The 1,153,433-nt window shown below is 37.4% G+C and overlaps 1 protein-coding gene, 1 long non-coding RNA gene and 1 other non-coding gene across 3 annotated transcripts; all 3 read left to right on the top strand.

Moving 5' to 3' along the window:
• The first annotated feature begins 242,519 nt into the window (after window positions 1–242,519).
• Window positions 242,520–891,735, top strand: CNTN5 (contactin 5). Its single transcript, XM_055548167.1, has 23 exons — window positions 242,520–242,547; window positions 243,392–243,613; window positions 273,275–273,398; window positions 273,522–273,697; window positions 368,279–368,374; window positions 422,507–422,710; window positions 474,879–474,981; window positions 551,056–551,237; window positions 555,134–555,270; window positions 561,994–562,123; window positions 567,157–567,307; window positions 706,680–706,807; window positions 709,028–709,203; window positions 743,125–743,245; window positions 788,389–788,547; window positions 812,596–812,745; window positions 829,679–829,749; window positions 832,146–832,380; window positions 843,563–843,672; window positions 869,632–869,818; window positions 870,262–870,374; window positions 884,851–885,019; window positions 891,404–891,735. The coding sequence occupies exons 1-23, from the start codon at window positions 242,520–242,522 to the stop codon at window positions 891,502–891,504; spliced, it is 3,273 nt and encodes a 1,090-aa protein (XP_055404142.1). The 3' UTR covers window positions 891,505–891,735.
• A 122,454-nt stretch (window positions 891,736–1,014,189) lies between these two features.
• LOC129629366 (U2 spliceosomal RNA) lies at window positions 1,014,190–1,014,380 on the top strand. The gene has a single exon (XR_008703200.1). It is a non-coding gene; the product is annotated as a U2 spliceosomal RNA (small nuclear RNA).
• A 20,213-nt stretch (window positions 1,014,381–1,034,593) lies between these two features.
• LOC129627990 (uncharacterized) lies at window positions 1,034,594–1,057,437 on the top strand. The gene is made up of 4 exons (XR_008702683.1): window positions 1,034,594–1,034,926; window positions 1,044,399–1,044,604; window positions 1,046,726–1,046,901; window positions 1,056,497–1,057,437. It is a non-coding gene; the product is annotated as an uncharacterized LOC129627990 (long non-coding RNA).
• Window positions 1,057,438–1,153,433: the final 95,996 nt, after the last annotated feature.

The raw sequence follows: 1,153,433 nt of genomic DNA, 5'->3' as shown, positions 1-1,153,433 counted from the left end.
AAAGGAAGAGAAAGAAAAGTAATGGTGAGGATCGGGAACAAAAAAGATTGAAAATGTCCTTTGATTCTAACATCAAATATTAAAGAAAAATACACCTTGAACAATTAACGTGATATTGAAGGGGAAAAAAAAAAAAGTTGGAGGGCTGAAACTAAGTACATTTTTGCTTTATGTTTGCTTAATTGTAGAGCAGCAGGTTTCATTTAACTCTCCAGATTTTGCTTAAAATGTTGAAATAGGAGTCAAAAATGTTGCCTGAATTTTGTTTTCTACACTTTATAACTATAAAATGATTATAAAAATCTATTATAGTTACATAGCATGTAATTTATAGCTTCAGAAGACCAACAATAAAATTACATATGCTTGAAACACTATTTTTTGTTGGTTGAAGCAAACTTCTTACAAGAATTTAAGTGAGACAATATTCCTATAATTTTATATAATTTTACTTTTATCCAAATATATTAACAAGATGTAACTCCAAGTTTTCATATAAGCATTAGATCTTTATGTCCTTGATTTTTATATAAATACTAAGTACCTATGTCAAGTATTTTCATCCATTATTTATTTTTCCATTTAAATATGATCATCTCTCAGTGTTTGGAATCAGGCCATAAAAATGGAACAGACAATATAAAGTGTAATTCTAAACACGATAATTATATATTTTCAATTAATATTTGGAATAGCTGTTCTTTATATGGTTTAGACTTACAAAACATACATACTTTATGCATTGTCTCCATGAGGACTCAGTAAATTTCCATAAAGCTGAGTTCCATGAATAGATGGCAAATTGGAAGATAAATTTCAGTAAAGGTTATTGTTAAATTATCCTTGAAAATGTATTTTAACTCTCTTATTTTCTTCACTGAAAACCTACGAAATAGACCTAGGATCCTTATAGCTCTAGGAAACTTTTTCCTGATATGCTGAGCTGTACTGATATTAATGTATCATTCTTTAAATTTATGCATTAACTATTAACTTATGAAGACAAGCCAAAGAAAATAAGAATAAATAAATTTGTAAAATGAAGGCACTTGAACTAGTCAGTTTCGTAAAATGAATGTCGAGGCAAAAAGAAAAGGCAAATTTAACAGTTCCTCTGTAGTTCCCTATACGTAGTTTAACTGCATAAATTTATCACTTGCTTTTGTTTTTTTTAATTTTATTTTATTTTTTAACTTTACAATATTGTATTGGTTTTGCCATATATCAAAATGAATCTGCCACAGGTATACATGTGTTCCCCATCCTGAACCCTCCTCCCTCCTCCCTCCCCATACCATCCCTCTGGGTCGTCCCATTGGCTAATGTTTCTGTGTTCTATGCTAGAAAACAATTTATTCAATGACAGAGTCCACATCATATTTATCTGTAATTATAACATTTAATATAGTATAACACAATAACCTAAACTCAACAGAGTCCAATTTAGAATAACAAGAGTTGATAATTCAATAATCTCCATGAAATGGTTATATTGTAAACTAATGGAATGTAGGGGCATAATGGGTGGAATTGGTTTCATTTCTTTGAACTTCTGAGCAATGATTTCATGCTCCAATCATTTGACAAATATATTGACCTTTTTGATTCTTCATTCCCTTTTTCATGAGTCTAATCTTCCTCTGATCTGTAATCTCGATGAAAGTAGATATTATAATATATTTAACAGTTCTTTGTCATCAGAAGAGGAAATGGATTTTTTTTTTAATTTTTTGGCCATACTGCGCGGCATGTCAGAACTTAGTTCCTTGACCAGGAATCCAACCCAAGTCCCCTGGAGTGGAAGCATGGAGTCCCAACCACTGGATTTCCAGGGAATTTCCTGGGATAATATTTTTTTAATCTCTATCTTCAGCTCATATATGTGTGTTCATGCTCAGTCTAAGTTGTGTCCAACTCTTTGTGACCCACCAGGCTCCTCTGACCATGGAATTCTCTAGGGAAGAACACTGGAGTGGGTTGCCATTTCATCCTCCAGGGGATTTTCCTGACCCAGGGATTGAACCCATGTATCCTGCATTGGCAGGCTGATTCTTTACCACTAAGCCACCTGGGAAGCTATATCTTCATCACACAATTTCAATCAAAACATGTTGTTACTTTTTAATCAAAGATTTACTAAGGAAAACTAAAGTTACTAAAACTAAAGTTTAGTGACTGAAACTAAAGTGAGTGTTATCAGTTCTATTAAAATATGTCTAGTAAATAAGGTGACCATATATTCTTGTTTATATGTGTTATACAGGGAAATTGTTAATAGCTTTTCTTTTCACTCTTGACTCTCTGGTTTTGGATAACTAGTTGGTTAACTGTACCTTAGTGCATAATGTCAGAGTCTGAAATAATGACTCTAACTTACTGTGCATTCTAAATGGAAACTAGATTATCCAGTTTTTTAAATGCATATTTTAGTTATGACTCATGAACTCATAGAATAGTCTATATTAATGACAAAAAATGGAAAAGCAAAAAAGTACAGAATGTGGGTAGAATGTTTGCCATGATAACAGTTCTTTGTCATCAGAAGAGGAAATGGATTTTTTTTTAATTTTTTGGCCATACTATGTGGCATGTCGGAACTTGAAGGTTTTTTAACAATAAAATATTTTCTTTATTATTATACTTCTTTGCATCAAAATGAAATTTAAGTAAATAACTCAAGAAATAAAATATTTTAGTTTCTAAATTCTGTGAAGTTGACCTAAAATGGTCAAGAAATGAGTTTGTCTTTCATTAGATTGAGTTTTATAGATTAAAATATATACATATATTCTTTCAGTTTTAGAAAACCTGTACAATAGTAAAAAATAAATACAGTTAGATTAGCTCAGGGAACTGAGAAAATTTAATCTATAATTATTGTTTATTTGCACATAAATATTCACAACCTTTTAGCAAATGCTGAAAGTGAATCTGCAAGATAATATTGGTTAATGGCTGAGAAGATTTATTTAGCTTTAGACCCATACCACTATTAAACATTAGATCTGTCCTTGAAGCTAAGTATTATCATTCCAACTCTTCATGCTATTTGTTTATCTTATCTATAATTAGTGCTACAATCTCTTTTATAGTATTTTTAATTATGTCTTTATTTCAAAATATGCATTTTAAAATTCCTTAATAGTTTCTAATTAAATGAAATTAAACATATACATAATTTGCATGTATACAATATTTTAACACTACAAAAATCTTACACTCTTGAAATTTGAGAAATACCTTACTCTCTGTGTGATGAGTTAATGACTTAGCAGGATTTTAAATCTCTCTTATTTTCTTTGAGTTTTTACCACCAAAAAACATAAAATGAATAGATAAAGCCATGCTTAATATAGTTAACTACATGCCTAGTTTTAAAGATTGATGGCCCAGCAGTTAGTACCAGCAGAAATCCCAGGAAAGATATATGTAACACATCAAATTGTGGGCATGGAGAAGCCAAGCAGTGGAAAGCTAGCCTCTCTCACATTGCTTTTTCATTGTGTAGACAAACAGGGAACACTTAAGGATCAGAAAACACTTTCCTGAGCCTCTGAGTTTATCAATTTAAAAAATAGTGACTCCACTGAAGAAAATACTAAGTACAGTGATCAGAAAAAGAAATAATAAAAACTTAAGATTAGAGAAATGTAAGCATCTAACTATATTTAAAAATGTTTTTCCTTAACTTTTTTTAATTCTTAAAAGTTATTTATTTTTCTCTGTGCTGAGATCTTCCCAGATCAGGGATCGAACCTGTCTCCTGCATTGGCAGGTGGATTCTTTGCCACTGAGCCACCAAGGGGAGCCTTCCCTAAATTTTTCTAAAATTTTCCTCTAGTAAATCCAATAAACATTTGAATGCCTATTTGTGCAAGGCACTGTGCTAACCCAAAGGAGTACAAATGCCAGACAAGATACCTTATCTCTACCTATATGGAGCAGAATCTATAGGGAGAGATCAGATAATCTAAAACCATTAATTGAAATATATAAATGTACCAAACCAATATATTGTATAAATTAAACTTACACAGTATTATATGTCAATTACAACTCAAGACATTTATCGCAGTGCAAGGGCTGTGATAAGCATAGGTACAGGTTTCTGTGACGGATACACAGAACCAGTGCTCAATCATAACCAGTATTGAAGGACTACCCCCAAAAAACTGCATTTAAGTTAAGGTCTTTAAGTTGAATAGAAAGAACAAAAAGAACAGACCAGTCAGACACAGCATGATGTGTAATAAGCCTGGAATCAAAAGATGGCTTAAATATTAAAGCCAAACAATTGAAGAAGCAAAACCAGTGTCCTTGATATTAAGAGAATTTGATTAAAAATTGTAAGCTATCTACAAAAAAAAAAAAAAAAGCTATAACAAAGGGGTAACTATTTGTGAGTTTAGAATAAAAATGCCAAAATCATCAAAAAAGGCTCAAGTAATAACATTTTTTCATTTCAAAAATAATGAATAATATATATTAATAATATGAATGCAGAAATTGTATTGTCAATAAATATTGCTTAAATTTTGTTTATAATTTGGGGAATAATGCTTTTTATATTGCTCTATGTTCTATTTAGAGGATTTCATTTAGGCAGTTTAAATACTAATTAATCCTTTTTTTATTTTTTGCATGGGTTATATAAAAGGACATCATACTATTTCTGACTAAAATGTATTATTTCTTCATTAGTTATCCTTACAATAAGTGAATTATCCTGAAAATTATAAAAGCTTAGACATATAAAATCAGCTTCCCAGTATGCTTATCATTGCCCACAATATGTCTAGAGGAAAATATCATAGAACATTTATCAGTAAACATGGAATTGAATGTCATGGTTCTATGGCATGATTTTCTTTAAGGAACTAGAAATATTGGCAACATTTTTTCTCTGGGCACTGCTGTTCACTCAGCTTTTGAACGTTATTATCTTCTGCTATTTCCTAAAGAGCTAACTGATTTTTCTAACATGATGGATAAAATCTGACTCATTTTATCTGAAACACTTCAGAAGTACACACAGTTGGGTAGTTTACACCTAATTCAGTACAGGCACTTATACAATGAATCTTTTTAAAAGTGTTCTGTTGTACTTTTCTCCCCTACCAAGGCACTAATTAAACAAATCTTATTTCTGTTGCTTAGTTCCTGGAAATGTGGAAATCCTGGTTCATTTACATAACTTTTCATTATCATGTGGGATTCTGTAAGTTAATAACTGTATATTTGCAACAGCAGGAGATTTTTCCCCTTAATTTTTTTGGATCATGTATTCCAGCCAGTTAAAATAAAATTTACAACACCCTGCTGCCTTAAATGTAAATGAGCTTACAATCAATTTGTTTTAATGAAATTAAAGCCATGCACTATGACTAGAGAGAAGAAGGCCTTTGGTTCTCTTTTGAATACATAGTGGAACAAATGGTTGTGGTCTAAATAGATCACGAGAAATGGTTATTTCAAACACTAAAAAAAAAAAAAAAAAAAAGCACAATTTATTCTGTATTAACCAACAAAGTAGAAAATTCTACTTTTCTTTTCTGGGGAAGATTTAGAGATTGAATTTTCAACTGGTTCATTTTGAGACACTTTTTAATGCCTTCTCTACATTTAATTGAGCTGTGGAAAAATATCAGTCACTCTTTCAGTAAAAAGATGCTTCAAGAATAGATGCTGATCAAACTTCTGTAAGCTTTGTTTTTAGTAGAATACTAATTACCAGAGATGGCAATCTGAATTTGACTGTGTTCTTAGATTTGGGAACAGGTGTTATAATATTGATTATTCAGTGAAAAGGCCTCTTCCCTGGAAAGGTTATACACATGACTTCTGCTAACTTGTTAAATCAATTTTCCCCTCTTGGTGTTTTGCTTCACCTTTTTATTGAAAGACTAAGAAAACCAAATGCCAAATGAACATACATATATACACCCTATGCTCTTTTAAAAAGTTTTTAGCAGTCCTCCAAATATACACCTCCACTATGACCCAAGTCCAATCCAGTCGTTCAGTTTTAACTCCCATTATTTTTTAAGTTGGAGAAGGCAATAGCACCCCACTCCAGTACTCTTGCCTGGAAAAATCCCATGGGTGGAGGAGCCTGGTGGGCTGCAATCTGTGGGGTTCAAAGAGTCAGACACGACTGAATGAATTCACTTTCACTTTTCACTTTCATGCATTGGAGAAGGAAATGACAACCCACTCCAGCGTTCTTGCCTGGAGAATCCCCGGGACAGGGGAGCCTGGTGGGCTGCCCTCTATGGGGTCCCACAGAGTCAGACACGACTGAAGTGACTTAGCAGCATTCTTTAAGTTATCTCTGCCTTGTCCAGTCAGAACTACTTACCATTCTGTTAAACACTCCCCATACTTCTTGACTGCTTCCTTCCTGTTGGAATTACCTCCCTTACTATATAGAAATTATATATATATATATATATATATATATATATATATCAGATCAGAGATCAGATCAGTGGCTCAGTCGTGTCCGACTCTTTGCGACCCCATGAATCGCAGCACGCCAGGCCTCCCTGTCCATCAACAACTCCCAGAGTTCACTCAGACTCATGTCCATTGAGTCAGTGATGCCATACAGCCATCTCATCCTCTGTTGTCCCCTTCTCTTGCCCCTAATCCCTCCCAGCATCAGAGTCTTTTCCAATGAGTCAACTCTTCGCATGAGGTGGCCAAAGTACTGGAGTTTCAGCTTTAGCATCATTCCTTCCAAAGAAATCCCAGGGCTGATCTCCTTCAGAATGGACTGGTTGGATCTCCTTGCAGTCCAAGGGACTCTCAAGAGTCTTCTCCAACACCACAGTTCAAAAGCATCAATTCTTCAGCACTCAGCCTTCTTCACAGTCCAACTCTCACATCCATACATGACCACAGGAAAAACCATAGCCTTGACTAGACAAATCTTTGTTGGCAAAGTAATGTCTCTGCTTTTCAATATGCTATCTAGGTTGGTCATAACTTTCCTTCCAAGGAGTAAGCGTCTTTTAATTTCTTGGCTGCAGTCACCATCTGCAGTGATTTTGGAGCCCAGAAAAATAAAGTCTGACACTGTTTCCACTGTTTCCCCATCTATTTCCCATGAAGTGATGGGACTGGATGCCATGATCTTCGTTTTCTGAATGTTGAGCTTTAAGCCCACTTTTTCACTCTCCACTTTCACCTGCATCAAGAGGCTTTTTAGTTCCTCTTCACTTTCTGCCATAAGGGTGGTATCATCTGCATATCTGAGATTATTGATATTTCTCCCGGCAATCTTGATTCCAGCTTGTGTTTCTTCCACTCCAGCGTTTCTCAAGATGTACTCTGCATATAAGTTAAATAAACAGGGTGACAATATACAGCCTTGACGAACTCCTTTTCCTATTTGGAACCAGTCTGTTGTTCCATGTCCAGTTCTAACTGTTGCTTCCTGACCTGCATACAAATTTCTCAAGAGGCAGATCAGGTGGTCTGGTATTCCCATCTCTTTCAGAAATATATATATATATATATATATATAAAATATTTATTTTACTGATTTTATATTTTATTTTTATATTATATTATATGTGCATGTTCAGTCATGTCCAACTCTTTGCAACCCTGTGGATGCCCACCAAGCTCCTCTGTCCATGGAATTTTCTAGCAAGAACACTGGAATGTGTTCCCATTTACTCCTCCAGGGGTCTTCTCCACCCTGGGATCAAACCCATGTCTCCTGCATCCTTGAATTGCAGGCAGATTCTTTACTGCTGAGCCACTGGGGAAGCCCCAGTAATATATATATATAAAAGAAGGCAATGGCAACCCACTCCAGTACTCTTGCCTGGAAAATCCCATGGATGGAAGAGCCTGGTAGGCTGCAGTCCATGGGGTCACTAAGAGTCAGACACGACTGAGCGACTTCAGTTTCACTTTCCACTTTCATGCATTGGAGAAGGAAATGGCAACCCACTCCAGTGTTCTTGCCTGGAGAATCCCATGGACAGAGAAGCCTGGTAGGCTGCAGTCCATGGGGTTGCACAGAGTCGGACACGACTCAAGTGACACAGCAAATATATATATATATATATATATATATATATATATATATATATATATATATTTAATGATACACATATAGATTTTAATGATTTTTTTTTTCATTTTTAAAGATCCTGTTCAAATGTTATTTCTATTAATACTCCACTTGGTCAAGCCTTACTTAATAATCTTTCTCTAGTGAAGTGATCACTTTTTGAGTTAAAGTATTCTTAGTACCTATTGCTGATTAGAATTATGGTAGAATTCTTTCAGCTACAGGCAACAAAAATTTCATTTTGATATTTGGCAAAACTAATACAATTTTGTAAAGTTAAAAAAAAAAAAATCTCGCTTAGAATAATTTATACAACAAAGAAAGGGCAGACTGTTGCTCCCAGCAAGAGAGAAGTTCAAAGAGCAGCAGTGATTTTAGGCTCAACTGAATCCAAGGCCTCAAAGAGTATGTAGTTGTCTGTCTGTCTTTGATTTAGTTTTCTGTTTCTTTGAATGGGAGAAAGGAATGACAACCCACTCCAGTATTCTTCCCTGGAGAATCCATGGACAGAGGAGCCTGACAGATGGGCTACAGTCCATGGGGTTGCAAAGAGTCAGGCTTGACTAACGTGACTTGATTCTCAGTCATTTCATATCCAATGGGATGACATAGATACCTACCTGTCTCTCTAAGCTTAAATTATTTAGAAGATACCATTCGTTTCAATTATTTCAACAAAAGTTCCAACAAAATTTATTTTCACATTGGCCTGTTTAGAGTCAGATAAATCACTGTGAATAAGAGAATGGAGAACCCTGTCCTTACAGATCAGCCCCACAAACATTATATGGATTGTAAAAGTTGGGTAGATAGTTGTACAAAATAAATCTGGGTTATTTTGACCTACAAAGGAGTGGTGGAGAGATGGGATGTTTAGCTGAGAAAGAAAAAATATAAAAGCTGTGTGCTGTAGATATATTTGTTGTTACTTATATACATGTAGTATCTGATTTATAAAATGAAGTTGTGAGGCATGTTTTATTACTCTGTATAATCAACCAAAGCTTAGTTTCTAATAAACATTCATTTATATAACTGGAGTTCTCATTTTAAAAATAGGGTTAAATAAAGGTTAATAAAGAATGAATAACACAATATTCACCCAAACTTACAAATTAAGAGTGAGAGGTTGATATTCTGCCTTCAGTTTTTAAATATGATGATCAAAAGACAAAATGTATATCAATATATTAAATTAAGAACTAAATAAAAGTCAGGGCCTTTCCTGGTGGCTGAGACAGTAAAGAGTCTGCCTGCAATGCGGGAGACCTGTGTTTGATGCCTGGGTCATCTCCCGGAGAAGGAAATGGCAACCCACTCCAGTATTCTTGCCTGGGAAATTCCATGGATGGAGGAGTCTCGTGGCCCACAGTTCGTGGAGTCTCAAAGAGTCAGACACGATTGAGCAGCTAACACTTTCACTTTCAAAGAAAAGTCAAAGGGGAAATGTCATGGCAAGCTTCTGCACTGACATTTCATCATAAATGAGACACTTGTTAGCAATGTTTTTCAATTGGCTTTCTCTCCTTACTGTAGTGTAGCAAGCACATTGTGTCCTGTATACTTGACGAAACTGGAAGCTTGTTGAGGCAAAACCTTTTTACTTGGGACTCTACCTCAGTGCCTCACATCCAGCAGTTGATTTAAAATGATTCTTTTATTGTATGGGTAAAACTTGAAAAATTAGCAGTCCAATCCCTTTTAAAATAATATTCTATTTACTTCAAATAGTCTTACTGCTAGCACTTGAGCTAGCTAGCTAGCACTTTACAAGCTTTCCTTTTGATTGACTAAATAGTTATTTCATGTCTACTTACAATTTGCTGGTTGCATTTGCTTTTTGAGCTCACTTCAAGTAATCTATATGGATTTTTAGGTGAACTTTCATTCTCCTTGTCAGAGGATAAATTATTGTTCTTACCTGATAGTGTTCAATAAGAATTGATGTTTTATATCTATTTACATATTTTGGCCTTCATATATCTTTATGCAAAATCATTTTTTTAAAATATAGCGTAAATCATTTTCAAAAATCTCTCAAGAAAAGCTGGTAGATGATATAGTGAGTTGTGACAGAGAGAATGAAGGGATTTAAAGAATAAAACCAAATAGCCTTGACCACATATTGCCAGAAGAGAGTTTTAGTCAGTTAAATCTAAAACACATTAAATGGCTACATGAGTTATAAATTGATAATAATTAGTTATCATTTCTAATTTTCAACAAATTCCTCTAACATTCTTCATATCTGAGAAAGCATAGGATGGTGAGATCCATTTCTGATAAGCACCTCTCTATAGTAGTGAAGTCGCTCAGTCATGTCCAACTCTTTGCAGCCCCATGGACTGCAGCCCACCAGGCTCCTCCATCCATGGGATTCTCCAGGCAAGAGTACTGGAGTGGGTTGCCATTTCCTTCTCCATAGGCAGTATTTATTAGACCACTGGGCTAATTTAATACTGATAGTGATATTTTGTTTCATGTACATAAACTTTATTTTTATGCAAATATAGACCATTATTTCTGAAAATACCATCCATCAGTTACAGGGAGAGAACATGAAGATGATTGAGAAATTCATCCTCACTAAAGGAGAAATACTGAAAAATAGTTTAAACCTGTGCCTGCTGGTGCTACAACTGTACTGCTGTTTTCATTTGACAAGATCACCATGCTTTTTCGGTTACCTGAGAATTCTGTTTTCTCTTTTAATAATTGTCATTTTATTCTCTCTTACATCTAGTCCAGTGTCTCATACATGGTAGGATAACTAAATAATTGTTCCAGAATTAATGAATGGATATCTAAGTTTTAAAGCCAATATGAAGGAACGGAAATGGACTCTAAGTGTCTTTTTCTTTTACATTCATCTACTAAACTTTCCAGTGATCTAATGTTTATTCAAAATTTGTATCTTGTTTGATTACCAAATGGTGGGAATTAAGTTAATGGAAGAGAGATGGTAGATGCCATGAATGAATCGAAACACTACTTTTATTCCTCTTATAGTAATTAAGGTGCAAGGAAATTGTGTTTCATTGGGGGAAAATTTTTTTTGGAGAGTCATGAGACTAAATAGAACACAAACATCACCAGTAGCATAATTCATCTTTCCTTAGTAGATGCTCTAGAAATATTGCATCTTTCCTACAAAGGTGGAATTACCCTTTAATTTATACTTGTGAGTTTTAAAAGAGAGAAAGGAAATACCAGTTTGTACTAATGTAAAAATTGCACTGAACTATTTCTTAATTCATGGTCCAAATATGTTAAAAGTATGTTCATATTTTGCCTATGTTTTTAAAATCATTTTTGTATTCCCTAGATACTTAGAAGCTATTGCAGTAGTAAATTACTGTAGAGATACATCATTAAATCTCATAAATACCTCCCACTCTTACTACATCCTGTTGCTTTCCTTCAGGAAGGTTATGAAACTATTGACTCCTTTTATGATAACATATTTCAGGTCTAAAGATACTTTCTGAGATGCTGTTTCATACAAGACCCTTTCTTAGATGTTGTATGCTGAAGTAGGGAGTGCAAAGATGACTGACATGATCTTTTCATCACGTATCATATAAGCTCATGGCTGGGGTAAGATATAGTTACACATGAACCTAATCAAATTCAGAATGAATAAGCATTCTCAAAACACAAAACAGAAGTTAAAAACAGAGAAAAATACAGAGTGGGGACAGGAAGAGGCAAACTTTATGGACATTTGCAGTAGACTGAGAAGCACAGGTTGTGTTATGTGTAATGTACAGTAGGGGCCGAGGTGCAGAAGTTGTGGACAGAGAATCCAGTAAGAAAAGCAAGGGTGTGGAGTGAGACTGAGGCTTACTCTACACGTAAGGGTTGATTTGGCCTGTCAAAACTGGAGTGTTTATGTAGGATATTAATGAGGACTGACAATGGAAAGGTCGGTTGGGTCTGCATTGTCTCATATTTGGGGAAGAGTTTTTAAGGAATTTGTTGGGACATGAGAAACTATTTAATATCTTTAATGTCACAGAATGACATGATTAGAATGACACTTCTGGGAGATTATTTTAGCAGCAGTATTCAGAACATTTATAGGATTTTGCCTTGTTCATTCAGTTTGATACAGCTTAAATTCCTCTTCTTTCTGTCTCTGTCTGCAAATCCTTTCTCTCTTTGAAGTCTAGTGTAAATATTACCTCCTGCAAGAAATCTTCCCTCACCCTTCCAGACTAAACTAATCACTACTAGCAGTTGCATTGCTTGTTTTCTCAGTTTAGTATTTAAACTTGCAGTATGTCATGGTCTGTTCTAATACCAAAAAAAAAAAAAAAAATATATATATATATATATATATATATATATATATATATATATATATATATATTGTATTAGGGTGAAACAAATATACAATCTAAAACCTAAAACATTTACATCTTAAGGGACACCTAGAAAGTACCATGCTGTACTAAAGTTTCAAGTTGAGAAAATTTACATGTATTTAGAAAACTTCAGTAATTGCACAAGCTCAAGAGGATGAATAAAATGGTGATCAATAAAGCACTGTCTTACCTTATCTGTGGTCAATTCAACATTATTATGCACTGTTTCACAGCTGCCTGAGCATTGTAGAGTAACGCCTGAAGGACATTTATTAGGATTCTTTTCCCCTATATGGTTCCAGTTAGAATCCACCAAAGAAAAACATGTGCAGAATTTGAAAGATAAAAGAGGTCGGTTGTAGGCAGATTTACTGATAGACCATCTCCACAGAGCCTCTTACTTCTATGTTGCAAGCAGTAAAATTTGGTGGCACTCCCTGTCCTTGAGATTGTTGATTTGGCACAGGTCTCTTGAATCACCAGAATCTAACAGTTATGTCCCTGGGCTTACTTTCTCAGCCCTTTCAAAAGAATCCTTACATTTCCCTATTTTGAACATTCCATTTAGACTATAAAGAATAGCTTTCTTTCTCCTGGTGAAAACTTGACAGATGCAGCTTCTATTGCAAGAATAATTCCTATTCTAGACAGAGTAGAATACAACCATGATGGTACCAAACTTGATTAAGATTGTAAAATATGTTTTGTAAAATGAAAAAAAAAAAAAGCACACAATACTACATTTAAAAAATAAACCACAAGAACAAAAAAATCACAGTTCCTACTAAAAATGAAAATATTTAAAAAGAGCATCTCAAAGTTACCAACAAAGAGATGGGATTGATTGAAAATAAGTTGATTTAAAAAAATGTACACTTAGAAAGAGGGCTTAGAGCAAATGGTGATTTTATTGCACAAAAATACACTCTGAACTGAAAGATGACACCATTGATAAAATTTATTTTCTTGACTGGTGTTTCAGTTCAGTTTAGTTGCTCAGTTGTGTCCGACTCTTCGCGACCCCATGAATCGCAGCACGCCAGGCCTCCCTGTCCATCACCAACTCCCAGAGTTCACCCAAACTCATGTGCATCAAGTCGGTGATGCCATCCAGCCATCTCATCCTCTGTCGTCCCCTTCTTCTCCTGCCCCCAACCCCTCTCAGCATCAGGGTCTTTTCCAATGAGTCAACTCTTTGCATGAGTTAGCCAAAGTATTGGAGTTTCAACCTTTAGGAGGACTGGCCTCCTTTAGGAATGACTGGTTGGATCTCCTTGCAGTCCAAGGGACTCACAAGAGTCTTCTCCAGCAACTGGTTTTTAAAATATATTTAAAAATTAACTATTATTACTTGATTGTTTTATTCTTTAAATCTTTTAAACAATTTGTTTAAATGAATAAATTTCTTTTTCACAGATTAGTTTATTTTCAAAGAATTCTTCATTAATTTTACTAACATTAGAATTTTGTGTTTAACATTTTATATGTTAATAAATGTGTTTTACACTTATGTTTTCATAAATGTATATTTTCTTAGTATTTTATAATTCCCTTATGCATTTTTGTGTTTGAAATACATTAAATGATTAGTTTTACTGGTTTTAAAAATGTTTTAGGGCATATATCCCTGTTCTTATATGTTAACTCTTTAGTAACAATATCTTAGTTTGGTTTCTTCCAAAAGAAGACTTGGAGAAAAATTCAGTTCAAGTGGTTTACGTAGCTTATTTGGGAGGTGCTTACATGTTTACAATAGAAGAAAGCAGTTGTAGCACAGTAAGGGAATGTAGTCAGAGAATATGGGAGAAGAAATTGTTGTTAAGCAAGTTACCACTGTATGTACCTGAGCATAATCTTACTGGGGAATTTTGGAAAGAGCACATTTCTCAGAATTAACTGGAGGGACAAGATGGAGGTAGGTACATACCAACTCCTGCCAACTATTAAAGTCATATTTAATTAAAACATAACTATTTCTGGTACTTGGAAAATTATGCCACTATTTTAAAGTAAATCAGCTGTTATTCTTAAGATCTTGGTGCATGATTAAGTCAGCATCAATGCTTTCTGACCTGATAAACTGGTTTCTTACTTGGTCACAGTGTACCAAACAGAAATGTTACTAATGTAAACAAAACAGAAATCTGCTTAAAAATTTGAATTATATCTATCTAGACGTCCCTGGTGGCTCAGATGGTAAAGCGTCTGTCTACAAAATGGGAGACCTGGGTTCGATCCCTGGGTTGGGAAGATTCCCTAGAGAAGGAAATGGCAACCCACTCCAGTACTCTTGCCTAGAAAATCCCATGGACAGAGGAGCCTGGTGCAGGGTACTGTCCATGGGGTCGCAAAGAGTCGGACATGACTGAGCAACTTCACATACACACTGCCATGGAACCAGAAATGAAAGAGTGTATTGCTCTTCACCCTGTTCCTGATGCCAATTGTCTCACTGTATCTCACTGTGCCCACTGTTGGCTGGATCCAGGGTAGGCAAGGTGCGAGCAAAGAGGCTGGAAGGAGACTTGAGGAACCCTAGAAACTGCAGATTCACTTATCCTCTCCTGGCTGGCACAGCAGCCGTGACACAGTCTCTCTCCTGGCTGAGGCAGCAGTTGTAGGGGTATTCTACCCGGGCTGACACAGCAGCCTGAGTAGCCAGAGCATAACCTAACACCACATGACCTCTCTCCTGGCTGGCACAGCAGCCATAGCAGCAGACACACTGTATTCTCTCCTCTCGTGGCTGACCCAACAGACACAGCCATGACACAGCAGTAATGCTGCTGCTTCCTAGGGGAACTCACATACACGTACTGCACACAACCAGTGACCGAGCGAGCACCTCCTGATGCACATGCACAGTGCTATATGTAAGCTCAGCTGTTAACATAGTCTTTATTTACAGACCGTGGGGTGAAAGCCTGAACACGCCATTTGCTCTCTCCCCACATTACATGCCTTCAGGGTCTCTTGCCTCACATTCTATATGCAGTCCATCTTATGTGATATTTCGTTGGCAAGTAACACTGACCCTTCGATTTACATCTTGTAACAGCCGTGCTACAACAACAAACAGTTACACCCCCAACACAGCAAAACCCAACACCAGGTATCACCGGGAACTCACGTTGCCGTCCTTGCCCTCGTGGGGCTAGAAGAGCCACACACCGCATGTGGAGTGCCTTTATCTTCCATGGCCAAGTCCAGTCCACAGTCCTTGTGAGATTGCAGAAATGCCTCCACAAGGGCAACTCCACTCCTGTGGAATTTTTATTAAGGATCCACAAAACCCCCCACAAGTGCCAGGTCCACCGCTTCACTAAAGGGATCTTTTGCAGCATTCACTGTCCACCCACATGATTACACTTTTCTAAATCTGAGGACACAGTCTTTACAGTACAATGTTCTATTATATCTGCATCACTTTTAGAGTACACCTCCACACAAATCAGCCCAAATTTGCGTCTGTGTAACCCAGATAGGAAAGTTAAGACCAACCTAGATAGCATATTAAAAAGTATTACTTTGCCAACAAAGGTCTGTCTAGTCAAGGCTATGGTTTTTCCAGTAGTCATGTATGGAAGTGAGAGTTGGACTATAAAGAAAGCTGAGCGTCGAAGAATTGATGCTTTTGAACTGTGGTGTTGGAGAAGACTCTTCAGCATCCCTTGGACTACAAGGAGATCCAACCAGTCAATCCTAAAGGAAATCAGTCCTGAATATTCATTGGAAGGACTGATGCTGAAGCTGAAACTCCAATACTTTGGCCACCTGATGCAAAGAGCTGACTCATTTGAAAAGACCCTGATACTGGGAAAGATTGAAGGTGGGAGAAGAAGGGGACAACAGAGGATAAAATGGTTGGATGGCATCACTGATTCAATCGGCATGAGTTTGAGTAAACTCCGGGTGTTGGTGATGGACAGGGAGGCCTGGTGTGCTGCAGTCCATAGGGTCGCAAAGAGTCTTACACGACTGAGTGACTGGACTGAACTGAACCAGGATAGGACCTCTGCTGGCTCAGGCCCTTTTCGGGGTCTTTACACTTTCAAAATGGTGTCTCACCTGCCATCCCTTACGCCTCTCAGTAAGGACCCGAAAGCCCCCCACAGGCACAGGCCCCACCCCTGTGTCCCAAAGTCATAAAGCCCATGCTGCCTAGGGTTCCTCTTGCTTTTGCGGAAATTGTGTACCGAAATCAACCTACTCTGCTGGAATATAGGGTCCATAAGACATGAACTCAGTCCCATTGAGGGCCCCTTGAGGATGATCCCCATAGGCCATAGGCTGATCATGTTTCACTTTCTGCTGTACAACAGGCCTCACTGCCAAGCAGGGACCTGCAGTCTTATAACTTTCATCATCACCGTCACTTTCCGCCTCAGAGATGCTGGGTTTTTCAAGGCCACAGGGTCCTTGCTCTAACACCAATACATTTATCTAGTTCTTCCAAGTGTCTCTCCATATTGCACAGCAGCACAGCATTACAGAGGGCACAGTCCACATTCACCTTCAGGGCAGTCAGTAAAATCCATCTCATAGTGCCAGTGGCAGTCCGTGCTGCCTTGTTCGGCAAAGAGGAACTCACCGCCTGTAACGCCTTTTCAATGCTATTGGGTGAACCATCCACTGCTTCCCAATCTTCCACTGGAGCCCACACTGAGAGTATCGCAGCTACACAGAATCTCGTGCTCTCTGGTGGCCACTGGCTTCCTCCATCCAGTGGAGCCTCAGGCTCCCCAACCGTCTGGGTATCCTGCCGACTACACTGGTTATATTGCTCTTCATTCTGTTTGTGAAGTCAATTGTCTTGCTGTATCTCACTGTTTGCTAAGCCCAGGGTAGGCAAGGCATGAGCTAAGTGGCTACAAGGAGACTGGAGGAGCCATAGGAACTACAGACACATTTATTCTCTCCCGGCTGGTGCAGCAGCTGTAGCATTAGACACACTTGTATTCTCTCCTCTCTGACTGACCCGACAGACACAGCCATGAGACAGCAGTAATGCTACCGCTTTCCAGGTGGACCTCACATACACATATTGCATACAACCTGTGACCAAGCCAGTAACTTGTGACATCCATGCACAGCGCTATACATGATCTCAGCTATGACATAAACCTTGTGACATGCATGTGCAGTGCTACAAGTGATCTCAGCTGTTACATAGTCATCATTTGCAAAATGTGGGGTGACAGAGCCTGAACATGCCATCTTGGCTAATTTGCTCTCCCCCCACAAAGAGCTAAACATTATATATATATATATATATATATATATATATATATATATATATATTTATATACACACACACACACACACACACACACGTATGTATATGTGCTCAGGTGTGTCTGACTCTTTGCAAGCCCAGGAACTATAGCACTCCAGGCTCCTCTGTCCATGGAATTTTCCAGGCCAAAATACAGGAGTGAATTGCCAGTCCCTACTCAGAGGGATTTTCCTGACCAAACCCATGTCTTTTGCGTCTCCTGCATGGGTAAGCAGATTCTTTACCACTATGCCACTGGAAAGCCCCATAAATGTGTACACACACACACACACACACATATTGTGGAGAGAGGAAGAACATACCCACAAAACCTATATGTAACTGTTCAGAAGTAATTCTTATAGGTAAGGAAATACTTAAAGAGCTAATAAAGAGCATAAAGAAAAGCTAAAATACATAGGCATCGATTACATTTGTTTCTTTTTTCTGCTTTGTCAATTAAATGGAATTAAATCTGAATAATTACTGACCCTTAAACTTTAGAATCGGAGCTGTTTAAAAAATCTCAAACAAGTAAAGTTGAGACCAATTAATTTGTAGACAATTTACTGTTAAGATAATTGAGCTAGTGACAGAATCATATAAAACAGCATTTAAAGAACATAACACAAGAAATGAATTTATGAAGGCATTTGGATTGTTGCTTAGCTTGGGGAACATAAACAACAAATAATTTAAAACAATGATATTTCATTAGCATGTTGAATGAAGTTTTTCCTATTGTCTCTATTTGGGTTAGAGTTCCATGGTTGAAAAGTTAATAATAGCATTTCCCTGAATTCTTAAAAAGCATACATTGTTCAAGGAATTTGTTCTTTGAGGCAAATATTTCCCTTGGAGCTATTAAGAAGTGACTTAAATGACCCCATTACCCCTCTATCATCTTAACATCTTTCTCCCCAGTTTATGTAGTAAAACATTAATATATCCATAGAATTAGCTGGGAGAGGAATCATCAAGGGTGCAGGCTTTATGGGAAAAGAATATTCAAATCAAGTTAGGATAATCTCAGTTAAAGAGTCATTTGTAATAAAAAATTACATGGTCTGCAAGAAGGGAAGAAAACATCTAATTTTCCCTGTTGAATCAATAATTTTTAATGAATTTACTTATTGTCTCTGTTAAATTGATTTAACTATAATTTCTAGAGAAATAGAAAGAAGTGATGGAACAGAGAGGACTCTGTAATGAGGCAGCCTATGCTTCGACCATTGGACAAGCTGGTGGACACTTAGAAGGGAGCTGCACTTGCACCGCTGTGCCAACCATTATCCAGTCAGACTACACTTGGATGAGTGGTCCAGCAGCAAGATTCTCTGTAGTGCACTTTCAAGGGTTGGAGGTGAAAGAGAAAAGTCAGAAATACTTAAACCAAAGCTGACTTACCACATCAGCAAACCAGTCATTAAAGAAACCCCCATAATCCCATCTGAAAAAAGCTCATATGGATCCCGTAACATGCCTAAGAATTCTGTGCTTGCCTCTTGGAAGGCATCAACAGATCCAGAAGGTATATTAGCACCCGTCAGTTGAAAGGCAGTTATCCGGTTTCTTTCTCTTTCTGGCATTCTGCCAGAGAATCTGAACCTTAAAAGTGATGGCAGAGAATGGCAAAAGAGAAGACTCTCTCCTGTGGTCTCAGGCCAAAGCTTAGCTGGCCCTAGAGATGAGAAGAAAATTATCATAACATAGGAAATTAAATCAAAATTTACAACTTGAGCAGATTTTTTATATTTAAAAATATTCAGGAATCCCAAGATGTCAACGAACATGTCAGGGAGAGAGCTTAGGTGAAGACAGAAATTAGAATAACTATCAATGAATAAATGAAAATTTCTATTTTGTGCCCTAGTTAAGTTCAGAATATCCAAAAGAACTGATTGCAGTCAATAATCAAACATCAATATATGATACAATTAATTTAAAATATCTTGACGGTAGCAGTTTTCACGACAATAAAATAAAGATATATCTAATAAAGTACTGCATCACTGGCTCAAAAAAAACAATCCAAGCCTCTCCAGATCCCAAGAGATCCCCACTAAGGTATTGCTCAAGCTCTGCCCAGTGGTCTTGGATATCCTGTTCTTCTAAACTGCAGATTTCCCATGTGGCGCTAGTGGTAAAGAACCTCCCTGCCAATGTAGGAGACCTAAGAGACTCAGGTTCCATCCCTGGGTCAGGAAGATCCCCTGGAGGAGGGTGGGGCAACCCACTCTGGTGTTCTTGCCTGGAAAATCCCAATGACAGAGGAGCCTGGCAGGCTACAGTCCATGCGGTTGAAGAGTCTGACTCAACTGAAGCAACTCAGCATGCATGCACGTGTGCCTCCTTTACCAGTTCTGAAATGATCAGGCAGCCTTTGTTGACTGTAATAATGATCTCTTTCGATCCTGACCCTATGAGTCACTCTCCTGAAGTGGTAGAAAACAGTTTCCTCTTCCTGTGTTTCACTTTGTCATGGGTCCCAAGGCATGGTTCTGTCAATTTTGAGATCTTCACAAGGCCTTTAATAATAAAGCATTTTTATTTTACTTATTTTTGCAATTACTTTCTACAAGTTGGTAATAGGCTTTTACCAATTGAATGTCTTGTTCTAAGTGTATTATCTATACTAGCTTCACTTGTGAAATTTGTTTATTTCATCCTCACAACAACCCTTAGTGATAGGTGTTTGTTACTCCAATTCCTTGAGAAAAAGAGAGACACAGAGAGGATAAACAACTTCCTGTAGGTTACACAGCTACTGTGTATTCAAGAATTCAAGTGCATTCAAGAATTCACAATCCTTGCTTTCTTTCTCTATGAACATATGTCTCCTACTGAATAGCAGAAGTGGAACTGAAACCTGGATGAACTTTCAGTAAAGATCCTGCTATTGTCTCCTTGTGCTGTGCTTAGTTGCTCAGTCATGTCCAACTCTTTGTGACCCCTGGACTGGAGCCCACTAGGCTCCTCTGTCCATGTGGATTCTCCAGGCAAGAACACTGGAGTGGGTTGCCATGTCCTCCTCCAGGATATCTTCCCAACCCAGGGATCAAACCCAGGTCTCCCACATTGCAGGCTGATTCTTTACCAACTGAGCTACCCGGAAAGCCCTATTGGCTCCTTCAGTTCAGTTGCTCAGTCATGTCTGACTCTTTGCGACCCCATGGACTCTAGCCCACTAGGCTCCTCAGTCTGTTGCATTCTCCAGGCAAGAAAACTAGAGTGGGTTGCCATGCCCTCTTCCAGGGAATCTTCTCAACCCAGAGATCTCGGCCTGGTCTCCTGCATTGGCTGCTGGATCCTTTACCACTGACCCACATCATAAAATGCATACTCAATTGGAAATTAGAAACTAAAGCCAGATAAGCCTCCCAAAATAACAAAACAAACAAACAAAATTTATCAGAAGAAAAATAGAAAAGCGTAAGTTGATAGTAGATTATATTGAGAAGTGTATTCAAGAATTCACAATCCTTGCTTTCTTTCTCTAAGAATATATGTCTTTAACCAAGCATTTTTCATGTCTGAAACTCAGGTTTTTGCCCACAAAAGGAGGTCAAGAAGTAAAGAATTAAAAAACATTTTTAATGTATCTTTCTTTAAAACTTAATGTGTACTTTATTTAATCTTTACGTAAAGAATAAGATTTTTTAAATTAAGTATGACATCTGTCACATAACATTTTTAAAGTATGTAATTTTATAAAGTGAATTGTTACAGAGAGATTAACAAGAGTAAAATAAGCCTTTCATCTGGTTGGAGGACATGTATTTTCAAAGACAATATTTTATTCATCAATATGACTTTTGCTAGAAAAACTCAGTGGACTGAATTGCCACCTGAGAGTCAAGAATTCTTATGCCTAACAACAAGTTTTTGATTATCATGTTGTGTTTAAAATGAGGAGTTTTGAGACTCTCATAATATTATCCATGTCTTATACTGTGGATTCTCTGTCATTAAAAACTAAAAGTATTTAATCATTAAAAGTTATTCTATCAAAGTATAAAAAAATCCATCAACAATCTTTTATTTGCATATAATTTGTAAGAAATTATCACAGTAACATTAAGTTTATGTAAATGCTTTGTTGTCACATTTATTCAGTCACATACTGTGAAAATTAGAATGAATTTCCTGATCCACTTCTTGACAATTTGCATATATTGTTTCAGACACATAAAGGTTAAAGGGATGATTGATTTTTATTAAATTTGAATATAAATCTCAATATGTAATTGAGATTTAATTGATATATAACCTAATATAAAGTTTATATTAAGTTTTAATATAAAATATCAAACTTGAATATTCAGATTATTATTATTATTAGATAATAATGTTTCAATAGGCATCTTCAAACGGGCTTTAATTAAGTTGAAATGGGTTGATGATATACACACCTCTACACTGTGGGAGAGTGAAAAGATATAATTATAATTCATACTTTCCATTTAAAACTGAAAAACACAAGCAATTTAAAGTCCATCAAAGATAAATTACTAAATTATATTAAGCTCAATAATTAAAATATAAAGTAGATAGTTTTATACTGATAAAAATAGTAATCACCAAAATATTTTGCTGTATTGAAGACAAGTTTCAAAGCATTGTTTTGCTTTGGGGATGTATCTATATATGTCTAGAATATTGCTGGGGACATCCTTAAGAAAACTGTTAGTAGTGATTACTCCTGGGGAAGGAGTAACAGGATATCAGGTGGCAGAGGTGTGGGGAAGACTTCACGCTATGTACTTTCCCTTTCTCTATTGGTTGATTCTTTTAACCATGTGAACATGATTTTCATTAATTTTCTTGCTATGGTTTCACCAGTGATTTAAATAATCATACTGGTGCACTGAGACGACCCAGAGGGATGGTACGGGGAGGGAGGTGGGAGAGGGGTTCAGGATGGGGGACACTTGTATACCTGTGACGGATTCATGTTGATGTATGGCAAAATCAATACAATATTGTAAAGTAATTAACCTCCAATTAAAATACATAAATTTATATTTAAAAAATAATAATAATTACACTTTCTGTCTTTACACAGACAGATGCACACATGCACGCACGCACACACACACACACACACACACACCACATCATCATCACTACCACGCCTCACTCCTCGTTTCACACAATTAACACTCACGGTCACACATGGTAAAGAACATGATTTTTCTCAAGATGAAATCTTATTTCTTAGTCACAATTTAGATCTGCTGTTAACACTTAGCCATTAATTCTATGTGATAGAGTTGGCACTTTGCTTCAGCAATATAGCATAAAGTAGCAATTCCCTTATCCAGAGATATACTCCTGGGTCTTAGTAATTTGTAGATTAGACAGTAGAAACTTTATATCAAGTCCTTGGCCAATCTCTTAATTATTTACCATGTCAAAGATTCTTTAATGTTGTTGCTTTTATTGCACCCTTGTGGACCATTTGCTCAAAAGCGATTTGCTATTTTGAAGATAAATTAGGTTTATTCCTGTTCATGTACATTGAAAAGCACTGTGGATTGTAAATTTCTCTACTCCATCTCCTACCCTCAGTGTCAATGCACCTGTAAAAATTAAAAGACTTTATTTTTCATATCATAGAAAGGTAGAGTCTGGGTTATTTCTCTTGATTATATACATAAACTATTTTTCTAATTTATCCTGCAGAATTGTTGATTTTTGCTTCAGTAAATTAATTGTACAGGAACTGTGAGGGAGTTGGGGAAACAGTGCTTTTCAGAAAAGTGAAATAAACTGGACACCTCTATTTAAAAAATGAAGTTTAACTTCTTTCTCACAGTATACACAAAAAATAATTTGAGATGAAGCACATGTCTAAATACGAAAGACAACCAAAGTTAAAAAAGGATCTGTCCATCAAAAGACACCATTTAAAAATGACTGACAAACATGAGAAAATATTTTTTTTCTTTCTTTTTCCTCTCCTCTGTCACATGTGCACATACACTATCTTGCTAGCTCTAAATTGATCGATGAAATCACATCCAATTTTATGTGACTGTTAATCAAAATATTACAAATCAACAGAAAACAACCATTTAAAAATGAGCAGAAGACTGAACAGACTCTTCACAAAAGAAGATATTCCAGCAGCTAATAACCATATGAAAAGGTCCTCACACTTTTCGGTCATCAGTGAAATGCAGACATAAAACACAGAAGGTATCACTACACTCTAAGCAGAATGGCTAAATCAAAAAGAATGACAGTGCCAAATGTTGGCAACAATACATGGCAAATGGTATTCTCATACACTGCTGGTGGCAGTATAAAGTCACTTTGGAGAACTCTTTGGTAGTTTCTCATAAGGTTAAATGTATATCTAATCTATAACTCAGCAATTCTATTCCTAGGTATCAACACATAGAAAAAAAAATTAGCTTTTATATGTATACAGAAGAATAAGAATTTGAGATGTCCACACAGAAAGAGGCACATGGAATTGATTTCACCTGGGAAAGAAGACAGGGATGGATGAAAGACCATTCTTTATACCTTAAGTAAATTTGATATGTTTTAGAACCACATAGGTGAGCAGCTTACTTAAGTGTAGGGTAATATGAGCATGTATAATGATTACATTAGAGAAGTACAGAATGGATTCTCTAATTTTTCAAGATATTTAAATTGCTTACATTAGCAGAGAAAAACTAAATCAGTGTAATAAATATTTTTCAATAATAAGTATATAATTATAATGCTGTAAAAGGAATAACATCTGTTTTTTTATTAGAAAAAACTATAGTGTTCTGTTCATATTCATTTTCCTTTAACTTATGTATATATTTTGATAATTTGTAATGTGACATTGCTAGACAGTATTAACTGATTCATCTGAAATACAAACTAACATCTGTCTGACTGCATAAATCACCCTATTATGATCTTCTTGTGAGTATCTAACTTTATAATTTAGCACTTAGTGGAATGAGATATAAAATAAAAATATGTACATATAATCTAATGTAGCTAAATATATATTTATTTTAAATAATCATAGTTATTGAAAGCATTAATTTTCCATAACACAAGTAACTTTTTAGCTTTACTCCAAGTGAATTGCAACCAGAGCTTTTACAGGAAAAGTGTGATTACTTTTACAGGAAAATGTGTCATCTTTCCTATGTCACTGCTGAAGTCCAGGGATTGAAAAACTCTGCCAAGGTGGAGAGGATTTAGAATGACTCAAACCCCCAGAATTACACACACATCTTTGGAATGTACCTGCTTGGTGTTCTAATACACTTGCATCCTTCTCATTCTTGATTTCAAAACTAATGACTGCTTAATACCCTAGGCATCTAGGCTTGTCACTTTCAGCTTCACAGAACTGGAAATAGAGATTTTTTTGAAACTAGTTTTATACAGATATTTAAAAATATTATTATTAGGAGATAAACTATGAGGCTTTGTGGGTTTAAATGATGCAGATTTGAATAATTCTTAATATTCCCGATAAACTCAGCAAGAGTCTCAGGAATTCTGCCTTGTATTGGTTAGCACTAGATTTTAAAATTCAATAAGTTATTGGGTTTTTAAGTTACAACCTTTTTCTGTATTATATGGGTTTTATTTAAACCATCTTAGTGTGCATACTCCTAAAGGTTATTTTCCAGAGACCAAAAAAATGACCACCTTCTTTTAGTTCTAAGACAAAGATTATATTGCAAAAGTAATTATTATATTATTTACCTGAATGTGAATGGAAATGAAACTGATTGCACGCTAAGAAAATGTACCCCTCCCTAGGCAGCTTAGCGTTTGTGTGTACTTAGTGGAGAAGGCAATGGCAACCCACTCCAGTACTCTTGCCTGGAAAATCCCATGGACGAAGGAGCCTGGTGGGCTGCAGTCCATGGGGTCGCTAAGAGTCGGGAACGACTGAGTGACTTTACTTTCACTTTTCACTTTCATGCATTGGAGAAGGAAATGGTAACCCACTCCAGTGTTCTTGCCTGGAGAATCCCAGGGACAGAGGAGCCTAGTTGGCTGCCATCTATGGGGTCGCACAGAGTCGGACACGACTGAAGTGACTTAGCAGCAGGACTATAAAGGAAGTATAGGTCAAATCTTGGTGGGCTGTGGAGCTAGCTCCAATTTGAAACCTAGAGAAGTTACTCACAAATCAATGGCTGTAGATTCCTAAAGAAAAAAAAAAAGAGGGGGAAAAAGCCCTCCAATTTCTCAGTTACCATTTTTCAGTGTAAAACAAATCTGACAAGAATAGATTCGTATTCCTAGGATTATCAGTTTGACACATTTCATGAACACAAGCTGATCTGTTTAAAACCAGCCTATGTAGACTTTGTCCCTGCTTATGCCTGTTTACTACAGTAATAGCATACTTAGAAATATTTTTTAAAGTAGAACTATTTTACTAATTTTCAGGCTTAAAAAGGCTTTCTTAATAGAAAATGAATAGCAGAATTGTACTGCATAGTCAAAAATTGAAATTTACCCAGCATAGTTTGGCCTTGCAATATATGTTTATCAAGCAACTTCTATAAGCAAGAACATCTTCTAGGTACTTGCTTCTAAAAAGTGAAGACAGACTCTCTCCTGTCAAAACTTTGAGTCTGGAGTAGAAGATAAGACAATCATAATAGCAAAGCCAATCCCATTCAGAAAAGCAAGCCCTTTAATAGAGAAATGCCCTCAGTGATTTAGACCACAGCGGGAAATCCCACTGCATTCTCTTGAATGGGAAGAGAGCAGTGATAGGAGGATAGTATAAAAAATATATATTTTATTTAAAATAGGAAGTTTAGATCTTTTGAAATATTGTGAGGAAGAATGAGCAAAGCAAGCATCAAAATGCATATAGGCATTGGAAAGCATTGCTCTTGTGACATATATTTCAGTATGAGAGAAGCAGAGACCATGCATGATGGCTGGAGAGGCTACAGGTCAGGCAAAAGAGGGAGGTGAAAACTAGATCATGGAAAAATATTACACTGGTCAAGATATTGACATAAACGCCATCTCAGTCCAAATGACAGAGCTTCAAGCAAAGATTTTTAATTTAGAAACTTATTCAGTTAATGATACCCAAGTTACATTGGAAGTTGGACTATAGGGAGTTTACTGGAAAGAAATGCTCTTAGAAGATAATATGCAGTGTTTAAAGAGTTTTAAGGGCTAAGTTCAAGTCTGATTAATATCTATACTTAAAGAATAAGTGGAAGATGAATGCACCCAGATACAAGTGAGAAGAAAGGTCTCGGAGACAAGAAAGGAAAATGATGAAAGTCGAGGGATAAAATAATGTAAGAAATAGTATATTCATCAGTGCAAATACCACTAAGAAGTGTATTTTGCACACATCAAGAAGATACACTAAAATATTGTGTTTGCATTCTAATCTTGTTCTTATATTTAGTACTTGCTTCTTTCTAACTGAATGTGTTAATAGATTAGGGTTTCTTAACATTCTTGTTTAGCACAAAGAGGTATTATTAATATGCAATATTGTGACAACTGGAGAATTCACCCAAAGAGAAGGAAATAACTAGTAGCTAGTGTCTATGTAAATATTACATAGACATGTATATAAATATTACACAAGTACTCTAGTATGCTTGAGAGTGTGGGTCAGTAGCCAGAATGCCTGGATTTATATTCAGTTTCTGACACCATGATACTACTTTGGGCAAGCAATGTAATCTCTCCTTGAGATTTCAGAAGTGATAAAGATATTATTTAACTAAGGGATTGGTGTGAAATTTAAAAAAAATAAACTGGGGGTAGTAGTGATATAGAATTCTAAATTAAAGTATTTGTATTAACAAATGTTATAGTGTTTCCACTGAGAAATTCTCAGCATCAGTTTTTATCACCACTCACAGTTTTCCCAGATTAAATTCCTATTCTGAATCCTTCCAAATATTAATTCCCAATTCTAACTATCTATGGGAAGTTTTGGCTGGATATGTTAGTTTTTCAAGGTTACCATAACAAAGTATCACAGACTAGGGCTAAGTGGCTGGAACAACAGAAATTTAATTTCTCAAAGTTCTGGAGCTCAAAGTATGAGATCAAGATCAAGATGTCACCAGGGTTGGTTTCTTCTGAAGCCTCTCTCTCTGATTTATAGATGGCTGTCATCTCTTATGTCTTCAAATAGACTTCCGTCCATTGGTGTCCTTATCTCCTCTGCTTGTAAGGACACCAATCTTCTTTTGGATTAGAGCCCATCATAAGGACTGCATTTCAACTGAATTATCTCTTGAAGACCCCGCTTCCATATGCACTCATGTTTTGAGGTACTAGGAACTTCAACATATGAATTTGGAGGATATATTTGAGTCCATAATACTGTGTATTCATTTAGAAGATCAGATTTAATAGACTCTTCCCAGATCTTCTCCCTCATCTGATAACAATATTTATCAAAGCCCATTTCCTAAATTTTAGAATATTTTGATGGTGTTTGTGCCCCTCTCTGTTGCACACCTACATCTGATTAATTTCAATGCCTTGATTCTGTTGCCATACAATTTTGCATTGTCCACGGTCATCTTCAGAATGGTGCTGGTTGTGGTGCTTAGTCTATCAGTCATGCCAACTCTTTGCAATCTTTTGGACTGTAGCCCACCAGGCTCCTCTGTTCATTAAATATTTCAGGCAAGAATACTGGAGTGGGTTGCCATTTCCTTCTCCAGGGCATCTTCCTAACCCAAGGATCAAACCTGTGTTTCCTAGGTCTCCTGCATTGCAGAAGGATTCTTTACTCACTGAGCCATTGGGAAAGCCCCATCTTTCTCGACTCATGAAAGCTGTTGATAATTCTCACATGGACTAGTACATGTGATGATCTGACTCTCTGTCTCTAGTTTCTCTTACTCAGGCTAATCTATAACTGATTCTTGGAGAAGTTTCTTAAAACACCCTCCCTCTTCCGAACACCTTCCATTTTTTAAATAGGAAGGATGAGGAACTCTGGCAAGTTACTTCCCTATCAAATCATTTTACATTTCCGCACAGTCAGTAGTGGCCAAGAATAGTGATGGGTTGGGAAAAGTAGGAAAGATAAGAGCTTTCCTGGGGGTAAGTGGCCCCTGTCACTACCACTGCCCTCAAACACTCACTTGCTCCACCCTATTGCCTAGCAGGTGGGAGCTATGCAACTTGGAATCTTTCTCCCTTATCACTGTAATGATGCAAGGATTTTGTGATCACAATGCAATTAGGAAAGATTGAGTTTCCCGATGATGTTACAGAAAAACCCAAAGGAACTTTTTGGTCAACTCTGTAGATGGATAAGGGCTTCCCCAATGTCTTAGCAGTAAAGAATCCACCTGTAGTGCAGAAGAGACAGGAGACAAGGGTTTGATCCCTGGGTTGGGAAGATCCCCTGGAGGAGGAAATGGCAACCCACTCCAGTATTCTTGACTGGAAAATCCCATGGACAGAGGAGCTTAGTGGGCTACAGTCTGTGGGTTCACAAAGAGTCAGACACTACTGAGTGATTGAGAACCCGCATATAGATGGGTAGAAAACAGAATATATATTTGGGGGAAAAAAAATAAGACAATATTTTTAACCATACTATTAACAATAATTCTCAGGTCAGAATGGAGAGGGTGAATGAATTGGCTATGAAGAGGATACTTTTACTTTTCACTTGTTATAATATTGCTCTGGAATTTCAAGAAACTTTAAAATTTTTCAGTCTATTACTAATGAGACAATATTTAAAGTATAGCTTATGTATGTCACTGTATAATGTGAAAGTCATAGAGTTTTATGAAATTCCAAAGCAATAAACTGAACAATCACAGAGATCAGCACATCCTCATTGAATATTAGATTTAGCTGTTCTGCCTTTTATAGGTCAGATTGTTTGAGGCCCAGTTTCTTCTTTAAGATGAGGACTGTACTACCAAAACTTCATCATTATTTTATTAATAAGGCTAGAGATTAGGTAAAGACACTGAAAAGCACTGAGTTGGATCCCAGAGCTAGTAGATGATAAAACTAGAAATTGTCTTAATAAAAGCCATGAAAAAATTTAGCCAAGGACTTGTTATTATTATTCTTCCTACCTTTTCATCTGCCAAATTCTGAGTCTAGGAACATTTTTGTTTTATGAGATGGAACCTCGGTAGGGAATCTGAATCCCAGAGATGTGGTAGTATTTTTACTTCTACAAATTTGTTTATTGGTTGTTTGTATAACTGTGAAAACAAAGAATAGACAGGAAAATGTCCTTTAAATGACAGCATCCCTGGGGAAAATGACAGGCTCAAGGTTGGTAAATAAATTATGTTTATATATTTATATGCTCATGTCAGTTTTGTTACTATTTTCAAGCTGGCACTTGAGGGTTCACAGCTTTCATTTTATTATAGTCACTTTATATATAAAAGTATGAAACCCAGGAAAAAAGAATGTCCCAAGCGGTATGCTAAAACAGTGTTTTGAAACAAGAAAACGCTTTTGTCTGCTTTCTTTGACTGCTTTTCAATGGAAAATAAACTTAACAAAATCTAAAATGGATAAAATTCAATTAAAATTTATTTTTACTCTCTTAAATACATTTCATCTTTAGAAAACTAAACTAGAAAACTATATAAATAGAAAGTATTTTTTATGTTCCATAAATTCCTGAGTTTTGAAATCGGATGCACATGAGCTTATATCAATGAAACACTTTGTAGTTCAGTTAAGAACAAAAAAGATGGGAATTCTATTTTTATCGTTAGCTATTTTTATATTTTTAGTACTGCAGCTGTTTGAGGGGGATGGATGGCCTAACTAAACCATTGGTAACTGCCCTGAAAGTGTTAGTTGCTCAGTCATGTCCTACTCTTTGCAACCCCATGGACTGTAGCACACCAGGCTCCAGGGTCCATGGAATTCTCCAGGCCAGAATACTGGAGTGGGATGTCATTTCCTTCTCCAGGGGATCTTCCCGACCCAGGAATCAAACCCAGGGTCTTCCACATTGCAGGCAGATTCTTTACCATCTGAGACACCAGAGAAGCCACCAGTAATCTGATATGGTAAATGGTAAATGGCTTCCCACTGTTGCTTTCTGAAGAATATTACACTACTGCTTTCATGGCTTCTGAAACTCTAGTAACTCTTCAGTAAATTGCCCAATTATTTAACACTTGTACTCCCGTGGCGGATTCATGTTGATGTATGACAAAACCAATACAATATTGTAAAGTAATTAGCCTCCAATTAAAATAAATAAATGTATATTAAAAAATAAATTGTCCAATTATTTTAAAATAATAGCAATCCATTAAAATTTAACTAAGATTCTTTTCCAATTCTATCCAAACTTCAATTGATACACTTTATAATAGCAAAATTTTGGAAATTACTTAAACCACTGTCAACTGAATAAGAATAGATAAATTATGGTACACTCACATGAATAATATATATCTATATGAGATATTATAAAGCACTGAAATGAATAAAGATAATCTATGTAGATCATTGTGGGTGAATCACAATGTATAAGGAAAAAATTAAATTACAGTGTTGTTCAGTTCAGTTCAGTCACACAGTGATATATGACTCTTTGCAACCCCAATGGGCTGCAGCATGCCAAGCTTCCCTATCCATTACCAATTTCTGGAGCTTGCACAGACTCATGTCTATTGAGTCAGTGATACCATCCAACAATCTCATCCTCTGTTGTTCCCTTCTTCTCTTGCCTTAAATCTTTCCCAGCATCAGGTCTTTTCCAATGAGTCAGTTCTTCCCATCAGGTGGTCAAAGTATTTGAGTTTCAGCTTCAGCATCAGTCTTTCCAATGGATATTCAGGACTGATTTCCTTTAGGATTGACTGGTTTGATCTCCTTTCTGTCCAATAGACTCTCAAGAATCTTCTCCAATACCTCAGCTCAATAGCATCAATTCTTTGGCACTCAGCTTTCTTTATAGTCCAACATACTTTATAGTCCAACATGTATGGATATAGTCTCATCCATACATGACTCCTGGAAAAACCATAGCTTTGACTAGATGGACTTTTGTCAGCCAAGTAATGTCTTTGCTTTTCAGTATACTGTCTAGGTTGATGTCTGCCTTTCAGTACATTGTCTATGTTGGTCATAGCTTTTCTTTCAAGGAGCAAGCCTCTTTTAATTTCATGACTGCAGTCACCGTCCACAGTGATTTTGGAGCCCAAGAAAACAAAGTCTGTCACTGTTTCCATCATTTCCCCGTCTATTTCCCATGAACTGATGGGATACCATGATCTTAGGTTTTTGAATATTGAGTTTCAAGCCAACTTTTTCACTCTCCTCTTTCATTTTCACCAAGAGGCTCTTTAATTTCTCTTCACTTTATGCCATAAGGATGATATCATTTGTGTATCTCAGGTTATTGATATTTCTCCCTGCAGTCTTCTGCTTAATCCAACCCAGCATTTCACATGATGTACTCTGCATAGAAGTTAAATAAGCAAGGTGATAATATACAGCCTTGAGGTACTCCTTTCCCAATTTTGTACCAGTCCAATGTTTCATGACCGATTCTTACTGTTGTTTCTTAACCTGCATACAGATTTCTCAGAAAGCAGGTAAGGCAGTCTGGTATTCTCATCTCTTTTAATAATTTTCCAGTTTGTTGTGATCCACACAGTCAAAGGCTTTGGTGTAGTCAATGAAGCAGAAGTAGATGCTTTTCTGGAATTCTCTTCCTTTTTCTATGAGACAATGGATGTTGCCAATTTGATCTCTGGTTTCTCTGCCTTTTCTAATTCCAGGTTGAACATCTGGAAGTTCTCGGTTCATGTACTTGTTGAAGCCTCACTTGCAGAATTTTGAGCATTACTTTGCTAATGTATGAGATGAATGCAATTGTGCTGTAGTTTGAACATTCTTTTGCATTGCTCTTCTTTGGGATTGGAATGAAACCTGACCTTTTCCAGTATGTGGCTTCTGCCGAGTTTTCCTAATTTGCTGGCATATAGTGTGCAGCACTTTAGTAGCATCATCTTTTAGGATCTGAAATAGCTCAACTGGAATTCCATCAATCTCCACTAGCTTTGTTCCTAGTGATTCTTCCTAAGGCCCACTTGACCACACACTTCAGGATGTCTGGCTCTAGGTGAGTGATCACACCATCGAGATTATCTGGGTCATGAAGATCTTTTTTGTATAGTTCTTCTGTGTATTCTTACCACCTCTTCTTAATATCTTCTGTTTCTGTTAGGTCCATACCATTTCTGTCCTTTTCTTGTGCCTATCTTTGCATGAAATATTCCTTTTGAATCTCTAATTTTCTTGAAGAAATCTCTAGTCTTTCCCATTCTATTATTCTATGTTTTTTCCCTCTGTTTCTTTGCATTGATCATGTAGGAAGGCTTTTTTATCTCTCCTTGCTCTTCTTTGGAACTCTGCATTCAGATGGGTTTGTCTTTCCTTTTCTCCTTTGCCTTTTGCTTCTCTTCTTTTTTCAGCTATTCATAAGGCCTCCTCAGAGAACTATTTTGTCTTTTTGCATTTCTTCTTCTTGGAGATGATTTTGATCACCACCTCCTGTACAATGTTATGAACCTCTGTCCATAGTTCTTCAGGCACTCTATTTATAGAATCTAATCCCTTGAATCTAGTTGTCACTTCCACTGTATAATCATAAGATATTTTATTTTGGTCATACCTGAATGATATAGTGGTTTTCCCTACTTTATTCAATTTAAGTCTGAATTTTGCAGTAAGGAGTTCTTTCTCTGAGCCACAGTCAACTCCTCCTCTTGCTTTTGCTGACTACAGTCTCCACCTTTGGCTGCAAAAAATATAACAACAGAAAATTGGATTAAAGATTTGTTGGGCATGGCCCCACCCATCAGAGCAAGACCCAGATTCCCCCACAGCCAGTCCCTCCCATCAGGAAACTTCCACAAGCCTCTTATCCTTATCCATCAGAGGGAAGGCAGAATGGAAACCACAATTACAGAGAAGTAACCAAACTGATCACATGGATCACAGCCTTGTCTGACTCAATGAAACTATAAGCCATGCTGTGTAGGGCCAGTTTGTACAGTGTTGTACAAAGCATGAACTGACTCATTGAAAAAGACCCTGATGCTGGGAAGGGTTTAAAGAAGGAGGAGAAGGGGACAACAGAGGATGAAATGGTTGGATGGCATCACCAACTCAATGGTTATGAATTTGAGCAAGCTCCGGGAGTTGGTGATGGACAGGGAAGTCTGGCATGCTGAAGTCCTTGGGGTTGCAAAGAGTCGGACATGACTGAGTGACTGAACTGAACTGAATTGTGACACAAGCACCCAAGAAGAGTGTTTATTAGAGAAGTATTTTATCACTGTTGTGTGTTCTCTATTTGCTCTTCTAGATTGCCTCACTGGTGGCTCAGATAACAAAGAATCCACCTGCAACGCAGGAGACCCAGGTTTGATCCTTAGGTTGGGAAAAGCCTGGCAGCTACAGTCCATGGGGTCAAAAAGTATCAGATACAACTGAATGAATTAGATTTCATTTTTGACAGTAAAGGAGAATATGTGTCAATTTTATTTTTAGAGTTATTTTTAAAAGTTAAAATATTATGTATAGGGAAAACTGAAACAGAATAAAACCAGTAGTAATGTTTTTTCTGTTGTTGAGACAAGGACTGGTTCTTATATTATTGTTTGAACTTTTTAAAACAATTTCTCAGAACTAATCTGTTTTGGATATACTCACATCTTAGTAGCTAGGCTATAAAACGTGGTCAATAATTTTGTAATTATCATTTATATTGTCACTTTAAAATTAACTATTATAACAGTCTTCCGTATGCTTACTAACTTCTTGGCTTTCCTTATTATTACTTATATACTTGTATTATATACTTATGTTACTCCTTATATACTTATTAATAATATACAAAGGATATCATTCATCATTTATCCTTGTCCCTGGACCATGTCCCCGGACCAACCTTTGTGCATTTCCTCTCCTTGGTTTTATGTAAGAGTTGAATGTTCTTTTATTTTTTTTTAATTTTATTTTATTTCTTAACTTAACAATATTGTATTGGTTTTGCCATATATCGAAATGAATGTTCTTTTAGATTTTATTTTTAATTTATTTTTATTGGAGTATAATTACTTGACAAGGTTGTCTTAGCAGCTACTGTACAACAAAGTGAGTCAGCTGTATGTGTACCTGTGTCCCTCCCTCTTGAACCTTCCTCCCACCGCACTCCCTCATCCCGCCCCTCTAGTTCATCACAGAGCGCTGAGCGGAGCTCCTGTGCTACACAGCCCCAGCTGTTGCACGTGTGGCAACGTATGTGTGTCAGACCTACCCTCCCAACTCTCCCTACCCTTCCGGTTCCCCACTGCATCTCCATGTCCATTCTGCACACCCACATCTCTATTTCACACAGCAAATAGCTTTGTCTGTACCATTTTTGTTTAGGTTCCATACATATGTGTTAAAATATGATATTTGTTTTTCTCTTTCTGACGTACTTCACTCTGTTTGACAGACTCTAGGTCCATCCATGTCACTACAAATGACCCAGTTTGATTCCTTTTTTTGATTGAGTAATGTTCCATTGTTTGTATGCACCGCATCTTCTTTATCCATTCATCTGTCAATAGACATTTGCACTGCTTCCATGTCCTAGCTATTGGAAATAGTACTGCAATGAACATTGGGGTAACATGTGTCTTTTTTTTTTTTAATTTTTATTTTATTTTTAAACTTTACATAATTGTATTAATTTTGCCAAATATCAAAGTGAATCCGCCACAGGTATACATGTGTTCCCCATCCTGAACCCTCCTCCCTCCTCCCTCCCCATACCATCCCTCTGGGTCGTCCCATGTGTCTTTTTTAATTATGATTTTCTCAGGGTATATGCCGAAGAGTGAGATTGGATATGTCTGTGAGAAAAATTCTTGTTCTCAAAGAGTCTGGCTCTTGTATTTGCCCACTTTGACACTCCTGTATCTGTGTTTGCCTAAAAGATCAGAATCACACTGATTCTCACAAGTGATAAAGTGAGAGGCCCTCACATATAAATTCAACATTTGTTCCAGTTCTTTCTTTCTCTTTCTTATGTCTCCCATCTCATGATATCTGAGAGAAAGTTAATCCACAGTGCCTTTGTTTTTAAGAAAGAGATCTAGAATGAGTCATGTTCTCCTCTTATATTTCATAATCTTATCTGAATATGATACTGAAAATGAGGCTTTTACAGACAGAGCACTGCAGTGTGTCCTGAGATTCTAGTGTTGTGTCTAACATATGATGAGTAAATAAATATTGAAAATGTATTCATTTTTATGTTTAAATAAATGAATAGCACACAATATTTTAGTGAATTTTCAATGTTTCTGTACGTATATGTCATCTTAGTCAGCACACACATTGGGCAGACTCAGTAAGATAGGGGTTTGCAAGTTAAAGTCTGAAAAGTACCCTTGAAAACAGTACCTGTAAAGGGTGAGGGAGGCAAAATTAGAGAGGGGATTTTTAAATGTTGTCACAGTTGCAACAGAGACCTCAGCTGATCATACAGAAAGCCTTGAAATTGGGATGGCTACTTAGATTCATCTTAAATTCAGTGAAGGGGCTGAATCTTGGAATTCCTACATACAGGAGTCATTGAAAGTGGGCTGGCTTACATCCATCTTTTCACCAAGAATAATTCCCAGACAAGCACACACAGAGCCAGGAAAGGAGTGCTTGTCTTGAAAGCTGGAAGGAAATAAGGAGAACCAGAAAGTAAGTTCTTCACTGGGAATAGCGAAGAACTTGATTTCAGAAATCTTTTTTTGGTCCCATAAATGGAGCATGCTATCAGGTTGTAAAATTTTAATAATTTAAATATTTAATACTTTTGAATTCAATTTTTTAAATTTTATTTTAAATTTTTAATAATTTTAATGAATTTGATAATTAAATTGTTAATAATTCAGCTATTAAGATTTATTAAGAGATGAAGAGAAAAAACTATATACTCAGAATGTGGGCCAAAGTACTGCATAGAACATAACAGTCAAAGACTGCTTGAATAGACAAGAGTATAGTCCATTAATAGAAATATAGCACAAAAAAAGCAACCTGTGTCAGTCCATAAAAACTAAATTCTAGTAACTAAATTGTGAATTTGTTCCAGTCCTTCTGAGCTAGATTCTCAAAGAGAATGAGCCTAAATTCTTACCTCTGAATGGAGAGTAGGGAGGGGTGCTTTAAAGGAGAGGATATACGATGTCATGCCCTGGAGTTCATGGATGAAGAAATGACAAGCAACCTATCTTGGGAAATAAAAATACAGACAGTGAATCTGTAACTCCTAAATCCATTACCTGGCTGCTAGCCTATGAAAGAGCTACCAACTAACAGGGAGATTTATGGAGTCAGTGTCACTAACTCCAAAATCTCAGCCAATCATGGGCCTATTATATTTCCATTAATATTTAAGCTGGGGAGGTCACTGCTGCTATGGGGCACCAAACCTCAACTGAAAAAAGGGCAAATTTGATTTGGAGCTCAGCTAGTTGGACAAGTTTTCCTCACTCCCCTTATCCCTCAGTTACCCCTTCCACAACTCAAGTTTTATTAAATGTCCTAATCACACACATGTATGTGTGACCTCATTTTGGGGACATAGTTGGAGCAATGATGTGCAAAATCCTAAGTTAGATTATCAAGAATCCTACTCTAGGACTTTTTTTTTTTTTTTTTTAAGTGAAACTGATGGAAAAGATTTCATTCTACACAAAAGAACAACAGTCTTGAGTAGCCTCTGGTCATGTTCCTTGCTGTGCTGGAAAAAAATTTCATTTGATGTGCTTTATGTAATTGTAAAGGCTGGTGCTGACAAAGACAGACTTGATTTAGAGAGTTAATGAGAGTCCACAGAGTGCCCAAGTTTCTTGCTTCCATGGTCCCCAGGTGACTGATTGTACACTAGTATTCTGTAATTTTGTTACATGAGCCAATAAATTCCCTTGCTTTTTGATTTTTTAGTCTTCAGCTGGTCCAAGTTGGATTGCTATCATTTGCAATAGAAATTTTCTTATTATAAGGGCTTCATATGCTCTAAATGATGGATTAAGCTTTTGAAATGTATTATATCTCATGTAAAACTCAAATAATCTTATTGAAGCAAAAATAATTTATTATTATTATCCTCAGGTATTCATTTCAGGAAATTCAACCATGGATGTGAGAAATACTTGTACTTGTTCAGTTGCTCACTCATGTCTGACTCTTTGTGACCTAATGGATTGCAACACCTTAGCCTTCCCTGTCCTTCACTATCTCCCTGAATTTGCTCAAACTCATGTCCATTGAGTCGGTGATACCATCCAACCATTTCATCCTCTGTTGCCCCCTTATCCTTTTGCCTAGCAATCTTTCCCAGCATCAAAGTCTTTTCCAGTGAGTCGGCTCTTAGCATCAGGTGGCCAAAGTATTGGAGCTTCAGCTTCAGCATCAGTCCTCCAATGAATATGCAGGGTTGATTTCCATTAGGATCAACTGCTGTACAAGGGTCTCTCAACTGTCTTCTCCAGCACCACAGTCTGAAAGATCAATTCTTAGGTGTTCAACCTACTTTTTGTTCCAGCTCTCACATCCTCCATACATGACTACTGGGAAAACCATAGCTTTGACTAAATGGACCTTTGTCAACAAAGTGATGTCTCTTCTTTTTAACATGCTGTCTAGGTTTGTCATAGCTTTCCTTCCAAGGAACAAGCATATTTTAATTTCATGGCTGCAGTCACCATCTGCATTGATTTCAGAGCCCAAGAAAATAAAGTCTGTCAGTGTTTCCATTGTTTCCCCCTCTATTCACCATGAAGTGACGGGACCAGATGCCATGATCTTAGTTTTCTGAATGTTGAGTTTTAAACCATGCTTTTCACTCTTCTCTTCTACTTTTATCAAGAGGCTCTTTAGTTCCTCTTCCCTTTCTGCCACTAGGGTGGTTTCATCTGTATATCTGAGGTTATTGTTATTTTTCTCCTAGCAATCTTGATTCCAGCTTGAGCTTCATCTAGCCCAGCATTTCACATGATGTACTGTGCATATAAGCTAAATAAGCATGGTGACAATATACAGCCTTGACATACTTTTTTCCCAAATATGAACCAGTTTGTTTGTTGTACCATGTCCGGTTCTAACTGTTGCTTCTTGACCTACATACAGGTTTATCAGGAGGCAGGTAAGGGCGTCTGGTATTACCATCTCTAAGAATTTTCCACAGTGTGTTGTGATCCACACAGTCAAAAACTTTAGTATAGTCAGTGAAGCAGAAGTAGTTTTGTTTTGTTTTGTTTCTGGAATGCTCATGGTTTTTGTATGATCCAATGGATGTTGGCAATTTGATCTCTGATTCATCTGCCTTTTCTAATTCCAGCTTGAACATCTGGAAGTTCACATACTGTTGAAGACTAGCTTGAAGAATTTTGAGCATTACCTTGCTGGCATGTGAAATGAGTGCAGTTGTGCAATAGTTTGATCATTCTTTGGCATTGCCCTCCTTTGGGAGTGGAATGAAAACTGACATTTTCCATTCCTGTGGCCACTGCTGAGTTTTCCAAATTTGATGGAATGTTGAGTGTTGCACTTTTACAGCATCATATTTTAGGATTTGAAATAGTTCAGCTGGAATTCAATCACCTCCACTAGCTTTGTTAGTAATAATTCTTCCTAAAGCCTACTTGACTTCTCACTCCAGGATGTCTGGCTCTAGGTGACTGATCACACTAATGTGGTTGTCCAGGTCATTAAGACCCTTTTTGTATAGTTCTTCTGTGTATACTTGCCACCTCTTCTTAATATCTTGTTTCTATTAGGTCCATAACATTTCTGTCCTTTTTGTGCCTATCTTTGTATGAAATATTCCCTTGGTGTCTAATTTCTTGAAGTGATCTCTAGCCTTTCCCATTCTATTATTTTTTTTCTTTTTTTTTACTTTATTTTTAAACTTTACATAATTGTATTAGTTTTGCCAAATATCAAAATGAATCTGCCACAGGTATACATGTGTTCCCCATCCTGAACCCTCCTCCCTCCTCCCTCCCCATTCCATCCCTCTGGGTCATCCCAGTGCACCATTCTATTATTTTTGTCTATTTCTTTGCATTGTTCACTTAACAAATCTTTAGGGAACCAGAATAATTGCACATATATGTGTGTATATATAAATATATATGTTTTTGTATGTGTGTGTCATATGTCTGTGTACAATGTATATATATACAGATATTTGCTATACAGATAATAGATAAACATATTTGTAAACAAGCAATACCTTATGATGATTAAAAGCATGGATCTATAGTCATGTTACATGAGATAGAATTCTGTTTCCAGTACGTGTTATTCCAATGATATATTCTCTGGACTGCTTTGGATTTTGGTGTTCATATTCACACATCTAAATAAGAATAAGGATTCTGTACTCATTTCATAGATTTACTGAGTATTAAATGAATTAATACACATATCTTTTTAGAACAATCAGGGATTCATAAGCATTCAGTATAAATGTTTTTTTGTACGATGCCTAAGAATATATATATATATATACACACATAAATATGTTTATATGTAATTTAAATGCATCAAAACAAGTAATAGATATAGATTGTACAGACCTGTTAATATTAATAATAACTATAATCACAATGATAGCTACTACTGCCTGTTTACCAGGTGTATGTTAAGCACAACCAGCACAATTTGTGATTGTGATCCACACAACCATACATAGATCCCAGTTCTATGGTGCTTTGAAAGGAACTGAGTTTCTCAGGTGACGGACATTATTTTCAAATAACATCTTATGTATTTAAATTCAAATATTTTTTAGGTGGTTACACTGTTGTAAATCCTTTTTATTTTTTTAACCATTAATCATTTGTTTATTATTATTATTATTTTCCTTTACAATATTGTATTGGTTTTGCCATACATCAAGATGAATCCGCCACATAGTTTAAAACAGTTCTCATTAAAATAACATCAAAGAGAACAGTATTCACCTTTTGAAACTTAATACACATGTTCCTAATACAATTTTACTAACTTTAGTGAATTTTAAAATTCACTAATTTAAAAAACAAATGGTTTTCTCAATATTTCACATACAGCCTATATTCTATATACAACAGATTTGTATTATAGAGACTATATTCTATATGTCATACAAAGCCTATATTCTATATACAACAGATTTGCTCTTAAAAAATGTTTTTGAGAAAAAAGGTATAAATATTTCTCTGCATAAAACAGAATTTCATGTATAAAACTGTATATAAACCAATGTGTTTTGCCCCCAAACCGTGCCCATGTCCCCAGTGAATATCTGAATAGCAAATCCAGATACTTTCTCCAGCACTTAAAGAAAGAATAAAAGTTAATATACAACAAAGACCTACTGTATAGCACAGGGAACTCTACTCAATATTCTGTAGAACCTATATGGGAAAAGAATCTGAAAAAGAATGGGTTTATGTATATTTATAACTGGATCACTTTGCTGTATACCTGAAACTATTGCAACATGGTAAGTCAACTATACTCCAATATAAAATAAATTAAAAAAGAGTAGAAACTGATATTGTATATTGTCCTTCCCCATCATGCCCAGATGAAATGTGTTACTACTCATCTTGCTATGAGATCTAGTTGAGAACTTCTGAGCTCATTTGAGAGGAAGAAAACTGAACTCATTTTTTTCCCCCTCTTTTTCTCTTTCTCTCTAATGATAGTCAAGCTATTTGTTTCTTTCTTGTATTGCACTTAGACTGCATTGTCATTGAGATCTGTGGTGAGCTGAAGAAGATAGGATAAAAAAGAGTAGGGACGGAGTCTGCCTTGTATCACTGTATAGCTCAAAATTTAGAAAACCATCTCAAATCTAATAATTAATGAGCTATAAATAATTTATTCTATCTGTCAGGCGGGGGTGTTAGTTGCTCAGTTGTGTCCAGCTCTTTGTGACCCCATGGACTATAGCCCACCAGGTTCCTCTGTCCATGGAGTTCTCCAGTCAAGCATACTGGAGTGAGTGACCATTCCCTTCTCCAGGAAATCTTCCCAACTCAGGGTCAAACTTGGGTCTCCCGCAATACAGGCAATATTTCAAATAGACAGACTTGGCATTGTTAACATTAGAATTTAGACTTTTAAATTTTTCAGTCACTGATTCTTATCAATATTGTAAAAAATTTTCAAAAATAAATTAAAGTATTAGGACAAGGAAGCAGCTAAACTTAGCCACTTACATCAAGTTTTTACTTGTTGATCAATTCATCTGTTTATTTCAGCAAATCTTTATTAAACATTCACTAATTTAACAGCTGACCAAAGTTATAGTACGATTAGCTTAGTAAGATTATGACTTGAAATTTTTAATTTTTGTAGTATTAGAGGTTAGAAACTAAAGGAAATTTCAGAAGAAGACTAATTTTGAAATACTTATTTTCTATCATCTAGTAGTCACACATTCTCAGATTCTTAAATAAAATATCCTGCTTTGCAGTTTACATACATTACAGATTGTCCTAGAAACTAACTTTGACATTAGAAAGAAATAAAATGACAGCAACACCAAAAATATTTGGAGATGAAAGTGTATGGATTTTTTAGTGTATGGATTTTTGAGACTTATACTACAATGAAGGTTGCTAATGAAAGAATCAGTTAAATCTATAATCTATTCCTTGATTGGATTGCTCTCACAATAAGGATTAAATAAGAGTTAATAAGGGTTAAACAACATCAGAACAAAAGCTTGCAGAACAAGTCCAAGTCACTAGTGCAGTTAATTTGTTTTTTCAGAGTCTATTTCTCAGTATTGATTTTTGATCTGGACAATACATTGCCAGGAGCTAGAGTTATTTGCAGTTGAAAGCATTTGCTCCGTTTTGTTTATTTTGTTGGGCAGCTCATGTCTACGTGCAATCACTGCCTGAAAGAAAAATTGGAAAATCATGTCAAAAGTGGAGGAGCTTGATAGCAAGGTAGATTAATACCTATTTTCTATCTGGAGGGATTACATCTACTTTATTATGTACATGTAATGAACTTGCTATCCCATTTTTCCTACCATTTGGTTGTGGAGAACTCAGTCTATTTGTATTGACACTTTTCATGTGTCCTCAGCAAGACAGACAGATGTCTTTATAGTAATGATCTTGCTACACTCTATCAGAAGCAAGGATCAACCAAAAAGTAGCATGCAAAAACTCGAGGTGATATCTTGCACATCCGTGCCAGAAAATGCAAGGGAGCTGCTCACACTGATGCCTAGTTGACTGTTCAATATAATTGCCATTTAGGAAATAATGTTGTCATGTACTTGTTTTGCTTATGTATCTGTCTTCTACAATATGCTGAGAACTCATTGAAGAAAAATTTTATATCTTATTTATCTCTGTAATTCTCCATCAGGTATATTTTCTATCACATAAAAGATATTCAAAATACATTTGTTGAATAAATGAGTATTCGATGAAAAACATTAACATTTTCATTGAACTAATAAGTAATTGGAAATAGTTAACAAAGAGCGAATAAAAACATATACTTTTTTAAAAGAAAGTTTGAAACCTTTATGTCAATGTCAGTTACCTTACCAAGAAACTTACTTATACTTACTTACTTATACAAATAGTTCCCCACCTTTTCATAAAATCATAGTTATTTTCCAAATTACTTCTATTAATTGAAACCTATTAAAATATTCTGTGTATGTATTCATTCAGTCATTAAGCTTGTTTCTCATCAAAATCAATAAGCATCCCACTTGAATTCTAACACAGGAGAAATATGAATAAGAAAGACTTTCTATTAGAAAATTCAGAATAAGAAAGTTCAGAATATATTAATATATTGATTATTATAAAAATAAAAATATCAATATTGCAACTTTAGTTTCCCTGGAACAAACTTCACATGTTTTACAAATAGAAATTGAATAGAATTATATGAATAATGAACAAATACTAAAAGACAAATATTTGTTTCTGGACTGTTTAGAACTAGCAAAATTACAGTATGTGTTGGTGATTACTTTAGTCTCAAATAGCTAGATGTTTATTACTTAAAATATAGAAAACAAAATCAACAAAGCAATAGGTCAAATATTTTACCTCCATTACTACTGATTCCAGAGTGTATTTTCAATCATTTTACAAATGAATATTCCTCATAGAAAAACTATACTATTTTTCATTCCCATAGATATGACTTCTGGAACACATATGTGAGATCAGTATCCTTTTCTGTGTCAGGAAGAATTACAGTCTACCTGAAATACATCTTTTCCTTTCATTTGGAACATGTCAAGGATATGAAACATATTTTTTATTAACTAGTACATAAATCTGAAAATGAAAGATATCTCTGTATTGAAGTTTTTGGTGAACATTTTTACTTAAGTTGAAATATTATTACAGAGCAACAGGACAAGCATAAATGCCATAATTTTAATGAATTAATTTACAGTGAGAAGTTTGACTATCAAATAAGCTACTCATGTTCAGGGTCAGTGTTTTCTTTCCCTTTCAGCAAATCTGTGGGAAGTCAAATATTATTCAGAAGGATGTTTAGCAAGCTTGAACTCTGTGCAGGTAGATCTAGTTCATTGTCTGAACAGCTGATTACAACAAAATAAGGTGACACAATGCATCCACCTCTATTATAAAAATATCCATGCTGCAAGAATAAGACCCAGGCTTCAGTGGGCCAGATCACGCTCCCCAAACAGCACTGTAGGAAGACCACCCATGTTTTTGTCCTGATTACAGATTTCACTTTCCTTAGATAAAAAGTAAGGCACTTTTATAGCATAACTTTTTTCTTAGTTTTAAGTATTTAGCTACTCTTCTCTGAGATTATACCATCTCACCTTACCTGAATTTTCGATGGCCATCTCTCAAGTGATCCTTCCACTACAAATGGGACAACAGCTGTTAGTTTGATCCTAGCTCTGAAATCAAATTATCTAAGTTTAAAGCTGTGGGATCTTAGACAACATAAAAAAAAAATTAAACAGTCTATTTAAGGAGAACATGTATAGGACCGAAAAAGTGCTAAAAAGTGTTATGTACTTTTTTTCACAGCTGTGAATAGTGAGAGAACATGAATTTTGGAATCAAATGGATATTATATTCATTTAGCCATTATTCAACACATTTGAAATGCGTGTTATTTAAGAAATAGAGTGGTAGACAAAAACAATGAGATTTGAAAAATATCTCAGAGAGATTCTTACATTTTCTCATTGGCAGGTCATTTATCCTAAGACTATAAATACAGAAAAGAAGCAGATTTATTTTCATGTTTATCCTCCTCTATCTCTACAAGTCAGAACAAGGAAAATAATAGTGGTGGAGGGAGACAGCTTTGTGTCTTTAACAGCTCTATGGACATCAAAGATAATCTTCATAATACATCTTCCTGGAGCAAAAGTCGCTGTTCTCCACCTTACAGTGACTGCTTGAAACATGAACACATTCAATGGGGAGTTCCTGTGGCCTGAGAAATTGATATCCATGGGTTCCCAAGTAACGGCATTTCAGCCAAAAGTGGTAGTCCAGGCTTTCCCAGGTAGCTTCTCTCTTCTCTGAAAACCCGGCTTTATACATTTTGTTTTGTTTTCCAATTCAGCTCAATATGTCTTCAATTATTTAGAAACAGTTGTAATAATTATTTTTGTATCTGTCTCTTAAAATAAAGAAAATGAAAGCAAAAATAAATGGAACCTATTTAAACTTAAAATCTTTTGCGCAACAAAGGAAACCATTGACAAAATTAAAAGACAACCTACTGAATAGTAGAACATATTTACAAATGATATGACAAATAAGTGGTTAATATTCTAAATATATAAACAACTCATACAACTCAACAACAACAGAAAACAAACAACCTAATTAAAAAATAGGCCAAAAACTTCTCCAAAGAAGACATGCAGATGGCAAACAGGGACATGAAAAGATGCCAAACAGCACTATTATCAGGGAAATGCCTATCAAAACCACAGTGAGATATCACCTCACACTGGTCTGATGGCTGTCATCAAAAAGAACACAAGTAGCAAATGTCGGTGAGGGTGTAAAGGGAAGAGAACCCTTGTACACTGTTGATTGGCACATTCAGTGTAGAATATAGTAGGGAGGTGTCTCAAAAAATTAAAAATAGAACTTCCATATGGCCTAGCAGTTCCTGGGTATATATCTTAAAGAAACAAAACAATTTGAAAAGATATAGGAATCCAATGTTCATAGCACATTATTTACAATTGCCAAGTTAATGGAGTCTGGCTAGTTCAGTCAGAAAAGCATGAGACTCTTAATCTCAGGGTCGTGGGTTTCGGGCACCACATTGGGTGCAGCTTTTGGGGTTTCCCTGGTAGCTCAGCTGGTAAAAAATCCACCTGCAGTGCAGGAGACTCCAGTTCAGTTCCTGGGTCAGAAGATTCACTGGAGAAGGAATAGGGTACTCACTATAGTATTCTGGCCTGCAGAATTCCATGGAAGCAACCTAAGTGTCCATCAATAGAAAAATGTATAAAGAGTGATATACATATATAAAATATATATATATATATTATATATATATATATATAAAATGAAGTACAGCTTAGTCATAAAAAATGAGATTTTACCATATGCAACAACATAGATGAACTTGAAATAATTCACACAAAGAAAGACAAATACTGTATATCACTTATATATGGAATCTAAAAAATAAAACAAGCTAGTGAATATAGCAAAAAAGAAACAGATTCATGGATACAGATTATAAACCACTGGTACTAATGGAGAGGGGAAAGAGGGAAGAGGTAATACAGGGGTAGGGATTAAGCAGTACAAGCTATTATGTATAAAATGAGCTACAAGAAAATATTGTACAACACAGAGAATATAACTAACATTTTAACTATACTGCATTTAACTATAAATGCAGTATAATCTTTAAAATTTGTGATTCACTATGTACCTGTCATATTGCATGTCAAATTTACTTTAATAAAAATAATTTATCTTTATAAATAGTATTTTCAAATAGTTTCACTCTAAAAGTTCATTCTCAAAAAATGTTGTTAATGGATAGAAGAATGAATCCTTTTTCTAAAAATACATTTGGGGCAAGGAGATAAAATAGTCATCAATTTTCTTGCCTCACAGGCTCCTTGAAACATGACCTTATCTCATCCATTTCTTGGTACTCTTTAGAGAGCTATTGCTATAGTTTGTTTAGAGAGCGGGTTCTGACGTTGCCTCAATAGAAATTAGCGAGTCACATCCTGGTGGATGCTGGGTCCTTAGAGCCCAACAAATGGAAAGATACAGTGTTTGGAAGAGTTGTCAATCCTGCTTAGCATGTTGGGGAAATTTGCCTATAAAAGACCCAAGGCATATCTCAGTTAATATTCTTCTCTATCCTTCCCTACTTAAAGCTTTGAAGGAACCAAATTGCGATCAACATTCCTTAAAAAGGAAAAAGTTGCTTTGTGTAAAATACTAAGATTATATATGTGAATAAATTGAGCACATATATCTTAGTTGATGAGGTCTGAAATTTGAACATGAAACAGAGATGCCATAAACAATGATCACAAATTCAATGATTTCTATAAGATACCTTCTTCAACCATTCTATGAAATACTGATTTCTGATAGTAATTAGATACTTTAAAAGACAAAAGAAGTTGAGGAGTTAAAAATATGAAGAGTGAAAAAGTTGAAGTTATTTTAAAAAGAACAATATCTATGCTAAAACCAGTTCCCCCCTGGAAATGCTGATAGAAATTCTATGCTGTAGGCAATGGGATCCAAAGCACATTTAAATTTAATATTGTGGAACAAGCTCTTTTCATGCCCCTAGTAAGAAATGAAGTGACAGATATAAAGTGTTTTAGCTATTAGACTTTCATGAATGATATTCCAAATTATAAAATATTGTGTGTTTTATTTTGATCAGATTACTGTTTCATCTTTGACAGCAAACTTATTCCCAAAACCCTTCTAGTTAAAATGACATGTTACATAAATTAAAACTGAGTCACTTTTCTATTATGCTCCCATCAGAACATTTTTTTTTTTAACATCCACTATGTGTTATTATGGATAAGGTAATGGCACCCCACTCCAGTACTCTTGCCTGGAAAACCCCATGGATGGAGGAGCCTGGTAGGCTGCAGTCCATGGGGTTGCTAAGAGTCTGACAGGACTGAGCGACTTCACTTTCACTTTTCGCTTTCATGCATTAGAGAAGGAAATGGCAACCCATTCCAGTGTTCTTGCCTGGAGAATCCCAGGGACGGAGGAGCCTGGTGGGCTGCCATCTATGGGGTCACACAGAGTCGGACACAACTGAAGTGACTTAGCAGTAGCAGCATGTGTTATATATAAACTTTCTTTAAGATAACAGTTGACTATAAAATTAACTTTAAAATCCTTACCTCAAAGTATATTTTTTTCCTACTTCTTCATAGAACTAAGACAATGACTTAATAAGAACTGTAGAAAATGGGAATTATAGAAAATGTTAGATTGTGGTTAAGAATCTGAAAAAAATACTTTGAATTAGCAATGAATAAAAAAAATAAATACAATTCATCAACAATCTCAGATAAACTGATGATATTACTCTAAGGCAGAAGTGAAGAGGAACCTAAGAGCCTATTGATGAGGGTGAAGGAGAAAAGTAGAAAAAGCCACTTAAAACTCAATATTACAAACACTAAGTTCGTGGCATTTGGTCCCATCACTTCACGGCAAATGGAAGGGAAAAATATGGAAGGAGTGACAGATTTCTTCTTCCTGGCATCTAAAATCACTGCAGATGGTCACTGCAGCCATGAAATTAGAAGATGGTTGCTTCTTAGCAGGAAAGTTATGACAAATCTAGACAATTTGTTAAAAAGCAAAGATATCACTTTGAGACAAAATTCCATATAGTCAAGGCTATGGTCTCTCCAGTAGTCATGTATTGATGTTGAAATCTGGACCATAAAGAAGGCAGAACACTGAAGAACTGATACTTTCTAATTGTGGTGCTGGAGAAGACTCTTGAGAGTCCCTTGGAGAGCAAGGATATCCAACCAGTCAATCTTAAAGGAAATAAACCCTGAATACTCATTGGAAGGACTGATGCTGAAGCTCCAGTATTTTGGCCACCTGATGAGAATAGCCAGCTCATTGGAAAGGACCCTGATGCTGGGAAAGATTGATGTCAAAAGAAGAGGCTGACAGAGGATAAGATGGTTTGATGGCATCAGTGATGCAATGGACATGAACTTGAGAAAACTCCAGGAGATAGTGAGGGATAAAGTGGCCTGAAGTTCTGCAGTCTGTGGAGTCGAGAAGAGTTGGACACAACTTGGCAACTAAACAACAATTCATTGATGGTATTGCTTTTCTGATGGGGCATAACAAATTACTACAAATTGTGCTACTTAAAACAACACAAATGCATTTTCTCAGTTTCTGTTGATAATAATATAAAGTCTACCACAGGTTAGTTGCTTACTCTGCTCAGAGTCTTGTCAGATATCATGTTGGCAGGGGCTGCAATCTCATGTCTCATCTGAAACGTGGGGTCCTCTCCTAAGGCCATTTAGATTGCTGGCAGGATTTAGGTCCCTGTGATTGCAGGACTGAGGCCTCCATTATCTTGTTGGTGGTCCAACATGGGAGGGGTCCTATTTTCTAGAGGTTGCCCTCAGGTCCTAACTACATGACCCTCTTACAACGTGACAACTTACTTCTTCAAAGAGGTTGGGCATCCTAGAGGCTATGGCAGAGTCTTCCACAGTGTAATCACAGGAGTGGCACACTATCTCATTCCTTTTTTCATTGAGCATAAAGTAATCAAGAATGTGTCATCTCATCATACAACAGGTCCTCACCATATTCAAAAGGAGGGCATATATACCAGAAAGTGGGATTCTCCGAGTCCATCTGAGAATTTTGCCTACCATAGTGACATATCAGAAGTCTATAGCTGCTTATTCTCAATTATGCACTTTAAAAGCTCTAAAAAGTGCCATCCTAACTCATTTGATGACAAAATCTGAGCAGAACTGAGAAACAATTCAGAATTTATTTAACCCATTTAGTACACATATACATGTGCAATGCCAAAATATGAATATGTCTTATGTAAAGTGTAAATGTGTACATTGTTTTATAAATATCTATTATATGTTTTATGTTTTATGGAACTCTCTACTGGGGATGTTTATTAAAATACCAACTGTGTTCAGTATTACTTTTCTAAAATCCAAAAAAATCCAAATTCTGAAACACATCTGCCCCCAAGGATTTCAGATAAAAAACCATTGCATTTGGACCAAATGTACTAAATCTCTCTGACAAGAAGATCATTGGAAAAGGGGTTATTTCAAAGATATAAACCTTCAGGTAAGCTCACCATTTGCTGAATTAAATTGACCTTCATCATGATAAGGATGAGAAAAGATAGAAAAGAAATCACTGCTGTTTGTTTATATTTCAACTCTAAATTCACTGACTCCAATTGCATTAATGACATCTTTGCAACATAGGGCAGTATCAACAGGGGTGTGTATTACATAAAAGGTGAGGGGAAAGATTTGTTTTACTAGTTTGTTCAGATTTTCAACAAATGACCTTGTAAGGGGGAAGATTAGATCTGTACAGAAAAGTGTGGAACAGAGGAGATTTGTCTTTTTATTTTCCTCAAAATCTATAGCACATTAAAAGTAAAACTTAAAACAATATATTATGTTTATCTCATTCTTCACCCTTAGGCAAAATATCTGGCTCTCAGGACAAAATTTGTTTCACTTAAGAGTCTAATTATCCAGATTTTGAGTCAACTAATAAAAATTTGATATGCTTGTAGATCCCCCTTCCCCTCCTTTAAAATATGGGCCCCCAGATTTCAAGCTTGAATCCCTAATCAGTTATATTTGCTATTGTCAAGGCTATGGTTTTTCCAGTGGTCATGTATGGATGTGAGAGTTGGACTGTGAAGAAAGCTGAGCGCCAAAGAATTGATGCTTTTAAACTGTGGTGTTGGAGAAGACTCTTGAGAGTCCCTTGGACTGCAAGGAGATCCAACCAGTTCATTCTGAAGGAGATCAGCCCTGGGATTTCTTTGGAAGAAATGATGCTAAAGCTGAAACTCCAGTACTTTGGCCACCTCATGCAAAGTGTTGACTCATTGGAAAAGACTCTGATGCTGGGAGGGATTGGGGGCAGGAGGAGAAGGGGGCGACAGAGGATGAGATGGCTGGATGGCATCACTGACTCGATGGACGTGAGTCTGAGTGAACTCCGGGAGTTGGTGATGGACAGGGAGGCCTGGCATGCTGCGATTCATGGGGTCGCAAAGAGTCCGACATGACTGAGAGACTGAACTGAACTGAACTGAACTGAAAGGAGTTAATGTATATCTTGGTGACAATAGCAAGCGAAACAAAAAACCTCAATTTGTATCAATGTTAAATGTATAATGTGAGGAGAAAATGCTTATAGCCAAGAAAGAAATGTAAATTAGACTGCCACCAAACTCTCTCTCTTCTGAAATGTCTTATAATTTACATTTAATATATGTGAATTTACAAGCAACACCGTAATGCGTACTTGAAAGCAATGCTTGAGTTAATTAAATGAGCTCCTCGGAGAGCACAGATCTCATTAGTTCTTTGCTGTAGTCAGGTTGGACTTTGAGAATTTAATCCAGGATATTTGATTCCTCTTAATAAGCCAACTGATCTTACAGAGGCTTTTTTTTAATGTCATATCTGCAATGGATTGTTATGCAGCTTTCTAAACTTCTAGTTAAAATGATGTATCCCTCTTTGTCTAAATAGTGCCAAAGCAGTCAGTCAATCAAGTCAGTTAAATCACACTACTGTTATTTCCAGTAAAAGACTAATAAATCCATCAAATTAAGTACAAAACAAAACAAAAGGCTGTTAATGGATTTTTTTTCACTCTTTAATAGTCATATAAATGCCTCACTGTCATGTAAACAATCACATGAAAACGCAAAAGGAAGTTATCAGAGCAGGGCCTTTCCTTTTCACATAAACATCTCAACTCATCAGAAAAGTGAATTCTGGGTCTTCGAGAAAGCACTCAGTCTGATGGAAAATATATCATCTTAGTTTTTTTTTTTTTTTTTCCACTTGAAATTAGCACATTTCCACAGATAGTAATGCATTAGCATTATTTACTTATGGAGCTAAAATATATAGTAGACAAAATCTGAATAGTGATAGAACTTTGGGATCACCAGCTTCCCTTTCCTAAAAGGGTAGTTTGATAAGGAATCCATCAGATTTTTACAAAGGCAATTGACATTCCACAGAGGCCTAGCATAGCTGGAATTGAATAAAGGTGGAGTTACATTTAGGAGTTCTGATAATGTAAGAGATAGTGGAAGAGGCAATTAGGACAACCAATGATATATGGCATGGTGCTACAGGCATAGTACCACATTGTTCAGATTTCAGTTCGTTCAGCTTTTCTCATAGAGTGTTACTCTGCTGCTGCTGCTGCTGCGGCTGCTGCTGCTGCTGCTACTGCTGCTAAGTTACTTCAGTCATGTCCAACTCTGTGCGACCCCATAGATGGCAGCCCACCAGGCTCCCCCATCCCTGGGATTCTCCAGGCAAGAACACTGGAGTGGGTTGCCATTTCCTTCTCCAATGCAGGAAAGTGAAACGTGAAAGTGAAGTCACTCAGTCGTGTCCAACTCTTAGCAACCCCATGGACTGCAGCCCACCAGGCTCCTCTGTCCATGGGGTTTTCCAATCAAGAGTACTGGAGTAGGGTGCCATTGCCTTCTCCGGTTACTCTGCTGGATGGGTACAAATGAGGAACTGAGTTTTATAATTAAAATGCTTGTTCTATAAGAAAATCACTTACCTAAAATTACCCTCACAAAGGATTGAAACAGTTCCCATTAACAACATTTTTTGCAATGCCCTTTTTTTTTTTTTTTTTAAGAAGGAACTTATTTGTATCAAATACATCTTGGAAGCTGGATTGCATTAAAAAAATCCCAAGCATTTATATATAGGCTTTAAACAGAGATTTTTGTAGCTTAACAATTAAATATGTTGGCTTATGGGCAGGTCGTTTCTTCCTGGGGTAAAAAAAAAAGTCTCTTTCATGCTTCCTTCAAGGCAAGTTACCCACCTCCTCAAAGCCCCAGGTTCATAGGCTTGTTATAAAGATCTGAATCCTTTGGGAAGCAAGCAACTGCAATGTTAATCAATCATTCCTCAATGTGATATTGGACAATGTAAGTTTGATTTGACCTAGGAGTCTACTCAACTATCAGTCTTGTCATAGAACCTGGGCCAAAGACAAGTAGAATATGGTGGCATTTGATTTAAAAATTAGTGACATTATAGCTTTGCTAAAGTGACAAGACAAAAGTGGTTTCTTGCTGAAGGTGGTTTCTTGCAAAGAGCTGCTTATATCTGCATAGCAAAATGGAATAAAAAACATAAGTTTGTTTGGAATCATGAATAAACCCATCCCTGTCTTCCACCCTACCCTTCTATTCTGCTATAACCACTTCATAAATGTGAATTATGGGGAAAAGTTAAGTTAGAAACAAATTTGTCTTAACAGCTTTTGGGATGTTAATTTGCATTTCTCCTACTGTCTCCCCTCTTTAAATTCCAAACAGTTAGCTGGACCTTTTATATTTCCTTCCCTCAGGAAATTTTACACAACATGGAGTAGAAAATGCTGAAAAACAAAATTTCCACCTGTCTACAAATTTAAGATTATTGAAAAGATGATGTAAAGTGTCAGATGTAGGAGGAAAAATGGATGGTTTCCTTTAAAGCAATACTTGAGAAGAGGGGGATTCCTGGATGTTGGGAAGAGTGGAAGTTTAAGAAGTTGCTAAGACCATGCCTTGGACAAGATGAGCTGATGATGGCAAGATGAGCTGGAAAAATCTCAGCAGGTACAAGTTGTACAGGATGCCCAGGTGAGCTAGATTCTCTACTCAGAGATTCTCAGCCTCAGCAGAGATGCCTAAGTTCCATTAAGAGACAGGAAAGCTTGGAAGCCAAAAGAAATATGGCTTAAAGGGACCACAAAAACAGGAGTTCAGCAACAACCACAGTGCACTGGAAAGCAACAGCTCTTCCGTAGGTTTTGGGGCCTCTCTGGTACTGTAGTGTCTCTAAAATACCCAATAGAATAGTTTACTGCTATCCCAGGAAGCTAGATGTTCAGAATCTTTTATTTTTAAGGAATTTTTCAAAGACAGTGTTTCTTGCACATTTATGTTTGTGGACTGAAAAATATATTCCTTCAAAAGGTCAAAGATTAAATAAAGAAACATGCTCAAATAAGGGTATATTAAATATTAGAAAGCTTGATGAAAAAACATAAACCCCCAACAAGCAAAGTCTACTCAAATAATGTATTGTAATATATATATATATATATACACACACACACATGCATGTATGTATGTGTGTGTGTGTATATCTATATCTATATATATCTATCTATCTATATATATATATATCTTATATGTGTCCATATATGCCCTTCTTACATGGCAGTAGTGGTAGAGAATGCATCTGCCAATGCAACAGATGCAGGTTTGATCCCTGCATTGGCATCAGTGGATCCATGGAGGAAGACATGGCAGCCCACTCCACTCCACTATTCTTTCCTGGAGAATCCACAGAGGAACCTGTTGGTCTACAATCCATAGGGTTGCAAAGAGTTGGACATGACTGAAGTGACTTAGCATGCATGCATGAATATAGATGATAGATAGATAGATATAGAGATATAGATATCCCTTAAACTGTTTATGAGAGTTACTAGAGCTAGGAGACAATGTAAACTAATATTTCCAGAGGTATTAAACAAATCATTAATATCACCACAATCACATAACTGATGTAAGAAGTAGTAGAATATACCTGTAAAACTATGCCTTCATCTATTTGGGGCATTTGGAGGTATGGGGTATTTTTAGATATCCAACTCATAGATAACCTAGGAACTGGAGGTAAGTAAGCATTAGGCAAGGGCTGCATGAGATCCATTGAACCAGTCTTGGTGGTATTCATGATTGCTCTATACAGTGACAAAAATTTCTTCTCATTTCACCTGAAAATGAACTGCTTAATACTACCTAGTAATGGAAGTTGCTCTTAGAAAACTATCTTCAACTTTCCTGTGTATTCCATAGGAATATTTTTTAAACTATGAGTTCCCTTAAAAAGACACCTAGAAGAATTTCTAGGTACTTGACAAGTTGCATGGGTGTGCTGTCAATTATGACATATTATAATGAATGGTAATACAAATGAAACATCTGTTTAATCACTCAGTGACTACATCTGTTCTGTCACACTTGACACATTGAGCAGGAGTACATGAAAAATTCAAGGAAAATTTGTAAATGTGAGTGCTAGGTCACTGATTTTGAAAGGTGAGATGAGTTAAAATGACTAGACCCTTTCAGAATGTACATACAAGTGCCAGATCCTCAACTGACTTCGTTTCAGCACTCAGACACTTTCTTTAATGGATAAGGTCTTTCTAAATGCATTATATTCTTTAAAAATAATGACAAAATATAAATGGTCAAAATTTATATTTTATTTTTGAATTAAAAATTTGCAAAAAGCACTCTCTTTGGTGGGGTATAGCCCCAGCTGTTGTGAACTTTACATCCTTAAATATGAAAGTGCAAACACAGAAAAAAGAAAACACAGTGGGAGGTCTGAAGAAGATGGTAGAGGAATAAGATGGGGAGATCACCAGCCTCCCCACAAATACATCACAAATTCATCAGATTATGTAACAACTCCTCCAGAACAACTTCTGATTGACAGCAGAAGACCCCAGATTTCCGAAAAGGCAAGCCAGTCTCCTTGCAATGAAGTAGGGCAAAAGATAAAGAAATAAAAAGAGATAAAGGATTTCAGGACAGGGACCTGTGCTTTGAGGGAGGGAGCCATGAAGGAGGAAAAGTTTCCATACAGTAATAAACCCCCTAACAAGTGGGACCAGTGGGTAACTTCTGGAATTCAACAATAGCGGCTCAGAAGACAAAACAAAATTCACTACAGAAATCAGCTAGCTTCACTGATAAGTAGCTAGCAAGCCTCGCCTTACTCAGGGGAGGGAGCCAAGGAGACTCCCTGGCCTTGGGCTGTAGCAGAGTGCAGGGGTGGACTGCTGAGTCTCCAGCAGGGATCCCAGGGAGAGGTCAAGGGTTGGTTACCGGGGAGAAATACTAAGAGGGGCATCTCCCAACACAGCAGAGGGATTAGATGTGACCGCCACTGCCAAAGCCAGAAATGGTACCTGAGGTAGCAGACAAAACACTGCTGATCCAGTCCTGACCCAGAGGTGGCAGCCACCCCCAGACTGTGTACAGGTATAGACTACTGCCTGCCCCTTGCTGGGAGCTTAAATAGCCTGGCTCTTACTAGGGACCCACAAACTGGGGCCGTTTCCTCTGGGAGAGCTCCTGACCCACATTAGACTGTAACATCCCACAGGTCTCTATTGCCTCAGACACTCCCTGATACATCTCTAATGTGCCTGCTTTATAATTCCCCTTCCCCAGACCAAGCAAGAGAGCCCTAATGAGCCTCAGCCTTCACCCACTTGTTTCAGGGTTGGGATCAGACTGTGAAATTTAGGGGCAACTGTGAACTTCAAAATCACTGCAGGTGGCAGATGGTGACTGCAGCCATGAAATTAAAGACGCTTACTCCTTGGAAGTAAAGTTATGACCAACTTAGGTAGCATATTAAAAAGCAGAGACATTACTTTGGCAACAAAAGTCTGTATAGTCAAGTCTATGGTTTTTCCAGTAGTCACATATGGGTGTGAGAGTTGGACTGTAAAGAATGCTGAGCCCCGAAAAACTGATGCTTTTGAACTGTGGTGTTGACTCTTGAGAGTCCCTTGGACTGCAAGGAGATCCAACCAGTCCATCCTAAAGGAAATCATTCCTGAATATTCATTGGAAAGACTGATGCTGAAGCTGAAACTCTAATACTCTGGCCACCTGATGCAAAGAGCTGACTCATTGGAAAAGACCCTGATGCTGGGAAAGATTGAAGGCAGGAGCAGAAGAGGGTAACAGAGAATGAAATAGTTGGATGGTATCACCAACTCAATGAACATGAGTTTGAGTAAACTCTGGGATTTGGTGATGGACAGCAAGGCCTGGGGTGCTGCAGTCCATGGGGTCACAAAGAGTCGGACATGACTGAGTGACTGAACTGAACTGTGAACTTTAGGAGGAAGTACAAACTGGAAAAAGGCCATATCTGAGACTGAGCTGACTTCACACTGCCCATAACAGGTCCAGAGAACTTCCTAGAAATGTTAGAGGACTTTGGTGTAAGTCTCATTGGGTGTTCTGGGATATTGAGTGTTGCCTTCACCAAGAGTCTTGGGATTTGTCTTCTATGCTATGAGGCATGTGAGGTCTTGGTGCTTCAATAGGAGTCAGGCCTGAACCCCTGAGGTAGGAGAACAGAGCTCAAGACTTTGATTCACCAGAAAATGGCAGACCCTAGGGAACATTAATAGGCAAGAGCCCTCCTAAAGACCTCCATCTCAACACTAAAATCAAACCCACCCCAAGACCAAGAAGCCACAAAACCCAAACACACCACATCCTTCAGGAAAACAGGTACACAACACTGCACATTAGCAAACAGGCTGCCCAAAGCCATCTCAAACCCACCGACACCCCCAAACTCACTGATGGAAAAGACACTGCCTTTCAGAGAGACGAGATCCAGCTCTATACCCCATAATACAGGTGCAAGTTCCCTGGATCAGGAAAACTTCAGAAGACACTGGTTTGACCCCACCCACAGGGGGCAGATGCCACAATTAAGTGGAACTATGACCTTCCAGCCTGCAGAAATGAGGCCCCAAAGACAGTAAACTAAACAAGATGCAAAGAGAGAAATATGCAGCAGGTGAAGGAAAATGATAAAACCCACCATACCAAACAAATGAGAAAAAAATAAGGAGGCTGCCTGAAAGAGAATTCAAAATAATGGTAGTAAAGATAATCCAAAATCTTGGAAACAAGATGAGGCTTGCATAAATAGACTGGATGAACAGTAGAGTAACTGAGGCAGAAGAACAAATAAGTGGGCTGAAAGTTAGAATGGTGGAAATAACTGAAGCAGAGCATAATTAAAAAATAATAATAAAAAGAATAAAAAGAAATGAGGACAGCCTCAGAGACCCCAGGACAACATTAAACACCCCAACATTCAAATCATAGGCATCCCAGAAGAAGAAGACAGAAGAAAAGGGCATGAGAAAATATTTGCAGAGAGTATAGTTGAAAACTTCCCTAAAATGGGGAACGAAATAGCCACCTAAGTCAAGGAAGTCCAGAGAGTCCCACACAGGATAAACCCAAGGAGAAATACTCCAGGACACATATTAATCAAACTAAAAAAAAAAAAAAAAAAACAACAACACAAAGAACAAACACTAAAAGCAGCAAGGGTAAAGTAACAAACAACATACAAGGGGATCCCCAGAAAGCTAATAGCTGATCTTTCAGCAGAAACTCTACAGACAAGAACAGAATGGCAGGATATACTTAAAGTGATGAAAGGGAAAAACCCACAAGCAAGATTACTCTACCCAGCAACAATCTCATTCAGATTTGAAGGAGAAATCAAAAGCTTCACAGACAAGGAAAAGCTAAGAGAATTCAGCACCATCAAACCCAATCTTCAACAGATGCTAAAGGAACTTCTCTAGACAAGAAACACAGAAAAGGCCTATAAAAAACAAACCCCAAACAATAAGGTAAATGGTAACAGGATCATATTTGCCAATAATTACCTTAAATGTAAATGGGTTCAAAGCTCCAACCAAAAGACAATTGAATGAATACAAAAACAAACAAACAAACAAACAAATCCCTATATTTGCTATCTACGAAAGACCCACCTCAAATGAAGGGACACATACAGACTGAAGGTGAGGGGCTGGAAAAAGATATTCTATGCAAAGAGAAACCAAAAGAATCCAGGGAAAGCAATATTCATATCAGATCAAATAAACTTTAAAATAAAGACTGTTAGAAGAAACAAAGAAGCATACTACATAATGATGAACCCCAAAAGAATACATAATAATTATATGTATATATGCACCCAGCATAGGAGCACCTGAATACATAGGCAAAGCCTAACAAGTATTAAAGGGGAAATAAGTAGTAACACAATAATAGTGGGGACTTGAATACCTCATACATGCCAATGGACAAATCATCCAGAGAGAAAATTAATTAGGAAACACAAACTTCAAATGATACATTGAACCAGTTGGACCTAATTGGTATCTACAGAGTATTTCTTCCTAAAAGAATAGATTTCACTTTTCTTCTCAATGCACATGGAATGTTCTCTAGGATAGATCACATCCTGAGTCACAAATCAAGCCTTGGTAAATTTTGAAAAACTGAAATTATTTCAAACGTCTTTTCTCATCAAAATGCTGTAAGATTAGGTATCAACTATAGGAAAAAAGCAAACTATAAACAACCTAAAAAATATGCTTCTGAATAGCCTACAAATCACTGAAGAAATAAAAAAGGAATTCAAATTATGACTAGAAACAAATGACAATGAAAACAAGACAACTAAAAATCTATGGGATGCAGTAAAGGAAATGCTAAGTGGAAAGTTTTTATCAATACACACTTACCTCAAGAAACAAGAGAGACATCAAATAAACAACCTATCCTTACACAGAAAGTAACTAGAAAAGGAAGAAAAGTTAGTAAAAGGAAAGAAATCATAAAGATGAGAGCATAAATAAGTATAAAAGAAATGAAGGAGACTATAGTAAAGATCAATAACACTAAAAGCTAGTTCTTTGAGATAATAAACAAAATTTACAAACCATTAGCCAGGCTTATCAACAAAAAAAATAAAAGACTCAAGTTAATAAAATTAGAAAAGAAAAAGGAGAAGTTACAACAGATCACACAAATACGAGGATCATAAGAGAATACTGTGAACACCTTTATGCCAATAGAATGGACAACTTAGAAGAAATGGACAAATTCCTAGAAAAGCATAACCTTTCAAAACTGAACCAGCAAGAAATATAAAATATGAACAGATCAATCACAAGCATAGAAATCAAAATTGTATTAAAAAATCTTCCAACCAAAAAAAAGCCTATGGCCAGATGTCTTCACAGGCAAATTCTACCAAAAGTTTAGAGAAGAACAAACACCTATCCTGCTCAAATTCTTCCAGAAAAATATAGAGGAAGGAAAACTCCCAAACTCATTCTACAAAGCCACCATCACCCTGATACCATAACCAGACAAAGATGAAACAAAAAAAAGAAAAATACAGTCAAATATCACTGGGAAACATAGATGCAAAAGTCATCAACTAAATTCTAACGAACAGAACTCAACAATACATTAAAACGGTCATAACATCATGATTAAGTGGGCTTTATCTCAAGGATACAAGGATTCTACAATATATACAAATCAATCAATGTGATGCACCATATTAACAAATTGAAAGATAAAAACCATATAATTATCTCAATAGATGCAGAGAAAGCCTTTCACAAAATTCAACATCCATTTATGATAAAAACTCTCAGAAAGTAGGGATAGAAGAACTATACCTCAACATATTTTATTATTATTGGCCATATATGAGAATTCAGTTCAGTTTAGTCACTCAGTCATGTCCGACTCTTTGTGGCCCCATGAATCGCAGCATGCCAGGCCTCCCTACAATCACCAGCTTCCGGAGATCACCCAACAAATGTCCATCGAGTTGGTGATGCCATCCAGCCATCTCATCCTCTGTCGTCCCTTTCTCCTCCTGCCCCCAATCCCTCCCAGCATCAGAGACTTTTCCAATGAGTCAACTCTTCCCATGAGGTGGCTAAAGTATTGGAGTTTCAGCCTCAGCATCAGTCCTTCCAATGAACATACAGGACTGATCTCCTTTAGGGTGGACTGGTTGGATCTCCTTGCAGTCTAAGGGACTTTCAAGAGTCTTCTCCAACAACACAGTTCAAAAGCATCAATTCTTTGGTGCTCAGCTTTCTTTATACTCCAACTCACATCCATACATGACCACTAGAAAAACCATAGCCTTGACTAGATGGATCTTTGATGGCAAAGTAATATCTCTGCTTTTGAATAACTTTCCTTCCAAGGAGTAAGCGTCTTTTAATTTCATGGCTGCAATCACCATCTGCAGTGATTTTGGAGCCCCCCAAAATAAAGTCTGACACTGTTTCCACTGTTTCCCCATCTATTTCCCATGAAGTGATGGGACCAGATGCCATGATCTTCGTTTTCTGAATGTTGAGCTTTAAGCCAACTTTTTCACTCTCTTTCACTTTCATCAAGAGACTTTTTAGTTCCTCTTCACTTTCTGCCATAAGGGTGCTGTCATATGCATATCTGAGGTTATTGATATTTCTCCCAGGATTCTTGATTCCAGCTTGTGCTTCTTCCAGACCTGTGTTTCTCATGATGTACTCTACATATAAGTTAAATAAGCAGGGTGACAATATAGAGCCTTGATATACTCCTTTTCCTATTTGGAACCAGTCGGTTGTTCCATGCCCAGTTCTAACTGTTGCTTCCTGACCTGCATATAGGTTTCTCAAAAGGCATGTAAGGGGGTCTTGTATTCCCATCTCTTGAAGAATATTCAAAAGTTTATTGTGATCCCCAAAGTCAAAGGCTTTGGCATAGTCAATAAAGCAGAAATAGATGTTTTTCTGGAACTGTCTTGCTTTTTCGATGATCCAGCGGATGTTGGCAATTTGATCTCTGCTTCCTCTGTCTTTTCTAAAACCAGCTTGAACATCTGGAAATTCATAATTCATGTATTGCTGAGGCCTAGCTTGGAGAATTTTGAGCATTACTTTACTAGTGTGTGAGATGAGTGCAATTGTGCGGTAGTTTGAGCATTCTTTGGCATTGCCTTTCTTTGGGATTGGAATGAAAACTGACCATTTCCAGTCCTGTGGCCACTGTTGTTTTCCAAATTTTCTGGCTTACTGAGTGCAGCACTCTCACAGCATCATCTTTCAGGATTTGAAAGAGCTCAACTGGAATTCCATCACCTCCACTTGCTTTGTTCATAGTGATGCTTTCTAAGGCCCACTTGACTTCACATTCCAGATGTCTAGCTCTAAGTGAGCAATCACACCATTGTGATTATATGCATCGTGCAGCTCTTTTTTGTACAGATCTTCTCTGTATTCTTGCTACCTCTTCTTAATATCTTCTGCTTCTGTTAGGTCCATTTGATTTCTGTCCTTTATCGAGCCCATCTTTGCTTGAAATGTTCCCTTGGTATCTCTAATTTTCTTGAAGATATCTCTAGTTTTTCCCATTCTGTTGTTTTCCTCTATTTCTTTGCAATGATCACTGAAGAAGGCTTTCTTATCTCTCCTTACTCTTCTTTGGAACTCTGCATTCAGATACTTATATCTTTCCTTTTCTCCTTTGCTTTTCACTTCCCTTCGTTTCACAGCTATTTGTAAGGCCTCCCCAGACAGCCATTTTGCTTTTTTGCATTTCTTTTCCATCAGAATGGTCTTTATCCCTGTCTCCTGTACAATGTCATGAACCTCAGTCCATAGTTCATCAGGCACTCTATCAGATCCAGTCCCTTAAATCTATTTCTCACTTCCACTGTATAATCATAAGGAATTTTATTTACATCATACCTGAATGGTCTAGGGGTTTTCCCTACTTTCTTCAATTTAAGTCTGAATTTGGCAATAAGGAGTTCATGACCAGAGCCACAGTCAGCTCCCAGTCTTATTTTTGCTGACTGTATAGAGCTTCTCCATCTTTGGCTGCAAAGAACATAATGAATCTGATTTCAGTGTTGACCGTCTGGTGATGTCCATGTGTAGAGTCTTCTCTTGTGTTGTTGGAAGAGGGTGTTTGCTATGACCAGTGTGTTCTCTTGGCAAAACTCTATTACCCTTTGTCCTGCTTCATTCCATATTTCAAGGCCAAATTTCCCTGTTACCCCAGGTTTTTCTTGACTTCCTACTTTTGCATTCCAGTCCCCTATAATGAAAAGGACATCTTTTTTGGGTGTTAGTTCTAAAAGGTCTTGTAGGTCTTCATAGAACCGTTCAAATTCAGCTTATTCAGCTTTACTGGTTGGGACATAGACTTGGATGACTGTGATATTGAATGATGTGCCTTGGAATCGAACAGAGCTCATTCTGTCATTTTTGAGATTGCATCCAAGTACTGTATTTTGGACTCTTTTGTTGACCATGATGGCTACTCCATTTCTTCTAAGGGGTTCCTGCCCACAGTAGTAGATATAATGGTCATCTGAGTTAAATTCACCCATTCCAGTCCATTTCAGTTCACTGATTCCTAGAATGTCAATGTTCACTCTTGTCATCTCCTGTTTGACTACTTCCATTTTGCCTTGATTCATGGACCTAACATTCCAGGTTCCTATGCAATATTGCTCTTTACAGCATTAGACTTTGCTTCTATCACCAGTCACATCTACAACTGGGTATTGTTTTTGCTTTGGCTCCATCCCTTCATTCCTCCTGGAGTTATTTCTCCACTGTCTCGAGTAGCATATTGGGCACTTACTGACCTGGGGAGTTCCTCTCTTAGTATCCTATCATTTTGCCTTTTCATACTGTTCATGGGGTTCTCAAGGTAAGAATACTGAAGTGGTTTGCCATTCCCTTCTCCAGTGGACCACATTCTGTCAGACCTCTCCACCTTGACCTGCCTGTCTTGGGTGGCCCCACAAGGCATGGCTTAGTTCCATTGAGTTAGACAAGGCTGTGGTCCGTGTGATTAGATTGACTAGTGGTTTACCATTCCCTCTCCAGTGGACCACATTCTGTGAGATATGTTACTGGCACAAAAACAGAACTAAAGATCAAGGAACAAGAGAGAAAGCCCAGAGATAAATACACATACCTGAGGGCATCTTGTCTTTGAAAAACTGGCCAAGTACACAATGGAGAAAAGACAGTCTCTTCCACAAGTGGTGCTGAGAAAACTGGTGAACTACATGTAATAGTATGAAATTACGACACTTCCTAACATCATACATAAAAATAAACTCAAAGTGGATTAAAGACCTAAACATAAGACCAGAAACTATTAAACTCTTAGAGAAAAATATAGGCAGAACACTCTCTGATATAAATCACAGCAAGGTTCTCTATGACCCACCTCCTAGGGTAGTGGAAGTGAAAACAAAAATAAGCAAGTTGAAATGACAGTCCTCAGAATAGGAGAAAATAATAGCAAACAAAAAAACTGACAAATAATCTCCAAATATACAAGCAGCTCATGCAGCTCAATACCAGATTAAAAAAAAAAAAAAAATGACCCAATCAAAAAGTGGGCAAAAGAATTAAACACATTTCTCCAAAGAAGACATACAGAGGGCTAACACATGAAAAGATGCTCAACATCACTCATTATTAGAGAAATACAAATCAAAACTTCATGTGAGGTTATCATCTCACACCAATCAGAATGTCCATCATCAAAAAGTCTACAAACAACAAATCCTGGTGAAAGTGTGTGGGAGAAAAGGGAACTTTCTTACACTGTTGGTGGATATGTAAATTTATAAGGCCACTAAAGGGAACAGTATCGAGTCCTTAAAATCTAGGAATAAAACTATCATTCAACCCAGTAATCCCACTTCTGTGCATATACCCTGAGGAAACCATAATTTAAAAAGACACATGTACCCCCAGTGTTAATTGCAGCACCATTTCCAACAAGTGGGACATGGAATCAAGCTAGATGTCCTTTGATTGATGAATAGATAAAGAAGTTGTGATACATATACACAATGGAATATTACTCAGCTATAAAATGAGATGCATGTGAATCAGTTCTAATGAAGTGGATGAACATAAAAGCTATTATTCAGCATGAAATAAGTCAGAAAGAGGAAGGCAAATATACTATTTAACACACACACACACACATATATATGGAATCTAGAAAAATAATACTGATGATCCTATTTACAGTGCTGCAAGGAGACACAGATTTAAGAATAGAATTTGGACATAGTTGGGGAAGGAGAGAGTGGGATGATATGAGAGAACAGCATTGAAACATGTACATTACCATATGTAAAATAGATAGTCAGTGGGAGTTTGTTGTATGGTGCAGGTAACTTAAAGCCTGTGTTCTGTGAAAACCTAGTGGGGTGGGTTCAAGAAGGTGGGGACATATGTATACCTATGGCTTTTTTTTTTTTTTTAACCCCATATTGCCCTTTACTCATCATACTATAAACAGGGCATATTCTTACTTACGTACCTACCCCAACAAATTGTAAATTTGTGAACACAAAGACTATGTTTATCTTGCTCATAGTGGTAATTCTAATACCCAGCACAGTGCTTGGTATGTGTGATATATAATAAATGCCTGTGGCTAAACAAATAAGGATAATCATAAAGGATTTGACTTAGGTCATACCTGAATAGTCTAGTAGTTTTTCCCTACTTTCTTCAATTTAAGTCTGAATTTGGCAATAAGGACTTCATAATCTGAGCCATTTTCAAACCTTAAAAGATGATGCTGTGAAAGTGCTGCACTCAATATGGCGGCAAATTTGGAAACCTCAACAGAGGCCACAGGACTGGAAAAGGTCAGTTTTCATTCCAATCCCAAAGAAAAGCAATGCCAAAGAATGTTCAAACTACCACACAATTACACTCATCTCACACACTAGCAAAGTAATGTTCAAAATTCTCCAAGCCAGGCTTCAACACTATATGAATCATGAACTTCCAGAGGTTCAAGCTTGATTTAGAAAAGGCAGAGGAAACAGAGATCATATTACCAACATTCGTTGGATCATCAAAAAAGCAAGAAAGTACCACAAAAACATATACTTCTGCTTTATTCACTACACCAAAGCCTTTGTGTGGATCACAACAAACTGTGGAAAATATTTAAAGAGATGGGAATGCCAGACCAGAGATGCTGCCTGAGAAATCTGTATCTAGGTCAAGAAGCAAGAGTTAGAACTGGACATGGAACAACAGACTGGTTCCAAGTTAAGAAAGGACTACGTCAAGGCTGTATATTGTCACCCAACTTATTTAAATTATATGCAGAGTACATCATGAGAAACGCTGGGTTAGATGAAGCACAAGTTGGAATCAAGATTGCCAGGATAAATATAAAAAACCTGAGATATGCAGATGACACCACCCTTATGGCCGGAAGAACTAAAGGGCCTCTTGACAAAAGTGAAAAAGTTGGCTTAAAACTCAACAGTCAGAAAACTAAGACCATGGCATCTGGTCCCATCACTTTATGGCAAATAGATGGGGAAACAATGGAAATAGTGACAGACTTTATTTTGGGGGCCTCCAAAATGACTGCAGATGGTGACCCCAGCAATGAAATTAAAAGATGCTTGCTCTGTGAAAGAACAGTCATGACCAACATGGACAGCATATTAAAAAGCAGAGACATTACTTTGCCAACAAAGGTCCATCTAGTCAAGGATATGTTTTTTTTTTTTTCAGTAGTTATGTATGAATGTGAGAGCTGGACTATAAAGAAAGCTGAATGCCAAAGAATTGATGCTTTTCAACTGTGGCATTGGAGAAGACTCTTGAGAGTCCCTTGGACTTCAGGGAGATCCAACCAGTCCATCCTAAAGGAAATCAGTCCTGAATATAGATTGGAAGGACTGATGCTGAAGCTGAAACTCCAATATTTTGGCCACCTGATGTGAAGAACTGACTCATTGGAAAAGACCCTGATGCTGGGAAAGATTGAAGGTGAAAGGAGAAGGGGAAATCAGAGGATGAGATGGTTGGATGGCATCACAGATTCAATGGGCATGAGTTTGAGTAAACTCCAGGAGTTGGTGATGGACACGGAAGCCTGGCGTACTGCAGTCCATGGGGTCGCAAAGAGTTAGACACGACTGAGCGACTAAGATGAACTGAACTGAATGTGAGCCACAGTCAGTTCCTGTTCTTGTTTTTGCTGACTCTATAAAGCTTCTCCATTTTCGGCTGCAAATAATATAATGAATCTGATTTCAGTATTGACCATCTGGTGATGCCCACGTGTAGGGTCATCTCTTTTGTTGTTGGAAGAGGATGTTTGCTATGATCTGTGCATTCTCTTGACAAAACTCTGTTAGCTTTTGTCCTGCTTCCATTTTGTACTCAAAGGCCAAACTTGCCTGTAACTCCAGATATCTCTTGACTTCTTACTTTTGCATTCCAGTCCCCTGTGATGAAAAGGATATCTTTTTTTAGTATTAGTTCTAGAAGGTCTTGTAGGTCATCATAGAACATAAAACTGTTCAATTTCAGCTTCTTTGCCATTAGTTGTTGGGGCATAGACTTGGATTACAGTGATCTTGAATGTTTTACCTTGGAAAGTAAGAGAGAATATTCTGATATTTTTGAGATTGCAACCAAGTACTGCATTTAGGACTCTTTTTTTGATTATGAGGGCTACTGCATTTCTTCTAAGGGATTCTTGCCCACAGTAGTGGGTATAATGGTCATCTGTATTAAATTCACCATTCCAGTCCATTTTAGTTCACTGATTCCTAGAATGTCAATGTTCATTCTTGCCATCTCCTGTTTGACTACTTCCAACTGACTTTGATTAATGGACCTAACATTCCAGGTTCCTATGTGATAGTGTTCTTTACAGCATCAAACTTTATTTCCATCACCAATCACATCCACAATTGGGTGTTGTTTTTGCTTTGGCTCTGTCTCTTCACTCTTTCTGGAATTATTTCTCCACTCTTCTCTAGTAGAATATTGGGCACCTACTGACTTGGGGAGTTCATCATTCAGCGTCATATATTTTTGCCTTTTCATACTTTTCATGGGGTTCTCAAGGTAACAGTACTGAAGTGGGTACAATAAAGGACAGAAGTGGTATGGACCTAACAGAAGCAAAAGATTTTAAGGAGAGGTGGCAAGAATACACTGAAGAACTATACAAAAAAGATCTTCATGACCCAGACAACCGTGATGGTGTGATCACTCACCTAGAGCCAGACATCCTGGAGTGAGAAGTCAAGTGGGCCTTAGGAAGTATCACTACAAAAAAAGCTAGTGGACGTGATGGAATCCAGCAAAGCTATTTCAAATCCTAAAAGATGATGCTGTGAAAGTGCTGCACTCAATATGCCAGCAAATTTGGAAAACTCAGCAGTGGCCACTGGACTGGAAAAGGTCAGTTTTCATTCCAATCCCAAAGAAAGGCAATGCCAAAGAATGTTCAAACTACTGTACAGTTGCACTCATCTCAGTTCAGTTCAGTTGCTCATTCATGTCCAACTCTTTATAACCCCGTGGACTGCAACATGCAAGGCTTCCCTGTTCTTCATCAACTCCCAGAGTTTGCTCAAATGTATGCCCATTGAGTTGGTAATGACTTCCAACCATCTCATCCTCTGTCATCACCTTCTCCTCCTGCCTTCATTGTTTCCCAGCATCAGGGTCTTTTCCAGTGAGTCAGTTCTTCACATCAGGTGGCCAAAGTATTGGAGTTTCAGCATCAGCATCAACACTCATCTCACACAGTAGTAAAGTAATGCTCAAAATTCTCTAAGTGAGACTTCAACAGTATATGAACCGAAAAATTCCAGATGTTCAAGCTGGATTTACAAAAGGCAGAGGAACCAGAGATCAAATTGCCAACATCCATTGGTTCGTAAAGAGCAAGATAATTCCAGAAAAACATCTACATCTGCTTTATTGACTATGCCAAAGACATTGACTGTGTGGATCACAACAAACTGTGGAGAATTCTTCAAGAGATGGGAATATCAGACCACCTGACCTGCCTCCTGCGAAATCTGTTTGCACGTTAAGTAGCAACAGTTAGAACCATACATGGATCAATGGGCTGTTTCCCAATTGGGAAAGGAGTACATCAGTGCTGTATATTGTCACCTTGCTTATTTAACTTATGTTCTAGTTTCATTCTTTTACAAGTGGTTGACCAGTTTTCCCAACACCATTTGTTAAAGAGATTTTCTTTTCTCCATTGTATATTCTTGCCTGCTTTGTCAAAGATAAGGTGTCCATAAGTGTGTGGATTTATCTCTGGGCTTTCTGTTTTGTTCCATTGATCTATATTTCTGTCTTTGTGCTAGTACCATACTGTCTTGATGACTGTGGCTTTGTAGTAGAGGCTAAAGTCAGGCAGGTTGATTCCTCCAGTTCCATTCTTCTTTTTCAAGATTGCTTTGGCTATTCGAAGTTTTTTTGTATTTCCATACAAATTGTGAAATTATTTGTTCTAGCTCTGTGTAAAAATATCATTGGTAGCTGATAGGGATTGCATTGAATCTATAGATTGCTTTGGATAGTATACTCATTTTGACTATATTAATTCTTCCAATCTATGAACATGGTATATTTCTCCATCTATTATGTCCTGTTTGATTTCTTTCACCAGTGTTTTATAGTTTTCTATATATAGGTCTTTTGTTTCTTTAGGTAGATATATTCCTAAGTATTTTATTCTTTTCATTGCAAAGGTGAATGAAATTGTTTCCTTAATTTCTCTTTCTATTTTCTCATTATAAATGTATAGGAATGCAAAGGATTTCTGTGTGTTGATTTTATATCTTGCCACTTTACTATATTCATTGATTAGCTCTAGTAATTTTCTGGTGGAGTCTTTAGGGTTTTCTATGTAGAGGATTATGCCATCTGCAAACAGTGAGAGTTTTACTTCTTCTTTTCCAATTTGGATTCCTTTTATTTCTTTTTCTGCTCTGATTACTGTAACCAAAACTTCCAAAACTATGTTGAATAGTAGTGGTGAAAGTGGGCACCCTTGTCTTGTTCCTGACTTTAGGGGAAATGCTTTCAGTTTTTCACCATTGAGGATAATGTTTGTTGTGGGTTTGTCATATATAGCTTTTATTATGTTGAGGCATGTTCCTTCTAGTCCCGCTTTCTGGAGAGTTTTTATCATAAATGGATATTGAATTTTGTCAAAGGCTTTCTCTACATCTATTGAGATAGTCATATGGCTTTTGTTTTTCAATTTGTTAATGTGGTGTGTTACATTGATTTGCAGATATTGAAGAATCCTTGCATCCCTGGGATAAAGCCCACTTGGTCATGGTGTATGATCTTTTTAATGTGTTATGGATTCAGCCACTTGTAAAAGAATGAAACTAGAACACTTTCTAACACCATACACAAAAATAAACTCAAAATGGATTAAAGATCTAAACGTAAGACCAGAAACTATAAAACTCCTAGAGGAGAACATAGGCAAAACACTCTCCGACATACATCACAGCAGGATCCTCTATGACCCACCTCCCAGAATATTGGAAATAAAAGCAAAAATAAACAAATGGGATCTAATTAAGATTAAAAGCATCTGCACAACAAAGGAAACTATAAGCAAGGTGAAAAGACAGCCTTTAGAATGGGAGAAAATAATAGCAAATGAAGCAACTGACAAACAACTAATCTCAAAAATATACAAGCAACTCCTACAGCTCAACTCCAGAAAAATAAATGACCCAATCAAAAAATGGGCCAAAGAACTAAATAGACATTTCTCCAAAGAAGACATACAGATGGCTAACAAACACATGAAAAGATGCTCAACATCACTCATTATCAGAGAAATGCAAATCAAAACCACAATGAGGTACCATTTCACGCCAGTCAGAATGGCTGGTATCCAAAAGTCTACAAGCAATAAATGCTGGAGAGGGTGTGGAGAAAAGGGAACCCTCTTACACTGTTGGTGGGAATGCAAACTAGTACAGCCACTATGGAGAACCGTGTGGAGATTCCTTAAAACCTGGAAATAGAACTGCCTTATGATCCAGCAATCCCACTGCTGGGCATACACACCAAGGAAACCAGAATTGAAAGAGACATGTGTACCCCAATGTTCATCGCAGCACTGTTTATAATAGCCAGGACATGGAAGCAACCTAGATGTCCATCAGCAGATGAATGGATAAGAAAGCTGTGGTACATATACACAATGGAGTATTACTCAGCCATTAAAAAGAATACATTTGAATCAGTTCTAATGAGGTGGATGAAACTGGAGCCTATTATACAGAGTGAAGTAAGCCAGAAAGAAAAACACCAATACAGTATACTAACGTATATATATGGAATTTAGAAAGATGGTAATGATAACCCTGTATGTGAGACAGCCAAAGAGACACAGATGTATAGAACAGTCTTTTGGACTCTGTGGGATAGGGAGAGGGTGGCATGATTTGGGGGAATGGCATGGAAACATGTATAATATCATATAAGAAACGAATCACCAGTCCAGGTTCAATGCAGGATACAGGATGCTTGGGGCTGGTGCACTGGGATGACCCGGAGGGATGATACGGGGAGGGAGGTGGGAGGGGATTCAGGATGGGGAACACGTGTACGCCCATGGTGGATAAATGTTGATGTATGACAGAACCAATACAATATTGTAAAGTAATTAGCCTCCAATTAAAATAAATAAATTAAAAAATAAACAAAACAAACAAACAACAAAACTCAACATTCAAAAAACTAAGATTATGGCATCCAGTCCCATCACTTCATGGCAAATTGATAGGGAGACAATGGAAAAAGTGATAGACTTTATTTTGGGGGCTCCAGTATCACTGCAAATGATGATTGCAGCCATGAAATTAAAAGACATTTGCTCCTTGGAAGAAAAGTTATGAGAAACCTTGACAGCATATTAAGATGCAGAGACATTATTTTTCCAACCCCTTCACACCAACCTCTGGTTGCTGACGAAGCCTTTACAGTGTTCTTGGTTCTGTGTTGTAGCTCCATTGTTCATTCTCTTAATTAATTGTTGAAATCAAATTTGCTTCATGCCCAAAAATACTCTGAGAGGTTAGTAACAAGTACTTATCTAACAGATGCGATCTTGTAGGATACTTATTTTAATAAAGAGCAAACTCTTATAACCAAGTTATAATTTGCACCCACAGTGATTAGTAGGAAAGATTTTTCGCAGATTTCTGATGGCACTGAAATCCTAAACTAGAGGGGAACAATACTAGCCCATGTCATTCTAAAATCACAAATACGTTTTGACAGAAGAGTAAAAAAAACAAGCAATTGTCAATAAAAAATAGGAACATACTAATCTTAAAGTTATTTAAAACAATGGAGGAAAAACTGGAAAGGGAACATAGTCCCTGAGTACTCAACTGTAACTGCCAAATACTAGTTCTGGAACTTTAAGGATCTCATCTCAGCTTCTTGCAAAATGAACATAACTGTATTTGATTTATTACCACACACGGCTGTGTATGATCAAATGACATGAAAGAAAATATTCTGAAAGTATAAAGCTCTCTGTAGATATAATGATTAATAATAATTTTCACCACATCATCTCAGAGCTATGAGAAAGTTTGAGCATGTTACACTTATCTCACTTCTGCCTCTCAGGGATGTTGTGGTTTTTGGATGAAGAAAAAAAGACCTGAAATAAATATCTTACTTAAACATATCTGAATAAATATCTTAAGTGTCCAGCATGTAACAAATAATAACTAATGACAACATTAGTATTCTGGTGGTTGCTAATTGCTACTTAATTGCCTAATTTCCATGCTAGACCATGAATTCTTACACAAGAGCTACTCTTATTTTGGTCAACATTGTGCCACTAGTGTCCAGAATATTGTAAAGACTTGATGGATAGTTGTTGAATTAATTATTATTCATAATTATATTAATACAAAAAGAACAAAAACATAAATTATAACAACGGAATAATAGAGAAGGTACAAATTTGGAAGCTGCCTGGTGCTTAACAGTTAAAACTGATGCAGAAATAAATATACTATTTTTTTTTTGTCATGTTACAGGATTTTTCCAAGAAATATATTTCTCCCTCATAGGCCCTTCCCCAGACCACTGCAGTTGGTGTGTGCTGTGCTGACACGTGTGAGGAGCCTGCTGCAATAAAATTAGAAGGGCTTCTGCCTATAAAATTTTATATACTGCAGACTTTGAATCTGCATTACTTTGCAGAAGCAGTAGATATTTTTTCATAACTTGGTGGTTGTTAAGAAAAAAATTAGTAGGTTCTTGAACTTGCCACTGTGAAAAATGAATCCGTAGACCAAAGTCTTACACACAAATCATTACAAAAGAAAAATTTATTACTTAAATAAAAGTGCTATAAATTAAGGAATTCTGTAGTATATAAAATCTTACAGCCATGGGATCTCATTGTATGCTAATCACACTACTTAAAGTTCTTCACTCCCATGCAGGAGTGGTGCGAGGTCTTTAAAATATGTATATGACATGTTTGACTACATGTTTAGAAACTCAAACTCATTATCCTGCTGAAAATTTGTTTAAATGTCTTCTGGCCAGCATTTTTCATTTTTTAGCTAAATTAAAATATAAAAACTTCAGTAGAGCAGGTTTTGTGAAATAAAAGCATGTTTTATAATGTTGCACAACGATACATTGATATGATACTAAGCTACCTAGATTATTAGGCAAAGATGTGCTTATTGCGTTCCAAATTTTTTTTTATGTTTTATTGACCATTTCTCAGAGAAAGAGAGAGAGAGAATAAAAGGAATCTTCATCTCTTTAATTATCTCCTCTGTTAGGCACAGATCAGAGAACTAAAGCCCCAGTGGTGAGTGTAGTGAAGTGAGTTTTTTTATGTTTGTGGGAGCAATTTTTACAGCAGGTATCTGAGATCATGTATGCTACTGCAAACATCAGTCCAGTGAATGTGCTTCTGATCCAAAGGACAAGTATATGACTAACAGTGGGACACTCTCTACCATATGTGAAGTTTTGAGGACACTGGCTTCGAAAACAACCAGTCAAGTGTACAGCATTTTTTTAAAAATTACATAACTATACATATATTTTGAGAGAAAGGGGTTAACATGTAATGCCATATTGTTCTAGTTATTTATGCAGCATGAGTTATCTTAATTCTGTTTCTTTCTTTTTCTGAATTTATTACTCAAAAGTTCTCCTAAACAAAAAGAGATCTCAAAGATACTTGGAAATCTAGATTTTGTTTCTTAAACAAAAGTTCCCTCACTTATTCAAAATTATGTTGATTTATTCCTCAGAAATGAGATGAGTCTTCTGTCTTTATATTTTTTTAGTACTTATACTTTCTTTTTGTATTTTTGTTTTTTGGATATATTTCCCTACCTCTCACAGAAGAGGTAAACAATACATAAATAATTGTTGGATAAATTACATCATTGGACATACGTGTTACAAAATATTCAAGTCTGGTTATCATTGACTTTTGAATATATATTTTCTGAAATAAATAACTTTATTATCCAATTGACTTTTGAATATATATTTTCTGAAATAAAGAACTTGCCCATGATTGTCCAGCAAATGAGCTTTTAATAAATGAAAAAGTCAAAACATAGGCTAAAAAGCATTAGGTAAAAATTGTGACAAAGAGAGATTATGGAATCTAGAGTGAATGACTCTTATGCTTAACTAAACCAAAAGAATCATTGCAACATATATTTCAAAAATACCTGTTCCTTAATGGTGGCCACCTAAATCCACTCTTCAACCCATCTTTTTCCCAAAATCATAATTCAGCAATAAATGTAAAGAAAACCACATAAGACCAAACATAATAATATTTCTTAGAGGTAATACCATTAATTTCAAATTATCCAGAAACACAGAAATCCCATCAGTGCTTTGACCAGAAGGTAGTGGCCACTTCAAGCCTGTGGGTGTGGAGAATGGGAAGGAGAGTTTAAGAAATCCATAAAAGGAGAATACAGAAATAAAGGGCTTTGAGTACACAGAAAATTATCCCTAGAACGATAAAGTCCAGCAATAAAACTCAATCACTGAACAGAGTTTTGGGGCATATTATTTGATTTCATCAGCTTCAAGAAAAATACTAAAAAAATAAATTGCTAGGTGCCCAAAAGAGAATAAAAATGAAAATTTAAGCATGGGGAATGGAATAAAACCATGTAAACAACCAAGAGGATAAAACTGAGATATACAGCCATTTTTGTCTATATTCCTCATAAGATGCTATCTCTCTGACCATTTTATTTTTGTCTCATATTCTCCCCACCCTTATCTCTCTCTCTCATTGTCATCTTTTGGAGGGAATTATATATATATTCCTTCTAAAGGATAACAATGAAACAAAGCTAGTTATATTTACATTAAATTTAGTATGGCTTTGCAGAAATAAGATAAAAATACCTTAAATCTATATATCATATGCTTGAGCTGAAACAATGAACTCCAAGATATATCTTGCTAAAACCATTGATCTTTAAAGACAGCAAAAATATTTTAGGATCTATAGGAAAAAGGTCAAATTACTTTTAATTACTTATAATAATGAATTAATTATTTATTATAATTATTATTAATTATATATTATTATATAATTATTGATTATAGACTGCTATAGACTCTGAAGAACAATAAGCAAAGCAATTTCAAGAAACCTAAGGAAACAAAATTTGAGTCAGAGATTTTATGTCCAAGATCCTTCATTAAGTATCAAGAATACATAAAAATAAACATGCCAGAATCCAGGGAACGCTATACACACTGGTTGTTTCTGGAAAAACTTTTATATGACTAGCTTCATCTGATAAAATACCACTGGAAAAATTTCGACAAGAGAAATGTTGAAGAGCATCAATGTATTTAATTCTAGAAGTAAGTTTAAATAAAGGTAAGGATATGAGTGGTTGAACAGTATGCAAAATGTATATGCTTTGGCAAAGGAAAGAGTATTCAACTATAAAATGAATGGAGATGGGAGAGAGAAAAGTTAAAATAGAATGAGATAATTAAAGTTTGTGTAGCTAATAGATGTGAGTTAAAGGACACCACCTAAAAATGGAAGTCGGATAGTAAAGGGCTAAGTAAGGGGGAGAAATGCAGGGGCAGAGATATAGGGATTATGAGGTATAAATAAAAAGATAATAAATGGAGCAAACATCTGAAACTTCCTAAACACCAAAAGAAATGTTAAACAACAAAAGAAGACACAATAAATTGAGAAACATAGTAAATAAAATACAAAATACATAGTAATTATACTAAAAGTGACAGTTAAACCCAAACATATCAGTCATACCAATAAATATGAATAAGTTTAACTCATCTTCTGAAATTAAAAAAACAATGTATTTGACTTATAAAGAGAAATCCAAAACTATACTGTATACAGGAAACATTTTATTTTATTTTTATATAAATTTATTTATTTTAATTGGAGGCTAATTACTTTACAATATTGTATTGGTTTTGCCATACATTGACATGAAACACATTTTAAAGCAGAGTAACTCTAAAAATTAATGAATGGCAAAAGTTTATCTGACAGATATAAACAGTAGGAAAGAAATCCTAATTATAGACAAAGTGCAATGAGTATCTATGCATTGATACAATAACCACACACATAATAGAATTTTCGGTGACACACGGAGATATAAATATATATATATATAAAGCTTGTCTACTTTCCTGCTGAATTATCTGTAATTTCGTATTGATTTGGAAGTCTTTGTTTATCTAAGTATGATGTAATTCTTTTGTCAATGGCATGCATTACAAACATCATTCATATGACTAGTCATATATATGACTATATGAATCATATTTTCACTGTGATAATAGTGTCTTTTGATGACCAAAATTCCTAAGTTTTTTGTAACCCAATATATTTTTTCTGTATTAAGTGATAATACTAATGTAGATTTAAAAATAAGTACAGAATGAAATATATGAATAAAATGGTGTGTATGTACACAAATTCACCTGCAATACAGGGGACCTGGGTTCAATCCCTGGGTCTGGAAGATCCTTGAAGAAGGGAATGGCAACCTACTCCAATATTCTTGCCTGGAGAATCCCATGGACCAAAGGAGCCTGGTTGGCTACAGTCCTTGGGGTTTCAGAGTTGAAAATGACTGACTGACTAACACATGTGCACATACATATACATGTATATATATATTGAGTTACAAAGATGAGACTGAAGTGACTGAGCATGCACATATATATGTGTGTGTGTGTGTATATATATGTATATATATAATTGTTTCCTGGGAGATGATTTATCTGAGTTTCTTATCATTTCCTTTATTTTCTATCTTGGTGCTTTGATATACTTCTTGACCTTGCTCTTCTAAACCAATAATAAACTAACATAATCTCCTTTTAAAACAAATGCAGGATTTGTCATTTAGAAAATTATGTTTTTCTAACCCAAAATTCCTTTGGAAATTCTACTTTTAAAATATTCTTAAAGCTCTTTTTCCAGCTTTCATGTGAACTCACTGTAATATATAATTTAACTAATTATGTATTACTAATTTATTAATTATATATTTAATATATAATATACAATTAAGATATTTATGTTATATATTTATATTTATTAATATATAATTTATAAATATTTAATATATTTATATACTTAATATATAATTAACATATTTCTATTTTACTTTATATATTTATTAATATGTAATTCATATATTTATATTTATTAATATAATTTAATGTATAATTTATATATTTAATACATTTATATATAATATATATTATAATTAGTAATTATATAATACTAATTAGTTATATATATATATATATATATAACTAATTTCCTTTTTCTCAACTCAGAAGTGTTGTTACGTTATTGTTGGTTCTTTGGGGCTCTGATGTGTCTTCTTGGGAACTCTAGGTATGAGCAAGACTCACAGATGAAGGGAACATGTGGGTTCTATTCCTGTGGCCAGTAATGGAGATTGTGAGGGCTGCTGATTTTCTACTTAAAAATCATATGCCCTCCCAGCTCAGAAAACTGGAGGGCTCAGCTCATTTGTTCAAACCCTTCTTGGTGGCCTGGAGCAAAATTTAACCCTCAACTCAGTCAGCCAAACTCTTCCCAGGATCTTGACGCCTCACTCAGCCCACAGATGAGTAATCCTCATACCAATTATTTCTGACCGGACTCCCATAGAATTCAAGACCTCAGAAAACATTTTACTCAGGAAAAGTAAAGAGACTGGCATTTTTAGTCTATGTGAAGAGTTGTGTTCAGGTCACCAACTTCCTAGACATCTCCACAGTATTTACATAAAAAGAGCTTGAAGGTTAATATACTTAAATCTACAATTCAAATTCTGCACTTTTTTGCATATCAATATAACTGACCTTCCCAGATGGGGAATTGCACCCAAGAACTCCTCAACTCATAGATACTAAATATTATATTAACAAGGTCAATAAGATACTATTCAGTGTATCATACCTATAATTTACTAGATGACTGATAATACACTTTTCTTTGCAAAAACAATTAAAATAAAGTTTTGAAATAATTTTCTAGATAGCTAAGTTGCTACATAACCAACTTCTTGTTGTCAAGCGAGTGTAATCTCCTCGGTTCTGTCTCATCTCAACAAAAATTTGAAGCGACAGATATTAAAGCCCTTGGCACGTCACAGCTCTTGGACAGTCCATGTTATAGTTCTTGGATAGATCAGTTTTATTTAGAAAATAAAAGGAAAATACATCCTCGAGTCGTGAGGGTATGCCGACCCAAAAGACAGGAAGAGAAGAGAAATAGAGACGGAGAAAATGAGAGAGCATACACGCTTGAGCACGCACACAGGAGAGAGAGAGACCTGGCCCTTTGACTCCTCTTTTTATATGTTTTTTCCTCTTCTTGGGCCTGCCCTATGTAAATTGAGCTAGCATGGAGTGCTGTTTGTTCTATCTGAGGTCCTCAATCTGGTCCTTGGACCTTCCTTTGACCTTCCTTTGTTCTATTTTCATGGGCTTTTCCCTTCCGTGTCTTTTGCTGCTGCTGCTGCTAACTTGCTTCAGTCGTGTCCGACTCTGTGCGACCCCATAGATGGCAGCCCACTAGACTCCCCCATCCCTGGGATTCTCCAGGCAAGAACATTGGAGTGGGTTGCCATTTCTTTCTCCAATGCATGAAAGTGAAGTCACTCAGTCGTGTCCGGCTCTTAGTGACCCCATGGACCGCAGCCTACCAGGCTCCTCTGTCCATGGGATTTTCTAGGCAAAAGTACTGGAGTGGGGTGCCATTGCCTTCTCCTAGCCACAGCCATTTTGGACTCCTGTTTCCTATTCTAACTACCTAACATTCCCCCCTCAATAGATAGGAGGCCCCATTCTTTGGCTACTTCCTGCTGAACTGGGACGGCGAGGGGTATTAGGCCTTCCCCTCTTGCTAGTCTCAGGCCTCAGAGTCCTTATAGCAGTGTCCATCTAAGGGTGAGTGATATTTTCCATGGTTGGCTGTAGTTTTATATATCCTTGTTGAACTGGTGCTGCATGTTGTAGTTTGTTGACCTGATGGCAAAGACTTAGCCTCTATGGTCTCAAAATTGGAGACTTCTGTGTACCCAGCTCTTCTTTTTCCATCCAAGACAAAGTTGCTTCCATCAATGTACCAGATTTCCTCAGGATTTGTCAGAGGATCTTCCAACAATCCCTCTCAGGGTTTTGTCCAGTGGTCCAAGGTCTCTAGGCAAGAGTGAAAGGAGGGAGAGAGCCCTCAGGGGTAGGCAGGAGTGTGGCTGGGTTAAGAATGTCACAAGGGGATGTAGTGAGGCCTAGATTTTCCATCAGCACTACTTGATATCTGAGGATTCTTTGATCAGACATCCATAAATGTCCTCTCCCATTTAGGAGTTGTTTCACTTGGTGGCTGGTAAAAATAGTTAGTTTGCCCCCAAAAGAGAGTTTTAAAGCATTTTCTATCAGGATTGCAATAGCTGCAAGATTTTGAAGGCAGGGAGGCCGGCCTCGGGCTGTTGGGTCAAGCCTCTTGGATAAGTAAGCTACAGGCTGGGGCTCAGAATGTCATAGTTCTCAACTTATGGCACATCTTAAAGGTCAAGAAGAGAAAGCACACAGTGAGGTTTCAAAATGCTCACTTAGCCATACTTTATGGGCTGTAGCTCATTCCAATCACTCAAGTTACATGGTACTTACTTCATGGTATTCTTCCTTGGGCTTTATGAAAGTGAATACTACATTTAGGTAGCTCAGTGATAACTGACACCACTAGAGACATAGATTATAGTGAACATAAGACTCTGCTGCTTTTATGTACATGTACATTGCTCATAAAATAGATTTAGTTACTGGCAAAAGTCTTCATAATATGTCTTGATGTGGCATATTGTCTTTCAACAAAAGTAAAAGAATCAAGTGCTGGTTCTGTCCGAGGCACAAGTTATAGTCCTAGCATTATTTGGATCAATCCTTATGCCTGAGTTTAAAATTCAGATGTATATCTTTGGTCAGCAACCTTCTGAAACATAGCTTCAAATAATCCTCTGGCTACTTAGGTTACTTTCAGGATATCTAGGAGCTATAAGATGAATTTCAGGTGGTATTTTAATTGGTTATAAAATGGCTTATTTTTTTTTTTAATAAATCAGTGAATTCAGGCTGTAATATATTCATCATGTTTATTCTTTTCATACTTGAAGATACTATAATTTATGTGGATATGTAAAATGAAACAGAAAATTGTAGCATAATAAAATAAAATCTAGTAGAAATTTGTTTTAGAAAAAAAATCCTAGTATATTTCAAATGAGCAGAGAAGTGACTCATTGAAAAATACCCTGATGCTGGGAAAGATTGAAGGCAGGAGGAGAAGGGGATGACAGAGGATGAGATGGTTGGATAGCATCACCGACTCACTGGACATGAGTTTGAGCAAGCTCCGGGAGTTGGTGATGGACAGAAAAGCCTGGTGTGCTGCAGTCCCTGGGGTCACAAAGAGTAGGACACAACTGAGTGACTGAACTGAACTGAACATTTCAAATCAACTAAATAATAAAAGTTTATTTGAACATGAATTATTTACAAAGTCTTGTAACAGGTGAAGAAAGAAAGTGTTAGTCACTCAGTCATGTCTGGCTCTTTGCCATCCCATGGACTGTGGCCCACTAGGCACCTCTGTCCATGGGATTTCCATTCCCTTCTCCAGGAGATCTTCCCTACCCAGGGATCAAACTCGGGTTTCCAGCATTGTAGGCAGATTCTTTACCACTGAGCCACCTGGGAAGCCCTGGAACAGGTGAGATGGGGATAAATAGCATAGTGTAATCCTACTTTAAGTAGTTTAATATATAGTAAGGGGTCATTCATGAAAACTACTATATGGGATAAGGTACAAAGATAAAGTTCTACATAGATATGTAGTTAATAAACTATCCACAAATAAGTTTGGGAAACATTATTTTTGGGTGGGAGAAGGCAACTCAGAAAACACATTAGTACACTAAAGGCTTTTATAGTAAGGAAAAAATCTGTTACTTATTCAATACTGAACTTCATTATCCATTGGACCCTCATCATACCCAGCCCCCCCACAAAAAAAAAAAAAAAAAAAAAAAACCTACTAATGACCCTTGGAAAGCTTTACTATTTTAGAACATTTAGTTGGGTATTTATTATATCTAGCAGAAATAGTTAAATCTAATGAATCCTCATTGGGAGACCAAAACAGTATCACAGAACACTGGTTTTTAGGGTATTTCAAAGGTGAATCTATAACTAGGAACTGCATATAAAAATATGGGGAAAATAAATGTTTCAAACTTTAATAATCACATAAACAAGCACTTGGAGCAACATTTCTGATATAGGGGATAAATTTGTACTTCCAGTTACTTTTGAAAAATAATATAGTTATCAGATGAAAAAATCATTAACATGTGTGTATATGTGTTTGTGTGTACATAGCACTGAAAGCTTAAATATGTATGACTTGCTTTTGATGTGAAAGAGGAAAGAGCACACTCTAAAATTATAATGTTGCTACATGGAAAATAGGTGAATTATTTCAATTTTAATAAAGTTATGATAAAGAAAAATTATAAAGCTAACTCAGATCATTCAGTTATTCAACATATTTATTTAGTTTATATACATCAGACAAGATTTGAGGGTTAGTGATACCTAAGTGAGCAAAAAAAAAAATTTTTCTCCCCTGCATGGTGCTGACAGTTCCGTTCATCTTTTAATCAAGTAATAATAGAAATAAATGTAAAATTATAGTACGTTTAGACAGGTATCTTTAAACAGGCCCAGCCTCTGATAATTGTATTTAAAAGGAAGAGATGTTCAAGCTGATGTTGATAGATGAGCAGGACTTGACAAGGGGAAGGTTAGGAAATGAGGCATCTCAGGCAGAGGACACAAAGGCCCAGTTGAGGGTGAAACCTGATGCCTTCAAGGACAGAGCAGAGCCCAGTAATGCTGGGACAAGAGACAGGGGTGGCAAACATGGTTTCTTGGTGCACATAATGCCCAAATTAATTCTTGATGAGGAAAAGGATTTCATTTCTTACGTATAATGACAAATATGTCAACAGGATTTAGATAGACTAGACTGTTCCTTTGATTTAAACCATTATGACACCAAGGTTTTTGAGAATGAATAATATTTGAATACATGAAAGTTCAGTTTGGCTGAACAAATATTTATTGAGTCATGTTCTAAAGGTAGGAAAATGAGTATTATACAATCCCTGTTGCTGAAGGAGACAGACATGTAAGTATCTGTTGGTACCTAAGATCCCTCAAAAGGCTTTCTGAGTGAGATGAAGCCTCAGCTAACACATGATGAATAAACAGTCAGGACTTAAATCTAGAATAAGAAGGGTAATCAAGATAGAAGGATTTGCATAAGCAGATATGTGAGGTCTGAAAAAAATAGTTTTGCTAAGTAGAGACAAACCCATTTGATTAGTGGTATCCATGGCTATTTCCACTCTTCAATAGTAAAGTTATGTTGTTTTCTAGAGATTGTCTGGTTTATAAGCAAAAAATTATTATATAAACTTTTACAGAAAAAAAAAAAAAACTTTTACAGAAACAGTTGGCTGACTTTTGACAGAAATGAGTTCCATACAACATTTAAGCAAAAAAAAAAAATCACCTTAGATTTTATTTTAGTTGAAAAACACAGATACACATATACCACTTTTTGAATCTCTACTATATGTTAGGCACCAGACTAGATGATTTACACATATTCAACATATCTTAAAAGTACATTCCTAAGTCAGTCTATCAGTCAGTTCTGTCGCTCAGTCGTGTCCGACTCTTTGCAACCCAATGAATTGCAGCACGCCAGGCCTCCCTGTCCATCACCAACTCCCGGAGTTCACTCAAACTCACGTCCATCGAGTCAGTGGTGCCATTCAGCCATATTATCCTCCATTGTCCCCTTCCCTTCCTGCCCCCAAACCCTCCCAGCATTAGAGCCTTTTCCGATGAGTCAACTCTTTGCATGAGGTGGCCAAAGTACTGGAGTTTCAGCTTTAGCATCATTCCTTCCAAAGAACACCCAGGACTGATCTCCTTTAGAATGGATTGGTTGGATCTCCTTGCTGTCCAAGGGACTTTCAAGAATCTTCTCCAACACCACAACTCAAGAACAGCAATTCTTCGGCGCTCAGCTTTCTTCACAGTCCAACTCTCACATCCATACATGACTACTGGAAAAACCATAGCTTTGACTAGATGGACCTTTGTTGGCAAAGTAATGTCTTTGCTTTTGAATATGTTATCTAGGTTGGTCATAACTTTCCTTCCAAGGAGTAAGCATCTTTTAATTTCATGGCTGCAATCACCATCTGCAATGATTTTGGAGCCCAGAAAAATAAACTCTGACACAGTTTCCACTTTTTCCCCATCTATTTCCCATGAAGTGATGGGACCGGATGCCATGATCTTAGTTTTCTGAATGTTGGGCTTTAAGCCAACTTTTTCACTCTCCACTTTCACTTTTCTGGAGAGGCTTTTTAGTTCCTCTTCACTTTCTGCCATAAGGGTGGTGTCATCTGCATATCTGAGGTTGTTGATATTTCTCCCAGCAATCTTGATTCCAGCTTGTGCTTCTTCCAGCCCCACGTTTCTCATGATGTACTATGCATATAAGTTAAATAAGCAGGTGACAATATACAGCCTGGACGTACTCCTTTTCCTATTTGGAATGAAGTAGATATTGACATATCCCACTTTATAAATATTGAGATTTAAGAAGGCTAGGTAACTCGCTAAGGCCCCCAAATTTTGACATTTAGGAGTTGGATTTACATTCATTCTACCTTACTCCAAAATATATTTCTTCACAGTCTGGCTGTTTTGTGCTTAGTAGCTCAGTTTTGTCCAACTCTTTGCAAGCCCATGGACTGTATGTAGCCCGCCAGGCTCCTCCGTCCTTGGGGATTCTCCAGGCAAGAATACTGGAATAGGTTGCCATGCCCTCCTTCAGGGCATCTTCCCAAACCAGAGATCAATCCCAGGTCTCCCGCGTTGCAGGCAGATTCTTTACCATCTGAGCCTCCAGGCAGCAGATTGGAAAATGAAGACGAGAATTAAGTGAATTCTGGTTATGTAGACTCTGTTGTAAAGATCTCACCAAGGCATTTTCTGGATATAATTTAGGTGGAAGGAGACAGAGATACATTTAAGAGTATAGTATAAAAAATAAGAAAAATAAATAAAACTTCTAGACTGAATTATTGATGGATTAAGTGGAATGAGTAAGAGAAAAGGAGGAGTAGGAAGTACTTCTGGTTTCCAGCTTGACTACTTAGAAGATGATGGATTCATTTGTAGAGATGGGTAATTCAGGAAGCAGATCCATGGATAAGGCATGAATGATAAGTGATGTTTTGCAGATTTGTATATTTTCAAGTGACTAAAATAGATCTAAGGGAAAAACAGCACTCTGTTGACTAAAAAGCCAAAACTAGGAAGAGACACAGGGTACGTATCAGACATACATTTGATTTTAGCAATGAGTACATAACAGAAGTTTCCTTTTATTTAATTGTGTGAATTATATGAAAAATATATTTTATATATTTTCTAATAGTCCATTAGATTTAGAAAATAGCACTGTATTATGGTGTTTAAGAACACAGTAGAAGCAGACTGCTGCTGCTGCTAAGTCGCGTCAGTCATGTCCGACTCTGTGCGACACCATAGACAGCAGCCCAACAGGCTCCTCTGTCCCTGAGATTCTCCAGGCAAGAACACTGGAGTGGGTTGCCATTTCCTTCTCCAATGCATGAGAGTGAAAAGTGAAAGTGAAGTCACTCAGTCATGTCTGACTCTTAGCGACCCCATGGACTATAGCCTACCAGGCTCCTCTGTCCATGGGATTCTCGAGGCAAGAGTACTGGAGTGGGTTGCCATTGCCTTCTCCGAAGAAGCAGACTGCTGCTGCTGCTAAGTCACTTCAGTCGTGTCCGACTCTATGCTACCCTATAGACGGAAGCCCACCAGGCTCCCCTGTCCCTGGGATTCTCAAGGCAAGAACACTGGAGTGGCTTGCCATTTCCTTCTCCAGAAGAAGCAGACTACCAGTGTTCAAATCTTGCCTCTACCAATTCCTATTACAGTTGAAAAATAAGTGGAAGAATCTTACTTGAATTCTAAATGTTAGGATAAAAAAAGCAACAACAACAACAATATAATAGATGTCACAATATATATGGTTCTTTCAATCTACAAGCATTATTTTAAAATCTTTTCATGTATCAATTCATTCAGTTTTCCCAGCATTCTTATCAGTGGTGTTACTAATTGCCCTTTGAGGGAAGATGAGACAGAAGCATACAGACAGTGTATACATTATATAAGGTAATAGGAATTGGTAGAGGCAAGAAGCAGACTCAGTTCAGTTCAGTTCAGTCGCTCAGTCGTGTCCGACTCTTTGCGACCCCATGAATCACAGCACGCAAGGCCTCCCTGTCCATCACCAACTCCCGGAGTTCACCCAGACTCATGGCCATCGAGTCAGTGATGCCATCCAGCCATCTCATCCTCTGTCGTCCCCTTCTCCTCCTGCCCCCAATCCCTCCCAGCATCAGAGTCTTTTCCAATGAGTCAACTCTTCGCATGAGGTGGCCAGAGTACTGGAGTTTCAGCTTTAGCATCATTCCTTCCAAAGAAATTCCAGGGCTGATCTTCAGAATGGACTGGTTGGATCTCCTTGCAGTCCAAGGGACTCTCAAGAGTCTTCTCCAACACCACAGTTCAAAAGCATCAATTCTTCAGTGCTCAGCCTTCTTCACAGTCCAACTCTCGCATCCATACATGACCACAGGAAAAACAATAGCCATGACTAGATGAACCTTTGTTGGCAAAGTAATGTCTCTGCTTTTGAATATGCTGTCTAGGTTGGTCATAACTTTCCATCCAAGGAGTAAACATCTTTTAATTTCATGGTTGCAGTCACCATCTGCAGGGATTTTGGAGCCCAAAAAAGGAAAGTCTGACACTGTTTCCACTGTTTCCCCATCTATTTCCCATGAAGTGTTGGGACCGGATGCCATGATCTTCATTTTCTGAATGTTGAGCTTTAAGCCAACTTTTTCACTCTCCACTTTCTTTTTCATTAAGAGGATTTTAGTTCCTCTTCACTTTTTGCAAAAAGGGAGGTTATTGATATTTCTGCATATTGGAGGTTATTGATATTTCTCCTGGCAATCTTGATTCCAGCTTGTGTTTCTTCCAGCCCAGCGTTTCTCATGATGTACTCTGCATATAAGTTAAATAAGCAGGGTGACAATATACAGCCTTGACATACTCCTTTTCCTATTTGGAACCAGTCTGCTGTTCCATGTCCAGTTCTAACTGTTGCTTCATGACCTGCATACAAATTTCTCAAGAGGCAGATCAGGTGGTCTGGTATTCCCTTCTCTTTCGGAATTTTCCACAGTTTATTGTGATCCACACAGTCAAAGGCTTTGGCATAGTCAATAAAGCAGAAATAGATGTTTTTCTGGAACTCTCTTGCTTTTTCAATGATCCAGAGGATGTTGGCAATTTGATCTCTGGTTCCTCTGCCTTTTCTAAACCAGCTTGAACATCTGGAAGTTCATGGTTCACGTATTGCTGAAGCCTGGCTTGGAGAATTTTGAGCATTACTTTACTAGCGTGTGAGGTGAGTGCAATTGTGCAGTAGTTTGAGCATTCTCTGGCATTGCCTTTCTTTGGGATTGGAATGAAAACTGACCTTTGCCAGTCCTGTGGCCACTGCTGAGTTTTACAAATTTCCTGGCATATTGAGTGCAACACTTTCTCACCATCATCTTTCAGGATTTGAAATAGCTCAACTGGAATTCCATCACCTCCACTAGCTTTGTTCATAGTGATGCTTTCTAAGGCCCACTTGACTTCACATTCCAGGATGTCTGGCTCTAGGTCAGTGATCACACCATCGTGATTATCTGGGTCGTGAAGCTCTTTTTTGTATAGATATTCTGTGTATTCTTGCCACCTCTTCTTAATATCTTCTGCTTCTGTTAGGTCCATTCCATTTCTGTCCTTTATCGAGCCCATCTTTGCATGAAATGTTCCCTTGGTATCTCTAATTTACTTGAAGAGATCTCTAGTCTTTCCCATTCTGTTGTTTTCCTCTATTTCTTTGCATTGATCACTGAAGAAGGCTTTCTTATCTCTTCTTGCTATTTTTTGGAACTCTGCATTCAGATGCTTATATCTTTCCTTTTCTCCTTTGCTTTTCACTTCTCTTCTTTTCACAGCTATTTGTAAGACCTCCGCAGACAGCCATTTTGCTTTTTTGCATTTCTTTTCCATGGAGATGGTCTTGATCCCTGTCTCCTGTACAATGTCATGAACCTCATTCCATAGTTCATCAGGCACTCTATCTATCAGATCTAGGCCCTTAAATCTATTTCTCACTTCCACTGTATAATCATAAGGGATTTGATTTAGGTCATACCTGAATGGTCTCGTGGTTTTCCCTACTTTCTTCAATTTAAGTCTGAATTTGGCAATAAGGAGTTCATGATCTGAGCCACAGTCAGCTCGTGGTCTTGTTTTTGCTAACTGTATACAGCTTTTCCATCTTTGGCTGCCAAGAATATAATCAATCTGATGTCGGTGTTTACCTTCTTGTGATGTCCATGTATAGAGTCTTCTCTTGTGTTGTTGGAAGAGGGTGTTTGTTATGACCAGTGCATTTTCTTGGCAAAACTCTATTAGTCTTTGCCCTGCTTCATTCCGTATTCCAAGGCGAAATTTGCCTGTTACTCCAGGTGTTTCTTGACTTCCTACTCTTGCATTCCAGTCCCCTATAATGAAAAGGACATCTTTTTTGGGTGTTAGTTCTAAAAGGTCTTGTAGGTCTTCATAGAGCTGTTCAACTTCAGCTTCTTCAGTGTTACTGGTTCCAGTGTTCAAATTATACTGTTTATTTATAAATTAAACTGTTCTATTATACTGTTTATTTTTTAATCCTAACATTTAGAATTCAAATAAGATTCTTCCACATATTTTTCAACTGCTTCATAAATAAACTGATGTTTATTCTAAAATACAGTGAATATGAGACTAGAGAAAGAATTTGACCTGAATTCAGCATTTTCTACATACTTCTGTATACATATGTATATTTCATCTGTTTTCTCCTCTCCTTATAAAAACAAAATTCATTAAAAATTGTCAGCCATGACCCTGGCCCTTGAAGAAAAATTGCTCTAAAAGGAAACAAAACCAAACCCATAATGACTGGAATTTTCAAAAGGATACAGAAGCCAACTGAAAGGAAGCCATATGGCCAAAACTGGAAAAATATGATCAATAAAGTAAGATTGGATTAATACCCAAGGTATAGAATAAATAAAACAAATATCCTTGAGTCCATATTAATATAAGTAAATTATTGAATAAGTCAGTAAATGAGGAAGAAGAGACAAATCTGCAGAGAAGAATTCCAAATAATTTGTGTAGTTGTCTGTCCTTAAGGAAGCAGAGCAAAACTCCACAGATTGAGTGTGAACTGTTCTAGTTACTTTCATCCAAAAGGTATGGAAAGAGAGAGAGAGGGATAAAAAAGAGTAATTTTTATTGGTGAACCCGAAAATACTACCTCAGTCCCTTGATTAAGGTCAACAACACAGTAAGCCATGTTGATACTATAGACCCTTGATTTGGTATGATCAGAATGGTGCCTTATCTCCATAGTCTTTCTCCTCAAAAACATAAACCCAAGATAATCATAAGAAAAATATCAGACCAGTCCAAGTCATTCTACAAAGTACTTGGATCAGTACTCTTGAAAACTATCAAAGTCATAAAAAATGAGGACCTAAGAAACTATCACAGATGAGAAGACCCTAAGGAGATGTGATGAGTAATGTATTTAATGTGGTATCCCATATGGGATCCTCAAACAAAAGAAGGACGTTAGTAAAAACTAAGTAAGTCTGAATAAAATGTGAACATTAATTAATATGAATAATCAATATGGAATCATTAATTGTGACAAATGTACCTTACAAAATGTGATATATCAATAATAGAAACTAACTGAATATGGAGTATATGGAAGTCCATCTTTAAAATTCTTCTGAAAATCTAAAACTATTCTAGAGTAAACAGTTTATATTGAATAAAAAAATTTAGTTACATTATATAAAATAGCAATCTTGAGGATGTTCACTATTGCCTAATGTTCTCCTTCTTTATACTGGTCAAGTACTCTTATGGTAATCTCTTAAAATATACCTCATTTATTTTTCTTACAAATAAAAAGTGACAATTCAACATTAACTATTATCACCATTGGTTCACTTCATGTTTTTTCCACATTATACACAGGGCATTTATGTTTTCATACTTCTTTAAACTTCTGGGATGAAATTATTGCATTAGGTCCTTACTACATAATTCCTACATAGATTACTGTTACAGTAGCCACTGAAATCTAGCAGCTTTCTAAACTGTGTTACTTTTTCAGTAATTTAACAGATAAAATAAAGGAGAGGCAACTTTAAGGATAATATTTATAATTCAATTCTTTAAAACAATCAGGTAAGGGAAAATATATAAAAGTCAAATTCTCACTAAACACACTTTTCTAAAAATATTTTCAGAGGTTTAAAACCCTAGAATCACGTTTTAATAAAGTGGTTATTTTGAATGTATAAATATATGTCATGAATATTCAAAATGTAGCCAGTTTATAAATCTCTTTCTTAGGTCAAATGCCTTTACCAACTGTAATTTTACATACATGAGATGAAATAGGACATTTTCTACTTTAACACCACATGCATATTCATGTACTATATGTCAGCACCTCTAAAATGCCTTTCATACACCAGTTATTTGAACACATTGTTTTAGAAATTGCATCATAGTGTTTCATGGCAAACAGTTTTATTTTGTTTTATTTATACAAATATGTCTTTACAGTTAACTAGTTTATTACATTCTTCCACATGTTATAAAATTAGTGGAAAAATAGAAAAATGAAATTGCTGATTTTTATGATACTATAATTGGGCTTTCCAGGTGGCACTAGTGGTAAAGAACCCGCCTGCCAAAGCAAGAGAGGTAACAGATGCAGGTTCGATCCCTGTGTTGGTAAGAGCCCCTGGAGAAGGGTATGGCAACCCACTCAAGTTTCTTGCCTGGAGAATCCCATGGACAGAGTCGGATTCCCTGTTGAGCACTACTGAAGCAACTTACTACACACACGCCACACAATACTATAATTAAAATAGATAAAATTATTCTGCATGACAAAGCAGTGAATCTTTTCATCTCAGTTGGATGTTCATTAAAATTAAGTTGTGAAACAGTGTCTCAAAGGATGAGAAAGCAAATACCTGAAACAGTATTGTAGAGAATTTCTAAAAGAGGAACTATTGTTGTGAGCACAAAACTAAAGCAACAGTTTTTCTTCTGAGTTAAATGCAAAGAGAAGTTAATAAGGACATAAAGCTGTTGGAAAAGATTGCTCTTTAATTAAGAGAAGAAAGTTGCTGTTCAATTTTCTTATCAACTATTGGATATGCATAATAAAATATATCTTGTGGGCTTCCTGATGATTACCCTGTTAAATCTCTTTAAAAATCACTCTAAGCAAGACTTTTAAAATTTATTATGTTCTTCAAAAAAAAGCTCAATTTCAAATTTACTGAAATAATTAAAATTTGATGTAAAATTTATTATCTAAAAGTATCATTTATTAATTATATTTAATGTTTTATTTGTGCTTCAAATGTTTTAAAAATTGAAATTCAGGGAACTTTTTAAAATTTAAAAGCACATATTATAATTGAAAATATTTTATTATTGTATTTTAATAGGGGAACACATGTATACCTGTGGCAGATTCATTTTGATATTTGGCAAAACTAATACAGTTATGTAAAGTTTAAAAATAAAATAAAATTAAAAAAATAAAATAAAATTTTAAAGACATTATTTTATAACACATATGTTTCAAATATGACCTGAAATTTATACATTGAGGTTTTTTTTTTTTTTGGAAGGTTGCTGGATGTCTCTATAATACACCCATAGCTGATTCATGTCAACACATGGCAAAAACCACCTCAATATTGTAAAGTAATTAGCTTCCAATTAAAATAAATAAATTAATTTTTAAAAATGAGATGTGTGTAGTTGCAGAAGTCAGTAAATTATAATATTCTTTTTTTTTCTAATCTATAGAATGAATTATAATAACAACTGAAATAATGCAAATAATGTATTCAGCACAATATCAGATATAGATAAATGGTCTACTATTGAAATTTTTCAAGAGTTTATCTACTTCGTTTAAGTAGAAAGTTCAAGTAAATTTACTGTGGTTACATTTGTGGGATTCAGTTGAAGAACTTTAAATATGTTATTAACCAGTCCCTGTAGAGTTACCCACCCCCATCCTGTAAAGAGGCAGCCATTGTCTTCTCTTCTTATCATGGCAACATTTAGAACTCATTTCCACAAATCCAATGCCTCCATTTATAGTTGCTCTGCATAATAACTCCCTTTGGTTCAAGTATCATAGCATTCCACGGTTACATACTGTCTCTTAGTAACTACTGCTGCTGCTGCTAAGTCGCTTCAGTCATGTCTGACTCTGTGCGACCCCGTAGACAGCAGCCCACCAGGCTCCCCAGTCCCTGGGATTCTCCAGGAAGGAACACTGGAGTGGGTTGCCATTTCCTTCTCCAATGCATGAAAGTGAAAAGTGAAAGTGAAGTCACTCAGTCGTGTCTGACTCTTAGCGGCCCCATGGACTGCAGCCTACCAGGCTCCTCCATCCATGGGATTTGCCAGGCAAGAGTACTGGAGTGGGTCGCCATTGCCTTCTATGCTTAGTAACTGTACTGCCTTCCAAAGTGAATACATTCTCAGTCCCTAACACCGTGGGCTGCCATATATTGGACAAATGAATGAAATATATAACTACTGAATAAATGATTATTCTACTTATTACCACCTTGATTATCTTGTTGATCTCCATGCTTGTGGAGGTTTAGCCATGAAAAATATGCAGTACTACTAAATCTTACCAAAGTAAATAAAAACTATCTAAAAGATCTGATGATTGATCCAGAGAAAAGCATATTTTTTCCTTTGTTTATTTCTTTAGATACTTTAAAGATAATTCTTTAAAAATGATTCTTTAAAAATAGATTTTAATTCTAATTCTTTAAAAAATTAGATTCTTTAAAAAATGATTTTTTAAAAATGATATTAGAGCTAGTATTCTTTGAGACTGAAAGTTAAAGATTATGGTGTGGGAAGCAAAATGAGTAATGTGTCAAACTAAAAGATGGGGTGACTTCCATTCAAATATGTATCTATGGCTCAGTTCAGTTCAGTTCAGCCGCTCAGTCGTGTCCATGAACTGCAGCATGCAAGGCTTCCCTGTCCATCACCAACTCCAGGAGTCCACCCAAACCCATGTCCATCGAGTCAATGATGCCATCCAGCCATCTCATCCCCTGGTGTCCCCTTCTCCTCCTGCCTTCAATCTTTCCCAGAATCAGGGTCTTTTCCAATAGGTCAGCTCTTCACATTAGGTGGCCAAAGTATTGGAGTTTCAGCTTCAACATCAGTCCTTACAATGAACATCCAGGACTGATCTTAAGAATGGACTGGTTGGATCTCCTTGCAGTCCAAGGGACTCTCAAGAATCTTCTCCAACACCACAGTTCAAAAGCATCAGTTCTTCAGCACTCAGCTTTCTTCACAGTCCAGCTCTCATATCCATACATGACCACTGGAAAAACCATAGCCTTGACTAGACGGACCTTTGTTGGCAAAGTAATGTCTCTGCTTTTGAATATGCTATCTAGGTTGGTCATAACTTTCCTTCCAATGAGTAAGCGTCTTTTAATTTCATGGCTGCAGTCACCATCTGTAGTGATTTTGGAGCCCAAAAAATAAAGTTTGACACTGTTTCCACTGTTTCCCCATCTATTTGCCATGATGTAATGGGACCGGATGCCATGATCTTAGTTTTCTGAATGCTGAGCTTTAAGCCAATTTTTTCACTCTCCACTTTCACTTTCATCAAGAGGCTTTTTAGTTCCTCTTCACTTTCTGCCATAAGGGTGGTGTCATCTGCATATCTGAGGTTATTGATATTTCTCCCAGCAATCTTGATTCCAGCTTGTGCATTCTTCAGCCCAGCGTTTCTCATGATGTACTCTGCACATACATTTTATATGTGAAAATAAGTTCCCTGATCTGGATTATGAAATGTAAAGGTGATGAAATATAGACATGCTTAGTAAAATCAAAGAGATCAGCATTAACTGAAAATTCTAATTAATGCAGAATATTTACAAAATTAGTTTTTAAACAATGTGAGGCTATGTGAAGTTATATATGATTTTGTTTAATGCCTCTTATTTTTATTTCACTTAGCTATAAAAGTTCAAAATAAAAATATTAGAATGGCTGATTAAAATATCAAAAAGCTTTCTGGATTTATTTCCCTTTTCTTCTTATGTTTTTCTTTTCTAATGCTGTCAAACTCCCAATTTTGGTTTAGAATGCAACAACTGCTAGATGAGCAAAACTGAAAGAATTATAATGAGGTAGAAGTAATAGGTAGGTGAATTTTATTATGTTAGATGGTTACTGTTCTGGTTCTATCTGCGCAACAAGTAGAATAACAATATCTGTCATTTTCCAGGTTATATTGAGACAGACTTTGCCAAAGACAGAGGGTGAGGTAGTTTGAGGGTAAGCATTTTAAAATGTTTTATTTATTTATTTATTTACTCATTGTAGTAGAGTTGATTTACAAAATATAGCTGATTTACAAAATTTTAGTTTCAGGTGCCCAATATAGTGATTCAGTATTTTTATAGATTATATTTTCTTTAAATTTATTATAAAATATAAGCTATATTCCCTGTACTGTACAATATGTACTTGTAGCTTATTTATTTTATACATCGTGGTTTGTATAAAATAAAAAAGCATTGTTTGAAAGCATTCCAGAGTTTCTTTAAATCATGACATGGACTTTAAAGCCCCATGTCATGGTTTAAATTCTCCTGTAGGACACTAAAGGACTTGCTGGAAGTGGTTATGGCCATCCTCTGTGTTACTCTGATTCTGATCCTGATCCTGCTGACCCTGAGGAAGGTGTTCAAGGCCTTCCAGCTGAGCTGCTCTCTAGGCGGATGGAAAACACATTGAGGTGGGCCCTGGGCAGTCCAGACGCCAAGGAGATACAGCCAGTGGCCAGAGCAATGGAAGGACTGTCTTCTGATGGGAGATTGACAGGAGTGTCCCGGTCCACCACATACCCCTACCTTGCCCCTTCCTCCTTCCCACTCCTCGCTGGTAACCACTGGTTTGTTCTCTATGTGAGATGGTTTCTGTTTTTCTACACTGAAGTGATAACATACACTGCTTGACTTTCTCTGTCTGACTTACTTCACTAAGCATAATACCTTTCATCTCCAACCATATTATTGCAAGGGGCAAAGTTTCATTCCTTTTTATGGCCAAGGAATATTCCGTGTGTGTGTGTGTGTGTGTGTGTGTGTGTTTATCATAGTTGGAATTCATTAACATAACAAGCTATTTTTCAGAGGATGTTAGAAGACAAACAGGTTTCTAACAAAACTGTTTCACCTAATTTCGTAGAAACAGAGTAAGTTAAACAAAATGAGAAGACAGAGGAATTTGTTTCAAATGAAATAACTAGTAAAAGTAATTAATCTTGGACATTGACTCATTGTTAATATTCAATTATTTTCAATGTGATACACATATTAGAAATGTTTACTGAAACAAAGCAAAAATTATTCTATATATGAAGAATAAAGCATTCCAAATATGAATTCATATTATAAATCTGTATGCAAGATGTGATATATTCTGCTTTAAATATCCATGCATAGATATTGGACTTCTTTAAAATACAATATGGTTACCTACAAAGGAAAGAAATAGAATGTGTTTAATTTTCATGTCTTTGTACCTTTTTTATAATAAATATACATTACTTTGAATTAAGAAAAATCATTTTTAAATAAAATTTGCTTCATTTTCTATAATTGTTATCTGAATATTTAAACAGTTTGTTAAACATACAGTAAGTATAAAGATGATTAACAGATTCTACTTTGTTGACATTGTACTGTTTTGATCTTAATTTTTTCATACTGCTACGTCTGATTCTACTGTTTAAAAGCATTTCATAGTTGCTTGGCACAAAATAATTTACAACATGAAGAAATTCTCATTCCTCACTTACACACTATATTTTTTGTGGGTTTATTTTTTAAGTAATAGATAAACAGCTATTAATAACAGAGAAAACAGGATGCTCCTATTAGCTTCTCATTTCATGAAAGTTCACAAAATTATGATATTGTCAAAGACAAGTATTATGAGAATGCAGGTTGAAGAAATCTAATTATCCATTGTTATCATGCAAAAGTTATTTGCAGCCACAATTCATTATAAAATCTGCTACAACTATCCAACCATATGTGTTAAGATATATATATTTCAAATGGGCAGCAAAAACTAATAATAATGTAAAATTCAGGAATATGGAGAAATTTTCTGCCACTAGCCTTGCCATCAACAAAACACACAACCTGTACTGCAGTTTCCCATTTTCAACTTATTTGTGATACAATGCATGCATGCATGCTAAGTCACTCAGGCGTGTCCGACACTTTGTGACCCCGTGGACTGTAGTCCACCAGGCTCCCCCGTCCATGGGATTCTCCAGGCAAGAATACTGGAATGGGTTGCCATTTCCTTCTCCAGGGGGTCTTCTGGACCCAGGGATTGAACCCAGGTCTCCTGCATTGCAGACAGACGCTTTAACCTCTGAGCCACCAAAATGCTAAATGAATAAGATGTTACAAATTATTTCAATGGAAAAGATCCTATACAGTTAAAAACAGCACACTTATTGATATCACCTTAAATTGTGAAATTCTTATATAATAACATTATGGTTTTTATTGTAATATATTAGATTGACTTTTTCTAATTGAAAACTACAGACGTACAGACTAATTCTCCTGATACTTGCTATCCTCAGCAATGTGTTACAAAATTGCTTAGATTATATTTAAACAAGCAGCACATAAGTACTATTTATCAATATTTATCAGGATATTAAGTATTCAGAATCCATCCTTGTGTATTTATATCCAAGCTGTTTGATCTGTTAACATTTCAGGTTGATTCATGAATTCTCCAGAAGATCCAGATGTTTTTACTATTCGAGTGTTGAAACATTGGTTTGAAAAGCTGTTTGCTAAGGTCAAAAGTAGGCACCATCTGTATAGGAAAGAAAAAATTTCCTTGTTCACTTTGTTTCTGTGATGACCTCTGGAAATGAGATTGAATCTGTGAAGTATATAAGTATGAAGTGTACTGTAACTTTCTTTTCCTTTTAAAATAAAGAAACTTCAATAAAATGTCAAGATTTGTAAATTTAATTTAAAGAAATGAAAGATCCTTTAAAAGGACACTGAAAAAGTTTTGCTTCTATAAACTAAATGAAAATGTGTACCTCTCAACAGCAGGCCTATAACTCATATTTCAAAACCCTTTAAAAATGTTCTTTTTTTTTTTTCATTTAGTCTTTACAGTAATCATATGACAGGCGTTATTTTTTTCTATTTTGAAGATGAGGAAATCTGAGCCTTAAAGACTTTAAGAAACATACCAGGAATGACACAGCTACAAAATTCAGGTTTATTTCATCCAAAAGCCACATCCACTTTAAAGACACATTTCATCATTCTATGTAATATTTACATTGATAGGACTTCAATATAGAGAGGTATTGTTCAGCAATTGTTTACCAATTTTTTACCATAGGTATCAGTTGAGTAACTCTACTGGATCTCTATCACTGTAATTAGATTAAAACAACTTTGAGATTTTTGTTACTAGAAATGATAATGTATGGTATTATCATATGTAGGGTTGTAAATAGAGTGAAAATGGAAATAATTAATCCTGAACAACTTGGCATGGAAACATAGGGGGCTATAGTTAGCTGCTGCTGCTGCTGCTGCTAAGTCGCGTCAGTCGTGTCCAACTCTGTGAGATACCTTAGATGGCAGCCCACCACGCTCCTCCATCCCTGGGATTCTCCAGGCAAGAACACTGGAGTGGGTTGCCATTTCCTTCTCCAATGCATGAAAGTGAAAAGTGAAAGTGAAGTCGCTCAGTCGTGTCAGACTCTTCATGACCCCATGGACTGCAGCCTATCAGGCTCCTCTGTCCATGGAATTTTCCAGGCAAGAGTACTGGAGTGGGTTGCCATTGCCTTCTCCAGAGTTAGCTGCTGAAACACACTTAAAAGTGAAACAAGGAATGACACAGCTACAAAATTCATGTTTATTTCATTCCAAAAGCCACATCTACTTTTAACTACATTCCTGGTTTAAAAAAAAAATTAGAATTTTGGAGGGGAAAATTAGAAGCATATTTAATATTCTTAGCATGTTAAATAGTTATTTTGTTTTTTTTTTTTTTTTTTGTTTGTTTGTTTTTTTTTTATTTTATTTTATTTTAAATTTTATTTTATTTTTAAACTTAACATAACTGTATTAGATTTGCCAAATATCAAAATGAATCCACCACAGGTATACATGTGTTCCCCATCCTGAACCCTCCTCCCTCCTCCCTCCCCATTCCATCCCTCTGGGTCGTCCCAGTGCACCAGCCCCAAGTGACCTAAGTCACATCCTGTGCGACTAAGAATAGCATCATTTCTGGATAAAGGTGGCAAATAGAACAACTTGTTATCAAGATTAAAATATATAATAAGAACAAGAAAATGTTTTGTCTTTTTTTTTTTTACTATTAACTGTTTATCAATAAAGATTCTCAATATACCTAGTATGGTATAAAACAAAAAGAACCAGATTTTATCTCAAATTGCAATTACTAAGTTGATGTTTGGGCTTCCCTGGTGGCTCAGTGATAAAAATTCTGCCTTCAATGCAGGAGACTTGGGTTCAATTCCTGAATCGGGAAGATTCCCTGGAGGAGGGTACGGCAACCTACTCTAGTACTCTTGCCTAGAGAACCCCATGAACAGAGGAGTCTGGCAGGCTGCAGTCCATAGGGTCACTGAAGTGACTAAGCAGCAGCAGTAGCATCAAGGTGATGTCTACCATGAACCTATTATATTTAAGATATTAAATACTAAAACTGGACATGAAACAACAGACTGGTTTCAAATAGGAAAAGGAGTATGTCAAATCTGTACATTGTCACCCTGCTTATTTAACTTATATGCAGAGTACATAATGAGAAACGCTGGTCTGGAAGAAGCACAAGCTGGAATCAAGATTATCGGAAGAAATATCAATAACCTCAGATATGCAGATGACACCACCCTTGTGGCAGAAAGTGAAGAGGAACTAAAAAGCCTCTTGATGAAAGTGAAAGAGGAGAGTGAAAAAGTTTGCTTAAAGCCCAACATTCAGAAAACTAAGATTATGGCATCTGGTCCCATCACTTCATGGGAATTAGATGGGTAAACAGTGTTAGACTTTACTTTTTTGGGCTCCAAAATCAGTGCAGATGGTGACCCAGCCATGAAATTAAAAGATGCTTACTCCTTGGAAGCAAAGTTATGACCAACCTAGATAGCATATTAAAAAGCAGAGACATTACTTTGCCAACAAAGGTCCGTCTAGTCAAGGCTATGGTTTTTCCAGTGGTCATGTATGGATATGAGAGCTGGACTGTGAAGAAAGCTGAGTGCTGAAGAACTGATGCTTTTGAACTGTGGTGTCAGAGAAGACTCTTGGGAGTCCCTTGGACTTCAAGGAGATCCAACCAGTCCACCCTAAAGGAGATCAGTCCTGGGGTTCTTTGGAAGGACTGATGCTCACGCTGAAACTCCAGTACTTTGGACACCTCATGCAAAGAGTTGACTCATTGGAAAAGACCCTGATGTTGTGAGGGATTGGGGGTAGGAAGAGAAGGGGACGACAGAGGATAAGAGGGCTGGATGGCATCACCGACTTGATGCATATGAGTTTGGGTGAACTCTGGGAGTTGGTGATGGACAGGGAGGCCTGACTTGCTGCGATTCATGGGGTCGCAAAGAGTCGGACATGACTGAGCGACTTAACTAACTAACTAACTAACTAGACACTATCTATGTAAACTATCTATGTATTGCTGAAAGAGTATGTTTCTCTCTGGAATTCATGCTATTTCTGAAGATCAAATACATGTGGTTTCAAAGATACAAAAAGAAGGAGTAAAAAATTAAAAATACAAAAGTTATCCACATGAGAAGACTTCTCATCTTTCGTACTGTCTTTCTCAGAAGACAATCTGATTCTTTCTTTTAAAATGTATACATATTGCTCAGAAATTCTTGAAGTTAGAGAATTTCTAGTAATGTTTTCCTAATAACAGTTCATTTTAATAAGATTTAATTCAATTTACATGATGATTCTGTTTTTAACAGTATCTGTGGTTTATTTAGTGAAAAGGAATCAATCCCAAAAGTGAGTGGTAACCTCAAAAATCCTGGGTGCCTTTAGCTATCCAGTTTAAAGCCATCATTTACAGTGTGTGTACAGATCTGTCTTGAACATATTTATATTATTTTTCTTTCCTTCTTAAAATTTTATGCTTCATTACCAATTATATAAAGTAGCAGTCCCTTCATGTCTTTTTCAGAATTCTAGGGATACGCTCCAGTTCTGGTCCTAGACTAGGGTGTGTGATCCAGATGTGCTCTGAGAAGATTTGTTGAAATATTTTTTGCATGTAAGTCTTAGCTTTCACTATTACCAACTGAAGATTTCTAAAATTTTTGTTCTTTCTTTAGAAGCAACTTGATGCTTCTGATCAAGTCAATTATATGTCAGAGGTAGTTGCTTAATGTGTGTATTTAAATTCCTATCATCTTGAATATATTCATTCTATACACATTAGGTTGCAAGAATCTTAATTGACTTAAGCATGTGACTCCATTTATTGATTTTAGGAGAGTTTTCTTGTTCTAGAGCACCTCATTTCCCTTGATTAATAGACACAGATAAAAAGGGATGCAATTATTCATAGAGTTATGAGTTAGTATGCTTAGAGGTTGGAAAAAGGAGGACCTATATAGGGCCTGGGAAAGAATGTAGTTTGGCTGTAAAACAGAATACAGAAAAATAAATAGATTAATTTGAAAAGCTAGCTTTTTATTTAGAATAATAGAATGGCAAACTAGAGTTAAGTGCTTTGAAAGCTCAGCCAAATTCATTGTACTGAACATGGAGAGTGATGTCAACAAACCTTTTCCAAAGAGAAGAGTTTTGAGGGAAACAATAATCATTCATGAAATAATTAGTAATTGAGCCCTGTTGGAAGTAAGCATTAAAATAAAATTCAAGAAAAAATGAAAGTTTATTTTATTACTGGATAGTTAGAACGGGTTCAAAATTAGGAAAGGAGTATGTCAAGGTTGTATATTGTCATCCTGCTTAGTTAACTTATATGCAGAGAACACCATGTGAAATACCGGGGTGCATGAAGTTCAAGCTGGAATCAAGACTGCCGGGAGTAATATCAATAACTTCAGATATGCAGATGACACCACCCTTGTGGCAGAAAGCAAAGAGGAACTAAAAAGCCTCTTGATGAAGGTGAAAGAGGAGAGTGAAAAAACTGGCTTAAAACTCAACATTTAAAAAACTAAGATTGTGGCATCCAGTTCCATCACTTCATGGCAAATAGATGGGGAAACAATGGAAACAGTGACAGACTTTCTTTTCTTGGGCTCCAAAATCACTGCAGATGGTGACTACAGCCATGATATTAAAAGACGCTTGCTCCTTGAAAGAAAAGCTATGACAAACCTAGACAGCATGTTAAAAAGCAAAGACATTACTCTGCCTGTTTAATCAAAGCTATGGTTTTTCCAGTAGTCATGTATGGATGTGAGAGTTGGACCATAAAAAAAGCTGAATGCAGAAGAATTCATGCTTTTGAACTGCGGTGTTGGAAAAGACTCTTGAGAGTCCCTTGGGCAGCAAGGAGATCAAACCAGTCAATCCTAAAGGAAATCAGCCCTGAGTATTCACTGGAAGGACTGATGCTGAAGGTGAACCTCTGATACTTTGGCCACCTGATGTGAACAGCTGACTCATTTGAAAAGACCCTGATGCTGGGAAAGATTGAAGGCAGGAGGAGAAGGGAGCAGCAGAGGATGAAATTGTTGGATGGCATCACCAACTCAATGAACATGAATTTGAGCATATCACCAGGGATGGTGAAGGACAGGGAAGCCTGGCGTGCTGCAATCCATGGGGTTGCAGAAAATTGGAAACGACCTAATGCCTGAACAATAACAACAAAATTTCTATGTGCTGATGTCAGAAACTTTTTCTTTACCGAGTAAAATTCTGTTCTAGGTAATATGCATAATGATGGAGTAAATTTCAAGAAATTTTATGTGATCTAGCTATCTATCTATCATCTATCCATCTATCTACATTTTTCTTTAAAATGTCTTCTCCCTGAAAGACTTTTACATTCTATTTAAGTGACCTGTTTAATGACCTAAGGAAAAAAGAATTTTCTTTCTTGTCATAATAGGATATTGGTTTATTTGTATGTATTTAACTATGCAAACTCTCACATAATCAAAGTCGCTTGTAATCCGCTAGATGTAATCATGTGTTATATATCTCAATTAATCTTGCAGGCTGTGGCTAATCACATTCCCACCAGGCAGGATCACACAACTCACAGAGTCAGGATTATTAAAATCCATATTTCATGTTAACAGCCATGTGGATGAGATTAGTTCCTAAGTAGTAATGAATCTGCCATAAATTCCTCCTTACTGTTATCTCCTGAAATACTGTGCTGTCAGAAGATGAACACTACATGATGTGCATTCAGAGTCTTTTTTTTTTTTTTTTTTTAGTATTGGTCAAGTGAAATTTATCTTAATCCATCACTGATTTTAAATGCACTATAGAACATAAAGATACTTAAGCCCTCTTTGTGAAATGTGGTAAAAGCCAAAGTGATCAGTTTTTGTTGTTGTTTTTGTTTTTTCCATAGAGCACAAGTGTTTTCACTTTAACTTTTTTGTACTAAATGAACTGAACCCAAAATAATAAGTATTACAACTTAAAAACTATTGCTCATTTGAGTACCTCATTAATTTTCCTTTCAAGTTTAAAAATTAAAAACTCCTAAATATCCTACATATTTGTTTGTGCATGAATTTCAAATGCAAATGAAATATAGTCAAGTGAAGGTATAATGAACAAAAAATCACAATGCCTAGGTCTTAGCCCTGATTCAGTTATTAATTGAATAATTTAGACCTAATCACAGTCTCCCTCTTTTTCATAAGACTGATGTAAAATTTACATTCAGATTTGTTGTCTTCTTCAATCTGAAAGCTAATCATTTGGAAGAAAATGAAAAATCAAGCTTAGGCCTCTTAATCTGAGTTTGAAATATGACTATATGAGAGATGTCAGGAAACATTCTCCTTGGTAAAACTTACACCATCCCTCATGATTTCTAAGAAATCTTATCTAAAATATTCTGTATGATAGTATTTATTTGGTGAACATTAAAGAAAATTTTAGAAATATCCTCACGTGGGCCAAAATGGAAAACTTATTACTTTCATCATTGCTAATAAAATAATGATGTATATAAGTACTTTAAAAGATATAAAGCACTTTTGTGAGCCATTTTTAAGAGAATCTTTGAAATGTGTGTCCTGCATAGGTCTAGAGCTATTATTAATATACTTGGTTTGGCACCAAATCTTTCTGTACCCTTGTTTAAAAGAATTTTAAATATGGAAGCGAGCAACCTTCAGAGGGCAAACTTTAAAAGCTAGAGAATAAATTATGACCTAGACCACTGTACTTGATGAATAACTATAGAGAGATATTCCCTATATTATTATAAAATACACATTTTTCCTACTATGTGAACTAAGGAGAAAATATTAAATCTACAAAAAATGGATACCGCTGTATAACATAAACTTTTAGACCCTTTAAAAAACTAGATGTTAATCTTTGCTAGAGTTTTCACATACACATATATAGAGACTTCTTAAACAATTTTACCCCTTTAATAAGTTAGATGATCTAAATGCATGCATGTGACATTTGTATGACACATGCAAACATATTCATACCACTTAGCGATGCCACAATCAATCAACATTAAACTAGAAGATTAAAAGACCAAAGTCAATGGAAATATAAAAGTTGACAAATGCATTAACTTTTCAATCTGTACACATTGTTTATAATCAGATGCTTTCAAAACTCTAATTAGATACCAAAAAAAAAAAAAAAATCTCTGATTTGTTATGACTTAAGCATTGCCAAGCAATCAAACATAACTAAACATTACATTATCCTTCATTTATCTTCTAAACTTGTTTTTCTTTCTCACACTTTGGTGAATGCATCTATAATTGAAGGTGAAGAAACTGGTATCACAACTTCCCTGCTCCAATTGTTAACCACCATTCTTGTAATCAGTGGGGTGGAAAAACTAGGGTCATATTGACTAATCTGTCTCTTTTATTCAAAGAGTCACAAGTGCTGTCAAACCTGGGTTATCGCCTAAATTTTCTACAATACTTTGCCTTTTTCTTTATACTATCCCTGTCCATTCTGCACAGTTGAAATTTTACTCTCAATTGGAATAGGTAAAGACTCCTACAAATATTTCTGTCTCTATTCCTCCCTTACTCAAATTCACACTTCTCATGCTTCTAATGCTTCTATCAGTGATGTTTTTCAAACACAAAACTATTTTTGTCATTCTCTCACACTTTAAAACATTCAGTAGTTTCTAAATAACATGCAAATTACTTTTTAGCTATTTTTAATAGCTACACCAACCTAGACAGCATATTAAAACGCAGAGACATTACTTTGCCAACAAAGATCCATCTAGTCAAAGCTATGGTTTTTCCAGTAGTCATGTATGGATGTGAGAGTTGGACCTTAAAGAACATTGAGTGCCGAAGAACTGATGCTTTTGAACAGTGGTGTTGGAGAAGACCATTGAGAGTCCCTTGGACAGCAAGGAGATCAAACAAATCAATCCTAAAGGAAATCAGTCTTGAACATTCACTGGAAGGACTGCAGCTGAAGCTGAAACTCCAATATTTTGGCCACCTGATGCAAAGTACTGACTCATTGGAAAAGACCCTGATGCTGGGAAAGATTGAAAGCAGGAGGAGAAGGGGATGACAGGATGAGACGGTGGGATGACATCACCAACTCAATGGACATGGGTTTGAGCAGGCTCCAGGAGTTGATGATGGACAGGAAAGTCCATGGGGTCACAAAGAGTCGGGTACGACTGAGTGACTGAACTGAACGGAATAGCTACATCATCCTCTTAGTTTAGTATCATAACTGTAACATACAAGTAATTATTTTACATATTAGTACATTTTTCTTTCTAAAATGTTCAATTTCCTCAGGCTTTTTAATCTAAATTGTCTAAAGAAATTCTGACATAGCTGCTATGGAATTTAGTAATCACAGGTCTGGGTCATCTTTTGCATTGTTAAAAGCCATATCTATTCTTCCTAATAGAACAAACACTTCTTGCTTTGGGGGGTCCTTTCAGATTCCACAGTATTTCAAAGTGGATCAGCAAATTGCTTCAGTTATTAAAGATTGAAAGATCTAAGGCTGAAACTCTTGTCAACTTCACAACCTCTAGTCTTTTCATAACTTTGCATTATCAACCTGTGCCCAGAAATTGTGTTTCAACCCAAAATTAGCATTTGGGCTAAATGGTAATGAAAGATCAGCCCCCGAGATGTTCTAGAATTCCGATCTTCTCTCTGACCTACCAACTTTTGAAACTTACTCTAAAAAAAGTTTGCTTTTGCTCTTTAGAAATATCTCATTGCTTCTTTTTTTTTTAATTTAATTTAATTTTTAAACTTTACATAATGGTATTAGTTTTGCCAAATATCAAAATGAATCCACCACAGGTATACATGTGTTCCCCATCCTGAACCCTCCTCCCTCCTCCCTCCCCATTCCATCCCTCTGGGTCGTCCCAGTGCACCAGCCCCAAGCTTCTTATTACTCCTCCTCTTAATGTTTTATTTTATTTTTCTTTGACACCTCTCTAATTTTAAAATCTAATTAAAAAAATATGATTACTGCTTTCTAAATTAGTCTTGTCAGTAGTTCATTTTTATAATCTCATACTTTTAAATTTTGGAAAAAAATACAGAAAGGCAATACAGATATTGATGCTTTTTTCAACTTTTATGGAAGGAAATGTAGGAATGATTTGTAATATTGTAGAGAACATGTCAACTGAGATTTTTGATTAATAAATCAGGCTCGTTTACCTAGAGGTATTTGAATAAAAGGCGATTAGATTTCATAGAATGAGCTCCATGCCCCTGGGTTTGATTCTCATCTTGCCAAACAATATGTTATCAAGATATATTTGGAAGAATTACTTAATCCTAGCCAAATATATTCTTCTGTGAATGTAAATGATATCTACTTTCAGTTGTGTTATTTGACAATATATGTGAAACATCTTGTGCAATAGTAGGTTCTTTAAAATCATAGTTATTATAATTTAGATGAAAAAAGAAATAAAGCTTAAGTTGCAATCTTCATCGTTGCAGTGATTTAAATGTGATAACTTTCCATGAGCCTCTGGCAGAGCAAATCTAAGCCTTACCTGTAATGCAACAGTGCCCATGCATTACAGAAAGAGTACTGAATTAAAGTCAGTAGGTCTGTGTTTGAACTCAGGTCTACTTTTTTTCTTTTTTAGCTGTTGTTACCACTCCAAAATTCTCTTTATTTCTCTAAGCTTAAGGTATTAATTTTTCCATTTGGAAATTAATGATAATATATCCTCACAGAATTGTTGCCTAATTGGGCAATATTTTAATTAAAATAGGGCCATTAAAAATTAACAGGTTTTTAATAAGCAAATTCTTTGGCATTGCCTTTCTTTGGGACTGGAATGAAAACTGACCTTTTCCAGTCCTGTGGCCACTGCTGAGTTTTACAAATTTCCTGGCATATTGAGTACAGCACTTTCACAGCATCATCTTTCAGGATTTGAAATAGCTCAACTGGAATTCCATCACCTGCACTAGCTTTGTTCGTAGTGATGCTTTCTAAGGCCCACTTGACTACACATTCCAGGATGTCTGGCTCTAGGTGAGTGATCACACCATCTTGATTATCTGGGTCATGAAGATCTTTTTTGTACATTTCTTCTGTGTATTCTTGCCACTTCTTCTTAATATCTTCTGCTTCTGTTAAGTCCATACCATTTCTGTCCTTTATCGAGCCCATCTTTGCATGAAATGTTCCCTTGGTATCTCTAATTTTCTTGAAAAGATCTCTAGTCTTTCCCATTCTGTTGTTTTCCTCTACTTCTTTGCATTGATCGCTGAGGAAGGCTTTCTTATCTCTCCTTGCTATTCTTTGGAACTCTGCATTCAAATTGGAATATCTTTCCTTTTCTCCTTTGCTTTTCCTTTCTCTTATTTTCACATCTATTTGTAAGGCCTCCTCAGACAGCCATTTTGCTTTTTTGCATTTCTTTTCCATGGGGATGGTCCTGATCCCCGTCTCCTGTACAGTGTCACGAACCCCATCCATAGTTCATCAGGCACTCTATCTATCAGATGTAGTCCCAAAGGTCCGTCTAGTCAAGGCTATGGTTTTTCCAATGGTCATGAATGGCTGTGATAGCTGGATGTGAAAAAAGCTGAGTGCCGAAGAATTGATGCTTTTGAACTGTGGTGTTGGAGAAGACTCTCGAGAGTTCCTTGGACTGCAAGGAGATCCAACCAGTCCATTCTAAAGGAGATCAGTCCTGGGTGTTCATTGGAAGGACTGACGCTAAAGCTGAAACTCCAGTACTCTGGCCACTTCATGCAAAAAGTTGACTCATTGGAAAAGACCATGATGCTGGCAGGGATTGGGGGCAGGAGGAGAAGGGGATGACAGGGGATGAGATGGCTGGATGGCATCACGGACTCAAAGGACATGAGTTTGAGTAAACTCCAGGAGTTGATGATGGACAGGGAGGCCTGGCATGCTGCAATTCACGGGGTCACAAAGAGTCTGACACGACTGAGCGACTGAACTGAATAAGCAAATAATGTTATGTTTGGCACAGATCTTACTGGAGATTTGAAAACAACTTATTTTAGTGGAAGTACATTATTGAATTTGAATTAGTTGGATTTTTATAAAGGAAAGGATATTGAAGTGAATTCATGACCTTTGGGAATTTTTTGGTTTGTTTTCTTTTTCTTTTTTTGGTGAGGAAAGGGATTAGAGTCCTCAGGTGTCCAATTATGTACTAGAAAACTTTATTACTGAGAAGTTTCATTGGTTTTTATTTTGCATTTCCATCAATGACAAACTAAATTTGGGATTCCTGCATTTGCCGTATCTTTGCACAAGGAACTCATGTTTTCCTTTCTCTTCCAGAAATGTTCCCTTTCATGTTTTAATTTTAATGCACTGATAGTATTTTGTCGTTGCTCTTGTAAAAACCAAGAGAATGTACATTCTAGGAGCTTGCTGATGTTTCTGTCTGGCTTACTAATAGAAGTCAATGTGTTTTCCTTGTTGACACTTTTCCAAGTATAGTCACGGCACCTTTTGCAACCCCATTCTAGGGCCACCAAAGTGGCTGTTTGCCATTATCACTGCCCACTATCCCTACTCTGTGGGTAAGAATCCTACGTGTATACCATGTGTACTCCTTCATAAACTTATGCCCCAGACATTCACTAACAGTTTCTACTCTAATAGTCAAGGATACAAGCAAAACAATCTTTCTGCACACTTATCTTTATTCACTCTCATAAAACTACCACAACCTCACTTCTTTAACACAGAGAGAAAGAGAAAATGTTGTTGGGTTACTGAACTTGTGCAAAGCCTGATACAGAGTGAGCCAGAACAAACAAGAAGTTGAGAGTTTGGAGCAGAGAAAGGGTTATTGCAGAACCATGCAAAAAGAATGGGTGGCTCAGTCCCCTAAAAGTAAAAATACCCCAAAGTATTTCAGCAAAGCTTTTTAAAAGTCAGGTGAAGAAGAGGGATTAGATCAAGGTATTAGAATATATTCAAGGGATTAAATCTGATAGACAGAGTACCTGAAGAACTATGGATGGAGGTTAGTAACATTGTACAGTAGGCGGTGATCAAAACCATTCCCAGGAAAAAGAAATACAAAAAGGCAAAATGGTAGTCTGAGGAGGCCTTACAAACAGATGGAAAAGAAGACAATCAAAAGGCAAAGGAGAAAAGGAAAGATATACCCATCTGAATCAAAAGTTGCAAAAAATAGCAAGGAGAGATAAGAAAGCCTTTCTAAATGATCAATGCAAAGAAATAGAGGAAAACAATAGAATGGGAAAGACTAGAGATCTTTTCAAGAAAATTAGAGATACCAAGGGAACATTTCATGCAAAGATCAGCACAATAAAGGACAGAAATGGTACATACCTAACAGAAGCAGAAGATATTAAGAAGAGCTGGCAAGAATACACAGAAGAACTATTCAAAAACGATCTTCATGACCCAGATAACCACGATGATGTGATAACCCACCTCGAACCAGACCCTGGAGTGAGAAGTCAAGTGGGCCTTAGGAAACATGGCTATGGACAAAGCTAGTGGATGTGATGGAATTCCAGTTGAGCTATTTCAAATCTTAAAAGATGATGCTGTGAAAGTGCTGCACTAATATGCTGGCAAATTTGGAAAACTCAGCAGTGGCCACAGGACTGGAAAAGGTCAGTTTTCATTCCAATCCCAAAGAAAGGCCATGCCAAAGAATGTTCCAACTACCATACAATTGCACTCATCTCACACTCTAGCAAAGTAATGCTTAAAATTCTCCAAGCGAGGCTTCAACAGTACCTGAACTGAGAACTTCCAGATATTCAAGCTGGATTTAGAAAAGGCAGAGAAAATGGACATCAAATTGGCAACATCTGTTGGATCATAGGAAAAGCAAGAGAATTCTAGAAAAACATCTACTTCTGCTTTATCGACTATGCCAAAGCCTTTGACTGTGAGGATCACAACAAATTTTGGAAACTTCTTCAAGAGAAGTTTCTGGGAATACCAGACCACCTTACCTGCCTCCTGAGAAACTGGTATGTAGTCAAGAAGCAACAGTTAGAACTGGCCATAGGACAATGGACTGGTTCCAAATTGGGAAAGGATTACATCAAGGCTGTATATTGTCATCCTGCTCATTTAACTTATATGCAGAATACATCATGCAAAATGCAGGGCTGGATGAAGCACAAGCTGATATCAAGATTGCCAGGACAAATATAAATAACCTCAAATATGCAGATGACACCACTCTAATGGCAGAAAGGAAAGAGGAACTAAAGACCTTCTTGTTGAAATTGAAAAAGGAAAGTGAAAAATTTGGCTTAAAACTCCACATTCAAAAAATGAAATCATGGCATGCTATAACTTTCTTAATAGTGTGAGAATTTCTTTGGTATAATTGTTCTGCAGTTCGTGGGTCATCTGCTTGGTGGCTTTATGGTGGGGCTAATGGCAACATCCTCCAAGAGGTCTTATGCCACCCACTACATGTCCCAGGTCTGCTGCAGCCAGAACCCTTGTCCCCACAGTAGGCCATTGATGACCCATCTCTCCACAGGAGACACTTAAACACTCAAAGGCATGTCTGGCTCAATCTCTGTGGAGTCCCTGGGTCTGGCATGCACAAGATTTTGAGTCCTCCAAGCGTCTCTGACGAGTAGGAGGTTTGATTCTAACGCAATTTTGTCCCTCCTACCATCTTGCTGGGGCTTTTTCTTTGCCCTTGGACGTGGGGTATCTTTTTTTGGCGGTATCCAACATTCCCCTGTCAATGGTGGTTCAGCAGCAAGTTGTAATTTTGAAGTTGTCTTAGGAGAAGATGAACGTAGGAGAAGATTCCTGCCCTAGAAGGCCATTTTAAACCAATGAATATTCCTTCTACAGATTCTGTCCTCTCTGAACACCCCCTTTGGCTTCCATGATATTTCAGCTTATCTTTGTTTCCTATTCCTCTGCTGATCCTGTTCAGTATCCAGAGTTACCTCATCCACTCTGTGCATAGCCAGACTTTGGTCTGGATGCTGGCATTTATCATCTGCCTTCCCAACTGCTCCTATGCAAGTCCCGTAGGCTGCTTACCCTCAACACATCTAGTTGAACTCATCAGCTTCAACCACTTTCTTTTCCTCATTATATATTCTCTGTCTCAAATTACATGCAGCCCCTAAAGCTTGTAATAATCCTCACTTCTTCAGTTTTCACAGAATTAACATTGTAAACCAACTCTTATGCTGAGTATGGTTAAAACTCAGAACTATTTTAAACAGTTTATATTTCCTAACTCTAAAGAAAGACTATATCCCAAGAACATGTTAATAGAATGACTACAATTGTGTTTTGGATATTCCTATGTTCAAAATTTTTTACAATAAAGATATTTTATTTTATAGCATTGTTCTAAATGCAGTGTACATTGGAAAAAATAGAAGAATGTTTAAGATATAGTGTCACCCTCAAGAAGTGTACCAGGGGAGCAGCTAAGTGAATTGATTATGTTTTCATTTTTGCTTTTTTTTTTCTCAGTAGCACTGGAAAAATTAAAGTGGAGCATTTCTTCTTCCAGTTGATTTTCCCTTTGCTAATTACGCTGTAGAATTGTAACCCAGACATTATATATCTGCATTTCGTGGATTTAGATAGCTTGCCAATTATTCTTCTGTCCTTTTGTAATTACACTTGCAAGTCTGTACTGTTTGTAGTTTTATTTTTTAAGCTTTCTATGTGTGTTGAACTTTCTAGAGTGAGAGTATATTCAAGATTGCCATTATTCTCCTGAATATAGAAGACCAAAAGAAATACTGGGACATAGTATAGATTATAAGAATTGCACACACATTGTTTATTTCTAATCATTTAAAATGTCACAGTAAATTTGCAGAAGAGCTATATCCACTTATAAATAAAATGTAGAAGAATTATTCCAGGGGAATATGAGTGTGCATGCGATCAATACAATCCATCAATACAATCCTCTTAGAAGCATAAAAATGATATAGAAAAAAGAATAGTGTTTCGTTTTATCGTTAGGATAAGGAAGACAGGTATGTGTGTGTGTGTGTGTTTTAAATGTTTTCCTGTTTTCTTTTTAAATTAGACAAGTATTCTGAATTAAGCTTTTTAAAAATCAGCACTTTTAAGCGACACTTCTTCAGGTAAATGCAGATAAATAAAAGGTAACATATAGATGTATCAAGAATACATTCTGAAAATGAATGATATATAGTAGTGTAGTATAGTGTTAATTGCTCAGTTGTGTACAACTCTTTGTGACCTCAGGGACTATAATCTGCCAGGCTCCTCTGTTCATGGGGCTTTCCAGGCAAGAATACTTGAGTGGGTTGCCATTTGCTCCTCCAGAGAATCTTCCTGACCCAGGAATCAAACCAAGGTCTCCTGCATTATATGTGGATTCTCTACCATCTGAGCTACCAGGGAAGCCCAGAAAATGAGTGATAGCAAGATAATTAAAATATGTCAAAATACAGGTGATCTTGAAACGCATATACAGAAAAAAGTCACAATTTAAATGAGTCATCAGTTCAGTTCATCTCTGTAGCTCAGTCCTTTCCGAGTCTTTGAGACCCCATGAATTGCAGCACACCAGTCCTCCATGTCCATCACCAACTCCCAGAGTTCTCACAAACTCATGTGCATAAAGTCGGTGATGCCATCCAGCCATCTCATACTCTGTCATCCCCATCTCCTCCTGCCCCCAATCCCTCCCAGCATCAGAGTCCTTTCCAATGAGTCAACTCTTCACATGAGGTGGCCTAAGGAGTGGAGTTTCAGACTCAGCATCAGTCCTTCCAATAAACACCCAGGACTAGTCTCTTTTAGGATGGACAGGTTGGATCTCCTTGCAGTCCAAGGAACTCTCAAGAGTCTTCTCCAACACCACAGTTCAAAAGCATCAATTCTTCAGCACTCAGCTTTCTTCACAGTCCAACTCTCACATCCATACATGACCACTGGAAAAACCATAGTCTTGAGTAGACAGACCTTTGTTGGCAAAGTAATATCTCTGCTTTTTAATATGCTATCTAGGTTGGTCATAACTTTCCTTCCAAGGAGTAAGCATCTTTTAATTTCATGGCTAAAATCACTATCTTCAGTGCTTTTGGAGCCCCAGAAATAAAGTCTGACACGGTTTCCACTGTTTCCCCATCTATTTCCCATGAAGTGATGGGACCAGATTCCATGATCTTAGTTTTCTGAATGTTGAGTTGTAAGCCAACTTTTTCACTCTCCTCTTTCACTTTCCTCAAGAGGCTTTTTAGTTCCTCTTCACTTTCTGCCATAAGGGTGGTGTCATCTGCATATCTGAGGTTATTGATATTTCTCCCAGCAATCTTGATTCCAGCTTGTGCTTCTTCCAGCCTAGTGTTTCTCATGATGTACTCTACATATAAGTTAAATAAGCAGGGTGACAATATACAGCCTTGACGTACTCCTTTTCCTATTTGGAACCAGTCTGTTGTTCCATATCCAGTTCTAACTGTTGTTTCCTGACCTGCATATAGGTTTCTCAAGAGGCAGTTCAGGTGTTCTGGTATTCCCATCTCTTTCAGAATTTTCCACAGTTTATTGTGATCCACACAGTCAAAGGCTTTGGCATAGTCAATAAAGCAGAAATAGATGTTTTCCTGGAACTCTCTTGCTTTTTTGATGATCCAGCAGATGTTGACAATTTGATCTCTGGTTCTTCTGCCTTTCCTAAAACAAGTTTGAACATCTGGAAATTCATAGTTCACGTATTGCTGAAGCGTGGCTTGGAGAATTTTGAGCGTTACTTTACTAGCTTGTGAGATGAGTGCAATTGTGTGGTAGTTTGAGCATTCTTTGGTATTGCCTTTCTTTGGGATTGGAATGAAAACTGACCTTTTCCAGTCCTGTGGCCACTGCTGAGTTTTCCAAATTTCCTGGCATATTGAGTGGTAAGTATGTTAAATATTATACTGAATGAAATGCTTCTGGAAAATATTCAAAATGATTTTGAAATAATTTGAATGCTGTATTATTCAAAGAAAATTACATTTGGAGAAAATTATTTGAGTTTCATGGATCCAAGTCCATGACAAGTCAACATTCAAGATCAATAGCTAGCAAGGTGAATAAAAGTAATTTTAATTGCCAATCACTGAGATCTTTGTATATTCCAAACACAGTGCTGTAACAAATAGTACTCTGTTTAATTCTGCAATTAAAATTAAAAAGACCCTGATGCTGGGAAAGACTGAGGGCAGGATAAGAAGTGGACTACAGAGGAAGAAATGGCTGGATGGCATCACCGACTCAATGGACATGGGTTTGGGTGGACTCCAGGAGTTGGTGATTGAGTCCACCATCACCAACTGTGATGATGATGTGGTGTGGAGCCCTGGTGTGCTGCAGTTCATGGAGTCACAAGGAGTCAGACACGACTGAGCGACTGAACTGAACTGAACTGAATTCTGCAATAGCTACATAAGAAAGTCCTGTATAACAGCTACATAAGAAATAGCTACATAAGAAAGTCCTGTATAACAGCTACATAAGAAATAGCTACATAAGAAAGTCCTGTACATCTGCATTAAGTAACTTTCTCCTACGGTACTCATATATTGATTTCTTGACCATCGTCATCCTCAAGGATTTTCACCTATGATAGAAAGAAATAGCTATTAAACACAAAAGAAAGACGTTATGATTGATAGAATGAAGTCCCAAAGATGAGAGTACAAAGTGCCGTTAAGATCACGATAACGTTTCCTGTTTTAGCAAGTCACTTACATGTGTCATTTAATTAAGTCACCCAAATAGGTTACTTAAACTTGGGAGTTTTGTGAAGATATATTTAAAATATTTGTTAAAAAAAAATGTGTATTTGTAGGGCTGCTGCTGCTGCTGCTAAGTCGCTTCAGTCGTGTCCGACTCTGTGCGGCCCCATAGACGGCAGCCCACCAGGCTTCCCATCCCTGGGATTCTCCAGGCAAGAACACTGGAGTGGGTTGCCATTTCCTTCTCCAATGTGTGAAAGTGAAAAGTGAAAGTGAAATCGCTCAGTCGTGTCTGACCCTCAGCGACCCCATGGACTACATCCTACCAGGCTCCTCCATCCATGGTATTTTCCAGGCAAGAGTACTGGAGTGGAGTGCCATTGCCTTCTCCATTTGTAGGGCACTTTCCTATAAATGTGATCCAGTGGTTGAGAATTCACCTCCAGATGCAGAGAACATGGTTGTGATTCCTGATTGGGGAACTAAGACCCCACAAGGAACACGGCGACTAAACCTACTTGCTGCAACTAGAGAAAGCTCTCACACCACAACCAAGAGCCTGAACAGACAAAATAGAAGAAAGAAAATGTCTGTGTAGAGGTACAGGATGGGCTCAATAAAGGACAGAAATGGTAGGGACCTAACAGAAGCAGAAAATATTAAGAAAAGGTGGCAAGAATACACAGAAGAACTATACAAAAAAGAGCTTCATGACCCAGATAATCACAATGGTGTGATTACTCACCTAGAGCCAGACATTCTGGAATGTGAAGCCAAGTGGGCCTTACAAAGCATCACTACGAACAAAACTAGGGTAAGTGATGGAATACCAGTTGATCTATTTCAAATCCTGAAAGATGATGCTGTGAAAGTGCTCCACTCAATACACAAGCAAATTTCAAAAACTCAGCAGTGGCCACAGAACTGGAAAAGGTCATTTTTCATTCCAATCTCAAAGAAAGGCAATACCAAAGAATGCTCAAACTACCACACAATTGCTCCCATCCCACATGCTAGTAAAGTAATGCTCAAAATTCTCCAAGCCAGGCTTCAGCAATATGTGAACAGTGAACTTCCAGATATTCAAGCTGGTTTTAGAAAAGGCAGAGGAACCAGAGATCAAATTGCCACTGGATCATGGAAAAAGCAAGAGATTTCCAGAAAAACTTCTATTTCTGTTTTATTGACTATGCCAAAGCCTTTGACTGTGTAGAGCACAATCAACTGTGGAAAATTCTGAAAGAGATGGGAATACCAGACCACCTGACTGGCCTCTTGAGAAACCTATATGCAGGTCAGGAAACAACAGTTAGAACTGGATATGGAACAACAGACTGGTTCCAAATAGGAAAAGGAGTACATCAAGGCTATATATTGTCACCCTGCTTATTTAACTTATATGCAGAGTACATCATGAGAAACACTAGGCTGGAAGAAGCACAAGCTGGAATCAAGATTGCTGGGAGAAATATCAATAACCTCAGATATGCAGATGACATCACCCTTATGGCAGAAAGTGAAGAGGAACTAAAAAGCCTCTTGAGGAAAGTGAAAGAGGAGAGTGAAAAAGTTGGCTTACAACTCAACATTCAGAAAACTAAGATCATGGAATCTGGTCCCATCACTTCATGGGAAATAGATGGGGAAACAGTGGAAACCATTGCAGACTTTATTTTGGAGGGCTCCAACATCACTATAGATGGTGAGTCCAGCCATGAAATTAAAAGACGCTTACTCCATGGAAGTAAAGTTATGACCAACATAGATAGAATATTAAAAAGCAGAGATATTACTTTGCCAACAAAAGTCCATCTACTCAAGACTATGGTTTTTCCAGTGGTCATGTATGGATGTGAGAGTTGGACTGTGAAGAAAGCTGAGTGCCAAAGAATTGATGCTTTGAACTCTGGTGTTGGAGAAGACTCTTGAGAGTCCCTTGGACTGCAAGGAGATCCAACCAGTCCATTCTAAAAGAGACCAGTCCTGGGTGTTCATTGGAATGACTGATGCTGAGGCTGAAACTCCACTCCTTTGGCCACCTCATGCGAAGAGTTGACTCATTGGAAAAGACTCTGATGCTGGGAGGGATTGGGGGCAGGAGGATATGGGGACGACAGAGTATGAGATGGCTGGATGGCATTACCGACTCGATGGACATGAGTTTGAGTGAACTCCGGGAGATGGTGATGGACAGGGAGGCCTTGGCGTGCTGCGATTCATGGGGTCACAAAGAGTTGGATACGACTGAGCGACTGAACTGAACTGAACTGAAAATTATACAAATCTAAAATATGCTTCTTATAATGTTACAAAAATGAGAAAAAGTATGAAGATGAGGCAAGATTTTGAGGCAGGAGTTAGAAATTTAAGAAAATTCAAGTCAGCCCTTATCCTTTTATTTATTTATTTATTCATTTTTTTGTTTTTGTTTTTTTTGAAAGGAAAATTTGCTGTATTTCAGATGCCAGCAACTGGGGTCGGGGGAGAGTGGTGGACACCTGTCCAAAAGCCAACTCCTGCTTCCCCGACAAGCAGTGGGGCAAGAAATTTTTTAAACAGAAGTGGGAGTGGCCCCATGCCAAAATAGCACAGTCATTTCTAATATCTTCAAACTGATCATCAGTGGTCTGACTAGCATCATCTTGGCAGTTTTAGGTACAGTTAATCTTCAGTTCCAGGGTTCATTTGTTCCCATTTCTTTGCGGCCTCTTCTCGGAATTGTAGCAGCTCATGTCCTGGGTACAGTCTAGTCATCATGTAGTTAGCTTTTCCACCTGATGTGTTAGTATCTATAAGACAGCTCACACGATATCACTCAGAATATCATCTATAGCCCTTGAGAAAGAACTAAAGGTCCTTGACTATGCTTAATGCCTACATTATTGTTATTTAATCTCCTTTGACTGTTATCCTTTGTTTCCACATTTCTCTCTTCTCTGATTAAACTTATTTGACTAAAGTTTCCACAGACAAAAGACAGGCAGAGGACATGGCCTAATCCTTTTGAAGAATGAGGAAGAGTAAAAGTTCTGAGCAGTAAGAAAGAGCTTTTAGCCAGGGAATTCCAGACTTTCTTGGTAAGACCCTATCTTTCATTGTACCCACAACTCTCAGACTTTCATTCCTACCCTCACACGTGTACTATGTATTTGGTGTCTAGCAAATTATCAACCTTTCCCAATTGTTTTGATTCTCACAAGGACTTCTATACCATTTTACTTGATCCCATTTCCCACCTGTCCACACTCTTGGGACCCTTTTACCTATGGAACTCAGCATCAGCAGCAAACCCCTCAAGTTCTGGCCTTCTCTCAATATTATTTACTCAAGCTTTGTGCTCTAATGGAAGCTTACAACTCTCCTAAGAGATTCTGTCATAAAGTGTTTTCCTTACTTCTTTTGCTGCTTTCAGATTATTCTCTATACCTCTCTCCAGGAAAACAAACAAAGCAAAAAAAAAAAAAAAAAAAAAAAAAGGTTGAATGTCATGACATCAGAAAATGTACTATCCATTGCTCACTGCAATCAACTCTTCATTTACCTCTCTTCATACTTTAAAGATTTATAGTCCTGGTTGTTATTTTTTTCAACAATACTCTTGCCATAATTCTTAATGATTTCAATATTTGCATACTGATATATAGCCCTATTAGTTTCTTGTTCTCTCTTCTTATTATCTTGTCTTCCAATTTCCTCAGATACTCATTCCCATTGTCATATTCTATAATAGATGTTGTCTTTACCAATAGCCTTAATAATTTTTTAAACACACTCTCCTATTATTTCCCAAACCATAAAATCTATCTTTAGCATTCCTTGCCTTTTAACTCCAATGCAATCTGCAATCTACTGTTTCTATCACCTTTTTGCTGTCTATCACTATTTTATATGCCTCACTTACTTTATCTATAAATACCTTGACCATCATTGCTCTTTGAATATATCTCTTCTCCCACCATCTTCTTTTTTTTATAGATCCCACCCTGGAAAAAATTTCACATTGGCCAAAACCTTGTGTCTATCTGCTCCAAGCTCCTTCCTAGATAAATGAATATTACTGGAAGAAAAAATAAAAGCATATTGTCTGGTCTTACTTTAAATGTAAATGGTTGTGGCTCTTTAATCACACTGTATTTCCTTAGCCATTTCATCCTCTCATTCTAATCATTATGTATTTTGTTATCTTTAATCCAACCTCCAACTTCTCCATTCCCATCCTCACTCAGCTTCCTATTTTCCAGGTAAAAGAAAAACAACAAAGAACATGTTTCCAAGCTTCCACCATTATACCTGAATCCTGCATATGGAATATTCATATCCCTGTCACTCACCACCATCTAATATGCTACATATCACCTTTATGTATTTTGTTTATTGTGTATACTTTTCCCCTTTGCTGTCATTATAAATTTCAAGTGGGAAATATTTTTTGTCTTTGTTACTTATCACTGTGCCTATAGTATCTACAACAACATTTGTTAGGGAAAGTGCAATAAATATTGTGTACATGTATATGTGTATGTGTATGTATATATGGAAAAATAATTTTCCCTCTACCATACAGCTGAACCTTCCATACCAAAAAAAAATATATAGATTAATAGAAGAAAAGCGAATAGATATGTGTACATATCCAACTGAGTAACTCTCCAAAATAGTTCAAGTCACCATCTTAAATACTATTTTCAGCTAAGGAACAAAGAAAGATGTTGGGGTTGAGAGGTGGAAAAAGACCAGTTATGGGAATTACCAGGAAAATCAAGGTAAAGAAGGGTAAAATTGTTTTAGAGATATAAATCTGTGCCTCTTCATTGATAAGAATTTCTAGAGATTCTAGTAATTCTCTCCTCTCTGGTATGAAGAAGGTAAGGTACCCTTACAAGTGGAGATTGCTGTTTACAATGCAAATTTCTCTTACAGAAGGGTACCTTCTACTCAGCTTTCAGAGCTTATGTGTCTGCTATTTTTTTAAAAATAATCACCCTAAAATGAAAGAGGTATATTTTCAGGTGACAAATTCTTCCTCCTTTTCACATTATGTATACACATTCTATTTAAATGATTTCATGAGATAGATCTTAAAATCTTCCTTTTAAAAATGATGAAACTGAGGTATAGACAGTTGTAGTTACTTTCTAAGGACCACTGATCAATCCACTGGTGGAACCAGACTTCCAGCCCATGTCATTCTAAACCCAAAGCTAAATGTGTGTCAATTTAAATCCAAAATATTAGTTCTAAATGTTTGTACCCCAGAATATTTGTCCATATTTATCTCATTCTACCTTCTTATGCAGGCTTCTTAGGCAGTGCTAGTAGTAAAGAACACTGCCAGTGCAAGAGACCTAAGAGACATAACCCTGGGCTTCCCTGGTGGCTCAAACAGTAAAGAATCTGCCTGCAATGCAGGGGACCTGGGTTCAGCCCCTGGGTCAGGAAGAGCCCCTGCAGAAGGAAATGGCAACCTTCTCCAGTATTCTTGCCTGGAGAATTCCATGAACAGAGGAGCCTGGCAGGTTACAGTCCATGGGATCCCAAAGAGTTGGACATGACTGAGCAGCTAACTTCTTTTTCTTTCTTTCTTCCTAAGAGACACAAGTGTGATCCCTGGGTTGGTAAGATCCCCTGGAGGAGAGCAGGGCAGGACAGAGGTGCCTGGTGGGCTACATTCCATAGGGTCTCAAAGAATCGGACACAACTGAAGCAAATTAGCCCTCACCCAGACACATACCTTCTCTCACACACCTTAGACTCATCCATCAACCTAGAAAACTTCCTGTTCTTCCACATTCCTTAGGCTAGGCCAGCCCAGTCAGTCGTGTGAATAGGTGTACTGTTCCAGCATCTGGGAAGTGTTCTGCTTTCTGGCTGTTGAAATTGTATTTATTCTTCAGGATATATGTAGAATACATCCTGTCTCTTTCTTTGTGTGTGTGTGTGTCTTTCAAATTTCTCTCAACTGGATTTTCTCTTCCCTTAACTCTCAACAATATCACTATCTACCTTAGAGCACATATGTAAAGTACAAAGCAGAGAAAGATATCCATCTTATCTGTTTCAACTTCCTCCAGACACTCTAGCAGATCACCAGCTCCTTGCAGTGCTTATTCATTTTTATATCTCAGTACAGCAACACCACTGGATGCTTTTCATCTGATAATTATAACACTTCTTGAATAGTTGCTTCCAAACGTTGTTCCAAGACATTACATATGTTAATTAATTCAATCTTCATACATCTGTGACAATAGTTACTATCATTATCCAAAATTTTGACATTGCAAAGTGAAGTACAGAGAACTGACAAGAAGTTTCTCATCTGGGAGTGTGAGGTCAAAAATCTCATAGTTAATGATTATTTGAGCTGGGATTTGTACTGAGACAACCTGGTTCAATAGGACTTGTACTTTTTAAACCATGAAAAGATACTATCTTTTGTCTTGTGATTGGTAAATTTACCATAAATGTTCGTTGAATCCAATAGGCTCAATAATAGCATCTTAAAAATATTACAAAAACACAGGGATACTAAAGGAATGGGTGTCATCTTGTGATATCTTTATCTGGCCTTCCATGGCAAAATTAGGTCATTGTAATTACAAGTTTTATACATATTAATATTAGGAGTGATCATAATAGGCTCATTAAGGCTAATTGCACTGAATTAAGGTAGAATTTGCATTGTATGTCAAGTAATAAAACATTGCATGCACCAGACAAGCTAAGTTTTTTTTTTTTTTTTTAAGTATGCTTCCAAGATCAAGTAGAAGACTTGATCATACAGAAATAAACTGAAAGTGTATTGTAGAGTCTCAAATTGGTCCAGCAAAAGGAAGAAAACATATGAAATTTCAGTTGCATAATCATTTGTGTAAATTGCTATGAAACTTGCCTTTCACAGTCTTTCCTCATTCTGGCTGACCTAAGGAAGGAAATAATATTACCATTTTGAGGGGGAAGGAAATTTCCTCTACTTTTCTAGGTTCAACTGATTGATCTAAGGATTAAATTGATATGAGACAGATTAATAGAACAATACCAAATAAAAGTTTAATCATATGTGTACATTGGAGAGACCCAGGAAAACTGAGTAATTTACCAAAATGACAGAAGACTTCATCTTAAATACCATCTTTAACTAAAAGCAAAACAAAATAAAAAAGATGCTGGGAGTAGTGGCTTGGAACTCCAAGGCAATTCACATGGAGGTAGAAAAGCAAATGTTTGATGAGCAGAGGTTTGATGTGTCCTGCTGAAACAAGGGGACAAAGAGCAGACTCTGATCTTTAGATCCTGTCTGGAGTTTCCACGGGGTTCTCTGGTGGCTCACTGGGAAAGAATCTGCCAAAGCAGGAGACATAGATCAGGAAAATCCCCTGAAGAAAGAAATGACAACCCACTCCAGTATTCTTGCCTGGAAAAATCCCATGGACAGAGGAGCCTGGCGGGCTACAATCAAGGAGGTAGCAAAAGAGTTGGACACAACTTAGAAACTAAATAATAACAAGAGTTAACCCAAGCCCCTAAGTCATATTCTTTGAGGATATCTCTGGTGCGGGCTCTATTCTGGGAATAGGCCCTCTGTAGAAATTCTTTTAGGCAGTTATGGAGAAGATCAGAGTTTCTTTCTGAGTCTTTTGGACCTTGATCATTTTCTTTTTTTTAATAATTCACATGCCAAAGGGAATTTTTGGGGTGGCAAGTTTTGCTCTCCAACAACATACTCCCTCCACACTTCACACAGAAGTGCTGAGATTTATATTTTTGAACTACAGAGAAGGAAAAACAAAAATAAGATAACTGAAATGTGGGTAGAAACTGAATTTTTAAAAAAGAAAAAAGTAGATATCATTTAAAAACTATCTACATAGCTATTTTAAAAGAAAGTACGCTAAAGAGCCATTTCCAAAATATCCACATAAAGATATATTTTTAGTGTGTCACTGAGAAGAATTTTCCTTTTTTTAATTAGGTTAAACTTTGATTTTTAAAAAATAATTTAGATGATTTTTATGTTCTGTGAGTATTCCTTTGATCCAAAATAAAATAGTTCTGTTTAATATCACAATGAAATAGGTATTTATCATTTTAATCTAATCCTTGATAACTTTTTGTTTTCTTTATTTAAAAAACAAAGAGGAAAGAAATATATTTATCAAAAACTGACTATGGTCAATAAGTCTAATAAGAGTCAATTCATTAGGTTTTTTAAATGATATAAATTTCATATATTCCAGAAACATGCTTTATGTAAAATGAGTTCCCCTTCAGTCTCTACTGTTTAGCTATTACCTCTCAGGTCATTAGTTGTGCCTGTTTTCTTAGCCACTTTGAATAGTCTAAGAGTAAATTTTTACAATCTTTGTTAAACACAAACAACACACACTGAAGATTTTGATGACTAGACCTTCTGTAATGATGTGGCCCTTCACATCTGATGATTGGGAAGCAATCTCCAAATCTTACACATTAATCTTCTTTAAAGATACGAGCCATCCCAGAATAGCCAAATATATAAATCCAGGGTGTACTCTGAGTTTCAAGGAAAAATGACTCTCTTTAAAGACATTGTTTCATTTTTAATGTGATGTCAGTGGCCCTTCAAAATTCTCCCTTCATCTCCGTGAACACTACTTTCACTATTTATATGATCATTTATGAATATTTTTTTTGTCTTTGTTCAGTCACTAAGTCCTGTCTGACTCGGTGATCCCAAGAACTGCAGCACACAGGTTCTCCTGTCCTTCACTATCTCTAGGAGTTTGCTTAACTTCATAGTCAGTGATGCTATCCAACCATCTCATCCTCTGCTGCCCCCTTCTCCTTGTGCCTTCAATATTTCCCTGTATCGGGATCTTTTTCAGTGAGTTGGTTCTTCTCATCAAGTGGCCAAAGTGTTGGCGATTCGGCTTCAGCATCAGTCCTTCCAATGAATATTCAGGATTGATTTCCTTATGAATATACTCTGGAGTAAATTGAAAATAATCCCTATTTCCTCCCCCTGGAGTCCTGGCACAGTAAAATTAAATAGAAGTAACACATAAAATTATTTGTCTTGGTCCTTGCATGTATGGTCTATATTAATACTTTTCATGACTTACAGAGTTAACAACTAATAGCAGAATGTTTTATATAAACATATCCTTCAGTACCTGCACGAGGATGAGTTCTGAGACCCACCATAGATACCAAAATCCCTGGGTACTCACATCCCACAGTTGGTCGTATCTGTGAGTTTTACACACTCAGATTCAACTAACAAACACGATTGGTTATACCCACGGATACAGAGCTGGAGGAGTTGGAGTGCTGACTGTATTAAAACTTTTCTTTATACAGTTAATTATTGAACAACATGTATTTGAACTGCGTGGGTCCATTTACATGCACTTTTTTTTTTTCAATAGTAAATATCATAGTGCTATATATTCACGGCTGGATCCATGGTTACAGAGAACCACAGATGCCAAAGAACAGCATGTAAGAAGGGGTCAACTTATAAGTGAATTTTCACTGTATGGATGGTCTGGTCAGTGCCCCTATCCCAACGGTATTCAAGGATCAACTGTAATCTATGGACAGTGTTATGTTTACCTTGATATTGTTTTATTGTTTATTTGTAGAGTCTACATTTAATGCCTGAAGCAAGAGTTTGATAACACAGAAAGTACCACAAATTTTCTTCAGTAAGAAATGATTCCTTTGAGAACCATCCTGAAATATTTACTTGAAGTTAAACTTTTATGAAATATTTTTCACTGACACTGCTTACTTCAAGCAATATTCTAAGTATTTTAATAGTTCATCTTATTTAATTCTCATCCTTGATAGCTCAGTTGGTAAGGAATCCACCTGTAATGCAAGAGACCCTGGGTTGATCCCTGGGTCGGGAAGATTCCTGGAGAAGGGATAGACTGCCCACTTCAGTATTCTTGGGCTTCCCTTGTGGCTCAGCTGGTAAAGAATCCACCCGCAATGGAGGAGACCTGGGTTCAATCCCTGGGTTGGGAAGATCCCCTGGAGGAGGGAAAGGCTATGACTCTAATATTCTAGCATGGAGAATTCCATGGACTGTATAGTCCATGGGGTCACAAAGAGTCAGACATGACTGAACAACTTTCAAAAAGAAAAAAATAAATTCTCATAATTTCTAAAACATAGGAAAATTATTGTCTCCATTTTAGAAATGGCAACATTAAGACAGACTCAAATCTACTTAATTGTTCAAGATCATACTGGTGAGTGGAAAAGCCAAGATTTTCACACAAGGTATTATTTTAGACATTTTAGAAGGGTCTTGAACTTTGTGGACAATACATATAATTGTGAGGCAGTACCACTCCTCCTCCCCACTCTAAAAGTATAGTTTTTCTGTAAGCAGGTATGGTAGGCGGTCCCCAGTGAAAAGAACCAGGTATGGCTTTCTTAACAGAAGAAATGCTACTTTTGGCCTAAGCCATTTTGTGACCTAAGCCTGGTGTCATAGTGCAGGCCCTTGAACGGGTCTTAGTAATAAGGAACTTGAGAACAAACTGTTCTCAAGAGAATTCTCTAGAGAATTAACAACAGCAGAGATAACAAATCAGTTATAAAAACTCTCTTGTCTGTTTCAATAGTAAAGACTAGCTTGAAGCACTTTCTTGAGCAGTTCTGTAAAAGTCAAACACACCTGGCAATCAACCACCAAACCAACTAAAATCTAAGCAATGATGACATTAATGTCTTCTGATCCTCATGACTTCAATCAACTAAAACTTGGACTTTGCCAGCCTCTCAAGTCCCTTTATGAATATGCGTGTACCCTTAACTTACAACTTCCCCAATTTTGCCACTTCAGGAGACACTACTTGAGGAAAGAGTCCCACTGTTCTCCTTACTTATTCCAATTAATAAAATTCTTTATTCTCCAGGTCTCATCTTTGGTTTCGTTCTGTCTTTTGACTCACCAAGAGGTGAACCCAGTTTTTCTGGTAACATTTCCACTTAATCAAAAAATGTATTTGTGACAAAAATCTGTAAATTATTATAATTAAAGGTGGCAAGAACAATGTAATTTTATATTGGAGGCAGCTTTGAGAAGATTTTACATTAAAAAATAGGCACTATTGATGCTGAAATCTCAGCTTCTGTCCACCAATACCAAATCAAATCTGAGAAACAGAATTTTGGGTGAAGTAGAAAAAAATAGGTTTATTGCTTTGCCAGGCAAAGGTAACACAGCAGACTCCTGCCCCCAAAATCTGTGTGTCCCAACTCAGGAGGATTTGATGAGGAGTTTTCTACTGGGCTTCCCTGGTGGCTCAGATGGTAAAGATTCTGCCTGCCAATACAGGAGACCCAAGTTTGGTCCCTGGGTTGGGAAGATACCCTGACAAGGAAATAGCAATCCATCTTAATATTCTTGCCTAGAGAATCCCATGGACAGAGAAGCCTGGTGGGCTACAGTCCATGGGGTCACAAACAGTTGGACATGATTGAGTGATTAAGCATAGCATAGCAAAGCATAATCCTTGTAAAATATCTGAAAGTTACTGATTATTTGTCATCGCTATTGTAGGAGATCTACAATAGGGTGGTGAAGAGATACCCCATGTCTAAGGTAAGAGAAACCTAAGTAAGATGGAAGGTGTTGCGAGAGGACATCGAGGGCAGACACACTGAAACCATAATCACAGAAAACTAGCCAATCTGATCACACAGACCACAGCCTTGTCTTACTCAATGAAACTAAGCCATGCCATGTGGGGCCACCCAAGACTGGAGGGTCATGGTGGAGAGGTCTGACTGAATGTGTTCCACTGGAGAAGGGAATGGTGAACCACTTCAGTATTCCTGCCTTGAGAACCCCATGAACAGTATGACAAGGCAAAATGAGAGGACACTGAAAGGGGAACTCCCCAGGTTGGTAGGTGCCCAATATGCTACTGGAGATCAGTGGAGAAATAACTCCAGAAAGAATGAAGGGATGGAGCCAAAGCAAAAACAATACCCAGTTGTGGACGTGACTGGTGATAGAAGCAAGGTCTGATGCTGTAAAGAGCAATATTGCATAGGAACCTGGAATGCTAGGTCCATGAATCAAGGCAAATTGAAAGTAGTCAACAGGAGATGGCAAGAGTGAATGCCAACGTTATAGGAATCAGTGAACTAAAATGGACTGGAATGGGTGACTTTAACTCAGATGACCATTATATCTACTACTGTGGGCAGGAATCCCTTAGAAGAAATGGAGTAGCCATCATGGTCAACAAAAGAGTCTGAAATACGGTACTTGGATGCAATCTCAAAAACGGCAGAATGATCTCTGTTCGTTTCCAAGGCAAACCATTCAATATCACAGTAATCCAAGCCTATGCCCCAACCAGTAACGCTGAAGAAGCTGAGGTTCAACAGTTCTATGAAGACCTACAAGACCTTTTAGAACTAACACCCAAAAAAGATGTCCTTTTCATTATAGGGGACTGGAATGCAAAAGTAGGAAGTCAAGAAACACCTGGAGTAACAGGCAAATTTGGCCTTGGAATACAGAATGAAGTAAGGCAAAGGCTAACAGAGTTTTGCCAAGAGAATGCACTGGTCATAATAAACAATCTCTTCTAACAACACAAAAGAAGACTCTATACATGGATATCTCCAGATGGTCAACACTGAAATCAGATTAATTATATTCTTCGCAGCCAAAGATGGAGAAGATCTATACAGTAGGTGAAAACAAGACGGGGGCTCACTGTGGCTCAGATCATGAATGTCTTTGTCAAATTCAGACTAAAATTGAAGAAACTGGGGAAAACCAATAGACCATTCAGGTATGACCTAAATCAAATCCCTTATGATTTTACAGTGGAAGTGAGAATAGATTTAAGGGCCTAGATCTGATAGACAGAGTGCCGGATGAACTATGGATGGAGGGTTTGTGACATTGTACAGGAGACAGGGATCAAGACCATCCCCAGGGAAAAGAAATGCAAAAAAGCAAGATGGCTGTCTGGGGTGGCCTTACAAATAACTGTGAAAAGAAGAGAAGTGAAAAGCAAAGGACAAAAGGAAAGATATAAGCATCTAAATGCAGAGTTCCAAAGAATAGCAAGAAGAGATAAGAAAGCCTTCCTCAGTGATCAAAGCAAAGAAATAGAGGAAAACAACAGAAGAAAATGAAGATGGCATCTGGTTCCATCACTTCATGGGAAATAGATGGGGAAACAGTGGAAACAGTGTCAGACTCTACTTTTTTGGGCTCCAAAATCACTGCAGATGGTGATTCCAGCCATGAAATTAAAAGATGCTTACTCCTTGGAAGGAAAGTTATGACCAACCTAGATAGTATATCAAAAAGCAGAGACATTACTTTGCCAACAAAGGTCCGTCTAGTCAAGGCTATGGTTTTTCCAGTGGTCATGTATGGATGTGAATGTTGGACTGTGAAGAAAGCTTAGTGCTGAAGAATTGATGCTTTTGAACTGTGGTGATGGAGAAGACTCTTGAGAGTTCCTTGGACTGCAAGGAGATCCAAGCAGTCCATCCTAAAGGAGATCAACTCCTGGGTGTTCATTGGAAGGACTGATGCTGAAGCTGAAACTCCAATACTTTGGCCACCTCATGCGTAGAGTTGAAGCATTGGAAAAGACCCTGATGCTGGGAGGTATAGGGGCAGGAGGAGAATGGGATGACAGAAGATGAGATGGCTGGATAGCATCACTGACTCGATGGACATGAATTTGAGTGAACTCCGGGAGTTGGTGATGGACAGAGAGGCCTGGCGGGCTGTGTTTCATGGGGTCGCAAAGAGTAGGACAAGATTGAACAACTGAAATGAACTGGTTTTAGGGATGAGGATACTTCACTGTATAACAATAGTTGAAGAGTGGCGATGTTGAATACATTAGGGTGTGTGCAGGGACTTCACTCTTTAATCTGGTCTCAGGTAATCCTTTTGATGAGCTTCTCTGGTTCCTTTCATCTTGCAGTTGGTTTCTTGACTGCTCCTCCCTTGATTAGCTACTGTTCAGATCTGCCCTTAGGAACTCAGGAAAGGTCATGAAGGCTGGAGTCTTTCCTATAAATAAGAAATGGGGGACAGAAAAATTTCTGTGCTTGATTTCAAGGCCATGCCTTGAAATCTTTGTTTTACAAACTCAACACTTGTTGCTACACTTTTTATTAGAATATTGTCATGTTAATAAACTATAGTAATTCTAAATCAAACTTCTAAAAGCTTTTTTGCTTTTATATGAAGATAGAGCACAGCAAAATCCCAGAATATTGTTAAATATAAGTGACATAATAGATTTCTTTCAAAAATTGTTTCAGTGCCGTATGCCTCCAATGTTCTTCCAAACTAATTTTTCTCATTTTTCACATTGAATATAAATGCATTCCATCATTTAAAGAAAGAAAGTAATAAAGGCATGTTACTCATTTTCCAATCTCCCACCAAATAAAAAAGGAAAAAATTTAAAATATATCTGAGTTCATTGATATTGACTGAGAGCACTAACATATGTGAGTCACATAAATGAGTAAATAATAAAATACAACCGTGTAGGGGACCAAAATTTCCCACCCCAAATGCATCTTTGGTGGCACCACTGGGGCCAGCTGCAGTAGCTGATGGCTTTATGGTGGGCTTCCTATTTGTTTCTGTCCTGAGTTTTCCAGGGCACACCTACTGGGCAGCTGTAGTGACTGACAGCTTGATTGCCACAGTATCCTTCAGTTACTAGTATGGCAAATGGCAATCTTAGTCCACGAATACAGAGAACAAAGCAGTGGATACCAGTGGGGAAAGGGTAGGGGGAAGGAACATACTAGGGATAAGGAATTAAGAGATACAATCTATTATGTATAAATAGGTTAAATAACATATGTTATATAGCACAGAGAATTAAAACAATTATCTTAATTACTTTTATTTTTTTAATTTAATTTTATTTTTAAACCTGAATCACTGTATTAGTTACTTTTAATGAAGTAAAATCTGTAAAGATAGTGAATCACTATGTTATACACTTGAAACTAGTATTGTAAACAAACTATTGTTGTTTGGTTGATAAGTCATGCCCAAGTCTTTGTGACCCCATGAACTGCGCTTCCCTGGCGTGGACAAACTCATGTCCATTGTGTCAGTGATGCCATTCAATGGTCTCATCCTCTGTCACCCACTTCTCTACCTGGCCTCAGTTTTTTCCAGCATCAACGTCTTTGCCAATGAGTCAACAACGAGTCAACAATGGCACCAGGTGATCAAAGTATTGGCGCTTCAGCATCAGTTCTTCCAGTGAATATTCAGGGTTGATTTCCTTCAGAACTGACTGGTTTGATCTCCTTGCAGTCCAAGGACTCACAAGAGTCTTCTCCAGCAACACAATTTGAATGCGTCTATGCTTCTGTACTCTGCCTTCTTTACAGTCCAGCTCTCACATCCATACATGACTACTGGCAACACACTTCAGTATTCTTGCCTGGAAAATGCTATGGACAAAGGAGTCTGGCGGGCTGCAGGCCATGTGAAAAACCATAGCTTTGACTATATGGATCTTTGTTGGCAATGTGACCTCTCTGCTTTTGAATACATAGTCTACGTGTGCATCATAGCTTTTCTTCCAAGGAACAAGCATCTTTTAAAACAAGCTATATTTCAAAAAAGGAAAAAGAGGAACGATTTGCGATGTCATTGAAAAAAATTAAGATATTGCATAACTGAACCAAATAATAAGCATTACTATTACTAGCAATATTACTAGCAAAGTAATACTCAAAATTCTCCAAGATAGGTTTCAACAGTATGTCAATCAAGAACTTCCAGATGTTCAAGCTGGACTTAGAAAAGGCAGAGAAGCCAGAGATCAAATAGCTAACATCTGGTGGATCATAGAAAAAGCAAGAGAGTTCCAGAAAAACATTTGCTTCCTTGACTATGCCTAAATCATCGACTGTGTGGATCACAACAAAATAGAAAATTCTTATAGAGATGGGCATACCAGACCACCTTACCTGCCTCCTAAGAAATCTATATGCAGACGAAGAAACAACAGAACCAAACATGGAACAATGGACTGGTTCCAAATTGAGAAAGGAATATGTCAAGGCTGTATATGATCACCTTACTTTTTTTTTCTTTTTTTTTTAATTTAAATTTATTTATTTTAATTGGAGGCTAATTACTTCACCTTGCTTTTTGAACTTATTTGCAGAGTACATTATGAGAAACCCAGGGTGGATGAAGCACAAACTAGAACCAAAATTTCTGGGAGAAATATCAATAACCTCAGATATGCAAATGAAACTACCCTTATGGCAGAAAGCAAAGACGAACTAAAGAACCTCTTGATGAAAGTGAAAGGGAGAGTAGCAAAGCTGGCTTAAAACTCTACATTCAAAAAATGAAGATCATGGCATCTGGTCTCATCACTTCATGGCAAATAGATGGGATAACAATGGAAACTGTGACAGACTTTATTTTCTTGGGCTCCAAAATCACTACAGATGGTGACTGCAGACATGAATTAAAAAGACGCTTGCTCCTTGGAAGAAAAGCTATGACCAACTTAGCATATTAAAAAGCAGAGACATTACTTGCTGACAAAGATCCATCTAGTTAAAGCTATGGTTTTTCCAGTAGTCACGTATGGATGTGAGAGTTAGACCATAAAGAAAGCTGAGCACCGAAGAACTGATGCTTTTAAACTATGGTGTTGGAGAAGACTCTTGAGAGTCTCTTGGACAGCAAGGAGATCAAAACTGTCATTCCTAAAAGAAAGTGTGAAGTGAAAGTGAAATTCGCTCAGTTGTGTCTGACTCTTTGGGATCCCATAGTCTATACAGTCCATGGAATTCTCCCGGCCAGAATACTGACATGGGTAGCTTTTTCCTTCTTCAGGGGATCTTCCCAACCCAGGGATTGAACCCAGGTCTCCCACATTGCAGATGGATTCTTCACCAGTTTAGCCACAAAGAAAGCCCATCCTAAAAGAAATCAGTAGTGAATATCCTTTGGAAGGACTGATGCTGAAGCTGAAGCGCCAATAATTTGGCCACCTGATGCAAAGAACTAACTCATTGGAAAAGACCCTGATGCTGGGAAAAAGTGAAGGCAAGAGGAGAAAGGGATGACAGAGGATGAGATGGTTGGATAGCATCATCGACTCCATGGACATGAGTTTGAGCAAGCTCCAAGAGTTAGTGATGGATATGAAAGCCTGGAGTGCTACAGTCCATGGGGTCACTAAGAATCAGACACTACTGAGCAACTGAACTGACTGAATAAGCAGTACTAATTTTCAGAAACAAAAATTTAAAATAAAGCTGAATGCATGTTTAAATGGTAAAAAATAAATAAAGTATTGCTGCTGCTGCTAAGTCACTTTAGTCGTGTCCGACTCTGTGTGACCCCATAGACGGCAGCCCACCAGGCTCCCCCGTCCCTGGGATTCTCCAAGCAAGAACACTGGAGTGGGTTGCCATTTCCTTCTCCAATGCATGAAAGTGAAAAGTGAAAGTGAAGTCACTTAGTCGTGTCCGACTCTTAGCAACCCCATGGACTGCAGCCTACCAGGCTCCTCCGTCCATGGGATTTTCTAGGCAAGAGTACTGGAGTGGGGCGCCATTGCCTTCTCTGAAATAAAGTATTAGCTGATGCCTATTTAGTATTCACTACTTGTCAAACACAGTTCTAAATATGTATTATATTTATTAGTTTAACTTCCACAATCACCCATTTTTACCTATATTTCACTTATGAAGAAACCGAGTCCCAAAGAGATCTTTGTCCAAAGTTTAGAACTCAGTACGATTGTTTAACTGCTATGGTAATCTACTCTGATTAATAACTAAATAAATCATTTTTAAAACTCAAGATCAATAGAATTAAAAATGAAGACATTTAAGAACTCTGCCTCCTGTAGTTAGAACCAGCGGTGTAACGAGAGGTTTTTTATTATTTATTTTTATTTTTTTCCATTTTTTAAAGTTTATTTTTTAATGGAAGAAAAATTATATTACAGATCTTTGCAATTTTCTGCCAAATATCAACATGATACAGCCATAGGTATACATAAGTCCCTTCCCCCTTGATCTTTCTTCCCATCTTCTTCCCCATCCACTCCTCTAGGTTGTTACAAAACTGTGGTCTGGGTTCCCTGAGTCACACAGCAAATTCCTATTGACTATCTATTTTACATATAGTAATGTAAGTTTCCACTTTATTTTCTCCATACATCTCACCCTCTCCTTCCTCCCCGACCCCAACTGTGTCCATATGTGTTCTCTATGTTTTTCCATTACTGCCCTGCAAATAAATTCATTGGTAACATATTTCTGGATTCCATATATATGTATATATATGTTAGTATATGATATTTATCTTTCTCTTTCTGACTTACTTCACTCTGTATAATAGGCTCTAGGTTTATCCACCTCATTAGAACTGACTCAGATGCATTCCTTTTTATGGCTAAGTGATATTTCATTATATATGTGTACCACAACTTCTTTATCCATTCATCTGTTGATGGATGTATAGTTTGCTTCCATGGTCTAGCTATTGTAAATAGTGCTGCAATGAACATTAGGGTACAATGTATGTGTCTTTTTAAATTTTGGTTTCCTCACGGTATATGCCTAGTGGTGGAACTGCTGGGTCTTATGGTGGTTTTATTCCTAGTTTTTAAAGGAGTCACCATACCATCTCCCATAGCGGCTGTTATCAATTTACATTCCCACCAACAGTGTAAGAGGGTTCCCTTTTCTCCACACCCTCTCCTGCATTTTTTTTGTAGACTTTTTATGGTGGCCATTCTGATTGGTGTGAGGTGATATCTCATTGTAGTTTTGATTTGTATTTCCCTAATAATGAGTGATATTGAGCACCTTTTCATGTGTTTGTTAGCCACCTGTATGTCTTCTTTGGAAAAATGTCTGTTTAGGTCTTTTGCCCTCTTTTTGATCGGGTTGTTTGTTTTTTTGGTATTGAATTGTACGAGCTGCTTGTACATTTTGGAAGTTAATTCTTTGTCATTTTTTTTTTTTTTTGCTATTATTTTCTCCCATTCTGAGGGTTGTCTTTGCACTTTGTTTATAGTTTCCTTCACTGTGAAAAAGATTTTCAGCTTAATTATGTCTCAATTGTTTATTTTTTGTTTTATTTCCATCACTCTAGGTTGTGCATCATAGAGGATCTTGTTTTGGTTTATGTCATTGAGTGTTCTGCCTATGTTTTCCTATAAGAATTTTACTGTTTCTAGTCTTCTGTTTAGGTCTTAAATCCATTTTGATTTTATTTTTTATGTATGATATTAGGAGGTGTTCTAATTTCAGTCTTTTACATGTAACTGACCTGTTTTTACAGCATCAATTGTATGTTTTTATTTTCTTTGTCAAAGAAAAGATGGCCATAGATGGATGGATTTATCTCTGTTCTTTCCCTGGTTTTGGTATCAGGGTGATGGTGGTCTCATAGAATGAGTTTGGAAGCGTTCCTTCCTCTGAAATTTTTTGGAAGAATTTTAGGATAGGCATTAGCTCTTCTCTAAATGTTTGGCAGAATTCACCTGTGAAGCCATCTGGCTCTGGGCTTTTGTTTTTTGGGAGATTTTCAATCATGGTTACTATTTCAGTGCTTGTAATTGGGTTGTTCATAATTTCTTTCTTCCTAGTTCAATCTGGGAAGATTGAACTTTTCTAAGAATCTGTCTATTTCTTCTAGGTTGTCCATTTTATTGCCATATAGTTGTTCATAATAGTCTCTTATATTCCTTTGTATTTCTGCATTGTCTGTTGTAACCTCTCCTTTTTTTTTCTAAATTTGTTGATTTAATTCTTCTCTTTTTCTTGATTAGTCTGGAAAAAGGTTTGTCAATTTTGTTTATTTTCTCAAAGAGCAAGCTTTTAGTTTGATTAATCTTTACAATTGTTTCTTTAATTTCTTTCTGCTCTGATCTTTATGATTTATTTCCTTTTGCTAGCTTTGGAGTTTTTTGTTCTTCTTTTTCCAGTTGTTTTAGATGTAAAGTTAGGTTGTCTATGTGATGTTTTTCTCATTTCTAGAGGTAGGGTTGTATTGCTATAAACTTCCCTCTTAGAACTGCTCTTGCTGCATCTCATAGGTAGGTTTTGAGTTGTTGTGTCTTCATTGTCATTTGTTTCTGAGATTCTTTTCATTTTCCTTTTGATTTCTTCCGTAAACTGTTCATTATTTAGAAACATATTGTTTAATCTCCATGGGTTTGTGTTTTTTACAGTTATTTTCCTGGAATTGACATATAATCTCATAATGTTGTGGTCAGAAAAGATGCTTGATACAATTTCAATTTTCTCAAATTTACTGAGGTTTGATTTGTGACCCAAGATGTGGTCTATGTGTGAGAATGTTCTATAAGCCCTTGAGAAGAAGGTGTATTCCTCTGCATTTGGATGGAATGTCCTGAAAATATCAATAAGATCCATCTAGTCTAATGTATAATTTAAAGCTTGTATTTTCCTATTAATTTTCTGTTTTGATGATCTGTCCATTGGTGTAAGTGGGGTGTTAAAGTCTCCTACTGTTATTGTGTTACTGTCAATTTCTCCTTTTATGTCTCTTAGTGTTTGTCTTATGTATCAAGGTGTGCCTGTGTTGCATGCATAGATATTTACAGTTGTTATGTCTTCCTCTTGTATTGGTCCCTTGATCATTACAGAGTGTCCTTCCTTATCTCTTGTAATCTTCTTTAGTTTAAGATCTATTTTGTCTGAAGTGAAGATTGGTACTCCAGTTTTCTTTTGCTTCCCATTTGCATGGAATATATATTTTCCATCCTCTCACTTTCAGTCTATATGTGTCTTTAGGTCTGAAGTGGGTTTCTTGTAGACAGCATATATATGGGTGGTTTTTGTATCTATTCAGCCAGTCTGTGTTTTTTGGTTGGAGTATTTAATCCATTTACTTTTAAAACAATTATTGATATATGTATTTGTACTGCCATTTTCTTAATTTTTTTTTTTTTTTTGGGGGGTAGATCTTTTTTTTTTTTTTTTTTTTCTCTTACATTTCCTGACTACATAAATCCCTTTAACATTCATTGTCAGTCTGGCTTGGTGGTACTAAATTCTTTTAATTTTTGCTTGTTTATAAAGCTTTTGATTTATCCATCATTTTTGAATGAGATCCTTGCCAGGTAATCTTGGTTGTAGACTTTTCCCTTTCAATACTTTAAATATACCCTGCCATTCCCTTCTGGCCTGCAGAGTTTCTGCTAAAAGATCAGCTGTTAAACATATGGTGCTTCCCTTGTATGTTACTTGTTGCTTTTCCCTTACTGCTTTTAATACTCTTTCTTTGTGTTTAATCTTTGTTAATTTGATTAGTATGTGTCTTGGTGTATTTCTCCTAGGATTTGTCCTGTATGGGACTCTGTGCTTCTTGCACTTGATTGACTATTTCCTTTCCTATGTTGCGAAAATGTCCAACTATAATCTCTTCAAAAATTTTCTCATACCGAAAACAGAAAGAGAAATTAAGGAAACAATTCCATTCACCATTGCAATGGAAAGAATAAAATACTTAGGAATATATCTACCTAAAGAAACTAAAGACCTATATATAGAAAACTATAAAACACTGGTGAAAGAAATCAAAGAGGACACTAACAGAAGAATCAATATAGTAAAAATGAGTATACTACCCAAAGCAATCTATAGATTCAATGCAATCCCTATCAAGCTACCAACAGCATTCTTCACAGAGCTAGAACAAATAATTTCACAATTTGTATGGAAATACAAAAAACCTCGAATAGCCAAAGCGATCTTGAGAAAGAAGAATGGAACTGGAGGAATCAACCTACCTGACTTCAGGCTCTACTACAAAGCCACAGTTATCAAGACAGTATGGTACTGGCACAAAGATAGAAATATAGATCAATGGAACAAAATAGAAAGCCCAGAGATAAATCCACGCACATATGGACACCTTATCTTTGACAAAGGAGGCAAGAATATCCAATGGATTAAAGACAATCTCTTTAACAAGTGGTGCTGGGAACTCTGGTCAACCACTTGTAAAAGAATGAAACTAGAACACTTTCTAACACCATACACAAAAATAAACTCAAAATGGATTAAAGATCTAAACGTAAGACCAGAAACTATAAAACTCCTAGAGGAGAACATAGGCAAAACACTCTCTGACATACATCACAGCAGGATCCTCTATGACCCACCTCCCAGAATATTGGAAATAAAAGCAAAAATAAACAAATGGGACCTAATTAACCTTAAAAGCTTCTGCACATCAAAGGAAACTATTAGCAAGGTGAAAAGACAGCCTTCAGAATGGGAGAAGACAATAGCAAATGAAGCAACTGACAAACAACTAATCTCGAGAATATACAAGCAACTGCTACAGCTCAACTCCAGAAAAATAAATGACCCAATCAAAAAATGGGCCAAAGAACTAAATAGACATTTCTCCAAAGAAGACATCCAGATGGCTAACAAACACATGAAAAGATGCTCAACATCACTCATTATCAGAGAAATGCAAATCAAAACCACTATGAGGTACCATTTCACACCAGTCAGAATGGCTGCGATCCAAAAGTCTACAAGTAATAAATGCTGGAGAGGGTGTGGAGAAAAGGGAACCCTCTTACACTGTTGGTGGGAATGCAAACTAGTACAGCCACTATGGAGAACAGTGTGGAGATGCCTTAAAAAACTGGAAATAGAACTGCCTTATGATCCAGCAATCCCACTGCTGGGCATACACACTGAGGAAACCAGAATTGAAAGAGACACGTGTACCCCAATGTTCATTGCAGCACTGTTTATAATAGCCAGGACATGGAAGCAACCTAGATGTCCATCAGCAGATGAATGGATAAGAAAGCAGTGGTACATATACACAATGGAGTATTACTCAGCCATTAAAAAGAATACATTTGAATCAGTTCTAATGAGGTGGATGAAACTGGAGCCTATTATACAGAGTGAAGTAAGCCAGAAAGAAAAACACCAATACAGTATACTAACGCATATATATGGAATTTAGAAAGATGGTAACAATAACCCTGTGTACGAGACAGCAAAAGAGACACTGATGTATAGAACAGTCTTATGGACTCTGTGGGAAAGGGAGAGGGTGGGAAGATTTGGGAGAATGGCATTGAAACATGTAAAATATCATGTATGAAACGAGTTGCATCCAGGTTCGATGCACGATGCTGGATGCTTGGGGCTGGTGCACTGGGACGACCCAGAGGGATGGAATGGGGAGGGAGAAGGGAGGAGGGTTCGGGATGGGAAACACATGTATACCTGTGGCGGATTCATTTTGATATTTGGCAAAACTAATACAATTATGTAAAGTTTAAAAATAAAATAAAATTAAAAAAAAATAAAGCAAAAAAAAATTTTTTTTCTCATACCCTTTATTTTTCTCTTCTTTTGGGACCTCTATAATTCAAATGTTGGTGCATTTACTATTGTCCCAGAGGTCTCTGAGACTATCCTATTTTGTTTTGTTTTGTTTTCTTTTTCATTCTTTTTACTTTATTCTGTTATTCAACAATTATTTCCACCATTCTATTTTACAGCTCACTTATCCATTCTTCTGCCTTAGATATTCTGCTACTGATTCCTTCTAGAGTATTTTGAATTTCAGTAATTGTGTTGCTTGTTTCTGTATGCTTATTTTTTTTTTTTTAATTTCTTCTAGATCTTTGTTAGTTAATTCTGGCATTTTCTCCATTCTATTTTTGAGATTTTGGATCACTTTTACTATTATTATTCTGAATTCTTTTTCAGGTAGTTTGCCTATTTCCTCTTCATTTATTTGGATTTGTGTTTTTCTAGGTTGTTCCTTCATTTCTGCAGTATTTCTCTGACTTTTCTTTTCTTTTTTAAACTTAGTGTGTTTGAGGGCTCCTTTTCCTAGACTTTGAGGTTGAATTCTTTGTTCCTTTTGGTTTCTGCCCTCATAAGTGTGTTCCAGTGGTTCGTGTAAGCTTTGTGTAGGGTGTGTCTTGTGCTTGAGTTCTGGTCAGACAAGGTGAGGGTTTTTTTTTTTTTTTTTTCCTTCCCTCTGATGGACAGGGCTGAATGAGGTGGTAATCCTGTCTGCTGATGATTTGGTTTGTAGTTTTATTTTATTAGTTGTTTGGGTGAGGTGCCCTCCTTAGGGTGCTACTGGGTGATACCAGATCTTGTATACTAGTGGTTGCTTTTGTGGGAGTTCTCACTATCTGATACTCCCTAGGGTTAGGAGTTTTCTGGTAGTCTAGGGTCTTGGAGTCAGTGCTCCCACTCCAAAGGGTCAGAGCTTGATCTCTGGCCAGGAATGGAATTTCCACAGGTGGTTTGTTATGGCATTAAATGCAATTAAAGCAAATATAAAAACATGAGAAACAAAAGATGTACCCAAACAAATGGCAATTACAAAATCAGGCAAATAATAACTAAAATAATGGAATATACACATATACATATACAACCATAAGCAAAACCAAAACAGTACAAAAGTAACAAAGTACAATAGCTTGACCTGGCAAATAAAGGAACCCAAAAATTATATCCACCAGTTAAGAACAAAACAAACTTAAACACAAACTGTAAAGCAAAAATAGAACCAAGTGCCACCTGGAAAATAAAGCAATGAAATAAAAATAAATGTAGAAATGTGGTGAGAAAAAGAAAAAAAAGAACATAAATGCAAAGTTAACTAGAAGTAGATAAAGAAGATTTATATATATTAAAGATTAACTACAATGGGAAAGGAACAATAGGAGCAATAGGAAAAGCAAACAAAGGAATAAATGTAGAAAAAATAATAATAAATTTACAAAATTTAAAAATTACATTAAAAAGAGAGAGAAAAGAAAAAGAAAAAAAAAAAAGGAAAACCCTATGGATCCTCAAGTGTGATTTAAAAAATTCACACAAGCTTCAATAGATTTAATAGTACTAATAAAATCAACAACTACAACAACAGAGGCGGAGGGGGGCGGGGGAGTAAAAGAATAAAAAGGAAAAAAAAAAAAAATCCAGAAACAACTACAGGCCAAGTCAACATATAAGAATAATAAATGTTTTTCTTGAGTCTCTGCTGTCAGTGTCCTTTCCCTCGCTGGGAGTCACAGTCCACTTTGCCTCGCTAGGATGCCCTGCAACACTGGACTGGTCTCTGTACCTGCTGTGGAGGCAGCTCAGACTCTAATCTTGTCCTACTGCTGTGTGTTCTTGCCCCCAGTGTCCACAGCGGTCAGAACTAGTGTGTTTTCTTTTATGAGAGTTCTCATTGCCCTTTAATATTTTCCATAGACACAGAGTCTGTCTACTTGATCATATGGATTTGATCTGCTGCTTCTAGGGCTGGTGGGAAGTTGTTGGGTCATCTTCCTTAGCCACACTGCCCCTGGATTTCAACTGTGATTTTATCTTCACCTCTGCATGTGGGTCTTCCCTTGTGGTTTCCATTGAGCTTTCCTTGTGACTCAGCTGGTAAAGAATCTACTTGCAATGCGGGGGACCTGGGTTCGATCCCTGGGTTGGGAAGATCCCCTGGAAGAAGGGAAAGGCTACCCACTCCAGTATTCTGGCCTGGAGAATTCCATGGACTGTATAGTCCATGGGGTTGTGAAGAGTCAGACATGACTGAGCGACTTTCACTTCTTTGCCTTAGCCACACTGCCCCTGGGTTTCAATTGTGTTTTTATCTCTACCTTTGCATATGGGTCATCCACAGGAATTTGTTCCTGAGGCTACCCTGGAGGACTTGGGTCTATCCCACTGAGGGTCAGGTGTGGAGGTGGCACAGTTGCTTGGGTCGCAGGGACCCTGACAGCACCAGGTATTCAGGGGAGCCGGCAGCTGTAGCAGCGTGGAATATGGTGCTCTGGAAGGGTATGGCCACCCACTCCAGTATTCTTGACAGAGAAGCCTGACAGGCCACAGTCTACAGGGTCACAGTCAGACACGATGGAAACAACCTCGCATGCACAGAGGTAGGATTTCTTCTATCCTCTAGTAGCTCTATCCCAGTGGGGATCCTGCATGGAGGAGCCTCAGTTGCTTGGATCACAGGGACCCCGGTAATGCCGGCTACTCAGGAGTGCCGGCCGCTTATTGTCCCTGGAGACATGGTGCTATTAGTGCTTTTGCTATCCTGTGGCAGCTCTGCCCCAGTGAGGACGGATCATGAAAGGGGCACAGCTGCTTGGGTCATGGGGATCCTGGCAGCACCAAATGTGTAGAGACACAGACGGCCTCAGCCCCAGGAGCTATGTCCCTATCAGAGTCTTTTTCTAGCATTTGACAGCTAGTGATCAGAAGGACTCTTTGGCTAGTCCTTCTCTGTTGCTCCACGCATTCAGGTCTTAGAGGGCTCACCTGGGGGGTTCTGCTCTGGGGTTTGGGGCGTTAGGCACTTGAAGGGCTCACCTGACTGGAGTCCTTCTCTGTTTTTCAGTGTGGCAGGCACTTATAGGGGTCCTCTGGCTGAGATCCTACTCTAGTATTCAGCATGTTAGGCCCTTGTCAGCCTCTCTATTGTTCAGCTGCCAGTGCTGGTGTGTGGGGAGAGGCTACAGTGATGGCTCCACCCCCTACACATGACTCAGCAGTGTCGCCTTGCCTCCATGGCTGCCTCATTTTCCTCCACAGGCATTTCCCAACACAATCTCCTCTCTCACGTCCCCTCAGGCTGTCTCCCCTCAGTCAACAGCAGAACTTGCCCTGGGATTGTTCCACAATCCCTGTGCTCCAGACCCCAGCTGCTGTGCCTTCTAGGGGATCCCTGTCTGGGGTATGTATGGCCGTGGAAAGGATTGTCTGTGTGAGTCTCATTCAATTTAGACTGCCACAGATAGTCTGCTTCACTTTCAGCCTCAAATGCTTCTCTTCTGACCCAAACAATTGTCCCATTGTGGGGACTGGACCCCTACTTCAGTTACCCCACCCACCGAGAGCAGGTGCAGTCCTACTAACTCTCCCCTTTTGCCCCCTACTTCCTTCATCCTACCGAGTTTTGCATTGTTCTATATATTCTTTTCTGGGGGTCAGGTACTCCTGTCCACTCTCAGCTGGTGTTTTGCAAGCACTTCTGTTTGAAGATGCATTCCTGATGTATCTGTGGAGAGAGATGTACTCCACGTCCAGCTACTCCACCATCTTGTTCTCCCTCCAGAGATATTCTTTAAAAGGAGAATATTTTCAAATACATGGATTAATATGTAGTTTTCAAAGCAATTTAAGAAGCACACAGCAGAATCTGACCTTATATGAAACATAAACAGAGATGAGACAGAGAGAAATTTGTTGTTAAAATTTTTGGTGTCTCTAGCAACATAATTAAAGCCTTTGGCCAGATGGTGTTCATAGATACCCAAAATTGAATAATAAATTAAAGGCTGTACAGAAACATCAATTAAGGTAATTTTAGGAGAATTCTTAAAATTATCTATAAACAAAGATAATAAGTCTAAATAAGATGAGCTAGCAAGTTGGTATTTTGAAACATTTTTTCAATGGTTCCTAAGGTAAAATCCTCAATGGATTTAATTCCTGAACACATGTATAATATTATAATATAGTTATGACTACACTTTACTACCAAAAGCATTGCAAATCATTAACAGATAAACTAATGCACATTATAATTTTTAAGAGTTCATTTAAGCAAAAACTCAATTTTAATTGGGCAACATCCAATCTAGCAGATAGAAAGGAGCTCTAAGAAACTATAGAAAATGAAAGACTTTTATAAGCAGAAGGGAGTAGGAAAAGGAAATTTATACCAGGTCAAAAAATGGGTTGTTTATAGCAAGATGGATTTGCTTTAGGGGAAGAGTAGTAGTGCTCATCAGGTGATTCCTGGTTGACTGGGAAAGAGAAACTGTAATTAGATTAAAACAAAAGTTGATGACACAAAGCTTAGTATATGCAACTCCATTTGGGGCCTCTTGTACAAATCATGTATGTAATATTTGTGAATGACTTAAGGGCTTTTGAAAGATAAATTCTGATTAAGATTTTTAGTCATTATTATTTAGTCACTAGGGATGTTGGACTTTTTTTCAACCCCATGGATTGTAGCCCACCAGGCTCCTCTGTCCGTGGGGTTTCCTAGGCAAGAATACTGGAGTGGGTTGCCATTTCCTTCACCAGGGGATCTTCCTGACCCAGGGATCGAATCCTCATCTCATGCTTGGCAGGCAGGTTCTTTACCGTTGAGCCACAGCAAATGTTGCAACTCTAGTAAAACTCAGATTTGGTTGCTTGCCACTCAAAACCCAATACTTGAGAGACAAATGCTGGTAGAACAGGAAGGTACCTTTATTCAGGAGGTTGGCATCCAGGGGAGAGGATAGATTCATGTTCCCAAAACAACTCTGAAGATTCTGCTTGGCCATGAAGATTTATAAAGGGGCAAGGGGAAGTAATCTCAGTTAAACATTGAGGCATGGGGTCAAATTATTCGTTATTTCCCACTGGATCCTGGTTTGTCCAGTGTTTGTGATCTTTCTTTACATGCATCAAACATAGTTTGCTGGAAAGACTACTGAAGGGGAAGCTAGAGAAAGGATCTAGTCACCTGATAATTTATTTTTGATTTCTATTTGTTTAAACAGAGAAGAGAACTGACAGGCTAGGTGAGGGACTGTGTGATCAAAAGCTTTGAAAGCTGTGCTTGGACTGGAGGTTAGTTAAGCATGGTGACACCTGGTATAAAGGTTAAGGTAAAATACAGCTTTGCTAGAGCGACAAGACAAAAGGGCCTCCTGCAGAGAGCTGCCTCCTACTACAAGCTGTTTTCTGCAAAGAGTTGCTTACAAATTCCGTCAGACATCATTCTATTTCTGTGGGATTATGAATGAAGGTCCATCTTCTATAACTTTTTCCTGCTGACATAGGACACACTATGTAGGATATCAACATGGATCTGTTGTATGTCTTTGCTCACAGTGTCTCTTTAGTCGCTGACTCTCATATATGAATCGAACAAGCCACAATTACTTTGATGCCTACAAGATACAAATTATTATGCACAATAGTGTTAATTCCATTCTCTTGACGCCAGTTCTTGGAGTTGTACTAGCCATAAAGATGTAGCATTTTATGTCATGGCTACAGCTTGGTTATCATGCAATTAGCTTTTTTACTTCTGGTGGTAGTTACAGTATCTGCAAAACAACTCAAGAATAATGCATCAGACACTGAAAGACTCTGTAACTCTATTATCCTAAATATTAACTGTTTGATGCTGCTCTTTTGTGGAGAAGGCAATGGCATCCCACTCCAGTACTTTGCCTGGAAAATCCCATGGATGGAGGAGCCTGGTAAGCTGCAGTCCATGGGGTTGCAAAGAGTCGGATACGACTGAACGACTTCACTTTCACTTTTCACTTTCATGCATTGGAGAAGGAAATGGCAACCCACTCCAGTGTTCTTGCCTGGAGAATCCCAGGGACGGGGGAGCCTGATGGCTGCCGTCTATGGGGTCGCACAGAGTCGGACAGGACTGAAGTGACTTAGCAGCAGAAGCAGCAGCAGCTGCTCTTTTGTGACTGAAGGAAGGCCTCAGAGACTTCAGCTTTTATACAACAAAAGGCAGGGGACATGGAGGGGACTTTGGTACTTGGGAGAGTTCTGCATGATTCAAGAAGGTCACTAAACCAGTGGTGTAGACAATTGCACAGTTTTTTGTTTTGTTTTCATAGTTATCAATTATAGTACCGAAATCTAATTGATGTCCCTTAATTTATCAAGGTCTATCTTATAGAAATCAGGTGGGTTTTGTTTTTTAAAGAAATAGATGTTAACTGGTTCTTGCAGGGCTTTTCCCCCTTCAATAGCAGCCTCATAATGATGCACAGCAAAAGCGTCAGGAAAAGAAGCTCTATAGGTGGCTTGAGCTCTTCAAATCATGACCCCAGAGGGATGGAGAAGACAGTTGACACTGAAAAAGGGTGATTGATGACAATTGGGCACTGAGAAAAGAGTGGATACACTTTGTCTTGGATATAAAACAATGCAGGGACCAAAAAAACTTGATGTCTGAGGAGTTGGAAAGGAGTCAGTAATCAAGGCCTACATCAGGCTGGAGAGAAGAGAAGGAAACAAGGTCAGAATACATGGGAGTTGAAAGTAAACTGGTAACTGGAGGATACAGCTAAGTGGCATCCAGGTGTCATGCCTTAAGGAGCAACATTACTTTTCATCTAAAGAGCATGGGTTCTTGAGCCAAACCACCTGGATCTTTAGTAGGATGATTTCAACATTGTTTGGAGCACCTCATCCAGTGAGCTAAACAAGGGAGATTCAGTTGTGAATAAGACATGTTCCTGCTCCTCTAACAGCCTCCACTGCAGTAGATAGATAATTTCACAGCTTTATATAATATATGTGTGTGTATGTGTGTATATATATATATATATGTATTTGTTTATATATATTTATCCTTTCGTATATAACAAATAATACATAAATGTTCATGTGGGTGTTAATGAGGGTTAGACTAATTCTAGCTACTGTAAATTGATAGGAGAGGGCATTGTGATTGGGCAGGAAAGGAAATTTGATGTAAACCACTAAGCTAACATTTACCACATTGTGTGGAAGTAATAGATCTGTCTGCATACCTCTTTGCTTAAGTTTTTAGAAACTAGAGAACTAAGATCCTGCCTTGTTTCCATGTTCCCCTTACACCTAACACACATCTACCATCCAAGGGCTGGCTTGGAGCCACAGTAACTGTTAATTAAAGAGAAGGATGAAAAATATTAGGTAACTGTTGTGTTCTCTTCCTCAGAGCAGACAGACTTCTGGTTGAATTGACTTCTGATTTCAGGAGAGAAAGCATATGTTCTCCAGAAGATAGGATGTGCAAAGTAACAATATTTAACCTTAAATGCAAGCATTGTTTTACTTGACTGGTTTTGTTGTACAAGGGAAAGACACAAATGATTCTATATTCATTCCCTAAATAACAGTCTGTTAAGGCCTACATTGGATGAGGGCCACCCATGATCTGATCATGGCCTATAACTTCAGCTTGCCACTCTCTGTTTTCCCCTTTTTCTTCAGTAATACAAAACCCCAAAGCAGAAAACTTTTTCATGCCTCTTAGGATATGTCTCCTATTCAACTAGAGAGACATTTCCAAAAATATTCACATGATTATTTGTAAAATGTAGAACCAAATTTATGTTTATGTCTAGGGTATTGAGATCTCCAGTACCTCTCTGATATTTATTGTTGTTTAGTGGGTTAGTCATGTCCAACTCTTTGCAACTCGTGGACTGTAGCACGCAGGCTTCCCTGTCCTTCACCATATCCCCAAGTTTGCCCAAACTCATGTCCATTGAGTCAGTGATGCCATCCAGCCATCTCATTCTCTGTCATCCCCTTCTCCTCCTGCCTTAAATCTTTACCAGCATCAGGGTCTTTTCTAATTAATCGGCTCTTCACATTAAATGACCAAAATATTGGAGCTTCAGCATCAGTCCTCCCAATGAATACCAAGGGTTGATTTCCTTTAGGGTCGACTGACTTCATCTGCTTGCAGTCCAAGGAACTCTCAAGAGTATTTTCCAACACCACAGTTTGAAAACATCAATTCTTTGACTCTAACTCTCTCATCAATACATGACGACAGGAAAAACCATAGTTTTGACTATACGAACTTTTGTTGGCAAAGTAATGTCTCTGCTTTTTAATGCACTGTCTGGGCTTGTCATAACTTTTCTTCTAAGGAGCAAGCATCTTTTAATTTCCTGGCTGCAGTCACCATCCACAGTGACTTTGGAGCTGAAGAAAATAAAGTCTTTCACTATTTCCATTGTTTCTCCATCTATTTGCCATGAAATGATGGGACTGCATGCCATGATCTACATTTTTTGAATGTTCAGTTTTAGGCCAGCTTTTTCAACTCTTCTCTTTCATCTTCATTGAGAGGGTCTTTAGTTCCTCTTCACTTTCTGCCATAGGGTGGTGTCAACTGCATATCTGAGATTATTGATATTTTTCCCAACAATCTTGATTTGAGCTTGTGCTTTACCCATCCTGGCATTTTGCTTGATGTACTCTGCATATAAATTAACTGAACAGGGTGACAACATACAGTCTTGATGTACTCCTTTCCCAATGTTTAACCAGTCCATTGTTCCATGTCCAGTTCTAACTGTTGTCTCTTGACCTGCATGTAGGTTTCTCAGGAGGCAGATAAGGTGGTCTGGCATTCCTATCTCTTTAAGAGTTTTCAGCAGTTTATTGTGACCTACACAATCAAAGGCTTTAGTGTAGTTAATGAAGCAGAAAGTAAAGAGGAACTAAAAAGCCTCTTGATGAAGGTGAAAGAGGAGAGTGAAAAAGTTGGCTTAAAACTCAACATTCAGAAAACAAAGATCATGGCATCTGGTCCCATCACTTCATGGGAAATAGATGGGGAAACAGTGTCAGACTTTATTTTTTTGGGCTCCAAAATCACTGCACATGGTGACTGCAGCCATGAAATTAAAAGACGCTTACTCCTTGGAAGAAAATTTATGACCAACCTAGATAGCATATTCAAAAGCAGAGACATTACTTTGCCAACAAACGTCCATCTAGTCAAGGCTATGGTTTTTCCAGTGGTCATGTATGGATGTGAGAGTTGGACTGTGAAGAAAGCTGAGTGCCGAAGAATTGATGCTTTTGAACTGTGGTATTGGAGAAGACTCTTGAGAGTCCCTTGGACTGCAAGGAGATCCGACCAGTCCATTCTGAAGGAGATCAGTCCTGGGTGTTGTTTGGAAGGAATGATGCTAAAGTTGAAACTCCAGTACTCTGGCCACCTCACGTGAAGAGTTGACTCATTGGAAAAGACTCTGATGCTGGGAGGGATTGGGGGCAAGAGGAAAAGGGGATGACAGAGGATGAGATGGCTGGATGGCATCACTGACTCAGTGGATGTGAGTCTGAGTGAACTCCAAGAGTTGGTGATGGACAGGGAGGCCTGGCGTGCTGCGATTCATGGGGTAGCAGAGTCGGACACGACTGAGCAACTGAACTGAACTGAACTGAATGAAACAGAAATAGATGTTTTTCTAGAATTCTCTTGCTTTTCTTATGATCCAATGAGTGATGGCAATTTAATCGATCTCTGGTTCCTCTGCCTTTTCTAAATCAAGCTTCTACATTTGGAAGTTCTTTGTCTGCATACTGTTCAATCCTAGCTTGAAGAATTTTGGACATTACCTTGCTGGCATGTGAAATGAGTGCAATTGTGCAGTAGTTTGAGCATTCTTTGGCATTGTCCCTAGGGACTGAAATGAAAGCTGACCTTTTCCAGTCCTGTGGCCACTGTAGAGTTTTCCAAACTTGCTGGCATATTGAGTGCAGCACTTTAGCAGAGCATCGTTTAGGATTTGAAATAGGTCAACTTGAATTCCATCATCTCCACTAGCTTGGTTCCTAGGGATGCTTCCTTAGGCTCACTTGACTTTGCACTCCAGAATATCTGGCGCCAGGTGAGTGATCACACCATCATGGTTATCCGGGTCTGTATAGTCTTCTGTGTATTCTTGCAACCTCTTCTTAATATCTTCTACTTCTGTTAGGTCCATACCATTTCTGCTCTTTATTGTGTCCATCTTTGCATGAAATGCTCCTTTTGTATCTCTAATTTTCTTGAAGAGATCTCTAGTTTTTCCCATTCTATTCTTTTCCTCTATTTCTTTGCTTTGTTCACATAGGAAGGCTTTCTTATTTCTCCTTGCTATTCTTTCAAACTATGCATTCAGATGGGTATATCTTTCCATGTCTCCTTTGCCTTTAGCTTCTCTTCTTTTCTCAGCTATCTGTAAGGCCTCCTCAAACAACCACTTTAACTTTCTGCCTTTTTTTTTCTTGGGGATTCTTTTCAATATAACACCTGTCTAGTTTTTAATGATAAATATCCATATTAATTATTATTGCCTAATCATGATTTGTTCTTCATTGTCAAATGAGTATTAAGTCTTGTTTTCATTACTTATGAACATCTAAGCAAACTAGAGATGGAAAAACAACTATACAGAGCTAAATATGGGCATCCTAAATTAGAAGTGGAGTTTTATTTTTGATTACAGCTCTTACTTTACACAAGGGAAAATTTTATTAGTTAATGCTCTTTCTCAGGTATTTAGAAGTCAGGTTCCTATTTTTTATTTTTAATTTTTTAGGATGGCTCAAACCTATGTTATAGTTATCAAAATGAAGATACTTTAACCTGGTCTGTAAGTCCTCATCTAGGAACTCATCTAGGAAGGTAGTAGTACTATATTTGATAGTTTTTTTTAAAATCTATAATGTTGATTGATATTATTCTGTTAGAAATGGACATATTAGTTTCTACGAGTATTACCATCCTCACTACCTAAATCTAATTTAACTCACAAGTTAATTTTGACCTTAGATGAAATCCTCCTTTTCAAGGAACTTTCCCTAATCCTACAGGCTACAGTGGATACTTGTACCCTACTGTGCTTCTTTAGCATCCTTAGAGACTTTTATAAGGTGGACCATAAATTGTCATAGAGTCACTTCTACCACATTACTATTTAAGTCTAGCATAAGACCATATGTCCAACATAAGACCAGATTTAACAGGAGGAGAAAGACATAGCTCTTGAAAAAAAGACTAGAATATATGGTTGAGATATAGGAGAAATGGTTGGTGCCCAAGGTTGTGGTTAGTCGCTCAGTCGTGTTTGACTCTGCAATTCAATTGACTGTAGCCCACCAGGCTCCTCTGTCCATGGGGATTCTCCAGGCAAGAATACTGGAGTGGCTTGCCATACTCTGCTCCAGGGGCTCTTCCAGGGATCGAAACCCAGGTCTCCCTCATTGCAGGCAGATTCTTTACTGTCTGAGCCACCAGGGAAGTCTGGTGCCCATGGTTAGGTATAGTCTATGTGAATTACATTTGAGATTTGAGATCACCTTTTAAAATCAGCATAGTTTTTGTAATTTTATTTTCTAAATTTTTTGTTTATTTGAATATTGGCATGGAGCAGAATACAGATACAGAGCAGACAAATTGTTTTCTTAACTATTACTTGGGTTGTATCAGTCAAGGAAAAAAAATGTGACAGGAAAAGATTTAAAGGCCTACACAAGGAAGTTGTTATAGCAAACAAAGAGTCAATAAAAGAAATGTGGGAGAGAGTAGATAATGGATGACTGCATTTGAGGACCTTTTTAGGCTAATGAATTATTGGAATGAAAGTAATGGCATAAATGAGGCCGAATGGTTATCATGCTATCAAACTTAGGTCTGGCTACTCACCTCTCAAAAATCAATACCAAGTAAAAGACAAATGTTGGTAGGAAAAAAAGTTGCCTTAAATCAGAATGGTGGCAATATGGGAGCTGGTGGACACAGTGTCATCCAAAACTATCTCCAAAGATTCTGATTGGCCATGAAAGCTTTTAAAGGGAAAAGGGAAGTAATCTCAGTTAATCATTGAAGTGAAGGGTCAGAGTCATGAAACATCCCCCATTGTGTGCAGGCTTGTCGACGTGCTGTGATCTTTCTTTGATGTAGTCTTGTTCACAGTTTGTTCACACAGTTTGTCTGTGAGACTACTGAAGGGTAAGATGGGGAAGAGGTCTTGTCATCTGTTAATTACTCATTCCTCATTTTTTCCTTCTTTGTCCATGGGAAAGAGCCTACAGGTTAGACAAGATGTTGTGTCACCAAAAGATTTGAAAAGTGTGCTTGGGCCAGAAGTGAGCAGAGCAGCATGAGGGTACCTGGTTCAAGGTTAGTTATGATACAGTTTTGACAAGAAAAGAGGTTTCCTGCAAAGAGCTGCTTACAAGTCCACCCCCCCGCCCCCGCCCCCGCCACACACACTCCATCAGATATCATTCCATTCCTATGTGATTAGGGACAAAGATCCATCTTCTGTAACTTCTTCATGCTGAGAAAGGGCATCAAGGTTTTAGAGTGAAAGATATGGACATAGGCTTAATGCATCTCTTTGCTGACAATTTTAGTTTTCCACTTACATTTCCAGACAGAGAAAACTACTATTATTTTGATACTAATAAAGACTGATTATTATGAGCAATAGCATTAACTCCATTCTCTTCAGGCCAGTTCTTGGAACTGTGCTAGCCATAGGTTTCAGTACCGTTCAAGTTGGAGTAGCTTAAGTCATGGCTGAATCTGGTCATCATGCAGTTAGCTTTTCCCCTATAGAAGCAGTTATAAAATCTCCAAAACAGCTCAGGAATATGTATCAGATAGTGAGTCTGTGACTCTATTGTCGTAATAATTAGCTGCTTGAACCTAGTTCTTTTGTGATTCAGGGAGGACAGGGAGATTTCAGCTTTTCTACAAATAAGAGGCAGGGAATATGGAGGGGCTTTTATACTTGGTGGGGAGGTTGTATGTTGTTCCACTTGATTCTGTAGGCTTAAAAAATACACAGAGTGAGAGTTGTGAGTTAAGTTTTATTTGGGGCAAAATGAAGGTTGTAGCCCATGAGACATCTCAGATAGCTCTGATAAACTGCTCCAAAGAGATGTGGGGGTGGGGGGTGAGATCAGTATATATGTAATTTTGGTGAAGGAGGAATACATTCAATCAAGCACATATTTTTTTCCAGTTTTCTGCTAGTCTCATGAAGTTTCTTCAGTCGTGAGGAACAGCCATCACCATGAAGGATTTTAGTCCTTTTCTAGATATGAACAGATACAAAAATTGGACTCATAAAAGAGGCTCCTGAAAATATCTAACTACATGAAGACCTATTCTGCTAGCTTTTCCCAGAGCACAGAGTGTCTCATTTCTGCTCTCTATCTTGAACTCTGTTCAGGGGGTGTTGAAATTCAGCAACTGCTGAAGCACAGGATTTAATCCTTCTAGGTTGTAAAAGGATTAGTAGATGGCAAGTACCAATTTGCAGTTGACAGTTTCAATCAGAGGGCATAAATAAAGAAGTATAGAGGGAATGGCTATGATAAGGGGACAAAACATAGAGCCAGAAATAAATTAAACCAGAAATAAAGACAGTACAATGATCAAATACATAGTACAATATTGAAATAAGCCTTAATTTCATAATAAAGAGAGTGGTCATGGGAAGCTGAATTGGAATGGGAAGATTCCATGTAAGAAGAGAGAATTGAACTGAGTCTAGGAGCCAGGCAAGAATCAGGTAGAGGGGTGCAAGACAGGACATTGCTAAGACTTGGTAGCATTATCCACAAGTGGTTAAAGAATTAAGGGTATATCAGGCTTTCCCACTGTCAAGAAAGGAGTTTAGAATTTGATCTTTTGAAAATGGGAGTCACAGAAACACAATTTAGTAAGAAAAGGATATGACGAAGATAATAATTTAGGAAAATTAATCTGACAAGAGAAACACTGTGCAAGATTGACTGCAGTAGGACTGAGAGAAGAGACCACTTAGGCTAGTGCAACAACCCATTGCAATGAAGCATTTCATTAGCATGTGCTTATCAATTTTGTAGAAATAAAAGATTTGCCATATTATTGATGTATTTGGTTGGGCATAGAAAAGGGAGGTAAAAGCTTTCAGTTCAGTTCAGTCACTCAGTCAGGCCCAAATCTTTGTGACCCCATGAATTGCACCACGCCAGGCCTCCCTGTCCATCACCAACTCCCGGAGTTCACTCAGACTCACGTCCATTGAGTCAGTGATGCCATCCAGCTATCTCATCCTCAGTCGTCCCCTTCTCCTCCTGCCCCCAATCCCTCCCAGCATCAGAGTCTTTTCCAATGAGTCAACTCTTCTCATGAGGTGGCCAAAGTATTGGAGCTTTAGCTTTAGCATCGGTCCTTCCAAAGAACACCCAGGACTGATCTCCTTTATAATGGACTGGTTGGATCTCCTTGCAGCCCAAAGAAAGGCAAAGCCAAAGAATGTTCAAACTACAGAAATATTGCACTCATCTCACACGCTAGTAAAGTAATGCTCAAAATTCCCCAAGCCAGGCTTCAGCAATTTGTGAACCGTGAACTTCCAGATGTTCAAGCTGGTTTTAGGAAAGGCAGAGGAACCAAAGATCAAATTGCCAACATCCGCTGGATCATCGAAAAAGCAAGAGAGTTCCAGAAAAACATCTATTTCTGCTTTATTGACTATGCCAAAGCCTTTGACTGTGTGGATCACAATCAATTGTGGAAAATTCTGAAAGAGATGGGAATACCAGACCACCTGACTGGCCTCTTGAGAAACCTATATGCAGGTCAGGAAGCAACAGTTAGAACTGGACATGGAACAACAGACTGGTTCCAAATAGAAAAAGGAGTATGTCAAGGCTGTATATTGTCACCCTACTTATTTAACTTATATGCAGAGTACATCATGAGAAATGCTGGGCTGGAAGAAGCACAAGCTGGAATCAAGATTGCCAGGAGAAATATCAATAACCTCAGATATGCAGATGACACCACCCTTATGGCAGAAAGTGAAGAGGAACTAAAAAGCCTCTTGATGAAAGTGAAAGAGGAGAGTGAAAATGTTGGCTTAAAGGTCAACATTCAGAAAACTAAGATCATGGAATCTGGTCCCATCATTTCATGGTAAAAAATGGGGAAACAGTGGGGAAAAGTGTCAGACTTTATTCTTTGGGGTCCAAAATCACTGCAGATGATTGCAGCCATGAAAAACTTTCAAGAATATATTAAATGTCTGATGAAAAGAACATGGTCTGTAGATGGTTCTGTAACAGTGAAAGACCTCAATAGGGCTATTTCCTGTGAACACTCCTTGTCGTTTGACCATGTTCTTTTGATCTTGACACTTTCCCCACAAAAACCCAGAATGCTATCTTCTACATTGTGTGAAAGCCAATTGAGGAAAAAATCAAAATATAAATTAAAGAGTCTATAGAAACAGAATGAAGAAAGTTTCTGTAGCAATAAATGAGCCTATTTCAACCTGTTGTCCCAGGAATCTCTTTACTAATTGGAGAAACAATGGAGTTGTCTCCAAAATGCTTATTTACATAAATGCAAGGTATTGCAGTGATGCTTATTTCACAGTTCACATCACCAGATTCCTAATTTGCTTTAGAAGAGACTTCTGAAAGGCATTAATTTTGTTTTTTGTACCTAGTGGTTTCCATGGTTCCCAGCGAGGGAAGATGGGTCCCTATTAAGTTTGTTTATTAATTATGCTGATTCATTGCCTGTTTCCTACTGGGAATCAATAATCTTTAATTCTACATCCAGTTTTAAAAAATAACTATCTATACTATATTCTCAAAGTTTTCTAATTCATCAGGTTATCATACAAAGTGAATGAAGCTAACATCTGTGATTCATTCATTCATTCAACATATATTCACTGTCACTCACGATGCATCAGGATTGTTCAAAGATCTTGACTTTATAGACCTTACTTTATGAAAGAGCTTAAAGTCTGAGATATATAAGGTTAACACAATGTCCCCTGAAATAGCTATTGCAATAAAGGTTTATATCAGAATTTTCCTTCTTGTAAAAAATAAAGGAAGCAATAAACAGTGGCATGATTCCTTAGGCTGTCTTTGGTTATGTCTCCTTTATTTGAATACCACCTTGACTGAGTGACTGACCTGATCTGATCTGATCTTGGATATGTTCTCAATAGTGAAAAATTTAAATACCAAATAAATCCTTTTCCCAAGCAGAAACTATATGTTTATTTTGTACAGCTAATCATAGACTACACCATTATTTAAATATATGTGGGTCATAAGAAGACTGAGTAATGAAGATTGAATTAATTAACTCAGAAAAATTTTTGATGCCTGGTTTCTGTTAGGATTTTTGAACCAAAGTCATCACTGATACTTATGAAACATAACTAAATATCTGTAGAGGTAAAATGTACCAAGGTTTTATATAAATGAAAAGCCTGTTTTAATAACTTTAATCTTTTCTTCTCCTTTCTTTCAATGTTATTTTTCTTTCCTTGTCTCTTTCTTTTATTTTCTTCTTTATTATGAATTTCTTTATTGATTTATTTTTATCAATTGAAAATACTAGATAAGTTGATAAGATTTAGGATTTTTTTTTTATGCTGGGATACAACACCTTGACACTGGGCAAATGAAAGGCAGACTCTGCTACTTACAGATTTGAAAGAGAGAAGGCTGCTAAGCAGAATCACGCAGGGGTTACAACAGCAAGCTGGAACTTAGCAAGCTGGAATGGGGCAACTTAGGTTTTTCAAATGGGGTGGTGTAGGCTAAGTTTATCAGACTTCCTGAAGGTTGGCTAATTTGAATTTTGTCAGCAGGAGCAGGAACGTTATAGTTGTGTGATACCCTGACCCTGGGGCAATTAGAGCTGGAACATCATAACCCAGGGTATAAAAGTCTGTTAATGGAAGAGATTGGGAAGTGTACTTAATCAGCTATTCAAGAAGGGAACTGACAGGTATGTAGCCAGGGCCTGGAAACAGGATCAAAATAACATTATATATATATATATATATATATATATATATATATATATGGTTGTTGTTTACATATATTGTTGTCATTGTTGTTTAGTTGTTAAGTCATGTCTGACTCCAACTCATAGACTGTTGCCTGCCAGACTCCTCTGTCCATGGGATTTCCCAGGGAAGAATACTGGAGTGGGTTGCCATTTCCATCTTCAGGGGATCTTTCTGACCCAAGAATCAAACCCATGTTTCCTGCATTGGCAGATGGGTTCTCTACTGCTGAGGTATCAGTTCAGTTCAGTTCAGTCCAGTCCAGTCACTCAATCGTGTACGACTCTTTGTGACCCCATGGACTGCAGCATGCCAGTCCTCCCTGTCCATCACCAACCCCCAGAGTTTACTCAAACTCATGTCCATCGACTTGGTGATGCTATCCAACCATCTCATCCTCTGTTGTCCTTTTCTCCTCCCACCTTCAATCTTTCCCAGCATCAGGGTCTTTTCAAACGAGTCAGCTCTTCACATCAGGTGGCCAAAGTATTGGAGCTTCAGCTTCAACATCAGTCCTTCCAATGAACACTCAGGACTATCTCCTTTAAGATGGACTGGTTGGATCTCATTGCCGTCCAAGGGATTCTCAAGAGTCTTCAACACCACAGTTCAAAAGCATCAATTCTTCAGTGCTCAGCTGTCTTCTTTATAGTCCAACTCTCACAGCCATACATGACTACTGGAAAAACCATAGCCTTGACTAGATGGAACTTTGTTGGCAAAGTTATGTCTCTGCTTTTTAATATGCTGTCTAGTTTGGTCCTAACTTTCCTTTCAAGGAGCAAGCGTCTTTTAATTTCATGGCTGCAATCACCATCTGCAGTGATTTTGGAGCCCCCAAAAATAAAGTCTGCCACTGTTTCCACTGTTTCCCCATCTATTTCCCATGAAGTGATGGGACTGGATGCCATGATCATAGTTTTCTGAATGTTGAGCTTTAAGCCAACTTTCTCACTCTCCTCTTTCACTTTCATCAAGAGGCTCTTTAAGTCTTCTTCATTTTCTGCCATAAGGGTGGTGTCATTTGCATATTATTGCTATTTCTCCCAGCAATCTTGATTCCAGCTTGTGCTTCTTCCAGTCCAGCATTTCTCATGATGTACTCTGCATATAAGTTAAATAAGCAGGGTGACATACTCCTTTTCATGGAACCAGTCTGTTGTTTCATGTCCAGGTCTAACTGTTGCTTCCTGACCTGCATACAGATTTCTCAAAGAGGCCAGTCAGGTGGTCTGGTATTCCCATCTCTTGAAGAATTTTCCAGAGTTTATTGTGATCCACACAGTCAAAGGCTCTGGCATAGTCAATAAAGCAGAAATAAAGCTGAATAAAACAGAAATAAAGCTGACCTATACACATACATATATCACATGACTGTATTTAATGTGTGTAATTTATGTAAGGTTTATGTAAGATACTTTTGTCACTTGTGATCTAACAGGGTTACTTCATTTCATATTTCAACCTCAGGGAACCACACCAGTTAACCATGCACATAGAATCATGATCATAGTTCTTGGAATGTGAAAACAATATTACATGGAGGTATTGTCATTGATACTAGTAAATATCTTGATTTTCTTACTATATACACTGCACTGGTGTATATGTATATATCTTTATATATGTAGTCTTATTTAATCCTTAGAATAATAACTTAGTGAGATATTATTTCTACCTGGAGTATAGAACCTCTGCTTAGTGAAGGAAGAAAAAATAATTTAGAAATGAAGCTGAGAGGTAAATAAGTGCCAAATGGCAAATGACCTAGAGCTTTGAACTTTACTTCATGGGCAATAGAGTTTTAGGTGTGTGGAAGAAATATGAGTAACAAGATATGTGTAGCTTTGTTCAAAACATATGTCAAAAATGGCCTTCTGTTTCCATGAGGCAAATTATTTAGAATCTTCTGTAGCCTGCAACATCTGGCACATGTGTGAACATAAATAATAAATTGGGTGTGTGCCTGTGCTTGCGTGTGTGTGTGTGCACATGCACGCATCTGTGTAAGGAACTGGCTGCTTTACAGGGTTCAGATGTAATAAAAATAGATGATAGATTAAGAGCTGAATTATTTTTAGCTTCCTGGTCTCTATTAAACTTTTTTTTTTAAATTTTACCACCTTTTTCTGTGTTACTCACTCTCTTTTCAATTTTAAGGTCATTACAGTTAATCCCCTTATGCTTTTCTTATCACTCTTCTCACAGTACAGAATAGCTATTCTTCCATTGACTTTAAAAATTCTTATAAGAATATAAATTTGGAAGTTCACATAACTAACTTAAACCTTAAAAGCTACCCATCTTGGAAATCACTTGTAGGACCTTTTTCAACATTTCATATCACTAAGTAATAAAAATGATGATGACATAATCAGTTATCAAATAACTTACACATATATGTACATATGCATATATATATTAGATAAAAATTAGAATGGCACCCCACTCCAGTATTCCTGCCTGGAAAATCCCATGGGTGGAGCAGCCTGGTAGGCTGCAATCCATGGGGTCGCTGAGGGTTGGACACGACTGAGCGACTTCACTTTCACTTTTCACTTTCATGCATCGGAGAAGGAAATGGCAACCCACTCCAGTGCTCTTGCCTGGAGAATCCCAGGGACGGGGAGCCTGGTGGGCTACCGTCTATGGGGTCGCACAGAGTCGGACACGACTGAAGTGACTTAGCAGCAGCAGCAGTTTTTACTTTGAAGAAATATATCATAGGGAAAATGTGGTTAGTAACAAAGTTTTACCTCAAAACAGATTGCATTTGGGGGGAATCCTTTACACCTCAGATTTACATTTATGTCATTTCAAAAACCAGGTAAATATACCGTGGAAGGTATGTGGTCATGCATTTTAAGTGAATAAACAAAACACATCTCTCTGAAAGATTCTGGGATTCCATTTTGACCTATGTGTGCATCCTATTACTAAGAAGAATGGAAAGGTGCATGCTGCTCAGAAGTGCCTATGATGGAGAGTATGGCATCCAAAGTACAGCCTACACCAAGTCAGGATTGCATGACTTTGTATTCATTGCTGCTTCTGTTCAAAGCATTTTTTTATAGGAGTGCCTCAGTTTTACTATGGAGTATGGTACACAGTAATCACCCAAAATATATTGGTAAATTGAATTGAAGTATTAAGTTTAGGCAGCAAGCTTTTTAAAACTTCAGCTAAAATAAGTGACTGTGTGTATTAAATGTAACAATAATTTTGATGTGTTTTCAGCAACTTAAAATATACTGATCTTCATATTTTAGGCACTTGGCAAATGCCATTCCCCTTACTAATTTAACCTCACTTGGTGAGAAATACACTCTTGATTTCCAAGTATTATGAAATACTGTAAGATTATTTCAAAAGTTTGAGGGTAATGTGATTTGGTTGTAGCTAATGACCTTGAGTGAGAATAATTTCAATTATAAAGAAAAAGAGTTTTTAAAAGAACAAGAAAGAGTTTTGTTTAGTTTTTGGTTCTTCCTTAAGCTTATATGAAGTACAGGAACTGAGTCTTTCCTTCTTTAAAGGGGTATAGGAATAAGAGATAAAGAGTACTAAAAAAGTAGAAAAGTTAGTTAATCTAAACCACACAGTAGTAACATGGAACAAATTTACCTATTGCTACGTTTTGAATGTTGTATCTCACTGAAATTCATACGTTAAAATCCTGATGGCCTAATGTGATGGTACAGGAGGTGGGGCTTTGGGGAAGCACCTTTATTTTTATTTTACTTTTAGACCCCAGAGAACCAGCTCACTTCTTCTGCCATGTGAAGACACAAGGAGAAATTTGTAACTGGGAAGAGGGCCCTAATCTGTACTGCAAGCCTCTAGAACTGTTAGAGTTAAAATTTATAAGCCTTTTCAATTCAGTTCAGTTCAATTGCTCAGTCATGTCTGACTGTTTGTGACCTTATGAATTGCAGCACACCAGGCCTCCCTGTCCATCATCAACTCCCAGAGTTCACTCAGACGCATGTCCATCCAGCCATGTCATTCTCTGTTGTCCACTTCTCCTCCTGCCACCAATCCGTCCCAGCATCAGAGTCTTTTCCAATGAGTCAACTCTTTGCATGAGGTGGCCAAAGTACTGGAGTTTCAGCTTTAGCACCAGTCCTTCCAATGAACAACCAGGACTGATCCCCTTTAGAATGGACTGGTTGGATCTCCTTGCAGTTCAAGGGATTCTCAAGAGTCTTCTCCAACACCACAGTTCAAAAGCATCAATTCTTCGGCGCTCAGATTTCTTCACAGTCCAACTCTCACATGCATACATGACCACTGGAAAAACCATAGCCTTGACTAGATGGACCTTTATTGGCAAAGTAATGTCTCTGCTTTTGAATATGCTATCTAGGTTGGTCATAACTTACTTTCTAAGGAGTACGCATCTTTTAATTTCATGGCTGCAATCACCATCTGCAGTGATTTTGGAGCCCCTCAAAAAAATAAAGTCTGACACTGTTTCCACTGTTTCATATCTATTTCCCATGAAGTGATGGGACTGGATGCCATGATCTTCATTTTCTGAATGTTGAACTTTAAGCCAACTTTTTCACTCTCCTCTTTCACTTTCATCAAGAGGCTTTTTAGTACCTCTTCAACTTTCTGCCATAAGGGTGGTGTCATCTGCATATCTGAGGTTATTGATATTTTTCCCGGCAATCTTGATTCCAGCTTGTGCTTCTTCCAGCCCAGCATTTCTCATGATGTACTCTGCATATAAGTTAAATAAGCACGGTGACAATATACGGCCTTGACATACTCCTTTTCCTATTTGGAACCAGTCTGTTGTTCAATGTCCAGTTCTAACTGTTGCTTCATGACCTGCATATAGGTTTCTCTAGAGGCCAGTCAAGTGGTCTGGTATTCCCATCTCTTTCAGAATTTTCCACAGTTGATTGTAATCCACACAGTCAAAGGCTTTGGCATAGTCAATAAAGCAGAAATAGATGTTTTTCTGGAACTTTATTGCTTTCTCGATGACCCAGAGGATGTTGGCAATTTGATCTCTGATTCCTCTGCCTTTTCTAAAACCAGCTTGAACATCAGGAAGTTCATGGTTCATATATTGCTGAAGGCTGGCTTGGAGAATTTTGAGCATTACTTTACTAGCCTGTGAGATGACTGCAATTGTGCAGGAGTTGGAGCATTCTTTGGCATTGACTTTCTTTGGGATTGGAATGAAAACTGACATTTTCCAGTCCTGTGGCCACTGCTGAGTTTTCCAAATGTGCTGGCATATTGAATGCAGCACTTTCACAGCATCATCTTTCAGGATTTGAAATAGCTCAACTGGCATTCCATCACCTCCACTAGCTTTGTTCGTAGTGATGCTTTCGAAGGCCCACTTGACTTCACATTCCAAGATGTCTGGCTCTAGGTCAATGATCACACCATCATGATTACCTGAGTCATGAAGATCTTTTTTGTACAGTTCTTCTGTGTATTCTTGCCACCTCTTCTTAATATCTTCTGCTTCTGTTAGGTCCATACAATTTTTGTCCTTTATCAGACCCATCTTTGCATGAAATGTTCCCTTGGTATCTCTAATTTTCTTGAAGAGATTGCTAGTCTTTCCCATTCTGTTGTTTTCCTCTATTTCTTTGCATTGGTCGCTGAGGAAGGCTTTCTTATGTCTCCTTGCTACTCTTTGGATCTCTCCATTCAGATGCTTATATCTTTCCTTTTCTCCTTTGCTTTTCACTTCTCTTCTTTTCACAGCTATTTGTAAGGCCTTCCCAGACAGCCATTTTGCTTTTTTGCACTTCTTTTCCATGGAGATGGTCTTAATCCCTGTCTCCTGTACAATGTCACAAACCTCATTCCATAATTCATCAGACACTCTATCAGATCTAGTCCCTTAAATCTATTTCTCACTTCCACTGTATAATCATAAGGGATTTGATTTAGGTCATACCTGAATGATCTAGTGGTTTTACCTACTTTATTCAATTTAAGTCTGAATTTGGCAATAAGGAGTTCATGATCTGAGCCATAGTCAGCTCCCAGTCTTATTTTTGCTGACTGTATAGAGCTTCTCCATCTTTGCCTGCCAAGAATATAATCAATCTGATTTTGGTGTTGACCATCTGGTGATGTCCACGTGTAGAGTCTTCTCTTGTGTTGTTGGAAGAGGGTGTTTGCAATGACCAGTGCATTCTCTTGGCAAAACTCTATTCACCTTTGCCCTGCTTCATTCCATATTCCAAGGCCAAATTTGCCTGTTACCCCAGGTGTTTCTTGACTTCCTACTTTTGCATTCCAGTCTCGTATAATAAAAAGGACATCTTTTTTGGGTGTTAGTTTTAAAAGGTCTTGTAGGTCTTCATAGAACTGTTGAACCTCAGCTCCTTCAGCATTACTGGTTGGGGCATAGACTTGGATTACTGTGATATTGAATGGTTTGCCTTAGAAACGAACAGAGATCATTCTGTCATTTTTGAGTTTGCATCCAAGTACTGCATTTCGGACTCTGTTGTTGACCATGATGGCTACTCCATTTCTTCTAAGTGATTCCTGCCCACAGTAGTAGATATAATGGTCATCTGAGTTAAAGTCACCCTTTCCAGTCCATTTTAGTTCGTTGATTCCTATAATGTTGATGTTCACTCTTGCCATCTCCTGTTTGACCACTCTAATTTGCCTTGATTCATGGACCTGACATTCCAGGTTCCTATGCAATATTGCTCTTTACAACATCAGACCTTGCTTCTATCACCAGTGACATCCACAACTGGGTATTGATTTTGCTTTGGCTCCATGCTTTCATTCTTTCTGGAGTTATTTCTCCATTGATCTCTAGTAGCATATTGGGCACCTACCAACTTGGGGAGTTCCTCTTTCAGTATCCTATCATGTTTCCTTTTCATACTGTTCATGGGGTTCTCAAGGCAAGAATACTGAAGTGGTTTGCCATTCCCATCTCCAGTGGACCACATTCTGTCAGACCTCTCCACCATGACCCATCCATCTTGGGTGGCCCCATGGGCGTGGCTTAGTTTCATTGAGTTAGACAAGGCTGTGGTCCTAGTGTGATCATATTGACTAGTTTCTGTGAGTATGGTTTCAGTGTGTCTGCCCTCTGTTGCCTCTCACAACACCTACCGTCTTACTTGGGTTTCTCTTACCTTGGACGTGGGGTATCTCTTTATGGCTGCTCCAGCAAAGTGCAGCTGCTGCTCCTTACCTTGTAGGAGGGGTATAGCCTCACAGCCGCCTCTCCTGACCCTGAATGTGGGTGGAGTAGCTCCTCTCGGCCCTCCTGCACCTTTTAGCCCATGGTATTTTGTCATAGCAGCCCAAACAGACTGAGACACTCATCTTACTAATCGCTATATGGGCATGTTTAGTAGAAGATGACCTTACTTGTTAAAGCTTAAGCATTGTAACAGCATTGCCAATGTAGCTCATAAATAAGATTTATTTCATACTTCGAGAAAGTCAGATGAAGAGACTAGGAACTGAGATATTCATTTTTGAAGTAAAAGAGAAGAAATAATCTGGAGGGCATATTTGTGTCCGGGTCACCTCTGGCACCTCAGAAACTTGGGGGGAATTAGAAGGGGTTCCGTTCCATCCTAGGGCTTGCAGCCCAGCTTGGGCAGCTTACACAGGCTGGATTTCAGCCCTATACCCTCAGCAGAAATCACATGTAGCACAATGAAATCAACCTGTGCCATTGAAGTGGCAGCAAATGCTTGCTGGGTATGCACCAAACACTGGGTGAATTTGAAATATTTTTGACTGAAGAAATATGATTATGTAGTACTAACAATATTTAATCTCCTTTAACTCCCCCTCCAAAGAAATCATGAATTCCTATGGAGTAGCTCACTTTCGCCTTGCTGAATGTTTGCTAAGTATGCTAGCAAACCTGATTCTATGTTGTTTTCTGTTTACTTGCAACACTGTTTGTCTTATTTTATTTTTTACCTATTCGGACCCTATCCATTTTATTGTTTCAGGCTTGAATTCCACATTTGCTAGACACATTTTGCCCTGGGTATTATTTTTGTTTTTGGAATTCTGTGACAGGCATATTTTGGTGTGCCTAAAATATTCATGTGTGTTACATTATTATATTTTTACTTATTAATATGTCATTCACCTTCTTTCATAAGGATTTAGAGTGCTTTATAGTTTAAAAAGTTAAAAATTCATAGTTTGGGGAAATATGGGTAGAAGAGTGTATTAGTTAGGTCACTTCAGAGAGACAAAATAGGTTTTGTATAAGTGTGTTATAGTATAGCATACACTATACAGTATGTAGTGTGTGTATGTGTGTGTATATATATATATATATATATATATATATATATAGAGAGAGAGAGAGAGAGAGAGAGAGGAGATGAGATAGCAGGTGAGAAAGAGAGAAAGGTTCATTTTAAGGAATTATCTCATGTCTGTAATGGTGTGGACTGACAAATTCAAAATTTGTAGATCAGGTTGGCAAGATGAAGTTTGAATTCCACCAGGACAGAATGTTGTAAACTTAGGCAGTTTCTATGTTGTAATCCTGAGAATTCCTTCTTCTTTAGGAAACTTCAACCATTTCTCTAAAGGTCTTCAACTGATTGAATGAGCCTCATCCTCATTATGTAGATTAACACTCACTGAGAGAAAATAATCAAGCAATAATATCATACAAAATAGTTTAATTTTGAAATTCTGATTAGAGCAACAATAATTATAATACTATTGTATCTATCAGAGAAACTGTATACATCATTAATTTCAGTATGTTGGAAGTTAGCATTAAGTGGTCACAATATCCAGTATCTTTTTCTAGGTTATAATAAAATATAATGTTTTGTCCATATTAATTGCTGTTTTTTTCTTCTTCTTTTTGTATTGCTAAATACTAGGATTCTGTATATTATGAAAACCTCACCTGTTTCTTGATTGACCTAGTATGTCTTAAGGTAATACAGGCTACATAAGTATCCCATGGACAGAGGAACCTGGTGGGCTATAGTCCATGGGGCCGCAAAGAGTCAGACACGACTGAGCAAATTCACTATATCACTAAGTATGCCTGAAACTTGACAAAAGTTATTTCTGTTTACCAGAGTTTATTTTAGAAAAACAGAGTTCACATGTAGTTTTCTTGGTATATAACTGACGTGTATAAACAAATATTCTTACACACTTTTACCAAGTATCTGAACAGCCATTTACCTTATGCAATTAACTTGGCCACTAAGAGACAAATTTTCCTTAAACCTGGGTTTCCCTGGTAGCTGAGTTGGTAAAGAATCTGCCTGCAATGCAGGAGACCCTGGTTCGATTCCTGGGTTGGGACGATCCCCTGGAGAAGGGAAAGACTACCCCCTCCAGTATTTTGGCCCAGAGAATGCCATGGACTGCATAGTCCATGGGGTAGCAAAGAGTTGGACACAACTGAGCAACTTTCACTCACTCACTTCAACCTACCAGATTTCACCTTCTAGACCTAATTTGTAACTTAAAATTCAAAAGCCTTCTACTTTTTGTCTAACTCAGTTTAGAAAGTTTTACTGAGATATCCACAAGTTTTATCTACCTTAAGGTGGGTTAAGTATTTTCTTTCTATTTTACTTGCAGTATTATATCCTTCTAATATACGACTGTCTGGGCTTCCCAGGTGGTGCTTGTGGTAAAGAACCCACCTACCAATGCAGGAGACATGAGAGATGAGGGTTCAATCCCTGGGTTGGGAAGATCCCCTGAAGGAGGGCATCACAACCCATTCCAGTGTTCTTGGCTGGAGAATCCCATGGACAGAAGAGCCTGGTGGCCTATAGTCCATGGGGTCATGAAGAGTCGGACACAGCTGAAATGACTTAGCATGCATGCACATACATAACTGTCTAGAATTATAAAATGTTGTATATTACACTGAATGAATTTGGCAAAAATATGTAAGGTAAAGTTGAGCCACTTTATCTGTTTATGAATCCTCTGTGCTCTCTTTCACTAAGGGTACAGCATTTTTCTAAGTAGGATAAAAATAGATTAATTTCCTGGTTTACAAGTAATGAAAATACTTTCAATAGTGAAAATTAGGATCCATAAAAGAAAAAATAAGAAAATATAACCATTAAATGTTATTGGAAGCAATATAAAGATTAGCTCATTTAATTAGAACATAACACAACCATGGTATTCAGCAAGTACTTCAACAGCTGTTCAAAGTAGAACAAAGTGTAAAGACAGGATGCTGAGCCCAGGTACTGGCTTGGCCTCTTGCAAGTGGTGTGACTTTGGCTAAGTCATTCTATCAGTAAATTTCCTGAGTCTATGTTCTTTCCTATAAAATGTCAGAATGAGGATGTTTATCCTGGAGGGTTATTGGAAATTATCCAATTGTTTTGTCAATTCTAGACTATATTCCAAATATGAGGTATATCAGATTGTACTCATTAACATGTAATTTTTTCCTGATGGGATAATATGGTAAACATAGGGCTGGGATGAGAAGCAGGAAACCTTAGTTCAATAGCTAATAAGTTTGTCTATTTTGTCAACTCAATATTTTTGGATGGCAGCATTAAATGGGGTTGTATTAGAAAGGAAGAAATATTATGAGTCATTTCTAACTCTAAAACACTTTAATATTATTATTTATAACTTTATTTGAAATGGGTAGGCAGATAGTTTTATATTTATTTGATAGGTCAACAAGGTATAAATTCAAGAAAGTGTCAGTGAGTTGTGCAAGATCTCACAGCAAGTCAGCAGCTGTGTTGAGATACAAATTTAGACTAGAGCTTAGAATATGTCCCCTCCTGCCTAGTGTTCCTTCTTCTGAAATTCTCTGCCTTAATAATACTTATAGTTGCTATAATTTGATTGATTCTATTCATGTGAATCATCATGGGAGATACTGACATATTGGACACACACCTGTTCAATGTTTCAGAACCTGTATTAATGGACTATAACAGCCAGAAGGATAAGGCTTAGCTTCTGCTTCAGGAATCTTACAGTCTCACATAGGACCTTACATACTGCCATAATTATACTAGACTATGTGGCTAAACTTAGTACAAAATGTTTTGAGTAGTAAGAATTAGACAGCTGCCTTCAGTGTTCCTTATGAGTCACCTCAAAGGGAAGGATAGGAGAAATTCATTGCTTTGCTCATTAATAGTATGGTGAGTAAAGAGATATATCATTTTGAAAGAAGAATCCAATTATATCAGGAATTTGTACATTAGACAAGGCATTTAAATCCTCTGCCTGATTATATATACATACATAACAAATATAAATCATCCTTTTCATACACATTTTTATTTAATCTTTATGACAAACTTGTGGGATAAATTTATCATAATATTACAAATGATGAATATAATGTTCAGATATTAGGAAGTATAATTTTCTTATTTGTCTTCCTCATTAAATTATAAGCTCTTGGGAGAGAATAGTGGAAACACCTTATCTTGAATTTCGTGCCCCATGAAATCTATGGCATCTGAGCAAGTTCCTTAATCTCTCTAATCTTGATGTCCTTACCTATAAAGCGGAATTATGTAAAGAGCCTATTGTATGATCTGGTACATATTAGTTACAAGACGGGTGCTTCATACATGTAGGACACCATTCCATATGGTAGACAGCCCATCAATAGGCTCTTCATAAGAGTAGGAGAGCAATAGATGATAGGGACAAGTTATTTCAATAATTCAGTGAAAGCTTAGGATTAACAGATACACACTACTATATATAAAATAGATAAACAACAAGGACCTACTATATAGCACAGGAAACTGTATTTCATATCTTATAATAACCTATAAGGGAAAAGAATTGAAAAACAACATATATTGAAACACACAGACACATACACACACACACATACCCATATTAAAACAGCTTAAGAGATTCTTGCTTGAATGCAGCCTTCCACTTCAGATATTTTCTTATAACGCTTCTCATTCTATTATTTAAGCACAGAGCATAGTGATAATGAAATAGTGAATGATGAACTTAAATTGAAAGACACAAATGAGGGCCTTTTTTTAAATCCTGATGTTTATAATTGTTCAAACCTAGTGTGTAATATGAAAGCCTCCAACTCTAAAAACAAAAAAGTCCGTATGCTACAACATGGCAGGGGGTAAAAAGCACAATACTTCAAAGACCTCTGAGTTGATAAAAGTTAAATCTGATTATCAGGATACTGCCTAACTGAGCAGAACATTTGGGTTCATTTAACTTGGATCATTTGAAACCAAAGTAACCAACGATCATTTCTGCTGCTTATTTCCAACTGACTTCTTTTTCACAGAGGAGGCACAAATAGTCACTCTTCAAAACAAAGTTGCTCTGATTAACAAAGATTGTGTGTATTAATCGCTCAGTCATGTCTGACTCTATGACCTCATGAACTGTAGCCCACCAGGGTCCTCCATCCATGGGATTTTCCAGGCAAGACTACTGGAGTGGTTTGTCATTTCCTTCTCCAGGGGATCTTCCCAAGCCAGAGATTGAATCCAGGTCTCCTGCATTCTGGGCAGACTCCTTACTGTCTGAGCCACCAGGGAAGCCTTGGCAAAGATTATAAACCTGTAACAAACAAACCCAATGGATTAAGAGACCAATACATTTTTTTATTGGAGGTATGATGTATAGGTGTTTATTTCCTTTAAAGAGCATTGGAGAGGCTCATAACAGCTATAATTTTGACATGGAGATGTTAACCCTGCACTCAGAAAGGCTGAGATATTTTAAGCACAAAGTAAGTAAGGCTAACACTGTCCCTCAATGTGAAGAAAGTGAAGAAAAGTTGGCGAATCTGTCAACACAAAAGCTGTGTTTTAAGACCTAAATTCTGAAAGTTTAAGGGAAGCCTTATTTTTAGCCTTCCATGCCTTCATTTTGCTTACTATTCAATTTCACAATTACAAAGATCAATCCTTCCAAGTAGTTGATTGATTGCCATCATTGATCTTGTACACCGAAAGTAGGAAAAAACACACATAAGTCTTGCCTGGCATTTCAGCAGATTTCCTTCATTAAGTGTTTATATTGGCAGACCTGAAATGTATGTTCTGGTTTGGAAATGGTTCCCTGATGGGCACAGATTGCTGGCCATCCCCTTACTCTCTCTTATAAATTTCTAAATCAGGACAGTAGTAAAGCAGAATTGAAGAAAAGAAGATATAACTTTCTAAATGCTAGGGGTAGAAAAAAATAAAACTTTATTAATACTGATGTAAACTTACTCTAAACTTCTAAAACCCTCACAGGAGTAACAACAAATATTTTTATCCCAAATTTCTATTTTTTCTTTTCTCTTAAGCTTCAATATTCTATTTTCTATGAACCTACTTACATGGGTATATTGCTGGTCTTAACATGAATTGAGACCCTTATGCTATGGGATCTCACAGAGTCAGACACGACTGAAGTAACTTAGCAGCAGCAGCAGGCTAAGGATGCACTATCATGCAGCCATGCTCGGCCAAGCTGTTTCTGCAGTGCTGACCTATTGTGGCTGCCCTGTGAAATTGCTTTCATTTTCTAGCCAGGTTCTCATGACAGATAGTATCTGCCTGTGTTAAAGAGGATTCTCTAAACCTTGTTCAAAGAAAAAAAAATTATATATATATATATGTGTGTGTGTGTGTGTTTGTGTAAGTTTATTGCTATGGACACCAAAACGGAGCAGCATCACATGCTTTAAATATTTGCTAAATTCCTTTGTACCAACCTAAGTCAAGCCTCCTTCCTATATGCAATGAAATAAACATTTATTGTGAATGTTCCATATTTTGGTAGGCACTGGGAGTACACATTAAAAAGACTTTTAAGGCACAGCTTTTAAGGAACTTAAAAACTATCAAGGAAGATGGTGACATTAACACATATAATCAAGTGTGATAAGTCAAAGTAGGATACTACACTGAAGAGAAGCAATAATGAAGTCTTCCATTGGTGGAGGTGAGAGAGATTATTAAGGGCATTGTTGGAAAGGGAGCCTGAGATGGATTTGGAAAGGTTAAGAGATCTGTTTTTGCTTTTTTTTTTTTAATTAAAAATGACCACTGCTTGGTCAATTTTTCTTAGAAATATTTAATTTTAATTTAAAAGAACAAATGTGGCTTTACTTTGGAAACTTTTCTCTCTTTGAGAAGAGATTTGGGAGAATGGCATTGAAACATGTAAAATATCATGTATGAAATGAAAAAAAAAAAAAAAAAAGAAGAAATTCTGACCCAGTCCTACTCTGCCTTGTTACCTCTTTTCATGGTTTATGAATCATGTTTTTTTCTGCTCAGCTTGACAGCCAACTCTGTTATTTCTACATTCTGTCGATGTTGTCAAGGAGGTGCCTATACTGAACTGAAATCTTTTGTCTTTTGCCTCATTCTCACTTTTTTTCTTTCTTGAGTGCTGTATCATATATAGCATTTATTCCTACACACTTCATCAACTTTATTTATTAAGCATTTCATGCGAAACTATTTCACCCCACTGAGTATCACTCTCATCATCCCTGATATGGCAGTAACCATTCAGAGGTTCTTTGTGTGGATGAAGTTAGTTACTATGTGGTAAGTACTTAAAACAGGGCAAGACACACTGTAAATACTCAATAAATGTTAATTGTTGTTAAAATATCCAAGAACACCTAAGACCCCAGTAGTCCAATCTTATCTTTTCAGATAAATTTTCTGTGTCTCCTCCTATGATACACCAAGCTTAAAACTAGATCTTTTAAAAATTAGTAAACATTTTTAAAAATTATTTATTTTAATTGGAGGCTAATTACTTTACAATATTGTAGTGGCTTTTGCCGTACATTGACATGAATCAGCCATGAGTGTTCATGTGTTCATCTTGAAAGACTGTAAATGGCTGTGTGGACCAGATAGCACTCTTTTAAATCCAAAAGAACTCAAGAGTGGGTCAAAAGGATGATCGGTTTATATATTTCCAATTGTCTTTTTATCTAACATTTTTTTTAAATTTAAAACAAGTATATTTTAGTTATATATTATTTAAAGATGCTTCCCAGTTGGATTTATCAGGCACTGGCTTAAAGACTACTACCGCACCCAGTCTCTTTCATAGCTAAGTGTAGCCACATAACTGTGCTCTAGTCAATGGGATATGAATGTCACTACTGGTTCTTGACTTTAAAACTACAGGATGTTGACTTTCTGCTACCTTTGTCCTTCCTATTAGCTGGGAGATGGTAGAAACTGACCACCTATCATGATGCACAAGTGAAAGTCAAAAGTCAAGTATAGTATACACAATTAACCTTAAAATACCTGCCCATATTTGGATGGCTACATGGGTATGGGGTCGGGGCATAATTAATTGTGGCATCTCAATAACAGTGGTTTAGTCTCTACCCAGAGAAATGCAAATCTCTTTAAATTTTCATAGGAGTTATTTACTTTCCCTAGTAAGTGTAAATCTCTGCTGAAATGAGTTACTCTGAGATGGTTTCCTCTCTACACTAATATTCTGAGTCTCTTCAGTACAAAATATTTGGAGCTTTTAACAAAATGTTGAGTATTGATCCTGCATCTAAATAAGAAATGTTTCTTTGAAAGTGGGAGAGAGAATTTCAGTGCTTACAGTTTTTATGCCTTAACCATGATTTCAGTTTAGCTGCAGAGCACAAACCTATAAGCAGCCATTGTAGAAATATCAACTCCATCAGAATGATATAAGGGTTTCAGAAATTGTGTGACTGAAGCTTGACAGACTTGAAGGTGTCCTATTAATACCTGGTACCTAAGTCACTCTTATCTCTTCTATCAATGAAAAAAAAGATAGTATATTAAATTATGTTTTTCCAAAAACAAAGACTGCTTATTGCCAAAATCTAGCTAGATTTGCCATATAAGCTCTTCCTTAGGAGACAGAAGAAATAGAAATATCACTTGCAATAAGTGAAATTGAGTATGAGCATTTATGCTCATCACAGCACAATATCTTTCTAAACATAATTTCTGAGAAAATTCACTCTAAAGCATTAGAGATAAGGTGCAATTTATATTCATACTTTTTCATCTCATTAAAATCTTTTGTGAGCAGTCCTTAGCCTGGAGCATCTGTTTCTGCTTCTAGAAATGTGGTTAGCAAGCTGAGTTGAACTATTTGGGCTATCAAAATTTGCCTTAAGCTGGCTTAGACAAAATTCACTTTGGCCTTTCAATTAATTAACCAAATTAACTATTAAATTCATCTCTTACAGTGTTAAAGAAGTAAGATGTTTGTCTCTCACAACTATAACTTAAAGGTTGCATAGAACAAGACCATAGTTTTCCACATCAATTTAATGTCTTTATTTCCTCCCAAAGAAATGTGCATTTAAATTAGAAATATAGAATGTACATATCAAATGCAATATGGTAACTTCTCTTGGACTTTTCAATGTTTTTTTTTTTTTTTCACCCTAACAGGAATTTACCTATCTCTCACTTTGTAAATTAGGTGATAAAACCTTTCTAGTACATCATTATTTAGAGTTTCTGCACCGCCACATCCTTACAGCAGTATATTAAGAACACATTCTGACTGATATAATAATATAGGCTGCATTTCAATTACTGGCATAAATATTTTTATGTGTTTTTTTTTTAATTTTTCATTATACTTAGCAATAAAAAGTTAAAATACTTATCTTGACAGAAATATGTTTACATTTTCCCCACAAGCAAAGTGCAGCTGCCATATACATATATACATATACTCCCTGCCATAAGAATAAATTAGATTTTCTATTTCACATATTTGAAGGTAAACTTGATGACAAACTTTATTGAGGAATTGCTCTAAGATGTTTGTCAGGGAGTTGTATGAGGCTGATCCATTTCAGCTTACATAAGTAAGCTTACCTCTGTTCAGGTATTTAAAACCCATCCAGGGCAACACTGAATTGAGCTTTTCTCTTCTTTTTCTCTAGGGAGATTTAAAGTACAATTTTATCATCATTAACATCTTGTCTGAATATCTGGATGAATAACTGAATGAATTAACATTGATAGATTGAAAGTTAACCAAGTATAGTTTAAATTATATGCATAATATCAGATTCTTGGAATGTTAAGTTCTTGGATTATGACACTTCAAATTTAAAATTAAAGATCTAACGAATCATAAATCAAATCATAAACATCACAATTCGAATTTTAAATTTTCTATTCTTGACTCCACAAATTAAATGTATTTAATATCCTTTATTTTTTATTTTTTTAATTTTATTTTATTTTTAAACTTTACATAATTGTATTAGTTTTGCCAAATATCAAAATCCAAGGTTAAATATTGCATTTGCATTTATATTCTTGTATAAAAATAAACAATTTCATTGAACTTCTGATCTTGTAATTAACTATTCCTACAAACACAGTTCTCATGGTATTGTAAAACAATTATCACTTCAGAATTTTTAAAAAGCATTATTCTGTTAAAAAAGAACTATAATATTTTAATTAAATTAAGCATGTTGGAATCAAATATTATCCATGCCGCAGTCACACAGTTCCAGCCTTCAAGAGAAGAAAATGTAAATAATAAAGTGTGGGGCAACATGAAGGACAGAAGAATACATGGAAAATGGTCATGTAGGAAATTAAGGCAGAGAGTTTCCTGGCCTACAGAAAGTCATCTCTAAATTTGCTTATTTTGAGTCTAATCTGGTGGAAACCAAGAAGTATGCAAAATGTTCTGTGCATTCCCTTACTATTTCAGAAACCCAACACGCATCACCAACCAATGTATGTGCAGATCCAAGATCTTCTGGTAGATTAATAACATTCTCAGCAGTGTTTATAACACTGAGGAAGAAAGTGCTGAAGTATTTTGCATGTGGCCATAGAGGATGATTCAGATGTTAACTACTTCTCCTTGTCTCTCAAGATATCAAAAAGATGGACAGAAACCTCCAATTTCCAAGTTCCATAGACTCCTGTGCTCTTTCTAAGATTCAGCAAATTCACAAAAACTCACATTCTCCGAGTCTCCTTTATTTTCTGCTTGTAGTACTTCAGTTAATTTATCAGCCTGTGGTTCCACATGTGCCATTTCAGCATCACCCTGTTTCAAGCAGATATAAATCTTTGCCCTAACATGCATGTGTGTGTGTGTGTGTGTGTGTGTGTATTTATAATTATTTTGAAATCATTCTCTGAAGTCACAAAATAAGTAATCTGCTTCTAGTCCACAGCTTTCAATTACTCTCATATACACCTACAAACAAGAACTTCAAAATTAACATAACTGACATTTCTGCAACATAGGACACAGGAATAAATCTATTTCAAAGACAAGAAATTTTTTTTTTATTTTAACCACTACTTAAGAAAGATAAGTCATACTTCTTCTGATTCTTCAAACCAGCCATTAATTTAGAACTGATCCCGTGTGTTAGGATTTTCAATTCTAGGAAAAATGATTAGAGAAAAAAGAGGCATGATTATAAGTATGCTTTTTTCCCCCTCAGTATTGCAGATTCATATTAATGCTGTATTCCAATTCATATGCAAAGTCTAGAGATGACTGGATGAATATTCACTATTATCTCAAACTCAATGTATATAAAACTGAACATATCTCACTGCGCTCTCTGTAAACCTTGCTTTCTCAGACTTCGTTAGTAAAGTTCATATATCTGTCACTTATGTCCCTATTCTTAGCCTTTCATTGCATGAAATATTATAATCTTTCTTTTCTTCATGTTCTAATATCCAACCAATTGTAAGTTAATATTTTTTCATTTTAAAAGTTTCTTTCTTTTAAAAAATTTCTGTTTTAGTCCCAGTGCCAAAAAGCTTTCTTCCAGGACCACTCCTAATCTGACCCCTGATCTTACATCATCATTTTGGACCATAATTGATATTACAACTGTTGTTCAGTCTCTAAGTCATGTCTGACTCTTTGCGACTCCATACAGTGCACTTGGCTTCCCTGTCCTTCACTGTCTCCCTGAGTTTGCTCAAACATTCGCCCATTGAGTCAGTGATGTCACCCAACAATTTCATTCTCTGTTGCCCACTTCTTCTCCTGCCCTCAATCTTTCCCAGCATCAAGGTCTTTTCCAATGAGTTAGTCCTTCACATCAGGTAGCCAAGGTATCAGAGCTTCAGCTTCGGTATCAGTCCTTCCAGTGAATATACAGACTTGATTTCCTTAAGGACTGAATAATTTCATCTTCTTGCTGTCCAAGGAATTCTTAAGAGTATTCTCCAGTGCCAAATTCAAAAGCATCAGTTCTTTGGTGCTCAACCTTCTTTATGGTCCAACTCTCACATCCATACATGACTATTAGAAAAATCATAGCTTTCACTATACAGATCTTTGTTAACAAAATGACGTCTGCTTTTTAATACACTGTCTAGGTTTAATGTAGCTTTCTTTCCAAGGAGCTTTTAAAAAATTTTGGGGGGTATAATTGTTTATAATACTGTGATGGTTATTACCATACATCAACATGAATCAGCCAAAGGCACACAGCTGTCCCATTTCTCATGAACCTCCCTCCCATATCCCACCTGTCTAGCTTGTCATAGAGTACTGGGTTGAGCTCTCTATGTCAGAATGGAAGAAAATAATTGCAAATTAAACAACTTACAAAGGATGAATCTCCAAATATACAAACAGCTCATGCAGCTTAATATCAGGAAAACAAACAACCCAATTAAAAAAAATGGGCAAAAGGCGTAAACAGACATTTCTCCAAAGAAGACATACAGATGGCTAACAAACACATGAAAATATGCTCAACATCACTCATTATTAAAGAAATGCAAATCAAAACTACAATGAGGTATCACATCACACCAGTCAGAATGTCCATCATTAAAAAATCCACAAATGATAAATATTGTACAGGATGTGGAGAAAAGAGAACCCTCTTGCACTGTTGGTAAATGTCTTTTAATTTCTTGGCTGCAGTCACCATCTGCGGTGATTTTGGAGCCCAAGAAAATAAAATCTGTCACTGTTTCACTTTTTATCCATCTATTTGCCATGAAGTGATGGGACTGGATGCCATGATCTTAGTTTTTTGAATGTTGAATTTCAAGCCAATTTTTTCACTGTCCTCTTTCACTCTCCTCAAGAGACTCTTTAGTTCTTCACTTTCTGCCATTAGAGTGGTATCATCTGCATATCTGAGGTTGTTGATATTTCTCCTGGCAATCTTGATTCCGCCTTGTGCTTCACCCAGCCCAGAATTTCTCATGATGTACCCTGTATCAGTTCAGTTCAATTGCTCAGTCATTTGCAGCCTCATGGACTGCAGCATGCCACGCTTCCCTGTCTATCACCAACTCCCAGAGCTTGCTCAAACTCATGTCCACTGAGTTGGTGATGCCATCCAACCATTTTGTCCTCTGTTTTCCCCTTCTCCTCCTGCCTTCAATCTTTCCTGGCCTCCGCGTCTTTTCCAGTGAGTATGTTCCTCACATCAGGTGGCCAAAATATTGGAGCTTCAGTCCCAGAATCAGTCCTTCCAATGAATATTCAGGACTGACTTCCTTTAGGATTGATAGATTGGATCTCCTTGCAGTCCAAGAGACTCTCAAGAGTCTTCTCCAACACCACAAAAGCATCAATTCTTTGGCACTCAGCTTTCTTTTTAGTCCAACTCTCACATCTATACATGACTACTGAAAAAATCATAGCTTTGACTAGATGGACCTTTGTTGGCAAAGCAATGTCTCTGCTTTTTAATATGCTGTCTAGGTTGGTCCTAAGTTTTCTACCAAGAAGCAAGCATCATTTAATTTCATGGGTGCAGTCACCATCTGCAGTGATTTTGGAGCCCAAAATAATAAAGTCTGTCACTGTTTCCATTGTTTCCCCATCTGTTTGCCATGAAGTGATGGTCCCAGTGATGGGACCAAAAAACTAAGATGCCATGATCTTAGATTTTTGAATGTTGAGTTTTAAGAACTCTGCATATAACTTAAATAAGCAGAGTGAAAATATACAGCCTTGTCATATTCCTTTCCCAATTTTTAACTAGTCTGTTTTTCCATGTCAGGTTCTAACTATTCCTTCTTGACCTGCAAATTGGTTTCTCAGGAGGCAAGTAACGTGGTCTGGTATTCCTATCTCTTTAAGTATTTTCCACAGTTTGTTGTGATCTACACAGGCAAATGATTTCATGTAGTCAGTGAAGCAGAAGTGTTTTTTATTGTTGTTTATTTTCTGGAATTCCCTTGCTTTTTCTATGATTCAATTGATGTTGGCAATTTGATCTGTGGTTCCTCTGCCTTTTCTAAACCAGTCTGTACAGCTGGACATTCTTGGGATACTGTAATTGTTTCCTTGCTAAATTCTCCTCTTCACTAGTCTCAAGCAAATGGAACTGACCTCATATTTATCTGAATGATTTCACTACCTTCTTTGGAAATCTTCACTATTCTCAATTATCATTCTCTTCAAATCTGTGCTTGAGTTTATCCTTATATGCTTAAATAATCTGACTGAAGTCTATATATCTAGATTTATATTGGTAGCTGGGTCAGTTATTTCACTGTCCTGTAACTATGTCATATGAATTTCATTCTACAAGTTCCTTCCAAGCCTTTTCTCATAGGACGTATGTTCAGCCTTGGCATACACCTACCCATCCTGATATTATCATTTGAATAAATTGGTCATTGTGATTTACGTGTGGGAAAATATCTTAATATTTTTGACCCAGTTTTCTTCTCTATGGAGTGGAATTAATTCCAATATTGCAGATTTGCTATGTAGATTACATGAAATAATTTGTATAAAATCACCTCTACATAAAAGGCCCTGGAGAAGGGAATGACAACCCACTTCAGTATTCTGTGGTTCATAGGGTCACATAGAGTTGGACACAACTGAAGTGACTTAACACACACTACATAAATGGAGTCAATAAATGTTAACTTCTTCAATTTTCCAACCCTCAAGAACTTCTTTTGGAACTCTATTGCAATTATGTTTGTCCACACAAATACAATGAACTCAGATATGAATATACTGAAAACACTTTAAGATCCGGTCCTATTTTTTTTTTTTTTCTTTTTTCAAGACTCATTTCATGACCTCTCTTGACAGTGCCTTTAATCCTACAGATCTGAGCTATGAATAACTTCAAAATATTCACAAATCTTTTGCCTCAAAAACACTACTTCCTCTTGCTCAAAATTCTTATCCTGTCTTCTGTTCTTTCTCTAATGGACTATTTATTGCTAGTCATTCAAAGATCTATTCAGTGTCACCTTCTCCCAGAAGCTTTGGCATCCTCCTGTTTTAACAGTATTCATCTCTGTGGCTCAGTGGTAAAGAATCTGCCTGCAATGCGGGAGACACAGATTTGATCCTTGGGTCAGGAAGATCATGACCCACTGAGAAGGAAATGGCAACCCACCGCAGTATTCTTGCCTGGGAAATCCCATGGACAGAGGAAACTAGCAGGCTACAGTTCAAGAGGTGGCAAAGAGTTGGATATGACTTCGTGATTAAAAACAACAGAACAACTAATCCAATACAGCTGGCGTCCTTATAAGAAGGAAAAAAAAAACAAAAAAACTGAAAAAGTGAAACACAGCAAGAAGTCTGTATAAAGAATTTGAAGGAGATTTGAGAGATGTTATCTACAAACCACAGAATAGCAAGGGTTGTTTCCAACACCAGAAGCTAAGAGAAAGGCATGGAACAGATTCTGTCCTAGGTCCTTAAGAGAAAACATGGCCCTGATGATATATCCTAATATGGGACATTTGAAACTGTACAGTTCACAGTAATTTGTTACATAGCCCTACAAAACTGATATACAGTGTGATAAGTACTATAAAGAGAGTTGCTGCTGGAAACTTTGGTGTTAGCAGATATTATTTCAGTCATGTACATCACAGAAAAAAATTCCGTTTCTTTCTGTTTTAATTTTGGCTACATTAAATTTTATCATTGCTATAATGATAATTTCTTCTTTTTACATAATATATAACTTAAATAATTTCAAACATCTCTTTCATCAGGAAAAATTATAATTCTGTAATAGGTAATTTGATCATCATTTCTTTCTTATGTAAAAATAATATGCTTGAAAGAGTTAATGAAAGTACTTCTATAAGATCTACAAAACTGTAATGTTTAAATACCTTGAGAATAGGTGACAATGCTGAAATTTACCTAAGCTGCTGTGTAAATGTTCAAAAGTCTTAACCACAGCAAGTCTGGTGAACAAATCATTCTTTGTATGTTTGCTTAATGGGACAACTCTGATCTCAGTAGAGAGAAATATCTTCAGTCCATTCATTGTGCTTCGATTTGTGACAAGATGCAATCTGCCTTTCCTTAAGCTTTTTACCTTTAACAGTCTTTGGTATTTATATTGGAAGAAAAATAATAGAAAATCTTTTGTTAAGGGCTATGCTAATCCATGCAAATAAACCAAAACTGATGTGCCTATCTGTGTAACCTTCAATCTTATTCTTAGAAGGGACCTATAAAAATTGTAGGTAGAGGTCTAACCTAGGAAAAACCCAACAATCAAATATAATTATTCTACTAATCTTTATTTCACAAAATGTCTTTGTAAGTCTCATTCTGTGTTTCTTAAATAGTGTTAGTAGAACCAATACTTCATCACTGGCAAAAACATTTAGAAAACTAAATCGGACATTCCTATTTTATTCATGGTATTTTTATTTTTCACAGATTAATAATGACAACATGAAAAATTGACAATCTGGCAGACTGTAGACATTCTTTAGCCCAGACTATTCTTATTAAATAACTTTTGTACTGTACAGTAAATTGCATGCCAGGATCTATTAATGTACTAATAGATGGGGGAGGGATGTTTGTTTCCATTCTGCTTTCCTAACATAAAACAAAATCTTAAACATTTCAATAGGCTTTTTAATGCTTCTATATGTCCATGAATTGCTAGTTTTTATTTGTATTATTATACTTTGTGATAAAAGGTTGATATCAAAATGCATTTGGAAAGTACTTCTTAAGGTGTTATAAGTTGGAAGATAGTTTATATATAATCTAGGAACATTCTCTCAGGATCTCTAATACCTGTACCAGCTACTACAATGCAACTACAATAGTGTGGAAAAAGACATAAAATATTCTGGAAACAGAATGAGAAGAGAGATCACAAATTGGGGGAATATTTGCAAAAATATACCTGACAAATGATTGTTATACAAAATGCACACCCACAAAAAAACTCTTAAAACTCAAAAATAAGTAAACAAACAATCCAACTGAAAATTGGGCAAATAAATATGTCACCAATAAGATAAAAATATGGTAAATAAGCATATGAAAATCTGGTCAATATTAGATGTTATCTGTGAGTTACAAACTAAAACAATGAGATACCACTAAACATCTGTTAGAATAGTAAATATCAAAAACACTGACAACATCAAATGCTGACTAGGATGTGGAACAACAGGAATTTTTATTCACTGCCAGTGGAAATTCAACATGGTACAGCCACTTCGAAATACAGTTTTTCATTTTTGTATAAAACTAAATGTACTCATATGATATAGGAATTGTAATCCTTGGTATTTACTGAAGAAAATGAAAACTTTTATAAAGACAAAGCACAAAAAGCTGTTTAAGGATGTTTACGGAAACTTTACTCATAAGATGCTCTTCAGTAGATGAATGGATGGATAAACCATGTACATTCAGATAATAGAAAAATGAAAGTGAAATTGTTAGTTGCTCAGTCATGTCCAACTCTTTGTGACCCCAGAGAACTGTAGGCCACAAGGCTCCTCTGTCCATAGAATTCTCCAGGCAAGGATACTGGGGTGGGTAGCCATACCCTTTGCCAGGGAATCTTCCTGACCCAGGGATCAAACCCAGGTCTCCTGCACTACAGACAGATTCTTTACCACTGAGCCACCAGGGAAGACCTAATAGAAAATAATGCACCAATAAAAAGAATTGAGCTATCAAGCCATGAAAAGGCATAGAGGATATATAAGTACACATAACCAAGTGGAAGAAGTAATCTTAAAAGTCTACATACAATAAGATTCCAACTATATAACCTTTTGGAAAAGCCAAAACTATGAGTTGGTAAAATTTCAGTGGTTTCCAGGAGTCAGGGAGGAAATGAAAGATGAATAAGCAGAACACAGGATTTTCAGGGGAGCAAAACTTTTCAGTATCATACTATTATAGTGCTTATGTATCATTATGCATTTGTCAAAACTCTTGGAATGTACAACACCAATACTCAATCCTTTGGGTAGACTTTGGGTAGACTTTGTGTCAGTGTAGTTTCCTCAGTTTTAACAAGTGCGCCACTCTGGCATAGGATATTAAGGGTAAGTTATATTATTTTCAGTGTATCATGTTAACCACAACTAGATGCTAAAAGACATCTAGTGTGTGTGTGTGTCTGTGTGTGTGTGTGTGTGTGTGTGTGTGTGTGTTAGTTGTGTTTGACTCTTTGTGACTCCATGGATTATAGCCTGCCAGACCCCTCTGTTCATGGGATTCTCCAGGCAAGAATACTATATATATCATTGCATATATCAATACGAATCTTCCCGTATTTTAAATTAAGTTTCAAAGAAAAAAAAATTGAAAGTTCCTGAATGATCCTTCTTTAAAAAAAAAATAGCAAAATGTTTACCCACTGTATTAATTTATGAATTCATGAATAAAGTTGATTTTCAATATAGATAGATGAATTACACATGGTTCATAACCACAGCTAACTTTCCTGTACTACAGTGATAATACATGTGTAAAAATAATTATAATCTGGGTAAAAAGTGATAAATGCAGTAAGAATTAATTAAGCAAATATTAAAGCATTTCAGAAATGAACATACTTTCAAGTGTTTGAATCAAGTAAAGGATAGATACGTTTTTTTTATATATAAATTATTTAATGACAAAAATGAATTTCTTTCCTTATTTATTCACTCATTTATTTTTCCAGTGATTTGGGAAAGAATGCATTTTAAAGATGGGGTTCCCAAATTGAAACGTCTATACGCAAACACTTTTCAAAGGGGCAGGCAGGCATATGAAAGTTATAAATTTAATCAGTTTTCCAGATCTTTGTATACCTTATGAACTTTCTTCCTAAAATTGCTCTACTTGAAAGAAAAAGTGAATTTATTCAGGTACCTGACTCTGTGTCCCTGTGGACTGTAGCCCACCAAGTTCCTCTGTCCATGGGATTTTCAAGGCAAGAATGCTGGATGTGCTGCCATTTTCTCCTCCAGGGGATCTTCCTGACCCAGGGATCAAGCTCAGGTCTCCCACATTGCAGGCAGTCTCTTCACCGTCTGAGCCACCAGGGATCACTTCTAATGTGGAAGCCTCATTCATTGTGTCCCTGTCATAATCTCCTATATGGCCCTTTATCAGAGATAAAGACCATCCTTAGAAAATCTTTAACCTCATAAAAAAGGTACAAAGGTCAAGGGTTAAAATATACCTGAAACACTAAACAAAAGGACAAAACTTTAACACACTTACATTTGTAACTAAGGCTGAGAATTTGGCCTCTAGGCACTATGCCAAACTGAATCTCAGAGACAAAGCTTTGGGTGAAGGAGGAGAGAATAACTTTATTGATTTGCTAATCAAAGGGGGACATAGCAGACTCCTGCCAGGGGTATTTGGAGAAGAATTTTATAACAATGGTTCAAGGGCAGAGTTGCTTATATGGATCTGGATGTGTGCAGGGTCTGCACTCCTTTAATCTGGCCTCAGGTAGCCTGATGAATTTCTGTGGCTCCTTTAATCTGGCTTCAGATGGTATCTTGAAGAGCTCCTCAGTTCAGTTCAGTTCATTTGCTCAGTCATGTCCGACTCTTTGCAACCCAGTGAACTACAGCATGCCAGGTTTCCCTGTCGATCACCAGCTCCCAGATCTAGCTCAAACTCATGTTCATCGAGTCAATGATGCCATCCAACCATCTCATCCTCCATCGTTTGCTTTTCCTCCTGTCTTCAATCTTTCCCAGCATCAGGGTCTTTTCCAGTGAGTCAGTTCTTCACATCAGGTGGCCAAAGTATTGGAGTTTCAGCTTCAGCATCAGTCCTTCCAATGAATATTCAGCACTGATTTCCTTTAGGATTGACTGGTTTGATCTCTTTGCAGTCCAAGGGACTCTCAAGACTCTTCTCCAACATCACAGTTCAAAAACATAAATTCTTCAGTGCTCAGCTTTCTATATAGTCCAAGTCTCACATCTATATATGACTACTAGAAAAACCATAGGTTTGATTAGATGGACTTTGTTGGCAAAGCAATGTCTCTGCTTTTCAATATGCTGTCTAGGTTAGTCATAGCGTTTCTTCCAAGGAGCAGGCGTCTTTTAATTTCATGGGTACAGTCACCATCTGCAGTGATTTTGGAGCCCCCCAAAATAAAGTCTCTCACTCTTTCCATTGTTTCCCTATCTATTTGCTATTAGTGATGGGACCAGATGCCATGATCTTAGTTTTCTGAATGTTGAGTTTTAAGCCAACTTTCACTTTCATCCTCTTTTACTTTTTTTTTCACTTTTCATCAAGAGGGTCTTTAGTTCTTCTTCACATTCTGCTATTAAGGGTGGTGTCATCCACATATCTGAGGTTATTGATCTTTCTCCTGGCAATCTTGATTCCAGCTTGTGCTTAATCCAGCCTGATATTTAGCATAATATACTGTACACAGAAGTTAAATAAACAGGGTGACAATATACAGCCTTGAAGTACTCCTTTCCCGATTTGGAACCTGTCTGTTGTTCCATGTCCAGTTCTAACTGTTGCTTCTTGATCTGCATACAGATTTCTCAGGAGGCAGGTAAGGTGGTCTGGTATTCCCATCTCTTTAAGAATTTTCCATAATTTGTGGTGATCCACACAGTCAAAGGCTTTGCCAAAGTCAATAAAGCAGAAATAGATGTTTTTCTGGAACTCTGTTGATTTTTCGATGATCCAGTGTATGTTGGCAAATTTATCTCTGAAAAGTCCCTCTGGTTCCTTTATTCTGGAATGAGGAATGCTAACATCTTCCATTTTGGGGGGGGGGTTCAATCTGTAAAGAAATCAAAGGTATTGTTATGTATATTCCTTGAATCTGGAAATAGGGCCCTGATCCAAGGCTGCACTATTGTTTCTTGACTGCTCCTCCCTTGACTATTCCTTCTCTTCCCTGGTTAGCAACTCTTTGTACCTGCCCTTGGGAATCAGGGAAGGTCATGGAGGCCAAAACCAATGTCCCACAGACAAGAAACAAGGGACAGAGAAACGTTTGTGTGCCCAGGAGCCTCACAGGGTTCTGCTTGGTTTCAGGTAAAGGGTCTGGTTGGTGTCTCTACCCTCACGGTGTTCAAGGATCAACGTAACCTGTGGACTATATTACGTTTACTTCAGTGTTTTTTATCTTTTATTTATAGAGTCTGCGTTTAGTGCCTGAAATGGGATGCTGCTCAGTTTCATAACTCACTGCTTTTCAATTCTTGTTTTTAAATAAAAATAAAGGACTAATTGATATTTTTGCTAATAAATTAATAAAAATTATTTTGATTATACCTAACTGTATTTCTCTAATGTAATTTAGAAAGGGTCCAAAGTATTAACTAACTTTGTTAAAACTATTCTATTCCTATGTATTTTATATGTGGACAAGTTTTTATGTATATATTTAAAAAGTGGAAACAAGCCACACCCATCTCATTAAAAGACATATTTCAAATAACATTTTAGAGTTTATTTTAAACACAGATCTGTGTATTTATTTTATTTTCTATGTATAAAAAATAAGTATACAGTTATGTAAAGTTTAAAAATAAAAAAAAATTAAAAAAATAAAATAAAATAAAAAAAAATAAGTATAATGATAACTAAATCCAGCCAAAAAAGATTTTTACATTCCAAGTCTTATGTTCTGGAAAATTTTAAAATTTTATTTTATAACAAACTTTTTTGCAGAATAATATTACAGGATAGTCATAAAATATTTTCAGGCATGAATAAAAGATTATGGAATTCCTAGAATGCTGAGGAGCCATTGTCTAGGCTGAAAGTGAAAGTGAAAGTCACTCAGTCAAGTTGGACTCTTTGTGACCCCGCGGACCATACAGTTCATGGAACTCTCCAGGCCAGAATACTGGAGTGGGTAGTCTTTCCCTTCTCCAGGGCATCTTCCCAACCCAAGGATAGAAACCAAGTCTCCCTCATTGCAGACAGATTCCTTACCAGCTGAGCCACAAGGGAAGCCCAAGAATGCTGGAGTGAATAACCTATCCCTTCTCTAGCAGATCTCCCCGACCCAGGAATCCAACTGGGGTCTCCTGCATTGCAGGTGGATTCTTTACCAACTGATCATGTCTAGGCTAGTGCTACATCCAATAGATATATGAGTCACTTGTGTAATTTCACATTTTCTTGTAACCAACCATATTAAAAGAAAAAAAAATAAAACTAAGAAAGAAATAGATGAAATCAACTTTAATAAAATATGGACTTTTATAACAGAGAAGGCAATGGCACCCCACTCCAGTACTCTTGCCTGGAAAATCTCATGGGCGGCAGAGCCTGGTAGGCTGCAGTCCATGGGGTCGCTAAGAGTCAGACACAACTGGGCGACTTCACTTTCTCTTTTCACCTTCATGCATTGGAGAAGGAAATGGCAACTCACTCCAGGGTTCTTGCCTGGAGAATCCCAGGGACGGGGGAGCCTGGTGGGCTGCCGTCTATGGGGTCGCACAGAGTCGGACACCACTGAAGCAGCTTAGCAGTAGCAGCAGCAGACTTTTATAAACTATTCAAAATATCTTATTATTGTATAACATGCAATCAATATTAAAATATGTCTTTGAAATCAGTGTGTATTTTATATTTGTAGACTGTCTCAATTTTGGACCAGCCATATTTCAGATCCCCAATAGGGCACTACATGTTGGTAGTAGCTACCTTATTGGACAGCTTAAGTCTAGGCCAGTATTTCCTAAATTTTATTCACACACATGCCACTGCTATAATTTTTCATATCTCTATGTTATAATACATTTTCTGATTTTTACCATTTTCACCTAATTACATTTACAGTATTGACAGTATTTTTCTCTGAATTGATTATTATTTTACTAAAATTTATATATAATATATTGATTTTAAAAAGTATATCTTTTGTTATTTGTTTGATATAGATGTTAACAATAAAACAAATACAATTTAATATATCATTACATTTTTTTAACTTATATGTTGAATCTAAAGAATAAACAAATGAATATACCAAAACAGAAACATAGAGAACAGATTAGTGCTACCAGTGGGGTGAAAGGTGGGGAAATGGCTTGATAAAAGAAGGGGATCAAGAAGTACAAACTGAGGCATAAAATAAATAATATATAGGGATGTAAGGTACAGCACAGGGACTATAACCAATATGTACAATAAATTTAAATGGAGTACAATTTATAAAAATATTGATTAATTGTGTTGTAGACTAACATACATTATTTTGAAACTAATATAACATTGTAAATCAAATACACTTTAATTTTTAAAAATATTACATTTCAAATAGATATTTTTGCCTAATAAACTGAGACTGAGGCTAGCTTCTCTGATGGAAAGACTGAAGAAAAATTTTTTCAAAAATGTAAAATGCATGACAACTTTATAAAATAATCAGGATTAAAGAGAAAAAGAACAAATTTCTCACTGCAGTCTAGTTCAATGTCTCTGTACCACCTGAAGTCATCCTGATACCATCAGCATGAGGTCTCACCCCAAGATTTAAACACTGAGAACATTTGCCAGTTTTCCAGTAGAGAACATAGGACCAAACTATATTTCATAACTTATTTAGTATTCTGTAGTTTAAGTAGGGCTTCCCTGGTGGCTCAGACAGTAAAGAACCTGCTTGCCAATGCAGGAGACAGAGATTCAATCCTTGAATTGGGAAGATCCCCCAGAGAAGGAAACAGCAACCCACTTCAGTATTCTTGCCTGGGAAATCCCACAGATAGAGAAACCTGGCAGGTTATAGTCCATGGGGTCACAAAGAGTCAGACACAACTTAGTGACTGAGCATGAAGGATTAGTTTAACTAATTTGATTTTACATAAAGGATTAAAATCTCAGAACATGTTTCATTATGTGATTGTTTTCAGTATTTTTTTGTGTTAGTGAACTTTATCATATTATGTGACTCTTCAACCTCTCTAATGATATGAGATATTGTGACAATGAGAGGAGCTAAGGATTTTGAAATTTTTAATATCAATAACACCTACAGAAGAGAATACATCTTTTTCTTTTCTTTTTTTAAGTTGCACATAAGTCATAGAGAAGGCTCACGAAGGATACAGAATAAGAGGTTTGGAAAATGACTCATCTCTACTTATCTGTAGGTGATCAGATGTCGAAGGCATAGACTTATGTTCTTTCTGGTTACATTAAATGACAGTAGCCCAGAGTCAAATGTGTGTGTGTGTGTGTGTGTTAGTTGCTCAGTCATGTCTGACTCTTTGTGACCCCATGGACCCACCAGGCTTCTCTGTCGATGAGCATTCTCCAGGCAAGTATACTGAAGTGGGTTACCATGCCCTCTTCCAAGGGATCTTCCCAACCGAGGGATTGAATCCAGGTCTCCCACATCACAGGCAGATTATTTATCATCTGAGCTACCAGGAAAGTCAAAGAATACTGGACTGGGTATCCCTTCTCCAGTGGATCTTCCTGACCCAGGAATTGGACCCAGAGTATTCTGCACTGCAGGTGGATTCTTAGCTGCCTGGATAGGCGACTACCCAGGAAGCCCCCCAGAGCCAAATACCACATAACATTAAAATAAAATAGTTCAACCACATTTATATTTGTCAAAAAACAACCTCTAGGCTCCTAGGTATTTATTACTTTGAATAATTTTCCTAGCATCTCAAATATCATCTGTGATTAAGGAACATGAATATTTTCCCTGGTAATCAAATGCAGTTGCAAATAATATAGTATTTCCCACTGACAACATATTATTTTATTATGATTTACCTGTTAGATAAATATATTTGTAGAAATTTACAACTCTGTAGCTTTATGTCAGATGATAAATAATTATGTTATTAACATTAGAGGCAGTTCTATAAGATCCTTCAGGAAATTGTCTCCAATAGAATGCAAATATACTTATCTCTAGGATATGAGTCCTCCAGTGTACCTAGTACCAAAATCTTTCCAAAATGCATTTCAGATGAATGACCAATTCCCTTCCCATTGGTAGGCCTTTAAAATAAAACACTTACAGTACAATAAAAAAAAAATCCCCAAGATGTAAAATTTTATGTGTTTTATAATTTCTGAACTAAAATAAATGCAGAGATGAATTGTGTGAAGTGATAACAATAGTGCCGTGCATCTGGGAGGGTTTTGCATAACTTTATTTTCCACTCTCTTGCAATTAAATTGTATTATTTTTTTAATTTTGAAATAATATACAGTTTTAAAAGTCTGTCCTGTTGCCAAAGAGAATGCAATTTGAATTACTTCAAGAACCTGAGAGCTAACAACCTGGCAAACCTTACTCCATATTGGTAATATCCCCATCGCTGTCATGTCATCTAACTTCTTTCTTCATTGTTTCCCTGCCAGATGTATCTGTTGAATTGGATTTTAAATGTTTATAAACAAATTTTCTTGATGTCCAAGTTATACCTGTAATAACCAAAGTGTTTCTGAAAACTACATTAGTTAATTCTTTATTTAGAGGACAATTCATCAGTATTTGGGACTTCCCAAATGGCTCAGTGGTAAAGAATCTGCCTGCCAATGCAGGAAATGTGGGTTCAATCCCTGGGTCAGGAAAATCCCCTGTAGGAGGAACTAACAACCCATTCCAGTGTTCTCACCTGAAAAATTCCACAGACAGAGTAGCCTGGCAGTTTACAGTCCATGGGGTCGCAAAGAGTTGGACACAACTGAGCACTCACACCACAGTACTCAAGAGCATTTCATTTTCCTAAAATAACCCACTTTGGGCTCTTCTACTCTAATGCAGATCCCAAACATTTCTGTTTTAAAAGAGAATTGTGCTTTGAGCATCCTTCTTTTCCTTTGTGTACTTGCTTTAAGTCTTCATGTAGTCCTAGAAATTTTCAGTGTTTGGTATCCTCTTAATTCTTTCCCATCTTCCCCTATTGTTTAGTTAAATGTAGCTATTCTCTGGGAAATTTCACAAGAATTTTGTGTTAGATGACAAGCTATACCTCTACTTTTATTTCTAACTCTGTCTCTCACCTGTCTATATTCTATCTTTATCTATCTAAACACATATACATGAGTGTATAATACACATTAAATGTATAAAAGTATATTTTTAAAAAAACTGGTAAGCAAAGATAATGAAGTAAAAATTACCTTGAAAACTAAAACCAAGTGATAATCATTAAATTATAAAGAGAGAAAGAGAACATAAAGGTGATGGAAAAGCATTCACACACATATGAATCACATCTACTGAAGGAGCTTAATTTTCAAAAAGTCTACAAGGAAGAGGTTAATGTTTGTAGAGTATTTATTGTATGTTAAGTATTACAAGGTTTGTGGGTTCACATGCAGTCTAATAAAATTTATCTTCCTGTAGCTAACTTTTTTAAAAGATTTAGTGGTTAAATTGTGTAAGTTTGAGATTTCAATAAATTTATTTCTCTGGAAAGCCTTTTGTCTATTACAGTTCATTACTAGAAATTTTAAGCTTATAAGTGAAAAACTAGAATCAGGGAATGAGCAGTTTAATATTTAGAAATCTTGGTTCTCTCTGGCTAATGATCCTTTTTTGTTTGTCTTTAATGATCTGGATCTAAATCGTCTCTAACCTTCTTCTCTTTATCTTGCTGAGAAGGGCAATGGCATCACAGCGATTAAAGTCTAAATGACTTATTAAAAACTGTTTCCACTTTAATAACATATACCATCACATAAATAGCTTTTATTCTAACAGAATCCTATCCCTCATTTTTTTTGTGGAAGTTTGATTATTTTCAAACCTACAAGAAAGTAAAATGAACATCCATATAAATATTCATTTAGATCAGAAGTCTGCAAATTACAGTTTCACAGAAAATTTCAGCTTGTAAGCTGTTTTTCAGCTTGTAAGTAGTTTTCAGAACAAAGCTATGTCCATTCATAAGCATTTTTTTGTTGGCTGTTTTTGCACTACAATGGCAGTATAATAGTTATAACAGAGATCATATGGACCACAGATCCTAAAATATTTACTGACTGCCTTTTCAGAGACAAAGTTTGTCAAGCCTTGATTTAGAGTCACCAATTATTAACATTTTGTTATATTTACTTTGTCTCAACCTACATATAGCTTGATAGATATTAATAGACACATACATACATACATTGTTGTTATTCAGTCATTCAGTCATGTCCAACTCTTTGCAACCCCATGGACTGCAGCATGCCTGGCTTCCCTGTCCTTCACCATCTCCTGGAGCTTGCTCAGACTCATGTCCATAGAGTCGCTGATGCCATCTAACCATCTCGTCCTCTGTTGTCCTATTCCCCTCCTGCCCTCAATCTTTCCCAGTGTCAGGGTCTTTTCCCATGAGTCACACCAGGTGGTATAGGGAGAAAGCAAATTAGCCAAGATGGCATTGTCAGGCTCTCTCAGCCCACGGACTCTCACTCTTGCTGCACGTTGTGTGAAGAATGATTGTGTAACAGCTGAAATCACTTACAGCACTGTGCTTGCGGGTCACGAGACACTTGTTGGTCATGGGGCTTTGTGCAGTATGCCTCTATGAGCTTCACTATGAAAGCCCTGGCTGCTGCTGCATTAGAGCTACATTGGTGCAACATCATGGTTTGGTTAGATGAAGTTATGTTATGGTTTTATTGTGGCTGCTGCTGTAACTGCTGTGTCAGCCAGGAGAGAATATACGTGTCTGTAATTCCTATAGCTCCTTGAGTTTGTGTTTTGCCTACCCTGGGTTCAATGAACAGTGCAGACAGTATGAACAGTGCAGACAGTGTGAACAGGATCAGCAACACAACTGGTGTAGTCAACAGGATGAAAAGCAATACAGGTGGCCCAAGTATTGGCCATACATGCATACACACATACATTCACACATATACACATACTTTTTTTTTTTTCTGAGCCATTTGAAGATAAGTGGCTTAAGTTATGACACTAAGATGTGTCATAAGAACAAGGGCAATCTCCTATATAGTCATATTATAATACTCAATATATTTTAACAGTGGTACAATAATGTATGTAATATTCGATCATATTCAAATATCTCCAATTGTCCCAATTCAGCATTTAAAGAAGGATCATGTAGTATATTTGGTATCATAGTTCTTGAGACTCCGTTGTTTTATAATGCCTTTTATCTTTTATGGCATTCATAGTTTTAGAAAGGCCAAAACAATTGTCCTAGGTCTAATGATTTTGATTATGTGATGGTTTCCTCTTGAATATATTAAACATATTGGTTAAAACATTACACAGGAAATGATGCATACTTCCCATTTCATCATTGAAAGGGCTGATGATGCCAGTTTGCCCTATTAATATTACCGGTGAGTTTTACTTACTCTGATAAGATGGGATTTGTCAAACATCCATTCTAAAGACATACTTTTTCTTTGTCATTGATGAGTAGTGCGTATCTTGAAACTATGTGAATCCCTTCATCACAATTTTTTGTCATGCTTTTTATCCATGGATGATCTTTACCTGAAAAAATTATTATATTGGGAAACACAAAATGAAAAATTTTTTATACCATAGTTCCTTCTACAATTGGGGCTTTCCTGATAGCTCAGTTGGTAAAGGATCCACCTGCAATGCAGGAAACCCTGGGTTGATTCCTGAGTTAGGAAGATCCCCTAGAGAAGGGTTAGGCTACCCATTCCAATATTCTTGGGCTTCCCTTGTGGCTCAGCTGGTAAAGAATTGGCCTGCTATGCAGGAGACCTGGGTTCAGTCCCTGGGTTGGGAAGATCCCCTGGAGAAGGGAAAGGCTACTCACTCTAGCATTCTGGCTTAGAGAATTCCATGGACTGGCTTAGAGAATTCCATGGACTGGCTTAGACAATCCCATGGGGTTGCAAAGAGTCGAACACAATTGAGCGACTTTCACTTCTACAGTTATTGCTTTGCCTTTCCTACAAAGGAAATAAAAGAAGAGGATAAAAGCTTTTACATTTAAAAATATCATTATAGATTCATGGATTTTTATTTATGCAATTTGAAAGTATACATTACATGTTATTTCCTTAATAGTTACAAAACATTTTCTTGTGATGAGGACTTATAAGGTATATGCTCCTAACAACTTTCAAATACATCTCCTGTATGTTATGCCATACAATATTATTCATCTTTAGTCACCATGCTGGTTTTCTGGGCGGCCCAGACAGTAAAGGGCTTCCCTGGCGGCTCAACTGGTAAAGACTCTGCCTGCAATGTGGGAGACCTGGGTTCTATCCCTGGGTTGGGAAGATCCCTTGGAGAAGGGAAAGGCTTCCCACTGCAGTATTCTGGCTTAGAGAATTCCATGGACTATATACTCCAAGGGACAGCAAAGAGTGAGACATGGCTGAGTGACTTTCACTTTCAGACAGTAAAGAATCTGCCTTCAAAGGGGGGAGACTCAGGTTCGATCCCTGGGTCAGTAAGATACCCTGGAGAAGGAAATAGTTACCCACTCCATTATTCTTGCCTGGAGAGTTCCATAGACAGAGGAGCATGGCAGGCTATAGTCCATGGGGTCACAAAGAGTCTTAAAGCTTTCAATTTGCTTTCATTCACCATTCTGTACATTACACCCCAGATTATTTTATTTTATATTGGAAGGTTTGTACTTTTTGATGCACTTCACACAATTCATCCACCCCACATCTGGCAGCAACCAATTTGCTCTCTGTACCTATGAACATGGATGTCATTGTTGTTAAACAAATACTCTATGATGCCACTAAAGTGTGGTATCACACACTATTTGTCTTTCTTCATCTGATTTATTTCACTTAGCATAATGCTCTTAAGGTCCACCCCATGTTGTTGCAAATGGCATGATTTCATTATATTTTGAGGCTGAATAATACTCTGTTGTAGTGTGTGTATGTGTGTATAACATTTTCTTTATCCATTCACCCATTAATGGTGTTGCTTCTATGTACTTGCTATTGTGTACATGTATCTTTGCAAATTAGCATTTTTGTTTTCTTCAAATAAATACCCAGAAGTGGAAGTGCTGGACCATATGTAGCTTTATTTTTAACTTTTTTAGGAAGCTACATACTGTTTTAGATCAGATCAGTCGCTCAGTCGTGTCTGACTCTTTGCGACCCCATGAATTGCAGCACGCCAGGCCTCCCTGTCCATCACCAGCTCCCGGAGTTCACTGAGACTCACGTCCATCGAGTCAGTGATGCCATCCAGCCATCTCATCCTCTGTCGTCCCCTTCTCCTCCTGCCCCCAATCCCTCCCAGCATCAGAGTCTTTTCCAATAAGTCAACTCTTCGCATGAGGTGGCCAAAGTACTGGAGTTTCAGCTTTAGCATCAGTCCTTCGAAAGAAATCCCAGGGCTGATCTCTTTCAGAATGGACTGGCTGGATCTCCTTGCAGTCCATGGGACTCTCAAGAGTCCTCTCCAACACCACAGTTCAAAAGCATCAATTCTTCGGCGCTCAGCCTTCTTCACAGTCCAACTCTCACATCCATACATGACCACTGGAAAAACCATAGCCTTGACTAGATGGACGTTTGTTGGCAAAGTAATGTCTCTGCTTTTCAATATGCTATCTAGGTTGGTCATAACTTTCCTTCCAAGGAGTAAGCATCTTTTAATTTCATGGCTACAGTCACCATCTGTAGTGATTTTACATAGAGCTGTACAAATTTACATTCACATCAGTTGTGCACAAAGGCTCCCTCTTCTCCATGTTCTCACCAACACTTGCTATTTCCTATCTTTTTCATAATAGCCATTTTGAAAGATGTGAGGTGATATCTCACTGTGACTTTGAATTGCATCTGCTTAAGGACTAGTGATGTTGAGCATCTTTCATAAACCCGATGGTCATCTGTATGTCTTCTTTGGCCAAATTATTATTATTTTTTTTCTATTTAGTTGTATGAGTTCTTTATATAATTTTGGATGTTAATACCTTATGAGACACAAGATTTGTAAATATTTTACCCATTTAGTAGGCTGCCTTTTCATTTTGGTTAATGGTTTCCTTTACTGTGCAGAACCTTTTTAATTTAATGTAGTTCTACTTGTTTATTTGTGCTTTTCTTGTCTTTGTTTTGGGGGTCAAATCCAAGGAATCATTACCAAGACTGATGTCAAGAATCTTACATGTTTTCTTGTAGGAGTTCAATAGTTTCAGGTCTTATGTTCAAGTCTTTGACCTATCTTGGCTTAATTTTTGTATACTGTATAAATATCCACCCAGTTTCATTATTTTGCAGATTGCTGTCCAGCTTTCCCCATCACCATTTATTGAAGAGACTGTTCTTTCCTTATTGAATATTTTTGACTCCTTTGTAATAAATTAATTGTCCATGTATGTTTGGGTTTATTTCTGGACTCTATTCTGTTCCATTGATTTTTTTTTCTGATTTTTTTCACTACCATACATTTTTTTAGTAGTTAAATATTGTCAGAGGTTATTGGAAACCTTTTCAAATCAGCTAACTTATTCATTTGTCTTCTCTATCCATCCATTATGTCTTTGAATTCTAAGACAACAAAATATTCTAGGCTAAGTTTTAATTCCCTTCTCCCAAACTTGTCTTCCATTTCTCCAAAGATTCTTAGTTTTAGTGAGAAAGTTATGTAGACACCAACATCTAGTGTGAGGTGTATTCATTGCTACTGGGGATTTAAGCAAAAACTAGAAAATTTCTAATCCTAATCATTTTTTTCTTAATGATAGGTTCTCACCTCTAATTCAAATCAGTTGATACATGGTTGTTCCTGATCTTTCTTCATTCTGTATTTTGATCTCCCCATTCTTATATTGAGAATATTGATTCTCAAAAATTCAGTATATTTGCTTATTTGGTTTACCTAACCAGGTAGACAAAATAGATTCACAATCATGATATCAATAACATTGCAAAAAGTGACTTTATTCAGTGAAGTTCAAGGCTGATTCTGCAGCTACTTTTGTTCTTAGAACATATTTCACTGAGTCTTTACAGTCAGAGGGGCTTCCCTGGTGGCTCAAATAGTATAGAATCTACCTGCAATACAGGAGACCCTGGTTCAATCCCTGGGTCAGGAAGATCCCCTGGAAGAGGAAATGGCAACTCACTCCAGTATCCTTGCCTGATGAACTCCATGGACAGAGAAGCCTGGTGAGCTACAATCCATGGATCATAAAGAGTCAGACATGACTGAGCAACTAACCCTTTCCCTTTCACCTTACAGTCAGAGGACTCTTTTCAAAAGTTATTTGAATTAATTTTTTACTTTCTGTGTGATTATGTTATTAATTTGATATTGAGTTTAACTTGCTTCTGTTAGTGTACAGTATTAGAGTTTGCTTTATCCTTATTTTAAATTTAAATTTACTTTTCTAAAAATGTAAAGCATGTATATAGTTCAAAAGGTTTCAACACTTTAAAATATACAGGAAAGAAGTCTCTTTCTCGTATATATTCCTTCCGTGTCAGCCACACGTTTCTGTATGTGTACAGATTTACTAGTCTGTTTCTTTAAAAAGAAATAAGAAAAAAATGTGTTTTCCCTTTATTTCTAACATAAAATCAGCTTATTATAAATAAACTTTTCATCTGTTTATCACTTAATAATATATCATGCAAATAATGCCACATTAGTTTGCTTTTTTAAAAATATATTTTTCTTCTGTTACATAAAACTCTAACTTTGGATGGGACCATAGTCTATTCAACAAGTTTACTATGAATGGAAATTGAAATCATCTTCCATAATTGCTGCTACAAATAGTGGTGTAACAGTAAATTAGTGTGTATTCTTTGTCAGATTTATACATTTGAAGACACTGATGTATAGAACAGTCTTTTGGACTCTGTGGGAGAGAGAGAGGGTGGGATGATTTGGGAGAGTGGCATTGAAACATGTATAATATCATATATGAAACGAGTCACCAGTCCAGGTTTGATGCATGATACTGGATGCTTGGGGTTGGTGCACTGGGAGGACCCAGAGGGATGGTATGGGGAGGGAGGAGGGAAGAGGGTTCAGGATGAGGAACAAGTGTATACCTGTGGCAGATTCATGTTGATATATGGCAAAACCAATACAATATTGTAAAGTTAAAAAATAAAATAAAATTAAAAAAAAAAGAAAAACAGTTCTAGAAGGGTGTTGAAAAGGTAAATGTTTTATTAGATTTTGCCATATTTCCCTCTATATTGTCTAACAAGATGTAAAATGTCTTTCTCCAAAACTTCACTATTGTATTGATTTGTTTTTAAATTTTTATCAGTCTTATAGGTGAGAAATGATACCTCAGTAATATTATAAGTAAATTTTTGAACATCTTTTCCTATGACAAAATAACTTTTAAAGTTCGTATTGAAGAATTATATATGTATATAATGTAGGATATATGGTATATATATATATATAAATCTCAGTTGTCCATTTTTGTATCAGTCATGTTTTTACAGCCTTGCCAAATCAACTTACTAATTTTAGTAGTTTATTTAGATCCCTTAGTATTTTCAATACAAGTAATCATAGCATCTATCTATAATGAGAATTTTATGTCTTCCTTGAAAAACTATTATACATTTTGTTATTTCTCATTGCCCTTTGTTGAATAGATGTAGTGAGAATGAAAATACAAGACAAGGAGAAAACATTCAACACCTCAATGCTAAGTATAATATTAGTATGTAGTATTAGGGTCTGATTCTTTTTGTTTGTTTTTATTTTTTAATTCAGACTTGCAGTCTTAGTTCAAGTGATTAATCTATCCACATGTAATATAGCAATTAATGGATTCTACCATCTGTCTGGCTATTTATTTTCCTTTATTCCTACTTGCCTGCATTTTTTTTTTATTAACTAAACTTTTATATGGTCATTTTAATTTATATAGTCTAGCATATAGATCATATACTCTTGCATTTTTCTTTTAGAGGTTAATTTACAGATTGCAAAATATATATTTGTTTCATTACACAAGCTTAAATGAGTCTTTTTTTATTACTTTCTAAATAATGAAAGAAATGCAGAAGAGGTTGACTCCATTTATCCTTTCTTTTCTGTGCTATGATACTAATACTTACACATCACATATACTTAAATGTGTTTATAAACTTCACAAAACACGATTTTTGTTAAAAGTATTATTTGTACACATGTGTACCTTTCTAGTATTTTATTCTTTTTTACAGTTTCAGGCTTTCATCTAGGATAATTTTTCTTCAGTTTGAGGAACTTCCTTTATTTCTTATAGTGAAACTCTGCTTGATATATATCTCTGAGCTTTAGTTTGTCTAAACATAGGTTTATTTTGCCTTCATTATTGAAATATATTGGTGAGGGGGATATAGAATTTTGTTTTGGTTGTTTATCTTTTAGCAATTTATTTATTTATTTCTGTCTTTTTTTTATACCTTCTAAAAATCAGCCATAAATTTTATTATTGAATCTTTGAAGTAATGTTTCTTTTGTACCTGGCTTCAGTTCCAGCATTTTATTTGTCTTTAGTTTATAATTGGCTGTGATGAGCTTATGTATGATTTTATTCGTATGTGTGGTGCTTTGGGTTTATTAAACTTCTAAAATATGAGATGTCTTTAGCTTTGGAAATTTCTCAGGCATTAGTTTGCAATATTTTTCTCTCCCATTCACTCTTTGTAGGACTCCATGCATAACTATCTAGGTTGCTTGACTATGACCCATGTGTTTACTATGTTTTGCCTATTTCTTTCCATGCTTCTTTGTTGTTCTGTCTTCAAGTTTAGTAACTTGAAACTTCTGTTGTCTAATCTGCTTCCAGGCTCTCCAATTTCTAATTTCAGATATTTTAGGGGTTTTAAAAATAGAACATTCATTTGATTCTTTATTAAAATTTATTAAAATTCAAAGTTTCCATAGAACCTCTTCAATGTTTCACCCACTTTTTTTTTTTAACCCTTCTTTACTTCTGTTTTACCTAAGTATTTATTATAATTATTTTAAAATCCTTGTGTGTTAACTCAATAACTAGATCTATGTTGGGTTTGCTTTTACTGTCTATTTTATATCTTGGTCAAGGATCACATTTTCCTTTTTATTAACATGCCTCATATTTTTTATTGGATCCAACAGAACTTGTTGGGATTTATTTTATTTTTCCCAGGAATATTTTTCCCTCTGTTAGACAGATTAAAGGGCTAATTGTTTCCATCAAATTCAGGATTTAGCAATGTTTATATAGAAATGTAGTTTTAGTAAAACTCAGTTTACCTTTACTTCATCTCTGTTCCTCAGAGATAAACCTGCAAAGCTTTTGCTTGAGAATATGGGTCTCTGTCAGACTGAAAAAAAATTTGAGATATTTAGGTATGCCCTCTATCAGTTTTGAGCTTGCTTCTTTATTCTGTCACTCTTATGAAGTTTTAGCTAATAATAACAATTATAAGAAGTAAACTTTGCTCAAGATGAGTTAAAAATTGATTTATTACAAAGATATGAGGTAATTCATAGAAGTAAAGGAAAAATTATACAGCCAAACCCTGGAAAAATATAAAGTCTTATTCCTTAAATTGCTATTAGCAAGGTAAGACTATTCCAATGTTTAATCTCTGTATTTCCTTAATTTTCAAATTATTAAGGAAAAGAATCTGATTGGTCTAGCTTGGTATAGGTCACACCCTTGGATCAATCTGTTTTATCCAGGCCATTGCAGTTATTGTACACATACATGGTAACCAGGGAATATATCCTATATGTTAAAAAAAAAAAAATTCCCAAAGAAAGGGAAATACTTGAGCTTCAACAGGTATATCCTCAAATTTTACACATTTATATTTTACCTGATAATGTCCGGGGAAAATACCTTGAAGAGAGTCTCTAACAAAAATTATAGGCACCCAGGGAACCTGTTAAATAAAGGAAAATTTGTGATAAATGAGCATTAGAAAATTCTCAAACATGCTATCAACCTTTTAGGGTATTTCTGAAGGATAACCCATGGATACTTTGAGAAACTTGGTTCTGTTGCATTAATTGCTTCATTTTTTTCTTTCAACATAACCACTGGTTTAGTCATTGGGGATAGAAAGATAGGTGTTTCTATGATTATTGATCTTAATTAACTCAAGGTTAATACAATGTAGTCAAACAACCACACCAACTATTGTAATGCAATCCACTCTAGTATTCTTGCCTGGAGAATTCAATAGACAGAGGAGCCTGGAGGGCTACAGTGCATGTGGTCACAAAGAGTTGGACACGACTGAGCAACTAACGCTGTTACACAAATGCAAGACTCGGAGAGGCACGAAGCTGGATGGCAGTGCCAATTCTATAGTTTGAAAATAATCCAGACTTTTTTTCATTGGTCACTGTGTTGTGTTTGTCAGGATTTTAGAAGTTGTTCTACAAATATAAATAGTTACAAAGAGCTAAAGCATACATTAAAATGTGTATGTATTCAGAATTGCCTGGTTATCCAATGGTTAGGACCGGGCACTTTCACTGCTGTGGCCTAGATTCAGTCTCTGGTCAGGAACTAAGATCTTGCAAAGCACAGGACATGACCCCCCCGCCAAAAAAAAAACAAAAAAAACAAGTGTATATATCATTTATACAGTTTGGTTACTTGTCACAAGTGATCATAACTGTGGAACCTATCAATAATGAATAGACAGGAAATTGATCATCGCTGTCCTTCATGCCTGACTCTTTGCAACCCCATGAACTGCAGCATGCCAGGCTTCCCTGTCCTTCATTATCTCCCAGAGTTTACTCATATTCATGTCCATTGAGTCAGTGATGCTATCTAACCATCTCATCTCATCCTGTGCTGCCCTCTTCTCCTTTTGCCTTCAATCTTTCCCAGCATCAGGTCCTTTTCCAATGAGCTGGATCTTTGTATCAGGTGGCCAAAGTATTGGAGCTTGAGCTTCAGCGTCAATCTTTCCAATGTATATTTAGGATTGATCTCCTTTATGATTGACTGGTTTGTTCTCCTTGCTGTCCAAGGGGCTCTCAAGAGTCTTCTCCAGCACTGCAGTTCAAAAGCATCAATTCTTAAAACATCCAGAAAGACCCTGTTGTGCCCCTTCTAGACACTGATCTTGCAAACTAAGGGAAACCACTCTAGTCAATATACAGTATCTGAACTGTAATTTAAATTCAAGGAGGGCCTAGTTATTTATAAAAGGTGACATGAGTTGTAAAGGTTAAAAGACCCCAGTTGTAAAGGAAAATCCTTGGCATCCATAACTGAACACAAGTTCAACTTCCCAAAGGAATTATCTCTCTTTTTACAGAGGTTTTAAAATTATTGATTAGAACATTTCCATTTAGAGTTTAGTTGCAGAACTCGAATATTATAAAATTTAAGATTTTGCAAATAAACTAATCTCTGTACAGTTTTTCATTTATGGACTTATAAAAGTTGTTAGAAATCCCTTCCTGGGCATTATGAAAGTCTTCGGTTTTTAAGTTCATTTGTGCTGTATACTTCTAGGTATTTTAATACTACTCTAGGGTGTTTTAGAATAGAAATTAATTTTGAAGGCTTATTATTAAAATGATATCCAAGATCATTTAATCTTACACGTTAAAATGAATAGCTATGTTCATGTATGATTTTATTGACTTTATATGATGAAAATACAGGCAATTTTTTAAAACTGATATTTACTGTTTTAGAAATTTTTCTTACCACTATGAATTCCAAGTATATGCAAACATTTAAAATTGATTTTTGATTATGATTTTCCTTTTCACCTATAAGTAAGGTGAAAAGGCAGCCTTCAGAATGGGAGGAAATAATAGCAAATGAAACAACTGACAAAGAATTAACCTCCATAATATACAAGCAGCTCAATTCCAGAAAAATAAACGACCCAATCAAAAAATGGGCCAATCAAGAAATGTCTGTTCTCCATCGAATACTGACTCCATCATGCTCCTTAACACGAGGTAAAACGTCCTTTATGACCTAGACTCATCTTCTTCTATATCTTAAATCAACAGTCTCCATTATATTACAAAAAAATTGCAAACCGCTGGTAGTTTTCTGGTAAATACTGTAGTTTCCCATGACAATATAAGTGCTTATTCTGCTGAATAGAGTAAGATTTCTACTTTTTGTATGATGTAAAGTTCCACTCATCTTTCAAGCCCCAGCTCCACTTTTTCTTCACTAAGGACTTCCCTGGTGGCTCAGTGGTAAGGAGTTTACCTGAAATGCAGGAAACATAAGAGACACAGGTTCAATTCCTGGGTTGGGAAGATCCCTTGGAGAAGAGAATGGCAATCTACTCCAGTTTTCCTGCCTGGGAAATACCATGGGCAGAGAAGCCTGCCGGCTACAGCCCATGGGGTCACCAGAGTCAGACATGACCACCACCACAAAATGTGATGGTCTATGAGGACCAACTTTAATCTCATTTTCAAGTTTGTTACCTCTTTCTTTTATAGAATTTCTTCCCACTAAGTTTTAGTGACCTGAATTTCTGAGTCACTTTTATAATATTATGAGTTTCTAAGGAAAGAGGACTATTTTTTAACTACCTTTACCTTATATACTGCAAGCACTTATCAAATAATTGTTTAGGTATGAAGAAATCTTCAGGCAGTCATTACAATGATGGGAAAAATAGCATATAGAGATTTTAAAGTAGTTTTGAAGTACTCTAGGCTTTTTCTCTTGTGTTGAAACTAAATTTACTTAATCCTCAGACTGTAATGAATCTGATTTCTTTTCCTTTGTTTCTAAAGGTTATCATGTTTCATGAAATCTTAGAGCTTTAAAAAAAAAACAAAAAACAACAAAACTTAGTGATTGAGGCCAAAATCTTCAGCAAAGTGATAAGAGAAGTAAGAAAATTTGTTTTATGTTATAAAATCTGTTTAGAAACAGAATGCCGCATATGCCTCCACGAGAGCTATGAAGCCTTGTCTCCCCAACTGTCTCAAAAGCAGCCTGGGGTAGGCAATCTGTGACCATCCTTTCTGTCCTGTTGTTTCCTGAATTTACTTCTTTGCTTCATTTTTCCCTGTAACTTCTTACGCTGTGTAAGAAGTTTCTCTCTATCAATAAGCAGGATTCCAATTCCATAAGAAATAGGAGTCTGTTCTGACTGCCCATAATAAATCTGCTTTCTAGATACTACAATAAGTCATTATAATCAAATATAAAATAGGAAAATAATTTTATTTTAAAAATATTGATAGCCCAAGTATCTACTTTTTGGTGATTTGGGTACATTTTCAAGACATTTTATTAGAGGATTTATTTTAAAACCACTGAAACTATCACTTTAGCTTAGATCATGTCTACAGGCCTGAAATAAATTGACCATGCTTTGGCAGAGCCATCAGAAAGGAATTGTGGCCAATCCGCTAAGTCTCTGCAGATGCTCTGTAGCTAAGTCAATCCAAACTGATCATTATTGTGGCCACACTGAGTGGTTTTACTGCACCACTGGCATGATGCTTGGCTATAAAAAGACTTGCCCTTGAGTGAAAACATTTTTTGTATTTTCTGCTAGTATAGTCTCCCATTTCCAATGACATTAGGAAATAAAACATCTTGCTGTTTTAATATGGCCATTTTTGTTTATGATTTTTTATCATCCTTTAAAAATAAAAAGCCATGCAAAGTGATATAAAACCTCTGAAATGCAGATTTCCTGGGAATAAATATAACCATGTGATTGATTACATATCTGTTGGTCAGACTATTCAAAATGACTCTTCATGTCATTTTGGAAATGAAAGTAGGTTAATATTTAATATAGCTAAATGGATATAAACACATATAGTGATTAATGTTTCATCTATCAAAGCATTTTATCAAACATAAACACAGCAATTTTAAAAAATAGCTAAATCATGTAGGAGAAATGGAAAGATTTAAAAAAAAACTTTAAAGCTTATTTAAAAAATTATCATACTGAATGCATGGTACCAGCACAAAGACAGAAATATAGATCAATAAAGCAAAATATAAAGCCCAGAGATAAATCGACATACTTATGGACACCCTATCTTTGACAAAGGAGACAAAAATATACAGAAAAGACAATCTCTTTAACATGTGGTGCTGGGAATACTGGTCAACCACCTGTAAAAGAATGAAACTAGAACACTTTCTAACACCATACACAAAAATAAACTCAAAATGGATTAAAGATCTAAACAGAAGACCAGAAACTATAAAACTCTTAGGAGGAAAACATAGGCAGAATACTCTCTGACATAAATCACAGCAAAATCCTCTAATAGAAATAGAATTAGTAATAGAAATAAAAACAAAAATAAACAATGGGACCTAATTAAACTTAAAAGCTTTTGCACAATGAAGGAAACTATAAGTAAGGTGAAAAAGCTGCCTTCAGAATGGGAAGAAATAATAGCAAATGAAACAACTGACAAAGAATTAATCTCCAAAATATACAAGCAGCTCAATTCCAGAAAAATATATGACCCAATCAAAAAATGGGCCAATCAAGAAATGTCTGTTCTCCAAAGAAGACATACAGATGGCTAACAAACACAGGAAAAGATGCTCAGCATTACTCATTATCAGAGAAATGCAAACCAAAACCACAATGAGATACCACCTCAGGCCAGTCAGAATGGTTGCCATCAAAATGTCTAGAAACAATAAAAGCTGGAGAGGGTGTGGAGAAAAGGAAACTCTCTTACACTGTTGGTGGGAATGCAAACTAATACAGCCACTATGGAGAGCAGTGTGGAGATTCCTTTAAAAACTAGAAACAGAACTGCCATATGACCTAGCAATCCTACTGCTGAGCATACACACTGAGGAAACCAGAATTGACAGAGACACATGTGCCCCCAAAGTTCATTGCAGCACTGTTTACAATAGCTAAGATATCGAAGCAACCTAGATGTCCATCAGCAGACAAATGGATAAGAAAGCTGTGGTACATATACACAATGGAATATTACTCAGCTATCAAAAGGAATGAACACATTTGAGTCAGTTCTAATGAGGTGGATGAAACTCAAGCTTATTATACAGAGTGAAGTAAGTCAGAAAGAGAAATATCAATACAGTATATTAACACATATATATGGAATTTAGAAAGACGGTAATGACAACCCTGCATGCAAGACAGCAAAAGAAACACAAATGTAAAGAACAGACTTCTGGACTATGTAGGAGAAGGCGAGGGTGGGATGATATGAGAGAATAGCATTGAAACATGTATATTACCATATGTAAAATAGATGACCAGTGCAAGTTCGATGCATGAAGCAGGGCACTCAAAGCTGGTACTCTGGGACAATCCAGAAGGATGGGGTGGGGAGGGAGTTAGAAGGGGAGGTTCGGGATGGGGGAACACATGTACACCTGTGGCTGATTCATGTGTATGTATGACAAAACCACCACAATGTTGTAAAGTAATTGGCCTCCAATTAAAATAAATTAAAAAATTATCATACTGAATGCAATCAAAGTTTTTAAAATAGTTTCCTTTGAACATATGCATAATAGATACATAGAGTTTGAGCTATATATGTATATATTGTGTTTGTGTATGCTGCTGCTGCTGCTGCTGCTAAGTCGCTTCAGTTGTGTCCGACTCTGTGTGACCCCCATAGACGGCAGCCCACCAGGCTCCCCCGTCCCTGGGATTCTCCAGGCAAGAACACTGGAGTGGGTTGCCATTTCCTTCTCCAATGCATGAAAGTGAAAACTGAAAGTGAAGTCGCTCAGTCATGTCCGACTCTTAGCAACCTCATGGACTGCAGCCCACCAGGCTCCTCCATCCATGGGATTTTTCAGGCAAGAGTACTGGAGTGGGGTGCCATTGCCTTCTCCACACATGTTTGTGTGTTTGTGTATAGTCTATAAGTAAAATTGAGCTGCTGCTTTGCATTATGGTAATTTATAGTGTTGGGTATTAATCTATTTTAAATGAAGTTTTCACAAGAGGGGTTATTTCCTTACAATTTCTTTTTCCCCTCCTCGTGCTGTGTGCTAAGTCATTTCAGTCGTCCCCAACTATGTGCCACCCTATGACTGTAGCCCGCCAGGCTTCTCTGTCCATGGGGTTCTCTAGGCAAGAATCCTGGAGTGGGTTGCCATGCCCTCCTCCAGGGGTTCTTCCTGACCCAGGGATCGAACCTATGTCTCTAATGTCTCCTGCATTGGCAAGCAGTTTCTTTACCACTAGATCCACCTGGAAAGGAGTGGAATCCCTCTTTGGCATTCCATTAAAAAAAAAAAAAACAAAAAAAAACCCCTTAAAATCCTAAATAAAAATGTAAAATAGGATATCAAAATATGAATTGATAGTGAATCATCTATATCTGTTTACTCAGAGTTATTTGAGAAAATTCAATATTTACCTTAGTTATATATTTTCACAGAATTTCTGTTTTTATTGCTCCTTTGGCATTCTAGGTTAAAACCTTGTCTGTTCTTGAAATGGTTTTCATTTTTGTTAACTAACCATGTTGTCAAAGTGAAGTCACTCAGTTGTGTCTGACTCTTTGCGACCCCATGGACTGTAGCCTACCAGGCTCCTCGCTCCATGGGATTCTCCAGGCAAGAGTATTGGAGTGGATTGCCATTTTCCTTCTCCAGGGGATAGAACCCAGGTCTCCAGCATTCCAGGCAGATGTTTTAACCTCTGAGCCACCAGGGACTCCGTAGCCCTAGAGCATGTTCATAATTAGTAAGTTAATAGAGCCACATGTACAACTTGTCAGCCACAGAGGAGGAAGGACCTAATGTTCTCATGAGAGGTAAAAATGTCAGGGAAAACTTTTCAGTAGCCTCTGAGCCACCAGGGAAGTCACAACAACAACTTAACTATTAACGAAATTCAATTTCAAAATTAATGCCCAATTTTAACAAATCATTTATACAAAAAATTCTATCTAAAATTGTTGTTTTCTCTATTGTTATCAAATGTGTTTTAATTCTCCCATGTCCTTTTTGGGGAAAAGAAAATGACTAGTAATACATTTTAAACAATTCATACTGATATTAAAATATATATTAATATTGTTATTTAAAGATAAAATGTTATTCTCAATGCCCTTTCCCTTTCTCTCATCTTTCTTTCCTCTATGATCCCACTTTCTTCATTATGATAATCCACAAAAAAGTATTTGCCCGGTAAAATTTTGATTTTAAGTTTTAATGGTCAAGTGGACCTTGGATAAATATACAGTAGTGCCTTCTACTGGACAGAAGCCCACGGACACATTCACGTGGACAAATGTCTTTTTCTTCATAGGGGAAGAGGAAGGATGAATATCTTGTTATAAGAAACTCAATAACCAGTTTGAACACAAAAATCAGAAGAGTCTGCTAAAAATAATATTTTATAACTTTAAACAATGTATTTACAACTATTTTGACCTGCTTTTAATGCCTGCTTAAACTCAGGTACTTTGCACAGCTTAGTCTCCAATATGATATAAGATATAAGCGAACTTCCTGCTTTCTCTAGGAAATTATTTTCTTTTGGAAAAGTGTCCATTTATAACCAACATATTATGTTCAGTTTTTTTTTTTTTTTTAATTTGTATTTGCTTTTAAAATGTTCTCCTTCAGTGGAAGAACTACCATTCTACTTTGTAGGTAGCCAAATTTTGGTGATTTTAATTACAAATTTAAAGGTGTTCAATTGAGCAGATATTTATCATAGTGAATATTACATACACTGAAATATTTATACTTCTGAAAATTTTATATTCAAGAAAGGTAAGTTTCGTAATAAGAGTATATTTTGAAGTTCAGCAAGTTCTTTAGCATGTTTACATATTACCCATGGATATTTGCAATTTTGTACATAATTAGAAGTGTTTTGCATCTTTCTTACAGAAATGACAGTCCTGTTCTCACACTTTTTTTACCTTTAACAAGAAAACAGTACTAAATGAATTGGTCTGACGGATAAATTATGAATTACAAACACAAAAGTGAGGAAAGAAATTATTCCACCTAGAAGGCCTCAATTTCAAAACAGACATGTTTGAAATTTATAGTCTGCCATTGCACTTTACTAATAAATCACTTCTTAGAGATTGGATGGATTTTTTTTGCAAGTTCTATCAAAAAGCTTTTAATTCTCAAGAGAAAATACCAAAAAAAAAATTGTTCTTGATAATTTTGTCTATTAGAGCAATAAAAGTGGTTACTGAAGTTAAACTGGGAACTTCAAATGTCTCTACTTTGAATGCTAAGGAACCCTCGGGTGCAGCACAGTTGATTTGTACTGCCAAAACATTTTAAACCGAGTGGCAATAATAGCACTAGTTATACTGCCTCATTTATATGACATTTTATAGTTCACGGATCATTTTTGCATACATTTGTACATGTATACATAATCACTTCATACACAGTTATTATACAGATTGCATATAATAGTATATGTGAAAGCAATTTGTTAACTGGCAGCACCATCAAACATAGAGAAGAAAGCAGTAACTGTTACATCTTGAGCAGCCCTAATAAATTACCCTTATACCTGCTCTATTCCTAGTATCTTAAATTGTATAACCTTAGATGGCTTTATGGGCTAATTCATCTTGAGTTGAAATTGTTTCTTCCTTGCAAACCAAAGCATCTTGCCAAACTGCTAAGTCACTTCAGTCATGTCCGACTCTGTGAGACCCCATAGACGGCAGCCCACCAGGCTCCCCTGCCCCTGGGATTCTCCAGGCAAGAATACTGGAGTGGGTTGCCATTTCCTTCTCCAATGCATGAAGGTGAAAAGTGAAAGTGAAGTAGCTCAGTCCTGTCCGACTCTGAGCGACCCCATGGACTGCAGCCTACTGGTCTCCTCCGTCTACGGGATTTTCCAGGCAAGAGTACTGGAGTGGGGTGCCATCGCCTTCTCCAAAACAGTATTCAAATCCTGGGCAACTGTTGGATTAAACTAGCCTTCTGTTAGAGCAATGTCCTTCGGAAAACTATTGAAATCAAATGTGAGAATCTTCATCAGTTATGGATTCCTGGGAACAGTTTTTGGATAGGTCCTGAATAAATATACCATACAGGTCTTTGGATTTGTTTAGATGAGTATATCAAATATTGAGAAATATTTTTATCTTGATTAATGAACAATGATTAGGTGTATGTCTATGACGTATTCTAACACCAGAGTTAATTAAACTATTTTTTTTACTCTTCTGTATGCTTAAATAAATTCATACATTTGAGTGTTTAACAGAATCTTCCTTGTACTCTTAAAAAAATACTAATATACATTGGACTAGATGAATAAAAGCTTGAATGCCGCTGCTCTAGAAGTGGTTTGATCTTATTTTCCCTCATTAGATTTTGGAGATAAGTAACTTCTCTGTCGAATGCTATAAAAATAAATTAAACTCCTGTTCTTATCCATAAATACTGTGATTACGTTTCAGAAAGGGGCAGTCAAACTAAAGTTCATTGTATGTTAAGGTCCTACTTGAGAAAATCTGCTAACTGAGAACTTCTCCAGGGCAGGTAATAAATGAAAAAACAAATATATTATTGCAATTAGAATTACTATTTTGATATGGAGTTGAAGAATGGCAAGTTCAAAAGCAACTATATTGACGTTTCACAATTTTTTGAACTTTTTTGAAGTTAACCTCAGTGTTTTTTAATTCCTTACTTGATAAATGCATAAAGAGGTTTGGAAATTAATTTTATACTTTGTTTGGCTCAGTCTCAAATAATTCTGGATAGGTAGATATATCATTTTTCTCAATATCCAGGTGAACAGAAGAGACTATGAAACAAAACAAAATAAAACTACCATTTTAGGTCTCATGAGAAAATAAAAAAACATTACCTTCTAATCACGAAATTCAACTTTTTAAAGCATTTCTTTAATCTACAGTCATTTTAATATTTAATTGTGAATGGTTAAAGTCTATAAGTATATACACATGCACAAAAAGTTTGTTTTTGTAAATTATGTCTGTATTATTCAATCTGCAGACTTTAGGGCAACAGAAAAATAAAATAATTGACTGTTATCACTCTGAGCAAGGTATTTGTTCATTTTTCTATAATTCAGGATGAATTTACAAGTGAAAAAAGAGTTTACATGAGAAAAAGAATTTTGGATCGATTTCAGTTACAGTAGTTGTAAACTCAACTTTCTCATGAATAGTTGTAAACTCAACTGTCTCATGAATGCAACTCTAGAGCTTCCAAATTCTCCTTCTTATGGAGCCGAAAAAACTGGCAATCACTCTTCGGTCACATTTACTTAGAATGTGTGATTCAAAATCTGATTCAGGTTAACTTTGCAGTGGACGGGTAAATTCCCAGCTTGCTTTAGAATAGTAATAATGAAAGCTGAGATTCATTGTGTGCTTTCTGTATGCCAAGCACTATTTCTGGTTCAAGCGATTTACATGTATTTTTTATTTAAGTTTTCAAAGCAATTTTATAATGAATAGGGTTATAATCCCTACCACACAGATGATGAAACCAAGGCATTAAAGGACAAGTTACTTATCGAAAAACCTGACAACTAGTTGTAAACAGTTAATGATCAAAGGAAATTCTTATTGCATCAATATGTGGCCAAGAGCAAAATCTCTGTAAGTGCTTAGCAAAAACAAAAACAAAAATATTATGCAGAACTGTAACATTGCTGAGGCCATGCAATGCATCACATTATTTGATGCCTTGTTGACTGATACAGCAGGTAGTTCAGCTGCCACCATTTAAAGCAGGATCATCACTACATCCTAGAACATGTTTTGTCGGCACATTGATCTTTCCCTCCCCACATTCAAACTCCCCAGTTTCTTGAAATATATCTGTGGAGAGGGAGAGGGTGGTTGCTCAAAATAGAAAGAGTCTCGATATAGATATTTAGGAACTGCCGTGAGCCTTTAAAGTGTTTTGCTAATATTGCTTTTTCTCTTACATTGTGGATATATTACTGATATTTTTTGTATCTGTTCTCTTCAAGTTCTCCTTCTTAATTTTGGTTTCTTTGAGGTATTAATTATTCTTAAAGCATGTGATCTTCTTTTCTCTTGACAGAATATATATTAGCACTTTACATTTTATAAAATATGTGAACAAAGTTGTGATAATATGTATTATTTATCAATGCTGAGGCTGTTCATGGTAAGAAAAGAATATGGCTAATAATAATAATAACAGGTTTATTCAAGTGGGGATAATTAGAGTTGAGCTTAGATGAGATGTTGACTTTAGCTGGGTGGAAAGGAAAGTGTTTTAAATATATTTTAAGTTAGAAATGTCTGAATAAAGATTGGGTTGAACATGAGTTGGTGCACTGGATCTTATGACTGAAACCCTCAACTTATTTAATAAAATATTCAAAAAGGCAGTAAAGATTGAATCCACATAAATGGGATATCATGAAGTGTAGCCTAAAAGAGCTCACTATGAGGATTAGCCATGAAATCTGAGTAATCATATAATTTCAGGAAAATTTTGTATTTCTCTTTTATCGTACATCTGATTTTGTTATAATAGAAAAATAATATTTAATTAGTAAGCATTTCTGCTCAAATGTTTGAATATAATTGATCCCCACTGAATGTGGGTTTTATTCATTGTTTTTATAAAGTAGAGTCACACATTGTGCTTTGTTATTTATAACTGGTTTTAAAATTTTTAATTGTGGGGTTGAAGAACACTTTTGAGAGTCCCTTAGACAGCAAGGAGATCAAACCTGATTCTTTTTGACCATATGGACTGCAATACACTAGGCTTCCTCCCTATGCTTTACTTAATCTCCCTAAAAGTGAAAGTGAAGTCCCTCAGTTGCGTCAGACTCTTTGCGACGCCATGGACTGTAGCCTATCAGGCTCCTCAGTCCATGGAATTTTCCAGGCAAGAGGACTGGAGTGGGTTGCCATTTCCATCTCTACAGGATCTTCCCGACCCAGGGATCGAACCCAGATCTCCCACATTGCAGGCAGACACTTTACCGTCTGAACCACCAATCTCCCTGCTCCTGCTGCTGTTAAGTCACTTCAGTCATGTCTGACTCTGTGCGACGCCATAGACGGCAGCCCACCGGGCCCCTCCGTCCCTAGGATTCTCCAGGCAAGAACACTGGAGTGGGTTGCCATTTCCTTCTCCACCAATCTCCTTAAGTTTGCTCAAATTTATGTCCATTGAGTTGATGATACAATCCAACATTCTCATTGTCTGCCACCCTCTTTCTCCTCCTGCCCTCAATCTTTCCCAGCCATCTGGATCTTTTCCAATGAGTCCACTCTTTGCATCAGGTGGCCAAAGTATTGGAGTTTCAGCTTCAGCATTATTCCTTCCAATGAATATTCAGGGCTGATTTCCTTTAGGATGGACTGGTTGGATCTTCTTGCAGTCCAAGGGACTCTCAAGAGTTTTCTTCAATACCACAATTTGAAAGCATCAATTCATTGGTGTTCAGCTTTCTTTATGGTCCAACTCTCACATCCATACATGACTACTGGAAAAATCATAGTTCTGACTAGGCCTATGTCGACAAAGTGGTGTCTGTTTTTTTAATACACTGTCTAGGTGTGTCATAACTTTCCTTCCAAGGAGCAAGTGTTTTTTAATTTCATGGCTGCAGTCACCATCCAAAGTGATTTTAGAGCCCAAGAAAAGAAAATCTGTCACTGCTTCCACTTTTCCCCTTCTATTTGAAATGAAGTAATGGGACCAAATGGCATGATCTTCATTTTTTGATTGTTGAGTTTTAAGTCAGGTTTTTCACTCTCTTCTTTCACCCTCATGAAGAGGCTCTTTTAGTTTTCTTTGCTTTCTGCATTAGAGTGATGCATATCTGAGGTTTTTGATATTTCTCCTGGCAATCTAATTCCAGTTTGTAGGTCATCCAACCCAGCATTCCTTATGATGTACTCTGAATATATGCTTCCCAAATGACACAGCAATAAAGAATCTGCCTGCAATGCAGCAAACACAGGAGATGCGGGTCTGATCCCTGGGTAGGAAGATCCCCTGGAAGAAGAAATAGCAACCCACTCCAGTTTTCTTGTCTGAAAAATCCCATGTACAGAGGAGCCTGTCAGGCTAAGACCATGGGGTTGCAAAGAATCAAATGCAGCTGAGGAACCTAAGCACTGACTCTGTATATAAGTTAAACAAACAAGGTGACAATATAGAGCCTTGTGGTACCCTTTTCCAGTTTTGAACCAGGCAGTTTTCCATGTAAGTTTCTAGCTGTTGCATCTTGACCAGCATGCAGGCTTCTCAAGAGCAAAATAGATATTCCCATCTCTTTAAGAATTTTCCACAGTTTGTTGTGATCCACATAGTCAAAGGCTTTTGAGTCATCAATTAAGCAGAAGTAGATGTTTTTTTTCTGGAATTCCCTTGCTTCCTCTTTGATCCAATGAATGTTGGCAATTTGATATCTGGTTCCTCTGCCTTTTCTAAACACAGACTGTACATCTGGAAGTTCTTGGTTCACATAGTATTGAAGCCTAGCTCTAAGGATTTTGAGCATAACCTTATTAGCATGGGAAATAAGCACACTTGTATGGTAGTTTGAACACTCCTTGGCATTGCCCTTCTTTGCAATTGAAATGAAAACTGACCTTTTCCATTCCTGTGGCCACAGCTGAGTTTTCCAAATTTTCTGACACATTGAGTGCCACACTTTTAGGCCACAGCATCATCTTTTAGGATTTGAAATAGCTCAGCTGGAATTCCATTACTTCCACTAGCTTTGTTTGTAGCAATGCTTCCTAAGGCCCACTTGACTTCACACTCCAGGATGTTTGGCTCTAGTGAGTAAGGCACACCACTGTGGTTATCCTGATCATTCATTCAGTTCAGTCTCTCAGTCATGCCCAACACTTTGTGACACCATGGACTGCAGTATGCCAGGCTTCCCTGTCTATCACCAACTCATTCATTAAGACCTTTTAATGCATTTTTCTTCTGTGTATTCTTGCCACCTCTTCTTAATCTCTTCTGCTTCTGTTATGTACTTACCCTTTCTGTACTTTATTGTGCCCATCCTTGCAATGAAATGTTCCCTTGATATCTCTGATTTTTTAGAAGACTTCTCTAGTCTTTTCCATTACATTGTTTTCCAGTACTTTGCATTGTTCAATGAAGACCTTCTTATCTCTCCTTGCTATTCTCCAGAATTCTGCCTTCTGTTAGGTATATCTTTTTCTTTCTCCCTTGCTTTTTGCTTCTCTTCTTTCCTCAGTTACTTGTAAAGCCTCCTCAGACAACCACTTTGCTTCTTGCATTTATTTTTCTTTAGGATGGTTTTGGTCACTGAGTCCTGTACAGTGTTTTGATCCTCTGTCCATAGTTCTCAGGCACACTGTCTACCAGATCTAATCTCTTGACTCAATTTGTCACTTCCACTGTGTAATCATAAGGGATTTGATTTAGGTCATACCTGAATGGCCTAGTGGTTTCCTTACTTTCTTCAAGTTAAGCCTGAAATTTGCAATAAGGAGCTGATGATCTGAGCTACAGTCAGCTTCAGGTCTTGTTTTTGCTGACTGTATAGAGAAGCTGTATACAGTCCTCCCATAGTTATATCTTTTTCATAAACACTTGCTTTGAGAATTACTCAGACAATTACTCAGACAATATTGCATGGCATTTAGTTTCTGTAAAGTAGCTAATAAATCACACAGATTTGACTCAATGACACCATTTAAGATGCAGTTGTAATATCTATACCTTAATAAAATCTTTTTAAGATTGATAAATGACATAACAACCCTCCCATACCAAGGGACATATAGGTTACTCTCACTTGTTATGATTTTCTTTAACCCCTTATCATTTGCCAGTCCTTTATTTTTTTTTAGAATTTTATGTATTATTTATTGTATAGTATAATTATATAATATTCTGCATCATAATTTTTAACACATTTTTATAATTTGGTGATTATTAATATTAACCTTAGGCAGTTTGGTGTGTGTTAGGCATCTAGTTACAGATTTCAAGGAGATACATAGATATTTGAGTTTTCATTAGCTGAGTAAGGGTATTTTTATAAGTTGAAAGATAATTTGTTTTCAAAGTTGAAAGTAAATCTTTTATTTTTTATCTTTATTTATTTTATTTTATTTTTTAACTTTACAATATTGTATTGGTTTTGCCATATATCAAAATGAATCCACCACAGGTATACATGTGTTCCCCATCCTGAACCCTCCCCACTCCTCTTTCCCCATACCATCCCTCTGGGTCATCCCAGTGCACCAGCCCCAAGCATCCAGTATTGTGCATCGAACCTGGACTGGCGACTCATTTCATATATGATATTATACATGTTCAATGCCATTCTCTCAAATCATCCCACCCTCTCCCTTTATGATGTTAACTTTGTGCTATCCCTTATTATAGTAAATATATGCATGTGTTTATCTTCTCCATCCCCATCTGCATCCTCTTTAACCACGTTGTGCTGGAGCACTTAACAGAGTTCCTGGCACCCAGGAAATACTCAATAATGTTCTATATGCTTTCATTTGAATCGACATACTTTCAACATCCAAGAACATTGCATATCTATAAAAAAAAAGTGTCTGAAAATACTAACTACTTCACGGTATTTTTGTGTGTCCCTGGCTCCTATAAAAATCTGATAAAAGGTATACACCCTCATAGCCTCATCTTTCCTCAAGTGCTTGTATGCATAATATTTTACACATGATTTTAGGGGATTCAAAATCCTTGGAAGTCATCAACTGATCCAATTAACTAAGAAATTTCATACAGTTTATTTCAGAATCCTAGAAAATTTAGAAATGATTTGTATACTAATTGATAGAGGAATACTTATTTAAATATCTTACTTCTCAGAGACATAGATAAAACTATATGAAACTGCTGATGTTGTGATTGTCCAACATGTTCATATATATACTTTATTTTTTATTTCCATTTTGGTGATCTTATCAACCTGCTTATCAATTGTGCATTTTCAATGCTATAGAATGATAGTAGCTTTTCATTTGTTTCTAAGAAATCAATATAAATATTGATTTTAAGGATATGATCATTGTAATCAGAGGAGAACTGAAGAAGGTAAGAAGAGTAAAGCACACAGTAAAAAAAAAAAGTGCATAAATACATTTTGAAAAAGCCAAGAATGTGTTTCACTGAAAACCAATCCATTTATTTATTCCTTTAGAGAAACAATGACCATAATATTAGGATCAGTTCAAGATACCAGAAATAATCTTATTGCATTTATTTTCCATGTTAAAAACCTTTTCATTTTGTCATGTGGGATGGATCTTTCTAAAAGTGTCACTTATACAGGATAGTGTTAAGCCTGTGTTTTTAACAATGAGATTATATTTGAGGTTATGACCTCAGGTTTTAACCAAACAGAAAAGGAAAATGAGCAAGGAATGGTTTAATATTTCACTGTGCCACTTAGTTGACCTCTCTAGTTAAGGAATTATAATTCTAGTAAGCTGAAGAACAAAAAAAGCAGAAATATTTTTAAACATTTTGCAATTCTATTTTCTTTTTGAGAAGAAAAACACATTACTGAATGTAAGAATTAAGATAATCCAGATACACATGACTCTTGAACACTAATTTTGACCAGAACCAGTAGAAAAATAAATCAAATATGCATTATACCTGTAATTAAGACTTTAATGCATAGCTCAAATTTTCACTCAGGATCTTACTCTAAATATATGACTTATCCCTAAAGAACTTATCCCCAACCTTTACCAAAATATGGAGCTAACTGACCATACATAGATCTGATTCTATCTGAATGTAGATTCTCCCATTATAATGCTGGGACAACTAGGAATGATATCTAAATTACACAGCCTTTACTGAAATCTTAGCAAAACTGGGTTAAACACCCTCTGTATTCTTGGCTCATTTTACTTCCAGAAGGTCAAGAGAATGCAAAAAGTTCCAGAACTTAGCCTTGACTTATCTCTCAGGTCTTTCTTCCAATTCTTACTCTCTGGGTCTATGTCTCTCTGATTTGGAAAGTTTGTACAGTTTCTCCTGATGAAACTTATTTTCAGATCTCCTAATCTCAATATTTTTCACTCCAAATTTCTTTTTTAATGAATTCCATCTGACCATTAAGTTTCATTGCTTTTTATTATTATAAATAAAGCTGTTTTTTTTTTTCCTTAATAATGTATAACCCTAAATTCCTAAGTCTATGGAGGCCATTTCAAAATAAGAGTTCAAAATTTGTTTTTGGCATTAAAAGTCAGTATCACTAAAAGAAGTAAGAATTTTAAAAGACAAACTTTTGGATATATAAATTCTTATACAGCTGTAGGACTATCTCTTTAATTAATTGTAGAGCTCATGAGCAAATTATCTTTTGTATGTTATTTTTCTCTGAGAAATTATTGAAAAGCAATTATACTTTTGCTTTTAGGATTCTCTTCTATTCAGCAACACTTATTCTGAACTGACCACATACAAAGCACTGTGGTAGGCCCTGTAGGGGGTTAATTCAACATTTTATGTTATTGCACCAGAAAGGAGCTCTACTTTTTATGCAGATTCTGCTAAAGATTCCTGTGAGAAAACACATAATAACTATCACTGAGAAATGCAGTTATTAAAATTTTTCTTTAACTACCTGTTGGCCAGATTTGTTGTTGTTGTTTAGTCACTCAGTCACGCCTAACTCTTTGTGACCCCATGGACTGCAGCACTCCAGGCTCCCCTGTTCTTCACCATCTCACTTAATTTGCTCAAACTCATGTCCATTGAGTTGGTGATGCATCTCATCCTCTGTTATCCCCTTCTCCTCCTGCCTTCAAACTTTCCCAGCATTAGGGTCTTTTCTAAGGAGTAGGCTCTTCGCATCAGGTGGCCAAAGTATTGGAGTTTCAGCTTAAGCATCAGTTCTTCCGCTGAATATTCAGGACTGATTTCCTTTATTGACTGGTTGGATCTCCTTGCTCTCCAAGGGACTCTCAAGAGTCGTCTCCAGCAACACAGTTCAAAAGCATCAATTCTTCGGTGCTCAGCTATCTTATAGTCCAAGTCTCACATCCATACTTGACTCCTGGAAAAAACATAGCTTTGACTAGATGGACCTTTATTGGCAAAGTAATGTCTCTGCTTTTTAATATGCTGTCTAGGTTTACCATAGCTTTTCTTCAAAGGAGCAAGCATCTTTTAATTTCATGGCTTCAGCCATCATCTGCAGTGATTTGGGAGACCCCAAAATAAAGTCTGTCACTGTTTCCATTGTTTCCCCATCTATTTGCCACAAAGTGATAGGACTAGATGCCATGATATTAGTTTTTTGATGTTGAGTTTTAAGCCAGCATTTTCACTCTCCTCTTTCACTTTCATCAAGAGGCTCTTCAGTTCCTCCTCACTTTCTGCCATAAGGGTGGTCTCATCTGCATATCTGAGGTTATTGATATTTCTCCTGGCAATCTTGACTCCAGATTGTGCCTCATCCAGCCCAGCACTTCTCATGATGTACTCTGCATGTAAGTTAAATAGGCAGGGTGACAATATACAGCCTTGACATATTCCTTTCCCAATTTTGAACCAGTCTGTTGTTCCATGTCTGGCGCTGGCTGTTGCTTCTTGACCTGCATGCAGATTTCTCAGGAGGCAAGTAAGGTGGTCTGATATTCCCATCTCTTTAAGAAGTTTCCACAGTTTCTTCTGATCCACGCAGCCAAAGGCTTTGGTGTAATCAATAAAACAGAAGTAGATGCTTTTCTGGAATTCTCTTGCTTTTTCTATGATACAATGGATGTTGGTAATTTGATCTCCGGTTCCTTTGCCTTTTATATATCCAGATTGAACACCTGAAAGTTCACGATTCACATGCTATTGAAGTCTGACTTGGAGAATTTTGAGCATTACCTTGCTAGCATGTGAGATGAGTGCAGTTGTGCACTAGTTTGAACATTCTTTGGCATTTCCTTTCTTTGGGATTGTAATGAAAACTAACCTTTTTAAGTCCTGTGGCCATTGCTGAGTTTTCAAAATATGCTGGCATATTAAGTGCAGCACTTTCACAGTATCAACTTTCAGGATTTGAAATAGCCCAACTGGAATTCCACCACCTCCACTAGCTTTGTTTGTAGTGATGCTTCCTAAAGCCCACTTGACTTCACATTCCAGGATGTGTGGCTCTAGGTGAGTGATCACACCATCGTGGTTATCTGGGTCATGATGATCATTTTTTATAGTTCTTCTGTGTATTCTTGTCACCTCACCTTAATATCTTCTGCTTCTGTTAGGTCCATACCATTTCTATTCTTTATTGTGCCCATCTTTGCATGAAATCTTCCCTTGGTATCTCTGATTTTCTTGAAGAGATCTTTAGTCTTTGTCATTCTGTTGTTTCCTCTATTTCTTTGCATTGATCACTGATGAAGGCTTTCTTATGTCTCCTTACTATTCTTTGGAACTCTGCATTCAAATGGGTAATCTTTCCTTTTCTCTTTTGCCTCCAGCTTCTCTTCTTTTCTCAGCTATTTGCAAGGCCTACTCAGAATACCAGTTTGCCTTTGTGCATTTCTTTTTCTTGGAGATGGTTTTGAACACTGCCTCCTGTACAATGTTATGAACCTCCATCCATTGTTCCTCAGGCACTCTGTCTCTCAGATCTAATCCCTTGACTCTATTTGTCACTTCCAATGTATAATCATAAGGGAGTTGATTTAGGTCATACTTGAATAGTGAGGTGTTTTACATTACTTTCTTCAATTTAAATCTGGATTTTACAATAAGGAGTTCATGATCCGAGCCACCATCAACTCCTGGTCTGTTTTTGCTGACTGTAGACAGCTTCTCCATCTTTGGCCTTCAAAAAATATAAGCAATCTGATTTTGGTGTTGACCATCTGGTAATGTGTAATGTCCATGTGTAGTGACTTCTCTTCTGTTGTTGGAAGAGGGTGTTTGCTATGACCACTGTGTTACACACTTACTGTAGAATTAATGGGAAATTAAATAATCATCATTTACTTTATTTCTAAAAACTATATGATTTCTTCTAGACTTGATGAAATTTTTATAATTTTACCATATGCTGTACTTTGAAAGATTTTCTTCAGTGTTGAACTGTTACATATTTTAGTCATTTTTTCTCTTAAATATATTGTCTTCCACCAATCAGGTCTCATCATGTTAGTACCTCAATCACAAGGTAACATGTTTCCTCACTTGAGATCAGAAACAGCTGGGGCTTTGAAATTTTTTTCCTTTATCTCTATCATGAAAATGTAATGGCAGCATCCTTTAGAAAACATTTGAGTGAAAAAATGTCCTCAGAGTTCTACTTTTACCAAATGATTGTTAGTCTCTTTTCTATATACTTCACTTTATTAAATCAGAAGAGTAATTAACAGACTTAAATGTGGCTAAGAATTTAATATTGTTTATAATATGGCAAATACATCCTAGGGAAATCATATTCAATAAATTGGGCAAAGAAAAATGAATTGACCAAATGTCTAGTCTCCTTAACAAAGTATCACTGCTTCCATTGAAAATCTAAACTTGGCTCAGCAGTTTTACAAAGAAATAGTGTGATATTTGTGAGTAGTTCAGCTCAGTCTCTCAGCTATGTCCGAGTATTCGTGACCGCATGGACTACAGCACACCAGGCGTCCTTGCCATCACCAACTTCCAGAGGATTGCTCAAAGTCAAGTCCATTGAGTCAGTGATGCCATCTAACTATCTCATCCCTTGTCATCCACTTCTCCTCCTGCCTTCAATCTTTCTCAGCATCAGGGTCTTTACCAATGAGTCAGTTCTTTGCATCAGGTGGCCAAAGTTTCAGCTTCAGCATTAGTCCTTCCAATGAATATTCAGGACCGATTTCCTTTAGTATTGACTGGTTGGATCTCCTTGCAGTCCAATAGACTCTCAAAAGTCTTCTCCAACACCATAGTTCAAATGCATCTATTCTTGGACACTCAGCTTTCTTTATAGTCCAACTTTCACCTCTGTACTTTGGGACTAGTGTAATTTACCAAAAAAAAGTTAAGTTGTTGCTGCTTTTCAAAAACACATTTTAAACTCTAAAATTATACCTAACAAATCAATTATCCCAATTCTATAGGTTCACTCAAACATTAGCATTATATTGACATGCATTTTTTTTTTTTTAGGTAAAAAAAGTCTTAGTAAAGTATTTGCTTTGATATTGTGATAGATTTAATTTTATATTTGTTACCTCATAACTACTTGCGAGGGCTTCCCTCATAGCTCAGTTGGTCAAGAATCCGCCTGCAATGCAGGAGACCCCTGTTTGATTTCTGGGTCAGGAAGATCTGCTAGAGAAGGGATAGGCTACCCACTCCACTATTTTGGGGCTTACCTTGTGGCTCAGCTGGTGAAGAATCCACCTGCAATGCAGGAGACCTGGTTTCAACCCCTGGGTTGGGAAGATCCCCTGGAGAAGGGAAAGGATACCCACTCCAGTATTCTGGCCTGGAGAATTCCATGGACTATACAGTACATGGGGTCACAACAAGTCAGACACAACTGAGCAACTTTCACTTTCACTTTCAACTACTTGCAAAGAATAGTTTCAAGTGAACAGATTTCTTTTCATCAACTCTATAATGTTTACTTCAGTTCAGTTCAGTTGCTCAGTCATGTCCAACTTAGTACAGATAAAATCTCTTAATATGGGAGTCCTAAAATATTTTTTAATTTAATAAAAATTAAATTTATATATTAACATGTGTTTGATTCTATCCTTGAATAGGAATGATATTTTATAAGCCAAGATAAAATGGTTCATAAACTTTTAGTTCTATAAATAACAGTGATTGGTTATATATAGATGGAACCTTCCTAAAATTACATTTTATAAAATTTTCACTGCTTCATAATTAACGCATAAAAGCATTAGAGAAATAGCAAGTACAAAGACTGTAAAGGAAATATGGCCAGATTTATCTGAGAAACTGTCAGTAATTCATTAATGATTGATTAAAATTTCAGAGAAGGAAGACAGGAACAAAAAGATATGAATTCAGGCAAGTATGAAAGAAGTACTTTGTCTCTCAGAAGAAAAGTTTGCTTTGCCTTGAAGGTTTAAAGATTTGCTTTGCCTTGTACAGACATGTAACATGATCAGATTTGTGCGTTAGAAACATGACTTTCATGAAACTGGAGCATGGAATGAAAGGATCCAGGGAGACATTTGGAGAAAAGAGCTAACTAGAGCATGGCTTATCGGTATGGAGAAGGTAGAACTTGGAAAGTATGGAGATTGAGTAAAGTTGCAAATATCTGTGGAACATTCAGTAGGATAATTCACCTGTGCAATTAGTAAGATACACAGATCTGAAAGGTGAAAGGAGATATCTGGACTGTTCTGACAGAAAAACAAAACAATTGAGACCATGTCTGTGAATTGCTTATTTGTATAGAGAAAAGTGAATCAGAGCTACTGTTTGGAATCATGAAGGCAAACTAACTTGTTAATTTAATGAATTTTTGCTTTTCAGGTAGTTGTATTGGCAGCTTGTAGACACAGCCTTGCAATCACTGCTCATTAGTATAACTCCCCACTCCCCAGGGAAGCTGTGATTTTATAAACCATGGTAACTGAAGAATGAACATTTTCAATATGATATAATTAAACATTATGGGAAGGAATGGATTAGGGTTCTTTGTGACATTTGGCTAAACATGCTAGCTAGCAAAAACACACAAATGAAGGTCTCATTTGCAATTATTATAAAAGGGTCTACATTTTAATTAGGTAGCTGATAAATGTCACTGAGCCTTAGCCACTGACCAACTGTCATTAAGAAAAAGAGAAAGAAAAATGTCACCCAAAAAGTTAGAATTTTTTGCATTGTCATGAAATTAAAACTTGTAGTCACAACTAAGTGTGTTCAGTGCTAAATGGGCTTAGTGACAATCTCGAAACTTTAAGAAGGTATGTTTTGATATCATGTAAGATACCAATAATAATGCAGATTTTTAAGCACTGCTTGTAAAGAAGATTTGCCTTTACTGTAAAGCCACATGAGGCCACAATGATCTGGAAAATCCCATAGAGAGAAAACCTTGTCTGGCTACAGACCATGGGATCTCAAAGAGTAGGACATGACTGAGCGCATGCACATGCGCGCGCGTGCACGCACACACACACACACACACACACAGTGGCCTTAAAGTGTTCTTCTTAGTGCAGTTTAAATAGAATTTTTTGCCCTGTGGGTTTGATTTAAGAGTTTGTGATGGACAGGGAGGACTGGAGTGCTGTGGTTCATGGGGTCATAAAGAGTCAGACAAGACTGAGCAACTGAACTGACTGATTTATTAATTTGGATTAAACATTCACTGGCCTTCTCATCCCATGATGAATCACTCCTCATCTCAGGCAATTTTGTACCTGAAATAAGAATAAATGAAACTGATACCATCTCTTAGATATTCTAAAAATTTTTGAACTTTACAATAATGTTAAAAATTTTTGTCCTATTCTTCTGAAAAAATAATAAAATTTGCATCATCTTAGGCTAATATGAAATTAAATTAGATTTGAAAATAGCACACAGAAAATTCAATATATGTGTTGCTTTTACAGTCAATCATACTAATATTTTTACAGCTAAATTCTTAAAATGGTCATAAGTTAAAAAAAGAAATTAAAAAGGCAAAAGAAATAAAGGAAATAATGAAAGAAGGAAGGAAGGAAAAGGATGGAGAACCATTAAGAAAATGATCAATAAACTCGCCTACATAAAACTGTCAATTTTAGTTCTATAGCACACTTTCGCCAAGTTAAAATGAACACTCTAGCAAATGGAATCATTAATGACCATAGTATACAAAATGCTTTTAAGAATCATGAAAAAGAAATAATAACTCATTAGGAAAAAAGAATAACTATTGTATATAACAGAAATACATATGGAAAAATGAATCATATAATTTATAACTTTTGTTTTACCAAAATGTAAGTTTGAGCAATGATGAAATAGGATTTTCCAACTATTGTATTTAAAACAATCAATATTACAATGACTTAATAAAATGGAATACAAATTCCATAAAAAATGTCTAAAATCACTGCTATCTTATGATGGTAGCAGGAATATAACTAAATCAAAGCTCCAAGAAAAAAATCCTAACCAGAACTATTTTCATATTCAGAAATTCCACTTCTACAATGTTCTTCTAAGGAAATTATTAGTCACATAGAGATTTATATACACAGGTCTTCCTGCATTGTTATACAGATATCCCTTGCTTTGAGAAAGTTCACTTTACATCACTCACTTTGCTTTTACAAAAGACTTGCATTAGTACTTCTTTTCACTAATACAAGAGAAATTGGAAGAGTTTTGCTTTTGTGGAAAAACTAAAAAAAAAAGAAAGAAAATAGAATTGAGCATTTATTGTGTAACAAGACTAGCATTTACTAGAGGCAGTGCACACCAAGAACATTGAATATGACACCCCATGCTCCTTGCCGGGAACTACACTCAACATCTTAGCATCAGGCCACCAAAGCTTTTACTGTGTTTGTGAGCATCTGTGCTTTAATCTTAATTTGCTTTGTGTATCCAGTATTTTAATATGTGTCCTAAGGTAATTATGTCTTCACTTTATGCCATTTGGGCTTATGAAAATTCTCAGAAGAATGTTCTACTTTCCAATAGCAAAGAAAACCTGTATATGACAGATAAATTCATCACAGGAACATGGTTAAATAAAATTAAACACATCATTGGAATGTTTTGTATTCAATAAAATTCTTTAGAAGAACATTTGTGGTGGGGTTAAAAAGTCATAATATTAAATAAAAATTAGAAGACCACATCTATAAACTGATCCCATGTTCTTTCAGCAAAACAAAATATATGCATATGTTTCTGTTAGTATATCTGTCTGTAACTCAAATGAGAAAACATCAGAGGCTGTTTGTTTTTGCAAAAGTTATACTTATGGATATGAGACTCCCAGGTGGTGCCAGTGAAAAAGAATCCACTTGCCAATGCAGGAGACATGAGAGAAACAGGTTCTACCCCAGGGTTGGGAAGATCCCCTGGAGGAGGGCTTGGCTACCCACTCCAGTATTCTTGCCTGGATAGTCCTATGGACAGAAGAGCTTGGCGGCTACAGTCCACAGGGTCACAAAGAGTCGGACACAACTGAAGCAACTTAGCATGCACTCATGTTTACTTATGGGTAGCAAGATCAGAGATTATTTTGATTCTATAGTAAGGATGTATTTCTTTTATAATAAAGTTTAAAATTAGATTTCATGGGAAGCTTAAAATACCACTATTCCTTTGATTCTGATCCTCATAAATTATTCTGTAAGAAAAATGATTAAGAGAAGGACCCTTCTGACCCAGAAGGCAATGCCAAAAAAATAAATGATACTGCAATACCAAAAGGAATACTCACAGGTTTAGAAAGGAACCAGATGCCTGTTTCTTTGAAACTTCATTCATATGTAAGTAAAACTTTCAAGTTGGAAAGTAGTAGTGTTTGTGATCTGTTAGCACCTGTGAAATAACTGTGCCACAGTTGAGAGTTGCTTCCTGGAAATACACTTTGTTAGATACTGAGTACAGAGAAGGCAATGGCACCCCACTCCAGTACTCTTGCCTGGAAAATCCCATGGATGGAGGAGCCTGGAAGGCTGCAATCCATGGGGTCGCTGAAGGTCGGACACGACTAAGCGACTTCACTTTCACTTTTCACTTTCATGCATTGGAGAAGGAAATGGCAACCCACTCCAGTGTTCTTGCCTGGAGAATCCCAGGGACGGGGCATCCTGGTGGGCTGCCATCTATGGGGTCGCACAGTGTCGGACACGACTGAAGCGACTTAGCAGCAGCAGATATTGAGTAAGTGAGACAGATGAAACAGATGTGGAGGTACTGAAGGTGAGAGTGACATTCGGAATCAAGCTGCAACATTTTGGCCTGCTCAATGTCTTTATCATTATTTAAGTCAGTAAATGGACCAAATGAGCTCTCAGTAAAGGCTAGAATACCACAACCACTGCAGCAGAGTGAATTTAAGTGATTTACTGGTGTTTCTTTTGTTAAACGAGAATTCACATAACCTTCTAAAATGTCATTGAGAAATTTTCGAGTTCTTCTTTGAAGAAATCGCTGTTAGTTGTACAGTTTTCAAATATTCCAGTATGTACCTCACTAATATACAGTTATTAGGGTCAAAGCTGCGAGACTGCCTTTGAAGAAAAGTTGCCTTATAATAAGATCATTTGGGGACTTTAATAGCTAATTCCCCTTGAAGGGTTTCCCAGCAAGTTTTTCATGTTGTAAGTTGCAAAATAAAAGTCATGAACAAATTTCCAAATTTTTCTTTTTATATGATGAGAGTTTAACTCAAGTACCACTTTTAAAACCAAGCCCTTTTTGATTGATATCAACTGCATCTTTCTAACATGCTCTTCCAACAACACAAGAGAAGACTCTACACATGGACATCATCAGATGGTCAATATCAAAATCAGATTGATTATATTCTTTGCAGCCAGAGATAGAGAAGTTCTACATAGTTGGCAAAAACAAGACTGGGAGCTGACTGGGGCTCTGATCATGAGCTCCTTATTGTCAAATTCAGACTTAATTGAAGAAAGTAGGGAAAACCACTGGGTCATTCAGGTATAACCTGAATCAAATCCCTTATGATTTTACAGTGAAACTGACAAATAGATTCAAGGGATTAGATCTGATAGAAAGAGTGCCTGAAGAACTATGGACAGAAGTTTGTGACATTGTACAGGAGGCAGGGATCAAGACCATCCCCAAGGAAAAGAAATGCAAAAAAGCAAAATGGCTGTCTGAGGATGCCTTACAAACAGCTGTGAAGAGAAGCGAAAAGCAAAGGAGAAAAGGAAATATATAAGCATCTGAATAAAGAGTTCCAAAGAATAGCAAGGAGAGATAAGAAAGCCTTCCTCAGTGATAAATGCAAAGAAATGGAGGAAAACAACAGAATGGGAAAGACTAGAGATCTCTTAAAGAAAATTAGAGATACCAAGGGAACATTTCATGCAAAGATGGGCTCAATAAAGGACAGAAATGGTAGGGACCTAATAGAAGCAGAAGATATTAAGAAGAGATGGCAAGAATACACAGAAGAACTGTACAAAAAAGATCTTCACAACCCAGATAATCACGATGGTGTAATCACTCACCTAGAGCCAGACATCCTGGAATGTAAAGTCAAGTGGGCCTTAGAAAGCATCACCACGAACAAAGCTAGTGGATGTGATGGAATTCCAGTAGAGCTCTTTCAAACCCTGAAAGATGATGCTGTGAGAGTTCTGCACTCAATATGCCAGAAAATTTGGAAAACAGCAGTGGCCACAGGACTGGAAAAGGTCAGTTTTCATTCCAATCCCAAAGAAAGGCAATGTCAAAGAATGCTCAAACTACCGCACAATGGCACACATCTCACACGCTAGTAATGTAATGCTCAAAATTCTCCAAGCCAGGCTTCAGCAATATGTGAATCATGAACTTCCAGATATTCAAGGTGATTTTAGAAAAAGCAAAGGAACCAGAGATTAAATTGCCAATATCTGCTGATTCATGGAAAAAGCAAGAGAGTTCGAGAAAAACATCTCTTTCTGCTTTATTGACATGCCAAAGCCTTTGACTGTGTGGATCACAATAAACTGTGGAAAATTCTGAAAGAGATGGGAGTACCAGACCACCTGACCTTCCTCTTGAGAAACCTATATGCAGGTCAGAAAGCAACAGTTAGAGCTGGACATGGAACAACAGACCGGTTCCAAATAGGAAAAGGAGTATGTCAAGGCTGTATATTTTCACCCTGCTTATTTAACTTATATGCAGAGTACATCATGAGAAATGCTGGGCTGGAAGAAGCACAGACTGGAATCAAGATTGCTGGGAGAAATATCAATAACCTCAGATGACACCACCCTTATGGCAGAAAGTAAAGAGGAGCTAAAAAGCCTCTTGATGAAAGTGAAAGAGGAGAGTGAAAAAGTTGGCTTAAAGCTCAACATTCATAAAACGAAGATCATGGCATCCGGTCCCATCACTTCATGGGAAATAGATGGGGAAACAGTGGAAACAGTGTCAGACTTTATTTTTTTGGGCTCCAAAATCACTGCAGATGGTGATTGCAGCCATGAAATTAAAAGATGCTTACTCCTTGTAAGGAAAGTTACAACCAACCTAGATAGCATATTCAAAAGCAGAGACATTACTTTGCCAACAAAGGTTTGTCTAGTCAAGGCTATGGTTTTTCAAGTGGTCATGCATGAATGTGAGAGTTGGACAATGAAGAAAGCTGAGTGCCAAAGAATTGATGCTTTTGAACTGTGGTGTTGGACAAGACTCTTGAGAGTCCCTTGCACTGCAGGACTTCAACCAGGCAGTTCTAAAGGAGATCAGCCCTGGGTGTTCATTGGAAGGACTGATGCTAAATCTGAAACTCCAGTACTTTGGGCACCTCATGGGAAGAATTGACTCATTGGAAAAGACCCTGATGCTGGGAGGGATTGGGGGCAAGAGGAGAAAGGGATGACAGAGGATGAATGAGTTTGAGTAGACCCCAGGAGTTGGTGATGGACAGGGAGGCCTGGCGTGCTGCGATTCATGGCGTCACAAAGAGTTGGACACAACTGAGCAACTGAACTGAACTGACTGAACTGAACCAGACCATCTAACTTGCCTCCTGACAAATCTGTATGTAGGTCAAGAAGCAACAGTTAGAACTGGACATGGAAAAACAGACTCGTTCCAAACTGGGAAAGGATTGGTCAAGTCTATATATTGTCACCCTACTTGTTTAACTTCTATGCAGAGTATGTCATGCAAAATGCCAGGCTGGATGAAGCACAAGCTAAAGTCAAGATTACCAAGAGAAATATCAATAACCTCAGATAATCCGATGACACCACCCTTATGGCAGAAAGTGAAGAAGAACTAAAGAGCCTCTTGATGAAAGTGAAAGAGGAGAGTGAAAAAGCTGGCTTAAAAATCAACATTCACTAGACTGAGATCATGGCATCCGTCCCATCACTTCATGGCACATATATGGAGAAACAGTGGAAACAGTGACAGACTTCATTTTCTTGGGCTCCAGAATCACTGCAGATGGTGACTGCAGCCTTGAAATAAAAGACAGTTTCTCCTTGAAAGTAAAGCTCTGAAAAACCTAAAAAGCATATTAAAAGGCAGAGTCATTACTTTGCTGACAAAGTTCCGTTTTGTCAAAGCTACGTTTTTTCCAGTAGTCACGTATGGATGTGAGAGTTGGACTGTGAAGATAGCTAAGTGCCGAAGAATTGATGCTTTTGAACTGTGGTGTTGGGGAAGACTCCTGAGGGTCCCTTGTACTGCAAAGAGATCACCAGTCAATCCTAAAGGAAATCAATTCTGAATATTCTTTGGAGAACTGATGGTGAAGCTGCAGCTCCAATACTTTGGCCACCTAATGCAAAGAGCTGACTCATTAGAAAAGTCTCTGCTGCTGGGAAAGATTGAAGGTGGGAGGAAAAGGGGACAACAGAGAATGAGGTGGTTGGATGATATCACCACCTCAATGGACATGAGTTTAAGAAAGCTCACAGAGATGGTGAAGGACAGAGAAGCCTGTTGCGCTGCAATACATGGGGTTCCAAAGAGTCGGACATGACTGAGGGACTGAATAACAACAACATATAAAGATAACATAAATATCCCATAGAATACTTTCTAAAAGTGTGAAGAAAGGCATTTAGTTTATTAATTTTTTAATTGTTGTATTTATTGCTAACAACTTCAGCTTTGTTAGATTTATTATTAAATACTATCTGACCTATCTAAAACACTTAGAGAATAGGAAGCTAATATAATTATTACAGAGTTAAAATTTTGTAGATACCTTTATCCAAAACAAGAGGGAATTCTTTAATCACTAAATTAATTTGGTTATATTTCATAACTACCTCCTGCCCTTACTAATTTCCTCAGTAATTAGAAAAATAGTATTCTTATTATGAAAAAAAATATCAGTGCAATCGCACATTTGCTTTTGGTAATTTAAAGAGATATCATCTAAATACCATAGATTTTTAAAAACTTTTGAGAATAGTGAAAAAAAATACAAAACAGGAGAACTGTAAGACCTTCTCTCTTTCTCTGCAATAAAAACATATATAATAGAATACAGTGTAATTACTTGCATGAGCTGTGTATATAGCTGAGCATTAATATTTAGAAAAGAAGATAAAGGTCTTCAAATCTTAAATCATTATGATTTCAAATACAAACAAACACAGGATGCCTAAAAACAATGTAGTGGATATAATTAAGTACCCTGTAAGTATCTGTTTTTCTATCTCATGCAGAGTACACTAGAAATGCCGTGTTAAATTTTGTTCTTATATCTTTGAAGTATTTCAGTTTCAACGCCTGACTTTGGTGCTTTAAAAATGGTGAATTTCATCCTCTGCACATTCTTTCTTGCTCCTGCAGCTAAAACACTGTAAAGTTTACACATAATACATTTCTTGAGGATAATGCTGAGCCTTGTGGCTCAGGTTCTTTCAAATTCTCCTCTGCCATAGATGCAGACAACCAAATGGAAACGAAGCTCATTATTTATAAATTGTTAACCACTTCTAAATATGCTTCACACGACCAGCTTCACTGAGATCCTACATCCATCCTTGTAAGCCTCATAAAACAGTAGCAGGCTAAAGTTGCACACTTAACATTAATTCTCTTCGGAGAGAGTACAGCCTTAACAATTACCCTGAAAAAGGTCAGATATCAATCCCTTTATGCTGACTCTGATGCCAAATTGAGTCACCCTGTGGGTTTGGATGCTGTATGACTTTTGCATTTTCATGCACTGTGTACTCAGTACTCAGTGCTCTGCTCTGCTCCTCTGACTTATGAACCACTGATTAAGCATTAATATTTTTCAGAGCACCTCACATCATTTACCGCTATAGTTTATATGTATTTTTATAGAAGAGCTCAGATAAATATTTAAAATCAAGCTATAGCGATAGGTAACAAATGAATTTATGTAAAGACCTGTCGTTTTAAATATTTTTGTTGTTGCTTACCTTTGCATACTTAGTTGCTTAGTTGTGTCTACCTCTTTGTGATCCTTTAGACTGTAACCCACCAGTCTTTTCTGTCCGTGGGATTTTTCAGGCAACAATCCCGGAGTAGGTTGCCATTTTTCTCCTCTAGAGGATCTTTGTGACTCAGGGATCAAACCCATATCTCCTGCCTCTCCTGCATTACAAGCAGATTCTTTACCCACTGAGTTATCAGGAAAGTCCTGCTTACCTTTAATTGCCTGTAAAAAATTAATAGCACTGTATGAATACTGGACAGAAAAGATTTAAATACATAATCCAATGATTATGCTCTAGTTTTATCACTAATGTTTTAATTTCCTAGTTCATATGTTTTTCACACTTAGTAATTGAGATAGAATTCTGAAGTCTACTATGAAACGAATCACCAGTCCAGGTTCGATGCACGATACTTGATGCTTGGGGCTGGTGCACTGGGATGACCCAGAGGGATGGTACGGGGAGGGAGGAGGGAGGAGGGTTCAGGATGGGGAACACGTGTATACCTGTGGCGGAATCATTTTGATGTATGGCAGAACCAATACAATATTGTAAAGTTAAAAAATAAAATAAAAAAAAAAGTATCACAATATTCAGGAAACTTAAAATATGGGACTAGATTAGATATTTTAAAATGTATCCTTTATCATATTGACATTTTAATCTTTATTCATAAATATTGCCAAAATTCTAGTTCTACTAATTCTAACCCATTTCTTGAATATTATATGCATTCAGTATTTTTATTATGTCTCTAACTTGACCTACTAAGTAACGAAAAAACAATGCTAGTAGTTGCAAGGCTGAATTGGTGGCAATGTCATTCTGGTTTAATAGACTACAGTTTTATTAAATAATGTAAGTTCAGTTGTCCCAGGGTCATTTGATTAGGAAATATTTAATGAAAGCATTAATATTTACTCCTACCCAACCTCCAGCTGGAATTTCATGGTGTGAGATCACCAGGTTAATTGAGTTTTATCACAAAATCTCTAGATCACTTTAGAAATAACTGTAATGCACATTCCCTAAGGTCTTATCTATGAGAAGTAGGAAAACAGAGGGAAAATTATTAACATATACCTAGATTCTGCTCACCCCTTCAGCCTAGGTATTATTAAAAATTTGAGCAACTGATGAAAATTTCTCTGGAAAGAAATTAAAGTCACTTTTCTTTCCAAACCCTGGACAGGAATATGGAGTAAAGACAGCCAAGTCTTGCTTTGCTGCTGCTAAGTTGCTTCAGTTGTATCCGCTTCTGTGCGACCCCATAGACGGCCTCCCACCAGGCTCCCCCGTCCCTGGGATTCTCCAGGCAAAAACACTGGAGTGGGTTGCCATTTCCTTCTCCAATGCATGAAAGTGAAAAGTGAAAGTGAAGTCGCTCAATCGTGTCCGACTCTTAGCTACCTCATGGACTGCAGCCTACCAGGCTCCTGCGTCCATGGGGTTTTCCAGGCAAGAGTACTGGAGTGGGGTGCCATTGCCTTCTCCAAAGTCTTGCTTTAGCCAATAGAAACACAAGAATATATAGGCATTGAATTTTCTGTAGATCTATGGTTTCCATCAGTAGCAAAAATCTGTTTTTTTAGAAACTTACTCATGGGAATACACCTGTGAGGATAATAGAAGCCTAATTCTTCCCCTTGAATTTTCACTCTTTTAGTTCTCCAGAGTAAAATAAGTATTAAAATGTAGGATTTATAGTTTAACTTTGTAACCCAATCAAATTTGGAAGGAGTAAACCCAATATTCAATTATGTTCACCAGATGGGAATATAGATTGGAGCAGCCACTATGAAACACTAACTTGAAAAGATACATACAACCCTTCTGTTTACTAAAGCATTATTTACAGTAGCCAAGATATGGAAACTACTTAAGTACCCATCAAGAGATGAATGGATGAAGAAGATGTGATATATACTTCAAAACAAGATAACCAACCAAATAGACTCATAGAAAAGGACATTTGTGGTTACCAAAAATGGCGGGTTGGGGGAGGAGAAATCGAATAAAGATGATCACAATGTACAAACTTCTGGTTATAAAATTAAGCACTAAGGATAAAATATACTTCCAAGGTGGGCTACTGGTAAAGAAAATGCCTGCCAGTGTAGGAGACAGAAGAGATGTGGGTTTGATCCCTGTGTTGGGAAGATCCCCTTGAGGAGGTCATGGCAACCCACTCTAGTATTCTTGCCTGGAGAATTCCATGGACAGTGGAGCCTGGCAAGCCACAGTCCATAGGGTCAGAAAGAGTAGGACAGGACTGAAGTGACTTAACATGTGCAAATATTAAAAATGAAAGTTGTTAGGAGAGTAAATCCTAAGAGTTCTCATCACAAGGAGAAGTTTGTTTTTTTTTTTTTTTTCTATTTATTTGATATTGTATGTATATGGGATGATGGGTATCCTCTAAACCTATTATGGTGATCATTCATGATATAAGTCAAAGCATTGTTTTGTACACCTGAAATTTATACAGTGCACTGTCAATTATATCTCAATAAAACTGGAAAACAATATGCTCACTGGAGAATAGTACAGGGTGTTAACTAAAGTGCAGTTATATATAGTTATAATTTATCAAGTTCTTACTATGAGCCAGATGAAGTAGTTCTAAAGTTCTAAGTGCTTTATATGAATCGATTTATTTAGTCTCTACCACAACATATGAGGGAAGTCTTATTTTTATTCCCATTCTAATGACAATGAAATTAGGGCACAGACCTATTCATGTCTTGTCCAAAGCCTTAGAGCTGCTATGAGGTACACTCCAGATTAAATGAGTCCATCTTACTTTGGAGCATATATTACAGATCAGTTTACTGACAGATTCAAAATTCTCAATCAATAAAATGAATGGCGAAGATAGAGGAGGCAGATGTACACATCACAGCCAGGAAAAGACATTTTGTTCCAGGAACTCAATCATGATGTCAGTAATATATGATTATAAGATGCTGACAAGTTTTCTATCTTGGTTTTTATGTATTTTAAGGATAACTTGGTTTGTTTAACATTCCTCTACTAATGCTTTACCCAAGTATGTGTGCCTGATTAGTCACTCAGTTGTGTCCGACACTTTGGGGCCCTTTGGACTGTAGCCCTCCAGGCTCCTCATTCTATGGGATTCTCCAGGCAAGAATACTGGAGAGGGTTGCCATGACCTCCCCCAGGGGATCTTCCTGACCCAGGGATCAAACCCACATCCCCAGCATCTCCTGTATTGCAGGCAGATTCTTTACTCACTGAACCATAGAGGAAACCTTTACCCAAGTGTAACACTTTCCCAATATTCTGAGATTGTAAATTCCATGAAATCAGGAACCACTTGTGATTTACTTGTAGCTGTATCCCTAGTTCCTAACACATAGTCAATGAAGAAATGTCAAACAAGTCAATGAATGCTGAATGAGGAAATAGTGAATTTGGAAGAAATGATGATTGAGTCTACTAAAAGCAAGCAAGGAGTTATGTGTGGAAGGAATCCAGTCCAGACACCATCAAATTGTCACTTAGCATGTATATTTATTTCACTAAGCCTCTTTGAAATCCCAGGCTCAGAATTTAGACCCAACCTGGACTTCCCTGATGGCTCAGACAATAAAGCGTCTGCCTACAATGTGGGAGACCCGGGTTCAATCCCTGGGTTGGGAAGATCTCCTGGAGAAGAAAAGGACAACCCACTCCAGTGTTCTTGCCTGGAAAATCCCATGGACAGAGGAGCCCGGTAGGCTATAGTCCATGGGGTCACAAAGAGTCATACATGACTGAGCGACTTCACTCACTATTTTCTAGTTCTTAAATAATAGCTATTGAAGTGATAAGTAAAGATAGATTCTGAACCCTGAGTAGTGGTTACCATATGAACTCTCTTGGGAGATGCCTTTTAGAATAGACATCAGTCAATTTTTAGAAGCTGATGCAGAACCAAAAAGGGAGAGTGAGTAAAGACATAGAAGTAGGTGTTAGAATGGGAGTAGGAAAATAGTGGAATATCAAAGACTTGAATCTGGATCCAAGTAATTGAGACTAGAGTAAAGGTGGAATTCATCTGGGAGGGAGTCCATGTTCATGAAAAATAGCTTTTAAGGGCTAGTTTAAATGGAGATATATATATATCAGTCACTCAGTCGTGTCCAACTCTTTGTGACCCCATGAATTGCAGCACGCCAGGCCTCCCTGTTCATCATCAACTCCCGGAGTTTACTGAGACTCATGTCCATTGAGTCAGCGATGCCATCCAGACATCTCATCTTCTGTCGTCCCCTTCTCCTCCTGCCCCCAATCCCTCCTAGCATCAGAGTCTTAAGCAGCATATACCTATGTTTAGGTTGAAGAGACAAATAAGAACTAGGAAAGGAAATAAGCAGTAGTCAATGAAATAGCAATAAAAACAGAGATTGTAATATCCTAGAATCACATGAACAAAATGTTTAAAGGAAAAAGGAATGGTAACCTGCTGAAAACTGATGATAGGTCTAGTAGAGTGACCTGCTCTTTGTTAACTTGAAAGAGAGCTATTTTTGTGGAGTGGTATAAGCAAGGCTACTTGAAATAGGCTCAAGGGTAGAGGGGAGAAGAGGAATTGAACATGATGACTATCCATAACTTTTTTCAAGAAGTCTTGCTATAAAGGAAAATTAGTGGAAGAAATGGTAGGTCAAGGTGGCCTCATTAAGGTTAGAAGAATCTCTGTACAGTTATGGGAATAATTTAACGGGGAGACAACAATTGGTGCTGATGGAGAGATAGAGGGGATTTTATACAGTGATTTCCTTCAGCAGTCAAGATAGGATGTAATAGAATTCAGTGCACACAACTGTTCTTTAATAGATACACATACTGTTTATATATAACATATCAGTGGATGCAAAATAGAGTGTATGCGTGCACATACAGTCAGTAGGAGCATGTGAGGGACACTTTCTTCTGATTGCTTCTACTTTCTCAGTGAAATTTATTATTGTTTCTCCATCAATCAGTAGTGTGCAACTCTTTGTGACCTCATGCACTGCAGCACACGAGGCTTCCCTGTTCTTCACTGTCTCCCAGAATTTGCTCAATTCATGTCCATTAAGTCAATGATGCCATCCAATCATCTCATCCTCTGTCATCCTCTTCTCCTTCTGTGCTCAACCTTTCCCAGCATCAGGGTCTTTTCCAGTAAGTCGGCTCTTCGCATTAAGTGGCCAAAGTATTGGAGCTTCAGCTTCAGCATCTGTCCTTCCAATGAATATTCAGGGTTGATTTCCTATAGGATTAACTGGTTTGTTCTTGTAGCCTAATGGACTCTCAAGAGTCTTCTCCAATGCCACAATTTGAAATCATCACTTCTTTGGTGCTCAACTTTCTTTATGGTCCAACTCTCACATCCATACATGACTACTGGAAAAACCATATCTTTGACTAGATGGACTATTGTTGGCAAATTGATGTCTCTGCTTCTTAATATGCTGTCTAGGTTTGTCATAGATTTTTCTTTCAAGGAGCAAACATCTTTTAATTTCATGGCTGCAGTCACTGTCCATAGTGATTTTGGAGCCCAAGAAAGTAAAGTCTGACACTGTTTCCATTGTTTCTCCATCTATTTGCCATGAAGTGATGGGACTGGATCCATAATATTCCTTTTTTGAATGTTGAATTTTAAGCCAGCTCTTTCACCTTCATCAAGAAGCTCTTTAGTTCCTCTTCAGTTTCTGCCATAAGGGTGGTGTCATCTGCGTATCTGAGGTTGTTGAAATTTCTCCTGGCAATCTTGATTCCAGCTTGTGCTTCATGCAGCCTGGAATTTTGCATGATGTATTCTTCATATAAGTTAGCTAGCTAACTGCATATCTAGCTCTCTACCTGCCTTAAAACCTGAATTATTGAGCTTTCACCTCAAGCACATGCATGCGTTTTCCTGCATTCTTACCATCTTCTTATACCACAGACCAACCTCAATTTCTTACTTTCCCTTCCTTACCTCTGATTCAGTCAGTAATTTTATTGACTTTACTCCCATACAGATGATCACCTAAGTTCTCACTAATATTTGTCTCTTTTACAGTTTTAGGCTTTTGAGTAGCCTTTTTTCCCTTTTAGCTTGATCCAAATGGCCCTTCTTTTTAAAATGTGTATTGTTCTCCAGACATTTCATCATTGGCCCTTTGTTTACTTATCCAGACTTATCTCTTTTCTCATCTGTGTTACTCTCATCCTAAGCTCCAGACTATTATAATCTACTAAATTTGTGCCATCTGCCTTTCTTTTCCAGGTCTTCATGTACTCTCTCCCTTTTGTACAGAGTATCTTTTTTTCCCTACACAGAGTTTTGCTGAAATAATCACTAATGCATTTCCAGGACTCACTTGGATAGAATTCCATCTGAAAATCATATTCTGATGTCCCTAAGTAGTGTTGCTGAGTCGTGTCCAACTCTTTGCGACCCCATGAATCGCAGCACGCCAGGCCTCCCTGTCCATCACCAACTCCTGGAGTTCATTGAGACTCATGTCCATGGAGTCAGCGATGCCATCCAGCCATCTCATCCTCTGTCGTCCCCTTCTCCTCCTGCCCCCAATCCCTCCCAGCATCAGAGTCTTTTCCAATGAGTTAACTCTTCACATGAGGTGGCCAAAGTACTGGAGTTTCAGCTTTAGCATCATTCCTTCCAAAGAAATCCCAGGGCTGATCGCTTTCAGAATGGACTGGTTGGATCTCCTTGCAGTCCAAGGGACTCTCAAGAGTCTTCTCCAACACCACAGTTCAAAAGCATCAATTCTTCAGCACTCAGCCTTCTTTAGAGTCCAACTTCACATCCATACATGACCACAGGAAAAACCATAGCCTTCACTAGATGAACCTTTGTTGGCAAAGTAATGTCTTTGCTTTTCAATATGCTATCTAGGTTGGTCATAACTTTCCTTCCAAGGAGTAAGCATCTTTTAATTTCATGGCTGCAGTCATCATCTGCAGTGATTTTGGAGCCCCCAAAAATAAAGTCTGCCACTGTTTCCACTGTTTCCCCATCTATTTCCCATGAAGTGATGGGGCCAGATGCCATGATCTTTGTTTTCTGAATGTTGAGCTTTAAGCCAACTTTCACTCTCCACTTTCACCTTCATCAAGAGGCTTTTTAGTTCCTCTTCACTTTCTGCCATAAGGGTGGTGTCATCTGCATGTCTGAGGTTATTGATATTTCTTGTGTCAATCTTGATTCCAGCTTGTGCTTCTTCCAGCCCAGCGTTTCTCATGATGTACTCTGCATAAAAGTTAAATAAACAGGGTGACAATATACAGCCTTGACATACTCCTTTTCCTATTTGGAGCCAGTCTGTTGTTCCATGTCCAGTTCTAACTGTTGCTTCCTGACCTGCATACAAATTTCTCAAGAGGCAGGTCAGGTGGTCTGGTATTCCCATCTCTTTCAGAATTTTCCACAGTTGATTGTGATCCACACAGTCAAAAGCTTTGGCATAGTCAATAAAGCAGAAATAGATGTTTTTCTGGAATTCTCTTGCTTTTTCCATGATCCAGCGGATGTTGGCAATTTGATCTCTGGTTCCTCTGCCTTTTCTAAAACCAGCTTGAACATCAGGAAATTCACAATTCACATATTGCTGAATCCTGGCTTAGAGAATTTTAAGCATTACTTCACTAGCATATGAGATGAGTGCAATTGTGTGGTAGTTTGAGCATTCTTTGGCATTGCCTTTCTTTGGGATTGGGATGAAAACTGACCTTTTCCAGTCCTGTGGCCACTGCTGAGTTTTCCAAATTTGCTGGCATATTGAGTGCAGCACTTTCACAGCATCATCTTTCAGGATTTGAAATAGCTCAACTGGAATTCTATCACCTCCACTAGCTTTGTTCGTAGTGATGCTTTCTAAGGCCCACTTGACTTCACATTCCAGGATGTCTGGCTCTAGGTCAGTGATCACACCATCGTGATTATCTGGGTCATGAAGATCTTTTTTGTACAGTTCTTCTGTGAATTCTTAGGTTGAGTGAAAGGATTCTGCAGCTATGGATTAAAGTCCATAGATTCTTGAATTTACTTTTTCCTCACAGTGAATTAAAGTTGCACACACAGTTATCTTTATTTTCCACTATATAATTTGCTTCTTGAAGTCCGATGCAATACAATTTTCCCTCAGAATCCATGGGAGATTGTTCGGACCCTTGAGGATACCAAGATCTGAGAATGCTTAAGTCTCTTGTATAAAATGGATTAGTATTTGTGTATAACCCACACACATCCTCTTGAACCCTTTAAAACAACTCTGCTGCTGCTATTAAGTTGCTTCAGTCGTGTTCGACTCTGTTTGACCCCATAGATGGTAGCCCACTAGGCTCCCCCGTCCCTGGGATTCTCCAGGCAAGAACACTGAAGTGGGTTGCCATTTCCTTCTCCAATGCATGAAAGTGAAAAGTGAAAGTGAAGTTGCTCAGTCATGTCTGACCCTTAGCGACTCCGTGGACTGCAGCCTATTGTATAATAACTACTACAATGTAAATAGTTGTTGTTGTGCAGAAAATTCAAGTTTTGTTTTTTGGAACCCCTGGAAGTTTTTTTCCTTGAATATTTTCAATTTGTTGCTGATTGAATCTGGGGATATAAAAGGCCAACAGTATTTGTTCACTCTTGTAACTCATAGCATTTATCCCCTACCAAGTTCTCATTACATGTTTTTTGAATACATGATTGAATGAATAAATTGTTAGATTTCTAGTAGCAGCTTTGGATTTACTTTAATTGATGAAAAAGTAATTTTCACTGCAACAGATGCAACTGATTACATAACAAATGAAGTCCTGCTGTGAAGCACAACAGCCAAATCCTAATTTGGCTCATCTCTATTTACATGGAGTGTCATAAGCCAATTACTGTACCACTTGGACAGTATGCATTTTATATGTGTGTGTGTATATATATATATATATATATATATATACACACATACACATATATATGTATATATTTTTTATAGTCATGATAATGATCCTGGCTTGTTTGAACTTCATTATGACCTTTCTACTTTTCCATTAATTATCTTTATCTACTTTTAAGAACTATAAACCACTTTCTCATACTCCATTTTAATTTTTAACACTTGCATGGTATATTTCTTTTTTTCTTTTTATATATGAACAAGGTAGACAGCTAAAGCACAAAGCAACAAGACTGCACAGAGAAATGAATAGGTTCAGAGACTTCAATTACAAACTACCTTAAAGGAAAACTCATTCTCTTTTCATTACCTTACACCTCTAGGTGCCAAAACTTGCATTTAATTTCAGGTTTTAAAGGAGATTTTATGTCTACCCATAATCTGTCCTCATACAGTTTGCTCAGGAGAGCTTAGCTATTTTCAGTTAAAATTGATCCACCTTTACCAGACTTATGGTTGAACACAAAGACTAAAAGACATCATTCTCTTGTAGACAACATATGCAGGGACACATACAGACTGAAAGTGAAGGGCTGGAAAAAGATTTTCCATGCGAATAGGGACCAAAAGAAAGCAGGAGTAGCAATACTCATATCAGATAAAATAGACTTTAAAACAAAGACTGTGAAAAGAGACAAAGATGGTCACTACATAATGATCAAAGGATCAATCCAAGAAGAAGATATAACAATTATAAATATATATGCACCCAACACGGGAGCACCGCAGTATGTAAGACAAATGCTAACAAGTATGAAAGAAGAAATTAACAATAACACAATAATAGTGGGAGACTTTAATACCCCACTCACACCTATGGATAGATCAACTAAACAGAAAATTAACAAGGAAACACAAACTTTAAATGATACAATAGACCAGTTAGACCTAATTGATATCTATAGGACATTTCATCCCAAAACAATGAATTTCACCTTCTTCTCAAGCGCACATGGAACCTTCTCCAGGATAGATCACATCCTGGGCCATAAAGCTAGCCTTGGTAAATTCAAAAAAATAGAAATCATTCCAAGCATCTTTTCTGACCACAATGCAGTAAGATTAGATCTCAATTACAGGAGAAAAACTATTAAAAAATCCAACATATGGAGGCTGAACAACACGCTGCTGAATAACCAACAAATCACAGAAGAAATCAAAAAAGAAATCAAAATTTGCATAGAAACGAATGAAAATGAAAACACAACAACCCAAAACCTGTGGGACACGGTAAAAGCAGTCCTAAGGGGAAAGTTCATAGCAATACAGGCACACCTCAAGAAACAAGAAAAAAGTCAAATAAATAACCTAACTCTACACCTAAAGCAACTAGAAAAGGAAGAAATGAAGAACCCCAGGGTTAGTAGAAGGAAAGAAATCTTAAAAATTAGAGCAGAAATAAATGCAAAAGAAACAAAAGAGACCATAGCAAAAATCAACAAAACCAAAAGCTGGTTCTTTGAAAGGATAAATAAAATTGACAAACCATTAGCCAGACTCATCAAGAAACAAAGGGAGAAAAATCAAATCAATAAAATTAGAAATGAAAATGGAGAGATCACAACAGACAACACAGAAATACAAAGGATCATAAGAGACTACTATCAACAATTATATGCCAATAAAATGGACAACGAGGAAGAAATGGACAAATTCTTAGAAAAGTACAACTTTCCAAAACTCGATCAGGAAGAAATAGAAAATCTTAACAGACCCATCACAAGCACGGAAATTGAAACTGTAATAAAAAATCTTCCAGCAAACAAAAGCCCAGGTCCAGACGGCTTCACAGCTGAATTCTACCAAAAATTTAGAGAAGAGCTAACACCTATCCTGCTCAAACTCTTCCAGAAAATTGCAGAGGATGGTAAACTTCCAAACTCATTCTATGAGGCCACCATCACCCTAATACCAAAACCTGACAAAGATCCCACAAAAAAAGAAAACTACAGGCCAATATCACTGATGAACATAGATGCAAAAATCCTTAACAAAATTCTAGCAATCAGAATCCAACAACATATTAAAAAGATCATACACCATGACCAAGTGGGCTTTATCCCAGGGATGCAAGGATTCTTCAATATCCGCAAATCAATCAATGTAATACACCACATTAACAAATTGAAAAATAAAAACCATATGATTATCTCAATAGATGCAGAGAAAGCCTTTGACAAAATTCAACATCCATTTATGATCAAAATTCTCCAGAAAGCAGGAATAGAAGGAACATACCTCAACATAATCAAAGCTATATATGACAAACCCACAGCAAACATTATCCTCAATGGTGAAAAATTGAAAGCATTTCCTCTAAAGTCAGGAACAAGACAAGGGTGCCCACTTTCACCATTACTATTCAACATAGTTTTGGAAGTTTTGGCCACAGCAATCAGAGCAGAAAAAGAAATAAAAGGAATCCAAATTGGAAAAGAAGAAGTAAAGCTCTCACTGTTTGCAGATGACATGATCCTCTACATAGAAAACCCTAAAGACTCCACCAGAAAATTACTAGAACTAATCAATGACTATAGTAAAGTTGCAGGATATAAAATCAACACACAGAAATCCCTTGCATTCCTATACACTAATAATGAGAAAACAGAAAGAGAAATTAAGGAAACAATTCCATTCACCATTGCAACGGAAAGAATAAAATACTTAGGAATATATCTACCTAAAGAGTCTAAAGACCTATATATAGAAAACTATAAAACACTGGTGAAAGAAATCAAAGAGGACACTAACGGATGGAGAAATATACCATGTTCATGGATTGGAAGAATCAATGTAGTGAAAATGAGTATACTACCCAAAGCAATCTATAGATTCAATGCAATCCCTATCAAGCTACCAACAGCATTCTTCACAGAGCTAGAACAAATAATTTCACAATTTGTATGGAAAAACAAAAAACCTCGAATAGCCAAAGCGATCTTGAGAAAGAAGAATGGAACTGGAGGAATCAACCTACCTGACTTCAGGCTCTACTACAAAGCCACAGTTATCAAGACAGTATGGTACTGGCACAAAGACAGAAATATAGATCAATGGAACAAAATAGAAAGCCCAGAGATAAATCCACGCACATATGGACACCTTATCTTTGACAAAGGAGGCAAGAATATACAATGGATTAAAGACAATCTCTTTAACAAGTGGTGCTGGGAACTCTGGTCAACCACTTGTAAAAGAATGAAACTAGAACACTTTCTAAAACCATACACAAAAATAAACTCAAAATGGATTAAAGATCTAAACGTAAGACCAGAAACTATAAAACTCCTAGAGGAGAACATAGGCAAAACACTCTCTGACATACATCACAGCAGGATCCTCTAAGACCCACCTCCCAGAATATTGGAAATAAAAGCAAAAATAAACAAATGGGACCTAATTAACCTTAAAAGCTTCTGCACATCAAAGGAAACTATTAGCAAGGTGAAAAGACAGCCTTCAGAATGGGAGAAGATAATAGCAAATGAAGCAACTGACAAACAACTAATCTCGAGAATATACAAGCAACTCCTACAGCTCAACTCCAGAAAAATAAATGACCCAATCAAAAAATGGGCCAAAGAACTAAATGGACATTTCTCCAAAGAAGACATACAGATGGCTAACAAACACATGAAAAGATGCTCAACATCACTCATTATCAGAGAAATGCAAATCAAAACCACTATGAGGTACCATTTCACACCAGTCAGAATGGCTGCAATCCAAAAGTCTACAAGTAATAAATGCTGGAGAGGGTGTGGAGAAAAGGGAACCCTCTTACACTGTTGGTGGGAATGCAAACTAGTACAGCCACTATGGAGAACAGTGTGGAGATTCCTTAAAAAACTGGAAATAGACATGCCTTATGATCCAGCAATCCCACTGCTGGGCATACACACTGAGAAAACCAGAAGGGAAAGAGACACGAGTACCCCAATGTTCATCGCGGCACTGTTTATAATAGCCAGGACATGGAAGCAACCTAGATGTCCATCAGCAGATGAATGGATAAGAAAGCTGTGGTACATATACACAATGGAGTATTATTCAGCCATTAAAAAGAATACATTTGAATCAGTTCTAATGAGGTGGATGAAACTGGAGCCTATTATACAGAGTGAAGTAAGCCAGAAAGAAAAACACCAATACAGTGTACTAACGCATATATATGGAATTTAGAAAGATGGTAACAATAACCCTGTGTACGAGATAGCAAAAGAGACACTGATGTATAGAACAGTCTTATGGACTCTGTGGGAGAGGGAGAGGGTGGGAAGATTTGGGAGAATGGCATTGAAACATGTAAAATATCATGTATGAAATGAGTTGCCGCCAGGTTCGATGCACGATACTGGATGCTTGGGGCTGGTACACTGGGACGACCCAGAGGGATGGAATGGGGAGGGAGGAGGGAGGAGGGTTCAGGATGGGGAACACATGTAAACCTGTGGTGGATTCATTTTGATATTTGGCAAATCTAATACAGTTATGTAAAGTTTAAAAATAAAATAAAATTAATTAAAAAAAAAAAAAATAAAAGACATCATTCTGTTAACAGCTCTTGATGAGATTGGACTACAGCTATTGTGTTCATTTTAAAGGGTGGAGTACATCTAAAAATACACCTTTTTGAGTTTCAGAGAAATCATATTTACTATTTCACAGAAGAGAAAATGTTAAATTTAATTTGATGCTTAACACTTAAAGTGTTACTTTCCAATCACAGTAATGCTTCATGCATTCCAAATTATCTCTATAAGACAGGATAATGATTCTAAATAATCTGAATTGTAAGAGTTTGCTCACAAATATAAAATTTTATCCAAAATAAATTATCATCCATTAAGTTGAAATGTCAAATACCCTGAACAAAAATGTCTGACTCATATAAGTATTTCCACGGTCAACAGATTATTGAATACAATCAATATTAGACATAGAAAAAATCCAATTCCTGATTTTTTTTTATAATTCAACATAATTAGTTTGTGTTTTTAAACATTTGATCTACATATGAAACTGACTTCCCTGTGGTCACGAGTTAGTACAGTCTACTTCAGACACTATGCATATATTTTCTAAGGAAAAGTCTCAGAAATTAAATATGAGAAATGTTGATAATATCATGATATACATTATACATAACAGATCCTTAAAAAAAATCTATTTTTCTTTTTTTACATTCCATAGTGAATTTGACTACTTTTCAAGAACATGAAGCATAGCTTACAGGCTAGTCAAAATATATATACTTCAGTAGACATATTTTCTACCATATGGTAAATTTTAGGTGATGAAGATCCAATCTATATTTATGGAATGTAGTTGATAATGCTTTTTTCCTCAATTTTAAATAATAAAGAAGGAACTTATTTCATATGTGAGGATGGATATTTTAGATTAAAGCCAAATATTCCTGCCAAAGTAAATAAACAAATTTAAATTCGAATGGATTCCTTCCTTCCTTTTTTCTTTTTCTTTCCTCCTTTTCTTTCCTTTTATTTCATTCTTTTCATTCAACCCTAATGTCTCTTCTTTCTTTCTTTCTTGCAAGACACTAATGTTATAAATAGTAGAATTTTCAGAACGTACTCTAAAATCTGTCTGTAAAATTTTACTTTTTACAGCTCCCACTGTAGTTTCCATTTGATTTCATCTCTAGGGGAGATTTTCAGCAATGTCTTCAGAAGAAAAGTTTTATTAAAGTCTTCTAAGAATTCATTTTATTATTATCATTCTTTTACAGAATATTCTGGAGCTCTTCCTGGCCTCCCTACTTCATATGCTGCTTTGCAAAGAATTAAGAAGAGTTCCTCTTCATCCCTGTATGGTTCAAGGACTAGACCACGATACAGTAGCCCTTCATTAGGAACGCTGAGTGTTTCTTCACCGAGCTGGCGAGGGGCACCTCAACATTATTATTCCCCCATCAATCTTTATCATCCCTCAGATGCCTTCAAACAAGATGGTAAGTGTCCAGAGGAAAATTACACCTGTTGGAGTTAAGCAGCGAAAAAAGAATTTATTCAAGACTATTAAGATACAAGTTAAGCCTATTGTGATAGAGGAGAGAGGTTAAACTCAACTCTGAAACAGCAGTGAGTTTTTAAGATCTGGAAATGTGGAGGACATTAAGGAAGACTTTGGCCACTGTGACTAGGCTATCTGTGATAATCGTTGCTTCTTAAAGTTAACCTCTTACCATCCATAGAGACTGGGAAATAGGGAGTCTCTGTTTCTTGATGACTACATTAAACAAACAAACAAACCAAAAAATGGGTCCCAATTCCTTGAAAAAGACATTTTTAGGTTTTAAAACTGGTAAGAGACTGGGCAATGGTCTACATTTCACAGAAGCAAAGAAAGAATTTATAATTGTGGAATTTATGAAGTAAATTCTCTAAGAAAATGGAGGTTAGGGGACCATAGTCAGAAGGAAACCAGTCAAAGGTTTAGTGAAGCTGAGGAAAATGTTAGTATCTTGTTAGTGAAAGTGTTAGTTGCTCAGTCATGTCCAAGTCTTTGGGATCCCCTGGACTGTAGCCCACCAGGCTTATCTACCCATGGAATTCTCCAGACAGGAATATTAAAGTAGCCATTCCCTTCTCCAGGTCTCCTGCATTACAGGTAGTTTCTTTACCATCTGAGCCACCAGGGAAGCCCAAAGTCAGCTTGGTCATAAGTTAGAGCTATGTTCCATGCATCTTTCAGTTTTTTCCCCCATGTATTTAATTATACTTGTTTCCATTTCTGATTTAGAATTAGTTTCAGTACAGTCACTCAGTTGTGTCCAACTCTTTGTGACCCCATGGACTACAGCACGCCAGGCTTCCCTGTCCATCACCAACTCCTGGAGTTTACTCAAACTCATGTCCATGGAGTCGGTGATGCCATACAACCATCTCATCCTCTGTCATACCCTTCTCCTCCGGCCTTCAATTTTCCCAGCATCATGGTCTTTTCAAATGAGTCAGTCCTCCACATCAGGTGGCCAAAGTATTGGAGCTTAAGCTTCAGCATCAGTCCTTCCAATGAATATTCAGGACTGATTTCCTTTAGGAGTGGTCTGACTTCCTTGCAGTGCAAGGACTCTGGAGAGTCTTTTGCAAGACTACAGTTCAAAAGCATCAATTCTTCAGTGCTCAGCTTTCTTTATAGTCCAACTCTCATATCCATACATGACTACTGGAATATATTTATATTATATTGTAATATATATATAAATATTATATATACACATTTATATACTGAAAGCAAAAATATAACATTTGAAAGGACAATCTGACAATGAATATCAAAAGCATCAATACAGTCATATCCTTCTGTCTCATATTTTATTTCTAGAAATGTGCTTCACATGAGGAAGTAATAAGCAATGTACACAGAGATATAAGTATACACAGCATTATTTGTGAGTAGAAAATAATAAATAATTTAAATTTCCAACACAAGAGCGTTAAATAAAGGATGACTATGCAGCTATTAATATTATGGTTTGAACAACATTTTCTAAATGTTCTCTTTATTATTTTGGGGTATACCAACAACACATTACAAGGTTAGTTAACAGAGGGAAGCACTAGTATTTGATTATTACTAGCTTCTCTACCAGATTCTTTTGCATAGCTTATATCAGTAATACTCTCAACAAATATATGAAGTAGATGCTATTACCGTCTTCCTTGTAAGTGGAAACTCAGAAGACATATAAGCATCTTTGACAAGGTCACATTTCTAATAAGTAACCAATATAATTTTAAGTCTAATACACTTTGGGCTATATTTCAATTATGACTGATAAAGGGCTAAACATTCTGAGAAACACCTTGCAAGAACTGAACTACTTGGATGAATCCTAGGAATGTCAAACTAGGTTGTGATATTAAGCCCAGGTAAACAGACTCATGCCTTATGATTATGCCAGTTGTTGCCATGTACACTGTCATTTTATAGTGCTGTCATTTAAATTGAACTTAAGTGTGGTGTTAGTTCCTTAAAATGTTTTATTTTTCAGTGTACTTATAAGCTTTAAGCTTTCATAATATGTTCTGTGGGAGAAAATCAATAGGATTAGGAGATAAGTCACAGCTTCGATGAAAATATTTGCAAAAGGCACACCTGATAAATGACTGTTATTCAAAATGCACAAAGTACTTTTAAAAATCAACATAAGAACTCAACAAAATGAGTTAAAATGGCCAAAAAGACCTTAACAGACTTGTCATCAATGAAGATATGCAGATGGAAAATAATTATATGAAAAACTACACCACATCCTCTATCATCAAGGAAATGAAAATCAAAACAATGAGATACCATTACACACTTATTAGAATGGCTGGAATCCAGAACATGGAAAATACCAAATACTGTTGAGGATTTGGAGCAACAGGAATACATGCATCTTGCTAATGGGACTAGAAAAATGTACAGTCTCTGGAAGAGAGTTTGGCAGTTTCTTATAAAACTAAACATACTCATCACATGGGAGAGATGGATAAGCAGAATATAGAAGATTTTTAGGGCAATGAAAATACTCTGAATGTTATCATAGTGATGAATATATGTTCTTATACGTTTGTCCAAATCTACAGAATGTACAACACCAAGAGTGAACCCTAACATAAACTACAACTTCCACTGATTATTATGTGTAAATGTAGGTTCATCTTTGGTAAAAATGTAGCATTCTGGTGAGTGATATTGATAATGGGAGAGAGTATGCATGTTTGAAGATGATATAGGAGAAAACCTTCCTCTTAATTTTGCTGTAAACCTAAAACTGCTCTAAAATGAATTATTTTAAAAAATCCATTACTTTAATGTCATACTCCTCAGATAGAGATGTGTTGGAATTTGTGTTATTTAGGCAACATTGTTTATTTTATGGGATGATACCAAGATAGAATGTATTGACTGATCACTGTGGGATACTCTTGTGTCTGTTCCTTTACTCTTTTATTCCAAATATACTTCATGTGGCTTGCAGCGATATATAAAATACAGCTAGAAAATATGAATTAAAACACATGAAAGTAAGGAAAACATGAAACTTCAGGACATAAAATGGAGCTGGGTTTGAAACTAATTCAGAGTATCTACTGTAAATGTCTATAAATCTGTCATAGGTTAGTCCCATTTGGGGTAATTAGTTAAAGAAAAAGAAACTTTGGTCAGCTACATATTTCCCACTGGTTTAAGGACTAAAATGAAATAGATAGTAGAAATGCAGCTATTTCCGACACCAAGATTAGACAAATTTTCTTAAGGGCCCTCATTAACAGCTTACTGTTTGATGTAATGGTTAGTGACCCAGACAATATTCTTGATGTGTACATAACAATGAGTTTCATCTGCTCCAATAAAGATAGATGAAATTCAATTATCAATAGCAAAATGGGAAGTAATTATCTAACATTATGCTCTTTTAATCTTTAATGTGCATACAATCACTTGAGAACCTTGTTAAAATACACCCCCTTTCAATAGATCGGGAGTGAGGGCCATATAAGCTGCATTTATCAAAACCTTCCAGGTGATGCTTATGCAGCTGGTCTGCGGATCATGCTCAGAGTAGCAAGGCTCTAGGCTGCAAACTAGTTTGATATAATTTAAGTCTTCTGTTGCTCTTGTTTGATCTATATTTAGAGGATCAGAAAGAATGGATAGACTGAATATTTTCCAAGTAATCTTCCATAACTGTTTTCTCATCTGAGCGTTTGAAAGATCTTGGCTAGATGTGACTTTGAGTTTGTTCTCTCTGATAACAGCCTGACATATGGCTTTTGTCAGGTAATTCCCTTTAACCTTAATAGAGAGTAAAACTGGTGTTGACATGCTTTTGTGAAAAACAAGAAAACTAACAGAGCCTGAATAGAATGTCATTTCATTCCTGCTCAAGTGAAGCCCAAAAGTATCCCAGATAGGGTTAAGATTTTTCTGAGCAACATAAAAGTGTAGTTTGCAGAGCAATTTGGGGAAGCAATTCCACTTTGGTATATACCACCTGGAGTAACCCTCCCACACATGCACAAGAAAATATAAAAGTATACTCACTGCAATATAAGTTTAAAAACAAAAAATTGGAAACAACCCACATGTCCATCAGAAGGGAAATGGATAATACATAAATGGTGTTTTTCATTCATTGAAAAATTAAAACTGTTAGAGGCAAACATCTTTATACAACAAAATAGATATATTTCAAAATATAACATCTAGTGAACATAGAAATTTGCAGAATATCACATACAATGTCACTTATGTAAAAAAGTAAGAATCAAAGAAATATATTGAGTTGGCCAAAAAGTTTGTTCATGTTTTTCCAACTATCATATGGAAATTTTTAATATATGATGACCTGTAGTAAGTAGACTATAAAACTGATCACAGTGATTCCTACTTGCTGGTATTTATAATGTGATCCCTTTTCTTTCACTGCTGGATGAAGCTAGTAACCTTCTGGAGAATAGATTATGACTATATTTCTTCCAACACTGAGTTATAAAAGACTCTGACTTGCATCTGACTTCCGTTCCAAAGAAGAACGCTTAGTCAGGACCTGAGTAAACAAATCTTGACTGATTTTGGGATTGGCTGCCTAAAAAGAGTACTAACCTGTTGAGATAATCACAAGGTAACACAGGAAAATAAAATACATGAAACTTATAAAAAAAAAAAAAAAACACCTTAAAATCACAATATTGTAAGAAGAATGCCCTGTAGAAAATATAGAAGGATGATGAAGACATCAACAAAATAAAGTTTTATGTTTATTATCTCAAAGTCTCTGTTTGTAATGAAACCAGATGTGGTTTGACTTGTCCTCTGGATCTGTGCCTTTCACAAGGTAGGACGTCAGCCTCATCTCAAGGCTCAGATAGGTACAGATCCACTTGTTAGCTCACTTACCTCACATACTGTTCGCAAGATTCAATTGCTCAGGGTTTTTGGAGCAAGTGCCTAAAACTGCTCATCAGCTATTGGCCAAAGGCCATTCTCAGGGGGGGTTTCCATAAGGTAGCTCACAGCGTGGTAGCTGATTTCCCACAGCAGGAGCAGGTCAGAGCAAGAGAAGGCAAACAAGATGGCTACAGTAAAAGTATCACAGTGAGTCTCTGACTCTTGGTTGAGGTGAGGAAGTAGAGACAGGGAAATAAATAAAATTTGAGCTAGACTCAAGAAGGGGAGAAGAGAAACTGAGCGTGCCTAAAAAAGAGAATGTTGTTCATTTGAGCTGAGCAATCAGAGGAGTCCTCTAATTGTTCTTTCTGTTTCAACCTGATACTGTTATTTTGGATAATTATAGTGATCACTTCAAATTATTCCAGTGAAACGTTCCATAGACCAAAGGGCATTATCAAGTTTTTAAAAACTGAGTTGTAAATTTATTCTAAAGTAGTTGTTTGAATGCAAGGAATATCATTTAATTGATTTTAAAAATTGACTGTTTAAATTAGAAATGCTCATGGTAGTATAGGTTAATCAAAAGCCTTTATGAATCAGCACCTCAATATCTGCAAAACATGTTCTTGTTTTGGATTTTCCAATGTAGACAAGGACTATTAATCACTGTTGATATTATACCTGTTACTGCCATTATAAAAGAACAACCAGTAAATTGGTCTTTGATTTCATCTCTTTTTTGTTATTGTTGTGGTTTTAATGGGAGTAAACATAACTAAGTGTAGGGTGCATTTTATTCTTCTATATGTGATCTGATAGATAAGATATTTTCTTGCTGGCAGAAGGATAGTCTGGATTAGGAGTGATTCTGACTACAATGTTTAGGTTTTTACTGGTGAAGCCCATTTATGGGATTCAGAGAATACAAATGCAACCTCATGGGAAAAAAATTGTGGATCTTAGAAGTTGTCACTGTTTAGTCACTAAGTTGTGTTCCACTTTTTGTGACTCCATGGACTACAGCACACCTAGTTTCCCTGTCCTTTACTATTTCCCAAAGTTTGCTCAAACTCGTGTCTGTTGAGTCAGTGATGTTATCCAATAATCTCATACTCTGTCACCCGCTTCTCCTTTTGCCTTCAATCTTTCCCAGCATCAGGGTCTTTATCAATGAATCAGCTCTTTGCATCAGGTGGCCAAAATATTGAAGCTTCAGCTTCAGCATCAATCCTTCCAATGAATATTCCAGGTTAATTGCCTTTAGGATTAATACTTGTGGTCTAAGGGACTCTCAAGAATCTTCTCTAGCACCACAATTCAAAAGCATCAATCCTTTGGTGCTCAGCCTTCTTTATGGCCCAGCTCTCACATTCATACATGATTACTTTCAAAAGCATAACTTTGACTATATAGGACTGTGTTGGCTCTGCTTTTTAATACACTGTCTAGGTTTGTCATAGCTTTCTTTCCAAAGAACAAGTGCCCTTGCATTCCATGGCTGCATCACCGTGCACAGTGATTTTGAAGTCCAAGAAAATAAAATCTGTCACTGCTTCCATTTTTTTCCCCTTCTATTTGCCATGAAGTGATGGGACTGAATGCCATGATGTTAGTTTTTTGAATGTTGAGTTTTAAGTCAGCTTTTTCTCTGTCCTCTTTAGCTGAAGCAAATTATTATTATTATTATTTTGTTACATTTAAGTATATAATTTTGGATCTTTTTAATTCCCTCAATGATAAGGGCAACCTACAATTATGTACCACTCTGAGTCTATCCAGTTTTTGGAGTTGCTACCATTGGCTTCTGACATCTTGGAGATTCCTGAAACCTACCAAATTTGTTGCCTCATATCCTCAGTACCTTTGGCTGAATTTCATTGTTGATGTGACTTGTTTCCAGATTAGGTTTGGAATATGGGCAATGGCATCATGACTCAAAGTGATCTCTGTGTTGACAATTTCCTGTTGTTTCCTGAAAATACACTTTGCTGGTATATTGTCTTGGAGATCAAATAAAACATTTAAATGATCTTTTATGAGAATAATAACTCCCTCTGGGCAAGGAAAAGGGTATTTCACTCGGATGATATACTCCTCAGTAAAACAGATCACTCCATTTTCTCTCAGTTTAAGACTATCTTTTTTTTTTTTTTTTTGGTTGAAGGATAATTTACATTAAAATGTGTTGCTTTTCAAATCAGCCATAAGTATACATACATCCCCTCCCTTTTGATTCTCCCTCCCACTTCACTCCATCCAGCCCTAGCGCAGAGTTGAGCTCTGCTTTATACAGCAGCTTCCCACTAGCTATTTTATATAAGATAGTCTTATGATTTCATGACTATTCTTTGAGACTTTGATTTTATTGTTTTATTGTATTCTTAATTTTTGAGTTATTTTTATTATTTTCTGTTACTATGCTTTTCTCTCCAACTTAATTACATGTCACTTGAGAAAGACCATCTTGTATACTCCTGTTTTTTCTCTTTCAGAACTTAGAGCAGGGCAAGCTTAGTAAGAGACTAACAAGTATTGTTTAATTAAGGATGCATATACTTGAGGAATTTGAAATCTGACTTCAGATTAAATTTCTAAACCATGACAGAATATTTACCTGAAAATTGTAAAACTAAACGATGTTTTTTTTTTAGAATTGCAAATGAAAAGGAGGGGAAAAAAATGTCTTCCATCTGTTGACAAGTAGCTAGTGATTTGACATCTTCTGAATGTTATATGGGATCAGTTCACTTTGATTATTCTCATGTGATAGCATCTCTGAATCATCTGACCTCTCTTTTATAGGTACATTAAAAGCGATGAAAAAATCTATTAGACTCAATTTATAGTATGTGCATAACATAATACTACTACCCATGAAACATTCATCACAATGCTTTTTAATAAATCATGTTCTTCAATTCTTAGAAATCCTTGAAAGTTTTATAATGACAGTTCACACTTGTTTAACTTTTATAAAGGAACAATTTAAATGTTAAAAGGCACCTTAAAGAAAGGTTTGGATATTATCTTTAAGAATTTATCTTATATTCTCATATAGTGTGAAAAGTTTTTTTTTTTTCCACATTCTAACTGTGAGTGTCATCATAAAATGCAATTTTCACCAAACATTTCAAAATTTTTGGAAATTATCACATGAAATAGGTTAATGATTATTAAAATTGAAATTGTTTAATTGTATTGGACATGATATTTTGATATTTCTTCTTAGATTGTAACACTGATATTCTTAGTTCACATTACATAAATAAGCTAGACAAAGTCATTAAATAGAGGTAACCAGTAGGTGGGGGCTTCCCTGGTGGCTCAGATTGTAAAAAAATTTGCCTGTAATGCAAGAGAATTGAGTTGATCCCTGGGTTTGGAAGATCTGCTGGAGAAGAGAATAGCTACCCACTCCAACATTTTTGCCTGGGGAATTCCATCAACAGAGGAGCCTGGTGGGCTACAGTCCATGGGGTAGAAAAGAATTAGACACCACTGAGTGACCAATCTAAAAAAAAAAAAAAGGAAAGAAAGAAACAGTAGGTGGAGAACATTGGATCTGGCATTAGGCTTAACCTTTGAGAAAAATTGGAGAAGGAAATGGCAACCCACTCCAGTACTCTTGCCTGGAGAATACCAAGGACAGAAGAGCCTGGTGGGCTGCAGTCCATGGGATCACAAAGAGTCAGACACGACTGTGCAACTAACTTGAGAAAAGTGGATTCATAAGTAGTTGTTTAAAAGAGGATATAAGTCTGAAAGACAAGTTTATAATCTAGAAGTGAAGTCACTCAGTTGTGTCTGACTCTTTGTGATCCCATGGACTGTAGTCCACCAGGCTCCTTGGTCCATAGGATTTCCAGGCATGAATACTGGAGTGAGTTGCCATTCCCTTCTCCAGGGGATCTTCCCAACCCAGGGATCAAACCCAGGTCTCCCACATTGTAAGCAGACACTTTACCATCTGAGCTACCAGGGAAACCCCATTGGTAATGCTTGGAAGACTCAGGAAACAATTGAAAACACATGACCCAACCAAAAAGCAAGGCTTCCCTAGGGAACCTGGTTGTGAAAGTCTCACATAAGGTGATACTTAAAAGCTTTCTGGAAGGAAAAAAGTTAGTATCTGGATAGTCTATCAATAAGTGGTAGAAATTTCAAAGAGGATTAGAGTGGATGAGACGTCAGCTTGATCCTAACATGACTCTACAAGGGAAACCAACGTCTCCATAAACAAAATGACATACCAGTGCTTCAAGAAGCTTCACTAAGAGAAGGACATGTGGACATCAGGGTCGCATTTCATAGTAGAGCTTCATCCTCCTATTTAGGCATCTCTGTCTAAAGACTACTGTCAATACCATGCTAACTTTAGGATCTGGTTTATTGTTCTAATCTGATTCTAAGAAGTGGTGATACTTCTACTTTAGAGGTGTTTTTAAAATTTATGGAGTAGTTTTGATTGTCTTAGTTTTGATTCAAATATGCTACTTCAGAGAGTTGAGACTGGGAGTGCTAAATGACCTATAATTATAAAGTATAGGACTTTTAAGTGGAGTGAAAATTCTCTAAAATTTTCTGTAGCAAGAATCTCTCTGTATTATATTATACACAAGGTATTTTGATATATAATGGATGTGTCAGCGAAAAATATGTAAATTACAGCAAGATTATATTTAGTTTTGTCAATAATAACAGAATTTGTTGACCATTTAGAAAATCACATCACCTAACACCAATAACTCTGGCAATATGTGATTAAATTACACTTAGATCAGTTTATATTTGTAGCTGCTACATTCAAGGGGTTTTATCAATGAAAGCAAGCTTTACTTCTTTATGTCTTCTATTATAATTGTTCTGGAGAACTTACATATTGAATTAAATATTATTTTATAATGTTGCTTATTTATATTTTCCCTTTCATTAGACTAAAAAAATATATAGGTATGTTAGAATACCCTTTATCAATAATAAGAGGAAAATTATAAAACATTTATTAAAAGAATTTGAGAACCACTAGCCTAAAGATGGATGTGCAGCATTTTTTCATAAATTCTATACTGCTTTTTGGACATGATGAGACCTGAAAGGATGGAGTTTTACTACAACCTGGGAATAACAAAAGGGAAAAGGAGAAAGAGGAATGATTTATAAGTGTAATGCAAACATTTGGAATTTATGCTAGTCTACATAATTTCTTCCAAACCTAGCCCCTGGCTTCCAGTCAAAAGTAAGGCCATCTTGCCCCCAAAATTTGGATGATATAAACCTAAGAAAAAGCTATCTAGAGAAACTCAGGAGTTACTTTTCTCACATGTAAACTTTAACATTGTAGTTACTGTCATGAAGACCTATTACTTCCATGGATGCAAACCTCTTGGGAGGAATATATACTTCCCTCAAAAACTGTCACCTTCCTAGGTGGACTGATCCTTAACCTGCCATGTGATTGCCCTACAGAGGACAAGATCAAAAATTCATAGCACAAAATCAGTTCAAATGCTGAGACTAATAATGCTACACATACACCAAAAGGTATGAAAGGATTTATTATTCACATTATGAAGCTTTCTGACAAGAGCAGGATAGGTTGGTCTGAAAATGGCTTGAGAATGGAATGGGAGGGAATGAGTGGCACTAATTTTGTCATGGCTGGGGTGTGGGACTGGGGTGAGAGTTCTTATGTAGTTTGAGTTTGCATGTTATGAACTCTCTTACTTGAGTCAAGGGAGGGATGAGTGTCATCTTTCCCTGATGTGAGGTAAAAGGAAGAAAGTGATGTGGCTTGAAAGTCATCATCAGTCAAATATCAAAAATGGAGTCAGACTTGACTACGTGACTGTACAGTGAAAGTCAACCATGTGAAAATACAAAATAAAAACCATAACATACATATAATACAAATGTCTAAATAATGACCCTGGACCATCTAGAAAGGTTATCAAAATAGGATTTATAACTAGAGACATGGGGTTAAAACCCATTTTCAGAATTTGGTCATGTTAAGAAGGACTAGGGTTCAAGGATTAAGTAGAAAGCCAGTTATAAACACTGGAGCACTAAAACTGGTACAGCTAGATACAAGGCTGAATGATTGAATATCTCCTTTCATAGGCCGTTGGGCTGGGAATATACTTAACTAAGTAGTAGTTCATACAAACTGTGAAATTATTTGTTCTAGCTCTGTGAAAAATACTGTTGGTAGCTTGATAGGGATTGCATTAATCTATAGATTTCTTTGGGTAGTACACTCATTTTCACTATATTGATTCTTCCGATCCATGAACATGGTATATTTCTCCATCTATTAGTGTCCTCTTTGATTTCTTTCATCAGTGTCTTATAGTTTTCTATATATAGGTCTTTAGTTTCTTTATAGGTAGTTTCTTAGGTAAATATATTCCTAAGTATTTTATTCTTTTCGTTGCAATGGCGAATGGAATTGTTTCCTTAATTTCTCTTTCTATTTTCTCATTATTAGTGTATAGGAATGCAGGGGATTTCTGTGTGTTGATTTTATATCCTGCAACTTTACTATATTCATTGATTAGCTCTAGTAATTTTCTGGTAGAGTCTTTAGGGTTTTCTAGGTAGAGGATTATGCCATCTGCAAACAGTGAGAGTTTTACTTCTTCTTTTCCAATTTGGATTCCTTTTAAGTAGTAGTTCAAAGGCCTGAACTAAGAAAGGAGAATATAAGTAAGGTTCTATAATCTAGTGATATATGCTTCAGTGACCACTGCTTCTTAATCAAACTGTGAAGCTTTAAAGTTATTTTGCTTTTAAATGTAATATCAATCAAGACAAGATAATTCTGGATGCTATAACAAATAACTTGACACAATATGTTTCTTTTCTAGTCACATCCTGTTCCACTTGGTTGTTCAATACGTTATTCTCTACGTGGAGAGTTTGGGAACCATGTAACATCTGTGATATCTATTGGGACCTCACTGGTGCCTATTTCTTCTTTTGTTCTTGTTATTCAGTTGCTCAGTCATGTCTGACTCTTTGTGACTCCATCGACTGCAGCACTCCAGCTTCCCTGTCCTTCACCATCTCCTGGAGCTTGCTCAAACTCATGTCTATCAATTCAGTGATGTCATCCAACCATCTCATCCTCTGCCATCCCCTTATCCTCCTTCCCTCAATCTTTTGCAGCATTAGGGTCTTTTCCAATGAGTTGGCTCCTTTACCATTAGCTAATTGACAGGTGAAAAAGCGATGGGTTTCATATATATTATTTCAGTCCAGAAACAAGTCACATTGGAGTCCCAGTACAATCATAAGAAAGGTTAAATAAAGTATTCCAATATTCTTAGGAAGAATAAATGGGATTAATGAGCATCTAGCCAATTCCTGTCACACATGAATAGGCAAAATCTATCAAACATAATTATGTGTTAATGGTGACATAAAAGTTCACTGCAGATGATCATTTTGACATTGAGTATAAGTAGACACTTAAAATATTCTTCTTCATTTATTAATTTATTATGATTAAAATGGTTCAGTTTATTGATTATGTTAAAACAAATTTGTTTTTTAATGAATTAGAATTTAAAGTTAAAAATATTTTGTTTAAATTTTTATTTTACATAATATTCTATCAGGGGAGCAGAAGATATTCTTAGTAGAGTCTTCATATTTTAATCTTAATCATAATTTCTGTAAATTGTGTTATTGATGTGCTAATCAATTCAATTATAGTAAAATCTTAAGTAAACTGTATTTTAGAACAGAATTGAATCAAAAGATGTCATCATCTAGGACACAAACATGTTTCTTATTTCAAGACACACTTCACTTTTGAGAATCCTAACAATTGGCCCAGATGGTAAAAGAATATGCCTGCAATGCAGGAGACCCAGGTTTGATCCCTGGGTCACAAAGATCCCCTGCAAAGGGAGTGGCTACCCACACCAGTATTCTTGCCCAGAGTATTCTATGAACAGAGGGGCCTGGCAGGCTACAGTCCATGGGGTCTCATAGAGTTAGACATGACTGAGTGTCTGACACAACAACAAAACAGTAATTGGTTAAGTCTTCATACATTACTAAAAGTGATGAAGTTATGATTGGATAAATTCCAAGGGATTATTAGAATTGAAAGATTATCCCTCTAATTCTAAAACTTTCAGTTTAGTTCAGTTCAGTTCAGTCACTCAGTCATGTCCGACTCTTTGCGACCCCATGAATAGCAGCACGCCAGGCCTCCCTGTCCGTCACCAACTCCCAGAGTTCACTCAAACTCATGTCCATCGAGGCTCAATAATACTTTAATCAAGAATTTTCATTCTCCCAAGTATGATTACTTGCAAATGGTATTTTTATTCTTTATTTTTCTGGGAAGTTTATAGCTTTCATAGCTATGGCTTGTCTTAAACACATTTTTCTATCAGTAATATGGAGAGATGAAAATCTTGTTAATTATCTATTATTATGTAAAAATTACCTCAAATTTTAGCAAATTGAAACAATAATCATTCATTTTCTCACAGAGACTATGGGTCTGGAATCTAGCTGTAGTTTAGGTGGGTAGTTCTGGCTTAAGCTCTCTCATGAGATGAGATGTCCGTCAAGCTGTTGATTGCAGCTGCATTCACCTTTGAAGGATTGACCGATGAAGTTCCACTTCAAACCACACTCATGCAGTTGTTAGTAGAACTCAGTTTGTTTTTGGTTGTTGGCCAGGTCAGAGATTTGTTTGTCATATGTAGACTCCTCCATAACTTGAACAAAATCTATGTTTTCAACTTTTTCAACAACTGTCTTCCTCTGAGGCAGCAAATGACATTGTATGAACAGTTTAAAGAGCACATAGAGTCAAAGTACATATGACAAGATAACAGAAACAGATAAGAAGCAATTCTTAGAGTGCAGGAAACAAATGAAAAGGAAAAATAAAACCATTAAAGGATTGAAAGCATCGTTAGTAATATAGTAATGAAAGCATCATTGGTAATATAGAAGCAACTGAAAAGATAGGAGCATAGCAAACAAATTTGGAAAGTCAAAGAAATAGGAAAATGATAAAAACACAAACTTCTTACAGGAGGTTTCTGCGGTGGTCCAGTGGTTAAGAATTTGCCTTCCAGTGCAGGGGGCATGAGATTGATTCCTGATCAGGGAGCTGAGATCCCACATGCCTCATGGCTAAAATACCAGAACATAAAAAAACAGTGCCAGCAATATTGCAACAAATTCAATAAAGTCTTTAAAAATGACCTATATCAAAAATATAAAAAATACTTTATAAAAAAACTTCTTACAGAGATGATGAAGCAGACATTTAAAAAAAAGCCAATGTATGCCTAAATGGTATGAAGAGGATGAAACAAATGAAGAAATCTTCCAGAAAAATGAAGTCTTAGGAGGGAAGAAAAGATGGTGGAGTAAGAATACATGGAGCTCAACTTCTCCAACAAATACACATAAAGGAATAGATCTATATGTGGAACAATCTTCACTGAAAATAAACTGTAAACTGGCAAGAGTCCTGTACGAGTAAGAATTTAAGAAGATACACATGCAATTGAGCAGGAAGGGAAGAAAAGCAATTGAGTCAAAACCTGTGCCCCTGGAAAAGGGACTCAGTGGACAAAGAAGATTATAGGAGTAGATACCCGCCCTGGGGAGTGAGTGACTTAAGCCACAGACAGGGTGTCCCATTGCTGGAGTCCCACACAGAGTAGACAAACCTCCTTGGCTGGATGGAATATGTTTGGATCAGATAGAAGGTCTGGAAAAGCTTGCAGTACACTTATGAGGGGTCTATACATGCTAAATAGCTCCAAGGCAGGGGGCAGAGAGAGATCTGCTGTTGTGGCTGCGGGTTTCCCACAGCCAACCACTGTATGGTGCATGCCACAGTCCAAGTCAAGTAAATGCTCTGACCTCACTCTCTCCATGGCACAGCACAGCTCTGGATCTGGAGCAGATCAGCCTGGAGGAATGACACCACAAAGGGATACAGAAGCTACCTAGTCCTGGGGCATAACCCAGGGAGGGTGGTCCAAACCTAGAAGGCATTCCTCAAGCCATGTCCCCAAAGCTTCCTAGGCCCTGACAGTGACTGCTCCACTAAAGCTAATCCCCCATCTTGTGCTTAGAGTCCATGTGGGTCCTGCCACCCCTGTGAAATGACTCCACAACAGTGAGAGGGTAATGAAGGCAGCAGAGAAGGGGACAGTGATCAGCTGTGAGAAACAAATGGAGCTCACACCCAAGGCTGCCCCTGATCAGAGCCACAGCCGCCTACACAGGCAGCACTTGAAGCTCTGCTTGCCCTTGAGTCTCACTTGCTTCATCTTCCCTCTTCTTCTGTGGCAAAGCACCTGGTTTGGGGAGAGAAAATAAATATACACTTAAAGAGAATAGAGCCACTTTGAACCCAATCCTCAGGGCTTCTGTTCCAGCAACTTGGGGTCATATCCTATGCTTGACACGGAGGTATGAGGAAATCCTACCTCATACTCAGTGCCAGCTTTAGCTCCTCCATCTCCAGTCCCATTCCTACCAAGGTGATACCTACCAGCACACCCTGAGGAAAGATGTGACTGGCATCTACTTCACATCAGCACTCCTACCAAAGGCATTAGATACACCCAGTTTGCATAGGGAGGTTCTGACATAAAAAATATCACTTTAAGACTGGGATAGGCAATTGTTTCAGTTAAATTCATAGAGCCAGAGAATATTAAGTAAAATAAAAAGTCAGAGGAACTATTTGTAATGGAAAGAATAAAAGAAAACTCCTGAAAAACAAATGAACAGAAATGTTATCAGATAAAGAATTCAAAATATTGTTACCAAAAATGTTAACTGAATTAGAAAATGGCAACCTACTCCAGTACTCTTGCCTAGAAAATTCCATGGATGGAGGAGCCTGGTGGGCTACAGTCCATGGGGTCACAAAGAGTTGGACACAACTGAGCAAATTCATGACCACAATTGAACATTTTAATATGAAACTAGAAAATATAAAAAAGACCCAATCAAAAATAAATAATTCAATTGACAAATCACAAAAAATACTAGAAAGGATGAGTAGCAGACTAAGTGACAGAGAAGAATAAGTTATCTGGAAGATAACATAATAAAACCATCCAAATAGAACATAAAAAATAAAAATAAATTTTATAAAGTAAAAGCAACTGAAGAGATTTCTGATCCAAGTAAACAACATAAGAAATGAAATAGGGGTGATAATAACAACTGATATCACAGAGCTACAAAAGAAAAAAAAAATCACAAGAATGTTGTGAAAAGTTATATGTCATCCAACTGGACAACTTAGAGGAAATGAACAAATTTTTAGAAAGATACAAACCACCAAGATAGAATCAAGAAAAAACAGACTTCTTGAATAGATTGATCACTAGTACTGAAAATAAATTTGTGAATGTAATTAAACCAAAAAAAAAAAAAGACAGCAAACAAAGCTACAGGATTAGATGGTTTTACATGAGAACTCTACTAAACATATACAGAACTAAACCTATCCTTCTCAATCTTTTTCCAAGATGGAAGAAAATGGAACACTCCAAAATTCATCCTATGAGGCTGCAACTATCATGATACCAAAACCAGACAATAATTACAGAAAGGGAAAAGTATAAGCCAATATCTTTGATGAATATACATATAAAAATGTCCAACAAAATATCAGCAAATTGAATCCAAAAATATACAAAAAGGATCATAAGCTATGGATCAAGTCATATTTATTCCAGGGACACAGGATGATTCAACATTTGCAAATCAAACATGATACACCACACTAACAAAATGAAGGATTAAAATTAATAATTAGCTCAATAGATACAGAAAAAAATTAAAAACCTACAACCTCCATTCATGATTAAATCTGACATAAAACTGGATATACCAGGAACATATATCAACATAATAAAGGTCATTTATGACAAACTTACAGCTAACATTATATTTAATGGTGAAACGTTGAAAGTTTTTGTCTAAATTCAGAAACAAATCAAGGATGCTCACTGTTGCCACTTCTATGTAACATAGTATTGGAAACCCTAGCCACAGCAATGAGACAAGAAAAAGAAATAAAATGCATCCAAATTGGGGTGGTGGGGAAAGAGGTAAAAGAGTCATTGTTTACAGATGATATAGTATTTCATACAGAAAACCCTACAGTCTCCACCAAAAAAACCTACTACAACTAATAAATGAATTTAGTAAAGTTGCAGGATACAAGATTAAAATACAGAAATCTTGCTTTTCTGTATGTTAATAATGAACTATCAGAAATAAAAAGTAAAAATTAATCCTGTTTAGAATCACATCAATAAATGAATACATAAAACACCTGGGAATAAATGTAACCAAGGAGGTGAAAAATCTATTTTATGACAATTATAAAACATCAATAAAAAAGTTGAATATTATACAAATGAATGGAAAGATATCTCTACCTCTTTGATTAGAATAATTAATACTGTTAAAATAGCCATGCAATTGAAAACATCTCCATATACAATGATAGCCCTAATAAGATACCAATGACATTTTTCATAGAGCTAGAAAAAAATCTTAAAATTTACATGAAACTACAAAAGATTCTTATTTGACAAAACAATCTTGAGAAAAAAGCAAAAAGCTGGAAGTTTCATGACCCTATACTTCAGACAATATTATAGTGCAAGAGTAGTCAAAAGAGCATGGTGCTGGCACATAAAACAGACACATAGATCAATGGAACAAAACAGAGAGCCCAGAAATAAACCCATGCACCTATAACCTATTAATCTATGATGAAAGAGGCAAGAATATGCAATGCAGGAAAGATATTCTCTTAAATAAAAGGTGTTTGGAAAGTGACAGCTACATGTGAAATAATGAGACTAGAGCATTTCCTCACACCATATACAAAAATCAACTCAAAATAGATTGAAGACCTAAATGCAGGACCTGAAACCTTAAAACTTCCAGAAGATAACAGGCAGAACACTTGTTGACATAAATCTCAGTAATGTATTTTGGATCTGTCTCCTAAGGCAAAACAAACAAAAGCAAAAAGAAACAAGTAAGACCTAATTTAAGAAACAAATGGGGCCTAATTTAACCTAAAAGATTTTGCACAATAAAGGAAATCTTTTAACAAAACAAAAAGACAACCTACTGAATAGGAGAAAATATATGCAAATAGCATAACCAGTAAGGGATTCATATCCAAAATATGTAAGCAGTTCATAAAAATCAGTATTTAAAAAAAAAAAAAAAAAAGCCAATGTAATTAAAAAGTGGGAAGAAGACCTGTATAGGCCTCTCCTTCAGTGTTGGCCCGCCCTCATGCCTTGAGGGTGTACTATCCTTTGTTTACCAAATAAAATTCTGAGTTGCAACCAAGGTGCAATACTGGTTTGCCTTTTCAACTCTTCATTGTGGTGAGACTGGACTGAGGATACTACACCCTCTCCCAACATATCTGGTGCCATGACCCAGATGTAGCCTGGCTGTAGCCACCTCAGCTGGGCCCAGTGAGCCGGGAGCCCATCAGAGCTGAAGCCCAATATGGTGAAAGTTCATTCAGTGAAAGCTGAGCACAACAGAAACCCAGTATAGCAGAAGTGACGGGATTGATTGTGGTGGGACCTGACACAGCAAAAACTAAGGTGGCAGAAAGCTCATGCAGCACAGTTTCCAATTCCAGAAGACCTCTGGTTAAGGTAGGAGGTCCTCGCCTCTGGCTGGAAGGCACATATGGCTAACAAAATCTTAATTCCTTTACAATCTCTCCTTTGTGTCTGCTCATAGCCCCTGTGAACAGGCAAGCGGCTGTGGATGTAATTGAGGGATTCTGTCAGGAGCTACTCCCTGGCATGTCCTGAAGGTTCCACCATCCATTGTACCCAGAAGCCATTGCCCAGTGGATGAGTGTTCTTTTGTCCTTAGTTTCCCTTGTGCCAAAGATCAGGGGAATGAAAGCTGTGTGGGCACAAGTCAAGTGTTTAGCCACTTTCCTGGAAGGTTATTCCTCAGGAATAATAAGGGGTAATAATAGTAAGGGAATTCCTCAGCACATTCTTCTCACTGCCTTCTCCTCTTGTCCTCCAGCTCTTCCCTTCATCTATGCCACTCTCTGCAAAGTATTGGGAGGGTTATTAGCTTTTCTATTTCCAGAAGTTGTGGTCTTTGCATGAGCCTTGTTTGGGCCCACAATGTTACCTCTGCAACTTTCTGGTGGGACAATCAGAAAATGGCTGGCCTTTGGGAGGGAAAAACTGTTTAGTACCCTCAAGAGATTCAGGTCTTCATCTCCCATGTTTCCTAAGACATGTGCAACAACAGCACTTCTTAGTACACCTGCTAGGGTGGGCAGCAGACACACAATGCCTGCTAAAAGTCTTCCTGTTGGTGGAATCGCTTTGAGGGCAATTGGACTTCCAGGGACAATGTTTGCCACTTTGGGAGTTAGCCTGCGGGCCATTTGGGCCCACTCTTACTACTCTTTTCCTAAAGCTGTGAATATACCCCAGGATCAAATCTCCATTCCACTGTATCGAACATCTACCCACTCCTTTATCATTAATTCTGTTATTACCTAGAGTGGTTCAACCTGCCTCAAGCCACCCAGGGACCCAATTCGCAAGAGGCTGCCCAGTCTCGACTTGCCTGAAGATTCAGTCTCCAGGAGGTTGACCTGTCTCCACATCCCTGGGTATCTACGCCCTGACCCAGGGATGCCCAGTTCTCAGATTGCAACAGTACTGGCTAGGATAAGCTTCAGAAGACTCACCCTAAGGAAGTCCACCCATGGAAACAGAAGGAAGCCTATTAGTTATGGTGCTGTGGTGCTGTGCCTGGGTCTCAGCAATAACTCAGGAACCCAATGAGAATCCCACTGCCTTTATGGAAAGGCTAAAACAGGCCCTACTAAAGTTTCCCAATCTAGATTTAGACTCTTACAATGCACAGGTGATTTTAAAGGACAAATTCCTGTCCCAATTTGCATCATACATAAGGATAAAGTTACAACAGCTATAGCATCAGGACTCTGATTCCTCTTTAGATGAAATGGTCCAGACAGCCACCAATACCTTTGATACCAGAGAACAGGAGAGGGAGGCCAAGCCCCAGGAAAGGGAGAGAAGGAAAGAGTCAAGGCATGCCCAGATGCTGGCCACCTTCTAGGGGAGCCCTGTGGAAAACTTCAAGGACAAGGCATGAGACAAATGGCTAATCTGTAGATAGGTGGGACATTGGGCCAGAAAGTGTCAATACCATGGCAAGCCTCCTAAAACAGCTTGCTACATATGCCATCAACTGGGATATTGGGTGGCACTCTGCCCTCGGGACCCAAGAGTCTCAAGGCCAAGTGCCAAGCCTTCCTTCACAATGGTTTAACAGGACTGAAGTGGCCCACTCCAGCCACTCCACCTGTAACAATTAACCATCATGGGGCTGGAGCCAAAGGTGCAACTGGATGTGGCAGGTAGGTCCAAAAATTTCTTGGTTGACAGTGGGGCTACCTACTCTCTCCTGATCTCCTATTCTGGAGTCATCTCCCCCCAACATGTACAATTTTGGGTGCTACAGGAAAACAATTACAAAAAGATTCACCCAATCACTTCTTTGTTGCTGGGATGTACAGATATTTTCCCATCAGTTTCTGATAGTCCCTGAGTGTCCAAATCCTTTATTGAGAAGAGATATACTCACCAATCCCATTAACGTGGGGACCTCAAAAGGAGGCAGCTGCTGCTGCTAAGTCACTTCAGTCATGTCTGACTCTGTGCCACCCCATAGACGGCAGCCCACCAGGATCTGCCGTCCCTGGGATTCTCCAGGCAAGAACACTGGAGTGGGTTGCCATTTCCTTCTCCAATGCATGAAAGTGAAAAGTGAAAGGGAAGTCACTCAGTCATGTCCAACTCCTAGCGACCCCATGGACTGCAGCCTACCAGGCTTCTCTGTCCATAGGATTTTCCAGGCAAGAGTACTGGAGTGGGGTGTCATTACCTTCTCCGCAAAAGGAGGCAGAGGAAACACTAAAACAAGCCTTAACCTAAGCACCCACCTTGAAGTTGCAGACCCAGAAAAAGCATTCGAGTATACATCCATGAAAAAGAAGGAATAGCCTTGAGAGCATTAACACAAAGGTTGGGACCTGAGCCCCAGTCAGTTAACTCACTTATTGAAGAGGCTCAACCCAACCTCCTGAGGCTGGCCTCCCTGCTTTTGAAAGCTTGCAGCCCTAATAGAAGATGCTTTAAAACTCTCTTGCTATTTTTATATATTTATTTATTTTTTACCAGCTACCAAGTGAAAAAACTCCTACGTGGGAGTGGCCATTTATGGATGTCCAATCAAATAATCCTCATGCATTACCAGATAATGCTGATGGAAAATCCAGGACTATTTCCTTTTTTGAGATTCTTAACCCAGCTACCCTCATGCCTACCCCTGAGAACTCTCTCCCCTTTCACTCTTGCCTAGAAACTTTGGACCATTGGACAAAACCCTGAGAGGGATTGTCAGAAGACCCTCTGACCAATCCTCAGGAAATCGGGTACACCAATGGAAACAACTTTGTCTTAGATAGAAAAAAGAGGCAGGATTTGAAGTAGTCTCCAATTTTGAGACCACAGAGACTAAACCTTTAGCTCCAGGTACTTCAGTCCAATTGGCTGAGCTCATAGCTCTGACTCAAGCTTTAGAGCTGGGAAAAGGAAAAAGAGTAGCCATTTACACTGACTCCAAGTGTGCCTTTCAGGTGCTACATGCATATGCTGGTATTTGGAAATAAAGAGGCCACTCGACCACCTGAGGGTCCCCAATAAAGTATGGTGATCAAATCTTTAGGCTTTTGGAGGCAGTCCACCTGCCTGCTGAGGTTGCAGTCTCCCACTGTAGAGAAGACTGGAAAATGGAGTATAGAAGTGGCTCAAGGGAACCAGGTAGCGGCAGCTAAGAGAGCAGCATTACAAAACAGTAACCTAATAGGGGTTTCCACCTTATTGCTGCAGACTAATTTGCCAGGAACACCTTCATATACTGAAGGGCAGAGTCTTAGAGCTAAGAGTGAGGGCTTTCAACAAGATCATGTGAGGTGTTTCCAAAAAGAGGGGCTCCTCTTTCTGCTGAGGAACCTCCAATGAGAGTTGGTTAACTCCTCATAGGCCACCACTCATCTAGGGGACAAGGCCCTCCAAACATTACTAGAAAGATCCTTCAGAGGAGCAGGCCTCTGAACGACTATAAGTCAAGTGGTCTCCCTGTGTCTCACTTACCAATTAAATAACCCCCAAAGAACTCAAAGACCACAGCTAGTCCAGCTGATCCAATGACATGGGACCTACCCAGGAAAGGACTGGAAGATGGACTTTACCCAGTTGCTAGTTTCTCAAGGATATCAATACATGATAGTCATGATAGATACCTTTACAGGATGGATTGAAGGCTTTTCCACTGAGACTAAGAAGCCTGAGGAGGTGGTGAAAAAGCAGCTCCATGAAATTATTCCAAGATTTGGCCTGCCTAGGTCACTACATAAAGACAATAGAACATCATTTACTTTTAAAACCACCCAAAGGCTCTCTAAGGCATTGTGAAGTGAAGTTGCTCAGTCGTGTGTGATTCTGCAATTCTATGGACGGTAGCTTAGCAGGCTCCTCTGTCCATGGAATTTTCCACTGGAGTGGCTTGCTGTTTCCTTCTCCAGGGCATCTTCCCAACCTGGGATTCAAACACAGGGATCCCACATGACAGGCAGACTCTGTACCCTCAAACCCCCAGGAAAGCCCCTCTAAGGCATTGGGCATTACCTATTACCTCCATTGTTCCTGGAGGTCTCAGTCTTCAGGAAAAGTCGAGAGAGCCAACCAATTCTTAAAATCAGTGATAAAAAAGATAATTCAGGAGACCTTTCTCAGATTAAAGGAGGCTTTACCAATAGCTCCCCTCTGCACCCATGTTGCCCCTAAGGAACAGATTGATCTTAGCCCTTCTGAGACACTATATGGGAGACCCTTTTTTTTTATGTCAATGACCTCTTCCTGGATCCAGAGACTCAGACCCTCTGGTCTTATGCCACGGTCTTACACCATGGTTATTGGGCAATTCCAAGAAGAAATATGTTTATGAGATGTCAACCAGGACCCAAAAGATTCTGAAGGGCCACCACTATATGCCCCAGGGATTCAAGTCTTAATTATGGTCTGGAAAGATGGGTCCACAAAGGCTGAACTCCAGTTCACATGGAAGAAAACAGAAGAGGACACTCAATACACCTGTGACCTTCTGGGAGTTCTCCAATACCTATTCAGAACTATCAATAAGCACCATTCTAATGAATACCCCCAAAATTAAGTTTTTGGGGATAAGCTTTCTTGGGATAACTCTTGAGTTAACTCTGGGCTATGTTCGTTCTCTCTTGGTTTGTCTTAGCCAAGGAAACTCACTCACCCTTAGACAGACAGGTCTATAAGGACTCTGAGGCTTGAGACTAACAAGAGACCAAGGCCCCATGCCCTTCAATGTCTCAGCTCAGCAGGAAGTAGCCAGAGAGACCTCAATGCCCCTATTCCTATTGAACTGGGCCTCCCATCTCTTAAGGGGGGAATGTTAAGTAATTATAATAGAAAAAGGAGTCCAAACTGGTGGCAGCTAAAAGACAAAGAAAGGGGAAAAGCCCATGAAAAGGGAACAAAGGGAAAATCCTCTGACCTGGAGTGGGAACCTCAGGTGAACACCCACTGAGGAGGTGGTGAAAAAGCAGCTCCATGAAATTATTCCAAGATTTGGCCTGCCTAGGTCACTACAAAAGGACAATAGAACACCCCCTTCCTGACTGATGATGTGTGCTAGCCCTAATCTGCATAGGGCAGGCTCAGGGGGAGGAGACAAAAAGTGTAAAAGGAGGGAGTCAAGACAGGTTGAAGCCTCTCCTTCAGGGTCAGCCGGCCAAAATGCCTTGTGGGTGTACTATCCTTCGTTTACCAAGTGAAATTCTGGGCTATAAAAAGGAGACCTGAATAGATATTTTTTCCAAAGAAGACATTCAAATGGCTAACAGGCACATGAAAAAAAAATCTCTAAATTGTTAATTATATTAGAGAAGTTCAAATCAAAGCCAAGGAACTACCATCTCACACCTGTCAGAACTGACTATCATCGAAAAATCTACAAGCAACAAATGCTGGAGAGGATGTGGAGAAAAGCCCACCAGATTCCGCTATCCACTCCTACATTGCAGGAGGATTCTTTACCACTGAGTCACCAGGGAAGCCCTCAAATTAGTTTGTCTGAGTTTACTTGTAATTATACCTTATTGGTATCGAACTTTAAAAACTAATCCCTTCAGAAATAGAAGCATCTTTGATCACCCTTTTGCTAGGGACTGGGAAACTCACCATAGATACAGGCTTTTCTGCCCTTTATGATGAACTTTATTTCTAAGAGAAAAACAAGAGAAAGAGGAACAGAAAGAGAGAGGGAGAGAGAGGGCTCACTAAGTCACTAAAATGCTTTCAGAAGTGACAATGAACAGATGTTTCTAACAGAGTATGGGCTCTCATAATAGAATATGTGTTTTTCAGACTAGTCCTTTAACTTTGCAGTGTGTAATTTAGCAAATCTTAGCGTTCTGCTTTTCCCCAGTCTGGAAAGCCTTTATTTCCTTTGTCTTGTTTTGACAATTTTCAGAGTCTAAGATTTGGAACCATAGAACATTAATTAAATCAACCATTCACAATGTGCTAATTTTGAAGACATCTTCTCTCAGAAGCTCAGTGTTTTCAACTTTGAATTACAAATAATTATGAAACTCAGCTCAGATAACTAAATAGTAATATACAAGAGTGCTTTGTGAATGCTATTTAAATATAATAATAATAGTTATTATAAATAATAGTAATAGTGGTAGTAACAACAGTGATAGTGATAATCAGGTTCTGTATTCCAACAACCTTGAATTTATGTCCCAAATTTATAATGTATTTGCTATACAAATTTGCTTAATTGATTTTAGCCTCAGTTTTGTCTTCTATAAAATGGGGAAATTAAATAGATAACTAATAAAAACATACTGTATAGCACATGAACTCTACTCAATACTCTTTAATGTCCTATATGGGAAAGAATCTAAAAAAGTGTGAATATATATAAAACTGATTAACTTTGCTCTAAACCTGAATTTAATGCATTGTTAATCATCTATACTTCAATAAAAGTTAATTAAAAATAAAGGATACTACTCTTACAAATAAAAATGAAAAATTACTGCTCTGTGAAAAAATAAAATGTGGAAATTAGTTCTAGTCACATTGTTATGAGTGTTACATGATATATTGCATATAAATTATTCAGTATAATGTCTGGCATATAGTAATTATGACACAAGTAAGTTTTAGTTATTACTCTTATTAATTATAATTTGTTGAGTACTTGTAGCTATGAAATTAAAAGATGCTTACTCCTTGGAAGGAAAGTTATGACCAACCTAGATAGCATATTGAAAAGCAGAGACATAACTTTGCCAACAAAGGTCCGTCTAGTCAAGGCTATGGTTTTTCCAGTGGTCATGTATGGATGTGAGAGTTGGACTGTGAAGAGAGCTGAGAGCCGAAGAATTGATGCTTTTGAACTGTGGTGTTGGAGAAGACACTTGAGAGTCCTTTGGACTGCAAGGAGATCCAACCAGTCCATCCTAAAGGAGATCAGTCCTGGGTGTTCATTGGAAGAACTGATGCTGAAGCTGAAACTCCAATACTTTGGCCACCGCATATGAAGAGTTGACTCATTGGAAAAGACCCTGATGCTGGGAGGGATTGGGGGCAGGAAGAGAAGGGGATGACAGAGGATGAGATGGCTGGATGGCATCACTGACTCGATGGACGTGAGTCTGAGTGAACTGTGGGAGTTGGTGATGGACAGGGAGGCCTGGCGTGCTGTGATTCATGGGGTCACAAAGAGTCAAACACGCCTGAGTGACTGAACTGAACTGAACTGTGACATACTAAGTATTTACAAATATTGATATATCTCCATAATAATATTGAAAGGAGACATTATTATCTACAATTAGTAAATGAAGCAGCAAAGTATAAAAGTAGTTGACTCAAGATGGTTTTAAAATTTGAATTCAAGTGTCTGACTCTAAAGCTCAAGAATTTTAAAAAATGTATAAAAGTATAAAATATATTTATTAACATTTATTCTTATAAATCATAGATATTTATAATGTCAATTTACAAGATTATATTTTAATGTGTAAAGTCCAGAAGAAATTATTCCTTTTCATGATTTGATTATGTAGTTTAATACTAATTGAGATTTTGAGGTTACATGTGCTTTTCCAAATTTTAAGAATATCATTATGATACAAAACATGAAGCATGATATTTTGACAATAATTTCCTCTAGTTATTTATTTATCAAATATCTTATTTGTTTTCCTTTTTTAAAGTAAAATAGCAGTAGAATTTCATATAGAATAACACATTTTAGTTACTCTCATGTAATTTTTTTTTTAATACATTAGGGAAAAGAACCTCAGTTAGGTTTTCCAGGAGAACTCAAAGAAAATATTTGTTGGTATTGGCCATTGTGAGTATTCAATTTGTATCAGGATGATTGGAATACCATGTTTCTTTTTGTCCAAAAGTGAATGGCTGTAGAGTACTTTTCAAGAAAGCAAATCAATTTACTCTAAACTCATTATTCTAAATATGGAGGTGTACATCTTTTCAGTAATAATTTGCTAAGTCTTTATTTTTTGAGACTATTCATTCTTGAATTGTTTCCTGATATTTTCCTGTGGTTATCCACAGAGGATGTAAATATCCCACCTGTTTAACACAGACATTGGAAAAATGTTCTTCCTAAAATCTTTGCTCTTCATATTTTCCAAGACAGTGGCTTTAAACAAGGGTTGTTTTGACCCCATGAGACATCTAATGAGGTCTGCAGACATTTTTCATTCTTGCATTTTGGGGAGGTGTGCTGCTGGAATCTTGAGGGTAGAGGCCAGGGATGATGGTAATCATCTTACAGTGCACAGAAAACCCTCACAACAAAGAATATCCCCAAATGTCTTTTGTGCCAGTGTTGAAAATATTAATCTAAGGTTATCATGTAATCAAATTTATGATTAGTAAAAGAAGAAAAAGTTTTACTTTTTCCTAATTTCACATTTCAGAATGCTACTGAGACTAGGTATGCATATAACTATGCATATAAAATAAAAATGAAAATCTTCCAAAGGACTATGTGAAATTTCTAAACACAGAAGAATTTATGATTGAAGAGGAACAGGAAATGGAGACAATTCTAATGGCAGAGAGTGCATTGTCACCTGGAGTTACTGGAGAAGATAAAGCTGAGACACTGAATCCGACTCCAGTGACAACCAAATCTCTGATCATAGACTGTCTTGAATTGGCATTGCCCCCTGAACTGGCTTTTCAGCTCAATGAATTATTTGGCCCTGTAGGTATTGATTCAGGGTCCCTAACAGTTGAGGACTGCGTGATTCATATAGATCTGAATCTGGCTAAAGTGATTCATGAGAAATGGAAAGAATCTGTAATGAAGCAACAAAGACAAGAAGAGGTATCTTGTGGCAAGTTAATGCAAGATCCTTCCCTGGTTGAGCATGTTGGTCTTGATAATTCAGAACAAAAATCATCTCAGAGAACAGGCAAAAAATTACTGAAGACCTTAGCAGCACCTGAAATGCTACCCTTACTGGATCATTGGACCATTCAAAGTTAAAAAAAAAAGTATCACTCAGAGAAATAATGTCAGAAGAAATTGCCTTACAGGAAAAGCATGATTTGAAAAGGGATCCACTTATGTTTGAGAAAGATTGTGCCACTAAGCTAAAGGAGAAGCAACTCTTTAAGATATTTCCAGCCATTAACCAAAATTTCCTGGTGGACATTTTCAAGGACCACAACTATTCATTAGAACACACAGTGCAATTTCTAAATTGTGTTCTTAAAGGAGACCCTGTGGTAGCACAAGAATTTGTTCACCAAAATGAGAATATCACTTCTCATACTGCACAGAAGTCTAAGGAGAAAAAGGCAAAGAAATTGAAAGAGACTGAAGATATACCAAATGAACCATCTTTCCAGGACTTTGAGTACCCAGAATATGATGACTACAGGGGAAGAAGCTTTCCTGCACCAACAGAAGAGGATGGAATGCTACAGCAAGGCAAAAGAAGCTTATCGGATGGGGAAGAAAAAACGTTGCCACATTTTATGCCCAGCAGGGTAGTCTCCATGAGCAGAAGATGAAAGAAGCTAATCACCTTGCTACCATGGAGATACTTGAGAAAGTCAGTGCCTCCCTACTGCCTCAGAATGTTCTAGACCTCCATGGGCTGCATGTGGATGAGGCTATAGAACATTTGACAACAGTTTTACAGCAGAAAACTGAAGAATTTAAACAGAATGGTGGTAAGCCCTATCTCTCTGTGATAACGGGGAGAGGAAACCACAGCCAGGGAGGAGTTGCTCGCATCAAACCAGCTGTCATTAAATACTTCACAAGCCATAACTTTAGATTCTCTGAAATTAAACCAGGGTGCTTGAAAGTCATGCTAAAGTAAGATAAACATCCTTGACTAAAAAGTGTGAAGGTTTGTAACTTAAAATTAGTTTTATTTGCAGTGATTTAGCCAATTTATGTAAATGTATGTTTTATTAATAGTGATGTCCAGTTATAAACAGAAAAACATGATGTTTTTCAAAATTCAAGAGAAGTTTAATTTTTACTGAACCAAATGCCAAATATGTTATCTATTAAAGATATTAAAGATAATTTTTATTGATTACCAGATGTCTAAGAAAATTATCAGCTGTGGTTTTAAAGATTGAAATGCTCTGATACTTTCTCAGACAGAAAATGTTACCTTTATATTAATTGTTGTTTGATGTTTTGTAAAGTCTTAAAGGCTTCTATGAGAGGTATTTAAAGTGCTTTGAGATCTAGTAGAAGGCAATGGCAACCCACTCCAGTACTCTTGCCTGGAAAATCCCATGGACGGAGGAGCCTGGTAGGCTGCAGTCCATGGGGTCGCTAAGAGTCAGACACGACTGAGTGACTTCACTTTCACGCATTGGAGAAGGAAATGGCAACCCACTCCAATGTTCTTGCCTGGAGAATCCTGGGGACGGGGGAGCCTGGTTGGCTGCCATCTATGGGGTCGAAACAGAGTCGGACACGACTGAAGTGACTTAGCAGCAGCAGCAGTGCTTGATTGAATAAGTGAAGAAAGGAATATGTGAAAAATGCATGAGGACCCACATTTTCATATCTATAGTACCCAAGTAGTAGCAAAGTATTAGTTCATGATTTTATTATATATTATTTTCAACATTCTAAGACTTCTACAATTTCAGTTTTTTAAAAATTAATATTTTTATTTACTACCTCATTAGCTCTGCTTTTGGTGAATTTAAAGATATATTTTAAAATGTACAACACCTATGCTTGAGATGTGTGTCTTTACATTTCATGTATCATATTTTTTAAAAGCCATCTTGGTCAAGTAGAGAAAAACATCTATTTAGGTCTCTGCAATTTACTAAAACAATATCATTTGCCAGCTATACCTTTCTTTGGTAATAAGCCTGTTCAGCACGAGGAAAGAGCAAGAATTTTGAGTAGGGACATAATGGAGAAAAAAATGTTTTGCTATTTCAAGAAATTTTAAAGTGTGTCTTTTTGGTCCTTACAGAAAGTGTGGATTACGGACCAGTGTTTGTGCAAGAACCAGATGATATAATTTTCCCGACTGATTCTGATGAAAAGAAAGTAGCACTGAATTGTGAAGCTCGTGGCAACCCAATTCCCAATTACAGGTAGAAATTCACTATTAATCATTTTTCTTTTCTTAAAAATTCCTTTCAGTGAGATTCTGATACACCCAGGGAGTATTATGTCTTAAGTAATTTTTACATTTTGTCTTCTGATTTTTCCCTAAGATGGCTTCGAAATGGAACAGAAATAGATTTGGAAAGTGATTATCGCTACAGTTTGATAGACGGGGCCTTTATTATAAGCAATCCAAGTGAAGCAAAGGATTCTGGTCATTATCAGTGTTTGGCAGCCAACACATTTGGAAGTATTCTTAGTCGAGAAGTCATTCTTCAGTTTGCCTGTGAGTAAAATATTGCTCTTTACATATATACATGTATAGTGTGTGTGTGTGTGTGTGTGTATAGCTTTGAAGTTTATTTAGGCAAGAGCTTATGATTTCGAATTTTAAAATAATAGTATAAACTAGTCATGCTTAGAACTGTGCAAACAACGTGCTTCTTCCTGACATATTTTTAAATCCCCTGAAATATGTGCCCTCTTCACATAAATAGTAGTTTGGGAGGCTAAAAATTCAGTTCATAAAAGCAGATTAAGTTTTAGAATTCAAATATCTTTTGAAATCTAGTAAGAAGTAGGTTTTTAATTACTTCTATCTGCTTTTAAAATATTTACTTACTTGATATTCTTCTACTGCCTATGATAGTCACTATTGGCTATAGATTCTTCTGGACATAAGACAGCATATTCTAAAAATTCTCCTTCTAGTCAAAAAACCAAAGAAATACCTCTGAAGTGCTATTTCAGATTCTGACTATAACCTCCCTTCCAAGTGTCCCAGTTTCTTTTTTAATCGGAAAAAAGGTACCTCATGTATTCATTCATATATCTATACTATATATATTTTCTAAAATATATCATATATATAATTAACTAAATGTATAGATTTCTTGAAACTCTTGAAATTATTTTACATATTATGAGTCTTACACAAACTTGAGGATAGATACTGGGTGAAAAAAACATTTGTACCATTTTTTAGTGAGTAATCCTAATTGAATTTAAATTCTTGAGGATTATAATCACTGAGAAATAGATAGGAGGGCCAGGGATCTTGGTGTTAATAATTCAAATGTAACTATAATGGCTATGTAATTCATCACAAAATGATTTTTAAGTTAAAACTGCACCCTGAAGAATGAAATAATTGATTTTTCTCTTTGTAATCTTCTTCACATATTATGTCTAATTAACCCAGAACCCAGACACCCTGTTAAAGGAGTGTGAAGGAGAAAAGGGAAGGAAAAAAATGATAATGGATCCAGTTTGGAGAAAATCGAGCTAGGTACTAGAAAAATCAAAACATTATCTTTTAAAGTAGAATTGGCTAAAGAGTTCAGACTGTATACACCAAATATACCAATATAGTAGACTAACTATACTTTTGTTTTTTTTTTAAATATTATGCAGCACATCACAGAAATCTAATATTTCTCAATATGTAGATTTAAAAGTATCCTTTTTGTTGTTCAGTTGCTTAGTCAGGTCCTACTCTTTGTGACTCCATGGACTGCAGCTCACCAGGCCTCCCTGTCCATCACCAACACCTGGCGCTTGCTCAAGCTCATGTCCATTGAGTCGGTGATGCATCCAATCATCACATCCTCTGTCGTCCCCTTCTCCTCCTGCCTTCAATCTTTCCCAGCATCAAGGTCTTTACAAATGAGTCAGCTCTTTGCATCAGGTTGCCAAAGTATTGGAATTTCAGCTTCAGGATCAGTCTTTCCAAGAATATTCAGGACTGATTTTTTAGGATGGACTGGTTGGATCTCCTTGCAGTCCAAGGGACTCTCAAGAGTCTCCAACACCACAGTTCAAAAGCATCAATTCTTCTGCACTCAGCTTTATTTATGGTCCAACTCTCACATCCATATATGACTACTGGAAAAATCATAGTTTTGACTAGACAGACTTTTGTCAGCAAAGTAATGTCTCTGCTTTTTAATATGCTGTCTAGGCTTTCCAGAGCTTTACTTGCAAGGAGCAAGTGTCCTTTATTTCAAGGTTGCAGTCACATCTGCCGTGATTCTGGAGCCCAAGAAAATAAAGTCTGTCACTGTTTCCATTGTTTCCCCAACTATTTGCCATGAAGCAAATAGGAAAAGGAGTACGTCAAGGCTGTATATTGTCACCCTGCTTATTTAACTTATATGCAGAGTACATCATGAGAAATGCTGGGCTGGATGAAACACAAGCTGGAATCAAGATTTCTGGAAGAAATATCAATAACCCCAAATATGCAGATGACACTACCCTTATGGTAGAAAGTGAAGAGACTCTTGTTGAAAGTGAAAGAGGAGACTGAAAAAGTTGGCTTTAAGCTCAACATTCAGAAAACTAAGATCATGGCATCCAGTCCCATCACTTCATGGCAAATAGATCGGGAAACACTGTTCAATAGTGCAGTCTTTTCAAGACAGGTGCAGCAAATCCAGGAAACATGTACTAATACCAGTGGCTTATAACTTTTTCTTTGGTTTATATTATCTGACACAAGTATACCAATTCTCAGTTGCCTCTTTTTCTCCTAAATCAGCAGTGATACAAAATATGCAATGTTTTCTACATTATTCAGAGCAGAAATCTACTTGCTGGAAGACTCTAGGTGTCTATTTGACTGTACCTTCCTAAGATATTAAAAAAAAAAAACAAAACAAAACAGCCACTGCTATCAAATACTTCACCCCATGTAGAGTGCATAAGGTGGCACCAGCATTTACAGTTTAAGACTAGGCAAGGAAAGCTTTCTCTCAATCAGCCTACCTGCCTCCTACCTACCTTCTACCTGCCCACTTACCTATCTTACCTACTCAGCATCAAGCTATCCTGAACTTAATTTACAACAATACTTGCTTTATTTTTATTAATAACTTAAACATATGGGTAAAATATGCAATCATTAGTAGTGTCTTGTTACTCTGCTCTCACTATCCCTGTCGCACCTGACTTGCTGTTGTGTTTTGGAGGCTATACATATGCATGCTGCTGCAGCTGCTGCTGCTGCTAAGTCGCTTCAGTCGTGTCTGACCCTGTGCAACCACATAGATGACAGCCCACCAGCTCCTGGGTCCCTGAGATTCTCCAGGCAAGAACTCTGGAGTGGGTTGCAATTTCATTCTTCAAAAGAACCCATAAAATGCCTGGTGGAAGCAGTCAGTCACTTACCTATTGCCTCAAAATTGCTCCCCATCTCTATTCTGTTATGTCTCTGTTGATAGTATGAAATACAAGTCTTTTAGGCTTTGTTCTATCTTTTGGCCAGGATATCTTTGGGGGGAAATGCAAATACAGTTAATAGAGAAGACAGAACAAAGATTCAATTTGCTGTCTAGTATACATTGGTGTCCATAGAAGGCAATGGCAACCCACTCTGGTACTCTTGCCTGGAAAATCCCATGGACAGAGGAGCCTGGTAGGCTGCAGTCCATGGGGTTGCTAAGAGTCGAATAAGACTGAGCAACTTCACTTTCACTTTTCACTTTTCATGCACTGGAAAAGGAAATGGCAACCCACTCCTGTGTTCTTTCCTGGAGAATCCCAGGGACGGGGGAGCCTGGTGGGCTGCCATCTATGGGGTCGCACAGAGTCAGACACAACTGAAGCAACTTAGCAGCAGCAGCATACATTAGTGTCTAGTATACATGGGTGTCTAGTATACCTGGGTGTATATACAGAGTACTAGTATACTAGCTTAAAACTCAACAGTCAAAAACCTAAGATCATGGCATCCAGTCTCATCCTTCATGACAAATACATGGGGAAACAATGGAAACAGTGAGAGACTTTATTTTGGGGGGCTCCAAAATCACTGCACATGGTGAAGGAGCCATGAAATAAAAGATGCTTCCTCCTTGGAAGAAAAGTTATGACCAAGCTAGACAGAGTATTAAAAAGCAGAGACATTATTTTGCTGACAAACGTTTGTCTAGTAAAAGCTATGGTTTTTCCAGTAGTCATGTATGGATGTGAGAAATGGACTATAAAAAAAGCTGATCCCCGAAGAATTGCTGTTTTTGAACAGAGGTGTTGGAGAAGACTCTTGAGAGTCCCTCGGACTGCAAGGAGATCCAAGAACTCCATCCTAAAAGAAATCAGTCCTGAATATTCACTGGAAGGACTGATGCTGAAGCAGAAACTCCAATACTTTGGCCACCTGAAGCAAAAAGCTGATTCATTTGAAAAGACCCTGATGCTGGGAAAGATTGAAGGCAGGAGGAGAAGGGAACAACAGAGGATGAGATGGTTGGATGGCATCACCAACTCAATGGACATGAGTTTGAATAAGTTCCAGATGTTGGTGATGGACAGAGAAGCCGGGCATGCTGCTGTCCATGGGATTGCAAAGAGTTAGACACAACTGAGCGACTGAACTGAATTGATACCTGGGTGTGAACATGGGTGGGATGGGATTCTAATAGTCAGAATAGTTTTATGATTAGGGAGAGGAAATAAGGTAGGGTGTCACAGAGAATGAAAAATGGGACTTCTTAAAGAAGAGAGAGGATATAAATGTAAAGCAAGATTAAAAATTTGGTGTCAAATTCCCTTTGCATCATGATTTTCTATGACCAGCCTCATAGATAGAGATGAGTTCACCTTCTGTTGTTGATACAATGCTTAATGTCCCTTAGGGCTTAAGAACTTTAGTGACTAGAGGAACTCTGATTACTTTGTACACATTTTGGAGCTGATATTAATTCTTCATATCACCATCTACTATTTATTAAAAAATTGAAATATGTATTATTAAACAACTAATATTTCAAAACTAATATATTATGAAGTTTCAGTTCAGTTCAGTTCATTTCAGTCACTCACTTGTGTCTGACTCTGCAACCCCATGAATCGCAGCATGCCAGGTCTTCCTGTCCATCACCAACTCCTGGAGTTCACCCAGACTCACGTCCATCAAGTCAGTGATGCCATCCAGCCATCTCATCCTCTGTCGTCCCCTTCTCCTCCTGCCCCCAATCCCTCCCAGCATCAGAGTCTTTTCCAAGGAGTCAACTCTTCGCATGAGGTGGCCAAAGTACTGGAGTTTCAGCTTTAGTGCCATTCCTTCCAAAGAAATCCCAGGGCTGATCTCCTTCAGAATGGACTGGTTGGATCTCCTTGCAGTCCAAGGGACTCTCAAGAGTCTTCTCCAACACCACAGTTCAAAAACATCAATTCTTCGGTGCTCAGCCTTCTTCACAGTCCACCTCTCACATCCATACATGACCACAGGAAAAACCATAGCCTTGACTAGACGGACCTTTGTTGGCAAGGTAATGTCTCTGCTTTTGAATATGCTGTCTAGGTTGGCCATAACTTTCCTTCCAAGGAGTAAGCGTCTTTCAGTTTCATGGCTGCAGTCACCATCTGCAGTGATTTTGGAGCCCACAAAAATAAAGTCTGACACTGTTTCCACTGTATCCCCATCTATTTCCCATGAAGTGATGGGACTGGATGTCATGATCTTCATTTTCTGAATGTTGAACTTTAAGCCAACTTTTTCACTCTCCACTTTCACTTTCAGCAAGAGGCTTTTTAGTTCCTCTTCACTTTCTGCCATAAGGGTGGTGTCATCTGCATATCTGAGATTATTGATATTTCTCCCAGCAATCTTGATTCCAGCTTGTGCTAGTTTTAGATGATTATTAAAACTGTTTAGTTACATTAAATATTTAAATCGAACACAAATCTGTTAGATGTTTTAAATGTCATTTAATAAGACAAAATTACAAATTATCAAAATGATTACAAACATACAAACTCGGTTTACAAAGATTTAATTGTAATTGGTATAAATTTAAGGTATAAAAGCCTTAATCTTTATACCTTTAATTTAATTATGTACTACACAATTATTTTATCAACTATGGTTTTCTACATTGTGTAGTACAATTGTGATGTTCTAAAATCAAATAGAAAGGAGGATCATATTACCCAATCCAGGGTAGTTTCTGAGTTATCAACCAGTTGATATCAACCAGTTGTTCCTCTCAAAGTGAGACTGTGACTCTTGGACTCTTTTATAATTTAAACATTATTTTTTGTTATATAAATAATAGTTTAAATACAGCTTTTGCATACGTTTTCACCTTTTGAAATATGATATATATGACTAAAATAACAAACACCAAAAAAAAAAGGTGTCATTTTCATCATAGAAGACTGGAAGGCAAAAGTAGGAAGTCAAGATACCTGGAGTATCAGGAAACTTGGCCTTGGTGTACAAAATGAAGCAGGGAAAAGGCTAATGGAGTTTTGCCAATAAAATGCACTGGTCATAGCAAACATCCTCTAGCAACAACACAAGACTCTACACATGGACATCACCAGGTTGTCATTACTGAAATCATATTGATTATATTCTTTGCAGTCAAAGATGGATAAGCTCTATACATTCAGCAAAAGCAAGACCAGTAGCTGACTGTGGCTCAGATCATGAACTCCATATTGCAAAATTCAAACTTAAATTGAAGAAAATAGGAAAAACCACTAGGCCATTCAGGTATGACCTAAATCAAATCCCTTACAATTATACAGTGGAAGTGACAGATAGAGTCAATGGATTAAATCTTATAGACAGAGTGCCTGAAGAACTATGGATGGAGGTTCATGACATTGTACAGGAGGTGGTGATCAAGACCATCCCCAAGATAAAGAAATGAAAAGGCAAAATAGTTGTCTGAGGAGGCCTTACAAATAGCTGAGAATAGAAGAGATGTGAAAGGCAAAGGAGAAAAGGAAAGATATACTCATTTGAATGCAGAGTTCTAAAGACTAGAAAGGAGAGAGAAGAAAGCCTTCCTAAGTGAACAGTGCAAAGAAATAGAGGGAAAACAATAGAATGGGAAAGACTAGAGATCTCTTCAAGAAAATTAGATATACCAAGGGAACATTTCCTGCAAAGATGTACACAATAAAGGACAGAAATGGTATGGACCTAACAGAAGCAGAAAATATTGAGAAGAGGTGGCAGAGATACACAGAAGAACTATACAGAAAACATCTTCATGACCCATATAACCATGATGGTGTGGTCACTCACCTAGAGCTACACATCCTGGAGTATGAAGTCAAGTGGGCCTTAGGAAGCATTACTATGAACAGCTAGTGGAGGTGATAGAATTCCAGCTTAACTATTTCAAATCCTAAATGATGATGCTGTGAAAGTGCTGCATGCAATATGCTAGCAATTTTGGAAAAATCAGGTGTGGCCACAGGACTGGAAAAGGTCAGTTTTCATTCCAATCCCAAAGAAAGGCAATGCCAAAGAATGTTCAAAGTACCGCGCAGTTGTACGCATCTCACAAGCTAGCAAAGTAATGCTCAAAATCCTGCAAACTTGATTTCAACAGTATGTGAACCAAGAACTTCCAGATGTTCAAGCTGGGTTTAGAAAAGGTAGAGGAACCAGAGATCAGATTGCCAACATCCTTTGGATCATCGGAAAAGCAAGAGAATTCCAGAAAAAAAAAATCTATTTCTGCTTTATTGACTATGCCAAAGTCTTTGACTGTGTGGGCCATAATAAATTGTGAAAGATTCTTAAAGACATGGGAATATCAGACCACCTTACTTGTCTTTTGAGAAATCTATATGCAGGTCAAGAAACAGCAGTTATAACTGGACATGGAACAGCAGAGAGGTAAAAATTGGGAAGGGAGTATGTCAAGGCTGTGTATTGTCACCCTGATTTTTTAACTTCTATGCAGAGTGTATCATATGAAATGCCAGGCTAGATGAAACAAAAGCTGGAGTAAAGATAACCAGGAGAAATATCAATAGCCTCAGATATGCAGAAGACACCACCCTTATGGAAGAAAGTGAAGAAGAAATAAAAAGCCTCTTGATGAAAGTAAAAGAAGAGAATGAAAAGCTGGCTTAAAATTTAACATTCAAAAAATAATGATCATGGCATCTGGTCCCATCACTTCATTCAAGTTGATGGGGAAACAATGGAAATAGTGACAGCCTTTATTTTGGGGGGCCCCAAAATCACTACAGACAGTGACTGCAGCCATGAAATTAAAAGATGCTTGCTCCATGAAAGAAAAGCTATGACCAGAGAAGCATGGCTTGCTGCAGTCCATGGGGTCACCAAGAATTGGACACGACTGAATGACTGAACTGACTAAAATAATGTGATTATAAGATTTATTTGGACAATGTTAAATAAACATTAAATGTGTCTCCCCTAATTATATTCATAGAAAAATGACCAAATCTATATTTTATAAATTGATATGTGTTTAAATATTCTAACTATTCATATGTTAAAATCCCATTAATCATATCTGACTAGAATTATCTTCCTTTTGCATGAAAATTATATACATTATATACATATATGAAAGTGAAGTGAAAGTGAAGTTGCTCAATCGTGTCCGACTCGTTACAACCCCATGGACTGTAGCCTGTCAGGCTCCTCTGTCCATGGGTTTCTCCAGGCAAGAATACTGGAGCAGGTAGCCATTTCCTTCTCCAGGGGATCTTCCCAACACAGGGATCGAACCCAGGTCTCTTGCACTGCAGGCAGACCCTTTACTGTCTGAGCCACCCAGGGGCTCCCTACTCACATACATCATATTAAATAATATGTACACATATACATCATATTAAATAAGATTTTGCAGAGTTAGCTTATTCATATACATATATCTGGCCACCCACTCCAGTACTCTTGCCTGGAAAATCCCATGGACAGAGGAGCCTGGTAGGCTGCAGTCCATGGAGTCGCTAAGAGTCAAATAAGACTGAGCGACTTCACTTTCACTTTTCACTTTCATGCATTGGAGAAGGAAATGGCAACCCACTCCAGTCTTCTTGCCTAGAGAATCCCAGGGATGATGGAGCCTGGTGCGCTGCTGTCTATGGGGTTGCACAGAGTCGGACACGACTGAGTGACTTCACTTTCACTTTTCACTTTCATGCGTTGGAGAAGGAAATGGCAACCCACTCCAGTCTTCTTGCCTAGAGAATCCCAGGGATGGGGAGCCTGGTGGGCTGCTGTCTATGGGGTCGCACAGAGTCAGACACGACTGAAGTGACTTAGCAGCATACATATATCAGTTGTCACATTTTGACTAATGGAAGTCCTTTAATATTAGCTTCTTTTCCTCTTATTAACCAGAAATATATTTTAAAATATTTTAGCTTTCCTCCAATAACATCTTGATCTTGTGACTATTCCCCAAGTATATATTCAACTACTTTACATTGACCGTAATGCATGTTATTTATATAGACTAAAATCTAGATGTTAGAGGTGAGTGTCAAATTGATCCAAATAAGTTCTGATGCTGAGGAGGATGATATTATCGCCAAATCTGTTTAGTAAAGAAGACTTATAAAACCAAAATCTTTTTTAAGTTCTCAAGTTTGTATAAATAATTATATTTAATGGATGCTTATTTCTGTGGCAGACAATGTTCTAAATGTTTTAAAATATGTCAGTTCATTTCATTCTAATAACCAACATATGTTTCATTACAGTGTTAAATATAAATGCATTTTACAGCTGCAACCTCTTATTTAACTCTGATAATTCTCAGTCTTTTCCTAATATAAATATATATTGTATTTGCTTTATGACATACTAATTTTGATTTTAAATTCACCTCTCAAAGTCTAATTATATTATAATCTCTCAAAAATCTTTATATGTTTCCTTCATCAAAATCATTTCATAATCAATATACCAATACCAATGTGTTTAACAAAAATAAATATCAAGATAGAAATAAGAATATAATCATCCTGCATTTATTCTCATTGTTTAAATTAGATAATGTCTCTTGTTTGATTTTCCTTGTGGAAATTCGAGAATTTAGGGAAAATTTGGTCTCCTTCTAGATCTAGAATTTGAGGATTTATAGTAATTATGTTAACATGTAATTTTTTCTTATATTTTCTCTTTTAATATAACTTTTTCTCTTAATTTTAAAAATTTCTTAGACAGTCTATAGTTAGAACCTTGAAAGCTACATTTTCTAAATAATCTTGAGATAGGACAAAGATGAGTGTGGGTGTTATCAAAAGCTGAAAATATCTTCATAGATCTTGGCTTTTGGAGGGCTGATGATAATGAAATGAGTACTGACACCTTTACTATAGATGTAGCAATGATTAAAAAGTGTATCTAATGTGTGGAAAAATTAATTGTAAGTGTAAAACAAATTTAGTTTCTTTTTGGTTTTGTTCCTATTCATGTCACTCATGAATCAACAAGTACATATTAATACAGCAATTATTTTATTTTGCTAATATAGTAATCTCAACATCATCCCAAATGTGATTTATTTGACTTGCTATACGAAATCATGCACCATACAAGATAAATATGTAAATTAGTAAATACAGGAAAAATACATTTCATCACAAGAGGTCAAGATAGTATAAGCCATAGGTCTCATAATTATTGTGGTCATGACATAAATATTTCCTTGGGACTTCCAGTAGTCAGAGAAAAAGGAAAAATAGAAACATTTAAAGGATTCTAATTACCCCCAAGTTCCTTAAGAGAAGAAATTATTTTTTTTGTTGTTGACATTTACTTCTCATAGAAATTTCTCATTTGACGCTTTATGTAGAGATTTTAACATCTCTGCATCAACTCAATAGGAAGTTTAATTAGCTTGACATAAAACCAAACCAATTTTTAAAATGTAACTAGAATTTAATCATGAAGCTATTCACTTCATTCATTTATAAATCTTTTTTTTTTAAGTTTTGATTTGAGCTGCTAATGAATTTGAGCAGCTGTTGTTCCTTTTAACCCACCCCTCACATGTCTAACTGTCTATCTGTGAGTAGAAATTAAGTACTCCCTAAATGAATATTTATTTATAAACATGGCTCAGCTTAGTTAATGTTAATAATGTACTTTAGCATTAATAAATATATATCTCATAAGGGTATAGTAAAAATTAATGAGGTGGAGAAGTCATGTCTATGAACTGATTTCAGAAAGTTCAGAAAGAAAGACATAAATAAACACAAACTTGGATATTATTGCTAGTGATGATTGTTTCTGGTTATCAATAAAATTATTTTTGACAAAGTATATTTTGTTCCTGTAGCTTATGTTCATCATGAGTATAATTTCCTCACCTAGTGCAGTGATTTTTCTTCACTGACAAGCAAGAATACACCATATAAAACTTTGTCACTCTATTAGCTTATTACCATGCTGATGAGAATTTTGAATTGATAATGTGACACTGCACACTTCTCAAACATCCTTCAGAAATCTTAGGCTCATAACAGTCTCTCCAAAGTTTGGATTTTTAGAAATAACTCATAACAGCAAGTCAAACATAAAATGAATCAAGAATAAAATCTCATGCTGTCTCTTGCCATCCGGTAAATTGATAGTTCATATCTAAATTCCAACATATTGCTTTTCAGGGCATTTAAGATGATTTACATCCAGAATATTCCATTAGCTTTCCTGGAAGCAGTTGATTAAAATAACCTCCTTAACTCTTTGAGGGATTATATGATTTTTATAAACTTCGTATTTAAGTCATTTAAACTTTCATTTTCATGTAAAACTGAAAAATTACTTCTCTAGCTTTTTCTTAATTTTTTCTGCTAAAGTAAAATTGACCTTAGACTTTAAAATCACATTACTAGCATTTAATATCTAATGAAATTATTTGAATAATTGCTAACTCTACAGTATATATTAAGCTTTATCCCATTAGTCTATGAGGTTTGTTTCTAACAAATGTATTAAATTATTTGAATATTAATCTAGATGAGTCACACTGGCATGGATGATTTTACTAGTTACAAAATTATCTAGTTTTAATACATTAATATTAGTTTGTAATTGTGTCTTCTATAAGCAAAGCAAAACTTTTTATAAAATCATTACTCAAAGAATATGTTTTAAGTTTTCCTTTAAAATAATGATACTAGATTTGGTACCTATGACTATATGACCCCTTGAAAAACTATAGCATGACTTCTTTGACTTATGTCATAGAAAAATTTTAATGAAAAATACTTCCTCTTATCTTAAAGGAAAGTCATAAGTGAATCAAAGTTGAAATCTGGTCGACTGTCCTCAATTATTAACTCTTCAGTTAGAAGGCAGAAAGAAAAAGAGAGTTACTCTGGGCATTTGAATACAAGAGAACTCTATCAGGTCAGTTCAGTTCAGTCACTATCTTCTGCTACTTTTTGCAACCCCAAGGACCACTGCACACCAGGCTTTCCTGTCCATCACCAACTCCTGAAGCTTACTCAAACTCATGTCCATCGAGTTGGTGATGCCATCCAACCATCTCATCCTCTGTTGTCCCCTTCTCCTCCTGCCTTCAATCTTTCCCAGCATCAGGGTCTTTTCAAATGAATCAGTTCTTCGCATCAGGTGGCCAAAGTGTAGGAGCTTCAGCTTCAGAATAAGTCCTTCCAATGAATATTCAGGACTGATTTCCTTTAGGATGGACTGGTTGGATCTCCTTGCTGTCCAAGGGACTCTCAAGAGGCTTCTCCAACACCACAGTTCAAAACCATCAATTCTTCATTGCTTAGCTTTATTTACAGTCCAACTCTCACATCCATACATGACTACTGGAAAAACCATAGATTTGACTTGATGGACCTTTGTTGGCAAAATAATGTCTCTGCTTTTTAATATGCTGTCTAGTTTGGTCATAACTTTTCTTCCAAGGAGCAAGTGTCTTTTAATTTCATGGCTACAGTCGCCATCTGCAGTGATTCTGGAGCCCAAGAAAATAAACTCTCTCACTGTTTCCCCATCTATTTGCCATGAAGTGATGGGACCAGATTTAATTATCTTAGTTTTCTGAATGTTGAGTTTTAAGCCAGCTTTTTCACTCCTTCTTTCACTTTCATGAAGAGGCTTTTTGGTTCTTCTTCGCTTTCTGCCGTATGGGTAATGTCATCTGCATATCTGAGGTTATTGATATTTCTCCTGGCAATCTTGAATCCACCTTGTGCTTCCTCTAGCCCAGCATTTCACATGACATACTCTGCATATAAGTTAAATAAGCAGGGTGACAATATATAGCTTTGACCTACTGCTTTCCTGATTTGAAACCAGTCTGTTGTTCCATGTCCAGTTTTAACTGTTGCTTCTTGACCTGCATACAGATTTCTCAGGAGGCAGATAAGATGGTCTGGTAGTCCCATCTCTTTGAGAACTTTCCACAGTTTGTTGTGATCCACACAGTCAAAGGTTTAGAGTAGTCAATAAGGTAGCAGTAGATGATTTTCGGGAACTCTCTTGCTTTTTTGATTATCCAGCAGATGTTGGCAATTTGATCTTTGGTTCCTCTGCCTTTACTAAATCCAGCTTGAACACCTGGAAATTCATGGTTCATGTACTGTTGAAGCCTGGCTTGGAGAATTTTGAACATTACTTTGCTGGTGTGTGAGATGAGTGCAGTTATGTGTTAGTTTGAGGATTCTTTGGCACTGCCTTTATTTGGGATTGGAATGAAAACTGACCTTTTCCAGTCCTTAGGCCACTGCTGAGTTTTCCAAATTTGCTGACATATTGAGTGCAATGCTTTAACAGCATCGTATTTTAGGATGTGAAATACCTTAACTGAAACTCCATCACCTCCACTAGCTCTGTTAGTAGTGATGCTTCCTAAGGTCCACATGACTTCACATTCCATGATGTCTGGCTGTAGGTGAATGATCACACCATCGTGGTTATCTGGGTCATGAAGATCTTTTCTGTGTAGTTTTTCTGTATATTCTTGACACCTGTTCTTAATATCTTCTGTTTCTGTTAGGTCCATACCATTTCTGACCTTTATTGTACCCCTCTTTCCATGAAATGTCCCCTTGGTATCTCTAATTTTCTTGAAGAGATCTCTATTCTTTCCCATTCTATTGTTTCCTCTATTTCTTGCATTGATCAATGAGGCTTTATCTCTCCTTGCTATTCTTTGGAACTCTGCATTCAAATGAACGTATATGTCCTTTTCTCCTTTGCCTTTTGCATTTTTTCTTTTCTCAGGTATTTGTAAGGCCTCTTCAGACAACCATTTTGCCCTTTTGCATTTCTTTTTCTTAGGGATGGTCTTGATCACTGCCTCCTCTACAATGTTATGAACTTCTATCCATAGTTTTTCAGGCCCTCTGTCTACCAGATCTTTATAGAAAAATTCAAATTAAGAGGTAATTTTGATAATCTAGATAAAAAGAACTTGAAGGCCTGGATGTATTGGATATAATAGGCATCTGTAGGAGGCTTCAAAATAAATAAGAATTTGCAAATTATTGAACAGAAGGGGGTGGACCTTTAAAAAATATGAAAGAGTTAGAATGATATATATAAAGATTCTGAGTTTTGAATATTCAATTAAACTGTTCATCGTGCTGTTACATAATAAAATCTCACAGATAAGAGAAGCAAGTTTCTGGGAGAATAAATGTTTTCAGATGAGTTGGTTTAGTCTGAATTTTAGAAGAAAATACCCACTATTTAAAATTACTGTTTGACTTACCAAGGGGTACTGGGGCAGTGGTAAATTGGAAGATTGGGACTGACATATACACACTGCTGCTGCTGCTGCTGTTGCTAAGTTGCTTCAGTTGGGTCCAACTCCATAGATGGCAGCCCACCAGGCTCCCTGGTCCCTGGGATTCTTCAGGCAAGAACACTGGAGTGGGTTGCCATTTCCTTCTCCAATGCATGAAAGTGAGAAGTGAAAATGAAGTTGCTCAGTCGTACTAATATGGACCTACTGTATAGCACAGAGAACTCAACTCATTACTCTATTAGTGGTCTGTATGGGAAAAATATTCTTAAAAAGGAGTGGATACATATATATATATATATTATATATAATATATATATATACATGGATATATAAGTGGATATATAAATATATATATTTATATATGTATGTATAACTGATTCATTTTGCTGTGCAGCTGAAGCTAATGGAACATTGTAAATCAATATACCTCATAAAAATTAAAAAATAAACTAAAATAAAATACTGGTTGATGCTCAGAAAAGGCAGGCAGAGACTATCTACAGAACGCAAGGAGAAGTCATAGGGATGGTTCATCAAAAGAAATTATATTAGGAAGAAAAGAGGACTAAGAATTAACCTTTTGGAATATACAGATTTCTCTCATAGAAAGATGAGTAAAGATAGAAAGGAGTTAGTGAAGAAGACAAGAAAAGGATCATCTGAGAAGAGTAGCAGAAAGCAATAAAATAGAGTAAAATATAACTAACATTCAGAATTTTAAGGTGGGAACTGTCACATCAAATGCTGTAATTCTCATAAAAGAACTTTGAATTTTGAAACTTTTAAAAATCAATTTTAGTAATAATTGAGACAAATCAGGATTGAAGGGAGTTAAGTATAAAATATTATGAGGGCTTCCCAGGTGGTGCTAGTGGTGAAGAACCCATCTGCCAATGCAGGAGAAATAAGAGATGTGGGTTTGGTCCCTGTGTCAGAAAGATCCCCTGGAGGAGGGCATGGCAACCCACTCCAGTATTCTTGCCTGGAGAATCCCACAGACAGAGGACCCTGGTGGGCTATAGTCCATGGGGTCCCACAAAACCGTGGATTATGATTTTGACTGTAACAGTAATGGGGATGTTTAACAAAGTTTTGTTGATATGACATGACATGACATGACAGTGAAACATAGCAGTATTTGGGAGTAGAAAGAAGGGACTCAGTGTTGAGGAAGATGCTGAAAATACAAAATAGAGTCTCATTTGTGAAATGAATTTCTCCTTTCTAAGTAAAATATAGGTTTCCTCTTAATTTTCATCTTCTTCCAGGGAAATCTGTCATGCAGAAGATACTGAATGTTGTAAAGAATATGTGGAGCTAGAAAAATATTAGAGTTTATGCTCTCACATTTTGACCTGCAAACTTTAAGGACTCTAAAACCAGTCAGGGAGCAATAATATCCTGTGAATATTTCTTTTTTTTTTTTTATTCTTTCAACACAAATTCTCATTCAATATCCACTAAAATTTGTTCTTTTTCAATAAAACACAACTACTATCTCAAGAGAAGTAGAATTTTTTTTTTCCCTGTCATAACTTTGTAACACTCAGTGGAAAAATCACATAGTAGTTAGGTTTAACTGATATTTTTCCATTCCCAAAATTCCCAAAAGAAGAGAAACTGAAAGCATAACCCCTGCTGCTGCTGCTGCTAAGTCACTTCAGTCATGTCGGACTCTGTGTGACCCCATAGACGGCAGCCCACCAGGCTCCCCCGTCCCTGAGATTCTTCAGCCAAGAACACTGGAGTGGGTTGCCATTTCCTTCTCCAATGCATGAAAGTGAAAAGGGAAAGTGAAGCCGCTCAGTCATGTCTGACTCTTAGCGACCCCATGGACTGCAGCCCACCAGGCTCCTCTGCCCATGGGATTTTCCAGGCAAGAGTACTGGAGTGGGGTGCCATAACCCCTAATCAAGACCAAATAGTCAGCTGTGTGCTGCTCAGAAGGGTCTCTGGACCTGTGAGTTCGTGTTCCTAGTCTGTGTGGCCTTTCTGCAATGTTTCTGAGTCTTAATGCTTTGTGTATGTTTTTAGTCAAAATTTAGTATTAGTATTTTGAGAAAATTATGGGAGTTAATTTGGATTTCTCATAAATCCTATAGGCTTATCTGTGCATCTGAAACAAGAGATTTAAAAAAAAATAAAAAACTTCAACTTATTGCAATAGACACTTTTTCAACTGTAAATTATGCTGTATAAGTCTGTGTTGGATGCTCAAATTGCAATATGATAAGCATACTCTAACACTTTGTTTAGGATATCCTCCCACATTGACCATTTAACCTAGTCTGTAAATTTGACAAGACTGTAACTCTAGGTCATGTTTACTGGACTTACAGTCTGCTGCTGCTAAGTCGCTTCAGTCGTGTCCAACTCTGTGCGACTCCATAGACAGAAGCCCACCAGGCTCCTCCATCCCTGGGATTCTCCAGGCAAGAACACTGGAGTGGGTTGCCATTTCCTTCTCCAATGTAGGAAAGTTTTATGGACTCTGTGGGAGAGGGAGAGGGTGGGAAGATTTGGGAGAATGGCATTGAAACATGTAAAATATCATGTATGAAACGAGTTGCCAGTCCATGTTCGATGCACGATACTGGATGCTTGGAGCTGGTGCACTGGGACGACCCAGAGGGATGGTATGGGGAGGGAGGAGGGAGGAGGGTTCAGGATGGGGAACACATGTATACCTGTGGCAGATTCATTGTGATATTTGGCAAAACTAATACAATTATGTAAAGTTTAAAAATAAAATTACATTAAAAAAAAAAGAAAAGTGAAAGTGAAGTCGCTCAGTCGTGCCCGACTCTTCACAACCCCATGGACTGCAGCCTACCAGGCTCCTCCACCCATAGGATTTTCCAGGCAAGAGTACTGGAGTGGGCTGCCATTGCTTTCTCCAGGACTTACAGTCTAGGTTTAAACTAAAGTGGGATGAGGATGACTTCTCTATTGTGAGGTTACTTTCTATACATTCTGTGGAACTTAAGGGCCAAGCATGAAGTTTGTTGGGTCATGGTAATCACCTCATAAGCCATTAAGTCTGTCTCTGTGGACATGTATGTGTTTACTTTGGATTTGCCAAAAAGTTCATTCAAGACTTTCCATAATATCTTACTGAAAAATCCAAATGAATGTTTTGGCCACCCAACATTGTCTTTCTTTTAAATGATTTTTAAAATTTATTTTATTTTTTACTTCAGGGTTCAATTGACATATAATATTATGTTGATTTCATATGTACAACATGGTTCAAAATTCATGTATGTTGTATAGTTGTTGGTTACCACAATAAATCTAGTTAACATCACCTTATGTAGTTGAAAAAAGTCTTTTTTGGTGTGATGAGAACATTTGCTTTTAGCAACATTAAAGTAGTCAATACTGTATTACTAAATGTAGCCACCATGCTGTAAATTACATGCCCATGACTTACTTATTTTATGACTGGAAGTTTGTACCTTTTGAACTCTTTTGCCCACCCCTCACCTTTTGCCTCTGGCAACCACCAATACATTCTCTGTTATCTATGAGCTCAGTTTTTGTTATTGCTTTATTTAAAATTCCATATGTAAGTGGCATAAAGTATTCGTCTTATCTCATTTAGTACAGTGCCCTCAAGATCTATTCATGATGTCACAAAAGACAAGACTTCATTAATTTTTATGGTTGAACAATAGTCCATTATATATATCACATTTTCTTTATTCATTCTTCCATTAATGGGCACTTAAGTGGTTTCCAAATCTTGAATACTGTAAATAATGCTGCAGTTAACATAGCAGATATCTTTTTGAGTTAGTGTTTCCATTTTCTCAAATACTAAAAGTAGAATTGCTGGATCATATGATAGTTCTATTGCTATTTATTTAGGGAACTTCACAGTATTTTCCATAGTGACTACACCAATTTACATTCCCACCATCATGCCACTTGAGTTTCCTTTTCACCACATCCTGGGCACTACTTGTTAGTTCTTATCTTTTTGATAATAATCAGTCTAGCAGGTTTCCCCAATTATTAGTGATATTGAGCATCTTTTCATGTCTCTGTGATCCATATGTATGTCTTTAAGAAAATGTATATTCAAATCTGTCCATTTCCAGTTGGATTGTTTGTGTTTATTTTGCTACTTAGTTGCATGAGTTTGTGTATATTTTGAATATTAACTCATTATCAAATATATGATTTGCAAATTTTTCACTATTCAGTAGGTTACTTTTCACTTTATTAATTATTTCCTTTGCTGAATAGAAGCTTTTTTTTTTTTTTTAGTTTATTGTGCTATTACTCTTTATGTTTGCTTTTATTATTTTTGCTTTTGATGTCAGATTAAAAGGGTCTTCCCAGGTGGTGCTAGTGTTAAAGAACCTGCCTGCCAATGCAGGTAGACATGAGACACAGGTTCAATCCCTGGGTCGGGAAGATCTCCTGGAGGATGGCATAGCAACCCACTCCAGCATTCTTGCCTGGATAATCCCATGGACAGAGGAGCCTGGCAAGCTGCAGTCCATAAGGTCGCATAGAGTTGGACATGACTGAAGCAATTTAGCATGCACACATGCATGTCAAATTTAAAAAAAAATTCATGGCCAAGACAGATGTCAGGGAGCTTAGTGCCTACATTTTATTTTAGTATTTTTCATGGGATCAAGTCATATTCAAGTCTTTTGTCCATCTTGAGTTATTTTTTGTGTAGTCTAGTTTCATTTTTTTGCAAGTAGCTTTCCCAACATTGTTTATTCAAGATACTATCCTTTACCCATTGTATATTCTGACTCCTTTGTCATAAATAAATTGACCATATATGTGTGGGTTTATTTCTAGGCTCCCTGTTGTGTTCCATTGATCTATGTGTCTGTTTTAATGTTGACATTGTTGTCTTTAGACAAAAGTTGCTATTACTCTTCACTTTTCCTCCTACTCAGGGAACACTAATCTAAAAAACCTATGCTTATTAAACTATTGTAAGTCTAATCATCCATTCTAGAATAAAGGGCAAATTCCCACAAATACCTACAAAGCCATTTGTTGTTTAGACTCTGCCTGCTTTTCCAGTTTTCTTTCTAAATCTGCTGCTGCTGCTGCATCGCTTCAGTCGTGTCCGACTCTGTGCGACCCTATAGACGGCAGCCCACCAGGCTCCACCGTCCCTGAGATTCTCCAGGCAAGAACACTGGAGTGGGTTGCCATTTCCTTCTCCAATGCATGAAAGTGAAAAGTGAAAGGGAAGTCGCTCAGTCGCGACCCCATGGACTGCAGCCCATCAGGCTCCTATACAGTGCTCAAAGCATCTTATTCTTGTTCATGATATCATATCTTTACTTGTTATATTCTCCCTGACTGATGGGCTATTGTTCAATCATCTCTCTCTCTCTCACCCTCTCTCTCATATGTTCCTTATTATATTAATATTTGTTTCTTATTATATGCATGGTCACTACTTTTGACAATCATCTTTACTTCCCAAGTTGTTGTGGTTGAATCGCTAAGTCGTGTCCAACTCTTTTGTGACCCCATGGACTGTAACCCACCCGACACCACTGTCCATGGGATTTCCCAGGCAAGAATACTGGAATGGGTTACCATTTCCTCCTTCAGGGAATCTTCCCAGCCCAGGTATCGAACCCACATCTCCTGTGGCTCCTACATTGGCAGATGAATTCTCCACTGTGGAGTCACCTGGGAAGCACTTGAAGTGTATATTAATACCTATAAGGATATTAAGAGATAGTTCAGTTCAGTCTCTCATTCATGTATGACTCTTTGTGACCCCATGGACTGCAGCATGCCAGGCTTCCCTGTTCATTACCAACTCTGGGAGCTTACACAAACTCATGTCCATCCAGTCAGTGATGCCATCCAACCATCTCATCCTCTGTCATCCCCTTCTCCTCCCACCTTCAATCTTTCCCAGCATCAGGGTCTTTTCAAATGAGTCAGTTCTTTGCATCAGGTGGCCAAAATGTAGGAGCTTCAGCATCAGTCCTTCCAATGAATATTCAGGACTGATTTCCTTTAGGATGGACTGGTTGGATCTCCTTGCAGTCCAAGGAACTCTCAAGAGTCTTCTCCAACACCACAGCAAAAGCATCAATTATTTGGTGCTCAGCTTTCTTTACAATCCAGCTCTCACATCACTACTGGAAAAACCACAGCTTTGACTAGATAGACCTTTGCTGGCAAAGTAAATGTCTCTGCTTTTTAATAGTTTTTCTAGGTTGGTCTTAGTTTTTCTTCCAAGGAGAAAGAGTCTTAATTTCATGGCTGCAGTCATCATGTGCAGTGATTTTGGAGCCCAAGAAAGTAAAGTAAAGTCTGTCACTGTTTCCATTGTTTCCCCATCTATTTGGCATGAAGTGATGGGACTGAATGTCATGATTTTAGTTTTCTGAATGTTGAGTTTTAAGCCAACTTTTCCACTCTCCTCTTTCACTTTCAACAAGAGGCTCTTTAGTTCTTCTTTGCTTTCTGCCATAAGGGATAAAATTAATATTAATATCAACACAGGTACTGATTTCATTTTAAAGTTACTAATACGTTTATATATTATTTTGTATGATGTTGTTAATATATTTTGTATTTGAGACAAACTAATGGTAGCACAGAGTACTATAGAAAAGTTGCCCTTTTTAGTGTAAATTTAGATAAGTCCCTGAGTGCAGACAGAAGAAAATTCTGACTTTTCTTTCTAAACATGGTTCTAGAATTCTGCCAACATCTCTCTACTGATCTTGGTAACACAAAAGATTCCTACTTATTTCAATGAGGCTATCATTGAGTTTCAAACATAGTCAGGAATATAGTGATAGAATTTGTGAACCTAAGCAACAAATCTTGCTCTTAAGTTTTTATTTCATTTATTTATTTTTAATTGGAGGATAATTGCTTTACAACATTGTATTGGTTTCAGCCATACATCAACATGAATTAGCCATGGGTGTACATATGCTTTTGAGTTTTTTGTGAATATGTGTGCAAATGTCACTCTAGTTCCATCATCAACACGTAAGATGTCTACCCAGTGCCATTGCTGTTATTCATGTCAAAAGATATAGAAATAGTAGTTTACTTTTTTCACTCAGTTTTTGAAAAATCTTGTTTTGCAGCCCACCATAAGAAAATAAAAAGTACTTACCTACCAACTCCTACTTTGTAGATAAGTTTAAAGAATCACCTTCCCTAAGTAGTTTACAGGAAAGTAAATAGCATTTTAAAAGAATCTTATCTGTCACAACAAAATAACCAACAATATGCCCATAAAGTGTCAGTAAAGAACAGCAAATGAGGTCATTAATATCAATTCTGTTTTCATAAACACAGTAAATCATCCACCTAAGGAATAACAGCTGTAACAGACATTTTAATTAGAATTCATGGAATTTCAGAAACATTCATTAAGTTCACAAAATAAATAATATAATTGCTGGAATGGAACTAGCATGTTTATTAAACAAAATTTCTGAGTCTCAGTGCACCAATGTGTAAGCAGATCTAGAAAGCTTGACTTACAATTATTATTTTATAATTCCATTATAAGAACACAATAACTGAATAAGTTATCAATGTTTCATGGGCTTTGACTTTTTAAAAACACTCTTAAGAAGATGAATAGGATTACATGTTCTCCTGTATAGAATATTCTGTGGTAGTGATTTTATTCATTTAATTTTGTGAATTTTGTATTTTAGAATTTTTCCCAAAGTTATTTTTTAAATTTTCTCTAAATATTTTTGATCTTAGTTGATTCAAACACTTTCAGATATTATAAAAAAAATTAATGCTATATTTGCTCAAAAAAAATGAAATTAAGTATACTTACCAATTTATAAATTTACTTTAAATGTTAGACACTTTATAGTATTTATATTTATTCATATGAACATTAATATTATTTAATGCCAAGGCTAATAATAATAGCTAAGACATTGATTAATATGTGCCAGATACTGGGGTAAGCTTTTTGCATATACTCATATTCAATCACAAACAAAAATCCCATGTTAGGTTATCCACATTTAAACATATTGAGTATTAAGAAATTGAAGGAGGTTATTTACTTGACATAGTTAACAAGAAATGAAACTGAAATTCAAGTCTTGTTTTACCTGACTTTAGAGCCAGATTTCTTAACAAAATAAAAGAAATATTTCCCTAATGTTTATAGAGTTTGCATGTGATATCTCATTGAACCACCTGAACAACACTAAGGTCAGGCTGTGTAGTTTCATAAACTCTAATTTTGAGATCAAACAATTGAAATGATAAATGTTACATAGCCTACATCTGGCCACACAGCTCAGATTAAAGATAAACTTTATACATGTGATACAACCATGTACTTAGACACATTCATGTCACCTTTGCTTTTAATTTTTATTTCAGTGTTTTCATACAAGACCACTCCTTGGTTTATTCTGTCCCAGGGGCTCATTTACTCACAATGATTATTCCAAAACAACACCTCACAGAAAGCGTGAATACCAACTGCTCTTACTCTAATGTTATCGTTTGTAATACACCAAGTGATACATAATCTCATATAATATTGAGAACTTCATGTTGGTTTTTATTAATGTGCAGGTGAAACTCAAAATAGCCCCAATTATAAGAAAGATGAAAAAACTTGTTTTCACTCAGTTCTTCTTTCAGTGTTATTCGGTCATATTTGATCAGATGATACACGGTGACCGTGGTGATTTCAGTCATGTGGCCTTCCAAAATAAGCTCAATTCAGCTTCCTGAAACTGTGTGCACCTTTGGAAGCCTACCCCTAGAATTTATGGATAGACAGATATTCTACTTTAGTTCAAACCCTTTTCTAGCACCTAAAGTTTATACTACTACTACTGTTGTGGGCCTAAAGTAAAGTCAGTTGAACAACTAGTAACACCAAGACATATTTTCATAATTTAAAAATTAATGTCTTAGAAGCAAGCTTTACCTGCAGTCCAAATTATATGATTTGAGTTTCTAAACTTTAGAAGTACTAGTAATATAAAATTAATAGCATACTATACTTACATACAGTGCATTTTTCCTAACATATTCTACATGGCATTGTAAATATGGATAAGTCTAAATAAGTATTTAAATATAAAGCACAAAAATTAATTGCTGACCTAATCTTGTTTACCTTTACAGTCTTGACACCGCGGCATCATTTTGAATAATGAGATTTTCTTTGATGCTGCCAAAAATATTTTAATATAACTAGCTCAGGACAAATAAAATATTTCAATTCATACAATTTATCATGGTCCTATTGAACTAGAAATACTTGTCCTTGACCAGAGTCTATTGGAACTCCTCTGCCACAAAATGATATTCTTCATCTTTCCTTATAACAGATATTATTTTTCCCCTGGCTTTTGCCATGGAGACAAATTATCATCTCTCTATAAAACTACAAAAAAGTTCTGTTCCTTATTAATTGACTATTTTAACTTTGTAGGCATATCTCATTCTCAAAATTTTCAACCTTGTGCAAGGATTAAAACAAGATCATGTCCATTTTAACACAACCCTGTACTAAGATTTAGCTTTCCTAATTACTTGTCTTTTAAAATGAAATTTAAAATATATTTCATGATTTAGCTTAGAAAATAATTATTGATTAATTATTAATTATATATAACTAGTAAATGAGTTATTAGTAAAGGACAGTGACAGAAAACAGAGGGGCAGACAGATGATTCAGATCCTTTAATAAGATTTTAAAGATAAACAGTTCAATGGACATCCTACACTTACACAAATATAATAGCTCATTAGGAAATATTAACCCCCTAAGACCTCATTTAACAAGTGAGCTGGTTTTTCTCAATGGCATAATAAAGGCTTGTAACCTGGTGATTCAACTTACCTTAATGATGATAAATGCTAAGTGATATGCAGATACATGTATGTGGTTAAAAAGTTATTTTACTTACACTAAAAAGACTGAATATTCATCAAGGCTGTAAACTTGTACTACTTTATTATAAAGTATTAATCATAATGAAATTTGGTAATCAGAATCAGCATAAGAAAGACAGTTGAAGATTAGGTTAACTGGAACACTGTTGTCTTTGAGATATGTCTTTCCTTTCATAACTGCTCTGCTAGTAAAACATGGGTAGAAAATACATTTGTTGCTCTTTCTTTAGTCAAAGTGAAGCCTTATACAATAAGAGTGATGGGATAAAGCAGGTTCTTTGCTCTTCTTAGAAAAACTAATTTAATGAGAGCAGTAAAGAGTTGAAAGTAGAGAAACTGAGTAGTAGAGTTATGGAAAACCAATGCAGGAGAGATGTTCAAGTGTTTGCTGTTGTTCAGTCGCTCAGTCATGTTCAACTCTTTGCAACCCATGGATTGCAGGACTCCAGGCTTCCCTGTCCTTCACCATCTCCCAGAGCGTGTTCAAACTCATGTCCATTGAGTCAGTGATGCCATCCAACCATCCTGTCCTCTGTCATCCCCTTGTCCTCCTGCCTTCAATCTTTCCCAGCATCAGACCTTTAATGAGTCAGCTGTTCGCATCAGGTGACCAAAGTATTGGAGTTTAAGCTTCAGCTTCAGCATCAGTCCTTCTAATGAATATTCAGGACTGATCTCCTTTAGGATGGACTGGTTTGATCTCCTGCAGTCCAAGGGACTCTCAAGAGTCTTCTCCAACACCACAGTTCAAAAGCATCAATTCTTCGGTGCTCAGCTTTCTTTCTGGTCCAAATCTCACATCCATGTATGACTGCTGGAAAACCCATAGCTTTGACTATATGAACCTTTGTTGGCAAAGTGATGTTTCTGCTTTTTAATACACTGTATAGGTTTGTCATCACTTTTCTTCCAAGGAACAAGTGCCTTCTAATTTCATGGCTGCAGTTACCATCTGCAGTGATTTTAGAGTCCCCCCAAATAAAGTCTGTCACTGTTTCCATTGTTTCCCCATCTATTTGCCATGAAGTGATGGGACCAATGCCATGATTTTAGTTTTTTGAATGTTGCGTTTTAAGCCAACTTTTTCACTCTTCTCTTCACCTTCATCAAGAGGCTCTTTAGTTCTTCTTCGCTTTCTGCCATAAGGGTGGTGTCATCTGCATATCTGAGGTTATTGATATTTCTCCAGGCAATCTTGATTCCAGCTTGTGCTTCATCCAGCCCAGCATTTTGCGCGATGTACTCTGCATATAAGTTAAATAAGGAGGGTGATCTACAGCCTCGATGTACTCCTTTTCCAATTTGAAACCAGTCTGTTATTCCATGGCTGGTTCTATGTGTTTCTTCTTGATGATCTAGCAATCCCATTACTGTGCATATACCCTCAAGAAACCAGACCTGAAAAAGACACATGTACCCCAATCTTTGTTGCAGTACTATTTACAATAGTTAGGACATAGAAGCAATCTAAATCTCCATCAATAGATGAAAGGATAAGGAGGTTGTGGTACATATATACAATGGAATATTGCTCAGCTATATAAAGGGATTCATTTGAGTCAGTTCTAATGAAGTAGATGAACCTAGAGCCTAGGTTCATCTAGGCTCTAGAGTGAAGTAAATCAGAATGAAGTGAGTCAGAAAAAGAAAGACAAATGTTATAAATTAACATATATATATATATATATGTTATATATGTTATATATATATATATATGTTATATATATATATATGGAATCTAGAAAGATAGTACTCGTGATTCTATTTGCAGGGCAGCAAAGGAGACAGATATTTTGGACCAACTGGGGGAAGGAGAAGGTGAGATGATATGGGAATAGCTTTGAAATATACACATTATCACATGTAAAATAGATAGCTGGTGAATGTTTGATGTAGGATGCAGAGAACCCAAAGACTGTGCTTTTTGACAACCTAGAGGCATAGGATGGTGAGAGAGGTGGAGAGGAGGTTCAAGAGGGAGTGAAAGTGAAAGTGAAGTCGCTCAGTCCTGTCCGACTGTTTACGACCCCGTGGACTGTAGCCCACCAGGCTCCTCCATCCATGGGATTCTCCAGGCAAGAATACTGGAGTGGGTTGCCATTTCCTTCTCCAGGGGATCTTCCCAACCCAGGGATTGAACCCAGGTCTCCCGCATTGCAGGCAGACACTTTAACCTCTGAGCCACCAGGGAAGCCCCAAGAGGGAGTGAACATATATATATATATATATATATATATATAATGCTGATTCATTTTGATGTATGGCAAAACCATCACAATAATATAAAGTAATTATCCTCTAATTAAAAATATAATAAAAAGAATAAAAAGAGAACACTTGAATATTAGGACAGTACTTCCATTAAGGAGTGAGATAAAAAATTATATATTAGATGTCAAGAAGTGAGCATATTGTAAGAAATTGGAAACAAACATTTGCTTCTTTGTAAGTTAGGCAGTGGATGGATCATGGAATTTATGACGAAAAGTTAAGGGGTAGGAAGGCACATATAGTAAATCCTATATTCTATTGAAAAAACAATAATCCTATATTCTATTAAAAAAACAATAATAATTCTATCACTCTTTTTGTATTGAGAAAGTATTTTTCTAGCTTTGTCTTTCTCTTCCTTTTACATCCAATTACTTTTAGCAACATCAGAGTCTCCTGACCATATCTAAACTGAGCATTTATTCCTGAACTAGGCTTTCAGTGTCAGTACTGTACAGAGGATAGGTCTTTCCTTGAATTATACTCATGTACCAATGCCAATGGGCTTCTCCTGTGGCTCAGCTGGTAAAGAATTTGCCTGCAATGCAGGAGACCTGGATTCAGTCACTGGTTTTGGAAGATCCCCTGCAGAAGGTAAAGACTACCCACTCCAGTATTCTTGCCTGGAGAATTCCATGGACTGTATAGTCCATGGGGTCGCAAAGAGTCAGACACGACTGAGCGACTTTCACTTCACCAGTGCCAAAATTTACAAATAATTCACCTTCACCCCCTTTGAGGCTTACTAATATATCTCTAATTGCTAAAATTATATCTTTGCAGAGAAAGCCACAGTAGAAATGTTGGCTAAGATTTGATCTACCGACTGCCTGACAATGTCATTTACAGTCCCACCCTCACATTTCTTTTGATATAATGCTCAGATATCTTAACAGCACTTCGTCTCCAGATCAGCTTTCCACCTTATGTGCCTCATTGTTTTGAAATAATTTGCTTTCACGTGTTGCATTCTTTAAAGTCATTCCTGTCTGCTACTTCATATCTTGTTCAGTGTCTGTTTTCTTTATTTCATCCATATTCTGTCCCTGTCTCTCTCCTGTGTTACACTACGTACAGGTATTGCGAGGTTTGAGGCAACTTTCCCTCTCTCTCTTTCTTTCCCCCCTCTCCAGAAACTATCTCAGACATTGTCTCATTTTTAACTGTTTTTCTCGTGCAGGGCAAATCCATATCTCCTAATTCTGTGTCATTTCTGACTTTATTTCTGATATTTAGTACTATATCACTTATAGACTATCTTGTTCAGCATCATCATTCTAATTCACCATCTTTTCTATACAAGTCTTCTAGGCTTTGAATTTCTCTTTTGTAAATTGTACCAATGATGCCAACCTAGAAAAACTGGAGATCATCTCTGATTATTCTTTATTATAATATTTTCCATTATCCTTTTTATTCCCCCATATCTAATAAATTTCCAAGTAATTGTTACACTTTTGTCATTTTATTACCAAAGTTCAACCACCCTAGTAGAAGTCTTTAGTGGACCTTTTATCTGGGCTATTGTGATAGCTTCCTGATTGGTTTTGTCATCTCTATGCTCTCAAATCACTCCTGGTGTTCCTACTTCACTTATTATTAAGACTCCCCTCTGCTACTCCCAACAGTATTCTGCTGAGTACTAAATTAATGATTAAAGACCAGCACATCTGACCTCAAGCAGTCTTTCCAGACAGCTACTCTCTCACTTTTGATACACATTTGTTATATTACTGCAAGGAATTTATAATATCCCTTCTCTCTGCTTCATACAGACATGCTGACCTGGGGTGCATTCATATTTCTCAGTTATTAACATCTCAACTCTCGTCCAAGGTATAAACCACATGCTATGTTTTCCATAAAGTTTTTCCTGATTCTTCCCAGAGTGCTGTGACTTCTCTATAATGAAGGATTCTTTGCCCTTTGTTTATGTGACTTGAAGTCCAAAAATCTGGGTTCAAATACAAATTCCTAGCAGAAAAACAGGGCAAGTTACAGATTGTTTACTTCTGTGTAAAATAGGAATAGAACCAGAGTCTGTGGGTTTGACGTCACGAAGCCACTTGCTTCACTGGGGTCTTCTTATCTTTCTTACTTGGAATGCTCTTTCTCTGGATCTTCCCAAGTCTGCCTCTTTCTCAGCTCTAATGTTATTTTCCTTAGTAAGGCTTACTCTGAGCTCTGTAATTAATTAACTTTTAAAATTTACTTATTTTCTATTATAACATGAGTGTGTCATAATGAAACTCTTTGCTTCAAAGTTTTGGGGAATTGTATATCACATCAATACATTATCAAACTAATGAATAAAGGCAATAGAATCTCTTCTATGTTTGTTATATAATGATTTACATGAGAAAGTATACAATCTTCTCTTGAAGAAGGTTCATACAGTACAAGTATTGTTTGTCTCCAGTAAATACATAAATGCTTCAAATATTGTGAGAATATATGTGAATCCTTAATAGTAAGCACAATCATTCGCATAAAATAAACATGCATTAAGTTAATAAGGGAATTACTAGTCATAAGAAGTGAAATCAGCTTCCTTTACCTTGATTTATACAGCAAATATTAATAAAATCAATCTTGTGCCAGGTGTTGTAGCAGGGATCTTTCATCTCCTTATTGGTCTTGAGAGCTCTTATTTATCCAAGGTTTACTTCAAATGTCTCTTTTACTTTCATGCAAAGTAAAAGTAAAAGGGACTCTGAATCCTCCTCACCTCTGTACTTCAGAAGTATACTATGTTGCTGCAATTTTCATATGGACTATTATATGTTTTCACCATAGGAATATGATTATGCAAAAGGATGAGATATAATCTTTGAATCCTTAAAAATAAAAACTGTCATTGGGATGTAATAAACATATGCTGAATTAGCAAAAAAAGAAAGTGCAAGGTACTAGAAGAAGAATTCAAATAACCTCTCTATATATTGATGAAAATAAGCATATTATTTTACTTTATCAGGAGAATATTTTTCTGATTTAAAAGCTTATAACAGTATTCATATAGCAAAATAAAAGTTTGATATTAAATATTTGAGAAGTGATGGATAAATATAACTTCATATAAGGAATTGAGACATTACATATTTTAAGTAATCTGGATAATCATTTACAATGGGGAATAAATACCAGAATCTTTAAATAGAAGTAGCTAAGATCAATTACATTTACAAGATAATTACCAAAATCTTTCCTTTTAAAATACAAAATAATAATTATTTGCCTAAGCCACCTGGAATCCTTTTACAGCCCTTTAATTAGTAGCAATGTGTGATTTGTTTAGTTGATTGGATTTTCCACAACTCATTAAATCTGGGCTTATATGTAGTTGTAGCCTGCTTTGGTTTCACTTGTTTTAATTAATTTTTGATGTTTAAGACAATAGCCATATGGATTCAAATTTTGATTTTTTTTTTCCTGCACCACACCATAGTGGAAATATTATTGTTCTTATTTATATATTTATTAAAATGCAAGTTTTCTTGAGAATTTGCTACTGGTTTTTAAATTACACTGTCATAGTTCAGTAGTTTCACATATTAGCAGCATCTAGGAAAATGTAGGGGTGGATATTCTAGCTTTAGGAATGTTCTGACAATATAATTTGTATTAAAAAGCAATGTAATCTCACAGATTATCTAGGCAGTTTCCAAGTAGCTTGTCAGGAGTGGTTTTGTTCTGAAGGTCACTTCTGAGTATAAAAAAACAATAAACTGTTCTTTTTTCAGGCATTCAAAGAATTTAGGAACATTGACAACTCAACAATTTCCTTTGCACATTTTATAAAGGTACAAAGTGTGATTCCTTCTCCTGGGTTATTGCTCCATTTAAAGTAAAATATTATCTTTAATCAGGTACCAACATTGTGCCTGCCACATTATTAGGTATTTAACATATATAATTTTAATTTTCAGTATGACCCTGCAAGAAACCCATTTTTATTATACTTTGCTACTGAGAAAATTGAGGCCCAAAGAAGTCTAGGTTGTTTTCTAAGGTGTTTAAAGCCGTATCTAAAATCAGGGTACCTGCCATCCTGGTGGATTTAAGTTTCCTGAACACTTGGCAATGATATATGCATCTTATGCCTCCCAACCACTCAACACCACCATCAGAGCTGAAGATAAGGAACTAGTATTAAAATGAGTCAGCTGTCTATTTTTCTGGGAATCAGAATCAAGACTATTGGTTTGCTGCCATGGCCATTTTCAGTGTGTCTTACATAGAGCTGGGACCTGCTGGGTTCAGCCCGTGGATTCTAAGGTCAGGTTGTATACTAACTACTTGGGCGCCCCTCCCCTGTGGACATGTCTCTTCCCCCAGTGGCACATGGTAGTATTTATCAACCCACTCCACAGCTTCCTGTAGCATCTGTGTAAAGGAATGTGGTTGCTTGGGGGGACAGAAATTCATAGATTACTGGAAACTGTGCAGAGATTTGGGGACTTTTACTGTTTTAGGTGGGTAGAAACCACATAAGGCAATGCAGTTGCCATACAGAGTATATTGAAGAGATTTCCAACCCCAAAAGTCATATATCTGTTTAGAAGTAAACCTTGGATTCCCCTGATCTGAGTGACTCCAAAGCTTGTGGTCCTTTCAGCTAATTCTCTCTTCTAAATATATTCAATATGCATCGTACATCTTTCAGTCAGGATCATTCTTTTCTAGATCCAAGAGCTGTAAAAACAGACTGTTCTCTTGTTTTTCTCACCCTTAATACACTTTTGCTTTCAACATGGTGAGGAAGCAATATAAGAGTGAAGTTTTAAATAAACATGCATTTATTTTTTTAACTTTTTGTTTTGTATTGGGGTATAGATGGTTAACAATGTTGTGATAGTTTTAAGTGAATAACAAAGGATAACTCTGCCATACATATACATGTACTTATTCTACCCCAAACCCCTTCCCATCCAGGAACACAGAGCAGAGTTCCCTGTGCTGTACAGTAGGTCCTTGTTGGTTATCCATTTTATTTTATTTTTTTTTATTATTTTTTTAAATTTTATTTTATTTTTAAACTTTACATAATTGTATTAGTTTTGCCAAATATCAAAATGAATCCACCACAGGTATACATGTGTTCCCCATCCTGAACCCTCCTCCCTCCTCCCTCCCCATTCCATCCCTCTGGGTCGTCCCAGTGCACCAGCCCCAAGCATCCAGTATCGTGCATCGAACCTGGACTGGCAACTCATTTCATACATGATATTTTACATGTTTCAATGCCATTCTCCCAAATCATCCCACCTAATTAACCTTAAAAGCTTCTGCACATCAAAGGAAACTATTAGCAAGGTGAAAAGACAGCCTTCAGGATGGGAGAAGATAATAGCAAATGAAGCAACTGACAAACAACTAATCTCAAGAATATACAAGCAACTCCTACAGCTCAACTCCAGAAAAATAAATGACCCAATCAAAAAATGGGCCAAAGAACTAAATAGACATTTCTCCAAAGAAGACATACAGATGGCTAACAAACACATGAAAAGATGCTCAACATCACTCATTATCAGAGAAATGCAAATCAAAACCACTATGAGGTACCATTTCACATTTTATTTTTTTTTAATTTTTATTTATTTTATTTTTTAACTTTATAATATTGTATTGGTTTTGCCATACATCAACATGAATCCGCCACAGGTATACACGTGCTCCCCATCCTGAACCCTCCTCCTCCCTCCTTGTACCATCCCTCTGGGTCATCCCAGTGCACAAGCCCCAAGCATCCAGCATGGTGCATCGAACCTGGACTGGCGACTCGCCTCATATATGATATTATACATGTTTCAATGCCATTCTCCCAAATCATCCCACCCTCTCCCTCTCCCACAGAGTCCAAAAGACTGTTCTATACATCAGTGTCTCTTTTGTTGTCTTGTATACAGGGTTATTGTTACCATCTTTCTAAACTCCATATATATACGTTACTATACTGTATTGGTGTTTTTCTTTCTGGCTTACTTCACTCTACTTTCTGGTGGATGAAACAGGCTCCAGTTTCATCCACCTCATTAGAACTGATTCAAATGTATTCTTTTTAATGGCTGAGTAATACTGCATTGTGTATATGTACCACTGCTTTCTTATCCATTCATCTGCTGATGGACATCTAGGTTGCTTCCATGTCCTGGCTATTATAAACAGGGCTGCGATGAACATTGGGGTACATGTGTCTCTTTCAATTCTGGTTTCCTTGGTGTGTATGCCCAGCAGTGGGATTGCTGGGTCATACAGCAGTTCTATTTCCAGTTTTTTAAGGCATCTCCACACTGTTCTCCATAGTGGCTGTACTAGTTTGCATTCCCACCAACAGTGTAAGAGGGTTCCCTTTTCTCCACACCCTCTCCAGCATTTATTGCTTATAGACTTTTGGATCGCAGCCATTCTGACTGGCGTAAAATGGTACCTCATAGTGGTTTTGGTTATCCATTTTAAAAATAGCAGTGTGTAACTGTGCATCCCAAACTCCTTTCTATGTACCAGTGCCATGCACATTGCAGTTATGGAGAACTGGTCTGTTGGATTTATTTTGCTGCTGTGATAAATGACCACAGATTAAGTGGCTAAAAGAGCACACATTCATTATCTTGCAGTTCTGTAGGATGGTCCAACACAGCTCTCAGTGAGCTAAAATCTAGGGTTGGCAGGGCTGTTTTTCTTTCTAGAAGACCTAAGGAACAATCAATTACCTTGTTTGTTCCAGTTTCTAGAGGCTACCTAAATTTCTTATCCTGTGATCCCTTTTCTCCACCTTCCAAGCCAGCTGCACAGCATCTCTCTGACTGCTTCCATCATCACTTCTGAATCCTGTTTCTGCCTCTCTCCTCTATTGATAAGAACTTTTTGATTACATTGAGCCCATATGGACAACCTAGGAGAATCTCCCTATTTTAAAGTTAGCTGCTTAGCAACCTAAATACATATACAATTTTAATTCCCTTTTCCATGTAACCTAACATATTCACAAATTCCAAAGTTCATATAAGGATAAATTTGGGGGAGTATTATTCTGCCTACAACATTGAAAAAGAGGAAATCACCAAGATACACTAGACATGCTACACAAGTGATAAAACAGAAAATATGCACATGAAACAGAGAACAAAGCATTGTGTAAGAAATCAGAGCTAAAGTCAACACAATGAAAATTATTATATACGAGGCACTAGGCCCAGTATTTTTTTTTTTTAATACAGTGGCTGTTTGAATTTACAAAACAACTTTTAAAGGTAAGAAATACTCATCCTATTTTTGTAAACAGATGCAAGCTTGCCCAGTTTCTCCCAGATAATAAGTTTTGAAATGGGATTTAAATTTAGATTTCTAATTTCAAAGTCTGTGCTCCAATTTATAGAATATGCATATCATGCTTTAGAGCAGGATGATCCCAAGTCAGCGCACAGTGCTGAAAAACAGTTAACATTTTGCAGAAAAACGACAAAGTCTGCAGAAAAACAATGAAGGCCACCTATAAAGGATGAATAGAAAGAGGTCATTAGAGGAAGTGTGAGCACAGTATGAGATGAAGAAAGAGGTCGAATGTCCTGGGGCACACGTATGTTTGTGTTGGAAGTTAGGGAGGTAGATGTTCATAGGACAAACAAAGGGGATTTTGGCTATTCTGAAATCTCTTTAGCACACACTTGAACAGATAAACAAGAGGGGACATATGTAGTTCTTAAATAGGAGATATGAGGAAATCATGTTTTAGAGACATGAATTTGAGCACTATGAAGAATGATCAGGATAGAAAATTTTTAAAAAATTACAGGTGATTGTAGTAATTTCAACACTATATGACATGGGACTTTCAGAGCAAGGGCCCCGTGACCAATAATCACTCTACATCAACCTCTTTATTGAGCACGATGTATTTATCTATACAACATTTCAAATAGTTTGGAAACAATATTTTGAAAACTCTTATTTTGCCTAGTAAAACTTCAAGTTTCAGGGAAATTTAATAAGTTCATTTTCCCCATAATTTTCTCTAAGTTTAGGCCTTTAAATTTTTACAAAGTATCTTCATATACATTTTCACATCTGGACCTGTGAATCCAGTGAGACACATAATGTCCTACAGGTTATAGAGAGAAAGCTGAAACTCTGAGAAATTGATATGCTAAAATCCAGTGATAATTTAAATTCTGATTTTCTGCAAATACCTTGCTCTTTCTTCTATAGATGTTGAATAGCAGATAAATATAAATTTAAAATAGTTAAAAATTAGAATATCTTACATGAAAAAGACCCTGAAGTTTGTTTCTCCTTCTGAAATGGCATAAACTTTGATTCTTTACATAACAATTTTCTTGAGCATAGATATTACTTCTTCAGCCATTTACTCCCTAAGTCTCTTTTCGATTTGCCAAGATTGCTATCTTATTCTCTTCCTCAGAACAGCAGCATTCATTATAAATGCACAGCTGAAATCTACTCATTTTTTTCAAACTTCACACCAGAAAACAAGATCAGCAGCTGCAACTTCCTGACAGGGTAAAACGTGAGGAACTGATAATACACAATCAATTGATCTGGATAGAGCAAAACAGAGCTTAGACTATGTCGTCTTGGTTTTCACTCTATCTCTATTCACTTTGCTTCTGCATTTAAGTTATTAAATTCAGATCTATGTGGCAAAGATGATTAGTAAAGGGTAGCTACTCCCTTAGGGATCTATTTTAAAATGTCACAATTAAAGTTTTCCAGAAAATTTCAAGTAATTTTAGCCTCCTGGCTGATGCAATATATTGAGCTGCACTGTTAGCTTCAGGATGCTATCTGGAAATGGAAATGCTGATTTACCCTGGCCCCCTGCCATGCTACCTAATTGGAAGGCAGCATTCTCAGTGGTAGACTGACTTTTTGCCTGTGATTTTGCCAGGGGAACTGGGAATAGCATAATAAATGGCTTTGTGATCGGGGATATATTTTGTGCCTATATTTTGAAGAAGGAAAATGTTTAATTGCTCTCTAAATAAATTTGATAGCACAAATGTAGCAAGAAGGGAACAGGTGAGATTTTCTCTTTCAATGGAGAGTGAAAAGTATTCAACCGCCAAGTCCCTAATTCAGCTGTGAGAGGTAACCTTGCTCTTACAATCTTTACTTTTTACCCTCAGCCAAAGACTTTCAATATGTATCTGACAATAATGATGAAATCTAAATAATAGATAGGACATTCTTCTTTTAGGGAGGCACCTTGGGATATTATTAATGTGATCTTAATGTTTTAAATGTTAACAAAAATATGGCTAACCTGATAAAATAATAGAATTTAGCCATAATGGCAAAACCAAAAATATATTTATTGTTAATTCGAAAGCAATCAAACTAATATTTTTAATCACCAGGTTTAGATAGATGTGAATATGCTACCATCAAATGTTTAGACATAAATCTCCGGGTCAGAAAATTGAATTTTAAGTTTCAAGTGAGAACTTTTGTCCTAGCCATTTTTTTGATAATTAAACAAATGGAAAGCTCCTTTCAGGAAAAAAAGAAAAAAAGATGATTATACCAGATCTTTCATCATTTTCCTTCTCTGTATGGAAACAGGACTGACTTATATGTTAACCTCATATACTTTTAGAAGAAATTCAGTGACTTCATATATTTGACAAGGCTTATCTGGGTTCTCAAACTTGTCAGTGTCATAGCAATAAAATATAAATTTGAAGTGAATATATTAGAGATCATTATTGAAGTTCTTAATGGTTAACTGCATTCTTTTTTTTAAAGGCTGACCTAATTTTAGTTAGAACTAGACTAGATTGCCTTTAAAACATGGGGCACAGTTTATAATGTCGAATTTCTTTGTTAAGTAACAACTTACCAACAATATGAACAAGGCAATATTAAAATTACTGAGTATAAGAAACTACCAAAGAATAAAATTTATATTCCATTAATATTGACCCTTTGAGAACAGAACTTAAGAGAATATACTCTCTAAATGTTAAATAACAGGTTCAAGTTCTTAAAGGAAAGCATCAGTACTAAGGAGAATAGTTTTCAGTTTATAAAATACTGTTAACTTACTGAAACTTAGCTAGTACAGATTTTAAAATTTGGAGATCTTAGGAACTTACAGTTGCTAGGGGAAAAAATGGGGGTAAGGATAGTTAGGTAATTTGACATCAACATATACACACTGCTATATGTAAAATGGATAACCAACAAGGTCCTACTGTGTAACACAGGGAACTCTGCTCAGTTATGTTGCAGCCTAGATGGGAGGGGAGTTTGGATCTAGAATGGATATATATACGTATGGCTGAATCCCTTTGCTGTCCACCTGAAACTATCACAAAATTGTTAATAGGCTATACTCCAATATGAAATCAAAAGTTAAAAAGGTCAGAGATCTTCAATTCCTTAGCAAGCAATGCAGATTGATTAAAGTACAGACCCTGGTTAATAATAAAATCATTATTCAGATGATCATAATATTAGCCAGCCTGGATCTGGATTGCTTAAATTACAAGTAATTGTTGGCCTTAATTGCTATTAACTTAGAAAAATGATTTTCTTCTTTCAAAATTGATCATCAGCCTGGTGTTAAGAGCTGGAATTTGGGTCTTGATGTAACAAATACAGAGTTATTTCTCTTATAGCTAAAACTATCCATCCTGAGCTTAATGTCAAGCACTGGGAAACATGTTTCATACATGTTTATGGCATAGAAAACAACAAAAAGACATATATACAAAGTGACAGGAAATATAAAATTTGTGAATTTATTACATTTTAATTCTGGGGCAGTTTTTGATATTTCCACCAATGGGGGAAAATAAAAAGCTGGGGAAATTCCCGTTGTAATTTAGAGTCAATTTTCTCATCAAGTGATTTATGTCTACACACTTGATGTTTACTTCCCACCCAATAATGCTAATGATTAAAATAATTAGTTTTGTTGGCTTACACAGCAACATAATAGTTAAATTTCTGATCTTGCCTTGATATATAAGTACCATTCTTTATATATTTAATATAAATATAACATTACTGTGAGAGATGACATAATAATATCATTGTGTGTTAGTCGCTTAGTCCTGTGTCTGACTCTTTGTGACCCCCATGGACTATAGCCCACAAGAATCCTCTGTCCATGGAATTCTCCAGCCAAGAGTACTGGAGTGGGTTGCCATTTCCTTCTCCAAGGGATCTTCCTGACCCAGGGAGCGAACTCAGGTCTCCTTCATTGCAGGCAGATTCTTTACCATCTGAGCTACCAGGGAAACCCTAATATCATTGACTAAAATAATTAATGTGTGATTTAATTAATGAAAGGTACATAGTACATAGAGATAAACTTGAAACAATGGCTACACATAGCAAGATAAGAGATTTTAAATGACATACTTGTTAGTACTGTTTTCTTTTATGTCTTGTTACCCTGTCATCTGCAGTCTCAAAAGTAGTATTTTTTTACTACTTTTTAAAAAATACATCAAACAAACTATTTTGTTATATCCAAAGTTTCCACCCATTTATACAAAAAGTTATTTGATTATTTACCAAAAAACAACCACTACAGAATGAAAAAATAACTTGAAACTTAGGTTTTCTTTCTCATCTTTAATGTAAATATGTTTGATGATTGAGTTCATTCATCTGAGATATTTTTCATTTGCAATGAAACTATTATAGTATGTGCTTGATTTATAAATTTATATTCTGATTTCAAAGGCATAGCATGAAATGGAAATACATAAAACAAATAGAGTCATGACCTGTAATATTAAACATCTATTTAAAGGAAGTTTCTTGCCTGATGCTCTAAGGACAGCTGTGTTTGGTAAACAAGCACAAGTGAAACATATCACAACTGAAGGTATCATATAGAATTAAAAATAAGCCCTACCCTTCAGCTCTCTGAAGATAAGATCTCTAAACTATTATCGGTAAGTTTCATTTTGCGAAAGAGTGGAGGGATTCATGGTATCAGTAGGCTTTCTGGTGGAATCACGATTTTTGGTTGCAGACTGTCTTCCTCTAATAAACGTATATCCAATAAGGTACTCAATACACAAATAACATATGCTAGTTTCTCAAAACATTAAGCTTAAAGTTTCATTTCTGATATTATATCTATCATATGACTCTTAAAAAAAGAAATCTTAACACTCTGCCATTTTTAAATTATTGCATATTTGAGTTTATTTTTTTTCATAAAACACCTAAAAAAGGAGAGTAATTAAAATAATAAGCCATATACCAAGGAACAATATAACCTAGCTTAATAGCATATTTTGGTAGTAGACTATGAAAAACTGATGTTTTATTTTATTTTTAAACCTATAAAATAAAATGCAGGCACAAAAGATAACAAAAAACACTACAATTTAATAAGTTGTTATAAAGTGAATGCCCTTGTAATTACCACCCAGGACAAGAACTAGGACTTTGTCACAGATGTCAGAAGCTGTTGTTGTTGTTCAGTCCCTAAGTCGTGTCCAACTCTTTGTGACCCCATGGACTGTAGCATGACAGGCTCCTCTGTCCTCCACTATCTCCCATGGTTTGCTCAAATTCATGTCCGTTGAGCCTGTGATGCCATCCAACCATCTCATCCTCTGCGGCCCCCTTCTTCCTTTGCCTTCAATTTTCCCAGCATCAGAGTTTTTTCCAATAAATTGGCTTTTCACATCAGGTGGCTTCAGCATCAGTCCTTTTAGTGAATATTCATGTTAATTTTCTTTGGGATTGACTGCTTTGATCTCCTTGCTGTCCAAAGGACTCTCAAGAGTCTTCTCCAGCACCACAATTTGAAAGCATCAATTGTCTTATGCTCAGCCTTCTTTATGGTCCAACTCTCACATCAGTATGTGACTACTGGAAAAAACATACTTTGACTATATGAACCTATGTTGGCAAAGTGATATCTCTGCTTTTTATTATGCTGTCAAGGTTTATCATAGCATTCCTTCCAAGGAGCAAGTGTCTTTTAGGCTGCAGTCACCATCAGCAGTGATTTGCGAGCCCAAGAAAATAAAATCTATCTGAAGCTGTGCCTCATCCCAATTCCAAACCTTTCTCTCTACACATAAATAAGATAAATAAATCTGCTCAGTTGTGCCCATCTCTTTGAGATCCCATGGACCCTCTTTGAGCCCACCAAGCTCCTTTGCCCATGGGATTTCCCAGGCAAGGATACTGGAGTGGGGTGCCATTTTCTTCTCCAGGGGACCTCCCTGACCCAGGGACTGAAGCTGCATCTCCTTCATCTCCTGCATTGGTGGGTGAGTTCCTTACCACTAGCGTCACCTAGGGAGCCCTCTCTCTACACAAATATAAACATTATTAATTGGTCAATTCCCTGAGTTAATTTAGCTTTATCACCCGTGTATTTATCCCTATAGTTTGGTTTTGAACATTTTTTTAAAATATATGTATTTTTAGTTCTTTCATTCTCTTCCTTTACGATTCACCTGATGAAAAATGTAGATCATTTGATCTATGGTTTCCTAGAGTCTAGATTTCTGATTGTATGCTTACAGTGCCATTCAACAAGTTGCTGGAACTTTTGTGTTTCCACAAATTGGCACCTGGACCCAGAGGCTTGATCAGATTCAGGACTGATCCCTTTGATGGTGGAGGGGAAGGGTTTTCTCAGAAAGGAGACTGTGTTTGGTAGCCTTTTGTGCTGTTAGTAGTTCTTGATGAATGGTGCCTATTCCACTAATGCACAGAATTTTCAAAATGATAATATTCCAAATCTATCATTTGTTTTTTATTTGTTAGTTGAAATGCTTAAAAAAAAGAGATATGTCCTTCTTCTCTGATATTAGTTTACCTAATGGTAGAATTCATACTAACAAAGCAGGATAAATATTTGATTCTGTGATTTTGCCAAATTCCAAGTTAGCAAATTGGTTCTCTATCATCATTGAGAACAATTATTTTTTGATAACAAAGGTATTAATGAATTCAAACAATTTATATGGTTCAACCAATTGAAATTATCTTTTTCGTTCTTCAAAATTTCCTTGTTTTGGCTAGTGTGAGTTCCTTAAAGCAAGCTGGTTCTTAGATTCTTTCAATATTATCCTAATTGTGACCATCTGGGATAACAAGACTCAGTCTTAGAGTTGATACAATTAATAGATGCTCTGATTTCGTTTACTGGAAATAATTAATCAAGAACAAAAGTCGGAGGGAGGGATAAATTAGGAGTTTGGGATTAATATATTCATACTACTATATATAAAATAAACAACCATCAAGGACCTACTGTAGCACAGAGACCTATACTCAGTATTTTGCAGTAACTTGGGAAAGAATCTGGAAAAGAAATATATATATATGAATAAATATATTCATGTATTTTATATATAAAACACATATTTATATATATATTTATGAATCTCTATGCTCTATACCAAAACTAATGTAACATAAATCAATTATACTTCAAGTTAAAACATTTTTTTATTATACCACTGAAATGAGAAAACCTATTGAGTTCATACAAATCACCAAGAATTAATTAATTACATGGGATAGAATGAATTAATGAATATGATTTATAACGTTAAAAAATAGGTTGCTAGAAATGCTCATTTGCTACAGTATTAGTAAGCATAAAATATCTCAGGAGTAGATCATACTGATACTTGCATTCTAAATCCAAGGTTGTAGTGCTTTTTACTTACCTTTCTGAACAATATCTTATCTCTTCTTTCATATTGTGAATCCCAGGTCTAACTGCTACTGGTCATGAGGTATTAGAATACTCTTAATTATTAATTTACTTCTTGAATTACTTTATACCATACACATGAGCTTCAGAACAACAATGCTATCAACACTCAAAAATAATTACTGAGAATAACTTTTCTTCTCATATGTTGGTTCGATTTCTATTTAGTTCATAGTTTAGTTTTAATCTAGATATATTTATGTGTTAAAATTTGATTATTAAAAAACGTTCTGCATTTGAAGTGGAACAAAGTAGTACTCAAGCTATTAATTTTCTTCTATTGGGTTATTTTTGTGTTCTTCTTTTATTACTACTGAACAATAAAAAGGTCATAAATTTTTCTATAGCAAGAGGGATTAATCTATAAAATGTGGCTGTGTATTCCTAGTTCATCTTTTTGTTGTTGTTATTTTGTTTTTGGTAGCACCTCACAGCTGGTGAGATTTTAGTTTCTCAACCAGGCATTAAAACCAGGCCCTCGCAGTATAAATGCCTAGTGTTAACCCCTGAACTATCAGGGAATTCCACATGCATATTACTAGTTTTAACTGCACTGCTGCTGCTGCTGCTGCTAAGTTGCTTCAGTCGTGTCTGACTCTGTGCGACCCCATAGACGGCAGCCCACCAGGCTGCCCCGTCCCTGGGATTCTCCAAGCAAGAACACTGGAATGCGTTGTCATTTCCTTCCCCAATGCACAAAAGTGAAAATGAAGTTACTCAGTCGTGTTCGACTCTTAGCAACCCCATGGACTGCAGCCTATCAGGCTCCTCCATCCATGGAATTTTCCAGGCAAGAGTACTGGAGTGGGTTGCCATTGCCTTCTCCATTTAATTGCACTATATTCCTATAATAGAGATCCTGTCAAGCTTCAGCTTCCTCAGGTGTATTTACTTCTTTGATCCCTTGCATTATTTAATGGGTGGTGATGGTTTAGTCGCAGAGTTGTATCTGACTCTTGCAACCCCATAAACCATAATCTGCCAGGCTCCTCTGTCCATGGGATTTCCCAGACAAGAATACTGGAATGGGTTGCCATTTCCTTCTCCAGGGGATCTCCTGGACCCAGGGATTGAACATGAGTCTGCTGCATTGCAAGTGGATTCTTTACCACTGAGCCACCAGAGAAGCCCCTCCAGTATTTTATATATGCCAAAAATGTGCTGTATCTACTACTCAACACATTTATAATCATTCATTCTAAGTAGTCTCTTTAAAAGGCTGTGAACTCAGACTATCTTTCTTGAATATATACCTGGCACAGAATAAATGCTCACGATACCTCTATTGAATGAATGATTGAATGAATAAATAAAGCAGGTTCCTCATGTATGTTTTAAATACACATTAAAATATTAGCTTAGTTCTAGATTTAACAAGCACTATTATACAAAAACCTTTGTATATTTCTATATGCAAGTATATATTATTTGCAAAGTAATTTTTTAACGTAGAAAAATTAAACGTATTTTTACTTGATTTCCATTAACACTACTTGCTTTCACCCCTCCAGGCTGGATGTTAATAGTGTAATACCCTGACAGAATTATAAATAGTGGAAGACTCCATATGGTCCCTAGTTGAAAGAGAGTTTTGACACCGTTCTTTGGTTTTAAGACACCTAACTTCTTTTGACTAGCCTATCTCATCCCTTTAACTGAGCTGAGGGTGCCTGTGCCATACGGTCAACCCCCATGAAAATTCTCCTGGCCTCTAAGTTATTCAAGACCTGCATCTGGAACCCTACTGCTTCAGAATAATTCGCATATTTCCTTGTTATTAGTTAGTACCCTCAGATCCTGACCTCTTGCTCTGTGTCCTGACTATGCCTGTATTCTCTCCTCTGATATCTTATGACTGATTTTATTCTGATCCTGGCGTTCGGTTCTCCTCAGTGACTGTGCTCAGACCACAGATCATGTGGCTCTCTTGTCTGCTCTGGGCAACACATGAGCCCCATTCAGCTTAATCCTCCACACTACTTTTAAGACTGGGGTCCCAGCGGAATTAAGGAGTAAATGGGGAAATATCTGAATACATATACATTAAAACTATACTGTACAGTAGACATAAGGGATTCAAACGTTTTGGTCAAAGTATCAGATAAATAATTAATCCTCCTTGGGAGACTGTGTATAAGAGTTAAGAATACATCGTTTTCTAAATGTAGCCTTCGATAATTTAACAAACCTTCCAATATAAATTATTTCAGTGCCCCTGAAACTTATAGTAACCTTGAATAAGGAAGATTTTTCAGTTTTATGCTGAATTAATGAGACTCAGAGACATTAATTTTTCAGGATCAAACGTAATTTAAGTGGAAGAATATGATTGAACCTCATCATCTTATCTCAACATCAAACAATAAATTTCATTTCTCCATCACCAATTGTATAATAGTGACCAAATGTCTTAACTATTATGTGCCTCACTATCTTTTATCCTGTTAAATTGTTTTCTTTGCTAAAGTGAGTTAACTATGTAAATTGCTTTGAACTCTCAGGGAAGAAAAAAAAGCCGTAGGAGTGATAATTAGATGCCATGATATTATAGATGTTTTTAAATGGAGTTGAAAGGTTCATGGAATAAAATTCTTTCCATATTTTCATTAATATGGATTTTTAATACCCTTTGGAAGTTAACCTGAAAAGTGCTTTCCTTCTTTTATAACTAAAAAGGAACTTTATTCTCATTGACTCTGAAATTCTTTATAATAGAAAATGCTCAAGTTTTATGAAACCTAAAAGGATAGGTAATTTAAATAGATTATTTGGCCAGTGGACAATTGAACTACCCAGACAGATATCATTGGAAATAAAAATCTAGTCTTTCAAAGTCATTGTAAAGTTTATTTCTGAATTCAGGCTCACTGGATCAATTATCATGTGCCCAAGTGGAAACTGATTTTTCTCATTTACTCTGTCTTTTAAACTTACTGAAACCAAATTCTCTACTTCTAAAGGACAGAAAAATTCTTTTCTGTGGATTCAGTGGTGCTTTTTTAAAAAATCTAAATACAAAGTAATTTTACATCTGCATTTCTAGTTCAAAATGAGTTAATTTTTATATTTTCTTTTGATCAGTTCAGTTCAGTCACTCAGTCGTGTCTGACTCTGTGACCCCATGGACTGTAGCACACTAGGCTTCCCTGTCCATCACCAACATCTGGAGCTTGCTCAAACTCATGTCCATTGAGTTGCTTTTGATAGTCCTTAATTATTTAAAACTTGTGGACAGTGCTGCTTTACTATAGAGAGAAGGCATTTTTTTTTCACATAACTGAGTCTTGATTAATTGCTTTAAATTGCATGCAGTAGTAGCCTGCTGCTGCTGCTGCTGCTGTTAAGTCGCTTCAGTCATGTCCAACTCTGTGATACCCGATGGACTGCAGCCTACCAGGCTCCTCTGTCCATGGGATATTCCAGGCAAGAGTGCTGGAGTGGGTTGCCATTGCCTATTCCAATAGTAGGGTGCAACACCATTATACATGTAGCATTATACACTACAGTATCTGCATTGGTATTTCAGACTAAATCTACCTACTTATTACATTCATTTCAGAACTATTAAATCTGCTCAGATTATCTCTTGACTTTATAAATAATGTGCACCTTTCCATGTCAGTAGAATATGAATTTATTTCACCATTTGCAATCAAGAGTCTTGAGAATATGCACAAAATTCTCATCTTCCATTTTACTGCTTTGAAGGGTAGCATCCTGTGACACTGCATGGTAATGAACTTCATATTGAGCAGTCTACTTCAATGCAGTCTACCTTAATAATTACTTATTAAGGATTTTCACAAGTTCCACACCAGTTATTTTCTGTTAAGTAAGTAGCATACATTATGCATGACACCAAAATATGATATGGCATTTAGAATCATAAAACAGAAAGGAACTTTGAGATTACTTATTCCATTCCCCTGTTTTAGAGGTAAACAAACTTATGTCCAATAAATTAAGCCTTTTTTAAGAAGACAAAACTGAATGCTGAGAGCTGAGATTAGAGTCAAATCTCCTGGTTCCTATTCTTGTCTGCTTTTTTCTTTTACACTGCCTCTCCTCTGTGTTTTATTGTAAAAGATAAATGAGCCAATTTTATTTTGATTAAGAGAAAGCTATTAATGACTTGGGGGAAAAGAACCAAAAGCAAGGATGAGTTATTATTACACAATTTAGAATTTTTTCAAATCCTAAACAACAATGCAAGCTGGTGATGACTTACATTTAGTAAGTGACTATGCATTGTGAAAAAGCAAGGGTCAGGAAAACACACACACACACGCAACAACACACTCAAAGAAACATTCTTATGCCCCAATCCAATAGCTTGTTTGTGATTGTTTGAAATAATAGCAGAAATGCTGCTGCTGCTGATTGCTGATTAAGCAGTGGGCAAAGCAGAGATCTCAGGGCTTCCCAGGTAGCATAGTGGTAAAGAATCCACCAGTCAATGCAGGAAGCAAAAAAACTCAGGTTTCATCCGAAGATTGGGAAGATCCCCTGGAGGAGGCAGTGGCAGCCCCCTTGAGTATTCTTGCCTGGAAATCCCATTTCCAGAGGGAGCCTGGCAGGCTACAGTCCACGGGGTCACAAAGAGTCTGACACGACTGAGTAGGCATGCATCATGCAGCTAAATGGAAAAGTAACAAGTCTTCCTAGAGGAAAATTTTTTAAAATGTGAAAATTATAGAATTCAGCTTTTCCTGGTACTAATGAAATATGTCATCAAACCAGATAGTACATACTGGTAACTTTTAGGGGATGTTGGCAACTTTGAAATTGGGCAGGACAGAGAAACAGATCTGACACCATGCAGAGACATATAGATGCTGCAGATTTAATAAACTTCTATAAGTGTTATTTCCACATATAGACGTGGCAAGAATTGGTTTTCCCTGTTTTTAACTCATGGCTCCATGGCCCAAATTTTAAAAATACAACTAGCTAGCATTTATTGAGTTTCTGTGCTAGCTATATGTTAGTACTATGAGACACTTCATCCCATGTGAAGCTCATGACAACTTTTCATGAGCTGATAAAAATAATATATTAAAGTGAATTACATAGATCAAAGAGTTTATGAAATTGGGTTAAGACGTAGCAAGTCTGGGAACTGAGTTGTGATGTTCAGTGCATTCAGCAGAAGTTTATGTTCTTATTCACTATAGATGCAGATAGTGAATAAGCTATAGCACTACATCTATAGCACAAATTATAGCACCGCATCTATAGCACTACCGTTGATGGTAGCAAGCACTGGTAATTGTGCACTTGCTTTCAACAGATGCAATATTTATTTGCTTAACTACCTGACCTTCTGAAGGATAAAAAGTAAGCAAAACCAAAACCAATTGCATGTGTGAGAACTTCTCCTAACATGATGTAGGTTCCCCACTGGCCAGCCAGTTTTCCTTCTTTTTTCCTTTTTCCCATTTTTTTTAAAATTGGAGTATCATTGCTTTACAATGTTATCATAGTTTCTGCTGTACAGTGAAGTGAATCAACCATGTTATACATATGTCCCCTCCCTCTTGGATCTCCCTCTACCGCTCTTCTTTTCACTGTTCTTAAATTCAAGCTCATGATCAGTTGAACAAATGAATTATACTTGGTTGTATTGGATCTCCACGGTGGCTCAGATGGTAAAGAATCTGCCTTCAGTGCAAGACACCTGAGTTTGATCCCTGGGTTAAGAAGATTCCCTGGAGGAGGGCATGGCTACCCATTCCAGTATTTTTGCCTTGAGAATTATATAAACAGAGGAGCCTGGTGGGCTACAGTCCATGGGGTCACAAACAGTTGGTCATGACTGAGCTAATATATTTTTCTAATGTTACAGTTTCTCACATATGCATGAGTTTATTAATATCCCAAATATGATCAGTGAAGTTGTTGAAATATTTTCAATCATGAAAAGTGATTAACTTGATATATAAATAGCATAGATAAGACATTAATAATGTCAATGTTCTGTTGGCTCTCTTTTCCTCTAAGCTAAAAAAAAAAAAAAAAATGTATGTAGGTTACAGATTTTTCTGCAGTAATACTCATGGAATGAGAAAATTCAATGTAAATACTAAGAATAACTGCCGGGAGCTGGCATATTGCATATTGAGTGCATATTGCATATTGAGTGCAGCACTTTCCACAGCATCATCTTTCAGGATCTGGAATAGCTCAACTAGAATTCTATCACTGCCGGGAGCCAGCGTGAGGAACTCCGCCCATGACAAAGGTCATGAGGAAGGAGGCTCGGCATACGCAAAGGCGGGATCGAGCCTCAGGAGTCCCCCTGGAAATTCTCGAGCATCTACCCCCAAAACCAGAGTCTGCCTACTTTCTGCTTTGTGCTTTCACCTACACCTCTGACTTTACGGGGGCTGTCCCCCACTACCTCTCTCTGAAAAAAGAGTTAGCTTACAGCTCCAGTTAATAATTCCTGGGTGTGACAGTGTTTAACCTACAAACTCCTTTGGAAATCCTCTAGCCTGCCTGAATAGGTTTTTCCGGCCACATGTGATTGTTCAGAGCCTCCCAACTGTGAGAGGCAGGAGATGTTCTAAACTGTCTAAACACAGATTCCTTTGAGTAGCTAAAAGATTGATTAGAAATTGTATTGGTGAAGGGTTTTTCACTTGTTGGGCCAATGTTTGCTTCTAAGTCTCCATACTCCTTACCTACTGTGTCCTTGGCAGTGTATTGATTGATATAATGGGTGTATAGAAATGTAAAATGCAGCTTTGTCCAATGCTTTTTTGGAGGCTGGTGCCTGACTTTGGAATAATCACCTTTAGAGAAAGATAGGTTTCTTAAAATGTTAACAGGCCTCCTGGCCAGAAGATGATGTAATTCACCTGAACTTTTGCATATGATAAGTTTGAAAGCCTGGCTTCGATTAGAACCAGGAACTGCTGTCCTTGCATGACTCCACCCCTTCCCCCATTATCCTCTATGCACAACTTAAGGTATAAAAACTACTTTGGAAGATAAAGTGCAGGCCTTGTTCACCAAAACTTGGTCTCCCCATGTCGCTCTCTCTTTCAACTTCTGGCTGAGTCTCCATCTGGAGTGCGGAACCCGCCATGCTTGCTAATTATGCCTGGGCTTCTAAGATCCGACCGGGGAGGCCTCAGTGTCTCCTCTCCTTCGGGAGAATGGAAGGATGCCTGCGGCCTACGTAAGTGGTGCAAACTTCTTGTCTTGAAGTTTTATTGGTCTCCCGCGTAAACCAAGCTACTCAGCCTCTTTTCTCCACTGAATTTTCCTACTGAGCTATCCTCATTCTATTACTCTTTGTATCCTTAATTAACGTGTAATTAAGCAGTTGTTTCCTGACCCTCGCCTATGCTGTCTCTCCTTCGAATACCCTGAATCAGCTGGGGCTGGACCCCAGCAAATAACCATTTTCTTTTACTGCATTTATATTCTTTTTACTCATGATGAATAAAACAAAAACAACAAAAACAAGGCCCCAAAAGACTGGCACCATGAGTGATATAACATCAATTAAAGTAAGATTCAAAACTTTTTCCGAATTGATGGCATCCTTACTTCATGCCAGAAACATGTCTGAAGAGAATAATATTTGAACTGTTTTCTCAACTTTACAAAAATATTTGAAATTTAGGCTTATAAAGATTTAGACAGCAACATCTTGTATAATATTATGAATTGATTTTGACTTTTTCCAAATGTTCTCTGATGTGACATAATCATTTGCTTAAATCACCTTCTCTGTCAAGAATTCTAAGAACATTATTAAACAACTTTAGGAATAACAGAATTGTCATCTCTGTTTAAGTATGGAAAATGTTATTTCAGAGATGAAAATAAGTTATTTCAACCATCTATTTGTGAGGGAGTGAGTGGAGGAAAACTTTATGACTTTTTTTTTTAATATTGAAAGAGAAAAGTGTCACTCTTTGAAATAAAACTTATCAAGTACACCTAAAAAATGTCATGCTTCATTAGAAGTTACTCAGTGAGAAAATTAAGGCCAACTCTGAAGATATTAATTGAGTTTAAGAGTTGCAAGCTAGTTTTAATTAAAACCAGCAGTAATTATTTAGCACACATCTGTGATTTATCAGACATTCTGACAGATTATGCAGCAGCAGGAATATGGCCAAGTTCTTGAAGTTGTAGGTGTGACTAGCGAGAGCCCTTTGTGCTAAAGGCTGTCTAGAAACAACAGCTGCTGGAATACATGGATTTGATCTGGACATAACACTGTAAAATAGACACCACAATATTTCAACAGTTGAAATACAATGATTTTTTTTTAATTTTAACTGTTGAAATACAATGATTACTCAAAATAAAATTCCTGCTCCAAACTTTTAAAAATTATAGCCAGAAAGGAGAATGTGTTTAGATCCTTATGAAATGATTCATATAACTGTTATTTACAGTTTTTCATGGAAGAGCTCACGGTGCATTTCCTGGGGAAAGTCACTTTGGTTCTCCATTAGTTATGCATTTTTAAAATTCATTGATATCCATTATTATGAATTACAGCACCATTGTTCTCATATCAATAGTCTACATTATGTTGAAAAGGATTTAAGTGCTGTTAAAAGAAAAAAGCTCATGCACACACACACTTGACTCTTCAGGTAGAGTATACTGATTACAATGTCATTATTTTTAAAAGAAAATAAAGGGGAAAACATGCTTGGTAAGTGCTGGGCATAAACGAAATCTGTCCTGTGGCAATGATTTTTTACTGGTACAGAAGTTGCTGGTGCTAGGTTTTCGGTCATTATTGTGATTTGTAGCATAGGCAGATCCCCCTCCGGCCATGTGTTGCAGAGTTTGCAGTTTATTCCACAGACTACTGTCTGGGAGATGCACAGCTTCGTCTAATAATGTTCCACAGTTTCCTAGTTAAGTTCCTCCTATTTCATCTTGTTCATCACAGTAGATCACAGTCTTAGTTATTACTGGTGATCAAACACAGCACTGAGTTTGTTACCACTCTGCTTCACCTGAATGGGTAAAGAAGAACCCTGACATAACAGGCCCAGACAGCACAGTTTAGCACCAAAATTGTAGATGGCCATACAACCGGACACAAAGCCATCAGAAATGATGTAGCTTATTTTAGCAAAGATGATTTAGGGACTGGGAAGCTCCTAAACAATTGGTAACAATGTCCAGTGCTGAATATAATTTTAACTACAAAGTGACTTCATATATTGATCACACCCTTAATGGTCATAGTTTATAGTTTAAATAAGAGTTTTCGTCAGTAAGTGTTCCAGACACTCCCAAAAAACTTTCACAATGAAAAACAGTACTCTTCCTAAAACATAATTAATGCTGCTGCTGCTGTTGCTGCTGCTGCTAAGTTGCTTCAGTCGTGTCCGACTCTGTGCTATCCCATAGACAGCAGCCCACTAGGCTCCTCTGTCCCTGGGATTCTCCAGGCAAAACACTGGAGTGGGCTGCCATTTCCTTCTCCAATGCGTGAAAGTGAAAAGTGAAAGTGAAATCGCTTAGTCCTGCCCGACTCTTAGCGATCCCATGGTCGGCAGCCTACCAGGCTCCTCTGTCCATGGGATTTTCCATGCAAGAGTAATTAATGCTGGATTTGTATAAAGTGGGATAAATCTTGAAGAGCACATTCTTTCTAAGCCTTTCACCTCTTCATAACAAAAGAACAGGAAGGAAGAGTTCACTGAATACAAGAGCTGAGCTGTATTAAGTAACCAATGATAGAAATGTGGCTTGAAGGTAAATGCTACAATCAGTAATTCAATTAAACCTGTGACATGTTCATAGCTACAGCCCAGCAACAAGGCATTCAGAAGAAATCTGGAAAGAAAAAAAAAAAAAAACTGAAAAAGAACAACCTGTAGCTTACTCATTATTGTGGAAGGATATCCTGAATGGAATGACCTACCTGAACACAGCTTCCTTGTAAACATACATATGCTGTTCACTAACAGAAAAATAATGGAGAATGCCTGGCAATAACAAACAAAATAAAAACCAACAAAAAGGCTAATCAGTTAGGATATACATGGTTTTTATAAGTTATTTTTATAAATGAACCTAGAATTTGTGCGTTTATGAAACATGGCAAGCTGGAAAATGAGAAAAGTCAGTATTTTCCAACTGTATCCCTGAACATAAAACTGGGGAATCCCCCCAAAATGAATCAATTCCTTTAAGAACAATGTTTCCACATGCTTTTCAGATCAAAGTCTATTAATCAGAAACCAAACTATCTTATTGAAGAAAAAGTAGTACTATTAATAGGAACGTGTGTCTGACACACTCATATTTTTCAGGAAGGAAATGAAGATTCTTGGCAACGTATTGCTTATATTGTTGAATTGTTGACAAAGCTTGGTATTGGGTAATATCTACAATTCAAATAGTGTTGCTATATTTCAGTTGCTTTAAAACAAGTTATGTAAAAAAGACAAAAAACAAACAAAAAAAAAACTTGGCAGGGTGGCTGAATGACCCCAAAACTGAATCACCTCTTGGCTCAGAACAGAAGCAAATGGAGATCTTTCTGGAGGAAAGGATGCTGAATACAGGCCTCCAGATTCCCAAAAGTTCACATGAACTATATTAGGTTAGTGCAAAAGTAATTATGGTTTTGCATTGTTGAACTTTGCCATTTGATATTGGAATACATTCTTAAATAAATATGGTTATGTGCATCATTTTGATGCACATTTTTTGCTTTTTTTCCTTTTTGCTAGTTACATTATTTCCTGTTTATTTTATGTTTGTTTTAAACTATAGAAATGATGTTAGATAAAAAAATTAATTTGAGTGATTTTTTTATTCGAGTTCAGACTGGGTCATAAAGCTGCAGAGACAACTCGCAGCATCCACACAGTTGGCCCAGAAACTGCTAATGAATGTGCAGTGCAGTGGGGGTTCAAGAAGTTTGCAAAGGACTCAAGAGCCTTGAAGATGAGGAGCACAGTGGCCAACCATTGGAAGTTGACAATGGCCAACTGAGAGCCATCATCAAAGCTGATCCTCTTACAACTACCCGAGAAGTTGACAAAGAACTCAGTGTTGACCATTCTATGGTCATAAGCATTTGAAGCAAATTGGAAAGGTGAAAAGGCTCGATAAGTGAGTGCCTCATGAGCTGACCAAAAATTAAAAAAACAAAAAATATCGTCACTTGAAGTGTCATCTTATCTAACAAGAACACAACAATGAACCATTTCTCAATTGGTTTGTGACATGCCATGAAAAGTAGATTTTATATGACAACCAGTTCAGTTATTGGACTGGGAAGAAGTTCCAAAACACTTCTTAAAGTCAAACTTGCACTAAAAAATGTCATGGTCACTGTTTGGTGGTCTGCTGCCGGTCTGATCCACTATAGCTTTCTGAATCCAAGCAAAACCATCGCATCTGAGAAGTATGCTCAGCAAATCAATGAGATGTACCCAAAACTGCAGTGCCTGCAGCCAGCATTGGTCAACAGAAAGGGCCCAGTTTTCTCCACAACAACCCCCAAGCATGCATCCCACAACCAATGTGTCAAAAGTTGAATGAATTGGGCTACAAAGTTTTGCCTCACCTGCCTTATTCACCTGACCTCTCAACAACTGACTACCATTTCTTCAAGAATCTCAACCACTTTTTGTAGGGAAGATGCTTCCACAATCAACAGGAGATAGAAAATGCTTTCTAAGAGTTCATTAAATCCTGAAGCATGAATTTTTATGCCATAGGAATAAACAAGCTCATTCCTTATTGGCAAAATATGTTGATTGTAATGGTTCCTATTTTAATTAACAAAGATATGTTTGAGCCTAGTTATGATTTAAAACTTGTGGTCCAAAAACACAGCTGCTTTTGTATCAGCCTAATATATGAACCAAAAATCAAATATCGCCAATCCTAGAGGAAAATGTTACAAGTCAAAGGTCAAATTGGAAGAAATCAGATTTTTACCCTTAAAACTTAAAATAATACTTGTTACTTCAGATAAAAAATATAAAATAACTACAATTTAAATATTAAAAAATAATAAAAAGTAAATGAGATCTATACAATATCCCGATTGACCAAAGATATTTGAAAAAATAAATATAGCTTTTTTAATATAAATTTATTTATTTTAATTGGAGGTTAATTACTTTAAAATATTGTATTTTGCATTTAAATGAAATACATTCAATAAATTGACTAAAGCATAGTGTTCCCATTACTGAAGTAGAATAGAATTAATAATTAAAGAACAAATATTTGAAAATATAATAACTGAGAATTTTCCAAAATTCATGAAAATTATGGTTTAACAAGTAGCAGAGGTGGGATATATACTGAACACTGTAAATTAAGATAGAACTAGACACTCAGACATACTGCATTGAAATTACAGAATGTGTATTACAAAGATCTTAAGAACAGAAAGGAAAAGCAAAGCACTTACACAATGACAACCAAATTCTTCAACAGTAACAAAAGAAGCTAGAAGATAAAATCTTCAAAGTGCTAAACAAAAAATAGCTCTCAACCTAGAATTGTCTTCTCAGAAAAATTATGTGTCAAGAAGAGGAGATTAGAAAAAAATGACTTTGTAACTAAACAAAAATGGAAGGAATTTATCACCAATAATTTTATATCACTAAAAGAAGGATTAAGAGTATATTCAGGAAAATATGCACTCAAAAGAAAGATCTAAAATGGAAAAAGAAAGGGGAGCAAGATATTTGTAAACTGATAATCAGTTAAATATACATTACTGTCCAAAATAATTTTGTTGTTGTTGTTCGGTCCCTAAGTCATGTCCCACTATTTGCAACCCCATATGCTGTTCTTAGTTACTCAGTCGTGTCTGACACTTTGTGACCCCAAGGACTGTAGCCCTTCCAGGCTCCTCTGTCCATGGGGATTCTCCAGGCAGGAATACTGGAGTGAGTTGCCATGACCTCCTCCAGGGGATCTTCCCAACCCAGGGATCGAACCCAAGTCTCCCACATCATTGCTGGTGGATTCTTTACTATCTGAGCCACCAGGGAAGCCCCCAGCTCCCATGTCCTCCACTATCTCCCAGAGTTTGCTCAAATTCATGTCCATTGAGTCAGTGATACTATCTAACCATTTCATTCTCTGCTGTCTCCTTCTCCTTTTGCCATAAGTCTTTCCCAGCATCAGGTGTTTTTTGTTTGTTTGTTTGTTTGTTTTTTCCCAGTGATGGCTTGTACACAGGTAGCCAATGTATTGGAGCTTCAACATCAATCCTTCCAATAAATATTCATGGTTGATTTCCTTTAGGATTGACTGGTTTGATCTCCTTGCAATCCAAGGGACTCTAAAGAGTCTTCTCCAGCACCACAATTGGAAGACATCAATTCTTCAGTGCTCAGCCTTCTTTATGGTCCAACTCTCACATCAGTAGGTGACTACTGGAAAAACCATACATTGACTATATGAACCTTCGTTGGCAAAGTGATGTGTCTGCTTTTTATTATGCTGTCTAGATTTGTCATAGCTTTCCTTCCAAGGAGCAAGTGTCTATTAATTTCATGGTTGCAGTCACCATCCACAGTGATTTTGAATTAAAAAAAAAAATGGCACTGCTTCCAATTTTTCCCATTCTATTTGACATGAAGTGATGGGACTAGATGCCATGATCTTAGTCTTTTGAATATTGAGTTTCAGGCCAGCTTTTTCAATTTCCTCTTTCACCCTTATCAAGATGCTCTTTAGTTCCCCTTAACCTTCTGCCATTAGAGTTGTATAATCTGCATGTATTAGGTTATTGATACTTCTCTTAGCAGTCTTGATTCCAGCTTGTACTTCATCCATCCCAGCATTTCACATGATGTACTCTGCATATAAGTTAAATAAGCAGGGTGACAGTCTACAGCCTTGACATACCCTTTTCCCAGTTTGTATTTTGAATCAGTCTATTGCTTCATGTCTGGGAGAAGGCAATGGCACCCCACTCCAGTACTCTTGCCTGGAAAATCCCATGGATGGAGGAACCTAGTAGGCTGCAGTCCATGGGGTCGCTAAGAGTCGGACATGACTGAGCAACTTCATTTTCACTTTTCACTTTCATGCATTGGAGGAGGAAATGGCAACCCACTCCAGTGTTCTCGCCTAGAGAATCCCAGGGACGGCGGGGCCTGGTGGGCTGCCATATATGGGGTCACACAGAGTCAGACATGACTGAAGTGACTTAGCAACAGCAGCATTGTTTCATGTCCATTTCTAATTGTTACTTCTTGACCTACATACAGGTATTTCAGGAGGTGGGTAAGGTGGTCTGGTATTCTCATGTCTAAGAATTTTCCACAGTTTGTTGTGATTCACACAGTCAAAGGCTAATGTAGTCAATGAAGCAGAAGTAGATATCTGTCTGGAACTCTCTTGTTTTTTCTATGATCCAATGAATGTTGGCAATTTTGATCGATTCTTCTGCCTTTTCTAAATCCAGCTCGTAACCTGGAAGTTCTCAATTGATTCACATGTAGCTAAAGCCTAGCCTGAAGAATTTGAGCATAACCTTGCTAGAATGTGAAATGAGCACAATTTTCTGGTAGTTTAAACATTCTTTGGAATTGCCTTTATTTGTGATTGGAATGAAAATTGATCTTTTCCAGTCCTGTGACCACTGCTGTGTCTTCTAAATTTGCCAACACATTGAGTGCAGCACTTTAACAGCATCATCTTTTAGGATTTGAAATAGCTCAGCTGGAATTCCATTACCTCCACTGGATTTGTTCATAGTCATGATTCCTAAGGCCCACTTGATTTCACATTACATGATCTCTGGCTCGAGGTTAGTGACCACACCATCGTGGTTATTCAGGTCATTGAGACCTTTCTTTTATAGTTCTGTATTCTTGGCACCTCTTATTAATCTTTTGTGGTGCAGTTTAATCCTTACCATTTCTGTCCTTTATCATGCCCATCCTTGCATGAAATATTCCCTTGATATCTCCAATTTTCTTGAAGCAATCTCTATTATTTCCCATTCTGTTGTTTTCCTCTACTTCTTTGCATTGTTCATTGAAGAAGGCCTTCTCATCTCTTCTTACTGTTCTATGGAACTCTGTACTCAGTTGGATATACCTTTCCCTTTCTCCCTCCCTGGTCTTTTACTTCTCTTCTTGTCTCAGCTATTTGTAAAGCCTACTTAGACGACCATTTTTCCTCTTTGCATTTATTTTTCTTTGAGATGATTTTGGCCACTGCTTTCTGTGTAATGTTAGGAATGTGCATCCATAGTTCTTCAGGCACTCTGCCTACCAGATCTAATCCCTTGAATCTATTCATCACCTCTAATGTATAATCACAAAGGATTCAATTTAGTTCATACCTGAATGGCTTAGTGGTTTTCCCTACTTTCTTCTATTAAAGCCTGAATTTTGCAATAACAATAATAATGCTAACATGTAATTTTTGGAATTATAAAAAATATAAGACCCTTGCAAAATTAATGAACAGATAAAGAAATGAGACAAAATATATGATCTTATTAATGAAAAACAAGACACATAAAGCAGTAAGATACCAGTACAAACTTTTTTGAAAAGACAAAATCTGAAATATTGACAATACCAATTCCTGGCAAGGGTGTGTATCAACAAGAACTCTCATTCTTGCTAGTAAGAATGCAAAATGTTAGAGCTTCTTTGGAGAACAGTTTGACAGTTTCTTATAAAATTAAATGGACTTTTACCAAGTGATTCAGCAATTGTTCTTAGTATTTACATAATAGAGTTGAAAACTTAGGTCTACACAAAAATATCCACATGAATGTTTATAACAGCTTTGTTTATAATTGTCAAATCTTGGAAGCAACCAAGATGTACTTCAGTACATAAATGGATGAATAAACTGTAGTGCAATCAGCAAATGGAATATCATTCATTACTAAAATGTAATGAACTATCAAACCATAAAGCAACATGGAGGAAACTTAAATGCATATTACTAAGTGAAAGAAACCAATCTGAAAAGAGTACACACTGCAAGATTCCAAAAACATGATGTTCTGGGAAAAGGCAAAACCATGGAGTAGTTAAATAGTAAATAAATATTATATATACACACACATATATATAATGAAATATTAATTAACCATAAAATCAAAATTATACAATTTTTCACAGCATGAATAGACCTAGAGCTTGTCATTCTAAGTGAAGTAAGTCCAACACAAAGAGACAAACATATGATACAGTTTATATCCAGAATTTTAAAAATGATACATATGAACTTAGCTTTAAAACAGAAACCAACTCACAGACATAAAAAACAAACATGTTTACCAAGGTGAAAAGGTAGGAGGAGAGATAAATTAGAAGGTTGAGATTAATATATACACACTACTATATATGAAATAGATAAACATCAAGAATCTACTATATAGCACAGGAAATTCTACTCAATATTCTGTAATAATCTATATGGGTAAAGAATCTGTACAAAAATAGATATATGAATATGTATAACTAAATCACTTTGCTGTACACCTGAAACTAATACAACATTGTTAATCAGCTATACACCAATATAAAATAAAAAAATGTAAAAAAATAACTTTTAAACCCAAGCCAGAATTTGAGAAAATATATAAACATATATGAGTGATAAATGATTCTGATATAAGTGACATGAATATATAAAAATGTTTATATAAATTAATGCATAATTATATACATACATATTATGAAATAGAATAGTAAATAAATATTAATAGATATTTCCCAAGAAGAAATTCATATAGTTAAAAATATGTAAAGATGCTCAAACTTGTTAGTAATATGAGATTCTAATTAAGTACATTTTGTATATTCTTTTATGCACAATAGCATGTCAGAAATTTATATATCATATATTATGAAATATTAAATTTGTGTGAGCTATTGAAAACTTTTATAAAACCATTGGTAACATCATTTGTGAAATTTAGTACATACTATAAATTTGTACGGTTGAAAACTCTGACCCCAGAATTTTATTCCTCAAGATATACTCCAAAGAATATCTAAATCTGATATATCAGAATCAGTTAAAGAAAGTTCACAACATCACGTTATTAACAAGAACAAAAAAAAAACCTAGTAATGACAAAAATGCATATCAGCATTGGAATATTTGGCACCATGAAAACTAATGAACTCAAATACATATGATGTTATGAATAGCATTACATAGGATTGAGTTAAAGAAAATTGCAGCTGACTTTATATCATTTCTGTAAAATTCAAAATTAAATAATACATCTTTTGATGAGCATATATGAGGAATATTATTGAAGGTATGATAAGTACATAATTTTAAATATGTATTATAATGGGCAGTACTGATACAAAGGGGTAGGAGGGAATGAAATAAAAGAGCCTAATTGTAATATAAAGTTCTGTTTCGTAAATTATTTGTTAGTATATGGGTGTTCATTTGCTATTTTTATGATGCATAGTTCTGTTTTTATATATATTTGTATAAATATATATATTTATACAAATGTGATTATACAAAATATAACAAATTAATATGTGATTGAAACATCAATTTTAAAACTTCTTTTGATATTCATATGAATTAAACATCTCTCATCCATCCTGTTTCACCAATCATCAATTGATAAGATAGCTTCTGAAGTTCCCAGCAGGATTTTGACCAATGCTGTAAGTCTCTGCTAATGGGACTAGAGAGAGAGAATCACTTATGAAGATTGGAGGAGACGGAAATTCTCAAAATGTGAACTGAGATTTATACATCCTTTAAAATTATTATTCTGGCAGTGAGAACAGCATGTAGTGATTAAGTGCTACATAATTATTAAGTGGGTGTTATATAACGATTAATAGCATGAACAAGAATCAAATACATTTTATTGGAATCCCAGTTCTGTAACTTAACAGCTGAGCATCCTAGGAGATATTATTTATAAGTCTGTTTTCTTCTCTTTAAAATGAGAGTCACAATAGCTCCTACCTCATAAGGCTACTCTTAGGACTAAAAGAAATAATGCATATAAAGCAGCAAGCACAGTGCCTGGAATATAATCATGCTCACTAGATGTGAAGTATCATTACCATCATTCCTGCATTAATCTATCCTATTATAAGAGAGAGATGCTTACTCTTCTCTCTTCCTTCCTTTTTTGCTAAGGGGAAGGAATGCACAGCTGCAATGTTTTCATTTTTCTTTTCAATTAACACTGCTTGACAAGGTTGAAATTCTTATGTTTCTGTAACAATATGTTAATTAAATGGCTCAAAAGAGCCCAGAGACTCAGGTATTAAAAAAGATTGACAATGAACTGACAATAGCAGGCTGCCTAATCAGCCCATGGCACTGGTGGCAACATGGCAGGGCCCAGTGAAGAAAACATCTGGGGCATCATGAAAGAGAGCTGGAAGAGGCTTAGTTTTGCTTCTAAGATCAAAGAGCCTGAAGCTGAATCACATTTGTTAGGCTTTGTTTCATTCTTAGTTGTGAGCTGTTAGCAACAGTCACCATCCTAGGAAAGAAAACCTGCAGAGAGAACAGAGATGAAGGAAAGAACTACCTTAAAGGACATTATCTCCAGCACTCTCAAAAACCAAAATGCACAGAGAGGAGGAATTATGGTGTAGTTGGGTACGCTATGCTAAGTCACTTCAGTCGTGTCCAACTCTGTGCGACCCCAAAGACAGCAGCCCACCAGGCTCCCCATCCCTGGGATTCTCCAGGCAAGACCCCTGGAGTGGGCTGCCATTTCCTTCTCCAGTGCATGAAAGTGAAAAGTGAAAGTGAGGTTGTTCAGTCGTGTCTGACTCTTAGCGATCCCATGGACTGCAGCCTACCAGGCTCCTCCATCCATGGGATTTTCTAGGCAAGAGTACTGGAGTGGGGTGCCATTGCCTGAGTGCTCTAAAATCAGAGGGACCTGGGTCTGAATCCTACTTTCATCATATGTTATCTGTGTGACCCAGGACAAGCTTTTTAATGTCTCTAAGTTTCATTGTATCATGTATTTAATTGAGGAAAGTGTTAACATTTTGAGGTTGTTGAGAGGATAACTCATGAAGAAAGCTCAATATTGTCACTGGCAAGAACAAGCATTGAATATATCCAGGTATAATTACCATAGTCCTTATTATTATCATCATCTTCAGTCAACATCATTAACTGATTTATGTAGAATTTTACAGGAGTAGAAAACAGAAATATAGAGCTTGTTGAACAGCAAATTCTTTCCTTATGTAATAACTTGAGAAAATAGGTGGATGTATTTGAAATTTCATTTGGATATACACACAAGGGCATTAATATCACCTATATACATGATATTCCTTAAAAGAAGAAAGGTTGGGTTATACCAGGATAAGCTCTGGTCCATAACCTGATTCTTTCTGCAAAGATAGATAGATAAGATATTTGATAACTAGAAGAAAAAAATGTACATTAAGCTGTAATATATTGAGAAAATATATTTCCCAAATATATTTTGAAATTAGAAACACAAATTTGAAACTCTCAACTTGAAAACATGTTTTGTTTTCCTTTCTACTATAAACGAAGTCCATCAAGCTCATAACTTTGTTTGATATGTTGGTAACTTTCATTAGACATTTTATACTTCTAACAGTACTGATGTTAGTCTTTTGCAACAACAAAATACTTCATTTAAAAATATTCTAAAAATCAGATTTTACATATTGATTCACTAATCTTCACTTTTATAAATTACTTTATTACCAAATACAATGATTACAATTAAAGACCACAATTAAATAGTCACATTTAAGTTTTCTCATAAATAATATTTCACTTAGCATGAATCATCACAATTGAACAAGTAATGCTCATCTATTATGTTCAGTGGAGAAGGCAATGGCACCCCACTCCAGTACTCTTGCCTGGAAAATCCCATGGACGGAGGAGCCTGGTAGGCTGCAGACCATGGGGTCGCGAAGAGTCGGACACAACTGAACGACTTCACTTTCACTTTTCCCTTTCATGCATTGGAGAAGGAAATGGCAACCCACTCTAGTGTTCTTGCCTGGAGAATCCCAGGGACGGGAGAGCCTGGTGGGCCGCCGTCTATGGGGTCGCACAGAGTCAGACACGACTGAAGCAACTTAGCAGCAGCAGCAGCATTATGTTCAGAGAATCAGAAAAATAGAGCCTCTCATCTCAGTATACAATATATTGGGTGTGAAAAATTGAATATTGACATAAAATAGCAATACAAATGCAAGAAAGTGATCAAAAACAAATAAAAAAATCCACAATCATGGAGTATCTCAACAAGGTACAGAATTCAACTGAAAGAGTTATAATTGCAAAAACTCAAATACTTTGAGCAAGAAAATAATACTGGATATTAAATTATAAAATAGATATCTATACATATATTTTATACATAATATATATTCATAACTTAGGAATATGTGTTAATTGAATAAATAAATGGTGGAGAAGATGCAACTGTCATGCAGAATTCCAAGTATTTCATGATGACAACCACCCTCATAGAGGTGGAACATAACCACTCACTGCCTAATCGTGGACTCTCCTTAGTGACTTACATTAAAAGAGTACAATATAAAAAGGGGAGCTAAAAGGAGTTACTTTACAGAGGAGAAACCTAGCAAACACCACCTCAGTAAGGAGATTCAAGTCCACATCAGCAGTGATTAATCATGATGAAATATGTAATTAATATGCTGTGATCAAAATGTCACTTAAGCTCTGTGGTTTTCCTCTTCAAAACCCATAAACTCCAGTCTAATCATGAGAAAAATGTCAGACAGATCTCAAATTGAGGGACTTTTTAAAAATACCTTACCGTGACCCTCAAAACTGTCTACATTATCAAAAACAAGGAAAAATCTGAAAAACTGTCACAGCTGATAAGAAGCATAGGGATACATGACAATGCAATGCAGTACCCTGGATGGAATCTTGGAATAGAAAAAGTATGTTAGGTAAAATTGAAGGAAGTCTGAAAAATTATGGACTTTAGTTAATAATGATATGTAAATATTGGTTCACTAATAGTGAGAAGCACAGCATACCTGTGTTAGATATTACTAATAGAGGAAACTGGGAGTGGAATATATGGAATTTTTGTAATAGCTTCTCAACTTTTTTTATATATGTCAAACTGTTTTAAAGTAAACAGTATATTTACAAAAGCAGTACAAGTACTAAATACATGGTAAGAATGTTAAGTGCTATATTCTATTAAGCACTCTTTGTAAGTCTTTTCAGCTCATAGTCTCAGCAAAAAGTTATTGAAGTTGTTGATGATTGGGTGAAAATTAACCACTTCACTTGGATTTGAACATAAGAAGTCCTTTAAGTCCCATTTTTTTCCATGGTAGCATCTCCAGTATAAGCAACATGCCACTTTCTGCCCTCACTACATATCAAGATATCATTATTAAAAGCAGTAACCACACTTATTTGTCATTAGTACAAGATTACTATTAATATTTCAACCTAAACTGTAAATGAATGTGCAAATAAAAAACTATATCCAGAAGGATACTGCAATTTGATACCTCTCCTCTCAGTGAATCTTAAGGAAAATTAGCAATATTTTCTTTGCTTTTTGATAATATCACACTAGTATGTTCCTTTGTTCAACAAACATTTATTGAGCACCTATTACACTGAAGAAGGGTTTGTCGGCACAGAGAATATAATGAGAACTATAATAGAGGTCATAGTACATTAGGGCTTTCCCAATGGTTCAGCTGGTAAAGAACTTCCTTGCCAATGCAGGAGATGAAAGAGACATGAGTTTGATCCCTGGGTCAGGAAGTTCCCCCAGAGAAGGAAATGGCAACCTGCTTCAGAGTTCTTGCCTGGAAAATCCCATGGACAGAGGAGCCTGGTGGGCTGCAGTCATGGGGTTGCAGAGTTGAACATGATTGACTGCACACACACATACACACATAGTAAATTAACTTAGAGCTTCTCAGGCTTTAATTAGCATGTGAATCACTTGGAGATAATATTAAAATGAAGATGTTGCTTCACTGTGTCTGGAGAGTGGCCTGAGGGTCTACATTTCTGATAAGCTCCTGATGATGCCAGGCTGTCAGTCCCTGTACTTTGAGTAGAAAGGGACCAAAGAAGCCAAGAGTGGCCAAATGGAGAGGGAACAGGAGACTGGAGTTCGATCCCTGAGTTGGGAAGATCTCCTGGAGGAGGGCATGGCAACCCACTCCAGAATTCTTGCCTGGAGAGTCCCATGGACAGAGGAGCCTGGCGGGCTACAGTCCATGGGGTTGCAAAGAGTTGGATACCACTGAGTGACTAAGGATAGCAGGACAAGGAGCAGGAGTTTCCCACAAGCTAATGCAGCAGTGTCCTAGGCACTGTGTTGCAGTAAGAACACAGGAAGACATGGATAAACACATAAGATTCTTTATGGTTTGTAACTGATAATAAAATTAGCAACATTCCTTCCCATCAAGCTAGCTAACATTATACTATTTTTCATATATGTTGCTGTATATAAACATATGTGTATATAAAGATTTTTCAATTTACCTTCTAAAACAGATAATTCATTAAAAATATGTCTGGCTTTGCACACTTTAAACTTTTTGGGCTAGGGATCAAGACAGAGAACATTTCTCTGTTTTCTGGCATTTGTGCAGCTGTTGCCATTGCCTTGCCAGGGACTTTTTCTAGGAGGGTACTGCTGGTATCTTTATTGCCAGCTGGTGACATTCTGTTATTCAGCCAGATGAAAACAAAATTACCTTTTCCTACTACTGTTCCTATAGTGACTGCTGTTGCTACCATTTCCACCTACCACCTATTAGGTAGTATGAAGGTTTTCCTGGAGTCCAAATACAGTCTTCATGGTGGCACATTTCACATTTCAAATAGATGATTCATTCATCAGCACATTTTTCAATATTTACACATGATCTTTTTAATCCTCACTTTCAAAGGAACAGGTTTAGGCTCAACTGAAGTACCCAAGTTTATTTATTTTTTTTTTATTTTTATTTTTTTTTTGGCTGTGCCACAGGGCATATGGTATCCTGGTTCCCCAGTGAGAAGTGAAAGTTAGTCGTGTCGGATTATTTGAGGCTCCATGAACTATACAGTCCGTGGAATTCTCCAGGCCAGAATACTGAAGTGGGTAGCTGTTTCCTTCTCCAGGGGATCTTCTCAATAGTGATCGAACCCAGGGCTCCTGCATTGCAGGAGGATTCTTTACCAGCTGAGCCACCAGGGAATTCCAAGAATATTGGAGTGGGTAGTCTATCCCTTCTCCAGCGGATGTTCCCGACCCAGGAATTGAACCAGGGTCTCCTGCATTGCAGGCAGATTCTTTACCAGCTGAGCCACCAGGGGAGCTCTATAGGAACTAACATAAGAAGGAGACTTGATCTTCACATGAGCAGTGACCAAAGAAATTAAATCAGAAAATTGATGTTCATGTCTTGATGTGCCAAAAAGATATCTCAGGTGTGAAAAATTCTGAAAAGATTTATTACATACATAGACTCAAAGATCAAGAGAACAATCACAATTTAAAATTCAAAACTGTTGAAGTTTTGCAGTGAAGAATTAAATATTTCTCTTGAGAGGTAATCATAAAATTACTTAAGGGAAGAAGAATCTCAAAAATGTTAAAATAGAGATATCTAATACTATTAATATCAGCCATAATAACTTAATAAAAACAGCTTGGTCTCTAAATCAGATTATACTAATAATAGCAGATAAAGGAACTGAGTAGTATTAATTAAAATGCCTACTAAGTTCCTCATATTGAACATAGAGGGGATTAAAAAATTTTCTCATGACACTTAATAAATATACAATTATGTTTTCTCTTAAAAATTATATTTTCTCTTGAGTAGGTTTTTAAAATAATATAAATGATAGATAAGAAAGGTGCCCATATAAATAATTATATAGTATATGTATGTGTTATAACAAAGTTAAGACAAAGAAAAAAATTTTATATTAAAGGAAGAAAAGAGAATCAACATGAAAGCTTAAATGCAGAAATCACACATAAAATGATAAGATCAGAAATATCACCTATGACAATAAATGTAAATGCATTAAATTAGTATATTAAAATTCAAAAAATATCAAATCATATAAATTTTTCTATGTATATGAAATTTATATCTATAGTTACATTTCTTGTTCAGTGGCTAAGTAGTGTCTGACTCTTTGTGACCCCACAGTCTGTGTATTCTTGCCACCTCTTCATAATCTGTTCTGCTTCAATTAAGTCCTTACCTTTTCTGTCCTTTATTGAGCCCATCCTTGCGTGAAATGTTCCCTTTATATCTCCAGTTTCTTGATGAGACTCTAGTCTTACACATTTTATTGTTTTCCTCCATACTTTGCATTGTTCATTTAAGAAAGCTCCCTTAACTGTTCTTTGGAAATCTGCATTCATTTGGGTATATCTTTCCCTTTCTCTCTTGCCTTTCACTTTTCTTCTTTCCTCAGCCCTTTCTAAAGCCTCCTCAGACAACTACTTTAGTTCAGTTCAGTTCAGTTGCTACTTTACCTTCTTTCATTTTTTCCCCACTTTGGGTTTGTTTTGATCACTACCTCCTATACAATGTTATGAAGTCCATTAGTACTTTAGATACTGTCTACCAGATCTAATCTCTTGAATCTGTTTTTCACCTTCACTGTATAGTCATAAGGGATTTGATTTAGTTCATACCTGAATAACCTAGTGGTTTTCCCTAATTTCTTCACTTTAAGCCTGAATTTTGTAATAAGGAGTCCATGATCTGAGCCACAGTCAACTTTATGTTTTGTTTTTACTGACTGTGCAGAGCTTCTCCTTCTTCAGCTGTAAAGAACATAATCAATCTGATTTCAATATTGACCATTTGGTGATGTCTATGTGTAAATCTGTCTCATGTTTTTGGAAAAAGATATTTGCTGTGACCAGTGTGCTCTCCTGGCAAAACCCTGTTACCATTTGCCCTGCTTCATTTCATACTTCAAGGCCAAACTTGCCTTTTATTCTGGGTTTCTCTTGACTTCTTGCTTTTGCATGCCAACCCCCTATGCTGAAAAGGACATTTTTTTGGTGTTGGTTCTAAAAGGCGTTAGAGGTCTTCATACAACAAGTCAACTTTTGCTTCTTTGGCATCAGTAGCTGGGGCATAGACTTGGATTACTGTGATGTTGAATGGTTTGCCTATAAACAAACAGAGATCATTCTGTCGTCTTTGAGACTGCATCCAAGTTCTGCATTTCAAACTCTTTCATTGACTATGAGGGCTACTCCATTTCTTCTAAGGGATTCCTGCCCACAGTAGTAGATATAATGGTCATCTGAATTAAATTCACCCATTCTCAATCATTTCAGTCCACTGATTCCTAAAACATCAATGTTCACTCTTGTTATCTCCTGGTTGACCATGTACAATTTACTTTGATTCATAGACCTAACATTCCAAGTTCTGATGCAATGTTGTTCTTTACAGCATCAGACTTACTTTTACCACTATATCAATTACATTCCCACCAACAGCTCAAGAGGAATCCCTGTTCTCCACACCTCTCCAGCACGGATTGTAGTTTTTTGATGATGGCCATTCTGACTGGTGTGAGATGAAACCTCATTAGAGTTTGATTTGCATTTTTCTAATAAAAAGCAACGTAGAGCATCTTGTCATGTGTTTATTGTCCATCTGTATATCTTCTTTGGAGAAATCTCACTAGTTATCTATTTTATATATAGTAGTGTGTACATGTCAATCCGTCTCCCAATCTATCCCCCTCCCTAATTGCATGGTGACCACAGTTTGTTTTCTACATCCAAGACTTTACTTCTATTTTGTAAATAAATTAATCTGTATCTTTTTTATAGATTCTACATATAAATGGTATTATATGATATTTGTCTCTCTGTGTCTGACTAACTTGTTTGTATGACAGCCTCTAAGTCTATTTATGTTGCTGTCAATAGCATTATTTTGTTCTTTTTATAGCTAAGTAATATTCCATTATGTATATTTATATATATACTGCATCATTTTATCAATTCCTCTGTTGAGCATTTATGTTGCTTCCACATCCTACCTATCATAAATAGTGTTACAATGAACACTGGAGTGCGTGTACATTTTTGACTTATGGCTTTCTCCAGGTGTATGCCTAGGAGTGGGATTGCTGTGTCATATAGTAGTTCTATTTGTATATTTTAAAGAAACTTCCATACTGTTCTGGCTACATTAATTTACATTCCCACCAACACTGTAGGAGGATTCTCTTTTCTCTCCACATCCTCATCAGCATTTATTGTTTGTAGATTTTTTGATTATGGACGTTCTGACAGTTATGAAGAAATATCTCATTGTAGAAATGATTTGTATTTCTCTAATAATTACTTATTTGAACATTTTTTATGTGTTTTTTTAGCCATCTGTATGTCTTCTTTGGAGAAATGTCTGTTTAGATCTTCTCCCCATATTTTGCTTGGGTTTCTTGCTTTGCTTTATATTGAGCTGCATGATCTATTTTTATATTTTGGAGATTAATCCCTTGCCAGCTGCTTCATTTGCAAATATTTTCTCCCATTTTGGTGACATGAAAATTATATGACAGTACCTATATAATATGTTCAGTTTTGCTTTTTTGGCCTGAAAAGACTCAAATATTTATTATCTGACCCTTTACAGAAAATGTCTGTGAGCCTTGGATTAGATATGTGGGATGCCTTTCAGCAATATGAGCAATGCATATGCCATAGCAAGTTTAAGGAAAAATGTACCATAAGCAAATAGACATATCACTTCTACAGAATTTCAGGAAACTGCTTTTTTTGTACTTCAATGCAAAAGAGCTAGAGCAACTATCCAACAGAAAGAAAATCATAAGAATACTAGTATATTGAACCTAATGGTTAATATGAAGTGATTTCAAGAATTTCTTCATATAATTGATGGAAATTTTCAAACAAAAGTAGTGTTTTCAGTAAATTATTTAAATGTATCTTCTGCCTTAGAAAAGCTCTTCTCCAGTTTCATGGACATAAATCATATAGGAAGAGAATACTGCTTGACATTTACAGAGGTCTATTTGTAACAACTGCCCTTTTAAATGTGCATCATTCATTCATTCAATAACTTTTGAATGCCAGGCACTGAACTAATTAAGCATAGGTGATATCTTACAAATGACCTGGGCTTTGACCTGAAATAACTTATTTTTTTCACCATCAATGTGCTGTAAAATATGTGTGCTGCTGCACTTAGTAAAATCAGCCCTGTCTAAAATTTGAGCATTACCAAAAACCATTTTACATATTAGTTCAGCCTAAATGAAGATCACAAATTATAACTCCTGAGATAACTGAATACTAGGAAAGGAAATAAAAAATGCTACAAGATCAGAGGAGATTTAGTCTAAGGCAAAGCATGAGATTTTTAGTAAAGATCCAAGGTAAGTTGAAAATTGATCTCTAGTCAGCTGAGTTATGAAGTAAGGTAGCTCCGTCGGATTTTTTTTTTTTTTAATTAAACAGGATGTAAGTTATGTAAATAGAACTGGTGAGGTTATAGCTTGTAAAAAAATGCAAATCTGTGATACTTGATTTAACTCTACAACAGCAAATGAGCTAAGGGAATCAAGAAAGCAAGCAATTTACATCTTAAAGTATTTGCTCCGGGGTCCAGGACTGTTCTGTGTGCTCTGCAATACTCACGGCAGTTGAAAACAAATTTGGCAGAACAAAGCACTCAAACACACATATTAGTCAACTCTGGAAAGTCTTGATATAACCAAAGCAAAACTCAAAAGAAACCAATACACACATTTTCATGTACTTTGGGACTGGGTTGGATTTGGAAGGGGAAAATCTATTGCTCTGCAAAAAGGTTTAGTGCTCAAATTCAAAAATAAAATTTTATACTTAGATGAAAATTTTATTTTTAAAAATCTACTTACCAGGTAATTATATTTTTTTTCAGTAGATATATGGATAAGAAACATTATAGTTGGGTTGTCCAGAGGAGATAATTTTAAGTAGAAATTAGCAAAGCTAAAAACTGCATTCAGGATTGGAAAGAGATACTACAGAGGGTTTTGGTTTTTTTTTTAATAAAAATATGGTGAGGTCCCAGAAATTTCTAATATCAATAGAAATAAATAAAATGTTTTAAATGAGGATCATCCTAAATTCACACAAAGTAGAAGAGCAGACGTTTCTGTAAAAAATTCTGCTGAAGTTATTCCAACTGCATAAAGCCATCTGGTGGTTTGGAGGTGTTATTACAATCTAGTCTTCATATTCTACAAATGAGGAAGGAAATCATGATGTCTAATGGCCCATCATTTACCAAAAAGTATAACTTCGAAGTAATACATCTAATTATTATCTCCAATACTACCAAGATTGGAGCTGTTTCTGTATACTTTAAAATATATTTTACTTAATTTTGAAACACACATAGTCTGTTATGTGTCAGACATCATGTAAAAGTCTTTAAAATATAAATCATTGTGACTTGAATATAATGTTTTATAATGCATAATTTAGAAGATAAACATGACACATTTTATAAATTATAATGACATAATATTCATTTCAGCAATTTTTCTATGTTTATTTTCCTTAGATCAATCATCATAAAACTACCTAATACTGTAGCCTTATCAATAAATGATATACATTTTTACAATTTTAATGTTTTCTTATTTCAGTTAAGTAAGTCATCAAAATATAAATACAAAATATAAAAAGTGTTTCATTTATATTCAATGCAGTAATAGAGACTAGTTAAGAGTACTCATTCATATATATTTTATGATTTGTATATGTATTTATTATATAGATATGTTTACCAATTGAAATAAGTTCTGAATGATAGATAATATATAATTGCACATAAAAATAGGCTCTGAATGATAGTGAAAATCATAGGTGGTATGTTAAATTCAAGGAATATTTAGCATCTTAAGAGATCATATCGTCGAGGCTTGAAAAGGTGTTCTTCAGGATAAATCTTACTACACAAAAAAGTGTAAAACACTAAAGTGTTTCCTTTAGTTTACACAGTGTTTATTAAACACGTGCAAATGTCTTTATGTGAGGCATACTCTCTCCATTTTATCTAGTTTCCACCATGAGTATTGTTTTTCCCTTGTTTAACTGAGATATAATTGACACGTGATACCACATAAGTTTAAGGTATACGGCCTAATGATATGATTTATATACATCATGAAATTATTACCCCAAGTTTAGTGAATAACCATCATCTCATATAGATACAGAAAAAAACAAATAGAAAAGAACATTTTTCTTGTGATGAGAACTCAGGATTTACTGTCTTAACAACTTTCATATATAACATAGAGATAGCAGTGTTAATTATATATATCGTATCGTACATTACATCCCTAGTACTTATTTATCTTGAAACTAGGTATTTGTACCTTTTGACTGTCTTCATGCAATTTCCCCTGCCCCTCACTCCTGCCTCTGATAAACACAAGCTTGATATCTTTTTTTATGAGTTTGTTCAGTTGTTTTTGAAATACAATTGGGATACAACATTATGTTAGTTCCTGGTACACAATATAGTAATTCATTATCTCTATACATGTAAATATGATCACAATTATTAGTCTACTTGTTATCTGTTACCATATGAAGTTATTTCATAGTTATTGACTTCTTCCCACACTGTATATTTCCTATCTGTGGCTCACTTATTTTGTAACTGAAAGTTTGTATTTACAAATTTCCTTCCCTTTCCTGAGCCCCTCCTCCCTGGCAACCACTTGTTTGTTCACCGCTTCCCTGACTCTTTCTGTTCAGTTATACTTGTCAATTTTTTTTTTTTTTCGCAGATTCCACATATAAGTGGAAATCATACAGTATTTGTCTTCTGTCTGACTTATTTCACTTAGCATAACACTTTCTAGGTCTATCCATGTTGTCACAGTTGGCAAGATTCTATTTTTTTTTATAGCTGTGTAATAATTCCATTGTGTGTATATATATATATATATATATATATATGACATTTTCATTATTAGTTTATCTATTTTAAAGGTTTTTTTTGATGTGAAACATTTTTAAAGTCTTTTTGAATATGTTACTATATTGGTTCTGTTTGTGTATGTGTGTTTTCATTTTTTGTTTTTGCTTATTTTTAAAGTAATTATTGACAATTATGAACTCACTGCCATTTTGTTAATTGTTTTCTAATTGTTTTGTAGTACTTTATTGTTGTTCTTTTCTTCTTTTACTCTCTTTCCTTGTAATTTGGTGACTGTATTTAGTGATATATTTGGATTATCTTTTCTTTTGTGTGTGTATCTGTATTTGATAGATTTTTAGTTTGCAGCTACCATGAGGAATGGCTTCCCTGCTAGCTCAGGTAGTAAAGATTCTTCCTGCAATGCAAAAGACCCAGGTTTGATCCCTGGGTTGGAAAGATGCCCTGGAGAAGGAAATGGAAGCCCACTCCAGTATTCTTACCTGGAGAATCATATGAACAGAAGAGCCTGGCAGGCTACAGTCTATGGGGTTACAAAGGGTTGGACACCATCGAGTGATTATCATTTTCACCATGAGGCATATATATATATGTACATATCTTAAGTTCAAGCAAAATTTTAAAACCCTACATTTTTATTCCACCACTCTCTTTATTGTTTCTGACATCATATTTTACATCTTTTTATTTGTGTATCTCAATTACATATTGTAGATATGTAGAAAAATTTACTGTTTTTCTCTTTTAAACTCCTAGTAAATTTATACATGGTTGATTTAGCACCCTTACTGTATATTTGCTGTTACCAATTTTATTTTTCCTTTTGTAGTTGTTATATTTCTAGTTTTGCTTTTTTTTTTTTTTTTTTGCTTTTTGCTTAGAGAAATCTCTATAACATTTCTTATAAAGCTGGTTTGGTCATGCTGGACTGTTAGCTTTTGCTTGTCTATAAACTATGATCTTTCCATCAAATCTGAATGAAAACCTTGCCACATATAGTATCCCTGGTTGTTCCATTTTATCACTTTAAAGATATTCCTGTACTCCCTTCTTGATTGCAAAGTTTCTGCTGAAAATCAGCTGATAGCAACATAGGAATTTGTTTATTCATAATTTGCTGCTTTTCCTTTGCTTTTTAAAATACTTTTTAAAATATTTTAATTTTATTTAAATTTTTTTTCCATTTTAGTTACAGTGGGTCTTGGGCTGGTCCTCTTTGGTTTAGTCTTGTTTGGAACTCTCTATGCTTCCTGGACTTGAATGTTTATTTCCTTTCCCAGGTTAAGGAAGTTTTTAGCCACTATGTCTTCAAATATGTTCTTTCACCATCTCTTTCTCTCTTCTTCTCCTGGGATCTCTATAATTTGTTTATTAATATGTTTGAGGTTGTTGCACTGTCTCTTAAACTGTCTTTATTTATTTTCTTTTTTCTTTCTCTGTTCACCTCAGTGATTTCCACTACTCTCTCTTCTGGCCCACTGTTGTGTTTCTCTTTATTATCTAATCTACTGTTAATTCCTTATAGTGTATCTTTACTTTTAAGTATTAGACTATTTACCTATGTTTGGTTCTTCTTTATATTTTCTCACTTTATTATAATTTTCAAACTTCTCACTCTGTTTATCCAAACTTATCCTGAATTCTTTGAACATCTTTATGATCATTACCTTGAATTCTCTAACACAGAGATTGCATATCTCTGTTTCACATATTTATTCTTCTCGAGTTTATCTTGTTCTTTATTAGGAACATGTTCTTTTGTCACCTCATTTTGCCTAATCTGCTGTTTTTACTTCTGTGTATTTAGTAGGCTGTCTATATCACTTGACCTTGGAAAAGTAGCCTTTTATAGGAGATGTCATATGCTTCCCAGCAGTGCACTCTGTTCTGGCCACCCAGAGCACTAGGGTTGCCCTGAATGCTGGCCATTGTGGCAGGAGTACTGTGGATAGTCTGATAGATATGGCTGTCCCTTAGTCCAGTTGGTTGTCAGGCCCTCCCTGGTGCATCATCTGCCAGCTGCTGAGGGGGAGAGCTAGGATAGATTGCAGTATAAGTCATGAATATACCATGTCTTCACCCCTCCTACCAGTCTTTTTGTTTTCTTCTTTAATTTTTTATCTGTAGAACATCTTTTCTGCAAGTCTTCTGGTTTTTCTCATCAATGGTTGTTCTTTAATAGTTGTAATTTTGGAGTTCCCATGAATAAGAGGTGAATGCAGGGTCTTCCTATTCTGCCATCTTGGCCACTCCCCCTTCACAACTGTTATACTGTCAACTGCACAAGCATTCTTGAGCAACCAAAATTCCTAATTTATAAATGAAGAAGAAAGCACAAGAAGGTTAAATTACAAATTGCATAGCTAAATAGTAGAAAAATTAAATTTAGCATTAATCTCATGATTCTCACAAAAGTGTTTTTTATAACATGAATAATAAGCACAGTTATAATTGCTTTCATTTACTGTGGTTTGCCATGTGTTATACTAATTGCTGTACATACATTATTATATATAAGACTTACAAAAATTTTATGAGATAGTTTTCTTGTCTTCATTTCACAGATAAAGAAGCTGAGATAAGAACAGTGAAGTAGCTTGTCTAAATTTGGCTCCACTCAACTGTCTCTTTTACTTAATAAGCGTTATCTCTGCTTTTAATTTGTAAAATTCTGTAGATTGTCCTCAAATGTTATAATTTGTGAATCTTTTATACTATAGCTTAGAGTACTTAGAACAAAAATTTAGTTTTATATTTAGAAGTTGATAAGATATATCTCTCTGAAATTTTTAGAGGAAAATATTCTTGATTAAGTGCTTTTTACTGGTAAGTTATATAAGTAACCTATTTTTATATGTCAGGGATTTTTTTCACAATAATCTTATAACACATATAAAATTAATTATCTCATTTTGCCTGAGAAGTACACAGTGAAGTAAAATAATTTGCCCAAGGTAACCATTAATAAATAGTAATACTAGAATTTGAACATAGGTTTTTTGTTTTCAAAACCCTTATTTTTTTATATCAATATTTTAAAAAATATTTTTAAGGTTATACCCTAGAAGGAGAGTATTTCAGGCAGAGAGAACAGCTAGGGCAAGGACCTGAGACTATTACAATGAACATAGAAAACAAAGATCCCTGCCCTCAGAAACCTTGAACTCTATATGTTAAGGACAAAACAGACAACACAAATAAATAGTGTGTTTGCAGTTAGGTGCAAAATAAAACAAGCCTAATTAAGGAAAGGGAATAAAGGATGTGTGGAGGGTGATGGGGGTTCATACTTTTTGATAAATTATTCAGGAAATATCTCTCTGTGAAGGTGTTATTGACATAAAAATCTAAAAAGGAAATGATGATAGTCACTATTTTATCTGAGTGGGGGAAGTTAACTGTTCTAGTTGGAGGAAGCAACAAGGACAAATGTACTAAGGCAGGATAATACTGATAAATTTTGGTATACTTAATAAAAAGCAAGGAAGCTAGTGAGCTAGAATGGAGAAGGGGAGTATGCATGTAGTCATAAGAGATTACATCAAAAATGTCCAGGGCCTGTAGGCCACTGAAAGTAGTTTTTAGCCTCTTAGTAAGATGGAAACCCATTTAGGACATTTGATGATAACTTTATTTTAAAAGAACCAATTCTGACTATTGTGCTAATAAATTTAAGAAGCAAAGGAAAAATAAGGGACACCAGTAGGATGATATCACAACAATCAAGGTGAGAATTGCCTAGATGAAAGTTGTAGAGGAAGCTTGATGTTATTGTATTCTGGCTATATTATGAAATAATATCAGAAGGACTTTCTCATGAATTGTATGTAAAGTGTGAGTGACATACTGAATTACAAATTATTTTTGTACCTTTTTAATAATTGGAAGGATGGAATGATTACTCTGATGGCAAGTATTACGGCAATCATAGATTCACAGGTGAAAATGGGAGTCCCAATAAGGATACATTATGTTTGTAGTGCTTATTAAACATTTACATGGAAATGTAAAATAAACTGTGTGTGTGACTGTGGATATGCGTATCTGAGTGTGGGGGTGTGCCTGTGTGTGTGTGTATGTGTGTTGCCTTTTAAAGGAGGTGTCCAGCAGGAATAAGCTTGGTAATTCTTTCATTTATACATGATTTTTTAAATATAAAGGCTAGGTACAGTAACTTTAGGAATGGTGTGGCCTGAGAAATGAGAAGGCCCAAGGAGGGATCTTGATATGTTTAGATACTGCAGAGATGAGGAAGAAAAAGCTAATGAAAGTGAGTGGGAGGGCACAAAGAAGGAGGACAAATCCAAGTGAAGAAGCTGTTTTCAGAAGAGAGTATGATCAACTCCATATTACTGATCATAAGTCAAATAAGTGAAAACTGGGTAATTGATCATTAAATGAAACAATGTTGAGGTAATTGGTTAGCTTCACAGTAATGTTTGAACAGAGGTAGAGAGACAACCTGATTTGAGAAACTTAAAAGAAAGTGGGATTTTTTTTTTTTTTTTTTTTTGCAGAAGTGCAAAACAAAAAAGGTTTGTACCTAGAGGGAAAGCTGGGGTCAAAGAGATACAATTTTTCCTTTTTTTAAACTGTGGAGCAGTACCAGTATGAATGTTACTGATGATGTTGGAAGGGGAGATGAGTCTTTGAATAGATTACAGAGAGTTCACTTATAATAAGAAGTTGGGAGACAATATCAGATCAGTTCAGTTCAGTTCAGTTCAGTTGCTCAGTCGTGTCTGACTCTTTGCGACCCCATGAATTGCAGCACGCCAGGCCTCCCTGTCCATCACCAACTCCTGGAGTTCACACAAACTCATGTCCATCGAGTCGGTGATGCCATCCAGCCATCTCATCCTCTGTTATCCCCTTCTCCTCATGCCCCCAAACTCTCCCAGCATCAGAGTCTTTTCCAATGAGTCAACTCTTCGCATGAGATGGCCAAAGTATTGGAGTTTCAGCTTTAGGACCAGTCCTACCAAAGAACACACAGGGCTGATCTCCTTTAGAAGGAACTGCTTGGATCTCCTTGCAGTCCAAGGGATTCTCAAGAGTCTTCTCCAAAACCACAGTTCAAAAGCATCAATTCTTCGGTGCTCAGCTTTCTTCACAGTCCAACTCTCACATCCATACATGACCACTAGAAAAACCATAGCCTTGACTAGACGGACCTTTGTTAACAAAGTAATGTCTTTAGCCTTGACTAGACAGACCTTTGCTGGCAAAGTAATATCTCTGCTTTTGAATATGCTATCTAGGTTGGTCATAACTTTACTTCCAAGGAGTAAGAGTCTTTTAATTTCATGGCTGCAATTACCATCTGCAGTGATTTTGGAGCCCCCCCAAAAATAAAGTCTGACACTTTTTCCACTGTTTCCCCATCTATTTCCTAGGAAGTGATGGGACCAGATGCCATGATCTTCGTTTTCTGAATGTTGAGCTTTAAGCCAACTTTTTCACTCTCCTCTTTCACTTTCATCAAAAGGCTTTTTAGTTCCTCTTCACTTTCTGCCATAAGGGTGGTGACATCTGCATATCTAAGGTTATTGAGATTTCTCCCAGCAATCTTGATTCCAGCTTATGCTTCTTCCAGCCCAGCATTGCTCATGATGTACTCTGCATATAAGTTAAGTAAGCAGGGTGACAATATACAGCCTTGACGTACTCCTTTTTCCTATTTGGAACCAGTGTGTTGTTCCATGTCCAGTTCTAACTGTTGCTTCCTGACCTGCATATGGATTTCTCAAGAGGCAGGTCAGGTGGTCTGGTATTCTCATCTCTTTCAGAATTTCCAACAGTTTATTGTGATCCACACAGTCAAAGGTTTTGGCATAGTCAATAACGCAGAAATAGATGTTTTTCTGGAACTCTCTTGCTTTTTCCATGATCCAGCAGATGTTGGCAATTTGATCTCTGGTTCTTCTGCCTTTTCTAAAACCAGCTTGAACATCTGGAAGTTCATATTTCATGTATTGCTGAAGCCTGGCTTGGAGAATTTTGAGCATTACTTTACTAGCGTGTGAGATGAGTGCAATTGTGCAGTAATTTGGGCATTCTTTGGCATTTCCTTTCTTTGGGATAGGAATGAAAACTGACCTTTTCCAGCCCTGTGGCCACTGCTGAGTTTTCCAAATTTGTTGGCATATTGAGTGCAGCACTTTCACAGCATCATCTTCCAGGATTTGAAATAGCTCAGTTGGAATTCCATCACCTCCACTAGCTTTGTTTGTAGTGATGCTTTCTAAGGCCCATTTGACTTCACATTCCAGGATATCTGGCTCTAGGTGAGTGATCACACCATTGCGATTATCTTGGTCATAAAGATCTTTTTTGTACAGTTCTTTTGTATATTCTTGCCACCTCTTCTTAATATCTTCAGCTTCTGTTTTGTCCATACCATTGTATTAGGTCCATACCACAGCCTTGTCTAACTCAATGAAACTAAGCCATGCCGTGTGGGGCCACCCAAGATGGGTGGTTCATGGTGGAGAGGTCTGACAGAATGTGGTCCACTGGAGAAGGGAATGGCAAACCACTTCAGTATTCTTGCCTTGAGAACCCCATGAACAGTATGAAAAGGCAAAATGATAGGATACTGAAAGAGGAACTCCCCAGATTGGTAGGCGCCCAATATGCTACTGTAGATCAGTGGAGAAATAACTCCAGAAAGAATGAAGGGATGGAGCCAAAGCAAAAACAATACCCAGTTGTGGATGTGACTGGTGATAGAAGCAATGTCCGATGCTGTAAAGAGCAATATTGCATAGGAACCTGGAATGTCAGGTCCATGAATCAAGGCAAATTGAAGTCGTCAAACAGGAGATGACAAGAGTGAACATCACCATTCTAGGAATCAGCGAACTAAGATGGACTGGAATGGGTGAATTTAACTCAGATGACCATTATATCTACTACTGTGGGCAGGAATTCCTTAAAAGAAATGGAGTAGCCATCATGGTCAACAATAGAGTCCGAAATGCGGTACTTGGATGCAATCTCAAAAATGACAGAATGATCTCTGTTCGTTTCCAAGGCAAACCATTCAATATCACAGTAATCCAAGTCGATGCCCCAACCAGTAAGGCTGAAGAAGCTGAAGTTGAACGGGTCTATGAAGACCTTAAAGACCTTTTAGAACTAACACCCAAAAAAGATGTCCTTTTCATTATAGGGGACTGGAATGCAAAAGTAGGAAGTCAAGAAACATCTGGGGTAACAGGCAAATTTGACCTTGGGATACAGAATGAAGCAGGGCAAAGGCTAATAGAGTTCTGCCAAGAGAACACACTGGTCATAGCAAACACCCTCTTCCAACAACACAATAGAAGACTCTACACATGTACATCACCAGATGGTCAACAGCGAAATCAGATTGATTATATTCTTTGCAGCCAAAGATGGATAAGCTCTATACAGTCAGCAAAAACAAGACTGGGAGCTGACTGTGGCTCAGATCATGAACTCCTTTTTGCCAAATAAAGACTTAAATTGAAGAAAGTAGGGGAAACCACTAGACCATTCAGGTATGATCTAAATCAAATTCCTCATGATTATATTGTGGAAGTGAGAAATAGATTTAAGGGACTAGATCTGATAGAGTGCCTGATGACCTATGGACAGAGGTTCGTGACACTGTACAGGAGACAGGGATCAAGACCCTCCCCATGGAAAAGAAATGCAAAAAAGCAAAATGGCTCCCTGGGGAGGTCTTACTAATAGCTGTGACAAGAAGAGAAGTGAAAAGCAAAAGAGAAAAGGAAAGATATAAGCATCTGAATGCAGAGTTCCAAGGAATAGCAAGAAGAGATAAGAAAGCCTTCCTCAGTGATCAATGCAAAGAAATAGAGGAAAACAACAGAATGGGAAAGACTAGAGAGCTCTTCAAGAAAATTAGAGCTACCAAGGGAACATTTCATGCAAAGATGGGAGACAATATAAATACAGATAAATCAGTAGCTATTGTGGTAGTATTACATGTTGGATTCCCTGGAAATCAACTTGGTGAGATGGAGTTTAACATAGATGACAATTTTAAGAAGTGCTGGTGACATCACCCACTGGAAGGAAGTAGGAAGTAGCAGTTGTAGGAATCAATCTGTGTATTAAATGGCTTGCTGGTTTTAGTAAGTGACACATTTGCCCCATCTCCATGGGTTTATAATACTCAAACTCTGTTACATGCTCTATTACTTCTGTTGTATATATGTTTCCAATGCTCAGCCTTATAGTTCTTGAGACTTTTAATGAATTAAAATTAATCTGAGTTTGGGTAAAAAACGTAAACTTAGAAGCAAGCAAATAAGGATTATCTATGTAATTGTTTACCCAGAGTGGAGAAAGTTAAGTCAAATATATAAAACCCGCTGCCAGGATTCATAGACTATTATCACATTAGTTAAACAAATTTATACATACACACACACACACACACACACGCACATATATATAACAAATTGTATATTGATATAAAATATATTAATATATAATTTGTTGTAAATTAATATACACTTTGTTATATTTGTTATATATATATTTGGAGAAGGCAATGGCAACCCATTCCAGTACTCTTGCCTGGAAAATCCCATGGGTGGAGGAGCCTGGTGGGCTGCAGTCCATGGGGTCGCTGGGAGTCAGGCATGACTGAGCGACTTCACTTTCACTTTTCACTTTCATGCATTGGAGAAGGAAATGGCAACCCACTCCAGTGTTCTTGCCTGGAGAATCCCAGGGATGGGGGAGCCTGGCGGGCTGCCATCTATGCGGTCGCAGAGAGTCGGACACGACTGAAGTGACTTAGCAACATATATATATATATAGTTATGTATAACAATATATAAATTATTATATATTTATATACAATTTGTTTTATATGTAGAACAAATTTTATCATTTAAGATGATTTCACCATATATCACATTCACAGTTGAAGTGAATTTTTATAATACACATCAAGATACTAAAGAAAAGACCTAAAATCAAAAATACTTTTATCACATTCTTTGGATAACTTATCCTTTTACAAAAGAATTTGCAATATAATGTTTCACTTATAATGTAGTTAAAATCATCTCTTTCAAAGCATACATACACTGGTGTGCTTTGATTTCCTTTTAATAAGTGAATCCTTTGGCTGGATAATATGTGTGTGATAAAATAAAAAGTGAAAATGGTAATCCACAATAAAAGATTACTCATCTGACCTGTTAAATATATCCACATAAAGAAAGGGAATGGGAAAAGTTTTATTATAATAAAATCTACAAGTTCTTTGTAGATTTACCCACCATAACTCCACCAGTAACTTAATTCTTATCTCCATGGGACTGTATTTCTGAGATACCACTAATTAACCCCATTGATACTCTTCAAAGACTAATTTTATTCTATAACAAACATTTTCAAAAGGTGATATGGTGTCTCATTCACAGATGATTTATAACAATTATATTAAAGAATTACATCATGTGATATAATAGAAAAATATGAAAGGTTGTTGTTGAATCACGCAAATACACCGGGATTCTTGGCCCCCGGAGGAGAAGAATTCAATCTGGGGCCAGAGACGAGGCTTGATCGCTCAGAGCTTTTGTGTAATAAAGTTTTATTAAAGTATAAAGGAGGTAGAGAAAGCTTCTGACATAGGCATCAGAAGGGGGCAGAAAGAGTACCCCCCTGTTAGTCTTCAGCTGGATGTTATATAGTCACTAGCAGTCTGTTAATGAAAGAAAGGAATGTCTTAAAATTCAGAATGGCACCAAGCCCCTCACCCATAAGATACATTTTGGGATAATCTTGGCACCAAATGGTTTATCCTGGGCTATAAAATGATTAACTTGAATCATGAAGAAGGGCAGACCACTATACAAATAGTTTCATTTACATAGATTAGGGGAACAATATCTGAGTATAACATACTGGTTTGTCAAGTAGGTTCTGGGCCAAGAGGCAGAACTGACTTGGAGACAGAGTTTGGGGTAAAGGCATAGTACATTAGCATAGCTTAAGACAAACATTTCCATAAGAAAAAGGCATTGGTTATCTCTAGGCTCAAGAATAGCTAACTTCAGGCGAAACCAGGTGTCATAATGGCAACACAGTATTTTAAGAGAAACCTCCCTTTAAATTTGTATAGAGAAGGAAAAAAATATTGCTAGTTTGTTTCCTCCTGCCGCTTAAGAGAGATAAAAATGTCTGACACTTGCAGGCTATTTCCTCCCTTTGGAGACCCCTGGCCTTCCTGCCTGCTACCCCCTCACTTTCATCCACTCCAGTCCCCAGTCCTGGTCTACAAAGACTGTGAAAAGTTTGTCCTTTCTTCCTCCTTGAGAATTCCAGACCCCTCTCTCCTTGGGGACCCCTAGATTTCCTATCAACCTGCCTAGGAAATGACTCTCTCAAATGCTTTTAAAAATCACATTGATCAAAACACTACATTAAGAGTACCAAAAATACTCTAGATTAAAAATGTGCTAGTTCCCCAAATCCCTTTGTAATCTTGGAGGTCCAAATCTTTACTGGCTGTGAGTTTTTATTCATATTGTTTAAGCTTAGTGAATGACATTGTCCTCATCAATAAGTGAGGATAATAAGCCTTTCCCAATGTGTTTACTAATTGATTAAAAGCTCATGAGCTCATACGTGACAAGAAAAACCCCAAAATTTTCATGTTTCTATGGATTTCAAAGGTATCATTCAATAATCAAATATTTATTTAAAAACTATTATTATTAAGAATCTTGCTTGTTATGAGAGTATCTTAGGAAGACTTTACATGCAAATAGTTATGTATTAAAAATGCTAATTTGATTCTCTTTCAAAATAAATATATGGATTATTTTTTCATTCTTCACAAGTTTTTTCACTTCTAATCATCTGTCAGAGAATATTTTTTAGTAAGACTTGCTTATGAAAGTTATTTTAAAATACCTAAATGAATCTTGGTCTAACTCCCATATACTGAATTGTCTTTTCCTAAGACATTGTATCACTGATACTGCTCACAGCACCAACTGTCTTGCTGCTCACACAGTTCACACTGTTCGCTGAACCCAGGGTAAGCAAGGCATGAGCTAAGAGCCGGGAAGGAGACTCAAGGAGCTGTAGGAACTGCAGACCTGTTTACTTTCTCCTGGCTGGTATGGCAGCTGCAACACAACCTCTCTCCTGGCTGATGCAGCAGCCATAGTAGCAGCCATAACATAATCATAGCACAGTCATGATGTAGCCAGGACATAATGTCATATAACATAACTATGATGGCAATCCAATCCAGCTTCAAGGCAGCAGCAGCCAGGGCTTTCATGGTGAGGCTCCTACAGGCATGCCACAAAAAGGAGCACGTGACCAAGTGAGTACCTTATGATGCACATGTGTAGTGCTACAAGTGATCTCAGCTCCTTCTTGTTCTTCAGTCACTGACTTGTGTCCAACTGTTTGTGACCCCATGGACTGTAGCACGTCAGCCTTTCCTGTCTTTCACTATCTCCTTGAGTTTGCTCAAACTCATGTCCATTGACTTGGAGATGTCATTCAACCATCTTGTCCTCTGTTGTCCCCTCTCCTCCTGCCTCTAATCATTATTTACAAAATATGGGGCAAGAGCCAGAAGCCATGGGATGAGAGAGGCTGACCATGCAATCTTGGCTAATTTGATGTTTCCCTGTGTACATATTTTGAAACAACCACATTGAAATTGATTTGCCTACTCACTACTTATTAATGATGCTGTGAAAGAGCTGCACTCAATGAGCCAGCAAATTTGGAAAATTCAGCAGTGGTCACAGGAAAACGTCGGTTTTCATTCCAATCCCAAAGAAAGGCAATGCCAAAGAATACTCAAATTACTGAACAATAGGAATCATCTCATCTCACATGCTAGCAAAGTAATGCTCAAAATTCTCCAAGCCAGGCTTCAACAGTATGTGAACCATGAACTTCCAGATGTTCAAGCCGGATTTAGAAAAGGCAGAGATCAAATTGCCAACATCTGTTGGAGCATCGAAAAAGCAAGAGATTCAGAAAATCATCTACTTCTGCTTTATTGACTATTCCAAAGCCTTTGAGTTTGTGGATCACCACAAACTGTGGAAAATTCTTAAAGAGATAAGAATACCAAACCACCTGACCTGCCTCTTGAGAAACCTGTATGCAGGTCAGGAATCAACAGTTATAACTGGACATGGAATAACAGACTGGTTTCAAACAGGGAAAGGAGTATATCAAAGCTGTATATTGTCACCCTGAGTATTTAATTTATATGCAGAGTACATCATGAGAAATGCTGGACTGGATGAAGCACAAGCTGGAATCAAGTTTGCCAGGAAAAATATCAATAACCTCAGATATACAGATGACACCACCCTATGGCAGAAAGTGAAGAAGAACTATAGAGCCTCTTGATGAAAGTGAAAGAGGAGAGTGAAAAGTTGACTTGAAACTCAACATTCAGGAAATGAATATCATGGCATCTGGTCCATAACTTTATAGCAAATAGATGAGGAAACAATGGAAATAGTGACAGACTTAATTTTGAGGGGGCTCCAAAATCACTGCAGACGGAGACTGCAGACATGAAATTAAAAGACACTTGCTCCTTGGAAGTAAACTCATGGCCAACCTAGACAGCATATTAAAAAGCAGAGACATTACTTTGCCAACAAAGGTCCATCTAGTGAAAGCTATAGTTTTTCCAGTAGTCATGTATGGATATGAGAATTGGACTATAAAGAAAGTTGAGTGCCAAAGAATTGATGCTTTTGAACTGTAGTGTTGGAGAATACTCTTGAGAGTCCCTTGGACTGCAAGGAGATACAACCAGCCCATTCTAAGGAAATAAGTCTTTTTTTTTTTTAATTTAAATTTATTTATTTTAATTAGAGGCTAATTACTTTACAATATTGTATTGGTTTTGCCATACATCAACATGAATCTGCCACGGGTATACACGTGTTCCTAATCCTGAACCCCCCTCCACCTCCCTCCCCATACCTTCGCTCTGGGTCAACCCAGTGCACCAGCCCCAAGCATCCTGTATCCTGCATTGAACCTGGACTGGCGATTCGTTTCTTTTCTTTTTTTTTTTTTTTTAACTTTTTGAAAATACGTATTTTTTTTTTTAATCATTCACATTTTTTTTTTTAAGCTGTGTCTTCAGTGGTTTTGTTTTTTTTTTAATTTTATTTTATTTTTAAACTTTACATAATTGTATTAGTTTTGCCAAATATCAAAATGAATCCACCACAGGTATACATGTGTTCCCAATCCTGAACCCTCCTCCCTCCCCATACCATCCCTCTGGGTCGTCCCAGTGCACTAGCCCCAAGCATCCAGTATTGTGCATCGAACCTGGACTGGCATCTCGTTTCATACATGATATTTTACATGTTTCAATGCCATTCTCCCAAATCTTCCCACCCTCTCCCTCTCCCACAGAGTCCATAAGACTTTTCTGTACATCTGTCTCTTTTGCTGTCTCGTACACAGGGTTATTGTTACCATCTTTCTAAATTCCATATACATGCGTTAGTATACTGTATTGGTGTTTTTCCTTCTGGCTTACTTCACTCTGTATAATAGGCTCCAGTTCCATCCACCTCATTAGAACTGTTTCAAATGTATTCTTTTTAATGGCTGAGTAATACTCCATTGTGTATATGTACCACTGCTTTCTTATCCATTCATCTGCTGATGGACATCTAGGTTGCTTCCATGTCCTGGCTACTATAAACAGTGCTGCGATGAACATTGGGGTACACGTGTCTCTTTCCCTTCTGGTTTCTTCAGTGTGTATGCCCAGCAGTGGGATTGCTGGATCATAAGGCAGTTCTATTTCCAGTTTTTTAAGGAATCTCCACACTGTTCTCCATAGTGGCTGTACTAGTTTGCATTCCCACCAACAGTGTAAGAGGGTTTCCTTTTCTCCACACCCTCTCCAGCATTTGTTATTTGTAGACTTTTGGACACAGCCATTCTGACTGGTGTGAAATGGTACCTCATAGTGGTTTTGATTTGCATTTCTCTGATAATGAGTGATATTGAGCATCTTTTCATGTGTTTGTTAGCCATCTGTATGTCTTCTTTGGAGAAATGTCTATTTAGTTCTTTGGCCCATTTTTTGATTAGGTCATTTATTTTTCTGGAGTTGAGCTGTAGGAGTTGCTTGTATATTTTTGAGATTAGTTGTTTGTCAGTTGCTTCATTTGCTATTATTTTCTCCCATTCTGAAGGCTGTCTTTTCACCTTGCTAATAGTTTCCTTTGATGTGCAGAAGCTTTTAAGGTTAATTAGGTCCCATTTGTTTATTTTTGCTTTTATTTCCAATATTCTGGGAGGTGGGTCATAGAGGATCCTGCTGTGATGTATGTCGGAGAGTGTTTTGCCTATGTTCTCCTCTATGAGTTTTATAGTTTCTGGTCTTACGTTTAGATCTTTAATCCATTTTGAGTTTATTTTTGTGTATGGTGTTAGAAGGTGTCCTAGTTTCATTCTTTTACAAGTGGTTGACCAGATTTCCCAGCACCACTTGTTAAAGAGATTGTCTTTAATCCATTGTATATTCTTGCCTCCTTTGTCAAAGATAAGGTGTCCATATGTGCGTGGATTTATCTCTGGGCTTTCTATTTTGTTCCATTGATCTATATTTCTGTCTTTGTGCCAGTACCATACTGTCTTGATAACTGTGGCTTTGTAGTAGAGCCTGAAGTCAGGTAGGTTGATTCCTCCAGTTCCATTCTTCTTTCTCAAGATCGCTTTTGCTATTCGAGGTTTTTTGTTTTTCCATACAAATTGTGAAATTATTTGTTCTAGCTCTGTGAAGAATGCTGTTGGTAGCTTGATAGGGATTGCATTGAATCCATAAATTGCTTTGGGTAGTATACTCATTTTCACTGTATTGATTCTTCCAATCCATGACCATGGTATATTTCTCCATCTATTAGTGTCCTCTTTGATTTCTTTCACCAGTGTTTTATAGTTTTCTATATATAGGTCTTTAGTTTCTTTAGGTAGATATATTCCTAAGTATTTTATTCTTTCCATTGCAATGGTGAACGGAATTGTTTCCTTAATTTCTCTTTCTGTTTTCTCATTATTAGTGTATAGGAATGCAAGTGATTTCTGTGTGTTGAGTTTATATCCTGCAAATTTACTATAATCATTGATTAGTTCTAGTAATTTTCTGGTGGAGTCTTTAGGGTTTTCTATGTAGAGGATCATGTCATCTGCAAATAGTGAGAGTTTTACTTCTTCTTTTCCAATTTGGATTCCTTTTATTTCTTTTTCTGCTCTGATTGCTGTGGCCAAAACTTCTAAAACTATGTTGAATAGTAATGGTGAAAGTGGGCACCCTTGTCTTGTTCCTGACTTTAGAGGAAATGCTTTCAATTTTTCACCATTGAGGATAATGTTTGCTGTGGGTTTGTCATATATAGATTTGATTATGTTGAGGTATGTTCCTTCTATTCCTGCTTTCTGGAGAATTTTGATCATAAATGGATGTAGAATTTTGTCAAAGGCTTTCTCTGCATCTATTGAGATAATCATATGGTTTTTATTTTTCAATTTGTTAATGTGGTGTATTACATTGATTGATTTGCGGATATTGAAGAATCCTTGCATCCCTGGGATAAAGCCCACTTGGTCATGGTGTATGATCTTTTTAATGTGTTGTTGGATTCTGATTGCTAGAATTTTGTTAAGGATTTTTGCATCTATGTTCATCAGTGATATTGGCCTGTAGTTTTCTTTTTTTGTGGGATCTTTGTCAGGTTTTGGTATTAGGATGATGGTGGCCTCATAGATGAGTTTGGAAGTTTACCTTCCTCTGTAATTTTCTGGAAGAGTTTGAGCAGGATAAGTGTTAGCTCTTCTCTAAATTTTTGGTAGAATTCAGCTGTGAAGCCATCTGGACCTGGGCTTTTGTTTGCTGGAAGATTTTTGATTACAGTTTCAATTTCCGTGCTTGTGATGGGTCTGTTAAGATTTTCTATTTCTTCCTGGTCGAGTTTTGGAAAGTTGTATTTTTCTAAGAATTTGTCCATTTCTTCCACGTTGTCCATTTTATTGGTATATAATTGTTGATAGTAGTCTCTTATGATCCTTTGTATTTCTGTGTTGTCTTTTGTGATCTCTCCATTTTTGTTTCTAATTTTATTGATTTGATTTTTCTCCCTTTGTTTCTTGATGAGTCTGGCTAATGGTTTGTCAATTTTATTTATCCTTTCAAAGAACCAGCTTTTGGTTTTAGAGTAGGTATGCTAATAGCTATTGAAATTATTATCCATCTATTCTTTTTTTTTTTAATTAGAGGATATTTGCTTTGCAATATCATGTTGATTTTTGCCGTACAAGACTCAAATCAGTAATAACTATATATATATATATATATATATATATATATATCTCCACTCTCTTGAGCCTCTACCTTTCCATCCCACTCTTCTAGGTCAGTGATGACTGAGTACCAGGTTGAGATCCTTATATTATATAAAAGCTTCCAACTAGTTGTCTCTTACACATGATTCTTTATATAAGTCAATGTTACTTTCTCAGTTCATCCATCTCACCTTCTCCTTCTCCCACTGTATCCACAAGTCTGCCTACATCTCCATTCCTTCCCTGCACATAGGTGTATCAGCCGGGCAGCTGCCACCAGCGCATTAAGCATGGCCAAGAGGAGTTACCCCATGTCCGAGGTCAGGAAGCAACAGTTAGAACTGGACATGGAACAACAGACTGGATCCAAATAGGAAAAGGAATACATCAAGGCTGTATATTGTTACCCTGCTTATTTAACTTATATGCAGAGTACATCATGAGAAAGGCTGGACTGGAAGAAACACAAGCTGGAATCAAGATTGCTGGGAGAAATATCAATAACCTCAGATATGCAGATGACATCACCCTTATGGCAGAAAATGAAGAGGAACTAAAAAGCCTCTTGATGAAAGTGAAAGAGGAGAGTGAAAAAGTTGGCTTAAAGCTCAACATTCAGAAAACGAAGATCATGGCCTCTGGTCCCATTACCTCATGGGAAATATACGGGAAAACAGTGTCAGACTTTATTTTTGGGGGCTCCAAAATTACTGAAGATGGTGACTGCAGCCATGAAATTAAAAGATGGTCACTCCTTGGAAGGAAAGTTATGATCAACCTAGATAGCATATTCAAAAGCAGAGACATTACTTTGCCAACAAAAGTCCGTCTAGTCAAGGCTATGGTTTTTCCTGTGGTCATGTATGGATGTGAGAGTTGGACTGTGAAGAAGGCTGAGCACTGAAGAATTGATGCTTTTGAACTGTGGTGTTGGAGAAGACTCTTGAGAGTCCCTTGGACTGCAAGGAGATCCAACCAGTCCATTCTGAAGGAGATCAGCCCTGGGATTTCTTTGGAAGGAATGATGCTAAAGCTGAAACTCCAGTACTTTGGCCACCTCATGGGAAGAGTTGACTCATTGGAAAAGACTCTGATGCTGGGAGGGATTGGGGGCAGGAGGAGAAGGGGACGACAGAGGATGAGATGGCTGGATGGCATCACTGACTCGGTGGACGTGAGTCTGAGTGAACTCCGGGATTTGGTGATGGACAGGGAGGCCTGGCGTGCTGCGATTCATGGGGTTGCAAAGAATCGGACACGACTGAGCTACTGTACTGAACTGAACTGATAGATTGGTTATAGCTTTTCTTCCAAGGAGCAAGTGTCTTTTAATTTTATGGCTGCAATGACCATTGGCAGTGATTTTGGAGCCCAAAGAAATAAAGCCTGTCACTGTTTCCATTGTTTCTCCATCTATTTGGCATGAAGTTTTGGGACTGGTTGCCATGATCTTAGTCTTTTGAATGTTGAGTCCTAGGCCAGCTTTTTCACTCTCCTTTTTCAGTTTCATCAAGAGGCTCTCTATTTACTCTTTGCTTTCTTCCATATGGGTGATATTATCTGCATAACTGAGGTTATTGATATTTCTTCTGGCAACCTTGATTCCTGCTTGTGCTTCATCCAGCCTAGCATTTCACATGATGTACTCTGCATATAAGTTAAATAAGCAGGTTGGCAATATACAGCCTCGATGTACTCCTTTCCCTATTTGGAACCAGTCTGTTGTTCCATGTCACATTCTAGCTGTTGCTTCTTGACCTGCATACCGATTTCTCAGGAGGCAGGTCAGGTGGTCTGGTATTCCTATGTCTTTAAGAATTTTCCACAGTTTGTGGTGATCCACAATGTCAAAGTCTTTGGCATAGTTCGTAAAATAGAAGTAGATGATTTTCTGGAACTCTCTTGCTTTTTCGATGCTCCAACAGATGTTGGCAATTTGATCTCTGGTTCCTCTGCCTTTTCTTAATCCAGCTTGAACATCTGAAAGTTCATGGTTCATGTACTGTTGAAGCCTGGCTTGGAGAATTTTGAGCATTACTTTGCTAGCATGTGAGATGAGATGATTCCAATTGTGCAGTAGTTTGAGCACTTTTTGGCATTGCCTTTCCTTGGGATTGGAATGAAAACTGACCTTTTCCAGTCCTGTGACCACAAGTTTTCCAAATTTGCTGGCATATTCAGTGCAGCATTTTCACAGCATCATCTTTTAGGATTTCGAATATCTCAGCTGGAATTCCATCACCTCCACTATCTTTGTCTGTAGTGATGCTTCCTAAGGCCCACTTGACTTCACACTCCAGGATGTCTGGCTCTGGATGAGTGATCACAACATCCTGGTTATCTAGGTCATTAAGATCTTTTTGTATAGTTCTTCTGTATATTCTTGCTACCCCTTCTTAATAGTGTCTGCTTTTTGTAGGTCCGTATAATTTCTGCCCTTTATTGTGTCCATCTTAGCATGAAATATTCCCTTTGTATCTCTAATTTTCTTGAAGAGATCTCTAGTCTTTCCCACTCTATTATTTTCCTCTATTTCTTTGCATTGATCACTTAAGAAGGCTATCTTATCTCTCATTACTATTCTTTGGAACTCTTCATTCAATGTGGATATATCTTACCTTTTCTCCTTTTCTTTTCACCTCTCTTCTTTTCTCAGCTATTTGTAAGGCCTTCTCAGACAACCATTTTACCTTCTTACAGTCCTTTTTCTTGGGGATGGTTTTGATCACGGCCTCCTTTACAATGTTACAAACCTCCATCCTTAGTTCTTCAAGCACTGTATCCCAGCTAATCCCTTGAATCTATCTGTCACTTCCACTATATAATTGTAAGGGATTTGATTTAGGTCATTCCTGGATGGTCTAGTGGCTTTCCCACCTTTCTTCAATTTAAGTCTGAATTTGGCAATAAGGAGCTCATGATCTGAGCCACAATCAACTCTTGGTCTTGCTTTTGCTGACTGTACACAGTTTCTCTATCTTTAGAAAAAAAGAATATAATCAGTCTGATTTCTGTGTTGACCATCTGGTGATGTCCATATGTAGTCTTCTCTTGTCTTGTTTGTAGAGGGTGTTTGCTTTGAGCAGTGCATTTTCTTGGCAAAACTCCATTAGCCTTTGCCCTGCTTCATTTTGTCCTCCAATACCAAAATTGCCTGGAACTCCAGATATCTTGTGACTTCCTACTTTTGCATTCCAGTCCACTATAATGAAAAGGACATCTTTTTTGCATGTTAATTCTAGAAGGTCTTGTAGGTCTTCATAGAACTGCTCAACTTCAGCTTCTTCAGCATTACTGGTTGGGGCATAGACTTGGATTACTGTGATATTGAATAGCTTGCCTTGGAAACAAACAGAGATCATTCTGTCATTTTTGAGGTTGCACCCAAGTACTGCATTTTGGACTCTTCTGGTGACTATGAGGGCTACTCCACTTCTTTTTAGGGATTCTTGATCACAGTAGTAGATATAATCATCTGAATTAAATTCATCCATTCCAGTCCATTATACCACTGATTCCTAAAATGTAGATGTTCATTCTTGTCATCTTCTGTTTGACCACTTCCAATTTGCCTTGATTAGTTCAATTGTACAATTAGTTTATATATCCACGGTCTTCCTTTACAGATTTTCTGTATTATCAGTACCTAATATAGATTTTGGTATACAGCTTACACTGAAAAAACACCTGTTAAATGAATTAAGGAAATGATTTGTCTTATTTGTGGTCAATATGCTTCCAATCACACATTTCAACCTTATAGCCTGTCACATGTGACTCTCAGCCCTATCATTAATTGTATGAATTGATTGGACAGGTATAATCCTGTAAGCTGCAGTTCTAGTTAAAACTCCATTATCAAACTCTGCATGAGTTTCTGGACTTGGAAAAAAGGTCTCAGAAAAAAATAAAACCTGAGGTCTTGTGATTCTTTATTACAAACTTTCTCCTCCAGATTACTTGTCTTTTAGTCCATGTGTTTTATAATAAGTCCAGATATAAACATATTTCAGTTTATAATTTGAACCTGAATTTTAGAGTTCTTGTAGTAAAATTTTTACTTTTACTCATTTTTCACCTTAAAGATCAAAATAGAACATGGAAACAGACTTTTTTTTTTTACTTCCCATGAGTGCATGCTAAGTCACTTCAGTCATGTCCAACTCTTTGTGACCCTATGGACCATAGCCCACCAGGCTCCTCTGTTCATGGGATTCTCCAGGCAAGAGTACAAGAGTCAGTTGCCATTCCCTTCTCCAGGGGATCTGCCTGATGCAGGGATCAAACCTGCTGTAAGTGACAATAAAATAATCAAAGCTTCATCCATACAAATTCTTCTTCTTTTTTTTTTTTTGCATTTCTCTTTTTGATATATAGAATGCTTATTCTAACTAAGTTCTCTGATGGGCACCTGCAAAGTAACTGCTTTCTCTTAACAACCAGCAGTATTTTTAGTCAGACTATTCTCTCTAGTTGCCATTCCTGCTCCAATTAAGAATTTTTTTCACATCAATTTGGTCTCAGATCAACCAGAATCTTGCCTGAAACAAGGACTACTTTTATATTAAAAATAATCGAGTTTTACAGTTTTTTATTCTAGGAGGAAGGATTTAAATGAAAAAAGCACACTCTCCATCAAAGTGCAGGCTTTTCTTTAGTATTTTTGCATATGTCTTTATGAGACAAAAATAATCTATTCACAATTGAAAAAAATCCATTTATTTTTTAACCATTTATCATTTATTTATTATTATTATTATTTACTTTACAATATTGTATTGGTTTTGCCATACATCAACATGAATCCACCATGGGTGTACACGTGTTCCCCATCCTGAACTCTCCTCCCACCTCCCTCCCCGTACCATCCCTGTGGGTCATCCCAGTGCACCAGACCCAAGCATCCTGTATCCTGCATCAAACCTGGACTGGCAATTCGTTTCTTATATGATATGTACTGCTGATGCTATAGCTCCTAGGAAGCAATAACACAAAGACAATTCCAGGAGAAACAGTTGAATTGTACCTGTATTAACAGGTGATACAAAATAAAGCAGTTAGGGCTGATATTATCCTTTGGGTCATTGAGATCTCAAAACACAAATCAGGTCATAGTTATTTCTTTTCTGTGTCTAATTTCTAGGCCATACCCATATTTCAATTTATGAGAAATAGGCATTCATTTGGGATTGTTTGCCATTAAAATATTTTAACTATAATATGTTGATTTGAAAAGTCATAATGAACACAATAAAAACTTGTAGTAAATGTATTAGAAGCTAAATATATATACTTTTAAGAAAACATTTAAGATATTTAGTTAGAATAAATTGATATCCAAATAGCTTTCCAGAATTTATAAATTCAATGAGGATGAAAAGAGGAAAATGAAACCATATAATCTCTAAAGAGATATTACAACCCCATTGCTCACTGTGTTGTGTTTGTAAGAGCAGTCAAAGGAAGTTAGTTGAGAAACCTTGTCATGCTTTGTTTTCAGATTGAGGGGAGTTGTTGGGGAAAACAAGAAAGACAGCTTCTATCTTTAAGTGCCAGTGAAAATGAGTTTAAAGCCATACATTATGTACATTTGAAAGTTAAGGAAGCTGATTTTTATTAGAAGTTAGTGTGTAGCTTTTCAAACCAAAAAAAAGTAGTAGAATACATTTTCCTTTTTGTTTTACCACTTTACTTATTTATAGTAACTATTATATATTTGACTATTTACAATGAAATGCAGCATGTATGTAAAATCCAAAACACTTTCCTCAGTAATGAATTCCTTCCTATTTATTCATTATGCTTTGACTGTTTACTAGTCCTTCATGGTTTTGAATGTATTTTAAAAGGTTGGATTGTAAATTCAGCAAATTTTAAATTGTAAGCCATCTCTCAAAAATGTAATTTATAGAATTTCTCTTAGAATATTAAAGTTGATGATTTATCTCTTTCATATCCATTCAGTATATTTTCTTGACTGCTTACCTTCATCATTCATCAGATTAACAAACATTAAATTTGAAGGTCTACATTGTATTGTTAGGAAATAATACTACTTTAGCATGAAATGATTACAAGTTGTTTTTTTTTTAATCTCCTTTATAATTGATAGTGATAGGAAAGGCAGAACATTTTCAAGAAGCATTTCTCACCAGGGAAACAAGATTTTACAAGATGGGAATTCTAAGACAATGTTTATTTACAAAAATATTGGGCTCCTATCATTTCCAAGAAACTATTCTAAAACTCATTTATTTAATCAACCAAGCCTAAGAAAAAAGGAAGGTACAAATGTACTGAGCTATGAATAGATTAATAAAAAATAAAAGAAATATAAATAATGCATACCATTCTTTTTTAAGATCACTTTATTTTTAGGACAATGTTTTTAAATTGTGCAAATGCAAGAAAATTTAAGGGAAGACAATTGAAACTCAATCAATGCATTAGTCCTTCATACATTCAAGTTAGTATTTCAATAACTATAATATTGCTAGAATAATCAAAATGGATGAGTATAATTAATTTGTACACACCATCCCAGGCTTACATAAAATGAAAGTAATATGACATTTTCACTCACATTTATAGAAAAGGGGTCCTTATATCTTCATTATATTTTGCTTGAGTGCACAAGTCCCTCTAATTTGGCAAATTCATCCTTGGTTTTACATACCATTTTTAGCATGACAGATGATTAGGAAGCAGTTTGGGCACCAGACAACCCCAACGATTTCTGTTCTTAATATGCATGAGTGGCTTTGATTGGTAGTAGAAAAAGTAATATGTAAAAGCTATTATAAAGAAATACAGTAATTATTCAATGTGTTATAAAGCTATTGTTTAATTTATCCCTACATTGGCAATTTGTATGCACTATACATAGAAATTAGGAATGCACACATAGTCTGAAAAGCATGATATTTAAAATTGGATGGTGGAGATTTATTGTTAAAACTCTCCTTTCACTGCTCGACAAAGAAAAAGAAACCTTGCTTAGATAATGATAGAAAAGTAAGGACAAGTTACAAGAGCAGTAATTCTTTAAGCTCCTTCTTGCCTCGCATCTGAACGCTGTATTATGTTGGCAGATCTGGGGAACTTTAGTGGCCGGACGAGAAGCGCGGTGTCCGTGCGGGAAGGCCAAGGGGTCGTCCTCCTATGCTCGCCGCCACCTCACTCGCCAGGTAAGTTGTCTCCCTTTCCTATCGCTGCTCCTCTCCTCCTGTATGCTCGTTCCTTTAGATAGGGTGTTGACTGGGGAACATTCAGGTGACATGTGGGTGGTTTTCTCGATGTGTATCAGGGCACCAGGTGGGTAATTAAAGACCATATTCTCTAAATGCCACAGGACAGGAGACTGAGCTCCTCTGATAAGACTGTTTTATGGCCTGAGTGTGGATCATCCTGGTTATGGATGTCTCTCTCTGCCTGCCACCAGGGAGGAATATACTACCTGGAGCACAGGGAAAGTGATAAGCTGAGAGAGTTAGAAACTTTTCAAAATTGTTGGCAATGTCAGAGCTGAGTTAACTGAACATCAATGTGCCTCTTGTTTCAGAAGATAAGCTGGAAACTGGGTTGTTTATGGGGTAATTTTTCACACTGGAACAAAAAATGTTAAGAAATATTTCTTGAGTTTCATACAGCTATGATTTCCTTGTTATTTTCTGACTACCTGAGTTCTTGTTTGTAAAAGTTATAATAGTAGGTAAGTATTTCTCAGGGTTTGAAGTAACAGAATAGTCAACTGTGCTCAGATTATTTCCCCTCTCTCCAACTCACAGATAATTATATCCATTTTGTTTAAGTTCTATAGTTTGAAGTGAGTACTTCTTTGCAACTCAGTAAAGTTTTCCTATAATGCAATTTAAGAAAGGCCAGCATCAATTAAAGAGAAAGAGAATCAAATGTCTATTTCTACTTGAGAAATAATGAAGATTTTAGTTAACAAGTGGAAACAGAATTCAAGATCCTGGTACCTCAATCAATTTTTCTTTTTTTGTTTAGAGTGAAAACCAAACTTGTCTCTAGGTTGCATTACTAGTATAGTATTGGGGCCCAATTTTGTTCTATCATAGATAATCTTTATCATGCTTTACAATAAGACCTCAAATCAGTTTTTTTAAAGTTCCTCATCTCTATCAGACCCTAATTTTCTTTTTAATTGAAAGAAAAGTAAACTAAGTTTCAACAGGAAAATATTTTTGAAAATATTTTACTTTGAAACTAAGATAATAATTACTGTGAGGAATAATTTCTAAGTTATACCAACTTCATTCCAATATGTCAATTCAGTTGTTCCAATCCTTTTGTGAGTAGTTTGTGAACTTTACAGAAAAGATATCCAGTCTTACCTACATGTGTTTTACCTTTTTAAAAATGGATTTTAGTAGGCTTAAGAGAATCCTATGAAATTAATATGTTATGTTTAATGTTGGGTTATTATATTTAGTCTGAAGAGAAGTATTAGATAAATAAGTGTTAGAGATAATAAAGGAGGTGAAGATGGAGCGGGGCTAGGGAAAGGAGGGGAGGGGAAGAGGCAACAGACTGCAGAGGATGAATGTGTTCATCAGCAACTTTACAGGGATTAGCAATATGCAGTGACTCCCATGGGGAAAAAGCAAGATTTTCTCTGAGATACAATCTATGTTGTAGGGCTGTTGAAACATATGTTAAAAAATGAAATGAGAGAGAATGATTCAAGAAGCAAAACAGTAAGATTACACATAAACAAATTTTCCAATTGGCAGATAAAACTATATACAGAAGGTTTATAATGGGAAAAAACAGTATAATGAATTGTATACATGACAATCATAAGATAAGAATACATATGAATAATTGATTAAATAAATAAAACTGTAATCTTTGAGATCAACAAGAATAAAGCTGGCTTATTTGTTATTGTATATGACAATATATGTGTCATAAGAAATATTAGACTTATTAGATAATTTAAATTTGTAGAGGAGGTTATATTCTACTAGGTACACATGTTGAAGTGTTATATGAAATGACTTATTCAAACATCAGTGTTAACATGACAGAATTTGGGGGGACACATGCATGACCCGAAATAACTACAGTAGCTCAGCTTCCAGGCCAATGTCTAACACTTACAAGTTGGTCATTTATCCCTTGATTAGCCAAATCCTATAATATATCTCTAGTTTTTTTTAAGCATGTCAATTATATTCTGGTTCCAACTGAAACTTGCACATCCCGCAAATACATGGCTTCCACTGCCGCCCTTTAAAGTTATGTCTGTTTATTCTGTCAGATTGTTTATGCGCCATTCAAAGTGAGACTGGAACACATATTCTCCTTTCTCCTTATTGCACATTCCCTATTCTCCTTATAAAAAAAAAAGACCCCTCTGTTTTTAAATTTTCAGTTTAGACTCTGTAAATCTTCGTTGCTGTCATTTACACACTCCCAGCTTACTCCTTTTCATTTTGTATTCTTTTTGCCATTCCAGTGGTCTTGGTTTACAATCATTCTCAGGCACTTCATCTGCTATTATCAGCAGCTATGGTTTCTTAACTGGGCTTCCAGTTAAGGTAGCACTAGCGGTAAAGAATCTGCCTGCCAACGCAGAAGACACAGGGGACTCAAGTTTGGTCCCTGGATCAGGAAGATCTCCTGGAGTAGGAAACAGTACCCTACTCCAGTAGAGGAAATGGCATGCCTCTCCAGTATTCTTGCCTGGAAAATTCCATGTGCAAGAGGAGCCTAGAAGGCTACAAGCCGAGGAGCCTGGAAGGCTACAAGCCATGGAGCCATGAAGAGTTGGACTTGGCTGAGCAACTGAGAATTTGTACATTTTCTGTTCACTGCTTCCTTGATTTCGGGAACCCTTCAACCTCATTGAAATCTGCAAATTGTTGATATTACCTCCTTTTCACCTTTGTTCCCATTCTTTGAGTCTCATTTTTCTCCTTCAATCATTATCATTTTTCTTGCTTACAACCTTAATTACTTCAACCTTCTTTTGCCTCACAACACTCAACAAAATCCTAATCCCAATGTAAACCCATTCTTCAACCTGAAACTACTCAACTTTATATGACTATAAAGGGAATTCCCTCACAGTCCTGTGGTTAGGATTCCACCCTTTCATTGCCAAGGGAACAGGTTCGATCCCTGGTCAGTTGAGTACTCAGATCCCACAAGCCGCACAGTATAGCCAATACATATGTATATACATATGTATGTATATATGACACTATAAAAATAGTTAGGCACATTAGTCTAAATTTTGGGGCTTCCCAGGTGGTGCTAGTGGTAAAGAACCTGCCTGCCAATGCAGGAGACATAGAGATGTGGTTTGGATCTTTGGCTTGAGAAGATCCCCTGGAAGAGGGCATGGCAACTCACTCCAATGTTCTTGCCTAGAAAATCCCATGGACAGATTCCCTGGTGGGCTACAGTCCATAGGGTTTCAGAGTCAGACACAATTGAAGTGACTTAGCACTCATGCACACAGTCTAAATTTAAAATCCAAACTATGAATCTCAAGTACACTTATGCTGACCAGAAATCGAGGGGAAAAAAACAAACCTAGCCCTCTCACTGTAATTTTGTCAAAACTTCAGTGTGTCTCCAATCATTCAATTTTTCTCCCATCCTCACTTTCAGCTGATAACCATTTCATTGTGAAAAGAAAAGCAATTAGAAGATAACTTATACAAGCCTTCATCACCAAATTACACACTCATTAACATTTGTTTCATATTCTAACCTCTCTTCTTTAGTATAGATGTACTGCTGAGCTTCTAAGGTCCATCCCTCAACCTTTGTACTGTAATCCATCCTTATTTATCTACTTAAATAAATTGCTTAAGTAATTCTCTGTTCTGCTCTTCTAAATTTTCACCAGAGATTGTTTACTTTCTTCTGGGTCAAAACAATACAAAGCAAACCTCTCCTTTTTCAGCTACCACCTCATTTTTTTCCACTCCTCTCCATAGCAAACTCTTCAGAGGCTTTGTATGTGCATTATCCAGTTCAACTCTGATGCTGTCTCTTTGTCTCTTTCTTTCTTTCTGCCCTCTTTCTCTGTCTTTCTCTAACTTTTTAATAGATTTATTGAGAGCCAATTTCTACCCCAGTATACTCACCTGCTTTAAGTGTACAGTTCAGTGAGCTTCTGTATGTTTAACACAATTGTGCCACTCTCACCACAGCCCGAGTTTAGAACGTCCATTATTTCACACGGGCATTTCCACCCATGTCCTCATGCCATCACTGATCTACTTTCTGTCTCTACATTTTTACCTTTCCTAAAAATTTTATTTTAGTGAAATTATACAATGTGCAGTCTCTGTGTGTGTGCACTTAATGTTTCTAAGGTGTGTCCATATTTGTCGGTATGTTATTCCATATTGCGGAATAGTATTCCATTGTATGGATTTACCTCAGTTTATGACATTTTTTAACATTACAATGTTATTTTCAGTCCTCATATTGGGAACTCCTTCTTTTATAAAACACTTTCTTGCAGAGTTCTGCACACACTAGTTTTCTTCTTACCTTACTTTGTAATCCCCTGTGTTGATTTTGCCCCATCTCCTCAAACTCATAATCTTACAGCCACTCACGAGTCAGGTTTTGAACTTCTTTCTTTAATATACCCTCAGTCCCTGATATTTCACCCCACAATACTCTTTAAATACTGACATCTCCCAAATGTATGTCTCCAATCAGGAATCTGGTTGTACATCTAACTGACTACTCAGCATTCCCATTTGCATGGCTAATAGGCACTGCAAACTTACCCATGAGTAACATTGAACTCCTGGTTATATCTTCCCCAAATATGAGATATTTTCTCCCTAAATTAATGACAATTCCATTCCTTGCAATTCATCAGTGTTTGAGACATTTTTTTTTTTTTTACTTTCCTTCACATCTCACATAAAAATTGTCAGCAATTTTATTGGCCCTACTATAAATTTTATCTGAAACCTAACAATTTCTCATACCTTCCATGCCAGTTCTCTAGTATAAGGCATAATTATCACCTACCTGAGTTATTACAGTAGCCTTTTAATGGTTCTCTATTATTTTTGCCTTTATCTTTTTAAAATCTGTTCTTAACATGGTAGCTAAGAGTGACCTTCAGTTCAGTTCAGTTGCTCAGTCGTGTCTGACTCTTTGCGACCGCATGAACTGTAGCACACCAGGCCTCCCTGTCCATCACCAACTCCCGCAGTTCACCCAAACCCATGTCCATTGAGTCGGTGGTGCCATCCAACCATCTCATCCTCTGTCATCCCCTGCTCCTCCTTCCCTCAATCTTTCCCAGCATCAGGGTCTTTTCTAATGAGTCAGCTCTTTGCATCAGGTGGCCAAAGTACTGGAGTTTCAGCTTCAACATCAGTCTTTCCAATGAATATTCAGGACTGATTTCCTTTAGAATGGACTGGCTGGATCTCCTTGCAGTCCAAGGGACTCTCAAGAGTCTTCTCCAACACCACAGTTCCAAAGCATCAATTCTTTGGCACTCAGATTTCTTTATGGTCCAACTCTCATATCCATACATGACCACTGGAAAATCCATAGCCTTATAGTTTTTATCATGTCACCTCTCTGTCCGAAACACTCCAAAGACTTCCTGTCTGCTAAAGATTGAATTGAGTTACCCTTAAGTTCATATGAAGCCCCAGTGTTTGGAGATGGTTCCTTTGGGAAGTAATTAGGTGTATAGAGGGACCTTGAGGGTAGGACCCCCTTGATGGAATTAGTGCCCCTATAAGAAGAGACATCAGAGAGCTTGCTCTTTCTTTCCATAATGTGACAATTTAGTGAGAATGTGGCCATCTGCCAGTCAGAGACCTTTCAGCAGAAACCAACTAAGCTGAAACCCTGATCTCAGACTTTCAGCCTCAGTATCATTTACTATTGTTTAAGCCAGCCAGTCTATGACATTTTGTAATGGCACCCTAGGCAGACTAATATACCATCTCATTCACAGTCAGTGCTCAAGTCCTTACTGACAATAGCTTGAATTAGACAAGGCTATGGTCCACGCGATCAGATTGGTTAGTTTTCTGTGACTGTGGTTTTCATTTTCTCTGCCTTCTGATGGAGAAGGATAAGAGGCTTATGGAAGCTTCCTGATGGGAGAGACTTACTGAGGGGGAAACTAGGCCTTGTTCTGATGGGCAGGGCCATGCTCAGTAAATCTTTAATCCAATTTTCTCTTGATGGGCAGGGCTATGTTTTCTCCTTGTTATTTGACCTGGGGCCAAAACTATGGTGGAGGTAATGAAGATAATGGTGACCTCCTTCATAAGGTCCCATGCAGGAACTGCTACACTCAGTGCCTCCAACCCTGAAGCAGGCCACCACCACACCACGCTTCCGTAGGAGACTCCTGGACACTCATGGGCATGTATGGGTCAGTCTCTTGTGGGGTCACTGCTCCTTTCTCCTGGGTCCTGGTGCACACAAATTTCTGTTTGTGCCCTCCAAGAGTCTGTTTCCCAGTCCTGTGTAAGTTCTGGTGGCTCTGTGGTGGGGTTAATGACGACTTCCTCCAAGAGGAGTATGGCTTATGCCATAACCAAGTCTGCTGCACCCAGAGCCCCTGCCTCTGCAGCAGTCCACTGCTGACCCATACCTCCACAAGACACACTCAAACACAGTTCTGTCTCAGTCTCTGTGGGGTCTCTGCGCCCTGGTACACACAAGGTTTGTTTGAGCCTTCTGAGCATCTCTGGCTGGTATGGGGGTTTGATTCTAAATGCAATTTCATCCCTCCTACCATCTTTCTGGGGCTTCTCCTTTGCCCTTGGGCATGAGGTATCTCTGCAAAGTTGCTCCAGTGCAGCACAGCTGCTGCTTCAGTGCCTACTGTATTTCTGGGGCTTCTCTGCCTTTGGACATGGGGTATTTCCTCACAGTCGCTCTGGCACCATGTAGCCACTACTCCAGCTCATTGTTTTGGACTCCAAAATCACTGCAGATGGTGACTGCAGCCATGAAATTAAGACGCTTGCTCCTTGGAAGAAAAGCTGTGACCAACCTAGAAAGACTATTAGAAAGCAGAAATATTATTTTACAACAAAGGTCCATCTAGTCAAAGGTATGTTTTTTTCAGTAGTCATATATGGATGCAAGAGATGGACTATAAAGAAAGCTGAGCACTGAACAACTGATGCTTTTAAACTGTGGTGGAGAAGACTCTTGAGAACACCTTGGACTGCAAGGAGATCAAACCAGTCCATCCTAAAGGAAATCAGTCCTGAATATTCATTGGAAGGACTGATGCTGAAGCCGAAACTCCAATACTTTGGCCACCTTATGTGAAGAACTTACTCATTTGTAAAGACCCTGATGCTGGGAAAGATTGAAGGTGGGAGGAGAAGGCGATGACAGAGGATGATATGGTTGGATGTCATCATCAACTCAAAGGACATGAGTTTGAGTAAATTCCGGGAGTTGGTGATGGACAAGGAGGCCTGGCTTGCTACAATCCACGAGGTCACAAAGAGTCGAACATGACTGAGTGTCTGAAATGACTGACTGAAAATAACTTGGACAATCCTCAGCATTTGATGCCATATAATCTCTCTGACCTTATCTACTATTCTCTTTTTTGCTTTTTCATATATAGTTATATTAGTTTCTCTGATATTCCACAGGAACTAGGTATAGTCTTGCCTCAAAGTCTTTCCAGTTGCTATTTTCAATGCCTGATTCCTCTTATGCTTGCCATTTGAATGGCTCACTACTTCGCATTCAAATCTTCCTTCAAAACTTACATGCTTGTTGAAAGTTTTTCTAATTTTCCTATTTTGATATGAACCCCCACAATTCCTTTCCTCTTTCTCTGTTTTCTTTTTCTCTACAATGATCATCGCTTTCCATACATGGTAGAAATTTACTTACTTGCTTATTCCCTGTCCTCTTGAAATAGAATATAAATCCCATGAGGGCAGAATTTTTGTAGTTTTTGTTCAGTGCTGAGCCTCATGTCTAGAACAATGACTGGCATGGAGTATAGGCTCAAAACATTTGTTGAGTGAGTACATGCATAATATTCATAAATAAATAAAACTGGCCAAGGTTTTTAGCCCATATATAACTATCAGAAACTGAGAAAGAAATCCTAAGAACAAAGAAAAATAGAACAGATGTGTAGTAAGAAAAATTTCTTACCATTCACCTTTCTCTTATAATGATGTGAATTGAAGAAGAGATAAGTGAACATGATTCATATCATCAATATGGAAGAATAAAATAAATATAAAATAAAAATAAAAACTGTAACCTGATTGGATTTTTAAATTTAGGTCACAATCATACTGTGAAATAGTGGATTAATCTTAATGCATTGTTTTATCAATTAGAAAGACAACTTTGAAATTGTCTTGGGGAGGTCAAGTCAAAAAATTCTTGCTGTAGAGGAAGGGCGAGCGTAGAAAGAATAAGCCAGGGCTACTCAATGAGAAAGACCTTGTGATTGCTTTCCTGGTCTGGCACCTGTTAGCAAAGGCCTCAACAACGGCCTTTGTTTTGGTGGGATGAGATTATGCACTCTGAAATGAATAAATAACCTGATCCATACTAGAATCTCAACCCCACATTTCTGTCAAGTTGAAATAGTTACATATTGGGTTGGCCAAATGTTCGTTTAGGTTTTTCCATAAAATGTTATGGAATGGTTGGCCAATCTAATAGGTCATCACAGCATACCTAGTTAACTGATGCTTGAATATCTTTTGTTCCCCACTCTTATTTTACTGCTGCTGCTGCTGCCATTTCCTTACTACTGCTGCTGCTAAGTCACTTCAGTCGTGTCCGACTCTGTGCGACCCCATAGACGGCAGTCCACCAGGCTCCCGTCCCTGGGATTCTGCAGGAAAGAACCCTGGAGTGGCTTGCCATTTCCTTCTCCAATGCATGAAAGTGAAAAGTGAAAGTGAAGTCGCTTAATTGGTTTATTATTTTATCAAAAATTTAAATGAAGTAAAGTGTTGTAAGTAAATATTTCCTAATATTTTAATTTCCCCTAGTAGATTATATGTTCCTTAATGGTGCAAAACCTTCTACCTCATATTTGTATCTCTAATACTTAGTGCAATACCTGACACTTGTAAGTATATGAAAAAGTAGAAAAGTAAGTATTCATTAAATGCATGTTTAATAACTGAATAAATGTCCCGATTCTAATGAGAGTTTCATAGGGCTTTAAAAAGTTTTTATCAGGCTCCTGCTATCAGTTTATAATAATCAACTCTTACTTATGATAGATATTTGGGTCACCTAATGTCACATTCAAATATTATTTCAAATAATAGTATTCAAATATGATTATTATTTCAAAGTTTAGCAAGTACTAAAATTTAGTGATAACTATATGAAATTATAAACATTTTATGCATCAAAGATTAAATAATATTCAGAAATAGCCATCAAATCCATTTTCTTATTGGAGAAGGCAATGGCAACCCACTCCAGTACTCTCGTGTGGAAAATCCCACGCAATTTCTGTCATTTAGAAATTTTGAAATTCAGGATTTTACTATTTTAAAAAAGCTCTCTGAAAATGTAAAAATAAGCCTCATAAAATCTATGACCAAGCATAGAATTACTTAAAGGTTTATATGTTATTACCACAGACTTTTAAATAGCAAATCAGTAATTATTATTTAACTTTAAATATGTTTTAGTACTATTTTGTGCAGAAGTATTATCTCAGAAGCTTCCACACTTATATCAAAGTGGAAATTAAGATTCTTGTACATCTCCTAGATTGCAGTTAAAAATATATCAAGAATGCAACATTTTACAATATACAATCATAGTTTCATATTTGTTGAACCATAAAATCCTTGCAAGGGCTTCCCTGGTAGCTCAGCTGGTAAAGAATCTGCCTGCAATGCAGGAGAGCCTGGTTTGATTCCTGGATTGGGAAGATGCCCTGGAGAAGGGATAAGGTACCCACTCCACTATTCTTGCCTGGAGAATCCCATGAACAGAGAAGCCTGGCAGACTACAGTCCATGGGGTGGCAAAGAGTTGGACATGACTGAGTGACTAAACACAGCACAGCCAGCATAATCCTTGCAAATTATCTGCGAGTTAGCGATTATTTGTCATCCCTATTGTAGAGATGAGGCACCTAACGAAACTTTAGAAGGATTAAGCAAAACACTTAAGCTCTCATCCTTAGTAAATGATGGAACCAGGATTTCAGTCTCTGGTATATTTTATGCCATATAATATATATTCTGGGTAAAGCAAACTAAATAGATTTATATATATATATATATATATATATATATATATATATATATATATAATATATATATACTTTATACCATAAACAGAAATAAGACTTCTTTTAAAAAAAAATGGACTCATTAACCTCTCAAAATTCTTATTTTATAATATCACATATTGTACTTACTGTTTCATTCATCAAATGCTTATTGAGTATATATTATCTTTTAATTAATGAACAGCCTTTTTTATTTATACCACCTCATTTTTTCCTAAGTACTATCCTTTTTATATGATTTATTTACCCTCATTTTACTTTTTCAGACTTTTTTTTAATTAACAGAAGTTTTTAAATGAATATTTCCTTCTCAATTTAAAATTATGTATTTTATTTCTATTATTTTAGAAATAATATGTAAAATCTTAATATGCCTATTTAAAATAATTTTTATTTTATATGATTGCTTCTGGAGATTAATTGATTCAATCATTCATTCACTAATCAAACAGAATTTGAGGTAGAAAAAGAACTTAGTGTTATGGCTAAGATATAAAATTGGTTTAGAACAGAATAAGTTTAGTTGAGTCATGGATATGTGAAGAATTATGTACCTGTAGATAGTACGGAGCCTTCTTCAGTGATCAATGCAAAGAAATAGAGGAAAACAACAGAATGGGAAAGACTAGAGAGCTCTTCAAGAAAATTAGAGATATCAAGGGAACATTTCATGCAAAATGGGCTCGATAAAGGACAGAAATGATATGGACCTAACAGAAGCAGAAGATATTAAGAGGTGGCAAGAATACACAGAAGAACTGTACAAAAAAGATCTTTATGACCAAGATAATCACAATGGTGTGATCACTCACCTAGAGCCAGACATCCTGGAATGTGAAGTCAAGTGGGCCTTAGAAAGCATCGTTACAAACAAAACTAGTGGAGGTGATAGAATTCCAGTTGAGCTATTTCAAATCCTGAAAGATGATGCTGTGAAAGTGCTGCACTCAATATGCCAGCAAACTTGAAAAACTCAGCAGTGGCCACAGGACTGCAAAAGGTCAGTTTTAATTCCAATCCCAAAGAAAGGGAATGCCAAAGAATGCTCAAAGTACCACACAATTGCACTCACACGCTAGTTAAGTAATGCTCAAAATTCTCCAAGCCAGGCTTCAGCAATACATGAACCGTGAACTTCCTGATGTTCAAGCTGGTTTTAGAAAATGCAGAGGAACCAGAGACAAAATTGCCAACATCTACTGGATCATGGAAAAAGCAAGAGAGTTCCAGAAAAACATCTATTTCTGCTTTATTGACTATGCCATATCTTTGACTGTGTGGATCACAATCAACTGTGGAAAATTCTGAAAGAGATGGGAATACCAGACCACCTGACCTGCCTCTTGAGAAACCTATATGCAAGTCAGGAAACAACAGTTAGAACTGGACATGGAACAACAGACTGATTCCAAATAGGAAAAGGACACCCTGCTTATTTAACTTATATACAGAGTACATCATGAGAAACGCTGGGCCAAGAAGCACAAGCTGGAATCAAGATTGCCAGGAGAAATATCAATAACCTCAGATAGGCAGATGACACCACCATTATGGCAGAAAGTGAAGAGGAACTAAAAAGCCTCTTGGTGAAAGTGAAAGTGGAGAGTGAAAAAGTTGGCTTAAAGCTCAACATTCAGAAAACGAAGATCGTGGCATCCGGTCCCATCAGTTCATGGGAAATAGATGGGGAAACAGTAGAAACAGTGTCAGACTTTGTTTTTTTTTTTTGGGGGGGGGGCTCCAAAATCACTGCAGATGGTGACTGCAGCCATGAAATTAAAAGACGCTTACTCCTTGGAAGGAAAGTTAGACCTACCTAGATAGCATATTCAAAAGCAGAGACATTGCCAACAAAGGTCCGTCTAGCCAAGGCTATGGTTTTTCTAGTAGTCATGTATGGATGTGAGAGTTGTACTGTGAAGAAAGCTGAGTGCCGAAGAATTGATGCTTTTGAACTATGGTGTTGGAGAAGACTCTTGAGAGTCCCTTGGACTGCAAGGAGATCCAACCAGACCATTCTAAAGGAGATCAGCCCTGGGTGTTCTTTGGAAGGAATGATGCTGAAGCTGAAACTCCAGTACTTTGGCCACCTCATGCGAAGAGCTGACTCATTGGAAAAGACTCTGATGCTGGGAGGGATTGGGGGCAGGAGGAGAAGGGGACGACAGAGGATGAGATGGCTGGATGGCATCACTGACTCGATGGATGTGAGTCTGAGTGAACTCGGGGAGTTGGTGATGGACAGGGAGGCCTGGTGTGCTGCGATTCATGAGGTCGCAAAGAGCCAAACATGACTGAGCAACTGAACTGAACTGAACTGAACTGAGATAGTACAGAAAACTGCATGTATAAGTCTGAAGTCTAGGAAAGGGGTCTGGGCAGGAGACTATAATTTTAGGCATAATCAGCATAGTTGTCTCAGGATTGATTATGAGATTGATTGGAAGCTCTCAGCAAGAGTGTTTACAGTGTGAGCAGCATGATTTCTCTTTGTATAGTAAACGTCATGGGGGAAAAACCCAATATAACAAGCAAAAAATAGCTGTTCTGTTTCTGTGATACCAACTGGTTTAAATAACTTTGAATTACTGACAGAATTTGTGTATTTATGTGGCACAAGTTGCAACAGATCACATTGAAATTAAAAATACCTATAGTTCACATTTTTTAACTCCAAATGTTTGTAAGAATTAACTGCTTGGATGAAAAAGATTTATTGACTATTTAAAGATTGCATTGTTGTAGTTTTAAACTTGCAAAAGCTAGAATAATCAAAGTTTAATGCACCTTCTATATGCCCTGAAACACCAGAGGCTTAATGCCTTTAAAAGAGAGGAGCTTATATCCTCAAGAGATGTAGTACGTGCATACTAAGTCACTTCAGTCGTGTCAGACTCTTTGTGACCCTATGAACTGCAGCCTACCAGTCTCCCCTATCCCTGGGATTCTCCAGGCAAGAATACTGGATTGGGTTGCTTTGCCCTCCTCCAGGGATCTTCCCAACCCGGAGATCAAACCCACATCTCTTATGTCTCCTGCATTGGCAGGCAGGTTCTTCACCACTAGCACCTCCTGGGAAACCCAGTAGATCCTGAGACAGGTGTGAAAAGACCTTAGAAGATGCAAGCCAAGTCCCAATAAAGTTGATTTAAAGTAGAAGAAATATCCACCTGCATCCAGATAAAAAAACATAATAATTAATATTTATTTCCAAAAAATGTTATCATTTTCTTTTTATTCTACTGCCTGGACCCTTAGCTTATCCTAACTTTCAGTTCAGTTCAGTTCAGTCGCTCAGTCGTGTCCGACTCTTTGCGACCCCATGAATCGCAGCACGCCAGGACTCCCTGTCCATCACCAACTCCCAGAGTTCACTCAGACTCACGTCCATCGAGTCAGTGATGCCATCCAGCCATTTCATCCTCTGTCATCCCCTTCTCCTCCTGCCCCCAATCCCTCCCAGCATCAGAGTCTTTTCCAATGAGTCAACTCTTCGCATGAGGTGACCTAGTATTGTTTGCCTTGGTGATCTTGTAAAATTATGTGTGACTGAGTCCCAGGCAAAATAAATGTCCAGTCTGATATATCTGTCTCCCTAAAAATTCAAAAATATAGAAACAGGTCCAGTTCCCCCAAACATGCTCTCCAAACCAATACATCCCCCTATTGTCCCTCCTCCAATCACAGAATTATGGGGACTCCATGGCACCCATTGGTAACACAGTGCTGAGTGTAACCTGAATCTTAAAGTGAAGGAGAATAAAATATAATGCTCGGTTATATTATAGCCAAGAAAACTGGATTAATGGCATTACATAATGGTTTACAGACTAACATTTTATTTCTGCATATATGTTTTGAACCATCATAGACTATAGCCGAATGTATAAATTAGAAGTTATAGCAATGCTTAAGACCTGGCATACAAGCAACACAGGAGCAAAATGCAGTTCATTGTCCCTTTAACACTCTCATTGTAAACTCTCTAATACATACTTTATCCATTTCAGAAAAGTACTCAAACCTCAAAGGATGCTGCATGACTAAAGGACATGGTTTTCTTCCAGATGCTACTCCCTGAATTTCCTCTAGCCCTGCAATTTCTCTTTTGTGAAGTTTTAATTAGGACCGAGCAAAGGAGGCCTTTAGAACTTGTGTCCGAGCTATTAAGCTTCAGCAAAGACATATAGTACTAAGGAAATAAAAGAATTATGACAAGATGAGATGGTTGGATGGCATTGCCAATTCAATGGATATGAATTTGGGCAAACTCTGGAAGACTGTGGTGGACAGGGAGGCCTGGCATGCTGCTGTCCATGGGATCACAAAGAGTCAGACACGACCTGGTGACTGAACAACAACAACAAAGATAGTTTGACCTGAACTAATTGAAGATGAATATATACCAGCCTTAAAGTCACTATGGAACCAGATGTTGTAAAAGTAAACAAATCAAGAGAATACAAGTAGGTGACCATCTAAACAGGGTGATAAAGGAATACTAGGTAGTCTCCTCTTTCCAAGAGCTATACTGTATCAGAGTCATTCACCTATGATTTGGACTCAGACACCCAGGATTCCCAACCTGACTCTGACACTTGCTATTGTCTTGTTAAATTAAACCTTGTTGTTGTTCAGGCCCTCAGTCATATCTCTTTGCTACCCCATGGACTTCAGTGAAACAGGCTTCCCTGTCTTTCACCATCTCCCAGAGTTTGAACAAACCCAGTCCATTGAGTCAGTGATGCCATCCAACCATCTCTTCCTCTGTAATTCCCTTCTCCTCCTGCCTTCAATCTTTCCCAGCATCAGGGTCTTTTCTAATGAGCCAGCTCTTTGCATCAGGTGGTTGAAGTATTGGAGGTTCATCATCAGTCCTTCCAATGAATATTCAGGATTTATTTCCTTTGGGATTGACTTATTTGATCTTCTTGCAGTCCAAGGAACTCTCAAGAGTCTTCTCCAACACCACAGTTCAAAAGCATCAATTCTTTGGCTCTCAACTTTCTTTATGGTCCAACTGGCACATCCATATATGACAACTGGAAAAACCATAGCTTTGACTATACAGACCTCTGTCGGCAAAGTAATGTGTCTGCTTTTTAATATGCTGTCTAGGTTTGTCATAGCTTTCCTTCCAAGGAGCAAGTGTCTTTTAATTTCATGGCTTCAGTCACCATCTGCAGTGATTTTGGGCCCAAGAAAGCAAAGTCTGTCACTGTTTCCCATCTATTTGCCATGAAGTGATTGACCCGGATACCATGATCTTAGTTTTTTCGATGTTGAGTTGTAAGCTAACTTTTTCACTCTCCTCCTTCACCCTCATCAAGAGGCTCTTTAGTTCTTCTTCACTTTCTGCCATAAGGATGATGTCATCTGCATATCTGAGGTTATTTATATTTCTCCCAGCAATCTTGATTCCAGCTTGTGCTTCATCCAGCCCAGCATTTCTCATGATGTACTCTGCATATAAGTTAAATAAGCAGGGTGACAATATACAGCCTTGATGTACTCCTTTCCCAATTTGGAGTCAGTCTGTTCCATGTTTTGTCCTAACTTTTGCTTCTTGACTTGCATACAGATTTCTCAGGAGGCAGGTAAGGTGGTCTGGTATCCCCATCTCTTTAAGAATTTTCCACAGTTTGTTGTGAATCACACAGTCAAAAGCTTTAGCATAGTCAATTAATCAGAAGTAGATGTTTTCCTGGAATTCTCTTGCTTTTTCTGTGATCCAACAGATGTTGGCAATTTGATCTCTCATTTCTCTCCTTTTTAAAATGCAGCTTGAATAATATGGAAATTCTCCGTTCATGTACTGTTGAAGCCTGGCTTGGAGAATATTGAGCATTACTTTGCAAACATGTGAAATGAGTTCAGTTATCTTACCTGTAAAGAAGGATAATACAAACTACCTCACAAGATCATTGTGAGAATTAAGAGATAGTTTGTGTAAAGCAATTAGCCAAATATTTGGAGGATGCTGCTGCTGCTGTTGCTAAGTTGCTTCAGTCGTGTCCGACTCTGTGCGAACCCATAGACAGCAGCCCACCAGGCTCCCCTGTCCCTGGGATTCTCCAGGCAAGAACACTGGAGTGGGTTGCCATTTCCTTCTCCAATGTATGAAAGTGAAAATGAAAGTGAGGTCGCTCAGTCATGTCTGACTCTTAGTGACCCCATGGACTGCAGCCTACCAGGCTCCTCTGTCCATGGGATTTTCCAGGCAAGAGTACTGGAGTGGGGTGCCATTGCCTTCTCTGATTTGGAGGATAGTAAGCATTAAATTCGATATTGTCTTGTGAATCTGTCTTCAAGAATCCTCTTATAATGAAAATACTTGTGAGAGCAATGACACTTTAAATCATTATCTGCTAACATTAATTACCAGTTTGCAGGTATTTGCTGATATCAAGCTGACAACAAGGCAACTAGAAGATGAGTAACACTTGAAAATGTGAATCTGAGGGTTAGACATGGAAAAGTAATCCTTGAAAGAAAAAATGAAGCAAAGTCATTGGTCAGTGAAGTGAAAGTTCACTAGATAGCTTTGCTAATTGCTCTCTGTCTCTATATATTGAGGTATAATTGACATACATTATATTAGCTTGTAGTGTACAATATAATGATTTGATATTTGAATAAATTGCAAAATGATCATCAGTTCAGTTCAGTTCAGTCACTCAGTTGTGTCCGACTCTTTGTGACCCCATGAATAGCAGCACGCCAGGCCTCCCTGTCCATCACCAACTCCCGGAGTTCACCCAGACTCACATCCATCGAGTCAGTGATGCCATCCAGCCATCTCATCCTCTGTCATCCCCTTCTCCTCCTGCCCCCAATCCCTCCCAGCATCAGAGTCTTTTCCAATGAGTCAGCTCTTCGAAAGAGGTGGCCAAAGTACTGGAGTTTCAGCTTTAGCATCATTCCTTCCAAAGACACCCAGGACTGATCCCCTTGAGAATGCACTGGTTGGATCTCCTTGCAGTCCAAGGGACTCTCAAGAGTCTTTTCCAACACTGCAGTTCAAAAGCATCAATTCTTTGGCGCTCAGCTTTCTTCACAGTCCAACTCTCACATCCATATACATGACTACTGGAAAAACCATAGCCTTGATTAGACAGACCTTTGTTGGCAAAGTAATGTCTCTGCTTTTGAATATGCTATCAAGGTTGGTCATAACTTTCCTTCCAAGGAGTAAGTGTCTTTTAATTTCATGGCTGCAGTCACCATCTGCAGTAATTTTGGAGCCCCCAAAAATAAAGTCTGACACTGTTTTCACTGTTTCCCCATCTATTTCCCATGAAGTTATGGGGCCGGATGGCATGATCTTCGTTTTATGAATGTTGAGCTTTAAGCCAACTTTTTCACTCTCCACTTTCACTTTCATCAAGAGGCTTTTTAGTTCCTCTTCACTTTCTGCCATAAGGGTGGTGTCATCTGCATATCTGAGGTTACTGATATTTCTCCCGGCAATCTTGATTCCAGCTTGTGCTTCTTCCAGTCCAGGGTTTCTCATGATGTAGTCTGCATAGAAGTTAAATAAGCAGGGTGACAGTATACAGCCTTGACATACTCCTTTTCCTATTTGGAACCAGTCTGTTGTTCCATGTCCAGTTCTAACTGTTGCTTCCTGACCTGCATATAGGTTTCTCAAGAAGCAGGTCAGGTGGTCCGGTATTCCCATCTCTTTCAGAATTTTCCACAGTTTATTGTGATCCACACAGTCAAAGGCTTTGGTATAGTCAATAAAGCAGAAATAGATGTTTTTCTGGAACTCTCTTGCTTTTTCGATGATCCAGCGGATGTTGGCAATTTGATCTCTGTTCCTCTTCCTTTTTTAAAACCAGCTTGAACATCAGGAAGTTCACGGTTCATGTATTGCTAAAGCCTGGCTTGGAGAATTTTGAACATTACTTTACCAGCATGTGAGATGAGTGCAATTGTGCGGTAGTTTGAGTGGTAGTTTGCTGAGGTGAATACTCAGCACTATTAAAATCACTATTCTTGCCTGGAAAATCCCATGGATGGAGGAGCCTGGTAGGCTACAGTCCATGGGGTTGCAAAGAGTCAGACACAACTGGGCAACTTCACTTAGAAACAATATATGAAAACAAATAGCACAAATGTAGAAAATTTCATATTTTTACCAAACAGAATAATTGAATGGTCAAGTTTGTATCTCAACAATTATTTAGAATCCAGAAAAGATGTGTGATAATGGAAGCATATTAAATGAAATAGAGAAATATAGGACTCATGTATTTTTTTTTTATTATGTATGCTTTCCTATGTAAAATAAATAATAAAATATAATTTATATACCCTTAAATTATACAGAAAAAGACTATTTATACCCAAACTCTGCTAGTCAGAGAAACATTTTTTAATTAAACTTTTTATTTTGTACTGGAGTAGAGTTCATGAACTATGTTGTGCTAGTTTCAGGTGAACAGTGAAGAGATTCAGCCATACATATGCTTGTATCCATTTTTCCCCAACCTTCATTCCATCCAGACTGCCACTTAGCAGAGAAACATTTGTAATAACAGATTTAACTGGCTGCTTGATAGTTTCTGAACTTGGCACTTATAAAAAAATTCATTTTGACATTCCTTTAAAATCTTTACAAATCAGTTTTTAAAAATACATGTTTTTATCGTTCACTCTGTTGTAGTGTGTTCTCTAGATGTCACTGGAAAGGAAAATTCAATGTGTTTTGGAGTATTTTTTTAACTCTATCTGACAAAATATATACATAGAAAGTTAAATATCACAAAGCAAGCACCTCAACATGAAGCTTGTTTGAAAATATTTAGACAGAGTAGGAAAAGATTTAGGACATTGCAGTGACCTGCTTTTTCTCTTATTTGTTTGAAATTTTTATATATTGACTCAAGTTTAATTCATTATTTTTGATTGTTTAATTATATTTTACCAAATACCAGCTCCTTTAAAACTGTCCATTTTCCCCCCTCTTTATGAGATACTCCACACAGAAAAAGGCAGGAAACAGTGAGTCAGATGCTCATTTCTTTGATTATTATGTTCCTTGAAATAACTAGTGTTTTCATGTTGTGCTGATATAAATCACCACTTTCATCTGATTTGGGCAAGGCAGTTGAACATGTCAAATTAATGTGGTAAAATGCAGCCAAGTTAGATTGAATTGCTGAGCTTCTAAATTAAAAGCCATCATATTTTCCAAAATTCTTAATACTTCTTTCCTCTCATATGCTTTGATATACCAAAGAAACAATATTTCCCCATTGACTGTCATTCAGTAATGAAAATGATAAAAAGGAACACACACAACCTGGAGTCATGTAGTTGAGTGGGGATCTTGACTATACCATTACTAAAATGTTGTTTTAGAGAAATAAAATTTGTCTAGGTTCGATGCATGAGACAGGGCACTCAGGGCCGGTCAATGGGACAACCCTGAGGGATGGGATAGGGAGGGAGGTGGGAGCGGGGTTCAGGATGGGAGACACATGTACACCATGGCTGATTTATGTCAATGCATGGCAAAAACCACTACAATATTGTAAAGTAATTAGCCTCCAATTAAAATAAAGAGATTAATTTACAAAAATAAAACTTATCCTAGCCTCAGTTTCAACCCTTGAAAAATGGGAATAAAAAGAGCTCTGATCTAATATAAAATTTTATAAGATATTGGTATTAGTTTTCCTAAACTTCTTCTTAAGTAATTAAATAGTATGATAGATCTTTGAGAGAAGCAGATAACAACCACATTAATTCAAGAAAGAAAAGCCAAGGAAAGTGAATATCAGTTGCTCACTTTAAAATGAAAATTGATTATCACAGAAAATAATAGACTCAACAATGCCATAGTCCAGTTTTTTTACTTCCTACTCTGAGAAATTTTCCTACTTATATTGCATTTAGCTTACTTAAATAAGCATTATATTATCAAACTTTAATTTTTCCTGATCAAAGGTTAGCAGACTTTTTCAATTAGTGATCACATAGTAAATATTTTTGAAGAATAGCGAAGCTTGGCATGCTGCAATCCATGGGGTCACAGAGTCAGATATGACTTACTGACTGAAAAACAACAACAAGTAAATGTTTTTACCTTTGTGGGTCATATACACCCTTCACTTTATCTTCTTCTGGCCAACTAAGTAAGAAAGGATGCACCCTTCTCTGTTCCCACTCTCTTGTCAGATTTCCTTCTGCTGCTGCTGCTAAGTCACTTCAGTCGTGTCCTACTCTGTGTGACCCCATGATGGCAGCCCACCAGGCTCCCCTGTCCCTGGGATTCTGCAGGCAAGAACACTGGAGTGGGTTGCCATTTCCTTCTCCAATGCATGAAAGTAAAAAGTGAAAGTGAAGTCATTCAATTCGTGTCTGACCCTCAGCGACCCCATGGACTGCAGCCTACCAGGCTCCTCCATCCATGGGATTTTCCAGGCAGGAGTACTGGAGAGGGGTGCCATTGCCTTCTCCGTCAGATTTCCTAAGTCCCTATAAACAAGTTTCCTTCTCTTGTCTAATTCTTATTACATATTCCACTGCATAAGAGTCATTTCTGATATTTTAACTTTGCTACTTAATGTAGATGGTCCTTGAATCTTTGTATCTTTTATATATCTGCTAACACAGTCCTGAATGTCAGCTGCTTAATGGATACTGCTAATTAATCTTATTAAAACAGTTTATAAGGCTAGTCCAACAAATTCATCTTAAATAGTTCATTTCTGTATTTTTCAAAAGATAAATGATAATTTTTAAATTATTTTATTTCCAAGAAACTAAATGTAGTGATATAGTTGTTTAATCACACAATATAAATCTTACTGTAGAGGAGTAGAAAAGAAAATGTTATATTCATTTAGGAATTTAAATAATGCTCTAAATTGTAAAACTAATGTTTTAGTCATTAGTATGTTTCTCTTTATTTTATATCAATTATATATATGGATTATTTTAAATTAGTTTATTGAGTTATAATTAACATATAAAGAACATCAGCATGTTTTTAACATTAGCATGTTTAAGTGTATAATTCCATGAGTTTTTTGAAAAAGAGTCATGGAAGCACAATCATAATCATGACATAGGACATTTCCATTAACCACAGAAAGTTCTCTGAGAAAGGTCCCCACCAGGAGCTTCCCTGGTGGCTCAGACTGTAACAATCTACCTTCAATTCAGGAGACCTGGGTTCAATCCCTGGGTTGGGAAGATCACCTAGAGAAGGAAATGGCCACCCACTCCTATATTCTTACCTGTAGAATTCCATGGACAGAGGAGCCTAGCAGGCTACATTCCATGGGGTGTCAAAGAGTTGGACATGACTAAGCAACTAATACACACACAGAAAATATCTCTAGTGCCTCTTCTCAATCACTTTTTTCCCACAACTCCCATCGTTGGCATCCAGTAAGACGCTTACTCCTTGGAAGGAAAGTTATGACCAACCTAGATAGCATATTCAAAAGCAGAGACATTACTTTGCCAACAAAGGTTCGTCTAGTCAAGGCTATGGTTTTTCCTGTGGTCATGTATGGATGTGAGAGTTGGACTGTGAAGAAGGCTGAGCACTGAAGAATTGATGCTTTTGAACTGTGGTGTTGGAGAAGACTCTTGAGAGTCCCTTGGACTGCAAGGAGATCCAACCAGTCCATTCTAAAGGAGATCAGTCCTGGGTGTTCTTTGGAATGAATGATGCTAAAGCTGAAACTCCAGTACTTTGGCCACCTCATGCAAAGAGTTGACTCATTGGAAAAGACTCTGATGCTGGGAAGGATTGGGGGCAAGAGGAGAAGGGGACGACAGAGGATGAGATGGCTGGATGGCATCACTGACTAGATGGACATGAGTCTGGGTGAACTCAGGGAGTTGGTGATGGACAGGGAGGCCTGGCGTGCTGCAATTCATGGGGTCGCAAAGAGTCAGACACGACTGAGTGACTGATCTGATCTGATCTGATCTGAATCTACTTTTTGTCCTTAAATGTTGTCTTCTCCAGAAATTCTTTTAAAAGAAATCATGCAATATGTAGGCTATAAGCATGGTTGCTTTCACTTAGTATAATGATTTTTGTATCTATACATGTTACTGAGCTAGCAGCTAGTTCTTGTTGATTGCTGAACAGTATTCCATTACCTCAATGTATCACAATGTGTTTATCCATCCATCAGTTGATGATTGTGGGCTATTAAGAATGAATGGTGGTGCAGGCTTCAAGTCTCACTCCTATGAGAACCAATGCTCAGAAGCTCCCAGGGCAGCAATACCAACCTGTGAGGTGCTACTGTGGAGCCCCAATCTGAGTCCACTGGCTTCTAAGGCCCAGAATCCTGATGCCATTCTGACTTGCCAATCCTCCAGGAGAGTTTATTGAAGGCAAAGAGAGAACAGAGAGAACATCTCAAGAGAGAGAGAACTGTATTAAAAATATGCAATAGTTAACAAGATGGTGGAGGAGTAGGTGGACGTGGAGTACATCTCTCCACAGATACATGAGGAATACACCTTCAGACACAGAAGTGCATGCAGAACACCAGCTGTGAGTGGACAGGAGTACCTGACCAGCAGAAAAGAATATATAGAACCACACAAAATTCAACATCAAGCCCTGAGCCATTGGGGTGGAAGCAGTGACTCCAAGAACCTAGACTACCAGAGAACTAACCCTAGGGAGTATCAAATATTTAGAACTCACACAAAGAAAACCTCCTGAAAGAAGACACGGCATCACTGAACCACCACTAGCACCCTGCAGGACACCTCATCTAAACAACAAACAAAACAAAAATACAAACCCAATCGTCAGCAGACAGGATTACCACCTCACTCAGCCTTGCCCATCAGAGGAAAAACACACAAACAACAACAGCAGCAGCAATAATAATAACAACAGCAACAACAAAACTCAGTGCAAATCTCACCATGTATGAAGCTTACACAAACCACTGGACTGACCTTAGGAAGGCAGAAACCAAAAGGAAGAAAGAATTCAACTTTGAAGCCCAGGAAAAGGAGATTTCAAACAGAGATAGTTAAAAATAATATAATGAAAAGGCAGAGAAATACTACACAAATGAAGGAACAAACTAGAAACACAGAAGTCCAAATAAATGAAGAGGAAATAGGCAAACTACCTGAAAAAGAATTCAGAATAATGATAGTAAAGATGATCAAAAACCTTGAAAACAGAATGGAAAAAATGCAACAATCAATTAGCAAAGACCTAGAAGAATTAAAGAATAAACAGAGAGAAACAACACAATTACTGAAATTAAAAATACTCTAGAAGGAATCAATAGCAGAATAGCTGAAGCAGAAGAACAAATCCATGAACTGGAAGATAAAATGGTGGAAATAACTTATGAAGAGCAGAATAAATTAAAAAGAATGAAAAGAACTGAGGATAGTCTCAGAGACCTCTGGGACAATGTCAAAGGCACCGATATTTGAACTAGAGTGGTCCCAGAAGAAGAGCAGGGCAGCAAATGGAGAAAAATACATAGACAATAGACTTATGGATATGGAGAGAGGGGAGGAGAGGGTGAGACGTATGGAAAGAGTATCATGGAAACTTACATTACCATATGTAAAGTAGATAGCCAATGGGAATTTGCTCTATAGCTCAAGAAATTTAAACAAGGGCTATGTATCAACCTAGAGGGTTCAGATGGGGAGGTAAATGGGAGGAAGGTTCAAAAGGGAGGCGATGTATGTATACCAATGGTTGATTCATAAAGGACAAATTATATGGACCTAACAGAAGCAGAAGGTATTAAGAAGAGGTGGCAAGAATACACAGACGAACTGTACAAAAAAGATCTTCACGACCCAGATAATCATGATAGTGTGATCACTCACACTCACCTAAAGCCAGACATCTTGGAATGTGAACTCAAGTGGGCCTTATGAAGTATTACTACAATCAAAGCTAGTGGAGGTGATGGAATTCCAGTTGAGCTATTTCAAATCCTAAAAGATGATGCTGTGACAGTGCTGGACTCAATATGTCAGCAAATTTGGAAGACTCGGTAGTGGCCAAAGGATTGGAAAAGGTCAGTTTTCATTCCAATCACAATTGCACTCATCTCACATTCTCCAAGCCAGACTTTAGCAATACGTGAACCATGAACTTCCAGATGTTCAAGCTGGTTTTAAAAAAGGCAGAGGAACCAGAGATCAAATTGCCAACATCTACTGGATCATCGAAAAAGCAAGAGAGTTCCAGAAAAACATCTATTTCTGCTTGATTGACTATGCCAAAGCCTTTGACTGTGTGATCACAATAAACTGTGGAAAATTCTGAAGGAGATGGGAATACCAGACTACCTGATCTGCCTCTTGAGAAACCTATATGCAGGTCAGGAAGTAACAGATAGAACTGGACATGGAACAACAGACTTTTTCCAAATAGGAAAAGGAGTACATCAAGGGTGCATATTGTCACCCTGTTTATTTACTTATATGCAAAGTACATCATGAGAAGTGCTGGGCTGGAAGAAACACAAGCTGGAAACAAGATTTCCAGGAGAAATGTCAATAACCTTAGATAAGGAGATGATACCACCCTTACAGCAGAAAGTGAAGAAGAACTAAAGAGTCTCTTGAGGAAAGTGAAAGAGGAGAGTGAAAAAGTTGGCCTATAGCTCGACATTTAGAAAACGAAAATCATGGCATCCAGTCCCATCACTTCATGGCAAATAGATAGGGAAACAGTGGAAACAGTGGCTGACTTTATTTTGGGTGGCTCCAAAATCACTGCAGATGGTGATTTCAGCCATGAAATTAAAAGACACTTACTCCTTGGAAGGAAAATTATGACCAACCTAGACAGCATATTCAAAATCAGAGACATTACTTTGCCAACAAAGGTCTGTCTAGTCAAGGCTATGGTTTTTCCAGTGGTCATGTATGGTTGTGAGAGTAAAACTATAAAGAAAGCTGAGCACTGAAGAATTGATGCTTTTGAACTGTGGTGTTGGAAAAGACCCTTGAGAGTCCCTTGGTCTGCAAGTAGATCCAACCAGTCCATCCTAAAGGAGATCAGTCCTGGGTGTTCATTGGAAGGACTGATGTTGAAGCTGAAACTCCAATATTTTGGCCACCTGATGCGAAGAACTGACTCACTGGAAAAGACTCTGATGCTGGGAAAGATTGAAGGCAGGAGGAGAACGGGATGACAGAGGATGAGATGGTTGGATGGCATAACCAACTCAATGGACATGGGTTTGGGTAGACTCCGGCAGTTGGTGATGGACATAGAGGCCTGGCATGCTGTGGTTCGTGGGGTCACAAAGAGTTGGACACAACTGAGCAACTGAACTGAACTGAACTGATGGCTGATTCACGTTGCAGTTTGATAGAAAACAACAAAATTCTGTAGAGCAATTATCCTTCAATTATAAAATAAGTATAAAAAAGAATGAATGGCTATGAGTATGGGAGTATAAATCTTTAAGTGCTGAATATATGTTCTTTTGTGTTTTTTAAAACTTTTATATTACAGGTATAATATATAACCTTCATTTATTCTATGACTGTATCCTGATTTTAGCATTTATATCTATGCAACTATATGAAAATCTCCTTCCTTTTCTTGTTATTTTTCTATCATTCTGTGCTTGAAAATTTATATATAATTTTAATTCCAGTATCAATTATTATTTTCCTCTTGGAGTGATATATATAGTTTTCTTTTCTGTAAATTTGTTGTTCAGATGCTCAATCATGTCCAACTGTTTGCAGCCCTATGGACTGCAGCACACCAGGCTTCCCTGTCCTTTACCAGCTCCCAGAGCTTGCTCAAACCCATGCCCCATTGAATCTGTGATGCTATCCAGCCATCCCATCCTCTGTCCTCTGCCGTCCCCTTCTCTTCCTGCCTTCAGTCTTTCCCAGCGTCAGGGTCTTTTCTAATGAGTAGCTCTTTGCATCAGGTGGTCAAAGTATTGGAGCTTCACCTTCAGCATCAGTCCTTCCAATGAACACCCAGGACTGATTTCCTTTAGGATTGACTGGTTTGACTCCTTGCAGTCCAAGAGACTCTCAAGAGTCTTCTCCATCACTAAAGTTCAAAAGCATCAATCCTGTGGTGTTCAGCCTTCTTTATGGTGTAACTCTTACATGCATACATGACCACTGGAAAAATCATAGCTTTGACTAGACGGACATTTGTTTGGAAAGTAATGTCTCTGCTTTTTAATATTCTGTCTAGGTTTGTCATAGCTTTTCTTCCAAGAAGCAAGTGTCTTTTAATTTCATGGCTACAGTCACCATCTGCAGTGATTTTGGAGCCTAAGAAAACAGTCTGTCACTGTTCCCATTGTTTCCCTATCTACTTGCCATGAAGTGATGGGACCGGATGTCATGATCTTAGTGTTTTGAATGTTGAGTTTTAAGCCAGCTTTTTCACTCTCCTCTTCACTGTCATCAAGAGGCTCTTTAGTTCTTCTTCACTTTCTTCCATAAAAGTGATGTCATCTATATGTCTGAGGTTATTTATATAGTTGATTTCAGCTTCAGCTTCATCCAGCCCGGCATTTCTCATGATGTACTCTGCATGGAAGTTAAACAAGCAGAGTGACAATATGCAGCCTTGATGTACTCCTTTCCCAATTTGGAACCAGTCCATTTTTCCATGTCCAATTCTAACTGTATGACCTGCATACAGGTTTCTCAGGAGTCGGGTAAGGTGGTCTGTTATTCCCATCTCTTTAAGAAGTTTCCAGTTTGTTGTGATACACATTATCAAAGGTTTTAGTGTAGTCAGTGAGGCAGAAGTAGATGTTTTTCTGGAATCTCTTGCTTTTTCTATTATACAACAGATGTTGGCAGTTTGATCTCTGGTTCCTCTGCCTTTTCTAAATCCAGCTTAAACATCTGGAAGTTCACGGTTCATGTACTGTTGAAGTCTCGCTTGGAAAATTTTGAGCATTACTTTGCTAGCATGTGCTGCTGCTGCTGCTGCTAAGTCGCTTCCGTTGTGTCTGATTCTGTGCGACCCCATAGATGGCAGCCCACCAGGCTCCCCCATCCCTGGGATTCTCCAGGCAAGAATACTGGAGTGGGTTGCCATTTCCCTCTCCAATGCATGAATGTGAAAAGTGAAAGTGAAGTTGCTCAGTCGTGTCTGACTCTTAGCGACTCCATGGGCTGCAGCCTACCAAGCTCCTCCATCCATGGGATTTTCCAGGCAAGAGCACTGGAGTGGGGTGCCATTGCCTTCTCCAGCTAGCATGTGAGATGAGTGCAATTATGCAGTAGTTTGCGTATTCTTTGGCATTCCCCTTCTTTGGGATTGAAATGAAAAGAGACCTTTTCCAGTCCTGTGGCAACTGCTGAGTTTTCCAAATTTGTTGGCATATTGACTGCAGCACTTTCACAGCATCATCTTTTATGATTTGAAGTAGCTCAACTGGAATTCCATCACCTGCATTAGCTTTGTTTGTAGTGATGCTTCTAAGGCCCACTTGACTTCACACTCCTGGATGTCTGGTTCTATGACAGTGATCACACCATCATGCTTATCTCTAAATATGGTGGTGTTATAGCATACATATTTCTGTAAATATGGAGTCTTTATAACATACATATTTACTTTCAGTGTTAAGATCTCTTTTCATTTCTATTAAAAAATAGAAGATTATAATACTGATGCCATTGAAATGATTAAACAACTAACAGTTGTATTTTTTTTGTTGTTTGTTTGTTTCTTTCATTTGAAGAATCTTTTTCTTAACACAGAAGTTTTAGCTATATCTATGAGTGGCCAGACAGAATCGTTTGAAATTTTAACTACCTGCATATATTAATTGACATATTTCTCAGTTTAAATACCAACAGATAACTGGTAGAGATCCCAATGTATATGCAGGGACCATGTATACATGACAAAACCCACTAGAATTTATATTTGTCCCATATAAATATTATCTAAATTATTATTATCACTTTCTTCCCTATCTCCATTTCGTTCAAAGAAGCAGACAAAACAATGGTTCAAAACTGATAATAATCTATGATGGAATTGAAAAATAAACTAAAGATAAATATTATAAAGTTTGTCAATCATGAAACATATAGATGTTTATGTTGCAAAAGTCATAATATCAAGAAGGGAAAACTACATCTCCAACCCATCTTAATCTTTATAAATATGTGTATTTGAGAATCCACCTGCAATGTGGAAGACTTTGATTTGATCCCTTGGTTGTGAAGATTCCTTGGAGAAGGGAATGACTATTCACTCCAGTATTCTTGCCTGAAGTATTACATGGACAGAAACACCTGGTAGGCTACAGTCCATGGAGTTGCAAAGAGTTGGACATGACTGAGCAACTTTCACATGTTTACATCTACATCAGTTTCTTTATGGGAGAAGGCAATGGCACCCCACTCCAGTACTGTTGCCCGAAAAATCCCATGGATGGAAGAGCCTGGTGGGCTGCAGTCCAAGGGGTCGCTAAGAGTCAGGCACGACTGAGTGACTTCACTTTCACTTTCCACTTTCATGCATTGGAGAAGGAAATGGAAACCCACTCCAGTGTTCTTGCCTGGAGAATCCCATGGACAGAGAAGCCTGGTAGGCTGCAGTCCATGGGGTCGCACAGAGTCGGACACGACTGAAGCGACTTGGCAGCAGCAGCAGTTTCTGTATATTTGTTTAATAAATAAGGAAATTAACAAATAACTAACTTTTTGATATCCTTCAGATTCTTATAAAAAATGTGACTTGGAAGTAGTATATTAAAGCTAGCTTTTTTCAATAAGGATTCCACAAGGAATTCAAACTCTGCAGAAGATTATTTGGATGACTATAGTCTCAGTTCTTTCAAAGACAGTACATAGCTAGTAACATTCTAAATGAACAGAAGTTAGTTCATATATATAATACATACCTTAGGACATTCGAGATTACATTTTAATAAGCAATATATGGGAAATAAAATTGCATATCTAATCTCCAATTTTATTTTAATGGCTGCAGAGTATTCTAGAAAAATAATTTAATTTATATAACCTCTACCCTTATAGTTGACATCTGAACATTTTAAAAACTTTTATTATTGCTATAAATAGCCTTGCCATGAACACTTATAGATATCTTCTCATATTTTAAATTATTTCTTTGTACTAACTTGCAAAAGATGGAATTACCTTGAGAAAGAATTAGCAGTAAAGTGGTTAATAAGTATTGTCAAAATGCTCTCCAAAAATAGTGCCACAAAGTAAATTACCTTCATCTAGTGATCCCTGCACTAGTTGTGAAGCTCTCTCCTTAGTCCACTTGAGTTCTGTTTAGTATTACTCTTTGCCAAACCTCTGAACTTCAAACTGCTGGACTTTGCTAGTCCGCGGTTGTGGAGGTCGTGTGTAGAGCGGAAAGAACGGCTATGTTCCCTGGCCCCTCTTTCATCCCGCCTGGTTGGAATCCAGTTCTCTCCTAGTTTTGTAAAGGGCATTCATTGCCTTTCCCTCACATGTGTTCTGTCTGCCTTTCTCTAGTTTCATTTTGTCGTTCTAACAGGAATAAAGATTCCTATTCCTCCACCAAACCCATTTCAAGAAAGATACTTTACAAAGTAGAAGGGCTCCAACTTCACAGCTCCAGTCTCTCTTCACTGTTCAGAGGGACCGTCATTATTTTTACCTCCTGCTGAAGACATTTGAAAGGTTAAAAAAAAAAAAAATCTTTGTCAAGCATGAGAAATAGCAGGGGGTGAGGAAATAAACATCCTCCTGCCCATTGGCTGATTCACTTAAAATACAATTAGTATGTTGCCTAAGCAAATATCTTGTTAGTTTCAGTTTAGTAAAGTTCTAAGACTATATATAGTTTCCTTTTTTTTTTTTTTTTTTTTTTTTTGCTCCAGAGAGTAATAGGAACTAGGCAAGTGTTATCTAATTAGTCTTTTGAATACCTTCACCTTTTCTTTTCCCTTTCTTCAAAGGACACTGCCTGCTGTTAGGTGCTTAACTGCAAGTAACATTTTTGGACTAGATGAAAAGAAATCCAGACTCTCCTATAACAGTGAAAGGGTTATATGTGAACCTTATTAAAACCAAGCAATATCCTGTTGTACAGCCTTATCTCTCTCTAGCCCACTGGTTAGCTGGCATCCCAGTGAGGGTCAGGTCATATGGAGAATAATAGTCTCTATGGATCAAGCAGCCAGATGTGACTAAGGAAATGAAGAAGGTAAAATCTCAAACGCCACTGTCATTGTTGTCCCATCATGTAAATAAAATGAGACATGTTAGGGTAGAAGGCTGGGGTAGAAGTCCATTGTCTTAAGTGTGGAGAGCTTAAGTGTGAGGTTCCACTTAAACATTAAGCACATGTTAAACAAATGTAGAAAACTATTCCTTCGTTAAAAACAAGCAAAAGAAAACAATATTTATTGAATTCTCACTGCATACAAGGCCAAAAGGTAAGTTTATGCATGGATTAATCAAATTAATACAATACCTATAAAGTCTTTATATTATTATTTTATTGATGATAAAAAGGAAAGAGAATTCTACCTAAAAATTATATGATTTCTCTAAATTTATCTGTGTATTTAGGATAGCCTTTTTAAAACTGTTTTAGCATCTTGTTAAGGAGAATTCCCTTAGACCCATAAAAATAAAGTAAGCAGTGTGACTAATTAGAATATGCCCGAGTATGACTGGGGAGAGGGCAAGTCAGCTGCTAAGAACTGAACTCCCAAGATTGTTCTGCAAAGCTGGTCTGGAGGTTAGTGATATAAATGGTTTCTCTTATGCCGTTCTTACATATCGCAAAGAAGCATTAAGCTAACAAGTCTCGAAAATGAGTGCCCTTAGACATGGCGGATCATTCATTAGAACGGTTCTTCTCCTCGGGGATAATGAAAGTCTGGAGAGAGAGAGAGAGCTGGCTGACCTCACCCAATTAACACAATACCGACGCAGGCGGAGCAGCAGGCAGTGGCAAGGCTGAGCTTAAGGGATGTGTGTTCCCGAGCTGTGGTCTAGGTTATATAAACAAGGATCAATCTGGGTGCCGTTTCAGTGGCTCTCTATTGGACACAAGCGAAAGACGTAAGGGGGAGGTATAAGGAAAAACTATAGCCTATTTTTTTTAAACGTACTTGGGAACTGTGTTTTCCCCTTAGGAAATAAGCACTTTCTGAGCCTGTGTGCAGCTTCAGTCTGAAGCTTGACAAACAGTTCAGGAAGATGGGAAAATACTATAATATCAGCACTGCTTTTCCAATGGAAATTGACACTCCTAAATATTACACTGCTTCAGCGTGAAGTTTAACTAATAGATTGTCTTTAATCAAGACATTGAAACAGGCAGCAGTAAACTGTAGAAGATTCAACCTTTACTGAAAATTCACACCATCCATTTTGTATTTTTCCTTGTGTTTAATAAAAGAAAATGAAAATTTCCAAAAAGTCTATTATTAAAAATACAGAATTTTACTTTTGTTTTGGAGTAAGCTTGTATCATGCAATCTATCTCTAAATCTTTTAAAATAAATATTGTCTCCTTTTTATAAGAATGGTATTGAAAAGAAATCAATGATGAACTCATATTTTGAATGATTTTATGGAAGAGGGGTTATGATTTGTACTAATATAGTTTCTATGTTTCTAGAGCTTCCAAACCCGGTATAGCATAGGCAAAGGGGCTCCGTATGTTAGGGAAGTTTTCATAGTTTCAATTACATCCTAAAATTCTGGCTGCAACTATACTTTTTTCTTTCTGTTTTATACAAAAACAAACAAACAAAAACCCCTAATCTTATTTATCCTCAATTTCAAGTCTATAAAACAGGTAATCATATTATTACAAATGATAGAGCATGGTTAGCAAAATGTCTGGCACATAGTAACTTCTTAATATAAGTACAAACACACTATGTGACATTTAAGAAATAAATTTCATTCTTTAGAACAACAGGATCTTGTATCTCCTTGGGGAATCAAGGTATATGACTGGAAATGAAGGATGCTTTTACATCCCTGAATGATAGGCCAAGCCAGATGGGAAAAAATAGGCTAGTAATTCAATGTCCACTGAGTTAGGATAACCTTGGAATTTTTGTCCTTGTATATAGACTTGCCCTATCTCAAAAAATCTTCTTTAGCTAAAAGACATTCTGAAGTAATAACATAAATTCATATAGTAAATGTTTTCTAGGCACCGAGCATGAAACTATGTACTTGCTTGTTACTTCTGTTTAATCTTTACAAAATAATAGGAAGCAATGCATACCTCAAAAGAGGATAATAAAGACTGAGGAACACTGAGTAACTTCCCCAAGGTTACAGAAAGAATAAGTGATGAAAGGAAGGCTTAAGCAATCACACACTAGAAATCTAGCTGAAAGAAAAAAAAAAGTGTCTTGTCTTAGAGTTAGTGTGTACTGTATTTGACTCAGTCTAGATCCTGAGTTCTTAGGATTTATTACCCATGGTCAACACAGACATTTGTGTAGCTTTGCCATGAGTAGATTGCTTTCAATTGAACTACTTTACCAGATTTTCTACAGTAATTTCTATATTCAAAAATGAAACAAATATGGAATCTTATGTCATGCCAATAAAATGCCTTAAAACAGTAATTTAATAATCTGTAAATTTCTCTAACAATATAAGAAATCGATGCCTTTCTTTTCTGTTTAGCATAGATTCCATGTGCTTTAAATATTCATGCAAGCTGGTTTCCTCATTTTGTATTATTTCTACCATAAATTTGCATTTTGTTTCCATTATCTTGGATTAATTTATATTGACTTCATTTTAATACAATTGAGTACGTTCTGTAAATACATATCTCATTATTTTTTAAGTATGGGGAAAAATAACCTCAAATGACTGAGTAAAAAGTAGTAAATTAGATACATTGTTTCAGATTTCACACATAATTTGCAAGGTGTATTCACTTGTATAATTCGCAATAATTCACTTGTAAGGTGAATTATTTATGCAGAATAAAACAACTAGACTCCTCATGAAGCTGAACTTCCTTCTACATCCTTATACCTTTTATATAAGGGAAAGAAAAATGACAAGCTGACAATGTCCATATTTTGTCATTGTGTCAATCCAGCCTTTTTTCCCAAAATTTTAACAATTAATGGGGAAAAATAGCCTGAAATGGTATCATCTTTAATGTATTTTAATTCATTCAATTAAAAGTAAACAATGTTTCTTAGGTTCTATGCTATGGATATTATTGGTACTTAATTCTAATTCAGTTCAGCACACTCCACTGTTTACCTATTTTATATATGTAAGTCATACTTAAAATCATGAAGGAGGTATAGTACTTTATCCTTAAAAATAAGAAGAAAAATGAAATTGAAAGAGCCAGCTTTCATCTATTATTTATAAAATGAATAAAAAGAATTGTAGTTATTGCCTAATAACTCAAATAATTGGTTAATCAGAATAACTCACTTGCAGATTAACTGAGAACAATGGTTCACAAACAGGAATGATTTCCCACAATGGGGCATTAGACAATGCCTAGAGACATTTTTGACTGTCATAGCTGGAATGGGTATGGGCAGGGGGAGGGATAAGATGCTGTTGGCATCTAGTGGGTAGAGGCCAGGAAAAGGCTTATTAGCCTCCTACTTACTAGCTTATTAGTATGCATATTAGCATCCTACAATGCACCAGAGGGTCTCTCATAGAAATCAGGCCTCAAATGCCAATAGTACTGAGATGCAGAGCCTCCATCAAGATAAAAGGAAACTAATCCCATCAAGAAAATATTTTACATAAGTAATACATTTATACAATTTGTACTCTTTAGAATTAGTGTTAGTCTCTCAGTCATGTCTGACTCTTTGCGACACCATGACCTGTAGCTCCCCAGGCTTCTCTATCCATGGGATTCTCCAGGCAAGAATACTGGAGTGGTTTGCCATGCCCTCCTCCAGGGGATCTTCCTGACCCAGGGATTGATCCCCAGTCTCCTGTATTGCAGGAAGATGATTTTATTGTCTGAGTAACCAGGGAAGTCCACTCATGAGTTTATAGATCCTCAAAGTATCAGTATTAGTGGATTAGTGCCCAGAAAAAAAAAAAAGTACTGAATAATGAACTGCTATTTGACAAAAATAAAATTTGAAAAGAAAAACAAAGGAGATGAGCAAAAAATGAATATGGTATTTCAAAGTTATTAAAATTTAAATGGGCCCATAGAGACCAGCACCCTAGTGTTCTCACAAAGATACTATGACACTATCTAATCATAACTATTCATTTAGGCATGCTCTTACAACATTCAACATTCAACATACTATTCAACATTATGAGGATCTCCTTGGTCACCTTCCACATATGCATTTTCATTTTTTCCCTGATGTGTTGTTTATAGAAATATTGGTGTAGGATAGTGCTTGTCCACTTGTAAAGAATAACTATCATGCTGTGCTTTAAAATTGTGGCAATTCTATCTAAGGACTTCATTAGAGAGTTAATAAAATCAATGTCATGTTGCTGTCATTCTACAGCAAAGATCCAGCACTGGAAAGCATGTGATTTTTCCCCAGATAGATTAAAACATTCATTTTGATGGTATTTCTTTGTAATTAAAGTAAAAGTTCAGGCTGAGTTTCAAGTAATAATATAAAAACAGTACAAAGAGGCAAAATCCCCAAATGTTGGTCTGGTAGTGAAAGAACTAATTAAAAAACAAGGATGACTTAGTTGTTCTTAACAAAACTTCACCACAAACTTACAGTCAATAGTCTGAAATGAAATAAAATAAATGTAACAGAGTTGCATTGAAAGGGTTCTCTTAATTCTCATTTAAAATTCTTGTTTCATTCATTTCCTCTTCCAACATTTGTGAAAACTAATAATCAAATGGTCAGAATATTGGTATTTATTCAAGTCTCATCTTTATCACACATCTACATATATAACAAAATGCATACATTCCTAAGGGTTCTGAAAAATTTCCTAATAAATCATTTTAATATTTTAGGTATTACCTTATAAAGGGGAAAACAGTACCCAGTAATTTAATTTCCAAGAAATTTATGTTATGACATTTAGTAGAAAACATTTTCACTATTGTATTAATTCTCTGTTCATTCAATCATTACTTATTCTGTATCTGCCACTTTTCACAATCCTGAGGGTTATGGTGGTGAACCAATAGGTAAGGTTCGTACCCTAATAAAACTTACATTGTGGTGCAGAAGACAACCAATAAGAAATATATATATATGTATGTATGTACATATGTGTATGTGTGAGAGAGAGAGAGGAAATGCAAGAGGAGTGATAAAGCTGGTTTAGGTGAGTTGGCTAGAGAGCACTGCCCAGAGGGAGCCATTTGAACAGTGATCTGAAGAGAAGTCAAGTAGTGACCCACAAAAGCATCTGGAAGAATAATGTTTCAGACTAAGGTAACAAATTAATATACATGTCTTAGGTTGAAAACAAGTAAGAAGGCCAGGGAGGCTTGGGTGAATTGAAGAAAGGAAAGACAGTGTTACAGTTAAAGCAATATCTAGGGTCAAAATCACATAGAATCTTAAAAGATTTATAAAATTCTATTACAAAGGGTTGAAGAAAGAATATAAGAAAACATCTTATTTTACTTATGATGAAATGACAAAAAAGTGCATTCATCATCAGAAAAGGATTTATAGACTGTTCCCTGGACACTGTGGTGAGTTGGACACTATTTTAGACAGCTGGAGAAATGACATGCAAGAATACTCTGGTGCCACTCGAATATCCCCAACTATCTTGAATGAAAACATGATGTCCTTTTTAAAGTCTCTAAATATAAATTAATTTAAGTAACTTTATCTTTAATTTTTTAATTAATTTAATTTAATCGATTGCATATTTGTTCAGAAAGCATATGACACAGCCCCTGCTCTGTGATGTATATATAATCCAAGAGGGGAAACTGATATAGCCACATAGAATAGAGGGCAATGAGAGAACGTAGTCAGTACCAATACAAGAGGAGCTTTTGTTTATGACGAATAGGGATTTGGAAGACCATAAAATATATTTAATACAGAAACATTTTTGAAAGTGAAACGAGAGAGTATTAATAATCCTACTGGGGAAAATGCTATAAATGGTGTATATACTACTATTTCAAGCAAATCAGGATACAAGTTAGTGATATGGCCATAATATTTCAGAAAGGAAGAGTTAAAAGTGACTCCTGATGGTTTCTTCAAGAAAACAGCACCTGTGCTTGATTTGTGTATAGGCATGTGATTGGGCAGAAGGAAGGTGGGAATACATTCTAGTCCAGGGAAATGACATTGTAAGAAACATATCAATATGAGAATCACTCTAAGATGAAGCATCGGTGATTGTGAAGAGTAGCAGATAATATTGAGTGTTATAAGAAAGAGGTTGTTGAGGCATAAGAGCAGGACAAATGATAGTAAGTTTTAAATTCCATGAAAGAGTCTTATACAAGAGACTTACGATCTATTGGTAAGCGTGTGCCATGACTATAGAAAAAATACTCCTAAACTCCAATTTGATGTCAGTTGGGAATATTATGAAGCAAAAAATAGTATAAAAGATACAGATATTTTAATACTGCACAATCTATATGTTGTATGATAAATTGGAACAAGAATAGCATGTATATATGTTACCAACATACACAGTCAAAGCACTCTTTTTATGCATATGTGTAAGAAGCAATGTTTTATGGGGCTTTTAGTGACTGCTAGATTGATTAGGCAAATATGGTACACATAGCAAAAATTATATACATGTACATAAATATATAGATATATATATTTACATATATACTCATGTTAGCAGTTTAGATGATAATGAAAATGTATGAACACTTAATATACTCATGAAATTATGCTAACATTTTTGTAAACATTTCCCTCAAATTCTAAGAACTAGGTGTTATTTCGATTATTTTACAGATGGATAAACAGAACTGAAAAAGTCAGGTAATTAGCTGAAGACCACATAGCTGCTAGATGCAAAAGTTCAAAAGCATTTTTGCATTGATATGAAGTCCTTGTTTTTGTCCACAGTGTCACATTACCTTACGCCAATGCATGTACTCCCTGAGTTGAGCCTCATGAGGCTCAGTTCTTGCAGAGAGGTCTCCACTGGATTAGGAAGCTAGGTTCCTAGTACACATCTCATTTCACTCTGCTATGACAGGACTTCCCTGGTGGCTCAGATGGTAAAGAATCTGCCTGCAATTCAGGAGACTGGGGTTTGATTCCTGAGTCAGAAGATCACCTGGAGAAGGGAATGGCTACTCACTCCAGTATTCCTGCCTAGAGAATTCCATGGGCAGAGGACCCTGGTGGGCTACAATCCACGGGGTTGCAAAAAGAGTTGGATACACTAAGCAACTAACACACATGTGACAGGATTCGTACTAGTATCACTGGTGTCTTAAGCATTTCCTTTCACTAAGAATAAGGACTAAGTATTTATTTTTAAAAAGTCTATCTTCCCGCTTTACCCAGTCTCTGATGTGATGTATCCTGATATATTGTGATTTTCATTTAAGAAATTTGCATGCAGTCAGTTTCTTTAGATGATCTCTATAAATCAGAACTCCTCATTTTTTCATCTTTAACAGTCAACTCCTAAATCAGTGGTTTCTGAGTAAATTTATCCATCCAACTGCTTTGCATTCTTGAAATTTATAGTAAACCTTATAGACATACAGTTTTCCTATTTCTAAGACTGCAATATTGATTAATTCTGGGTCCCCAAAAAATTATAGTATTTTTATTTTAGCTATATTTTTATTTTAATTAATAGTAGTCTTGTGATTTTAGAAAATATCATTAGACAATCATGAGAATCATTAATTAACCAACAAACTAGGAACAGAGGCTTATGGAGAAAGATACATCACAGAGCCCAGGCTTGTGGAGAATACTCAGAACACATCCAAGTAATTAATTTGCAACAAAGAAGTCTGAATAAGTTTGGTTTTTAAAAAGTAAACACCTTTCTTATCCAGAAATTATAAAACATGTTAAAGATTGAGGCAATATAGGAATCAACCAAAGAATAGCCAGTTTAGGAAATAGAAGTCTGCAAAACTTCTAGGCAAATTTAAAAGAGAATAAGAGAAACATAAAAAAATAATTGACTCAGGGAAAGCCAACATATTTTTGCCATTTGAACCATTTATTTTCATAGTATATACCAGCCACATGTCTCTGAATGTCTAACATTCATATTTAATATGAGTACTAGGCTCAGAATAGTGGCCACTCAATTGCCTTGTGGTATGCTGTGCTTAGTTGCTCAGTCATGTCTGACTCTTTACCACTTCATGGACTATAGCCTGCCAGGCTCCTCTGTCCATGGGGATTCTCCAGGCAAGAATACTGGAGTGGGTTGCCATGCTTTTCTTAAGGGAATCTTCCCACCCAGGGATTGAACCCAGGTCTTCTGTTTCACAGGTGGATTCTTTACCACCTGAGCCATGAAGGAAAGATATATATATATATATATATATATATATATATATATATATATATACACACACACATATATACATATACACCAATTTTAAAGCCATATTTCTTCCTTCTTAATGTGTAATTTCATTGCCCCAAGCCTCTATTGATCATTACTGGAATTTATCATAAGGTCTATTTCATAGGCTTATTCGATAATAATTACCAGAGAGGAAAGATGCAAATAAGATTATAAAGATCAAAATACATCTGATTTTTACAGAAAAAAATCTCCTGTAGAATTAGAAAACTAATAAATTCTAAATACTTTTTATATTGCTTGTATTAATAGTATTACTCATACCACCTTTTCTATTTTTGTTAAAGAAATCAACTAAAAAAGTTCTAGCCAAGGTTTTATGCTATGTGAATTCAAATAAATAGAAATTTGAAGATTTATTACAGTGATTACATATTAACAGATATAAATATGTAATTTATGGTTAGTATTATTTTTTCTCAAGCAGGTGAACCATAGGGACAAACCCCTAGAGCAGAAAATAAACCATTTCAGTGTCTCTTGATAAATAGACAGTATCAACTATTTCTATATGATGCATGGTAATGTGACAGATAAATCACTTTCATTAAAGATTTGCATGAAGGATTAATGAATATTACTTAAGTGGTAAAAACATAAAAATGTTTATGAAAAATTACCTTGAATGTAAGAAGAAGTTGGGCAGCAGGAATCTCATTATAATAACTTATATTATCTAAAGATTCTCTAGACTTGATATCTAGACTTATAGATCTAAAGACTCTGGAATACTAAAGATCTCTTCAAGAAAATTAGAGATACCACAGGAACATTTCATGCAAAAAGGACAGAAAGGGTATGGACCTAACAGAAGCAGAAGATATTAAAAAGAGGTGACAAGAATACACAGAAGAACTATGCAAAAAGATCTTCATGACCCAGATAAACATGATGCTGTGACCACTCACCTAGAGCCAGACATCCTAAAGTGTGAAGTCAAGTGGGCCTTAGGAAGCATCACTATGAAAAAAGCTAGTGGAGGTAATGGAATTCCAGGTGACCTATTTCAAATCCTAAAAGATAATGCTGTGAAAGTGCTGCACTTAATATGTCAGCAAATTTGGAAAACTCAGCAGTGGCCACAGGACTGGAAAAGGTCAGTTTTCATTTCAATCCCAAAGAAAGGCAATGCCAAAGAATGCTCAAACTGCTGCACAATTGCACTCATCTGACCGACTTCACTTTCACTTTTCACTTTCATGCATTGGAGAAGGAAATGGCAACCCCCTCCAGTGTTCTTGCCTGGAGAATCCCAAGGACAGGGGAGCCTGGTAGGCTGCTGTCTATGGGGTCACACAGAGTCAGACACGACTGAAGTGACTTAGCAGCAACAGCAGCACACGCTAGTAAAGTAATGTTCAAAATTCTCCAAGCAAGGCTTCAACAGTACGTGAATCATGAACTTCAAGATGTGCAAGCTGGATTTAGAAAAGGCAGAGGAACCAGAGATCAAACTACCAACATCCATTGGGCCATTGAAAAAGCAAAAGCAAGAGAGTTCCATAAAAACATCTACTTCTGCATTATTGATTACACAAAAGCCTTTGACTGTGTGAATCACAGCAAACTATGGGCAATTCTTAAAGAGACTGAAATACCAGACTGCCTGACCTGCCTCCTGAGAAATCTGTATTCAGGACAAGAAGCAACAGCTAGAATGTAACATCGAACAATGGACTGTTTCCAAATTGGGAAAGGGGTACATCAAGGCTGTATATTGTCACCCTGCTTATTTAACTTCTATGCAGAGTACATCATGAGGAATGCCGGCCTGAATGAAGCACAAGATGGAATCAAGATTGCCGGTAGAAATATCAATAATCTCAGATATGCAGATGACACCACACTTATGGAAGAAAACAAAGAAGAAATAAAGAGCCTCTTGATGAAAGTGAAAGAGGAGAGTGAAAAAGTTGGCTTAAAGCTCAACGTTGATTCAGAAAACTAAGATCATGGCATCCAGTCCCATCACTTCATAGCAAATAGATGGGGAAACAATGGAAACAGCAAGAAGCTTTATTTTGGGGGCTCCAAAAATCACTGAAGATGGGGACTGCAGCCATGAAATTAAAAGACTCTTGCTCCTTGGAAGAAAATCTATGACGAACCTAGACAGCATGTCAAAAGGCAGAGACATTGCTTTGCCAATAAAGGTCCGTCTAGTCAAAGCTATGGTTTTACCAGTAGTCACATATGGATGTCCTCTGTAGTGTCAAACATTCCTCAGGGAAAATAAAAATAGCTATTGTCTTTGTATTAAGATGATTAAATTTTTTTAAGATGATTCAATTTTTAAAACATATGACAAATGTCCTCTCTTTGATTTTTCACAACATCTTTAAAAATATCTTGATTCTCTGGGCTCTAACCAAGTGTCAGTTAGACAACTTTCTTCTGCTGTTGCTCTCAGCATTCTTGCTTCTGGCTAAGTTTTAGAGGTGAAATATTTGACACTTGTAGAAATTAAACCCAGACATACAAGGTTCACAAGGAATCTGCACTGTACCAAATTCTACTGGAATATTTCAGGTCATTAATCCTAAGCCAACAGCTACCCTTACTGAACAGTTTCTGCAGGTTGAACACTCTCATTAAGTGGCTTATGTAATTCTCAGCACAATCATATCATTTAGATATTACTATCCTATTTTATGAATATTGAAACTGAGATTCAATAATATTAGAATAGGCTTCCCAGGTGGCACTAGTGGTAAAGCACCTACTACCAATTCAGGAGATGTAAGAGATGCAGGTCTAGTCCCTGGGTCAGGAAGATCCTCTGGAGGTGGGAATGGCAACCCACACCAGTGTTCTTGCCTGGAGAATTCCATGGACAGAGGAGCCTGGCAGGCTATGGACCATAGGGTCGCTAAGAGTTGGGCATGACTAAAACAACTTAGCACACACACACACACTCACAATATTAGAATATAATAATTAAAGCAGTGTGATGCAAAGATAAAATATGATAACAAGATATAGGCTTAGGGTGAATCAGATTGCATTTTTTTCTCTAAAAATTATTAGGTATAATTTTCCACTGGCTCACCCATTTGAGCCTCACAACTTTAATGTTGTAGATGATTATAGTGATGGTAATAACTGTGTCTAGTTCTAAAAGTACTAATCTTACATATAATATCTCATTTAACCTACAATTTTACCATTAATTGCATTTTACAGATGAGAGACTAAAGTGAGTGAGTGAAGTCGCTCAGTTGTGTCTGACTCTTTGTAACCATGGACTGTACCCTACAAGGCTCCTCTGTCCATGGAATTTTCCAGGCAAGAGTACTGGTGTGGGTTACCATTTCCTTCTCCAGGGGATCTTCCCTACACAGGGATCGAACCCAGGTCTCCTGCATTGCAGGCAGAGGCTTTACCATTTGAGCCACCAGGGAACTCTCTAGTTTGCCCAAATGTACATAGGTCATTAGATCATGCAGCCATCACTGAAACTATGATCTTTGTGATTCCAAAGTCCATAGTCTTATTCATTCATGGCATTGCCTTCTAATCTCTGTGTATATGTGTGACTGGGAGTTGGGGAAAAATGTGCAAAGTGTGTAACTCATAGTTAATTCTCAAGTTAGTTCCTTTCCCAGCTCCACCTTATATCTGCTGCTAAGTTGCTTCAGTTGTGTCCGTCCGATTCTGTGCGACCCCATAGATGGCAGCCCACCAGGCTCCCCCGTCCCTGGGATTCTCCGGGCAAGAACACTGGAGTGGGTTGCCATGTCCTTCTCCAATGCATGAAAGTGAAAAGTGAAAGTGAAGTCACTCAGTCATGTCTGACTCTTCACGACCCCATGGACTGCAGCCCACCAGGCTCCTCCGCCCATGGGAGTTTCCAGGCAAGAGTACTGGAGTGGGGTGCCATTGCCTTCTCCCACCTTATATCTACATACCTTAAATGGTGCTTTGCATATAAAAACGTATCCGTACCTACTTGTGAATACTCAAAGTTCTCTTAATCTCAGTCTCTACTCTAAAACTAGCAGCCAAAATAATCTTTAGATATGATCCATTTAAAAACTCGAGCTGCCAAATCAGCTTCCTCAGCAGTGACAGTGATATATTCAAGCAGAGGCAAAATGACTGACCATCGTTAAGACTCTTAACCTGAGAGTGAGGTGGTGGTTGTTGTTCAGTAGCTAAGTCATGTCCAGCTCTTTGCAACACTGTTGACTCCAGCACACCAGGCCTCCCTGGCCCTCATCCTCTCCCAGAGTGCACCCAAGTTCACATCCATTGAATTGGTGATGTTATCCAACCATCTCGTCCTCTGCCACCCTCTTCTTTTGCCTTCAGTCTTTCCCAGCAGCAGGATCTTTTCAAGTGAGTTGACTGTTCGCATTAGGTGGACAAAGTATTGGAGCTTCAGCTTCAGCATCAGTCCTTTAAATGAATATCCAGGGCTTATTTCCCATAGGACTGATGGATTTGATCTCCTTGCTGTCAGTTCAAAATCATCAATTCTTTGGCATTCAACCTTCTTTATGGTCCAACTCTCACATCTGTAATCACTACTTGAAAGACCATAGTTTGACTATACGGACCATTGCTGGCAAAGTGATGTCTTTGCTTTTTAATGCGCTGTCTAGGTTTGTCATAGTCTTCCTTCCAAGAAGCTAGAGTCTAATTTCATGGTTGCAATCACCATCCATGAAAGAGGGAGGTTGGATCACCTCAAATCTAGCATCCCTCTAAACCTCTGTTTAATTTACTTAATAGAATAAACACAAAAATACTTAATAGCAACTTTGTAAACATGACTCTTTCTCTTTTGTTCATTGACTGTACAATCCAGATTTTTAAAATTGCCTACATTACTTCTCAGGATCTGTTTTTAGCTCAGTTATCAAACATAATCTTTCATTTGTATTCTAAAGGCCAAGATAAGTTCAAGTACATCTTTAAAAATTTGCAATAAGAAATTTAAAATATGAAAAAATCTACTCTTAAAATTTAGAACTATTTATTAAATATATATATTGGTATTTATCTTCTAATTATTCATTTTCTCATCAACTATGTATTGAGCAACTACACACCAGCCATTCTGTTGGGACCTAAGGTATATGGTGGTTAATGCAGTAGATTTAGTTTCTACTCTGGCAAGAGTACTTAATGTTGCTAATAATGACATTTTCTATCACAATGCAGGTATAAATCTGCAATGCAAATAACATTGCCTTAGTTTCAGATTCAGTTCAGTTCAGTCACTCAGTCGTGTCCAACTCTTTGCGACCCCATGAACCACAGCACACCAGGCCTCCTTGTCCATCACAAACTCCCAAAGTTTACCCAAACTCATGTCCATCGAGTCGGTGATATCATCCAGCCATCTCATTCTCTGTCATCCCATTCTCCTCCTGCCTTCAATCTTTCCAGCCTCGGTCTTTTCCAATGAGTCAGTTCTTCAGATCGGGTGGCCAGATTATTAGAGTTTCAGCTTCAGCATCAGTCCTTCCAATGAATATTCAGGAATGATTTCCTTCAGGATTGACTGGTTTGATCTCCTTGCAGTTCAAGGGACTCTTGAGAGTCTTCTCCAACACCACAGTTCAAAAGCATCAATTCTTTGGTGCTCAGCTTTCTTTATAGTCCAACTCTCACATCCATACATGACCACTGGAAAAACCATAGCTTTGACTAGATGGACCTTTGTTGACAAAGTAATGTCTCTGCTTTTTAATATGCTGTCTAGGTTGGTCATAACTTTCCTTCCAAGGAGTATATCCCCTTATGCTAAGTAGTAATGGATAATTAATGGTACAATTCCCTATAATTTCCTTTATGATGTCATTAATTCTAAAATTCAAAATGGTAGCTAGCCACACACTACAAACTTTATATCAGCAAATATCTTCATTGTGCCAATTTTTAAAGCAGTGCCATTTTATCCAATAACTTACTAAGTTTCATTATTCAAATATATTCACATCAATTATTTCTTCAGAACCGGAGGCAAAGAAGTCATAACAGATAATGGAACTGTAAAACCAAAAATGTTTACAAAGCAATTAATAAATACTAAATTTCTTATGACATACACTCTATTAAGCAGTATCCAGTAAAAATTAATGAAAAAACTTATCAAACTACAAGTAAAAAGCTTAATTTAATATTAAAACAAACTAAAAACTTCCACTGGTATAATAAAGAACAAATTATAGTTATTTTATATATCTCGCATTACAAGGATAACCAAAAACAGATAAGAGCAGAGATTGTGATAAATATAGCCCATTAGCTGAAAATTTTATTATAAACCATAAAACATATTAAAAAATGCAGAAGATTCTGATTTTTAGGTTTTCCTTTTTATAGCTGACAAGGATAAAAACAAAAAAACAAAAAATAACTAGACTCCCTAAAAGAGTCACAGTATTAATTGGGTGGTGAGCAAATCAATTGCTATATCCATTGTGTTCTCTCCAAATCTTTGACCCACAGCTTCTACTATGTACACACATTATTAGGAAGAAGAATGGTTATCTTCTAACTTGCAGTTATATTAGAGAATGTTGAAAGGAATTGCATGATTACTCATTGAAATTGTTTTCAAAGACTTCAGAGAGTGCAGTATGCAGTTTTATTCCCCTTTCTCATACTTTTTAAAAAATTAATGGCACTGCAGTTATAAGAAATGAACATCTTTTCCCATAAGGATGATCATGTTTTTATACCCTGTGGACATAGAAATACATCATTTAAGTAATCATCATATTTGTTAGGGGAGCAAAAGAAAGCTAGTCTGTTTGGCGACACTGAATCAATTACAGCAAGTGTGATGAAAGTCTGCAATGAACAAAGCCACAAAACCTAGACATTCAGCTAGGAAAATAGAGCCAACCTAGAACCTTTCCCCTAATTTAGAAATGATAAATAAAATAAAGCTTAATATGTAGCCAAGCTCAAAGGAATGGGAAAAAATCAGAAACAAATATAAAAAATTCTAGGAATAAATCCTAACTGACATTTAGGAATACTATTAATCCATTAATCCTGAGGAAATGTCGGCAACAAAGATTCATGGAGGTAGACTATAGAGTCTAGGAGCTTGAGGATGATTGTTCATGCTGGTATAAAGGGCAAGTCTTTGGGTCTTCCTGAGAGGGAAAGTTAGAATAAATGTCTGCACCAAACCAGGTCCTTAATGTGCTATTCTTTCAGTGAAATTGAATGGCTCTCACTGACTCAGGAAAAAATTTTAAAAAAATCTCCCATAAGAAACCAAAACCTTAAGTCAACACAGTACAAGTTTGTAAACAAACTGTATGTTATCACACAGTATAAAAAAAATGCACTAGAGAAATTTAACATAAAAACTTTAGGGTGTACACGTTGAAGAATAATATCAAGACTTCTAAAACATTTTAAATTGTCTAAGTCAAACATACTATTAAAAAACAAACAAACAAACAAAAAAAACTGAGAAGAATGGGAAAAATCACAACCAACTAATCTTACTGTGCTTCTGATAATGTGTAACAATATCAAGATTTCAATATTTAATATATCAGCTTATATTAAAATATTTTAAGGCCAAGCATAATTGTTATGAAGCTAAGTGTTATATGGGAGTAAAAACTATGCCCCCAGAGCCAACTATGTTTTATTACTTTCCTGAATCCTTTTGTTATCTTCAGGTTCTGACATACTAAAAGTAAAGTGAATGCTTGTATTTTCATGAAAGTAAAGACAAGTTTGAAAAGAATTTTAAATAAATGCTGATAGAGAATGAAAAAAAAATGTATAAGAGAAAGTAAAGAGTAACTTTAAGAGAGGTTTAGACTGGTTCAATATATTCATTTTTGGCACAGGCAGAAAATCTAATCCAAATTCAGACTGTCAGCTTTTCTACTAGGTACTATTTCCACTTTTTATCCTTCTTAAAATTATGAAATGCTTTGCTGCTGCTGCTACTGCTAAGTCACTTCAGTCATGTCCAACTCTGTGTGACCCCATAGAGAGCAGCCCACCAGGCTCCCCCGTCCCTGGGATTCTCCAGGTAAGAACACTGGAGTGAGTTGCCACTTCCTTCTCCAATGCATGAAAGTGAAAAAGTGAAAGTGAAGTCGCTTAGTCTTGTCTGACTCTTAGTGACCCCATGGACTGCAGCCTACCAGGCTCCTCCATCCATGGGATTTTCCAGGCAAGAGTACTGGAGTGGGGTGCCATTGCCTTCTCCAATGCTTTGCTATATGAAACTAAAAACTTATTTTAAAAACTAAATTAACATTGTTGAATACCCAAATACCCAATAACCTATAAAATTTGAGAAAAATGCCAATTTTGTGTAAATACTTTCTGCTTATTCTAAAAATATTTTACAAAACATTGACTCAAGAAACACTATTGGTACAACAAAATTAGATTTCAGTTAATGATAGTCTCTAATGTGATTGTTCTTTGCTTTATTTCTTCCAAAATTTCTAGTAATACAAATCAAAAATCGAGATAACTCCAGTAAAGTCTAACCCAAAAGTAAATCGCAAAAAGTGTCAAAATGTCTGAGTGCTGTTTCAGCAACAAATGAAACTCTCATTATAACAATTAGAATAAGCCATATATTGGAAGGGAGAAAGGAGGGAGGGAGGAGAAGGGAGAGAAGGAAGGAGAGAGAAAAAGGAAGAGAAGAAAGGCATAAAGTAGGGCTTCCCAATCCTCATTGTAGATTAGAATCACATTTGCACTTTCTTAAAAGTTCAAGTGGTGTTATTAAGCAAATAACTGGAGAAAGGGGACCTCGGAATCTGCTCTTTCAGCTATAACACATGTAATTGTAATGTCTATTGAGATTTTAATGCTATTGGCAAACAATTTTTTTTCTTTTATTAACTCAGTTGCAATATGATTTTGATTTCCACTCATCTACTGAAGTTTCCATTCAGTGATACCCCAAAGGTCAATCTTAAGTAACATTTACCTTTATTATCTATATAAATATTTCTACTAAGTCCTTTTTTCTTAGCTGGCATTATTTAACCCTCCTGAAATGGTTGAGCCACTGGCCTCTGTGGCACTGCATTTTCTTTATTCTCCTTGAATTTTTCCAATGGTTCCTTCCCTCTTCCTTTCTGAACTTTTTTTTTTTCTTTTATTTAGATGTTGTGCTTTCCAGAGAACTATCTTCTCACCATATTTATTCTCATCTACTTACCTTATTCAATTATACCAATATATCAACAACTTCCAACCACAGATTTACTCTTGTGAACTTCAAACACATGTTTACTAACTGCTGGAACTGCTTATGTGGATTTGCCTCAAACTCAAAATGTCCTGAAAGTGAACCAATGATCTTTCTCCTTAAATTAGTTTGACCTCATTTTTATTTAATCCTGAACTTCACATGCCATTCTCCTCCCAGCCATTCAAGGGAGATATGAAAGTGTTCCTGAACTATCTGTCTCTTCATTTCTCTTGAAAGTGTAGTCTTTGTGACTTCATGAGATATAGACCACCAGTCTCCTTTGTCCATGGAATTCTCCAAGCAAGAATACTGGAGTGGGTAGGCATTCCCTTCTCCAGGGGATCTTCCTGACCCAGGGATCAAACCCAAGTCTCCTGCATCTCAGGAGGATTCGTTACTGTCTGAGTCACCAGGGAAGCCCCTCCTATGTATTTATTGGGCTAATATCCCAGTATCTTTCTTCTTGTTGTGATGATTAGGTTCTGATTCAGATTTCTTCAGCTCTTACCTTCAGTATGCAATATTGTTCTCTCACTCCATTTGGCAACCTTGGGCTTACTTAAATTCAGCCTTTGCAGAATCACCAGAATACCCTACTTTATCACTGTTCCTGTTCATGATGGCAATTGTCTTGCTGTTCACAGTGTCTCTCTGTTCGCTGAACCTAGGGTGGCAAGGCACGAGCTACGATGCTGGAAGAAGATATGAGGAGCTGTGGAAACTGCAGACACGTTTATTCTCTCCTGGCTGGCATGGCAGCCATAACACAGACTCTCTCCTGGCTGGTGAAGCAGCTGTAGCAGCAGCCAGAATATAACCATAATATAGCCATAATGAAGCCATAATATAACATAACCATGATGTCACTCCAATGTAGCCCCAGTGCAGCAGCATCCAGGGCTTTCATGGTGAAACTCCTACGGGTGTACCACACTAAAGAACCTGTGACCAAGCAAAGACTTCATGGCACGCATGTACAGCTCTGTAAATGAGCTCAGCTGTTCAGTTCAGTTGCTCAGTCATGTCCAACTCTTTGCAACCCCATGGGCTGCAGCATTCCAGGCCTCCGTGTCCATCACCAGCTCCCAGAGCTGGCTCAAACTCATGTCCATTGAGTCAGTGATGCCATCCAACCATCTCATCCTCTGTCGTCCCTTCTCCTCCTGCCTTCAGTCTTTCCCAGCATCAGGGTCTTTTCCAATGAGTCAGTTCTTCACATCAGGTGGTCAAAGTATTGGAGATTCCACTTCAGCTTCAGTCCTTCCAATGAATCTTCAGGACTGATTCTCTTTAGGATGGACTGGTTGGATCTCCTTGCAGTCCAAGGGACTTTCAAGAGTCTTCTCCAACACCACAGTTCAAAAGCATCAATTCTTTGGAGCTCAGCTTACACCCATACATGACTACTGGAAAAGCCATAGCTTTAACTATATGCACCTTTTTTTGTAAAGTAATGTCTCTGCTTTTTAATATGCTGTCTAGGTTTGTCATATCTTTTCTTCCAAGGAGCAAGCATCTTTTAATTTCATGGCTGCAGTCACCATCTGCAGTGTTTTTGGAGTGCAAGAAAATAAAGTCTCTCACTGTTTCCATTGTTTCCACATCTATTTGCCCTGAAGTGATGGGACTGGATGCCATGATCTCAGATACTGCATAATCACTTTTCACCAAACGTGGGGCAAGAGCGAGAGGCCATGTGGCAAGAGAGCCTGACCATGCCATCTTGGCTAATTTGCTCTTTCCCTAAACTCCACCCCTTCGGGGTCTCTCACCTCACAATCCACATGGAATCCATCTCTTGTGATGGTCCCTTGGTGAGTAACACTGACCCTTGAATATACATCTTGCAACAGCAGTAGATGCTACAACAACAAACAGTTACATCCCCAACACACAGCAAAACCCAGTGGCAGGTATCACCTGGAACTCATGTTGCAGTCCTTGCCCTCATGGGGCTAGAAGAGCCACCCACTACATGTGGAGTGCCTTTATCTTCCTTGGCCAAGTCTAGTCCTTGTAAAATTGCAGGAAAGCCTCCACAAGGTCAACTCCACCCCTTCTGGCTTTTTTATTAAGGGCCTGCAAAAACTCCCTACAGGCACCAGGCCCACCCCTTCAAGGAGGGGAATTTTGGCATTCACAGGGCACCACATCATTCCAAATGCTTTCACATTGTTCTAAACCCGCAGGAGAATGAGAAGTTAGTAGCACATCACAGGGCATGGCCTTTACAGTTCACTGCTCTAAATCTACATTATAGAACACAGCATAAACCTACATCATACATTATAGGAGAAAGCCTTTCACATAGGGAGCCTTCCAATTTCCAAAGGTAAGGACACAGCCTCTGGCTAGATGTAAACAAGGTTGCCTTTAACACTAGTGTCAACCAGGGCCATTACTCTCTGTACATTAGCTAGTGACCAATGAATTACAAGTTCTACATACGGTCTCCAGTCCCTGACTCTTCAGGAGGGCACCTTGGTCTGAGCCCTATTCAAAGTGGAAAAGGGCATCATCCAAAAGAACATTCTTGGGCGCCATGTAATCTGTTAACTGAACCACCTGTACCTCTTGCTGTGACTGCATCCCAAACTTGAACTTCTGCTCTGGTCTCAGTTGCCTCCACAGCTCTGGGAGCAGAGCACTGGGCTGTGTATCAATTTTATTTGTCAATTCCCACTGCCAACAAATCAGCCCACATTTGCATTCTCATCACCAGGAGGGGGCCTTTACCAGCTCAGGCCCCCTTCAGGGTCTTCACACTTCTAACCCCTTTGCTTCCTGCTGTCCCTCTGTTTCTCCCAAGCTAGCCACTATCAAGGTCACCTCATAGATGGGGCACCACACATAGGTCACAAGAATAGCAGTCCTGGATTCAAAAACAGTAGATGGGGCATTGTTCAAAATGGCATATTGAATGCTGCCAGTAAAACGCTTGTGATCTGGGCCTCAGGTGTTTAGGTTAAATATCAATGTTTCATGCCCAGTTCTCTCAGTACTTGGGTCAGCTTGGTATAGATCTGCCATTTATTCACAGTATCCAGGAGCTTTCCCATGTTTGATCACATAATGTGGGTGGCAGCATTAAACCATTTCACGAAGGCATGCATTTGGTTAGGCCTCCCTTGCATGAGTAGTCTAGCATTCTGCAACCTTTGTCTCAATGAAGGGTAAATGGTTACAGATGCCAACCCTCCAAAATCACTACAGATGATGACTGCAGCCATGAAATTAAAAGATGCTTGCTCCTTGGAAGAAAAGTTATGATCAACCTAGACAGCATAGTAAAAAGTAGAGACATTACTTTGACAACAAAAGTCCGTCTAGTCAAAGCTATGGCTTTTCCAGTAGTCATGTCTGGATGTGAGAGTTGGACTATAAAGAAAGCTGAGCACCAAAGAATTGATGCTTTTCAACTGTGGCGTTGGAGAAGACTCTTTAGATTCCCTTGGACAGCAAAGACATCCAACCAGTCCATCCTAAAGGAAATCAGTCCTGAATACTCATTGGAAGGACTGATGCTGAAGCTGAAATTCCAATACTTTGGCCACCTGATGTGAAGAACTGACTCATTGGAAAAGACCCTGATGCTGGGAAAGATTGAAGGCAGGAGAAGGGGGTGACAGAAGATGAGGTGGTTAGATGGCATCACCAACTCAATGGGCATGAGTTTGAGTAAGCTCTGGGAGTTGGTGATGGAAAGGGAGGCCTGGAGCACTGCAGTCCATAGGGTCGCAAAGAGTCAGACATGACTAAGCAACTGAGCTGAACTGGACTGATTCTATTTCATCCGTAATACATATGATACTGTCCACCCCTGTGTCCACTGAACTGGACTGATTCTATTTCATCCCTAACACATATGATACTGTCCAGGGTCCCAAAGTCAGAAAAACCATGCTGCTAATGTCTCCCCCCGCCCCGTGCCCCACCCCCCCCCATGCTTTTGCCAAAACTGCTTACCCAAGTCAACCAACTCCACATGAGTACATGATTGATATGTTGTGAACTCGGTCACATTGGGGGCCCCTTGAGGATGTCCACCCAGGCCATAGGCTGCTCATGCTTTACTTTCTGCTGTACAACAGGCCTTGCTGCCAAGCAGGTATTCTCAGTCTCACAACGTCCATCATCGTTATCCTTAATCTCATAATGTTCATCATCACTGTCACTTCCTGCCTTACTGTCAGAGATGCTGGGTTCTTCAAGGCCATGGGTTTAGGGCCACAAGGCCCTAACATCAATATACATTGCTCTAGTTCTTCCAAACATCTCTGCACATTGTGCACTGGTGCAGCATTGTATAGGGTATGATCCATATCCACCTTCAGGGCAGTCAGGAAAATCCACCTGATGGTGCCGGCAGCAGTCCATGCTGCCTTGTTCAGCAAACAGGAATTCACTGCCTGTGATGCCTTTTCAGGGCTATCCAGTGAACTGTCCACTGCCTCCCCGTCTTCCACCAGAATCCACGCTGAGAGGATCGTGGCCACATGATACCATATGCTATAAGGTGGCCACTGGCTTCCTCCATCCGTTGCAGCCTCGGGCTCCTCTACCTGCTCATATCCTGCAAACTATACCAATTGTATCACTGTTCCTATTTATGATGTCAATTGTCTTGCTGTTCACATTGATCGCTGAACCTAAGGGGCAAGCTAAGAGGCTGGAAGAAGACGTGAGAAGCCATAGGAACTGCAGACACATTTATTCTCTCCTGGCTGGCACGGCAGCCATAGCACAGCCTCTTTCCTGGCTAATACAGCAGCTGCAGCAGCAGTCAGAAATGACCATAATATGGCCATAATGGAACCCTAACATAACCTTACATAAGATAACCATGATGTCACTACAGTATAGCCCCAGTGCAGCAGCAGCCAGGGCTTTCATGCTGAAATTCCTACAGGTGTATGGCACAAAGTAGCCTGTGGCCAAGCAAGTACCTCATGACGTGCATGTGCAGTGCTCTAAGCGATCTCAGCTGTTACATAATTATTATTTACAAAATGTGGGGCAAGAGCGAGAGGCCGTGGTGTGAGAGAGCCCAACTGCATCATCATGGCTAATTTGTTCTTTCCCCACACTTACAGATGTACATATTTATGTCATCTCTTTGCTAGAAAACATCCAGGATAGAGTGCAAGTTCCTTAGCACAACATACATATCATGTGAATCTGTGTGTAGTCATTTGGATTTATTTCCAGTATCTCTAACCTCTAATTCCTTTCCTTGGATTTTTCACTCCAGTAATTCAGAACTGTGGTGGTGGCTCAAAATCTTACTCCTTGACTAATCTTTTTTGCCTTCTCACATTTCATAATCAATTCATCAACAATTCCAATCAGCTCTGACATCACATTTTTACTAGAACCAATCACTTCTCACCACTTTACCACTACTGTCCCCACGACTAAGCACCATTCTAGTGCAAATCATTTACACATTTCATGTCTGTTTTGAAAATAGCCACTGAGGCTAGTGGATATTATTTCTCCTGCTTCTCCTTCCCCTGGTCCCTGCTTTTTCCTCACACAGTCTCATCTCTATCCAGCAGTCAGAGTTTTAAAATATAAATTCACATGTCTTTTTCACCCCTGTCATTCTCCAGCTCTATATTCATGCTTTAGCTTTCTTCCCAGCACTTATTACCACTTGACAAATACTTATTTTGGATCTATATTCTTGTTCTTTCCACTATAATGAAAGCTCCATGAGAACACACACATTTTTTCCCCCTACTTGGAGCATTCTTGGCCTACCATGACCCTCAACTAGTATTTGGTGAAAAAATTAGTAAATGAATGTAGCTCAGGCATCTCAGCTGAAGAAGTTTTTGCTGATTGACTTGTGGCTTAACTGCCTTTTCCCTCAGCTTCCTTTCGATACAATGCACACCTCCATTTCTTTATTCCACATGGTTTTTCATAGGTTTGGGTAGATCTCTCTCCTTAGACTGATCTTTGAGAATGGGAAACTCTCTCGTCTTTTTAGTTTCAGTGCTATTATATCATAGTGCCTGTCATCTAAAACACATTCAACACACATTAGAATTGAGTGAATGAGTGCATGGATGAATGGATAAAGGCTTTAAGAAATGTTTATGAAATAAAATATTTCAGATCTTCCTTTGATCATAAAGAGCTATAGTTCTTTGAACATAAAATACAAAATGATATAGATATCTGAATCACATATGTATGATCTTGCAACATATCTAACACTTAATAAAGGCTTTGTTGTTTGAGTATAACTGTTAATAAAATAATCTTTCAACCATTAAATTTTGTATATTTTCAGAAATCATCTATAGCTGGGTATTTAATGAGTTCCCTTCCTTTGTGGCCGAAGACAGCCGGCGGTTCATTTCCCAGGAGACAGGCAACCTTTATATTTCTAAAGTCCAAACATCAGATGTTGGCAGCTATATTTGTCTGGTGAAAAACACAGTGACGAATGCTCGAGTACTTAGTCCTCCAACACCACTGACTCTGCGTAATGATGGTAAGTTGCCTGCCCTGGATTTAATGGTTAGCTACTTCAAATGTGAAAAATTGAGTATCATCTGTAAAAATAGTGAATCACTATGCTGTATATCTGAAATTAACATAATATTGTAAGTCAACTGTATTTCTATATAAAAACACTTTAAAAAATATATTAGTGGCCTTCTAAACTATTAAACCTAGCACAAATAAAATAAAAAGACATTTGCAGTATTTAGAAACCCTACACTTTTAGTTAAGATTTGCATATCTTAGAACAAATTTTCTTACATAGGAAGGGGATGATCTATAGATGAGAACTATTAACCATAGCACTACCCTTGTGTCATAAAGGGAAAGAGATTCTGAAAAGATGAACTGTAATAAAAACTCCACAGTTCTTTCCTTTGCTCTTTAGGGCCTCTATATAGCATATGTGTATAAATTGCAAGCATTTTACAAGGTTCATTTTTCATCACTTTTTCACTTTAGCCACCTTCAAATAGAATGTTCAGCTTTTAATATGTCATGGTATAGTTATAATTGTTATTATTACTTTCCAATAATAGAAGCAGTTGGAACTTTTTTAAGTGCAATTCAGGCAGAAATGATGATTTTATATTTATAGGTATTGCCATATAGCCAAAGTATCTTCAAATTTAAATACTTCATTTGTTGTTACAGACATTTACAGCTAAGCATTGCATTAAAGAAGTAAAGTGCTATATTACAGTTGATATATAATATGTGGCCTGCTCTGTCATGCAATAAAAAACCTATGACAGTATTATTAAGAAGTGAGCTTGAGAATCCTGATAGATTGTGAAGCTTAAAAAATAATCTGTTTCAATGGTAGTCTTTATATGCTTAGTTTAGAGTATATGCTGCAGTGAAGTATGACAAGTATAACCAGAGTTTATATATAATGTATGTATTTATTACCAATAATCCTATGATTCTATGAGGTAGAATGTATAAATGCAGTATCTATTTCAGAGATGAGGAAGCAAATTTTAAAGAGATGCAGTGAACTACCAAAGGACACACTGCTAGGTAAGAGCATGGAGGAGAGATGAGAAATAAGAAGGAAAATTGGGAGACCAATTTAGAGGCTACCAAAACTAAGCAGCCAAGAAGTGAGGAGGGACAGAATGAAATCTCCGGTAATAACACTGAAGGGTAGAAAATATGCCTGGGACACCAACAAGGTAGAATTGTCAGAACGTGATGATTAATTAAACATGGTGCTCTGGAGTAGGAGGACGCTTTCACCTCGTTCATCGGATGGGTCATGATTCTTTTCATGAAAAGAGATAAGACAGATAAAGGAATAATGAGATGTTTATGGGGCATCTATGTGGAAATATGTGGTACATATACTGAAATACAATCCTAATATGCACAAGAAAGAGCTGGGCTGGATAAAGAGATTGAAGAGTCATCACTGTGTATCCCACCACTGTAGTTAAAGCTATGACTGTGTGTATAGTATGCCAACCTCAAAATTATATAAGAATGTCTATAGGGTGAGAAAAATGAAGGAGAATAGATGTCCATTCTTAAAATTTATCTAGTTGGTAGCTTACAAATGAAGTGATTCTCTATAACCATTTTCATAAAGTTTTGACTATTTTCTCATTAATTCCTCAAGAATTTGGACTATCTTTGTTTGAAAATTGTAACATTTTGCTGACTAGACAATAACTAATTCCATTTACACCAATTTATGCAAACTCCGAAAAGATGATGATGTGAAAGTGCTGCACTCAATATGTCAGCAAATTTTGAAAACTCAGCAGTGGCCAAAGGACTGGGATAGGTCAGTTTTCATTCCAATCCCAAAGAAAGGCAATGCCAAGTACTCAAACTACCATACAATTGCACTCATCTCACATGCTAGTAATGGAGAAGGCGATGGCACCCCACTCCAGTACTCTTGCCTGGAATATCCCATGGACAGAGGAGCATGGTGGGCTGCAGCCCATGGGGTCACTAAGAGTTGGACAAGACTGAACGACTTCACTTTCACTTTTCAGTTTCATGCATTGGAGAAGGAAATAGCAACCCACTCCAGCATTCTTGCCTGGAGAATCCCAGGGACAGGGGAGCCTGGTGGGCTGCCGTCCATGGGGTAGCACACAGTCGGACATGACTGAAGTGACTTAGCAGAAGCACATGCTAGTAAAGTAATGCTCAAAACTCTCCAAGCCAGGCTTCAGCAATACATGAACTGTGAACTTCCAGATGTTCAAGCTGGTTTTTGAAAAGGCAGAGGAACCAGTTATCAAATTGCCAGCATCCACTGGATCATCGTAAAAGCAACAGAGTTCCAGAAAAATATCTGTTTCTGCTCTATTGACTATGCCAAAGCCTTTGACTGTGTGGATCACAATAAACTGTGGAAAATTCTGAAATGTTGGGAATACCAGACCACCTGACCTGCCTCTTGAGAAATCTGTATGCAGGTCAGGAAGCAACAGTTAGAACTGGACATGGAACAACTGACTGGTTCCAAATAGGAAAAGGAGTACGTCAAGGCTGTATATTGTCACCCTGCTTATTTAACTTATATGCAGAGTACATCATGAGAAACTCTGGGCTGGAGGAAGCACAAGCTGGAATCAAGATTGCCAGGAGAAATATTAATAACCTCAGATATGCAGATGACACCAACCTTATGGCAGAAAGTGAAGAACTAAAGAGTCTCTTGATGAAAGTGAAAGAGGAGAGTGGAAAAGTTGGCTTAAAGCTCAACATTCAGAAAACTAAGATCATGGCATCCAGCCCCATCACTTCATGGCAAATAGATGGGGAAATGGTGGAAACAGTGGCAGACTTTATTTTTCTGGGCTCCAAAATCACTACAGATGGTGACTGCAGCCATGAAATTAAAAGACGCTTACTCCTTGGAAGGAAAGTTATGACCAACCTAGATAGCATATTCAAAAGCAGAGACATTACTTTGCCAACAAAGGTCCATCTAGTCAAGGCTATGGTTTTTCCAGTAGTCATGTATGGATATGAGAGTTGGACTATAAAGAAAGCTGAGTGCTGAAGAATTGATACTTTTGAACTGTGGTGTTGGAGAAGACTCTTGAGAGTCCTTTGGACTGCAAGGAGATCCAACCGGTCCATTCTAAAGGAGATCAGTCCTGGGTGTGCATTCAAAGGACTGATGTTGAAGTTGAAACTCCAATACTTTGGCTACCTGATGCAGAGAGCTGACCCATTTGAAAAGACCCTGATGCTGGGAAAGATTGAGGGCAGGAGGAGAAGGGGATGACAGAGGATGAGATAGTTGGATGGCATCATCAACTTGATGGACATGGCTTTGGGTGAACCCCGGGAGTTGGTAATGGACAGGGAGGCCTGGCATCATGCAGTTTGTGGGGTCACAAAGAGTCAGACCCGACTGAGCGACTGAACTGAACTGATGTAATAATACCATGCATTTGGATAAGGCTTGAGATTGTTTAGGCTGTTCTGCCTTCTTTTCACACAACAACCCTAAACATTACATTAACTTTCACAAAGAAGACAAGCACATGTGAAGTCAGAATCCAAAAATTGATTCCACCTTCACTAGTGATTTAAAAGCTCAGTACTTATGATCAGCACTCTTGCATTTCTTTTATTTCATGGCCTAGGTGTAGCACTTAACTTTACCTTCTACTTTCTATTTTTAAATTGTCAAGCATTTATAGAATGATTAGTGTAATTTGTTTGCTGGTATTTAAGCCCATTTGCCCTTCTGATTCTGTTGCTCATGTTTGTCAAAACGCCACTCCCATTGAACTCGAATACACTTAAGTTGTGACTGCTTTGGAACCTCAAAGCTATTAGAAAGTTACACTCATCAAGCATGCATGATCACCAGCTTCAACATTGTCCTTCAATCCTAGTAAGTTGATGTGGATGGTTAATTTGTAATTCTCCCAAAAGTTTTTGGAATCTTGCCTTCTTTTCTCAAACTGGAAAGCCTCCTTCTCTACCCACTGCTTTACAAAACTATTTAAGTGTCAAGTTTATTTTCCTATGAACTGAAATTCAAATCTAACTACATCTCCATTTATACTGTTCTTCCCTTATTCTAATTCAGCAGAGATACTCCACTTTCCCTCCTCCTGCTAAAACCAGTTCCTCCCTCTTAGGCTGTTGATTTTCATTCTCACTGGCCTTTTCAGAGCATACAACTTTGGCCTTTTCAGTCATTGCTTCTTATATAACTAAAATTATATCTTTAAGTTAAAAAATATTTTTAGTTGTATTGTTGAATTTACTAAAGCAGTTGAAATTGTTGACTTATTTTTTTTACAAACATCTATATTAAAAAAATTTGTTTGTGAAGTACTATATGAAAGGCTCAATAAAATTTTAAAATAAAAGTGTTATTTTAAAGTTAACATCTAAGTTAAAAAAAAAAAAAACAGGTGGAAAATACCTGCTAAATTTCAACTACATCATTCAATAACAGTCTTTTTAAGATTTTTGTTAGAAAAGCTAGAAAATTCACATTTGTTCTTTCTATAATTTATCTAAGGTGGTTGTTTTCTTGGTGATTGTCTACTAATTTTTACTTTTTAACATAGAGATATACCCTTATCAAAGGAATGTAGAGGTTTATAAGTGCTGATAAGAGGAGGGGAAAGCCAAACCTCTCTTCCATTCAATCTCATTCCTTAAAGCCAGTTATCTAACTTCTCATATTTTTCTTCCCAAGGTTTTCATATAAACTGTGCTTCTTGTTTAATCAAGTTTAGAGAATAGCTGTTCACTCCCCCATATGATATGCACGTTTCTTCTATCCACCCCCATATTATATTTATATAATACTTTTCTGTTCTTTCCTTTTTAATTTGACCATGTGCTTAAATCCCTACTATTCTTTTAACTCTTGGAAATAATTCTTGACTTTCTATTATACAAAGTGATAGTTTTACTCCTATTTTTCCTTTACCTTTTCTACGTTACTTTTATGTCCTTTCATCTGCCACTTTTACTCTGATATTCTCTTCTGTAAATGTAACCAAGAGTTCTAAACTTTCCCATAGACTGACTGTAAAAGCGGAAAATAAGTAGATGTTAACTTCATGGGAAATAGATGGGGAAACAGTGGAAACAGTGTCAGACTTTGTTTTTTGGGGCTTCAAAATCACTGCCGATGGTGATTGTAGCCATGAAATTAAAAGACGCTTACTCCTTGGAAGGAAATTTATGACCCACCTAGATATCATATTCAAAAGCAGAGACATTACTTTGCCAACAAAGGTCTGTCTAGTCAAGGCTATGGTTTTTCCAGTGGTCATGTATGGATGTGAGAGTTGGACTGTGAAGAAAGCTGAGCGCCAAAGAATTGATGCTTTTGAACTGTGGTGTTGGAGAAGACTCTTGAGAATCCCTTGGACTGCAAGGAGATCCAACCAGTCCATTCTAAAGGAGATCAGTCCTGGGTGTTCTTTGGAAGGACTGGTTAGTTAGTTACTTAGTTCAGTCGCTCAGTCGTGTCCGACTCTGCGGCCCCATGAAAGCTGAAACTCCAATACTTTGGCCACCTCATGTGAAGATTTGACTCATTGGAAAAGACTCTGATGCTGGGAGGGATTGGGGGCAGGAGGAGAAGGGGGCGACAGAGGATGAGATGGCTGGATGGCATCACTGACACGATGGACATGAGTTTGGGTGAACTCCAGGAGATGGGGATGGACAGGGAGGCCTGGCGTGCTGCGATTCATGGGGTCGATACGACTGAGCAACTGAACTGAACTGAACTGAACAAATGAGTAGTAGACAATTAGCATTCAGTACCATGTTGTTATAGATTTTAAAGCTATTTGTGGACACGTGTTCTCTCCTGGACGTGTTTTTCATGAGTGAACCTTTAAATTGATTATAACAAGGCAATAATATTGTGATACACTTTAAATGTTATTTCTCTTAAAATTTTGCTATACAAACACAATTCAGTTTCAATAATAATGATGAAATATGAACATGATTCTCCATGATGCGAATGATAAATAAACCATTACTGTGGTTATGAAAGCCCGTGAAGGAGGCAGTGATGTGAGCCACGCTGCCACCTGTGTGCATGCCAGCCCTCCGCTCCTGCACTTGCCAGCAGCCCCCCAGCTGTCTCCTCTGGGACCACCAAGGAGGGGCATCCCTGGAGGCTGTGCTGCCTGTGGAGTGATGCTGGCACTGCCCAGCTGAGGGGAACCCTGACGTCCTGGCGAGTTTGTGGCGAGGGGCTGGGTTCAAATGAAACATTCTTAACTCCCTGGGGATAAAAGAGAAAAGAAAGAAAGCCCGTGAAATGAGTATGAAATGAAGTGAGCTTAGGACGAAGCCTTGAATTATTCAAATTGCAATGGAAATATAAAGGATGAAAATCCTATAAAGAATAGCGAGTAGAGATGAGCACAATAAGAGGAAAAACAGTAATGTAGTGTCAAGGAAATCAAGGAAAATGATTATTTCAATGATAAGTGGGCATACAGCTCAAGTTGGTGGACTGGGTTCCTGTATTTGTCTCCTGTCTCTATTCTGAAACCTGGTAGAAATAGTCATATCATCAATGAGGAGAGGTAGCATTTCATTAACAAATGAGACATATTGACATATTTCTGGAAGGATAAGGAAGGATGTGAGTTAAGGATTAGTCAGGCTCGGTTTCTCAGTTGTGTCCGACTCTTTGCGACCCTATGGACTGTAGTCCACCAGGCTCTTTGGTCCATGGGATTTCCCCCAACAAGAATACTGGAGTGGGTTGCCACTTCCTCCCTGGGGGGATCTTTCAGATCCAGGGATCAAACCTGCTTCTCCTGCATTGCAGGCAGATTCTTTACCACCGAGCCAACCTAGAGTAAAGTTTATTGGATCCAAAAAAAGGGCTAAAAGCCATGTACCCAGTGGAAACTTGAAAAAACTCTGAAATCACAGTTAGCTAAGGGTGGACATAAGGAATGGTGCCAAACAAAGGAGGACTTGCAGTATGTATGTTAAACATCTATATCATCTATCAATATTGGAATCCACTCTCTTCCCTGTCCCTACATTTGATAAGACCAAAAGGCTTGTCTCGATGACATGAGTGAACTTCCCAAGGAAAGCTAAAGTTGTTAATGTGAATTGTGGTACAGAATGCAAAAACTTCTCATTTTTGCACATGAATGTCTGCAGCCCAACCCTCAGTTCCAGGCCTTCACATCAAAGCAGAAATGACTGTCGACCCACCTCTCACAGTCACCCCATCTGAGAAAGAAGCCAAGCTTACCACACTGGGAAACACACAACAGTGTCCAAGCTTCTTAGACGTAGTATTTATATACATTGCTAAATGAACTGTTTCTATTAAAACTTACCGAGCTCACTGAAGGGATATAGAGTTTATATCAATATAATAGGCAAAAAAAAAAAAAAACACAAGAAATATTTAATATCATTTCTGGTGTCTCAGATGGCAAAGAATCTGCCTGGAGTGTAGAAGTCCTTTAAGGTTCAGTCCCTAGGTAAAAAGGATATGCTGGAGAAGGGAATAGCTTCCCACTCCATTATTCTTGCCTGGAGAATGCCATGGACAGAGGAACCTGGCTGGCTACAGTTCATGGGGTCACAAAGAGTTTGATACGACTGAGCAACTAACAATTTCGCTTTCACAGAAAGGCATTCAATAGTTTGGAATTGTTCATAATTCAAAAGACTTTTACATTACTATTTGATCTCTCTTCAAAATAGTAATTGAAGAGTGTGTTGGTAAGAAGGACATATTCTTGAATGACTTCCCAAGTAGGTGGCTTATATTAAACACTTAGTCTGAAAATAAAAATAGAATATGATCATGGATGATTCCATTTTTCATCACAGTCAGCTGCAATTCCTGCTGGGTTTTACAAACCTCTCACTGCAGAGACAGGCATTATAATGGATATTTCTGAAAACTTGGCAAACATCTCTGCAGGGGTTTGAATATAAAAATTACCTTTAATCTGCTGTGACCATAGAGTTAGCTATAAAAATCATTCCAAAACATTGTGTTTTTGCATGTCTCAGAAAAAAAAAGGAAGATCTTTCTAAAAATAACAGACACTATATACATAGGCAAATTATTTCCCTTTAGGTAAAAATAAAGCTTTATAAACTGTTATAAAATATATTATCTTGGCTTGGAACAAAATGTGTTTATAGATAGTTTATATGAAATGCATTCCAGACAGCAGTAGTGTGGGTTGGGGTGGGGTTGAGGAATGAAATAGTGAAAAGGGGGGTTGCATTATGAAGACGACCACTTTGACAGGCAGCTGAAGCTTGGTCCCACAGTACCAGAACCTTATGAGATGCATTCAGGATAATCTTGTTGGCAGACATATCAATGGGCTTCCATCCCTAAAGGTGACTCCACAGGCAGTCAATTCCCATGTGCATTTACAGAATGCGCTCAAGTTGCAACTAAGTGAAACTGGTTGTGTCTCCACAGACCTGGCTGCAGTGGCACTTGCAGGGAGTAAAAATTCTGGCCAAGGTCATTTAGACATGCGAAAATGATCCAGAATATAGAGGGGGAAACTTTAGAAGATAGGAAGCACATGAGTGACATGATCAGATTTTCCTCTGCTGGCACTGTGAAAAATTATCTTCATACATTCACAAATCTGTTGCACACCTAGTGTGTGTCAGATAATTTGTTACACAGTGGGGATATAATGGAGGGCAAAACAAATGCAGTGATTGTCCTTAGGTAGCTTATAATATAACACAAGGGGCGATAGTACCCTAAGTACTGAGTGTAACTGTGCATTAGAGTATCTGCCTGCCCTGGTGCAGTGCTCCATGGAGCACTCTCACAGATCATTGCATTGTAAACAAGACAGACAAATGTCGCGTCAAAGGCATTTATAAGTAATACAGAATTTTGCTAATGATTTGGAGGATAATTAACAAAGAGACAACATTCTGCAAAGCATACAAAACTTTATTAATCACCCCCCTTTAACCACTTTTCTCTTTTGACAGCCTTTTATTCATACAACTGCTGTATCTCTCCCTTGATACGACACACTTCTGCCTCCCCTACACTATTATCTCTGGTCTTCTTTCAAGGTCTCACTATCTCTGCCTCATGTATGAAAAGCTCAAACTTTCATTTCTATGGTCATTCAAGTTCTCAGCCTAGTTCTAAAGATGTTTTTTCAGTTTGTCTTATGTTTATTCAATCAACATTTTTTAATTTTTATTCAATCAACATTTACAATTAATTGGTACATGTGAGGCATTGTTCTAAAAACTTTATAAGTATTAACATGAAAGGATGGAAAATATATACAAGCAAGCATGAATTAAAAACAAAAGTTTAGATCAATCTACTGATATCATACATGATACTAAATGCATTTCTAGGTAGAGAGAGGAACATTACGTTGTGATAACAGGTTCACTAGAGCAAAGCATCTTCCCACAATCCACTGTGTACAACACTGGGCTCCTCATGCCTCGTCTGGTCCAGATAGAATCTTCACCTATAAGGTTGAATTCCTTCCTAAGGTAGGTCTGAAGGAATTTCTTCAGACCCTTCTCCAGGGCTATAGTGGCTCCAAAGTGGTACAGAGAGGATGAAAAAAAGAAAACAAAGAAAAATATCAATAAAAAATAGTCCTTGGGTTCCTTTGCCACCCCTCAAGTCAGATATTACTGAAGAGAGAATAATTAAGGAAGTAGCTTGGATAATGAGTTAAGATATAGTCAGAATGGATGCAGAAAGAGTGTGGCCTTTATTAGAGAATTCATCAGTTGTCACAGTGGGGAGAAAAGTAAAAAGACTGTAGATGCAGATAACCTAAGATTTGGTGGTGGTGGAAAGTCTGATGGCATTTAAAAAAAAAATAAACTACAGGCAAAGTCATGAGCCAGGGATGTATGTGTAGGCATCAGGTTTAGTTGTAGAGCAAGAATTGTGTCAATGAGGAAATTATGCACAAAATTACATGCTTACATAATTTATGAATCAACCACATTAATTTACTGCTGAATAAGGCAGGTCCTAAAAGTAGTGGAAAAATATTGAAAAATGGCATACACTTGAAGATTGTGGTAGGTTGCATAATGGCCCCAAGCCAGCCATTTCATAATTCCTGGAATCTTTGAATGTTACCTTATATAGTAAAGGGATTTTTGCAGATGTGGCTAAGGGTCTTAATTCAGGAACACAGAAAACTATACAAAGACCAAAGAGAAGACTGAAGCAATTTACTTTTATCACTTATTGTGTGAAATATACATGGCTATTCTAGCAGTATATTGAAGCTGCCTTTCCCTGCTTGCAAGAGTTGGTTGTGTGCCCCTCTTCATCTCTTGGTAGACTGAGATCAACCATAATGGAAGTAACTACAACATAAAAAATCCAACGGCTATATATCAGAGTTCTTACATAAGTGTGTGCTAAGTGGCTTCAGTCATGTCTGACTGTATGACCCAATGAACTGTAGCCTCCCAGACTACTCCGTCCATGGAATTCTCCAGGCAAGAATACTGGAGTGGATTACCATATCCTTTTCCAGGGAATCTTCCCAACTCAGGGATTGAACCCATGTCTCCTTTGTCTACTGCACTTGCAAGAAGGCTCTTTACCATTAGCACCAACTGAAAAGCCTATCAGAGTTCTTGCCATTCTACAACCAGAGAGAACTGGTTGTTAACACTCTGCTGGTAATTCGGCACTTAAGGTCACAGTCATTGAATCAGAAATAACAACCTTTGTTGGACTAAACATCAGTTAAAATGTACCCCTGTTCCACTCCAACCTTCTGTGTTGTTTTTGCTCCAGATAAAGTACAGACAGAGGGATCCTGTGCTACTCTCCCTTTCAAACACCTGAATTGGTTTTGCCACTCAAACAAGAGATTCAGCAAAGTCATTCTTATTTCCTGATCAGCCCATTTATCCCAATAAACTATGGTAATCAGAATGGACTTGAGTATTCTTAGTTTATCTCTTTTTCTCTTCTAGATTATGTTCAGTTCAGTCCCTCAGTCATGTCCAACTTTTTGTGACCCCATGGACTGCAGCATGTCAGGCTTCCCTGTCCATCACCACATCCCAAAGCTTGCTCAAACTCACGTCCATAGAGTCGGTGATGCCATCGAACAATCTCATTCTCTGTCATCGTTTTTCCTTTCCACCTTCAATCTTTCCCAGCACCAGGGTCTTTTCCAATGAGTCAGTTCTTCATATCAAGTGGCCAAAGTATTGGAGTTTCAGCTTCAGCATCAGTCCTTTCAATAAATATTCAGGACTGATTTCCTTCAGGATGGACTGGTTTGATCTCCTTGCAGTCCAAGGAACTCTCAAGAGTCTTCTCCAACATCACAGTTCAAAAGCATCAATTCTTCAGTGCTCAGCTTTCTTTATAGTCCAACTCTCACATCCATACATGACTACTGGAAAAACCACAGCTTTGACCAGATGGACCTTTGGTGGAAAGGAATGTCTCTGCTTTTACATATGCTATCTAGGTTGGTCATAACTTTTCTTCCAAGGAGAAAGTGTCTTTTAATTTCATAGCTGCAATCACCATCTGCAGTCATTTTGGAGCCCCCCAAAATAAACTATGTCACTGTTCCCATTGTTTCCCCATCTATTTGCATGAAGTGATAGGACCAGATGCCATGATCTTAGTTCTCTGAATTTGGCTTTTAAGCCAACATTGTCACTCTCCTCTTTCACTTTCATCAAGAGGCTTTTTAATTCTTCTTCGCTTTCTGCCATAAGGGAGGTGGTATCTGCATATCTGAGGTTATTTATATTTCTCCTGGCAATCTTATTTACATCTTGTGCTTCATCCAGCCCAGCATTTCTACTGGAGTACTCTGCCTATATGTTACATAAGCAGGGTGACAACAGTCAGTCTTGACGTATTCCTTTTACTAATTTGGAACCAGTCTGTTGTTCCATGTTACATTCTAACTGGGGCTTCTTGACCTGCATACAGATTTATCAGGAGGCAGGTCAGGTGGTCTGGTATTCCCATCTCTTTCAGAATTTTCAATAGTTTGTTGTGATCCACACAGTCAAAGGCTTTGGCATAGTCAGTAAAGCAGGAGTAAATGTTTTTCTGGAACTCTCTTGATTTTTCGAAGATCCAATGGATGTTGGCAATTTGATCTCTGGTTCCTCTGCCTTTTGTAAATCCAGCTTGAACATCTGTAAATTCATGGTTTGCATACTGTTGCAACCTGGCTTAGAGAATTTGGGCATTACTTTGCTAACGTGTGAGATGAGCGCAATGTGCAGTAGTTTGAGCATTCTTCACATTAGCTTTCTTTGGGATAGGAATGAAAACTGACCTTTTCCAGCCCTGTGATCACTACTGAGTTTTCCAAATTTGCTGGCATATTGAGTACAGCACTTTCACAGCATCATCTTTCAAGATTTGAAATAGCTCAACTGGAATTCCATCACCACCAAGAGCTTTGTTCGTAATGATGCTTTCTAAGGCCCACTTGACTTCACATTCCAGGATGCCTGGCTCTAGGTGAGTGATCACACCATCAAGGTTTTCTGGGTCATGAAGATATTTTTTATATAGTTATTCTGTGTATTCTTGTCACCTCTTCTTAATATCATCTGATTCTGTTAGGTCCATATCATTTCTGTCCTTTATTGTGCCCATATTTGCATGAAATGTAAAGATGATATCTCTAATTTTCTTGAAGAGATCTCTATTCTTTCCCATTCTGTTGTTTTCTTCTATTTCTTTGCATTGATCACTGAGGAAGGCTTTCTTATCTCTCCTTGCTATTCTTTGGAACTCTGCGTTCAAATGGGTATATCTTTCCTTTTCTCCTTTGCGTTTTGCATCTTTTCTTTTCTCAACTAGTTGTAAGGCCTCCTCAGACAACCATTTTGCCATTTTGCATTCCTTTTTTTTTTTTTGGAATGGTCTTTGACCACTGCTTCCTGTACCATGTCATAAACCTTCATCCATAGTTCTTCAGGCACTCTGTCTGTCAGATCTAATCCCCTGAATGTATTTGTCACTTCCACTGTATAATCATAAGGGATTGGATTTAGGTCATACCTGAATGGTCTGGTGGTTTTCCCTACTTTCTTCAATTTAAGTCTGAATTTGGCTATAAGGATTTCATTTTCTGAGCCACATTCAGCTCCCAGTCTTGTTTTTGCTGACTCTATAGAGCATCTCCATCTTTGGCCACAAAGAATATAATCAATCTGATTTCAGTGTTGACCATCTGGTGATGACCATGTGTAGCGTTTTCTCTTGTGTTGTTGGAAGAGAGTGTGTGCTATGATCAATGCGTTCTCTCAACAAAACTCTGTTAGCCTTTGACCTGCTTCTTTTTGTATTCCAAGGCCAAATTTTCTTGTTTCTCCAGGTATCTCTTAACTTTCTACTTTTGCATTCCAGTCCTCTATAATGAAAAGGACATCCTTTTTGCTTGTTAGTTCTAGAAGGTCTTGTAGGTCTTCATAGAATTGTTCAACTTCAGCTTCTTCACCATTACTGGTTGGGACATAGACTTGGATTACTGTGATATTGAATGGTTTGCCTTGGAAACAAACAGAGATCATTCTGTCATTTTTGAGATTGCACCCAAGTACTGCATTTCAGATTCTTTTGTTGACTATGATGGCTACTCCATTTCTTCTAAGTGATTCTTGCCCACAGTACTAGATATAATGGTCATCTGAGTTAAATTCACCCATTCTAGTCCATTTTAGTTCGCTGCTTCCTAAAATGTCAATGTTCAGTCTTGCCATCTCCTGTTTGACCACTTCCAATTTGCCTTGATCATGGGCCTAACATTTCATGTTCCTATGCAATATTGCTTTTTACAGCATTGGACTTTACTTCCATCACCAGTCACATCCACAACTGGGTTTTGTTTTTTGTTTGGCTCCATCTCTTCATTCTTTCTGGAGTTATTTCTCCACTGATTTCCAGTAGCATATTGGGCACCTACCAACCAGGGGAATTCATGATTCTTTGTCCTATCTTTCTGCCTTGTCATACTTTTCATGGAATTCTCAAGGCAAGAATACTGCAGTGGTTTGCCATTCCTTTCTACAGTGGACCCCCTTTTGTCAGAACTCTTCACCATGACCTGTCCATCTTGGGTGGTCTTACAAGACATGGCTCATAGTTTCACTGAGTTAGACAAGGCTGTGTTCCCTGTGATCAGATTGGTTAGGTTTCTGTGATTGTGGTTTTCATTCTGTTTGCCCTCTGATGGAGAAGGAGAAGAAACTTATGGAAGCTTCCTGATGGGAGAGACTGACTGAGGGGGAAACAGGGTCTTGTTCTGATGGGCGGGGGCCATGCTCAGTAAATCTTTAATCCACTTTTCTGTCGATGGGTGTGCCTGTGTTCCCTCCCTTTTGTTTGACCTGAGGCCAAATCATGGTGGAGGTAATGAAGATAATGGTGACCTCCTTCCAAAGGTCCTATTCAAGCACTGCTGCACTCAGTGCCCCCGACTCTGCAGCAGGCCACCGCTGACCCATGTCTCTGCCAGAGACTCTTGGACATTCATGAGCAAGTCTGGGTCAGTCTCTTGTGGGGTCACTATTCCTTTCTCCTGGATCCTGGTGTGCACAAGGTTTTGTTTTTGCCCTCCTAGCGTCTGTTTCCCAGTCCTGTGTAAGTTCTAGAGGCTCTGTGGTGGGGTTAATGGTGACGTCCCCCAACAGGGCTTATGCCATACCCAAGTCTGCTGCACCCAGAGCCCCTTCTCCTGCAGCAGTCCACTGCTGTCCTGTACCTCTGCAGGAGACACTGAAACATTTTTTGCTCAGTCTCTGTGGGGTATCTGGGTCCTGGTGCACACAAGATTTGTTTGAGCCCTCCTAGCATCTCTGGATGGTATGGGGTTTGATTCTAAATGCGATTTCGCCCCTCCTACCATCTTTCTGGGGCTTCTCCTTTGCCCTTGGACGTAGGGTATCTTTACTTCCCTGATAGCTCTGTTGGTAAAGAATCCTCCTGCAAAGCAGGAGACCCCTGTTCAATTCCTAGGTTAGGAAGATCCGCTGGAGGAGGCATAGGCTACCCACTCCAGTATTCTTGGCCTTCCCTTGTGACTCAGTTTGTAAAGAATCTGCCTGCAATGCGGGAGACTTGGGTTTGATCCCTGGGTTGGGAAGATCCCCTGGAGAAGGGAAAGGCTACCCACTGCAGTATACCAGGCTGTATATACTAGTACTAGATTCTGTACTGGGTATTAAATGTTTTACCCTAAACCCAGGAGACTTTTTCTTCTTCTAATCTTTTTTTCAGAGTTTTCAACTTATGGATAGTTTCAAGGAACTTGGAAACTTGTGACTCTTACCAGAGGATGTTTATTTATTTTAAAGAAGCTGAATAGTATTAAGTTTTTATGTCAAGTTCTGCAGGAATATAAGATACTAATTTGGCTTTCATTAATCCTTTATTTATTTTTCTATATCTCTGTCTGGAAAGCTTATTATCTTGATATGCTACAAGTTAACTAAAAACATCAAGAATCATTGGATGATTTCTGAATAATTTGCTCAGATGTCCTTGCCAGTCAGTCATTGCATACAATTCAATTTATCCTCAAGCAGATTTATGAAAACAATTTGAACTTCTATCAATGGAAACAAAAAATTGTATCAAAGAAAATAATGTGCATTTTTTATTAAATCCTTTAATATGTCTTAGAAACTTTGAAGAATTATTTAATAAGTGCTTACAAATAATAAGATAAATTGCTTAAATATGAATCTAATTTAGACTTTTTCTGGTTGCCTATATGTAAACTTGATACTGTCATTTAGGAATTAAAAGTCCAAAGGATGTAAACTTCTGATAACTGGCATCGTAATGGTGACTATAGCATTCTTAACATAAGTAAAGAACTAAGAACTTTGAGTTAGTCTTTGAATGGAAAATGTAATTCACTACCTTTAATCTGACTTCCTTTTCTATTATCAGACTAGTCTACTCACTGTCTCCATGCTATATTTCCTCATGCTGCTGCTGCTAAGTCACTTCACACATGTCTGACTCTGTGCAACTCCATAGACGGCAGCCCACCAGGCTCCCCTGTCCCTGGGATTCTCCAGGCAAGAACACTGGAGTGGGTTGCCATTTCCTTCTCCAATGAATGAAAGTGAAAAGTAAAAGTGAAGTCGCTCAGTCGTGTCCGACCCTTAGCGACCCCACAGACTGCAGCCTACCATGCTCCTCCATCCATGGGATTTTCCAGGCAAGAGTACTGGAGTGGGGTGCCATTGCCTTCTCCGATATTTCCTCATAGCCTCCTTATAAATGTATCTCATAGTCTGCAATCTGGCACTGAACCTCAACAAACCACTCAAGGTGTTTTCTCAACATTTGTCAAGTTTCTGTTTGTCAGACACACCAGATTTTTCTCAGTCTTCATCATTCTTGACCTATAAAAATCAGTTTAAGTCTGAAAATATTTTCTTTCTTTTCTTTTCTTTCTTTTTTTTTTTTTTTCAATTTACCTGGCTGCAGATGTTCCTGTGGGCTTCCTTGGTGTCTCACCATAAAGAATCAGCCTGCAATGCAGGAGACACGGGAGATGTGGGTTCAATCCCTGGGTTGGGAAGATCATCTGGAGAAGGAAATGGCAACCTACTCTAGTGTTCTTGCCTGGCAAATCCCATGGACAGAGGAGCCTAGTTGGCCACAGTCCGTGGGGTTACAAAGAATCAGACATGACTGAAGTGACTAAGCACAGCATACACAGATGCTCTTGAACAGGTTCATCTGTACTTTTCACTGTGTCTCTTCAATCCACTCCCTAAATCAATCATTCCATTCACCTACTGGTCTGGATATGTATTTACCCATTTGTCTGGTTTGTTTACACTTGGGATGTTTTTCCTGAAGGACTTAAAAAGGCTTATCATTCCAAGTGGGGTGTTTCCTCAGGATTCTACTCCTATGCCCCATCTATATTTCTAAATATTCATCTTTATTGGGCACTTCTATTTCTTTTTTCAGTTTAAAATTTCCTACAAACCAACTTCTTCAACTGATATCTGTTGTTAGAGATCACTTTTCTTCTAAAACATATAATGCACATATTTCTGGATCAATCAGAATGCTTCTAATCTCATGTCATTGTTGTTTAGTCTCTAAGCCATGTCCTACTCTTTTGCCACCCATGGACTAAAGCCGATCAGGGTCCTCTGTCCATCAGATTTCCCAGGAAAGAATACTGGAATGAGTTGTCATTTCCTTCTCCAGTGGAACCTTCTGACCCATTGCAGGTGGATTCTTTATCAAGGAAGCCTGCCCATTTTCATGACTTCATACATATTCCATAGGTTTGGTAAGCCCTGTGAAATCTATTGCAATTTGAAATTCTGCAATGTCATTCTTCTTTGCACTTCTAATTACAACAATCTTTGCCTCTTGCCTAGATCAGTGGATTTCAAATACCGTTTTCTGAAGTTCAGAGTAGGTGAATAATTTTCTTATTCAAAATTCACTTTCCAGAGTATGTCTATGTTCTAGGCTATAGAAGATAAAAATGATCTCAGGTACAATACCAGTGAACTAGCTATAACACCACCTGTTTTACTTTCACTCAAGGAAGCTAACAGAAAGCAAGTTCATAAGAGTGGCATCATTAAAGAGAATTAAACTAGAATGTATTTTTTTTTTAATTTTGTTTAAAGTAAATCAGTCACAAAGCCAGTTTTGATTTACCACCTACTTTATGATGGAACAAGAAACTTAACCTGCATGTGCTTCTATTTATTCATCTGAACAAAGGGATAGTATGGATATTTGTCTCCTGGGGTTACTGTGAGGATTAAATGCATTAATAAACACAAATCAATTAGAACAATGCCTGATATATAGTGAGCTTTAGTAAAAATTAGCTATTCACACAGTATTTATGACACAAGTGCCACTGCATTTAACTAGTGTGTGGGTAATTACAGTAAGAAATTACTTTCCTAGACTATTACTATATTGTTTGTTGTTGCTGCTGTTATGTGCTATGTAAATTCAAACTCCTCTGTTCAGAACTGAGGTTTTAATAGAGGTTGGGATGAGGGGTAGTAGCACTGGAAGAAGTTGTATATTCCATCACTTGTCTTCACTGATATTATCCAATCAAAAAATACTCCAGAATTTTCTGACTCAATTCCTTCTCTTTTGGTTCTCTCTTCTGAGATACTAACTCTACTTTAATTCCTAATTCTGCTGCAAATGTTTGAATGACTTGCTTAAAATCACACAGCTTGTTCATTACAATAAAGAGAATAAAATCTACCATATAATAAGTATGGTTTGGATTTTACTGTAAAAGCACTTTTGGTTTGTCCATATTGAAATCCATCTGCCACATTCATAATACCCACCCACAACTTATGACATTGTCATGCAAATTGGATTTGTCAGCTCAATATTTCACTATCCAGTAGAGCTCAGTGTCATCTAAAAATTTGGAGATTTTATTATTTCCACAGTAGAATACTTCTTATACTAAGATAATTTACAAAATTATCAACAAATTGCAGGTCCAAGTCACCCCCATAGGACTATTCCACTTTGCCTTCCTTTACTTCCTTTACTTAAGGTATTTCACAACAAAATATTTTTCCTTTATGTTATTTCTATTCACTATCTGTTTAATTTCAAATAACATTTAGCATTAAAATTATCAAAAGCTTTTAGAAATCTATAAAATTACATTTAATAGACAAGATTTTAATACTGTGATCCTTAAACACCTGAATGAGAATAGTCTGCTTCTGCTGCTAAGTCGCTTCAGTCGTGTCCGACTCTGTGCGACCCCATAGACGGCAGCCCACCAGGCTCCCCCGTCCCTGGGTGCATGTAAAAAACAGAATTATTGGGCTACACTGAAGAGCTACTCAGAGTGGTCCTGAAAACCAGAGTTTTTAACTCCAAAAAATGTAGGGAAAACACATGATCAATCCACAATTCTTTGTCAAGATGCAGGGAGTACTTCTGCTCCTCTCCCTCCCCTAAGAACCCCAGTAACCCTCTCCCAAGTGAAGCTGCTAGGAATAATTAAAGACAAATAGTCTCTATCCCTAAGATGCAAAAAACTTCCTTTCTCAGGTCCAGTGAGTCATAAGGCCCTCCCAGAACCATAGTCAGCTATTAGACTATGCAGTATCTTTAAGAATCAAGACTGGAGCCACCATCATGAATAACACAGTAAATATCCATACCAGGAAGTTAATGGTCAACAGACTACTTCAGTGGAAAAAATGGTCATTGATGTCCTTCACCCTGGAAAGGCAACAATACCTAAGCCAAAAATTTTGGAAAAACCAGCCAAAATGTACAAGATCACACCAGATGTCATTTTTGTTTTTGGATTCAGAACTCATTTTGGTGGGAGCAGGACAGCTGGCTTTGAAATGATTTGCAGTTCCTTGAATTAACATGAGGAAGATTGAGCCCAAACACAGGCTTGTAAGACATGGCCTGTTTGAGGAGAAGAAGACCTCAAGACAACATCAAAAGGAACATAAAAACAGATTGAAGAAAGTCGGAGGGGCTACAAAGGTCAACGACAATGCTGACAAAAAGGAGTAAAGATTATACGGTGCCTATGTCTGTGGTGATGAAAGAAGTAGTTTAAGATCTTACATGCAAGTTTAGATTGTGAAATTTAGATCAATATGCTGCTTTTAGTGGAGTATCCTCATAACTGAGTTGCCATGGGTGCCATAAGTCTATTCACTTTATATAGACAATCTTCCTAGCAGTTTCTAGGTGACTCAGTGGTAGAGAATCCACTTGTCAGTGCAGGAGATGCTGGAGACATGGGTTCATTTCCTGGGTTGGGAGGATCATGTGGAGAAGGAAATAGCAATCCAATACAGTATTCTTGCATGAAGAATCCTGTGGACAGAGGAGCCTGGTGGATTATAGTCCATGGGGACCCAAAGAATAGGACGCAACTGAGTGACTGAGCAGACACGCATGCGTAGTATTAACAAGATTCCTATTTTCCTACGCTTGTCATTTTTCCTTCTTTTACCTTGCACTGCTGTTCTTAATATGATCTATCTGATTTTTCTCTGAGCATCAAATAGAGTATTTAAGAATAACCCTAAGTCTCCCTATGAATCATTTTAAATGATTTCCTTTCATTTTTTTCCCTCCTGAACTAATTCTCACATTTTGTCTCAGTTAATTTGTCTAAAATTGAGTAACTCTATGGTGGGTATTTTAAGGTTTCCCTTATCCTTCAAGGTGATTGAATTTACATCCTTATTTGTATCTTTATTGAATTTTATTAGTATTTTCTTATCATTTTTATTCTCCAGTGCTAAAAATCACATCCAGGTTATTGAGTGCTCTAAAACTACTTCTTCTGCAAAGTCATTTGTAATATTTATAAGTGTTTTTTCCATAGTTCACCCCAATGAGATATTGGGAAATTTATCATAAAATAAGACTGATTTTTTAAAAAAGAAAACCACATACTGAAACTCATATATTCAAATGAGTACTGTGTTCTTCAAAGTAGAAATACTGGGAAGAAATCTACTTACACCAATATAATCTTGCCTTTATACAGAATATTTCAAAACTGAATGATTCTTTTTGCTATTTTATAACCCTTGTCTCTTGGTGCTGTGGAAGGGAGATAGCAGCTGCATAAGTGGAAGGCTTGAAAATGATTAGCGACCTCGTATGCATCAGGCACCTTGCTGAAAGCATCTCATATGTTCTCTCATTTAGTCCTCACAACAAAACAGCATTTGAGTTTATCTTTCTTTCACTGTTAAAAAATCTGCCATACAGAAAGAGGCAGCAAGTCCTCTTAACCTTATAAGTGTGTGACTCTAAAATGTATCCTGCTAAATGTTATACTTTATTGCTCAGTGATCACCTGGTTAAGGGACTCTCCCAAGGTCATAGTGTTTTCCCCCGGTGTCTTTATGCTTCCCTTATGATCTCAATGCCAAACTGGGGTCTTAGATTACTTCATATATACTACCTGAAATAAAATTTAAAGAGTATGGTTAGAGATGATCATCCATATGAGTAGCCTACCTATCATTGCAGCAGTCTGCTTCTTTCCAATTTCATCCCTGTAGATGATGTGAAGATTTTTTTCTCAGTTCATCAAGAAAGAGAGAATCCATCAAGTTTATGAAATTAGATAGCAAGAATGGAGTAACCCATTTAAGTAAAATTGGGGTTATGCACATCCTTGGGAGTGACAGAATTCATCTGTAGAGAATCTAAGGTTGCCCGCTATATTGTGTGTTAATTATCTGTCAAAATATCTGTCAAGAGAATACATAGCCTAATTTTCTTAATAATTAGTAGGTTTTTCCTATTATTATAGCACACTTTTTTCTTTAATGGTAAATTCTTTTTCAAATTTCACAGTGTTAAAAAAATAACTACAAAGGAAAAGAAAATGAAAATTGCACCAAATCCAGGATTTTAAAAATATCTGTGTCACTGGTTTAATAAATAAATTAAAGCCAACATAAAGACTTATTTTACTGTCATCCTGACAACTCGATGATCAATATATATAGTACACATTTTATAGACAGCCGACGTGAGAATTAGTCCTATGCATCACAAGTAGTATCTATGTGTCACCACCGTCACAGGTTCTTCTGATTTTGCTTTTGTTTAAATAAAAGACATATCCTCAAGTAGTTTTCAGAGCATTTGAAATTCATAAGTGAGTGCAAGCAGAAAACAAGTTACAAAAAATTAAAAAAAGAAAACATTGGGAACAATTTTGAGGATCTAACCCTCAGAAATGGATTCTCAGACAGATCTGGTCAAACACAGACCCACTATCTACAGCTTTATCCTTGTGCCATAATACTTAAACCACTTCAGCTAAATTTTACTGAACAATCATTTAAGTGAATAAGAAATGTGTTTAAAAAAAATCAGATGCCACAGAGAAAATCAGAGATCAGTACTTTTTGCTTTTTTATATACTGGCTAAGTCATATAATTTTACTTTTAATATCTTCCTGAGATAACTTCCCAGGAAGAAATGAGTAGGGATTATTTGGGAAGAGAGCTGGATAGGATGTGAAGGATAATAGAAGGGAATTTGGCATCACTTTAAAAAATGGGGTCAGACAGACAGCTATTGAGGCAGACTTAATTATTTTGTATTCCCAAGTCTGCCTCATTTTAATTGTGACTTATCCTTGCTAAACCTTGGTTTCTTGATTCATACAACAGCTTCAAGATTGTTGTTAAGAATAAAATAATTATATACCTAAAAAATCTGACACACTATTTTTTTGTTTTTTGTTTGTTTCTCTCTCTCTCTCTTTTTTTTTGTTTTTTCCGGTGTTGAGGATTCAAGAAGAATAACATATCCTCTGATCCTCAAAGGACTCATGACCTAAAAGGAAATATAGACAAGGCTATGGTTCTATTAAAAGAAGTCACATCACCATGTGCAAAAAGTAAAATTAAGAGACATATGATGTTATGTCAGAGGCACCAAGGGGACAGGCACTACCTCCACAGAGCCACCAGGAGCATTGGCAGACTGGAGCTGACATTGCTGAAAAAGAATAGGAATTTGTCAAAGACCCCAGTGCTGGGCTGGCATCGTAGATAGAGAATAAAGCATACCCAAAAGAACTAGATAAGAAAGGCAAATAAAAAGGGTAAATAAAAAAGCTTTTTTTTTTTAAAGCAAAATTCTTACTCACTTTCAATTTTTTCCTGTCTGAGGCTGGCTGTGCATCTATGAAAAAGCATTTGCAGGGAGGAGAGATATTTTATTTTCTAGTGTTATCTATGTTGTAGTCTAAATTTCTTTAGATCACATCTTATGAACTAGGTAGTGTTTTGTGAGTTATATAGCAACCACATTGTTACAGTTTCCTATGGAAAAATATCTTTGTTTCCAAAGTGCTGATTTATGGCAGAACATATGGAATACAATTCATTCATTACTTAGCATTATGAAGAAGAACATAGACTCTGGAGCTGGATGTCATGAATTCATATCCTGACTGTGGCATTTAATAGCCATGGTTTTGGAAAAATTTTCAAGCTTTCTAATTCAGTTTCCTCAGAAGTAAAAAGAGCATAATTATTAGACCAATTCAAAGTGTTGTAAGGATCAGAATTGATACATCTAAAAGATTTAGAAAAGGTACCTCATGTATTTACTACCCCATATATGGAGTGGATGTTATTTTCACAGCTATATTATCATTATACATTTGTATATTAGCATTATGCTTTTAACAGTGATTAGTGCATGACCTGAAAGTCATACTAAGCCTCTAATTGCAGTTTTAAGTTTTAACTTATATCTACAACTTAGGAAATCTTCTATAAAGTGACAAAAATCTTTCACAAATTAAATTATTGAAAATATAAAAAGTAATAATGCAACTGAAGTGAGTGAAAGTTGCTCAGTTGTGTCCAACTCTTTGTGAGGCCATGGGCTTCACAGTCCATGGAATTCTCCAGGCCAGAATACTGGAGTGGGTAGCCTTTCCCTTCCCCAGTGGATCTTCCTGACCCAGAAATCGAACAGGGTTCTCCTGCATTGGAGGCGGATTCTTTACCAATTGAGCTTTCAGGGAAGCCAATAATAATACAACTAGAAATTGTACTATGTATATATATGTATATACAGTTCTGATAGTACATAGTACTATGTACTATGTTATATATATGTATTATTAGAAATATATATATACTTCTAATAATACAACTAGAAGTCGGAAAAAGCAGAACCTTACAGATCATAGCTGCAGCTATCATTAATTGCTTACTTCCCCAAATCTTGATTTTCTAAACCTTTTCAGCCTGTGAAAAAGGAGGTTCGTCAAACTGGGATAAGATGATATATAAATTTAAAAAATAAAAATAAAATCTCCAAAGACTTTTCAGTGTTAGAGATGCAACATTTGTATAGTCACTGTGTTTGCAGAGAACAGTTAGATATGGGTATAGTCCTACTTCTGGTTCTCTTCTGAAGTGTTTGCTGCTGCTGCTGCTGCTAAATCACTTCAGTCATGTCCGACTCTGTGCGACCCCATAGACAGCAGCCCACCAGGCTGCCCTGTCCCTGGGATTCTCCAGGCAAGAACACTGGAGTGGGTTACCATTTCTTTCTCCAATGCATGAAAGTGAAAAGTGAAAGTGAAGTCGCTTTGTCGTGCCCGACTCTTAGCAACCCCATGGACTGCAGCCTTCCAGGCTCCTCTGTCCATGGGATTTTCCAGGCAAGAGTACCGGAGTGGAGTGCCATTGCCTTCTCCCTTCTGAAGTCATAATAGAAATGGAATATTGTTTTGCAAATTGTCCTATCTCTTAGTGTTTACTCACACCTAAAAAGAGATAGGACAATTTGCAAAACAATATCCCATTTCTATTATGATTTCTCTTCTGACTCACATACTTCTTTTGCAAAAGAAGGAAAAGTGTATCTTTTACAGTCCATTGAATACTAATTTCTGTTGCTTTTTAATGTGAATAACATTCAATAACTATATTTGATGGCCAAAAAAAATTTTTTTGTACTCTACTTTGGTTTAATTCTAGATAATATGTTCAACAAAAAACAGTCATAAGGAAACTTATTAATGTTGCTCTAGGCAAATAGGTTATTTTGTCGAAAGAAAGGCATGAAAACGTAAACAATTGTGATTTATTAATCATTTTAATAGTGTATCATTAAGATAGAATCACTTTTCATCAGTGTTAAAAACCTAATATAAAACTCTTTAGTGAACTATGACTAACAGTCCTACAACAATTTAATGCATTTATCATTTTACAATATTATATCTTTTCTGTCATATACACACTTGCAATTCAGTCGCTTAGTGTGTCTGACTCTTTGCAACACCATGGAGTGCAGCATTCTAGGTGTCCATGTCCTTCACCATCTCCTGGAGCTTGCTCAAACTCATGTCAATCAAGTCGGTGATTCCATCCAACCATCTTTTCCTCTGTCATTCCCTTCTCCTCCTGCCTTCAATCTTACTCAGCATCAGTGTCTTTTCCAAAAAGTCAGTTTTTCGTATCAGGTGGCTAGAGTATTGGAGCTTCATTATCAGTCCTTCCAATGAATATTCAGGACTGATTTCCCTTACAATGGATTGGTTTGATCTCCTTGCAGTCCAAAAGACTCTCAAGAGTCTTCTCCAACACCACAGTTCAAAAGTATCAATTCTTTGACGCTCAGCTTTCTTTATGGTAAAACTCTCACAACCATGCATGACTACTGGAAAAACCATAGCTTTGCCTATATGGACCTTTGAGGTAAAGTAATGTCTCTGCTTTCTAATACACAGATGAGGTTGGTCATAGCTTTTCTCCAAGGAGCAAGCGTCTTTTAATTTCATGGCTGCAGTTATAATCTGCAGTGATTTTGGAGCCCAAGAAAATAAAGTCTGACACTCTTTCTATTGTTTCCCCATCTATTTGCCATGAAGTGATGGGACCAAATACCATGATCTTCATTTTTAGAATGTAGAGTTTTAAGCCAGCTTTTTCACTTTCCTCTTTCACTTTCATCAAGAGGCTCTTTAGTTCCTCTTCGCTTTCTGTTATAAGGGTGGTGTCATTGTCATGTCTGATGTTACTGATGTTTCTCCTGGCCATTAATTCCAGCTTGTGGTTCCTTCAGCCTGGCATTTCGAATGATGTACTCTGCATATAATTTAAATAAGCAGGGTGACAACCTACAGCCTCGGTCTATTCCTTTCCCAATTTGAAACCAGTCTGCTGTTCGTGTCCAGTTCTAACTGTTGCTTCTTGACCTGCATACAAATTTCTCTGGAGGCAAGTAAGGTGGTCTGGTATTCCCATCTCCTTAAGAATTTCCAAAGTTTCTTGTGATCCACACATGAAAGGTTTAGATAGTCGATGAAGCAGAAGCAGATTTTTTTTCTGGAATGCTTTTGTTTTTTCTATGATCCAGCAGATGTTGGTACCACATGGATCACATTTTTTCAGAACTCTCCACCATGACCTGTCCATCTTGGGTGGCCCATCTTGGGATGGCTTATAGTTTCATTGAGTTAGACAAGGCTGTGATCTATGTAATCGGTTTGTTCAGTTTTATGTGATTGCGGATTTCTTTCTGTCTGGCCTATGATGGATAAGAATAAGAGGCTTGTGGAGTCTTCCTAATGGGAGTTACAGGATGTGGGACAAACTGAGACTTTCTCTGATGGGTGGGGCCATGCTCAGTTCAGTTCACTTCACTTCAATCACTCAGTCCTGTCCAACTCTTTGCAACCCCATGGACTGCAGCATGTCAGGCTTCACTCTCCATCACCAACTCCAGGAGCTTGCTCAAACTCATGTCCATTTAGTCGGTGATGCCATCCAACCATCTCATCCTCTGTCATCTCCTTCTCCTCCAGCCTTAAATCTTTCCTAGCATCAAGGTCTTTTCAAATGAGTCAGTTCTTTGCATCAGGTGGCCAAAATATTGGAGTTTCAGCTTCAGCATCAGTCCTTCCAATGAATATTCAGAACTGATTTCCTTTAGGATGGACTGGTTGGATCTTCTTGCAGTCCAAGGGACTCTCAAGAGTCTTCTCCAACACCACAGTTCAAAAGCATAATTCTTCCATGCTCAGCTTTCTTTACAGTCCAAATTTCACATCCATATGTGACTACTGGAAAAACCATAGCTTTGACTAGATGGACCTTTGTTGGCAAAAATGTCTCTGTTTTTTTTAATATGCTGTCTAGATTGGTCATAGCTTTTCTTCCAAGGAGCAAGCATCTTTTAATTTCATGGCTGCAGTTATAATCTGCAGTGATTTTGGATCCCAAGAAAATAAAGTCTGTCACTGTTTCCATTGTTTCCCCATCTATTTGCCATGAAGTAATGGGACCAGATGCCATGATGTTAGTTTTCTGAGTGTTGAGTTTTAAGCCAACTATTTAACTCCCCTCTTTCCAATTCAAGAAGCTCTTTAGTTTTTCTTTGCTTTCTGCCATAAGGGTGGTGCCATCTGCATATCTGAGATTATTGGTATTTCTCCCACCATCTTGATCCCTGTGCTTCATCCAGCCTGGCATTTCACATATTTTACTTGCAAAAAAGTTAAATAAGCAGTGTGACAATATATAGCCTTGACGTACTCCTTTCCTGATTTGGAACCATTCTGTTGTTCTGTGTCCAGTTCTAACTGTTGCTTCTTGACCTGTATTCAGATTTCTCAGGAGGCAGGTCTGGTGGTCTGCTATTCCCATCTCTAAAGAATTTTCTGTAGTTTGTTGTGATCCACACAGTCAAAGGTTTTGGCATAGTCAATAAAGCAGAAATAGATGTTTTCCTAGAACTCTCCTGCTTTTTTAATGATCCAGTGGATGTTTGCAATTTGATCTCTGAAACTTATGAACTATGGAAGAAACTTATGGACTTGAAATCCAGGCTGACACAAAGCATGACATGTAGCCAGATAGAAGTTAATCAATTTATGTTCGAGCACTACAGGTACAAAAAAAGGTAAATTTCATTTTCTCATTGCTAGTAACCACAATGACATGAAGGATATAAAGAAGTAAATATCATTAAAAGGCAATCAGATAGGCACTAAAAAGTTGTTTGAAGTATGATTTTGAAAGCTGAATGAAAGTTTATTAAATAGAGGAAAAGATTAAAAGAATTACAGAGGAGCAGAAGCAGGTGGCTGTAAAGTGGCATGGTTAGTTTGGAAAGTGGAGAAAAGTTCTGTGTGATTACAGAGATTTGTGAGCAGTTACTAAATATAACATTAAACAGAATGATAAGGTCCCAGACTGTGAAGGGTTTTGAATGCAGTGCCACGGGGTTCAGTTTTATTTTATTTTATTTTTCAGTTTTATTTTAAATATATCATTCTGAAATGAGTGTTGTTAAGCAGGGAATTGACATTTTCAAAGTTGTTTTTTTGTTGCTCTTTTTTATTTATTTGCTTGTTTACCTTCAAGACAACAATGCTAATAGTAGTAGAAAAGACAAACTAACAGATTCAAATGTTGATCTGGGGTCTTGGATAGCTTTTTGGAGAAAGGAATGGATATATAGTGTACTCCAACTCTTTTCTTCCATTGAATGAAAGTCAAATGAATATGGTAGGGTAAAAATTCAGTTTTCTTTTTGACAGAGTGAGGAGTTAAAACAGCTATAACAAAATATGTTTGCTTATATTCACTTGGGAGTTTTAAGAACAAATTACAAAGATAGAAAGACATACTAAAGGAGAATTAGGAGTAGAATTGGGCTAGTAAGAGCGTTTACTGAATTTCAGTGATGATGGTTTTGATCAATAAGATAATTGGAATAGCTGTACACAAATAACTGAGGTACAAAAGAGAGAACATAATTAGTAACATAAGAAATAAAACCATGCTGCTGCTACTGCTGCTAAGTCACTTCAGTCGTGTCCGACTCTGTGCGACCCCAGAGACAGCAGCCCACCAGGCTCCCCCGTCCCTGGGATTCTCCAGGCAAGAACACTGGAGTGGGTTGCCATTTCCCTCTCCAAAGCATGAAAGTGAAAAGTGAAAGGGAAGTCGCTCAGTCATGTCCGACCCTCAGCGACCCCATGGACTGCAGCCTACCAGTCTCCTCCATCCATGGGATTTTCCAAGCAAGAGTACTGGAGTGGGATGCCATTGCCTTCTCCAAATAAAACCATGGTAACCCAGAATTACAAGACAAGATTTCTTGCTGGAGGATTTACACAAGTTTTCTGGGTTTTGTTTTCGCTGGGAAGGGGAGTGTTTTTAAGTGTCCTTTTTCTTCCTCCTCCTCATCCCCCTCTTTCTCTTCCATCTTTTTTTTTTCCTCTTCTCCTTTTTCTTCCTCTTCTTCTTCTTCTTTTGATAAGACAAAATTTGAAATGAAGTTTATTGATAAACTAAATTTTAGATAAGGACAAACAGCATGTAAAAAGGATCACCATCAGTTGAGGAATTAATTATATTCTGAAAATAAAAAGCATTTCTGTTATATAAAATATTGGATTCATGAAGGGGAAGAGTGAGAGTAAATTTGGAAACATAACTTAGGACTAGAACATTGAAGTCTTTGAGTGGAAAACTACAAAACGTAGACAATAAATAAAAAGGAAGGATCCACAGCAAGCTTTTCAGCAGTTGCAGTAAACTCTAAAGCAGTAATCATACTTCTTCCTAGTCAGTTTTCCTCATTTACAGAAGATGTTCTATTCCATCTTGGTGTCATCAATATTTACATCAATGATCCTTTCAGAGTCCTGATCTCTCAGTGTCTTGACTTGCTTGCTTCCCATGAACTTGTACTCCATCCCATCTTAGCTATTACAAAGGTAATAACCTGAATTTTGTGATTACCATTCTGCCTTCATCAAAATCTTAATTTTAAGTAAATAACTATTTGCCCGTGGCTTCCTTTCTGTCCAAATAATTCTGTTTATCTCTTTTCACTCAAACAAGTTTTCAATCCCTCAGGCTCTCCAAGCTTTGATCAACCAACTGTTTTACTGTCTGTTGCACCTTCATGGCCTTCCTTTTCTAGCTTAGATTACAGTCACCATTTAACACATTTTCCTTATACACTCTTTTTTTTTAATTAATTAATTTATTTTAATTGGAGGCTAACTACTTTACAATATCGTGGTTGTATATGCCATACATTGACAGGAATCAGCCGTAGGTGTACATGTGTCCCCCATCCTGAATCCCCCTCCCACATCCCTCCCCATCCTATTTCTCAGGGTCATCCCAGTGCACTGTCTTTGAGTATCCTGTTTCATGCATCGAACTTGGACTGGTCATCTATTTCACATATGGTAATATACATGTTTCAATGCTATTCTCTCAAAACATCGCACCCTCACCTTCTCCCACAGAGTCCAAAATCTATTCTTTATATCTGTCTCTCTTTTGCTGTCTTGCATATAGAGTCATCACTACCATCTTTCTAAATTCCATATATATGTGTTAATATACTGTACTGGGATTTTTCTTTCTGACTTACTTCACTCTGTATAGTAGGCTCTAGTTTCATCCACCTCATTAGAACGGATTCAAACACATGCTTTTTAATAGCTGAGTAATATCCCATTGTGTCTATTACCACAGCTTTCTTATCCATTCATCTGCTGATGGACATCTAGGTTGACTCCCTTTCCTAGCTATTGCAAACAGTGCTGTGATGAACATTGGGGTACATGTATCTCTTTCAATTCTGGTTTCCTTGGTGTGTATGCCCAGTCATGGGATTGCTGGGTTCTATGGCAGTTTTATTTCCAGTTTTTTAAGGACTCTCCACACTTTTCTCCACAGTGGCTGTGGAGATAAGTAAATAAACATTTATTGTTTGTAGACTTTTTGATAGCAACCATTCTGACTGGTATGAGATGGTATCTCATTGTGTGTGTGTGTGTGTGTGTGTGTGTGTTTAGATTTATTATTATTTTTAAATATAAATTTATTTATTTTAATTGGAGGTTAATTACTTTACAATATTGTATTGGTTTTGCCATACATCAACATGAATCCGCATACTGTATTGGTGTTTTTCTTTCTGGCTTACTTCACTCTGTATAATAGGCTCCAGTTTCATCCACCTCATTAGAACTGATTCAAATGCATTCTTTTTAATGGCTACATAATACTCCACTGTGTATATGTACCACAGCTTTCTCGTTGTGGTTTTGATTTGCATTTCTCTGATAATGAGTGATGATGAGCACCTTTTTGTGTGCTTGGTAGCCATCTGTATGTCTTCTTTGGAGAAATGTCTGTTTAGTTCTTTGGCCCATTTTTCGATTCAGTCATTTATTTTTCTGGTATTGAGCTGCATGAGCTGCTTGTATATTTTTGAGATTAATTCTTTGTTAGTTGCCTCATTTGCTATTATTTTCTCCCATTCTGAAGGCTGTGTTTTCACTTTGCTTATAGTTTCCTTCATTGTGCAAAAGCTTTTAAGTTTAATTAGTTCCCATTTCATTTATTTTTGCTTTTATTTCCATTACTCTGGGAGGTGGGTCATAGAGGATCTTGCTGTGATTTATGTCAGAGAGTGTTTTGCTTAAGTTTTCCTTTAAGGAGTTTTATAGTTTCAGGTCTTATGTTTATATCTTTAATCCATTATGAGTTTATTTGTGTGTATGGTGTTAGAAAGTGTTTTAGTTTCATTCTTTTACAGGTGGTTGTCCAATTTTCCTAGCACCACTTGTTGAAGAGATTTTTTTCTCCATTGTATAATCTTGCCTCCTTTGTCAAAGATAAGGTGTCCATAGGTGTGTGGGATTTATTTCTGGGCTTTCTATTTTCTTCCATTGGTTTATATTTCTGCCTTTGTGCCAATACCATATTCTCTTGATGACTGTAGCTTTATAGCATAGTCTGAAGTGAGGTGGGTTGATTCCTCCAGTTCCATTCTTCTTTCTCAGGATTGCTTTGGCTATTTGAGGTTTTTTTTTTTTTTTTTTTTTTTTGGTATTTCAATACAAATTGTGAAATTATTTGTTCTAGGTCTGTAAAAAATACAGATGGTATCTTGATAGGGATTGCATTGAATCCATAGATTGCTTTGGGTAGTATACTCATTTCACTATATTGATTCTTCCAATCCATGAAACATGGTATATTTCTCCATCTATTTGTGTCTATTTGATTTCTTTCATCAGCATTTACAGTTTTCTATATGTAGGTTTTTTGTTTCTTTAGGTAGCTTTATTCCTAAGTATTTTATTCTTTTCGTTGCAATGGTGAATGGAATTGTTTCCTTAATTTCTCTTTCTGTTTTCTCATTGTTAGTGTATATGAATGCAAGGGATTTCTGTGTGTTAATTTTATATCCTTCAACTTTACTATATTCATTGATTTGCTCTAGTAATTTTCTGGTGGTGTCCTTAGGGTTTTCTATGTAGAAGATCATGTCATCTGCAGTGAGAATTTTACTTCTTCATTTCTAATCTGGATTCCTTTCATTTCTTTTTCTGTTCTGATTGCTGTGGCTAAAACTTCCAAAACTATGTTGAATGGTAGTAGTGAAAATGGGCACTGTCGTCTTGTTTCTGACTTTTGGGGAAATGCTTTCAATTTTTCGCTATTAAGGATAATATTTGCTGTGGGTTTATCATATATGGCTTTATTATGTTGAGGTATGTTCCCTCTATGCTTGCTTTCTGGAGACTTTTTATTATAAATGGATGTTGAATTTTATCAAAAGCTTTCTCTGCATCTATTGAAATAATCATACAATTTTTATCTTTCAATTTGTTAACGTGGTGTATCACATTGATTGATTTGAAAATATTGAAGAATCCTTACATCCCTGGGATGAAGCCCACTTGGTCATTATGTATGATCTTTTAAATATGTTGTTGGATTCTATTTGCTAGAATTTTGTTGAGGATTTTTGCATCTATGTTCATCAGTGATGTTGGCCTGTATTTTTCTTTTTTGTGGCATCTTTGTCTGGTTTTGGTACAGGGCCATGGAGGCCTCATAGAATGAGTTTGGCAGTTTACCTTCCTCTGCAATTATCTGGAAGAGTTTGAGTAGGATAGGTGTTAGCCCTTCTCTATATTTTTGGTAGAATTCACTTGTGAAGCCATCTGGTCCTGGGCTTTTGTTTGTTGAAAGATTTTTTAATACAACTTCGATTTCCATGCTTGTGATGGGTCTATTAAGATTTTCTATTTCTTCCTGGTTCATTTTTGGAAGGTTATGCTTTTCAATAATTCATCCATTTCTTCCAAGTTGTGCATTTTATTAGCATATAGTTGCTGATAGTAGTCTCTTATTATCCTTTGTATTTCTGCATTGTCTGTTGTGATTTCTCCATTTTCATTTCTAATTTTGTTGATTTGATTCTTTCCCTTTTTTTTTCTTGATGAGTCTGGCTATAGTTTGTCTATTGCATTTATCTCTCAAAGCTTTTAGTTTTGTTGATTTTTGATATAGTGTCCTTTGTTTCTTTTCCACTTATCTCTGCTCTAAATTTTATGATGTCTTTCCTTCTACTAACCCTGGGATTCTTTATTTCTATTTTTTTCAGTTGCTTTATGTGTAGAGTTAGATTATTTATTTGATTTTTCTTTTGTTTCTTGAGGTAAGCTTGTATTGCTATGAACCTTTCCCTTAGCACTGCTTTTACTGAATCCCATAGGTTTTGGATTGTCGTGTATCATTTTCATTTGTTTCTATGCATATTCTGATTTCCTTTTTGATTTCTTCATTTGTTGGTTATTCAGAAGCATGTTGTTTAGCCTCCATGTGTTTGTATTTTTTCATATTTTTTTTTCCTGTAGTTGACATCTAATTTTACCTCATCATGATCAGAAAAGATGCTTGAAATGATTTCAATTATTTTAAATTTACAAAGGCTAGATTTATCACCCAAGATGTGATCTATCCTGGAGAATGTTTCATGTACACTTGAGGAAAAGGGGAAATTCATTGTTTTGGGGTTAAATGTCCTATAGCTATCAATTAGGTCTCACTGGTCCATTGTATCATTGGAAGTTTGTGTTTCCTTGCTAATTTTCTGTTTGGTTGATCTATCAATAGGTGTGAGTGGGGTATTAAAGTCTCCCACTATTATTGTGCTACTGTTAATTTCCCCTTTCATACTTGTTAGCATTTGGCTTGCATATTGAGGGGCTCCTATGTTGGGTACATATATATTTATTATTGTAATATCTTCTTAGTTTGATCCTTTGATTATTGTGTAGTGTCCTTCTTTGTCTCTTTTCATGGCCTTTATTTCAAAGTCTATTTTATCTGATATAAGTATTGATACTACTGCTTTCTTTTGGTCTCCATTTGCATGAAATATTTTTTTTCCAGTCCTTCACTTTCACTCTGTAAGTGTGCCTTGTTTTGAGGTGAGTCTCTTATAGACAGCATTTAGGGGTCTTCTTTTTGTATCCATTTAGCCAGTCTTTGTCTTTTGGTTGGGGCATTCAACCTATTTACATTTAAGGTAATTATCAATAAGTATTATCCCATTGCCATTTACTTTGTTGTTTTGGGATTGAGTTTATAAACCTTTTCCATGTTCCCTGTCTAGAGAAGATCCTTTAGCACTTGTTAGAGAGCTGATGTGATGGTGCTGAATTCTCTCAGCTTTTCTTGTCTGTAAAGCCTTTGGTTTCTCCTTCATATTTTAAAGAGATCCTTGCTGGGTATAGTAATAAGGGTTGTAGATTTTTCTGTCTCATCACTTTAAGTATGTCCTGCCATTCCCTTCTGGCCTGAAGAGTTTCTATTGAAAGGTCAGCTGTTATGCTTATGGGGATCCCCTTGTGTGTTATTTGTTGCTTTTCCCTTGCTGCTTTTAATATTTGCTCTTTGTGTTTGATCTTAGTTTGCTAATCATTAGTTTGATTAATCTTAGTTTGTTAATCTTAGTCAATTAATCGTTAGTTTGATTAATATGTGTCTTGGGGTGTTTTGCCTTGGGTTTATCCTGTTTGAGACTCCCTGTGTTTCTTGGACTTGAGTGGTTATTTCCTTTCTCATTTTAGGGAAGTTTTCAACTATTATCTCCTCAAGTATTTTCACACCCTTTCTTTTTGTCTTCTTCTTCAGGGACTCCTATGATTGGAATGTTAAGGCGTTTAACATTGTCCCAGAGGTCTCTGAGGTTGTCCTCATTTCTTTTAATTCCTTTTTCTTTTTTTCCTATTTCATTTATTTCCACCATTCTATCTTTTGCCTCACTTATCCTCTCTTTTAGTTGCTTTAGGTGTAAAATTAGGTGTTTTTTTTTTTTTTTAATTTTTCAATAACTTCTGCCTCAGTTATTCTACTGTTGGTTCCCTCCAGAGTGCTTTTGATGTCAGGTATTGCATTATTCAATATTGATTGACTCTTCTGTATTTCTTCTAGCTCCTTGTTAAACCTTTCTTGCATCTTCTAAATCCTTGTGTCTAGTCTATTATCTGTAACTCTATTTTTTTTTTTTTCATGATTTTGGATCATCTTTACTATCATTATTCTGATTTCTTTTTCAGGTAGACTCCCTATCTCTTCCTCTTTTATTTGGTTTGGTGGGCATTTATCATGTTCCTTTATCTGCTGAATATTTCTCTGCCTTTTCATTTTGTTTACATTGTTGTGTTTGGGGTGCACTTTCCTAAGCTGGAAGTTTGTGGTTCCTCTTTACTGTGGAGCCTGCTCTCTGTGTGTGGAGTTGGGCTAGTGGCTTGTCAAGGTTTCCTTATTAGGGGACTCGGATGTGTGTTCTGGTGGGTGGAGCTGGATCTCTTCCCTCTGAAGTTCACTGAGGTGTCCAGTAGTGAGTTTTGGTGTGTCTATAGGTTTGGCATGGCTTTGAGCAGCCTGTCTTTTAATCCTCAGGGCTGTGTTCCTGCTTTGCTGAAGAATTAGCGTGGTATGTCTTGCTCTGGAACTTGTTGGCTCTTGCGTAGAGCTTGGTTTCAGTGTAGATATGGAGGCTTTCAGGTGAGCTCTTTTCTATTAATGTTCCCTGGAATCAGGAGTTCTCTGATGTTTTCAAGTTTTGGAGTTAAACCTCCTGCCTTTGGCTTTCAGTCTTATTCTTACATTAACCTCAAGATTTCTCCATCCATACAGCACAGATGATAAAACATCTAAGTGTATGGTGAAACAGTTCTCCACAGCAAAGGATACGCAGAGAGGTTCACAGAGTTACATGGAGAAGAGAAGAGGGAGGAGGGAGATACAGGTGACCAAGAGGAGAAGACAAGGAGTCACAATGGGAGAGAGCAATCGAGCCAGTAATCAACTCCTTAAGTGCTCTCCACAGTCTGGAAATCCCAGAGAGATTCACAGAGTTAAGTAGAGAAGAGAAGGGGTAAGGAGAAGATAGAGGTGACCTGGGGGAGAAAAGGGAAAGTCAAAAGGAGAGAGAGCAGTCAAGCCCGTAATTACACCCCTAAGTGAAAATGGATACTGAAGTTTAGGTTATTAAAGGTACAAAATTGATAACAAATAGCAAAAAGCAAAGATTAAAAATCTAGAGTAGAGTTTAGAGTCTCAAAAATACAATATTGAAAATACAAAACAAAATCAATCATAAAAATTATAAAAAATATATATGAAATTTGCTTTAAAAACAGGGTTTTTTTTGCAAGGTAATAGTAGGTTATAAAAATGAAAATTAAAGGAGTCATTAAGGACTTAAATTTAAAACAATTAAAAAGTGATAATAGTAAAAATATATCTAGAAATTTCTCTGGCACTGTTGTCCACAGTGTGGGGTCAGTTCAGTTTTCAGATAGTTCCTTGTTCCAGCTTTTACTTGTTCTCAAGGTCTAAGGACCCCTCCAATGCTTGCTGCTGCTGCTGCTGCTGCTGCTGCTGCTGCTAAGTCGCTTCAGTCATGTCTGACTCTGTGTGACCCCATAGACGGCAGCCCACCAGTCTCCCCCGTCCCTGGGATTCTCCAGGCAAGAACACTGGAGTGGGTTGCCATTTCCTTCTCCAGTACATGAAAGTGAAAAGTGAAAGTGAAGTCGCTCAGTCATGTCTGACTCTTCACGACCTCATAGACTGCAGCCTACCAGGCTCCTCCGTCCATGGGGTTTTCCAGGCAAGTGTACTGGAGTGGGCTGCCATCACCTTCTCCGCCTCCAATGTTTCAGTTCAGTTCAGTTCAGTCACTCAGTCATGTCCAACTCTTTGCAACCCCATGAATCGCAGCATGCCAGCCCTCCCTGTCCATCACCAACCCCTGGAGTTCACCCAGACTCACGTCCATCGAGTCAGGGATGCCATCCAGCCATCTCATCCTCTGTCATCCCCTTTTCCTCCTGCCCCCAATCCCTCCCAGCATCAGAGTCTTTTCCAATGAGTCAACTCTTCGCATGAGGTGGCCAAAGTACTGGAGTTTCAGCTTTAGCATCATTCCTTTCAAAGAAATCCCAGGGCTGATCTCCTTCAGAATGGACTGGTCGGATCTCCTTGCAGTCCAAGGGACTCTCAAGAGTCTTCTCCAACACCACAGTTCTAAAGAATCAATTCTTTGGTGCTCAGCCTTCTTCAGAGTCCAACTCTCACATCCATACATGACCACAGGAAAAACCATAGCCTTGACTAGACGGACCTTTGTTGGCAAAGTAATGTCTCTGCTTTTGAATGTGCTATCTAGGTTGGTCATAACTTTCCTTCCAAGGAGTAAGCATCTTTAATTTCATGGCTGCAGTCATCATCAGTGATTTTGGAGCCAAAAAAAATAAAGTCTGATGCTGTTTCCACAGTTTCCCCATCTATTTCCCATGAAGTGATGGGACCGGATGCCATGGTCTTTGTTTTCTGAATGTTGAGCTTTAAGCCAACTTTTTCACTCTCCACTTTCACTTTCATCAAGAGGCTTTTGAGTTCCTCTTCACTTTCTGCCATAAGGGTGGTGTTATTAGCATATCTAAGATTATTGATATTTCTCCCGGCAATATTGATTCCAGCTTGTGTTTCTTCCAGCCCAGCATTTCTCATGATGTACTCTGCATAGAAGTTAAATAAGCAGGGTGACAATATACAGCCTTGATGTACTCCTTTTCCTATTTGGAACCAGTCTGTTGTTCCATGTCCAGTTCTAACTGTTGCTTCCTGACCTGCATATAGGTTTCTCAAGAGGCAGGTCAGGTGGTCTGGTATTCCCATCTCTTGAAGAATTTTCCACAGTTTATTGTGATCCACACAGTCAAAGGCTTTGGCATAGTCAATAAAGCAGAAATAGATGTTTTTCTGGAACTCTCTTGCTTTTTCCATCTTCCAGCAGATATTGGAAATTTGATCTCTGGTTCAGAGTTTTAATCTGTTGCACCTATCACTTCCAGAGCTGTTCCCTCTTCTTTGTTTATTTCAGCTTCCTGTGTTTGCAAGTCTCTTCCGTGTCTAATTTCTTCCCTGACACAAGGGAGTGAAGGTGGTCACTTATTTAGGCTCACTTGTTCAATTGTGTTGTGGAGAGGGAGGAACACAACAAACAAGTATCGCTGGCATGTATGGGGAGTGCTCACAGCATATGAACCACACTGGGTTTGCCACAGCCCAAGGTGGCGTGTGTTTTCTGGGTCTACACTGCTCAGGCCCAGGGTGCTCTGCAGGGCACTGTCCCAAGTGGGCCCTGCATTTCATGCACTTCGCAGGTCTAAGCTGTTCCTGTTCTAGGGTGCTCCACAAGGGCACAGACTCGGTTGGGCGTTAGTTTTGTGCCCTTCCCAGGTCCAAGCAGCTCAAGTGACAAGGTGCTTGGTGAGTGCACTGTCCTGGGTGGGCCATGTGTCTTAATAACCTCCCGGTCCAGGCACTCAGTGTCCTGGGTGCACTGCAAAAGTATTTGCTCAGGTGGGCTGTGTGTCTCCTCTGGGGAGCTGGTATCAGGCTGCAACCCTCCTGGCAGATGTCAATCGTCCAGGATTCTAGGAAGACGTGGTTAGCAACTGGGAGCCTGCTCACAGTTTGGTGGAGGATGCAGTCTCTGGGGCCAAGATTGGAGCAGCCCCTAGCCTTCTGGCTCAGTCGCAGGCCTGCCTCTTTGCCTCCGGTGAGGGGGAGGGGCCTGTATGCAGTCAGCTAGCTCTCCTTTGGTGTTTGTTCCATCCTTTGTTCTGTGATCGGGCCATGCTGTGTGTTAGAGCTTTTTTTTCCTCTCTGGTGATCCCACAGTTTGGGTTGCTATCTCACCTTAACTCCCTCAGATTGTCCTCAGGGCATTCAGGCCTGGTACTTACCCTAAGCACCAATTATGCAGCCCATGCCTCCCTGTCCAGCCCCTGCTTGCTGGTGGTGGATGCGAGCCTCTGGGCTACTTCTCCACTGACAGCTGTGGTCAGGTGCATGTTTTGTTTTGTTTTTTTGTTTTTTGTTTTTTTCTTCCAGTTATGTTGCCATCTGAGATTTCAAAACTCCTCACAGACCCGCCTGTCAGAGGTTTCCTACACTTCGGAAACTTCTCCTCCTTCACGACTCCCTCCCCAGGATGGGTCTCTGTCCCTAACTCTTTTGTGTCTCCTTTTGTCTTTTATATTTTGTCCTACTTCCTTTCAAAGAGAATGGGCTGTCTTTCTGGATGCCTGGAGTCCTCTGCCAGCATTCAGAAGTTTGTTTTTTTTTTTTTTTTTTTTTTTTTTTTGTGGAAGTTGCTCAGCATTCAGATGAACTTTTGATGAATTTGTAGGGGAGAAAGTGGTCTCCCTGTCCTATTCCTCTGCCATCTTGGGCTTCCCTATACACTCTTAACTCTCTTTCTCCCCAGTCTCTCTATGATAGTCTACTCTCTTGGCAGACTTTTAACTCAGCCTCAGACTTTATCGCATTCACTTCATCATTGTATCTGTGCTGCTGACTGTGCATAGGAAAAAAAGAAAGAAACAAAAAACCTAACTTAGAGCTCAGGTTTTGCTTTAAATTTATGATCTCTTTTTTTTTTCAGCAACAAATAAAACATCTTATCTGTATCCATATCCATTTATGCTATCTTACCTCTTAATTGTGACTAATGAACTGTTTTTGACAGTTCTGTGTACTGGATCCCATGTCCTTTTACCTAATTCAGGGAGCTTCCTTCTGCAATTATTTCCTCTCTCCTGTAAGCATCACTTGTTTCCTTCATACTTAATTATTCTCATCTATAAACATATTAGAATATTTATTATCTTAAATAGTAACCTTTCCTTGATTCAACACTCCTTCAGCTCTCATACTATTTTCTCTGCTCTCCTTTGCAGTAAGGCTTCTTCTATCTCACATGTCTCTTCTATTTTCTCTTATATCTAATCTTATGAGGCATTAATGACCACCACTCATGTCACCAAAGATCTTTGCAATTGTCAAAGCTAACGAGCTAAATGAAAGGGAATCCAAATTAATGACAATCAGAATGGAATAAAAGGGATGGATAGGAAAGATGTTATAAAACCAAGTTAACAGAGAAGTAGAGATACTTTTATTCATTCACGAAATATTTGTAATCTCACATACTATCATAATAATTTAAAACGAAATATAGATAATCCCTAATTTATAATTTCAAATTAGAAAATTGCTTTCAATCCTTACATTGTAGGAAGAACATAAGCATTGAAATACATAAAAATAAAATATTCTTAGCTCCTATGTCACCTATCCCACATCTTTCACATAGTTGATGACAAGTGGATTCATTAATTCAGTTCTCAAATATTCTTGAGCCCTGACTTTGTACTAGGCACTGTTTAAGGACACAAAAGAAACAAAACAAGATGGTCCCACTCCTGGTTGAGCTTATAAATTAGAAGAGAAAACAGATGTTGAGCAGAAGAATATAAATTCAGTCAAATAGACTGATTATAATTGTGATAAGTTTCAACAAAAATGTGAGTACAATAATGTATACACATATTCCCTCTATATATGTTTATGTATATACATAGAGATAGTAAAGAGTATTATACAAACATATATACACATATATATGTAATGTGTATATGTGTGTATCTGCACATATATGAAAGATAAAGTGACAGAGATTAGCCTGGTTGGATGGAGAGTGGCAGGGGATAAAGGGTTAGGAAAGACTTTCATGAGAAAGTAATATTTCAAGTAGAACTAAGTTATCTACAGAATTGGCATTGACTAAATGAATTCTGCTTTGCCAACAGCAGGAACTATTCCTGGAGAGGAACATAGAATAATGAGGGAAAGTTGGTTTCAGAATTAATAGAATACTGGAATTGAACCCCTTACCTGTCATTTAATAGCTCAGAGATATTGAGCAAGATATTGAACCTCTTCAATACTCACTTTTTTCTCATTTAAAATGGAATAATCATATCTACCTTGTTGTGCTTGAAAGATTTAAATGACAATTTAGTTTCATTCACTTGGCATAGCACCAGGCTTATAGCAGATGTTCGGCCAATGTTTATTCTCTCTCTTTATATCTCAAGTCTTTAATGTATAGAAAACCTTGTGATGAGGCTGTGATAATCGACATTCCCCCTCTCAAAATGTGTATCTTTTGAACCATTTCATCCATAGAGCCTCTGAAATCATTAAGAGTATATGAGGTAAAATATGTAATGAATTGTTTACAGAGCAAATCAAGGCCTGCTATGTTTAGTATCTCAAATGAGCGTGCTAACAGCAGGAGTGTTGGCACTCTCAATAACAAGACTGAAGTGAGGAAACAATCTGTGCAGATTAAAGTGTAAAAATACAGTTTTAACAATAGTTTAAAACAACCCGTTTGTCACGTTTTCTCCCAGAGTTATGCAGCTGATCAACCAAGCTGGCGGAACTAATTCCTCCAGGATATTTTAAGTCCCTTAGCTTCGTGGTGATTACTTTATGAATAGATAGACAGCTATGGGTAAGAAACTTTGCTGAAAGGAATAATCTTTCTGAAGAATGTTAAAAATTTAGAAATAAAAGGGAATGTGGTTGAGTGCTCTAGTAGGTTGTAATGAAGAGGAATACACTCAAGTGAATGTATGTAAGAGATTTTGTTTTCCAGAAATACATGCAATGATAAGAGGAAAGAAATATTAGAGAAATCCAAGATCAGGGTCTATAGCATGCCTTGACTTTGGGGACTGGAACCTAGCTGAACCCAAATAGTTCTAGTCATCTTAATTAAAGGAGTGTATGGTTGTTCCCTTTATTTCTCCTCCTTAAATGTGGCTCATCTATTATACACCACATTTCTACCCCACAATTGGCTTGGTCTTATCCTGAAATTTGAATATATATTCCCTATCTTCTAGATGATGTGTGTGTAGAAACTGCTTCCTCATAACTGAAGTTTGACTTTGTCTTATTTTTATCACACTGCATGCTTTTATTTTCTTGTAGAAAGGATTGTATATACACCAGTTTGTGACTACTGTGCTTAATGAAATGAGGAAAGTCCACCATACTTCTGAGGCATTTTACTTACCATTTCTAATAGCAAGAAGATTCTGATAGAAAAAAGCATTCAAACTAATTGTATAGAAATATAATTTCTAATTTCAATCACACTTGGAAAGAATCAACTCTGATTAATGTGGAATATTCCCATATATTTATTTAGAGACCTTCAAAGCACTTAATTATTAGATTATTCATATGTCATTTTGAACCATTATTTTTATTTTTAATTTCCTTTTGAGTCATTAGTGCTCTTTATCCATTATTACTGAATCCATTCAAAGAAGGACTGACTTTCAAAGAAAGACCCTTGGCTGTAGAAATAAGAACCATAGTTTACTGAATTGTTGATCTGTCGTTATGCTCAACATAGGTCTTGGTGGAATCTCATAAAAGTCAAAGTACCAAAATTTCTAGCAAGTTCAAAATTTTTTTTTCTTATTCATAAGAGACATACATGAATAAATATACACACACAGATTCACAAAGTCAAAGAAAACATGACAAAGAATCAACCATAAGGGTTCTAAGTAATGAACTTATTACAAACCTATATATATATATACTGGTTATGTAGATATATTTATGAAAAAGTTTCTGTAATTTTATTTATCATTAGAAATTTATAAAAATAACCAAAATACTTTTTTAAAAGGAAAACTTTTAAATATACTTCTGTTTCAAACTTTTAAATAATATACTTCTATTTCCAAATTTATTTTTTTAATGTCATTTTATTTTTTAAACTTTACATAATTGTATTAGTTTTGCCAAATTTAATTATCAAATTTTTCAAGATTGCTCTTTTTAGCCTGTTATTATAATGCTAGTGAGCTTAAATATTTGTTTTGAAAAATATACATATGAAAATATATGTATACACACACACACACACACACACATATGACCGAAGCAGTTGAGCATGCATATAGTTATTTCTTTAGACTTTATGAGTTCTTTTTCCAAGTTATGGATTCACAGGGAATGATGCCATAGATGATGATGGTGAGAAAGGGGTAAATGACTGTGGCATGAACAATGGAAGAAAATGTATCTTAAAATTCGTTAATCAGAGGGAAACAATTACATGGTGAGGCAATCCACTGATCGATTTATTCCTGGGGATGGAGAAGGGAAAAAATATATTCCTTATTATTTCCTCTGATTCTGTTCTCTGATTTTCAAATTATATTTATTTATGATGAAAAATATCTTCCATAATAAAACACTGATTCTTCTCAATCTCCCCAGGTACACAATATTATAATGGTGCAGGTATTTTAAGGTAATGCAAGTGACTTATTTCTTTTTGTCAAGAGATCCTTCTATCTCTTGATTTACATAACAGTGATTCAGCTGGAGAAACTATGATTCAGGATAGCATACACTTTTTCTAAAGTGAGAAAACAATATTTTGTCTACTTAGAGGTTCATCAGAGAATTGAAAAGAAGGCTCTGGGCACTTTTTTAAGTCATTAAAGTTTCCACAGATTTTAACTTTTAGTTTATTATAAAATACAGCAAGTAAAAAATGATCTGTTAATATGTAACATATATTTCCTAACATACAACTACTAGATAACTATACCCACAAGACCAGGTAGGATTATAATTATAAGTGAGAAAAATGGATCCACAGAAGTTCTATCCATTGCTACAATGTTTCACCAGAGCCAGGGATGGAGTTGGAATTTGCATCACTTATCTACAAATCACAGGTTGATATTTAATATGTCCTGAAAAGATGAGTACAGTATTGTACGATATCTATGCAGACCACTTGACCTGCCTCTTGAGAAACCTGTATGTAGGTGAGGAAGTAACAGTTAGAACTGGACATGGAACAACAGACTGGTTCCAAATAGGAAAAAGAGACCATCAAGGCTGTATATTGTCACCCTGCTTATTTAACTTATATGTAGAGTACATCATGAGAAACACTGAGCTGGAGGAAGCACAAGCTGGAATCAAGATTGCTGGGAGAAATATCAATAACCTCAGATATGCAGATGACACCACCCTGATGGTGGAAAGTGATGAAGAACTAAAGAGCCTCTTGATGAAAGTGAAAGAGGAGAGTGAAAAGGTTGGCTTAAAGCTCAACATTCATAAAACGAAGACCATGGCATCTGGTCCCATAATTTCATGGCAAATAGATGGGGAAAGAGTGTCAGACTTTATTTTTCTGGGCTCCAAAATCACTGCAGATGGTGATTGTAGCCATGGAATTAAAAGATGCTTGCTCCTTAGAAGGAAAGTTATGACCAACCTAGACAGCATATTAAAAAGCAGAGACATTACTTTGTCAACAAAAGTCCATCTAGTCAAGGCTATGGCTTTTCCAGTGGTCATGTATGGATGTGAGAGTTGGACTATAAAGAAAGCTGAGCACCAAAGAATTATGCTTTTGAACTGTGGTGTTGGAGAAGACTCTTGAGAGTCCCTTGGACTGCAAGGAGGTCCAACCAGTTCATCCTAAAGGAGGTCAGTCCTGGGTGTTCATCGGAAGGACTGATTTTGAAGCTGAAACTCCAGTACTTTGGCCACCTCATGTGAAGAGCTGAATCATTTGAAAAGACCCTGATGCTGGGAAAGATTGAGGGCAGGAGGAGAAGGGGACAGCAGAGGATGAAATGGTTGGATGGTATCACCGACTCAATGGACATGGGTTTGGGTGGACTCCGGGAGTTGGTGATGGACAGGGAGGCCTGGCGTGCTGTGGTTCATGGGGTAACAAAGAGTCGGACACGACTGAGCAACTGAAGTGACTAATGCAAATCATAAACAAAATTCTGCCATATTTATATGCATAATGTGAGGATTTCCAGGTGGCTCAGTGGTAAAGAATATGCCTGCCAGTGCAGGAGACATGAGTCCGATCCCTGGGTCAGGAAGAGCCCCTAGAAGAGGAAATGGCGACCCACTCCACTATTTTTGCCTGGAGAAGCCCATGGACAGCAGAGTCTAGTGGGCTACAGTCGATAGGGTTGCAAAGAGTGACACAACTGAATGACTGAGCATGTACACATATGCATAATGTGATCAATTTAGTCATTTTCTTTCGCTCTTCTCTCATCAGGTATATTTCTCATGAAATAAAGTAGAATCCTTAAGACACTTCATGAAGTCATTTTAATGCATTTAAATGTGCAGACTATAAAATGTGGAAACTATAGTTTAGTTCAGAAAGTCTTCATTTTGGTACTTATCCTGTGTACATCTTCATTGCACTTATTGTGTTTAATTAGCCAATATGTAAGCACTGGTAACAAAGAGTATGAATAATAATAATAACTCCTGGTGCTATCTCTAAATAAATTAGATGCCTATCAATTGTTGTCACTATTTTTCTAAACAAATGTTCAAGCAAATTTATCAAGCCACTGCTGAGTCATCCTAATAGACAAATGATAAAATACAACATTCCCAGATATTGTTTATCATCTAGCTCATACTTATGTTTGAGATTTCTCTTTCACTGGTACTTCATACTCAATGCAGTAAAGTTATATTTCTGATAAAATTCCAAACTGCAGAAGGAAATGGAAACCCACTCCAATATCCTTGCCTGAAAAACACCATGGACAGAGAAGCCTGGTGGTGTACAGTCAATGGGGTCACAAAGAGTCAGATGCAACTTAGTGACTAAATAACAACAACAAAATTCCAAACAGAATCTCACTTCCATGTTTTTCTTAAAAGGGTACTCCACTTGAGAGTCACTAACTCTCCATTGTTGCGTCTTCAGTGATCCCACTGTCACAATCCATTTAAAGCAGTTCTCCCATTTTTCTCAACTGTCTTAGTCAATAGTCTTTCCTTCCTCTAAACTTCCATAGTACTTTATCTTATACATTTCCAATTTAATTTATCCTCGTTTACTAGGAAATATGTAGATATATAGGGGCTTCCAAGGTGGCTCAGTGGTAGAGCTCACCTGCCAATTCAGGAGACATGGATTTGATCCCTGAGTTGGGACGATCCCTGGAGAAGGAAATGGCAACCTATTCCAGTATTCTTGCCTGAGAAATCCTGTGGAAAGAGGACCCTGGAGGGCTACAGTCCATGGGGTCACAAAAGAGTCCAACACTACTTTGCAACTGAACAGTAACAACAATGTGGATATATAGATATAGAATACAGATACAGGGTATTTATATTTATTAGGATTTCATTCGTTATTAAAATGTACAATGTTTTAAAATAGGAATCATTGTGGGTTGTGTATATTGATATACACCACCACCATTTCATTTTCTACTTTGCCTAATCTAGAGCATGATGAAAGTGAAAGTGTTAGTTGCTCAGTCGTGTCTGACTCTTTGACCCCATGGACTGTAGCCTATTCAAGCTCTGCTGTCCATGGAGTTCTCCAGGCAAGAATACCAGAGTGGGTACCAATTTTCTTCTCCAAGGGAACTTCCTGACCGTGGGATCAAACCCAGATGTCCTGCATTGCAGACAAATTATTTTTCACTGAGCCACCGGATAAGTTATGAAATAGAATCTGACATAAAGTCACCACTGGTTATGCTGAGCTCAATGAGTTATCAGTCAGAGCTATTTTTGGTTACAACTGAGAAATACTATTTGAAATAACTTAAACAAAACAGGAAATTCATTTCATATAACTGGGAGATCAAGTAGCTAAATCCCAAGTAGAACTGACATGCTACCAGTACTCTTTATTCGTCTTTCCTCTATCTGCATTGGCTTAATTCTGTCTAAATTGTCATTGGCTTAATTCTCTTCAATGGAGGATTACCTCCTTCCAATTATGGATGCTTCAGTGGCTCTCAGACATGCAGGCTCTTTTTTTGCCATGAAGGAGATAGTAAGATGGGCTCCTAGTCTGGAGTTCAAAAACATCAGCTGCCCATCAATGAATCAAAGATTGTGCCCAAGGCAGTGAGGTAATCCAATTGGTCAAGCTTGGGTCATACGCCCGTGACAAGTTCATAACTACAGCAGATCCTATAGGAAGATAGTGGCTCCATTTAACTCTCATGGCTAGAGAAGATAGAAGCACTTCCCAAAAATAAGCACTGAAAAATAGTAGCTATTCTTGGAAGACAAGGAACAGTTGTTGAGTATGATTGGCAAAGATGTTCAAGACAAAAATGTGAATACTCATTACTTGAACATGAGGTTATCAGACAAACATTTTTAAGTCATTGCTGCGACTAAGTCGCTTCAGTCATGTCCGACTCTGTGTGACCCCATAGACGGCAGCCCACCAGGCTCCCCCGTCCCTGGGATTCTCCAGGCAAGAACACTGGAGTGGGTTGCCATTTCCTTCTCCATCTGTAGCCTAAAATTTTAGTAAATTTTCCAAATTATTGTGAAGTCATTGTATCTTTGCTCTGCCATTGCGCTTGGGGAAACACTGCTCTAAATTGTATTCCACTTAGGAAAAGCACCCTAACTGTTTATAAGTAATTGGAATACATAAGAAAATCAACAACCATGAAGACATAGAAGGAGAGTACTGTGCTATCAGATGGAAGCCTTCTGTTTATTAGGAATTAGAGTAATTTGAGGTCATCTTCTAGTGGCATATAATTCCAAAGTGGGTCAGCCAACTAAGCCAGAAGAGACAGGTGTGGGGAACAAGATGAAGACAGAACATAGTGTCTCTTGAGCATATTTAGCTTAATACCAGGAGTTATCAAAAAATAAAAGAGCTACCTTGACTGAAGACACAAGCCTAATATTTTGATCTTTATGTGTCTTATAAGGCTGTTTCTCTTTCCTTTTGTCATCAAAGCATACTGAAAAAAATGAATAAATTACAAGCTAAGCTGCATATGATGACATATTAAAAATTGCAGTTGAAATAATCCAAATATCCATGGAAGACCGTTAATGATTGATTAGTACTTGTGATATGTCTGGACTCTTATATTCTGTGATTAAAATTCCTCAACAGAGTGATGTCAAGAAAACAGCTATAAACTTAAGGAGAGAAAACTCCTATTTTGTCCCTTTTCCACAAACAGCTTTCAATAGGACTTTGAGCCAATTACTTGACCCTTTGGACTCAACCCTCTCATCTTTAAAAGAAAGAAGGTAAATTATATAACTTAATGTGACTTTTAGCTCTAACATAATTATCCCATGAAACACAAAGCAAAGCTTAATCTCTGAATGTAATCAAGTCTTTAAAGAATAAAACATACCTAAGTAGTTTTCTCCTCTATCCTCATATCACCACTATTAGAGTGAAGTTTCAAAGAACTAGTTATTTCTTACAGTGCAGTTCAAGCTAGGTAATATAATTTGAAGCCTTGCATTTAAACTTTCTATTTTTAATATCCAGTTCAGATGTTAACAAACCCCCTGGGCCCTAGAGTGAGGCTTAATAATGTGTTTGGCTGTACAGGAATCATTTAAGGAACACCAGAAGCCTCTACATGGACAAAAATTATTTCTTAAATACGATGAGGAGTGCCTTTCCTTAGAGTCACTCTTAAGAATTGAAGCTATAAAATAATATCTTCTTTGCAACTCACAAACATTATCTGGAAGAGAATTGAGAGAAGACATGGATCTGGCTCCTATTAGCCCATAGTGTCAGTAATACCCTTGGTATTATTTAGAGGCAGATCCAAGTCTTGAAGCGTCTGCAATGTTGTACAATTATTAGACATTCTTTAATGAAAAAATGCCAAAATATTATAAAAATGGATTATAAAGGGAAATTTTAGTTAGGGTAGGAAAAAATAATCAAAAAATTACTGAAGTTTGGAGATTCAGGTTCTTCTGAGATGTCTTTAAACAATGTGCTACAAATAATTGTACATAAATATTTTCTAAATTCAGTCTGACTTTCACTGCCTTTCTACAACATTCTATGGAACTCAGCAACTTCCGACACTCACAGTGAACTATGCAAGTAGGGCATTAAGTTTAATAGGCATCATGGTAAATCATGTATTGTTAAATCATCAGACTGACAGACAGGAACAAGAATACTACAGAATCAGGGTTAAGAGGGGATGGGAAGATCACAAGCTGACTTCAGGGACTGCTTCAGGCAGGTAGTCAAAGGTAACCACTGAATAGGATGCCTGGGAGTCTTTATATAGGGACTTCCAAGTATTAGGACATTGAAGATAAACTCCTCATCATTGGATACACTCAGCCAGTTATCACCAGCAGGCCAAATACTGCCATCAGGAAATATTTAAGAAAAAAGAAAAATATAAAAATGTAAAAGAAAGGAAGTTGAAAAATATGTGGGCAGGGCAGAATGATCTAAGAAAAAAGTTTGAAGAGAAAAATATTATTGAGAAAGATGGAGAAGACGTTCTTAAACATCTGTTCCGAGTGATGTTGTAGAACTGACCACTTAGTTCCCTAGCTATTTGCCAGGCTTCTGGTGCTCAGGGAACATTAGACTTGGAAGGAATTGGGGGAATTAGCCTGACACAGCACATTACATTAACGGTAGTTCTCTTCCCTCAGTTTAAAGATTAGAAAGAGTGTCACAGAGGCCACTGACATGTCAGAGATGCCAAAGTCTAGTTTTAAACAAAGCCAGTGTCCACAAGCTTGATGAAAAAATCAGTGATATTTTCTCAATGATGGCTTTGCAAACATCTACTTTAAAAAAATATCTGAGATAATCTTCTTCACAGTGAACTTAAACACTTTCTATCTAAAGTTGTCCACATTCTTCCTTCAAAGACCATCTCAAATTTAAAAATTCAAATAATAATAATAAAAATGAATATAAAGTTTATATAAAATATAAAGTTGCTTTTTTGGTGTTTTTTTGTTTTTTGTTTTTTGTTTTGCTAATGGTGGCCATTTCCCCCTTTGCATGTCCAGTGCATCTTGCCTTCATATCTTATGGTATTATTTCTTCCTCTGTCTGAGTTTCTTTCTTTTCTCTCTTTTCTCATCCCCCACACACCAAGGAATTACACATAGAGCTATACACATACACAGATCTCTATGTACATATATGCCTTTGAAGAAAGACATGCCAAAATATGCACACAAACACTCCTTAGAGAAGCATCTGTGCTCAATCATAATTGTGTCCTCTGTGGGGTTGCTAAAGATTATTTTTGGGAGGAAATTAGCTCCAAGACTAACAGAAAGCACAATCACTGGAGTCATCACTATTGCATTTTTTTTTAATTGAAGTATAGTTGCTTTGCAATATTGTGCTGATTTCTGTTGTACAGCAAAGTGACTCTTATAGCATACTGTTCTCTGATCTGTGAAAACACTCTCCAAGCTCATGGCTTTAACTGCCACCTGTGAGTGATGACATTAAATGCATATCACCTGCCCAAATTACCACCAGCTTCGTCCTCTCACATTATGATGAATATTATATGGGCATCAAAGATGATACTCCTGAAATGAAAGTCAGCTGTCCCACCATAGCTGTGTCCTTTTTTCTTTTACTTGCATCACTCAACCTCTTTCCCAAGCTGGAAATCTTAGTGTTATTATTAATGAGGTCCACAACCTTTTCACCAGGACCCCTATTGTGTGCCAAGTTCAAGTCTTTTTTATTTTTTTAAATTTTCTCATTCTAATGCTTCTTCTCCTTTTTTGCTATATAACTTAAGTCCAGGTTTTCATTACTTCTAACTTGTATTATTGAAGCAATATAATTGATCTACTGTTTTCTGCTCCAATTCCAGTATATATATATATACACATACAAATTGCCAGTCTCCTATTTGAAACCCCAATGACTCTAAATTACTTATAGATTAAAGTTTGAATTCCTTACTCTGATAATCAAGGTCCTCTAGTTTTTTGACTCCATTTATATTTCTAAATTTGCCTAGTATGACTTCCCTTCACAAATCAAGAAGCCAGAGAAACTGATATTCCTATTCCTGGTGGTTTCTGATTTCTTTGTCATTGTTCCTCCAGTTCCATTTACTTTTTCCTATCTTTCTCTCATTTATACAAATGCTTACTATTGATATAATTCCCTCAAATGCACATAATACTTTCAGGATACCTCATTCAGGGCACTTATCACCTTCTGGGCTTCCCTGGTGCCTCAGATGTAAAGAATCTTCCTGCAATGCAGGAGACCCAGGTTCGATCCCTGAGTTGGAAAGATCCCCTGGAGAAGGGAATTGCTCCCCGCTCCAGTATTTTTGCTTGGAGAATTCTATGGCCAGAGGAGCCTGGCAGGCTACAGTCTACTGGGTCACAAAGAAACAGACACCAACTGAGTGACTAACACTTTAACATCACTTTCTATCTTACATTACAATGATTCTGATGTATAACTCTTCTCTCTGGTGCTTGTGATCCTTAGTATGTCCCAGTCTTTGCGACCTCATGGACCTCACTGTAGCTCGCCAGGCTCCTCTGTCCATGGAATTTTCTAGGTGAGAATACTGGAATGGGTACAATTTCCCTCTCCAGGAGATCCCGACACATTGATTGAACCTGCATCTTCTGCATTGGCAGGCAGATTCTTTACGCTGCACCACCAGAGTAGCCCCATTCTTCTCCTACCCTTGAGTAAATACTGTTTCTTTTTTTAAGAATACACTTGCTTTTTAAAAATACACTTGAATGCTTGAGAGCACAACCCATGGATAATTCATCTTTGTATCTCCCACAATGCCTAACAGAATGTATGCACATTATGCTGCTGCTAAGTGGCTTCAGTCGTGTCCGACTCTGTGCGACCCCATAGACGGCAGCCCACCAGTCTCCGCCTTCCTTGGGATTCTCCAGGCAAGAACACTGGAGTGGGTTGCCATTTCCTTCTCCAATGCATGAAAGTGAAAAGTGAAAGTAAAGTCACTCAGTCATGTCCGACTCTTAGCGACCCCATGGATTGCAGCCTACCAGGCTTCTCCATCCATGGGATTTTCCAGGCAAGAGTACTGGAGTGGGTTGCCATTGCCTTCTCTGTATGCACATTATAGATATTTAATAAATATTCAATAAATATATGTTGACTTAACAAGCATTCATTTACCTGACAATGACAAAGTTCTGAGGCCTTTACTTATTAAAAACAACAACAACAACAACACTATTATTTACCATGGGATTTGTTCTTAGTTACTTATTTCCTCTGAAATATAATCAGTAGCTAAACTACCAGTTGATTGGCACTTTCAATAATTATTATTTTAAAGGGTATTGAACATACATGCAATCCAGTCCTTAAAGATAGATTAGAATTTCATCATAATTTAAGTCTGTGTGCATGTCTTATTTCAGTGCATCAAAAATTTAGCTGTCTTCAGACAGATATGGACAACACAGTGTTTTTCAATGTAACATCTCCAGAACTGGAAATAAATTGTGACCTTCATTTAATGTTTAAAGACTATTCTTTGTTTCCCAGGTGTGATGGGAGAATATGAGCCGAAAATTGAGGTCCATTTCCCTTTCACGGTTACAGCTGCTAAGGGAACAACTGTTAAGATGGAATGCTTTGCACTTGGCAAGTAAGTACACATACTTCTATAATTAGACACAATTGTTTATTAAAATGTGACATGTCTTATTTTTATATCACTTACTTTGCTAGGTTTTATTTTCCTTGAATTAAACCTTGAAGCTCCTTGGTGGCTATTCATTTTTTTAAAGAAAGGCAAGTGGGAATTGATGAAGTAACCAATTATAATTATCTCTTTGGTCATTTCTCTGGGCAATAATGTGTATAATTTTGCTATTTTAACATAAAGGAAATGTAATAAAAGAAGAGCTTCACATGTCTTTGCTTACTTGTCTTAAAATTTCAGTATCATTCTTAAATTTTATGCAGCAATGATGTAAATAAAAAAGGGATGAGGTCCTATCCTTTCCCTATGTAAAAGATATAGATTCTGACAAGATATAATAAGACAAGAGTATAAAAATCACAAAGATAATAGTCACACTGTCCAACAGATTACTTTAATGTCTTCTGGAATAATGATAACAATAGCACCAGCTGTCAATATGTACAACATGCCACTATTCCCCAAATCAGGAAGATGATTTATACCACACTCTAATGCCTGCTATGCTTAATGATTCTATTTTGGAGATTTTAAATCTCACAATGTATAATCACTTGTCAATGATGTTTACATTAAAAATATAGGGCATAAAAACAGGAGTGAGATTTTGATTATATTTGATTAGAGTATTATGATTTATTTTAAATAGAGTGTTGCTGTTTTATTTTTTTATGGTGATAAGACCTCAGAGTCCTTTCTAGACTCTATAATTATAATTTGCATAATTGCATCTCTATCAGAGTTACTAATCATTCAACTTCAGTCATGGTGAGCAAACTCCCACAGCATAAATATAACATACATGGAAATAAAACATGCTCTATAAATATATTTGTAGTAGGCTTAGTCTGTGGGTGTGAAAATCTTAGTAAATATGAAAAATTCTGCAATAAAATGTGTTTTAGAGCATAACAATAGTAATCACCGTGTTTTCTAATATTAAAACTATTTGAGATAACATGCAATTATGTTTAAATCTAAATAGGAGTCAGATCATAGTCAATTAAAAACAAAATAGATTGTTGTTTGGTCCATCAAAAGTGTTGAGCAGTCCAACAAAAAATGCCTGTAAGAGGAAGTATATTTCAATAACTTAAAATTCATCCAGGAGTTACTTGGCAGATATCCGAGGAAGATTTCCAAGCACACATATATTAATAATTAAATACTACCATAAAAGTCATGTTTTTCATCATTTTCCAAAGTTGTGGTGTCAGGTATTCTTGAAAATGCCCCAAGTGAACTGCTCAATTCTGATAAATACAAAAATAATTATATTGGCTTGATGTCAAAGGTTTTAGTATATCCTACAGTTAAATAATTTTTAAATGTCAGAATTTGCACTAAAGCCACAAACGAAAGGAGGTCATACTGTAAAACAAATTAGAGAACTAGATTTATAGAGAAAAAGCAATATGGGATATTTCCCCAGGCAGGCTTATTTAATACATTTGATATGTTTGCTTTCGGAAGTCTTGAAATATGCTTAGTAAATTGATCCGTAAAGTCCATTTCATTCTAGGCTGGATCTAACTGCCAAATTAAGTTCTTTTAATGCTATATTTTCTTCAGCTTCTCCACTCCTTCTTTGTTACTCCCTCTTTCCCCATGAAAATAAATAAATATGTAGGAAGGTGAACAAAGCACACAGACCGTTTAGAAGGTCTCTGCTGCCTATTCTTTATGTGAAGTGTCACAATTATGGAATAAAGAAAAAGAACATGTTATGAAGAGATTTATCCCTACCTAAAGACTAATTTACCACTCTGTTGAAAGTAAATAAGATCAAAGAAATAGCATCTTTACATATGTTAATTTCTGTAGAGCACATTATCATGTGGAATAGATCATCACTGCATCTCAACAGGATCACAGCAATTCAAATTAATACCTGAGCATCTGCTTTATTCCTACAGCTCACCTGAGCTGCATCCCACTTTAATAAGTACAAGATTCCCTGGTATACCTTTGTCTGTCCAAAATCTTCAATACCTGCCACTAGATATCGATCAGCACCTTGCCACTCAAGCTGATTTGCCCCCTCAGTCTGTCCACATAAAGTAGTTTAACCAAATGTTCCCCATAGACTATGACAACCAAATTCTTGCATGGAGCATACTAAGCTCTATTCTATCTCATGGGCTTTGCCCTTGTTTTCTCCAGGCCCCCACTCATTCTCTGACCTCAACTTAAACATCGTCTTCTAAGAGTTCATCTACAATACTTGAAGTATATAACTCACACCCATTACTCTGTATCTAAATCTTGTATTTTTCTTCATCAACCTTAACACAGTTTTAAAGTATCCACATATGTATTTCATTACTTAAAAAAAAAAAAAAATCACCTTATCAGTCAGGAATCCCACTGGAAAGACTCAGATAACTCAAAAGAATTTAGGCATAAATTGAAGATCCAAGAGAACTAAGAAAAAAACTGAAGTATCTGCAGACTAGTGACAGCAAGAAGTTATTCTCATCCTGAAGCCAAAATGAGCAAGGGTGGAAGATAGTGTCACCAGAAGCACAGAGACCTGAAGATACGGTGTTGTCTGGGGGCGACTCTACAATAGCTATAGCTGTGCAGAGATGTATTAGATGAACACAGCTGAGGAAAGGAGCTGGAAATTCATATCCTGACTTCTTCTTTGTGCATTCTGATCTTCTCCTTCTGAGTTCATGACTGAAAGGGAACTAGAAGCCAGCCTGCAAGCCCAGAGAATGCAGTTGGCAATACAAAAGGAAGTCAGAGATTCTGAGGGAAGATGAGGGTGACCAGCAAGGGAGACAAACAGAATAACCAGCAAGTACCCATCATTAAGTTTTAAGCCTAGTGAGGGCAGGGATCCTGATTGCGGTCTTCACTTGTGTGTTTCCAACGCCTACCACAGTGCCTGGCACACAGCACTCAGGAAATAATTTTTGAAGGAAAAATGAACTCTGAAAGCTATATGCCCACTTAATCCAGTATACTTTTTATTAATAGATAATAAATAATAAACTTTATTTTCTAAACATGTCAAAATACACTTCCACCACTGCTCACAAAGAAAAATGCTATGTTCTTACTCTTTTTGAAAAGTACATTTACCTCTTTACATAATTTGTCCCTAAACACATTCAGGTATTGCAACTTAGAGTATGTAAATTAATACAGCTATAGTTGCACATGGAAACTTACATTACCATATGTAAAATAGATAGCCAACAGAAATTTGCTGCATGTCTCAGGAAACTCAAACAGGGGCTCTGTTTCAACCTAGAGGGGTGGAGTGAGGAGGGAGATGGGAGGGAAGATCAAAAAGGAGGGGATATATATATATGTATACCTATGGCTGACTCATGTTGAGGTTTGACAGAAAACAGCAAAATTCTGTAAAGCAATTATCCTTCAATTAAAAAACAAATAAATAAAAAAAGATAATTTAAAGATATATAAACTAATAACATTTTCTGTGTTCTTGAAGGAAAATAACAGAAAGGCAAATTATTTTAGATTACCAAAGTTTACTGTATCTTAGTATCACACAAATTCACCAACCTGTCTAATTTGAAGTTAAATAAAAAGTCAATTGGGATTGCAATATACTCACTACTATATATAAAATGGATAACTAATAAAGACCTACTACATAGCAACGGGAACTCTACTCAATACTCTGTGGTGACCTATATGGGAAATGAATCTAAAAAAGAGTGGATATATGTATATGTATAACTGATTCACTTTGTTGTACACCTGAAACTAACACAACACTGTAAAGCTGTGTTATACTATACTCCAATAGTGTGTATGTATGTATATACATATACATATATATACTCCATAGGGACGACAGAGGATGAGATGGCTGGATGGCATCACTGACTCGATGGACGTGAGTCTCAGTGAACTCTGGGAGTTGGTGATGGACAGGGAGGCCTGGCGCGCTGCAATTCATGGGGTCGCAAAGAGTCGGACACAACTGAGCGACTGATCTGATCTGATCTGATATATATTATATATATATATATATATACACACACACACTATACTCCTATAGTATGTTAAACTATACTCCAATAAAAATCTGAAAAATAAAAAGAAATGCCATACGATCTCACTTATAATGTGAAATCTAAAGCATGACACAAATGAGCTTATTTATGAAAAACAAACAGACTCACAGACAGTGAGGACAGACTGGTGGTGGCCAAGGGGGAGGGGGAGGAGAGAGGACGGGGTGGGAGTTTGGAGGCATCAGAAGCAAGCTGTTTGGTATAGAATGGATAAGTGACAAGATACTACTATATAGCACAGGGAACTATATCCAATGTCCTATGATTAAATGAAAAAGGATATTTTTAATGTGTACCTATATATGTGTGTGTATCACTGAATCACTTTGCTGTACAGCAGAAATTGACACAAGTTTGTAAATCAATCACACTTCAATTAAAAATGCCCACTTTATGGAAAAGAAATGTATTTTATAAAAACAAAAGCACCCCTTAATAAACTTTTAAAAGCCAATAGTAAAGTTGTAAGCTGTAAGTTTTCTTCTAAAGAAATCTCTACTTAAATCTGAATTTTTAAAAAATCATATGGTTTTTCTATAAGCTACTGCAAAAGAATACAACAGGAGAATGCTATTTATACCCCCTTGGAAATCTCTGCAAATAGAATTATACAACACTGAGTACAGAGAGAATGCATGAAGTGACTGTCAGATGATATGTTTAGTATTGCTCAGTTTAGCAAAGGTATGATTTCCCCAGGGGGGTGGGAAATGGGAAATGCTTAAAGAGGATCCACTGGGAAACAAAGGTGTGCAAGGCTTGGGAAATACAGCAAAGTGTAAAAATGAGGAGGTGGATTAATCACTTTGGAGAGAAAAGGCTGTTTTAGACATATGGAAGATTATTATCAAGAGATCACCACAAGCTGTTCTCCAGTTTCACCAAAGTGGGGAGAGGGAGAAATTCCAACAGTATGGGACAAAACCAGTGAAATTAGAATAAGTATAATGTAGAAGTGTTTTAAAAAGTTATTAAAAGGAAAACGGGCTATCAGTGAAGCAGTAGAAGCTTAGAAGCTTTTTCCCCACACTGCTGCAATAACTAAGATCTGTCTGTCTTCCAACAATTTAGGTGCAATGTTTTCTGAAAGGAGAGAAATGGTACCGATCAGGGTTGGAAATGAACATTTTAAACCTTCTCTTTTGCCTGCCACTCATCTGCCCACTCAGACTGAATTATTAAGAGTAGAAGGTTAGGGTCAGGCAGACTTAATTGGCTGCCTTTTGGCAACTACATTATTATACAACGTTTTAAAGTGGTTGGTGGCATATGGGGGAAATAGAAATGAAGGGTGTTGCCTTTTCTTACTCAGCATTAAGCTTCATGACTTTAGTTTGGAAAGAAGCACTGCTTTTGATATTTCCCAGGTTGGCTTTTAAACACTGGACACAGTACTCTTGAAAGGAAATGAGAGATAAAAGATTAAAGGACAATGTAAGTAAGGACTCTCTTAGGACCCTAATAAATATTTCATTTCAACATTATCTCTAAATATGGTGTGCCTAGAGATTATCATACTAAGTCAGACAGAGAAAGAAAAATACCATATGATGACACTTACATGTGGAATCTAAAAAAGTGATACAAATTAATTTATTTACCAAACAGAAACAGACTCACAGACTTAGAAAACAAATTTATGGTTACCAGAGGGGAAAGGCTGGAGGAGGAGAGGGATAAATTAAGAGTTTCAGATTATCATATACACAATGCATGCATGCGTGCTAAGTTGCTTCAGTCATGTCTGACCCTTTGTGACGCTATGGACTGTAGCCTACCAGGCTCCTCTGTCCATGGGATTCTCCAAGCGAGAATACTGGAGTGGGTTTCCATGCCCTCCTCTAGGGGATCTTCCTGACCAAGGGATCAAACCCAAATCTCTTATGTCTACCTGCATTGACAGGTGGGTTCTTTACCGCTAGTAAAGCCCATACTGCTGGGAAGCCCCAACATATACGCAATACTATATGTAAAATAAATAGCAAGTATCCACCATATAGCAGAGGGAGCTCTACTCAATATTCTGTAATAACATATATGGGAAAAGAATCTGAAAAAGAATAGATATATGTATATGTATTAGGGGTTCCCAGGTGGTGCTGTTGCAGGAAGGGGGACCCCTTCTAGGGCCTGAAACTGGGCTTTTGTCTAACACTCAGAAATGAATTATCCGAGGAGACACATCTGCTGACAAAGCAAGAGCTTTTATTGGGAAAGGGCACCAGGGTGGAGAGCAGCAGGGTAAGAGATCCCAGGAGAACAGCTCTGCTGCATGGCTCGCAGTCTTGGGTTTTATGGTGATGGGATTAGTTTCCAGGTAGTTTTTGGCCAAACATTCTAGTTCAGAGTCTTTCCTGGTGATGCACGCATCACTCAGCCAAGATGGATGCTAGCAAGAGGGATTCTGGGAAGTGGACAGGCACATGGTGTCTCCTTTCCACCTTTCCTGAACTCTTCCGGTTAGTGGTGGCTTATTAGTTCCTTATTCCTTACAGGATATCCTGTCATAAAACAACTCATGCAAATAGTTACTATGGTGCCTGGCCAGGGTGGGTGATTTCAATCAGTGTGTTTCCCCTAACAGTGCTAGTAGTAAAGAACCTGCCTGCCAATGCAGCAGACATCAGAAACGCTGGTTCAATCCTTGGGTAGGGAAGACCCCCTGAAGGAGGGCATGGCAACCCACTCTAGTATTCTTGCCTGGAGAATCCCATGGACAGAGGAGCCTGGTTGACTACAGTCTGTAACAGGGTCACAAAGAGTTGGACATGACTGAAGTGACTGGACACGCATGCATGTCCCTGTTCGGGCGCCACTTGCTGAGGTCCAGCCCCGGTGGATCCAGGGAATTCGAAGCGGGGACGGCGTCGGTGAACTGGATACAATAGCTTTAATTAAATATTAATTAGAGATATAAAGAGTAAGAGAATAAGGATAGCTCAGTAGGAAAATTCAGCGGAGAAAAGAAGCTGAGTAACTTGGTTTAAGTGGAAAGCCAATACAATTCCAGACAAGGAATTTGCATCACCTACGTAGGCCGCAGGCGTCCTCCTTTTCTCCCGAAGGAAAGGAGACACTAAGGCCTCCGCACTCAGATCTTAGAAGCCCAGGCAAAATTAGTAGGTTTGATGAGCCTCCACGGTCCAGATGGGAATTCAGCCAGAAGGTGAGAGAAAGAATGACATGGGGAGACCAAGTTTTGGTGAACAAGGCCCACACTTTATTTTCCAAAGTAGTTTTTATACCTTAAGTTTTGCATAGAGGATAATGGGGGAAGGGGTAGAGTCATGCAAGGACAGCAGTCCTTGATCCTAATCAAAGCCAGGCTTTCTTCCTGCAAACTTGTCATATGCAAAAGTTTAGGTGATTTACATCATTTTCTGGCCAGGAGGCCTGTTAACATTTTATGACCCTTTCTTCAGAAAACTTATTTTTCTCTAAAGGTGATTATTCTAAAGCCAGGTGCCACCCTCCGAAAGCATTAGATAAAGTTGCATTCCTATAGGGCAAAGGTATGGTGGACTATAACAAGAAAAGAATTAACTCAAGTTTCCAAGGTTACAAACATTAAAGCTACTACTTACATTCCTATACACCAATTATATTAATCAATACACTTCCAGGGACACAGTAGGTAAGGGATGTGGAAACTTAATAGCAAACATTGGCCCAACAAGTGAAAAACCCTTCACCAATACAATTTCTAATCAATCTTTTAACTGCTCAAAGGAATCTGTATTTTGACAGTTTAGAACATCTCATGCCTCTCACAGATGGGAGGCTGTGAACAATCACATGTGGCCAGAAGAACCTTTTCAGGCAGGCTAGAGGACTTCCAAAGGAGTTTGTAGGTTGAAACACTCTTGTCACCCCCAGGAACTTTATTAACTGGAGCTGTAAGTTAACTTTTTTTCAGAGATAGGCGGTGGGGGACAGCCCCCCGTAAAGTCAGAGGTGTAGGTGAGAGCACAAAGCAGTAAAATAGGCAGACTCTGGTTTTGGGGGTAGATGCTCGAGAATTTTCAGGGGGACTCCTGAGGCTCAATCCCGCCTTTGTGTATGCCAAGCCTCCTTCCTCATGATCTTTGCCACAGGCGGAGTTCCTCACGCTGGCTCCCAGTATCTCCCCCTTTTTTATTTCTTAAAACAGCCAGATGCAGCTCAGTTGCGAGCTTCTGAATGTTCTACTGAAGAATCCTGACAATACAGGAAGAATGATTATGAGAAGCAAAATTAGAGCACCAACAGCAGCATAACCAAAGATATTAGACAGAATGTTTTTTCCAGAAATAAAGTTAGAGAAGGTGTGAAAAAAGTCATTAGCTGATCCAGCAGTGGTAAAATCCAGTTGAGAGTGTTCCAAGGTCTGTATTTGATTATGAAGTTTCCCTAAGTCCAGGCCAATGTCAGAGCTGTTCCAAACACCTGAAATATGATTTTTATTTTTTTCCCATTCATAATCTGTCTCGTTTACCTTCAAAGATGTCACACATATCCACCAGTAATCAGCGTGGCATGACAGAGCCATTTTCACTTTTAAAGCCTGTAACTCAGTCCCAATATGCATTATTGTCTCCTCCAAGGCATCTACCCTCATCTCCAACTTTCTATCTATAGCTTCCTGTGTTGCTAGAGTTAGAGAAACATTTTTAGACATGGTATCAACAAATTGGGCAGTATGCACTTGTTGAGTCAATGATATTGCTGCCACAGTAACAGAAGTAATTGCTGCTATTAAAGCTGATATTCCTAAAATAAGTAAGCCGACAAATCATCGTAGACCATAATTATCATATCCATAAGTGGTTACATCATAAGATAAGGTGGACGTTGTAACACTACAAAGGAGCAAACATTATATTGAGGGTTTAAACAAGATGAAAACATACATTGTTCACAAGTTACTATATTAGGTCTACCTCTTTTTTACTGACCGCTCTGGCCCTGATCACTATGTCTTCATTGCAAAACACCTGTTGTGGGTGCCCTGGGGAGCAGCTGCAGACATCAGCCCAGGGTAGCAGTGTCCCCAGCAGCAGGAGGCAGAACACGAATGGCAGGCTGCAGGCCTCAGCGCCTACGGAGGGCGGAAGGGTGGGGTTCACAGACTTGAGCTAGCCGCCGCCGCTTGGGCTCAGGATGTTTCCCTCTTGCTGGCGGGGCTGTGCTGGTCTGGATGGCACTTCATGGGTGCGCTTTCCTCTCTGGCGCTCACTCACAAACTTCTTTGCTCTAGGTCGTGTGGTGCAGCAAGGAGGGTGCGGGGTGCGGAGGCGAGAGCTGGCTGGTGGGCAGGGCGAACGAGTGCACATGCCGCGAACCTGGTCTTTGGGGAATGTTACATGACAAATTAGTCTGTCCAGGATCCAAATCGGAGAATCTGTGTCCTGAGGAAAAATATAAGCATACTCTCCCACAAGTTAGCAACACATCTGGCCGGGATATGAAATTTATACCTTGAACCAGGTGAATTTTGATGGTGAATTTTGTGAGAACTTTTGGCCTTATCAAATGTTTATATAAGTGTAAAGCGATTACATTAGTCAATGCATCTGCCAAAGCATTTCCTTCATGTAAAGGGCCGGGCAAGCTGGAATGGGCTCTAATATGTCCCACAAAATATTTTTGTCTCTGTGTTTAATCTCTTTCTGTAAATCAGATAACAAGGAGAAAATAGTAGTTTTATTTTCTGGAATATTAGCAGTCTCTATATGAGGAAACAACCCTACAATGTATCGGGAGTCAGTCAAAAGATTAAAGGTGTGGTGTCTTAAATGTTGAAAAGCCTAAATAACTACTCGTAACTCAGCCTTGACATTTTATTCCCTTGAATTAAAATATCTTTTAAAGGCCTTGGAGCTGTAATTTCCTGCACCCAAAAGGCTAGATCACTAGATCCAAATGCTTTGTGGCTCCTAGCTTGAGAAGTCAAGTTTTTTCCTGTCTGATAATAAGGTAAAAAGCAAAAGCTGTGTTACTCTTTGACCTTTATTAATTTGCACAGTTTTGGTAAACGGTGAGATCAAAACTTTAATTTCTCAATATAATTAGAATCTACTACACCAGGCATCACCGAAAATTTCTTGAAAAGAAAGTGAGCTATGCCTCAGCACAAATCTTACAATGCTCTCAGGTAGGGGGCCAGCCACTCCCGTTGGAATTGGAGCAACCGGCATGTCAGGGGTTAATATTGTTGCTGTGGTGGAACCTAGGTCCAGTCCTGAGCCACCTGGGGTTGATTGGCACGGCTTGCTGTCTCTGTTTAGCAGGACACCACCGACAAAAATGCCCCATTTGGTCATAAGAGAAACATTTTTTATTTGTAGAATCCTTTTTTTATTACGATTATTTTTCTTTTTTTTTTCTTTTTTCTTTTTCTTTTTCACTTTTTTCTTTTTCTTTTTCTCTCTCTCCTTTTTTTTTTTTTTTGCTTGCGTGAGGCCCCCTGAGGGAGTTTTCTGCAAGGAGCAGTCTCTGTATATTGTGTATTCTTTAAAAGCTCCTTTGTTTAAAAGAAAAAAAAAATTATGTTTTTCAGCCTTAGGCAATGCTCTGGGAGGCTTTGGATGTAAACTGGGGAATTCCTAGGCCCTGGGAGGTGCAAGCGGAGGTGGGGTAGTCGCCTTAAATCAGAAGTTGTTGGACAAATTTTTAAAGGTTTGTGTAGGCGGGGAGGGGGCTCGCCAGGGCGCCCGGCCACAGCATCCTGTAAGCCCTCTCATTCCTCGGGAGGTAGAGCACAGTCTCCCTCCTTTTTTATTTCTTAATGCATTACTGAATCACTTTGCTGTACACCTGAAACTAACACATCATGAATCAATTGAACTCTAATATAAAATAAGATTTTTTTAAAAAGAACTGCACTAGAAAAGGGAAAAAAAGAAAGCTGGTGCTATTTTCAAGTGATTGTGCCCAGTGTGTAAGTCTGATCTGTATAAGTTGTTAACAAGGTCATGTAGAGCAAAATGAGAACTTGGAAGTATGGAGAGTTATTAAGTACAAGAAGTAGCTACCATCTCTCTGGCTGCGGAAGTGTTCCATTACTAAAATTTAAGATGTTTGGAGGCACCGTTCTGGGACCCAGACTTCTGAGGAGCCTCCACCAGCCAGGGGATGGAGCTAAGTTTTCTGAGGTGGGAATGTGATGTACCTGGAACTACAAGTGTTGGAAAAACTCAAACTAGATTCCTTTGTTGCTTAGGGAAGAATGCCTCACTGAGGTGCCATTCACAGGAATCTCAAGCAGAGAGGGAGCAATACAGAGCACATCCTTTCTCCCTCCTCTAGTCTTGCAGCCTCTTTCTAGAGCCTTCTCTTTGCAGTGCAGAAATGTGGTTTCTAGAGTCCTGGCCCTTGTATCACAAAGCAGAGTGAGGAAGAAGCTACAGATGGTAATTTAACAACCAGCACAAATTCCACTTTACATTTTCAAGCTCATCTTTTAATCAGCCATGAACAACCCCTTCCTGGACCTCATCCCCACACACATCCCTCTTCTGTGATCCTGCAACTTGGACCCTTCAGTCTAAAATATCCTGCTCTCACAATCCCTGTTCAGTTTTCAAGGTTTAAGCCAAACGCCACTTCTCCATTAATTTCTTCCTGTTTTACTTGAGATTTGATATATATCCTTTGGAGCCATATGAACAACCATCTATCACTGTTTAGCCTGCCCCATTGAGTCAGCTGTGTGTATCTGCCTATGGTGCTAAAGTTTTGCATCCCTAGAATAGTCTTCTATGCAGCAAGTGTTGAATATGTTTACTGAATGGAATCCAAATGTGAGAATATGGTCAGTCATCTGTAACAGGAGGTATATTATTGCCTTGGTTTGGTCAGACAGAAATCTCCAGATGCCTTTCACGTGTTTTGGCCCTGAAAATTCAGGCCACATTATATTAGCTACGGTTTTTTGTCAGGTTTCACTTCACCATATGACCTTTTGCAGACCCCATAAAGATCACAAGATAATGTCACACAGCCACCAACAATGAAAAACTAAAATTTGGTCACTGATGCTTAAGTGACCCCTTATACAAGGGCAAACTTGGGGTTATTCTGTAATAAAGAAGCCATATGCTTTAAAGAAACATTGGCTTATCTACTATGACAATCCTGCAAGCTAATAGCACTACAGGCAGATTTTTTTTTCTTTATTTTACATGTTCCTTATCTTGCTTTCACAGCCATTTACACACAAGCGGATCAGCTGTGCTCAAAAGGCCTTGAACCAGTTACTGTAATAATTATGTGAATGACCTTTCCAGACTCATCTGAACTCTGGTGGTGAGGTGGGAGGGAAGAATACATTCAATTTCCTGCCCCTTTTACTTCCTGCTCATCTCTCTTTCACATAGCATTTACAAATCATTTTTTGTTACACTCCATCAAATGCCTATTAGGAAACAAGGACATTAAGTAATTTTTTCCCTTTTTATACTTTTATTGCAAACAAGAAAGCACCAGTTATCAATTCACAAAGTCATTTTTGTGGTAGTTTGTGTTCCCTTTTCCTCAGTCTTTAACCATCTCAAATGGCTCCTCTTCCATCACATTGTAACTGTGAGAATGACACATATTCCTCTGAGACTCCCCACAGTCTGCAACCGGCAAACGTTCATCAAAGAACCTGTTCTTTAGTTACAGATTGATGATTTATTAATACTGTTTATTTGAAACTGCCAATCACTAACGACTGCAGAAATTAAAAAATAAATTGGAGTTGTGTGGTATTTGTCTATCAAATCAAACTCAAATTACTTAATCATTAGATTGACGAAGGATCTGGGGATAGGAGTTAGTTACTGAGTCTAGGAATCAATAAATGTTTAGATATCATAGAGAAATGGTACATATAGATTCAAGAAAATTGCACTTATGGGCTATGGGTTGCTTCAGTATTGTTGAAGCTAAGGACAAATCCTCATTTCAGATGGTACCTAAAGGAAATGGGTGCCGAAAGAACCTTAAAGATTGCATAGCCTATTATCAGTTTGTATATGGAAAAATGAGATCCTGCAGGGAAAGATTAGACCAAGACACTTGGGCAAGCTGGCCAGACTAATCATATGATGCTTCATCATTTGATATTCTTTACATTTTCAATATTCTTCCTTCCACAGTGCCAACTATGAGAGTGCTTTATTCACTCATTTATTTTTGCTCTCAGAGGTGTCATCTATTTCTAGAGACACAGAACCAATTTATTACTCACATTTGGAATCACAGTTAACTGGCATCATATTTCTAATTCTTCCAGAGCTGGCTTAGGAATATTTAAACTGCCTCACCAGAAAAACTGCATACCTGCAAAAGGTCTCACAGCTAACGTGCTGTAGAAGCAGACCAAGTCTTCTGATTCTAAAACTAATGCTCTTTCCAACTTATTGTAACATTTTTCAGTTGCTAAGAGTAATTTCCATTTTTATCAAAGCAACTATTTTTCTGGATGTATTAAGTTTCCCAGTGATTAGGAATATTAGTATAGAGGACAAGTCACCAAAAGCATAAAGCAAGAGATAATATCAAAATTACTGAGCTTTATACTTGGATTCTTTTAGACACATCCAAGAACCTTACTTTGGGTGAATTTCCCTGTAGTTTCATAGAATAACCTCTTCCACCGGAAGTTAATTGAGGGATATTAAGTTTTTATAATATAAAGGTTTTTAGCATTATATAATCTCATGACTACAATTTCCAAAAACAGAGTCTTTCTTTTAATGATTACATATTTAAGTTTGTGGTTTCCTTTGGGTTTTTTAGGGAAACCTTTCAGCCTTAATAATCATTAATTTAGAAGTCATAGTCGAGGGTCTAGTAACAGAAAATCTTTATGATTATCTAACCACATCAATTCTAGTGTAAGTCTTCTTTTCAATTTAGGATTTAGCCTGAGATTCAGAGGATGCAACATATCTGAATGTCTTTGGTCTTTTTGCCAGATACTTAATGGAGGAGAAAATTTTCCTTTATATTAATATCTCTGGTGTCAATGACATACACATAGCACACTGAAGACCACATACAAAGTTTATTTGTTCACTAATTTTTTTTAAAAAAAGTCTTTATCTATTTATGGCTGTGCTGGGTCTTATTTGCTGTGCAGGCCTTTCTCTAGTTGCAACAAGCCAGAGCTAGTCTCTAGTTGAGGTTCACGGGCTTTTCACTGTGGTGGCTTCTCTTGATGTGGAGCTCTAGGATGTGAGGGCTTCAGTAGTTGTAGCCCATGGGCTCAGTAGTTGCAACCCCCAGGCTCTAGAGCACCAGCTCAATAGTCGTGGTGCACAGGATTAGTTGCTCCACAGCATCTGGGATCTTTCTGAACCAGGAATAGAACCCGAGTCTCCTGCACTGACAGGAAGATTCTTTACAGTTCAGCCACCAGGGAAGCCCCTATGTGTTCACTCTTAAATTTGAGCTCTTACCAACTGAGCAACCAGAGACATAATTCCATCTCTGTCTTTGGAATTTTAGTGATTTTTAAAACTTGGAAACAGATGCTGTTCAGATGAGGTAGGGAGGGTGACTCACATGGAAAAGGCTGTTACTTACATTGTAGTTTTTAAAACCATCTCCTATGCCTTTATCATACAGGTAACATTAACTAAGTTTTTATTTATCTTTGCAATAATATTTATTGGAAAAGATTACCTTGAAGTTAAAGCATTACAACTTTGTATTCTTCACTTCTGTGTTGCAAATATAGTAGTGCTATAAAATATGCAATTAAATGAAATGTATCTGCATGTACAACGTATAATTAAACTGCTTCAGAATTATAGCTCATGCCTTTTTGCCTTAGGTAATTTTTGTTTCTCCGTTATATGTAAGCATTTTCCATTTCAGATGACAATAGAAAGTGTGTCTCTTTTGATTTGGTACTATTTGCATTCATCATCCCTGGCTGTGTGCCTGATCTTCAGTGATAGAGTCACATACACATGGTAGGATATGATGCAATTAAGCAGTTTGAGTTGCCTGTACAAATGAAACATTTAAATGTGGGTATGGATGTACGTGTATGTGAATACATATTTAAATCAGCAGAAAGAGTATCTCAAGATAGAAAATGTTAAGACAGCTAAACCTCTGTCATCATTTTTTTTTCTTTATTATTATTTTCTTTTTTTAATGCAATATAGCAACACCTACCTTCTGTTCCTGTCACTGTTATTGTTAGTAGCTATGTGGTACAGAATAGTTTTCATGTCAAATCTTTGTAATAATATGTTTTAGTTTGGAGGATAAATTTAACTGATAACCAGTAGACGCAAAAAGTGATTCTCAGTGGGGACATATGTCAGCTGCTGTTTCATAGTAGAAAAGCAAGTGATAAGTACTTTTGGTCACCTTTAGCCCCTGCTTTTCTTTCGGGGATCGAATCAATCTGGTTACAACTTTTAGAATGTCTTATTTATGGCCATTTTCTCAAAGGAAGATCCATTATGAAATCAGGTCACTAGTTTTATACATCCCTACAGAGAAATGTAGCTTCCTCAACATGTCTGATAGAAGAACATGCATCAGGGTTTCCTACACAGAAATAAAGGGGAAGAAATCTTCCTCCTCCACCTTCATATAATACTATTACATTTAGCCACACTCTATTAAAAGAAAGCATAGGTATAATACAGTCAAAAGCATATATTGAAAAAAATGCTCACAAATATGAAGGCTAGATATATTTTACAATTGATGGTATGTTATAGTTTAATTGGCAGTATTTTGTTTCTTAATTATTCTTAAGGGTGTGTCATGTTCACAAGTGCCTTGGATGTGATGAATTAGAGTAATTAAGGCTAAAGTGGTATATGTCTAATCTTAGTGATAAACTCAGAACCTGAGTGACAACATAGTCTTCTTCCATTTATATTCAATTTAATTAAAAAGAATCTGAGTTAATAAGCAAAATATCTGCCCTGTAGAACTGGAAACCACTAGGAAAATGGTTGTTAAGTGAATATTTTTTATTATATTAAGTCAACAATATTTATTCTAGCATTAACCATCTCAGTTACTTCCAATCATGTCATCTGTGAGGGTCCAAACACAAGCACCTTTAAAGAGGGGGTTGAAAACAAAGGAAGCTAGTCCAGGAGAATCCTTCCTCCACCTGCTTCATCATTTTTTAGCTCTCTGGTTGTTACTGAGTCTGTGTCACAAATAACATAAAGTAGAAGAAACATAAAGAGTGATAGCTAAAGATATATATATATATATATATATATATATATATATATATAATGGTTACCCCCATTAGGTTCTTGTTTTGTTTTCATTTTTGGATTAAAGGAGTAAACTAGAAAGGAAAAATATTCTGATACATTTTCCGTGACTTAAATGTGTAGAAAAAATCTATTAATTCAAGTGTTCATTTAGATAAACTAACTTTATTGCTGAAAGATTTCTTCAAACTGCTTCTTAAAAGTTTTACTGAGGGAGCATTGACATGCAATAAATGTCTAAGATATGCAATGTGATACATTTTAACACATGTATATCCCTGTGAATGTCACATGACTCTTCAGTACCCATAAACATCTGCATGTAAATGTGTAATCTTTCCTTTCTTTCCATCCATTCATTCCCACCCTCAGAAAGCCACTCATCTGATTTCTCTTCTGTCACTATATACTAGTACGCATTTTTCTAGAGTCCAATATAACCAGAATTATGCACTATGCAGTTTTCTTTGTCTGACTTTTTCACTCAGTATACAGGCACACCTTGCTTTACAGTACTTCACTTTACTATGTTTCACAGATACCATGGATTTTACAAGTTGAATAAGTCTGTTGATGCCATTTTTCCAACAGTTACTCACTTTGTGTCTCTGTATCACATTTTGGTTATTCTCACAATATTTCAAAGTTTTATTGTTTATTAATATCATTCTTATTATGTTTGTCATGGAAATCTGTAATCTTTGATGTTACTATTACAAAAAGATTACAACTCACTAAAGGTTTAGATGACAGCAATAAGGTGTTTTTTAATTAAGTTAACTAAATTGTTTTGTTAGATATAATGCTATTAAATAATGCACACTATTAAGCTGCAGTTTATTGTAAATATAGCTTCTATATGCACTGGGGAGCTGAAAAATCTGTGTTGAGTGGCTTTATTGTGATATTCACTTTATTGTTGTGATCTGGAATTGAACCCATATCTCTGAGGTATAGCTGTATTATATTGAGATTCATATAAGTTGTTCAGTGTACCAATACTTTATTCCTTTAAATGCTAAGTAGTATTCTGTTTATTGTCTATATTACAATGTGTTCATGTATTCACCTGTTGGACATCCAAGTTTCAGCTATTACAAATTAAACTTCTATGAATATTTGTTTATGTCTTTGTATACATATAGGCCTTTATTTTTTCCTAAATAACACATCTAATGTTTTCTCTAGGTTTTTGAACATATGTGACATGGTTACAATAACTCTTTTAATGTCCTTATCTAATTTTATCATATGTCTTTCTTTGTGTCAGTTTCAGTTTATTAATGTTTTCCTCTTCATTATCAATTATGTTTTCCTAATTCCTTGCACACATACAGTTTTTAATTTGACATGAAATGTTTGAATTTTATGTTGTTTGATACTGGGTCTTTTTGTATTCTTGACCTTTGTTCTGAGATATGATTAAGTTAGCTGGAAACAATCTGATCTTTTCAAGTCTTTATTTCATGCTTTTTTAGTCAACACCTGAGAGCCATTCGATTGAGGGTGAATTATTCCCCACTCCTGTGGCAAGACTCTTCTTAGTACTCCAATCAATGACTCCTGAATTATGAGATTCTCCACTCAGACTATTAGGGTAGGAACTATTTCTGACCTGGGTGAATTCTGAGTATTGTTTCTTCCAATCCATTCAGAAGGTCCTTTTCGATCTTTAAATATTTTTCTCAAATGGATATGCTGACTCATTCTAAAGTGAATAATCAAAGAGAATCTTCCATAGATCTCAACATTCTCTCTCTATGCTGCTTTCCCGTTTTGAGTATTGTGAACCCCAGCCACCTTAGCTCCCCTAGACTCCCAGATTTGTCTCCTCGAATCAGGAAAGCAGATGGGCTTTGCCTGAGTCTCTGCTACCTTGTAAACTTTGCCCAGGGATTAAGCTGAGGCACTTGTTTGGCTCCATGGATTATGTAACTTATTTCAGGGATCAGTGTCCTTCAGAGCCTGATGTCCAAAATTTTGAGATCTATTTTTATATATATTTTGTCTAATTTTCACATATTTTCTATTTAATCTTGTGTGTGTGTGTGTGTGTGTGTGTGTGTGTGTGTGTTTGTAGGAAGTAAATGAAAGGTCAAAAGTAAAGGTACCCTAACCATCTATACCTAACCAAGGAGGCAGAAATGAAACATGTGGGAAATAGCATATTTTACCTACCTTTATTAGAAAAAAATATATATATATTGTGTAAACTTTGGAAACAAAAAGATACCAGAATGGTTCTTTGACTGAATTCTTCCTCAGAAACAATTTGGAATAGGAGACGTAAAAAGGAAAAGTAATTTTCTAATTTAACCCTATAATCTTCAAAAAGAAATCTGCCATATTGCATTCATGGGAATCTAGAACCTCTACAGTTTAATAACTTGTATTTTTATTGTCATATTACCTGACAAGAACAAAGTCTTGATAGTTTGAGATATTTATCAACTGAACCAATCATTTACCAGCTATATGTCATAAGATGAGTTATTGCCTAGATCAAGTCTCATATAAAATCTGTAGAGTAAGAATGACAATTTGTGTGTTATTCACTCAGCCATGTCCAACTCTTTGAGACCCCATTGACTGTAGCCTGCAAGCTCCTCTGTCCATGGAATTCTCCAGGCAACAATACTCAAGTACATAGCCATTTCCTCTTTCAGGGGATTTCCCAACCCAGACCCAGGGATGAAAGCCGGGTCTCCTGACAATGCCTACCTCATAAAATTGCTATTAGATTTCACTGAGAGTCTCAAAAGTAAAGGCTTATAAAATACGTATTAATTCCCTCTTCCACTCTAGTTCTCTGGTATACTTGCAAAACATTATTTATTTTATAAAACATTTGTTGATACTCTAATGTTCTGCTTTCTGAAATACTATAAAAGACATAGTCCATTACTCAAGTGTTTCTTCAACCAGGAATGCCAACATTCTATAAACCTCACACTCTCTGCTAACATTCAGCTTTTCATGGTTTCAAATGAGAATATACCAGAAAAAAACCCAGTCTCTAGATTTCTGTTTATAATACACATTGACATGTACCTTAGTAATCTAAAAAAAATTCTGAACCTATAAAATAAATTTATATACATAAGAAACACTGGGAAATTTTTTGTCAGTTTTATCTTTCCCAAACATTCTTTTAGGTCAAAACCCTTCATTTATTCCATTAGTTTAAAGACTACTTTTTAGGCTGATTTTACATACTAAGTCAAGGGTAACATTTTACTCAGGCTGCTGTTAATATTTAAAATATTTTTGATTATTTTAGCATCAAATTTGATATATTGATCTTAGATAATGCCAAGAGGCCACAAAATTTTCAAAAGGTAAATATCAGTGGTCAAGTACTTAGGAAAAATACACACACACACACACATAAACACGCATATGTATATGTTGCATTCCATGGGGTTGCAGAGTTAGGCATGACTAAGTGACTGAACAACAATATATATATGAAAAATTTTGTTTCACCATTGATTTTAATGGTTTAATAACTATTGCTATAAAATCCATATGCTCTGGATATAGAAAAAAATGATTAAGCAAAATAACTTGTCATTATAGTTTTAATTCCAATATGGGATAGAACTTTCTCTGTTTATGAAGATCATCAGTGACTTTAAAATCTATGGGTAATTCAATTATAAGCAAAAATTTAAGTGCAATATAGACAAAAATATAACTGAAGAAAAATGGCATTGAAAAACAACTTTGAACCTCTGTTCTTCCATAGCTGATACAGACTATGTCGTTGTTGTTCAATCATAAAGTCATGTCTGACTCTTTGAACCCCATAGACTGCAGCAGGCCAAGATCTTCATCCTTCACTATCTCCCAGAGTTTGCTCAAATTCACGCCCATTGAGTCGGTGATGCTGTCTAATCATCTCATCCTCTGCCACCCCTTTCTCTTTTGCCTTCAATCTTTCCCAGCATCAAGGCCTTTTCCAATGAGTTGATCCATCACATCAGGTGGCCAAAGTATTGGAGCTTCAACATCAGTCCTACCAATGAATATTCAAGATTGATTTTCATTAAGATTGACTGGTTTGATCTATTTGCAGTCCAAAGAGCTCTCAAGAGTCATCTCGAGCACCACAATTTGAAAGCATCTATTCTTCGGCACTCAGCCTTCTTTATGGTCCAACTGTCACATCTGTATATGATTACTGGAAAAACTACAGCTTTGATTATACAGAACTTTGCTGACTAAGTTTGTCATAGCTTATCTTCAAAGGAGCATCTTTTAATTTCATGACAGCAATCGCTATCTGCAGCATTTTGAAGCCCAAGAAAATAAAAGCTGTCACTTCCACATTTTCCCCATCTATTTTCCATGAAGAGATGGGCCAGATGCCATGATCTTAGTTTTTTGAATGTTGAGTTTCAAGCTAGATTTTTCACTCTCTTCCTTCCCCTACATCAAGAAGCTCTTAGTTCCTCTTTTCTTTCTGCCACTAGAGTGATATCATCTGCGTATCTGAGGTTGTTAGTATTTCTCCTGCCAATCTTTAGACTCTAGTTTGCGGTTCATCCAGCCCAGCATTTTGCATGATGTACTCTGCATATAAGTTAAATAAACAGGGTGACAATATACAGCCTTGTTGTTCTCCTTTCCCAATTTTGAACAAGTCAGCAGTTCCATGTCTGATTTTAATGGTTGCCTCTTGACCCACACACAAGTTTCTCAGGAGACATCTAAGGTGGTCTGGTATTCTGATCTCTAAGAATTTCCCACAGTTTGTTGTGATCCTCGGCATCAAAGTCTTTAGAGTAGTCAATGAAACAGAAGTAGATTTTTTCCTGGAATTCCCTTGCTTTCTCTATGATCCAGCGAATGTTAGTAATTGGACCTCTGGTTCCTCTGCCTTATCTAAATCCAGCTTGTACATCTGGAAGTTCTCAGTTCATGTACTGCTGAAGCCTAGCTTGAAAAATTTTGAGCATAACCTTGCTAGCATGTGAGATGAGCGCAACTGAAATATAGACAAAATGTTCTTTAACATTGTCCTGCTCTTAGATTGGAATGAAAATTGACCTCTTCCAGTCCTGTGGCCACTGTTGTGTTTTCCGAATTTGCTAACATATTCAGTGCAGCACTTTAACAGCATCATCTTTTAGGAATTGAAATAGCTCAGCAATAATCCCATCACCTCCACTAGCTTTGTATGTAGTAAACTTTCCTAAGGCCCACTTGACTTCACACTCTAGGATGTCTGTTCTAGATGATTGACCACACCATCATGATTATCTGTGTCATTAAGACCTTCTTTGTATAGTCCTTCTCTGTATTTTTGCTTCTTCTTAATCCCTTCTGCTTCTGTTAGGTCCTTACCACTTTTGTCTTTTGCTGTGCCCATCCTTGCATGGAATGTTCCCTCGCTATCTCCAATTTTCTTGAAGAGAGCTCTAATCTTTCCCATTATAATGTTTCACTCTGTTTCTTTGCTGCTGCTGCTGCTGCTGTTGCTAAGTAGCTTCAGCCATGTCCGACTCTGTGCAACACCATAGAGGGCAGCCCACCAGGCTCCCCCATCCCTGGGATTCTCCAGGCAAGAATACTGCAGTGGGTTGCCATTTCCTTCTCCAATGAGTGAAAGTGAAGTCATTGAGTCGTGTCCAACTGTTAGCGACCCCATGGACTGCAGCTTACCAGGCTCCTCCGTCCATGGTATTTTCCAGGCAAGAGTACTGGAGTGGGCTGTCATTTCCTTCTCCAGTGTTTTTTTGCGTTATTTATTTAATGAGACCTTCTTATCCCTTCTTTCTATTCTCTGGAATTCTTCATTCGGTTGGGTACGTCTTTCCCTTTCTCCTTTGCCTTTCATTTCTGTCATCCCTCAGCTATTTGTAAAGCCTCCTCAGAAAACCGCTTTGCTTCTTGCATTTCTTTTTCTTGCAGATGTTTCTGTCATTGCCTTCTAGGTGTTACAAACTTCCACCAATAGTTCCCCAGGCATTCTGTCTATCTTATCTAATCCCTTGACTCTATTTGGCACCTCCACTGTATAATCATAAGGTATTTGATATATATCATACCTGAATGGCCTAGTGATTTTCCATACTTTATTCAATTTAAGTCTGAATTTTGCAATAAGGAACTCATGATCTGAGCCAAAGTTGGCTCCAGGTTTTTTTGTTTTTGTTTTTGTTTTTTTTGTTTGTTTGTTTGTTTTTTGCTGACTATATACATCTTCTCCATCTTCGACTACAAAGATTATAATCAATTTGATTTCAGTGTTGACCATCTGGTGATATTCTTGTGTACAGTCATCACTTGTGTTGTTGGAAAAGGGTGCTTGCAATGACCCATGTGTTCTCTTGACAAAATTCTGTTAACCTTTGCCCTGCTTCATTGTGTACCCCAAGGCAAACTTGCCTGTTACTCCAGGTATCTCTTGACTACCCATTTTTGCAATCAAATCCACTATGATGAAAGGAGTATCTTTTGTGTGTGTGTGTGTGTTAGTTCTAGAAGGTGTTGTAGGTCTGTTTTCATTCTTGGATGACTGTGTTATTGAATAATTTGCCTTGGAAAGGAACCAGGATCATTCTGTCATTTTTGTGATTGAACCCAAGTACAGGCTCTTATCATTTGCTGCTGGACCATGTCCAATTTACCTTGATTCATGGTCCTAACATTCCAGGTTCCTATGCAATATTGTTCTTTACTGCATCAGACTTTACTTTCACCACCAGACACGTCCAAAATTGAGTATTGCTTCTGCTTTGACCCAGTTGCTTCATCCTTTCTGGAGTTATTAGTAATTGCCTTCTGGTCTTTCCCAGTAGCATATTGGACACCTTCTGACTATAATAAATTATTTAACAGTAGATTATAACGGATTTTACTATTTTAAATATAGGTGAAAGTCATAGTCTTATGATCATCCTGATATATCACTAGTATGGCACCTTAATCACCTGAGAGATTAAGCTATACTATAGATTTATATAATCTACTGTGTAAAAATACTACCAGTTTGGTTTCCCAAGTGGCTCAGTGGTAAGAATTCACCTGTCAATGCAGGAGCCACAGGAGATGCAATTTCAATCCCTGGGTCAGGAAGATCCCCTGGAGGAGGAAATGGTAACCCAGTCCAGTATTCTTGCCCAGAAAATCCAATGGACAGAGGAGCCTGGTAAACTACAGTCCATGGGGTCACAAGAGTCAGACATGAATGAAGCAACTCGGCATGCACACATGCCACATATTCTGTCCATTTATCCATCTCATTTCACTTTATATACTAAAGATCCCAAAGGAGTCATGTTCATGAATATGTTTACCTAACATATATAATAATGATTTTAGAATTTTTAATCCATTTTGAGTTTATTTTTGTGAATGGTGTTAGAAATTGTTCTAGTTTCATTCTTTTACAAGTCGTTGACCAGTTTTCCCAGCACCACTTGTTAAAGAGATTGTCTTTAATCCATTGTATATTCTTGCCTCCTTTGTCAAAGATAAGGTGTCCATATGTGCGTGGATTTATCTCTGGGCTTTCTATTTTGTTCCATTGATCTATATTTCTGTCTTTGTGCCAGTACCATACTGTCTTGATGACTGTGGCTTTGTAGTAGAGCCTGAAGTCAGGTAGGTTGATTCGTCCAGTTCCATTCTTATTTCTCAAGATAGCTTTGGCTATTCGAGGTTTTTTGTATTTCCATACAAATTGTGAAATTATTTGTTCTAGCTCTGTGAAGAATACCGTTGGTAGCTTGATAGGGATTGCATTGAATTTATAAATTGCTTTGGGTAGTATACTCATTTTCACTATATTGATTCTTCCAATCCATGAACATGGTATATTTCTCCCTCTATTAGTGTCCTCTTTGATTTCTTTCACCAGTGTTTTATAGTTTTCTATATATAGGTCTTTAGTTTCTTTAGGTAGATATATTCCTAAGTATTTTATTCTTTCCGTTGCAATGGTGAATGGAATTGTTTCCTTAATTTCTCTTTCTGTTTTCTCATTATTAGTGTATAGGAATTATCTTTTTTCCCCCTAGTTAGAGGAATATTTATTTTTGTTGTCAGTTTTCTTACCTGTGAAACAGAGAAAATAAAGTATACATCTTAGGCTTCTGTGGAAATTAAATTATATACCAAATAAAAATCTGAGAGCAAAGTAAAAAAGCAATTAGTAATAGCTATATAGTTTTATAGTCCAAAAATGAAGAGTCAGGAAAACCATGCTTCCCAAACATAATATTTTCAGAAATTAAGGCTTAGATAGAAGTTGAGTAACTGTAAGAATCTCCCATGAAATCATAAAGCTGGGTCTAGAATCCCCATCTCAGTACAATTTACCTACTATACTTTCCAGGTACCTCTTGACTTTCTACCTTTTCATTCCAATCACCAATAATGAATAGAACATTTTTTGTTGATGTTAGTTCTAGGAGGCTGTTTAGGTTTTCATAATGCTGATCAAGTTCTGATTCTTTGACATCAGTGGTAGGGACATAGACTTGGATTACTGTGATGTTGAATGACTTGCCTTGGAAAATGATACCTGGAGTAACAGGCAAGTTTTGTCTTGGGGAACAAAATGAAGCAGGGAAAAGGCTACATTAATTCTGCCAAGAGAATGCACCAGTCACAACAAATACCCTTTTTCAACAACACAAGAGACGACTTTACACATGGACGTTACAGAGTGGTCAATATCAAAATCAAATTGATTACATTCTTAGTAGCCGAAGGTGGAGAAGCTGTATACAGTCAGCAAAAACAAGACCTAGAGCTGACTGCGGCTCAGATCATCAGCTTCTCATAGCAAAATTAAGACTTAAGCTAAACAAAGCAGGGAAATTCTCTAGACCAGCCAAGTACGACCTGACTCTGCAGTGGAGGTAACAAATAGATTCAAGGGATTAGAACTTGTAAACAGTGTGCCTGAAGAACTATGGACGGAGGTCCATAATATTGTACAGTAGGCAGCAAACAAAACCATTCCAAAGCAAAAGAAAAGCAAAAAGGCAAAGTGGTTATCTGAGGAGGCCTTACAAATAGCTAAAGAAAGAAGAGAAGTGAAAAGCAAGGGAGAACAGGAAAGGTATATCCAACTAAGTGCAGATCTCCAAAGAACAGCACAAAGAGACAAGAAGGCCTTTTTCAATGATAGTGTATAAATCTAGAAGAAAATAACAGAAGGGGAAAGACCAGACATCTCTTCAGGAAAATTGGAGATATCAAGGGAACATTTTGCCCAAAGATGGGTACAATTAAGAATATAAATGGTGGAGAGTTAGTGACGCTGAAGAGATCAAGAAGACATGGAAAGAATACACAGAAGAACTGTACAGAAAAGATTTAAATGAACCAGATTACTATGATGGTGTTGTTAGCCACCCAGAGCCAGACATTCTGGAGAGCAAAGTCAAGTGGGCCTTAGGTAAAACTGCTGTTAATAAAGCTAGTGGATGTGATGGAATTCCAGTAGAACTATTCAAAACCCTAAAGAATGATGCCATCAAAGTGTTGTATCCAATATGTCAGCAAATCTGGAAGACCCAGTACTGGCCACAGGACTGGAAAACATCAATCTTTATCCCAATTCACAAGAAAGGTAGTACTAAGGAATATCAGACAGTTGCACTCATCTCCCATGCCTCAGCATTATGCAAACCAAGAACTTCCAGATGTCCAAGCTGGGTTTAGAAAAGAAAGAAGAACCAAAGACCAAATTGCCAACATTCACTGGATCATAGAGAAAGCTAGGAATTCCAGAAAAGCATCTAATTTTGTTTTCATTGACTACACCAAAGCCTTTGACTGTGTGGATTATAATAAACTGTGGACAGCTCTTAAAGAGATGGGAATAACAGACCATCTTACCTATCTCCTGAGAAACCTCTATGCGGGTCAAGAGGCAACAGTTAAAACCCTGTATGGAATAGCTGATTGGTTCAAGATTGAGATAGAAGTATGACAGGGCTGTCTTCTCTCATTCTGTTTGTTTAATCTATATGCTGAGCACATCATGAGGAATGCCGGGCTGGATGAGTTAGTTACAAGCTGCAATCAAGATAGGCAGGAGAAACATTATCAACCTCAGATATGTGGATGATACCACTCTTAGGGTAGAAAGTGAAGAAAAACTAAAGAGCCTCTTGATGATGGTGAAGGAGGAGAGTGAAAGAGCCAGCTAAAAATTAAATATTAAAAAAAAAAAAAACTAAGGTCATGGCATCTGGCCCCACTATTTCATGGCAAATAGAGGGGGAGAAGGTGGTGGTAGCAGGTTTCCTCTTCTTGAGCTATAAAATCACTGAGGATGGTGACTGCAGTGATGAAATCAGAAGACGTTTGCTTCTTGACAGGAAAGCTATGACAGAGACATTACTCTGTTGATGTCTGTAGAGTCAAGGCTCCAGTCTTCTCAGTGGTGACACACAGTTTGAGAGCTGGACTGTAAGGAAGATGGAGCCCCGAGGAGTCAATACTTTTGAACTGTGGTGTTGGAGAAGACTCCTGAGAGTCCCTTGGACTGCAAGGAGATCAAACCAGTCAATCCTAAAGGAAATCGATCCTGAATACTCATTGAAAGGACTGATGCTGAAGCTGAAACTCCAATACTTTGGTCATCTGATGCAAACAGTTGACTCATTGGAAAAGCCCCTGATGCTGGAAAAGATTGAGGGCAGAAGGAGAAGACGGCATCAGAGGATAAGATGGCTGGATGGTGTCACCGATGCAATGCGTATGAACTTGGGGAAACTTCGGGAGATGGTGAGGGACAGAGTGGCCTGGTGTGCTGCAGTACATGGGGTTGCAAAGAGTTGGATACAACTGGGCAACTGAACAACAACTATACTTTTCACTGCCTAGTGTATAGACACTATCTTTACATAAATCTCTTGTGGCTTTTAGCAGCAACTTTAATGTGTCTCTAACTTATTGATGTAAAGGTACCTAAGAGAACAGAGATTTTGCTTTCCTCCTCCTTTACTGACAGAATTCAAATAGTCAACTATGAACATATGAACTATATATTTCAATGTCATATAATTTCTGATGTACCTAACCATATTTAATTCAACTTGAAACATATTTTGAGAACCTTGGAGATGGAGAAAAGTGAGAGATAAACCTTTATTTTAATATACTTTTCCCATGAACATTCTGAAAATGTTACTATGGAAATGTCATCAGATATAGCAAATCAGATTATCTATTTGAATGTTCTAAATGCTGTTGTTTTTTTTTTTTTTTCAGCTACGGCATTTAATTGTTTTAATATGGATTTAGTTTTATCTAAAAAGTTTAAGGAATTATATTTTACTTTACTGTGGACTATTTTAAGTATCATTATCAACTTCAGTTTTATTCCTTAACACTAGACAAAACAGAAAATGACTCAAAATGCAGGATGATAAGTGAAAAAGAATGTTCTGGAGAGAAAAGGTATTGTTTCTTACAGCATTGCAAATTTAATTAGCAAGGAAAATATATTAAGTAGCTTCAAGCTTCCTCTTAGTAAACAATGTAGTACTTGGAATAACTATTAATGGGAATCTTTCACAAAGGTAGGTCTAATCCTATGGATTTTTTATGACTATATGTTTATCAAAAATGAAACTTTAAAGAGTACTAAGAATGCAGTGTCTGCCAATGTGTTATACTGATAATATTGCATAAAAACAGAGTAATAGTGTAGTGAAGTCATTCAATCATGTCTGACTCTTTGTGACCCGGTGGACTGTAGTCTACCAGGCTCCTCCATCCATGGGATTCTCCAGGCAAGAATACTGGAGTGGGTTGCCATTTCAAAACAGAATTTCTGCATAAATTTGTCATAAAAATGTATGATGACATTAATTTGCCTCTGAATGCTGTTTTAAATACTGAACCTCTTTTCTTATTCCTGGCAACATTTAGGGGGAAGATGTTTACACATAGCTTTACTAAAGGAGTAAGATTTTATATGTTCCCTACATAGTCCTTGAGTACATGGATAGGTAGGATCAATATAAGAGAATGAAATTTCTTTCTCTGTTTAATTTACAAATATAAATTTTTAATGAAAGGATTTTTGGTCAGTTGCCAACTGCTGATTCATTATTTTGATAACAGAATGCAGTTCTTAAATTTCATCCAACCTTTTGTTTTAATAAAAATGTATATTGTTTTGCAATATTTTAAAAAGCTATATACACTCATAAAACTCTGTGTAAGTGAAAATAGGATAAAAGATCAAAAATTAATATGTAGAGCTGATGATCACAACTTTGCGGTCTTTCTATATAGCAGACCCTCTTTCCATGTAATTTTAACCCAACATATCCAGTTTCTACAAAGCATATACAAAGTTTTCATGGCAGTGCATGAGTGCATGCATCCCAAATCACTTCAGTAGTGTCTAATTCTGTGCAACCCTATGGACTGTAGGCCACCAGGGTTCCCTGTACATTGGATTCTCCGGGCAGAAATCCTGGAGTGGGTTGTTCTGCCCTCCTCTAGGTGATCTTCCCAATCTAGGGATGGAACGCATCTTTCATGTCTCATGCATTGACAGGCGGATTCTTTAACACTAGCACCACCTGGGAAGCCCTTAAGGCATTGCATTGTAATACAAATCCAGAGAAGCAGACTTCGAAATGTTCCGTGTGTAGAATTACCTTGCATCTGAAATAATAAAATCAATTATAACACCTTCTGGCTATGACTTCTCATCTTTACAAATATGTTACTATACTATTTGGAAGCTCAATTCACAAGTCTTCAGTCACATCAAAATTATCTTACCACGATCCCTAATTTCTTCCTTTTATGGGGACCTCTGTCTAATCTCTTACCTTTTATAAAAAAGAATATACAGTTCACTGCTTTAGTCACTCTATCTCATATCTTTAGGTTCCTTGTCACAATGTTCTTTCATTATACCAGCTCCTCAAAGTCTCACTGAATCCTCACTGAATCTAATCATCCGATGTCTGTGTGCCTCTTCTCAAACTGCTTAGCACTGCTGAAAAGAGCAGACAGCTCTATAAAACGGCCCCACTATAAAGGTAATATCCTTAATCTTACCGAGGCCCTCCATGCTGCCACTAGTCTGCTTACGACTTCATAGTGGCTAATTCTAACAGTCACTTTTCAAACCTCCATCTCCTGTTTCCACAGGTTGTATCAGAGGCTATAGAAATAATTGAAACTTTTGTACAAAAAAAGGTTTCATTTCCTGACTACCGACCTATAAATCTCCCAACAAACCTACATACCCCTTTTCCTTACATATTTTTACAACAAAAAACATATCTTTATCAGGAATGCAAACCTACCTTCATTCTACATATTATCATTTTGTTTCCTTAGCATATTCTCTCTTCTTTTTTAGTTGAAATACAGTTGCTTTTATAATATTGCATTAGTTTCAAGTATACAACAGAGTGATTTAATATTTTACAGATTATAATTTTGTTATTATAAAATAGTAGTTGCATTTTCTTGTCCTGTACAATATACCACTGTTGCTTATTTATTTTTTAAATGTAGTATTTGTATCTCTTAATCTCCTATCCCTATCTTGCTCCTCCCCACTTCCCTCTCACCACTGGTAACCATTGGTTTTTTCTTTATGTCTGTGAGTTTGTCTCTGTTTTGTTGTATTCATTTATTTATTTTTTAGACCCCACATATAAGTGATGATATAGACTCTTTCTTTCTCTCTGTTTATATACACCATATCTTCTTTATCTCTTGATGGGCAGGAGATTGGGTGTTGTAAATAATGCTTCTATAAACATTGGGTTACATGCATATTTTTGAATTAGAATTTTCTTTTTCTTCAGATACATACTCACGCGTGGAAGTGCTAGATCATATGCTAGTTCTATTTTTCGTTTGTTGAGGAACCCTCAAAATATTTTCTATAGTGGCTGTATCAATTTACATTTCTATCAACAGTGTACTAGGGTTCCCTTTTCTCCAGATTCTTGCCAATGGTGGTTTTTTGTAGAGATTTTGATGATGATCATTCTGACAGATGTGAAATAATATCGCATTGTGGTTCTGATTCACATTTCTCTGATGATTAATGATTTGGGGCATCTTTCCATGTGCCTGTTGGAAAAATCTGTATTTGGGGCTTCTAATCACTTTTAACTGAGTTGTTTTATCTTTAAATATTGAGCTGTTTGAGCCATTTGTACATTTTGGGTATTAACCATTCATCAATCATATAATTTGCTAAAGTTTTCTCCCATTTAGTGGATTGTCTTTTAATTTTGTCAATGATTTCCTTTAATGTGTAACAGCTCTTACATTTAATTAAGTACCATTTGTTTATTTTGTCTTTTATTTCCTTTACCTTAGGAAACAGATACAAAAAATATTGCTATAATTCATGTCAAAGAGTATCCCATACATCTTCTCTTCTTTGAGTTTTGTGATTCTAGGTCTTACATTTAGATCTGTAATCCATTATTAATTTATTTTTATATGGTGTAATAAAATGTTCTTATACCATTCTTTTATATGTAGCTGTCCAGTTTTCTCAGCACCACTGATTGAAGAGACTATCTTTTTTCTATTGTATATTCTTGCCTCCTTTATATCATGGATTAGTTGATCACAATTGTGTGCCTTTTTTTTTTTTTCTTCTATTGCTGTCTTTAGAATTCTCTCATTAACTTTTGCCACTTTTATAAAGATATCCTTGGTATGTGTCCATTTGGATTCATCTTGCTTGGGACTTTTGTGTTTATTTTACCAAGATATCTGTATCCTTAAGTTTGGGAAGTTTTCAGCCATAGCTTTTTCTTTTTTTTTTCTTTTTGTTGTTTTGATTGGGTGATTTCTAGTATTCTATCTTCCAGATAACTTATGCATTATTCTGTAATCACCTAATTTTCTAACTCCTTCTAGCATGTTTTAAATTTCAGTTATTTTATTCTCCAGTTCTTTTTTTTTTTTTTAACACTTTCTAGTTCTTTGTTCAAATTCTCCCTCTTTTTAAAGGATAAAATATATTCTTTTTTCTAATGCATTTAACATTCTCATTACAGTTCCTTTTAAATACTTTCCATGGTAGCCTATTTATTTCTGTTTCATTAGTTGTTTTTTTCAGGGGCTTTCTCTTGTTCTTTCAGTTGAAACAAATTCCTCTGTCTTTTTATTTTGCTTAACTTTCTCTGTCTCTAGAATATTAGATGTTACAAATATCAGTTAATCTCTTGAAGTGGTGCCCTTGTGTGGAAGCATCCATGTACTATCTGTGTGTGCCCAGTGGCTTTGATGTGAGAGCAGGATCTGATGTGAGCAGGAGTCAGTTCTTTCCAGGGTGTGCTGGCAACTATTACTTTGGTAGAAAGTGGGACTGGAGACGGAGGGACTGGAGTCAGAGCCATGTGTGAATCAGGGCTTCTTCTCTGCTCAGTGGCCAACACCACTCTACTGAGGACAGAGTGGGACCCAAGCTACTGGAGCAGAACTCTGGAGAGTTAGGTCCCTGCACACTGCATTCCCTTTAAGGGTATGTTCTTCCCTTTCCCAGAACTGGCATCCTCATTGGAGAGGGAAGTGGTGCTAAAGCTAGAGGAGCTAGAGCAGGTGCTCAGCATTGGTCTACATGTGAGCCATGGTGGTCCTGCCTTCAGTTAGAGTCCTAAACCACTTCTGATTCAGTGCCTCTCTAAGCACCAGAAATGGCTGTACCTGTGCTTTCAGATGCCATTCTGGATCTAGTATCTCTCAGTTCTTTACAACAGAGAAGTTCCCTCCATCAGTGGCTGCGGCCCTCAGCCTAGTGTGGAGCTGCTTTACAAAACAAATGTGTCAGAGCCGGCCCTCCACTAGTCTGGAGTGAGGGTCAAGACAGTCACAGAAAACAGGCCAGAGTTCCTTGCAGTCTTAATCTATCTGTTTTCTCCAACTTTTGTGTGGAGAAAGCAAGGAGGTATATGACCATCATTATCAGAGTCTAAGTTTCCTATAGCCCTTCTGTTAATCCCCGTCATTTTCTAATCAGCTAAGGGTCCATATTCCCAACATTGGACCTGAGGGCTGGGGGACCCAATATGTGACTTGAACCACTCACTCCCTAGGGAGGTTCTCTACCCATGTAGCTCCCCTCATCTTCTGTGTCCCTTCCCAAGGTCACAGGTCCTGACCTGATCACTTCTGCCCATTCTACCCAATTCCATGGGGATCATTCTTACAGCTTTGGTTGTACAAGAGCCTTTCTTTCAGTCTTTAGCTAGTTCTCCGTGAGAATTGTGCCACATGTAGATCTATTTTTGATGTGTTTGTCAGAGGAGGTGAGCTCTAAGTCCTCATATTAGACCATATTGATCTATTTCCTCTCTTAGTGTATCTCTTGATTGTTAACCTTTCCAGTATTTTCAGTCTTCTTTAAAATGGCTTTTTAATGTGTATTTACACACAATCTTATTTCTCCCCTCATAGTAGAATTTATGTTATTCTCAAGTTCCTTAATTCTCCGGTACTTCATATGTAAACCAGACAAAATAATAATTTTTGCTTCACATAGTTATAAAAAATAAATTAAGGATAGTGAGGGCAGACAAATGGTAGAATAGAAAGCCCTGGGCTCTCTGTTTCCCCCACAGACAGTGATTCAACAACATTATATAGAATGATTCAATTTGTGAAAAATCCAAAAAATAATTGAGGCCTCTGAATCCTATGTAGGAGGAAAACAAGCCACATGGAGCCAATAGGAATATATGAGACATTCTCCTTCCATATGCTGAGCTCCTGACATAGCCCACTTCAACTGGGAATAAAACCCTGTATTATAACTTCTCCCTTGGGAAGGAAGGGAAAGACTATAATATACACACAACATCCTAATTTTTCTGAGAGTTTCCAAAATACTGACAGCTGTCTCATTTGTCTCAGTGCATTGTAAAGATCCAGAAAGCTCTAGATAACATGACATTTACTGAAAACAAAGACAGTAGTTTGAACTGTCACTAAGGTTTGAGAGGTCACTAAAATCTCTGCCTGAGTTGATTCACAAGATTCACCACCTATACAAGGTCAGTCTTTGATGAGTTGACCAATTTTTCTGTGCATACATTAATAGAAAGAGTCAAGGGAAAAAAGGAACCAAAAAATATATATGTTTCAAACAAAGAAATAAGATAAATCTCTAGAAAATGGCTCTGATGTAAAGCAGATATATACTGATCAAGAATTCAAAATAACGAACATAATGACGCTAGTGAAGTCAGGAAAAAATGCTTGAATGGAGAATTTCAACCAAGATAGCAACAAAAGTCATGGAACTGAAGAATATAATAATTAACTGAAAAATGTGCTAAAGAATTTCAAGAGCAGAATAGACAAAGTAGAAAAAGCATCAGTGAACACTAAGACAAGTCATTGAAAACTGTCCAAAGGAACAAATAGGAAAGGATTAAAAAGGAATGAAGAAAGTTTAAGTGATGTATAGGAAATGTGAACCTGACTGATATACACATTATGGGAGTCCCAGAAGGAGGAGAGGGAAAAGGGGTCAGAAAGTTTACTCAAATAAATAATGTCTAAAATATTGCTATATCTGAAATGGAAATGGGCATATAGATATGGAGGCCTAATGAACTGTAGATTATTTGCACCCCCCAGAATCCAAACCAAGAGACATCATAATCAATTTGTTAGAAGTCAATGACAAAGAGAGAAAACAGTGAGAGATAAATGACTGTCACATAAAGATAACAGTAATTGAAAAGTGATTGTCACATACACAGGAACCTCCATAGATTATGAGCAGATTTCTCAGCAGAAATGTCACAGGCCCAAAAGCAGCGAGAAGAAATTAATGTGCTGAAAGAAAAAAAAAAAAAGAAAGAAAGAAAAAAACACCTACAAAAACACTATACCCAGGAAAACAGGTAAATGCTAAAGAAAGTTCTACAAATTCAAATTAATGGATTCTAAACAACAATAAAAAAGAATATAAACATACAAAGCATATTAATAAAGGTAAATATATTGACAAATACAAACAACTGTAATACTGTAAAGATGGTATATAAATCACATTTCAGTTCAGTTCAGTTCAATCGCTCAGTCATGTCCGACTCTTTGCAACCCCATGAATTGCAGCACGCCAGGCCTCCCTGTCCATCACCAACTCCAGGAGTTCACTCAGACTCACATCCAACAGGTCGGTGATGCCATCAATCCATCTCATCCTCTGAGGTCCCCTTTTCCTCCTGTCCACAATCCCTCCCAGCATCAGGGTCTTTTTCAATGAGTCAACTCTTCGCATGAGGTGGCCAAAGTACTGGAGTTTCAGCTTCAGCATCATTCCTTCCAAAGAACACCCAGGACTGATCTCCTTTAGGATGGACTGGTTGGATCTCCTTGCAGTCCAAGGGACTCTCAAGAGTCTTCTCCAACACCACAGTTCAAAAGCATCAATTCTTCAGCTCTCAGCTTTATTCACAGTCCAACTCTCACATCCATACATGACCACAGGAAAAACCATAGCCTTGACTGACGAACCTTTGTTGGCAAAGTAATGTCTCTGCTTTTGAATATGCTATCTAGGTTGGTTATAACTTTCCTTCCAAGGAGTAAGCGTCTTTTAATTTCATGGCTGCAATCACCATCTACAATGATTTTGGAGCCCTCCAAATATAAAATCTGGCACTGTTTCCACTGTTTCTCCATCTATTTCCCATGAAGTGGTGGGACCAGATGACATGATCTTAGTTTTCTGAATCACATTTAGCTCAGTATAGAACTTAAAAGACAAAATATTTAAAAAATATTTTAATAGTATAAAACTTAAAAATATTTAAACAGTATTAAACTTAAAAGACAAAATATTTAAACACTATGTCTATAAAATGTGTTAATACACACAGTGTCAGCTCAGTTCAGCCCCTCAGTCATGTCTAACACTTTGCGACCCCATGGACTTCAGCATGCCAGGCTTCCCTGCTGCTAAGTCGCTTCAGTCCATCACCAATTCCTGGAGGTTGCTCAAATTCATCGAGTTGGTGAAGTCACCCAACCATCTCATCCTCTGCCATTCCTGTCTCCTCCTGTCTTCAATCTTTCCCAGCATCAGGGTCTTTTCCAGTGAGTCAGTTATTTGCATCAGGTGGCCAAATATTGAAGTTTCACCTTTAGCATAAGTCCTTCCAATGAATATTCAGGGCTGATTTCCTTTAGGATTCACTGGTTGGATCTCCTTGCAGTCCAAAAGACTCTCAAGAGTCTTCCCCAATACTACAGTTCAGAAGCATCAATTTTTCGGCACTCAGTTTTCTTTATTGTCCAACACTCACATCCATACATGACTACTAGAAAAACCATGGCCTTGACTAGACAGACCTTTGTTGGCAAAGTAATGTCTCTGCTTTTCAATATGCTATCTACATTGGTCATAGATTATATTTCAAGAAGCAAGAATCTTTTAATTTCAAGGCTGAAGTGATTTTATTGGCTGAAGTGATTTTATTGGCTGAAGTGATTTTGGAGCCCAAGAAAATAAAGTCTGTCACTGTTTCCATTGTTTCCCCATCTACTTACCATGAAGTGATGGGACCGGAGGCCATGATCTTAGTTTTCTGAATGTTAAGTTTCAAGCCAACTTTTTCAGAGGCTCTTTAGTTCTTCTTTGCTTTCTGCCATAAGGGTGGTGTCATCTGCATATCTGAGGTTATTGATATTTCTCCCAGCAATCTTGATTCCAGCTTGTGCTTCATCTAACCTGGAATTTCACGTGATATACTCTGCATGTAAGTTAAATTAACAGGGTGACAGTATACAGCCTTGACATACTCCTTTCCTGATTTGGAACAAGTCTGTTATTCCACATCCAGTTCCAACTGTTGCATTTTGACCTGCATGCAGATTTCTCAGGAGGCAGGTCAAGCAGTCTAGTATCTTTCAGAATTTTCCATAGTTTGTTCTGATCCACACAGTCAAACAGTTTGGCGTAGTAAATAAAGAAGAAGTAGATGTTTCTCTGGAACACTTGATTTTTAAGAGATCCAACAGATGTTGGCAATTTGATCTTCAGTTTCTCTGCCTTTTTAAAATCCAGCTGGAAAGTTCAGAAGTTCACGGTTTATGTATTGTTAAACCCTGGCTTGAATAATTTTAAGCATGACTTTGCTAGTGTGTGAGATGAGTGCTATTGTGCAGTAGTTTGAGCATTCATTCACATTTCCTTTCTTTGGGACTGGAATGAAAATTGACCTTTTCCAGTGCTGTGGACACTGCTGAGTTTTACAAATTTGCTGACATATTGAGTGAAACACTTTCACAGCATCATCTTTCAGGATTTCAAATAGCTCAACTGGAATTCCATCACCTCCACTAGCATTGTTCGTAGTGATGCTTCCTAAGGCCCACTTGACTGCACATTCCAGGATGTCTGGCTTTAGGTGAGTGCTCACACCATCGTGATTATCTAGGTCATGAAGATCTTTTTTGTACAGTTCTTCTGTGCCAGCAAATTTGGAAAACTCAGCAGGGGCCACAGGCCTGGAAAAAGTCAGTTTTCATTCCAATCCCAAAGAAAGGCAATCCTAAAGAATGCTCAAACTACTGCACAGTTGCACTCATCTCACATGCTAGTAAAGTAATGCTCAAAATTCTCCAAGCCAGGCTTCAGCAATATGTGAACCGTGAACTTCCTGATGTTCAAGCTGGTTTTAGAAAAGGCAGAGGAACCGGAGATCAAATTGCCAACATCCACTGGATCATAGAAAAAGCAAGAGTTCCAGAAAAACATCTATTTCTGCTTTATTGACTATGCCAAAGCTTTTGACTGTGTGGATCACAATAAACTGTGGAGAATTCTGAAAGAGATGGGAATACCAGACCACCTGATCTGCCTCTTGAGAAACCTATATGCAGATCAGGAAGCAACAGTTAGAACTGGACATGGAACAACAGACTGGTTCCAAATAGGAAAAGGAGTTCGTCAAGGCTGTATATTGTCACCCTGTTTATTTAACTTATATGCAGAGTACATCATGAGAAATGCTGGACTGGAAGAATCACAAGCTGGAATCAAGATTGCTGGGAGAAATATCAATAACCTCAGATACGCAGTTGACACCACCTTTATGGCAGAAAGTGAAGAGGAACTCAAAAGCCTCTTAATGAAAGTGAAAGTGGAGAGTGAAAAAGTTGGCTTAAAGGTCAACATTCAGAAAACGAAGATCATGGCATCCGGTCCCACCACTTCATGGGAAATAGATGGGGAAACAGTGGAAACAGTGTCAGACTTTCTTTTTCTGGGCTCCAAAATCACTACAGATGGTGACTGCAGTCATGAAATTAAAAGATGCTTACTCCTTGGAAGGAAAGTTATGACCAACCCAGATAGCATATTCAAAAGCAGAGCCATTACTTTGCCAACAAAGGTTCGTCAGTCAAGGCTATGGTTTTTCCTGTGGTCATGTATGGATGTGAGAGTTGGACTGTGAAGAAGGCTGAGCGCCAAAGAATTGATGCTTTTGAACTGTGGTGTTGGAGAACACTCTTGAGAGTCCCTTGGACTGCAAGGAGATCCAACCAGTCCATTCTGAAGGAGATCAACCCTGGGATTTCTTTGGAAGGAATGATGCTAAAGCTGAAACTCCAGTACTTTGGCCACCTCATGTGAAGAGTTGACTCATTGGAAAAGACTCTGATGCTGGGAGGGATTGGGGGCAGGAGGAGAAGGGGACGACAGAGGATGAGATGGCTGTTTGGTATCACTGACTCGATGGACGGGAGTCTGAGTGAACTCTGGGAGTTGGTGATGGACAGGGAGGCCTGGTGTGCTGCGATTCATGGGCTCGCAAACAGTCGGACACAACTGAGTAACTGATCTGATCTGATCTGTGTATTCTTGCCATTTCTTCTTAATATCTTCTGCTTCTGTTAAGTCCATATGATTTCTGTCCTTTATCGAGCCCATCTTTGCATGAAATATTCCCTTGGTATCTCTAATTTTCTTGAAGCGATCTCTCGGCTTTCCCACGCTATTGTTTTCCTCTATTTCTTTGCATTGATTGCTGAGGAAGGCTTTCTTATCTGTCCTTGCTATTCTTTGGAACTCTGCCTTCAAATGGGTATATCTTTCCTTTTCTCCTTTGCTTTTCACTGCCCTTCTTTTCATAGCTATTTGTAAGGCCTCCTCAGCCAACCATTTTGCTTTTTTGCATTTCTTTTTCTTGGGGATGGTCTTGATTCCTGTCTCCTGTTCAATGTCATGAACCTCCGTTCATAGTTCATCAGGCACTCTGCCTATCAGATCTAGTCCCTTAAATCTATTTCTCACTTCCACCGTATAGTCATAAGGGATTTGATTTAGGTCATACTTGAATGGTCTAGTTGTTTTCCACACTTTCTTCAATTTCAGTCTGAATTTGGCAAGGAGTTCATGATCTGAGCCACAGTCAGCCCTTGGTCTTATTTTTGATGAATGTATAGAGCTTCTCCATCTTTGGCTGAAAAGAATATAATCAGTCTGATTTCAGTGTTGATCATCTGGTGATGTCCATGTGTAGAGTCTTCTCTTATGTTGCTGGAAGAGGATGTTTGCTATGACCAGTGTGTTCTTTTGGCAGAACTCTATTAGCCTTTCCCCTGCTTCATTCTGTATTCCAAGGCCAAATTTTCCTGTTACTCCAGGTGTTTCTTGACTTCCTACTTTTGCATTCCAGTCTCCTATAATGAAAAGGAAATATTTTTTGCGTGTTAGTTCTGGAAGATCTTGTAGGTCTTCATAGAACTGTTCAACTTCAGCTTCTTCAGCATTACTGCTTGGGGCATAGACTTGGATTACCGTGATGTTAAATGGTTTCCCTTGGAAACTAACAGAGATCATTCTATCATTTTGAGATTGCATCCAAGTACTGAATTTTGGACTCTTTTGTTGACCATTTGGCTATTCCATTTTTTCTAAGGGATTTCTGCCCACAGTAGTAGATATAATGGTCATCTGAGTTTAGTTTACCCATTCCAGCCCATCTTAGTTCGCTGATTCCTAGAATGTTGACGTTCACTCTTGTCATCTCCTGTTTGACCACTTCCAATTTGCCTTGATTCATGGCCCTAACATTCCAGGTTCCTATGCAATATTGCTCTTCACAGCATCAAACCTTGCTTCTATCACCAGTCCCATCCACAAGTGGATGTGGTTTTTGCTTTGGCTCCATCCCTTCATTCTTTCTGGAATTATTTCTCCACTGATCTCCAATAGCATATTGGGCACCTACCGACCTGGTGAGTTCATCTTTCAGTGTCCTATCTTTTTCCCTTTTCATACTGTTCATGAGGTTCTCAAGGCAAGAATACTGAAGTGGTTTGCCATTCCTTTCTCCAATGGACCACATTCTGTCAGACCTCTCCACCATTACCTGGCCATCTTGGGTGGCCCCACTCAGCATGGCTTAGTTTCATTGAGTTAGACAAGGCTGTGGTCCATGTGATTAGATTGGCTAGTTGTCCGTGATTATGGTTTCAGTCTGTCTGCCCTCTGAAGCCCTCTCTCAGTGCCTACCGTCTTATTTGGTTTTCTCTTACCTCAGATGTGGGGTATCTCTTCACGGCTGCTCCAGCAAAATGCAGCTGCTGCTCCTTACCTTCGACATGGGGTATCTCCTCTCAGCCTCCACCCCTGACCTCGGGCGTGGGGTAGCTCCTCCCAGCTACTGCCCCTGTCCTTGGAAGTGGGGTAGCTCCTCTCAGCTGTGCTTGTGCGCTGTTGCAGCCACCCGCATTTGTGATCTCTGATTCAGATAGATAGTTTTTATTTTTTTCACCATGGAGTATAATGTTAGTTGTATTTAGATACCTTGCTTCCATATCCAGTTTATTCTGAAGTTTTACTATAATGGGTATCAAATCATCTCAATGATTCTTCCACGTCTATTTAAATAATCATATTGCTTTTATCCTTCATGATATTAGTTTGGTACATCTTATTGATTGACTTTCAAATGTTGAACCATTCTTGAATCCCTGCATACATCACTTCATCATGGTGCATATATTTTTAATGTATTACATTTGGTTTGCTAATATTTTGTTGAGGATTTTACATCTATATTCATCAGAGATACTGGCACAATATGTGTGTATGTGTGTTGTCCTTGTCTGATTTTTGTGTTAGGGTGATGTTATTTTCACAGAAAGAATTAAGAATCATTCCTTAACCTTCATTTTCTTGCAAGAATTTGAGAAGGGTAATTATTACAGATGTGAATGTTTGATAAAATTCACTAAGCAGTCTAGAACTACACTTTTGTTTTGTGGGAATTTTTTATTGTTATTACAATATCTCTATGTGATCAGTCTATTCAGATTTTCTATTTCTTTATAATTTAGTTTTAGAAGGTTTTATGATTCTAAGAATTTGTCTATATCATCCAAGTTGACAAATTTTGGTGTAAATCTGTTCACAGTAGCCTCTTATACTTCTTTGTATTTCTGTGTTACCTATTGTTGTTTCTTTTCTTTGCTTTATAATTTAATTTATCGGAGGCTTCACTTTTCTTCTTAGTCAGTCTAGCTAAAGTTTTGTAAATTTTGTTTATCTTAGGAAAAGAATAAGTTCTTCGTTTTATTGATCTTTTCTATTTGTCTTTTTTTTTTTTTTTTTTTTTACAAATTATGAAATGTTTAATTGAATGTTAAGTGTTAGCTGTCATCATTAGTTACTTCAGTTTTCTGGGTACTAATAAATCATTTCTCTGATTTTTCACTATAATTTCATTTATTTGATTTTTTCACTCATTAATTCATTCAATAAACATCTATTTAATGAACATTTATTTATTTATTAAATTTTATTTTATTTTTAAAATTTACAATATTGTATTCGTTTTGCCAAATATCGAAATGAATCCGCCACAGGTATACATGTGTTCCCTATCCTGAACCCTCCTCCCTCCTCCCTCCCGATACCATCCCTCTGGGTCGTCCCAGTGCATCAGCCCCAAGCATCCAGTGTTCTGCGTCGAACCTGGACTGGTGACTCATTCCATATATGATATTATACGTATTTCAAAGCCATTCTCCCAAATCATCCCACCCTCTCCCTCTCCCACAGAGTCCAAAAGACTGTTCTATACATCAGTGTCTCTTTTGTTGTCTCGTATACAGGGGTATTGTTACCATCTTTCTAAATTCCATATATATGCATTAGTATACTGTATTGGTGTTTTTCTTTATGGCTTACTTCACTCTGTATAATAGGCTCCAGTTTCATCCACCTCATTAGAACTGATTCAAATGTATTCTTTTTAATGGCTGAGTAATACTCCATTGTGTATATGTAGCAGAGCTTTCTTATCCATTCATCTGTTGATGGACATCTAGGTTGCTTCCATGTCCTGGCTATTATAAGCAGTGCTGCGATGAACACTGGGGTACACGTGTCTCTATCCCTTCTGGTTTCCTCAGTGTGTATGCCCAGCAGTGGGATTGCTGGATCATAAGGCAGTTCTATTTCCAGTTTTTTAAGGAATCTTCACACTGTTCTCCGTAGTGGCTGTACTAGTTTGCATTCCCACCAACAGTGTAAGAGGGTTCCCTTTTCTCCACACCCTCTCCAGCATTTATTACTTGTAGACTTTTGGATCGCAGCCATTCTGACTGGTGTGAAATGGTACCTCATAGTGGCTTTGAATTGCATTTCTCTGATAATGAGTGATGTTGAGCATCTTTTCATGTGTTTGTTAGCCATCTGTATGTCTTCTTTGGAGAGATGTCTATTTAGTTCTTTGGCCCATTTTTTGATTGGGTCATTTATTTTTCTGGAGTTGAGCTGTAGGAGTTGCTTGTATATTTTTGAGATTAGTTGTTTGTCAGTTGCTTCATTTGCTATTATTTTCTCCCATTCTGAAGGCTGTCTTTTCACATTGCTTATAGTTTCCTTTGTTGTTCAGAAGCTTTCAAGTTTAATTAGGTCCGATTTGTTTATTTTTGCTTTTATTTCCAATATTCTGGGAGGTGGGTCATAGAGGATCCTGCTGTGATATATGTCAGAGAGTGTTTTGCCTATGTTCTCCTCTACGAGTTTTATAGTTTCTAGTCTTACGTTTAGATCTTTACCATTTTGAGTTTATTTTTGTATATGGTGTTAGAAAGTGCTCTAGTTTCATTCTTTTTCAAGTGGTTGACCAGTTTTCCCAGCACCACTTGTTAAAGAGATTGTCTTTAATCCATTGTATATTCTTGCCTCCTTTGTCAAAGAAAAGGTGTACATATGTGCGTGGATTTATCTCTGGGATTTCTATTTTGTTCCATTGATCTATATTTCTGTCTTTGTGCCAGTACCATACTGTCTTGATGACTGTGGCTTTGTAGTAGAGCTTGAAGTCAGACAGATTGATTCCTCTAGTTCCATTCTTCTTTCTCAAATTAGCTTTGGCTATTCGAGGTTTTTTGTATTTCCATACAAATTGTGAAATTATTTGTTCTAGCTCTGTGAAGAATACCGTTGGTAACTTGATAGGGATTGCATTGAATCTATAAATTGCTTTGGGTAGTATACTCATTTACACTATATTGATTCTTCCAATCCATGAACATGGTATATTTCTCCATCTATTAGTGTCCTCTTTGATTTCTTTCACCAGTGTTTTATAGTTTTCTATATATAGGTCTTTAGTTTCTTTAGGTAGATATATTCTTAAGTATTTTATTCTATCCATTGCAATGGTGAATGGAATTGTTTCCTTAATTTCTCTTTCTGTTTTCTCATTATTAGTGTATAGGAATGCAAGGGATTTCTGTGTGTTGATTTTATATCCTGCAACTTTACTATAGTCATTGATTAGTTCTAGTAATTTTCTGGTGGAGTCTTTAGGGTTTTCTATGTAAAGGATCATGTCATCTGCAAACAGTGAGAGTTTTACTTCTTCTTTTCCAATTTGGATTCCTTTTATTAATTTTTCTGCTCTGATTGCTGTGGCCAAAACTATGTTGAATAGTAATGGTGAAAGTGGGCACCCTTGTCTTGTTCCTGACTTTAGAGGAAATGCTTTCAATTTTTCACCATTGAGGATAATGTTTGCTGTGGGTTTGTCATATATAGCTTTGATTATGTTGAGGTATGTTCCTTCTATTCCTGCTTTCTGGAGGGTTTTGATCATAAATGGATGTTGAATTTTGTCAAAGGCTTTCTCTGCATCTATTGAGATAATCATATGGTTCTTATTTTTCAATTTGTTAATGTGGTGTATTACATTGATTGATTTGTGGATATTGAAGAATCCTTGCATCCCTGGGATAAAGCCCACTTGGTCATGGTGTATGATCTTTTTAATGTGTTATTGGATTCTGATTGCTAGAATTTTGTTAAGGATTTTTGCATCTATGTTCATCAGTGATATTGGCCTGTAGTTTTCTTTTTTTGTGGGATCTTTGTCAGGTTTTGGTATTAGGGTGATGGTGGCCTCATAGAATGAGTTTGGAAGTTTACCTTCCTCTGCAATTTTCTGGAAGAGTTTGAGCAGGATAGGTGTTAGCTCTTCTCTAAATTTTTGGTAGAATTCAGCTGTGAAGCCGTCTGGACCTGGGCTTTTGTTTGCTGGAAGATTTTTGATTACAGTTTCAATCTCCATGCTTGTGATGTGTCTGTTAAGATTTTATATTTCTTCCTGGTCGAGTTTTGGAAAGTTGTACTTTTCTAAAAATTTGTCCATTTCTTCCACGTTGTCCATTTTATTGGCATATAATTGTTGATAGTAGTCTCTTATGATCCTTTGTATTTCTGTGTTGTCTGTTGTGATCTCTCCATTTTCATTTCTAATTTTATTGATTTGATATTTCTCCCTTTGTTTCTTGGTGAGTCTGGCTAATGGTTTGCCAATTTTATTTATCCTTTCAAAGAACCAGCTTTTGGCTTTGTTGATTTTTGCTATGGTCTCTTTTGTTTCTTTTGCATGTATTTCTGCTCTAAGTTTTAAGATTTCTTTCCTTCTACTAACCCTGGGGTTCTTCATTTCTTCCTTTTCTAGTTGCTTTACATGTAGAGTTAGGTTATTTATTTGACTTTTTTCTTGTTTCTTGAGGTATGCCTGTATTGCTATGAACTTTCCCCTTAGGACTGCTTTTACAGTGTCCCACAGGTTTTGGGTTGTTGTGTTTTCATTTTCATTCGTTTCTATGCAAATTTTGATTTCTTTTTTATTTCTTCTGTGATTTGTTGGTTATTCAGCAGCATGTTGTTCAGCCTCCATATGGTGGAATTTTTAGTAGTTTTTCTCCTGTAATTGAGATCTAATCTTACTGCATTGTGGTCAGAAAAGATGCTTGGAATGATTTCAATTTTTTTGAATTTACCAAGGCTAGATTTATGGCCCAGGATGTGATCTATCCTGGAGAAGGTTCCATGTGCACTTGAGAAAAAGGTGAAATTCATTGTTTTGGCATGAAATGTCCTATAGATATCAATTAGGTCTAACTGGCCTATTGTATTGCTTAAAGTTTGTGTTTCCTTGTTAATTTTCTGTTTAGTTGATCTATCCATAGGTGTGAGTGGGGTATTAAAGTCTCCCACTATTATTGTGTTATTGTTAATTTCTCCTTTCATACTTGTTAGCATTTGTCTTACATATTGCGGTGCTCCCGTTTTGGGTGCATGTATATTTATAATTGTTATATCTTCTTCTTGGATTGATCCTTTGATCATTATGTAGTGACCGTCTTGTTCTAAAGTCTATTTTATCTGATATGAGTATTGCTACTCCTGCTTTATTTTGGTCCCTATTTGCATGGAAAATCTTTTTCCAGCCCTTCACTTTCAGTCTGTATGTGTTCCCTGTTTTGAGGTGGGTCTCTTGTAGACAGCATATGTAGGGGTCTTGTTTTTGTATCCATTCAGCCAGTCTTTGTCTTTTGGTTGGGGCATTCAACCCATTTATGTTTAAGGTAATTATTGATAAGTATGATCCCATTGCCATTTACTTTATTGTTTTGGGTTCAAATTTATACACCGTTTTTGTGTTTCCTGTCTAGAGAATATCCTTTAGTATTTGTTGGAGAGCTGGTTTGGTCGTGCACAATTCTCTCAGCTTTTGCTTGTCTGAAAAGCTTTTGATTTCTCCTTCATACTTGAATGAGATCCTTGCTGGGTACAATAATCTGGGCTGTAGCTTATTTTCTTTCATCACTTTAAGTATGTCTTGCCATTCCCTCCTGGCTTGAAGAGTTTCTAATGAAAGATCAGCTATTATCCTTATGGGAATTCCCTTGTGTGTTATTTGTTGTTTTTCCCTTGCTGCTTTTAATATTTGTTCTTTGTGCTTGATCTTTGTTAATTTGATTAATATGTGTCTTGGGGTGTTTTGCCTTGGGTTTATCCTGTTTGGGACTCTCTGGGTTTCTTGGACTTGAGTGATTATTTCCTTCCCCCATTTTAGGGAAGTTTTCAACTATTATCTCCTCAAGTATTTTCTCATGGTCTTTCTTTTTGTCTCCTTCTTCTGGGACCCCTATGATTCGAATGTTGTAGCATTTAATATTGTCCTGGAGGTCTCTGAGATTGTCCTTATTTCTTTTAATTCGTTTTTCTTTTTTCCTCTCTGATTCATTTATTTCTACCATTCTATCTTCTAATTCACTAATCCTATCTTCTGCCTCTGTTATTCTACTATTTGTTACCTCCAGTGTGTTTTTTATTTCATTTATTGCATTATTCATTATATATTGACTCTTTTTTATTTCTTCTAGGTCCTTGTTAAACCTTTCTTGCATCTTCTCAATCCTTGTCTGCAGGCTACTTATCTGTGATTCCAGTTTGATTTCAAGATTTTGGATCAATTTCACTATCATTATTCAGAATTCTTTATCAGGTAGATTCTCTATCTCTTCCTCTTTTGTTTGGTTTGGTGGGCATTTATCCTGTTCCTTTATCTGCTGGGCATTCCTCTGTCTCTTCATCTTGTTTAAATTGCTGAGTTTGGGGTGTCCTTTCTGTATTCTGGCAGTTTGTGGAGTTCTCTTTATTGTGGCATTTCCTCGCTCTGTATGGGTTTGTACAGGTGGCTTGTCAAGGTTTCTTGGTTAGGGAAGCTTGTGTTGGTGTTCTGGTGAGTGGAGCTGGATTTCTTCTCTCTGGAGTGCAATGAAGTGTCCAGTAATGAGTTATGAGATGTCTATGGTTTTGGGGTGACTTTGGGCAGCCTGTATCTTGGAGCTCAGGGCTGTGTTCCTTTGTTGCTGGAGAATTTGCTTGGTATGTCTTGCCCTGGAACTTGTTGGCTCTTGTGTGGTGCTTGGTTTCAGTGTATGTATGGAGGCGTTTGATGAGCTCCTGTCAATTAATGATCCCTGGATTCAGGAGTTTCCTGGAGTCAGGATTTGGACTTAAGCCTCCTGCTTCCAGTTATTGGTCTTATTTTTACAGTAGTTTCAAAACTTCTCCTTCTATACAGCACCATTGATAAAACATCTACGTTAAAGATGAAAAGTTTCTCCACCATGAGGGTCACCCAGAGAGGCTCTCAGCATTACATGGAGAAGAGGAGAGGGAGGAGGGAGTTAGAGGTGACTTGAATGAGATGAGGTGGAATCAATAGAGGAGAGAGTGAGCTAGCCAGTGATCACTTCCTTATGTGCACTCCACAACTGGACCTCTCAGAGATGTTCATGGAGTTATACAGAGAAGAGAAGAAGGAGGAAGGAGACAGAGGTGACCAGGAGGATAAAAGGGGAATATTAAAAGGAGGGAGACAGATCCAGCCAGTAATCAGTTCCCTAAGTATTCTCCACCATCTGGAACACACAGAAATTCAGAGTTGGGTAGAGTAGAGAGGGGTTAGGGAGGAGACACAGGCGACCTGGTGGAGAAAAAGGAGAGTCCAAAGGGAGAGAGAGCAGTCGAGCCAGTAATCTCACTCCCTAGTGAAAAATGGGTCATGAAGATTGGGTTCTTAAAGGTACAAAATTGGTAACAAATACATAAAAGCAAAAATTAAAAATCTAGAGTAGAGTTTGGAATTTCAAAAATAAAATGTTAAAGAAAAGAAGAAGGAAAAGAAAGAGAGAGAGAAAAAAAAGTCACAAAAATTATAAAGAAAATATAGGTACAAAATTGATAACAAATACCAAAAAGCAAAAGTTAAACATCTAGAGTAGAGTTTGGAATTTCAAAAATACAATGTTAAAAAAACGAATAAGAAAAAGAAAGAGAGAAAAAACAAAAACAAAGTCGCAAAAATTATAAAGAAAATATAGGTACAAAATTGATAACAAATACCAAAAAGCATAAATTAAAAATCTAGAGTAGAGTTTGGAATTTCAGATACACAATGTTATATAAAAGAAGAAGAGAAAGAAAGAGAGAGAAAAAAGAAAAAGTCACAAAAATTATATGAAAAATATAGGTACAAAATTGATAACAAATACCAAAAAGCTAAAATTAAAAATCTAGAGTAGAGATTGGAATTTCAAAAATACAATGTTAAAGAAAAGAAGAAAAAAAAATGACCAAGGTCACAAAAATTATAATATATATATATATATATATATATATATATATATATATGAAGTTTGCTTTAAAAAAATAGGGTATTTTTTTGGCAAAGTAATAGGTTATAAAAGTGAAAATTAAAGGAATAATAGAGGACTTAAAAATTTTTTAAAATTAAAAAAAAAGAAAGAATTATTGTAAAAATAGTAAAAATATATCTAGGTCTTTCTCTGGTTTTGTTGTGAGTATTGTAGGGTCAGTTCATTTTCGGCTAGTTCCTTGGTCCAACATATATTTCTCAAGATCTATAGGCCCCTTCGTATGTAGCTGGTACTAAGCACAGGGTTTAATCTATTGCCTGTAGCTTCTAAGGCAGTTCCCTCTGTTATAGCTTCTTCTGTTTGCTGGTCTCTTCAGTGTCTGGTTTCCGCCCTGACACAAAGGGGATGGTGGTGGACACTTTTTTTTTTTGGCTCACTTGTTCAGTCGTGCTGTGGGGAGGGAGGGACGCTGCAAGCAAATAACACTGGCATGTGCTCGCAGTGCCTCAGCCACACTGGGTCTGCCCCACTCACGGAGCTTGTAGCCTCCCTGCCCACACTGCTCAGGCTCTAGGTTGCCCCGCCAGGAACCATCCGTGGCCGGCCCTGGGCTGTTTGCACCTCCCGGGTCCAAGCCACTCAGGTTCAGGCACTCGGGTAGTCCTCAGAGGAGCAGACTCGGTTGGGCCTGCGTTTTGTGCCCTTCCCAGGTCTGAGCAGCTCAGGTGATGAGGTGTTTGGCGAGCGCAATTGCTGAGACTTATCACCTCCCCACCGCTCGGTTATCTGGCGCACCTTCTCAGGCAGATGTTGACCGTCCAGACCCCCAAGAAGTTTTAGTTAGCAAAAAAGCCTGCTTACAGTTTTATAGATAATGTCTCTCTGGGGCTGCGATTGCCCCCTTCCAGCTCTGGCTGTCTGTCAGCGGAGGGGGATGGTCTGCGGCCGGCTATCTCTGTTCAGTCCTTTGTTCTATGCACGGGCCTGGCGGTGTCTTAAGTTAGGGCTGGCTTTTCACATGGTAGATATCCCACAGTCTGGTTTGCTACCCCAAATTATTTCGCTCAGATAGCACTCAGGGTATTCAGGCCAGATGCTTACTCTAAGCGATGCAGCCCGTGCCGCACCTCCCTGCCCAGCCCCCGCTTGCTAGTGGCCTGTGCAGGCATCTGTGCTGCTTCTCTGCTGGGGGAGTTACCGTAGGGCTCTCAGTCTGCAGGTTTTAATTGTTTATTTTTCCTCCCTGTTATGTTGCCCTCTGTGCTTCCAAGGCTCGGCACAGATTCAGCAGTGAGAACGTTTCCTGGTGTTTGGAAACTTCTCTCTTTTTAAGACTCCCTTCCTGGGACGGAACTCCATCCCTCCCTCTTTTATCTCTTTTTTTGTCTTTTATATTTTTTCCTACCTCCTTTCAAAGACTTGGGTTGTTTTTCTGGATGCCTGATGTCCTCTGCCGGCATTCAGAAGTTGTTTTGTGGAATTTACTCGGCGTTTAAATGTTCTTTTGATGAATTTGTGGGGGAGAAAGTGTTCTCCCCGTCCTACTCCTCCACCATCTTAGCTCCTCTCCCCTCTATTTGTGTTTTTAGTCTTTATTTCATTTATTTTCACTCATCTTCATTATTTCCTTTCTCCTACTGGTTTTGGAACTTCGTTCTTTTTATAGTTCCTTTAAGTATAAGAAACTGGCTTTTTTTCTAGCCCTTTTAGATTATATTGCTTGAGATTTTTATTGTTTATTGATGTAAGCCTACATTGCTATAAACTTCCCTCTTAGTATTGCTTTTGCTGCGTCTTTGAGATTTTGGTACATCCTGTTTACATTTTAATTTTTCTTCAGGTAATTTCTGAGTTTTCATTTGATTTCTTCATTTAACCAATAGTTGTTCAGTACCATGTTGTTCAATCTCCAGATATTTGTGGTTTTCTCCAACTTTCCTCTTTTAGTTGATTCCTCATTTTGTATCACTGGGATCAAGAACTATGCTTGATATGATTTCAAGCTTTATTGAGACATGTTTTGTGTCCCAACATATGGTTTATTCTTGAGAAACTTCCATATGCTCTTGAGAAGAATGTGTATTTGGCTGCATTTAAAAGGAATGTCTTGTACTAAGCTATCAAATCTATCTGGTCTAATATCTCCTTTAAGGCCACTGTTTTCTTTTTGATTTTCCATTTGGATGATATACTCATTGATATAACTGGGGTGTTGAATTACCCTACTATTATTGAATTGCTGTCAACTTCTTGTTTTAAGTCTCTTACTGATCACTTTATTTACTTTGGGGCACTTATGTTAGGGTCATATATATTAATAACTGTTATATCTTCTTGGTGAATTGCCCCTTCTATCACAATGCACCATCTATCTTTGTCTCTTTTTAGCTTTTTAGACTTGAAGTCTATTTTGTCTGTTATGAATATGACAGTACATGTTTTCTTTTGTCTGTCATTTGCTTGAAATGTCATCTTCCATCCCCTCACTTTGATGTGAGCTGAAGTGAGTCTCCTGGAGGCAGCATATTGTTGGTTCTTATTTTTCAATCCAGCTACTTACTTTTTGTTTTTTTATTGATGAATTCAATCATTTACATTTCAGGTGATTGTTTATAAATGAATATTTAGTACTACAATTTATCTTTTGTTTCCAGATTGCTGTATACCTTCAGTGTTTCTTTTTTCTCATATTTCTGTCTGCCATTTTAGTTTGGTGTTTTTCAATGACACTTTTATTTTTTTTTTCTTTTTTTTGTTTTGTGTTTCTGCTCTAGATTTATGTTTTGTGGTTACTATTAGTTTTTTTGTTTAATAAAAAACTCATAGATAATATAGCATTTTTTCCTGCTTATAGCTTTTTAAAAATGTTCGTTTATTTATTGATATTTGGTTGTGCTGAGTCTTCACTGCTGCATGGGCTTTTGCCTAACTATGGTGAGTGAGGGCAATTCTCTAGTTGTGGTGCACTGCCTTCTCATTGTGGTGGCTTCTCTTCTTGTGGAGCATGGACCCTGTGGCTTGTTTCAGTAGTTGTGCAATGTAGGCTCAGTTAGTTGTGGCTCCCAGGCTCTAGAGCACAGGCTTAATAGTTGCTGCATTATTTACAAAAGCCAAGACTTGTAAATAATCTGTGTATTGATAGATGAATGCATAAAGAGAATGTTATACATACATAAATGGAATATTATTCAGGCTTAAAAAATAAGGAAATTATACTGTTATTAGCATAAATAAAAAGCCAACTGCAAAATGACATATGGCATGATACTACTTACATGAGGTATATAAAATAATCAAACACAGAAATATAAAGTAGAATTGTGGTTGTCATGAGATATCAGGAGAAAAAAATAGGGAGTTGTTATTCAATATGATAGTTTCATCTATGAAGGATAATTCAGATCTGCTATAGAACATTGTACTGATAATCTAGTATGATTCCTTATTTGACTCATAAAATGTTAAAAGAATGGATCTCATGTGAAATGTTCTCACCACAAGGTAAGGGAAGGGAGGAAGGAATTCAATGAGTTGATATATACAAACTGCTTAGAACAGGGCCTGACCCATATTGGACACCCAATTGGTATTCTTTCTTGCTATTCAGTTGTATAAGCCACAAACCCAGTAACTAACTTTTAACCTTCTTTTTTCCTCATTCTATTCCACTTACCATCAAGTTCTGTTATTTCTACCTCTTAAATACCTTAAAAATCCATTTCTGGAGAAGATAATAGCAAATGAAGCAACTGACAAACAACTAATCTCGAGAATATACAAGCAACTCCTACAGCTCAACTCCAGAAAAATAAATGACCCAATCAAAAAATGGGCCAAAGAACTAAATAGACATTTCTCCAAAGAAGACATACAGATGGCTAACAAACACATGAAAAGATGCTCAACATCACTCATTATCAGAGAAATGCAAATCAAAACCACTATGAGGTACCATTTCACACCAGTCAGAATGGCTGCAATCCAAAAGTCTACAAGTAATAAATGCTGGAGAGGGTGTGGAGAAAAGGGAACCCTCTTACACTGTTGGTGGGAATGCAAACTAGTACAGCCACTATGGAGAACAGTGTGGAGATTCCTTAAAAAACTGGAAATAGACATGCCTTATGATCCAGCAATCCCACTGCTGGGCATACACACTGAGAAAACCAGAAGGGAAAGAGACACGAGTACCCCAATGTTCATCGCAGCACTGTTTATAATAGCCAGGACATGGAAGCAACCTAGATGTCCATCAGCAGATGAATGGATAAGAAAGCAGTGGTACATATACACAATGGAGTATTATTCAGCCATTAAAAAGAATACATTTGAATCAGTTCTAATGAGGTGGATGAAACTGGAGCCTATTATACAGAGTGAAGTAAGCCAGAAAGAAAAACACCAATACAGTATACTAACGCATATATATGGAATTTAGAAAGATGGTAACAATAACCCTGTGTACGAGACAGCAAAAGAGACACTGATGTATAGAACAGTCTTATGGACTCTGTGGGAGAGGGAGAGGGTGGGAAGATTTGGGAGAATGGCATTGAAACATGTAAAATATCATGTATGAAATGAGTTGCCAGTCCAGGTTCGATGCACGATACTGGATGCTTGGGGCTGGTGCACTGGGACGACCCAGAGGGATGGAATGGGGAGGGAGGAGGGAGGAGGGTTCAGGATGGGGAACACATGTAAACCTGTGGCGGATTCATTTTGATATTTGGCAAATCTAATACAGTTATGTAAAGTTTAAAAATAAAATAAAATTTAAAAAAAAATATCCATTTCTTATTTCTACTTCATAACCTTATCTAGACCATAGTTATCTTTCATATACATCCCTTCATCAGCACCCTAATTTTTCCTCCCTAACTCTATTTTTACTTACTCTCAATGCATTCCATTAGCTGCATTACAGAATATCCTAAACTGAGGATTGGAGAGCTATGAACCATGACTGACCATCTTTCTTCATGAACAAAATTTTATTGGAACATAGCCATCCCATTCATTTATATATTTCCTATTTCTGCTTTCTCACTACATAGCAGACTTGAGTACTTAAAACAGAGACCATTTAGTCTGCAAGCTTATAATATTTACTATCTCTCACTTGAAAAAAAATGTTTGTAGAGCCCCTATTAAACTCAGATATGACCACATATCTGATTAAAATGCTTCAGTACTTTTCAGTAACTATTAGGAAAAGTCCAAGCTCTTTAAAATTACTTTTAGGCACTTCATATTTGCTCCTGCCTACCTCTGCTCCTGCCTACCTCTTCAGTCTTGTCACTAGCCTTTGACAAACAAACACCAACTATGCTGAATTTATCTCAGTTCCTTAAATACATCATTTTCTTTTATGAGGCAGCACATGCTATTAACCCTTCCCTGAATATTTTTGCCTCTACTTGGATGACTTCTACTCATTATTTAAGGATGAACTTAATGTTTCTTGCTTATGGAATCATTCCCTACCTCCAACCACACTAAATTGCCTATTATTCTTTAAAGTTATCACCTAGCTAATTGTATGAAAGTTACATATTTATCATGTCTATCATAATCCCCATATCTATTATAAAATCTATTACAAAGTATCAGGTACTAGATATAAAATATATAACTTTTAATGAATGAATGAGCAACTACAGCATTATTTCAGAAACTTCCTTCAGCTACCTGCAAACCTATAGTTGTTCCTTGGCAAACCCAGTTTGGCATATGATTCTTCCAAGTCCTCTTCATCTGGTTGAATTCAAGAGTCTCCTCTGATTTATGGGCTAAGAAGCACATGGGAAGAATTACATGTGGAAAAGAAAGGCATCCAATTGCCATTATTTGAAACATGGGCTCACCTCAGAATTGACTGATTTCATGGTTACATTATTTTCTTTCAATGGGAGAAAATTAGCAAGTTTTATAGAACAATGATAAAAGTACAAAAGCCATACCAGGTCATAATCTCATAGAAACTACCAAGATTCTTTACTCAAACTTGGTTATTTACCTAAAATAATTAAAAGTGATTAGATATATTCTTAATTGTGATTTTTTGTTCCTGAGCAGGCATAATACCATGGGAAGGCTATGAGTCAATGCATTAGTCAAGAATAAAAGCAGGCAGATTTAAGGTTATATATGAGTTAGATGCCGTTAATTTCTTCTCCCTAAATGCTAATCAGTCCAATTGTTGGAGGCTGTGACAGTGGTTTCCTGCCTCAAAGATGAAATCCTTTCAAGAAAGATCTAAGCATCATGCTTACTGTCCCTGAAAGTTTCTGAACTTTTACATGGAAAGCTTCTGCCTTCAAAAATTTTGCATATTTTGTACCTAGTAGTGATCACCTGCATTAGTGATTGAGTTTTATTATTTTTTTGAGATATAGGATCATAAAAGAAAAAAAAATACCTTTGGCTCAATAGCTTTTTTTATGATGACTTTTTATGTTCTTTCTTAGAGAAAAGTTATAAAACTTGGTTCCTTCAGCTTCTATCAAAGATATACAATGTTTCCTTCTTTTCTGTGCAAGTCACAAAGGAGTCATAACTGTGTATATTTTCACATCAGATGTAAAATTCATATCTCACTTGTGACTTATGCAATGAAAAAAGGAAGCTCCATTAGATAGACCTACAATTTGTCTATGAATGGTGATTTGCAGTTAGGGAGTACTTTCCTTTGAAATCATTAAATCCTTACAGCAACATATTCCTTCTGCCTTGACAGATTTCACACATTATCATATCATACGTATAAAAATGATCTTTAAAAAATACCTTTAATGACTTCAACAATGGGTAAAGTTCATCCAACTTTTTTTTTTTTTTACTTTCTAGAGCTTCATTTTGGAGGCATTTTTATCTTGTCAGTTTGACAGTGCATAACAAAAATCCTGTGTCAAAATTTCAATGGGGCTTCATAGTCTTTTACTGTTATTAGCAGAGATATTTTTGAACCAAAGGAATAGTGCCATCCTTGGTGTAACACTAGCAAGAAAAAGCTCCTTTGTCTTCAAGTTGAAATGCTTATTTTACATGAAAATCAAATGTATATTTGAGCAGATATTAGTTCAACAGACTAAAATAAGGAAAAATATAACTGCGTCTACCTTATCTGTCAAAGTTGACATTTCTACTCATTTTCTTAGTGTAGTTAAAATCAGTCCTCTTATTAAACAAAAGCACCATTTCAGTTTATTATTGAAAAGAAACTTTCTTTGAGTAATAGTATAAGATTAAGTAGATTTCAAATTTTTCCATATTCTCAGATATTTTAAAAATTCTATGTACTTCCAAAAAATGAATGACTCATCCTTGATTATAAGTCAATTTAAAACAGCAAAAATTATTTGATTTCCCCTAAAGTGTCATGGACAACATAAACAAACATGGGCTGTCCAAAGTACCTGTAAAAAGTTACTATTACTACTAGGTTCATGTTCACATTTCATTTAATAATAGCTTGCATATATCACTGCATACAGAAATCTTTCCAAATAAGTGTTCAGCTATGCATTTCAAAATTTTTACTTTCCAACGCTTCTAAAAATTTGGAGGCAAAAATTTTAGAGTACTAATCTTGAGAATACAGGAAAGTAAAAATGGAAGTAAGCAGCATTGAAACTTTTATGAATAAATCTTTGTTTTTGAAGGGAAAGCCTGCACTTTTCATAAGCTTATTGGTGTTTTTCTACACACATTATGCAGTGTAACATACACTGCATTATGTGATGTTCCATCAATCAGACATTCTATCTCTTGCTTTTCTGTGTTTATGCCTATAGATTTCACTGCCAAGAATATATATTTTGCTCCCTGGATAAATTTTTCTAATCCTTAAGGCTCACTTTATGTTTCATCTTTTCTTCAATCCCTTACCTTCCAGTCTAGTAAAAATACTCTTTCTTGACTATGTTCTTTTAAAACTCTTGCCTTTTATATTTGAATCATTTAGTTAGGAGAAGACAATGGCAACCCACTCCAATACTCTTGCCTGGAAAATCCCACGGACGGAGGAGCCTGGTAGGCTGCAGTCCATGGGGTCGCTGAGGGTCGGACACGACTGAGGGACTTCACTTTGACTTTTCACTTTCATGCATTGGAGAAGGAAATGGCAACCCTTTTCAGTGTTCTTGCCTGGAGAATCCCAGGACAGAGGAGCCTGGTGAGCTGCCTTCTACGGGGTCACACAGAATCGGACACGACTGAAGTGACTTAGCAGCAGCAGCAGCAGCAGTTCATTCTTGCTATGCACTTCAGTATTCTTGGGCTTCCCTTGTGACTCAGCTGGTAAAGAATCCATCTGCAATGTGGGAGACTTGGGTTTGATCCCTGGGTTGGGAAGATCCCCTGGAGAAAGGAAAGGTTACCCACTCCCATACTCTGGCCTACCTTAGTTTGTGTCTGGGGCCTTAATAAATGGAATTATAGCTGACCCTTAATTATTCACCTAAAAACATACTACCTCAAATAGTCCATGGGGTCACAGAGTCAGACACGACTGAGAGACTTTCATGTTCACTTTCAGTTCATTCTTTGGCCTTTTTAATTAAGTCATAAATCCCCTAATGCATTGTTTCAGTTATTTAATTGATCTTCACTTCTAATACAGGCCTATCATATAGTGAGGATTCAGAAAAAAAAATTATTGAAGGAGTTAATGAATATACTGCAAACTCTTGAAACTGCTCACCCAGCCATTTGAGCATAATTGCTCTTAACAGTGATGTTCTCTTTATTTTTTCCTTCCAAGATCTTCTTTCTTCTTATGCCATTGAAGTGGAATTTTGTCTTCTGACTACCAGAAGTGTTTTCACATGCCCCCTGTTATCTCATATCCTGAGTCTACTCATCTCTATCCTATAGCCTTGCCATCTCACAATTTTTTTTTTCTTTTCTTATTCATGCTGGGTTCTTTCCCTGGGAGAGTGAATGATGTGCTGCATAAGAATTAACACGTTGTTACAAAATAAAGCAGCTAAAATGAATCAAACAGGAGTCAGAAAATCAAAGAATATACTACTGAAAATTAAGGCATTAAAAATGTAGGTAAATAGATAATGAAAAATTTAACTTTGATTAATACTATTTGAGGTAGTATGTTTTTAGGTGATTAAGGGTCAGCTATAATTCCATTTATTAAGGCCCCAGACACAAACTAAGGTAGAAATGATGTAAAGATTAGAGAAAGAAAAAAAAAGTCATGAAAAATGTGTTTAGTTCAGTAATTTTGTATTTTGCTGAGGGGAAAATATAGAAATCTAGATGAAAGAAGATAATATAGAGAAGGGATTATCCTCATATTAAAGAACCAAGTTTTCTTTTCAGTGGTACTTCCTTATTGCATTAAATTCTTTAAGTGTAGACTAACTAACTGGGTAGTTATTTAATGTAGAGATGAAGAAACTTAATGTAATGTGTCAGAAATCAATTTACTTCCAGGATCAAATTGAAAACCTATATTACCTTATAGGTTGGTAGGAAAATATGAATGACTTCATATAAATTATTTTAAATATACATTATTAAAAATGAACTATCCTAGAAATTTTATCACATAAGCAAATAATGGTTATAGAACCTGATGATGACAAAATGAATATAAATAGGAAATTAGATGTTCCAGTAAGGTTTATTTATCTATCAAATTTAACATTTGGAAAAGAATAGAAATTATGTTTAAAAACACATGAATTATGAATTGTGTTTAAGAATACATATAAAATACTTTTGGTCTATACATTATTAATATACTATATGATTAATATAAAAGAATTCTTGAGAATAAAGCAACAAACTTAAGACCCAAACAGTAAAAGGAGTAACAATAATCTTGAAGTCATGTGTTGTCAATCCTACCTGTCTTTCATGAGGAACCAACAGCCTGAAGTATTAGTTTATCAGCCTTGTGATTTGCTTTAACAAAATTATCTTATGATATGTATGTATGCATGTATGTATTTATATATATATATGTATATCCTTTGTTTTTTCTTAATTTTAAAATATTGCTAAATTCATATTATATGTAGTTATTCTTGACTTCCTTTTGTTTCCACAACCTTGGTTGAGAGTTGTTGTAGTTTATTTTGTTTAATAAATAGAAAACTAATGTGCATCATTCCAGCTTTCTTCCAGAAAGCACTTACTACAAACTGACCTAGGGAGGAGGAATATAAGAGCACAACCATCTCAGTGCACTGAAAAGACAGAATGAATAGCAGAGGCTGAAGTGATAAAAATGTATAGGGCAGAAAAACAGAAAGGGAGAGCAACACAGAAGATGGCTTGTTCAAATCTACAGTGAGATGTCATTGAGTATTTGATGAATAGTAAGCAGTGTGTACATAAACTGATACTTTATACCCTAAGAAAAACTACCAGTAAGATGAAAAATACTACCTATTAAAGACTCGAAAGAAATTAAAACCCTAGCCAATCAGAATGATAAAGCCTTATTGAGCAAATGGGTAAATTCACTGAAGATCCTAAAAAAGAGTAAGTTTTAGGTCAAGAATTGACCTTTTCCTAAAATAAAAGCTTCCCAGATGGCTCAGTGGTAAAGAATCTGCCTGTCAATGCAGGAGTCACTGAAAATATGGGTTTGATCCCAGGGTCAGGAAGATCCCCTTGAGGAAAAAGTGGCAATCCACTCAAGTGTTTTTGCCAGGAAAATCCCATGGACAGAGAAGCCTGGTGGGCCACGGTTCATGGGGTCACAAAGAGGCAGAAATGATTGAGCACCTATAAGCACAAAATAAAGACTATGCTAAACACACCCTAACAAAGACTGCAAACCATTCTCAGAAGGATTAATTTGAACTGCAAGTAAATTTGATGTCAGAACAAAGTCTACCAATTGTTAAGGACAAATGCTAAAGTCAGTTACTTGACATTGTATAGCAACTTTTATAATAAATATGGTTAGAAGTATGAAGGCACAAAAAAATGCTATAAATGGGAAGAAATTCAGTCAATAAAAGCACTCACAGAAATATCAGGTATGATATAATTACAAAAAAGCATTTTAAAACAGGTCTTACAAATATATTAATATTATGATCAAATTTTATACTACACTTGTTTGGCTTAATATTGTTAGACACTGTAGAAAAATAGATGAATGAATTTGAAGATAGACTCTATGAAATAGATAGAGAGACAAAATATTAAATTACGCCTAAGAAACCTAGAGAGTAGTCATTAAATTATCTTATATATATGGAACTTTATTCCTAGATAATCAGATCAGATCAGTCACTCACTCGAGTCAGACTCATTGTGACCACATGAATCGCAGCACGCCAGGCCTCCCTGTGCATTACCAACTCCCAGAGTTCACTGAGACTCAGGTCCATCGAGTCAGTGATGCCATCCAGCCATCTCATCCTGTCGTCCCCTTCTCCTGTTGCCCCCAATCCCTCCCAGCAGCAGAGTCTTTTCCCATGAGTCAACTCTTCACATCAGGTGGCCAAAGTAGTGGAGTTTCAGCTTTAGCATCATTCCTTCCAAAGAAATCCCAGGGATGATCTCCTTCAGAATGGACTGGTTGGATCTCCTTGCAGTCCAAGGGGCTCTCAAGAGTCTTCTCCAAAACCACAGTTCAAAAGCATCAATTCTTCTGCTCTCAGCCTTCTTCACAGTCCAACTCTCACATCCATACATGACCACAGGAAAAATCATAGCCTTGACTAGACGAACTTTTGTAGGTAAAGTAATGTCTCTGCTTTTGAATATGCTATCTAGATTGGTCATAACTTTCCTTCCAAGGAGTAAGCATCTTTTAATTTCATGGCTGCAGTCACCATCTGCAGTGATTTTGGAGCCCCAAAAAATAAAGTCTGACACTGTTTCCACTGTTTCCCCATCTATTTCCCATGAAGTGATGGGACCAGATGCCATGATCTTCATTTTCTGAATGTTGAGCTTTAAGCCAACTTTTCACTCTCCACTTTCACTTTCATCAGGAGGCTTTTGAGTTCCTCTTCACTTTCTGCCATAAGGGTGGTGTCATCTGCATATCTGAGGTTATTGATATTTCTCCCAGCAATCTTGAGTCCAGCTTGTGTTTCTTTCAGTCCAGCGTTTCTCATGATGTACTCTGCAAAGAAGTTAAATAAACAGGGTGACAATATACAGCCTTGATGTACTCCTTTTCCTATTTGGAACCAGTCTGTTGTGCCATGTCCAGTTCTAACTGTTGCTTCCTGACCTGAATACAAATTTCTCAAGAGGCAGATCAGGTGGTCCGGTATTCCCATCTCTTGAAGAATTTTCCACAGTTTATTGTGATCCACACAGTCAAAGGCTTTGGCATAGTCAGTAAAGCAGAAATAGATGTTTTTCTGGAACTCTCTTGTTTTTTCCATGATCCTGCGGATGTTGGCAATTTGATCTCTGGTTCCTCTTCCTTTTCTAAAACCAGCTTGACCATCAGGAAGTTCACGGTTCACATACTGCTGAAGCCTGGCTTGGAGAATTTTGAGCATTACTTTACTAGCATGTGAGATGAGTGCAATTGTGCAGTAGTTTGAGCATTCTTTGCCATTGCCTTTCTTTGGGATTGGAATGAAAACTGACCTTTTCCAGTCCTGTGGCCACTGCTGAGTTTTCCAAATTTGCTGGCATATTGAGTGCAGCACTTTCACAGCGTCATCTTTCAGGATTTGGAATAGCTCAACTGGAATTCTATCACCGCCACTAGCTTTGTTCGTAGTGATGCTTTCTAAGGCCCACTTGACTTCACATTCCAGGATGTCTGTCTCTAGGTCAGTGATCACACCATCGTGATTATCTGGGTCATGAAGATCTTTTTTGTACAGTTCTTCTGTGTATTCTTGCCATCTCTTCTTAATATCTTCTGCTTCTGTTAGGTCCATAGCATTTCTGTCCTTTGTAGAGCCCATCTTTGCATGAAATGTTCCTTTGGTATCTCTGATTTTCTTGAAGAGATCCCTAGTCTTTCCCATTCTCTTGTTTTCCTCTATTTCTTTGCATTGATCTCTGAAGAAGGCTTTCTTATGTCTTCTTGCTATTCTTTGGAACTCTGCATTCAGATGTTTATATCTTTCCTTTTCTCCTTTGCTTTTCGCTTCTCTTCTTTTCAGTAATCCAAGTCTATGTCCCAACCAGTAACGCTGAAGAAGATGAAGTTGAACGGTTCTATGAAGACCTACAAGACCTTTTAGAACTAACACCCCCAAAAGATGTCCTTTTCATTATAGGAGACTGGAATGCAAAAGTAGGAAGTCAAGAAACACCTGGAGTAACAGGCAAATTTGGCCTTGGGATACGGAATGAAGCAGGGCAAAGGCTAATAGAGTTTTGCCAAGAAAATGCACTGGTTATAACAAACACCCTCTTCCAACAACACAAGAGAAGACTCTATACATGGACATCACCAGATGGTCAACACTGAAATCAGATTGATTATATTCTTTGCAGCCAAAGATGGAGAAGCTCTATACAGTCAGCAAAAATAAGACCAGGAGCTGACTGTGGCTCAGACCATGAACTCCTTATTGCCAAATTCAGACTTAAATTGAAGAAAGTAGGGAAAATCACTAGACCATTCAGGTATGACCTAAATCAAATCCCTTATGATTATACAGTGGAAGTGAGAAATAGATTTAAGGGCCTAGATCTAATAGAGTGCCTGATGAACTATGGAATGAGGTTCGTGACATTGTACAGGAGACAGGGATCAAGACCATCCCCATGGAAAAGAAATGCAAAAAAGCAAAATGGCTGTTAGGGAGGCCTTACAAATAGCTGTGAAAAGAAGAGAAGTGAAAAGCAAAGGAGAAATGGAAAGATATAAACATCAGAATGCAGAGTTCCAAAAAATAGCAAGAAGAGATAAGAAAGCCTAGAAGATAGGGGTAGGTATAAAAAAATTTGAAGATTTTGAACAACAGTTACCAAATTATTGAAAAGTATAACTCTACTGATCCCCTATGTTCAATGAAATATAAGAAGTATATGAAACGAGTCGCCAGTTCAGGTTCGATGAACGATACTGGATGCTTGGGGCTGGTGCACTGGGACGACTCAGAGGGATGGTATGGGGAGGGAGGAGGGAGGAGGGTTCGGGATGGGGAACATGTGTATATCTGTGGTGGATTCATATTGATATATGGCAAAACCAATACAATATTGTAAAGTTAAAAAATAAAATTAAAAAAAAAAAGAAATACAAGAAGTGTAAGACACACAATAATCTAATTAATTACTAAAAAAATGATAAAAAGAAAAGAAATTTAAAAGTCTGCATAGAACTATTTGCCTATGTCTGCATAGGCAAAAAGTCTGCATAGACTATTTGTTGAAAATATTCTTCAAGCATGAAAGCAAAATAAAAACATTATCAAGTAAAAAAGCAAAACAAACAAAAACCTTCAGTAATTTGTTGTAATAGATCGCATTATAAGAAATGGTAAAGAACATATTTTAGGCTGAAGGAGCAATAATAATAATATTTCAAAACTCAAATCTCCACAAAGGAATGAAAGGCTAGATATCATTTTTTTCCTTTTTAAGCAAGTATAAATATAAAATATATTTGGTCTATTTCATTTCTAAAATTATTAATATCTACTTTTGTCTTTAAGGTAGAAATAATAGTAATGTGGTAGAGAGTTTATAAAGTATGTATAAATAAAACATATTTTCAAAATAACACAAAGGGTGGGAAGGTAGACAAGTGAGCATAGTATTGTCAGATACATATTCCAAGCTTTAGTAGAAACTTATGTACACAAAAGAAACATAGGGCTATAGCTAATAAATTAATAGAATGCTTTAATGAAATACTAAAAAAACTAAGTAATTAATGGAAAATAAGTTAAGGGAAGAGGGCCAAAAAAAAAACACACAAAACTGATGAAATAGAAAAAAAAAAAAAAAACTAGTCTTCAAATCCAACCATAGATAATTGTATTAAATGTAAATTAACTGAATCACACCATTGGTGGACATAGACTGGATGGAAAAGCAAGACCCTAAAGAATCCCACTTTAAATGTGTATGATATATATCTGTATACTTATCTTTCAATAATATATATGTTGAAGTCCAGAGGACAAAAGAGATATGTTTATTAATCATAAGAAAATTAAGGCTACTATCTTAACATCAGGTGAAGTATACTTCAGCACAATGAATGTTACCTAATATGAAGATGGGCATGTCATAGTATTAAAAAGATTAATTTCTCAAGGCATTAGAAATCTAAAATGTATATGTACCTAGTAACAAATCTTTAAAATATATAAAGCTAAATTTGATAGTAATTGAAGAGATTGACAAATCAGAATTATAGTTGGAAATTAACACTCTTCTCCATTAGCCTATCAATCACAAAGACAGGACAGAAAATCAGTAAAGTAACAGGCATCTCTAGTAATTTATCAATTACAAGAATAAAAAGACAGAAAATCAGTAAAGAACAAGAGACTTGAACACAATTATTAACCAACTTGACATAATTTATATTTAAAGAACACTACAGCTGTCAACTATAGAATATACTTTTAAAAAGCCTACTCATGGAACATTCACAAAGATTAGCCATATGATAGACCATAAAACAAGTATCTCTGCTTATTACAGAACCAAAAATTTAGACAGTATATTCTTTAATTGAAACAACATTTTCAATGATACTTGAAAGGTCACCAAATATTTGGAAATTCAAAAAACATAACTAAATAACCAAATTATCAAAGAAAAATCACAGAGAAATTAGAATTTTTTTGAATAATAATGAAAACATATGTGCTATAGTTAGTGTAGTGCTTAAATGTAAAATCCATATATCTTTTTAAAAAGGGAAAATTTTAAAATCAATGATCTAAACTTTCACCTTAAACAAATTAGAAAAGTAAAATAATTTAAAGTCTAAGTTAATAGAAGGAAAGAAAGATTTAATAGCAGAATTCAATGATATTGAATATGAATAGACTGGGGAGAAATGAAATACAAAGCTGACTTTTAAAAAATGTCAATATAATTGGTAAACATTAAAAAGAAGAGATAAAATTCAAATATCAATATCAAGCAGGAAAAAGGAAATATCACTACATCTCTGTTCCAAAACATTAAATGACAGTATGGGAATGTTTAGCATTTAATTTTACAACTAAACTAAATAAACTTCTTAAAAGACATAATTTGAGTATTTGGCACAGGGGAAATATGAATTATTGCCTATTAATGAAATTGAATTTGTATTTAAAAATCTCCCCACTACAAAAAGTTTGAATAGTATAGCTTCAGCTTCACTGATGAATTTTGTCAGGCACGTAAGGAAGAAATGATACACATGATCAAGGGGGATTTACCTCAGGTATACAGAGTTGGTTTAACTCTTAAAAAGTAATTAATATAATTTGTCCATGAATGAAATAATAAAGACTCTTACATTCCTCTTGCTTAATGCATAAAAAGCATATGACATAATTCAACATACTTAACAAAACTTTCAGCAATTTAGGACTAGAGGAAAATTTTCTCAGCCAGCCAAAGAGTATCTACAAAAAAAAAAAAAAAAAAAAAAAAAAAGAAGAAGAAGGAGAAGAAGAAAAAGGAAAAAAAAACACAAAAAACAATATTCAACGTCATACTAAATGGTGAAAACTAAAGTGTGTCTCCTTTCTTTTTTCTCTAATCACTTAAGTTCAACCTTTAATGGGGATCCTACACAGTAAAATAAGGCATAAAAAGAAATAAAATACCTTAGAGACAGGAAAGGAAGAATTAAAACTGTCTCTGCAGATGCAGTAAGGGCTTCCCTGGTGGCTCAGACAGTAAAGAATCTGCAATGTAGGAGACCTAGGTTCAATCTCTGGGTAGGGAAGATCCTCTGGAGAAGGGAATGAAAACCAACTCCAATATTCTTGCCTGGAAAATTCCATGGACAGAGGAGACTGGTGGGTTCCAATCCATGGGGTCACAAAGAGTCAGACATGTCTGAGGAACTAACACATCCATAGCCTGCAGATGCAATAGGTATATATGTGTACTATGTTGAAAATCTACCAAAAAATACTAAAATTAATATTTACGGATGAATCATACAAAATATTCAAAAGGTATGTACATTGAAAAATGAATAGAATTGCTGAAGAAAAATGAAAGAATGTCTAAATAACTGAGGAGATACACTGAGCTTATTGATTACAAGGGGCTTCCCAGGTGGCTCAGTGGAAAAGAATTTGTCTGCCCATGCAGGAGACAGGAGATGCAGGTGCCATCCCTGCATTGGGAAGATCCTCTGGAGAAGGAAATGGCAACCCACTCTAGTATTATTCTTGCCTGGAGAATTCCACAGACAGAGGAGGCTGGCAGGCTACAGTCTATATGGTTGCAAAGAGTCAGACATGGCTGAGCACACACAGACACATATTGATTACAAGACTCAGCAGTATTCAGATGTCAATTCTCACCAAATTCACACATTAATTTGACAAAATCCAGTTAAAATTCCAGGAAACTTCAATTAGCAAATTATTCTTAAAATGTGCATTAAAATTAGAACACATAATAGCCAATACAATTGGTAGAAAAAGACTGAACATAAAATACTTAACGCACTTGATTTCAAATTTTTCTCTAAATGTGGTAATAACCAGAAAAGTGAGGAACTGGCTTAAGCCAGGCTTACAAATTAATGGAAGAGAAGAGTGTCCATAAACAGATCCACACAAACAAGATTATTTTGTCATAAAAAATGCCAAGTAATTTAATGGAGAAAGAGTACTATCTTAAACAAATAGTGCTACAACATGTGGATATTCATGTTGAATAAAATTTAAAAGCTTGACAATGCTAAGCATTTTGCAAGGATGTAAAATAGCTGGACATTTTATACATTGCTGGTAGAAGTATAAATTATATCATTATTAAGGCAAATAGTCTGCCCATTTTCATACAGTTTTCTTATTATATACTATAGAAATTCTACCCCTAGTTACTAACCAAAGAGACATAAAATTGTGTCCACAAAAAACATACAAATGAATGTACAAACAGTTTATATTCATAATCACTTAAAACTGCAAGTAACCCAAATGTCCAATAGTCAACAGATAACTGGATAAACAAATTGTAGCTTATCCATATATTAACAGTTAAAAGAAAGTGGACAATTGATACACATCACATCAGTCACTCAGTCCTGTCCGACTCTTTGAGACCCCATGAATCGCAGCACGCCAGGCCTCCCTGTCCATCACCAACTCCCAGAGTTCACCCAGACTTACGTCCATCGAGTCAGTGATGCCATCCAGCCATCTCATCCTCTGTCGTCCCCTTCTCCTCTTGCCCCCAATACCTCCCAGCATAAGAGTCTTTTCCAATGAGTCACTCTTCGCATGAGGCGGCCAAAGTACTGGAGTTTCAGCTTTAGCATCATTCCTTCCAAAGAAATCCCAGGGCTGATCTTCAGAATGGACTGGTTGGATCTCATTGCAGTCCAAGGGACTCTCAAGAGTCTTCTCCAACACCACAGTTCAAAAGCATCAATTCTTCGGGGCTCAGCCTTCTTCACAGTCCAAATCTCACATCCATACAACCACTGGAAAAACCATAGCCTTGACTAGACAAACCTTAGTTGGCAAAGTAATGTCTCTGCTTTTGAATATGCTATCTAGGTTGGTCATAACTTTCCCTCCAAGGAGTAAGCGTCTTTTAATTTCATGGCTGCAGTCACCATCTGCAGTGATTTTGGAGCCCAGAAAAAGAAAGTCTGACACTGTTTCCGCTGTTTCCCCATCTATTTCCCATGCAGTGATGGGACCGGATGCCATTATCTTTGTTTTCTGAATGTTGAGCTTCAAGCCAACTTTTTCACTCTCCACTTTCACTTTCATCAGGAGGCTTTTGAGTTCCTCTTCACTTTCTGCCATAAGGGTGGTGTCATCTGCATATCTGAGGTTATTGATATTTCTCCCGGCAATCTTGAGTCCAGCTTGTGCTTCTTGGCCCAGCGTTTCTCATGATGTACTCTGCATATAAGTTAAATAAATAGGGTGACAATATACAGCCTTGACGAATTCTTTTCCCTATTTGGAACCAGTCTGTTGTGCCATGTCCAGTTCTAACTGTTGATTCCTGACCTGCATACAAGTTTCTCAAGAGGCAGATCAGGTGGTCTGGTATTCCCATCTCTTTCAGAATTTTCCGTAGTTTATTGTGATCCACACATTCAAAGGTTTTGGCATAGTCAGTAAAGCAGTAATAGATATCTTTCTGGAACTCTCTTGCTTTTTCCATGATCCAGTGGATGTTGGCAATTTGATCTCTGGTTCCTCTTCCTTTTCTAAAACCAGCTTGAACATCAGGAAGTTCACGGTTCACATATTGCTGAAGCCTGGCTTGGAGAATTTTGAGCATTACTTTACTAGCATGTGAGATGAGTGCAATTGTGCGGTAGTTTGAGCCTTTCTTTGGGATTGGAATGAAAACTGACCTTTTCCAGTCCTGTGGCCACTGCTGAGTTTTCCAAATTTGCTGGCATATTGAGTGCAGCACTTTCACAGCATCATCTTTCAGGATTTGGAATAGCTCAACTGGAATTCCATCACCTCCACTAGCTTTGTTCGTAGTGATGCTTTCTAAGACCCACTTGACTTCACATTCTAGGATGTCTGTCTCTAGGTCAGTGATCACACCATCATGATTATCTGGGTCATGAAGATCTTTTTTGTACAGTTCTTCTGTGTATTCATGCCATCTCTTCTTAATATCTTCTGCTTCTGTTAGGTCCAGACCATGTCTGTCCTTTATCGAGCCCATCTTTGCATGAAATGTTCCTTTGGTATTTCTGATTTTCTTGAAGAGATCCCTAGTCTTTCCCATTCTGTTGTTTTCCTCTATTTCTTTCCATTGATCGCTGAAGAAGGCTTTCTTATCTCTTCTTGCTATTCTTTGGAACTCTGCATTCTGATGTTTATATCTTTTCTTTTCTCCTTTACTTTTCACTTCTCTTCTTTTCACACCTATTTGTAAGGCCTCCCTAACAGCCATTTTGCTTTTTTGCATTTCTTTTCCATGGGGATGGTCTTGATCCCTGTTTCCTGTACAATGTCACGAACCTCATTCCATAGCTCATCAGACACTCTATCTATCAGACCTAGGCCCTTAAATCTATTTCTCACTTCCACTGTATAATCATAAGGGATTTGATTTAGGTCATACCTGAATGGTCTAGTGGTTTTCCCCACTTTCTTCAATTTAAGTCTGAATTTGGCAATAAGGAGTTCATGGTCTTCTTTTTGCTGACTGTATAGAGCTTCTCCATCTTTGGCCGCAAAGAATATAATCAATCTGATTTTGGTGTTGACCATCTGGTGATGCCCATGTATAGAGTCTTCTCTTGTGTTGTTGGAAGAGGGTGTTTGTTATGACCAGTGCATTTTCTTGGCAAAACTCTATTAGTCTTTGCCCTGCTTCATTCCGTATTCCAAGGCCAAAGTTGCCTGTTACTCCAGGTGTTTCTTGACTTTCTACTTTTGCATTCCAGTCCCCTATAATGAAAAGGACATCTTTTTTGGGTGTTAGCTCTAAAAGGTCTTGTAGGTCTTCATAGAACCGTTCAACTTCAGTCTTCAGTGTTACTGGTTGGGGCATAGACTTGGATTACTCTGATATTGAATGGTTTGCCTTGGAAACGAACAGAGATCATTCTGTAGTTTTTGAGATTGCATCCAAGTACTGCATTTTAGACTCTTCTGTTGACCATGATGACCACTCCATTTCTTCTGAGGGATTCCTGCCCACAGTAGTAGATATAATGGTCATCGGAGTTTAATTCACCCATTCCAGTCCATTTAAGTTCTCTGATTCCTACACATAGAAACATAGATTGATCTCTCAAATCTTATTTTGAAAGAAAAAAGCCGGCTAGAAAGGGTACAGTTGGTAAAGATGCCACCTGCCAATGAAGGAGACCTGGGTTTGATCCCTGGGTTGGAAAGATACCCTGGAGGAGAAAATGACAATCCACTCCAGTATTCTTGCCTGGAAAATCCCATAAACAGAGGAGCCTGGTGGGCTACAGTCCATGGGGTCACAGAGAGTCAAACATGACTGAGAGACAGCATGCAGAGCACAGAAAGTGTATGGAAATGGTATAGAGTATATGATTCGATTTACATTAGTTTAAAAAAGACTGAAGTTATCTTAAAATATGAAAGTGAGATTATTGATCGCTTGGGACAGGGGTGAGGGTAATTGGGAAGGAGGTGCCTAAGGAAACTTGTAAGAGTGAAAGTAATGTCCGTATCATTATTAATCTAATCTAAGCAATAGTTGAATAGACATATACATTTGGCAAGGCTCTTCAAACTGTACACTCAATGGATTCACTTCATCTTTGGTAAATTACATTTTTAAAAATGTTTATTTGTAAATGCCACTATAAGAATAGTGTACGTTACTCTTTGTGGATATATGCAAGAATTTCTCTGAGGATTGTAAGTAATTCTACTCCATTCCATTTCTTGAGTGATCTTCCAGACCATACAATGTATAATAACCATTTTCACGTGTAAGTTGATTCCAATAGCTTTCCAAAGTGGCTGCACTAATATAAAACCCCACCATGTGTGTTAGACTTCTTACTGATTGGCATCCATGTGTACAATTATCAGGTTATTCAAAGTACTACATTTACAAATATGTTAGGCATGAAATGGAATTTATTATAATCTAAATTTGAATTTCCCTGATTATTAATGAGATTGAATATGCTGTCATATGTTTTGTGATAATTTCTATTTTTTCTCTTGTCTCTTTCTCATTTTTATGAGTTGTTTTCTTATACACTTGAGTTCTTTATTCAATCTCTTTAGGCTGTTTCAGTTATTTGTGTGGCAAATAACTCTTCCCTGGTTGTGTTCTTTAATTTTTTAACTTTTTTGGCAGCATGTGAGATCTTAGTTGCCTGATCAGGGGTCGAAACCCTGCTCTTTGCATTGGAAACACAGAGTCTTAACCGCTGGACCACCAGGAAAGTCCTCATGTTCTTTTGATGAAAAGAAATTGTTCTTATTCATGCAGTCAAATGTATCAGTATTTTATGGGTAGCAATGCTTTATATATTGTTTAAAAAGTTAATTCTTCCTTACAACAAAGATTGAAAACATTTTATATATACATAAAATATACATTTTTCTGCAAGAATTACCATTGACAGTAACATCTATCAAGCAGAGCCAGGAAAAGTGAAAATGGAAGATCATGTAGAAAACTGGTTCCTAGATCATATTTGGTGCATCTTTCTTTCCTTATTCCATTGACCAGAGCTCAATTCATGCCCCTACCTAAGGGAAGATGGAAAAATGAGGTAATTACATGTCCAGGAAGAAGGAAAATGTGTTTTTTGAACACCTAGCCAATCTATTCTTCTGAGGAATATTTCAGTTCTTTCTTCACATTGAATGTACTCAATCTCATCTATCCTCTGCATACTGTCTGTCAAGTCCAAAATTTCCAGATCTCCATCAGGTCTAGATATGGATCATCTTGATTCTGTAACCTATGTACTTAAAATATAAGTTAATTACTCACAGGAGAAATATTCTACTCAGAAAAAAGAAGGAGTCTCAAACTAATCACTGATCCATCACAAGTATGAAACTCTCCTGTAAGGTCATTCATTGCACAGCCTCTTTTTCGTGTGATTGTATGGAGGAGGGTTTGGTTGTGGAAGAATGGGAGAGTTCATGATTAGACACTGATATGACTCTTTGTAAGAAATTATCTTGTCTATCTTCCAGGGTACCTTGGCTTCACTCTCTGACATTTTTTTTGTTTGTTTTATTTCATGGATGCAATTGAAATGTGTCTTGAGGTGTGTTCCCTATTTGGGGCCTGTACAGATTTCATAGCCCAAACTCATGTATCTATCTTTGGAAGCTTAAAATGTGTTTTAAGGCTCAAATGCTCAAAGTTTTGCTATTGTTTTAAATTCAGACTCTTGATTTATTTGACAATGTACTCATTGGAAAGTCTAATTTACTTATGACTTGTTTGCTTCCACTTAATTCAATGTACTAATCATTCAAATTTTTTCAATAAATAATACTTGAATTACGTAATTAATAAAAACTCTCTAAAAGCTAATTTTAAAGTCTTATCCAAAATAAAGCATATCTTTTTTCTCAATGGACATATAATTTTCACAATAATTCATTCTATATTTTAACTGTAAATATTGATTAAACAAGTTACAAAAAAACAAAACTGTACAGGTCACTGTCTCTGTGTGTCAGAACATAAGGCATGTGGTTACCTTTGATACCAGAGGAAAAAGCAACCATACTTTTATTATCAACCATAAAAAATTTACACATAAAAAATTCTAGCTAACAAAGTTAGAGTGGAATACTATGCTAATCAATAAAAAGGGATAAGGGAAATAAAAAATAGAAAGTCACAAATTAAAGCACAAAAATAATTAAAAATTCAAAATACATATTTAAAGACTAATAAAATAATAAACCTCTGACAAAGCTTATCATTATAGGTAACATTTATTGGTTATACATATACATATGTTTGGAATATATGTATCTAAGTAATTTATAAGAACTTAGCTCACTTAATGCTCAAAATCATACTATGAGAATCATTCATTCATTTACTTCATAAACATTTAAGTACTAAATATGTGCCCAGCACTCTATGAGACAGTGTGGATATACTCCTGAACAATAGAAATAATGCCAGTGCCCTTAAAATATTTGCATTCTGAAAAAACAAATAATATTTTCATTTTAAAATGGGGAAACCAGATACCAGATTCACAGAACTTAGATTACTTTCTTTTTTTTCTTTTTATTTTATTTTATTTTTTAACTTTACAGTATTGTATTGGTTTTGCCATATATCAACATGAATCCACCACAGGTATACACGTGTTCCCCATCCTGAACCCTCCTCCCTCCTTCCTCCCTGTACCATCCCTCTGGGTCGTCCCAGTGCACCAGCCCCAAGCATCCAGTATCGTGCATCGAACCTGGACTGGCAACTCGTTTCATATATGATATTATTCATGTTTCAATGCCATTCTCCCAAATCATCCCACCCTCTCCCTCTCCCACAGAGTCCAAAAGACTGTTCTATACATCGGTGTCTCTTTTGCTGTCTCGTATACAGGGGTATTGTTACCATCTTTCTAAATTCCATATATATGCATTAGTATATACTGTATTGGTGTTTTTCTTTCTGGCTTACTTCACTCTGTATAATAGGCTCCACTTTCATCCACCTCATTAGAACTGATTCAAATGTATTCTTTTTAACGGCTGACTAATACTCCATTGTGTATATGTACCACTGCTTTCTTATCCATTCATCTGCTGATGGACATCTAGGTTGCTTCCATGTCCTGGCTATTATAAACAGTGCTGCGATGAACATTGGGGTACTCGTGTCTCTTTCAATTCTGGTTTCCTCGGTGTGTATGCCCAGCAGTGGGATTGCTGGGTCATAAGGCAGTTCTATTTCCAGTTTTTTAAGGAATCTCCACACTGTTCTCCATAGTGGCTGTACTAGTTTGCATTCCCACCAACAGTGTAAGAGGGTTCCCTTTTCTCCACACCTTCTCCAGCATTTATTGCTTGTAGACTTTTGGATTGTAGCCATTCTGACTGGCATGAAATGGTACCTCATTGTTGTTTTGATTTGCATTTTTCTGATAATGAGTTGATATTGAGCAGCTTTTCATGTGTTTGTTAGCCATCTGTATGTCTTCTTTGGAGAGATGTCTATTTAGTTCTTTGGCCCATTTTTTGATTGGGTCGTTTATTTTTCTGGGATTGAGCTGTAGGAGTTGCTTGTATATTATTATTATTATTATTATTTTACTTTACAATATTGTATTGGTTTTGCTATATATCAACATGCATCTGCCACGGGTGTACACGTGTTCTCCAATCTGAACCCCCCTCCCGCCTCCCTCCCCATACCATCCCTCTGGGTCATCCCAGTGCACCAGCCCCAAGCTTCCTGTATACTGAATTGAACCTGGATTGGCGATTCATTTCTTATATTAGATTACTTTCTGAAGGTCACATAACCTCTGTGTGTTTGAATTTTATTTGAATGTAAATTGTATTCCCAGGTAGACCATGTTCCTAACCAACGTGCAGTGTTAAAAGGAGAGGAAGTTGAGAAAGCATATACTCATACCATTTAAGTTGTAAAGAAGGTACAAATATAATCATCACAGTTTTGCAAACATTTTTTTTTTTTTGCCTCCTTGTTCTGTGCCAAGTACTTTAACTTATCAAATGTTTATAACTACCCTCTGAAATAGGGACTATTATTTCTGAAATAAGAACTATTATTTCCACCATATTTTACATTTGGGGCAACTGGAAAAACAAAACAAGATGTTAAAAAATGATGAGATGGGGAACACATGTATACCTGTGGCAGATTCATTTTGATATTTGGCAAAACTAATACAGTTATGTAAAGTTTAAAAATAAAATAAAATAAAAAAAAATGATGAGATGATTTTTTTAAAAACCATGATTTTTTAAAAATTATTTTTAAGCATTTGGATCTTTATCCACCTGAACTATATTCATGGTTTTGAGATGGGAAACGCAACTCAGAAAAGATGTAGTTGCACAGTTACTTTTGCTCTGGGAAGTCTGACTGTGGAAAACATGTTTAACTTCTACTACAATGTGTGACCACTTATAATAGAAGAGGTTTTAAACTTTTAAACAATTAGTATTTATATAAATCACTGCTAAAATATTTAAATCATGGGTGAAATACTTTGATTTTCTAGGCAAACATGAATTGCCAAAGTAAACACAAACAAATTTAAATACAAATAATTAAAGAAAACAGAAGAAGTTGAAAATGCTTTCAAAAACTAACTCCACTTATGATGGGGATGACTTTATTTTTATCAGTCTGATCAGTTTCTTAAGGAACATACAATTTCTCTACTATTGAAGCTATCATAATAGGAGATGCAAATACTCTGGCATGTTTACCAAGCTACTATCCATCACTATGACTCCAATTTTGTCAATGCTAGCTTATAAATAAAGCAACTACCAACTCACTAATGAGTATGTGAACATGTAAACCAGCAAACCTAATGAGTACAGACAATCTCACCTTTGAATATAGATGCAGAGATATTAAAAAATATAACAAATCAATTCTTGTATGTATTAAAAGAACGATGTGTTAGGTCAAAATAAGGGTTATTTGAAAATGCAATATTCAGTTTTCCTAGATATTGATATATGTACCTAAACAAAGAAGCACAACTTGTCAACTCTAATACAGCAATTTCAATTCTCTTATACTTAAGAAACAAGTAAGAAAGATGTTAAGAAATAAACACTGTTTAATGTGGCATTGTTTCTAAAATTTAACACCACTATTACTCCTGTCCAGAAAATTAGTGAAAAAATATCCTACATTTTTCAATTATAAAATGTTACAAGAGTCCAAGTAATGTATACAAATCACTTTGATGTCTAAAAGAAAAATATCCCAGAAGACTACACAAATAAGGAGACTTTACTGTAGAGGAGGCATTTAGAATGGCTCTCAAAAGATTAGTAGGACTTTAACAGATATGATTGGAAACACACAAAGATGTGTTTCTGGGTCAGGAGATGTGAAAGGAAATAGTGAGAAATAGAACTGAAAAAGCAGACTGAATCCAGAGCATAAAGTACATTAAATATAGATAGTAATAAATAACTCAGTGGAACAGAACTGTGAAGACTGAAACAGATTTAAGCATGTGAGAACCAATTATATAGCAAAGGTAAAATTCCAAAAATTGTTGGAAAAGGAGTTTTAGTGATTCTAAAATAATTAGTTGCATTTCCCATCTTATACCAAAACCATGAATATAGTCCAGATGGATTAAAGTTCAAAATGCTTAAAAATAATTTTTAAAAAAGCTACCAGAAAGACTGGAGGAAATATAGATACATACTTGGGTTTACAGATAATTTTTAAACAAACAAAAATTCTAAAGTCATGAAAAAACCTACAGATGCTTGTTTCTCCCAAAAGTATTTGTAAAATTTATCACAGATGCCATCATAAACTATCAGTATACCGAGAAATAACTTTTCTGGTAAGCAAACTCATAATGGCCCTAATACACAAAGAATCCTAAGAAATCAAATGCTGCAAACAGGCAAACAGAAAAGTGAAAGAAATAGTTGAAAAATAACATAATTCACAGTGAAGTAGATTCAAATAGCAGATTCATAGTGTAATTATGAAAAGATGTTCAGCTTTCTTACAGTTCAGAGAAATTGTAACAAAATGTCAGTTTTTACCTATCAATACTGATAAAAATTAAACAGATTGATCACATAATGTGGTGGCAAGGATATGGGAAAACAGTCTCATGTATTACTGATAGATGTGGAAAATGCTACTATATTACTGAAAACAATCTGGCAGCACTTATTAAAATGAAAAATGGGCATGCCCTGTGTCTGTCAATTCCACTTTTGTGAATGTCTGCAGTAGAAAATAAAAAGCAATGGCATATGATATATATGTACAAAGTTACATTTAGCAATGTTATTCCTTAGTAGCAAAAAAAAAAAGGGAAAAAGGAAAAATTTGGGGGCTACACTGAATGTCTAACTATAGAGAATGTTTGATTAAAATTCTGATACATCTACACAAGGGAATAATATATAGCTGTTAACCAGAATAAGTCAGCAGTTGATCTTGGATTTGATTTTTATTAATAAAAAATTTGTTATATGTGCTTATATATGCATCATAGAGACAAGGCGGGAAATTGCTTGCTAACTTTATTTCTTTCTGCAGAAGATATTTGAAGGGGTTGGAACAATAATGAGTTCTTAATTCATTTAGCTCATGACTCTTGTTCAACTTCCTATGATAAGCGTATGTTACTTTTGTAAATTTCTCCAAATTACTTTCACCATTTAAACAATTTTACACAGTTTTTAAAAAGTAAAGTATAGCATATATATGTGTAAAATATAACCTTTGAATTGCTTTTCTGAAATACAAAAGAGAAGGAAACTCTCTTTCCTTGTAATCTAACTTATAAGCAGAAAATCCACATAGAAACTGAAGTATATCAACCATCACATGGTTCTTAATTGTGATTACACTTTATTGCACTCAGCCTATTAAGTGCTTAAATTACCAGATAACAGGATCTATGTTCCTAATAGTGGAAAGTGTATTAATGGCAATTTTGCTCCTTATTGTAGCCCAGTTCCAACAATCACATGGATGAAGATTAATGGTTATATTCCTAGTAAGTCACGTCTGCGTAAATCTCAGGCAGTACTGGAAATACCCAACGTGCAGCTGGACGATGCAGGCATATATGAGTGCAGAGCTGAAAACTCACGTGGAAAGAATTCCTTTCGTGGACAGTTGCAAGTATACAGTAAGTGTTCTCAGCAAAGTTTGATGCCCTGGTCACAAGAGTCAAACTGAAAACGCAATTTGAACTAAACATTGTTAGATACATATACCATGCTTCTTTTTTGTATGGTAAATCATTGAGTAAAATTACCCTACACATAGAAATGCTTTAAATTAAAAATAAATGAGGAATTGTCAGGTTCTTTTTATAGCCTAGGTAATTGCTAACCTTAAAAATATTTTCCCAGCACTAAAGCTGTCATCTGATGTTGCAAATCTTGTAATATTTATTAACTTATTCTTGCCCTTGGCCTGAATCAAGAGTCACAATTTATTGCCCATGAACCAAATCCTACAAGCTGTCTTTTTTTTTTTTTTTTTTTTTTTTTTGGTAAATAAAAACTTTTTGAAACACAGTGATACCCATTTGCTTGCATAATGCCTGCATCAGCTTTAAGCACTGCTAAGGCAGAATTAAGCCATTGACAGACAGATCAACTGACTTGCAAAGTGTCAAATATATTCTATCTCATCTTTTACACAAAAACTTTGCTGGCCTACACTAAATTATTTCATCTGTATGATAAATAACCTTCATGGCTTACAAATGTTTATATTTTCCAAAAATTTCAGAGACAACCAGGTTGTGTGTAAGAATTGGGAAAATCTACTTCCAAAATATATACAATCTCATCTTCTATAAATAGCAAATTATACTTTTAATATTTTCTTTTATAATGCATATTGTATATAAAAGGTAAGTGATACTATTTTTATTTTCCAGATAAGGACATTAAAACTGAGGGAAACTGTAACACAGAGCACTGATACAAGAAAATACAGATCCTTACAATGTGAACTTAAACAAATTGCATATGAAGCTGAATCTGCTTCAAACTATAACTGTCACTGTATTCAAGATCAGTTCATCTAAAATCCTTCACAGGGATGCTGCAAAATATTTTGAAATATTAAAATATTATTTCAACCTGTTTTATGTTTATTATTTGTAAAAAAAAAAAAAATTCCTTTAAAATTCAGCACTCCAACCAAATTTACTATGCCATGCACATTTTGCTTATTCACTCATTGATTCAGCTAATGTTTATTAAATGCTATTACTGCACTACAAGCTAACAATAGAGATTTGAGGAAACTCTTGATTGACTAAATTAGATGAAAAGCAAACTGCACAGAGGGCAGAGCATGCTATCTGCTATGATAAAAGCCTATGGGAGCAGAGTCCACTACTTTCTATCAGAGTGATTCAAGGAAAGCATTCCATAGAATTTGTACCTTAAAGGGTTTCCCATCCACCAGTGGCCTGGCAGCCAGCTGGATTAGGACCCAGCCCCTACCACCAGTGGGCTGGCACCAGCCCCAGAACTCCCAGGACATACACAGCTAGCTCAGGACACAGTCCCACCAACCAGTGGATCAGTGCCAGTCCTTTGCTACCGGGCCATGCAGCCAGTCATTCTGGGACTCAGTCCCACACACCTCAAGCCACTGCATGAGGCAGGGCCTGGCAGCAAATGAGGCAGACATAAGTGAAATAGAGACTAAGAACAATAAACAAGATCAATGAAATGAAGAGCTGGTACTTTGAAAGAAGTAAAACTGATAAACCTTTAGCTAGACTCATCAAGAAAAAGAGAGAAGGCCCATGTAAATAAAATCAAAGCTGAAAGAAGTCAGCCAATACCACAGAAAGACAAAGGATCATAGGAGATTACTACAATTATATGCCAATAAAATGGACAATGTATAGAAAAGGAATAAATGTCTGGAAACGTACAATTTCCCAAGAAACAACCAGGAAGAAATAGAAAATATGAAAAGATCAATTACCAGTAATGAAATTAAATCAGTAATTAAATAAAATAAAACAAAAACTCCCAGCAAACAAAAGTCTACTACCAGATGGCCTCACAGGTGGTGAAGTCTACCAAAAAAATTGAAGAAAAATTAACAACCCTCCTTTTCAAACTATTCCAAAAATTTGCAGAGGAATACTTCTGAACTCATTCTACAACATCACGTCGTACTAAAACCAGACAAAAATATAGCACAAAAAATTTGCAGGTCAATACCACTGATGAACACAGATGGACACATCCCCAACAACAAAAAATAAAATTAGCAAATCGAATTCAACAATACATTAAAATGATCACACAATGATCTAGTGGGGCTTATCCCAAGGATGCAAGATGTTTAATATCCACAAATTATTGTGTTATACCACTTTAACAAATCAATAAAGAAATCATATAATCATCTCAGTAGGTATGAGAAAGCTTTGGACATCTTAGAATACACACACACACACACACACACATATAAAATGGAATGATACTCAGGCTTAAAAAAAAATTAAATATTACCATCTGTGACAACATGGGTGGACCCAGAGGGAATTATGTTAAGGAAAATAAGTCAGAGAAAGACAAGCATCATATGATTTCATTTATGTGTAGAATCTGAAAAACAAAACAAATGAAAACACATAACAAAACTGGAACAGAGTAATAGATGCAGAGAACAAATAGGTGATTGCCAGAAGAGAAAGGGGTAAAGGGATGAAAGAAATAGATGAGAGAGATTAAGAGATTCAAACTTGAAAAAAAATGTCAATGGAGGAAAGACACTTTAACCATGGTTTCCCTGACAGCTCAGTTGGTAAGGAATCCGCAGGAAATGCAGGAGACCCCAGTTCAATCCCTGGGTCGGGAAGATCCACTGGAGATGGGATAGGCTACCCACTCCAGTATTCTTGGGCTTCCCTTGTGGTTCAGCTGGTGAAGAATCCCCCTGCAATGTGGGATACCTGGGTTTGATCCCTGGGTTGGGAAGATCCCCTGGAGAAGGGAAAGGCTACCCACTCCAGTATTCTGGCCTAGAGGACTCCATGGACTGTATAGTCCATGGGGTGGCAAAGAGTCGGACACAGCTGAATGACTTTCACTTTTCACACTTTATAAATTTCATGAATTTAGAATATTATCTTTTTTGAGAAAGAAAGTTTTGAAAACTTGTATATATAAATATATGTGTAAAATGTCGGTAAATATAGAACAATTTTATGTCAAATGATACTTGAATTTACAAATTATTTTTTGAAACAACTCAGGCTATATTAGGAAACAAAAAGCAGAATAATTATTCAGTAAATGGGCATGTTGTATTTCTTCAAATTGTGCTAATGCTGCTCAATATTTGGAAGAAGAGATGCCTCTTGTTTAGAAAGATTTTTAGTTTAGAAACTTCTTTCTAAACAGATTCCCATGCTCTCCATGGGAAGAATCTACCACTTACTCTAAAGAGGGTAAAACAAGAAGACATGTATGTTCTCTCCCTTATGACTGATTCATGTTGATATATGGCATAAAACAACACAATATTTTAAAGCAATTATCCTTCAATTAAAATAAATAAATTTTTTAAAAAATAAGAAAAAAGTGCCTTTTGAAGAGGAAATATTTTATTTATTTATTCATTTTAATTTTATTTTATTTTTAAACTTTACAATATTGTGTTAGTTTTGCCAAATATCGAAATGAATCCACCACAGGTATACATGTGTTCCCCATCCTGAACCCTCCTCCCTCCCCATACCATCCCTCTGGGTCAAAAGAGGAAATATTTTAAAATTCAACAACAACAAGAATAGCGAGATATGCTTCACTTAGATTAAAAAGTGTTTCAAATTATTAAAATATCATCATGGTTATATTTTCACACAGGAAATAAGAGTTCTCTGTGTAATGCAGTGCCAAGTTTCTTCCAAAATCCAAGTTACATGAATTGATAAAATATTTAATGCTTATAAATTTGTTAACATTCCCTAAAATCTTTTGAGTTTTGTGAAACATTGAGAAATGAAATCACCCTTCCTTAATCCTTAAACTTTTACAGCATATCCACACTGGGTAGAAAAACTGAATGATACTCAGTTAGACAGTGGGAGCCCTCTGCGATGGGAATGTAAGGCTACTGGAAAACCCAGACCCACCTACCGCTGGCTGAAGAATGGACTACCCCTCTTGCTTCAGGTACTGTTGGTAACCATTTACATGTTCCAGTGATATTTTAGTGAAATTTCACAAAGGACAAACTAACTTCCTTTAGTCTTATTGAAAGCCATTTCTTATTTATCCCTTATATTTGGAATGAGAAAGATAACATATAAACAAATTAATTTTTACTCTTTAAAAAATTATTGAAGTATAGTTGATTTACAATGTTGTGTTAATTATTTCTGTACAGGACAGTGATTCAATTATATATATATATATATATATATATATATATATATATATATTCTTTTTAAAATGTCACTTTCCATTGTGGTTTATCATTGGATATTGAATATAATTGTATGTATTGTACAGTAGAACTTTGTTGCTTATCCATTCTACGTATAAAAGTTTACATCTGCTAGCCCCAACCTCCCACTATATCTGTCCCCCAACATCTGCCCCCCTGGCAAGCACTAATCTGTTCCCTATCTCTGTGATTCTGGTTCTGCTTCATAGATAGATTCATTGTGTAATATTTTAGATTTCATGTATAAGTGATATCATATGGTATTTGTCTTTTTCTCACTTACTTTGCTTAGTATGATAATCTCTAGTTGCATCCGTGTTGGTGCAAATGACATTATTTTGCTGGCTGAATATTCCATTGTATATATGTGCCATATCTTCTTTACCCATTTATCTGTTGAAGGACATTTAGGTTATTTCTATGTCTTGGCTATTGCAAATAGTGCTGTTATGAACATAGGTGTGCAAACATCTTCTTGAATTACAGTTTTGTCCAAATATATGCCCAGGAGTGGGATTGCTTGATCATATGGTAATTGTATTTTTAGTTTTCCACTGTGGTTGCACCAACTTACATACCCACCAATTGGAGAAGAGTTCCCTTTTCTCTACATCCTCTCCAGCATTTGTTAGTTGTAGACTTTTAAATGATGGCTATTCTGACTGGTGTGAGGCTGTACCTTATTGTAGTTTTGATTTGCATTTCTCTACTAACTGGCAATTTTGAAAATCTTTTCATGTGCCTGTTGGCCATCTGTGTGTCTTCTTTGAAGAAATGTAAATTTAGGTCTTCCACCCATGTTTTATATAGGGTTCTTTTTGTTGTTGTTGAAAAAAATAAAGTTTTCTTTAATTTCAATTGCCTCATTACTTTCTGGTAATACATTACTTCTTCAAATTTTGTTCAATCCTATAAGTCCATAGGAAAATATCAGTGATTAACTCATTGCCATTTTTAGCAGACTTTTAGACATCATCTAACCTACTGCTGTCACTTTGAAGACGGTGGGATAATGAAAAAATAAACTTGCTTGCCTGAGATTGAAACCATTTACCACAGATTGGGACTTGAACCTATGGGCTGGGATTCTAACCCAGCCAAAACCCACAATACCTGGTTTCAGGACTGAATGAAGCTCAAGTTCTTGATGTCTCATCACAGAAAGATTTCAGTGAGAGACAAAGTGATGGGTAAGAAATGGATTTATTCAGATTCAGAGAGAAGTACACTCCACAGACAGAGTGTGGGCCATCACAGAGGGCATGTGCAGTGCAAAATGTGGTGTGGCTAGCTTTTATAGGCTGGGTATTTTGTATGCTAATGAGTGTTAGGATTACTCCAACTATTTTGGGGAAAAGAAGGAGATTTACAGGAATTGGGTCATCATGCACTCCTCGGTCTTTTGACAGTAATTCAAACTGTCATGGTGCCTCTGGGTGTGTCATTAACCTTGTTGAATGAGGATGAGGATCCAATCAAAATCAACTTGTCTACTATCTTGGATCCATTTGATTCTAATCAGTTTATCTTGTGTCCTTCAATTCAGTTCAGTAGCTCAGTCTTGTTCAACTCTTTGTGACCCCATGGACTGCAACACACCAGGCCTCCCTGTCCATAACCAACTCCCAGAGTTTACTCAAATTCATATCCATTGAGAAGGTGATGTCATCCAACCATCTCATCCTCTGTCATCCCCTTCTCCTCCCACCTTCAATCTTTCCAAGCATCAGGGTCTTTTCAAATGAGTCAGTTCTTCACATCAGATGACCAAAGTATTGGAGTTTCAGCTTCAGCATCAATCCTTGTGATGACTATTCAGGACTAATTTCCTTTAGTATGGACTGGCTGGATCTCCTTGCAGTCCAAGGGACTCTGAAGCATCTTCTCCAATACCACAGTTCAAAAGCATCAATTCTTTGGTGTTCAGATTTCTTTATAGTCCATTTCTCACATCCATACATGACTACTGGAAAAACCATAATTTTGACTAGATAGACCTTTGTCAGGAAAGTAATGTCTCTGCTTTTTAATATGCTGTCTAGGATGGTCATACCTTTTCTTCCAATGAGCAAATGTCTTTTAATTTCATGGCTGCAGTCACCATCTGCAGTGATTTTGGAGCCCCCAAAAGTAAAGTCTGTTGCTGTTTCTATTGTTTCCCCATCTATTTGCCATGAGTGATGGGACCAGATGTCATGATCTTAGTTTTTTGAGTGTTGAGTTTTAATCTAACATTTTCACTCTCCTCTTTCACTTTCAACAAGAGGCTCTTTAGTACTTCTTCGCTTTCTAAAGTAAGTGGAGCTTCATCTGCATGTCTGAGGTTAATCTTGATTCCAGCTTGTCCTTCATCCAGTCTAATAATCTTAACAATATACTCAGCATATAATTTAAATAAGCAAAGTGACAATGTACAACCTAGACATACTCCTTTCAGATTTGAAACCAGTCTATTGTTCCATGTCCAGTTCTGTTTCTTTTTGACCTGCCTACAGATTTCTCAGGAGGCAGAACAGGTGGTCTGGTATTCCCATCTCTTTCAGAATTTTTCACAGTTTGTTTTGATCCACACAGTCGAAGGCTTTGGCATAGTCAATGAAAGAGAAGTAGATGTTTTTCTGGAACTCTCATTCTTTTCAATGATCGAAAAGATGTTGGCAATTTTATCTCTGGTTCCTCTGCCTTTTCTAAAACCAGCTTGAACATCTTGAAGTTCACACTTCACATACCACTGAAGCCTGGCTTGGAGAATTTTGATCATTATTTTGATAGTGTGTGAGATGAAGGCAATTGTGCAGTAGTTTGCTGCACTCAGTATGCCAGCAAATTTGGAAAACTCAGCAGTGGCCACAGGACTGGAAAAGGTCAGTTTTCATTCCAATCCCAAAGAAAGGCAATGCCAAAGAATGCTCAAACTACCACAAAATTGCACTCATCTCACACGCTAGTAAAGTAATGCTCAAAATTCTCCGAGACAGGCTTCAGCAATACATGAACCATGAGCTTCCAGATGTTCAAGCTGGTTTTAGAAAAGGCAGAGGAACCAGAGATCAAATTGCCAACATCTGCTGGATCATCGAACAAGCAAGAGATTCCAGAAAAACATCTCTTTCTGCTTTATTGACTATGACAAAGCCTTTTACTGTGTGGATCACAATAAACTGTGGAAAATTCTGAAAGAGATGGGAATACCAGACCACCTGATCTGCCTCTTGAGAAACCTCTATGCAGGTGAGGAAGCAACAGTTAGAACTAGACATGGCACAACAGACTGGTTCCAAATAGGAAAAGGAGTACGTCAAGGCTGTATATTGTCACCCTGCTTATTTAACTTCTATGCAGAGTACATCATAAGAAACGCTGGACTGGAAGAAGCACAAGCTGGAATCAAGATTGCCAGGAGAAATATCAATAACCTCAGATTTGTTACTTTTCTTTTATTGTGGTCTTCAGTCTTTCTGCCCTCTAATGGAGAAGCATCAGTTCAGTTCAGTTCAGTCGCTCAGCAGTGTCCGACTCTTTGCGACCCCATGAATTGCAGCATGCCAGGCCTCCCTGTCCATCACCAACTCCCAGAGTTCACTCAAACTCACGTCCATCGAGTTGGTGATGCCATCCAGCCATCTCATCCTCTGTCATCCCCTTCTCCTCCTGCCCCCAATCCCTCCCAGCATCAGAGTCTTTTCCGATGAATCAGTTCTTCACATTAGGTGGCCAAAATACTGGAGTTTCAGCTTTAGCATCATTCCTTCCAAAGAACACCCAGGACTGATCTCCTTTAGAATGGACTGGTTGGATATCCTTGCAGTCCAAGGGACGCTCAAAAGTCTTCTCCAATACCACAGTGCAAAAGTATCAGTTCTTCAGTGCTCAGCTTTCTTTACAGTCCAATTCTCACATCCATACTGGAAAAACCATAGCCTTGACTAGACGGACCTTTGTTGGCAAAGTAATGTCTCTGCTTTTGAATATGCTATCTAGATTGGTCATAACTTTCCTTCCAAGGATTAAGCATCTTTTAATTTCATGGCTGCAATCACCATATGCAGTGATTTTGGAGCCCCCCAAAATAAAGTCTGCCACTGTTTCCACTGTTTCCCCATCTATTTCCATGAAGTGATGGAACCAGATGCCATGATCTTAGTTTTCTGAATGTTGAGCTGAAGCTTACTGATGGGAGAGACTGACTGAGGGGGAAACTGGATCTTGTTCTGATGGGTGGGGTCATGCTCAGTAAATCTTTAATCCAATTTTCTTTGAAGGGTGATGCTGTGTTCCCTCCCTGTTATTTGACCTGAGGCCAAATTATTGTGGAGATAATAAAGATAATGGGGACTTTCTTCAAAAGGTCCCATTCAAGCACTCCTTGGTCTATGCCGAAAGCATCAAATTGATGCTTTTGAACTGTTGTCTTGGAAAAGACTCTTGAGAATGCCTTGGACAGCAAGGAGCTTCAACCAGTCAATCCTAAAGGAAATCAGTTCTGACTATTCATTGTTAGGACTGATGCTGAAGCTGAAGCTCTAATACTTTGGCCATCTGATGTGAAGTACTGACTCCTTTGAAAAAACCTTGATGCTGGGAAAGATTGAAGGCAGGAGAAGAAGTGGACAACAAAAGATGAGATGGTTGGATGGCATCACCAACTCGATGGACTTGAGTTTGAAGAAGCTCCAGGAGTTTTTGATGGACAGGGAAGTTTGGAATGCTGCAGTCAATGGGGTTGCAAAGAGTAGGCCATGACTGAGTGACTGAACTGAACTGGGCTATGTTTCTCTTTCAGAAGTTGTGCCCTGCCACTTTCACTCCTGTTATAAGATCACATATATTGTAAGAGACATGATTGGGAGAGAATCTTCATCTTCTGTGTCCTAGGCAGTTTCTTTCCATGACCTCCTTCTAACATAGACTTAAATTGCTTTTTAGTAAATCTAGTAATGTTTTTAAAGCAACTTAATAATACCAGATTTGAAAATAAATCACCATTTATATCAGAATAATTGTTATAATTTCACCTTTCCCTTGTATTCCTTTTAAGCCCAGGAGAAACAATTACCTATGGACAAAAGGGAGGGAAAGTGTGTAAATTGAAATTCCAAACACAGCTTCTGCCCAAGTTCTGCCATTATCAAAGGATCTCGTTTCTGTAGTTTGCCTTTTTGGACCTTGATTTGCCCTTTTGTAAAATCAAAAAATTGGATCATATCACCCTCACAGTCACATCCAACTCCATTATTCCCTTATTCTAAAATCACTAAGGCCCAAAGCACAGTTACAGAAAAAGACCGACACAAATAAAAAGAGTAAGAGAACTGTTAAAGAAAACTGAGAGGGAGGGAGCAGGAATCCTGGGACATTGGCTTATTGCCTGTCTCTCTAATCTTCTTGGGATATCACACAAACCTTGGGAAGGGGCCTGTGGTGGTTATATTGTCTACTCTCATCAACTCAGTAAATCCGCTGGCAGATGAATGAATGGGTTCATTTTAAAAATGATGTCAAATTACTTGGCATCTGTTGATAGATAAGCAAAGCACTGCTCACTAAAATTAAAAGAATGCTTTGCTTGATGTTAAATAGATAAGATATCTGATTGTTAAACAACATTTTAAATTTAAAATTTGTTTTTGAAGTGTGCTCTTGGCCTCAGTTTACCTCAGTTTGCATATGTTTAATTTTTTGCCTTATGTATTATTTCATCTGATAATGAAATTTACATTTTCTGACCAAAAGTTTTATACAGATTCCAGTTATAGGACAGTTTTTTTTTTTTTTTTTTTTTTTTTTTAATCTATGTCATTGTGCTGGGAAGTGAGAGAAAAGACAAACATCTGACCATATCTATATAATAAAGGCATTCTTGGAATTTAGTGGACTGTATTTAACCTTGATCCTACATATCTGCAGTCTCAATCCTTTCTACATTTGAACTCCAGCTTCTTATTTGTAAAATTAATTCAATAAAAGCATTATCTGATGACTGTATTTCATAAGCTTAACCAGTATACCAAACAAAAGCAGCTTATTTTAAAATATAATCAAAAGTAAAATTCATAAAAATAACTATAAGAAGATATAATTTCTTTTCTGATCAAAACATAGCTATATTTTGCATTAGAATAATGCATAGTAAATTTGTTTTCCTAAGTTGAAATAATGTTCAACTGTATTAATTGTGGGGGCTTCCTGTTGACTCAGATAGTAAAGAATCTGTCTGCAATGCAGGAGACCCAGGTCCAGTGCCTGGGTCAGGAAGATCCCCTGAAGGGAACAGCTACATACACCAGTATTCTTGCCTGGAGAATTCCATGGCTAGGAGTCAGACGGCTATAGTCCATGGGGTTTCAAAGTTGGAGGCTTTTTTTTTTTTTTTTAATCTAGGACAGAGTAACTGTAAAATATGTGTGAAACATTCAATTTCTATATCTATTTTTCTTATTCCATTACAGAGTAGGATTGAGATGGTTAATGGAGTATTGATGATCCACAACGTGAATCAATCAGATGCTGGAATGTATCAGTGTTTGGCTGAAAATAAATACGGAACCATTTATGCAAGTGCTGAGCTGAAGATTTTAGGTATGCATTTTCTAACTAAATAAATAGGAAAGAAGTGTGGCTTCTTTTCATGCTCTAATTCTTACTATACTGAACGTTTATGATGTGATTGTAAAAATCTATTTTATCTTTTAAAAAGAAATAATATGCCTTGCTGATATGTACTTTTTAAATTTTGGGAGATAAGGTTATATGGCATACAGTTTGTCCCATAACTTTTATTTTCTTTAATTTTAGTTTTAATCATAACAGATTTACACAATATATCTTTTCTATGGCTTTAAAAAATCACATAAGAAAAGTATGCTAACTTTCAAGGAAAGTTGTCATAAGGGTAGAGGATCAGAATGTAGGTTATCAACATAGCAATGCTTAATATTTTCCCAAGCTGCTCCTACCTACCAGTAGGTATGGGGCTCCTGCAAGGCAGGACTCCCAAGAAAGCATTCTCTGTTAAAGGGATGTTATCACCTTAAAAGGTTAATGAGAGCCCTCCTAAAGCCAGGCACAGTAAGCTCATAGGGTTACATCTGGAATATAACCAGAACACTAGCACTACTTCACACTTTACTACAAGAAAAATTCAGTTCAGGGAAATAGACTACCAGATTGAGTCTCTTTAGGTCACTGGACTTGATTTTCTTTTTTCTCACTCTCAAGATTTTATAAATTTTGGTTCTGGGATAATTATAATACAAAGAGAGAGACTTAGATGATCTTAACACACCATTTCTCAAAAGTGGGCAAAAGCCTGAGTGTGCTTTATACTTCCCACTGACCCAAAGCACAACATTAACAGAAACACCCAAGCTCTTGGAATCTGAAAATGTGCCTTTCATATATCAGTTAAATATAATATGCCATAAATCAACTTGAATTATGAATGTTTACATTTGAAATGTCTTCATACTACAACAAATCCATCCAATGTTGATACAGGAGTCCATGTTTCAGTGTATTACATCCTAACCAATCCAAAAATATTTGCTTTCTTGTTAACTCATACACCTGTATTTCTGAATTAAAAAACTTCTTCAGAACTCACCTAATCAATGGTTTATCCAGAAACACTCTCAAATGGGTCCCTTTCTTATTCAAAAATATGTTTTCAAATTTACCTTTAATAAGGTATATCCCCAGTAGGCAACAAAATATGTTATCTTTCTATAAATTCCTAAACTTTTCTTTCAATTTCTTAACTCATTTCAGTTGGTACCTTTTTCTGTTTGTGATGCATAGATATCTTTTAATGTTACGTGCTATGCTAAAACATTAGATATCTTTTAATGTTATGTGTTATGTGCTAGTATAACTATGTTATACTTCTATGTAATTAACATAAAACACAAATGAAATATTCATAAGTTGTCAGATTGGCATAAATAAATGTCTAAGATACAGTAAACTTGTACAGATATTTTCCAGTTTCTCTTTTAGATATAAAAGTGTCTCTTTTTCATTTGTTTGTTTGTTTTTTCACATAATCTTTAGTTCAGCATTTTAGGAATCAGTGAACTAAAATGGACTGGAATGAGTGAATTTAACTCAGATGACCATTATATCTAATACTTTGGGTAAGAATCCCTTAGAAGACACAGAGTAGCCATCATAGTCAACAAAAGAGTCTGAAGTACATGCAGTATTTGGATGTAATCTGAAAAACGACAGGATCATCTCTTTTCGTTTCCAAGGCAAACCATTCAACATCACAGTAATCCAAGTCTATGCCCCAACCACTAATGCTGAAGAAGCTGAACGGTTCAATGAAGAAATACAAGACCTTCTAGATCAAACATCCCCAAAAGATGTCCGTTTCATTATAGGGGACTGGAATGCAAAAGTAGAAAGTCAACAAATACCTGGAGTAACCGGCCAATTTGACCTTGAAGTACAGATGAAGCAGGGCAAAGGCTAACAGCGTTTTGCCAAGAGAATGCACTGGCCATAGCAAATACTCTCTTCTAATAACACAAGAGAAGACTCCACACATGGTCATCACCAGAAGGTCAATACCAAAATCAGGTTGATTATATTCTTTGCAGCCAAGGATGTATAAGCTCTATACAGTCAGCAAAAAACGAGGCTGAAAGCTGACTGTGGGTGAGATTATGAACTCCCTATTGCCAAATTCAGACTTAAAGAAAGTAGGGAAAACCACTAGACCATTCAGGTATGACCTAAATCAAATCCCTTATGATTATACAGTGGAAGTGACAAATAGATTCAAGGGATTGGATCTGATAGAGTGCTTAAAGAACCATGGAGGGAATTCATCACATTGTACAGGAGACAGGGATCAAGACCATCCCCAAGAAAAATAAATGCAAAATGTAAAAATGGTTGACTGAGGAAGCCTTACAAATAGCTGAGAAAAGAAGAGAAGCTAAAGGTAAAGGAGAAAAGGAAAGATACACCCATTTGAATGTAAAGTTCCGAAATAGCAAGGAAAGATAAGAAAGCCTTCCTCAGTGATAAATGCAAAGAAAAAAGAGGGAAACAGTAGAATGGGAAAAGACTAGAGATCTCAAGAAAAGTAGAGATACCAAGGGAATATTTCATGCAAAGATGGGCACAATTAAGGACAGAAAAACTGTACAAAAAGATCTTCAGAAACCATATAATCACGATGGTGTGATCACTCACCTAGAGCCAGACATCCTGAAATGGAAAGTCAAGTGGGCCTTAGGAGGCATCACTATGAACAAAGCTAGTGGACATGATGGAATTACAGGTGAGCTATTTCAAATCCTAAAAGATGATGCTGTGAAAGTGCTGCACTCAATATGTCACCAAATTTGGAAAACTCAGCAGTGGCCACAGGACTGGAAAAGGTCAGTTTTCATCCCAATCCCAAAGAAAGGCAATGCCAAAGAATGCTCAAGCTACCACACAATCGGACTCATCTCACACACTAGTAAAGTAATACTCAAAATTCTCCAAGCCAGGCTTCAGCAATACGTGAACTTCCAGATGTTCAAGCTGGGCTTAGAAAGGCAGGGTAACCAGAGATCAAACTGCCAACGTCTGCTGGATCATGGAAAAACACCAGAGTTCCAGAAAAACACCTACTTCTTCTTTATTGACTATGGCAAAGCCTTTGACTTTTGGATCACAACAAACTATGGAAAATTCTTAAAGAGATGGGAATAACTGCACCCCCTGACCTGACTCCTGGGAAATCTGTATTCAGATCAAGAAGCAACAGTTACAACTGGACATGGAAGAGCAGACTGGTTCCGAATCGGGAAAGGAGTACGTCAAGGCTGTATATTGTTGCCCTGCTTAATTAACTTATAGGCAGAGTACATCATGCAAAGTGCTGGGCTGGATGAAGCACAAGCTGGAATCAAGTTTGCTGGGAGAAATATCAATAACTTCAGATATGCAGATGACACCGCCCTTATGGCAGAAAATGAAGAAGAACTAAAGAGCCTCTTGATGAAAGTGAAAGAGGAGAGTGAAAAAGTTGGCTTAGAAGTCAACACTCAGAAAACTAAAATCGTGACATCTGGTCCCATCACTTCATGGGAAATAGATGGGGAAACAGTGGAAACAGTAAGACTTTTTGAGTGCAGCCATGAAATTAAAAGACATTTGCCCCTTGGAAGAAAAGCTAGACCAAAAGCTGTCTAGACCAACCTAGACAGCATATTAAAAAGCAGGGAGATTCTTTTGCCAACAAAGTTCCGTCTAGTCAAAGCTATGGTTTTTTCCAGTAGTCATGTATGGGTGTGAGAGTTGGAACACAAAGACAGCTGAGCATCAAAGAATTGATGCTTTTGAACTGTGATGTTGGAGAAGACTCTTGACAGTCTCTTGGACTACAAGGAGATCCAACCAGTCCATCCTAAAGGAAATCAGTCCTGAATATTCATTGGAAGGACTGATGCTGAAGATGAAACTCCAATACTTTGGCCATCTGATGGGAAGAACTGACTCATTGAAAAGACCTTGATTCTGGGAAAGATTGAAGGCAGGAGGAGAAGGGGATGACAGAGGATGAGATGGTTGAATGGCATCTCTGACAGGCTTGACATGAGTTTGAGCAGGCTCCAGGATTTGGTGGTGCAGCAAGCCTTGCGTGTTGCAGTCCATGGGCTAACAAATAGTTGGATACAACTGAGCGACTGATCTGAACTGAACTTTAGTTCATCATTCTTAACCACAGTTACCTACTGGAATGTCTTGGGAAGTTTAAATGAAAACTATTAATAAAAATCTAGTAATACAAAATAAATATTAATGAATGTTCAGGCCTAGGAGAATAATTGCAACCAATGAGTTGAAATTTAAATTATTCAATTTCTTAAAAATGTATTTCTTAAAACTCTACATTTAGTTTTGTACACTATTTAAATGCACTTCTCAGGTGGCCCCATGCTAAAGAAGCTGCCTGCCAATGCAGGAGGTGCAGGAGATCCCAGTTCCATGCCTGGGTCCAGAAGACCCCTGAAGTAGAAAATGGTAACCTGTTCCAGTATTCTTGCCTGGAAAATTATGTGTGGCAATGATTGGACATGACTGAGAATCTGAACACACACACACACACATACACATTATTAAATAAAATATGCGTCAAGACTCAGAGATTAGAAACAGCTGACACAGGATTGCCTTCTCCACAGATAGCCTCCATTTTTCCAAAGGAAGGCCCAAACAGACCCATGTTCAACCCCTTCACCTTTTGCCCAAGGGGATCATTAAGCTTTCACAATTAAAGTTTAATTATAATTAAAGCATCTCATTCTTTGAAACAACTTTTGTCTGTGAACTTCCCTGGTGGCTCAGATGGTAAAGCGTCTGCCTACAATGCGGTAGACACGGGTTCAGTAAGCCCCACAATTGTAAGAACCTGCTAAAGGAAAGGACAGCCAATAAGATATCTATTAAGTAATAATTAAATTAAATTTCAAATTAGTGCCTTTTATATGTGTAGGTATCCTATGATTTTATTAAAAATGCATTCCAAAGATAAAATTGCCCAAACTCAGTGAATCATCCATTAGAAATTACTGTCATTGCTTCTGGTAGAATTAACCTTTTCTTTTTTATAGCTTCAGCTCCCACTTTTGCACTGAATCAACTGAAGAAAACAATAATTATCCCCAAAGACCAAGAAGTCATCATAGAGTGCAAACCTCAAGGATCTCCAAAACCAACTATCTCTTGGAAGAAGGGAGACAAAGCAGTTAGAGAAAATAAAAGGTTAGAAGTCTATTTCATAATTTAAACTTTTAATATCAGACTTTTCTGAAGTTGCAGATGATACAGACAAAATATATGAGTCTTAACATAATGGTGAGACATATTTCATGAAATGACTGAGCTATGGTTTTGTCTTCATAATAATTAAAAAAAGATCAAGTGATCTATAAAGTAAAAAGTTCTATCTCAAAATGGCCATACTTCTTTGTTTTTGTGGTATTTCAGCACCAACTGGGAATTTCACCAGATTATGAAGAAAGCAAACACTTTCATTCAGTTAGTTAATTTTTCATTTTGGGTCTCCAGGTTTGAGGACCCAGAAGTTATCTATGATAATTTTTAGATGATGGGTTCTCATTTCAATGTTAGTATTAAAAATAATATAAACATATTCTTGATATCCTGAGTAATCCCTTTTGGACAGAATACTGCCAAGCAAAATTTGCATCTAAATTTTCATTTTTGCTTTAATTATGTTTATGAAACATACTGTAGAATTATTTCTTTTGCTACATGCAAATGAGGAATGTACAGAGAACTTTCTACCATATAAAGGTCTGTCATTGATACATAAAGCCAAAGCAGAGCATAGGACTACAAATGGGGAAAAATGATGAGAGCACCACATAGTTGCACAACAGTCCATGTACAACAAATTCAAAAGTCCCATGTGTTACCAATCATTATCATCTGGTGTTGCAAATGGTGGTTTGATAAAATATTATCCTCTATTATGTTAAAATAATGTTGCATATTGTTTAAGGTTATGTTTTTTATTGGATTTATAAAAATAAGGAGTTTATGTTTTGATTTATGTTTCAGTCTTAGTAAACATATAGCTAAAATAATTTAAGTCAGCATTAGAGCCCATTAAACAATGCCTTAAGAAATTTTGGAATATTTTGACATATTTGAAAAATATCTTTGGAATATACGCTTTTCCCATTGAAGTCTGAGAAATATTATTTTAAGTTGCATGTCTCTAATGAAATAATTTATGAATGATTGGATTATGATTAGGCCCAAGGATCTATGCTGCCTAGAATTGATATGGATTATCGTGGACATTGGGTTTCCCAGGTAGCACCAGTGGTAAGGAATCCATCTGCAATGCAAGAGATGTGGGTTTGATCCCTGGGTCAGGAAGATCCCCTGGAATAGAGCATGGAAGCCCTCTCAAATATTCTTGCCTGGAGAATCCCATGGACAGAGGAGCCTGGTGGGCTATGGTCCATAGGGTCACAAAGAGTTGGATATGATTGAAGTGACTTATCTCGCACATAATGGATATTTTGTTAAAAACAAAAACAAAAACACTCTTTCTTAGTGCAAGTGAGATTGGGGAGCGAATTACAAGCTGTAAGTTTAGTGTTGCATTTGGTTGAACTGTATATGGTTGAAATGAATTTTTAATGATTATTGCTCAGAAATATGAAAAAAAAAACAAACAAAAACCTCACACAAACCTTTCATTATAATAGAAGAAAATGAATTTATAGTATTCTAGTAAGAACATATATTATACATTGCTTAGTTATCATTTTTTAATGTATTAAATTTTCTCATAATATCATCAATATATATATGCCATATTAGTATAAGCCATTCCATTTGAAATGCATTACTTTGTTTTATGTTTGAAAATGACATGTGAGCCTTGTCTTATTTCAGTTCACCATAGAATGTCCCTCATCAACTATTTGTAGACATCACATTGAGTTTAATAAGCCTAGTGCTATTTCTTTTGTCAAAGCAAAAGTACTGAAAGAGGAATGGGATTATAAATTTCTATTACAAAAAATATGAGTGTATGAGTGTAATAAACTTTTTATTTTACAGAAGTCAAAATTCATAGTTATGAATTTTCCATTTTTCTTGCTCCCTTTTCTATTTACTGCTAACTCCTTGGTTAACAATGAAATACAATGGCATCAAACTAAGATCACTCACATTTTCATATTTCAATACCTCTGGTCAAAATGCTATTTAGCAATAATATTGAAAGGTGTTTTTATTTAAGTAAAAGTAAGATTTGGACACAATTACTTAGCATTTTATTACCCTGAACTATATGTTTAAATCTGTAAATTGGTTTAATTTAATAACAAATATCAAATATAATAGTGCACCTTTATTCTTAAAAATTGGCAGGCACACTTGCAAAATATAATTTTTAGTGATATATAACTTACTAACATTTTCGGCAGTGTCAAGTTTCACTAAGAATACAATCTAGTTGAATATAAAAAATAAATGTTCAAATATTAAAATAAGAGGCTAAGATTTAAATAACAGTAGAAAGAATTCCACAAAGCATTATAAGAATACACATAGATAGTGGACAATTGTACATTCTAAAAAATGAGCTCAAAACAAAAGTTTAAATGTATATATTTTATATGCTTTAGAAGAGTATCTTAATTACATATGACAACTTGTTTTCTTACATATATTTTAGATCATTTGTATCTGTTAAAAGCACTTCAGCCATTTGTAAGTAGAAAGGGAGTGTTTTGCCAAAAGTTTTCAGTTTTGCCTCAGATTCAATGGATTTGCTAACAAAATAAGTCACACGTTATATACAAATGAATAATACCACTATTTATTAGAGAACTACCTAGCTTACTTTCTTTACTAACATTAAAAGAAAAGAGAAACAGCAGAGGAGAGCAATAATACATACCTCACCAAATTGGATTTGCTCCCATCCAAACTTAAATAGCATTGGGAAGTCTCATGTCACAACACATACTGAGTCCCAACTGGGCAAAGGTCCCAGGCCGTGCATCCACTCTTTGGGTGAGTCTCTTAAAATTGTAGTTCAGGGCTTATAATCCGTCATTCATCAACCTGTGAACAAATTGAAGCTCTGCTTTCATGTTAATGGTGTTTGTTTTGCCATGTAAAACTTGGAATGTTGTTAAGACCCAGGGCTTGTTTGGCCAGGCCCCCTCCAGGGGCTCAACAATTCCAAGATTTTTACCTGTCTTATCTGTGGTGCTGCAAGTCTTGCACTCACACCAAGCAGTCTGGGCACTCACAGTCAGGCCAGGTTCAGGCAAGGTCAGAGGCCTGCTCTGCATTGTCTCTTAAGCCTAAAAAGACTATCTATTTAATTTCCCTAACAGGGAGATGTTAGAAAACTGTTAATGCTTTGAAAATTTAGGGTCATATGTATTTCACATTGGGGCACAGGTTCAAATCATTGTTTATTTTGTTATAAATATGTTCAGCATTCATGTAATCTGCATCAAGTATGTCCTTCACTCTTCCAAACTCTAACTAGAAAAAAAATGTTAAATGAAGAGCCTGACCTTCATTCACAATCTTCAGAGTTATTTGGGGTCTTTCCAAAATAGGATTAAAACAGCAAATGGCAATTTCCTATATGGAGACATAAACACTAGTATTACATTGGGAAAATGGTATTAAAATAATAATATATCATAAAAGGAGCATTAGGTATGAGAAACATATCACTTTCAAAGCATAAAATTGTGTCCAGAGCAATAATCTAAAAATATAATAAAAGATTTCAATTGCAGAAAAAAATTGTCACCAAATCAGCTGAAAATATGTCAGAAACTCAAAACGGTGAATTTGAATCAGCATTAATTTCAATGTAATTCTAAACTGTAAATCTATAACAAATTGAGATTAATAAGTCATTTATTTTATCAATAGAGTATCAATTTATTACCTTACCCTCTTCTGCCACATTTTGATGGGTATGTCGGGGCGCATTGTAATTTCCTCAGTTCTGTCTTGCTGCAGCAAAGATTTGAAATGGTGGGCTCGTGTTACAGCTTGGTTACAGCTCAGTTTTATTCTGAAAATAAAGGGTAGTACACCCTGGAGGCATGAGGGCAGGCCAACCCCAAAGGAGAGACCTCAGTCCCTCTTGACTTCCTCCTTTTATATGTTTCCTCCTCCCCTTGAGCCTACCCTATGCAAATTGGGCTAGCCAAGAAGGTGGCATGTTTATTTCACCTGAATTTCTCACTCCAGTCCATGGATTTTCTTTTGTTCCACTTTCATGGACTTTTTCCTTTGTCTTTTAGCCACTGCCATTTTGGACTCCTTTTTCCTATTCTAACTACCTAACAGAATGTTCCTAAATTCAGTTTCATTTTGTTTTGGGAAGGAGTCTTCAGAACACAAACTTTCTTAAATTTATCTGTTTTGCTAAAGAAATACATAAATCATTATCCTAAAGTTTAAAGGGCTTCCTGGGTGGCTCAGCAGTAAATAATCTGCCTGTAATGCAGGGGTCATAGGAGACAGGGGTTCGATACCTGGGTTGGGAAGATCTCCTGGAGGAGGACATTTCAACCCACTCCATTATTCTTACCTGGAGAACCTCCAAGGACAGAGGAGCCTAGTAGGCTACAGTCCATAGAGTCACAGAGAGACTGACAGGACTGAAGATACTTTAGCATGCACACATGCATGCAAATTTTAAAATGTAATAAAGAATAACTAGGACATAATATGAATTTTAGAAGAAATATGATTAACAAATAAGTTGCCTGATTATACATACAAAATATTTCATTCATTTGGCCCTAAGTGATACAACTAAAATATGTAAGAAAATGGATTATGTCAGAGTTTGTGAGTTGTTTATAGTCATTTGTTTTTTTATAAGAATGAATTGTCTATACCAGGATATGATTGGTATGAACTGCTGCTCAAACAATAAATCATATTATTGCTAATAATGATGATGATTGCTTTTAAGTCCATAGCATTTATAATTTACAGAGAAGTTTATCATTGTGGGTAACAGTAGAACCCAGTGTGTAAAGTGTGAAGATGATGATTTTTCAACAGGTTACTTAATTTTCTTACTGATAAAATTAGGATCTAAAAGAATAAGAGTAACTGTTAGGTACTGGGAAATAAATGAAATTTTGTGTGTAAAATACATTGGCTGGTATATGGCACTCAGTAAGTGCTCAATAAATGTTACTGTGTTGATAAAGCTGTTGCTGCTGATGTGGACAGTACTGGCGGTGGTGGTGATGGTGTCATTTGAACTTTTGAATCTTTGGATACTGGTCTTAATTTTTCTTATCAGTAGTTCTGAAAAACTTTAACACTTTCCTATCCTTTCTCCAATGATTAGGGGAAACATACCTAAATTAAGTTATTATCTGGCATTTAAAAAGCCTTTAGTGATAAATTTGCTAATCTATGGTAGCATTCTTTATCCATCAGACTCCAAACCTACACTTCTTGGCATTTTTTCATGGTGTGGCCATTCTCACCAACCTTACCTATTCTTGGTTCAATATTATTAGGATAGTTTTTGGACTAGTGGGCTCAATAGTTACCTGTTCTGTGATCAGTATCATAGGCCATGTTAATATACATGTAATGAATATACATAGAGAGTAATGGAAATAGAGAGGAAGATTTTTAAACTATATTTGGGTATTTTTTTTCTTTTATGGAATCTCCAGGTTTTGTCCCATTGCTTTAAAAAATCACCAGCACATGTCCACTTAAGTTCCTTTATCGATCATGTCCATTTTCATACTGAAACTAATTTGTTCCAGGAATACTAAGACATGAAACAGTCCATAGGGATTTTCTCCTCTAGTGTACTTTCATTCAGAATGTTCTGCTCATCAAACGCATATTAGATTTTCACTTCAGCTCATTATTTCCATTACTTGGCCATTAACTTCTGTTAAAATATAATCACCCAGAGGCACTCCAGCAGTGCACAAATATTAAGCCTTCATTATTCCATGTTCATTTTCTGTATTTTTTGTGGGCAAAGATATTCTTGGCTGAAATGAAGAATACATTGCTTTTGCAAAGGCACAGGTTTTTTGTTTATTCTCCATCTGCATATATTAAAACTGTTATTGAAACCCATAAAATATGTCATATATGTTTTTAAAATTGTTCACAATTATTGTAATAAGTACCAATTTTCATTTCTAGACCAAGGAGGGTGGGTACCAGTTATGGAGAAAATGGACTATAATTCAGATGGGTGCTAAGGAAACCCTGTATCCCAAAATATAAAAAGTATCCTATGGAGGGGTAGTATTATAGTGTATTTTTTTTTTCTTTTATGGGACTATAATCTAAGCAAAGACTTGCTGAAAATCCTTTGTAATAATCCCCTCCTCACCAAAGGAGCTTCAGAACAGCGAAGTTTCCAACTCACTCATTTAACACGCACAGAAAATTGCACTTGAAGTGCCCATTAGTTGACTTCTGGTGGGAATTCATGTTGTGTTTATTAGGCAACAATGATCAGGCTTACATACTGACTCACAGACATATGGAAAAATATGTTCTTAGCACAAGCCCTAAAGGACATTGTTACTGAGGGGAAAACAAAGTCTTCTTTTGTTTTCTCAGGAAGAAAAGGAATTCATGGGTATAATTAGGGCCTTGTTTCTGTCCCTCTGTTTCCATCTACATGCTGTGTCTGCTAATGAACAAGCTGTTTTGTTGTTTCCTCTGTGACAATGTCTTTTACATATTAAGAACATAAAACAATATAGACCCTGGGTATATTGTTTTCTTTTTTTTTTTTTTTCTTCCAGAGTCTAAGAAATTGTAAATGAGAGAAAATGAGCATTCATATATCAAGAATATATTAGTTGACTTCCTTTGTAAATTAAAATCTATGCTTTCAAAGGAAATAAAATAATCTTAGGGAAGTGAGGGTGGATAGCTACTTTCATAAGATGTAATACTTGTGAATTGTTTACAATATACAATGTGTTATCTGCCACTCATGGATGGGGATGCTATTCCAGAGGTCCACTGAACTGAAGGGGGTTAGGAGGAAATGTCCTTATACTCCTTATGGTGGGGTTAGGATGCTGACTTCCTGGTCTTAAAAACTAACTGCACGAGAGTCTGCCTGATTAACCTTCTCTTTAAAATCTTAGCAAAACACAAAAGAGGAGAAAAAAAAAAAAGCAATGTTATAGGACCATTGGAAATTAAGCAATGTAGAGGAACACATTTTTGGCCTCTAGGAAGAATCAGGTAAAAATAGGCTCAATTAAGAAATGATCAAAAGACTGTTCAATCCTAGACCTTTGAAACTACAACTAAATCAAGATATGAAGGGAACAAGGAATCTTCTGCTACCTTCTTATTTATGCCCATACATATGAAATTCAGAAATTCGGCCTCATTACAAACTGACTTGAATCCTTCTACTATACAGAAGCTACTCTTTAAGGTAGCAAGAAGTTTCTCTCCCTACTCCCTCCCATCAACACCAATCCAGGATAAGTTTGGGTATCATGAATCCATCAAGGGGCTGGGAAAGGATATAAATTTAAAGATTTGAAGTTTTTCATAAATGAACAATTTTAGTAAATAATGTTATAAAGGAAAAATAATGAAATCCATGGATTCTTGAAATTAGAAACAATAAAGCAGTCAGCTTTTTCCAGGAATCAGTTTACCTGAAAATTGAAATATCATAAGGAAGAGAGAGCAGGAATCAACAAACATCTTGCCTCTATCCAAATCACTTGTATTAGAGGTCTCAGTTCAGTTCAGTTCAGTCACACAGTCGTGTCCGACTCTGCGACCCCATGAATCGCAGCATGCCAGGCATCCCTGTCCATCACCAACTCCCAGAGTTCACTCAGACTCACGTCCATTGAGCCAGTAATGTCATCCAGCCATCACATCCTCTGTCATTCCTTTCTCCTCCTGCCCCCAATCCCTCCCAGCATCAGAGTCTTTTCCAATGAGTCAACACTTCGCATGAGGTGGCCAAAGTATCGGAGTTTCACCTTCAGCATCATTCCTTCCAAAGAAATCCCAGGGCTGATCTCCTCCAGAATGGACTGGTTGTATCTCCTTGTAGTCCAAGGGACTCTCAAGAGTCTTCTCCAACACCACAGTTCAAAAGCATCAATTCTTCAGTGCTCACCTTTCTTCACAGTCCAACTCTCACATCCATACATGACCACTGGAAAAACCATAGCCTTGACTAGACATACCTTTGTTGGCAAAGTAATATCTCTGCTTTTGAATATGCTATCTAGGTTGGTCATAACTTTCCTTCCAAGGAGTAAGAATCTTTTAATTTCATGGCTGCAGTCACCATCTGCAGTGATTTTGGAGCCCAGAAAAATAAAGTCTGCCACTGTTTCCACTGTTTCCCCATCTATTTCCCATGCACTGATGGGACAAGATGCCATGATCTTAGTTTTCTGAATGTTGAGCTTTAAGCCAACTGTTTCACTCTCCACTTTCACTTTCATCAAGAAGCTTTTGAGTTCCTCTTCACTTTCTGCCATAAGGGTTGTGTCATCTGCATATCTGAGGTTATTGATATTTCTCCCTGCAATCTTGATTCCAGCTTGTGCTTCTTCCAGCTCAGTGTTTCTCATGATGTACTCTGCATATTAGGGGTTTAGTGAAGCCTAAATATATTTTACTTGGTCTTGGGCAGCTGACTAGTGTCAAGATTAATATTTGAGGAAGGGACTCAGACATTGATAGAAATAGTGAAGGGAGGCAAATGAAACTAAGAATGTTACTAGTAGACAAAGCCAGGCCCCTGAACATGGAAGCCCAAAAGAGAGAGATCTGTAAAGTGTAAAAGCTAATTTATAGTCACAAATATATGAACAAGATGTGAAAACAAACAAATGTAATAAGCATAGCTGACAGGAATAGATTCAATATAAGTAGATACCAATTTTGTGTCTATGCCTACATATAGAAGATGCCCCAAATTGTTCACAGAATACCCCTAAGAGGTGGATTATAGGTAATTTTAATTTTGTGCTTTCCCGTACTTTACAAATTTTATATAATTATTATATACTATTTTCTAATTTATGTACTAGTAAGGAAAGTTAAGGTATAGACTAAAAAATTTGTAGGAGTAAATTTCTTAAAATCACATATATCTCTAATAAGTTAATTCAAATAGATTTGAGTTGGACATATAAAAAGGTAAGAACATTCTTATCCATCCTGCTATAATTTTTTACATCTTTAAGAAGAGTATCTACTTGGTTTTGGAAACAATTTGAATTGTTTGCCCTAGTCTTTTAGAGATTTATTCTAAAAAAATTGGTATGATTGGCACTTGAGATGTATTTTAGTCCAATTTGAACAGATCTCTGTTTGATTCTACCGTCCTTTCAATCAACTGATCAATTGAGCAAAACTTCAATCAATAGAAAATGAAATTTTCAATCCAATTTAAGCATGCATTTAACCATTTTTCTTGGGTTTCCTTCTTTTTTTTTTTCCATTTCCCCCTACTCTCCCATAAAAGCCATGGTTTTCCCCATTACCAGAGGAATATTCTTAAAGCACAGCTTTGAAGATGTCATACACATGCTTAAATTACTGATAATCTTCTACTGAATACAATAATAACCCATGAGTATATTTGAAGTTCTCCACATTTTCCACATTTTTTTCATTAGTCCATCTAATAGATATGAAGTTGAAATCTATGAAATTTCTACTTTGTCACTTAAAAATGAATGAAGAGCAAGTATTTCATATATTGAATCTACACCTGCCTTATTAACTGTTCAACTCTCTTTCACTTTCCGTGCATCTCTACCCATTTATTTCTTCTTTCTACCAAAAAAAAAAAAAAAAAAAAAAAAAAAAAAAAAAAACCTCCAAAGTATTTTATCTTTAATTAAAATGGACTCTCACAATCCCCCAAATCAGACTGTTTATTTTCTCACCTTGTAACCTTTACTCAAACGTTTCCCTTCTCTCTCCTCTATTCCTTGTAGCATACTAGTAGACCTCAATACCTAAATCAAATTCCTTATGATTATACAGTGGAAGTGAGAAATAGATTTAAGGGACTAGATGTGATAGACAGTGTCCCTGATGAACTATGGATGGAGGTTCGTGACATTTTACAGGAGACAGGGATCAAGACCATCCCCATGGAAAAGAAATGCAAAAAGCAAAATGGCTGTCTGAGGAGGCCTTACAAATAGTTGTGAAAAGAAGAGAAGTGAAAAGCAAAGGAGAAAAGGAAAGATATAAGCATCTGAATGCAGAGTTGCAAAGAATAGCAACGAGAGATAAGAAAGCCTTCCTCAGCAATCAATGCAAAGAAATAGAGGAAAACAACAGAATGGGAAAGACTAGGGATCTCTTCAAGAAAATTAGAGATACCAAGGGAATATTTCATACAAAGATGGGCTCGATAAAGGACAGAAATGCTATGGACCTAACAGAAGCAGAAGATATTAAGAAAAGGTTGCAAGAATACGCAGAAGAACTGTACAAAAAAGATCTTCATGACCCAGATAAACACGATGGTGTGATCACTCACCTAGAGCCAGGCATCCTGGAATGTGAAGTCAAGTGGGCCTTAGAAAGCATCACTACATCACACTACATCACAAACAAAGCTAGTGGAGGTGATAAAACTCCAGTTGAGTTATTTCAAATCCTGAAAGATGATGCTGTGAAAGTGCTGCACTCAATATGCCAGCAAATTTGGAAAACTCAGCAGTGGCCACAGGACAGGAAAAGGTCAGTTTTCATTCCAATCCCAAAGAAAGGCAATGCCAAAGAATGCTCAAACTACCACACAATTGCACTCATCTCACACGCTAGTAAAGTAATGCTCAAAATTCTCCAAGCCAGGCTTCAACAATACGTGAACTGTGAAATTCCAGATGTTCAAACTGGTTTTAGAAAAGGAAGAGGAACCAGAGATCAAATTGCCAACATCCATTGGATCATCGAACAAGCAAGAGAGTTCCAGAAAAACATCTCTTTCTGCTTTACTGACTATGCCAAAGCCTTTGACTTTGTGGATCACAATAAACTGTGGAAAATTCTGAAAGAGATGGGAATACCAGACCACCTGACCTGCCTCTTGAGAAACCTGTATGCAGGTCAGGAAGCAACAGTTAGAACTGGACATGGAACAACTGACTGGTTGCAAATAGGAAAAGGAGTATATCAAGGGTGTATATTTTTACCCTGCTTATTTAACTTATATGCAGAGTACATCATGAGAAACGCTGGGTTTGGAAGAAGCACAAGCTGGAATCAAGATTGCAGGGAGAAATATCAATAACCTCAGATATGCAGATGACACCACCCTTATAGCAGAAAGTGAAGAGGAACTCAAAAGCTTCTTGATGAAAGTGAAAGAGGAGAGTGAAAAAGTTGGCTTAAGGATCAACATTCAGAAAACTAAGATCATGGCATCTGGTCTCATCACTTCATGGGAAATAGATGGGGAAACAGTGGAAACAGTGGCAGACTTTATTTTTGGGGCTCCAAAATCACTGCAGATGGTGATTGCAGCCATGAAATTAAAAGACACTTACTCCTTGGAAGGTAAGTTATGACCAACCTAGATAGCATATTGAAAAGCAGAGATATTACTTTGCCAACAAAGGTCTGTCTAGTCAAGGCTATGGTTTTTCCAGTGGTCATGTATGGATGTGAGAGTTGGACTGTGAAGAAAGCTGAGTGCCGAAGGATTGATGCTTTTGAACTGTGGTGTTGAGGAAGACTCTTGAGAGTCCCTTGGACTGCAATGAGATCCAACCAGTCCAACCTAAAGGAGATCAGTCCTGAGTGTTCACTGGAAGGACTGATGCTGAAGGTGAAACTCCAATACTTTGGCCACATCATGCGAAGAGTTGACTCACTGGAAAAGGCCCTGATGCTGGGAGGGATTGTGGGCAGGAGGAAAAGGAAACAACAGAGGATGAGATGGCTGGATGGCATCACCGACTTGAGGGACATGAGTTTGGGTGAAGTCCAGGAGTTGGTGATGGACAGGGATGCCTGGCATGCTGCAATTCATGGAGTTGCAAAGATTTGGACACGACTGAGTGACCGAACTGAGCTGACTGAACTGAAACTTCAATAACATTTGAAATCCTAACTCAAGAGGAAGAACAGTCTTCTTATGCTTTCCCAGCATTGGAAATGTATCAAGAAGCTGTAGTTAGTAGAAATTTCAGTAAAGGATTTAGCTCAAATTTTTTTAATTTAATTTATAATATGAAGCAATTCACAATCCTCTGATTTAGATATTGTCATCGCTGATATAACAATTTTGAAACTTAATGAGATTAAGTGACTTGTTCAAGGTCATCCAATCTAATGCTGAGCTTTAAAGCAAGTCTTATACTTGTCAATGATTCTGTGATAATCTTAGCAATCAGATTGTCTGGCAGTGATGTTGCGTTTCAATCTACATGGAGAATAGTGATAGAATTCCTTCAGTGTCCATGATGTTTCTGATAATTCTAATTCATCTTCCCTGTCTATACTCAAAATCTGCATGACCAACTTCATGGGCAGTTTTTTCTCTCTCTCTCTCTCTCACACACACACACTCACACACAAATGTTAAGAAAATCCTCCAAATAAAGACCTAAATTTAAATCTAATTTTCCTTTAAAAAAAAAAAATCTTGGAACCAAACTGAAAACTGAGACACAGTGGCCAAAATTTCATCTTGATTTTAATTTTCTCTTTCTTCATCTTACTTTGTGATAAACTAGACTTGTCATTGTGGCTCAGCAGGTAAAGAATCTGCCTGCAATGAGGGACACCTGGGTTCCATTCCTGGATTGGAAGATCTCCTGGTGAAGGGAAAAGCTACCCACTCCAGTATTCTGGCCTGGAGAAGTGCATGGACTGTAGAGTCCATGGGATCACAAAGAGTGGGACACAACTGAGCAACTTTTACTTTTTGGCTTCCTTTGTAGCTCAGTTGGTAAAGAATCTGCCTGCAGTGAAGGAGATGAGACCCCAGTTTGATTCCTGGGTCAGCAAGATTCCCTGGAGAAGGAAATGGCAACCAACTGCAGTATTCTGCCCAGAGACACAGGAGCCTGGCAGGCTACAGTCCATGGGGTCACAAGAGTTAGACACAACTTGGTGACTAGTCCACCACTAGATTACGTAGGTATTGATTGACAGTCCAGTTATAAGAAATATTATTTGTTCTTTGGTTTCAGTGACACATTGATCAATTGATCAAATGGTATACAAAAAATAATTCTAAAGATGCCAGAATGTGATGCTTCTGGGCTGTTTTAATATTTTCCCCATTGTAGATCTCCCTTGTTTTAAGGGATTTCCAGTGTATCTAAACTTCTTCCTCTGGCAATGATTCACTCCTGAGTAATTCAAATTTATTGAGTAACAGTATTCTCATATCATGACAAATAGTTGAATGGGAATGGAAAACCAAAAGAATTTTCACATTTTCAAATGATTCAATTTTCAATAGTATGTTTAGATAATATAACAATTATCATAAATATTCAAATTAATGACATCCATTTAAAGACAGAAAATATGCATGTATGAAACGTTCAAATTATTTGTCCCTAATATTTCCCAATGAAGATCACGGGAAATCTAAAGGTTTCTCTTCAAAGGTCGTCAACTTTTTTTTTTTCTTTTAGCAATTTTCACCATTAATTTGTTTCATTTCCACTTTTTAAAAAATTGCTAAATACAAGTGAAGTGTGAAAGGGTTATTCTCTCAGTCATTTCTGACTCTTTGCCACTCCATAGGCTGTAACCTCCAGGCTCCTCGGTCCGTGGAATTTTTCAGGCAAGATTACTGGAGTGGGTAGCCAATCCCTTCTCTAGGGAATCTTCCTGACCCCGGAATCAAATCAGGGTCTCTTGAATTATAGGCGGATTCTTTACCACCTGAAACACCAGGAAAGCCCCAACATGCCTCAGTTCCCAAGGGAGGTAACACTGAGGAAGTCAGTTAATTTAATCTGCAAGTGACAACAAAATAATTCTGGTTCAGTTGTGCAAGGAATTTCTCCAGTTTGTGGCTTTACATCCCTAGCTAATTCCTAGTTTAACAAATCGTTCATAAAGTCTACTTTTAATTATGGTTAATTTACCCCGGTTACTATAAATTGCTGCACAAGTTGCCTGGTTATGATCTCCACATAGGCACAACTTGAACAAATCACTAGTTGCTTAAAGGCTTTTGTTTTCCAAACGCCCCCCTCAGACTAAAACTTTCAGCTTAATTTGTCCTTAAGACAAACAACATCTAAAATACTTGGGAATTCAAGCATCTACGTACATGTTACTGACTGATCCTGCTCCCTCCCCAAGTGACTCTTCAGTGACTATAAAATAATGAAGAGAGAAAATTCCTAGGATGTTCAGAAAAAAAAGTATTTTATGATGGACATTTTTACCTTCCTCTGAGAGTTACAGTCATTTCTTTTCAGTTTTGCATAAATCATGATCTAATTCAACTATGGTTGATTCATAATGAGAATTAGTGGGTTGTTTACAAATTAGTGCATAGACACAGTAGTCTTGACAACAATGAAAAACAACCTGCAGATCATTTCCATAAAAGATAATCTACACATGATATCATTAGCATGTTTGCATTTCTTTGTTCAAATGACAGAATTATTTATGAGACAGTTGATAGATGGCTACAAAAATATAAGGGGATCATTGTGTTCTTAGTTGTATCTCGAGGTTTCAGGGTACCAATTTATTTTTGTTTTTCCCTCTTTTCAGTTGGAGTTAGGAGCTCCACTTCTTTTCCTAAAGCCAAATTGCCTATACACTGTTCTATTTAATTCCATTTATTTTAGTGAAAATAAAACTTTGTTCAACATATACTGAATGTAAGACATTATGCCAGGTCATAACAAGTAAGAGAGAATCCCATCCCTCAAGGTGGTACCTATCTAAAGGGCAATAAAATTAACTCATAGATAATTATAATACAGCTATTTAGGGAAATAATAACAGAAATATTAACACAGGGTTCTTAATAGATTTTACATAGGTATTATTAACAGGATTATTAAGATAACAAAATAACCACCTTTTATTGAGAATTGGCTCTTTTATATATGCAGTACTTAATATCAATCCTCAGAATAAGGCCCCTTTGTAAGGGACATATAATCAACCTCAACCTTTTAAATGGGATAATAGGTCACACACATAGCAAGCTACAGAGTCAGAAAGCCCAGTTCTTGTTCAATTCAAGCCACTTCTTTGTGTATTCCACTCTATAAAAAATAACTCTTGAGAGTTAAAAAAATAAAAGCAGAATATTAAATCTGGATGAAAAATGAGGGATATTTTGGATGAACTGGCACTTGAAATAGTCCTTAAATAGGATTTGAGGTAGAATGTATTTCAGAAAGAGTTCAGAATTTGAAAAAACATAGTCATGAATCCACTTTTCACACTTTTGTGAAAGAGAAATATTATTATTTGGCCAAGGAATAGATTATATGTAAAAATTTAACTAAAATTTAAATTTTAGTTAAAAATTTAACTAAACCATAAAAAATAAATGAATTTGAGTCATTTCTAGTGAGGTGGATAAACCTGGAGTCCGTATATAGAGTGAAATCAGAAAGAGAAAAACAAATATCATAAATTAAGGCATATATATGGAATCTGGAAAAATGATAGTGATTCACCCTGGTATTGCAGGGAAGGTATGGAGACACAAATGTAGAGGATGGACTTGCAGACACAGTGTGGCAAGGAGAGAGTGAAAAGGAATGGAGAAAGTAGCATCAACATATACACACTACCGTGTGTAAAATAGCTGGTGAGAAGTGGCTATATAACACAGGGAACCCAGCTTGGCTAAGGACAAGTTGAGAACTTGGGAAGACAAATTGAATATATGGTTAATTTTGTAGTCAAAGAGTAGACTTTGAAAGACTCAATTCACATATATTTTGGAAAATTTACTTGCATTATACAGTTTTTAAAACTGAAGTTTTCTGTAACAGGAAAGATATATCCCAAATATTATACCAATGTTCCCCAAAGGGAAAAAAATAAAACAATGACTTAAATATAAAACATGTAAATAAATATTATTTAAATGCTTTGAGTTAAATAATCAACTGACAAGAAAGTCAGGAGGAAATGTCAAGGTCAGAATCTGAGCCTAATCTGGAAGTAAAGTCATGTACCGGGGCTTACTTTTACCTCAAGGGCATTTACTGTCCTTGGTTTTTACATGTTGTTGGGCCAAGGGCAAAGACAAAGTCCAGAGCATGTCCCTGTATGACTAGCTCACAAATGGCTAGAACTGCAGCATAAAAGTGACCTTGATATTAATCAACCAACTCAGAAAATCACAAGGAAAATCATCTGTCTCTTGTCTTGGTTCTGAATGAAGGGAGGAAATCCTTCACTGAGATTTGTAATTACCAGTCAGAAACCCTAAGCTATACTATCTGGGGAGCCTAAAGAGGTCAATATAAGAATTTAGTTAAGGTTGATCCAAACATGAAGTGAACCCAAATGCTTAAAGTACAACAAAAAATTAAAAATAGTGGAAGTATCTATATGTTTGCAATTTTTTTGTATTACCATTTAAATAATAATAATTTTTAATGTTACAAAGCAAGAAAAAAATTAAAAGCTCAAAATTTCTGTTCCAAAATGCTTGACTTATTTGAAAATAAGTGAATATATTGATTAATTTTAGAATTTGCTAAGTTTTGCCTACTCAGCTGCTAAGTCATGTCTGACTCTTTGGGGTCTCCGTGGATTGTAGCCTGCCAGAGTCCTCTGTCCATGGGATTTTCCAAGCTAGAATATTGGAGCAAGTGGCCATGCCCTCCTCCAGGGGATCTTCCCACGCCAGGGATCAAACCCATGTCTTCTGCTTCTTCTGCCTTGGCAGGCATATTCTTTACAACTGAGCCAACTGAGAAGCCCCTTGCTAAGTTAAGCATGTCTAAATTTCTAGTACAATGAATAAGAGGGTTGAAATAAAGTTTGCTGTTTCCAAACTAGTTGAGGAAATAAATGTAATGAAAAAAAATTAAGCAATCAAGCAGCAGAAAAGAATGTATATATATATATATATATATATATATATACACACACACACACACACACACACACACACACACACACACACAAATAGAAATAATGAAATAAATTAGCAAAAGAAACCCAAACATCAGGAATTCTAAAATATTGAGCTAAAATAAAATCTTATAATCATATGCTTATAAGAGATATGCTTAAAGCATAAGGAAATAGGAAAGCTGAAAGTTACAGAGTAGAAAAATATCTATCAGTTAAACACTACACCTTCCATATACTTATTTATCTACATCAGTATCATAAACTATAAAAAAGAAAAATGTGCTTAGTCATTATATGAAAAGCCTAAATTGATCAGGCTAACAACAATTTAAAATCTGTACATCTCTTATAACTTCTTCAAAATATGTAAATTAAAAAATTAACCATTCTATATGAAAAACAGGTGAATCATAGTAGGTAGATTTAGCATATATATCTTGTATTTCAGAACTTAAATAACATACAAAAATTTAAGAGACAAATGAAAACATAAACACAAATTCTTCAGGTGAATTGAAAAGATAGTAAGAATATGAGGAATAACTAAATGTCAACAAAGTTGTATACTTATATGAAATAGAGAAATAAGGCATAATTTTCCAAACTGACTCAAGAAAGATTGAAAAGCCCAAATATCCAACAAATGATAATATTGATATTTTAGAACCTTCACCACTCCCCACCCTGTAAACACACACACAAACTCCAGGCCAAGATACTTTCACCTAAAAGTTCTACCAAACCAAAAATCAATGATTCCAGTCTTACACAGCCATTTCATAGTATAGAAAAGAAGGAATGCAACCTAAATGAAACTGACAAGGAGACTATCAGAAGTAAAAATACAAACCAAACCCTCTCATATACATAGATGCAACAATTTTAAACAAAATATTTGCAAATATAAATTCACAGAATTTGAAACAAACATGGGGAACATTCATGGAAACAACCTAGATGTCCATCTACAGATGCATGGATAATGAAGATTTGGTGTATACAATGCAATTTTGAAAATGAAGTCGCTCAGTCATGTCTGACTCTTCACAACCCCATGGACTGTATCCTGCCAAGCTCCTCTGTCCTGGTATTTTCCAGGCAAGAATAATGGAGTGGGTTGCCATTTCCTTCTCCAGGGGATCTTCCCCATCCAGGGATCAAACCTGGGTCTTCCGCATTGCAGACAGACACTTTACCATCTGAGCCACCACAGAGGCCTGACTCAGCCATTAAAAACAATGAATTTGAGTCATTCCTAGTGAAGTGGGTACACCCGGAGCCTGTTATACAGAGTGACGTAAGTCAGAAAGAGAAAACCAAATATCATATATTAACGCATATATATGGAATCTAGCGGAGAAGGCAATGGCACCCCACTCCAGTACTCTTGCCTGGAAAATCCCACAGACGGAGGAGCCTGGTAGGCGGCAGTCCATGGGGTCGCACAGAGTTGGACATGACTGAGCGACTTCACTTTTCATTTTTCACTTTCATGCATTGGAGAAGGAAATGGCAACCCACTCTAGTGTTCTTGCCTGGAGAATCCCAGGGACGGGGGAACCTGGTGGGCTGCTGTCTATGGGGTCTCACAGAGTCGGACACGACTGAAGTGACTTAGCAGCAGCAGCATGGAATCTAGAAAAATGGTATTGATGAACTTTATGTAGGGAAGGAATGGAGACACAGATGTAAAGACTTGTAGACACAGTGTGGGAAGGAGAGAGTGAGAGGAATGGAGAAAGTAGCATCAACATATGTGTACTATCATGTGTAAAATAGCCGGTAATAAGTGGCTATATAACATGGGAAGACCAACTTGGCTCTCTGTGAGGATCCAAAGTAGTTGGATAGAAGAGGGGACTGAGGCTCAAGAGGGAGGGAATATATGTATAATGATGGCTGATTCATGTTGTACAGCAGATACTAACATAACATTTTAAAGCAATTATCCTCCAGTTAAAAAAGAACAGAATATAAAAAATACTACATGAGCACTTTGGATGTCACATAGGAAATCAAGTTGATTTTACCACATTGAAAATTATACAAGAAAAATCATAAGGTCATTTCAATATATCAGAGAAAGCATTTGATGAAATAAGTCTATTTAAGATTTAAAAAAATATATTCTAGCACCTCAGGAGAGGTATGGGATGATTCTAAACCTCTAAAGATATCAATCAATAAATAAACTAAGAATAGTAGAAGCATCCCCTTTGAGACTGGGAAATAGGCAAGAATTTCTGCTTTAGGCATTTCAACTCAGCATTTACTAGGAGTCCCAGTCAGCACGGGAAGGCAAGAAAAAGTAAGAGAAATGGGAAGTGAAAACAAAGATTTCATTACTGGAAAAATTTTTAATTGTATGCATAGAAAGTTCAAAATAATATATAGAAGATTATTTGAATTGTTTAGAGAGCTCAAGTAGATGGGGAGCCCTTTAGATGGGGAAACAATGGCTAACTTTATTGTTTTGGGCTCTAAAATCACTGCAGATGGTGATTGCAGCCCTGAAATTAAAAGATGCTTACTCCTTGAAAGGAAAGTTATGACCAACCTAGAGAGCATATTAAAAAGCAGAGACATTACTTTGTCCACAAAGGTCCACCTAGTCAAGGCTATGGCTTTTCCAGTGGTCATGTATGGATGTTAGAATTGGACTATGAAGAAAGCTGAGTGCCGAAGAATTGATGCTTTTGAACTGTGGTGTTGGAGAAGACTCTTGAGAGTCTCTTGGACTGCAAGGAGATCCAACCAGTCCATCCTAAAGCAGATCAGTCCTGGGTGTTCATTGGAAGGACTGATGTTGAAGCTGAAACTCCAGTACTTTGGCCACCTGATGCAGAGAGCTGACTGATTTGATAAGACTCTGGTGCTGGGAAAGATTGAGGGCAGGAGGAGAAGGGGATGATAGACGATGAGATGGTTGGATGGCATTACCGACTCAACAGACATGGGTTTGGGTGAACTCCGGGAGTTGGTGATGGACAGGGAGGCCTGGTGTGCTGAGGTTCATGGGGTCACAAAGAATCGAACATAAATGAGTGAATGAACTGAACTGAACTGAGAGCTCAAGTAGGTTTCTCATTACAAAATGCAACATAAATGTATTTGAATTTCTATATACCAAAACAAAAAATGAGAAACTTACAAGGGCATCAAAGAAATCACTTCTGAATTGGTGGCCTTGAAATTGTTCAGGACAAACAGCATGCTTCTGGGATTAGTACTATTCTAATTTCAAAATCTATGTTTAGTTAAAATATATAATTTAGTTAATCTATGAATGATAACTTTTCTGAAAATACGGTACACCCAAGGCCCTGTATTCTGAAAGCTACTTGCTTTTCTGATGCCCGAGGAACATTTTAAGTGTCATATTCTCAAGGACCTTTTGAAAGAAACTCCTTTTTAAGATTCTGTGCAAAGCAGCTACAGAGACAAGTGACTTGTGTTTGGGATTTTCCCATAGGGATTTGTACTCTTCATCACTGTGTGCACCAGCAGTGTCACTGAACTGAGATAACTAGTAACAATTATTTACTAAACACCCATTGGTTGCTTAATACTTTATAAATGCTATTTCTTTCACAAGTATGTTCTCTGTATCATGAGATGTGTGTGTGAACAAGTAATTAGAAGTGGAATAAGAGCAAACAATGTGAGAATGTCTGAATATAAATCTGACTATGATATTGTCTATGCTTTTGGGGAAAAATATGTAAAATGACTATGGTTTGCCTATAATTTTGCCTTTTTGGTATAACTGTTTTCTCTGCTGGAATGAATCATTTTGAACACAGTCTCCCTAAGGTATTGGAAGGGCATGGTTCCAGAGGCCTCTGCATGGATGCTCAAGACCCTTATATAAAATGCACAGTGTGCCCTGAATATCAGTGGGTTTTACATCTATGGATTGAACCTTCTTTGGATCAATTTTCCAGGATTATGTCAGAAGATAGAGAGGCTGTCCATATATGCATATTCTGAAGCTTTTCTTTTAACATCTATTATAAGATACTGTTTGACTTAAAATTCCACTTAAACCCTTTTTTTTAAGTATTGAAATAGTATAGTTGGGTCAGTTCTTTCCTCTTGGTTCTTGTCTTGTCATAGCAAATAATTAAAATGACAGACCAAGACCATTCAAGCAGGAAGACTTTATTAAGCAAACAGCACACACTTGAGGCACTAGAGCGTATCGACTCTGGTGGAAGTTGGTCGATTTCACTCTTTATATCTTATGTTGCTTCCTCTTTGGTGGTTCCTGGGGTTTGATTGGTTGTTCCCCATGCAATTGAAGTATGAGCCTAAGACCAATTAGAGTTGGGTGAGAGGGAAACATCATACAAATGAAGCATGAACTTGGATCCAGTCAAAGAAAGAAATGTGAGTATGTTCTCCTTGTCACTATTTTTGACCACCATTTTGGACTGCCTCTTTGGGCCCTGTTTCTCTATTTGAACTACCTAGCAGTATTTAAGAAATCCTTGGCCTCACATTTCATGATAGTTCTTGGTGAGTAAATTAAGCATAAAAAAATACTTATTTCCTATTTAGATGTTTTGCATTATTTCATTCTTTTTTATGGCCAAGTAATGATCCATTGTGTGTGTGTGTGTGTGTGTGTGTTTGTGTGTGTGTATGTTATGTATTTATATATATACATATATGTGTGTGTATGTATCATATCTCTTCTTTATCCATTCATCTGTCAATGAGCATTTAAGTTACTTTCATGTGTTGGCTATTGTAAATAGTGCTATTATGAACATTAGACTGCATGTGTATTTTCAACTTAGACTATTTTGTGTTTTCCATATAATATGCACAAGAGTGGGATTGCTCATATGTTAGCTCTAACATATGAGCAATTTTTTAATTTTTTTAAGGAAGTTCCATACTATTTCCATAGTGGCTGCACCAATTTACATTCCCACCAACTATGTAGGAGGGTTCCCTTTTCTCCACACCCTCCCCAGCATTTATTATTTGTAGACTTCTTAATGATGGCCATTCTGACTGATGTGAGGTGATACCTTATTGTAGTTTTAATTTGCATTTCTCTAGTAATTAGCAATGATAGTATATTTCCATGTGCCTGTTGGCCATCTATATGTCTTCTTTGTAGAATTGGTTATTTAGGTCTTCTGCCCAGTATTTGAGTCAGTCATTTGGGGTTTTGATATTGAGCTCTATGAACTATTTGAATATTTTTGAAATTGATCCCTGTCAGTCACACTGCTTGAAATATTTTCTCCCATTCTAAGGGCTATCTTTTTGTTTAGTTTACGGTTTCCTTTTCTGTGCAAAAGCTTTTAAGTTTACTTAGGTTCCATTTTTGTTTTCATTACTCTAGGAGACAGATCCAGAAAATATTGCTGCAGTTTATGTCAAAGAGTGTTCTGCCTGTGTTTTCCTCTCAGAGTTTCATAGTTTTGATTTTACATTTATGTCTTTAATCCACTTTGAGTTTATTTTTGTATATGGTATTAGAGAATGTTCTAATTTCTTCTTTTATATGAAGCTGTCCAATTTTCCCAACAACACTTACTGAAGAGACCGTCCTTTCTCCATTGTATATTTTTATCTCCTCTGTTGTAGGTTAATTGACCATAGCTGCACGGGTTTATTTCTAGGCTTTCTATCCTGTTCCATTAATCTCTATGTCTATTTTATGCCAGTGCCACACTGTTTTGAATACTGTAGCTTTTTAGAATAGTTTGAACTCAGAAAGCATGATTTTTTCAACTCCATTCTTTCCCACAGCTCTTCAGGGTCTTTGTGTATCCATAGTAATTTAATTTTTTTATTATTGTTTTAGTTTTGTGAAGAATGCCATTGGTAATATGATAGGGATTGCATTGACTCTGTAGATTTCTTTAGGTAGTATGGTCATTTAACAATATTGATTCTTTCAATCAAAGAACATGGTGTATCTTTCCATCTGTTTGCTTTATCTTTAATTTTTTCCATCAGCATCTTGTACAGTTCATCCCTTACATACAAATGAATTCTGTTCGGAGAGTGCATTGGTAATTCCAATTTGTTTGTAAGTTCAGCAAAGTTAGCCTAGGTGCCCAACTAACACAATTGGCTATATAACACTGTACTGCAATAGGTTTGTAATAGGTTTATAATAGTTTTGGCAAAAATAATACATAAAAACAAACACAGACAATAAAGAAAACATTTTTAAATTGTATAGTACAGTGGTATTTGAAAATTGCAGTACTACTAGCTACATCACTGCTGCTTTTATACTTTCTTCTAGACAACTGGGCTTGAAATAAAGATACTATACTACTTTCCACAGTACTATACTGCAAAGTATTAATACACAAAAGCACAACCACTTGTAGAGGATGCATGGACATGCCAGTATACGCCAGACATTTGAAATAACTTATGTGATTGGATATGTTAACCCATATTTGCATCTTTGAAAGTTTGCAGCTAAAAGTAGGAGAGTTACCATAATTTTCTGAGTACAGGTCTTTGCCTTCTTAGGTAGATTCATTCCTAGGTATTTTATTCTTTTTGATACAATGGTACATGGGATTGCTTCCTTAATTTCTTTTTCTGAGGGTTCATTGTTAGTGTATGAACTGCATAAAATTTCTGTATATTAATTTTGTACCCTGAAACATTACTGAATTCATTGATAAGCTCTAGTAGTTTTCTGGCAGCATTTTTAGGATTTTCTGTGAGTAGTGTCATGTCTTCTGCAAATAGTGGCAGTTTTAATTCTTCCTTTTAAATTTGGAATCCTTTTATCTGTTTTTCTTATTAAGCAGTGTTTAGCACTGGAAGATGCTCAGTAAATAGCAACCATCAGCCTTATTGGTCATGTTAGGGAGGGCAGGCCTTATCCTTAGGTGTTGGGAGCAAATGGATCCTCACATTTTATCTTTGAATTTCATCTTTAAAAATAAAAATGAAAATGAATTAATTAATTTTGTTTGTCTTTAATTTATCCACTATTTTTTTTAATTTCTGTGATGAATCATTAACCATTTCATGCAACAGAAATAAAATCTTTCAAACTGCTCAAAGTAGTTTTATCTCCCCAGCTATGCTCATAATCCTCTCTACATTATCTAGCCTATACAATCAATTGATACTACCTGAACTGGCTGGTCTTTATCCACCTTTGTTCTAGCATTCTCCTCCCAGCAATCAGAGTTTTCATTTAAAGCACAACTTGAATCATGTCAGCTTACTATTTGAAACTTTTCAATGTTCCCTCCATGAAATTAAAAGACACTTACTCCTTGGAAGGAAAGTTATGACCAACCTAGATAGCATATTCAAAAGCAGAGACATTACTTTGCCAACAAAGGTCTGTCTAGTCCAGGCTATGGTTTTTCCTGTGGTCATGTATGGATGTGAGAGTTGGACTGTGAAGAAGGCTGAGCACAGAAGAATTGATGCTTTTGAACTGTGGTGTTGGAGAAGACTCTTGAGAGTCCCTTGGACTGCAAGGAGATCCAACCAGTCCATTCGGAAGGAGATCAGCCCTGGGATTTCTTTGGAAGGAATGATGCTAAAGCTGAAACTCCAGTACTTTGGCCACCTCATGTGAAGAGTTGACTCATTGGAAAAGACTCTGATGCTGGGAGGGATTGGGGGCAGGAGGAGAAGGGGACGACAGAGGATGAGATGGCTGGATGGCATCACCAACTCGATGGACGTGAGTCTGGGTGAACTCTGGGAGTTGGTGATGGACAGGGAGGCCTGGCGTGCTGCAATTCATGGGGTCGCAAAGAGTCGGACACGACTGAGCGACTGAACTAAACTGAACTGAATGTTCCCTCCTCTTTGGCTTTGAATAAGCATAAAACCTCATACATGTCAGGTGAGACCTAGATGAGTTCACTGCTGTCTTCCTTCTCTTCATATCACTACTCCCATTCACTTGCTCAAAAAGGCCTAGCCTCACTGTCCTTTCTGGTCTACACACATACTACTCATTCCTGTCTCAGAGGAAGGCATCTCCTGTTTCCTCAGTTTGACACTATTTGCCCCAGGGTGTTAACACTCTTGTCTTCCTCTGGATATCTAGGTCTTGGGTTGAATGTTACCTTTTCAGAGGCATACTTCACCTCTGTCTGTAATGGAACCTCCGTCTCAATTATCCCTCTCATTTCACCTCATCTTGCACTCTTCAAATCACTTATTACATTCTGAAATAATTTTGTTTATTTTTTATGTACTGAATAGTTAGCTGTCTCTTTCCCTGGAATAGAATCTCTGGGACACAGGAGCTGTGTTGGTCTTTTATTCTGTAACCTCAGAGTCCAGCATGGTGCTCTGCACAGTGTAGAAACCAATCAATGCCTTTAAATAAATCTGGTGAAACAATACAGGTGCACAGATCCTCTGAAGTCTTACCTTATATGACTCCATGGCCTAGCCTCTTAAATGTAGTGAACATGGTAATATTTCAAGCTAAATTATTAAGGATATTATGAAGATTAGAGGATACAGCATCATATAACACTGAATTTCTTTGAAGAAATGTATTATAATAAAGGAAGTGATAGTATTATAAGTATTTATATATTCACAAAGATCTGAGACTCCTCTCATATTATAAAATTAAAATAGCATGTAATTAAATTAGCAAGGTATAAGAAGAAGGGTCAGTTCCCTTTGTTTATTTAATTTAAGAAAATTAAATCGATGGAGTTGGATTTCCAAGATAGCTTCTTTTCTGCTAGCTTAAAATCTGATTTTGTAGTCAACCCAGTTTTCCTGACTATCACTAAATTAAAAGTAGAAGCCATGAGGTGTGAGCTTTCTCATCTCTACCTCATTTACCCAGTGAAGCATCTACAAAGCCTCTGTGGGTGGTTTAAAAGCTAATAGTCAGAAAAACAGTCTTGGAAGCAAACACCCAGTGTATTTAAGGCCCACATTTTCCTGGTGAATGTGTCTCTAGGGGTGTACCTTTCCAGTGCCCAGACTTTTAAGCACCATCCATATTAAGCACAAATCAGAATGCTTTTCACAAACCACTTAATGCTGTTTAAAACCCACAGGTAAATCATTTTAACTAAACACTTTGATATAGCTATGCTCTCCAAACTGTCCCTATCTGGTTTTAAACACTTTTATAAAATTGTTTTAAAAATTTAGTGGGTGGCATACCACATTAGAGCTGTTATATCTATATAAATCATGTGTGTGGAATTGGGCTGTGATTTTCCCCCATACTGAGACCAGCACTTAAAATTTTATGTCATTGTCCTCTGTGTGTGTATGTGTGTCATGGGAGGAGGGGCCAGGGGGCCAGCATGCATGCCTGCACCTGTGTATCAGATTTTAATGCAGCCAAATTTCTTTCTCTGGAAGTAGACTAGGGGTCCTGATGCTTAAAAGAAACTGAACCAAGATGTGTTCCTTAAGGTATAGGCTGTAAATGTCATTATGATACTTACACATTAAGCTTCTTCCATCAAGAAGGGTTCTTGGGGTACACAGTTAGGTTTGAAGGAAGAGGCTCAGTCCAATCCTTCTGCCTCATTTATGAGTCATTTACATGTGTATGAGCCTCTTCAGCAATGACATACAGTATCTGCCTCCTTCTCAACCAGGGACCATCTTTGAGTTGAGTCCTACATATTTGCTGGCACTGCAGGTTTTATCCAAAGTCATGGTGATTCATAGGAAAATAGGAATGTCCCTGGTTGAGGTCTTACAGAATTGTTCTAGTCACTGGCAGCCCTGTGTTCCCTCAGGTTTTTTCCAAACTATAGCTTGTGTTTGTTAATGACTTCTGAAAGCTGTGGGCTTTTAAGTGTGCACAATTCTTTAAATTATGTCTTTTATGAAAGTAGATATATGTATATATATATATAAAAAAAGTCTGGGTTTTCTAATTCTTTCTGCAGTCTGATAACAGTAACTTGAGTTTGGGGGCACAATGAGGATCTCATGATCATTGCTCAAGATTTTTTTTTTTTTCATTATGTCATAAGGGTTATCGTTGTTGTTGTTCAGTCACTAACTCACGTCTGACTCTGTGAACCCATGGACTGTAGCATATCAGGCTCCTCTGACTTCCACTGTCTCTTAGAGCTTGCTCACATTCATGTCCATTGAGTCAGTGATGCTATCTAACCATCTCATCCTCGGCCACCCCTTCTCCTCTTGCCTTCAATATTTCTCAGCATCAGGTCTTTTCCAGTGAGTAAGCTCTTTGCATCAGGTGACCAAAGTATTGAAGTTTCAGATTCAGCAACAGTCCTTCCAATGAATATTCGAGGTTGATTTCCTTTAGGCTTGGTGTGTTTGTTCTCCTTGCAATCCAAGGGACTCTAAATGGTCTTCTGCGCCACAATTTGAAAGCATCAGTTGTTCAGTACTCAGCTTTTTTCATAGTCTTGCTCTCATATCCATACATAACTACTGGAAAAAAAAAAAAAACATAGCTTTGATTATAGGAGTTTTTTTTTTGTTTGTTTGTTTGTTTTTAACAAATCGATGTTTCTCTTCTTAAAAATGTTGTCTAGGTAGCCTTCCCTCCAAGGAGCAAGCATCTTTTAATTTCATGACTGCAGTCATTTTCCACCATGATTTTGGAGCCCAAGAAAAGTAAATCTTCATTGCTTCCACGTTTCCCCCTTGTATTTGCCATGAAGTGATAGGACTAGATTCCATGATCTTAGTTTTTAGAATGTTCAGTTTTAAGCAAGATTTTTCACTCTCCTCTTTCACCCTCTTCAAGAGGACCTTTAGTTCCTCTCCACTTTCTGCTATTAGAGTGGTATCTTCTGCACATCTGCTGTTGTTGATATTCCTCCTGGCAGTCTTGACACCAGCTTGTGATTCATCCAGCCTGGCATTTACCATGATATATTTTGCATAGAAGTTAAATAAGCAGGGTGACAATATATAGCCTTGACATACTCCTTTCCCAGTTTTGAACCAGTTCGTTGTTTCATGTCCAGTTCTAACTGTTGCTTCTTTACTTACATACAGGTTTCTCAGGAGACAGGTAAGGTGGTCTAGTAGTCCAGTACTCCCATATCCTTAAGAATTTTCTATGGTCTATTGTGATCCACACATCCACAGCTGTGTCACTCCTGCCTTGTTCCAGATGCTTCATTCTTTTTGGAGCTACTCGTAATTGCCCTTCGCTCTTCCCCAGTAGCATATTGGGCACCTTTCAATCTAGGGCACTCATCTTCTGGCGTTGCATCTTTTTTCTTTTCATAGTGTCCATGGGGTTCTCCAGACAAGAGTACTGGAGTGGATTGCCATTTGCTTCTCCACTGGACCACGTTTTGTCAGAACTTCACTACCACCCTTCTGTCTTCAGCAACCCTGCATAGCATGGCTCATAGCTTCATTGAGTTACACAAGCCCCTTCACCACAACAAGGCTGTGATCCACGAAGGGGCATAAGGATTATAAATGAATCTTATCAGGAATACAGATAAATAGATCACCTCCCCTGGAAATTCTTACATAGTTGAAATGGGGTGATTCTCCATGATTTAGAATTTTTATTAGGGCACAGGTGATTTTCATAAGAGGAAGGTTTGAAAACCACAGCATTAGCATTTCCCCTTAACATGGTGAACTGAACAAAGTTTTACTTTCCAGTTTGTATTAATTAGTTCAAATTATGCAGTTTACTCATACCTTGTGTCAGATCCCTTTGTTTACATGAAATCAGATGTACTTAGTCTTTCATCATATAATGAGGATTAATTATTTGGTTATATCGGGCAATGAGAGAGGCAGGTACCCCTCAAGTAAAAAGGAGTAAAAATGATAGGGGAGCCAGTCCTCCAAGAGACAGAACTGAGCTGTCTTCCTGGATTGGGCAGATTCAGAACCATTAATAACTCTGGTTTTGAACCTAACTCTAGTGTGCTCCTATTTAGACTAGAACCTTTCTCCACTTCTGCATCTCATTATGTGTCTTCTTGTGCATGATCCTTGATTTATATAGAGTCAATCTATCTTTAAGGATGTTGACATTTACATTTAGTTATAGGAAATGTTTGAGGCATAGTTATTCTCTTAATCATTGGAGTAAACGTTTCATGATGTTTTGGGAAGAAGGCAAGGTGATAACTGTGTTCCTGGTTCTGGTGCATGTCTCTAATAAGGAGTGTCCCTCACCTCCAGCTTCCCCACAATCTGCACCAAAGAGAGCTACAAAGAGAGAGAGGGAGAGTGAGAGAGAGAGAGAGGAAGAGAAGGGGGATGAAACAGAGAGAGAGAGAGACAAGAGAAAACCCTTGTTTTCATCATTTGGCTTCATTTTTGACAACCTATTTTTATGAAAATTTATACACATCTTGCATAAATAGAAGTATTATTGTGTGTCAAGATTTATATTTGGAAACCAATTTTTATTTAAATCTCTCTTGGTAAATGTATTTAAAATTAGTGAAGTTAAGCAAATATAAAATACTTTCATTTCAGTGACCCAAATATTTTAGCAAAGCATCCATATTGTAGTGTGATTTCTCCAATTTGCCTGTTAGATGAGACTATTCCAGGAAGAACTAATAAACTTAGAGGATATGAAATAAAAAGCAAGATTCCAACTTAGAGAGTATATCTATATACTATCAATGAATTACAAATTGTCTTAATTTACACTGAGCTTCCAACAGAAACCCAGAATAAGTTTTGGAGTAGATGCATCTAGGAATCTTACTAAAGTTCTTCTTTATTTATTAAATATTCATAATGTGTTTGGATCCATCTAGTGTACTCTCTGTTTACTTTGCTAGTTATCTAGAAGTGCTTGAATAAGGACAATGTCATACATACCATAGTTGATGTTCATGCTGCTAAGCTGCTACTGCTGCTAAGTCACTTCAGTCATGTCCGACTCTGTGCGACCCCATAGACGGCAGCTCACCAGGCTCCCCTGTACCTGGGATTCTCCAGGCAAGAACGTTGGGGTGGGTTGCCATTTCCTTCTCCAATGCATGAAAGTGAAAAGTGAAAGTGAAGTTGCTCAGTCGTGTCTGACCCTTAGCGACCCCGTGGACTGCAGCCTACCATGCTCCTCCATCCATGGGACTTTCCAGGCAAGAGTACTGGAGTGGGCTGCCATTGCCTTCTCCAGTTCATACTGCATATGTAAACACATATTCATAGGTAATTTCAAATTTGTTTCTCTTTTTTTAAAAAACTCATCTTAGGTAAAAGGCTTTATCTGAACTTTTCATGTAAGATTATGTTTGAAGTGTTTTGACAAATGTAGTATTACTTTTTCAGCACACATTCCCCCTCAATCAATTAGTTTAGTTCAGCCACTCAGTCGTGTCTGATTCTTTGTGACCCCATGGACTGCAGCACGCCAGGCTTCCCTGTCCATCACCAACTCCTGGGGCCTACTCAAACTCATGTCCATCACATTGGTGACACCACCCAACCATCTCATCCTCTGTTGTCCCCTTCTCCTCCCCCCTTCAATCTTTCCCAGAATCAGGGGCTTTTCCAATGAGTCACTTCACATCAGGTGGCCAAAGTATTGGAGTTTCAGCTTCAGCATCAGTCCTTCCAATAAACATCCAGGACTGGTCTCCTTTAGGTTGGACTGGTTGGATCTCCTTGCAGTCCAAGGGACTCTCAAGAGTCTTCTCCAACACCACAGTTCAAAAGCATCAATTCTTCGGCATTCAGCTTTCTTTATAGTCCAACTCTCACATCCATACATGACTACTGGAAAAATCATAGCTTTGACTAGATGGACCTTTGTTGTTAAAGTAATGTCTCTGCTTTAATATGCTGTCCAGGCTGGTCATAACTTTCCTTCCAAGGAGTAAGCGTCTTTTAATTCCGTGGCTGCGGTCAAAGTATCACTGTTTCCATTGTTTCCCCATCTATTTGCCATCAAGTGATGGGACCAAATGCCATGATCTTAGTTTTCTGAATGTTGAGTTTTAAGCCAACTTTTTCACTCTCCTCTTTCACTTTCACTTCAATCAATAATTTAGCCTTTAGAATCAGACCAAGTTTATATGTAAGTCTTTGTGTTTTAAATTACCAGGCTATATTTCTGATGGCTGTGCAAGCCTGTGAGAGAAAAAGACAGAAAATACTTCAGGAAGTTTTTGTCTACATATATACCTTTGATTATATATTTAAACACTTCATCAGATAATTTGTCTCAATAATTTTTTAGCAAAGAGCTATAGCCAATATATTTATTTCCAGTCATAATAACTCTCAAACTTCTGTGAAAATGATTCTGCTCCCTATTCAGAAGGAACCACAATATGAGGTAGAGGTCACGAATGCCATTCATGCTAGGTTTGGGATTAATTACTGGTGGATTGGTCTGGCTTCATGGGCATTCTCCTTGTGTGGTGCACAGAGCACCATACGTAGAAGGGTTATATGCTTGGTTTAGAGTTTTTCTATCACCAGATTAAAATTCTTAATGATTTTCTGAACATTGGGTCCGGTGTTTGTGTTTTGCACTGGGCAGTCAGTCTAGTCACTAGACTATTTACTTGCTGTGTGGTCCCAAAAAAGTTCTTAGTAAGTCTCATTTTCTGCATTTATAAGAAGGAAAGGTTAATGGTATCTATTTCACAGTCTTGGCAAGAATGACAAGATATGATACTCAGTATGCTCACTGCAGCACATGGTTCATGTTCAACACCCATTATTCACACATTGACTGATGTACACTTCCACTCTGGAATGGTCCTTTCACATGGAGCTCTTGACATTGCCTAATGTGTAGACATCACCCACTCATCATTCCTTGAAACCTGATCTCTCTTCTACCTGGAGCTCCGTCATTATTCCCATCATTTTTCTACCACCCATAGGCTTTAAATAATAGTCCTCTTTGACCAATTGCTCTCCTAAGCTTCATTAATCACCAAAACCTCTAAATCCCAACTACCATATCATTCTTGGGCTATCTCAGTCTACTGACTTAAATCCAGTTTCTGAGTTCACCTATACTGAAATGTAGGCTACATATCCTACTATGAAAAATTAATCTAACTAGAAAGTAATTTTCTGTCAGTATATGAGTCTGCTCTAAAACATTTACTGGTCACTCAGAGCAATAATTCCCTATCATTTTCCATGTAAATCTTTGCTGCCATGCAACTACATGGAGAGAGAAGGGAGAATGTAAATATAATTGCAATTCTTATTTGAAAGCAGACTAAAAACTGCACAGTTAATGGGAACAGCGTCTTCAAGCTACTGAAGTAAATGAAGTAGCCAGGGAAAAGCAAAGTGTTCAGGATGCTCTTTTCCCAGCACAGAAACCCAGCTTCCCCCAAGGCTCAGCTTTTCACCTTATACGTTTTCAACACAAAGCTGTTTCTTTCAGGAAATAGGAGTTGATAAATTTTAACTTTAAAAAAAGTGGTGAATTATTTTCCTTTTACTGTGGAAGTATTATAGAAATTCACTTTTCCCTAAGCTACTCAGTGGTGGGAAACACCTGTATAACTGACCGTATCATCATAACCTTTGTATGTTCCATGATTCTGAGGAAACTGGTATTCTAAAAGATGGCAGCAATCTTAGATATTATTCAGTCCAACTTCCTCATTTTATGTAACTGAGGATAAGAGGAGTAAAATAATTTGCCCAAACTCACTAACCTGCCTCTCCTAAATTTCAGCCAAGTATCTTTCCCAAAATGCCATACTACACTTATATTATGAGAATCAGATTTCTTTTCCACAAGAATAAAGGAGGTTAGTGTTTAAAAGAAGAGGTTGTCTGGATGCAGAGTGTCATTATTCCCATAGGGAGGAATATTAGTGAAAATCGGGGGAAAAAAAAAAAAAAAACAGAATAAAAGACATTATTCCTGGCAATTGACTGAAAGGAGAAGAAATCATAAAAAGCTTGAATGACAGCCAGATGAATAATGTGATGAGATAAATACAATTTTGGTACTATTGAGATCAAAAGGAGGAATAAAGTATAGGGAATGAAAGATGATGTCTCGATTTAACATTCCTTCATTTGGAACCATTTAGAAATCTTGAGGTGAAAAGTTATCTAGAAATAATAATTTTAGTGCTACTTAAATTTTTTGGGACTGAGAGATTTATGCATTGGCTCAAAATGTTATTAGAAACAGCTATTTATTTTTCATGTAATGAGACAGAATACACAGTCTATATTGGGGCAAAATTGCTCTTTCAATCATTCCTATGTATTTTAGTCAGTAGCAGGTCAATTGAAACTGGGAGTTAAAATCAAAGGACAGAGTTGAACAATGTAAAAGAAATTTAATTGGGAAGCATTTTAAAAAAAAACTCTCATTTTTCCCATATTCAGAATTACCAACAGTCTATAAGATGAACTACCTGAGCTAAAAGTCATCTTCTACAAATAGATGGTGTATGGTCTTTCTGGCCCATTTGCATTAGTGTTTATTTAAGTATAGAGAGACTAGTGCAGCATTTTAAAGCTTGAGTACAGTTACCCAGGGACATTACAGAATGAATATGAATTATAGCTATTATAAGCAAAGAAGTTATGTGTCATCAGGTGATAAAGTGAGCACAATAGTATTCATCTTTTATTATATTCAAAAACGACATCAGAAGTAGTGAATACTTACATAGTTACAAATATCTATCATTAACCCCTTGACTTGCAATATACTTGCAAAATGTGAACTTTAGGATCCCAAGGAAATGATCTTTTCATATAAGGGAGTCCTCCTCTGACTAGGATTCCCAAATTCCCAACAGATTTTGTTGTTGTTGCTGTTGTGTTGTATTGTATTGGTCTGTTTCTTTATGTTTTAGAGTTACTCTGTTAAGTGGAAATTTGCTGTATGATGCAGGGAGCTCAAATCTGGTGCTCTGTGATAGCCTAGAGGGGTGGGATGGTGTGGAAGGAAAGAGGGAGGTTCAAAAGGGAAGGGACATATGTATATCCATGGCTGATTCAGGTTGATATATGGCAGAAACCAACACAATATTGTAAAGCAATTATTATTCAATTAGAAAGAAAGAAAGAAACATTAGTCCCAACCCTGGTCTTTAAAATTCTTTGTCCTGAAATATATTCCATTTCATATCAGATTAGTGTACTTTGGTACCTTCCTTGGCTTGAATTTAGAAGTTCTCTTTTAGATCTATAACAAGCACGTGTGTGCGTGCTAAGTCACTTCAGTTACACCAGACTCTGCGACCCTATGGACCATAGCCCACCAGGCTCCTCTGTCCATGGGATTCTCCAGGCAAGAATACTGGAATGCATTGCCATTTCCTCCTCCAGGGGATCTTCCTGATCTAGGTATTGAACCCATGTCTCCTGTGTCTCTTGCACTAGCAGGTGAGTTCTTTACCACTAGAGCCACCTGGGAAGCGTCCATAGAATAAGCACACCTAACACAATGACTTCAAATGATAACCATTTATTATCATTCAGCAGTTTTAAGGGGTCAAGTTCGTTGGTTATTTTTCTGGGCTCCCTCATTGGTCTGTACTTACCTGCAGAAGTTTTGATGATGTTGGTTGGTTTATTACACATTTCTTATCCCATCTGTCTCATCTGTTTAGCACAACTGTGCTGACTTAACTCTGTCCTACATATTCTGCTGTTTTCCATCAGATTAATTAGGCTTGTATGCCCAGCAGTGGGCAGGGTTCCAAGAGAATGAATGGAAAGCTTGCAAAGTTTCTTAAAGCCAGCCTCAGTGTTGTCAGCATCACTTCACTGCATTCTGTTGGTCAAAGCAAGTCATAGAACCAGCTCAGATTCAGAATAAGGAATAGATAAGTGGAAATGACTACAAAGTCCCATCACAAAAGGGAATGGATAAAGAGAGAGAGGAGTATTTACTCTTAGTTTTGTAAACAATGAATCACAGACCTAGAAGAATTTCCACAGAAAATTTATTTTAATTAGTTTGATTAGAGTTGAAACAAAGCAAACAAGAAACCAATAAACCCTTTCCAAGGTCAAGTGACTGTGACAAGTTGATGTCAGTGTTACAGTGACTATCTTAGTTTTCCCAGAACTATGCCAATTATAGAACTGAAAATCCCACATCCCAGGAAAACTGGGATGTCTGGACATCTAGATAAGGACTAGCATTTTGTGATTCCTAGTCCAGTCTTCTCCTCAGCACACTGAAATTGGCCTTGACACTTGACCTACATGACCAAGTAGCTAATAGCATAAAAAAACCTGCCCTACCGCCAGCATCCTCTACTCACATACTGCTTATGTTTAGTTGATTCATTGATTGCACCCTGCTTTGTTCCAGAAGTGTTTAAGACATCTTACAAAGCCAAGTATATCACAAGGTGATAACTACACAAGTCTACACTGCCATTCTCCAAATAGTCCGTGTATTTTAATGTTTCTGAGTGTTTATTCTATCTGGTTTGTGCTTACTCTGTTCCGCTTTCTGCCAAGGATGGTCTTCACTTTTGTTCTTTACTAAAACCATTCAATTTGCAGTTCCCAATTACCTTCTCTGTGATGTCTCCCTCCACCTGAAGAATTAATCACCACCTCTTCTGTGCTCCCAGGATATGTGGCCCATATTTTGTTCATAGCACTTATCACATTATTTCTACCAAGTTATCGGATTACCTCGCTTTATTGGGTTTTTCACCTTTTATCTCTTTTATTTAAAATAATCCACCACATCCAGTAGGCACTCAGTAATTTCTTTAGTTGCTGCTTTGTTGAGAAAATTAATGAATGCACTGTTTTCTTGGGGCTTCCTGCAACATCAGGATTTTCTCTTCTGTTACTAAAATGTCCTTGATTGTTTTTGGCTTGCTTTTTAGCTCCAGTTAAGTATTTTATACATCTTTGTCTTTTATCTCAATGTTAATACTGCCCTAAGCAACATGCCTTTTCCTTCTAATTTGTTAGCTTTCAATTGGCTCAGTTTCCAAAGCTAGAAAACTAGCTCCAGTAACATGGTTTGTAACCCATTACAATATAAATTCTGCATTGGAATCTGAAGTACTTTTCCTTAAGGCCTTGTGTTTCTACTTTACAAATACTGTTCTGGCTTAAAGTCTCCACGGTATCCCAAAAAGTGTTGAGTGCACAGTAAAACTCTTCTCAGACCTCACCGCTCTGGAAAGCTTTTCCTAGCCAAGTCCCTCCTGCACACTTCTGCTATAACAGCTTTTTTTTTTTTTAATGTTACATTAAATGTTTATTTATCTTTTCCTCCACTGTTCTCGGAGAAGGCAATGACACCCTACTCTTGCCTGGAAAATCCCATGGACAGAGGAGCCTGGTGGGCTGCAGTCCATGGGGTTGCGAAGAGTCGGACATGACTGAGCGACTTCACTTTCACTTTCACTTTAATGTATTGGAGAAGGAAATGGAAACCCACTCCAGTGTTCTTGCCTGGAGAATCCCAGGGACGGGGGAGCCTGGTGGGCTGCCATCTATGGGGTCGCACACAGTCGGATATGGCTGAAGTGACTTAGCACCAGCAGCCACTGTTCTATAAACTCGTTGAGACTAACATTTGTAGACTATTTGCCTTTGTTGTATTTGCCTTTGCTCATAGTAGATACCCAACCAAATTTTCTTTTTTGAATTAGTTAATCAAATTAATAAGTCAAGCTCAGAATACAGTTTCAAAGGAAAACAGTATATAAAGGAGAATAATAATTCAAACTTTCTCTTGGCTTGTGTTAACTTGTGTAATAGCTTTTTCATACTAGAACAGGCTATGGCCTCCTGGGAACTTGGCAGATTATGTAATTATAAAACTTGTCAGGTGATATTAGAAGTCCAGTTACCAGCTTAATAATTTATTTAATTTGCTTTACCTCAACTTGCAATTTAGATATCTTCCGAGAGGAGATGAGTCTAATTTGTGTGTGGGATGAATTCTCCACTGTGCTTATAACAACACTGACAAGACATCTACAAGTTGTCAAAAAGATGTCAAGGACATCGTGTGGGACTCTAGTTCTCGAATGAGAGATAGAACTTGGTTTGGCAGGGGAAAAGAAGACATTTCAGACACAGGAAATAAAATAATCCAGTGTATGAAATGGAAATAACCCATCGTGTTCCTGCAACAGTGAGGATGGATAGACTTTTACATAAATAGTATATAAGATAAGAACACATAGGTTTGAATAACCTGGTGATGATTAAGACTAAGGTGGGATATGCATGCTGGCACATCGGTGTGGATGAGCAGAGGGGAGCATGCAATGTAGCATTTATAAAAGATCAGTGGAAAACATGTGACAGAGAAATATCCTGAGGCCTTTCATTATTAAACAAACAGTATTCTGGCCATGAGAACTGCTACGGGGTTGGGGTTGGGGGCAGGGAACTCAAGAAGAATGCAATTAATGTGAATTTGTATTATTGAAGTAAGAAATAATCCACTTTTCTGGCTTTGTCTCTCATCTCTAAGCCATGTATCCTTTACACTTTGATGATACAGAATTTCTCATGTTCCCTGAATTTATTGTATACCATTGGATTCCATTTTCTTTGTTTATATGGCTTCCTCTGTTTGATCCTTACTCTTTTATTCCAAGAAATTCCTACTTAATCTTCATGATCCATTCTTCTGGCTTCCTTTAAGCTGCTAAAAATACCATCACTGTAAATGTCATTCATTTTCTTAAAATAATTGGGGCCAAATACAATGACTATTATTCACCTACTGTCACTAATAAATAAATAAAGGGATGACAAAAAAAAATGAGTTAAGTGGTTGCATTCCATTTTTTTTACATAGACAACAAAATTGGAAGGAGTTGCTATTGTGAATGGGAATATGATCAGTTGTTTGTGATTTGCTGAAAACAGTGGGAACAAGAACTCAATCATGAAATATCTGATCACCAATTAAGGACTCAAAATTCTCTGGTTAACGGCTGAGAGATTTGAACATAATTGACCCAGATACCCTGAAATGCACGTAGATTACAAAGCGTAGAGCAGAGTTGAAAGAAATAGCTGCATTTTTTGAAAAAATGGAAACTGAAGAAACAGAGACTGTTGAAAAAGAAAGGAGGGTAAAAGTCCTGAAAATATATGCATTTTCCAGAAGTCAAAATAAAAGAATTTAAAGAAGAAAAGAGCTTAAATGGTGCCAAATGTAGTTGAAAACCTGAAGAAAATAATAATTTAGGATTCATCAAGAATCTGATCATTGATAAGAAATATTTAAAGAAAGAGTTTTAGAGAAAGCTATTGGTAAAATATATGCTTTTAGTGTGCATTTTATTTACCTGAGGTGCTTTTAAACTGTTTACTCAGGAAAGGAGAAATTTTTATTGTTGGTGATCTTTGGTCATATATCAACATTAGTAGCAGACATGATTAATTAAGAGACATGAATTCTATCTCTAACTAGTTTTGTGATTTTGGACAAAAACAGAACAATCAGTTTTTTAAGTTCCAAAGCCATTTTATTGTCATCCACTATAAGAATTCCCCTGTGGCCTCCTTTGACAGTTAATTTGTCATCTTTCTAGATGACAGCTATCCCATCTTTAAAATAATGCATTTGGACTTCTGGTTCTTAATTCTGATCAAACAAACTACAAGACAAATTCATTGAGTCAGATGCCTTTAACTCATATTCAGCATAAATTCTGTACAATATTCTAATCCAGATTTTATGTTTAAAGTGCAATATTTTTTAAATGTTATTAGTGTTTAAAATCAATAAATAAAGAGTAATTAGCCTGGGTACCTTCTCTAGACTTTACTTAAATGAAAGTTCTTTTAAAAACTGTTAATATTTGTATTTACATTTCAGTAGTTGCAAATGAGTCCTTGCCAGGTTTCCTCCTGATTCTAGCATTTTGCCTAATTCTGATTTCACGCATTGGTAAATTCTGAACAATCTGTGTCTTGGAGCGCGTCATGTATTAATTTTCCTCTGACAACCTTGTAATGGAAATTTGAACACTTATTACATTTTTCTTGTTAAACTAGAGGGAGAAAAAGGTATTCCAAGTGCTTACTGCCCTCTAACCTTGCCTCACTGAGGTGAAATGTGATGTAGCTCTTTCCTTTTTCTTTGAAATCTCATTTTTAGTAACACTGTTCCACACTTGATGCTGCATGTTTCATCTGTGAACTCACTCACCTTTGGAAGCACTAGCTGTAATCCTATAAAAATCCTATTTTGCTCTAGTCAGTGAGGAGTCAAAAAGCAGAGTCTATTTTAATTATTACATTCTACCTAGTAGCACCTGCAGATGCTACAAGGGAGTTGGAAGCAATTATTATACTAGTCTCTTAAGTTTGGGGAAAAAAAGAAAGTTGCTCAGTAATGTCTAACTCTTTGTGACCCCATGGACTATACAATCCATGGAATTCTCCAGGCCAGAATACTGCAGTGGATAGCTGTTCCCTTCTTCAGGGGATCTTCCCAACCCAGGGATCAAACCCAGGTCTCCCACATTGCAGTCAGATTCTTTACCAGGTGGGCCATCTAGTAAGCCGAAGTCTGGGGAAAATTTCTAGTAAAAAGTGAAAATATGCTTGTGCCATGAGGAGCCCTAAATCATACTTAGCAACTTCCATAGGCTAGTGATGATTTTCTCCAGTATACTGCCAAGAGGTTACAAAGATCTTTGACTGATACCAAATGAATATAAAGACTGAAATTATGAAGGAAATAGAACTTGTGAAATTCTTTTATAAGTCCTAGAATTTGTTTCATGTTTTATTCTATTTTGTCAAACAACAGGGAATCATCATATTATCTGCTTCTCACAAATAACTTAAAACACACATAAAACTCTCAGAGACAAAGTAGAAAATGTCATGTTTGAAAGGAGTCGTTTTCAAGTATTATAGTATAGTCAGATATTCAAGCAGGAAGATCCAGGACAAATAGTCATATATAATAGCTCTTGTTAAGTACTTGCTAGAAACCAAGTGTTGTGCTAAATACTTTCATATATCATCTATTTTAATCCTGACCTCACTGAGGAATGGTTACGTCAGTTTTACAAATCTAAAAATGGAAATGAAGTTGCTTAGTGGAAACTAAGTGGTAGAACTAGTTATTGGCAAAACTCAAATTCAGTGCTAGTTTGCCAGAAAAATCTGTACATGTTTGAGAATATTATGTAGCTTTATCTGAGGGGAATTCACCAGACAGAGGACGGAGAAAACACACAAATCAAAAACTGAAACATAAATTGCCACGGCACAGAAGCTTCAGGGAGGCTGGAGAATAGAATGTGAAGGACGAGGAGAGTTGAGGGTTGAGAGGTGGCAATGTATATGTTAGCTGCTCAGTCGTATCTGACTCTTTTGTGAGCCATGGACTGGAGACTGCCAAACTCCTCTGTCTATGAAACTTCCCAGGCAAGAATACTAGAGTGGGTAGCCATCCCCTCCTCCAGGGGATCTTCCTGACCCAGGAACTGAACCTGGGTCTCCTGCATTGCAGGAAGATCCCTTACTGTTTGAGCCACCAGAGAAGCCCTGAGAGATGATAGAGAATCTTCTAATAATGTAGGGTATTTAGGTATCATGCTAAGGAGTTTGGACTTCATTTTGATGGCTAAGGCAAAACTCTAAAAAATATTTACTATATATATATATATATGTATATATAAAGTCTATACAAATTGAAAAGGAAAACACGAATGCTTCAGAAGAAAAGCAAAAAAAAGTACATGAATAGGCAATTTAAAAGGGAAAAAAAAATTAAAATCATGAATGCACCTAAAAGAAGTCTCATCCTTATTATTTTTCAGGAAAAAAGGTTACTTTCTTACATTTATCAAATTAGCAAAAACATTTTGTTTTTTTAAATCTTAGTGCTAGTTGCTGGTGAGAATGGCATTGAAATAATCTCTTTTATCTTGTTAGTGGGAAACTTCATCGTTAAAACATTGCTGGAATTGTCAGTATATATCCTATATGTTTCAGAGAAGGCAATGGCACCCCACTCCAGTACTCTTGCCTGGAAAATCCCATGAACGGAGGAGCTTGGTAGGCTGCAGTCCATGCGGTCGCACAGATTTGGACATGACTGAGTGACTTCACTTTCACTTTTCACTTTCCTCCATTGGAAAAGGAAATGGCAACACACTCCATCGTTCTTGCCTGGAGAATCCCAGGGACAGGGGAGCCTGGTGGGCTGCTGTCTCTGGGGTCGCACAGAGTCAGACACGACTGAAGTGACTTAGCAGCAGCAGCATCTATATGTTTCCCCACAATTTTTACTTTTAAGACTTTATCCCTGAGAGCAAAGTATATTCTGATGTTTAATGAAGTACTATTTATCATACGAAAAATATGGAACAACTAGATGTCCAAGAATTGGGTGATGATTAAATAAAGTTATGTGATTCAGTTCAGTTCAGTCACTCATTCGTGTCTGACTCTTTGCTACCCCATGAACCACAGTACGCCAGGCCTCCCTGTCCATCATCAACTCCTGGAGTTGCCCCAAACCCATGTCCATTGAGTCGATGTGGCCATCTCATTCTCTGTCATCCCCTTATCCTCCTGCACTCCATCTTTCCCAGCATCAGGGTCTTTTCAAATGAGTCAGCTCTTTGCATCAGGTGGCCAAAGTATTGGAGTTTCAGCTTCAACATAGTCCTTCCAATGAACACCCAGGATTGATCTCCCTTAGGATGGACTGGTTGGATCTCCTTGCACTCCAAGGGACTCTCAAGAGTCTTCTCCAACACCACAGTTAAAAAACATCAGTTCTTCTGTGCTGGAATCAAAATTGCCAGGAGAAATATCAATAACCTCAGATATGCAGATGACACCACCCTTATGGCAGAAAGTGAAGAGGAACTCAAAAGCCTCTTGATGAAAGTGAAAGTGGAGAGTGAAAAAGTTGGCTTAAAGCTCAACATTCAGAAAATGAAGATCATGGCATCTGGTCCCATCACTTCATGGGAAATAGATGGGGAAACAGTGGAAACAGTGGCAGACTTTGTTTTTTTGGGCTCCAAAATCACTGCAGATGGTGACTGCAGCCATGAAATTAAAAGACGCTTACTTCTTGGAAGGAAAGTTATGACCAACCTAGATAGCATATTCAAAAGCAGAGACATTACTTTGCCAACAAAGGTCCATCTAGTCAAGGCTATGGTTTTTCCAGTGGTCATGTATGGATGTGAGAGTTGGACTGTGAAGAAGGCTGAGCGCCGAAGACTTGATGCTTTTGAACTGTGGTGTTGGAGAAGGCTCTTGAGAGTCCCTTGGACTGCAAAGAGATCCAACCAGTCCATTCTGAAGATCAGTCCTGGGATTTCTAGGAAGGAATGATGCTAAAGCTAAAACTCCAATACTTTGGCCAGCTCATGTGAAGAGTTGACTCATTGGAAAAGACTCTGATGCTGGGAGGGATTGGGGGCAGGAGGAGAAGGGGACGACAGAGGATGAGATGGCTGGATGGCATCACTGACTCGATGGACGTGAGTGAGTGAACTCCTGTAGTTGATGATGGACAGGGAGGCCTGGCGAGCTGTGATTCATGGAGTCGCAAAGAGTCAGACACGACTGGGCAACTGAACTGAACTGAAGCATGCAGAGTACATCATGAGAAAGTTATGTGATAATTCACCATTAAACTCATGTTTTTTGAAGTACATTTAAAGGAGACTATTAACTGGAAGTATGAAGGATCTATGTGGTTCTCAGACACAGTTTGTTGAGTCCTCATATTGTTTTCAGAAAAAAAATTAAATAGCATTTAAAAATCAGGAAATTTTCCATAAAATTTAAGATTTCCTGTTTGTTTTTTTTTTTTTTTTTTAACACCTACAAGATCTAACATGGTGACATTTTCCAAATCATGGCTTTTTTCTTTCTTTAATTATTGGACTCCCAGTTCACCAAAAACTTTGTGACTCCCTGTTGTTATACCTGATAGTTTTATTTTTTTTCTTTTTTACTTTATTCACCTGGCCTTATAAGAATTTATTTGTAATAGATGTTTATATGAAATAAACATAATTTATAAGCTGTATCTGAAATCTGTATAATTTCAGATATCAGTTCAGTTCAATTCAGTCGCTCACTTGTGTCCAACTCTGCAACCCCATGAATCGTAGGAGGCCAGACCTCCTTGTCCATCACCAACTTCTGGGGTTCACTCAAACTCATGTCCATCGAGTCAGTGATGCCATCCAGCCATCTCATCCTCTGTTGTCCCCTTCTCCTCTTGCCCCGAATCCCTCCCAGCATCAAGGTCTTTTCCAATGAGTCAACTCTTTGCATCAGGTGGCCAAAGTATTGGAGTTTCAGCTTTAGCATCAGTCTTTCCAATGAACACCAAGAACTGATCTCCTTTAGAATGGACTGGTTAGATCTCCTTGTAGTCCAAGGGATTCTCAAGAGTCTTCTCCAACACCACATTTCAAAAGCATCGATACTTCGGTGCTCAGCTTTCTTCACAGTCCAACTCTCACATCCATACATGACTACTGGAAAAACCAAAGCCTTGACTAGACGATATAGATGAAGGAATAATAGCAAAATATTAACAAGAATAATCCTTGGATGAAGACACAGTTGACTTTAGACACGTTAGATAGATGACAGATAGATACATAGTTAGATAGATAACAAATCTTAGGTATTTTCCTTTGAGAAGAATGGGTAGGTGACAGTATCTATCAGGATGGTTTGGTCCCTCCATTATTACACCTTGTCTTCACTACTTGCACATCTGAATCTCAAAGGATTATTCTCTTTATAATTAAGAGATCTATGGTATCCTTCTATAAACATATCATATGTTCTTCTAGCCTTTTTGTTGTATACAGGTATTCTTCACTACACTTGCATCCTATAATTTTCATGATATATTTTATAGGATCTAGAAGTAGTGAGGAAAGTGAAAGTGAAAAAGTAGGGGTGATACATAGCATAGGCAATAAGAAGCAGAAAAGGTTGCCTACTGCTGTACCCAACTAATAAAAGCAGAGCAGTGAAGAGTTACTCTTAATGTAACACATTCTTTGTATCTTGCACTAATGTAGGGAAATATCAATACTACAACTGGAAAGGCATGTTTTATAATACCTATTTTGCAGGTATTAAGGAAACTAACACTCGGGATTGACTTAGGGTTTCATAAGTTTTCCCAGGGTTTTCATAAGCTTGCTGCTAAAAGGAAAAGCTAGGATTGGAACTCAGGGGTTATTCTTGCCACCTCCATCACATTCTTGTCACGAAGGAGACGCTAGGCAGCAGAATATCTAGGCTTCTCTGGGTGCTCCTAGAAGAGATGCGTGAGCTGAGACTGAGCGGAGAATATGTTGCATGTGTGTGTCTCTGTTTCTTCTTTGAAAATAATTTCATCTGTACCATTTTTCTAGATTCCACATATAAGTGATATTTGTATGACATTTGTTTTTCTCTTTCTGACTTACTCTGACAGTCTTGAGTTCTATCCATGTCTTCACAAATGGCACTCTTTCATTCCTTTTTATGGTTCAATAATATTCCATTGAATACATGTGTAACATGTTTTTTTCATTCCTCTGTTGATGGACATAGTCATTTAAATGTGTATTTCCATGATGATTAGTGATATTGAACATACTGTCATGTTCCCATAGGCCATCTCTATGTCTTCTCTGGAAAAATGTCTGTTTTGTCCTTTGTTCATTTTTTTTTCAATTGGATTGCTTGTTTTTGTTTTTTTTTTAATATGAGTTGTTTGAGTCCTTAAATGCACTTTATATATTAACCCTTTATCAGATACATGATTTGATTGCTTTTCAAGTAAAGAAAATGTCACCCTGCTTATTTAACTTATATGCAGAGTACATCATGAGAAACGCTGGACTGTAAGAAACAGTTGATGATTTTCTTTACTGTGCAGAATCTTTTTATTTCATGTCAGTCAGTTCAGTCACTCAGTCATGTCTAACTCTTTGCGACCCCATGAATCGCAGCATGCCAGGCCTCCCTGTCCATCACCAACTACAGGAGTTCACTCAGACTCATGTCCATGGAGTCAGTGATGCCATCCAGCCATCTCATCCTCTGTCGTCCCCTTCTTCTCCCGCCCCCAATCCCTTCCAGGCTCAGAGTCTTTTCCAATGAGCCAACTCTTCGCATGAGGTGGCCAAAGTACTGGAGTTTCAGCTTTAGCATCATTCCTTCCAAAGAAATCCCAGGGCTGATCTCCTTCACAATGGACTGGTTGGATCTCCTTGCAGTCCAAGGGACTCTCAAGAGTCTTCTCCAACACCACAGTTCAAAAGCATCGAGTCTTTGGTGCTCGGCCTTCTTCACAGTCAAACTCTCACATCCATACATGACCACTGGAAAAACCATAGCCTTTACTAGATGGACCTTTGTTGGCAAAGTAATGTCTCTGCTTTTGAATATGCTATCTAGGTTGGTCATAACTTTCCTTCCAAGGAGTAAGCGTCTTTTAATTTCATGGCTGCAGTCACCATCTGCAGTGATTTTGGAGCCCCCAAAAATAAAGTCTGGCACTGATTCCACTGTTTTCGCATCTATTTCCCATGAAGTGATGGGACCAGATGCCATGATCTTCATTTTCTGAATGTTGAGCTTTAAGCCAACTTTTTCACTCTCCACTTTCACTTTCATCAAGAGGTTTTTTAGTTCCTCTTCACTTTCTGCCATAAGGGTGGTGTCATCTGCATATCTGAGGTTATTGATATTTCTCCTGGCAATCTTGAGTCCAGCTTGTGTTTCTTTCAGTCCAGCGTTTCTCATGATGTACTGTGCATATAAGTTAAATAAGCAGGGTAACAATATACAGCCTTGATGTACTCCTTTTACCATTTGCCCACTTATTTTTGCTTTATTGCCTTTGCTTTTCAAACTTTCTTATTTTTCCTCCTCCCCATTGTATTCATCCACCAGTTCCCATCCTTTCAGACCTCTCAGTCCCTAAGCTGGTTTCAGTTCAAGAGAAAATCCCCTACCTTTGGATCTTTATATTTCCAAGAGATGCCTAAGAATCCACACAATAAGTATTTAAAGGCGAATATTTAAGATATTTAAAATATTCAAAGGGAAACATCTCTATGTCAAATAATCATTTCTCTCACAAGAGTGTCCATCTTTTAGATTTTGATGCTAGATTTTGTGTAACAAAGTATATTGTTTAATGAAATACTAGATACATAAATATCAACCCTCAAGTCACAAGACTTACATAAATGAATGATTTCAGCTCATACAAAGTTTGAAGGAGTGTTGCTGATCAGAAGACGGAGACTCAGACAGTAATTCCGAGACTCAGGCCCTTTGTGGTTGTGTTACAGACATCCTTACATCAAGCTACAAAAAGAAAGTGGCATGGAAAGTTTGAGAAAGCCACACCTGGAATGGCAGCTGTCATATCTATTCACAAGCCACTGGCCACACTTGACTGCAGGGAAGTCAGAAAATAAGGGCCATGAAGTAGCACAACATTGTGTAAAATCTATTCTTAGCCAGACTATGCCATCTAATTAGGTTTCCAGGAGATAAAGGAGAGGTGTTTGCTAAAGAGACAGACTTTGCATTACAAAATTTTCTCTTTCAAAAGCCTTTCCAAGACTCTCTTCTGATTTGGGATATATTGCAAGGGTGGGGAATAGGGAGAAGAGGGAAAATAGAGAGATGAAGGACACTCATAACTTCTGAAACAATGGCATATATGCCCAGAATCCCTTTATAAATTTGCAGTTTAAATTGTACTGGTAAACGATCATATAACATGATAAAGATGAAGCCCATTGCTGCCTTGCAAATGTAAGAATAAAGTGTCTGTGTGTGGATGATAAGTCTATCCAGAATTGACAATAGGTATTTATGTATTTATGTATTCTCCAACACTCTGGTGTTGGAAAAGACTCTTGAGAGTCCCTTGGACTGCAAGGAGATCCAACCAGTCCATTCTGAAGGAGATCAGCCCTGGGATTCCTTTGGAAGGAATGATGCTAAAGCTGAAACTCCAGTACTTTGGCCACCTCATGCGAAGAGTTGACTCATTGGAAAAGACTCTGATGCTGGGAGGGATTGGGGCCAGGAGGAGAAGGGGACGGCAGAGGATGAGATGGCTGGATGGCATCATCGACTCGATGGACGTGAGTTTGAGTGAACTCCGGGAGTTGGTGATGGACAGGGAGGCCTGGCGTGCTGCGATTCATGGGGTCGCAAAGAGTCGGACAGGACTGAGTGACTGATCTGATCTGATCTGATTTATGTATTTTCCTATGAAATCAGATTAAATTGTGCTCTTGGGACAAGAAGAGGAACTAATAATGGCCTCCATCTCTCTAATAGAGAACATCATAAGTTGATATGGTGTTTATATAAAATGATGTCTCCACTTGGACAACAGAAAATCAACTGTAGTCAGAGGCATCTAAATATTCTGAATCACATTTTACTTTCATAGGAGTTCTGAGTTCCACTGGAAGTCAGTCAACTCTGAGGCAATTTAGTATTTGACAGCTGAATGACATATCAACTACCATCGTATCTAAGTCTAAAAATTCAAAAACTAAATAAATTCACCCAGATTTAGTAGATTTGGAAAGTGGATTCAGATTTACCATTTTCAGAACATAGTATAGACATTAATAAAGTAGACTAATAATAAACTTAGACTAATAAAAGTATTCCCAAGACCAGTTTTCCCTCACTCCTGCCTTTCTTACACACTTGTCAGTAAATTAGAGTTTTATTTCCTTTATGCCAGATATCCTGCAGATTTTGAGGAAAATAAGGCCCCCTAGTGTAAAATACAAGAGTTTTTGATGGATAGTAGATACATTTTTATTTATTTAAAATAATTTCTTTCTTAGCATGAGGTCAATAGACTTAATGAAAAAATTTCACGCTACTAACAATATTAAAATATACTAATTATGACAATTCCAGCAAACTCCACAGTACACCGGATTATAGAATGAAAGTCTTATTTCTAAACGCTGTAATTATAGTTTATTCTTTTTTACCTAAGCCATTTGGTGGGTACTAAAATCAAGCTTCCCTCCTAGTGAAAATCACTGAGTGACATTTACTACTTCACTACTTCACTAAAATCAAGCCAAAGTACCTCACTGACAACCAATTTTGGGAACTGAATTGGAAGAAAACTAAAACAAACAAACAAGAAAATCCCTTTATTATACAGGTAGTTTGAAATGTGACTCTAAAATCAAATAGTTGTTAATTGCACTTCCTTTCCTCTCTATTATCACATATGCATCAATTAGCAAATTCTTAAGAAAAACATGCATAAAACAATAGAGTTTACAAAAGTAAAGTGTTCACTTTCAAAGCCCTAATTATCGATTATCTATGTATTATCTATCTACATATATATTAACATATAAGCATAAGGACATATGTGTGTGTGTGTGTGTATGTCTGTATATGTGCTTTCACTATCAAACTATTTCAAAAGATAATATTATATAGTTTATAGGAAGCAAAGCTTATTTTGGGTGAAAGCTGCAAGACTAAGATTTACCTAAACAGAGAATAGTGGGGAAATCTTTACTTGTTAAAAAAAGATCTAAGCTAGTAAAGGGCATTCTGAATAGATTGGCTTGATAATAGGGGATGACTTTTGTAGGAATAAAGGAGTGAAAAGATAAGAAAAGTAGATTGAGGTCACATTAGGAGGACACCTGTAGGCCAGACTGAGGACTGCATTTCATATTATAGAGAACAGGAGAAGGCAATGGCACCCCACTCCAGTACTCTTGCCTGGAAAATGCCATGGACAGAGGAGCCTGGTAGGCTGCAGTCCATGGGGTCGCTAAGAGTCAGACATGACTGAGTGACTTCACTTTCACTCTTCACTTTCATGCATTGGAGAAGGAAATGGCAACCCACTTCAGTGTTCTTGCCTTGAGAATCCCAGGGACGGGGGAGCCTGATGGGCTGCCGTCTATGGGGTCGCACAGAGTCGGACATGACTGAAGCGACTTAGCAGCAGCAGCAGCAGGAAGATAATGTAGGATTTTCAGCAATGTCTAATAAATATTATTGAGCTTGAATAGAACTCAATTGGATTAGTGTTAGAAAGCTAAAAAATACATAAAAATGCAATATACAACTGGTTTTATGAAGACATCACCAAACAGCTATGTGTGGGGTAGACAGAAGCAGTGAGAGATTGGAGGTGGGAAGCTGATGCAATAATTCAGATATGTGGTGGGCAAGGTAGTTGGCAGGAAGAATCAAAAGAAAAGGTCAAATGGGAGCATCACATATTTATATCACAAAACTCTGAAGAACTAAATCCATATATTATTTCAACTCTTTACATATGCAATGTTTCTTAGTTATGTCAAGATCCTGTAAAGAAAACACAAGCAGCTTGAGTACAAAAGTTAAACTGTGTGACAGTTTTCCCTGAGTCCCTACCATATGGTCTCATATGTGCTGCCCTTGATAGCACTACATATTCTTATAATAGCTTATATTTTCTTTTGTAGCATTTATTCCATTTTGATTAATTTTTATATTACCTTGAATTAAAACTGATTGACCCCACAACTAGTCTACAAACTCCATAAAAAAGTGCAGACATAAAAGTACAGACAGCATATATATTCTCACAACTGTATCTAATACACTAAATTTCTGTAATTTTTGTTTGGTGATCTATTATAATTTGAAGGAAGAGTCATTTTGATAGGATATCATCTCTCCATTTCTTGCACAAACTTATCATAGGCAGAACTGACTCTAGTGGGAAAGAAAAGTGAAATCACAAGGTCTTGTGGAAAAAGACTTATTCCGCTTTTGTAATGATTTTCCAATATCCTTGACCAAATGCTCATCTCCAGCATCCAGCACTTTCATATCACTAAGGCCTTCTCTTATCACTAAGAAAAGCCTAAACAATTAAATCACACATAATACTAAGATTATTTGCCTTTTAAAGATCCTCAAATAAAAAAATAAGTGACTGAATTATGATAGCAGGGGCATGCCTCGGGCATTCACTCCTAGGACCCACCCAAGCAGCTACTCTTCTACTTAGGCAACAGAACCATATTCCTGGACATTTTCTCTCCTGCCATTTCTTCTTTCTGATAACAAAATAAAAATTACTAACTAATCTTACCTCAGTAATTCTTTGTAAAAAAGAAAGAGTAAAAGATGGTCTCATTTCAACATATATTTTAGATAAATTTTACTCCTTGAATAAGCATTCAAAATGAAAGGCAAAAAGTAGCAAGAGCACACTTTACTGATGCAAGATATAATTAAAAATAATGTAAAGATCTGCTTTATTCATCTTTATGATAGGATCTAAGGAATTCATCTTATATTTGTTTCCAGCTTTGGAGTCAAAAATGACTCCAAAAATGACTCTTTCATTTCCATATTCTAACTGTCTATATAGAAAGATAAAACATAAGCTGAACCAAATTTTATCTGTAAATCTTAGACATCTAAGAAATAATGCTAACATTTTAGCATTTAAGTAAGTTACATTAAGGTGATCAGTTTATGGAGAATCAGTACTTGAATGTAAACACCCCTGAAGATAAATATAACATTTTATGGGAAGTTTTATGGAGTTCTGTCCAATTTGATATTTTTCAATAGTATAGGATACCAATTTTTCCTGATATATACTTAAACTAGTTTCTGAATATTTAAAGAACAAAATATTTTCCAGTTCATCATGAGAACTTACACTTAGATAAATATTTTCCCACTGGATATTATAAAGTGAATTAGAGAAAGAAAAGCACAGAACAATCTATTTATGAACCATATAATGTGCGACAAAGTACTCTTAATCTAATTTGTGATCCATACCAGAGACTATAATTTTCTATGGTAGGTTAAAAATGACTTATATTTGTTCATGAATAGCATGTTGAAGGGCTCTGTAATTAATTAAATGTCCAATGATAAATCTGATTGCTCTGATTCCATCTTCAGAATCAAAGATTGATAGAAGGCACAGGGTCAGGGGAACCATTTATCACAGTAATAGTGAAATGTAGGATTGATGTTGCATCAGTCTGGAATGCTTTATTTGAAGATGCTTTGCCTCTGGGAGCATCAACAATGCCATCTTATTATATTTCAGCATTTGTGCAAATGTTCCTGAAAGTGCAGGAGCCAGTTAAGTATCGAATTAAAGAGGGGATTTCAAGAGTTATATTCCTTGAGTAGAATATAACTCTTCCCAAAGTGTCAGTGTGAAAAATGTAAAGCCAAAGTGAGTTTGTAACCTTAAATTTCTCCATAATAAAACACGGTTATAAAGATATACCAAGGGAGAGAGAAATAAAAATATGTTAGATTTAAATGTAAGACCTGTCAATAGAAACACTAGTTATAAATGACACCCAGGGTCAGATATTTGGAGGGTGGAAATGGAAAAGTTTAGACCAGTCTTTTCCACTTAAGTAATTTCGTTAGACCAAATGGTTATTGTTTAAAAACTGATGCCACTCTTGGTTAAATTACTCAGTTAACTGTTCACTTTATTTTATTTTTTTTTTCAAGGGTTCTCAGTTTTTTTTTTTTTTTTTTATCTTTTTTTTTTTCTTTAACCTGTTCTCTTTTATTGAACCTTTCAGTTCAGTTCAATTCAGTCGCTCAGTCGTGTCCGACTCTTTGCGCCCCCATGAATCGCAGCACGCCAGGCCTCCCTGTCCATCACCAACTCCCAGAGTTCACTCAGACTCACGTCCATCGAGTCAGTGACGCCATCCAGCCGTCTCATCCTCTGTCGTCACCTTCTCCTCCTGCCCCCAATCCCTCCCAGCATCACAGTCTTTAGTTTTATTTTTTATTTATTTATTTATTTTAATTTTATTTTATTTTTTAAACTTTACATAATTGTATTAGTTTTGCCAAATATCAAAATGAATCTGCCACAGGTATACATGTGTTCCCCATCCTGAACCCTCCTCCCTCCTCCCTCCCCATTCCATCCCTCTGGGTCGTCCCAGTGCACCAGCCCCAAGCATCCAGTATCGTGCATCGAACCTGGACTGGCAACTCGTTTCATACATGATATTTTACATGTTTCAATGCCATTCTCCCAAATCTTCCCACCCTCTCCCTCTCCCACAGAGTCCATAAGACTGTTCTATACATCAGTGTCTCTTTTGCTGTCTCGTACACAGGGTTATTGTTACCATCTTTCTAAATTCCATATATATGCGTTAGTATACTGTATTGGTGTTTTTCTTTCTGGCTTACTTCACTCTGTATAATAGGCTCCAGTTTCATCCACCTCATTAGAACTGATTCAAATGTATTCTTTTTAATGGCTGAGCAATACTCCATTGTGTATTTGTACCACTGCTTTCTTATCCATTCATCTGCTGATGGACATCTAGGTTGCTTCCATGTCCTGGCTATTATAAACAGTGCTGCGATGAACATTGGGGTACACGTGTCTCTTTCCCTTCTGGTTTCCTCAGTGTGTATGCCCAGCAGTGGGATTGCTGGATCATAAGGCAGTTCTATTTCCAGTTTTTTAAGGAATCTCCACACTGTTCTCCATAGTGGCTGTACTAGTTTGCATTCCCACCAACAGTGTGAGAGGGTTCCCTTTTCTCCACACCTTCTCCAGCATTTATTATTTGTAGACTTTTGGATCGCAGCCATTCTGACTGGTGTGAAATGGTACCTCATAGTGGTTTTGATTTGCATTTCTCTGATAATGAGTGATGTTGAGCATCTTTTCATGTGTTTGTTAGCCATCTGTATGTCTTCTTTGGAGAAATGTCTATTTAGTTCTTTGGCCCATTTTTTGATTGGGTCATTTATTTTTCTGGAGTTGAGCTGAAGGAGTTGCTTGTATATTCTCGAGATTAGTTGTTTGTCAGTTGCTTCATTCGCTATTATCTTCTCCCATTCTGAAGGCTGTCTTTTCACCTTGCTAATAGTTTCCTTTGATGTGCAGAAGCTTTTAAGGTTAATTAGGTCCCATTTGTTTATTTTTGCTTTTATTTCCAATATTCTGGGAGGTGGGTCATAGAGGATCCTGCTGTGATGTATGTCAGAGAGTGTTTTGCCTATGTTCTCCTCTAGGAATTTTATAGTTTCTGGTCTTACGTTTAGATCTTTAATCCATTTTGAGTTTATTTTTGTGTATGGTGTTAGAAAGTGTTCTAGTTTCATTCTTTTACAAGTGGTTGACCAGATTTCCCAGCACCACTTGTTAAAGAGATTGTCTTTAATCCATTATATATTCTTGCCTCCTTTGTCAAAGATAAGGTGTCCATACATGCGTGGATTAATCTCTGGGCTTTCTATTTTGTTCCATTGATCTATATTTCTGTCTTTGTGCCAGTACCATACTGTCTTGATGACTGTGGCTTTGTAGTAGAGCCTGAAGTCAGGTAGGTTGATTCCTACAGTTCCATTCTTCTTTCTCAAGATCACTTTGGCTATTCGAGGTTTTTTGTTTTTCCATACAAATTGTGAAATTATTTGTTCTAGCTCTGTGAAGAATGCTGTTGGTAGCTTGATAGGGATTGCATTGAATCTATAGATTGCTTTGGGTAGTATAGTCATTTTCACTACATTGATTCTTCCAATCCATGAACATGGTATATTTCTCCATCTGTTAGTGTCCTCTTTGATTTCTTTCACCAGTGTTTTATAGTTTTCTATATATAGGTCTTTAGATTCTTTAGGTAGATATATTCCTAAGTATTTTATTCTTTCCATTGCAATGGTGAATGGAATTGTTTCCTTAATTTCTTTTTCTGTTTGCTCATTATTAGTGTATAGGAATGCAAGGGATTTCTGTGTGTTGATTTTATATCCTGCAACTTTACTATAGTCATTGATTAGTTCTAGTAATTTTCTGGTGGAGTCTTTAGGGTTTTCTATGTAGAGGATCATGTCATCTGCAAACAGTGAGAGCTTTACTTCTTCTTTTCCAATTTGGATTCCTTTTATTTCTTTTTCTGCTCTGATTGCTGTAGCCAAAACTTCCAAAACTATGTTGAATAGTAATGGTGAAAGTGGGCACCCTTGTCTTGTTCCTGACTTTAGAGGAAATGCTTTCAATTTTTCACCATTGAGGATAATGTTTGCTGTGGGTTTATCATATATAGCTTTTATTATGTTGAGGTATGTTCCTTCTATTCCCGCTTTCTGGAGAGTTTTTATCATAAATGGATGTTGAATTTTGTCAAAGGCTTTCTCTGCATCTATTGAGATAATCATATGGTTTTTATTTTTCAATTTGTTAATGTGGTGTATTACATTGATTGATTTGCGGATATTGAAGAATCCTTGCATCCCTGGGATAAAGCCCACTTGGTCCTGGTGTATGATCTTTTTAATGTGTTGTTGGATTCTGATTGCTAGAATTTTGTTAAGAATTTTTGCATCTATGTTCATCAGTGATATTGGCCTGTAGTTTTCTTTTTTTGTGTGTGGGATCTTTGTCAGGTTTTGGTATTAGGGTGATGGTGGCCTCATAGAATGAGTTTGGAAGTTTACCATCCTCTGCAATTTTCTGGAAGAGTTTGAGCAGGATAGGTGTTAGCTCTTCTCTAAATTTTTGGTAGAATTCAGCTGTGAAACCATCTGGACCTGGGCTTTTGTTTGCTGGAAGATTTTTGTCACTTTAGAAAGCAACAAAATTATAAGGACAGAGAGGCTGAATGAAACAGACCAATGAGGCGGCATCTCAGAAAGACGAGACAGAAATGATGAAAGGCATACGTCAGCCTATGGAATTGTCTCTGTGATCCAGAGGCAAGAAAGAGAGATAGACTTGTTCCTAAAGCAGTCATCATAATGAAAAGATACCTTCATAATTCGAGAGCTTCACACCCCAACCTCCTATTATTCATTATCTCCCTAAAAGAGAGACATTAATAGTTTCTCTGTTCACTTTCTACAATTTTATCTTTTTCTTTTTTGGATTGTCTTCTGTAAGCTAAGTAGTTTGCTATCTTCTCTCTCTCTTATTTTTTATACAAAGTTGTATAAAGAAATATTGCCTAAAATGCTGCATCTCCCCTCTGTGATAGACATTCTGGATGTTCATAAATATTCTAACTCTCTGTCCTCAGCACATAATGGGACTGCACTTCCCTGCTAACTTGAAATTAGGTTTAGCCATGTGACTTGCTTTGGCCAATGAAATGTAGGTGAAAGGTGCTATGTGACTTCTGGAGAGGAGCTTTAATAGCCCAAGACTGCTTTGCAAGGTTCTCTTTCTCTCTGCTACCAAAATAGACAGGAGCCAATCCAACAGCAAAGATCATGAGGTTAAAGAAAATGAAGAACAGAGTCTTTAGCTGACCTTCAATGCACATGTTCAAGAGTGATGGGGGAGGGGGGGGAAAGTCCCTGTGTGCTTTTTAGATACTGAGATTTCAAATTTGTTATTACAGCCTGGTGTATGTCATTGGTGGTAAACACTCTGATGTAATGAAGAGTAAAGATGTACATGCATGAACCATAAAGAGATTTTGTTTTAAATCATGAATTGATAATACGTATTATTAGACTCACAAATGCAACAAAAACCCCTTCATTTGCTTGCTAAGCTAAGTCACTTCAGTCGTGTCCAACTCTGTGCGACCCCACAGACGGCAGCCCACCAGGCTCCCCCATCCCTGGGATTCTCCAGGCAAGAACACTGGAGTGGGTTGCCATTTCCTTCTGCAATGCCAAAAAGTGGAAAGTGAAAGTGAAGTCGCTCAGTCGTGTCTGACTCTTAGCGACCCCATGGACTGCAGCCTACTAGGCTCCTCCATCCATGGGATTTTCCAGGCAAGAGTACTGGAGTGGGGTGCCATTGTCTTCTCCTTCATTTGCTTAGTTCTTCCTAAATTAGTCCTGTGTTAGAACTGAAATTTTTTGATACCTACTTAGAGATGTGCTAGGCTTCTTGTTATAATTAACTTCTTTGTATGGCATTATGGAACTTTGGTGATTACATTTTCATTCCTCATAGCCAGGGTAGTAAAACCATTAGAAGATAGAAAACAGTGTATATCTTTCTTTTCTTGAAACCATTTGACTCATTTTGAGATTGAGCAAATGGCACAACTAAGTCCAAAGACAAAGAACGAGTGACAGTTTCAAACCATGGTGTGACATAGTTTCAATCTGAATGCAAAATAATATAATTAAGGGAGAAAAATAGTGTCTTTATGACATAATTCACTAACCCCTTCCCTTAATGATATTATGACTGAAAAAGTAAGAGTACTACAGTGCTCAGGTGATAGAGTCTTTACCATCTGAGCCACCAGGCCTCCCATATCTGTCTTAAAGAGACAGCAAAATCAAAAAAACAGCCTTGTAACAGAACTTTTTGATTACCTATGTGTTAGTCATAAGAGAAAAACATGGAAGACTATATTCTTCATTTAACATGCTTTGAATCATTTATTATTAAAGTCAAATCTCATTCTCTCTCCAGTGATATCCAATAAATCTTTCTGTGATCAGAGCAAATGTTCTATATTTATGCTGCCCAAACCAGTAGCATGTGGAATGTGGCTAAGTGCCACCAAGGAACTGAATTTGTAGATTTATATAAATTTAAATAGCCTCTGTAGCTAATGGCTACCATACCAACAGTGTACCTTACATCTCCATGTAATCTGAGACTAGGGTTGAGTGTTCAAGGTAACAGATTTTGGAAGGTACCAACACCAAGCTCTTAACATTCAGAGCCTCAACACTTCCATAAAGATTACTGAAGAGAATGAGACAGCAGAATAAAAGATGGCTTTGCTTCTAGACAAGTGTTATATTGCAAATAAGAATACTAATTGTCTCTGGCCTCCTGAAATTATTTTAGGTCCAGAACTTAAACTGTGAACATAAATTTTCCCCACTTCTTTTTAATCCAAACCATCTATGTTCCTGTCAGAAAACAAATTCCTATAGTCTTTATTGCAACTTTTGCAAACTTAGCATCACAGTAAATGTTTCAAATTGCTTTTAATTGAAGTAAAAATTTTATCATTTCCACAGGTTTTGAATCAATGGTCTCCATCTATGGAAAGTTGAAAGCTTTAAATTTTCTTTAATTTTTACCATATGTATAGCATGGTGTCATCATCAAATGAATATCATGTATTTCTGAAACCCAACACTTCCATAACTCCTAAATTTTGAAGGAGAGCCTGTTAAGACACATCTATTCACCTACCCTCCAGTTGATCTTGCATCTATATATAGGTATAGATACAGTTGATTTACAATATTGCATTAGTTTCAGGTGTGCTGCAAATTAATTTGGTTATATATATCTTTTTCTGATTATTTTCCATTATAGATATTATAAGATATTGAATACAATTCTCTGGGTTATATAGTAAATCCTTGTTTCTTATCTATTTTATGTGTAGTAGTTAATTCCATACTCTTAATTTATCCCTCCCCACCCTTTTGTTTTCCCTTTGTTAGTCAAAAATTTGCTCTCTATTCTTGATCTGTTTGGGACTGCCATCCAGGTGAGTATCTATGCTATTCTTCCACTAAATGGTTGAAGGATAGGTAAAAGTGTTTGCTCCTTGAGTGAATATCCAATTTTTAATGTTTCGGAAATTTAAAACAAATGTCTAAGTTGTGATGCATAGTATCACATCAAAGATAGACATTGTTAAATTTGTGAGACTACCAAATTTGAAAACATAATATGCAGATAAAGCTTTTTTCCTTGATTAACATCATTGCTGTGGGTAAACACAAGGAAAATTTTTGGCAGTTCATAATCATTAATTCTAGACCTGCAGGGTGTAATTGATCTGGCACTGATGCATATTTGTTGATATTAGGCCAATTTTATTTATCTGTATTTGGATCCTATTCCAAAGTGTCAGTTTTATGAGATAGTCAAAACAGTTTGTGGCAGGGAGAGCTTTTAAATATTTTTCTTAATCTTCACCTTAAATAACTTGATATTTTAAAAATCCTATCATGTGTTAAATTTTTATTTTATCTCCTTTTAATTTACTTTTGATTTGATAGATTATCACATTAACTAGAAACTGTCAGTGGCTCCCTCACTGCCCTTTGTTTAAACTACTTAGTATGATGTATAGAAAGTTCTGTAAACCTGGGTCCAATCTTATTTTTCAACCTCTTCTTATAGCAGCTCCTTCCTTCTGCCCATAATTTACTTGTAAGTCCTTAAAATTTTTTCTGCTCCCACTATTATATTAGGACGACAACTGTATTAAGAGAATCGTACCTATTTCCCCCAAATAACTAATTCCTCAAATCTTTCAAGACTAAATTTGTAAGTCATTTCACTCATTTATTCAACAGTTAGATAATAAATATTTTATGTGTGCCAGGCACTACGCTTAGTGCTGTATAAATTAATTCATTGAATCCTCACAACTGCTCTATAAAGCAGATGTTAATGATTTTGTCATTTCACAATGACAGATGAGGACTCCTTACCCTTTGGTTCCACCTTCCAAAGACCCAACCCATCCCACCCACCATCCTGACAAGCCCTCAAGCTTCCTGCGTGTTGCATCTCCATTACTGGACAGCGCTTGCAGTATCAGCTTCTACTACCAGTCAGTTCTTCTAGAACCTTATCTTCTCCTGAGATCAAAGCTCAAAGTAGAGACAAGTGAACATCATAGACTGAAACAGATTTAGAATAAGAAAGAAAGCTCTGATTAATGTGGCAGAAATCTGTTTTCATCCTGAAAATCCCAGTTGAACTTTAGGTTAGTTTGTTAGCAAAATGGCTTTGGCTACTGTGTGCCTTTTCTATGCAGTAATTACACACTGTCTTGTCTTTGAATTTCAATCAATTATGGGTACTAACTAAAGAGTAAAATATCATGCATAGTCTGCTCACATCACAATTAGTGGCAGAAAATATTTATTGAGTGATTACTGTATGTACAGTTCTGGCTCAATCTCTGTGGGGTATCTGGGTCCTGGTGCACACAAGATTTGTTTGAGCCCTCTGAGCATCTCTGGCAGGCAAGAGGTTTGATTCTAAATGCAATTTTGCCCCACCTACCATCTTGCTGGGGCTTCTTCTTTGCCTGTGGATGTGGGGTATCTTTTTTTGGTGGGATCCAACATTCTCCAGTCAATGGTTGTTCAGCTGCAAGCTGTAGTTTTGGAGTTCTTGCGAGAGAAGATAAGCACACATCCTTCTACTCCACCATCTTAGGACACAAATTTATTTAACTTATATGCAGAGTACATCATGAAAAATGTCGGGCTGGGTGAAGCACAAACTGGAATCAAGATTTCTGGGAGAAATATCAATAACCTCAGATGTGCAGATGACACCACCCTTATGGCAGAAAGAGAAGAAGTATTAAAGAGTCTCTTTATGAAAGTGAAAGAGGCGAGTGAAAAAGTTGGATTAAAACTCAACATTCAAAAAACTAAGATCATGTCATCTGGTCCCATCACTTCATGGCAAATAGATGGGGAAACAATGGAAACAGTGACAGACTTTATTGGGGGGGGGGGGTTCCAAAATCACTGCAGATGGTAACTATAGCCATGAAATTAAAAGACACCAGCTTCTTGGAAGAAAAGCTATGGCCAACCTAGACAGCATATTAAAAAGGAGATATATTACTTTGTCAACAAAGGTCCATCTAGTCAAAGCTATGGTTTTTCCAGTAGTCATGTATGAATGATACTGGATGCTTGGGGCTGGTGCACTGGGACAACTCAGAGGGATTGTATGGGGAGGGAGGAGGGAGGAGGGTTCAGGATGGGAAACACGTGTATACCTGTGCCAGATTCATGTTGATATATGGCAAAACCAATACAATATTGTAAAGTTAAAATAAAATAAAAAAAAAAGAAAGCTGAGTGCTGAGGAATTGATGCTTTTGAACTGTGGTGTTGGAGAAGACACTTGAGGAGTTCCTTGGACTGCAAGGAGACCCAACCAGTCTATCCTAAAGGGAATCAGTTCTGAATATTCATTGGAAGGAGTGATGCTAAAGCTGAAACTCCAGTATTTTGGCCACCTGATGTGAAGAACTGACTCATTGAGAAAAACCCTGATGCTGGGAAATATTGAGGGCAGGAGAAGGGGACGACAGCAAATGGGATGGTTGGATGGCATCACCGACTCAGTGGACATAAGTTCGAGTAAGCTTTGGGAGTTGGTGATGGACAGAGAAGCCTGGCGTGCTGCAGTCCGTGGGGCCGCAAAGAGTCAGACACGACTGAGTGACTGAGCTGAACTGAACTGTATTTAGTTTCCCTAGTGGCTCAGATGGTAAAGAATTTGCCTGCAATGCAAGAGACCTGAGTTCAATCCCTGGGTTAGGATAATCCTCTGGAGAAGGGAATAGCTACCCACTCCACTGTTCTTGCCTGGAAAATCCCATGAACAGAGGAGCAGGAGGGCTACAGTCCATGGGGTTGCAAAAAGTCGGGCACGACTGAACAACTAAGCATGCTTTCATATCAGCAGTTACATATATGTCAATGGACATGAGTTTGAGCAAGCTCTAGGAGATGGTGAAGGACAGGGAAGCCTGGCATGCTGCAGTCCATGGGGTTGCAAACAGTCAGACATAGCTTAGCAACTGAACAATATAGCAACATACGTGTGTGCATGTGTGTGTGTGTGTGCGCACGTGCGCGTGCTCGTCATCTTCAACTCTTTGTGACCCCATGGACTATAGCTTGCCAAGTTCCTCTGTCTGTGGGATTTCTCAGACAACACTGCAGTAGGTTGCCACTTTCTTCCCTAGGGAATTTTCCCTACCCAGGGTTTGAAACCACATCTCCTGTGGCTCCTGTATTGGCAGACGTTTTCTTTACCACTGAGACACCTGCAAAGCCCGTGTGTGTGTGTGTGTGTGTGTGTGTGTGTGTGTGAGAGAGAGAGAGAGAGAGAGAGAGAGAGAGAGAGATTTTATTTGATTATATAAAAAAGAAGTCTTATAGGACTTTGAAAGGAGAAATTGAGAAGGATTTTGCGATATGTTACTTCTGAACTGATATGGCAGATCTAACAAATGGTGATGTCCAATAGATATAAATGTAACAGAAGGATAGGAGCCGGAGAAATAGCATGCTCAATCTTGCTTTTGTTTTTCCAAAACATGCTAAGAAACTATAAAAATTCACTATTATAAGCAATGTTTTGGTAAAATATTAATGCTTTTAAAGGATAATATAATTTTAAGTCATACAGATTTAGAAGAACTTGAGAGTTTTTTTTTTTCTTTATTTGTTGTTTAGAAGCTATGATGTTAATGGAAAACTGGACATAATTTTAAGACAATATTATAAAGTATTTTCCATGTTTGAAACTCAGAAGCCAAGAAATCTATCTGCAGGTGCATCAACGAGGTTTTCATGGAGAAAAATCTGTTTCTACACAGAAAAATCTGTTTCTACCTCAAGCCATGTGCATGAAAAATCAGGTCAATGGCCAACAGAGAGATGGAGATAACATGTTGTAAGGATCTGTCTGAAGCCATTAGCTGTTTTGAAAGAGACTGACCTTTGCTTGTTTTCCATTCTTCTGGTGCTCTAAGATAGTCCCTCAGCCAATACGACAAGAAACCCTCTTTCCATCTGACCCAAGCTTGGACTCCAGGCCTGAATAGTTCTTGTCTTTATTTTTTAACTTTACAATATTGTGTTGGTTTTGCCATATATCAACATGAATAGTTCTTATATCAAAAAGTCACATATGAGATCCATCAGAAGCAGTAACCAGAGGAAATATAAGAGCATCAGGCACCTGACTGCTGAGTCAGCAGAATTCATCCACAATTCATTTAACCAACAGAAGTTTTATGTAAAACAGAAAGCACATTTTACCTTGCTGGGAAAGAAACTAAAGCTATTAATGAACCATTTAAGTAAAAATAAGTCGTTCCTGTATTTATGATATAATTGCAACTTGGAAAATACCCTGTGAAGCATGAGAGCTTTTTTTATCAAGTAAAAAAAAAAAAAAAAGTTTGACAGTTATAAATTCGACTTGGAAGAGTGCAAACATACATAATACATTCAGATATCACTAGCTACTAGCTTGAATGCAAGAGTGAAATAGAAGAATTTGTTATGAAATTGGTTATCTGAGAGGAGGAAAAAGAGAGTAAATCCATTTTTCATCCCTTGGGAATGAATAGAAACAGTTTACGAGAGCCAAGTAGAAAGTATAATTGCCTATTACAAGCCTACTTTTCCCTATAAGTAGCAAAATTATACCTATATTTTATTATTCTTATTTTATTCTTGACATATCTCATCTTTGGAAGGCAAATACTATATTACTTTGTATATGGATTCCACACATTTCTTCTAGCAAGCTTGAATGGTTGATGGAAAATAAAATATTAAAATAAGATTTAAGGTAACTTTAAAGAGAAAGCTTTGGCATCAAGCAGAGTGAATGAAATACTGGATAACAGCTTTCAAGAAGCTCTTTGGGGATAATAAAGCAAATTGAGTTGGCTGCCTTGGAAGCACATCACAGGTGGCAGGTGAGGAAATTCTCAGCTTCCTTGACTTTTTTCCAGTAAATGTGTCCATCAAAGTCACACAGTCAGCACCACTTGCTTTAGCTACTCTTGTATTCAGGTAAAAATTAAAATAAAATATAAAAAAAATGAGGATTCTGTGATAAACACATGCTTGTTTTCTCCTGGCAGAGGAACTTGTTTACTTCTGAACAGATTTTAGGCACAAACATAGCATGCCTAGTAGAATCATATACTGTTGCCTTTAGTATTTGTGGGGCAGGGGGAGCTTCTGGGACCTGGGTTCTAGTAGGTCTTGATTCAACATGAGCACTGACTTGCTTTGTGACCTTGAGTAAGCCCTTACCCTGAACTTCCATTACTTGTTCTGAAAAACGAACAAGATACATACTGTTCATTCCAACTGCCACGTGCTATGATTCTATTGTCTTATTTGTATTATAGAATTCTTCTATGAGAAGTAAAACACCAACCCACAAAATCTAGGAAGTGTCCTGACCTAATACTATTATAAAACAGTGTTCCTGAGAGGATAACATGAAATAGTGTGTCTAAACTGTCTAGCCCATAGCATATGTTCCACAGACATTAATCTCTTGTCCCAAGATCACTTTCAATATCTCAATCTAGTAAAATCTTCTCTACCATCTGAAAATCTCTTTGTTCCAAGTGTAACAGTTGCCACTATGATTACTAGGGTTGAGATAACAAGATTTATGAGTTCCAGTATCTAAAATGATTATTGGATAATCAGTTCATTAACTTTTAAAAGACTTTTTTTTTTTTTTTTAAGAAAGACATTCTATTTCAGCACACTAAGTGTTATACTGAATGCTTCCCCAAGTGGCTAAGTGGCTCAGTGGCAAAGAATCCATCTGCCTATGCAGGAGACATGGGTTCAATCCCTGGGTTGGGAAGATCCCCTGGAGGAGGAAATGGCAACCTACTCCAGTATTCTTGTCTGAGAAATCCGATGAACAGAGGAGTCTGGTGGGCTAAAGTCCATGGGGTTCAGAAGAGTCAAATATGACTGAGTCACAGAACACACAAGTGTTTTATTGCATTTCTACTTAACACAACATCTATCAGTCATTCAGTAAGTGCATATTATTAACTTGGATAAGTGAGCAAATGAGTCATTTGTGTAGAGCGCCTCTCTTTAGCATTAATATATCTCAGACTGCATGCTTTATTAGACTACATATGAGAACCAGACACTGTGATATTGATTTGGGTTGTATAACAGAATCCTGTTGTAGACTCATAAAATGGTGAAATATATTTAACTTGTGGAATCTCAAAGGATCTTTCCCTCCTTCCACATAATGGGCGTAATAATACATAATACAAGAGATGGCAATTTTGAACATTCATATTTTAGGAATCAGTGAAGTAAAATGGATCAAAATGGGAAAATTTAATTCAGATGATCATTAAATTTACTACCGTGGGCAAGAATCTCTTAAAAGAAATGGAGTATCCCTCACAGTCAACAAGAGATTCTGAAATGCAGTACTTGGATACAATCTCAAAAATGACAGAATGATCTCTGTTCATTTCCAAGGCAAACCATGCAATATTACAGTAATCCAAGTCTATGCCCCAACCACTAACACTGAAGAAGTTGATTTGAATGACTCTGTGAAGACCTACAAGACCTTCTAGAGCTAACTCCAAATAAAAATGTCCTTTTCATCATAGGGGACTGCAACAGTAGGAAGTCAAGAAACACCTGGAGTAACAGGCAAGTTTGGCCTTGGAGTATGAAATGAAGCATGGTAATGGCTAACAGAGTTTTTTCAAGAGAATGCACTGGTCATAGAAAACACTCTCTTCCAACAACACAAGAGATCACATGGACATCACCAGATGGTCAATACTGAAATCAGATTGATTATATTCTTTGCAGCTGAAGATGGAGAAGCTCTATACAGTTAGCAAAAACAAGGCCAGGGGTTGACTGTGCCTCATATCTTGAAGTCATTATTGCAAAATTCAGCTGAAACTGAAAAAAGTAGGGAAAACCATTAGGCCATTCCAGTATGACCTAAATTAAATCACTTATGATTATACAGTGGAAGTGACAAATAGATTCAAGAGATTAGATCTAATAGAGTGTCTGAAGAACTATGGACAGAGGTTCATAACATTGTACAGGAGGCAGTGATCAAAGTCATCCCCAAGAAAGAAATGCAAAAGCCAAAATGGTTGTCTGAGGAGGCCTTACAAATAGCTGAGAAAGGAAGAGAAGTGAAAGGAAAAAGAGAAGAGGAAAGATATACCCATCTGAATGCAGAGTTCCAAACCGTAACAAGGAGAGATAAGAAAGCCCTCCCAAGTGACCAATGCAAAGAAATAGAGAAAAACAATAGAAGAGATATCTCTTCAAGAAAATAAGTAATACCAAGGGAACATTTCATGCAAAGAACGGGACAATAAAGGACAGAAATGGTATGGACCTAACAGAGACAGACGATATTAAGATGAGGTGGCAAGGATACACAGAAAAACTATACAAAAAAGATCTTAATGACCCAGATAACCACAATGGTGTGATCACTCTTGTAGAGCCACACATCCTAGAGTGTGAAGTCAAGTGGACCTTAGCAAGCATCACTATGGACAAAGAGAGAGGAAGTGATGGAATTCCAACTGAACTATTTCAAATGCTAAAAGATGGTGCTGTAAAAGTGCTGCACTCAATATGCAAGCAAATTTGGTAAACTCAGCAGTGGCCACAGGACCAGAAAAGGTCTGATTTCATTCCAATCCCAAAGAAAGGCAATGCCAAAGAATGCTCAAATACTGCACAGTTGCACACATCTCACATGCTATCAAAGTAATGCTCAAAATTCTAAAAGTAAGGCTTCAACAGTATGTGAACTGTGAACTTCCAGATGTTCAAGCTGGATTTAGAAAAGGCAGAGGAACCAGAGATCAAATTGCCAACATTCTCTGCATCATAGAAGAAGGAAGATAATTCTAGAAATACATCTTCTTCTGCTTCATTGACTATGCTACAGCCTTTGACTGTGTGGATCACAACAAACTGTGGAAGATTTTTTAAGAGATGGAAATACCAGACCACCTGACCTGCCTCCTGAAAAATCTGTATGCAGATCAACAAGCAACAGTTAGATCTGGGCATGGAACAACAGAGTATGCCAAGGCCATTTATTGCTACCTTGCTTATTTAATTTATATGCACAGTATATCATGTGAAATGCTGGACTGGATGAAGCACAAGTTGGAATCAAGATTGCCAGGAGAAAATCAATAATATCTTATATGCAGATGACACCACCCTTATGGCAGAAAGCAAAGAGGAACTGCTGCTGCTGCTGCTAAGTCACTTCAGTCGTGTCCGACTCTGTGCGACCCCATAGACGGCAGCGCACCAGGCTCCCCCATCCCTGGGATTCTCCAGGCAAGGACACTGGAGTGGGTTGCCATTTCCTTCTCCAATGCATGAAAGTGAAAAGTGAAAGTGAAGTCGTTCAGTTGTGTCCGACTCTTCGCAACCCCATGGACTGCAGCCTACCAGGCTCCTCCGTCCATAGGATTTTCCAGGCAAGAGTACTGGAGTGGGGTGCCATCACCTTCTCTGGTGACAAACCTAGACAGTGTATTAAAAAAATAGAGACATTGCTCTGCTGACAAGGGTTTGTCAAAGCTATTGTTTTTCTTTTTTTCTTTCTTTTTTTTTTTTTTTTGATATTTGGCAAAACTAATACAATTATGTAAAGTTTAAAAATAAAATAAAATAAAAAAAAAAAGCTATTGTTTTTCTAGTAGTCATGCATGGATGTGAGAGCTGAAGAACTGATGATTTTGAACTGTGGTCTTGGAGAAGACTCTTAAGAGTCCTTTGGACTGCAAGGAGATCAAACCAATCAATCCTAAAGGAAATCAGTTCTGAATATTCATTGGAAGGACTGATGCTGAAGGTCCAATACTTTGCCCACCTGATGTGAAGAAGTGACTCATTTGAAAAGACCCTGATGCTGGGAAAGATTGAAGGCGTGAAGAGAAAGGGATGACAGAGGATGAGATGGTTGGATGGCATCACCAACTCTATGGACGTCCATTTGAGCAAACTCTGGGAGTTGTTGGTGGACAGGGAAGCCTGGCATACTGCAGTCCATGGGGTCACAGAATCGGACACAACTAAGCAACTGAACTGAACTGAATACCTAATTTATAAAGGTTTGTCAAAATTGAAGATAAAATCTCACATGGCAAACTATGGTATGAAATAATATAGAAACTACCTTTAACATTTGTATTACTTTTTTTTTTTTTTTTTTTTTTTTTTAATTTTATTTTATTTTTAAACTTTACATAACTGTATTAGATTTGCCAAATATCAAAATGAATCCGCCACAGGTATACATGTGTTCCCTTTGAGGATATCATGTGCCTTCCTAAGAAAAGGACTTTAACTTATTTATTTAACTCTGTCTCTGAATGTAGCCTTTTAAGGGATTGCAAGAATTTCCTTCACAACTGTGAGACTGAACTGCCACTCACTATAGCAGAATGAATGCTGCTGAACTCTACTCTGACTCTCAATTTTTGTGATCAATAAAAAGCAAAGATGGGAAGGGCCATAAAATCTGGTGTAAAGGCAATACTGCTTATTTGTAGTATCTTTTAACCATGACTGTTTGATATTATTTTGTGATAGACAAAAGAAATGCCATTGATATAAAATGCAGATGACTCTGAGTCAATAATAAATTTCTGAGTTCAAACTATTCAATAACAGGGAATTGATTTGAAACCAAGCAGCATTTTCAACTTATCTATTGTCTTCAGCTTTGCTGAGTTAATGAGGATTTGTAATTGCTTTGAATTTTAACTAATAGATCTTTTTCATTTGGAAGCTGATTTTATTTTAGTGTCATACTTTATGGTTTGCAAAATCACCTAACCATATAAAGGTTGACAGAATTGACCATAATCAAAGGCTTTGGAATACAAAAAGCCATTTTAATAGGTAGAATGGTTTTCTCTTTCCAAGACTATCTATCTTGTCTTTAAATGTTTCTTAATTGTTAACTCCTATTTTAAAACTGTAAAGTGGATATGAAAATAGCTTACAGTAACTAAAAAGCATTATTCACATATTCTATTTATATTTTTCAGAATACATTGTTTACCTAGAAAAAATAAAAAACCTGTGGCTAGCATTTTAAATCTTTATTTTATAAGCCACAGAAATTTTCTACATTAATCATATCAGAGTTGTGAACGTTTAGTCTACTTTTTAAAAAACTGGTTCAAAACATTTTTTCCAGGTGTTCTCTGAATTTCACTCACCAAGTGACATGTATGCCCACAGAATGATCTATTGTGTAAAAAAAAGAGGCACAAGAACACTCTCTAAAATGATTATTCTAAACTGTTAATTGGCTTGGTTTAGAACTGGCCAGTAGCATGGACCCAGTATTGCTGTATCCTCAGCTGCAAACAGATTAAGTTAGAAACACATATTTCTACAAAAAAAGAAAATAGGTTGATTTGTCCACAGTTATCATTTACTTTTCTCCATGGGGGTCCTTAAGAAGCAAATGATATACAAACAGCTGCAGGATTATTGTTATGCTCTTGTTGCTATTTGGTGATTGCTATTTACATGTAAATTACTACTTGGAAAAGTACAGCTTTTCACCAGTAACTAGACAACAAAACATTTCTTACTAAGCTGTCCAAGATTGATTACTGAAGTATACTTCCTACAGGAATGATTCTTTAGAGTATTTTTCACTTCTGTATTTTCTAAGAAAAGTAATTTTGGAATGAATAAAATAAAAGAACAACTTCACCCTGATTCCAAAGCAATGTCTATATAATAAACAATTTTAGAAGATTGTGTGAGAGAATACGTCAGAGTAAATTTCTTGCTGTGAGGACTGATTTTTCAGAAAAGAAAACCATGAAGTTAAAGAAAATACTGAAAGACAAATAAGAATGTATCAAAGTTAAAGTTGATTTATCTCCATATTTTTCTCTGGGTTGAGCTAAATGAATTTCCTCAACACCTTTAATGTGTTTATACCTAAAGATTGTCCTGAGAATAAACTGCCGTGAATTAGACAAAAAACATTTTTAAAACTTTGCATGTTGGTGTCAATTAACACTTTGATGCTTTGTTTAAAAATGAAAGTTATTTTATTGGAAGATATGAATATTGATATATTTACAACTGTAGCATACTCTGTATACAGTTCTGTAAGTTTTTCACATAATATTATATTGTACCGCTGATCCCTCTCACAGTGCCAACTGTCTTGCTGTTCACACTGTTCGCACTGTTTGTTGAATCCAGGTAGGTAAGGTGCGAGTGGGGAGCCTGGAGGAAAATGCAAGAGCCATAGGAACTGCAGACACGTTTATTCTCTCCTGGCTGGCATGGCAGCCATAACACAGCCTCTCTCCTTTCTGATGCAGCAGCCATAGCAGCAGCCACAAAAGAACCATAACATAACCATGACAGAGCCATAACATAGCCTTATATAACACAACCATAAGGCTGCTCCAGGGTAGCCCCAATGCCGCAGCAGCCAGGGCTTTCATGGTGAAGCGCATACAGGCGTACCGCACACGGCAGCCTGTGACCCTCCGAGGACCTCGTGACCCGCATGCACCGTGCTCTAAGTGATCTCAGATGTTGCATAATTATTATTTACAAAACGTGGGGCAAGAGCAAGAGGCTGTGGGGTGAGAGAGCCTGACCACACCATCTTGGCTAATTTGCTCTTTCTCTACATATATTAAGGCTTATTTTTCATTAATTTATATAACCATAGCAAATTGTTAATGACTATGTCCCTTTCATACCTGTACTGTTACTTATTTAACTAGTCCTCTCTTTTAAAATATACATTAATTTTCATTTTTCACTATTTAGGCCATTTTAAGGTGTAAGTACGTCAACATTCATATTTGCCTTACTTGTCCAGTTACTCTTTTAGAACTGGAACTTCTGCTTTAAACAATATGAGGGTTTTTATATATATTGACAAGTTGCTCAACAGGGAAGTTGATCAAATTTATACCATCCTTATGAGTATAAGAGAGTATCAGTTCATCTGATTCCATTGAAACTGATCAAAATGTCAACAGTCTACTTAAATGGTGACTATTTCTTCCTCTAACTACATGTTTTAGAAGATTTTAGGTCAACCCAAAGGAGTTCAAGGCAGTTTAGTACAGTCAAGAAAAAGAAAGAGATGGAAGATTCCACAGAAAAATCACCCATTTAATTCAGCAATCAGTCTGGCTTTTCAATATTAGAATATCTATCATTATGAACTGTAGATCTAGCGGAAGAAAAAATAAAAAATTATGAACATTCTAAATAATGTGAAAGCAAGGCTTATCCTCAAATACATGTTATAGATATTGTAGACTTGGCTGATTTGTTATTGGTTTGGAAGTAGAGTGGCAGAGAAATAAAGTGCATTATTCAAAAATATAAATTTGATTTCAAGGTAATAATTTAAGGACCAAAATATTATATAAATAGCTTTCTAGGAGTATAGTCCTACATTTTTTAATTCTTACACTTACTTTTTTTTTTTTTTTGCATTTTAACATTTCTGAAATGGGATATATCCTTCTACCCATCCATCCCTCCATTCCCTATAAGAAAATGTATTTGCTTCAAACTGACTGCTATTGGCTCAATAACCTCCTTTCCCTACACACCCAGGCCCAGTGTTAGACAAAGAATGATTTAATAAGAAATACAGTCACAACATGGGGATGTTTCTGCTTTTTGCTTTATCTTCCCTTAACCAATTTGTCCACTTTCCTAGATCTGTGATGAAGGATTGTTGCATATTCACTGAGTGAATCTGATACTCAAAGGGAGATACCCCACTGTGCAGTGTATACAATGTGGAATCCAAGGATTTTTATGTAGATACCAGCAATAGATACTTCTTAAAAAGTGCATATTTTTCTCATTTGGTCATTTTTAAAGCTCATATGTTCTTATTTGTTATTCGACTTAATCCATAACCTGGAGAAGGAAATGGCAACCCACTCCAGTACTCTTGCCTGGAAAATTCCATGGACTGAGGAGCCTGATAGGCTACAGTCCATGGGGTCACAAAGAGTCGGACACAACTGAGTGACTTCACTTCACTTCACTTCACTTAATCCATAACCCAGTGAATGCACTCCAGAATAGCCAAGGTTTAGGTTCACTGTGGCCTACCTGTATAACTTTTATATGAGGCCTATTCTTTAATTTAGCTTCTAGCATAAAGACTAAAAGTAGAAACTCCAATTCTTGCCCTGGGTTGTTTTTATTGAGAATGCATTCATCTCTATCTCATATTTTAGAAGTTTGACAGAACTAACTATCTGACTTTAAAGTTTGTGAAATAGTGTAAGTAAATCAGTCCATCACAATTTCTACCCTTTAAACATGACATGTTTTTGCCACTAGGCTTTTCTGTTACTATTAGATGGAAATCAGTACTTTCTTTTACATCTATATATATATTGAACCTTAATATTTCTTGCAGAGAGATGAATCAAATTCATAAAAAATATATCTCAAACTCCTAGGTGAAATAAATATGAATATAGTGAATGGTCATGCTAATCAAAAACAGTGTGATGTAAAGCACTTTCCTGTCAAACACACTTTGATGCTATTTAAGTCATTAAAGTGCTAAGAGTCCTTTTAAATATTGAAATTAATCATCATTGCTAATTTAAAAGTTCTTACCTAAATTTTTAATTTTACTATTAGTCAGCCAAATTCCTAAAACAAATGGAAATACTCTAATTTCCAGATTGTACTCTAATCTGGAATGGGTAATTGAAACAGATTATATGACTTGAGATGCTTTGAGGGACAGAAAAGATATAAGGCAGAGAAAGATGTACATTTGTAAGAGTATTACTGTTCAAAGTTAACACTGAATAATAGAAATGCAATTAAAAAGGTTCATTGGGTTGTAAACTGATTAGAAAAATGTCTTTACAGATAAAGAACAGACTTATGGACATGGGGGTAGGGGAGGAAGGAGAGGGTGGGAGGTAAGGAGAGAATAACATGGAAACATAACCTAGTCAGCATATTAAAAAGCAGAGACATTACATTGCCAATAAAGGTCCATCTAGTCAAGGCTATGGTTTTTCCAGTAGTCATGTGTAGCTGTGGGAGTTGGACTATAAAGAAAGCTGAGCACTGAAGAATTGATGCTTTTGAACTGTGGTGTTGGAGAAGACTCTTGGGAGTCCCTTAGACTGCAAGGAGATCCAACCAGTCCATCCTAAAGGAAATCAGTCCTGGGTGTTCATAGGAAGGACTGATGTTGAAGCTGAAGTTCCAATACTTTGGCCACCTGATGTGAAGAGCTAACTCAATGGAAAAGACCCTGATGCTGGAAAAGATTGAGGGCAGGAGGAGAAGGGAACTACAGAGGATAAGATGGTCAGATGGCATCACAGACATGAAGGACATGAGTCTGAGTAAACTCCGGGAGTTGGTGATGGACAGGGAAGCCTGGTGTGCTGCAGTCCATGAGGTCGCAGAGTCGGACATGACTGAGCGATTGAACTGAACTAATATGCATTACCATATGTAAAATAGATAGTCAATGGGAATTTGGTGAATGATTCTGGGAAATCAAACCAGAGCTCTGTAGCAACCTAGAGGGTGAGATGGGGAAGGAGGAGGGAGGTAGGTTCAAGAGGGAGAGTAGATAGAAGGGGACATAGGCTGATTCATGTTGCTCTTTGGCAGAAACCAACGCAATACTGTAAAGCAATTATCCTTCAATTAAAAATACATAAATTAAAAAAGAAAAATGTCTCTAAATAAAAGTGAGTTAATCAATATTTATTAGCGCCCCTAGAGTAAAAGCAGTTTTTGAATTATTTGCTATGGTGCCACGGTGGTTGTTGTTCAGTTGCTCAGTCATGTCTGACTCTTTGTGACCACATGGACTGCAGTACACCAGCCTTCCCTGTTCTTCACCATCTCCCAGAACATGCTCAAACTCATTTCCACTAAGTTGGTAATGCCATCCAGCCATCTCATCCTCTGTCATCCCCTTCTCCTCCTGCCCTCAATCTTTCCCAGCATCAAAGTACTCCAAAGTATTGGAGCTTCAGCTTCAACATCAGTCCTTCCAATGAAGATTCAGGATTTATTTCCTTCAAGATTTTATGACAGAGGGAAAAAAAAAAAAAGTCTGGAGATTACTATGTTATTGCCAGCTTAATTTGAATTAGCAGGTAAGAGCTATTAATTCATAATGGAGGATTTCCCTAGGACATATCAAAGTAGGCTTATAAACTGCTATGGTCTGAATATTTCTGCTCCCCACACCCAAATGTGTATGTTGCAAAGCTGATGTCCAAGATGATGTTATTAAGAGGTGGGGTCAGTGGGAGGTGATTAGGTCATGAGGGCAGGGTGAGATGGGATTAGTGCTGTTTTAAAAGAGGCCTCAGAGAGCTCTTGAGCCCTCTTTATGTTATGTGAGAATATGGTGAGAATTCTGCAACCCAAGACCTTCACCTGGCCATGCTTGGCACCCTCATCTGGGACTTTCAACCTCCGGAACTGTGCAAAGTATATTTCTGTTGTTTATAATCCACCCAAGTGTTCTCTTGTAGCAGCCTAAAATGGACTGCTTTCAAAAAATCCATTGACTTTTTTTTTTATAATAATAGCCAATATTTGTTGAATGTTTATCATTCACTAGGTACTATGCTAAGTACTTCATGTGCAATATCTTATTTAATAAGGAAATTTCTGAGATCAGTGTTATTATTGTTCCCATACTGAAGACAGAAAAGCTGATGCTCAGAACTGCAAAATAGCTCAAGGTCACACATGAAGCAAGTGATAAAATAGGATTTCAGTGAAAATTTTCTTGAAAACTGGACATTAAAACGTTGGTAAATGTAGAACTAACATCCCCTTTCCTGTCATATTCATATCTACATTTTTCTACAGATAAGAGCCATTTTAGGTAAACCAAATACAAGGACAAAGACTTGTAAATATGTGTCAAGAAAATTATTATAGACCCTGGCAGAGAACAGAAAAAGGGAAACAACATGAAATGAAAAGGTAAAAAAAGAAATAAGGATGTGAGGGAAGTGGGAGCCACTGAAAAAATCTTTAAAGAGATATCTGACAAGAGTTGAGTCAGGAAGACTCTTGGACCCAAGCCCTGGGGGAAAAACCAGCTACTGCTAAGTCACTTCAGTCATGTCCGACTCTGTGTGACCCCATAGATAGCAGCCTACTAGGCTCCCCCATCCCTGGGATTTTCCAGGCAAGAACACTGGAGTGGGTTTCCATTGCCTTCTCCAATGCATGAAAGTGAAAAGTGAAAGTGAAGTCGCTCAGTCGTTCAAATACAGATTTCTGTGTCCCACTCTCAGGATTTCTGATTCTGTACGTCTCAGATGGGACCGAGGAACTTACATTTTTCACAGGTTCCTCAATGATTGTAAATGCTACTGTCCTGAGAAACCACTGAACTGAATAGCTGATTAAATGTTGCTACTGCTGAGAATGGAAGATAAGACATGATAGAGGATATACAGTGAGTAAAGCTGTGCCACCCTCCCCATTTATACAGACTTCCCTTCTAGATGTTAGAAGTGATAATAACAGTCCTTCCTTAAAAGCAGGCATAACTTCCTCCTTGACAATCCTCTGATTTTCATCATAGTTTGCCATGCTATTTGGCTTGGAAGATAAAGCTGCCCACACTAAATGAAGGGCTAGTCATATAATCGAATAGCCAGACAGATTTGTGTTAGTTGTGGCAGAAGTTTCACTCTCTGGAAGTTATTAAGGTTAAGATAAATAATCATTTTTCCAAAATATATTAACCTGGAATTCTATGTGAGTCATGGAAGGAGAAAGCTACATGAATCTTAATGGTTCATAAATAGACTTTATTAGGGCAGAGTAATGGTCACTCTCAGATCTAGGCTCTCTTCTCTTATATTTTATCTGCAAATCTCTATGCTGTTAATTATAATCTATGCATCAGTCACTCAAAATGGGTATCTCCAACCTAAATATCTGCTCTGAGTTCCAGACCCATATTTCCAGTCACCTGTTTAGCATCTCTATTTGGTTGGCTGTCTCACTTGAACAAACCCAAACCTGAACTCATAATCTCACTTCATTCTTTCACTGACTCTTCTTTCATTCTTGCTATATTCATAAACAAAAGCATAATATTTTCATATACTTATATCAGAAACTTAGCAGTCAACCTTTAGTGGTACACCAGAAACTAACAACATTCTAAAGCAATTTTCATCCAAATAAAAAAATAAATTAAAAAAAAAAAGTCAACCTTTATATGTCTAGCCTTATTGGAAATAACGTTCCAATTTATTCTCCTTCTTATAGCCCTTTAATGATTGTGGTAAGTAGGAAAATATTCCTTCCAAAGATAAACAGTCTCTAACCCCTCAAATCTGTGTGTATGCTACCTTATATAGCAAAGGGTTGCAAATGATAATGGGATTATTAATCAGTGCACTTTAGGGAAGATATTCTTGGATTATTTTGGCCATCTGATGCAGAGTTGACTCATTTCTTAAAGATCCTGTTGCTGGGAAAGATTGAAGGAAGGAGGAGAAGGGGACAATAGAGGATGAGATGGTTGGATGGCATCACTGACTCAATGGACATGAGTTTGAGCAAACTCCAGTAGATGGTTATGGACAGGGAAGCCTGGCGTGCTGCAGTCCTTTGGGTTTCAAAGAGTCAGACAAAACAGTGACTGAACAACAAAAGGCCTATATGTGACTCATTGGAAAAGACCCTGATGCTGGGAAAGATTGAAGGTGGGAGGAGAAGGGGATAACAGAGGACAAGATGGTTGGATGACATCATTGACTCAATGGACATGAATTTGAGTAAACTCTGGGAGTTGGTGATGGACAGGGAAGCCAGGTGTGCTGCAGTCCATGGTTTCACAAAGAGTTGGACACGACTGAGCGACTGAATTGAACTGAGCTGAATTATCCATTATATGCCTTGATACAATTTGAATTAATATTTATGTAACCATTTGTTGAAGACATATGTTTTCCCAAGTAGACTATAAGCACTAGGAAATAGAAGGCCAGAGAATATTTCTAACTTGTTTGTTATTGTATCTTAGAAACTTGCAGAGTACCTGGGATAGAGTAGCTTCTCAGAAAATATCTGTGAATGAGCAAAAACTAAATAAATACATGTATGCAGGATACTTGGATGGATCGGTGGAATTCCAAAACATGTTGATAGGGAGTCATGCCTTTAAAATGTGACTGTGCCCCAGCTGGGTGTCCTCTTTTCTGTTCAAAGCTGAAAATTCTATAGAAATTTGCAAGATTTCTATCGAAATCTTGTTTTCAAAGTGTTTTCAATGTGGATTTGTCTTAATCCTGACCAATGGGACAGTAAGAGTCCTAGTTTATGAGAATCATGTGCCATTCTACCACCATTTTTCTATGATTCCATTTTTATATTTATGCACAGACACTCATCAGATCAAAATTCCTCTGAAGCTGAGAAAAGCTATTGCAATCACAAAGAAAACTGCAGTTGCCTAGAAGTGTTACTAAAACCCATCTTTTTCAGGCCTTCCAAAGAAAGACATAAATATATAATTCTCTGAACGTGAGTATTTTCTGAATTTCCTGGGAGCTACAGAAGTTCTTTTTGGCCCCTCCATAGGCATTTAAATTTACCAGTGGAAAAAACCATCCCCTCCACCCCACTCCTCACCCCACACACATAAAAACAAATAGTTAAAGACTGTGAAGTTGCATATCACAGAAAGTGCGAATTGTTAGTACTCAGCCATTCCTACTCTTTGCAACCCCATGAACTGTAACCTGTCAGGCTCCTCTGTCCATGGAATTTTCCAGGCAAGAATACTGGAATGGGTTGCCTTTCCTTCTCCAGGGGATCTTCCTGAGAGGGATCAAATCTGAATCTCCTTCCATCACAGGCAGTCTTTACTGTCTGAGCCACCAGAGAAGCCCAAACCATAGAATAGTATCATATTACTGAAAAAAATACCGTACTTCAGATCCTCACCCTATTCTCATAATCACATATCACACCTACAGTGTGATATGCTACAGTCCATGGGATCGCAAAAAGTCGGACACAACTGAACGACTGAACAACAACGCTGCTCAAGTATTAGGACCTCTTGGGGGTGATTAAGTCATGTACTGGAACCCTCATGAATGGGATCTGTACCCTTGTAAAAGGCTGGCTCAGCCCCTCTGCCATATGAGGATTCAAGATATCAGCAGTCTGCAGTCTTCTGGAAGATGGCTCTCACTAGAGTCTGACCATGCTGGCATCCTAATTTTGGAATTCTAACCCTCAAAACTGTGAGCAATAAATCTCTGCTGTTTATAAGCCCCTCAGTCTATGGTATTTTGTTATAGCAGCCCAAATGGACCAAGGTACCCACTTAATAAAATTATTGTGAGGATTTAGTAAAAAGTGATAATGGAAAAAGCACATCTCTATGGAGCTTGCCTGGCACATATCAAAAGCACATGTGACAGGCACTGGTAGTGATAGGGGAGTGTTAATAGCGGGAACAGTACAGTGGTAATTGTACTACAAGTTGAAGAAACAGAATCAGCTGCTCTTGTCTTTTTGATGTTTTCTCTGAATTTTTAGTTTTTAAAATATATATTTTGACATTCGTAGTTTATTTTTACATAGAAATTTCATGATTGGCCCATTATGCATATTCTTAAAATAAACTTGGTAGTGAAGACATTCTAGCAATTTGCATGAATCATATATATCTTTTGAGAAACCATATAACATTATGCTTAAATTTGGCATAACTAAGCAATAAAATCCCCAAATGTTTCTATGCAGTTTTTACAACTGAAACCAAATGATGCACCGAAGATTCTGACACTGAAGAAAGAGAACCATTTTTGGCAAAGACAGTATTTTGCTTGAAATAGTCTACTTGCCTTAATAAACCTAATATTTATGAATAATTCAATTTTTACCTTAAATATGGAGCAAAACATGAATTTTGATTTATCCTTTTCAAATACAGAAGCAACTTATATATTCTTATTTTTAGAATTAATTCTCTATAGGCTATTATAGAATTTATGTACTATAAATTTTAATCACCTTTATAAAATAATAGATGTGTATTTTTATTCATTTTAATTATATTATAAAATCACAACATAAATGAAAGATATCTGGAGACTTCTCTAATTTTCTTAAAAATGGTCACATAGATTAAAAGAAATTATACACACTGAGACATACTGGCAGTCATTAGAAATAAACTTAATGATTAATAGCAACTTACATATGAAGTTAATGGCCAGTTCAAGCCCTGTCATACTTCACACAGGCTGTCAGCATTCAGATATTTTCTGCATAAAATGTACTGTCACCAACAGATAGGAAAATAATTGCCAACATTAGAGAATTAACTGTTTCATTTAGGAGGTCCAGCTGGCTAATGGGATTCACTTTGGTTTGTTGTCAGATTCAGCCTACCATATTTAATTTTTCTTCCTTTGAAAATATTTGTTTTCATAGAGATTCTGTGCAGATAATGCCAATGAGAATGGTACAGTGAAAAGTTGAAAACTTTGCACTCCTTGTTTAACAACACAGCTACAAAGAAAATATCATCATACTTTTACATAGAGAATGTGTTTTTAAGGGCTTATTGGTCCCAGGATGGATAATTTGGCCATGATACAATTCACAAGACACGTTTAAAGTTGTAAATGTGGTCACAGCGCCTCTCCTCCCTTCACTCCCTCAGTACATGTTTATTGAGCTCCTCTTTGTTCTCAGCAACAAGGAATGTGTTCCCTTTACCTTGTAATCCAGGAGGAGAGAGACGATCTGGCCCTGGTAGTGAGGGAGTTCCATTGGGAGGGCATGGAATCAACTATTTGCTGGTAACTGGAGTTAAAAATTGAACACTGCAAGTTTGTGTCTAGCTTCAAAGATGGTTCTCCCTCAAATTCAATTTATAATGTCATTTGATTTTGATTATTATTTAATGATACAAAGATGGATTCATAGATGAGTACCACTAATGCAAAAGTTAATCCAGAGGGTGACATGTCAGAAAATAACAAAGGATTGCCAGGATAGAAATCAGAAAAGCTAAATAGAAATGTGAGATTAAAACTGCTGAAGATACAAATAACAGATATTTTTAAACTCCCCCCCAAAAAAGGATAAAGGAAATGTACCTTTTCACAGTTGATAGGAAGAGCTCATAGCTGCTTCCAACAATTCAATTACATACAAATCTGAACTTATCAAGCATTACTTTTCCTTTTAAACTCAGCTTCTACCAAAATAAATGAAATATGAACTTGGAAGGTCAGGCTATCAACCCTCCATTATCTGTTTAGAGAATCTCTTTTTTCCTCTATACTCCCCTTAAAGGGTGGTATTCTCTCATAAAATTCAGCCTCTGCATCTCATTGGCTATTTGTCCTTGAGCAAATTAACTTTTCCAAGCCTCAGTTTCACAAAATAGAAGTGGGTGGTGAGGACTTGAATGAGGTAATGAATATAAAGTGCCTATGCCACTGCTTGGCATATGGCTAATGTCTAATAAGATATAAATTGTAGTTTTATGATTTTATTAAAGAATATCTGTTTATCAGTTGAATATACTGGAATAGAAATTCCTATAAGTCAAGGGCCATCTGTTATTCATCTTTGTAGCCTTAATATGTACTAATACTTTGAAGCTACTTATAAAATATTTGTGCAATAAAACTGCACATTCTGATTATCCATCAGCCTGAAATGTCCTTACTAATGGACTAAAGGACTAAATGTCCTTACTAAATACCTGATGGTTTGCCTGAATTAATCTTCAAGATCCAGCTAAACGATTTTTCCCCAGAAAAGCTTTCCACGGCCTCTTGACACTTGTCCAATACAAGCAGTGAGTTGCCTCTCCCACAGTTATTTCAAAAGTATTTTATTTTCTACACTATTCCAAGTATGAGGATATTGCAATTATTTGTTTATGTTGCCCCTCCAACCTACTCATCTCTTTATAGTTAGTACTTATATAGTATGTGACACAGAGAGAATTCTCAATATGAACTGGCTTATTTCTTCGTTGATTTATTGTTAATGTTTATTGTAAAAATTAATTACTGTGTTTTTGTAGGGATACTAAAGCCATAAAGAAACAAAATAGTTCACGTTGTAATGACCAGTATTTATGTTCCCATGTTGAATATAAGTTCTCATGTTATGTTAGATAGAAGAGAGAATAAAGAATAATATTTAAATCTTCTGTATAAAACACATGGGCTTCTTACCAAAAAGTTGTGAGAACTAAGCTTGACCATCTTTCTAATTCTCCTCGATTGCTAATCTTTTCTATTTAACACACAGTGTATTTATTAAACTAGTAGCTGAGCTGGTAAGGAATCTGCCCACAATGCAGAAGATCTGGGTTTGAATCCTGGGTTGGGAAGATGCCCTGGAGAAGGAAATGACAACCCACTCCAGTATTCTTGCCTGGAGAATCCCATGGACAGAGGACCTGGCGGGCTACAGTCCATGGGATTGCAGAGAGTCAGACACAACTGAGTGACTAAGCACAGTCCTGCACCATCCCTGCATGACAAGACAGATTCTTATTCACTGGACCACCAGAGAAGTCACACTACTGCTTTTTGACATTGTTAGTTTCACTGGACCCTTTTCTGACTAATAAATATGGCTGTCATCACACTTGCACTTGCTAATGTTATTTCATGATTTTTTAAGTTCATGAACTCAAATAATATCATCAATCTCTTATTTCCATTTGGTTTCAATCATAACTTACAGGCTAGTTTTAAATAATGGTCCCTCAACTTCTTTGTTGGATATATCTCTGCTGTTTCCTGGGTAACATCTAGTCACCTCTCTGCTTGTAAATTATTGAATACTGGTATGAGACATTATTTGTCACCTTTATCTGGAATTTCAGTGTATATTCAGGTCTATAAAAATGATATTCTTCATCTATAGATCATTCGGTATTATCTTAACTTTAGGATAATCTTTGGTTGAATTAGGAAAATAGATGTGTCAATAAAGATGAGATTAAAACCAAGATTGTCAAAGTAAAGGTACAGAAGAACAACCATTGTGATAATCTTGGCCTTAGGAATTTGAGATACCTTGCCTTTGAATATGGTATTCAACACCTGCCATTTCAATTCTTCTATTCAATATTAATGGAAATACATTTTTTTCATATATTATTCCTTATGACAGTGATATTCCCCAACTTTTATAAATATCACACATTCATCTGTATTTGCACTGAGAGCCTAACAGACATCTGGCTTATGCTGGTTCTTTTGCTTTTCTCTTCATTTACTTTGAAAAAGTAAAATGAACTTTGTTCTACTTCTATTGAGGTTTATATATTCAATTATGGAAAAAACTAATTTACAGGTGCAGTCTTCTTTTATTCTCTTATTTTTATGATTATTATTAGTCTATCTAATAATAAGTTATGTATCAGATCAGATCAGATCAGTCGCTCAGTCGTGTCCGACTCTCTGCGACCCCATGAATTGCAGCACGCCAGGCCTCCCTGTCCATCACCAACTCCCGGAGTTCACTGAGATTCACGTCCATCGAGTCAGTGATGCCATCCAGCCATCTCATCCTCTGTCGTCCCCTTCTCCTCTTGCCCCCAATCCCTCCCAGCAGCAGAGTCTTTTCCAATGAGTCAACTCTTCACATGAGCTGGCCAAAGTACTGGAGTTTCAGCTTTAGCGTCATTCCTTCCAAAGAAATCCCAGGGCTGATCTCCTTCAGAATGGACTGGTTGGATCTCCTTGCAGTCCAAGGGACTCTCAAGAGTCTTCTCCAACACCACAGTTCAAAAGCATCGAGTCTTCGGCGCTCAGCCTTCTTCACAGTCCAACTCTCACATCCATACATGACCACAGGAAAAAGCACAGCCTTGACTATACAGACCTTTGTTGGCAAAGTGATGTCTCTGCTTTTGAATATGCTATCTAGGTTGGTCATAACTTTCCTTCCAAGGAGTAAGCGTCTTTTAATTTCATGGCTGCAGTCACCACGCGCAGTGATTTTGGAGCCCAGAAAAATAAAGTCTGACACTGTTTCCACTGTTTCCCCATCTATTTCCCATGAAGTGATGGGACCGGATGCCATGATCTTTGTTTTCTGAATGTTGAGCTTTAAGCCAACTTTTTCACTCTCCACTTTCACTGTCATCAAGAGGCTTTTTAGTTCCTCTTCACTTTCTGCCATAAGGGTGGTGTCATCTGCATATCTGAGGTTATTGATATTTCTCCCTGCAATCTTGATTCCAGTTTGTGCTTCTTCCAGCCCAGCGTTTCTCATGATGTACTCTGCACATAAGTTAAATAAACAGGGTGACAATATACAGCCTTGACGTACTCCTTTTCCTATTTGGAACCAGTCTGTTGTTTCATGTCCAGTTCTAACTGTTGCTTCCTGACCTGCATACAAATTTCTCAAGAGGCAGATCAGGTGGTGTGGTATTCCCATCTCTTTCAGAATTTTCCACGGTTTCTTTTGATCCACACAGTCAAAGGCTTTGGCATAGTCAATAAAGCAGAAATAGATGTTTTTCTGGAACTCTCTTGCTTTTTCCATGATCCAGCGGATGTTGGCAATTTGATCTCTGGTTCCTCTGCCTTTTCTAAAACCAACTTATTTATAATATAATATAATATATATTAAGTTATGTATAATAATAACAAACTACTGCTTTTTACTGCCTGGACAGCTGCAGATATGTTTTCATCGCTTTTAAAACTTCTTCTAATCAAAGATAAGAGGATGATCACCTTTCAAACAAACCAAATATATCTCTTTTAAACCAGGAAGTATTTATGTTGACTGACACCTTTCAGTTATAAAGGGTATGTGCTTGGTTTGCTAAACCTAAAAAAAAAAAAAAAAAAAAAAGAGCAATACACAAGATACCAAACAACTGGCAAAAGAAAATTTTTTTCATCTTTCCATTCTTATTCACGTTTTATATCAAGAAGGGTCATTAGTGATATGATTCCATGTCTATACCTGCCAGAAAAAGTGAGGAAATTAAAAATGAATATATATATATATGTGTATATATATATATGTAATATATATGTGCATGTGTGTTTGTGCTCAGTCATGTCTAACTGTGACTTCATGAACTGTAGCCCACCAACTCCTCTGTCCTTGGAGAGGGTTGCCATTTCCTACTCCAGGGAAGCATCCTGAACCAGGGATGTGTTTGAACACACATCTCTTAAACCTTATGCACTGACCGGTGGATTTTTTTTTACCACTGTGCCACCTGGGAAGCCCATATAATATATATACACATATATAATATAATTAAAATGTATATCCCAGGAAAAATGGCATAAAAATATATGCCACATGAAAGATTTTGAGTGCAGAAGCTTCATATTTTACTAAAGATTTTCCCTATTGTCCATTTTGCTTTTATATACAGGCACACCTTGTTTTATTGTTCTTTAACTTAGTTATGCTTTACAGAGATTGTACTTTTTACAAATTGAAGTTTGGTGGCAACCTTGCATTGAATAAATCTGTTAGTGTCATTTTTTCCAATAGCACTTGCTCACTTCATGTCTCTGAGTTACGTTATAGGTATTCTCTTAGTATATCAAATATCTTCATTATCAGCATATCCGTTATAGTACTCTTAGGTCAGTGATCTTTGCTCTTACTATTGTAATTGTTTTAGGGCACCACTTTGCGCAAATGAGATGGCAAACTTCAGTGATAAATGTTATGTATGTTCTGACTGTACCGCTGACGTTTTGTCCCCTGTTTCTCTTTCCTTGAACTTCTCTATGCCCTGAGACACAAAGATAATGAAATGGCTTCTGAGTGTTCATGTAAAAGGAAGAATTGCCGGTTTCTCACTTTAAATCAAAAACTAGACATGATTAAGCTTAGTGAGGAAGGCACATCAAAAGCCAAGACAGGCTGAAAGCTTGGCATATTGTGCCAAACAGTGAAGTTGTAAATGCAGAGGGAAAGTTCTTCAAGGAAAGTGAACACGTGAATAATAAGAAAACGGGACAGCCTTATTGCTGATATGGAGACTAGATGATCAAATCAACCACAATATTTGCTGAAGTAAAAATCTAACCCAGAACATGACCCTAAGTGTCTTTCATTCTATGAAGACAGAGCAGTGAGGATGCTGCATAAAAAAATATTTGAAGTGTTTTGTTTGTTTGTTTGTCTGTTTTATGAGGTTTGGGCAAGGAACTTATTTCCATAATGTAAACATACAAGGGGAAGTAGAAAATGGTGATATGGAAGCTGCAATAAGATTTCTGGGAGATCTAGCTAAGATAAATAATAAAAATAGCTCAGACAACTGTGTAGATTGTCTACACTGTGTAGATTTCAGTGTAGGATGAAACAGCTTTCAGCTGGAAGAAGTTGCTGTCTAGGACCTTCATAACTAGAGAGAGGTCAATGCCTGGTTTCAAAGCTTCAAAGGACAGGCTGACTCCCTTGTTAGGGGCTAATGAAACTAGTGACTTGGTTGAAGCCAATGTTCATTTACAATTCTGAAAATCTTGGGCTAAAGAATTAGGCTAAATCTACCCTGCCTATGCTCTATAAAGGGAACAACAAAGCCTGGATGACAGCACACATGTTTACAGCATATTTAACTGAAAAGTGTAAGCCCATTCTTGAAATCTCCTACTCAGAAAAATGATTCCTTTCATATTAATAATATGACTGTGCATTGACAATGCACTTGATCACCCAAAAGCTCCAATGGAGATGTACAATGAGATTTCTGTTATCTTCCTGCCTCCTAGCACAAAATCCACTCTGCAGCCCATGGGTCATGGGGAAATGTTAGCTTTCAACTCTAAAAAATACACTTCATAAAGCTGTAACTAACATAGATGGATCTGAGCAAGTAATGAAAATTGAAAACCTTCTGGAAAGATTTACCATTCTAGATTCCATTAAGAGCATTTGTGATTTGTGTGATGAGGTCAAAATGTCAGCAGTAACAGGAATTTGAAAGCAGTGGATTTCAACCCTCATGGATAACTTTAAGGAGTTTAAGACTTCAGTGGAGGAAGTAACTACAGGTGTTGAAATAGCAAGAGAGTTAGTTTAGATCTCCCTCCTCCCTTCTTCATCCAGGGATCGAACCTGTGTCTCCTGTGGTTCCTGCATTGTAGGTGGATTCTTACTGCTGAGCTACTGGGGAAGCCCTAACATTTTTTTTTGAAACAAAGTATTGTTAAATTAAAACAATTAACTGGCAAAACCAATACAATATTGTAAAGTTAAAAAATAAAAGAAAAAATTTTGGAGAAAAAAAATAAAACAATTACATTGCTTTATTAGACACAATGTTGTTGCAAACTTAATAGACTATAGTACAGTGTAAACATGACTTTTATATGCACTGGAAAATTTTTAAAAATTCATGTGAGTCACATTATTGAACTATTCTCCTTGTGGTAGTCTGTAATATCTTCTAGGTTTGCTGGTATAAACACTGTGTCAAAACATATGAATAACAGGGAAGTTATATAAAATGAAATTAAATTTCCATTTAAATATTCAGGCTGCTATACCTGTATGGGAAACCTATATTGTGAAATTCCTAGTGTTAGCTAGTAAATTCACATATCTCAAGTGTAAATTTTGTTTCAAATCAGAAACATTAGAAATTATTCAATAACTTATTGATTCATTTAAAAAGCTTTTTTTGAACATCAGCTGTGTTTTCAGGTGCTATTCTAAATACTGGTACTCTCCTGGGGAAGAAAGCAAAAAATTATATAATAAACACTGTTTTCAGAAATATCCAGATGATTAACTTAAAAGATAATTTTTTTTCTGGTTCAGAAGCTATCTCAATTTATCTATATAATATTTCTTAAATAAGATCTTTCTGATTGCAAAAGTATATTTATATGAATGAAGTGTCCTGGAGTAGAAATCACAAAACTGAAATCTAGTTACTTAGAACTTGGTCAAATCAGTTTATCTCTATGAGCTTCAGTTCCACTGCTAATTTATAACGTATTGTTAAGTTTATGTGAAAATACAATGAGGAAACAATTAATTGACATACACTGTAAAAAGTATTTTTTACATAATACTTTTTGCAAAAGTATAAAAGGGATGATATAAATGTAAAGAGAGCAAAGCAGTGTCTGTATTTATAGTAATTCTGCTAATAGTACAAAGGATGGATTTGAGAGTGTTGAAAAGAGAGTCAAATATTAGTTAAAAGGATATTATAAATATCTAGGTGAGAATAATGTGTCTCTAAACATTGACACTAGCAGTGAACTTAAAGAATAAAAAAACAAACGAGGAATGTTGAAGAGGTACAGATTGGATTGAGGTGCCATTACCTAAGATAGGAAATAAATATAATATAAGGAAATATAGGAATATTTCCTTATATTATAGAAATATAATATAGGAAAATAAATATAATATAAGAGGTAAGAAAAAGAGCAGGCTAGGAAAGGATTTGATTTATGGGTGACTTTGGAATATCCATCTGTAAAAATCCTGTAGGCAATTGGTTATACATAGATCTGGCACTAAGGAAAACGAATGATGCTCATGATAAACATTTCTGAGTTGTTATTCATTCATTCAATAAATATTTATGGAATGCTCACTATCAGATAGGTATTTTTCTTGGTGCTGGAAACTCAGCAGTGAACAAAGAAAAGTCTCTGTATCAAATAATTTATATTTTACTGGATGAATCCATACATTTTTAAAAGTGTGAAATTGATCAGATTGTGTTAAACATAATGAGGAGAAAATAAATTTGGGTAAATGAAATAAAGAGTGCCAAAAAGTAGGGATAAATATTTCTAATTCATATAGCATGATCAAAAAATTCCTGCTCATTTGATAAACAGCAAAGAAATTAGTGTGACTGGTGTTCAGTGAGTGAAGAGAAGTGTGATGGAAGATGTGGTTACACGATAGTAAGGGACCAAATACATAGGGTCTTACTGATCATTAAAGTACTTTGTTTATCTCTATTAGTGAGACTAAGAAGCCTTTGGAGAGGTTTAAGAGAGAAGCATGTTCTGGTTTATTTTCTAAATGATTGTTATGACTGTGTAAAGAATGAGCAGCTGTAGTGTGTAATGGTAGAAGCAAGGAGACAGATTAGGATGCTACTGTTTACGTTTAAGCAAGCAAAAGTCTGTCTTGGACCAGAGTGTTTGGTAGTCAGAGTAGTGAGAAGTGGCATGACTCTCAAATGTTATGAAGATATAAAAGATGGGATTTTCTAACAGATTGAACTTGTAGAATGAGAAAACAAAAGTGGTTCCAGGATGCTAACCTGAACAACTGGGGGAACTAGGAGAATGGAATTTGTCCTTACTGAATGGAAAACAGCAAGAAATCTAAGTTTGGAAGCCCAGTGAATTTAAATGAGAACACTATACAAATAATATCTAAATGCCAAAAATATATATCTAAATGCAGTTGGATATGAGATGGTAATAGAGATGAACTAGGGCTAGAAATTTGGAGTCACCAACATATAAAGTGTAGTTAAAACCACAAGACTGGATTAGCTCATTATGGAGTAAGTATTGGTGGAACAGAGTTTTTAGAAGTAGAGCACTTCAAAATTCAAAGATCTTCAAAGATCCATGAAGGGGAAACCAAAATCCCACATGCCTCCTGCCCAAAACACCAAACATAAAACAGAAACAATATTTTAACAAATTCAATAAGGACATCAAAGAAAATCTTACAAAAAAAAAAAAAAAAAAAGAAAGAAAGGAAAGAGACACCTTGTGTCAATGATTCTGTAAAGTAAAATGAGGACAGAGATTTGACTATAAACTTTTAATAAGGTGTAATTCAGTTGGCAGGAAAAGTCACAGTGTCAGAGACAAAAGTGTGTTTGGAGCAGTTGCAAGAAAAAATGGGAGGAGGATTGTTAGGTGAAGCAAGTACAGATCTTTAATTTACAGTGGAGTTATATCCTGATAATCCCATGGTAAGCTGAAAATATCCTAAGTGAAAAAATGCATATAATACATGTGATTCATAACCTACTGAACTTTTTAGCTTAGCCTGGCCTGGCTTAAATGTGCTCAGAACACTTGCATTTACCTACATCTGTTTGAAATCAACCAACATGAATCCTATTTTATACTAAAGTGTTGGAAATCTCATGTAATTTATTGTATACTGTACTGAAAGTGAAAAGCAGAATGATTATATGAGTATAGAATGCTTCTAAGTATAAGGTGGTTTACCCTTGGAATCATATGGTTCAGTAGGAGCTGCCACTGCCTACCATCAGAGAGTATTGTACTGTATATCACTAGTCCAGAAAAGAGAGCAAAATTCAAAATCTGATTTTTTCATACTTTGAAATTTTGGAGTTTTGAAATCAAATTCAAAATTTGATTAAAATCTACTGAAGGCATATCACTTTTGCACCATTGTAAAGCTGAAAAATTTTAAGTTGAAAAATCATGGAAACAATAGCCAGTATTTTGTAATAATCTATAAGGAAAAAGAATCTTAAAAAATACATATGTATAACTGAATCCTTCTGTTGTACTCCTAAAACTAACATAACATTGTAAATAAGCTATATTTCATTAAAGTAATAGTAATAGCAAAAACAAAAATCATAAAGTTGAAGCATCATAAGTTGAGGACCATCATTAACAGAGATTTTTGGAGTTTGGAACAGAAAGAGGGGGAAGAAACTGATGGTTACACAGAATAAAGAGAGAATTACTGAAGCAATACTCTTGGGAATGGATGATCCCACTAATCTATCATGTTGGCATATGTGAAATGGGGGTAAAAGTGCCTACTTCATAGAGTTCTTGTGAAAATTAAATATGATTATGTGTGAAAGCACTTAGCAATGAAACTGGCACTCAGTGCCAAATAAATATTAGCTCTTGTCATTGTTACCATTGAGAAAAATAAGGCTATCTGTGTCCCAATAACCGAACAGAGGCATGTTCTGGAATGCACTGGGATGGCATTTTTAGACCTCTGGCCCATTTGCTGATGGGTTTAAGCTTCTGAAGAGTAACCCTTGTCCTGGGAGTTGTTTGTCTGACACATGGGCAGCATGTGTTTTATTTAGATAAGAACTGTGACTTGACAGGAGCCTTCTGGGAGTCATCATTGCCTAACAGGTTTCCTTAATGACCAGTCAATTAAGAACTTGTATTCGCAAAGTGCCTTGCAATCACTGTTTATCTTTCAATTCTCTCAGCCGTTGCTATCATCTTACTGATGAAAGAGAGATTACAGGAAGGCTTATTGATGCACTTTAGCCTACATGGTCTGTAATATCAGGCACCCTTGGGATTTGTGTCCAAGAATCCTGCCATTCTGAGCAGACAGGGTTAGGCTCTCTCAATAAACATGCTCAAGCGACAGGGATGGAAGATAGCATGATCACAAACCACAAGAGCCCTTAAGAGCTTTTGGTCTGTGAAACAGTTCTGTGATTGTCCCCTGACAACTCTATTCATAGCTTTTCTCTAATAATGATGATTTGCTCATTAAATTATTGGCCAGACATCATGGAGTAAAAGAGTTTAATAGAGTTCAGCACAAGCATGATGAGATTTAATCTTTAAGTAAAGAGGAAGAAATGTCTTTTACCTTCTCTATAAACATAGTAAATACAGTGGTACAGATAGAAACATACACATTTTCAAGCCCATAAAAGAAACTTTTGGTTCCTTATAAGAGAAATAATGAATAATAATATTGAAAGATTTAGAATTTGGAACTTGGTTAGGAGAGATTCTATTACAATTTTTCTCATATAAATAACTTTCATTACATACTGGAAGAAAATAGATCAAAATGTAGACAGTGATTATATCTGCATGGGGAATTATATAAGATCTTTATTTTTCTTCTATGTATGTTTGATTTCCATATATACTATACTGAATATACATCACTGCTAAATTTTCTAAGAAGTAATACACACACAACCTTTAAATATGATTCATATTTTATCTATTATTTTTATTATAAGGAGGGAAGAAACTATCATTATGGAAATACTGCTTCTCTTGGGAAACATCCCCTCATTGTTTGAAGTTTTGATCTCTGCTGTTGTATCTTAGCTTTGTAATGACAAAATAAGGTTTATGTCACTCTATTACATAAATAAGGGCTCAGTGGTAAAGAATCTGCCTTCAATGCAGGAGACGCAGGAGACATGGGTTTGATCCCTGGGTCGGGAAGATCCCCTGGAGGAGGGCATGGCAACCCACTCCTGTATTCTTGCCTGGAGAATCCCATGGACAAAGGAGCCTGGTGGGCTACAGTCCATGGGGTTGCAAAGAGTCGGACAGGACTGAAGCAGTTGAGCAACAGCTTCATTACATAAATAAGTGTGTCACAGAATATGGAATTACTACATCAGTAGATCATATTCAATGTTGAAAATATCATGATATACTTAGAAAGACTCTCTGGCCATTTTATGTACAAGATAAATTCATTTTTCCATAATATATTTTAAAATTAAGGCTAATATGAAGGTATATAAATGATTAGGCAGTTTGATTTTTAAATGTTATAAGCAGTATATGAAAATACATTAATAGAAATTTATTAAATGTTAGCACTATGCAACATTCTGTACTATACAATGTGAAAAATAAAATATAAGCTACAGCCTCCATCCTCACCATTTCCTATACTTTAGATGGTCCTCAACTTTTCCTGGGCTATTTCAATGAAATGATCACCCTAATAGAACATTACTATATTTGAAATGTAAACATCATCATATCTTTAAAACTCTCCTCAACTCTCCCTCCCTACAGAATAAAGTCCAAACTCTTTAGCATGAAAAACAACAGCCTCTCTTTTCATCTCCCTCTTTTGCCAGGCCCTCTCAAAATTAGTTCTGGAGTAAGGCAGGGCTGCTGAAGATCCTAGTCCATATTTCCTAATTGTCGAAAATCTGAAGGGAAGAAGTTAAGGTATGTGTTCAGATCAGATCAGATCAGTGGCTCAGTCATATCCAACTCTTTGAGACACCATGAATCGCAGCACGCCAGGCCTCCCTGTCAATCACCAACTCCTGGAGTTCACTCAGACTCATGTCCATCGAGTCAGTGATGCCATCAAGCCATCTCATCCTCTGTCGTCCCCTTCTCCTCTTGCCCCCAATCCCTCCCAGCAGCAGAGTCTTTTCCAATGAGTCAACTCTTCGCATGAGGTGGCCAAAGTACTGGAGTTTCAGCTTTAGCATCATTCCTTCCAAAGAAATCCCAGGGCTGATCTCCTTTAGAATGGACTGGTCGGTTCTCCTTGAAGTCCAAGGGACTCTCAAGAGTCTTCTCCAACACCACAGTTCAAAAGCATCAATTCTTCAGCGCTCAGCCTTCTTCACAGTCCAACTCTCACATCCATACATGACCACTGTAAAAACCATAGCCTTGACTAGACGAACCTTTGTTGGCAAAGTAATGTCTCTGCTTTTGAATATGCTATCTAGGTTGGTCATAACTTTCCTTCCAAGGAGTAAGCGTCTTTTAATTTCAAGGCTGCAGTCACCATCTGCAGTGATTTTGGAGCCCAGAAAAATAGAGTCTGACACTGTTTCCACTGTTTCCCCATCTATTTCCCATGAAGTGATGGGACCAGATGCCATGATCTTTGTTTTCTGAATGTTGAGCTTTAACTAACTTTTTCACTCTCCATTTTCACCTTCATCAAGAGGCTTCTTAGTTCCTCTTCACTTTCTGCCATAAGGGTGGTGTCATCTGCATATCTGAGGTTATTGATATTTCTATCGGCAATCTTGATTCCAGCTTGTGTTTCTTCCAGTCCAGCAATTCTCATGATGTACTCTGCATATAAGTTAAATAAACATGGTGACAATATACAGCCTTGATGTACTCCCTTGACTATTTAAACCAATCTGTTATTCCATGTCCAGTTCTAACTGTTGCTTCCTGACCTGCATACAAATTTCTCAAGAGGCAGATCAGGTGGTCTGGTATTCCCGTCTCTTTCAGAATTTTCCACAGTTTATTGTGATCCACACAGTCAAAGGCTTTGGCATAGTCAATAAAGCAGAAATAGATGTTTTTCTGGAACTCTCTTGCTTTTTCCATGATCCAGCGGATGTTGGCAATTTGATCCCTGGGTCCTCTGCCTTTTCTAAAACCAGCTTGAACATCAGGAAGTTCACAGTTCACATATTGCTGAAGCCTGGCTTGGAGAATTTTAAGCATTACCTTACTAGCATGTGAGATGAGTGCAATTGTGTGGTAGTTTGAGCATTCTTTGGCATTGCCTTTCTTTGGGATTAGAATGAAAACTGACCTTTTCCAGTCCTGTGGCCACTGCTGAGTTTTCCAAATTTGCTGGCATATTGAGTGCAGCACTTTCACAGCATCATCTTTCAGGACCTGGAACAGCTCCACTGGAATTCCATCAGCTCTACTAGCTTTGTTCGTAGTGATGCTTTCTAAGGCCCAGTTGACTTCACATTTTAGGATGTCTGGCTCTAGGTCAGTGATCACACCATCGTGATTATCTGGGTCGTGAAGATCTTTTTTGTACAGTTCTTCTGTGTATTCTTGCCATCTCTTCTTAATATCTTCTGCTTCTGTTAGGTCCATACCATTTCTGTCTTTTATCGAGCCCATCTTTGCATGAAATGTTCCTTTGGTATCTCTGATTTTCTTGAAGAGATCCCTAGTCTTTCCCATTCTGTTGTTTTCCTCTATTTCTTTGCATTGATCGCTGCAGAAGGCTTTCTTATCTCTTCTTGCTCTTCTTTGGAACTCTGCATTCAGATGTTTATATATTTCCTTTTCTCCTTTGCTTTTCACTTCTCTTCTTTTCACAGCTATTTGTAAGGCCTTCCCAGACAGCCATTTTGCTTTTTTGCATTTCTTTTCCATGGGAATGGTCTTGATCCCTGTCTCCTGTACAATGTCACGAACCTCATTCCATAGTTCATCAGGCACTCTATTAGATCTAGGCCCTTAAATCTATTTCTCACTTCCACTGTATAATCATAAGGGATTTGATTTAGGTCATACCTGAATGGCCCAGTGGTTTTCCCTACTTTCTTCAATTTAAATCTGAATTTGGCAATAAGGAGTTCATGGTCTGAGCCACAGTCAGCTCCTGGTCTTGTTTTGCTCACTATATAGAGCTTCTCCATCTTCGGCTGCAAAGAATATAATCAGTCTGATTTCGGCGTTGACCATCTGGTGATGTCCATGTATATATAGAGTCTTCTCTTGTGTTGTTGGAAGAGGGTGTTTGTTATGACCAATGCATTTTCTTGGCAAAATTCTATTAGTCTTTGCCCTGCTTCATTCCGTATTCCAAGGCCAAATTAGCCTGTTACTCCAGGTGTTTCTTGACTTCCTACTTTTGCATTTCAGTCCCCTATAATGAAAAGGACATCTTTTTTGAGTGTTAGTTCTAAAAGGTCTTGTAGGTCTTCATAGAACCGTTCAACTTCAGCTTCTTCAGCGGTACTGGTTTGGGCATAGACTTGGATTACTGTGATATTGAATGGTTTGCCTTGGAAAGGAACAGAGATCATTCTGTCGTTTTTGAGATTGCATCCAAGTACTGCATTTCGGACTCTTTTGTTGACCATGATGGCTACTCCATTTCTTCTGAGGGATTCCTGCCCACAGTAGTAGATATAATGGTTATCTGAGTTAAATTCACCCATTCCAGTCCATTTGAGTTTGCTGATTCCTAGAATGTTGACATTCACTCTTGCCATCTCTTGTTTGACCACTTCCAATTTGCCTTGATTCATGGACCTGACATTCCAGGTTCCTATGCAATATTGCTCTTTACAGCATCGGACCTTGCTTCTATCACCAAAACATCCTATGGCATTTTAAAATCAATTTCTTATAAATAAGGCCTTTTCAAATTATAGTTTTCCTTTTTTTTAAGATTCATCTTTTTTCTCTCCCTCTCTTTTGTGGAAAGATCCAACTCTTATAGCTTGTAAACTCATTCATAGGCTCTGGCATTTCTGTTTTAAACAATATCTTATCCATATACTTGGGCTTCCTAGGTGGCTCAGTGGTATAAAAAAATCTGCCTGCAATGCAGGAAATGCAGGTTTGATCCCTGGGTCAGAAAGATCCCCTGAAGAAGGTAACAGCATGAACAGTCCAGTATTCTTGACTGGAAAACCCCATGGACAAAGGAGACTGACAGGCTACAGTCCATGGGGTCACAAAAGAATCAGACCTGACTTGGCAACTAAACAGCAACAACAATCCATATACTGATGATTTTTAAAAATTTTAACTCTTGTCCCTTTTTTTCTGATAAAACACTGCACGCTGAACCACTGCAGCTTTCAGAGACCTGACTAAGTTCTCATACAAATTCTGTCAATGAGTTGTTTGGTCTTTAGCCTCCAAATCACCTTTGATAAATGGGGAAGGTAATACAATTTTAAGAGATGCTGTAATGGCTACATGCCATGGAGACCTAGCTGGACGCACATACCATAAACAGTTTGTACTTTAACTCATGGTTAAATCTGAAAGACAAATACTAATCACCTCTTTCTCTTTTTCCTGCCTTTGCAGACTTTAACTAATATAACCCTTTCAAAGACAGTAAGCAGGGTATTCACTGAAAAGTAGCAAAGTTTACAACTGCCAGATAGGAGTGATGGATCAGCTAACTCCCTTTGCTCGTGTGTGTGTTATTTTCTGACCCTGCTGCCCTTGCCCGCCTCTTGGTGGACTGACCTGACCTTAAACTGAAGTTTTTCTGTACACTGTTATATATTCAATTGAGAACATACATTCTCTGTGGGTGCTCAGTTACCTGATAAGCTCAAAGTACACTCTGCTAAATGGGAGAGGCCAGTACACCAACAGGCAAAGGCAAGGATTGATGGCTGATTGAATTTAGCCCCTAATGGTATTTGTGTATGGGGTGTAATAAAATGAGAGGCAGACAAGGGTATGCTTACAGAAAAGTGATTTCAATGAGTGACCATAAACTCAAAGCTGAGATAAGACAATGTGAGGAAATCAGGCTGGGAGGGACTGTGAGAAGGTGGTGAGATCAGGGTATCACATTAATAGATATCTGCACATTTCAAAACAGTGTAGGAATTTTAGTGAGACTGAGCTTGAAGTTTAAGAAATGATGTGCAGAGAGTGGTTTGTTTGAAATTGGAATTATGGGGATCAACAGCACCTAGAGGAATATGGAAATGAAGATTTTTGAGCCCACAGGGCAAGCCACCTAATGGGTACCCCTTTTAAGAACTCTGCTTGAACTGGATTTATTTCTCACTGGGCAAGTTACCTGGTACAAATAATTGCACAATTCTAAATGAGTTACCTACTTTAATTTAAGCAAATGTTACCAACTTAGTTACCTCACTTTTATTCTCACACCAGGTCCTTAAATCTCTTTTCTAGCTTTTACTAAATAGTCTTAGCCAATTTAAATAGAAATATTTTCCCTAAACTCAAAGCAAATGAGTATACGTTTCCAGAAGAGATTGACTGCTACTTATTTTTTTATGCCTAAAGTATTTTGAAATATCTCATTCTAATAGGTTTGGGAATCTCTTATCTTCCTGGATATAATATGTCTTTATTCCTATATGGAAAGTGCTTGGCAGGTGGTTAGAGCCAGTGATAAAAATAAAATTAAAAAAAAAAAGAAAACTAAAGCCAGTGCTCTGGCCTGCCTCTGTTTAATACTATCTTTCAGTCAGAATTCTCTCCTGAGCTTGTCTGCTAGTTTTTCTGAAATGCTTAACCCTTCAAAATATTACTTTAACCATATACCCTTTAGCCACAATTTTATTCCTGGAGGAAATGAGTGATAGTTAGCCTTGACCCTCTAAGTGGAATCACCACTCGAGCTTCTTCCCCCCTCACCCTGGCTGTGATGGGGCCACCAGCCTGAATGGCTGTGACTTCCATAAGCACTCATTTGTCTTCTTCTCTGCCTTAACCTCAAAGGTTTCTTTTCACTAGGTGCTGATTTTTTAGGTGTTTTTAGGTGAAGATAATGCAACAAGTTGCGGTGCATTGTTTAAAGTTCCAAGACAGCATTGTTAGAAACAGACTCAGATGTTTTAAAGTGAACTACTTAAAGCCTGATTAGTTAGTGGCAGAGCCTGGAATTTGGGTCTCCCACTCCCTGTTCTAAGCAGTTTTGAATGTATTTACTGCCAGAAAAACAAACAGCAAATAATATCTCACTACACACACACACACACACATACACACACTAAATAAAAAGCAAGCATCCATGGGCACAGAGAAGTAACCTTAATGTCCATGTGCTCCTGAAGAAGGCCGGATGGAGCTATAATGAAAGTGCCCAGTGTATGATCAATAAGTATCTATAGATTGAAGAGAATTGGTTTATCACTCCCTATGATATTCCCACAATGAAAACTGCACTTTTAGTCCCTTCTCCTAAAGGCATCTGAATATCTTCAATACTTATAAATACCTGTCAGAAGTTTTACACTACTTTTAATCAATGTTCACCCATTAATATTATTATTGTTGTTATTTTTTATTAATGACTGGTTTTAAATGACTACTCTGTGTGCATGATGTCATCTATAATACAAACCCACCAAAGTAGATTACAGTAATCCTGTTTTACTGATGAGGAAACTGAGGTTCAGAAATTTAAGTAATCTGCCAAAGATCAGACAGAAACTATGGATTAATTGCATCCTCCTGCATGTGTATGCTCTTCCCAAAGGAGGAGACAGCTATCAGGAAGGGGATACGGTGGACTGTTTTTATACCTAGAGCATTAATTTTTAATAGGTTACCACAGAAAATATTATCATAAATATGAGCAAAAAGGAAATAATAAAATGTAATTTTCTATTCTGTCCGATTTATGGGAAACAATAAGGGGCCAGGGCAATTAAGCAAATATTCTAAACTTAAAATCCACCTAGGATTTCAAGTAATCAAACTCAAACCAGTCAAATGGCTTAAGTAATATTTGTGTTGCTTTTATGATAGGACTTCAACTTTAACACTATTAGATAGCAAATTTGCACAATCAGTTAAATTTCAATAATTTTCTCAGAATTGCAGACTAGGTTAACTATTACTTTTTACTTCCTAGATAATAATAATAATAATAATGTTATTTTCTTGGATTACAAGCACTCTATAAAAATATTCAATTTTAAACAAAAAGTTATGTAAAATTTTTGGTGATAATGCACTCATTTTAAATTTTCAAAATTCCATTTATTTACTCAAATATAAGGAAATGCTGATATTTATTATCTTACCCCCAAATTGGTCAAAATGTGTGACAAAAAAATCATATAATTACTTTGATTCATCTTATATTCATTGTTTAAAAGAAGTGATAAAGATTTTCCAATTCTACAGACAGTTATAAAAGCCAAGTGACTTTACTATCAATCAAATGGTGTGAATACTAATCTTTCTTCCTTGACCAATAAATGCATCTGTTTTCCACCTAAAAAAAGGTGCACAGAATTTTGTTGAGTGTAAAAATTTTTCCTGAGGAAAAACTATGCCTAATTATTTTATCTGGTATCAATGGTCACTGTATTTTCTAGCATAAAAACACTTAAATATTTAAAAGACCCTAAAATTAATTTGATAATGATATTAATAAGTTTTGTTCAAATATGGAAAAAAAAAGTACCAAACAATAAGTATTGCTTCTAGTACATGTAGGTTTAAAATCCATCAGGCACATGTCTACTTAAAATTGAAATGTTTACCTACTTCTGAACTAAGCACAATTTGTTCTTGTTTTTCATTTTTCTGTCATTAAATCATGTCTGACTCTTTGCAGCTCTATGGAATGCAATGTGCCAGGCTTCTCTGGCCTTCACTATTTCCCAGAATCTGCTCAAACTCACATCAATTGAGTAGGTGACGCTATCTAACCATCTTGTCCTCTGCCACCCTCGTTTGCCTTCATTCTTTCCCAGCATCAGGGTCTTTTCCAAATGAGTCATCTCTTCGCATCAGGAAGCCAAAGTATTGGAGCATCAGCTTCAGGATCAGTCCTTCCAATGAATATTCAGGGTTGATTTCCTTCAGGCTTTATTAATAGCAATTTGATTGTATTTTAAAATACCATTTTTTTTTTTTACTATATTTGTTAAATGAACCCTACCATGAGCTTCTTAATATGCATATTGTGTGTGTTAGTCACTCAGTCATGCCCGACTTTTTGAGACCCCATGAACTGCAGCCCACCAGATTTCTCTGTCCATGGGATTTTCCAGGCAAGAATACTGCAGTGGGTTGCCATTTCCTTCTACAGGGGATTATCTGACTCAGGGTTCAAACCTGGACTTCCTGCACTACAGGCAGATTCTTTACTGACTGAGCTGTGAGGGAAGCCCAATATGAATATTGTTGATAATTAAATTAAAAGATTAAAATAATAATTAAGTTCTCATAGTGAAGTATTGCTAATATAGAATATAGTACAAAGATTATATGAGCAAAAGAACAAAACTCTCATTATTTTTGTATCATATATCTGCCAAAACTGAAAAACTAAAGAATATATAGATACATTTCTAGAAAAAAGAGAATTTATCATATAGAGTTTAACTATATAATAGTTAAAGCAAATAGTTGCAAAATAAAAATATGTTAATGGGATACTATTTAATACAGGATAAAAGACTCCTGAACCCAGGATTAAGACTTTATTGAAGGAAAATAATAATTTTTTTTCAAAGCCAATAAAGATGTTTCAAATAAATGTGGTATACTGTGTTTAGGCTTCCCTGGTAGCTCAGCTGGTAAAGAATCTGCCTACAATGCAGGAGACCCAGGTTCGATTGCTGGGTTGGGAAGACCCCTGGAGAAGGGAGAGACTACCCACTCCAGTATCCTTGGGCTTCCCTAGTGGCTCACATGGTAAAGAATCTGCCTGCAATGCAGGAAACATGGGTTCGATCCCTGGGTTGGGAAGATCCCCTGGAGGAGGGCATGGTATCCCACTCAAGTATTCTTGCCTGGAGAATCCCCATGAACAGAGGAGCCTTGTGGGCTACAGTCCATGGGTCTCAAAGAGTCAGTCCGATACTACTGAGCGACTAAACACAGAACAACATACTGTGTTCATGAATTGAAAAACTCAATTTTGTAAAGATAACAATACCAAAAAATATTTAAATCATATTTTAACTCTGGTTGTGAGATTTTGCTTAAGTGAAATTTGACAAGCAAATTCCAAAAATTATATGAAGTACAAAAAGTCAAGAACTATAAATATTTTCATGAACAAAAAGAACATGGTGAAGAACATACCTTGTAAAATATAATGACAACTATAATACAGTTTTATTTTTACAAGAGAATAGAATTAAAATAATGAAATCCTGACACAAATCAGCTTACAGATAAGAGAAACAGATTAGAGGAATGAAAACAGATCCATATATTTATGAGTGCTTAATTTAAGGAGAAAGTGCAATTGCAAATCAGTGCAAAATTGAATACCATGTGGAAAAAAACAGAAATTTTACTCTTATTTCAAATCATATTAACAAATATATTCAGGTGGATGAAAGCTCTAAATATATAACATTTTGGAAGATAATATCACAGAATATTTTCATGAACCTAGAATAGATAAGAATTCCTTTAAAAAATGTAGAAGTGGAAGGAAGCAACTACTGAGGAAGATTGATCTTTTTAAAATTTATATTAAAATTATGGAATTTTATTCTTCAAAATATTCCATAAATATAGTGTCAAGATAAACCTTGGAATGGAACAAGACATTTAGATATTTCAAACACACAACTAAAAAATATCTTGTATCCAAATTTAAGAACAAAAATATAAACAAAAAACCAATAAATAAAAAAATATATACATAAACTAGAAAAATTAGAAAAGGCCTGACAAGCTTTTCATAAAAGAGGAACTCCAAGGGGAAAAATTGCTCAATATGATTAGTATTGGGAAAATGCAGATCTAAAAATAAATATATTCTGACATTCCTATATATTGTCCATATTAGGAAAAAAATTTCAATAATCTGACAATACCAAGTTATAATGGAGTGAGAGGAAAATTTATACCTGCTGAAGAGATTGTATATTTTCACAACCACTCTTGAAATAACTTCATTACATATCAAGGATGCATAGCCCAAGAATTTTGTCATTCTACTTCTATGTAATCAACTAGTTAATCTCTTAAACATGTCCATCAGGAGATAAATACATTATTCGTAGAATCGCTGTTTGTAATAGAGAAAAAAACTGAAAATGATTCAAATATTGATCAACAATGAAATAATAAATAAATTACAATATATCCAGATAGTGAAATGCCCCTCAGTTCAGTTCAGTTCAGTCGCTAAGTTGTATCTGACTCTTTATGACCCCATGGACTGCAGCAAGCCAGGCCTTCCTGTCCATCACCAACTCTCAGAGTTTACTCAAGCTCATGTCCATTAAATCGGTGATGCCATCCAACTATCTTGTCCTCTGTAATCCCCTTCTCCTGCCTTCAGTCTTTCCCAGCATCAGGGGCTTTTCAAATGAGTCAGTTCTTCACATCAGGTGGCCAATGAACATCCAGTACTGATTTCCTTTAGGATGGACTGGTTGGATCTCTCCTGCTGTCTGAGGGACTCTCAAGAGTCTTCTCCAACTCCACAGTTCAAAAGCATTAATTCTTCAGCACTCAGCTTTCTTTATAGTCCAACTCTCATACCCATACATGACTACTGGAAAAACCATAGCTTTGACTAGATGGACCTTTAGTAATGTCTTTAGAAAGTAATGTCTCTGCTTTTAAACGTGCTATCTAGGTTGGTCATAGCTTTTCTTCCAAGGAGCAAGCTTCTTTTAATTTCATGGCTGCAGTCACCATCTGAGGTGATTTTGGAGCCCAAGAAAATAAAGTCTGTCACTGTTTCCATGGTTTCCCCATCTATTTGCCATGAAGTGATGGAACTAGATGCCATGATCTTCGTTTTCTGAATATTGAGTTTTAAGCCAACCTTTTCACTCTCCTCTTTCACTTTCATCAAGAGACGCCTTAGTTCTTCTTCACTTAGTTCTTCTACCATAAGGGCGGTTTCATCCGCATATCTGAGGTTATTGATATTTCTCCCAGCAATTTTGATTCCAGCTTGTGCTTCATCCAGCCCTGCATTTCTTATGATGTACTCTGCATAGAAGTTATATAAGCAGGGTGACAATATACAGCCTTGATATACTCTCTTCCTGATTTGGAACCAGTCTGTTGTTCCATGTCCAGTTCTAACTGTTGCTTCTTGACCTGCATACAGATTTCCCAAGAGGCAAATAATGTGGTCTGGTATTCCCATCTCTTTAAGAATTTTCCACAGTTTATTGTGATCCACATAGTTGACGGCTTTAGTGTAGTCAATAAAGCAGAAGTAGATGTTTCTCTAGATCCCTTTTGCTTTTTCAGTGGTCCAGTGGTCTTTGGCAATTTGATCTCAGGTTCCTCTGTCTTTTCTAAATCCAACTTGAACATCTGAAAGTTCACGGTTCAGGTACTGTTGAAGTCTGGCTTGGAGAATTTTGAATATCACTTTGCTAGTGTGTGAGATGAGTGCAATTGCATGATAGTTTGAACATTCTTTGGCATTTCCGTACTTTGGGATTGGAAGGAAAACTGACCTTTTCCAGTCCTGTGGCCACTGCTGAGTTTTCCAAATTTGTTGGTATATTGAGTGCAGCACTTTCACAGCATCATCTTTCAAGATTTGAAATAGCTCAACTGAAATTCCATCATTGCCACTAAATTTGTTCGTAGTTATGCTTCCTAAGGTTCACTTGACTTCACATTCCAGGATGCTAGCTCTAAGTGAGTGATCACAGCATCATGGTTATCTGGGTCATCAAGATCTTTTTTGTATAGTTCTTCTGTGTATTCTTGCCAACTCTTCTTAATATCTTCTGCTTCTCTTAGGTCCATACCATTTCTGTCCTTTATTGTGCCCATCTTTGCATGAAATGTTCCCTTCTTATCTCTAATTTTCTTGAGATCGCTAGTCTTTCCCATTCTATTGTTTTCCTCTATTTCTTTGCACTGATCACTGAGGAAGGCTTTCTTATCTCTCCTTGCTATTCTTGAATTCTCTGAATTCAAATGGGTATATCTTTCCTTTTCTCCTTTGCCTTTGGCTTCTCTACTTTTCTCAGCTATTTGTAAGGCCTTCTCCTAGTTACACTTACTCCTCCTCCTCCTTATACTTCTATTGTCATTTAAAGTTTTTCTCTATTTCTTTGTCTTATTGCCTGTGTTAGTAGCTTAGTTATATCTTACTCTTTGTGACCTTATGCACTGTAGCCTGCCAGGCTCCTCTGTCTATGGAATTTTCCAGGCAAGAATACTAGAATGGAATGCCATGCCCTCATCCAGTGTATCTTTCCAACCCAGGAATTGAACCTGGGTCTCCCATATTGTAGGAAGATTCTTTTTCATCTGAACCACCAGGGAAGCCCCTCTCTTATTGCAGAAGAAGCTTTGTGACAAAGGTCATTAAGTTTCCTTTCTAAAGATATGGGATAGCAGTATAGCACAAACTATATATTTCTTATTCCAATGAACTTGCTGAATATTCCTGGTATTTCTAGGGTTCAAAAGGCCTTTTAGACAAACATAATTTGGAGTGACAGGAAGATCCAAAGGGCATTATCACTTCAGGCAGGGCTTTTTAAATACTCTGAATGCACTCTATCACAGCATGCATATTTCTAAGAGATAAAGAAAGATGATTATTTAGGGCCTCCAGGAGAAATAAAGCTTCATTGAGCATTTTGAGAAGGGAACAGAGGCTGGAGAGAGAGAGAGAAATTTAGGTTTATCACCTTAAGAAGGACAATCACAATTACACATATGAACATCAGAAATGTGACAGAAAGAAATGAGAGAAACAAAGAGGTCAAACATGCTAGTCCATTTACTGATTGCTAAGGGGACAAAGAGAATGTCTTATTATCCTTAATATCAATAGTAATAAGATCTTTGAATATAATGCATCCTTCTTGGTAACTGCTGTTTTTTCTCCAGGGGCTAAGGAAGAATTCACCTTTCATCAGAAAAGAAAGATAGATGGTACTTAAACTGCTTTGCAAATCAGAGTACCAGATAACTCAATTCCTTCCTAGAATGCTAAATGAGTTTTTATTCTCACTCAAAGCAGCCAAGGGAGTATAAATAAGACACAAGTTCATTATTGTCTTTCATGCCTCCTACAACTTTAGAAATGTGGTGGTGCATTAAATTTAAAAACAGCTTTATTTGTAGAGTATTTGACAAAAGTTATCTTCTAAAAGTTCTCTACTATTTTTTTTAATCTTTTATTTTGACAAGTTGAAAACAAAACACGTATCTAACAGAGTTTGATGGACACATTCTTTGTTAAAATTAATTTGAAGAATTTTCTATTAAGATTGAGACTCGATTGCTAATAAAAATAAGGAACTGGGATACAAGCCAAGTCTCATAAAGATTGCCTATTTGTTATATTTATAGTTATTTATAGATTTAAAATTGTATATATTTTTTATATTTCATCAGTATAGAGTACCTCATTGAAATGTTAGTGGTTAAATGAATGTTTTATACAGTTAAGCAATATGTTTAAAGGTATGTTCTGGATATATTAAGATATTGACAGGTATGAAAATATTTCTTGGAGAAAGAATTCCCCTGGGCATCATTGCTACTAATATTTATCATCCTTACATAAATATAATATGCAACTTTCTACATTATTGCTTTAAAATTTATTTTCAGTATTGAAAGTGAAAGTGTTAGTTGCTCAGTTGTGTCTGATTCTTTGCACCCTCATGGACTGTAGCCTGCCAGGCTCCTCTGTCCCTGGAATTCTCCAAACAAGGATACTGGAGTAGATTGCCATGCCTTCCTCCAGGGGATATTCCCGACCTAAAAAGGATTTAATCCTGGTCTCCTACATTGCAGACAGACTTTTTTTTTTTTTCCTATCAGGTTATTTATTTTAAAAAAGGTGATGATACATGCACTGGTATCAATACATCAAAATTGAGAAATATAATTTCAAAGAAAAATGGAAGAAAAATAGAATTATTTCTTAATTTCTTTCTTCATTTTGTTGCTTCATTTGTTCCTTTAACTTTCTTCCCTTAATTTATCTCTGGATGTTAAACTCCCCCTTTTTTTTTTTAACTTTTTTTAAATTAATTTTATTTATTTATTTATTTTACTTTACAATATTGTATTGGTTTTGCCATACATTGACTTGAATCCCCCATGAGTGTACATGTGTTCCCCATCCTGAAGCCCCCTCCCACCTCCCTCCCCATCCCATCCCTCTGGGTCATTCCAGTGCACCAGCCCCGAGCACACTGTATCATGCATCAAATCTGGACTGATGATTCGTTTCACATATGATATTTTACATGTTTCAATGGCATTCTCCCATATCATCCCACCCTCATCCTCTCCCACAAAGTCCAAAAGACTGTTCAATACGTATGTGCCTCTTTTAGTGTGCAGACAGATTCTTTACTGTCTGTGCCATCCTGAAATCAATCTCCTAGCCTATTGCCTAGCCCACATTTCTTGTTTTTTCAAGGCATTGTGTCCTTATCCAAGTCAATTTACTTATCCTCCAATCAAAAATCCTCTTTTCCAGCTCACCGATTATTTCACTTTCTCCCATTTAGTTTTCTGTGCTTGAAATAGTTTGCCTCCCTAGGACCTTCCATTATTCTGAAGATATTTTCAAGTTAAAATAATCAAAATATTAATAATTGCAATTTATTATTATGCATAAGACTATAAAAATATTTCATATGATTTATGTCATTTTTTCCTCATAAGTGAGAGTTGTTATAATCTTTTTACTGATGAAACAACTGAAGCTTAGAAAAGTTGCATCAGTTACCCACGGTCAAAATGCGATCTAATTCAAATCTACACTCCTAATCAAAATTCTCTAGGGCTAGGTTAGCTTACTTTTGTTTATCATCCTCTTAGAGACTGCTGTGACTTTTTGTAGATTCTTATGTCAATTTACATACATTGTTTTCAGTTATTTTCTATTATAGGCTATTATAAGATATTGACTATATTTCCCTGTCCTATGCAGTAAATCCTTGTTGCTTATCTATTTTATGTGTAGTGATTTGTATCTGTTAATCTCATACCTCTAATTTATTCTCTCCCCTCTCCGTTTCACCTTTGGTAGTCATAAGTTTGTTTTCTGTGTCTGTGAGTATGTTTCTCTTTTATAAATAGGTTCCCTTGTGCTATTTTTTAGATTCCCCATATAAGTGATAGCATGTAATATTTGTCTTTCTCTGTTTGACTTACCTCACCAAGTGTAGTACTCTCCAGCCCATCTATGCTGCTAAAATGGCAATATTTCATTCCATTTTTTATGGCTGAGTAAAATTTCTTATTCAATTTTGTTATAAATCATGAGCTTGAGAGATTAATTTTGCATGATTCTCTGTGTCCAACACTTGATAACAAACACAATCAAAGCTAAAACTCTGTTTCTGAACATAATATAATGAATATAAGAACAAAGAATGAATTAATAATTTTAATTTGGTTCTGTATTTCTCAGTTCTTTGATTCTTTGTCTTTAGATTTTTTAATATAAATTTATTTATTTTAATTGGAGGCTAATTACTTTACAATATTGTATTTGTTTTGCCATACATCAACATGAATCTGCCACAGGTGTACATGTGTTCCCTATCCTGAACCCCCCTCCCACCTCCCTCCCTATACCATCACTCTGGGTCATCCCAGTGCACCAGCCCTGAGCATCCTGTATCCTGCATTGAACCTGGTCTGGCAATTCATTTCAAATATGATATTATACATGTTTCAATGCCATTCTCCCATATTATCCTGCCCTCGCCCTCTCCCACAGAGTCCAAAAGACTGTTCTATACGTCTGTGTCTCTTTTGCTGTCTTGCATATAGGGTTATCATTACCTTCTTTCTAAATTCCATATATATGCATTAGTATACTGTATTGGTGTTTTTCTTTCTGGCTTACTTCATTCTGTATAATAGGTTCCAGTTTCATCCACCTCATTAGAACTGATTCAAAGGTATTCTTTTTAATGGCTGCATAATACTCCATTGTATATATGTACCACAGCTTTCTTATCCATTCCTCTGATGATGGACATCTAGGTTGCTTCCAGGTCCTGGCTATTATAAACAGTGCTGTGATGAACATTGAAGAGATTGTCTTTTCTCCATTGTATATTCTTGCCTCCTTTGTCAAAGATAAGGTGTCCATAGTTGCGTGGATTTATCTCTGGGCTTTCTATTTTGTTCCATTGATCTATATTTCTGTCTTTGTGCCAGTACCATACTGTCTTGATGACTGTGGCTTTGTAGTAGAGCCTGAAGTCAGGCAGGTTGATTCCTCCAGTTCCAGTCTTCTTTCTCAAGATTGCTTTGGCTATCGAGGTTTTTTGTACTTCCATACAAATTGTGAAATTATTTGTTCTAGCTCTGCGAAAAATACTGTTGGTAGCTTCATAGGGATTGCATTGAAACTATAGATTGATTAGGGTAGTATACTCATTTTCACTATATTGATTCTTCTGACAATTAACACGGTATATTTCTCCATCTATTAGTGTCCTCTTTGATTTCTTTCACCAGTGTTTTATAATTTTCTATATATAGATCTTTTGTTTCTTTAGGTAGATATATTCCTAAGTATTTTATTCTTTTCGTTGCAATGGTGAATGGAATTGTTTCCTTAATTTTGTTTTCTATTTTTTCATTATTAGTTTATAGGAATGTAAGGGATTTCTGTGTGTTGATTTTATATCCTGAAACTTTGCTATATTCATTGATTAGCTCTAGTAATTTTCTGGTGGAGTCTTTATGGTTTTCTATGTAGAGGATCATGTCATCTGCAAACAGTGAGAGTTTTACTTCTTTTCCAATTTGTATTCCTTTTATTTCTTTTTCTGCTCGGATTGCTGTGGCCAAAACTTCCAAAACTATGTTGAATAGTAGTGGTGAAAGTGGGCACCCCTGTCTTGTTCCTGACTTTAGGAGAAATGCTTTCAACTTTTTTACCATTGAGGATAACGTTTGCTGAGGATTTATCATATATACCTTGTATTATGTTAAGGTATGTTCCTTCTATTCCTGCTTTCTGGAGAGTTTTTATCATAAATGAATGTTGAATTTTGTCAAAAGCTTTCTCTGCATCTATTAATATAATCATATGGCTTTTATTTTTCAATTTGTTAATGTGGTATACTACATTGATTGATTTGTGGATATTGAAAATCCTGCATCCTTGGGATAAAACCCACTTGGTCATGATGTATGAACTTTTTAATGCGTTGTTGGATTCTGATAGCTGGAATTTTGTTAAGAATTTTGCATCTATGTTCATCAGTGATATTGGCCTGTAGTGTTCTTTTTTGTGGCATCTTTGTCAGGTTTTGGTATTAGGGTGATGGTGGCCTCATAGAATGAGTTTGGTAGTTTACCTTCCTCTGCAATTTTCTGGAAGAGTTTGAGTAAGATAGGTGTTAGCTCTTCTCTAAATTTTTGGTAGAATTCAGCTGTGAAGCCTTCTGGACCTGGGCTTTTGTTTGCTGGAAGATTCTGATTACAGTTTTAATTTCCATGCTTGTGATGGGTCTGTTAAGATTTTCTATTTCTTCCTGGTTCAGTTTTGGAAAGTTGTACTTTTCTAAGAATTTGTCCATTTCTTCCCCGTTGTCCATTTTATTGGCATATAATTGCTGATAGTAGTCTCTTTTGATCCTTTGAATTTCTGTGTTGTCTGTTGTGATCTCTTCATTTTCATTTCTAATTTTATTGATTTGATTTTTCTCCCTTTGTTTCTTGATGAGTCTGGCTAATGGTTAGTCAATTTTATTTATCCTCTAAAAGAACCAGCTTTTGGCTTTGTTGGTTTTTGCTATGGTCTCTTTTGTTTCTTTTGCATTTATTTCTGCTCTAATTTTTAAGATTTCTTTCCTTCTACTAACCCTGGGGTTCTTCATTTCTTCCTTTTCTAGTTGCTTTAGGTGTAGGGTTAGGTTATTTATTTGACTTTTTTCTTGTTTCTTAAGGTATGCCTGTATTGCTATGAACTTTCCCCTTAGCACTGCTTTTACAGTGTCCCACAGGTTTTGGGTTGTTGTGTTTTCATTTTCATTTGTTTGTATGCAAATTTTGATTTCTTTTTTGATTTCTTCTGTGATTTGTTGGTTATTCAGCAGCGTGTTGTTCAGCCTCCATATGTTGGAATTTTTAATAGTTTTTCTCCTACAATTGAGGTCTAATCTTACTGCATTGTGGTCAGAAAAGATGCTTGGAATAGTTTCAATTTTTTTGAATTTACCAAGGCTAGATTTATGGCCCAGGGTGTGATCTATCCTGGAGAAGGTTCCATGTGTGTTTGAGAAAAAGATGAAATTCATTGTTTTGGGTGAAATGTCCTATAGATATCAATTAGGTCTAACTGGTCTATTGTATACTTTAAAGTTTGTGTTTCCTTGTTAATTTTCTGTTTAGTTGATCTATCCATAGGTGTGAGTGGGGTATTAAAGTCTCCCACTATTATTGTGTTCTTATTAATTTCCCCTTTCATACTTGTTAGCATTTGTCTTACATATTGCAGTGCTCCTATGTTGGCTGCATATACATTTATAATTGTTATATCTTCTTGGATTGATCCTTTGATCATTATGTAGTGTCCTTCATTGTCTCTTTTCACAGCCTTTGTTTTAAAGTCTATTTTATTTGATATGAGTATTTCTACCCCTGATTTCTTTTGGTCTCTATTTGCATGGAATATCTTTTTCCAGCCCTTCACGTTCAGTCTGTATGTGTCCCTTGTTTTGAGGTGGGTCTCTTGTAGACAACATATATATGGGTCTTGTTTTTGTATCCATTCAGCCAGTCTTTGTCTTTTGGTTGGGGCATTCAACCCATTTACGTTCAAGGTAATTATTGATAAGTATGATCTTGTTGCCATTTACTTTATTGTTTTGGGTTTTTGTTTATACACCCTTTCTGTGTTTCCTATCTGGAGAAGATCCTTTAACATTTGTTGGAGAGCTGGTTTGGTGGTGCTGAATTCTCTCAGCTTTTGCTTCCCTGTAAAGCTTTTGATTTTTCCTTCATATTTGAATGAGATCCTTGCTGGGTACAGTTATCTGGCTGTAGGTTATTTTCTCACATCACGTTAAGTATGTCCTGCCATTCCTTCCTGGCCTGAAGAGTTTCTATTGAAAGATCAGCTGTTATCCTTATGGGAATCCCCTATGTGTTATTTGTTGTTTTTCCCTTGCTGCTTTTAATATTTATTCTTTGTGTTTGATCTTTGTTAATTTGATTAATATATGTCTTAGGGTGTTTCGCCTTGGGTTTATCCTGTTTGGGACTCCCTGGGTTTCTTGGACTTGGGTGATTATTTCCTTCCCCATTTTAGGGAAGTTTTCAACTATTATCTCCTCAAGTATTTTCTCATGGTCTTTCTTTTTGTCTTCTTCTTCTGGGACTCCTATGATTCAAATGTTGGGGCATTTAACACTGTCCTGGAGGTCTCTGAGATTGTCCTCATTTCTTTTAATTCGTTTTTTTTTTTTTTTTCCTCTCTGATTCATTTATTTCTACTATTCTATCTTCTATCTCACTTGTCCTATCTTCTGCCTCTGTTATTCTACTGTTGGTTCCCTCCAGAGTGTTTTTTTATATCATTTATTGCATTATTCATTATTGACTGACTCTTTTTTATTTCTTCTAGGTCCTTGTTAAACCTCTCTTGCATCTTCTCAATCCTTGTCTCCAGGCTATTTATCTGTGATTCCATTTTGTTTTCAAGATTTTGGATCATTTTCACTATCATTATTAGGAATTCTTTATCAGGTAGATTCCCTATCTCTTCCTCTTTTCTTTGGTTTCATGTACATTTATCCTGTTCTTCTGTCTCTTCATCTTATTTATATTGATGTGTTTGGGGTGGCCTTTCTCTATTCTGGCAGTTTGTGAAGTTATCTTTATTGTGGAGTTTCCTTGCTGTGGGTGGGGTTGTGTGGTTGGCTTGTCAAGATTTCCTGGTTAGGGAAGCTTGTGTCAGTGTTCTGGTGGGTGGAGCTGGATTTCTTCTCTCTGGAGTGCAATGAAGTGTCCAGTAATGAGTTATGAGATGTCAATGGGTTTAGAGTGACTTTGGGCAGCCTGTATATTGAAGCTCAGGGCTATGTTCCTGTGTTGCTGGAGAATTTGTGTGGTATGTCTTGCTCTAGAACTTGTTGGCCCTTGGGTGGTGCTTGGTTTCAGTGTAGGTATGGAGATGTTTGATGAGTTCCTGTCAATTAATGTTCTCTGGAGTCAAGAGTTCTCTGGTGTTCTCAGGGTTTGGACTTAAGCCTCCTGCTTCTGGTTTTCAGTCTTATTTTACAGTAGCCTCAAGACTTCTTCATCTGTACAGCACCATTGATAAAACATCTAGGTTAAAGATGAAAAGTTTCTCCACAGTAAGGGACACCCAGAGAGGTTCACAGACTTTCATGGAGAAGAGAAGAGGGAGGAGGGAGATAGAAGTGACCAGGATGAGATGAGGTGGAATCAAAAGAGGAGAGAGCAAGCTAGCCAGTAATCACTTCCTTATGTGCGCTCCACAGTCTGGACTGCTCAGAGATGTTCATGGAGTTATACAGAGAAGAGAAGAGGGAGGAAGGAGACAGAGGTGGCCAGGAGGATAAAGTGGGGAATCAAAAGGAGAGAGACAGATCCAGCCAGTAATCAGTTCCCTAAGTGTTCTCCACTGTCCGGAACACACAAAAAGAGTCACAAAGTTAGGTAGAGAAGAGAAGGGGGAGGGATGAGATGGAGGCGACCTGGTGGAGAAAAAGGAGAGTCCAAAGGGGAAGAAAGCAGTCAAGCCAGTAATGTCACTCCCAAGTAAAAATGGATACTGAAGATTGAGTTCTTAAAGGTACAAAATTGATAACAAATACCAAAAATCAAAGAGTAAAAATCCAGAGTAGAGATTGGATTTTCAAAAAATACAATATTAAAGAAAATAAGTCACAAAAATTATAATGTATGTATATATATATATATGAAGTTGGCTTTAAAAAGTAGGGTTTCTCTCTTTTTTTTTTTTTTTTTGCAAAGTAATAGTATGTCATAAAAATGAAAATTAAAGGAGTAATAGAGGACTTAAAATAAAAAAAAATTTTTTTAATTAAAGAATGATAGTAAAAATGGTAAAAATATACCTAGGACTTTCTCTGGTGGTGTTGTGGACAGTGTGGGGTCAGTTCATTTTCGGATAGTTCCTTGATCTGGCTTATATTTCTCAAGGTCTATAAGCCCCTTTCTATGTAGTCGGTACTAACTACAGGGTTTTAATCTATTGCACCTGTCACTTCCTAGGAGGTTCCCTCTGTTTTAGCTTCTTCTGTTTGCTGGTCTCTTCAGTGTCTAATTTCCGACCTGACACAAGGGGTCGGTGGTGGACACTTTTTTAGGCTCACTTGTTCAGTCGTGCTGTGGGGAGGGAGGGATGCTGCAAACAACACTGGCATGCGCTCACAGTGTCTCGGCCACATTGGGCCTGCCCCCGCTCACGGCACATGTGCCCTCCCTTCCCACACTGCTTAGGCTCTAGGTTGCTCTGCCGGTAACTGTCTGAGGCTGGCCCTGGGTTGTATGCACTTCCCAGGTCTGAGCCGCTCAGGTTCAGGTACTTGGGTAGTCCTCAGAGGCGCAGATGTGGTTGGGCCTGCGTTTTGTACCCCTCCCAGGTCCGAGCAGCTCAGGTGACCAGGTGTTTAGCGAGCGCAGTCACTGCAACTTATCACCTCCCCTGTCCCTGCCACTTGGTTTTCTGGGTGTACAACTGGCACACCTTCTCAGGCGGATGTTGACCGTCCAGAATGCCAAGAAGTCTTGGTTAGCAGCGAAGCCTGTTTACAGTTTGGTAGATAATGCCTCTCTGGGGCTACGATTGCCCCCTTCTGGCTCTGGCTGCCCTCGCCTGCCTGTCACCAGAGGGGGATGGGCGGGTCTGCAGCCGGCTAGCTCTGCTCAGTCCTTTGTTCTGTGAGTGGGCCTGGCGGTGTGTTAGGTTAGGGCTTTTCACGTAGTAGCTGTCCCACAGTCTGGTTTGCTATCCCAAGTTAGTTCCCTCAGATATTGCCCTCAGGGCATTCAGGCCTGGTCCTTACTCTGAGCCATGCAGCCTGTGCCTCCCTGCCCAGCCCCGCTTGCTAGTGGTGGATGCAGGTGACTGTGCTGCTTCTCCGCTGGGAGAGTTACCATTGGGCACATAATCTGTGGGTTTACTTATTTATTTATTTTTCCTCCCAGTTATGTTGTCCTTTGTGGTTCCAAGGCTCATCACAGTCTGGGCAGTGAGAGTGTTTCCTGGTGTTTGGAAACCTCTATTTTTTAAGACTCCCTTCCCGGAATGGAGGTCCATCCCTACCTCTTTTGTCTCTCTTTTTATCTTTTATATTTTTTCCTACCTCCTTTCGAAGACAATGGGCTGCTTTTCTGGGTGCCTGATGTCCTCTGCCGGTATTCAGAAGTTGTTTTGTGGAATTTACTCAGCGTTCACATGTTCTTTTGATGAATTTGTGGGGGAGAAAGTGGTCTCCCCATCCTATTCCTCTGCCATCTTAGGACTGCCCCCTTGTCTTTAGAGTTTTATTTTCTATATCACTGCTCCAAATTTAAATACAGTCTTATTTAAAGTGGTAACTGTATCTTCTTTATTCTATATATCAATCCTTATATCAGTCCAGACTCATGAATAAATGGGAAAAAAATCCACATTTTACTTATACCTAGATAAATTTGAGAAGCATGAGGGGTATAGTATAAATAAGAAATCAAAGAGAGGTCCCCAAATAAATGTCAAGAAAATCCATTTCCCTATTCTTATTTTCTATGGGTTTCCCAGGTAAGAACCCACCTGCCAATCCAGGAGGTATAAGAGATGCAGTTTCCATCCCTTGGTCAAGATGATCCCCTGGAGGGTGAAACTATTTTCTATAGTTTATGATCCTATAAATTATAAATCATAGACAGGACACTGGAAAATGATAAAAATTGATTTTTGATAAAAATTCAAGTAACTGGATAGTATGATTTTTGTAGAAATGTATGAGAAAAACAACAGTTAACTGTGGCAAGAGCATAGTTATTTAGCCAGAAGATTCTAGGGTGTTTTGAATTATCTAGTTACTTGCCTGCACAAGTCATTCAATTTTTCCAACTAATTTGTAAGAGGATCTGGCAATTTCTAATATACCACGTGTTTAAGAATCCAGTGAAATAGTGTACATTAACTTGTTATAAAACCACAAAATTTTGTATAAAATGTGCATTTCTATTTTATACATTGTCAAGCAATCCACAATAAATCTCACTTTATACCTGAGTTTCAAAAAAGAAGTAGCCTAATAATTGTGTAACTATAGGAAGCTGAATGGGAGGTGAGATAAAGGATGAAGTGATGATGGTCAGTGAGGTTGGTAAGAGCAAGATTAGAAGAAACTCAAAGACACTATGTGAACCAAATGAAAATACTATCAGATTCCAATTTCCCAATATTCTGGAAAAGGCAAACCTATGGAGATGGTGAAAGCATTGGTGGTTGCAAGAGGTTAGGGAAGAGGAAAGGATGAACAGGCAGTACTGTGACGCAGTTAAACCACTCTGTACAATATTGCAGTGATGGGTACATGTGATGTGTACCCATAGAACATACCACACCCAGAGTGAACCCTAGTGCAGACTACGGACTTTGGGTGTTAATGATGTGTCAATGTAGGTTCATTCACTCTAACAAAGGTACCACTCTAGTGTGGAATATTGATAGGGAGGTGATACGTGTGGGGACAGGGGGTATAGGGGACTCGGTACTTTCCAGTACTTTTGCTTTGAACTGTGAACCTAAAACAGCTCTAAAATATAAAGGTTATTATTTTTGTGAATGAATCTTAAGCTCATGTTCTCATCTCACAGAAACAAATGTTATAAATAATCTGGTAAAAAAAAAAATAGCACACAGAATAAAAGCCTAAATAACTTGGCCCTTTCACCTGTTATGAAGTTTTAACTCCCCAGAACCCACATCAGTGTCTGGCACACAGGTCATACTTAATAAATATTTTGGAACAAATGAATAAATGAGTCAGTGAACAGACCATACTTCCCTCTTATGGTTGTTGTATCAAATGAGATTAATGTATCACAAGTACTTTGTGAATCATAAAGAAATAAATATATGAAAACTACTAACAGAATGCCCATATTTAGGTTTATAATTTAATAAGAGTATCCACAAACCTTTTCAACAATTGAATAAGTTACTTGCAAAGTACTGTGCTCTCTATCCTTTAAAACATTCAAACATTGAAAGTGAATGACCCTTTATCAGATAAGCACTAAAAGTGACTCCTGATGTGAGTATAAGCCTGAATTCATGAAGTCCCACACAATTTTAAGATTCTACAATTCCTTCATGAATAATAGCTAACAATTATTGAATATTGATTGAGTGCTAGACCTGGGACTAATCAATTTGCACTCCCTCTCAATCCTTCTCAGGTAATCCTTTGGGATAGATAATGCTATTATATCCATAAAATAAAAGCTCAGAAAAGTTAAAGAACTTGTCTGCATCACAAACTGAGAGGCAACTAGGGGAGGACTCAAACCCGGACTTATCTGACTCCTGAGCCTTCCTTGGAAAGTCTTCATCACTACATTGCACTGTGTCATAAGGGCATCGATGTCTCCTTGATCAATATTTAAATCTTAATTCCAATTCTTTTACCTAGTGACTGTCACTAGCTGTTTGGTGATTCAAGTCTATTAAATCAATCATACCAAATTGAAAGTAGCATTTCTGATTTCATTAATTTCTTTAGCTAAAAAAATGGTTCATGATGCAGGAAAAGAAGCAAAGAATTAATAGATGATATTTTGGAATTAAAAAATGAATACTTTTTTTAAAAGATGTCACTAACATTTAATATTCCAGCAGTACTGCTGAAGACTAAGAAACCAATTAGAGAATCATTTGACCAGATATTATTGTAAACTTTGCATTAATATTTATGTAGATGTTTACTACCCTAGGCATATGGAAATGTTTCATGTAAAAGAAAATGAAAATATTTCAGGTAAACATCTGATTACCAATCCTACATTTTAAAGAAGCATATTTTAAAGGCACTTCATGTTTCAGGATAGTATGGAAATAATTCTGCTGTTCATTTCATATAACTCAGGGTAAACTCAACTACCATCCTAACTGTAGTTGTCCTCCATAGAAGGAAGTTGATTTAATGTAGGCTGTCTCTCATTGACCCTTGGCAATCATGCTAAGAATACATTTTAAAATTAGTCTATGCTCACCCAAATACCCATTTTAGCAAATAAATGAATAAATAATATTTTAGAATTTAGCAAAAAACAGTTTTTTCTTCCTTCTTTTGAGTTGAGTCTGTCAACATTTGTCTAACCCAGAAGAGGAAATAAAGCAGAGTATCTTCTAGGTTTGTGCCAATTACCTACATTTGTGTATAGTTGCCTAGTGATATCTTTTTTTTTTTTTTTTTTTTTAATTCTTTGTGACCCATGGACTGTAGCCTGCCAGGCTCCTCTGTCCATGGAATTCCCCAGGCAAGAATACCAGAGTGGGTCACCATACCCTTCTCCAAGTGATCGTCCTGACTCAGGGATTGAACCTACATCTCTTAAGTCTCCTGCATTAGCAGGCAGGTTCTTTACCACTAGTACCATTTGGGTACTAGTGGTAAAGTATGGGTGTGACCCCCAGTTCGGTCATATGGTAATTCTATTCTTAATTTTTTGAGGAATCTTCATACTGTTTTCCAGCCTAGTGGTATCTTGAGAGAACAGCTTGCCTGATTGATTACCCTATTTGATCAGATATCTAAATTATAAGTAAAGATCTCCCTCACTGGGTTTTCTGTATGGGTTTCCTTATCAGGGTGGTGAAAAAGTAATTGTGGTTTCAACCATGAATTTTAATTTATTATAACTAGGCTCAAACGCATTAATCAAAATAGGAGCCATTAAAATCAACACATTTTTGCCAACAAGAAGTAAGTTTGTTTATTCATGTAGCATAAAAATTTGTGCTTCAGGATTCAGTGAACTCTTGGAAAGCATTTTCTGCCTCCTGCTGGTTGTGCAAGTGACTTTCCTGCAGAAAGTTGTTGAAAGACATTTGAAGAAATGGTTGGCGAGAGATTAGGTGAATATGGTGGATGAGGCAAAACTTCATAGCCAAATTTGTTCAACTTCTGCAGTGTTGGTTGTGTGACACGTAGTTGGTCATTGTAGTGGAGTACAATTGGGCCCTTTCAGTTGACCAATGCCAGCTGCAGTCATTGCAGTTTTCGGTGCTTTTCATTAATTTACTGAGCATACTTCTCAGATGTAATGATTTTGCCAGGATTCAGAAAGCTATAGTAGATCAATTGGGCAGCAGACCGTCAAATAGTGACCATGAGCTTTTTGAGTGCAAGTTTGGCTTTGGGAAGGGTTTTGGAGCTTCTTCTTGGTCCAACAACTAAGCTGTTAGTTGCTGGTTGTTGGATAAAATCCACTTTTCATGGCATGCCACAATCCAATCAATAAATGGTACATTGTTGCTGCATACACTAAGAGAACATGACACTTCAAAATGACAATTTCTTTGAATAGCAGTCAGTTCATGAGGCACCCACTTATAGGGCTTTTTCAACTTTCCAATTTGCTTCAAATGCTGAATGACGATAGAATGGTTGACAGTGAGGTTTTTTTGGCAACTTTTCATGTAGTTGTGAGAGGATCAGCTTCAATGATCCTCTCAATTGGTCGTTGACAACTTATGATGACCAATCACTGCACTCCTCATCTTTAAGGCTCTAGTCTCCTTTATAAAACTTCTTGAACCACCTCTGCACTGTTTGTTTGTTAGCAGTTCCTGAGCCAAACATGTTGCTAATATTGTGAGTTGTCTCCAGTATTTTATGAATGATTTTGAACTCAAACTAAAAAATCCCTCGAATTTGCTTTTTTCTAACATAATTTATATCCAGTTCCAGTTCAGTCACTCAGTCGTGTGCGACTCTTTGTGACTCCATGGACCGGTGCACACCAGATCCCTGTTCATCACCAGTTCCCAGAGCGTACTCAGACTCATGTCCATCGAGTTGGCGATGCCATCCATCTCATCCTCTGTCATCCCCTTCTCCTCCTGCCTTCAATCTTTCCCAGCATCAGGGTCTTTTCCGATGAGTTGGCTCTTTACATCAGGTGGCCAAAGTAATCACGTTAATATCACATTAATTAATCAATAATAACAAATTGGGTTAAGAAATTTGGTTTTTTGTTCTTAAGGATAGAAATCTGATTGACGCATGTATGCAACAAAAGAAACATACAAGGCCAGGGATAATCAAAGAGGGCTTCTCAAAGAAAATGGTACTTTAACTGAGAACTAGCCAAAGGGAAGATGGTTACAGAGGCGTGAAGGAACATTCTAGACCCAAAGCTTTGTTGCTGGCACTGGTGTGCTGCATTTTTTTTCATTTGAGGAACAGAAAGATATTATTAAGAGTTCTATATCTGAAAAAATAATTTGCCTCATCTGTGAAGAATGAAGCATGAAACGATGCCTGACATATGGTAGAGACTCAGCAAATATTTAGCAAAACTGAAAGAAGATAAAACAAAAGAGCTGGGCTCGATTCCTGGTTTGGAAAGATCCCCGGAGATAGGAGTGGCAACCCACTCCAGTATTCTTGCCTGGAGAACCCCATGGACAGAGGAGAGCCTGGAGGGCTACAGTCCATGGGGTGGCAAAGAGTTAGACATGACTGAGCAATTTTCACTCACTCACTCACTCAACAAATATTTAAGTGAGTGAAAGAATGAAAAGCAGTTGTTAGTATAAGATTATGAAGCTCAATTGGTAGCTGAACTTTCTATGAATCCAGAGGTACCAAGACTGCTGTAAAAACTGCAAAAGTGAATCTTATTTAAAGATGCCAAAGGTAATGATGTGCTTTTAATGGCCATCCTCCAACTACCTGAAAAAGACTATGAAATTTTAAAGAATGATTCATATTATTTCAGTCAATTTTGATATTATATAAGTATTTTTATTTTTAAAATACATGAAGAACCATGATATTGTCTCTCAAGTAAAGCAAATATGATTTAAGTAATTAGATTTATTTATATATTCCCAACTCATATTATTCTCATTGAAAGCAAATATACTTTATCTTTTTTCTCCATATCAGGTTAGATTTAAAATTTGTAGCTAATCTGCTGAAATGTTTCCATCCATATAAATATCTACCACTCTTATTTTTACCTTATATCTTGTGTTCATACTGGCTGGCCTTCTTTCCATACCTATGCCCAAAGTCACTCTAGTATCAGGGTCTTTGTAACTGTTATTCCCTCTGACAGGAATATTATTCCATATTCTGAAAAATATGGCCATGTTCCTCTTATCATTTAGAAGTTAACTATGTGTGTGTGTGTGCTGGTTGCTCAGTCATGTCTGCCTCTTTGACCCCATGGACTGTAGCCCACCAGGCACCTCTGCCCATGAGAATTCTCCAGGCAAGAATACTGGAGTGGGTTGCCATTCCCTTCTCCAAGAAGTTAGCTATGTTACTATATTAAAAGACTTTTCCAAGAGAATATGACTCAAGTAAGCCAGTATGGCACAGTGCCTGGCTCATATCAGGCACTCCAAAAATAATAGATATTATTTGTAATGTCAAATAGCAAATGCCAACGGAATGTCTTCTATTATTCTTAGTACAACGATAGCCACTTTACTCATTTTTAATTATTACACATACCACACAAACATTGTTGTTGTTGTTAAGTTGCCCAGTAGTGTCCAACTTTTGTGACCTCATGGACTATAGCACGCCAGACCTCCCTGCCCCTCACCATCTCCCAGAGTTTGCCCAAGTTCACACCCATTGCATCAGTGATGCCATCCAGCCATCTCATCCTCTGATGCCTTCTTCTCTTCCAGCCCTCAATCTTTCCTGGCATCAGGGGCTTTTCCAGTGAGTTGGCTGTTCACATCAGGTGAGCAAAATACTAGAGTTTCAGCTTCAGCATCAGTCCTTCCAACGAGTATTCAAGTTAATTCCCTGTAAGATTGACTGATTTGATCTCCTCACTGACCAAAGGACTCTCAGGAGTCTTCTCCAACACCACAGTTTGAATGCATCAATTCTCTGCTGCTCTGCCTTCTTTATGCTCCAACTCTCACAAACTGCACATGACAACTGAGAAGACAATAGCCTTGACTATGCAGACCTTTGTTGGCAGGGTAATATCTCTGCTTTTTGAAACAATGTCTAGGTTTGTCATAACTTTCCTGCCAAGAAGCAATCATCTTATTTCATGGCTGCAGTCACCATCTGCAGTGATTTTAAAGCCCAAGAAAAGGAACTCTGTCACAGCTTCCACCTTTTCCCCTATTTGCCATGAAGTAACATTAGAAACCCTGATTTTACAAATGGATTATTCAGAGATATTAAATTTCTTGCCCAAATCACTCAGCCCATAAGTGGCTGAGTCTGTCTAAATTTTTTTAAAAAAGAAAAGAAAACCTGTATGGGAATTTTTGTTTTTGTTTTTGGTACTGTGTAATTTTGTTGTTGTTGTTTAAAAGAAAGAAAATGTACAAATAATACAATTAACAGACTTACATCAAAGAAATTAAGGTGGTTGTACTAATATGATTTTTGTCTGGACAATAGCTTCATATTTCTCCAAACCTTTCTATTTGTGACATTGCTTAAACCCTAAACTCAACTGAAATTTTAACTTGCACTTGACTTCTTTATGTGCATTTGTCAATACTGACTTAAAATTTCTGAAATACTGATAGTTATTCCCTACCACCCAAATAAGTCTTGTTAGTAACCAGGTGTTTTTCAGAAAAATGAAAAAAGGAGTCAGTGAATATCTCAGGGCACTGAGAAAGGTTTTATATTCTCTGCCATCCTTAAAGGAGGACACAGTGGCCTGGGCATCTGTGGTTGGGTGCAAATTCAAAGCTGGGAAACTGGGAACCTGTCTTTTTCTGAGAAAGATCTTGATAAGCAGAAAATATCAAGGCAACTTCAAAAAGAAAGGAAGGAAGAAAAGAAAGACAGAGATAGAAAAGGTCAAAAAGCCCACATACTCTCTGGGGCTTGGGGCTTACCGTAAGAGAGAAAAGGAATCATGAAATGTAGCCCGAGGCTGAGAGAAAGTTTTGAAATGATGGATAAATAGGTGAAAAATATCTTAGAAATTTAGTCCACACTATTTTATGGATAAAGGAGATGAGGCACAGAATTGAAATAAAGGTTATTTGACAAGTGAGAGCAAAAGTGGGGTTTTGTACTTACTGTCTAATATACTTTACCTTACCCTACAATGCCATAGATCAACTGATTAAAAAATAAAAATAAATCAATTAGCTCATGTTGATTTGTTCTGTTTGAAAAGTAAGTTGAGCTAAACTGTGAAAGAGCTGCTTTTTAAGAGGGAACTAGTTAAAAAAAAAAAAAAACAATAAAGGGAACTCTTTTAATATTAAAGAGCTTAGCTTAGCTATGGTCAAGCTTTCTAATTAGGTCAGTATAATTTAAAATGGACTAAAAACCAGCCCAGGTTTTTTGGGCATATCAAAAATTCATAATTTTGCCCTGGATGCTATTTGTGTGACCTTAGTGGTTTCAGAAGAGCAATAATTTTTCTCCATTTCCTAAGAGATTTAGATATTTATACAGAAAGCAGACTAAAAATAAAAAGCAAAAACTCACACAAACTCCAGGAGTAATAAAGATTCCATGTCTTATAAACGCCTGGCCTTTTTCCTTTTTAGTTTGGATTAAGATACACTGACAGATTTTGTGTCCAAGTTAACATGAAATGACAGAGTATTCAGTTCAGAACACTGTGAAAAGCTTCAGGGTAAATGATTCAATGCCATCTCAACTATGTTTTTTATTTAAAAATTTCTCAGTTTGGTGCTGTATACAACTCCACAGCATCTTTCAGCTTTAGAAACATATCAGTGGAAAAGTTTAGAACTCAGTGTCATCACTCTGAAAACATTTACCTAGCTCTACCGTGTTTGGTTTTAATTTCTCCCTCTTTGTAAGCTCAATTTCTCCCTCTTTGTAAGCTCAATTTCTCATTAGTGCTAAGCAAAATGCTCCCAGGGGAAAATGAAAAAATGCATTTAGTTGAGATGGGTTTTTACCAAACTATTCAAGAGCTGATAAGGAAGAAATAAATTTAATGTAGAATATAAAAACATATTATAAATACACAGGTTTATATCTAGCTAATAAAATAGAATTTCCCAAAGTATGGTTGAAAGAAAGAATACCCTATTAAGATTTGAGTAGGTTTTTATTGTCAACAAGGAAAAATTCACATATTCATGCTAATAGACACACCATTGTACTATGTAATGTACCTAAATCTGTGAAATAATTAAAACCAGTGGAAAAAAAAATAGATTTTTCACAAGATGAAAAGTGGTTCATTATGAACAGAAAGCAGGATAGGTGTAGACATGAGGAAGCAGCGGGTACTTTGAGATGTGATTGGAAAGGCAGAGAGAGATTGAGATTATGAAAGACATCATACATCATGCTAACGAGTTTGGGATTTTACCCTGAATGCAGGGTGGAGACTTAGATAGACATTAAGTCGATGATAACAGCATCATATACCACACTGAAGAAACCCCTGTGTTGAAATAGGGAGTAACCTAGTAATACAGGCAGATAGCAGAACTGCAAAAGTGTAAATGAATGTTGGTAAGAGCTTCAAATATGGTTGTGGCAGTAAAATAAAGTGGTAATTATATGTTAAATCTGAAACTCAGAGGTGAGAACAAAGCTGCTGCTAGCACCCAATCTCCTGTAGAGACACCCAAAACTTTAGGAACCAGGTAGTTCATCCAGGACACAGGTAGCTGTTCCAGTTCTGCTTGTTGAAATATCATCCTAGCATAACATTACCTGCCCCATCCACATCCCTCTCCACTCATTTCTGTGTGTATGAAAGAGTAGGAGAGAGAAGGAAGACATCCTTTGCAGGCTTTGGCTTAGTGGGGATTGTGAGATCTTTTTTTTTTTTTTTTTTTTTTCCCCACCTTAAAATTCAAATAAGGGCAAAAATTTCAAGGACAGTCACAGAAATTATAAAACTGGTGGCTCAGTGGTGAAGTATCTGCTAGCAATGCAGGAGACAGGGTTTCCATCCCTAGGTTAGGAAGATCCCCTGGAGGAGGAAATGGCAACCCACTCAGTATTCTTACTTGGAAAATTCCATGGACCTAGGATCCTGGATGCCTACAGCCCATGGAGTCACAAAGAGTCAGACACAATTTAGTGACTAAACAACAACAACAAATTCCTTATGGAACACTTGCTTAGGCAACAGAATCACTGGTTGTCTTCTGGCCTTGTTTGAACAGGGGGAGGAGATAACTAAAAAGAGATGATGCCATAGCAAGAGGTGTGGCAGGAAAGAAACCTATACTCCTTCCATTTAGAAAAGCAAGAGTTTGTGTTGGGTTGGATGGAGTTTAGAGAAAGGAGACAACCATGAGTCCTCTGGGCTCCATGAACAAAACCCCAGAGGTAGGAGCTGACAAAGAGGGGAAGCCACAGTGCCTGAAGAAGGGGTACCATCAGAGAACGCTCAGGAAGAAGGTCCCACAGAGTCACTGACCAGCTCATAAGCACTGGTCTTCAGAGGTCTTCACCCAGAGCCGCAACTGCATCTTGCTAAGAAGCACAATGGAAGTTGGAGGAGTAAGAGACACGGCTCCCCTTCCAGCGCTCTCCTCCCTACAGCTATACACAAAGGAGAATGAGAACTGGGAAGAAGAAAGAAAAAAGATGTGAACATAAACCACTCTCCATTCTCCATGTAGCTGCAGAGTCCTGGGTTCAAGTTATTTGCTAGGAGCTGAGCTAGGGGAAGCTCAGAGATAAATGTGCCCTTTGTACAACTACAAATGATCTAAAAGCTGTGGGCACTTCTGGATGTTCAAAGAAAGTAGAAAAATGGATTAGACGTGGTTAAAGGCAATGATTAGAAAAGGTCAAACCACTTCAAGCTTTTTACCCACTGTGTTAGACTCTCCAGTAAGCCAAAGTCAGGGAATAGATATAAGAAATGTTTAAAATAGGCAATAGATCTGGCTTGACCAATTTGTTATGATGAAAAAAAAAAAAAAAAACTAAATGATGATTTCTGAGTTAATAGTCTGTATTTTACCCTGAACTTTAAAAAGGAAATACTCTTGGATTTCCATCTTTGTGTAGTTATGGCATCTATAACATAAAAGATTTTATGGTGGTTCCTAATTTCATTTCCATAACAGATTTCCCTGAGAAGTTGAGGAAAGTTACATAGTGTCTCCACAAAAAGAAAAAAAAAAGGTACATAAACACTCAGAATTTTCCTTAAAAATTCATCTAAAATAAGAAACATTGATGTAAGAAGCCAATTTGAGGAAAACGATTGCGTATAGCTCAGGCTATGTTGTTTGTTGTGTCTGTGACAAATGCTTGTAGTGATATCCTTCAGAAAGAGGACGATATAAGTGTGTGTTTGAGATTTTTGCTTTATTATGTTTTGTTTTGTTAATGGAGACACCTTCCAATATCTATTAATATCTCTGGCAAAGAGGCTGCCCCCCTTCCACCTCACCCTTTCTTCAGAGCCTGGAGGTTCTGACATGATTCGATGGCTCAGCACAAAAGCTCCTGCAGTTTCTTCAGGTTCCTTATATGATGCTCAGAGCCAGGGATGAGGTCCATTAATTAAAGTAACTTCTACACTTAAGCTTTCCCTCTCGCTTTCTAACGGCTGTCGTACATGTCTTTCTGGGTCACTTCCCTTCTCCCTTCCAGCTAAACTGCATCTGAAGGGAAGAGCGTGGTGACTGCACAGCCCTCCTTGCGTGCGCATCACCCTTAGCTTTTTAAAACCTTACTGATCAAGTTATAGAGTGTGAATTTCTCTTTTCCACCATCTGTAGGAAACACGTGTCTTCTCTTGTTACCCTTGCATGTCCACTTCTGTCAGCTTCTATTGCAGGTCAAAGCTGCCACTAAGCTTGTGATCTTATGCAAAGCTTTCTTCTGATGTTTACTTCGGGTCAACTATAATAGCTGAAAGTGCAGAATGAATTTTGGAATCCAGCAGACCAGCTCTAAAATCTTGATAGTCATTTAGACCCTGCTGCCTCATTTTCTTCCTTTTCCTTTATCAAATGAGAGTAAAATTATGCCTGGGATCTTAGTAAGAATTAAAATGTATTAAAAATTTTTAACAGGGCCTGGCAAATTGTAGGGCCATAATAAATATTATCAAAACAAGCTATATATCATTTTATTTTTTGAAGGGTGATTTGAAGTTCTCTAAACATCAGTATCTTCATCTGTATGATAAATCAGTTTAAGTACATCCAGTTTATTTCCATCACCATTTATTGAGTACCAGCTATTGTGGAGTTATGAAGTAACCGAAGTAAGGGAAAGAGGTTACAAATGAAGCAGGAAGATACTGACAAGCAAGCAAATAACCTGTCAAAGAGCCTGGCTGAAATTAAGGCACTGCCACTTGCTCAAGAGCCTTGAATAAAGCAGTAAATGATGAGGAATGCTAGTTTTCTCATTAGCAAATGAGGTTAACAATACTCAACTAACATAATAGTTAGAAACCTTATATGAAATAAGGTGTGGAAGGTTAGTATGACACCTGACACATAAAAAGTGATCAGTAAATATTCAGCAATAGCATAACCATTGTAAGACCTATGTAGAGCCCAGCCTCTCTTATTGTTTAAAGTTTTCATCCCAAATTTTATCTAAAATCATAAATGCACCTATTTCTCATACTAATTGTACATTTTTATTATAGGATATTTTGAAATAGTTTAATAACTGTGTCATTAAAAGTATTAATATAATTGCAAAATTTTATTATATTTTTATGATAGGAACTTTCATATGTTTAATGGAAGGGATAAATTGGGGTTGACTAATTGTTATAACATTCCATTATATTATTTTCAACACTGTAGTTTTTATTGATTATTTGAATCATTTTTTTTTTTTTTTTTAGTCCTCAAGTCTTTATAAGAGAGCTTAAAAATGCTGAAATTCTAGTGCTCAGTGGATAAAAGTCATAAGACATCATAGGCTGAGAAAAAATGTGACAAATGTTATTTTACTTCTGAGGAAGTAAAAACAAAGGCAGGAATAATCCTAAGTAAAGAGCATTGAGGAGGAGTTCAGGTGAGCAAGCTAGTGAGCAAGATAAACAAGTAAGAATGTAAACACTGAGAGGCACAAGGTCTTATGACTAGAGCAACGATCTCCAAATACAAGTCTGAACAATTTAGGAGAGTGCAAAATATTCATTAGCAGATGAGAAAGGGGAAAGGAGAAAATGGAATATTGTTTTATTTATAATCATAGTTGTTGTTTAGTCACTAAGTTGTGTCCAACTCTCATGATCCCATGGACTTCAGCCCACCAGGCTCCTCTGTCCATGGGATTTCCCAGGCAAGAAAACTGGAGTGGCTTGTCATTTCCTTCTCCAAGAGATTTTCTCAAAGAAGACCCAGAGAGAACCCATGTATCCTGCATTGACAGGTGGATTCATTACCAATGAACCACCAAGGAAGCCACAATACCTAATTATTATACATTTACAATGCACTTAGTGTTATTAGTATAGCATTCAATGCATGTATGTGTAAGAGATGCATAAGTTATTTACAAGTGAAATAAAACACACATATTTAAAATGCATTACAAAGAGTCTGGAGACCTGCAGAACAGAGCACAAAGAGCAGGGATTATGGAAGTTATGATCATTTGGTAAAGACTTTCAACTGTTCTGGGCTTCTCATGTGCCTCAGATGGTAAAGAATCCACCTGAAAGGTGGGAGATTTGGGTTTGATCCCTGGATTGGGAAGATCTCCTGGAGAAGGGAAAGGCTACCCACTCCCATTTTCTGCCCTGGAGAATTCCATGGACTCTCTAGTCCATGGGGTTGCAAACAGCTGGACCCGACTGATGACTTTCACTTTCAGTTTCACTGTTGTACTAAGGAATAAATATGTTATTTTGTAGACTAGAGAGAACCAAGAAAATTGCAGGCAAAAGAATGAGCTGTAATTTGCCAAAGAGGATACATAGATAGCAAAGAAATATGTGAAACTATATTCACATAATTAACCATGGGAGAAATACAAGTTAAAACTGTAGTGAGACATTATTATATACCTAACAAGATGACTTTAAAAATTAGTAGAAATACCCAATGCTGGTGAAGGTATGGACAAGGTGGATCATTCATTCATTCCTGCTACTAAGGAAAAATGATACAGATATTCTGGAAAACAATTGAAAATTTCTTATAAAACTATATATTCAATTATTATTTGACACAGAAATGATAATCTTGGGCATTTATGCCAAAGAAATGAAAACATAGGTTCATTAACAAACCCTGGTGAGTTAAGTTCAGTCCAGTTCAGTTGCTCAGTCGTGTCCGACTCTTTGTGACCCTATGAATTGCAGCATGTCAGGCCTCCCTGGCCATCACCAACTACAGGAGTCTACTCAAACTCACGTCCATCGAGTCGGTGATGCCATCAAGCCATCTCATCCTCTGTCATCCCCTTCTCCTCCTGCCTTCAATCTTTTGCAACATCAGGGTCTTTTCCAATGAGTCAACTCTTTGCATGAGGTGGCCAAAGTACTGGAGTTTCAACTTTAGCATCATTCCTTCCAAAGAACACCCAGGGATAATTTCCTTTAGGATGGACTGGTTGGACCTCCTTGCAGTCCAAGGGACTCTCAAGAGTCTTCTCCAACACCACAGTTCAAAAGCATCAGTCTTATGTGCTCAGGTTTCTTTATAGTCCAACCCTCACATCCATACATGACCACAGGAAAAACCTAGCCTTGACTAGACGGACCATTGTTGGCAAAGTAATGTCTCTGCTTTTCAATATGCTATCTAGGTCAGTCATAACTTTACGTCCAAGGAGTAAACGTCTCGAAATATCATGGCTGCAGTCACCGTCTGCAGTGATTTTGGAGCCCAAAAAAAATAAAGTCTGAACTGTTCCACTGTATCACCATCTATTTCCCATGAAGTGATGGGATCAGATGCCATGATCTTCATTTTCTGAATGTTGAGCTTTAAGCCCACTTTTTCATTCTCCTCTTTCATTTCATCAAGAGGCTTTTTAGTTCCTCTTCACTTTCTGACATAAGGGTGGTGTCATCTGCATATCTGAGGTTATTGATATTTCTCCCAGAAATCTTGATTCCAGCTTGTGCTTCCTCCAGCCCAGTGTTTCTCATGATGTAGTCTGCATAGAAGTTAAATAAGCAGGATGACAGTATACAGCCTTGATGTACTCCTTTTCCTATATGGAACGAGTCTGTTGTTCCATGTCAGGTTCTAACTGTTGCTTCCTGACCTGCATACAGGTTTCTCAAGAGGCAGGTCAGGTGGTTGCTACTCCCATCTCTTTCAGAATTTTCCACAGTTTATTGTGATCCACACAGTCAAAGGATTTGGCATAGTCATTAAAGCAGAAATAGATGTTTTTCTGGAACTGTCTTGCTTTTTCCATGATCCAGCAGATGTTGGCAATTTGATCTCTGGTTCCTCTGCCTTTTCTAAAACCAGCTTGAACAACTGGAAGTTCACAGTTCACGTACTGCTGAAGCCTGGCTTGGAGAATTTTGAACATTACTTTACTAGTGTGTGAGATAAGTGCAATTGTGTGTAGTTTGAGCATTCTTTGGCATTGCCTTTCTTTGGGATTGGAATGAAAACTGACCTTTTCCAGTCCTGTGGCCACTGCTGAGTTTTCCGAATTTGCTGGCATATTGAGTGCAGCATTTTCACAGCATCATCTTTCAGGATTTGAAAGAGCTCAACTGGAATTCCATCACCTCCACTAGCTTTATTCATAGTAATGCTTTCTAAGGCCCACTTGACTTCACATTCCAGGATGTCTGGCTCTAGGTGAGTGATCACACCATTGTGATTATCTTGGGTGTGAAGATCTTTTTTGTACAGTTCTTCTGTGTATTCTTTCCACCTCTTCTTAATATCTTCTGCTTCTGTTAGGTCCATACCATTTCTGTACTTTATCAAGCCCATCATTGCATGAAATGTTCTCTTGTTATCTCTAATTTTCTTGAAGAGATCTCTAGTCTTTCGTGTTCTGTTGTTTTCCTCTATTTCTTTGCATTGATCACTGAAGAAGGCTTTCTTATCTCTTCTTGCTATTCTTTGGAACTCTGCATTCAGATGCTTATATCATTCTTTTTCTCCTTTGCTTTTCACTTCTCTTCTTTTCACAGCTATTTGTAAGGCCTCCCAGACAGCCATTTTGCTTTTTTGCATTTTTCCCCCCTACCAGGATGGTCTTGATCCCTGTCTCCTGTACAATGTCATGAACCCCCATCCATAGTTCATGAGGCACTGTATCTATCAGATCTAGTCCCTTAAATCTATTTCTCACTTCTACTGTATAATCATAAGGGACTTGATTTAGGTCATACCTGTATGGTCTAGTGGTTTTTCCTACTTTCTTCAATTTAAGTCTGAATTTGGCAATAAGGAGTTCATGATCTGAACCACAGTCAGCTCCTGGTCTTGTTTTTGCTGACTGTATAGAGCTTCTCCATTTTTGGCTGCAAAGAATATAATCAATCTGATTTCGGTGTTGATCATCTGGTGATGTCCATGTGTAGAGTCTTCTTTTGTGTTGTTGGAAGAGGGTGTTTGCTATGACCAGTGCGTTCTCTTGGCAAAACTCTATTAGCCTTTGCCCTGCTTCATTCTGTATTCCAAGGCCAAATTTGCCTGTTACTCCAGGTGTTTCTTGACTTCCTACTTTAGCATTACAGTCTCCTATAATGAAAAGGACATCTTTTTTGGGTGTTAGTTCTAAAAGGTCTTGTAGGTCTTCATAGAACCATTCAACGTCAGCTTCTTCAGCGTTACTGGTTGGGGCATAGACTTGGATTACTGTGATATTGAATGGTTTGCCTTGGAAACAAGATCATTCTGTCGTTTTTGAGATTGCATCCAAGTACTGCATTTTGGACTCTTTTGTTGACCATGATGGCTACTCCATTTCTTCTACAGACAGAATGTGGTCCACTGGAAAAGGGAATGGCAAACCACTTCAGTATTATTACCTTGATAATCCAGTGAACATTATGAAAAGTCAAAATGATAGGATACTGAAGAGGAACTTCCCGGGTCAGTATGTGCCCAATATGCTACTGGAGATCAGTGGAGAAATAACTCCAGAAAGAATGAAGGGATGGAGCCAAAGCAAAAACAATACCCAGTTGTGGATATGACTGGTGAGAGAAGCAAGGTCCGATGTTGTAAAGAGCAATAGGAACATGGAATGTTAGGTCCATGGATCAAAGCAAATTAAAAGTGGTCAATACAGGGTTATTGTTACCATATTTCTAAATTCCATATATATGCATTAGTATAGACATCCTGGACTGTGAAGTCAAGTGGGCCTTAGAAAGCATCACTATGAACAAAAGCTAGTGGAGGTGATGGAATTCCAGTGGAGCTATTCCAAATCCTGAAAGATGATGCTGTGAAAGTGCTGCACTCAATATGCCAGCAAATTTGGAAAACTCAGCAGTGACCACAAGACTGGAAAAAGTCAGTTTTCATTCCAATCCCAAAGAAAGGCAATGTCAAAGAATGCTGAAACTACTGCACAATTGCACTCATTTCACACACTAGTAAAATAATGCTTACAATTCTCCAAGCCAGATTCAGCAGTATGTGAACTGTGAACTTCCTGATGTTCAAGCTGGTTTTAGAAAAGGCAGAGGAACCAGAGATCAAATTGCCAACATCCACTGGATCATGGAAAAAGCAAGAGAGTTCCAGAAAAACATCTATTTCTGCTTTAATGACTATGCCAAAGCTTTTGGCTATGTGGATCACAATAAACTGTGGAAAATTCTGAAAGAGGTGGGAATACCAGACCACCTGATCTGCCTTTTGAGAAATTTGTATGCAGGTCAGGAAGCAACAATTAGAACTGGACATGGAACAACAGACTGGTTCCAAATAGGTAAAGGAGTTCGTCAAGGCTGTATATTGTCACCCTGTTTATTTAACTTATATGCAGAGTACATTATGAGAAACGCTGGGCTGGAAGAAGCACAAGCTGGAATCTAGATTTCCGGGAGAAATATCAATAACTTCAGATATGCAGATGACACCACCCTTATGGCAGAAAGTGAAGAGAAACTAAAAAGCCTCTTGATGAAGGTGAAAGTGGAGAGTGAATAAGTTGGCTTAAAGCTCAACATTTAGAAAATGAAGATCATTGCATCCGGTCCCACCACTTCATGGGAAATAGATGGGGAAACAGTGGAAACAGTGTCAGACTTTATTTTTCTGGGCTCCAAAATCACTGCAGATGGTGACTGCAGCCATGAAATTAAAAGACGCTTACCCCTTGGAAGGAAAGTTATGCCCAACCTAGATAGCATATTCAAAAGCAGAGACATTACTTTGCCAAAAAAGGTCTGTCTAGTCAAGGCTATGGTTTTTCCTGTGGTCATGTATGGATGTGAGAGTTGGACTGTGAAGAAGGCTGAGCGCTGAAGAATTGATGCTTTTGAACTGTGGTGTTGGAGAAGACTCTTGAGAGTCCCTTGGACTTCAAGGAGAACCGACCAGTCCATTCTAAAGGAGATCAGCCCTGGGATTTCTTTGGAAGGAATGATGCTAAAGCTGAAACTCCAGTACTTTGGCCACCTCATGCGAAGAGTTGACTCATTGGAAAAGACTCTGCTGCTGGGAGGGATTGGGGGCAAGAGGAGAAGGGGACGACAGAGGATGAGATGGCTTGATGGCATCACTGACTCGATGGACATGAGTCTGAGTGAACTCCGGGAGTTGGTGATGAACAGGGAGGCCTGGCGTGCTGCGATTCATGGGGTCGCAAAGAGTCGGGCATGACTGAGTGACTGATCTGATGTGATACTGTATTGGTGTTTTTCTTTCTGGCTTACTTCACTCTGTATATGGTATGGGGAGGGAGGAGGGTTCAGGATGGGGAACACATGTATCCCTGTGGCGGATTCATGTTGATATATGGCAAAACCAATACAATATTGTAAAATTAAAAAATAAAATAAAATTTAAAAGAAAAAAGAATCTTAAAAAGAAGAAGAAGAAGAAGTGGTCAAACAGGAGATGGCAAGAGTGAACGACGACATTCTAGGAATCAGCAAACTAAAATGGAGTGGAATGGGTGAGTTTAACTCAGATGACCATAGAATATTAGTCAGCAGTAAAAATAAACTGTTAATACATACAACAACTTGGATGATTCTTCAAGGAATTAAGCTAAATGAGTTAAAAAAAATCAGCCCCACCAAAGTTACATATTATAAGATTTCACTTGTGTATAATTTTTGAAATGAAATAAAGTAACAAGACAAATTTGTGGTTGGCTGCAATTAGGACCCAGGGGTTAGGGATGATGGTGGTGGTGTGGAATAAAGGTGCTGAGGCTGTAAAAGGAAAAATGAAGAGTTTTTATGGTGTTAGAATTGTTCAGTGTCTTGACTGTGGTGATGGATACACAAACACAAAATGAAAACATTGTATAGAAATTAAAGCACACACAAATGAATAAGTTAAAACTAGGAATATCTAAATGTGATCAATTGATTATATTACTATCAATATCCTGATTGTAATATTATAATATACCTTTGGCTATACTACACTTTATGGCAACATATTACTATAAAGAGTTACTGAGAAAAAAGCATACAAGGGATATTACTGTACAGCTTCTTAAAACTACATATTTCTCAGGTAATTATTATTTAAAATAGTAATTAAATAAGAAATTACAATAGTTAATTAAATTAAAAGTAGTTCTTTACTATAGCAACAAAAGCTATAAGGATAAATCTGACAACAGATATTTAAGACCAGTAGACTGATAACTAAAAAATATTACTTAGAGAGATTTTTTAAAAGAACTAAATAAAGGGAAATATGTCATGTTCATGGTTTCTAAAGCAATATTGTTAACATTAATTTGTCCTCAAATTAAGCTGTATATTCACTGAAATTCTAGTCAAAATCTCAGTAGATTTTTTTTTAAACTGACAAGGTAATTACAAAATTTATATGGAAATGCTAAGAATATAGAATACCCAAAACAGTTCTGAAAAAGAAGAGCAAGTGGAAGGAACTATCTCATGTGACCTTAAGACAGATCACATTGCTCCAGTAATCAAGACATTAGTAGATCAATGGACCAGCAGAGAGAGTTAAGCAGTTGTTGACCTATACTTACATGGCCAATTGATTTTTGACAATGATGAAAAGACTATGGAGGAAAGATAAGTCTTTTCCAAATGATGGCATGGAACAATTGGATAACCATATACTAGTAAAAGTAAAAGGGCTTCCCTGGTGGCTCAGACATTAAAAAAATCTGCCTGCAATGTGAGAGACTCCAGTTCAACCCCTAAGTTGGGAAGATACCCTGGAAAAGGAATGGCTACTCATTCCAGTATTCTTGCCTGGAGAATTCCATGGACAGAGGTGATCTGGCAGGCTATAGTCCTTGGGGTCAAAAAGAGTCAGACACAACTGAGCCACTCACACTTTCACTGTGTTAAATAAATATGTAATTAGGTTCATACCCCATAGCTAGTCCCAATCTTTCAATTTATCCCTCCCCCCTCTTACCCACTGGTAACTATAAGGCTGTTTTCTACATCTGTAACTCCATTTCTGTTCTGTAGATAAGTTCATTTGTATTTTTTTCTTAAATTCCACATATAAACAGGAACATAAACCAGATGATCTAGTCATCCAGTTCTAAGTATTTATCCAAGAGAAATAAATATTAATAAAATACATATATACAAATATTCATAGTATCTTTATTTGTAATAGTCACAAGGTGAAAATAACATAAGCATCCACCAAAAGGTGAAAGATAGGAAAGTTGTGCCATCTGTACACAATGGAATACTACTCATCCATGAAAAGGAATGTATTCTTAGTAGTTGCCACAGGGATGACACTCAATTTAATCTTAATTATGCTGAGTGAAATAAACTAAACAAAAAGGAGTACATGCTGATAAGATTCTATTTACATAAAACTTTGCAAAAGTGCAAACCTACTCTAGTGATAAAAAGCAGATCTGTAGTTGACCCATGATAGGCATGGGATGAGAAAGGGCTGAGTGGAGAAAGTACAGGTGACATATATGTTGATTATTTCAATCATATTAATAGTTTCATAACTGCCTCTGTATGTAAGAACTTTTAGTTATATACTTTTAACATGTGAACTTACTATATTCCTATTGTTGTTATTTAGTCGCTAAGTCACTTCAGACACTTTTCTGACCCCATGGACTGCAACCCACCAGGCTCCTCCATCCATGGGATTTCCCAGGCAAGACTATGGGAGTGAGTTGCCATTTTCCTCTCCAGAGGATCTTCCAGATCCAGGGATGGAACCCGCATCTCCTACTTGGCAGGCAGATTCTTTACCACTGAGCCAGCCTCAGCTCCCCCTTTATATCTGCCATCATAGCTGGTCGTTTGGCTCTTTGAGGTCTTGTGGGCTTTCCTATCTTGAGGCCTTGCAGCATCATTCCCTGTGCTTTCCCAATCTTCACCTAGTTAACTCTCTCACTCCTCAGGTTTCAGTGCCATGCTTCCCGCAGAGAAGACTTATCAAACACCCAAAATAATTAAGGCTTTAGTAGTAGAAATTCTCCCCGGCACCATGTCTTCTCTTTCAAAATTTGTCATATATTTGACTTAAATTTTTGAGTAAATGTTCAATTACTGCCTACACACAGCACAAAAACACAACAATTTACATATAATATGAGGTTAATACTTTTAAAGAACTAATTAGATGTAATTATGACAGTAATACATATAAGAACAGAGATTGAGTAGTTTTAAGATCACACATAGGGTAGCACTAGTCGTAAAGAAGCCACCTGCTAATGCAGGAGACATAAGAGAGGAGGGTTTGATGCCTGGGTCGGGAAGATCTCCTTCAGGAGGGCATGCCAACCCACTCCAGTATTCTTGTCTGGAGAATCCCATGGACAGAGGAGCCTGGTGGGCTATGGTCCATAGGATTGAAAAGAGTCAGACATGACTGAGGTGACTTCAGTTCAGTTCAGTTCAGTCACTCAGTCATGTCGGACTCTTTGCAACCTCATGAACTTGAGTACGCCAGGCCTCCCTGTCCATCACCAACTGCAGGAGTCCACCCAAACCCATGTGCATTGAGTTGGTGATGCCATCCAACCATCTCATCCTCTGTTGTCCCCTTTCTTCCTGCCTTCAAACTTTCCCAGCATCAGGGTCTTTTCCAATGAGTCAACTCTTCGCATCAGGTGGCCAAAATATTGGAGTTTCAGGTTCAACATCAGTCCTTCCAATGAACACCTAGGACTGATCTGCTTTAGGATTGACTGGCTGGATCTCCTTGCAGCCAAGGGACTCTCAAGAGTCTTCTCCAACACCACAGTTCAAAAGCATCAACTCTCCTGCACTCAGGTCTCTATAGTCCAACTCTCTCATCCATACATGACTACTGGAAAAACCATAGCCTTGACTAGATGGACCTTTGTTGACAAAGTAATATCTCTGCTTTGAATATTCTATCTAGGTTGGTCACAACTTTCCTTCCAAGGAGTAAGTATTTTTTAATTTCATGGCTGCAATAACCATCTGCAGTGATTTTGGAGCCCAAAAAAATAAAGTCTGACACTGTTTTCACTGTTTCCCCATCTATTTGCAATGAAATGATGGGACCGGATACCACAATCTTTTAGTTTTCTGAATGTTGAGCTTTAAATATCAACTTTTTCACTCTCCTCTTTCACTTTCATCAAGAGGCTCTTTAGTTCTTCTTCACTTTCTGCCATAAGGGTGGTGTCATCTACATATCTGAGATTATTGATATTTCTCCCGGCCATCTTGATTCCAGTTTGTGCTTCTTCCAGCCCACCGTTTCTCATGATGTACTCTGCATATAAGTTAAATAAGCAGAGTGATAATATACAGCCTTGACGTACTCCTTTTCCTATTTGGAACCAGTCTGTTGTTCCATGTCAGGTTCTAACTGTTCCTGACCTGCATACAGGTTTCTCAAGAGGCAGGTCAGGTGGTCTGGTACTGCCATCTCTTGAAGAATTTTCAACAGTTTCTTGTGATCCACACAGTCAAAGGCTTTGGCATAGTCAATAAAGCAGAAATAGATGCTTTTCTGGAATTCTCTTGCTTTTTCCCTGATCCAGCGGATGTTGGCAATTTGATCTCTGGTTCCTCTGCCTTTTCTAAAACCAGCTTGAACATCAGGAAGTTCACGGTTCACATACTGCTGAAGCCTGGCTTGGAGAATTTTGAGCATTACTTTACTAGCGTGTGAGATGACTGCAATTGTGCGGTAGTTTGAGCATTCTTTGGCATTGCCTTTCTTTGGGATTGGAATGAAAACTGACCTTTTCCAGTCCTGTGGCCACTGCTGAGTTTTCCAAATTTGCTGGCATATTGAGTGCAGCACTTTCACAGCATCATCTTTCAGGATTTGGAATAGCTCCACTGGAATTCCATCAAGTCTACTAGCTTTGTTCGTAGTGATGCTTTCTAAGGCCCACTTGACTTCACATTCCAGGATGTCTGGCTCTAGGTCAGTGATCACACCATCGTGATTATCTGGGACATGAAAATCTTTTTTGTACAGTTCTTCTGTGTATTCTTGCCATCTCTTCTTAATATCTTCTGCTTCTGTTAGGTCCATACCATTTCTGCCCTTTATCGAGCCCATCTTTGCATGAAATGTTCCTTTGGTATCTCTGATTTTCTTGACGAGATCCCTAGTCTTTCCCATTCTGTTGTTTTCCTCTATTTCTTTGCATTGATCGCTGAAGAAGGCTTTCTTATCTCTTCTTGCTATCCTTTGGAACTCTGCATTCAGATGTTTATATCTTTCCTTTTCTCCTTTGCTTTTCACTTCTCTTCTTTTCACAGCTATTTGTAAGGCCTCCCCAGACAGCCATTTTGGTTTTTTGCATTTCTTTTCCATGGGGATGGTCTTGATCCCTGTCTCCTGTACAATGTCACGTGCCTCATTCCATAGTTCATCAGGCACTGTATCTATCAGATATAGGCCCTTAAATCTATTTCTCACTTCCACTGTATAATCATAAGGGATTTGATGTAGGTCATACCTGAATGGTCTAATGGTTTTCCCTACTTTCTTCAATTTAAGTCTGAATTTGGCAATAAGGAGTTCATGGTCTGAGCCACAGTCAGCTCTTGGTCTTGTTTTTGCTGACTGTATAGAGCTTCTCCATCTTTGGCTGCAAAGAATATAATCAGTCTGATTTCGGTGTGGACCATCTGGTGATGTCCATGTGTAGAGTCTTCTTTTGTGTTGTTGGAAGAGAGTGTTTGTTATGACCAGTGCATTTTCTTGGGAAAACTCTATTAGTCTTTGCCCTGCTTCATTCTGTATTCCAAGGCCAAATTTGCCTGTTTCTCCAGGTGTTTCTTGACTTCCTACTTTTGCATTCCAGTCCCCCATAATGAAAAGGACATCTTTTTTGGGTGTTAGTTCTAAAAGGTCTTGTAGGTCTTCATAGAACCATTCAACTTCAGCTTCTTCAGCGTTACTGGTTGGGGCATAGACTTGGATTACTGTGATATTGAATGGTTTGCCTTGGAAAGGAACAGAGATCATTCTGTCGTTTTGAGATTGCATCCAAGTACTGCATTTCGGACTCTTTTGTTGACCATGATGGCCACTCCGTTTCTTCTGAGGGATTCCTGCCCGCAGTAGGAGATAAAATGGTCATCTGAGTTAAATTCACCCATTCCTGTCCATTTGAGTTCGCTGATTCCTAGAATGTTGACATTCACTCTTGCCATCTCCTGTTTGACCACTTCCAATTTGCCTTGATTCATGGACCTGACATTCCAGGTTCCTATGCAATATTGCTCTTTACAGCATGGGACCTTGCTTCTTTCACCAGTCACATCCACAGCTGGGTATTCTTTTTGCTTTGGCTCCATGCCTTCATTCTTCCTGGAGTTATTTCTCCAGTGATCTCCAGTAGCATATTGGGCACCTACTGACCTGGGGAGTTCCTCTTTCAGTATCCTATCATTTTGCTTTTTCATACTGTTCATGGGGTTCTCAAGGCAAGAATACTGAAGTGGTTTGCCATTCCCTTCTCCAGTGGACCACATTCTGTTAAATCTCTCTACCATGACCCGCCCATCTTGGGTGGCCACACGGGCATGGCTTAGTTTCATTGAGTTAGACAAGGCTGTGGTCCTAGTGTGATTAGAGTGACTAGTTTTCCGTGAGTATGGTTTCAGTGTGTTTGCCCTCTGATGCCCTCTCGCAACACCTACTGTCTTACTTGGGTTTCTCTTCCCTTGGGCGTGGGGTATCTCTTCATGGCTACTCCAGCAAAGCACAGCCATTGCTCCTTACCCCTCCCTTCCTGACCTTCAACGTGGGATAGCTCCTCTAGGCCCTCCTGCGCCCGCACAGCCGTGGCTCCTTGGACATGGGGTTGGTCCTCCCGGCCACTGCCCCTGGCCTCGGGCGTGGGGTTGGTCTTCCCAACCGCAGCCCTTGGCCTCCGGCGTGGGGGCATGGGGTAGCTCCTCCTGCCTGCCGCCCCTGGCCTCGGGCTTAGGGGCGTGGGGTAGTTCCTCCTGCCTGCCGCCCCTGGCCTCGGGCTTGTGGCGTGGGGTATCTCCTCTCGGCCGCTGCCCCTGACCTCAATAGCCAGACATTATAAGGTTAATTTCATTCATTGTCTATTCTATTTTTTTTTCTTTTCTAAAAAGTTTATCTGATAAGGATTTGCAACTTCAACCAGAAGACAGGCTTTTGGTTAAATGACACTGCCAATTGACAGATTAAAAACATCATGATATTTAAAATTCTTCATCCTCCAAATGGATCAGTGGCCTAAAGTACAGGAGTGTTCATAAACTATCTTTGTAATATATTGCCTTCTGTCAGTGAGAAAGGACTTATCTTAAAGCAAGAGTTGAAATACTGCCAGTATCTAAGATACATTTATTTCTTTAAAGGTGGTGAATTTTTAAGCCAAACTTCTCCCCTGCTAGATTAGAATTTATACCAGTAAGTAAAATCCAGACATATTTAAGATATTAACAATCTTGCAAACTGTAGTAATTTAGCTGTATTTAAATAAAGTGTGTCATTAGTACAAGAGAAGACTGGTTTGTTTATAAAAAGTATAATTTTTGCTTTCAAATACATCTTTTTGTAACATGTATATTTCTGTTACTAAAATGGAATAAATACATTATATTCTATCTTTATAGAAACAGCCCTAAATAATAAACAGAATTTTTCATTGACCATCCTAAATAGATGGTATATCTTTAGAGACCAGTGTTCTTTCCAAATGTCTCATTAATATCCCTCCTAGACATAAATTACTGTCAAATCTTCTATTCCTAGTTTGGCTTGCTTCTAAATTTGTCTCCCTTGTCAACACATTGTAAATCAAATTTGATCCATATTGAAAGCAGTATAATGTTTTTAAACTGGTTTCTTTATGGATGACAATGTCAGGAAAATTAATAATCAATATTCAGCAGCCTAGAATTCAATCCTATTGTTAAAATTTCAATACTGTCCTTAGCTCTCAGTTCTGGATTGATTGGCAAAATTGAATACTAATTTAAAAACAACATATAGGATGTTGACTAAACAGAATAAGCCATTAGTCTTATACCTTAAATAGTTTAATGTTTTCATGATGCCATGGAATAAACTATTCTTTTCAGAACCAGGAAAATCCAATTTTAGAATTTTAAGTTCGGTGAGAGCTTTGGTTTTCTACCAAAAGTAGCACAGAGTTCTTTCCTAAAAGAAGGCAGTCTAAATTCTAGTGGCATATCAAATAAATCACAACAGCCATCCCTGCTATGCCTAAGGTTGCTTCAGTAGGCTGATGCACTGGTGAAATAACAGATTATATTTCAGGAGCATACGAGGGAGAAAAGGACAAAAATTCTAATTAAGTTTGAAATCTGTATATTTCTGGAATGATAAATACACAGGAGAATATGGTAATCCAGAATGTCAACCTCATTTTCACTAAACTTCTAAAATTTTTAATAATGCTCTAATTTCTCACCTTCATATAAGACTCAAGGTCCACTTATAATAAAGGTCTCAAAAGAGCCCAAAGGCAAACTCAGGTATCACGTTTTTCTGTTTGAAAAGTGCAGTGTGAGCAGTCCAGGTTCCAGGATTCAGGTTTCATTGTCACGCCCTTGCTACACAGGTTTCACTGCAAAGAAACCACCATAAATCATCTCAAGGCTGTACACAATTAATTTTACGTTCTGTGCCTGTCCTCCTCCATGTTTTATGTTATTTCTTTTGATATTTGATTTTTGAGGTCATTCTTGGTTTGAGGTGAAATACCTCAAGCTTAATATTAAAATATCACTGGGTGTTATTATAGTATAAGTTTTAATAACAAAATTCAGGGTCACCTTTTTTTCCACAAGTTTTAAAATGAATGTCATAAAATGTGTCCAAAGAAAACCTGTAACTCCCTAACCCTTTTAACTATAAGAAGGTATTATGTGGGTTTACTATATAATTTTTCGAAGGGCAAAATATTTCTACTCTCCCTGCATGTTTTCACAGTGATCTTTATCTAATTTATTATTACCTTGGAAGTGGTTTCAGACTTCATCAGAGTTTCTTACCACTTAGATGATTTGCAGTAAAGCAGGAAAAAAAAAAAAAAACCCTTTTTAATGATTTTCAGAATAGCTATTCTTCCAGACGGGAGTCTCCGGATCCTCAATGCTTCTAAATCAGATGAGGGAAAGTACATTTGCCGAGGGGAAAATGTCTTTGGCTCTGCTGAAATCACAGCTACAGTATCTGTAAAAGGTAAGAAAATGTGGTGAATTTTCTATAAGCATAGTTTCATGGCCTTATCTGAAAGAGAATAAATGTAACATGCATGTATATGTGTTTGCTTGTATATGTGCACATGTTTCTGTTGATGAAATCTAATTGCACATGAAGGACGAACACAAATTGTCCCTTTCCGTTATTTAGGGGACTGTGAAGAAAGGAACATATTATTGGTAGAAATTTAAGTATTTCGCTTTGAACAAAATATGTGGGAGGGTAAAGAGAGCTTTCTCAAGTTTTAGTTGGTATCTCAAAAATTTCAAGTATGCCAGCAGAATAAAAATATTTTCCTCAACCAAGATTAATTTTAGCATCAATCAGTAATACTGCTTTGTTACCACTTCAACTGGGAATTTGGGGCAAAAAAGAGAAGCAGAAAGAGGATATGAACATGTGGTGTTGGAATATGCATCAGATGAAGCAACACCAGAGCTACTCTTTGATGTGGACATCAGTGGAACTTTTATACACTGTCATTTTTCAGTATTATAAATGTTACTGCTTAAATGTTTCTGTTAGTTTTCTAGTTCTAAAGTGAACTAGATTTCAAATCTAGAACCTTCTTTTGAGACTACTTGTCAAATTATAAGAAAATCTCCTGTCGTAAACACTGTCTTCATTTGGCAAAAGAATGCTTTTCACAACAAAGTATATCACTTGCTTTTTTCCATTTGTGCATATAGTATACAGTGAACCATACTTTGGCCACAAAAATATAAAATTTTACTTTTTCTCTTTCTTTAGAAGTAGAAATGTAATTAAAATAGTCAACATTCTGATATTTTAGAAAAGAGGCAAACATCCACAGAAGAAAGGAACATAATTTTTAAAATGTCTCCACTTAGAGCATACATTACTGGAACACAATTCAGTCTTCCAGTTTGAGTCCCATTCTTAGTGTGTGTTAAATAATCTTTTCCATAATGAGGCAAAGCAGAATTCACAGACTTTTTCATTTAATAATAGCAACAATGCTTTCTGTTAATTATGAGTTAAGTGGAATGTTTAGTTACTCAGAACATTCCAGTTGTCACAAAGTTTAAACTGCAGTATGCTGTGATTATCTGTCTTCTCTGATGAAGCCAGAATTTAGAATGCCACACAGAATATCTGAGTTCCATAATGTTAATATTTACAGTGACATTCCTTTCCTGGTGTCACTCTTTCCTCTCAGAGACTGCTTAGAAGGAACTTATCAACGGTTAACAATGGTGCTTCATCAGACTATGCTATTGCAAACAATAGAGCTGGAATAGGAAAATTAGGCTAATTTTTAGTCATTTGTGCCAGGCTTCTTGAGTCATGTACAATCAGGAATCTAATTAGGAAAAAAAAAAAATCAAAGTCCTGTCTTCATCATCTCCCTACTTATTCAAATATATAAATATATATATATATATAATATTGCATGTATTTGATCATTAGCTTAAATATCTCTTAGATGTACAGTTGGTATTAGCATTTATTGGTTTAAAGTTGTTCTACATCCAGTAAAAATATATCTACCTTTTAAAAATTAAAGTGGATCATTAGTTAATATAAACATTTTTTTCTTAAAAAAAATTCTATTCACCATTTTGCCTTTGTTTAGATCTCAGCCAAAGCAGCTATTGGAGGTGATAGTTTATAATCAGCCAGAGGTGCCTCTTCTACTCCTCTACTTACAAGAAGGTTTTGTAAACTACAAAGAACATACAAGGTGGTACAGTAGCAGTAGTAGTATAGTTTCATCTTTGTTAAGATAGTAATTTGAAGGGAGGGTCTTCCTATACCCCTTAAAGAAGTGAACTTGCTTGAATTATTCTTCCTTTGATGTGAGGCTTTTTTTTTTTTTTTTAGTGTAAAAATCCTTTCTATACTTGATGATCCTTAAAGGTGGACAGGGAAGCTACAGAGTCTTTTTTCTAATACTTCTCCTTCCAGGATGCCAAATGCTGTTACTAGTTGTATAGTCTTCCCTCTTTTTCATCAAGCTGAATAGTGACTTTTAAATCATCAGTTCCCTACAAATACCTAGTAAAATACCCTAAATACAATAAAAGATATTTCAATTAATAATAGTTTATTAAAAGATACATACCTGGAGCAACTATGTTACATAGATTCCCTGTTTAATTTTTCTCTATTATTTAAAATACAGAATGCAGGGGAAAACTATGTGCTATGCTAATTAATGTATTTTTATTTCTATAGAACCTACAAGAATAGAGCTTACTCCTAAAAGAACAGAGTTAACAGTGGGAGAAAGCATTGTCCTTAATTGCAAAGCAATTCACGATCCTAGCTTGGATGTCACTTTCTACTGGACACTGAAAGGACAGCCTATCGATTTCGAAAAGGAAGGTGGACATTTTGAAAGCATCAGGGCCGTAAGTTAACACAATTTTGTTCTTTGAATAATAATACATTTAGAAATCTAGAATCAAATGTAAAAATTTTCTTATTGATGAAATGTTTAGAGAAAAGTTCAAATTACTTTCTATTTCATTATTCTCTGTTGTGTTAAACTGAGAATAATATTTATTTAAAACTTCCCAGTAAGAAATTGGAAATACTTCATTATGCAAGTTTGGGTTTTTGCAACTTTTATTCATTTGATTAGTACTGGCCATATTTACACCTTACTTCTCAAATATTATGTAGCTACATCAGCTGACTAGTACTATTTAAAGCATTCTTAGTAATTATGATACAATGAATAAGTGAAATAAGAATGCTTGTTCTTGAAGAAATAGTAATGCTTGGAGATTCTTTAATACCTCACAAACTACAGAATTTAAACTTGCAACCCAAAGTCAGAAATGCTGTAACCTTAGATAAACATTAACAGACATGCTCATTTTTCAACTGCCAAATCTTTTCCTGTAATATCTTCTATTATATGTCTACTAAATGGAGTAAGAAATCTTTTTAACCAAATCCTATAGTACCATCACAGTGTCTTAACTCAACAGAGAACTGGAAAAAAGATCTTTTCCCCACACTGGCTTGTTTAAGACATAAAAGAGTGACACGGAGTAGGAGAAAGACGATGGAACTAGAGTGGTAGAGAGACTCTGGCTGGGATATCCCTTCAATAGTGGCAGAAGAGGTGGATCCAAATGCAATTTATGCCTGCAAATCCAGTTTAAAATGCTGCCACATGCTTATTAATACCAGTTTATCCTTCTCTAAACACTGAATGAAACACTGGAAAACCACAGCTCTGGTGAGCCCAAACATAAGAAAAACTGTTTGGATTGAATTTTATTTTAAAGGTAATGAGATACAGTGGGGAAAGTCCTAGACCCAAAGTCAGGAAATTTCTGGATCAAGTTCCAGCTCAATCCTTAATCAGCTATGTAACACAAATCCAGTCACTTGACCTGCCTGGTCATTGATCGCATAGGAAACTAAAGTAAGGCAGTTGGGCCACAGAATTTCTAAGACCCCCTCTCACTCTAGAATTTGATAAATTTATATTAGGAGGATAGTAAGAATGAACTTTATTGCATTTTTCAATGCAAACAAAATTAAACATTTTCCTCTAACTTATTCTTTCATTCTGATTTATTTTTAATTAATGAGAGAGACTGCATAAATAATTACCAACTGTATTATTCACATTTCATTAAATAAATTAATTTTAATTAGCAATGGTTATGTTATATACAAAATTTATTGATCTTGTTAAACTCATTTCCCTCAAATTTGTGATTTTCCTTTACCTTGAGTTGATCATTTCTTCAAGACTGTGAACAAATTTTATGCCATGAATGTCATAAAATAAAACCAGAAAAATATGACATTAAAATGTTACATTTGAAAACAACAAATACTCCAAAAAAATATACCTTCTAAGGATTTTCTGTAAACATTTATTTTGAGTGATCAGACACATAAAAGTATGTCTAAAATGAATTTTCACTTCATAGAAGCAGGTGCTTTCTTTATTTTAAAATATCAATCAATAAATGGTCTTGGTACAATTATGTGAATTCTTGTTTTTCTCTCTTAGATATCCACATTAGTTTCATGTCCATTTATTTGTATCAATAAATACCTTTAATCCTTTTCATAAGGTTGGCAATTAATAACACCTGCTCTATCTCTCTTTGTACATATATTGTTCTTGCCCTTGAGAAGTACAAAATTGACTCCCTGCTCCATGCAAACTCATATTGCTTTAAGCCATTATAAATTAGGCTCAGTTTGTAGACAGGGATAATAAACTATAGAATAGAAGAATACAGGAAGTTATTATATTGAGAAGAAAGAAAAATATTTAGCTTTAAGATCATCTAGGATTTATCGCTTTAGTATATTTAGAAAAAAATCATAGAATTTTTTTTAACTTTTTAAAGTATTTAGAAGCTTCAAAATGACAAGGTCTAAAAGAAATAGTTTATTCCCCTTCTCCAAATATCCTCAAAGACTGATTGGGTCCTGGCTGGCTTTAAGGACATACCTGAGAGAGAATCTGATTTTGTGACTTTGAAAAGTCAGAGGGAAAAAGAAAAGCATTCTTTTTCCATCCTGCCTTTCTCCTTGTGAAATAATACATCTGAGAAATAACATGTTTCAGAAGGAGGGATGAAAGAGTTATAAAGAAGCGAGATTTGGGAAGGCCTCTGAACGTGTGGAAACCTTCTGTTTGAGAAGTCAGTTGAAGACTCTGGGACAAGAGGGCAGGCCAGGGCTCAGAGGAAAGACAGGTGGGGTGGTCTGTAGCTTGCTTGTGTGTCAGAAGAGAGCCACTAAGGAGATCTTAAGGATCTAGGTTGGCCCACCAGAGTAGGAAGTCCAACAGAATTTGGGATTTAGGCAGGAAAAGAGTATGCCTTTGACTGGAGAAGTCTCTACATTAACTGCCCTGGGCTAACCCACCAGTGGGTGATTGAATGAAGATGAATCAGAAGAGAAAGGGGGAGACAGGTGTATTTTTAAGCACATTAACACTGCATAGTGTCAGATGAATCAACCAATCTTTGAAAAAACAAAAAGATACCAATTGTGTTGATTTTTTTCCATTTTGTAATGCCAAAATACAGCTTCATGAAGTTCTCTACTTTTCAACCAGTTACAGTGATGTCTTTTATACACAGCCACTGGTTTGCAGACAAAGCTCTATGTAAAATTTTATGTGTAGCTTTTGTAACATGTGTAGGCAAGGTATAATTATGTTGTAAATAAAATAGTGCATTTGAACTGTATTTCAAGAGAGTGAATAAATAAACATATCATCACATCAGGTTAAAAGAATAATAGCTATTGCTTTGAAATCTATAATGAAAATGCTTCTATTTCTCTTGCCTCTTTACTTTGGCCATGTTTTACAAACCCAGCAATTTGACTGATTTTTGGAGTGAATCCAGTACTGAATCCTTTGTTGAAAGGGTCCAAACTAAATCAATTAGTCTGTAAACATTTGATCCAATTCACCCAAATCACATTTTGGCAATGATAGGAGCTAACCAAAGGTAGCAAGTTAGTGAGGCTATTCTTAAGATTCACTTTAGATTCAATTTTACAAGCTAAGTGTTGTGGAGGATCCAAGCTAAAAGACATGACCCTTCTCCTCTAAAAGAACACAGTTTAAGGGGACAGACAGCTAGAAATCTTCTATCAGAGTGCTGTCACTGGGGAGCTCTACATACTGCTGGCAGGAGGACTTGGTACTAGAACTGGATCTGGACTGTTAAGATTTTGTCAAGAGGGTATGAGGAGAAACTGCATTTCAGACAGAGCGAGCAGGTGAAGCAAAGGCAAAGCAAAGAGCTCAGAGTACCTCTCAGGAACAGTGAGGAACCATAGCCCTGATGGCATAGTGAGGATGCAGAGTAGAGGATAAGGCAATATTTGTTGGATGCGTTTAAAGGTGAACAGCAGAGTCCTCATTGTTAAACACTGATTTTCGAGCCATGGAATCTGGATTGTATTTGGAATACAGCAGGGAGCCATGTGACTCAGATTTGTTCTTTAGAAAGATAATTCTGACAGCCTTGTGGAGCAGGGGTTGAGTAGCTTGCCGACTTTACATTCATTCCAGGCAGGTTAAGCAGAGGTTGGGGCTTGCCAGGTGCAGTGGTAAAAAATCTGCCTGCCAGTGTAGGAGACACAGGAGACACAGGTTTGATCCCTGGGTCGGGAAGATCCCCTGGAGAAGGAAATGGCAACCCACTCCAGTAATCTTGCCTGGGAAATCCCATGGACAGAGCCTGGTGGGCTATAGTCCATGGGGTCACAAAGAGTCTCACGTGGCTGAGTGCTCGAGTGCATGCGCGCGCACAGACACACACACACACACACACCCCAACACACAGAGGTTACAATGAGGCGTTGACCATTATAAGCAACTAACTGCCTCAAATAACCACTCAGTTATCAAATAAAGCATTTGCAACGGTGCTTTGACACAATTGTGTTTTGAAACAGTTGTCTATGTTGGTTAGAGGTTTTAGAGACTCTCTTAATAGTCTCAGGGTGTCTCAACAGCCCCTAAACATGGTCATTTGACTCCAAAGCCACAATCTTAATGGAGAACTGTGCTGGCACATTGTTCTTCAGAGACTTGAAATTCCTAATTATTGATTCAAGATGTAAGCTAGTTTTAATCTTTACAATGCATAAAGATCATTTGCACTGAATATCATGGAAGCCTATAATTTTGCTCTTTTGGGGACAGAAAAAAAGCCAAATATTTGTGATCAGGAAAGCTGGCCAAAGAATTGCTTTTTTCATTGTGAACTCTCCAAATGTGATAAACTGCAACAAAATGGGCAACCAAATCAAAGTGCACTATTTGAATGGTCCTTTGTATTTACTCGATGCTCTGATTATAACAATATACTCAGGAAAAAAGACTAGGGATGTTCAATCCCATTTTTTAAATGAGGAAACAGAAGCATAAGACTTTTCTAGGCCACATGAATACTAAATTGGGTTAACAATATTAAATACACTATGATCTTTAAAAGGCATTATGCTGATTCTCAACGTTTAGCCTTTCCACATTCATTGACCTTTTCATGTTCAGCCCTTGTCTATAAACTGTGGGAAATAAAAATAAAAGAAAGATTTTGTTCTGGTCTCTATTAAATGTTAAAATGACATAGAAAATAAAGTAACTCAAAAAATATGCCATAAGAAAGCAATTACTATTTCTTAAATTACAGTCAAATATTTTTGGAGACCATAAAGGAAATTAATGTGAATTTTTTAAATCATTGTGGAGAAAAGTGAAGAAAGGAATTAATTTAGCACCTACTATATGTTAAGCATTCAGCTTTATTTATATGTATATATATATAAACAATGAGTTAAACCAACCAAGCCTATATATGTATAGGCTTCCCAGGAGGCACAGTGGTAAAGAATCCACCTGCCAATTCAGGAGACCAAGAGATGTTTGGGCTTGATCACTGAATCAGGAAGATCCCCTGGAATAGGAAATGGCAACCCACTTCAGTATTCTTACCTGGAAAATTCCATGAACAGAAGACCCTGGTGGACTGTAGTCCATAGGGTCGCAAGAGTAGGACATGACTGAGCACTCATGCACACATTAATGCATTTTATGTGTAAAAGTGAAAGTCACTCAGTCGTGTCAGCCTCTTTGAGACCCCATGGACTATATAGTTCATGGACTTCTCTAGGCCAGAATACTAGAGTGGGTCGTGTTTTCCTTCTCCAGGGGATCTTCCCAACCCAGGAATTGAACCCAGGTCTCCAGCATTTCAGGCAGATTCTTTAGCAGCTGAGTCATCAGGGAAGCCCAAGAAAACTGCAGTGGATAGCCTATCCCTTCTCCAACGAATCTTCCCCACCCAGAAATCGAACCAGCGTCTCCTGCATTGCAGGAGGATTCTTTACCAGCTGAGCTTATGTGTACATACACACAGTAACTCATCAATTCCTCATAACAATTGTATAAATATTATTTGAGAAGAAGGTGCCTTTTGACCTTGACCTCAAAGGATGATTAGCATTAGGATAGGAAAAGAAGAAAGAGAAAGACAATCTTAGGTGGGAAAAGATATTGTATCTCAAGGTTACAAGGGATCCTGGGAATTACTGAGTTTGTCCTAGGTTGATATATGGATTCCTCATCACTATCATCAGTATTCACTGCAATCCCTTTAGTGATGAAGAACTCACTCCTCTGAAGTAGTCCATTCCATACCAACCAGATGATCTGAATGTCAGAAAATTGAAAAGTAGGAGTGATTATGATAATCTGTATGGCACACATAGGAATCATAAGGTAATATGCCTGCTTCATATCCCTGGTGTTTGTGGAGTGTTAGGTAGGTAAAGGGGGCCAGAATATAAACTCCTTGTTACCTCAGGATTTTTCACTAGCTGAAAGTCCTAGCCTATGCTGGTCTCCTTATTATGGTTACTTTTGTTCCTAGTTTATCTTCTTAGGAATTAACCCCTATTTCCTGAGGAGTAAAAGTCTCAAAATAGAAAACAGTAAGTACTCGACTGTCACCATTCTCTTTCCTGATGGATAAATATAAAAATGAATGAAATCACTGGATATGCTTCTAAGGTTTACTCACACACAAAGCACTTAGGACTGAGACAGCATCTGCTGCATCTGCTTCTTCAGCATGTTAGCAGGTGTAAGTCTTGAAGGCAATTCATAACTAATCAGAAAATGTATGAAAGGCAGAGGGTCCACAAAGTCACATGTTCTCTTTGACTCATTCAGCTCAATAGTAATATTCAAACTTCCAAGTAGTATGGCCTCCTAGACACTTAGCCCTACCCCTGCCTGCCTGGAAAAGGGCTTGTTCTCCCTCATCACTCAGTTTCTTGCCTCCTGGATCTTTGTCTTGCTCTGAATCCTGATAATTCACCAGGCTGTTGTACTGTGGTAGCTCAGATGGTAAAAAATCTGCCTGCAATGCAGGAGACCCTGGTTCGGTTCCTGGGTCAGGAAGATCCCCTGGAGAAGGGCCTGACAACCCACTCCAGTATTCTGGCCTGGAGAATCCCCATAGACAGAGGAGCCTGGTGGGCTACAGTCTATGCGGTATCAAAGAGTCAGACATGACTAAGAACGGCACACAAAACAGCTGTACTCTGTTGTGATCCTTGGACTGCTACACGTTTGCTTTGTAGCAGTTCCTCCCAGTCTTTCACCTAATTTAACAAAGAAATCACATTGTCATGTTAATAGGACAGAACAGAGTAATAACCAACCAAAGCTTGAGGCTAAAAAGAAGGGAGGTTACACTCAAAAGCCCTACAGTTTTCAGATCATTCCAGAAAGTGTACCACATCCACGCTCCCCTTTTGTCTGCATTAGAGAATATGCCTCCACCCACTCTCTTCTCAAAGTAGTGGTAATCCCTGTGGCAAAAAAAGAAGGCACAGGCTTCACTTTGTTCATTTAAATTTGGTCTACCAAAACATACCTTCTGGGTATGGTATTATGGTGACCAGACAGAGCTTTTTGTTCAGTTAAAGCCTCCATTTTTGATAGCAGCTTTACATAGTATTATGGATAATGCAAAAGTTACCAGTTTCTCTTCAGTGTGTTTTAGTGCAGAAATATAGGTTTGCCTTTTTCTGTTTGTTTTTTGAAAGAGAGAGAGGGAAAATAAAGCTTCTTGTAGAGAAAGGCAATTTTAGTGTTGGCCATGCTGAGAAAAATCAGATCAATAGTCTCTGATCACGGAGAGGATAAAAGCACCATACTTCCCAGAGATTGTCATCAGAGCCAACTGAAATGTTTCAGGTTATTGGCTTGGGAAAAGTAGGCAGTGAGAAATAAAAAACACTCCTTTACCTTTTATTAGAATTTGCTTTCGCAGATTGTAGCGAGGTGAAAGTCACTCAGTCGTGTTGGACTCTTTGCGACCGCATGGATACAGTCCATGGACTTCTCCAGGCCAGAACACTGGAGTGGGTAGTGTTTCCCTTCTCCAGGGGACCTTCTCAACCCGGGGATAAAACCCAGGTCTCCCGCGTTGCAGGTGGATTCTTTACCAGCTGAGCCACAAGGGAAGGCCGAGAATACTGGAGTGGGTAGACTATCCCTTCTCCAGCAGATATTTCCAACCTAGGGTTCCTAGATTGTAAACTCCAGATATTAAATATGCTTTAGCTGACTAACTCCTGAAATTAAGTGTTTACAATATGGAGTCTGGGACTCCATATTGTTCCCTTTGGAAGTTTGTTTCTTTCCAAAATTATTTTTCCATTTCATGCAAATATTAGCTCAGTCTAGATTTATAAAATGCTGCATTCCTCTTGTTTGTTTTTTTTTTTTTAACTCAATCAAAGAAAAATTTAATCCTGAATGAAGTGCCTCTGTCTTTGGCAATGTGATCATTGGTAGGCCCCAGTAAGTTTTTCAACTATTGTGATTGCAACCTTGACCCAAAGCCTGATTTGTTTCAGTTGTGTTTATTAAGCCAAATTCTTACCAAATTCTAAGTCATTTTCAATAGTGAATTACTTCCTTAGACTTATTAAATGTCTTTCTAACATGTGTAACAAATTTATAATATAAATCTTCATGCAAAATAACCCTCCAAATATTTTGAGTTTCAGTTCAGAATTTCCATTGCGTTCATTCATTATTACTCTAAATTTCTATTGGTTCTCCTGTAATTGTGCATGGAAGAATAATCAATGGATCTTGACTCTAGAACATCTTCCCTGTCCTAATCTGATGGAAATTTTTATTTATTTATTTTTTAATTATAAATTTATTTATTTTATGAGACACCAAAAATATTTATTAATTATATATGTACTAATCAGTTTAGAATGAATAAATGATTTAGTAAAGTATTGAATGTTCAAATCAAGTTACTGAAATGATTGCCTAAATTATCTTCAGAACCTAATACTCATCTTTTCTCAATGCTCTAATTTTACACATCATCAGTGTTTACTTTTATTTCTTAAAAAGCCACTATTTAAATCCTGATAATTTTCAAAAATAACTCTCTCCCCTTCCTGTTTTCTTGTATTCCTTTCCCATTCATTATTTGCATTCATCTATGGGCTGATTCAAATAAATTGGCTTAGGAAGGATAACTAATTGCGTCAACTGACTTGAGGATACCAGAGGCCATTGTCGTAGATGTTATGGAGTGTTGCTCAGATTCCCCTTTCAAGACTGCGGCACTCTTTCCCTAAGCCACAGAATGTGAGTCCCTCTCTGGGAATGGCCATCCAGTCAAAGAGAGTTTTCTGGCCCTAATTATGGCCCACCCCCAGCCCATAACCAAGGGTAGGAGTGATGAATGCATGTGCATGATGTGTGCTAAGTTGCTTCCTTTTTGTGACTCTATAGACTGTAACCTGCTAGACTCCATGGCCCATGGAATTCTCCAGGCAAGAATACTGGAAAAGGTTGCCATGCACTCCTCCAGGGAATCTTCCCAACCCAGGAATGGAACCCCCATTTCTTAAGTCTCTTGATTTGTCAGAGGGAGATTCTTCACCACTAGTGCCACCTGGGAAGTATGACGAATGCATCACTGAAACTCTCTCAGTCGTGTCCGACTCTTTGCATCCCCATGGACCATACAGCCCATGGAATTCTCCAGAATACAGGAGTGGGCAGCCTTTCCCTTCTTCGGGGAATCTTCCCAACCCAGGAACCCAGGTCTCCTGCATTGCAGGTGGATTCTTTACTAGCTGAGCACACAGGGAAGCCCAAGAATACTGTCTCCTGCCTTGCAGGCAGATTCTTTTCCAACTGAGCTGTCAAGGAAGCCCTGATGAATGCATAGGGATGCTTAAAAAGGCCAAGTCTCTTGCCTCAAAGGAGGACAAATCTGAAGGGTCTCTCAGCTACAGAGCTCTTGTGGAATAAGCTGAGGCCTTTATCATGACTGCTTCACAATTAAATGTCCCCTCTGCACAATTCTGCTTTCTTCATGTTCCCCATATGGCATTCCGCAATGGAGTCTCCATCTCAGAGTCTGCTTCTCTGAAACCCTGACCAGGGTTCGACCTAACACACTCAAAGCAAGCATGAGTAATAGTAAAAAGTAACAATGCTAATTTTCGTCCATTGAAGGCCTATTAAATAACTGACATCATGCTAAATTTGTCAAGTGTTATTTCTCTTACTTCCTACAAATATCCTATGATTTAGAGATTGGTTTTGTTTTTAGTTTGTGTTTGACAGAAACAAAGAAACAAATTCAGAAAGATAAATAGCTTTTCAAATTTAAGCAAGTGTTATATAGGAGAGATATTATTCAAACTAATTCTGAACTGTAATATCACACTGTCTCTCAAAATATTTGGTCAAACCTAGAGCATATATATAACTATTTGGGGAGATAAAATTTTAAATTTCTTTTTTTATCTCTGAATTCAATGTTAAATTATATCATCTTGTGCATAATGTAGATGAATATACTTCACCCATTTTATAATTTGTGGGTCAGTTATTCTCATTGCTGATAAGATTTTGACAAATTCATCTAAAGTCACTCACTCCTATAAAGTCTTTTATTATATTTACAATATACAAGTTCTTTTTTCTAATATTTGCTAATTTTACTATTATGAGTAATTTTCTGGCCCTTTGCCAAAAATTTGCTTCTGTTATATAATGTAAAGGCAATCCTACCAGCCAGACTCTTCAACATTTAATCAGTTCAGAATAAATTTGAAATGGCTTTATTATCTGATTAAGACCTAAGTTAAAATATATAAATAGAATTTTATATCATTAAGATGTAAAACGCCCTTCCTCTCTCATGTGTTTTATTTCATTTGATTCCCACAATATTGTGAGACCGATGAATTATAAATAGATGAAGAAACTGAGCCCCAGGAAGGAAGAGGGGTTAAGTCCCTCACTACAGAGGTTCTGAGAATCCAGGAACATGGAGGGCACAGCCCCTATTGCCATTTAAGCTTCTTTGAGCTGAAAGCTTCATTGCCATGGAATCTAAATCTGGCTTTATGAGCAAAGATATGAAGAGAACAAACTAGCTGTAATTCTTCACTGTAGCATTTTGAAAATTAAGGACAGGAAGAGATTGTGTTTTTTCTCCTCAATCTTACCTCTTTAACGGGTCAGCTCTGCCTATTTTTATCTTAGTTACTTGATCACTATTAAAACTTTAAAATCATATGTTCTGCAAGATCAAAGCACCACATTTGTTGTGAAAAAATTTTTCCACAAACTTTACTGAGAATGAGTTTAAAAACATCTTAAAATATCCTACCACACTTGCTTCTTCAGATGTTCTGTGGGTGTGTTTTCTCATTAATTAACGCTCACTTCTCTGGCTGCTGCAATTGTTTCATTTTATAGTTTGAACCCCTTTTTATCAACTTTTCATTTTAGTCTTTTGAAAATACTCTCAAAATGAGTATGAGATGCAGTATATCCCATTTTTTTACTGCTGAAGATCAGGCAAAGAGTATAGAACATAAATTCCACATTTGAGACACTTTAAATCATTTGTTATTACTAAGTTAGTTACAGAATGGTTAGTTTCATGTGAATTTTTGGCCACAAAAATCTGGCTTTCAAGTCATAGACTCTTTAGGGGTTGAGAGTCTTCCCCCTTTTTCACCCCCAGTGCTTCCGGTTCTTCTATTATAACTTTTCCATCCCTCTGCCAGAGCAAGTAACAAAATCTACTGTAAATGTTGCTTGATTCTTTCATTCTAGCCTTTACATTTCTGCAAGTTCAGAGGATGTTTATTTTCTGAACTCACACAGTATCTGTGCACATTCAAGACTAAATAAACATCTGTGAAGTTGATAAAGGAATCAGTGAAGGTAGGAATATATGAATCAAAAACTAGCCATTTAGACTAGACTGACTAGATTAAAAAAAAATTGACTATAACATCTATCTAGACAGAATTTTTCCACTTTTTTTAACCAAGAAAAATTTCTAACTTCTATTATAAATATAGGAAACGCCAGTGATCAATAGTTTTGTTTTGCTTCATATGAACATCTAAATATCTTTGATATTGTGCTGAAAGTAATTGTTTTCTCTGGAAATAATAATCACAGGAGTTCTTAATAAAAGAGAAATACATGTGGATTCTAGTTATCTTGTTGAAGCAATGCTGACATGTTTTATAGATTTTTTTGTTATTTTAAAAAGAATGTCTTATATAGATGTAGTATCCAGGGGATCTAATTTAACCCACAGAGTGATGAAATGCATAGTACAATAAGGCCCTCAATACTAGAATTGTTACCTTGTTGGAATAATATATAACAAAAGATTATTCTTTTCAGTTTCTGAAAAGCTTGATAAATAAAAGGCTGTCTTTATACCCTTAATACCACATAAGGTTTAGGATTTTTATAAGCAAACATGGTTCAATGTTTCATTTTGAAATACTATTGATATGTAAGTATTGTGTTTTCAACTGACTATTATTTCTCAAAGTAATTTTCAAAAAGATGGGTTTTTGAGAGGCCATTATTTTCAAGATGTCTTTGAAATTCTACCTTTATTTCACAATTTCTTTCTGCATCTGTTTTGTATTAAGTTCTAAAGAGTGCGTAAGTGTTATGATATGTTTAGCTTTCAGTTTTTCAAAATCCTGCAGTTTCTCTCATGGACTATTTTCATCATATTACAATATAAAACTGAATCTTAGGAGTCTAGAATTAATAACTCAATAGGTTACCTCTCAAAGATGTTTCTTCTCTTGAAAAAGGAGAAAGAGGAATTTTTAAAAATAACTATTGAACTGCTATAATATCATTCACTTTCTTTCTTCATCTGGTATGCATTATAAGAGGTCAACAGAGAATTTGGAAAGCATGACATCATTATCTTTAAGGAATAATTGATGGTTTTATAGAATATTTATCAGTGTATAATAGATGAATTCTGAATTTATCTCAGATCCACAAAGATGTACTGAACACCTATATGTTAGCTACCTGTCCAGGAACTGAGGACTCTGTAGCAGTTATGTGAATACAGTTGAGAGGACTGCCTTTGGGGAGCTTAAAGTCTTACAGAGGAACAAACATATAAACCAACATGTAGCAAGAGCACTGCAAGAAGTATGTTCAAGGAACTCAGTCCAAGTAACACGTCATCCAAACGGTGGAAGAAGGGAAGACTTCCTAACCAAATAACACGTAAGCCTATGCTTAAAGGAGAAAAAGAGTATTTCAGGCAAAACAAGGAGAGGACATAGAAAGGTGGAAGACAGTAAGGTAGAGACTAAGGACAAAGAAAATAGGAAAGACAAAAGCCTACCAAATTCCAGTACGGTGATCCCATAGTCATAGCAAACCTCATCTAATATATTATGATCAGATTATCTTTTAAAGAAAGTTTCTTATATTGTCTATAAAAGTTACATAGATGGCTAAGATCTTTGGCTTCAGTTATAGCATGTTACATATTCTTAGCCAATATAAAGATACTAGATATTTTCAAATTAAATCCAGGGATAAATTGTTGCTTAGCATAGATATATGTGCTTCACATAAATTTACATGTTGCTAGAAGCTCTCCGTGGAGTACATAAAAAAGAAATTGACTATTATAGTGTTAAGATTCAATATTAAGGGTCATTGAGATAAAATCCTGAGAGACATGAAATAGTTTTTGTCAGAAGTTTGCTTCTTATTCTAGAAGCATCTGCAAGAATACAATGTAGTTTAAAAAGGCTGGGGCCTTTCTTCTGCATTTTTTTCCTTTATTATATTATATATTTTTGAAAAAAAAGTAATTGTACTTATTTTGCTAACCATTGCCAGCACTTGGCATCATGCCTGGTAGATAAAATGTTTGCTAAATTATTTATTCTGTTCAGTTCAGTTCAGTCACTCAGTCGTGTCTGACTCTTTGTGACTCCATGGACTGCAGCACACCAGGCTTTCCTGTCCATGACCAACTCTCGGAGTCTACTCGAACTCATGTCCATGGAATTGGTGATGCCATACAACCATCTCATCCTCTGTCATCCCCTCCTCCTCCCGCCTGCAATCTTTCCCAGCATCAGGGTCTTTTCCAATGGGTCAGTTTTATTTATTACATAAATGAATACTATTCTATTCTTACATATAGTTATTTTCTCATTTAGTTTCTCATCTGCTAAATTACCACATGAAAAAAGAAATATATCAATATCAGGAAAAATTTTAATACATTTATTCACTTTACACTTAAAGGTTACTTGTAGTATATATAGGACAATATCAGGACAGGGAATATATAGTTGAGTAAAGCATGATATCTCCCTTCTAGAAGTCTTAATCTAGACAGAGTGTTAAACAACTATTGAATGGAATAAGTGCTATAGTATTGAGACGTTATGCTGTTGAAAGGGAGAAAAAAAAAAAAAACTTTGGAGGAGAAATTTGAATTGTTAACCAAGTATGCCATTGGGAGAAAAACTTGTTCTTAAGAATTAATGTTCAGTTGATTTCAACTAAGTTTGCTACTAAAGGATAATTTATTAGCACAAGGTAAGGTAGTAAACTTTCAGATAATTTTTAACTAATCCTGCCTTGATTTTAAATCAATGCATTTTTGATTATACACATTACATGTCTATACAACCAAAAAAATTAACCATTTTGAAGAAAAATTAGCTAAAATAATTTGAAATGCATTAATGGTGAGGATAGAGCACTGTACTAAAGAGTTCAAGGATTTCATATCAAGAAGCCTAACCAAAACTATAAGATATTACAGTTTATCCTTTTTAATTCCTGATAACCCCACAAATAAATATAGCATGCTGACAAAATTTGTTTTAAAATGCTTATTAAATATAGTGGTATCATTTCCTAAAAGTATCTCTGAAGCCTGCACTATAATTGCCATTATCCATCACTTGAGGAATAGTAAGGAAACCTGGAAGTGATATGCTTTGCTCACTATTCCTATCGCATCAACAATGATTCTTAACAGGCTACTGCAATGTCTCTGGTGTTTATTTTTTTTTATTTTATTTTATTTTTAAACTTTACATAATTGTATTAGTTTCGCCAAAAGGCAGAAGAAATTAAGGATAATTTTTTCTTAGCTAAGTTTATTTTGGGGTTGTGCTCACATTGCTGTTTCCAATCATGCTTAATCTTATATCAAAATTCTGACTGAAATAATCCATTAGACTGTTTTATTTTTATATTTTTGATATTAAGATATAAATATCTTAGGATAAAATTTCACAGTTTAAATATCAATTAATACCCCTTGCACATCCCCTATATTCCTATTAATAACCATAGGAAAAGTATTAAGTAGTAGTAATTCTGAATATATACAGGTTACCATTAAACAATCAGTTTATACACATTTATAAAATATAAATTATGCAATCTATACAAATTAGTTTTTGCTGCAAAACAAATCACCCCAAAACTTAGTGGTTTCAAAGCCATTTATTTTGCTCATGATTCTATGGATTGGCAATTTAGGCTGAACTCAGCTGGAGGTCATCTGCTGGTCTTGGAAAGACTTATGCATCTGTCTTCAACTGCCAGCCAACTTCAAGGTACTAATGTGAGGAATCAGCTGACTGTCAGCTGGAACTACTACGGCAAATGGGTTGTGTGTTTCTCATCATCCATCAAGCTAGCCCAGACTTATTCACATGGAAATCTCAGGGTTCCAAGACACAAGAGCAAAAGCATCATGGTCTAGGCTCAGAGTTTGCTCAATATCATTTCTGTCACTTTCTATTGGTGAAAACAAGTCATACAGCCGTATCACACTCTAAGGATGGGGAAACTTCCTGTGGGGAGGAACTGCAAAGCATTGAGGCCATTTTTGCCATCTACCTCCATCTGTTCTCCAGCTACAATTTTTTACATTTCTCTAACTTACGGCCCTCATGCAGGACCCACAAAAATCTCATTCAGTTATTCTGATTTGTTTCAGTTAACTTTTGCTACAAAACAAACTCCACAGAATTTTTGATCCAATTCTATGGGTCAATAATTTGAGCTGGACGTGTTTGTTTTTTTTTCTGTTGGTTTTAGTTGGGCTCCTTGATGCATCTGCAGTCAGCTATCAGGTCAGCTAGAAGTTGTTTGGGGAGGCAAAAGCCAGGATGGTTGTGTCTGCTCTAAGTGGTCTCTCATCCTACTTCAGGCTCATGAGGCTGTGCTCCGTGGTTGTCACAGGGCTTCAAAATAGCAATCTCCAATGCACACACGCATTGCAATCATCTGTCTGTTCTGTCTTTGCTAATGTCTCATTGACCAATGCAATTCACCTCATGAGGCACAGTGAATGAGTGTAGGAGGGGGCTCCCCAAGGGTATGAATTCAGGAAGGTATGAAAAATGCTGGGTCCATTACTGCACCAATCTACCACATAGGCTAAACAGTGTCAAATGATCCTAAACCTTAGTTATGGTATTTTTAAGGCTAAACTAAGTTAGATTTACATGCCGTGTTAAGTAGGGGGAAAAGATCATCTGGGAAAATAATCATTTGCACAACACTAAAACTCATACTGTGCTCTCACCTGCAACACAGACTATGTCAACTCCTGACTAAATTAACCTGTCACTACTTTAATTGATCCCTTTTGTTGAATTCAGTCAGTTAAAGTGCTTGATCTGGTTATTTTTCCATTTTATATGATTTGTGTTCTCTTTTTTTTAATGTTGGGAAAATTTAATCACTTTAATTTTTAGTAGAAATTTGGCAGCAGTTATAAAGAAAAAAATTAACAGAGACATATTTTGAACTAAAATTAATGAATTAATTTCAGAAAATAGCATATCCCAAAGACAATTATATGATATTTGCTACTTCATCTATCTTAACATCATCCATGTTAAATGTCTCTTTCAAATATTGGTTCTACTGATTTCTGTACTTTAGTTTATATTTGATAGGACCAAAAACAGATATATTTATTTATGAACTGCTGGAAAGACATGTGGATATATCTAAGCAAACATGAAATATACTGAATATTCCATATCCAAAATGAAAGTATAGGTTCTTTTAGCCAGCATATACTAGTTGTTTTTCATTAATGAATGGTGGTATCATTATTTGTATTACCTTTGATTTTGCTGCAGGTTAAACTGTTGGAGAGAATGGACATATTTATGAAACTGTTCACAATCTAGAATTAAATTAAGAGTTTGACCAAAGCTATGGAAATAGTAGACTGATCTAAAAAAAAAGTAGAGGTGGAAAACCTAGTCCAAATTCATGTCTTTAGCTTCCGTATTCAATAATTCTATTTCCTGTGAAACTTATTTATATTTATTACTGTGCTTATAGCTGAAGCTTTAGGTGTAATAAAGGAATAAAGACTGTAGGATGTGAATGTTTTCTTCAAGTAAACATTAGACTTGAGGATTCAAAAGATGTTAAACTCTGTTTGCTCAGTTGTGTCCAACTCTTTGTGAACCCCTGGACTGTAGCCCACCAGGCTCTTCAGTGCATGGGATTTTCCAGGCAAGAATACTGAGTGGGTTGCCATTTCCTCCTCCAGGGGATCTTCCCAACCCAGAAATTTTAGGAGTTTCTAAAAATCATTTGAAGATAAAAACAAAGGTGACTAAGCTATATTGATTAAGACATGCAAACTTGACGATTTTAATGAGTATAAGGCATGTCTGTTGAAGCTCTTGAACTCAAAGGTAAAGTTTTCACTTGTGAACAGCATGGTAGAAAATGAATTTTCCATGAGGTCAACTTTTAGTTCTTAACACCAAAGGATACCATCAAAGTCTTTCAGGAAACCTTCCAAAATATTCTTACCTAGTCTTGATTATAATGTCATTGTATGTAGTCAAAAAGACCTGAAAAAACAACTCAAGTGTGTGGCTTAATATACCAAAAGATAATTCAAATACAGATTTTACATGGCCTGTATAGAAATCCTATGTGCATCCAATAAATTTAAAGAAATATAATTGAGTATTTCTACATCATTGATAAATAATAAAATGTTCTTGACTAGGTCGAAAATAAGTCTTATCAACTTGTACATCCTGATGACATCAAGCTTTAGTTAAATGTGAAGATCTTAGAAAGCTCTTATATAAGGTAAACTTCTACACATCTAGAAGTTCATTGAATTCTTATCTGTAATCTTCAGCTTTACATTTACTCTGTAAAGTAAATGTAAAGGTAACCCACCAGTAGTTCTTAATATTAAAAGGAGTACATGTTTTTGAGCTTCTGAATGCAGTTGTCTGCATTTACTCAGTTGTGCTGGATTTAGCAGGCATGGAGAAGAGATAATAGCAAAAGAACATTGCAGCTACCCAAAGATTAACTAAAATATGACCTTTGCAAAGAGACTTTAAAAGAATACATGAAGAACAATATATCACATGATGACTAATAGAGAGCAGCTATAGATTGCTAACATACGCCTACAATTCTAGATCAGTCTGACATTCAGCAAAAGGAAATATAAAGACTCTTTGTTAACAGATGCCTTGAGAAGACCATAAGTCAGAGAGGCAGACTCATAAAAAGACTAAGTTCTAAATGACCATCTGTAGTAATAAACAGAAATGCAATCTTCACTTGTGTAGGAAGAGCTGTTTATCAGGCATGGCTCATTTTTAGCTGCATAAGCTGATTAGTTTATAATATCTGTCATTGATGATAAATACTTGGTTTGGTGCTTTGCCACAGTAACCATATCTTTCAGTTGTAAATCAAAGTCAGATTTTCATTTTTTCTCCATAATGAAAGTAGTTTTTTTTTGCATTTATATTTATATAAATAATACCAGCTTATTATTGATCATTCAAACATAATAAAGCTAGAAAGAAAAGAATAAAAATCCTTTGGACTTGTACTACCTTAAGATAATGACAATTAATTTTTGAATTAATCATGTGTTCATCTCTTCAAGCATACACAGACACACATGTTACACAAAATGAGATTATATCATGCCTGCTGCTGTGAATAGGATGATTTTCCCTTGCTTTTATCCTCCTATGAAAGTGTTTATCACACTTGGTTAATCTTTTTAATATTCTGTATCTGTCTTTCTAGATTTTCCTCTGTCCTACTGTAATCCTAAGTAGATTCAAACATGTGGAGGGATATTTTTGTGATTATTTTTAATGAATTAAAGCACTTTATGTATTTTTGTATCTCATTATCTTAATCTTCCCATATCACATGATCTATCTCTAATTCATTCTTTTCAATGGGTACATAACAAGCATATGACTATGCCTTAATTTGTCTAGCCATTGCCCTGTTAATATTAACTTTGCTTCCTGTTTTGAGAGATTAACAAACAATACTACAGAAAACATCTCTGAATAGCTGCATTCTTGAGTATTAATAATTTTCTTTCTTTGGGATAAATTTCCAGGAATAGATTACAGGGATAAAAGAATAAAGTCATTTTTAATTTAAATAGATGCTGCCAGAATTTTTTTCAGAAATTCTATAATTGCAAAGTACACTACTGAGTGAATTTTCATATGGTAAAAGATTACTAGATATGGTCTTCTTCAAACTGAAGAGGTTAGAGCAGATGACTCGATGTTCCTAATTTTAAAGTTTTATTATTTTTAAAGGAATAAAACCAACCAACAACAACAATAACAACAACAAAAAAACAACTCTTCAGATATGCTATGAAATCAGTTTTAAAGTCTTAGTGAACACTAAACATTTTTTTTTTGTCAGGATGGGGCATTGTTAAGTAGCTTCCAATCATATTTTATCTGTTAAATACTGCATACTTGCTTGATTTATGGAAGATATTTCAGTCTCAAGTTGTCCTTAGAATTGAAAAATTCTAAATTCAGAAGGGGTTCCAAACTAGAAAAATAATCTAAACTCACAAATCTTTTCTATTGCAAGAATATTTGCATATACAATATCCCAATAAATGATAAAAAGTTTCTCTAAAGCTAAATAAAGATTTTCTCTAAAAGCAATAATTATCTTATAGAATGAAGCAATATCCTTTTTCTGGGTAAGATACAGTAACCCTTAATTTGTGTAAACAGCACATATATACAAAATATTCCATATATAATGAACAATTCAAACTCTATCAATATGAACTCTTAGGACAAAATACATGTGCATATATAATCACTGGTGTTGCAGTCAATTCAAAGATGTCCAGCATCAAAATAATTTTGTAATTCTTCCTTGAAATATCAGAAGCAGTATTATATAGTTAAAGAAAAGTGAGAGGAAGTAATAGACTGTGGCCTCTGACAATTTTTCAATCTCCATGTAAACTTATTTTTTTTTAATTTTATTTTATTTTTAATCTGTACATAATTGTATTAGTTTTGCCAAATATCAAAATGAATCTGCCACAGGTATATACTAAATAATTGGTGAATTCTCTTTCATAAAATTGCAAAGCCTTGTTATTAAAAATGAGCTTTCTGTGTCAAAGTGTCTCGATCACTTTCAAAATGTCAGTTGAATTTGACTGAAAGTCCTTGACCTTGAACTTTTCATAGTTGGCTTTTGATTGACACATTTATTCAATTTGACCTTTCCTTTTAACTAAACTATTCCTCTTCTGATTGAATCTTCATTGGAAGATTAATGTTGTAACTCACAATCTAAGCAACAGTTTGAATAGTCTTTTCTGACATTGATGTGTTTGAGTTCCCTAAATTCTTAGTATTTTTGAAGTTGATGAGAATCTTCATGACTGTGAATGACAGTGCTTAAATGGAGGATGTGACCCAAATTTCCTTTTTTTGCAGTGGGGTACTGTTTCACACAGAAATGCATTCCTAAGCATTAAGAACTATCAAGTTAGACTTGGCCAAATAATACTCAGTATTTGGTCATAAAGCACATAGTTGATATGATACAGCTACTTATTGAAAATTATGCTTGCTAAAATATTTACTAATATTGCAAATAAAATGAGACTACTTAAAACAAACTTAAATTTTGAGGAGAAACTTGAAACAGGTATTTAACTGGAAAATTCACCTTTAGAAATTCTTATATAAAATTAATTTTTCCATGTAGAATATCATGTCTTTGTAAAAATATTTGGTATAATCTGGATCTCCAGCTCCTCTGGGGTTCTTCTATGTTCTGCCTGAGAAATGAGCAATCCTCTCTTTTCAGTTCTTCTCCCAGTAGTCAGATCTTATCATATATAACACAAAGAAATCTGTTAATATTCTCAGTTTTCTTCATGAAAATCTCCCTAGGCAGATTCAAAGTTTGTCCACCGTGTATAATAGGTGGTTTGCATTATCTTATGCGACAGTGTTGGCAAACTTTCCAGCACTATGAAGGGCCACTTTTTCTCCAGTCTCCAGGAAGTTTCCTCACTGTTCCTCGAGCCCTTCTCAATGGTCTCCCTGAGACCCTTCCTTCTCAGTAGCATAGCCTTCCAAGGCTCTGCACTGCAACCCAAGCCAATGTCACATGTTTAGACATCAGTTACAGTGGCACCCTACCTCCAAGTACCCAGTTATTTTATGGTTACTTACTGCTGTACCACAAGCCACCCCTCAACCTAGTGTTGTAAAATGACAACTATTTGGCTATGCTTACAATTTTGTGGGTCTTTAAATCAGACAGATAACACTGAGGGTGTTTTGAACCTATTCTGCAATGGCTGGGCCTTCAGCCAGTTTAGCCAAATAGCTGGAGATAGATCAGAGCCTCAGTCCTAGAAGGAGATGGATCCCACAGTTTTTTCTGTGCTTCTGCCAGGGCTAGAAAGTCACAGATAGTTTATTTACCCACAAATCTGGTGTCTGGGCTAACATGGTTTTAAAACAGGGCATATCTGGACTTTTCTCTTTCTGCATGGCATGTCTCCACATAAATAGTTTGATCTTTTTTTATGACAACCTCAGGATAGTCCAACTTTTTAAAAGGCCTCTGGCTTCCCTCAGAACAAATGTTTCAGGAGGTTTAGGAAGACATTTCACTTCTTCTTATGATCTAGTCACAAATTTTCAATACATCATTTCTGTCATATTTTGTTAGTCAAAAAGTTACCAAGGCCAGTCCAGATTTAAGAGACAGGGAATTAGACTTCACCTCTTAATAGAATCAGTTAAAAAATACAAATGGACATCCTCAATCTACCACAGAAAAGAGGCCAAATCCTAAGCCTAATAGATACTTTGAGCCATAGTGCCGGGGTCCAGCCCCGGCTGATCCAGGGTATTCGAAGTGGGGACGGCGTTGGTGACCTATTTAATTATTTATTCATCAAAGATATAAGGAGTAATAGAATGAGGATAGCTCAGTAGGAAAATTCAGTGGAGAAAAGAGGCTGAGTAGCTTGGTTTATGCGGGAGACCAATAAAACTTCAAGACAAGAAGTTTGCACCACTTACGTAGGCCACAGACGTCCTTCCGTTCTCCCAAAGGAGAGGAGACACTGAGGCTTCCCCGGTCGGATCTTAGAAGCCCAGGCATAATTAGTAAGCATGGTGGGTTCCGCGCTCCAGATGGAGACTCAGCCAGAGTGAAAGAGAGACATGGGGAGACCAGTCTTTCGAGGAACTGATCCCAATTCTTTATTTTCCATGGTCTACTTTTATACACTGAGATGTTATGCAAAAGTCATGCGGGGTCAGCAGTCCTGACTTTTATCAAAGTCAGGTGCTTCATACAAATGTATACAGAGGTCTTAGGGGTGTTACATCATCTTCTGGCCAGGGGGGCCTGCTGACAATTTATGACCCTCTCCTTGTGACAGTGGTCAGTCAACCAGAACACTTTTTTCTCCAAGGGTGATTATTCTTAAAACAGACGCCACCCAAATAAAGTTACATTCCTATAGGGTGAGGGTGTAGTGGGTTTTAGTTTAGGAAAGAATTTACTTAGCCTAAGGTCTAACTTGATTAATATCAAAGGTTAATACTTATTTCTTCTATATATTTATTAATGTGTGTAAAGGCAACAAACATTGGCTCAACAAATGAAAAACCCTTCACCAATACAATTTCTAATCAGCCCATTATACTTATACTAATAGTTTTCTAACTTTTCTAAGGATCCTGTTTTTAGAAGGTTTAAAGCATCTCGTGTCTCTCATGGTTGGGAGGCTGTGAGCAATCACATGTGGCCGGACGAGCCTGTCAGGCAGGCTAGAGAACCTTCAGAGGAGTTTGTAAGTTGAAACACTCCTGTCACGCCCCGGAATTATTATTAACTGGAGCTCTAAGTTAACTCCTTCTCCGAAAGAGGTGGTGGGGGACAGTCCCCCGTAAAGTCAGAAGTGTAGGGGAGAGCGCAAAGTAGTAAAGTAGGCAGGCTCTGGTTATGGGGGTAGATGCTCGAGGATTTCCAGGGGGACTCCTGAGGCTCAATCCCACCTTTCTTATGTCAAGCCTCCTTCCTCATGACCTTTGCCATGGGCGGAGTGCCTCACGCCGGCCCCCAACACCATAGTATATGCAAGTAGTGGCCCCATAAAGCACAGCAGCCAATGTAGTATGAAACAGATTATGAAATATTCACTATAATATAGTGTCATTTTTAGCCATAATAACATGGAGTATGTTTCACAGTTGGCTCTTGGAACAAATTTTAAATAATTCATAGTGCATTTTTCAGTCACTTTGATGGATGGGGAAAGGATAAATAATGGGAAAGAATAATACTAGAAGGGCAGAAGTTAAGAGAATCTGAAGATATTAAATTTAACTCATATGAAGCAGTAAAGCTCCATTCCAATTATTAGGAGGTATTATACTTTAGAGAGATTTGGGATCAAAAGACAGGGGTAAAACTGATGTCATAGAAGGAAAACTAGGGCAATTACAAATGAGTTATTTACCAATGGCAAGGGCAGGACAGAAAGATAAACTGTAGAACAGAGCAGGTGGTCTCTTCTCATTTAGCCTTCTGCACTCAGTATTAGCCTTCCTCCTTCCCTCACGATGGGCTTCTCTGGTAGCTCAGATGATAAAGAATCTGCCTGCAATGCTGGAGACCCGGGTTCAAACCCTGGGTTGGGAAGATTCCTTGGAGAAGGGATCCTGGATCCACTCCAGCATTCTTGCCTGTAGAATTCCACGGACAGAGGATCCTGTGGGCTACAGTCCATGGGGTCACAAAGAGTCGGACATGACTGAGCACCTCATACTTTCACACTTCCCGCATGATGCCAGAGACCCAGGGTGATAAATTGCTGGGATCTAAGAGTCCTAAGTAAAATAGAGGCACACGAATAAACTGACCTCATTCCAGACCCATTTGTAAAGTTCTGTGCAAAAATCAATGAAACACAGAATGGTCTATCACATTCCTAACACTTTGAGACCTTTTGACAATTTCAGATCAATAATAATATTCTGCCTGCCTATGCTCTGTGATTTCAGGAAAGAAATAGAAATCTTCCAAAGGAGTGTCTGAGCACTGTTCCCATAGCCAGAATGGGACTAGACTTGTGCATAGACACTGACTATTCTTCAATGTAAAAATCAGTAGCAAACTAAAACACAATTCATCCTGGAAGCCTTTATATGATGGTATAACAAAATAGTGTTAACTTCAAAGATAAATATGACAGTAGTAGAAAGGGAACAGGCACATTGAAATATTAGTAAAATATTGCTCCCTGTAAATTATGCAATTAGGTTAGGAAGACAAACTTGGTTAATTCTTCTTCAATTAAAATTGTATCATTAAAAATTACACATGGCTAAAAGAAAACATGTCATTTGTAGGTCACACACAGAAAATTCTCTCAATGCTGGATTAAAAGTCCCAGAAAGGTTGAATGACAGCGTGAGCAAATGAGGCTAATGGGTCATATGTTATCAGAAAGTGACCCTGGCTTTTCAGAAGAAGTTGCACCATTTCATGTCTGGATATGACTGATAAAGAACAACCATAACAGCATGAGCTCTCAAAATCATTCTAGGGTTTGAGAATTAATTTCTAATAATAGTTTTGTGGTTGTTACCATGTAATGAACTAATTTTATTTTGGTACTTTTGCCAAACTCTGCTTCAGTTAGTACAAGTGAATCAAATTACCTGCAAGTTTAAGTGGAACAGGGACTGGTTCCATAGGCACAATAGTAGAATGGAAACAACACTCAACTGAGAGTCAGTGCCCAAGGATCTACTCCAGCCTCCACATTTAACCCTTGAACAAATCATTCTTCAGCCCCATCTTTTCAAACACTATAGGGCTTAGTTGAACCATATGATTTCTTATTTTTATTTACACATTAAAATCAATTATCCCCGAAATAGTGTTTTTGTCCGATTATCTATTTTAACACATCATACTGCATTATAGCTAGTTGCCTGCCTCATAAATTGCATTGTCAGTTTCTCAAAGTCATAATTTATCTTTTATCTTATGGAATGTGCATATCAGATATGACAGATTTTGTCTCGTGTACCAACTCCCGTCAATGAAGCACTGTGTTGAGTCCATCAGTTGGGTCCAAGCTCAGCTATATTTTCTATGAGCAAAGGACAAGGGCATAACATCAAAGGTGCCAAGTATTTTCAATGTCCTGTTTAGACAAAAATAGTCTAACAAATGATCGATACATGAATGAATTAACAAATGTATAACTGTACATAATGTTATGAGCTCTCATAAAATAAAATGTGTAGCTATTGTAAAATGTTATAATTCTAGAACTTTCCTCATGGTCATGTCAGGTGGCTCATTGGTAAAGAATCCCAGTTGCTAATACAGAAGATGCAAGTGATGAGAGCTTGATCCCCGGGTTGGGAAGATCCCCTTGAGGAGGAAATGGCAACCCACTCCACTCCAGTAGGCTTGCCTGAAAAACCCCATGGACTGAAGGACCTGGTGGGGTCCACAGTCCATGGGGTCACAAAGGATCAGACATGACTAAGTTGACTGAGCACAGATGCATGTATGCCATTATTAACTATTTACAAAGTGCAAGCTAATTCAAGAGGGAACAAAATTCTTTCTGACTAGTCGTATCATCTTGATGTAACATCAGTGAGAGGTAATTTAAAAGTGAAAGATAGAAAGCTTATTCCATTCTTTAATAATTGTGTAAATCACTCTTCTAAGGAAAAACATGTATTGCCTGCCATAATTGTTAATATCTTTCTACCTACCAGTGTTGCTTCATTGAGCCAACACATGGACCAGGTGTTATTCAGATTACAAAATATTATTCCTGAAGTGATTGCATGAGAAACTTGACCTGTCATACTAGTAAAGGTTTTCTCATAACATTAATGATGTGAATTTAAGTACCATTCTTGCCTAGAATTCTCTTAAATAAAACTGGTATGCCATGGCACTTAAAAACTGAACTTCAAAGTGAGGATGAGAGCCCCTCTATGGTCTCTTCCAGCTCTAGGACTGTAAAGTTTACACGGGGATCCCATCTCCATCTTCAAAGCATGAAATGATGTCTTCTGGTTTCTCACCAATATGCCAGATTGAAGTTGACACAAGTGTTTAATTGAGCTTTGTGCCAACACTGGAGAGGCAGGAAAAAAGTGAAAAGAATATTTAGATGGAATAATGTATGATATGCTAATGTCTGGATAGGCTTACAACAAATATAAAGTCGATCACTGTGGTGTGTTTTTTTTTTAACACAAGCCTTAAGAAGATGGATGTAATCTAACTGTTCTTATTCACTAATTGTAAAATTCATTGAAAAAAAGATACCAAGTTAGTAAAGAATAAAAGAGAAGGAACAGAAATCAAGGTAGGAAGGTGCTTTTTTTTAATTTACAAAAAATGCATTTTTCCCTTGATATTTATTCCAAAGAGTATCATTGACTAGAATGTGCATACATGTTCTAGGAGATCAGTGTGGAATTGAGTGTTCAGAAGGACCAACTCCCTAGGTGTGCAATGTGTGTGGTCACCCAGGGCCCCACACTGAGAAAGACCTTTGACCAGGAGGAAATGGCAACCCACTCCACTCCAGTAGGCTTGCCTGAAAAACCCCATGGACTGAAAGACCTGGTGGGGTCCACAGTCCATGGGGTCACAAAGGATCAGACATGACTAAGTTGGTGCTTGGTGTAAAGACTGTCAGCATTTTGAAATTATGGATAATTTTTTGACAAAGATTCATATTTTCAATTTACACTAAGACCCACAAATGATATAGCCAGTCCTCATAGTCAGTCAAGCCTTTCTGAAAGAGATAAGACTTGAACAAGGCTTTAACTAATGAGACAGAATTTGGAGACTTTGGCAGGTTACTGGGGATACACTTCAGGAAAATGCAGAGAATACATTTTCCACTAGAGTGAGAGACAAGATAGGTCGTGTCAAGCCTCAAATGCTGAGTAAGAAGTTGGGCTAACTTGTAGACAATAAGTGAAGGTAGCCAGGGAACATGTTTGAGATGATAAATAAAATCAGTTTTTAAAAAGGATTAACCTAGCAATGGCATGTCATATGAGGGAAGGTGGGACAAAGAGAAGACATAAAGAGCCGGTTTGAAATCTACTATAAACCTAAGGGTCAATGCTCATGGAAGGAGAAAATATTTCTCTCTGGAACTAGTCTGAGTACTGTGCTATCAGATAACACATCGCTCCTTTACGTCGCTTCCAAGCCTAGATGTAAGGGAAGCTACTCCACATTCTCTACTTGCAATTTTTTCCATCAGAGGTGTATTAAAGCAAGCATTCCTTAAGGGCAGAATATATATCTGTATACCCAAAGCTTGGCATAGGACACAGAATTAAATATCTGTTGAATAAAGTAGCAATAATTGCATAAACATTAAAAGAAGTATGAGTCAAAAATTCTCAGTAATCATGTAAGACAAAGTTTGCAACAAATAGGATGGAGTTGAGAGTAAATCAAGAAAGCATATGACTGATAAATTGTATATGATATATTTCATGTCTCATTTAGTTTAGAAGCACTAGATAAATATAGAAATGACACTATGCACTTAGATCCTTTATTAGTCCATTGAAGTTACAATAACAGAACATCATAGTCTGGGTGGCTTATACACAACAGAAATTTATTTCTAATAGTTTTGGAGACTGAGAAATTCAAGATCAAGACACTGGCAGATTTGGTGTTTGGTGAGGGCCAGATTGACAAATGGCCATCTTTTTACTGTGTCCTTACACAGCAGAAAAATTGAGAGCAGTCTCTGAGATCTCTTTTATAAAGGCACTAATACCATTTATGAGGGCTTCACCCATGCTCATACTCTAATTAGCTCCAAAACATTCAACCTTCAAATACTATCACATTGGGGATTAGGTTTAAGCATACAAATTTGAGAAGGACACAAAGGGAGTCCTTTTGCCTTGGTCATTTATGTTAATCTTAGATAAAGGAATACCCTTTTCCCTCACCACTAGGGGAAAGAAAGTCAATGTACATATGACCAGATAAGAGACATCTTTCAAGAATCAAGATACAAATATGCTATCTAAGTCTGGCATCCACTGTCAAGTTAAAGATCACACCCCTTAGTCCTATATGCCTCTTGGGAAAAGGGGTAACACTAATGTGATATACATGACATTTTCTCATCCACTAAGTATTCTTAATATAATCAATACTGTCATCTATTAGATAAATTCATTATACTAAAATTTAATTGTGTAATTATGTCCTGTATTTTCTTGCTTTGAGCTGATCATAATTCCCAGTCTTCATTTTAACTAAGACAGTAGACTGATCCTATAAATTTGTGCCATTTTGTTTATAATACCAAATGATGCAATTTGGATACCTACCATCTTGAGTTCATCAGTGAGTCATCAACTCATCTTTTCATCTTTAATCTATGTTACCAAGAAAAACTGTATGTATTTTTCTTAATACTTAACATTTTTAGAATATATGCTGAAAGTAAATACTAAGGTCCTAGAAATGGCACGGTAGAGCCATTTTTGCCTACTTTTAATCTTCAACGCACATTTTTTTTCTTGGGCCACACCTCCCAGTATGCAGGATCTTAGTTCCCCAACCAGGGATCAAACCCATGCCCCCCTGCATGGAGTCCTAACCACTGGACTGCTAGGGAAGTCCCTTCAATGCATTGTTGGATGCATTTAATATTTTATCATAATGGACATAAATGTTTTCATCAAAGAATATTTTGTCTAGTATTTTCTTCACTGGGAACAACTAAAATTTCTATTTTAGATAACATGTCCAATTAATTAAGCATGTGAGTTAACACAATAACTTCTTAAAAAATATATTAAACTCATATCACCATGAATATAAATCCCATTATATAAAGGTCTAAAACACTTGTAAAAAGAATAATAATGTATATGTATATTATCTCCTTATTGTGATAAGGTTCTTTTAGCAGATTATCCTCTGGGAAAAAGAAATATTGTTATCAGGAAAATATTTTAGATATTCAAGATTCTATGTCAATAACACTAATCATATCTAATAATTCATATCTCCTAGCTGATACCCAGTTTTCTGTGTTAGAAGATCTTTCTTTAAAATTACATCTCATAGAATTTGTATGCCATTCTCCTTTGTTTTATAGAGAGGAATGGTTCCTGAGTCTGTTTGGTGGGGGTTGGGGATGCCAGAAGTGCTCTATGTGAGCACATTGAGAAATTTATATAAACCTTAAATGATACCACAAAAACTGCCAATACCTAGCAGATTTCTGGCTAAGCCATTCAGCATGAATTCACTTTTTGTGAGAACACTCAAGTTATCTTGTTCAGACAATTAATTCCCCAAACCTTTTCAGGGTGCTTACTACATGTACAGCATTCTTCTAAATTCTGAAAAAAAAAAAAAAATGCTTTTTGAGTACCTTACACTTTTGAAGCATTTACTAAGAGTTCATGTGTGAACATTGTTTCATTCAATTCCCCTCAAACATGGTGAGAGACAGTGCAGCTATTATTATTTCAATAAAGTGCCTTTCCTAAAGTCTCATGGTTAGGAAGATGCTGAACTAAAGTTAGAATTCAGGTCTTCTTATTGTGAGTACAGTGGTTTTCTATAACAGAGAAAGGTGTGGGGTAACATACAACTAAAATAAGCCAGGCATTTACCAGAAAACTTACTATAACCTATGGAGAATGTTGATATCCAGTTCATTGAAGGAGTGAATACCAGTTAAAGAAATACTCCTCTTGGCTAAGAATGCATTATTGTGTCTTTTAACAGATAACATTTATCAAACATTTACTGTGTGCCAAACACACTACTATGAGCTTCACTTGCATTATCACATTGAAGCTGTGAGAGAAGCTCTGAGCAATAGATCAATTTTTCCAAGTTCAAACTTAATAAGTGGCAGATCAGGGACTCATGCAATTCTGTGTCATCCCTGAACCTGTGTATACTCTTTCAGCACCTTTTTCTGCTGTCTTCCTCCATAGTTTCTTCCTATTTCCCTTCTAATTTCTGTAAGAGGGAAAAAAGAAGAGGACAAGGAAGTATTGTCCGATACAGATAAGGAAGGAAGCAAGCCATTCATGTACTCTCTAGCTCACCTGATGACCATTGGCTGCCCTAGTGCCCAGCTCAGTTCTGGGAATGCCCAGAGGACCTCTGGAGTGACTTCCAAGAATGTCAAGTGGTAGTTCAGAGACAGGAACAGAGTGTTAATGAAGCAAAACTAAACAGGGGCAGAACTCACGAAGAAAGGCTTAAACAAGGGGGAGACACTTGAGTTGTGTCTAAAAGTATCTTTGCAGGCAAAGAAGGGAGAACAAGCTTCTGTAACAGAACAGGCTGAATTATGAGAGGTACTCCTGCATAGGAAGGAATGTGAGGTTAATGTGATAGAAGGACAGAATTCATCATAGGAAGTAGAATCATGCTCTGAAGAGCCTTCTGTTGAAACAAGGAGATTAGACTTTTCCTCAAGGCAGCAAGAGTCAACAGACACTCAGAACAGTGAAGCTAACCGTGCTTCCATTTTTAGGAAGTCTTAATTATCAGCCTTATGATGGGTGAGCAGGACACTTAGCCCAGGTGAATGCCAATAAAGAACTGGACTTGAGTGGAAGGATGACATTTCCTGTACTATTTCCGAATCATAAACAAAAGTTACACTGATCTAGCAACTGTTCGAATGAACTTATGTGACCAAGAGATGTAAATGACTTAGAAGTGTTACTGCTCCCACAGAGAGTGAACAGAGCCTCTTTCTTAAAGATCCCCCCTTATTCATCCATTCAACAGATGGCTATTGAGCGCCCACTCTGAGGTATGCCCTGTGCTAGATACACAATGCTTAGAGAGTTTTGTTACGACACTGGTTGCAAGGAAAGTTCTTTTGAAGCACCACGTAATGCGATTTGTTCATAAAGTGAAAGAAAACAGCAAAGAAAAAGGCAGGGTATAAAGCAAGTGTCAAAGAAAACAAGATAAGACAGAGTAACTCCTAAGAGAGAAAAGTGAAAATGAGCTTTAAGCTTAAGAAAGCAAACATCTGCTCTAAGTAACCATTTCATTAAAAGTGCACTAAATTGTGGAAGTTCTCTCCCAGGAACTGCATACTGTGGGTTGAGATTAAGTATAATAGGCTCCCACATGAATTCTTCTCATTACCTCTCATGAAAATCAGTGAATCTCCTAAAAGGGTAATTTAGCTTTAGTGTTCACCATTCATTTTACTTTTAATCTTCTCTGTTTAGAATTGTAAAAATATAATGCAGAAATAATCCAAAAGAGGAGGAATAGGCCCCATGAGTTGAAATGAGACAATTTCAACTCCTCACATAGTCTTAGCATTAATACATAAGTAATGGGCTGTAGAATTTTTATTCTTGATAGATGGTGATGGAGCTTCAGCCAGTTTCTAGAGTACTGTATGCTATTAATTGCAGGAATCAAGTAAAGGACAGGATAAGAAAGATAATCTATACTTCACTCTCCTGGATTCTTTGGACCTCTTTGTGATTTTCAGTGCAGTCTCTTCTTAATCCCATTAAACTTTTCTTTCACTATAATTTAACAAAAGAACAAAGGTTTCAAGACTTTTGTCCAAGACAAAAATAAATCAATTATTTGGGAAGAAAAATATCTGGAAATTTAACTTAATCACAGAAATGTGATTTTATGGAATAATTTTGTCAAAAATATAAGCCTGAACAACAACTTATGATTGTTACTTTTTCTATTGTTAAACTACCACCAATCAATTTGTGAAGCTGAAAAACAAGCAAGTAAAAAAATAAATAAATAAACAACTCCAAGTACAGTCTTTCAGAAGTGTTACTTCTGAGAAGAATAGTCCTCTATTCTTTTCTGGACCTCTCCTTGGCTTTTCCATTAAACATAGATTCTATTCTAGGTCCATGGTATGCACATTTATTCTTGACTAATTTAACTGGGTACGTATTAGGAAAGCATCTTAGAAATCCATGGGGAAAAGGATATTTCACACCTAAGATGGATCCATGCTATATAAAGTGGTAAAAGTATTTAAACTCTTTTATACAGAATTATAGGGCTTTCCAGGTGGTGCTGTGGTAAAGAACCTACCTGCCAATTCAGATAGATGGAAGAGACACGGGTTCAATCTCTGGGTTAGGAGGATCCCTCCTGGAGGGGTTGTACAGCAACCCATTCCAGTATTCTTGCCTGGAGAATCCCATGGCCAGAGGAGCCTGGTAGGCAACGGTCCCTGGAGTCACATAGAGTCAGATAGGACTGAAGTGACTTAGCATGCATAAACAGTGTTATAGTATGCAGATGTGAGACTAAGCTATGGCTTATGATGTTTACAGTTTGCTTTTGTTTCCCCAAGAGAAATCAAAGGTTTTACTAAGTGTAAATTTCCTTTTCAGATTTGAAAGAAATGAGCACTTAGTCTGGTACACATGAGAAAATGAAATTTGAGTAACAATTTTATCTAAGGAAAAGAATAGTGGAGGACATTCATTGGACAAATATCATATTTCTTGAAATAATTATTGTGACATTTTAATGCATTCTTACCAAGAAGCATTCCCTTGTAAATGACTGAACCAGACCATGTATTAACAATTATTTCATGAGAGAAAACTTCAATACACTTAGAAGCTCCTATCATAAGACTAATGGGAAGGGGAAAAAAAAACCAGAAATGAAATACTGGAAAGAAATGTCCTGAAACATAATATACAGTTAATTGATTGATTTAAAGAAATACACATCATTTGAGAGGTTAAAAACTTCCAATAACTTCTCACCCTGTTATGAATGCTAAGACAAAAAATAAAAAAACCAACAGATTTTCAGAAATTCCTCTCACTTTCATGAATTTTATATAGTCCATTAGTTTATTTCAAAATGAAGGCAAACAATTAAATTCATAAATACTCATCAGGACGCTGCCTTCCAAGGACAAACAAATCATTTTTTAAGATAATTCAACCATTCCATCAACAAATTAAAGATACCTAATCAGGGGTGTTTCTCCATGTCTTGCATTAGTCATTCTTTCAAGTGCCCATGAACGAGGAGTGTTGAGTTTTTTGAAGATGTCATTTCAAGCTGCATGCATGTACTCTCATTCCAGGGATTGTTTTTAATTGCAACATGGAAAGTGAAGAGCATATTGGAGTTTTGCTATGTCATTCTCTGAAAAGAATACCTCATGAATTGTGAATACCAGATCTTCATGAAAACGGGAAATTCATCTTTCCTGTTAAAGTAAATGAAAGACAAGATTAAGTAATGAAAGATTATACCCGACATCCTAAAGTATAGGATAATCACTGATTCCATGAACTAGTACAACTAAAACATAATCTCCTTGGTACTTATTGATCTCCTTGATATAACTGTTCTTCAACTATGTTCTAATCATTGTGCTCCCAACAAGGATCGGGTGTTTTGTGTCTTCTTCATGTTTTTTAATTGCTTTGATTAACAGAGATTCAGGCTGACCCTACTCCTGATGGTGGTGGTTGTGGAAGGAATAAATCAATCTCTGTTGAGTGAAAACATATAGCTTGGGCCCAGCACTCTTGCACCTAAGCACCACTTCATTCTGTTGCCTACAAAAGAAGCCATTCAATAAAGCCATGCAAAATAATCTTTTAACTACTGTCGCCTCATAATTCCACGAGTTGTTATTCCTTTCAATACTGCTTTCTTGCCACAAAAATAAGCCTGTCTCTGAATAGCAAAGCAATAATTTTTGTGCACTATTTTTCCTAAACTTTTAAAGATATGAATTTGTTTGTAAATATTTCTTAAATATTGTAGCTGCTAAATCATTATATGCAATATTAAATGTTCGACTGTGGTATTAGCAATTGTTGAAAACATAGTTTCCATGTGTTCCTTGAAGTGGAGCATGTTTGACTTCTGAAATGTCGTCAGATAAATTGTAAGGCCAAAAATGGGCCCTTTGACTGAATATGCAAAGTTTCCCTTAAACCACCTTGAACTAGGCAGATTTGCAACATTTTAAACTGGCACTTCATCCCTCTTTCAGCAAGCATCCTCTGCAGATTTAATGATCAGGAACATCCTTCTGATGCATGCTGGGAGATATGGCTGCAGGGTACAGACCACAGCAGACAGTGTGTCAGATGAGGCAGAACTTCTTGTTAGGGGTGAGTATGCTAATAGTGCAGTCTGAAGACATGATCACCATAAATTATCATACAAAGGAATTGAAATGCATGGACTTTGAGCACATCAATACTGTGCATTTTACTTTCGATTTTACAATATATGTCATTCTTGCTTAACCTTTTGCCTTTGAAACGATTATATGGTAACTTGCTCCTTAGAAACAGACAAAACCTACAGATCCAACTTCAGGTTCCCAAACACCTTTAGTACTAGGTGGTTACTAGGTGTTTACCCAACTTAATGCCAAAATGAAATTTTCAACAGATGAGTCACAAAGACCCTTGAACACTAGAGAAACAAAAATTTTGTGTGTATGTATATGGTTTTCCAGATGTAAAGCTACTGGAACCCCTAAGCATTTTTTCCCTCCACTAACCTCTAAATTCTGCTTCCTGAACAGGAAAACTGCATGCCTAATATAGTGGCATTTGCAATTGTTAAGTGACAAGGATTGTTAAAAAGTCTGAAAATGTCAACATACAGTCTCTCTGTGCAGAAATGACAGTTAAGTGGCTTCCAACTATGAGCAAGCGTGCCAAATTCTACAACCCTATGAAGCTATATCTTATTTGAATTAAGTAAATGCCTACAGCGCTAATTTCTTTTAGCACATTATTTGCCAGTTTGGGAAATGCCGCTCTAAGCATGCATTTTCTCTTTTTCTTTCTTCCTTTCTTTCTCTTTCTTCCTTTCTTTCTTTTTCTCTCTCTCTTTCCCTTTCTTTCTCTGCCTCCTTCATTCCTTTCTTTCTGCCTTTTTTCTCTTTTCCCCCCTTTTTTCTTTGTTTTCTTTTTTGTTTTCTATGGAAATACAATATATCTGCATAAAAATTTAAAAATATATATAATATATGTATAGGTATACAGCTCAAAGAAAAAAATCATAAAGTAATCATACCAAGAAATTGCTGTTTAAGACAAGAGCTAGAACATTACCAGAATCCCACCTCTTCCTTTTTGATTTCAAAAAAATCAAATTTGACTGGTGTGACTACTGCATGCTAAGACCCCTTGCATGATCTCTGCAAAGAAAAATTACACAGTCCATAACAAAACCTTGTATCTTACATTAATTTGTTTTACTCACTTGGAGTGTTTTCCAATCATAATTTTCAAGAATTCATTAATATTATAAAAATCTTGAGCAGGGAATACAAGGCCTATGTAAGCTTCATCATCTGTTTGAGTTGTATGTGTCACCCAAGGTTTATTGATTTGGGGTAGTGCATCTACATCTACTATTGGTCCAGGTAAAACATTGTTTTGAAACAGATGTGTATCTGGGTGAGTGGCAGCATGCTCATTTTTTGCGTGTGTTTGTTTCTATTCCGAAGGTTATTTGAACTCGTCTCGAAATTTATAAGAAGAATGTGTATCTGTATTACTCTATTACAAAACATCAACTTTTTAAAGTGCTCATCCTCTCATGATATTTCATTTAGCTAAAATTTGTCCTTTATGCCTGTCAAGTTACGAGGCTTATGGAATGGCAAACCACACACTGCAGTCAATTTTATAGAAAATTGCTTTCTTCTCTCACTACAGTCTGTTTTAGATTATGTGTATTTATTGTGTAGCACTTGCCTAGTAATTTAGAATGATGCTCCTAAAACTGGAGCTTTCTAAATGAATAACACAATTTAGAGGCTGATAACAAGAAGCCAGGTGTTATTACAGGGCTGTGAGGGGCATATTTAAGTGGCAAAGTAACATTCTGCTTTGTAAGTAAAATTAAACTCAACAGCATTTAGAATATAATTCAGGCTCGGCTTTTTTGTGTTCTGTTCTTTTAGCCTTTGGCTTTATGCCTAGGAGATGATAAAATGCAGAAATTTGGAATTATACTCAATAGCAGTTTCAAACAGGTTGCTATTGTCTGAATATTCATGCAACATTCAGCTCAAGCTTTCATTTGAAGTGAGTTGTTTTAAGTCACCAATTTTCTATTATATACTTGTATTATTTTTCTAAAACTAGTAAAAATAGCTTGCCTCTTCTGCCTGGTTGGTCTCAGACAGATTTAAAAGTTAAAGTAAAGGTTTTTTCTTTTTTTCTTTCTGAAGCTTCCTGGTCATTGAAGGAACTCAGATGCTTGAATATTGCAGCTCTTAATGTTGTAAAACGAAACTCAAAATAGTTTTACCCTGTCTTATTCTTTCTCCCACTCCTCCAACCATTGGTTTGTAAACTTGGGGCCTTCTGAACTATTGTTCAGGTGACAGGACCAAAGCTGAGCTTTCTAGATGAAGGTTTTCTAATGATGGTTACAATTTTAGCAGCAGAATCCTTAAAGCACACTTATTCAAGAGTGTCATAAAATGAGAATGGTAAAGACAATTTCACCATACTTCGTATAGGATACCTTCATTGTATGCTCAGAGAATGTGGGATGTTCTTAGCTAGCAAGGAATATGGTTTTATAACTCTGTAATTCTATTTCCGTGGAGACTTAGGGGACTAAACTATATATTCTCCTAGATAACCTAGGAGATTGTCTCCTTTCCCATTAGAGAAAGTCTATGAAATTCTTTTGCACATCTCACCAAATCCTGCAATTCTTCACCTGGCCCCACATGCACACTAGATTGGGGCTCAGGTGTGTGGCCCCAAGACCTCATCAATGCTTGTTTAGAATCTGAGCTTCCCCGACTAGAGCTGCTCCCTGCTTCTCTTCTCACGCACTGCTTGAAAGCTATCTTTCCCCCAAATGCTTGTTTCCACTGTTGTTTTATTTTGCTTGTGAATGTCAGTGCTATTATTCACCTCTATTCCACCATTATTATCATCCTCCAAAAATTGAATTTTCCCATAAATAATCATCTGAAGCATAAAATTGCTTGCTCTCATATACTTAATATTCAGTGAACCAGCCTTATAACAGCACCATGCATAATTTGGAGACCCATAATAGAAGTAATGAACTTAAAATAAGTTATTTTGCCAGAATATAAAAAGAAATTAAAGCCACACCTGGACATCTGTGCACAATTTAAGTCACTTATTCAAGTGTGATATAGCAACAAGAGAGAAAGTAAATCTAGATAATGCTACAAGGAACCTCTTTAAAGATGGATAAAACTGTATTATATTCTCCATGGTAAAGGAGATAGAGCATTAAGGGATAACCTCACTGACGGGAATACACAGTTTATAAAGAACTGATACTCCCAAGCATTATGCTGCTGCTGCTAAGTCACTTCAGTCGTGTCCGCCTCTGTGCGACCCCATAGATGGCAGCCCACCAGGCTCCGCTGTCCCTGGGATTCTCCAGGCAAGAACACTGGAGTGGGTTGCCATTTCCTTCTCCAATGCATGAAAGTGAAAGTGAAGTCGCTCAGTCGTGTCCGACTTCTAGTGACCCCATGGACTGCAGCCTACCAGGCTCCTCTGTCCATGGGATTTTCCAGGCAAGAGTACTGGAGTGGGTTGCCATTGCCTTCTTTCCCAAACATTATGAGAGGTGACCAAACACAGCATAAAACACAACAGAGAAAGGAGTATTAGTTTTTTGTTATTTTATTTTACAAACTGACTGTCAGAAATGTTTCCCAAAGAGAATATAAGGGTAAGAAAGTATCACAGTTTAAAGAATAAAATGTGTTTAGCTAAACTAACTGGGAACCCGAGCCTGAGCTCTGTCTATTCTGCCCTCAGGCAGAGGAAATAATAAAAAATGCACTTCTTCATGCAAATTTTTATTCAGATTGCTCTGTTATTAATGCAAAACAGTAGATCAAGAAACTCTTGGCATAGTCAAAGACAATCCACAATCTCCTAGTTCTTTCTGAATGCACTGCCTGTATATCCTCTTTCCCCCAAACTTGGATGACAAGTTTTCTTCCCTGAATTACAATTTACAAGATGACTATGACTTGTATTAAACTGAATTTGCGAAGAAAGAATCTACTTCAGGACACAATTTATTGAGAAAAATCTGACTGCTTTGAACTATTCATTCCTCCTTCCGTCTATCACTTTTGATTCAACCTGGAGTTCAGAATGTCTTTCAATCTTACTTGCTTCAAACATCTCATCAGTTCAACTCCATTTATTATTTCCAATATTTTTCCTTGAATATTTTACCTTTAGTCTCTGCTGGTCAACCTTGTCACTTTTTATTTCAAAACAGAAGCTATTAAGAATTTGTTATGCCTATTAAAAAAGTCACAGCATTTGTTGATAATTTTCTGTTTATTTATTCACTCACCCATTCATCTGGCACCTGCTCTGTAGCAAGCCCTGTTACAGAATAGAAACAGATGAAGATGCCACGATCTCAGCCCTCTGTGTGAGACCAAGTGACTCTCTATCCTTTTGTCTGCTAGTGTGAGAACCACCTTTGGGAATGGGGTGAGAAACACCAGTGAAGGAAGCTCCCTAGATAACCTACATCTTTTAGGGGAAATAATGAAATGCTATGAAAATCCACAGGCATAGCTATAGGATTGACTTCATAAATTGTGGGTTCTGGTGCAAAATGAAAATGCAGAGTCCTTCATGCAAAAATTTGACAAGAATCTTAAGACAGTGACAGCAGAACATTAATCCAAGTATAGGGACCTTCTAAGACAGGGACCCTGTGTGACTGCATAAGTAACACAGCATGAAGTCGTCCAGGCACAGCATTAAATTATGTATGAAGCTACAGGAACAAAAGGACTTCAGCAATGGGGAGGATCAGTTATAACAAAGTTGTTTTAATGTGTTTGCTCATCTATAAAAATAGCATATCAAAGCCTCCTCAGAGGTTTCATCAGCTTTTTATACAAAAGATCATTTTTTATCATTCTACCTCAAGAGCCTTATGTTTTGAAAGATTTTGTTCATTATGTTGAAGTAATCATTAATTTATATTTCTATTTAAATTTTCACTAAAATCTTTTATCATGAGGTAGCCAGTGTTACAAGACTAGATAATTTCACTCCGCTGCTGCTACTGCTGCTAAGTCGCTTCAGTCGTGTCTGACTCTGGGTGACCCCATAGACGGCAGCCCACCAGGCTCCCCCATCCCTGGGATTCTCCAGGCAAGAACACTGGAGTGGGTTGCCATTTCCTTCTCCAATGCATGAAAGTGAAAAGTGAAAGTGAAGTCACTCAGTCAACAGAAAAAAAAAAAAAGAGGATTTACATTTTAGCTAGTTGTGAAGTGTTATCTGTTTTGTTTTCAAATAGTTAAATATAATCTAAAGATACCAGTTACCATCTGATGGAAACCAACTTGGAAACTTTGATTAAATACTCTCCAGATTGTCTCCAAGATATACTTTTCAGTGATCTTCACCAGCAAGAGAGAAAAATTCTCAAGTTTTCTGCCTTTTGTCCTTGGAGAGATACAAGTGCACACTATCACTTTTCCAAATACAAAAGGAAACTCAAGCTCAGTGAAAATTTTGAATATATTTCTTATACATGTAGGTTTGAGAATTAACCAGTATTAATGTGCTCTGTCTTTATAGCTCTCAAAGCACTACCCTTTTGAAATGTGTAGATTCCAAATTGATATAAATGTATTTTACCATCTGACCACTACTAAACTTTCAGGCTTTAAAATGCACAAGTGTTTGGCACAACTATCCAGAGTTTTGCACAGTTTTCCTTTTCTACCACTAATCTCATATGAAATGACAGGTTTGAAGTTTGCACAAGCCTTCATATGGAGTAATGTCTTGGAATCAAAAGAGTCTCCAGGGAAAAAGAAAAAGAGCTATAAATCACAAAAAAACAAAGCTGGGTTTGATGATGTACTGGTATTTGAGGCTCAAAAGAACAATAACAAATGCTTTCAGTGTAATTTTAATATTAATATTAAACAAATTTGCCAATAATTTCTACTTTAGAACAGAATAGAAATTATTCAGTTAATATATTGGTTTTTCCAATATTTAAAAAAGCTTTAAAATTGAGATATAAAATAAAATGTCCTCATCTAAAAGAAAATCTAATCTAATTCATTGCAAAGTCTTATTGGAATATCCTGTATAGCATTGTGGGAATTTTAGATCACTACTGTCTGTAGTGTTGGGTAAGGCTTTTTAAATAATTAATGCATACAAATCACTTGCTTAGACATTTTCTACATTAACTAGTTTGATTGACACCTATACAATTTCTCTTACACGCTGAATAGCAGCTTAGTATTTTTCTCTTGTACTTTTCATGTGGTTGCTTGCTAATCTGTGGAACTCTAACAACTGACTAAAAAGTAACATTTTTGACTGTGGATTTTCTGGGCAACATTTAGTTTGGTTTACTGAAATGATAGTTGACTGAAGTGATTTGATCAAATGACCAAATGCTTGCCACAGTTATACATAAAATGAACAAGTGAATTGTCACTGTATATAGACAACCAATTGAAGGAGACTAAATTTCTTATATTTAGCCACTCAACAAATATTGAGTGCCTGCTGGAAGCCAAGTTCTCTTTTAGGAACTGGTATTTCCATCAACTGACTTGGACTTTCTGGGGAGCATTTTGCTATTTTGAAACAAGTACATTGACTTCACTCTTCTGTTTTAAGAAAAATCTAATCAAATAGGTTTTATATCACATGTATTTCTGAATCACAAATTGAAAGGTAATCACAATTCACTGTGTATTTTGCTCCACAAATCTTACGTGTTTTTTTATGCATCCATCCTATTATAAAAATGACATTTACTATTACTTCTCACTTAGTAAACTTGTTGAAGCAAGTTCTTGGTATGTGGGATTATGTTTTAGATGCTGATTTTATTTATTGTTTAGTGAGTACCTACTATATGCTGAGACAGTTCTAGTGTGCAAGAAGGATAAGTGGTGAGGCAGGATTGGTTATAAGTGCCTTCTGATGTCATGGGAAATAACTTACCTTTTCTGCCATAGATTATAGTTAGTCATTAAAGGACCAAAACTGGAAAGGCATGTAATTAGATATGCACTTCAAGAGGATCATTCTGACAAAGCAGGGGATGTTTTAGAGGAGCATGAGACCAAATGGGAGACCATGGCAATAATCCTGATAAGAAATAAGAAGGGTCTGATAAAACACAATGGTAATTGAGATGGAAAGAAACACACATACTAAACAGCTAGGAAGGAGACAAGATCTACAGAACTTGGTGGCTCACCTTATGCAAAAATGAGAATAGGAGGCCAGGATAAATCCCAGTGGTAATGCCAGGACCACGGTCTGCTTAGACCAAGGCAGTTCCAGGTTAAACTCGGAGAGCCAGCATAATTATTGATGAAGTCCTTTCTCTCAAAATTGTCCAGGTTTAGATGATAAATTAAGTGGCCATCCTAGGAAGAATGATCATGCTTTTCAATTTATCTGGAAGATAAGGAGACAGGTGAATTGGGGGGTGAAGGAAGAGCAGTTAAGATAAGGCTGTTCAGAGAGAAATACCCAGTAAATAAATAGATTTGTGGCTACGGAGATCAGGAGAGAATAGGGTTGAGCTGAGATGTAAATTTCAGCATGATGAGATAAAAATGAAATTGCAAAGACAGCATGTGAAGAATGAGATGGAGAAGAAGCTCAAGACAGAAACTTCAGAAACACTGACGTTGAGGAAGAGGACGAAGCTACAAGAAGATTGGGAAGTAGCTGCCAGACAGAGCAACTAAGTGGAAGATCAAAAAAACCAAACCTTAGGGACGGGAAAAGGAAATTTCAGAAAGGAGAAAATAGGCTTCAGTGTCAAATGCAAGTAAATCAAGAACAAATAGATACCACTGGTTTGAGCAGTTTTAAACAATTGATGACCTTTGCAAGGGCAAATTTAGTGTAATAATGAAATCAGAGTAGGTAGAGAGAAGGTAAGTGATAATGTATCCAAAGCTGTGCAGTATCTTAAGGAAAGTGTAAGGTTTGAAGTCAGACAGAATGTTTCACATCCCCATAAGCTCTTACTAAGTAAGTGTGTGACTTTAAGCAGGTTGCTCAAATTTAGCCCTTTACGTGGCAGAGGGCTTCCCAGGTGGCACAAATGGTCAAGAACCCGCCTGCCAGTGCAGGAGACACAGAAGACCAGGGTTCGATCCCTAGGTCGGGAAGATCCCCTGGAGGTGGGGCATGACAACCCACTCCAGTATTCTTGCCTGGGAGAATTCCATGGACAGAGGAGTGACAGTCCATAGGGTCACAAAGAACTTAACACGACTGAAGCGACTTCGCACGCATGCACAATATGTAACAGGCACTGTGTTACAGCTGATTATAAGCAACTTATGTCCCCAACATGAAGGAACATTTTTTATAATATAATACAAACAGTATGATTACAGATATATGAGCAGCACATTTTGCTTTCTGATCATAAGCTCTATTGATAAAATAGCTAATATTTGTTAAGTTCTTCCTATATGCCAAGAACTGTGCTAAAGTATCTCTATGAATTATTTAATTTTATACATCTAGAATGTCCTATAAAAACAATATGAGAAGGTTACTATTTTTAGTTCCAATTTGCAGATAAGGAAACTAGCCTCAGAGACAAATACCCTCAGGAATAGAAAGCATCAGGCAATAATAGATCTCTTTCTAAATGATCTCTCCTTGTTCTCTCATTTTAAACTTTCTTCCAATTGCCCCAATTATTAAGCAAGGAAAAAATTGCCAATTGCTTTTTTTTTTAATTTAAATTTATTTATTTTAATTAGAGGCTAATTACTTTACAATATTGTATTGGTTTTGCCATACATCAACATGAATCTGCCACGGGTATACATGTGTTCCCAATCCTGAACCCCACCTCCCAGCTCCCTCCCCATACCATCCCTCTGGGTCATCCCAGTGCACCAGCCCCAAGCCAATTGCTTTAAAAAGTGCCTGACCTTGCGCCCACTGGTGGTTGCTATTCTTTCAAAGCTTTGATGTTCATTGTTTCTCATCTACCTATGGGTGAATTATGTTAAGAGCCTTGAAGACAAAACAACACAAAACAAACAAACAAACAAAAATGGTCTTTGATGTTCAAAAGGATGTCCTTAAGGTCACCAATATTGGTTAGCTGAAATATTGGAAGTACATTTAATATGTCTGTTTATTTGTTTGAATTGTTTGGAAATGTCATCCTACCTACTTTTCATATACTTTATGTAGACACAGCCTAAATCAACCACCAGTTGGTTTAGGAAACCTAACCTTTTGAACCTAAACTTTCTGAAACCTAACCTTTTTATTTCCCTGAATGTATTGTTTTCTATGAATTTTACATAAATTGTTTTAGCATGTCTTTTGAGTATTGGGGAGTAATTTGTTTTCAGGGGAAGCCCAGAATAGTTTTGCAGGGCATATACATTATTACATGGCCCTTTTTTGGTATCCACATGTGGAATCCAAGTTCCAAGCAAAAATTGTGCTGAATGTCAACACAATGACTTGTCATATCCCCAAAGAAGTTAATACAAAATTGGTAAGTTCACTTCAGTTTCTATCCCCAAATCTTGTTTTATTTCAGTTTATATTCCAGAATACTCAATTCTTAATTATTTTCTTGATTTTGTGTAACACAATACAACATATAGCCTGGACTCTGAATGATTCTTCATTAATCCAAACAAAATCCATGCAGCCTGAACAGAGGGCTAACACTGATTGGAAGAAACTTTTACTGCAAATTGGATTTTGTCCTCCCAAACACCTGGCAAAGGTAATGTTTCCATTTCACTACTCCTTAATTTGGAATTACAAAGGCAATTAGCTCTCTAATGAGTTAGAGCAAGTGAGGTGAAAGAGTAGGGATGAAACTGAACACCAGATGAGTAAAAAAAGAAAAAAGAATAAGTCACTCATTCTTGATAAAAAAATCTTTCAAATTGATGTTTTTTTTTTTATTTTTTCTATTTTTTCTAAACTAAATTATGTAATACATGTTGCTTAGTACTTATGGAGAAAATCTAATTTAATACATTATATGTAAGGATTTGCAGTCATGAGTACATGGGTTCCTATATTATAGATTGAGTATATCAGTAGATTTTGCCTTTGGAAATTTGCGAATCATTGATAAGGTACCTAAAAAACTGAGAAGGAAAGGAAAAAATAGTTTCTACTTTTACCAAAAAAAAGCAGTTTATTAAAGCAGAGAATTACCTCTACAGAAGTCAAAGTGGTCAAGTATTGAAAAGCTGAGACGTGAAAATGACAGCTGCAAGGTTAATTATTGCTGTGAGAAAATAAAACTGCATAAATTCAAAATGTGCAAAAAGTAGTGGGAAAAGATCTGCTGTACTTGTGCTGTTTGGAAAAAAGATCTTTGGGCAACTGTGCACTTAATGCTGGTGCACTGTAAATGTTTGCTGAATCTCAATAGCCCAACTTAAAGATAACTCATGTTGTTTAAAATGGCTGTGATAGAAGCCAGGTTACCCAGCCCATACATTGAGGCATTCTAAAAATAACCCCAGGCCAAGATTTAGATCTAACTCTATCTCCTGGATAACTGGAGGCAAGTCATTTTACCTCTTCCAGATTCTTCATTTGTAAAATGGGGACATAATATCCAATTTGCAGATTTAATAGGAAAATGAATTGAGATTTCAAGTGGTGGAATGCTTTTCAGAAAATGCAAGACACTGTTGCTGATATTCTTCACTAGATGAAGAATATGTTTCCCTAATCATTAAGATTAGGGAGATGAATCATTGTTCTTCATGGTACCTATAAACAAGAAAATGGTCTACATTTATCCAACAGGCAATCCTATCTGATTATACACTGATGAAATATCCCATAACTTTATGATTGTTCTGTCCATCTTGTTCAATTACACTTTGATAAGCATTCCAAAGGTGAGTGGGAGCATTTTGGTTGCTTCTTCTTCCTCAGGGCCAAATTAGCATGTTTTTAAGCCTGGCATAACTGTGTTCTCTGCAGGTTTACTGTCATTAGTATGAACTGTGAAATACCGTTAGGACCATCTCAGTATACTCAGTTAACTGAGTCGATGAAACTTTACCTCACTTCCCAGAAGTGGATTGCTTATATTAGTGTGTTTTTTTGCATTGTAGATTCCATTGTAGGGTGCTCCACCTTTGAGCAAACTGCAATAGCTACCTTAGTGTACAAGAGAATTTCCCATGTGTGAAACAAATACTAAAGAGGTTGAAGTACAGTTACACAAAGTCACCAAGAGGCTAAGCCTGAATAAAAAAAAGTTAAATGCACAAATTATATTTCATTCTAGAAAAGATGTGTAGATCAAGCTATAATAGAGGCCTAAGATTACTGCTTTTCTACCAGTGACAATCATCACTACCTGCCTATCTAAAAGTAATCAGCTTGATAGCATATGAAATGAACCCCCCAAAAATATTATGTTGATTTATATCATAGTCTTTAATATTTTAAGAACATAAATATTCATTATATAAATGTTTACATGGAATTTTGCATACTTTTATTTGGCAATGAAGCAATGCAAAAATTGAAGTAAAAAGCCTTTATAAACACCCTTAAGGACACTAAAAGATTTGGAGTTACTTGTGAAATAAGTACTTTGATTTTTTAAATTGAAAACAAATGGTATGAATGGTTTTCAAGTTCCTCTGGAATTATGTCTTAGCTTTTAAAACATTCTAGGTCAAAAGTACAGAATTTCAAACAAAGGAATTTTTTCCTAAATCACATAAGTTAACAAAAATTAATCATCTATACTAAATTGTCAGCTTTCTCGTTTGTCAATGTTCTAATTTGGTTAATTCTAGTGCACATTGATCACTGAAAAATATGGCATAAAACAAGTTCAGGCAGTTATTGGTTCATATAATTATTTTTTTGTGCCAACTCAAGAAATAAGACTGTATTAGTAAGCTTCATTTGAAATACCTAATCTCTGTTTCAAAGAGATTTTATTACCTGGTCTGTGTGTATCAGTAAATCAAAGCTCACATATTTGTCTCACAACCTCAGTTCACAGAATGTTAAGTCAAGCTAATAAGAAGCATCGATCATACCCACTGAATGAGATAGTCTGCATTGCAGACACTCTCCCGTAATCCATTCATTATATGGAACATCTGTTACAAATTATCCAACCTCCAGGACTGCTCTATTTAAGCGCTTCTGCAAAAGCCCACTGTCTCTATCTCTCCTAATGAATTACATGGTGGCATAGGGATTGCACCAAGTTCACTGTCACCGTATGACAATAGTCTTTTTTCAATCTGTGCTGGGCTCTAATGGTACATTTCATAGTGATAAATATCTTCTTACAGTTGTAGAACAAAAAAAAAAAAAAAAAAACCTCAGATAAGCAAATAATCATCAAGAAACCACTAAGACAGTTCTTACTCCATTATATCTCAACCATTGCCCAATAAGTTAAGCACTTAGGAAGTAATACTTATTCTTTTCTAAGTCCTAAGGGGCCAATTGATTTGCTCAGTTAGTTAAAATGTAAAACTAATGACCCCCAGATACATGTTTGTCAACTTTTGTTCACTTCCATGGCTGTGAGACATGTCCCTGGTCTTAAATAAATACCTTGTAGAACAAGTTGTTGGTATCAAGGAACATCATGAAAGAAAATCTAAATATAGTCAACTCTCTGTATCTGTGGATTCTGTATCTGCAGACTCAAAAACAGTGGATCAAAAATATTGGGGGGAAAATATCTTAGAAAGTTCCAAAAAGTAAAAATTAAATTTGTTGTATAGGTAATTATTTACATAGCATTTACATTGTTTTTACAAGTATTTGGATAGCATTTAGATTTATTACAATTAATCCAGAGAAGATTTAAAGTATACAGGATGATTGTGTAAATTATATGCAAATATTATACATTTCTATACAAGGGACTTAAGCATCCCCAAATTTTTGCATCTGAGGAGGGATCTCGGAACCAATTCCTGGTGGATACTGGAGAACAACTAAATGAGAATAATTGCAAATTTTTGCTTCAGAGAAAAACATATTAAAGAAAATCTACTGCTTTCTTTATAGTTTAGGCCACAGTATTGCCAAGGGTGCAGCTGTCTTAAAATGAATGACTTTATAAACATGTGGTCCTAAAGTGTCTTTGGAGATAAAAATTCCAAATTTACTTCATGGTATATTTAGGAAAATATGTCACAGGATAGCTATAAATTATTCATAAATGAATAGTCAGATTGAAAAAATTTAAAGCCCATACAGGCATATGTTATTTTTTGATCTTAATTTGCATTACAGAGTTGTAATGAGTCATACACAATAAATCCAATATTGGATTTATAGAAAGCTTTGCAGAAGCATGATACCTAGCATATTTTAGCACCCCATATGTTATTTTCCCACAGGATTTCTTCAACTCATCTGTTCTTAGAATTTGTGTAACACTAGCTACTAAATTAATTTCAGGATAGTGTCTGGGTTGCTTGAGGTTTTAAATAAACAAGTTGATTATTTTTAATTATTCTTGCTAGTTTTCACAATAGACACTCAAATATCTATTTTCCATTTCAGAAAGATCACCTTCGATGGATGGAGAGTAACACTTATATATTGGAATATATTTAGAGTGCACAACTCCAACTTATATAAAAGTACATTAAGTGTTTATGCCTGCCTAACTACTTGAAATTGTTGCTTAATTTAACTTTCACCTGGTTTGTAATAATTGACCAAGAAGTGTTTGTATTTTTCTAAAAAGGAACACAAGGATTCTCTAAATAAACATTTTAAATGTAGTGATGTGTAAAGTCTCACATTAGTAGTCAAATGCTTCAGCCAAAAACAGCACAAGCCATTTTAGCTCACAGCTCACAAGGAGTCAAAATCCCAATGACAAATACATGTAATTCACAAATTATATTAACCAAGATAAATATAATAAAATTCCAATTTTATAAGACTGACATGGGGAAGAGGTGATAAAATTTTTGTTTTTCCTTTCAATGGAAGTAGAAAAATCACCAGAGTCTGTGAGATTGCAAGAAACATATGTCCAAAGCATCCTTGGAGAATCCAATGGCCACTGTCACTGAAACTGCTACTATTATTACTGACAACTTCTACTAAGTAGCAACAGTACAATAAATCAACACTGGAAAACAGACTTACTGAATTATCACAATTTATATAAAAAATTTATTGCAAAGAAAAATGCTCATACATTTTTAATCATTTATATAGGATTTTCCCCAAATCTTTCTATATGTTCTAAAGTCTTCCATTGTACATTTTTATCTACAATTTTCAATGGCTTCTTTCCTTTGACTCTTCTTGTATGAAAAGAAAATTCATTTCCAATGAATTTCCAATACACTCAGAATAAAATCCAAATTCATTACCATTGTCTTCAAATCCCTTTATTACCTGGCTCTTACTGATATTTCCAACAACATTATGTTCCTCTAAACTCTTCTTTCAGTTTGATTAAACCACAGCAGAATTCTTTCTGTTCCACAGATATGCCAAGCACATAACACTTAGGAATATTTTTATTAATAATATCTGCCTGGAAAACTCTTGCCCGTTTATGTGCTCGATAGTTCCTTCCTATCATTGATGCTTTTGAACTGTGGTGTTGGAGAAGACTCTTGAGAGTCCCTTGGACAGCAAGGAGATCAAACCAATCAATCCCAAAGGAAATCAACCCTGAATATTCATTGCAAGGACTGATGATGAAGTTGAAGCTCCAATACTTTGGCCACCTGATAAGAACTGACTCATTGGAAAAGACTCTGATGCTGGGAAAGACTGAAGGCAAAATGACAGGGGGTGGCAGAGGATGACATAGCATAATTAACTCAATGGAGATGAATCTGAGCAAACTCCAGGAGATAGTGAAGGACAGGGAAGCCTGGCATGCTGCAGTCCATGGGATCACAAAGAGTTGGATGGGACTTAGCCAATGAACAACAATATCATTTGATTGTCAGCTCCATGTCTAATGTCTCCTTCTTTGTCTCCAACCAATTTTTATATCACTTTATTTTCTCCATTGCATTTATTACTATCTGAAATCATCTCATTCATTTGTCTATTGACTATCTTCTCCCTACAAAGTAAAATGTATAAGGGCAAGTACATTCTATACCTTATTTACTGCCTAATGCCCAAAGTCTAGTATATATATTTCCCAATACTGTTAAACAAATTATTAGGTGTATGAATGAATGAATAGGTAATCTTTTACACTAAAAAGAATAATCACATTTTTAAAAAGTCATATAAATAAGGAAGAATGTTCAGTATACAGAGTAGCAACTAAGTAAACAATAATCATAGGCATTTAATATTAAATATACTGTCATGGCATATAACATGTCAATAAGCAGAAAAGCAACCCAGTAAAATTGGAGGAAGAACTGGGAGTGGTGCGGTGGGAAAAGATTTTCAGTTTACTGTGGCTGTAATCACAAAACTATTATTTGAAGTTTGGTGCTCTGATCTCTTTAAGTCCCTCAGCAATTGTTTTCATGATTTTCCTTTCACTCCACCCTATTCCTTGGAACATACATTCATACATACACACATTCTTACAGGAAATATTAATCCAAATATTAAAAACTAATTTCAAACAACCAAGAACAATTCATACAGTAGATTCTAGCAACCTGGAGTGCAGATATGAAGATTCTGTGGGTTTTGTTCCAAATCACCACAATAAAGTGAATATAACAATAAAAAGTCACACAAATGTTTTGGTTTTCAAGTATATATAAAATTTATACTTATACAGAAAAAGCTTTTAATAAAATTAACCATTCATTTATGATTTAAAAAAAAAAAAACTCTTCAGAAAGTGGGCATAGAGAAAATCTAGTTCAACATAACAATGGCCATATAAACTCACAGCTAAACTTACAGATAATGTCATAGTCAACAGCAGAAACCTGAAATCGTTTCCTCTAAGATTAGGAACCAGGCAAGGCTATCCACTTTTACTGCTTCTGTTCAACTTAGTTTTGGAAGTTCTTGCCACAGAACTAGGAGAAGTCCGAGTAGAAAAAGAAATACAAGAAATTGAAATTGGAAAAGATGTAAACTTGTCAGTTTGCAGATGACATGATACTATACATAGAAAATCCTAAAGATACTACCAGCAAACTACTAGAGCTCTTCAACTAATTCAGTAATGTTGCAGGATACAAAATTAATACAGAGAAATCTGTTGCATTTCTATACACTAACATCTAAAGATCAGAAATAGAAATTAAGGAAGCAATTTCATTTACCATCACATCAAAAATAAGAAAATATCTAGTAATAAACTTACCTAAGGAGACAAAAGAACTGCACTCAGAAAACTTTAAGATGTAGAAGAAAGAAACTGAAAATGACAACCTGAAAGAATCCCAAGAATAATGTTCTTGGATTGAAAGAATCAATATTGTCAAAATAAATATACTACCCAGAGCAATCTGTAGATGCAATGCACTCCTTACCAAATTACCATTGGCATTTTTCACAGAACCAGAACAAAAAGTTTTAAAATTTATAAGGAAACAAAAGACCATGAGAAGCCAAGACAATCTTGAGAAAGGAAAACAGAGCTGGAGGAATAAAACTCCTTGACTTCAGACTATATGGCAAAGCTACAGTTATCAAAACAATTTGGTACCATTGCAAAAAAGACATAGATCAATGGAATAGAATAGAAAGCTCAGAAATGAACCCACTCACCCATGGTCAATTAATCCACCATGAAAGAGGCTAGCCTATGCAATGGAGAAAATAAGTTATTCTGGAAAAACTGGACGACTGCATGTAAAAGAATGATTAGGACATTCTCTAAAACCATATAAAAAATAAACTCAAACTTAATTAAAGATCTAAATGTAATATACTACAGGTGTTACAAAACTCCTAGAGGAAAACACAATCAGAACATTCTTTGACTTAAACTGCAGCAATATCTTTTTGGATTCATCTCCTAGAGTAATGGAAATGAAAACAAAAATGAAAAAATGGGAACTAAAAACTTAAGTTTTTGCATGGCAAAGGATATCATAAGCAAAATGAAAAGACAACCTACATAACGGATAAAATATTTGCAGATGATCTGGCTGACAAGAGATTTGTTGTTCTTGTGGTGGTGGTTTAGTTGCTGAGTCATGTCTAATTCTGTCGCAACCCCATGGACTATAGCCTGTCAGTCTCCTCTAAACATGGGATTTCCCAAGCAAGAATACTGGAGCGGGTTGACATTTCCTTCCTCAGGGGATCTTTCCCATCCCAGGGATCGAATCTGCGTCTCCTGCATTAACAGGCATATTCTTTTCCACTGAGCCATCTCGGAAGCCTGACAAGAGATTAAGCTCCAAAATACACAAACAGCTCATACAGCTCAATATCAAAAAAACAAACAACCCAGCAGAAAAAATGGGCAGAAGACACAAAAATTTTTTCTTCAAAAAAGACATACAGATGGCCAAAAGACACAAGCAAAGATGCTCAACATCACTGTTTATTACAGAAATGCAAATCAAAAATACAATGAGGTATCACCTCACACTAGTCAGGATGACCATCATCAAAAAGTCTATAAATACTAAATGATAGAAAGGGTGTGGTGAAAAAAAGAAACCCGCCTGTACAGTTGATGGGAATGTAAATTGGCACTTTGGAGAACAGAATGAAGTTCCTTATAAAACTAAAAATAGATCTATTTATGATCCAACAATCCCACTCCTGGTCATATATCCAGAGAAAACTATAAATAAAAAAGATACATGCAACCCAATATTCATAGTAGCACTATTTACAACAGCCAAGACATGAAAGCAACCTGTGTCCATCAACAGTTGAAAGAATAAAGAAGATGTGGCACATATATATACAATGAAATATTATCAGCCATAAAAAAAGAATGAAATACTGCCATTTGCAGCAGCTAGAGGTTATTATACCTGCTGTATAGCCCAGTATACTGAATCACTCTTCTATAAACATGAAATTAACACAGCTTGTAAATCAACTGTATTTCAAGTTAAATAAAAGTTGTGCTTACAAAATGCTTAGTCCTTTAAGTTTGCTTAATTCTCAAAAACAATGTAAATACCTTAATTAAAAATATCACTAAAAAATGCTAACCATCATGTGAACTTTCAGTGCATTGTAGTAGTAACATCAAAAATTACAGATTACCGTAACAAATATAATAACAGGGAGAAAGTTTGAAATAGCCCAAGAACTACAAAAATGTGGCACATGAACATGAAGTGAGCAGATGCTGTTAGAAAAATGATGCTGATAAACTTGCTAGATTAAGAGTTGCCACAAACCTTCATTTTTTTTTTTTTAAGCAATATTACTTCTGTGGGAGAGGGAGAGGGTGAGATGATTTGGGAGAATGGCATTTAAACATGTATAATATCATATAAAAAAGCAATATTTGTAAAGTGCAATAAAATGAAGTGTAACTGTATATGGGTAAGAAATTAAATAGAAATGTTAAAGAAAAGGTTTATGTGTCCACTGAGATTTTATATTGAGGAGATTATTTTTAATTATCCATTGATATATCAGTCCCTTTAGCGTGACTGAAAGTCTCTCAGTTGTGTCCAACTCTTTGCAACCCATGGACTGTAGCCTGCCAGGCTCCTCTATCCATGGAATTCTCCAGGCAAGAATGCTGGAGTGCATTGCCATACCCTTCTCCAGGGGATCTTTCTGACCCAGAGATTGACCCAAGTCTCCTACATTGCAGGCAGATTCTTTACCATCTGAACCAACAGGGAAGCCCCCTCTGAGTGCCAGGGCCTTATTATCTCTCCCTATTTACAACTGCAAGGCCACTGACCTGCATCCCAGGAGTTCTGCTATGTATATTTTGATCTATAGCTTGAGACATGAAACCTCTGACAACAGCTTTAATCTGTTGCAATTAAATACAGGTGCCTCCCACATTTATTATCTTCCTCTGAGCTTCACATAACTCTACTTCACTTGTATGGTTATGAATTTTATCTAAATCATTTCTTACCTGAAATTCATGACTTCCTTGATGCCTATCATGTCAACTTTTAAACTCAATCTCCTGTTTCTGGTAATGAGCAATAAAAAAATCTAATGGAAGAATGTTGACTCAGCTCCTATAAAATCATGTTTTTCATTTCACATAAGCTTTCAATGTTTTTCAGTAATATTGCTCTTTAGCTGTTATTTATTTCCCATCACGTGGCTCTCAATAATGATTTCTGACTTTTTAAACTCTCTTCAGTCTCCAAACTAGCATCTTCCTACCTTTGCACTTCAGTGTTATCTTCAGAATTATTTCAATTAAAATTTATTACTTTAGTTGAGAGGAAAACTTTTGAGATCCACCACCAGATTTTGCCCTTTTTATATCATTTTTCTTCCAATTTGTTTAGCATGAAATTTTGGAATAATATTTCATTCCCATTCTTGACTCTTCCTTTATAATATCTACTGTGTTGGTTCACCTCCAAATTTAAAACATTTACTGACCTCCATTACCTTTGTAAAAATGTTCAAACTCATTCAGGTGTTCAAAGTCTTCCCTTGACCTCCTTTTCTCCATATAAAATTTTGCTACTCTGATCAAACTTAAATCATCTACTTTTCTGCTCTTCAAAAAGCCTTGAATTCTTTAGTCATTTGGCATATTTGTTTATTACCCTCTTTTGCCACCCAAAACAAACAAAAGGCACCTGTTCCATCTTCAAATACTAAGCCAAAGGAACAGTTTTCTTGGAATATTCACAGGAAAACCCATCTTTCCAGCTTTAGTACCTGAAAAATTTTGTGTGTGCTAGAGATACAAAAGTGAATTCCTAACTCACTTAGCTAGAAAATGTAAGGCCTGCATAAGATCTTAGGTCCCCTAGTATCCAGTCAGCTTCAATAAGTCAAAGCTGTCAAGTTTTAGCTTTTCATTTTCGTCCTCATATGACAATTTCTTTAACTTTTCCAGGCCCCTTTTTTAAAAAAAAAATGAATGTAGCAATGAGAATGACACAGATTATTAGTGGATTTCTAAAATAGAATTTTAGGTCAAGATTGCTCCAAAATTCTTTCTCTGATTATCAATACTTTAACTTTATTGTCATAGAAATTTATTGGTTATAATTCTACATCTTTAATAAGCCCAAAATCTCTATCCAAAAGTGATTATGCCATTATTTTGTAGGTAAATATTTAAGTCAATTTAGTAATTTCATTGTATAATTTGCTTTTCTGGGAATTTTCTGCTAGTTGGCCAGCTGTTCTTTCAGTTTTCCCAACTGACTTGTCATTTTTCTGTTACAAGTGGCTTATCTGGAGTAATTGGATATTGTTGGAGATTCTCTTTTGGGGTTATTTATGCTAGTATAACTAGTTTTAGCACATAAAATGAGTTGTTCTAGTTTCAGTCTTCAGAAACCCACAGAGTTTTGTTATGCTTTGTATCTCAGGATGCTTCCAGTTGCAAGTAATATGAAGCCTAACTCAAACTGGCTTCAACAATAAGGAAATTTACTGATTCTTTTAACAAAAAGCTAAAGCAGATTATTTCTTTGGTTGATCCAGTGTCTCAAGTTTCTTTCAAGGACCCAGGTTGGTTCCATCTCTCCACTCAGTCATCTTCAATGCTGGCCTTACCCTAAAAGCCCATTGTAATCATAGGCTGATTGCCAAGAATAATAGAGGCTAAATCTTTTCATGGGGCTTCCCAGCTGGCTCAGTGTTAAAGAATTCACCTGCCAAGCAAGAGACACATGTTCGATCCTTCGGTTGAGAAGATCCCCTGGAGAAGGAAATGGCAATCCACTCCAGTAGTCTTGCCTGGGAAATCCCATGGGATAGTCATAAAAGAGTCAGACATTACTTAGCAACTAAACAGCAACAAATGCTTTCTTGTTTATATACAGCAAGAGAAAAAACTAGTGTATCTCTACAAACACCTGTTCGTTCATCGGATTTCTCCAGTTTAGACCACATGCTTGCTCCTGAAGCATCAATCATAAGAAGATTATCATAATCTAATTGATCTATTAAAATGCAGAAACATTACTTTGCCAACAAAGATGCATCTAGTCAAAGCTATGGTTTTTCCAGTCGTCATGTATGGATGTAAGAGTTGGACTGTGAAGAAAGCTGAGCAACAAAGAATTGATGTTTTTGAACTGTGGTGTTGGAGAATACTCTTGGTAGTCCCACGGACAGCAAGGAGATCCAACCAGTCCATCCTAAAGGAAATCAGTCTTGAATATTCATTGGAAGGACCGATACTGAAAGTGAAACTTCAATACTTTGGCCACCTAATGCGAAGAATTGACTCATTGGAAAAGACCCTGATGCTGGGATAGACTGAAGGCAGGAGGAGAAGGGGATGACAGAGGATGATATGGTTGGATGGCATCACTGATTCAACGGACATGAGTTTGAGTAAACTCAGGGAGTTGGTGATGGAAAGGGAGCCCTGACATGCTGCATTCCATGGGGTCACAGAGTCAGACACAACTGAGCAACTGAACTGAATTGAACTGAACTGGCTTATGTCTAACTTCCTGAACCAATCACCAGCAAAGGCAGGTGAGATTTCCAAAATTTGCATATTCTAATCAAGGCTGCATATATAATGAGGGGTTAATTCCTTATACCATATTGTGACAGGTGGAGTGAATGTTATTAGCGAGCCAATCACAAGGCCCACTTCATCTCTAATATACATTTCCTATCTCTAAATCCATTTTTGATTATTCTTTATAATCTTCTGTATATTCTTCTTTATAGAAGTCATTTGCCCCTGCTAATAATAATGGTTAAACTTTTGAAATCTGTGTTTTCTGCCTGTGTTCAATTACGTGAAGAAGTGTTGGGTATTAACAAACAGCACAGAGTTAAAATTTTATGTATATATATATATGCAACTAAGAATCAGAATTGAGTTCCAAGGCCACTATTGGAATATTGTGTCCTCTTGCATGAGTTACTTGTACTTTCTGAGACTCAGTCTTCTCATTTGCAGACAATTTGGTATTATAGAAAACACCAATTTTTCTATAAAGACTTGAGAGGAAGTACATACCTTCTACCTGATATGTGTTTGTTAAATCATTATCATTTCAGCATCAGCTTTTTCTCTTGTATCATAAACCCTTGAAGATAGAGATCAATTATTGAATCCATTAGTAACAGTACATTTTTTCTTTTTCAAAGCATTTTCACATCATCCTTGTTTATTTTGGCAAATCAGTATGTTGCATAGGTTCTCATTTTTATTGGTAAAAATGAAGCATTGTGAGATCATATGACATTGTCAATGTTATTGAGTTAAAGACCTAGCCAATACTAGCATAGCTGTTTACAAAGTACTGTTATATATATATTACCCTTCACAGCCCTCACAATAATGACATAATATTGATATTGCCATTCCTTTTATAGAATGTACAAAAACTAAGAATTTATGAGGTTCAGAAACTTACTCAAGTTTCAGAAACTTGCATAAAGCTCTTACACAAAAGAACCAGAAGTGGAATTAGGTTCCTATGACTTTTTAACCAAATCTCTTTTCTTTAGCTCAGTTTTTCCTAAAATATAGGATGCATAAAAATTCCTAGACAACTTGCGTGAACTACAATGCTGAGGCTCTAGTCACAGATAATGAAATTCAGTAGCTATTGAGTATAGTCCAGTAATCTAGATTTTTTTTTTTTTTTACAAATACCAGAGATTTTGTTGCTCATCAAAGTTTGAAATATGCTAATAGCTTGTTTTGGAGAAGGCAATGGTACCCTACTCCAGTACTCTTGCCTGGAAAATCTCAGGGACGGGGGAGCCTGGTGGGCTGCTGTCTATGGGTTCTCACAGAGTCAGGCACAACTGAAGCGACTTAGCAGCAGCAGCAGCAATAGCTCATTTGCTGTTGCTATTTAGACACACCGTGATCAGATGGGTAGCTAATTAAGACAATTTAACAAAGAGGAAAAGACAGCATGTGGGTATGTGCATGCTCAATTGTGTCCAACTCTTTGTGATCCCTTGGACTGTATGTGGTCCACAAGGCTCTGCTGTTCATGGAATTTTCCAGGCAAGAATACTGGATGGGTTACCATTTCCTACTCCAGGAGAACATAGCATAATTAGAATCATTTTTTAAAATATATATTAAGTGTATTTTAAAGAATAGACTATGATTTTGTAAAGATATATTACTTTTTTAATATGTTGATTGAGTCAGAAAGAAAACAGTGTAAAAAATAGTCAAAAAGCTGTGATAGACTGTTAATAAAAATTATTCATTAAATCAGTAATTATTGTGATAACACACTAGGTGTCAAGAACTTTACTGGGAAGTGGGAATAAAATAGTGAGCAAATTACAACCACAGTTTCAGCTGTACAGTACCTAAAATTCAAATAGGAAATCTACAATTAATAGGAGAGTCACACAAATAAGTAGAAGCTTTGATGTGATTTCAGCTGTGAATGAGAGGTATATGGTACTATATGAGTGGATATAATCTGGTGAATATCCTAAATAGGGCAGTCAGAGAAATTTCTTCCAAAGCAATAATATTTGGGGAAAGATTGAAATTTGAAGCCTAAACAGATATTAAATAGGCTAAGTGAAGAGAGACAAGAATTTCATGCTGAGGGCCCAGGTTACACAATAATGATGATGATAGATACAAAATAACAGTAATAATAAATATAATCATAATAATGATATATTAATATATCAGTAAAAGAAAGAAAATAACAATATATATAATAATGATGATACATACATAGACAAAAGCATGGAAAAGACTAGAGATTTCCTCAAGAAAATTAGAAATGCCAAGGGAATATTTCATGCAGAGATGGGCATAATAAAGGACAGAAATGGTATGGACCTAAACAGAAGCAGAAGATATTAAGGGGTTGCCATTTCCTTCTCCAAGAAGAGGTGGAAAGAATACACAGAAGAACTATACATGACCCAGATAACCACAATGGTGTGATCACTCACCTAGAACCAGACATCCTGGAATGTGAAGTCAAGTGGGCCTCAGGAAGCATTACTACAAACAAGGCTAGTGGAGGTGATGGAATTCCAGCTGAGCTTTTTCAAATCCTAAAACATGATGCTATGAAGGTGCTGCACTCAATATGCCAGCAAATGTGGAAAATTCAGCAGTGGCCACAGGACTGGAAAAGGTCAGTTTTCATTCCAATCCCAAAGAAAGGCAATGTCAAAAATGTTCAAACTACCACACAATTTCACTCATCTCACACACTAGAAAAGTAATGTTCAAAATTCTCCAAGCCAGGCTTGAACAGTACATGAACTGAGAACTTCAAGCTGGATTTAGAAAAGACAGAGGAGCCAGAGTTGAAATTGCCAACATCTGTTGGATCATGAAAAAGTAAGAGAATTCCAGAAAACCATCTATTTCTGCTTCATTGATTATGCTAAAGCGTTTGTGCAGATCACAACAAACTGGAAAATTTATTTTTCTTTTTGGAATGTTTCTATTTTTTTTTTAATTGAATTTTATTTTATTTTTTAACTTTACAATATTGTATTGGTTTTGCCATATATCAAAATGAATCTGCCACAGGTATACATGTGTTCCACATCCTGAACCCTCCTCCCTCCTCCCTCCCCATACCATCCCTCTGGGTCATCCCAGTGCACCAGCCCCAAGCATCCAGTATCGTGCATCGAACCTGGACTGATGACTCGTTTCATATATGATATTATACATGTTTCAGTGCCATTCTCCCAAATCATCCCACCCTCTCCCTCTCCCACAGAGTCCAAAAGACTGTTCTATACATCTGTGTCTCTTTTGCTGTCTCGTATACAGGGTTATTGTTACCATCTTTCTAAATTCCATATATATGCGTTAGTATACTGTATTGGAGTTTTTCTTTCTGGCTTACTTCACTCTGTATAATAGGCTTCAGTTTCATCCACCTCATTAGAACTGATTCAAATGTATTCTTTTTAATGGCTGAGTAATACTCCATTGTGTATATGTACCATAGCTTTCTTATCCATTCATCTGCTGATGGACATCTAGGTTGCTTCCATGTCCTGGCTATTATAAACGGTGCTGCGATGAACATTGGGGTACACATGTCCCTTTCAATTCTAGTTTCCTCAGTGTGTATGCCCAGCAGTGGGATTGCTGGATCATAAGGCAGTTCTATTTCCAGTTTTTTAAAGAATCTCCACACTGTTCTCCATAGTGGCTGTACTAGTTTGCATTCCCACCAACAGTGCAAGAGGGTTCCCTTTTCTCCACACCCTCTCCAGCATTTATTGCTTGTAGACTTTTGGATCGCAGCAAAAAATTGAAAGAATTTCCTCTAAAGTCAGGAACAAGACAAGGGTGCCCACTTTCACCATTATTATTCAATATAGTTTTGGAAGTTTTGGCCACAGCAATCAGAGCAGAAAACAAAATAAAAAGAATCCAAATTGGAAAAGAAGAAGTAAAACTCTCACTGTTTGCAGACAACATGATCCTCTACATAGAAAACCCTAAAGATTCCACCAGAAAATACTAGAACTAATCAATGAATATAGAAAAGTTGCAGGATATAAAATCAACACACAGAAATCCCTTGCATTCCTATACACTAATAATGAGAAAATAGAAAGAGAAATTAAGGAAACAATTCCGTCCACCATTGCAACGAAAAAAATAAAATACTCTAGGAATATATCTACCTAAAGAAACTAAAGACCTATATATAGAAAACTATAAAACACTGCTGAAAGACATCAAAAAGGACACTAATAGATGGAGAAATATACCATGTTCATGGATCGGAAGAATCAATATAGTGAAAATGAGTATCCTACCCAAAGCAATCTATAGATTCAATGCAATCCCTATCAAGCTACCAACAGTATTTTTCACATAGCTAGAACAAATAATTTCACAATTTTTACGGAAATACAAAAAACCTCGAATAGCCAAAGTGAACTGGAGGAATCAACCTCCCTGACTTCAGGCTCTACTACAAAGCCACAATCATCAAGACAGTATGGTACTGGCACAAAGAAATATAGATCAATGGAACAAAATAGAAAGCCCAGAGATAAATCTACGCATATACGGACACCTTATCTTTGACAAAGGAGGCAAGAATATACAATGAATTAAAGACAATCTCTTTAACAAGTGGTGCTGGGAAAACTGGTCAACCACTTGTAAAAGAATGAAACTAGAATACTTTCTAACACTATACACAAAAATAAACTCAAAATGGATTAAAGATCTAAACATAAGACCAGAAACTATAAAACTCCTACATAAGAACATAGGCAAAACACTCTCCGACATACATCACAGCAGGATCCTCTATGACCCACCTCCCAGAATACTGGAAATAAAAGCAAAAATACACAAATGGGATCTAATGAAACTTAAAAGCTTCTGCACAACAAAGGAAACTATAAGCAAGGTGAAAAGACAGCCTTCAGAATGGGAGAAAATAGCAAATGAAGCAACTGACAAACAACTAATCTCAAAAATATACAAGCAATTCCTACAGCTCAATTCCAGAAAAATAAATGACCCAATCAAAAAATGGGCCAAAGAACTAAACAGACATTTCTCCAAAGAAGACATACAGATGGCTAACAAACACATGAAAAGATGCTCAAAATCACTCATTATCAGAGAAATGCAAATTAAAACCACTATGAGGTACCATTTCACGCCAGTCAGAATGGCTGCAATCCAAAAGTCTACAAGCAATAAATGCTGGAAAATTTCTTAAAAGGATGGGAATCCCAGACCACCTTACCTTCCTCCTAAGAAGTCTGTAAGCAAGTCAAGAAGCAGCAGATAGAAATGGACATGGAACAATGGACTGTTTCCAAATTGGGAAAGGAGTACCTCAATGCTGTATATTGTCTTCCCACTTATTTAATTATAGGCAGAGTACCTCATGTGAAATGCCAGGCTGGATGAAGCACAAGCTGGAATCAAGATTGCCAGGAGAAATATCAATAATGTCAGATACGCAAATGACATCACTCTTTCAGCAGAAAGCAAAGAGGAACTAAAGAGTCTCTTAATGAAATTGAAAGAGGAGAGAGTGAAAAAGCTCACTTAAAATCCAACATTTAAAAAATATGAGGATGGTATCTGGTTTCATCTATTCATGGCAAATAGATGGGGAAACAATGGAAACAGTGAGGGACTTTATTTTCTGGGCTCAAAAATCACTGCCGATGGTGACTGCAGTCATGAAATTAAAAGACGCTTGTTCCTTGGAAGGAAAGCTATGACCAACCTAGACAGCATATTATAAAGCAGAGGCATTACTTTGCTAACAAAGGTCCAACTAGTCAAAGCTTTGGTTTTTCTCAGTAGTCATGTATAGATATGAGAGTTGGACCATAATGAAAGCTGAGCGCCAAAGAATTGATGCTTTTGAAATGTGATTTTGGAGAAGACTCTTGAGAGTCCATTGGACTGCAAGAAGATCCAACCAGTCAATTGTAAAGGAGATCAGTCCTGAATATTTACTGAAAGAACTGATGCTGAAGCCAAAGCTCCAATACTTTGGCCACCTGATGGGAAGAACTGACTCACTGGAAATGACCCTGATGCAGGGAATGATTGAAGGTGGGAGGAGAAGGAGATGACAGAGGATGAGATGGTTGGATGGCATCACTGGCTCAATGGACATGAGTTTGAGCAAGCTCCGGGAGTTGGTGATGGACAAGGAGGCTTGGAGTGCTGCATTCCATGAGGTTGCAAAGAGTCGGACATGACTGAGTGACTGAATTGAATTGAACTGAACTGATGGAAAGACAGAGTAAATGGTGAACTTTACCAAACTAATTGGAAACAAAATTTGTTTTTGAAAAAAAAAATCATTAGAACTGTTTATCTCTCATTTTCATCCTTAACTACCCTTGGTTTAAAAAAAAAAAAATGTTCTCCTGGGATTGAGAACAGTATGAAAGGATCACCTAAAAAGTAAAGAGATATAAGAACACTCTCTCAACTTCATGAGGAACATAATGATGTAAGGAAGCATCTGAGAAGAAGGCAAAGAAGGAGGGAGGCAATGCTATGTGAAGTTACACTTGCCAGCCCAGCATGTCAAAATATGTCAGGAAATATTTTCTTGCATAAAAATAAATATGCTTATCAATAATACTTTAAATAAGTGTATAAGTCTTCATTTTCTATTGTAAAGATGAAAACCTTAGCAAGCAGTTACTACTAGGCATTAACATGTGATGTGCTACAGAAAATCTACTCACGTTACTGAATATGACTTTTTAATGAAAGATTTTGTCATTATTTACATATGGTTTTTTAAATTTTCTCTACACAAAATGGTCCTTTGTACTGGATGTTTCAATGCATCTATTTAAAATATATTATGAAAACAGAAAATACTCTTCATGGCCTGAGTTATGGAGTTTATTTCTCTCCATTAATCTAACCTTTGAGACAGTAATTAAATCTCTTCATTTGGTATTAGAAGGGCATGCTTGTAACTTTGCTTCTGTGACTGCCATGCTTGCTTTCTTTTATTCTGACCCATATGCCTGAAAGTGAAAGTCACTCAGTCATGTCCAATACTTTGTGACCCCATGGACTATGCAGTCCGTGGAATACTCCAGGCCAGAATACTGGAATGGGTAGCCCTTTCCATCTCTAGGGGATCTTCCCAACGCAGGGATCAAACCCAGGTCTCTGACATTCCAGGAGGATTCTTTACCAACTGAACTCTCAGAGAAGCTGACCAAATGCCTACATGCATTAGTAAGAAGAGCCCCCAAGCAATATTTAAGACTTAAAAACAACCAGTTTAAGATACCATGGCATATTTGGTATTAAATTTTTTCACCTTAGTTTAAACAATTAACAGCAAAGCTGTTTAATATTTTGAATCTCAACAAGTTTAATTTTTCACTTAAAACTTCTAAATAAGAAAAATACAAAGTCCCTTAAATCTTATAAAAATGAAAATAAAAATGGAGATTTATTTTTACAAAATAAATTTGCTTAAAAAATAACACACACCAATAAAATGGGAAAAACTAGAGATCACTTCAAGAATATTAGAGATACCAAGGGAATATTTCATGAAAAGATGGGCTTAATAAAAGACAGAAATGATATAGACCTAATAGAAGCAGATTATATTAAAAAGTAGTGACAAAAATACACAAAAGAACTATACACAAAAAGATCTTCATGACCCAGATAATCACGATAGTGTGATCGCTGACCTAGAGCCAGACATCCTGGAATGTGAAGCCAAGTGGGCCTTAGGAAGTATCACTACGAACACAACTAGTGGAGGTGATGGAATTCCAGTTGAGCTATTTCAAATCCTAAAAGATGATGCTGTGAAAGTGCTGCACTCAATAGGTCAGCAAATTTGGAAAACTCAGCAGTGGCCACAGGACTGAAAAAGGTCAGTTTTCATTCCAATCTCAAAGAAAGGCAATGCCAAAGAATGATGAAACTACCTTACAATTGCAATCATCTCACACGCTAGTAAAGTAATGCTCAAAATTCTCCAAGCCAGGCTTCAGAAATACGTGAACCGTGAACTTCCAGATGTTCAAGCTGATTTTAGAAAAAGCAGAGAACCAGAGATCAAATTGACAACATCCGCTGGATCATGGAAAAAGCAAGAGAGTTCCAGAAAAACATCTATTTCTGCTTCATTGACTATACTAAAGCCTTTAACTGTGTGGATCCCAATTAACTGTGGAAAATTCTGAAAGAGATGGGAATACCAGACCACCTGACCTGCCTCTTGAGAAACCTGTATGCAGGTCAGGAAGCAACAGTTAGAACTGGACATGGAACAACAGACTGGTTCCAAATAGGAAAAGGAGTATGTCAAGGCTGTATATTGTCACCCTGCTTATTTAACTTTTATGCAGAATACATCATAAGAAATGCTGGGCTGGAGGAAGCACAAGCTGGAATCAAGACTGCCGGGAGAAATATCAATAACCTCAGATATGCAGATGACACCACCCTTATGGCAGAAAGTGAAGAGGAACTAAAGAGCCTCTTGATGAAAGTGAAAGAGGAGAGTGAAAAAGTTGGCTTAAAGCTCAACATTCAGAAAACGAAGATCATGGCATCGGGTCCCATCACTTCATGGGAAATAGATGGGGAAACATTGGAAACAGTGTCAGACTTGGTTTTTTTTGGGCTCCAAAATCACTGCAGATGGTGAGTGCAGCCATGAAATTAAAAGACGCTTACTCCTTGGAAGAAAAGTTATTACCAACCTAGACAGCATATTAAAAAGGAGAGACATTACTTTGTCAACAATGGTCCGTCTAGTCAAGGCTATTGTTTTTCCAGTAGTCATGTATGAATGTGAGAGTTGGACTATAAAGAAAGGTGAGTGCCAAGTAATTGATGCTTTTGAACTGTGGTGTTGGAGAAGACTCTTGAGAGTCCCTTGGACTGCAAGGAGATACAACCAGTCCATCCTAAAGATCAGTCCTGGGTATTCATTGGAAGGACTAATGTTGAAACTGAAATTCCAATATTTTGGCCACCTGATGTGAAGAACTGAGTCATTTGAAAAGACCCTGATGTTGGGAAAGATTGAAGGCCGGAGGAGAAGGGGATGACAGAGGATGAGATGGTTGGATGGCATCACTGACTGAATGGACATGAGTTTGGGTAAACTCTGGGAGTTGGTGATGGACAGGGAAGCCTGGCATGCTGCGATTCATGGGGCCGCAAAGAGTCAGACATGACTGAGTGACTAAACTGAACTGAACTAAATGGAAATATTTGTTGAATCAGTAGGTGTCAGAATCAGACAGAGAATTCTCTGGTTAATTTAAACATTTAAAAACTCTGTAACATTATTTTGCTTTTACATGAAGTTTTAAGTCCTAATTTCCTGTCACAGGATAAAAATGACAACTTTAGAGATAACAAGGAGATATACATTTTATGTGTTTTTCAACTTTAGAGTCCATGGCTTCTCAAGAGAAGATAATTTTCTAACTGAAAATCAGTGGAATGAGTTGATCTTGTAGTAAACTAATGGCCATCCTTGGGAGCACTTGATTGAGAGGGACTGAATTCATGAGAACATGGCTTCTGCTAGGGGCCTTTGTGCTTTGTCATTTGCCCAGAGTCCTCACCATGAAAATATAAAAAGACTGTGTCCTTTTTTTCTAAATGGTCTACTTTCAAACAAAATATTTATTTTAGTGAGCCTGTGTAACAGCGTTGTCATGGGAGTGTAAGAGGAGGACTTTCCAGATCCCTGACCATCTGACACTGAATCATTATAGCTCCATATAAAATTAATAAGATTTCTTCTGAATGAGTGGCATATATATAACATTCAGACATTAGCTACTGTCACACATTTGTCATCTTATCTCTTATTAAGCTATTTTCAGATATCTTCCATAAATTAGTAATAAAATTCTTTGAAGGGAAAATTTACTCCCTGATTTTTAAAAATGTCAAAAGATGTTGAAAATATGACTGTCATTAGCAGGCTTTAAAAACAAAAGTGTTCATTGCGTTTATATAACTCTAAAGTAATTTACTCCTCAATATATACAAGAAGTTAATTGTAGCCAGAATTCAGTATGCTGATACATTTTTATCCCTAAATAGAGCATTTAGGGATACTAGTGTAATGACTCTAAACTCATCTAAACTTTCATTATGGTGCATTATATTGCATGTATTGTATTTTAAAAGGTAAATCATACAAGTAATTTTTTAGAATACTTCTAAAATAATACATTCAAATAATATTTTAGACTTACAAATATATAGAAAGTTATCTGATCATAACTTTAATGCTCCAAGTTTCTAATAATTATGAGCTTTAGTATAAAATGGGGCTCCCCTAATAGCTCAGCTGGTAAAGAATCTGCCTGCAATGCAGGAGATCCTGGTTCAATTCCTGGGTTGGGAAGAGCCCCTGGAGAAGTGAAAGGCTATCCACTCCAGTATTCTTGGGCTTCCCTTGTGGCTTAGATAGTAAAGAATCCATCTGCAATACGGAAGACCTGGGTTCAATCCTTGGGTTGGGAAGATCCCCTAGCGAAGGGAAAGGCTACTGACTCCAGTATTCTGGCCTGAAGAATTCCATGGATTGTATAGTATAAAATATGAAAAGGTTAATTTTCTTCATTCTGAACCTAGTCTGTCCATTTTATTACCACCATACTCTATTCTGAAAAAATAAAAATTAACTCAAATATATTTGATTTAACAAAAAGAAAGAGGTTATCAGATTATTTTTATTATACATGACAATTATTTTTTAAATTGCTAATTGTTACACAGTATTTCAAATTCCCAGCATCACACGTTGGTCTTTCCACACCTCTTCTTTCCTCTCCCTTCTCTGTTCCATCTTTTCTTCAGATATTTATTGAGGGACTCAATTCAATTCAATTATTCAGTCATGTCTGACTCTTGTGACCCCATGGACTGCAGCACACCAGGCTTCCCTGTCCATCACAAACTCCTGGAGTTTGCTCAAACTCATGTCCATCAAGTCGGTGGTGCTATCCAACCATCTCTGCCATCCCCTTCTCCTGTCACCTTCAATCATTCCCAGCATCAGGGTCTTTTCAAATGAGTCAGCTCTTCGCATCAGATGGCCAAAATATTGGAGTTTCAGTTTCAACATCAGTCCGTCCAATGAGCACCCAGGACTGATCTCCTTTAGGCTGAACTGGTTGGATCTCCTTGCAGTCCAAGGGCCTCTCAAGATTCTTCTCCAACACCAGAATTCAAAAGCATCAATTCCTTGGCACTCAGCTTTCTTTTTTTTTTTTTTTAATTTTATTTTTAAACTTTACATAATTGTATTAGTTTTGCCAAATATCAAAATGAATCCGCCACAGGTATACATGTGTTCCCCATCCTGAGCCCTCCTCCCTCCTCCCTCCCCATTCCAGCTTTCTTTATAGTCCAACTCTCACATCCATACATGACTATTGGAAAAACCATAGCTTTGACTAGACGGACCTTTGTCAGCAAAAGTAATGTCTCTGATGTTTAATATGCTGTTTAGGTTGGTCATAGCTTTCCTTCCAAGAATCAAGCATCTTTTAATTTCATGGCTGCAGTCACCATCTGCAGTGATTTTGGAGCCCAAGAAAATAGTCTCTCACTGTTTCCATTGTTTCCCCATCTATTTGCCATGAAGTGATTGGACCGGATGTCATCATCTTAGTTTTTAAAAGTTGAGATTTAAGCCAGCTTTTTCACTCTCCTCTTTTACTTTCATTAAGAGGCTCTTTAGTTCCTCTTTACCTTCTGCCATAAGAGTGATGTCTTCTGCATATCTGAATTATTGATATTTCTCCCGGCAGTCTTGATTCTGGCTTGTGCTACATCCAGCCTGACATTTCACATGACATACTCTGCATAGAAGCTCAATGAGCAGAATGACAATATACAAACTTGTTCCCAATGTGGAACAAGTCCATTGTTCCATGTCCGTTTCTAACTGTTGCTTCTTGACCTGCATAAAGTTTTCTCAGAAGACAGGTAAGGTGGTCTGGTATTCTTATCTCTTTAAAAAATTTTCTACAGTTTGTTTGGTCAACACAATCAAAGGCTTTAGCACAGTCAATGAAGCAGGAATAGTTGTTTTCCTGGAATTCTCTTCCTTTTTCTATGATCCAACAGATGTTATTAATTTGAACTCTGGTTCCTCTGCCTTTTCTAAATCCAGCTTCTATATCTGGATGTTCTCATTTGATGTACTGCTGAAGCCTCACTTGGAGAATTTTGAGCATTACTTTTTATTGTGTGAGATGAGTGACTGTGCAGTAGTTTGAACATTCTTTGCATTGCCTTTCTTTGGGGTTTGGAATGAAAACTTACCTTTTCTAGTCCTGCAGACACTGCTGAGGTTCCCAACTCTGAGTTTTCCAAGTAACTGGTTGCTAAGGTTACTACTAGGTATTGAGGGCCTACTATATATGAATTATCATGTTGAATATTCAGACAAGTGGAAATTATATAAAAATAATTCTATCCAATGTAAAAAGTGTAATAATGAAATGTAAAATATATAACATTTTTACTGCCAGGCATTTGTTTTTGTAAAATGTGTGCCTCTGCCTTTGGATTTTTAACACACCTGGGGTTGGAACCCTATTTTGTTCTCCTACAAACCACTTCCCCTGCCTTTCTCTCACCACTCAGCACAGTACTTTGCACGCATATGTTAGAAATTCAGCAAATGTTTAGTTAAATAGAATATACTTACAAAAGTATATAGATATCAAAATATGGAGGCATTCTTTAGAGTAATGACTTTTGAAATAATTTTAAACATTTAAATAATTTCCGGTTATTGTACAGAACTGAAAATCCAAACAAGTATGAAGAATAAAATTTAAATCATTTATAACTTCAACTGCAAGCAATAACTGCCATCGATCCTTTAATGCATTTATTTCCAGTCTTTTCCTATACTCATTTGGCAAATTATTATATTTATATTAACATATCATTTTGCATTCCACTTTTTGTGAACATGTCATAATATAGTACTAAATATTAGGCAGTTTAATGACCACCTAATTTTCTATTATAAGAATTTATGATTTAAATATTACATGATTACTGAACAATTAGTTATTTATAAGAGTTTGTAATTATAAATAATTGCACATCTAAAATTAGTATTGTGGCTATATAAATCTTTGCTATCACTGATTATTTTACTTAGGACTATATTTGGGAAAATAGCCATATGTAAAGAAAAATACTTGGGGATTTATTAATTATATTATAAATTTCATTTTGGTTCCATCTGAAGTTTTTTTAAAAAAAAATATTCAGAGTAATTATTGCCTCTTATTAAAAGAAATATACCTTTCTTAAGCAAATTAATTTAAATATTTTAGTAGAGATTTAATACTCAGAAAGGCAAATCATTTTACATAATTAGCAAATAACTATTTTCCATAATATCTCCTATCATTCCTCACACATAAGTGATTGATAATGTTTTTTGAAGACATGAATGAATAGGATGGATGAAATGGAACAGGATAAATGGAACAATATGAATTATTTTGATAATTATTCCAATATGAATACAATAGCTAAATTTCAAGTCTTTTTTCAAAGCATGGTAGTGATTCTTTTGATAAATTACCTACATATGAACAAACTCTCAAATCAAACTATTTTAAAGTCTGTTCCAATGATCACTTGTTTCCCCAAAATTAATGGCTTAAAAAATCCATCCATTACTTGCTCTTATAGCTTTGACAGCAGACAGCCATAGCCAGTTTCTTACCAGGGATGTCTCATGCATATGTGTCTAATGGTGGCTGAAGTGGGAATCATTTGAAGGATTCACTGCATCTGGTGTCAGGGCTGGGATGATGGAATAGGTGAGGGTGAGTTGAATCTCCTCCTCTCCATGGGATCTTCCAAATGACTAACTTGGACTTCCTGACAGAATGGTAGCATCGGTTTAACAGGATTTCTAACCAGGCAGCTGGACTGCACCGTAAGCATTCCAGGAGATATGGGATAAGCTGCAAAGCCTCTTATGATTTCCACTCAAAAGTCATGCTGTGTCATTTCTACCATTGCCATTTGGGTCAAATATAGGCATTCTTCATTTTATTGCACTTCATTGCTTTTTGGAACTGTACTTTTTTTTTTTTTTTTTTTTTTTTTTTTTTACAAATTGAAGCTTTATGACAAGCTTGTATTAAAGAAGTCTATTAGTGCAATTTTTTCCAACAGCATTTTCTCACTTCCTGTCTCTGTGTCACATTTTGGTAATTTTTCCAATATTTCAAGCTTTCTAATTATTGTGATATTTGTTATGGTAATCTGTGATTCATTAATCTTTGACACTACAATTTCAATTGTTTGGGGGCACCATAAGCCACACCCATAAAAGAAGGCAAGTTTAATTAACAAATGTTGTTTGCATTCTGATTATTCCACTGACCATCTGTTTCCCTATATCTCTCCCTCTCCTTGGGCTTGTTATTCACTGAGGCACAATAATTTTGATATTGGGCCAATTAATAACCCTATAATGCCTGTAAAGTGTTCAAGTGAAAGAAATGGTTGCATGTCTCTCACTTTAAATCAAAAGCCAGAAATGATTAAGCTTAGAGAGAAAGGCATGTCAAAAGTTGAGATAAGTTGAAACCTATGCCTTTTAACTAATGTTAGTCAAGTTAGCAAAGGAAAAAAATTCTTGAAGGAAATAAAATGTGCTGTTCTAGTGAATACAAAGATGACAAGAAAATGAGACAGGTTTATTGCTAATATGAAGAAAGTTTTGGGTCTGGATGGAAGATCAAGCCAGCCACAACATTACCTTAAGCTAAAGCCCATCCAGAGCAAAGCCTCACCTCCCTTTAATTTTATGAAGGCTGAAGAAAGCTGAAGAAGAAAAGCCTGAGACAGCAGAGGCTGTTCTGGAAGTTTAAAGAAAGAAGCCATCTTCACAGCATAAATGTTCAAGGTGAAGCAGTAAGTGCTGATGTAGAAGCTGCAACCTGTTATCCAGAAGATCTAGGCAAGATAATAAAAATGGCTCCAATAGACAACTGATTTTCATCATAGTAAAAATAGCCTTCTATTGGAAGATGATGCCATCTAGCATTTTCATAACTAGAGAGGAGAAGTCAATGCATGACTTCAAATTTCAACAAATTGACTCTCTTGTTAGAAGCTAATGCAAGTTGAAGTCAATGCTCATTTACCATTTTGAAAAGCCTAGGACCCTTAAGAATTAGGCTGAATATACTCTGCCTGTGCTCTATAAATGGAACAACGAAGCATGAATAACAGCATATCTGTCTACAACATAGTATACTATAATTTAAGCCCACTGTTGAGTCTTACCATTCAGAAAACAAATCAAACTTCTTTTCAAGATATCACTGCTCTATGACAATGCATCTGATGACCCAAGATCTCTGATGGAGATGTAGAACAAGATTTATGCTGTTTCAATGCCTGCTAACACAATATCCATTCTGCAGCTCATGGATTAAGGAATAATTTTGAATTTCAAGTCCTTTTTTTTTCAGAAATACATTTCATAAGGCTACAGCTGCCATAGATAGTGATTTCACTGATAGGCAAAATAAACTGAAAATCTTATGGAAAGGATTCATCATCTTATTGCCATGAAGTGCTGTAATTCATGGGAAGAAGTCAAAATATCAACATTAACAGACATTCGGAAGGAGTTGATTCCAGCATTTAGGAATAACAGAGGGATTTAAGACCTCAGTGGTTGAAGGTGTGGTAGAAATAGCAAAATAATTAAAATTAGAAGTGTAGGTTGTAGCTGTTAGTCAAATTCCTGCATTCTCACAATACAACTTTAACAAATGAAGAGTTGCTTCTTATGCAAGTGCTAAGATAATAAGTCCTTGAGATGGAATCTACTCTTGGAAAAAATGCTGTGAAAATCATTGAACTAGCAACAAAGGAGTAAGAATATTACATAAACTTAATTAATAAGTCAATGACAAGTTTTGAGAGAACTGATTCCAATTTTGAAAGAAATTCTACTATGGGTAAAATACTATCTAACATCATTGTGCTACAGAGAATTCATTCATGAAAGGAAAAGTAAATAGACACAGCAAACTACATTGTTGTCTTATTTTAAGAAATTGCCACAGTCACCCCAACCTTTAGCAACCACCACTTTGATCAGTTGGCAGCCATCAATATTGAGGCAAGACTTTCCACCAGGCAAAAGATTACAACTTATTGAAGAGTCAGATGATGGTTAGCAGTTTTTAGCAATAAAATATGTTTAATGAAGATATGTACATTGCTTTTTTAGACATAATGTTATTGCCTACTTGATAGACTATAGTATAATGTAAACAAGTATTTTTTATGGACTTGGAAATCAAAAAGTTGCATGCCTTGCTTTATTGCCATATTGGCTGTATTATGGTGACTTCCCAGGTGGTGATAGTAGTAAAGAAACCATCTGCCAATGAAGGAGACATAAGAGATGAGAGTTCAACCCCTGGGTAAGGAAGGTCCCCTGGACGAGGGCATGGCAACCCACGCCAGTATTATTGCCTGGAGAATGCCATGGACAGAGGAGCCTGGAAGGCTACAGTCCTTAGGGTCACAAAGAGTTGGACATGACTGAAGTGATTTAGCCATGCACACAAGAAAAAAATCCACAGTATCACCAGAGTATGCCTGTAATCAATCACAGGCCAACCCAGATTCAAGGAGGTTTAAAGAACAGGCTTCATGACCTGCATGTGCAAGAGGAAAGAAAGTTTTTTGGTGGCCATCATATACCTAAGCTGCCACAAAGTGCTAAACACTTTCTTCAGTTAACAGTGAAAGGAAGAAGGATCTCCATAACCCTTGCTTTATTGAACCAATCAGGCTTTAGAATCAAATGTGAATTCAAATCTCTGCTGTGCCATGTATTAGCAGTGATTTGAGTGAGTAGCTTCTCACTAGAAGGGATTCTCTGACACCTACTGCCTCATGTAATACCTAACATGCTGCTGCTGCTAAGTCACTTCAGTCATGTCTGACTCTGTGCGACCCCATAGACGGCAGCCCACCAGGCTCCCCTGTCCCTGGGATTCTCCAGGCAAGAACACTGTAGTGGGTTGCCATTTCCTTCTCCAATGCATGAAAGTGAAAAGTGAAAGGGAAGTCACTCAGTCGTGTCCGACTCTTAGCGACCCCATGGACTGCAGCCTACCAGGCTCCTCCATCCATGGGATTTTCCAGGTAAGAGTACTGGAGTGGGGTGCCATCGCCTTCTCCGAATACCTAACATACAGCGATGTTATTGACTAAGTAACTTATTTATTCTTAATCAACCAAATGACCTTTAAGAGTCTATTACATCTTCTATAACAGAAGCAGAAGATATTAAGAAGAGATGACAAGAATACACAGAAGAACTGTACAAAAAAGATCTTCATGACCCAGATAATCACAGTGGTGTGATCACTGACCTAGAGCCAGACATCCTGGAATGTGAAGTCAAGTGGGCCTTAGAAAGCATCACTACGAACAAAAGCTAGTGGAGGTGATGGAATTCCAGTGGAGCTGTTCCAGGTCCTGAAAGGTGATGCTGTGAAAGTGCTGCACTCAATATGCCAGCAAATTTGGAAAACTCAGCAGCGGTCACAAGACTGGAAAAGGTCAGTTTTCATTCCAATCCCAAAGAAAGGCAATGCCAAAGAATGCTCAAACTACCACACAATTGCACTCATCTCACATGCTAGTAAAGTAATGCTCAAAATTCTCCAAACCAGGCTTCACCAGTATGTGAACCGTGAACTTCCTGATGTTCAAGCTGGTTTTAGAAAAGGCAGAGGAACCAGAGATCAAATTGCGAACATCCGCTGGATCATGGAAAAAGCAAGAGAGTTCCAGAAAAACATCTATTTCTGCTTTATTGACTATGCCAAAGCCTTTGACTGTGTGGATCACAATAAAATGTGGAAAATTCTGGAAGAGATGGGAATACCAGACCACCTGATCTGCCTCTTGAGAAATTTGTATGCAGGTCAGGAAGCAACAGTTAGAACTGGACATGGAACAACAGACTGGTTCCAAATAGGAAAAGGAGTATGTCAAGGCTGTATATTGTCACCCTGTTTATTTAACTTATATGCAGAGTACATCATGATAAACGCTGGACTGGAAGAAACACAAGCTGGAATCAAGATTGCCAGGAGAAATATCAATAACCTCAGATATGCAGATGACACCACCTTTATGGCAGAAAGTGAAGAGGAACTCAAAAGCCTCTTGATGAAGTGAAAGTGGAGAGTGAAAAATTTGGCTTAAAGCTCAACATTCAGAAAACGAAGATCATGGCATCTGGTCCCACCACTTCATGGGAAATAGATGGGGAAACAGTGGAAACAGTGTCAGACTTTATTTTTCTGGGCTCCAAAATCACTGCAGATGGTGACTGCAGCCATGAAATTAAAAGATGCTTACTCCTTGGAAGGAAGGTTATGACCAACCTAGATAGCATATTCAAAAGCAGAGACATTACTTTGCCAACAAAGGTTCGTCTAGTCAAGGCTATGGTTTTTCCTGTGGTCATGTATGGATGTGAGAGTTGGACTGTGAAGAAGGCTGAGTGCTGAAGAATTGATGCTTTTTTTTTTTTTTTTTGGCTTATGCTTTATTATTATTTTTTTTAATTTTATTTTATTTTTAAACTTTACATAACTGTATTAGTTTTGCCAAATATCAAAATGAATCTGCCACAGGTATACATGTGTTCCCCATCCTGAACCCTCCTCCCTCCTCCCTCCCCATTCCATCCCTCTGGGTCGTAGAAAGAGAAATTAAGGAAACAATTCCATTCACCATTGCAATGGAAAGAATAAAATACTTAGGAATATATCTACCTAAAGAATCTAAATACCTATATATAGAAAACTATAAAACACTGGTGAAAGAAATCAAAGAGGACACTAACAGATGGAGAAATATACCATGTTCATGGATTGGAAGAATCAATATAGTGAAAATGAGTATACTACCCAAAGCAATCTATAGATTCAATGCAATCCCTATCAAGCTACCAACAGCATTCTTCACAGAGCTAGAACAAATAATTTCACAATTTGTATGGAAAAACAAAAAACCTCGAATAGCCAAAGCGATCTTGAGAAAGAAGAATGGAACTGGAGGAATCAACCTACCTGACTTCAGGCTCTACTACAAAGCCACAATCATCAAGACAGTATGGTACTGGCACAAAGACAGAAATATAGATCAATGGAACAAAATAGAAAGCCCAGAGATAAATCCACGCACATATGGACACCTTATCTTTGACAAAGGAGGCAAGAATATACAATGGATTAAAGACAATCTCTTTAACAAGTGGTGCTGGGAAATCTGGTCAACCACTTGTAAAAGAATGAAACTAGAACACTTTCTAACACCATACACAAAAATAAACTCAAAATGGATTAAAGATCTAAACGTAAGACCAGAAACTATAAAACTCCTAGAGGAGAACATAGGCAAAACACTCTCTGACATACATCACAGCAGGATCCTCTATGACCCACCTCCCAGAATATTGGAAATAAAAGCAAAAATAAACAAATGGGACCTAATTAACCTTAAAAGCTTCTGCACATCAAAGGAAACTATTAGCAAGGTGAAAAGACAGCCTTCAGAATGGGAGAAGATAATAGCGAATGAAGCAACTGACAAACAACTAATCTCGAGAATATACAACTCCTACAGCTCAACTCCAGAAAAATAAATGACCCAATCAAAAAATGGGCCAAAGTACTAAATAGACATTTCTCCAAAGAAGACATACAGATGGCTAACAAACACATGAAAAGATGCTCAACATCACTCATTATCAGAGAAATGCAAATCAAAACCACTATGAGGTACCATTTCACACCAGTCAGAATGGCTGCGATCCAAAAGTCTACAAGTAATAAATGCTGGAGAGGGTGTGGAGAAAAGGAAACCCTCTTGCACTGTTGGAGGGAATGCAAACTAGTACAGCCACTATGGAGAACAGTGTGGAGATTCCTTAAAAAACTGGAAATGGACCTGCCTTATGATCCAGCAATCCCACTGCTGGGCATACACACTGAGGAAACCAGAAGGGAAAGAGACACGAGTACCCCAATGTTCATCGCAGCACTGTTTATAATAGCCAGGACATGGGAGGAACCTAGATGTCCATCAGCAGATGAATGGATAAGAAAGCTGTGGTACATATACACAATGGAATATTATTCAGCCATTAAAAAGAATACATTTGAATCAGTTCTAATGAGGTGGATGAAACTGGAGCCTATTATACAGAGTGAAGTAAGCCAGAAAGAAAAACACCAATACAGTATACTAACGCATATATATGGAATTTAGAAAGATGGTAACAATAACCAATAACCCTGTGTACGAGACAGCAAAAGAGACACTGATGTATAGAAGTCTTATGGACTCTGTGGGAGAGGGAGAGGGTGGGAAGATTTGGGAGAATGGCATTGAAACATGTAAAATATCATGTATGAAATGAGTTGCCAGTCCAGGTTCGATGCACGATACTGGTTGCTTGGGGCTGGTGCACTGGGACGACCCAGAGGGATGGAATGGGGAGGGAGGAGGGAGGAGGGTTCAGGATGGGGAACACATGTATACCTGTGGCGGATTCATTTTGATATTTGGCAAAACTAATACAGCTATGTAAAGTTTAAAAATAAAATAAAATTTAAAATAATAATAATAATAAAGCATAAGCCAAAAAAAAAAAAAAAAGCATCAATTCTTCCGCACTCAGCCTTTTGAGCTGTGGTGTTGGAGAAGACTCTTGAGAGTCCCTTGGACTGCAAGGAGATCCAACCAGTCCTTTCTGAAGGAGATCAGCCCTGGGATTTCTTTGGAAGGAATGATGCTAAAGCTGAAACTCCAGTACTTTGGCCACCTCATGTGAAGAGTTGACTCATTGGAAAAGACTGTGATGCTGGGAGGGATTGGGAGCAGGAGGAGAAGGGGACGACAGAAGATGAGATGGCTGGATGGCATCACTGACTCAATGGATGTGAGTCTGAGTGAACTCCGGGAGTTGGTGATGGACAGGGAGGCCTGGCGTGCTGCGATTCATGGGGTCGCAAAGAGTCAGACACGACTGAGTGACTGATCTGATCTGATCTGATGAAATAGCAATTATAATGCCCATTTCACAGTAACATAGAAATAAGTGAACAAGCTAATGTTTGCAAAATACTCAATAGTGAGGATATGGTGGCTATTGGTATTATTATTACAGTTATTATTCTTATCATTATTATATTATTATCATTATAGTCACACCTCAATGTCCCTGTCATAGAGTCTAGCAACTTGCTAGACATCTTCAGCAACTGGATCTTATTTATTTTCCACACCTCATATTTATATACCATTTTAATAATCTGAACATTTTTTGTACATCAAGTGAATGGATTCTTCCATAAGTACTTGACCTAATTATTTTATTTCCTGCTTAATTCCTGGAGAAGGCAATTGGTACCCCACTCCAGTACTCTCGCCTGGAGAATCCCATAGATGGAGGAGCCTGGTGGACTGCAGTCCATGGGGTCGCTAAGAGTCAGACACGACTGAGCGACTTCATTTTCACTTTTCACTTTCATGCGTTGCAGAAGGAAATGGCAACCCACTCCAGTGTTCTTGTCTGGAGAATCTCAGGGACCCCATCTATGGGGTCGCACAGAGTCGGACACGACTGAAGCAACTTAGCAGCAGCAGCCACTTAATTCCAGATAAATACAAATTTTCATCAAAAGTCCCCTACACTGAAATCTCAAATTATGTAATTTTTGTCTTTCTACCTTCCCCTCCTGGTAACCTGGTTTCTGGATTTCATTATTTTATTCTTGTCTGTCAGCACCAATCTGGCTTCACTTGACTCCCTAGTCCTCCTTGAAGCCATGGTCATTCATACCATTGACATCTTTGATGATAAGTCATATCAAATTTATAAACTAAGCCTGAATTGACCCAGTTAACCACTTTCTCTGGCCCTGATCCTGCCTTTCTAGCCCAAGCTTGCTGCTGAGTTGGTCAGTTCTACTTCACAATGGTGCTATTGAGGCAAACTTGAATTCCAGACTATTCCAAATATTTTTATTTCACTCTTCCTTTCTTTCCTCATTTTATCATGGGCCTTATCCAGACATTTTCCACTGTCTTCTAGCTCCCAGTCCCACTCTTACCCAACCACCTTCACTTTTTGTATTTTTTTTTTCCTTCTTTAGTGAAAAAAAGGAGAAACTTCCCAAATGAACTCTCCCAGCTTCTTGACATTTCAAAAGCTTTCCGTCTATATTCAGTTTCTTCCTTAATTTCTCCAGAGGCGGGGTGGGGCGGGAAATGCCACTTCTCATGGTTACTCTCTATGTCTGCTCATAATCCCAGTATTTGTTACCTTCTTGATGGAATAGTCCTTGTCTTCTAAGTCTGTGGTCTCCACTATCCACTGCTGTTTCTCACTCTTGATAAAAATGCTCATTTCTCATTGCCTAAAAATGTCACCTGTACGGTGACCCTTTCAAACACTTTGTCCATCCCTTTGTCCCTTCGTTATTGAAAATTTCTACTCAGATGACTTTACTGCCTCCATCTGTTTAGCACTCCACCATTTATTAGCTATTTACAGTCTAGGTCAGCACTTACTTCTCAGACTTCATAATAACCAAATCCAGAGAGTAACTTGCTAAACAAGGACTAAATCAGAAAATAACCTAAAATTTACAGGTGGGATGTTTTTAATTGAAAATAAAAGATCCTTAAAGCTTTGATAGTTCATAATTAGGGAATAGAAAAGAATTAAGAAGAAAACTGACATTTGTGCTTAGCCACTAAAATATGAATACTATACATATTTTTACTGTTATTAGAAATCACTATTTTAGAAGTAGTAACACAGGGATATACATCTCCTCATGTCAGATCATGGTTGTTTCTTGAAGCTAAATTCTAACGCATGTCAACTGATAAACATAATTCTATACCATACCAATTTTTTATGATCAAAAGGGGAATCACATTCTCTGATTAACCATCTTCTCACACTCACCAAAAAAAAAAAAAAATCATTATCATCATCATCATCTAATCACACCTTTCTTTTAACTTCTTACAACATTTCTCCATACCTCACTTCTAGGATATATCCTTCCTTGGTCTGAACTCTCAATATTTCAGAGCCTTTCATTTTTCCCCTGTTAGAGTTTAAGCTCCTTGGTAAGTACATCCACACTATTTGTACACTGTAGGTTGGCTGAAAATTAGGCCCGTACACCTGTGACTTTGTGGTAATGATGGGGTCATTTCTGTTTCTAGTAGCATTGCCTCTTACTCTGTCACTGCCTCTGTAAGCTGTGATTGATTTCAGCAGTCATAGTAGCTACTGACATTCAAGTCCTTACATTAGTTTCTAATTATGTTTTTGCATGTCTATACAATGCAAAGTTAACTGGTGGTTGTATCCAAGCACAAAGTATTATGAAAAAAATCTATAATTAAATTATCCTCAGAAATCATGGAAATCAACTTGCATCCCATCTCTTTTACTAGCAATGTTCATTACTAAATATGTATTTCATTCAAATGCTTTACCAGTTTGATTGGGTCCTTATTGGAAATACAATATCTCATGGCTCCTCATCATGGCTTGACCTTAACTTTTTCCCTTCTCTTTTGCCTATAGGTCCCCCAGGCCCACCAGGGATAGTGATTGTGGAGGAAATCACTGAGAGCACAGCCACACTCTCCTGGAGTCCAGCCGCTGACAACCACAGCCCCATCTCTTCCTACAACCTTCAGGCTCGTAGCCCCTTCTCCCTGGGCTGGCAAACGGTAAAAACAGGTAAGAGGCTCTAAAACAACTTCAGACACAGACAGAGCAGCTTCCGATGTCATGATCCGTATTTGCTAACAATCTCAGCAGGATTATTTTGGATTCGGGAAATTTTATTATTTATGACAATATTACACCACAGGAGGACACAGCAACCCACTCTAGTATTCTTGCCTGGAGAATCCCACAGACAGAGGAGCCTGGCAGACTACAGTCCATAGGTCGCCAAGAGTTGGACACGACTGAAGCCACTTTGCATGCAGGCATGCATGACAATCTTAACCATTGTTTGCTTCTTTTTATAAAGCCACTTTGTTTTCTTCTCTTCTTGTTTCCCAAGGAAGGACCACATTATTTATCTTTGTTTGTTTATTGAAGCAACGTTAAACTCATGTAAAAGCTGCAAAAATAATACAAAGATTATCTGTGGGCCCATCTCTCAATTTCCCCAAGTTATTCTACCTAACAATGGTATCATGGTCAAATCAGGAAACTGACATTGATACAATGCTATAAACCACAGATCATATTCAAATTTCACCAGGTTTTATGTACAATTTTTCTAGTGAATAGTTCCATAAAATTCTATGAAGTTTTATTATATAGATTCAAACCTCCACCAAGACAGTCAGATGCAGAACTGCTCCATTACTCCAGTTCCTTGCTCTATGCCTTTAGAGTCACACACCCATTTTATTTATAAAAATAAAATTTAACATAAAATTACATTATTTAAAATAATAAGCATTTTAATGCTTACTTCTAAGTTTATTTGCATTGTAATTGCATTATTTTAAAAATAATTTTCCCCTGATGGCTTTCTTTTCATGTTATAACTAAACTTCCTTTCCCTCTCTAAATGTGGCTATCTGTAGGGATATGTGAAATTACACTCAGTTGATAGTTATTACCTATTTAGCATGTTGATATTTGAAAAGCAAACAGTATCTATAAAATGTAATCTTCAGAAGCAGTTGTCCATACTGAGAACGGATTTGTGACTTTATTTTCTTTCTAAATATAAAACTGATTTACCTACATAGAAGTGAAATATAAAATCAGTAAAATATCTCAGTGCAGTAACCATAAAACTCCATTAATCTGAATGTTATAGAAGTAAAGTGGTCCATTTCATTGCTTAAATTAAATTTGAGCTGAAACTTGTTTTGTGTTAAACTTGTAATCTAGGGGCAAAAGTACATTCATCCAAATGCAAAATATTGATATGATTCAAGTTTTTATTGATATTAGGTTCCTATAGTAATTCATAAAATTCAGTATAATTATAATTATAGTGTACTATACATATGTACAAATTTGTTTTATAATATAAATAATGTATAGAATTGTGGGTACCAGCTTCATTCCTGGTTCCATTTTAATCCTGAGATGCAAATGTAAAGCCAAGAAATTGAGGAAATCTCTATGTTTGGTAGATGATTCTGGAGAGGATGCAAATTCAGGTCACATGAACAGGTTTATACAAGAATTCTTATAACCTTCATTTATAGGATGTTCCCAAGTCATCCTAAGTGTTAGAGCCCTAACATTTTGGTCTGCTGTTGGGAAATGGATTCACCTTCAAATTTCATGCTGTGCATTCAGCAAGCTCACTCTCTTGCCTGTGGCTGTGCTTTCTGCCCACCCTCGCCACACTGCCTAAAATAGTTGCTTCCTGGGATGTTTCCCTTGTGGCACATTGCACTACATACATGTGTTTCCTTGCTCATCCCATACCCATGTTCTTGTGCTTCTTAACACATGGTACAGCTATCCAGGATACCTCATCTTCCATAGTTTCTTAGTTACTTGTATTCCTTGCTTTCTTACATACCTTTATTCAACTGTTTGTACTTTTTGTTGTTTGATAGATAGATAGAGGGCCTCCCAGGTGGTGCTAGTGGTAAAGAATCCACCTGCCAATGAAGAAGATGTAAGAGATGTGGGTTTGATCCCTGGATCAGGAAGATGCCCTGGAGAAAGAAATGGCAAACCTTTCCAATATTCTTCCCAGAAAAATCCCAAGGACAGAGGAGCTTGGTGGGCTACAGTCCATGGGATTACAAAGAGTTGGACTCAAGTGAGCATATGAGCACATCACAACACACAGATAGACAGATAATGATAAATAGTGGATATATAGATATGTATATATATCATGTATGTAAAATATATAAACTTTGAATTTTTTGGCATAAACTAAGGAAAAACAAAAGAGTGGTGTGTATTTCTGTATGTGTAGAGGGTTTAATTGTTTTGATTAAATGCTATTTGGGGTTTGTTTACTTATTTTAGAAGTCCCTGATGTAAAATTGCATTCTTATCTAATTAATTTGAACATTGGAAATATATTTGAATTGTTGTTTCTGTTTTAGTCATTAAGTCATATTTGGCTCTTTGCAACACTGTGGATTACAGCCCACCAGGCTCCTCTCTCCGTGAGATGTCTCAGGCAAGAATATTGGAGTGGGTTGCCATTTTCTTCTCCAGGGGATCTTTCCAAACCAGAGATCATCTCCTGCATTGACAGGTGGATTCTTTTCCACTGAGCCACCAGGGAAAGCCCTATATCTGAATAGAGAGCTCTTTTTCAAATCAGTTCAGTAAATGCTGAAGAAGGTACAGAGAAAAGGGAATCCTCTTACACTGTTGGTGGGAATGCAAACTAGTACAGCCACTATGGAGAACAGTGTGGAGATTTGTTAAAAAACTGGAAATAGAACTGCCATATGACCCAGCAATCCCACTGCTGAGCACACACACTGAAGAAATCAGAATTGAAAGAGATACATGTCCCCAGTGTTCATCGCAGCACTGTTTACAAGAGCTAGGACATGGAAGCAACCTAGATGTCCATTGGCAGATGAATGGGTAAGAAAGCTGTGGTACATATACACAATGGAATATTATTCAGCCATTAAAAAGAATACATTTGAATCAGTTCTAATGAGGTGGATGAAACTGGAGCCTATTATACAGAGCGAAGTAAGTCAGAAAAAAAACACCAATACAGTATATTAACACACATATATGGAATTTAGAAAGATGGTAATGATGACCCTGTATGTGAGACAGAAAAAGAGACACAGATGTAAAGAACAGACTGTTGGACTCTGTGGGAGAAGGTGAGAGTGGGATGATTTGAGAGAATAACACTGAAACATATATAATGCCATATGTGAAATAAATGACCAGTCCAAGTTCGATGCATGAAACAGGATACTCAAAGACAGTGCACTGGGATGACTCTGAGAGATGGGATGGGTAGGGAAGTGGGAGGGAGAGTCAGGATGGGGAACACATGTACACCCATGGCTGATTCATGTGAATGTATGGCAAAAACCACCACAATATTGTAAAGTAACTAGCCTCCAATTAAAATAATTTTAAAAAATAAATAAATAAAATAAAAGGCAACACTAAAAAAAAAATAAAGAAATAAAATCAGTTCAGTTCAGTTTAGTTCAGTCGCTCAGTCGTGTCCAACTCTTTGCGACTCCATGAATCGCAGCATGCCAGGCCTCCCTGTCCATCACCAACTCCCAGAGTTCACTCAGACTCACGCCCATCAAGTCAGTGATGCCATCCAGCCATCTCATCCTCTGTTGTCCCCTTCTCCTCCTGCCCCCAATCCCTCCCAGCATCAGAGTCTTTTCCAATGAGTCAGCTCTTCTCATGAGGTGGCCAAACTACTGGAGTTTCAGCTTCAGCATCAGTTCAGTTAAGTAAGTGCTTAAAAAAATCAAGTTATACTGCATATACAAGTAAACATATATTTTTCAAAAGTATATTCCTATAAATTATCAATTTTATTTGCCCTTGATAGTAGTATCAAATCATTCTCTAACAAGGTGTCTCCTCACCTAAGGTGGTCACACATTTCTCTAAAACTCAGCATCTCTTGCAGCTATGGTAGAGTCATTGCCATCCACCAGGCAAGCCAAGGGGCAGTTGTCAATTTTTCCATGCTTTACAGCAGGAGTCCTCAACTCCTGGGCTGGGGACCAGTACTGTTAGCCTGTTAGAAGGAGGTGAGTGACAGGCTAGTGAAGCTTCATCTGACATTTCTCATCACTCGCATTATTGCCTGGTCCATGGAAAACTTATCTTCCACGAAACCAATCTCTTGTGCCAAAAATGTTGGGGACTCCTACTCTAAAGCAGCTGTTTTAAATGTTTGTTGAGTTCTGCTTCTAGTGCAAACTCATTGCCTGTGTTAGCGAAAGAAGTTTTTTGGGGGCTACATCATCTTCACTGAGGAAGCAGATCTTTTGCTTTCATAGTTATCATCTAACCCAAATCAATTTCAGTAGATATGTGCCCTAATATGGGCTTTCCTGGTGGCTCAGTGGTAAAGAATCTGCCTGCAATGCAGGAGACCCAGGTTCTATCCCTAGGTCAGGAAGATTTCCTGGAGGAGGACTTGGCAACCCACTCCAGTATTCTTGCCTGGAGAATCTATGGACAGAGGAGCCTGGCAGGCTGTAGTCCATAGGGTCACAAAGAGTTGTACACAACTGAAGTGACTGGCACACACACAGGCACATCCTTTAATGTAGACATACATGTTAGGGGAAAAAAGATTTAGTTCTGCAGTTTGAACACTAAAGATGTTAAAGTAATGCATAAGCTAGCATGTTAAAAACTCCTAAGTTTCCTTTATATGCCAGCATGAATATTAAGAATAGTAAGTTTCTCATTTTTGACAAATGAAGTAATGAATTTCACATGGACCAAGCACATCTGGAATTAACTTATCAATGCTGCCCACCCAAAAATAAAACTCAAAACAGGTGACTGTGAATGGGGCCATTTATTAATTTTTAAGAAAGTATAAAAATCGTAAGAAATAGATAATTTCATTTGCAGATCCTCTTTTCTCATCAAGCAAGCTGCTTCTTATTTGAACACCTGAGTTTCTTGCTCATATTACTGAACAGTATTTGCGACCAAGTTTTTATGACCATATTTAATTAGGAATGGCAAATCATCTGTAATCATAGAATTGATGGGCCATTATTTACTTAATTTAAATATTTTTCTTAACTATTCTTCAATCAATGGATAAGTCTTCTCTCTGTGGATAATTTACACTGAATGATGGTTACATTTATCAACTAAACATGTTTATTTAGTTTAGTTTAATTTAATTTAAATTTAACTTATCTTTGGATGCAATTCTTTTAATAGGAAAAGCATTTTAATGAATTTTTCTCCCTGGATAAACATGCATCCCTCCACTAAAGTTCTGTATGTTCTTTCTGAAGCAGAATGTTTTCTTTGAAATCAGCTTGCCTCCAGATTTCCAGAAAGACTATAGAAAGATACCTACAAGGATTTAAAATACTTCCTTGGTAAACATTCTTCATTATCTTAAATCTCCACAATATTCATTTTGAAATGAAAATCCAAACTGTATCTTAAAAAATTGCTATTCTATTTCATATTGTATGTTATTTCATCAAAATATTAATACTTTCAACTCACATTTATCTTTTTTACAATTTTTATAATCCTTACAAGTAGCCTAGGATTCTATTTCTTTTTTTCCTTTTTAAAGAGGAATTAGAATTAAGGATGATGGAGAGAATGTAAAAAGGGACTGTGTGTGTGTGTGTGTGTGTGTGTAGGATGCTCAGTTATGTCCAACTCTTTGCCACCCCTTGAACTGCAGCTCACTAGGCTACTCTGTCCATGGGATTCTCCAGGCAAAAACGTGGAGTGAGTAGCCATTACCTTCTCCAGGGGATCTTCTCGACCCAGGGATATAAACCAGGTCACCTACATTGCAAGCAGAATGGGAGTAGGCGTTTTCAAAAACCTATAGCTATGGCTTCAGTTCAGTTCAGTCCCTTAGTTGTGTCTGACTCTTTGCAACCCCATGAACCACAGCATGCCAGGCCTCCATGTCCATCACCAACTCCCAGAGTTTACCCAAACTCATGTCTATCGAGTCGGTGATGCCATCCAGCCATCTCATCCTCTGTCATCCCCTTCTCCTCCTGCCCCCAACCCCTCCCAGCATCAGGGTCTTTTTCGATGGGTCAACTTTCTGCATAAGGTGGCCAAAGTATTGGAGTTTCAGCTTCAGCATCAGTCCTTCCAATGACCACGCATGACTGATCTCCTTAAGGATGGATTGGTTGGCTCTCCTTGCAGTCCAAGGGACTCCCAAGAGTCTTCTCCAACACCACAGTTCAAAAGCATCAATTCTTTGGCGTTCAGCTTTCTTCACAGTCCAACTCTCACATCCATACATGACCACAGGAAAAACCATAGCCTTGACTAGACGGACCTTTGTTGGCAAAGTAACGTCTCTGCTTTTGAATATGCTATCTAGGTTGGTCATAACTTTCCTTCCAAGGAGTAAGTGTCTTTTAATTTCATGGCTGCAGTCACCATCTGCAGTGATTTTGGAGCCCCCCAAAATAAAGTCTGACACTGTTTCCACTGTTTCCCCACCTATTTCCCATGAAGTGATGGGACCGGATGCCATGATCTTCATTTTCTGAATGTTGAGCTTTAAGCCAACTTTCTCACTCTCCTCTTTCACATTCATCAAGAGGCTTTTTAGTTCCTCTTCACTTTCTGCTATAAAGGTGGTGTCATCTGCATATCTGAGATCATTGATATTTCTCCCAGCAATCTTGATTCCAGCTTGTGTTTCTTCCAGTCCAGCGTTTCTCATGATGTACTCTCATATAAGTTAAATAAGCAGAGTGACAGTATACGGCCTTGACATACTCCTTTTCCTATTTGGAACCAGTCTGTTGTTCCATGTTCAGTTCTAACTGTTGCTTCCTGACCTGCGTATAGGTTTCTCAAGAGGCAGGTCAGGTGGTCTGGTATTCCCATCTTTTGAAGAATTTTCCACAGTTTATTGTGATCCACACAGTCAAAGGCTTTGGCATAGTCAATAAAGCAGAAATAGATGTTTTTCTGGAACTCTCTTGCTTTTTTGATGATCCAGCAGATGTTGGAAATTTGATCTCGGGTTCCTCTGCCTTTTCTAAAACCGGCTTGAACATCAGGAAGTTCACGTACTGCTGAAGCCTGGCTTGGAAAATTTTGAGCATTACTTTACTAGCGTGTGAGATGAGTGCAACTGTGTGGTAGTTTGAGCATTCTTTGGCATTGCCTTTCTGATCACATGAACCACAGCCTAGTCTAACTCAATGAAACTAAGCCATGCCATGTGGAGCCACCCAAGATGGACGGGTCATGGTGGAGAGGTGACCCGTTAGGTGACCCTGACAGAATGTGGTCCACTGAAGAAGGGAATGGCAAACCACTTCAGTATTCTTGCCTTGAGAACCCCATGAACAGTATGAAAAGGAAAAATGATAGGATACTGAAAGAGGAACTCCCCAGGTCAGTAGGTGTCCAATATGCTACTGGAGATCAATGGAGAAATAACTCCAGAAAGAATGAAGAGACGAAGCCAATCCAAAAACAATACCCAATTCTGGATGTGACTGGTGATAGAAGCAAGGTCCAAGGCTGTAAAGAGCAATATTGCATAGGAACCTGGAATGTTAGGTCCATGAGTCAAGGCAAATTGGAAGTGTTCAAACAGGAGATGGCAAGAGTGAATGTTGACATTCTAGGAATCAGTGTACTAAAATGGACTGGAATGGGTGAATTTAACTCAGATGACCATTATATCTACTCCTGCAGGCAGGAATCCCTCAGAAGAAATGGAGTTGCCTTCATGGTCAACAAAAGAGTCTGAAATGCAGTACTTGGATGCCATCTCAAAAATGACAGAATGATCTCTGTTTGTTTCCAAAGCAAACCATTCAATATCATGGTAATCCAAGCCTATGCCCCAACCAGTAATGCTAAAGCTGAAGTTGAAAGGTTCTGTGAAGACCTACAGACCTCTTAGAACTAACACCCAAAAAAGATGTCCTTTTCATTATAGGGGACTGAAATGCAAAAGTAGGAAGTCAAGAAACACCTGGAGTAACAGGCAAATTTGGTTGGAGTATGGAATGAAGCAGGGAAAAGGCTAATAGAGTTTTGCCAAGAGAACATACTGGTCATAGCAAATACCCTCTTCCAACAATGCAAAAGAAGACTCTGCACATGGACAACACCAGATGGTCAACACCGAAATCAGGTTGACTATATTCTTTGCAGCCAAAGATGGAGAAGCTCTATACAGTCAGCAAAAACAAGACCAGGAGCTGACTGTGGCTCAGATCATGAACTCATTATTACCAAATTCAGACTTAAATTGAAGAAAGTAGGGAAAACCACTAGACCATTCAGGTATGACTTAAATCAAATCCTTATGATTATACAGTGGAAGTGAGAAATAAATTTAAGGGACTAGATCTGATAGACAGAGTACCTGATGAACTATGGACTGAGGTTCGTGACATTGTACAGGAGACAGGGATCAAGACCAAGCCCATGGAAAAGAAATGCAGAAAAGCAAAATAGCTGTCTGAGGAGGCCTTACAAATAGCTGTGAAAAGAAGAGAAGCCAAAAGCAAAGGAGAAAAGGAAAGAAATAACCATCTGAATGCAGAGTTCCAAAGAATAGCAAGGAGAGATAAGAAAGCCTTCCTCAGCGATCAATGCAAAGAAATAGCTATGGCTTAGAGAATATGAATATATTAATATATAGCCTGGGAAGAAGTATATTTTTTTACATTTTACATTAATTTTATTTTCTAACATAATATCTGAAATAATTACATCAAGATTAAAACAGAAATTAACTGTTGATCATACCTGTCAGTCCGAACTCCCCTTTCATTCACTTAACAAAAATATATCAAGTAACCTCCATAGAATATATGGAGTAACAAACAAACAAAAAAATTACTGCCCTTGTGGAGATTGAATTCACATGGGGGAGGACAAAAATTAAACAGAGGATGTAATAAGAACATAAGTTATATAGTTTTTGGGAGAAGTTAATGTATGAAAAAATTAAGAAATATAAGGATCAGAAGTACTGTGGGAGAGACAGTGTATTAGTCTGCTTGGACTGTCATAACAAAATATCATTACCTAGGTGGCTTAAACAACAAGGAAATATTTTCTCTAACAGTTCTGGAGACTGAGAATCCCAAGATGTAGGTGTCAGGCCAGTTCAGTTTGATTCCTGGCAAGGATGGTCCCCCTGGCTTACAGAGACTAGCTTTCTTGGTGTGTGCTCACCTGGCAGAGAGGAGTGAGGAGACAAGTTTTCCAGTGCCTCCTCTTATAAAGACAGTAATCTAATCAGATCATTACACCAACCTTATGATTTCATTTAACCTTAACTAATTCCTATTTTCAACATAACTTAAAGCTAATCTATTAAAAGATAACAGAGTACCAATTCCCCACTATCAATTCATTTGTCTTAGGATGGAAGCCCAAATCCCGCATGACTTTGTTCCTTCCATCTCTCTACAAACTCATCTTCTACCATTCTCCCTAAAGCTTGCTCTACTCCTGACTCACTGGTCTTCTTATGTTCTGCATATAATTCTTCTAATACTTCTGTACTACTTATTCCTTCTGCATGGGATGCTTTCTTCTAAACACTGGCATAACTAAATCCAAACTTCAATCAGAAGTTCACTTAAATGTACTTACTTAATGAGGTTTATACTGACCACTCTGTTTAAAATTTCAGGATATGTGTGGTGAAGATGCTTCCCAGGTGACTCAGTGGTCCTGCCAGTGTAGGAGATGTGGATTCAATAACTGGGTCAGGAAGATTCCTCTGGAGTAGGAAATGGCAACCCACTCCAGTATTCTTGCTTGGAGAATTGCATTGGACAGAGGAGTCTGTCAGGCTATAGTCCATGGGGTTTCAAGGAGTCAAACATGACTGAGCGACTAAGTATGCACACGTATGTGGTAAAGATGGCCAAGTAGGAAGATTCTTAACTCACCACTTTCTGCAGGCATACCAAAACTACAACTATTTACAGAGTAAGTATCTATGCTGCTAAGTCACTTCAGTCGTGTCCGACTCTGTGTGACCCCATAGATGGCAGCTGACCAGGCTCCCCCGTCCCTGGGATTCTCCAGGCAAGAACACTGGAGTGGGTTGCCATTTCCTTCTCCAATGCATGAAAGTGAAAAGTGAAAGTGAAGTCGCTCAGTCGTGTCTGACTCTTCGCGACCCCATGGACTGCAGCCTACCAGGCTCCTCCGTCCGTGGGATTATCCAGGCAAGAGTACTGGAGTGGGGTGCCATCACCTTCTCCAAAGTATCTATATAATGATTTTAATACTAGCAGAAGAGATTTTTCTGCAACTGGAGATATAAAGAAGAAACCACAACAGAGATGGGGAGGGAGGACAGAGACACAGTGTAGTTGAGACCCACAACCCCAGGTATGCAACCCACAAATGGGAGGGTGATCACAGTTGCAGAGGTCCTCCCCAAGTAGCAAAGATCCCAATCCCTATAGTAGGCTCCCCATCCTAGGCATCCTGTATCAGAAAAGAGTCCCTAGAACTTCTGTCTTTGAAGGCTAGCTGAATTTGCATTCAGAGAGCAGGAGGGGCTATAGGAACAAGGACTCCACTTGCAAAGGGCATGCACAAAAGCTCAACCCTTCAAGTCCCAGTGAAGAGGCAGTAATTTTAAAGGATTCTGGGTCAGGCACTCTGATCTTGGAGAGCCTCCTAGACAAGCCAGAGGCAACAGAGTCTCCCCTTAGAGATTTAGACACTGGCCACAGTCATTTTGGGGAGCTCATTCTACTGCAGCACATTGACGCTGGCAAGTGATATTTTGGAGTCCTTGCTCTAGATTATTAGTGATGAGGGACTACCTGCCCACCATGAAGCTAACACCAGCTCAGGGCCCTCTTGGACTGAGCAGCTAACCACTTCAAAACTTTGCCCTTCTCTCAGCAGCCCAGGAGTCATGAGGCAGTACTTGACAGGCAAACAGACTGGGAGCTAGTCTGGCCTACCAGAGAACACACAGTAGTCAGCTCTACCACAATGGATTGGGCCATGCAGCCCAAATAGGCATACCCCTAGATCATATACTCCAGTGACCTGAAGGGGGTGTGCTGCTGGGCCCTAGGGGGCATCTCCTACATTAAGATCACTTCTCAATGACAGGGAATGTAACTGACCTATGTAACATATAGAAATAAATAGACCAATAGACAAAATAAGAAGACAGGAATATAATACAAGGAACAAGACAAAATCTTATAAAATCTTAGAAAAAGAACTGAACAAAGTGGAGATAAGCAATCTACTTGGTAAGAAATTCAAGGTACTCTTCACAGAGATGCTCACTAAACTCAGAAGAACGTGCATGAACATAGTGATATTTTTAACAAAGAAATAGAAAATATTAAAAAGTCCAAACAGAGCTGAAAAATACAATAACTAAAATAAATATACAAGAAAAAATCAATGCCATATTAGATAATACACAGTTACAAATCATCAAACTAAAGACAGAGTAGTGAAAATTACCAAAATTGAAAAAAAAAAAAAAAGGGAAAAAATAATTTTAAAGACAGTTTAAGAGACCTCTGGGACAACACCAAGTTTACTAACATTCACATTATAGAGGTCCCAGAAAAAAGAAAAAGGAAAAAAATAATTTTAAAGACAGTTTAAGAGACCTCTGGGACAACACCAAGTTTACTAACATTCACATTATAGAGGTCCCAGAAAAAGAAGAGAGAAAGGGTCAGATAATTCATTTAAAGAAATAATAGCAGAAAACTTCCCTAAGCTGGTAATGGGAACAAATGGCAGGCTTCCAGAAGCACAGAGCATCCCAAGTAAGATCTACCCAAAGAATCCGAAACCAAGACACATCATAATTAAATGTTGACATTAAAGATAAACAGATAATTTTAAAATCAGTCAGAGAAAAACATATTACAAAAGAATCCACATAATAAAAGAAGCTGACTTCTGGGCAGAAATATTGCAGGTAAAAAGTGGCATGATGTATTCAAAATGATGAAAGGAAAAAAAAATGTACAACCTAGAATACTGTACCTAAAAGGGGACCTCAGTAAAATGTGAAGGAGAGATAAGGAGATTTACAGACAAGCAGAACTTAAAATAGTTTGGCACCACCAAACCAGCTTTACAAGGAATGTTAAAGGGATAACTCAAAGTAGAAAAGACCACAATTAGAAATATGAATTGTCACAATAAAAATATATTTTCACTCACCTAGAGCCAGACATCCTTGAGTGTGAAGCATCTGAACTAACTGACTGAGAAATATTAAAAGTATAAAAAGGAAAATCTCAATAGTAAAGGCAAACACAAACCTTAAAACACACAAAAAAACTTAAAAGTAGTAGACTAACCATGTATAAGTTTGGCTTCCCTGGTGGCTCAGGCAGTAAAGAATCCACCTACAATTCAGGAGACCAGGATCCGATTCCTGGATTGGAAAGATCACCTGGAGAAGGGGGGCTTCCCTGGTAGCTCAGGTGCTAAAGAATCTGCCTGCAATGCAGGAGATCCTGGGTGATTCTTGGGTTGGGAAGATCCCCTGGAGAAAGGATAGGATACCCACTCCAGTATTCTCAGGCTTCCATAGTGGCTCAGCTGGTAAAGAATCCACCTGCCATGAGGGAGGTTCAATACTTGGGCTGGAAAGATCCCCTAGAAAAGGAAAGGCTATCCACTCCAGTACTCTGGCCTGGAGAATTCCATCGACTGTATAGTCCATGGGATCACAAAGAGCTGGACACAACTGAGTGACTTTCACTTTCACTTTTTTCTGGAGAAGGGAATGGCAACCCTCTCCATTATTCTTGCCCAGGGAATTAAATGGACTGAGGAGCTTGGTAAGTTACAGTCCATGTGATCGCAAAGAGTCAGATACGACTGAGCAACTAACACTTTGAGTGACTTTGAATCACATATAAACCTAGTAGGAAGGTTGAAGACAAAAATAGTTAAATCTTTTATGAAAACACTAAGTTGTTAAGGGACACATAAAACAAAAGGTATAAAATGGTGTCAATCACATTAAACATTAGAGGGAGTGAAAATGCAGAGTTGTTAAAATGCATTTAAACTTAAGAGATGACCAATTTAATTATATATATAGTATATAAAACTGTATATATATATATGTACATATATACAGTTATATATTTATATATGAACATCATGATAATCACACATCAAAAATTTACAAGAAATACACACAAAAATGTGACAGAAATCCAAATATAAACCTAAAAATAGTCATCAAATCACAAGAGAGAAAAGAACAAAAAAGAACTGTGGAAACAACCAGAAAATAAGAAACCATATAATAACTCCATACTTATCAATAATCATTATAAATTTAAATAGACTAATGCTCCAATCAAAGGAAATACAGTGAATGAATGATAAAACAAGAACCATATATATGATGCTGACAAGAGACTCACATCCGTTCTACAGAAACAAATTGAAAATGGGGGGATGGAAAAAGGTCAGGTCAGTTCAGTTCAGGCACTCAGTAATATCCAACTCTTTGTGACCCCATAGACTGCAGCACACCAGGCTTCCCTGTACATCACCAACTCCTGGAGGTTGCTGAAACTCATGTCCATTGATTCAGTGATGCCATCCAACCACCTCATCCTCTGTTGTCCACTTCTGCTGGCTTCAATTTTTCCTAGCATCGTGGTCTTTTCCATGAGTTAGTTATGGTGGCCATCATGGCCATCATCAGGTGGCCAAAGTATTGTAGCTTCAGCTTTAGCATCAGTCCTTCCACTGAGTATTCAAGACCGATTTCTAGGATGGACTGGTTAGCTCTCCTTGCAGTCCACGGGACTCTCAAGAGTTTTCTCCAACACCACAATTCAAAAGCATCAATTTTTTGGTGCTCACTTTTCTTTATGGTCCAACTCTCACATCCACACATGACTACTGGAAAAATAACTTTGACTAGACAGACCTTTGTTGGCAAAGTAATGTCTCTGCTTTTTAATATGCTGTCTAGGCTTGTCATAGCTTTCCTTCCAAGCAGGAAGCGTCTTTTACTTCATGGCTGCTGTCACCATCTGCAATGATTTTGGAGTCCAAGAAAATAAAGTCTTTCACTGTCTTCATTGTTTCCCTGTCTATTTGCCATGAAGTGATGGGACTGGATGCCATGATCTTCGTGTTTTGAATGGTGAGTTTTAAACTAGCTTCTTCTCTCTCCTCTCTTCCATCAAGAGGCTCTTTAGTCCCTCTTTGCTTTCTACCATAGGGGTGGTTTCATCTGCATATCTGAGGTTATTGATATTTCTCCCAGAAAGCTTGATTCCAGCTTGTGCTTCATCCAGCTGGGAATTTCACATGATGTACTCTGCATAGAAGTTAAATAAGCAGGGTGACAATATACAGTCTTGATGTACTCCTTTGTTCTCTATCTGGTCCTAACTGTTGTTTTTTAACCTACATACAGATTTCTTAGGAAGCAGGTAAGGTGGTCTGGAATTCTCATCTCTTGAGGAATTTTTCACAGATTGTTGTGATCTACACAGTCAAAGGCTTTAGCTTAGTCAATGAAGCAGAAGTAGATGTTTTTCTGGAATTATCTTCCTTTTTCTATGATCCAATGGATGTTGGCCATTTTGTCTCTGGTTCCTCTGCCTTTTCTAAATCCAGCTTCTACATATGGAATTTCTCAGTTCATGTACTGTTGAAGCCTAGCTTGGAGAATTTGAGCATTATTCTGCTAGCATGTGAGATGAGTGCAATTGTGTGGTAGTTTGAACATTCTTTGGCATTGCCTTTCTTTGGGATTGGAATGGAAACTGACCTTTTCCAGTCCTGTGGTCACTGCTGAGTTTGCCAAATTTCCTGGCATATTGAGTGAAGCACTTTAATACTATCATCTTTTATGATTTGAAAAGGCTCAGCTGGAATTCCATCACCTCCATTAGCTTTATTCATGGTGATGCTTCATAAGGTCCACTTGACTTCACACTCCAAGATGTTTGGCTCTAGGTGAGTGATCATACCATTATGGTTATCTGGGTCATTAAGATCTTTTTTATTTAATTCTTCTGTGTATTCTTGCCAACTCTTTGTAATATATTTTGATTATTTTATGTCCATACAATTTCTGTCCTTTATTGTGTCCATCTTTGCATGAAATATTCCTTTGGTATCTCTAATTTTCTTGAAGAGATCTCTAGTCTTTCCCATTTTACTTTTCCCTCTACTTTTTTGCACTGATCACTGAGAAAGGCTTTCTTATCTCTCCTTGCTATTCTTTGGAACTGTGCATTCAGATGGATATATCTTTCCTTTTCTCCTTTGCCTTTAGCTTCTCTTCTTTTCTCAGCTATTTCTAAGGCCTCCTCAGACAACCACTTTACCTTTTTGCATTTCTTTTTCTTGGGGATAATTTTGATCACTGCCCCTTGTACAATGTTATGAACCTTTGTCCATAGTTCTTCAGGCACTGTGTCTGTCAGATCTAATCCCTTGAATCTATTTGTCACTTTCACTGTATGAAGTGAAGTTGCTCAGTCGTGTCTGACTCTTCGCAACCCCATGGACTGTAGCCTATCAGTCTCCTCCATCCATGGGATTTTCCAAGCAAGAGTAGTGGAGTGGGTTGCCATTTCCTTCTCCAGAGGATCTTCCCAACCAGGGATCGAACCTGGGTCTCCCACATTGTAGACAGATGCTTTACCATCTGAGCCACCAGGGAAGTCCCTTCCACTGTATAATTATAACAGTTCTGATTTAGATCATACCTGAATGGTCTCGTGGTTTTCCTTACTTTCTTTAAGCCTGAATTTTGCAATAACAAGTTCATTATCTTATCCACAGTCAGGTCCTGGTCTTGTTTTTGTTGACTGTATAAAGTTTCTCCATCTTCAGCTGCAAAGAATAGAGTCAGTTTAATTTTGATATTGACCAACTGCTGATGTCCATGTGTAAAATCATCTCTTGTGTTTTAGGAAGAGGGTTTTTGCTATAATCAAAGTATTTCCCTGGCAAAACTCTGTTAGTCTTTGCCCTGCTTCATTTTGTACTCTAAGGCCAAACTTACCTGCTACTCCATGTATCTCTTGACTTCCTACTTTTGCATTCCATTCCCCTATCTTGTAAAGACATCTTTTTTTTTTTTTTTTTTTTTTTTTTTTAGTGTTAGTTCTAGAAGGTCTTGTTGGTCTTCATAGAACTGTTCAACTTCAGCTTCTTTGGAGTTAGTGGTTGGAGCATAGACTTGGATTACTGTGATACTGAGGGGTTTGCCTTGCAAATGAACAGGGATCATTCTGTTATTTTTGAGATTGCACCCAGGTACTGCATTTTGAACTCATTTTTTTTTTTTTTTTACTATGAAGGCTAGTCCATTTTTTCTAAGGGATTCTTGCCCAGAGTAATATGTATAATGGTCATCTGAGTTAAATTCACCCATTCCCCTCCATTTTATTTCGCTGATTCCTAAAATGTCAATGTTCACTGTTGCCATCTCCTGTTTGACCACTTCCAATTTACCTTGATCCATGGACCTAACATTCCAGATTCCTATACAATATTGTTCTTTGCAGCATCAAACTTTACTTCCATCACCAGTCACATCCACAACTGGGCATTGTTTTTGCTTTGGCTCAGCCTCTTCATTCTTTCTGGAGTTATTTCTCCACTCTTCTCCAGTTAGTGTATTTGGCACTACCGACCTGGGGAGTTCATCTTTCTGTGTCATAACTTTTTGCCTTTTCATACTGGAAAAAAGTATTCTATGCACACTGAAACAAAAAGAAAGCTGTGGTATCAACACTTATGTTAGACAAAATAGACTTTAAAGCAAAGACTGTAACAAGAGACAAACAAAGATATTTTATACTGTTGAAGAGATCAATCCAAAAAGAAAATATAACAATTATAAATATAAATATATATATATATATACATAAATACAACACAGGAACACTTGTATACATAAAGCCTATATTAGCAAAATAAAGGAAAACTTGGCAGTAACACAATAGTAGTGAGGATTTGAAGATTTTACTTATATTAATGGACTCAGCTTCCAGACAGGAAATCAATAGGAAACACTGTCCTTAAATGATACATTACACCATGTGGATTCATCGATATCTACAGAGCATTCCATCCAAAATAGCAGAAAACACATTCTCTTGAAGCACACATATATTATTCGCCAGGATAAACCACATGCTAGACCACAGCACAAATTTTTGAAGAATTAAATCATACTGAGCACTTTTCCAACTACAATGACTTAAGATAAGAAATCAACTACAAGATAAAAATTGCAAAAAAAACACAAACACATGGATGGTAAACAATATACTACTAAATAGCTAAAGGCTGGAGACTTCCCAGGCTGTCCAGTGGTTAAGAGTCCTCACTTCCAGTGCAGAAGCTGTGGGTTAGATCCCTGATCAAGAAACTAAGAGCCTGCAGAGCCAAAAAATTAATAAAATATTTTTTTTAAAGAAAAAATGCATTGATCTGCTGATGTATGTTCATACTTGCATGCTAAGTAAGTCACTTCACTTATGTCTGACTCTTGTGACCCTATGGACTGTAACCTGCCAGGTTCCTCTGTTCATGAGATTCTCCAGGCAAGAATACTGGAGTGGTTGCCATGCCCTCCTCCAGGGGATCCTCTCAACCCAGGGATCAAACCCATGTCTCTTATGTCTCCTGCACTGGCTGGCAGGTCTTTACCACTAGTGCCACCTCAGAAGTCCAAAAATTTAAAGGAGTGTTAACACCCATTCTTCTCAAACTATCCAAAAAATTGAGAGATAAAGACACTTCCAAAATCATTCTGTGAGGGAAGCATCACCTTGATTTTAAAACTAGATTAAAAAAAATACAGAAAAGAAAAATATATGCCAATATCACTGATGAAAACATTCAAAAATCCTCAACATAATATTAACAAGCTGAATTGAACAATGCATAAATAGAATTACACACCAAAATCAAGTGGGATTTATACCAGGAATGCACAGATGATCCAATATTCCCATATCAATCCTTGTGATATATAACACATTAAATAATTGAAGAATAGAAGTCATATAATCATCAAAATAGGTACAGAAAGGCTTTTGACAAAATTCAACATTCATTTATGACAAAAATTCTCAACAAAATAGCTATAGAGGAAATATGCCTCAACATAGTAAAATCTATATATGACAAGCCCACAGCTAACATAAAATTCAGTGGTGGAAATCTGAAAGCATTCCCTCTAAGATCAGGAACAAACCAAGAATGCCACTTATACCACTTTTATGGAAGTCCTAGCCATAACAATTAGGCAAAAAAATAAATGTAAGGAATCCAAATTGGTAAGTATGTAAAACTCAGTTTTCAGATGACATAATACTATACTATACATAGAAAATGATTTAATGAAAGAATTAATATTGTTAAAATAACCAAACTACCTAAGGCAATCTACAGATTCAATCCAGTATCTATCAAAATACCAATGGCATTTTTCATAGATCTAGAACAAATAACTTCTAAAATTTGTATGGAAACACAAAACATCCAAATAGCCTAAACAATTGAACAAGAAAACAAAAAGCTGGGGTATCATGTTCCTTGATTTTGAAATGTACTTCCAAGCTACAGTAATCAAAATAGTATGGAAATGAGAGCCCAGAAATAAACCCATACACATATGGTCAATTAATCTATGATAAATGATGCAAGAATTAAAATGGGGAAAGAAAAACTTTTTCAGTAAATAATGCTTGGAAAACTGAACAGCTTCATACAAAAGAATCAAATTGGACTACTTTCTCACACCATATTCAAAAAAATTAACTCTAAATGGATTAAAGACTTAAATGAAACCATAAAATTCCTAGAAGAAAATATAATATGCTCTTCAGCATGAGACAATATTTTTGGGGATCTATCTTCTCAGGTAAGGGCAACAAAAGCAAAAATAAACAAATGGGACTACATCAAACTAAAAACTTTAGCATAGCAAAGGAAACTATCAACAAAACAAAAAGGTAGTTTATTGAACTATTTGAAGATATTTGCAAATCATACATCTAATAAGGGGTTAATATACAAAATATAGAAAGAACTCATACAACTCATCATCAACAATGTTAAACTTAATTAAAAAATAGGCAGAGGATCTGAATAGACATTTTTCCAGAGAAGACATAGAGATGGGCACAGACACATGAAAAGATGCTCATCATCACTAATCACAGAGAAATGCATGTCAAAACTGCAATGAGCTATTACCTCACACCTATGAGAATTGTTTTTAGTGAAAAGGCAATAAATAAGAAATGCTGATGAGCATATGGAAAAAAGGAAAATCTTGTGCACTCTTCATAGGAATGTAAGTTGGTATAGCCACTATGGAAACAGTGATAACTTTCTCAAAAGAATTCAGAAATTGAAGTACTAAACAATCCAGAAATCCTACTTTGGGGTATTTATCCAAATAAAATAAAAACACTAGCTCAAAAAGATGTATGCATTCCAATATCCATTGAAGCATTATTTACAATAGCCAAGATACAGAAGCAATCTAAGTGTTCATTGATAGATGGATAATGAATATTTGGTATAAACACACACACAATGGAATATTGCTCAGCTATAATAAAAATGGAATCTTGCCATTTGATAACATGGATGGGTTTGGTGGGTCTTATGCTAACGAAATAATCAAATACCACATGATCTCACTTATATGTGAAATTCACCAAACAAACAAACAAAACAAAATGAAAACAGATTCTTAGATATAGAGAATAGACTGGTGTTATCAGAAGGTTATGGTTGGGGGATGTAAAGTAAGTGAAGGAGATTAAGAGGTACAAACCTCCAATTATAAATAAACAAGTTATAAGCATGTAATATACAGCATAAGAGTAACAGTATGGTTAGTAATATTGTAATATATTTGTTTGGGGACACATGGTTACTAGACATACTATGGCAGTCATTTCAGAATGTACTCAAAGGTCAAATCATTATGTAATACACCTGAAATGTAACATAGTGTTGTACATCAAGTGTATTAAAAATATATTTAAATTTTAAAATATTTTAAATCACTACCTGCCTGTTTTGGACTGATTTGTATCTCCCCAAAATTAGTATGTCGAAATCCTAACCCCTGTATAACTGTACTTGGAGACTAGGACTTTAGGGAGATCAAAGGGCACCTAGATGTATGAGACTAGAGTTTAAGAGTGAGGTTTAGAATGAAGATATAAATTAGGAAATTATTGGCATATAAGTTGCATTTAATGCCATAAGACTGAATGCACTCTCCAAGGATATAAGCATAAAACAAAGAAAACAGGAGTATGAAAATTGAGCCCTCAAGCATTCCAATAGTAAGAGGTTGTGGAAAAGGATTAAACCAAAAGATATAGAGAGTAAGCAGCCATTTAGTTTTGGAAAAAGAAATGTGACATCCTGACAGACAAAAGAATAAAATCTAGCAAGGAAGAGAAAGTAATCAACTGGGTCAAATGCTTCTGATTTGGCAACTATTATGAGGAATGAGAATTGATCATTGATTTAAACAAACCAGAGGTCATTCATGAGCTTGATACTAGAAGTTATAGTAAAATTTTAAGGACTAAAGACTCATAAGAATCGGCTCAAGAGAAAATGGGGGAAAAGTTAATGTAGACAACTATTTTAAGAAGTCTTACTGCAAGTGGAAGTGAAAAAATCAAAACACTCTGAAGTCAGAAATGTCATAATTTGCTTTTGAATTGGAGTGGGACAAGAGAAAAAAAGTAGAAATACAGGATGTCTCAAAGTTTGGGATATAGCAATTGTCATTCACCGAATAAGGAATACTGCAGAAGTAGGGGAGGAAATTAAGATTAACTCTATCTAAATGGAAATGTTTAATAGATTAGAGGGCATATGAATTTGGAGTCTAGGGAGGAAGTTCATAGCTGAAAATGTTACAGCCATCAGCATACAGAAGGCATTTAGAACCATGAGACTGGATACGATCACCTTAGAGTACAATAAAAAAGAAAAGGCAGTTAGTAGAACTGTGGTGCATATGGAAGATAAAAAGAAAGTAGCAACGCAGACTGAAGAGGCATAATTGGAAACAAGAGGAGCGGAAGTTTTGAAAAGCATTTCAAAGAGCAGAGAATGATTAACTGTGTCGAAGCATGATGTTGGAACAAATAAAATAAGGAACAGAGACGTGAGCACAGTGTTTTAGAATTGGAGGCCACTGGTGATCTCGACGGGAGCGGTGGATTGCTGGAGGTGAGAGCCTAACTGCAGTGAGTCCGAGAGTGAATGTGTGTGTGTGTGTGTGTGTGTGTGTGTGTGTGTGTATGTGTGTGTGTTCAGTCAGGTCTGACTCTTTGTGACCCCATCAACTGTAGCCCACCAGGCTCCTCTGTCCATGGAATTTTCCAGTTAAGAATACTCAAGTGGGTAGCCATTCCCTCCTCCAGGGGATCTTCCCCACCCAGGGATCAAACCTATGTCTCCTGCAACTCCTGCTTTGGTAGGGAGATACTTTACCTCTGCACCACTCAGGAAGTTTCAAGAGTGAATTAAAAGAGAATAAATGAAGACAGCAAATAAGGGACAAATATTAATAACTCTCAAGAAGCTTTGCTGTAAAAGAAACATAGAGAATGGGTGAAGGTTGGAAGGCAAGAAAAATTTTAAAGAATTTTGTTTTGTTTTTAAGTGGAAAAATATCTACATGCCTGTATTAGAGACCTTGGCAGGGGAAGGGAGCGGGTAGGAGAGAGACACAACTGAGCTGGACTGGTTACTCTTCTATACAGTATTTTAAGAGGGCTACACCTTGAGAGGCATGAAGTTGCCTCAGAGGGGACTCAGTTTTCTCCTGGAGTAAAACGTTCGAAGAAAGTTGATGGAAGAAGGATGCGGACATGGGGATTTTGCTAGTGATGGATTATGAATTCCAAAGATCATAGTCACAGGTTTGTTTTTTTTTTTCATGAGTTTGATGTTTACTATACATGGTATTGTGGTTCCCTCTGGTCTTTTCACCCAGACTATGAGCATGGGGTGTAGGGTGTGGAGATCAGGTATAGCATCTTGTTTATCTTTGCATCCTTCCTCTAATGCAATAAGGGTTTAGTTCAGTTCAAGGCATTTAAATGTTAGGGAAGGATGGCAATTGAGACAGACAGAATTCTATAGGGATTAGAGTAAAGGATGAGGGATGACCTCTATGTCTGGAGTTGCTTGGAGTGACTGACATTAAACAGAAGTCAATGAAACAGTAGGTCCTGATGGACCCAAGGCAAGTACTGGTGAATCAGTTTGTTCTTGGGTCTTGAGAGAGCTGAGTGTCTTGGTATCTCTTCTTCCCACCTTTATGTTTGGCAGACACAGCTCAGAATTCTGCCAAATGGTGTACTGAACAGTGGCCTTAATCCTGTACCACTCAGACTTCAAGGATGTTGCTCATTTGCCAGTGCAGCAAAAGAGGACAGACATTTTTTTCATGTTTTCACTTCAGTGCTTTAAAAAGTCAGCTCTGTAGGGCTGTGAGATGGGTCAGGCAGCCCACACTGCCTATGCTCTGAGCATTCACCTTTCACTGAACTGATTATTTAGTAACATTCTCTTGTTGCATTTCAAGAGAGATTTTCATGGGAAATGCAAGATGCATTTTATTTCACCTTGTAGTAAAAGTCTACAGCGTCATCAAATCAAAAGCCTCTCCCCTCCCCAATACTGCCCTGCCATGCTTAAACAGAAATCAGGGCAGCTATAAATTCAGAGGATGTTTGCACTTCATAGGGAGGTTTTGCACTTTCCGCACTTTCACCTCTGGAACAAATGTTCTTCCAGAAATATTTCCTAGACAGCAGAGAAGAGGGAACAAGAAAAGCAGTCCCAGCTAGAGCATAAACACTAGGTAAAAATGCTTTATTATGTGGTAATTATATTGACACACAGTTTTATGTTTTAATAAAAATCTAAATGTAGTACAAAAGTCACTCCAAGGAGAGTTCAGAACTTCCACTTGGAAACCACAAACTGGAGTTTTTAAATTAGAGAGATATATTCTTAAACCACTGCTTGGAACTGCCAAGTGGCTGAGCATGTTTGGCAGAACTGGGAGAGGCAAACTGCTCAAGAAATTTCCCTAGAAATACAAGAACTGTTTGCTTAAATTGGAGCACTGGTTGGCATCTTCTCTGGGGTTGAAGGGTTGACAAAAAAGATTTTAGTGTAGAAAATGGCAAGTTGTGTTGTGTCAATCTATATGTAAAGATGAGATGAAAGAATTCTAACTATAACAGACTTTGACATGTGCTACTGCTTACTTCTGAAGACTGATTTTTGTTTTACTGATGAGACTGGAAGTGACACATGACCATGTGATATAAGGGTATATGCAGAAGCCTGTCATGTCTGTCAGGGCATAATATCTTTGATTGCAATATATAAGCATTTCTAGTTCACCTCAGTTCAATTCAGTTCAGTTGCTCAGTTGTGTCCAATTCTTTGCGACCCCATGGACTGCAGCACACCAGGCTTCCCTGTCCATGACCAACTCCTGGAGCTTGCTCAAACTCATGTCCAGAGTCAGTGATGTTCTCCAGCCATCTCGTCCTCTGTCATCCCCTTCTCCTGCCCCCAATCCCTCACAGCATCAGGGTATTTTCCAGTGAATCAGTTATTTGCATCAGATGGCCAAAGTATTGGAGCTTCAGCTTCAACATCAGTCCTTCCAATGAATATTCAGGGCTGATTTCCTTTAGGATTGACTGGATTGATTTCCTTGCTGTTCAAGGGACTCTCAAGAGTCTTCTCCAATACCACAGTTGAAAAATACCAATTCTTTGGCACTCAGCTTTCTTTATGGGCCAACTCTCGCATCCATATGTGACTACTTGAAAAACCACAGCTTTGACTAGATGGAAGTTTGTCGGCAAAGTAATGTCTCTGCTTTGCAATATGCTGTCTAATTGGTCATAATTTTCCTTCCAAGGAGGAAGTGTCTTTTAATTTCATGGCTGCAGTCACAATTTGCAGTGATTTTGGAGCCCAAGAAAATAAAGTTCACCTAATGACATGAAATTTCCTTCCTCTCCATAGTCCCAGAAATCATAACAGGGGACATGGAGTCAGCCATGGCGGTGGAGCTGAACCCCTGGGTAGAATATGAATTCAGAGTGGTGGCCACCAATCCAATTGGGACTGGAGACCCAAGCACTCCATCTCGAATGATCCGCACAAATGAAGCAGGTAAGAATATTAGAGTCAGAATTCTATTGGGTATGCTCCTTAATAGCTTTTTAAAAATTTACTTATTTTTAATTAAAGGATAATTGCTTTACAATATTGTGTTGGCTTCTGCCATACATGACATGGATCAGTCATACATGTATATGTATATTTCCCCTCCCTCTTGAACCTCCCTCCCACCTCCCAATCCATCCCACTCCTCTAGGTTGTCACAGAGCCCTGGTTTTTGTTCCTTGAGTAATACAGCAAATAATCACTTTTAAAGCAATTTGAATTAACCATTATTGCTTTAGTGTAATCTTTCCAAATTCATTTACCTGGACATCATAAAACTATTTCCTTTAAGATAATAATTTCATTTTATTTGTTTTCAGAACTTTTTCTCCTTTTATCCACAAATACAGGTCTCAGTTCAGTTCAGTTCTGTTCAATTACTCAGTCGTGTCCAACTCTTCGCGACCCCATGAATCGCAGCACGCCAGGCCTCCCTGTCCATCACCAACTCCCGGAGTTCACTGAGACTCAAGTCCATCGAGTCAGCCATCTCAACCTCTGTCATCCCCTTCTCCTCCTGCCCCCAATCCCTCCCAGCATCAGAGTCTTTTCCAATGAGTCAATTCTTCGCATGAGGTGGCCAAAGTACTGGAGTTTCAGCTTCAGCATCATTCCCTCCAAAGAAATCCCAGGGCTGATCTCCTTCAGAAAGGACTGGTTGGATCTCCTTGCCAGTCCAAGGGACTCTCAAGAGTCTTCTCCAACACCACAGTTTAAAAGCATCAATTCTTCTGCACTCAGCCTTCTTCACAGTCCAACTCTCATATCCATACATGACTATTGGAAAAACCATAGCCTTGACTAGATGGACCTTTGTTGGCAAAGTAATGTCTCTGCTTTTGAATATACTATCTAGGTTGGTCATAACTTTTCTTCCAAGGAGTAAGCGTTTTTTAATTTCATGGCCGCAGTCACCGCAGTGATTTTGGAGCCCCCAAAAATAAAGTCTGACACTGTTTCCACTGTTTTCCCATCTATTTCCCATGAAGTGATGGCACTGGATGCCATGATCTTCGTTTTCTGAATGTTGAGTTTTAAGCCAACTTTTTCAGTCTCCTCTTTCACCTTCATCAAGAGGCTCTTTAGTTCCTCTTCTCTTTCTGCCATAAGAGTGGTGTCATCTGCATATCTGAGATTATTGATATTTCTCCAGGCAATCTTGATTCCAGCTTGTGCTTCCTCCAGCCCAGCGTTTCTCATGATGTAGTTAAATAAGCAGGGTGACCATATACAGCCTTGACGTACTCCTTTTCCTATTTGGAACCAGTTTGTTGTTCCATGTCCAGTTCTGACTGTTGCTTCCTGACCTGCATACAAATTTCTCAAGAGGCAGGTCAGGTGGTCTGGTATTCCCATCTCTTTCAGAATTTTCCACAGTTTATTGTGATCCACACAGTCAAAGGCTTTGGCATAGTCAGTAAAGCAGAAATAGATGTTTTTCTGGAACTCTCTTGCTTTTTCGATGATCCAGCAGATGTTGGCAATTTGGTCTCTGGTTCCTCTGCGTTTTCTAAAACCAGCTTGAACATCTAGATGCTTAAATTTCTCCCCAACCCTTGCACTTATCTTCAGGTTAAGTGAAGATGTTAGTTTCTTCTTCTAATTATGTACTCATTCAATATAGCAGGTCCGAAAAATTCAGAATAGATTGGCTCACCCTTTTTTTCTCCAGTGTTAGCAGTTATCTCCAATTATAGGCACTTTCTTAAAATTCTTTATGCTGCCTTCACCACCTGACCTGCTATAAATTATACTTTGAAAAGACAAATTTTGCCTTAACTTGACCAACTTAGAAAACACCAGCATGCTTCTAGTCATTTAGAATAATGTGTCTCTGACAGAATGTTTATAAAGACCACATAAGGAAGATTAACAGCTTTATTTAAAAACAAATTTTAAGGTATCTTGTTTAATACTTGAAAGAAGCAGAATTAAAAAGTTGTTAATAGAGTTTTGATTACTTTGGACAAAGTCTTATTGAGATTTATCCTTTATGACCCTATTAAATTGTATGTAAAACATATTTGGTAAGGGACTAGTTTAGGCAAACACAAATATCAACAATGTTGATGAGAATAATTAAAACAATAGAGAAATGAAGAGGGGGTAGATTACAGATACAAGAGGGAGGAACATTAATGCCTTTACACTCAGTGATAACATGAATCTCAATCATTACAGTATAAGTACAGTAAGGGTGAGAATCTTGTCTTTTTTGTTCACTGTTTTATTGTTCACCTTGAACAATGTCTGGCACTGGTACTATGTCTTTGTTGAAAGATTAAAAATAACTGTTAGTTTCCTTTCCTTTATATGCTGCCACCCACACCAGGACCGAGGTCAGAGAAACATGTACATAGGGGACTAAGAATGAAATGCGTACATTTTGTATCACAATCATTGAATTGGACCAAAAGATGTGACTTGTGACTTCTTAGAAATCGAATGCAGTTTATAATAAACTATCAAAAGTGTTGGTTCTTTCTCTAAAACACACTGTCTCATTCTTTAAAAACAGAAAGAAAGAAAAGAATCAGAAAGTGAGAATAATCATTACATAATGTGAGAATTACAATAATTCTCATAAAGTGAGAATAATCATTTAAAAGATGTTCAAATTCTTTTCATATAAAAATTAAGCACCAAAAAAAATAAAAATAGAGTAGCCTAATACATTGGAAAAGATTCATTCACAGAAAAATCCAACTTTCTGCTTTTGTGCTTTGCCAATTACAAGTTGTTTTTTCTTGCTACATTTTCAATAGTGTGAATTTTAAATTAAACATTAATTGCTTGGTTGTATTTCCATGCATTCATAAAATCAGCCATGCTTTCATTGTGTACAGGTGTTCATTAATTAAGAGTATAACAGGTTAGTTGTTCCTCATTTTATGTACTCACTGTGCAGATATTGAAATGACTGCCAACATTAGTACTTAGGCTCACATATTTTCTAAAAAGCACTGCCTTACTTTGCATATTGTTAATTGTGTTTAAACAAAGGCAAAGATTACTGCCTAATTCAGATGCTCTCTATAAATATTCATTTCAAAAATAAATAATCCATTTGGGATGACTAATCCTTTTAGACTTTCAATAGTATAAATCTCTTTGTGCTATTAAAAAGTACTTTAACATAACACTGTCACATTTCAAGCTAAATCGTATTCAGATGATGCATTTTAAAAGATTTGCCCCTCATCTATTTCTGCTGCTACTTCCATTATATAGTACCTGTCTCTCCATTTTATCATGAGTTCTATATACATGACATACTATAGTCCATTAAAATCTTATGGAAGAGAAGAGAAATAGCATGAAAATGCATGAAATACTCTTTTCTGAAAATGAGTGGAGAAAGGCTATACTGTGCACTTTATGCTTCTTATGCTTTGGTAACACACAAGGCTAGAGCTACTAATGGTGTTGAACCAAGTGTTGAGTTTTGTCCCTGTTTTGTCAGGCAGCACAGATTAAAAGGGACACCAACATCCTGAGACATCTTCTCAAGTGATGCACTCTGCCTCTATTGAGTACATGTCCTGTATTTTAAAAGACGACGCTGTTCTAATGGACCAAGTAATCTTTGAAAAGCAATGGAGCTGCTTGGAAGAGAAAAGGTCTCACACTCAGGATATTGAGTTGAAAGCTTTATGTCCCTTTAAATTCTCCTCTTTACTAGAATATTCTAAACCCAAAGCACTTTTAGTAAAGCATTTTTACCTTAGATTGTTTCTTGTCCACATGTCCCAAAAAGTTAAATTTTCTTTGCAATATCTTATAGGATACATTTTGAATTTTATAGTCATCAAAATACTCTTAGTAGTCAATAAATATAAGATAAATTGGTTTAGTCAACTTATTATAATTAGGATGTCAAAATAGTCATACAAATACAGGTTTCCCCAGCTATACAAAAGAAAGGCATTCCTATGAAAATTTTGTAAGTCAAAATGCCATCGAGTGAAGACTTTTCATTTCATTTAGTGCTCAATTTCTTTGAAATTCTCATTTCAGTTTTCATTTTTCACCTTTTTTCGTAGAAGTGAAACTCTCTTCAGACTTCTTTCAGTTAGTGAAGCAGTTACTAATGTAGATAAAACAAAGTGCTGTAAAGCAAACTTTTGAAAAGCAATGTGTACCTGTATATATTTACACTTTAATGTATGTTTATATTTATTTATTTATAGTTCAATTTTCTTACAAGTTTTAGTGAGTTAGCAACAGAGAGAGAGAGAGATGGGTAGATATAACTCTGTGTTTAATTTTGAAAATGGGTTACAATCTTTAAATTACTATGTAAATTTGTATTGAATAGTGGGAATCTTTTTCTACCATTTAAAAAGATAATAATCAAGAGAGAAAAATCTTACTTTAAGAAATGAATTTGAAATATACATTCTCATAGAAATAACAAAATATGTAAATATGAATTTAGCAACAGCAATTCTCTTTTAATTGAACAATTCTCTTATTTAATTGAACCTTAATATTCTGTAAGTTACATATTTATAACAGCAATTGTTGAAAGATAGACGCAAAGGAGAAAAGATTGTGTTCACTATGTAACCTAAAATTTAGAAAGATTTGGTTTTCTCTGTTGTATAAAATTTCTATTATCAAAGCTCTTGATATTAATCTCAATATTTGCTTTTTTATTTCAAGTTGTAATGAATTGATAGAGAAAGAAATAAAAGAAGGTGCTGCTTAATACCTATAATTAATAGTTTCAGGTTCAGAGTTAGGCAGATCTGGATTAATGGTCTTCTCTGCCACTTACTAGCAATAAACATAGGTAAGCTGTATGCACTGTTCAGGGGTCAATTTTCTCACTTGTAAAATAGAAATTATATAGCAATCTACTCCCTTCGACTATTGCATTAAATAAGATAATGCAGGTGAAGAGCTTGGCACACATGGTAAGTGCTTAACACTAGCGAGTTATTAATATTATTTTTTATCATGAATTTAAATATTATTACTTTATTAAATAGAAATTTAAACAATAGTGGTCATGCATGAGTTGCCATTTTCATATAGAGGAAAATTTTCAGATTAAATATATGTTTGTCAACATAGTAAGCATCATCTAGTGTCTTGGCTTGTAGTGGGCTTCTTCAAGACACCATGCTGTTGAGAGGTCTCCACAGTAGACTGCATCATCCAGCCTGGTCTCTCAGCCCAACTGAGTGGTCAGGGAGTCAAGAGAGACTTTTAAAGTGTGGTGCACAGTACAGAGTGCGTCTTTGCTGCAAGCCCCTCCTCACCTCCATGTAAGGCCTCTCTATGCTGCTTTTTTTTTTATCCAGCTAGGGAAAGATTGAAGGCAGGAGAAGAAGGGGACAACACAGGATGAGATGGTTGGATGGCATCACCAACTCAATGGACATGAGTTTGCGTAAAGTCCAGGAGTTGGTGATAGACAGGGAGGTCTGGTGTGCTGGAGTCCATGGGGTCACAAAGAGTTGGACACGGCTGAGGGAAGGAAAGTTATGACCAACCTAGATAACATATTCAAAAGCAGAGACATTACTTTGCCAACAAAGGTCCATCTAGTCAAGGCTATGGTTTTTCCAATAGTCATGTATGGATGTGAGAGTTGGACTGTGAAGAAAGCTGAGCGCCGAAGAATTGATGCTTTTGAACTGTGGTGTTGGAGAAGACTCTTGAGAGTCCCTTGGACTGCAAGGAGATCCAACCAGTTCATTCTAAAGGAGATCAGTCCTGGGTGTTCTTTGGAAGGAATGATGCTAAAGCTGAAACTCCAGTACCTTGGAAGAGTTGACTCATTGGAAAAGACTCTGATGCTGGGAGGGATTGGGGGCAGGAGGAAAGGGGGATGACAGAGGATGAGATGGCTGGATGGCATCACTGACTCGATACCCGTGAGTTTGAGTGAACTCCAGGAGTTGGTGATGGACAGGGAGGCCTGGCGTGCTGCAATTCATGGGGTCACAAAGAGTCAGACACCACTGAGTGACTGAAGTGAACTGAACTAAACTGAGCCTCATCCATAGTGGATTGTGATATTGTTGCAACATGTAGCCTCTTTTTTTGCGGGGGGGGGGGGGGGGGGGGGGGGGGCGGGGAGGGGGAGGGGGTTCTTATAACAAAAGGAAATGAAACAACTTGCAAGTTGTTGCAAATTCAATAACTTTTCAGTTTCTTATTGCATTATATTCTGTCCTGTCATTCTCTTTGGATGTTAATATGGAAAATGTCACATATATTTTTGGCCAAAGAGGGGTTACCTGGTGGCTCAGCGGTACAGAGTCCACCTGCCAATGCAGGAGACAAGGTTTGATTCCTGGGTTGGGAATATCCCTGGAGAAGGAAATGGCAACCCACTCCAATATTCTTGCCTGGAGAATCCCATCAACAGAGGAGTCTGGCAGGTTACACTCCATGGGGTCACGAAGAGTCGGACACGACTGAGCAACTAAACAACAATTTTTGGCCAAACAAGGAAAATATATACTTACATTTAAGAGGTTAATGCTCAACCAAATAAATATGAGTATCAAATAAACAATCAGATAAATATATTTTCTAGCCTTAGCAGTTTCTGTACTATATCATGTTATAGCTAGGTAACTGGTTTATTAAACATGCTGAACTTGGTAGAGTTTAAACATATTAATAAGTTTTATTCTTCTCCCACCATTGTTTTCCAGTATGCTTCATCTCAAGTCTGGCTTCAGGCCCAAGTATTATCTAAAGATTTTTAGGTATTAGGACAGTCTCATTTTTCAGGTATTAAAGAATTCCATTTTAGCTTAATAAAAACTTGCATCTCATATCCAGTTCTATGCTTCTGTCCCTCTATCCTAGTGCAGGCTTGACTAAAGGGTTATGATTTCTCTTTTCTTGCTTCTTTCTACTTAATCTCTGACCTCCAAATTCTATTCCAACTCCCAGGTCAGAAAAGAAGGTGGACATCCACTTCAGGTGTTGCAGTTTGTGGTTCTCAAGCAAATATTGAGTGCCCCACGAGATGGCATTTGTCCACATCCTGTTTCTTTCTCTCATGAGTACTTTGGGTTCTTTGGAGAGTATCCTATCTCCTACTAGCAGGCAGCTTTATCAGCTCTGATCCCAGCAAGCCTATTCAAACCTACCTTCTGTAGTGTCTGCTTTGCCCACAATATTATTTCACTTTTCTTTTTTTTTTTCTTTTTTTATCTGTTATTTATATATAATTTTTTAAATTTTATTTTATTTTTAAACTTTACATAACTGTATTAGTTTTGCCAAATATCAAAATGAATCCGCCACAGGTATACATGTGTTCCCCATCCTGAACCCTCCTCCCTCCTCCCTCCCCATTCCATCCCTCTGGGTCGTCCCAGTGCACCAGCCCCAAGCATCCAGTATCGTGCATCGAACCTGGACCGGCAACTCATTTCATACATGATATTTTACATGTTTCAATGCCATTCTCCCAAATCTTCCCACCCTCTCCCTCTCCCACAGAGTCCATAAGACTTCTATACATCAGTGTCTCTTTTGCTGTCTCGTACACAGGGTTATTGATTATTGTTATCATCTTTCTAAATTCCATATATATGTGTTAGTATACTGTATTGGTGTTTTTCTTTCTGGCTTACTTCACTCTGTATAATAGGCTCCAGTTTCATCCACCTCATTAGAACTGATTCAAATGTATTCTTTTTAATGGCTGAATAATACTCCATTGTGTATATGTACCACAGCTTTCTTATCCATTCATCTGCTGATGGACATCTAGGTTGCTTCCATGTCCTGGCTATTATAAACAGTGCTGCGATGAACATTGGGGTACTCGTGTCTCTTTCCCTTCTGGTTTCCTCAGTGTGTATGTCCAGCAGTGGGATTGCTGGATCATAAGGCAGGTCTATTTCCAGTTTTTTAAGGAATCTCCACACTGTTCTCCATAGTGGCTGTACTAGTTTGCATTCCCACCAACAGTGTAAGAGGGTTATCCACCAAGATTTAGAAGTATGGTATGTCTTCAAAAACTATTTTGGTCTCTGCTCTAGTAGCATAGTGTGGGACTGGGTCATCCTACAAAATTCTGAAGCTCAACAGCATCCAGCTGGTATGTGAGAAGTAAGCATCTGTACTCTGCAGCAGCTGTTTTGCTTCTTATGTTACTTAGCTCGAGGGGGAAATGACACTCCCACTTCGCTCCTAGTGACAACCGAGGCTGGAGGGCGACGCCACAGCACATCCATCTGCTAAGCTGACAGCCTCTTCCAACACATTCCTTGTGCTAACTAATCTCACAAAGATGGCTAGAGGAGAGTAATAGGAAAGGGTCAGAAAATTGGGTTTCTCCATTTCCTAATAGTTCTGTGGTTTTAGCTAGGCAACCTCACTTTAGCATCTGAGGTTACATGTGTCTCATCCCAAGTCCAGAAAAGACTCGTTAAGCTTCCTACTACATTTTCTTTCCATGTACATTATCTTTCTACTTCTGATAGGCTCTTGCTTTGTTCGTATTCTTATTTTTGCAGTTCTTGTCTGTGATAATTACTTAGGAAAGTTCACTGAGTTCAAAAGTTATGGAATGAACACAATAAAATACTATTGTAAGATGGAGCTGAATTAGTTTTCTCAGGGGCATGTGGGCTGGCCTTTTAAATGGCATTTAATGTGGCTTTGACGGCCAGACCAAATGGGACTCAGGTGGAATTATTTATAGGGGCAATTAAAAAATCTACGTACTATTGTCAGGCACTGGAGTGTACAGAGAAAGGCATAAAGCTGTGAGGGTTTTAAAGGTCTCTCCAGTCTGTGTTTCTAAAAAAAAAAATATGATATAAAAAAACATAAGCATTCAACTGAAATAATTGGGAAAATCTCAAAGAACATACTATTAAGTGAACATTATAGCTTTCTTCAACTGAGTAATTTAATTATATTAAATAAAAGAAATGGTTCTCAGTAACACTAAAAGAAGATGAAGATCATATTAAGAGCAAGCAACAGACCTCTAAGACCAAATCTCAATATTCAGGAAAAAAGAAGCTAATAGTACAGCAGACAGTATTTTAAAATCATGAAACCACTTTTTTTAAATCATGAAATCTTTTCTACAAAATGTTTTCAAGAAATGTATCTTCAGTTTCAGAGGCACTTTGCAAACAGAGATGGTGATTTTAACAAATGCCTTTCTAAATGAAACATGAGTAATTGTTAGGCATGTCCATTTCTGATTAATAGCAAGGTGAGGGAAGAGCACTGGAATATTTGAGCAAGAAAGACAAAAGGGCAGGGAGAGGATATCAGCCCAGGAGTAAATGTGACACACTCAAGTTAGATTTCTCCTGTCTCCTTAGTCCCTATCATGCTATATTCCAGTCAAAAATCATGAAGCGTGTTCCAAGTCCAACGTTGAGCACATGCTCTGCGTTATAGCATTTAAATCTTATATCAACTCTGTAAAGCAGAAAGGTTTAGTTCCATCTTATAGATGAGAAAACAAAATAGGAGACTCTTAAAAACTTGTATAAAGTTACCTAGTCAGTAAGTGGCAAACCTGGAATTCTAATCTTAAGCCCCAAATGATGATTCCCAAGTTATCTTCTCTTGTGTTGTTGGAAGAGGGTGTTTGCTATGACCAGTGTATTCCCTTGGCAAAACTCTATTAGTCTTTGCCTTGCTTCATTCTGTACTCCAATTCCAAATTTGCCTGTTACTCCAGGTGTTTCTTGACTTCCTACTTTAGCATTCCAGACCCCTATAATGAAAAGGACATCTTTTTTGGGTGTTAGTTCTAAAAGGTCTTGTATGTCTTCATAGAACCGTTCAACTTCAGCTTCTTCAGCATTACTGGTCAGGGCATAGACTTGGATCACCATGATATTGAATGGTTTGCCTTGGAAACGAATGGAGATCATTCTGTCATTTTGAGATTACATCCAAGTACTGCATTTCGGACTCTTGTTGACTATGATGGCTACTCCATTTCTTCTAAGGGATTCCTGCCCACAGTAGTAGATATAATGGTCATCTGAGTTAAATTCACCCATTCCAGTCCATCTTAGTTTGCTGATTCCTAGAATGTCGACATTCACTCTTGCCATCTCCTGTTTGACCACTTCCAATTTGCCTTAATTCATGGAACTAACATTCCAGGTTCCTATACAATATTGCTCCTTACAGCATCAGACCTTGCTTCTATCACCAGTCACATCCACAACTGGGTGTTGTTTTTGCTTTAGCTCCATCCCTTCATTCTTTATGGAGTTATTTCTCCATTGATCTCCAGTAGCATATTAGGCACCTACCAACATGGGGAGCTCATCTAACTGTCTCATCCTCTGCCACCCCTTTTTTTTTTTTTTTTTGCCTTCAATCTTTCCCAGCGTCAGGGTCTTTTCCACTGAATCAGCTCTTTGTATCAGGTGGCCGAAGTATTGGAGCTTCGGCTTCAATATCAGTCCTTCCAATGAATATTCAGGATTGATTTCCTTTAGGATTGACTAGTTTGATCTTCTTGCTATCCAAGGGACTCTCAAGAGTCTTCTCCACTACAATTCAAAAGCATCAGTTCTTTGGCACTCATCCTTCTTTGTGGTCCAACTCTCACATCCATACATTACTACTGGAAGAGCCATAGCTTTGACTATAAGGACCTTTGTCAACAAGGTGATGTTTTTGATTTTTAATACATTGTCTACATTTGTCATAGCTTTTCTTCCAAAGAGCAAGTGTTTTTTGATTTCATGGCTGCAGTCACCAGCTGCAGTAATTTGGAGGCCTGAGAAAATAAAATCTGTCGCTGTTTCCACTTTTTCCCCATCTATTTGCTATGGAGTAATGGGACTGGATGCCATGATCTTAGCTTTTTGAATGTTGAGTGTTAAGCCAGCTCTTTCACTCTCCTCTTTCATCCTCACCAAGAGTCTGTTTAGTTCCTCTTCACTTTCTGCCCTTAGAGTCGTATCATCTGCATTCTGAGATTGTTGCTATTTCTCTCTGCAATCTTGATTTCAGCTTGTGACTCATCCAGCCTGGCATTTTGCATGATATAAACTCTGCATAGAAGTTAAATTTATAAATTACATTTCTAGGCACTGTGATATATAATTTTGAAAACCTTAAAAAGTAAGTACTATTATTATCTCCATGAGGAAACTGAAGGACAAAGAGGGTAAGAAGTATTTCAACCAACCAGCTAGAACGGTAAAACTGTTATTAGGTTTTATGATCTTTCTTGGTCCCAGAAGAACACTTTATTACTACTTACACATACCACTTTATCTACACTATTGATAGGAATAACAGCATTATTTGAACTCCTTAGGAAACACCATTGATTTTTCTTTTTAAATTTTAGAAACTCTAACTCTTCTAATAAAGTGGGCTTAAGTGATAATGAGTTAATGGAAATACTTGTATGTTATAGACTTCAATTCAGGTAGGCACTTTTGTTGTTGCTTGATTTCTCTCCTGACCTCACCCTCACCGTGTAAGTAACCTCTATTCTTTGTTCCTTTCTTCTGCACTTTGCCATCCAAAGTAGTTGCTGGATTATGCTCCTAATTTTGTGACTTCTCTCAGATCTCTAGCAAAGCTGTATTATTTAATGAGCCATGTAAACATCTACTATAGTAGATTTGGAAATTTTTCAGGGGAAGAAAAAGAGAGATTGGTAGATGATTTCATCCTGTATTCTTTTATTAGTTGAGTGTTAATTAAAGCATATTTTTAGTGTGGCAGACTTTGTTCAGACTACTACACTTAGGAAGAGTTCATTGAAGCACAAGCTTAACTTCATGCATACTTAAACTAAGGTAGTATAATATGTTTTGGTTGCTCTGAGCATTTGCAATCAAACATATAAAATGTTTGGGACATTTTATGTCCCAAATGTAAGGGACAAAAGTCTACATTTTAACATGCCAGACATGTTTTACAAGGGATGTACAGATTGTTGGAAAAGTGTTAATCACATTATTCAGTCATGGAAGAGTAATGTTCAAAAAGAAATGCAGAAAAATTAGTGAAAGTGAAAGTGTTAGTCCCTCAGTGGTGTCTGACTCTTTGCGACCCCATGGACCATAGCCCACCAGGCTCCTCAGTCCATGGAATTCTCCAGGCAAGAATGCTGGAATGGGTTGCCATGCCCTCCTCCAAGGAATCTTCCCAACCCAGGGATCAAATCCCCAGGTCTCCTGCAATGCAGGCAAATTCTTTAACATTTGAGTGACCAGGGAAGTCCAGAGTGAACCCATTAACAACGCATGTAAACTTGAGTCTCTGAACTAATAATCTAGTGGCATTTATCAGTAGCCAGCTGAGGGACAGAGGAATCTAGCTGCATAGATCTAAATCAGAATTTGACTATATTTAAATATATTTGGTTTTAAGTAAATGTGTATTTCTCTGAACTCAATGAAAGCATTCATTACATGTTTGATCATATTAATTTTTTGCTTCTAACAAGAATTATAGAACTTTCACAACAGAAGGACTCTGAAAGATTAAGGCATATCTCTACATATCATAAGCATGTTGTTTTATAAATAAAGGATATAATTAAAATCAGTGGACTCCAAAGTGTCGACTGCAGAGATAATAACTGTGTGCCATCAACTTGAAAAAGAAATGAATGAACGTGGGTTCCACTGATCATCTGCATGTAATTAGGAAATTTAAGCTAATTAGAATCAGAGTGCTCATTTCAAACACTGATCCTGACAGCCGAACACACTGCCTGAGTTGTATCTATTAAAGCCTGAGGTTTTCTTTTTTGTTTGTTTTTCCAGTTTTATTGAGATATAATTGATATATAACACTATATTAAAAGTGAACAACATAATGATTTTATATATTTGTATATTACAATATGATTATCATAATAAATTTAGTTAATATTAATCACCTCACACAGTTATGTTTTCCCTTATGATGAGAACTTTTAAGATATGTTCTCAGCAATATTCAAATATATGATAACAGTATTGTTAACTGTAGTCACCATGTCTTCCCAGAACTTATTTGTCTTGTATCCGGAAGTTTGTACCTTTGTACCACATTTGCCCGTTTCCTCAACCCCTATCCTCACCTCTGGCGATCACCAATTCATTCCCTGTTCCTACCAGTGCCATTTTTTTTTAAGATTCCATGTGTAAGTGAGATCGTACAATGTTTGTCATCCCGTCTAGCTTATTTCACTTAATGCACTGCCCTCCATGTCCATCCATGTTGTCTCAAATGGTCAGGTTACTTTCTTTGTATGGCTGAATAGTATCTCATTGTATTATAATACACTATATATTTTTTATCCATTCATCGATCAATGGACATTTAGGTTATTTCCCTGTCTTTAAAGCCTCAAGTTTTCTGTTACCATTTCAGTTACTATTTTCTGTTACTATTTCCTATTATATCGAGCAAGCCTGTTGTAGAAAGAACAGTTCATGCTTATACACTAACTTATACACTTATACATAACTTATAACTTACATACTTATACATAAACTATTAAAACACAATGCTCTATAATGCCTTTTTTGTATCATTTATTATACATTAAAGGGCTTCTCTTGTGGCTCATCTGGTAAAGAATCCACCTGCAATGTGGGAGACCTGGGTGCAAGATCCCCTGGAGAAGGGAAAGGCTACCCACTGCAGTATTCTGGCCTGGAGAATTCCATGGACTGTGTAGTCTATGGCATTGCAAAGAGTCGGACATGACTGAGTGGCTTTCACTTTCATTATACATTCAAATTGGATAAACTTACTTAACATGAAGCTGAATATGGGTTTCTCTGGTAGCTGAGATGGTAGAGAATCCAACTGCAATGTGGGAGACTTGGCTTTGATCCCTGGGTTGGGAAGATCCCCTGGAGAAGTGAATAGTTACCCACTCCAATATTCTTGCCTGGAGAATTCCATGGACAGAGGAGCCTGGCAGGCAAAGAGTCAGACACTACTGAGTGACTTTCATTTCACTACCTTAAAAGAAACTGATAGCAATAGGAAGACTTCAAAAACTAATTTTATATGATAAAATAAATTTTACAAAATCTAGGTCAATTATGAATAATTTGACAAGGACATTTCCCATACAAAAGCAAATTAAATGTTGCTTTCTTGGTTCCTCAAAGTGGAAATTTTCACCACACTTTTCATTAGTTTCTTTTTTTTTTTTTTAACTCAAAAAGTTAAAATCTTTGAAAACTCTCAATATGTTTTCTAAAAAACAAAAGCATTAATAGACTATGGGACAATACTACCAAAAGAAGAAAGTTTTGACATCAAACCATCACTTGTATTTTATCCTACTCATGTTTCTTTAATGAACTTCAAGAAATATTCACAAAAGAGTGTACAGCCTGCTTTCAAACCGTAAGCTAGAGGTTCCAAGCATTCTCTTTTTAGATGATGTCTGAGGGCTAAATAAAACAGAAAAGGACTTTCAGTGCCAAGTCTTTCCACAAAATCCATGCTTGTGGGGAGAGTATCTTCAAAGAAAAACATTCGAGATCCTAAATTTAGGGTATAAATAAGTAATTCCAATATAATAGATGAAGTAGGTGGCTCTGGTAGCTATTAGTTGAATATTATTTAGCTATTAATTGTCAGAGATGAATGTGAAACATTTGTATGTGGATAACTTTTTATTTTTTATAAACAAATAGCACTAAGAGAAGCCATAGTGGCACAATATCAACAAATTAACTTGTTCACGCAGTTTATTTGACTGTGAATTGATGGTCACAGTATTCAGAACTCTGACACTATCCACTGATGTATATTTGAAATTGTGTATCCCTGCCCTTTTACACATACAGTTAAACCAGTTTTTTTCTTGTGTGCCTTATCCATACCATACACCAGAAAAAAAAGAATTTTGAATTAGTACTGTATAACAGTGATTTGGAGACCTGGTATCAAGGCACACTGCCATGTCATAAGTTGTTACATGCAACAATAACTTTTGACTATTAGTAAAAAACTCAAGCCATCTGCCTGTTCTTCATATAAATCAGGATGTATTTACTGCTATTGCTCCAATGCCATCATTTTTCTTAGTTGAATCACTTGTAATTTCCTGACTGAGAGGCAAAGGGGTATCTAGTTCCATATAATTCTGAGGGAGTACATGAGTGTGAACTCCACATGTGAATAATTTTTGACATGTATGTAGCTGTAAAAGAAGAAAGAAAGATTGGTCACTGCTTCTGTATATATCCTTCTACATGAACAAGGCAAGAACTGACATTCATGGAGAACATGGCCTAGGAAATGAAATTGGGCCCCTGGTGACTAAAGGTCATTTTATCCAACAGACGCAATAATAGTGCTCCTTCCCACCTGCATGGACCAGGGAGAACTGTTTTTTCCTTTCTACTATCACTACTACTACTGCTGCTAAGTCGCTTCAGTCGTGTCCGACTCTGCGTGGCCCCACACACGGCAGCCCACCAGGCTCCCCCGTCCCTGGGTTTCTCCAGGCAAGAGTACTGGAGTGGGGTGCCATTGCCTTCTCCTAGTAGATGTAGTATGTAAATTCTACATCAGTTTTTCTAGTATACAAAATGTTGTGTGAATATCTGCCAGTAATTAAAACCCTTTCATCCAAGTAGGTAATTTATGAAAGTTAATGTATTGTTTATTAGTATATCAAGATCATTTAAAAACTATATGTTGAGATATAAAGGTAACACTGAAGTGTAACGTTGCTAATGCAGTCTCATAGCCTGGAAAAGGCTTTCTTTTAATAATTTTCTTCATTTAACAGTTATTCCTTTGATAATATTCCCTTTCAACTACAAACATATTTTGTGGTTTGGTGCAGTGAAGGGGAAATTTATTTCTTTGACACATTTATTATTTTAATAATTACACATTTGTAAAAGTTTTGCCAAGTATCTATATATTTTTCATTTTTCAGAGAGATTCAGTCTTATAGCCTTTTTTTTTTTGTAATATGTAATCATTTAAATAGGTTCTCACTCCAGGGAACTATTGCTAAGATTTCTTTGTAAGAACCTGTTATATCCCACAGGTGCTCTACTCACCACTCTGTAATGGGAAAAGAATCTTAAAAAGACTGAATATATGTTTATGTATAACAGATTCACTTTGCAATATACCTGAAACTGACAGAATATTGTAAATAAGCTATGTGTGCTTAGTTGCTCAGTCCTGTCCAACTCCTTGCGACCCCATAGACTGTAGTCTGCCAGGTTCCTCTGCCATGGAATTCTCCAGGCAAGAATACTGGAGTGGGTTGCCATGCCCTCCTCCAGGGGATCTTCCCAACCCAGGGTTTGAACCTAGGTCTCCACTCTCATAAAAATATTAAAGAAGAAAAGGAACTGTATTTACCTGTCAAAATAAACTATAATTGGCATTTTCCATGAAAAAAAAAAAAAGAAGAAGAATAAATACTAGTTTTTAGCCGGGGGAAGAAATTCTTTACACTGGAGCTTCCTGGGAGTTCTAGAAAAGTCTTAAGGCTAACGTCTACCTGTGGAGTTTCCAGGGGCTCTGCAAGCCCTGGATCACAGAAGATTCACATGATTAGAAAGGAAAAAAAATGTGTACCATGAAACTTATCATTAGTAGATGTCCTTGACTGTAGTGTTAATTATGATTTGGACCTTATAAACCAGAGAACATTTACAAGAGAATAATTAGTTTGGAGATGCAGTATATGGCCATGAAAAATATATGCCAAACTCTCCCACAGAGATTTGAAAGCAGGGTATCCATCACAAACATTTTGTTTTAATATTGAATAAGACCAACCTGACTTCAAACAAATTTTGATCTGTTTATTTGGAAATGTTACCCAACCAGGTAGAATTATGATGCATTCTTATTGTAGGGACACTTAAAGTGTGCATTTTCCTCACTCATGGCCCATTTTTAACCACAGTTCCAAAGACAGCACCTACCAATGTAAGTGGAAGAAGTGGAAGAAGGCACGAGTTGGTCATCGCCTGGGAGGTAAGAAAGCCCACTCAGATGTCAGGACGTGTTGATTCCTTAAATAGAAAGCTATACATAGGGTATGAGTACCTGGTACAGAGTAACTGTGTAATTTTTGTTTGAGATTACAAATGAGATTACAAAACACTTTCAGCATCAATTACTTACATGAATATTTCCAATGTGACCCTTTCATACAAAGTCTAAAGTCCCATCCTGTCATATGACCTTTCTTAGAATAAAGTTTGAATAATTAAAATATGTCCTCTCAAATTAGTTTAGATGCTTGTTTGGCTTAGTTTAATGTTTGATTACTTCACAGTTGACATTTTGTGGGCTAAAACCACTGAGGTTTTTCTGGAGTCGAGCCTGAGATATCTCATTTATCCCATACAATAATCCCACTAGTGGTGATTTCTCTGTTTTCTAAATGATGAAACTGATACACAGTTTGAGTAATTTCCTGAGAAACAGTAGAATTGGGATTTTTATAACAAAATCCTTGTTCTTTTGTATCCATCATCATCTGACCTCCAAAATTCCTTCTGTCAGAGGAAAGGAGTAGGGGTGAAAGCCTGTGAGAGGTACATTTATTTTACATAAAGCCACTTTCCTCCTCTGATGTTAACTTACTCTATTATCAAATATAGCTTTGTAGATCACAGATCAATGCCTTAGAAAGTGGAGATGGAAGTGCCTATTGGAGAAAACTGAACTAATCCCTGACCATCTCAAAGAACAATGAAAGAATGTACAAAAATAGACAGAAAAACTTCTTTCCCCTTAGTACATCTTCCAAGAGCACATCCTCTGACCTGTTTCTCTGTTCATTCTCTTCTTCTTCAATTAAATTTTATGTCTTGCTTTTGATTTCTGCAGAGGTATTAACTTCCCAATTCCTGACCTTCACTGAGATCATATCTCTCTGACAGGGAATTGCCTTCCCTGTCAGTTTTGTGTCTTACTCAGCTTGGGCTACTGTAACAAAAATGCCATAGACTGGGTGGCTTATAAACAACAGAAATTTATTTCTCACAGTTTTGGATGCTGGAAGTCCAGTTCTAGAAGGCACAGGTGGGTTAAGGTCTAGTGAAGGCCTACTTCCTGGTGCTTATAGCACCATCTTCTCACTGTGTCCTCATCTGGCAGAGGGTCAGAAGAGCTCTCTAGAGTCTCTATTATTAGGGCACTAATCTGACTCATGAGTATTCCATCCTCATAACTAAATCACCTACCCCAAATCCATCTCCTAATGCAATCACATGGGGGGTTAGGAATTATCACATAAGCTGGTGGGGTGAGGGTGGGGGAGAGGATATAAACATTTAGTATATAATACTTTGAAATGATAGATTTTGTCTCTTTTCCTCCATTCAACACATAGTTTTTCCTCAAATCAAAAATTTTTTATAAAGTAACAAATATTTGTGTGTGTTAAGTTGCTTGAGTCGTGTCCAACTCTGACTGTAGGCTCCTCTGTCCATGGGGTTCTCCAGGAAAGAATACTAAAGTGGGTAACCATGCCTCCTCTGGGGGATCTTTCTGACTCAGGGATCAAACTTTCAGCTCTTGAGACTCCTGCATTGCCGGCAGATTCTTTACTGCTGAGCCACTGTCTATTGGATATCTATTTGTCAAACATTGTCCTAGGCAATGGTTGGTAACTGCTCCATTGACTAACTAGTTAATCACAATTGCACAATGCAATTCATGCCTATTTAACAAATTTAAATGTGGGAATTCTCTTGCAGTCCAGTGGTTAGGGCTCCAGTCTTCCACTAAAGAGGACATGGATTGGGGAGCTATGATCTGGTTTATGAGGCCATGTGACCAAAAAAATAAAAATTAAAGAATTTAAATATAAATCATATAGTACAAGCTTCTCGAGCATATACTGTATTCTAATTATTTTAATATTTCATATGTTAGTAAAGCACAAAAGTAATTAAGAAAAATACTAAAAAAAGAAAAACGAAAGGTCTTACATTAATTTCTCCTAAATTTTCTGACCAAAGACCTCTGCAGAGCATTACCAGTGACAAGATTTTCCCAACCACCAGACCATATGACAATTTTCACCAACATGTTAAATTCTAGTGTGGACTTCAAGGACCTTTGCTTCATGTACATGACTAATTGGAGTAAAGTTGTCTCACTTCAGGAGTTTTCAATACTCTTGATAATTTTCTTAATTATCAACTGATACCATTTAATTTTTTAACTTTTACCTTTAAAGCCTTTTAAATTTGCAACAACTGCCAAGTGATTATGCTACATTGGCTTTCAATGTACTAGAAAGTTTGGAGAATCTCTTTTATTCTAGTTATCTATAATTTTAAAAAGTTAAAGACTGAAATAAATAGTTTTTTTGACCAGTTATTTTGCTGATAATTAATTGTATTTTTCTTCTCTAGCCAGTATCTGAAGAGTTTCAGAATGGGGAAGGCTTTGGCTATATTGTGGCTTTCAGGCCCAATGGAACACGTGGCTGGAAGGAAAAAATGGTGACATCCTCTGATGCTTCAAAATTCATCTATCGAGATGAAAGTGTCCCTCCTCTTACCCCCTTTGAAGTGAAGGTTGGCGTTTATAACAATAAAGGGGATGGACCCTTCAGTCAAATTGTTGTCATATGTTCAGCTGAAGGAGGTCAGTTTTATCATCCTTATTTTCATTTAACATTTTAATATTTATTTTGGTAACTGAATGTGACATTATTGTATTATTAGAAAATACAGATATGCCAGAAGAGAAAATAAAAAACCCATAAAACAAAACTTACCCATAAATTCACTAAACTTTTTAGATGTATTTTTCCAAATAAGTTTTATTGAAAAAAATTGATAATTCCATATATTAATACTTTTCTTTATGTTCTTCATGCCCCACTGATATATGGCAAATATCTTTCCATGATAATAACAATATTAGTCATACCTGTTATGTAGTCTATCCTGTGAATGTATGGACATTTAACTATTCTTCTTTGGTTTGAAATTTAGATAATTTTCCATTTTAATCCACAAAAATTTAAATTTATATCAAATGAATTTAAATAAATACTCCAATAAATATTTGTTACTAACATCCACACAAAATATTGTATTGATAAGTATCAGACAGGATTTTTTGTTGCAAGCTTTTCACACATGGTATCATTAAATCCTCACAACAATCTTGACTAATAGGCATTATAATCTCCATTAAGGGAAATTGAAGCTCAGGAAAATTAAGAAACTTGCTGAAAAAGTTACATAGTTTGTAATTGAGAATTAAACCCATTGCTGCCAATCATTAAATCCTTGATTTGTCTATAGCAAGCTGCTATCATATGCATAACTTTGTTCAATCTCAGTATAAAACTAATAGGTAGTGAAACTGATAAACATCTTTTACTATTATGATTATGTAACTATTATTCACTTAATACCAGTGTATCATGATTAGTCAACAGAAAATAATAAAATTCTGTATCATTAAAACTACCATTTAATAGAAACAAAAAAAAAAAAACTGCCAGGTAGGCAGGACCTGGCAGTATACCCATTTCATAGGCTGTAAGACATTGTGTTTACTTGCAGGGCCAACTGAAATTCTGCCCTTGAATTGAAGAACGACTATGATGTTATTCATGGTTCTAGTCAATAGGTGGTAGTGCTAGAATGCCAACTCAGCTTTCTACACCAAAATCTCTGGTTCTTTCAAGGTTTAGTACAAAAGTGCATTTTCTGAGAGGAAGCTTGACAGAACTAACTCCCCAAAGTTAGCTATTCCACATAGTCTTTCTTCAATTCAAGCTCAGAATTTCAGTTGGTCCTGAAAGTAAATACAATACCTTACAGTCCCTAAACTTGACAGCCAGCTGAGCTAATGCTCCACCAGAGACAGCACAGATTTGTCCTTCCAAATAATTACTGCTTTTATAAACTGACCCTTTTATTTCCTTTGTGCCCACATGTGTGACTCGAATAGCTCAAGAGGATTATCAATCTTTTTGGTACTGGGCATTCATGGGGGTAGATAAATAACTTCTTTTGAATATTGAAATACAAAGGTAGTATTTGATTTATGAAAGATCTAGTTTTTCATTACCAGCTCCTTTGTATTTTGTGACATAGAGGAAAATTTTAAAGCAGAAGTAGAAAATTTACCCTCATATAAGAATGACCAAGGAAGTGAAGAGTCAAGTAATACCAAGTGTTCTGATGAGGACATTCATGCACTTGTTGTTGTTTAGTCACTAAGTTGTGTCCAACTCTTTGTGACCCCGTGGACTGTAGCCCACCAGGCTCCTCTGACCATGAGATTTTCCAGACAAGAATACTGGAGTGGGTTGTCATTTCCTTTTCCAGGGGATCTTCCTGACCCGGCAATCGAACCTGCTTCTCTTACACTGGCAGATGGATCCTTTATGTTTGAGCCACTTGGGAAGCCCATTCATGCACTTAGCATCTCAAATTTGTGATGTGTTTTCAGATAGTATATACAGTCTCCATATTACTTATATTAACTCTTACAATCAAATGTGAGGTAGGAATCTCAAGTTGCAATTTACTTGTAGGAAACTGAGGCTCAGAGGCTAAGTAACATGCTAAATTCAACCCAGTAAAGGACAATAGTTGTAACTTTTGTAACTCTAGTAACTTAGTAAGTTACTTAAGTAAGCTACTTAAGTGTAGTAAGTGATAGGACTGGGTGTGTATGACTCCAAAACTTACCCTTTTAGTCACTACCCTGTATCATCCCATCAGGAATGTTTTTAATAATAATATTTTGCTACTGTTTTATGTTACTGTGTGTATTATTTTGTATCATTTGTTATGCACATGGCCTAAAAGGTCACATGAGATGAATTGTAGTGGTTTGTTAACATGATTTGCATGGTAACACCAGTGCTGCCTTTAAAAACTCCAAATTTATACATTCCTTGTCAACATTTGCTTTGAAATTAAATTATAGTAGCCACCATGGGTTGTTTACCCTGTTTCCTTAAACTTGAAACGGTTTGCCTTTAGAGATTCCTCTTTCTAGCTAGATAGAAAATATGCACATTTTCAAAGATACTGAAGCTGTTGCTGTAACATATTTCATAGTAACACTTCATTTATTTTGGTTGACTGAAATGTGAAAGATATAAGGAAAATTAAATCAGGATAGAGTCTGCCTTTGTTCTGACAACAAAATTAAAACATATATTTAGCGTTTGCTCACTAATTAAATTTGCTAACTTGGAACTTCATGAGTAAATATTAATAGAGCTTTAGCACCATTGCATTGTGTCAACTAGGAAACGCAGGATAATGGAAGGAAGAGAGTATTTGCCTGCAGTGGGCAGAGCTTCAGATGGAAGCTCACACTAACTTGAAAGCCTTTGGCAGTTTTTTTTCACCTGTCTGAGCCTTGCCTTCTTCCACTTTAAAAGTAGAAATCTATATTATCACTGGGAGCCATTACAAATCTAAGGCTGAAATTCTGTTATTCTATTTTCTGAAAAATTCTTTTACATTTTAGTCATCCCAGAATAAGTAGTAATGATAGATCCATTTTTGTTCTAGAATAAAATCGGGGAAGGGACTTCCCTGCTGATCCAGTGGCTAAGGCTCCGAGTTCCCAATGCAGGGGTCTAGGGTTCAATCCCTCATCAGGCAGCTAGATCCCACATGTTGCAACCAAGACCCAGCGAAGTCTAATGGGTGATTTGGGGCTTCCCAGCCGGCACAGTGGTAAAGTATCTGCCTGCCAAAGCAGGAAGAGCAAGAGACATGGGTTTGATCCCTGGGTCTGTAAGATCCCCTGAAGTAGGAAATGGCAGCCCACTGCAGTTTTCTGGCCTGGAGAATCCCAGGGACAGAGGAGCCTGGCTGGCTATAGTCCATATGGTAACAAAGAGTCAGATACGATTGAGCACACACACACACACACAGAGAAATCAACATCCTTTTTAGTCACTTGGCAAACTATTGGAAAAGGAGTGGACGTTTTCAAGATTGGACAATTTTAAAAATAGTCGAGGGCTGTAATAAACTAGTAAAAGTAGAATATAGTACTCATGCCAGAGCAGATTCCTCTTGTCCATGCCTGTAGACGTTCACAGAGATTCACAGTGAGCCCTTGTCCTCATACTCTTGTCCAAAGCCCAAATATCTGATTGAGACTGCATTTCTCCATCAGACAAATTCTGTTTCTTTGTTCTTCCATTAACCTAGTCCACCTGTTTATCACCTCACAATCCCTCTTTATTCTTAAATAAAGTGAAGAACAAGAGCAGGGGGACTAGTTTTCTATCCCCTTTTATGCGCATAGTTTCTTCCCTTTGTTCATGACGCAGCTACTCAGCTGAGGTACCAGGAAGAAGGTATTGCCTTTTCAGAGCTGACACCAGGCCTTATCAAGCACAGCCACCAGATTTCATGTTGATGGAGGGAAGCATGGAATGCAAGGATTTCAAGGCACACCTGACAGTATTAGCTCTCAACCCAAGTCCCCTGGCACATCGACAGAGGATGGCATTCACATCCAGAACACACTTCCATAAGTGCTTGTGTGCATTTGCCATGTGCTTCGTCTTTTTCCTTTCCTCTCAAGAAACCTATAGGAATGTGAGTGAGGCATACATTCCTGAAGGCAAAACACTGTATGTGATCTGTTATAGAAGGAATCATCCTTTTATACACATAGATACTTAGTAAATCATTTAGGAAATGACTCTCACCACTCGAGGATTGACTATTGCCCTAAAGTACTGTCAGAAATTACTGGGCTTCCCTGGTGGCTCAGAAGGTAAACAGTCCACCTGCAATGCAGGAGATCTGGGTTTGACCCCTGGGTAGGGGGGATCCCCTGGAGAAGGGAGTGGCAACCCACTCCAGTGTTCTTGTCTGGAGAATTCCATGGACAGAGGAGCCTGGCGGGCTAAAGTCCATGGGGTCACAAAGAGTTGGATGCGACTGAGCAACCAACACTTTCACTGTCAGAAAACCTCCAGATGTTTGTTGTTGTTTTTTTCCTGTTAACACCCTTGAGACGCTGAACTCTTTCAAGGTTTACACAATGGAAGTAACCCTGAATGACTCTTTCAGTGACAGACAGAATCCGATATAAAGCCAGAGGAAATAGGTTTGCCTGCTAGGACTTCCATGCATTGTGGACATGTATCAATTATCTATATCCTTTGAACCAAGCAAAAGTTATGTGCATTCCAACCCTGATTTGATTTCAGGTCTCAGGGTATGGTATAATCCAGGGGTCCCCCACCTCCGGGATCTAATACCTGATGATTTGAGATGGAGCTGATGTAATAGTAATAAAAGAAATAAAGTGCACAATAGACGTAAGGAACTTGAATCATCCTGAAACCATCCCCGACCCTGTCTTTGAAAAAACTGTCTTCCATAAAATGGTTCCCTGCTGCCAAAAATGTAGGGGGCCACTCCATGCAATACTCTCATATTGGAAACAATCCTATTTTTCTTAAAGAATAGCAAAGTTCCAACATAACTGATTTGAAAGTGCATAGTACAAATGATAAAAAGCAATTTTTTTCCAACATGAGAAATCAAATCAGCCTTAATTTCTGCATTTCTAGAAATGCCTTTTAATTAAAGTTATATCTGTTTTCCACTTATTTCTTGTTACTATAGCTTTGGAAAGAAACTGAGAATTCAATACATCTGATAGAAAATTAGAGGGAACTTTAATATAGATTAATTGTAGGTTGAAAAGTTTATTTATACATAATGTGCATTAGCCTTTTCTAGTTTTTTTGGGGAGGTGTCTTTTTCCTTATATGGAAAAAATGTGTGGCTTTTACTTTTTATTAAAGTCAGAAGCTTCTTCTAGCTTGCAGAAAATGATATGCAATTATCCTCTTGCAAATTGAGCTACCACAGCTCAAATTAAAACCTGACTTTCATGGGGTGTTATTCTGCAGATCAGTTCTGAGCTGAAACTGAGCTCAGTGGGATTTATGTGAACTTGAAAATTAATAAATTGGCATATTAGTTGTAAAATACAAGGAATAATTTCCTGACTTAGCCAGATGATTCATTTGGATTAGTGCCTATAAAAGTTCAACTACAGCTGTCTTCACTCAATTTTTAAATAATGAAGCCATAGCCCTTCTCCCAAGGAGTTTATTAAACTGTCCTTTGATTAATGGTGTTGCCCACCCCTCCTGGGAAGTCAAATGTATAATCAATATTACAAGCCCATCCCCCCATGTTACTTGGAGAACTCAAGCTGCTAGGTCACTTACCACAAATGTATCATCTAAATTCATGAACATGGTAATGCTGTACTATATTTTTAATATAATTCAGGTCAGTTCATTCTCTCAGTTGTGTCCAAATCTGCTACCCCATAGACTGCAGCACACCAGGCTTTCCTGTCTATCACCAACTCCTGGAGCTTACTCAAACTCATGTCCATGAAGTCGGTGATGCATCTTTCCCAGTATCAGGGTCTTTTCCAATGAGTCAGCTCTTCACATCAGGTGGCTGAAATATTGGAGCTTCAGCTTCAGCATCAGTCCTTCTAATGAATATTCAAGACTGATTTCCTTTAGGATGGCGTGGTTGCATCTCCTTGCACTCCAAGGGACTCTCAAGAGTCTTCTCCAACACCACATTTCAAAAGCATCAATTCTTTGGCGCTCAGCTTTCTTTATAATCCAACTCTCACATTCATACATGACCACAGGAAAAACCATAGCTTTGACTAGATGGATCTTTAGTCAGCCTGTCCACTTTATATCCCAAGACTGGAGTGAAGGAGCCAGCCATGGTCTAATTAATATCATCATAAGTGAAAAAAAATCTTTAAAAATCTTTGAATTTTTAGACATAATGCCAATATAATCTCAGAAATAGGTCCCTAAATTTTCATCAAATTTTCCAAGTATAACAGACAGAAGTAAGAGTAGCAACAAACATCCTGGCATTTACAGATCAGGAGAGTTTCAGAGATGCCTGAATATAAGATCTATGAGGACCAGTGTAGCTGTGATGCAAAATTATTTAAAAAAAAATCCAGGAAATAGGAATAAAAGGAGTTGAAAGTAAGTCTGTAGCAGGCTTAAATAGGAGATGATGGGGGTTCAGGTGGGATTCCCAGATGACCCAGTGGTAAAGAATCTGCCTGCCAATTCAGGAAACATGGGAGACCTTGGTTTGATCCCTGGGCCAGGAAGATCTCCTAGAGGAGATCTTGGTGTGGCTGCCCATCCAATATTCTGGCCTGGAGACTCTCATAGACAGGGGTGCCAGGTAGGCTATAGTCCACAGGGTTGCGAACAGTCCAACATGCCCAAAGCAACCGAGCACAAGCACAGGGGCTCAGGTTCTGGCAAGATGGAGAGAGGCCACGTGGGGATTCCAATATCAGTATTCTTGAGATGAGTTAAGTGTGGAGGGAAAAGAGAAGAAAATACGTGAGGAAAAAGCACCCAGAGTGTAAGCAGAGATGTGTGCAGAGAAGCAAAACATTGTGATGGCCAGAGCCCGGCTGACTGCCTTGCTCAATTCCTCGCTCTACCTTCCAGCAGCTGTGCAACTTTGGGCAAGTTGCTCAACCTCCTGCTCCTGGATTTCCTCATCTGAAAAGTGGTGGTCCTGATAATAGGTGTGTTGGGAGGATTACTTGATACATATAAAGAATTTTAAATAAGGCTTGGCATATATCAAATCTTCAATCAGTGGCAGTTATTATTATTACCTTTGGTTATTCCCCCCTCCTCATCTATTTTGTTTGTTATTTTTTGTTTGTTTTAGTCTTATTCCATCCATTCATCTGTCAGTTGCTTGGAAACAGCTGTGCAGCAAGAGAGTGAACTATATATTCTCCCTGTAAAAATCTCTTCTGCCCCCCAAAATTACCCTAAGAGATAGAGAAAAAGCCAGTTGCCTCCCTGGTCCAACGGAAAAACAGCAAGACAGAGCTCTTGAGATCTGAGTTCCACTTGGAACTCTTTCAGATCTAGAACCAGAGTTTAGAAAAATCAGCCAGGTTCCATGCCACTTTTTTCATTTGCAAAATGAGAGCATGAATTTAAAACATAGATTCATAACTCAAAACCTAAAGAGATCATGTAAGCAATATAAACAAGTGAAGTAGTCCCAGAAGTTAGACCATTGGGATTGGTGGAGAATCTGGCAAACTAAAAAGAATATGCCCTAACTCATGGGACCAGTTGATAGCTCTCATCTACCAATACCCAAGGAGTCAAACTTGGTATCACCCATTTTGCCCAAAATAAGCCACAAATTCTTATTTTAAATGAACTGTTGGAATTAATCAATTTAATACATTACTTGGGCAAACAAAATATGGCTGAAGACCCTTTGGTCATCCATATGTGAGGATCCAAGGGACTTTCTAAAATTCTTCCTGGTTGTGATTTTCCATCATTCAAATATGATGGGATGCCCAAACAGGACATCTAGTTTCAATCCAAAGCAAACATCCTATGATCTAGTCAGCTACTTTTTAAGTTTTTAATTTAATTGGAGAATAATTGTTTTATAGTGTTGTGCTGATTTCTGCCATATAGCATGCATAAGCTACATGTATACACACATCCCCTGCTTTTGAGCCTCCCTCCCACCCCCTTGTCTTACCCCTATAGATTGTCACAGAATACCAATCTGAGCCCCCTGTGTTATATAGCAACTTCCCAACTATCTGATAGATGGTAATATGTATCTTTTTCAGTCCCACCTTCTCCTGTCCCTGCTGTGTTTACAAGTTCATTCTCTACATCTGTGTCTCTATTCCTGCCCTGCAAATAGGTTCGTCAGTACCATTTTTCTAGATTACACATATATGTGGTAATATATGATATTTTTTTTCTCTTTCTGACATACTTCACTCTGTACAACAGCCTCTAGGTTCATCCACCTCAACTGAATTGACTCAAATTCATTCTTTTTTATGACTTAGTAATATTCCATTGTATATATGTACCACAACTTCTTTATCCATTCACCTTGTCTGCAGACAAACTTTTTGATACACATGAAAATGTTCACTGACTAATAAAGGGTGCAAATTGAAACTTTTGGAAGTAAATTGAATGAGGTCATGTTTTTACATGCTTAAATTTTCAATGCAGGTCAGCATGGTTATGTTTGATACTGGCCAGAATACTGGAGTGGGTAGCCTTTCCTTCCTCCAGGGAGTCGAACCCAGGTCTCCCACATGGCAGGGGGATTCTTTACCAGTTGAGCCACAAGGGAAGCCCAACAATACTGGAATGGTTGGCCTATCCCTTCTCCAGTGGATCTTGCAAACCCAGGAATCAAACCAGGGTCTCCTGCATTATAAGAGCTATCAGGGAAGCCCCAATGTTTGATATTATTTATATCTAGAAAGTGAAACAAAAATTTACTGTTCAATTCTTGTTTCATTGACCCTCATTTAATTAGATGTGACCATTGATCCAAGTGACTTTCTAATATTTCACAATATTTAGCCTCTGTGAGTGCAACTGTGGAATGCCTTTTAATGTCTGACATTGATTTAAAAACCTTAGAGCTTTTAAACAGAAGCTAGGGTGCTAATTTGGGAAATAATTTTCTGACTATTTTTCTTTATTTCTTACTTTTTTAAAACTTCCATCATTCTATTTTAAAAAGTACTTAAACTTGTGTAGTGCTACAGAAAGCTGAGAGAGAAATTTCTTTCTCTGCTGCTGCTGCTAAGTCACTTCAGTTGTGTCCGACTCTGCGACCCCATAGACGGCAGCCCAACAGGCTCCCCTGTCCCTGGGATTCTCCAGGCAAGAACACTGGAGTGGGTTGCCATTTCCTTCTCCTTCTTTCTCTAGAGATAGAGATAGAAATCCAACCACATATTTTGTGCTTCTGAAATTATTTATCCCCCCTGCAATCTTCTTTGGCAAAGATATAATTACCTCAATTAAAAAAAAAAAGTTGAAAAAGGCATTTGGCACACAAATCTCTGCAGTGCATTCACTGAAAAGATAAGCAAAACTCCTTCAAAATAATAAATGATATTTAAAGAGTGGCTTTCTTTGAAATAAATCATATCCCAAATCCGGGAGATCAGGTTATACACACTTAAGAACATGAGCATTTCTTTTCATTTACTTGCAAAATCAAGAATTTTAGCTACTATTAAATACCAATGAAAAAATTGTTGCAAGTTTGCTGATAAGAATTCTAGAATATAATAAAATTAGAAGCTTTTCCCATAGTTTTTTTGTTTTTGTTGTTGTTAATGGTAGATGCACAAGTAACAGGCAGTTGGAAAGTGGGATGTGGGAAACCACTGAGCAAAATAAAATAAAATAAAAGATATTTAAAGGACAGAATGAGAAATTGCAAATTATACCATGGCAGAAACTAATGTCAACTTCTGTGTAAAGATTAATGTGAATTTATCAAAGTACTTTGAGTTAATACAAATATAATATGTAATTTTAATGAAAGCTTTACCAAAAAAAAAACCATTGCTTAGTACAAACTTTGAAAAAGTCTTTTGTGGACTTCTTTTACAGTAACAAGGACAGATTTTTTTACTTTTATTTTTTCAGTTAATAATATATGAAGACTCTCCAGTTAGGCATGTGGCCACCTTCCATCAGAAAGTGAAATATTCTCAGCAAATGGCTATAATTCCCTTTATATGTCTAAAACATAAAAATATTATTTAGAACTCTGCCTTTGCCATCTGGTTGATTGAATCTAAATAGATTCATCTGAAGTCTTAGCAATGATAAGCTTCATCTGAAATTTTGGCAATGATATGGGGTTAGAATCAAAGCCTCTACAATTTTCACAGGGTAGGAGTTTTTTGACATCGACTGTGTACAGATTGGTTGAACTAACGTATGGCCTTTACTCTGCCATTTCATTTAACGTGTGTTTGTGACACAATATTTATGATTCAGCAATGTCAAAGCTGAAAATATTTTGTTCCTCACATACAGTACAACCTCAAATAAAGTGCACCTCTTGATGGATGCCAGTCAGACACGATGTATTTGAAAAAAAAAGCAAAAACTAAAACAGTGCAAAAGGCCACTGAGCACAGACATGAATGAAAAGGTGGTTTTGAGCAACAGCACCGAGACCTCCAGGGACTTTCCTTTTCAGCCCATACCAGTCTTAAAAGTCAATGCATGCCTTTTAAATATCATGATTCATAACACATTCTTTACACAATCATGGAAATGTGGCTGTGTGGTCGAAACAACAACAAAAGAAATCAAATGAAACTTAGATTCTGTTTGTACCTTCACAAAGTAAAAGGTAAAATAGGTGATATTTTCTGAATAGATGTTTTAAGTGCCAAGATAGTTTATATGTATTATTCCAGTTAAAACTAACCTTAAAAACCTACTAGCTAAGTATTCTCAATATGCCTGATGACAGATGATGGGACTAGAGCTCAGGAAGAAGTAAAGTAACTTGCCTGAAGGTAAATAATTTTCTGGAAGGCAAAAAACAACCTTAGCAAGCAAAAAAGCCAAGGCTGACTCCTAGTCCCTTCTTTTGATCATTATGCTAGTCTGGCAGACAATTTAAGTCAGATAATTTAACTTCTTCAGAAACATCCTAGTTAATCCAAGGATAAAGATCTTCGCTTGTCTTGCTAGATTTATTTGTCATTGGTAAGGTACTTGATGAGACTTGACCTCGGAGAAATCCAAAAAGATCATCTTTTTATCCTGTTGTGTTTTTCATAATCACCAGAGCCCTTCATTTAAAAAATCAGGGAAAAGAAAGTAACACCTGTCATATTCAGGGGCAATGCTTTGGTAGGCGTAACTTGTTACCCCCGTGGTTTATTATTTCCATTTTCCTTCATACAGAACCCACTGCTGCTCCCACAGATGTCAAGGCTACAAGTGTATCTGTGTCAGAGATTCTTGTTGCATGGAAACATATTAAAGAGAGTCTAGGAAGACCACAGGGATTTGAGGTATGAACAGAATTCTTGAAAATAAGCCTTATTATTTCTGTTGCCATTGTTTTCTCCTGAAGAGATGGTTTGGTGACACTTTAACAAGATTACATTCCTTTGAAATTTTGCTCTATGGAAAATAAGAAATATACTATTTTACTGATATTATGCTGCTGATTAGCTGCCTTATTTTTCAGGATAGTAGTTTCCACAGCACCAGGCAAAGGTTTTTAAAAAAATGAAAATAGATAGACCTTAACATAAAAACCAGGACCTACCAGCTGCTATTTACCAGTATCCAATTCCAGTTAAAAATATTCTTGTGTATTTCTGTCTCATAATTTAATGTATGAAGCAAGGTTTCCTACTATACTGTTCATGGCACATCTTACCTCCTATACTAACTTCTCAAATTTGCTTGAAACTTGGTAACCTGTACCTGTTTACTCAAATGGCTTTTTGCCCCTCACATTGTGTTGTTTTTAAACATAGTTATGCCAGCCTTATAACAGTGAACATTTTATAACAATTCATTGACTTCAGTAAAATTTTAGCCTCCACATGGACTCAAGGTCTGCGGGCAGTTTGTGAACTGGAGTATGCCACAAAAACTAGATCCCACGCTTTCATCCTGCTCTTATTCTTCCCTTTGCTAGTGAGGCATAGGATTAGGGGGGTAACTTATAAAATACAAAGAAGTAACATCCAATCCAAGATCTTAACTGTCTTTAAACTTTTAATGTTTACTTTTCTTCTGTTTAAACTCCCACTTACAGAAAATCATCTTGATTTTTGAACAATGATGTAATATAAGACTTGTATACCAACATAGTTTCCAGGCTAAAAATCACCTTTCTTTATTTGTGTTTTCAAATAATGCCTAAGAGTTATTTGATTAATATACAACTTGCTTTCGATAAAGATTACTGTGACTTGGAGTTTATACTATCTTCCTAAGAGTTACAGCAAAGGACATTTATAGAAAAACATTACTTATAAGTATCATGGATTTATTTCTATAATTTTGCTTCAATTCATTATTTGGCAATAATTTAATATGCATCATACCAGGATCACATGTTTGTTTTATTAAAATCTCTTTTTCTCACTATCCATGCTGCAGGGACCATGTCTGTTTACCAGTGAATCTAAGGGCTGTGAATGCAATAAGTATTTGTTGAATGAGTGAATATGCTTCACAGTCAACCCCTTTTTGTCCCTCTGTAGGAAACATGGGAGTGGCATGCCCAGCTCCCCTTCACTGGGCCAGGGCGACATCCCCCAACTGCTGAGAACGTTGGCTGTATATTGAGAATTGTCCTGCACCGTTATTACCTGAAAAGATACCCTCCTCATAATTGGGCAACCCTAGGTCAATTACACTGATTGAAACTCCTCCCTTGATTCAAGAAGGAAACAACTTAATGGTGCACATTATTATCCGGAGCCTTTGTCGTGCACATCAGACCAAGGCTAGATTATCTGGGACCCCATTCTTGCTCAGTTCCCTCTCTTTCCCCATCCTCTTCTCCTCCCTTCCTTATAGATATTTACCTGCAAGCCTTCTCAATAAATCACAATGATCAAATCCCTCCAGGACTGCTTCTATGGAACCCAATGTAAAACAACTACACAAGCATAGGTCCAACTAGAACATTGAATCAGAACATCTGGTGTATGTACTTATAGAAAGTCAGAGTGTATTCTGTTGTACAGAACAGTGAGGATTCAGGCTTCTACATCTCAAAGTGGTGCTCCTCTCACACAGCCAGATCTTCAACTTTTTTCCCCTGTCTGTACTAATAGTGTGACATTTATATTCCCACCATGATTCACCTGTAATAACAGCTATTATCAGTGCTTCCCTGATAGCTCAGTTGGTTAAGAATCCGAAGGGGACCCTGGTTCGATTCCTGGGTTGGAAAGATATGCTGGAGGAGGGGTAGGCTACCCACTCAAATATTCTTGGGCTTCCCTTGTGGCTCAGCTGGCAAAGAATCTGCCTGCAATGTGGGAGACCTGGGTTTGATCCCTGGGTTGGGAAGATCCCCTGGAGAAGGGAAAGGCTACCCACGCCAGTATTCTGGCCTGAAGAATTCCATGGACTCCATGCGTCCATGGGGTCTCAAAGAGTCAGACACGACTGAGTGATTTTCACTTTCAGCTTTTTCATATTCCCACCATGATTCACCTGTAATAACAGCTTCTCCAGAGATCACATAAGATCTAGATTTGTGCACAATCCTTCTCTTTCTAAATATAAATCACCATTCATTCAACAAATATTTATTGGAGGCATACCAAGTAACAGACACTCAGCTAGATGCTAGGGATAAAACAATAAGCAATTTGAAGTCCTCATCTTCATGATGCTTATGTTGTAGTAGGGAATGCCAACAATAAAGAAGCTAACAAATAAATATGTGGTATAATTTCAGTTGCTGATGTATACTCTGCAAAAAGAACTGCTCAAGAAGGTAGCATCGACTCTGTTGACTATAGAGGTTTGAAGAATCACAGTTCCTGAGGTTGTGACATTTGACATGATCATATGAGAGATAGGGGGTGGGGGGCAGAGAGAATAGCGAACTCAAAGACTCTTACTTAAAAGCATCCTGACCTTGTTCAAAGAACAGAACAGGAGTAGTATTGGTGAGATAGCAGTGAACAACAGGGAGAGTGGTAGTGTGATGAAGGAAAATGGCCAGGACAAGAACAGGTTGGGTGGAGTCAGTCTTGGGAACCACAGGGACTTTAGATTTTATCTTCAGTATAAGGAAAAACCATGAAAGGATTATGAACAAAGAAAGTCAAGTCAGGACCTGACTCATATTTTACAAGGGTCTCTTGCTCTAGAGGGTAAAGAATAGACTCTAGAGAGGACCTCAGGAGATCAGTGGAAAAACAGTCCTTCCGACCTAGTGGATGATGACTTTGCTCTTAACTAGAACAGTAGCAATGGAATCGATGAAACATGAGCTTTTAAGATATATTTTGAGTGGAAGTGTGACAAGATTTGATTATGAATTGGATGTGGACTATGAAAAAGAGAGAAGTCAAAGGTAATTCCAGAGCTATTTGACCCAAGAAACTGGGTGAATGACAAATCACTCACATACATAAGGAAGTCATGGAGAAGAGCATATTTTAGAGAAAAAAAAGATATTAAAGATTCTGGGTTTGATTTGTTAAATTTTATAAACATTTTTATTTCAGAAAAGTTATCAATTAAGTCTTAAGAGAAAGTTTAGAGATAGAGCTATCACTCTGAAATTCATCAGTATATTAAGGATTTTTATACATGTGCTAGCCGAGATCATTGAGTATTGATAAAGATGTCTGAGGATTGAGCCCTAGAGTCCCTCACCATTTGGAACAGAAGAAAGAAAGAGGATATGGCCAAAGAAACTACAGGAGACACGAAGAAGTTCAAAAGCCAAGAAAAGAATTTTAAGATGGTGTGTTATACTGAGTCAAACAAAAGCTGCTAAGAAATTCAGAATGGTGAGGCCTGAGACTGTCCAATGGATATAGCAATGCAGAGATCCTACTGACCACAGTGATGCCAATGATCAAGGTTTGACTAAAGAATAAGGTCAAGATCACTCCAGAGCTACACTCAAGAGTGTCAGAGCACAAAGTTTTTGCTAAATCTATCTTATTCAAAATGACAACTTACAATCAAAAATGGAATATCCTTAAAGATATAAGTGAATAGGGATTAATCAAATTCTGAAGCAATCATCACATGACTGCATTTTTAATTAAAATAAATCAAGGCAAATTCTGACAACTAGTTTTATATGTAGAAACAACACAGAATACATGGGCACAATAGCAGTTATACTATTTTATAGTACATTATAAATTGAAGTTTTAAAAAGATGGCATCTTGTCACCAAAAAAGAATCAATATCTTGTTAATGGGAGTATCAAATGTATGCTTTTATGATCAGAAAATAATTAAAACCTTCAAGACCACCATGGTGGTTAAAAATCCGCCTTTCAGTGTGGGGTACATGGGTTCACTCTCTGGTCAGGGAACTGAGTTCCCACATGCTTCAGAGCAACTGGGCCCTTGCGTGGTGATTACTGAGCCCCCACGCCACAGTGAGAGGTGTATGCTCTGCAACTAAAGATTCACATGATGCAACAAAAGATCCTGTGTGCCACAACTAAGATCCACTGCAGCCAAATAAAAGAAAATAATTGAAAACCTTATATAATTCAATGGCCAAATATGACACTGTTATTTTAAACAAAATATAGGCAGCAAAGATTGTTTATAAATATATACTATCTCATAATTGCATAGATGCATGTAGATTTTAAAAATATGATATAAGTGAAACTTACCAGCATTACTCTCCCACATTCTCTTTTTCTGCCCTCTCCCTCCCCTTAAAAAAAAAAACCCTACCTCTGTTCTTCACCTTACCACTTCAGAGCTTACTGTTGTCATTGACTCCTCGTCTTTTTTAAAAAACCAATACACTGGATAATAGGCTCCAGTTTCATCCACCTCATTAGAACTGATTCAAATGTATTCTTTTTAATGGCTGAGTAGTACTCCATTGTGTATATGTACCACAGCTTTCTTATCCATTCATCTGCTGATGGACATCTAGGTTGCTTCCATGTCCTGGCTATTATAAACAGTGCTGCGATGAACATTGGGGTACTCGTGTCTCTTTCCCTTCTGGTTTTCTCAGTGTGTATGCCCAGCAGTGGGATTGCTGGATCATAAGGCATGTCTATTTCCAGTTTTTTAAGGAATCTCCACACTGTTCTCCATAGTGGCTGTATTAGTTTGCATTCCCACCAACAGTGTAAGAGGGTTCCCTTTTCTCCACACCCTCTCCAGCATTTATTACTTGTAGACTTTTGGATCGCAGCCATTCTGACTGGTGTGAAATGGTATCTCATAGTGGTTTTGATTTGCATTTCTCTGATAATGAGTGATGTTGAGCATCTTTTCATGTGTTTGTTAGCCATCTGTATGTCTTCTTTGGAGAAATGTCTATTTAGTTCTTTGGCCCATTTTTTGATTGGGTCATTTATTTTTCTGGAGTTGAGCTGTAGGAGTTGCTTGTATATCCAGAGTGAAGTAAGCCAGAAAGAAAAACACCAATACAGTATACTAACGCATATATATGGAATTTAGAAAGATGGTAACAATAACCCTGTGTACGAGACAGCAAAAGAGACACCGATGTATAGAACAGTCTTATGGACTCTGTGGGAGAGGGAGAGGGTGGGAAGATTTGGGAGAATGGCATTGAAACATGTAAAATATCATGTATGAAATGAGTTGCCAGTCCAGGTTCGATGCACGATACTGGATGCTTGGGGCTGGTGCACTGGGACGACCCAGAGGGATGGAATGGGGAGGGAGGAGGGAGGAGGGTTCAGGATGGGGAACACATGTATACCTGTGGCGGATTCATTTTGATATTTGGCAAATCTAATACAGTTATGTTAAGTTTAAAAATAAAATAAAATTTAAAAAAAAAATAAAAAAAAAAATAAATAAAAAACCAATACAATATTGTAAAGTTAAATAAAATAAAATTTAAAAATAAATAAATAAGATATCCTCAACTAAATATTTATAAAACATACTAACCCCTAAAACTTAATGTTTCATCGCCTCACTGTCCCCCTCCTGTATTGCATCCCAATCACAATATTGTTATATTTACCAACAGTGTAATTCCGAGCATAGTGAGTGAAGCAAGTACACGCTTTTGTCACCAAAGTAATGAGACTAGTTTTAAGCGTTATGTACTTATCCTGTCAGTCCTCTGGGTAATTTTTCTAGCTCACATTGCAGTTTTACCTGCAATGTTGAAAGCAGTTACTTTAAAAGCACTAACGGTGTGCCATTTTGAAAATAGTGGAGACAGTGTTTTGGGCCAGCTCTCTTGTTTTTCCTGAATTGAATGTGTGAGTAAGAGAGAAAAGGTTTTGCTGTTATGAATACTTCATCCTAATTGGAGAAAATAAATAAATAAATACAAGTAAGTAAAATAATATATGTAGGTAACAGTATATATGGCTAACAATACATGCAGAAATGCAAAGTCCCTTTAAGGAACAGAAGGAGATGGAGTAACTAGACCTTGATGAACAGTGGTATAAGTAGAATTTAAAGCAGTCAGAATTAGGTGAGCAGAAACAGATTATAAAGGGATAAATAGATCATGAGAAGAGTTTGTATTTTATTTCAAATACAATAAAAAGCCATCAGGGCAATTTTAGGAGGAGACTGACAATGTCTGATTTACATTTTTTAAGATATTACTCTGGCTGCTGTTCCATGCAGAATGAAAGGGCAAGAGGAGAAAGGTCAGGAGTCAAATCAGGAGGTTATTGCAATAATCCATGCAAGAAATTATGATAACTCAGACTAAGGTCGTAAGAGTGAAGCAGGAGGAAAGTAGACTTATTTTAGAGGCAGGGCTGGCAGAGTTTCCTGATTGATCAGACATGGAGGGAAGGAAAATGATGATTCTCATATCGGGCCTGGTCAAATGGATGCATAGTGGTGCCATTTATCAAGTAATAACAATAACAATACATTTTTAAAAGGGAAAACCTGGACAAAGAAGAGATTTGAAAGTGGGAAATAAAGAAGTGTGTTTCAGCTAAAAATCAAATTTGAGATGCCTAGTGGATATCTAAGAGAATAAGTCAAATAAACAATAGGCTAAGTGAGTTTACAGTCTAATTAGGAGATCAGAGCTGAAGACACAAGGGGGCAATCACAGGGCTGGTATATAAAACCTTTCTACTACATGAATGGACAAATTTCCAGAAAGGGGAAAGAAGAGGAAACAAGAAGAGATATGAAGGGAGAGATTACCTGTGACCTGGTACATTCAGCATATAGAGGTTTAGCTGAAGCAAAAGAATCATCAAGGAGAATAACAAGGAGAGATCAGCTTGATGGGGGGGGGGGGGATATCAGGCGTGTGAGGGATCAAAGAAAGTAAAAGAGCTAATGAAAAAGAAGCAAATGGTCAGTTGTGTTTAAACTTGCTAAGAAATCAAGTGAGATCAAAGCAAAAAAGTGTCTAATTGTTTAGAGGTCACAGGTGATCTTCTGAAAAATTTCACAATTAAATGAATGATCAATATCCCTTATGTTATCAATTTAGTTACATAGGACAGGCACTGGTGGCGGGGTGGGGGGGGGGGGGGTGCTCTTTTTTCCAGATATAAAATACCCTTAAGATCAAGCACCATGCTATGCTATGCTAAGTCACTTCAGTCGTGTCCGACTTTCTGCGACCCCATAGACGGCAGCCCACCAGGCTCCCCCGTCCCTGGGATTCTCCAGGCAAGAACACTGGAGTGGGCTGCCATTTCCTTCTCCAATGCATGAAAGTGAAAAGTCAAACTGAAGTCGGTCAGGCGTGTCAGACTCTTAGCGACCCCATGGACTGCAGCCTAACAGGCTCCTCTATCCATGGGATTTTCCAAGCAAGAGTACTGGAGTGGGGTGCCATTGCCTTCTCCGAAGATCAAGCACTGCTGCTGCTACTGCTAAGTCGCTTCAGTCGTGTCCGACTCTGTGCGATCCCATAGACGGCAGCCCACCAGGCTCCACCATCCCTGGGATTCTCCAGGCAAGAACACTGGAGTGGGTTGCCATTTCCTTCTCCAATGAATGACAGTGAAAAGTGAGAGTGAAGTCGCTCAGTCGTGCCCGACCCTCAGCAACCCCATGGACTGCAGCCTTCCAGGCTCCTCCGTCCATGGGATTTTCCAGGCAAGAGTACTGGAGTGGGGTGCCATTGCCTTCTCCGAAGATCAAGCACTACTTCTGTCTAAATAATGATCAGTATCAACAATTTGGGAAGAGAGCACATCAATATAGAACTCTCAGGCCAGCAACAGCTGTATTTGTTTTAGAACCATTTGTCTCTTTTCAGAATACCAAGGTATTTTAACATACATTAGAATCATTAACTCTTCAGTGTCGTTATCAGAAATGGTTAAGAGTCAGACTCAACCGCTAATACGTTTTTGCATCATCCAGTGACTATGAGAGTCTGATTACCACTGCAGAAAACTATTTTGGCCTTAGAGAAAAACAGTTAAAAGAAGTCCAAGATAAGACTTTTATATGGGAAAGTTCCCTTGATACACCAGGAATAGTTGGGGGAGGGTGGTAAATGAGAAAAAAGAAATCATTTCTGAAGTTATGGGCACACATTTATTTCTTTCTAAGATATGGCTCCTCTCAAACATATACTCAACTATCAGTTTGATATTGAAAAACTCTACCTCTAGAATGCATAGTGCGGTGTGAACTAATGATAACCCCTCAATGCACTCTTAATAAATAAGCAACCTTGAACCTGTATGTAGTTCACTTGGCTCTGAAATGTTTCTGTTTTCTCTTCTACTAATCTTAGGAGGCTACCCCCAAGCAAGGGTCATTTAGAAGGAAGATGGAGCAATAGTCATCAAGGGCAATAAAGTCCTTAAAGCCCTTATAGCATCACTTGATCTCCCCTGCTGAGTGCTCCTCACCATGCTCTCCTTCCCGTTCTCATTCAATGTTCCTTGGTTGACTCACAGCCTGACTCTGATTGTGACCCAGATTGTCAGACAGATCCGCAACTTGTTTGTCCCTGATCTGATTTTCTGTGTGTTTTGTCTGGATCTCAGTTATCATTTCTTAATCATTCATTTATGTATCCATGTGATAGTTGTTGAATACCTGCTTTGTTTTGGTGCAGTGCGTGGGGTATGCAGTAAGTAAAATAGACAAGGGCCCTGCTTAGGGAAGGGACTTCGGTCTTAGACTTCTTAGGTCTTCCTTAGGAAGCTCACAGCCTAGCAAGGGAAACTCTTATTTCACTTTCTTTCATTTTTGTTTTTTGGGGATTTTGTTGTTGTTTGGTAAGTCCTGGCAGCTCCTTTTGTTTAATGAAATGGTTTTGACATTCTTTTTCCTGATGAAGCCAGACCTTCAGGGCAGGAGTAAGGATCTCAGTAGGAGGGTTTCCCTGACACCATCTGTCAATTTCCTACCTATAGCTGGCATTTTTGTCTTTTACAAGGAAGCTTCCATTACATTTTAATTTAAGAAGTAATGAATCAAGCATTTTGATTTAAACTATAGTCATCAGCAACTAACACTTGCAAATACATTAACCAAGTAATTCAAATCAAACTGATTAATTTTTGTTATTAAAATGATTAATTGCTCTATCTAACAGAATGGTCAAAACAATTGATATAGTAGAAATAGCAATGCATAAAGACAGGGTCAGAATGATGACAGCCCCTAGCTTGACAGAAAATAAAATGACTTTACAGTAAAGGGCTTCAGGAAATTTTAGTAATGTCATCCCTTTTAATTTATAAGTGGGTCCACCCATGGAATTTCTAAATGTCACAATTAGGCTAGATTAGAACTCTGTTACGAGTTCTAATAGGTGGTCTTTTTACCTAGCTTTTAAGACTGCCTTCTATAAATCTAGTATTATCTCACAAAAATTGCCATCTGAGGGAAAGAGTATGAAATCACAAATATAGATACCAGTCCATCTAATTATATTTTACAAATATTTGAACTGTTTTATTGATATTATCTTAAAACCACCCATTTGAGAAGTTTGATTACTTGCATGAAGTAGCTTGAAATTTCATGGCTACAGAGACTAAACGCAGAAATGGTTGACATTGAGATATGTGAAATTTCTAGCTCTGACATGCAGCATGATTGAAAATCAGAAGTGAGCTATATTTATGGAATGATTTTGACTTTTGAATTACCATGACTATCCCATCTGGATTGCCATCCCTGTCACTGGCCCATGCAAGTAAATTATTAGATTCAGTTTGGAATTTATGAACCCACCAGCATTAAGTGTCCTGTGAACAGTAATTCCTGAATCCTAGAGCAGAACCTCTCAAGCTTTTCTGAGAAAATCAGTATTTTATGTGCATCCAAAATCAGAACAGATGCCAGTATAGCCAGAAAAAAAAGAAAGAGTCAGTTGCTCAGTCCTGTCCAACTCTTTGTGACCCCACGGACTATGTAGCCCACCAGGCTCCTCTGTTCATGGAATTCTCTAGGCAAAAATGCTTGGGTAGGTAGCCATTCACTTCTCCAGAGGATCTTCCTGACCCAGGGATCAAACCTGGGTCTTCCACATTACAGACAAATTCTTTACTGTCTGAGCCACCAGGGAAGCCCATTTTTTCCTCTGATTTTCCCAAATTGAGAGGAATGACAAAGGAAATTAAGTGCTAATGGAATACTGAATGACTATTTTTTGTTATTTCTTCACTTATCAAGTAAACACTTAATAAGTGTTTATTTTAAAATTTAAAATTTTATTTTAGAATAAGTTTATTTAGTATAAGTCACTGGGCTAGGCAGTAGAAATGCAAAAATCATTAAAATCTAGTTCTTACTCTTAAAAAGATCACAGTTTAATATTGTGGGATGTTTATGGAAAATATAAGTAAACAAATTGAAGCTTTTGAATCATGCTGGAGAAGATACTTGAGAGTCCCTTGGACAGCAAGGAGATCAAACCAGTCAATCCTAAAGGAAGTAAACCCTAAATGTTCATTGGAAGAACTGTTACTGAAGCTAAGGTTCCAATACGTGGGCTACCTGATGCGAAAAGCTGACTCACTGGAAAAGACCATGATGCTGGGAAAGACTGAGGCAAAAGGAGGAGGGGGTGATAGGAGATGAGATGATTATATAGCGTCACCAACTCAATGGGCATGAATTTGAGCAAACTCTGGGAGACAGTGAAGGACAGGGCAGCCTGGCATGCTGCAGTCCATGGGGTCGCAGAGTGAGACACGACTTAGCAACTGAAAAACAACAACGTAAACAAAAGGCAGAGAGGAAGAACATTGGAACAAGATAATTCTTATCTCCATAATAACCCTGGAACTCCTTAGCATCCTGATATTCTGGAGAAACATTCCTGAAAATAAACCCATGCCAATGCCCTTCATGAGCATGTTTCTGTTTGCATGAACATATGCTTCTGTCCCTGAATGTCCTCAATTTTCCTAAATAAAACAATAAATTATTAATAAAAATTTTACTGAATAAACTGAAAAAGGAATTTTAGAAATATTTTATGTATTATATAATTTGCCTGTGAAACATAATTACCCATGACTATGAAGTTAATGGTATTCATATTCATTGTGGCCTTTTTGAAAGATTTTTATTAACTATGTATTTTAATGGCTGGGTTCATTTCAGCAATAGGCAACAATGTATTTTTATAGCAAGGAGAAAAGTACACGGTGTCCTGGTTCTGATTTCAAAGTTTTTCATGCTTACTATTAAGAAGAATGAAAGGTAAAACAGCTTCTCCCATTTTACAATTCTCACTAAAAGACACCCCCAGTGACTCCTTTTCCTGGGCTATGTTCAAGACTTGCATGTATTTATTTCAGATCTTCCAAAGGATATGTAACTTAGAAGTTCATTTTAGACGTGTCACTAAAGCTATTTCCACTTATTGATTGCACTGAAAAGACGCCAATTGTGTTTTGATCTATAAAAAAAAGTTGTAGTGGAGATTTCTTAAGGCGAAAAGGGTTGAGATTGTTCTTGTATTTTATTTTATGTTCTGACTCTAATCATCAGAGCAGGAGACCGGAAAAAAAAAAATGGTCCTCACTGTTGTCTGACAATAATTCTTACTAGTCAGATTGCATTTAATTGGTATAGCAGAGGTTGCAAGGGTATGTGTGTATGTGTGTGGAAAATGGAATTTCAGACATAAATTAAAGAGGAAAATAAGCCAAAATGAAACCAGTTACCAAAAAGTAAAAACAAAGACGTGTTTTATTTTCCAAAAGGTGGTGTGTAGCAGCTATTTTTGCAGATTCTCTTTAGCTTTTTGTCATTACTATATGATAATAAGAAAAAAAAAAAAACTAAACAGTGAGAAGAAACTATTTCTACCCTTCCTTTTCTGAAATTCTGTGAACTCTGAAAAAAATCAAATAGCTTTCATGTTTCTATCATTAGATTTCTTTCTTGGGTTATTTTCAGAGATTGGGAGGCTAACTAAAACTATTTATGTTTTTCAAAAATCAGCAGATCGAAGGAAATTGAAGAAGCAACATTTCAGTTACTTAACTTATTCTGTCTCTTGTCCTATTGAAAAGCTATCCTGTTTTCTCGACGTAGCATGCAGGCATGCATTGGAGAAGGACATGGCAACCCACTCCAGTATTCTTGCCTAGAGAATCCCAGGGACCGAGGAGCCTGGTGGGATGCCGTCTATGGAGTCGCACAGAGTCAGACACGACTGAAGTAACTTAGCAGCAGCAGCAGAGTTCTTTTAGAAAATAATGAATAACTCAGTTTATACTGTTTGTTTTTCATTTGCTTCTAGATACATTTATTGATGGAGAAAATTCTCTTACCCAAATCACTTTTCAAATTTTCCACACTTAAACGTTTATAAATCATTTTATTTAAATAATATTAAAATATATGCCCAAATATATTGTCTTATCCACATAAAGAACCCAAGGATATGAATTATATCTCTTATCGAAATCAGAAGCATTTCTTATTTTTTCACTCGTTGACACAAATGTGAATTGGTGCAACCTCAAAACAGGGTGTTTTCCTCAGTCCTAAGTCCAGCCATCCCGAGCTCATCATGTGACCATCCACAGTCTTACTCTCTATCATATAATGCACATTCATGCAAAAAATAAAATAACAAACGTGGATATCAACCCATTTAATTTTACCAATACTGGGAACAGATTCTTTGAGATTCTCTTAGAATGACCCATATGAGAATTACCAAATTACAGCAAACTTTTCCTTTTGAGAGCTAAGTTTATAACTTAAATACTTGACAACATACTTGTGGCCTAGAGGTCTTAATTCAGTGGGTATTGAAGAGATACATACATACATGGGCTTGCTTACTATACTAAGAAACAGAGAAATATCATAAAGTGTTTTAACATGAACACACAAAGGAAGCTTTGCCAAAGACATACTAGCATTATAAAAATGCCAATTACTAATTGACTAATTGTTTAATTACAAAATGGCCAAGACTCTATTTTCAAAGGGGAAGATATTTTTTTAACCTACATACAGAAAAAATGCACAAATCATAAATGCACAGCTGAATGAATTACCACAAATTGAACATACCTGTGTAAGCACATTTCAGGTCACGAAACAAACATTAGTAAAAACTGGAGACTCATTTTGTGTCTCCTATAGTCAATATTCTTAATCTCCAAAAATCCCAAAAAACAACTTCTTACTTCTGATTGATTTTGCTAGTTCTGGGAACCTTAGGGAGTTTTTATATTTTGTGTTTTCCCCTCAACAGTATATTGGTAAGATTCATTTATATTATTACAGGCTTTCTCTTAAAAGTTCACTTGTGAGTATTCCACAATTTATTTGTCATTCTTCCATTGATGGACGTTAGGTTTGTTTACAGTTTGGGTATGTTATGAATAGAGCTGAGTATATAAAACAGTTTTGGTAGAATTATCCACTTGCAATATCAAATCTAATGATCATTATATAACTTTCATTTTTTAGGCCTTCTTTGATCTTTGTCCACACTGACCTTGCAGATCTTTTTTTGATTTATCCCTATTTAATCTTTTCATTGTAATATAACTGTAATCTTTGATTTTATCATATTTTTATTTAACTTTGTGCTGTGAAATATTTACACATGTGAAATATACAAAAGAGTATACTGAATTTCTACTCAACACTTGTCTTCAATAATTATGAATTAATGAATAATTGGGCTTAATAATGAATAATCTGTTTTATATATGTGTGCCTGTGTGTGTTAGTTGCAAAGACTCTTTGCAGCTCCATGGACTGTAGCCCAACAGGCTTCTCTGTCCATGGAATTCTCCAGGCAAGAATACTGGAGTAGGTTGCCATTTCCTTCTCCAGGGAATCTCCCTCACCCAGGGATTGAACCCAGGTCTCCTGAATTGCAGGCAGATTCTTTATTGTCTGAGCCACCAGGGGAGCCATGTGAAACCATATATAAACAGCAGGTAAAGGATCTGCCTGCCAATGTAGGAAACCAAGTTTCCATCCCTGAGTCAGGAAGATCCCCTGGAGAAGGGAATGGCAATCCACTCCAGTATTCTTGCCTGGAGAATTCCATGGACAGAGGAACCGGGTGGGCTACAATCTTTGGGGTCGCAAAGAGTTGGACATGACTGAGCAACTATCATTTTCACTTTCAGTCAATCCTAGGGCTTCCCTGGTGGCTAGGCAGTAAAGAATTCACCTGCCAATGCAGGACACAGGGCTTCAATCCCTGAATTGGGAAGATCCCCTGAAGAAGGAAATGGCAACCCACTCCAGTATTTTTGTCTGGAAAATCCCATGGACAGAGGAGCCTGGCAAGCTACAGTTCAAGGGGTTGCAAAAGAATCAGACATGACTTAGTGACTGATCAACAAAAACAAGCAATCGTAGTACTATTTTGAAGAAAATCTCTGTCATCATATCATTTTCATCCAAAATATTTCATAATAAGTTTCTAAGTAAGTTAAAGTTGCCCAGTCATGTCTGAGTTTTTGTGACCCCATGGGCTGTATGTCCATAGGATTCTCCAGGCCAAAATACTGGAGAAGGTAGCCTTTCCCTCTCCAGGGGGTCTTCCCGACCCAGGATCGAACCCAGGTCTCCTGCATTTCTGGCAGATTCTTTACCAACTGAGCTATCAGGAAAGCTCCAATAAGTCTCTAAACACATGCTTTAAAGAACTGTCATTTTTCTGCATCCTGAAGTCAGGCAGATTAGAGAATACACTCAGTTAAAATTCAGCAAGCTCAAAAATCCCACCCATTGCAGCTCTTTTAAAAGTAGATTGCTCTTGGTCACTGCTTACATTTTTATCAGATGCCACAGCATTTATCCCCGGGCAAAAATTGTTTATCATTTTGCCAAAAATATGAAGTTTATACTTGGATTTCTGTCATTCTCTTACTTTTTAAATTGCCTTCTTATGTTTCCAACTGCTTTTTCTTGCACTAAACTCTACCATTTACTACTCCAGCTAGTAAAGCTGTAAACTCCTGGCATCATGCTCATATTCTCAAACAAAACATTCACAAACTTACCTGTCGTAGTTGTAACTTGTCAAGAGTAAACTCTCCTTCAGATTCTGTCTGCTTTTGGATACTTGCCAAGACTTTTAAAATTCTCATCTAGGGCAGGATTTGCATTTCCACTTTACAAAGCATTTCCACTTTCTAGCATTGTCTTTTTAATATCTCTGAGATCAGTGGTATTATTTTCTTTCAATAATTTGGTTATGTCCTCTCCTTCTCACTCTATTTTGATGACTCTTGATCAAAGGAGATTTACAAATTTTTTGGCCTTTTCAAAGAATTAACTTTGGCTCTATTCCTATATTTTGTTTCTCAATTCATTAAACACTGCTGCTATCTCTATTATACCCTTCTTTCTAGTTTATTTGGGCTTAAAATGTACTGTTTTTCAAACTCCGTAAGATGGTTTTATCATTGATTTTTTGGCTTTTTGCCTTTTCTAATATATGCATTTAAAACTATATATTTCCAAAACTTCATTTCTAGCACCTTATATGTGGTTAACCATATAATATACTTGAGTACACAATACTTTTTTAAAAAAAGTTAATACAGTTCTACCTGTATTAACTTTCATACTGTAACTTTTCTTTTTTAATTTAACTAGTATCTATTAAGGGACTCTTTTATGTTTACCCCTCATCAGATAAAACATTTAAGGACTTTGGTTATAAAAAAAAAATACTCCCATAATATTTTGTTTAATATATAAATAAATTATATATTTTAGAACACTTAAGTAAATAAAATGAAGAAGGGAAGGGAACTAACATTTGTAAAAGACTTACACTGAACTACACATATTAAGAACAAATTCAATTATATTTGAAACCAGTTTTTAAGTGTAATTTTTAGATAGCAGTGACAGCTTATAGAAAAAATAAATGCAATTTATTCAGTAAATTATATCCATCCTTATGTTCCTGCTGCATTTCATACTTCCTCACCGCAGAGCCTCTAATCACTGTTGAACTGTCTCATAAATATTAAAAATCTTAACTACACATTGTTTATTTATCTTATTTGATTAATTAAATTGTATCCTTTATAATAAAATTACCTCTGGGCACAAAGCGGCTAATTGTGCATGCAATCTAATAATGCTGACTGCCAGTGTATTTCAGAGTATTGATTGTGAATAGCCAATTTAATAACTATACCTAGTGCTAAACTCAGGAGATTAGGAAACTGGAGATTAACTAAATAGAGGCAAGAAGAGACTCTTCTGACCGAAACAAATTCATTATCCATGGGATATGTGCTCCCTATATATAGAATTTCTGAAACTCAATAGAAACACATGGCTGAACTTAGGTGTTGCATAAAGTGAAAGCCGTTCAGTCATGTCCAACTCTTTGCAACCCCATGGACTATACAGTCCCTGGAATTCTCCAGGCCAGAATACTAGAGTGAGTAGCCTTTCCCTTCTTCAAGGGATCTCCCCAACCCAGGGATGGAACCCAGGTCTCCCACATTGCAGGCGGATTCTTTACCAGATGAGCCACAGGGAAGCCCAAGAATAGTGGCATGCATGCTTAGTCACTCAGTGGTGTCTGACTCTTGTGACCCCATGGACCCTAGGCTCCTCTGTCCATGGGATTCTCCAGGCAAGAATACTGGAGTGGCTTGCCATTTCCTCTCCCAGGGGATCTTCCCGACCCAGGAATTGAACTGGGGTCTTCTACATTGCAGGCAGATTCTTTACCAACTGTGCTATCAGGGAATTTCTGAAACTCAATATAAATACATGGCTGAACTTAGGTGTTACATAAGAGGAACATAAAAGCATTATTTGGGAAAATATTATAGTGTTTAAAGTGTATCTGAAGGTGAAGAATCAGTACAGAAAGCAGGGCAGTAATGAAGTGTCTGCCTTCTAACTGTCAGTTTAGTCCCAATTTTTGAATTTAGGAATGGCTGTGAATTGAATGGAAACACGTAAAATCACCTTTTCTTAATTTCTCTTAAAGTAACCATGAAACCATGAGAAAAGAGAGACTCTTTTTTGCAATAATAATGAGGAGTATGAAACAAGAATTTTAGTAGGATTTTCTAAGGTTTTCTTTCCTTTCATCTTCGTGCAACGACCCATCTTCAAAATTCCATTTTCTAGATTCAAGCAAGCAACAAAATAGCCTCTGGCCTCCTTCTCCTTTATCTTTTTCTTCAATGAAAAAACTGTAGTCACGAACATGAAGCTTTGTCTCTCATCTCAAGCTTCTGAAAATTTGTTTGTGTTGTGTGGAGAATACGAGTGGAGGCTTGTACCAGCACAAAGTTTGGCCTCTATCTCACAGCATCAGCCACTGGACTTGGATACACAGTCTAGAGATGGATATATCCCCATGCAAATGTAGAGCACCATTAAAAACAGTTTAAATCCTAGAATGATTAAACAAAAGAAACATTTTTCAAAAAGGAAAGAAATGATAGGAGAAAAATCTTTGGAATAAGAAAACAAATGATAAGGCTCAGTATGAATTCCTTTCCCATAAGAGATTTTCTTATAAATAAGAAGATAATTTTTAAACATAGTTTCTAGATATCAATGAGAGAAAATAAAATATTTCTTCTATCAATACATTAAAAGAGCAATGCTGGTTATTAAAAAGAAAGCAATAAAATCAAAACCAAAGTAATTAAAATAAAATATTCATTAGGAACAATTAAGCAAATTTGATATTGCTAATTATTTAGGCCAGTGCTTTGGAGTACAAGCTTGAGAAGTAAACCCAGAATGCAAAGTACATGAATAAGGAAATTTCACTATAAGGTAAGAGAGAAGAAGGCAGATGCAAAGAACAAAAGAGGTTTGGTCCATAAACCAAATAGATACCTGCCAAGAAGACAGAATAGACGGAGCAAAATCAGTGACAATAGCAACAATAAAAGTAAACAGCAATCCAAAAACAAAGTAACTGAAAAATATCACTACCTTAAAGTAGAGAATGCCCACAGAGTTTCTTGTCACACCTATAACTAGCCTGTCACCAAAGTCTGTTGGCTTTATCTTCTAAAGATCTCTCTACTGCATATCCGTCCCCATGCCCATAGCTATCATGCTAATCCAGGCCATCCCCATTTCTTACCAGACTCAGGCATCACCTCCTAACTGCTCTCCTGTTTCTACTTCAGCCCCTTTCCAAACTGTCTTCATATTACAACCATTTATTCACTAAGATAAATCATACAGTGCTCCTCAATGCCAATGTGAAGCAAGCAATTAAACAGATAAATAATAGTTTCATATAGTGATTCATATAGGCATCCCTGGTGGCTCAGATCTGTAAGCATCTGCCTACAATGCAGGAGACCTGGGTTCAGTCCCTGGGTTGGGAAGATCTCCTGGAGAAAGGAAAGGCCACCCACTCCAGTAGTCTTGCCTGGAAAATCCCATGGATGGAGGAGTCTGGTAGGCTATGGTCCATGGGTCACAGAGTCAGACATGACTGAGCGACTTCACTTTCCTTTTCCTTTCATTTAGTGATAAATATAAGTGATAATAATAATTATAATAAAATTCAGAATAATATAAAATAGAGTGACTTAAGGGAGGGAAAGTTTCTTTAAGGAAGTGACAAAGGGAAGCTTTGCAGTTTAGCTAAAACTTGGATGAAAAGGAGATGGCCATTTGGAGAAAGAAATGTAAAAAGAGCTTCTGGGTAAAAGACACTAGAAGTTCAAAGGCTGTAAATCGAGAATGTGACTCAATTTTTGAGGCTGTTTTGCTGGAAGGTGGTGAACACAGTGATGTGAGATATAAGATGAGGTTGGAGAAGTACACAGCGATCTTGTTGGGTAAGCTGTGGTGAGCAGTCTGCAAGTTACTCTAAGTGCAATATGGAGAGTTTTGGACAAACGAGTGACCTAATTTATATGCTGAAAAAAAAAAGCAAAAAATGTTTGACTGCTGCATGTATCTTTTCAAAACAAAAATTTGATACATGTACATGTCACTCTCACCCCTGCTTAAGATCCTTCAATGTGTTGGCATTGCTCGAAACTGTTTAATCCAGCCAGTGCTAAGATTAGGCTCCGTCCTTTGCCTCTAGGATCAAATGGAGCCACATGCACCCTCAGACTTCACGTTGGCCTAAGGGGAGTTTTTTTCAGGTTCACACGTTCTCCACTCAACTCTCCACGTTTGCACGTACTACTCCTCTGCCTTCCTTACTAACGCTTTCTCTGACCAGCCTCCCTCCACTGAGTCCTAGCCCACATTGTAGAACTCTAGTAATATGCAGCTTGACTGAACCACAATTGTACATTTGTGTGGTTTTTCATTCAATAACTATGTTGGCTACTATTTTTTTCCAGTTAAGAAACTTTTTGAATCCACAGAAAAATTAAGCAGAAAAAAGGGTTCTCATGTACCCACTGTCTTCACACACTGAACCTTAACTCCTCCATGATCAACATCCCCCTCAGAGAATGACATTTGCTCCAGTCGATGAGCCTACAGTGACACATCATTACCAGTCAAAATCCAGTGTTTAAGTTAGCATTCACTCTTTGCAGCAACATGGATGGACCTGGAGATTATCATACTAAGTGAAGTAAGGCAGAAAGAGGACAAATACCATATGATATAACTTATATGTGTAATCTAAAATATGACACAAATTAACCTATTTACGAAACAAAATCAGAATCAAAAACAGAGATCAGATTGGTGGTTGCCAAAGGGAAGGGGGTTGGGGAATGAATGCAGTGGGAGGTGGGGTTAGAAAATATAAGCTTTTAAACACAGAATGGATAAATAAGAATGTCTTACTGTATAGCACAGTGAACCATAGTCAATATCCTATGATAAACCATAAGGGAAAAGAACATAAAAAAGAATGTATATAACTGAATCACTTTGCTGTACAATAGTAATTAACACAACATTTTAAGTCAACTATACTTCAATAAAAATAAAACAAATAAATGAGGATTCACTGTTGATGTCTACATTCTAAGTCTTCTGACAAAACGTATCTACCATTGTAAATTGTACATAATAGTTTCACAGTCCTAAAATTCCTGTGTTCTGCCTATGCAATGTCTTTTTGGACTCACCATTAATCCCCAGTTGCCTGCAGGCACAGTGCTTGGTAAATAATGCATATTCAAAAAAACTTTTGAATGAATAATTTAATAGTTTTGAAAAACTCAAAGTATGGTAAAATATTTACATTTCACTATGCATTTTGATTATTTTTTTTAAAAAACCTAACCTTACTAGAAAATAAATTACTTGCAATGGTGCAAAAATTTTTGCAATTTAAATAACATCAGATATGTATAGAACAGTCTTATGGACTCTGTGGGAGAGGGAGAGGGTGGGAAGATTTGGGAGAATGGCATTGAAACATGTAAAATATCATGGAGGAAACGAGTTGCCAGTCCAGGTTCGATGCACGATACTGGATGCTTGGGGCTGGTGCACTGGGAAGACCCAGAGGGATGGTATGGAGAGGGAGGAGGGAGGAGGGTTCAGGATGGGGAACACATGTATACCTGTGGCAGATTCATTTTGATATTTGGCAAAACTAATACAATTATGTAAAATTTAAAAATAAAATAAAATAACAAAATAATAAAAAAATAAAATAAAATCCTTCCTAAATATCTTCAGAAACCAAAATAAATAAATAAATAAATAACATCAGATAATCGAGCTGTTTATTAAATTCAGGAAATTCACTATTGAATGAGCAGTGACCATTGAGTGCAATTTAAGTTATAAAACAAGGGAATACAGGAGGTAAGAGTTATGCTTTTAAAAACTAACAGGTAACAAAAATCGGATAGGAAGAATCCTTCAATGATTGTAAATGTGACTAAATAAAGACTGGGAAATAGGGGGAAGTCTGTGACTCATCCAGTAACCTTTGACTACATACAGCAGCAGTGGTAGATTTAAATCCTATAACTTCATGTAAGGAAACTAGATTGTGTATGACATGAATATCTTAGAATCATCATATCAGATAACTGAGTATGTTATCTGCATAGTAAAATTATCATTATCCTACTACAACTACTACTAAGTCGCTGGAGAATCAATTTTGGAAAAAATGGGTTATCTACTAAGAAAAGCATCCTGCAGATTTAAGTTCAAATCTACACTCTTAAAGCTATTGGCTGACTCAGAATTCATGCTTCCTGCCTGCCACTATTTATATTACACATAAGTAAACATAATTTTGAGGAATGAAGTCAGAAAATAAAACAATGTGAAGGATAGCAAAAAAAAAGGAAACAGACTTACAAGTTACAAAAATCAGAAATATTAAACCACCAAGAAACAAAATAGTTTAAGTAGTTGGATGATAATAGGGGAGCTGTCTGAAAACAATTCATAAAACTGAAGTAAGTAGTATTTTAGCTGCTTTATAAATAGGGATATAGAGATTCAGTGGTTAAGTAACTTGTCCCATTATATGAAACTTATAGATTTCAAAAATATCATTAAAATTTAGGCCTCTGAATCCACAACCATGATATACATAAAGCTGGCAACAATACAGTCTATCTCTCAGATTTATACACTCTTGTTGGAAATGAAAATTAGTACAAACTATTTGAAAATCAAGTGTAGCACTTTTGTTTCACCAGAGGGATGGTATGGGGAGGGAGGAGGGAGGAGGGCTCAGGGTGGGGCACTCATGTATACCTGTGGTGGATTCATTTTGATATTTGGCAAAACTAATACAATTATGTAAAGTTTAAAAATACAATTAAATTAAAAAAAAAGTATAAAAATTTCAATAATTTTGGATCCTATAATCTCCCGTCTAGGATTCTGTTCTGGGGAATTACTCCAATATGTTGGAAACAATATACATGAACAATGAACATACTTATGTCAACATTTTAAGTAAGAGAAGAAGTTTGGAAGCTACCCAAATGTTCCACAAAAGAACAATGGTTAGATGATATTTGGTACACAAGGGATATGATAAATTATTACTATAAAAATGGGAAAATATTCATATGTGACTATAAGTACATGATTTATTAGCTATATGTGATAAAAATACTAGAAGGGTATAATAATGTAATGTAATAAAAACACACCCATGAAAACCCCAATTGTGTGAAAGTGATAAAATAGCAGGTTATCTGTGCTTCTAGTTTCAGATATTTGTGTCTTTTAAAATGTTTTAAACTTCATTTCAAGTGATCTTATAGAGAGTTCAAAATTTATATTGAACTTGATGAAATTTATCATCATGATAGAATTGAATCATGGAGAAATAAATTGAATAAAGAGGAAGTTTCAACTTTAAAAGGTATAGTGTGACTTATGAATACTATATTACCTCAATTCCAAGTTAAGAATCACTAGATAAGCATGATATTACACTCCATATGTTTTTCTGCTTTTCTGATTTATCCTCTCCTCCATCAAAAATGTAGGAAATAAAATTATTATTTCTCTGTAAAGGTAATAACTCTTCCAGCTCTTTTTTCTTTTTCAAAATTCCAGAAAGAGAAATAATGCCTTTTTTAAAAATTTTAGATTTATGACAGGTTTTATCTGGTACTGCTAGAATTTATATTTTTTCACAATCTGTTACTTAGGAACATATTATCTTTTACTTGGGGTGTTTAATTTCATGGTGATTCATCAGCAAATTAAACATTCAATATTTAGAAGTCCAGACTTTGTATTGGAATCTGTGTTTGTATCGAAATCTGTAATCTGTTGAATTTAATCACACTAAACTCTCTCAAATATATATATTTAACTAACTTAAAATAATTCAGCCAATTAAAGAAAGTTGAAACAGAGATCTGAAAATCAGACATATCATTGGGAAGGAGAAAGATACACATTTGTTCATCCAACAACATGTCATTCAATTTTGTAGTCTGAAAATAGCTTAGATTTCTTCAGTTAAAAGTATGCTGAAAATCAAAAATGATAAGTTAGCTCTTGGAATTAGGAATAATGGGGCAAACATAATACAGAAGGCAGGGTTAGAGCATTTCAGCTTAATCAAACAAATTTCTGAAGTTCATTCATTCAGCTGTATGCAGTTCAAATCTGTGAAGAGACAAGGATGAGAAACAGGAATTTGATTATGATTATCTTACTATGTGAGTACGTGGTTAGTTGCTTTAGTCATTTCGGACTCTTTGCGACCCTGTGGACTATAGCCTGCAATGCTTCTCAGTCCATGGGATTCTTCAGGTAAGAGTACTGGAGTATGTTGCCAAGCCATCCTCCAGGGGATCTTCCCAGCCCAAGGCTCGAAACTGTGTCTCCTGCATTACAGATGGATTGCTTACCACTGAGCCACTGGGGAAGTCCCTTATTAACTATATACACTTTTTCCCCCAAGAGCTGTGTAGGTGTGTCAGACAATGTTTAATTGCAAAGAATTAAACTACTCTAGCTTAAATAGGAAGTGTTTTATTATAAGTATTAAACTGTTTACAAAATTATTGAATTAAATTAACAGACTCCATGATCTTTGAAAAATGACTGTTAAAGCTAATCAATGGACCAAGACACAGAGGAAGACACCGATGTCTACTAAAACCAGTAAATCTCCAGCCCTAGTCCCACACTCCACTGCCGTGGTTTGTTTGGAAGTCATCACAAACAGGACAGCTCCACATTCAAGAAGACTCTGTGATCTGGAAGCCTCTGATGTTACTGCCAGTTCCAGAATTCCACCATGTTACTATAATTTGCACCAACAAAATGGTTTTCTTGTGTGTGGCTTCTTAACTCCCATAAAGCTAATGCTTGGACAATGAGCCATTCAGTTTTGCTGCCACAGTCAGAGGGTGAAGGGGAAAGGAAGAATAATGTCTCTGTTACTATACTTGTAGGCAAAAAACAAACCAAAAGGAAAAAAAAAAAAAAAAAAACACCAGAATTGGTGGAAGTTCAATCTATATCTCCCCAATCTATATCTCACTTTTACTTTCAAATACCACGCATATGCATCTGACTGGCTATACCTAAAATATATTCAGAACCCTAACTGCAAGGGAGCCTTGGAAAAAAGGTGTTTATTTTTTCATCTCTTCAGTCCAGGAAGACACACTAGAATGAGGGTGAAATGGATGTTGAAAACTAAAGTACTAGATCCTTTTCATTAGTCAACATCCATACAACATTCTTCTCCCCATTCAACAGTTCCCTGAAAGTAACAATTGGCAGTGGAAATGTTCCATACTGACATTGTGCAAATATCTCTTAAACAAATGAAAATGTACTCACCATCTCCTTAAGATGGAGAGCCAAGAAACTTCCTTTAGTCAACCTGTCTGTCTGCTCTAACAGGCTACAATAGAAAGTTACCTATGCACAACACTCTTTCACAAGAAAGGAAGGGACCCAGGCTATTTAATTTTTAGATATGAAACAATATAAAGAAGAAAATATGGCTGTTACAGTCTTCATGTCATAAGGCTGCAGTTATAATTTCTAACTTTCCTCCTCCTCTGGATACTTTTTTACTCCCTCTGCCTTCAGCCAGCATCTAGGCTGGAAGAGGGTTGGGAAAGAGATTCCAGTCCTTTTTTTTCCTGGAAGAGAGCAGCCTCTGGTACCTCCCAATGGACTCAAGGAAATGGGTGTCCAAGGTATAATCCAGAATATATCAAGTTTGAAACAAATTCCTCACTGCCCGAATTTTGTACCAGAATCTGGAACTGTGATGTTTGACTTTCTAGCCTATAGACAAAGCACTTGAAGGAGGTGCAATGGTTGCAGAAATACACTTCTTTCACCACAGTAATTAACTGGAAAAAGAACTATTACTCTTCCTTTATTTTTACCAAGATAAAGAAGTAGGGGCGGGGGGAGGGAAACTACCCTGTTATGCCTTCATGTATAATTAAGTTCTAATGTACGAACAGGGTTAAGCATTAGATATACACAGATGATTGCTGAATCTCTTAAAGTGATCAAGTTTGGTATGAGACCAGCCACCAAGAGTGTAAAGCAGGAAAGATCATCTCAATGCACAAAGTGCGCTTTGACAAAGAGCTATTCCCTTCTGCCACCCTCCCAAATCCTAGTAATGTTATTTTTATGTATTTCAGTTCAGTTCAGTTCAGTTCAGTCACTCAGTCATGTCCGACGCTTTGCGACCTCATGAATTGTAGCACACCAGGCCTCCCTGTCCATCACCAACTCCCGGAGTTCACCCAAATTCATGTGCATCGAGTCAGTGATGCCAACCAACCATCTCATCCTCTGTCATCCCCTTCTCCTCCTGCCCCCAATCCCTCCCAGCATCAGAGTCTTTTCCAATGAGTCAGCTCTTCTCATGAGGTGGCCACAGTATTGAAGTTTCAGCTTCAGCATCAGTCCTTCCAATGAACACCTAGGACTGATTTCCTTTAGGATGGACTGATTGGATCTCCTTGCAGTCCAAGATACCGTTCCAAATTATCATGAGTGTTCTCTCACCTCCTCTTTTAAACTCATCCAGCTGTGTGATTCACCTCTGTGTGGGGCCAAGGAGGAAATATTCCTCATGTCTCTTTCTTAAATAATTAATTAAAAGCTAGATGGCTTTGAATGGGAAATGGTCCCAATGACGTATGAGAAAGGAACTTCTTCAACTTCATGAATGACTTTTCATGCTACCAGGCTACAAGGTAGCACCTTTCACTGCTTTGCTGAGTACTGTTAAGGTGCTATGGTTTACACAGATGCAAATCAGGCAGCAGTTAAGACTGAGTTTGGCTTCATTAGTAGAACCTATTCGTTGGGTGATACAGGAATGATTTCCCAGAGGTGGGTTTGAGAAACATCCAAGGGGTAAAAAAAAAAGTTCAAGGGGGGAAACTTTAAAATTAATTCTTCATGTGATAATTTGTTGACAGATTGGTTATCGGAAAGACATGGAACAAGAAGATGCAGCAGAAACCATCAAAACGAGGGGGAATGAGTCATCCATCATCCTGACAGGGTTAGAAGGAAATACATTATATCACTTCACAGTGAGGGCTTATAATGGAGCTGGATATGGGCCACCCAGCAGTGAAGTGAGTGCAGCCACCAAGAAATCCCGTAAGTGACCTGGGCTTTGTGTTTGTCTCAGACAAAAGAGAAACATCTTTTAACATTTCTGAAAGCCACATGAGGTACATAATAAAACGAGTTGAAGAGGAGTTTTAATTCCTAGTCTCGCTTCAATGCTTAGATCTGAATTCTAAAACTAGCTCAGAAAATTTTGCATTCACAGTAGATAAAGGTTATCTTCCTGTGCAACAAGGCTAAGCGATTTTTGACACAGAATGGAGATAAAAGGATTTGGGTTCAAAAGCTCAGCAGAGTAGCTATTAAAATGATACTCCTGGAGCAAAACCCTCCTTATCTGATTCTCACTGGAAGGAAGCCTATGGTGCCAGCCAACTACTGAACACAAAAAAAGATAGAAATACTCACAAGAATTTAAGTGAATAAAGGTATTTAAGATATCTCTTGCACTCACTTTTCTTTTCATTTTGCAGCCCCCAGTCAAGCACCTAACAACCTCAGGTGGGAGCAACAGGGCTCTCAGCTTTCTCTGGGCTGGGACCCCGTCAGACCATTAGCCAACGAGTCTGAAGTCATGGGCTACAAGGTCAGTGTGTGTTCACTCTGTTGGATAGACATGCATCTCAAAAATTGCATTGTGGGGATGTGCAATTAAAAAGGCATGAAAAGACCTATTAACATAGCTGTTTTTTTCCCCTCAAACATTGTTCTACCTATATTCTAGAAACTGCCTTCATACACTGGGGAAGTCAAGGCAATCAAAATCAGTTTCAGCTACACAAGGCATAGGAAGAGAATGGGTAGAAAAGACAACAATTTGAACACAGGGTGAAGATGGTTCCATGAGGCACTGTCAGGACAAGCATAACTTTGACAGAGAGTCTTGGCATTCTCTCCCCAAAGACAAACTGTCCTGGCAGATGGAAAAGACTGGACCACTTAGTTTGAGTAGAAAGACTTTCCATTAGCAAAGAAACACAAAAAGAAAAAAATGCTAGGGTCAGCACAGGGGATATGAGAGAGACCATGGTGAGAGACAACTGGCTCCAAAATAGATGCAACATTTCACATAAGTCATCCTGCTATGTGCCAGCAAGAGATCTGAAAATATAAAAATGTTTAGAACAACTTTGTCTCTGATTTTAAATAATATGTGATCTAGGTATTAAATTAGCTGAACTTCAAATTCTTCTTCCATAATATTGGATTCTATTTCTTAAACTCATACAGAATCATTAATGGTTATCATTTATAACAGAATTTTTAAATATTTCAATGATTATCTTTAGACTGAAAAGCATTATTTAGGTGGCTGTTCAATTATCTGAGATGGTAACACAGTATTTGATATACAAAGGGCCAAAATTCTGAAGCTAAAATCTGAAATAGTTATAAATGAAATACGTTTTTAAGTTAAATAATTCCCAAGAAGAATATGTTCAGGTACAAACTGTAGTACTTCTTACAGACTAGAATTATTATGGATCATAAACACCCTCACACTAAACACTCTCTCAAATCTGTCCTAATCCTCAGGGACATTGAATTTGATCTTTGGGGGAGAACAGGTGAGCCATTCTTTCTGTATCCTTACCTAGTCCTCTTCTTTTCACACTCTTTCCCTTGTCTTCACACCTTGTAGTCTAAGGCAAGTAGATCCTTCAATGATTAAGGGTAACAATATGGTCAGAAATGGTGATGGATCACCAAGAAACAACCTGATCTTATTAAAAGTGTGGCAAGCAGTCTCTCAAACTGGAGAGGAAAATAGATGGTAGATGAAAGCATATGACTGCCTGGAAAAGCCATTTGGCTTTGGGCAACTCTCAGGGAAGAAAAGAAGCACCACACAACCTGGAGAAAACATGAAGCTGGTCATAGGGCTCCCGGTGAGATGACCCTCATCCTTGCCCACGTTTGTCCCTTCTATCACAAGACTGCTCACCCTCCTTATATGTCGCTGTCTCCCTGCCCAGACTATACATGATTGAAGGCAAAGCCTCTGTCTTATTCATCTCTTTATGCTCAGTGCTTCTAGGAAGGATGAAAACATTAATTTTGACCCAACTAGAGGTATTTTATGCAGTTAGTCACAAGTGTATATTATCAGGTGTGTATTTCCCTAGCATGGCCTTCCCATTTGTTATGTGGAGTGGGGAAAGAGAACTGCCCCTTAAGTAAGACAGACACCAGTTCAAATCCCAGTTCTATAACTTTGAACTAGTTGCTTAAACTGAGTTTCATTTTAACTTAAAAAAAAAAAAAGCAAATATAGGGGATTTCTTTGGTGATCCAGTGGTTAAGAATCACCTTGCCATGAAGGGGTGGTGGGTGTAATCCCAAGTCATAAAACTAAGATCCCACCTGCCGTGGAACAACAAAGCCTGTGTGCTGCACCAACTACTGAGCCCAAGAGCAACAAATGGAGTCCGTCTGCTGCAATGAGAAGATCCCACAGGAAGATTCTGTGTACTGCAGCTAAGATCTGACATACCCAAATAAAAAAAATAAAGAGATCAATATTTTTAAATGCAAAAATAGTATCATAGAGGATTTATTAAGGATTAAATAAGACAATTTGTGTAAAATGTTTAGTATATAGAAAGTGCTCACTAAAAAAAATAGCTACTATTTTTCTTATTGTTATTGGAGGAATTTTACCCAGTAGGTAGAACTTTTTAATATTTTAGCAGAAGAATTTGATCTTTAAAAGTTGCCTGCCAGTTCCATCTCTATGAAAACAGTGCAAAACCCCTTGGAATACTTTGTTGCGGGAAGAATCTCTAATGTTGTCCATCTTAGTTGTGGAAATAGTGCCAAGTAGGCACACGTTGACAGAGCTTTTTTTTTTTTTTTTTTTTTATTCCTTGAAATGGTCTCACCTCCTTATGTCCCCAAGAAGGAAAATCTAGTTTCTAAGAAAGGAGCTTGATGGTAACAAATAGAGTCTACCTTATTAGATCTTCTGATAGATGGGCTAATTCCCAGTGGGAGACCTACTGGCAGGAATGATGCAAAGGGCCCCTTGAGGGAACGGAACTTCATACTGATGACTGAGGTAGAGCCTGGGTTCCCCTACAAAAGTCTGGTTTTCACAGGGCAAGTGACTAGGCATGAAAGCTCCTATTGACATAGGCACAATGGAATAGGAATGTGAATATAAGCTAAATGCAACAGTAGCCATGAATATAAACTAATGGGATGGAACCTAGGGAACACAAGATTGGATCTTCCTTTTCAGAGCATGACTTGGAAAAGAGCCACACAAGAGCTGCCTAGGCAAGGATCTACATGCAGCTAAAACATCCATACCATCTGGAGGGAGGTTCACACAAATATGGAGTGGACAGTATGATACTCAGAGGGAGAATATTTGATTCCTGCTGAAGTGAAGTGTTAGTTGGTCAGTCCTGTCTGACACTTTACAAACCCATGGATTGCAGCCCACCAGGAATGGAATTCTCCAGGCAAGAATACTGGAGTGGGTTGTCATTCTCTTCTCCAGGGGACCTTCCCAACCCAGGGGTCAAATCTGGGTCTCCCACATTACAGGCAGACTCTTTACCATATCTGAGCCACCAGCAAAGAAGCCAAAATATGGAATCCCTATATTGTACATCTAAAACTGATATAGTATTGAAAATCAACTGTTATCTGTTGTCAGTCACATCTGACTCTTTGCAACTCCCTGGACTATAGCCCACCAGGCACCTCTGTCAATGGGATTTCATAGGCAAGAATCCTGGAGTGGGTTGCCATTTGATTCTTATTACATCCCCAGGAAACTACCACCAGACCAAAAATGGCACCAATGTAATAGTGAGCCCTCTTCTTAAACATAGTATGTAGCAGTTGCAATAGATTAACAAAACTAGGGACATGTCAACGCACTAATCATTTCTCTTCCCATGAGTTAATTTGAGGTAATGAAGTCACTCAGTCGTATCCGACTCTTTGTGACCCATGGACTGTAGCCTACCAGGCTCCTCCATCCATGGGATTTTCCAGGCAAGAATACTGGAGTGGGTTGCCATTTCCTTCTCCAGGAGATCTTCCCAACCCAGGGATTGAACCCAGGTCTCCTGCATTGTAGGCAGACGCTTTACCATCTGAGCCACCAGGGAAATGACCTAATAAGAGGCTTCCCTGGTGGCTCAGACAATAAGGAGTATGCCTGCAATGCAGGAGACCTTGGTTCATTGCCTGAGTTGGGAAGATCCTCTGAAGGAGGGAATGGCTACCCACCCCAGGATTCTTGCCTGGGAAACCCCACGGACAGAGGAGTCTAGCAGGCTACAGTCCATGGGGTTGTAAAGATTCAGACCTATTAAGACTGAGTTCGCCTCTTAGAATTCTTGGAAAATTTGTGGTAGAGGACTTCCTGTTAATCAAAGAGAGAACTTCCACAATTAATCACAATATCAAAAGGAAGGCAAATTTATTTTCACTTTTTATCTTGACCAATTACTTTGCTTTTACAAGCAAAAGAGATCACTAGAAATATACATGGTATGCAAATTTGAGCCTGGAAACTAGAAGTAGGGGTCAGTGCATGAAGTTTAAAGTGCAGAGATGGTGTATTTTATCTTTTGCATCAAGTCTATCTTAAGGTGGATGAGTTAAGGGGAAATCCTCATCTAGAAATTTCAAGATTTTGAAAATGATTGATAAGTGATAAATATGAGGGAAAATGGACTTGTTCCATAGACTTGATCCATAAGTGATCCACTGAACTCTGCTTTTTCATAGTTAAGGTAGTATATACTAGGTGCAATTTATTCTCAACAATTTAGATCATGGACTTCCCTGGTGAGTCCAGTGGTTGGGAGGGGACACTGGTTCAATCCTTGGTCTGCAGGATTCTACATGCTGTTGCACAGCTAAGCCCATGAGCCACAACTACTCAAGCCTATATGATCTAGAGCCCATGCTCAGCAGCTAGAGAGTAGCCCCTGCTCACCGCAACCAGAGAGAGCCTGCAGGCAGCAACAAAAACCCAGTGCACCAAAAAAAAAAAAAAAAACATAAAATAGTAAGATAAAACAGCAAGAGTTTGGGGTTAGATCAGTCCATTTTCTAAGAGAGCATGGATCTTACTTCCCTATTTGATTTCAGAGATTGAGGTGTCAGCAACATACATAAGGACAAGATATTACCAGAGAAATACACAATGATATGCAAAATATCATTCAAATGTGTTAAGAGAAAGAAAAAAAATCAGTCTCCCCATCACAAAACTTATCAGGGACCTCAAAGTGAGCAAGAATATAGTGAGAGAAGGATGGAATTGAACTATTTATAATTGTGTCATAGGCAACACATTAACATTGAATCTATTCAAATAAACGTTAAGCATTACCTATTTAGTGAAATTTCTCACTGTTCTTTGAGATTGTCCAAGAGAACTTGGACTTCTTGGGATTTTGTTTAAGAAATCTAGATTTAATAGTAATACTTTCAAAACATCACAACTTCTATTAATAAGTAAGAGTAATAGAAGCATGAAGAACCAGAAAAATGCTGATAAATAATTGTCTTTTGTAGACATGGCTACAAGTTATTTATCCTCAAACAAGATAGCTTTCCATATAAAAAGTTGAGTCAAATGTGGGAGTTTATTTAGCGTATTCATCACTTCTTCAGGTTAATTAATATGTGATTCATTTTACAGTTCCCAATTCAGAATCAAATCCATGTTTCCTTAATATATTGCATATCAGTTGTCAGAAAACTGGAAAAAAATTCAAAGAAATTTCTTAATGTAACTTACTTTTTCCCAAATAAGTATTTTCAAATGAAAAAAAAACTTTGTTTTTATAACTCCACTAGTTTGGGATCTGGATCTGGAATACTTAGTATCTTTAACACATGTTGCATCTGTTACTGGCACTTCCAAAAACAACAGCATAACTCTGGACTAAAGTATCAGTTCAGTTCAGTCGCTCAGTCATGTCCGACTCTTTATAACCCCATGGACTGCAGCACACCAGGCTTCCCTGTCCATCGCCAATTCCCGGGGCTTGCTCAAATTCATGCCCATCAAGTCGGTGATGCCATCCAAATATCTTGTGCTCTGTCATCCCCTTCTCCTGCCTTCAATCTTTTCCAGCATCAGGGTCTTTTCCAATTAGTCAGTTCTTCCCATCAGGTGGCCAAAGTATTGGAGCTTCAGCTTCAGCACCAGTCCTTCCAATGAATATTCAGGACTGATCTCCTTTAGGATGGACTGGCTGGATCTCCTTGCAGTCCAAGAGACTCTCAAGAGTCTTCTCCACTACCACAGTTCAAAAGCATCAATTATTCAGTGCACAGCTTTCTTTATAGTCCAACTCTCAACTCCATACATGACTACTGGAAAGACCATAGCTCTGATTGGGGAAACTTTTGTTGGCAAAGTAAAGTCTCTGCTTTCTAATATGCTGCCAGGGTTTGCCTAGCTTTTATTCAAAGGAGGAAGCATCTTTTAATTTCATGGCTGCAGTCTCACTGTTTTCATTGTTTCCCCATCTACTTGCCATGAAGTGGTGGGACCAGATGCCATGAACTTAGCTTTTTGAATGTTGAGTTTTAAACCAGTTCTTTTATACTCCTCTTTCACTTTCATCAAGAGATTCTTTCCTTCCTCTTCACTTTCTGCCATAAGGGTGGTGTATCTGCATATCTGAGGTTATTGATAATTCTCCCAGCAAACTTGATTCCAGTTGTGCTTCTTCCAGCCTGGCATTTCACATGATATATTCTGCATATACGTTAAATAAGCAGGCTGAGAATATACAGCCTTGATGTATTCCTTTCCCAATTTGGAACCAGTTTGTTATTTCATGTCTGGTTCTAACCGTTGCTTCTTGACCTGCATACACATTTCTCAGGAGGCAGGTAAGGTGTTCTGGTATTCCCATCTCTTGAAGAATTTTCCAAAGTTTGTTGTGATCTACACAGTCAAAGGCTTTGGCAAGTCAATAAAGCAGAAAGAGATGTTTTTCTGGAACTCTTGCATTTTCAATGATCCAGCAGATGTTGGCAATTTGATCTCTGGTTCCTCTACTTTTTCTAGATCTTGCTTGAACATCTGGAATTTCATGGTTCACGTATTGCTGAAGCCTGGCTTGGAGAATTTTGAGCATTACTTTCTAGCATGTGAAATGAGTGCAATTGTGGTAGTTTGAACATTCTTTGGCATTGCCTTTCTTTGGGATTGGAATGAAAACTGACTTTTTCCAGTCCTGTGGCCACTGCTGAGTTTTCCAAATTTGCTCGCGTATTGAGTACAACACTTTCACAGCATCATCTTTTAGGATTTGAGATAGCTCAGCTGGAATTCCATCACCTCCACTAGCTTTGTTTGTAGTGATGCTTCCTAAGGCCCACTTGACTTCACATTCTAGGTGAGTGATCACACCATCTTGATTATCTGGGTCATGAAGATCTTTTTTGTATAGTTCTTCTGCTTACTCTTACCATTGCTACTTAATATCTTCTGCTTCTGTTAGGTTGAGAAGATACCATTTCTGTCCTTTATTGAGCCCATCCTTGCATGAAATGTTCCCTTGGTATCACTAATTTTCTTGAAGAGATCTCTAGTCTCTCACATTCTATTGCTTTCCTCTATTTATTTGCATTGTTCACTTAGGAAGGCTTTCTTATCTCTCCTTGCTATTCTCTGCATTCAAATGGGTATATCTTTCCTTTTCTCCATTGCTTTTAGCTTCTCTTCTTTTCTCAGATATTGATATATTCTCTGCTTTTATATTCAGCCATAATTCTCCTTAATGATCTTGGGAGTGGTTTTTTTTTTTTCTTTATGCTGTGAAAGAAACTTCTCAAATTATCAAGTAGAACAGTCATCTTATACTTACCATATTCTCCTTGTACAGATTTAAACTTAAGTGAAAGAGAAAATAAAGGCTAAATACCCAAGGCCTATGCTTTCCCTAGAGCACTTATCCCTCTCTCCACCAAGAGAAACTTCTGTCCACTCAGAAAAGACATGTGCATTCAGGAGAAATTCAGTATAAGGGCTTCAGGCTACATGCCAAGAAAACAAGGTCTCATTTTTCAATCTACACTGGAAATATCCTTTCCCAATATACAACCCTTTCACCATATAGGGCCTTTCCTGGTGGCTCAGATGGTAAATGATCCACCTGTAATGCAGGAGACCAAGATTCTATCCCCTAGAGAGGGGAATAGGTGGGCTACCCACTCCAGTATTTGCACCTGGAGAATTCCATGAACAGAGGAGCCTGGTGGGCTACAGTCCATGGGGTTGTAAAAAGTCGGACATGTCTGAACAACTAACATTTCACTGTACATCTTCCCCTTTACCTCTGCTTTCTGCTATTTATAGTTATTATATGATCCACCAATACATAGGAATTTTCATTTGTTTATTCCATTTAGCTACCTGTTAGAGCCTGCCAGACTCCTGAGATATAGGTACACTTGTATTGAAAATATATTCCACAGCCTATAGAATGTGAAGCCCATCCATATATTTCTCCAGTTTTTCAGGGAGCTTAGGGTCTATGGCCATGCTAGTCTCCTTGATTGACTATATCCTGCATGCATGCTAAGTCACTTCAGTTGCATCAGACTCTTTGTTACCTTATGGACTCTAGTCCTCCAGGCTCCTCTGTCCGTGGGATTCTCCATGCAAGAATACTGGAGTGGATTGTCATGCCCTCGTCCAGGAGAGCTTCCTGTATTTTACAGCTGTTCTTTTATCTTATATTCACTGCAAATATGAGATCCAGCCCTTTACTGTGATCCCCACAAGTTAAAGTGACTCATACATAATAGTTTATACAATTATTTCTATATTTGATTATGCTTACATGTTTTTCATCATATTTTAAAAATTAAGACAGAAATGGTTTGTATAACGTGAAGATGTATATATGTATACCATGTATATATAACGTGACATATAATGTGTGTGTATATATATGTGTGTGTATATATATGCTGCTGCTGCTAAGTTGCTTCAGTTGTGTCTGACTCTGTGTGACCCCATAGACGGCAGCCCACCAGGCTCCTCTGTCCATGGGATTCTCCAGGAAAGAACACTGGAGTGGGCTGCCATTTCCTCCTCCAATACATGAAAGTGAAAAGTGAAAGTGAAGTCGCTCAGTCGTGTCCGACTCTTAGCAACCCCATGGACTGCAGCCTACCAGGCTCCTCCGTCCATGGGATTTTCCAGGCAAGAGTACTGGAGTGGGGTGCCATTGCCTTCTCCAGTATATATAACATACATATATGGTCATAGCAAACACCCTAGTCATAGCAAACTGGTCATAGCAAACACTCTCTTCCAACAACACAAGAGAAGACTCTACACATTGACATCACGAGATGGCCAACACTGAAATCAGACTGATTATATTCTTTAAAGCTAAATATGGAGAAGCTCTATAGAGTCAGGAAAAAAACAAGACCTGACTGTGGCTCAGATCATGAACCCCTTGCTGCTAAATTCAGACTTAAATAGAAGAAAGTGGGGAAAACCACTAGACCATTCAGGTATAACCTGAATCAAATCCCTTATGATTATACAGTAGAAGTGAGAAATAAATTTAAGGGACTAGATCTGATAGACAGAGTGCCTGATGAACTATGGACGGAGGTTTCTGACATTTTACAGGAGACAGGGATCAAGACAATCCTCAAGAAAAAGAAATGCAAAAAAGCAAAATTGCTGTCTGAGGAGGCCTTACAAATAGCTGTGAAAAGAAGAGAAGCGAAAAGCAAAGGAGAAAAGGAAAGATATACCCATTTGAAGGCAGAGTTCCAAAGAACAGGAAGGAGAGATAAGAAAGCCTTCCTCAGAGATCAATGCAAAGAAATAGAGGAAAACAATAGAATGGGAAAGACTAGAGATCTCTTCAAGAAAATTAGAAATACCAAGGGAACATTTCATGCAAAGATGGGCACAATAAAGGACAGAAATGGTATGGACCTAACAGAAGCAGAAGATATTAAGAAGAGGTGGGAAGAATACACAGAAGACCTGTAGAAGAAAAGACCTTAATGACCCAGATAATCACGATGGTGTGATCACTCACCTGGAGCAAGACATCCTGGAATGTGAAGTCAAGTGGGCCTTAGGAAGCATCACTATGAACAAAGCTAGTTGAGGTGATGGAATTCCAGTTCAGCTATTTCAAATCCTAAGAGATGATGCTGTGAAAGTGCTGCACTCAATATGTGAGCAAATTTGGAAAACTCAATAGTGGCCACAGGACTGGAAAAGTTCAGTTTTCATTCCCATCCCAAAGAAAGGCAATGCCAAAGAATGTTCAAACTACCATAAATTGCACTCATCTCACATGCTAGTAAAGTAATGCTCAAAATCCTCCAAGCCAGGCTAGGCTTCAGCAATACGTGAACCATGAACTTCCAGATATTCAAGCTGGATATAGAAAGGGCGGAGGAACCAGAGATCAAATTGCCAACATGTGTTGGATCATCAAAAAAGCAAGAGAGTTCCACAAAAACATCTATTTCTACTTTATTGACTATGCCAAAGTTTTTGTGTGGATCACAATAAACTGGAAAATTCTGAAAGAAATGGGAATACAAGACCATCTGATCTGTCTCTTGAGAAACCTGTGTACCAGTCAGGAAGCAAAAGTAGGAACTGGACACAGAACAATAGATGGTTCCAAATAGGAAAAGGAATACGGCAAGGCTGTATATTGTCACCCTGCTTTTTTAACTTATATGCAGAGAACATCATGAGAAACCCTGGGCTGGAGGAAGCATAAGCTGGAATCAAGATTGCTGGGAGAAATATCAATAACCTCAGATATTCAGATGACACCACCTTTATGGCAGAAAGTGAAGAGGAACTAAAAAGTCTTTTGATGAAAGTGAAAGAAGAGAGTGAATAAGTTGGCTTAAAGCTCAACATTCAGAAAACTAAGATCATGGAATCTGATCCCATCATTTCATGGGAAATAGATGGGGAAACAGTGGAAACAGTGTTAGACTTTATTCTTTTGGGCTCCAAAATCACTGCAGATGGTGATTGCAGCCATGAAATTAAAAGATGTTTGCTCCTTGGAAGGAAAGTTATGACCAACCTAGACAGCATATTAAAAATCAGAGACTACTTTGTCAACAAAGGTCCGTCTAATCAAGGCAATGGTTTTTCCAGTAGTCATGTATGGATGTGAGAGTTGGACTGTAAAGAAAGCTGAGCACCGAAGAATTGATCCTTTTGAACTGTGGTGTTGGAGAAGACTCTTGGGAGTCCCTTGGGCTGCAAGGAGATCCAACCAATCCATCCTAAAAGAGATCAGTCCTGGGTGTTCATTGGAAGGACTGATGTTGAAGCTGAAACCCCAATACTTTGGCCACCTGATGCGAGCAGTTGACTCATTTGAAAAGACCCTGATGCTGGGAAAGATCCAAGGCAGGAGGAGAAGGGGACGACAGAGGATGAGATGGTTGGATGGCATCACCGAGTCAATGGACATGAGTTTGAGTATACTCCGGGAGTTGGTGAAGGACAGGGAGGCCTGGTGTGCTGCGTTTCATGGGATTGCAAAGAGTTGGACACAATGGAGCAACTGAACTGAACTGAATAACATATACAAAGAAGACTTATGGAAATGTCAGTGGGGGATATTAGACTGAAAGGCACAACATGCAAACACACATATGAAATTGCCAACAGGAAATCCAGTTCTTAAAGTTCCTTGGAGTCATCTTACAGCAGGGCTTCTCACTGGTACTTGTGCTCCCACCTTCTTTTCACCCAGATTCTACTATCTCACTGATTCCTCCTCACCCACCCACAGCCACTGGGACTTTGGATTCATCACTCACTATTGTGAAGAGCAATTGTCCTCAAGATGCTCAGCTGGTGACTGTATATGTGTTCTCAGTCACTCAGTTGTGTCCAACTCGTTGCGACCCCATGAACTATAGCCTGCCAGGTTCCTCTGTCCATGGAATTTTCCAGGCAAGAATACTGGAGCAGTTTGCCATTTCCTAACCCAGGGGATCTTCCCTACTCAGAGATCAAACCTTGTGTCTCTTGTGTCTCCTGCATTGGCAGGCAGATTCTTTACCACTTTACCACCTGGGAAGTACTGGTGGATAGCCCTTTTGTTTAATAAGATCCATCCTTCCAATGGCACTTGTGGGAAAAACTAGCAAAAATTTATTCTGCTATATTTTTAGACTTACAACATTACTTTTACCATAAGATGTACAGATTAGCCAATACCAGATCATGCCTTTGAGAATAGCAGTATTGCGTTATTGTTTGTTTAGAATCATCTCTTTGGCTAACCCACTGTTCTCAGGTTTTTAAGTAGAATTTGAGAATAGTCTTGAAAATAGACACTTTTCTTTATGTCTGGAGATAGTCATTATTGTAACAGTCAATCTATAAATGTCCAGGTTCTCAAAGTACTCCCTGGTCTTGTTATTGTCAATAACTGTTTCTGACATGTCTTGATAATTCCTTAACCATCTCATATTTGTCATTTGTATTCATCTTTTCTAAATCAGGATTTTACAATGAATGAATATTCTCCAAACCACCTAAGACTAACCATTCATTAAATTAATGTATCTTTTCATTTATTATACCTACTTACTCTCTCATAGCAATACATCTCCCTGGATATATTGGTAAAAGCCACATTTAATCTCAAACTCCTTTTGCTGCCATTAGCTGATATTTCCTGCCCTTACCTTTTGTTCTTAAATCTCAACTGATCCACAAATTTTTCTTCAACTTTGGATTTTACAGCAACATTAGATATGCATACTGGTTGCATTTTTCATTGTCATAAGAATTGTAATTTATTGAACCATAATAACAATGTCCTCTAAAATAGTTACTCCCCTGCCAATCCTCACCAATTTACATACTATTTTGTTGCCATAAATTTGCTTTCTAATTATCTAATGTAGATGAACAGAATTCTAATTCTTTATGGTACTACAGTCAAAATGAGAATCATAAATTCTGATACAATTGTCATTTTTTCAAAGCCAAAAAAAACCTGCTATAGGCATCCTCCAAGAAGAGCTTCTGATTCCCAAATCTGTACTGCTCTGTACATGGCTATAGCATAAAATGTTTCCTATTGAAGTACACAGAACACTTGATTGCATTATTTGTCTCCACTGTAAGTTCCATGAGAGCAGAATCAGGTGTTCTTATTCTCTAAATTTCCAGTGTATATCACTGTGCCTGTCCTACATGAGATACCCAGTGAAATATTCCGTGATTTTTTTTTTCATTTCCCAACTATGTTGAAGTTATGGCATCCTTCCTTCTAAGGATTTCAATAGATAGAATTATTGCACATGTTATATACTTTTACAGAGAATTTACTTCTCTCCCATGACCAGAAGTAAACTCAAATCCATGAAAGACAAAGGAAGTAAAATAGAGGGAGCATATGTTACCAGAATGCAAAAAGGAGGATTAAGTACAAGCAGGCTTCAATATGTGAAACTTGCATTTAATTTTTTTTTCTCTTGTATGTAGGTTAGTCAAGTTCAAGCACATTTTTAATAAGCAAAATCTATTATAATTTTTTCTAGTTTTCCAATGCAGTTAATCTTTTATGATGTAAATACTGACCACTGACAATGAACAATAATAGCAACAGAAGTCACTTTCTCTTTAAGCTTACCAGATCCTGTGCTGGACATTTTTACATGTGTTTTTCTTTACAGTATAGGCACTTGAAATTTAAAAAGGTTATCAACTTGCCCAAATTTTCTCAGACTGAAATGTGTAGGAAATTGCTTTTTGTTTTATTTTGTAGGAGGTTGTTTTGACAGGTCTGTATGACTACAAAATCATTGTTCTCTTCATTACACAAAGAAATTATAATACTGACAATTATGAAAAACCACAAAAACAATGAAACTGAATAAAAATGCATTTAAAATCTTCATTGCTGCTACTTGACTATTATGCACACACAAATAAGTTTACTGGGGGGCAAATGAGTAGAAACAGAATGATACAGTGAAACACCTCTGAACTGATCGTCAGATTACTAATCTTCTAATGCAATTACTTTCACAACTGAACATATAATCTTGTATAAATTGTGTAATCTCTACAACCTTAGTTTACTGACCTATACACACAAGCTAATTCTGTGTCCCAATCTGTAGTTCTAAAACTCTTTACCATCAATATATGTGTAATTCTAGTACCATGAACAAATGTCAAAAAAGCCAAATTGGGACTTCCCTGTTATACAGTGGCTAAGACTCCATGGTCCCAATGCAGGGGACCTAAGTTCAATTCCTTTTCAAGAAACTAGATCCGACATGCCACAACTAAGAGTGAGAGCAGCCAAATAAATTAAGTAAATATTTTTTTAAAAAGAAAAAAGCCTTAACTTGGCTATCCAATATATCCAAATGCCAATTCACCAAAAAGTAAATACAAAAGTAAAACTAAAAATACTCTTTTATTTTTAACTTTTCAGCCATCTTATACAGTGTTAAGGTTTTATTATTGATATATTTAACAAATTTTCTGATTACTCCTTTCAGATGATTTGAAGATAACAATTTTGAGTTCTTCCTCAGGATACTATTCACTTCATTAGCCAGGAATAAAACATTTTCAATGATCTGCCCCCTTACTGCCTACTTCTCCAACTTCAATTTCTCACTATTCTCAACTGTCTTCTAATGCTATTGCTTTCTTATTACTTAGATGTTTTTTTCATCTTCTCTTCTCTCTGCAAAATTTTTCTGCTCTCCTTCTCCAACTTGTGAGCTCTACTTATCTTTAAATATTTAGCTCAGCACCACCTTCTCTTAGGTGGCGGTTTAGTTGCTTAGGAGCCTTCCCTAAACCACCAGAAGGGATTCAACTCTCTTCTGCATTCATATAGCCCCTTGCATACACTTCCATTGCTGCATATAACATATACATTGCATTGGCTTGCATATCTGCCTAAGCTGTAAGCTCCCTCTACTTAGCTCAGAATGTGATATACAGGAGGCAGTCAATAAGCTTTTGGAATCCTTGATTGACTATCAAATGATTAAAAATCTATCATCATTTCCAGGTTTTTTATAGGCAAGAGGGTCACAGCAACAGTCAAGTTATTGAAACGCAGAAACCTCAAGCAGTAGTCCCACTCCCCGATGCTGGAGTCTATATCATTGAAGTGCGAGCATATGGTGAAGGAGGGGATGGAACCGCTAGTTCCCAAATCAGGGTCCCATCATATTCAGGTAAGTTTTGACACAGTAGGCTTAATTTGATAACCACTAACATTAACATGATGTAAACCTCATCAAAATTAACATGATGGATTACATGGTTCAGAGACTTTGAAGGTTCTCTACTCTTATCCTCTGATTGTTATATGCAAGCATGCTCCACTGCTCATTTGTGTCCAACTCTTTACCACCCCATGGACTATAGCCTGCCAGGCTCCTCTGTCCATGGTATTTTTCAGGCAAGAATAGTAGACTTAGTTGCCCTTTCCTTCTCCGAGGCACCTTCCCAACCCAAGAATCAAACCCAAGTCTCCTGCATCTGCTGCAATGGCAAGCAGATTCTTTACCACTGAACCACTTGGGAAGACAGATTACTATATGATCCTCTGATTAATACAAACCATGGTGGCCCACCCACAACTGTGAAATTTCCACACATCTAGGAAGGAGTTAACAGTCTCATTAGATTATCTTTATTTAAGAAGTTCCCCAGTCTTCCCTGACCACAAGAAGTACACTGCCAGCCATGTGGGCTTTGCAATACTGCTTTTAAACTGGTTTTGCTCTTGTTCAGTTGTAAAGTCATGTCCAACTCTGCAACCCCATGTACTGCAGTATGCCAGGCACCCCTGTCCTTCCCCGTCCATCTCCTGAAGTTTACTCAAACTCATGTCTATTGAGTCAGTGGTGCCATCCAGCCATCTCATCCACTGTCATTCCCTTCTCCTCTTGCCTTCAACCTTTCTCAGCATCAGGGTTGTTTTTTTTTTTTTTTTTTTTTCCAAAGAACTGGCACTTTGCATCACGTGGCCAAAGTATTGGAGCTTCAGCATCAGTCCTTCCAATGAATGTTCATGGTTGATTTCCTTTCTAGAGTTGACTGGTTGGATCTCTTTGCTGACCAAGGCACTCCCAAGAGTCTTCTTCAGCACCACAGTTCAAATGCATAAATTCTTTGGCATTCAGCCTTTTTTTATGGTTCAACGCTCATATCCATACATGCCTACTGGAAAAATCATAGCTTTGATTAGATGGACCTTTGTTGGGAAAGTGATGTCTTTGATTTTTAAGGCACTGTCTAGGTTTGTCAAAGCTTTTCTTCCAAAGAGCAAGCATCTTTTAATTTCATGGATGCGGTCACCATCTGAAGTGATTTTGGAGCCCAAGAAAATAAAGTCTATCACTGTCTCGATTGTTTCCTTGTCTATTTCCCATGAAGTGATGGGACCAGATACCATGATCTTAGTGTTTTGAATGTTGAGTTTTAAGCCAGATTTTTCACTATCCCCTTTCACTTTCTTCAAGAGGCTCTTTAGTTCCTCTTCATTTTCTGCCATTACAGTGGTATCATCTTCATATACAAGATTGTTGATATTTCTCCCAGCAATCTTGATTCCAGCTTCTGCTTCATCCACCATGGCATTTCACATGATATATTCTGCATATAAGTTAAATAAGCAAGGTGACAATATATAGCCTTGATCTTCCCTTTCCTAATATTGAACCAGTCCATTGTCCCATGTCCAGTTCTAACTGTTGCTTCTTGACTCACATACACATTTATTAGAATGCAGGTAAGATGGTCTGGTATTCCCACCTATTTAAGAATTTTCCACAGTTTGTTGTGATCCACACAATCAAAGGCTTTCGTGTAGTCAATGAAACAGAAGTAGATGTTTCTCTGGAATTCTCTCACTTTTTCTATGATCCAGCAGATATTGGCAATTTGATCTCTTTTTCCTCTGCCTGTTCTAAATCCAGCTTCCACATCTAGAAGTTCTTGGTTCATATACTGTAGAACCTAGCTTGAATGATTCTGAACAATACCTTGCTAGCATGTGAAATGAGTGCAATTGCATGGTGGTATGAACATTTTTTGGCATTGCCCTTCTTTGGGATTGGAATGAAAACTGACATTTTACAGTCCTATGGCCACTGCTGAGTTTTCCAAATTTCCTGACATATTGAGTGCAGCACTTTAACAGCATCATCTTTTAGGATATGAAATAGTTCAGCTGGAATTCCATCATCTCCACTAGCTTTGTTCATAGTGATGCTTCCTAAGGTCCACTTGATGTCACACTCCAGGATGTCTGGCTCTAGGTGAGTGACCACACCTTTATGGTTATCAGGGTCATTAAGATCTTTTTTGTATAGTTCTTCTATGTATTCCTGCCAACTCTTCTTAATCATTTCTGCTTCCATTATGTCCTTAACATTTCTGTCCCTTATTGTGCCCATCTTTGCATGAAATGTTCCATTGGTATCTCTAATTTTCTTGAAGAGAAAATTAGTCTCTAGTCTTTCCCATTCTATTGTTTTCCTCTATTTCTTTGCATTGTTCCTTTAAAAAGCCTTTCTTATCTCTCCTTGCTAGTCTCTGGAACTCTGCATTCAGTTGGATTATCTTCCCCTTTCTCCTTTGCCTTTCGCTATCATTCTAGCTTAATATATCTCTTTCTCTATTGTAGTGACTGCTTTTATCATTAGATAATGAACAGTGAGGAGCAGGAAATTTTAAAAGGAATGTTTTTAAAAATTAAAATAGTATTAGGTTTATTGATTTAAAAATATATTATAAATTTCATTGCATTTTTTCTTTTTCCAGCTTTATTTTGAAATATAACTGAAATTTAACATTGTGTAAATTTAAGGTGTACAAGAGTTGATATGATACACATATATAATACATCTGTACACAAATATATTGAAAAAAATATAGCTAATACTTCCATCAGACGATATAATTGCTAATTCTTTCTTGTGGTGAGAACATTTGAATTTACATTCTTCAGTTCAGTCACTCAGTGGTATCTGACTCTTTGCAACCCCATGAATTGCAGCATGCCAGGTCTCCCTGTCCATCACAAACTCCCAGAGTTCACTCAAACTCATGTCCATTGAGTCGGTGATGCCATCCAGCCATCTCATCCTCTGTCATCCCCTTCTCCTCCTGCCCCCAGTCCCTCCCACCATCAGAGTCTTTTCTAATGAGTCGACTCTTCGCATGAGGTAGCCAAAGTATTGGAGTTTTAGCTCTAGCATCATTCCTTCCAAATAACACCCAGGGCTGATCTCCTTTAGAATAGACTGATTGGATCTCCTTGCAGTCCAAGGGACTCTCAAGAGTCTTCTCCAACACCACAGTTCAAAAGCATCAATTCTTCGGCGCTCAGCTTTCTTCACAGTCCAACTCTCACATCCATACATGACCACTGGAAAAACCATAGCCTTGACTAGATGGACCTTTGTTGGCAAAGTAATGTCTCTGCTTTTGAATATGCTATTCAGGTTGGCCATAACTTTCCTTCCAAGGAGTAAGCGTCTTTTAATTTCATGGCTGCAATCACCATCTATAGTGATTTTGGAGCCCCCAAAATAAAGTCTGCCACTGTTTCCCCATCTATTTCCCATGAAGTGGTGGGACCAGATGCCATGATCTTAGTTCTAGCAACCTTCAAATATATATTATATTTTATTATTTGCAATCATGATGTTGTATACTAGATCACTATAATTTATTTGAACATCATTATTATTATCAGCAATATTAATAATTTCTAACTTTTATAAAAAAGTTATAGAGCTCTTGCTATAAGTCTGACACAATCATAAATGCTTAACAACTGATTTAATTTTCTTAACAATCTATGAGGTAGGTGGCATTTTTTTGTTTTATGGAGAAAATTTAAGTAATTTGCCTAAGATCATACTATTATTAATACTAAGAGGAAGAACTGGAATTCACACCCACTGCCACCATTATTATATCAGCAAGAGAAAAACTGATTAAAAGAAGGGAGATTTTACAAATTCAGAAGAAAGTAATCATTTCATTGAGTTTGTGAAAATAAAATGCAAAAAGTTACATTAAAGACATAAATCTCTCATTGAAAAGATATTGGGCAATTTTTATTAAAGCCTTAAATAAAAAATGTTTAATGTACATTTAATTAATGGGTAATTATGAGCATTATTATTTGGGCTTCTGTGGTGGCTCAGATGTAAAGAATCCACCCACAGTGCAGCAGACCTAGGTTCCGCCTGCAATGCAGGAGACCCGGTTTCGATCCCGGGGTCAGGAAGATACCCTGGATAAAGGCATAGCAACCCACTCTAATATTCTTGCCTGGAGAATCCCATGGACAGAGAAGCCTGACAGGCTACAGTCCATGGGGTCACAAACAGACATGACTGAGTGACAAAGCATAGCACAGCACTTGAGCATTATTTATTGAGCAATCATTCTCAAGTGAAATTGTCAACTTTTATGTTTCAGTTGATAATACTTAGTCCAGTCAACCCATTTCCTGAGCTTTAATAACATTCAATCTCCTGGTATTAGACCCATAAAACAGGAGCAACAATAGGTTTCATTCTTATCTCTTTTCTAAAACCTAAAAGCCTAAGAAGCTAAATGACCTGCTCAAGTGAAATAGTTAATTAGTTTCATATCTGAGACTAGAAATTGATTCAATTTTTTTTTCTTTGCTTGTGTTTTGCTATGCTGAAATAGCATGGTTTTCTTTCATGGATTCTATGTGGAATTTGAGATATAGACCCTACTTAATATTCTGAAAGTGAGGAGGTTTTTTTGTACAAGTGTCATGTAAGTTGATTTAACAAGCATGCAGCCACTCTCATATAAATAGAAAGAATGCTTTCATAGTTTTTATTTATTATGCATGCACACGCCACTGAGGCTTTGCCATCAAACCTTTCTTATAGCTCACATGTGGCCATGCACTTCACAATGACCCCATTTTGTACAAGTTGAAATATATGTAACGTTCTCCAATATGTTGAATAATAGATTTTATTAGCACCTTAGCTGTAAAAATTTTCAAAGGAAAGAAGATTTGCTGCTTTGGGTGTATGTATGTGTGGTTTACAAAACAAAGGTTTCTTCAGTTCTTAAATATGTCTGGAAAATAAACTGAGAGTCTATCCTGTAAGAAAAATCACACCTAGAATTCTGTTACACCCAATCTGGCCAGAGAGGATAGCTTGACAGAACGATGATTCCAAAAATTGGTTGGTACATTTTATTATTAATTTATCTTTATGTGTTTAATTAAAGCCAATCATTGTTTTAATAGAGATAACACATAAAAGCATATCTTTCCCCTAATCCCTAACTCAATGACTTTAAAAAAGCAATGGCAACCCACTCCAGTATTCTTGCTTGGAAAATCCCATGGACAGAGGAGCCTGGCGGGCTGCAGTCCATGGGGTCGCTAGCAGTAGGGCACGACTGAAGCGACTTAGCAGCAGCAGCAGCAGAGCCCCAGTATCATCAGCAACACTGAGATAAACAATAGCACATACTGCATAGGAAAGTTGTGAAGGTCAAATAAGATAGTCTGTATAAAGGGCTTAGTACAGTACTTTGCATATAGTAAGCATTCATTAGAAATCAATCATGATGATGATATGTTCCAAGGCTTCTGGCTTGAATAACCGAAAATCTAAGAATGATACTTAGTTTGTAAATTTATGGCACTATCAAAACTACTTCACAAAAATCCATCCAAATTAGTGAGTTTAATCAGGCAGCCACCCCAATACATTAACTACATACAATGCTTTTGTCTCAAGATGAAAGTCATGTCCAAATCTTTGCAACCCTATGGACTGTAGACTGCCGGTCTCCTTTGTCCATGAGATTCTCCAGGCAAGAATACTGGAAGAGGTTGTCATTTCCTCCTCCAGGGGATCTTCCCAACCCAGGGATCAAACCAGCATCTCTTATGTCTCCTGAATTGGCAGGCAGGTTCTTTCTCAGTAGCGCCACCTGGGAAGCCCTCGCAAGAGTAATGAAAGATGCCTCTTCTTTGCCGAGTTTGGTGTGAGAATCTCAATTCAAACAAATCCAGAATTTAAGCCTGCTCACTGTAAAATCAATTAAAGATCCATGCATAAATTAAATATTTTATGATTAAATTTAAAATTTTAATTCATTGAATTATGAATTCTAGTTGCCACAAACTTTTGCTAATTATTTTTATTCCATTTCCTGAATTTTGCACTATGGAAATTATTTTATTCTCATACCTGGAATTTGGGATGTTTTCCATCAGTTTCTCATTGTTGAAAGTCATACTTAGATATATTTCTTTTAGATATATTTGATTGATGTTTTATATATATTTGATTATATATATTTGTTCAAGGTGACACAACCTTTTAAAGACACTATTCCATATACACTTCTGCCCTCAGTATATCTTTTGAGAACCCCAGACAACCTCTTGTTTCCTAAACACAAGGAATGCTCTCATCAGAAACAGGATTGATATTGCATTCATTTGTCTTAACATACCTTAAAAATGAGTTTATCCTAGATCAGGCAAAGCCAAAATAATTCTGTCCATTTAATGCTTCTCCTTTTTACAGGTGGGAAAATCACTAGTGCTCAGTCAGCCCTCCATACTCTCTCCATGTCTCCATCAGTAACATTGCTTTTGGCATTGATGATTCCTTCAACTCCTTGGTGAAAACTTCAGACTTAATTTGATTTTCTTCGCTTTAGCTTGATAACTACAGTGAATAGAGTAGTAATGTAACTGGAAACTCAGGACTTTGAGATGAGCGTCAAAAACTTGGAACTATACATGGTGCACTTACAGAAGATTGAGGGGAATATTACTTATCCATCAGGTTTTTTTTTTGTTGTTGTTTTGGTTTTTGTAAATGGAGAGGACAGTTCTTGGTCCAATAAAAATATGCAGATTGTATGTAATGAATTTTTGTAAATAAAGTAATTTCTGTCAAATGTATTCTTTACTTTTTTAGTATGTTGGAATTTGATTTTATATCTGATGACCCTGAGTGTGTGCCATCCATTTGTTGAGTAAGTGGTCTCTAGCAGATCTGTTTCAAACACAAATATAAAACAGAATGAAAAATTCACTTAATACTCCAAGTCTACTGTTTTTAATTTTTCCTTCATCTGACTATACTAATCGACAAGCCAGCAGGAGATATGAAAACATATTTCAATTGTGTGGTTAATTATAGGATAGTACACAAAAATTTTCCCACAAAAATATTGTATGATTGCATTATGAAATAGCAAAATTTGTCAGATGCTATTCTATATGCATCCCTAGAGCCAGTTATTAGGGTAGGGAGTAAGCCATTTATATTAGTGCAAGGTAAATAGAAAGTGAGTCCAAATGAACTGAAGTGCTATTGTTTTCATCAAGTACTATGTTATCTAGCTGAAAATATAATAAATGTTATATTTTTAATAACAAAAGATAATTTAAAGTCATTATATATACATGTAGAGATGATCACTAAAGGCTGCAGATACTGACATGCTGCCAAGGGTGCTAATTTGAAAATGAATAAAAGACAGAGCTTTCCCATTCCCCCACCTATTTCCAAAAAAGGTATTGAATTAGGCCCAAGGTTTTCTTCTAACTGCAAATAACTTTAAGGACAGTGAAACTTTGTTCTGCAAGTAGTTTTACATACAGATTGTCTATGGATTAAAATGATGAAGCATAAAAAATGTTGATTTTTTAAAACAATTCCATGCATTACATGCCATTAATAAAATCTTACTGACTATTAAAAAAGAGGACCTCTTGGATAAATTGATTTTTTTTTAATTAAGCTGTGTGTGGAAACATGACCTCAGTACAGGGGCTCTGCTATTTCTTCTGCTTGAGAGGTAATACCCGTTTACTATTTGAGAATCAATTTGAAAATAAGTGATCTTCGGTAGGTTGTTGGAAAGCTAGGTTGAAGTTTTACATGTGATAATTTCTTACAGACATTCTAACAAATATGAGAACAGCCAGAGTTCACATTAGACCCAAGAAGATGCCTGGAAGGATAGTTATTGCAAAGTCATATGCCAAAAGAATAGCCTGGAGAAACTACCACTTTACAGGTGTTGTTAATATGATAACAAAAGGTTGATTCCTTTTTTTTTTTCTTTGTAAATTCTAAACCTGTTAATTCTCACATGTTTAATAGCAAGCAAAATTAAGCAGTATTGAGCTCAAATTGCTAGCTTTAGAGGTTAATCTTTATAGAATCAGAAGAAAGATTAGAGTTTCTGTTCTGAACATCCTCAGAGACTGGTTTCAGAGACACAGGACCACTGTTTGTGTTGCTTACTCACTCTCTTTGAGGGGAATTATGTCCAAGACACCCCTAAACAAACAAGAAGTGATTAAGAAGACTCTTTTGGTTAATAGATTATTGTAGTATATTACCACAGATGGTAGATATCCAAGCCTGTGAAAAATGACAACCAAGTGGCCTTCCTTGAGCACCTCCTTTGAAGTGGGAGAGACCGGACTTTGCATATAGAGAGAATGCTAATTGTTTAGCAGGCAAATATGGGTTCTCTCAAGTATGATATAGCTTGCAGAAGCAGATTGTACATCTGAAAAATGCAGCAAAAATATTAAAGAATGGGCAATAACTTTTACTTCATATTTGATAAATCAAATCATTTTCTTCATTTTCCGTGGTGTTTCAAACGACACAGTAGACTTTAAGAACTGAATTATAAAACAAAGCCCAGTGAAATATAATGTCAGTATATGGAAAATTCAACCTAACCAATATTTCTGACTAGCTGATAGATGGTGTATATCTGACAGAATACTTAAATGTAGAATGTCTGAGATATTATAGGAATCAGTGATATGGAATGGTTTCATTCAATATTCACAGAATATGTATTTTGCATCATGAAGCTATTAAAAAACAGGTTTTAAATGTTTAGGTACTTATGTATTACATACTGTTACTTTGTAGAAAGCAGAACATCATTCCTTATCAAGGTACATTATACTCAGTGAACTTTTTCTTGGATGGACTAGTAACCACGCAGTCTTAACTCACTAAAGAGACTGTATTTTTGTATATTGTCAGTTGAACTATGAAGAAAAAAAGACTCCCCATTATTAAAATTTTCATGAAACTGAATGTTTTGCATACCCAAATGAAGGTACGGTGGATCCCATGTCAAACCATTAAATATATTGTATACAGTCTGTATATATATTATATATAATGGTATATACCATGTGGAAGGCACAGTCAGATAATAGTTCTGTGTACTGTTCTTGTAACATTAGATCTTTTTAATAAATAATTCTCTTTTTATTGACTTTTATCTTCTCTCCTGTCAGCTACATGAATAACATTATTTATTTTATGCAGACCACACTATGAACATGATTATGGTGGTGCTTTCACATTGAAAATATCATTATGTTAGGACTTTGCATGCTGTGATTATCTTAAATTGAAAAATCTTTATAGAGGTCCATAATAGTTCCAACTTGAAAACTGAAAGCTATGTCTAAGAATAAACCAAGCGAAGAAGTACAAATGAGATAAATTCAGACTTAAACTCTTGATTTGTTTCTTCTCAAGAAGACGACTTCATTAAATGCATTTTGTAAAGAGTTTGTTAAATACACATTTTTGCTTTTTTAAAGCACATTATATCCAATCTGGGCTTCATTGGTAGCTCAACAGTAAAAAATCTGCCTACAATGCAAGAAACCCAGGTTCAATCCCTGGGTTGGGAAGATCCCCTGGAGAAGGGCATGGCAACCCACTCCAATACTCTTGCCTAGATAATCCCATGGACAGAGGAGCCTGGGGGGCTGAAGTCCATAGGACTGCAGAATTGGACACAACTGAAACGACTAAGCAGAAGCAGCATATCCAAATCTATACCAGGTACAATTCTCATAGACAGCTTTTATGCTCCCTCTTTTGTGCTTCCTTAGTACCATGTATACATCTCTGCTGCTGCTGCTGCTGCTGCTGAGTCGCTTCAGTCGTGTCCGACTCTGTGCGACCCCACAGACGGCAACACACCAGGTTCCCCCATCCCTGGGATTCTCCAGGCAAGAACACTGGAGTGGGTGCGTGCATCTCTATTATACCAATAATTTCATGATATTGCAATGATTTGTGTATAAATGTGTCTTCTCCACTAACTAGGTTATGAAATCCTCCAAAGGAGACTAAATTATGCTCATTTTTTGGATTTCTGTCACTAGTGTACAATATAATACCTAGCACATATCAAGTGAGTACTTGATTGGATTTAGTTCCATGCTCAACTTTAAATTTGTTTAGAACAAGCGTCCAAAAGCCTGAGCAGTCATCCAAATCACCTGGGAACTCAAATCCTGGAGACTGATTCAGTAAGTCAGAGACAGGGGAATGCTTATTTTCAAAATCTTATGAAACACAGAATGATACAGTTCTATTGAAGGGAATTTGGCAATAACTAGTAAAATTTTATATGGATTTACCCTTTGACCTACCAATCTCATGTCTAGGGATCTATTTTTAAAATAGACTACAAAAATTATGCAATTTTAGGTGAACAAACAAGGTGCAGACTGATGAACATAGGCTCTCTGTTCTGGAAGAAGTAGAAAAAAATACAAACACGTATTTGCTAATATTCTTTAAAAGAAATAATGGAAGAATGAACTAAAAACTAATAAAAATTGTTACTTCCTAAAGAAGGGGAGAATGGGATATGGGCACAAATATACAAGTAAGCACTTTCTCAATGTACTTATTTCATAGTTTTAAGTTTGGAACTATATAAATGTTTTACATTAATTTAAAAATCAAACAAAAAGGAAAAAACAAAGTAAACTTCAAAAAATAAGAATAAACAGAAAATAACTAAACTAACTATATATCAATTTGATGATAAAAAACTTAAAAATTTTTCTTTGTAGGCGAATTACAACCACACAGATAAGTATTACAATTCAGTATTTTGACAGTATGGGATCGTCATGTCCCATATCATGTCTCTAACAAGACATATACAAGGACAAAACACACACATGCAAATCTTAATCTACATTCATTGGTCTTCTTGTAAGTAGCATAATTAGTATAATTGTTTTTGAACTAGCCAATATATAAATTTAATGCTAAAAATATTAAAAGATTATACTTTCAGAATTAAGAGTGGAAATACATACATACATAAAATAAAACCTGTAATCTTTGACTTAGAAATATAAGTATGAATTCACAGTTTATTTAGCATTTTTCTTTAAAATGACCTGTTTATTATCTTTGTTCACTATAAAGATTTATAAGAAAAATGAACACCTGTAATGGACAAATAATATAAACAATGAATAAAAAATGCACAGCTTGTGGTCTCCAAATTCTATTCATCATTAAAAGAAACTTTCTTGGAGAAATAACTGACTTAAGGTCTGAGTAGAATGTGTACAAGATGAGATTGGGACTCCTTATCATTTCTATAGAGACTCATTTAAGTGCAGACAATCACATTCCATTAGAAAAGAGGGTAATTTGAACTCATTAAGAACAAAGACAGCAGTGTATTGAAACATGTATAATATCTAAAAATGTATTATTTCACACTAATATATGCAAAATCATTGATTATCATTGCTGGATTCAAGATTCACCATTCTAAGAATTGCTATAAAATACAAAAAGGGAAAGAATTGTTTGCCTTTCCTGTATGGACTGTTTCAGGAAAATCAAATAATTCATGAAGCATAGCTCTACTTTATAAAATAATCACAGTTAATAAATCCAAAAGGAATGATAAAATTAAAAAAGAATAAATACTTTACTCAGGCAATGTTCATCAGCAGATGTTAAAACCACTACGTAAATTGCAGATGAAGAACTTTTCAGTGAGAGTATCAGGCTGCCATCATCTGAACCCACTGATTTTAACATCATTGAGAGGAAGAGTCACAGACATTTCCTACATTCTGATATGACAGAATAAGATGCATACAGCACTACATCTTATTTCTTTTAATAAAAGAAATTTTTGTTCTCAGAAAAAAATATATTATGCCACATGGTATGTTCTACTTTGTTTTCCAATATTTATGTAACAGTATGGCACCCCACTCCAGTACTTTTGCCTGGAAAATCCCATGGACAGAGGAGCCTGGCTGCAGTCCATGGGGTCGCTAGAGTCGGACACAACTGAGCGACTTCACTTTCACTTTTCACTTTCATGCATTGGAGAAGGAAATGGCAACCCACTCCAGTGTTCTTGCCTGGAGAATCCCAGGGACGGGGGAGCCTGGTGGGCTGCCATCTATGGGGCCGCACACAGTCGGACACGACTGAAGCGACTTAGCAGCAGCAGCAGCAACAATACTGAATCATATCTTTATAAAATATGCAGTGATTCATAAATATGCAAGAATAAATTTTATATTGAAATACATTAAATGGATCAAAATAAAATTCACTTAATAGCTGATAGCTCTCACCACATAAAAATTAAACCAATTTTAATAAGCAAATTAATTATTTCTATGTTGCCATTTCAACATTATAGAAGAGTAACAATATCCTCTTGACCTGAATGTTAGACTATATAAAAGAAATTAGCAACCTAAATTTTATCAACATGTGATTCAGGTATAGCATGACATGAATATTCTGAGATGTCCAATTTCCTATCTTTATTGCTTCACTCTTTTCTAATTTTGAATTAAATCCATGACAGTTACCAGAAAAGTCCTACATCTGGCCAAACATCTGTGAATTCTATGACATACTGCAGATTAACCTCTAAAAAGAAATAATAACTACTTAAAAGACCATTGCTACAATACTTTAGAAATATTCCACTGTTAAATATTATCTATGTGACATAAACTGACTCTCCAAAACCAATTTACTTCTCTCCCCAGGAATACAGCTAAACCTTATTTCCCAGCCTCTCTTAAATTTAAATATAGTCAAAAAACTGACTCTCAGCTCACGGAAAGTGGTGGAAGTTATGTGATCTGTAGCAGTATCCTAACTCATATAGCCTACATTTTGCTTTCTATGAGTACCACCTTTCTACTAAAGCATGAATCTTTTCAGATTGAAAAAAATAAACATTGTTTAAAATTATATTTTATAGTTATCATGAGCTTCTATCTCAAACGTATTGCACGTATCTCTCCTGACAGAGTTGGTCTCACCTAATTCCAAGGCCCTGGGATGATTGTTCCACCTCAGTTGCCACCAATTCACTAACTCCCTTCAGGTTCAGTCAGTTTCACTGCATGGGCCCAACCAATACTTTGACCTAAGGCATCAGGTTCTACCGTTTGGTTGCCACTCTGAAAGCCAAGCCAATGAAGCATACCTCTAGGGTTCTGGTCCCTCTCACAACTTTTGTGTGTAGATAAAATGTCTCAATGTGGGACATAGATTCTGACTTCCAAATTATTAGCCCCTGAAAGTTTTTGATGATGCAAAAATAAAGTGCAAAAACTAATTGCTAAGGATGAGCACTGATAAATGGTGAATAAAAGAAGAATGAGCCACTCAGATGTACTTAATCCCCTCTTTTCTGTCTTGTGTATGCCCCAGAGCATGACTTTTTAATAAAGCCTTTCTGGAGATTCCCACATGGCCACACAGATGTATTTGGCAAGGATATGTCTCCAACTAAGCTTAGCGTAAAGCAAAAACCTGAGTAAGCATTATCTTACCTTGAATCCCACTCTTTCCTGCTTCACTTTCCAGTTCCCTTACTTGTGCTGCCCTAAGATTGCACCAAAATCTATTTACTAGGGAACCTGGTATGAGACAGATTCTATTATCCATTAAAGAGAACTGTGGCTCCTTGAAGAAATAGTTGATTTGTGGTCTGAGGAAAAAAATTTACAAAATAAGCCTTCATTGTTTAGTAGGTCCAGAAAACAATGAAGTTTAAAAGATGAACAGGATCATGATAAATGGATACAGAATCCATCTTGAAAATGTTTCCAGGGGAACTTATCAAATAAATAAGTATTGAAACATGTTGAAACTCACCAGTTTGCAACCCCTAGTGAAATATTGGTTCAGACAACATTTATCAATGGGTGCTAAAATAAACCTTTGCAAGAATGGTTGGCAAAGAACCATTAGATGTCTGATGCGTGATGTCTAATGGTTAGACATCACACAACCAGCAGGGGAACCTACCAATTTATTTTAGCATCATTACAGTGGTCCAGTCTTACATTGTTGACCATTTGTTGTGATGTAACACAAAATATATAATACTTCAGTGAAGTATTTGTGATAAAACAAAACAAAATTCCTGATTCCTGAAAGAAATCAACTTCCATATCTAATTACCAGTTTCAACAACATAGGAAATTTAAAAAAAATTTGTTACATGAAACCATGAAAATGTAATTGACCAAAGCGAGAATGTTGAATACTCTTTAGGAAAATAAGAACATTCATTTCAAAGGGCAATAACATGAAGACATAGAAGGGAAGGAATGGGTGTTCCTTGCTAAATGAGACTTAGGAAGTGAAATAAAATGTAGAGACCTCATTTGAATTATGATTCAAATAAATCCTTCCTAATAAGTGATGTTTGTCTAAAAACTAGATAAAATGGAATGAATATAATTGGACTGGATAGAATATAATATACTAATTTCTTTAGATGTGACAATGTAGTTATTTTAGACAAATTTTTTAGAAAAAGATGTGATGTGACATGATGACAAGGATTTAAATTATTTGTTCATTTAAATTGAGATATAGTTGATATATAATATTATGTTAGTTTCATGTGTGAAAGTGAAAGTGAAGTCGCTCAGTCATGTCCGACTCTTTGCGACCCCATGGACTGTAGCCTACAAGACTCCTCTGTCCATGGGATTTTCCAGGCAATAGTCCTGGAGTGGATTGCCATTTCCTTCTCCAGGGGATCTTCCCAACCCAGAGATCGAACCCAGGTCTACCTCCTTGTAGACAGACGCTTTACCATCTGAGCTAATGTTAGTTTCATGTGTACTATGTAACAATTTGACATTTGCATACATGATGTTAAAATGATCACCACAAGTAAGTCTGTCCAACTTGTCCCCATACAAAGTTATTACAATATTTTTGACCATATACCTTATGCTATATATTACAACCCCATGACTGATTTATTAAATAACTGAGGTTTGTAGCACTTCATTCCTTTCATCTATATGACAAAACCCCAACAAACTCTCCCTTATGTCTATCACACATTTGTTCTCTGTATCAATGAGTCTATTTTTGTTTTATTTTGTTTTTTGGTTTGTTTTGCTTTTATAATTGCATATATAAGTGAGATTATGTGGTATTTGTCTTTTTTGGCCAGACATTTCACTTAGCATAGCACCATCTAAATTTATCCAATTATAGCAAATGGAAATTTTCCTTTTTATGGCTGAGTAATATTTCATTGTATAAATATACCACATCATCCTTATCCATTTGTCTATTGATGGACATAAAGGTTGTTTCTATATCTTGTCTTTGGAACACATATACCTTTTAAAATTAGAGCTTTTGTTATTTTGGGTAAATATCCAGAAGTAAAATTAATGCATCATATAGCAGTTCTATATATTTTCAATTTTTTTAGAAACCTTCATACTGTCTTCTCTCATGGCTGCACCAATTGTAATATCACCACCAGTACACAAAGATTCCCTTTTCTCCACAACCTCATCAATACTTGTTATCTGTCATCTTTTAGATGATGTCCACTCTGAAAGGTGTAAGGTGGCACCTCATTGTGGTTTTGATTTTCATTTCCCTCATGATCAGTAATGTTTTGCATTTTTTTCATGTGTCTGTTGGCTATCTGTATATTTTCTTTAGAAAAATGTCTATCCATGTACTCTCCCATTTTAACTCTGGTTGTTTTATTTGATATTGAGTTATATAAACTCTTTGTATATTTTGTATATTAACACCTTATTAGAAATACTGCTTGTGAATATATTCCTCCATTCAGTAGGCGGCATTTTTGTTTGGTTGATAGTTTCATTCATTATGTAAAAACGTTTTTAGATTGAAGTAATCACTTTAGTTGTTTTTCCTTTTGCTTTCTTTGTCATAGGAGACATATCCAAAAAATACTATTGCTATGACTGATGTCAAAGACACATTTTTGTCAAGATTAATGGTTTCATGTCTTACATTTAAGTGTCTAATCCATTTTGAGTTTATTAGTATACATATTCTGAGAAAGCAGTACACTTTGATTCTTTTATATGTAGCTGTCCAGTTTTCCCAACACCACTTATTGAAAAGGCTCCCTTTTTCCATTGTATACTCTTGCCTCATTTTTCATAGATTAGTGTACTACATGTGCATCAGTTTATTTCTGCAGTCTCTATTTTGTTTCACTCACCTATTTTTTTGTCAGGAAAGTACTCTTTTCATTGCTGTAGATTTTCAGTATATTTTAAAATCAAAAAGCATGATACCCCAGCTTTTATTTCTTTCTCAAGACTGCATTGGCTATCAGGGTCTTTTGTGTTTCCATACAAATTTAGAATTATTTTTTCTACTTCTGTGAAAATGGCAAGCCAAATTCAACAGAACATTAAGGGAATCATCATGATTAAGTGGGCTTTATATCTGGGATGCAAGCATGGTCCAACATATGCAAATTAGTAAAAGTGATATACCACATTAATATATTAATATAACAAAAGTTAAATATGTCTGATAACCTCAATAGTTGTATAGAAATCATTTGACAAAATTTAACTTCTTTTCAGGATTAAAAACTCTCAATAAGTTGGTTATAAAAAGGAAGGCCACACCTCAATATATAAAAGACCACATATGAAAATCCAACATCTAACATCATATTTAATTGTCAAATATTAAAAGCTTTTATTCTAAAAAGGGGCATAATATAAGGATGCTCATTCTCATCACTCATATTTAACATAGCATTGGAAGTCTTAGCAAGATTATTCAGGGGGAAAAAAAGCAAGAAAGAAATGGCACTCAAATTGGAAAGGAAGAAGTCAAATTGATTTTGTTGGCAGACAATATGATCTCATGTATAGAAAATCCTAAAGACTACACAGACCCACACAAACATACAAGCTATTAGAACTAATCAATGAATTCAATAAAACTTCAAAATACAATATTAGTATATGAAATAAAGAAAACTATTTCATTTACAATAACATCTAAACCAATAAAAATACTAGACAATCACATGTAAAAGAATAAAATTGGACTCATATCTTATACCACTCGTAAAAATTAACTATGAAGTGTATTAAAGATTTAAACAAAATATGAAACCATATGACTAGAAGAAATCTTAGGAGAAAAAACTCCTTAACGTTGTTCTTCACGACAATATTTTGGCTACAATAGCAAAAGTACAAGCAACAGAAGCAAAAATTAAAAAGTGGGACTATATCAAACTAAAAACGATTCTTTAAAACAAAAGAAATTATCGATAAAATAAAAAGGAAATCTACAAAACAGGAGACATGCACAAACCAACTCTCTGCTAAGGAGTTAATATTCAAGTTACATAAGGAATTTACTATTTAATAGCAAAACAACAAATAATTCAATTAAAAATAGCAGAGGACTTGAAGAGACATTTTCCAAAGAAGATATACAAATGGCCAAAAGTTACCTGAGAAGATGCTCAACATCACTGATCATCAGGGAAGTATAAATTAAACAAAAATAAGAAATGTCCTCAAATGTATTGAATGTCTATCTTTAAAAAGACAGGAGATAACAAGTTTTGGTGAGGATGTAGAGAAAAAGAACACTTGTATGTTGTTAGTAGAAGTGTAAATTGGTATAGCCACTATGAAAAAAGTATGAAGGGTCCTCAAAAAAAGTGAAAGTAGAATTAAAATATGATCCGGAAACCCCCCTTCTGTGTATACATCTAAAGGAAACGAGATCAGCATTTCAGGGGGGTGGAGTCAAGATGGTAGGTTAGGAGGACATAGAGATCGCATCTCCTCACAATTAGATCAAGAATACTTCAGAACAATTCTCACAAAGCATATACTGAAAACAAGTGAAGGACCTTGGACACCTGAGGGAACAAGAAAAATCACTGCACAACTGGGTAGCATATAAGAAAGAAGAAAAGGGGGAAGAAAACTGGAAAAAGGACAGATCAGTGCCCCTGAGGGGGTTCTGAAGGAAAGGAGACCTTATACATTCAGAAAATCCCACTTATGCAAGGGGGTCAGTGGGGACAGTGAGGAGTCTTTGGGGTTCCTGGTCAGAGTGAAATGCAGCAACTAGACTGTTGAAGGCAGGGCAGAGTAAGACCTATGCACAGAGTCCGTGACCCAGCCTGAACTGTGTGTCTGCTAGTGAGGAAGAGAGCTGGGTAGTGAACCAAGGGAGGGGTCGACTGTTGGTGGTGAGGAGAAGCAGCAGAAGAGAAGTACTCCATAGCCAGGAAGGTTAACAGAGGAAGCCAGGGCAAACATGGAAGCAAGGAGCCATTGTTGACTGGTGCGCAAAGGGCAGGGTCCCATTGCAAGGCCCCTCTCCACCCACTGGCCTAGCCACCTTGGGCAATAGTAGGTGTGCATACATGAGCAGGATTACCTGCCCCTCAAGTTAGGGCATCCCCTACCCATTCGGACTCTAGTGAGCTTGCGAGGGCCCTGAACCTGAAAGCCACCTAGGATCATACAGGTCCCAGGTTTGAGCCCTGCTTCTGCCAAAGCCTTTTCTGGCCATTCAGTCTAGGTGGACCTGAACACCACTCCCACCCCCCCAAATTCTCCATAGACAAGTGGGTACAAATGGCTCACGTGTTGCCCCTGACAAAGCCTGTTCTGACCACATGGGTCCAGGCCGTGCAAACATGACCCCCTCCAAAGCCTCCTCTGGCTAAGCTGTCCCCTGCTGACACACCGTCTCCAAAGCCTACACCTGAGCTGGCCTGCATGGGCACAAATGCTCTGGACCAGCTTCAGAATTACAGTCTTTAGTGTCTGAACCACTAGGGAAATCCTGGTGAAAGGAACATACACAGAGATAGGGCTGACACAGCAGATACACAGACCTATCTGGAAGTCTTGGAGGTCTTCCAGGGGAGGCCAAGGTTGGAAGTAGCCCACCATGAAGGCAAGAACACTAAGCAGAGGTATCAGGAAATTTTTTTTATTTTTTTAACTTTCAATTTATTTTATTTTTAGGGTGTGGTGTTTTGTTGTTGTTGTTGTTGTTGTTTCATTTTTTTTCTAATAGATTTTGTCTTCTAATTTCATTTTATTTTTTAGTTATTATTCTCTATTTTGTCATCTAATTTTTTTTTTCCTCTTTGGTTTTTTATTTTTGTTGCTGTCATTTGTTCTTTTGATTTTTTTTTCTTTTGATTTTTTTGTGTTGTTTGTTTTCATTTTGTTTTTATTTTGCTCTGCTTTTTTTCTTCTTTTTATTTTTGTTTTTCTTATTGTTATTGTAATTTTTGTTGTTTCTTCTTTTAGTTTCTTTTATTTCTCTTTTATGTTTTGTCTTCTGCTTAGGTTAGTTATATTTTTATTATTGATTTTTAGTTTGGGCTCACTTGTTTGCTTGGGTGACTTGTTTTTTTGCTTTCTTTGTTGTTATTGTTGTTAGCTTCCTGATTTTATTTTTTTCTTTTGCTTGGATTTGTTTTATTATTTGTCTTGGGTGTTATTTGTCTGTTTTATTGGGGTTTTTTGTTTATGTGTTTGTTTCTTTTTATTTTTCTTTATTCTTATTTTTATTATTTGCCTTGAGCTTTGTCGTGTTTGTGTGGGTTTTGTTTGTTTTTTTGGTTTATTTACTCTGCTGTATGACTTGCCATGTCATGCTTCCCAGGCAGGGGGTCAGGCCTAAGCACCTGTGGTGGGAGTGCTGAATACAAGTCACTAGACTACCAGAAAATTTCAGGCCCCAGGGAAAATTAATCAGTGTGAGCTCTCCCAGAGGTCCTCATCTTAGCACCAAGACCCAACTCCACCCAATTGCCTGCAAGGCCCTGTTCTGGACGCCTCAGACCAAACAACCAGCAAAACAGAAACATAGCCTCACCCATCAACAAAAGTGAGATGACAGAGAAATATGTTCCAGAGGAATGAACAAAGTAAAAACCTAAAAGACCAAATAAATGACAAGGAAAGAAGAAACCTACATGAAAAAGAATTCAGAGTAGTAATAGTAAAGATGATCCAAAATCTTGGAAATAGAATGGGGGTACAGATCAAGAGAATATAAGAAATGTTTAACGAGGATCTAGAAGAACTAAAGAACAAACAGTAATGAACAACATAATAACTAAAATGACAAATATAGTCAAAGGAATCAACAGCAGGATAACTAAGAGAGAAAAATCAATAAGTGAGCTGAAAGATAGAACAGTGGAAATAAATGCCAAGGCGAAGAATAAGCACAAAAAAATGAAAAGAAACAAGGACAGTCTCAGAGACCTCTGAGAAAATGTTAAACACAACCACATTTGAATTATAGGTATCCCAGAAAAATAAGAGAATTAGAAAGGATCTGAGAAAATATTTGAAGATTATACCATTGAAAACTTCCCTAACATGTGACAGGAAATGGCTGACTAAGTCCAGGAAGTGTAGATAGTCCCATAGAGGATAAACCCAAGGAGGAATATGCCAATGTACATATCAATCAAACTAACAAAAATTAAATACAAAGAAAAAACATTAAAAGCAGCAGGAGAAAATCAACAAATAATATACAAATAAATCTTTATAAGGTTATCATCTAATTTTTCAGCAGAAACTTTGCAGGTCAGAAGGGAGTGGTGGGATATATTTAGTGATGAAAGAGGAGAGCTTACAACCAAGATTACTCTACCCAGAAAGGTTCTCATTCAGGTTCAATGGAGAAATTGAAAGATTTACAGACAAGCAAATCTAAGAGAATTCAACACCACCAAACAAGCTTTACAACAAATACTAAAGGAACTTCTCTACATAGGAAACACCACAGAAGAAAAAGACCCACAAAAACAAACCCCAAACAATTAAGGAAATGGTGTTACAAACACACATACTGTTAATTATCTTAAATATAAATGTATTAAATGTTCCAACCAAAGACAGAGACTGGTTGAATGGATACAGAAACAAGACCTGTATACATGCTATCTATAAGAGACCCACTTCAAACCTAGGGACACATATATAAACTGAAAGTAAGGAAGTAGAAAACGATATTCCATGCAAATGGAAATCAAAAGAAAGCTGGAGTAGCAATACTCATAAAAGACAAAACAGACTTTAAAATAAAGACTATTACAAGAGACAAGAAAGGAAACTACATTATGATCAAGGTATAAATTTCAAAAATACAATAATTATAAATATTTATGCAACCAATATAGCAGAACCTCAATATAAGGGCAAATCATAACAGACAAAAAAGGGAAATTGACAATAACACAATAATAGTGGAGAACTTGAACATCCCACTATACCGATGGACAGCTCATCCAGACAGAAAATTAATAAGGAGACATAAACCTTTAATGACACATTAAACCAGATAGACTTCCTTGATATTTACAGGACATTCTGGCTTCCACGGTGTCTCAAAGGTAAATAATCCACTTTCCAATTCAGGAAAGGCTGAAAATGTGGGTTTGATCCCTGCATAAGGAATATCCTCTGGAGGTGGAAATGGCAACTCATTCCAGTATTCTTGACTTAAAAATTCCATGGACAGAGGAGCCTGGTGTGATATAGACCATGGGATCACAACGAATCAGACATGAGTGAGCAACTGAGCATACACACACATGAACATAGCCCACTCCATCTGAAAGCAGCAGAATATCTTTCTTCTCAAATGATGCATTCTCTAGGATAGATCACATTTTTGGCCACAATTCAAGCCTCAATAAATTTGAGAAAGTTGCAGTAATATCAAGTATCTTTTCTGCCACAGTGCTATGAGATTAGAAATGAATTACAGGAGAAAAAAACACAAACACAGGGAAGCTAAACAGTATGCTACTAAATAAAAAGAGAATAACTGAAGAAATCAAAGAGAAAATATCTAGAAACAAATGACAACAAAAACATAATGACCCAAAACCAAATGGATGCAGTAAAAGCAGTTCAAAGAAGGAATTTTGCAGCAGTACAATCCTACCTCAATAAACAAGAAAAATCTCAAATAAAAACCAAACCTTACACCTAAAGCAACTAGAGAAAGAAGAAGAAGAACAACAACAACAACAAAAAAAAAAAAAACCCTGAAGTTAATAGAAGGAAATAAATCACAAAGATTAGAGCAAAAATAAATGAAATAGAAATGAAGGAAAACAATAGCAAGTATCAGTGAAACTAAGAGCTGGTTCTTCAAGAAGATAAAGAAAATTCATAAACCTTTTTCAAACTCATCAAAAAAGGGAGATGTCTAAAACCAATAAAATTGGAAATGAAAAGGGAGAAGTTACAATTGACACTGCAGAAATACAAAGGATCATAAGAGACTACTATAAACAATCATGTGCCAAAACAATGGATAATGGAATAAATGTACAAATTCTTAGAAAGTTACACCTTTCCAACAATAAGCCAGGAAGAAGTAGAAAATATGAACAGATAAATCAAGAATACTGAAATTGAAACTTTGATTTAAAACCTTCCAATAAGCAAAAGTCCAGGACCAGATGGATTCACAGGTGAATTTTATGAAACATTTAGAGAAGAGCTAATACAAATCCTTCTTAAATTCTTCCAAAAATTGCAAAGGAAATAACACTCCCAAGTTCATTCTATAAGGCCACAATCACCACGATACAAAAACCTATCAAAGTTAGAGACTAATACCACTCATGAACATAGACCCAAAAATCCTCAACAAAATGCTAACAAAGAAAATCCAATAACACATTAAAAGGATTATACACCATGATCAAGTGGGATTCATCCCTAAGGTGAAATGATTCTTCACTATATGCAAATCAATGTGGTACATCATATTAACGAATTGAGAAAAAAAATGATCATCTCAATAGATGCAGAAAAAGTTTCTTACAAAATTCAACACCCATTTATGACAAAAACTTTCCAAAAAGTGGGCCAAGAGGAAAATTACCTCAACATACTGAGAGAGTCAATTCTTAGGTCCATATAATTAAAGCTATGTTTTTTTTTCCATAGTCATGTATGGATGTGAGAGTTGGACCATAAAGAAGGCTGAGCACCAAAGAATTGATGCTTTTGAACTATGGTGTTGGAGAAGACTCTTGAGAGTCCCTTGGAGTGCAAGGAGATCCAACCAGTCCATCATAAAAGAAACCAGTCCTGAATATTCATTGGAAGGACTGATGCTGAAGCTGAAACTCCAATACTTTGGCCACCTGATGCAAAGAACTGACTCATTGGAAAAGACCATGATGCTGTGAAAGATTGAAGGCAGGAGGAGAAGGGGTCAACAGAGGATTAGATGATTGGGTGGCATTACCAACTCAAAGGACATGAGTTTGAGCAAACTCTGGGACGTAATGAAGGACATGGAAGTCTGGCGTGCTGCAGTCCATGGAGTCACAAAGAGTTGGACTCGACTTAGTGACTGAACAGCAACAGCAACAAAAGAAGATAAGGAGGAAATAGCAAATAAGACGTAGAAGGAAGGATCACTTATGTAGATCCCAAGGGCTCTAAAGGGGAAACATAATATTAAGGATGGGTGATTAGGTAAAGTGGTGAAAAGCTTGATATTCCATTTCCAGGTATTAAAAACTTAATCACTGAGTTATACTGTGTTAATTTTTTTATAAGTTATGAGTTTAACTGATGTTTATTTTCTGACCTACTATATGCGTGCATGCTCATTCATGTCCGACTCTTTTGCTATCTCATGGTCTGTGGCCCTTCAGCTCCTCTGTCCATGGGATTTTCCCAGAAAGAATACTAGAGAGGATTGCCATTTCCTTCTCCAGGAGGTCTTCCAGACCCAGGGATCAAACCCTCATCACCTGTGTTTCCTGCATTGCAGGTGGATGCTTTACCTCTGAGATGCTACCCTTCAATCAAATTATTTTGCACTGGAGTCGAATTTCAGTAGGGCATAGCTATGCAAATCTACTTTGGGAATTATCACAGTGTTCTGTTGGTATATGTGTCTATCCCTATGTCAACACCATACTCTTGATTGTTGTAGCTCTATGATCAGATTAATTCTTCCCACTTTAATCTTCTTTTCAAAATTATTTTAGTTGTTATATTGCCTAAACATTTCCAGGTAAATTTTAAAATGATCTAGTCTACATTTGCAACATATATGACTGGGGATTGATACAACTTTGATCTAGGAATTGAGCTCTGGGTTTCCCTATATATCCTTTTAAAGAGAATATAAATATGTATAATGTTTAGTATCCCATTCCATGGACACAAAATGTCTCTTTATTTCTTTAGATCCTTTTAGATTTATTTAATCAGTGTTTTGTAGTTTATAGTATACAAGTCAGATACATGTTGGGCTAACACCTAAGTTTCCATTTATTTGAGTGGTAGTGCATTTTTAAGCTCAGTGTCCACATATTCCACTGAAGTATCTAAAAATACAATTGATTTCTGTACTACATATATCCTTAATCCTGAAATATTTCTCAACTCACTTATTATTCTTAAGAACTTTTTTAGAGATTCATTGGGTTTTATCAATGTAGACAATCATGTCATTTATAAATAGGGATAGTAAAATATTGTGTACTTATTTATTACATAAATAAATGTTTAAAGTCCTTTTTTATATAAATTTTGAAAACATATATCAACTTGAGGGAGGAAGCCCTATATAGTTACTGATTTAATGCACAATATTTCAGAAAAAAAAAGAAGAAAAGAAAACACCAGTGAAACTAAAACTCTTTGAAAAGATAAATAAAATATTAAACCTTTAACCAGACTCATCAAGAAAAAAGGGAGAGGCCAAATCAATGAAACCAGAAATGAAAAATAAGTTACAACAGACACTACAGAAATACAAAAAAACCATAACATGCTACTACAGGTAACTATATAGCAATAAAATTGACAATCTATAAGAAATAGACAAATTTTTAGAAAGGTACCAAGACTGAACCAGGCAGAAATATAAAATATAAACAGATCAGTTACTGGTACTAAAATTGAATCAGTAACTTTAAAACTCCTAACAAACAAAAATCAAGGACCAGATGGCTTCACAGGTGAATTCTATGAAACATTTAAAGAGAAATAACACCTATCTCTCTCAAAATATTTCAAAAATTTGCAGAGAAAGGAATACTTCCAAACTCATTCTATGAGGTCACCATCACCTTAATACCAAGCCTAGAAAAAAATACCATGCAAAAAAAGGAAATTACAGACAAATATCACTGTTGAACACAGACACAAAAACCCTTAACAAAATACTATCAAATCAACTCCAACAACACTTTAGATGTTAAAATTCTGAAATCATTTACTTTAAGATCAGGAGCAAGGCAAGGGTGCTCACTGTTGCCACCTTCATTCAACATAGTTTTTGAAATCTTAGTCATAGTACATAAAGAAGTAAAAGAAATACAAACAATCCAAATTGAAAAAGAAGTAAAACTGCCACTGTTTTTATATGACATGCTGTTATATATAGAAAACCCTAAAGATGCTACCAGATAATTACTGGATCTCATCAATGAATTCAGTAAAGTTTCTGGATAAAGAATTAACATATAGAAATCAGTTGCATTTCTACACACTAACAGAATATTAGAAATAGAAATTAATGGGAAGTGGTCCTAAGATGGTGGAGGAATAGGATGGGGAGACCATTTTCTCCCCCACAAATTCATCAAAAGGACATTTAAACGCTGAGTAAAATCCACAAAACAACTTCTGAATGCCAGCAGAAGACATCAGGCACCCAGAAAAGCAGCCCATTGTCTTCTAAAGGAGGTAGGAAAAATATAAAAGACAAACAAAGATACAAAAGAGGTAGGCATGGAGCTCTGTCCCAGGAAGGGCGTCTTAAAATGAGAGAAGTTTTCAAACACCAGGAAACACTCTCACTGCTGAGTCTATGCCGAGCCTTGGAAGCACAGATGGCAACATAATAGGGAGGAAAAATAAGTAAGTAATTAAAACCCACAGATTACGAGCCCAACAGTAACTCCCCCAGCAGAGAAGCAGCACAGACTCCTGCTCCCGCCACTAGCAAGCTGGGGCTGGGCAGGGAGGCACGGGCTGCATTGCTTAGAGTAAGGATCAGGCCTGAATGCTCCGAGGGTAATCAGAGTGAACTAATTTGGGCTAGCAAACCAGACTGGGGGATAGCTACCACGCGAAAAGCCCTAAGACAACATCAGGCCAGCTCACAGAACAAAGGGCGGAACAGAACTAGCTGGCTGCAGACCATCCCCCTTGGGTAACAGGCAGCCAGAGCCGGAAGGGAGCAATCGCAGCCCCAGAGAGACATTATCTACCAAACAGCAAGCAGGCTTCTTTGCTTACTAAGACTTCTTGGGGTTCTGGACAGTCATCTGCCTGAGAAGGTGTGCCGATTGTACACCCAGAACACCGAGTGGCAGGGACAGGAGAGGCAATAAGTCGCAGTGACCATGCTGGCCAAACACCTCATCACCCGAGCTGCTCGGAGCTGAGAAGGGCACAAAACGCAGGCCCAACGGAATCTGCGCCTCTGAGGGCTACCTGAGTGCCTGAACCTGAGCAGCTTAGACCTGGGAGGGGCATGCAGCCCAGGGCCGGCCTTGGATGGTTCCCTGTGAAGCAACCTAGAGCCTGAGCTGTGTGGGCAGGGAGGGTGCATGCGCCATGAGCGGGGGCAAGCCCAGTGTGTCTGAGACACTACAAGCACACGCCAGTGTTATTTGTTTGCAGCATCCTTCCCTCCCCACAGCACGACTGAACAAGTGAGCCTAAAAAAGTGTCCACCACCGCCCCCTTGTGTCAGGGCAGAAATCAGACACTGAAGAGACCAGCAAACAGAAGCTAAATCTGAGGGAACTGCCTTGGAAGTGACAGGTGCAATAGATTAAAACACTGTAGTTAGTACCAACTACATAGGAAGGGGCCTATAGATCTTGATAAATATAAGCCAGACCAAGAAACTATCCGAAAATGAACTGACCCCACACTGCCCACAACACCAGAGAAAGTCCTAGATATATTTTTACTATTTTTACAATCATTCTTTTCTTCTTTTTTATTTTTTTACTTTTATTTTTAATTTTCAAGTCCTCTATTACTCCTTTACTTTTCATTTTTATAACCTACTATTACTTTTTTAAAAAAAGACTTTTTAAAAACAAACTTCATGTATACATATATTTAATAAATTTTGCGACTTTTTTTTCTTCTTCTTTTCTTTAATATTGTATTTTTGAAAATCCAACATCTACTCTAGAATTTTAATCTTTGCTTTTTGGTATTTGTTATCAATTTTGTACTTTTAAAAACCCAATCTTCAGTACCTATTTTTACTTGGGAGTGAGATTACTGGCTTGACTGCTCTCTCCCCCTTTGGACTCTCCTTTCTCTCCACTAGGTCCCCTCTGTCTCCTCCCTCTCCCTTCTCTTCTCTACCCAACTCTCTGAATCTCTGTATGTTCCAGACGGTGGAAGACACTTAGGGAACTGATTACTGGCTGGATCTGTCTCTCTCCTTTTCATTCCCCCATTTTATCCTCCTGGCCACCTCTGTCTCCTTCCTCCCTCTTCTCTTCTCTGTATAAATCCATGAACTTCTCTGAGCGGTCCAGACTGTGGACCACACATAAGGAAGTGATTACTGGCTAGCTTGCTCTCTCCTCTTTTGATTCCACCTCATCTCATTTGGGTCACCTCTAACTCCCTCCTCCCTCTTCTCTTCTGCATGTAACTCTGTGAACCTCTCTGGGTGTCCCTCACTGTGGAGAAACTTTTCATCTTTAACCTAGATGTTTTATCAACGGTGCTGTATAGAAGGAGAAGTCTTGAGACCACTGTAAAAATAAGACTGAAAACCAGAAGCAGGAGGCTAAAGTCCAAATCTTGAGAACATCATAGAACACCTGACTCCAGGGAACATTAAGCGATAGGAGCTCATCAAATGCCTCCATATCTACACTGAAACCAAGCACCACCCAAGGGCCAACAAGTTCCAGAGCAAGACATACCATGAAAATTCTCCAGCAACACAGGAACACAGCCCTGAGCTTCAATATACAGGCTGCCCAAAGTTACTCCAAATCCATTGACATCTCATAACCCGTTACTAGACACTTTATTGAACTCCAGAGAGAAGAAATCCAGCTCCACCCACCAGAACACTGACACAAGCTTCCCTAACCAAGAAATCTTGACAAGCCATCGATACAATCCCACCCACAACGAGGAAACTCCATAATAAAGAGAACTCCACAATCTGCCAGAATACAGAAAAGCCACCCAAAACTCAGCAATATAAACAAGATGAATAGACAGAGGAATACCCAGCAGGTAAAGGAACAGGATAAATGCCCACCAAACCAAACAAAAGAGGAAGAAATAGGGAATCTACCTGGTAAAGAATTCTGAATAATGATAGTGAAAATGATCCAAAATCTTGAAATAAAAATGGAATCACAGATAAATAGCCTGGAGGCAAGGATTGAGAAAATGCAAGAAAGGTTTAACAAGGACCTAGAAGAAATAAAAAAGAGTCAATATATAATGAATAATGCAATAAATGAGATCAGAAACACTCTGGAGGCAACAAATAGTAGAATAACAGGGGCAGAAGATAGGATTAGTGAAATAGAAGACAGAATGGTAGAAATAAATGAATCAGAGAGGAAAAAAGAAAAACGAATTAAAAGAAATGAGGACAATCTCAGAGACCTCCAGGACAATATTAAATACCACAACATATGAATCATAGGGGTCCCAGAAGAAGACAAAAAGAAAGACTGTGAGAAAATACTTGAGGAGATAATAGTTGAAAACTTCCCTAAAATGGGGAAGGAAATAATCACCCAAGTTCAAGAAACCCAGAGAGTCCCAAACAGGATAAACCCAAGGCAAAACACCCCAAGACACATATTAATCAAATTAACAAAGCTCAAACACAAAGAACAAATATTAAAAGCAGCAAGGGAAAAACAACCAATAACACACAAGGGGATTCCCATAAGGATAACAGCTGATCTTTCAATAGAAACTCTTCAGACCAGGAGGGAATGGCAAGACATACTTAAAGTGATGAAAGAAAACAACCTTGAAACATGTATAATATCATATATGAAATGAGTCACCAGTCCAGGTTTGATGCACAATACTGGATGCTTGGGGCTGGTGCACCAGGACGACCCAGAGGGATGATATGGGAAGGGAGGAAGGAGGAGGGTTCAGGATGGGGAACACATGTATACCTGTGGTGGATTCATTTTGATATATGGCAAAACCAATACAATATTGTAAAGTTATAAACTAAAATAAAAAAGAAAGAAAGAAAGAAAGAAAATAACCTACAGCCCAGATTACTGTACCCAGCAAGGATCTCATTCAAATATGAAGGAGAAATCGAAAGCTTTACAGATAAGCAAAAGCTGAGAGAATTCAGCACCACCAAACCAGCTCTCCAACAAATGCTAAAGGATATTCTCTAGACAGGAGACACAAAAACGGTGTATAAACTCAAACCTAAAACAATAAAGTAAATGGCAACAGGAGCATACTTATCAATAATTACCTTAAATGTAAATGGGTTAAATGCCCCAACCAAAAGACAAAGACTGGCTGAATGGATACAAAAACAAGACCCCTATATATGTTGTGTACAAGAGACCCAACTCAAAACAAGGGACAAATACAGAGTGAAAGTGAAGGGCTGGAAAAAGATATTCCATGCAAATAGAGATCAAAAGAAAGCAGGAGTAGCAATACTCATATCAGATGAAATAGACTTTAAAACAAAGGCTGTAAAACGAGACAAAGAAGGACATTACATAATGATCAAAGGATCGATCCAAGAAGAAGATATAACAATTATAAATATATATGCATCCAACATAGGAGCACCGCAATATGTAAGACAAATGCTAACAAGTATGAAAGGGGAAATTAACAATAACACAATAATAGTGGGAGACTTTAATACCCCACTCACACTTATGGATAGATCAACTAAACAGAAAATAACAAGGAAACACAAACTTTAAATGATACAATAGACCATTTAGACCTAAATGATGTCTATAGGACATTTCACCCCAAAGCGCACATGGAACCTTCTCCAGGATAGATCAGATTCTGGGCCATAAATCTAGCCTTGGTAAATTCAAAAAAATTGAATGATTCCAAGTATCTTTTCTGACCACATGCAGTAAGATTAGATCTCAATTACAGGAGAAAAAATATTAAAAATTCCAACTTATGGAGGCTGAACAAGATGCTGCTGAATAACCAACAAATTGCAGAAGAAATCAAAAAATAAATCAAAATATGCATAGAAATGAATGAAAATGAAAACACAACAACCCAAAACCTATGGGACACTGTAAAAGCAGTGCTAAGGGGAAAGTTCATAGCAATACAGGCATACCTCAAGAAACAAGAAAATAGTCAAATAAATAACCTAACTCTACACCTAAAGCAACTAGAAAAGGAAGAAATGAAGAACTCCAGGGTTAGTAGAAGGAAAGAAATCTTAAAAATTAGGGCAGAAATAAATGCAAAAGAAACAAAGGAGACCATAGCAAAAATCAACAAAGCCAAAAGCTGGTTCTTTGAAAGGATAAATAAAATTGACAAACCATTAGCCAGACTCATCAAGAAACAAAGGGAGAAAAATCAAATCAATAAAATTAGAAATGAAAATGGAGATATCACAACAGACAACACACAAATACAAAGGATCATAAGAGAGTACTATCAGCAATTATATGCCAATAAAATGGACAAGGTGGAAGAAATGGACAAATTCTTAGAAAAGTACAGCTTTCCAAAACTGAACCAGAAAGAAATAGAAAATCTTAACAGCCCCATCACAAGCACAGAAATTGAAACTGTAATCAGAAATCTTCAAGCAAACAAAAGCCCAGGTCCAGATGGCTTCACAGCTGAATTCTATCAAAAATTTAGAGAAGAGCTGACACCTATCCTACTCAAACTTTTCTAGAAAATTGCAGAGGAAGGTAAACTTCCAAACTCATTCTATGAGGCCACCATCACCCTAATACCGAAACCTGACAAAGATGCCACAAAAAAAGAAAACTACAGGCCAATATCACTGATGAACATAGATGTAAAAATCCTTAATAAAATTCTAGCAATCAGAATCCAACAACACGTTAAAAAGATCATACACCATGACCAAGTGGGCTTTATCCCAAGGATGCAAGGATTCTTCAATATCCACAAATCAATCAATGTAATACACCACATTAACAAATTGAAAAATAAAAGCCATATGATTATCTCAATAGATGCAGAGAAAGCCTTTGATAAAATTCAACATTCATTTATGATAAAAACTCTCCAGAAAGCAGGTATAGAAGGAACATACATCAACATAATCAAAGCTATATATGACAAACCCACAGCAAACATTATCCTCAATGGTGAAAAATTGAAAGCATTTCCCCTAAAGTCAGGAACAAGACCAGGGTGCCCACTCTCACCACTACTATTCAACATAGTTTTGGAAGTTTTTGCCACAGCAATCAGAGCAGAAAAAGAAATAAAAGGAATCCAAATTGGAAAAGAAGAAGTAAAACTCTCACTGTTTGCAGATGACATGATCCTCTACATAGAAAACCCTAAAGACTCCACCAGAAAATTACTAGAACTAATCAATGAATATAGTAAAGTTGCAAGATATAAAATCAACACATAGAAATCCCTTGCATTCCTATACACTAATAATGAGAAAATAGAAAGCGAAATTAAGGAAACAATTCCATTCACCATTGCAACGGAAAGAATAAAATACTTAGGAATATATCTACCTAAAGAAACTAAAGACCTATATAGAGAAAACTATAAAACACTGGTGAAAGAAATCAAAGAGGACACTAATAGATGGAGAAATATACCATGTTCATGGATCGGAAGAATCAATATAGTGAAAATGAGTATACTACCCAAAGCAATCTATAGATTCAATGCAACCCCTGTCAAGCTACCAACGGTATTTTTCACACAGCTCGAACAAAGAATTTCACAATTTGTATAGACATACAAAAAACCTCGAATAGCCAAAGCAATCTTGAGAAAGAAGAATGGAACTGGAGGGATCAACCTGCATGACTTCAGGCTCTACTACAAAGCCACAGTCATCAAGACAGTATGGTACTGGCACAAAGACAGAAATATAGATCAATGGAACAAAATAGAAAGCCCAGAGATTAAACCACGTACATATGGACACGTTATCTTTGACAAAGGAGGCAAGAATATACAATGGATTAAAGATAATCTCTTTAACAAGTTTTGCTGGGAAAACTGGTCAACCACTTGTAAAAGAATGAAACTAGAACACTTTCTAACACCATACACAAAAATAAACTCAAAATGGATTAAAGATCTAAACATAAGACCAGAAACTATAAAACTCCTAGAGGAGAACATAGGCAAAACACTCTCCGACATACATCACAGCAGGATCCTCTATGACCCACCTCCCAGATAAAAGCAAAGATAAGCAAATGGGATTGAACTAAAATTAAAAGCTCTGCACAACAAAGGAAACTATAAGCAAGGTGAAAAGACAGCCTTCAGAATGGGAAAAAATAATAGCAAATGAAGCAACTGACAAACAACTAATCTCAAAAATATACAAGCAACCCCTGCAGCTCAATTCCAGAAAAATAAATGACCCAATCAAAAAATGGGCCAAAGAACTAAATAGACATTTCTCCAAAGAAGACATACAGATGGCTAACAAACACATGAAAAGATGCTCAACATCACTCATTATCAGAAAAATGCAAATCAAAACCACAACGAGGTACCATTTCACACCAGTCAGAATGGCTGCAATCCAAAAGTCTACAAGCAATAAATACTGGGGAGGATGTGGAGAAAAAAGGGAACCCTCTTACATTGTTGGTGGGAATGCAGACTAGTACAGCCACTATGGAGAACAGTGTGGAGATTCCTTAAAAAACTGAAAATAGAACTGCCTTATGACCCAGCAATCCCACTGCTGGGCATACACACCAAGGAAACCAGAATTGAAAGAGACACGTGTACCCCAATGTTCATCGCAGCACTGTTTATAGTAGCCAGGACATGGAAGCAACCTAGATGTCCATCAGGAGATGAATGGATAAGAAAGCTGTGGTACATATACACAATGGAGTATTACTCAGCCGTTAAAAAGAACACATTTGAATCAGTTCTAATGAGGTGGATGAAACTGGAGCCTATTATACAGTTGAAGTAAGCCAGAAAGAAAAACTCCAATACAGTATACTAATGCATATATATGGAATTTAGAAAGATGGTAAAGACAACCCTGTATGTGAGACAGCTAAAGAGACACAGATTTATAGAACAGTCTTTCAGACTCTGTGGGAGAGGAAGGCGGGGAGATGATTTGGGAGAATGGCATTAAAACATGTATAATATAATATAAGAAATGAATCGCCAGTCCAGGTTCAATGCAGGATACAGGAAGCTTGGGGCTGGTGCACTGGGATGACCCAAAGAGATGGTATGGGGAGGGAGGTGGGAGGGGGGTTCAGGATAGGGAACACGTGTACACCTGTGGCAGATGCATGTTGATGTATGGCAAAACCAATACAATATTGTAAAGTAAAAAAGAAAAGAAAAAAAGAGTCCACATACAAGAAGTAAAAAAAAGAAAGAAAGAAAGAAATTAATGAAACAATCTCATTTACCATTGCATCAAAAAGAATAAAACACCTAGGGATAAACCTAAGGAGGCCAAAGACCTGTACTCTGAAAACTTTTAAATGCTAATAAGAAATCAAACATGATACAAACACAGAGAAAGATATACCCTGTTCTCGAATTGGAAGGATAAATATTATTAAAATAACCATACTACCCAAGACAATCAAAGGATTCAATGCAATCCCTATCAAAACACCACTGGGACTTTTCACAGAACTGAAGCAAATAATTTTAATAATTTCATGGAAACAAAAATATCCCCACATAGCCAAAACAATCTTGAGAAAGCAAAACAGAGCTGAAGGAATCATACTTCCTCATTTCAGACTATATTATGAAGTTACAGTGATTAAAACAGTATCATACTGGTGCAGAAATAGACATGTAAATCAATGGAACAAGATAGAAGGCCCAGAAATAATCCACCAACTTATGTTCAGTCAATCCGTGACCAAGAAGGTAAGACTATGCAGTGTAGAAAAGACAGTCTCTTCAACAAGTAATGCTGAGAAAGCTGGAAAGAGAGGAGAATAAAAACTAAATCTATGTAACAGAATGAAGTTAGAATATTCTCTTATACCACAAACAAAAATAAACTTAAAATTGATTAAATATCTAAATATAAGACCAGACACTATAAAACTTCTATAGAAAAACATAGGCAGAACAGTCTTTGACATAAACTGCAGCAATATTTTTTTGGATGAATTTCTTAACAGTAATGGAAACAAAAGCAAAAATAAACAAATTGAACCTAATAATCTTAAAAGTTTTTACACAGTAAAGGAAACCATAAGCAAAATGAAAAGATAACCTATGGTCTGGGAGAACGTATTTGCAAATGATGCTATCAACAAGGGAGTAATTTCCAAAATATACAAATAGGACATATAGCTTAATATTAAAATAAAAGAAACAACACAATCAAAAAATGGGCAGATCCAAATAGCCATTGATCCAAAGAAGACATACAGGTGAGCAACAGGTACATGAAAATATACTCAATATTGCCAATTATTAGAGAAATGCAAATCAAAACTGTAATGATGTATTACCTTACACCAATCAGAATGGCCATCATTAAAACATCTACAAATAATGAATGCTGGAGAGGATGCGGAGAAAAAGGAACCCATCTACACTGTTAGTGGGAACGCAAGTTGATACAGCCAAATGGGGAACAGTATGGAGGTCCCTTAAAAAACTAAAAAGAGAGTTACCATATGATCCTGCAGTCCCACTCCTGGGCATATTTCTAGAGAAAACATTAATTGAAAAAGATGCATGCACTCCTATGTTCATTGTAGCACTATTTACACAGCCAAGACATGGAAGTAACATTAATGTCCATCAACAGAGGAATGGAAAAAAAGGATGATATATATTGTATATAAAATATACAATGGAGTGTTACTCAGTCATTGGAAAGAATGAAATAATGTCATTTGCAGCAACATGAATGGATTATCATATTAAATGAAGTCAGAGAAAGACAAACATGATATCACTTACATACGAAATATTTTTAAAAAATACAAATGAACTTACTTACAAAAATCAGAAATCGACTCACACATATAAAACAAATTTATGGTTTTCAAAGGGAACAGAAGACGATGGAGGAGGGATAAATAGGTGTTTGGAACTAACATATGAACCTCTGGCAGGGAGCTAAGTCTTATCTGACTCTTTGCAACCCCATGGACTGAAGCCTTCCAGGCTCCTCTGTTCATGAGATTTCCCAGGCTAGAATACTGGAATGGCTTGTCATTTCCTTTGTCAAGGGATCTTCCTGATCCAGGGAAAAGCCATATACATATATGCAGTACTCTATGTAAAATAGATTAAAGAATAAGGACCTACTATATAGTACAGGCTTCCAAGCCAGGCTTCAGCAATATGTAAACCGTGAAATTCCTGATGTTCAAGCTGGTTTTAGAAAAAGCAGAGGAATCAGAGATCAAATTGCCAACATCCACTGGATCATGGAAAAAGCAAGAGAGTTCCAGAAAAACATCTATTTCTGCTCTATTGACTATGCCAAAGCCTTTGAATGTGTGGATCACAATCAGCTGTGGAAAATTCTGAAAGAGATGGGAATACCAGACCACCTGATCTGCCTCTTGAGAAATCTGTATGCAGGTCAGGAAGCAACAGTTAGAACTGGACATGAAACAACAGACTGGTTCCAAATAAGAAAAGGAGTACGTCAAGGCTGTATATTGTCACCCTGCTTATTTAACTTCTATGCAGAGTACATCATGAGAAACGGTGGACTGGAGGAAACACAAGCTGGAATCAAGATTGCCGGGAGAAATATCAATAACCTCAGATATGCAGATGACACCACCCTTATGGCAGAAAATGAAGAGGAACTCAAAATCCTCTTGATGAAAGTGAAAGTGGAGAGTGAAAAAGTTGGCTTAAAGCTCAGCATTCAGAAAACGAAGATCATGGCATCTGGTCCCATCACTTCATGGGAAATAGATGGGGAAACAGTGTCAGACTTTATTTTTTTGGGCTCCAAAATCACTGCAGATGGTGACTGCAGCCATGAATTTTCAAATTAAAAGACTCTTACTCCTTGGAAGGAAAGTTATGACCAACCTAGATAGCATATTCAAAAGCAGAGACATTACTTTGCCAACAAATGTTCGTCTAGTCAAGGCTATGGTCTTTCCTGTGGTCATGTGTGGATGTGAGAGTTAGTCTGTGAAGAAGGCTGAGCACCAAAGAATTGATGCTTTTGAACTGTGGTGTTGGAGAAGACTCTTGAGAGTCCCTTGGACTGCAAGGAGATCCAACCAGTCCATTCTGAAGGAGATCAGCCCTGGGATTTCTTTGGAAGGAATGATGCTAAAGCTGAAACTCCAATACTTTGGCCACCTCATGCGAAGAGTTGACTCATTGGAAAAGACTCTGATGCTGGGAGAGATTGGGGGTAGGAGGAGAAGGGGACAACAGAGGATGAGATGGCTGGATGGCATCACTGACTCGATGGATGTGAGTCTCAGTGAACTCTGGGAGTTGGTGATGGACAGGGAGGCCTGGCGTGCTGCGATTCATGAGGTCGCAAAGAGTCGGACACGACTGAGTGACTGATCTGATCTTATCTGATCTGATATAGTGCAGGGAACTGTATTCAATATCTTGTGATAACTTACATTAGAAAAGTATATTGAAAAAAATATTTCCTTCTCCAGGGGATCTTCCCAACCAGGGTTCAGATCCCCATCTCTTATGTCTTCTGCTTGGGAGGTGGGTTCTTTACCACTAGCACCACTTGGGAAGAATATATACCTACACACACACACACACACACACACACATATAGATAGATAGGCTTCCCAAGTGGTGCTAGTGGTAAATAAGAGATGTGAGTTTGGTATTCGGTCCCAAGATGGCGGAGGAATAGGATGGGGAGACCACCCTGTCCCCCAAAAATTCATCAAAAGATCATTTGAATGCTGAGCAACTTCCACAAAACAACTTCTGAACACTGGCGGAGGACACCAGGCACCAAGAAAAGCAGCCCATTCTCTTCGAAAGGAGGTAGGACAAAATATAAAAGACAAAAAGAGGGACAAAAGAGTTAGGGACAGAGATCTGTCATGGGGAGGGTGTCGTGAAGGAGAATTTTCAACACAGTAGGAAACCTTCAAACAGGTGGGTCTGTGGGGAGTTTTGGAATCTCAGAGGACAACAGAGACACGAGGGGGAAAAAAAACCACCCCACAGAATACGTGCCTAACTGCAGCTTCCAGCAGAGAAGTGGGCCAGACGCTGGCATCTGTTACCAATGAGCGGGGTCTGAACAGGGAGGCATGGGCTGGACATCAGTGCTTAGGGTAAAGACTAGGCCTGAATGCCTTGAGGACAATCTGAGGGAGCTAAACTGAGGTAGGAACACAAACTGTGGGATCGCCAGAGAGGGAAAAAAAAGAGAGAGAGAGAGAGAGAAAACTTTCCCATGAAAATTCCCACAGCCTGGCCCGCTCACAGAACAAAGGATTGAATGAACACCAAAGGAGAGCTAACCAGCTGTGTACAGGCCCCTACCCCCACCAGAGGCAGAGAGGCATGTGTGCAGCAGAGAGGCAGGTGTGCAACAGCCAGAGCCAGAAGGCAAGGGGGCAATCTCGGCCCCAGAGACTGGCAAGCTCCACCAGACTATGAGCATGCTCCCACTTGCTAACCACATCTTCCTGGGATCCTGGATGGTTGACATCTGCCAGGAGGGGCACAGCCTGAGATCAGCTCCTCAGAGGAGACACAAAGCATACCTGAGTTAGAGCTCTCATGGCGCACCCGGGAAACTGAGTGGCTGGAATTAGAGAAGTGATTAAGATGCATGGGCACCTGGGACAGTGCACTCACCAAGCATCTGGTCACCTGAACTGCTCCAACTGGAAAAGTGCACAAAATGCATGCCCAACAGAGTCTGGGCCCTTGTGGATCACCAGAGAACCTGAATCTGAGTGGATTATACCTGGGAAGTGCATGAAATGCAGGGTCCACTTGGTACAATGCTCCTGCAGTGCAACCTGGAGCATGAGCAGTGTAGACACGGAAAGTACACGCCGCCATGAGCTGGGGCAAACCCAGAATGGTCCATACACTGTGAGCACTCCCCACACATGCCAGTGATATTTGTTTGAAGTGTCCCTCCATCCCCACAACACAATTGAAAAAGTGAGCTTAATAAGTGAACACGTTCACCCCCTTGTGTCAGGGCAGAAATTAGACACTAAAGACTTGAGAACAGAGAAAGCCGAAATAAAGAAGAGGGAACCACTCTAGAAGTGACAGGTGCAACAGATTAAAACCCTGTAGTTTACATTGACTAAGCATCGGAGGGGCCTATAGACCTTGATAAGAAGTACAAGCTGGAACAAGGAACTCTCTGAAACTGAACTGACCCCACACTGCCCACAACAGTGCAAGAGAAATCCCTAGATATATTTTTGGTATTATCACTTTGTAATTGTTTTTAAATAAAGTTCTTTATGACTCCTTTCATTTTCATTTTTATAACCTACTATTACCTTGAAAAAGACCTATTTTTAAAGCAAATTTCATATATATACATATATGTATGTATATATATATATATATATATAGTCCCAGTTCCAGTTCAGTCTCTCAGTCGTGTCCGACTCTTTGTGACCCCATGAATCACAGCACACCAGGCCTCCCTGTCCATCACCAACTCTCGGAGTTTACTCAAGCTCATGTCCATCGAATCGGTGATGCCATCCAGACATCTCATTCTCTGTCGTCCCCTTCACCTCCTGCTCCCAATCCCTCCCAGCATTAGATATATATTTTATAATTCTTGTGATTGATTTTGTTTTGTATTTTTCATATTGCATTTTTGAGAGTATAACCACTACTCTAGCTTTTTAATCTTTGTTTTTTGGTATTTGTTAGCAATTTTGTACCTTTAAAGATCTAATCTTGAGTATCCATTTTCACTTAGGGGTGTGATTACTGGCTTGATTCCTCTCTCCCCTTTTGACTCCCCCTCTTCTCCTCCTGGTTACCTCTATCTCCTTCCTCCCTCTTCTCTTCTTTATGTAACTCTGTGAATCTCTCTGGGTGTTCCAAACTGTGGAGAACACATAGGGAATTGATTTCTGGCTAGCTTGCTCTCTCCCCTTTTGACTCCCCCTCTTCTCCTCCTGGTCACTTCTCTCTCCCTCTTCCCCCTTCTCTTCTCCATGTAACTCTGTGAGCCTCTCTGGGTGTCCCTCACTGTGGAGAATTGCTTCACCATTAACCTAGATATTTTATCAACTGTGCTGTATGGATGGAGAAGTCTTGAGGCTACTGTAAAAATAAGACTGAAAGCCAGAGGCAGGAGGCTTAACTCCAAAACTTGAGAACATTGGAGAAGTCCTGATTCCAGGGAACAGTAATAGACAAGAACTAATCCAAAAGCCTCCATACCCATACTGAAACCAAGCTCCACCCAAGAGCCAACAAGTTCCAAAGCAAGACATACCATGCTAATTCTTCAGTAAAGCGGAAACACAGCCCTGAACATTAAAAGACAAGCTACCCAAAGCCATGCCAAGCCCACAGACACTCCAAAACTCACTAATGAGCACTTCATTGCACTTCAGAGAGAACAGATCCAGCTCAACCAACCAGAACGCAGACACAAGCTTCCTCAACCAGGAAACCTTCACAAGCCTCTATCCCAACCCCACCCACAGGGAGCAGGCTCCACAATAAGAGGAACCACAAACTTCCAGCCTACAGAAAGGCCACCCCAAACACTGGAATCTAAACAAAATGAAAAGGCAGAGAAATACTCAGCAGGTAAAGGAAAATGATAATTACCCACCAAACAAAACAATAGAGTAGATAGGGAGTCAACCTGAAAAAGAATTCAGAATAATGATAGTAAAGATGATCCAAAATCTTGAAAACAAAATAGAGTTACAGATAAAAAGACTAGAGACAAGGATTGAAAAGATGCAAGAAATGTTTAACAAGGACCTAGCAGAAATAAAGAAGAGTCAATCAATAATGAATAATGCAATATCTCAGATCAAAAGCACTCTGGAGGGAATCAACAGTAGAATAACTGAAGCATAAGATAGGATAAGTGAGGTGGAAAATAGAATGGTAGAAATAAATGAAGCAGAGAGTAAAAAAGAAAAAAAATAATTAAAAGAAATGAGGACAACCTCAGAGACCTTTGGGACAATGTTAAATGCCCCAACTCGAATCATAGGAGTCCCAGAAGAATAAGACAAAGATAAGGGGCATGAGAAAACACTTGAGGAAATAATAGTTGAAAGCTTTCCTAAAGTGAGGAAGGAATTAACTACCCAAGTCCAAGAAACCCAGAGAGTTCCAAACAGGATAAACCCAAGGTGAAACACCCCAAGACACATATTAATCAAACTAATGAAGACCAAATACAAAGAGCAAATATTAAAGGCAGCAAGGGAAAAAAACAAATAACTCACAAGGGGATCCCCATAAGGATAACAGCTGATCTTGCAATAGAAGTTCTTCAGGCCAGAAGGGAATGACAGGACATAATTAAAATGATGAAAGAGAAAGACCTACAACCCAGATTACTGTACTCAGCAAGGATCTCATTCAAATATGAAGGAGAAATCAGAAACTTTACAGACAAGTAAAAGCTGAGAGAATTTAGCACCTCCAAACCAGCTCTTAAACAAATGCTAAAGGATCTTCTCTAGACAGGAAACACAGAAAAGGTTTATAAACTCAATCCCAAAACAACAAAGTAAATGGCAACAGGATCATACTTATCAATAATTACCATAAATGTATATGGGTCGAACACCCCAACCAAAAGACAAAGACTGGCTGAATGGATACAAAAACAAGACCCCTATATATGTTGTCTACAAGAGACCCACCTCAAAACAAGAGGTGCATAGAGACTGAAAGGGAAGGCTGGAAAAAGATATTTCATACAAATGGAGACCAAAAAAAAGCAGGAGTAGCAATACTCATATCAAATAAAATAGACTTTGAAATAAAGGCTGTGAAAAGAGACAAAGAAGGACACTACATAATGATCAAATGATCAATCCATGAAGAAGATATAACAATTATAAATATATATGCACCCAACATAGGAGCATCTCAATACATAAGGCAAATGCTAACAAGTATGAAAGGGGAAATTAACAGTAGCACAACAATAGTGGCAGACTTTAATACCCTACTCACATCTATGGATAGATCAAACAGAAAATTAGCAAGGAAACACAAAATTCAAATGATACAATAGACCAGTTAGACCTACTTGATATCTATAGGACATTTCACCCCCAAACAATGAATTTCCCTTTTCCTCAAGTGCACATGGAACATTTTCCAGAATAGATCACATCCTGGGCCATAAATCTAGCCTTAGTAAATTCAAAAAAAATTGAAATCATTTCAAGCATCTTTTCTGATCACAATGTGGTAAGATTAGATGTCAACTACAGGGGGGGAAAAACTGTTAAAAATACAAACATATGGAGATTAAACAACACACTTCTGAATAACCAACAAATCATGGAAGAATCAAAAAGGAAATCAAAATATGCATAGAAATAAATGAAAATGAAAACACAACAACCCGAAACCTATGGGATTCAGTAAAAGCAGTACTAAGGTGAAGGTTCATAGCAATACAAGCTCACTTCAAGAAAAAAAAGAAAAATGAAATAAGTAACCTAACTTTACACCTAAAGCAACTATGAAAAGAAGAAATGAAGAACCCCAGGGTTAGTAGAAGGAAATAAATCATAAAAATAAAGGCAGAAATAAATGAAAAGGAAACAAAGGAGACTATAGCAAAAATGAACAAAACTAAAAGCTGGTTCTTTGAGAAGATAAATAAAATAGACAAGCCATTAGCCAGACTCATTAAGAATAGGAGGGAGAAGAATCAAATCAACAAAATTAGAAATGAAAATGGAGAAATTACAACAGACAACACAGAAATACAAAGGATCATAAGAGACTATTATCAGCAACTGTATGCCTGAAGCGAGTTAGCAGCAGCAGCAGCAGCAGCATATGCCAATAAAATGGACAACTTAGAATAAATGGACAATTTCTTAGAAAAGTATAACTTTCCAAAACTGAACCAGGAAGAAATAGAGAATCTTAATAGACCCATCACAAGGATGGAAATCGAAACTGTAATAAAAAAATCTTCCAACAAACAAAAGCCCAGAACCAGATGGCTTAAAAGGTGAATTCTACCAGAAATGTAGAGATGGGCTAATACTTATCCTACTCAAACTCTTCCAGAAAATTGCAGAGGAAGATAAACTGCCAAACTCATTCTATGAGGCCACAATCACCCTAACACCAAAACCAGGCAAAGATGACACACAAAAAAGAAAACTGCAGGCCAATATCACTGATGAAGATGGATGCAAAAATCCTCAACAAAATTCTAGCAAACAGAATCCAACAACATATTAAAAAGATTATACATCATGACCAAGTGGGCTTTATCCCAGGGATGCAAGGATTCTTCAATATTCACAAATCAGTGTGATACACCACATTAACAAATTGAAAGTAAAAAAAAAAATCATATGATTATCTCAATAGATGCAGAGAAAGCCTTTGACAAAATTCCACACCGATTTATGATAAAAAATTTTTCCAGAAAGCAGACATAGAAGGAACATACCTCAACATAATAAAAACCATATATGTTAAACGTGCAGGAAACATCCTCAATGGTAAAAAATTGTAAGCATTTCCCCTAAAATCAGGAACAAGACAAGAATGCCCACTCTCGCTACTACTATTCAATATAGCTTGGAAGTTTTAGCCACAGCAATCATAGAAGAAAAAGGAATAAAAGGAATCCAGATTGGAAAAGAAAAAGTAAAGCTTTCACTGTTTGCAGATGACATGATCCTCTACATAGGAAACCCTAAAGACACCACTAGAAAATTACTAGAGCTAATCAATGAATATAGTAACGTTGCAGGATATAAAATTAACACACAGAAATCCCTTGCATTCCTATACACTAACAATGAGAAAACAAAAAGAGAAATTAAGGAAACAATCCCATTCGCCATTGCAATGAAAAGAATAAATACTTAGGAATAAATTTACCTAAAGAAACAAAAGACTTTTATATAGAAAACTATACTGTACTAACACCAGTACAGTGTACTAACACCAGTACAGTATACTAATGCATATATATGGAATTTAAAAAGATGGTAACAATAACCCTGTATACGAGACAGCAAAAGAGACACTGATGTATAGAACAGTCTTTTGGACTCTGTGGGAGAGGGACAAGGTGGGATGATTTGGGAGAATGGCATTGAAACATGTATAATATCATATATGAAACGAGTCACCAGTCCAGGTTCGATTCATGATACAGGATGCTTGGGGTTGGTGCACTGGAACTACCCAGAGGGATGGTACGGGGAAGGAGGAGGGAAGAGGGTTCAGGATGGGGAACACGTGTATACCTGTGGTGGATTCATATTGATATATGGCAAAACCAATACAATATGGTAAAGTTAAAAAATTAAATAAAATATATTTTTAAAAAAGAAAAGAAAGCTATAAAACACTGATGAAAGAAATCAAAGAGGACACAAATAGATGGAGAAACACACCATGTTCATGGATCAGAAGAATCAATATAGTGAAAATAAGTATACAACCCAAAGCAATCTACAGATTCAACACAATCTCTATCAAGCTACCAATGCTATTTTTCACAGAACTAGAACAAATAATTTCACAATTTGTAAGGAAATACAAAAAACATCGAATAACCAAAGCAATCTTGAGAAAGAAGAATGGAACTGGAGGAATCAACCTGCCTGACTTCAGACTATACTATGAAGCTACAGTCAAGGCAGTATGGTACTGGCACAAAGACAGAAATATAGATCAATGGAACAAAATAGAAAACTCAGAGATAAATCCACAAACCTATGGACACCTTATCTTTGACAAAGGAGGCAAAAATATATAATGGAGAAAAGAAAATCTCTTTAACAAGTGGTGCTGGGAAAACTGGTCAACTACCTATAAAAAAATGAAACTAGTACACTTTCTAACACCATACACAAAAATAAACTCAAAATGGATTAAAGATTGAAATGTAAGACCAGAAACTATAAAACTCCTAGAGGGAAACATAGGCAAAACACTCTCTAATGTAAATCATAGCAGGATCCTCTATGACCCACCTCCAAGAGTAATAAAAATAAAAGAAAAAATAAACAAATGGGACCTAATTAAACTTAAAATCTTTTGCACAACAAAGGAAACTATAAGCAAGGTGAAAAGACAGCCCTCAAAATGAGAGAAAATAGCAGTAAATGAAGCAACTGACAGAGAATTAATCTCAAAAATATGCAAGCAACTCCTGCAGCTCAATTCCAGAAAAATAAGTGACCCATTCAAAAATGGGCCAAAAAACTAAACAGACATTTCTCCAAAGACATACAGATGGCTTACAAACACATGAAAAAGTGCTCAACATCACTCATTAAATGCAAATCAAAATCACAATGTGGTACCATCTCACGCCAATCAGAATGGCTGCTATCAAAATGTCTACAAACAATAAATGCTGGAGAGGGTATGGAGAAAAAAGAACCTTCTTACACTGTTGGTGGGAATGCAAATTAGTACAGCCACTATGGAGAACAGTGTGGAGATTCCTTTAAAAACTGGAAATAGAATTACCGTATGACCCAGCAATCCCACTGCTGGGCATACACACTGAGGAAACCAGAATTGAAAGAGACACGTGTACCCCAATGTTCATTGCAGCACTGTTTACAATAGCTAGGACATGGAAGCAAGAGAAGGCAATGGCAACCCACTCCAGTACTCTTGCCTGGAGAATCCCATGGATGGAGGAGCCTGGTGGGCTACAGTGCACGGAGTCTCAAAGAGTCGGACACGACTGAACAACTTCACTTTCACTTTTCACTTTCATGCATTGGAGAAGGAAATGGCAACCCACTCCAGTACTCTTGCCTGGAGAATCCCATGGATGGAGGAGCCTGGTAGGCTGCAGTCCATGGGGTCGCTAAGAGTTGGACATGACTGAAGCGACTTCACTTGTGCTTTTGGAGAAGGAAATGGCAACCCACTCCAGTGTTCTTGCCTGGAGAATCCTAGGGATGGGGGAGCCTGGTGGGCTGCCGTCTATGGGGTCTCACAGAGTGGGACACGACTGAAGCTACTTAGCAATAGCAGTAGCATAGTATTCAATTATTGAAAGAATAACAATGTGTCCCTGAAGCAGTATGAGAGAAGTCTCATTTAAAAAATAAATTAAACAAAAAGGAGGTAAAGAGTTTCAGTTACTTCGGAAACAGAAAGAAGTAAATAAATAATTTTTCTTCATCATCTGCATTCATCTGTTTGCTCTACAAGAAACAGCATCTGATGGACAGAGTTGTTCAGATCAAGCCCTAACATACTCCTCAATTGACTCCAACAGTGCTTTCAAAAGATGGATTTGACTTTGACCATTTAATGAACATATCCAATGAGCTTCCCTGTAGTAAAAATGACAAGTAAATATTCTTGAGTATGATAAATAACTAATTGTGGAGGGAGCTTGCAAAGCTTATGGCTATAGAAGCTGCTTTATATTCAGTTTCACCACTGGATTTTTTAATGGATTGATACCAGTTTTTCTCTGTCCTATGAGAAACTTCCAGCTGAGACTGTCAGGAGACAGTCTATCACACTGGAATACTATTACCTTTCAACTGAGTCTATGGAATCAGATTAATGAGAAAATAACTGTTCATTGTTTAAATAACCTCTGTTTGATGGGAAACTGAAGCATCACCCACCTATATACCATCAATCTCTTGTGTGAAATGGTTCATTTGAGATGCCTTGTAAATACTGATGCTGAGCAAATAGAACGTGAATAATCTCTATATTCAAGTCAACAAAGGAACACACTGCATTATAGAATCAAAGGATCAAACACAGGTCACTAGAATCGAATAGTGGATCATATCCTATAGCCTTTGTAAGATCTTAATCCAAGCATTCCCTTAAATCCTACCAGAATGAAAAAAAAAATGTTTAGGTACAGGCATTGAGGTACATGATTGCTATATAACTAGGGTAATGTGTCTGACAAGCTCCTCATCACCTCGAGTCCTAGCTCACATTTCAACTTCTCCATGAACTCTAATTCTCCACTGCTCATCTCTCCCTTCTCTGCTTGCACAGATTCACATCATGTTGATAGTACTTACTCACATTTCCCTACAATCACCCACTTACAAGTCTATTGTTCACAATCTAGAAACTTAATCATTGCTCTATTCCCAGAGCACAGGTTAGTCCTATGATATAACGAGTCTCTCTAATCATCTCTGAAATGAATAACTGAAAAGAAACATAGCCATGTGATGAGATGTAAAGAATCCTGCTGTGCAGGTAGCATTTAGCTCACAGCCCCTGGCTAAGTCTTCAACTTATCTTGCTGAATAACCTACTAAGGAAGGAGACAACCTTGTGCTGTCCTACTGTAGTGGATACTGTTAGAATCTTTCCCTGAACAATTTTACTATTTGGTGTACACACACATATCCCAATCCCAACCTTATCTGCTATGAATGTTGACTGAGAATAACTCACAACTGGTATCTTCACCAAAGAAGGAACACCTCCCCCTGCAACACTGCACACCTGGTTGATTGATTGATTGCACACACACAAAGGGGAACAAGGCAATACAAAGGGCCAAGCCCTCTGAATTCAAAGTGCGATAGGCTCTGTGGGACCATGTGTATGCCAGAGGTTCCCTGGAGGATAAGACTGAAGCCAGTCTCCAAATGAGACTGAATTTGTGCTCTATTTCTCCCTCTCAAATCTTCCTCCTTTAATGAATCGTTTGATAAAAGATCTCCATCTCAGGTTCCACGTCAGCGTGCATGTGTGCTAAGTCACTTTAGTCGTGTCCAACTCTTTGCAACCATCTACACTATAGCCCTCCAGGCTCCTCTGTCCATGGGATTTCCCAGGCAAGAATACTGGAGAGGGGATGGGTTGTCATTTCCTCCTCCAAGGGATCTTCTGGACAGAGGAATCAAACCCGCGTCTCTTAACGTCTCCTAATACTTTGACCCAACATAGCTGGTATTAGAAGTGGAGTCTCTAAGAAGCAGAGACTGTGACCAGGGATTCTGAAATTATTCACTCACTGGCTGGATGACAAGAAGGGCCTATCAGTGGTGCTAGGTATTCTGTTTATAGTCCATGGCCTGATCTAAGATACAACTGCTAAAAACTTCATCTCTTCTGGACCCAGAAGGGACACAGGAAAAAGGGAAGTGGTAGCTTGTGCAATGTCATGAGTTTGAGAAAACAGGGAGAAACAGCAACTCTAATGCCTGTGAAATTTGGTGGCTGTTCTCAAATGCCACTGATTTATTGAAGAGAGAAAATGGCCAGGTTCAGACCTATTAATCAACAATTTTAAACAAAATGCAAGAATCAAAGGGTAGTATTTAAAGCGATGCTCATCTCCTGCAGCCAGAAGACAGACAGAGAAAAATCAGTCACTGGATATAGTTGGAAGAGAGGCAGAGCTTCAGAAAGGCTGAGTTCTCAGCCCTGTGAGTCTCCCAAGCTGAAGCAAGAGCTTTTATAAGGAAGGCCCAGAATCCTGAAACCTGAGATGGGGATGTCTGGATAGATAAAAATCATTTTACCTAACAAAACCAGAATAAGGTATAAAAATAATTAAATGTCAAAATCTATGGAAATTCGTTAACTACATTTGGGACATGGGATGTACTTGAAAACATGGCTGGTAGTATCCTTCTCTTAGATGAATAAGGTCTGGTTCTCTTAAATTTTTCTTTTTGGGAGAAATAACTCAGAAAGATGACAGAGAATGTGCTGGCAATAAGCTTAATCTATAGTTTTTTTTAAAGCTCTCCCCTAATAGCTCAGTTGGTAAAGAATCTGCCTGTAATGCAGGAGACCCCAGTTTGATTCCTGGGTTGGGAAAATCCCCTGGAGAAGGAAAAGGCTACCCACTCCAGTATTCTGGCCTGGAGAATTCCATGGACTGTATAGTCCATGGAGTCACAAAGAGTTAGACATGACTGAACGACTTTCTCAAAGCTTTTAAATGAGATAGCTCTAGATTACACTGACCAATAGAGTAGACTGGAACCACATCTGGTTATTTAAAACTGAATTATAGTCAATTAAAATTCAATAAAAGTTTCAGATCATTTGCTCAGCTGCACTAGGTCTATTTCAATTGCTTTGCTCAATAGCCACACATAGCCACACATGGCTACTTTGAAGGAAAGAGCAGACAGAGAATGTTTCCATCATCAGGGAAAGTTCTGTCGAGCATCTGCTCTGAATCATGCAGACTTCACAAGGTAAAAGAAAGTTCTTCTTTAAGACTGATTTATATGTATAGGAGCTAGCTGCTCTTACGCCTACATTAGGGTGTATGGACCTTAATTGTTTTGCCTTTTTATTCCTCACAGACTGAAATTCAAATGAAACAATCCTTGCAGAACTTTGATCTTGTTGAATGTGACAAGAAGTGTTAGCCTACACAGTTAGCATCATTAATGAGAATATCACTTGCAAGAACTCAATAGTCATTAAAAAACATTTACATTGTACTAAGTCTTCTAATTTCCATTGGGTTATTCCCTAATTATAGAAATGCAGTTCTTCAACTATAATTTGAATATAGTGACAATACAGAGGCCAGCTTGATCTTTTTTCATTTATTTTATAATACCATATTAATCCTTTTCCCATTTAAGCCTTCCTGTCATTAATTCTAAATTCTGCCAGAAACCTGCTATATATAGTTTACAATGTTTATGCCATTTACAAATGATCATATTCTTTTCATGTAAGTGATCATATCTCAAATTTAATTTCATCAAAATTATGTCTACTTTTCCTGTTTCTTTGGAATTTATTTACATTATCTTAAACAGTTGATACACAATTGCTGTTACTGGTTTGGGAATGGACTTATGTAACAACTGATAGCCTCTGTGGCTGGCAATATTATAAAATAAATAAGTATAAAAAAATTTGCTTCTTTTCTGTTTGAAGTTAAGGCTAATCCTGTCTCCACTCTCTAATCCAATCTGGTTTTAAAAGTTGTTCTTTATGATCATTGTTTATTAATTGCACAAACATATTAAACAGTTTTTGGAGAAGGAAATGGCAACCCACTCCAGTATTCTTGCCTGGAGAATCCCAGGGACAGAGGAGCCTAATGGGCTGCCATCTATGGGGTCACACAGAGTTGGACACGACTGAAGCGACTTAGCAGCAGCAGCATTAAACAGTTGTACTGTTAATAGGGCTATTAGTAGGGCATATATACTATTAGTAGGGCAATTATATTCAAAATGCAAAATCAGAACTTTTTTCCTAAAATTTACAGGATGCTAAATTGGTCATTTGACTACATATTTCATTTGGGCAGTTATTTTGGTGTAACTTATGCAGGGATACAGCACATAGTAGATGCGATCCTTTGGTCAGTGATAGGTCACAGGTAAAGACTAATCTACAAGCTTCCTAGGTGGCACAGTGGTAAGACTCTGCCTGCCAGTGCAGAAAATGTGGGTTCAATCCCTGGTTGGGGAGATCCCCTAGAGAAGGAAATGACAACCCACTCTAGTATTCTTGCCTGAAAAATCCCATAGACAGAGGAACCTGGCAGGCTACAGTCCATGGAGTTACAAAGTCAGGAACAACTGAACATGCACGCAAAGATCAATCTATGGGATAAATATCACAAATTTATATGTTGCATATTAAGGTAGAAAATTCAAATACATAATAATATTTAAAATTTTGCAAAATAATTAGATGAAATAGAGACAAATTAAATGTTCTTTCTCATCAGGGCTGGTTGTTTTGATGGGTGAGAAGAAACCATGCAAAATCACTGATGTGCAAAATCTCAAAAACAAGCCAAACAGGAGCTAAACAACTTTATACAGACCTCCCTGCAAGTCCCCAAAATGTAGACAAGAATAGATGTAACAGAGAAACTTGACCTGTTGGGTTAAATATTAAATGTCTGCATGATGTGATTTCACAGCTACTGATCCATTAGGCTGGGCTAGGTTTTGCTGCAGTAATAAATAATCCAGGAATCTTAGGGGCTTATAGCACAGCTTTATTTCTGGTCAGGTTACATGTCTGTCAGGCATCACCACTGCTTTGCTCTTCATCGTCTTCACTCCAGAACACAAGCTTGTGGAGCAGCCTCTGTCTGAAACAATGCTTATGTTGGTGGCAGAGGGAAGAAAGATGTGGAAAATCACAAATAGGCTTTTTAAAGCTTCTCTTAGCAAATAACACATGCCACATCCATCACAACATCATTGTCCACACCACTTTTGGGCTCACTCCTAAGGTTAGTAGAATAGGATATATAAAATTCCCTCAAGGATGGACACAGCAAGGACAGGAAACAAAATATTTGTCTACAGTACTACAAGCTACCATAACTTCCAAGTAGTCAATTCATTTCAAAATGGCAAACACATTTCTTGGCCTGGCCTGATTGTTGAATTTCAACATATTATGTTTGGTTGATTGCCATTAAAATTTAAATATGCTACTTTCTGAAATGCCTTCAGCCTGAGCTCTGAGAAGAAATTTTCAGTTTTCCCGCTTTTCTGCAACTGAGGGGTTCCAACTCAGTTTACCAGGAATAAAATTGTTATTTTCGTTTGTTCTTGATTTCCATGTCTATTTCCCATTTCTTTTATGGACCAGAATTTGGGAGAAGGAGAAGAGTGACTGATAGCCTGGGGCCTGACCCCTACATGACAGTTTAATTCATAATGCCTTCTGATCAGAGAATGCTTTTCTCTGCAAAGGAAAGCCATCTACAAGAAGAGGATTTCACATGCTTTATCCCATTTAATCCTCATGGGATCCCTGTCCAGTATTATTATTGTCATTTAACAGGTGATGAAACTGAGACTCAGATAACCTAAGCCAATTGCTCACAGCAGGGATTTAAACCTCTGCCCTGTCAGCTACTTCACCTTGTCCATTTTCTTTTGTGCCAAAAACGTAAGCATCCTTTAAGACCCAGGTCTGTTGTCATATTTTCATGGAAATCTGCCTCTCTGTGTGTCTTCCAAACTGAGTTAGCACCATCCTTCCCACCACTGTGTGAGTATGCCCCCCACAAAACTATGAGTTTCTTTAGGCTAAGTTCTTATGTACCTCATATCTTCAAGGCTCAGGACAGTGCCTATCACTGACCTCACCATTAATATTAATAAAATGAGAATGAATAAACTGGGCATGTGGTTTCAAGCTTTGTCAAACAGTACTCAAATCAGCGTATTAAATCAGATAGGGTACAAATACAGTTGAACCTGGACAACACTGAAGAACTGAAGGATAACTAATTGGAAATCATTTGGCCTGGATCTTAATTGTTGCCCAATTGCTATCTACTATTGTCATTATAGCACTTTAGCTTTCATAGGTATTAAATAAAGGGATGGGAATTGTTAGGAGCACAAAACAGATTTTTCCCAAAGAGGTTTTTCCCACAGAGGAGACAGCACAGGAAATAATATAAAGAATAACAGGTCATATGTTTAGGTGGAAAAACAAGAATTTTTTAAAAATCACTGGAGATTGAAATGAGACAGACATTAAGAGAAAGTAATATGGGAGAGGAGGCCAGATGGTGAAAGATTTCCTTTGCCAAGTTATCTGTTAGCAGTGAGAAATTCATGAGGCAGTTTCACCCCCAGACCCAGGCAATTGCAGCTCTTAGTCTAGATTCCAGGCTTCAATAAAGTTCCCCGCTCTGGTCCTCGTCCAGCTGTCCCCCTCTCTGTGAGACAAGAGGTCTATAAGGCCAAGTGAACATGCCCACCTAGAGCTCACCCCCTAGCCTTTCCCTTCCCCCTCACACTCCCAGTCTCCAGCCCCTTTCCATTTTTCCATTCTAAACTATACTCTCAGTTCAGTTCAGTCACTCAGTCATATCTGACTCTTTGCAACCCCATAGACTGCAGCATGCCAGGCTTCCCTGTCCATCACCAACTATATTTTATGCATGCTGTGCGAAGTCACTTCAATCGTGTCCAATTCTTTGTGACCCCATGGACTGTATCCTGCCAGGCTCCTTTGTCCATGAGATTCTCCAGGCAAGAATACTGGAGTGGGTTGCCATAGGTATTCCTAATCCCGGTCTTGCCAAAATGCCCTCAAGTCCACTTTAAGGGCCTGAAAGTCCCTTCCTCAGCCCCATTTTCCCAAGTACAGACCACAGTACTGGTTTGTGCATCTCTGATCATGGGAAGAACAAGGGGTCTGCTGTTGGCCAAGAATAGGGTTGTGGATTAAGCTTGGACATTTGAATGTGGAGCAGAGCCAGGGTTTGAAGAGAAGCAGGAAAAATTAAGGGAGTCACAGGTCACAGGTATGGCTTTTTATCTGTCCTTTGCCTATAAGAAGTTAGCTTTCAAGGAGGGTCCACCTATTAACAATTTCTCATAGTTTCTTAAACTGTAAGGAATACTCGATTCCTATATATGAATTAGGTGGTAAAGAATCTGCCTGCAATGCAGGAGACCTGGGTTCAATCTCTGGGTTGGGAAGATCCCCTGGAGGAGGGAATAGCAACTCACTCCAGTATTCTTACCTGGACAGCCCCATGAGCAGAGGAGCCAGGCAGGCTATAGTCCATAGGGTCGAAAAGAGTTGGACATGACTGAGTAGCTCAGCACACGCAAAAACACACATATAATTTAGCATAGATATTTGCACTAAAATTAAAATTTTGTTATTTTTTACTAGTTTCTATGCTAGTTAATTGCCTTCCCTGAACTTTCAAGAAAGTGATCTGTCATCTAAAATTTTGTAAGAACACTAGACATCCAATACAGCAGGAAATCTACTAGTCTTGTAAAAGCAGAACTATAACTCCTCAGGAGATACCTCATCATAACAGTGAATGAATTTAGAGTGAATAAATGCTTTCCTACTCTCCAGCTGATTTCAGTCTTGACTTTTTTCTGGAACTCAAATTCCTTTTCTGTCTTTGCTTTTTCCTTCTTAAAAACAGCTTTATTGAGATGCAATTCATACACCACACAATTCATCCATTTGATATGCACAATTCAATAGTTTTTAGTATATCCACGGAGTTATACAGCCATCACCACGATCAGTTTCAGTTTTTAATCACCCTAAAAAGAAACGCCATATATATTAACAGTCTATTTCCTCCCAAGACCCCTAGACCTAGGCAACCACTGTTTTACTATTTCTGTCTCTACAGATTTGGCTACTCTGGGTATTTTACATAAATAGAATTGCACAATATTTGTCCTTTTGTGATTTTTTTTTTTTCACTTAGCATGAGGCTTTCACTATTCATGTTATATTGGGTATTAGTACTTCATTACTTTTTAAGGTCAATTAACACTTCGTTGGAGAAAGCAATTGTACCCCACTTCAGTACTCTTACCTGGAGAATCCCATGGATGAAGGAGCCTGGTGGGCTACAGTCCATGGGGTCGCTAAGAGTCGGACACAACTCAGTGACTTCACTTTCACTTTTCACTTTCATGCATTGGAGAAGGAAATGGCAACCCACTCTAGTGTTCTTGCCTGGAGAATCCCAGGGATGGAGGAGCCTGGTGGGCTGCCGTCTATGGGGTCACACAGAGTTGGACACAACTGAAGCGACTTAGCAGCAGCAGCAGCAGCAACACTTTATTATATGAGTATGCTGTATTTTATCTACAAGTTGATGGGCATTTCGGATATTTCTTATTTTGGCTATTGTGACTAATTCCACTATGAATATTTGCCTACTCTGGATACCTTGAGAGATGTCAATGAGATGGGAGAAAGGTAGGGTCCTGGAGCTGGTGTCCTTCTTTCCCTTGCTGCCTTTTCACTCTTCCACCCCAACAGATAAGAAACCACCAACTATAGTTCCTGAAGCTTGTGCAGAAGTGTTTGTTTTGGAGACTTGTTTCTGGTTCTTTCTGCCAAATTCTGTTCCTTGCTCTTGAACACAGAAATGTGAAAACAGGAAGGCCACTGTTTCATCTCTTTTCCCCACCATCAGCTTGGGAATGCTGTGTTCCCCAACGTGATTTCCACAGCCAGTCCTTTATGGAACTCAAATTCTTGACCTCAGCTCTGCTGTACTGAATTGATACTTGGCACATCTGCCTCCAGATCCAGCTTTAACTATAGATACTAGACTTTGGCACACTGCAGAGGCTCCTTCTTACTTCCTCTCCAACACTATCGAGCATCCAACACCAGCTCCCTCCCCTTTTTAGTTTTAATATTTCCCTGTTTTTTTTTTTTTTTTTTTTTGGCAGCTGGAGGGGCCTTATCTCCCTAGGCCTCCTAATATGACATATCAAACACTGCAAATAGCAAACATCCAGTCATGGGAGAGAGTAAGTCTGCAAAATTCAGTATCTTCATCAGCTTCTCCATGATGAACTATGTCCTATACACCTAGTTAAAAGAGGGTCTTAATTTTCTCCTAAAGTTTTAGAGGATGGACACACTGGAAAGGTGGAACAGGATATCCCTTAACAAGACAGCAACTGTACAGCTTACAGTAATTTTGGAGACAGCAAGTACTTGGAGACTCACTGGGAAGTCACAGATGGGCTCTGTGAGAGGTTGATTTGCTTTAACATCCTCTTATGTAGCTGTCTCAACTGGTTTCAAAAAGACAGTTGTTGGAAATGTAGTTTATGATTCAACTAAAAGCATTCACTGAAGCATATGTTTCTTGGTTGTTAATAGTTATTTTGGAGAAAAAATAAGATGTGTGTATTCATTCTTAAAATACTTTACATTCGATTGTGGTTGTAATTTTTGACTGCACAATCCATTTGATGGAAAAACAAGACAGATAGCAAAGATGTCTGTGATTTTTATGGCTTCTTGTTTATTCACCAGGCTCCCTAATTTCTTTTCGCCTACACAGTTACCAAGGGGAATTAAGGCTTCTGCTCAATCTGGCATGCAGAAATAACTTCTTCAAATAGGTTTTGCTTTGTGATACTGAAAATGCATCACTGGTGTAACTTTTTAATCAAAACTTATTTCCAAAGTCATTTTAAGGCACAAATTAGATCAGCCTAGATAATGGGCCAATTTTAACATTAGATTGTCTTTCAGAGACCTAGTGAAATGAAATGGAAGACTGAATCTTAGCCCTTAAAATATCATTGGTTAAATGAAACAGGATCAGACAATGGTGAGGTGAACACAGTATTTCAGAGAAGGGTGACTTAGGGAATTCTGTCCTTAGAGCTTCCAGCCCAATTTTTAAAAATCAATTTGAAGTAAATTCCACATCAGAGACTTGGGAAACCTACTGATACTCATTAAAATTGCTTCCTAAGAAGGATAGGTCAAGAGTTTGGTTTAGTTCTTTAAATAAAGAACAGGAACCTTTAAGGGAAAGTCAAAAATTGACTTTTAGTTTTTGATATTAGCTTTATGGAGGCCTGCTGAGTTAATTTTTACTTGCTGATGAGGTGTCAGTCTTTAAAAGCTCCTAAGTGGTCAAAGTGAGTGCCTACATTTATCTCAATTTTAGGCGCTTGCTCTGCCTCCCATTCTCTATATTAAAAAAAAAAACAAGAAATCTTCCTGAGCTTAAAGCCTGCAATGACAACATCCCTGGCTTTGCCACAAAGCCGAACTGCAGAGCAGAATATTAACTGCTAAGGGCTAAACCTACCCTAAGGTGATGACTCTTAGTTCATACTGAATTCAATTAGACCAGCTTCATTTTCATCATTAAATTATTTTGATGGGAGTCCTCCAGCCACTAAGGAAAAAGACAGCCTTCAATATAATTCGCAGAGGAAATGCCCTTGTTTAGTAAGTCAAATAGTAAGTGAAATTAGAATGAACCTGTAGCTCCTCTGTCGCTCACCATCCCCACCACATCTTGGGCAAATGGATTTTATTATTCTTAAATCATGCTTGACAAATTGATATCACACCACTCTCCTAAAGCACATTATATGACAATTTGCTGTTGCAAGATTGTTAAGTAAACTTCCACAAAATAAAGATGAAGGAATACCCTGCGGTCATTGCTGTCATAGATAACTGACCTCCAAGAAGCTAAAGCGTATTAAAATTTAGTCCATAGAGTTATTTAGAAATCACTAGAACTTCTCTGTATGCTGGACATCTCATTGTATCCAAGCATGCTTGCCATTAAGAATTTGTGTATCCCCAGCATACATGTGAACATGGTTTTCTCTGTAATTTGCCATAAACAACAAAGTGCCATAACCCCTACAGGTAGGAAAATGTGTTAAAACATGTTTCCCCACATTAAGGAAAATGTGTTAAAAATTTTGCCATGTATCAAAGGAAATGATTCTCTCAAATCCTCTGTAGAGTCAGGTCAAGTAATACGAATAAAAAAGAGTCATTTGTATATACATATGGGGATTTCCCTCATAGCTCAGTTGGTAAAGAAACTGCCTGCAATGCTGGATACCTGGGTTTGATCCCTGGGTTAGGAAGATCCCCTGGAGAAGGAAAAGGCTACCCACTCCAGTATTCTGGCCTGAAGAATTCTATGGACTGTATTGTCTATAGGGCTGCAAAGGGTCGGACATGACTGAGTGACTTTCACTTTCATGCATACATATGGATGGTTTGGCCATATATACATGTGTGTTTTTACAGCTACTCCCACTGAAAATATGATTAACATTTCCTATGTCCCATCAATTTAGTGAGTTCTTGGATATCTCTGGTAATCCTGTCATCAACCCTGCATGACATTTATTCACATTATTTCATAAAAGATGAGGTTAAATGACTTAATGCCCATGGATAGAAAGTGATAAAACTAGGATCAGCCTTTTTGTACTCCTTCCCCTGTATTTTATAAATTAAGTTAGGATATTCTACTTAATTAAAATTAGCCACTTATGGATCACCGATTTTCTAAGGATTTAGGAAACTATGCTTAATAATGAAACCTGTGATAATTAAAAACATGTTTTCTGTGATGATCTGGCTCTTTTGAAGCTTTTGCATTATATTACATTTGAATTGTATGTGGTTTATACTGCTGTAACCCTGTCAATATAGACAATACAGAATACTTAACCAAATGTGTACAGGCCCAGGTCATTCTCTAATAATTTAATTGCATTTTTAATTTCAAACAAAATTTAAATGTTTTCTTTTTTATCATTTGTAGTAAAATTCAGGGAGTTTACTGAGTCCAGTTTTTGAAATGCTTCTATTACTCAATTGTTACACAAATAAAAATGTTGAAGATGAGGAACTTGGATTATTTTTCTTTATTCCCCTTGTGTCTATCACAGTTTAGAATATAAAAAATGCTTAAAAAAAGTATTTTTTGAATGAGTGAACATGGAATCAGTAGAGTCCTAGTTGAAGTCTCACAAGAATCTGTGAGTGGACAAGCAACATTTATATGCAGAGGAAACTCTGTGGCCCCCTAACACTTGAACATAATTAAAGTTCATTGTAAAATTAAAACAAATATTTATGTAATGTGTTCTAATTGCCAGGCACTATTTTAAGCCCTTTGAATACACCTATTCAATTAGTCCTCAAAATAATCTTATAAAATATGTATTTTAATTGTGTATATAATTTAATATATTCATTCAATGTATATCTCTTCTTTCAGATTTTAAGCCACTTTGAAGAAGAGATTAGATCTTATTTATCTTGTAACTTGTATTAAAGGACACTTACTCCTTGGAAGAAAAGTTATGACCAACCTAGACAGAGTATTAAAAAGCAGAGACATTACTTTGTCAACAAAGGTCCGTCTAGTCAAGGCTATGGTTTTTCCAGTGGTCATGTATGGATGTGAGAGTTGGACTCTGAAGAAAGCTGAGCACTGAAGAATTTATGCTTTTGAACTGTGGTGTTGGAGAAGACTCTTGAGAGTTCCTTGGACTGCAAGGAGATCCAACCAATCCATCCTAAAGATCAGTCCTGAGTGTTCATTGGAAGGACTGATGTTGAAGCTGAAACTCCTATACTTTGGCCATCTGAGCAAAGAGCTGACTCATTTGAAAAGACTCTGATGCTGGGAGGGATTGGGGGCAGGAGGAGAAGGGGACGACAGAGGATGAGATGGCTGGATGGCATCACCGATTCAATGGGCATGAGTTTAGGTGGGCTCCGGGAGTTGGTGTTGGACAGGGAGGCCTGGCGTGCTGTGATTCATGGGGTCGCAGAGTCAGACACGACTGAGTGACTGAACTGAACTGAACTGAACTGATCTTGTAACTCAAGTCTCTACCATACTGCTTGGCGTTGAGTCTATATTGAGTAAGGAAATAAGTTTATGAGTAAATGGTTTGTTTCTGTGGAGCAGGCACATCATAAAGATAAGGTCACAGCCATCAGTGCCTTCTACACTATACCTAGAAGGAGACTGTTCAAACTGCAGCTGCCACTGAAACACTCATACTTATTTCTGCAACTCCGCAATTTGTTCAAGGACCAAGCCATACAAAATCACTCCTTCATGAACCAGAATGGCAAGCCTTTTGAGTGTATACTCTATGCTCTACAGGATCAAAGAGCATGTCTACCATTTAAGACATGCAGTTTGTACTTTCATAGGATAAGATTACAACTGATATGTAGTTAATCCTAAGCCAATAAAGCAGATGTCAAGTTGAAATCCTTAGGCAGGCCAGCGAGTCAGGAAGTTAGGAGATTGAGTGGATTTTGGGTACATGGCCTGAGTTTGGTTATGGGGAAAATAGGTGAACACATGACAATGTTTGAGTGACAAATATTAAAGAGACGAAATATCTGGGACTGTTTGAAGTCAAAACTAAAGGAGTACAACTGAAAGATAAGATCATAAGATTAAACATTAATCATATTGGATAATTTAAATCTTTAGACGAGGATTTGTGCCAACATGTGTTGGTAGGAAGAGGCCAAGTGGATGCAGAGATGTATCAGCTGAAGAGCTACTAGAGAGATATGATACATGTCATGAGATGAGATGAGATGTATAGACAAGTGAAAGAAGAAAAGTCAGGATTTAGTGACTGAATGGAAATGAATGTTAAAAGGCAAATAGAGAATGAAGGATGATTCCAGTGAAATGCCAGGAATTTCAAATCTTTGTGATCAGGATAACTGGAAAAAATAGGGAACTCTAGGAAAAAAAATGCTAGTTTATAGGAATGATAATAAGCTCTTATATAATTATGTTGTGTGTGATATGGCCCATCCAAAAGCATACAAAGCAAGAGATCATAAGGCACAGAATTTTCCCTTGGTATCCACAAGTGAAATGGGATATTATAATGTCATCTAAGAAAACAAACATTAAAGATTTTCTCAGTTGTCAGATGAATACTTTCAGGACAATAGATTTTTGAGGTGACCAGTTGATGGAATTAGTATTTTTGCTTTAAGGGAAATTGGTGGACTCTGTCAAACCTGACCCCCCTAATCCTCCACCCTACCTCTAACTGAATACAAACACCCTAGAGTCAATGACTTTGTGTTCTTTTCCATTATATTCCTACACATAAAATGTTGTTATTGTTTAGTCACTAAGTCATGTGATGGACAGGGAGGCCTGACATGCTGTGATTCATGGGGTCACAAAGAGTCGGACACGACTGAGCGACTGAACTGAACTGAACATGTTCAACTATTTTGCGACTCAGTGGACTGTAGCCCACCAGGCTCCTCTGTCCATGGTATTTCCCAGACAAGAATATTGGAGTGGTAGCTGTTTCCTTCTCCAGAGGAGTCTTTTTGACCCAGGGATCAAACCCGCATCTCCTGTTTGGCAGGTGGATTCTTTACCACTGAGCCACTATGGAAGCCCAACAGTTAGGACATCACCTACTATATAGCAGAACTTCAACAAATACCTGTTAGGTGCAAAGAAAAGGCAATATGTGGAGGGATTGAAGGCAGGGGTAAGAGGGCGGAAGACAAAGAGGGAGAGGGAAAAAAAACTCAAATGCTGCAGATTTGCAGTAGATCGTAAGATAGGCAAAACAAAAAATTGCTTCTCCAAAGTTTTGGTTTAAAGATCGCTTCATAAAAGTATCTCTGGCAACATTACACAAAACATAAAATAACACTGATTCCAAAACAGAAGTTCATTTGTTTTCCATGCTTTTTTCCCAGACTCACATCGCCCCAGAGGCCTGCTGCTGAGAACTGACAAGGTGAGAAATACTGTCAGGCACTTAAACCATTTAGAAGCACCTCAGTTATTTCCTCTTTCCTCACACAATGCATACACGCACAAATACTAATTCTGAACACATTACACCCCTCAGCTATTTCATCGTACAATGGGGACAACTTAAGGGGACTTAAAGGTGAAAAATGAATTTTATACTGTCATAAAAAGTTAAAGTCATCCCATCCATGGCTAAGGTGATACAATTGTAGGTAGTAAATATTCTTTTTATTAATCTGTTTAAATGATCTGGAGAGGAAATTCTCCCACAATAATCTTTCTTTTGTTCATTGGATTTTATGATTGCTTCTTTTAGCCACTAGTCATTAAAGTAAATACAGAATCTATCTCATCTTCCACCTCGAGGAAAGATATGCAGTGTGAGGACAAAGGGTTATATAGAAAACAGAAATTCTAATTTCATCTAAAAACTCTGAAAAATTCAAATTATAAATGCCATTTTTGATGATATGTTTAAGACTCAGCTTCAGCTAATATCCTTTTGTTAAGTGGAGATTATGTTCACAAATTTTTAAAAACACTGAAATTTGCTGCAGTAAAATCTTCCTTTACCAGAATTTAGTGACTCAGAACCCTCAATGTTACAGAAAATTTTGTTCACCTCCAACCTTCATGCTGAAGAAGCATAGAGAAACAAATACATTACTCCAAATCTTCATGACCAGGGCTTGACCTAAGGGATAGCAAAGGGAATTTCAAGAATGCAACAAAAAGACTTTATTTTTGTATATGGCATTAGACAATGTTCAATTTCATTCTTTCATAAGTAGCTGTTCACTGTTGCCAGCACTGCTTAATGAAGAGACTGTCTTGCCTCCTTTGTCAAAGATAAGGAGATGATAGGTGTGTGGGTTTATCTCTGGGCTTTCTCTCCTGTTCCATTGATCTATATGTCTGGTTAATTTTGCAGCATACATGGACCTAGCAATTATCATACTAAGTGAAGCCAGCCAGACAGAGAAAGACAAATGTCATATGATATCATTTATATGTGGAATCTGAAAAAAAAAATTTACAAATGAACTTATTTACAAAACAGAAATAGGCTCACAATCATAGAAAACAAATCTATGGTTACCAAAGGAGAAGGCGGAAAGGGAAAATAAATTAGGTGCTTGGGATTAACATATACACACTGCCATACATAAAAAAGATAACCAACAAGGACCTACTGCTGTATAGCACAGGGAACAATATTTAACATTTTGTAGGAACCTATAAGGGAAAAGAATCTGAAAAAGCACACACACTGTGAACTGAATCACTGTGCTGTACACCTGAAACAAATACATCATTGTAAATAATGTGATAATGTACTGCAGTTTTAAAAAAAGAAAGTGGCTTAAAGTGGTCAATATTTACTGATCAAAGTTAAAAATCTGGGACCAATTCACCAATTATTGTAAAATTAAGAAAACTACATTTAGAAATTACTTGTACTTAATATGCCTCATTAAAAAAAAAAAAAAAAGAACACAGCAAAGAGAGGCTCTAAGATAAAAAGTATTCCGCCAGCATAGGGGAACAATGTAACTAGACTAGAAAACTGAGAGTTTGTTTCAGAGGGAAAAATAAACTGGAACTAATCAAGGATTGAAAGTGATTGATTTTGTGAAAAATTATACCAAGAAACTCTTGAAAGTTGTGAGAAGAATTAGTGATAGGCATTAAGAAAACTATGCAAATGAATGCTATGCTAATGCTAAGTCACTTCAGTCGTGTCTGACTCTGAGTGACCCCATAGACGGCAGCCACCAGGCTCCCCCGTCCCTGGGATTCTCCAGGCAAGAACACTGGAGTGAGTTGCCATTTCCTTCTCCAATGCATGAAAGTGAAAAGTGAAAGTGAAATCACTCAGTCATGTCCGACTCTTAGCGACCCCATGGACTACAGCCTACCAGGCTCCTTCATCCATGGGGTTTTCCAGGCAAGACTACTGGAGTGGGGTGCCATTGCCCTCTCCAATGCAAATGAATGGGGCTTCCCTAATAGCTCAGTTGGTAAAGAATCCACCTGCAATGCAGGAGACCCCAGTTGGATTCCTAGGTTGGGAAAATCTGCTGGAGAAGGGATAGGCTATGCATTTCAGTAATCTTGGGCTTCCCTTGTGGCTCACCTGGTAAAGAATCCGCTTCCAATGTAGGAGACCTGGGTTTGATCCCTGAGTTGGGAAGATCCCCTGGATAAGGGAAAGGCTACCCACTCCAGTATTCTGGCCTGGAGAATTCCGTGTCCATGGGGTCACAAAGAGTCAGACATGACCAGGCAACTTTCACTTTCACTTTCATGCAAATGAATAAGGAAGAAAATTATTATTACCTTCAGGGAAAGGGACATAACCATAGTGCACTGTGACACTCAACTGAGAGTTGCATTTATATTAAGCATAGTATAAAGACTTAATAACTGATAACTAATATAACCAATAATTGTAACAATACAATATTAGAAAGCAAATTTTTATCTTCCCTAACAGAAAATCCATACATAATGTGGAAAACTAATGAATTAAAATACCCACAGGTGCCAAATCCTGATGCTAGCATAAGGGAAAGGATTCTTACATGAAAAAAGTAAACAAAAAGAGGAATGCATATGGGAGATAAGTGTGAGCAGAACAATGGTGGTGGAAAGTGCAGATCATGACAGGGAATTGTGGGAAATGAGGCAGTGGTTCTGTGGACTGTTTTGTATGCCAGAATAAGGAATTGGAATATTTCCCTTTTGCCCCTGGAGAACCACTGAAGGCTTGAGTAGATGAGTAATAAAATGAAACTGATTTTTTCAGAATCTGAATCTGACCTCAGTATGTTAAATGATTTGGAAAGGAGAAAAACCTGTTGATAAATCAGTTCAGTTCAGTTCAGTCACTCGGTTGTGTCTGACTCTTTGCGACCCCATGGACTGCAGCATGCCAGGCTTCCCTGTCCCATACTGGAGTGGGTAGACTATCCCTTTCCCTGACAAATCAGTTAAAATTTGACAAATCAGTTTGAAGCTATGGAAATATTTCAAGTAGTTGATTGACAACATAGGCCTGTCCCCTCATGAATCTATAGAAAATTGAGATTGAAACATTACAACTTTGCAAAAAATACAAATTAATCAATAGTGGAGAGTTTCTTAGTGGAATATTTGGTATAGTGCAACAGAGCACCAGTTAGTAAGTGATATGCTGTTAACTGAACTGTTTAGCTTACTTATCTTTCTGACCATCAGTTAATATAACCCTGTTCAAAAAAGAATTATGTTTTATAGACCTTACATCTTAAATAAGAAAAGGTTATAATGATTGCTGTTGTTGTTATCTTTATAGTAAAGAATTTATAGCATTTACTACCCACCAGGCAGTATTCTCAGCTTTTTATATAAAGAGATTAATCTTTTAATAACACTATGTAGGTAGTACTATTATTCTCATGCTTCAGGAAGATAAGACACATAAGAGTTAACTAATTCGCCCAAGGTACAATAGCCAGTAAGTGTTGAAGGTGAGATTTGAATTCAGGCAGGTTATTGCCAGGCAACATGATCACTATACTAGGTTGCCTCATTCAAATAAGAGAAAATAAAAGGTAAAAAGACTACTCTTATAAAGGAATTGAAAAATTTTAAAAAGAAGAGTTCTCTTGCCTTTCCTCTCAGTTAATCAATGTATTTCTATATGAAAGAAACAAATATGTGGGGACTCACATCCAGTTGAGCTTTATTTTCCCTCATCTCTAAAATGCCAAAAGTAATAACCATGTCACTGAGGGGCTTTTGTTAGTGTTATGGTAGATGGCGGGGAGGGGGGGGGGCGCGGGGGGGTGGAATAATAGCCCCAGTTCTTTGCATATTTTTATATCACAGCTTCCTGTGCTGACCCTGGCTGGTTCATGATGTACAAATAGAATTATGCCCTTTCTGAAAACACTCATATGTTAAAACTCCAGTATCTCAGAATGTGACTGTATTTGGAGATAGGGCCCTCTTTAAAGGTAATTAAGTTAAATGAAGATCCCCTGGAGGAGGAAATGGCAGTAAACTCCAGTATTCTTTTTTTTTTTTTTAAACTTTACATAATTGTATTAGTTTTGCCAAATATCAAAATGAATCTGCCACAGGTATACATGTGTTCCCCATCCTGAACCCTCCTCCCTCCTCCCTCCCCATTCCATCCCTCTGGGTCGTCCCAGTGCACCAGCCCCAAGTATCGTGCATCAAACCTGGACTGGTGACTCGTTTCATACATGATATTTTACATGTTTCAATGCCATTCTCCCAAATCCTCCCACCCTCTCCCTCTCTCACAGAGTCCATAAGACTGTTCTATACATCAGTGTCTCTTTTGCTGTCTCGTACACAGGGTTATTGTTACCATCTTTCTAAATTCCATATATATGTGTTAGTATACTGTATTGGTGTTTTTCTTTCTGGCTTACTTCACTCTGTATAATAGGCTCCAGTTTCATCCACCTCATTAGAACTGATTCAAATGTATTCTTTTTAATGGCTGAGTAATACTCCATTGTGTATATGTACCACAGCTTTCTTATCCATTCATCTGCTGATGGACATCTAGGTTGCTTCCATGTCCTGGCTATTATAAACAGTGCTGCGATGAACATTATCAGAGAAATGCAAATCAAAACCACTATGAGGTACCATTTCACACCAGTCAGAATGGCTGTGATCCAAAAGTCTACAAGCAATAAATGCTGGAGAGGGTGTGGAGAAAAGGGAACCCTCTTGCACTGTTGGTGGGAATGCAAACTAGTACAGCCACTATGGAGAACAGTGTGGAGATTCCTTAAAAAACTGGAAATAGAACTGCCTTATGATCCAGCAATCCCACTGCTGGGCATACACACTGAGGAAACCAGAAGGGAAAGAGACACGTGTACCCCAATGTTCATCACTCCAGTATTCTTGCCTGTAAAATCCCTGGACAGAGGAGCCTGGTGGACTGCAGTCCATGGGATTACAAAAAGTCCGACATGACTGAAGCAACTGAGCACACACACTAATTAAATGAGGCTGTTACAGTGGGCCTTATCTTATGTAACTGGTATCTTTATGAGAAGAAATTCAGACACACAGACACTAGAGATGCAAGTGCAGAGAGGAAAGACCATGCAAGGACATGCCAAGAGCACAGCTGTCTGCAAGCTAATGAGAGAGACTACAGGAGAAGTCAAAACCGCCAACACCTTGACCTTGGACTTCTGGTCTCCAGAACTGGAGAAAATTCATTTCTGTTTTTTTAGGCACTGAGTCAGCGGTATTTTGTGATGGAAGCCCTAGAAAGTGACAAGTATACCGTGTCACTTGCTTTGACATAAAGTTTATTAGTACGTGTAACACAAACAGAAGCTTGAAAAACACGCATCTTTCTACTTACTCTCACTCCTGTTATTTGCCATTGTTCTAAGAACATTCTCAGTACCTTCTAGAAGAATAAAAACAAATGGAACAAAGCTGAGTAACCTTAGGTCAATCGATCCTAAGTCATCCAATATCTAGTCAACTCCCAGATGGATGACCAAGGTCAGTCAATACCACACCATGCTGAGTCCAGCCAAAAGTACCAATAGACCTAGGATCTAAATATTTGATTATTGTTTAAAACTACTGCTTTGGGAGAGCATGTAATTCAGCATTACTACAGCAACAGGTACTGATGCAAGCCTCAAATATAGTAGACAATCACATGGTACACAGTAGCAGCTTGTTTAATTTAAATCCAGCTTTTACATGACTATATTTATTTATTTAACTAGCTGCACCAGGTCCAAGTCGTGGCATGCGGAATCTTTGGTGGCAACATGTGAACTCTTAGTTGCAGCATGTGGGATTTAGTTCCCCAGCCAGGGAACAAATCTGGGCACCACGCATTGGGACAGTGGAGTCTTAACCACTGGGCCACCAGGGAAGTCCCACATGACTATATTTTATTATTTTTTTAAATTTTATTTTATTTACATGACTATATTTTAAAGGAGGCTGAAGTGAACAAATAAATCCTATGCCAATTAACTCACATCATATGTGCAGATAAAGCTCTAGTAATTAGAAAAAGTGATCAACTAAAATATTCATTTCAAATGTAAGGGAACTGATGAGACTATTTTATTCTTCTAAAGGATGTACATGTCCATTACAAATTATTTTAAATGTTAACAGGCTTCATTTCCCTTATGTCATTAGGAAAGAAATTTGCAATTACCTGTATGTTCATTAAATAAATCAATCCTCTAAGTCTTTCAAATTAATTATCATTAGTAAGAGATGATTGCTGTGGTCAAAGTAAATAAAGCTATTAACAACTGCTAGCCATGGTTCTCTCAAAGCAAGATTTTGTTTCCATTGTTTAAAAAGGAAGGCTCAGAAGCTTGATTTGGGAAGAAATTAAAAATGATTATTCAAATTAACTCTTCCTCCAAAGAATATAATGCTTGAAACCTCTACAACATTCCCCCATTTTTTTTTTCAACTGCTTCAAACCAGGTCCAAACATGAGATAAAAACTATAACAGGATATAGAGAATTTTAATATAAAAATCATTAAGCAATGATAAAAGAGATACTATAAGATAAGAAGAAACTCCACAGGATACTCTAGGACTGATAGAAAATTCCCTAGGAAGGTCAAACCTGGATGGATGTACCTCCCAAGGAGAAGATTCAGAATTTGTTGGAGTGTAATTGTCCACTGGACGGAAGAAAAGTTTTTGTATTCCTTAAACCAAATCTGGTTCACAGTAACTACTCAAATAGGAAGTAACTTTCCAGGGCACAGAAGGCATCCATATGACCACAGAGAGTCAAGGTGCCCCTCTGAGCGGGTGGTCTGGAGCGCATGGTATCCTGTTGGAAGAGCCACAGAAAGATTATCGCCAGGCAGCATCAGTGCTACAATTTTAGACGAACCGTGTCTTCCTGCTGCAAGGCTAGAGCTGGGTACCATCACATATCTTCACACTCACACAGCTGACTGTCCATGCAGCCCCTGTATCCAAGGAGAGATGCCCCATCGTCTTTCAATATCTCTGTAGCGCCCTATATGGAGGAAGGTGGCATGATGCTCACTGTAAAGAAGATCTGGTTTAAGGAATTGGGGTCGCACAGAGTCGACACAACTGAAGTGACTTAGCAGCAGCAGCACCCATTATCCCAGAGCTAGTTTCAGAGTAAGAAGGATGACTGTGAAGATGAGAAGCAATAAATAGATAATTGGCATACTGGCCAAAGCTTAAACACTCACTCTTGAAGGATTCAGCACTTTCCAAGCAAGAAAACCCTAACCCTAACCTTAACCCTAAACCCTAACCCTAACCCTAAACTGGGTTTTTAACTGTAATTTTTATCTGACTGATTTTAGATTTTTTAACCTATAAAAAGATATTTACCAATCTAACAAACTGATCCTTTTCTTCTGTGTATGTATTTTTAAGTGTACTTATTTATGGCTGTGTTGGGTCATCACTGTGCTCAGGCTTTCTCTAGTTTTGTCGAGTAGGGGCCTCTCTCTAGTTGCAGTGTGTGGGCCTCTCACTGTGGTGGCTCCTCTTGTTGCAGACCATGGGCACTAGGTGCATGGGCTTTAGTAGTTGCTGTGCTCAGGCTTCAGTAGCTGCAGCTCTTAGACTCTAGAGAACAGACTCAGTAGTAGTGGTGCATGCGCCTAGTTGCTTCATGGCACGTGGGATCCTCCTAGAACAGGGATCAAACCAATGTCTCCTGCACTGGCAGGCAGACTTCGAACCACTGAACCACCAGGGAAGCCCTTCTTTCTGTATATTTTATGACATTTCCAAACACAAATACATAATCTAAATTAAATGAACAATTTCTTGTTGAATGATTTTCAGTTAATAGTTAAAATTTCCAATCAGTAAAGTATAGCATATGATTATAACAGAAATGAAGAAATAAAGGAAAGATATGCAATGACCTTTTGAGTGTGCTGAAACCTAATAAATAAATCTAAATATTCAAAGAATTAATTTAAAATACTTCTAATGTGTAGTCATAATAAACCTTCCTTAGAACTATAAATGTAATATTCTCCAGAACTGGTTCAAGGGCACTTAGTATTCAGTATTCAACTGAACCCTTTGTTTTCAGAGGAGATAAATGTTAGTGTCTTCATACCAATGAGAAAATAGGATTTCTCTGTATTAGCTTGCTATGGCTTACATAACAAAGTACCACAAACTGGGTGCTTAAACAACAGAAATTTGTTGGCTCACAGTCCTGAAGGCTACAAGTTCATGATCAAGGTGTCAGGAGAGTAGGTTCTTTTAGAGGGCTGTGAGGAAAAATCTGTTTCATGCCTCTATCTTAACTTCTGGTGTTTTGCTAACAATCTTTGACATTCTTTCACTGATACATGCATCACTACATCCCTGCCTTCATCTTCATTTGGCATTCTCCCTGTGTGTGCATCTATCTCTTTGCCCTTTGCATCTATCAAATTTGCATCTATCAAATTGCCCTTTTCTAGAATGACATAGTCACATTGGATTAGAGCCACCATAATGAACTCATCCTCACTAATCATCTGCAAAGACCTTATTTCCAAAATAGGTTACATTCCCAGGGATTGGGGGTTAGGATTCCAACATCTTTGAGGGCTTACACAATTCAGTCCACAACATTCTCCTCACACCTCAAAGCCAGCAATTTTTACACATCCCAGTTTCCTTGTGCCAGGGACTTCCATCATATTTTTTAAGCCTCTCAGGCAACGTTGTCTCATAGAATTCCCATTTGACTCACCCATCAGTAGCAGTTAATAGTTACTGAATAGACTTATGTTTAAGAAAATCAAGCAAAACTCATCAACAAACTATAGTAAAAAGCCACTTACTAGATGTTCTCCAGAGGAACACACTTGACCATCCAACAAGCAAAATTTTCTACTTGAGGACAACCAAAGATCAACCAAAGTTAGAGATGAGGAAAACATCTTTCAATAAATGTTTATGTTTAAAAAAACTAGGGTGAATTTTTGAAAACTCTTGATTTCAATCAACAGAAACCAAATTTACGCTGGCTTATGTGGGGAAGTAAGATGGGAGTGATGATACTTATTGGTTTGCATAAGTAAAACATCCAGAATTTGAGAAGAGCTGGATCCCGGGTTTGAGCAGCTCCTGTTATGACTCTCCTCCATCTCTTGTTCCTTGCAATTTCTATGATGGTTTTATTCCATTTCTCAACCTTGGCACTACTGACACTTTGAGGTCAATAACCCTTTATTATGGGGAGTTGTCCTTTGTAGGATGCTTAACAGCATCCCTGACCTCTACCCACTAGATATCAGTGACACATAGTTCCAAACTGTGACAACAAAAATTTTGTCAGACATTGCCAATTGTCCCCTGCAAAGCAAATTTTTCTCTTTTTTTCAAATGATAACGTCAGGAACCATTTCTTTCTTTTTTTTTTTTTTAATTTTATTTTATTTTTAAATTTTACATAATTGTATTAGTTTTGCCAAATATCATTTCATTGATAGTGCATGTATTGATTTAGTAATTCTAGATAGTATATTCAAAAGCAGAGACATTCTTTTGCCAACAAAGGTTCGTCTAGTCAAGGCTATGGTTTTTCCTGTGGTCATGTATGGATGTGAGAGTTGGACTGTGAAGAAGGCTGAGCACCGAAGAAATGATGCTTTTGAACTGTGGTGTTGGAGAAGAGTCTTGAGTCTCTTGGACTGCAAGGAGATCCAACCAGTCCATTCTGAAGGAGATTTCTTTGGAAGGACTGATGCTAAAGCTGAAACTCCAGTACTTTGGCCACCTCATGCGAAGAGTTGACTCATTGAAAAATACTCTGATGCTGGGAGGGATTGGGGGCAAGAGGAGAAGGGGACAACAGAGGGTGAGATGGCTGTATGGCATCACTGACTCGATGGACGTGAGACTGAGTGAACTCCGGGAGTTGGTGATGGACAGGGAGGCCTGGCGTGCTGCGATTCATGGGGTCGCAAAGAGCCGGACACGACCGAGTGACTGATCTGATCTGATGTAAATAGAAAGGCTTATTTTCCAATAATTTAATAATAGCCCTAGGCCTGATGCTAATGATTTTGTGCTTTTCTGAAAAAAATTGTATCATTATTAAAATATTTTACATTTATAATGTTTATAGACATGCGTATAGGACAGACACTCAGGATGTTCTAATATTCCAAAGACTATAAACCTATTGTCTATCCTGAATGATACTTTATGCTAGTTTACATAGCAACTTCTATCAATTTATATGAAAGAGTTTCTCTTATACTAGTTGCACAGTAAATCCCCTACATACGAATGAGTTCCATTCTGAGAATGTGTTTGTTAAGTCCAGTTCAGTTCAGTTGCTCAGTTGTGTCCGACTTGTGACCCCATGGACTATAGCACGCCAAGCTTCCCTGTCCTTCATCAACTCCTAGAGCCTACTCAGACTCATGTCCATTGAATCAGTGATGCCATCCAACCATCTCATCCTCTGTCGTCCCCTTTTCCTCCTGCTTTCAATGTTTCCCAGCATCAGGGTCTTTTCCAGTGAGTCAGTTCTTCACATCAGGGTGCCAAAGTATTGGAGTTTCAGCTTCAGCATCAGTCCTTACAATGAATATTCAGGGTTGATTTAAGTTAAATTTGTTCATTAAGTCCAATTTGTTTATGAATCCAACAAAGTTAAACTAGGTACACAATTAACATAATCACCCATACAGTTCTATCCTACAATAGGTTTATAAGATTCTTCACACAAATAATATATAAAAACAAACAAAAACTAGAGAAAATATTTTTAATCATACAGTACTGTGCCTTGAAAAGTACCATACTATATAGTACAACAGTGGCCCACAGGGCACGTTCCTATCTTTGAAACTTTGCAACTTGAAGGTTCATATGTAGGGGCTTAGTATACTTATTTTTCCTCTTAGAATTTTGACTTTGCCTAAACTCCCAGTGTCTATAGTATTGGGGGCCTGAATTGGTTGTTATTGCTTTGATTTTTTTTCTCTTTATTATTAGATACAATGTATAAATGTATAAATCTATCTTCCCAGGTAGCTCAGTGGTAAAGAATCTGCCAGTCAATGCAGGAGACAAGAGTTTGATCCTTGGGTTGGGAAGATCCCCTAGAGAAAGGATAGGCAACCCACCCCAGTATTCATGGGCTTCCCTGGTGGCTCAGATGATAAAGAATCTGCCTGCAGTGTGGGAGACCTGGGTTCAATCGCTGGGTTGGGAAGATCCCCTGGAGGGGAGCATGGCAACCTATTCCAGTGTTCTTGCCTGGAGAATCCCCCTGGACAGAGGAGTCTGGTGTGCTACAGTCCATGGGGTCACAAAGAGTCAGACATGACAGAAACTAAGCACAGCACACAAAATGTATAAACACATAAAACAGAAAACAGCACAGATCCTCTTGGGCCTGAAAAACAGCAGGGAAGGAAGAGGTCCCAGGAAAGTTTTTTTTTTTAAGTACAAGAAATATTAGTGTCCAGACCAAAGGAGTAGAAGGCAGGCCAGGGCCAGCAGAACCAAACTAAAGGCTTCTTCCCTCTCCCCAAAGCCAGGACAACTTCAGGGAGCTTTCCTCCAGCAACTGGTCCACCCAGGCAGAATGCTACCCAAAGGAAAAGTCTACGCTGGAGAGCCTTCCCCTTTTGCAGAAAAGCGCAGCACACAGGATATCTAAAAGCTCTCTCCTTCCATTCTTGTTCCCTTGTGGCTGCAACTGAGGAAAAGAAAAGTTGTGTCCTATGCACTCTGACTCCTCCCAGCTGTCCTGGGTCCAGACATCCAACTACCTGGCATTTACCATAGCTTGTCCCAGTTCAGACTCTGACTAGACCCATCAGGTACCCATAGTTTGTTGAGAAGGGAAGGGAAGGGGAAGGTTGGGTCAGTAAATCATGTCCAACTCTTTGCAACCCCATAGACTGCAGCATGCCAGGCTTCCCTGTCCATCACCAACTCCCGAAGCTTGCTTATATTCAAGTCCACTGAGCCAGTGAATCCATTCAACCATCTCATCCTCTGCCATCCCCTTCTCCTCCTGCCTTCAATATTTTCCAACATCAGGGTCTTTTCCAATGAGTGGGCTTCTCATCAGGTGGCCAAAATCTTGGTGCTTCAACCATACAATTGTGCTTATTTCACATGATTGCAAGTCAGTGCTCAAAATCCTTCAAACCAGGCTTCAGCAATATGTGAACTGAGAAATTCCAGATGTAAAAGCTGGATTTTAAAAAAGCAGAGGAACCAGAAATCAAATTGCCAACATACAGTGGATCATAGAGAAGCAAGGGAATTCCAGGAAAATATTTACTTCTCCTCAATTGACTACACCAAAGCCTTTGACTCTGTGTATCACAACAAACTGTGAGAAATTCTTAAAGAGATGGGAATACCAGACCACCTGACCTGCCTCTAAAGAAATCTGTATGCAGGTCAGGAAGCAACATGGAACAACAGATTGGTTCAAAATTGTGAAAGGAGTAAAACAAGGTGGTATATTGTCATCTTCTTCATTTTAATTTCTATGCAAAGTAAACCATGAGAAATGCCAGGTTGGATGAATCACAAACTGGAATCAAAATTGAAAGGGGAAATATCAACAAAATCAGATATGTAGATGATACCACTATACTGGCAGAAATGAAGAGTAACTAAAGAGCCCTTTGATGAGGGTGAAAGAGGAGAGTGAAAAACCTGGCTTAAAACTCAATATTCAAAAAACAAAGATCATGGCATCTGGTCCCATCACCTCATGGCAAATAGATAGGGAAAAAGTGGAAAGAGTGACAGATTTTATTTTGGGGGGCTCCAAAATCATGGCTGTATGGTGACAGCAACCATGAAATTAAGATACTTGCTCCTTGGAAGGAAAACTAAGACAAACCTCGTTCAGTTCAGTCACTCAGTCCTATCCAACTCTTTGCGACCCCATGAACTGTAGCACACCAGGCTTCCCTGTCCATCACCAACTGCTGGTTCTTGTTCAAACTCACGTCCATTGATTCTATGATGCTATCCAACCATCGCATCCTCTACTGTCCCCTTTTCCTCTTGCCTTCAATCCACGCCCCGCCCCACCCAGCATCAGGGTCTTTTCCAATGAGTCAGTTCTTCGCATAAGGTGGCCAAAGTATTGGAGTTTCAGCTTCAGCATTAGTCCTTCCAATGAATATTCAGGTCTGATTTCCTTTAGGATGGACTGGTTGGATCTCCTTGCAGTCTGAAGGACTCTCAAGAGTCTTCTGCAACACCACAGTTCAAAAGCATCAATTCTTTGTTGTTCAGCTTTCTTCACAGTCCAACTCTCACATCCATACAGAACTACTGGAAAAACCATAACGTTGACTAGACAGACTTTGGTCAGACAAACCTAGACAGTGTATTAAAAAGCAGAGACATCACTTTGCTGACAAAGGTCCGTAAAGTCAAATCTATGGCTTTTCCAGTGGTTATGTATGGATGTGAGAGTTGGACCATAAAGTAGGCTGAATGCTGAGACTGATGCTTTCAAATTGTGGTTCTGGAGAAGACTCTTGTGAGCCCCTTGGACTGCAAGATCAATCCAGTCAATCCTAAAGTGGCCTGGGGTAGTTATCTACTTACATTTTTAACCTACAATATCAGCAAATTTTTATGGCTAATACTAATACAAATTAGGATATCAGTTTGACTGCTCTGGCAAATAGCAAAATAAAAAATGTTTTAATTAAGAGAATCAAGTATATTTTTCTCACAAAAATACCTAAACTGATGAACAGTCCAGGGCACAAAGAAGCTCTGCTTCACATGGTCACCCAGAAAGCCTGGTTCTAACAATGCTTCTCCACCATTTCCCATTTCCCATCTCCGCAGCTCAAAGCTGACTCACTGTCACCACATCTGCACTCTAGCCTGTGGGAAGGGGAAAGAGGAAGTGGAAGCTTAGCAGTGAGGACATGACCCCGAAGTTCTTCACATCAGTTCCACCCTCATGCACTGATCCAGAGAAGTCAGATGCAACACATGGCTGTAAGCAATGCTGAGAATGGTCAACTCTAACTTGAGTATACGCGAGGAAAAACACTGAGAGCTCCAGTAGTAAAAGGAGGAATGGAAAATGGACAATTAATAGCTTCTATTATGACCTAATACTAGCTAAACAGAAATTGGAGGTACAGGTGGAGTAAGTCAATATAGAAATCAGAAGAAAGAGAAGAAAAGGGAAATAAAATATATTAAGAGCCTACAGGCACACTTCAGAGATATTGTGGGTTCAATCCCAGACCACTACAATAAAGTAAGAATCACAAGAAAGCAAGTCACAGGGATTTGAGGGATCTCAGTGTATAAACAAGTTATGTTTATACTACCTGTAGTCTATTAATATTAAGTATGTAATACCATTCTGTTGAAACAATGCATATACCTCAATTAAAATATACTTTACTGCTAAAATCTGCTAACAATGATCAGAGCTTTCAGTGAGCTGTAATCTTTTGACTGGTGGACAGTCTTGCCTCAATGTTGATGGCTGCTGACTGATCAAGGTGGTGTTTGCTAAAGGTTGGACTACAAACAACTCATTTTTCAGTTTGAGAAAACTGAGATGAGATTGCAAGAATTCAGTCACACAGATTGCAGGAATTCAGTCACACAGCCTACACTTCTAGTTTTAGTTCTCTTGCTATTTCCACCACACCTCCCACCACTGAAGCCTTGAACCCTTCAAAGTCATCTATGAAGGTTGGAATCAGTTTCTTCCAAAATCCTGTTAATGTTGATATTTTGACTTATTCTTCTGAATCAGAAATTTGCTTAGGATGGTGAATCCTTTTCAGAAAGTTTTCACTTTACTTTGCCGAGATATAGCATTACTCCTTGATCCATGGATTGCAGAATGAATGTTGTGTTAGCAGGTATGAAAACAACATGAATCTCATTATACATCTCCATAAGCACTCTTGGGTGACCGGGTACATTGTAAATAAGCAGTAATATTTTTAAAGGAATCTCTTTTTCTGAGCAGTAAATTTCAACACTGGGCTGTAAATATTTAGTGAACCATGTTGTAAGCAGATGTGCTGCCATCCAGGCTTTGTTGTTCCCTTTACAGAGCAAGGGCAGAGTAGATTTAGCATAGTTCTTAGGAGCCCTAGGATTTTCAGAATGGTTAATGAGCATTGGCTTCAACTGAAAGTCAACAGCTGCCTCGCTCCTTAACAAGAGAGTCAGTCTGCCTGTCAAATATTTGAAGCAAAACACTGACTTCTCTCTAGCAGTGAAAGTCCTAGATGGCACCTTCTTTCACTATAAGACCATCCTGTCCACATTGAAAATCTTCTGTTTAATGAAGCTACCTTCACTAATTTTTCTCAGCTAGATCTTCCGGATAACTTATTGTAGCTTCCACATCAGCACGTGCTGCTTCACCTTGCACTTTTATGCAATGGAGATGGCTTCTTTCCTTAAACTTCATGAACCCGCATCTTCTAGCTTCAGGCTTTTCCTCTGCAGCTTCCTCAGGACTTTAAACCTTCATAAAATTGAAGGGACTTGTCTTGGACTAGGCTTTGGCTGAAGGGAATGTTCTGGCTGGTTTGATCTATCTAGACAGCTAAAACTTTCTCAATGTTGGCAATAAGACTTTCACTTCCTTATCATTCACTGGAGTAGCACTTTTAATTTCCTTTAAGAGCTTTTCCTTTCACAACTTGGCTAACCATTTGGTGCAAGAGACCTGGCTTTCAGCCTGTCTCAGCTTTCTACATGCCTTCCTCACTAAGCTTAATCATTTCAAGGTTCAGCTACAGCGATTGTGTATGATTCTTCCTTTCACTTAAACATTTAGAGGTCCTTGTAGGGTTATTAGTTGACCTAATTTCAATATTGTTCTGTCTCAGGGAATAGGGAGGCCTGGCAAGAGGGAAAGAGACAGAGGAAAAGCTAGCTGTTCAGTGGAGCAGTCGGAGCAATACAACACTTATGAATTAAATTTTCCATCTTACAAGGGCACAGCTCATGGTGTCCCCAAACAGTATAATTGTAACATAAAGATGTCCCCAAACAATACAATAGTAATATTAAAGATAATCATAAATAATGTGATAAGTAATTTTTTAAAATATTGTGAGAATTACCAAAATGTAGCATAGAAACATGAAGTGGACATCTGATTTTGGAAATATGACACTGATAGATTTACTGGACCAGGGTGCCACAAACCTTTTACATGCTAGGTGCTTTATTCCTAACTACCATATCAATTATTACTATCTCCACTTTACAGATAAGAAAGCTCAGGGTTAAAGACATCAACTATCTTGACTAGAGGCCTAAAGTTGTAAATAGTAAAGCCTGGTTTTAAATCTAAGTTCATCAATCTGATTTTCTTCATTAACCAACATTACACAGCAGGAGTACTTGCACATTGCATGGTTCAGTGGTGGGATCACATGCCAAATGTAAAATGAGGGAAATTAATGACACTCTAGTTAAATTTTACAAAAATTCAACTTCCATAATTTTTTAAATCCATGTTTTTTTTTTCACCCAACAGAATTATATAAAAATGTTGAAATGTCTCTGAGTCTAATCTAAAATTGTAATTTTATTTTCTCACTGTATAATAGAAATAACTCCAGAAGGCATCAAGGTAAAAAATCCTGTCACCTTTTATGATCTTTTCTATGTTTGAAATGTCAGAGATTTATCTAGTCTTGAAGTTGCTACTCTCACAGAGCTGACAGTCGATTAGGGGGAAAAAGCAGTAAAAACTCCCTATAACACTAAGTGAAGAGTCCTCTAAACCAGCAGAAATGGTCACATGTAACCAGTGCCCAAGGATAGACTGAGAAGCAGAGATACTGGATCATCAGAGACTAGAACCCAGGTCTCCTCCATGACAATATCCAAAAAGTTGGTTTGTAGGTTTATTCAGAAGAGCCCTAAGCAGGATAAATTTACTGCATCATAATATAAAGATGGGTCTAATTTTTGAATAGCCAGCTATCTATAAAGCAATCTATTTTTCTTCAAAAAACTCATATCCATTTTAGAGCATAAGAAACAAAGGATCAGGGAATAAACTAATGCAAAAATGATTTTCTAAAAGGTAGACTTCAAGGGCCTTTAATTATGTAAGACTAATAGTTCACTTTCTACCTTAGGATATCTCAATAAATTAAATGAAGAATACTCTAGCATTATGAATTAAAACTGTGGAGTAACTGGGTTGAATTCCTAGTTGTACCTCAATTAAAAATGTGTAGCTTTTGGTAAACTACTGAACATCTTTAAGCTAGTTTTTCATACATAAAGTCCCTATCGTTTTGGGTGGTGTGAGACTGAAATGAGATAATGGGGAAAAAATAGCATTGTGACTTATGATAACACAACCATGGCAGGAGGTGAAATCAAAAAGTTAAGTGGGATTTAGATCATGAAGGGTCATGTGGACTGTAGTAAGAAGTTTTGAATTTGATTCTAGGTGTAATTGGAAGCCCTTAGTAAGATTTATCTCTAAGATACTTGAATGTCCTAGTGTTCTGCAGTGCTATAATTTCTGTGATACTTTTTAAGGAGTCCAGGTCCAAGGGAAGTCAAATTGTTTCACACTTTCTAACCACTATTATAGTTATTTAGTAGTTTTAGATGGCTACAGCATTTTCAGTTATACTAAAAACTGCACTGAAATTATCTGTCATTGGAATAAAACTCTGAGAAGAAATATAACTGCTGAGTATATATTGAAAGTTATTTTTCAATTACTTCAGAATCTCCCTTAGCCAAAGTTATGAAATGCCATGTCTTACAAAGAGAAATCTATGCTCTAACTCAACAGTCTACCTCTTTTTTTCTCTCTCTCTCTGTAAATATAATAATGAAATGGAAAAAAATTCTGAGTGCTGAAGAATTGATGCTTTTGAGCCGTGGTATTAAAGAAGACTCTTGAGAGTCCCTGGACTGCAAGGAGATCAAACCAGTCCATCCTAAAGGAAATTAGTCCTGAATATTCATTGGAAGGACTGATGCTGAAGCTGAAGCTGAAGCTCCAATACTTTGGCCACCTAATGCAAAGAACTGACTCATTGGGAAAGACCCCAGTGCTGGGAAAGATTGAAGGTGGGAGGAGAAGGGAATGACAGAGGATGAGAGGTTGGATGGCATCACCAACTCGACAGACATGAGTTTAAGCAAACTTCAAGAGTTAACGTTGGACAGGGAGGCCTGGCATGCTGCAGGCCATGGGGTCACAAAGAATGAGACATGACTGAGTGACTGAACTGAACTGAGAGCTCAGGATAGGTTATTAAAGAGATACAGTTGGGATTCATTATCATTTGTATGTGTGTATGTTCAGTTGCTAATTCATGCCCCAGTCTGCGACATGTAACCCACCAGGCTCCTCTGTCCATGGGATTTCTCAGGTAAGAATACTTTACTGGGTAGCCATTTCCTTCTCCAGGAGATCTTCTAGACCCAGGGACTGAACTCACTTCTTCCACATTAGCAAGTGTATTCTTTACCACTGAGCCACCAGGGAAATCCTCATTATCATTTGGACAGAATTAAATCTACAGTTTTTGATAGAATTGCCTGCAGAAAAAGTCAGATGAAGAAGAGAATGGATGGAACAGAGCAACAAATTCTGAGGTTCTCCCATATATAGACATAGGATAAAGCAACAAACAACAAAAGTGAAGAAATAGACAGTGAAAGAGGCAGAAAACCAAGAGGAAACAGATTAATCATAGCACCCCACTTACGCTACAGCAAACAATATTTACACAGACCTGATCATGTAAATCTTATTGTTGTCAACACTGAGAATCAGCTTCTAGAATACTTTGGCTATGGTTACAAAGCAGAATGTATAGATTATTCTTCTTGAAATTTTAAATGTAGAATTATAGCAAGCAGAAAGTGGGAGATGATCAGGAAAAGAAGAGAGAGAGGAAAGTGTGAGAGTGTCCACTTTATTACAAAGTGGAAATAAATTAAATAGTGCTGAAACAGAGTATGCAAGCTATTTTGAAATGTTGATGTAACTAGCAGAACTGTAACTTAAAAAAATTTAAAACCCTTCAAGTGGACAAAAAAAAGATAGCTATAAAACAGGGGACTGTTCCTTTGCATTTTTAATCCTTCCACACTATGATTTTTTTAATCATATGCAGGTTCTATCTGATGTAAGTAAAATTTTTAATTTAAATAGTGATTCCAAAGGCAGTGGCAGATGTGTGATGGGGGAGGAATAAAATTAAATTAAATTTATAATGTTGATATTCAGACCCAGAAATTCTACTTCTAGCAATATTCTCTAAAGGAAATTTCAGAAACAAGGACAAAGATTTATGTCCAAGAATGTTTGCTGCAGTCTTAATTATTATAGTAAAAAGTTGGAAACTACCTACATAATAAATATTTGGAGATGATTTAAATAAATTATGCTTTGCCCATACAATAGAATATTAAACAGTCACTAAATCATATTTGAGATTATTTGGAAACTTATGTAATATTCATATCACATTATTAATATAAGTAAAAATAAAGGATTAAAAAACTATGTGTGCACAGAGGTGTGCATGCACATATGCCCAGAATCGGGTGCCTAGCAAATATACGGTTCAAGACAAGCACCAACATTTTTGCACAAAACTGAAACTTTATGACCAACAGACCCTCTCTAAGAGATTTTATAAATGTATATTTCTAAACAAAAGATTATAATTCTAAGAAGGATGTATAAGATAGAAATGAAGTGGGGAAGAAAATAAACTTAAATATGTGAGTAAATCCAAATGAACATTAATAGTTTGCTTTAAAACAAAGGAACTAAAATTCTAGTGAGAAAAATGTACAATTTGGAAGAAAAAGATGAGTTACAATGTTTTAAGTCCTTTGGGAAGAAGGTTAAATTATTAGACATTTTCATATATTATACAAAAATGTTTAATCTAATTGATGAAAAAATATACAGAATTTATTGTTTCCAAAATAGTTTAGGGGGAAAATGGGATAAGGAAGAAACAACTACTTGATCTTTTAAAAAATCAGGAAAAATAAAAATAATGTAGACAAGTAGAATAAAAATATCAGAACAAAAGTACAAAACAAAATGGTAAAATTTAATAGAAATGTCTTGAATCATAAAAATATATTTGTACTAGACTCAAGAGTTAAAAGACAAAATTGTGAGACTGGATATATTTAAAATCCAGCTAAAACCCATCTGTGAGGGAAAAAAATCAAAACATGGTGCCTCTATTCTAATAGGAAAGTCATGAAACTGATGTGAATCCCCAGGTCTTAATATCAACTAAGACTCTATATCCAACAACTCTCAAAATGATTTTCCTTTCCCCAGTCTGGTTACCTAAGAAGATGACTAGATCCCATGAGAGGCTGGGAGAATCACAACTATATACACTTGCTTGATGTACGATCTTTCTTCACGGAATGTGATCACTGACATACATACTCTATGGTTCTGATTGTGAAAACTGGCTAATGTGTGGAAAGTGTTCAAGGAGTCATGATTTACCACTAGGAAGGCTGACCTCAACTGTTTATTCATCCCTTCTTGATCTCTTTTTGATTACACACATTAAGCTGTATACATGTTGGCTCTGAGCCTGTGTCTAGGGAAACCATATTCTCTTTGTTATATCCATATATCCCTCAAGTTCAGTTCAGTTCAATTCAATTGCTCAGTCATGCCTGACTCTGCAACCCCATGGACTGCAACAAGTCAAGTTTCCCTGTCCATCATCATCTTCTGGAGCTTGCTCAAACTCATGTCCATCGAGTTGGTGATGCCATTCAACCATCTTGTCCTCTGTCATCCCCTTCTCCTGCCTTCAATCTTTCCCAGCATCAGGGTCTTTTCCAGTGAGTCAGTTCTTGGCATGAGGTGGCCAAAGTATTGGAGCTTCAGCTTCAACATCAGTCCTTCCAGTGAATATTCAGGATTTATTTCCTTTAGGATTAACTGGTTGGATCTCCTTGTAGTCCAAAGGGCTCTCAAGAGTCTACTCCAACACCACAGTTCAAAAGCATCAACTTTTTTGGTGCCCAGCTTTGTTTATGGTCCAACTCTCATATCCATACTTGACTACTGGAAAAACCATACCTTTGACTAGATGGACCTTTGTCAGCAAAGTAATGTCTCTGATTTTTAATATGCTGTCTAGGTTGGTCATAGCTTTTCTTCCAAGGAGCAAGCGTCTTTTAATTTCATGGCTGCAGTCACCATCTGCAGTGACTTTGGAGCCCCCCCAAAATAAAGTCTGTCACTGTTTCCACTGTTTCCCCATCTATTTGCCATGAAGTGATGGGACCAGATGCCATGATCTTAGTTTCTTGAATGTTGAATTTTAAGCCAGCTTTTCATTCTCCTCTTACACTTTCATCACATGATCAGTGCAAAGAAATAGAGGAAAACAATAGAATGGGGAAGACTAGACATCACTTGAAGAAAATTAGAGATTCCAAGGGAATATTTCATGCAAAGATGGGCACAAAAAGAGACAGGAACAATATCCCTCAATTTAGGACCCCCTAATTCTCATTGTAACCTTGCTGCCCATTACTGTAATTAGGCTCACCCTGATTATGAAAATGGAGTGTTACCACCTGTCCTCTACTATTACAAAGTCCTATCACCCCCACATTGTTATTAAGGAACCCACTATTGTAATAGCATCTCCTATGACTTGATCTATTTTGAAGCCTTTCAACATTGTGTTTTCCCTCTTGCTAGCACATTCCTTATCACCTTGGAAAACGAAACAACTTTGGATCCTCTTAAAGAAACAGTCAGCTAATGAGTCCAATTGAGCATACCTATTGTTCTGAGTGTTTTGATTGTTTCCTCCTCAGTTATTTGTGGCAGTTCTGGCATCTCTATTTCATTTAGGAGAATTACTACTTTGTATAAGCATTCAAAAGCCATCTCAGCAACATTCTAAAGCAATCACTCAGGGTCAAAGCCAGGATATTAAATTCTGTGTTACAGCAGAGTGCTTCTATATGGACATTCTTCCCTTAGCCAACTTTACATTCTGTCTCAGTGATCCACCACCCCCAGGGTTAACTCCTTATTCATGCTAGTTTATATTAACCAGGTACTGTAGTTCTTTTGGTGTATAATCTCTCCCTCTTAGCAGTCCCAGCATTTATCTATTGGGTTGGGCAAAGGGTACATCCCTTTTCCTTTTCTGTAGGATGGCTCCAGTAGTGTTTAGTTATCTTAAACTTCATTTGAAATGATTTTATTGCATCATATTGTGACAGCTGTCATATCAGCATACATTTTAAAAACTTACCAAAATTGGTGAATTTTTGTGCAGCCACTTCAATATTGAAGATGAAAGGGAAAAAAAGCAACATTTTCTGCATTTTATGCTTTATTAGTCAATAAAGGTAAAAACACAAAAAAAGGTTTGTGCAGTGTGAAGATGGTGCTGTGATGAAATGAACATGTCAAAAGTGGTTCATAAAGTTTTGTGCTTGAGATTTCTAGCTGGATGATGTTCCACAGCCCAGTAGACAAGTTCAAGTTAACAGTGATTAAATCAAGACATTAATTGAGAACAATCAGTATACCACAAGGGAGATGGCCGATGTACTCAAAATATCCAAATCAAGTGTTGAAAATCATTTGCACCAGCTTGGTTATGCTAATCACTTTGATGTTTGTATTCCATATAAGTTAAGCAAAAAACCTTTTTAAACATATTTCTGTATGTGTTTCTTTACTTAAATGTGATGAAAACATTCAGTTTTTAAAAAAAATTATGATGGGAAGTGAAAAATAGATATTATACAATAATGTGGAACATGAGAGATCATGGGCAAGCAAAATGAACCACCACTAACCACACCAAATAGGCCAGTCTTCATCCAAAGAAGATAAGTTGTGTATAGGGTGGCATCAGAAGGGAGTCCTCTACTATGAACTCCTTCCAGAAATGTTGTTGTTGTTGTTTAGTCGCTAAGTCATGTTCAACTCTTTGGCAACACCACAGACTGTAGCCTGCCAGGCTCCTCTGCCCATGGGATTTCCCAGGCAGCAATATTGGGGTGGATTGTCATTTCCTTCTCCAGGGGATATTCCAGGAGACCAAATGATTAATTCTAACAAGTACTCCCCTCAGTTAGACCAAATGAAAGCAGTATTCAATGAAAGGTGTCTGGAATTAGTCAATAGAAAATGCATAATCTGCATGTTTATTTGATAACCAGGCAAAAACTGTTACAGCTTGGCTGGGAAGTTCTGATTCATCTACTGTATTCACCAGATATTGCACCTTTGGAAGGCCATTTATTTTGGTTTTTACAAAATTCTCTTAATGGAAAAAAATTCAAATTTCCTGAAAGGTTGTAAAAGTCACCTGGAAAAGTTCTTTGCTCAAAAAGATAAAATGTTTTGGGAAGATGGAATTATGAAGTTGCCTGGAAAATGGCAGAATATATGGAACAAAATGGTGAATATGTTGTTCAATACAATTCTTCATAAAAATGAAAAATGTGTCTTATTTTCTTTAAAAATTGAATGAACTTGTTGACCAACCCAATAATTAGTTTATGCTAAGATTTGGCATAACTTGTTGTCTGGTGGTCAGAAGTGATCAGTTCCTAAGAAGAAGCGAAATTGTCATTCAAGGTATTGACCTCGTTTAAGACACTTGTACAGTCTTCAAGCAGAGGGGAGGGCTGTTTATTCCACAGGGATGAGTGGACCACTTTTGTAGGTCAAAGGATTCAGGAGCATTTAGGGATTCAAGGTTTCCTAGTGCATTGATTCAGATATTCTGTCAGGTCCCACTTTTTCCCTACCAGTTTTAACAAGTTTCTCTGATTTTGGCATAAGAGCCATCTCTGAAGTACTGACACTTTACATATCTACAACTTTTAGAAGAAAATATAGATTATCTCTGGGCTTCCCAGATGGCTCAGTGGTAAAGTATCCACCTGCCAAGGCAGGAGACCTGGGTTGGATCCCTGGGTCAGGAAGATACCCTGGAGTTGTAAATGGCAATCCACTCCAGTATTCTTGCCTGAAAATCCCATGGACAGCAGAGCCTTCGAGGCTATAATCCATTAAGTCACAAAGAGTTGGATGTGACTGAACGACTGAGCATGCACGCGTAGATTGTCTCTATGACTAGGTATAGATTTCTTAACATGACACACAGAAAAACCAACCATAAAAGAACTAATTGAAAATTAAGATGTTTTGTTCTTGAAAACACAATATTATAGCTTAAAACCATATTACTAACTGACTTAACATATTTGCACTCTATGTACCTTGAAAGGATTAATATTTAAAACATACGTACAAATTACTGAGGCAAGAGAAAAATGAGTGAAACCATGAACAAATATTTAGCATAACAGGAAACATGATTGGCCAGTAAACATTGAAAAAACACTAAATGTCAGTCATAATTAAGGAAACACAAAATAAAATCATAATGTAATAGCATTTTACACTCACCAAATTAGCAAAGTTGCAATATCTGACAATATCAAGTATTAGAAAGGATATGGATCAATAAAAATGCCTATATTTTACTAAAGAGAGAGTATATTGGTACAACTACTTTGAAAATTTACTGTATCTTGTGTCAAGAAGTATCTACAAGCGGTACCTACACTAGTGCAATATGACCTAGCAATTTCATTTTAAAAAATATACCCTTGAAGATTACTTTAAAAATTGTAAATTAGTTAATTAATAAATTGCAAATCAGGCTAGTAAGTGGTTTCTTGTGTGCGATCAGCAGGAGAGCAGCATCAAGATCACCTAGAACCTTGTGAGAAATGCAATTCCTTGAGCTGCTGGAATAGAAACTTTGGAGAAACTCCCAGAAATTTGTGTTTTAACAAGCCCTTCAAGTAATTCTGATAAATGTTAAATTATGAAAAAAATGAAGAAAATAGGGAAAACCACCAAATCCCTTATGATTATACAGTGGAAGTGACAAAGAGATTCCAGGGATTAGATCTGATAGACAGAGTGCCTGAAGAACTATGGATGGAGGTTCATAACATTGTACAGGAGGTGGTTATCAAAACCATCCCCAAGAAAAGAAATGCAAAAAGACAAAATGATTGTCTGAGGAGGCCTTAAAAATAGCTGAGAAAAGAAGGGGTGGGAGGGGGAAGAAAAGAAAAGAAGTGAAAGGCAAAGGAGAAAAACTAAAGATCTACCCATCTGAATGCAAAGTTCCAAAGAATAGCAAGAAGAGATAAGAAAGCCTTCAGTGATCAATGCAAAGAAATAGATGAAAACAGTAGAATGTGAAAGATGAGAGATCTCTTTAAGAAAATAAAAGATATCAAGGGAACGTTTCATTCAAAGGTGGGCTCAATAAAGGAGAGAAATTATATGTACCTAACACAAGCAGAAGGTTAAGAAGAGGTGGCAAGAATACACAAAAGAACTGTACAAAAAGATCTTAATAACCCATATAACCACGATGGTGTGATCACTCACCTAGAGCCAGACATCCTGGAATGCAAAGTCAAGTGGGCCTTAGGAAGCATCACTATGAGCAAAGCTAGTGGATGTGATGGAATCCCACCTTAGCTATTTCAATTCCTGAAAGACGACACTGTGAAAGTGCTGCACTCAATATGTCAGCAAATTTGGAAAACTCAGCAGTGGCCACAGGACTGGAAAAGGTTAGTTTTCACTCCAATCCCAAAGAAAGGTAATGTCAAAGAGTGCTCAAACTATGGTGCAATTGCACTCATTTCACATGATAGCAAATTAATGCTCAAAATTCTCCAAGCTAGGCTTCAACCGTATGGAATCAAGAACTCCCAGATGTTCAAGCTGGATTTAGAAAAGGCAGAGGTACCAGAGATCAAATTGCTAACATTCATTGGATCATTGAAAAAGACAAGAGAATTCCAGAAAAACAGCTACTTGTTTTTTATTGACGATGCCAAAGCCTTTGGCTGTATGGATCACAGCAAACTTTGTGATGTTCTAAAAGAGATGGGAATAGCAGACCACTTTATCTGTCTCCCGAGAAACCTGTATGCAGGTCAAGAAGCTACGGTTAGAATTGGACATGGAATAACAGACAGGTTCCAAATTGGGAAAGGAGTATGTCAAGGTTGTATACTGTCACCCTGCTTATTTAACTTATATGCGGAGTATATCATGTGAAAACCAGGCTAGGTGAAACACAAGCTGGAATCAACATTGCTGGGAGAAATATCAATAACTTCAGATATCCAGATGACACCACCCTTATGGAAGAATGTGAAGAGGAACTGAAGTGCCTCTTGATGAAAATGAAGGAGGAAAGTGTAAAAGCTGGTTTAAAATTCAGCACTCAAAAAATTTAAGATCATGGCATCTGGTCCCATCACTTCATGGCAAATAGATGAGGAAACAATGGAAACAGTAAGAGACTTCATTTTCTTGGGCTTCGAAATCACTGCACATGGTGACTGCAGCCACGAATTCAGAGACACTTTATCCTTGGAAGAAAACTATGAACAACATAGATAGCATGCTAAAAAGCAGAGACATTACTTTGCCAACAATGTCTTTATAATCAAAGCTATGGTTTTCCCAGTAGTCATGTATGGATTATGAGACTTGGACCATAAAGAAGGCTGAGCAGCAAAGAATTGATGCTTTTGAAGTGTGGTGTTGGAGAACACTCTTGAGAGTCCCTTGGTCAGCAAAGAGACCAAACCAGTCAATCTAAAAGAAAATCAACCCTAAATATTCACTGGAAGGACTGAAGCTGAAGTTCCAATACTTTGGCCACCTAATGTGAAGAGTTGACACTCATTTGAAAGGACCCTGATCCTAAGAAAGATTGAAGGCAGGAGCAGAAAAGGATGATAGAGGATATGATGGTTGGATTGCATCACCAATTCAGTGGACATGAGTTTGAGCAAGCTCCGGGAGATGGTAAAAGACAGGAAACCCTGGTGTGCTGCAGTCCATCAGGTTACAAAGAGTCTGACACAACTAAGTGACTGAATAACAACAATGAAAAAACAAACAAACAAAAAAAACACAGATCTAGTGTTAAAACCAGCTTTTTTAAAAAATATAATACTCTAGATTTCACTAGAACAGAGTAAATTAGAAAAGAAAATATCAGATTGTGTTGCAAGGGTAAACACAGTAATTGTTTCATTAAAATGTTGTTTTAGTTGTATGTATGCACACATTTGAAGCATGTGTTTTTGTGTGTGTTTTTAATGAGTCAGATTGCAGCATGTATTTCTTATTGTGGATAATAGCCAACAGTATTTGAGAAATACTGAAAAACTTTTAAACATGTGAAGCAGGAAACATTTTCCAGGATGTTTCTATCAGTATTGTTTACAGTAGCAAAACAGTAGGACTACTTGAATGTGTGAAAATTACAGATAATATATTCCATTTTATATCAATGATATAAAATTTAAGACAGGCAAAATAACAGTTTCTTTGAGTAATCATACAAATTTTGTGAGATTATAAAGGAAAAAAAGGAATCCATATGTGTATGAAATGTGTGTATCAGATCATTACATTGTACACCTAAAATTGTGGTCTGGGTATACCAAACCATCTTATCAGCCTCCTGAGAAACCTATTGACATGTTATATACCAATAATTCTTTATCAAACTAAGAAAAATAGAGCCCTTGACATGAAATTCAAGATAATGATTATTTCTGAAGCATAGAGAAGGAGTACATTTGGGTAAAAGTGAATAGGAAACGTCAAGGATATTGCAAGCATTCTATTTTTTTTAAAACAAATTAGCAGGTACTTTTTATTATTCTTTTTTCTTTATTATTGTTTAATCATGCATATTTTATAAACTTTTCTGTATGTAGTATTTTTCATGATAAAATATTTAAAATATATATAGATACATACAAATATAGAAAAATGTAAAGTACATGGTTAGTAGTATCAACTATCACTAAAAGGTGGAATTGTGGCATTTTTTTCCCTTGCATTTGTTACATTTTCTATGTTTTTTTTTTTTTTAATCCAAGCTTGATAACCTTTTTAAATCAGAAATTAACTATATGGGGTACATCCTCTCTTTGGTCACTTTCTCAGGAAAGCTAAGCCTACCCAAATTCTCTTCTGTGTCCAACTGACTACATAACACATGATACTGCCCTCTCCCTCTGTCCCCAACCATTGTTTATGGTGCCATAATTAAACATCCAATTTGAAGGCTGGGCAACGTCCTTAATTTGTATAATTTTGAAAAATGCATGTGGCAGTCATATTTCTCTTAAAGAACACTGAGACCCAGAAGAAACCATTTGACTAATGGGAGTAAGAGAACTAGAAAGTTCTGGACAGTTGTTAGGAGTTTTAAAATTACTGATTCAACTTCAATATTGGTAATTTATCTATTTTCTGTTTCTCCCTAGTTCAGCCTTGAAACATTTTACAGTTCTAGGAATGTGTCCATCTCTTCTAGGTTGCCCATTTTTTTGGCATGTAGTTGTTCATAGCAGTCTTTTATGACCCTGTGTATTCTGTTGTATCCATTGTAGTTTCTCCTTCTTTAATCTCTGATTTTATTGATTTGGGTCCTCTCCTTTTTTTAATGAGTCTGGGTAAAGCTTTATCAGTTTTGTTTATCTTTTCAGTATAATTTTAAAGGTTACACTCCATTTACAATTATTACAAAATATTGGGCTATATTTCCTGTGTTATGCTATACATCTTTGTAGTCTATCTTATACCCAAAAGTTTGTACCTCCCACTTCCTGACTCTTATATTACTTCTCCCTCTGTCTCCCCAGTGGCAACCACTGGTTTGTTCTCTCTATCTGTAAGTGTGTTTCTTTTCTATTCACTAGTTTGTTTTATTTTTTAGATTGCACATATAAGTGATATCATACACTATTTATCTTTCTCTGTCTAAATTATTTCACTTAGCTTATTGGTCTCCCTGTCCACCCATGTTGCTTCAAAGAGTAATATTTCACCCTTTTTTGTGGTTGAGTAAGTATTCCATTGTGTATATATACCACATCTTCCTTATCCATTCATGTGTTCACAGACACTTAGGTTGCTTCCATAACTTGGCATTTGAAAATAGTGTTGCTATGAACATTGGGTTGCATGTGTATTTTCTAACTAGTGTTTTTCTTTTCTTTGGATAAATACATGAGACTGAAATTGCTGAGTAATGTGGTAGTTCTATTAATTTTCAGAAAATTCCATACTGTTTTCCACAGTGGCTGTACCAATTTACACTTACACAATGTTCAAGGGTTACCTTTTCTCCAAACCTAACCAATGTTTTTTATTTGTGCTCCTTTTGATGATAGCCATTGTAACAGATGTGATGTGATAACTCATAGTAGGTTTGACTAAAGCATTTCCCTGATGATTAGCGATGTTGAGTAACTTTCCATCTACATGTTGAACATGTACATTTCTCCTTTGAAAAATTGTCTATTCAGATCTTTTGCACATTTTAAAATTTGTATTTATTTTAATTGGAGGATAATTACTTTAAAATATTGTGGTGGGTTTTGCCATACATCAGCATGAATCAGCCATGTGTGTACCTGTGTCCCCACACCTGAAGCCCCTCCCATTTCCCTCCCTATACCATCCCTCATTCTGGAAAAAGTCCTGCTTTATTGAATGCCTGCTTTCTGGAGAGTTTTGATCATAAATGGGTGTTGAGTTTTGTCAAAGGCTTTCTCTGCATCTGTTGAGATAATCACATGATTTTTATATTTCAACTTGTTAATATGGTGTATCACATTGATTGCTTTGTGAATTGTGAAGAATCCTTGCATCCCTGGGATAAAGCCAACTTGGTCATAATATATGATCCTTTTAATATGTTGTTGGACTCTGTTTGTTAGAATTTTGCTGAGGATTTTTGCATCTATGTTCATCAGCAATATTGGCCTGTAGTTTTCTTTTTTGTGTGGAATCATTATCTGGTTTTGGTATAGGGTGATGGTTCAATTCAGTTCAGTTCAGTCACTCAGCCATGTCCGACTCTTTGAGACCCCATGAACCGCAGCATGCCAGGCCTCCCTGTCCATCACCAACTGCCAGAGTCCACCCAAACCCATGTCCATTGAGTCAGTGATGCCATCCAGCTATCTCATCCTCTGTCGTCCCCTTCTCCTCCTGCCCTCAATCTTTCCCAGCATCAGGGTCTTTTCCAGTGAGTCAACTCTTCACATCCGGTGGCCAAAGTATTGGAGTTTCAGCTTCAACATCAGTCCTTCCAATGAACACCCAGGACTGATCTCCTTTAGGATGGACTGGTTGGATCTCCTTGCAGTCCAAGGGACACTCATGAGTCTTCTCCAACACTACAGTTCAAAAGCATCAATTCTTTGGCGCTCAGCTTTCTCTGTAGTCCAACTCTCACATCCATACATGACCACTGGAAAAACCATGGCCTTGACTGGATGGACCTTAGTTCACAAAATAATGTCTCGGCTTTTTAATATGCTATCTAGGTTGGTCATAACTTTCCTTCCAAGGAGTAAGCATCTTTTAATTTCATGGCTGCAATCACCATCTGCAGTGATTTTCGAGCCCATAAAAATGAAGTCTGACACTGTTTCCACTGTTTCTCCATCTATTTGCCATGAAGTGATGGGACCAGATTCCATGATCTTCGTTTTCTGAATGTTGAGCTTTAAGCCAATTTTTTCACTTTCATCAAGAGGCTCTTTAGTCCTTCTTTGCTTTCTGCCATTAGGGTGGTGTCATCTCCATATCTGAGGTTATTGATATTTCTCCCAGCAATCTCAATTCCAACTTGTGCTTCTTCCAGCCCAGCATTTCTTATGATGTACTGTGCATAGAAGTTAAATAAGCAGAGTGACAATATATAGCCTTGACATACTCCTTTTCCTATTTGGAACCAGTCCGTTGTTCCATGTCCAGTTCTAACTGTTGTTTCCTGACATGCATACAGGTTTCTCAAGAGGCAGGTCAGGTGGTCTGGTATTCCCATCTCCTTCAGAATTTTCCAAGTTTATTGTGATCCACACAGTCAAAGCCTTTGGCATAGTCAATAAAGCAGAAATATATGTTTTTCTGAAACTCTCTTGCTTTTTTGTTGATCCAACGGATGTTGGCAATTTGATCTCTGGTTCCTCTGCCTTTTCTAAAACCAGCTTGAACATTTGGAAGTTCATCGTTCACGTATTGCTGAAGCCTGGCTTGGAGAATTTTGAGGGCCTCAAATAATGAGTTTGGGAGTTTACCTTCCTATGCAATTTCTGGAAGAGTTTGAGTAGGATATTTTATTTATTTAGGTGTCAGCTTTTCTCTGAATTTTTGGTAGAATTCACCTGTGAAGCCATCTGGTCCTGGGCTTTTGTTTGTTGGAAGATTTTTTTATTACAGCTTTGATTTCCATGCTTATCATGGATCTATTAAGATTTTCTATTTCTTCCTGGTTCAGTTTTGGAAGGTATACTTTTCTGAGAATTTGTCCATTTCTTCCAAGCTGTCCATTTTATTAGTATATAGTTGCTGATAGTAGTCTCTTATGATCCTTTGTGTTTCTGTGTTGTCTGTTGTGATTTCTCCATTTTCACTTCTAATTTTATTGATTTGACTCTTCTCCCTTTTCTACTTGATGAGTCTCGCTAATGGTTTGTCTGTTTTATTAATCTTCTCAAAGAATCAGGCTTTAGTTTTGCTGATGTTTGCTATACTTTCCTTAGTTTGTTTCTCACTTACTTCTGCTATGATTTTTATTATTTCTTTCCTTCTATTAATGTTGGGGTCCTTCTTTTCTTCTTTTTCTAGTTGTTTTCAGTGTAAAGTTAGGTTGTTTCTTTAATGTTTCTCTTGTTTCTTGAGGTAGGTTTGTATTGCCATGAACCTCCCTCTTAGCACTGGTTTTACTGAATCCCATAGGTTTGGAGCTATCGTGTTTTCATTTTCATTTATTTCTATGCATATTTTTATTTCCATTTTGATTTCTTCCATGATCTGTTGGTTATTCAGAAATGTGTTGCTTAGCCTCCTTGTGTTTGTATTTTTAATAGTATTTTTTTTTCCTGTAGTTGACATCTAATCTCATTACATTGTGATCAGAAAAGATGCTTTAAATGATTCCAATTTTTTTTAATTTACCAAGGCTATATTTATGGCCCAGAGTGTGATCTATACTGGGGAATGTTCCGTATGCTCTTGAGAAAAAGGTGAATTCCATTTTTTTGCGGGGGGGGGGGGTGAAATGCCCTATAGATATCAATTAGTTCTAACTGGTCCATTGTATCATTTAAACCTTGTGTTCCTTGTTAATTTCCTGTTTGATTGATCTATCCTTAGGTGTGAGTGGAGCGTGAAGGTCCCCCACTATTATTGTGTTACTGTTAATTTCCCCTTTCATACTTGTTAGCATTTGCCTTATGTGTTGAGGTGCTCCCATACTGAGTGCATTTATATTTATAATTGTTATAGCTTCTTCTTGAATTGATCCTTAAATCATTATGTAGTGTCCTTTGTCTCTTTTCATAGCCTTTATTTCAAAGTCTGTTTTATCTGATAGGAGTATTGCTACTCCTGATTTTTTTTTTTTTTTTTTTGGTCCCCTTTTGCATGAAATATCTTTTCCCAGCCCTTCACTTTCAGTCTGCATGTGTCCCTAGGTTTGAGGTGATTCTCTCGTAGACAGCATATATAGGGGTCTTGTTTTTTGTATCCATTCAGCCAGTCTTTATATTTTTGTCAGAGCATTTAACCCATTTGCATTTAAGGTAATTATTGATAAATATGATCCTGTTATCATTTAGTTTGTTGTTTTGGGTCCATTTTATAGACCTTTTCTGTGTTTCCTGTCTAGAGAAGATCCTTTAGCATTTGTTGAAGAGCTGGCTTGATGGTGCTGAATTATCTCAGCTTTTGCTTGTTTGTAAAGCTTTTGATTTCTCCTTCAGATCTGAATGGGATCCTTGCTGGGTACAGTAATCTTGGTTGTCAGTTTTTCTCTTTCATCACTTAAGTACTTCCTCCCATTCCTTTCTGGCATGAAGAGTTTCTATTGAAAGATCAGCTGTTATCCTTATGGGAATCCCCTTGTGTGTTTTTGTTGCTTTTTCCCTTGCCGCTTTTAATATTTGCTCCTTGTGTTTAATTTTTCTTAGTTTGATTAATATGTGTCTTGGGGTATCTCACCTTGGGTTTATCCTGTTTGGGACTCTCTGGGTTTCTTGGACTTGGGTGGCTAATTCCTTCCCCATATTAGGGAAGTTTTCGACTATTATCTCCTCAGATATTTTCTCATGTCCTTCCTTTTTGTCTTCTTCTTCTGGGACTCCTATGATTTGAATGTTGGGGCATTTAACATTGTCCTAGAGGCCGCTGAGGTTGTCTTCATTTCTTTTCATTCTTTTTTCTTTTTTCCTTTCTGCTTTATTTATTATTACCATTCTATCTTCCACCTTACTTACCATATCTTCTGCCTCAGTTATTCTATTGTTGGTTCCCTCCAGAGTGGTTTTGATATCAGTTATTGCATTATTGATCGATTTGTCTATTTCTTTTAGGTCCTCATTACATATTTTTTGCATCTTCTCAATCTTTGTCTCTAGTCTATTTATCTGCAACTTCATTTTGTTTTCAAGATTTTTTATCATCTTTACTATCATTATTCTGAATTCTTTTATAAGTAGACTTCCTATCTCCTCCTCTTTCATTTGGTTTGATGGGATTTTATCATATTCCTTCACCTGCTGAATATTTCTCTGTCTTTTCATTTTGTTTAGGTTGGTCTATTTGTGGTGCCCTTTCTGCAAGCTGGAAGTTCATGGTTCCTCTTAATTATAGTGTCTGCTCCCTGTGTGTGGGCTTGGACTAAAGGCTTCTCAAGGTTTCCTGGTTGGGGGAGCTTGTGTCTGTGTTCTGGTGGGTGAAACTGGATCTCTTATCTCTGGAGTGCAGTGAAGTGCCCAGTAGTGAGTTCTGGGGTGTCCATGGGTTTGGCATGGCTTTGAGAAGACTATCTTTAATGTTCAGGGTTGTGTTCCTGTTTTGCTTGAAAAGTAGCATGGTTTGTCTTGCACTGGATCTTGTTGGCTCTTGGGTGGTGCTTGGTTTCAGTGTAGGTGTGGAGACTTTTGGGTGACCTCTTGTCTATTAATGTTCCCTGGAGTCAGAAGTTCTCTGATGTTGTAAAGTTTTGGAGTTAAGTCTCCGGCCTCTGGCTTTCAGTCCTCTTACAGTAGCCTCAAGACTTCTCCATCCATACATCATAGAAGATAAAACCCCTAGATTATTGGTTAAACAGCTCTCCACAGCCAGGAACACTCAGAGAGATTCACAGAGTTTTATAGAGAAGAGAAGAGGGAGCAGTGAGATAGAGATTACCAGGAGGAGAAAAGGGGGAGTCAAAAGGGGAGAGAGCAATCTAGCCAGTAATCAAATCCTTGACTGCTCTCCACAGCCTGAAACACCCAGAAAGATTCAGAGTCATGTAGAGAAGATAAGAGGGAGGAAGGAGATAGAAGTGACCTGGAGGAGAAAAGGGAGAGTCAAAGGGGAGACAGCAATCAAACCAGTAATCAAATCCCTAAAGGAAAATAGATACTGAAGATTAGAATCTTAGAGGTACAAAATTGATAACAAATATCAAAAAGGAAAGATTAAAAACCTAGAATAAAGGTTAGACTCTCAAAAATACAATATAAAAAATCAAAAACTTTTTCTAAATATATGGAATTTGTTTTTAAAAATACGGTTTTTTGAAAGATAATAGTAAGCTATAAAAATGATAAAGGAGTTCAGTTCAGTTCAGTTACTCAGTCGTGTCCGACTCTCTGTGATCCCATGAATTGCAGCACGCCAGGCCTCCCTCTCCATCACCAACTCCCGGAGTTCACTCAAACTCACGTCGATCAAGTCGGTGATGCCATCCAGCCATCTCATCCTCTGTCATCCCCTTCTCCTCCTGCCCCCAATCCCTCCCAGCATCAGAATCTTTTCCAATGAGTCAACTCTTCACATGAGGTGGCCAAAGTACTGGAGTTTCAGCATTAGCATCATTCCTTCCAAAGAACACCCGGGACTGATCTCCTTCAAAATGGACTGGTTGGATCTCCTTACAGTCCAAGGGACTCTCAAGAGTCTTCTCCAACACCACAGTTCAAAAGCATCAATTCTTCGGTGCTCAGCTTTCTTTACAGTCCAACTCTTACATCCATACATGACTACTGGAAAAACCAAAGCCTTGACTAGATGGACCTTTGTTGCAAAGTAATGTCTCTGCTTTTGAATATGCTATCTAGGTTGGTCATAACTTTCCTTCCAAGGAGGAAGCGTCTTTTAATTTCATGGCTGCAGTCACCATTTGCAGTGATTTTGGAGCCCAAAACAATGAAGTCTGACACTGTTTCCCCATCTATTTGCCATGAAGTGATGGGACCAGATGCCATCATCGTAGTTTTCTGAATGTTGAGCTTTAAGCCAACTTTTTCACTCTCCTGTTTCACTTTCATCAAGAGGCTTTTTAGTTCCTCTTCACTTTCTGCCATAAAGGTGGTGTCGTCTGCATATTTGAGGTTAGTAATACTTCTCCCAGCAATCTTGATTCCAGCTTATGCTTCCTCCAGCCCAGCATTTCTCATGATACTCTGCATATAAGTTCAATAAGCAGGGTGACAATATACAGCCTTGATGTACTCCTTTTCCTATTTGGAACCAGTCTGTTGTTCCATGTCCAGTTCTAACTGTTGCTTCCTGACCTGCATATAGGTTTCTCAAGAGACAGGTCAGGTGGTCTGGTATTCCCATCTCTTTCAGAATTTTCCAAGTTTATTGTGATCCACACAGTCAAAGGCTTTGGCATAGTCAATAAAGCAGAAGTAGATCTTTTTCTGGAACTCTTGCTTTTATGATGATCCAGCAGATGTTGGAAATTTGATCTCTGGTTCCTCTGCCTTTTCTAAAACCAGCTTGAACAACTGGAAATCTACGGTTCATGTATTGCTGAAGCCTGGCTTGGAGAATTTAAAGAACTAAATTTCTTTTTAAAAATTAAAAAGTGATAATAGTAAAAATAGATCTAGGAATTTCTCTGGAGCTGTTGTGGGCAGTGTGGAGTCAGTTCAGTGTCAGATAGTCCCTTCTTTTGGCTTCTACCTGTTCTCAAGGTCTATAGGTGCCCCTCAAATGCACAGTCTCCAGTATTAAATGCGGGTTTTTAATCTGTTGCACTTGTCATCTCCAGAGTGGTTTCCCCTTCTTTGTTTATTTTGGCTTCATCTATTTGCATGTCTCTTCCATGTCTAATTTCCACCCTTACACAATGGGACAAAGGTGGCCACTTATTTAGGCTCACTTATTCATTTGTGTTGTAGGGAGACAGGGACACCACAAAAAAATACCCCTGACATGTGTGGGGAGTGTTCACAGTGGATGGACCACACTGGGTTTGCCACAGCCCAAGGTGGCATGTGCTTCCTGGCTCTACACTGTTCAAGCTTCAGGGTGCTCTGCAAGGGCACTGTCCCAAGTGGGCCCTGGATTTCATGCACTTCCCAAGTCTGCTCAGGTTCTCGGGTGCTCCAGAAGGTCACAGACCTGGATAGGCATTGCTTTTTGTGCCCTTTCCAGATCCAAGCAGCTCAGGTGACCAAGTGCATGGCAAGTACACTCTCCCAAGTGGACTATGCATCTTATTCATCTGCCTGGTCCCAGCTCCTTGGTTTCCAAGGTGCCCCATGAGATTCCAGTCCCAGGTGTACTGTGTGTCTACTCTGGGGTGCTGATGTCAGGCTGTGACACTCCTGGCAGATGTCAACCGTCCAGGATCCCAGGAAGATGTGGTTAGCAACTGGGAACCTGCTCACTGTTTGGTGGAAGATGCTGTCTCTGGGGCTGGGATTGCAGCAGCCCCTTGCTTTCCAGCTCTGGCTGTCACATGCCTGCCTCTCTGCCTCCAGGGAGGGAGGGCCCTATACGGCAGAAGGCTTGCTCTCCTTTGATATTCACTCAATCCTTTGTTCTGTGAGTGCACCAAGGGTTACCATGTGAGGTTAGAGCCTTCTGTGGGAAAAGCAAAATGGCTGTCTGGGGAGGCCTTACAAATAGCTGTGAAAAGAAGAGAAGCGAAAGCAAAGGAGAAAAGGAAAGATATAAACATCTGAATGCAGAGTTCCAAAGAATAACAAGGAGAGATAAGAAAGCCTTCCTCAGCGATCAATGCAAAGAAATAGAGGAAAACATCAGAATGGGAAAGACTAGAGATCTCGTCAAGAAAATTAGAGATACCAAGGGAACATTTCATGCAAAGATGGGCTCGATAAAGGACAGAAATGGTATGGACCTAACAAAAGCAGAAGATATTAAGAAGAGGTGGCAAGAATACACAGAAGAACTGTACAAAAAAGATCTTCATGACCAAGATAATCACGATGGTATGATCATTCTCCTAGAGCCAGACATCCAGGAATGTGAAGTCAAGTGGGCCTTAGAAAGCATCACTACGAACAAAGCTAGTGGAGGTTATGGAATTCCAGTTGAGCTATTTCAAATCCTGAAAGATGATGCTGTGAAAGTGCTGCATTCAATATGCCAGCAAATTTGGAAAACTCAGCAGTGGCCACAGGACTGGTAAAGGTCAGTTTTCATTCCAATCCCAAGGCAATGCCAAAGAATGCTTAAACTACCGCACAATTGCACTCATCTCACACACTAGTAAAGTAATGCTCAAAATTCTCCAAGCCAGGCTTCAGCAATACGTGAACCATGAACTTCCAGATGTTCAAGCTGGATTTAGAAAAGGCAGAGGAACCAGAGATAAAATTTCCAACATCTGCTGGATCATGGAAAAAGCAAGAGAGTTCCAAAAAAAATCTACCTCTGCTTTATTGACTATGCCAATGCCTTTGACTGTGTGGATCACAATAAACTGTGGAAAATTCTGAAAGAGATGGGAATACCAGACCACCTGACCTGCCTCTTGAGAAACCTACATGCAGGTCAGGAGGCTACAGTTAGAACTGGACATGGAACAACAGACTGGGTTCCAAATAGGAAAAGGAATACGTCAAAGCTGTATATTGTCACCCTGCTTATTTAACTTCTATGCAGAGTACATCATGAGAAATGCTGGGCTGGAAGAAGCACAAGCTAGAATCAAGATTGCCAGGAGAAATACCAATAACCTCAGATATGCAGATGACACCATCCTTATGACAGAAAGTGAAGAGGGACTAAAAAGCTTCTTGATGAAAGTGAAAGTGGAGAGTGAAAAAGTTGGCTTAAAGCTCAGCATTCAGAAAACTAAGTTCATGGCATCTGGACCCATCACTTCATGGGAAATAGATGGGGAAACAGTGGAAACAGTGTCAGACTTTATTTTCGGGGGCTCCAAAATCACTACAGATGGTGACTGAAGCCATGAAATTGAAAGACGCTTACTCCTTGGAAGAAAAGTTATGACCAATCTAGATAGCATATTGAAAAGCAGAGACATTACTTTGCCAACAAAGGTCCTTCTAATGAGGGCTATGGTTTTTCCAGTGGTCATGTATGGATGTGAGAGTTGGACTGTGAAGAAAGCTGAGCGCCGAAGAATTGATGCTTTTGAACTGTGGTGTTGGAGAAGTCTCCCGAGAGTCTCTTGGACTGCAAGGAGATCCAGCCAGTCCATTCTGAAGGAGATCAGCCCTGGGTGTTCTTTGGAAGGAATGATGCTAAAGCTGAAACTCCAGTACTTTGGCCACCTCATGAGAAGACTCTTTGGAAAAGACTCTTATGCTGGGAGGAATTGGGGGCAGGAGGAAAAGGGGATGACAGAGGATGAGATGGCTGGATGGCATCACCGACTCGATGGACATGTGTTTGAGTGAACTCAGGGAGTTGGTGATTGACAGAGAGGCCTGGCATGCTGCGATTCATGGAGTCGCAAAGAGTCGGACACGACTGAGCAACTGAACTGAACTGAACTGAACTGATAGATGGGAAAACTAAGGTTCAGGAACTAAAATATATTTCTAAAAACTTCTGTCGTTATCCCTTAAAAGTAGGTATTAAGCTAATATTTCTTTCCTATCAATGATTTTGAGTCACTAGAGACGCCCAGATATTATTTCAGATACAATGTCTCAAGAGCTGAATAAATAGCTCACCTCGTTAGTTAGCAGTGAGGCAACATTTCTAATGCCTGGGACATAGGAGTACATGAAAGCAAAGAATTTTTCTTGACCTCTAATGAATTAACTTTGAGGATGATCAACTAGCAAGCAGCATATTCCTGGAATAGAAAGAGAAGAAGTAGGAAGGAAGAGAAGAAAAATAACAAATAAAAACAGGCTGGGACAGACCCCAGGGATGCAGCACTATGTTAAAATGACAAACTTCGCTTCTGGTTCATGCCCTAAACTTAACCTCACTCCTCTCAGCTCCTCCTGATGTTAAGCACAGCTTCAGTTCAGAAGAAACCAATATCAACACCATATGTTCTAAATGTCCTATTATTATTATTATAAACAATTCCACATTTAGAGGATAGGAGTGATAAATTGGAATTGGAGAGCAAATAAGCATTTTCTATTCCTTAAAGTTTTATCTTTCTATCTTCTTATGATTTTAGTTCTCAGTCCTGCAGTCTAAGCAGAGAGATGATATCCCAAGGAAGCCAATAGAGGTCCACAATCCAGTGTCAAAAAACTTATGACTAGATATTTTTTCAGATTTTGCATATTTTCTCAGCTATTAGAAACATAATGTAATGATTTTACTGTAATTATGTAAAATCCTCAACAGGGTCTGGGGAGTTTCATAATCAAGCACATTAATGTTTTGGCAGTAAAGTGTATAAATATTCAAACAAAGTGGAATACTAAAGACTACAAATAGCTCCGTGTTATAATGGAACTGTTTTAACATAAAACAAATTTTCCACACACTTAAAACTTTTGATTTTGTACTTGAATTGTGAACTTTTTCCATTATTCCTTGAGCCTAAACCAAAGCAAGTGATCTAGCAGCAAGTTACAATGTGCAGACCAGTATTAAAATATAAGAGTTCCTAAATGGGGCTGGCTGGCTACCAGAAACAGTGGTCTCTGGTGAGTTGGTTAGATGTAGTCATTTAGATGACCTATTTCACCTAAAACTTCTAGCCAGATCTCTCTTCACCTCTCTTTAGTCAGAGCTTTTGATTCCTATCCTAGCACCTATAGCTCACTTGAACAATAATGTCAGGTTAAATGAAAATAACATGCTGGTAAACAGTGCAGAGAGCACAGTCACATTGATCTTTGTCCAGGATCAGTCACATAGTTACTGGCAGGTTTTGACCCCTCACTGCCTGGAGCTCCCATGCAGTCACCTCACCGCATGGCAGCTGGCTTCCCCCTGAGTCAGTGATTCAACAGTGAGAGAGAATACACCCAAGGTGGAAGCCACAGATAGATGTGTTTCTGCTGTCTTTCAGAACCTTATCATTCCTTTCTAGCCAAATGTTATTCTTTATTCTTCCATTCTGAAACCTATGACTTCTATCATGAAATGCTCAGTGAAGTAATTCATGATCTCTCCTCTCACACTTCATCACCAAGATTTATTCCGGGCATTCCTTCATATAATTTGTATCTATGATGCATCTTTTTTCTTACATGAAGGCCTGGAGAATTGTTATCAAGATGTAAAAGATATGGCACCCATTTGGGAATGTTCATGATCCTTTTGGTTGACAGGATCATAAACCAGAGTTAGAATTAAATGTGCTCAGTGTTTTATTTGATGTATACACAAAACAGGGGGCTTCCCATGTGGCGCTAATGATAAAGAACCTGTCTGCCAATGCAGGAGACATAGGAGATGCGATTTTGATCCCTGGATTGAGAAGATTGCCTGGAGGTGGACATGGCAGCCCACTCCAGCATTCTTGCCTGGAGGATCCCATGAAAAGAGGAGCCTGGCAGGCTACAGTCCATCAGGTCACAAAGAGTCAGACATGACTGAAGTGACTTAACACGCACGTGCATACACACACACACACACACACACACACACACAAGTGGTTTTTAAGCACAGAAAACTGAGGCATTAAATCTCTTTGTAATACAGGAAGATTTCACAAAGGGTATAATACAGTCATCTAATACTCTTCATACTTCAAGTATAAGTAAAGTTCCCTCTGCCTCGAATGCAGATATCAGAATAGCCTATGCAAAATATGGAAATATTAGTAAAAGAGAGCATGATATGCAGAGGAAGCAAAACAGTTTTTTGTGATTTGAGCACAGGCAATGTGTATTGCATGTTTGAAGGAATATGAAGGTTAAAATTCTAGGAAATTGAGATAAAATCTTTTGAAAAACACATACATTTCAGTTAAAGAACTGGTACTTTAAATATACAAAGAATGCTTAAAATTCAACAGTAATAAAACAAGCAACCCAATTTTAAAATGGGCAACAGATTTGAAAACAGATTTGAAAACAAAAACGCTTTACCAAAAAAGACATACAGACAGAAAATAAGCATATGAAAAAGATTCTCAACATCATACAGCATTATGCAATGCGAAGTCACTTCAGTTATGTCCGACTCTGTGTGACCCCGTAGACAGCAGCCCACCAGGCTCCCCAATCCCTGGGACTCTCCAGCCAAGAACACTGGAGTGGGTTGCCATTTCCTTCTGCATCATACAGCATTAGAGAATTCAAATAGAAACAGCAATGAAATACCACTACACACATTTGTTTGGATAGCCAAAATCCAGAACACTGGCAATACCAAATGCTGGTGAGAATGAAGAGCAATACGAACTCTCATTCATTGCTGGTGGGAAGGCAAAATGGTACATTCACTTTGGAAGACAGTATGGCAATTTCTCACAAAACTAAACATCATCTTACCATATGATCTAGCAATCATGCTGCTTGATATTTGTCCAAATGGGTTGAAAACTTGCACTCATACAAAATCTATACATCAATGGTCATAGCAGCTTTATTAATAATTGCCAAAGCTTAGAAGCAAGCAAGAAGTCTTTCTACAAGGAAATGGATAAACAAATGGTGGTGCAACCATAGACTGGAGCATTATATGGATGATAAAAGAGAAAAGGCCATTAAGCCACCAAAAGTCATGGAAGAACTTCAAATACATTTTTCTAAATGAAAGAAGCCAATCTAAAACAGTTATATATTGTATTTCCAAATATATGACCTTCTAGAAAAGGAAAATCTAGGGAAATAATAAAAATATCGCTGGTTTATAGGGATTCTCAGAAGGGATTTTTCACGACAATGAAACTATTATTCAGTATAACACTGTAATGTTGGATACATGTCATTATACGTAAGTCAAAAGCCATAGATTGTATATTACAAAGAGTGAACCCTATGTAAACTATACAATTTTCTTAATAATAATGCATTAATATTAGCCCACTGGTTGTAACAAATATAGCACGTTTATGCAAGATATTAAAAATAGGGGAAATTGGCATGAGTTAAGGGGCTTCCTTGGTGGCTCAGATGGTAAAGAATCTGCAATTCAGGTGACCAGAATTCAATTCCTGATCCAGGAAGATCTCCTGGAGGAGGGAATAGCAACCCACTCCAGTATTCTCACCTGGAGAATTCTATGGACAGAAGAGCCTGGCAGGCTACAGTCCTTGGGGTTGTAGTGTTGGGCACAACTGAGTGACTAGCACTTTCACACTTTCAAGGGGTATATGGGATCTCTATTTTTAGCTCAATTTTTTCTGTTAATGAAAATTGCTCAAAATTTAATAAAGCTTATTAACTTTCTTAAAAGTAGAGAAAATGTGATAATTTAGACATTAAATTTATAGGAAACTTGATTGCTATTGTTATGGCCATGTATCTCTGTGTAACCAACTACTGCAAACGTGGTGGCTTGAAACAAGTCATTTCATGACGTTCACAATCTATGATACAACATGGACCAGACTAAGCTGCTTGATTCTCCTGCTCCATGTGGTATTGAACAAGGTCACTTGGTGACATTCAGCAGGTAGCTGGGCTGGAGTAGAGAATCCAAGGCAACTTCTTTTATATATCTGGTGCCTCGGTGGGGAAGAATGGAGAGCAAGGCTCTACTGAGCCACTCTCCACTCGGTTTTTTCATAGTTTTTCCACGTAATGTTTACAGCAGAGAGTTTAAACTTCGGCAGTTGAGCTGCCTAGAGTGGGTGTTTCAAGAGGCAAGAAACAGAAACTGTCGATCTCTTTGGGCCTTGACCTATAAACTGGAAAAGCATCCCTTCTGCCATCTCAATGTGTTAAAGCAGTTAAGAAACCTGCCCATATTCAAGGGGGAGAATACATAGATGCCCTCACCTCTCTATGAGAGAAATGACAACGATTTTGTCACCATCATTGATCTATCACAGCCATTCTATGGAATTTGAATTCTATCCTGTAGTGCATGGGAGCTACTGAAAGATTTTCATCTAGAGAAAGACATATTAGAATCAGTTGTGGCAGCATGATATAGGAAATAAAGAAGAAAAAAACCTGGAGGAAGGAATCCCAGACACTCATTATCACAGAATTTTTACTTTGTATTTTTAAGTGGCTTTTTTTTGGGGGGGGGGTGGTTAAAGCCCATTCCTTGTTATGATTGTAAACATGATTATGTATGGTTTCTAAGATACTGATGTAATTAGAAATGGTAAGCTTTCACATGTGTTGGGTTTTCATCACTCCAATTAGACTATAAGCTCTTTGCAATAGAAATCCTATAAATCTATCACACCAAGTATTTTGTAAATGCTTAGAAAATATTTATTGATTGACAGATTAAAGAAAGCAAAACACATGAGACTCTTCTGTAAACAAATATTTATTGTGTTTTTGAAATGCGCCAGGCATCATTCTGCTATTATAATTAGAATATAATGAGATATAACATTATATATTTTCAAGGTATACATTACATTGATTTAATATAGTTATAAATTGCAAAATGATTATGACCATTCCAATAGCTAACATCTCCATCACTTCACATAATTATCTTCTCTTTGTTTAACATCATTAAACAAACATTTCTTTGTTTAACTTGTTTGTTTCTTTGTTTAAACAAACATTAAACATTTCTTTGTTCAATATCATTTCTTTGGTTAATATCTAGTTTTTTAGCAACTTTCAAGTATGCTTAATATTGTCAACTATAATCTCCTTGAAATACATGGAATTCCCAAAACTTACTAATATTATAATTGGAAGTTCTTACCCTTTGTGGATATAAAGTTTCCCCAGGTGATTTCTTGAAAATGCTATCCATTCCCCACTGAATATTATTGACCCTTTTCAAATATTAGCTGACCACGTATGCAGTTTCATTTCTGTGCTCTTGGCTTTGTTCCATTTGTCCTGTGTCTATCTTCATGCCAGTACCATACTCTTTTGACTACTACTGCCTAGTAGTATACTTTGAAATCAGGAAGTGTGATGTATCTGGCTTTGTTTTTCTTTCTGAAAATTGCTTTGGCTCTTTGGGGGATCTTCTGTGGTACCATGTAAATTTTAAGATTTTTTTTTCTTTTTCTGTGAAACATGCCATTATAATTTTGATAGGAATTGCATTGATGTTATAGATGGCTTTGAATATTGTGGACTTTTTGACAGTGTCCATTCTTCCAATCTATGAACACATATATCTTTCCATTTATTTGAATCCTTTTCCTTTTCATTCAACAATGTCCTACATTTGTCAGTGTATAGTTCCTTCACTCTCTTGGCTAAATGTACTCCCAAGTATTTATTGTTTTTGATACTATTGGGATTGGGATTGTTTTATTTATTTATTTTTCAGATATCTCATTGTTAGTATATAAAAATGTGACTGATTTCTACATGCTGTTTATAAACTACAGAAATACCATGTAACTCTTACTGAATTTGTTGATTACTTCCAACATTTTTGGATGGAATCTTTAGGATTTTTGGAAGTAAAATTATGACCAACCTAGACAGCATATTCAAAAGCAGAGACATTACTTTGCCAACAAAGGTCCATCTAGTCAAGGCTATGGTTTTTCCTGTGGTCATGTATGGATGTGAGAGTTGGACTGTGAAGAAGGCTGAGCACCGAAGAATTGATGCTTTTGAACTGTGGTGTTGGAGAAGACTCTTGAGAATCCCTTGGACTTCAAGGAGATCCAACCAGTCCATTCTGAAGGAGATCAGCCCTGGGATTTCTTTGGAAGGAATGATGCTAAAGCTGAAACTCCAGTACTTTGGCCACCTCATGCGAAGAGTTGACTCATTGGAAAAGACTCTGATGCTGGGAGGGATTGGGGGCAGGAGGAGAAGGGGACGACAGAGGATGAGATGGCTGGATGGCATCACTGACTCGATGGACGTGAGTCTGAGTGAACTCCGGGAGTTGGTGATGGACAGGGAGGCCTGGCATGCTGCAATTCATGGGGTCGCAAAGAGTCGGACACGACTGAGCGACTGATCTGATCTGATCTGATAGATAAAAGTATAGCGTTTACCAATACAGAAAATTTTACTGCTTCTTTTCCAATAATCATGTCTCTTTTTTTTTTTTTTTTTTTTTGCCAAATTGCTCTGGCTAGAACTTCCAGTACTATGTTGAATAGGAATGGTGAGAGTGGGCAGCTTTGTCTTGTTCCTGATCTTAGAGAAAAGTTTCCAACCTTTTACTGTAGAATGTAACATTAACTGTGGCCTTGTTTTATACAGCCTTTATTATGTTGAGGCAAATTCCTTCTATAGTCAATTTGTTGAGAATTTTTATTCTGAAAGAACGTTATATTTTTGTCAAATGCTTTTCATGCATTATTGAGATGATAACATGATTTTTATCTTTCATTCTAGCATTAATATGATATATCACAAATTGATTTGCACACATTTAACCATTTTTCCATCCCAAGAACAAATTCTATCTGATCATGGTGCATGATCTTTTAAATGTGCTATTGAATTCAAGTTGCTAGTATTTTGTTGAGAATTTTTGCATCTCAACATGCAAAGATGATAAGAAATATTCATCAGAAATATTAGCCTGCAATTTTCTTTTTTTATATGTCCTTAATTTGTTTTGGTATCAGGGCAATTCTGGCCTCATAAAATGAGTTTTCAAGTGTTCCCTTCTCTTGAATTTTTGGCAAGAATTTGAGAAGAATCAACTTTACTTCTAAAATGTTAGATATAATTCACCAATGAAGCCATCTGGTCCTGAACTTTTCTATGTTGAGTAGTAATTACTGTTTATTGAGCATTTAGATTTTCCATGTCTCCTTGATTCAATTTTAATCGATTGGATGTTTCTAGGATTTTATCTGCTTCCTCTAACTAATTTGTTGGCATATAAATGTTCATAGTAGTCTCTTATGATTCTTTGTATTTTTCTGGTATCAGCTCTAATGGGTCCTCAATTATTTATAATTATATTTAGACTTTTCTCTCTCTTTTTTCTTAGCCTACCTAAATATTTATTAATTTGGCTTATATATTTTTAAAAAGTGCTCTGAGTTTCATTAATTTTTGTGTTCTCTATTTCATTTATCTCAGCTATGCTCTTTGTTGTTCCCTTCCTTCTAATTTTGGGCTGGCTCATTTTTTCTAGTTCCTTGAGGGGCAAAGTTAGGTTGTTTCAGATCTTTCTTTTTCATTAATGTAAGCTTTTATAGGTATAAACTTCCCTCTTAAAACTGCTTATACAGTATACCATACATTTGGTCTACTGTGTTTTCGTTTTTGTTTGCTTCAATTTTTTTTTTTAATTTTTCTTTTGATTTCTTCATTGACCCATTGGTTGTTCGTGAGCATGTTGTTTAATTTCAACAGATTTGTGAATCTTTCAGGTTTTTAAAATCACTTCTAATTTTACGCATTGTGACCAGCAGAGATGAGGTATTGTTCTTGTATGTTTGCAATACATCAGTGAATAAAACAATAACGGCTTCTTTAGGCAAACATTTTAAATCTACAAAACCCATAATGGATATGGAGGACCACCTGAAAATGTTCTGTAAAGAATCTATAATTCTTTCACACAGCTCTCATCTAAGTGCTGTCTCTGTAAAACTTCAAAAATGTTCTTGTAAACTGCAAGTGACCTTGGAGTCAGAAATTGCTTTGTCTGTGTAAATAGACAATTATTTTACTCAACACTACAGGGTCTATAAGTCAACTAGGACAATCTAGTAGCAGTAGGGTATCAATCTAAAGAGAGCATCTTGCCCTTGCAGGCATTTCTTCATTTGAATGCACAGCTGCAACTACTATTATGAAAGCAAAATCCTAATTACACTCGATCAACAACAAGGATATTTCCATTTATTGCTTGTCCAAGGTCATTTATCTTTTCTGCTATCTAACCTGTGTAAGTATTCAAAAAATGAAAATGTTTTGAAGTCTTTGGATATACACACATTCCAAATAAAAGCTCTATATACCTGATCCAATGGACTACATAATTGGATTGTAAACAGACAGAGACAAAGAGAGACAGAGGTTATCAGCAGTATAAAGATTATAGAAACAAAAGGTTTTCTCTAAATATCAAAAACAAAGATTCAAAACCATGTTATGCTACAATCATTTTGGTTATTAACCTACATTTTAAGCCATATTTAGAAAAAGAACACTAGCAAGCATAGAGCTGGAAAAGCAGATCTCATAAGTATAATCAGATCATATTTTGCAACAAATTAATCACTCTGAAAAATTGAGAAAATATGTAAAGTACATATCTAAATATTGCCAATATTGTCTATTCTTTCTCTTGTCTTTTAGTTGAACTTGTATTTATTACATACTATATGTCAGGAACTGTGCTAGGAACTGAAAATAAACAATAAAGAAGACAGTGTTCCTGTCACATTAGTATTCACAACATTGAGAAAGATATATAAATACAAAGTTTTATTTAAACCATTTAGATTCCCCAAGAAATTAAAATTTAATGGCAAATGTACAGAGAAATTGAAATTTGCATGTATTCCTGATGGGAATATAAATTGAGATGATTTTTTCTACAGTGTATTTTTGTGATACTAATCGAAAGCCTTCAATATATATGCTTACTCAAGCAATTCAATTCCTGGGAATTCATCCTTTAAAAAAAAAAATGAAGCTACACAAAAATTTATCTGAAAAGAATTTCATTACACAATTTTTATAATATTAAGATTGGCAACTATTTAAAAGTCAACAATAAAGAATTTGGTCAAATTCTTTGCAACTTATGATTATTCAGTGCATGGCCATTTAAAATAATGTTATTGATGATATGAGACTATATCAGCTATGCTGTCAACTGTTTTTCTTAGACTACAAAGTAACATATGCAAAATAAGGCTATTTTTGTTAAAAAAAAAATTATGTATGTGGTGAGATGAACTGGCAAAAACCACCCTCATTGTCTCCATCAGTCAGAGGCCAAGAATCAAAATAATTTAATCATAGTTGGCACCATTCTTCCTGGCACCAAAAAGAATAGTCATTGAAAACCAGAGTGGTTGTTCTTGTGATTCAGCCAAGATTCAGGTCTGGCAAGGAAGAGCAAAATGCTTCCCAACATAATAATGGGGCAGTCTGTTGTTCACAAAGGACAAAACACAGAAACCCAAGCTGATAGGGAAAATGTCTTTCCTTCACTACCAGACCAGCTTGCATTTTCTCAGAGGAAAATTAATGCCTGTCTTTATGAGAAGGATGTACCCTTCATGTGACTTGATTAACAGAAGCTGCTGTCAAAGGTGAAGAGGCTGAACTGGTAATAAGAGGCTGCTGTAAAACACGCAAAGCTAAGCTTGGTGGTCTGTGATGTCCTAGAGGAGTGGGATGGGGATGGGCACTGGGCGGAAGGGAGGTCCAAAAGGGAGTGGATGTAGGTATGCATATGCCTAATTCACTTCATCATACAGAAGAGGCTAACACAACATTACAAAGCAGTTATATTCCAATTTAAAAAAAAGAAGAAGAAAGAGATTGGCACTCACCTTTTTTCACAGGAGAGAGGCCAGTGCTTTCTGTTATCTGCTAAGTCTATTCAAGAGTGAGCAAACTAAGGTCTGCAGGCCAAAGGTAGCCCACCACCTATTTTTGAGTGGCTAACAAGTTAAAAATCATTTTTAAATAGTTGGAGAAAATTAAGGAAAATGTCATGTGACATGAAAATTGCATGAAATTCAGCTGTCAGCATCCATAAATAAAGTTCTGTTGGAACATAGCCATAATGTTAAGGGAAACACTGAAACCACCCACCATGGTCAGGCACCATAGTAACCATTTGCATGAGTTATTTTATAATAGAAGATTCTGGTAAAGAATATGTAACTAACAAGTCACCACCTTCAGGAAGAATTTGGGAAAGGTCAAAAGGAGATACCACAGGTCCTACCAACTTCTCAGAATCCTCCTTGTTAATCCATCTTAGCTGAGCAAGGCAGGTACCACCAAGAAAGACCCTGAGTCAGAATGAATGGTCATTTAGAATGATTAGATGGAAACTATGAGACTGTGAGCCATCTGGCGGAGTAGTCCTTCTGGGTACCCTTACCCTCCTGCTCTCTGCCTAGGTGTCCCTTCCCAATAAAATCTCTTGCTTTATCAGTACACGACAAATGTCTCCGCAGACAATTCATTTTGGAGTTTGAGATAAGATCCTACTGTTAGGTGCATAAGGGGTCCCCCTTCCAGTAACAACAGTCTTTGACTTAAATATTACTATTATCTAGTATTCTTGCCTGGAGAATCCCATAGACAGAGGAGCCTAGCAATCTATGGTCCATGGGGTCACAAAGAGTCGGACACAACTGAAGTGACTTAGCATGGCTAATTCCTCCTATCTTGGCAGAGTTGAGTGGAGTTGCAGGAAAGATCATATAGCTTAAAATATCTAAATATTTGCTATTTGGCTCTTTTCAAAAAAAGATTTCCAAGCTCTGATCTAGTGGAGAGATCCTCAGTGTGCTTCTCAGCATGGCCCAACTGACACTAGAGTATGAACTATCTCCTGTGAAGACATGCAGTTTTCCAAGGAAAGGACTTGCATTACAGGCTGAAATGACTTGAAGTACCCTCTCCCCTCTCCTTTCTTTTAAGAGTACAAAAAAGACTCTGAGTGTTTATCCCAATAAAAATTACCTTATGTGTCATAGCAAAGACTCTTTCCCTCAGGAATAAAAATTCGAGGGAACCCTGTTCACATCCAGTTTATATATAAATATAACACAAGCATTGATATCCATTTCCACCCCCACTTCCCACTTTAAGGATCAACCTCTTCTGAAATTCTCTGAAAAGTGAGGCTTGCCTTAAGTTCTCCCAAAAGGTCTACTCAGAAGCTCCTCCGGGGTAGAATTTCTCCCAGGTTGGCCACGGACCACCACTCATCTACTGCTGCTCATCATCTGAAACTCTGGGACCCTGACTCTTATTTGGACACTACTCTCTCTCTCTCTGCAAACGCTGGATAGAGGTCAGTGTGTAGCACTCTGCCCTTTTATTCTCTACAAAACCACTAGGCAAGCTCATAAAGATCTAAAGTATTTTCTACTCCTAATTTTTTGCTTTTCTCCCAAGTATTTCCTTCATTTAACATCCCCTTACCACCATGCAAAGCTCCTTCCACCATCTAGGAAACTTCATTCCTTGCAAAGAAGGACTGATCCTGCTCCAAGTTGCATTCCCTGTCCCCTTCCTTTGTATTCATACAGAACACTTCCCTAAGCCTTTTTAATGCAGTTTGTACTAATGTGGTGGTGTGGAGGGGCTTCCATCTGTATCCCTGATGATGGCCATGACATCTCAAGTTGTGGCGAAAGATGGGTGGCTTTGGAACTCCAAGTCTCAAAGCCAAGCATAAGCCCTTTGTTATGGATTGAATGTTTATATGCCCCCTGCAAATTTATATGTTAAAGCCTTAATCTCCAATGCCATGGTATTTGGAGTTTAGGCCTTTGGTAGGTGATTGGGTTTAGATGTGGGAGGGAAGTGTCCTTGTCAGAAGAGGGAGAGTAGAGTTCTTTCTGTCCACCACGTGAAAATAGAGTGAGAGAGTGACGGTCTGAAAAGCAGGGAAAGAGCTCTTGCCAGCAAATGAAGCAGCATCCATCTTGATCTTGGACTTCCCAAACTTCTGAACTGTAAGAAATAAATATCTGTTGTCTAAGCCATCCAGGTTGTGGTATTTTGTTTTGGCATTCCAAGCTTTGACACCCTCCAAATCAGGTCACGTACTCAAGCTCTCTAATAGTGACCTGTATATGAGCTTGTTTAATCTGCCCAATTTTTTTCTAATAAGTAACTATTGGACCAAGCATGTATACTCACACACACAGACCCACACATAAACTCACATATGCACATGTACTCAAACCATACACCTGCACTTATTTACCATACATCTCTCAAAAGCAAATACTACTTGTCAAAAAATATAAAATATGTAATAAACTGGTTTGCATTGTTGTAATGTAACCTCCTTATCCTTCTCTGCTATTAAAGCTTTACTAAAATCTGTATTGCTCATGAATACTTGGAATAAATGAATTCTTTTGTGGGAAGTCCTAAGAGGCATGACCTTCCACACATGGATCAATATGGTGTGATAAACGTTATGCACTTACTTAACCAGAAACTTTTGAGTCAAAAAGCAACGATATCAGGCCTCTCAATATTTACAGAAATCTAGAGCAAAGGCTTTGAGCTACCATTTGCAGGATAAGAATCCAAATCAACTATAAATGTATCTCTTTTGGCCAGAGAAATATTAATTACAGCTTTCAGAAATAAGTTTTACTATATAACAGGATGTTTTAGCTGTGTTATGGACTGAACATTAGTGTCCTCCCAAAATTCATGTTTGAAGCCCTAATCACAATATGATGATATTAGGAGATGGGGCCTTTGGGAGGTAATTAGGTTTAGATGAGGTCATGAGGATGGAGCTTCCCTGATGAGATTAGTACCTTTATAAAAGTCTCTCACCAGCCCCCCAACACCTCCTTCTCTCTCACTCCTCCCCACATGAACACACAGAGGGAAGGCCATGTGAGCACACAGTGCAAAGGTGATATCTGAAGGCTAAAAGGAAGGCCCTATCAGAACCCAACTTTGCTGGCACCCTGATCTTAGGCTTTCAGTTTCCAGAATTATGAGAAAAGAAATGCCTATTGATTTAAGCCACTCAGTCTATAGTATTTTGTTCTTGCAGCCCAAGGAGACTAAGATAGAAACTGAGACTAAAAAGTGGGGTGGTGCTGAAACAAATATCTATAAATGTAGAGGTGGCTTCAGGACTGGTGGTGGGTAGGGGAAAGCAGAGATTGCTGTGAAAGGACTGCTAAAGGTGGTTCTGGTGAGAGCTCAGAAAGAAAAGAGCACAGCTGTAGTGAAATCTTCCATCTTCTTAGAAATACAGAAATAATCATGAATAAAATGTTGGGAGAAATATGGTAAAAAGTCATTCTGGTGAAGTCATATGGAAATGAGGTACATGCTTTTTGACAATGAAGGAAAGGCAGTCCTTATAATGAATGGACAAGCGACATGGCTGAATTGTGCTCATGTTCCAGTGTTTTGTTGAAGGCAGGATTTTTTTCAATTAATTTTTATTGTAGTATAGTTGATTTACAATGTTGTGTTAGATTCTGCTATAGGTAAAGTGAATCAATTATACATTTCATAGATCCATTCTTATTTAGATTTTTTTCCTATATAGGTCATTACAGAATATTGAGCAGACTTCCCTGTGCTATACAGTAGGTTCTTTTTAGCTATCTATTTTTTACAGAGTAGTGTGTATATGTCAATCCCAATCTCTCAGCTTATCTCCCTCCCCCTGCTTCTCCCCCTGGTAACCATAAATTTGTTTTCTATATGTGTGACTCTGTTTTGGTTTTATGAACAAGTTTCACTTGTACCATTTTTTATATTCCATGAATAAGTGAAACGAAGATGTGGTACATATATACAATGGCATATCACTTAGCCATTAAAAATAACAAAATAATGCATCTGCAACAATGTGGATGAAGCTAGAGATTGTCATAGTGAGTGAAGTTAAGTCAGACAGACAAGGCAGGACTTTTGAGTGATGAAAAATACAGATTATCTGAGGAGATTTCAGGCAAAGTCTTGAAGGAGTAGTTTATTTCCTCCTGACTGATCACAGTAAAGTGTGAGAATGGAGAAAGAATTTAATAAGGAATTGTTAAGAACAAAGGAATCAGTACAAAAAGGCTTGAAAAGTTCTCAGATTATCCATATTGCATAGAATACCAAGGATGTGGCAGAATAATGATTTGATATAAAGTTTAGTTATGGGTATGAACCACAGACTTAATCAGCCACTCCAATGGAAACACTGCCAATCTGAACTGAAGGGAATACAAATAGGACAAAAAGTGTCCCAGTCAGTTTGGGCTGCTAAAACAGAACACCATAGACTGGGTGTGTTATAAACAAGACAGATTTATTTCTCATAGTTCTAGAGGCCATGAAATCTAAGATCAAGTCCCTGGCAGATTCAGCATCTGGTGAAGGCCCACTTCCTCATTCATAGACAGTAACCTCATATGGCAGAAGGGGTGAGGGAGAGCTCTGAGGGCCCTATAAGGACACTAATCTCATCATGAGGGCTCCACCATCATGACCTAATTACCTCCCAAAGCCTCTGCCCTCCAAATACCATCACATTGGGGGTTATTAGGTCTCAATATATGAATTTTGGGGAGAAACAAATATTCTGTGTATAGCACCAGGAAAACTGTCAGACTTCTTAGATCCTACAGGACCAGATCAGAGAGCAGTTCAATCGCAAACAAGCAATACTCTTCAAAACACAGGAAGAGATTCCAAAAGCAATTATCAGGGCTCTCTCCTGGGTTTCTAAGGATAGAAACATCACCTCAATTTCAACACATGAAAGGGCAGTGACCCTGGAGCTGCAGAGGCTGGGCTTCCTGAAGCTCTGTAGGCTTGACCCCAGCCTGGCAGAATCCTGGAGGCATGACCCCCATCAAGCAGAGACGCAGGGGCAGGACTGCCCCTCCACAGCTCCCTAAGGCAGAGCATTAATCCCAAGAGAACTATTCCCCAACCTTAAGATCTAATGGCATTTTCATTGCTAGGTTTTTGACTCACTTCAGACATGTTATCCCTTTCCTCCTTCTGATTTCTTCCTTCTGAAATAACGATACCTATTCTATTCCTGTCCCATCATTGTGTTTTGGATGCACTGTATTTTGGAAGTGCATCACTTATCTGGTTTCATAGACTGGAGAGGAAATTTCCCTCAGGATGAATCATCCCTGTAGTCTCAGTCATATCTGATTTAGATATACAGTCAGCCATTGGCATCCATAGGTTGTGCCCACAGATTTAACCAACTGAACAACAATCAAAAAATTTTTTCAGAAAGCTTCAAAACCCAAAAATTCAATTCACTGTGTGGCAGCAATTATTTATATATCATTTATACTATATTTACAAGTTACTGCATAGCATTTACATTGTGTTAGGTATTACAGGTAATCTAGAGATTATTTAAGGTATATAAGTGCAAGTTATATGCAAACCCTATATCACTTTATATAAGGAAGTTAGATTTTGGTATTTGAGGGAGTCCTGGAAGCAATACCTTCTTGGTTATCAAGGGAATGGCTGTATTTGGATTACACCTGGGACTTTGGACTTGAGAGTTGATACTGGAACCAATTGAGACTTTTAAAGGTGTTGAGATGAAATGAGTATCCTGTGTGTGGGAAGGATATAAATTTTGAAGGGCCAAGAAAGAATGTGAGAGACTGAATGATCTCCAAAATTCATATGCTAGAACTTTAATCTTCAATATGATGCTGTTAGTAGGTAAGGCCTCTGGGAGGTCATTAATTGAATAATAAAGACTGGATCCCCTATGATGAGATTAGTGTCTTTGTAAGATGAGAAAGAGACACCAGAGCTTCCTCTTCCACCATGGAAGGATACAGAAAGAAAGCAGCTTTCCACAAGCCAGAAAGAGGGCCCTATTTTTAAAGAACCAAATTTGCCAGCATCTTGATCTTGGAATTCCCAGACTCCAGAACTCTGAGAAATAAATATTTGTTCTTTGAGCCACCCGGTCTATAGTGTTTTTTTATAGCAGTCCAAGCTAAGGCAAGCTGCATATAGCATGAAATATAACTTCAAACTGGTTGAAACACTTAGGATATTGATTATCTAACATTAATAGAAATCCAGAAGTATGGGCACTTTTGTCCAGTTTAACCAAATCAATTCTGTTATCAAGGATCCAGGTTCTTTCTGTCCCTCTATTCAACTACCCACAATATCAGCTTCATCTTAAAATTATCTCTCATGATTTCAAGTTGGCCGTCTTTGGCTATTAGAACTTCATGCTTTCTCGTTGTAATTGAACAAGAAAGAGAAAGGCCTCTCCTACACTTATGGAATAAATGGCCTTTTCTAAAACTTGATTGGTCAAAATAAATCATATATTAACCTTGCATCACTGCAAGTCTTCAAAGGAAGTCTATATGTTAAATAACTTAGAGTAATAAGACTGCACCTCCTCTAGAATGGAGTCAACTTTCCCTAAAATAGAAGAGGTGGAAACCCAAACTAAGATTATATTAGAAGGGAGAAAAAGGTGAGTAACTGTCTGGTGGACAATAATATTATCTACTGCACAGTATATGCAACTCTTATTAAGGCCCAGTTTTATCTATGAATTCATGTTCTGAGATTTACTATGGTTCTATTTTGCAGACAGTACTGAATTATTGCTGAAGAAAAAATAACTGCTTAAAAAGTTTACAGATCAGATCACACCAAGAGTATAATTACATGCTCACATAAGTGACTTCAAGTTCCAAAATAATTTCAAAAGCTAAAGTATTGTCACACAAATAAGAGTTAAGTTGAATATCAGAATAAATATATAGTGTTTGCAGTAATTATTTGTTATTTTCAGTGCCTCTTACCCAGTTTTTCAGTTAACTTTCTCCAGGTTACCCCAAAGTCAGTACATACACTTTTTTTCTGTCTTCCTCAGGACAGTCTAACCTTGCTTCTATCCACTATATTTTATAGTGAATATAAAATATAACCATTATTAATGGACTCTCAAAATCCTAATCTTAAGCCAGAATATAGGGAATATTATTTATGAGTGCTCCTGTAATCACTGATGACCTCAATCAGAATTTGAACTCAGTAAAAGATTTGGTCTCGAATAGATAACACACCTCCACAGTATAAGTCAAAAGATTAAAAATAACTCAAGGAAACTAGGTTAAGACATAATGGTCATCATTTACACTGACCCTTTACATTGAGCTCTTGAGGCTCCTGTTCATTGAAATTATAAGTACCTTGATAACCTTCATGTTTTTTCTCTCATCTTTGTGTTTTTACAAGTTCCTATAATCATGAGCTGGTGCACCTTTCTCTTCATTCATTATCATATTTAAATTTAATTAAAAAATTAAAATCCTCACAATTTATAAATGGTCTTTTGACAGTACTTCACTACAGTAAAGCAATTTACTGGCTTTCATTAATGACCAGACTGAAAGCTTCTAAAAATTGAACAATGGATCTATTAAAACAATGGATACTATTCACCATCTGGGTCTCCTTGAAAGCTTATTTGAGGCCAAGCTGTTATTTCTATAGAAGAAAAGAAAATGGACTAAACTGGAAAGAGCCAATAGGCCTATTACACATACTTATAAAATTTTTACTCAGATAAGGCATGCACTTGATTAGCCTCTAGCAGTCAAAAATGTAGAAAATAGAGATAAATACTTAGCAATTCAAGAGATAAATCTTAGGAACAGAAGAAATAGAAGGGGGTGGTAAGAATTATCTGAAAAGTGAATCAAGGACTGACTGCATCTGACACACATCTGTTTAAAAGTAATTTTAAGTCATCAAGTGGCCAATATTTTGAACACAGCAACTCACTGATTAATTGTGTAACTTCAAGTGGTTATTTATCCAGGGCATTGTCAAAGCAGAGGCTGGAGAAGACTCCCTGCTCTTGAGTCCCAGAACCAAAGCCTAATAGCTGTGTGACCTTGAACAAGTCACTTGACCTCTGTATTCATCATTTCTCACCAGCAAAATAGAGATAATAATTATAACAAATTTTTCGTGATAATTTATAAGTACTAAACAAGGTAGTATATGTAAAGCACAACATTTAGCACTTTTTAAGCCCTTTATGCATATCATGTATTATGATCAATTTGAAGAAAGAAGTGTCTTGATCATATATCAAATGAAATTATTTTCAAATTGTTTTTGTTTTACAAAGATGATCTCGACTTTTAAATCAACCATAATAGAAATAATAAGTAAAGTTTATAGTATAGGAAGTGATACATGCTATATGTAAAAATAAAATGGGAAAGCAGACAGGGTAAGTCAGGGAGAAGGTGCTTATAGTGGTAAATAGGGTGGTTTGGGAAGGTTTCACTTTTGAACAAATACGTGGAGAAGGTTATGGAAAAAGCCATAGAAATACATGGGGAGAGAGTTTTCTAGGTAGATGAAATAGTCAGTTTAGTCATATTAGTTCCAGGAACAGTAATGAAGCCAGTTTGGATGGAGGGAAGCAGAGATGAGGAGATAAAGTGAGAAGGGAAACAGGAACCATGTCATACAGCCTGGCAGATAATGGTGAGAACTGAGCTTTTTCTCTAAATGAGATGGGAAGCCACTGAATGGTTTCAAACAGAAGAATAAGATGATCAGATTGACATCTCAAAAATATTCTGATTGCCTTGTAAAGAATAGGCTATAGGGAGGCAAAGATGGAAGCAGGTAAATTAGGTAGGCTCAGGGAATCTGCCGGCAATGTGGGAGACCCAGGTTCGATTCCTGGGTAGAGAAGATCCTCTGGAGAAGGAAATGGCTATCCAATCCAGTATTCTTGCCTGGAGAATTCTCTAGTGGTTACAGTCCATGTGGTCACAAAGAGTCAGACATGACTGAGCAACTAACATTTTGCAGTATTTCAGGCAAAGGATCATCTGCTGCAGCAACTCAAATATTTCTTGAATCTGTGTGTTCCAAGCTATCATCCTCAATTTGGTGCAAACACACACACACACACACACACACACACAAAATCTCTCTTCTATTCTTATTATAGATTGGGTATTTATTGTTTTCATTGACAAAGATCCTATATTTGTACAGTTATCTAAACATTGTTTCTTATGAGTCCTAGGACAACCTGCATCAGAATTATCCAGCAGGCCTCTTAAAATTTTAGATTCCTGATATTTATGTGTTAGACTCATTGAATCAGATTCCCTGGGGGCTTTGGCACTCCAAGGGATACTTATGCTGGTCAAAATCTGAGTTGCTCATCTAGTGAAATACAGTTTTTCCTCCTAATAATGCAATTAAAAACATATAATTGTTAAAATCTCTCCACCTGTTGTCCTTCATATATCTCATTGCAATGGATGGAAATCCATTTGACAACTCATTCCAACAGATTTTTAATATTCTCTTTTGTAACACTTTTCATAACCAAATAAATTTCACTTGAATAATAAACCCAGCTTTTTTCTATCTAAACCACTTGACATAAGTTTCAAGAATTTGGATGATCTCACATGTATTTTTCCCTGTTGAGGTGGGATTTTATTTCATGACCAGTTAATTAGGAAAGAACTCACTCTTTGTATCAGTTTGAGATGTTTAACAAAGGACATGAACTTGAGTTTTGAACTTCAGTATTTTTCTGTGAAGAGAAAATGCATCTATGTAGTGTACATTTCAGATCATCCACCATGTATGCTCTTGATTGAAAGAGTAGTTGCACTGGAGCTTCTGAAAAATCATCCCATTGTAGGCACTTGATCTCCCTTTTCTGATAATTCAGGGACATTTCTTTGCTGCACCTACTCAGATAAGGCTTTATTTTTGTACCAGTTCTTTGCTTTCTATCTAGAAACAGCTGCTCTATCTCCTGTGACACAGGATGTAATAAAATGGAGTAAATGGAGCAGAGTATTTTGATAGATTAATCACTGCAGGGTGTGCAGTGTTCACAGCACTCATGGTGAAAGGGAAGAGGTTATACCAGAATGACATCTGTTTTCTTCCATGTAAATTGCTAGACTTTGAATCTGCTGTTATGTAGCAGATGTGTAGATTTAATTATTAGGATTGCATAACCACTGGGGAAAGCGCAGGATTTTATTGATAGGCTTCTACCTAAAGTAACTGCAGAAGTAAACTGCCATTGTCTCCTTGGTGAAATAAAACTAAAAAAGTTAAATCCATAAGGTTGTGTCATTTCTGTCTTCTTTCTTTTTTTCTCTTTGGCCACACCATGCAGCACAGAATCTTTGTTCCCTGACCAGGGATTGAACCTGTGCCCCCTGCTTTGGGAGCACAAATTCTTAACCATTTGACTGCCAGGGAAATCCCAGATATGTCATCATTTATTCTTTTTTTTTTTTTTTTTCTTCTGAAGCAAATGGATTTTATTGGCAGAACACAAGTATTTAACAAAATACAAGAAACTTAACAAACAAATACATTTTAAAGACACAGAAATGAGGCTAGCTCAGGGAAACTCAGCAGTAGGTCTTTCTTTTTTTTTTTTTTTTTTTTTGGCCATGCCCTGCAGCATGTGGGATCTTAGTTCCCCCACCAGGGATTGAATAAAGTGCATATCAACTGGTTGTTTTGATATCTATGTATTAATAAAACTCCAACAAATGTTTGTATGAGTTTGAAATTATTTTCTTCACAGGCTGCAACTAAAGACCTATTTTAAGTGAAACATTTCAGAGATGCTTATTGGTCCATCAACAGTAAAACTGAAGATAGTTTTTGGACTCCTAAGGTTTTTACAGGTTTACCTACTGTTTGGGCTAACAGAAGCCTTGGAGATTATCTGCACCTATCCATTCATTTGACATTTGAGAAAACTAAGAAGAAACAAATATAATCTCTACTAAGCAAATGCCAACCTACTCCTCAATTTGCTAACTCTCACTCCAGTGCTTAGAGCACAGTCTGGTTAGGAGGAGAAGAACCCAAAACTCTTTACAGGTTCTTCATAAACTGCCTGAGACTTGTCCTTCTCAACTCTTGTGGTTGCACCCTTGTATGGGAACAGAAACAACTTGAAGACAATGCCCTCAGAGGTCAATGAGAGCACATGACCACAGGTTGATCATCAAGCTGGACCCAGACAGTCAGAGGCTCCTCACAACCTCCCCTGTCTTTGGAATATATGTTCTCCCCTCTGTCCCCACAGTGGGAGCCTTTTTCAAAACTGAAGCTCTGAGAGACCAATGTGTGGTTGAGACTATCTGGACTGAATATGTGACTAAACCCTGTTAAGTCTATATAAACTTTTAAGATTCTAGTAGGTGGGTTCAGAGATCTACTCATCTTGCAACTGCCTAAGACAAGTCTTACTGAGCATGGCCCCGCACATCAGAACAAGATCCAGTTTCCCCCTCAGTCAGTCTCTCCCATTAGGAAGCTTCCATCAGCCTCTTATCCTTCACCATCAGAGGGCAGACAGAATGAAAACCACAACCACAGAAAACTAACTGAAATGATCACATGGACCACAGCCTTGTCTAACTCAATGAAACTATGAGCCATACCATGTACGGCCAACCAAGACTGATGCGTCATGGTGGAGAGGTCTGACAAAATGAGGTCCCTGGAGAAGAAAATGGTAAACTACTTCACTATTCTTGCCGTGAGAACCCCATGAACAGTATGAAAAGGCAAAAAGATAAGACACTGAAAGATGAACTCCCCAGGTCAGTAGGTGCCCAATATGCTACTGGAGATCAATGGAGAAATAACTCCGGAAGAATGAAGAGACAGAGCCAAAGCAAAAACAACACCTAGTTGTGGATATGACTGGTGATGAAAGAAAGGTCTGATGCTGTAAACACCAATATTGCATAGGAACCTGGAATGTTAGGTCCACGAATCAAGGCAAATTCGAAGTGGTCAAACAGTAGATGGCAAGAGTGAATTTCGACACTTTAGGAAGCAGCAAACTTAAATGTACTGGAATGGGTGAATTTAACTCAGATGACTTATATATCTACTACTGTGAACGAGAATCCCTTAGAAGAAATGGAGTAGCCATTGTAGTCAACAAAAGAGTGTGAAATGCAGTACTTGGATGCAACCTCAAAAATGACAGAATGATCTCTGCTCATTTCCAAGGCAAACCATTCAATATCACGGTGATCCAAGCCTATGCCCCGACCAGTAATGCTGAAGAAGCTGAAGTTGAATGGTTCTATGAATACCTACAAGATCTTCTAGAACTAACACCCAAAAAATATGTGAAAATCTTTTTCCTTCATTATAAGGGACTGGAATGCAAAAGTAGGATGTCAAGAAACACCTAGAGTAACAGGAAAATTTGGCCTTAGAGTACAGAATGAAGAAGGGCAAAGGCTAATAGAGTTTTGCCAAGAGAATGCACTGGTCATAGCAAACACCCTTTTCCAACAACACAGAAGACTCTACACATTGACATTACCAGATGATCAATACCAAAATCAGATTGATTATATACATTGCAGTCAAAGAAGGAGAACCTCTATATATTCATTAAAAACAAGACCAGGAGCTGACTGTGGTTTAGATCATGAACTACTTATTGCCAAATTCAGACTTAAATTGAAGAAAGTAGGGAAAACCACTAGACCTTTCAGGTATGATCTAAATCAAATTCCTTATGATTCTACAGTGGAAGTGAGAAATAGATTTAAAGGACTAGATCTGATAGACAGAGTGCCTGATGAACTATGGACAGAGGTTGGTGACTGTACAGGACACAGGGATCAAGACCATCCCCAAGAAAAAGAAATACAGAAAAGCAAAATGGCTGTGTGAGGAGGCCTTACAAATAGCTGAGAAAAGAAGAGAAGCAAAAAGCAAAGGAGTAAAGGAAAGATATACCAATTTGAATGCCGAGTTCCAAAGAATAGCAAGGAGAGATAAGAAAGCCTTCCTCAGTGATCAATACAAAGAATTAGTGGGAAAAAATAGAAGGGGAAAGACCAGAGATCTCTTCAAGAAAATTAGACATACCAAGGAAACAGTTCATGCAAAGATGGGCTCGAGAAAGGACAGAAATGGTATGGACCTAACAGAAGGAAAATATATTAAGAGGACGTGGCAAGAACACACAGAAGAACTGTACAAAAAAGATCTTCATAACCCAGATAATCACGATGGTGTGATCACTCACCTAGAGCCTGACTTCCGGGAATGTGAAGTCGAGTGGGCCTTAGAAAGCATCATTATGCACAAAGGTAGTGGAGGTGATGGAATTCCAGTTGAACTGTTTCAAATCCTAAAAGATGATGCTGTGAAAGTGATGCACTCAATATGTCAGCAAATTTGGAAAACTCAGCAGTGGCCACAGAACTGGAAAAGGTCAGTTTTCATTCCAACCCCAAAGAAAGGCAATGCCAAAGAATGTTCAAACTATTGCACAATTGCACTCATCTCACACTAGTAAAGTAATGCTCAAAATTCTCCAAGCCAGGCTTCAACAATATGTGAACCATGAACTTCCAGATGTTCAAGCTGGTTTTAGAAAAGGCAGAGGAACCAGAGATCAAATTGCCAACATCCGCTGGATCATGGAAAAAGCAAGAGAGTTCCAGAAAAACATCTATTTCTGCTTTATTGACCATGGCAAAGCCTTTGACTGTGTGGATCACAATAAACTGTGGAAAATTCTTAAAGTGGTGGGAATATCAGACCATCTGACCTGCCTCTTGAGAAATCTGTATGCAGGTCAGGAAGCAACAGTTAGAACTGGACATGGAACAACAGACTGGTTCCAAATAGGAAAAGGAGTACGTCAAGGCTGTATACTGTTACCCTGCTTATTTAACTTATATGCAGAGTACATCATGAGAAACCCTGGGCTGGATGAAGCACAAGCTGGGATCAAGATTGCCAGGAGAAATATCAATAACCTCAGATATGCAGGGACACCACCCTTATGGCAGAACATGAAGAAGAACTAAAGAGCCTCTTGTTGAAAGTGAAAGAGGAGAGTGAAAAATTTGGTTTAAGGTGCAACATTAAGAAAACTAACATCACGGCATCTGGTCCTATCATTTCATGGCAAATAGATGGGGAAACAGTGAAAACAGTGACAGACTGTGTTTTGGGGGGCCCCAAAATCACTGCAGATGTTGACTGCAGCCATGAAATTAAGACACTTGCTCCTTGGAAGAAAAGTATGACCAAGCTAGACAGCATATTTAAAAGCAGAGACATACTTTGCTGACAAAGGTCCATCTAGTCAAAACTTGATTTTTCCAGTAGTCATGTATGGATGTGAGAGTTGGCCTATAAAGAGAGCTGAGCACTGAAGAATTGATGTTTTTGAACTGTGATGTTGGAGAATATTCTTGAGAGTCCCTTGGACTGCAAGGATATCCAACCAGTCCATCCAAAAGGAGATTCGTCCTGAATATTCATTGTAAAGACTAATGCTGAAGCTGAAACTCCAATACTTTGTGAAGAGCTGACTCTTTTGAAAAGACCCTGATGCTGGGAAAGATTGAAGGTGGGAGGAGAAGGTGACAACAGAGGATGAGATGTTTGGATGGCATCACCGTCGCAATGGACATGAGTTTGGGTACGCTCCAGGAGTTGGTGATGGACAGGGAAGCCTGGCGTGCTACAGTCCATGGGGTCACAAAGCGTTGGACATGAGTGAGCGACTGAACTGAACTGAACCGAACCGAACCGAACTGAAGACAAGTCTCAAATGTAAGTCCCCTCCCTTGCTTATTAAACCTGCTACTAGCCTATCTGGACTGATTTGTCTCTGTCTTCAGTCTCTCCCTATCTTCTGGGTAGGGGGGCAGTTTCAGATTTCACACAGCAAATTCTTGAAGTGTTGAACTAACAGACAAATGGAAAATATTTGATTGGGTTATGAAGAGATTACTGCTCCAAATCTCAGGGAAACATAAAATCCAGTCATCCATGATTCCAGGATCTGGACCCACATGTACCAATAGTGTGACTTGTGGCCTTAGCCATGTGTTCCCTCATCTGTGCAGTGATTGGCTAGCCTGAGAAGCCATCGTCCTGCACCACTGGGGTAAATATCTAATCCAGTGACCTTTCATTATTTGATACTCTTTCTTCTTTTGTCCAAATGCTCTTGAACATGATGTATAGAGTAAAGGTGCTAAATGATCAACTTCACTTATCCAGAAAAGGTGATTCCAGAAAACAAACTCTTACAATTTCTATGTTTATCCATCTGAAAAAATTTAGATACATTGAAGAGTTTTAATGATATCCAAGAATTAAGTTCATATAGGATCTGCTTCCTATAAAGTAGTAATCTAACATCTACAGAATACCAGATATACATAATTTTAGCCAAAGTAGCCCATAACATGTCTTTAAAATATTAAGCATATTAGATCAAAAGTTAAATTTTCAGAACATTATACAAATGTTTTGTGCAACATAATGAAACTATCTGAATATTTCAAAACCATCTGAATAACTAGTTGAAGTTCCCCTTTTTGACTCACATGTTTTTATATTATGTATATAATTGAAACAGAGTTATGGTACTTATCTGGTTAATTGGTTACGGGGTGCTCACTTATGGCATTAGATACTACTCATAGAGAGTGGTCATAGTCACACATCCTACAAATGCCACTGTACATCCACTGCCTTCACTTCACCATTACCACTACTGAACCAAGAGGCCAGCGAGCTATGCCTAGCCCAGAGAGATAACACTTTCTGTCTGCCCCACACTCACCATGATGAGCCTTCAGGAAACATCACATCCTGCCCAACATCACATCCTGCCCAATATCACTGAGCACTCCTTAGTTGATCTCCCATCACCTGGGCTCTTATTCACTTCTTAGTCTGTATGTCTCTTTAATATGAGAGATGGTTTCACCACTTGCTGACCTCTCAGACCTGCTAGTATTATGTACTGTAAAATATCCTCTTAGGCTCTTCACCTGTCATTGACAAAACATCCTTTATCCTTAACTTCTCCTCTGAATATTCCCTCCTCCCCCATCTAAATAAAATCTGCTTTCCTCTAAGGATGCTACTTTGCATGTAGCCAGTTTGAGTGGCATCTTTTCTCCTCCACACTACTCATCTCACTAGGTCTGGAGGTGGTGAGGCCATCCACTTTATTCACTTTATTGCCCATTGCCACTTGAGAACCATTATCTCCACCTCATTCCTGCTGCTGCTGCTGCTAAGTCACTTCAGTCATGTCTGACTCTGTGCAACACCATAGATGGCAGCCCACCAGGTTCCCCCATCTGTGGGATTTTCCAGGCAAGAGTACTGGAGTGGGGTGCCATTGCCTTCTCTGACCTCCTTCCTAGAACCTTTCAACTATTTTGAAGTTCAAGCCATTAAACTATAGTTCCACCTGTTCCTCCTTGTTGCCTTCACATCCAGCTCCTCCCCTTTGTTCCTGGAAGAATTAAGCACCTGTCTCCCTGTGTTCTTCTACAGAAATATTCTTTTAAAAATTTAGTACCTTTTGCTCCTTTTTTAATACCATCATGGGAAAGTTTTTGAAATATTTAACAACTGGTATGAAAAGGGACCAGTCAGTGGTAAAAGACTGTTACACCTGTTGTGTGGTCAGCACTGTCTCCAAGATGGCTGTTCTTTTGCTCTCTGTACATTCCCTGCCTGACCAGCCCCTGCTTGACCTACACATTACCCTCGTGACTGACCTTCCCTCTTAGAGAGTCTCATCAATTAAATGCCCACATAATTGCCCCTAACCCCAGCTAATGATTTTTCTAAATTTGAGATCAGAACATCTCCACCATGATAACTTATCGAAGGAGTGGTGAGGGGAAGGTTCCTCTGCAGCATGCTCATCTGCTGGTTTCCCTGGTAACCAACAAGCCATGCTCACATCAATCATCAATTCCCTTTATAACTGGAAACACCTCCCCACCCAGTAGCAAAGACTGCTGCCATGGCCTGCCCACCATCAGCTACACACATAGGGGTGTTGCTCCAGGACCTTGCTTTACACATATGAGATGCCCCCGTCCATTAAGCCATCAATGTCTGTATCACCAAATACAGGCTCTTTCTTTGTTCTTGAGGCTGGGCAAGTACAGGGCTTGCAGGCCCGAAGCATGTAACTCAACATCTGCAGACAATAATTGACTATCAATTCTGCACATAGATAGTCTTTGCAGTCACCTGGCTTCTCAGTTGCCAAATCCACTTCTTGTCACTCATCTTATATGTCCCTTTATTAGAGACACCTTCTCTGACTAGTCTTTTAAATTAACAACACCTCCCATAATGGCCACTCTGTTTACATTTTTCCAAAGCACACCTAAAATGTAATGCATTTATGAGTTTTCAAATATATCATCTTTCTCTTCTTGCCAGAATAAAAGCTGCATGAGAACATGGGCTTTGTTTTTTCCACTTTTGCCATCCAGTGCCTAGATCAGTGGCTGATACATACTTGGTATTCAGTAAATCTTTGTTAAAAAATAATTTTTGGACCAAAAGTAGAAGTTCTAGAAATGAAAATACCAGACTTCTACTTTGTACTATTTAACTTTTAAATGCTAACTAGTCCTCCAATATTTGAAATAACTGCAAATGAATCAGTGAATAATATAGTAACTCTTACTTTGGAAAGGAGTGAGTTTAATGCAGATATTCTAGTATACACAAAATTCTCAGCATCCACCAATACCCATGTCTATTTGAGCCTGCTAAAAATAGAAGCACTTTAAAGATTATAGAACAAAGTACTCCATGAAACATCACAGGTGATATCTTAGGTCATCACATAGACAAACTTGTAGAAATAAAATCATTTCAACATAGTATGGTAGGATATATAAATGAAAAATAGGATTCAGTCAGTGGAAGTAACACTAAATTTCTGCCTCTGTCACACATAAGTTTCCTGTTTTCTAGAAAATAGCATTAGGGGAAGCACAATTCATTTATTCATTTGGGGCTTTGCCATATAAAACGAAATAAATGGCATGAATTGCAGTAAGAGGGCACATTATTCTAAAATTTTCTAACAAGCCAGCCAAGTTTGCCAGATTCCAAATTAGCATTTAGTCATTTGTCCTATGAGGAAAATGCAAAATTATTTATTTATATCTCCTACAATTTTGCTTAGTTCAAGTTATATCTGCATAATGGGCCGTATGCTAGAAGAGGAAGGAAATAATGCTTATGGCATCTGCCATAAAAAAAGAAGATATTAAAATGACAATGTTACTGATTTCTTGAATGTTGAGAATAAGTACTCCATGAAAAAAATCATTCTGCAATAACTGGCTAAACTAGAGACTTTTATTAACAGAGCCCTCACAGTTATGATCCCCTGGACCGGAAGACAGTTTACATCTGACAATAAAAGAGTGTCATCTCTAACTATGAGCCCAAGCAATGATCACACTTAACCTAAAAGTGGAGAACACAGTATAGATGAGATGAGGGAGTGAGCACTTACCTCAACCTTCCAACAAATTTCCTTTAAAAGGAGAAAAATTCCAAACTTATGGCAAAGTTCAGAATTATTTCCTGTAATAAATTCATTTCCATTGTATTTTATTTTACAAATGATGTCAGTGATATTTTTTATCTAATAAAAATTATGATCCACAAAAACCACTCTGTAAAAAAATTTTTATACATTTCCATTTACAATTTTTACCAGGTTTTGTTCTAAATGCGATTTTCTTCATAATGAAGTTTATTTTTTCTTTTTCTTTTAATTTTTTAAAATGTATTTTCTGGTTCTTGGGCAGTCAAATTTCTCCTTAAGTCTCAGACAGAATAGAGTCACATCTCCTTACTCCTGAACTAGCAAAAAGAGTAGACTTGCCCTTTTTAATTTTTAAAATTTATTTATTTTAATTGGAGGCTAATTACCATCTGTGAATAGATCTCTAGTCCAAGTTTGATGCATGAAACAGGGAACTCAAGGCCGGTGCACTAGAACAACCCAGAGAGATGGGATGCGGAGGGAGGTGGGAGGGGGCTTTGCGATAGGGGACACATGCACACCAGTGGCTGATTCATGTCAATGTATGGTAGAATTTCCCTTTTTTAAACTAACCATGTCAACTCAGTAATTGGGGAAGAGTCAGCTTTCCTTAAAATTATATGGTTTTGTGGAGCCAGGACAGATATTTGGACAAAATTGAGTATCTATTGAAAGTAGAGATGGATAAGAAGTTATTCCCATGATAGTACTCTAAAGAACCAAAGTCAAAATGTGAAGGCCATTTTAAAAACACAACTCTTTGTGACTTAGACCATGACCACATGATGTCAACACAACCTAGAATTTTTGAAAAGTAATCACATTATCATTGAGTCAAACTTAAGGAGAAAGTTTATTTCTCCACACTCCTCTCCTACAGTAGCATCAGGAAAGTCAACTTAGTATAGTGGGAATTGGTATAATATCAGACAAACTGTATGTATTGAATCCCAGCTCTTCCAATTTTCATCTGTATAGCCTTAGGCAAGTCATTTAATTTCTCTAAGTTTTTATGATTAGCAGGTGTAAGATGCCCATGATAGTGCCACGTGCAAGGAGTAATTTGAAGTTTGAATGAAATAAAGTAAATATAAGATTCTAAAATATTCTGCAGTACATTATCCAGTTATAGTATAAAATAAGTTCTCATCGCTTCTCGGCCTTTTGGCTAAGATCAAGTGTAGTATCTGTTCTTATCAGTTTAATATCTGATACGTCCTCTATCCGAGGACAATATATTAAATGGATTTTTGGAGCAGGGAGTTGGAATAGGAACTTGCTCCGTCCACTCCACGCATCGACCTGGTATTGCAGTACTTCCAGGAACGGTGCACCCCCTACGGGGGAAAAAAATCTGTGTCTCACAAAGACAGAGTCTGTTTTGGGAGATGAGCTGGCGTATGCTGCTGTTAAAGATACGTCTTTTTTTTTTTTTTTTTTTTAAAAAGTTCTCAAAAAAATTACTGGATATGTAACTGAAAATAAAATACTTTTAATTCAAAGAAAGAGAGAAGACAGTGGAGAAATCCAAACCAAGTGCTGTATGATGGGCTTGGAGATTTTGATGTGATGGGGGCCCCTAGACTAGAATTAAATACTGGATTAGAGCAACTCCACAGTTGATAGCAACTAATATTTACTAAGCCAGGAAGAGTGCTATATACATGATCACATGTAATCCTCCCAACAACCTTATTTACAAGGAGGAAAGCGACACTAAATGCTTTGTTGAGGCCTCAAGACAGTTCAACTGCAGAGCGGAGTCTGACTTTCAGTCTGCTGAGGAAGTTACACTCTTTATTCTGCCTCTGTAAATATAGGTTGCTGCATCCTGTAGGGAGAAGCAAATTAGACAAGATGGTGTGTTCAGGCCCTTTCACCCCACATATTGTAAATGATGACTGTGTAACAGCTGAGATCACTTACAGCACTGAGCATGTGTGTCACGAGATACTCGTTTGGTCACGGGTTGTTCTGTGCAATACGCCTGTATTACTGCTGCGTCACGGCTGTGTGCATTGGGTCAGCCACGAGAGGAGAGAATATAGAGCGTCTATTGCTACAGCTACTGTGACAGCTAGGAGAAAATACTGTTACGGCTGCTGCACCAGCCAGGAGAGATTCAATGTGTCTGCAGCTCCTATGGCCCCTCCAGTCTCCTTCCTGCCTCTTAGCTCTTGCCTTGCCTACCCCAGGTTCAGCAAACAGTGTGAACTACAAGACAACTGGGGTCACAAGCAGGATCAGCAACACACATCCCCATTGGGGTTTCTAAATCTGATGCTCCTTGAACAAGCAGATACCCAGTAACTTTATTGACAAGGAAGTATACAAGTGTGCAAGTGGGTGAAGGAAGCCCATTCTCATCTCTTTTGAGATACAATTGGTAAAGGGAAGAGAAGAAAGGATGATGTTAAATATATAGGCTGACAGCAAAGGACTGCCCAGAGTATTCTGTGTAAATAATAGGAAAGATGCTCCGAACAGTTGAGTTTCAGGGGAGAACACATTTTCTCTTCCACTCTAACAACCTACGTTCCAAAAGGATGCACAAAGAGAGTTTCAGCTTTGGATTTTCTAAAATTTTTAATCACACAGGATTGAAACCTAGGAACCTCTGCCTTGTATCTTATGAGAATTGGACCATAAAGAAGGCTGAGTGTCAAATGCTTTTGAACTGTGCTGTTGAAGGCTCTTGGGAGTCTCTTGGACTTCAAGGAGATTGAACCACTCAATCCTGAAGGAAATCAGTCCTGAATATTCAATGGAAAGACTGATGCTGAAGGTAAAGCTCCATACTTTGGCCACCTGATGTAAAGAACTGACTCACTGGGAAAGACCCTGATGCTCAGAATGATTGAAGGCGGGAGGAGAAGGGAACAACAGAGGATGAAATGGTTGGATGGCATCACTTACTCGATGGACATGAGTTTGAGCAGGCTCTGGGAGATGGTAGACAAGGAAGCCTGGCGTGCTGCAGTCCATGGGGTCACAAAGAGTTGGACACGACTGAGCAACTGAACTGAACTGATGTCAAGAAAACCATGCCTGGATCTCCCTCTCTAGGGACCTTCTGCTTTATCTGCTTTCAATTGTGAGTTTGTATGTCTTATTTTTGCTAAATTATAAATTCTGTGGGCAAGGATCATGTCTGTCTTATTCACCCTTTTATTCCCAGTTTTAAGAAGATGCCTGGTACCTAGAAGAAACTCCATGAGTGTTAGATGGATCTAAATCTTACATTCTGAAATTACTCCAAAAGTGAATCTCAAATTTAGTTTTAATCCACCCTGATTTTAAATTATGAGTCATAAAGACCTTTAGTAGAGACTGGGAAAAATCACAAAAATAATCATGGAGAACCAGATCCGTCAAAAGGTTGAACTCCTGGTTTAAAAAAAAAAAAAAAAAGGTAGAAATATCTGAAGCATAGTAAAGTTGACACAGATAAATGCTTTTATTTAAATATCCAAGGCTCTGATTACCAAGGCCTATATCTCTATTTGCTTCTCATTTCTGTCTCAAAAGCTAACATATAGTTTCCTTTTTTAAGGTTTTTCCTTAAAGCCAAATGTTAACTTTCTATTTAACTGTAAATGTGATTATTGATCTGCTGAAACTAGGCTATATTCTGCCTTTTCCAAGGCATGTCATGAAAATTACTCAATGTCTATATGACTTGTCTACTTAAAAAACAGACATGACAGTTAAACTTTTTAAAAATTCCTATGGGTTCTTCCTGGGATTTTTTGGTCCCTTTGACCAGACCTGGATAATTTGTAATGGGAATTTTGCACAGATTTCACAAACTTTACAAATCTCTTCCACAAAAAGATAACCTTGAGGCATTTAAGTTGACAAGGGGAATTTTATCAGTATTTCTTAGAATTTGTCTAAGAAACCATAAATAGTAGCAGTGAAATCTAAAGTGTTAGAATGATTTTTCTAGGAAAACTCACTGTAGAAGAAGAACAAGCTCTAATAGGATCAGTTGTATATGTTTTAAATGAAATACTAGAAGACATAAGAGACAACAGAGGATGTTGCCAAAAGAAAGTGGTAGATACATGAAAATTAACTCCAAATTTATCAAAGATTTAAATGTAAGACCTGAAACCATAAACTTCTAAAAGGAAACAAAGGGATAATAACTCCTTGATGTGGGTCTTGACAAGGAGTTTTGGATATGACACCTAAAGCACAAGCACCAAAACCAAAAATGAACAAGAAGGACTACATCAAGCCTAAGAGCTTCTTCACAGCAAAAGAAACAATCAACAAAATTAAAGACAACCTATGAAATGGGAGAAAATATTTACAAACAATACTGATAAGGGGTTTATACCAAAAATATACAAAGAATTCACACAATTCAATAGCAAAAAAAAAAGCAAACAATCCTATTGAGAAAATAGTCAAAAGACCAGGTGGGTTAGGACTTTTTCCAAAGAAGATATACAAATGGTGAACAGGTATATGAAAATATGCTCAACCTTACTAATCATTGCTGTTGTTCAGTCACCAAGTTGTGTCCAACTTTGCAACCCCATGGACTACAGCATGTCAGCCTTTCTTGTCCTTCACTGTCTCCTGCATTTGCTCAAATTCATGTCTGTTAGTTGATGATGCTGTATAACCACCTCATCCTCTGTTGCCCCTATCTTCTTTTGCCTTCAATCTTTTCCAGCATCACAGTCTTTTTCCAATGAGTTGGCTTTTCACATCAGGTGGCAAAAGTATTGGAGCTTCAGCATCATTTGATTTTCAATGAATATTCAGGATTTATGTCCTTTAGGATTGACTGTTTCAATCTTCTTGCAGTCTGAGGGACTCTCAAATGTCTTCTCCAGCACCATAGTTCAAAAGCATCAATTCTTCAAAGCTCAACCTTCTTTATGGTCTAACTCTCACATCTGTATATGACTACTAGTCATTAGGGAAATGAAAATAAAAACTACAATGAGATATCACCTTATGTCTGTTAGAATGCCCATTATTAGAAAGAGTGACAGCAAATGCTGTGATTTCTGTGTATTAATATTATATCCTGCAACTTTACTAAATTAATGATTAACTCATAATTTTCTGTGATATCTTCAGGGTTTTCTATGTATATTGTCATGCTGTCTGCAAACAGTGAGAGTTTTACTTCCTTTGCAATCTGAATTCCTTTCCTTTCTTTTTCTTCTCTGGTTTCTAGGTTTCTATGCTAGGAATTCCAAAACTGTATTGAATAATAGTGGTGAGAGTGGACACCCTTGTCTTGTTCCTGATCTTAGAGGAAATGCTTTTAGTTTTTCACCATTGAGAATAATGTTTGCTGTGGGTTTGTCATGTATGTTCTTTATTATGTTGAGGTAGTTCCTTCTATGCCCATTTTCCAGAGAGTTCTTATCATAAATGGATGTTGAATTTTGTCAAAATGTTTTTCTGCATCTATTGAGATTATCATATGGCTTTTATCTTTCAAATTTGCTAATGTGGTGTATCACATTGACTGATTTGCACATATTGAAGAAACCTTGCATCCCTGGGATAAATCCCACTTGATCATGGTGTATTATTGTTTTTATATGTTGTGTTGGATTGTATTTGCTAGTATTTTGTTAAGGATTTTTACATCTATGTTCATCTGTGATATTGGCCTATAATTTTTGTTTTTGTGACAACATTTTCTGGTTTTGGTTATCAGGGTAATGATGGCCTCAGAGAATGAGTTTTGGAGGGTTTCTCCTTGTGCAATTTTTTGGAAGAATTTGAGCAGGATAGGTGTTAACTTGCTTTAAAAATTTGATAGAATTCACCTGTGAAGCCATCTAGCCCTGGACTTTTTTTTGGTTGTAAGATTTTTGACACTTTTGAATTCAGTGTTTAGGATTGGTCTGTTCATGTTTGTTTTTTATATTCTTATTTGTTGCTTCTTTATTTAAAATAAATATTCAAACATTAACATATATACACTATTGTGTGTAAAATAGGTAACTAGAGGAAAGCTACCATATAACTCAGGGAGCCTGGCCCAGTGCCTTGTTCATATTTTCCATTTCTCCATGGTTCAGTCTTGGAAGGTTGTATTTTTCTAAGAATTTGTGCATTTCTTCTAGGTTGTCCACTTTATTAACATATAGTTACTCATAGCAGTGCCTTATGATACTTTGTATTTCTGTGTTTTTTGTTGTGACTTCTTTTTCATTACTAAATTTATTTATTTGAGTCTTCTCTATTTTTCTCAAAAAGATGGGCAGAAGACCTAAACAGTCATTTCTCCAAAGATATACAGATGGCCAACAAACACATGAAAAGATGCTCAACAGCTCTCATTATTATAGAAATGCAAATCAAAACTACAATGAGATATAACCTCACACCAGTCAGAATGGCCATCATCAAAAAATCTACAATGCTGGAGAGGATGTGAGAAAAGGGAACCCTCTTGCACTGTTTTGGGAATGTAAACTGAAACAGCCACTATGAAGAGCAGTATGGAGATTCCTTTTAAAAAACTAGGAATGAAACTACCATATGACCCAGTAATCCCACTACTGGGTATCAGTCAATTCATTTGCTCAGTCGTGTCCAACTCTTTGAACCCCACAGACTATAGTACACCAGGCTTCCCTGTCCATCACCAACTTCTGGAGCTTGCTCAAATTCATGTCCATCGAGTTGGTGATGCCATCCAACCATCTCATCCTCTGTCATCCCCTTCTCCTGTCTTCAATCTTTCCCAGGATCAATTTTTTTTTTTTTCCAGTGAGTCAGTTCTTTGCATAACGTGGCCAAAATATTGGAGTTTCAGCTTCAGCACCAGTCCTTCTGAAAGGTTGTTGCTGAACCACGAAAAGACGCTGGGATTCTTGGCCTCCGGAGGAGAGGAATTAAATCTGGGGCCAGACACAAGGCTTGATCGCTCAGAGCTTTTGTGTAATTAAGTTTTATTAAAGTATAAAGGAGATAGAGAAAGCTTCTGACATAGGCATCAGAAGGGGTCAGAAAGAGTACCCCCCTGATAGTCTTCAGCTGGATGTTATATAGTCACTCAGTTCAGTTCAGTTCAGTCATGTCCAACTCTTTGCGACCCCAAGAATCACAGCGTGCCAGGCCTCCCTGTCCATCACCAACTCCCAGAATTCACTCAGACTCACGTCCATCGAGTCAGTGATGCCATCTAGCCATCTCATCCTCTGTCGTCCCCTTCTCCTGCCCCCAATCCCTCCCAGCATCAGAGTCTTTTCCAATGAGTCAACTCTTCACATCAGGTGGCCAAAGTACTGGAGTTTCAGCTTTAGCATCATTCCCTCCAAAGAAATCCCGGGGCTGATCTCCTTCAGAATGGACTGATTGGATCTCCTTGCAGTCCAAGGGACTCTCAAGAGTCTTCTCCAACACCACAGTTTCAAAGCATCAATTCTTCGGTGCTCAGCCTTCTTCACAGTCCAACTCTCACATCCATACATGACCACAGGAAAAACCATAGCCTTGACTAGACGGACCTTTGTTGGCAAAGTAATTTCTCTGCTTTTCAATATGCTATCTAGGTTGGTCGTAACTTTCCTTCCAAGGAGTAAGCGTCTTTCAATTTCATGGCTGCAGTCACCATCTGCAGTGATTTTGGAGCCCAGAAAAATAAAGTCTGACACTGTTTCCCCATCTATTTCCCATGAAGTGATGGGACCGGATGCCATGATCTTCCTTTTCTGAATGTTGAGCTTTAAGCCAACTTTTTCACCCTCCACTTTCACTTTCATCAAGAGGCTTTTTAGTTCCTCTTCACTTTCTGCCATAAGGGTGGTGTCATCTGCATATCTGAGGTTATTGATATTTCTCCCGGCAATCTTGATTCCAGCTTGTGTTTCTTCCAGCCCAGTGTTTCTCATGATGTACTCTGCATATAAGTTAAATAAGCAGGGTGACAATATACAGCCTTGACGTACTCCTTTTCCTATTTGGAACCAGTCTGTTGATCCATGTCCAGTTCTAAGTGTTGCTTCCTGATCTGCATACAGATTTTTCAAGAGGCAGATCAGGTGGTCTGGTATTCCCATCCCTTTCAGAATGTTCCACAGTTTATTGTGATCCACACAGTCAAAGGCTTTGGTATAGTCAATAAAGCAGAAATAGATGTTTTTCTGGAACTCTCTTGCTTTTCCAATGATCCAGTGGATTTTGGCAATTTGATCCCTGGTTCCTCTGCCTTTTCTAAAACCAGCTTAAACATCAGGAAGTTCATGGTTCACATATTGTTGAAGCCTGGCATAGAGAATTTTGAGCATTACTTTACTAGCGTGTGAGATGAGTGCAATTGTGCGGTAGTTTGATCATTCTTTGGAATTGCCTTTCTTTCAGATTGGAATGAAAACTGACTTTTCCAGTCCTGTGGCCACTGCTGAGTTTTCCAAATTTGCTGGCATATTGAGTGCATCACTTTCACAGCATCATCTTTCAGGATTTGAAATAGCTCAACTGGAATTCCATCACCTCCAATAGCTTTGTTTGTAGTGATGCATTCTAAGGCCTACTTAACTTCACATTCCAGAATGTCTGGCTCTAGATGAGTGATCACAGTATCCTGATTATCTGGGTCGTGAAGATTTTTTTTGTACAGTTCTTCTGTGTATTCTAGCAGATGGTTAATAAAGGAAGGGAATGTCTTAAAACTCAGAATGGCACCAGACCCTTCATTAGTAATATGTATTTTGGGATAATCTTGGCACCAGATGAGTCATCCCTGGCCATAAAACGATTGACTTGAATCTTGGAGAAGGGCAGATTACCATACAAATAGTTTCATTTACATAGATTAGGCGAACAATGTCTGAGTATAACATACTGGTTTGTCAAGTCTATTCTGAGCCATTAGGCAGAATCAACTTGAAGACAGAGTTTGGGGTAAATGCATAGTACATTAACATAGCTTAAGACAAACATTTCCATAAGAAAAATGCACTGGTTAACTCAAGGTTTGAGAATAGTTAACTTCAGGTGAAACCAGGTGTCATTATGGCAACACAGTATTTTAAGAGAAACCTCCTTTTAAATTTGTATAGGGAAGGAAAAAATATCGCTAGTTTGTTTCCTCCTGCCACTTAAGAGAGATAAAAATGTCTGACGCCTGAAGCCTATTCCTCCCTTTGGAGACCCCTGGCCTTCCTGCCTGTTACCCTCTCACTTCCAGTGAATATTCAGGACTGATTTCCTTTAGGATTGACTGGTTCAGTCTCCTTGAAGTCCAAAGGACTCTCAAGCATCTTCAACACCACGGTTCAAAAGTATCAATTCTTTGACACTCAGCCTTCTTTATGATCCAATTCTCACATACACACATGACTATTGGAAAACAACAGTTTTGCCTATATAGACTTTGTTGGTAAAGCAATGTCTCTGCTTTTTAATATGCTGTCTAGGTTTGTCATAGACGGTTGGATGGCATCACTGACTCAATGGACATGAGTTTGAGTAAACTGCAGGAGTTGGTGATGGACAGGGAGGCCTGGCATGCTGCAGTCCATGAAGTGGGAAATAATCAGGTACAACTGAGTGACTTAACTGAACTGAGGTTTGTCATAGCTTTTCTTCCAAGGAGCATCTGTTAATTTCATGACTGAAGTCATTATCTGCAGTGATTTTGGAGTCTAAGAAAATAAAGTCTGTCACTGTTTCCATTGTTTCTCCATTTATTTGCCATAAGTGATGGGACCAGATGCCATGATCTTCATTTTTGAATGTTGAGTTTTAAGCCAGCTTTTTTATTCTCCTCTTTCATTTTCATCAAGAGGCTCTTTAGTTCTTTACTTTCTGCCGTAAGGGTGGTATCATCTGCATATCTGAGGTTATTAATATTTCTCCCTACACTCTTGATTCCAGCTTGTGCTTCATCCAGCCTGACATTTCACATATGTACTCTGTATATAAGTTAAATAAGCAGGGTGACAATATACAGCCTTGAGGGACTCCTTCCCGAATTTGGAATCAGTCCATTGTTCCATGTCCAGTTCTAACTGTTGCTTCCTCACCTGAGAAATACAGATTTCTCAGGAGACAGGTAAGGTGGTCTGCTATTACCATCTCTTTAAGAATTTTCCACAGTTTGTTGTGATCCACACAGTCAAAGGCTTTGGCATAGTCAATAAAGCAGAAGTAGATGTTTTTCTGGAACTTTCTTTCTTTTTCTATGATCCAATGGATGTTGACAATTTGATCTCTGCTTCCTCTTCCTTTTCTAAATCCAGCTTGAAGATTTGGAAGTTCTCAATTCACATACTGATGAATCCTAGCTTGGAGAATTTTAGCATTACTTTAGAATTTTAGCATACTTAGCTAGCGTGTAAAATGAGTGCAATTGCACGGTAATACTACTGAGTATATATCCAGAGAAAATCACAATTCAAAAAGACACATGTACCCCAGTGTTCATTTCAGCACTATTTACAATAGCCAGGACATGGAAGCAACCTAAATGACAGGTGAATGGATAAAGAAGTTGTGGTATATTACTCAGTCATAAAAAGGAACAAAAATGAGTCACTTGAACTGAAGTGGATGAAACTAGAGCCTGTTAGACAGAGTGAAGTAAGTCAGAAAGAGAAAAGTAAATATATTAATGTATGTATATGGAATCTAGAAAAATGGTACTTATGAACTTATTTGCAGGGCAGGAATAGAGACAAAGATGTAGAGAATGGACTTAAAGACACAGTTGTGGAAGGTGAGGATGGGAAGGTTATAGCACTGACATATATACACTATTGTGTGTAAAACAGACAGCTAGTTGGAAGGTGCTATATAACACAGGGACCCCAGTCTGACACTCTGTGACAACCTAGAGGGGTGGAAAGAGGTGCTTGAGGGAGGATCAATAGGGAGGTTATTTATATATATTTACAGTTGTTTTACATTGTTGTTCAGCAGAAACCAACACATCTTTGTAAAGCAATTATCCTCTAATTAAAAATAAACAGAAAAAATCATTAAAAAAAAAAGAAACTCTGGATGTTGCTGTTGGGGTGGGAGAGAATGGGGAGAAGGAGGCATGAATAAAGTGCTGACAAGGATTTGAAGGAAGAACACTTGTGCACTCTTGGTGGGGTTGTCAACCAGCATAGCCACTTTGGAAAATAGTGTGGAGGATGCTCAAAAAGTTAAAAATAAAGCTACCATGTGATTCAGAAATTCCAATTCTGGGACTATATCCAAAGGGATTGAAAACCCAAGCTTAAAAAGATATCTGCCTCCCTATGTTTTTAAGCAAGACATAGAAATAGGTCAATAAGTGTCCACTGATGAATAAATAAAGAAATTTTGAGATACACATACACACAATTGAATATTATTCATTCATTTAAAAAAATAGAAAGTCCTCTTGCAACAGCATGGATGGACATTGAGAGTATTATGCTAACTGAAGTGAGTCAGACAGAGAAAGGCAAATACTGTATTATCTCACTTGTATGTAGAATATTAAAAAGAAGATATAGAAAAAAGAGATCAGATTTGTGGTTACCAGAGATGGAGGTGGGAAAAGGGGGAATTGGAGGAAGGCAATCAAAAAGTACAAACTTCCAGTTATAAGATAAATAAGTACTGGGATGTAATGTACCACATGACAATTATAATTAACACTGCTATATGATATAGGAAAGTTATTAAGATAGTAAATTCTGAGGTTTCTCATCACAAGAAAAGTCTTTTAATATTTATATTTATTTTATCTATGGGAATATGGATGTTAACTAAACTTACTGCTATAATAATTTCACAATATATGTAAGTCAAACCATTTTTCTGTATCCCTTAAATTTATATAGTGATGTGTATCAATTCTGTGCATGTGTCCTCAGTTGCTCAATCGTGTCCTATTCCTTACAACCTCATGGACTGTAGCCTGCCAGGCTCCTCTGTCCATGAAACTTTGCAGGCAAGAATGCTGGAGTGGGTTGCCATTTCCTATTCCAGGGTATCATCCTGACCCAAGGATCAACCCTGAGTTTCTTTTGCCTCCTGCACTGGCAGGTGGTTTCTTTACCACTGTGCCACCTGGTAAGCCTGGGATGTGTATCAATTTCATCTCTATAAAACCTGGAAAAAAAATAAAGTAGTGGCCCCTCATTTGTTTACTCACTCACCAACTTTTATTGTTTACTATGTGCCAGGCCTTACACCTGATTCTTGGAGGGTATAGTGGTAACAATATAGACAGGTCCCTGACCTAATCAAAGTCATGCTCCATTTTGGAAGACAAGAAAGAAGTTAGTTTCACTGCTAATGGGACATTTTTTGTGTTCAGATTGCTCACATCCCAGGGGATATGAAGAGAACACCAAAAGATTGTGGCTCTGAGTTCCTTGCTCTCTGTTGTGTTCTGCTTATTGAATCTACTTCTCCACTCTCTGGTTGAAATACCATTCAGTGGCAGTCATTATTCTCACTAGGACTCAGTCTTAGAATCCTATAGGTAGTAAGACTTGGCAAGGTAGTTTCTCATCTACTGAGCTAATAGTATAAATATAGACTGTCAGCTGATTCCTGGGATCAGGAAACTCAGCATATTCATCCTCTGCTTCTCCAGTCTTCATCCTTAAGTTTCATCATTGATTTCCATGTGATCTTCAGTCCATGGACTGGGGTTGGTGAAGACTACCCAATTCTCTTTGTGCAGACTTCAACATAGCCCAAAGTTTCAACCACATAATGTCACTGCAAATCTGAGTGCTGCCTGCCTCAGGGGAGACATGTAGTCAGTCATGAAAACTAGAAGGACAGTTGAGGTGAAGGATAATAAATATGTCCACTTCCCCTCTCTGTAAATTCTCAAATTACAATCGACTAAGTGGACTTTGAGCATGCATTGTGGGAAAGTCACTTGACTTTAAAGGTATTTACTATGAATTAAACAATGATTATGCTGCAGAAATTAGAATTGTTCCTATTCTGCCACTGACCAGTTGGATATATAATCACAACAGTATCATACATCCTCCCCCATGCTCTTTACATTATATACAGTGAGACTGAAGTAGAAGACTTCTAGAATCTGCACTTAAGACTCCATAGAGTGATCTTTTAGAACTCTTTGGAGACATTGAACTCTTTAGCTATTTATAATCCTTTAAAATCTGATCCCAAGTTTCCTCTGTGATTGTGTCTCTCTAATTCCTCTGAAAAATCCTGTACTGCAACCAAACTGGCAGATGCTGACTGTGCTTCACAGGATTTGCACACCTATTTCCCTTCTTGGAATTCTTTCCTGCATTCCATTCCTCTGGAGAATGAACTACTGTGAAGGTAGGCCTCCACAGGCCCTAAGAGTCTATGCAGATTATCTTTGAGTATGCCAAACCTCAAGGACAATGCAACCTACCACATGCATAGCATCCATCTGGGCTCATTGCCTCTCCCTCTGGGACTTGGAGTGGAACAGGATAATTTTTTCCATGCTGTAAGATTTAAACTGCCTTCTCTCATCCATTTTCTAATAATTTATGGAGTGGTTGCAGGTTTACCCCTTACCATCCTCTATGAAGTTGAAATTCTCCCCTGAAATGCACATTCATAAGAGCAAAGTAAAACTCTATCTCACAAACACCCAAAAATCCAAAGACTTCACCATTATCCTCAGAGTACCTATGTCTTAAAGGAGGGAGAAAAGGACTGCAAGGAAACCAAAGAAACAGGGAAGTTGCCATGGTCCCAGTCCTAATCCTCAACTTTGAAAGTGCAGTATATTTATTACAACCTTGTCACAGGATTGACTAGGTGTAGGGAAAATGACTCCAGCAAACCAAACTCACAACTGGCTGAAATATAAACAGGGACCCAGTTTGTTCATGTTCAGTGAGAAATGTCAACTCTTATGTTCATCTGAAATGTGCTTCTCAGTATGGCAAAATACTCTTTTGCATTCCACAAGCAGATCTATTTGGAAACAAAATTATAGTCCCGAGATTGTTTGGTGAGCATGAAATCAGAGTGAAGGGAGCTAGTTAAGTAGGGCCAATGTTTATGGATGGAGTTAGAGTAGGAGAGCTTATGGATCCCTCTCACATTACAGATTTAACCACCACAGGAGTCAAACCAAGCTCTTGGTGTTGGGCAGCCTTTCCCAGAGAATGTTTTTTGTCTGTGCTCAGTTGTTGCCCATCCATCTACTTTCTCATGGGCTCTTCCCAATCACTGTGCATGTGACTGCAGTAGATGGACAGACTTAACAGTTGTTGGTTCAAAACCTCATGAATTACTGGCTGAAATATGAAATTCGCACCCATACACAAGGGCAAGGAGAAACCAAAGAGCCAAATCACTCCAGATTGATAGATGGCAGGTTTAATAACCAAAGGAATCACATACCAGGTATATCTTGAGAGACCACAAGAAAAATAGAATCTTGCTAGTGCAAGATGCTGGCCATAATCTTCAAATTTTATATAGAGGTCTTAACGGGGCTCAGAAACACATTCAGTCCAGATGGTCTCAATAACACATTGTTCTCTCAAGGCTAACTCCTTGAAAACAGCTCTGGCAGTGGGTACTGTGGGTGAAACACATATTCTGAAGACTGAGAAAGTGGTAAGGAGCCTCCAACTGTCTGGGTCCAGCCTGCTTCATGACTTGTTCCAAAAATGTTCTATAGTTCCTTTTTTTAATCTATCTAATTTATTGCTATCCAAAGTTTAATTCTCATCAGAGCCATAAAAGAAGAAAGAAAGTATGGAAGAGTTGCAAAGGTTTCCCTTCAATATACTGCAGTTCAAGAAATTACAATTATACTTTTTCTTCCTGTTTAATTGAGACATAATTGACATACAGCACTGTTTAAGCTTAGGATGTACAGAATGATTCAGTTCAGTTCAGTTCAGTCACTCAGTCATGTCTGACTCTTTGCGACCCCATGAATCGCAGCACACCAGGCCTCCCTATCCATCACCAACACCCAGAGTTCACTTAAACTCATTTCCATCGAGTCGGTGATGCCATCCACCCATCTCATCCTCTGTGGTCCCCTTCTCCTCCTGTCCCCAATCCCTCCCAGCATCAGAGTCTTTTCCAATGAGTCAACTCTTTGCATGAGGTAGCCAAAGTATTGGAGTTTCAGTTTCAACATCAATCCTCCCAATGAACACTCAGGACTGATTTCCTTTAGGATGGACTGGTTGGATCACCTTGCAGGCCAAGGGACTCTCAAGAGTCTTCTCCAACACCACAGTTCAAAAGCATCAATTCTTCGGTGCTCAGCTTTCTTCACAGTCCAATTCTCACATCCATACATGACCACTGGTAATACCATAGCCTTGACTAGACGGACCTTTGTTGGCAAAGTAATGTCCCTGCTTTTGAATATGCTATCTAGGTTGGTCGTAACTTTCCTTCCAAGGAGTAAGCGTCTTTCAATTTCATGGCTGCAATCACCATCTGCAGTGATTTTGGAGCCCCAAAATATAAAGTCTGACACTGTTTCCACTGTTTCCCCATCTATTTGCCATGAAGTGATGATTATTTGATTTATATACATCATGAAGTGACTATCACAGTAAGTTTAATGAACATCCATGATCCCATATAGACACAGAACTAAAGACATAGAAAAAATTTTCCTTTTGAAAAGAACTCTTTAGAATTTACTCTCAACAATTTTCATATATAAAATACATAGTGTAATTAGATTAGTCATGTTGTACATTACAGGGGCTTCACTGGTGGTTCTGCAGTAAGTGGCTCTGCCTGCAGTGCAGGACATGCAGGTTCCATCCATGGGTCAGGAAGATCACTTGCAGTAGGAAATGACAACCCACTCCAGTACTCTTCCTGCAAAATCACATGGACAGAGGAGTCTGGCGGTCTATATAGTCTGTGGGGTTGCAAACAGTCAGACATGACTGAGAAACTAAGCACACCAGCACATTGTACATTATCCCTAATACCTGTTTATAAATGTGCACTCTCAGTGCTTTTTTTCAATTCTCCCATTCCCCCACCTCTACTCTTCTGCCTCTGGTAACCACAAACCTGATCTTTTCACTATAAGATTGCTTGTTTGTTTTTTCAGTATGCTGCTACTGCTAAGTCGCTTCAGTCGTGTCCAAGTCTGCGCAACCCCAGAGATGGCAGCCCACCAGGCTCCCCTGTCCCCAGGATTCTCCAGGCAAGAACACTGGAGTGGGTTGCCATTTCCATCTCCAATGTGTGAAAGTGAAGTCGCTCAGTCGTGTCCGACTCTTTGCTACCCCATGGACTGCAGCCCACCAGGCTCCTGGGTCCATGGGATTTTCCAAGCAAGAGTACTGGAGTGCGTTGCCATTGCCTTCTCCATTTTGCAGTATAAATTGCCCTAAATACTACACTAGTTCCTGGTACAAACCATGTAATTCACTATTTCTATACATTTCAAAATGATCACAATACATTATGATATACCACCATACAAAGATATTGTATAGTTAATTGACTATGTACCTCATAATATACATTTTACACCCATGGCTCACACATTTTACGTCTGGAAGATTGTACCCCTTAATGTCCCTGACCTATTTCTTTCCTCCTCCCACACCTCCCCTCTAGCAACAGCATATTTCCTCTCTGTATCTAAAACTCCTTTTCTGTTATGTTTGTGTATTTGCTCTGTTTTTTAGATTCCAAGGAGCAGTGGCTGTGCAGGAGCAGGAGGGCCTACAGGAGCTATCCCACGTTGAAGGCCAGGAAGGGCAGCGGTGAAGAGATACCCCTTGTCCAATGTAAGCAGCAGCGGCTGTGCTTTGCTGGAGCAACTGTGAAGAGAAACCCCACATCCAAGGAAAGAGAAACCCAAGTAAGATGGTAGATGTTGCAAGAGGGCATCAGAGTGCAGACACACTTAAACTATACTCACAGAAAACTAGTCAATCTAATCACACTAGGACCACAGCCTTGTCTAACTCAATGAAATTAAGCCATGCCCAAGACGGGCAGGTCATGGTGGAGATATCTGACAGAATGTGGTCCACTGGAGAAGGGAATGGCAAACCATTTCAGTATTCTTGCCTTGAGAACCCCATGAACAATATGAAAAGGCAAAATGATAGGATACTGAAAGAGGAACTCCCCAGGTCAGTAGGTGCCCAATATGCTACTGGAGATCAGTGGAGAAATAACTCCAGAAAGAATGAAGGGATGGAGCCAAAGCAAAAACAATACCCAGCTGTGGGTGTGACTGGTGATAGAAGCAAGGTCCAATGCTGTAAAGAGCAATATTGCATAGGAACCTGGAATGTCAGGTCCATGAATCAAGGCAAATTGGAAGTGGTCAAACAAGAGATGGCAAGAGTGAATGTCGACATTCTAGGAATCAGTGAACTGAAATGGACTGGAATGGGTGAATTTAACTCAGATGACCATTATATCTACTCCTGCGGGCAGGAATCCCTCAGAAGAAATGGAGTGGCCATCATGGTCAACAAAAGAGTCCAAAATGCAGTACTTGGATGTAATTTCAAAAACGACAGAATGATCTCTGTTTGTTTCCAAGGCAAACCATTCAATATCACAGTAATCCAAGTCTATGCCCCAACCAGTAACGCTGAAGAAGCTGATGTTGAATAGTTCTATGAAGACCTACAAGACCTTTTAGAACTAACACCTAAAAAAGATGTCCTTTTCATTATAGGGGACTGGAATGCAAAAGCAGGAAGTCAAGAAACACGTGGAGTAACAGAAAAATTTGGCCTTGGAATATGGAATGAAGCAGGGCAAAGACTAATAGAGTTTTGCCAAGAAAATGCACTGGTCATAGCAAACACTGTCTTCCAACAACACAAGAAAAGACTCTACACATGGACATCACCAGATGGTCAATGCTGAAATCAGATTGATTAATTCTTTGCACTCAAAGATGGAGAAGCTCTATACAGTCAACAAATACAAGACAAGGAGCTGACTGTGGCTCAGATCATAAACTCCTTAATACCAAATTCAGACTTAAATTGAACAAAGTAGAGAAAATCACTAGACCGTTCAGTGTGACCTAAATCAAATCCCTTATGATTATACAGTGGAAGTGAGAAATAGATTTAAGGGCCTAGATCTGATAGATAGAGTGCTTGATGAACTATGGAATGTGGTTCGTGACATTGTACAGGAGACAGGGATCAAGACCATCCCCATGGAAAAGAAATGCAAAAAAGCAAAATGGCTGTCTGGGGAGGCCTTACAAATAGCTGTAAAAAGAAGAGAAGCGAAAAGCAAAGGAGGAAAGGAAAGATATAAGCATCTGAATGCAGAGTTCCAAAGAATAGCAAGAAGAGATAAGAAAGCCTTCTTCAGTGATCAATGCAAAGAAATAGAGGAAAACAACAGAGTAGGAAAGACTAGAGATCTCTTCAAGAAAATAAGAGATACCAAGGGAACATTTCATGCAAAGATGGGCTCGATAAAGGACAGAAATGGTATGGACCTAATAGAAGCAGAAGATATTAAGAAGAGGTGGCAAGAATACACAGAAGAACTGTACAAAAAAGATCTTCACAACCCAGATAATCACGATGGTGTGATCACTGACCTAGAGCCAGACATCCTGAATGTGAAGTCAAGTGGGCCTTAGAAAGCATCACTACGAACAAAGCTAGTGGAGGTGATGGAATCCCAGTTGAGCTATTTCAAATCCTGAAAGATGATGCTCTGAAAGTCCTGCACTCAATATGCCAACAAATTTGGAAAACTCAGCAGTGGCCACAGGACTGGAAAAGGTCAGTTTTCATTCCTATCCCAAAGAAAGGCAATGCCAAAGAATGCTCAAACTACCACACAATTGCACTCATCTCACATGCTAATAAAGTAATGCTCAAAATTCTCCAAGCCAGGCTTCAGCAATATGTGAACCGTGAACTTCCTGATGTTCAAGCTGGTTTTAGAAAAGGCAGAGGAACCAGAGATCAAATTGCCAACATCCGCTGGATCATCATAAAAGCAAGAATTCCAGAAAAAGATCTATTTCTGCTTTATTGACTATGCCAAAGGCTTTGGCTTTGTGGATCACAATAAACTGTGGAAAATTCTGAAAGAGATGGGAATACCAGACCACCTGACCTGCCTCTTGAGAAATCTGTATGCAGGTCAGGAAGCAACAGTTAGAACTGGACATGGAACAACAGACTGGTTCCACATAAGAAAAGAAGTACGTCAAGGCTGTATATTGTCACCCTGCTTACGAGAAATGCTGGACTGGAAGAAACATAAGCTGGAATCAAGATTTCCAGGAAAAATATCAATAACCTCAGATATGCACATGACACCACTCTTATGGCAGAAAGTGAAGAGGAACTCAAAAGCCTTTTGATGAAAGTGAAAGTGGAGAGTGAAAAAGTTGGCTTAAAGCTCAACATTCAGAAAATGAAGATCATGGCATCCGGTCCCATCACTTCATGTGAAATAGATGAGGAAACAGTGGAAACAGTGTCAGACTTTTTTGGGGGGGAGGGGGAGGCGGGGCTCCCAAATCACTGCAGATGGTGACCGCAGCCATGAAATTAAAAGACGCTTACTCCTTGGAAGGAAAGTTATGACCAACCTAGATAGCATATTCAAAAGCAGAGACATTACTTTGCCAACAAAGGTCCATCTAGTCAAGGCTATGGTTTTTCTTGTGGTCATGTATGGATGTGAGAGTTGGACTGTGAAGAAGGTTGAGTGCCGAAGAATTGATGCTTTTGAACTGTGGTGTTGGAGAAGACTCTTGAGAGTCCCTTGGACTGCAAGGAGATCCAACCAGTCCATTCTAAAGGAGATCAGCCCTGGGATTTCTTTGGAAGGAATGATGCTGAAGCTGATACTCCAGTACTTTGGCCACCTGATGCGAAGAGTTGACTCATTGGAAAAGACTTTGATGCTGGGAGTGATTGTGGGCAGGAGGAGAAGGGGACGACAGAGGATGAGATCACTGGATGGCATCACTGACTCAATGGACGTGAGTCTGAGTGAACTCTGGGAGTTGGTGATTAAAAGGGAGGCCTGTGCTGCGATTCTTGGGGTCGCAAAGAGTCAGACAGGACTGAGCAACTGAACTGACTGAACTTAGATTCCACATGTAAGTGAAATCATACAGCATCTATCTTTCTCTGTCTTACTTATTTCACTCAGCTTAGTATGCCATACATCCATCCAAATTGTCACAAATGGCAAGACTTTATTCTTTTTTATGGCTGAGTAATATTCCATTGTGTTAATCTATGCTCCACATCTTCTTTCATTCATTTATTGGTGGGTATTTAGGCTGTTCTGTATCTCTACTATTGTAAACAATGCCGCAATGAGCATCAGTTCAGTTCAGTTCAGTCGCTCAGTCGTTTCCGACTCTTTGCAACCCCATGAATCCCCACACGTCAGGCCTCCCTGTCAATCACCATCTCCCTGAGTTCACTCAAACTCATGTCCATCGAGTCGGTGATTCCATCCAGCCATCTAGGGTAGAATATATCTTTTCTAATTACTGTATTTCTTTTCTTTTGATAAGTATACAAGACTGAAGTTGCTGGATTATATAGTAATCACATTTTTAGACTTTTGAGGAAGCTACATATTATTTTCCACAGTGACGGCACCAATTTACAGTCTCACCAACACTCCATGAGTGTTTCCTTTTCTCCACATCCTTGCCAGCACTTCTTATTTGTTGTCTTTTTGATAATAGGCATTCTGACAGGTATGAGGTGATATCTCATTATGGTTTTGATTTGCATTTCCTTGATAATTATGGACATTAAGCATCTTTTCATGTGCCTGTTGACCATCTGTCTGTCTTTCTTGGAAAAATGTTTATTCAAGTTCTCATCCCATTTTTTTAATTAGTGCCGGGAGCCGGCATATAGCATATTGAGTGCAGCACTTTCCACAGCATCATCTTTCAGGATCTGGAATAGCTCAACTAGAATTCTATCACTGCCTGGAGCCAGCGTGAGGAACTCCTCCCATGGCAAAGGTCATGAGGAAGGAGGCTCGGCATACGCAAAGGCAGAATCGAGCCTCAGGAGTCCCCCTGGAAATTCTCGAGCATCTACCCCCAAAACCAGAGTCTGCCTACTTTCTGCTTTGTGCTTTCACCTACACCTCTGACTTTACGGGGGGCTGTCCCCCACTACCTCTCTCTGAAAAAAGAGTTAGCTTACAGCTCCAGTTAATAATTCCTGGGTGTGACAGTGTTTCAACCTACAAACTCCTTTGGAAATCCTCTAGACTGCCTGAATAGGTTTTTCCGGCCACATGTGATTGTTCAGAGCCTCCCAACTCTAAGAGGCAGGAGATGTTCTAAACTGTCTAAACACAGATTCTTTTGAGTAGTTAAAAGATTGATTAGAAATTGTATTGGTGAAGGGTTTTTCACTTATTGAGCCAATGTTTGCTGCTAAGTCTCCATACTCCTTACCTACTGCGTCCTTGGTGGTGTATTGATTGATATAATGGGTGTATAGAAATGTAAAATGCAGCTTTGTCCAATGCTTTTTTGGAGGCTGTTGCCTGGCTTTGGAATAATCACCTTTAGAGAAAAATAAGTTTCTTAAAATGTTAACAGGCCTCCTGGCCAGAAGATGATGTCAATCACCTGAACTTTTGCATATGATAAGTTTGAAAGCCTGGCTTCGATTACAACCAGGAACTGCTGTCCTTGCATGACTCCACCCCTTCCCCCATTATCCTCTTTGCATAACTTAAGGTATAAAAACTACTTTTAAAAATAAAGTGCGGGCCTTGTTCACCGAAATTTGGTCTCCCCATGTAGCTCTCTCTTTCAAATTCTGGCTGAGTCTCCATCTGGAGCGCGGAACCCGCCATGCTTGCTAATTATGCCTGGGCTTCTAAGATCCAACCGGGGAGGCCTCAGCGTCTCCTCTCCTTCGGGAGAACGGAAGGACGCCTGCGGCCTACGTAAGTGGTGCAAACTTCTTGTCTTGAAGTTTTATTGGTCTCCCGCATAAACCAAGCTACTCAGCCTCTTTTCTCCACTGAATTTTCCTACTGAGCTATCCTCATTCTATTACTCTTTATATCCTTAATTAACGTTTAATTAAGCAGTTGCTTCCTGACCCTCGCCTACGCCATCTCTCCTTCGAATACCCTGGATCAGCTGGTGCTGGACCCCGGCAAATTAGGTTGTTTGCTTTTTTGATATTGAGTTATATTAGTTCTTTGTATATTTTGGGTATTAACCCCTTATCTGACATATTGTTTACAAATGTCTTATCCCATCCAGTATTTGTCTTTTTGTTTTGTTGATTGTTTCCCTCACTCTGGAAAAGCATTTTAGTGATATTGTCACAGTTGCTAATCCTTGCCTGAAGAGACACATCCAAACAAATATTACTAATACTAACGTCAAAGAGTACACTACCTATGTTTTCTTCTAGAAGTTTTGTGGTTTCAGGTCTTATATTTAAGTCTTTAATTCATTTTAATGTTTTTTAATAAGGCATAAAGAGTATTCCAGCTTGATTCTTTAATGTAAAGCTGTCAAATTTTCTCAAAACCATTTATTGAAGAAACTGTCTTTTCCCCATTATATATTCTTGTCTAATTTGTCATAGAATGTGTTGCTCATATAAGTGTGGATTTACTTCTATGCTATCTACCCTGTTTCAATAATATATGTGTCTACTTTGTATCAGTACTATACTATTCTTATTACTTTTGCTTTGTGGTATAGTTTGAAATCAGGGAGCTAGAAACCTCCAATCTGTTCTTCTCAAAATTATTTTGGCTAGTTGGGGGCTCTTTTGTGTTTTTGTACAAATTTTAGAATTATTTTTTCTAGTTCTATGAAGAATGCCATTGGTATTTTGATAGAGATCACATTGAATCTGTAACTTGCCTTAGGTAGGACAGTCATTTTAACAATATTGTTTCAATCCTTGAACATGATATATCATCATGTGTAATCTGCTTGTGTAATCTTCAGTTTCTTTCATCAGTGTCTCTTACTTTTCCATGTAGAAAACTTTTGTCTGATTAGATTTATTCCTAGATACTTTATTCTCTTTGATGTGATTTTAAATAAGCTTGATTTCTTGATTTCTCTTTATGATAGCTCATGATTAGTGTATAGAAACAAAACAGATTTCTGTATATTAATTTTGTATCCTGCACTTTACCAAAATTCATTGATGAGCTCTTGCAGCTTTCTGGTGGTATCTTTAGGATTTTTCTGCAGATAGTGATATCATCTGTGAACAGTGACAGTTTTATTTCTTCCTTTCCAATTTGTATTCAATTTGTTTTTTTTTGTTTGTTTGTTTGTTTTTTATCTGATGGCTGTAGCTAGGATTTCCAATACTATGTTGAATAATAGTGGCAACAATGGATATCCTTCTCTTGTTCCTGGTCTCAGAGGAAATGCTATCATTAATAGCTTTTAGTATGATGTTAGCTGTATGCTCATAACATATGGCCTTTATTATGTTGAGCTATTATTTTTTATACCCACTTTTTTAAAGTTTTAATCCCAAATGGATGTTAAATTCTGCCACATGTTTCTGCTGCACATATTGAGATGATCCCATTACTTATCATGAGACTTGGTTAATATGTTGTATTGTTGTTCTTGTTCAGTAACTAAGTCATGTCTGACTCTTTGAAACTCCGTGGACTGAAGCACACCATGCTTCCCTGTCCCTCACTATCTCCTGGAGTTTGTCCAAGTTCATGTCCATTTAGTTGATGATGTCATCGAACCATCTAATCTTCTGTCACCCTCTTCTCCTTTTGCCTTCAATCTTTCCCAGTATTAGGATCTTTTCCAAGACACTGTTGTATAATATTGATTTATCTGCAGATATTGAACCATTCTTGCATACCTGGGATAAATCCCACCTGATCATAATGCATGATGATTTTAATTTATTTGTTAACTCAGTTAGCTAGTATTAAAGTTGAGGATTTTTGCCTCTGTGTGAATCTTTGATATTGGCCTGAAGTTTTCTTTTTTTGTAATATATTTGTCTGGTTTTGGTATCAGGCCTCATAAAGTGAGTTCAGAAGTGTTCCTTCCTGTGCAATCTTTTAGAATAGTTTCAGAGGGAGAGGTTTTAATGCTTTTCTAAGTGTTGGTTAGAATTCACCCATGAAGCCATCTGGATCTGTACTTTTGTTTGTTTGGAGTTTTTATTTATTTTTTTTGTTTGTTTGTTTGTTTGGAATTTTTAAATTGCTGATTCAATTTTATTACCAACAATTGTTCTGTTCATATTTTCTACTTCTTTGTTCTGCTTCAATCTTGGAAGAGTGTACATTTCTAAAAATTTTTTCATTTCTTTCAAGTTTTACATTTTGTTGACATATAATTTTTCATAGTAATTTCTTATCATCCCTTCTATTTCTGTGGTGTTGGTGTAACATTTTCATTTCTGATATGATTGATTTAAGCCTCTCCCCTTTTTAATGAGTCTGGCTAAAGATTTATCAATTTTGCTTATCATTTAAAATAACTAATTTCATTTATTTTTCTTCAGTCTCTTCTGCTAAGATCTTTATGAGGTATTTCCTACTTCTAACTTATGTTTGATCTTTTTCTACTTTGTGTAGAAGTTATGTTGGATTATTTATTTTATATTTTTCTTGCTTCCTGGGGTATGTTTTATCACTAGAAACATGTCTATAGAACTGTGTCCTATAGACTTTTGGATTGCTATGTTTTCTTTTTTATTTGTCTGCAAGTATTTTTTTAGATTTTTTTTTCCTTGATGTCTTCAGTGATCCATTGGCTACTAAACAGTAGCATATTTTAGCTTCAATATGTTTGTCTTTTTCATAGCTTTTTTTCCTTGTAGTTGATTTCTTTTTTTTTTTTTTTTTTTTCCCTGAAGTCATTACTTTATTTTTTTTTTTTTTTTTTTTTTTTTTGGTTAAAATATCTTTTTTTTTTTTTTAATTTTATTTTTAAACTTTACATAACTGTATTAGTTTTGCCAAATATCAAAATGAATCCGCCACAGGTGATTTCTACTCTCATGATTTCGTGGTTGGAAAAGATTCAATTTGAATTTTCTTAACTTTACTGAGACTGATTTTGTGTACTAGCATGTGATCTATCCTGGAGAATATTCCATGTGCACTTGAAAATAATATTTTGCTACTTTTGGATGGAATGCTTTACAGATAACTATTAAGTTCATTTGGTCTAATACATGATTTAAAGTCAACATTTTTTTATTGATTTTATCTCTTGATGATCTACCCATGAATGTAAATGATATGTTAAAGTTCCATACTATTAATGTGTTACATCAGTTTCTTCTTATATGTCTCTTAATATTTGGTTTATGTATTTAGGTGCTACTGTGTTGGCTGCATCTGTATTTACAGATGTTACATGTTCTTCTTGAACTGATATCTTGATCACTATGTAATGTCCTTCTTTGTCTCATTACAGTTTTTGTTTTAAAGTCTATTTTGTCTCATATAAGTATTGCTATCCTGGCCTTTTTAAAAAATTTCCAGTTGCATGCAATACCCTTTCCCAATCCCTTAATTTTAATCTGTGTGTGTCTTTAGATCTAGAGTCTCTAGTAAGTAACATATATATGGGTCTTTTTATTTTATATATACATTCAGCCACTTTATGTCATTCAATTTAAGAATTTAGTCCATTTACATTTAAAGTAATTATTGATAAGCATGTATTTATTGGCTTCTTATTCATTGTTTTGGAATTGCTTTGAAGTTACTTTTTGTTCAGTTCTTCTGTGCTGTTTCCTTGTGATTAGATGACTATCTTTAGTGTTATGTCTGAATTTCTGTTTCCTTTGTGTGTGAGTATCCAGTATAGATTTTTGGCTTGTAGTTCCTATGAGGTTTATGCATATCAACCTATATATAAATATGATTATTTTAGGTTGTTGATCTCTTTAAATTAAAATGCATTTTAACAACTCTGTATTCATTTCCACCCACTGCCACATTTACTATTTCTGATCCCATATGTTACATCTTTTTTGTGTGTGTGTCCCTATGTGCCGGGAGCCGGCGAGAGACATTCCACTCGTGACAAAGGTCATGAGGAAGGGGGCTCGGCATACGCAAAGGCGGGATCGAGCCTCGGGAGTGCCCCCGGATATTCTCGAGCATCTACCCCCCAAAAAAACCAGAGTCTGCCTACTTTATTGCTTTGTGCTCTCACCTCTGACTTTACTGGGGGCTGTCCCCCACCACCATCTCACTCTCTCTGTCAAAGAGTTAACTTACAGCTCCAATTAATAAAGTTCCTGGGCAATTAGGAGTGTTTAAATCCAAACCCCTCAGATGGCTCTCTAACTCGCCTGACAAGTTTACCCGGACACCTACAGCTATGCATACGATTGTTTACAGTCTCCCAGCCTCCAGAGGCACGGGAAGCTTAAGATATTCAAATAGCTTAGAGCCTCTCAGAGAATTAGAAACTGTCAGAATAAAGCTAGTAAAAGATTTCATTGATGAGCCAATGTTTGTTGCCAAGTTTTCACATCCCCTGAATTGTATCCTTGAATGTGCATTAATTAATATAGTTGGTATGTAGAAAAAATAAGTAGTGGCCTGGTGTTAGTAACTTTAGACACTTAAGGTAGTAAATTCTTTCCTTTGTAAACCCATTACACATCCACCCTATAGGAACGTAATCTTATCTTCGGAAGATGGCGCCAAACCTTAAAATAATTACTCTTAGAGAAAATAAGTCTTTGTTGATAAGTGCTTGTCAAGAGTCATAAAATGTTAATAGGCCTCTGGCCAGAAGATGATGTAAATCACCTAAACCATTTGTATACGATAAATTTTCAGGAAAGAAACCCTGGTTTTTGATAAGCATCAAAGACTGCTGATTTTGCATCCCCTATTGTCCTCTATGTGTAACTTAGGGTATAAAAGCCCCTGTTGAAAATAAAGCTATGGGCCTTGCTCACCAACGCTTGGTCTCCCCATGTCATTCTTCCCTTTAACTTCCAGCTGAGTGTCCATCTGGAGCGTGGATGTCCTCTGCGACCATTTTTTTGCCTGGGCTTCTAAGACCCACTCGAGAAGGTGTCTAAGGTGGGGCACCTTCCACTATTCGAGAGGGCGCCTGCGGCCTCCGTGGTCAGAGCTAACCTGGTGTCACGGGTTATATTGATTTTCCGCGTAAACCAAGCCACTCAGCTTCTTTTCTCCACTGAATTTTCCTACTGAGCTATCCTCATTCTATTCCTCTTTATTATCTCTAATTAACATTTGAATAGGTCGCCTAGCCGTAGCTCCTTCGAATACCCTGGATCAGCCGGGGCTGGACCCCGGCACCTATGCTACTTAATGGAGAAGGCAATGGCACCCCACTCCAGTACTCTTGCCTAGGAAATCCTATGGACAGAGGAGCCTGGTAGGCTACAGACCATGGGGTCGCGAAGAGTTAGACATGACTGAGCGACTTCACTTTGACTTTTCACTTTCATACATTGGAGAAGGAAATGGCAGTGTTTTTGCCTGGAGAATCCCAGGGACAGGGGAGCCTGGTGGGCTGCTGTCTCTGGGGTCGCACAGTCAGACACGACTAAAGCAACTTCACAGCAGCATGATACTTAATACAGAGTTCCAAAGAATATCAAGGAGAGATAAGAAAACCTTCCTCAGTGATAAATGCAAAGAAATAGAGGAAGACAACAGAATAGGAAAGACGAGAGATCGCTTCAAGATAATTAGAAATACCAAGGGAACATTTCATGCAAAGATGGGCTCAATAAAGGACAGAAATGGTATGGACCTAACAGAAGCATAAGATATTAAGAAAAGATGGCAAGAATACACAGAAGAACTGTACAAAAAAGAGCTTCACGACCCAGATAATCACAATGGTGTGATCACTGACCTAGAGCCAGACATCCTGGAATGTGAAGTCAAGTGGGCCTTAGAGAGCATCACTATGAACAAAGCTAGTGGAGGTGATGGAATTCCAGTTGAACTAGTTCAAATCCCGAAAGATGATGCTGTGAAAGTGCTGCGCTCAATATGCCAGCAAATTTGGAAAACTCATCAGTGGCCTCAGGACTGGAAAAAGTCAGTTTTCATTCCCATCCCAAAGAAAGGCAATGCCAAAGAATGCTCAAACTACCACACAATTGCACTCATCTCACTCTAGTAAAGAAATGCTCAAAATTCTCCAAGCCAGGCTTCAACAATACGTGAATCATGCACTTCCAGATATTCAAGCTGGTTTTAGAAAAGGCAGAGGAATCAGAGATCAAACTGCCAACATTTGCTGGATCATTGAAAAAGCAAGAGAGTTCCAGTAAAACATCTATTTCTGCTTTATTGACTATGCCAAAGCCTTTGACTGTGGAAAATTCTGAAAGAGATGAGAATACCAGACTACCTGACCTGCCTCTTGAGAAACCTGTGTACCAGTCAGGAAGCAACAGTAGGAACTGGACACAGAACAACAGACTGGTTCCAAATAGAAAAAGGAGTACGTCAAGGCTGTATATTGTCACCCTGCTTATTGAACTTATATGCAGAGTACATCATGAGAAATGCTGGGCTGATAGAAGCACAAGCTGGAATCAAGATTGCCAGGAGAAATATCAATAACCTCAGGTATGCAGATGACACCACCCTTATGGCAGAAATTGAAGAGGAACAAAAGAGCCTCTTGATGAAAGTGAAAGAGGAGAGTGAAACAGTTGGCTTAAAGCTCAGCATTCAGAAAACTAAGATCATGGCATCTGGTCCCATCACTTCATGGCAAATAGATGGGGAAACAGTGGAAACAGTAGCATAGTTTATTTTTCTGGGCTCCAAAATCACTGCAGATGGTGACTGCAGCCATGAAATTAAAAGATGCTTACTCCTTGGAAGGAAAGTTATGACCAACCTAGATAGCATATTCAAAAGCAGAGAAATTACTTTGCCAACAAAGGTCCCTCTACTCAAGACTATGATTTATACAGTGGTCATGTATGGATGTGAGAGTTGGACTGTGAAGAAAGCTGAGCACTGAAGAATTGATGATTTTGAACTGTGGTATTGGAGAAGACTCTTGAGAGTCCTTTGGACTACAAGGAGGTCCAACCAGTCTATTCTAAAGGAGATCAGTCCTTGGTGTTCATTGGAAAGACTGATGCTAAAGCTGAAACTTCAATACTTTGGCCACTTCATGCAAAGAGTTGACTCCTTGGTAAAGACCCTGATGTTGGGAGGGATTGGGGGCAGGAGGAGAAGGGGACGACAGAGGATGAAATGGCTGGATGGCATCACTGACTCAATGGACATGAGTTTGGGTGAACTCTGGGAGATGGTGATGGACAGGGAGGCCTGGTGTGCTGTGATTCATGGGGTCACAGTGTTGGGCCCAACTGAACGACTGAACTGAACTGAACTGATGCTACTTATTATGTATATAGATGATTTTATTGTTTTTGTCTTTTAACCTTCCTCCTAGCTATGTACATGGATTATTTACTACTTTGACTGTATATTTGCTTTAGCATTGAGATTTTTTTCCCTTGTAACTTTTATATTTTTGCTTGTATACTTTTCTTTTTCACTCAGAGAAATACTTTAAGATTTCTTATAAAGATGGTTTGGTGGTGCTGAACTTTTTTGCTTCCTTGGAAACTTTTTGTCTTTCCATAAAATATAAATGAAAGCCTTTCTGGATAGAGTAATCTCAGTTATAGGCTTTTCCCTCTCATCGCTTTAAATATATCATGACATTTCCTTTTGTTATGCAGAGTTTCTGCTGAAAAGTTAGATGATAGCCTTTGGGTGTACCCTTACATATAATTTGTTTTCTTTCTCTTGCTGTTTATAATATTCTCTATTTATCTTGAATTTTTTCCATTGTAATCAAAATAAGCCTTGATGTAGCTGGTGAGGACACTCTGTGCTTCCTGTACCCAGATATCTATTTACTTTCACAGATTAGGGAAGTTTTCAGATATTATGTCCTCAAACATTTACTCCCTGCCCCTTTCTCTCTCACTTTGCCTGGGACCTCTATAATGTGAATGCTAGTAGGCTTGATACATCCAAGTGATCTTTTATTGTCCTCATTTCTTTTTACTTCTCTTTTTTCTATTCAGCTTCAGAAATATCCACTACTCTGCCTTCCAGCTCATCAATCCTTTCCTCTGTATCACCCAATTTACTATTGATTCTTTCTAGGTTTTATTTTCCAATTCCATTTACTATATTATTTATCACTATGTGGTTCTTTATATTTTCTAACTCCATGTTGATAACTTCTTACTTGTCCCTCTGTTCATCCAGTCTTCTCCAGAGTTGTTTGACTATCTTTTTGATCATTACCTTGAATTCTTTAAGGTATGTACTGCTTGTCTCCACTTTGCTTAGTTCTTCTTCTGGGATTTTATTTTGTTTTTATTTTGAACCATAATCCTTTGTCACCTCATTTTGCCTAATTTACTGGTTTACCTCTGCTTATTTTGTTTGTTGGTTATATTTCCTGACCTTGGAGAAGATTCCTTTGCAGAAGGGGTCCTGTGAGTCCAGCAGCTCTCTCTGCTCTGGTCTTCAGAACTCTATGCTCTAGGGTGACCCCTAGGTGGACTACATGAATCCTTCTGCTGTGACAAGCTGTGGTTGATCTAGTAGGTGTGACTGGCCCTTGGTTTGGTTGGTTGCTAAGCCCTGGCTTCTGAGAAGGCTGCTGGCCATGGTGGGTAGGGCTGCATGGTGAGGTGGTGCTGCAGAGTCCAAATGCCCAAAGGCTAGTGTTCACCTATGGTGGGCAGAGCCAGGTCCTAGGATGGGTGCTTGTGGGACTATGTGTCCTCTAGTTAGTATCATCTTGCTGGTAGGCAGAACTGGAGCCCAAGAGGATCTGGGGCTGGTGCATTCTCATGGTTAATTGTGTTTGTCCCAGGGATAGTGGCAGCCCACTGGTGAGCAGAGTTATGTCCACAGTCTCTGGCTGCAGGGAACAAAGATTCCTTGGGTTATTGTCAGTTTCCTGCTGTTCAGGGTTGGGTCCTGGGTCTTCTGATGCACAGGATCAAGTCCCAGGGTAAGTTTGGACTTAAAGTGTCTTGGGGCAGTGATCTGCTGGTAGGTGAGGTGGTGTCCCACCCAGTTAGTCATTCGCCTTGGCCTCAGGCATACCACAGTTTATTGTGATCCACACAGTCAAAGGCTTTGGTATAGTCAATAAAGCAGAAATAGATGTTTTTCTGGAACTCTCTTGCTTTTTCCATGATCCAGCAGATGTTGGCAATTTGATCTCTGGTTCCTCTGCCTTTTCTAAAACCAGCTTGAACATCTGGAAGTTCACGGTTCATGTATTGTTGAAGCCTAGCTTGGAGAATTTTGAGCATTTCTTTGCTAGCATGTTAAGATGAGTGCAATTTTGTGGTAATTTGATCATTCTTTGGCATTGCCTTTCTTTCAGATTGGAATGAAAACTGACCTTTTCTAGTCCTGTGGCCACTGCTGAGTTTTCCAAATTTGCTGGCATATTGAGTGCAGCACTTTCACAGCATCATCTTTCAGGATTTGAACTAGTTCAACTGGAATTCCATCACCTCCACTAGCTTTGTTCGTAGTGATGCTTTCTAAGGCCCACTTGACTTCACATTCCAGGATGTCTGGCTCTAGGTGAGTGATCACACCATCGTGATTATCTGGGTTGTGAAGCTCTTTTTCTTACAGTTCTTCTGTGTATTCTTGCCACCTTTTATTCTGCTTCTGTTAGGTCCATACAATTTCTGTCCTTTATCAAGCCTATCTTTGCATGAAATGAGAAACCTATATGCAGGTCAGGAAGCAACAGTTAGAACTGAACATGGAACAACAGACTGGTTCCAAATAGGAAAAGGAGTACATCAAGGCTGTATACTGTCACCCTGCTCATTTAACTTCTATGCCGAGTACATCATGAGAAACGCTGGGCTGGAGGAAGCACAAGTTGGAATTAAGATTGCCAGGAGAAATATCAAAAACCTCAGATATGCACATGACACCACTCTTATGGCAGAAAGTGAAGAGGAACTAAACAGCCTCTTGATGAAAGTGGAAGAGAAGAGTGAAAAAGTTGGCCTAAAGCTCAATAATCAGAAAACTAAGATTGTGGCTTCTGGTCCCATCACTTCATGGGAAATAGATGGGGAAACTGAAAACAGTGTCAGACTTTATTTTTTGGGGGCTCCAAAATCACTGCAGATGGTGATTGCAACCATGAAACTGAAAGATGCTTACTCCTTAGAAGGAAAGTTATGACCAACCTCGATAGCATATTAAAAAGCAGAGACATTACTTTGCCAACAAAGGTCTGTCTAGTCAAGGCTATGGTTTTTCCTATGGTCATGTATGGATGTGAGAGTTGGACTGTGAAGAAAGCTGAGTGATGAAGAATTGATGCTTTTGAACTGTGGTATTGGAGGAGACTCTTGAGAGTCCCTTGGACTGCAAGAAGATCCAACCAGTCCATCCTAAGGGAGATCAGTCCTGGATGTTCTTTGGAAGGAATGATGCTAAAGCTGAAACTCCAATACTTTGGCCACCTCATGCGAAGAGTTGACTCACTGGAAAAGACCCTGATGCTGGGAGGGATTGGGGGCAGGAGGAGAAGGGGACGACAGAGGATGAGATGGCTGGATGGCATCACCGACTCGATGGACATGAGTTTGGGTGAACTCTGGGAGTTGGTGATGGACAGGGAGGCCTGGTGTGCTGTGATTCACGGGATCGCAAAGAGTCAGACACGACTGAGCGACTGAACTGAGGCATACCAGTACTAGTGCTGACAGCCTGGTGGTTGGAACTGGGTCCTGGCATTAATAAGTTAGAGTATTCTAAAATGATGCTTTTCAGCAGCAATATCTTTGCCCTCAAAATTGGATGGCTCCAGTGTCTATGTCCCAACAGTACTTCCCTTTGCCTATTGCATCTCCAGGAGACTCTCTAAACTCAGCTGATGGATCTGACCCAGTTCAGTCCAGTCACTCAATCGTGTCCCACTCTTTGTGACCCTATGGACTGCAGCACACGAGGCTTCCCTGTCCATCACCAACACCTTAAGCTTGCTCAAACTCATGTCCATCGAGTCAGTGAGGCCATCCAACCATCTCATCTTCTGTTGTCCCCTTCTCCTCCTGCCTTTAATCTTTCCCAGCATCAGGGTCTTTTCCAATGAGTAGTTTCTTTGCATCAGGTGGCCAAAGTATTGGAGTTTCATCTTCAGCATGTCTTTCCAATATTCAGCAGTGATTTCCTTTAGGATTGACTGACTGGATCTCCTCGCAATCCAAGGGACTCTCAAGAGTCTTCTCCAACACTGCAGTTCAAAAGCATCAATTCTTCTGTGCTCAGCTTTCTTTGTAGTCCAACTCTCACATCCATACATGACTACTAGAAAACCCATAACTTTGACTAGATGGAACTTTGTCCTCAAAGAAATGTCTCTGCTTTTTAATATTCTGTCTAGGCTGGTGATACCTTTCCTTCCAAAGAGCAAGTGTCTTAATTTCATGGCTGCAGTCACAATCTGCAGTGATTTTGGAATGCAAAGAAATAAAGTCTCTCACTGTTTACATTGTTTCCCCATCTATTTGCCATGAAGTGATACGACCAGATGCCACGATCTTAGTTTTCTGAATGTTGAGTTTTAAGACACTTTGATCAAAAGGTTCTTTAATTCTTCTTCACTTCCTGCTATAAGGGTGGTGTTATCAGCATATCTGAGATTATTGATATTTCTCCCTGCAATCTTGATTCCAGCTTCTGCTTCATCCATCCCGGCATTTCACATGATGTACTCTGCATATAAGTTAAATAAACAAGATGATACTATACAGCCTTGATGTGCTGCTTTGCCAATATTGAACCAGCCCATTGTTTCATGTCAAGTTCTAACTGCTGCTTCTTGACCTGCATACAGATTTTTCAGGAGGCAGGTAAGGTGGTCTGGTGTTCCCATCTCTTTAGGAATTTTCCACAGTTTTTTGTGATTTACACAGTCAAAGGCTTTGGTGTAGTCAATAAAGTGGATGTTTTTCTGGAACCCTCTTGATTTTTCAATGACCCAGTGGATGTTGGCAGTTTGATCTCAGATTCCTCTGTCTTCTCTAAATCCAGTTTGAACATCTGGAAGTTCACAGTTCACATACTGTTGAAGCCTAGCTTAGAGAATTTTGAGAATTACATTGCTAGTGTGTGAGGTGAGTGCAATTATGCAGTAGTTTGAACATTCTTTGCTTTGCTTTTCTTTGAGATTGGAATGAAAACTGACCTTTTCCAGTCCTGTGGCCACTGCTGAGTTTTTTAAATTTGCTGGCATTTTAAGTGCAGCACTTTCACAGCATCATCTTTTAGGATTTGAAATAGTTCAACTGGAATTCCATCACCTCCACTAGCTTTGTTCGTAGTGATGCTTCCTATTCCAGGATGTCTGGCTCTAGGTGAGTGATCACACCATCGTTGTTTTCTGGCTTATGAAGATCTTTTTTGTATAGTTCTTCTGTGTATTCTTGCCACGTCTTCTTAATATCTTCTGCTTCTGTTAGGTCCAAACTGTTTCTGTCCTTACTGTGCCCATCTTTGCATAAAATGTTCCCTTGGTATCACTAATTTTCTTGAAGAGATCTTTCATCTTTCCCATTCTATTGTTTTCCTCTATTTCTTTGCATTGATCACTGAGGAACGCTTTATTACCTCTCCGTGCTATTCTTTGAAACTCTGGATCTGACCCAGGCTTTGGGTCTCTGGATCTGACCCAGGCTTTGAAACTCTGGATCTGACCCTTTCAAATCATTGCTTCTGCTCTAGGTCTCAGAGCAAGTAAAAATTTTTGTGTGCCCTTTAAGGCTTCCCTGGTGGCTCAGACAGTAAAGTATCCGCCTGCAATGTGGGAGACCTGGGTTTGATCCCTGGCTTGGGAAGATCCCCTGGAGAAGGGAACAGTTACCCACTCCAGTATTCTGGCCTGGAGAATTCCATGGACAGAGGATCCTGGCAGGTTACAGTCCACGGAGTTGCAAAGACTAGGACTTGTTTGAGTGCCTTTCACTTTCTTTCACTTTTTAAGAGTAGAGTCTATATTTTCCCCAGCCTTCTATGCCTCCCTAAATTAAGACATACTGCCAGATGCTATGAAGGCTCATTTTCCTGATACAGGACCCCTTGATGGGGGATCCCAGTGTGGGGCTTGGACTTGCCACTCCTTGGGAAGTACATCTACAATTACAATTATTCTCCTATTTGTGAGTCTCCCACACTGGGATTGTGGGTCTTGACTATACTGTTATCTCTGCCACTACTATTCATTTCATTATGGTTCCTTCTTTATATGTTTAGCTGTATAAGATGTTTTTGTGATATATTCTGGTCTTTCTCACTAATAGTTGCTCTGCTGCTGCTGCTAAGTCGCTTCAGTTTTGTTATGCCCCTGGGAGGAGGTAAACTCAGGGTCATCATACTTTGTCATCTTGGTTGAACACTCCTACAATTTTTTTTAAAGATTATAGCTTGTACCAACTTTTAAGCCTTTATGAAGTCAATGTTGGGTGATCCATCTCCTCAGAGCCCTTTATCAGACCTGTATTTATATCTCTAGCTGATGTAAGTTTTGAATAATTGCCCTCAGAGGATGGAGCTGCCACCTTAACAGTTCTCCATCATCCTGCCCCATGGTACATGTGGTTAGCCTATAGCCAATGACTGACTTATTAGGGGGGTACAAAAGCCAGCTCCATGCCAAAGTGGTTGATTCTTCAGTTAAGTTTATGTACCAGAATCCCATCCTCAACCTCTAGTCCAGGTCAACTTTGATCTGATACCTCATCCTTCCTCTACTGTTTTCCCTCACCTTTTTTTTCTCCTCTCCCCAAAAAGGTCCTTCCTAAAGAGCTCCCTAACAATAAATTCCACACCTGAACCTCTCCTTCTGGGACACTCAACATTCATAACTATGTCCCCAACCCTCCCCCTGCCCTTGGATATCAGCATCTCTGTGGGCTTGTTGTGTAGGGTACTACGTAAGTTCACTGCCAGTGAGTAGAATCAAGTCGGAGGCCCAAGATCGAGCATAAGGAGCCTATCAGTTAGGATACCTCTATGCAAGATACAGATGGCAGAGATGCACTGGAGAGAGGGCTTCCTAACGCTTGCCCTCAGATGCCAGTATTGTACACTGTAGCCTTGACTCCATTTGTGGAGGTGCTTTCTGTGTCTTCTGCAATAATTTTTTACTAATAACTAACTTGGCACTTTTTATCTAGTGATCATTGCTTTTTGTTCATTTGGTTTTTACTTTTTTTGGTTGTTGTTTTTTTTTTTTTAATAGACTAAAATAAGGCCAAAAGCCTTGGCATTGGAGTAAGACTAACTAGATGTGAGCACACAGACAAGAAGATCATGTCAGGCACATCTAAAAAATATCTACAGGAATATTTGAAGTTTGTTTGTTTGTTTGTTTTTAAATCTCTGGAGCCCAAGACAGGGTGAGAAGAAGTCAGAAGACAAATGACATTAAAAAGGAAAGATGAGGGAGGATCCAAAACCCTTAGAAAACCTGAACAATTGGCTACAGTGACTCCAGTTAGGAGAGAGCCCACACCAAGAAACGGTCATTTGAGGATCAGAGAGACAAAGCAGCAACCCTCTCCAGCCTCCGCTAGCCTCAAGTCATCTCCTCATTGAAATAAGAGAATTGTAAATATATATAAATATATATATATAAATATATATATATATATATATATATATATATATATACACACACACACACACACACATATACTCAGGATCCAACAAGCTTAGAAATGCTCCAGCTTCAGCAGCAGTTGCCACAAAAGCAGCCCACACACAAGCAGACACTCCAACCTCAGCACCTCAGCCACAGCACCTTGGTTACCTTTTCAACACCTAGGAATAATCTTCCTGAGACATGGGCCCAGGTATCACTCACAGCTTCATTCTTCACTTTAAAGAGAAGGCCGTAGCTCTGAGTAAATCCCATCCCAACAGACCCACAGTCTCTAGCACCACCCTACCCTTGTTCCACATCTCTACTCACCTCCTGTTCATTTTCTTCATAACACATGGTACTACTTGAAAATATATATTCTTCTGTTTCCCTTTTTACTGTCTGTCTTCTTTATGAGCTTAAAAGCCCTGTATGGACAATAATTGCATTTATTCACTATGTTCACCCAGGATCAAGGACTATAGACTTCATAAAGATTGAGGAGTGAATGAATGGATGTGGCTTAGCTGATGGCATGCTGGGAAGTGTTGGAACTGACCATTGTTTCAGCCCTTTGATTCAGGATAGGAGCTTATCTTCAAAAGTCAAGTCTCAGCTTGGTGCTGGGAACAAATAAAGGTTGGAACACTTCTGATTTTTTGATGCCTAAAGGATAATTCAGTTATGTGGGTAGTTAAAAAGATTGAGTAGAATTTGGTGATTAGAAATGGAATAGAAGAAACTTGACAGGAAAAGAGCTTTTACAGTAATCCTCTTTCATTCAGTTTATATCTCAGAATGCTGATGAGTTTTCCATATGTATCATATTTTCAGCTCTCAGTTTTCAAGTGTGTCATTTATACAGCTTCAAAAGAATAATTGGCATCATATGAATATGCATGTGCATATTTATGATATTGCATCCATCAGCACAATATTAGCACAAAACCCTCCTGGGTTTAGAATGTGTAACTCTGCACCTTAGAATAATGAGTCTACATGGACTGGTGTCAAACAAATGACTCTACCATTCTTTACTGTTTTTCTTTTTGTACTCCTTTGTGCCAAGAACAAAGATCATTTTCCTCAAAGGCTGTTTTTATCACCGCTTTCTCGGATGATACAAAAAAAGAAAAAATAGTTTGTTTTTGAATAGGACCATATATACTAGGTTAAATCTTCTGGGACAATACTGTCAACAGTAAAACAATACCTTTAGTGTATTCCATTCAAGTCCTCAATCTGTGAGTTTCTCACATTGACCAATCAACCACTCTCAGACTTTTGGTCTGAAAAATGAAAGTTAGACTTCTTTCATCACCATGCCAGTCTTTTGGATCTCCCTTATACTAAATTTATTTGCTAATGTTTTTTTTTTTTCCTAACTCTATGCTTCCCACGTTAAATATACTGAAGTTGCTCATCCCAGAATTAATGTTGATTGAGACTATACACATTGAATGTTCACAATCATTTAATCTTCACAACTACCCTATGAAGCACCGCATCAGTTAGGGCTCTTGTTGCAAGCAATATAAACCAACTTGAGCTAAATGAAGCAAAAGGAAATTTAGTGGAAGTATAGTGGAATTCTCAGTATCATTGGGAAGGGCAAAAACCAGTCTCAGGAATGAGCAGGTTCTCGGCTATCTCAGAAAGCTAAAAGTCAGACAGTACATGGATAAGGTGTGGTTAGAACACTGTTGCTAAAATAGGTGAGTAAATGCTCAGTTACATGTTACTTACTATGTGTTAGGTGCTATTTTAAGCGTTTTACTTAGCACATATATACATATCAAAATTTGTAATAAGAATGTATTTTCTCTGTTTGCTATCTATCTCTCTCAAACTTTCAAAGCTTCTATAAGCAGAAACCACATGTGTTTTATTCACTGATGCAAACATAATGTTAAGGACATTATCTGGCACTGGATAAAATAAGTACTATTATCATTCTCGTTTTATACCTGAGGAAACTGAGCCACAGGGAAGCTAAATATATCCCCAAAGTCCAAAATTGGTCAGTGATAGTTAGGATTCAAATACACATGGCCTATATCTAGAACCTGTGCCCTTAACCACCACACTGAGTTCCATTCACTTTTAGTCCTTTCATTCTTGTGGTCAAGATTAGACTTCCAAAGAGCTCATCCAGATGACTCTTATTGGGTCATATATATGCCCTTTAACCAAGGAAGAGTGGGCCCATGGTTACCAGGACACTAAACTCAATTCACTAAGCAAGCAATAATTTCCCCAAAGGAAATCAGGGTATTAAGAGGAAGGTATTAATGGGAAGTCAAAGAGCAACAAATAGAATAACCTTAAGAGTGGGAACCTCCTCATTTTACAGATGAGGAAGGTGAGGCATGAGTATGTGTTATAATCCTTTACTTTTGTAATGAAGAAGATGACTCTACTAGGTTGAATGGTGTTCCCTCAAAATTCTTATGTACCCAGAATCTGTGAATGCAACCTTTTATGGAAATAAGCTTTTTGTGGATGAAGTCCTTCTGGATCAAAGTGGGCTGTAACCCATTGATCAGTGTGCTTATAAGAAGAAAGAAATTTAAATTCAGGCACACTGAGAGGGAGAATGCCATGTGATGATGAGGGTTGAGATTGAAGTAATGTGTCTATAAAAGCCAAGGAATACCAAGGAATGCTAGCAACCACCAGAAGCCAGGTGAGATAAGAAGGTATCTTCCCAAAATACCTCAGGAAGAGTACAGCCCTGCTAACCTGATTCAACTTCTGGCCTCCAAAATTATGAGAGAATAAATTTCTGTTATTTTAAGCCACCTTGTGTGTATTGATTTGCTATGGCAGCCCTAAGAACCTAATGCATCAAGGCTCAAAGATATTAAGTTATCCCAAGTAACAGAACTCATAAGAGGCATACACTGTTTCCTCTCCTTTCCTTTTCTTCCAGTCTTCATGACCTCACTCTAGCTGCAGCCCCTAAACTTTCAGTTTTCCCCTCCAGGTTTCCTAATCCTTCTGGTATTCCTACCAACTACAAAATCATTGGGACTTGTTCCTCCCATAATCTTGACTGCTAATCACCCTCTTGTCTAAATGAACTTTTTATTCCTCAAGGCTTGCTCAACTTTCTGTCAAAACAAACTGCTGTGCTAATTCAAAAAAAGTTAAAGTACAGTGATGTTACATTTTCATTTTAAAACAGCTTTATGAAGACCAGTGATCAAAGGCACCATGATCATAGAGGATGAAGGAAGGTATCTAAAGCATTTTATCTTTTGACTCACACCTATGTGTCTAACAGACTAAGAGCTTTGCTCTCTTTTTCTAAAAATATTGACATTTGGCTTCTTGCACCATTTGAATTATTATTCTTTCTCTAAGTTAGAACTGTTAACTTCCTGGGGGAAAAAACATAAAAACTTTAACCTTCTGAAACTTTGATTTGCTGTATCTTCTTTCTTATGACCTGTAACTTCCACCATGATAAACCAAAAAAGAAAAATTCTGTTTTGTCTTCCTTGCATTAGTGGGGAATTATTGATCTTCAAGTAAGCAGAAAACCCATCTTGTAAATAAGATGCTACTAATATTGGTCTTATGCCTCTAAATGACAGACACAATTCTAAGTACTTTATATTCATTAATGCACTTAATCTTCACAAAACCCTAGTAGGTAAATATGATTATCAGTATCACTTTATATATGAGAAAACTGTGGCACAGAGAGATGAATGATAGCTTGGTGTATTAATTTTTTAGGCCTGCCATAACTAAGTACCACAACTGAATGCCTTAAAAAAAGTTTAGTGTCTCACAGTTCTGGGCTAAAAGTTCAAGATCAAGGTTTAAGTGGGACTGATTCTTTCTGAGGACTGCAAGGGAGGACCTGTTCCATGCCTCTCTCCTACTGCTGGTCATTTACTGGAAATCTTTGGCATCCCTTGGCTTGTAGATGCATTAGCCCAATCTCTGCATTCATTGTCCCAAGAGGTTTCTTTTTCCCCCATCTATTAGTATGGTACTTATCTTCACTTTGTGAGCTATGAATACTGATGTGGGTGGTATAATCAAAAACAATGTGGGAAAAGTACATGAATGTAATTAACCTGTATGGAAAGTAGAAAGAACAAATTATAAATTGCACTGGCCTCAGTCCCTTAGAAGTACTTTGAGCATAGATAAAGGAACATTTTAAACAACATTTTCAGTCTCATTTTGACAGCATACAATTTAATATATGATTCATGCTTGCCATTTCATATTTTAATTATACAGTAAGGAAAAACTCATGTCCTTTTGAACTATAGCATCATCTCTGCCTTCTCACAGATCATATTTGCAATAAACTACATCTTTCTCTTTCAGTGAAGATCATAGACAGAAAACTCTCACTTAGTAAAAATATTTAAATATGATGGCCTTTTTGTGAAATTACTGAAATGAAAATCATAAGCTACCATTTCTAAAGTAATAAAATCAGTTTTCTTAGACAACATATTTGTCCCCTTGTAGATGTTAGAAATAATAAATGGTTGTTAGTTCTTAGAAATTAGAAGTGATAACTTGCTTTTAACAAATAGACTTGCCACCCTTTCTTTACATCATCTGATAGCTTTGACTGCATCAAGGATCTATAAAGTAATAATTATCTATAAAATAAGGGACAAGCTAGTAGGTTAAGTAAATGCATGACTTGATCTTTGGCAGAAGGAGGAATATATCTGAACAAAGTTGACAATTATACTTTTCCCAATACTATTAAATTGACCTGATAAATAATTCATTTTAAAAACTATTATAATTAAAATTAAGCTAGAAGCCTAACTAAGATATTTGAAGAGAAACCATCATAGTTTTATTTTACTGAAGTATTTCTTGGAAGCCGAACTTTTGGATTGCACAGCACATGACAAAATACGGGGACTGGGGGACTGCATGGAATATGCACAATGCTCATAATTTTGTATGTTGATACTTCTAAGTCATTCAAATAACAGAAGTATTCTATTTTCAGGTGAGTGCATGGGAAAACTGAGACAAGAGACAAAGTGAGAGGCACACATTGTGATGGTTGCAGAATCTCTTTTGTCTTAGGATAAATATTATAGATTATGCTTATAGATTATGCTTGACAGGCCTATACCCACCCATCTCTGTCTAAATCACAGTAAAAAATAGTTTAGATTCAAATTAAGCGGGGCCTTTGTAATACATGTGACCTCCACAGCACGTTGCTTGAAAGAGAAGACCCATAGTGAAATTAAGGGACTTCCCAGTTCATGCCAGTGGTAAAGAGCCTTCTTGCCAATGCAGGAGATGGAAGAGACATGGGTTCTGTCCCTGGGTTGGGAAATGCTTGGCAACCCACTTTGGTATTCTTGCCTGGAGAGTCCCATGGACAGAGGAGCCTGGCAGCTACAGTCCATGGGGTCACAAAGAGTCAGACATGATTGAAGTTACTTAGCTGGAATGCTGTAAAATTAAAAGACAAATATCTCAAGCTAACAAGCAATTCTAGATTTGATCTTGGATATCTACCTTCAGAGTTGTGAGGAAATAAATTTATGTAGTTTAAGTCATCCAATTGGTGGTATTTGTTACAACAGCTCCAGAAAACTAAAACAGTGCCCTCCTCTGTTTTCTTGGGTTCTCTTTTCCATCTTGCTTTCCTCATGGCTCAGCTGGTAAAGAATCTACCTGCGATACAGGAGACGCCAGTTCTATTCCTGGGTCAGGAAGATCTGCTGGGGAAGGGATAGGCTACCCACTCCAGTATTCTTGGGCTTCCCTGTGGCTCAGCTGCTAAAGAATCCACCAGCAATGTGGGAGACAAATTTTACAATATGAGGATACAAGATAAAATCCAAGATCAGACACTGAATTTCCCCTCTCTGGTTACGGTTCCAATACACTGAGTTACCCTTCAGTCATTAGAGTTTCAACTACAGGACCTGGAAAGGAATGACTACAAAAGCCTTTAGGTAAAGCTGTACAGACACAAAGCAGGTTAGTGGTTGCCTAGGGCTGTGGGTGGGAATGGGGATTAACTATAAAAAGGCAGTAGGGATCTTACTAGACTGATGGATATGATTTAAATTGAATTGTGATGGCTGCACAACTCAGTAAAATTACTAAAAATCACTGAATTTTACACTTAAAATTAATGAATTTTATGGTATGCAAATTGTATTTCAATAGAATTTTGTTAAAAAAAAAAATGAGATAAAACCGTGGTACCTCTGGGCCCACATCAAATTTCCACATGCTGTGTGACTCAAGGAGGCTTCTGGGATAAACTCTGCAAGATGATAATAGGAATATTCTTCACCCTTGGTGCTCAGGAAATACATAGGAAAATGAATAACATTGAACTCGAGTCACTAATATATCGTTAATTGCTCAGGCCCCTGAAATCTCTTACACTGACTGTTAAGTAGTTTTGATAAGAATATCTAAACAATATGCAACATGTTAGAATTTCTTTATAAATATTCCCATTTGGATTCTAAACATCATGATGTTTCTGACCCAAATTTATTTCCCCACAAAAGTTCAGAAATAAAATTGGTTTATCAAACTAGGCTTCTTGTTCCTAATGTAATTAGGAGACAATGTGCACAGTCACCCATGCTTAAGAAAGACCTAGTACCTTAGGTCAAGAAGCAGCAATAAAGGCAAATCTGCTTGGGAATGATTGTTTAGGGTGCACACACACACACACACATCTCTAACCTAGGATAGAGCTGTGAGATTCTAGAAAGAGTTGTCTTGTTTCTAAACAACCAACAGAAAAATAAATTTGTGTTTTTCTTTTCTTTCAGCAGTTTTAGCACTGTACGCCTAGCTTTGGTGCCTGCTATGGACGACAGAGGATGAGATGGCTGGATGGCATCACTGACTCGCTGGACGTGAGTCTCAGTGAACTCCGGGAGTTGGTGATGGACAGGGAGGCCTGGTGTGCTGCGATTCATGGGGTCATAAAGAGTTGGACATGACTGAGCCACTGATCTGATCTGATGTGATCTGATGTGTTGAATTGTGTTTCCCCCCGATTCCAGGATATGGAATGAATGTTTATGTACCCCCTAAATTTGTATACTGAAGTCCTAATCTCCAGGTGACTATATTTGGAGATGGGGCCTGTATGGAAGTATTTAAGGCTAAATGAGTTCTTAGCATGGAGCCCTGATCTGATAGAATCCATGTCCTTATGAGAAAAACACCAAGGAGCACTCCCTCTCTCCCCTCCTACCAACCATTTGAGGACACCACAAAAAGGCAGCCAGGAGAAGAGTTCTCACCAGAAACAAAGTTGGGCACCTTGATCTTGAACTTTCCAGCCTCTAGAACTATGAGAAGTAAATTCCTATTGTCTTCGCCAGCAAACCTGTGGTATTTTGTTATAGCATCCCCAGCAGACTAATATATCCCCAAATCCATCTGTTGAAGTCCTAACCCCCAAGTACTTCAAAATGTGACTGTTTGGATACAGGGCCTTTAAAGAGGTAATTGAGGAGAATGAGGTCATATGGGTGGGCTCTAATCAAATATGACTCTGTCCTTATAAGAAGAGGAAATCAGGACACAGACACTCTGAGAAAGAGGGCTGTGTGAAAGCAAGAGAGGAGACGGCCATCGACAAACCAAGAAGGAACACCTTCCAAGAAACCAACCCTGCTGACACCTTCATCTTGGCTATTCACCCTCAAGATTGTGAAGAAATAAATTTCTCTTGTTTAAGCCATTGAGTTTGTGGTACTTGTTACAACAGCCCCATAACACTAACATAGTGCCCTCCTCTGTTTTCTTGGGTTCTCTTTTCTATCTCAAGCAAGAGGGAGAAATTTTGAAATAAGGGCATCCAAGATAAAATCCAGGCTTAGACTCATTGAATTTCCCCTCTGTGATTACAATTTCAATACACTGTTTTTGCTAGAATACCTCATTGTTTCTAAATCTTCCCTTTACCTTCTGCCAGAAATCCTGCTCCATGCTTTTCTCAGTCAGTTCTGGCTTCTGTAACAAAGTTTTTATTGTTGTTTAGTCACTAACTAGTGTCTGACTCTTTTATGGCCTCATGGACTATAACCTGCCAGTCTCCTCTGTCCAAAGGATTTCCCGGGCAAGGATACTGGAGTGGGTTGCCATTTCCTTCTTCAGGGGATCTTCCTGACCCAGGGATCCAACATCTCTTGCATTGGCAGAGATTCTTTACCATTGAACCGCCAGGGAAAGTTGTAATAAAGTAGATCATTTTCCCCACTCCTTGGTTGTCATGCATGGCTAGACAACATCACAATGCTACATTGGCTGGATCCTCCAAGCCTCAAACAGCATAGTACTATTTAGGTCCCCTGGACTGCTCAGAATATTTTTAGTATAGTTTATTGACTTTCCATTGAGCTTCCCCCATCACTCTAATTCTCTCTCATCTAAATCTTCCCTTTTTCTCACTCTAATTCTCTTGCTCACTGGAGGAAGCATTGTTGGAATGTTACTAAGAAGATATAGGCCAGCAGCTTTCAAATGTGGCTGCACAACAGACTCATCTCAGGAGTGTTTAAAAATCCTGGGGTCTGGGCTTCGCCCCTAGAGACTGTGACTTAATTGGCCTGGCATAAAATCTACATTGCAGACTTCAAAAAAAAAACAAAAACAAAAAAAAACAAAAAACTCCCCAAGTGATTCTAATGTGCACTCAATGGCAAGAACCACTGATCTAAGCTATTCAACTTCTAACAGCATCTACACACACACACACACACACACACACACACACACACACACTAACACTGTTTTCTAACCTAACTTAAACTTTATTCTTTTACAGAAGACATATACCTACTCATTTTCAAGACTATCCTGTGTCCTTACTGCATCCCACCTCCTCTAAGAACTTGATATTTTTCCCCCACACACACTCTTTGAGTGTGTTCAATCACACTGTTATGCATGTGTAAACAATTTCCCCATGGCTTCAAGCATATATAAGTCATTTCTACTTTATAAAATTTCTGCTACCATCAACCACACAATAATGACAGCAACATTACATTTTCATCATTCATTCAGAGTTAAGTTCTCTAATAAAAGAATTTATGCCCATTTTCTCTGCTCTCTCTCTTTGTGGCTTCTTTAACCTAAATTTCAAGCACTTCCTACCCCACTCCAGCCTAAACACAACTCACAGATGAATTTTTCGAGTATACATCTGATCAAGTCATCTGTTTGTTAAAAAATTTCCAGTGGATTTCTACTACTTTCTTTCAGCAAATATTTAATAGGCAGACTACAGGGCTCTGGCAATACAATTGTACAAAGGGAATAGGACACAGACTATATCCTCAAAGAATTTATACTGATAAGAAAATTAGTGTTGTGAATAGCAAGTTAATTCTACTTGCAAACTAAATTTTTTAGTTTTTGCTTGGATATTTGAGACCACTAACATTGGATCTATCTTTCTAAATTGATCTCTTAATAAAGCACTTGCTATAAAAATCATCAGAAGGATCAGAAGGGTCTTGGGAATTCAGAACTGATTTGAAAGTCTTGCCTTTCATTACAAAGGAACAAAAGGGATCATCAACAACTCTGAGGTTTCTTTTCAGGTTAACTTGGGGAACAGTGATAGTGCAAATTAAAATATTGGGTGAATACATGACTAAATGATCAAAGCAGTTAGAAAAGAAAATGTGTAGAAAAGTATGAAAAGATAAGCTGAAGTGGGCCAAGATGAAAACAGTTCCACTGAAAGTGAGAAAGGAAGGAGGTGAGAACAGAAAGTGAGAATGATGAAGAAGGGAAGGAGGAAAGAAAGACTAGATAACAACACAATAACAAAAGCAAAAGAGAAATTGGTTGTTCAGCAAATATCCACAATAGTAAATTTATGAACTCCATTTGAAGGACTGTCTCAAGAATAACTTTGAGTGTCTGACTAAAAAAGAAAATACCTGCAGGATGTCCAGCATAATAGTACTGGTGGGTTGTTTGGTTAGACCAGGCCTGGAGAAACAGCTTTCATTTCAGATTATGACTAAGAATAACCAGGTCATGGGGATTTTCCCTAAAACAATGAGATGCTGACAATATTTTATTGTGATTCTGTTACTTTCTAGCTTTGTAATTATGAATGATTGCCAAACCAACAATGTAGCTTAAAACTTATTCTAGTAGAATTCTTATAATTCTACTTTCACATTCTAAAAGACTTTTATTTAAAACATTATTGATAATAGCAGGTACCACCAAAAATAAGATAAACACAGTGAAGCTGAAATCACTTCATACTTAAACACAAGTACTATTTTATAGTGATATTATGAAATTACAAAACAAGACAACATATTAAAAACAGAGACATTACTTTCCTGACAAAAGTCCATCTAGTTAGCTATAGCTTTTCCAGTAGTCACATATGGATGTGAGAGTTGGACCATAAAGAAGGCCGAGTACTGAAGAGCTGACTCTTTTGAACTGCGGGGTTGGAGAAGACTCTTGAGAGTCCCATGGACTGCAAGGAGATCAAACCAGTCAATCCTAAAGGAAATTAATCCTGAATATTCATTGGAAGGATTGATGCTGAAGCTAAAGCTTCAGTACTTTGGCCACCTGATACAAAGAGCCAACTCATTAGAAAAGGCTGATGCTGGGAAAGATTGGAGGCAGGAGGAGAACAGGATGACAGAGGACAAGATGGTTGGATGGCATCACCAACTCAATGAACATAAGTTTGAGCAAGCTCTGGGAGATGGTGAAAGACAGGGAAGCTTGGTAGGCTGTAGTCCGTGGGGTGACAAAGAGTCAGACCAACTGAATGACTGAACAACAATAAATGAGATTATGTGAGTTAACATGAAAAGCAATCATACCTACTCAGGAAAAGATATGTATTATTATTCTGAAATAGTTCTATATGTAGAAAAGATGGACAGTAGCTCAAGGTCTTATTATAGCTAGAAGTGTGGTATTTCTATTTAAACCTCCATTCTTTAGCAAAATGTACCAAACAACAGATTGTATCACCTTAGCAAATCCTGTGGTCATTCTAGAGTTGGGATGATCCTTCATGGTTGTCATGATAGAGCTGGGAGAACCAGACTGAATACCCTGCATTGGCCAGTCTTTGGAGGCAGAATGTCCTTGGGAGGACTGTGACCTTGAGTGAGGAGGCTCTATTCCACTGAAAGCAAGTCTCAGAGAGGTGTCACCTAAGTATATCAGTTCACTTCAGTTCAATCTTTACTCTTTGCGACCCCATGAACTGCATAACGCCAGGGTTCCCTGAACATCACAAACTCCCAAAGCTTGAACAAACTAATGTCAATCGAGTAAGTGACACCATCTGAACATCTCATCCTCTGTTGTCCCTTCACTTCCTTCCTTCAATCTTTCTCAGCATCAGGGTCTTTCCAATGAGTCAGTTCTTCGCACCAGGTGGCCAAAGTATCAGAGTTTCAGCTTCAGCATCAGTCTTTCCAAAGAATATTCAGTCCGATTTCCTTTAGGGCTCACTGGTTTGATCTCCTTGCACTCCAAGGGACTCTCAAGAGTCTTCTCCAACACCACAATTCAGAAGCATCAATTCTTCAGTGCTCAGTTTTCTTTATAGTCCAACTCTCACATCTATACATGACTATTGAAAAAACCATAGCTTTGACTAGACAGACCTTTGTCAGTAAACTAATTTCTCTTTTTAATATGGTGTCTAGGTTGGTCAAAGCTTTTCTTTCAAGGAGCAAGTGTCTTTTAATTTCATGGCTTTCTTCACCATTTGCAATGATTTTGCAGCCCCCCAAAATAAAGTCTCTCACTGTTTCCATTGTTTCCCCCTCTATTTGCCATGAAGTGATGGGACCAGATGCCATGATCTTGAATGTTGAATTTTAAGCCAACTTTTTAATTCTCCTCTTTCACTTTCATCAAGATGCTCTTTAGTTTTTCTTGGATTTCTGCATAAGGGAAGGGTCATCTGTGTATCTGAGGTTATTGATATTTCTCCCAGCAATCTTGACTCCATCTTATGCTTCATGCAACCCTCCATTTGGCATGAAAGGTCCATCTAGTCAAGGCTATGGTTTCTCCAGTGGTCATGGATGGATGTGAGAGTTGGACTGTGAAGAAAGCTGAGTGCTGAAAAATTTATGCTTTTGAACTCTGGTGTTGGAGAAGACTCTTGAGAGTCCCTTGGACTGCAAGGAGATCCAACCAGTCCATTCAGAAGGAGATCAGCCCTGGGTGTTCTTTGGAAGGAATGATGCTAAAGCTGAAACTCCAGTACTTTGGCCACCTGATGCGAAGGGTTGACTCACTGGAAAAGACTCTTATGCTGGGAGGGATTGGGGGCAGGAGGAGAAAGGGACGACAGAGGATGAGATGGCTGGATGGCATCACTGACTCGATGGACGTGAGTCTCAGTGAACTCCGGGAGTTGGTGATGGACAGGGAGGCCTGGCATGCTGTGATTCATGGGGTCACAAAGAGTCAGACACAACTGAGCGACTGAACTGAACTGAACTGAACTCTATATATAAGTTAAATAAGCTGGGTGACAATATGCAACTTTGACATACACGCTTCCCTATTTGTTGTTGTTCCATGTCCAGCTCTAACTGTTGCTTGTTGACCTGCATACAGATTTCTCAGGAGGCAGGTAAGGTGGTCTAGTATTCCCATTACTTTAAGAATTTTCCATCGTTTCTTGGGATCCACACAGTCAAAGTCTTGGCATAATCAATAAAACAGAAGTAGATGTTTTTCTGGAACTCCCTTGCTTTTTCAATGAAGCAATGGATGTTGGCAATTTGATCTCCGGTTCCTCTGCTTTTTCTAAATCCAGCTTGAACACCTAGAAGTTCACAGTTCACATAATGTTTAAACCTGGCTTAAAGAATTTTGAGCTTCATTTTGCTGTGTGTGAGATGAGTGAAATTGTGCAGTAGTTTGAACATTCTTTGGCATTGCCTTTCTTTGGAATTGGAATGAAAACTGACCTTTTCCAATCCTGTGGCCACTGCTGTGTTTTCCATATTTTCTGGCATATTGAGTGCAACACTTTCACAGCATCATCTTTCAGGATTTGAAATAGCTCAACTGGAATTCCATCACCTCCACTAGCTTTGTTCTTAGTGATGCTTCCTAAGGCCCACTTAACTTCACATTCCAGGATATCTGGCTCTAGGTGAGTGATCACACCATCATGGTTCTCTGGCTCATGAAGATCTTTTATATATATATATATATATATATATATATATATATATATAGTTCTTCTGTGTATTCCTGCCACCTCTTCTTAAGACCTTCTGCTTCTATTAGATCTATACAATTTCTGTCCTTTATTGTGCCCATCTTTGCATGAAATATTCCCTTGGTATCTCTAGGTTTCTTGAAGAGATCTCTAGTCTTTCCCATTCTATTGTTTTCCTCTACTTCTTGCATTGATCACTGAGGAAGGCTTTCTTATCTCTCTTTGCGATTCTTTGAAATTCTACATTCAAGAATTCCCTTTTCTCCTTTGCCTTTTGCATCTCTTCTTTTCTCAGCTATCTGTAAGGCCTCCTCAGACAACCATTTTGCCTTCTTGCATTTCTTTTTCTTGAGGATGGTCTTGATCACTGCCTCCTGTACAATGTTTGAAGCATCCATCCATAATTCTTCAGGCACTCTGTCTCTCAGATATAATTCCTTGAATCTATTTGGAACTTCTACTTTAAGGGATTTCATGTAGGTAATACCTGAATGGTCTGGTGATTTTCCCTATTTTCTTTAATTTCAGTCTGAATTTTGCAATATGGAGCTCATGATCTCAGCCACAGTCAGCCCCCGGTCTTGTTTTTTCTGACCATATAGAGCTTCTCCATCTTTGGCTGCAAAGAATATAATCAATCTGATTTCAGTATTGACTATCTGATGATGTCCATGTGTAGAGTCTTCTCTTGTGTTTTTGGAAGAGAATGTTTGTTATGACCAGTGCACTCTCTTGGCAAAACTCTGTTAGCCTTTGCCCTACTTCATTTTGTATTCAAGGGCAAATTTTCAAGTTACTCCAGGTGTTTCTTGACTTCCTACTTTTTCATTCCAGTCTCCTGTAGTGAAAAGGATGTCTTTTGTTGGTCTTAGTTCTAGAAGGTCTTGTAGGTCTTCATAGAACTGTTCAACTTCAGCTTCTTCAGTGTTACTGGTTGGGGCACAGACTTAGATTACTCTGATGTTGAATGCTTTGCCTGGGAAACGGACAGAGATCATTCTGTCATTTTTGAGATTGCACCCAAGTACTGCATTTTGGACCTTTTGCTGACTATGAGGGCTACTCCATTTCTTCTAAGGGATTCTTGCCCACAGTAGTAAACATAATGGTCATACAAGTTAAATTCGCCCATTCCAGTCCATTTTAGTTCAGATTCCTAAAATGTAAATGTTCATTCTTGCCATCCCCTGTTTGACCACTTCCAATTTACCTTGATTCATGGACCTAACATTCCAGGTTCCTATGCAATATTTTTCTTTTCAGCATAAGACTTGACTTCCATCACCAGTCATATCCACAACTGGGTATTATTTTCTCTTTGGCTCCATCTCTTCTTTCTTTCTGGAGTTATTTCTCCACTCTTCTCCAGTAGCATGTTGGGCACCAACAAACCTGGGGAGGTCACCTTTTAGTGTCATATCTTTTTGCCTTTGGAGATGAAAATGGCAACCCACTCCAATATTCTTGCCTAGAAAATCCCATGGACAGAGGAGCTTGGTAGGCTACAGTCCATGGAGTCACAAAGAATCAGACACTCCTGAGCAACTTCACTTTCATTGTAAATGAAATACTCCAAAATGTCAGAGTAGAAGGACGTGCACTCATCTTCTCCTGTGAGAATTCCAAAATTACAACTTGCTGCTGAACAACCATAGACAGGAGAATCTTGGATCCCACCAAAAAAAGATATCTCATATCCAAGGGCAAAGGAGCAGCCCCAGCAATACAGTTGGAGAGCTGAAATCGAGTTAAGATTCAAACCCCACACCCATCAGAGATGCTCAGAGGACTCAAACAAAACCTTGTGCACATCAGGAGAACCCCACAGAGACTGAGCCAACCTACCTCTGAGTGTTTGAGTGTCACCTGAGGAAGTATGGGTCAGCAGTGGCCTGCCACAGGGGCAAGGGCTCTGCATACAGCAGTCTGGGTGCAGCCACCTCCAAGTGGCAGAAGCACTCTCGGAGGATGTCGCCATTAACCCCACCATAGAGCCACAGAGCAGATAACCCATAAAGTGCAGAACAATGATACCAAATAAATTCTTCCACTGTTAAGAAAGTTCTAGGACCCACAGCAAATTTTCCAACCTGGGGATCTGGCCAAGGGACCGAGAGCCCCCAAGCAATTTGACTTTGGAGGCCAGTGGGATTTGATTACAGAACTTACACATGACTGGGGAAACAGACTCTTGGAAGGCACAAACAAAACCTCGTGTGCACCAGGACCCAGGAGAAAGGAGCAGTGACCTCATAAGAGGCTGAACCAGACTTGCCTGTGAATGTCCAGAAGTCTTTGGCAGAGAAGTGGGTCGGAGGTGGCCTGCTGCAGCACTGGGGCACTGAGTGCAGCAGTGCATGCATGGGACCTTTTGACAGGGGTCACCATTATCTTCATTACCTCCACCATAGTTTGGTCTCAGGTCAAGCAACAGGGAGGGAACACAGCCCACCCATCAACAGAAAATTGGATTAAATATTTACTGATCATGGCCCTGCCATCAAAACAAGACCCAAACAAGACCCAGAGACCCAGTCTCTCCCATCAGGAATCTTCCATAAGCCTCTTATTCTTATCCCTCAGAGGGCAGACAGAATGAAAATCACAGTCACAGAAAACTAATTAAAATGATCACATGGACCACAACCTTGTCTAACTCAGTGAAACAGTGAGCCATGCAATGTAGGGCCATCCAAGATGGATGGTCATAGTGGAGAGTTCTGACAAAACTTGGTCCACTGGAGAAGGCAATGGCAAACTACTTCTGTATTCTTGCCTTGAAAACCCCATGAACAGTATAAGTGATGTCAAAAGCTGGGAAGATGAGTGGCTCAGTTCTGAAGGACTCAGTGTGACTCACTGCAAGATCCACTACAAACACACAATGCCTATTTTCAGAGTTCCTTAGAAGTGGGAAGAGAAAGAAACTTTGTTTTACCATTACCCCTCCCCCCAGCCACACCCCTTTATAATACAGACACCAAGGCCTAGGTAATGTCTGTTGAAGGACAGTCAACACAATGATAGACTGTGATTATTTATATTACCTGAGGATATACACACCAACCTTTTCTATAGCCATAAACTGAGGCTACTCTTATAAGTTATAAGCTGAGGCTAGTCTGAAATGCAGTGCTTGGATGCAATCTCAAAAAGGACAGAATGATCTCTGTTCACTTCCAAGGCAAACCATTCAATATCACAATAATCCAAGTTTATGCCCCAACCAGTAATGCTGAAAAAGCTGAAGTTGAATGGTTCTATGAAGATCTTCTAGAACTAACACCAGCAAAAGATGTCCTTTTCATTATAGGAGACTGGAATGCAAAAGTAGGAAGTCAAGAGATACCTGGAGTAATAGGCAAATTTTGCCTTAGAGTACAAAATAAAGCAGGAAGACTTGAAGGAGAAGCCTCTTCAGAGTCCCTTGGACTTCAAGGAGATCCAACCAATCAACCCTAAGGAAATCGGCCCTGAATATTCATTGGAATGACTGATGCACATGCTGCGACTCCAATACTTTGGCCACCTTAGGCAAAGAACTGATTCATTGGAAAAGACCCTGACGCTGGGAAAGACTGAAGGCAGAAGGAGAATGGGAATACAGAGGATGAAATGATTGGATGGCATCAACAACTCGATGGACATGAGTTTGAGTAAGCTCTAGGAGTTGGTGATGGACAGAAAAGCCTGGTGTGCTGCAATCCTTGGGGTGGCAAAGAGTCAGACACCTCTGAGTGACTGAACTGACTGATGATTTTTAAAAACCAGGTATTTAATCTTATGTGCCTTTTTCATATACTTCACAGGCTCTCTTGAAACAAAACACTTCACAAATCAAGGCAGTTAATGAGGGAAGTATAACAGTCTGATTTCTTAGAACATATGAAAATGTGTGGATGAACCAAGAATATTACAAAAGTTGAGAGGTTCAGGGCCTAAGTTATTGGATGCCTAGGTAGTTCCTTAAAAATTAAGTATATTTATGAACCTGAAGAATGTTTCTGATTACTCAGAAACAAACCATGCCCCTTCTTTCCTAGTGGTAAAAAGCTGTAGATTGATAAGTTTCATTCTAAGTTCTTTGTGAACATTTTGGATGGAATTGTAGGTAATATATTTAAAATCTTTTTTCTTATCATTTACATTTTTAAAAGAAAAAGTCATGTGTTGCTAGGACTATAAAACAAAAGAGAGAAAAACAACTTCACAGACCAGAAGTTACTTTCAATGCCTATTTAATGACTCTATATTTCAATTTTGTGCTATCTTCTCAAATACATTTTATGGGGCTGTGCTATTATGTATGAATGATGCTATAACTTCAGACATGAAAATGCATATCTTATTATGTTTTATTTTACATAATTGAACCATCCACAATAGCATTGTTTCAGAAATAAAGACAAATGATTTAACTTTTTAATTAAGCTTTAAAACCCCTAATTAAATGACTAAATTGCAAAGAACAATTTCAGTCTAAATTGTCTTTAGATTGCTATGTGTGGATTTTCCTACTGCATGGTGACTGCCAGAGAAAGTAAAAAAAAGGGTTATAAATCAAATTCATACTTTGTAATCGGGACAATTAATGCATCTTTCATCACCAGCAAGAGAAGAACAGACAACACCCAGTGCTTCAGGTAAAACATAAATGCACTCATATGGGCTACAGGTGCCTTTTCTTAGGCTTGAAACTTAGGAAGTTCATTAGGCAACATGTACCTATGTAACTAGTGGCCTGGAAAACTCATCAGGACATGATCAAAGGGCTGGTTGCATCTATGTGAGTCCAAGTGTATTTTATAATATTTTTTAAGGGGTATTTTTTTAAGCATGGAATTTTGAGAACAACAAAACAAGTTGAGAAGACTCATGACTATCCACATTTATTAGCATCTATTATATACCACACATTATATAGTCCTTTACATACATTCACATGTTTAATTGCATTTCAGTCCTATGAGATAAGAGCATTTTTGCCTATTTAAGGAAATTGAAGCTTAGAGAGCTTGTATAACCTATGGACGGTGACTCAACTAGAAAGCGGCAGAACAGGATTTCTGAGTCAGATTCACAAACTGAAATGTGCTTTAAAATATTGTTAGCTGCTAGATAAAAATGCAAATGAAAACCAAAGTGAGGTACCTCTACACACCTATTAGAATGGAAACATGTTAAAAAAAAAATCTACCAAATTATGACAACAACACAAAATAGCTATGATTCTCAAACAGTGCTGGAGCCAGGGGCAAGGTGCAAAATGATACAGTGACTCTGGAAGATAATTGGGCAGCTTCTTTAAAAAAAATAAAGTTAAGATTTCACTTACCACATAATCCCACAACCCCATCCCTTATATTTACCTAAGTAAATAAAAACTAGTGTTTACATGAACTACCATACACAACTGTTTATAGCAGCTTTACTCATAACTACCCAAAATTGGACACAGTCTAAAGGTCTTTCAGCTGATAAATAAACAAACTGTGGTACATCCACACAATGGAATACTACTCAGGAATGAACTAGTGATACATGCAACAAATGCAGCATGTTACATGAAAGAAACTAGTCTCAGACAGCTATATACTTATGGTTTCTTTTATATGACATTCTAGAAGAGGCAAAACTATAGGGACAGACAAAAAAATCAATGGTTGCTAGGATTTGGGCTTGTGGGGAGGATAAAGGGAAATAGGGGGTGATAGATTTATTCTGAAGCTTCCTTGGTGGATCAGATGGTAAAGAATCCACCTGAAATGCAGGAAACGGGTTTAATCCTGGGTCAGGAAGATCCCCTGGAGAGGGGAATGGCTACACAGTCCAATATTCTTGCCTGGAGAATTTCATGGACAGAGGAGACTGGCGGATTACAGTCAGTGTAGATCACAAGAGTTCTATATCTTGACTTCATGAAAAAGGAGAGGACATGGAATCTGGATTATTTAAGCACTCCAGATGATTCTGAAATACAGGCAAATTTGGTAAGTTTGCAGTACGGCCGTAGTTTTCAACTGTGGCAATTCCTCACTGATGTGTCATGATCCAGTGTGTACCATGTCATAACTAATGTGTTAAGAACAAAAAGAAGTTAATAAATTGTTGATATTTTGTTAAGTTGGAAATGACTCAAAGTTAATTCCAAAAATAATATCTTTATTTTTTCTTGCTTGATTCTGGAATGCTATTTTAAGTGGAAAGGAAACAAAACTAGAACTATAACTAGCACCCATAACCCAGGAAATCTGGGTCCAATGTGCATGCTAATAATCACTATGCTATGCAGAGTTGTCTCTTCTTATGATCTAGATGATACAATCTAGTGTGCACCATGACGTATAGTAATAGATGCACACAACCAGAAATAAGTCTTGCAACATGTTTTAAATTCTCTCATTTTGCTTTATCTAGACTACACGTAGTTTGCAAAAGCAATGGAATGTAAATATAATGAGATGGCACATGAAATATTCCTGTTTAGGGGTGTGTTTGTGACATGTTTATGTGTGGTATGTATGTATGTGGTATGTTTATGTCTGTGTGTGTAGTGTGTGTGTGTGTATGTGTGGTGTATGTATGTTTTAAAGGTAGGAATCACTATACCTCTTCCAAAAATAGTCAAGACCAGTGTATCTATTTCAATAGTATTCACTTTTAACCTGTGGACATTTTTAGTGAATTTTATAACTGATGTTTGAGGGAAAAAAAAGAAAATAGTTCTAAAGTGACAATTCAATATTTTTCAAAAAACAAAGACACAAACTAGTGGCTAAAACAAGCTGAACTACTGTGTACTCAGTTACTCAGTCGTGTCTGACTTTTTGTGACCCCATGGACTCTAGAACCCCAGGACTCAGAGTTCAGGCAAGAATACTGGATCTTCCTGACCCAGGGATCAAATCCACATCTCTTGCATCTCCTGTGTTTCCTGCATTGACAGGCAGATTATTTAACTCTGCACCACTTGAGACATCCAAAATAAACTGAAAGGGGATATATAAGCCAAAATCAATCATTTTCCAGTGGTCCAAAGGAAACATTTAAAATTCATGGCTGAGGAATATAGGGTCTACTGAAGTGTTCTCAATTTTTATTGTGTGTAAGATTCATTAAAAGAGTGTGTTATATGTATTGTGGTGTGCTGCCCAGACCTCACATTCTGGTCAGATACACTTGCTCTTCCAGCTGCAAGGGGGATTGGCTGCTGATGACTCACAGCTAAGTCACTCTGCTGCATTTCCCAAAGCCAAAGGGAGTTGTGTGAGTCAAGATTATATACTTCAATGCTAGCAAGTGGCAGTAAACTAATGCAAATTCAAAAACTTCTGTCTCAATAGCAGCTGCCTTGCCAAATGTGGTTTAGTGCTTCAGAAATTCAACATAGTCCCTGTGACATTGTATGTTGCCCTTGACTTGGCCACTGCCATCTTTGCCATTCACATCAAGAAGGATCAGAAGCACTTCATATTCTTATGAGATGAACAACAAATACCTTCATGGTGGTGCCCAAGCTATGTTAACTCTTCCACTCTCTGTCATAGTATAGTTCAAAGGAACCTGGGTCATTTGAATATTTCACAGGCTACTTAAATGGTACATTATGCTGATGATATCATGATAATCAGACCAGATGGATAAGAAGCCTCAAAATGATGAAGACCTCATAAGAATCATAAAGTAAGGTAGGGAAAATAAATACTATGAAGATTTAAGGTCCCACATCTGTGAAATTGTCAGGGATTCAATGGTTTGGGGAATGTTGAGACATTGACTCAATAATGAAAAATATTGATAAAAAATATATATTGATAATATATTATCAATATTAAAAAATATTGATAAAAAATATAATAAAAATATAATGAAAAATCATTATACTTCAGAACTCCCATCACCAGGCAGGAAGCACAATCATCTGGCAGGCCTCTGTATGTTCCATAGGTAACACATTTTAAACTTGGGAATATGTTTTGACCTATTTTCCAAGTGACACAGAGATACATAGTTCAGTGTCAGGTCGAGAAGGTGATACACAATTCATGGCAAATCCTATGGCACTAGAGGTATCTATAGAGAGAAAAGAGGCTTTCAAAGCTTAGGACAAGAACAAATGGAAGAAGAATATACATCCTCTAGAGATCTGGTGCAAGGTTATGCCATTTTCAGTAATAAATTATACACCTTTCAAAAACCATAGCATAAGTGAGCCCACCCCCTGCCTAGTGAGCACCGGCTGTCCTCCAGTTTCTGCTCTCCTGGCCTGGATGCTGGGACTTGTCCTTGCTGGGTAGCCCCAAGGGTGGACAGAAAAGAAAGATTTTCTACTTTGCTGGCAGAGGGCTGTATGTCTGAGTTCAGACAGGTTCCAGGGAGCTGGCTGGCTGCACAGACTTTGTTGCAACATGGCTGGGGACCTGCTACAACCTGTCTCCACCCTGCCCTTGCTGGGCCCCACACCTGTGCTGGGGAGGTGTGGCCTGGGAAGGACAGAGGTGCCCTCTGCTGTCTGACGCGCAGATGACTCTCCACCTCCCACACCCTCGGCTTCCTAGAACATGAATCTTTGGCATGGGCATGGCTGCACACAGCTTGGGGCATGCCTAGCAAGATCAAGCCCTGAGCTTTTGGAGTGAGAGCACTGACTCCAAGACCCTAGACCACCAGAAAACTAACCCCAGGGAGTATCAAATAGTGAGAACTCACACAAAGGAAACTACTAATACAAGACTCAGCATCACCCAACCACCAGTAGCACGCTGTGCAGGGCACCCCATCTAAACAACAAACAAAACAAAAATACAAACCCAATCATCAGCAGACAGGATTACCACCTCACTCAGCCTTGCCCATCAGAGGTTAAAAAAAAAAAAAAAACTAAGCACAAATCTCACCTTATATGAAGCTTACACAAACCATTGGGCCAATCTTAAGAAGGCAGAAACCAAAAGGAAGAAAGAATTCAACCCTGAAGCCTAGAAATAGGAGACCTCAAACACAGTAAGTTAAAAAAAAAATAGTAAAAAGGCAGAGAAATACTACACAAATGAAGGAACAAACTAGAAACACAGAAGTCCAAATAAATGAAAAGGAAATAGGCAAACTCCCTGAAAAAGAATTCAGAATAATGGTAGTAAAGATGATCAAAAAGCTTGAAAACAAAATGGAGAAAATCCAAGAATCAATTAACAAAAACCTAGAAGAATTAAAGAATAAACATGCAGAGACAAACAACACAATTACTGAAATTAAAAATACTCTAGAAGGAATCAATAGCAGAATATCTGAGGCAGAACAGATCAGTGAGCTGGAAGATACAATGGTGGAAATAATTTCTGAAGAGCAAAATAAAGTAAAAAGAATGAAATGAACTGAGAATAGTCTCAGAGACCTCTAGGACAATATCAAACACACCAACATTCAATTATAAGGGTCTCAGAAGAAGAAAAAAATAAAGAGTATGAGAAAAATTTTGAAGGGATTATAGTTGAAAATTTCCCCAACATGGAAAAGGAAATAGTCAATCAAGTCCAAGAGGAGCAGAGTCCCATAGAGGATAAACCCAAGGAGAAACACACCTAGACACACATTAATCAAACTAACAAAGACTAAACACAAAGAAAGAATATTAAAAGCAGCAAGGTAGAAGCAACAAGTAACATACAAGAGAAACTCCATACATTTGACCACTGATCTTTCAGCTGAAACACTGCTGGCCCGAAGGGAATGGCAGGATATATTTAAAGTACTGAAAAGGAAAAATCTACAATCAAGATTAATGTACCCGGCAAGGATTTCATTCAAAATTGATAGAGCAATCAATAGCTTTTCAGACAAGCAGAAGTTAAAATAATTCAGTATCACCAAACCAACTTTACAACAAATGTTAAAGGGGCTTATATAGTTAAGAAATATAAGAGAAGGAAAAAGATCTACAAAATCAACTCCAAACAATTAAGAAAATGGCAATAGGAACATATATATCAACAATTTCTCTAAATGTAAATGGATTAAATTTTCCAACCACAAGATGGAAACTGGCTGAATGGACACAAAACAAAACCCATATATATGCTGTCTACAAGAAACCCACTTCAGACCTAAAAATACATATAGACTGAAAGTGAGAGGATGGAAAAATATATTCCATGCAAATGGGAAGCAAAAGAAAGCTGGAGTAACAATCCTCATATCCGACAAAATAGACCTTAAAATAAAGATTATAAGCGATAAGGAAGGACACTACATAATGATCAAGGGATCAATCCAAGAGGAAGACTAAACAATTATAAATATCTATGCACCCAACATAGGAGCAACTCAGTACATGAGACAAACACTGAAAGACATAAAAGGAGAAATTGACAGTAACACAATAATAGTAGAAGACTTCAACACCCCACTCACACCAATGGACAGATCATCAAAACTTAGTCTTAAAACATTTAAGACTTTAAACAAGTCTTAAATGATACATTAGATGAGATGGATCTCATGGATATCTTCAAAACATTCCATCCAAATGCAGAGGAATACACCTTCTTCTCAAGGGCACATGGAACATTCTCCAGGATAGGCCACATCTTGGGTCACAAATCAAACCTCGGTAAATTTAAGAAAATTGAAATTATATCAAGCATCTTCTCCACCCACAATGCTATGATACTATATATCAATTACAAGAAAAAAACTGTAAGAAACACAGACACATGGAGATTAAACAACATGTTTCTAAATAACCAACAGGTTACTGAAGAAATTAAAAGGGAAATCAAAAAATTTTTAGAAACAAATGACAATGAAAACACAACAACTCAAAACCTATGGGATGCAGCAAAAGCAGCTCTAAGAGGGAAGTTTATAGTAATCAATCCTACCTCAAGAAACAAGAAAAGCATCGAATAGACAACCTAACTTTACACCTAAAACAACTGGAAAAAGAACAACAACAACAAAAAAAATTAGTAGAAGGAAAGAAATCATAAAGAACCAAGCAGAAATAAAGGAAAAAGAAATGAAAGAAACAATAGTAAATATTAATAATTCTAAAAGCTGCTTCTTTGAGAAGATAAAATTGACAAACCTTTAGCCAGATGTGTCAAGAAAAAAAGAACCAAATCAGCAAAATTAGAAATGAAAAAGGAGAGGTTAAAACAATCCAGAAATACTAAGGATTATAAGAGACTACTATGAATAACTATACAGCAATAAAATGAATAACCTGGAATAAATGGAAAGATTCTTAGAAAAGTTTAATCTTCTAACACTGAAACAGGAAGAAATAGAAATTATAAGCAATCCAACTGCAAGCACTGAAATTGAAGCTGTGATCAAAAATCTCCCAAAAATCAAAAGCCCAGGACCAGATGGCTTCACAGGAGAATTCTATCAAACATTTAGAGAAGAAATAATGCCTATCCTTCTAAAACTCTTTCAAAAAATTACAGAGAAAGGAACACTTCTAAACTCATTCTACAAGGCCACCATCACCCTAATACCAAAACCAGACAAAGACAACACAAAAAAAAGAAAACTACAGGCCAGTATCACTGATGAACATAGATGCAAAAATTCTCAACAAAATTTTAGCAAACAGAATTCAGCAACATGTCAAAAAGCTCGTACATCATGATCAAGTTAGGTTTATTCCAGGATGCAAGGAGTCTTCAATATATGAATATCAATCAGTGTGATACACCATATTAACAAATTGAAAGATAAAAACCATATGATAATCTCAATAGACGCAGAAAAAGCCTTTGACAAAATTCAGCACACATTTATGATTCAAACTCTTCAAAAAAATGGGCATAGAAGGAACCTATCTCAACATAGTAAAGGCTATATAAGATAAGCCTATAGCAAACATTATTCTTAATGGTAAAAAACTTAAAGCATTCCCCCTAAGATCAGGAACAAGACAAGGGTGTCCAGTTTTGCCACTATCACTCAACATATTTCTAGAAGTCCTAACTACAGCAAGGAAACGTAATAAAAGGAATCCAGATTGGAAAAGAAGTAAAGCTTTCACTGTTTGCAGATGACATGATTGTGTACACAGAAAACCCTAAAGATAGTATCAGAAAATTACTAGACCTAATCAGTGAATTTAGCAAAGTTGCAGGACACAAAATCAATACACAGAAATCACTTGCATTTCTATGTACTAACAATAAAAAATCAAAAAGAGAAATTAATGAATCCCATTCACCATTGCAACAAAAAGAATTAAATATCTAGGAATAAACTTACAAGGAGACAAAAGAACTGTACACAGAAAATTATAAAACACTGATGAAAGAAATCAAAGGTGACATAAACAGATGAGGAGATATACTATGTTCCTGGAGAGGAAAAATCAATATTGTAAAATTATTAAACTACCAAACACAATCTACTGATTCAGTGCAATCTTTATCAAATTACCAATGACATTTTTCACAGAACTAGAGAAAAAATTTCACAATTCATATGGAAACACAAAAGACTCTGAATAGCCAAAGTAGTCTTGAGAAAGAAGAATGGAGCTGGAGGAATCAGCCTTCCTGACTTCACATTATACTACAAAGCTACAGTCATCAATGAAGTATGGTATTACCACAAAAACAGAAATATAGACCAATGGAATAAGATAGAGAGCCCAGAAATAAACCCATGCACCTATGGGTACCTTATTTTTTACAAAGGAGGCAAGAATATACAATGGGGCAAAGACAGCCTCTTCAATAAATGCTGCTGGGCAAACTGGAGAGCTACATGTAAAAGAATGAAATTAGAACACTTCCTAACACCACACACAAAGATAAACTCACAATGGATTAAAGACCTAAATGTAAGACCAGAAACTGTAAAAACTCTTAGAGGAAAACATAGGGAGAACACTCAATGACATAAATCAAAGCACGATCTTCTATGACCCACCTCCTAGAAATAAAAACAAAGGTAAACAAGTGAGACCTGATTAAACTTAAAAGCTTTTGCACAGCAAAGGAAACTATAAGCAAGGAGGAAAGACAACCCTCAGAATGGGAGGAAATAATAACAAATTAAGTAACTGACAAAGGATTAATTTCCAAGATATACAAGCAGCTCATACAACTTGATACTGGAAAAACAAACAACCCAATCAAAAATTGGGAAAAAGGCCTAAACAGACATTTCTCCAAAGAAGACATACAGATGGCTAACAAACACATGAAAAGATGCTCAACATCACTATTAGATGCTCAACATCATTATTAGAGAAATGCAAATCAAAACTACAATGAGCTATCACCTCACACCGGTCAGAATGGCAATCATCAAAAAGTCTACAAACAATAAATGTTGGAGAGGGTGTGGAGAAAAGGAAATGCTGGGAATGTAAATTGATACAGTCAGTATTGAAGATGGTATGGAGATTCCTTAAAAAAAAAAAAAAAAAAACTAGGAATAAAACCACCATATGACCCAGCAATCTCACTCCTAGGCATATACCCTGAGGAAACCAAAATTGAAAGAGACACATGTACCCCATTGTTCATTGCAGCAGCACAATTAACAATAACTAAAACATGGAAGAAACCTAGATGTCCATTGACAGATGAATGGGTAAAGAAGTTGTGGTACATATACACAATGGAATACTGCTGCTGCTGCTGCTGCTGCTAAGTCGCTTCAGTTGTGTCCGACTCTGTGTGACCCCATAGACAGCAGCCCACCAGGCTCCCCCATCCCTGGGATTCTCCAGGCAAGAACACTGGAGTGGGTTGCCATTTCCTTCTCCAATACATGATATTGAAAAGTGAAAGTGAAGTCGCTCAGTCGTGTCTGACTCTTTGCAACCCCATGGACTTCAGGCTACCAGGCTCCTCCGTCCATGGGATTTTCCAGGCAAGGGTGCTGGAGTGGGGTGCCATCGCCTTCTCCACAGTGGAATATTACTCAGCCTTAAATAGAATGCCTTTGAGTCACTTCTAATAAGGTGGATGAACCTAGAATCTATTATACAGAGTGGAGTAAGTCAGAAAGAGAAAGATAAACACTGTATTCTAACGCATATATACGGAATCTAGAAAAATGGTACCGAAGAATTTATTTACAGAGCAGCAGTGGAGAAAGAGACATAGAGAATAGACTTATGGACACAGGGAGAGGGGAAGAGAGGGTGAGATATATGGAAAGAGTAATATGGAAACTTACACTACCACATGTAAAATGGAGAGCCAACAGGAATTTGCTGTATAGCTCAGGAAACTCAATCAGGGGCTCTGAATGTACCTAGAGGGGTGGGCCGGGGAGGAAGATGGGAGAGAGGTTCAAAAGGGGGGTGGGGGTGGGGATATATGTATGCCTATGGCTGATTCATGTTGAGGTTTGACAGAAAACAACAAAATTCTGTAAAGCAATTATCCTTCAATAAAAAAATAAATAAATTTAAAATGTTAAAAATAAAAACCTGGCATGTTACTAAATTTTAGTGGAAATGTAGTATCTGACCTTGAAAGTTCAAGAGGCCATGGAGCTAGAGCAATCCATCATAAGTTGCATAGAGTCAAATGTACCAAGTCATAGGTGGAGGAAACAGCAATATATTATAAGAGGGAACAATACCTTTAGAGAGCATACTGATCATGAGTAAGGCTAGAGGGTGAAATTTAGCTGCATAGGCATGTAGTCTAGGCTTCCATGTGATTTAGCAATATTTTCTTTGTGCTTGTTCATTAGCTCACACCTATGACTACAGGGGGAGGGTGGAAGAGGTGCATTTATGACCAGATGATGGAGAAGGAAAAAGACCAAGTTTGTTTTACCAATGGATCTGTTGGTATGTGTATCCAAGCTGGAGACTGATGGCTGACTCATTATAGTCCACTCAGGGGTGAAGCTGTCAATGAAGGGAATCCTCTCAATGGGTAGAGTTTTAAGGATCTGAGAGTATACCTTTGTATAGTTCAACCACTTTGTTGGAATAAAAATGGTCTATGGGCTTAGTCCATTAGCCTCAGTTCATGGCAAACCTGGAGGCTCTACCTCCAAAATTCCCAATAGGATTGGCTGATATTGCTTTTACAATACCCAATTCTACTTCCCTTGCTCCCTTACAAGTGCCCTACCTGAAAGCAATCTCCCAATAAACGTTCTAATGCAAAACTCTGCTTCAGAGTCTACTTGCTGAGAAAGCTGGCCTAAGACACTCCTACAACTGCAAATTTATGGCCAAACCTCCAAAGGTGAGATCTGTAATTTTAATGAACACCAAAGGAGATGCTGGTATAATAGGGCCAAGAACCATACATTGAGAAACACTGCATTCAGTAAGCCCAAGACATGGATGAGCTATAACCTAGTATTGCAAAGGGAAAATATCTGAAATGCTGTCACCAGACTCCATATCCTTGCATTCAACCTCCAGGAGAAAGGTTCAATGGAGTCCTAGCCTGGTGCTTCAGCCCATCAGTCTCCCAGAAGAAGTGACCTGCTTGAGCATCAGAGTAATCCTGTATTTGTTCCACCTTCTATAACCATGTTTCTTCTGGTCCAATAACAGAGCCACCTTCTCACATGGAAGGATTTCAGGGTCAAAATTTGTACATTATAATTTATTATTGGTCTTCCTTATATCCATTCACAAGCTAGTGTGATCTGAGCTTCAGGTAGGCCAACTAAACCCAAGGTACAGAAACAGAGTGATGATTATATATTTTCACATTTCATCTTTCTAATTCACTTTTACCAAAACACTTCAGTTTTTCCAATTCCATCCTGAGCAGTAATTACTTTCATTTACCTTTCCTATTATTAGAACCAAAGTGAAAATCAGGGTCTACTGATCTTAATTTGGATCTATTAATGTCACTATCTCTTCTTAGGATTCATTATCAGAGTAACTTTCTTTCATCCCACCTCCTTAGGACTCTTATCCTGTTTCTTTTGTCAAATTAAAATTATTTCTATTCATTCTCATAAAATCTTAGTAATTCAAACTACTTATACATTTCCAAACAAAGGTGGAGAAAAATGAGGTTCATCTTTAATTTCTAGTTCTAGGGGGTTTTCAGGGCTGTTTCTTTCTAACATTTTATCCATCATGACAGATTTGGTTATTTAAAAACAGAAACTATGGATGGATTATTAGTGATTTCTTAAATATGGTTTCCAATCCAAGAAAAGTGAGACAAGGGTAAAGAGAAAGGTTATCTAGACAAAACTCTTGTCCAGGTAATTTTTTAAAGAGAAATTCACCCTGAACCGACAACATTCATTTCTTATAAGTGTATTTATTCACTATTCACTGCTCCAGTCTGCTACTTTATGCAATAACCAGGGTGATACATCTCAAGTTGATCTATTTTGCCTTTGATTTTCTCTGGTTGTATACTTTGTAGGAACAGACTAATAGTTAAAAATGCAGACTTCGCAAACAGACAAATCAAATTCAAATCCCAATTGTGCCACCTTAGACAAATTAATTTGCTTTATTTTTCTATTTAAAATGGAAATACTAATATTAATGGTAAAATGGAAATACAAGTACCTACTTCATGGGGTCATGATGAGAACTAAATTAAATAATGCATATAATGTATACAGTACTGGTGATTATCATAGGGGTGTTTTAATATAGCAGCTGTTATTATTTATACCCTTACAGCATTATCATCAAAAGGATGTTTTTTGTGAAAATTGCAATGAGGAATAAGTGAGAATAACCTGTAAAGAAGCTGACATAGGATCCTTTAAATCACTTTTTAAATTTTATCAAGAGGCACTGGCTACGGTGCTCTGTGATGACCTAGAGGGGTGGGATGGGGAAGGGGGGAAGGTTCCAGAGGGTGGGGATATATGTATAAGTATGACTGATATGCATCGTTGTAAGGCAGAAATGAATACAACATTATAAAGCAATTTTTCTCCAGCTAAAAAAAAGTTTTAAAAAATCACTGGCTATCTACAGTCTTTAAGGAAGCATCCAGCTTGACAAAAAAGGTCCCAGATCCAGTTCATTGTTCATTTTTAACAGGTCTATCCTGGCAGCACTGTTCTGCCTTCATTTCACTTTTAAAAGTGTTGTCATCAAAAGCATGCCCTCATCTTTTCATACATTTTAGTTTCACTGAAAAGAATAAAATATCTTAATTATTCGTTTGTGTTTAAGGTAACATTTGTGCATGAGAAATCTTCTGAATTAGAGTGTCCACACTTTAGCATTCCTCTGAGTGATTAGGTTTTATCAGTTTTGCCTGCTAGTTTTAAAAATTAACACAAATTCAACCAAGAAAATCTAAGGAATGATTTATCCAGACATGAAGAACACATTTGATTCAGTACCACCCCAAAAAGAATCTGCAAGGCCAGCAACTCGATTTGGTCATAAACCACTTCAGTGAATAACACACTCTAATGAAGGATGAAGATGAATTGTCTTGGTTAGTGGTAATGCTTCAGTGTGGAGAGGAAGAATAAGTACCCCTACAAATGACTATTAGGTTTACTTTTTTTCCCACTTTAAGGCACTGGAATAAATAAATATTTAATGAAAAAAAAATAGAACTCTATAAAAACCAAACTTGGAGGCTAGCAAAGCTTTACTGAGAAAAAGTGCAGGGACCTAAAATAAAATCCAAGCCAAAGCAATTCACACACTGGAGATTAGGGCCCCTGCCCTTTCAACATCTTAGCAGCTCTTATTATCAGGAAGACAAAGTTGTATAGTTGTGCATTCATCAAATTGTGGATTCTTGAGGTGGGAGGTTCATCTGATCTGGTATTTCTAAACTTCAGTCATTATATAGCAATTTCTGTCACATTGACATATAATCTATATTCTAATTTACTTACTAGTCTTCTTCAAATTAACTTTAATTTTTGTGATAAACTATGCAAGGAAATCCAACCAGTCCATTCTGAAGGAGATCAGCCCTGGGATTTCTTTGGAAGGAATGATGCTAAAGCTGAAACTCCAGTACTTTGGCCACCTCATGCGAAGAGTTGACTCATTGGAAAAGACTCTGATGCTGGGAAGGATTGGGGGCAGGAGGAGAAGGGGACGACAGAGGATGAGATGGCTGGATGGCATCACTGACTCGATGGATGTGAGTCTGGGTGAACTCCGGGAGTTGGTGATGGACAGGGAGGCCTGGCGTGCTGCGATTCATGGGGTCGCAAAGAGTCGGACATGACTGAGTGACTGATCTGATCTGATCTGATCTGATCTGATTTATGCTCAAGAGAAAACTCATTGCTGTTCTGAATATAATATAATAATATTATGTTAAAGTATTAGTTATTTTATCCTGATGCACATTAAAACAGACACATTACACTTAAAATTTTATTTATTCACAGTCCACCTAAAATCATCCTGTATACCACAAGTGGCACTTGTAATGGACATTGGAAACAGCAGTCTAGCTCAACTTTTTACACATGAATACTACATTGGACACAAATTTCATATACCTCTCAGACTTCCTCAGAGCCAGCTGATTCCTGGACCATCAGCAGCTCTGTCCACCTCAACCATCAACACTTGTGCCCACAGGGTTCCTGCCCCCGGGACCAATAAGCTACCTGCTCTAGGACTTCCATCTCCTTCCCATCTTTGGCCACCTCAAAGCAGTATGACCAACAAACCCCATACACGCAGTTTCTGACTCTTCCCATCTCTTCCAGACTAGACAAAACATTCCACACAGGGCATGGGATGGGACACAGAGCAGCTTCTGAAGATGTCAGATGATAAAACTAGGAAGAGAAGGGGAGTTAATACACAAAGCAAATGTTGACCTATAATTCCTATTTTTTGGCTTCCACAAATGAATCTAGGCATGGTTTCTCTTTAAAGCCCATCCTGAAAGCTTCCTTATGCAAAAAGATTCACATACTAAGTGTCTTCCTGTGTCTCTTGGGGGTCTGCTTGTAAAATAGTCCCTGAATCCTCATTGCTTCACAGCTTGCCTTCCTGACTTGACTCTTTCCTCACTCTCTGCCCTCACTTTGGTATCTCCCAAGAAATCATTAGCACTTTAAATCTTGCCTCAGGATGGTTTTTCTAGAAAATCCAGATTAAGAAAAAATGCCCTTTATAACCCTCCCAGACAAGTCATTCAATCTCTGCTGGGTGACCTCAAATAACATACAGATTTTGTTCTCAGTCACTCAGTTGTATCCAACTCTGTAACCCATGGTCTGTAGCCTGCCAGGCTCCTCTGTCCATGGAATTCTCCAGGCAAGAATACTGGAGAGGGTTGCCATTTTCTCCTTTAGGGTATCTTCCTGACCCAAAGACTGAACCCACATCTCCTGTGTCTCCTGCATTGGCAGGCAGATTCTTTACTGCTGAGCCACCTGGGAAGCCACACTTGTTGACGTACAAATAATCTTCCAGTTTCACATAGCTCTCACAAGTAGAATATTCTTACAGTGAACTACTTTATTACAGCTTCACTGAACCTTTAGTCTGAGTCCAGTGCAGGTGGGCACTGGCAGGGAGAAGGAGAAGGATTTGCTTTAGTCCTGGCCCCCGCAAGGCCTGCTAGGAAGGCACAAAAGCTTCCTATGAAATCACTAAAGAATGATAGTTGAATAGTATCAATCCATGACAGCTTGTCCTAAGGTGCTTTAGAAAATGAGAAAATTAAAGACAATATAGAGATTTCTTAATAAAATTAATTTTATTCATTTGTAGAAGTATTCTTTTATTCTTAGATTATGCCCTTTATGCATTTTTGATAGTTAAAATGCCTTTTATTAAATGATAATAGGTAAAAATATTTTAAAATGTGTCTTCTTGACTATACAAAAAATTACAAACCTACAATGATGTCCGCACTTAATTCTAAATTTAAAGATCTTATTCATTGAACAAAAAATTGAATTAATCCAATTAAATAGAAAATAGAGATGAAAATTGAAATATCAGATAAGCTCTACAAATTATCTTACCTTAATATGAATATTCATGACTAAGAGATTAGACTATGGGTTCTAGTCTGTGTTCTACAAACTCTTAGTTGATAATTTTCCATCTAGATCCTTAACCGTGGTGAAAAATGTTTGCTCATGAGTTATAATTTTGTGACATAAACTCTATTCCTCTGTTGCTACTCCTACAGGCATCTCAGTTTTCTTTTCAGCTTTGTTTAGCACTTGCTACCATGAGAGACAACTGTCATATCAGACAGTCAATAGTATACTCTCTATCAACCTGGTAATCATTGTCATTACTCACAGAAACTGCTATTGAATTCCTCTAATAAATGATTGATATGCTGCATCTCGTTTTGACAGTAATGATGGAGGGAAAGTATGGAGGAAAAGTTTTAATGCATTCTAGAAGATGGAAATGTGGCTTCATTGTAATGTAAAGTGATTACTGGCAATATCTCCTTCAATTTAGACTCCAGGCACACAAACAGGCCTGGAGAAGGGAATGGCAATCCACTCCAGTGTTCTTGCCTGGAGAATTCTATGGACAGAGAAGCCTGGTGGGATATAGTCCATGGGGTTTCAAAGAGTCAGACACAACTAAGTGACTAACACACACACACAAACAGGCCAGCACTTTCTCCAAAACAGATTCTCTCCTGATGCCACACACCAAGACAGTTTCTGAGGTTATGAATTTAGTGACCTGAATACAACTACTATAGGAAGACTGACCCCAAGCAGTGAAGGCCTAAAGGGACAGTCCGATTGCACCCATTGGATGATACTGAAAGTTATAGCAAATAATCATGTTTACGGAGTACTTGCTCTACCTTAGGCCATGTGGTAAGTGCTTTATGTTCATATATCACTTAACCCCATTGTACATTATCTAATTCCCTTACAAGCTTCAAGGGGCAAGTTCTTCTCATGAGAAGGATCTGTTAAGCACATGTTCTAGATACCTACCAAAGCATCTGACACACAGAGGGTGCTCAGTAATTATTGGTTCATAGAATGAATGAATAACCATCTCCTCCTTCTTTGAACTAGGTAATTGGGGTCTCCAGATGGAACTCTAGAATTCTGGACAGAAATCCAAAAAAATCCATTGAAGATGCAGAAAACAAAAACAAGTTATGTACTATGTCTTTTGAAAGTCTATAAATCTGTAAGTTTTTCACCAACTATAAGATTTGAATCAATAGTGACTTTACACTTCAAACTAACTGAAAATTGTTTCATTCTTGTTCATCATATGCTCCTATGTGGGTACAAGGAGAGTTCTTAAACAAAGATAATAAAATGTATAATGAAAAACCAGGGTCATGTAACAAAGTGGACAGAAGAACTGTATTTCAACATTAATAGCTTTCCTAAAGGTTGTTGAAGAAGCACCTCATCTGCCCCCAGTTCTTGCAAATAAGATGCAAAATACATAGATGTCAACCAGCCTGGCTGTTCTGAGACCTTCTCTATATACAAGACAACCCAAAGTCACAATTTTATGGAAATTCCAGAACTAGAAAAGTGCCCTCCTCAGTATTTTTGGGACGATCATGGACCAAAAAAAAAAAAAAAAATTCTTCGTAAGTGATTTTATTAATAAAGAGATTACATTTGAAGGAAAACTGGAGTGGAAACAATGACAGAAGCAGGACAAGAGTTCTGTTTTAAAGGGTTTCTATAAAACTGGAGTTACCACTTGCAGCAAAGTCAGACTATGAGAAGGTAAAGATGACACTAAAAATCATGTAACAGGATCCACCAAAACATTGCTTTCAACCCCGTAGTTTCAGCAATCCCAAGAGGATCTAGTCACTGCTGGTAAAGGGAGTGCCATCTCCTCTTATGTGCCTGCTTGGTGACAAATGGCCCCACCCAGACCAGAGACCGTCCATAAGAAGGAAGACAGATGAACAATGAGATTCTCTTCTTATCATAAATTATCATGAAAAAAGTATTAACATAAAGCATTACATAAAAAGGAAAAGTTCCAGACAGAGACTAATATGCACACAAGAACTACTATTATTTTGAAAACTTCTGGAAAGCATAAAATGCAAAGCATTTTCTGTGTCTACTGGATTATTTAGAAAATGACCAAAAAATTTTCCAGATGAGAAAAACTTTTTATAAAATTCTTGGTTCTTGCTTAAGGATCTTTTTAATATTATTATTTCCTTCTCATTGTTTTCCTATTTAACTAATACTGCCTACTTTTTCTCCATGTATTCATGCTTCTTGGTATTCTTTTTTCCAGAGAAATACAAAAAAGAATGTGGGGAGTATAATTTTTCAAACCTCCAAAATATGTGTAGTAATTATGAAGCAGTTTCCCTTGGTAGTTCAGTGATAAAGAATCCACCTGCCAATGCAGGAGACATGAGTTTGATCCCTGGGTTAGGAACATGCCCTGGAGAAGAAAATGGAAACCCACTTCAGTATTCTTTCTGCAAAATCCCATGGACAGAGGAGCCTGGTGGGCTACAGTGTATGGGGTCACAAAAGAGTTGGACACAACTTAGTAACTAGTTCAGTTCAGTCTGACCGATTCTTTGCAACCCCATGGACTGCAGCACGCCAGGCCTCCCTGTCCATCACCAACTCCTGGAGTTTACTCAAACTCATGTCCATCATGTTGGTGATGCTATCCAACCATCTCATCCTCTGTCGTCCCCTTCTCCTCCCACCTTCAATCTTTCCTGGCATCAGGGTCTTTTCCAATGACTCAGTGCTTCACATCAGGTGGCCAAAGTATTGGAGTTTCAGCCTCAGCATCAGTCCTTCTGATGAATATTCAGGACAGCTTTCCTTTAGGATGGACTGGTTGGATCTCCTTGCAGCCCAAGGGACTCTCAGAGTCTTCTCCAACACCACAGTTCAAAAGCATCAATTCTTCGCCATTCAGCTTTCTTTATAGTCCAACTCCCATATTCATAATGACCACTGGAAAAACCATAGCTTTGACTAGATGGACCTTTGTTGGAAACTAAGCAACAACAACCAATTTATAAACTTAAATGGGGAAAAATTAAAACTTTTTATTTCCTAGAGAGTAATTCAATTGGTATGTGGAGCTCCTATTCCCATTTCTCAGAGCTAGTGGTAAACTTCAGTTCAGTAGTGGCTCAGTCGTGTCTGACTCTTTGTGACCCCATGAATTGCAGCATGCCAGGCCTCCCTGTCCATCACCAACTCCTGGAGTTCACTCAAACTCATGTCCATTGAGTCAGTGATGCCATCCAGCCATCTCATCCTCTGTCGTCCCCTTCTCCTCCTGCCCCCAATCACCCAGCATCAGGGTCTTTTCCAATGAGTCAACTCTTCGCATGAGGTGGCCAAAGTATTGGAGTTTCAGCTTCAGCATCAGTCCTTCCAATGAACACCCAGGACTGGTCTCCTTTAGGATGGATTGGTTGGACCTCGTTGCAGTCCAAGGGACTCTCAAGAGACTTCTCCAACACCACAGTTTAAAGCATCAATTCTTCAGTGCTCAGATTTCTTTATAGTCCAACTCGCACATCCATACATAACCACTGGAAAAACCTAGCCTTGACTAGAAGGACCTTTTTTGGCAAAGTAATGTCTCTGCTTTTCAATATGCTATCTAGGTTGGTCATAATTTTCCTTCCAAGGAGTAAGCGTCTTTTAATTTCATGGCTGCAGTCACCATCTGCAGTGATTTTGGAGCCCAAAAAAATAAAGTCTGACACTGTTTCAACTGTTTCCCCATCTATTTCCCATGAAGTGATGGGTACAGATGCCATGATCTTCGTTTTCTGAATGCTGAGCTTTAAGCCAACTTTTTCACTCTCCACTTTCACTTTCATCAAGAGGCTTTTTAGTTCCTCTTCACTTTCTGCCATAAGGGTGGTGTCATCTGCATATCTGAGGTTATTGATATTTCTCCCAGCAATCTTGATTCCAGCTTGTGCTTCTTCCAGTCCAGTGTTTCTCATGATGTACTCTGCATAGAAGTTAAATAAGCAGTGTGACAATATACAGCCTTGACATACTCCTTTTCCTATTTGGAACCAGTCTGTTGTTCCATGTCCAGTTCTAACTGTTGCTTCCTGACCTGCTTACAGGTTTCTCAAGAGGCAGATCAGGTGGTCTGGTATTCCCATCTCTTTCAGAATTTTCCACAGTTTATTGTGATCCACACAGTCAAAGTCTTTGGCATAGTCAATAAAGCAGAAATAGATGTTTTTCTGGAACTCTTGCTTTTTTGATGATCCAGAGGATTTTGGCAATTTGATCTCTGGTTCCTCTGCCTTTTCTAAAACCAGCTTGAACATCTGGAAGTTCATGGTTCACGTACTGCTGAAGCCTGTCTTGGAGAATTTTGAGCATTACTATACTAGCATGTGAGATGAGTGCAATTGTGTGGTAGTTTGAGCATTCTTTGGCATTGCCTTTTTTTGGGATTGGAATGAAAACTGACCTGTTCCAGTCCTGTGTCCACTGCTGAGTTTTCCAAATTTGCTGGCATATTGAATGCAGCACTTTCACAGCATCATCTTTCAGGATTTGAAATAGCTCAACTGGAATTCCATCACCTCCACTACCTTTGTTCGTAGTGATACTTTCTAAGGACCACTTGACTTCACATTCCAGGATGTCTGGCTCTAGGTCAGTGATCACACCATCGTGATTATCTGTGTTGTGAAGCCCTTTTTTGTACAGTTCTCTTGTGTATTCTTGGCACCTCTTCTTAATCTTCTGCTTCTGTTAGGCCCGTACCATTTCTGTCCTTTATCGAGCCCATCTTTGCATGAAATGTTCCCTTGGTATCTCTAATTTTCTTGACGAGATCTCTAGTCTTTCCCATTCTGTTGTTTTCCTCTATTTCTTTGCATTGATCGCTGAGGAAGGCTTTCTTATCTCTTCTTCCTATTCTTTGGAACTCTGCATTCAGATGCTTATATCTTTCCTTTCCTCCTCTGCTTTTCGCTTCTCTTCTTTTCACAGCTATTTGTAAGGCCTCCTCAGACAGACATTTTGCTTTTTTGCATTTCTTTTCCATGGAGATGGTCTTGATCCCTGTCTCCTGTACAATGTCACGAACCTCCATCCATAGTTCATCAGGCACTCTGTCTATCAGATCTAATCCCTTAAATCTATTTCTCACTTCCACTGTATAATCATAAGGGATTTGATTTAGGTCATCCCTGAATGGTCTAGTGGTTTTCCCTACTTTCTTCAATTTAAGTCTGAATTTGGCAATAAGGAGTTCATGATCTGAGCCACAGTCAGCTCCTGGTCTTGTTTTTGCTGACTGTATAGAGCTTCTCCATCTTTGGCTGCAAAGAATATAATCAATCTGATTTCAGTGTTGACCATCTGGTGATGTCCATGTGTAGAGTCTTCTCTCATGTTGTTGGAAGAGGGTGTTTGCTAGGACCAGTGCATTTTCTTGGCAAAACTCTATTAGTCTTTGCCCTGCTTCATTCCGTACTCCAAGGCCAAATTTGCCTGTTACTCCAGGTGTTTCTTGATTCCCTACTTTTGCATTCCAGTCCCATATAATGAAAAGGACATCTTTTTTGGGTGTTAGTTCTAAAAGGTCTTGGAGGTCTTCATAGAACCGTTCATCTTCAGCTTCTTCAGTGTTACTGATTGGAGCATAGGCTTGGATTACCGTGATATTGAATGGTTTGCCTTGGAAATGAACACAGATCATTGTGCTGTTTTTGAGATTGCATCCAAGTACTTCATTTCTGACTCTTTTGTTGACCATGATGGCTACTCCATTTCTTCTAAGGGATTCCTGCCACAGTAGTAGATATAATGGTCATCTGAGTTAAATTCACCCATTCCAGTCCATTTTAGTTCGCTGATTCCTAGAATGTTGACATTCATCCTTGCCATCTTCTGTTTGACCACTTCCAATTTGCCTTGATTCATGGACCTGACATTCTAGGTTCCTATGCAATATTGCTCTTTACAGCATCGGACCTTGCTTCTATCACCAGTCACATCCACAACTGGGTATTGTTTTTGCTTTGGCTCCATCCCTTCATTCTTTCTGGAGTTATTTCTTCACTGATTTCCAGTAGCATATTGGGCACCTACTGCCCTGGGGAGTTCCTTTTTCAGTATCCTATCATTTTGCCTTTTCATACTGTTCATGGGGTTCTCAAGGCAAGAATACTGAAGTGGTTTGCCATTCCCTTCTCCAGTGGACCACATTCTGTCAGACCTCTTCACCATGACCCGCCCATCCTGGATGGCCCCACATGGCATGGCTTAGTTTCATTGAGTTAGACAAGGCTGTGGTCCATGTGATCAGATTGGCTAGTTTTCTGTGATTATGGTGTCAGTGTTTCTGCCCTTTGATGCCCTCTCACAACACCTACCATCTTACTTGGGTTTCTCTTACCTTGTACGTGGGGTATCTCTTCACGGCTGCTCCAGCAAAGCGCAGCCACTGCTCCTTACCTTGGACGAGGGATATCTCCTCAAAGCTGCCCCTCCTGACCTTGAACATGGAGTAGCTCCTCTCGGCCCTCCTGCGCCCAGACAGCCACCACTCCTTGGACGTAGGGTTGCTCCTCTCAGCTGCCGCCCCTGACCTCAGATGTGGGGTAGCTCCTCTAGGCCACTCCTGTACCATCACAGCCTGTCACTCTCAGTCGCCGCCCCTGACCTTGGGTGAGGGGTAGCTCCTCTAGGCCGCGCTTTTGCATGGTTCCTGGTAGCCGGCGCACATTTGCGCGGTCCGTCGCAGAAGTGGTTAAGTGGTAAACTTAACCTTATTTATTCTGGAGGTTTCCCTCGAGGCATCCTAAAGGCTTAAGTATTGTCAAACAACATGGTAGTGGATACTCTCTAATTATTGAGACATCAGTTTAGCGGTTGCTGCCCAAATACTCTTTCTGTCCATGCAATTCCCTCAGAGCTTGTGGAATTCTGCTGCTTCTAGGCCATACTTGGAGCACAGACATCTTGTCTCAAAACTGTTCTCAGTTCTACATTCCAGAATGCATCCTGCAACCACTTCAATCTTGCCACCTCCATGAGATGTCAATCCTCCACCTCAGTCAAGCCATCATAAGCCCTGGCCAACATCTTGACTGTCACATTATGAAAGATCCAGAGCTAGACTCAGCTAAATTCTCATCACTTCCTTCCAGTGACAGACCACTATTTTTAATCCAGGGGAATTCTTTATATGTTTTAACTAACAGGTCCTTACTCCCATGCATTCTACTTCTGTCTATAGACTCTACAAAAAAAAAACCCTCTCTCCTAAACATTAGGCTGTTGAAAAACAGTGACTGAAAACATGTTGGCTACGTATGCTCTCTTTTCCCCATATCTCCCTGAGGGAACTATGACATAACAAAAAAAAAAAGAACCCTGCTTGATGAGAAACAACAGGAAAGGAGAAAAGAATCTGGGGAGAAAATGATCTCACATATTGATCCAATATGACTTTGGTCAAATTTCCTGTTAATATGGGCACATATAAGCAAGTTTTATTGAGTCATATTGTCTCATATCTCTTCATTCCTTTTCACTCCATGGTCACTATGTTGACCCAGGATCATTTTTCATTTGAAGTACAGTTGAAAACCATCTAGCCCAGCCTCACTGGTCTAACTTCCTCACTGGTATTAGCATGGGTTTAGCAACATAAACATCAAATTTTACCATGTCGCTAAACCTTATGGAAATGTTTCAAAGTCTTTGGGTTGCTTTAGAACATTAACCCAAACTCATGAGTATGTCACGTGAGACTTCACGATGTGCTCCTTGCCTCTTCAACCTCATCTCTTGCTGCTCCTCAGCACATACTGAGCCCCACAGCCGCAACCAGAGAAAAATATGCTGTTCTATTCCAAGTCTTTCTGCCATTGCCCATGCTGTCCTCTTTCTCTGGACTCTACTCCCTCCAGTTTTCTCACATCAACTAATTTTTCTTTCAGACTGCCCTGTGGGATCACTCTCCCAGAGAGCTTCTTGACCTCCCTTTCTGTGGTTAGGAGCCTCTTCCCAGAGCACTCCCTATAGCACTGCATACAAACAAACCACACTACTATAATTGTTGATCTGTTGATCTCTCTTCCCCAATAGTCCACGAGCTCTTGAGATCAGGAATTCTTTCATCTCTGTATCCCCAGGACCTAGCACAGTGTTGTACAGAAAACAATTCTTGAATTACTGTGTAATTATACAATTTATGCTTTTTAAAATAAGACTAGTTTCTACATGAGGCTTCCCTGGTTGGCTCAGTGGTAAAGAATTTGCCTACAACGCAGGAAACCTGGGTCAGGAAAAAGGAAATGGCAACCTACCTCAGTATTCTGGAGAATCTCATGGATGGAGGAGCCTGGCTGGCTACAGTCCATGGAATTGCAGAGTCGAACATGACTGAGTGACTTAGCATATGCACTTGTTTCTATGTTAAATATCTAGTGCACTAGATAGTGCACAAGTAAATTAAAATAATAAGTTTTGCTGACCAATCCTAAACTCATTGACTAGTTTAACTTTCAATTATTTTCCCTAAGAACAATGCTCTCATTTTAGCCTAAATACCTGGAGTTCTTGGTTTATCTCTGGTATCAGTTACAAGGTTCTATTTTTCTTTTTTCGATTGTCCTATTAAAAACAGACTAAATGAAACACATACAGGCATAACTTCTATGTTACACTGTGCCTTAGTAGAATCACCCTTTGGAGGGCAACTGATTAAGAATAAACATTTAAAGTTATAACCAAAAAAAAGTTAAATGCAAATAGACATTTAAAGTTATAGCCAAAAAAAGTTAAATGCAAATAGACATTTAAAGTTATAACAAAAGGAAGTCAGTGTATTGAAGACTTATTTTATCAAACTATCCTCAATTACAGAAGACTTTGCTAATAGTCACCATATAACACTTTTCAAAGGGCACTGCATGCTGCATGTTTTACTAGAGTCAATGCATGTGTGCGTGGTACATGCTGTGTCTGACTCTTTGTGATCCCATGGACTGTAGCCCACCAGGCTCCTCCATTCATGCAATTTTCCAGGCAAGAATACTGGAGTGGATTTTCATTTCCTCCTCCAGGGGATCTTCCTGACCCAGTGATTGAACCCCCATCTCCTGTGTCTCCTGAATTAGCAGGTAAATTCTTTACCACTAGGCCAACTGGAAAGCCCCACTAGAGGCAAGACCATATGATTATAGAATTATAGAGTGATTATTTGTTTACTTATTTCAGGTAACATAATAAGTAAGCTAACAAAGAAACCCAGATAAAGGTCTTAAAACATTATCTAAATGAATATTTAATTTTGTAAAAACTAATTTGACCTACTTTTGCACTTTTTTATCCTTTTGTTCATTTAAGTTCTCAAACTCATTATCCTTAGATTAGCTGTTAGATACCCCTAATTAAAGTTATCCCTAAGTATGATGCAGGTAAAATTCTCAACCCAAGGTATAATGAAAGGAGTATAGTTTATATTATACATACCTCAGTTCCCTTTAAAAAGCACACAGCAAATGTTCAGCATTATATTGGGGGTCAGAAAACATCTGCCATTCGATAGAGGCTGACACCTGTATATAATGATCTAGCATGATTAATGAAGAAGGAGATAAAAGTTTCATGCAATTTTAATTTTATGCTCTGGGCTTGATATGGAAAGAATTTGTACTGGGTAATAAAAGAATATAGATTCACTCTAATAAGCATGAAAAATGATTTTTTTTTTAATGAGTCCAACTCATTAGCTAGACGTCTACAAACCTACATGACCCTCAGTGCCCTGGCAGAATTTGGGGATAATCTTAATGTCTAATTACCAGTTATGTGATGATATTTCAACAAATTAGTTCTTTTATGAAATTCAAACAAACATTCATGCTGAGGTATGACAAAAACCATAATGCTTATAAAGAAAAGCATCTTGATTTCAAAAGCTAAATCATATTAACAGCAATTTTCCATTAGGCTACATTTTTAACATCTATTGTGGGCCTCTGTAGGCACTTTGACAAGTGACATTTTGGCAGAATTAACAAACCAGGCGAAGAATGTGTGCTCTAGCCCTGACATGAGTGCTATTGAAATAAAAACACACACAACACTGGATGCTGTGCTCAGCTACAACATGCATTTCTGAGATGTTGCTGATTCAACTTGATCTCGATGTCCATATTACAAGCTGGCCTCATGCCTCCAGAAAATATTTTGAAGAAATTCCAGTAGATTAAATTAAGATGAAGTACATGTTCTCTTTTAAATAAGATTCATAGCTTACCACAGTGTGAAGAAGACTATTTTTAAAAAACTACAATATGTAGTTCTGAATAATAGAATATGGAGTTAGGAGTAAATAGAAAACAACTTCTCCTGGAATATATTTTCTGAGAATGATTGCTTGGCACTTTTTACAAATAAGTTCCTTTTTTTTTTTTTTCTTTTTTCTTTCTTTCTTTCTTTCTTTTTTTAGGAAACTCTTCTTGAAAAAGTTTTTGGAGGGAAATCATGATGGAACCAGGGATAGAGCAACCAATAAGATTCTCAACATGTTCCAAATCACGTTTGACCAAAGTCTTTTTTTTTAGTTTCATTTTGCAGCAAACATGCCTTGGGCACTTACACTATGATAAGTATGAACACAGGGCTTTATCTCACAGGAGTTCAAAACTTGGCTAGGGAAATGGAAATACAGTGTAATGCGGGGCTGTCATGTACAAGTGGTGTAAGAAATGAATGAGTTAAGGGTTGTGAGAATCTGGTGGCACAAAAGAATTAGCAATTAATTCCAAGATGAGCAGAAAGAAGATGTTGGAGAGGTTAATCTGCATTCATTCATTCACTCATTAATTCATCAAACAATTATTGACTGTCAACAGATTAAGCCCATATTAGGCACTGACTGTATACAGTCAATAAATATAATCCCTGCCCTTTAAGATCACACAACTTCACTTCCATTGTCAGTGAATATTTTTGCTTGGGTTTAAGAATATATTGATGGGACTAACAGGAATCCAGATTTAATGAAGTATATCATCTGAAAGGCTATATTGACACCTAGGCAGATGATCATTGTACTATGAGATAATAATAATGGCTTATTATGTGCTTAAATGAATTAGTTCATTTGATCCTCATTCTGACCTCCTGACATAAGCACTATTTAAGTTTCATTTGAGTTTCCCTCATAGCTCAGTTGGTAAAGAATCTGCCTTCAATGCAGGAGATCCGGGTTCAATTCCTAGGTCAGAAAGATCCCTGGAGAAGGAAATAGCAACCCACCCCATTATTCTTGCCTGGAGAACTCCATGAACAGATGAGCCTGGCAGGCTACAGATCATGGGGTTGCAAGAATCAGACACAACTGAGTGATTAAACCACTCAACTTGGCTTCCCAGGTGGCACTAGCAGTAAAGAACTTACCTGCCAGTGCAAGGGACATAAAAAATAAAAGTTCAATCCCTGGGTTGGAAAGATCCCCTGGAGGAGGGCATGGCAACCCACTTCAGTATTCTTGCCTAGAGAATCCCATGGACAGAGAAGACTGGTGGGCTACAGTCCACAGGGTTTCAAAGAGTCAGACGACTGAAGCAATTTAGCACGCATGCACACAAGCCACATTTTAGAAAGGGGAGAACAGGTACAGAGAGGGTGTGTAGCTTATTCAAAATCAAATATGAGGAAATTGCAGAGCCAAAATTTGAACCCAGGAGATCTGGCAGGAGAACCAGTGCTGTAAAGGTGTCATGTCCCCTCTCCAAGTTCTGGAGGATAGTGCAGGGTGCTTGGTGCACAGGTGAGATCTAATCTAGGGGTAGAGTAGCGCCAAAGACTACCGGGAAAAAGCAACATCTGTGTCGAAACTTGTAAATAACAGTGATAAATGCTTTTCGAGAGGCAAGCTAGTGCATGGTTCCTGCTGCATTTGAGATGAGACAATGAAGAATGAGTCGAATTTTGACAAGCGGAAAAGAGAACAGCATTCCACACTGAGGGAACATCACAGACAAAAGCAGGGACACTGGCTTAGCTATTTTCTCCTTTTTGGTAAATCTCTTACACTTGCTATTCAATTGGAAAACAATTGAAATTGATTATCTGATGTCAAAAATTGTAGAAGGGCATATCTTTCTAAAGGATGTTGACTATGCAAATGAAGTGTTTGACTTTTAAACACCTCAATTTGCTCCTGCGGATTCCAATACAGTATTACTTAGAATCCAAGGAACCTTGATTGTAACATTTTTTTCCCCTGCGGAAGGATCTAACCACAAAAATCATCCTCAAAAAATGTATTTAGTTCAGTTCAGTTCAGTCGCTCAGTCTTGTCCGACTCTTTGCGACCCCATGAATCACAGCACGCCAAGCCTCCCTGTCCATCACCAACTCCCGGAGTTCACTCAGACTCACATCCATCAAGTCAGTGATGCCATCCAGCCATCTCATCCCCTTTTCCTCCTGCCCCCAATCCCTCCCAGCATCAGAGTCTTTTCCAATGAGTCAACTCTTCGCATGAGGTGGCCAAAGTACTGGAGTTTCAGCTTTAGCATCATTCCTTCCAAAGAAATCCCAGGGCTCATCTCCTTCAGAATGGACTGGTTGGATCTCCTTGCAGTCCAAGGGACTCTCAAGAGTCTTCTCCAACACCACAGTTCAAAAGCATCAATTCTTCGGCATTCAGCTTTCTTCACAGTCCAACTCTTACATCCATACATGACCACTGGAAAAACCATAGCCTTGACTAGATGGACCTTTGTTGGCAAAGTAATGTCTCTGCTTTTCAATATGCTATCTAGCTTGGTCATAACTTTCCTTCCAAGGAGTAAGCATCTTTTAATTTCATGGCTGAAGTCACCATCTGCAGTGATTTTGGAGCCCCCCCCCCACTCAAATAAAAAGTATTAGATGTAAGCAATAAGTGATAGCTAATATTTATTAAGCATTCACTCTGTATCTGGCTTGATGCTGTACACATTACATGAATTATTTCATCATATAATTGTGTGAATTAAGTGAGGTATATTTTGTCACTTTCCACCTTTTATGAAGAAGGAAACTGAAACTTAGGAGGATTAACTAATTTCCCTGAAGTCCCAGAGATGAAAGAGCTGAAATGAAGGCAAGTCAGATATGAACCCATGCTCAAAACTTTTGTCATATGTACCTGAGTTCCAACCAAAAGATTTTTAACCCAACTTTTAGTGGTCATCGATGAGAGGAAACTGCCATATTTATTATTTTTCTTTTAATAATGTAGAGGAATGAGAAAGAGGAAAGCTTGAGTTGACTCCCAGCTCTACAACTTTCTGCTGTGCGAGCTTGGGCAATCATTTCACCTCTCTGAGCTTCACTATCTCATCTTTAATTTAAAAGCATTTGACTACAAGGTGTCTAAGGACCCTTCTGGGTATCAAGGTCTATTTTTTTTTAAACATAATAATCACTAACTATCTCTACATTTTTTTTTAAATGAAAGTTAAAATAACAGGTAGGATAAGGTAAAATTTTTTAAGAATTCAAATTTAGTAAAATTTTCAGTAAATATTGGCTAGAATCATCTGTGGGGTTAACATGATATCTTCAACTGAATTGTTTGCTGAATTATTCGTTGCACCTGTGAGAGGTTGAACATCTACCATATTTTTCACTCATAACTCTGAGGGCTGGTGACACAGTTCATTTCCTCATTTCAAAAAGATTGATTTCATCCCCGAGAAAGGGTGCACATGAGCTGGAAAAAATGAGTGCTTATGGAAACTGGGAGCATCCATTCTCATTCTATTAAAGCATCAGCTTATGTTCCACTTAGGCCTTGCTTACTAAATTCAGAGTTGCTCAGTCTTCAGTTTAGAAAACCATGTGTTTGTGAAAAGGAGCAAGCTGTTTCTTTTAATCTGAGAGCCAAATGTTAAGATTCCTCAAGTGTCAGTCTGAATTGTAGTGTTCATGATCTCAAATTTGATGGATTGTGTGTGCTCAGGGCTGTGCCTTCAAGAGTTACCAGCACACTCGACTCTATGGTCATGAGAAAATCCTGAGAACCAGAAAAATGGACCCAGTGAGGTGGCTTCCTCTGATCACTCCAGGACCCATTTCCCACTGACCTCTTCAAACCTGCTTTCTTTGTTTTTTAATTGAAGTATAATTGATTTACAAGGTTCTGTTAATTTCTGCTGTACAGCAAAGTGTTCCAACTGCATATATATATATATATATATATATATATATACACACACATATACACACACACACACACACACACACATATATATATATATATATATATCTTTTTTTATATTCTTTTCCACTATAGTTTATCCCAGGATATTGAATAAAGTCCCCTGTGCTATACAGTAGGACCTCATTGTTTATAATAGTTTGCATCTGCTAATCCACTCCTCCCCTAAACCCTCTCTGTCTTGGCAACCACAAGTCTGTTCGTGTGTGTGCTTATTTCATAGAACCTGCTTACTTCATAAAACCTGCTTTCTCGTTGCGTTACTCTGTTTTACATGTTTGGAGGCCTCATTATTCCAAAGCCCCTCTCAGTCAAGGTTTAATAGACTGACAATCTACCCCAAGGTGTATCTTTTTATTAACAGCAACTTTGACACCATGAACAGCAAGCAAGATCTCTTACCTGCCCAGCTTGTAGCCCATGTAGGCCTTCAAGAAAGAAGTAAAAAGAGGAAAGAGGCAAACAGATCATGCTAAGAAAAAGAAATTGGAAAGATTTCTGCCAAGACATGTGGAACAATATATAATATTCTTTCATTTATGAGTCACTGTTCAAAAAAATCTTTTTTGATTTTCAGGATTATATAGGCAGGACAAGTACTCTTAGCCCAGTTTTAAAATGAGAAAGCTAACACTCAGAGGTGACAGAGGTTTCAATGTTTTGTGGCAGTCATTTAGTTCCTATGACTGCAGACCAAATGCTCAGGCATAACTTTGAGCAAGACAACTAACAAGATTTAAGGTTTTCTAGTCTAAAATTCATACTAAAATGGATGCATCTTGGTTCTTACATTAAGGACTAGTTAATCTTAATCACTTAACAAATATTTCTTAGTCACCTACACTCCCTGTTCTCAAGCAGCATACATGCACAGTCTAACTTTCCAGCTACTGCACCATACTTGAAAAGTAATAAATGCTCAATGGTGAATTCTAATAAATTGTACCTCCACTAGGCCAAATATTGACTGTACAAATTGGCATAAACATCCTTCCTCAAGATACTTTGTGATACATGCTAGAATATTGTCATAACAATTCTTTAAGTATGATGATCATGATGTGAAGGGAGCCCCTAGAATTATGGAAAGTGCAATCTGAAGAACCATAAAAGGGGAGTTTTGGCTCAGGGAAGGTTTCAGGATTCAGCAAAGAACCTTGAAAGGAAGATACTGTTCCAAAGACAGAAAAGAAGAGGGAAGATTTGCAGGCATCAGCACACCTGTACACTGGTGAGCTTGAATGGATCAGCCAGTAATAAAATAATGATAATAAACATTATTTATGGAGTATTTGTACTCCAGAATCTGCCTGCAATGAGGGAAACCCAGGTTCAATCCCTGGATTAGGAAGATCCCCTGGAGAAAGAAATGGCTACCAACTCCAGTATTCTTGCCTGGAGAATTTCATGGACAGAGGAGCCTGGCGGGCCCCAGTCCATGGGGTCACAAAGAGTCAGACTCAACTGTGTGACTAACTCACACACACAATTAGTATTTAGTGTGTTGCTGCTAAGTTGTGTCAGTTGTGTCCAACTTTGTGTGACCCCATCAATGGCAGCCCTCCAGGCTTCCCCGTTCTGGGAGTCTCCAGGCAAGAACACTGGAGTGGGTTGCCATTTCCTTCTCCAGGGAACCTTCCCAACCCAGGGATCAAACCCGCATCTCCTGTATCTCCTGCATTGCATTCTTTACCCACTGAGCCACTGAGGAAGCCCTTATGTGAGCATACTGTAAATTAATTTCCTTCAATGACAATTTTAGGAGGCACATTTCAAAATAATCCATTTTAACCAAAATTATGTCCTTGATACATTATATGAATCTGTTTGAACACTGTGATTTTCCCAGTTATAAACTGTTTATAATAGTCTTACACAAAAACTTAGATGACTCCATTAATGTAGATGACTCATTACAAAGTTGTCTCATTTTGCTTAGTGGACTAAGAAGGATTTTGATAAACATTAAACCTTTTAAATCTATATTTAAATTTAGAAGGTAAAGCAAGGCAATGCAGCCTTTGAAGTATTTCTGTTCCAAACAGGCCAGTGTGCCCTTAAAGCCACTGTGGTGGTACTAGTTACTTAACAGTCTTTTGCACTCTGTGGGAGAGGGGAGCGGGGGATGATTTGGGAGAATGGCATTGAAACATGTATAATATCATATAAGAAATGAATCACCAGTCCAGGTTTGATGCAGGATACAGGATGCTTGGAGCTGGTGCACTGGGATGACCCAGAGGGATAGTATGGGGAGGAAGGTGGGAAGGGGGTTCAGGATTGGGAACACGTATACACCCGTGGCGGATTCATGTTGATGTATGGCAAAACCAATACAATATTGTAAAGTAATTAGCCTCTAATTAAAATAAATTAATTAAAAATAATAATAATATCACAATGCTGATTCTAATAGACATTCCTCAAATTCAAGCCCTCCTCTTCCCACTTTTCACTTTGCAATTCTTTCTCTACAAAACCCAGGGTTAGAGAGAGAAAGCACACATACACTGAACAATGGAACTTAAATTAAGGTGTACACAGTATGTCTTTGGTTCTAGAAATGTATACTGTTGTGCTGTGCTTAGTCACTCAGTCATGTCTGACTTTTTGCAATCCCATGGACTGTAACCCGCCAGGCTCCTCAGTCCATGGAATTCTCCAGGCAAGAATACTGGAATGGGTTGCCATGCCCTCCTCCAGGGGATCTTCCCAAGCCAGGGAATACAACCCAGGTTTCCCACATTGCAGGCAGATTCTTTACCATCTGAGCCACCAAGGACACCCAAGAATACTGGAGTGGGTAGTCTGTACCTTCTCCAGGGGAACTTTACCAGCTGAGCTACCCGAGAAGCCCAAAATTTACAATAGGTTAGATAAATTTGCTGTATATATCTACTTAAAGTGTATAGAAATATGTTGCAATGCTAATTTAAGCATCAAATGGTCATAAAGTATAGAAAATTTGCCTTCAAGTGGCTAAAACACCCTTTAATTTCATGAAAGTAGAGGATTTTTAATTTAATTTTAACTTTTACTGGAGTATAGTTGCTTTAAAAAGCTCAGCTAGAGTTCCATCACATCCACTAGCTTTGTTCATAGTAATGCTTCCTAAGGCCCACTCGACTTCACACTCCAGGATGTCTGGCTCTAAGTGAGTGACCACACCACTGTGAATATCTGGGTCATGAAGACCTTTTATGCACAGTTCCTTTGTGTATTCTTGCCACCTCTTCTTAATCTCTTCTCCTTCTGTTGGGTCCTTGCTGTTTCTGTCTTTTTGTGCCCATCCTTGCATGAAATATTCCCTTGGTATCTCCAATTTTCTTGAGAGATCTCTAGGCTTTCCCACTCTATTGTTTTCCTCTATTTCTTTGCATTGTTCATTTAAGAAGGCTTTTTTATCTCTTCTTGCTCTTCTTTGGAACTCTACATTCAGTTGGATACATCTTTCCCTTTCTCCTTTGCCTTTTGTATGTCTTCTTTTCTCAGCTATTTGTAAGACCTCCTCAGACAACTCATTTGCCTCATTGCATTAATTTTTCTTGGGGATGGTTTTGGTCACCACTTCCTGTACAATGTTACAGACCTCTGTCCATAGCTCTTCAGACACTCTGTTTACCAGATCTAATTCCTTGAATCTATTCATCACCTCCACTGTATAATCATAAGGGATATGATTTAGGTCATACCTGAATGGCCTAGTGGTTTTCCCTATTTTCTTCAATTTAAGCCTGAATTTTGCAATAAGGACCATTAAAGAGCTGAGCCACAGTCAGCTCCTGTTTTTGTTGTTGTTGTTGTTGTTGTTGTTGGCTGGATAGAGCTTCTCCATCTTTGGCTGCTAAGAATATAATCAACCAGATTTCAGTGTTGTCTATCTAGTTATGTCCATGTGTAGGTCGTCCCTTTTGTTGTTGGAAGAGGGTGTTTGCTATGACCAGTATGTTCTTTTGACAAAACTCTGTTGGCCTTTGCCCTGCTTCATTTTGTACTCCAAGGCCAAACCTGCCTGTTACTTCAGGTATCTTTTGACTTCCTACTTTTGCATTCCAATCCCTTTGATGAAAAGGACATCTTTTTTGGTGTTAGTTCTAGAAGGTCTTGTAAGTCTTCATAGAACCAGTCAACTTCAGCTTCTTTTATGTTAGTGTTTGGGACATCAAGTCAGCCTTAGGAATCATTACCATGAACAAAGCTAGGGGAGGTGATGAAATTCCAACAGAGCTACTTAAAATCCTAAAAGATGATGCTGTTAACATGCTACACCCAATATATCAGCAAATTTGGAAAACTTAGCAGTGGCCACAGGACTGGAAAAAAATCCGTTTTCATTCCAATCTCAAAGATGGGCAATGCCAAAGAATATTCAAACTACTGTAAAATTGCACTCATTTCATATACTAGCAAGTTAATGCACAAAATTCTTCAAGCTACGCTTCAGCAGTACATGAACTAAGAAATTCAAAAAGTACAAGCTGGATTTAGAAAAGGCAGAAGAACCAGAGATCAAATAACCAGCATTTGTTGGATTATAGAGATAGCAAAGGAATTCCAAAAAAATCTACTTTTGCTTCATTGACCACACTAAAGTCCTTGACTGTGTGGATCACAACAAATTGTAGAAAATTCTTGACGAGATAATACTATATGCCCTTACCTGCCTCCTGAGAAACCTGTGTGCAGATCAAGAAGAAACATTTAGAACCAGACATGGAACAATGACTGGTTCAAAACTGGGAAAGGAGTACATCCAGGCTGTATATTGTCATCCTGCTTATTTAACTTATATGCAGAGTACATCATGTGAAATGCCAGGCCAAATGAATCAAAAGCTGGAATCAAGATTGAGGGGAGAAATATCAACAACCTCATATATGCAGATTATTTCACTCTAATGGCAAAGAGGGACTAAAGAGCTTCTTGAAGAGGGTGAAAGAGGAGAGTGTAAAAGCTAGCTTAAAACTCAACATTCAAAAAACTAAGATCATGGCATCTGGTCCCATCACTTCATGACTAATATAAGGGGGAAAGCAGAAAGATTTTTTTTTCTTGGGCTCAAAAATCATTGCAGATGGTGACTGCAGTCATGAAATTAAAAGACACTTGCTCCTTGGAAGGAAAGCTATGACAAACCTAGACAGGGTATTAAGAAGAGACATCATTTTGCCAACAAAGTTCTATATAGTCAAAGATATAGTTTTTCCAGTAGTCCTGTTCAGGCCCAAAAGAAAGCTGAAGTGTGTTAGTCATTCAGTCATGTCTGACTCTGCAACCCCATGGAGTGTATGTAGCCCACCAGGCTCTTCTGGCATGGAATTATCCAGGCAAGAATACTGGAGTGGGTAGCCACAACTTTCTCCAGGGGATCTTCCTGACCCAGGGATTGAACCTGGGTCTTCTGCATTGTAGGCAGATTCTTTGCCATCTGAGTCACCAGGGAAGGCCATCCTGAACATTAATTGGAAGGATCGATGCTGAAGCTGAAGCTCCAATACTTTGACCACCTGATGCAAAGAACCAACTCATTGGAAAAGACCCTGATGCTGGGAAATATTCAGAGCAGGAGGAGAAGAGGTTGAAAGAGGATGAGATGGTTGGATGGCATCAGTGGACATGAATTTGAGCAAACTCCAGGAGATCGTGAATGACAGGGAAGCCTGACGTGCTGCAGTTCTTGGGGTCACAAAGAGTCCAGACATGACTTAGCAACTTAAGAAATAGTTGCTTTACAAATTGTGTTAGTTTCTGCTCTACAGCAGCAAAGTGAATCAGCTACATGCATACATGCATCCTCTCTTCTTCAGATTTCCTTCTCATTTAGGTCACCAGATAGCACCAACTAGTTTCCCTGTGCTACACAGTCTGTTCTCATTAGTTATCTATTTTATACATAGTAGTGCACATATGCCAATCCCAATCTCTAAATCTATCCCACCTCCCCCTTCACCACTTAGTATCCATATGTTTGTTCTCTATGTCTGTGTCTTTAAATAGAGGTTTTAATGTACAGTGAAGTAAGTCATAAAGAGGAAAAAGCAAATATACATTAATGCATATATATGGAATCTATAAAAATGGCACTGATGAACCTATATGCAAGACACGAAGAGAGATGCAGACATAGAGAACTGACTTTGGACACAGTGGGTGGGGAGAGGGTGGAACAAATTGAGAGAGTAGCATTGAAACATATACATTACCATATGTAAATTACATAGGTAAGGGGAAGTTGTATAACACAGAGAGCTAAATGTGGTACTCTGTGACAACCTAGAGTGGGGACAGGGTAGGGGGGTGGGGGGAAGTTTCAAGAGGAAGGGGACATATGTATACTTATGGCTGATTTGTGTTGTTTTATGGTAGAAGCCAACACAATATTGCAAAGCAATTATCCTCTAATTAAAATTTTTAAAATTTTTAACTTTTTAAAAATGGATTCGTTCGACTATCTGGACATATAATTGCTATTAAAAATCAAGATTTTAATTATTTAAAGGCAAATGAACCTCACTTATATTGATTTTATTGCCCAAAGAGATGATCAAGTTTAAGACAAAATATTTTCTGTGACTTAGGTTGCCACAAGAACTTCTCAGTAAGCACAGATATTTGGCAGTGGGTTCACTAATCACCTGAAATCATAAGTTCTGTATCTGAGGACAGAACTTCACAGTAGGCTCCAAGCTGTATATTTGAAGCCTCCATGGCAAATGCTCACACTTCCAAATGTCATATCTCCTTGGGAGTTTTCAAGTTACAGAAATTATGGTTTAGCTCAGACACAATATCCCCTATAAGCTGTTTCTCTTCTCTTTACTACCACATGGGCTTCTAGCTCAAAAAGTGTCAAATTTGCATATAGAAGTCTGTTCTTAAGATTCTGCTTTAAATGTTACAGCATTTTAAAGTTCTGCTCATTAATTAATCAATTAAATAAAATCTTAGAATGTTTATCTTATGTTTAAGTGGCATGATTTTATGTATTTTGAAGCAATAATTCAACAAAATATGGCTACAAAGTCACAATACTATATGGAGAAGGGGAAGAGTTGAGCTAAAACAGAGAATTATGAGGTGGAGCAAAGTGAAATCTCAGGCCATTTTTTTGGGAATGTAAATTGGTGCAGCCACTATGATAACCAAGATAAAGATTCCTCAAAAAATAAAAGCTAAAAAAATTGAACTATTATATGAACCAGCGAGCCATTTCACTGCTTGGCATCTATCTAAATGAAATAAAAACACTAATAAGAAAATATAGCTGTTTATATCTTTGTGTTCATTGCAACAATATGAAAACAACCCTAGTATCTATCAGTAGATAAATGGATAAAGATGTGGTGTCTTTGTGTGTGTATACAAACATGTATATGTTTGTACATATTTATATAAGTGTGTGTGTGTGTATATATATGTATGTGTGTGTGTGTGTGTGTGTATATATATATATATATATATATATATATATATATAATGGGAGAAGGAAATGGCAACCCACTCCAGTATTCTTGCCTAGAGAAACCCGTGGACAGAGGAGCCCAGTGGGCTGCTGTCCATAGGGTCACACAGAGTCGGACACGACTGAAGCAATTTAGCAGCAGCAGCATATATAAAATGGAAAACTTATTGTTTAGTTGCTATGTCATGTCTCTTTTGCATCCTGTGGACTGTAGCCCTCAAGGCTCCTCTGTCCATGGAATTTCCCAGGTGAGAACTATGAAGTAGGTTGTCATTTTCTTCTCCAGGGAATATTCTCACCCCAGGGATCAAAGCCAAATCTCCTGCATTGGCAGGGGGATTCTTTACCACTGAGTCACCTGGGAAGCCAGTGGAATGCTGTTGCTGTTGTTGTTGTTGTTCAGTCACCAAGTTGTGTCCAGCTCTTTGCAACCCCATGGACTGCAGCATGCCAGGCCTCCCTATCTCTCACCATCTCCTAGAGTTTGCCCAGGTTCATGTCCATTTCAACACTGATGCCATTCTCATCCTCCAGTGCCCTCCTCTCCTGCCCTGAGTCTTTCCCAGCATCAGGGACTTTTCCAATGAGTTATCTGTTCTCATCAGATGACCAAACTACTTGAGTTTCAGCTTTAGCATCAGTCCTTCCAGTGAATATTCAGGGTTGATCTCCCTTAAGATTGAGTGGTTTGATCTCACTGCTGTCCAAGGGACTCTCAGGAGTCATCTACAGAACCACTGTTTGAAAGCATCAATTTTTTGACCTTCTACCTTCTTTACGGTCCAGTTCTCACAATCATACGCAACCACTGGGAAGACTATAGCCTTGACTATATGGAACTTTGTCGGCAGAGTAATGTCTCTGGTGTGCTACAGTTCATGGGTCACAAAGACTCAGACACGACTTAGTGACTGAACAACAACAGCAACGTTGTATATTAGGAACTAACAAAAGTGTTGTAGTTCAATTATACTTCAAAAACAAACTCATATAAAAATAAACCAGATTTGGAATTACCAGAAGTAGGAGGTGGAGGAAAGGGGAATTGGTTGAAGACAGTTAAAAGGTACAAACTTCCAGTTTAATTTTGTATCTGTATAAGATGATGGCTATTCATTAAACTTACTATGATAACCACTTTGTGATCTATGTAAATCAAATCATTATGCTGTACACCCTGAACTTATACAGTGCTGTATGTCAATTATATATCAATAAAATGGGAAGGAAAAAAGAAGAGAATGTTGAGTTCTATTGGATTTTTATTCCATAAAGGATCAGAGAATAGAGTATCTAGTTATTAGGGAACTATTGACCAAAACCACCTATTCTGGCCAGGCATGATGATAACCACCTGCATGAGCTGTCTTACGACAGACGTTCCTGATAAAGAGCATGCTGCTGTGGCCAAGACCAACCAAGAGAATTCAGGAGGGGCAGAAGAGGGGGAGACGCCAACCTGTAATATGTCCCACCAGCCTCCCCCAGAATCCTTCATGCGGGAATCCATCTTGGCCGAGAGATGCATAGGCCACCAGGAAGGACCCTGTGTCAGACCAAATATGGGCCAGGCAACATAATTGGCTGGACATAACCCAGAAATGAATCTGATTACCATAAAACCTGAGACTGCTAGCTATGCGGCAGAGAAGCTGTCCTGAGTTCCCTCACCCTGCTGGTTTTCCACCCACGTGTCCCTTTCCATAAGCTCTTTTGCTTTGTCTGTGGGTGTGTCTCCTCAGACAATTCATTTTTCAGTGTTAGACAAGAGCCCACTCTCTGGCCTTGGAAGGAGTCCCTCTGCTCGCAATATATGTTATTTGCTCAGTAGTGGTCTGACTCTGCAACCCCATGGACTATAGCCCACCAGGCTCCTCTGTCCGTGGGACTCTCCAGGCAAGAATACTGGAGTGGGTTGACATTTCCTTCTACACTTCTTGCAATATATTCATATCAAAAATCCAGATAGGAAGCAGTCTATTTTATCAGTGTCCCACAACCTCCCTAATCATCTACTAATTATTTCTTTCTTACCATCTTGTGAAGAAGGTTCAATTGAAAAAAATATTAGAATTCTCTTCTCAGCTGATTGGGGAAAAGAGAAGCTAGCTTTTTTTTATGCTAACTTTTATCAATATAACCAATGCTTCTTTGCACATGCTGGTTCCTAAGCAAAAGGAACTCAATACACAGTAGATTCTCATTGAAACCATTTCTCTGGTGACAGTTAGCCAAGAGAGATAAAAATCAATAGAGGAAAGCTGAAGAGACAGATGAGTTATAGCCAGTATAATGGCAATTGCCAGACCCATAGTGAGAAGTGTTGGAAAATATCACCTCGCTACATAAAAGAAGACACTGCATAGGGTCTCACCGGATGAGGTTGAATTACCATTGGGCTGCTTGCCTTTAATGAAAATATCTTCATTTGACTAAGTCAGCTATCAGGCTCAATCATAGAGGATATTGAAGTGTGTTAGATGCTAATGATTAAATAATAATCAGTGAACTATAGTCAACTATTTTCTTAATATTTGAATTTAATCATATATACAAAATAATTAGAAAGTGAACAACAGAGTAATCAGAATGGTACACACGTTAACACAATTTCTGATATACATACTCCATCAGTGGACACTTAGTAGGCTACTGTGCACTTCATTTAATTGAATCAACAGAGAAACATGGACCACAAATGATTATAGCCCATCTTAATGCTTGTCCCAAACTTTTTAATGGGAGACAATTCACTATTAAAAAGCAACCGTGTTGTTTTTCAGAACACCCATTTCAATGCAAAGCATAGATTTAATTTGTTCTGAGTTATATTTCTCTAAAATTAAAAAGCATAAATCAAATTTCTGTATTTCCCAACAAATCTGCCAAACATATCCAACTGGGCAAGATGGAAAAAAAATGTTATGTTTCAAAATAACTAGAGTCAACAGAAATTTATTAAAAGTCTTCTCATAAATAATATTCTCAAATTAGCCAGCTTCTCTTTATGATCATACCTATTTTGAATGCTTTTAAAGTGCTTTTCTATTGATTTATATTTCACCAAGATGTGGCTAATAAAACTACGAGACTACTCTGAACATTTTAGCACCAAGAAATACAAACCTATGTACCTCATAAGGTGTGAGCCTTTTAAAAGGTTGACACTTTTATCCTCCTCCCAGCTCTGAGACTGTCTGATCCAAACAAGAAAAGGGAGGAGAGGGAACAGTGGACAACTCCAGGGGAAACAAATGGCAGGCACTCACGGAGCCCCCGCAAGAATTATGCTGTTAGCTATCACTCATAATTTTCAATAGCAATTTTTAACTGAAATGCACTTTCACTTTTACTATCTTATTTTGTGCCTCACAAGTAAGTAAAGCAGGCATATTATTCTCCCCATTATAGACAAAGAAACAACTACGAGGAGAGTCAATAACACATGCTGATTAGTGGAGAAGTCAGAGCTCCATTGCACTTGTCTCAATGGAGTCCAGTGTCTTTTTCTACCACATCTTGCAGTTCCCTCTATCCCCTGTAGCCCCTTTTAGAACAAATTGCCATTTTGGTAAATGGTAAAAGCTTGGTAGCAACTTGAACTACACTTGGCACTCTGATAAATGACCCAGGACTTAATTGGGATGCTTGCCAAGAAATAGTGTCGTGCATTTCCAATAGCTCTAAACAGCAGATGAATTGCACATCAATTTATTTAAATAGCTAGATGGCGAGCCTTTTCATGGCCATTACCAGGTGCAGATTGATGCCTACTAGCATAGATTTCCCACTGTGAAGCCCTTTACTCACTCCATGTGGCTTCCCTACTCCATTATGCCTGTTAAATGAATCAATCTTACCTTAATATCATTCTTAAATATTTAATGCCAAGTTACAATGCTGCCTTTTAAAATCAGTTGGTAAAATAAAAGCAAAGATTGTTCAGCAGGAGGCACCCCACCTCCTCAGTCTCCAGTCTTCCACATGATTACTTACTGGGGTGAGCTGTTTGCCCCAGGGGTGGGCCAATTAAAAGGATTTATTTGCTTGTGTAACAATCTAGGCAGCAGCAAAGGGAACTGAAGTTACAAAAAAGAGTAAGCAACTTAAGGCTTACTTTTCTGGTTGACTCTATATTTGTAACACAGAACTTGACCCAGAAAATCACTTTCAATGCTTTATCAGTGTGTGCCCCTTTGTAGGAATTATGCCGGTCCCTTTGGGAAAAGGGGCGACTTCCTTTGCTGAGAAGAGCACCCAGCCCTTCTTCAGGGTATTGCTTGACATGCAAACGTTTAAATCGTTGGATCTTTGGACAACCAGTGCACTCAAGCCAAATAGTTCAAATCAACTTTGTTCTTTCTGAGAGTTGGTATGTGATTCCACACCAGGATATGGAGTTCTAGTTTATCTTTCCCCGCTTCTGAGACAAGAGGGAAGGAGACATGGCACAGTTTTTTAAAGAATGACACCCGTTGTGGATGTGACATAAGCTGGTTAGAACTGATTAGACTCAGAAGGGCAGAAGATTCACTTTTCAGTAGACTTTGAGCCAGATGATATGCTTATTGTAATACATTAGCATATGCTAAATAACAGACCCACAGGCCCCATGAGAGTTCCAAAGTCAACCATAAAGGTCAAAGAGTGGGCAGTGGTCCAAATTCTGGAAACCCCTGCCTATTCTCCAAAATAGCTGGTATTTTATTAGTCTATGAAAATTAGTCTGTGAAATTACCCAGCCCATAACAACTAACCACCCCATATTTCAAAGCCATTCTCACCTTTAGAGATGAACCACAGTCTGTCTATGGAAAGTATGTCTCCCAGGGCCTCTTGCCTTCTGAGACGGTTCCACAATCTATCTATGGAGTGTCTCTCTCTGTCAATAAATCTACTTCTTACCTATCACTTTGCCTCTTGCCAAATTCCTTCTGGGTTGAGACATAAGGAAACTGAGCTTCATTAAGTCCTGAGAACAGGTGTGTGATTTCAACTATAAGACAGTGGGTTCAAGTCCCAGTCTGAGTATTCACTGGGTTCAAATTGAGTTCCAATTTGAGTGGTGCAGTTTTTACTTTTGCTTTAGATCTGGCATTTACATATATACCTTTCAAAGCTTTTCACCTCTGTATGTTCATTTGCTCCTGAGATGGATGGAGGGGTATCCTAGTCACAAACTTGCCTGTATCTTTCCAGTCTTTATTGCTCTCATTCACTGTCCTTCTTCTTGTTTATGTACTGACTATCATGTACAAGAAGGAAACCCAGGTATAAAATATGGAGGTTTTCAGCTTTGTGGCTTATTGAAGATCTGTTTCATGAAAGTGGCATATAGTTTATTTTCTTAAACTTTTTTCCTATAGGATTAACTAAGGGATTTCAAAAGAATTAACTAAGGGATTCCAAAAGGATCAAGAAACTGTTGGTTAAGGAAAATACAAAAACCCAAAACTACCTTGCAAGGGAAAAAAAAGAAAAAGAGATATGATATGACTGAAATAAAATTCTCCAAAGATTAAAATTCACACCCTCTGGCTTTAATTAGTAAATTGGATGCCTTTAAAATCTACATATATTAAAATTTAATGATGCTAATATTGAGGATGTTATCAGGGAAGAGAGAGTGTTATAAAATATTTGAAGAAGTGTGTTTTACTGAAAACTGTTGCTGAAAGCTCAGCTTTTCTGTACAATACACCAGAGCTGAATTGAATCTTAGAGACACAGTTTTGGATGAAGTAGAAAAGGACTGGGCTTATTACTTTGCCAGGCAAAGGGGGACACAGTGGACTCCTGTCTAGAAAAACTTTGTGTCCTAAACCCTGGAGACCTGATGATGAGTTTTTTAACAATGTATCAATGCTGGGGTTGCTAATAGGATTAGGGTGTGTACAGGGACTTCCCAGGTGGCTCAGAGGGCAAAGCATCTGCCTACAATGCAAGAGACCCAGGTTCAATCCCTGGGTTGGGCAGATCCCCTGGAGAAGGAAATGGCAACCACTCCAGTATTCTTGCCTGGAAAATCCCATGGACAGAGGAGCCTGGCAGGCTACAGTCCATGGGGTCACAAAGAGTCAAACGCGACTGAGCGACTTCATTTCGCTTTAGGGTCTCAGGTGGTCAGATCTCCTAACCTTGATGAGCTTTTCTGGTCCCTTTAATCTTGCATCAGGTTGTTTCTTGGCTATCCCTCCCTTCATGAGCAACTATTCAAATCTGCCTTTGGAACTCAAAGAAGGTCATGGAGGCTGGAGTATGGCCTACAAGAATTGGGGGACAAAAAGAAGCCTCTGTGCCCAGGCCCCACTCAGTTTCAGAATCAGTAAATCTAGTTTATAGCTCTGGTGCTACTGAACAAAGTTCATGTGCCCTACAAACATAAGGCCATATAAACTGAAACATCAGAGTTTAGAGCAGAGAAAAATTTATTGCAAGGCCAAGTAAGGAGAACAAATGGCACAAACTCAAAAACCCTGAATTCCCTAATAGTTTTGGCAGTGGGGGGCAGGGTATTTACAGGTAAAATGTGGGGTGAGAGCTGAAGGGTACATGACTTTCTTCTGACTGGTTGATGGTGAGATAACAGGGCAGTGTTCTCAGGAATCTTGCTGCGCCTGCTGCTAAGTCGCTTCAGTTGTGTCTGACTCTATGCAACCCCATAGACAGCAGTCCACCAGGCTCTCCCATCCCTGGGATTCTCCAGGCAAGAACACTGGAGTGGGTTGCCATTGCCTTCTCCAATGCATGAAAGTGAAAAAATAAAGTGAAGTCGCTCAGTCATGTCCGACCCTCAGCGACCCCATGGACTGCAGCCCACCAGGCCCTTCCGTCCATGGGATTTTCCAGGCAAGAGTACTGGAGTGGGGTGCCAATCTTGAGCTCAGCCTAAACTGTACCATCCTCCATCTGGGAGGGGGCCTTTTTTCTGCAGAAGAGCTAGAGACACTGCTATATATATTCCTTGTGGAGGAACCAAGACCCTGCCAAAGGCTGCACTTTTGTTTCTTGACTGCTCCTCCCTTGTCTCTGCATCCTCTTCCTTCCCTGATGAGCAACTCTTTGAACTTGTCCTTTGAACTTAGGGAAAGTCAAAGAGGCCGAATGAAGCCTATTTCCTACAAACAGGAATGAGGGACACAGAAGGGATTTGTACCCCCACAGGGTCTTGCTTGGTTTCACTGGCTCTATTGCTATCAACTTGCTTCTCAGCAGTTTGCTCAACCACTTGGAAAATCAGGGGGTAAACAGACCCTTACTACTCCAAGTGCAGTCATCCGGGATCCTGCTAGAAATGCCAAACCTCAAACTTCAGACCTCTTCCAGAACCACTGTATCTGAATCTGCATATTAACAAGATCTACAATTCAGTTCAGTTCAGTCACTCAGTCGTGTCTGACTCTTTGTGACCCCATGGACTGCAGCATAGCAGGCTTCCCTGTCAATCACCAACTTCCAGAGCTTGCTCAAACTCATGTCCATTGAGTTGGTTATGTCATCCAACCATCTCATCCTATGTCGTCCCCTTCTCCTCCTACCTTCAATCTTTCCCAGCATCAGGGTCTTTTCAAATGAGACAGTTCTTCCCATCAGGTGGCCAATGTATTGGAGTTGCAGCTTCAGTATCAGCCATTCCAATGAATATTCAGGACTGATTTCCTTAGGATAGACTGCTTTGAGCTCCTTGCAGTCCAGCGGACTCTCAAGAGTCTTCTCCAACACCACAGTTCAAAAGCATCAATTCTTTGGTGTTCAGCTTTCTTTATAGTCCAATTCTCACATCCATACATGACTACTGGAAAAACCATCAGTTCAGTTCAGTTCAGTCGCTCAGTCATGTCCGACTCTTTGTGACCCCATGAATCGCAGCATGCCAGGCCTCCCTGTCTATCACCAACTCCTGGAGCTCACTCAGACCACATTCACTGAGTCAGTGATGCCATCCAGCCATCTCATCCTCTGTCGTCCCCTTCTCCTCCTGCCCCCCCAGTCCCTCCCAGCATCAGAGTCTTTTCCAATGAGTCAACTCTTCACATCAGGTGGCCAAACCACTGGAGTTTCAGCTTTTGCATCATTCCTTCCAAAGAACACCCAGGGCTGATCTCTTCAGAATGGACTGGTTGGATCTCTTTGCAGTCCAAGGGACTCTCAAGAGTCTTCTCCAACACCACAGTTCAAAAGCAGCAATTCTTTGGCGCTCAGCTTTCTTCACAGTCCAACTCTCACATCCATACATGACCACTGGAAAAACCATAGCCTGGACTAGATGGACCTTTGTTGGCAAAGTAATGTCTCTGCTTTTCAATATGCTATCTAGGTTGGTCATAATTTTACTTCCAAGGAGCAAGCGTCTTTTAATTTCATGGCTGAAGTCACCATCTGCAGTGATTTTGGAGCCCAAAAAAATAAAGTCTGACACTGTTTCCACTGTTTCCCCATCTGTTTCCCATGAAGTGATGGAACCAGATGCCACGATCTTCATTTTCTGAATGTTGAGCTTTAAGCCAACTTTTTCACTCTCCCCTTTCACTTTCATCAAGAGGCTTTTTAGTTCCTCTTCACTTTGTGGTGTCATCTGCATATTGGAGGTTATTGATATTTCTCCTGCTAGTCTTGATTCCAGCTTGTACTTCTTCCAGCCCAGTGTTTCTCATGATGTACTCTGCATAGAAGTTAAATAAGCAGGGTGACAATATACAGCCTTGACGTACTCCTTTTCCTATTTGGAGCCAGTCTGTTGTTCCATGTCTGGTTCTAACTGTTGCTTCCTGACCTGCATATAGGTTTCTCAAGAGGCAGGTCAGGTGGTCTGGTATTCCCATCTCTTTCAGAATTTTCCACAGTTTATTGTGATCCACACAGTCAAGGCTTTGGCATAGTCAAGAAAACAGAAATAGATGTTTTTCTGGAACTCTCTTGCATTTTCGATGATCCAGCAGATGTTGGCAACTTGATTTCTGATTCTTCTGCCTTTTCTAAATCCAGCTTGAACATCTGGAAGTTCACGGTTCATGTATTGCTGAAGCCTGGCTTGGAGAAATTTGAGCATTACTTTACTAGCATGTGAGATGAGTGCAATTGTGTGGTAGTTTGAGCATTCTTTGGCATTGCCTTTCTTTGAGATTGGAATGAAAACTGACCTTTTCCATCCCTGTGGCCACTGCTGAGTTTTCCAAATTTGCTGGCATATTGAGTGCAGCACTTTCACAGCATCATCTTTCAGGATTTGAAATAACTCAACTGGAATTCCATCACCTCTACTAGCTTTGTTCATAGGTTTGACCAAATGGACATTTGTCAGCAAAGTAATGTCTCTGCTTTTTAATATGATGTCTAAATTGGTCATAGCTTTTCTTCCAAGGAGCAAGCATCTTTTAGTTTCATGGGTGCAGTCACTATCTGCAGTAATTTTGAAGCCCCCCAAAATGAAGTCTCTCACTGTTTCCATTATTTCCCCATCTATTTGCCATGAAGTGATGGGACCAGATGCCATCATCGTAGTTTTTTGAATGCTGAGTTTTAAGCCAGCTTTTACACTCTCCTCTTTCACTTTCATCAAGAGGCTCTTTAGTTCTTCTTCCCTTTCTGTCATAAAGGTGGTGTCATCTGTGTATCTGAGGTTATTGATATTTCTCCCAGCAATCTTGATTCCAACTTGTGCTTCATTCAGCCTGGCATTTCACATAATTCACTCTGCATATAAGTTAAATAAGCAGGGTGACAATATACAGCCTTGATATACTCCTTTCCCAATTTGGAACCAGTCCATTGTTCCATGTCTGGTTCCAACTGTCGCTTCTTGACCTTCATATGAATTTCTCAGGAGGAAGGTAAAGTGGTCTGGTATTCCCATCTCTTGAAGAATTTTTCATGGTTTGTTGTGATCCACATTGTCAAAGGCTTTGGTGTAGTCAATAAATCAGAAGTAGATGTTTTTTTGGAACTCTTGTTTTTTCTATGATCCAACGGATATTGGCAATTTGATCTCTGGTTCCTCTGCCTTTTCTAAATCCAGCTTGAACATCTGGAAGTTCACAGTTCATGTACTGTTGAAGCCTGGTTTGGAGAACTTTGAGCATTACTCTGCTAGCATGTGAGATGACTGCAATCACATGCATCAGATGCGTGATTCACATCCATAGAAATCCCTAAACTCCAAAGCTCTGTTCTAAGTCTTAAACTCTGGTATTTGTCTCATTTTAAATCAAGACCTTAACCATCCTTGTTGACCTTTCCAAGACCTACAGCTGGTCCCTTTGACAGCATATCCATAAAATGCCAAAATCTGATCCTAGTGAGCTTGTGTGGACCTAGGCAATATAAAAGACACGTGCTGTTTAAGTGGTGCTTGTTTGGGACTGTTCGGATTCATGCAACTTCTCATGGGAACACTGCCTCCTTATAGCTTCCCATCCAACAGACCTGCGTTAGATTTGTAGACATGAAGACAACATAAAGGCCACTGTCTGCATCAGCTGCGAACTTAAGGGATGTGCTGCCCTGTCCAGGGCTCTGAGACCTGGTATAGGAAGCTACTTGGTGCATGCAGTCCTGCAAGGAGAACAGGCTTCTCCTGATACCCCAAGAAGATTCAGGAAGAATTATTCTTCAATTGCAAAAGTTCAAAGTGTCATTTCAAATATCTTTCAATAAATCAGGATGGCAGAACTCAAGTGGTAAAAAAGAAAGAAAGACAAAGGAAGTTCAGAAACACATACAGAAAGAGATTGCAGATTTATTATCCAGAGGTATGATTAAGGAAAGCAAATGCAATCAAATCTCAAATTCAAGATGGAACTTAACTTTGATTGACATGATGGGAAGGATAAAAGAACTTTCTGGAGAGTACCAGAAAAACTAGTAATTTGTAAAAGAATAACGATTTGAAAGTGGAGTTTTTTTTCTTAAAACTTATTTGTATGCACTCTTTCACGCTAGCTCCAAGTTTAAGAATTCATCCAAAAAGAATGTGTTGAAATGCCCCAGTAGAATAATTTCCATTTGTTTTGCTCCTGTTTTAGGCAGATTTTGATCCACTTGCTTATTCAGATGTTGTATGAGCAGTTTCTTCTTTTGTTTTGATAGAATCCAATGTTCCTCTCTCTTCAGGACTTGCCAATGCAAAGCATGCTTTTTTCTTCACTGTCTTTCTATTCAAATATTGTGGCTTTATAGCTGTTTCTAGTGAATCTCTTGATTATAATTCTACTAATATATAATCCCTTAAATTTTACTGGCCCCTATTTTGTGTACCTTTAGCTTGAAAGTATCTGGGTTCTTGCATCCAGAGAGTGGTTTAGCTTTGTGAGTGAAACAGAAAAATATTTTCTAATTCTTTTCTCTCTGTTCTCAGATGGCACAAAACTCTTTAAAAAGTGTTCATGACCTCACGCCAATAGCCTGCACTGAAGTGGCTTTCCATTGCTCAGAGATCTGTATTTGTGTTTTACAAAGAGCAAGAGGCAATTTCTGAAATGGACCTTAAATCAGCATCTTACATATCACAAAGAAAATATTGTTAGTTACATTGTGAGTATTTTAATGGCTTTTATGAATAAAAATATCTCAAAGCTTTTGAGTTCCTACTATTTACAGATTCTTTGACCTTGTATTCATCTCAAAAGATAATAATACAAAACATGTTGTACATACAAAAACTGAGGCTCAATAGTTAGGTAATTTTGTAACCATAGAGGTTTAGGACCTTATCTGTCCTCTAATCCCATTATCTATTGTAACAGATAAAAAAATGCATCCAGAGAGGTAATGCAATTTGGGCTAAGCCATCAAATAGTTTGTCACCTATTTTGGTACAGTGCCTTATCTGGTTTCTTAACAATTATTATGCATGTTACTTGTACCTCTAGAATTTAATCACAAGATAAAGCTTTGCCACACTTTTTGCTTGTGAATTGTGGTGAGCAGACTCTAAAATGCCCCATCACCCCATGACTCACATCTTTTGGTATTCACGCTCCTGTGTAATCCCTTCCTATTGAGTGAGACTTGTTTCTATCCAACAGAATGCAACCAAGATAAAGGAATATTACTTTGTGATTTTGTTACCTAAGATTGTAATTTCCATCTTGCTGGCAGACATTCTTTATTGATTCTCTCATGCCAGCTTTGATGAAATAAGTATAGGAGGAAAACAACTTTTTCCTTCTACCATCCTAAATTTTCCAGCTAGAGCTCTGCAAGTTAGACAAGACAGATTAACAACAGAAAAACAAGCAAAGTTTATTAACACTTGCATGCGTCATGCATTCATGTGGGAAAGCTCAGTGATGAGTGACTCAAAGAGATGGTTAACAGTGGGGCTTATATAGCATTTTAACGAAAGAATAATGAGTTTTTAGAGAAGTGAAAAGACAAAGGAAAAAGAAGTTGAGTTTCTGGGACAGAAAAGTGTGGGAAAGTAAATAAATGAAGGAAGTAATGGATGATAAGGGCTAGTTAGTGCAGTTTATCATGTGGATTCCTTTGGGGCAGTCTCTGGGCTGATAAGGGTCTATGTTGTCTCCCATGATTAATTTCTATCCTTCCTGGTAGAAAAGAGAGGGGAGACACCTTTAAAATTTGATGTCTTGCTTTTAGGCAAATAGAGGGAGGACAATGAGCATATTGGCAGTGAATATATGCTTCTTCCCAATTGTCTTCAACTCAAGAGAATCCTTATGACAAAATGACTTTTCTGGGGGGGACAACTCTGCTCTCCTTCATTAACCACCATATGAAGAGGTCTGCATGGCCAGAATTAGAGGGAAACATTCAACCAATACCAGAAACAGAGATGAATCACTTCGTATGAAATTCACAAGGAACTGGGCCCTGCTAATAAACACATGAGCTTAGTACCCTATCTGTCCTCTTTAAAGTCTCAGGTGAAACCCCTGATTGAGATTTTGATTGTGAACTTATGAGAGACCTCAAAGCCAAGCAGACTGGTAAGCCTTGTGCAAATTCCTGACACACAGCCTATTAATAATAAATGTGTTCTTATTTTAATCTGCTGAATCTGTGGTAATATGATAGATAACAATAGATAATTAATTTATGATTATTAATCTTTACCCACGTAGATAAGTTGTTCAGAAAGACAGCACTGAATAGTGATTCTAAATCAAAACACAAGATTAGAATCGTTAAGTTCAAGACCTTGGACACATCACTCTTTAAAGCAATCTATTACATTATAAGTTCCTAAGGGTAAATCTCTCTATTATATTTTTCTGATTCCCAAGTACATAGTTATGTGCTTTCTCAGCACATGGCAGCTACTAAAGAAATATTTTTGATGAATTCATTGTCTTTTCAATCAGAGTAATGTGAAGTTATCCACTGAATATTTTGAATTACTTGTTGTAAAAGCAGATTACATTACATTGAAAAGAAGCTCACATGAAAATAATAGAGAAAAACTGAATACACTCTGAATCTCTATCAATGAATTGGGGGAAAGGATAGATAAATTATTGTACATTCAGAGGAGGGATCAAGATGATGAAATAGGAAAATCCTGAGCTCACTTTTAGCAAAGAAAAAGTGAAAGTGAAGTTGCTCAGTCATGTCCGACTCTTTGTGACCCCATAGACTATAGCCAGCCGGGCTCCTCCATCCATGAGATTCTCCAGGTAAGAATACCAGAATGGGTTTTCATTTCCTTCTCCAGGAGAATTTCCCAACTCAAGGATCAAACCCAGGTCTCCCACATTGCAGGCAGACTCTTTACCATCTGAGCCACCAGGGAAGTCACACTTTTACCAAAGAACACATCAAAACAACAACTACATATAGAGAAATTCTTGCTGAGTGCTACATGAAGACCTGAAAAATGGCTTTTTCAAAAACCAAGGCTGTAAAGAGGAACCACACAGATTGTTGTAAGAAGAGAAGAGAAGCAATCTGATTGAGACTTATACTCTTAGTGGGCCTAGTGGGTGACCCAGAAGAGGAAAAAAATACATAGGCTCAGAGATCATCCTTAAGGAACTTGGTGTTTGAGCCCCATATTAGGCACCCCACCTTTGGTATCTTACAGAAGGAACACAAGCCCGTTTAGCAGGTTTGAAAAGCAATGGGGCTTATCAGAGAGTTGCAAGAAACCAACACTCTACTCTTAAAGAACGTAAGTACAAATTTGATTGCTCTTAGTCCCAATGCAAGGGAAGAAAATTGAAAACTTCTTAGAGCTCTGACTGGCCTTCCATGAACATCTCAGGGCACACTCCAGACGGTAAGGCTCCTGCTCCAGTACTGCTCCCACTAAGGTGGAGATCACCATTGCCAAAGTGTGTGCATGCAACAAGAAATGAGCAAAGCCACCTTGGGCTTGCCACTGCCTCTAGCCAGTGCAGAGATAACATTGCCATTATGAGCACTCAAGTATCAGGGATATAGCTGAGCCAGCTCAGGACCCAACTCTACCTGTAGCCAAAGCTGAGACCCAGTGCAGCTCTGAAGGGCAGCTTCAATTCCATGGGCCACAGCCAAACTGCGAGCCAATGAAAAGACTACCATCATGCCTGGAAGAAGCTCAAATCCTGAAGAGCTCCTGTTCAAGCCCCCCACTCCCTCCTCCCATCCAATAAGGCATTGACGGCCATTGAGCCTAGGAAAAGTCCTGGCTCCTATTAGCCTATGTCTCTAGGTCCTCAGACTCCAGGCCTACCTCCCATCAAGGCAGTGGCCATCAGCACACCACAGGAAAACTTGAAATTCATGCTCAATTCAGATTCAGTTCTCCCACCAAAGCCACCAGGCATACATAGACTGCATATAAATGTACCTATACAAGCACATACAGTCAAGACCACAACTAATTTCAAAGAACAAACAGAGAAATTTAAGAGAGAGAGAGAAGACAGAGGAATATGTTTCAAATAAAAGAACAAATTTTTAGAACACCTATTTGTCAGAGATAAATAATTTACCCCTTAAAGAGTTCAAAGTGACAGTAATAAAAATGCTAACTAAATTTGGGGGAAAAAATAGAGGAACACAGTGAGAACTTCAACAAAGACCTATAAAATACTTTTTAAAGGAATCAATCAGAGATGAAGAAGACAATAACAGAAAAATACACTACAAAGTATTAACAGCAGATCAGGTGATATAAAATAATTCATAAATGATCTGGAAGATAGAATAGTGGAAATGACCCAACCAGAACACAAAAAGAAAAACAAATTTTAAAGAATGAGAATAGTCTAAGGGAACTCTGGGACAACATCAAGCATACCAATGCTTGCCTTACATGAGCCCCAGAAGCAGAAGAGAGAGAGAAGGGGGCATATGATATATCTGATGAAATTATGGCTGAAAACTACCCTAACCTGAGGAAGGAAACGGATATCCAGTTTCAAGAATTGCAGAGAGTCTCAAACAAGATGAACCCAAAGAGATGGAATGCCTATACATGTTATGATTAAATTGGCAAATTTAAAAATACAAAGAACTCTGAAGGCAGCAAGAGAAAAGCAAAGAATAATACACGAAGGAACTCCCTTATATAAGGCTATCAGCCTACTTTTCAGCAGAGATACTACAGACTAAAAGGGGATGGCACATTTAAAGTGAGGAATGAAAAAACCTGCCACCTAGGATGTTTTATCCACCAAGTTTATCATTCAAAGTTGAAGAAGAAATAGTCTCCCATTCAAGCAAAAACTAAAAGAGTACATCATCACTATACTAGCATTACAAGAAATGCTAATGGTTCTTCTTCAAGTGAAAAATAAAAGTCTATACAAGGAAACAAGAAAATACAGGAAGGGGAAATCTTCACTATTAAAGGTAGAACAGTCTTTTGGACTCTGTGGGAGAGGGAGTTGGGGGATGATTTGGGAGAATGGCATTAAAACATGTATAATATCATATAAGAAATGAATCACCAGTCCAGGTTTGATGCAGGATACAGGAAGCTTGGGGCTGGTGCACTGGGATGACCCAGAGGGATGGTATGGGGAGGGAGGTAGGAGGGGGGTTCAGGATGCATGTTGATGTATGGCAAAACTAATACAATATCGTAAAGTAAAAAATAAATAAATAAATAAAATAAAATAAATACAAATGGAGATCCATCCTGGGGAGGGAGTCAGGAAGGAGGAGAAGTTTCCACATAATAGCAAACTCTATCAGAGGCAGGGTCAGTGGGCAACTCTGGAATCTCAGAGGACAGCATAACTGGAAAAAAGCCACCACATAAATCACAGTGAACAGCAATTACCAGCTGAGAAGTAGCTCGCATGCTTACATCCACCCACAGCAAGTGGGGTCTGGGTGCGGAGGTGCAGGCTGCATTATCAGTTCTTAGTGAAAGGACCAGGGTTGAATGCCATGAGGACACGCTGAGGGGACTAATACGACATAGCACAAACAGAGTGGGAAAAACCCAAACCATGGGAATCCCACAGAAACAAAAACAAAGGACCTCTCCCGTGGGAAGGTTCAAACACTGCACTGTGATCCCCGGCACACTCACAGGACAAAGGACTGCACCCTAGTTAACATTAGAGGAGAGCAAGCTGGCTACCTTTTGCCACCCTCCCCGGAGGCAGAGAAGTGGATGCACAACAGCCAGTGGCAGTAAGCAAGGCACCACTGCAATCTCAGCCCCAGAGACTGCATCTCCCACAAAGCTGTGAGTGGGCCACCAGTCACTAACCACGTCTTCCCGGGATCCTGGACTGTTCATATCTGCCAGGTGTATCACAGCCTGAGAGCAGCTCCCTTGAGGAGATGCACAGCCCACCTGGAACTGTGTCCTTGTTGAGCACCTGGGAGCCCGAGCGGCTGGGACCTGGGTAGTGCATGCCACAATGGGCTGTGGCAACCTCTGTGTGTCCATCCCCTGCATACATTCCCCACACGTGTCAGTGGTGTTTGTTTGTGGTGTTCCTCCCCCTCCACAGCACAACTGAGCAAGTGATCCCTCATAAGTGGCCATTTTGGCTGCCTCATGTCAGGGTAGAGACCAGACACTGAAGAGAGACTTGCAAACAGAGGAGGCCAACCTAAGTGAAGAAATGAAGGGGGAACCACCCCAGAAGTGGCATGTGCAACAGATTAAAATCCTGCAGTTAAACTGAGACTGTGCACTTGATGGAGAGCTGTAGCTTTTGAGAAAACTACAAGCCAGAACAAGGGAATGTCTGACATTGAACTGACCCCACAACAGCTCCAGAGACATTCCTAGATATATTTTTCTTTGTTATTGTCATTTTTTAATTTTTTTTAATTTTATTATTTTTAAAAATTTCTTTTATTTTTTTTCTTATTTGTTTCCTTTTTTTTCCTCTTTTTTACCTTTTCTTCCTCTCTTCATTTTCTTTTTTCCCTTATACTGTCCTAACAGGTTCTTTGTGACTCCTTAAACTTTTATTTTTTATAGCCTACTTTTACCTTTCAAAAAAAAAAACTTATTTTTGAAATAAATTTTGTATCTTTTTAATTTTTGTGTTTGATTTTGGGTTTTTTAATATCATACTTTTGAGAATCTAATTTTTACTCTAGGTTTTTAATATTTGCTTTTGATCTTTTGTTATTAATTTTGTATCTCTAAGAGTCTAATTTTAGTATTGATTTTCATTTAGGGATTTGATTACTGGCTTGATAGTTCTCTTCTTTTTGACTCTCTCTTCTCTGCTTCTTGTCACCTCTATCTCCTTCCTCCCTCTTCTTTCTCTATATAACTCTCTGAATCTCTTTGGGTGTTTCTGGCTATAGATAGTTGTTTCACCATTAACCTAGGGTATTGTCTTCTGTGCTGTGTGGACAGAGAAGTCTGTAACAGATTGGGACTGAAACCCAGAAGCATAAAGCTCAATTCCAGAACAAAAGATTCAGAATCATGACAGTAAGATGATTCAAAATCTTGAAAACAAAGTGGAGATACAGATAATGTGAGAAATGTTTAACAAGGACCTAGAAGAAATAAAGACTAGTCAATCAGCAATGAGCAATGCAATAACTGAGATTAAAAACACTCTGGAGGGAACCAACAGTAGAGTAACTGAGAAAGAAGAAAGGATAAGTGACATGGAAGATAGAATGGTGGAAATAAATGAAGCAGAGCATAAAAAAAGAATAAAAGGAAATAAGGACAGCCTCAGAGACCTCTGAGACAATGTTAAAGCTCCAATATTTGAATCATAGGCATCCCAGAAGAGGAAGACAAAAGGAAAGCACTTGAGAAAATATTTGAGGAGATAATAGTCAAAAATTTCCCTAAAATGGAAAACGAAATAGCCACCTAAGTCCAAGAAGTTCAGACAGTCCCATACAGGATAAACCCAGAGGAAGCACACCAAGACACATATTAATCAAACTAATGAAAATTAAATACAAAGAACAAATATTAAAAGCAACAAGGGAAAAGCAACAAATAACCTACAAGGGAATACCTGTAAGAATTACAGCTGATCTTTCAACAGAAACTCTGCAGGCCATAAGGGACTTGAGGATTTACTTAAAGTGGTAAAAGGGGAAAACCTACAACCAAGATTACTCTACTCAGAAAGAATCTCATTCAGATTAAAGGAGAAATCAAAAGCTTTACAGATAATCAAAAGCTAAGAGAAATCAGCACCACCAATTCAGCTCTTCAATAAAGGCTAACAGATCTTCTCTAGACAGGAAACATAGAAAAGGTTTATAAAAAATGAACCCAAAACAATAGTAAATGGCAACAGGATCATACTTATCAATAGTGACCTTAAATGTAAATGGTTTAAATGCTTCAACCAAAAGACAGAGACTGGCCAAATGGGTACAAAAATAAGACCTCTATATATGCTGTCTACAAGAGACCCACCTTAAACCAAAGGACACATATTGACTGAAATTGAGGGCCTGGAAAAAGATATTTCATGTAGCAATACTCATATCATGTAAAATAGATTTTAAAATAAAGACTGTCATATGAGAAAAGAAGGACACTACATAATGATCAAGGGAACAATCTAAAAAGAAGATATAATAATTATAAATATAGATGCACCTGACAGAGGATAACCTCAATACATAAGGCAAATGCTAATAACCATTAAAGGGGAAATTGACAATAAAAATACTAGTGGGGGACTTTAATACCCCACTCCCACCAATGAACAGATCATCCAGATGAAAATTAATGAGAAAACATAAGCTTTAAATAATACATTGGACCAGTTAGACCTAATTCATATCTACAGACTGCTATTGCTGCTGCTGATAAGTTACTTCAGTCATGTCTAACTCTGTGTGACCCCATAGACAGCAGCCCACCAGGCTCCCTTGTCCCTGGGATTCTCCAGACAAAAGCACTGGAGTGGGTTGCCATTTCCTTCTCCAATGCATGAAAGTGAAAAGTGAAAGTGAAGTCGCGAAGTCATGTCAGACTCTTAGCGACCCCATGGACTGCAGCCTACCAGACTCCTCTGTCCATGAGGTTTTCCAGGCAAGAGTACTGGAGTGGGGTGCCACTGCCTTCTCCAATATCTACAGGCATTTAACCCCAAAACAATGGATTTCACCTTTTTCTCAAATGCATATGGAACATTCTCCAGGATAGACTACATCCTAGGCCACAAATCAAGCTTTGGTAATTTTTTAAAAACTGAAATAATTTCAAGCATCATTTCTGATCATGATGCTTAAAATCCACAGGGTAAAAAAAAAAAAAAAACCTATAAAAACACAGACACATGGAAGCTAACCAACATGTTTATAAATAATGAACAGATCACTGAAGAAATCAAAAGTGAAAGTGAAAGAAAGTGAAAGTCACTCAGTTGTGTCCGACTCTTTGCAGTCCCGTGGACTATACAGTCCATGGAATTCTCCAGGCCAGAACACTGAAGTGGGTAGCCTTTCCCTTCTCCAGGGAATCTTACCAATACAGGGATCAAACCCAGGTCACCAGCATCACTGGCAGATTCTTTACCAGCTGAGCCACAAGGGAAGCCTGAAGAAATGAAAAAGGAAATAAAAATACACATAGAAACAAATGAAAATAAGACAACTCCAAATTGATGGGATTCAGTAAAAGCAGTGCTAAGAGGGAAGTTCATCAAAATGCAAGCCTACCTCAAGAAACAAGAAAAACATCAAATAAACAACCTAACCTTACACCTAAAGCAACTAGAAAAAGAACAAAAAACCTCAAAGTTAGTAGAAAGAATGAAATCAGGAAAATCAGAGCAGAAATAAATGACAAAGAAATGCAGGAGACAATAGCAAAGATCAATAAAACTAAAAGCTGATTCTTTGAGAAGATAAGAAAAACTGACAAACCATTGGCTAGATTCATCAAGAAAAAAAGGGAGAAGAATCAAGTGAATAAAATTAGAAATGAAAATGGAGAAATCACAACAGACAACACAGAAATGCAAAGCATCATAAGAGACTATATAAGCAACTATATGTCAATAAGATGGACAACTTGGAAGAATGGACAAATTCTTAGAATATTATAACCTTTTTCAAAACTGAACCAGGAAGAAATAGAAAATTTGAACAGACTAATCACAAGCATGGAAATCAAAACTGTAATCAAAAATCTTCCAACAAATGAAAGCCCAGAAATAACATATATCCTACCCAATCTCTTCCAGAAAATGGCAGAGGAAAGAAAATTCACAAACTCATTCTACAAGGCTACCATCACTCTGATAACAAAACCAGACAAAAATGTCACACACACACACACACAAAACCTACAGGCCAATGTCACTGAGAAACATAGGTTCAAAAATCTTCAACAAAATTCTACAGAATCCAACATATAACATCATACATCATGATTAAATGGACTTTATTCCATAGATGCAAGGAATCTTCAACATTCACAAATCAATGTGATACACCATATAAACAAATTGAAAGATAAAAACCATGTTATTGTTCCAACACATGCAGAAAAAGACTTTGACAAAATTCAACACATGTTTATGATAAAAACTCTCCAGAAAGTAGGCATAAAAGGGACACACCTCAACATAATAAAAGCCATATACAGCCAACCCACAGAAACATTATCCTCAATGGTGGAAATTGAAAGCATTTCTACAAAATCAGGGACAAGACAAGGGTGCCCACTCCCACCACTACTATCCCACATAGTTTTGGAAGTCATCCACAGTAATCAGAGAAGAAAAAGAAATGAAAGGAATTCAGATTGAAAAAGAAGTAAAACTCACTGCTTGCAGATGACATGATCCTCTACATAGAAAACCATCAAGACTCCACCAGAAAATTACTAGAGCTAATCAATGAATATAGTAAAGTTCCCAGAAATAAAATTAATATACAGAAATCCATTGCATTCTTATATGCTTACAATGAAAAATCAGAAAGAGAAATTAAGGAAACAATCCTATTCACCATAGCAACGAAAATAATAAAATACTTAGAAATAAATGTACCTAAAAAACAAAAAACCTATATACAGAAAACTATAAAACACTGATGAAAGAAATCGAAGATGACACAGACAGAGAAATATACCATGTTCCTGGAATGGAAGAATCAATATAGTGAAAATGAGTGTATTACTCAAAGCAATTTATAGATTCAATGCAATCCCTATCAAACTATCAATAGTATTTTTCACAGAACAAGAACAAATAATTTCATAGTTTATATGGAAACACAAAAGACCCCAAATAGCCAAGGAAATATTGATAAAGAATAATAGAACTGGAGGAATCATCTTCCTAACTTCAGACTGTACTGCAAATCTACTCATCAAGACAGTTTGGTACTGGCACAAAGACAGAAATAAAAATCAACTGAACAAAATAGAAAGTCCAGAGATAAGTCCATGCATCCATGGACACCTTATCTTTGACAAAGGAGGCAAAAATATACAATGGAGGAAAGACAGTCTTTGACAAGTGGTGCTGGGAAAATTGTTCAACTACATGTAAAAGAATGAAACTACTACACAAAAATAAATTCAAAATGGATTAAAGTCCTAAATGTAAGACCAGAAATTATAAAAGTCTATGAGGAAAGCAGGAAGACACTCTCTGACATAAATCACAGCAAGATCCACTATAACCCATCTCCCAGAGTAAAGGAAATAAAAACAAAAATAAACAAATGGGACCTAATTAAACTTAAAAGCTTTTGCACAATGAAGGAAACTATAAGCAAGGTGAAAGACAGCCCTCAGTATGGGTGAAAATAATAGCAAGCAAAACAACTGACAAAGTATTAATCTCCAAAATATGCAAGCCACTTATGCAGCTTAATACCAGAAAAATGAACAACCCCAACAAAAAATGAGCAATGACCTAAACTGACATTCCTCTAAAGAAGACACATAGGTGGCTAATAAACATGTGAAAAAATGTTAAACATCACTCATTATTAGACAAGTGCAAATCAAAACAAGATGAGGTATCATCTCACACCAGTCAGAATGGCCATCATCAAAAAGTCTATAAACAATAAATGCTGGAGAGGGTGTGGAGAAAGGGAACCCTTTTACACTGTTGGTGGGAATACAAGCTGGTACAGCCACTATGAAGAACAGTGTGGAGATTCCTTAAAAACCTGGTAATAGAACTGCCATACAACCCACCAATACTACTGCTGGGTATATACTCTGAGGAAACCATAACTGAAATAGACACATGTACTCCAGTGTTTGCTGCAGCATTATTTTACAGTAGCTAGGACATGGAAGCAACCTAGATGTCCATTGGACAGATGAATGGACAAGGAAGTTGTGGTACATATACACAAAGGAAATTTACTCAACTATAGAAAGAAATGCATTTGAGTCATTTCTAATGAGGTGGATGAACCTGGAGCCTATTAGACAGAATGAAGTAAGTCAGAAAGAGAAAGACAAATACTTTATATTAATGCATATATAAGAAATTTAGAAAGATAGTGCCAACAATGCAGGGCAACAAAGGAGACACAGATGTAAAGAACAGTATTTTGGACTCAGTGGGAGAAGGCAAGTGTGGAAAAATTTGAGAGAATAGCATTGAAGCATATACATTACCATATGTAAAACAGATGACCAGTGTGAGTTCTATGCATGAAGCAGCACACCCAAAGCCAGTACTCTCGGACAACCTAGAGGGATAGGGTAGGGAGGGAGGTGGGACCGGGACTCAGGATGATGGGGACATATGTATACCTATGGCTCACTCATAGTGAAAGTGAAAGTCACTCAGTCATGTTCAACTTTTTGCAACCCCATAGACTATATACAGTCCATGGGATTCTCCAGGCCAGAATACTGGAGTGGGTAGCCTTTCCCTTCTCCAGGGGATCTTCCCAACACAGGGATTGAACTCAGGTCTCCCTCATTGCAGGCGGATTCTTTACCAGCCGAGCCACAAGGGATGCCCAAGAATACTGAAGTGGGTAGCCTATCCATTCTCCAGGGGATCTTCCTGACCCAGAAATTGAACAAGGGTCCCCTGCATTGCAGGCAGATTCTTTACCAACTGAACTATCAGAGAATGCTATTGTAAGGCAAAAAATCATCACAAGTTTGTAAAGTAATTATCCTCTAATTAAAATAAATTAATAAAAAATAAATGTATAAAGCAAATATTAACAGACATAAAGGGAGAACTGACAGTGATACAATAATAGTATATGACTTTATCATCTAACCAAAATCAACAGACAGATAATACAGATAGAAAATCAATACAGAAACAGTGGTCTTAAGCGACACATAAAACCAGATGGACTTAATATATATTTACAGAAAATTCCTTCCAAAAACAGCAGAATACACATTCTTCTCAAGTTCATATGGAGCTTTCTCCAGGATACATCACATTCTGGGCTATAAAACAAATATGAAAAAACTTTAAGAGACTGAAATTATATCATCTTTTCTGACAACAACACTGTGAGACTAGAAATTATCTACTAAGGGGGATGAAACTGCAAAAAACACAGACATGCAGATGCTAAACAATATGCTACCAAATAGCCAATGGATCACTGAAGAAATCAAAGAAATTAAAAAATTCTTAGGAATAAATGAAAACACAACAATCCGAAATGTATCAGATGCAGCAAAAGCAGTTCTAAGAGAGAAGTATACAGTGATAAAAGCCTACCTTGGGAAATAAACACAAAATTTCAAATAAACTATTTAACCTTACATCTAAATGTTAATTGCTGTTGTGTTCTTCTCTTTGTGACCCCATAGACTTAAGCCTGCCAGGCTCCTCTGTCCATGAAATTATCCAGGCAAGAATACTGGAGTAGGTTGCCATTCCCTTCTCCAGGAGACCTGCCTGACCCAGGGATCAAACCTGGGTCTCCTGCATTGTGGACAGATTCTTTATTGTTTGAGCTACCAGGGAAGCCATCTAAAAGAACCATAAAAAGAACTAACAAAACCCAAAGTTAATAGAAAGTATAAAATTATAAAGCTCAGAGCAGAAATAAATAAAATTGAGACTAAAAAAAAAACAACCTAAAAGATCAGTGAACCTGAGAGCTGATTCTTTAAAAATATATTTTTTTTTAAGAGAGGGGATCCAAATAAACAAAATTAGAAATGAAAAAGAAGTTGTAACAGATATAGTAGAAATAACTGCTTATAAAAGACTAGTAGCAGATACATTTTAATAAACAGGACAACGTAGGAAAAAAATGGTAAATGCATAGAAACATAAAATTTCTCATGGCTGAATCTGAAGAAATAGATAATCTGAAGAGATTGATTGCAAGTGTTCAAATTAATCAGTATTCAAAATACTCCTCCTTTAAAAGGTCAAGACCATACAGCTTCACAAGGGAATTCCACCAAACATTTAAAGAAGAGTTACTACCTAGCCCTCCTAAACTATTGCAAAAAAAAATGAAGAGTAACAACACTTCCAAACTCATTCTAAGAGTTACTACCATTATACCATACCAAAGTCAGGCAAAAACACTACAAAAAAAGAAAATAAAAGGATAATTATAGGCCCATGTACCTGAAGAACATAGATGCAAAAATCCTGAACAGTATATTAGCAAGCATATTTCAACAATATATAAACAAAATTGTATACCATGATTAAGTGGGATTTACCTCAGAGACACAAGAAAGTTTTGATATTTCAAATCAATTCAATGTGATATACCACATTAGTTAAGCAAAAGATAAAAATCACATTATCATCTCAATAGATGTAAAAAAAAATTGACATAATTCAACAGCTACTCATGACAAAAACTCAACAAAGTGGGTATACAAGGAATATATCTCAATATAATAAAGGTCACTTATGCAAAATCCATAGCAAATATCACACTCAATGGTGAAAGGCTGAAAGCTTTTCCTCTGAGATCAGGAACAAAACAAGGATGCTCACTCGCACCATTTCTATTTAACATAACGTTGGAAGTTCTAGACACAGCAATGAGATATGAAAAAGACATCCTTAATGGAAGGAAAGAGTTTCAGGTGATCTAATATTATATATTAAAAAATCCCAAATATTCCACTTAGGTGGCTCAGAGGTTAAAGCATCTGCCTGCAATGCGGGAGACCTGCGTTCGATCCCTGGCTCTGGAAGATACCCTGGAGAAGGAAATGGCAAACCACTCCAGACTTCTAGCCTGGAGAATCCCATGGATGGAGGAGCTTGGTGGGCTACAGTCCACAGGGTCGCAAAGAGTCGGACACAACTGAGTGACTTCACTTTCACTTCTAATATAGAACTAATAAACCACTAAATTTGAAAGATATATGGGTAATATACAGAATGCTATTACATTTCTATACACTAGTAATAAGCTATCAGAAAGTGAAAGCAGAAAAGAAAAATCAATCCCACATACATCATATCAAAAAGAAAAAAATACCTAGGAATAAATTTAACCAAAGAGGTGAAGGAGCTATACTCTGAAAATGAGAAAATATTTATGAAGGGAATTAAAGATGATAGAAAGAAATGGAAATCTTTCTTGTGTTCATGGGTTGGAGAAATGAATAGTGTTAAAATGTGCATTTTACCCAAAGCAACTGACAGATTTAATGCAATCTCTATCAAAATAATCATAACATGTTCTATAGAACTCGAACAAATAATCCTACATTTTTGTTTGGAAAAAGACCCAGAATAACCAAAGCAATCATGAGAAGAAAGAACAAAGCTGGATATATCACACTAACTGACTTCAGCTGCACCAATCAAAACAGTATGGTTCTGGCACAAAAAAAGAAACATAGACCAATGGAACAAAAGAGACAGCCCAGAAACAAATTCACACATGGTCAATAAATCTGTGACAAAGGAGACAAGAATATACAATGGGAAGACACTCTCTTCAATAAGTGGTATTGGAAAAACTGGTCAGTTACATGAAAAAATAAAATGTAATTAGAACATTTTCTCACACTGTGTACAAAAATAAACTCAAAATGGATTAAACACCTAAATATGAGACCTGTAACCTTAAAACTCCTAGAAAAAAAAAAAAAATGTAGGAGTATACATCTTGAGGTTAGTCTTCGCAACAGTTTTTGGATATGTCTCCTCGGGCAAGGAAAACAAAAATAAACAAGTGAAACCTGATCAAACTTAAAATATTTGCAGAGTGAAAGAAATCATCCACAAAATAAAAAGGCAACCTATTGAAATGGAGAGGATATCTACAAATGATAGGGGGTTAATATCCAAAATATATAAAGATATCCATGATATGAATAAAACAAGCAATTAATAGGCAGAAGATTGACTAGTCAAAGACGACATACAAAAGGCCAACAGGCACATGAAAATATGCTCTGTATCACTAATCACCAGGAAAATGCAAACTAAGTAATTTTACCAGCATTTACAATAGCCAATATACAGATGCAAGCTAAGGGTTCACCAATCAGTTCAGTTCAGTTCAGTTCAGTCGCTCAGTTGTGTCCGACTCTTTGTGACCCCATGAATCGCAGCATGCCAGGCCTCCCTGTCCATCACCAACTCCCAGAGTTCACTCAAACTCAAGTCCATCGAGTCGGTGATGCCATCCAGTCATCTTGTCCTCTGTCGTCCACTTTTCCTCCTGCCCCCAATCCCTCCCAGCATCAGAGTCTTTTCCAATGAGTCAACTCTTCACATCAGGTGGCCAAAGTACTGGAGTTTCAGCTTTAGCATCATTCCTTCCAAAGAACACCCGGGGCTGAACTCCTTTAGAATGGACTGGTTGGATCTTCTTGAAGTCCAAGGGACTCTCAAGAGTCTTCTCCAACACCACAGTTCAAAAGCATCAATTCTTTGGCGCTCAGCTTTCTTCACAGTCCAACTCTCACATCCATACATGGCCACTGGAAGAACCATAGCCTTGACTAGATGGACCTTTGTTGGCAAAGTAATGTCTCTGCTTTTGAATATGTTATCTAGGTTGGTCATAACTTTCCTTCCAAGGAGTAAGCGTCTTTTAATTTCATGGCTGCAGTCACCATCTGCAGTGATTTTGGAGCCCAAAAAAATAAAGTCTGACACTGTTTCCACTGTTTCCCCACCTATTTCCCATGAAGTGGTAGTAGTATCAAATAAAGAAGATGTGGTATATATAGCTATACAATTGAATACTACTCAGCCATAAAAAGTAATGAAATTTTGTCATTTGCAACAACATGCATGTACCTGGAGAGTGTTTGTATCTTTCAGAAATTGATCCTTTATTGATCACATCATTTGCAAATAGTTTCTCCCATTCTGTAGGTGTCTTTTCATTTTGTTTATAGTTTCATTACTTTACAAAAGCTTTTAAGTTTAACTAGGTCCTATTTGTCTATTTTTGTTTTTATTTCCAGTACTCTAGAAGATGGATCCAAATTTTTTTGCTGAGATTTCTGTCAAAGAATGCTCCGCCGATATTTTTCTCCAGGAGTTTTATAGTATCCAGTTTTACATTTAGGGGTTTAATCTCTTTTGAGTTTGTTTTATATATGGTGTTAGATAATATTCTAATTTCATTCTTTCCCCTGTAGCTATTCAGTTTTTCCAGCATCGCTTATTGACGAGAATGTCTTTTCCTCATTGTATATTCTTGCCTCCTTTGTCAAAGATGAAAGGACTGCCGATGTATGGGTTTACTTCTGGGCTCTCTCTGTTCCATTGATCCACGTATTTGTTTTTGTGCCAGTACCACACAGATTTGATTACTGCAGCTTTGTAGTATTGTCTGAAGTCTGAGAGGGTTATGCTTCCAGTTTTGTTCTTTTTCTCAGGATTGCTTTGGCAATTCTGTATCATTTGCAATTCTAAATACATTTTAGGATTATGTGTTCTAGCTCTGTGGGGAAAAAAATGAAATGGGTAATTTTACAGGAATCATGTTAAATATGTACCTTTTTGTGTGTAATACAGCATTTTTTTTTGCTTTTTTTAAAAAATTAATTTATTTATTTTAATTGGAGGCTAATTACTTTATAATATTGTAGTGGTTTTTGCCATATATTGACATGAATTAGCCATGGGTGTACATGTAACTATATTAATTTTTCTAATCCAAGAGCATGAATTATCTTTCAATTTCTTTGAAGCATCTTCAATTTCCTTTATCAATTTTTTGCAGTTCTCAACATTCAAGTCCTTTGTCTCCTTGGTCAGTTTTTCCTAGGTATTCTTTTATAAGATTTTAAAGGACTTTTTTTTAACTTTCTCTCCCTGATATTTCATTATGAAATGAAATACAATTAACAGTATATTTCTTTACATTGAATATAATAATAGTTTTGCATTGAAATACAACAGTTTTCTGTACGCTAACTTTGTATCCTGCTACCATGCTGATGTAACATTTAAAAATCTGTAAAAACTAAATTTTAAAAACAAAATTCTTTGTCTTCTTCTGGGTTGCTTCCTTTCAATTCCTTCCTAATGATAGAATCAGGAATAATGGCCCATTTTCCCCTACTTTGTATGGAACTCTTGGAAAGAAGTTAAGAAGGAACTATATACTGTGGTGTAGGAGATGTAAACATGGGAAAATGTTATAAGTGTTTTTAGTTTTTACATTTATGTACCATATTAAACTAGCATAAAAATTGTTTACAAAGTATTTGGAAATTGAGAAATAGCTGAAATAAATGCTCTTTAATAATTTTTAAATAAGGTGTGATTATGAGACTTCCCTGGAGGCTCAGTGGTAAAGAATCCACCTGTAATCCACTTGTTAATACAAGAGATGTGGTTTTGATCTCTGAGTCAGGAATGTCCCCTGGAAAAGGAAATGGCAACCCACACCAGTATTCTTGCCTGGAAAATCCCATGGACAGAGGTTCCTGGTGGACCACAGTCCATAGGGCCACTAACGAGTTGGACACAACTTAGCGACTAAACATCAACACAAGATGTGATTATATAGTTTCTGGTTAAGTATTACACATAAAACTCTTATTTAAAAGTTATATGCTGTTGGCTTGACTCAAGTCATGTAGCAACAAAGCAAGATTGGATTGTGAAATGGCTGAAATCTTACCATTCCTCAGTGGGGGAAAAATACAAAAATACACAATTCACTTGATTGGAGCTTAACTACTTTGATTTCCTCACTATCACATCAAATGTATTTCAGTAGATCTTTGGCGATGAGCTATAAGACAGCAAATCATTCACATAAAACTTTGAATAATACACCCAGGATTGGGCTAGAAGATCTAAAATTTCCAGCTGTGACATTCTATGCTTTCTTGATTCCACAGTTTTGTCTTTACAGTGATGTAGATCATGATTACTCACAGGTGATCCTGCACTTTTGGCATACACAACCCCCAGCTCCTGAGTTACCTTGGCTACCATGGTTTATATGATGAACTAGACAGATAAAGTTTGGGGATTATCCTATTATAAGAAAATTCCAGGCTTCTCTCCATAGAAATCACTTTCTTGATAATAAGTTTAAAACAAGTAGTTTTAAAACAAGCATGTTTTATGCAACAGTCAATTCAAATACCATTTATACCAATTCAAATACTCATTTATATGAGCCAGCTCAACCATATGCATGAGAACTTCATGAAATGTAAAATCCCCAAGACAGCTTTTAAAAGTAAAAACAGTAATATAGAATTTTTCATTTATCTTTGAGAGGGTAGAAATGCATGGTAGAACAAATCTGAGAGGAGTATTTCATTAGCACAAGCTGGGGACATATGAGTTGAGTCTAATAAATGGGGGTTAATGTAGCTATTTAATGTAGCTTTTCTACTGCCACTACAAAAGGGGAGCTTTTCTTTTTATGTCTCCAGATGGAATTTTGGAATGAAAAATACCTTTCGCCAAGATATTTATAGCTAAGCAAATAATTAAATGTGGCAAAGAGAAGAGAGAGTCTTAGGACAGCTGCTGAATTGCATGTCCAGTTAAGTTGAAATACCAGAGTAGATACTCTTAAATTTTAGACACAGAATGATTTCACTGGAAAATATTACATCTCTGTAAGTAAATCTGATGTGCTGCAATTCATGGGGTCGCAAAGAGTCAGACACGACTGAGTGACTGAACTGAACTGAAGTAAATCATAGGTATGGCTTTAGGACTCTTTGTTTGTGAATTGTGGTGAGTCGACTCTTAAATGGCCCCTAGTAATCCCTTCCTCTGGGATTCATGCCCTTGTGTTGACCCTCTCCCCTTAATTGTGAGTGGGGCTTTGGACTTGTTTCACAAACATCCCTTTGTTACATGAGATTCAAACTTCAGTCTAGTTAAGGCAAATTAGAAGATATGAAAATTCATATAAGTTTCACATGCAGGAAGTCATCAGCTCTTGTGGTAAAATAATTGTGTTTGGAAAGAATTAGGTTATTATCATAATTACTATTCTGCAATGCAAACGTGTGTGTGTGTTTTAATTTATTTTTAATTGAATGATAATTGTTTTACAATATTGCTTTGGTTACTGCCATACATCAACACGAATTAGTCAAAGGTATATGTCCTGTCCCTCCCACATCACACATTTCCCCATTCCTCTAGGTTGTTACAGAGCCTTGGTTTGAGTTCCATGAATCATGCAGTCAATTTCCATTGGCTATCTATTTTACATATGGTAGTGTAATATGCTTCCTTTAGAAAGTGAAAACAGGTTAACTGAGGTGAGAAATATTAGCAGGATAACACCATGCCAATACTATAAAAGAACATTATTAATATATATTTCAGTGTTAGTGAAAAAAAAATAGACAAAGATTTTTAAGCTCACAAACATGGTAAAGTATCCCTTATTTTTAGGATTTTATATAAGGAATATTAAAATTAGTTTCATGAGTCCAAAGAAATTGAGAAAAAAATATTATTTCTTGTTAGAGTCTCATTTTTGCACATAATTCCCTGAAACAACACCATCTGCCAAGGTCTGTCCTTGAAGATAGTATCAGAGCCCCAGGATTTCTAGCTTCATCTTATAATTTTTTCCCAGTGGACTTTAGCACAAATTGTAATAATTTTTTCACCTATAAGCTATCTTTATTTTAAAGTTAGATGTCAGATCTCTGAATTGTTAGATACTTAGATTTAAACTATAATGAAGCAACTGATACTTTGATGAGTGGCACTGAAAGTGACCTAGAGATTGCATGGTGAGTTGGCATTCTGAGAATTTATGAGCCTGCTTTGTGGAGAATATTTGAATTCCCCTGTTCAACCTTGCAGATGTCTACAAGATGGCAGAGTACAAGGATGTGCACTCATCTCCTACTAGAACTCCAAAATTATAACTCGCTGCTGAACAGCCATCAAAAGGAGAATGTTGGATCCCATCCAAAAAAGATACCCCATGTCCAGGGGCAAAGGAGAAGCACCAACAAGATGGCAGGAGGGACGAAATCACATTTAGAAGCAAACCCCATACCTGTCAGTGACGCTTGGAGGGCTCAAACAAAGCTTGTGCGCACCAGGACCCAGAGACACCACAAAGACTGAGCCAGAACTGTGTTTGAGTGTCTCCTGGAGAGGTACGGGTCAGCAGTGGCCTGCCGCAGGGGCAGGGGCTCTGGGTGCAGCAGACCTGCATGTGGCATAAGCCCTCTTGGAGGAGGTCGCCATTAACACCACTATAGAGCCGCCAAAAGTTACACAAGACCAAGGAAACAGACTATGGTAAACACACACACACACAAAAAAAAAAACCTGGCATGCACCAGGACCCAGGAGAAAGGAGCAGTGACCCTCCAAGAGACTGACCCAGACTTGCTTGTGAGTGTCCAGGAGTCTCTGGTGGAGGCGTGGGTCTGCAGTGGCCTGCTGCAGGATTGGGACACTTTTTTTTTTTTTTTTTAACAACTATAGGAAGTTTTTTTTGTTTTTTTTTGTTTGTTTGTTTGTTTCATACATGATATTATACATGTTTCAATGCCATTCTCCCAAATCATCTCACCCTCTCCCTCTCCCACAGAGTCCAAAAGACTGTTCTATACATCAGTGTCTCTTTTGCTGTCTCGTATACAGGGTTATTGTTACAATCTTTCTAAATTCCATATATATGCGTTAGTATACTGTATTTGTGTTTTTCTTTCTGGCTTACTTCACTCTGTATAATCAAGTGTGGGGCACTTTTAAAGGAGGTTGCATCTACCTTGATTACCTCCACCATAGTTTGGCCCCAGGTCAAACAACAGGGAGGGGACATGGCCCTACATATCAACAGAAAATTGGATTAAAGATTTACTGAGCAAGGCCCTGCCCATCAGAATAAGATCCATTTTCCCCCTCAGTCACTCTCTCCCATCAGGAAGCTTCCATAAGCCTTCCATATCCTTCTCCATCAGAGGACAGACAGAATGAAAACCACATTCACAGAAAATAAACCAAACTGATCACATGGACCACAGCCGTGTCTAACTCAATGAAACTATGAGCCACGCCATGTAGGGCTACCCAAGATGGATGGGTCATGGTGGAGAGTTCTACAAGATGAGGTCAACTGGACAAGGCAATGGCAAACCACTTCAGTATTCTTAAATTGAGAACCCCATGAATAGTATGAAAAAGTGAAAAGATAGGACACTGAAAGATGAACTCCACAGGTCAGTACATGCCCAATATGCTACTGGAGATCAGTGGAGAAAGAAAGATGAAGAGATGGAGCCAAAGCAAAATCAACACCCAATTGTGGCTATGACTGGTGATGAAAATAAATTCTAATCATGTAAAGAGCAATATTGCATACGAACCAGGAATTTAGGTCCATGAAAAAGGCAAATTGGTAGTGCTCAAACAGGAGATGGTAAGAGTGAACGTCAACATTTTAGGAATCAGTGAACTAAAATGGACTGGAATGGGTGAATTTAACACATATGACCATTATGTCTACTACTGTGGGCAAGAATCCCTTAGAAGAAATGGAGTAGGCCTCATGGTCAACAAAAGAGTCCTAAATGTAGTACTTGGATGCAATCCCAAAAATGACAGAATGATCTCTGCTTGTTTCCAAGGCAAACCATTCAATATCACAGTAACCCAAGTCTATACCCTGACCAGTAATGCTGAAGAAACTGAAGTTGAATGGTTCTATGAAGACCTACAAGACCTAGAACTAACACCCAATCATTATAGGGGACTGGAATGCAAAAGTAGGAAGTCAAGATATACCTGGTGTAACAGGCAAATTTGGCCTTGGAGTACAAAATGAAACAGGGCAAAGGCTAACAGGGTTTTGCAAAGAGAATGCACTGATCATATAGCAAACACCCTCCTCCAACACAACAGGAGACTCTACACATGGACATCACCAGATGGTCAACACTGAAATCAGATTGATTACATTTTTTGTAGCCAAAGAAGGAGAAGCTCTATACAGTCAGCCAAAAGAAGACCGGGAGCTGACTGTGGCTCAGATCATGAATTCCTTATTGGCAAATTCAGACTTAAATTGAAGAAAGTAGGGAAACCCACTAGACCATTCACATATGACCTAAATCAAATCCCTTACAATATACAGTGGAAGTTACAAATAGATTCAAGGGATTAGATCTGATAGACAGAGTGCCTGAAGAACTATGGATGGACACTTCTTACATTGTACAGGAGGCAGCGATCAAGATCATCCTCGAGAAAAAGATACAAATAGGTAACATGGTTGTCTGAGAAGGCCTTAAAAATAGCTGAGAAAAGAAGAGAAGCTAAAGGCAAAGGAGAAAAAAAAAAAAAGATATACCCATTTGAACACAGAATTCCAAAGAACAGCAAGGAGCAATAAGAAAGCCTTCCTCAGTGATCACTGCAAAGAAATAGAGGAAAACAATAGAAGTGGTATACTAGAGATCTCTTCTAGAAAATTAGAGATACAAGGAAACATTTCATGCAAAGATGGGCACAAAAAAGGAAAGAAATGGTATGGACCTAACAGAAGCAGAAGATATTAAAGAGGTGGTAAGAATACACAGAAGAACTGTACAAAAAAGATTCATGAGTCAGATAACCACAATGATGTGATCACTCACCTACAGCCAGACATCCTGGAATACAAAATCAAGTGGGCCTTAGGAAGCATCACCATGAACAAAGTTAGTGGAGGCGATGGAATTCCAGTTGAGCTATTTCAAATCCTAAAAGATAATGCTGTGAAAGTGCTGCTCTCAATATGCCAACAAATTTGGAAAACTCAGCAGTGACCACAGGACTGGAAAAGGTCAGTTTTCATTCCAATCCCAAAGAAAGGCAATGCCAAAAAATGTTCCAACTACTGCAAAATTGCACTCATTTCACATGCTACAACATAATGCTCAAAATTCTCCCCACCAGGCTTCAGCAGTACATAAACCATGAACTTCCAGATGTTCAAGCTGGATTTAGAAAAGGAAGAGGAACCAAAGATCAAATTTCCAACATCTGTTGGATCATTGAAAAAGCAAGAGAGTTCCCAAAAAAATCTACTTCTGCTTTATTGACTACGCCAAATCCTTTGACTGTGTGGATCACCATAAACTGTGGAAAATTCTTAAAGAAATGGGATACCAGATCACCTGACCTGCCTCCTGAGAAATCTGTATGCAGGTCAAGAAACAACAGTTAGAACTGGACGTGGAACAACAGACTGGTTCCAAATAGGACAAGGAGTATGTCAAGGCTGTGTATTGTCACCCTGCTTATTTAACATGCAGAGTACATCATGTGAAATGCTGGGCTGGATGAAGCCCAAGCTGGAATCAAGATTTCTGGGAAAAATATCAATAACCTCAGATACACAGATGATACCACTCCTCTGGCAGAAAGCGAAGAACTAAAGAGCCTCTTGATGAAAGTGAAAGAGGAAAGTGAAAAAGCTGGCTTAAAACTCAACATTCAAAAAATGAAGATCATGGCATCTGGTCCCATCACTTCATGCCAAATAGATGGGAAACAATGGAAACTGACAGACTTCATTTTGAGGGGCTCCAAATCACTGCAGATGGTGGCTGAAGCCATGAAATTAAAAGACCCTTGCTCCTTGGAAGAAAAGCTGTGAACAACCTGGATATCATATTAAAAAGCAGAGACATAATTTCACCAACAAAGGTCTATCCAGTCAAAGCTGTGGTTTTTCCAGTAGTCATGTATGGATGTGAAAGTTGGACTATAAAGAAAGCTGAGCACTGAAGAATTGATGCTTTTGAACTGTGGGTTGGAGAAGACTCTTGAGAGTCCCTTGGACTACAAGGAGATCCAAGAAGTCTATCCTAAAGGAAATCAGTCCTCAATAGTCATAGGAAGGACTGATGCTGAAGCTCCAAAACTTTGGCCACCTGATGCAAAGAACTGAGTCATTTTAAAAGACCCTGATGCTGGAAAAGATTGAAGGCATGAGTAGGGGTCGACAGAGGATGAGATGGTTGGATGATATCACTGACTCGATGGACATGAGTCTGAGTAAGCTCTGGGAGTTGGTGATGGCCAGGGAAGCCTGGCGTGCTGCAGTCCATGGGGTCAAAATTGTCGGACATGACTGAACGACTGAACTGAATTCAACTGAACTGCTCAACCTACAGTTGCTGTTCTATAACTGAGGAAACAGTAGCTGACTTTATTTGGGGTGGGCGGGGGGGGCTCCAAAATCACTGCAGATGGTGATTGCATTCATGAAATTAAAAGAAGCTTATTCCTTGGAAGGAAAGTTATGACCAACCTAGACAGCATATTAAAAAGCAAAGATGTTACTTTGTCAACAAAGGTCCATCTAGTCAAGGCTATGGTTTTTCTAGTAGTCTTGTATGGATATGAGGGTGCTGAAGAATTGATGCTTTTGAACTGTGCTGTTGAAGAAGACTCATGAGAGTCCCTTGGACTGCAAGGAGATACAACCAGTCCATCCTAAAGGAGTTCAGTCCTGGGTGTTCATTGGAAGGACTGATGCTGAAGCTGAAACTCCAGTACTTTGGCCATCTGATGCGAAGAGCTGACTCATTTGAAAAGACCCTGATGCTGGGAAAGATTGTAGGCAGAAGGAGAAGGGAACGACAGAGGATGTGATGGTTGGATGGCATCACTGACTCAATAGATTGAGTTTGGATCAACTCCGTGAGTTGGTGATGGACAGGGATGCCAGGCGTGCTGCAGTTCATGGGGTCACAAAGAGTTAGACATGACTGAGCAACTGAGCTGAACTGAACTGAGTATTAAATTGCATACTTAAACTACTGACCCATGGCGGATGCATGTTGATGTATGGCAAAACCAATACAATATTGTAAAGTAAAAAAATAAATAAATAAAATAAAATAATTAAAATGAAAAAAAAAAGTTAAATGGGAATACGAAGCTGTTAAATGTTGGAATCATAGAATATTTGAATGGAAGAGGACTTTGGAGATTAACCAATTTGACTTCTCCACTTTACAAATGAATAAACTGAGAAATTTAATGATTGCAATATATGTGCTTTATTCTATCTTAGTGAAAGATATGACTAGAGAAGTTAAGTGATCTATGCAAAGTTGCAAAGCTTTATGTCAGGAAGCTACAATTCCACTCAAATTTATCTAACTCTAAAACCAATAGTCTGCTCATGATGCTATTCTGCCTTTTGTAACAATCATCAGAAGCAAGCTGATTCACATGGATGCAAGAACAGAGAGCCCTTTAGAAAAGAGACAAAAGAAAGACAAAGTCTGAAATTGTATAATATGGGCCTTCATGGAGCAGATAGAGAAAGGCTCTGTTGAAGTGCCATTTTCAAAGTGCTCAAAATACAACTCCAGTCAAATATATGGTGACCATGTGCCAAAGATTTGTTCAACTCATTAATGATGGAACTGGCAGGATGGTAAGCCTTACTCAAAGAGCATTTTCAGAACAGGGTTTATACAGTCAGGAAAGTAGTGATGAAACAAATTAGATAAAATTAGATTTTTAATGATATTTGTAACATGATAAAACCATAATCTCTAGGTTCAATTAGTTTCTACTGGCAAAAAATCATTTGTAAATCATCAGTCATCTAACTATACAAAGTTCTGGCCCTAATCAATAATAAATAGTAAATCAAAGGATTTTCCTCTAAAGAATTAGATAAGCCTTTGTTAAACCTATTAGGGAATGCTCTAAAATGATTTTGAAATGACATGCAGTCATCCTTTTGCCTTGTTTCCAAGTTTTGAAACCATTTCATAGTAGCTTTCTTTGCTCAGGGAGGAGAGATTGCTGAAGAGAGAAATACAGCCTAACTGTGGACCAGAATGAACAGTCTGGACCCCAAACTAGAGAAAAGCATAATTACTTGGAGAAAGCTCAATGGTTCATCACTTTTTAAAAAAATGCCAACTCAGTGTTCTTCAGTCACAAATAGCTTAGTTCAGTTTTCCTTGCCACACACAGCAGAAAAAAAAAAAGAAAAAAGAAAAAATGAGGCCAAAAGCCTGAACCAATCAAGCTAACCAGTTATTCAGAAAGAACATATCTGATCCAATTATGTCGCCTACACACTACCCAGTCAGCCCCTCTGCATAATTCAGTAAAAGCAGTTTTACAAAAAAACAATAATACAATCTGAGATTCTGTTTTTTGATTGAAAGATAATCCATGGGGAGTTAAGTTTCTGCATAAATGAATGTAAGCACACCCACGTACCCTTCCAGTACTCCTCAGAGTATAACTATGTGGCAGCTGTGGGTTTAAGGTCATGCAGCTTGACCAGCACTTGGAGGAGAGTTATTTCTTGATGCCAGTTGTGTATAGAGCCAAACATACTAATAATGAACTGTGCTGGGGATGAAGTTGACCTCCTCATAAAACCTGAGGAGCTAAACAAGAATGTTGCTGCTAAGTCATTTCAGTCGTGTCCGATTCTGTGTGACCCCATAGACAGCAGCCTACCAGGCTCCCCTGTCCCTGGGATTCTCCAGGCAAGAACACTGGAGTGGGTTGCCATTTCCTTCTCCAATGCATGAACGTGAAAAGTGAAAGGGAAGTCACTCAGTCGTGTCTGACTCTTAGCGACCCCATGGACTGCAGCCTACCAGGCTCCTCCATCCATGGGATTTTCCAGGCAATAGTACTGGAGTGGGGTGCCATTGCCTTCTCGGAAACAAGAAAAGGGACATAAATTTATAGAGACCATGCTACCTCTTCCCAGAGATGATCCCCAGAAGCAACCTCATGCACATCCCTAAATCTACTCTAAAAGTAATTTTGTATACAACGGAACAGAGTCAATTGGACTCTACCACCTAGTAAAAAAAGAGTTCTGACATCTCAATCCTGTTCTTAGGGTAATTAGTTTTTTTCTAACTCAGTTTCCATCTTGCTTCTTGCCTCAAAATCCGTTCCTGTACTGAACAGTCTCTGAGTTTTTGACTCCTTAACGAAGTCCTTGGCAGATTCAATTTGCATGTTTTAAAATCATAAAGCTTGAAAGAATAAAAAGTGATATTTTTCTTTTACTTCAGCTTAGACAGAGTTGGAACTTTCTGAACACAACATAAACTGCAAAATAAAATAAAATTCACAAAACCATACCAAAGAACATTTGTAAGTGTAGTCAATTTCTGATGTAACTTAAATAAGCTAAAAATAATATTGTTCATGGGAATTAAAATTCTTTGTCCTTTTTCTTATATTTACCTAGGGAACCATATCTGGAAAAATAAAACAAATCACCTTTTCTCCATCCTTAGAGTATTTCTCCTTCCCTGATTCCTTTTTGACTTCCTATTCATTTTTCATACCATGGGCTTTCAAAGAGGTCCCAGTGAAGATTTTCCTTTCTTCCCTCTATTTCAAAGTTAATGTGCTCAAAGGAAGCATCAGATTCCTCGCTTTATTGTCATCAGTTTACTCGCATTGTTATCCATACTACATCTTAGAGGAAAAACAGAAGTAAATGCTAACTTCCTAAACATGTAACTATTCAACAGCTATTCCCAGACTAACGTACCTCTCTATACTACCAGTGGAATTGAGCCCAATAAGAGTAATTGTTTCTGAAAAGCAGACTGACAGAAATCTGCTTTAGCTTCTCAATGACTTCTTATTGTCAATGAGTGTGTCTTTCTCTAGGAAAGATGGATACCTATTTCTAAAAGCATACGCAACAATGGCTAAGGAATTTGAAGAAATGAGATCACTGATCAAGATCCATTAGTGCCCTAGTAAACTCTGAACATTGATTGGCAATAAATACAGTAGCAAGCTTGAAACTTGATAAATAGGACACAGGCCAATCACGGGTAGCCATACATGACTCGAATTTCAGGGCAATGTAGCGCAGTATAACTTGAGGGATAAATGATGCTCCCAACTTGTATACTCAGTTTTTTAAAAATCCACATATAGTCTCTTTTCCTCATTTTTTTTTTTTTTTTTTTTTTTTTTGGTCTTAGGAGAAGGGCACTCAAAGTCGGTGCTCTGGGATAACACAGAGATGGGGTGGGGAGGGAGGTGGGAAGGGGATTCAGGATGGAGAGACACATGTGCACCCATGGCTGAGTCATGTCGATGTATGGCAAAAATCACCACAATATTGTAAAGTAATTATCCTCCAATTAAAATAAGTAAATTAATTTTTTAAAAAGAAACAATATATACTTGAAAGAAACCTCAGAATATTCAGTTATTTTAAAACACAAGAATAATTCTCTGCAAAGTGTATAAGGTGAGAGGAAAAAACAGCTGAAATCTCTTAGAAAATCTCTTTGTAATTTAGCAATAGACTGGCCAAAAAAGCAAAAATTAAGATAAAGAAAGTAATGAAAGACATTAAATAGGAAACAATTTAAAATTATGTTCAAGATCCAGCTTCTAAGGATATCCATGATTCCTAGTTTTACATTTGTTTTATTCCTGTATTTTAAAATGTCTTTGTTGTATTTAAAAAAAAAAAAAAAAAAAACTGTTACATATGTAGGCTTCTGATTTTTCTATTGCCCAAATTAGCACTAAGTATATGAATTAAAAGATTAGTCTGTACTTCAAAAAAAATAAAAAAGTATACTTTATCTTAAAGAAAACAGAGCCTCCTGCTCTGTTTACTTCAGAATACTTATAATATACAGAAAAGTTTTTAAATTACTTTGAAGAAACAATTCTTGTTCTCGTCTTCTTTCTCGCTGTACTGGCTGATGACCCACTTCTTCCTTGGCATTGCATCCAGTCACTATTGTCTCACTGGAGATTTTGCCAGCTGGAGAATCCTCAGAGAGTCTCTAAGCTAGGATTACTACTGTTTGGTTTCCCCCCCACTAACATCCATAGAGAGACCTAGACCACATACTTCCCCCTAAAATCTTGCCTTTTTTATTTCTTAAGCTATTTTTTAAAGCTCTGGATATCATTTATTAAGTTTATGAAATTGCAGACTCCTCAATTTCTAATATCTTTTCTTGCTGCAGCAAGGTCTAATTCTGTTTTTAATAATGTCCCATTTCTCAGTAAGTTTCTCTCTTTCATGCAGTCTCAGATGTGGGTTTTTTTTTCATTTTGTCTTATTTTTAACTTCAACTTGCCCCCTAGAGAGCAACACCTTTACTAACTCTGAGTATCTTTGTCCATTTTCCTTTATCTTTCCCATAATCCTTTGTGTACATTGTTTAAGTTTTCCTTGTAATCAAATACCAAAATGTATTCTTCAGCTCAAGTAGAACGGACAGTTTATTGAAAGGGCCCTGGAGTATCTCAACTGAAGGAAGAATTGAACACTCAAGACAGGAAGTTAAGAAACCAGGGCAGCTGAAGGTAGAATGGCAGCTGGGACCTTCTTTTTAATTATCATGTTTCAAGTCAAATAGAAAAATGAGCCACTGTGCAACTGAAAAAGCATATTTGGAGGGAAAAAAAAGGCTGAAAAATGGAATTCACAATATGATCCCAGTTTGGGGGAAAAAAATAAGGTATAGTTTTATCACAACTGACCAACATAGAGAATAATGATTTTAGTGCTCTATTTTGTTGTGAAATAAGCCCATCATATTTATTTCACATGTGAGTACAATTTGAAGATAGGGAACTGTCAAGTTTGAACAGCTGTTATGTGCTAAGAGACTTATTGATGTTATCATCCTATATCATGAAAGATTTTGTTGTCAAGGTACACGGTCATGATTAAAGAGCTTCCCTGGTGGCTCAGATGGTAAAGAATCTGCCTGTAATGCAGGGGACCTGGTTCAATCCCTGGATCAGGAAGATCCCCTGCAGAAGGAAATGGCAAACTGCTCTAGTACTCTTGCCTGAAAAACTCCATGGACAGAAGAACCTAGTGGGCTATCGTCCCAGGGGGTAGCAAAGAGTTGGACACGACTGAGCCGCTAACACTTCACTTTTCTTTTCACTTTCATTCAGTTCAATTCAGTCGCTCAGTCGTGTCTGACTCTTTGTGACCACATGGACTGCAACACACAGGCTTCCCCGTCATTACCAACTCCCAGAGCTTGCTCAAACTCATGTCCATCAAGTCAGTGATGCCATCTAACCATCTCATCTTCTGTTGCCCTCTTCTCCTCCTGCCTTCAATCTTTCCTAGCATCAGAGTCTTTTCCAGTGAGTCAGTTCTTCACATCAGGTGGCCAAAGTATTGGAGTTTTAGCATCAGCATCAGTCCTTCCAAGGAATATTCAGGACTGATCTCCTTTAGGATGGACTGGTTGAATCTCCTTGCAGTCTAAGGGACTCTCAAGAGTCTTCTCCAACACCACAGTTCAGAAGCATCAATTCTTCAGCGCTCAGCTTTCTTTATAGTCCAACTCTCACATCTATACATGACTACTGGAAAAACCATAGCTTTGAGTAAATGGACTTTTGTTGGCAAAGTAATGTCTCTGCTTTTTAATATGCTGTCTAGGTTGGTCATAGCTTTTCATCCAAGGAGCAAGGGTCTTTCAATTCATGGCTGCAGTCACCATCTGCAGTGAATTTGGAACCCAAGAAAATAGTCTGTCACTGTTTCTATTGTTTCCCCATCTATTTGCCATGAAGTGATGGGACCGGATGCCATGATCTTCATTTTTGAATGTTGAGTTTTAAGTCAGCTTTTTCACTCTCCTCTTTCACTTTCATCAAGAGGCTCTTCCATCCCTCTTCACTTTCCGCCTCTTCACTTTCATTTTATTTACCTATTTAAAAATGAATATGTATCATTTTATAATTTTAAAAGTTTGAAAGTGTTAGGTAGGTAGAATAGGGAAAAGGAGTCCAAAATGGCGGTGGCTAAAAGACAAGGAAGGTCCAAGGACCAGAGTGAAAACTTCAGGCAGAACAAACAGCACTCCTGGCTAAACCCAATTTGCATAGGGCAGGCCCAGGTGGAAGAAAAACATATAAAAGGAGGAGCCAAAGCGCTTTCTCTCAAACTCTCTCTCCCTTGTGCATGCGTGTGCGTGCACACGCTCGCTCTCTCTTTCTCCCTCCCCACGCACTTCTCCACTCCCCTCTCTTCGAGTCTTGGATTCTCCTGCTATCTTCTAAATAAAATGGAGCTGTAACACGATTTGTCCAAGACCTGAGAGCTGTGATGCGCCAAGGGCTTTAATGTCCATTGCTCCAAATCTTTGTTGTGATGAGACAAAGAACCGAGGAACATACACTCGCATGACATCTATGGTGCCATGACTCAGATAAAACTTGGCTGAAACAACCTCTGCATGGAAGAGGCCAAGCACAGCAGGAGCCCAATTCAGCAAAGCTCCTGCACTAGAAGCAGAAGGCGAAGAAACCCAGCTCAGGGGAAGGCCCATCTTGCTGGAAACCGGGACAGTGAAGAACGAACTCAGCAGAAAGCTCACGCAGACCAGTCTCAGATTCCAGAAGACCTCCAGTTAAAGTAAGAGGTCCTCACTCCTATGGCTGGAGGGACCTTAACAATCTCTCGTTTCTTGTTTCCTCAAACCTCCCATGAACAGGCGGGCAGCAGGGGCACAATTGAGGGACTCTGGAGAGGCTGCTCCTCAGTATATCCCAAAGGTGCTATCTGCTGAGACCCAGTAGCTGTTACACAAGCCGGTGGGGGTTCTTCTGTCCTTTCTCTTCTCTGCCAAAGATTAGACCAATGAAACTGTGAGCACCGGTCAGATATTTAGCAAATTTTCCAGCGGGCTATGAAGGGGATTCCTTGGCACGTTTTCCCCACTGCTTTTTCCTCCTGTCCTTCAGCTCTCTCCCAGGACTCAAGCCCGGCCAAAACTAATGAAACTCAGGCTCTGATGTCTCATTGCAAAAATTCATTGAGAGACAAAGAGGTAGATTTGTTAGGATCCAGAGAGAAGCCACCCTTCAGGGTGTGAACCATTGCCAAGGGCAAGGGCTGCGGCCATGGAATTAGGCCTGGCTAGGTTTTGTGAGGGGATGGAATTCATATGCTAATGAGTGATAGGATCATCCCAGCCATTGGGGAACCACCCACTCCTCCCTCTTCTGACCTTGTGCCTTGGAGCTGTCTTACCACCTCTGGGTGTGTCTGTTGGCTTATAGATTGGGAATTAAGGTTTACTTGAAGTTGACTTGTCATCTTGGACCCAATTGATTTTAATTGGTTTACATTATACCCTTGTGCTATGTCATTCTTTCAAAGGTTGTGCTCTGCCCCCTTCCCTCCTGTTTCATGCTCTTTTCCTGAGCCCCATCCAGACCCACAAGGTTTCTACAATCTTCTGGAGAGACAACCAGAAAATAGCTGGCCTTGGGAGGGAAATACTCTATAATATCCAACCCCTAATCCTACCCAATACTGGTCACACTGGAGATCTTGGGGACGCCCAAACTCCAGTCCGGGGGGTCCCAGGAGGTCGTCACACCTTGACCTGCCTAGGGATCAGTCTTCGAAAGGTTGTCACGCCTCAACCTCTTTGGGGATCCTCTAGTCCCAGGGGTCCCAGGAGGTCGTCACGCCTCGACCTGCCCAGGGACCCAATCCTCGGGAGGCCGTCACGCCTCGACCTGCCCAGGGATTCGATCTCTAGGAGGCTGTCACGCCTCAGCCTGCCTGGGGATCTGCACCCTGACCCGGGGACGCCTGGCTCTCAGGTTGCAACAGTTCTGGGTAGGATAAACTTCAGAAAGACTCACCCTTAAGGAAATCGAAAGAGATCTTTTTCTTTTTTTCCCTGTCATGACTGTCTTTCAGATGGGAAATAACAAATCCACTTCCCGGCAGACGCCCTTGAAATGTATCCTTGATAACTGGAAGCTGTTCCATCCTCTAGCTCTAAGGAGAAGTCGTTTGAAATTCTTTTGTGCCACTGCGTGGCCACAGTATCCACTGGGGGACGAGGAACACTGGCCTGAGGATGGAACTTTAAATTACAATACCATCCTGCAATTAGAATTATTCTGCAAAAGACAAGGGAAATGGACAGAGATACCCTATGTCCAAATTTTCTTTGGACTAAGAGATATGAAGGAACTCTGTCTTAAGTATGGAATTGTAGTACGCCCTAAAAGTGAGCCCACTAGGCAAATGGTGCTAGGTACAGGCAACCAAGAAAAGGAACCCCCTCTTGAAGGCTCACCTCCCACAGCTCCCGAGTTGCCTGGTGCTCCTTCCTCGTACCCAAACGTGCCTCCATATCTGGGAGCACCTCCTCCACAAAAGCCAGCTCGAGTATGTCCCTTAGTTGAAACTGGAGGAGAATTCGGACCAACCCGGGTCCATAAGCCCTTCTCCCTCTTAGAACTAAGGCAGATCAAACAAGACCTGGGAAGTTATACAGATGACCCAGGCAAATATATAGATACATTCCAACATATTACCTTGGCCTTTGACTTGACGTGGAAAGACATCATGGTCATATTTAGTCAAACTTTATCTGATCCTGAACATACCAGGGTCTTAAAGGAAGCCCGGAGGTATGCAACAGGGCTCCACATGTCCAGTGATAGATACCCAGTAGGGGAAACTGCAGTCCCCTCCTCCGATCCTAATTGGAATTATAATGACCCTGAGCACATCTGGGAAAGAGATCATTTTCTAATCTGTGTGAAGACAGGACTGAAAGCAGCCCAGCAAAAAGTAATTAGCTATGCCCGAGTCTCAGCAATAACTCAGGAGCCCAATGAGAACCCCATTGCCTTTCTGGAGAGGCTAAAAGAGGCACTCCAAAAGTTTACCAACCTGGACTTAGACTCTTACGAGGGACGGGTGATTTTAAAGGACAAATTCCTGTCCCAATGTGCATCAGATATCAGAATTAAGTTATAGCAGCTACAGCAGCAGGACCCTGCTGCCTCTTTAGATGAGATGGTCCAGACAGCCACCAATACCTTTTATAACAGGGAACAGGAGAATGAGGCCAAGGCCCAGGAGAAGGAGAGAAAGAAAGAGACAAGGCATGCCCAGATGCTGGCCGCCCTCCAGAGAAGCCCTATGGCAAACCCTGAGTCCTTGAGGGACAAGGCACGAGACAGATGCCTGATCTGTACACAGGCGGGGCATTGGGCCAAAGAGTGTCCAAACCGTGACAAGTCTCCTAGAACGGCTTGCCACAAATGCCATCAACTGGGACATTGGGCGGCACTCTGCCCTCAGGACCCAAGAGCCTCAAGGTCAAGCACCAAGCCTACCCTCACGATGGTTCAAGAGGACTGAAGCGGCCCGCTCCAGCCAGCCCACCTGTCACAGATAACCATCATGGGGCTGGAGCCAAGGGTGCAACTGGATGTGGCAGGTAGGTCCGAGAATTTCTTGGTTGACACAGGGGCTACCTACTGTGTTTTGATCTTCTACTCCGGAGCCTTCTCCTCCCAAACCTGTACCATTTTGGGTGCTACAGGAAAAGCAACTACTAAAAGATTCACCCAAGCACTTCTTTGCTGCTGGGATGGACAAATATTTTCCCACCAGTTTCTGGTGGTCCCTGAGTGTCCTACCCCCTTATTGGGAAGAGATATATTCACTAAACTGGGGACCACCCTTGTAATGGGAAGTTTTTCAGCCCCTAGAGCTCTACAGCTCCTGGTTACTACTGAAGAACCCATTACACCTTCAATAGAGAGGGACCCAAAACTATGGGAAGACAAAATTAACCCCCAGGTGTGGGATCAGGGGATTCCTGGACGAGCCCACCAAGCTGAACTGGTCATCATTGTCCTCCGAGATCCTACTCGGTTTCCTAACCGGAAACAATATCCTCTCAAAAAAGAGGCTCGGGAGGGACTACAGCCTTAAATAAATTCCTTGCTTGTGGGCTACTGGTCCCTACCAGTTCGCCATGTAACACCCCAATCCTTTCAGTAAAGAAAAAAGACGGAACCTGGTGAATGGTTCAAGATCTCCGGATCATAAATGAAGCTGTAGTCCCCCTCCATCCCACAGTACCCAATCCCTATGTAATCTTGGGAGAAATCCCACCCAGTGCCAAATGGTTTACTGTCTTGGATCTCAAAGATGCATTTTTTTGCATACCACTGGCTAAAGAATCCCAATACCTCTTTGCCTTTGAGTGGGAGGCCCCAGGAGAAAAACACCAACAGATGACTTGGACAGTATTACCTCAGGGGTTCAGAGATAGCCCCCACCTGTTTGGACAGGCCTTTAGCCAGGATCTCCTAGATCTGGACCTGGGACCTAATGGGAAAATATTACAATACATAGATGACCTACTAATCTGCTCTCCAGATGAGAAAAGTGCCCAACAATATGCAATTCAGGTTCTAAACTTCTTGGCAGAAAGGGGATATAAAGCCTCCCATGCTAAGGCACAGATGGTTGAGACAAAGGTCACTACCTGGGAGTTCAGATTATACACGGGTCCAGGAGGCTGTCCTCTGATTGGGTACAAGGAATTCTCCAGTTGCCCTCCCCCATGACTTGAAAACAATTGCGAGCTTTCCTGGGGCTAACTGGTTATTGTAGAATCTGGATACCCAATTATGGTCTAATTGCCCAGCCCTTATATGAAAGCTTAAAGGGACAAGATAATTCAATCCCACTGATGTGGGGAACTCCTCAAAAGGAGGCAGAGGCTACACGAAAACAGGCCTTAACTCAGGCACCTGCCTTGAGGTTGCCAGACCCAGAAAAAGCATTCCAACTTTATGTCCATGAAAGAGAGGGAATAGCCTTGGGAGTGTTAACTCAAAGGTTGGGATCTGAGCCCCAGCCTGTAGCTTACTCATCCAAGAGGCTCGATCCAACTTCCCGAGGTTGGCCTCCCTGCCTTCAAAATCTTGCAGCTATTGCAATCATGATAGAAGATGCTTTAAAACTCTCCTTTGGGGGCAAACTAACTATTTTTACCAGCCACCAAGTAAAACAACTCCTAAATGGGAGAGGCCACTTATGGATGTCTGATCAAAGAATCCTCAGATATCAAGTAATGCTGATGGAAAATCCAGGCCTCACTATATCCCCTTGTGAGGTTCTTAACCCAGCCACCCTCCTCCCTACCCCCAAGGGCTCTCTCCCCTTTCACTCTTGTCTAGAAACCTTGGACCACTGGACAAAACCCCGAGAGGGATTGTCAGAAGATCCTGACCAATCCTGAGGAAATCTGGTACACTGATGGAAGCAGCTTTGTCTTGGATGGAAAAAGAAGAGCCGGGTATGCAGTAGTCTCCAATTTTGAGACCATAGAGGCTAAGCCTTTGCCACCAGGTACTTCAGCCCAATTAGCTGAGCTCATAGCCCTGACTCAAGCTTTAGAACTGGGAAAAGGAAAAAGAATATCCATTTACACTGACTCCAAGTATGCCTTTCTGGTGCTACATGCACATGCGGCTGTTTGGAAAGAAAGGGGCCACTTGACCACCCGAGGGTGCCCAATCAAATATGGTGATCAGATTCTTTGACTCTTGGAGGCAGTCCATCTGCCTACTGAGGTTTCAGTCTCCCACTGTAAAGGACACCAAAAAGGGAACACGGAAGTGGCATGAGGGAACCAAGCAGCTGATCAGGCAGCTAGGAGAGCAGCATTACAGAACCATGACCTAATAGGGATTGCCACCTTAGTTCCACAGACTAATTTGCCAGAAACTCCTTCATATACTGAAGGTGAGACTCTTAAAGCTAAGAGCCAGGGCTTTCAAGATCATATGGGGTGGTTCCAAAAGGAGGGACTCCTTTTTCTGCCTGGAAACCTTCAATGGAAGTTGGTTAACTCCTTACATGCCACTACTCATTTAGGAGAAAAGGCCCTCCAAAGATTACTAGAAAGGTCCTTCAGAGGAACAGGCTTCCAAACAACTATAAGACAGGTTGTCTCCTCTTGTCCCACTTGCCAGTTAGAACAGGCCCAGCCCATCCAACGACGTGGGGCCTACTCAGGAGAGGACTGGCAGATGGACTTCACCCAGATGCCAGTTTCTCAAGGGTATAAATGCCTATTAGTTATGATAGATACATTCACAGGATGGATTGAAGGCTTTCCCACCCGGACCGAGAAGGCTGAGGAGGTAGTTAAAAAAACTGCTCCATGAAATCATTCCAAGATTTGGTCTGCCCAGGTCATTACAAAGTGACAGTGGGACATCATTTACTTCTAAGGTCACCCAAGGAGTCTTGAAAGCATTAGGCATTACTTATTATCTCCATTGTGCCTGGAGGCCTCAATATTCAGGA

The sequence above is a fragment of the Bubalus kerabau genome, chromosome 15, assembly GCF_029407905.1.
Source record: "Bubalus kerabau isolate K-KA32 ecotype Philippines breed swamp buffalo chromosome 15, PCC_UOA_SB_1v2, whole genome shotgun sequence".
In the NCBI taxonomy this organism is placed as follows: domain Eukaryota; kingdom Metazoa; phylum Chordata; class Mammalia; order Artiodactyla; family Bovidae; genus Bubalus; species Bubalus kerabau.
Note: the sequence above shows the minus strand (reverse complement) of the source record. Positions and strands in the feature narration are given on the sequence as shown.

Bases quoted from the DNA above. Each gene is read 5' to 3' on its own strand.
- CNTN5 (XM_055548167.1), top strand. From the start codon at position 242,520: ATGTCTGACTCATATAAGTATTTCCACG. The intron at 709,204-743,124 runs GTAAGTTAACAC...TCCCTCTTTCAG, and splicing joins ATTTTGAAAGCATCAGGGCC to CAAGCATCCTCTGCAGATTT. The intron at 743,246-788,388 runs GTGAGTATGCTA...TTTTGCCTATAG, and splicing joins GGCAGAACTTCTTGTTAGGG to GTCCCCCAGGCCCACCAGGG.